Source organism: Topomyia yanbarensis, chromosome 3 (genome assembly GCF_030247195.1).
Source record: "Topomyia yanbarensis strain Yona2022 chromosome 3, ASM3024719v1, whole genome shotgun sequence".
NCBI lineage: Eukaryota > Metazoa > Arthropoda > Insecta > Diptera > Culicidae > Topomyia > Topomyia yanbarensis.
Window position 1 is genome coordinate 294,178,243 of NC_080672.1, and position 1,124,168 is coordinate 295,302,410.

The following is a 1,124,168-nucleotide window of genomic DNA, read 5'->3' on the forward strand; positions in this document are numbered from 1 at the left end:
ATTTTACAAGTAAAAAATTAGTTTACGAGACATTTTATTTAAGCAGAAATAGTTTACTAGACAGCATAGGGAAGGTACAATAATTATCTTTGTACTATAAATGCCAATTTTTCAAAAATTATCATAATTCTAAAGATAGTCAAATATACATTTTTTTTTTGAATTTTCAAAGGCCCCCCTCTCATATTGTGACAAATGTCAAAGTAAGCTCAGATGCTAAATTTCAAATCATTTGGATAATTCTAGACCCCCGCCCACCTCGTTTGAAATTTTTGAAATTGGTGTTATGGGAAAATGTGGAGGAAAAATATATTAAATGCTATAACTTTTGAAGTAGCAATCAGAAAATTACAATTTATACCTCTTTTTAAAATAAATAACCTTAGTATTGGAATGGAGATATTCCTGTTCCTATAAAAATACGGGAAAGTGGAATACTGGGTCATTTTGACCCCAAAATCCCCTATTTTTTGAATTTTTCTGCTCCGTTGTGCAAACCATAAATATTTTGCAGTTTTTCTAATGTGAAAAAATCTCAGAAATCGAATGGAACCTTTTAGATCATTGTCCGAATACGAGAAGTTGGGGTTATAGGGCCTTTTGTCATTCATATTAAATTTTATCATTTTCTCATGCATATATCTCTATTATTCTTCATTCAATTTTAATTAATTGTACCTTGTTGAACGTGGAAAATTCTTAGAAATACAACCAAAATAGATTCATTTGCGTTAAAATTAAAAAAATCTGAATTCAAAAACATCTGAATTTTACCGGTAACGAATATATTTTTATTTGGTTCCTAAGGATTTTCCACGTTCAACAAGGTACAATTTATGAAAATTGAATGAAGAATAATAGAGATATATGCATGAGAAAATGATAAAATTTTATATAAATGACAAAAGGCCCTATAACCCCAACTTCTCGTATTCGGACAAAGGTCTAAAAGGTTCCATTCGATTCCTGAGATTTTTTCACAATAGAAAAACTGCAAAATATGTATACTTTGCACAACGGAGCACAACCATTCAAAAAATAAGGGATTTTGTGGTCAAAATGACCTAGTACCCCACTTTTCCGTATTTTTATAGAAACAAAGACACTTTCTTGTTCACCAATACACATACAGTGTGTCCCACATTAATACGTTCACCCTGTTTTTTCAATATAACTTTTTAACGTTCGAGCAAACTGCACCAAATGTTCAGCGTTTGTTTTAAAACTTAATCAACGATGTTTCTCGAAATTTCGAAGCCCTGGTGCGTTTTGTTCATTTGTTATGGCAGTTTATTAGAAAACAGGTGTGTCCCACATTTATACGTTCACCCTACTATTTTTTTTCTATTGACACAAGCTGCTCCAGATTTTCAGCGTTTATTTTAAAGCTTAATCAACGATTTTTCTTGAAGTTTGGAAACCCTGGTGCATCTTGTTCGTTTGTTATGGCAATTTAAGTGAAAAATGTGTCCTTTATTTATCCGTTCGCCCTATTTTATCAGAATAACTTTTTTTCATTCGAGTGTACTGCACCAAATTTATTTTAAAGCCCAGTTTACAATCTCAACATTTGGAAGCTTTGCACAGTGGCGGATTTCCCTAAAAACCTGACCAAAAGTCGAAAATAGTTTTGATTGACCTGCAAAGATACAATCCACGGTTTTTTGGGACGCAGATTACGATTTTGATGTCAGATTTTCAAAATTCAAAATGGCGGATACAAAATGGTCGACATTTTAAACTAAATAAACGTAAATTTTCGCGAATGAAGATTTAATGATCCCAGTGTATGCCAATAACGTTCGACTTTTAGATGGTGTGTGGTTAAATGATAGAATTTGTTGATTTTCACGCATTAAGATGTTTAGGTGTTTGGATGTTGGAGCTATTATGAGAATTGATATTATTAGTCCTTTTTAACTATGTATTTTACAATATTATTATACAACATAGTTACAAAACTTTTAAACTCTCTGTACGATTATAATAATAAATGTAAATATTATTCAATTGCTGTCCGATGCCCATATTTCTCAAAGAGCGAAAAATAGTATTTTTCTAAATTATAGAAAATAAGCCGATTCTGCGACGAATTGCATGGAGTGAAAAATGACAAGTTTGCATGCAAATTGCAGTAACTAAAAAATGAATATAAACAAAAATACGAAAACAAATGAAATTCACTAAGATTTATAGTTTGATTTAAATTGATAGACCGAGGATTTGTCCAAAGCCCATTATTACTATGAAGCATCCATATAAATTCATGCGTTATACTTGGTCAGAACATGCTTGTGCTGCTTCTTGGTATAGTTTTGAGCAACCATGTTTTGTTGTCATACATGCTGACACACATGACAACTGACAACCTTCGCACAAACAAATTCGCCAAGCTGGCGTGTACGCCAAAGTGAGTTTTTTGGACAAATCACGGCTGGAGATCCCAGTATGCTTTTGTACTACTTTACTGATTTTCACTCGTAGTATTCTGTCATATATTCTACTTCTAGATTTGTTTTGCTTTGCATGATATAACGTCCAAATTTGAAGCCAGTGTTTCCCGGTAACGTTTAAGTATGGTATTCATAATCGATTTTTGGAATTTGGAAACTTTGGTGATTACTTCTGTTGACCTCGTTGGTTTTCAATAGGAGCTACCAAAATTATTTACGTCTTTTGCGTTCCACTTTTGATAACTTTTGAACATGTTCTGAATCTCGATTAAAATTTTTACCATTATATACACAATTCTTCCTGATCAAAATGCAGTATTAAGCGATTCGCTATGACAACCAGAGCTGCACCAGTAATTAAAAGTATGAGTCCAAATTTTTAGCTGAAAATCTTATAATTCATCTCCGTCTCCACTTAATCAAAGATTACTCAAAAACGGGCAAATTCGGGCAAGAATTCTATAATGTTCCAAATGAAGAATCGTTCAAGGAACATAAATTGCCTTGAAACATAGTGGACATACGTGGACAAAAAAAGGATTTCAATAATTTAACAAAAATGTGTGTTGTAACCGTCTGCTACAAAAGCGTGAAAGTTATTGACATTTTCTATAAACAAACAAAATAATATCTTTTGACATCAATACATATAAATAAAGTACTTACCTTCAGCATAACTTTCCATTCTTCCAAATTCGAAACTGGCACTTTTATCAAAATCCAGCTACATTTGAATAATACTGATATTTCCAGCACTCGATAAAAAATATGAGCAAAACGCGATGGTTTAAACTGTTTGGATGTGTCAACACCTCAAATATGTAAATTTTGGAGCGTTTCACTTAAAAACCCATGTGGAAGCAGAATCTGAACGACAATATATGTACTAGAACCTAAAGTACTGCCATGCAATTTTCGACTTTTGGCCAGGTTTTTAGACAAATCCGTCACTGTGCTTTGGTGCGTTTTGTTCGTTTGTTATGGCAGTTTAAGTGAAAAAATTTGTTCCTGCATTTATGCGTTATCTAAGGAAAAATATATTTTTTCCCCAAAAAATTTCAATAATAATTAACACCTCATGTAGTAGTCAATCGAATTCCCATAATTTTGAATAAAAGTTTCATTCGATTCGGCATTTAGTTATTACGATTTTCACTATTTCTTGCTCTGAGTTGTTTTAGAATGATTTGATTGCTTTCTTGAACTTTACAACTGACGAATACTGCTTCGCGTTGTCATATACATCACGAACCATCATACTCGAAACATTTTCCATCGGGATAACGTCTGGAGAAAGCTATATTTGAATGACCTCCGATGTGTATGACAATGCGAAGCAGTATTCGTCAGTTGTTAAGTTCAAGAAAGCAATTAAATCATTCTAAAACAAACTTAGAGCTAGAAATATAAAAAAATCGTAATGATTAGATGCCGAAGCGAATGAAACTTTTACTTAAAAATGATGGGAATTCGATTGCCTGATAAATGTAGTGTTGATTATTACCGGTTATTTACTTGAATAATGCATTTTTTGGGAAAAACTATATTTTTTCTTAGTGAACGTATAAATGAATGAACAACTTTTTTCACTTAAACTGCCATAACTAACAAACAAAACGCACCAAAGCTTCCAAATTTTGAGAAACATCGTAAATTAGGCTTTCAAATAAACTTAGAAAATTTGGTGCAGTACGTTTGAATAAAAAAGTTGATAAGAAAATAGGGTGAAAGGATACATAAGGGAAATATTTTTCACTTAAATTGCCATAACAAACGAACAAGATGCACCAGGATTTTCAAACATCGAGATAAGTTGTTTAAGTTTTAAAATAAATACTGAAAATCGGGAGCAGTTTGTGTGAATAGAAAAAAAAGTTATCCAAAAAATAGAAGGGCGAACGTATAAATGTGGGAAATGTTTTCACTTAAACTGCCATAAACACAAGAAAAACGCACCAGGGTTTCGAAATTTCGAGAAACTTCGTTGATTAGGTTTTAAAATAAACGCTGAAAATTTGGTGCAGTTTGTTCGAACGAAAAAAAGTTATACTGTTGCGAAAAAAAGTAGATGAATAAAGGTACGTTGTACTCGACTTTTCGCTTCGCTCAAATGCGAGTATTTTACATTTTCCAGGCAAAAGGTAAGCGAGGAATAAAAATACAAAATGTTTCATATCTCCGCCGTTCGCGAACAGATTAATTATGTGCACGTAGTACGACTACATTGCTTTGCTCGAAAGTTATTTGCTTTACACCCTTTGTGTTTTGACAAAATCACCAATATCTGAGAAAGTAAACAACATATCGAAAAACAAAAATAATAGTATCAAATGGCAATGTTAGTGTTGGGTAACTCGCTACAACACTCAACCAATAAAACTTTTGGACACCCCCAGACGTTACCAAACGATACTACAAACTTTTCCCACCAATAAATGTACCCATACTATACGAATTACACACTTGAACTTGAACAACCAATCGAAGTACACGCGTTTCATTTTATTATCCCTGTGTGGTGATACCCTTTACGTTCGCTCGTTTCCTCTGAGTGAGATTGAAATTACTTTTTCGGACATCGTTGCCCCCGCCAGCTCTACCGACATCGTCGCTGACAAGATTCGTCATCCGTCCCATCGTGAAGCTGCCAGAATCGCCTTCAGTTAGGTTAATTACATGACATTAGTGCACATACATACATACACACACATACACACATACATACATGCATAAATACATACAAACATTGTCCCAATTTCTCGAGCTGAGTCGATTGGTTTTTGTCAAAGTTTAAGAGAATTCTATGCATTTCTTTTCTAAGAAATGTTAAAAGAACGAAAACGAAAAGATGAAACCAGAAAAAATGGAAACACTAGACAGTGCATTCCATATTAATCAGCCATCCTTCAAATAATGGGATTTTTCACAAAAAATTCAGAATTTTCTGAAATAATTGCTCTTAAATTCGTCTAACTCTAACAATTTTGAATCATTTTATTTGAATTTAATTCTGTATATTTATTTTTTCAGTTAATTCATTTCATGGATTTTATTCTTTTTGTTTATTTTATTCATATTGACTTACTTTAAATATGCGATCATGTCATTTTAATCACTTATTTCATTCAGTATGTTTTTTTTATTTATTTTAACCATTCTATTTTTTCATGCTTAGATTAATTCTGATCAGTTTATTAACGTCATACCTTTCATTCATGCTTTATAATTATTGTATCCAGTTAATACATTTTGTTCAGTACTTTGATTTAATAATCTTATTATTTTTTGCAGCCAATGATTTTACTCATTTCATCCAAATTAATAAAATGACACACTTTGTTTCATTCTATTAATTGTACAATTTTCATTTTAGAAATTCTATTCGCGTTGTATGATTTATTCATTCTGTTTATTTCATCCATTAGTTTATTTTAGTCATTTCTTTTAATGGTATATCTATTTTATTCAGCTTGTTTAATATATTTTTTATTCATTTTGTGCAATGATTTCCTTTTATTAGAGAAGTTGAATTTGAATACTTCATGTTCCACTCATCAGTAACTGACACCAATTTGCTGCCAGTCAGGCATTAAATCATAACATTTTATTATATTTTGCCAGTTCATACATTTTATTCAGTTACTTCATTTTATTAATCTTATTTATTCATTAAGTAATTTCTTTTATTCATTTCATTCAATTTGTTAATTTTAGTCAACTTTATATATTCTATTAATTTTATAAACTTTTTTAAAAATTTTGTCTAATTTTTCATTTAATCATCTGAACTAATTTGTTTATTTATTTTATTAATTCGATTTATATTTATCATTTTGTTACTTTGTTTTAATTTTCTTGCTTTATTATTTTATTAAATTTTTAATTTTATTTGTTTAATGAGTTTCTGAAAAAATATGGCGCAATTTGCATTTTTGCATGAAAAGATCTAAAAAATGGCAATTATTGTCGTTCCAAAATTTATCATATTTCTTCCAAAACAGCACGATATAGCATACCGTTGGAAAGGTCTATTTGTCTCCATTCCAAGGCTATATAAAACTGTTCAAAGGCAATTTGGTGTTGTATTTGTTTAGACCTACAACACATACTAGATCACTTGAAAAGTTCTTTAAATTTTTTGTGTAACACCGTGTTATCCTTAATTAGAAGAATAAGAGGAAACTCTGCACCGTAATCGTTTCCTGAACACGGCATTTAATTCATTTTGTAGCGGTTTTTACTTTTGTGATACAGTCGAAATTTATTTCACATCTTTTAATTATTCACTTCAATTAGAAAAATACTAATAAAGCTATTTTTAATGGGATCCTCTTATATAATTGTGGCAAAAAGTACCTAATGTTTAATTTTTTTTGAAGCAGTAAAATGACTTAGACATGTGCGCTATTCTGCAAAATGTTTATTAAGGATTCATCTATAAAATTTTTTTCCGAGTATAAGGTGTCAAAAATGGCGTCCAAAACGGCGCTTTTCTTGGAACAAGATTTTTCGAATCTGCGGGAATTCTCGTTTTTAAACCACTCATCCAATCAACTTCGGATTTTGCCCGCTTAAAAGAAGCCAACATTCTCGGGCGCTGTAACCTACAAAATCGCAACATTTTGATCATGAAAGATTTTTTACAGCGAAAAAACGATACTTTAATTTCTAGTTGCCGCCATTTTGTTTCTATATCGAATTTTTTCATGTTTTTAAGGTTGAGGCGCCTCTATGGAATGTAATTTACTGCTTGTAGACGACGAATTGCGAACTGTATCGTGCTCGCAGATGAGGTCGGTTTTCAAAACACATTTTGCTGGAGCCGCCATTTTGGACGCCATTTTTGACACCCTACACTCGAAAGTTTTTGTTTTTATTTTATAGATGAAACTTTAATAAAAAATTTGGCAGAATAGCGCACATGTCTAACCTAAGTAACCATGAGCATTAAGCATTGCACTGTATTGGCTATATATTTGCACTAATGTTGCATTGAAACTCCATTACAGCATTAACAATGCAATAAAGCTCTATATTAGCATCAATTATGCATAACTGCACAGTCGACATATATCGTTATCGCTTGCTCGATATGCGTATATAAAGCTGATATAACGCGTACATGCTTCAAGGATGTTTTACGCATGTAACCGTTACAAGTACATTTAGTGCCATTATATAGCAATTAAAAAGCCGATATAATACTATTGTAATGCTGTGGATTTATTTGTTGAGCAACTCTTCTTGAAGATTATATTCGGCATATTTCATTTCAATCGAACATATGCAATATAGTCCAAATTTGACATTGGTACGCTGGTGCTATATAATAGCATTAGTACTGTAGAAACGAGCTGTCAATGCACAGTAACAGCACTATATTTCGCCTTTTCTGGCATAATACCAGCATTATGTCAGTATTTAGGGCTTCACGGCTCTTTAAGACAGCTTTATATATGGATCTAAAGCAGATATTAGGTTACGTTATAATGCTTATTGGTTACTTGGGATCAAATATCAAACATTAGGTACTTTTTGCACCATTATATAAAACATACTGACAGTATTTTTTTGAATTGGTTTGTGCATTCCCGTTGTATTATTTTTTTCGTGTAATGTTTTTCACAATCTTTTCCATGGGGTCGCAATGTCTTCCACATGTTCCCATATTTTTAGTAATTGGCGTTCGAAATGGCGGTATGTTTTGACTATTTTGTTCAATAACTCCTCAGTTTTGAAGTAAAAAATTTTACTCTCTATTTTAATTCGATTGTCATTTCACATCATTTGTATAGCCAGATACATTCAATTCTTTCACAATTGGCTATTTCCATTGGTGTCATTTTTAAATTGGAGATGATTTTAGGTTGATCTGATCGGATAAAAGAACAAAGACTTGTACAGTTATATTTTTTTTCTATAAAACACATTTATTCAATAATATAGTTTTCATTACCATTAAACAAAACATTTTGCCAGTAAAATGTAAACTTTTTCGCTTCTTATATTATCTGTTTCTTACTCCATCTACTTTTGTAAGGTCAATTTTGTCCCATCGTACACGGTTTTCATGCAATCGTCGCAACGGTTTGATTTTTGCCGAGTAAATTTTATGTAATCTGTTGTATTTAATAATTGTTCATTCAACTTCTAATGCTAATTGTATTTAACACGATGTTCTTTTGTTTACTTCTCAGTATCTTCTCAAAATAATTTAAAATTTCTACTATTAGAATTGATCCTTATCTAATGAAGCCTACCAACTGTGTGTTTTTTACCGTATTAGTACACTTTCAATGTTTCTGGGGTGTGTTCACGAATAAATTGATTTCTTTTTCCATAGTAATATTGTGTATGCTTACTTTCTAGTAAATGTGTTTTCGAACTTTTCTCGCTACTGTATCTGTGTGCTCGTTGCTACAACCAGCATTATTTTCATTTTTTTCCGTTTTGCTTTCTTTGCTAGATGATAATAAAAGATTTGTTTCTTATTAAAATAACATCTTGTAATTAATCTCCATCGAATCACTTAGATCGAGAAACACAATACAGAGAACAATCGTTTTCTTTATTGCGTTTTTTTTTTATTATTTAGCTTAACTGTAAACTGCAAATCAGACACGATGGATGTTTGCACTTCTCACAATTCAAGCCTGAGCAAGGCTCTAACCTACAGGGAAATTATTAGAATATTGCAACAGGTGTTCTTTTTAAAAAAGTTATCCGTGTCTGTGTATTTATCTTGCATTAAATAAACTGTGATCTGTTAACCTTACTAAACGTAGCCTAATCTATTAGAATTTCATTATATTCACTGTTGAATGTGTATGGAAATTCTGCATAATACAGAGTGATAACATTGTACATAAAATGTTTGCCATATTGACAATACGGCTCGAAGAAGAGTTAATGGTGGCGTTTGCTTTACTGATTTAGTTATAATCTAGCGAAGGGTACGGGAAGGCTGTTTATTGGAAGATGAATCCGTTTTGTGTTTTTGGAGAGTACAAACTCGATATCTGCATGAGAACGATCTGGAATGCCCGAGTAACAATTTATTGAAGAACGCAGGAATGATTTGAATAATACATACTACTCGCTATTCCGGAGCTGTGCAGTTTAATCAAATTTGAGTATTTTTACTATAGAATTTAGGAGAACCTGTATAATTAATAAGTGATAGGCTTCTCGTTCGAGGTCTATTCCATTTTTCGTTGAAAAACACTGCGACAATAGATGGCACTGATGTTGCACTTTCGTTCAGAAGTGGAAAAGAGGCACATCCAGTGTCCTGCTCTGTAACTCGAAAATACAACAGCATTATAATCCACTGCCCAGGAGTTTTTCAATGATTTTTAGTACACCCAAAACAAACCCGGTAAAAATAACTTACATTTATGTAAGAATCGTTAGCTCATGTTGCAAGGATTCTGACAACGTGTAAAAAACGCAAGAAACTTCCTTGTATGTAATGCAAGAAAAAAGTAAAAACCAATTTTTCCTATGCATTGGCGATATATGTGTACTGGTGACCAATAGGCGTTTGGAGATAGCTGTCATTGAAAAACGAGCCCTGTCGAATGTTCAAACGTGAAGCCATGTTGATCAGTACTTAGGTATTGCTTGCAATGAGTCTTTAATGGTTTCACAATCACCAGTTCAAGCAACTTAGAGACAGCACTCAATAAACTTATTCCACGATAGTTATTGTCCTCTCGCTTATTTCCTTTTTGATGGACTGGTAAAGTGCTTGCGGATTTCCAGCAAAATGGTAAAACGTTTATAGCAATGTAAGCTCGAAAGAGGAATCGGAGTTATCAAAAAGTGTATGCACCTTTTCAGAAAAACTGAAGGGGTCGCGCTATAAAAGACGATTTAAGGTGAGAGGAAGTTTAGGTCTATATCGTTGCATCGACATCGGTAGCACACACACAGGTTGGCGCCCAAGACGAAATCTGCTAGCAGCGAGTTCGATTTGCTCAATAGTGTCTTAGTAGTGATCACCTCCGCCAATATCGCAAAAAAATGCAAATGTGTCTTGGGATGTGTGCTATAGAAAGTTCTAGACGTCTGCAGTCCAGATTTATAGCGCTTCTTCATTCACATATTTCCTGAACTGTTTATAACCGGTAAATTTTTGACTTTGTTTGTTTTGTTTAGGTAGTAATGGAAATAGCAGAGGTCCACTCGGATAGGTTCAAGGTCGACAAACAATCTCAAAACAGACTAACAGGACTATCATATCTATATGCCTGCTCGCGAAATCGAAATCGAGAGTGTGGTCACCGACGAGAGTTTGGTAGGCGATAATCTACTGGTGGACGATGATACCCATAGTAAAATTCTTTTTTAATTACTATAGGTCAACACAGGGACAGCAAACGTGTTGAATGCTCAGACTTTCATCCAGCGTTCAAGAAAAATTTCAAGACACAGTTCGCTGGACTCAAGAACTTATCTCGGAACTTAAGCTTGATGTTGGTGTGACGAATCTTGGGGAGGTGCCGGAATCCGAGATACTTACACGATTCCCCACGAACCATGTCCTTAATATCTCGCCTTCGTCGATCTCGCAGCCTCCAGTGTCGACCAATCACCCTGAGAGTAGCTGAATAGAATAGAGTTTCTCTAGGCCAAATGCCATGCCGATGTCGCCACTAATCCTTTTGACTAATTTGATGACTACACCCAGTCGTTCTGTTGAGTCAGTATAGATCTTGAGATCGGCCAAGTAGTAGAAGGTATGGGTCATCTCGTACGGTGAGCTTTTTCCATACCTTATCTGATAGTCAAGCTACCGGTTGCGGAAGCCAAAAAGAAGATCGAAAAGGGGAAGCTGAAGATCGGCTGGTCAGTATGCCCAGTAAGCATACCCCAGCCGCCTTCAGTGGACAGATGCTATCGGTGTCTGGAGTCAGGCCACAAGATATACGACTGCAAGGGCCCAGACGGGAGTAAGTTGTGTCGTCGCTGTGGCGAGGAGGGACACAAGGCGCAGATGTGCGATAGGGTACCAAAATGCCTTATCTGCGTCAGCAAGAAGCAAGGCTGTTGTTATGGGCGGACCTGTGTGTCCCTTCGGGGAGGCCAGTAAGAAGAAGCCGTGAACGTAACACCGCTGAATCTTAACCACTGCGTATCTGCTCGGCAGCTGTTGTGGCAGTCGGTCTCGGAGTCGTTCGCTTTAGGATCAACTATAGTGTGCAGCATGCGAGGGCGGGTAATTTCTGCCAGGTACGCGGGTGGAAGACCAATCACTTCGACAGCGAAGTTTTCACCGCGGCCCTGGGACTGGAGGCCAACACTAACAGTCTAAGCGGGGATGCGTTGGTAGCTGTTCTATCACGCGCGTGCGACGCCACTACGTCGAAGAAAACCCTGCCAAGAAATGGCAGACGCCCGGTGTATTGGTGGAGTGCCGAGATTGCAGCCCTACGATCAGTTTGACCCAAAGCTAGCCGTGGGATGCAGCGACCCGGCCACGAGGAGGTAAGAGTGGACCGCTGTGAAGTGTTTCGAGCTGCGAAATCGGCCCTTAATAAGGCCATCAAGAGCCGCCAGAGAGTGTGTTTTGACAACCTGTGCGAGGGTGCCAACGCGAATCCGTGGGGTGACGCCTACAGGATCGTGATGGCAAAGACCAAAGGGGGCTCCTCACCCCCCCGAACGGTCACCGGACCGGCTGGCGAAGATTATCGAAGTACTCTTCCCGTCTCGAGCCACAAGTCCCTGGCCCCGTGCGCCGCAAGGTACTGTGGGTGCGGCCGAAATGGTGGCCCCGGTGACGAATGAAGAGCTACTTGCAGTAGCTAATTCTCTAGCGGTGAATAAAGCTCCAGGGCCTGATGGAGTTCCAAACAGCGCTCTCAAGACAGCAATCATGGCGAACCCGAACATGTTCAGGTTGGCTATGCAGAGATGCCTTCACGAGTGCCGTTTTCCGGATAGATGGAAAAGGCAGAATTTGGTACTGTTGCCGAAGGCCGGGAAGCCGCCGGGCGACCCATCGGCGTACAGACCAATCTGTCTGATCGACACGACGGGCAAATTGCTTGAGAGGATCATCCTCAACAGGCTAACCCCGTACGCAGAAGTTATGAATGGCCTGTCAAGTAATCAGTTTGGTTTTCGAAAGGGTACGTCCACGGTGGACGCTATCAATTCAGTGGTAAAGACCGCCGAGATAGCGATCCAATGGAAAAGGTGAGGTATTCGATACTGTGCGATGCTGGTCAGAGAAGCGTTCATATTACCGCAGGAGTCCTGCAAGGCTCGATCCTAGGCCCGGTATTATGGAACCTTATGTATGACGGGGTTCTGAGACTAATGTTCCCTCCTGGTGTGAAGATCGTCTGCTTCGCCGATGATGTAACCTTGGTGGTCTACGGAGAGTCAACCCCCGAGGTAGAACTGACTGCGGCACACGCGATTAGCATTGTGGCGGAATGGATGAGCGCGAGAGGCCTGGAACTCGCCCAACATAAGACGGAGGTGGTTATCGTTAACAACCGCAAGTCGGTACAACATGCAGTTATCCAAGCGGGAGAAGTCGCTATTACTTCAAAGCGGAGTCTGAAGATTCTTGGGGCCATCATAGATGTCAAGCTGAGCTTCGGCAGCCATGTCGACTATGTGTGCAAGAAGGCTTCGACGGCTGTTGCGGCATTATCGAGGATGATGTCCAACAGCTGTAAGGTGTGCGCCAGTAGACGTAGGTTACTGGCAGATGTTGCCGTATCTACGGTGGCCCGTCCTGGGCGAGAGCATTGGGGCTATTCAGTTACCTTCGGAAACTGGAGAGCACCTACCGCTTGATGTGTCTCAGAGTGATATCTGCCTACCGCACGGTATCACACGATGCATCCTGCGTAATAGCGAGCATGATGCCAGTTGGGCTGGTCATCCGGGAGGACGAAGAGTGTTTTGAGTTGCGTGGTAATAGGGGAGTTCGCGAGCGCACCAGGGTGACCTCGGTCGCCAGATGGCAGCGCGAATGGGATAACTCCTCGAGAGGTAGGTGGACTCACCGGCTGATACCTAACATATCGTGCTGGGTGGGTAGACCCCATGGGAAAGTTCACTTTCATTTTACACAATTCCTGTCAGGCTATGACTGTTCCCGACAGTACCTCCACAGGTTTGGACACAACCCCTGATACCCTTATGCAGAGAATGTGTCAAGCGGTGGAGAAGTGGAACGCAGTCTCGACTGCAACCACTCAGATTACCTGCAGGTTCCAAAGAATATGGCGCGCCGAGCAGCAGATGACAAGCATGACTAACTTGTGACTGGTTAGCTAGAGCGGAAAGGGCTGAGCGCGGAGAAATGAGTGAATGGTCTGCTCATGCTGAGGCAAGGGTGGCACAGCGTTGGCAACTGCGATAGCCACGCCAAAGCAAGGCGGAAGAGCGAGTGAATAGACGGATGAATGGTCTGCTCATGCCGAGATGGGAGGGTAGTAGCGTATCGTAGATTGCTGGTACCTATCGTTATTGATACCTCGTGGCGTGGCAGAGGAATGTAGGGTGAGCGTGACTGCGAACATTAAGCAAGAGTGAGTGAGTACGTCAAGTACTGACATCCCCCCAGAAGTAATGCCGGAAGGTAATTCCTGGGGGAAAGATGGCGGAGCCCAATGGAGTTTAGTCGGTATGGCCTCTTGGTCGAGCCCGACACGCCAGTACACTTCCGTATGGTAGCTTGGCTACTACTAAGTACGTGTACTGGGAAAGTGCATAACTGCATTCTCCATTGTAAAAAAATACCTTATCTGATAGCCATACCCGTTTCGATTCAGCGTCCTACATAACGGGTACATGAACCGCCTTGAAAATCCACCCTCAAGATGCGGAGCGTTCTAGACCGCAGCACGCCCTTCCCACTTCTAAGCTGCAGTGTTATCTTAAAATCAATTTACGCCATACTAAGGTTCCTTTGGTTACACACACTTGTCCATCAATAACTGCATAGATGATGGCTTGAGCTTTACAGTTATGTGTGTTGCATCCCTTCTGCTCCTCTGTCAGGATGTTATTCTGCTCACAGTGGTGTCTTAGTCACGGTTGCCCTTAGCGATCTTGTACGAGGGCCTCCCAAATACTGGCTCAAAGGCAAGTGACATCGCCAATATCCGGTAGACCTTCGCTGAGATTGGGCTTCTCGTGACTGAACTGGTCATAGAAGTGTAACGCCTTGGCCATAAGGTTGGCGCTTTTGTTGACGCCGGCGATACAGAGGCCGAAGGAAAATAAATTTTAAAAAATCGATATGAAAAAGATTTGAAGAAAAACGAATTAAACTGCGTGATCCATTGAAGTGAGGTATCATTTTCCAGTTGGTTTTCGAGCAGATAGCGATTTCAGTACGTACCTATTTGAATGAAATTTAGAGAGCCTAAATTTTCCTCAGTCCATTCTATCTATCCAGAACTGATTAACTATGTCCATGCATTTTTAATGAGTTGATGCTAAAACTAGAAATCTCAAAAGCTGCCGAAAGAATCTAACAAAAGTAGAACGTATTCAGTTTTCGAACAATATACAACATTACAGTAAATAAATATATGATTATTTAACTCTAGACTGTTCAACCGGCGACGCAATACTACAATTGCTGTGGATGTACACACTTATCGAACATCAAGGTTGCAGAACCTTTAGAACTAACCTTCTTGCATGAGCAATCTGACACATCGTTGCGTTGCCAGCAGTGCGTCCAGCTAGAATTGCTTCCGCAAAGTAAAAATATCACAAAATAGTCTTTTTGCAATACACAAAAATATGCCATCCGATCACTTCAGCGTTTTGTGCTACATGCTCACCACACACGATCGCACACAACTTTTACGTTTGATGCTCACCACTGCACAGGTTCACAGGAAAACTGTCGCCAAAGTACCGTGGACTAATTTTAAGCCTCCGTTGGCTTAGGTACCTTCAACGTTACGCCTAGATTCTCGCGCAGTTCGGCGATTTCCGTTGGGCCTTGAAGCAACCGCTTGACACCACGGGGAAGACCCCGACAGGAGGAGAGATTTATCGAGTTGATGTGGGGACAGTTGGTCAGTACTTCCTTCACCGCTTCCAGTGAGACTGATGATCCGCATAGGTTGAGGTGACTGTCGAAAGTTGAATTTAGTTCAGTTATGAAAGAAACGATTCAGTTTTTCGTTTTTCTACTTACTTCAACGGTGACTCGGAGCCTTTATCAGCCAACGCTTTAAGGGCATCGTCCAGAGGTTTAGTGGCATTAGCCCAAGCCAGGTCGAACTCTATCAGACTATGTGCCCATTTGGAAGCTATCAACTCCAGACCCGAGCTGTTAGAACATACAGCCATTATTGACAAATTAAGCATTTAAAACCTCCTGTTCTACCTACCCTACATCCCTGGTAATTGAGCAACCGGAGAGAAACAGATGCTTCAGGTCCCAGGTAGGCAATCGGATTAGACTATCGTGGGTCAATCGGGAGCAACCTCGAACGTCTAGTAACTTGAGCTGGGTGCTTGTTTTAAGAATCCGCTGCAGGAATTCATCATTGAAGAGACGAGATTCATCAGCCAAAGAAGCTACGGAAAGTTCCTCCAGTTCTGGGAAGCCGGGCGATTCCATCTGTGCAAGGGAGTCATTGTGTGATGTTCCGTTTGATTATTACCAATTAAACAAACCTGTTCCTGAAGAGTTGCAGCACTCAAATTTATATGCGAGTTGGTTATCCGTAGCACTTTAAGTTTTTGGCAGCCTTCCTGAAGTTGCTCGATGTTGAGTATACCGTGTGAAACGGCTATTGTGCTTACGTTGGACAGATCTAGTAAAAGCAGATTTGGACACTGGGTCTGTAAAGGAAAAAAAATATCATTCCAAATTAAAATTTCACTTAAGCATAAATTGAATCATACCGAAAGAGTCTTAACGATCTGTGGAATGCCACTGAGACGGTTGTGGGCCAGGTAGAGATGAGTTAACCGTTCACCCATCTCCGAGATGGAATTACACAGCGAAACCTGCCCTACTGCTGTTTTGTTAGCGTTAACTTCGGCCTTCAAGAAAATAAACACCGTATTACAGATGATTGCAACGGTCACCAATGTATTTTTACTCACGTTGATGGAACTCAAATCGATTCGCCGTAGACTCTTGAATTCCTGAACTAGAAACATCAGATGTTCGGAGGTAAGTTGTTTCCAACCGTTAAGTGTGATTCCAACAAGGTTGGGAGCGACTGCCAGCAGTCTATCCAGTACACACTGCACATTGGTAACCTTCCAGTTTCCTACATCGACAAATTACAATGTAATTATTAACACCGCGATCTTCCCTACTATTCGTAAGACTCTTACCAAAACTAACATCGGTACTATTGCGAAGACGATTATCGATAAGCCACTTCAGTTTGATCTCGGTCTTGAAACGCTCTTTCGTCCAGTTACCGAAATCTACCGTTCTCCAGAGTGAAGACACCAGGGAAGCTCTATGCCAGGCGGAGCACACCTTGCCAAATCGAATCAATGATGGAATGCAGCCCTCATCTTGGATGGCGTTTTGAAATATCTGTAAATTTAAAAAAAACATTAAAAACGCATACACTTAAAACAGTTGCTTCATCATCAGGAAGCAACTTACCATGCAAAGGACATGCTCCGGCAGCTGGTCAGCCCATGCGCTCTGATCCTCCGGTGGTTTGTGTTCCTCCTGGGCGGCCTTTTCCGTATTGTTGTTGGTCCTACGGCCGGCCGATTCTCGCGGTTTCCGCGTACGTTTTTCCGGTGAGGCTGCAGTACCGCCCGTCTCTTCATCACTGTCCTCTGTAAGGCTTTTGGGTTTGCGCGATCGTTTGCGGGTCGCTTTCTTTGGTTGTTGTACTATCGCATCAGATGCTTTCTTTATACACAGCTTTATGCCGATTTTGTTATCGCTTATCTGGGAAAGTGAGATAGAGGAAATAATAGTTAGATTTGGATTGTAAGGTTAATTAAAAGATAATTCTAAGGTTACAGTACATCGACGATTGATAAGTCTAGCAAGGTGGTTGGTAACGATTTATGGAATCAATGATCCGATCCAGATCTCTGTATTTACGACCAGCTTCATTCATTCCCTAGCTTTCGATCGAAGCAGATCGTTTTCTCTCACTGAGAGTAGTGTGTATAACAAGTTTAACTGTAGTTTGTCTGAGACAGCCTTTGTTTGTCAGTTCCTCGGCTAGTGCAGTGAATTGATTCGTTGAAGACAAATGTACGTCGCTGGAGAAACTGAGTATTTTGTTTCCTTATCTTTATTTTCACGTTTATACTTTGTTACTGTTGCCTTCCTATAAAACCTCGCACCTATATGGCCGAGGACGAGAATAGTTTAAATCTGTTCGATAGACCACCTCTTATTCTAATGGATATAATGGATAATCTCAAAATTACTCCGTCCCCTGGTTCTTCCAATCCTCCTCGCTTAGCCACTTCAAACGAACCCTGGGTGATCTACTTCCGGGCTCGAAATCGCTCAGTATTGTAGAGATCTAACTGTTCACTATCCGGCTGTAGTTCAGATAATACGTGTTCGAGCTAATAAGATACGTATCATAGTGAACGACGTAGACCAGACAAACCAGATTGCTTACTGCGCGCGTATTACGAAGTAATTTCGGGTATATGCACCTGCTAAGGCAGTGGAAAACGATGGGGTCGTTACCGAACCGGGTCTATGGCTGCTTCAAGGACCCCTCACTTCAACATGTGAAGATTCTGGAGTGCAAGGAATTGTATGCAGCAAAACCTGCAGAGAATGAGACAACTTATTCTCTATCAGAACTTCTTCGGGTGTCATCATTCATCGCAGTAACCTTGGAAAAGGAAGTGACGTTTTTTAAAAAACTCTTGCTGCGTAATAAAATTTTTCCCATGTTTTCAGTGGGAAAAGTTGCGGATAACTTGTCAAGTCTGTGTGAAGAGTTATCTTTCCACGATTGGATTGCTGAATTCCAGGATTTGAACTCAGTCATCCAAGAGAAAACAGTATCGAAGAAAGGCGAATCAACGGTACGGTTACTCAAAAGGACAGAATATCGAAGTGGTGAACGAAGCTCACAGTAAAGGAAGAAAAACAGTAAAGGAAGAAAGTAAAGGAAGCTCGCAGTAAAGGAAGAAAGGAAGCTGACAGTAAAAGAAGAAGGGAACGAAACTCCCAGTAAAGGAAGAAAAGAAAACTTCTGAAAAAAGGTGGAGAATTTTGGGATCCATATCCTCAACAGGACAGGACAAGCTGCTCACGTTTGCTGTAGAGAACCAACTCAGAACAAATGCAAGGACATATCTGATAAGTGTTTTATTTATTTTTATTTGTTTTAAACCATTTTCTATTTTATCTTTATTTTTTTATATTTTTTTATTATTGTGTTTTTCTCTCGTAGTATTTCCCAATTTGGTAGCTAAATTTCTACTTGGTTTGAACGACACTCCAGATAATTTGGACGCTCCTATCGAGAAAATAGAAAATCGTATAAGAATATATCCTTCATCTTCAACAGGACCTTATACTGTTTATTTTAGAAAAAAAGACAAACCAATAAATGTTTTACACATTTCTTCTGAGATTTATAAAAAATTGAAATCCGTTGAAGAAATTAAAAAAATTTCTTTAAATAAATTAAAAATTACATTTTCTGATTGTATTGAAGCAAATTCGTTAGTATCATCTAAACTCTTTTCTGATACTTATAGAGTTTATTCCTTCTGATCTTGTTGAAATTGATGGAGTTATATTTGACGAATCTATTAATTCTCATGATATACTCAATCATGGATGAGGAGTATTTAAAAAAAGAAGTGTTCCGTCTGTTCACGTTTTACACTGTGAACGCCTGCGCAGAAAAGTCATTGAAAATAATAGCTCTAAATTCATTACTTCTAATGCTATCCGTGTAACATTTTCTGGATCTGCTCTTCCAAATTTTTATTTGTAAATAATGAAATATTTCGGGTTCGTATTTTCACACCTAAAGTAATGCACTGTGATAATTGCCAACTATTCGGTCACGCTGAGAAATTTTGTTCAAATAAGATAAAATGTGGAAAATATGGCGATAACCATATTTCTTCTTCTTTTGATTCATCCGATGAAAAATGGATTTTATGCAATCAATTGCATAATTGAATGAATGTCCCGCATATATTAATTGTAAATCTAAATTATACCAAAGAACATTAACCAAAAGCAAAGTTTCATACGCTGCATTACTTAAATCATCTTCATCTATTTTTCCTACTGAAAATTCTTTCGATTTACTTTCTAATAATGATGATAATTATGTTTCCGATCCTCAACCCCGCTGTAGTTATCGTCCTCCAATTAAACGTAGAAGAAGTAATGTTCGATATTCCAGGTTTTCATAAAAATGATTCTGAAAACAAGCATTTAGATCCCGATGAATCAAAATCTATATTACATAACATTTTAATGAAGCTCATTGAATTATTGGGATGTAATGATTTTTGGAAAAAAGTATTAATTAATCTCGTTCCTTTGTTTTCTACTATTTTTAGTAAACTATCCTCATTTTTGCCTCTCATCGTTCAATTATTTTAAAATTTGTAATGGTTTTACAACAAAATAATTATTTGAAATTTCTTCAATGGAATTGTAGAAGCATTATTCCAAAAATTGATCACTTGAAGTCATTAATTTGTAATAATAATGTGGATATTTTCTGTATTTGTGAATCTTGGTTAAATCATACAAAATTTTTCCGTATTCCTTCTTTCAATATTATAAGAAAAGATAGAAATTTAGCTTTTGGTGGTGTTATGATTAGTATTCGTCATAATATTGAATATTGTTCTCTTGAACTCCCTTCCTCTAATTCGATTGAATGCGTTGGAATAACAGTTAAAATAAATAATTCCAAATTTTCTATTCTATCAATTTATATTCCTTCAATCAACAGTTTTTCGTCTTCTGAATTCAAAAATCTACTTTCTACTGTACCAGAACCATATTTCATACTATGGGATTTTAATGCTCATAGTTTTTCTTGGGGATCTGACAGGGAAGATGGTAGAGGTCTTATTATTTTAGATATTATTGATGAATTACATTTATCAGTTTTAAATAATGGTTATCCAACCAGAATAGCTGTTCTCCTAGCTAGGAATTCTTCAGTAGATATTTTTTTTTTTTTTCCATACGTTTATTTGACACGGCATTTGCAAAAGCTTTTTACGCCAGTTTCTTTTTTTACATAGCACGTTACAAAAATCCTTAAGACTAATTTTAACTATACTAGTACTTTGTCTAAAACTAACACCGAAATCACTTTATTGTTTGCTTTTTTCCTTACATTGTTGTATTTCATAATGATCTAGTATTTTCGGGTGTATTTATTTACTTTTTTTCTGTTATTGTCTAAATTTAAAAACTAAATATTCTAGGACACTTTAATTGGTGAATGATTAGCCTTGGATGAGAGTGTGAGGAGATGAATTTAATTAAATTTTGACAGATGCTGTTTTTAGAAAATGATAGATAAGTTCCATGTATAGAGGATCGCGATACGCCAGGATGTCTCTAACAGGAACATGGATTGGTCTTCCTCGGACTTGTAAAGAATCTACTAATTGTGATCTGGCTTCACGATATTCAGTGCAGGACCAAACAACATGCTCAATGTCATGGTAACCTTCTCCACAAGCACAATGATTACCCTCAGCGAGCCCAATACGACGGAGATGCGCATCTAAAGTATAATGATTGGACATGAGCCTAGACATCACACGGATGAAGTCCCGACTTACATCCAATCCTTTGAACCATGCCTTCGTTGATACTTTAGGGATAATTGAGTGTAGCCATCGTCCCATATCTCCATTGTCCCAAGATGTTTGCCAACTAGTAAGTGTCCTCTGTCGAGAAGCGCTATAAAATTCATTGTAAGCGATGGGTCTTTCATATATTTCACCATCTAGTGCACCAATCTTGGCTAAATTATCAGCTTTCTCATTGCCCGCAATAGAGCAATGGGCGGGAAGCCACACTAGGGTAAATTTATAACATTTTCTTGTCAGGTTACTCAGAGATTCTCGTATCTTCCCCAAAAAGAATGGATCGTGATTATCAATCCTCTTTGAGCGTAGAGCTGCAATTGTGCTGAGACTATCAGTGAGGATAAAGTAATGGTTCGGGGGTAAAGTATTAATTATTTGAAAACTATAGTGAACTGCTGCTAGTTCCGCTATATAAACAGAGGCGGGTTCTGCAAGTTTGAGAGAAATTGAAAAATTATTGTTGAAAATACCGAAACCAGTGGCCTCACTGATTCGTGACCCATCAGTGTAAAACATTTTAAGGCAGTCTATGTGTTGATATTTACTTGTGAATATTTTAGGGATCTCCCGCGAGCGTAGATGATCCGGAATTCCACGAATCTCTGCTTGCATGGACGTGTCGAAGAATAAAGTGGATTCAGGAATATCTAGTATATTGACGTATGTGGGAACATACCTAGCAGGCGTTACTTCTTGTGACATGTGATTGAAATACACTGTCATGAATCTGGTTTGGGGTTGAAGCTCGACAAGTCTTTCAAAATTTTCAATTACCAGTGGGTTCATAACCTCACATCGGATAAGTAAACGAGAAGAGAGATCCCAGAATCGGTCTTTTAAAGGAAGAACTCCCGCTAGTACTTCAAGACTCATCGTATGGGTCGACTGCATGCAACCTAGGGCAATTCGTAAACAACGATACTGTATCCGTTCCAGTTTAATAATGTGAGTGTTCGCAGCTGAACGGAAACAGATGCACCCATATTCCATTACTGAAAGTATTGTTGTTTGATACAATCTTATCATGTCACTTGGATGAGAACCCCACCATGATCCAGTTATTGTTCGCAGAAAATTTATCCTTTGTTGGCACTTCTTTATCAGATACCTAATGTGGCCTCCCCATGTACCTTTAGAATCGAACCAAATTCCGAGATATTTAAAGGTCATGACTTGGGCTATCGTTCTACCAACCAACTGAAGCTGAAGCTGAGCTGGATCACGCTTCCTTGAGAAAACGACCAACTCTGTTTTCTCCGTAGAGAAATCGATGCCCAGCTTTAAAGCCCAAATTGATAAATTATCCAAGCTATTTTGCAATGGTTGTTGTAAATTTATAGCTTTTGGTCCTGTAACAGAAACCACGCCATCATCTGCAAGTTGTCTTAAAGTGCATGGGCTGACAATACAATTATCAATGTCATTCACGTAAAAATTATAGAGAAGGGGGCTTAGACAAGAGCCTTGTGGGAGGCCCATGTAACTTATTCTGAGTGTCGCCAAATCGCCATATGAAAAATGCATGTGCTTTTCTGACAATAAATTGTATAAATAATTATTTAATATCGGTGAAAGACCACATTGATGTAGCTTCTCCGAGAGAACATCAATGGAGACTGAGTCGAATGCTCCTTTTATGTCTAAGAACACAGACGCCATTTGTTCTTTTTTTGCGTAAGCGAGTTGAATTTCTGACGAAAGTAGCGCCAGACAATCATTCGTTCCCTTTCCCCTCCGAAAACCAAACTGGGTATCTGATAGCAAGCCGTTCGCCTCAACCCAATTGTCGAGACGTCGTAGGATAATTTTTTCCAACAATTTCCTGATGCAGGATAGCATTGCAATCGGTCGATACGAGTTATGATCGGAGGCTGGTTTTCCCGGTTTTGGAATTGCGATAACTCTCACTTGTCTCCAGTCACGCGGAACAATATTCTGCTCAAGAAACTTGTTGAATAAATTCAACAAGCGTCTTTTTGCTAGGTCAGGCAGATTCTTCACCAAGTTGAATTTAATTCTGTCTAGTCCCGGAGCATTATTGTTGCATGAGAGGAGTGCAATTGAGAATTCCATCATTGTCAAAGGCGAATCTATGAAATCGTTACTTGTGGGAGCATCGCGAGTGATTTTCTGCGCAGGAGCAGAATCGGGACAAATTTTCTTGGCAAAATTAAATATCCAACGATTCGAAAAATCTTCGCTTTCATTAGTCACGTTTCGATTCCTCATTCTTCTGGCTGTGTTCCAAAGAGTACTCATTGATGTTTCTCTTGACAAGCCATTAACGAAGTGTCTCCAATAACTAGATTTTTTGGCACGACGTATACTGTCAAATTTGTTTTGCAAAATGAAATAATTTTCAAAGTTCTCACGTATACCCCCTTTCTGTTTCATAATTTCTTTGTAGGCAACTTGTTTAGCTTCATATGCATCAGAGCACTCTTTGTCCCACCAAGGATTAGGGGGTCGTCTATTTATTGTCATTCCAGGATTGCATTTCGTTTGGGCTTGTTCTGCTGCTTCAATAATTAAACCCGCTAAGAATTCATATTCTTCGGTAGGGGGTAGCTCTTCTGTCGAAGCAAGAGAAGTGGAAATTAATGTTTGGTATGTTTTCCAATCAATATTTCGTGTTAAGTCATAAGGAACATTGATTGAATTCGTAAGGCCTAATTCACTGTTAATTGAAACAACGATTGGCAAATGATCGCTACCGTGAGGATCAGGTACAACCTTCCACGTGCAATCTAACCGAAGTGATGTCGAGCACAGAGATAGATCTAATGCACTTGGACGTGCAGGAGGTCTGGGGATGCGTGTTGTTTCGCCAGTATTTAAAACTGTCATATTAAATTCGTCACAAACATTGTATATCAAAGAGGATCGATTATCATTGTAGAGGGAACCCCACAATACTCCGTGCGAGTTGAAGTCTCCCAGTATCAGACGCGGAGCAGCCATGGATTCCACTACCTCAAAAATTTGACGTTGTCCAATTTGAACTTTGGGAGGTATATATATAGAAGCGATAGACATGTCTTTACCTTTAATGTTCGTTTGGACAGCTACAGCCTCAATGCCCGCAAACAAGGGGATGTTAATTCTATAGAAAGAATAGCACTTTTTAATTCCTAGAAGCACTCCTCCATACGGAGTGTCTCGGTCTAGGCGAATAATGTTGAAATCATTTAAGTTGAAATTGATGTTTGAGGTAAGCCATGTTTCACATAGAGCAAAAGCATCGCATTTTAAATTATGCAGTAAAATTTTTAAGGAATCAATTTTAGGTATGATACTTCTGCAATTCCACTGTAAAACAGTGATGGAATCTTTCATTGGAGGAGGTGAATTACCCATTGAAAGATACAATCGCTGCAAGGATGGGCCATTGAGCAATCAGCTGCTCTAAAAATGTTCTAATTGTTGGGAGGAAAGCTGAAAGTATACTCTTTAGTGGTTCAGAAATATTGAATGCTTTAAAAATCCAATCAACAATTTCAGAAAATTTCAATAATCCTACCCCCGGCTGAGGCTCAGAGGAAGTCGAAATTTTATTATTTCCAGTAATGGTGTTCTGTTTGGATTGTACGTTCCCAAAACCGGGCGGAATTGATTTCGGTTTTGAATCGGAATTTTTCGGTTTTGGGCGCAGTTTATCTATTGGTGGAGAAATTTTAAGGCCCTTGCTTGGCAGCCTGGGAAAAGAAGACTGTTTTCTTTTTCTGGAATTTCCGGGTAAAACAAATGATGTACCTTCGCACGCTCCGTCGGAGTCAGACTGTTCCGAAAATAGAGATGCGTAAGTGTTTTCTAAGAAGATGGGTTTAGGGGTAGCATTTTTCAACATTTCTGCATAGGAGCGCTTAGACCTCTCCTTCAAGGATCGTTTAATTTTATCCTCACGCAATTTATAAATGGGGCATGCAGGGAGCTCATGTGAGTTTTCTCCGCACATTAAACATTTTTCTGAATTTTCATTGCATGTATCCTCTTGATGAGAACCCCCACATTTGCCACACCGTGCCTTATTGGAACAGTAAGTGGCTGTGTGGCCAAGCTGTTTGCAATTAAGGCAATTCATTACACGAGGGATAAAAAGGCGAACAGGGAGACGAATCTTATCGATAATGACATAGTTGGGCAGCGCAGACCCAGCGAAAGTCACTCGAAATGAGTCAGACAGTCGATAAACTTTTTTATCTCCTTCGTGTGATACTGAATGCAATTGCTTGCATTCAAGTATTTTTACGTCTTTAAGTATGGTGTCTTTGAAACGACCAACCCCATGCTTAACTAAGTCATCAACAGTCAAACTCGATTCTGTGATGACCCCATCAATTTCAATTTCCTTTGAAGGAATATACGCTCTATATTCACGCGTAAAAAGCTCGCAAGAAGCAATTGCATTGGCTTGTTTGAGACTACCAACGACAATGCGTATTTTATCTTTATTAACTTTGACGATCTCTTTTACATCCGAGAATCGCGAAGTCAAATCTTTAGAAATTTGAATGATATTTAGCGCCTTTGCTTTACGCCTAATAAATACAATCCATGGTCCCGTTGACGACTCTGGGTAAATTTTAATTCTAGTCGGATTTACATTTTCAGCATAAGGCTTAGGGGGAGGGTCTGTTACTCGTTCTCCCATCTCTTCATCCATTTTACCTAGTAAGAAAAACTATCACAAAAAGGAATGAAAAATATACCTGTTATCTACTATCTATTAGGTGACGAAGACACCGGTAGAACACACCTCATGTGTTATGTTGTAAACTCGGTGCCCGTTGTTTGACAATGTGACACTTGCTGTCCTTCTTCGTCGCGTTGCTTCTTCAGTAGAGAAATAGTCCTACCTGCAACACTTCAAAACTCTCTCCGATTAAGCTGCTCGTCGGTATCACCACCACAACCGCGCTCTCTCCGTTTCCACCACCTCGGTAGACAAATGTGGCTACCTGTGGCTTGCTGTGAAAATCCCACTGTCGATGCGGTTTTCGGTGCCACTTGTTTTCCTTATTCGTCGTACCACTTCTGCGGTAGACAAATAGGGCAAATGGGTCTACCTGTGACGCTTCCCTCTCGTCGATTAGAATTGCCCGACGACACCAATACACTATATTTTTTTCTGTGTGTACAGGCACGATCGCTGTCGATTTCTGCCACCGCGGTAGGCAAATTCGTCTACCCGCGGTTTGCTGTCAAAACACCACTTGTCGAGGATGCCGTTGACCACGCCTCCGACGTATCAACTGTCGACTCACACTTAACAAACTCGTCTCTCTCTCTCCCACAATAACGCATACAGCGTCTCGCACTCCGTCACTCTCTCGAGAACAAAACCTTCCACCTGGAGGCACAACCGTCTCGGTCGGTTGCAAAAACTGTTATGATGGAGTAGATATTTCTTTATGTTCCCGGACCATGCATTTATACTGTTCTTGGGAAACTATTGATGATTTGAATGGTAGCGATCATTTACTAATAATATTAAATTATCAATATACATCTAATTTAAATTACTCTGTTGAACACATCATGTTTGATTTAACTGAAAATATTGATTGGGCTAAATTTTCTAATTTAGTTTCATATTCATTAGACAATTTTGATTACTCACTAAATCCTCTTAATAATTATAAATTATTTTGCGATATTTTATTTTAAAATTTATTACATATTCCTCCAAAACAAACACCATTCAAATTCTAACAATAATAGGAAATCTCCAACCTTTTGGTGGGATTCTGAATGTTCGTCTCTCTTAAATTCAATATCTGCAGCGCTTAAAAAATTTAAATCAACTGGTTTAATAATTGATTATTTAATCTATCGCAAAATGGAAGCTATGTTTACACGTACGACTAAATTTAAAAAAAGCGTAATTATTGGCGAAACTTTGTTCAAAATCTTGATAAAAATTCTTCAATGTCCACTTTGTGGTCGACTGCCGGGAGATTACGTAATTGTACTTTATCTACATCTTCTAACTCTGAATATTCAGAAAATTGGGTAGAGCTATTTGCTTCAAAAATTTGTCCGGATTATGTTCCTTCTAATATTAAAATATTCATTCAACTATTTTCTAATCCTTTTCCCCATTTAGGTTCACGTATTTCATTCTAGGAATTCAACTATGCTTTATCTACCCGTAACAATAGTTCTCCTGGTTTAGATACAATAAAATTTATTGTTCTTTCCAATTTACCTGATAATGGAAAAATACATTTAGTAAATTTGTTCAATACTTTTATAACACAAAACATTTTACCCAATGATTGGCGCGAAATTAAGGTTGTAAGTATTCTCAAACCGGGTAGGAATCCATCTTTAGTTGATAGTAGACGTCCTATAAGTCTACTTTCTTGTATACGTAAATTACTAGAAAGAATTATTCTAAATCGTCTTGAAATATGGGCAGAACGAGAACAAATTTTATCAGACTCACAGTATGGTTTTAGAAAAGGAAGAAGTACTAGGGACTGTACTGCCCTTTTAGCATCCCAAATTCAACTTTGTTTCAATAAAAAAGAAGACACGGCAGCTACGTTTTTGGACATTTCAGGAGCTTACGATTCAGTATTAAACAATATTCTATCGCTAAAAATGTTTGAATTAGGAGTTCCTTCTATTATTGTTAATTTTCTTAATAATCTTTTCTCCTTCAAAATTATGCACTTTTATTTAAATGATTCAATTGAACTATCCCGATATAGTTATTTGGGCTTACCTCAAGGATCTTGTTTAAGTCCCTTTTTATATAATATTTACACAAGTGATATAACCAGATTTATTCCCAATGGTTGTATTTTTTATCAATGTGCAAATGATAAGGTGCTTTCAGTTGTAGGAAAAGATGGGGTCGTCATTCAAAATTTTATGCAAATCGCGTTGGATAGATTAGAGAAATGGTCTCTTGATAATGGATTCACTTTTTCAGTGTCTAAAACTCAATATATTATTTTCTCCCGAAAACGTACCGTTTCAAATTTTCATCTATATCTTTACGATCAGGAAATCATTAAGGTTGATGAATATAAATATCTAGGTATTTGGTTCGATAGTAAACTTACATGGAAAAAAAACCTGTTTTAATCCACCTAGCGGTGCAATTGTGCCTTTCTCATTTCTCTAAACTATAGCACGGAGGCTTTTTATGTTCAACATAATTGTGGAAATGTCCATTACATTCTTAGTACACTTTGCATTTATACACAATAGCTTGCCAGCCACGAACTTGATGAGCTACGTGTCGACGGTGAAACACTTGAAACAAAAAATATCGTACTTCATTAGCCTAATCAGTATTAGATCAATATTAACATATGTTATCTGCTTGCTAACTCATTTTGTCATGCGGGGGTGGGTATGTGAGGTGGGCGAAAGTTCCATGAACGAACGACTCCCCAGCTTAAATTGGTTTGCTTTGTGATAGTTTAAAGATGATTTTTAAGAGAGGGGAGTGAACGGTAGAGGGGGGGGGGAGATGTAACCCCTCTCCTTAAACCATCAACTACGCCCCTGTTAAAATCCAGAAACCTTTTGAGAGTCAAAAATTAGGTTGACGTTTTTCAGAGTGATTGCATAACCTTTCTGTATAAGAAAGGCAAAAATGTGCCAAAATCCAAAAGAGTGAATAGTCGTCAAATTTTTGTTCGAGTTTGCATCAAGGCTCGACGTTTCATGCACCTTGAAGACATTTAGCATCAAAAATAAAAATTTTATTTTTAATTTTTCCTATAGATTAGATGAGAAATTTCTGTGTGGCCGCACTCTTAAACCCGTAATTCCGGAACCAGAATTCCGATCGATCCAAAATTCAATAGCAGCCGATGGGAAGGTTGCACCTTTCATTTTAGACTAAGTTTGGGCAAATCGGTCGAGCCATCTCTGAGAAAAATGAGTAACATTATTTGACACATACGCACATACATACACACACATACACACATACACACACATACAGACTTTTTCCGATCTCGACGAACTGAGTCGAATGGGATATGACACTCGGCCCTCCGGGCCGGAATTAGGTTGACGTTTTCCAGAGTGATTGCATAACCTTTCTATATGAGAAAGGCAAAACATATTCATTGAAACTTGTAACAAAAGAATAAACTTTATGAGAAGCATCACTGGCACGTGGTGGGGTGCTTCTCCTTCTGATTTGATTATGCTTTATAAAACTACTATTTTATCAGTTTTAGAATATGGTTGCTACACTGTTGGATCTGCTACAAACACACATCTTTTAAAATTAGAGAAAGTTCAAAATCGTTGTATAAGAATATGTTTAGGTTTAATGCGATCTACACATATTAAATCCCTTGAAGTTATTTCTTCTGTTCTTCCTCTTAAACTTAGATTTCATGAACTTGATTGTAGGCTTTTAACTGAATGTTTATCTACTGGTCATCCCCTAGTTTCTATTCTTAATTCATTATTTCAAATCAATCCCTCTAGTAGAATTTTGAAGCCTTACATATCGTGTATTACAGAAGAAATAGTCGAATGACCTTCCTATTTTTATTATTCATTTGATATCAATGTTCATTGCACAAAGCCATTAATTGACACATATTTACTAACACATTTTAACAATATTCCTTCTATTCATCATTCTCAATTTGCTCAAACTTTTTTCAATCAGAAAGTTATAAATTTTAATGAGGCAAATATATATTTTACTGATGCTTCAAGGATTGATGAAAAATCGGGATTTGGAATTTATAATTCACAAATCAATTATTTTTTTTCGTTTGCGGTCTGTTCAATTTTCATTGCAGAATTAACAGCTCTATATTTTACATGTTCAGTTATTGAAAAATTAATTCCCCAATCTTATTACATATGTTCTGATAGTCTTAGTTCATTATTAGCTCTTGATTCTATAAATTTTAACAATAAAGCACATCATTTTATATGGTTAATTCGAAATCTAATCAACAAAATGAACGCAGAAGGATTCTCAATAACATTTATTTGGGTACCATCGCATTGTGAAATCTATGGGGATGAACGAGTAGATAGGTTAGCCAAATTAGGATCATCAAGAGGTATTTTTTATGATCGAGGAATTCAAGGTAATGAAACTTTCCTTTTATTCGTCATAAAATTGATATGCTTTGGCAACAAGCTAGGTATCTTAGGGAAATGGGACGAATGTGCCATTCTATTTTACCAAATGTTAATCGTAAACCTTGGTTTTATGGATTGAATACTGGAAGATTTTTTATACAAACTTTCTCTCGTATAATATCAAATTACTATTCATGTAAAAACCATTTATATCGCATTAATATAATTGATTCAAATTTATGTGAATGTTTAGAGTCATATGAGGATATTGGTCATATCATTTTACATTGTTCACGATTTTCAGAAACAAGACAACATTTTATTTCTGCCCTCTCTTCTGTAGGAAAACCTATCTTTCATTCTGTTAGAGATGTATTAGTTAATAAAGACTTTGTAGTCCTTAAAATCATCTTTGAATTTCTTATGAGATCCAATCTTAAACTTTGATACTTCATAAATTTATATATTTTCAGATATTTAAAGACGACTGATCGAAAGAATTATACAATCAAGCATTACATTTCACATACATAGGAAGAATGAATCTTAGCTCTGATATGGTTTTATTTAACCGAGTGAGCTAAATTAATTTAAGAATTTATTATATTTATGTATTTTGAAAAGATAAGTAGGTTTTTTATGCCTTTTTGAGAAGAGTTCATAAAATGAAATTTCACTCAAAGGGGCTTTTCCCTACTTCAAAAAAAATTATCGAGTAATAAATCATCAATAAAAAAAACTTCGGGTGATTTTCTCCGAGTCTTATTTTCCTAAATATGTCCTCCTCGATAACGTTCGTCTATTTACTTACTATGGAGGTTCTTCGCATACTTTTAAATCATTCTAGAGAGGGATAAGTAGAGAGAAATGCGAACAAAATGGCAACTTTCAATTCCATCGTTAAAATTTAGTAGTGCTCCCAAAAAGCGGTAGATTGATTCTGCTGGCTGAAACATTTGACAGTTACGCTGCCTCAAGAGGGCGTCTTCGCATATCTCTCCCTGGAACATAACTACTGCGTGCAAGCAGCGCGGGGGTAAAATAAAGCGCTTCCTTAAGGAACGCTCGAAGCTCTTATGCAGAAATGTGAAATAATGCTTCGCCACCTGCCATTTCTGAAACTTATTTTGCTCTTTTGGGTCGTTTTGAGCAAGAATCTTACGATTCACAGATTGGAACATCTTTTGTTCACCCGGGAGAGTTCAGGAAAAGAAGAAATCTTAGCTTTCCTACACTACCTCGTAGTGCTCCCAAAATGTCCTTCTGTGAGAGTACGCCAACTATATTTAATCAAACCAACGGAAGTGATGCTTCAAGGGGTTACATACCTTTCACCATTAACGACCAATAGTTCAACTACAATCCCAAACTGAAACTCTATAAAAATTTAGGAATATATTCTTAAGGAGTTTCAGCCAAAGTAATAAAAAAAATCTAATAATCTAGCTGAAAACAATTTTGCTTTATTTATTTATTTTATATCCCTTGTCAAGTTGTTGATCCAAAATAGACAACAAATTTTCAATAGGATAAGGTCTGGACTCTGAAGTGACCATTCTAGTAACTTAATTCTGTTGGCACGGAAGAAAGCAGTAGTTTTTCGGGCGTTGTGCTTGGGATCGTTATCTTGCTGGAAGATAAATTTATTTTCCAGTCCAGTTTTCAGAAAAGATTCCTCCAAATTTTCATTTAGAGTAGAAATATGCAAATCTGGCGTCAAATGCTTTACAATATTGTCTTAATGTCAAAGGGAAAGTTGCAATAAATTGTATGGGCCTATTGAAAAACCTATTGTTGTTAATGGAGAAACGCGAATAACTTATGAAAAGTTAGTATAAAAACAATAATTGTGTTGTTAAAACAAAATTTAAAATATCTATCTCGACAACTACTTCATTTCAGAAATTTTTTTGTTATGAGCATTTTGATTTCAAACGGCGTATAGAAACATATTCAAAAACAAAATTGCATTTATGACTGCAAAGAGCATGATTTATGAAATACGTCAAAAGTTGTTGTTAGGAAAAACTTTTATTATTAAAAATTTCTGCATGATCCAAATACACTGAAAAAGTTTCTAATACCTCTTCAAAGCGATAAACATTAGATTGTTGACATTTTATGATGGGGTAACGCGAATAACTTTTAAAAGGTGCATAATTACACATATTAAATGTTTTTGTTGGAGCAAAATATCTATAAAACAAAATATCTCGAAAGCTATCGCATTTTGGAATATTTTTGTTAAATGCATTTTCTTTTAAAATGATGTTTGGAATTATATTCTGTAATAAAATTACAGTTTTGTATATCAATTAGTATGAAATTTAAAAACATGTATAAAGTTATTGTTAGAAACACTTCTTACCGATAAGTTCTCTATCATGCAATCACATTCAAAATGCTTCTTTTCCCTTTACATTTTTGTTGACGAAATATAAAAAAATAAAAAAATGTTTTTTTGCGATTTAAATTTTTAACATAATTTTTTATTTTTATAAAAAATGACAACATATTTTTCAGTGTATATTTTTTTCGTACACTCGTTCTCAGATAGTTTTGCTATATAACATACTGCAATCGAACAAAACATGTTTGAAATTAATGCACGTAGAACGTCTACGCTCTTTTTAAAAATTACTCTTGATTCCAAATATCCTTAGGGACCATTCATAAATTACGTAACGCAAAAATTGCCCAAAATTGACTCCCCCCTCCCCCCATGTAACAAATTGTCACAAATTTCTTTATCCCCCTCCCCTATTACGTAACAAATTCCTAAAAAAAAAATTTTATTCTTCGGTGAAAACATGTTACGTAACGATCTAGCTTACTCCCCCTCCCCACTATGTCACAATATGTAACAACTTGTCGAACCCCCTCCCCCCCTAAAAGCGTTACGTAATTTATGAATGGTCCCTTATTGACTGTGGAAAATGTTCAGTCTTCCATACCGGTGAAACGTGTAAAGTTTGATCGGAATTTAAGATGGTTGGTCACGATTTTAAAGGTTTACGGACGGACCTCCGAGGAATTCCTCATACTTGATCAATATTTGAAATATACAGGTTTTTTCAACCCCACTTTATTCCCTTCTTCTTCATTCTCAAACATGACATGATATAAAAAGAGTAAAGGGTTGTCCTCGTGCGCATATGGTAATATTTAAACGCAGGAATTCTTACGATCGAAAAATATTAAACCAGACTATATATTCCTAAGTCCTACTATGGGTCGATAGTTTTGATAGTTAAGGGGGGATTATCCTATAAACTGTTAAAATAATACTGAATCATTCCGCGTGGTTGAAAAAACGGTTTCCATGTTAAAGCTTCATTTTTTATATAGAAGACTGTATTATAGATATTTTTTCGTTGAAATATATTCGTTCATTTGGGAGATATTAACGCGCAAATCGACGTTCTTTCAGTTAGCGTTCCGGAACGCGAAAAACGGCTGGATCGATTTTCATGATACTGATATCAAATAAAAAGTAATTACAAGCTTCTATATGAACTTAAAAATTCAGAAACAAGATCTTTTCCCCTAATTTTGACTAAAAACAATAAAAACATTATGCCATATTTCTTCGAAGTGGAGTAAAAATTTTCGTAAAAGCTACTTTTTCTCCACTTAGGAAAAAATGGGTTAAAACCATCTTGCGCATGAAGAGCACAAAACCTATAACTAAAGCAGTTATGGAATTTGCGTTTCGACTTTATGTCATCAGAATGCGATACTAACTTAATCACAGGAAATGCTTGCGTTTTCGTTTTTTGAAGCTAACGTCCATCCGGCACTAGCTTAGTCCTGTCACTAAGTTAGTGTAGGATTCTAATGAGACGGAGTCCATAATTAATTTAATAACAAGCCCATCAAATTTGGTCGAGGTTCTCAATGAAGAGATTCTAATTACCTTTGATTTGATATGAACATCTTGCAATCCAGGACACCAACTGGAGAAAAATATCGACTTGGCTCGTTCACGTCAAGTCTTCAAAATATAAAAAGTTTAAGCCTTCAACAGGAAAGCTTTTTGTGATCCACACGCATAGATTCAGTATGTTTTTGACAGTTAATATGATCACTCCCCCTTGAGTATTTATTCAACAATTCTATTGCACGCTCTTGAAAATAATTTCATTTACAATGTCACCGTGTTCGTGTCTTGTAGATAACCCTTTAATTTTTTGTTGTTAGAACAATGTATGTTATCAACTCACCTCACTTTGATACATGGCTACCATTGGCCGTCGCTTTGGCCGACCGCGTGATTTGTTCATCTTGCGATCTAGATCGCGCATGGTGGTCGGTTTGCCGGTAGATTTCGGCAGCAAACTGCCATTCGTTATGGGCGCGATGTGTATTTTGGGTGTAGGTGCAGCAGCAATTGCTGCAGCCTCCTCCGGGGGTAATTCGATCGAGGGGGAAATACTAACGTCCGGTTCGTCTGGCGCTGGTATACTGCTGGAGTCCGTGTTTTCCGTAACATCGGGCTCCGGCTGCGAATCGGTTGTATCGTGACAACTGTTGTCGGAGCCACTACTACGTAGCTCTTTGACAATGTTTTCAACTGTTTCTTCGGCATGAGCACGTCGTCGCGGTGCAGGAGGCGCCAGATTACTGCTGTCCTGGGACGACTGGGATTGATCCTCGAGTAGATTGCTTGGGTTTATCATTTCTTCATCGTCGTTATTATTATTGTGAAGATCATCTACGATGCGATCCTCGTCTGGAGATGTTGGGATGAGCGGCTCGGTACGCAGATCCGGAGCAATGCTGCTCTCCGTTAAGGTCTCCATATTATTGTTACGTTTTACCCGTGATTCAAGTCGAAACAGTAGGCGCAGAGATTATATTTATTCACTATTCAAACAAGTGCCGAGAAATGCATTTTTCTTCTCGATGATTTGCAAATAAAACTTCACGGATATGTTCAACACAGCTATGGCGTAGATAATTTCAGCAAAAACTATTTTCTTCTTTGATCAAACAGCAGTGTTAGTTGATGTCCAGAAACCGCTGCCTGTCTACATTTTAAAAATATTTCTTCACCGATCTGTGTATATGTAGTGCGTGTTTACGTTGGTAACAAACACATGTTTATTAATTCTACCTCCACTTCTATCACTTCAGCATTCTGGTAGCCCGTCGATGATGGTGCTTGCGTTTGATCATTACCATTTTCCCATTGATAAAAGTATTTCAAACCAAAAGAACGCCTAATGCACTCGAAACTATTATAATTTACCGCAGTTTACATCAACAACAAGACATCCAACATGGCGGCATTTTGTTTCTCCATGAATCAAACAATTGCACTTGTTGGAACCGTTAAACTTGTCAACAGAACAGATTCTGTTTATAGACAATTGCCAGTTGACCAGATTTCTAGTTATTACATTACACTTGTACTGTTGAAATACAGTTACTTCTCACTAACACGCTTGTTCTCTATTATCTGCCGCTGACACCCACACGTCAGCAAATGTTTCCACTAATGTCATAAATTGTAAACAAGAAAATTTTCTGATGATTTTCGACCGAAAAATTCACTATTTTTCAGTGACTATTTTACATTTTGTTACATTTCAACAACATTTTCGTCATCCATCGACTTTTTAGCAGAATTGATTGAACTCCACAACACATTTGATAAAAATTTTCACCGAAAAGAAAATGAGCAACCTATCACCTAATCACACACCAAATGAATGAAGAAGGAAAATGAGAATAAGAACTGATGCGCTCTTCTTGAAAGCTAAATTCTCTTCGGCCTTTGTGAAGATGCAAACGGGAGCAAGGTTTCCTTCTTGTAAGAGTTTGCAGTCGTTAGAGTCATTGCTTAAAATTTAATTGGGTTTCCTCTATATTTTAAAAATATTGGCATCTTCTATCATGCCTATTTAACCATGTTAACGAATAGCAAAGAGTGACGAAATGAATTGGTGCTGGTAATGCTCATGAAAGTCTAAAAAATCATAATGGAAATCAATCTCGAGATGTCTTCGGTCACCCATGTGAATGCATCTCATATATTCCGCCAGGTTTGATATAACGTTTGTTTACAAACTAATCCACCATTGATAACAAATGTCGCTCAAAATATTGTCAAACTTTTTATTTCACAACAGTCACTTTTTATCTCGCGGATTGAAATCTCGCTCTCTGCACAACTTGTCTCTCCAGCACTAGCACTTGCTCACTAGTGAGTGTGCGTTTATCTATGCACACGAAACCTTCACTTGTAAAACACAACAATTTCCACCTATCGGCTGCTGTTTTCCCTCTTCAGTGTTGGACAACATACTCCATCGAGATGCTGACCGCTGCGAGCGAAAACGAGACCGATATAAAAAGCGAAGTGTTGCGAACGCCCTTGCACGTATGCTCACGGGCGGGCGAAAGAGCAGGAGAAAAAAGGTTGTATGTTGAATTATTTTTAGGTCAGAAACTGGAGTTCTTCCATCGAACCTTTTCTGCCAGCTCGACAGAGATTTCGCGTGGAAAAACACTGCCTTCTGATCGATGCCGTTGCGAACAATACCATTTGTCACTCTTTCGGATACTGATAATCCCGTTTTCACAAGTAAAATGTCTAACACTGTCGGGCTTTCCGTAAGTAAACCGAAGGAATCGAGAGCTTAACTAACTGCGTTCGAGGCTACACTGAAGTTTAATTGTATTCGATGGCTTCTCTCAGTAGTGTTCTTCTTAGACAAGCAATCTTATTGGATTTGATTTGTATGAGTGTGTGTGTGGAGAAAACTGTTTAAAATTGTACCTGAAAACGTATGGTGAGCATAGCAGTTGATGTGGTGTGAAACAACTACCACTGTCAAATTAGGTGTTCATACTTTTTTCAATGGGGAGCCCTTCTGTTTCTTATTTTTTACGGCAGAGGCGGTAACATGTCGCATTCAATATGGCGGTTATTTATCATACAAAAGTAGTGACCGTTGTGCGTTTATTATAACGGAGAGTCATTTGATGAATAAATTAACGACAGACACATTTGTGTTGTCGTTTAGATGATTTTAGCGGAAACTGAAATGAAGTATTTCGTACCTTACAAAACTTTTGTCTTATTGTTTGTTCCACAGTCTTGCCCAGTCAAAAAGGGCAAGTAGCTGGCTAACGGGGGGAAGGGGGCTATTTGCGAACTCGGATGCGCTAATTGTTTTTCAATTTGCCAGCAAGTTGCTGGTAATTAGGGGGGCTATTTCAAATGCAAAATTTGGGTGATTTGCCGCCGTCATTTTTTTGGCCGCTCTATCCGCCTATAAATCGCCCCCAAATCGCCCAGGGAATGCGCCATTTAATTGCCCTTAATTGTCTAATATGAAAATTACAAACAATATTTATTTTCGGATTTATTATCTACTCACATAAACTTATCAGTATACTAGGTAATCACCACCAAACTATAGAAAGAATCAATGGTGAAATTGATATTGCACACTTTCATTAAGACTTTAGGTCAGAGATCTTGCTCCACTATACTTACACACGATTCCACAATTTCCCACATTCGTTGGCTAAATGAAGTGCACTAAACAAACAAAATAGAAGCGAGAACAGGCCAATTATTAAAAAAAACAATTTTATACTTAAGCCAAACATGAACCGCCATGATTGAAAAACTCAAAAAACAATCAAGTCCATTTTAGCCGCCAGAAAATTTGTCTAAGTATTGAAATTGCCTTTAAATAGCATTCGCAAATTGCATTTGTTCCTAGGGGTAACTACTTATTCCTTATCAAAAATAAAAATCAACGAAATTAAATGCATTTATTTCCATCAAAATAGAAATTCATAATGTATTTTGCGTTTCGTGCAATGTTTTTGCGTTGCGCGCAATGTTGTTTGCGTTGCGTGTAAGACGTCAAAACCCTACAGAAAAACTAGCCCTACATTTAACAAAACGTCGAACAAAGTGGATCAGCGTAGGACGTTTGTTAAACAAACTTTTCTGCGAGGCAGTGCAAAGCTGATGCAAAAATGGAAATTAAATGCATTTTTTTCAATTTGATGCAAATTTGTTATACATTCTTAGAGTGATCTGCCCCTAGGGTAATTAGCACAGGCGAGTTGAGTCAAACGCCAAACTATTTAAATCGCCTGACCATGTTCGTCCGCATTTTTTTTGACCGGGTGTTGACTGATATGTAAAGAAACAAGTGAAAGAATTGACCGTGTAGCTTGCTGCTGTCAAATCGAAGTAAAAAATTCACTGTAGGATGGTATTTCAAATCAAGCGGTTGATTTTAAAAATATTTTAAGCTGCGCTTAAGCGGTTGATTTTAAAAATATTTTTGGTTTATATCTACAATGATTAAAATATAAATGTAATGTGTATTGATTTTACACATAGATTTTTGCAATTAGTGCTGGCATATAGACACTATTTGCTGGTACAATAACTTAATGTGTGTATTTACTAAGAAATATTAATCTTACATTTTCATTTCATAACTATAAGTCACATAAAACCCCATTCTATAACAATACGCACATATAACTTATGTGTGCATACATATAGTTTATACAGTAGACACATAGAAAATATGTGAGCGCGTGATAACATTAGCATTTCTTCTTCGTACAGATTTTGAGCGGTTTGAAGCAAATATAATTAACGTTAAAAACGTCAAAAATTGAATGGAAATGTTTTGTACCTCCGCTGGGACGAAACTGGTCGAAATCGAAGATCAACTACTTCTTTAGTTGAAATTTTGATAAATTGGTTTTCCGTGGGACCAGAAATTGATAAATAAATATGTGATTTCAAATATGAGGAAATGTTCACAAGTCTTTAATACAATACACAGTAATCCGAATTCGATATAGTTTATCCTTCCCAAGATCCGGTTTAAGTATTTTTCAAATTTCTAATAAAGGCTTTGATATTCCTTTATAGCATTCAAAAGGAACCTGTCTTAGCATTCCGATGGAATCCTTATTCGTATAGGATTTTTATCAAGATTCTAATGATTCGCATCTCATGGCTTGTGGAATCCTACTCAGGATTCGGATTCAATGTTGTTCTAGATTTCGTTGAGTTCAGTAGCAGAATTCTGAAGAAATGCTAATAGTTCCGGTGGAATCCTTATTCCTTATCAAAAATAAATTCTACTGAAAATTATAAATTGCTCGAGATTCTGACAAAATCTAGCGGAATTCTGTTTAGTTTTTTGACGTATAGTCTTGCTCATAATTCTGCCACTATCCCCTTCAACATTGTAATGAGACTATGCTTTGCATCGACGTTCTGGGAAGGATTACATCACAATATAAAAATAATTGACGAATTTAGCGCCAACTCGAACAAATGTTGGCAGCACCCTCTCAGATTTTGATGAAACTTCCTGTACACGAGAACTTTGTCACAAAAAGCCACTTTGCATACTTTGTTTTTCCAAAAATGATCTAGACTGTCTTTTGAAAAGGGTTAAACTTTTTTTACCAATATTTTTCAAATGACTATAGTCTAAATATGACAAATCCTACAAAAACAATGTTGTAGGAGTGATTTTCGCAAAATTAGTTAAATTTTTGAATTAAAATATTGAAAAAATTCTTCATCGACTCCTGCACTGAAAAAAATCGATTTTAAAAATTTAAAGTCGATTTACAAAAAAGCCCCTTCTTTGATTTGGATGGAATTTTGTTCGAAGATAGGTAATTATGTTCTCTATCTATTGTCAAAAACCAATGATAGTCATAGTGCTAGTTGCATAATACATGCAAAATGTATCAGTAACGAATAGCATAGCATCTCGGACTGGACTGGAACGAGCCCGAAGGGATTCGTTTAACGTAGATCTGGTACTAGAACACTTACCGCACGACCAGACAACATGTTTAATATCGCGATAACCGCCACCACAAGCGACCGCTCTCCACGACCCCAATACGCCGGAGATGGGCTTTCGACGTATAATGATTGTACATGACCCGAGAAGTCATGACCCTCATCTATTCTCTTGGATCAAGGTTTGTTGATATCTTTGGGATTCGTGAACTTCAATCACTTCACGAAATTTGCCAATTTACAATAGCGTCCTCTGAGAAGCAATATTTAACAACTCGTTGAAGCTATTCGATCTTTCATAAATATCACTTTCTAATGCTTAAATGTCTATCTTCTCACTATCATTTTAATCCAAGTGTCCGCCTTCTCATTACCCGGAATGGAGCACTGAAAAATAAACTCAAACTAAGGTAATCTGCTATGATTTTTCAAATAAAGTACTCAAAAATTCCCATGTTTTCTCTAGGAAATACATGCTTTTCATGCTCCATCTAATGGAGAGCCTCCTGTAACTGTAACGATGGGCATGGTCGTTGATAGGTATATACAAAACCATCTGTTTTATGAGGAGAATGTTGGCAGCACAGCCTTTTTTATGATTGCACTCACGACTACTGTCATAATAATTAGCGTAAAAGCGAGGCATAGCTGTCATCATTTGACGAACGTTCCGTGTATTTCAATCACAGGATGAATCGAATACACAACGTAGGCCTAAGCCACCAGACGAAGCATTGTTTCTCTGATGATCCGTCCGTTAATCCGTCGACGGACCGGTGTCAATAATCGCGTTTTTTAAGCTTTCATCAAGCTTTTCATTTGCATTCGCATGTATTGGGCAAAATTCGGACGATCTGACGTTCAAAATTCCCTTTCACGTACAATTCTAAGCAATCTCTGCCCACCACGAAGTAGGAGACTGATCACGGTTGTTCGCGTCGGGTATTCGTTTCGTCTGACCTCCAAACGGTTCTGTAACAGCACCCTTCAAGGGACACTCTCAGGCCTTTACGAGGAAGCATAGGAGAGAAAACTGATTTTCCTCTTTTTGGAAATTTATAGGCACATTAGAAAATGTTCCCACAATGGGATGGTCAGACTCTCGCTCTTTAGTGAACAAGGAAACGTAGAAATCAGACGCATTCGGTGGCGTAGCGCTCTTTTGCATTTCTTATCGGAGCGTTCCTTAAGGACATTATACATGCGAGCCACAACATAGCTCCTACGCCGCATACACCCCTCTCCCCTGCCTAACTATGTTTCTGACTTGAGCAAATATAAAAATACGTTTTTCAATACACTAACCTTCCAGTGTACCACTAAACTGCTACTTGAGGAAGCTAGAACAGTTTCCTATGTAATCAACCCGAGTTTTTGACGGAATTCCATCTGTAGCTCTTATTTTGTGCGAAAATATCACCCCTCTTCACTTGGGAATTCTTTCCGTAATCGTAGCACTCTTATTTTTCTTCTTTTCATTTTCAGAACACTTTTTAAAATGCACTTTAATCACACAGCACTGAAAAAACACCCGCGAAACTTTAATCGTTCACTAACTAAGCTTCAAATTTTCTGCTAATGTGCAGATTACCGAAGGAAAATGTCCAAAAACTCTCATTTGTGCGTTTGAATTTTCACTTCGAATTCCATTTTTTCTCAGTGTAAACAAGCGCGTCGGTGCCTAGCAACACGCGTGCGTTCCTGGCTTCTACATATCTTTACCTTAAAAGAATGTTTCATTGTGTCCCTTCGTACTTTATATGCAGGATATGTCGAGAGCTCATGCGGAGTCTCTCCACAGTAGGAAAACTTTTCATGATTCTCTACGGATTTTTCACAGCGTGCCTTATTTCTTCAATAAGTCGTTGTAGGCTCAATTGTTTGCCACGGCGGCAGTTCATGCCTCAGGGCACAAAAAGGTGAACAGATAGACTAGCCCCGTCCAAAAGATTAAAGTTTGGAAGTGCAGATTCGGCGAAAGGTTCGAAATGAGGCTGATGAAAAATAAGTTGTTTTCATATAGTCCTTTATTTTTCCTGAACGCAATTGCTTGCGAACAAGAATTTTCACTGGCCGAAGCAAAGGGTTCTTGATGGAGCCCATACTTTGCAATTAAGGCCCCTGTCGGAGACTACATCATCAACCTCTATTTCCCGGGCGGGTACATAAACAAGATACTTCTTCGTACACGGCCAAGTGGTATTTTCATTGGTTTAGTTTTCGATAAAAATACACTGAAAAAATCAGTTGGGATAAGGAAAAGTTTTTTTCAAATAATTTTTTTTCCTTGAAACTGCCCAACCTGAATTTTTGACGGTAGGTAGAGAACATAATTACCTATCTTCGAACAAAATTTCATCCAAATCAAAGATAGTTTTTTTTTTTGAAAATCGACTTTAAATTTTTAAAATCGATTTGTTTCAGTGCAGTCGATAAATAATTTTTTCAATATTTTTATTCAAAAATTTAACTAATTTTGCGAAAATCACTCCCACAAGATTTTTTTGCAGGATTTGTCATTTTTAGACTATAGCCATTTGAAAAAAAATGGTAAAAAAAAGTTTGACCCTTTCCAAAAGACAGTCTAGATCATTTTTGGAAAAACAAAGTATGCAAAGTGGCTTTTTGTGACAAAGTCTTCATTTACAGAGAGTAAGATTCATTAAAATCTGAGAGGGTGCTGCCAACTCTGAATACGATTTAGCGCGAAATTCGTCTTGTACTGCTTCAATTCTGTTAGTCCAAATGATCGTAAAAGGAATATTGCTCTGATGTTTGGAGTCGCTGGAGAGTAATAGTGTCTGAATGCCAGTTGCGAGTCCAGGAGTACATCAAGGTCTCTGATAACTGACACTCTTTCAAACAATTGGCCGGCGATGTTGTAGCTTCAAAAAATTGGATTTTTTTCTGCGTGTAAAAGATTGCGATTGTAACAGTTAAAGAAGCATCTAGATGTCGCTGAAGTTCAATGCAGACCTCTATTGACCGCACAATGAGAAAGTGTTTGATATCATGAGTTGATATAACTTTGCACCCTGGGGTGTATAGCAAACGTCATTGACGAATAAAGTAAAAAGCAACGGTTCGAGATTGCTCCCTTGAGGTACACCCGACAAGTTGATGAAGCTATATGACACGTTACTTCGTAATTTCACAGGTAGAGAACGATATACGAGATATGATTTAAGCCACCTTGTAAAATTTGATGGAGCGCCCAGCCGCTCGATCTTTGCCAGAAGAAGAGAGTGGTCTACACGATGAAAAGCACGATAATAAATCATAGTTTGGATAAAATGAGAAAGGCACAATCGCACCACTAGGCTAATGCCTAATCAGCTTCGTCTGCCATTTTGCAGCAGCTGTAAGTGAAAAACTAGAGATGAATATAACGGAAAATGCAGGAAGTTATTTGGGGCTCAAACATTTTTATGAGAAAAATGTTCTCGTATGCTGCGAAACAAAATATTAATTTAACGTCACAGTATTAGGAATGTACCTATACTATTAAACAAGTTTGAGTTTTAGTATTTTAGTTGACCAGTTTGACTTCCATCCGATCCCTCTTTCAAAAGGAGGGTTTCGAGAAAAGTGTCATAACTCTAACAATTATCAATATTTTTTATAAACTATTGCTTGTTTTTCCTAAAAAAACCTGTTCTAATGAACAGGTTTTTTTAGGAAAAACAAGCAATAGTTTATAAAAAATATTGATTCTAATGGAAAAATATTGATTCTAATGAACAGGTTTTTTAGGAAAAACAAGCAATAGTTTATAAAAATATTGATAATTGTTAGAGTTATGACACTTTTCTCGAAACCCTCCTTTTGAAAGAAGGATCGGATGGAAGTCAAACTGGTCAACTAAAATACTAAAACTCAAACTTGTTTAATGGTATAGGTACATTCCTAATACTATAACGTTAAATTAATATTTTGTTTCGCAGCATACGAGAACATTTTTCTCATAAAAATGTTTGAGCCCCAAATAACTTCCTGCATTTTCCGTTATATTCATCTCTAGTTTTTCACTTACAGCTGCTGCAAAATGGCAGACGAAACTGATAAAGCAGTTTAAGCGCATAATAAAATAATCAATATCGCACATCACTGATATTTGGTGAAATTGATTTTCTTTTTATATCATTTTATGAGTACGTGTAAAAGAAAACGTATCGCTATGATGAGATCGAAGAAGACGTAATGGATTTCATATTTCCATTAATTTTTCTAAACACATCCGTGATTGTGCGGAGAAGAAATATCGAGTAAGAAAATCAGTAGTAATTTTATGCGTTCCCGTTTTTTGATTTTTTGTTAAATTCCCAACACTGGCGCACGAACCGTACACAAGGAAATCAAGTTCAGTAAGAAAGCTTGCCCGGAGGAGATTTCTCGCAAAGCCAATTAAAATCCGCGGGGCGATGCCTCAAGAGTTGCCATGACGAAGATAAGAAAACCTGCTGTATTATCGGATAGGGAATTCTGAGAGGATTAGACTCGTTCTAAAAGCGCTATTTCCACACCACGAACCGATGAAGTGGCCGTACAACAGACGATAAAGGATTTCAATCCCTCGTTTCATAAACAGCAGTTTTGCGCAGATCTCACAAGCTAGTGAGCTAGTCATCGTGTGTTCAAACACCGACAAGAAAGGTAACTATCCGGAATGTATGTTTGCGGTTCTCTAGAACGATTCCGCTGAAGTCTGTTATAGAAGGTGACACTGTCCTCAAAAATTAAAAAAAAAATACTAAACAAAGGATTGTACTTAGGAAAGAATCAGCAATGCAAATTAAATAATACACCAACGAAACTGCACATAATATCCACTATACATCGTCGTCCATTGAAAATGACCTTAAATGCTAATCAGTGCTTGAAAATGAGTGACATTGTGTCGGCTCTTCATGGTGGATTTGTGCTAATTTTGAATTTATTTTAGTCTAAGACGGTTTGCTTTGGGTCGTATAGCATAACCTTGTAGAATATAATTATTAACATAAGACCACGCCTCCGAAAATTAGCTGTTTCTCATTAGCCATCTTGTAGCTAGAATTCAATAAACACTGAGAACGACAGAAGATCTTATCCCAATCCATATAAAATTTATTTTTACACACGAAACCCACCTCTCGTGAGATAAAAAATGAACGCGGTTTAATGCCAAAACCGCGGTCAAGCTGTTGCCGTGTGATTAAGATGACGATCTAGTTATCAAGCTGAAGATTGTTTCAATTATGATAGTTCACCCTTCCCCAACCACCTGCATTGCCATGATCATCATAATCCAAGATAATCGTGTAAAACATTGGCTACAAATGAGACCGGCATTTTCCAACTTTGCTGTAGGTTATTACGGTTTTCCCACCACCCCCGTAGGTGAGCACGAAAATTAATCCATTTCGTGTACTGCGCACCCGGTGAACTCCGCACTTTACACACAAAAGGTCTCCAGCTCGATCTATTGTTGGCCGTCGGCGTGAAGTTCAAAATGTTGAGCAATTGGTTCACAGCCCATTGATGTACTGTAGCAGACCCCAGTGTCTTTTATGGCTCCCTCGAAAGAGCACAAATTATCAAGAATTATTAGAAGAATTCTGCAATCGGTGACTTACCCGGAGCCTAATTTGGAGTGACCTTCCCAATGAATTGTTGTCTGGGAAAAAAGATATTCAAATTAATGGTCTTGAAACGATGAACACATAATTACCTGTGCAGGCATGATTCTCCGCTCAAGATGCATTGTTTAAATGTTTTCGCATATTACTGCACTTCAAGTAACATTTTTAGAACAGTTGTTTAGCGTATTCAATACTTGATTCGATTGAGGGAGTATGTTTTGATGCTAAAGCTCATACGCATTTTTGCAATTTTCTTCAAAGACGAAGGTTGTGGATGTTATGATGTAATGAGTAAAAATTTTAAAGTTTATGATTTTCGCACAATTTTACTTTTGGTCGAAAACAAGCATTTCCACTTTGAAAGTTTTCGTTTGTATTGTATTAAGCTTTCTCAAGATACCATTCACAACATCGCAAAAACTCTTCAAAATGCTTCTGATTCAGCATTGTTCGAAAAGTTTCAGAATTGTTCGAAATTTTTTAGAAAATCTTTAAAGCGTTTCTTTGAAGAAGAACACAAAATTGATTTAAAACACTTCTTTTATTAGCTTAGCGCAATTACCCCAAAATTTGTAAACTCACCGAAAATAAATTGTTCCCATAATTGTGAATAAAGTATTATAAATTCTGGAACAATCACGTTTTAAAATAGAATACCTCTAACGTTTTTACGTTACGAAAACAGGACCGCGAACAAGTATCACGCGTGCAATAATTATGTTCTATTTCCCTCTAGTAACGCCTACATAACACATTTATGAGTGGAGACAAATGTCTTTGGGTAGTGAACTTCAGTCACGGTTTCCGCCATGTCATTATCTTTATGAATATATTTCATAAAACCAAAGGTTATATTATTCATAGATTAAGGAACATTATTCACGGTGTGTTTGGTAGAACAAGTTTATTCGAAAAAAATCTGCATCTCTATAACTTCAGTATGTGATAGAATGGACTTTTCTCTTTCAATTGCAATTAAAAGTAAAATAATCGATCGGGGGCTCCAGAACAACTTTTTATTTTAAAGATTTTTTGTTTGAAACTGTCACATTTTTACCACTAGGAATTGCTATAGACATACAAATATTACTAAAAGTGAGAATCTGATGGTTAATTTCATTGTCTATAACTATGTAGAAAACTATAAAATTCTATCAGTTTTAGATTTGAAAATGAAAAATTGTTCTTGACCCCCCGACCGATTATTTTGCGATCAGTTGCAAGTGAAAGGGAAATAGGGAAAGGGAATTCATTCTTTATTATCCCGAAGTTTTGCGAATGCGAATGTATTCAGTGTCCGACTACACGACGTGAACTGATTCATTATTTATTGCATCTTGAACATAATCTGGTTTTCGTGGTTGTGAATTAGTTCTCGAAATCAAACCATATTTTCTCGGTAATAATTTCACGATACTTAGAAGGATATAATTCTAAGAATCCTTTCAATCATCGTGAATTAGTTCATGATTCCTACTATATTAGTTGGGCTTCAAAATTCGTTCTCGTAAAATAGTTCACAAAATCATGAACTCTTGTTCATCGAAACGTGAATTGGTTCATGATTCCTAGTGTAATAGTCATGCCTTACCATACGTGCCCGTGAAATAGTTAAAAAAATCATAAAACATTGTTTATGTATGCGTCAACTGGTTCATGATTCCTAGTATAATATTCACGATTGACCAGTTGTGCTCATGAAATAGTTCACAAAATCATAGAATATTCTATCTTGATTACTTGTGATATTTAGAAGATATCCCTAATCGTTTCCAATTTTATGCAACTCTGCTTAAGGAATTTACACGGGAACAATTTCACAAAATGTGGGTTTTTTTTTAAAGAAATTTATAGTTACGTCCAGCTGCTAGCGACTAGTAATAAGAACGAGCAGCAGATATAAGAAAACTAATAAGAACTGGAACATCAAGCAATATTAATTCCCAAAAGAACACTATTTTATTCTATTCTGTTCTATTCTAACTCTTACACAGCCAGTATTGAAAAGCATCCTGGAAAACACTGCAGTTATCTTTAGTGTTTTTCTTGTCAACATTAATATTTGTAGCATATTGTAATATGACGCAAATATTAAAACGGCCAGGCCTACTGTGCAGAGTTTGTTTTGAAGATGATTCAAAATTATACGGCAATCCAATTATTCATTTACTGAATAATTGAACTAACGAATCATTTTGAACCTTGATGAAAGAAGAAACGAGGACAACCGTACCGACCGTTTCAGTTTTAAGGGGATATGATAACGCGTTGGGAGTGACTGGGCTAAAAAGGTTAATGTCACTCCTTTGGTCCTTTGGGATGGGACAGAGGTATTTACACTTTGCCCTGGCCGATTAGCCTAGGTTAAAGCGCCTTTATTCGCTCTGAGAGAAAATAATAATAATATTAATAATCTGTAATGAGAAAGAGAAAATAATAATAATATTAATAATAGTAAAGAAAGAGAAAAAATCATCGTATGAATTCACACCCCATTGCTCCATGAAGTGCATTCCAACTGAAAAATATTGAAAACAATGGTTGGGAAGATGTGGAATACGTCTCCACTAGTGCAAATGCCTTTTAGCTCACAAAATCAACAGGAAGAGAAAAAAAACCGGAACGAATCCTGGATAATGGAATCAAATTCCAGTTAGGGTTCAATAACTAAAGTTTGGCGCCAGCATCCAGCATTCGTTCCACCTGCTTAAATCTTTAGTGATGACATAACTCCTGTTTGTTACTGTTTGATTCTGTTAGAAAACATAGATCACTAGCGAAAAATCAGAGACAAAAGACAGTAAAACTGATCAAATTATATTACCCGACTTTGATATGTATTCGAGTATACGTTCTACTGATTTTCTATGCAATTTAAAATTAATTTAATGTTCCAGCACTGCAAAATCGCAGATATTTCAATATTGACAATTTTTGTAGTGTCTGTTGACACATACCTGTAGTTCCAATATGAGGTTCTGGTTGAAACTCCAGAATTTTCTTACCGACATCACGCAATTTGCCTCTGCAACATCCACGGTAATGGGGATATCCTCCCAAATAAAATAATTGTTTACCTCTGTAGCGTCGAAAATAGTTCAATGCCCTCAACATCAAGGTCAACTACAGCTGTCATAATTCCTCGCCTGCCGTACTTGATGGCGCACAACAGTATTATCCGGTCGCACCGACTGCCAGTGCATATGTCACCAACTCTAGGATGAACGGCCTACGGCACCAATTAAAGCCTGTGGACACGACACACTACGACCAAAACACTTCACTTGTCCGAAAGGATTATTCGGTTTGCCCTAATAACGGACCACACATCCCGTATTTCGTCGCATTGTCGTTTGTCAGATATCTACCGAAAGCAAATTACCTTAATATTTGCCCGTTAGATCAGTCCGCAAATTGCGTTTTTAGATCTTTTTCAATAAAACAGAAAACAAACATCAAAACTTACATATTTTTGACACAATTTACTGAAAACGCGGAATCTATTAATTCCCAAAAGAACACTTGGATTAAACCCATTTGCGCATTGGGTACAAGACCTAACTTAAATTAAGTTCGATGTTTTTGAGTTTCATCTCATCAGTAACTATAACCAAGATGTATCTAAACTAGTACCCATATTAACACTAGTTAGACATGAAATATTCCATACTGTTCACACGACAAACGTGACCATCTAAAGCGACTGACTGCCCCGAGTGATGTCCCGTGAAGCAAGTGCACAGCGTCTGGTTTGCTGACGAGAAAGCAAAAATGAACTCTTGGCTTATGGCTTGAGAGCTTAACGTCTGGCAGTATGAAATATTAATTTCCAAAAGGGAAACTTGGATTAAATCAATTCGGGAATTAAGGGCACAAAACCTAACTTAAATAAAGCTTGATTTTTGTGTTTCGAATTCATCTCGTTAAATTTGGGTACTAGTTTAGATACATCGTCTAACTGGGTGTCTAGTTGGTGCTAGTTACTGAACACAAAAAAAATTAAACTTAATTCGTCGAACATCGTTATTCATTCGACGAGATTCAATGTGACGGAAAACAAAAACTGCGCTAGGCACTAAACATATGTTATAGATCCACAAATCATGATCATGGTGATTGTTACATTACTGCGAGGGAAAAGATGGGTGGGTAATATTAGAGACATAACCGGAGTGAAGTACAATACACTTTAGGTTGATAATACGAATGCTACAATTTTGACTATCTTCTGATAGGTTATATTAAAACCAGCTATTTCGTTATTTCTAATGGAAATACCAAAATATCGGTAGACGTACATCGAAACCTAAAATATTCCATATGATATTTATCCTCATATGGTAACCCTGAAAAGAGCATTTAATGAGAGTGAAACAATTCATTTGGCAACAGCAGAGAATCGGATATACTTGTACCGTTATTACGCTATTTCCATTAGAAACACCGAAATAACTTATTTTAATAAAACCTTTCAGAAAATAGTAAAAATTGCAGCATTCGTATTAACAGCTTAACATGGAGTCGATATTCAACTCTCGGCGTGTTCGGTTGTGTTATCATAGGTAGAAGATTGTGAGTGAATAGTGGTCTATTGTTCGGTTTACACCAGCGTCGTCTGCTCGTAGCTCTTCTAACAGATAAGTGATTGTGTATCTTACATCTTTTTTCCACATTAACTGTAATTAGTGAGGTTAAATCTCCGGTTGGTTGGGAGCTTGGCTCCATCCGAAAACCATGGAATTTGAGATTTCCAATAACTCAGCAGACCCTCCTCCTACCGAGAATCAGAATACTTCGCCGCCTCTATCAATAGAAACACCTGATAATCAGTCCTCCCCCGCCGATACGGCAATTGAATCTAACCTCGACACCCCTCAATCGATAACAGAAAAGCCAAAACGTGTTCGGCAATATCCGGAATCTTCCAAAGGCCCGTATGAGGTGTTCGCTCGACAAATCGATAAACCCATTAACGCGTTGCTTGTTGCAGCTGAGCTACATAAGCACTACAAGTCCGTTAAGGAGATACGCAAAGTGAATTTTAGTAAGCTCCGCATAGTGTTCTCGAATCGAGAAGAAGCTAACAAGGTCGTCTTCAATGAGCTCCTAAACCGTTTGTACAGAATTTATGTGCCCAGTGAAAAAGTAGAAATTGACGGAGTAATCCATCAATCTGATCTTGATTTTATTCGTGTCATTAACGACGGCATCGGAAAGTTCAAAGATCCACGTGTTCCATCGGTATCCATTCTCGAATGCCATCAACTTGCAGAATCAATCTTCAAAGGAAACTCTAAACAATATGCCCCTTCCAACTCGATCCGTGTAACTTTCTCAGGAACTATTCTCCCGGACTTTGTGCAAATAGATGGGGTTCTGATTCCGGTTCGATTATACTCTCCTAAATTGATGATCTGTAACAAATGCAAAAGGTACGGACACACAGAAGCGATGTGTGCCAACAAATTTAGATGTAGTTGTGGGCAAGTTCACAATGAAGATGAGTGCCAAATACAAGAAAAGGTCTGCCTGAATTGCCAAGGCGCTCATGCTTCGCAACGGGACTGTCCAGTGTATAAGCAAAGAGTTTCACTAGCTAGAGCACGGATAATCCAAAAATCTAAATTGAGCTACGCTGCTGCCATACAAACCAGTAATTCCGTCGATATTACTCACGAGAACCAGTTTAGCTCTCTCAGTGAGCTTTCAGATATTGACGAAGCAATCCCTCACAGTAGTTACGCAGAAACCCCCAAACGTAAAAAAGTTCAACGTATATCTCACCCTAAAAGAGTTAAACCTTGCCCAACTTCTCAATCTCTGTCCGCTAGATCACTCTCGTCGCAGCCATCTCATCTAAAGCTTTCCGCTACCTCGGGCTTTCAGTTTAATAAGAACGATTTCCCTAGCCTATCTAATGATACAAAAGAAAAAAATAAATTGGATAATCCGAAAAACCAAGAGACGGCTCCAGTGAAAAAGTTTACAATTTCTGATGTAATTAATTTCTTTGCAAATCTATTGAATTTAGACCCAACGTGGAAGTCCCTTCTGATCCAACTGTCACCCATTCTGAATACCTTTATCGAGAAGCTCATTTTATCTTGGCCACTCCTTGGATCTTTATTGACGATCGATGGATAGACACACCCGAAATAGAATGTTCACGATGCTCCAATGGAACAGTAGAAGTATAATTCCAAAATCTGCTAATTTACGTTCATTTATTCAAACATACGATATAGACTGCTTTGCCATATGCGAAACGATGCTAACACAAGATTTATTCTTTGACGTTCCGTCTTTCAATATCATCAGGTCGGATAGACAAATTCGAGCGGGAGGTGTTATGCTCGGTATCAAAAACTTATATTCATATCGTCGAATTAATCTTCCCAATATTCTACCCATCGAAGCTATAGCTTGTTCAGTGACGATTAAAAACGAACTGTTCAACATTGCTGCGGTATACATTCCACCATTACCTAACAAACTAGATCCTCAAAAGTTGAGAGAACTGATTGCGCGCCTTCCCCACCCAACATTCATACTTGGAGACTTCAATTCGCATGGATGTATGTGGGGAGAATCTACCGACGATGCTAGATCTAGGGTGATTTACGAGTTGCTAGACGATTACAACCTCTCTGTTCTCAATACAGGAGAGATAACACGAATAGCTTGTCCTCCAGCACGATGTAGCAGAGTTGATTTGTCTCTGTGTTCATCTACGATTGCTCTTAATTGCTCATGGAGCACACTTGATGATCCAGCGGGAAGCGATCATCTCCCTATTCTGTTAAAGTACGCAACCCACTCAAAAAATGAGTGCTATGTGTCATTTGATATGTGTAAAAATATAGATTGGGAAGCATATTCTGCTATTATTTTGGAAAACGTTGAAAGCTACAGGCCGGTTCACCCAAGTGAATTGTATTCGTTTATATCTCAGTTGATCGTGGATTCTGCCCTCCAAGCGCAGACCAAACCGATTCACCAATCTGGCTACAATCGTAAAGCGCCGACAATATGGTGGGATAAAGAATGCACAGATATTATTAAAATAAGATCGGAAGCGTTTGTAATATTTAGGAAAGAGGGTTTATTCGAACAGTTTCTAAAATATAAAGAAGCTGAGGCTAAAAGCAAGAAAATATTAAAAAGAAAAAAACGGGAATATAGGAAAAAATTTGTCCAATCATTGACTAGAGAAACAGCAATGTCCACACTGTGGTCTACTGCTCGGAAACTGCGAAATTTTCAGCCGGAACTTAGCAATCGCGAAGAATATAATTCTAATTGGATGGAGCAATTTGCAGACAATTTATGCCCTGCATTTGTTGCTGTAAATACCCCAATATTTCACAACTCCCATAAATCAATCTGCTCTCTGGACGATAAATTTACTGTTGGTGAATTAGAATGTGCATTGCATGATTGTAACAATTCCTCTCCTGGATTAGATAATATCCGCTTTTCACTTATAAAAAATCTACCGCTGCCCGCAAAACTAGTTTTGATAGACGCATTCAACTGGATGTTCTCGAATAACGTAGTACCGGAGGCTTGGAGACAGATTAAAATAGTTGCCATTGCCAAACCAGGGAAAGATGCCAACGATTTCACTTCATATCGCCCAATAGGTCTTATTTCATGTCTGCGTAAAACTTTAGAAAAAATGATTTTCACAAGACTTGAAAGCTGGGCCGAAAAGCACGGTTGTCTCTCTCCAACTCAGTACGGTTTTCGACAGACCCGTAGCACAAGAGATTGCCATGCCTTGTTAGCTACAGACATTCAACTGGCTTTCGAATCCAAGGAAGAATTGGCAGCAGTTTTCTTGGATATCAAAGGTGCCTACGACTCAGTGTTAATTGATGTGTTGTGTAAAAAACTTAATAACATCGGAGTTCCGCGGGCCATGAGTGGTTTTATATACAATCTTCTTTATACAAAACAGATGCATTTTGCTCATAACAACGAAATCAAGGCTTTTCGCACTAGTCATATGGGATTGACACAAGGGTCGACCCTTAGTCCTTTGCTATTCAATGTGTACACTAGTGATATCGATAGTTGTTTACAAAGTGATTGTGTTTTAGTGCAATATGCAGATGATTACTGTGTATGGGCCACGGGAAAGAAATGTGATGATATTAAACAACATCTACAGGAGAGCCTGAATAACATAGCTAGGTGGGCAGACCAGATTGGAGTTAGATTTTCAGTAGCCAAAACTGAAATGGTAGTTTTCTCGAGAAAACGTCCTGCTTCATCTATTCAATTATTCTTATATGATGTTGTGATCACGCAATCTTCAATTTTCAAGTATCTTGGTCTCTGGTTTGACTCCAAATGTACCTGGAAAGCTCATGTGGAATATTTGATGAGTAAATGTCAACGACGTACAAACTTTTTAAAAACAATTTCTAGCACATGGTGGGGTGCGCAACCCTCGGACATGATTATGTTGTACAAGACAACAATTCTTTCCGTCATAGAGTATGGATGTGTTGCGTTCCAAATGATGGCTAAAACTCATTTGGCAAAAATTGAACGTGTGCAATACCGTTGCCTGAGAATATGTCTAGGTTTGATGATTTCGACCCATACCATGTCTGTGGAGGTTATAGCTGGTGTCCCACCATTATTTATCCGTTTCTGTCAACTAAACTCTCGATATTTAATTTCCTGTCATGTCAGGTCCACAAAAATCATGGAAAGGCTTGATTTGCTTTTTGAGGTAAACCCACAATGCAAGTTTTTATTTGTCTATAGAGAATGTTTGTCCATTCCGTCATCAACATCTAGCCTAATGCATTATTATGATCTTTCCATACAATCTCGTACTTATGTAATCCCATCAGATACATCTCTTATTCGCGATATGAAATCCATTCCGGATCATATCCGTCCATCTCCAATAAAACTTTTGTGCGATGAAAAAATGTCTTCTTTCCCGCAAGAAAACATATTTTTCACAGACGGCTCGATGATAAACGACTCCACAGGCTTTGGAGTTTATAACAGCCAGCATGAAGCTTTCTTCAAACTGGAAAGCCCATGTTCTGTGTATTCAGCCGAACTAACTGCTATTCTGTATGTGTGCGAGTATATCCGGTCCCTTCCTCAAGGGAACTTTTTAATATGCTCAGATAGTTACAGCTCAATTAAAGCTTTGGAGTCGATAAAAATTAATAGCAAATCAGTGCAAGCTGTGATTAAAATACGAGAATCCGTCCACTACCTGTCTGAACACCAATCTAAAATATCTCTGCTATGGGTTCCAGCACATTCCAATATAAACGGTAATGAGCGTGCAGACTTGCTGGCTAAGAAAGGGGCTAGAGAAGGCAGTGTTTTTCATAGAGCAATAGAACCACAAGATTTCTTTCCTTTGGTCGATAAAATCGCAACCGAAAACTGGCAGCGAATGTGGACGGAAGGTGAATTAGGAAGGCACTGTCATAGCATTTTACCTACTGTGAATAGAACTCCATGGTTTTCCGGAAAAAACGTTGAGAGACCTTTTATAAAAAATATGTCCCGTTTAATTGCCAACCACTACACTCAAAATGCGCATCTTTTCAGAATAAACATCACGGATACAAATCTTTGCGAGTGCAGGAAGGGTTATGGTGACATAGACCATTTGATTTGGAACTGCGACCGATTCGATACTCCTAGGAATAATCTAGTACAAGACCTAATCAGCATTGGCCGAGAAACAAGTATACCGATTCGAAATGTGTTGGGGACAATGGACATACCGTATATGATGATGATAAACAATTTCCTCATGAATACTAAAACACAAATCTAACATAAGTCTAAAGAAGCTCATAACCTTACTGTTTAACTAAACTAACCTTTAATCAAAAATTCGAATTCTAACAATTTTCAAAAGATTTTATTTATTGTGCATTTGATATTCGGCTCTGTAATGGGAAACCAATGATCCTAATAAAATTATTTAAAAAAAAAAAAAAAAAAAAAAACAGCTTAACATGTATGCTACTTCATTTCGGTAATGTCGTTGACATTACCTACCCATCTTTCTAATCTAAAATAGAAAAACTGTTTTGAAAACCCAATAACCTAAGGCAATTTCAAGCTACAATTTTGTGAAATCTCGACAAAAAACAAAACCACATCTTTGTCCAACAAGCTTTTTGTCCCGTTGTTGTAGCGAATTATGCCTCCTTGATGTGGTGGAGTTTACCGCAGCGAAAGTGCGTTTTGCCTTGCCCATTTTTCAAAGTGTAATTTATAAAGATTTTGAAACATTCAAAATTTTACATGTTTTTGAACATTTTGCAAAGCGTTATGATGGCAATTACAGTGGGAAATGTTGGTAGAATGATATTTATTAGATTCTCCCAGTTAATGCTCTATAGCTAAACTATGATCATATTTCCTTGCAGGGCGCGTTTTACCCCATGTTTTCATAAATATTAATATACTCAAACCTTAACCAACGACAACGAATTCAGTACCAGGACATGACTTTTAATGGAGCTTTTCACTTGTGGAGTCGCGATATTCGCAAACAAAATAAGTAAAATGCACATTCAGTCATTTAGCCGCACATGAAATAAGCCGAGCTTAATGTGGATACAATTAATCTGGGTTGATGGATCGTTATTTAACTGTGTTTATAGCATGATGATATGTAAAACTTTTTTTCAGTTTACTCCGAGGACCGAGTATTTTAAGTTTACCCTGTTAGTGTAAAAATGCTCTATAAACTTGTAAATAAACTTTCGAAAGTAACTTGTATCAAATCATCAACAGAAAATCATAATATCAGCATTCAATAAGCCAATACCATCTTCTTTACCAAACGAAACTACTACTGCTTATCTAATCGTTAATCGCAATCGCACTTCCGATTGCCAGAGGAAAACATACCAAAGAGCACACGCTAGTTACAACTTCATTGTATATACCACAGCGCACTTTGAAACGCGCGCCGTGTTGAATTTATCTGTACACACATCTAACGCCACATATAATTTACAGAGCAAAACCACCCCATCGCCAATTCATTTATTCAGCTCCAAAAGCTTTCTGCTTTTTCTGTGGTGTGTCATCATTGTATTTTCCGTCTATGCATGAATCTGACACGAATGATATCAGCAGCGCCTGGCGGCAGTCATGAGATGCATCACCTAGCACCGAAGAATGCGAGCCGACATGAAACGCAGCAGCTGCTACTTTACAACGTCAGAACACAAACTAACGAATTTGTCTTATGTTCCCTTTTTATACGTGTCGCAGCTCATTTCTATGAAAAAGAGGCAGTCCTAGCAACGCTTGCTATTTGAGCGAATTTTACCGACCATTAATAATCAGAATAATCAGATCAGATAATTTCTACTTTCATAAAATCCATTATTTACGGTATTTTTAGTAATTGTACATCCTACAGAATTGGATACAAAATTGTTGTACATATTTCCAATCGGATAGCGCAATAATCTTATTTTTCCATTTAGTACAATGGCAGATATTCACGTTCAAAAATATTCTCCGGGTGAGAGATTTTAGTTCCAATTGTTCCTGATTTCTAACACGGAGCTTATCCGCAAATTAATCCATGGAGATGAATCCTAATAATCACCTTCTCTCCCGGTGTTGACATACAGTCTGCGGACATCTGATAAGAGGACTTGCTGAAACCGACTGAAATGACAATTCTTTCAGATCAAGATTTGCGGCTCGGTGCATGAAATTAGCGGGAACCAATCAGGAACGAGCTTCAGTCAGATGATTTGAAATCGGTTCATGTGTGTGTGTATGTGTGTATGTGTATGCTATCTTACATCCATCAGAAATGAAAATGATGGCCTCTGGTAGCAGCACGTATCGACACAAACTGATTCATCCACCAGTCGTGTACAGCTCACAAATACTTCTCGGTATTCTACAGCCGCGCCAAGCAACCAAATACGAATGTTGATAGAAACAAATCTGTAGCGGACCTACATTTAAAACTTTTCATCATTTAAGTGTTCGGTTGGTGCACCATATTGACGGCTCTGATCGAGATGAGCTGAAAATTTTCAACATTTTCGGTAATTTTTGAAAGATTTTTTAAAACACAGTATTTTTGGTAATAATGCATGTTATACATACTCCAAATTTTAATACTACATTGCGGAACATATTTTAGATAAAATTGCCGTAAATCTCAAATCATTCTATTAAGTATGATGGAAGTTATTAACGTTCAAAATCTGACGCCACTGCCACGGCCGATATTTTGAAACGGGACCTCCATATTGAAACGTTAAAAGAATTCTACTTCAAAAATACGATTGTAATTAAAAATAGCATATCACGATAAGACGAAGAGAAATTACGAATAGGGGAACATGGGGAGACTTTACCAAGCGCAGAATTCCATTTTTGGCTATGGCGTCTTCTAGTCGATTCTTAACATTTTTTCAAAAATATTTTTATACTTGTTTCGATCCATTAAGGTAATTTTAAAAGTTTGGAATGTAAAATCCTTTCCTTACAGAAAATATTACGTGATTATCAGGAATCAGAATATATTGGCTCAAATGGCACGTTCCCCGTACATAGTCGGGGATTTGTGCCTTGATTTGATGTAATTTTTTATCAAACTTTGTATGGACATATCTACTCGACTACCAATTACTATTAATGCACCATCTTAATCCTTGTGAAGCAGTGAATTGATTTTACATAAATTGGAACATTGAAATAGTTATTACTAGAATTTGCATGACATTGAACGCAATAACTTGACCAAGTGGCAATTAGCTGAATAAAGATACAAAATTCCTGATATTTATTATGCTTTGGTATCTACTGTTAATGTTAATCACGCCATAAAAAAAATTCCACCTCAAACATAAGTCTATATTTTAGTATTAGTAAACAAATTTAGCAATAGTAGGACTGACATGTGACATGTGTACATGCAATGCAAGCAGTACAGTTAATCCTTAAAAAGAAATGCATTAATAAAAATCGAAATTTATCAAATGCAACTATTTTATATTTTTTACTGCTACCTAAGGATCTCGACAATATGAAAAAAAAATAGTTACAGTATGTTTTATGTCATTATTTTTTGCCACGATTTTTCAAATTCTCTTGGTCAAGTCTCCCCGCAGTGGTTAGTTTTGACCAAAAAAACGATCACAGAAAAACGTTTGTAACTTTTCAAAAATTAAAATAAAAATTCTGCAAAAAATCATGAAGACGCACAATAACTTGGCACATTATATCTCAATGACTTTTGAGAGATTGAAGGTTTTTTTAGAGATTTTTGCAGTTTTAGCTGAAAACGTGGTCAAGTCTCCCCATGTTCTCCTACAGTACGAATCATAAACAATGAGTCACATTACTCCTTGTGTCAAATTCTAAAGTGAGCTCAGGAATAAAATATCACGATAACGTGCTACGAAAATCGTGACGAAGATCCTGAAATATCAAAAGATGTAACTAAGATTCGTAAGATCGTGAACACAATTCGCTCTACTTGTGACTGAAATATCACGATTACGTGAATATAAATCGCGAAAATCGTGGCTAAGCTTTCGGAATCATGAACAATAATCACACTACTCTGCCTCAGAAATCCAATAGTAAGCTCATGAATAAAATATCACAGTGACGTGATGAGAAATATGTAAAATCAATACGAAAATCGCGCCAAACCTCCTGAAATCAGGAACATTGTTTTTTTTATTTCGATTATAGAGGTTTTAACCTTAAGGTTCGCCTCTTCGGGTTAGAAAAATCTCTTATGAATACTTTCTAACCCTATGTGCGGGGTCGGGACTCGAACCCAGATGCGCTGCGTACAAGGCAATCGATTTACCAACTACGCTGCGCCCACTCCCGGAACATTGTTTCAATGTAGGTTCTTTTAGATAATATACTTTATACAAAACAGTGTATCCTCGAATTATGAACAAGAATCATAACAAAAAACTAAACGTGTCCAGGGAACAACCAAAAATTGGAATGTAAGGAATGTAACGCTGTGTAGGGGAACCCGGGTTGTGAAAAGAATTATCGGTCAAAGGTCTCAATTGTTAGTTTGAAAACTCAGTTACATTTTGGAGCCACGAAAATTCATTTGCACCACTCTATGGCAGCGCTAGGCGAGGATTTGCAAAACTCTACGTTTTTCCATCCTTTTACGATGTAGGGGTAACTCGGACTGTCAATTTTTTTGTTACAATGTTTCTTCAAAAAATGTTTCAAAGGTGGTTATGTTTACTTTTGAAACATTTTTCGAAGAAAGTCCTTAAGAAGCAAAAAAATAAAAAATAAATTACGTTAAAAAATTTAACGTGGTTAGTCACCGCTGTCGATTGGCACATCATGTATTTTCTTTGCTGTAGCGTGTGCAATCGTATACGTAGCCGCAAGCCGCTGAACGGTGGTTGATGGAATAGAGGGTCCGAATAGCCCCGTACACTAATTTTGCGCAAAAGTGGTGAGCGTCTTGAAAATACCTCTGTTTTACCTAAACAAAAATCATTCCATAAAATAGAAGCTTCAAGCTTTCCAAAACCTGTTAGTTTTTTACTTTTATTTGTTGTTTTAATCACGGTTTTACCATTATAATGATTGTTGTTTTGAGAATGGCGAAAAAATGAAACACGTTGTATCTCCTTTCTAAAAAAAGAATTAGATTCAGCTGTTAAAATTAATGTTTTAGAATCGCGGTTTCACGCATATGTACGACAGTCAGAAAGTCTTACAATTTTCTGAGAAATCGAGGGGGTCCGACTTAATCCAACAGTCTTAATAGCCCCGGGTTCCCCTACTTCTTTTTCTTGCGTATTCAAGAGACAAAATTGTGTTAAGAGTTACCGAGATAGAAATTTTTCTAGGATGAATCGAATTTTTAGCTCAATTTTCATACTTATGCCCAAATTACAGCTTTTGTAATTTTTTTTTAATTCGGGTGAGGGTTCTTTGGCGGTCAAAGCTATAATCTGTATAAGTTGTTCATCTTTGTCTTCTCTATAGAATGTTGTATTAATTATTGACTGCGCCGGTGGTTGAATGGTAAGCGTGACCGCCATCCCAGTTGGCCTGGGTTCACTTCCTGCCGAGGTCGTTGAGATTTTTCTGAGGTGAAAAAATCTGTGGTCACGTATTCCTTCGGAAGGGAAATAAAGCGGTTGGTCCCCGGTTCATGAGTTGATGGATCGATATCTAGTCCAGATAGTGGAGTCACCTCTCTGGCGTCGGTAAAGAAGAAGTAGAATGCAACTTCTATACATACTAACAAATATCCCCCTCCCGTGATACTTGTGGAGTGCGCAGTAGTATATACGGCCTCTAGAAAAAGCAAGTTTCAGACTAACCATTTCTTCCCTTTCCTTCCGCGATCTACGTTCGGGCGTGGCCGGCGCCGGTATTGATCAATAAACACTTTAGGATTACCAGAAGTTGCAGATTGAAAGATCTTTCGCTACTTCCAAGAATGATTATCTACTGATTCCCTGTGCAACTTCAGCTAGTTCAGATTGATAACGGAGTAGCAGCCAGGGGTGGTCGCACAAACTCAAGCTCTTTAGAATGTTGTATTAAATATATTTTTCAGACTCACCAGAGGATAAAAGTACGAATTTGAAGGAAACCCTATAGTACATTGTTTTCATACAAAATTAGCATCGTTTGTGCTTAAATATGTCCCAAAACATGTAACTCTGATTTCGCGTAGGAAACTTTTCAAGCTTGGTTCAATAGTGTTCTATTTTTCTGTACAATCCTTTGCCACCTTACAGCACGCGCGTCTCCTTTTCCTTTCACACAATTCACCACGAATTTATTGGCATATTAGAACCAGGGGCGGCGAAACACTTTACGCCCGAGTGGGTAGAAAGCATAGGGTGAGGGGTCCATTAGTAAGGATTTTTTCCCTTTTCGCAATGCACATGCTTACATTACATTCACATTAAATCACGTTCGTTTATGCAAATGGAATTGTGGTACATCGATGTTTTCAAATATGTGAAGTGCGAGATACATGCGTTGCACATCTAATTTTTTTTTTGAAATGGTTCAAAATTTCGAGTGGGTAATAGGGTGGGACAAAAAATAGATTCCAGCTTCGAGCGCCTTTTTGGGTACCATTTGGGTCCTAGAACATCTGTGCAAATTCTTAGCTTGATCCCTGAAACTATATTTTTGCGCCCACTGTTCAAAGTTTACATGGGATTTTATATGGGAAAATTAACTTTCACAAAATAATTCCTACAGGAGTCGCCCATTGCTTCCTAAAAATAAACCGTTATGTGGCTTTTGTAGGAAATTTAACACAGAAACAAAGTCTCGAAAACTACGAAACGATCTGACGCTTAAGAAAAAAGTTATTAAGCTGAAACCAATTGATGCTCTGACGATTGATAAAATATTCATTTTTTCTAGCACCACTGTTGTTGGTTGTCCAATTGTATGCAATTGTGTTTTGATATTCTCTTAATGTGTCTAAATCATTTTCCCATACTGTTTGGCCACTTCGCAAGAGTTTTGAGGGATAAATTGAGTCTTCTTTTGTATATAAAAAGAGAAAATTAAAAATTTTGTATATAATTCGACCATCAGCAGCAGTGATGCTATAAAAAGTAAAATTTTCATCATTCTTCAGGGCATCGGTTTTTGCTTAATAACTTTTTCCACAAGCATCAGATTGTTTTGCAGTCTTCTAGACTTTGTTTCCATGACGAATTTCCTATAAAAATCAGATATCCATTTATTTTTAGGAGGTAACGGGTGACTCTTGGAAGAATTAATTTGCAAAAGACGTTTTTCCCATACGAAATCCCATGTAAACTTTAAACCGTGGGCGCAAAAATATAGTTTCACCGATCGAACTAAAAATTTGCAGAGTTGTTCTGGGAGCTAAATGGGACCCAAAAAGTTACTCGGAGCGAAATTTTATTTTTTTCATATAACCATGTCCCACTCTAGTGGGTAATTACCCACTCGGTTATTTTCGAGTGAATAGTACTACCCATACTACCCACGCTTTCCGCCGGCCCTGTTTAGAACAATGTAAAAATTATCCTCTACCATGAGCGGATCCAGAAAGAATTTTCGGAGTTGGTCTGAAATTTCGATTTTTAAATGAACATTGTGCAATTCGTAATACATGTTAACCTTATTCAATGGAAAGCAGTTTTGGCGGTCAAATTTGGTTTGGAATGATTTTGAATTTGGAACTAATATAACACAGTGTTGGTAAGGATTTTTTCGGTGGGGGAAATGCCGATTTGATAGCAGTTGACTGCACAGCTTCAAAGCTGTAATATTATTCAGCAGGGTTATAAGTTAGGTTATACAATTCAACAAACAATTTCACCACTTACTTATAAGTGTTTCTACCCTCTTCTAATCCGAAAGATTCTATTCAAAGAGATCACGACTATAATGCTATAATTGAATAATAATTATTTTGTTCATATTGGTCACAGCACTACCTATGATCAATTAATGCTTAGATAAAAAGATGATATGAGCAAGATTATATTATAAAGAATTCTTGCTAACTAACCAGCGCACAGTGGCGTAACAATATCAAATCCATGGCCAAAATTATTTCGCGTGTTTTAGAGTAATCTATCAGCAGTTTGAGGAAACCTCGCATTGAGATTTAGTCTGTTTCAACTGTTTTCATAAATTAAAACATTTTGTTTCAAGTTCATTTTTTTCTGGTTTTCTTATAGTAGAAAAAAGTTATTGTAAATTCGGTAATAGAAATCTATCCAAGTGATTATCGTATTCAATCTGGATTATTCACGTTAACACTTGCAGTTCGGAGACAAGGAATTGGAATGAGAAGATTTCATAATTTGTTTGATGTTTCGCTTACGTTTCCAAGGTAACTTGTTACGTTTCATATAGAAAGGTTAGTGGAAGTTATATTTCACACTTTTTTATATGGCTATCGTGGTCATAATAGCTCAATTTGGTTAATGGGCGCAATCTAACAAAAAATAATTTGGGGACTCAATCAAATTATTCTTGTCATATAAGCTTGAGCTTGTGGGACCACCCCTGGCTGCTACTCGCTTATCGATCTGGACTAGCTGAAGTTGCACAGGGAATCAGTAGATAATTATGCTTGGGAGTAGCAAAACATCTTTCAATGTGCAACTCCTGGTAATCCTAAATTGTTTATTGATCAATACCGGTGCCGACCAGGACCTAACGTAGATCGCGGGAGGAAAGTGAAGGAATGGTTAGTCCGATACTTGCTTTTGCTAGAGGCCGTATATACTAAAGGGTGAACACGAAATTATTGCGACACCGAAAATGTCATGCCAATTTTCTTATAATGTTTTAAATCAAACCAAAATTTTAGGGTAGTTGTATACATATATTTACTTCAAAAATCAAAAGAAAAGTTAATCGATGGAGCCTTGAGTGTAAAATTGAACGAATTTTCGCTTGATGCCCTCCATCAAAGTCTTTACAGTGTCATCCGGTTCCAGTTTCTCAGTTTTTTTTCCATTTTCTTAACATGTCCTTCTCGTCTTTGACTGTCTTCTTGCTCTTCCGAAGTTCCCGCTTCATCATTGCCCAGTACTGCTCCACCGGGCGCAGCTCCGGACAGTTTGGCGGATTCATGTCCTTTGGAATAAAATGGACAGAATTGGCCTCATACCACTCTAGGACACTTTTAGAATAGTGGAAAGATGCCAAATCTGGCCAAAATAGCGGAGCTTCGTCGTGCTGCTGTAAGAACGGCAAAAGGCGCTTCTCGAGGCACTCAGATTTGTAGATCTCGCCATTTTCTGTGCCCTTTGTCACGAAAGGCTCACTCCTCAGTCCGCAAGAGCAGATGGCCTGCCAAATGAGATATTTGCAGGCGAACTTCGACATTTTCTTCTTCTTAAATTTGTCGTCCACATAGAACTTGCTTTTGCCGGTGAAAAACTCCAACCCTGGAATTTGCTTAAAATCGGCTTTTATATACGTTTCGTCGTCCATCACACAGCAGCCATATTTTTTCAGCATCTTCTCGTAGAGCTTCCGTGTTCGAGTTTTAGCCGTCAATTGTTGCCGCTCATCGCGGTTTGGGAAGTTCTGTACCTTGTATGTATATAGTCGACGTACGCTACGACGTAGCTCTGCGACATGCCGATCTTTTTAGCCAAATCACGGCTTGAGACGTTGGGATTTGCTTTAATCATCCGCTTCACTTTTCCCTCCGTCTTTTTGTTCTCCGGTCCCGGTTTTCTTCCAGAGCCTTTGCCGTGGTCCAACGTCAACCGCTCCTGGAACCGCTTTAACACTCTGGAGACGGTTGAATGGTGAATGTTCAACATTTTTTCCCAACCGAAGGTGTGACAGGTCAGGAAATTCCAGGTATTTGGAAAGAATTTGTTCTCTCGACTCGCGTTGGTTCACCTCCATTTTCGTTGAATCGAAAAACACGACTTCGAGTTTGACAGCATGTAAACAATACACATCAATGAGAAAGTGTGCAAAATTTGGTTGATTTTTACCCAATGGTAAAAAAGTTATGCCCTGTTGAATGTGTCGCAATAATTTCGTGTTCGCCCTTTACTTGCGCACTCCATAAGTACCACGGGAGGAGGATATTTGTTAGTAAGTATAGAAGTTAGATACTACTTCTTCTTTACCGACGCCAGAGAGGTGACTTCACTTCTGGACTAGATATCGATCCATTAACTCGTGGACCGGGGATCAATGGCTTTACTTCCCTTCCGAAGGAAGACGTGACCACAGATTTTTTCACTTCAGAAAAATCTCAAGGACCTTGGCTGGAATTGAACCCAGGCCGACTGGAATGAGTAGCGGTCCCGCTTACCACTCAACCACCGGCGCCGTCTCAAATTATTCTTTTCATATAAGATCTTTTAAATAGCCCCAATACTGATTTTTTTAATTGTATTCTCTTAAATTTGAGCTAAAAACATGACATTTTCAAACAGCTGTAAAAAACCGAATGGGGTTAATTGGGAATGTTTTCTTCGTGGAACAGTGAGAGGACACTCTAAATAATCTTCTCCTTTTAACAGATTTACCCGACATTGCCCGACAAGATACAATTTTTACTAAAGAATATGTGGATAATTGAAAAAGTGAGCACTTTTATAAAACCTACCCAAAAATGACAAAGAAAAGCTAAAATTTACCCCAATTGTTTGTAATTGCTGGAGTTTGTTATGAAAAGCACGATTTTGATTTATATATTGACTTTGGGTAATTAGTTTTTGAGCAATCTAAAAAATTGAGATATAATGGCTTTCAAGCTAATAAAATGTGTAAAAAAAATCACTGATTTCAAATTATTGCATGCAAAAATTATCAAACGAAAACGCTTTTCTTTTTAAGCAAAACGTTAGAGTATGTTTCGAAGAACAATTTAAGCTGAAAATATGGACAAATAAACTAACACTATTTTTTCTATTTTGGCCAGGATTTGAAGTTAGTTACGCCTCTGTGCAGCGGGCACGTTATCAATCCTTCTCGTCTCAGTGAACGGTGACAGTTGGGCTTGTCATTCTGGGTGCGCGTCCGGAACTCACTCCACTGTTGTCAGCTGATAGCCCAGTGGTCTCGCCAACACACAGAATCTAATTTAAAATTTCTCAACAATTTAAAAAACTTCGTCTCCAGACCCTCAAGACCCTCCACCGGGATCTGCCACAGACCCCTGCACTGGTAGGTATTGTATCCAGAATTCGTGTATAGGTTTATTTTATATCAAGATATAATAGGTTTGTTCCAGTACCAGGAGAAACTGGAGTGCTCCGGAGCAAACATGAAGAAAATCTTTTCTTCTTCTTGTAGCAAACCGGAGTAAAAAGGAGCAATTGTTTTTGGCTCCTGTTTGCTCCGGAGCAACTTCCGTGTACTGAAACAAACCTAATATCACCAACAGCAGCAAGAAATAATTTTGATCAAGATAGGACCCTTGTTACTTCTGTGTGCTATGCATTGAATAGAAACATCAGTCAAAGCTCCATCGAGTAGTTTCAAGTGGATAGGATGAATATGGCGAATGTATTGCTACTGCCAAGCAGTCGGAAACACAACATAGGGTTGATAAACCATTATTCATTAGTAATGAATAATGGCTTATCAACCCTACGCTGTGTTTCTGACTGGTAAGGTAACAACGCGCCATCCATCATCACAGTCGAAGCGGTAGCGCTACTAAACCAAACTGTCCAATTGCCGCAGAACATAATTTAAGTTAATAGCTTTTGGCTGAGTAGTGGGTGGGTGCTGGCAGGGTTCAGCTTGCAATGTCCAGAACAAATTTTTCCGCGATTCTCCCACACTTCACCGTCGGTGTTGAAGTGACGGCTTTTCACAGGCAATTACCATTTAACACGGTTTTTGGAGTGACAGAGAGTGGCTCCCTGTTAGAGAGTTGGGTTTGGCGGCCCTTCCAATAGAGCATGGACAATTGGGCATATATAATGGAGTGATTAGTTTGATTACAATAGAATCTGGCTGGGTTGGTTTGGGAAATTGCATGCTTGCAGTTCGTATTTGTTCGAGGTGTGTGACTTGTGGACCAGCCAGCAGCGTGGAGTAGGTAAACAAGTGACAAAAGCAACATAGCAGCTTAGCTCTGCAATGACTCCCGCTGCATATATTCGCTGCCATTGCTGCCTGCCAGCACTGGTAGCATAGCTAATTACTATTTGAAGTGGTGCCGATTGTTGAGCTTTATGCTGCTGCCGCGTTTATAATCGTCAAATTACTTTTAGGTATATGGTATGTCAAATTATACACACACGTACTAATCGTATACACTTAGAACATGGCGTCATGTCATGAGAGCAACGGCTCGCTCAGATTCATAATTATTGCTACTTATCAGAAGCGGAAGGTAGGTGGACGCGATGGTTAATCTGTCTGAACTTTGCGGGAAGTTTTCCCTGGCAGTCTGCGCGTTAACACTAAAGATTGATTTAATCTTTCGGTTGAGCTGAACATTTTCCGTCAGTGCTAATCATTTTTATTTTGACAGTATCATACTGGTTTATCAAGATAGTTACTGCTCATTGCCGCCGCTTTACAAATGCATCATTGTCATGCAAACTTGTGTTAAGCAAGTAGTCGAGTAGCAGCTCAGAGTTGTGTAGGAGTAGGTACGGCACGGTTATTAAGTATCAATTTACATTATAATTGAGACTTTTTTGCTTTACGTCAGAGAGCGAGCAGAGGTGCTTAAACTTAACCTCCATAGCCAGGGCACAGGAGGACATACTTTTACCACACCACATGAAACTTTCCTAATACGTACTTCTCAAAAATTTCCTTCTTTCTTCAAGACTCAAAATGATTTGTTGTTTAAGGGGTTATTTACAAAGTTGGAATTCTAAAAAAATATTTGGAAAGCCGTTAGGTCGAATGCTGTAAGGCCGAACGCCGTTAGGCCAAATGGGTCACTAGGCCGAACGCCATACGGCCGAATGGGCCATTAAGCCGAATGGGTCATTAGGCCGAATGAGTCATTAGGCCGAATGGGTCATTAGGCCGAATGGGTCATTAGGTCGAATGGATCATCAAGCCGAATGGGTCGTTAGGCGGAACGGGTCATTAGGCTGAATGGAGCAGTAGGGTTGAATGGCCCATTAGACCGTATGTATCATTACGCTAAATGTCATTTGATTAAAAGCATCGTTTTTATTTATTTATTAACAGATTAAGGCCGAAGTGGCCTGTGCCGTATACAAAAGATTCCTCCATTCCACTCGGTCCATGGCCGCGCGTCGCCAGCCACGCAGTCTGCGAAGGGTCCGCAAATCGTCTTCCACCTGGTCGATCCATCGTGCTCGCTGCGCGCCACGTCTTCTTGTACCGGTCGGATTGCAATTGAGAACCGTTTTCACTGGGCTATTGTCCGACATTCTGGCTACGTGCCCGGCCCACCGTAGTCGTCCGATTTTCGCGGTATGACAGATAGGCGGCTCCCCCAACAGCTGATGCAACTCATGGTTCATTCGCCGTCTCCATGTGCCGTCTTCCATTTGCACTCCACCGTAGATGGTACGCAGCATTTTCCGTTCGAAGACACCAAGTGCACGTTGGTCCTCCACGAGCATGGTCCAGGTCTCGTGCCCGTAGAGAACTACCGGTCTAATCAGTGTCTTGTAGATGGTCAACTTCGTACGACGGCGAACTCTGTTCGACCGAAGTGTCTTGCGGAGGCCAAAGTAAGCACGATTTCCTGCCACGATGCGTCTACGAATCTCTCTGCTGGTATCATTGTCGGCGGTCACCAGTGAGCCCAAGTACACGAACTCTTCAACCACCTCGATTTCGTCGCCACCGATGCAAACTCGAAGCGGGCGGTTCTCATTCTCTTCTCGTGAACCTCTTCCTATCATGTACTTTGTCTTCGACGTGTTGATGGCAAGTCCGACGCGCTTGGCTTCTCTTTTCAGTCTGATGTAGGCTTCCTCCATCTTCTCAAAGTTTCGTGCAATAATATCAATGTCATCGGCGAAGCCAAGTAGCTGAACGGACTTTGTGAAAATCGTACCACTCGTGTCGATCCCTGCTCTTCTTATTACACCTTCCAGCGCGATGTTGAATAACAGACACGAGAGACCATCACCTTGCCGTAACCCTCTGCGTGATTCGAAGGGACTCGAGAGCGTCCCTGAGACACGTACTACGTACATCACCCGATCCATCGTCGCCTTCACTAATCGCGTCAGTTTGTTCGGGAATCCGTACTCGTGCGTAATCTGCCATAGCTGGTCTCGATCGATAGTGTCGTATGCGGCTTTGAAGTCGATGAACAAATGATGTGTGGGCACATTGTACTCGCGGCATTTTTGCAGTACTTGACGAAGAGCGAACACCTGGTCCGTGGTAGATCGTTCGCTCATGAAACCCGCCTGGTACTGCCCCACGAACTCTCTTGCAATTGGTGATAGTCGACGGCATAGTATTTGGGAGAGTACCTTGTAGGCGGCGTTCAGCAGGGTGATTGCTCGGTAATTACAGCAATCCAGCTTGTCGCCCTTTTTGTAGATAGGACACACGACACCTTCCATCCACTCCTCCGGTAAAATCTCCTCCTCCCAAATCTTGGTAATCACCCAGTGCAGCGCTTTAGCCAGTGGCTCGCCACCGTGTTTTAGTAGCTCGCTTGGTATCTGGTCAACCCCAGCGGCTTTATTATTTTTGAGCCGGCTAATCTCCTCCTGGATTTCTTGGAGATCCGGAGCCGGTAGTGTAATGTCTTCCGCGAGTGCTCCCAGGTGCGTTACCGTGCCATCCTCGTCGTCTGCTGCATCGCCGTTCAGGTGTTCTTCGTAGTGCTGCCGCCACCTCTGGATCACCTCACACTGGTCCGTGAGAAGATTCCCGTTTGTATCTCTGCACATGTCGGCCTGTGGTACGCGAGCGGTTCAACGTCTCGTAGAATTCATATTCTCTTCTGTATTGTTCGTTATGTGGGTTTTTTAAGGGGCGGCTTATAGGGCCTACGCCAACCACCTGTCTCGCCGGTGGGCCATCGTGCCAGGACTGCTTAAGGTCCCACCTGGACACCAGGACAGGTTTACACCTTCCGAAGAAGGTGTAAACCTGTCCCTGCCAGCATACGACCAAAGTTCCCACCGGGGTTGGTTACCCGATCTTCACTAAGGTTACTCGTATCCCAGTCGACGCCACGAGGAGGCCAGGGCTAGGAGTTACTGGGCAGGAAGCTAAGGACCGCAAGTGGGGTCTATTTTATGCCTTCAGGTACAACAGGCTTACGCACTGCCCAGTCATTGCCGACCAGCATCGTTACAGAGTCTAATTGAGATGACGGGCTCACGAGTTTGCCATGGCTCAAAAGTCACTAACTCATGTTGTACTAGAGGGTCCCTCGAAATGTCAAACAGATAACGCGTTGATAATCGAAAGTGCTTTACTTTTCTTTGGAGAGTGCTGTATATTCCTTAACATCGGTTGGCATGGGTTTATTTATATGTATTTTATTCAGAAACTTTTTTTTTTAAATTTGCTGATTGTGGATACCAATACGTATTCATTAGCATTGCATGTATCATCCGGAACATTAAGATTAGAGCTTCCATTTCCCGACGGTTTTCAGCTTCCCGGGATTCGGGAAATAAATAATAAATTTCCCGGGAAATCCCGGGATCCCGGGAATTCAGAAGAAAAATGAAAAGGTTAATGATTTTCATAAAAAAAAGAATAAATTGAAAAGTTTTCAAACCCGTTTGATTACATGTATATCTGTCCTACAAGCAGTTGTCAGAAAACGGCGATTTGGTGTCCTACAAATTATTCAATCATTTGATATCTCGTCAATAAGTTGACGCAACATCAACTTCTTTTGATAATTTTTCTTGGCTATATGTGTAACCTAAATTTTGGTAATTACGATTACAATTGGACGATATACTGAACGCAGCAGCTGGAGTTACTGACCAAAATTAGAATTCGTTGTTCTGATACGATGGAATGTGATCAATTTAATGCAAAGCACCTTCTTTGGTAATAAAAATTTGAATGAAAAGATTGAGCTGCTTCAGTGTATTGTGCAGTTATTTCTGATCAAATGAGAAAATGTGAATGGAATCCATTTCCGTCGCAGTAGGACCAGCAGCACTACGAATTAAGTGTGAATCAAAATCTACCATCGATTTCCTGTTACGGGCGAGTATCTGGATTGCTTGATTAGCATTTATGCATTTCTTTTCATGCATCCAAAAATTTACAGATATTACAGTTACGGTATAACAAATTAGACGAAATATGCATTCGATGAACCGATAAAATATTTCTGCAGACGTTCTAGAAACATTTCTTATTTTAAATAGCGTTTGCGTTAAGCATGATATCACTACAAACCATCCCAAGTTTTGAAACAAAACCTCATTGATTTTTTAAGAAATTACCGCTGTTTCAATTACTAATTTGATTGCAAGCCCTTTCATTCAAAATATAATTATTAAAATAAACTATTAAAAGCACTGTAAAAGAAATCTGATTAATTAATTAATGCAGAGATATCGCATCACTAACGCTACTGTAAGGAAATGCTTTGGTACAACGGCCGGCAAATTAATCCATTTTTGCATGAAAATATCAACATTTTTAGCAGTGTTTTGAGTAAGGCTTGGACTATATACATAAAAAAATCACGAAAACATATCAGCTAGCCTAAGGATATTTAGTCCATTGATTTGCAAATCAGTTGGAAAAGCACAATCTGCATTCATTGCTCACTCCAAATATTTGCCGGCAAAGATATTTCCTACAGAATTTCTTTCGCAGAACCGAAGCTTTTTGGAATAAATTAAAAATTGTTTTTCCCGGGATTCCCGAATCCCGGGAATGAGAAAACCCAATTTCCCGGGAATCGGGAATCCCGGGAAATCCAAAAATCCCGGGATTCCCGGGAAATAAATTCCCGGGATGGAAGCTCTAATTAAGATGCACAAGCCGTATGTCATAAGATCAAAAATTGAGTGTGTCATAACATCCGAAAAATTAAAGTTTCAACCCAAATTGCTTCCGATTTTTGCAACGTACCCCTAATGCGTCATAAGGTCTCTCTGGCACAACAACGCATATTCGTTATCAGTTTTAATGTTAGCAAGCGCCTCAAAACATCTCGTCATAAAATTTCTTTACGAGTACAAGTGCAACCTCCTTTTAAATAATTAATGCCCTCTCGCTTCACCAATCGTCTGATGATTTTCCTAGTCCATTTAACGAGCCAGTTTCTCCCTATCTCGGTGGAGTTGCATGATTTAAAAATCTTTACTCATTTTTGCTCGTAAAACATAACAGATGCATGTAGCAACGATCCTAGAAACGAACTTAGCAACGAACAGTAAACAATTGCTACCAACTTTACGAGCCTGATGGAAAGTTCGATCATCAAATTTTTTGGTCAAGGTCGCCAAAACTGAAGGGACCGTTCTTTCTTTTTTACTTCAAAAGATCTAGTATACGATGCACCATCGAATTTGGAGTACTTCTTCGTGAGTTGGTAGTCTCGATTAATCTCTGATTGTTACTACAAAGCCCCACAATTAATCTTCTTTACCCGTACCGTACAAGTAAACTAAACGTCAGCCAATAGGCAATGACTCATGAGAATGTCAAATCAAAGAATTATAAAAACGGTCTTAGCTTACGTCTTAGAATCTAGTGATCGATGGTGTTAAAACGGTAAATTTACTACTAAACTTAAAACTATTGAAATATTATACTACATCTAACTTATAGGCTACAAGTAAACTAAAATCTAGTGGTATTTAAAGACGGTATTTAAAGGTGATTTAAAGATATTTCGATATTGAATTGAGGTACAAAACGTGAATTACTTAAACTAAAACTTCATGAACTTACGATCTACTTAAAATTAATGCAGGTATTAAATAGCGGACTGTATTATTCTAATCGCCCTTAATATACTTGGTCTAGCCTTGAACACGACCAGATTAGAGGTAACATAAAACATGACACAGCAATCCTGTGAATAATCGCTAAAACCTAACCTAACTTACAGTGGCTAATACGTGGAGTAAACTACCAAGGAGGAAACAATTAGAAGCCTAAGAAGGCACTAAACGTAAGAATTTACCTATTCAACTAAATACTAACTAATGTAAATCTAAAATTTTAGGGATTTTATAATCCTCGTAGAATAAAGATTATAAAATCGGAAAGGCCGTGGTTTCTCTGCAACAACTTATAAAATCCGTTTAAAATGCCATCAAAGAAAGTTGGCAACAAATCGGCGAAGATTCCGCCGCCGACGAACGTGAGCTGCAATATGTACAATTCTCCGGACAATAGTCGAATGGTGCAGTGCGACGACTGCAACAAGTGGTATCACTACAGCTGTGTACATGTAGATGAAGGGATCGCTGATTACGACTGGTGCTGTGACGAATGCGTGACGAAAAAGTCCCAGCCAGCGGGAACTTCAACTCCAGTCTCCTCTAATGGGCAGGAGCTGGCTGTCACCATCGTAGATGAATCATTGACGGTCGCGCCAACAACAAAAGCTACTAACGTTGGTGATAACGCTCTATCTGCCACCGGGGCCACAGGGCCAACGCTACAATGTACGGATAATAGTGACAACGCAAAACTACGTCAAGAAATCGAAAAATTACGCTGCATGTTTCAGACACAGCGTACCAATTTTGAACATCAGATCAATATGCTAGAGGAGCAGAAAAACACATCGATGAACGAGCGGATCTACAAACTCCAAGCACAATGGAGTATGCGTGAGAATCAGCTACAAAAGGAGATCGCACTTCTCAAGCGAAAGCCTGACAATGTTGCTATAGAGACAAAGTCACAGAGTGAAACAAAGTCAATCGTGTCATCAAAACGAACGACAAAAGACCGTGAACGTCGTCTAATAGCTCTAAAAGAACGGCAAGCTTTGGAAATGAGACACCTTGAAGAACAACTCGTGCTGATGGAAGAATGCAGTAGTGAATACGAGTTCGCAAACGAAGAAGAGGAAAATATCAGCTGTAAGGAGAAAGTTGATAAATGGTTGGAGAACGGACCTCACCCCGATACTTCCATAGCTCCTACGCCGGTCTGCTCCGACATACTATCCGTTACTTCAAAGAGAAACACGAATAGCAACCGCAGTACGACCGGTAACTATTCTCAACACGCGCGGGCTCTCTCAAAAAACCAACTGGCTGCACGGCAAGCCGTATCTAAAGATCTACCAACCTTCTCCGGAGATCCTGAGGATTGGCCCCTATTTTTTGCCACATTCGAGAGTAGCACTGCAATGTGCGGGTATACCAACGAGGAGAACATATTTCGCCTAAGACGCTGTCTAAAAGACAAAGCCTTCGATGCAACGCGAAGCTTGCTGCTACACCCAGACAATGTGGGTACGGTGATGTCTACGCTGAAAACCTTGTTCGGGCGACCTAACCTTATCGTTGGGGCAATGATCCAGAAGATTCGAGACATACCACCACCGAGAATCGAAAAACTGAATACAATGATCAATTTCGGCGTATCAGTACAGAACTTATGCGCTACTATACAGGCCTGCGAGTTAGACGAGTATTACTACAACGTAACAATCCTTCAGGAACTAGAAGAAAAACTTCCACCAACAGTTAAACTTAGCTGGGCGCTAACCCGCAAACCTATTCGGAGAGTGAAACTCACAGATTTTAATGAATGGCTTAAAACAATCGTGGAAGCTGCTTGTGAAGTTACTACCCCGGACGTGGACATAGTCGGGAAAACAGAGAAGAAGAAGAATCAAGGATTTTTAAACGTTCACTCCAAGTGTCTGTCGGAAAGCCCGCGTGAGCCAGCGACAGATGATTGTATCGTCTGCAAATCGGATTGCGAGACCGTTGCCAGATGCAAACGTTTTTTGTCTATGAACGTAGATATGCGCTGGAAAGTATTAAGAGCCTGCAAACTTTGTCGTAGGTGCCTAAGAAAGCATTTCACGTCCTGCGACGCCAAAGATCCATGTGGGCAAAATGGTTGCACATTTTTACATCACAAATTGTTGCACAATGATACCAAGCACAGGGACGCAAGATTAGCGCCACCCTCTCCACTTACAGATTTAAATCAGTGTTGCAACATTCATCGCAGTGGCGTCGGTTCCGTATTCTTTCGGTACGTACCGGTTATTATAAAAGGAAAAGGGAAATCAATTGCAACGTTTGCGTTCCTTGATGATGGGTCATCATCAACCCTGATGGAACAAGAGCTTTACAACGAACTAGGCTTGGAAGGAACCCCCCAGCCACTCTGCCTGAATTGGACGGGTGGAACCAGTAGGTGGGAAAAGAACTCGGTTAAGCTTTCGGTCGACATATCAAGTGTGCACAGCCCTGATAAACAATATCGCCTATCCGGAGTTCATACAGTCGCAGAACTCAGACTACCAGAACAGACATTGTCGATCGAAGATCTGAGTCAGAGATATAAGCACCTCGAAGGACTTCCTATTCAATCATATTCCAGAATCGCTCCCAGAATATTAATCGGGATGAACAACTGTCGACTCGGGCATGTACTAGATAGTAGAGAAGGCAGAGATAACGAGCCTTCAGCAGCTAAAACTCGACTGGGTTGGATTGTATACGGTCCGTGCTTCAGCTCATCACAACCAAATACAATTATCGATCACGCCGTTCATCGTTCGTATCATATCTGTGCTTGTAACAAAGGCCATGACGAGGACTTACACGCAGCCGTTAAAGAGTACTTCGCTTTAGACAGTATAGGAATAATTTCACCCCGCAAAATTCTACAATCAAAGGAGGATGAGCGCGCCATACGTTTACTTGAACAGTGCACCACTCTAAAGAACGGAAGATACGAAAGCGGTCTTCTTTGGAAGTACAACGACGTCCGGCTTCCGAACTCCAGATCAATGGCACTCACGAGAACGAAATGTCTAGAGAAACGAATGGAACGTGAACCAGAACTAGCCAGTATGCTCAAATCTAAAATAAGCGAATATGAGGAGAAAGGTTATGTACGAAAGTTGACCTCTACAGAACTGAAAATTCATCGCAATCGAGTGTGGTATCTACCGGTTTTTCCGGTCGTCAACCCAAACAAACCAGGCAAGATTCGCATTGTCTGGGATGCAGCAGCGGAGGTCCGCGGAATATCTCTGAACTCGCAACTTTTGAAAGGACCCGACCTACTCAATTCTCTAGTTTCGGTACTGTATATGTTTCGAGAATATAAGATCGCCATTACAGCGGACATACGCGAGATGTTCCACCAAGTGAGAATGAACGAGAATGATCAACACTGCCAGAGATTTTTTTGGCCCGCCGAAGAACCCGGAGGCAAGCCTCATGAATATATTATGACCGTCCTGAGCTTCGGGGCAACCTGCTCCCCAGCCACAACCGAATACTGCATGAACCTTAATGCCCAGCGATTCGCCAAAGAATTCCCACGTGCTGTAGAGGCCATCACGAAACAGCACTATGTGGACGATATGCTGACGAGCGTGGAGGAAGTCGAACAGGCCGTTAAGCTGGCGAAAGAAGTCCGCCACATTCATTCTCACGCAGGATTCGAGATAAGAAACTGGCACTCAAATTCCGATCACCTACTGAACAAACTTGACGCTAAACCGCACGTCGAAACGAGCCTCAGCATAGATTCAGAGACTGCCATCGAAAAAATACTCGGCATGTGGTGGGATACGAAAACAGATTGCTTCACCTTCAAGCTTTCCCCACGACACGATGGCGACCTGCTCTCGGGACGAAAAATCCCAACGAAAAGAGAACTCCTTCGAACACTGATGACTATCTTCGACCCACTGGGACTGTTCGCCAATCTCCTAATGTATCTGAAAGTGCTTTTACAGGAAGTATGGAGATCCGGTGTGGGCTGGGACGAGAAGATTAGCGGCAATCTTCTGGATAAATGGAGAGTGTGGCTTCGAGTGCTTCCAGGCGTTCAATCAGTTGCGGTACCTAGGTGCTACCGCAAACATACCTCAGCGTCCGATGAAACGACTACAATCGAACTCCACACCTTCGTAGATGCGAGTGAGAGCGGCTACGCAGCGGTGTCGTATTTCAGGTTCGAAGAAGGCGATGAAATAGAATGCGCAATAGCAGGAGCGAAAACTCGCGTAGCACCGCTAAAGTTTGTGACTATTCCCCGACTAGAACTACAGGCAGCAGTACTGGGTGCTCGACTTGCTAAAAGCATCGTGGAGCATCATAAACGTCCGATCGTAAAGCGCTACTTTTATACAGACTCAAAGGATGTCATGCACTGGATTAACTCCGACCATCGTCGGTATAGCCAATTCGTAGCTGCACGCGTGAGCGAGATACTTGAGTCTACTACAACAACCGAATGGTACTGGATTTCGACCAAACTCAATGTTGCGGACGAAGGTACAAAGTGGCAAAAGCTTCCCGACCTCTCACCGAACAGTCGCTGGTTTAGGAGTCCAGAATTCTTGTGGACAAACAAGATAAACTGGCCAACCCACTGCAACAGCTTCGGATCGACGGATGAAGAACTTCGCCCTACCGTTCTCCACCACAACGCTTACGCGTCGATAATAGCGTGGGAACGCTTCTCGAAATGGAACCGATTGTTACGCTCGGCAGCATGGGTGCAACGATACGTATCAAATCTTCAACGGCAATCAAGAAGTGAGGGTCTCCAGTACGGTCCTCTGTCTCATGAAGAGCTGAAACGAGCAGAAATGTGCATCTACCGCCTGGCCCAGAAAGAAATGTTCCCCAAAGACTATTCACTGGCTTCACACCCTATCAAAGCAAATACACAAAAGCGTCTCAAAGAAAAAGTCAGCTGTCCAAACTACATCCCATAATGGACGAAAGCCAAGTTTTACGCATTCCAGGAAGAATAGACGAATGTAACTTTGTTGGCGATCTCGCTAAACGACCAATATTCTTGCCCCGGCAACACTACATAACAACACTTATAATTCGTGAGGTTCATAAGCTCTATCACCATCAAAATCATCAAACGGTTCTGAACGAACTGAAGCAGAAATACTATATTCCCAAAGTACGTACACAGTGCGATCGTGTTAGGCGAAACTGTCAATTTTGTAAAATACGAAATACAACGCCACAGCCACCAATGATGGGCAGTCTCCCTGCAGCCAGGTTAGCAGCCTACGCGAGACCTTTTTCGTATATAGGTATAGACTACTTTGGTCCACAAGAAGTACTAGTAGGGCGCCGTGTTGAAAAACGATGGGGTGTGCTAATAACATGCCTCACTGTGCGCGCCATACACATTGAAATAGCACACAGTCTTACGACGGACTCCTGTATCATGGCCATACGCAATTTCATGTCTAGAAGGGGAGTTCCGCTCTAAATTTATAGTGATCGAGGGACGAACTTCATCGGTGCAGATCGGGAGCTGAAAGAAATTTTGAAAACGGTTGACCAGGATCACATGGTGAGAAGTTTTACAACATGTTCTACGCGCTGGATCTTCAATCCACCTGCCTCTCCCCATATGGGAGGGAGTTGGGAACGACTGATACAGTCGGTCAAGAAAGGACTGGCGCAAATAAAGCCACGAAGACTGCCTACGGACGAGATTTATCGGAATATCCTAATGGAAGTTGAGATGGTCGTAAATTCTAGGCCATTGACATACGTTTCAGCCGACAATGAATCAGCACCAGCTCTAACACCAAACCATTTCCTCTTGGGAACATCGAATGGCGTTAAACCCTTCATCCTATTCGACGACGGCGCAGATTCCTTACGCAAAACCTGGAAAATGTCTCAAGTTTACGCAAATATCTTTTGGAAACGTTGGTTAACGGAATATCTTCCCAGTATCACGCGTAGAACTAAATGGTTCCAGCCGGTAAAACCTATTAAGACGGGATACATCGTAGTCATCGTGGACCCCGCATTACCAAGGAACTGCTGGCCCAAAGGTCGTGTGGTTTCCATTTCCCAATCGAAGGACGGGCAGGTACGAAGTGCTACAATCCAAACATCCGGAGGGTTGATGGAACGGCCCGCTGTAAAGATTGCAGTTCTGGACGTTGGACCAACATAGAGTAGGCTGCCTCCACGACAGCATACTGGGGGGGAGTGTTACTACAAAGCCCCTCGTCCACAATTAATCTTCTTTACGCGTACCGTACAAGTAAACTAAACGTCAGCCAATAGGCAATGACTCATGAGAATGTCAAATCAAAGAATTATAAAAACGGTCTTAGCTCCCAAATAACTGTGCAAAATTTGGGGTCGATTGGTGTTGACCCGGCGTAGCGCATTGCGTTTGAAATTTGTATGGAGATTAGTATGGGAAAACCTACTTTTTTGCATTTTTAATTCTACAGACTACAATTCTTTCTGTAGTATGCCAAAAAATAGAAGTGTAGTCCAGGATATGCTGAACAACTTTGCCGAAGGATGTATGGTGTTAGAATGTCTCTAAACCAAGTTATAGCTGTTCAAAGTTCGATACATCGAATTAAATGCCAAAAATCATTTTTATTGCCAACACTGCGGGTGTACCAATGATATTTCATATAGCATTCCAAAATAACATCATATATTTTAGATATACCACATTGGTATGTTTGTATGAATCATTCAAAAGCCTTAGCTCAATTTCATGAGCGTAGGTACTTGAGCAGAGCAATAGAGTGTAGTGAGGGGTGAGAGGGGGGGGGGGGCTTTAATATGTAGAAATTCGAACTGAAATATTGTCGAGTTGGAATGTTCAGATGAATTTTTTCAAAACATTTACACAATGTCCCACGCATAATAGTAACGATGAAATAAAACATACTGTATCCCTTTGCCTTGACTTTTATCAATAGAAGTTACGTTACAGACTGAATCAACTGATGTCGAGTTGATATGTCAGAGGATTGCATTGATTATATTTCGGTTTAATATCCATTATGATTTGATAGCATGCTCATTTCGATGCTGTTCGATCACCTGAAGCAAAAACTGCTGTAGGGATCTGGTGGATTTCATGTTGAAATCCAGAAATTAGCTTTACGTATATGTAAGCCGTGCTCGAACGCATGTTAGTTTGTGGTACGGGTGATGAAACGGGAGTTGATTGGCTTTTTCCAGCTGATTCGCCCGGAACAAGCATTGACCGCGTACTAAAGATTTCATTGATCTGCTTTTTAATCGTTAATATTTCGTGTTCCACAGCAGTTGTTGGCTTCGTTGGCAACTCCATTCTATCGCGTATTTTGAAAAAAATGTCGACACAGTCATCACAAAGCCAAATTAGATTATTTGAGAATGAACTAATTTGGTCTGCTGTGAGCTCAACACACACTGCGTGAAATCTGTCACCACATCTTCCTTCACACACTGCATACAAATCGGTGTTAGCGTCAATAGACAAACAGCACTTCTTACATTCCATTTTCTGCTCGATCAATCCTATGAACAATGGTAGTCAATTCAAAGCACGGATTGCGTATGTAAATAATTATTCGTTTTAATGGTTTCTTGCAACCGAAATCAAAGATATAAAAAATGATTTCAATCAATCGATCAATGTTGAGACGATAGAGCGATTTTTGCGGCCACCAGACACAATTTTCACAAGTAAATCAAGCGATAAACAACAGCAAAAGAGATCAACAGTTCTAGCGTACACACAACACAAATCGGGCTTGTTAGTCAATGAACACAAAAAATATAAAAAGTTGAAGTTTCGGAAAATGTCTTCATGAAAACCTAAAAATCTCATATTTTACTATAAAATTCGCTCATTTTTTTAACCCATTCATGCCCATATTGTTTGTGGACAACAACGTTTTTAAACAGCTATAACTTTTGATGGAGGCAAGATTTGCTCACAAAAACAAATAAGGCTAATAAATGTGACCATTGCCTTTCATTTGAGTGTTGACAGTTACAAGGATCAGCTCTAGAACTGAAGTTATTGCAATTAGTCTGATTGAACTCCGATGGAGCAGTGCTGCCAGGAACCGTTTACGTTGACGACGGAAAATGAAATTTTCATAAAACTTCGTTATGTTGCAATATTAGTGAAAGCTGATAAAACTTACCAATTTAGACTATTTTTGGCTAAGTTTCCAAGCAGTTGGTCTGTTGTAAATATTCTAGGAGAATTGTAGTGAGCATTGGAAGGTAAAAATTGAGGAGCTACTAGCACTGCAAGGAAAGCACCTACCTTTATGAAAAAAAAGGTTTTCGAGTTTCTCGACCCCACTGTTTTAAAGGAAAAATAGTTTCGAAACCCGACATGCACTACAAAAAAGTTGGGCATGAAAGGGTTAAAATGATATGGATAATTTTTTTTATTCAGTTTTCTGTGGTTCATCGACGTATTGGGCATCCTCATAAAAAATATCAAGTCAGTTAGTTGATTAGTTTTTGAGTAATTGAGTTCGCCAATTTGAAATTTGGTTTCGAAAAAAAGGCCATTAAAGGATGTCCCACATCAAATTGCATCACGGAAAAAACGCTGTAGAAAATGACCCATTGGGTTTTTTCTCTTGAAAATTTGGTTAGAAGTAGTTTAGAGTGTATTATTTACACTGTATTTTTATCAAAAATCTATGATTAATACACCGAGTTCCAGTGAAATTGTTTATTTGCAAAGATTGAGATCAGGCACAAAATCGTAAATTTCATTAACTATATGTTGAAAGTGGGTGTGTTTTGTTTACTTTGTACACTGCTAGAAATAATGAAAATTGCATTTGACGTAAACAACGTAACGACGTATTTTTACATCTGATATTAGGATTTTACATGCTATGATATGTAAAATTAAATATTGTGACTCTTTTGATGTAAAACTTAGGCTGAATGACCTAGGAAAAGCCGAACAACTCACATTTTTACATATAATTACATGTAAATATATGTGAATTGGGACGCTCCTTTTATGTGCATCTGGCAAGACGTAAAGTTAAGCGACTTTTTTGCTGTGTATTTCACATGCACGAACGGTGAATTGCAACTTATATGCTCGGAATCATAACCAGTTCATGAAGTAAGAATGGATCCATGAATGATATTCCAAGACTATTTTAATTTTGTGATTTGATTCACAACCATATAGGAATCAGGAATCAGAATATATTGGCTCAAATGGCACGTTCCCCGGACGTAGTCGGGGATTTGTGCCTTGCCGTGTGTTTTCATCATTTCCTGAGCGGAAGGAAAGGACAAGGAGGTGTGGGGAAGTAGAATTGGAAGGGAAAGAAAAATAACAGCACAAAACAAAAATAAACAACAGGTAAGTTAAACTCACAAGTAGTTCAACTTGCCTGCGAATAAGCCTAAAGCTCTTTACCACATTGGATAAGAAACTTTAGTATGCCTCTGAGTTTCAGTCGACCAAACATGGTTTCGTCTATATAAGGACGGCTGAAGACTCGAAATCGCAATTGCGCTACCGCTGGACAGTTGCATATCAGATGATATGAGGTTCCGTAGTCGGATTCACAAAGATCACTTGAAAAAGACTCAGCGCGCTGAATAGTTGCCATGTGATAATTGAGTTTGCAGTGGCCGGTTAAAGCCCTGGTCAGCATGCCGCAGTGGAGCTTCGAAAAATGTAAGAGATTTTTCGAAACCACTGGGCATGGTTGTTCTAGAAACGCCTTTGTTTGGCGACACGTTTGTAGATTTCTCCAATAATTTCGGTGCTCGGACGAAGCCCAGGACCGTATTTTTTCCCTTATCCAACTTGTCGAAATTGGCAGCGCGGGCTCAGGACCAACGAAGTCAATCGCTGAACCTGCCCTGGCCAGTTCGTCAGCCCATTCATTTCCAGTAATACCGCAATGTCCGGGCACCCAGACAAGGTAGATAGTATTGACAATGCTTAGTTCTTCGATTTGGGTTCGGCACGCGATCACTAGCTTGGACCGGGATTTGTCTGAGCTAAGGGCCTTGATTGCAGCCTGACTATCGGAGCAGAAGTTTATAACTCTGCCGGACAAACTCAGTTGAAGGGCCGATTGCACCCCGCACATAATCGCAAAGATTTCTGCTTGGAATACAGTACAGTATCTACCTAGTGAGTGAGATTGTTCCAATCTCATTTCACGACAGTAGACACCAGCACCGGCACGTCCCTCCATCAGAGAACCGTCAGTATAACAAACCACTTGCGTTTGTTGTTGTCTTTCCATAAAGCCAGACAACCACTCCTCTCGAGAGGGAATCTTCACATGGAATGTCCTGTAAGGAAAACTACAAGTGAGTGTAATATCGCTGGGAGCAAGAATATCTTCACCCCATGTAACCATTTGTGACCACAATCGTGTATGACTGGTAGCAAGATCAACATGATTACTGTTCCAAAGCCCAGTAACCTGCAGTCTGTATGCACATGATAGTGCTTCTTGTTTTAAGTGTATGTGTAATGGTTTGATATTTAGAAGTGCCTCAAGAGCAGCAGTCGGAGTCGTGGTGAAAGCACCAGTCAACGCCGTGAGCGCCATTCTTTGCAGATGGTTTAGCTTTGACTGGACTGTCCCACCTCTTCCCTCTGCCACCATACAAGGCATCCGTATGACAGTATTGGACGTACAATTGTCGTGTAAATCCAATAGATGTATTTAGGTTTTTTCTTTCCAAAAGTTCGTCTGCACTGCCCGAAGGCCATGCACGCTTTCTTGACTCTGAACTCAATGTGAGCAGACCAATTCAGTTTGGAATCCAATATGACTCTAACATATTTGACTTGATCTGCACACAGTAGCTCAGAATCAAAGAACTGCAAGGGACGAACCCCGGTTGTTATTCGATTCTTCGTGAAAAGAACCATTGAAGTTTTGCTTGGGTTAACTGATAATTTAACTTGTCGATACCACTGTTCGACAGCTCTTAATGCCTGTTGCATTAAGTCAAAGATTGTTCCGATGCAAAATCCAGTAATTAGTATTTGGTAATCGTCAGCAAACCCGTAGGTTGGAAATCCAAGCTCATTAAGCCGTATGAATAAAAATGAGCATTTGCTCAAGACAAGTTTGCTCTGCTCGATTCTGAGCAAAGTAAACTCTTGTAGCATTTGCTCAACTTGGTATGAATAAAACTTTACTTTACTCAGCTTAGACTGTAGCATGTTCGAAATTCGAACATAGCTTTTGCTCCGTCAATATTTTGTCAACAAATGTTAATTTCTCCAAGAAGAAAACTTACAAATTATTGATTCAATACAACACGGCCGTGATAAAATTTTGTAAGGTAAGTTTTACCGGATATTTACAACGAAAAACAATAATAAAACGCATTTTTTAGCTACTACACCTAGCTCAAGTCTGTGAGGTGCCGCTAGCAGATGAAAAAACACCCTAAAAGAAAAGAACGGAGTTTTGACCAAGACATGCCAGGCGAAAAAAGTAACCGGATATAACAACATTAAAATCTATTTAGAAAAGTCTTAAAATTCGGATGGTCAACATACCAACAATTGGTAATATTTGTGTAAAATAACATTGAAAAGAACTGCACCAGTACAGTATAGTAATACTACAAACGTGATGAATGACATCGTAAATCTAGCAGCCGCAACTAGTGTAAACATAATCAAATTATGTTCCCTGATTTTTATATGTACGAATCGTTCATGTTCGGTGTCTACAATAAATGGAACGATGCCGGGGATCAGCCCTGTTACGATAATGCTGTTCAAAACAAAAACAATCTGCAGTTTCTAATGATCGCAAGTGAAACGATGCAATTTGCTACTACCTGTGTACACTTTACGGTGTTTCGAAGCATGGAGCAGATACTGCCAACCGGATTGTGCATCTTGTTAAAATTTTGAATAGTTATATTTGGTCAATACCATAGTTCAGCCGTTTCATCGTTAAACTCAATCAACTATGGATGAATCAACCAAAGTACCAGTTATTACTCACTGTAAATCGATACGAAATTTCTTGCGGTTGTACTGGATAGTTCTTTGCGGAACATATAGTTTCTCATATTCCTTCATAGTGAGATTGTAATATGTCGGTACAGCTTTTTTATTTGTTTCATAACTTTTACACGACACATTCCGGTTGACATTGCTAGTTGTCGTTCTTGGACAAGGACTAATTCATGTCGTAAGTAATTCACACCTATGTTTTATGATATGTAGTTACATTACTTTGTATGTATCTGTTTTATTTGCACAGGTAAACGCGTTGATTGAGTACCTTTAACAATGTTCAGAAGTATTCAATGGAAACAGCATCTTTGTCGCAGACCGAACCGACCCAATGTTACAGCAGAGGACGAACAGGGATATACAATCGGATGTTGATAGCTGTTATGAGGAAGAACGTCAGGTGAAGAAAACAACTCCGGTGCACAACAGCTCCAATTTTTATCGTACAAGCGCACATTGCATTTCCCTTAATTTAACAATGTTCACTGTAACTATCTTTGTGATGGAACACAACCATTCATTATTTATCATTAAGATATGTGCGTTCCTAAAAGTAACTGGCGCTCTGATGCATAGCGGTAATGTTCCATTCCCCGATTATGTAAAGTAGCGCGGATATTATAACTGCTGATTGTGCATTTGACATTAGTAAAATTGAACGGAAAGGCGGCAGCTAATGAGATGACGGAAAGAAGATATTTGAAATTTTTCATGGAAACTAGTAATATGTTAACTCGATAAGCACGATTATACTGGTGTGTTAGAGTGTATGAGTATTAGATTAGCATAATTATTGTTCATTTTTGAGAATAGTATAGTTTAAAGTTAAATCAATCAGTGTTTTAAATTATTAAAAACAAACCTGTTTTAATCCACCTAGTGGTGCAATTGTGCCTTTCTCATTTGTCCAAACGACGATTCCATGGATGGTTATTTTCAATATAATGGTGTAAAAGTTGGAATAATACTTAAAAAGCACACTTTAAAGTTTATATAAAGTTATTAGCGACTTTCAAGTTGCTTAAGCTTTAATAAGCTGCTTAAGCCACTATTAGAACACGAAACGAGAAGCTTATGCAGCTGACTTATACAAACTTTTGGTTGATTGGGACTATTTCAGTCAATACACGATCGAAAATCATTTCTTTCGATCGATTACTCTATCTATTACTATCTTTGATGTGCATTATGTTGTAGTTGTATGATTTTTTCTCTCTGTTCACAACGTTCTTGTGTGGAATCATTAATTATTGTGTTAATGGGTAGACTTCATCTCATAGAATAATTGCTTCTGATTCCAGTTTGATTTTCGAAAAGAATCCTTTAGGTTGCAGAGATTCGTTATTGACAGAACCATTTCAACTCAGTTCGCGCTAGTCAACATTTCTGAACAATTGCATATTGCTTCAATTCCCATAAATTACATACATTTCGTTAAGCATTTTTGTTTTAAAAAATCATTGAGGTTGTATGTAAAAGTTGCATTTTTGTAATCTTATTTTGACGCCGGATTGTTCACCCCGGGTTTTTCAATTGAGCACTACTGGAGAACAGTTATGTTAGCTGCAATATGCGAACTATAAGTGTTGTATGAAAACGTTAAAGACACATAAGCAAGCTTTTTTACGGCAACTTACTCTTAAGAATACCTGTTAAAACAATCTCATCCAGTTTGTTTTGTTGACACCAATGATTAAGATTTGGAAAACCATGGGCAGGAAACACGTGCGAAATCTGCAGCAAATATTTGACGAAAGCAACGCTATTGGTGTTTTCGGGGGGTTTCCACAAACTGTGCTCTTTGTCGTGCTATTGATTGTGTTATGGAAGAAAATCTGTCGACCCAGAAAGATTTTACTTTATTATAAAAAGATATTTTCGCAGGATAAAATCAATGTGACGAAACATTGTAAATTACCCCCCCAGTGTATATTTAATTCTTGCAATTAGTGAAAGTTTGCATGCTAAGTGATTGCATGTTAAGTGATATTGAGAATCCCAAAACCGTATGGATACTATTATGTTTGCTTCGGAACTATTTCACCACGTGGCGTTAGTATACACGTGACATTATGAATTGAACTTGTTTTATTTAATGTAGCAATCCTGAGTCGTGATACATCGTGTATTCAGCGAAGTTTTTCCGACGGTGAAGGATGTGTATGTAATGGTTTGTTCGTTTCAAAACCTTGTTGCAACGTGGTACTAGGGTAGAGGAGATCGAGGCAGGTTGATACATGGGGCGTGTTTGTACAGTTAAAATATTATATTCAAAACTTTCAAACACAGATCCACGTGAATCAGAACAGCTACGCAAATACCTTCCAAAATGCTTTTTTTGTTAAGAAAAAGTTTATTGCAGTAAAAAAAATATATTTTTTTTTTTTCAATTTTAATTTAACCCTTAAAACACAGGGACGACTTTGTTGCATATTTTTAATTATATCTTTTGATGCAGTGAAGCAATTTTCAATCGAAAAACGATTATATTTAGGGAAATAGTTGCAAATGAATATGGAGGAATAGGGATACAAGTGGCAAATTCGGAGAGATTGCTGGAAATGTAATGTGCACCTCGTATTTTCTAAAGAATGCATCAATTGCTTTAACTGACATTGCAGCTTACATTGCCGGATGTTAGGTTACCGGAAGCTCCGGAGTCCGGTTCCGGAGGGCTAGCTCAGATTCGGAGGTCATTTCCATCATGCGACAATTCAAATCACATTTTCTTGACGAAATAAGGCTGACGGAAGAGCAAACAGGCCATTTTGGACACATATGGCCATCTCAACATCAGTTCCGGAACACCGTTGTCTGGTTCCGGACGATCAGTTCAGACTTCCATCATGCGATATATCAAATCGCACTTTCTCGGTTAAATCTGACTGACGGAAGAGCAAAGATATAATTTTAGGCACATATGACCTGCGTTAAGCCAAACCGAACTGAGCCCCATATTTTTTTCTAGTATTTTTCATTCTAAAACGCATTTATAGATAACTTATTATTAACCTAGCAAGTTAAGAAACACTTATTTGCTTTCGTTTACTATTTGTATTCCCAAAAATAAATAGATGTGAGTGTTGCTAGTGCTATGTTGGATGCGATAGCGTTTTCAGAGCATGTATCTCTAAATGGCGCTTGGTCCTCTTTGGCTTAACACAGGCCATATGACCATTTCAATATTAGTTCCGGAACTCCGGTGTCCGGATTAAGAGATCATTTCCTTCATACGATAAGTCAAATCCCACTTTCTCTACAAAATAAAATTGATGGAAGAGCAAACAGATGTGGTTTTATTTTCTGCATGATGGGAACGACCTTTAAATCGGAATTGGTCCTCCAGAACTGAACAACGGAGTTCCGGGACGAATTTTGAAATAGCCATATGTATCAAAATGACATATTTGCTGTTCCATCAGTCTCATTTCGTCGAGGCAGTGTGATTAGATGTGCGGCATGATGAAAATGAACTCTAAACCGGAATTGGTCCTCTGGAACCGGACACTGGTGTTCCGGAAATGATGTTGAAAGGGCTATGTGTGTCCAAAACGGCCTCTTTGGTCATATATTGTCAAGTAAGTATGATTTGATGTGTCGCATGATAGGAATGGCTTCCAAATCTGAACTGGTCCTCCGGAACCGGACATCGGAGTTTCCAGTAACCTAATCTGTATGATTTCAAGAGAAAAACCTATTTTAATCCACCTAGCGGTGCAATTGTGCCTTTCTCAATCATGAATCACGAGTATGTGTGCGTTGTTTATATTCATTAAAAACTTTTAAATGCATATATTACATTTTATTATTATACATCACATGACAACTATATACAGGAAAATAAATCATTATTCGAGTTCTAAAATTTTGAAAAAGAAAAAACAGCCATGGTAATATTGAACTGAAAAAAGGTGCGAAATCGGCAAAGTCCCAAAAAGTCGATTTTTATAAAAAAAAATTTTCGAGATAACATAAAATCTCGACGTTTCATGCATTTTAAAGATGTTTGGCATCAAAAATACGAATTCGATTTCTGAAATTTCATCGGGTCCCCCCTTTGAAAAAAAATTAGAGTTCCGACTTATATGGGAATTTCATATGTGACCGGACGATTTAGTCTATATTTCCGGACCCATATAAGCGATCCGTACGAAATTTTATAGACATCTGTGGGGATATTATAGCTATCATTTGGGACTAAGTTTGTGAAAATCGGCCCAACCGTTTCCGAGAAACTGATATGAGTTTGCTAGTTATGAAAGATGGCCGCTTTTCCCGGGCACTTCCGGAACCGTCTATGGTGGTCAATGCAGTCAACGAAAGTTTGTTTGGCCGTCGGTGACCTAGAACTGCAAAGTTAAGTTATTTGAGAGACATTTTAGCGAAATTTTTACCTTTTTTGCTTCCATCGGAGTATCGGTTTGAATCACAATTTACTATGTGATCGCACGCCACAACCCGTAACTCCGGAACCGGAAGTCGGTTGGGGATAAAATTTAATAGCCATTTACGGGGACGCAACATCTTTCATTTGAAACCAAGTTTGGTTGATTCGGTCTAGCCATCTCCGAGAAACCGATGTGATTGTTAGTCTGAATTTGGATTCTTCCGCCGGGGCTTCCGGAACCGATGATGGTGGCCAATGTGACCAAAGAGACTTTGAATGGCTGTTAATGATCTAGTACTACAAATCGAAGCAGTTGTGGTCACATTTTGGAAAAATTTTCACCATTATACATTCATTGCAGAATTTCTTAAAATCGACATTTTCTGCGTGATCGTACTCATCACCCTGTAATTCCGGAACCGGAAGTCGGATCCATTAGAAATTCAATAGCAGCCTATGGGAACGTTGCATCTTTAATTTGGGACTAAGTTTGTAAAAATCGGTTCATCCATCTCTGACAAAAGTGAGTGAGATTGTGTTCGCGAACACACACTTAGACGCACATACACACACATACATACACACACATACATACACACACAGACATTTGCCGAACTCGACGAACTGAATCGAATGGTATATGTCACTCGGCCCTCCGCGCCTCCGTTAAAAAGTCGGTTTTCAGAGCAATTGCAATACCTTTCTATTCAGAAAGGCAAAAAAATTAAGTTTTCAGTCGTTTTCATTCATGAACATCAAAATAAGATATTGATTTCTTTAGAAAATACGAGGTGTACAGGACGTTTCCGGCAATTTCTCCGGATTGGCAACTTGTATTCCTATCTTCATATTCATTTGATAGTGCTACTATTCCCCTAAATATAACCCTTTTTTGATTGAAAATTGATTCACTGTATCGAAAGATATAACCAAAACTGTGCAACAAAGTCGTCCCAGGATTTTAAGGGCTTATCACAAATATACTAGTGCTGCATGGTGACATAATTCCGAATAATGCGGTCACCGTCTACACGACCCCGTTTTAGAAGTATGGTTTTAAAAATCATTATTCCACAGTCGACTAATAACTGAATAGTCAACCAAAGTACACCTTGTGGATCCTCTTAAACTTCCGAGCAACTTTGCTGAAGAACGAAAGTTTCTAGATGATCAGAATTTCCAGATAATAATATTAAAAACTTTCCGAAGTGTTCCAATACTTTATTAAGAGAGGAAAGGGGAAGTGTTTCAGCGTTTTTACTCATAAAAGGCAGACATCGTGAAAAATAGACATTTTTTTTTTTAAAATGAGTAAAAAAGCCTCATAATTTGAAATTTATCTTGAAAACTCAACGTAGGGTTGGGTATTTTTTACATAGGATGTGTATGCAAAGTTTGAAAGAAATCAGTTGAGTAATTTTTGAATGGTAGGTTACACCGCAAATCATGCTTTTCCCAGAGACGTCCTGCAAAAAGCTTCATCACCGAGTCGTTTGTCGATATTTTTGCATAGAAAAATTACAGAATGTTATTTAAATAATACACTATACTGTACACAAGTTTTTATTGATTCGCTTCACGCAAAGTTCTAAAAAAAATTCGCAGAAAAAGATGTTTTTTTACGCTAAAACCCCTGACCCCCAGGGATTCCATACTTTTACGAAGAACATGACTCCTTGATCTCGGTTAAAAATTCTCATCAACCCGTATTCCTGGCATACGAATTTCGATATGAGACAACAATAAGTGGCGAGTGGATATTCATTTTAATCTAATTGTATGTAAATCGCATCAATGACATTTGATTATTTGGTACTTTTTTGATCTCGTCGAGTTGAGTCTAATGGTATGCCTTCCGAACCACAGTAAAAAGCAAGTTTTTGAGTCATTAACAAATCCTTCTTATATAAAGCAGTTCTATTCTCAGATTCTAAAATCTCTTTGATTCCTTCACCGTATAAAAGTTGGTCAAAAGCTTCAAGCGTCAAACGTGGGTTCGACGTAAGAATCATTTATGTAGAACCATGAGCATAAAACCGGCCCAAGAATTGTTAGGCAACATTTACTGAGAAATATACCCAAGCAACCAGAAGTTCGAATAATACTTAAAAAGCACACTTTAAAGTTCACATAAAGTTCTTTGCGAACTTTCAAGTTGCTTAAGCTTTAATGGAAGTTCAAAGCTGCTTAAAATACTACATAACATAAAATGTATTGCAAAATTACTTAAAACGGGAAGCTTATGCAGCTCCCTTATACTTTTGGTTGCTTGGGTAAGTTTATGCACGTTTTTTTGAATACGAATAATTTGAATTCAACAGGGTTCCCAAACATGAATTATGAAGGCAAAGAATCATTTAGCTGTCGTCGTTTACATGTCTGAAAATATGCACAATTCGTAATTCTAAATTTATGTTAATTCAGAATTGGATAGTTTCGGATACAGACTATTTCGCATTGTAGTCTCCACGGTTTCTATTCAATACATTGAAAACGGACACGTAGAGTAGTCTGCGACGAAAAACATTCCATAGTTAATAAATACAGCGAGAACGGACGATAAGTAACATTTCGAAGCAATCAAATTATAATTTTCCGTAACTTCTTAATAAACTACACAAAATAAATTACTGAATTCGTTCACAATTTCAAACCAAAACTGTTCCTGATTCCTTAAAAGCGGAGACACCTTATAGTTATTATATCGATTTAGGAACCCATCTTGCTTGAAATGCGCGTTAAATTTGTTTAAATCCGTGTTCCTTGGCATTTTTAGATGTTTCCTGGCAGACTGATGATTAACTGTATGCTATAAAATACATCTTCTCGATTCTAATGATCAAAAAATGATCAGATTTGAAATTTAATTTTTCCTAGCATGCAACCGACCATGCTCAAAATTTTACTTCGTTTGCTCAGCATTTGCTGAGCATTTGCTCAGGATTTATCACTTTATTCATACGGAATCAGATGTTCGAAAAGCAAACACTCAAATTGAGAAAGCATCTGTCAAAGCAAAGTTTTATTCATACCAACTTGAGTAAATGCTCAACGCAGCTGCTCGACTGCTCGAATCTCAAGAAGCTGAGCAAATGCTAGTTTTTATTCATACGGCTTATTGAGTTTCTTCAACAAGCCGTCAGCTACTAAGTTCCATAACAAAGGTGACAGAACGCCGCCCTGAGGACAACCGCAAATACTCAACTTCCGTATCTCAGCCTGTCGCAGTGACGAGCAAAGTATGCGGTTACTAAGCATTGCGTTTATCCAACCTGAGATACATGCAGGTATCCCATGACCGCGCGTCGCTTCCAGAATAGACTGGAAGGACACATTGTCAAAAGCACCCTCAATATCTAGGAATACACCCAAGCTAGATTGCTTGAGCGAGAAGGCTTTCTCAATGTTGTAAACAACATCGTGAAGCAGAGTGATCGTAGATTTCCCACACTGATATGCATGTTGCATTTTGTGCAGTGGATATTCAACTAAACTAACGTTCCTGATGTGATGATCGATTATCCGTTCCAAAGCTTTCAGAAGAAAAGAACTTAAGCTGATAGGCCTAAAACTCTTGGCTTCTTCATAGCTTGAGCGCCCCCCTTTGGGAATAAATCTAACAGTTATTTCTCGCCATGCTTTCGGGATATACCCGGTAGCAAGACTGGAAAGCAAAATCTTTTTCAAGACATGTTTAAGAATATCAAATCCCTTTTGCAGTAGCACGGGAAGTATTCCATCTTTTCCGGGTGATTTGTATGGAGCAAAGCTGTCAACTGCCCACTTGACCGATTCAGTGGAAACCAATGTGCGTGCTAACGCCCACGAGTCCGAATCACCAAAATGAGATCTGTGAAGATTGTTCAACTCCGGATCGATACAACCTGGAAAGTGTGTGTCGAAGAGACAATTAAGAACATCTTTTTCGTCCGTCACATAAACACCATCTCTGGTTTTCAAGGAGTTCATCTGAAAATCATTCGATTTGGAGAGAATTTTATTTAATCTGCTAGCCTCGTTCAGACTAGAGACATTAGTGCATAGGCTTTGCCAGCCAACCCGTTCTGCAGATCTAAGACATTTCTTATATGCACTACGAGCTGACCTGAAAGCCCTGGAGTCATCACGCTGACGCCGGTTCCAAGCTCTTCTCATAACTTTCTTCATTCTTTCAAGCTCAGCCCTCCACCAAGGGGTTCCCCTAGTCGATTTAACAGTACGAAGTGGACAAGCTTCTTCGTAGGATGCTAATATGAATGAGTTTGTCGTATCCACGACGTCATCTAAGTCGTCTAGTTGACTAATTGTTGGAAAATATCCATGAAATTTAGTCGCCAAGTTTTCCAAAAAGAGGTCCCAGTTTGTAGATTTAGGATTACGATATGTCACCACATTGAAGGTGACATCAAAATGATCGAAAAATATATATTTATGATCGGATAGAGACGGTTCAGTTTCATTTGGAACCTGCCAATTTCCCAGTTCATGCACAATTCTATCAGAGCAAAGTGTTATGTCTAACACCTCCTCCCTCCCAGACCTCGCAAAAGTTGGTCGGTTTCCCACATTCAGAATATGAAGATTTGTACTACTTATGTACTCCATCAGTTCAGAGCCTCTCAGATTGATGTCTGAGCTGCCCCAAATGATGTGATGAGCATTCGCATCACTGCCGATAATGAGCGGAAGCCCATTTCTGCTACAATATGATACAACGCTTTTGAAATCATCAGAAGGAGATGATTCGTTATGCGGTAGGTATGCTGAACAATATATATATTTTTTTTCTACGTTTCCGACAGTCAATGTAACTGTGACAACACAGATATCGCGAGTTGTGAGCTCCGATATGAGACACGCGTCAATAGCCTTATTTGCAAGAATGCAAGCACGAGGCATTTCACGTGGGTTAGTCATGCCTGTCTTGTTGTAAGCAATGAAGGCAGCGTTAAGTAACTTTCCAAAATAGAAGTTTCCTTTATGGAAATACGGTTCTTGAACCAATGCTATGGAAGCTTTACCTTCCTGCATGAGTCGAGATAAATTCATAGTTGCTGTACGTTTATGTTGGAGATTGACTTGTGCTATTCTAACCATTGTTGATTAGAGAACTGTACATTTCATCTCCAACACAAATTGCACAACAACTAGAGAACACCAAGCGAGTTGGGATGTTAACGCATTTAGCGAGCCATATCAGGTTTAAATGGGACATGATCATTTGATTCCCACGATTTGCGAAGAAAATAATGGTCCACTGTGTCAGAGATTCGCATAACACAGTAAGGGCAAAACCCAAAATGCTCCGTGCGCGACTGGCATATTTTAGACCCTCCAGTCATTAAGTCCTCGGCACGGAACTACACCTTGACTTAGGGTCTCCTACTTTCAGTCGCCTCCTACGACATGGCAGCAGGACTCCAGTGGCTCAATTCTAGGCCGGATACCACACGGCCTCTGGGCAGGTTCATCTGTACACATCGAAATTTGATAATCGAAACTCAACAAAACTTCACCGAACTACCATCAGCCGAGAGTCTCAGCAAACCCCCAGCCAACAAAAATTCGGCAAAATTAAGTGGATCATCGGTGAAAAAATCGTTGTGTAGAGTGAACGTTCCGCTGCGTAATGCAGCATACTGGGGAGTTCGCCCGACTCTTCCCAGGCTCCGTTCGCCATTGAGAATGTTTTAAACCCCCTCAACAATTTTACCCATAGCACGGGTCGCATGACACTGTGGAATTGGGGTTCCCTGTTTGGTAGATTTTTACCACTGAAACAGGTAGTCCGTAGTGTAATTCTTAGCCGGTTGAAACAACCACTACCGACACTACACGGCTTATCTAGGCTGTTCGGTGAAAGAAGCTGACATTGAAGAACAGCTTCCATATTTAGATGGGCGAACAGCCGCAGAAGGAAGGAAGGATAACGGGAGGAGAGGGATTTGGGCTAAACGCTTATTTAAAGGCGGCGCTGGCTCGCCTTGTCAGGGCTGCTTTAGGGCATGTGGTATTTAGGCCTAGAACGTATAGGGCCCACTACCTCGTCCTACCACACCCGCAGTCAGCCCCCGCTGCTGGTTCGGGTCGCGAATCACAACTAGTTGCTATCGCGATTAAGCATTATCCACCACCTATGACCCGCCCGGTTGCTTGCAGCTCAGCTTCCCACGTAGCGTTCCTCCACCACCACGGGGCCGGGCAACCATATAATAAAGATATAATAAATCATGAATCAGTTAATGTCGTATATTCGGACCATAGACAATGTTCCTAGATTTGTGGATAATCAATTTTCGAGTTCGCGAATTGTTGGCGTGGGAAAAATTAGTCGTCGGCGCGCCGCTGGTCTACCGTTCGACGTCGGCGTATGCTAAAACTTACCGGCGGCGGCGGCGTGATACGGCGGCGCACAGGTCTATTCCATACATCCTTTAAAAATCGCTACACTCCCAAAATAATATGACAACACAATAAATGAGCCATTCTAGTGGCATTTAATTTTTCTTGATTTCTAGTCCTTCGTACGCCATTCCATCCTCAAAACACAGGAAGGTTATGTAGCGTTGAATGTGACTGTGATTAAATCTCAACTGAAGTAGCTAAATAGCGAAGCCCAGTTGTGTCGATCGCATGAGAAAAGCCTTCACGTTGAACGAAATGTAATTGCACTTGAATTAAGTTAGCTGAAGAAGTGCTATTCGTTGCAGCAGCAGAGGGTCACTGCCGTGCTTCACATGATGGTTGGAAGGTTTGGACGGGAAATTAATCGACAGTATTCAATTAGCCAGAATTGCAGCATTGCTAAGCGAAGTGCGCCATAACTTCCAAACAATGTTTGCGTTCGCGTATGTGCATAATTGAACGAGTTTTGAGTCGAAGTCCAAAATTAGTCGCGTTTTAACGATAGTAATTTCAATCGAATTGCTGCCTGGAGTAATGAGCAAACAAGACCAAGTAAACGTCCGCATTTTCCGTTTTTATAATTTGATGGTATTCGTAAATTCTTCGAATTGAATCCGTTCTCGAGGTGAATTGCGAAATATCATAATTAAGTATGTAGCCAGATCATATTCTCTAAGCCCAACAAACCAAACTGATTTCACCGATGTGTTAATTGATTGATCTGACATAATAGAGTGGCGGCATTTTTTTTCGCAAACAGCCTTTCTTGACAAGCGCTTACCCCTTGTTGGAGTGCCACTTTCAAATGTTCGCAAAAAACAGATCAATGAGAAGCACCTACCAGCGTAACATTTTCCCATGAAGCGCCAAATTCAAATCAAATAAACTGCCTCAAGTAGATCAGCAAACATCATTCAACTGTTTCTAGTTAAAGTTGCATCTTCTCTCTAGGTAGGTTGCAATTTAGGGGGCACCAGGCCACCAGAGGTAACCGTCAAAAGTGAACAAAAAACAAACCCAACCGATAAACCATTGCATTGGCTTGTGGTGTCCGAAACTGTAAAGGGTTGCTCGCCTCGGCTGGTCCGCAGTGGCGGTAGTCATGCACAGGGAGACAATCGGTCTTTAGAGGTGGCGACCATCTTGCACACGTGGCTCTACTTCAGGCTCTTCTCATCGGTTGCGGCGGTTGCTGGCTGCTGCTAGAAATGGTCGATGAGAAGCGAGGTTTCAAAACGCTGTTGTTTTTTGTACACCAAAAGACAAAGACGCGAAAAGAAAAGCACTGGACTGAATCTCCAAATGCCCTCCGAAAACCTATAAAACGAGCGGTGTGCTGAGGGATGGGAACGGAAAATTAACCGCGCACATCGTCTTTGGCAAATATGCACGCCTTCAGGTTAGCAGTGGCAATAATTTTGAGCGCCCATGGAAGGAAATGGCCCAATCGAGCACCCGCTTTCGCATGACGGGGTAATTTATTAGGAGATGGGGGAGGTCTTAAGAACTGGATGACTGCGTGGAGCTGATGTTGATGTGGTTTCTTCTGCGTTGTATACTTCTAAACGGATTTTGCATAGACCGGTGCATTTGTTTGAAAGGGATCTTATGTAACCGGATGATGATCTGTTTGTCTAGAGCTGCTTCTCGGTAAAATCACGTGGCCGAGTAGTTTCTAGCAGTGTTGTTAGTTCAATCTATGTGAAAGTGATAGGCAAATAAAAAAGGAAAAATGAAAAAAAATACTTTCAAACCACCAAGCAGCGACCTTCCTTTTAAAAAAAATCATTATCTGCAATTGTATTATTGTATAATATTATTGATTTTGTGGACAATAATGCCTTTTCAGGTCGGGCATCTCTATATATAAAAATGAAATTGTTTCCGTGTGTGATCGCATAACTCAAGAACGATATGTTGGATTTCTTTGATTTTGAGTTATGGTCTGTTCTTTGAAGGAAACACAAAATATTAAAATTTTCTTAATCCACCTATTTGTGCAACTAGGACACTTTCAGTTTAGGATTGTTTGCATAGTTTGGTATATGGAGTTACGTAATAAAATATCATTGGTGTGTTATTGGGTTCCAGTTTAAAAAAGTCCTACTTTATGATATATCTTGCTTTCATGCATTCAAAAGGAAGAACGGTGAAGGAGCTGATGAACAATGTGTATGAAGGCACTGATCACAAAGAAGAGTGTGAATGCAGCGATGCTTTGTTTCCACGAATTCCTATGATTCAAACGGATTCAAATTCCGACTCGATTTTGATAATGGAAGTCATTGAAAAGCTTCGAAATAAATTTGGAGTGCCGTCAATTCTTCCATGGTCGTGTTCATATATTGGTAAAGCATCAGCATTGTTACAAACAAATAAACAAAAGCGTTGTTTAATAACATATATTATAGGACTTTTTGTAACATGTTTTACACTTAGAGTCACCTCACTGGACTTCAAATTAATAGAAATTTCATCCACAAGCTATTTTACTATTTCTGCTTTTGTTTGTTTTTGATTAATAAATTGATTACATCAGATTACTATTGTTTGCAAGGCCTTTTCAACTTAAGCACTTCAATTGTGTAGAAAAGTGAGATACTTGGCTGAAAATATTTTTCTTGAAAAATAATATTTTTCTAGAAAAGTCATACAACTTCTGAACAATCCCACCAAGAATCATCCAAAAAAATTTCAAATCGCATTCAGATGAGAGTCTACGCATTTTCCAATGGCACACAGATCATTTTGACTCATGAGAAATTTTTCAAAATGATGTAATAATTAACAAATTTATTGCAATTAACCTTTTGACACCAAGGCAATAGTGTGAACTACTTAAAAGCTACAAGAAAATAATGGATCTCTGACTCACCTAAGGAAACAATTATATCTCGCTTATATGTATATGTGAAAGGTAAAAGGTAAAAGGTAAAAGGTAAAAGGTAAAAGGTAAAAGGTAAAAGGTAAAAGGTAAAAGGTAAAAGGTAAAAGGTAAAAGGTAAAAGGTAAAAGGTAAAAGGTAAAAGGTAAAAGGTAAAAGGTAAAAGGTAAAAGGTAAAAGGTAAAAGGTAAAAGGTAAAAGGTAAAAGGTAAAAGGTAAAAGGTAAAAGGTAAAAGGTAAAAGGTAAAAGGTAAAAGGTAAAAGGTAAAAGGTAAAAGGTAAAAGGTAAAAGGTAAAAGGTAAAAGGTAAAAGGTAAAAGGTAAAAGGTAAAAGGTAAAAGGTAAAAGGTAAAAGGTAAAAGGTAAAAGGTAAAAGGTAAAAGGTAAAAGGTAAAAGGTAAAAGGTAAAAGGTAAAAGGTAAAAGGTAAAAGGTAAAAGGTAAAAGGTAAAAGGTAAAAGGTAAAAGGTAAAAGGTAAAAGGTAAAAGGTAAAAGGTAAAAGGTAAAAGGTAAAAGGTAAAAGGTAAAAGGTAAAAGGTAAAAGGTAAAAGGTAAAAGGTAAAAGGTAAAAGGTAAAAGGTAAAAGGTAAAAGGTAAAAGGTAAAAGGTAAAAGGTAAAAGGTAAAAGGTAAAAGGTAAAAGGTAAAAGGTAAAAGGTAAAAGGTAAAAGGTAAAAGGTAAAAGGTAAAAGGTAAAAGGTAAAAGGTAAAAGGTAAAAGGTAAAAGGTAAAAGGTAAAAGGTAAAAGGTAAAAGGTAAAAGGTAAAAGGTAAAAGGTAAAAGGTAAAAGGTAAAAGGTAAAAGGTAAAAGGTAAAAGGTAAAAGGTAAAAGGTAAAAGGTAAAAGGTAAAAGGTAAAAGGTAAAAGGTAAAAGGTAAAAGGTAAAAGGTAAAAGGTAAAAGGTAAAAGGTAAAAGGTAAAAGGTAAAAGGTAAAAGGTAAAAGGTAAAAGGTAAAAGGTAAAAGGTAAAAGGTAAAAGGTAAAAGGTAAAAGGTAAAAGGTAAAAGGTAAAAGGTAAAAGGTAAAAGGTAAAAGGTAAAAGGTAAAAGGTAAAAGGTAAAAGGTAAAAGGTAAAAGGTAAAAGGTAAAAGGTAAAAGGTAAAAGGTAAAAGGTAAAAGGTAAAAGGTAAAAGGTAAAAGGTAAAAGGTAAAAGGTAAAAGGTAAAAGGTAAAAGGTAAAAGGTAAAAGGTAAAAGGTAAAAGGTAAAAGGTAAAAGGTAAAAGGTAAAAGGTAAAAGGTAAAAGGTAAAAGGTAAAAGGTAAAAGGTAAAAGGTAAAAGGTAAAAGGTAAAAGGTAAAAGGTAAAAGGTAAAAGGTAAAAGGTAAAAGGTAAAAGGTAAAAGGTAAAAGGTAAAAGGTAAAAGGTAAAAGGTAAAAGGTAAAAGGTAAAAGGTAAAAGGTAAAAGGTAAAAGGTAAAAGGTAAAAGGTAAAAGGTAAAAGGTAAAAGGTAAAAGGTAAAAGGTAAAAGGTAAAAGGTAAAAGGTAAAAGGTAAAAGGTAAAAGGTAAAAGGTAAAAGGTAAAAGGTAAAAGGTAAAAGGTAAAAGGTAAAAGGTAAAAGGTAAAAGGTAAAAGGTAAAAGGTAAAAGGTAAAAGGTAAAAGGTAAAAGGTAAAAGGTAAAAGGTAAAAGGTAAAAGGTAAAAGGTAAAAGGTAAAAGGTAAAAGGTAAAAGGTAAAAGGTAAAAGGTAAAAGGTAAAAGGTAAAAGGTAAAAGGTAAAAGGTAAAAGGTAAAAGGTAAAAGGTAAAAGGTAAAAGGTAAAAGGTAAAAGGTAAAAGGTAAAAGGTAAAAGGTAAAAGGTAAAAGGTAAAAGGTAAAAGGTAAAAGGTAAAAGGTAAAAGGTAAAAGGTAAAAGGTAAAAGGTAAAAGGTAAAAGGTAAAAGGTAAAAGGTAAAAGGTAAAAGGTAAAAGGTAAAAGGTAAAAGGTAAAAGGTAAAAGGTAAAAGGTAAAAGGTAAAAGGTAAAAGGTAAAAGGTAAAAGGTAAAAGGTAAAAGGTAAAAGGTAAAAGGTAAAAGGTAAAAGGTAAAAGGTAAAAGGTAAAAGGTAAAAGGTAAAAGGTAAAAGGTAAAAGGTAAAAGGTAAAAGGTAAAAGGTAAAAGGTAAAAGGTAAAAGGTAAAAGGTAAAAGGTAAAAGGTAAAAGGTAAAAGGTAAAAGGTAAAAGGTAAAAGGTAAAAGGTAAAAGGTAAAAGGTAAAAGGTAAAAGGTAAAAGGTAAAAGGTAAAAGGTAAAAGGTAAAAGGTAAAAGGTAAAAGGTAAAAGGTAAAAGGTAAAAGGTAAAAGGTAAAAGGTAAAAGGTAAAAGGTAAAAGGTAAAAGGTAAAAGGTAAAAGGTAAAAGGTAAAAGGTAAAAGGTAAAAGGTAAAAGGTAAAAGGTAAAAGGTAAAAGGTAAAAGGTAAAAGGTAAAAGGTAAAAGGTAAAAGGTAAAAGGTAAAAGGTAAAAGGTAAAAGGTAAAAGGTAAAAGGTAAAAGGTAAAAGGTAAAAGGTAAAAGGTAAAAGGTAAAAGGTAAAAGGTAAAAGGTAAAAGGTAAAAGGTAAAAGGTAAAAGGTAAAAGGTAAAAGGTAAAAGGTAAAAGGTAAAAGGTAAAAGGTAAAAGGTAAAAGGTAAAAGGTAAAAGGTAAAAGGTAAAAGGTAAAAGGTAAAAGGTAAAAGGTAAAAGGTAAAAGATAAAAGGTAAAAGGTAAAAGGTAAAAGGTAAAAGATAAAAGGTAAAAGGTAAAAGGTAAAAGTTAAAAGGTAAAAAAAATGTTAAAAAGTAAAAAGGTTAAAGGATAAAAAGAATGCAGAACGGTAAAAAAGGTAAAAAAATAAAAAAAGGTAAAAAAGGGTAAAAAGTTATAAAAGGTAAAAAATAGAAAGGGTAAATAAAGATAAAAATGGTAGAAAAGGTAAAAAATTTAAAAAGGTAAAAAAAGTAAAAAAAAAAGTAAAGAAAGCTAAGAAAGATAAAAAAAACTTAAAAAGGTAAATTGTGAAAAATAAATGAGAAAAGCAAAGTGGCAAAACAGGAAAGGCTTGAAGGAAAGAGCAAACTTTTTGTTATTGATTGACCAGCTTTTCCCTTAACATTTTCCACTAGCTAAGGATTTGCCCAATCTGCCCATTCCACTACTGGCCGTGATCAAAACCCGAACGAATACCCCGCTAATCTGAAGAAAATGTGCAACGCATTGTTGCGTATAATTATTGTCGCTTTGTCGAATCTAAGACGACACAAAAATTTGGCAATTGCATGCACTGTTCCACTTTTTCGTGTCATGCTGATGCTATGGTGGTGCTCTTCGTGGGTGTCATGGTGCTCAAGTTGGTGTCTACTTCAACGGCACCAGAAGGTAACGCATCGCAGATCAAGTGGGATCAGCTTGGGTTTTTTTTTCTCACCAATGCAACAGTATCGAATCGGTCAAAGGTAGTGACCGATGTGAATTTAATCAGCTTTTCGTACATGACGCGCCGCTTTTTGCAATTTACGATGCCGCATTAGTTCAGTTGGGTTAATAATTTAATTTGCTTGTGCGAACGGAAACTGATCTTTGTAAGTTGGGTTTACTTTATACAGATCCAAGCGTTTGTTCACATTATATGTCCAACCGTTTATAAAACATTTAGTTTCGTCCGATTTTAAAATTGCTACTATTAAATTTGAAATTTTATGCTTTCCCCAATGAACTATTACCAACTTAAAGCCTCTATATTGTTAACGTTCAACCGCGTTCTGCCATGTTTATTTTGGTTGATCAAATAAATGTTTCTTGAATCCATAGAACAATGATAGCATTTTGAATTTAACATTCGTTATATAGGAACCCCGAGCAAAAATATATTTCAAAAAAAAATTGAAGGAAGTGTTGTGTTTTGCGAATTTCAAGATAATTAATTATACCATCGCGAATTTAGCTAAATGGTGTAAATGGTGTATTCGAAGGATATTATTAACGATACCAGTTCGTTCCTCTGACACTGTGTGTTTACTAATTTAACCTTCTAAAAGGGAGATATCTGTTTTGGCCTACTCACTGAAACACTATCCAAAAATTGATCATCAAAATGTTAGAAAAAAAATGTTCTAGACGTCCCGATAGAACATTTCAAAGTTATGTTCAGATTAGAGAGGAGCATCTAAGCTTTCGATTAGTGAGTATTTTAGCGATACTGATTTTTTTGCTTAAATATTTTTTACTAGAGACACCGTGGAGCGGTTGGAGTTCATGACAAATGAGTTTTATACGAAGACGCTGATAGAGGTAGCTCAAACAGATAGCATGAAGATAAGAGTTCTCAAACCCTCAAATTCCTCTGAATGCACTTTTTAACTAAACACAACTTCCTTGGCAAATAAATTATGTGCGTGGAAATCCTGTGAAACTGGCTTAGAGATAACTTCGTCAAAATCGTAAACAACTATTCAGGATGATTTCAGATCAATTTTTAGTTGTTAACAAAGATGTAGACAATTAAATTATCTATCAGATTCTCACTTTTAATGTTGTTCGAATATCTAAAGTACTATCTAGTGGCAGAAATTTGAACTAGTTCCAACATAAAACTTATGTTTCCACGAAAAGATCTTCAAAAAAAAAAAGGTTGCTCTAGACACCCCGAAGGATTATTTTGAAATTGGTTGCAAATGAACGGGGATAGTTCATTCTTTCATATTCAGAAATTTCAGAGATGCTGATTTTTTTTGCTCAAAGTTGTTGAAAAAATACACCGTGTAATAGATATTTCCACAATATTATATTGCACGTAACCAGCTATTAAATCATAGCTTTGATAAATGAGACAGCACAATTGCACCACTAGGTGGATTAAAACAGTTTTTTTTTTGTATAAAATATGTTTAGTTGTCGGTTTCATCTTAGTTAAAATGTTATCATCAAATAATTTATTTTGATATCAATTAAGAATTTGAATCTCGAAGTCAAAACTACTTGCATTTACTCTAACGTCTGCGTTATTCTGAACGAAAGAGATGTACAGGTATACCTCGATAGTACGTACCCTCGTTAGTACGTACCCTCGATAATACGTACCCTCGTTAGTACGTACATTTTGCCTCGATAGTACGTACACCTACCAACAATTTTTTTTGTTTGATTTTGTAATTTTCAACAAAATGCGAAACATTTTATAGAAGTTTCACGAGTTCCATGTTACTTCTGCATACTTTTGAGAGGTTATGTCAAGGGTTCTGTGCTACTCAGAGTAGTTCTGCAAACTCCAGCAAAGTATTCCAAAGTTTAAGTAAACCATAAATGCATCATGAAATTCTACCTAGTATGAAAAGAATCCTACGAGCTTTAGGGACGTCCTACAAGTATCTTGAAAGTCTTATAAAATTTTGGGAGCTTGCTAACTTACAAGGAAATCCTTAGAACTACAGACAATTTGTACGATATTCCTATCATTCATAGTTTTTTTTTGTCAAACATCAGAGAATCTCAATGAGCTTTAAGGATGACAATTCGACGGTTGTATAAAATTTAGGAAAATACTTCAAACTTCAGAGAATTTTCATGCACTCAAACATTTTACATAAACAGCAGAGTGTTCACGGTATTCACTCATCTTTTAGCAAACTCAGGGTAATTCTGCGAACTTCAAAAAAATTTACGATCTTGATCGAAATCTTTAGAACTGCTGGAAAGTTTACGAAATTTCAAGAGTATTTAAAGGATTTATGGAAAAAAAATTCAAACATCAAGGGGTGTCTTCAAGCTTTGCAATATTACTTCAAACAAATAAATTACAACGAACCTCAAGTAAATTTCTAAAACTCATAGTTAACTTCACAAAATTATGAAAGTTTGACCAAAAACTTTTGCATGCTTTATGTACGGTGTCTCACAAGTATCAGAAAAGTATTGCTAACTTCGAAGTAACCGGTAAAATTCAAAGAAATTTTTCTGAAGACCAAAAATGATTTTAGTAACTTTTAAGGTATACTATCTAGAGCAATTATAACACGATTTTTGCTAATTGATTTTCAAATATTATGCACATAAAATATGAGTGCTGTATTCATTACATTCTAGGAGACTAAGTTTTGAATGGAATGGGTAAGATTCGGATCAAGTACGCCCAGCGAATTTGATGGAGACTAATATGACTTACAGATCTGGACAAACACAGCTACACGAGCCTTTTTCCCTCTATACTTCTTTTGTGAAACTTGTGCGAGCAATTAAAGGAAGTATTCAATATATTGGCATGGTTCAAGGATTACGGTATGACAGGGAACTATGCTTTATATATCTTTAAGCTCATATGTTGTCATAAAATATATTTAAAATTTCATCGCCATTGCAAATATATTTAAATATCCGTTTTGCGACCAAAAAAAATAAAGGTATAGAAAAACAATATGTTGTTAATGGCATCGCGCTCGCGGAAATGCTACCAAATTCAAAGAATTTATCAATAACTATCGAATATCTTACGATATTCAAAGGCATCTTATTCCTTTCGGTTTTTTATTACAAATAATAAGTCCGAGGAAATGCTTTTACTTGCCATTTTCAACCATTCTGGTTGTAGCAAACCGTTCTTCTAAAACCAAGTACACAGGGATTGAACAGTTTATCACTAATATGGGGATTAATTCAGTGATAAATCTTATTGTTGTAAGTTTTCATGCAATATTAAACAAAAAAAGTAATATTTTGAAATTTATTTTTGTGATTCGATAGTACGTACGTTTCGATAGTACGTACACTAAATTAAGCGAAGGTGTACGTACTATCGAGGTATACCTGTAGCAAAAGTTTGAGGACTGTCGTTCTTGTTGTCACCTGAAAGTGTTCCAATGAAGGTCTCATCAATTCGTCTGTTGTAAACGCCGTCTGCCGGTCACCCCCAGCACTTTTCCTTGTAGTAGTGTGTAGACCTCTTGTACTTAGTAGCACTCGATAAATTTGTACTGTATAGTTGCCACTGGTTCTACATACTACTATTGCGAAATTCTCATCATATATCTCTATAATACTTTATTAGTGCATCAACCTTTCCAAAAGTACACTTATCAATGGCCACTTAAGAGCATTAAATTCAAAACATCTCAACTTGATAGCACCTTCTCGCATATACTCATCTTCAAGCCAGAACCATTCTACCGAACGCTTTCCGAATCTTCGTCGGAAAACTCAAAACGCCCGAACCAGTAGTGCTTTCGCGATGTTGGAAAACTCCACCGCGTGGGAGCCCACATCAGCGGACGGACGTTGGCGTGGGGTATTAGTGTATAAATTCCTTCGCTGTGGCATGCTGCCTGTTCATTCGATCTGCCAATCGCGCCGGGGATGGTTTATATACTATTGTTGAATAGTTGTTGAAACAGAACTCAAGCGTTTGTAACATTAGCCGGTTTAGTTTCCAACAATATTTATATTACGTGAGGTTAACTCTTGTCCCAAGAGGGCCATCGGTTCAATCAATAGTAACCGGTAAATGCGTTCGAGGTTCGGTGAATGGGTTGAAAATTGGACCTCGCAATCAATAGGACTCGCTTTTGGTGCCAGTGGCTGCCACAAAACAAAACAAAAACACCCCTATCCTGTGGTAGTGCATTGGAACAGAAAATTAGTGAATGTGTGAAGTAGTTGAAGATTTTTCTGTGCCACAACCGACACTAGCAAGTCGGAATCGATTAACGCCGCTGAGATACCCTACCCGTTGTATTTTGAGATGAAAATTGTGCAAATGAGATGCTGATTGGATCGCACCAAGTTAGCTCATCATTAGCTGCAGTATAATCCATCGAAGTAATAACTACACACAAAAACGCATTGTCGGCGGCTGGCGGGAACTAAACCCAAGTGTAAAAGAAGCAGAAAAAAAAGTATTGTGAAGATTGTACGCTGAAGAGCCGGTTTCAACAAGCCCCGGCAAACGAAATAGTAAATAGTTTAAAGTTGAAGTTTAATTATTACATAAATTTCTTACGTGGAGACTCGTACGCGCGAGTAAGTGAGAAACGGGCGTATGCAACATTTGGGATGAACTAAACGAACAACTAGCGAATCGGAGTGAATTTGAAGCGTGCCTCGTTGGCTCAATTCCACTTCAAGTGCCCATCATTGGAGGCTGTGGCTTCCTGTTTATTTGGACTGCTGGTACAGTGACAGAGTGAACTAGTCTGTGGTCGGATATTATAGTGCTGAAGTGGAGTGTGACTAACTGGATTCCCGTGAGGTGGAAGGTCTTCGTTGACAGTGTAACGGATCCGCCTATCGCTGTTCGCGTCGAGGGGAAAATTGAACCCAGCGTTTCTTTTTCCGGACGTGATTTACGATAGTAGACTGGGCTGCACAATGTGGAAATATATTGCCGTTTTGGTAGCGTTTGGAGTATGCTTGCTACGGAATCATCAAATCAGTGGGGTAATGTTATATTTTGTTTTGCATGATATTTTCTAAATCAATGTTCATATTTTCCGATAGTCAATACAAGTAGAATTTTATGGGGACATCAATACAAGTAGAATATTATGGGGCTCTATTCAACCTAATTTTGAACATCGTTTACTTAAACTAGTTTGAAAGAATTATTAGTAGAAAGAGCTGAAATCGCATAGGTGAAATTTGGATTAGCAGTGGATCTTTTTTCCTGTTATTTGTTCAAAGCCGTCTGAAGACCACTCGGGACCCCTGGGTACTATTGAACTAAGGAACCCCTATAATTGAAAAGGCATAAACAGATGTAAAATTCTGATACCACCCTCAGACACTAAAATTTGTGCCAAATCGACCAACAATGATCTGGTTCAAGTTTTCACGGGAAAAATTATCATGATATTTAAGAAAAAATATATAGGCCAAAAATTATTGTTATGCGCTCTACAAAATGACATTTTATAGAAGTGATGTTTGACCGATTGTGCCACAGAGTCCAAAATATCAATACACAAATTCTTTCCAAGTACGAGAGGGAGCTATAAATCGATCACGATACCTATCTGCCATCATGTGCCATTATATCATAACCAAAGTGTTAACAGTTATAATTCTTTCTTATACTTAAAATAGTACATTAGTCAAACCTCACATTAATATAACGCTAATAACTTTTTTGGATTTACATCATTTTTGTTCAATCTTGGGAATAAAATTTCTAATAAAAATCTTAAGAAGGGGGTAAGGGTTTCAGCGTGAGAAAAAATGGGTGCGCGACGCTTGGCATACATACGTTAGGCATAATGGACGATTGGCATAATTCACAAAAATATAAAAATAATCGCAAGGCTTTCGTTATTATAGAGATTTCGCTTGTTTTTGTCAGATTGGTAAAAAGGACGCTTTGCTATACCATACCTTCGCATAACTTTAGCGAAATATTTAACCCTTGCAAGTGTAGTTTTTTTTCTATTTTTTCTGAAGACGAGACGAAGAAAATATCCCCTCATTTAAGTTAACAGTTTTAGTACAAGCACATTTCAAGCCTCTTAGACTTATTACTAATACAGTTGCATCCAAATATTAAAAAAAAAAACAAAATAATTAACAGACATTAAGTTTTGGATCCTATGGATACTGGCAGTGTCATGTATAGGATCAACATTAGGCTACGGATTCTGCGTTTGTGACGATACCTTTTTCGTTTCCGTAACTCGTCACAGTACAGGATTAAACTTTCTCTCATATCAAAGAGTTTCTGTAGTTATATTTGTGATGGCCTCGAGAATACAATCATTATGCTTAATAATATGGGCGACAATCAATATAGAACCAGCAATATTCGTATATTGGTTGAATGAATAATAAAATGCATCATTCTTTCTTTTATGAACTGTTCTTCAAGGTTATATATTTTCTTCTTGGACAATTTCATCTTGCATGCATGAAAAACCAAGTTAACCCGTACATGCCCAACTTTTTTCTAGTGTTCATCGAGTTCAAGAAACGTGAAAAACCCGCTTTGAAAGATATTTCTTTCGTAGTGCTGGAAGCTGCTCAATATTTACCTACCGGTGCTCAACACAATTCTCCTAGAAAATTTTCAATATTCTATATGCTAGGAAAGATAGTGGAAGACGGTCCAAATTGATACGTTTTATCAGTTTTTAACAATAATGGAAAATAATGAAGATATATCAAAATTTCATGTATCAACCCTAACTGTAAATATCTCTGGTAATACTGCTCCAGTAGAGCTATATCAGACTAATAGCAATAACTTTAGTTCTAAGTACTAATAGTACCAGTTACTGGTCTTACTTGTTTTTTTGAGTGGATTCTACCTAAATCAAATGTTTTAGCAGTTTAAAAACATTGTTGATCACAAAAACTATGGGCATGATGGGGTTGATGTGTGGTATTCATGCCCTAATACAAAATAGACCGATTTTAAACAAGAGTATTAAGCATATTTTAGAGATGTGCAATTTGTTTATTCGTTTATTCGATGTGCATTTGTTCTGCATCTTTTATTTGAGTTAAGATTTTTTGAGGCATTTACAATAGAATAAAATGTTGATCGAGTTCTATCAGCTTCCAGATTAATTCTACAACATCAAAAAATTTCAAACATTTGCGCTCTTACCACCCGAGACTGTCACCACCAAAAAGTTATTTTCATAAAGGATACTTCAACATGATAATTTATGCCTAACGTCCATTATGCCTAACGTATATTGTGCCTACCGTCCATTATGCCTAACGTATGTATGCCAAACTTCCGTATGCCTAACGTATTTATGCCTAATGGGGTACACCCAGAAAAAACCCTTTTTGGCAAAATTTGGGTGAAGCGACATAACATTCTGTAATTTTTCTATGCAAAAATGTCGACAAATGGCGACTCGAAGACGAAGCGTTTTGTAGAACGTCTCTGGAAAAACACGATTTGGGGATTTACCTGCCATTCAGAAACTACTTAGCCGATTTTTTTTAAACTTTGCACACAGATCAGGGTGGGACAAAAATTAGATCCTGCTCCGAGCAACTTTTTGGGTAAAATTTGGGTCCTAAACCAATCGTGTAAATTCTTAGCTCGATCGGTGAAACTATATTTTGGCGCTCACGGTTTAAAGTTTATATGGAAATTCGCATGGTAAAATTGGTTTTCACTGAATAATTCCTCCAGAAGTCTCCCATTACCTGCAAAAAATAAATCGATATGTGGTTTTAGAAAGAATTTAGATCTACAAATCTATCTCCCGTATTTTTTTACCTAGATTTAAAAACTAAAGTTTTTCTGATCCCTTATGTCAATAGCAAGCGGCGTACGCAAGATTTTTTTTTTCTATATTTTGATTTTACGCGAAATGGTGAAAATTCAAGTGAAAAACCGATTTAATCCACCTATCAGTGAGATGAGACATTTCTTACATATAAAATATATAAAATGAAGAAACTGAATAAAATATATTAACTGGGATAAAATAACAATTTAATAAAATGATTAAAATAAATAATAGGAATAAAACCAAAAAAATTATTGAATTAATAAGATAAATAATATGAATAATGAGGAATTCCACGAAGATCCGTCCGAAAATCTTTAAAATCGTGACCGACCATCTTAGATTCCAATGAAACTTTACACGTTTCACCGTCATGCAAGACTAAATATTTTCCACAGGTAATAAGATTATTTTGACTCAAGAGCAACTTTTGAAAAGGGCGTAAACGTTTCTACGTGTATGAATTTCAAAATGTTTTTTGTTCGATTACTGTATTTTATACAGCAAAACTATCTGAGAACGAGTTACAGGGAATGAATACTTCTGTCTGAAAAAAATATACACTGAAAAAAATGTTGCGTCATTTTTCAAAAAAAAACAAAAATTTATGATAAAAATTTAAATTGCGAAAAAACCCATTTTTTTAATTTTTTTATATTTTGTTACCAAAAACCTAAAGAGAAAACAAACATTTTGATTGTGATTGCATGATGGAGAAAAAATCGGTAAAAAAGTTTTCCTAACAATAACTTCGTACATGCTTTTAAATTTCATACTAATAGACATACAAAATTGTAATTCTATTACAGAATATAATTCTAAGCACCATTTAAAATCAAAATGCATTTAACAAAAATCTTCCAAAATGCGATAGTTTTCGAGATATTTGAAATTTTGCTCCTTCAAAAACAATTAATTCGTGTAATTATGCTCTTTTTAAAAGTTATTCGCGAGACCCCATCAAAAATGTCAAAAATTTAATGTTTATCGTTTTAAAGACGTAAAAGCAACTTTTTAGTGTATTTGGATCCTGAAGAAGCTTTCAATAAAAAAGTTTTCCTAACAACAACTTTTGACATTTTTTTATAATTCTTACTATTTGCAGTCAAAAATACAATTTTCTTTTTGAATATGATTCTGAACGCCATTTTAAATCGAAATGCTCTTAACAAAAATTTTCTAAATGTAGTAGTTCTCGAGATATTTTAACTTTTGTTTTAACAACACAATTATTTTGTTTTATTACGACCTTTTCATAAGTTAGTCGCGTTTCTCCATCAACGATAATAGGTTTTTCAAAAGGCCCGTAAACTTTCCTGCAACTTTCTCTTTAACATCAAGGCGATATTGTGAAACATTTTAAAAAAAATGTCAAAAGTTGTTGTTAGGAAAACTTTTTTATTGAAAGCTTCTCCATGATCCAAATACACTAAAAAGGTTGCTTTTACGTCTTTAAAACGATAAACATTAAATTTTTGACATTTTTGATGGGGTAACGCGAATAACTTTTAAAAAGAGCATAATTACACGAATTAATTGTTTTTGAAGCAGCAAAATTTCAAATATCTCGAAAACTATCGCATTTTGGAAGATTTTTGTTAAATGCATTTTGATTTTAAATGGTGCTTAGAATTATATTCTGTAATAGAATAATTACAATTTTGTATGTCTATTAGTATGAAATTTAAAAACATGTACGAAGTTATTGTTAGGAAAACTTTTTTACCGTTTTTGTCTCCATCATGCAATCACAATCAAAATGTTTCTTTTCTCTTTAGATTTTTGGTAACAAAATATAAAAAATTAAAAAAATGGGTTTTTTCGCAATTTAAATTTTTATCATAAATTTTAGTTTTTTTGAAAAATGACACAACATTTTTTTCAGTGTATATTTTTTTCGGACAGAAGTATTCATTCCCTGTCACTTGTTCTCAGATAGTTTTGCTGTATAAAATACAGTAATCGAACAAAAAAAATTTGAAATTCAAACGCGTAGAAAGGTTTATGCCCCTTTTTGAAAAATTACTCTTGTATCAAAATATATTCTGTAATAGAATAATTGCCAGAGAATATCATGGAGATCCATACAGCGAACACACCTGCAAAGTTTCGTTCGAATCGACGATGGTCATATTTTGCGGTCGGCCGGTTTCTCATGGAATCCCTCTAATATGGATAAAATTAACCTTTTCATACCTAATATTTTTCAAGCACATATATGGTTCCAAAACCGTTTTTCTTAAAAATATTACAGTACAGAAACACGAAAAACCTATTATGATCAAGAAAGACGCTTATCTAGCAGTGTGAAAAGCTGCTCAATTTTTACATACCGATCCTTAATACAGATCTCCTGCATAGTTCAATAGTTCGATTGGACAGAAGAGATAGCAGTTTACATTGATAAAATTTATCATTTTTCAACAGTATTTGAAGACAACGAAGATATATCAAAATATAATTTTTCACCGATTATTGTATCTGACAGCACAACTCTAGTGAAATCCAATCAGAACAATTGAAATAACTTCAGTTCTACGGATATTTCTTGTAACTATTAGCGCCCAAATTAACGGTGATAGTCACAATTATTAGTTTTACTTTTTTGTGAGAAAATCTTCTGTAACTTCAAAGTTATAGCAGTTTGAAAACGTGGTTGTTCATAAATAACAGAGTATGCAGAGGGTTAATAAAATCAATAAAATGAATAGAATGAATAAAATAAACTGTTGGTGATAGAAACGAGACTGCTGAGTTTGTGAAGACTTTATTGAAGAATTACAAATTTCTACAACGAAGAGAAACTTTGTAGGTTAGGGTTCTTGGAATAAGGGACTATTGTACTCACTGTAGTAGCCCTTCACTATCACGCAACAATTCAATCAGCGAAATAAAGTGCTTATTCGTAGAAACCTTTGTAAATATTTTTTTTTAAATTAGTTTAAGTTAGGCTAAGTAGATATTTCAATTGTACGTGTCCTGATGTTTAAATTAATAAATTTAGGTTAAGTTTTCCTAAAGCCTTTTACTGCCGTTCTACGCCCAATTGTCCTATGTTGCAAAACTGGCAACTGAGAAAAACGCGATTGAAGATGAAAATTGTATTAGTCATCTGGAGGGATACGGTGTAACAAATAAAGCTTTATTGTCCAAAATTACGTTCATGGCAATCGTTTTCAATATAATCAGTCCAGTTTTTTATTATAGAGATTCAATCAACGTTAGTTTTTAAGAAAAATGTTAAGTGGGACTGTTATACCGAGAAATCGAGCGGAAACCGGAAAGTTCTACGCATATCAGTCCCATAACCATCTATGTAAATGATGCTCATAACTCATTTTTTTTACAAAAGTGTATGTCGTGAGTTTTTCTGTTACTCGGGAGATTTGTTGCTTTATCAAAATTGGAAATAGGGTAAAGTACCTATTTTTACTCTATTTAGAAGGGTACCTCACAAGATCATTGATTACTCTGCCTACACTCGATGGAGTGCATTAATTTGGCCTTCACAACCTTGCTTCGTTCTTAAGAACCAATCTAATAACACAAATGACCTAAAAACGATGAAATGCTAGTGTTTGATCGCAACTAAAGTTCCAATCGAGTGCTCCAATTGTCGCCCTACCATTTGATCCAATTTGTTGAATAAAGATAGCAAACGCTGCACTAACCAACGGCTTCAAATGGGTAGCGTGATAATAGAAACATTGCGAAAATAGGCTCATTATCCTAGACGCGTTCGCCATGTTATGCAAGCGACGATAGTAATGAAGAGCTTTACAGGATTCTTCTCACTGCTGTGATTAATATTGCCACTGCCATCTCTTTTTTAATGATCCTGTATTTTTTCATCGATTTTTTCAGTGCCCGACATCTAGCGTAATGTACTTCTTAACTAAACGCTACGTAATTATTTTTTCATTGCGCACTTTTTTGGGATTTTTGTTACTGGGACAATTATACGTAGAATATCACCAATGGGACAAACAGACTTGGTATTTTTTCACGAAGTCTTCGAACAAACTTTATGATTTGGATGTGTTTTCTGAAAATATACATCAAAAAGGACTGTTTGATTAAAAAAAGTGAAAATGACCAAAAAGCAACATGGGACAATTATGCGTAGAACGGCAGTTTAACTTTACCGTAGGTCCTATTTTAGAGCAAATTCATGTTTAATTCGACTGTATTTAGTTTAACGTAATTAATTCTTACCGAGTAAAAGTAGAGATAGTTGTACAGCGGAATGTAGTAATAAATTTGTAGGTTTAAGTAAGAATAACAAATTTTAACAATTCGCCTCGCGCAATGGATTTTTTATATCTGAAGCTTCATCACACCGGTGTGACCTTTTGGTAGTCGATCATCCTGTCAATCGTTGGGTAGGACTGGCGTTCGCGATCGTCTCGAAGCAGGGATGTGCACGGCGCGGTGATCGATGTTGCGTAACTAATATAAACAAAACGAAAAAAGTGATAAAATGAATAAAAATGTTTTCTTTCTATATATTTTATTACTTTTTTTCATTTTGTTTGCTCTTAAACAATAAAATAATAGAAATGAAAAAAATCAGTGATATTAAAAAGTAATAGAATTAATAGAATAAATTAAATTGTGTCTAAACAATGTTCTAGAAGACATGAATAAAATGAATGACTGAACAAAATTAGTCAGATTATTAAAAGAATAAAATATGTGAACCCGATAAATAATATAAAAATGCATAACACGAAAAAAGGGAATAAAATAAATTAAATGAATCATACGAATAAGATGCATGAGATAATAATCTGATCGGAATGCATACAAAGAATAAAATAAATACAATAGATAAAATGAGGTCAAATAAACAAAATGAATCAAAAGACTGCTAAATGAAAAAAAAATCATTAAAATGAAAGTTAAATATTTAAAATGAAAAAATAAACAAAACGAATATAGTCCATGAAATGAATGATCTGGAAAAAATGAATAAGTAGAATAAAATTTAAAAAAGTTAGTTAAATGTAGTAAATGAATAAAACGAATTCCAAAACCATGCTTTCAGAATATTCTGAAGTGTTTGTGAAAATCCCATTGCAAAGAGCGCGTTTTTGTTCTTCTTTTCTTGACGGCGTTTTAAGATTATCTGGTGTTTCTACTTTACTGATGAGCTTTATCGAAAATGACTAATCATCATGAAATCTAGAAATTATGAATTTGTCTTGGAATTAAAAGATGTATTTTTGGTCACAGATATCTGAAAAATGATTTTTGTACAGAATAGAATTTTCAGGTCCAGTATTTTACCGCGTAATTGGAAATGGGGAACTGAGATAAGGCCTCCTGTAAATAGTATTCATTTTCATTGAAGTATTTAGAAAAGAGTGTCAAGTATCAAGGATATGTTGGCAATTATATTATTGTCGATGGCACAAAAGCCGTACATTCAGTCAATTACAATGCAGTCTCTTTTCGCCCATTCTCATCACTTGAGAATTTTCGTTCGGAATTCTCGTTCTGGAGATATGGGTTTATGAGTCCTACACAAAACAATACCATGACAAAGGAATGGTTAAAACTACCAGAATAAGTATTTAAATTCATCGAAAAGCCAGTGACCATTGAAAGTATCCCTGGACTGCTTTTGAGACACGAACATTCTTGAAATTACAAGTCGTATTTTTTCGCAAATAAATATACTTTTAGTCACTATAATCATGAAAAATGTATATTAGAGTTTTCAGTACAACTCAGTATCAGGTGAAGTTACACAGTAATATGTATGACATAAATTCAGTGAGATCAATTATCTGTCCAATGCATAAACTAATTTACGTGTAGAATACGGAGCACTCAAACGAAACGTTTATTGAATCATCCAATGCCTGCACTAATTCTGGCATTGAAGCTTCAACTGAAACGTCGTCAGCATAAGGCAAATTTGGGCAATTGAAACCCTCAATATAGTAGTATATAGTTCGATAGTTCAGGGGTCTTTGGGAGCCATTTTCCCTGTTTATAATTTGTGGATATTTTTGGAATTTGATCCGTTGTTTTTCATAAAAGTGCATTCCAATACAATGAATCTGCATTTTTAATAATATCAACCCAAATCAGGTGTTCTAAATTTGGAAAGACACATTTGTACATATGTTCCATTCAAAAGTCAGTAGAGATACGAAAAGTTTAACAAAGTTTACGTGGGATGTCTCTTTTCAACATTTTTGTCTTCAAACGACCATATCACCCAATTTGAAATACCCAAGGATTTCCGTAATTATAGTATATACAAACGCTCAGTATAGAATTGAATTAAATTGGAGTTGATGTAGTTTTCGGTTTTTGATCATATAACTCTTCTTAGTGCAACGTTTCGAAGAAATAGCTTCTCATCTTCAGAGGAAAGCAGGGTTTGAACAAAAATTAGTTATAGTTTTCTCATAATACAAATATTTTGCAAATTTTGCTCGGACCGCAAATATTGTTTTTTCAAGTAGAATGTAATATTTAGTTTGTTTCCGCAATTGACTCTGTTCTACACTAAAGACGGCGCCGGTAGTTGAGTGGTATGCGTGACCGCCACTCATTCCAATTCGCCTGGGTTCAATTCCAGCCGAGGTCGTTGAGATTTTTCCGAGGTGAAAAAATCTGTGGTCACGCATTCCTTCGGAAGGGTAGTAAAGACGTTGGTCCCCGGTCTATGAAATTGGTGAATCGATATCTAGTCCAGATAGTGAAGTCACCTCTCTGGCGTCGGTAAAGAAGAAGTGATCCAACTTCTATACTCTTACTAACAAAAATACCCTCCTCCTGTGATACTTGTGGAGTGCGCAGTAGTATATACGGCCTTTAGCAAAAGCAAGTATCGGACTAAACATTCCTTCCTTTTCCTTTCGCGATCTACGTTCGGGCCTGGCCGGCACCGGTATTGATCAATACTTTAGGATTACCAGGAGTTGCACATTGAAAGATGTTTTGCTACTCCCAAGCATAATTATCTACTTATTCTCTGTGCAACTTCTGCTAGTCCAGATCGATAACGGAGTAGCAGCCAGGGGTGTTCGCACAAGCTCAAGCTCAAGCAATTGACTCTGTTCTACACTAAAATGGAAAACTATTTATAGGGAAACAGAAGACAAAAATAGGTTCATTTTCTTTAACCTGAACAAATACATCGCAAGATTAAATTAGCTTGGATATTAACAAATATTTCAGATTAGTTGAAGATCTTATGACACATCTTAGAAATGGATTTGAAAATATCAGATCTGAGTCGTGACAGATGCCACGAACACGATTGTGAGAGATCGGCGGCGGGGAGGGGCGACAAGTGAGGAATTGTAAATGATGGTTAGTGCTGTGATATTATTTTTGTACATAGAGCGAAATTTTGATTCCTTCCATCTTTATTATACATAAAGCAACTGATAATTTTTACGCCAATATTAGTATAACATAAATCTTGCAAAAGAAGATTAACTTTCACTAGAATTTTGTTAATCAAAAACACAATTGCTCTCGGTGATGCTACGAGTATAATATGAATATTATGTTAGAAATCTATTTTCTCACTACTAGGTGGATTACTTGGTGATCCGTGCATTCATATACCATCCAACGACTGTCTCACGACTGAACGCAATGCTTAATCCAACGAATAAATACATCAACTCTGGACAAATTTTTACTTTGAAGTGAATTTACACATTGTTTTGTCTTTGAAGTAAACTTGCGTATTAAATTTTGAGATATAGTTAAATAATTATTAGGTAAATTCACAAATTGTTTTCGGAATCGAGTTCCTTGAATCACGCAGATGTGTTTTCATACTTTGATATTCAAAATCGGTTTAGTTTTGCTCCTAAAACACCCGTAAAGTACCCGACCAGAAGGAAATAACACAATTATAACTCATGCTGATATTTTGTTACGAAAAATTTCGTATCAAATTTTGTTATAAAGTAGAAACCGTTAGGTGTTAAAATAACAAAAATTCTAACAAAAAATTGTCTACGAATATCGCATTTATAACAAATGTTGATAGCAATATAACACGATCATAACAACTTGAGATAGCATAACTGACCCCAACATAGCTTGTATTACTTATTGTATAATATCAATGATTTTAGCGTGCACGTCTAAAAATAGAATACGAGAAAAATAAAGCATACATTAAGGGCGCTTTTTACTTTGGAGCAAAAAGCTTCCTGCAACAAAAGCTTTTATAGCATTGCCAAATAATTGCATACATGCTGGCTGATTGTTATTGTGAGTATATGACAAGCAGATTATTATTTGTCGATATTGACGCTTTGAACCTGGGTATTCTGAGTTTGATGGGGAAGTTTCCTGCATGAACCAACGACGTTGTTTTCGACTGAGGTTTAATGTTAGCATAATATTCCACGCATCCGTCAAGGGCAAAACGATTATAGATGCAGAAGACGTTTCCAGAACGCACACATTGAACCTTGCCCAAACCTAAGTGCTGTTTGTTTTCCTGGTGTCATACGCTTTGTTTTTATTCAGTTTTACTTACTAATACAGCTGCCTATATGACGATAGACTGAATAGCTTTATAATATCTTTTCAGATTAGGAAAGAGGGGCTATTTTTAGATTCCAAATAGTGTGCTTTGGCGCTTCTCCTGTACGTTAATGTGTTTTACACGGTTTTTAAAAATATTGTTGATGCGACATGGTAACATTGAGCGGATATTTTACGTACATTATTTTACGGCGAATACGATAAATTTTATCCAGGATTCCTCGTAAATTCAAAGCAACATATGAATTTTGAGGTTTCATTATTTTGTCTCTTTTTGGCATTTTTGATGTGGAAAAGACTAAACAAACCAGTACAATTATCTCACACCTAATAAATTGCTAGAAATGCAAAATCTTTCACAGAAGTTATATCTATCAACTGCGAATATAACAGATGTATGAGAAAATTCGAGAAATTGTTGATGTTTCTTTGATGGGACGGATTCTTGAATATTTCATGTTTTTTCTGTTACACATTTTTTTCCAAATTTCATTAAATTTTAAGGAGGAAATTAACAATATTTTTGCATTAAAGTTTTAAGATATTTTAAGGATTATCTAAAACGCATTCAAATCACTTGTCAGTTCAACCATTAAATAAAATAAAAAAGTCGCGATAGTTCAAAAATTCAAAAAACGCACAACCTAGAAACCCACAAACTGGATAGGGTTTGAGTGTTCATACAAACCCGCATAAATTGGAGAAATCGCACTGAAAGTCTTATCCTCAAAATACGCTACGAAAATTTTGGAGATCAGAATAATATATATTTGGAGATCAGTATATATCAAATAGTTTTTGTGACCTGAAAATTCGTTTTCGCAATATGCAGTTTAGATGAGAGGATTAATTAATTATATACTCATTTGACTAAGCCATAAAAACTAGTTTTAAAATGCTTTTTGATTTCAATTTGCGTTTCTTCATTTCATGTGGACTGTTTCATACTACCTCCTACTCGACGTAATGTGTCAGACGAGTGTCTTAGAAAATAAGCAAGTGTCATCTCTTAATCCAACTGCAACCAAGTAAGTTCATCAAACACCTCACTGACAAGTGCTCCGACCACTTGCATATAAAACATGTCTATACTCAAAACGCGGAATTTTGAAAATCCAAATAAAAAAAATCAAAAACTTCGAAAATTCGCTTTAAAAAGTTGAATTTCGAAGCATAAAAAGAGACTTCAGTGTATAAGCAAATAGACTGTCATTTGTGTAACCATTGGCATTCAAAGATGATTGTGAAAGAATATATAACTTACTGTAACATCATCGTTGTATGCGTACATTAATATCATATTAATGATAGCACCAGATGATATAATCTTGATATAAGTTTTCTGCTCGGTATATCATAAAGATAACACAGAGAGTAATAAATATCTACATGAGATATAAATTTGATAGCTTTCTGTTATGATGTTCTGATCGGGATACGCTTTGTTTTTATTCTGTTTCAGTCACTAATACAGCTGCCTGTATGACGATAGACTGAATAGCTTTATAATATCTTTTCAGATTAGGAAAGAGGGGCTATTTTTAGATTCTAAATAGTGTGCTTTGGCGCTTCTCTTGTACATTAACGTGTTTTACGTGGTTTTTAGAAATAATGTCGATGCGACATGGTAAAATTTAGCGGATATTTAACGAAAATTGTTTCACGAGGAATACAACAAATCTTATTTAGGATTCCGCATAGATTCAAAGCAACGAATGTGTTTTGCGGTTTCAAAATAAATCTCTTTTAGGGATTTGTTATTAGCATTTTTGATATGGGGAAGACTAAATAAACCAGTACAATGATTTCAATTCGCATTTCTTTCATTTGGACTGCTTGATACTTCCTGCATATTCTTCGAAATAAATTTTATAGGAAAATTATAATCTTTATAAAAACGCTCTTTGATAACTTCACGGTTTCAAAGCTTTTTATAATAATGGCTTTAACGTTTAAATCATACGCCTCCTACTCGTAGTTATGTGTCAGAAGAGTGTCTCAGAAAATAGGAAATGTCATCTCTTAATCCAACTGAAACCAAGTAAGTCAATCAAACACCTCACTGACAAGTTCTCCGACCACTTGCATCTAAAACTTGTCTATACTCAAAATGCGGAATTTTAAAAATCCAAATAAAAAAATCAAAAGCTCCGAAAATTCTCTTTAAAAAGACTGTACTTACTGTAACATCATCGTTGTATGCGTACATTAATATCATATTATTAATCCAATGATAGCACCAGAAGATATAATCTTGATATAAGTTTTCTTGCATTCCTGATCGGTATATCATAAAGATAACACAGAGAGTAATAAATATCAACATGAGATATAAATTTGATAGTTTTCTGTTATGATGTTCTGATCGGGTAATGCTCTGTATGTAATTTTTAGCTAGTGGAAATTGGTAAGCGACGATAAAAATACAAAATGTTTAATATCTCCGCCGTTCGTGAACGGATTTTGACATTCTATAGCTTGTTCGAAAGGTATTTTTTAATTTTCTAATGGTTCGAAAGGAAGTTCTCTAATTATATGCACGTAGTATGATTGCATTGCTTCGTTCGAAAGTTATTTGCTTAAAACCCTCTGCGTTTTGACAAAATCGCCCGTATCTCAGAAAGTAAACAGCATATCGAAAAACAAAAACAATTGTGTCAAATTGCAACGTTAGGCCTTTCATTTAAAACCTATTTCGTTAAGTTCGGTTCAGCGGTTGCTGAGATAATTACATGACATTAGTGCACATACATACATACACACACATACACATACAGACATTGTCTCAATTTGTCGAGCTGAGTCGATTGGTATATGAGACTCAGCCTTCCGGGCCTCAGAAAAAGTTTTCAAAGTTTGAGCGAATCCTATACATTTCTTTTGTAGGAAATGTAAAAACGGTGAAAATGTTATAAAAATCAATACAAAATTGTTAATTAAAAAAAATAGGCAATAAAAAAATAAAATCCTACGTACGTCGCTGAAGAAATCAATTTCAAATATACTGTGAAAATTTCAAAGCAATCAAAAATCATTTGTTCGAGTTACATTTCCAGCGAGCTCAAAAAAGTGGTTTCGAGAAAAACGCTGGTAAAGTTTTCAGTACACTCGTGATAGGTATATGGTTTGTATGCCTATAATGGACTCTTTGCGTATAATGGACCCCCGACGCTTTTTTGTGAATTATTCCTCATTAATAACTGTTTTTAACGTATGCTGCTGGTTACAGGATAGCTTTAACACTTAGGCAGAAATTATATTGTGATTTTTCACCATAATTCATTAAAAAAATTGATATCTGCACTCAATTTCAATCCAGTGCAGCATGACACAGGGTTTGTAAGTAATTCTTTTACTATTATAAAAAAAATACTTCGCTCCCACAGAAATAAACTATATATGTAAAAAATATTGTTTTACTCGTTAATACTAACACAATCTTTTGCGATGTAGATCTAAAAATCTAAGATAATTTAAAATTTATATTGAAATTCTGAGGATCCATTAGGGGAGCAAGTGAAACTAGGTATCTGCGCATTATGAACTCTGACACATTAATATAACTAGAAACTTATAATAGCAACTAATAGAAGTAAAAAGAGCTATCGGCATTCTGAGGATTCAGTATATGATTGATTGAAACCATCATATTGAAAATTTGGTAGCTTCTCTGTATTGGATCAATAAAATTTGTAGTTCCTACACCAATCAATTGACAAAAACTAATGACAGTACATGAAGGCTGCCATGCAAAAGTGCATCCGAGAGACCAGAACAATGTTTTCTCAAAAAAAAGTGCAGCCAATTTAATGTGTGATACATTATCTACTGTAAAGTATCGCGGAGTATCAGTAAAACTGGCCTGAAGGAACAAGAAAATGTACACGCTTCCCACCATAGAAGAAAATAAAGTAGTGACATGGATAGCCCGAAAAGATTACTTAATAACAATGAAAAGTTAAATCTATGAAGTAATACTTTGGCAAGTTTGTCGTGCACAGGGTTGCAGATTGATTGCAATGTCCTTCTGTTGAAAAGTAATAGAATAAATGTATTGATTTATGAAAAAGGTGGCGCTAAACGTTCAAGAAGTTTCATTAAAATTTGATTTTATGGAATACTAAAATAAATACCGTAAAATGTAGAATTGACCACTTTTTCGAATAACTTTCTTGAAATCAACGAGCTGTAATTAATTTCTTTTTTCAAGTAAGATAACAAATATTGTATATATTGCATATATCCAGGCAATTTCATGTCCATTGTTGTTACGTCCCAAAGTAATATAAAACTAAAGATACAAAGTACCTTTTTCAAACTTTTTCAGGAAAATAGTAGAAATTAAATAGTTGGATTTTATTTGCTAAAAATACATGAATGTACAAGGAATTGTATGAACTGATCAAAATGATGCAAGAAGTTGTGTCGTTTTCAAATTGTTTTTGGGCTCTTAACATGTTATTAAATGACAAAATATTCGGTGTCTTCAGATACTGAACATGTTTGGAACCGACTTGTTAATATTGCAAATGTTTTACTCCGCTATATTGTTGATGGATTGTCATTGACGGCCCCGGTGGTTGAGTGGTTCAATTCCAGCCGAGGTCGTTGAGATGAAAAAATCTGAAAAAATCTGTGGTCACGTCTTCCTTCGGAAGGGAAGTAAAGCCGTTGGTCCCCCGGTCCATGAAATTGGTGGATCGATATCTAGTCCAGGTAGTGGAATCGCCTCTCTGGCGTCGGTAAAGAAGAAGTATATCCAACTTCTATACTCTACTAACAAAAATATCCTCCTCCTGTGATACTTGTGGAGTGCGCAATAGTATATACGGCCTCTAGCAAAAGCAAGCATCGGACTAACAATTCCTTCCTTTTCCTTCCGCGATCTACGTTCGGGCCTGGCCGGCGCCGGTATTGATCAGAAACACTTTAGGATTACCAGGAGTTGCACATTGAAAGATGTTTCGCTAATCCCAAGCATAATTATCTACTGATTCCTTGTGCAACTTCAGATAGTCCCGATCAATAACGGAGTAGCAGCCAGGGGTGGTCGCACAAGCTCAAGCTCAAGCTACATTGTTGATGGATTGTCATAATTCGACCACCAATGAATTCAGACAATTTCCAATTACAATTTTCGCAAACTACCCATGAATGTGCAAGACTTTCCGTAACGCAGACCTCATCACCTTACTCATAAGCGTGATACAAATCACATCGCCTGATATAAAAGTCATGTTCGCCTTTGAAATCAGTATCAGATCAATTAAAAACATTTATTCATTAGTCAAAGGTTTCGAGTGCCATTGAAATATTTAATGAACGCAAAGAATAACAAAATTTTGTTATCTTTTATATTTATCCCATAATGCTGTGCTAAAATGAATCTTGATATTACCTGAAAAATACAATTGTAAATATTAATTGTTGGATATGCGTATAATGAACCCGGGTCCATAATGCGCATATTCGATCCTGGGTCCATAATAGGAAAACGGGCCATTATAGGAATATGGATACCAGTTTGAATTATCAAATTTTATTAAACAAATTATGTTGAAATGCTTTAAATTTTTATTATATTGCTTGAGAGGCTTGGTATTATCAATTGATAGAATATTACATTAAAAGTACAACTGGATTTATCCAAATTCTTTGAAATTGATAGCACCATCTACTGCGAGGTCCATTACTAACACATTAACCCTACTTAAGAAGCGTTTCAGCAGAATTGAAAATTTGAACATTTATGTTTTGTTTTCGTCTTCCATGTTTTGGGATATCATTTTTAATATCCTAAAGCACCTTTTAGACTAATAAATAAAAATCCGTTTTTTTTAATTCTGCGGTGGTGTAACCTTTCAAATTAAACGGTAATTGGCTTTACATACCATTTGTTAAATATGAGCTTTTTCCGAAAACTAGTACACTCACAACAGTTATCATGTTTGTATGTGAAAATATATGAAAAATTGGCAAACGAAATAATAAATTCAGTAAAAAATGCCAGTATCATGTTGTGCATCCCACCTGCAGATATATAGCTTAAGGTGTAAGGATCGACATTGCAAATTGATCCGATTTTGCAGTGATGAGATATTCTCATATAATATGTGCTGCCTCTCTTTCTCGCACATGCTTAGAATAGGAAATTCCAAAAAAAATAATTGGTTGGTCCTCAAGGTTAAATAACTTTGTTGGGAACCTCTAACCAATATGCATTCTTCAAGAAAGCTATTCGTTATAAAATAAGCTATACGATCTATGAGGTATGCAGAGTTACGGTGGAACCCCCCGTGCACGGGTTGAACAGGCGGACGAGACCCCACTGCGTATAAGCAATGTCCCTGAAAATCGTTTGGTGAATCTGTTTCTATTTAAGCAATATTAAAATGCAAGAGTTTCCATGCACTCGCTATCATACGAAGATTAAATAATTTACCACACGCTAAAATAAAACTAATATCCAGTAAATCCGACAAATTTTCGTTTCGAGTTTATTTTTCATTGTCACGAACTACTTAGTGACTTCCAGCAATTAATGTAGATACAATTCGAAAGAGTCTTCTAATCAAATACAATTACTCTGGACTGCTTAACGCTACACCATGGAAATGACGTCAACCGTCAAGTACGTTCACGGGAAGATCTCTCATCTTGGACGTAACTTATCAGAACGATAATTCCAACACTAAGTCGCAACCATCACGATTTGTTTGGAAACTCACGACTCCCGTAAAAAATAGCCCAGTTAAGTCCGAATGAGGGAGGAGAATTTGTCCCATCATTCGTTGCATTACCGCTGCTTTACTTCAACCACGATCTTCTCCAAACCTGTAACAAACCAGGTGATATTACTCTCTATAGATCATCTATAACGAGCTAGCTATGGTGCGGACAGTTGATGAGCTGAAAAATGTAAGCCTCTTTGTAGACTATTGTGAGCCAAAACCTTCTATTTATTCGAATATTTAGTGCATCGTTGATATTTAATTCTACTTGTACACAGCATGCTAGTACATATAATAAAGCATGCTAATTTGATTTACAATCTATCCGTAATATTTTTTTACCTTATCCAGAATTATTCCAAATAATAACAGCTATAAATTTTACTCAATTTTTAATACATACCATGGCGTTATTATGCATCGTCCTCGTCCATCTACCACAGCAATTCATTATAGAGGAAAAACAATGGGCATGCGACAGACTCCGGATAATTTTACCAATCAGCAACGAACGACCTCACGGATAGATGGTTATTGAAATAAAATAATAACATTAGTTCTCAAGTTGCAATGTACCGAGCAGCGGAGATTCTCTCATCCACCAGGTCAACAAGCAGTAAATCAATACGATAATACATAATTATGGTCCAACGGTTGGATATATTAAGAGACGGTCTCTTAAGTTAGTAATTTGAAGTTTCCATCGATCAATGCATTTTCTGTTACAATCAAATTCAAACAAATCATGCCACCAGACTTATACAACATACTTTTGACAGCAAGTAATTTTTGATTTTTTAAATTCAAAATGTCACATAGAAAATGACTTACATTTACCATTCGATTGTAACTTGTATCGGCTATTATTTCTGCAATAACAAAATTAATATTTTTTCGAAAAATAGACAAAATACGTAGAACTACAGAAATTTCATTTAGTTGGCAAATAAATTAAAAATTGTTCTTTCAGAAATTGTAACCGAATTCAATTACAATCGATTGCTGTATAAAGATTAACAGGTTATCGCTTTATTATTATTATTATTAGTTTATTAGCGACACTTTACCACGGCGGTGGCATTCGTGTCGAGATAAAGAAAGAAAAAAAAACTTATATAATATCATGATAAATTCAGATTACAATATAAGAACTTAGATTTCATTGAACAGGTTAGCAGATCTCAAGAACTTTATAGCAGATTTTTCCTTCTCGGTGGTGAACGCCAATATTTCAGAGAGTGAACCTATGATGCCACAGTTTTTCCGAATTGGTTCTAGTCCTTTGCATTCGACTAGCAAGTGTTGTATTGTCACCTGTACGCCGCAGTATACGCACACTGGTGAGGGCTTATTATTCATCAAATGTGCGTGGGTGATTCGTGTGTGTCCTATTCTAGCTCGTGTTAAAACACGTTGTTCAGATGGGCATTTTCGGTCCGGAACTTTTGTGGGTTTTTGTTTGATTTGCCGCAAATGGACGTGACTTTGATGCCATTCTGATTCCCATACTTCCCAAATTCTGGTTTTGATTGCCCGAACAGCATCTACTGCAGCTACAGGGATGTCTAGTTGCATTTGATTTCTTCCTTGTTTGGCAAGTTCGTCTGCTATCTCGTTGCCTACTATTCCAGAGTGACCAGGTATCCAGCTGAACGTGATGTCCTGTTCTTCGGTGACTTTTTCAATTGCCTGTATCCAGTGATGTTTGGATCGACCTCCGATTAGGGCGTCAATGCAACTTGCGGAGTCGGTCAAGATAATGACGTTTTCCCCTCTATGTACGTTCGAAACAGCAGTTTTTAATGCATATGCTTCAGCAGAAAATACACTGCATGTATCTGGCAAGCGGAAGCAGAAATGGTTGTTGTTCATAACTACTCCAGCCCCGATTTTGTCGTTGTCTTTGGAACCATCTGTGTATATCTGATCGTGTTTACTGTAATGACTGGAGATGAATTCTTTAAACTTAGGCAGAACTGTATTTTTATTCGCGCCAGCTCTAATAGTTCGCCTAAGATTGTTATCAACTTTAGGGACTGGCGCATACCATACTCTATCTGTATTTCTAAGCGTTTTGCATACAGCTGGAAAGGGGCTTCCGGTTGTTTCCAGTAGAATTGTTTTTGCTCTTTGCAGCAGGGGGTATTCTGTGTTTTCATTTTTTTCTGATAGACGAACGGCAAGTTGACATAGGCGTTGAATTAATGCTAAATGAAAGGGTAGACAGCCAGCCTCAGCCATGATGGAGATAATAGGGCTTGTTGGAAATGCACCAGCTGATTCACGGGCTACGTCGTTGTAGATGGGACCTAGTATTCTTTCCATTGCTTCCATGTTAGTGCTCGTTATTCCGAGACCGAAGAATAGCTTTGACACAACCAAAGCGAACCCTACTCTCAGTAAGGTAGCTCTGCTACTTCTTTTGAGACGATATCCAAGTATTCGCAGAATGCGAATTTTTTTGCGGCAATTTTGCTTGACGGTTGCGAAGTGCTTCAGAAAATTGAACCTGGAATCGAATAGAATTCCTAAAATTTTTAAACTTCGAACACGGGGGATAGGGATTTTGTTGATTTTTAAAGCTCGGCCTCGCTTGCGATGATTAATGGAACACGCGTGGAGCAATTTCGATTTCGTTGGGGCTATGGAGAAACCTACGCTGGATGCCCACTCCACTACTGCTGCGACTGCTTTTCTTAATCTCTGACGAATCATACCATGGTTGTTTCCTTTCACTATTAGTATGACATCGTCTGCATACACGAGGATTTCGGCATCGGGTGCAATTACGTTGAAAATTGGTTCCATAGCCACGAGGAACAGTGTCACAGACAAAATTGAACCTTGCGGTACTCCGTTAACAGCTTTTCTTATTGTAGATAAGGAACCGTTTGCAGCTACTTGAAAGTATCTGTCGGAAAGGAAACTGGACAGAGTATTCATCATACGCCCGGAAATTCGCCACCCTGCTAAGGTTCGTAGAATTGCGGGTCTATACGTCGTATCGTATGCTTTTGAAATGTCTAGAGATACGATCTCCACATGCTCATCTTTTTCTAGACTGATGAGGGATTCTAGCTTTGCGAAATGAGTGTCAACTCCTTTTCCGGCACGGAACGCGTGCTGACGTGAATCTAATTTGCCAGTAGTCTCCAGTTCAGTTATAAGCCTTCGATTGGCCATTCTTTCGAATAGCTTGCCGAGACAACTCAACAGTGTTATCGGACTGTATCCATCGGGTTTACTACGGTCTGTTTCCGGTTTTGGGATAGGAATTATAATTCCAACTTTCCATTTAGCAGGAAAACTACCACTATCCCATACTCTGTTGAACAGTTCCAGCAGGGCTGTTTTTGCTGAGAATGGAAGACGTTGCAACAGTACGTAACTAACGTTATCCACACCTGTAGAACAACCACCCCTCCGATTAAGTGCCCACATAAGTTCTTCTATAGTGAAGTCCATATTGTAGCGTTTGTGTAGGTTTGGGCGTTGATTCTTGAAGGCTGCACAGTTGTCTGTTTTGTGTTTTTTTCCGAAAGTCTGCGGGGTAGTGTTCGTTGGATGATTTATGTTGATATTCATCAGCCAGTGCATTTGCTACCTGTTGCGGATCGTTGGTATGTCCTGTTGATAGATTCAGAGTTATTGTGTTGTTGTACCTTTTACCCTGAAGCCTGTTAATGTTACTCCACACTTGGCTTGTTGGGGTATCCGGGTTAATACTTTCAACAAAGCTATCCCAACTTTTCTGCTTTGCTTCTTGTATTGTTTTGCGGCAGACAGATCGAGCCTCTTGGAATTGTTTCAGCGCGGCATTTTTTCGCGGGTCGTCCTCTTTTAAGCGACGAAGAGCACGTAAGCATTTACGTCTGGTTTTAATTACAGCTTTGACTTGCTCGTTCCACCAAGCGACAGCTTTTCGTCCTAAACTCCCTGTGGTTTTGGGAATGCTAGATTCTGCAGCAGCTATGATCCGGTCTGTGAATTCATCCACCGTGAGAGTGGAACACGAACGAAGAGTGTCTTTTGTTATTTCTTCGTAGAGGCCCCAGTTAGCCTTTTCAAATATCCATTTAGCTCGATGATGGTGTTGTTCGATAGTGTTGCAAGGTGAGTCAATCAATATAGGTAGGTGGTCACAACCAGAGTAGTCTAGTAGAACTTTCCAATCGAACTTAGCAGCATGCGAAGCTGAACAAATGGAAACGTCGAGTGCTTGGGAGGCCCCTGTAGAAGGGTCAATGCGCGTATGAGTTCCGTTATTGAGGACAATCATGTTATGTTGAACGACCAAATCTAAAATAGTTTCACCTCTTTTTTTGGCTGTATACGCTGAATTGGTAGTCCTACTACCCCATGCTGTGTGATGAGCATTCAAGTCGCCTAATAAGAGTACTGGCTTTGGAAGCTCTCTCAACAGTTCGCCTAACATTTCGGCAGCGTTTTTTTCTGTGGGTGGAAGATAGACTGAAGCGATCGTGATTGTTATTGGTGCATATATTTGTACGGCAACGGCTTGGATCTCAGTCTGGAAAAAGATTTGTTGAAATGGAGTTCCATTTTTAACGGCAACACCGGCTCCTTGTCTACCATGCGGGGAACAGGGGCTCAACAACGTATGGTAGTTCTGCCCAAGACAGTTTGGGCCTAGCTTGCGACTATCAGCATTTGTTTCCTGCAAGCATATTACAACTGGCTGGTATTTGATGATTAGGAGTTGTAGTTCATTAAGATGTGAGCGGATACCACTTATATTCCACTGAATTGCGAAAGACGGGGAGGTTTTACGCGTTCTGATAGAACTTGGTTCAGAGTCAGATGAAACTATTGAAGGTGAATATTGTTCCATATTGTTGTTGTAGAGATCCATCTCGATGGGATTCTTACAGCGAAATCCGAATGCAAGCTTCTTTTGCGTTATTTCATCCGTATAATCCTGGGCGTCCATTACATATTCTCGTTCTATTTGATGAGATTGAGCGCTGCTGAAGCCAACAAGGTGAAGCTCTGCATCGGGTTCTGAATTGGTGGGGAAAATAGTGGCATTTGACTGTGCGTTAGAGCTAAAATGTTTTTGAATACTTGCCCGGGAGTACGGACAGCCCACGTCGACAGCCGCCAGAGGCTCGTCGGAATGATCCGGTACATCACTGGTCAGGGTCGACGTGGGGGGCCTCGCTCTTGGCGAATCACGTGTTGAGAAGGTGTTTGTCTTGCTTGTCGATGGTACGCTGGTGATGTTGTGAGTCCTATCATATTCAGCAGCTGTTAGGGCAGATATTTTGGTTGTGATGGGAATCGAGCTGAATGTTTGGTTATCATCTAGCGGGCGGGAAGCGTTGAAATTGTTACTACAGGGCAGTAAAGGTCGTTCATCCATTCCATTGTTGTTTTTCATTGCGAGGTTGTTATTTTGAGTGTTCCAGTATGTTTCTTCACTATGTGCTCGGTCCATTATTCTTCTCGGTGCTGGTGATTGTGCTATTTGAAGTTGTCGGTGCAGTACGCTTACCCCGATGGTTAGCAGCTTCGGTAGGTGATATCTCCATGTAACGTTTGCCACTTCTGCTGCGAGTGTGAATATCATACTCATTCCTATTGCTTTTGCGGTTGTCTTGTTGGTTAGGTTGTAGAGAGATAAAGGACTGGTCCTTTCGAGATAGGCGGGGGTTTTGTACAGTTGAATTTGGCTGCGTGGGTGTGAATGGAGAGATATTCGTTGTCGGTGATTGGAATGTGGCTGAAGTTTGTTGCTCGCAGTGCGATGGAGATTGGCTGATGGCACGTGATTTCAGTAGGTTTTTCAATGCAGCAAGCTCCTTCGTTAGTATAGCTACTTGCTTCTGGAGGGTAGCTATTGTTTGGTCTTTGGCAGCCAGTTGCTGCTGGATTTGTTCTTGGACAACTCCAGCAAAAGTCTCTCGTTTAGTGTCTTCGGCGAGTATACGTCTTGCTTCGGCAAACGATATATTTGTGTCAATTTTCAATCGGACGATTTTTTCTTCCTGTTTGTACTTTGGGCAGTCGCGTGATGTAACTTGATGCTCAGATTTGCAGTGGAGACAATGTTGTTGGTTTTTACATTGCTCTCCCTCGGATATATCATGCGATTTGGAGCAACTTAGGCAGATTCCAGCTTGTTGACAGTGTTTTTTTGAGTGTCCGTAAAGACCACAATTAAAACAAATCAATGGTGAAGGGTAGTAGACACGCACTTGGATTCGCAACAGCCCAAAGTAGATGTACTTCGGTACGACCGTGCCGTGAAATGACAGGACCAGTAGTGGAGTATTTTGTAGGGTACCTTTTACGCGCTTTTTGATTCTTCGTACAGTATGTATGCCTTGGGCTTTGAGGTGGTCCAGTATCTGTTCTTCGTCTTTGTTGATGGTGTCCGGATCATATACTACGCCTTTAACCGTGTTGAGTGTAGGATGTGGAGCGATTTCTATCTTGGTGCCGTCCGTTAATTCTGTGATTTCTGTAAACTTTTCAGCAATGATCTTAGAGCTGGTGCGAAGAAGGTACCGCGATCCTCGACCTTCGCGCGACGCTTTAATTGTTCTGGCTTCTTTTACACCAACTTTCATTTCGATTGAAGTGCCTACTATGAAAGAGTCCGGCAAAGCAGCAGTTTCTCCCTCTTGATCTTTTTCATTTGTTTTTCGGCGCAACACAAATACCATTTCTTGACCCATGTCATTTGGTCCAAGCATCCATTCTGGCATATTACTTCGGCGTATCGTTCCTGCTGTGCCCCCGGAGGGGCCAGAGGAGCAGCCGGACATTTTTCCGGTGCAGTCCACCACTATTTATTTCGTTTTTAATCCTCACGAAGACGAGAAAACGTACGAAAAAGTAACCGTTTAGCTTCCACTTGGTACTCAGTGCATACACTATTTACACTATGTCGCTGATATGTATGTGTTCATGAAAGGCGTCAGCGACGCGTGTTAATTATAACAATAGTTTTTTTAGTAATTTCACTATTAATCGCTTAGATTTCACTTTAACTTCACTTTACTGGAAGAGATTCCAGCTAGGACTATTACGTGACCGACAATGGTGGTGATTTGAGGAAAGTTTTCAGGAAAAATAAGATAATTACTTGGGAGCAATTTGAGCGAATTGATAAGCTACTGTATCCCGAGCGCGAAGATGTTATCGCTTTGATTTCGAAGTTATTTACCAACTAAATGAAATTTCTGTAGTTCTACGTAATTTTGTCTATTTTTGGAGGGAATATAAGAATTTATTCTTTCAGAAATTGTAGCCGTCATCAATTACAATTGATTGGTATATAAAAAGGTATAGTTTTAAATTTAAAGTTATGCGGCGAATATTTAAAAATTCTTCGTCGTATTTATTGAATTTTTACTATTACGCACTATAATTTTATAATTTGCATACAATATTTCGTTTGTCCACGTTTGTACGATCATTTTGATATAATGATATCATATATGTAACATGTAGAACTATTGAGTCAACATGTTACATTTCAAACCGTAAAACTAAACAAGGAGCGAAAAAAATTTAAACAGCCGTGTACCTCGTGCATTGTGAAAATCATACCGCCTAAATCCTCAAAAAAGTATAGTATTTTTTGAAAATCTACTATCTATTGCATACATTATAAATCTAGAAACTCTATGGAATTCATTGGTGTAAGGAAAATTGAAATGTATTCACAAACGGCCGAGATGCGATTGTTTGAACAGAAAAGCTCATTTTGTCTGTACTGGCTTTCAGTTACTGTTTTTACAATTACTTTGGATATACCACCCTTCGAGTCATGGGAGCACCCTCCGTTTTGACAAATTACCAAAAACCTTGGTTTTCTTTTGAGCATATCTCCGGTTCTATTTACTCTAGAATGAAACCGCAAGATGGCTTATGAAGAAATTATTCAAGTAGTCTAGAAAAAATATTATTTTTTGGCGACTTTTTAACTCTGCGAGTTAAATATTAAAAGATAATTTTTCTCTCAATACATATATTTTAATTTTGAAAATTCTAATGCCATCGTGTTCCTCAGACATTTTTACATAAAAAACACTTATAATCTCAATATAATTTGAGCGGATCCTGAGTTATGCCGTTTTGCCATATAAAATCGCAAGCGCCAAACACTAAAAAACCAACTTGAGTATTCTGAGTTCATACATGATTTTTCGTTAAGTAAACGAGAAACGATGAAAAACTATGTTTTTGATTTGCTTCTAGCAGATTAGGGTCGATTTTTATGACCGATTGAAGATTTTCTCAATTTTGGCCAATAAAAATGAATTTTTATATGAGAAAATACGAGTTTTTCCCTTCAAAACGGTGTATCTCAGGATGCGCTCAAATTATATTGAGATTATAAGTGGTTGATGTCGCTTACCCTACGTTGTGATTCCTTTTTTGTGAAGTCACCAGAATTTTCCGGTTGGGACGAGGGTGATAATGGGTCCACGTACCCAACTTGCAGCATGCAAGTTTACCTGGCGCAGGTAACGAAGATCCCCGATGAGCAGCAGTAGAACGATGCTGACTGATGGCTCCCACCAACGTACTGTAATTCGCCATTAAGGCGAAACGAACAGAAGCAGCAGCAACAAAATCAAGCGGCGACAGTAATCAGCTGTTGCGGGATCCGCAGGTAACAGCAACGCACGAATTGACAAACAGGTAATGCACAAACCACTTTTCACGGTGAACAGAAACTTTATTCGCGTACATACGACAGACACTGCATGCAAACTTAAAATTATATTAACTTTACTTCACCGTATCGAAAGAGCGATCTGACTTGCTTGTTGGTTTATTCTCGACTGAATTATCAGCAGTGTTGCTACAATTAAATCTGTACCGGGAGTTGAAAAATCTTTTCTATCTGTACTCTTCTATAGAAAAATCTGTACCGGATTCTGTACCCAAATAATAACAAAGTTGTTTTAAAAAAATCATTTTTCTTATACATATTTTTCATTCGGGGAAATCAAACCAGACATTCTGACTCGGTTGTTTTATTTGAGCTGGAATTCCGAAAGAAACCAGTTAGAATTCCGTGTGAGTTTGGGTAATATCAATATCAGCTCAAGCTCAATTTCTCGCTGCCACTTTGTTTGTTAGGGTTTGTCGCGGTGCGGATGTGGGTGGTAAATGGATAGTCCGCACCGCAACCGCAAAAAAATAATAAAACCGCACCGCTTACCGCAACCGCATTGCATTTACCGCACCGCACCGCGCGGTAATGCGGTAACTGCGGTAAAAATCATGTATTTTAAAAATTGTGTTGAAAAATTAATTATTTGTTTTGTGTAGCTATATATAGTAAAATGTTATTTTCATTTACACGAAAATTATCTTTGATGGACTCCTCAGAATGTAACATTTATGAAAATATTTAACTTTGCAAGTTTTATTAAGAGGGGTAAGGGTTTCGGCGTGAAAAACACTTTTTCTCGATTTTTTTTAAACTTTGCGTGAAGCGAACTGATCAAAACTTTTGTACATTATAGTGTATCATTTCAATAACATGCAGTAATATTTCCATACAAAAATATCGACAAACGACTCGATGACGAAGCTTTTTGGAGAACATCTCTTAAAAAATATGATTTGTGGTGATACCTACCATTCAAAAACTACTTAACCGATTTCTTTCAAACTTTGTATACAGATTCTATGTAAAAATACCTAACCTAACGTTAAAGATTCGAGATAAATTTTCAATTAAGGCAAAAACTGTCCAAACTATGCAAAATTTGGCATCTGGGCGAACTTTGACACCTGTCACAATATGAAGGAAGACCTTTAGGGAGACTTTGAGAAAAACACAAAATATCGCAATGCCCTACACTAACTTCGAAAGCTTTACTTTCAAAAAGTTACAAAATATTCCTAACTGAAAAATATTATTTGTTAATTTGGTAGAAAATATTCCCAGTTGGACGAACAATGGACGCACACGAAAAAAATTGCTCCAAGTTCGTTTGGTTTGATGATGATAATTACATTCTTTGGATTGTTTTTAAGTCGTAGTATCATTAGTTCATCTCTAAGTTTTCCAAATTAATCAAAATTCACAGTTGAATTCCATGATTGCCAAGAGGAATCAGGAGAAATTATGCATTTTGTAATTGGATTTGACAGTAAAATTCAATTGTTTTTCAATGATTTTGCGTTTTATGTATTTGAAAAGGTTCGTTTGTAATTTTTTTCTTTGAAGTATAAAATAAAGTTTTCAAAATATGTCGTAGAAATAATGATGCCAAATTATATTGGCAACAGCTTATAGATTTTATTTCTTAGTAACAGTATGTTTTATCATATTTGAATGACCAAATTGTAAAAAATCAAGTAGCGATAGGTCGAATACAGATTATATTCGGATTTCTTTTCATATCATTGTCAAGTCTATAGAAATTAGAGCAAATAAACGTTTCTCATGTTTCTCTATTGTAGGTAATAACTAAAACTCGAACGTTCTGAGAGAGAGAGATTTTCCTAATAATGACATTGCTAAGCATTCGTTCAGAAAATAAATCTAGTTGCGTCCTTCTCAAATGGTAAAAGTCATAGTTTTAATTCACTTTTTAATGCAGACTGCAGACTTTATCAATTATTTTTTGAAGTGCGGTTGCGGTAATACCGCGCGGTAAAAGCTCCTTTCCCGCACCGCATCCGCAGGAAAAAGTGTCTCATCGCACCGCAGTTTTTGCGGTGCGGGTGCGGTAAACACCGACGAACCCTATTGTTTGTAACCAATGGTGGCCAACAGAGTAGCGGCAAGAAGCTGAGATGGGGCTAGTAATATCAATAGGATACGAGAAACCTGCTTGGAATTCAAATGGAGCAGGTCAGAGTAAATGTATGCACTCCGACAAGATTCGCTAGGCTTTCACTTAGACATCATCCCATTGATTTGCAGGAAGCAGGTTTTTGCCTTTCGCATTCTAATGTGAGCTTCAGTTCAAGCTCAATCAGTACCAGCTCCACTTCAAATTCTTGCCATCACTGCTGCCTAACACAACGTTTACCTGCGGTTTACTGGGACGCATCGCAGGGTTAACTTAACCTTGCTGTCATGTAAAAAAATCTGTACCAATCTGTACTTTTTCACAAAAATCTGTAATCTGTACCGTACAGAATCTGTACCAAAAATGCTTCAAAAATCTGTACCTTTCTAGATAAATCTGTACTTGTGGCATCACTGATTATCAGTATCATTCTCACAGTGTGAGCTCATGTTGGCTCACCACTTCGCATCATTGCCCGGTTGCCAGGAGGGCTAGAAAAACCGGTATAACTGGTGCCCGGTAGCACCGATCCTCGCGTGAGAATGGAACTTCTCACGCAGTGGAGCCAAATGCTTTGCGTGAACCAACATACTCGCCGCCTTGAACGAATATGTTCAACACAAAAGTAAACAAACAACATGAATCTTATAGATAGTGTACAATAAATTAGTTGCTTTTAATTTTAACATTTTTAGTGATTTTTGCTTAAATTACATGTACTATCCGAACTCGTTAGGTTGTAGGTGCATCGCTGATAGTTGCTGGATGTTTTTCTGCTTCGGATGCCACCGCACAGTGGGACGAGCCCGGACTTAAGTCCATATATGAAGGTTATGCGATATTCTCACTAGTATTTTTCTCGTATCAGCTGAGCCATCAGAGACATTTTCGCGAGATTTTAGATGATTTGAATGCAAAATGAATTTTTGACAGCTTTTTGAAGGGCATAACTCAAGTGTTTTTTGCATTATTTGACTATAGGAACTTTATAGGTTATTCTCGTTTTTCAAAGAAACGCTTGATTTTATGAATTGCATTACTTCACCAAAATTATCCGTGTGATAAAATTACATCGTAAAATCGCCAAAAATAAGTCACTAGTTGGTTTGGTTAGTGTTTAGATAACTGTTTGTCATGAATTTTTATTGAATTCAAACTTCTAAAGCGATAACAACTACGACGCCCGTGAATGCCCGCGATCACACTATACTCATTCGAAAGCTTTTCATTTTCTCTTTAAAATGAGCCTATGCTAGTTTTGCGAAAACTTGCGATAAGCAGTCAAAATTTGAAAAAACTGTGAATGGAGACGCATGGTTATTACTGATATTTAATTTGAATATTCACTTTATGACTAGAATAATGACACCAATTTATGCACAACTTTCAAATAGCATTTAGAGCATGATCTACAAGGGTTTTACTAGTGATCAAGAGTAAGGAGCCGAGTGGGAAGTATGGTTTTTAAGTGGTAAAGGAATTAAGAATGTTTAAAATTCAGTAAATATTTTCAACCATCTGAAAAATGTCATAAAATGTTTCATGAACTATTTTTGCTAACTTACGCAATAACTGTCAAATTGATTGAACACAGTTGAGTTCTAGTCATTCGGTGAGACTATTTTTTCCGAGTTTTCATAGCACTGATATAGCTTAAGGGTATCCAAATAAAATTAGACCATTTTTAAATGAACCATATACGCGAAAAAAAGGATTTTGGATTTATTTTAATTTAAGGTATGAAATAAGCAATCTAAGCAACTTAAAACACACCTGCGAAAACAAAATCGTTAACCATCTTGTTGATTAGTGATTGTAAATTAATATTCCACTAAGACGCTCAAAATGTTTGTTTTGAAAATGAAAAAAATGTAGTTTTCATTCCAAGTAACCCACTAATGAATTAAACGTTCCAAAATTAGACAATCACATCTTATTTGATCCTTAAAAATAATATAGTCATTTCTAAAGCCCCATAATGAGATGTCAATTAATTCGTTTCAATGCGGAAAATAAATTTCAAAATTACAATTGAAAGAAATCTTTATAAAAGACAAAATATTTACTTTTGAGCCACTCTAATACGCAGTAAAGTTAATTTCTATTTTCTATAACCAACATAGGAATTCAGCGCACAAAAATGTCTTTAAAAATGTTTGAACCTTCACAACAAAATAATTATTTTTGAGCCAGCCTAATGTATAATGATTTTTTTTGCAAATGTTAATATCAAAAACGATTTAGCACACGAAAAATAATATACACAAATTTTAAGAATGATTTAGAAAAAAAATATTTTTGAGACACCCTAATGAATAGTAAATGTTCATTTTTGAAATGTGTTAATATCGAAAACGAATTCAGCGTACCAAAATTACATAAAAACGTCCTATATGAACCGATACGGAAAAGTTTGGACTTTAGTCCACCTTTTGTTCTAAGTCGTGCCACTGTGCACCGTAGAGTAAGGTAGTAGACAAATTTTAGCGATCGGACGAGTGATGATGCCACGAGCTGTACGGAGCAAAACAACTCTTGCAAGATGATCTTTGCCGGGCAAAACTGCTTCTATGCGGGCGAGTGGCCATCGAATCGGTGGTTGCATTTCGTCGACTAAGATGACCATTTTCCCCGGAACAATTTCGTTGTTGCGTTTCCATCCGCGGGTATCTTTCAGCAGCTCTTGCAGGTACTCCTTCTTCCAGTGCGACCAAAATTGCTGCACATGCACTTGCAGCTATTGATAGTGGTCGAGTCTGTTGGCAGGTACGTTCATTAAATCTGGGTCGGGCAGGGCATGCAGTGATGAACCGACGAGAAAGTGCGCTGGTGTCAATGCAGCTAGGTCGTTGGGGTCCTCCGAAAGTGGAAGCAATGGCCGGCTATTCATGATCGCTTCGATTTGTGTTAGTACGGTACACATAGCCTCGAACGTAAGGCGAGATGAACAGAGTTGTCGGTACAAATGTTTTTTGGCTATTTTGATTGCTGCCTCCCACAGGCCGCCAAAGTGAGGTGCTTTGGGTGGTGTCAAATGCCAGGTGATCCCTTCCTCGGCGCAGACAGAAGCTATTTCAGCTTGTTCAGCACGGTTCTGAAATCTGGCAAACAGTTCAGCCAGCTCATTTTTTGCCCCCTCGAAATTCTTCCCGTTGTCTGAGTGGATGTGTGTGGGTCGCCCACGGCGAGCGAAAAACCGTCGAAGGGCACACAAGAATGCTTGAGTGGACAAATCACTGACTAATTCCAAATGCACTGCTTTGGTTGAAAAGCATACAAAGAGGCACAGGTAAGTTTTTGCAGGTGCGGCACGTTTGTATATCGGGCGTAGGTATAGTGGGCCAGCATAGTCGACACCGGTGATGCTGAATGGACGACTTGGGATCACACGCTGGGCAGGTAACTGACCGATTTGTTGTTGGGCCAGTATTGGATTAAGACGAGTACAACGGAAGCAATTTCGTACTACGCTTTGAACCAGTCTACGGCCGCGGGGTGGCCAGAATTCCTCGCGAATCGTAGTGAGCAGCAGGCGCTTCGGCATGGTGTTTTCCTTCTCCAGTTGCTTTATTTCTGCGGCGTATCCATCCTGCTGGGCGAGTCGGACGAGAAACGTTTTGGCATTGGCTAGTTCTGCTACGGTAAGTGATTGGTCGACCGGAATGGGGGATGGCGAAGGTTGGGTTCGTGCTTTTGAACGGGTGTTGTTGACAAATCGCATACAATATCCGATGACGTGGAGTAATCGGCTGTAGGAAGACCAACGGAGAAACCAGGAATGAACGGTAGGAACTGCTTGGGTGAGTGCAACCGTAGTTTTTAACTCCAGCTCTTCTGCTGGCACGCCTGGGGGAATGAAGATTGGCCAATCTTGTGGTGATAGCGACAACCAGCCTGGGGCACAGCTCCACAAGTCGCTTTGTAGAAATTCGTCGACTGACATGCCGCGCGAGACCAGGTCAGCAGGGTTTTCAGCTCCGGGAACGTGTTTCCACTGACATCCGTTCGTGTACTGTTGTATTTCCGAGACTCTGTTTGTGACTAAGGTCGGCCAGACGTTCGTAGATCGTGATCTGACCAAAAGTACGATGCAGAAACGTTGACGTCGATGGCCTTTTTGATTCGCACGTGTAGATGAGCGGCTAGCACGGCTGCGCATAATTCCAAACGGGCGATGGTGATTCGTTTCAGCGGGGCTACTCGGGATTTCGACGCTAGCAGTTGAATCCTCACCTTTCCTTGGTCGTCTTCACATCGGGCGTACGTACAAGCTCCATATGCTGCCTGGGAAGCATCCGCGAAAGTGTGCAGCTGTATAACGGAACTCGGAAGAAATGCATATCTGTTGACATGGTGCTCAGATATTTTCACCAGCTCTTGGTGGTAGATTTCCCATCTCGATTTGATCGGTTCTGGAACAGGATCATCCCAATCACAGGACAACAACCACAATTCCTGCATCAGGATTTTCGCACGTACGACGACGGGGGCAATGAGTCCAAGAGGGTCAAATAACTTGGCGATGTCGGAGAGGATAGACCGCTTCGTTGGATGTTCACTGCTAGATCGAATCTGCGAATGAAAACGGAGGTAACCTGTTTCAGGCTCCCAGCTGATTCCAAGTGCTTTGATGGTTTCGTGGGGATTAAAGTGCAACGCGGATTGCGTGCCGATCTGATCGTCAGAGAGACCTTGGAGGACTTCGAGACAGTTCGAGACAGTCCGACGTCCTACCGGGTACGCATCACCTTCATCCACCGCTAGTTGCTGGAGAGTTCGTGTCGCTAAGAACGATGATAGACCTAAGCCGTAAGTAACGGTCAGTAGTTCGTACGTCTGTACTGGAGAATGTTGGGAGAATCGCCACAGAATGCGTTGTAACGGTGTGTCGTCAGAGTGGACCTGTACCTGCCTGTACATTTTGGCAATATCTCCGACGAGAGCAACGGGAAAGGTTCGAAACCGCAAGATAATGTTCAGCAGATCGTCCTGCACCACGGAACCAACGTAAAGAGCTTCATTGAGGGAGAAGCCGGAAGAAGTTTTCGCAGAGCCATCAAACACGACCCGGACCTTGGTCGTCGTACTTGCTTCCTTAATTACGGGATGGTGAGGTAGATAGTAGGTGGGAGAGTTGCGTTCGTCGTCCGCTTCGACCAGCCGCATGTGGCCGAGGGAGAGATACTCTCGCATGAACTGATGATATTCGTCCTTCAATTTCGAGTCTCGTTCCAGTCGTCTTTCCAGATATCCGAACCGTCGCTGTGCACTGCTTCTGGATTCGCCAAGCATCACATCAAAATCAGGCTTACGAGGGTATCTAACAATATATCGACCTTCGGAGTTCCTAGATACTGTAGATTGGTACAAGAATTCGCAGCGTCGTTCTTCTATTGAGTAAATGTCGTTCGTTGTCAGCTCTTCGGTTTTCCAAAAACGCTCCAAGCAATGAAAGCATTGAAACAGTGACTGCATCACAAGTGGTGTGCGTAGGAGCAGTCTGCTCGGGGCGGTTTGTGCTAGCCGAGCCTACGATAATCCAGCCGAAGACACTGTCGACCAGAATCGGAAGATTTCTGTCAAGCTGAATGCGTGCAGCGCTGGGGAAGAAGGAGTAGAAATGCCGAGCACCCAAAACCATGTCGATCGGTTGACTTTCGTTGAAGGATGGATCAGCCAGAAGCAACCCCTTCGGAATCTTCCATCCCACAGTTGAAACGCTTTGCGAAGGAAGATTTGCCGTCACTTTGTCCATCACCAAAAAGCTGACGCCACACGAAAAGTCACCCGTCCTTGAATGTACCTGTGCGAACACCGATTCTCGTACCGGCTTACATAGCTTGCCGGCTCCCTGTACCGTAACATTCACGAGTTGTCTCCGCAATCGTAGACTTTGCGCCATATGATCCGTGATGAGATTCGGCTGCGATGCACTGTCCAGAAGTGCACGAGCTAGATGTTCCACACCGTAAGTGTCGATGACCTTCACAATGACAGTGAGAAGAAAGACGTCTTCGCGAGGATGTTGTAGAGCAGAACTAACTTCGACCACAGAAACATTCTCAGTAGCAGCCACCGTAGATTGCGTAGATGACTCGACCACAGAAGACCCATTAGATGGCGTAGTAGAAGCGGTTGCACTAGGACTAGAGGAAGCTCCTTCGCTAACGTTCTTTCGGGAACCATCGCTCTGCCGGGAATGAAGAAGCGTATGGTGACGTCGATTGCACTTCCGACAGCTGAAATTTGAAGGACAATTGCGGACAAAATGATCACCCTTCAAGCAGTTGTGACAAAGGCGTTTGGAATTCACAAACTGCTGACGTTCACTCGGTGAAATCCGGTTGAATTTCTGACACTTCGTCACGGAATGCGACTGGTTGCAGGCGATGCACTTTTCACCCAAACTTGCAGTCGACGCACACGAAGTAATGCGGAACTGAGAGTGGAGATGATTCCTCTTTGGTGGATGAGCTGAAATACCAGAAGTTGACGCTGATTCTACTGTATGATGGTTCACAGTGATGGATTCTAGCACTCCGCTGCAGAAACTCGATGAGACAGGCGTAGTCCGGATTCGCTACCGTCGACGCATGGTCCTCCCATGCCTTCAGTGAATCATCGTGGAGGCGCGTACACAGCAGATGTTCCAATATAGTGCTCCAAGCGTCGGTTGGTTCTCCCAGTTGATGCAAGATTTTCGTATGCCGCTCGAATTCGTCAGCCAACCCATGTAGTAATGCAGCTGACTCCTTCTTCATGCGCGGGATGTCGAAGAGTGCCTGCATATGCCGCTTTTTTAGCAAGTAGTCATTCGAATACCGATTCTCCAATGTCTGCCAAGCCAAAACGTAGTTAGCGGAACTGATACCATTCGACTCGATCAACTGAGCAGCTTCCCCCTTGACAGTTGCCCGCAAATAGTGAAATTTTTGAATATCCGGACCTCCGGATTTAAATGAATGAGCGCCAAGAATGTATCATGGAATGCAAGCCATTGCATGTAATCTCCATTAAATTCGGGCAAAGAAATCGTCGGCAACTTGATACCAGAGAGAGTGGAGGACACGTGTGGGGGAACAGGGCTCCGATTGTTAGGAATAGGAGGCAATTTTGAAATGAGACTGGCTTTTATTTCAAATAGCCGAGGTTCAAAGGATGCACGAGTGGGAGCGTACTCTGCCCTACCTTCCTCGGTCGTCTCGTTGTCCTCAAGCTGCGCCTGTACTGTCTCCAGGTTGTTCCATACTCCATTCAGGTACTCGAGCCTCAATGTCACCTGCGTATGGTCCCGTTGAGTGTCGTATCAGGCAGCAAACGCCTCTGCCCGACCCAGAGCAGCAAGCAGTGTGTCCCGTCGTGCAAGCAGCTGACCTCGTGACTGCCCTTCCGCCATTTTGTAAAGCGGGACAATGGATCAGGAGCGCGTCGATGTCTGATGAACGACCTGCAGACCAGAGGACCAAAAGTAGACCCACAAAACGTGGTAAAGAAACTTGGAAAGGTGCTCACCTGTTCCAAGGCAAAAAGTGTCTTGTATTGTATACAGCCAACAGGAACTCGTTGCAGTACCGACCGTACTGGATTACAATAAAACCTTCCGGAATTGCCTGACCACGCCAGCAGAAATCGCCGAAAAGCTCCAAAGAAGGCAGTTCAATGCGTATGACAGGAACAGTTGGTAAAAGTGCACGGTAGTAGCACCACAGCAGGAGTTGCCAAGGCTAGGGACGCCACAGCAACAGCAGCAACCAGCAAAATCCACGACACGTGTTGCAACAGCTAGGAACGCTGTAAAGCAAGCAGCAAATGCCACGGACACAGCTCCAAAAACCAGCAAAAAACTAGGCGCAGATTTCCACAGCTAACAATTTAGTGGTAAAATCGTCGCAGCAGGATTTGCCAGCATCCGGAATGCCTCAGCAGGAGCCGGATTAACAGCACACAACAAGCAACGCAGCTAGGGATGCCACGAAGTACAATGGTCCAATTGTCCGATGGCAAAATGGCGCCTTGAAGCCAGCGACAATGCCACCAAGCCTTGCCGAATAGCAGCAATTGTCGACCAGGAACAAATGGAACCGTCCAAGCATGCAAAGAAATGCGAAGAAAACCTAGAGGGCACCTGCGATACCCGCAAAAGAATTTGGACCGGTAATTACCTTACGCCCGATAAATCGAGCCTTGTAGTATTAATATGCAGCAAGCAGCGGGTGATGAATCCGAAATCTCCTTCGTAGAACCTCCTTTCGTACCGGCTTCCAAAATGGCGATGCTCAGTGGAAGGCACTGCACGCGGTCCGGACGAGAATCCTGGTCACGGCACCAAAAATTATGATGTCGCTTACCCTACGTTGTGATTCCTTTTTTGTGAAGTCACCAGAATTTTCCGGTTGGGACGAGGGTGATAATGGGTCCACGTACCCAACTTGCAGCATGCAAGTTTACCTGGCGCAGGTAACGAAGATCCCCGATGAGCAGCAGTAGAACGATGCTGACTGATGGCTCCCACCAACGTACTGTAATTCGCCATTAAGGCGAAACGAACAGAAGCAGCAGCAACAAAATCAAGCGGCGACAGTAATCAGCTGTTGCGGGATCCGCAGGTAACAGCAACGCACGAATTAACAAACAGGTAATGCACAAACCACTTTTCACGGTGAACAGAAACTTTATTCGCGTACATACGACAGACACTGCATGCAAACTTAAAATTATATTAACTTTACTTCACCGTATCGAAAGAGCGATCTGACTTGCTTGTTGGTTTATTCTCGACTGAATTATCAGTATCATTCTCACAGTGTGAGCTCATGTTGGCTCACCACTTCGCATCATTGCCCGGTTGCCAGGAGGGCTAGAAAAACCGGTATAACTGGTGCCCGGTAGCACCGATCCTCGCGTGAGAATGGAACTTCTCACGCAGTGGAGCCAAATGCTTTGCGTGAACCAACAGTGGTTTTTATGTGAAAATGTCTGAGGAACACGATGGCATAAGAATTTTTAAAATTAAAACATATCTATTGAGTGAAAAATTAATTTTTCATATTTAACTACAAAAATCGCATAATTGGCAGCACTGTCGCCAAAAGTTAATATTTTTGCTAGACTCCTTGAATAATTTTCTTCAAAATCCATCTTGCAGTTTCATTCTAGAGTAAATAGAACCGGAGATATGCTCAAAAGAAAATCAAGAGTTTTGGTAATTTGTAAAACGGGGGGCGCTCCCATGACCCGAGGGGTGTTTCAATTGATACAAAAATTTGGGTTTTTATATATTGGCCCTAGATGAACAATCAAATTTGGTTCAAATCCGTGAAGGTCGATTTCAAGTTTGCATCTTTTTTTGATCACTTCGCGTGGAATGACCCATATGTATGAATGAAGCTAAACTGATATCTCGACAAACATTACGGCTTAAAAGCCAATTATCAAAATTCTCTTTGAAAGGAAATTCCAAACAAACCGTTACTGGCTAAACACAGTTCATAGCAGTTAATGAAAGAGAAAACTTTTCTCTTTTGTTTACTACCAACATCTGTGATTGGCAAGTAACGATTTGTCTGGAACTTCCTTTCAAAGAGAATTTTGGCAGTTGGCTTCTAAGCCGTAATCATATGTTCGTCGAGATATTATTGAATACAAATAAACTGAGTGGTTATTTTTGACAGTTCGCTTGTACTGTTTACATGGACTTGCCCGCCAAAATTTTTCCAAGTCCATATCAACAGCACAAGTGAACTGTCAAGAAAAGTTAGGTTAACTGTGTCAGTGAAGAACCTAAAAGCTATCGTCTTCCAAAAATTTAGAAATAGTTTCACACGACCATAATTTCGAGTAAATTGGATGGAACAAATGAAGCTCTCTTTTAAACAGAAAATATGAACAAACAACTCGTAAAAATGCTGTGTTTACTTAATTCGGTAATACTAACCATTGACCCTGACGACAACCACCACTGGAAAATATATTTACACGCGCTGTGTAAAGGAAGATGGGGTAAAACGCACCCCTAAGGAAATATGATCATAACTCAGCTATAGAACATCAATTGGGGGAATTTAATTAATGATACCGTTTAGCCAACATTTTTCTCAGTAATCACAATCCTAACGCATTGCAAAATATTCAATTCTTAAAAATCATTCAAAAATACTTTTTGAAAAAAATCGCGGGGCAATTCGCACCTTTGCGGGGGCAAAATGCACCACAACAACAACGGGGCAGAATGCTCGGTGAACAAGCAAGTAGTTTTGTTTTCTGACGGGTTTCACAAAAGTGTGCTAATAAATAGCCTTCGTTTATACAATTAGTAGGTTCCCAGAACGATTTTTCTGTTTTCGACAAAAAATCAGCAAAAGCAAAGAAGAGGACATTTTTCCCCCGATGGAGCAGAGATATAAATTTAGCAAGAAGTGAACTATTTAGTGGATTTTTCATGTATAGTGCGACAGAATAATGAACAACGGTATAAAAATAATTGGAATGCACTGATATAATAGTAAAACATCATGTACATGAGCTGGAAATCCTTGTTGCACGAGCCACAATAATTACATGAGAACAGATCGTTATAGTTTTTTATTTACTTTTCGAGTTGCTATTGATGTACGTTTATCAAACTTTGATAGTGTATATATACTACGGTGGACTTCCGACTGGTGTAACCCCTTTCTAGAAATATTCAGTAGTTTTCGATATAAGCAAGGAGTGCATTTTGCCTCAGGGGTGCGTTTTACTCCATCTTCCCCTACCTAGTGCTTGAAGGCTTGACCTTGGGACGTGTACAATGTATTGTAATTCGACCATGATTTAAACTTCACGCCCCACAACATTTTCCCATGCTTCTATTGTACGTTGAGCGTCGTGGCATCAACATTGTAAGCGGTTCATTTCTTCAGACATATCTGTGCTTGGATCTAATGCTATGGCAAAATATGATTTTTTTGTGAAATTGTTCGTTATGATTTAGGTGATGTGCCTATTTAGGTAATGTGCCTGTTTTGGATGGAGGGGCCGCATTAGTTCATCCATTACTACACCTACAATCGATAAAATGCATAGAAAGTGCGAATCAACATTTTTGTTTCTTTTCTGAGAATTAACATAATAGCAAAAATGGGAAAAGGATGAAATACTGGGTTATCCCGTCGTGTGTTGGGAAATCTGATGCATATGCTTAATTCGATCGCCTCCAAAGACCTCCAAAGGTTTCAGGATTGGATGATAGTTGAGCACAAGTCATTTCATGCGGTATCCGAACTTTTAGGTGCGGAACTTGGTTATAAAAAAGCAGAACTTCCCAAAACGGAACAAATGCCTGCAGACTGCAGAGTGTTGTCAAAACGCATGCCTGGAAACTACACGACGCTAATAATACTTTGGTATTATTACGATAACTATACGCGATATACCAAACAATCTAAATTGTCGCAGAAATGATCGTATTTCCCTTTAGTTCTTTGAGTCCGCTTAGTTCCGCGTTTGTGCAGTTACCAGTCATGGTTTATAACCTTTACTCACGATTAAATGTTTTATTATGCGTCGTTTTTAAATTTGAATCACTAATCAAGCCTTGAGTGCTTCGCAGGTAATGAAAAGTTTCTGCGAAGGAGAACTCGTGTTCTAACACTGTGCTCGGAAAAACCCATTCATGAATGATTCTGATTTTTTTTTTCAAATCACGGCAAAACCCCCTACATAGTGGATATTCTCAGGTTGTGATGTATTCTACGTTTAGTTCGTTTTCGGTTAGTGCAGATCTATTAATTGGGACCACATACGGATACGAAAAACTACCAAAAGTTGAGCTCTTTTGACTCAATCTCGGGGTATCGTGGAATTAGGTAAAATTAGGTAAACCGTGTTGAAGGTTAACCACGGCAAAAATCACAACTCATTGACAGGTTTTTTATACTCAACCTTGACAACACTAATAAGTGCGAAAGCGACGCAAAACTCAAAATTACCTAAAATTTAAGTAAAAAGAACTTTTTCTGTGGGTTGTTTTATTTTTCCGTGCAGAGAACAGAAAGGAAAAAAAGCTGTATAAACATGCGAATAAGAACTCGTTAGGAATCTCCATCGCACTCAAGTATTCATGCGCGATTATCGATTGTACGAAAGATTGCACGCAAATTCCAAATTGCTAGCTGATCGTAACGGCTAGTTGCTCCATGCGGCTATTATAATTTTTGTAAACTGATTCATTTGGACCATCAAACTAATTCCAATTCAAGGCATATACATTGAACATAGCTATTTCAAACATATTCTAGGGTCCACAGTTGATAGAATGTTATTTATTTTTCAATTCTGGTACTATTAAATGTTAACCTTTTCTTTACATTTTAACGACATTCAATTAGCTAGAGATTACTGGGAAGGGAAAGTTATGAAAATTAGAGCCATAGTACTCAAGTGAGAGCAAGGATGTGAAGTAAACAGACCGGAAAACTAGAAGTGTCGGTTGTCACGGTAAAGATGGACACGTCTATCTATACCAGGACACATGCCAATGAACTCGGGTGATTCATAGTTATGCTGCCGAAGCTCGACCCTCATTAGCAGAAGACAAAGATTAAGCCAGTACGATATTAAGCCTGTTCTAATGACCCTGTCACTTCTAGTTTTCCGATCTGATTACTTCACATCCTCGCTCTCACTTGAGTACTATGGCTCTAATTTTCATAACTTTCCCTTCCCAGTAATCTCTAGCTAATTGAATGTCGTTATAATGTAAAAAAGAAAATGTGACTAACATAGTCGAAAGAAAAAAGGAAAAAAAAAGAACTTTTCTTTACAAATAACTGAAATCGTGGAAGAAGATGGTTCCATAGATGTATTATTCTGTTGCGTTTTGAGAGCTGATGCTCTAGATTGTCAACTGCATTTGGATAACACATTGAATTATTTGGCATCTACGAAACCAGTAGAGCTGCAGTGGAGTCGGACAGGAGTTCTCCTATATTCAGTCTTCGATGTAAGAGCCGAGTAAAAAAAAAAATTCAGTATAAAACAGTAAAAAATATATCCAGTTCTTACAAAGTACTTATTTTGTTTTGTTTAATATTGAATGTAATAATAATTTCGTACTCTATTCACAAAATATTTGTTATATTAGTAGCCGTTTAAAAATAAATTAGGTACATCAGAGTAAAGACTGCATATTAAGAAGACTGGCAACTCTATCCAGAATCTGGAGACAGTAACAGCAACGCCACTTTTCGTTAACTGGTAATTTACGTCGATGTATATTTTTGTCAACTAAATCGACATAAATTTTTTCATTAGGGCTTAAATCGCAAATATAAATAAACTGCGTTTTCGCTATTATGGCATTATGTGAATAAAATACTACAAGATTGAGGTGAAAATTAGTTAAAATTGTTTATAGATCGATTTATAATTAAAGAAAACAAAACGGCGAAACATTCATTTTCTTCGAGATTTCCACTTACGCCCTTCTTCTCATATGGAATATAAAGGCTAAACTAACATTTTTGACAGAACAGGGGCGAATGGTTATTATTCACAAAATTATTCTGTAAACGGTTCTATTATTTATATAAATGATTCATGCCTTTCATGCCCAACTTTTTTCTAGTGCATGTAGGGTTTCAAAACTATTTTTTCTTGAAAACGGTGAGATCGAGATACACGAAAAGTCTTTTTTATAAAGATAGGTGCTTCCCTTGCAGTGCTAAAAGCTACTCAATTTTTACCTTCCTATGCTCAATACAATTCTCCAAGAATATTTACAATAGTTCAATTGAATGGAAAATGTAGCCAACGACAGTCTAAATTGATAAGTTTTATCAGTTTTCAAAAATATTGCACCATAACGAAGGTATACGAAAAATTCATTTTTCGTTGTCAACGTAAACTGTTCATGGCAGCACTGCTCGATCGGAATCCAATCAGACTAATTGCAATAACTTCAGTTCTGAGGCTGATCCTTGTAACTGTTAATGCTCAAATGCAAGGCAATAGTCACATTTAGTAGCCTTACTTGTTTTTACGAGCAAATCTTGCCTCAATCAAAAGTTATAGCTGTTTAAAAACGTTGTTGTCCACAAACAACATGGGCATGAATGGGTTAACCCTCTAGTTCCCACCACAGGTCGGTCTCTATAAAAATCTAAAAAAAATACTAAAACATGATTGTATATTTTCATCCGCACTAGCATTTCTTCCCAACGCTGACACCTTTCATACACACACACATTATTTGAATATTCGTAGCTTTCCGTCCAAGGCTATTGAAGCTCAAAGTTTCAAATTTTTTTATTCCAGTAAAATGTGGAAAAAACTATCTTGTCTTCATTAAACAAATTTTAACTATTTTTGAAAATTCCAATAACTAAAAAAAGTATTTTTGAGTAGCCTGTTACTAGCATTTTACTGTAGATGTGAATTGGTTTAGTGGAATAATTCGGAAGTTTAGGTTTAGTCTTTAGTGATTACTTAACGTACCAAAACCAGTATTATGTGCAATTTTACATTAAAAGATGTTTTATAAACATTGGGTGAATGCTGCTGTTGGAATATGGATGCCCCTATCATTTAATAATATTTAAGGGAGTCTGGGGCTAGTTGGCGAAATTCTCCTTTTGTATTAGACATATGGTGCTGTCTCTAGTTCTGCACTTTAAGTACTGTATAATACATTGTTTATGTTGCATTACATTCTGCTTCGTACACGTTGTAAAAGATATTGAGTTTTAGAGCATATTAGAGTGAAGAGCCTATTTTAGTCGTATCAGACAGGGTGCCTCATCATTTCATTAATTACTCGGAATACAATTAATGCAATGCGTATGAATTAGCACCAATATCTTTGCTTTCTTCTTATGTACCTTCATGATAACAAAAATCCTCTTGCCATTTGAACCAATGCGTTGAACAAAGATGGCTATCGCCGCTCTAAGCAACGGCTTCAAACGGTTAGGGCGAAAATATGCTCATTACCTTAGGTGAAGTTTTTAAATTTCAGCACACACCAAAACAATCTGAATTTAATCGTCGACGTAATTGTAAACATGACACAATTTAACAAACCGTAACTAAACCGTGTTCCGTTTAATTATAAGAATTATCTACATTATTTTCGTTTTTCTTATCACGAAGCCCACCTCCAAAAGTTTTTTCAAACCAAAAAAATTGGGTACTAGAGGGTTAATATCTACTGTGATCATGTCTACTCGGTGGTTGCTGCACAAAAACATTCAAATATTTCGATATTTTCATGAAATTTGAAAAAAATGATGCACGCGCCCTTTCGTTTGTATTGGGTTTCTATGCGCCCATTTGATGCACGGATACGAAAAACTACCAAAAGTTGAGCTCCTTTGACTCAACCTCGGGGTGTCGTGGAATAAGATAAAATTAGGTAAACCGTGTTGAAGGTAGTTTCCCTTTAACCACAGCAAAAACCACAACTCATTGACAGGTTTTTTATACTCAACCTTGAATTATATATAAGTTGAATCTACCTAATTTTGAGTATGCCTCAAACAACTCAAAAGTACCTTATTCCATGGAAGGCCTCGACTGAATCGAACTCTTTGTTTTTGACAACACTAATAAGTACGAAAGCGACGCAAGACTCAAAACTACCTAAATTTATGTTAAAAGAACTTATTCTGCAGGTTGTTTTATTTTTCCGTGTGAGCCCTATTAAAAATATCCTGCCAAGCTCGCCTATTTACACAGCCCTACCCAGCAAGACAGAGTCAGTTTAGCTCATTTACCGCGCCCTTCTGAAAAGCATGTTCACGACTTAGCCCTCTCGCAAATGGCGATTGCTGAAAGGCGATATCACGACTGGAATGCAAATTGGGCGTAAACATACAGTGCACCTAGCGGCGAAAATTCGCGCAAATTCCATGCAAATTGGCGAAAAATCCCATACAAATTTCTGGCACGTTAGTCCGGTAGCTAGACTTATCCGATTTGCTTCAAATTTGGAGCAAGTACCTACTCCTGGTGGGACTAGGAATCGACTTAGGGGTGGGTCATTTTTTTTTCTTGTCGCTCTAATATATATGAACTGAAATAAACCTTTCTACACAATAAGTAAAGAGTTGCTGTTGACTGTATTAACGTTCGCTATGTATCGCTAAGTGTCATTTTATATTGGTGCAATGTCAAAGACGTGCTTGGCCCATTTCAAATATCTTTCTTTAAAAAATATATGGAACGGAAACCAATAAATAACGTTTTGTTAAATAGCATACCTTTCTATCTGCCTCTCGTTTCTTCTGCTGTAAATTTTATGCATTGAACATATTCGGTCTATTCACTCATTGAATGCTTATTAGAAGTATATGCTAGAAAATGCATAAAAATCACAACAGAATAAAAGAGACGGGAATAGAAAGTATGCTAACTATGCATATTTTTGTTTCTCAATGTAGGCTATTGAAATTTTGTTCTACGCTACTCGCCGTAGCTTGCAGTGTACTGTAAAAAAGTATAGCAGCACCAACACAATGAAACAAAAGTTTGCTACTTAAAATTTAAAATCAAAAACAAACCTTCAAGTTCAGTGATTTTATTCATTTTGTTTCTTCAGTAGCTCTAGTTGAAAAACATGCCGTTTAAAAATATTCAAATGATTAGAAACCGTGAGATGTACCTGGGTTGTTTTCCCATCATGATGTTATACCATCATGATGGGAAAACAACCCGGATAGAATTTTACAACAGCATTTACCCTACAAACAATCATAAAACAATAAATATTATAGTTATTACTGTTTCAACATTGTTCGATGCCAAGTTCTCACAGTAGATTTACAATAAAATTTCATGTAACAATAAATTTCACTGTTCAGCAAAAACCTGATACAGTGCATTCACATTAAATTTTACTGTTTTCGAGAAAAAAAAAGCATGGAGAAAAATTGATTTTTTTAATGTTAAGATACATAACCACCCTTTTTCACTGTAAAAGTCTATTTTACATTGAATTTTCCTGTAAAAACGTTAAAGTTTATTGTTTTTGTATTGTAACATAACACTAAAACTTACTGTAATTTTTTGTAAAATTACTGTACTGTCACAGTGATAATCATGGTTATGTTACTGTCAATTTCTATTCGGGAAGGACAGTCTTCATTGGCCGAAAAATTCATCAGTAATAAAATTGTGCCGAGATGAGAACTCCTGTCCGAATGCGAATTGGGAAAAAATCAGGTGTGCGCTGAAACGCGAATTCCTATCTTATGACAAGGCTCCAAATAAACTGAACACGATGGGATCAATGCCGGACACGTAAGCGGATGAAAAGGATGAACAACCGGAAGTCAAAAAGGTTCGCCATACGAATGTTGCTAAAAAAGTATCAAAAATTCACTAGGGAGCTGTCAAGGATTTTAACGAATCCGGAAAACGAGCAGAATGCCACATTTACAATCGCTGAATTGAAAGACAATGGAGAAGTGGCAACTAATTATATTGTATGTAAGGGATCTGATAAAATAACTGGTTTCAATTAAAATTGCTGGTTTTTGCACTTGACGATCCATCAAACATGATCGTTTACGAGGAAAATATATGATCAAACACCAATGTTGAAGGAACCCAATTTAGCGACGTTGAACGTAATCTTCCAGTTGGTACCGTAGAGTTTGTATTAGAACCGGAAACGTGTGTCAATGCCCCTAACGCTACACTGTCAACGATCGTTGCGAATTAAATTGTCATTAATAATAATCAACTAAAAATGATTTTCTTGGCACAACTCGTAAACGCCGTTGATATGCCCAAAAACGTGTAATGTCATTTGAGAACAGCGTGCAATACAAATCTCGTCTTAGAGTGACTGAGGTCACGTTCAAACCAGTCAGTTCCCGTGAGGAATAGGACCACTTGGAAGCTGATCTCAAAAACAAATCAAACATGTTGCGTTATATCGAAAAACTAAGTTCCATTTGTGGAACTACTGGTAAATCGGATGGAATTGACAGTGCGTACCGCCTTATCACCTGCATGGCAACTCGAAAAAATGATAAACATGTGCTCTTGGACAGGACAAACTCAAGAAAATTGCTTACCAAACTAGAAGTCTGGAGCGATTGAATCTGATGTGGGTTCAGTTAAGATTCCGCTCAAATTTTACACCAAGTTCCGTGAATTTTTTTCAGAATCACTAAGGCTGTGAACCATTTGACGATTTTGTAACCTTTAGTTTTGAAAGTTATTTTCTCTTGAATGGAAAAATTTAACCGAGAGATAGAACCATTTCAAAAGTTGACAGATGGATAGTTATTTAGAATTGACAGCTGCGATGACCAGAAGTTGGTAGAGGTGTGAACATTTGTCGATATTTTAAAATTATTTGTTTTGAAATAACCCAAACAAATCTTAACACAATACGTTATCGTTTCCATCTTTATCCCTTCATTTTGTATTGAAAAATATTGACAACCTCACTTAGGTACAGAAAATATTTCCACCTTTTTAGTCTGCATCATGGGCAAAATTTTAACCATCAAGCTATCAAATTTAACTATCGCTCTGTCAATTTTAACCATGCTCCAGAGTGGGATTATTTTGCAAATAACTTTCGAAGTGTCAGATTTCAACTAAAAGTTAAAAATTTCACCAAATGGTTCACATCCTAAGTTAGCCGATCGAGAGTTCTCAGAAGCATCCTGTGAGAAGTTCTTGAAGGGTATAATGAAAAACAGCAAACGATTGGCTTCCAAAATTGCGTCAACACACAAGAACCGACCAAAGAACCTAAAATATGAAACCATGAAGAGTAATATTAGCGGAACCTCATCAAAAAACGAATAACACACATTTGTTCCTTCGATATAATTTAATTTCTTTTCACAATGCATTGTTTTATTTTTCATTATCAATGAATTTAAGTATGAAGTAAAGGTATAAAAATTGCGTCCCCAGAGTTATTATTTGGAATAATCACCATTTTGCATTTTATATCACTCAAATTAAAGTTTTTAGTAAAGTTCTCCCAATAAGAAGCGAATAGGAAACGAATATCTTTTTTTGTTATTCATTATTAAATAGCAGAACAGCTAAACTTGGTATTTGTTAGGTTGAAATAAGAGATAAAATAGCAAAACATAACACCAAAAAATATCTCTTTCAAGAGTAAAGGTGCTTACAGAGTGGCGGCGAGAAGCTGAGCTGGCGCTGGAACTGACATTAGAATGCGAGATGCGAGAAACCTGCTTGCAGCATATTAAATGGAGCCTGTCAGAGTGAAAGCGGGCAGTCGGCGCCGATCCGCTCGGCTTTCACTCTGACATTTGGTTTGCATTTGGTTTGGTTTGCAGCAAGCAGGTTTCTCGCATCTCGCATTCTAATGTCAGTTCCAGCGCCAGCTCAGCTTCTCGCCGCCACTCTGTAAGCACCCTAAGATAACAACAAGTGTAGCTATTGACGATAGCAAATCAATAGCAAAGAGAAAAACCTATTTTAATCCACCTAGAGGTGCAATTGTGCCTTTCTCATTTCTCCAAACTATGATTTAATAGCTGGTTCGTACAATATAACATTATGGAAATGTCTTTCATTCTTATTACACTTGGTAAGTATATATAAGAGCACCTTTTTGCATTCATCGCGGTATCGGTTTGAATCGGAGTTTTCTATGTGATCGCACTCCACAACCCGTAACTCCGGAGCCGGAAGTCGGATGGAGATGGAATTTAATATCAGTTCCCAGGGACGCAACACCTTTCATTTGAGGCTAAGTTGACCAAATCGGTCTAGCCATTTTCGAGAAACCAATATAACCGTTATTCTGAATTTGGATGCTTCCGGATCCGTCGATGGTGGCCAGTGTAGCCAAAGAGACTTTGAATGACTATTGGTGACCGAGATCTACAAATTCAACAGTTGTGTTTACATTTTGAAAAAAAAATTCACCTTTTTACATTCATCGCAGAATTCGTTAGAATCGGGATTTGCTGCGTGATCGTACGTATCACCCTGTAATTCAGGAACCAGAACTCGGATCCACACAAAATTCAACAGCAGCTGATGGACCTTTCATTCAAAATCAAGTTTGTCAAAATCGGTTCAGAAAATTCCGAGAAACCGATGTGGACAAATCAACAAACTTTGATTTGTAACCATACTCTTCAACTCGTAATCCGGAACAAGATGTCGGTTGAAAATGAAATTCAATAGCAACCTATGGGAATATTCATTTGAATTTTAGTTTGTAAAAATCGGTTCAGCCATCTCCGAGAAACCGATGCGGACATTTTGTTAACAAATCCGCACATACACACACATACATACATACATACATAAATACATGCATGCATACATACATACATACACACATACATACACACAGATATTTTGCGATCTCGGCGAACTGAGTCGAATGTTATATGAGACTCGGCCCTCCGGGCCTCGGTTAGAAAGTTGGTTTTTGGAGCAATTGCATAACCTTTCTAAATGAGAAAGGCAAAAGAATAATATTTAATTAGCTTAATCAGCATGAATTCAATGTTATCTTCATGTGATTATATTTTGAAATGTTGGTGGAATGGGTTTGAAAGTGGAGGGAATGGGGGGTTAGTAGAGTTGGAGTGGTGGATGCGTCAGAAATCCTTCATCTTATTTCGGTATACGGGGTGGATGAAGGAAATGCGGGTGTGAGGGTGGTCCAAGGGGAAGGGAGTGATGAAGGAGAGAGGTGTAAGGGCAAGGCGGGGGGGAGGGTCTGGCGACGCAATACTCAACTGCATATTTTGCCTTCCATTTGAGACTTGGTTTGAGAAAATCGGTTCAGTCATCACCGAAGAACCGATGTGACTTTAATTGTGGAACATGCCCGAAATTCCGGACTTCCGGAATCGTCGATAGTGGACAATATATTCAATGAATGTTTGATTGGCAATCAGTGATCTAGATCTGCGATTAGAAATAATTTGGTGACCATTTCAATAGTTTTTAGCCTCTGAGGTATTACGATTGTACCGATTTATATGGGAAATTCCAGTGTATCCTTACTAACACCCCTGTAACTCCGGAAGCAAGAGTCAGAACCGAATGAAATTCTGCAGCAGTCAACGGTATTACTGTATCTTTCATTTGAAATCAAGTTTGTAAAAATCGGCAGAGAATTCGTTGGGGAATGGGTGTGATATTAGCTTAGGAACTTGGCGGGTTCCCCGGGGGCGTCATGAACCGTCATAGGTGGCCAATGTGGTCAAAGCTGCTTTAATTGATCATTAGTGATCCAGACCCGTAAACTAGAGTAATGTTACATCAATTTTAATATGTTTTACATCATTTGAACATCATGGTGGTACCAGTTTATATGGGAATTTTCAGTTTGACCGCACTCTTCAACCCGTAACTCCGGAACCGGAAGTCGGATCAACTAAAAATTCAATAGCAGCTTATGGGAGCGTTATACCTTTCAGATGAAACTAAGTTTGCGAAAATCGGTTCAGCCATCTCTGAGAAAATTGCGTGAGTTTAAATGACACACACACATACACACACATACATACACACACACACACAGACATTTTCCGATCTCGACGAACTGAATCGAATGGTGTATGACACTCGGCCCTCCGGGCCTCGGTTAAAAAGTCGATTTTTGCAGTGATTGCATTGCCTTTCTTTATATGAGAAAGGCAATAAAAACAATCAAATTATCCAGAAGACGCAAGTTGGCGAAAGTTTCATCTGCCGGATCAGGGTCAACGTATTCTTCCTCATATGTAGGCAGTTCCCATCCTTCCGATACATCCAATAAGTGTAACTTATGCTTTTGATCCAGTTCGTAAACGCGATCAGTTTCCCTGGAACCAGCACTTTCTATAGAGCTGCTTGTTTCTGGTTTCGGGTTTATGTTAAGAATTTTATAAAAATTCTTGTTCACTTTTCGCTTGAAAGTGTCAGAAGTTTTAATTCTTTTCCAACAATCCATGGTTTACATGCAACTTTTAAATATTTTTAAGAAAACGATTGTTTATTTTATTGGTAAAATTGAAAATTTTAAACAGCTTTGCGAAAGATTGTATTTAACTGTATTGCTTTATTAAGGTTGGTTATAATTAAATTTGTTGGCAGTGCTTTATAACAGTTAGCTATTTAATTTTTAAAGCACGACAATGCAGTTATAAAACCATTCATAAAACTAAAAGGAATTTCGCATGATGGACACAGAGATAGACTTTATTGAAGTTTTAAAGATAGCTCTAAGGTATTTTTGAGAGCTACTATATGTGGCATTGATTAAAACTGTTATAAAGCATTTTGCAACTTCAGTATCCACACTAAAATCATTATAAAGTTTATATAAAACTGAAAGGCATTCGATATGCTACTTGGGTAAGCTTCCTACCTCCATACAATAGAGGTGCTGTAAACTCTATCGCTTCTCGCTTGTATGAGGGATGGAAAAAGATGTCAGTCTTTTTAATATGTAGTCTTCGATCAGAGACTAAAGAAAAGCAAAAACTTGTTTGGAATTTATAACTTTCACAGAAATCTCAGATATGATTTTGGTAGAAAAAAAACAGACAGTTGAGGAGCCTTAAAAAATAAGATAAAGTAAGTTCTCGATTTTTTATAGCATAAATATTATTTTGAAACTGATAGGAACGATCGAACTAAATAGGCATATGTTACACCATGAAGGAATTACTTAAACGATGCAAATACAAAACGTAACACAATTTCAAAAATAATATCAATATTTGATATTAGGCATCAAATGAATAATCCTATGAAGATGTGAACGTATCCCTAATATGCAAGATGGAGAGAAAGGTGGGAACATTTTACACTTTTGAGTATATTAGTTTTATGCTTGCAAAATTAAGCATGGCGGCCGGGGCTCTTGAAGTAAACATGTACATCCGAGCGAGCATCCAGATTCTTTGGCACACGGTGAAAAGTTAAAAAGGCCGAGCTTCACCTCGGATCTACCGATTAGAACACTTAGGGACACTTTTTACCTTAAAAAACGATTAAATTAACTATGGCCGAACCGAAACAAAACTTATAGCAACAGAAAGGCCCACTACGTCATTTGTTTGTGCTTTTCTTCTTCATATCTTCTTGTTTTTTCGGCTTCGTCAAAGAAAAATGACCTCACTTACACACAGAAAAAATGTGCACACCTGTTCCATCTTGCCTAATATGTACCTTTTTGTGTTATGTACTCACTTTGAAACAATCCTCCATTTCCCTATCCTTTCAGCAAATCTTCGGTTACGAACCGGACGTGGACTACCCGGCCTACGAGCGAATTCCCTCCGGACTCACATTCCGATGTTCCGACCGAATGCCCGGTTACTACGCGGACGTCGAAACGCGCTGTCAAATTTGGCACTGGTGCCTCCCGAATGGCTACATGTTCTCCTTCCTGTGTCCCAATGGAACTGTGTTCAATCAAGTATTTCTCGAAAACCCAAACGATGGGCTTTTGTCGTATGATTCCGTTGCCGGACGTTCTACTAACGGATTTTCTTTTATTTCAGGCCGTTCGAGTATGCGATTGGTGGACCAACGTGAACTGTGGCGAATCGGAAGGCCTGTACGACAACAACAACGAGCTCTACAGGGATGTGGAGGGGAATCTGATAGCTGGATAGTTCCTGTAGATTTAAGACCTTCGAAATTTTGTAATTAATTAATGTTAAGTTTTTTTATAATTTAAATATGACAAGACAGGATTATTTTCGATATCGTTTAACTAAAAAAATCTGACGTTGAACTAGCACAAGACAGAAATTTCAACACATCACGTTTATTTTTCTAAGTTTTCAAGTTGACAAGTTAACAGTAACTAATTAAAGATAAAAAAATGAGATTTTTTAATAATTGAAGAAAATCTGTGTTTTGTTGTAAATATGCTTATAATGTATAGCAATAAAGAGTAACTAGTGAATAGTCGATGTTTCATTGAAAAAGACACTCCACAACATGACCAACGTGTTTGGAAAACTGCGATCTGGAAGCATACGAATCTGTACACCAAACAATGACGATCTTTTTGAGTATCTTTAACCGAAAGCGTTATATAAATGCCTACCTAGATTTGGTCGAACCTACGAGTTGAATATGTCAGTGGCTACCCATCTAGCAAAATAAGCAAAATTCTCGTTTAGGTCTAAAGGGTGATATTGGTGATATGATGAAAGTTAGATCAATCAGGAATGAGGAATAAAATTCTTTTCTTTATGAAGTTCAGTTAATATAAAATACAGCAAACATATTCAGCTATGTTGAAATCCTGCTCTTAGATTCAGTACACCCGCGTACCTCGCAGAATTCCATTTTGCCTTAAACTGCTTCCCATACTTTTTTGGCTTTTCAAGAGCTTCCGCTTGATTATGATCCAATATTTCTCGATTAGACGGGTGAGTTCTCGTTTTTAGGAACCATCTGTACGTTCTTGGTGGCATGCCACTCCTTGACATAAACACATAAATTTCCTTCTTGCATTGAAAATGTCACTTCGCAAACCACAGGAACAGATAGCCTGCCAAACCAGATATTTCTTCGATTTTTTGTGGGCTATAGTGGTGCAATTCCGTAAGAAACACTTTAGTTTATCTACGCGTAGGGGAACTGGTAGTAAATCCCCACTGTGGGTAAGCCCTAAGCCTCTCGACTTTTCCCAGAAATCAAATTTCAAACCATCAATAATGATAGTATATTATTAGTACGACTATTTTGGGCATTATGAGACACATCGATTCCATATATAGGTTCGTCAGACGTCAACATAATCGTGCAGGTCCCGAAATTGTGTTCATCCCACCTCTAGTTGACTGCCTCCTTTGCATGAATTCTGCAAACTAATGAATGTTGCAACAGTGATATGTGTAAAAAATGTCTTATCTTAAAGTTAGGTGGATTAAGTCGGTTTTTATACATGAGCCAAATGACCTTAGCGGCATAAGGTGGCACTGAAAACGTTCCACCGACGCAGAAAAGAATCTCTACACGCATTGGTAAATTACGTGCAAAAGATACGATGGACATGCATTAAATATGATTGTTTCATGCTTTAGAGTAATCTGCCTATTATGGCAGTAAAGACTATTGGTACCCTATTTCGCACCTCTTGGTTTCGCACCAAGCATATGAGATAAATAAAATCATTTTTGTCGTAATTTATGGTAATCGTATCCTTTACGGAATCTGTTACACAATTGTTTAGAATATTCCCCAACAGATCGCGCAATAATCTATTTATCCTGTTCAGTACAGCGGTAATAATTGACGTTAAGGGGGCGGGGATGGGAGGGGGGGGGGTTGTTAAGGGTTTCAACAAGAACAAATATTACTTTTTTTCCGGGTTGTAAGTGTCCCAGCAAGAAAAACATTACTTCTTTTTTTGAATTTTTTGGAACTTTGGGTAGAGCGAATTGACCAAAACTTTTGTGTTTTATAAAGTATCATTTCAATAACATTCTGTATTTTTTTCATGCAAAAATATCTACAAATGACTCGGTGATGAAGCTTTTTGTACAACGTTTTTGGAAAACAAACGATTTGCGGTGTTAACTGCCATTCAAAAACTACTTAACCGATTTATTTCAAATTTCGCATGCACATTCCTAACACCTACGTTGAGTTTCTGAGAGAATTTTTATAAAGGGTTTGCTTTTTACTCATTTTAAATAAAAATCACTATCTTTCACGAAAAAATCCGTCATTTTATAAACAAAAAACTCCCTAATCGAAAAATTATCTCAAAAACTCAACGTAGAGGTTATAGGTATTTTTTGCATAGAATGTGTATACAAAATTTCAAATCGATCGATTAAGTAGTTTTTAAATGGTAATTAGCACCACAAATCATGATTTCCAGAGACGTTCTACGAAAAGCTTCTTCACCGAGTCGCTTGTCGATATTTTTACATGAAAAAATCATAGAATGTTATTGAAATGATACTTTATAATATGCAAAAGTTTTGGTCAATTCACTTTACCCAAAGTTCTAAGCAAAATCAAAAAAAGAAGTGATTTTTGTTCGTGTCGGAACACTTACAACCCCAAACTAGGGGTTGGCCATGTTCAATATATTACCCGCGTGTTGACGTAGGACAATTGTTTTGTGTACAATTTTACTGCATACCGTTAAAAAATCCAGACTAAAACATGCTACTTTTACTGGTTATTCGTCAAATTTAATTTTTGAATTGCTGAAATAGTCGGCATTCCTTATCTTTTATCGGCAGTAGCTTACCGAAAACTATATACTCTAATTGACACATGTTTATAAATATTTCATGCGGAGAGTTCGGTAATAATTTTTTTTTACTGTATTGTTTACCGAACGGAATATTATGCAAATCGTCAGGAAAATTTAGCTGAATACTGTGAATCAAACTTGATGTGAAAATTTAGCCGTTGGATAAAGATACAAGCAGAATTTTATTAATATTATACGCCAATGAATAGTCCTACGTCAACACTGCGGTTATGGCCCGGATATTACACATCCCTAGTTTTTCAAGAATAATTCAGTCTAAAGAAATATTTAATTCTTCCAACATGTTAGAGTCCACCCAGAAAGGCCATGTGCCAAATATTAAACAAATACGAAAGAAGGTGACTTCTCCAATTGATAGTAGTAACTCATTCGATGTTTTATCCGAATGTGAACCTAACGATATTTGTGAGTTTCCTCGCATTGTGCGTAATGCCAATGAGAAGAAGCAACTTATGATTTGAAAGTATATGAGAAGGTATGTTTTATGTTCCCCGAACGAGTTAAGTGGGTACATTATAGGCGACAGGGGACAGTATTAAAATCTGACCCAATGTCGTAGAAGCCAAAGCTTTGGCAGGGCACTAAAAATCATCATTTAGATACCAAAGGTATGATTTGTAGTGATAAATCGCACGAAAAGGGCGCTTGTCCGATTAAAGAAACAACAGAAAGTTTCTATTGCCTTAATTGTCGCGGAAACCATGAATCTATTCTCTGGGCATATCCTATTCAAGAAAAAATAATAAATTCTCGTTCAACGCAACGAATTAAAAAAAATCGTGCTTCTTCAGGTACACTGCAAGAAAACATTCAAACATGTTAATCTGCTTCAAAATAGAAATACGGCTTCTCTTCCTATCCAAGGATCTTCTATCTGCGTCTCACCATCCTAAGATGGTGCTTCATTTTATGCTTCAGTGGCAGGTAACGCGACTGAAAAAACGATGACTACTAGAGATGGGCCATCCGTTCGCGAACGGTTCAAGTGAACTGGTTCTTCGAAGAGAATGAGCGAACGGAAGTTCTTTTTAAAAGAACGGTAGTTCTCAAATCTCTTCAAAGCGAATGAACTGAACCTGACCTAAAGCCGTTTGGCGAATTTCTCGGACCGATTTTTAGTCGAACGAATGAAAATGAACCGACTTGCCGTCCCACAAACCGCTCTCTGTGCTCTCCCAGAATGGAACCGGCGAAGAACGACTCATCACATTCTCTATTTCTCTAGTTATACATCATGAAGAAATCGCTACCCTTGATGAACTTGTTAAGCATACAGGGGTATAATAGTTTGGACAGCATCTGTTTGGTTCCTCTCCAAGAATCGAATGTTTTGAGAGACATTCGCTAGATACAAGTAAATTATCAGCTGAACGGAAGAACGGTTCATCTGAACTAGTTCTTTTTACAGAACTGTTCAGTCGGGAATGGTTCTTCGAAGTGAACTGTTTCGCCCATCTCTGATGACTACCCTGCCTCCAATTTCATCTCTATACAACGCTTCGTGGGTTGCAAATGGTGAGTTGATAACAAAAAAGAGGGCCCAATATAGCTCTGATCCTCACAAGTTCCTACCTCTTGCTTCCACGGATCGAACGATGACAAATGAGCGCTAGCTGAGAGTTGCGTGCTTAGCTAGCAGCACAGGCTGAGCACTGTTGTCCTTCTGACATCAGCGAAATCAGGAGGTGCGTACCCGAGCGTTTGTTCACCAGAGGGTGCGGCTTAAGCAGCGTCTGACAGGCTTCCAGCGGCTGAATAAGAAACGCTGCATGCGCAGCTACACCAATGGTGGCAACCGATGCAGGTAGCGCGACCTCGGTAAAGTAGTCTACCAAAATACCCAAAACACCACGAAAGGAAACAGTAGAGCACAAAACGAACTGGATGCGCCAAGTAACGAAAAGCCCGATGATATGAAGGACGCGTTCTATCAGAGCGTAGATAAAGCCTATGGAGATTGCCCAAGACAAGATGTTAAAATAGTCATCGGAGATGATAATGCACAGGTTGGGAGGAAGCAGTTCTTTCACCCAATTATTGGTACGAAGAGCCTTCATTCTGTTATCAATGATAAAGGCCTGCGGCTTGTAACTTTCGCAGCTGCTAGGGGGATGATAATCAGTAGTACCTATTTTGCACGTAAGAATATCCGAAAGCACACCTGAAGACACCCAAATGACAGTACTTGCTCCCGAATAGACCACGTACTGGTAGATGGACGGCGTTTCTCCGACATCATTGATGTGAGAACCTTCAGAGGCTCAAACCTCGATTCGGATCAGTATCTCGTAGTAGCAAAGATTCGTGCACGATTATCCAGCGTCACGAGTCCATGAAACAAAAGAACGATGCGATTCAATATCCAACGTCTTTCGGCTGAAGGTGTAGCAACTGAGTATCGCCAGAAGCTGGATACGCGGATAGATGAGACCAACGTAACTGGCAATGTCAACAGCATATGGGAGGCTGTACTCGAATCAGTGACTATAACGCGAGAAGTGAAAGGTGCTGCTCAGCGGTGCGATCGAAATGGTTGGTTCGATGAAGAATGCCAGAGAGTGACGTACGAGAAGAATGCGGCCAGAAGCCGGATGCTGGTGGTACACGCCTCAACAGAGAGCGGTACGAGGAAGCGAGAATTGCCGAGAAACGAATCCACCGCGAAAAGAAAAGGCAGCACGTAGAAAGTGTGATTGCTGAAGCGCAAGAAAGCATGGACCGGAATGATATGTGAAGATGTCACAACTGTCAACGGTGCGCGGCAGCAGTGACCGATAGGGAAATTTGCTGACAGATAAAACAACAGTGGCTGCCAAGTGGATGAAACATTTCGAGGATTTGTTGAAAGGCGGAAGTGAGAGTGTATCTAGGAACAGGATAAGCATTGCAAATGGCGGACAAGCTGTGGATCCATCAACACTAGACGAGGCAAAGAACGCTATACGTGAGCTGAAACCGGTAAAGCTGCTGGGAAGGACGAGATCCCGGTTGAACTTCTTAAACACGGTAGTGAGCAGCTGCACCAAATAATCCACCGCAGTATTCTAAAAATATGGGCGGACGAAGAATTGCCTGCTAGTTGGCTGCATGGACTCATTTGCCCCATCTACAAGAAAGGGCACAGACTGGAGTGCGCTAACTACAAGGGGATATCTCTCCTGAACTCAGCGTACAAAATACTGTCGCGTATCCTGTTTAGCAGACTCAAACCGCTTAAGGAGGCTACCAGGCTGGTTTTCGTGAAGACCGATCAACAACGGATCAGATTTCAGCGGATGATCCTAGATGAATTCCGAGAGTACAACTTTCAGACCCACTATCTGTTCATTGGTTTTACGGCGGCGTATAGCTCAGTGCAAAGAAATGAGCTGTGACAGATTATCTCAGAACATGATTTATCGGCGAAACTGATAAGACTGATACGTGTGACGTTGGGTGGTTCAAAATCTAGTATTCGGATTGCAGATGAGATCTCTACCTCATTTGTGACCTTCGATGGACTGAAGCAAGGCGATGCGCTTTCAAATTTGCTGTCCAATATTGCTCTTGAAGGAACTATCAAGAGAGCTGGCGTGCAGAGGAACGGAACATTCATCACAAGGTCGCATATGCTCCGCGGTTTTGCGGACAATATTGATGTAATAGGAATCGATCGTAGAGCAGTGAAAGAGTCCTTCGCGCCTTTTAAGAGGGAGACAGCGAGGATAGGCTTAGTCATCAACTCAGCCAAGACAAAGTTCATGGTCGCAGGTAAAAAGAGAGGTTTAGTGGTGTTGGTTCCGACGTAGTGCTTGATGGTGACGTGTTTGAAGTGGTCGAAAAATTCGTTTATCTTGGTACACTTGTGACTTGCGACAACGATGTTTCCCGTGTAGTAAAAAGGAGTATTGCAGCTGCCAATAGCATAGGTCCCGCAACCAAAAAACGTTAACAAAATTCGCCTTACACAAGATACTAAGATACGCACGAATCATGAGTTGTACCATGTATACAAAACTGCTGATATTGTTAAACAGATAAAATACGGCAGACTACAATGGGCTGGTCACGTGATACGAATATCGGAAGAAAGAATTGCAATAACAATATTCAGCAATGCTTCAATTGATTCAATTGATGACTGCAATGCTAATTTCTACCTTCATGTTTGAAACTTTTCAAACTGGATGGGAATTTTCTAACAAAATTGTAATGAATTTCAAGTTTAATAATCATTTTAAATAATCATTTAAATTTATCAAATTGGAGGGCTAGTTAATAAAAAATGTGAGAAGACGTATTTTTCAATTTCTGTAATGTGCATATTGCCGTTGTGACCAGAACCAAATATTAAATTGAACAGTAAAGGGCGAACACGAAATTATTGCGACACTGAAAATGTCACGCCATTTTTTTTTATAATGTTTAAAATCAAACCAAAATTTTAGGGTAGTTTTATACATATATTTACTTCAAAATCGAAAGAAAAGTTAATCGATGGAGCCTTGAGTGTAAAATTGAACGCATTTTCGCTTGATGCCCTCCATCAAAGTCTCTACAGTGTCATCCGGTACCAGTTTCTCAGTTTTTTTTCCATTTTCTTAACATGTACTTCTCAACTTTGACTGTCTTCTTGCTCTTCCGAAGTTCCCGCTTCATCATTGCCCAGTACTGCTCCACCGGGCGCAGCTCCGGACAGTTTGGCGGATCCATGTCCTTTGGAACAAAATGGACAGAATTGGCCTCATACCACTCCAGGACACTTTTAGAATAGTGGCATGATGCCAAATCTGGCCAAAATAGCGGAGCTTCGTCGTGCTGCTTCAAGAACGGCAAAAGGCGCTTCTCGAGGCACTCAGATTTGTGGATCTCGCCATTTACTGTGCCCTTTGTCACGAAAGGCTCACTCCTCAGTCCGCAAGAGCAGATGGCCTGCCAAATGGGATATTTGGAGGCGAACTTCGACATTTTCTTCTTCTTAAATTTGTCGTCCACATAGAACTTGCTCTTGCCGGTAAAAAACTCCAACCCCGGAATTTGCTTAAAATCGGCTTTTATATACGTTTCGTCGTCCATCACACAGCAGCCATATTTTGTCAGCATTTTCTCGTAGAGCTTCCGTGCCCGAATTTTAGCCGTCGATTGTTGCCGCTCATCGCGATTTGGGAAGTTCTGTACCTTGTATGTATGTAGTCCAGCTCTCTTCTTTGCATTCTGGACGTAGCTCTGCGACATGCCGATCTTTTTAGCCAAATCACGGCTTGAGACGTTGGGATTTGCTTTAATCATCCGCTTCACCTTTCCCTCCGTCTTTTTGTTCTCCGGTCCCGGTTTTCCTCCAGTCCAACGTCAACCGCTCCTGGAACCGCTTCAACACTCTGGAGACGGTTGAATGGTGAATGTTCAACATTTTTCCCAACTTCCGGTGCGACAGGTCAGGAAATTCCAGGTGTTTGGAAAGAATTTGTTCTCTCGACTCGCGTTGGTTCACCTCCATTTTCGTTGAATCGAAAAACACGACTTCGAGTTTGACAGCATGTAAACAATACACATCAATGAGAAAGTGTGCAAAATTTGGTTGATTTTTACCCAATGGTAAAAAAGTTATGCCCTGTTGAATGTGTCGCAATAATCTCGTGTTCGTCCTTTAATTTGCGCAAGCCTTCTTTTGATCTATTTGTTATCTCGGGCAGCATTTCTTGCCACCTCCAATACGATGGCAAGATATTCACTGCTGCCAGGTAGACAAGTGCTTCGGCATCGACACGCTCGCCTTAGAGCCCCTTTCTCAGCAAACGGACAGGAAACTGGAGAGCGGCACGAACCAAGCGGGATTTTTGCTTTTCCTTCGGTTTTTCTCCTATACCGCAAGCAGACAAGCGCATGTTACCAGTACGGTTGTAACACACGAATGATGCCGCACTCGCATGCGACCCCCGGTTTTGTACTCGGTTAAGTTTACGTTCGAAGCCAAAAGGGCAGGCCATCAAATGAAATAAGTTCACTTGCATCGAGAAAGAGGAGGAGTTTCGAACAAAAACTGTTAAAGATTTGCAGCTCGGTACATGTAATTAGCGGGAACCAATAAGGAATGGCTTCAGTCAAATGATTTAAATAGGGTTTTCTTTCCGTGTGGGTGTGTGTGTATGCTGATTTCGACCCATCGCGTCGGAAATAAAAATAATAGTTGGAAAGGAAACAATGTTCAAATTTAATTCTTGGTTTCCTGAAGATTGGCGGCCCAGTGCATGAAATTAGCGGGAAGCAATCAGGAACGTGCTACGGTCGGATGTTTCAAAATCGTTTTTTTTTCATGTGTGTATGCTATCTTCCAACCATCGGAAATGGAAATGGCTATCCTGCAAGTAGTACGTAACGACCCAAACTGGTACAGCGACCAGCCATGTACAACTCACAAATATTTCTTTCTCGGTATTGTACAGCCCTCTGTTCGCACCAAATAGCCAAATACAAATGATAATAGAAACAAATCTGTAGCGGACCTATACTTAAAACTTTTCTTCATTTAAGTGTTCGGTTTGTGCACCTTATTGACGGCTCTGACCGAGACGCGGCAAAAATTTTCGCCATTTCCGACTAGTTCTCGAAAGATTTTTCAAAACTCAATTTTTCGTTATTAATGTATGTTATACATGTTCCAAATTTTAATACTAATTTTGCTGGACATATTTTCGACAAAATGGCCTAAACATCAAATCATTCTGTTAAGCATGATGGAAATTATCAACGTTCAAAATCTGACGTGGCTGCCACAGCCGATGTTTTGAAACGGGGCCCCAATATTGAAAGCTTAAATGTATTCTACATTAAAAATACTTAGCTTTGCTCGTTCACAAATAATTTTTATGAAGAGAAAAGAAATTATATTATACATGAGCTTTATTTAATACATTTTAACTTCAATGAGGTTAATGATTTGAAAGTATTAGAGAAGGTACGATTTATAATATGAAGAGATGGCTTTTTGGTCACGGTTTTCATACGACAATATCTATATTTCGTCTAATACCAACGTTTCGAAGGTCTACGCCATCATCTTCATTGGATTTTTAAACAGGAAACACAGAACCAAAATAACTTGACTAAAATAATACTGTTACCGTTGTAAGTAATTTGTGTAAAATGTGAATATTGGATGTTTTTGTAATGATTGTCAAATATTGTAGCTTTACCCTGAAGATGAAGGCGTAGACTTGCGAAACGTTGGTATTAGACGAAATATAGATATTGTCGTATGAAAACAGTGACCAAAAGGCCATCTCTTCATATTAAAAACAAAGTGGTCGTCCTTCCTACCATCGAATAACAACAATGGTACGATTTATGTTCCCCGTGCGAGTAAAGTGTGTAGATTATAGGTGACAGGGGACACTATCAAAATCTGACCCAATGTCGTAGATACCAAGGCTTTGGCGGGGCACTAAAAATTGCCATTTGGATGCCAAATTTATGATTTGTGGTGATCATTCGCACACAAAGGGCGCTTGTTCGATGAAAGAAGCCACAGAATGTTTCAATTGCGTTAATTGTCGCGGAAACCACAAATCTATTCTCTGGGCATGTCCTAATCGAGGAAAAAATCCTCGCACAACGCAACAAATAAAAAAAAATTACCTACTTTTTCAGGAACACTTCAAGAAAACATGTTTGAACACGCTTATCTGCTTCAAAATAGAAATACAATTTCTCTACCTATATTAGGATCTTCAATCTGCGTCACACCATCCTAAGACGGTGCTTCATCTTATGCTTCAGTGGCAGGTATCGCGGCTGAAAAAACTATGACTACCATGCCTCCAATTTCATCTCTGTACATCGCTTCCAGTAACTTTTTCGTTTTCTTGAGAAGCAGCTTCCTATCCCATAACCTCAGTGTTTAATTATCAGGAAGCGGGTGAAGAAATTGGCCCTGAATGAATCTATAGCTGATGCTAGAAATTTATCAGTACCAACAACGCAGACAAAATTTAATTTTTCCATTTTTGACGACAATCTTCAACTTCTGATTCGCTTGATGAAAGTTCGAAGACGTCAACGTTCTCGCAATCCTGCTATGAAATTTATCTATCAGGATCCAAAAAATAAGCATAAATTCACACTGTTTAGACATGAAAATTTAGCGAAATAGTTCGAACAAATCAAGCCATATTCCAAGCATTTCGGAAAGTTTCTAAGAAACCTCAGAAACCAATTCCAGCTTTGAAAAACCTGTTTTAATCCACCTAGAGGTGCAATTGTGCCTTTCTCATTTCTCCAAACTATGATTTAATAGCTGGTTCGTACAATATAACATTATGGAAATGTCTTTCATTCCTATTACACTTGGTAAGTATATATAAGAGCACCTTTTTGCATTCATCGCGGTATCGGTTTGAATCGGAGTTTTCCATGTGATCGCACTCCACAACGCGTAACTCCGGAGCTGGAAGTCGGATGGAGATGGAATTTAATATCAGTTTCCGGGGACGCAACACCTTTCATTTGAGACTAAGTTGATCAAATCGTTCTAGCCATTTTCGAGAATCTAATATAACCGTTATTCTGAATTTGGATGCTTTCGGATCCGTCGATGGTGGCGAGTGTGGCCAAAGAGGCTTTGCATGTTGGTGACCTAGATCTACAAATTCAACAGTTATGTTTATATTTTGGAAAAAAAATCACCTTTTTAGATTCATCGCAGAATTCGTTAGAATCGGGATTTGCTGCGTGATCGTGCGTATCACCCTGTGATTCAGGAACCAGCTGATGGACCTTTCATTTAAAATCAAGTTTGTCAAAATCGGTTCAAAAAATTCCGAGAAACCGATGTGGACAAATCAACAAATTTTGTTTTGTAACCATACTCTTCAACTCGTAATCCGAAACAAGACGTCGGTTGAAAATGAAATTCAATAGCAACCTATGGGAATATTATACCTTTCATTTGAATCTTAGTTTGTAAAAATCGGTTCAGCCATCTCCGAGAAACCGATACAGACATATTGTTAACAAATCCGCACATACAAACACATACATACATACATACATACACACATACATACACACATACATACACACAGATATTTTGTGATCTCGGCGAACTGAGTCGAATGTTATATGAGACTCGGCGCTCCGGGCCTCGGTTAGAAAGTCGGTTTTTGGAGCAATTGCATAACATTTCAATATGAGAAAGGCAAAAGAATGATATTTAATTAGCTTAATCAGCATGAGTTCAATGTTATCTTCATGTGATTATATTTTGAAATGTTGGTGGAATGGGTTTAAAAGTGGAGGGAATGGGGGGTTAGTAGAGTGGGAGTGGAGGATGCGTCAGAAATCCTTCATCTTATTTTGGTATACGGGGTGGATGAAGGAAATGCGGGCGTGAGGGTGGTCCAAGGGGACGGTAGTGGTGAAGGAGGGAGATGTAAGGGCAAGGGGGGGGGGAGGGGCTCTGATGCAATACTCAGCTGCATATTTTGCCTTCCATTTGAGACTTGGTTTGAGAAAATCGGTTCAGTCATCACCGAAGAACCGATGTGACTTTAATTGTGGAATATGCCCGGAATTCCGGAATTCCGGAATCGTCGATAGTGGACAATATATCCAAGAATGTTTGATTGGCAATCAGTGATCTAGATCTGCGATTATAAGTAATTTGGTGACCATTTCAATAGTTTTTAGCTTCTGAGGTATTACGATTGTACCGATTTATATGGGAAAGTGTATCCTTACTAACACCCCTGTAACTCCGGAAGCAAGAGTCAGAACCGAATGAAATTCAGCAGTAGTCAACGGTATTACTGTATCTTTCATTTGAAATCAAGTTTGTAAAAATCGGTAGAGAATTCGTTGGGGAATGGGTGTGATATTAGCTTAGGAACTTGGCGAGTTCCCCGGGGGCGTCATGAACCGTCATAGGTGACCAATGTGGTCAAAGCTTCTTTAATTGATCATTAGTGATCCAGACCCGCAAACTAGAGTAATGTTACATCAATTTTAATATGTTTTACATCATTTTAACATCATGGTGGTACCAGTTTATATGGGAATTTGCTGTGTGACCGCACTCTTCAACCCGTAACTCAGGAACCGGAAGTCGGATCAACTAAAAATTCAATAGCAGCTTATGGGAGCGTTATACCTTTCAGATGAAACTAAGTTTGCGAAAATCGGTTCAGCCATCTCTGAGAAAATTGTGTGAGTTTAAATGACACACACACATACACACACATACACACACAGACATTTGCCGATCTCGACGAACTGAATCGAATGGTGTATGACACTCGGCCCTCCGGGCCTCTGTTAAAAAGTCGATTTTTACAGTGATTGCATAGCCTTTCTTTATATGAGAAAGGCAAAAAAGGACCAGCAATTTCTTCCAAAAGGGGAAAAATCTTCAAATCTTGCTCAACAGTTTGAGAGCATCCATAGTTTAATCTCAACGCTGTGAGTCCTATTGAAAAATAAGTCTCACAAAAGTATGAAAATATTTCAAATCCAGAATTATCCCCAGACAACATTGTTGAAACAAATTATGATAAGATACAATCCCTCATAAAAGTCTAAAAATATATGAAAGCTTCAGGTTATGATGGGATGTTTAACATTCACCTTAAAAACCTTCTTGAAATCACCTTGAGATACTTGGTCAAAATATTTAGCAAATGTTTTGCATTAGAATGCTTTCCTGAAAGATGGAAAAATGCCAATGTTAAAGCAGGCGTCCCTCTGGGGTTAAGCGTCGCTCCAATCCTATAAATATTTTACCTCTGATCTTCCAAATCTACCCGCAGGCTGTAAAAAGTCACTTTTCTTTGTTTGTACTAACATCTCTGCCACAGGTAAGAATCTGAATGTGAGTATTAGGGATGGAAGGTCATCATAAAATCTTAAAAAAATTATATAAATAAAATTAAAGTAGTGATCACGTTGTTTTCAGTGTCATGTCTGGTAGGTCTGTGGTTGTAGGTTATGTTGTCCGGCGAAAACGAGGTTTGATTTACCCGTGCAAAAGAAAACTACACGTAAATCGATCGATAGTCGACGTTTTAGGTGATTTTTAACAAATCCACAATATGAAATTTTTGCTGGTACGGATTTCTTGGATAACATAAATATTTGTTTTAATGATTCTGAATACCAACATAGCCCAGTGGGACGGTTAATCAAACAGAGCGAAAAGCTTCCAATGCTTGATCTGGGGATTGTACAGTGCTTTCCGCCCGCCTAGAAGCTTTCCAAAGCTTTTATTGTTGCGTGTCTTTCTCTTCCACTTATTTATCAACTGTGTGTATGATCAAAAGTGATTTAGAGAGCGCATACCGCAGCTAGCACTGTTTGGAAAAAAAGTGCTGTTCATGCATATGAAAGGTCCATTGTTTATTACCGTGGTTACGTGCTTTTCAAAGTAATTAGCAACGGTATGCTGGAGCGAGACAGAACGATTCGGCTAGTAAATGTATGGACACAGCAGCGCTTTGCGAGCTCTAAAGGTTACAGTTCTGTTTGTACGATCACTACGATCACTCTTAACGACACTTCAGTATCTGGTCCGGCTAAAGGTTTTTGTGTTTGTGTAATATCAATTCTTTTCATATATTTGAACAGCCAACACTCGCACAGCTATAAATCCACAGGTGATCGTAGGTCTTGTGAAATGTGAGGAGGTAGTTGAGTAGATATGGTCTTAGTTTTGACAGAAAACAGGATGTCCACTATATTCTAATGAACCAAAAATCAACATACCTATTCTAATGTAGCAATTTAGAGAGACTGGACCTCATAAGTCAGGTGTCGTATGTCCGATCACCAAACGGAAACGATTATTATCTACGTCAGTATCGATTACGAATTCTTTTGAAATGGCAAACGAGCATTCCGCGAAGGGATTATAGTACCATGGTTTCACATTTTTTAAACGCGTCTGGCATATGTCGTCACCTTAAACCGCTGGTGTCTTGATCGTGGGTAGTTAAATCACCACCACAACCAGTAACGCTCGAACCAGTCAACGAGTCAGTGTCGCCGCTTGTCGTGGTTAAATCGCTGATAAGCTACCCAATTTGGACTTGTTGTTTTAATTACGAAGAATTTTTCGTTTACTCAGATTTACTCTGCACACATACGAACTGCAAGTAAGTGAAATACCTATATCGCCTTCGGGAGAGGATAGATATAGCAAAACAAGCTGAACCAGATTCGGAGACTTATTTCGCCAGCAACACCACTTTCGGTTTCGTTGCATACGAACAGGTTTGTTTATTTTAACGTGCGAGAAGGTTGCTCGTAGAAGCCGGAACAATTTTCATAATTTGATCACGATGACAATAAATGCACTGAAAGATTGATCGCTCGTTAATCTGTCATATGGGAGGAACTGTTCCACTTATTTAAAATTGTTTCGCGAAAAGTTCGATAGGTGTACGATTGGTAGGAATAGTTCAATTCGTATACTGGTCGCAAAACCCCTAGTTCACGATTTAGTTATTATATAGTAGGTTACCAACCGTACTTATTTTAAAGGACATGTCCTTAATTTGGATGATGTTGGAGAGCATCATTGAAATGTCCTTGACTTTGGTCTCAATCCTTAGCGTATTTGAAATCTTTCAGATTAAGTTTATTAAAATGACGCTTGAAAAGTTTCCTTTTCAATTCTCTTTAATTTGCCACTTCTTTGAACTATTTTTACATTTCTTGCAAAATAATATGATTCTTTTCAAACTTTTAAAACTTTCTCCGAGACCCGGAGGGCCGAGTCTTACACACCAATCAACTCAGCTCGACAAATGGGATAATGTCTGCATGTATGTGTGTGCGTGTGTGTATGTATGTATGTATGTATGTATGTATGTTCACTAATGTCGTGTAATTATCTCAGCAATGGTTGTATCGATCTTAACGAAACTAGTTTCAAATGAAAGGCCTAACGTGACAACTTGACACTTTTATTTTTGTTTTTCGATATGTTCATCACATTCTTAAATAGGGTTGATTTTGTCAAAACAAAGCATGTTTTAAGCGATAAACTTTCAAAGCAACCCGATCTCGCAATATGCAAATACTTAGGGATAATAAATACCTTTCTAGCAAGCTATTGATGGTCAAAATGGGTTCACGAGCGGCGGAGATGTTACACATTTTATATTTCTATTCCTTTCTTACCATTTTCCAATAACTAAAAATGAGACTGTAATACATACACAGTAATACTTTATTGGTGTTTTAGGGGCAAAACTAAATCAATTTTGAATATCGGGAAACGCATCTACGCCATTCAAGTAATACGACACAGTTTGTGAATTTACTCAATAATGAATGAACCATTTTCCGATAATTTATTTGAAAGGAAAGTTTACATCAAATACAAAATAATGTGTAAGTTTTACTTCAAAGTGATTTTTTTTACAGAGTTGATGTATTTACCACTTGGATTCAGCGTTGCGTTCAGCCGTGAGGTAGATGTTGGATGGTATATGAATACACAGATCATCAAGTAATCCACCTAGTAGTGAGACAAGATATCTAATATAATTCATATTCATATTATACTCGTAGCATCACCGAGAGCAGATCTGTTTTGGAATCCCAAAATTCTAGTGAAAATTGAACATTTGTGCATGATTTAGGTTCGTGGTCCACAGTGATCACCTTCCATATAAAACCTCAAAAGTGGCCCGAATTTGATGAAATCTTCACTTTATGGTAATTTTGTAACGCTGAATTCATATTTGATGTTTATTTTTTGTTTTTTATCGCCTCAAAATTTTGGATTTTAGGGTGGTTCAAAAATTCAATATTTACAAATATAAAGTGCATCCGAAAATTAATTTTCAAAAAATTATGATTTTTTTAGCAGAATACACATTTTTCAATTGTTGATAATGATAAGACACATCTATACAGTATATTACGAACCTTGGATAATCAAAAGCGACCATGCGTTTCCTTTAGACATATCATGAAAAATCACCTTTGTTCATACCTCGGGGCAGAAAGGGGCAAAACAAGATATTCATTTTCGAAAAGTACACTAATTTATTATTTGTTCTTCTTGTTTGAGCGAGAAGAAAGACTTGTATCGACTAAAGCGAATGGCAACTATAAGTCCAGCGAATAACCTTTCAAATGAAACCAGTTCGACCCTAATCGGAGTCTTACTAAAAAGATATATTCATTTGAATAACTTTGGTTTGAAAACAGTTTTTCTCAGAATTCGTCATCTATTTAACCTTAGAAGTTCTGTAAAAAATCGAACTTTCGTCCTCAGGCCTTAATATTTTGCTCGTAGATTCATCCTGTTAAGAAACAGAAAAAAAGTTAAATCATGTAAAATCTAATATAAAATTTCGAAATTTTGTCCGGCACTGCGAACGCTTCTATTGAAGATTCAATGGCAGTCACAAATAACGCAGTGAAAAAGGGCGAGTTGCTAGCTAACGGGGGGCTATTTGCCAGTTCAGTTGCACTAATTTTCCTTCAATTTGCCAGCAAATTGCTGGAAATTAGAGGGCTATTTCAATTGCAACATTTGGGCGATTTGCCGCCGTAATTGTTTGCCGCTCCATCCTCCCTGCAATCGCCCAGGCAACGCGCCATTTAATCGCCCTTAATTGCCTAATATGAAAATTACAAACAATACTTATTTTCGGATTCATTATCAACTCACATAAACTTATCAGTATACTAGGTAATCACCACCAAACTATAGGAAGAATCGATTGTTAAATTGGTATTGCACACCAAAACTTACTACAATCTGACTTTTATTAAGACTTTTGGTCAGAGATCTTGTTCCACTATACTTAAACACGACTCTACAATTTCCCACATTCGTTGGCTAAATGTAGTGCACTAGATAAACAAAATACAAGCGAGAACACGCCAATTGTTTAAAAAAAAACAATTTTAAGCTTAAGCCAAACATGAACCGCCATGTTTGAAAAACGCAAAAAACAACCAATTCCATTTCAGCCGCCAGAAAATTTGTCTAAGTGTTGAAATTGCCTTTAAATCGCATTCGCAAATTGCATTTGTTTCTAGGGGCAATTAGCACAGGCGAGTTGAGTCAAACGTCAAACTGTTTAAATCGCCTGACCATGTTCGTCCGCATTTTTTTTTTGACCGGGCGGGAATGGAGGCGCTGCACAGAGGAGTAACTAGAACAAATTTCTGGCCAATAACCAAAATATTTTTTTCTCGATTTTTAGTTTCGCTATATTTTTTTACATACCTGTAAGTTTACTGAATAAGGTGGTAAAATTAGGAGTATGTCAAAAATTGTTAAAGAATTTTTGCATGGATGCAAAATGGGGATATTTTAGGTTTTATTTTAAAATATTCATTATATATCCAACAATATCGCTTTCTAGTGAAGATGACTGTATTAAATAAGACAATATTATTACAAACGTAGTTGAACACAACCATTTGTATAACTTAAGAATAAAATTAACTAAAAATAGTGGTGTTACTGTGTATTGCACAAAGGAGTAACTAGAACAAATTCCTGGCCAATAACCAAAATATTTGTTTTTTGATTTTCTATTTCGTTATATTTTTTTACATACCTTAAAGCCTGCTGAATAACTTGGCAAAATTAGGAGTATGTCAAAAATTGTTAAAGATTTTTTGCATGGATGTAAAATGGTGATATTTTAAGGGGTTTTTTAATCATTTTAATTATATATCCTGCAATATCGCTTTCTAGTAATGATGACTGTATTAAGTAAGACAATATTATTGCAAACGTAATTGAACACAACCATTTGTATAACTTTAGCCTAAAACTAACTGAAAGTATTAGTGTTGCTGTGCATTGCACCTACTTTAAAAATTGCGTTTTTTAAACATTTTATTCCAAACTTGTATGATAAAAAAGTTACATTATACGGCGAGATCCGGCAAAGTTGCTGAAGGAATATTACAAAACCAGATTCCAGCTATCCGAAAAACATAAAAACTCTTCCGATGTTGTCCGATCCACAAATTCCAAACGATTTGAATATATTGAAATTTTTAGTAATTTGAGGTACACCGATATGCTGTAGGGCCAAATGCTATGTTTTTCAAAATGTATCTCTATGAAAATATGCTCAAGCGTCGCTTTTCTTCCCCCTTTTCCACTGATCAACTGTTTGTGCAACTGGAAAAACGAATGTATTCACAAAGATCACCTCGAAATTACTAATATTCGAAAGGATTTAGAAAATTGACCTCTGCACTGGTAGGTGGATAGATGCCAAATTATTCCAAAAACTTGTTATTGTCTATTTTTTGTTCATATAACAGCATAATAACATAGTAACAGCAATAGCAACAACGAATTGCATTGCACCAACATTCAAAAATACGTTTTTCAAACATTTTATTCCAAACTTGAATGAAATAAAATTATATTATGCGCCGAGATCTGGCAAAGTTTCTGAAGCAGAATTACAATACAAGATTCCAGCTATCCAAAAAACATAACAACTCTTCTAGACTTGTCCGATCTCCATATTCCAAGCGATTTGAAAGTATTGAATTTTTTACTAATTTGAGGTACACCGAAATACTGAAGAGCCAAATACTATGTTTGGAAAAATGTATCCCTATGAAAACCTACACAGTCGTCCCTCTCCCTTTTTTCACTGATCATTTGATTATACAACTAGAAATACAAATGTATTCACAAGGATCTCCTCGAAATTACTAGTATTCGAAAGGATATAGAAAATTGACCTTTGCACTGGTAGGTGGATATATGCCAAATTTTTCCAAAATCTAGTTATTGTCTATTTTTAGTTCATATTAAGGCATAATAACAGCAATAGCAGCAGAAAATAATGTTGGCCAGGATTCGACCACAGTTAGTCCTCTGTGCGCTGAATAACTCAGTACACGTATCGTTTGAGAAGTCCGTATTCTACAAGCAAATTGGCGACGATTACAATCACAGATTATGTATTGGACTAACAGTTTATCGGACTACATTTTTGTCAAGGTACTTTTTTCTTGATTAATGTGACTAAAAATATTTATTTGCAAAAAATAAGACTTGAAAGTTTACGAATGTTCATGTCTCAAAAGCAGTGTATATGTCCAGAGACACTAGCAATAGTCGTTTGCAACAATTTAAATACCTATTCTAATAGTTTGAACCATTTCTTTTTTGTGGTGTTGGTTTGTATAGGACTCATTATATCCGGAACGAGAATTCCGAACGAAACAATTTTTAGGTTATAAGGATAACTGGGAACTGGGACTGGGACTGACTGCATTGTAATGGACTGAATGCACAGCTTTTGTGCAACAACATATTTATGATTCAACATTGATATTCGTTAGAAATGTCTCATCTCACTGCTAGGTGAATTAAATCAGTTTTTACGTTATGAAAACAGGACCATGACCCAAAATCATGGTTTTTATAATTATGTTCAATTTTCCTTCAGTAACGCCCGCATAACGCTTTAATTAGTGGAAATATTTGTTTTAGCTTTGTGAACTTCAGTCGCGGTTTCCGCCAAGTCATTTCTAATTCGATTTTCAGTACGCAAACTAGTTCACAACTTTAAGAACATTATTCATGAAACCAAAGGTTGTTTTTCATAGATATAGGAACCTTCTCCGTTCACAAAATCCAAATATTCTGGATATTTTCTCGTGAACTATTTCACGAAATTCGGAATTTCATTCATGAATCCACTCAATCCTCGTGAATTAATTCATGATCTCTTATAGTAGTCACGATCCACTTGTATTGCTTGTGAAATAGTCCATAAAATCATCAAATATTATTCATATATTCGTGAACTAGTTGATAGTACTTAGTATAAGTCACAACTTACCATTCATGTTCGTGAAATAGTTCACGAAATCATAACATATTATTCATGTATTCGTGAACTGGTTTATGATTCCTAGCACATGATTTACAATCTATTTTGCAAGCTGGTGATATTTAGAAGATATCCTTAACCATTCACAATTTCATGCAACATGCTAATGAAAGTTTCACGTGAACTCTTTCACGAAATTTGTAGTATTATTCGTGGAATCATTTTTTTTCATGCACTTTTTCGTGAAATGCAAAGAATATCGATATGTATTTGATAAGGTTCATTGTGATGTCTGGACAGAAAACGAAAACTTTGCTGAGAACCCTTAATAGTGTGCGTGATATAGTTCACAGAACCAGATATCGCGAATCAGTCACATTTTTATGATCCAGTTCATATTGTCACGTTATTCTGACTATTAAATACTGATAGTAACCAAAATATAATAGATCACGATAAGGCGAAGGGAATTTACAAATACCATGACAAACTGCTAATACAGTAATGTTTCGATTATGTCACGGTCGGTCTGTATTTTAGCGTGATATATTCAAAATAAGACAAAACATTACATTCAAACATTATTCCATGTATTTATATTAAAAAATTAAAGTTAATCAAAAAGAATAAATCATAGTAGGGTAATGAGCCTATTTTGCCATGTTTCTATTATCACACTACCCATTTGAAGGCGTTAGTTGGAGCAGCGTCCGCCATCTTTGTTCAACGCATTGGGTCAAATGGATAATTTTTCCCCACACAGTTTCACTTTACGTATCCCGTACTGTTTATTAAAATTGTAGAAACCACCCAAAACTAAACTTGGAAGAATTTGGCACGTTATGGTTTTGGGCAAATATCTTGACTATTAAAATCAGTGTATTCGAAGGGCCTACGATTCAGTTCTCCATACAAATAGTCCCATATCCAATCGTTGATGTTGTCCTTCCAAAAGAAAATATTCACATCAATTCAAGAGAAAATGCATATCTCGGCATACCTACCATATCTTGCGTATCTTGTTTTTTTCTCATTATTTTGTTAGATTTTCCTGCGGATAACTAACAATTAAGCGAATAAAAAAGAAGTCGATTTTTTTACCCGCTGCACCAGACGCCTCCTTAAGGACACGGCAAATAAGTTACGAAGAATTTTGGAATCAGCCGACAGATGTTTCGGCTATCCTAGTCATTGCAACAACGTTTTTGGTAAAACATGATTTTGAGATTATTCACGTTCAAAGCTTCGCGCCACGCCCTCCGCCCACGGTAAACGGCGCCATAACTTTGATTCTACTGCTTAGAGTTCTATAAAAATTTCAGATATATTCTTAAGAATCTATACTTTAAGATAAAAGAATAAAAAAGTTTGACTTTTTGACTTACCTCATCATATATAAACCCTTAACGCAATAGTCCGAAACCCAATAATATGCTCGTTACCCTACATGTAAATCAGCAAATCAATTGTAAAAATATTTTAAAAGTGCCAGGACACAACCTGTGGCATAATTGGATCAAAACGTAGTGTGCCTTGTCTGTTTTTCAAAAAGCGTGATATAATCGAGATAAAACTGATATAATCGAGGGTGATATAAACGAGTATTGATATAAACGCATAGTGATATAATCGAAACATTACTGTATCAAGAACATTAGTCACATTACTCTTCGTGTCAAAATTGTGACTAAATTATCACGATAACGTGAATAGAAATTAGGAAAATCGCGACTAATCCTGAAATCATGAACTTCAATCCCGGTAGTCTGGCAGAAAAATCCTATAGTAAACTTATTTATAAATAAGCACGGTAACGCACAGTGGCACCTGTTCATGCAAAGTTGTGACAAAATTATAAAAATTTGTCTATGTGGTTAAAACTTGGGGTTTCACCTAATTTTGAGTCGCTGAATCCATTTCTGATATCAGTTTTGATATTCCATATTTCATTTTTTCGACTACTTTTATATAAACCCATTTGAATGCGTTGGTCGTTAAAGGGTTAATAAAAACATTAATCATTGTAGCCAATCTCATCGGATAGCAGAAATGGTTGACAAAACTAGTAAAAATCACTAATTTTTCAGTAATATGATGTTGTTTAAGCAATTAATTTGTAAGGAGATTAATGAACTACAGGGCGTCTCCAAGTGGGTATTGTCAAAAACATAGATATACCAACTTCGGCGCAAAAATGACGTAAGATCAGCCCTATATATCTTGAAACTACACTAAATTTTGAGTCAGATTCGTGGTAAGTGACCCATGGGAGACCATCTCAAAAATTGGAAGACGTATAAAGATAAATTACTGATATGATATGAAACAAACGTAAATTAGTTTTGCACAAAAATCTCCCATCTATAGTTTAGCATATTCATTCTTCTTTTCAATGAACTTAAAATTGCTCCAATCGGCTGTGTAGTTCTTGAGGAATCGCCAAACTCTAAGGTACTAAAAATTCTAATGAATTGAATTGAACAGAAATCCTCGACATCGCTTGCTTCAACGACATGTTAAAAATTCATTTTTCGTCCGATTATAGTAAAATTTTGAAATATCTTTATTCAAACTGAGAGAAAAATAAAATAAATATTTACAAAAGAATTACAAGACATTAATTTTTGGGGTTTTGTCACTCGTCGTGCCACTGTGTAACGTGGTGAACAATCACGAGAATCGTGAATGAGCTCTTGAATCATTAACAACGTTTGACTGTCGGCTGTGTATTTCCAAATCATGAACAAGAATCACAACAAAAACTAAACATGTCCAGAGAACAACAACAGTAACCCAACCAAAACTTCTAATGTAACGTCATGTACATATCCGGGGCGAACTAGTTTTTTGAAAACACAAATAGTTTCATGAATACGAGGTTTAATATTCATAATTTCAGGAACTTGTTCACGGATTTCGTAAATCGTTCAGTTCACGGCATCGTTCATGTGTTACAAGTTACCCCATATGCGGGGTTACTTGCAAAAGGCTTAATTTTTAGCCATATTCTGAAATTTCAGCATTTTTAGTTATACTGCTTTGAAGTTGAAAACTGTTGCAAGTAACCCCGTTTGACGGTACATGGTTTATGAATGGCTCTGATCTTTAAACTACAAGATATACAATTTTGTTTCTTCTAATAACGTTTTACCAAAAACCAAACCGCTTGAAAATTGGCAAAGCTTTAATGATCCTTCAATAAATTGGAAACTGGACTGATCTAAATAATAGCAGGGAATAAATATATATTTTCATACGCGACCACTTCAGCAAACGTCAAAAATTGCAAAATAAATATTTCCATAGTCGCCAAAGAAGATATCTTGAAATAGGTCCAATTTCATCTTTCGGTATGATTTACTCGATAAGCTGGAAACTTCAAGAAGATGATCATCAGCGATCAATCAGAGTGGTGCGCAGCCTGGTCATCGCGATCTTTTAGCAGTTGCGCGTTTGTGTCGTCCCACTCCGTTGGCTTCGGTAATGGCTTATTCCCCGTTGGTTTCCACCAACCTACCTACCTACATATATGTATACGTGATACGCTGCGTATAGTTGAGTAACCCTGGCTAAGCAGTCGCTGCCTTGTGAATGATTATTATTTGGTAATCTGCGATAGCGACAAGGTTAACATTTCAGGTTTGTCAGCTGACATTTAAGAAAGGCATAAAGAGACCCGGTGAATTAGTAGAATATTGCACACAGCAGACAAGTGGCGCATGAATAGATGACCGGTTTCAGGTTACTAACAAATGCTTTGTTTAATAATCTTTGCGGAAACCTGATAGTAAGAAGTGATTGATTTACTTGTTGATACATGCTCATTGTAATATTGTTTTCCATTGCTTCCGTACTGTCTGCATAAGGCTTTAATTTATGCAGTCATTAGTTTTTTGTGTAAATTTAATCATGGTCCCAGTTGAAGATTTGACCAATTCGCTTTATGTCCGTGATATAGGTCCCAATTATTAGAACATTTAACAGTACACCAAAGGACTTCAATTCATAGGTTTAGAGATATTGATTATTGTTCATATATTCATTTTTGCTTTTGCTTTTAAGTACCGTGGATAAGTTTACGGAATTAAGAGATATCTATAATAATGTTCACTTTCATTATTCAGTTCCTAGTTCACGCAACTTTGTCCATGCTCCCTTGAATTCAACCCTCAACCAGTGGATGAGGGTATACTTACAGTAGATTTAATTTGTTTATCAGGCAACTTTCATATTGATGCTGTTCTTGGAGAGCCAAAATAGGGTTCAACGGATCCGTAAACAGAGACGCTTACGCATATTCCGCGGGGAACAGATAAATATTAAAGTGGGTTTGAAAATTAAGTAGAATTTGAAAACTTCGAAGCTGTGGCTATAAATAGTGTACAGTTGAGTGCTGAATTGAAAGGCGTGCTTAGATTTTGTATACAAGATCACATTCTCAGGTTATGCACATTTAAAGGCAAGAATACCGAAATAAATGTTCAAAGACAGCTTTTACGGTAAATCCCCAACGATGGTACTTAGGTGACTGAAACGTTCAAGATCGTAAATTTAATCTGTTGATGCCGTCCCAGATCCGCCAGGAACGTTCAGTCACGATTAACTCGATCATCGGAGTTTGGTTTTCATTGACTGTTACATAACCGAAATAATGTTTCAAGTGTTGAGCGACAACAGCCGACCAATGCAACGAACTCATTAAATTTCCTCAAAATAATCGATTGATACCTCCCTGCATATGGAATAGAAGTACATTTTGTACTGCACCAACAGCAGCTGCACAGATTTTCTCCAGTTCATCAGCACATTAGACATGGATAATCATAGCCCCCAACGATGAAATTAAAACTTTTGCAGCCAGTTTCAAATTTTCCTCTCGCAAAAGAAGCGCACACCAGGAATCGCAAGCCGACACTGAATACATTATAATGTCCAACTCCCGCGTCGAAACCGATGCGTGACTCTGATTTTTATCAGTTTCGAAAAGCAAAACTGCAAAACCCCACAACGGCGATCGTGGCTTCCTTCCACTGCACAGAGCCACAGGCTTTGGTAGTCCAGTCGGTCGGTATACCCAGACCCCAGTGCAGCAGCGAAGTGGCGGCCATAGTATCTCGGTAAACTGAGTCACATTTTGCATGAAGTAAGACATGCAAAAGAATTACAGCATGGAAGCCGCGGCCAACCACTTTTTGCCAGTTCGAATCGCAGCCAAGCACATACATACGGACGCACACGAGCACGTGTGTTGGGTGTGAATTGAGAATTTGCATATAATGGTCCACAAAAATTCGATAACACACTCTTGGCGAGGTTGACCATCGCATCGGCGGCAACTGTTTTGCTGTCACGTTGCCGTTGATGATTGTGCCTTCTCGAACACACCCCTACATATACATACGCCGACAACTACGATAGGTTGTTCTGTGGTTGATGCGAGTTATGCTTGTTTGGATATTGGATTGAAAATCAACGAAGGCCACATACGCAAAATATTTGTTGATAATGCATGCGCCGATAATTGGAGCATTGACAATTTGTGGAGAATGGCACCATTGTGAAATAAAATCAACAACTGCTGTGGAGTCGCACAGGAGATGGCTTTGAATGAATTTCAACAGTCAATCCACACGAAAAAAATTATTTTGTGGAAAAGACGATCGAAATTGTTTACCACGCGAAAATATATTGGAGTTTTACCCAACAACCAATTCCAATATTGAAATGGAATATTACCTATTTCTGGCGATTACCTTGATCTCAACACCTGCACAAAAAAACAAACAATCCTATCCCGAGTGGCGAATGACCCTTATATTAAAACCTCTAACCAAATAAACACAATTTCTTGTTAAACATCTTAACTTGGAGTATTTATTATCAGCTTAACACATATTCTTTGCAGTCATTGGTATCAAGGGTTCGCAGGACCCTCCAGTAATGCAGGCTGTTGCCCTTCGTGTGATGGGCAATGCGAAGCAACATGTTGTGAATTTTACTCCAAATATTTCGTCCTTCACCATTAAACAAACAACAGTTCTTCTTCTCGAGCCATCTGATGTTTACAGCAAAGCAATAGCAAACTTTTTTGGAGTTTCTAAATATTCAAGGAGTCAAGGTATTGATCCGTACCGAAGACTTAACCTGGACGGATCTTAAGATTGTGTACCAACGTTTTACGTTTCCTCTGGCGGTTGTACAATAGCCGTAAAGGATGAATTCTAATTTTACACTAAGTAATAGCATGTATTAATATAGCGACTCTTGCACGCCAAGGTATAACTTCCAAAACTTTGGTTTAAAACCGTATTTAAAAAAAGCAAACTTTCAAGCAGGATTTTTTTTGAATCGGCCCAATATGAAGCTGTCGAATGACACAAAAAGTTTTTTGTGGGGCAAGCGTTCTGTAGATGTGTCAAAATAAGCCAATTTTACATTTCTTATAAAAGAAATGTATAGAATTCGCTCAAACTTTCAAGATTTTTTCCGAGGCCCGGAGGGCCGAGTCTTATATGCCAATCGACTCAGCTCGACGATTTGGGACAATGTCTGTGTGTGTGTGTATGTGTGTGTGTCTGTGTGTGTGTGTATGTAACGGACAAATTCTCATTCGTGTTTCTCAGCAATGGCTGAACCGATCTTATCCAAACCAATTTTAAATGAAAGAACTAAAAAACAGTATGAACTCTATTAATTTGTTTTTGATTCTGATGTTTAGTTTCCAAGATATGAATGTTTGAATGCGTAAAAATGGCGTTTTTTGCAGTTTTTTTGAATTATCTGCCGAAATTGACAATATAGATTAACAATTTATATGTTTTAGACAGCTTTAACGAATACCTTTCGAACAAGCTATAGATTGTTGAAATCGGACTATTATCAAAAGAGATATTTAACATTAAATGCGGACGAAAGATTTTTATCATTTCCCATTGCCAGAAATATGACCAAAAACATGTAATCTATTATTAACGCCAAAACGGCTTATTTTAGGTCAATAGTATCTTCGGAGAATTTAATGGAGGAAATATGCCCTTTCTTTTGGTATTGTGCTTTTGCTGATTGATCCCCCTATGAGTGAGATATTTTCACAAATTTTCTTGGAAGTGATTATATCGAAATGATGCCTTCTACAAATTTGTAGCTCTTACTTTTGCGAATAACTTTACTGAAGTCTTCAAATATCTATTTTGAATACTTTAAAAGTTATGGCTTGTTGTTTGTGGATTACTCTTTGTCGCCTATTTATTGTTCAATATAGAAATAATCCATTGAAATAAGCCAAACATTATTTCGACAAATCGAATTTTGTATTTCATTTTTCTATCTACAACCGCTAGAAATAATCACCGAACACTTCCAAGTTGTCTGGAAGGAACTTGATAACTTATCAGTGCAAAAATGTTCATTTGTGCGAACCTTCTGACTGCAATTTTTCTAACTAATGACCATCGGATCGATCTGAAACATATCGGAAAATGAAAAGCGAAATAAATAACTCCAAGCAATGGCGTAGCCCAGAGAAGGTTTTGGGGTTTAACACCATACAACGCTCCCCACCCCCCCCCCCTCCACACCCAAAAAAAAATATTGGATTGAAGTTGAAAATTTATTGATGCAGACTGATTTAATTCAATATTACAATAACAATTATCTGATCCGTAGATTGATAACCTGTTGTTGTAAACATCATGAGGACTTTTGATAAATTGTCGAAATGGGGTCCTGATATGTAACTGATCTTGATTTCACAGTTGTCTAATAGCATCAATATCAAATTCCTGCCTGAAAACATTCCAATAGAAAATTACAGAGTTCTGCAATCAATCATAGTCCCAAGATTTATTTTCAAATTGATCTCGTTTTTGTAGAGATGTACTGTAATAAGGGTCTTTATTAAATAGGAAGAGAAGTTAAAATTGATTTAATGTCTATGAAACATAGAACTGCTCACCAAAAAAATGCATAACTTTCAACATTTGCTAAAAATGTTCTTGCCTTTCTCATTCACTCTAAAATTCGTCAATCTAATCCCGACCCGGAGGGCCGAGTGTCATATGCCAATCGACTGAGTTCGTCGAGATCGGAAAATGTCTGTGTGTGTATGTATGTGTGTATGTGGAAAAAATGTGACCTCTGTTTCTCAGGGATGGCTGGACCGATTTGCACAAAGTTAGTCTCAAATGAACAACCTTCCCATCGGCTGCTATTGAATTTTTTATTGATTGGACTTCCGGTTCCGGAGTTACGAGTTGAAGAGTGCAATCACACAGCAAATTTCCATATAAACTGAAATGAAAAATTTTCAAAATCATATTTGTATTTTTGATGCCAAATGACTTTAAAATGCATGAAACATTGAGATGTTTGACAAAAATTGACTTTTTCTGGATTTTGGTACATTTTTGTCTTTCTCATATAGAAAGGTTATGCAATCACTCTAAAAATCGTCAATCATACCGGCCCGGAGGGAGTATGCAGTGAGGGGTTGCTACTTTAAAATCAAAACTAGTTTAAAATTTCTTAACAAGTTGAAAATTTTCGGCCGGATCTGGACCTCTCGGACCTTTCTCCATGATCCGCCGCTGGTTTCAAGCGATGTTTCAGTATCACATAGTATCTCAAGATCGTGGCTGTCGATCCATTGTATGTATGTGCAAATCGTACTGAACATGTAATATTCATTTCCACCATTGTATTGAACATAACCAGCCATGGAATCGTAGTCTGGACAAATGAGACAAGCACAATTGCACCACTAGGTGGATTAAGACAGGTTTTTTGGGAATGCGTCGAGTTGAGACGAAAACGTAATATGATTAATAACGAGGATAACACTTTCCGAATGTAGAGAGAAATTTATGAAAAATAACGATGTCCATTCGATTCTAGCAGGTTCTGATCGATTTTGATGAGCATTTGATTTTTGTTGTATGACCAATTATATGTATAGGTCAAATGTTTAAAATCAGTAATTTAAGGTCAAGATAGCATCATTTTGAAACCGCCAACTTCGGAGGTTTAGTATCTTCGATGAGTTTTACAAACGTTAAACAGCGCATCATTTGATAAAATAATTTTGACGGTATATCGTCCAAGAAGTATTTATGGTGATTTTTCTCAGGTTAATATTCATGACTACAATAAAGCCTCAACAAATTCGCTAGACACGAACTCTGTTACTATTTTCTGAAAAATTAATTCTGCATAATTTTAAAACTTCAAAAATTACGGTTTCGGAATTATGCCGTTTGGACAGTATGATCGATTTTCACCAAACCCCCACCAAACCGAATTTCTGGCTACGCCGCTGACTTCAAGTAAGTAGAAACAAAGTCGTTCTACACTCGTTCACAAGAAACTTCTTCGAATGCTGAATATCTATTATAATACATTGAAACCCTGATTTTATCAGCCAAATATGAATACATGTTTGATGGGCTCTAGCAGACGAACAAGACTCAATTCGAGTAAATCCTTTCTTGAGCATGTTTTCCTTATCATGAAGATGGAAATATGCAAAAATAAAAAGTTCATCATAGTCAGAAATAGTTATCAGACTACATCAAGGGACGGGAAGAATATTTTAACAGCTTTAGTTTATTATAAAGAAAAAAAAATTGCCCGCTTTAGTCAATGTCCCCATTTTGTCAGCCTAAAATACGCCATGAGACTGATAAAAATGGGTCTTTATTGTATGTATTATTCACTGTGTTTCACATTAATAGGTACATTTCATTTTTGGGGATTTTTTATTATATCGAACTACAACAATTTTTAGGTAATTTTCAAGGGGTTTTTTTAAAACTTCTTCCAAAATTTGGCGAACCTATTCCAATTCGTATACCAATTAATTGGTATACTTAAGGGTTAATATGTTGCAGATAGAGAAAATACTGAAATTTTCAGCTTTTTTCTTACACAATATTACGAAAGATTATTAAACAATTTTTCTTAATAAGTTTGTGAAAATTATGAACTATTTGAAATTTTTTTAATAATTTTATTTTTTATTTAACCGTGATTTTTTAATAAATAGTGACCATCGCTTCACAACGTAGTCTATTTTTCATGGCTTGCGGTGAGCACGATCTCTCGAATTGCTGAACTGAAAATTATGGAATAGAAATTAATTTTTGGTATTCTTTACTTTACTTGCCGCGCAGATAGCTCTGAATTAGACCCGCTGGTGCCCTAAGACGATTTCGCTAGATTTTCAGAGCACTGTGCACCCAGTGCATTAACGCAAGTGACGGAAGGTTATCGAAAAGTTTCGGGAAAATGAAAATTCCAGTAAAGATGATGATTTTCCCAAACGGTTCGTTTTCGAGAGGTTTTTATTTGTTCTTTGGCATTAGGATTAGCGATAATAATTCAAATCAAGGATACTACTGGGAAGTCACCTTTAGAAAAAGTCGATGTCGAAGTAAAATTTGGAACTATGCACGCATGCACTTCAGAGATAGCGTGATATCCGGAGCTGCGATTTCATTTCAACCCTTTTTGTGAAAATGGCGATACTTACAAATGTAAACATAAGGCTTTTTTCATACATGCGAATGAGGGCTTTAAAACGCAACCAATTAACCTAAAATTTTGATTCTACGATATTGCTTTCTTAAACTACAGCAAAAAATACAACGGGCGAAACTGTATTTTTGTTTGTTTATTTAAAGTTTCGCCCTCCACGCTCTATGCAAACAAACAGGGCGATACTTTTTTTGCTAGCAGTTTATAAGCGAAACTGTCATTTTCGTATTTTTTTAGGATTATCAAGCTGATACCAGCTGTAAATAGTAACAATGATCGCTATTGAAAAAAACCCGGACGAAATCGGTGGTGTAGAACGGTAGCTATTGTAAAAAAAACGATACTTCAATGCTGATAGGTGGGACCGAAAAAGTAAACAATCGCCAAAGGGGCGATACCATAATTTTGTAAATTTCAATAGCAAAAACAAATTTTAATTTAATAATTTCAAATACTTTATGAAGTTTTGGGTTTCGATCACTGAATGATGCAATCTAGGATGTAAAAAACACAATAGTTCTTAAATAGGAAATAAAAGTCTGGAAATATTCACTGTTGATTTTCTTTGAATGGTGTCACTGCTAGTATCGCCCTTTTCAAGAAAAAGCGTTGATTTCTTAGTTCTCAGTCGCGTTGGTGATTTGAGTAAAGTATAAACTTCAAATCGATTAAAAAAATGCGATTTTTTTTGGCTCAGTACAATATATAACCCCTTTAGGAAAATTCAGTTTTCCCACCACAATTTAGATATTTTATTAACAGAGCATTAACAATAATTCGTAGCTATGTCTATTTTATGGGCCATTTTTTCGCTTCCCATTGATTTGATTTGAGATTTCTAGCACTGATGTTGTCCTATGCGGATTTGAGCGATTCTCTGAGTCCTGCCACTTTCCCATGTAGTATGTGTTATCAAAAACATCGCGAAGCATCAAGTTCTAAATGTTCTCAAACGATATAATATCCGAAGAGAGTGATAAGAGTTATAAGAAATGTCTCATCACACTGTTAGGTGGATTAAAAGCGTTTTTTATATTAAATCTGGAACCGTCTACCGACAAATCTACATTGACGAATACCTCCAAAAGACTTCCTGAAGGTCTGACACTAGCTTTGTACTACTTTTGCTTTCCTAAACAGTTGTATATATTTGAACACTCCAGAACTTCACTCTGTCAGAAAATATAGTGCTATCGGAAGCTAAAACTTCATAAAATCGCACTCCTGGTCCTCTCTTCAAAATCATCAAGTGCAGTACTCTGAGTCACTCTTTCGAGTTTGAACCGCTCATACGGTAGTCGGTCTTTGCCAGTATTGCTCTTCTTCCATCCATTCTTCTTCTGGATCGCCGATTGATCAAGAGCTTTTGTCGTTGTGTTTATTTAATTCATTGCGCATAATAAACATGTCGTTTGCAAATTGTCATTTAACTTAATTATGGAAACGTGAGTGATGCCAACGATCATTGAAGTGTTAAAAAGAAGCAATACTCCCAATGGCCGGCTGTTCGGAGCTCAAATTGCTCGTTTCGAATTCTCGGAAATTGATCACGAGCGACTTTCGTACATATTGCTATGATTATATTGTCTATAGGTGAATAGATACCTCTTTTATATTCCACGCAGCTTTATCCTTTTAGGCAACGCTTCGCGGCACAATAATTATTAAAATTCCTATTCGAACTACATTCAAATTTTTACTGGAGGTCGCGCACCTGAAAACCTGGATCTAAAATGAAAAGACAAAGCGCGTGCGTACTTAGCTAAATCACAATATCTACCAAGATATATCCTGATTCATTACCCTACCTACTAACACCAATCCTATCCTGCAGTACTTGTGGATGATGCAGAGAATTCCTCGGTCATAATAGTCATAAAATTGACATGCATGGGCGTGACCATCTACCATATTGATAATACTATAATCTTAGTCTCTTTAGGTTGCCCATTGAGTATGATGTACTACTCCCAAGTATCATACAATTTGTTCAATATTTTCAACAGGCTTTGATCAATCACGGGAAACTCACGGGCGGTCAACTATGCTAAGCTAAGCTTTATTATTATTTTAAATTCGTCCCACTTTTTAGAATTGTCCCAATTGTTTCAATTCGTTTCATTATTTCATGGCTTTATTCATTTTATCCATCGTTTTATTTATTTCATTTGATCAACTTGTTTAATATATTTCACTAAACTTTTATTTTCTATTATTTTTTTTGCACTTTATTCATATTTTCCATATTATATTATTCCTATTATAGTCTTTTCTCTATCTGACTTGTTTTCTTTTTCTAAATTTTAAGTGTCCCGACTTTATTCTTCTTTTCATTACTTTTATATTTATTCGCATTGTGAATTTTTCTGTTCTCCATATATCAGGTTTGAAATTTATCTTTTTCTTTTGTATGGATTCTTTTCAAATATCTCTTAGTTTTCTTTATTGTATTTTTTTCCCTTTTTTATTAACGACTAAGAGTGAGTCAATCTTTTTCCTTATTTGTAGTGTAACGACATTTAATTAGCAAGGGTCTGGAAGGTTTGAAAATATTTTTCAATATTAAGAGCCATAGTACTCAAGGAAGAGCAAGGAGTTGAGCAACCTTAGAGTTTCCTGGCGATTTAGTCTTCTACACGCAGGAATCAGGATATTTTGGCATTAAATGCGAATCTCCTGAATCTGAGGCATGTCCGGACAAGCGTGAAGTCACTTAATGACTTATGCTGTTGGAACCGGTCGACCATTTTATTTTTTTACCCATTTAAGCAATTTCGAATTTCATATTTTCTCTTTTGTTGATTTTTTTTTGTTCGAACATTTTTAGATCTCGTCTTTTACTGTGCCCTTTGTCACGAAAGGCTCAGTCCGCAAGAGCAGATGGCCTGCCAAATGAGATATTTGGAGGCGAACTTCGACATTTTCTTCTTCTTAAATTTTTCGTCCACATAGAACTTGCTCTTGCCGGTGAAAAACTCCAACCCCGGAATTTGCTTAAAATCGGCTTTTATATACGTTTCGTCGTCCATCACACAGCAGCCATATTTTGTCAGCATCTTTTCGTAGAGCTTCCGTGCCCGAGTTTTAGCGGTCGATTGTTGCCACTCATCGCGGTTTGGGAAGTTCTGTACCTTGTTTGTATGTAGTCCAGCTTTCTTCTTTGCATTCTGGACGTAGCTCTGCGACATGTTGATCTTTTTTGCTAAATCACGGCTTAAGACGTTGGGATTTGCTTTAATCATCTGCTTCACCTTTCCCTCCGTCTTTTTGTTCTCCGGTCCCGGTTTTCTTCCAGCTCCTTTGCCGTGGTCCAACGTCAACCGCTCCTGGAACCGCTTCAACACTCTGGAGACGGTTGAATGGTGAATGTTCAACATTTTTCCCAACTGCCGGTGCGACAGGTCAGGAAATTCCAGGTGTTTGGAAAGAATTTGTTCTCTCGACTCGCGTTGGTTCACCTCCATTTTCGTTGAATCGAAAAACACGACTTCGAGTTTGACAGCATGTAAACAATACACATCAATGAGAAAGTGTGCAAAATTTGGTTGATTTTTACCCAATGGTAAAAAAGTTATGCCCTGTTGAATGTGTCGCAATAATTTCGTGTTCGCCCTTTACTAACACCAATCCTATCCTGGCGCACTTGTGGATGATGCAGAGAATTCCTCGGTCATAATAGTCGCAAGTGTTGAACTAACATTCCTTCCCATCCAGAAATTGACCTGCATGGGCGTGGCCATCTACGTTATTTGTATTTATTTATTTGTATTTATATAAAAAAAGTCCAACTGACAATTTGTCTTAATGAACTATACTAAACTAAGGTAAACTAAACATAATTAAAATAGTGACAATACACGACGACGAAACTGCGAAGAGTTCATTACGAAGTCAAAAATTTCAGCAAACTCGTTGAAGCGACGACTCATTGCTAAAATTGGACTATTGGCAGCGTAGTTAGTGCTGCGCATTTCAGAATGCAGCATGGCTCGAGGGCGAAGAGAACGGGTAGGCGCATAGAGGTTGATTCGCGCTAGTAGTTCCGGATCATCATATTCAGCCAGCAGAATCTTTGACACGAAGGTAGCTTGCGCTGCATGTCTCCGGTGTGTTAAAGTATTAAGTCCTAAAAGACGACAACGGTCCTCGTACGGTGGCAGGTTTAATGGATCGTTCCACGGCAATTCACGTAACGCATATCGTATGAATTTACGCTGGACTGCTTCGATCCTAAGGCCCCACCAGGCTTCCTTAGTGCTCTTGATATTAGCTCATTTTCTCTCTTGTAAGCAGTTAAACGCAGTAGGGCTGTTTACTAGCTCCCACCGAAAGCGAGAGAACACGCTCTCGAGAATCAAGAGATTTTTTTTGGTTCACACATATCTCTCTACCACGCAGGGGGGATGCGAAAGTATTAATTCTCGCCTAATTCAAGAGGGAGTGTTCCTCATCAGATGCTCAGTAACAGAAAGAGCATGTTTGAAAAAATGCCAATAAAACAAGGTGGTTTCGAAAACAACAGAATGGCGATATCTTATATCAAATGAGTGCTTTATTCAGGCTTTGCATATTCAAACCAGCCATTTATATGTACAAACTAATCCAGCCCGTAAGTTGTCCAGTAATTTCATTTGACAATTTGCACTACAAAAGCGTATTAATATTTCAGCGACTTCGGTAGATTTACGAATAATCTGCTGCTAAAACCTGTAATATTTTTAATTGAATTTATTATTACTTTTGCTTTTTTCGGTAAATTATCCACCATACAGTAAAACTTATTGGTCGGCAAAAAGTTAAACATCATCGAATATTGTCAAAAACTTACAAATCAAGTACAACATCTGTTAAATCAGTAATAGTGAGACTTTTCTGGTCGTCATTATGATTGATGTGTATTTATTCCTTGACTAGGGTAATTTTACACATGACGATTTTGGATAATGGATTTGACTCGCAAGTATAATAACACGGTGCTACAAAATAAAAAAATGAATGTACTTTTAAAGTGGCCTGTTAAAGGTTGGAGATCTCGTCAAATACAACACAAAACCACGTTTGATCAGTTTTATATACACTCAAATTCTTGATTTATGGCAAAAAAGTATTTTCGGGACACTGGGCATTAAAAAATTTCTGTGGAATACTGGTGTTTAAACGGAACGAAAACTTAACTCGAGTGCCCTAATTTTCACCCTGCCATTTGCGGCAATGCGATGTAGAAAGATGGCAGATGCTGCTTTACCCAAAGGCTTCAAATTAGTAGGGTTATGAAATGAAAATAGTCTCAATATCCTTTAAATCAGCCTAGCGGTTACCCGTAAGTATAAGTAATCAGAAAAAAAAACTATATTTTGGCTCTAGGTTTAAAATTACGGGAGATAGTTTTCAGGCCGTGGACCCCTACCTATAAAACTCGCATACGGGGAAATTCTGCACAGTTGCCATCTTGTGATGAAATTACTATAAAAAATTATTTTTGTGATTCAATACATATGTTATAAAACCCTTTTAACAACATTTCAACTCATCTCTTTATTGTGCCAAGAAAAAATCCCTAAATATGCACATTTTTCGAGCTCTATATTGCCCATGATCGCATATTTGTCCCGTTTTCTATGGGATTTCCTATCTTTATGGGACTGATTTGCGATCATGGGCAGTATGGTGATGTAACCCCTTAATGTTATTCTGTGATTTTTAACTGGCAGGTGCCTATTCAAACATCTTTACTATTCCCAGAAGGTAAAACATGCATACTTATCAAAAGAAACCCGAGTGAAATATTCGTTCGTTCGTTGACTAAATTTGGTTCCCTTGGGGGAAAAGAGACAAGTATTTTATTCTCATCTGCCAACTGAGCAATTTATCTCTGTTGCTCCACCAGACTATGATGAGGTAAAAGCAGAGCATCTAATAAAGCTTTGCTCTGTCACAAGCAAGAGGATTCAGCAATGAGAGAATGTGGTTTCTCTCTGCTCTTTTAGTTTCTGGGCAAAAAATGTGCACCAAAATAAAACTCATGTTATAAGGGGGTAAAATATTTCTCTATCTCTTCGTTGCAAAGATGAGCAAAATGAAGCCTGGGCCCCACGTAGCTTGATACGGGCACCAAACGACGTTTGCAAATTCCAACTGCGGGCGCACCAATGAGCAATAAAGAGCCTTGAAGCATAGAGGATCCCGAAATTCGTTGGATATTTTGAAAATAAATCCCAGCAAACGATTGGCTCTGTCGATGGTCGCTGAGACGTGATGAGTATACGTTAGCTTATCATCAAGAATGACTCCTAGATCCTTCACGTGGTCAACGCGTTGGAGTAGAGTTCCTGCGATGTTATAGTTGAAGGTAAGCATATTTCTCGTTTGATAATAGCTGATGACAAAACATTTTGCAACGCTAAGGACCATCATGTTTCTTACACACCAGCTGTAAAAGGTGTCAATAAGATGCTGTAGCTCACGGCAATCGGCTTCATTCCGTATAACAAGAAAAAATTTTAAGTCGTCGGCGGTTATTGATCATACTATAATCTTAGTCTCCTTAGGTTGCCCATTGAGTATGATGTACTGCTCCCAAATACCATACAATTTGTTCAATATGCAATTTCAACTGGTTTTGATCAATCACGGGAAACTCACGGGCGGTCAACTAAGCTAAGTTAAGCTAAGCTTTTGGCTTTATTTTAAATTCATCCCACTTTTTTATATTTGTCCCAATTGTTTCAATTCGCTTCATCTTTTCATGATTTTATTCATTTTATTTAACGTTTTATATATTTCATTTGTTCAATTTGTTTAATTTATTTCACTAAACTTTTTCTATTATTTTTGAACTTTATGCATATTTTCCAATAAACCTATTATAGAATTTGTTCTATCCGCCCTTTTTCCTTTTTTTCAATTTTAAATGTTCCGCCTCTTTTTTCTATGTTTTAGTTTTAAAATTTTTCGTGTTGTGAATTTTTGTACTCCTTATATCAGTTATGAAATTTATACTTATGCTGACTTATGCTGTAGAAACCGTTTCATTACCTTTAGCATTTCACTTTTGTACCCATTTAAACAATTTAGAATTTTATGTTTTCTATTTGTTTACTTTTTTGTAGCTTAATATGAATTATTAATAAATTGGCTTCTTTCAAAGCCACTAAACATTTCGTCAAAAATCATATAGATATTTACAAGGTTTTACGATCAAAATTTAGTCGATTTAAAACAGGCGCATTTCATTGCACGATATTCGAAAAACCTCCGTGCAAAAAGATACCTCTTTTTTGATTTTGACATTTGCTCTTCAGCCATAAAAGTGTCTTCCAAGAAAAAGGAGCAAAACAGTGACATTTTTTTCTCGTTTCGGCTGAATCCGAGCTATTTGCATATCGAGTTTGCGGAATCGTTAATAGTTGCCAATCATCGGACACCAGTGTGATGGGAACCGGAAGAGAAAAGTGGTCGATATTTTCAAGCATATGGTGCTGTTTCGACAGATTCGCATGGAAATATCTGGTTTGGCAGACATTCTGCACCTGTGGTTTGAAAGGCGATATTTTCATTACAATCGAGTCCGTCAACCTAGACATTTACGTGAAAGAATGCATGAAAAACTATTGCGGAAAAAAGGACATGTACTGATGAACCGATATCTGGTTGCGGAGTCACCTCTTTGGCGTTTCCCTAGTAACAATTTAGGTTTTATGGTAGTTTTATAGCCACTCATAAAATTTAGATTGCACTTGTAGCATGCTATAAAACTTCAATTGTTACTTGGGTGGTGATGGTCACTCAGTGCGGACAGAGATCAACGGAAAAAAACGAAAAAAATAATTGAAAAAAGAACACCCTTTGAAATGGAAAAATCATTTGAAATAACAGCACTAAGTGTATTCTACAGTAGTTTTCCAATCTACTATATTTTGCACTATACATCGACGCTGTTGTGCTATCTTATGACAAACGCCATTTTGGGGTAAACTGAGTTAGATATACCACATTACTTGTCTAAAAATACTAGTGGCGTTTACAGAATTTTAATATTCTGCTTGGTTACTGAGATATAGCGAGAAACGTGCAGAGAAATTTTTAATTTTTTGTTTCAAATGGCTGTGTCTGGAGATTGGCTCAAATTATCTTGATGCATATGATGTTTTTTTATGTAAAACTATCTGGGAAACACAACGGCATAATCATTTTTGCAACAACAATGCACGAATTGTGAGAAAAATGCAATTTAAGTTTTAAACTGGAAATATAGCATATTTGGTAACACTGTAACCAAAAATAGCTATTTTTTCTAGATTCCCCGACTTCAAAATGCATTTCACCGATTGTTTATAGACCAAATGAAGCCAAAGATATGAATAAAAATTAATAATTGATGATTTTTTTCTAGGGAAAATTTTCTATGCACGATTATGACACGCCATACATATTTTGGCATTAATACACAGCTATGACACGTGTGAGTGCAACTTTACATTTATAGTAAAAACTCGCAACATACTCAACTGATCTTCGTAATATTTGAGAATAATATAATAATACAGAATTGATAGAAGCATCAATTGTCTTGTTTGAATTGTTTATACCATTCATAAGTTTCAAGATATTCAATGTCAAACTTTAAAAATCGTTTTTCTCAAAATGTGCAAAATTGCGCTTGTCATAAGATAGCACAACACCGACGACACAGAGTAAAGTGGGGTCAAGTAAGTCAGTTCTTCTGGCGAGCTCCTGCGATGGTATTTTTGCACTGATTTTGACAAACAAGCACTCGTTGGAATGGTTATATATCTGGCAACGTTTCGGCAATAATGGTTTTATGCGTGGCTAAATATTTTTCAAGCTAAATACAATAAGGAGTAAGGTTCTTTTTTCCATATTTTTATAGTCTGAGGGTACGATAGGTCACTATATTCGAGATTAAATTAAACAATGTACACGCCTAGAAAGCAGGCTTGTTATTTGCTCACACAATGTGCCACAAAGAGCGATATACACCGATCAAAAATAGAGCAGCGCAAAAACACTGCGATCTGCAGAACGACCGCACAAAGAGAAACTTGAAAACGAAAAATAGTAAGATCTGTGCACCAAGAGCTGCACAATTTCGTTTAAAGAGTCACCTAGAAGAGCCACTTTTTTGTGCCTCCCCTCACTGGAAAGCAGGTAGGAAGGCGAATCAAACTACAATTCAGATAAAGTTTGATCGGAAGAACGTTTTAAAAGTGTTTTTTGTTGCCTTCTCTACCTACGTGCGCGTGGGACCAAGATGCACACTAAAGAGCCTCTTTATTGCTACTCTTTGTGGTGTGCAGCCAAGGAGTAGAATACACGTGTGGGAGCAACACACTTCGGAGTGAAGAGGTTTATTGTGAAAGAGAAGAGCGGTGGTTCGCATGAAAAGTGCAAAGAGCTTTTGTTATTCTTCTCTTTATTTGCTCTGAGGTGCATAACATCCCTGCTAGAAAGTAACCGGCTCAACTTTTATTTGAAGAGTATTAATACTACAGATTATTTATAAATTAAACTGACTTCATTCAGGTAAGAAAATGAGAAGTGGCAAATGATGTGAAAAATCAAGAAACCGCGAAAGGAAATGTTGCAAAATATGTTGTTTCGGCAGCTGCGTCTGGCTTTGTAGTTGCGAATGACTTCTTCGGTGTCCTCGTCGTCGCCAGAGTGTGGAATTGAAGTTGTTAATTCCGATTCGCCTGGTTGCTTAGCTGTGATCAGTAGTGACCTATAGTCCCCCCCCAATCGGCTGACCTATCGAAAACAAAAATATCGAAAAACCAATACAAAACTAGTGTTAAGCATTAATTTTGACGTAAGAAAAAACCCAATTGACATTTTTTACAAATATTGAAAAAATTCTTCATTGACTACACTGAAAAAAAAATTAAAAAAAATTTAAAATCGATTTACAAAAAAAACTAGGGCGATCCGATGTTCAAAAGTCCCTTTCGCGTACACCTCTAAGCAATCTCTGCCTTTAATCGTAATGCAAATGCATTGTATAAAACTTGGGGGAAAATGTAGGGACTGAAATATAGGGACACTTTGGGTGTCTGATGTCCCATGTAGGAATTCCTGCTAATTTCCAAGATTACCGCGACCAGGAGCCACTTACTTCGGTTTTGTAACAGTACCCTTCAAGGGACACTCTCAGGCCTTTACGAGGAAGCTTAGGAGAGAAAACTAATTTTCTTCTTTCCTTTTTTATTTCGACTATGTTAGTCACATTTTCTTTTTTACATTTTAACGACATTCAATTAGCTAGAGATTACTGGGTAGGGAAAGTTATGAAATTTAGAGCCATAGTACTCAAGTGAGAGCAAGGATGTAAAGTAAACAGATCGGAAAACTAGAAATGGCAGGGTCATTAGAACAGGAATATCGTACGGGCTTAATCTTTGTCTTCTGTTAATGAGGGTCGAGCTTAGGCAGAATAACTACGCATCACCCGAGTTCACTAACATGTGTCCTGATAAAGGTAGACGTGTCTATCTTTACCGTGACAACCGATATTAAGCCTGTTCTAATGACCCTGCCACTTCTAGTTTTCCGATCTGTTTACTTCACATCCTTGCTCTCACTTGAGTACTATGGCTCTAAGTTTCATAACATTCCCTACCCAGTAATCTCTAGCTAATTGAATGTCGTTAAAATGTAAAAACTAATTTTCTTCTTTCGAAAATTTATAGGCACATTAGAAGATGTTCCCACAATGGATGGTCAGACTCTCGCTCTTCAGTGCACTAGGAAGGCGTTGTCGGTGGCGTAGCGCTCTTTTGAATTTCTTATCGGATCGTTCCTTAAAAGAATGTTTCATTTCATCCATAATTTATATGCGGAATATGTCGAGAGATCATGCGGAGTTTCTCCACAACAGGAAAACTTCTCATGATTTTCTTCGCATTTTCCACAGCGTGCCTTGTCTATACAATAAGTCGCAGTAGGGCCACTTGTTTGGAACGACGGTAGTTCATGCCTCGCGGCACAAAAGGGCGAACAGGTAGACCCGTCCAAAAGATCAAAGTTTGGAAAAGCAGATTCGGCGAAAGGTTCGAAATGAGGCTGATGGAAAATAAGTTATTTTCATATACTCCCTGAGTTTTCCTGAACGCAATTGCTTGTGAACCAGGATTTCAACTGGCCGAAGCAAAGTTCTTGAAGGAGCGAACCCCATACTTCGCAATTAAGACCCTTCGCAATTAAGGCACCATCAATCTATCCTTCCTGGGCGGGTACTTCTTCGTACATGGTGAAGTTGTATTTAGTTAAATCTCGCATATATCGATGCTGTTAAATGGCTTATCTTTGCCCTCATTCAAGTTTATTATGAATATATACCAAATTCGTTACTGATACTTTTTGCCTGTATTAAGAATCTAGCTGTTGGGAAATTGGATTCTGAGAAGATTATGACTTTCATTAGTTTAGTTTTCGATAAAAATACACTGAAAAAAAATTCAGTTTGGACAAGGAAAAGTTTTCTTCAAATAACTTTTTTTACTTGAAAGTGTGAATTTTTGACGGTAGGTAGGGAACATAATTAACTATCTTTTAACAAAATTTCATCCAAATCAAAGATGGGTTTTTTTTGTAAACCGATTTTAAATTTTTAAAATAGATTTTTTTCAGTGCAGCAGTCGATGAAGAATTTTCAATATTTTTATTCAAAAATTTGACTAATTTTGTGAAAATCACTCCTACAACATTTTTTGTAGGATTTGACCATTTTAGACTATAGCCGTTTAAATTAATTGGTAAAAAAAAGTTTGACCCTTTTGAAAAGACAGTATAGATCACTTTTGGAAAAACAATGAATGCAAAGTGGCTTTTTGTTACAACGTCTTCATGTACAGAAAGTTTCATTAACATCTGAGAGGGTGCAGCCAACTCTGAATACGATTTAGCGCGAAATTTATCATTTGACAAAGGCCCCACAACATTGCTGTTTTGAAACTGGAGCTTATCCAGATGGCTTCTCACAACGATTCGTCTTCGTTAGAATGGTCCCAGCACGCTCAAGCGCATTCTAAACGATAACCGGTGTGCCTCAAGTCACCTGAGGCCACTGATCTTTCTTTTATTCATCATGCATAACGTTGGAAAGATTATTATATCTGCTTTCATGAACACTCAATGAATTGAAAATCGGTTGAAAAAGTAATGCGTAGCTAATTTTTTAGTGCCGAAAGTTCTGAAAAATAGTTTTTTTTTTGTTATCAATGGAGATTTTGAGGGTATATTAAATTCAATTAACGTGACTGTGCTGTTTATATCCTTTACTGGGTCACTTGAAAAGTACTTTTTTTTTAAATTTTGTAGCAACGTGTAATTAGTTGCAAAATTTTGGTAGAATCCAATTGTGAACTTCTTTTTTTACTCAGTCTGTTTATTTCATGTGACACGACACGTGTTTTTCGTTTTATATTTTATAATTCTTAAAATTAGAGGGTTACAGGAAAGAGGCGAATGACCCCAAGGTTAAAACCTCTATGATCACAAACAAAAAAAAATATTTTTGGGCTATCTCAAACTAGAAATTCTATAATATGTATGAAATACTCAATTTATTTTTTATTAGAACAAGGACGGAGAGAGGGGCAGAGTAGTTTGGCTTTTTTGTTTATTTTTGATAATTCAATTTAATGGAGCTGACGCTTTGCTACGTTCAACTACTGACATAAGTAGTACACATTCTAATGCGAATTTTCCTGAAGCTCGCTGTTGTTTTTCACCCAGTAATCGAAAGCTTTGGCAAAAGCTCTCTAACACTAGAAGATCGACAATCATCTGAAAGCTTTTTTATGCTCTCCGTTAGCCGAACCAACACCAGTCAGATGCGATTCATATACATGTTTGCGAAAAGCAACAACATTAAAATCGCACTTGTGGACATATGTAACGGTGGGACAAAAAGTAATAGCAATTGAAATAATATAAATTAAAGCAATAGATGATTTTCAAGAATCGATTTTCAATGACAGTTTACCGTTACATGTTGATTTTTCTAAATCTCTCATACTAGAAACTCGCTTATCAGAGCGTTTAAAATTTTTAGCAAAATTACTAATTTGCACCCCGTACCTTGCGTCCATGCACGATTGTGTTGGAGTATGAGTGGTAATGTTTCTGACACCCCCCTCGAACCCATCGCCTGGGCAGGTTTTTTTTTCATTCGTTCACTCCAATTTCATAACACACCAAGAGCCAGCAGCGCAAAGTCAACTAACCACCCTGCGAACAAGCATTGAACCAGCCTCAAGCAAGTCAGTTTCGGAGTAGCGTTCGGTTAGTGCAGATCGTGCCTATTGCTTTGCGTTTAAGTTGTTGCCTCCATTTCGCTCGGTGCATGCAGTTGAAGTTAGCGTTTCTCGCGGGCGGGTGTGTGCAATTGTTCAGTTTAAAGGCAAGTTGTAGGTGGTCCGCGGTAGCCCGGAATGGTCGTAGAAGTCGGGATATGTGGGTACGGGTGTGCTTAGGGGGGTTCCCAAGGGGTCTCGGGATTGAATATTAATGCAGTGGTCTTACCCTTTTCCACTTCGCGCTATTTCCGCGGTCGATCTCCCTCGCTCTCTCGTAGCGGCACTCGAAGGCAACGATCGGCCTGCTGGCTGGTTGTTTATCGCGTCTGTTTGTGGCCGAGTGTGTAAAGTGTCCACCAAGTCCAGCAAGTTATACGATCCCCGACGCTGCTAGTCTAACAGTACCCGCTACGTGCTGGTGGTTTCAGAATAAGTGAAAGAAGTTACGACTTGGTCGTTCGTAGACCGTAGTGCAGTGTTCAGAAAAAATTGGTTCTGGCTGATGTGTGTGATAGTGATTATATAGCTCTTCGACATTCTTTCTTTCGATTCCGGTTCGTCTTTCAGTGGCCAGTGTGGATGATGGCAATCACTAATATGCAAAATTACGAAGCATCGTAAAAAAACAACAGCAACAGTCAAACAGTAAATAACTATAACCGCACCGTTGAGAGGTGGTGCTTTTCTTTCTTCGCACTCTCACTTTGATGATAGAGCTGAGCTCTTGGCGCGGTACGAAACAGAGTGCACTAATAATATCGTTAGGGTCGGTAAATTTGAAAGATTTCAAGAGTTTGCTTATGTCTGATGAACTCGCGATGAACCAGTCATTTTTTTTTCGTCCAAATCCACAATGGCCATGGCTGTAAATGGCAAACCAGAGCAGCGGACACGGATTCATAATTAGGGATTTACTTGGTTAACTACAGGCGATCGAGAAAAAAACAGAAGCTTTTCCTTCAAAGGAGTGGATCATCATCTGCGGAAGCAATAAGCGCAAGGTAAACAAAACTTGGTAGTTAAGTGGGCCCAGCGCCCTGTACTTGAAAATTTAAGTGTCTTCAAGTGCCCAAAATTTAAATTGCTATAATATTGGTTAGATGATGTTGGTAAAGTGAACCTCCTCCCAACCAAGTTAAATGTTTGACTTCTTCTGCGCTTCGATGTTTCGTCACGATCACTTGTATTGTTGCCAACTCAACAGTGGCTTAGACAGAAATTTGGTTTGAGAAGGGGGATTTGATGAAAATAGTTGAATTTTTGAATATCCTTAAACTTGATGTAACTTTGATAAAACTTCAAAAGTTTAAAAACAAACAATCATTCCAGCATATAAACAAGAATAATCGAAATTGAAAAGCTTTTGAATCTCCATAGATAACTAATTTTTAATAATATGTTAATAAAGTTAAAGAATATGCTCTCTGCTAATGAATCCCTACAAAAATCCAGCCCAGATTATGTGTAGCTCCAGGAGCTTAATATTCTTTCAACAACTAACTTAAAATTTAAGCATTCGGCAACCCAAACCATTTATCTAGAAAAGTTTTCAAGATCGCTACATTTCTAAATTATTACAAAGTTTCAAAGATTCTTAAATGATACATGAGGGGTTTGAAATAAATATCTAGACCAAAACGATTCACTTTTAAAAGTTTACATCATAGATGTGGATTTTTCTTCAATCGGGGATATGCTCAATTTTCATTAGCGTAGATATCTCCATTCATCGAAACAAAACACTATAGCGAACATGAACCATATATCTAACTATTTTCGTTGAAAAATCATGAGCACCTTTTCAACTACAACTACATATAAGGCTATGGTTTGGGGCATGATATTCTTTTCGAGAGTTGCGCTACTGGAGATGTAGAGCTGGGTCCTCGGAAGGGATCCCCGTCAATGGAACCTAATAAAACACTGAATAAGGCCAATTGCGGCTGGCCGTGATTCTGATTGTGATATTGAGTGTACGGCGTAGGGACTTTACGATCCCGCAGGAATGAGCGTTTATTTGTGCGCGTATGAGGCCGCGTTAATTAGATTATTAATGCCGTAGCGTTCACTAAATCATTAGGACGTTTTTGCGTTCTCGAAATCTTGGGATTTGTTGTGCGTGGATGATCGCGATTGCATGTTCGTCTTTACGTACCATCGTGAAGGGCTTGGGCGTTTGTAAGTTAACGTGTTCGATCGCGTGGGGGTTTGTATGCTGCGTGTGCTAGTGTGTATGTAACTTCCTGTGTATAAATTCGATTTCATAATCGTGTGTCCATTTGCATGTTCGCGTGAGTTCTTCGATGATCGCGCGGACCATGAATCTGATACTTAATTTTAAATCTACGGTTGCGTTCTGGCATACCACTAAAGTTCTCAGTGATGCCGCCGTGGAACGTGATGTCTAGTGGATATGAGCGTTATTTTTTCTGATTGGTCCAACTGAAGATATAAACACAGGTTGCTAGGGCCGAGAGAAGGGACCTCTGGACGTAACCGATTAATGATCGCGCGAACGCGGGCGTTTGTAGATTCACTCATAAGACCGCGTTTTTAAATTTATAAGTGCTAAAACGTTAACTTAATCACCGAGGTGTCATTCTATTGGTGAGATCACGGGCGTATCTGTGCGTGAATGATTGCGAAGGGCTCGAGTGTTTGTATATTAACGTGTTTGTCGCGTGTGTTAGCGTGTATGTAACTTCGCGTGGATAAAATCGATATTATAACTGTGTGGTAATTCGCATATTCGCGTTGTGTTCTTGTATGATCGCGCGAACCGTTAATCGAGTACGGTTTAGATACTAGAAGAAAGTTCCCCGATATCACTAGAGTTTCCAGTCATGTCGCCGTGAAACGTGTTGCACAAATCAATCTCCAACATAAACGTACAGCAACTCTGAATTTATCTCGACTCATGCAGGAAGGTAAAGTTTCCATAGCATTGGTTCAAGAACCGTATTTCCATAAAGGAAACTTCTATTTTGGAAAATTACTTAACACTGCCTTCATTGCTTACAACAAGACAGGCATGACTAACCCACGTGAAATGCCTCGTGCTTGCATTCTTGCAAATAAGGCTATTGACGCGTATCTCATATCGGAGCTCACAACTCGCAATATCTGTGTTGTCACAGTTACACTGACTGTCGGAAACGTAGACAAATATATATATATATATATATATATATATATATATATATATATATATATATATATATATATATATATATATATATATATATATATATATATATATATATATATATATATATATATATATATATATATATATATATACATATATATATATATATATATATATATATATATATATATATATATATATATATATATATATATATATATATATATATATATATATATATATATATATATATATATATATATATATATATATATATATATATATATATATATATATATATATATATTTATATATATATATTTTTCGATCATTTTGATGTCACCTTCAATGTAGTAACATATCGTAATCCTAAATCTACGAACTGGGACCTCTTTTTGGAAAACTTGGCGACTAAATCTCATGGATATTTTCCAACAATTAGTCAACTAGACGACTTAGATGACATCGTAGATACGACAAACTCATTCATATTAGCATCCTACGAAGAAGCCTGTCCACTGCGTACTGTTAAATCGACTAGGAGAACCCCTTGGTGAAGGGCTGAGCTTGAAAGAATGAAGAAAGTTATGAGAAGGGCTTGGAACCGGCGTCAGCGTGATGACTCCAGGGCTTTCAGGTCAGCTCGTAGTGCATAGAAGAAATGTCTTAGATCTGCAGAACGGGCTGGCTGGCAAAACCTATGCACTAATGTCTCTAGTCTGAACGAGGCTAGCAGATTAAATAAAATTCTCTCCAAATCGAATGATTTTCAGATGAACTCCTTAAAACCAGAGATGGTGTTTATGTGCCGGACGAAAAAGATGTTCTTAATTGTCTCTTCGACACACACTTTCCAGGTTGTATCGATCCGGAGTTGAACAATGTTCACCGATCTCATTCTGTTGATTCGGACACGTGGGCGTTAGCACGCACATTGGTTTCCACTGAATCGGTTAAGTGGGCAGTTGACAGCTTTGCTCCATACAAATCACCCGGAAAAGATGGAATACTTCCCCTGCTACTGCAAAAGGGATTTGATATTCTTGAACATGTCTTGAAAAGATTTTGCTTTCCAGTCTTGCTACCGGGTATATCCCGAAAGCATGGCGAGAAATAACTGTTAGATTTATTCCCAAAGGGGGGCACTCAAGCTATGAAGAAGCCAAGAGTTTTAGGCCTATCAGCTTAAGTTCTTTGCTTCTGAAAGCTTTGGAATGGATAATTGATCATCTCACCAGGAACTTTAGTTTAGTTGAATATCCACTGCACAAAAAGCAACATGCATATCAGTGTGGGAAATCCACGATCACTCTGCTTCACGATTTGCTTTACAACATTGAGAAAGCTTTCTCGCTCAAGCAATCCAGCTTGGGTGTATTCCTAGATATTGAGGGTGCTTTTGACAATGTGTCCTTCCAGTCCATTCTGGAAGCGACGCGCGGTCATGGGATACCTGCATGTATATCGGGTTGGATAAACGCAATGCTTAGTAACCGCATACTTTGCTCGTCACTGCGACAGGCTGAGATACGGAAGTTGAGTATTTGCGGTTGTTCTCAGGGCGGCGTTCTGTCACCTTTGTTATGGAACTTGGTAGTTGACGGCTTGTTGAAGAAACTCAACGTGCTTGGATTTCCAACCTACGGGTTTGCTGACGATTACCAAATACTAATTGCTGGATTTTGCATAGGAACAATCTTTGACTTAATGCAACAGGCATTAAGAGCTGTCGAACAGTGGTGTCGACAAGTTAAACTATCAGTTAACCCAAGCAAAACTTCAATTGTTCTTTTCACGAAGAAGCGAATAACAACCGGGGTTCGTCCCTTGCAGTTCTTTGATTCTGAGCTACTGTGTGCGGATCAAGTCAAATATGTTGGAGTCATATTTATTTTTTATTTATATACTCGAAGACCAGTAAATAAATAAATAAATAAAAAATATTGGATTCCAAACTGAATTGGTCTGCTCACATTGAGTTCAGAGTCAAGAAAGCATGCATAGCCTTCGGGCAGTGCAGACAAACTTTTGGAAAGACCTGGGGTCTCAAACCTAAACACATCTATTGGATTTACACGACAATTGTACGTCCAATACTGTCCTTGTGTGGTGGCAGAGGGGAGAGGTGGTGATAGTCCAGTCAAAGCTAAACCATCTGCAAAGAATGGCGCTCATGGTGTTGACTGGTGCTTTCACCACGACTCCGACTGCTGCTCTTGAGGCACTTCTAAATATCAAACCATTACACATACACTTAAAACAAGAAGCACTATCATGTGCATACAAACTGCCCGTTACTGGGCTTTGAAACAGTAACCATGTTGATATTGCTACCAGTCATACACGATTGTGGTCACAAATGGTTACATGGGGTGAAGATATTCTTGCTTCCAGCGATATTACACTCACTTGTAGTTTTCCTTACAGGACATTCCATGTGAAGATTCCCTCTCGAGAGGAGTGGTTGTCTGGCTTTATGGAAAGACAACAACAAACGCAAGTGGTCTGTTACACTGACGGTTCTCTGATGGAGGGACGTGCTGGTGCTGGTGTCTACTGTCGTGAAATGAGATTGGAACAATCTCACTCACTAGGTAGATACTGTACTGTATTCCAAGCAGAAATCTTTGCGATTATGTGCGGGGTACAATCGGCCCTTCAACTGAGTTTGTCCGGCAGAGTTATAAACTTCTGCTCCGATAGTCAGGCTGCAATCAAGGCCCTTAGCTCAGACAAATCCTGGTCCAAACTAGTGATCGCGTGCCGAACCCAAATCGAAGAACTAAGCATTGTCAACACTATCTACCTTGTCTGGGTGCCCGGACATTCTGGTATTACCGGAAATAAATGGGCTGACGAATTGGCCAGGGGAGGTTCAACGATTGACTTCGTTGGTCCTGAGCCCGCGCTGCCAATTTTGACAAGTTGGATAAGGGAAAAAATACGGTCCTGGGCTTTGTCCGAGCACCGCTATTATTGGAGAAATCTACAAACGTGTCACCAAACAAAGGCGTTTCTAGAACAACCGTGCCCAGTGATTTCCAAACAATCTCCTACATTTTTCGAAGCTCCACTGCGGCATGCTGACCAGGGTTTTAACCGGCCACTGCAAACTCAATTATCACATGGCAACGCGCTTCAGCGCGCTAAGTCTTTTTCATGTGATCTTTGTGAATCCGACTACGGAACCTCATATCATCTGATATGCAACTGTCCAGCGGTAGCGCAATTGCGATTTCGAGTCTTCGGCCGTCCTTATATAGACCGTAAACCGGGGTGACATTGATCACTTTTCGAAGTAATCATTGCATATTTTTAGACGCAACACATTTTTTTCAAGTTTAATATTTTTAAACCATGTACTGATGTGAGGAGAACAAGATTGGATGGTTTTACCTAAAATTGGCCGCTTACAGCTATTTTTCCAAAAATGATTTCAAGTTGATGTCCGTTTTCGTATTCCGGGGTGACTTTGATAACCTGCATGTTCACCCACATTAAGTTATTGATGTCAATGTTTTTCATTCAAATGTTTGTTTGAACTAATTCTGGAAAGATACTCATTGTTAACTAGATGTTAATTGGTATTATACAAAGTTTTCAATGTACTGTAAAATTCAAGTAACCAAAATTCGTATAATTTTTGTCCAACTAGAATAAAAGATTCTGAACACCTTTAAAACTGCTAAAATTGTTTTATTTCAGTGCTTTATCAATGTACAAAATGTTTCATCCATTTTAACACGTTGGAATATTGAACAATAAAAAAGTTGCGAGTTTTAGCTTAAAAAAATTTGAAATAATTGCCAACTAGTTTCACAGAAAAATTGTTTTTAAAATAAACAAACTCTTAAAAGTAAATTTGGTACATCCCACTTCAAAGGAAAATAAAATCTCGCTTGTAATTTATTACTCTTGCTCAAATCTGAGATTTATTTGTTTTATAAAAAATAGACACTTTATGAAGCTTCGTAAAAATAAAGTAAAGTCAAATTTCGGTTTTTTTGTAGTTTTTGTACCCAAAAACCGAACAAAATACTCAAAAAGTATAACAAACCAGTATTTCATAAGTTTAGAGTAAAAATCATTTCAAACTAAAATAATTCGGTAGACTATTCTGGTTAAATAAGCGATCTACGAAAAAAGTTTCTAGTGATCAAAGTCACCCCGATGATCAAAGCCACCCCGGTTTACGGGACGAAACCATGTTTGGACGACTGAGACTCAGAGACATACAGCAAGAAAAAAACACTTTTTTGCGAATTTTTTAGAACTTCGGATAAAGCGAATTGACCAAAGCGTGTGTGTTATAATGTATCATTTCAATAACATTCTGTAATTTTTTCATGCAAAAATATTCACAAGCGACTCGGTGATGAAACGTTTTGTAGAACGTCTCTGGAAAAACACGATTTGTGGTGTTACCTGCCATTCAACATTAACTTAACCGATTTATTTCAAATTTTGCATACACATTCCTAACCCCTACGTTGAGTTTTATAAATAATTTTTCGATTAAGGGGGTTACTACATGTATACAAACTACCTTAAATCGTCTAAATGCCACCAAATGATTAGGTTGCATTCAATTAGGATTTTGTCACACTGTGCTGATCGAGAATGGATGATTCACATGTGTTGGTACGTTAATTAATTTACCCCATCTGATACTCCCGATTGATTCGAATAGAATGAAACATGCACACGAGACAATAAGTTACCCACTATTCTATCATATACGCCAGTTCTGCATCCATTTTCTGACCCAGCTGTCACAGATACTAAGCCGAACACATACACGGATAGACATACGACTAGTACATAACAATTGTACACTAGTAATAAAAACTACAATTATTACTACACTAAAAGGCCTCTCCTTTAACACTTCTTTAATGGTTGATTGTTTGTTTGGGCTTTATGCAAAGTATAAAAAACCCGTTTTAATCCACCTAGTGGTGCAATTGTGCCTTTCTCATTTATCCAAACTACGATTCCATGGCTGGTTATGTTTAATATAATAGTGGAACTGTCTATTAGATATTCAGTGCGATTTACACATACGTACAATGAATCGACAGCTACGAACTTGAGTTGCTATGTGTCGACGCTGAAACAAATAAACCCAGCGGCGGATCCAGGAGGAGGGTTCGGGAGTTTGGACCCCGCCAAAAATTTTCAACTTGTTAATAAATTTTAAATTAGTCTCTCAACTCAAAATCATTTCAAATCAAATTTTTCACTGGTTTTCAGACTCACTAGGAAAGTTTTTTTCTAGAGGAATTAGAAAATTTTATTCGCGTGGTTGGGTACTTACTGAGGGAAAGGCGGTTTAGGGAAGGGTGGTGAGTGATGTGGGGGGTGCCACTCACCGTATCACCCTAACTACGACCCTGTTAAAATACAGAAAACCTATGCAAGTAAAAAAAATTGGCCCTCCCGTAGCGTCCGTGGCCGGGATTATGTTGACGATGTTCAGAGTGATTGCATAACCTTTCTATAGGAGAAAGGCAAAAATGTGGATTTGCTGTATGTCCGCACTCTTAAACCCGTTACTCCGGAATCGAAACTCAGAATTTAATGAAATTCAATAGCATGGGAACGTTGTACCTTTCATTTGAGACTAAGTTTGATGAAATCGGTTCAGCCATCTCTGAGTAACCGATGTGCTTATTTTTGGTCACATACATACATACATACATACATACATACATACATACATACATACATACATACATACATACATACATACATACATACATACATACATACATACATACATACATACATACATACATACACACACATACATACCCACACAGTACTGGCGAAGCTGGACGTAAAGCTGTGCAATGAAGGCTCCGCTAGCACATTCCGTAAAGACGGTCGGGAATCCATCATCGACGTAGCATTCTGCAGCGCGTCGCTGATGGATGAATGAATTGGCGAGTTAGTGAGCAGTACACACATAGTGATCACCAAGCCATCCACTACACCATTGGCGAAATCGTACGGTGACGCAGAGAGTGAGGACTGGCGAGCGGAAGTGGAAAATAAAGGAATTCGACAAGGACCTTTTGGGGAAGCACTTCGTGCTGACAGTGTCACTCCAATTCCGAGTGCCGATAAGCTGTCGGAAACAATAGCTAGGGCATGCGATATAACAATGCCGAGGAAAATGGAGCCGAGGAACTACCGGCGTACTGGTGGGACGAAAGGCTAAGCATCCTCCGGGCTACTTGCCTAAAAGCCAGAAGACGCGTTCAGAGAGCAAGATCTGAGGCAGTCAGAGAATAGTGTAAGGTAACATTCCGGGCGGCCAAAGCCGCTTTTAAACGTGAGATAGTGCTAAGCAAGTCCACTTGCTACAAGGAGCTGTGCAGAGAAGTAGACGCTAACCCCTGGGACAATGCTTACCGTGTCGTTATGGCCAGGATCAAGGGTCCAATGACGCCAGTCGAAATGTGCGGCGACAAGCTGAAAATTATCGTGGAGGGCCTTTTCCCGAAGCACGACCCAACCGCATGGCCGCCTACACCATACGCTGATGCCGATGGTGGAAAGCTCCCGAATCGGATGGTATCCTCAACGTGGCACTGAAGACTGCGATCCTGGCGTTTCCGGACATGTTCAGGATAGTCCTACGGAAATGCCTGGACGATGGCTACTTCCGGATAGATGGAAGATCCACAAGCTGGTGTTACTGCCAAAACCAGGGAAACCACCAGGAGATCCAGCATCGTATCGGCCTATATGCCTGCTGGATACTCTCGGTAAACTCCTGGAAAGAGCCATCCTCAACAGGCTGACGACCTACGCTGAAAGTGGGAACGGACTATCGCAGAGACAGTTCGGGTTCCGGAAAGGAATATCGACGGTGGACGCCATCCGCATCGTCATCGCGAACGCGGAGAAAGCATTGAAGCAAAAGAGAAGGGGTAATCGCTACTGCGCCGTGGTAACGATAGACGTGAAGAACGCGTTCAACAGTGCTAGCTGGGGAGCCATCGCCGTAGCGCTGCATAGAATGCGGGTTCCGGACTATCTGTGCAAGGTTCTGAAAAGTTACTTTCAGAACCGAGTACTGGTCTACGGAACGAACATGGGGCAGAGGTCGATTAGGGTAACGGTGGGAGTACCTCAGGGCTCCATACTCGGCCCAACGCTCTGGAATATTATGTACAACGGAGTGTTAACACTGTAACTGCCCAGGGGAGTGGAGATCGTCGGCTTTGCAGATGATGTTGTCCTGACGGTAACGGGCGAGACCCTTGAAGAGGTGGAGATGCTGACGGCAGAGACAATGGGCATCGTGGAAACCTGGATGGTTAACGTCAAGTTGCAGCTGGCTCACCACAAGACTGAGGTAGTGCTGGTTAGTAACCGTAAGCAAATCCAGCGTCTCGAGATCAGCGTCGGGGGACAATCCATTCCATCGATGCGCGCGCTGAAGCACCTGGGTGTGATGGTTGACGATCGGTTGAATTACAACTGCCATGTCGACTATGTATGTGAGAAGGCTGCGAGGACAACTAGCGCATTGGCAAGGATCATGCCGAATCATGGAGGGGCAAGAGGCAGCACTAGACGTCTCCTGGCGGGTTTCATCCTCAATCCTGAGATATGGCGTACCGGCCTGGGCTGCTGCGCTGAACTCAAAGCGGAACCGGACGAAGTTGACAAGCACTTTTCGCATAAGGGCTGTTCGTGTCGCGAGTGCGTACAAAACGATATCGTCGGAGGCGGTATGCGTAATTGCCGGGATGATTCCCATCTGCATCACTCTGGCTGAGGACGTAGAATGCTACCAGCGGGGAAATGAACGTAATGCAAGGAGACTGGTTCGAGCGGACTCGTTGGCTAAGTGGCAGCAAGAGTGGGATTGCCGCGACGAGCATATCTGGGACGCTGTCAACAGAGTTGTTACGAGTATACTCTCCGAGCTGCAAAGGAAGTGGCGAAGGGACCAACAAAGTAACGACATTGGTTAGAACGCCGCAGTGGAACCACAAATAGGGTTTCGGGAGAAATTCCGCCGCCGGGAAACTCACCGACGGTGTAGACTGGGTCCACCGCCGAGGACCAGTTGAGTAGTACGCGATGTAGCACCGGGCTCGGGTCGTCGGGGCACCAGCGAACCGGACGTCAGGCTCCACCGGAATCGCCGGACCGACCTCGACACTCTACCGGGTAGCTCGTGAGTAGGCTAGATCCACCGTCAGGGATTAGACCGAGTAGACCGCGTCGAATAGCCAGAAGTGGGTCGTTGGGGCTCCAGTGAACCGGAAGCTACACTCTACCCGGAATCGCTGGATGGACCTCAGCGTCTGCTGGCTGGCTGTTGAGTAGGTTAGGTCCACCGCCGGGGACTAGACCGAGTAGACGATTCGGGGAGCCTAATGGCTCACAGAAACGTACATCGGTATCGGGAGCGGTCTGCCGCCGGGGAATTCACGATAGGGCTGATTCGGAGCCGTGGACTACCCGACAGAATCGCGACGAAAAGGGGAACTAATTGGCTCACGAAACAAACACCGGTAACGAAAGAAATTCCGTTGTCGGGGAACTCTCAATCGGAGTAGGAGGAGCGGTAAAGCTGGAAGATTTTAGTAGAGATAAATGGCTCAATAAAGCGGGTATCGGTGTCGGGGGAAATTCCTCCGTCGGGGAACTATAGGTCGGAGTAGGATGAGTTCACCGTTGAGCACTATCCAAGCGGATCGTGATAAGGCCGGGGGCTGAATGACTCACGGAAACATGAGCTGAATGGCTCAGGGAATCAGCACCTAAACGGCTCACCACAGGGACGAAAAATAAACGACGACGTAATGGATGGAGACAAGAAGCAGGAGAGGAACCGAGAGTTAAATCAAAGCTCATAGGTCGTGCCACTCCATGAACCAAGCGAGGCTCCGAGATAGAGCAGCAGAAAGAGGTGCGCAACGAACCCCCCCCCCCCCTATGAAGTAATATCACAGACTAACAGACATAACACTCAAAAACAAAGCTTCGCCCGCTTTAACGGTCATTTTGGATATATTTGTAGTTGGGACTGTGGCCACATTTGAAATTATGGCGCCACTGACATATGAACAAGCAGATGGGGGATAGACCACTAGTGGAAAATTGTTCCCAAACCTGAGGGGTAACCCACAAGTAAATGAGTGATTGGGACTGTGAATAAAAGGTGGAGCTAGTGTTCTGGGAAAATTGTCGGATCGATGTTTTTTAGGGAATTCCCTCATAGTGTTATGTCTGTTAGTCTGTGGTAATATGATGACGTAGTTCCGTGGGGAAGAAGGGCGTAAAAAGTAAGGAATGTTTTTAGTGGTTAGGCACGAACGTGAGTCGTGAGTCCCACACACTGCCAATACACTGCAGGCCAGGTTTCTGAAGCTTTTCAACCTTATCATAAAAAACGTGTTTAATCCACCTAACAGTGTGATGAGACATTTCTTATAACTCTTATCACTCTTCGGATATTATATCGTTTGAGAGCATTTAGAACTTGATGCTTCGCGATGTTTTTGATAACACATACTACATGGGATAGTGGCAGGACTCAGAGAATCGCTCAAATCAGCATAGGACAACATCAGTGCTAGAAATCTCAAACCAAATCAATGGGAAAGCGAAAAAATGGCCCATAAAATAGACATACCAACGAATTATTGTTAATGCTCTGTTAATAAAATATCTATATTGTGGTGGGAAAACTGATTTTTCCTAAAGGGGTTATATATTGTACTGAAACAAAAAAAAAAACGATTTTTTTTAATCGATCTGAAGTTTATATTTTACTCAAATTTCCAACGCGACTGAGAACTAAGAAATCAACGCTTTTTCTTGAAAAAAGCGATACTAGCAGTGATACCATTCAAAGAAAATCAACAGTGTATATTTCCAGACTTGGTTTTATTTCCTATTTAAGAACTATTGTGTTTTTTATATCCTAGATTGCATGATTGAGTGATCGAAACCCAAAACTTCATAAAGTATTTGAAATTATTAAATTAAAATTTGTTTTTGCTATTGAAATTGACAAAATGATAGTATCGGCCCTTTGCCGATTGTTTACTTTTTCGGTCCCATCTATCAGTATTGAAGTATCGCCCTTACGTTTTTTTACAATAACTACCGTTTTACACCACCGATTTCGTCCGGGTTTTTTCAATAGAGATCATTGTTACTATTTACAGCTGGTATCAGTTTGATAATCCTAAAAAATACGAAAATAACAGTTTCGCCTCTAAACTACTAGCAAAAAAAGTATCGCCCTGTTTGTTTGCATGGAGCGTGGAAATAAACAAACAAAAATACAGTTTCGCCTGTTGTACTTTTTGCTGTAGTTTAAGAAAGCAATATCGTAGAATCCAAATTTTTAGGTTAATTTGTTGCGTTTCAAAGACCTCATTCGCATGTAAGAAAAAAGCCCTATGTTTACATTTGTAAGTATCGCCCTTTTCACAAAAAAAGCGTTGAAATGAAATCGCAGCTCCTGATATCACGCTATCTCTGAAGTGCATGCGTGCATAGTTCCAAATTTTACTTCGACATCGACTTTTTCTAAAGGTGACTTCCCAGTAGTATCCTTGATTTGAATTATTATCGCTAATCCTAATGCAAAAGACAAATAAAAACCTCACGAAAACGAACCGTTTGGGAAAATCATCATCATTACTGGAATTTTCATTTTCACGAAACTTTTCGATAACCTTCCGTCACTTTCGTTAATGCACTGGGTGCACAGTAGGGTGACAGGAAAAAAATGACCCCTATCGGCCCACCTCTGCGTCGATTCCTAGTCCCACCAGGAGTACTTGCGCCAAATTTGAAGCAAATCGGACAAGTCTAACTACCGGACCAACGGGCCTGAAGTTTGAATGGGAATTTTCAACAATTTACATGGAGAAAACCCACCCGCACGCATTTTCGCCGCTAGGTGGCACTGTATGCATCGTATTATCACTGTAAGTGAAAATAAGAAGGATAATTGAATTGTCTACAACTTAGTCCAAGACTGCAAGTAAATCCGACTTTGTTAAAAGAAGTTATTAAACTTTTAACGAAGTGATGTCTTAGTCAGTTTTGCATGGGGCCTAGCAGTGCATGGTTGTGTATCAGTACTCGATTCACACGAACTAAACATTTTTGTGAAATAATCGTTAGGTTTAGCTCAATGGTATGTTCAGAAGAATTATAGTAAATAACACGAGTCATGCTTTGATTAGAAAATTTTAGTTCCACCTGTTACCGCATAGAGGGCGCCAACACTAACTTTTCAACGGAGAGAGATAGAAATTTGGTGTCTTCTACAAAGTTATAGAACAGGCATTTTTCAGTATTTCTTCTGAACATCTATCTCTCTTCTATCTTCTACATCTACTCTATCTCTCTTCTATGAAAAGTTAGTAGTGGCGCCCTCTATGCGGTCACAGGTGGAACTAAAATTTTCTAACCAAAACATAACTCGTATTATTTACTATAATTCTTGTAAACATACCATTCCGCTAAATCTAACCATTATTTCACATAAATATATAGTTCGCGGGAGTCAAGTACTGATACACAACCATGCACTGCTAGGCCCCATGCAAAACTGACTCAGACATCACATCGTTAAAAGTTTAATAACTTCTTTTAACATAGCCGGATTTACTAGCAGTCTTCAACTAAGTTGTAGATAATTAAAATATCTTTCTTATTTTCACTTACAGTGATAATACGATGTATACAGTGCCCCCTAGCGGCGAAAATACGATCTAGTGAGTTTTCTTCATGTAAATTGTTGAAAAATCCAATATAAACTTCAGGCACGTTGGTCCGGTAGTTAGACTTGTCCGATTTGCTTCAAATTTGGTACAAGTACTCCTGGTGGGACTAGGAATCGACTCAGGGGTGGGCCGATTGAGTTTTCAAAAATTCATCATTTTTCTGGGCAGCCTAGTGCACAGTGCTCTAAAAATCTAGCGAAATCGTCTTAGGGCACCAGCGGGTCTGTAAAGAATACTAAATATTAATTTCTATTCCATAATTTTCAGTTCAGCAATTCGAGAGATCGTGCTTACCGCAAGCCATGAAACATAGACTACGTTGTGAAGCGATGGTCACTAGAGTGGGACATGGTTATATGAAAAAAATTAATTTTCGCTCCGAGTAACTTTTTGGGTTCCATTTGGGTTCTAGAATAACTGTGCAAATTCTAAGCTCGATTGGTGAAACTATATTTTTGCGCCCATTATTTAAAGTTTACATGGGATTTCGTATAGGGAAATCGACTTTTACGAACTAATTCATCCAACAGTCGCCCAGTGCTTCCTAAAAATAAATCAATGTAAACTTTTTCTAGCAAATTTATCAAGGAAACAAAGTCTCGAAGACTGAAAAACGATTTGACGATTGTGGAAAAAGTTATTAAACAAAAATCAACTAATGTTCTGAAAATTGATGAAAATTTCAATTTTCATAGCACCACTGCTGCTGACGGTCGAATTATATACAGAATTTTTAATTTTCTCCAATTTTGTACAAAAGAAGCCTCAATTTACCCTCAAAACTCTTGGGAAGTGAACAAACAGTTCGGATCGTTGATTTAGAACAGTAAAAGAGAGTCAAAACAAAATTATATATAATTGGACAGCCAAATGCAGTAGTGCTAGAAAAAATGAATATTTTTCCAATCGTAAGAGCATCAGTTGATTTTTGCTTAATAACTTTTTCCACAATCGTCAAATCGTTTTGCGGTCTTCGAGACTTTGTTTCCTTGATAAATTTCCAATCGAAATTTTACATCGATTTATTTTTAGGAAGCACTGAGCGACTCATGGATGAATTATTTTGTAAAAGTCGATTTTCCCATACGAATTCCCATATAAACTTTAAACCGTGGGCGCAAAAATATAGTTTCACCGATCGAGCTTAGAATTTGCACAATAGTTCTAGGACCCAAATGTAACCCAAAAAGTTGCTCGGAGCTGGAATCTAATTTTTGTCCCATCCTAATGGTCACTCTTTATTAAAAAATCACGGTTGAATAAAAAATAAAACTATTAAAAAATTTCAAATAGTTTATAATTTTCACAAACTTATTAGGAAAAATTGTTTAATAAGCTTTCGTAATATTGTGTAGGAAAAAAGCTGAAAATTTGAAAATAAATCTGAGGATTATGATTGATTACAGAACTCTGGAATTTTCTATTGGAATGTTTTCAGGCAGGAATTTGATATTGATGCTATTAGACAACTGTGAAATCAAGACTAATAGATCAGTTACATATCAGGACCCCATTCCGACAATTTATCAAAAGTCCTCATGATGTTTACAACAACAGGTTATCAATCTACGGATCAGATAATGTAATATTGAATTAAATCAGTTTGCATCAATAAATTTTCAACTCCAATCCAATTTTTTTTGGTGTGGTGGCGGGGGGGCTGTACGGCGTTAAACCCCAAAACCTTCTCTTGGCTACGCCGTTGCTTGGAGTTATTTATTTCGCTTTTCATTTTCCGAAAGGTTTCAGATCGATCCGATGGTTATAAGTTAGAAAAATTGCAGTCAGAAGGTTCGCATAAATGAACATTTTTGCACTGATAAGTTATCAAGTTCCTTCCAGACAGTTTGGAAGTGTTCGGTGATTATTTCTAGCGGTTGTAGATAGAAAAATGAAATACAAAATTCGATTTATCGAAATAATGTTTGGCTTATTTCAATGGATTATTACTATATTGAACAATAAATAGGCGACGAAGAGTAATCAACAAACAACAAGCCATAACTTTTAAAGTATTCAAAATAGATATTTGAAGTCTTCAGTAAAGTTATTCGCAAAAGTAAGAGCTACAAATTTGCTGAAGGCATCATTTCGATATAATCACTTCCAAGAAAATTTGTGAAAATATCTCACTCATAGGGGGATTAATCAGCAAAAGCACAATACCAAAAGAAAGGGCATATTACCTCCATTAAATTCTCCGAAGATACAATTGACCTAAAATAATCCGTTTTGGCGTTAATAATAGATTACATGTTTTGGTCATATTTCTGGCAATGGGAAATGATAAAAATCTTTCGTCCGCATTTAATGTTAAATATCTCTTTTGATAATAGTCCAATTTCAACAATCTATAGCTTGTTCGAAAGGTACTCGTTAAAGCTGTCTAAAAACATATAAATTGTTAATCTATATTGTCAATTCCGGCAGATAATTTAAAAAAACTGCAAAAAACGCCATTTTTACGCATTCAAACATTTATATCTTAAAAACTAAACATCAGAATCAAAAACAAATTAATAGCGTTCATACTGTTTTTTAGTTCTTTCATTTAAAATTGGTTTGGATAAGATCGGTTCAGCCATTGCTGAGAAACACGAATGAGAATTTGTCCGTTACATACACACACACAGACACACACACACACAGACATTGTCCCAAATCGTCGAGCTGAGTCGATTGGTATATAAGACTCGGCCCTCCGGGCCTCGGAAAAAATCTTGAAAGTTTGAGCGAATTCTATACATTTCTTTTATAAGAAATGTAAAAAACACACAGACATTTGCCGAATTCGACGAACTGAGATGAATGGTATATGACAGACGGCCCCCCGGGCCAGGATTAGGTTGACGATGTTCAGAGTGATTGCATAACCTTTCTATAGGAGAAAGGCAAACACACAAAACATAAAAAGGCCCATAAGCCCTCTCGGTCTCCTCGATCCACCACTATCGAGGCGTAATGCAACAACCATCTTAAAGCAATCGTCTGTCAGGGGTCCTTTAAAATTTATGCACGGAATATGCTTGATGATGTTTGCAATACCGTCAATCCCATCACTCTAGGGGAGAAAACTACATATGAGGTCATAGTTTGAGGTGTAATTGAACCAAAAATGGCAACCACATATTTTTTAAAATTTCATAAAATTGATTTCAAAAACTCAATTTTTACTTTTGTACTGATATCTATTTTTATGTCTCAAAAGAAAATGTTCATCTTCAAAAACTCTGAACATCATATAAAAGCTATGTTAGTAAAAATGAAAGCTGCGAAAGTTATATTAAAAATTTGTTTTTTCATGAATTGGTAACATGTTTAAATTAATTTCACGCTTGACAATATAATATTTATAGCTTCGCTTTCACAATAAAATTTTGAATTTTACAACCCTAGTAACAATTGAAATTTTATCAGTCTTGCAGTCTCTTTTAAAACTTAGATTGTACTTGTAGTGTGCTATAAAACTTAAATTGTTACTTGGGCAGCCTTATTAATCTTTAAATTGTCTTCAATTTGTCCTAAGAGTACTGCTTCCATAAAATAAAATAAAACTACAAAAGTTACATTAAAACTGTTTTGAAGGAACACCCTAAAGCTTACATTTGGATTTCTTGTGCAAAGAATAGTAAGGAAGATAGAACTTGTGAGCCGTCATGCAAATTTGTCTAAAATGTATGGTTCTACAACTTTATTGAAGACAGTCAATTTCTATCTCGAACCGATAATTTAAATTTAGATCTTACTAAGATTAGAACCACTCCAAGTTCTGTGTAAACGAAAAGAAGGGTATTTGCAAAGTACGACAACTTTGCTAAAGATTTTCTAACTAATTAATTAATTTTATGCAAAAAAAAAGTTATATAAAAAGGTTCTTCTCTTTTCCATTAGACAAACAAAGTTTTAATAGGTTTCGGAAGCGGGTTCGGTTAGCGGACATTAATCACTGAATTAGCGGCATTTTCTCATACCAATAACTGTATCCCAAGGCTTTTCCCACCGAATCTGGACCACCGCGGGTTAGCCCAGCAGCTGTTTGATTATGTATAATTATTACTAACTCTGCACCGTCGTTACATTGATCGAATGTTGCCTTTCCGAGCATAAATCAGCATTGCATTCACGGGGGAAGCCCCTTTCGCGATGATGATGTTTGGTCGGTTTAAAGCAGACTGCACTTCATCATTTTCACCATCATCGCCACCGGTAATGGCTCCCCAGCATCCCAAAGTGTATATCCGGACCGGTTGCTGTGTGGTTGGATGAATGCGTGCTCACAACAAATAGTCCGTTTGCATATACATGACGACCTGTTATTCCACACATTTTTCTTCGGCACCACTAAACGGCTGCGGTGCTGCACTTTTCTGCCCATCATCATGGATGGATTAGAAATTTTCGTATCGGCTACACACACGCTTACAAAGTAGTTCCCATCCTTACCGCAACTTCCTTACTCTAGCACTCATCAGTAGACGCCTCAGCACCGATCGGCGTGCTTCCGGAAAAACTTGTTGAATATTTGAAATATTTGCACTCTTTCTCCCGTGAACAGTTTTCTCCTTTTCCTAGCGGCTGCGCGTACCAATTGCATTTATCGATATTTGTTCGCTGCACGAGCCAATCGTAAAATAATACTAATTTTATGCGTTTTCTCTGTTTTCACACTTTCCAGGTAAGCAACGGGCTGGAGACTCCAGCGTTGGAACGACGAACCTGCTGGCGAGCTTTGGGGTTAAGCGAAGGTGACTTATCGAATTCCATATTCAGAATACATACATTTTAAAAACTTGAAAAACGAAGATAGTTTACACATTTGGCGGATTGTCCTTATAATAATAATTTCATCAATTCAAAAATGTTAGCTGAATCACAGATAACAGGTTAAAACAAAATTTATTTACAAACTGTGTAAACATTCAAATTGATAAACGTTGGAAATCATTACTGCCATCTACGCTACACATGTTTGACAGTAGTACTCCAATTGAATTGCATCGATCACGGTGCCACGTGCAAACGTTTGCCAAAACAAAAGTGTTTCAGACTTTTTTGATTTATTTGGAATTTCAATTGCTGGTGTTTACACAAATTATGGTTTGAGCCTGAACGTCTGATATTCGTGGTTACAACAACCATTCAAATAAGCACTTTTATCAAATAACAATGAGTTGTAGTTCGCGAAAAGAAATTGTAGGAAAGTTTATCATATTGTTACTTATGATGATTTCGTAGTCGGAACCGGATCAAGGTATCGAAAAGCTAATAGGGGAAACCGAGGAGATTCGAAACAGAGGAGAGTTGAAACAGTGCCCATTGCTAGCGAAACAGTACCGTTAGCGATAAAACAATAATGCATTTGTTTTATTTATATCGTGCCAAAAAATCCTCCAATTCTCGCCAACTACGTTACATAAGCGGTTGAGTATTTACGGTAAACACACCACAAAAAATGAGCAAAAGTAAGTTTTCGTTCTTTTCTTCAAATTGGTATAAATGGGATATTAAGTGATGTTCGATCTTGAAAATATCACTGCTATGTAATCTAAGCGTTAATATTTATGAATTGTATGAGTTTCTTTCTATCTTTGCGAATATGCATTTGTTCTAATAGTTTACTCCTATCGACTTCTAAAGCTTGGAGTGAAGTGACCATAATCCAAAATGAACTAAATACTACCGACACGGATAACAAATTACCTGTTTTCATAAACCCGTATCACTTTCAGTCATAAATAGTATCACTGGTCATATCAACCATTTTAATAAATGTAGAATGTTCTAGAGGAAGTGATTGGAAAATAATACATATCTAAATATATGAAAAATGGGTATCAAATTTCTTGATTTTAAAGTTATAGTTAATTAGTGGTTAGGTAAAGTATCTTACTATTATTACTGTTGGGATAAGTGCAGAAGTTCCTGCATTTGTAACCAAAATCAAACATTAATTTTCAAAACAGTTGTCAGTTTTTACATAGATACACACTGTGAAAAATAATGTTAAGACTGCATGTCAATTTAAGGAATTATCTTAATTTGAACGAATAAAAATGAGTTAATGACACAATTGTAACATTTGATGCTAGAAAACGCTTTGATAATACTTAAAGTAATTGGTTACTTGTTTCAACTCACATTCATTGCTGTTTTAACTTACCTCGGTAGGAAGAGAGTTTAAACAAAGAGAACACTGTTACAAAAATCAATATATTGATGCTTTGTTATTACCAGTTATTCTGATGTCATTTTATAAAGCATAAACAGAAGTAAGAAATTTAAAAATAAGCAATCGTCGGATGACAGTTTTTGTCGATTTATCTAACAAAAACAAAAACAAAATTCAACCCTCCGGTCTCCCCTACAGAGCAAAAAAATATGAAAATTAACTTAAGCGTATTTCATGATATCGCAGAAAAACTATTCGTGTAATTATGTTTCACGAATAAATTTACGCTATATATCATGTACATAAAATGACCCCTGAAAATCGTATGTTTATGTGGAGTATTTACAGTATTTATTTAGCATAATTTTACATACTTTTTTTTATCTGTGTATTGTATAGAAAGATTTAACTGTATCAGCCACCCATGATGAGTGCGGTCGTTTTTGCTATGCTATGCTAGGAGCTTGCCTAGTCCTAGCTTTCCGTTCTAAGTTTATAATTGATTCGCTCTAGAATATCTATCCGTCTTTTAATCTCATAGCTTTCGTTTCTCTTAGTCTTAAAAAATAACCAACAAAATCGATACAGTAGAACCTTAAGGTTTCTAAAACATAGTAACAATGTTAAGATTTGTTTATACGCTCATTGTGTATGAAAAAAAATATTTTCCTGTGATGGCCCACCTCACATCCATACACATCTTTTGCAGTGTGGAAAGTTTACGAGAAGATATCTTTCGATAATATTTTTCACTCATGAGAGATTCCTTCAATCTTACTTCACTTCCGTGTATGCCCATCCTTCTCTCTTATAAATCCAAAGGCCTCTCAAATATCTTACAGGCCTGTTTAAATTATATTAGGTTATTAGTCCGCTTGGCGTATTCTGGTAATGCGTTGAACAAATTGTAGTCTTTATAAAATAAGGAGTTCTGCGTACAAGATTTCTTAGCGCTCAACAATCTTAGATTGCCGGCTTGTCTGGTTTCATACCGGTGCACATCTCTTCCGTACACAACAATGGTAGACAAGTACTGCGGCGTTATTCCATTTATTACTCTGAAGATGAAAACAAGTGTGTTATATTCAATACGATGCTGAACTGACATCCATTGTAATCAAATGAGCACCAAATGTCGCGGAGTTAGTCTGTCACATCGTAGTAACAGTCGCATTACCGCGTTAATCACAGTAATCAAAATAGGGAGCTTTTATGGTCTTGTAAACAGTTATCTTTGAGTCAAATGTGAGAAACCTATTAATCCTACAAAGAACGCCAAACTTCCTGGCAGCTTTCCGGATTGTATAGTTCACGTGCTCATTAAAACTTAGTTTTTCGTCTAATGTGACCCCAAGATATTTGGTAGTTGCAACTCGTTCAACTATCTCTCCATCTATTTCAACTGTTGCAGTACTTTCATTTATCTGTCGTGTAGTTACAATCATATATTTGGTCTTGGAAATGTCCAGTTTGAGTTTTTTCCACTTCAATCACTAAACTTCGTCAGCTCAAGGTTCATTAGCCTGATGCACTCATCGAAACTATTACCGATGATAAACAAAACTGCGTCATCGGCAAACAGGTTTATTTCCGAATTTTCCAAAATGTTTCCCATGTCGTTAATGTATAGGATAAACAAAAGTGGTCCTAGTACACTACCCTGTAGTACACCACGGTTAATTTCGGCTTCCGATGATGTAGCGTGGTTGTACCTTGAAACTTGTGTACGTCTTTCTAAGTAACTGCGAATCCACGCAAGAGCATTTCCTCTTACACCGTATTTCTCCAAAACGCAAATCAGTTTACGGCGATCAATAGACCTTTCTCGTCCGACCTAACCCCCTTTTTTCTTATTTTTATTCAAAAGACTACACATTTTTAAGAATATTTCCGCTGAAATGAGACTTTTTAGAGCTATCGTGATTTTTTAATGATTTTTTTAATTTTGAAAAATGCAAGAATGTTTTTTTCACCTTTGCAAGAATGGTGGGACTCAAAATATGTGTTTGGGCAGCACTGTTTTGTATATTTTTGCTTGGCTTCCTGGCAACGCGGCAAATGAAGTGGTGAGTCGCGGTACAAAGTTCATTGGTTATGTAAACAAACTAAAGTGAACCTCTCGGTGGAGAACGTTGCATGGTAATGTTTAACCTCACTTTTTTGATAGTTCAAAGAGATTGTTTACATGATCTTGGAATTTTTGTTGATTCGATCATAGTATGAGAAACTTGGTTTGGTTCGCTGCCAAATGTTAACACTTTCCCAACAAGGTCGCTCAGCTGTATTTTTTAATTGATGTCGGCATCATACATTGTTCCGTTAAATTTAACATTTTTACTTTTCTTGTACATGATTCATATTGAAGAAGCAAGGAATTTCTAGCCAAACATTTGAAAAAGGCCTACTGCCAAATGCAAACAAATCGAATTTTGATGTTCTCTATTAAAATCCTGGGACAGAACCTGTGGATAGATGTTTTCTTTTTCTTTTTTCTGTTCATTTTATCTCTTGTCTTGCATAGCCACTCTTTCTTCCACACATATTTTAAATGGACTGGCTACATTTGACAGTTCCCCCTGACTGCATTTGACGGTTCCCTTTGGCTGCATTTGACAGCTCCCCCTGGCTACAATTGACATTAGGTTTTTTCGTATCCACACGTTCCGTCCCAGTTAAAAACTATCTATCTGGCCATGTACATAAACATAACGCAACAATGGATTATGAAGAATTTTGATAATGATTTTATAACAAATTATAAAAGGGCCCGGCTGATATAAAAGTCCTAACTAGCAATACACTTATTATAAAATGATTATAAAGGATTATTGTAACTGATTCCAAAAGGATTATAAAGGCAGTGAAATACGTACTCAATGAATGAAGGGGTGTGTCTGATGTAAACAATATGCGCAATCAAAGTAAATAAAACGGTATTCAATTTTTAAATAGAATTATAATGAATGCGACCAAAACTTCTTTTGCCTTTTTCTCATTTTCAAATGTTTGGGTAGAATTTAGATTATTTTATCGTTGTTGCGATCAATTTCGTTTGGTTTGTTTTGTTCATAATGGCAATTGATGACCTTTACACCCCATACTAGGTCTGTTCCTGTTGCAGCTGTTTCGCACTGTCCGGCACCGAGTCAACCGATGGTCCAACCTGCGCCGCACTCGTCTGTCGCTATGTCAGTGGCAGGGACTTGGATTAAAGGCCAAAATTTCAGCTACGGTTGGTGGTGTTGCTGCAATCGGTTTACCTTCGGCCACGTTAGATATTCGGCTAACGGGAATATTCAGCGATTCCGATTCGAAGGAAGCAGCGCCAGTAGCAGACTGCTTCGGTTCAGCAATACGCTCCGGTATCGGACGAAGCTAACACTCCGGCAGGACGAAGGTTTCAATGAGGGGCCCAGGCATAAGTAGCAGAGTCCTTGCACTTACTGCTTGTCGAGTGAACAATTCCAACGAAACCACTGCCACTCTCGCCAAGCTTGATCACCGTCATAAGTGCGACGTCAGCGGTATAGTGCCAGGAATAGTCGAGAAGAGTGTCAGGACTGACTTGCCGAGAGCTACAAGATTAAATAGCAGGGCGTTTTTAAAGTGACCGTAGTATAACGCAGAGGCTTTAGCCAGATGATTTATTCAGCAGAATAAGATAGCAAAATTACCCAAAACATAAGACCTGGCTGCCGAAGTGAATCCACACACATCATCACCTACAGAGGCAAGCAATATTGGAACGCAGCGAAATTCCTCACAATGAATTGATCTCGTTAGGTGAAATTCCAGAAAGTACAATTTTCAAAGCATAATTTAGTTGACCGAAATTGTAGTCCTCAGACGAGAGAGAGAGAGAGAGAGAGAGAGAGAGAGAGAGAGAGAGAGACTGATAGAGTAGCAGCAGCTAGGAATTTTCTTTCGAAAGCTAGCAGCGGTTTCGCGTATCCTGCACTAAGTAGAGAGCGTTAAGACAGATCTCCGAAACATGTCAAGTGCTATCAGATGAGAAAAAACGTCGCATCTATGACCAGTACGACAAGGACGGTCTGCTGACCAACGGTTCCGTCCGGTACCACCATAACACACGGCACCGGCGACACATATATATTCACAACATACTAATTACTTATCCTTCCGAAAAAGTAAATAAATTGACTATGCAATTTATCATTCACTGCCTAGTTATTTCCTGCCAATTTGAACAAGACAGCAGTTGCAGAAAGCTTTATTGCGGTGCAAAAATGATGGCAACTCGGGATATAATATAAATTTACATATAATTTCTCCTCCCTAATATTGTTCCAGAATGTATAATGCTCCGCATTCTTATCACTCCTATCAAATCCTTCTTACTCCTTATCGTCAGTGCCGAGTACTGTTTTGCATTTGCCGGCTAAATCAACGACAATGTGATAATCGTCAATCGACGAAACTTTTGCTGTAATGGAAGTTGAACACGAATAATAAATAATTGTTCCATTCGAAAGCGATGTTTGCAGCTATCATACGCTGGTAGGCATTCTGACCAATGGAAACGTTTTTCGGTATGGGTATTGAACGATCATTTCAACAACTTATCATCGACCGAATTCGTTACCTATAAAGTTCAGGTAAACTTCACCACTTAAAAATGAGTAATCAATCGGATCATCTTGTTAGGACTTAACCCACGAGCAAACAAACAAATGTGTACAAATCCTTATCCATCATCCAGAAAGCAATCGTTTTATAGCCCAATGCTTGATCTTACGATTCAGCATATGCCACAGGGTTTTGCATCCAGCGCCGATTGATCAATGTATGAACCAGGGGTGACATTACGCATCTCGAAACGAAAGGTTTATTGTATTCAAGCTTGTGTGAAAAGGTCGATTCGAATTGGTTGCATAATGTGGCACCAGGTTCCCATTGTTCCAATCCTCATCCCTCTTGAGTTGATAGTCTTTCAAAGAGCATCGGAAGTATTCAAGTAATGTAAATTTTAAAAGTCCATGTAAACAAGTCTTAGGTAAACAAGCACACTGAACTGAACAGTGAGGTTATACATTTTCATGCAATGCTCTATGTTTTGACAGGTATATGAATGAATCATTTCAGCATCAGTGATGCCAGGTCTATTTAAACAATAGCCTGCAGTGAAAATATAAAAGTCTGCAGATTGCTACAAAAATCTTCAATAAATTTGACATAGAAATGTAGTATGTATATATTTTAAATGATCAAAAATGTTGAAGGCTGTTGTATAAATTGGCTGGCATAGGCTTTGTTCTGCTAAATATTTGTAATCTGCAAAATATCTGCAGTGAAAATGCAAAATCTGCAGATTTAGTAATATATATGCAGATCTGGCATCCTTTTAGTATTCCCCACAGTAAATTCATCCAAATGGTGTAAAAATACGGGGAAACAAGGCAAGATAGGTATTCAGAATATGGGGTTAAATGAGCAGCTTGCACTATTTTTGATTTTTTCAATAGTTAGAGGTACCAAATCATCGCGGCAATCGGCAGTAACGAATTGGGGATAAAAAAGGAAGCATCCTATCATATAAATTTTTTTGACGAGAAAGGTCTATTGTCTCAAATGCTCGTTTCAAGTCAACAAAAACTGCCAAGACTACTTTTCCATTCTCAATGGCCTGCTTCCATTTCAATAATAATTGCTGAGGATTTTATAAGCCTGCCAGCTCTCAGAGCTTTTTGTTTCTTTAAATAATCTATACGCACTATCTCTTTGGGATTTCAACGATGCCAAACGAGGTCCAAACCATTTATTTGGTCTGGAGGAATTATTTACACGAACTTCGGTTGATTGAGCTACTGCACTCGTCAAAGCAGAACTAGGAACTTGAGCTTTTCTCTCCACTGATGCTATATCATCCATAAGCGTTCTGTCGCTTCTGAGAATGCTTTGAAGTTTTTGTTTCGAGTGCATTTTCCATGATACATGTGTGCTATTCCGATCTGGCAAGTACAACTTCGGAGAACCAATAAAAGCGACTCCAATTGTTTTATGGTCAGTGATTTTCCACTCCTCTAAAATTTTAGCTTAACACTCCTCAATATTGGAGAAAACCAAGTCAATAAAACTGCTACTCCTGGGGCAAACACGGGTATGTTCCGAAACTTTTTGCTTCATTCCTACGGCATCTACTATTGTTTTCAGTTCTCGAGAATAACCACACCCAATGCAGAGATAACTTGAATAACACATGTCAACGTTCTCATACTCTCACATTTGTGATCGCTGCTGCAATGATGAGAAGTTTATATAGCTCATTGGAACTACTTCTTACCATTCGTTATGGTCTAGGGTGCAATTAGGCGTTTTAAGAAGTAGATGTTTGTCGGTTCCATTCCTGATGCTACCCATTAATCTTTTTTCTATTAAGGCTTAGTTCCCAACACATACATACAAATATTTATAAACAGCGGGAAAATGGTACAAAGCAAAATGCCAAAGACGATGTTGAAATACAGACGCGACGGCGAGGTGCCAAACGATATTATCTCACTCATCATTAGTGTGAAGCTTATATACTATGCCATTTTACTACTCAACGAGTGTATGTCGTCATGGTACGGGTAGCAAAGTGGTGTGTTTAGCAAATAGAAGTTTGTCGACTCTATTCATAGATATCTGATGGCAGGGTTTTTTACTGAAAGTTTCAGATCATGAGCTATTTATAGCAGCGGAGAAAAGAATGTAACAAAACAAAATACAGTGCTTTATCAATCATAATGAATAACTTTCATAACTATCTGCGTTTAGAATTCGATCGCAAATTGTAACGCTGTGATAGGTCCACTTTTTCTTTGGCGACGAATAATGGTCGCTTATTAAAACGTTCAAACCCATTGGAAACGATATGTTTAACTTTGGCTTCAAATTTTTTTGCCAATTCAACAACACACGAGAGCTCATTCAATTTATGCATGATTTCGCTCAAAACGTCGTCATTGTGACAAACTCTATAGTCATGCAAAACTAGGCATGTGTTACAAACAAAAACAACATTCTTAGAATGGCGCAAAACTGCTATTTCTCGCTCAGTCACATCAAGCAAAAACTTTGTGTGAATACTTAATTTACACTTGCCAAAACATTCTACTACGTCTTCATTAGAATACGCGATCGGCTCAGAGCACTGCACGCAAACTGACACGAGCAAATTTCGATTATCGGCCTCTCCTTCTTCCCCGCCAGTATCCATTGCCTTAGGCCGCTTACAGAGTGGCGGCGAGAAGCTAATCAGGGGCTGGTACTGACAGTAGGATGCGAGAAACCTGCTTGCAGCATATGAAATGGAACCTGTCAGAGTAAAAGCAGGCAGTCGGCGCCGATTCGCTCGGCTTTCACTCTGACATCCTTCCTTTGGTTTGCAGCAAGCAGATTTCTCGCATCTCGCATTCTAATGTCAGCATCAGCGCCAGCTCAGCTTTTCGCCGCCACTCTGTTAGCACCCTTAGGCATGATACCAGCAGCGGCAGCAGAAAATACACTACACAATAGGCGAATACTTATCTGCGATAATGTGGGTACAACAACTTTCGACTGTTTTGGTCAATAACTCCAGATCCGCGCGAAGACAGTATAAAACATTAACACTAATTTGAAGGAAATGAATTCCCGCGTCGATTAAACATAAAACTAAATTAATTCAACACTTTTTAACACACGAAAAAACGATATGAATGCTCACGTATTCGCAGTACCAGCAATTCACCTCCACTTCTCACAGTACACGCAGAGCCACACATGCGAGCGTTCCAAGAATAGATGTCCGACCATTTCTACGTCGAGGAGCGCCGCTGCGAACACGATAACTCTTGATCAAATTGTCTGACACATGAAATTCAATAAAATTTGTGAAGCTTAGACTTGTAGATACTCGATGAACCAAAAAAATGGACAAAAGTTCGAGTTTCGGAAAATGGCTTCAACAAAACCGAAAAATCTCATATTACATTGCAAAATTCGCTCATTTTTCTTCAAAATAATACGGGGAAAAACAATTTATTCCATTTTCTGTGGTTTATTGATAAGCTACATGTATTGTGCATTCTCATAAAAAAATGAAGTCAATTCTTTGATTAATTTTTGAGTTATCGTGTTCGCCAAATTCAAAAACGCGGTTTCGAGAAAAACGCACAATTGCAAAGACTGGTTTTACCAAAAAAATTTCGTCCTAGTGAGAAATTTTGGTGTTTACACAATTTTTTTCCTTGAGGTGAAGTATAGCATAGTGCCCTTTGGGTATTTTCTCTAGAAAATTTGGGTAGAAGTAGTTTAAAGTGTATTGTTTACACTGTATTTATATCGTTGTCAGTTTTTCGAAAATAGTTGCCGAAATACTCGCGGAATGCATGATTGTTTAAAACAAAAAAAAGTTCAGCGTGGCCACCGAGATTGAGGGAGACTATTCTAAAGGTCCAATACTAACAATTAAGGGGATAAAAAAGAAGTCGTTTTTTTCCGCTATACCAGACGCCTCCCTTAAATGAAGAACAAAATTCGTCTTTTATTACATAAACCGATAGAGCTAATTTTTCTAAATATGGTAATAAATATGTTCATCCCTTAAAACTTCAGAATACCGTCATCGGGGGTTACTTTACGCCACGGGGGCTACTTTACGCCAAAATTAAAGAATGACACTTGAGCTTCTAGTTCAAATTTTTGACAAAAACAAAACATAGTATTATTCGCTGGTTCAACACAAATATAAAAATGGAAATAGGTTTAAGAAAATGATTGCAAATAATCGTAGTAGGCGATGAAACTGAAATATAAAATATACGCAAAAAGCATTGTAACTTAAATTCTCTTGGGGAAGTGTGATATACTAGTCAAATTATTAGATAAGAGTATATAGATTACGTGAAATTAACCTGGCAATGTAAAACAATTATTTGTGTTTGTACATTTTGTCCGTAATCTTGATTTTTTGGTAATTTGTCAACATGTGTTCATTTTATCTTAAATAGGGGCTACTTTACGACAAGCTTTACTTAAGTCTATATTGCACAGTCTGTATATTTGATCTAAAATTTACTCTTATTTTTGGATTTGATTCTAATTTAAAGCAGATTTTTATTAGCGTACTAGTTTGACTGTTTTGAAAAATAACAGCAAGTTGAGTAGTGTAGTTGCAATGGAGGCAAACATACAACATTTCTAGAAGTATTTAAACTATGTGTATTGAAGCAATTTGTCGTGGAATGACAGAATAAGCAGCGGGGAATAGTTCCGCAGTGTAGGCGAATGAACTTCTGGTTAAAACCTTACTAAACAAAAGGGTCATCAATATATTGGAAATGGATATCTCATTAAAGATGGATGAACTGTCCTGACCAATTAATATAACAGTTCCATTCGCATTTCTGTTGGAAAAACTTTTGCACTCCGGAATACCACTACTCCAGAATAAAACTACTTTTAGAAAAATACTCAAACAAGGTTGTCTAATTCATGAGGCTCAATGAGACAGTATATTATGAAGAGCGTTTTTTCTCGGCTTGTTGTTTTTAATTATAGGACTTATTGACTCTCCAAAACAAGATTATTGGATGCGTGGTACGCAGTTCTTGAACATTCCCTTTTTATTTTTAAGAGCACGACATTCATTTGAATTCGCACATAAGGGATCATCCATAAATGACGTAGCATTATATGGGGGAGGGGGGAGTTTTGTAATTTGTGATGATGTGTGACGGCAGAGGGGTAGGGGATCATGCTACGTAGCTTTTTTAAAGGGGAATAGAATAGAATTTTTTGAAAAAAATTACGGAGACAAGGGGGGCAGAATTACCGTCAAGCTACGTAATTACCAGGGGGTATTTAGAGGTTTGTGACGAAATGCTACGACGGGGGAGGGGGGTGTTAAAAATCACTAAAAAAATGCTACGTTATTTATGGATGGTCCCTAAATGACGATCATAATCTATAACAATAAATCAAGAAGTTAACATGATTTTCAAAAAAGAAATCTTTTGGCGTAAAGTAGCCCCCCTGTGGGGGCGACTTTACACCAATTTTTGGTTCTTTATATCCCATGTTCAATCTTGATTTACCAAAAGTTCTTTTCACTGTCCTTGGAGGTACTTCTGCCATATGTAAAACATCAAACAGTTTCAAATTTGAAGTTGCGTGATCGTAGTTCTTGAGTGTAATATACAAAACGCTCTTGGCGTAAAGTAACCCCCGACGACAGTATTTTTTTAATCAATTCTCTAAAAAAAATGCAAATACGTCCTCGTTTGACACTATCGCTCGTCATTGACAGTGAATTTAGCCACGTGGGTTACCATTTTCGTCAATTATCCTAGCAAAAGGATAGGGAACAAGGTAGTTCAATGAAAGGTGTGGTCGTGATAATTCATTTTTATAAAATAATTTTTATTTGTTATTTTGCGTACACAAGGTGAAAAAAGTTCGATTGCGTATTTCTAACGTCAGCTGCATCAATCCAAAAAAAGAGTAGGGCTTAATGACCCAATTACTACTGTTGTGCTATCTTATGACAAACGCCATTTTGCGGTAAACTAAGTTAGATATGCCACATTAGTTGTCTAAAAAATCTCTTCAAAGTGGCGTTTTCAGAATTTTGTCATTCTGCTTGGTTACCGAGATATAGCAAAAAACGTGCTGAGAAATTTTTAATTTTTTGTTTCAAATGACTGTCTGGGGATTGGCCCAAGTTATCCTGATGTATTAGATGTTTTGACGTGTAAACTGCCCATGAAAGCATAAGAGTCCCATATGGATTTTTTTTTTCGAAATTGAGTTATCTGTTAAATTGTATTCTGTATTACCACTGAATCATAATGCACAAATAAGATTACCAGGTTTGTTTAGAAAACATCGAAACAATACCAAAACATGGTTGTCCCATCCCATAAGGCTCAATGAAAATGTAAATTTTGAACAGCGTTTTTCTCGGCTTGCTGTTTTTCCATATGGGACTCTTATGCTTTTATGGGCAGTAAAACTACCTGAGAATCACAATGCCATTATCATTTTCAAAATAAAAATACATGAGTTGTGAGAAAAATGCAATTTAAGTTTCAAACTAGAACTTTAGCATATTTGGCAACACTGCAACCAAAAATAACTAGTTTTACTATCATACTTATTTGCGTTTCGGCTTCGCCTCATCAGAAATCGACACTAACTTATTGTCGCAATAGATTAGCGCCGGCTTTTCACCCTAGGGAGAAATTTTGGTTTTTACAAAATTTTCCTCCTTAGGGTGAAATGTAGCATAGTCGTTTTACTAGATTCCCTGACTTATTTCCTTCAAAATGCATCTCACCGATTGTTTATTGACCAAACGAAGCCAAAGATATAAATACAGTAAAGACCCGTTTTTATCAGCACCTTGGCGAATTTTAGGCGGATTAAACAGGGAAATTGATAAAATCGGGACATATAATTTTCTGTCTTTTTAATAAACCGAAACTCTTAAAGTATTCTTCTTTGTTCCTTAGATTTAGCCTTGCAACCTTTTCTGATTATTCACTTTAAGTTCCCCTTAAGTGGGGCTGACAGTGAAAAATTAAAAAAAAATATATTTTTATTTTTGCATTTTTCGGATCTCCGAGATAAGAAATATATGTCAAAGAAAGGATTTACGCGAATTCAACTTGATTCGTCTGCTAGAGCCCATCAAACTACCAACTATCAATTTTCATATGAAGCTGATAAAATTGGATCAAAGAGCTGATAAAATCGGGGGAAGGTAAAATCGGGGGCTGATAAAATCGGGTGCTGACAAAAGCGGGGGTCCACTGTGAAAGTTAATACTTGATGCTTTTTTCTATGGAAAATTTTCCATGCACGATTATGGCATGTCATACAAATTTTGTCATCAATACACACCTATGACACGTGTGAGTGCGACTTTCGTAAACATTTTTAGTAAAAACTCGCAACATAGTCAACCGATCTTCGTAATATTTGAGAGATTAATGGCGAATTTCGCGCCAAATCGTATTCAGAGTTGGCAGCACCCTCTCAGATTGTAATGAAACTTTCTGTACATGAAGACTTTGTCACAAAAAGCCACTTTGCATATTTTATTTTTCCAAAAATGATCTAGACTGTCTTTTGAAAAGGGCCAAACTTTTTTCCCATTTTTTTTCAAATGGCTATAGTCTAAAAATGACAAATCCTACAAAAAAATGTTGTAGGAGTGGTTTTCACAAAATTAATCAAATTTTCGAATAAAAATATTAAAAAAATTCTTCATTGACTCCTACACTGAAAAAAATCGATTTTAAAAATTTAAAGTCGATTTACCCAAAAAATCATTTTTGATTTGGATGAAATTTTGTTCCTAGATAGATTGTTCCCTACCTACCGTCAACAATTCAAGTTGGGCACTTTTGAGGAAAAAAAGTTATTTGAAAAAAACTTTTCCTTGTCCAAACCGAATTTTTTTCTTTAGTGTATTTTTTATCGAAAACTAAACCAATGAGTCATAATCATCTCAGAATCCAATAAAACTCAGTTTGTGAGAAAATATTGTCTAATTTATCAACTAAGCATATTTTTATTGAGGGGTTAACTACTTTTTCATTTTTCATGAAATCGAAATTTTTTTGTTACTTTATCTGAAAGTACAACTCCTTGCGAATGGTTTCCCATATTTTTATAAAGATCCAAGAAATAGTTCGAAAGTTACAGCGCTTCCAAGCGCGCTTCGTCTACCAAGAGCAGCGGAAATTTAAAATTTTAAACTCGATTTTCTCGAAATGTCGTTTTACTAAAAAATGGTTTCTCCGTGATCACGATTACCGAAAAACTGCTCAATCAATTTTCTTAATTTTTTTCAATTGATCGTAATTAATTACTTTTTTATTCATAATTTTTTGTTTCATGGATAAGAATTTTTTAATACAATTTTTAGAGTTTAAAACAGAGATTTTTTTTACTAAAGACGTTCTCGAATGCAGGAAAAATATTATTATTTATTCAATTAATCGTTAACGTACGAGGAATATTCATATACTAATAATTTTTTTTGAGTTTTGGGTTTAAGATGATCTATTGGTCTCCAATCGTGATCACCGCAACCCTCTTAAATAAAAAAGTGTTTCGGGGAAAAAGCCATAACTCGGCTAATTATCTATTTATTTTTATAAACTTATGCTTGTTTATTTTACTGAAAAATGTACTACCAAAATATTATAAGTTTGATGTAATGAAATAATTCCTTTATTTCTTTACTCAAATTCAAACTTTCTTGACATTTTTATCACTAAATGGTATGTAACCCGTTAATCAAGAATCCAATTTAAAAGAGTTTATGTCGTTAAACAAATATTCCATTATTACTTTTTTATTTTCTTGTTTAGTGCTGAGGAAGAATTAGAGAAAGAAATAACCACCACAACATTATGTATTGAATTTTACATAATTATTTATATATTTTTTATTATTTATTTATTTGTCTTAAAACTATCTTCATGCATGCTATTTTGAATTATTTCTATGCAAGACAAATATTTTTGGTTCATCTTCTGGATTAGAATATCTTTTCGTCTCTACTTTGCCCCCAGGAATAGCCACAAAACTGTGGAATTTTTGAGTTCCAGGTATTGTTTTGGTGTTATTATACAGCTCTTAGAGTTCTTCTGACATTTTGTTGTGCTGTTCAGTGAATATGTAGCAGAAAATTAATTTTGTGATATTTTTATCAGTTTGTTCAACTGTCCAGTTATATAACTCTTGGGCACTTGTTATGTTATTTCCATAGTCGCGAGCAAGACTAGCTTTTTTGCCATTCACTTGAGAATGCCAGCAATAGCATCACAAGGTCCTTTTCCATGGGATGCTGCAACAAAATGCATTTCTGCGCTTAAGGTTGAAGAGAGAATCGGCAAAAATCAGGAACCGAAAAAAGCAGTTTTTTCCACACAGAATGTTAGATTTTCATAAAAATCAATCAACAGTACTGTAACAACATTTTACATAAGCTGATTGATTTTTATGAAGCTCTAACACTTGGTGTTAGATTGATTTTTTCGTATTCAATTTTGACCCATTCTCTCTCCAACCTTAACTCATACTTTGACTGGAATCTAAACAAGCTTGCAAAGTTTTTCTTATTTTTGTATTGTGCTGCTGCTCCATCAGACATAAAATAAATTTTAGAAAAGTTTGTCAATTGTTTCATAAAATTTATCAGTTTTGAGAGGAATAAATGAACTGCAGTCTTCAAGTCTTCCAGTCTTCTTGTCTTCCAATCTTCCAGTCTTCCAGTCTTCTTGTCTTTCAGTCTTCTTGTCTTCCAGTCTTCCGGTCTTCCAATCTTCCAGTCTCCCGATCCTCCAATCTTCCAGTCTTCATTCAAGTGTGTTATGAATATATACCAAACTCCTTACTGATACTTTTTGCATGCATCAGACAACTAGCAGCTGGGAAAATGGATTCTGAGATGATCATGACTTTCACTGGTTTAGTTTTCGATAAAAATACACTGAAGATAAAAAATTCAGTTTGGGCAAGGTAAAGTTTTTTTCAAATAATTTTTTTCCTCGAAAGTGCCCAACATGAATTTTGGACGGTAGGTAGGGAACATAATTATCTATCTTGGAACAAAATTTCATCCAAATCAAAAATGGTTTTTTTTTGTAAATCGACTTTAAATTTTTAAAATCAATTTTTTCAGTGTAGGAGTCAATGAAGAATTTTTTCAATATTTTTATTCGAAAGTTTGGCCCTTTTCAAAAGACAGTCTAGATCATTTTTGGAAAAAACAAAATATGCAAAGTGGCTTTTTGTGACAAAGTCTTCATGTACAGAAAGTTTAATTAAAATCTGAGAGGGTGCTGCCAACATTTGTTCGAGTTGGCGCGAAATTCGTCTAATATTGTATAGATAGGAGCATCAATTGCCTTTTTTGAATTGTTTATATAATTTATAAGTTTCGAGATATACAATCTCAAACTCTAAAAATCGTTTTTCTCGAAATGTGCTAAATGACGCTTGTCATAAGATAGCACAACAGCTACGAAGTGAACCTCGCAAGTAACAAAGTTATGTTTACAATGTATACAAAGAAAAGCGGATTTCTACACGACATGGTTGTATTGGATCACGTAAACACATATAAACATCTCAATACACGTAGGAAGCATGGCTGACACTAGAGACAGGTTAATAGAACTTTGAAACACTGTTGTTGGCTTGATTGTGTATATAAGTGTCGTAAAACGCAACATTTTCAAATTGATTACGAATGCTCATTTCCGCTGGAAAACTTGTTGAACGTACCAATCGAACCTGCTTCGGAACCTGTACGGCCTATTTCCAGCATTCCTACGATCGTATCAATTGCGCATAAACCACATCTGTGCCGACCAGAAGAACTGCGTAAGCACAGCAAAAACGTAACAACACCTAGTTTTGCTACAGATTCCGCTCGGTGCCACTCGAGCGGTAGTTGCAGTTTGTTAGCAATATGTAAGCATTCGACATCAGGCTTACGCGAGAATAAATACAGTCGCATAATAAGAAACCGGGCCTAAACACACTGCAAGCGGACAACCAGACAAACAGCAGCAGCAGCAGCCGGCAAAGCAATAGCATAAAGTCTCATAAATATGTTGCTTGGTTTGGGAAAATATCCGTATATGTATGTATTGCTTGTTGAGAAAACCACCAGCAGCTACACAACAACAACAACAACAAACCAGAGAAAAAATTACATAATAATATCATTTAATAAACCGTGATTTAGGTTGCTTGCCTCTCTTTGAAAGCAAAGCCTCAACACGACACACGACACGCTTTTTTGAGGCCGCCACCTCCGTCGTTTCTGTCTGACCGCGTCATGTGATGCTGCTGATGAGAACTGCATATTGAACAGCTCGATATCCTACATAGTCCAAAAGCGTCGTGTTTTTTTGATTCGGCAGTTTTGAGTGAGCTGCCAGTACCATTTGGTGTAGAATAAGTTGTAATTAGGCACGGACCGGGTGGACTTTAGATTATCAATAAATTGCCGCTAAATATTACCACTTATAGGTACGTTAGATCTATTTTATTTATTTTTTTTTTGTTCATTTGATTTTGCTGCGTTAGCTTGACTGGAAGCAACTTTTTTAGAATCTTTTAACCCAAATAAGAAGTTTACATTCTGTAATTATTTCAATCTGAATAGGTGGACAAATTTACGGTTTATTCTAAAGACTTAACGAATTATTTGGGCATATAGTTTATACGAGGGGGATTAATTGAATTCGCATTCTAAAATTATTTTGAATCTTGAATTATTATAAGTTAAATGGCACAATCTATTGCAAGCCCGAATTTTGCCTACTTCGCCAACCCCGCTTTTGTATAAAAAAAAAGAAATAACAATTGAAAAACGTTGATTTGCATGTTAAACTAATTTATTGTTAGTCTGAGCATGCAGATAAGTTTCAAATTTTTTAAAAATAATCCGTGGAAAAGAGAATCGAGTGTTTTGCATGAAATAAAAAACTTTTGTCAACGCCCACAAAATAAACAAAATTATTTTATTTTTATATTTAGGTTAAAAACGGCATGCAACGATAACTAGGTACCACAAGAAATTTTTAGCTTGATTATAAACTCACCACACATGAACGAAACACTGCGCACCCTGTTGAACTATGTCACCGAAATCTTCTGGATCTACGTTCGTTTCATGATACTAGCGGTGGTCATATTCTATCTGGTTCAGTGGTACATGAGAACCTACGACGATGAAGGCGCTACAGAATCCGTCGAAGCAGCTGGGCACCACCTTGAGCTGTGAGTTGTGAGCGGATTGGATCAAGCAAGAAAACGGGTAATTAAATCGCATTTGGTGTCGATAAGGGGTGAGAGCTATAGCTGCCGCGCTCGGCTCGATAATATCTCCTCTACCCTTCGCCGACATCCTCCCAAACAGCTGACGTTGAAACGAGAGTGAAAATCTGGAAAAGTATGGTGCAAATCATGAGTGAAGTTGTGTGTAATGTTTAGTGAGATTGCCAGGCTGCCCAAGCTGAAGTAACTATTTATGAAAAGCTATTAAAAGGAACATGATGGAGAAAATTTAACGTGCTGGGCAGCTGGTGCGCGAATCGTTCGCTGAATGTTTGAGTGATTGTGATGAAGCATATGTAAAATGTACAAAACAGCAATTAAACTTTAAGCTAACTGAATGTGTGAGTTATACAAGTTTTGTTTACTTAATCCGAAATAATCACATTTTACCCCTGCCAAAGTTGGAAAGTTGCTGATCACTGAAATCGATTGAACTAGATGAAAATGCTTTCATTGAATGCAATTTATGAACGACTGTGTAACAATTTTTTCGCAAATACCATACGCTTGATAATGTTTGTTTCATTGAGCAATGGAAAAACAAATGAGAATTTTAAATATTTTCAGATTTTATTTTGTATTTATTTCCTTAGAAGATGTTTCTGATTGTCTCGAACAGTGTTAATCGTGGATCGAGATTCCATTTACCACAATTTCGGACTCAACACGCTTCGGAACGCGCTGGTTCTAATGAACCATACGAAGATCGTTGTCGATTATTAGGACTACACACCTTAGAAGATCTTAGACCCGCGTCGTAAACTACCTTCGTGTCTAAGCTTCTTATGGCTGAATATGATGTTCCCGATCTTCTATCACACCAACCCGTGTCCTCTGTTCTCGAACACTGCTGCACTCTGAAATGCACAACGCTGCCAACAACCGATATTAGAAATAACACGTCGCTTCAACGATTATAACGACATCTTCGACTTCGTCATTAGTTCCGCGCATGCCACTTTAGGTCATTTCTTTTTAGCAATATTATAATGTTGAATTAAAGGTAATTGAATGCACTTTCGATCATTAGAACATTTTGTTTTAGTGCGACTACTGGGCTTGGCGTTATTTACGAATCTATTGAACTTTTACTTGATTTTTCGTCATTTTTTGAAGAAAAATGAGCATTTGGTCAATATTTTCATGGGAAATTAAAGCCTACTAATAACCAATGAAAATAAGCACTTATTAGTTTAAATTGGATGGAAATTGTGAAAGTTATTCAATTTTTGTAGAATGGAGATTTTTGAGTTTCTATGGGTCAACTTATTGAACCGTCTCGATTCCAATTTTTTCTAGGCTATGTTTCATAATATATGAGGGACTCTCTGTCAGAATTCTGTTAAAAAGTAAGTGGAAGAATTTTGAGAAAATTTTATGTGGGGAAATCTTCGAACTAGTTTATCCAAATGATTCAAGACTTCTTAAAACAATAAGTTCAGGCTCAGTGAAGTAATGTCATCAAAAATTTTGCATTAAAAATACGCATAATGTTCAAATGTGTCATACAGAATCGCATATGTTCAGCACACGATTTTACATTGAAAATGACCACCAGCTTATTTAGTTCAGAAATGCTGTAAACTAGTGTTATTAATCTATTTAAGTATTTAGATTTTTCACAGATCCTATTCTTTTATGAAATTGATACTTTTTATATCATGAGACAGGCCTATTTTTCTAGGCAATTCTTCTACTAGATCCTTGAAACTATGGCAAAAGACAGACCAGTAATTTTGTTTGTTGACATGTAAAGGGTGTACAAAAAATACTACTGATTTCTCTACAGAGCATAAATAAGAACTATAGCTGTATTTACCTAGATTAATCAAATATTATATTTGAGCACACGAAGCTTACAGGATTCATTTCGGAATTCATTAATTTTTGGACAATACAAAAGAGATGTTTCAATGTATTAATTTACTAAACTAGCCAGAATTTTATCTACTATAGGACTGTTCACTAATCGAAAGGAAATCCCCTGATTACTGTTATCTTGCAATTTACGTAAATTTTGTTAAACGAAACCAGAGCTTAAAAAATTGACATCCCTGCGTGAACTTGAAAGAGAACCGAAATTCAATTCCTGCCCGCCGCGCCAGCGATGAATGAAATGTTTGGTTCGTTTCCCTCATCATTCATTCTCCCGACATAGCGCATTCGGGTTCGCATATGTTCGGTTTCAGAAGCAAACTGAATTTTGTTTCTATGCTAGCCTATTGAGTGAAAATTCACTAGACATAGATTACGCAGGTCACTAATGCTCGAACTGTCCACATAATAACAAATGAATGCTTTGGTTGGTGAAGGAATTTATATGTCCTCTGCACTCAAACATTCGATTCTGCATGAAATTTCAGTCAGTTAATGAATGACCGAGGCGTTGAATCTGAATATAAGTTTCGATAAGCAGAAATAGTTAACTGATTTTGAAATTTCGAAGCACTGAATGTAACATTGATGACACCACTAGAATTACTCGAAACTATAAATATGGGTGAGCTAAATAATTTTAGCATCACACTTGCTTCCGACAAATCAAAGAAAGCACATCGCACTTGCTTCTCCTGTGCCGAATAGACTTTCTTTCAGATTTCTATGTTTTTAAATTATTGTAATTTATCCGATTTCTGTAAATATTTTGCAAATTTTTTTGTCAGCGGCAGTTTCCGTGATGCGAAGATGCTTTCAGTTACACTTTCTAAGTCAATTCAAACAATCATCTCAGTAATTGGTTCGTTTTTAATTAGCTCAAGTTTTTTTTACAATCATCATCAAGATTGGAAGAGATGCATGACTTCTTGAAGAAAGCTATAATGCTTTTAGATTACAGGTTTGTTTTACCAAAATTTAGGAAACAATTTCAATCAACGTTGTTCCACCTAACGTTGAATGTTGTGCGGATAACGAAGACGTAATGTGTTTTCGAAAATGCGGTTTTATTCGAACCGAATTGACAGGATCAGAGCGAAATTGAGAAACCACTTGTTCTGAGTGCATAGAAAAGATAGAAGAGGGGCTCTTGAGGCTTCTTAGGTTAGCTGATTCTTTTTTCCTCCTCCGTGATTTCTGATCATCTCTCATTTTAGTCCAAAACGAATAAAAAACAGATCGTGAGACTGCTATATACTGAAGACATAAAATCGAAATTATTGGACTAATAGATTCAACCAGTCACAACATTTTAGTCGCAACAGTGTTGGGAACTCGCATGAACGAATTCCTCGCATGAGAGTGAAATTAAGTGCTAATGAAAATGATGATGCGTTATATCATTCTCGGTAAATTGTAATTTTTTTTTGCCTAGTGCGCTTGAATGTGATGTCTAGTATTTATACTAAGAGTACAGAGTACACAGACCTAATACAGTAATTCAAATTTGGTACAATCCAAAAAACCTGTCATTTAAATTTAAAATAGAGTTGCCAATGTCGAGTATAACATCTCAAATTTACATTTCTTATAAAAGAAATGTATAGAATTCGCTTTGTTAAACGGGACAATCACTTGCGATGATGCGTTCACTTTTGGAGAATTTTAGTACTCAGCCGTCCATCAACCTTCTACTACTATTTTTTAAATAATTCATAAGTGAAATCGGCTCAATGCTTTAGCCAATCGAAATAGTGGTTCTGTTATCTATTTCCAACAATAAAAATAATAAAATGAGTTTTACTGGTTGTCCAACAGATCTCACGCAAGCTCTTAACCATTGTGTTTACGAAGCAGGGAAATATTTTTTTTCTCGCCAACTGCCTATAAAGGGTAGTTCATATCTATCTCGCTATTAAACACTTCCGTTTCATAATCGTGGTTGCTGCCTTTATGTTCGCAAACATGTTTGCTTGTTGCGTTTATGATTGTGAATTTCCTCAATGATTGTGCTGGCTGTAGATTTTGAGATATTGGCGCAGCTTTTGCCGTTGTCAATATTTCCTGAACATGTGCCACATATTTGGTAATTGTTTGTGTTCAGCGGTAAATAAATCGTAAAGTGACGTTTTTTTCACAGAACTGGAACGTACTAGTTTGCCTTTGATATGTGCAAAGAACACTCTATGTAATTGTACTATCGCATTATGTTTTGTACTGCATTTCTCCCATATTTGATATGTATCTGCAAGTAAGCGGTATCCGATCTTGTAACCGAACATTGATTCTCTCACCGTCCATTTATATGAAGATCTTAATTACAGCATTGTCACACACAACCATTAGAATTTAATGGCTTTAAATCCAGTGCACCATTTCTTGCTTCTGCGACTAACTTATCTCGACAGGTTACTAGGGCATAGTATAGTAGAAGTTTTCTTTGTTCTTTAGACAAGGAACACAATATAAAAGCAACTTTATTTGTCGTTCGCTTCACACCGGCTGGGACAGAAGCATAAACCACACTGAATTTCGTGTCCATTGATTTTGGTTGTTGGAAACAGCAATCTACTAACTTTATCTCAAACCAAACGAGCTACAAGCTAAAGTCGCTGATAATAATATTTTTAACATTTATTTTCAAAACATTTCGGGGGGGGGGGCTTTAGCTCTCTAACCCCCCTCTAGCTACGTGCCTGTAAGGGGGATGATGGTAGGCACAGAACTGAAGATGTTCCTGCAACCCGACCCCATGCGCAGAAAATTCTCAAGGGGAGGGTTTTGATTTTATTTTATGTTTCTTATAAAAGAAAGATATAGAAACCCGGAAAGTTTGAAGATTTTTGCGAGGCCCGGAGGGACGAGTCTTGTGCAACAATCGACTCTGGTCAACAAATTGGGTAAATGCCTGTTACCAATAAGGAATCTGCCGCTGCCTGTTGGCGCGTGATAGTGTCGGATTAGTTTGTCGTAGTTAAGCCTACCGACTAAACCTAAACCTGTTGTATCTCGCCAAACTCATCCATTCGGTGCAATCGTTAGGTAGTACTTCAGTAGGGGTTGTGTTCTTGTACTTTTTATGTTGTGTTAATCGTTCATGTTTTTTTCCATTGTTGATTTTTTTTACTTGCAGTCCAACCTTCGCGGTATATCTGACCAGCCCTGAGCTACAATTATCGTCATCTGTTGAGACACGAATGGATTCGGAGGTGTCGACCCTAATGGTTCACATCGTCTTTCTTGGGTCGTTTCTGTTTATCTGCTAGCTGATGCTGAGAATTCCTCGGCGGCGGTATTTCTCTTAATACCGATGCCCATTTACGCGAGCCATTTAGCTATCATTGCTAGCCTACTAACCGTCCTTTTATGTGTAACTGATCTACTGAAAACTAATGCTAATATCGAAGTTTGTCGAAACGTGAATCGATTCGGAGAAACAACTTAACTTATATACCTTTGCAGCTACTCTTTTGAGGTTCCTTCATTGGTTTCTTCAATGACTTGTTTCTAGAGTGATCGACATCATTCACATTCTATGTGTAAAAACGGCTCGTAGTATATTTTTACCCTGAACAGCATTTTAATAAAATTTTAAAACTAATTCTAAACCCTCATGGGAGAGGTTTGAACCCCCAAAAATCCTCCCCTTGCGCACGGGCCTGTGTAAACACTTTTGGCTTCGGTTTATATTGCTCAACGAAACGTCATACTTACCTAAAATTCTGATGTAGACTTCTGTATTTACTTTGTCTCCTACTGGAACGTATAGGGTCCATTTTATTTCCATCCAATGCCACCCAAATCTCGCTAGCAAACTTAGACACAATTATCTGAGGAGATGTTTTTTGACCAACAAATTTTTAGTCCCCAGTTGCGGGCTACTTAGGGATTTTTTTTAAAGTTATCCTACTGTAAAGCTGGGTTCTTGGACGGGCTCCCTGTCAGAATCACTCACTACAATTGTAGACGAGCCGGGAAATGTCACTCCTTTAAGGGGTTACACCACTGTAGAACACGAAAAAATGGGCATATTTCAGGAATTTCTGTAGACCCAATAAAGAGATGAATCGAGATCTTATCAAATGGAATGTATAATACTAGTTGTGAAGCACACAAAACATTTTTTTCAAGTAATTCTGTCACACGCCATCTTGTGACAGAATGCTGCGCGGCCTTCTCCCGTAGATGCCTCTTTTTGGAAAGGGTCCAAGGCCGGAAACCTATCTCCCGTAATTTTTTACCAAGAGTTCAAAACTAAGACTTTTCTTTTCCATACGACAATAGCAAGCATACGTGGGATTATTTCGCTATTTCGCGAAATGACGCTCTTTTTAGTAAAAATACTGCAAATGTCTTAAGAATCGTCACGAATGTGTTGATTAAAAACGCTTTTAATCCACCTAACAGTGTGATGAGACATTTCTTATAACTTTCTTCGGATATTATATCGTTTGAGAACAAGAACTTGATGCTTCGCGATGTTTTTGATAACACATACTACATGGGATAGTGGCAGGACTCAGAGAATCGCTCAAATCAGCATTGCACAACATCAGTGCTAGAAATCTTAAACCAAATCAATGGGAAAGTGAAAAAATGGCCCATAAAACAGACATACAAACGAATTATTGCTAATGCTCTGTTAATAAAATATCAAAATTCCTCAAACAATGCATTGTGGTGGGAAAACTGAATTTTCCTAAAGGGGTTATATATTGTACTGAGCCAAAAAAAATTTTGAATCGATTTGAAGTTTATACTTTACTCAAATTTCCAACGCGACTGAGAACTAATAAATCAACGCTTTTTCTAGAAAAGGGCGATACTAGCAGTGACACCATTCAAAGAAAATCAACAGTGAATATTTCTAGACTTGGTTTTATTTCCTATTTAAGAACTACTGTGTTTTTTACATCCTAGATTGCATGATTCAGTGATCGAAACCCAAAACGTCATAAAGTATTTGAAATTATTAAATTAAAATTTGTTTTTGCTATTGAAAACAAAAATATAGTTTCGCCCGTTGTATTTTTTGCTGTAGTTTAAGAAAGCAATATCGTAGAATCAAAATTTTTAGGTTAATTTGTTGCGTTTCAAAGCCTTCATTCGCATATATGAAAAAAACCTTATGTTTACATTTGTAAGTATCGCCCTTTTCACTAAAAAACGTTGAAATGAAATCGCAGCTCCTGATATCACGCTATCTCTGAAGTGCATGCGTGCATAGTTCCAAATTATACTTCGACATCGACTTTTTCTAAAGGTGACTTCCCAGTAGTATCCTTGATTTGAATTATTATCGCTAATCCCAATGCCAAATAACAAATGAAAACCTCTCGAAAACGAACCGTTTGGGAAAATCATCATCATTACTGGAATTTTTTTTTCACGAAACTTTTCGATAACCTTCCGTCACTTACGTTAATGCACTGGGTTCACAGTGCTCTGAAAATCTAGCGAAATCGTCTTAGGGCACCAGCGGGTTTAATTCAGAGCTATCTGCGCGGCGAGTTAAATCTGTAAAGAATACTAAAAATGAATTTCTATTCCATAATTTTCAGTTCAGCAATTCGAGAGATCGTGCTCACCGCAAGCCCTGAAAAATAGACTACGTTGTGAAGCGATGGTCACTATTTATTAAAAAATCACGGTTAAATAAAAAATAAAACTATTAAAAATTTTCAAACAGTTTATAATTTTCACAAACTTATTAGGAAAAATTGTTTAATAAGCTTTCGTAATATTGTGTAGGAAAAAAGCCGAAAAATTCAGTATTTTCTCTATCTGCAGCATATAAACCCTTAAGTATACCAATTAATTGGTATACGAATTGGAATAGATTCGCCAAAATTTTGGAAGAAGTCTATAAAATAACCCCTTGAAAACTACCTAAAAATTGTTGTAGTTCGATGCAATAAAAAAATTCCCAAAAATGAAATGCACTTATTAATGGGAAACACAGTGAATAATACATACAATAAAGACCCATTTTTATCAGTCTCATAGTGTATTTTAGGCTTACAAAATGGGGGCAATTTTTTTTCTTTGAAAAAGCTGTTAAAATATTCTTCCCGTCCCTTGACAACTATTTCTGATTATGATGAACTTTTTACTTTTGCATGTTTCCATCTTCATGATAAGGAAAACATGCTCAAGAAAGGATTTACTCGAATTCAGTATTGTTCGTCTACTAGAGCCCATCAAACATATGTTCATATTTGGCTGATAAAATCGGGGTTTCAATGTATTATAATAGATATTCAGCATTCGAATAAGTTTCTTGTGAACGAGTGTAGAATGACTTTATTTCTACTTACTTGAAGTCAGCGGCGTATCCAGAAATTCGGTTTGGTGGGGGTTTGGTGAAAATCGAACTTACTGTCCAAACGGCATAATTCCGAAACCGTAATTTTTGAAGTTTTAAAATTATGCAGAATTAATTTTTCAGAAAATAGTAACAGAGTTGATGTGTTTAGCGAATTTGTTGAGACTTTACTGTAGTCATGAATATTAACCTGAGAAAATTCACCATAAATACTTCTTGGACGATATACCGTAAAAATTATTTTATCAAATGATGCGCTGTTTAACGTTTGTAAAACTCATCGAAGATACTAAACCTCCGAAATTGGCGGTTTTAAAATGATGCTATCTTGACCTTAAATTACTGTTTTTGAACATTTGACCTATACATATAATTGGTCATACAACAAAAATCAAATGCTCATCAAAATCGATCAGGACCTGCTAGAATCGAATGGAAATCGTCATTTTTCATAAATTTCTCTCTACATTCGGAAAGTGTTATCCTCGTTATTAATCATATTACGTTTTCGTCTCAACTCGACGCATTCCCAAAATAAAAACCTGTTATTATTCGACCAGATAGGGACGACCATCATGGAGGAGTACTTTTGGGAATCCGAAAATGTTACTCCTTCTATCTCCCCAGGTATTGAAGAGGTAAAATAAACAAACCCTTGAGAAGTCATTTGCGAGATTTTCCGTTGGCCATTGAGTTTAGTCGCTGACAATGTTGCCTTGGAATTAGCTGAAGAACAAAAAATATGCCACAAACGCCCAACGTCACTGTCGTTTTATCATAATCCAAACTTGAGTAGACCTTGAATTTCATTATCAGTGCGAGTTCGGCCTGCTGAACGAGCTGTATTAATTGCACGCTTCTGCACAATTTCGTCGTTGTAAGAGCCATCATAACATAGCGCTGCTGACCGTCATCGCCCATCATTTTACTTCAATAATTAAAAAAAATAAATAAAAAGACGATTCGCTGCACCAGAAAAATAACCGCTCTGAAAACCCGAAGGTCTGTGATGGCTGGCTGGTGGCTAAATCGCAATACATACCTCGCTCAGCTGACCAGGCTGACCGGCTCGACTGCATAATGCATATATGGCGATGGTTTGCAACAAGTGGCCATTCGGAACTGCTGCACGCGACTGATATTCAATGCTTTGCGGTGGAATCATGCACACGAATTGGGCCGTGTAGCAGTGTTTGTGAAATGTGCAAATGTTGGCTGCATAAGATTGAGACGTATATTGAGCACGATCGTTACGTGCCCTCTTAGACACAAAAAATAATGAATCTAAAACGACATGTAAATCATTACGATTGTAAATACATGACTTAAATCGGAAATTTGATTGATAATTAAGATATTTCAGTGCACCTAGTCAGAGTATCAAAAAGCGTACGAGTGATAAGCTTCTCAACCACATTAATATAACATATGCACTGCGTTGCAAATTCATGAACCGACACTTTCCAGAAGCTTTTAAAATTATAACAACATTCGTTGAATAAAGCACTGCAAGTCAAATAAATTTGTGGAACTTAATTTTAGTATTTATTCATCTTCTGTTCTTCTTGTACTTGCGTCACAACTTCTTGGCGTCAAGAGTATGAATGCAGCTTAGCTTAAGTTTTCTAATGGGGACTTTTCAAAATTTGATTAAACCCAACATTCGAGAAAGTGATTTTTGGCGCACACGTTTTAATTTTCTTCTGCGGCGATATCCTGGATTGTAGCTTTCAAATTGTTTAAAATACCGCCATAATGTCAAAGAGAAAGTTACAGTAAATTTAACGGGCTTTTGAAAAACCTATTCTTATGGATGAAGAAACGCGAATAACTTATGAAAAGGTCGTAATAAAACGAATTAATTGTGCTGTCAAAACAAAATTGAAAATATCTCGAGTACTATTATATTTCAGAAATATTTTGTTATCGCCGTTTTGCTTTTTTTTAACTCGTTTATTTGACACAGCTCAATGCGTTAGCTTAGAGGAGCCATGGGTCTTTTATATATTTACAAGATGTAAAAAATAAAAATTACAATACATTTTATTTTAGCCTGTAAGATCCCGTGCACGCAACTTGCTATTGCGAGCGGAGATCTTTTTTCGTATCGGGAAGATGTTCCTTCTCTCGCCAATTTCGGGGTTATCGATGTCTCTCTCGTTGTCGTTTACGCCCGTATCAGCATCTTGATTACTGCATTGATACTCACGACCAGATGTTCTTCCTGGCTTCTTGCCCTTGCGGGTCACGAATGTGAACACTCCATCCTTGGTGGTAGTTTCTTCACTGGTGGTAGTTTCTCCATGTGTTCTCCGTAATAGATTCCACTGCTCCGAAATTCGACATGAATTTTTTAATTGCCACTTCGCAAGTAAGTGGAGATAAATCATGTAATTTAACTTCAATATTTCCATTATCCATGTTTATAGGGATCTTGATTTCAACGTTGTCACAAACACAAAAATTGTATTTTTAACTGCAAATAGTATGAATTATAAAAATATTTCAAAAGTTGTTGTTCATTCGTTTACGAGCGGTCTATCGAGAAGCAAGTGTTTTTTCCAGTCCGTCAGTGTGAGATAAAGAATCGTATAATCGTATCCCCGTTCAAGGTTATCTTGCACATTCTCTACCTCTCGAGGTTTTGGACTTTTTTCTTCTTTTGTGCGTGTGTTAACCGTTAGGCCGCATTCCTCAGTCTTTTGTTCGCGTAGTGAGGATTGAACAATAGCCAGCTATATAAGCTGGACTGGTGCGTCGTGGGAAACAAATTTACAGATAAGTAAAATCTACCTCTTTTGACACATTTACGGCTTATTCCCGTCTGCGCGGGTGCTAACCCTATGCGTCGACGGTGTCGATGGCTCCCTTCCCGGACGGCCAAATGGAGGTCGAATCGACTCCCAAGGCTCTCCCCCGACCCAAACAATATCCAGACCTCTCGACTGGTCCCTTTGTGGTCTTCTTTCGGCCCAAAACAAAATCGCTGAATCTATTACAGATTTCGAAAGACCTGACGGATCGATTCTCGGCTGTGACCGAAATAAAAAAGGTCCGCTCAGACAGGCTGAGGGTCGTGCTGACTAACTCAAAGCAGGCAAACGATATTGCGTGCTGCGAGCACTTTACGAAGGACTATCACGTGTATATTCCAGCTGTTAAAGTACAGTCTGAAGGCGTTGTCACCGATGAGAGTTTGACATGCGAGGATCTGCTGCAGTACGGGGTAGGCTGTTTTAGAGACCGCCTACTTCAGCCAGTGAAAATACTTGAGTGCAAGCGTTTGCACTCAGTAGTGGTTCCGGGGATGGTTCAAAAACGTACCCCCAATCAAACTCTTATCGGGTGACATTCGCTGGTACCGCTTTGCCAAATTGCGTTCTCTTGCACAAGGTTCGTCAGCCTGTGCGTCTGTTTGTACCGCAGGTCATGAATCGCACAAAGTGTAAACAATTGGGTCACACAGCCACCCATTGTAGCAATAAGGCCCGCTGTGGAAAATGCGATGAGAATCATGTGGACGATTCGTGCAGCAAGAATGCTGAGAAGTGTCCTTACTGTGCAGAGAATCTGCATGATATCTCGGCATGTCCCGCGTACAAACTACACGGGGATAAACTAAAACGTTCCCTTGTGGGGCGATCCGAACGTTCTTTCGCAGAAATGCTAAAGAAAGCAACGCCACCATCCTCAACAAACATCTATGCTCACTTGCCTCCTAACGAGGCCGAGGCTGATGACCCACAAGAGGGAACATCTACTAGGGCGCCTAGAAGTTATTAGAAGAGGAGGAACATTTCCTCTCCTAAAGTTCCTTGTAAGGGCCAAAAGATATCCCTTGACGGGGCTCCGAAAGTCACATCTATTGGAAGCATTGCAACCAAACCGAAGCAATTATCTCCTGGTCTCGGAGGATTAAGCTCAGAGAAGGAGTTCCCAGTTCGAGAATAATCACAGCACTGAAATTCTCAAACTCTCGGATATTGTGGACTGGATAATAAAAACTTTCAATATAACTGATCCTATTAAAAGTCTTATGTTAGCTTTTCTCCCTACAGTGAGAACATTTTTAAAGCAGTTGACTGCTAAATGGCCCCTCCTTTCAGCGATTGTATCCTTCGATGGTTAACTCATCGAACGAGGTCACGGATTTGATCACTGTTTTACAGTGGAATTGCAGAAGTATCATCCCGAAAATCGATTCCTTCAAAATTTTAATAAATAGTTTGAGTTGTGATACATTTGTATTATGTGAAACTTGGTGAACTTCAGATATAGATCTCAACTTCCACGATTTTAATATTATTCGCCTGAATCGAGACACCTCCTATGGAGGAGTGTTTTTGGGGATCAAAAAGTGCTATTCCTTCTACAGAATTAACCTTTCCTCGATAACAGGTATTGAAGTTGTCGCTTGTCAAGTAACAACCAAAGGTAAAGATCTTTGCATAGCTTCCATATATATTCCCCCCAACACCGCGATTGATCACCGCCGGCTACATGACATCATAGAATCCCTGCCTGCACCGCGACTTGTTTTAGGAGACTTTAATTCTCACGATACGGAATGAGGTTGCCTTTATGATGATAACCGTTCCTCTTTAATTCACAATATTCGCGACAACTTCAATATGACAATTCCAAACACGGTGAAATGACACGGATCCCTCCCCCACCAGCGCGCCCAAGTGCATTAGATTTATCCCTTTGCTCGACCTCGCTGCTAGATTGCGCGTGGAAGGTAATCCCTGATCCCCACGGTAGCGACCATCTGCCGATCGTAGTCTCGATCACCAACAGCTCAAAACCATTGAAATTATCAATATTTCGTATGACCTCACACGAAATATCGATTGGAAGAGCTATGCGGCCGCTATATCCGACAACATCGAATCTACCCAAGAACTTCCTCCGGAGGAACAGTACAGCTTTTTGGTTGGCTTGATTCTCGACAGCGCGAATCAAGCTCAGACTTAGCCAGTACCCGGCGCGAACATACAAAATCGTTCTCCCAATCCCTGGTGCAATAAAGAGTGCTCAGACGTGTACGCAGAGAAGGCCGCCGCATTTAAGACCTTCCGAAACGACGGGTTACCCGCTAGTTTTCGACAGTATGCGACGTTAGACAAGCGAATGAAGAGTTTGATGAAAGCCAAGAAACGCGGTTATTGGCTCCGGTTCGTCGACGGATTAACGAGAGAAACATCGATGAGCACTCTTTGGGGAACAGCCCGACGTATGTGAAACCGAAACAGTACTAATGAGAGCGTGGAATATTCAAACCGTTGGATATTCGATTTCGCCAAGAAGGTTTGTGCGGATTCCGCCCCGGCACAGAAGATCTACCGCGCCGCGCCCCCTCACGATAACGCGAACGAAACACCTTTTTCGATGGTGGCTTTCGCAAAGGCAAAGGGACGAACGATTGTCTTGCGTTGCTCTTAACCGAAATTCAAATGGTCTATGCTAGAAAAGAGCAGATGGCATCAGTGTTCCTAGATATAAAAGGGGCTGTTGATTCAGTTTCTATCAACATTCTTTCAGAGAAGCTGCACCAGCATGGTCTATCACCAATTTTAAATAACTTTTTGCTAAACCTGTTGTCTGAAAAACAAATGCATTTCTCGCATGGTGATTTATCGACATCACGATTTAGCTACATGGGCCTTCTCCAGAGCTCAGGTCTAAGTCCTTTTCTCTACAATTTTTACGTGAATGACATTGACGAATGTCTTGTCAATACCTGCACGCTAAGGCAACTTGCAGATGACGGCGTGGTCTCTATTACAGGTCTCAAGGCTGTCGACTTGCAAGGACCACTGCAAAATACCTTGGACAATTTGTCTGCTTGGGCTATTAAGCTGGGTATCGAATTCTCCACGGAGAAAACTGAGCTAGTTGTATTTTCTAGGAAGCGTGAACCAGCACAATTACAGCTTCTACTAATGGGTCAAACTATAGCTCAGGTCTTCACAGTAAAATATCTAGGGGTCTGGTTCGACTCGAAAGGTACTTGGGGATGCCACATTAGGTATCTGAAACAGAAACAATAACCGGAACGTGGTGGGGTGCCCACCCAGGAGACCTAATTAGGTTGTATCAAACAACGATACTGTCGGTAATGGAATACGGATGCTTCTGCTTTCGCTCCGCCGCGAACATATATTTCATCAAACTCGAAAGAATTCAGTATCGTTGTTTGCGTATCGCCTTAGGGTGCATGCAGTCGACCCATACGATCAGTCTCGAAGTCCTGTCGGGCGTTCTCCCGCTGAAAAATCGATTTTGGGAACTCTCATATCGATTGCTCATTCGATGCGATATCTTGAACCCGGTGGTGATTGAAAATTTCGAAAGGCTTGTTGAGCTCAATCCTCAGACCCGTTTCATGTCCCTGTACTTTGACTACATGGCGCAGAATATTAATCCTTCTTCTTACAATCCAAACCATGTCCATTTCATAAATACTTCTGAATCTACTATTTTCTTCGACACATCCATGAAAGACGAGATCTGTGGAATTCCGAACCACATACGCCCAAGTGGTTCCAAATATATTTTATAATAAATTCCGAGAAGTCGACTGTTCTAAGATGTTTTATACTGACGGATCAAACCTCGAAGGGTTCACTGGCTTCGATATTTTCAATCAAAAGTTCACCCCCTCCTACAAACTCAGTGACCCTGCTTCAGTTTACGCCGCAGAACTAGCTGCTATTCAGTATACCCTTGGAGTCATTGACACATTACCCGCAGACCATTACTTCATCGTCTCGGATAGTCTGAGTTCTATTGACGCTATTCGCTCTATGAAACATGGAAAGCATTCCTCGTATTTTTTGGAAAAAATACGGGAGCTACTGAGTGCTTTATCTTACAAATCTTTCCAGGTTACCTTGGTGTGGGTCCCTTCTCATTGCTCCATTCCGGGCAATGAGAAGGCGGACTCCTTAGCCAAGGTGGGTGCCCTTGAAGGTGACGTGTTTGAAAGACCAATTTGCTTCCACGAATTTTTCAGTATTACTCATCAGAGAACCCTCGAAAGTTGGCAAACTTCGTGGAGCAATGGGGAGCTAGGAAGGTGGCTGCATGCGATAGTCCCTAAGGTATCGACGAAACCTTGGTTCAAGGGGATGGATGTGGGTCGTGATTTCATTCGTGTGATGTCGCGACTCATGGCAAACCATTACACGCTGGATGCACATCTCCGACGTATTGGGCTCGTGGAGAGTGGTATCTGCGCTTGTGGCGACGGCTATCACGACATCGAGCACATTGTCTACGCGTGCACCGAGTACAGTTCCGCCAGGTCTCGGCTTATGGACACCCTCCGGGCCCGAGTAACACCACACAACGTCCCGGTTCGAGATGTGTTGGCAAGCCGCGATGTCATCTATATGTCCCTTATATACACCTTCGTAAAAACCATCAATATTCAACTTTAACTGCCCCTTTTTCCTTATCATTCTCAGAAGCCCTCTCTTCCACCTGTACCATACACCCACGATGGTTTGATGCGACTCCAAGGCGACACAAAACATCCCTGTCGAATGAGCCAACAAACACGGGACCTACAGCACTAACATCACACGCACAACTCGAAATGTAGCCGATCAACATCTGAGCCGCACTACGAAATCGTCTGGAGAAACCCCTGCCATCTTGAGAAGGACCACCCAGCGTCCCAGTACATGAATCCTCCTGATTAAGGCCACCCTGATTCTGTAATCCATCCGTTGATCTCCCGAAGCCTGAAACTGAAATAATGTTCTCCCCTGCCATCTTTGTCCACCCTACTTCCCCTGACTCTTATACACAGAAGTAACACACCTTACCCCCCCCCCCCCCCCCCCAAATATCTTCACGAAGCATTTTGCTCTTCCTGTCCTTTCTAGTTTTAACTATTATATTATATGATCTCGTTGAAAATGCCCAACTCTACTACCACATAAAATAGCTCTAATTAATGTTCCCGAATCTTTACAAAATTTAATTATCCCCCTTAGTTAAACATTATTTGCTCCAATAATCTCATTGCTAAAAATGTCAAACCATATTGCCATAAAAACTAAATGACCCCCCTAATCTTACGAAAATTATATTACCCCCTTGTGTATATGTATAGCTATAAATTAGCCTTAGTTTAATTTCAAAAATCAATATGTAATCCCCTTGTTTTAAGTAATTTAAAATGTAAAACAAAACAAAATTGGCACCTTTAAGCTAACGCAAACCTGTCTTATCAAATAAACGAATTGAATAAAAAAAAGTTGTTGTTAGGAAAACGTTTTATTAAAAGTTTTTCCATGATCCAAATACACTGAAAAAGTTTCTTTCACGTCTTCAAAACGATAAACATTAGATTGTTGACATTTTGTGATAGGGAAAGGCGAATAATTTTTAAAAAGAGCATAATTACACGAATTCATTGTTTTTGTTGGAGCTAAATTGCAAATATCTCGACAACTCTCGCATTTTGGAAGATTTTTGTTAAATGCATTATAATTGAAAATAATGCTTGGAATCATATTCTGTAATAAAATTACATTTTTGTGTGTCAGTATGAAATTTTAAAACATGTATGAAGTTATCGTTACAAATACTTTTTTAACCGAAAAGCTCTCCATCATACCATTACCTTCACAATGTTTCTTTTCTCTTTAGGTATTCGCTGACAAAATATAAAAATATTTAAAAAAAATGTGTTTTCTTGCTATTTAAATTTTTAACATGACACAATTTTTTTTTCAGTGTATATTTTTTTTCGTTTAAAATACAGTTTACGAACAAAAATTTTTTGCAAGTAATGCACGCAGAAGCGTTTACGCCTTTTTGAAAAATTGCTCTTATATCAAAATGTGCCAATTGCCAGAGAAAATCATGGAGATTCATAAACCGAACACCACTGCAAATTTTCGTTCGAATCGGCGATTTCTCATGGAATATCTCTATTCCGAGTCTCCTTTTCACAACCAACTTAAACATATTCTTGCTTGAAATTTTATTGGTTTATTAACAATTTCCGTGCAAAGCAATTCATGGACAAGTATAGAATCGGTACGGTTCGTACCTACCTTTCCCCTAGATTCCAATAGTTCGCTGCTTTTTGCACAGTACAGCTTCTGTTGTAGTTGTTTCATCAATCTAGTGTACAAGTCGCACTCGGTTCCACCACGAAGCAAAACAAAAGAAACACTCAGCCCAATAATGAATGTTGTGCATCTCCGAAACAGCCTCAAATGGAAACAGTGTTCGAACGGAAGAATAAATACGTGAAAGTTTATTTTAAACGCTTCGTAATAGGAGGTTGCGCTAGAGTGGAAACAAAGCAGTTCGAACAAATCACGCAGACAGAACGAGTGTGTGAGAGGGAGAGCTAAAATAACACCAGTTGTCCGAAACTGCATAATTTCGTTCAAGTTTCATGAAATCATAATAATCAATTACGAGATTGGGTATGCCGCTGGAGCTGAGTTTCCAAGTGTAATAATAATCGAGGGAGCATCCCGCTGAGAGTCCTCCAGCGAACATTTAACCATTTGCCATTGCCCGGGGGGTTGCGACTCGGCCAAATCTTCATGGAACGATCGCCGAGCTACGCCGGGCGCTGACGACGAAAATGTTAATGATTGAGATGGACGGGTCGGTTGGCGAGGTACGAGTTTTGTGAACGCAACTCGCGAGTGGATTTTTTGTGCACATTTCAAAGTATGCAGCTCGGCTTAATATATATTATTACTTGCTCTCCAGGGCAACATTGTTTGCTCGGGTTAATTGAAGCGTTGCGGGTTTCTTTTTAGCCGTACACAGAAAGAACGATTCATCAAATTGAATTATTAATTGCAACTAACTGCGCACATGCTGGCCCAGTTGGTTTGTAAAGTGTAAACAGCAGCTTGGATAGCTCGATTTTATTTACTTTACAGTTTTGTAACATAACTAAACTCCAATGATTTTATTTTATATGCATATTTTTTTTTTAAAAAAAAGGAGGTTTCTAACCCGTGTGTTTAAACCCCTTATAATTCAATAACAAAAATAGTTACAAAGAAATGGGAAGAAATAGATCTACGATGTTGAAGAACCGTTATGCCTTGAAACTATTTTTTTTTTTGATAATAGAAATTGTTATGATTCCATGATGCCTACAGAAAATTAACCAACACACTTTCATTTGACAACTTTACCTCTAACAGATTATCTAATGTCATTTAATGACAGATAGAGGCTTTATTTATTTGAAAAAAGTATTTGAGTTAAAATTGTTTTAGGACAAGACAATACAAAAAAATTATCAACTCCGTAACGGTTGAGATTCGATAGCATGTGTAGTATGATTTTCCAGTATTGTCGGTTTGGGGTCCACTAGGAGGTTGATAACAGTCTGTTATCTTTCCCCGGACAAAACCAGCTTAGAAGCGATGTGAAATCCGGCGGGTTGAAGTTTCTCAATCAAGAATTGATTCACTGGGTTCCTGCTCCCATGTCGTAAGAGGCGACTTCAAGTCAAGCAAGGTGTTTCTCCGTGCCGTGGACTGAATGGCTGGCAGGACTAAAATATCCCAGTCGCGCACTGAGTGTCGTGGGTCTTACCCTTACTGTGATAAGTGAATTTCTGACACAGTTGACGGTTGTTTCTGTGCAAATCGTGGGATTTAAAAGGTGGTCATGCCCCTAATACCCATTTCGGGGTTCGTTATAGGCGATTATAAGCCAACGTGTTTGGTATCTTCTAGCTACTGTACTGCTGATGATGAAATGTGAAGTACAGAAATCGAGTATGGTTAGAGTAGCACAAATTAATCTTCAGCATAAACGTACAGCAACTATGAATCAATCCCGTCTTGTGCAGGAAGGAAAAGCTTCCATAGCTTTTATTCAAGAACTGTATTTCCACGAAGCAAAATTTTATATTGGAAAGTTACTTAACCCCGTCTTCGCAACTTTCAACAAAAATGACATGACGAATCCACGTGAAATGCCTCGTACTTGCGAATAGTGCATCTGACGCATGTCTTATATCCGACCTCAAAACTCGTAAGATTTGTGCTGTTACAGTCAATTTGACTGTTGATAACATAACAAGAAATACGTCTTGTTCGGCATATTTGCCGCATAATCAACTATCACCTTCTGATGATGGGTTTCAATTGCTAATCGGCGGTGATGCAAATGTCCACCACATAATTTGGGGCAGTTCAGATTTCAATTTGAGAGGCATCGAATTGATGGAATACTTAAGCAGCACAAATCTGCACATACACATAGAGAAAATACGTTAGATGTAAATCTCTGCTCTGACAGTATTATGCATGAGTTGGCAAACTGGCTCGTACCAAACGAGCTCGAACCGTCGTTATCTGATCATAAGTATATCGTCTTTGATCATTTAAATGTATCGCTAGATATCGTCACATATCGTAATCCCAAATCTACGGGTCGGAGGCATTTAAGTTGGCTCGCAAACATACAGAAATGTTCTTCGATCCTCTGAGTGAAGTGATTGGAAAACCTTCTGCACAAATGTCTCAAGTCTCAACGAGACTAATAAGTTAAATAAATTACTTTCGAAATCGAAAGACATACAACATCGAAATCGAAAGACATTCCAACAGCGTAGCGAGAAATAACTGTAAAATTCATTCCCAAAGGTAGCCGCGTCACTATGAGGAGGCAAAGAGCTTTATACCGATCAGTCTGACCTCATTCCTTCTCAAATCAGGAGAACGTTTAATCGACAACTACTTTCGGGATGTTAGCTTGGGCGAGTACCCGCTGCATGCAATGCAATATGCATATCAGCGAAGAAATGCTACTACTGTGAAAAAGATGTTTCACAAAAGCAATCAAGTAGTTTTTCACGATATTGAAGGTGTAAGTAGCGGTAAGTCCTTCTTATCAGGGCGGCCCAGGTACCTCTACAGAATTTCGGATTTTCGTAACAACAAAAAAAGGTAAACAAACAAAATAAATTAACAAATTTACCGACTTTTATTTCCTCCTAATACTCTCTACTGCTGCTGCTGTTGAGCTGCTACTGCTGGGCGGAAAGGTGGCAGGTCTCGTCCGACCGGCCGGGACAGCAACGGCCGAGCTCTCCTTGATTACGTTGGCTGCTCCGGAAGCGGTCCTTAACCATTAGCTAGGGAGGTGAGCTTTGCTCCTTTGTCGGAACCTCCCTAGCGACGGTGGTGACGAATCACCGGATTCTTTGCTCCCCGCAAAGAATCCCGGACACCGCAATGTTCTTCCCAGGGGGAGCCGTTGTACACCCTGCTTCACCCTCCTTGGCTATTAGCTGGGAAGGAGAGCAAGGCTCGTTCGGCTTATCCTTCCCAGCGAGGGCAGATCGGTGCATCTGGATTCTTTGCGGTTAGCCGGGGAAGTGAAAATTCCTTGATGATTAGCTTCCCCCGATGGCGATCCAACACCACAAAATAAACAAGCGCCTAAACCACGGGCCGGCACTTTACAACGCATAACTTTCCGTCACACACGCGCACTTCGCACTACGGTTATTGTGGCTGGAAACTGTCCCGAACTGGTGTAACGGGGACGTCTTTATTTCTCCATGGTCTGTCACTTTCTAGCCAAAACTCGATGGCTGCCTTTTTTTCTCGACCGAAAACACCAACACCAAAAAAACCGTACCGCCACATAGCTGTCATCACCTACGGAATGTTTACTCAATAATGGGTATATTTCCACCCAGTGCTAAATTGTTACCCTGATAGGTTACAAAGGTGCTTTGACAACGTGTTTTTCGAAGCCATTTTTAAAGCAGCACGAGGTCATGGATTACCTTCATATATTATAAACTGGATACACGCAATTCTGAGCAACCGACATCTGTGCTCATCGTTAAGATAAGTAGAGATAAGGAAACTGAATGTCTGCAGATGTCCTCAAGGTGGTGTGCTGTCACCACTTCTATGGATCCTTTTCGCCGATGGCTTGTCGAGGAAACTTAATGAGCTTGGGTTCCCAACGTATGATTTCTCTGATGATTATCATATAACGATCACCGGTATTTGCATAAACACACTTTTTTAATTTGATGCAACATGCCTTGTGTTGTTGAACAATAGTGTCAGGGCCTTGCCTCTAACGTTTATTTTTTGGTTCATTATGGATTTGCCAATAAGTAACTCACGGTCCCTCGAAATGTCAAACAAAACCATGACGTTTTACACCCATCAAATCAAGTAGGGCACTCCTTTTCTGTTTATGAAAAGTACCTAAGGAAGAAAAAACCAACTAAAAGGTTTCTAAGCAGAAAAAACGACCGAGCTAGGTCCTACAGAAACTTTAACAATTGTGAAAGTGTGGAAACTGTACAGTTGAATGACGAAAGTGCATACTTTTAGCACAGCTAATAAGTTTACGGTCAAAACTGAGGTTTTTCGGTAAATGATTTACATCAGTATACTAGTGGGCAATGGATATATTCCCACTAGTCCGTTCCGAATGGATTTCAATTCAGCAAAAAATTCTATATAGAATTCTAAATCGATTCACAGTGGATGCATGAACAACTGATTGCGAACAGTCTACTTTCTACTTCTGCCGCAGTCAGACGTACAATCGAGTCAAGTGAACAACAGGCCTCTCGATCTAGTGTGCATTGTCTCGAGAACAAAGGAAACATCGGATTATTCTTGTCATCATGAGTAAAGTTGACGAAAAAGCTCTACTCCGACCCACCGCTGCGGTTGTTGACTTTAAATTTTGTTTAAAACGATCGAGTTTTAGTGAAGTGGAATATCTTCTGAAGGAAAAAATGCAACTTAGACTTACGGAAGTGTTGTACCTTCAGTATCATCATCTTCGCAGTGCAGTGTTAATATCATTCAACACGTTAGCACAAGCCGAGCGTTTCGTTTTGAAGAACAACTTAAAACACGTGGTTGGAAGTGACAACGTTGGAATTAAGGTTCCCGTATATATTGAGAATGATTATATAGATGTAAGGTTATATGACCTATCACCTCGTACCCCTCCTGAGACAATTGCAAAATGCATGTCGCAATACGGAGAAGTAGAATCTGTTACACCTGATACTTGGAGAAACTTCTTCCCGGGTACTCCTAACGGCGTTTTTGTAGTGAGGATGCGTGTTGAAAGGCCTATACCCTCCTACTTAACAATAAAACTCAAAACTCACGGAACTACAATTATGCAAACTACGCTATGCACCCATGAGGGGCAAACTCCTACGTGCAAGTATTGTAATCAGACAGCTCATCGTGGACAACCTTGCGCGGAAGATGCATCTCAACCGACTGCCAACTCATCTACGGCAAACCAACCCAAAACAGAGTTTTCAATACCAATACCTGAACCACAAACGGTGGCTAAATTTGTGGCAGCAGTTGCACAGACCATAATGACAACCACAAAAGAAGCATCCAGCGCCCCAAAAGCAACTGTAAGCAACATCGGCAACGAATATAGTAACAATGACGACGGATTTACACTGATCAACAATAAGTGCAAGAAGCAGGGGAGAACATCTGATCCCGGACACCAAGCCAGCTTCGACCGGGACGTGAAAAACAAGAGAGAATTTAATGACCCCCCTGACGCTGTTTGCCAACAGACCTCGCGAACTACACTACTACAATAATTCTAGTTTGGATTTTTATTTTTACATGTATTGTAAACATATAAAAGATCCACGGCTCCGTTAAGCTACCGCTATGAGCCGTGTCAAATAAACGAAGTAAAAAAAAACTGATTGCGAATGGGATTTCGCCGTGAAATGAGAACATAAATTGACGTTTGGGTTTCTTTTTCGTTGCTTGTTTCATTTTTTTACGTTTATATTCCTTTTTCATTGCAGTTTTACAATCATGAGTTTTATTAATTAGTTCATCACATTTAAAAATATTCAATTATATTATAAATATATATTGTGTACGAAGTTCATTACAATTATCAATCGAGATGCAGAGATAAAAGCAAACTCGAACTACTTCGGGATCCCCTTGATACTCTATGCTCCAAATGAATTATTAAGCAGATGTTCGTCTTTGTCAACGGTCAGAACGATTGGCGATACACACAAAAAAATAATGAAATTTAAACGACATGTAAATCAATACGAATGTAAACATACAAAGATTGAATCAAAACTTTGATTGAAAATTACGTTAAAATCAATGCACTCAATTGGAGCATCAAAAAGCATACAATTTTTCACTTTCATTCGTGTAATATTATATATCATTCATTTTACAGCAATAAGCGTGTAAAAATACATTGAAGTGCATTGGTTTTCCGTTTGAAGAAACTGTAATTTTCAATCCACGTGTAGAATTATAATAAAATTCGTTGAAGAAAGCACGACAAGTCGTGTGGATTTTTGGTGGAACTTAATTTTATATTTATATTCATGCTCCAAATATGTGCATGAAAATAAACTTAAAATTACAAAATATTTTTTTCTGTGTAGTTCACGAATAGCTCACGGGCTCCCACTTATGTTTGCTAATGCTACCTCCGCCCCGAATTACGGGGAACTGAGCAATTTCGTGTGTTTAAGCTATGTGGCAATTCAACGCTAACGAACAGGGGTAGCATAGTACGAACACCTGCACAAATCGTAGATGGAGTTGCAGAAATGAGCATATCCATTGTCATATCAATTTTCGCCACAATCCTCAATGACGTAGACCCGCTGATTTCCACACACCTGTCCACGTCCTTACAAGCGTTTAAATTCCATAATAGTCCTATCATCTACTTAAGGAACGCTCGGAACCGAAACAGTTTTCATAGATGACGGAGATAACAAAAGGCGAAGGATATAAATAATATTATTATTTGAATTTATATAAATAAATGTTACTAATAATAATTACTAATATTAGAAACGCTAGCCCTTTTTCAGCATATAAACATAATTAAGAAAATAAACAAGTTTGATCTCACCAAATTATCTGCTCCAAGTATCGAAACTCGTCGAAGTATCGGGACTCGTTTTGAGTATCCAGTATTATTCCTAATTCTTGCAGCCGGTAATTGATCAGGTAATTTTCACAACACTGAAAAGAACTTCATTTGATGGGCACGGTTCCTCCTCATAAGGAATAGAATAATTAAAGCAGATCACCGCGCTCCTCAAACAAAGGTTTTTCCCCTGGCACTACGAATCAAACATGGGAAACGGGTTTCCGCATTCACGGCGTTTTCATCGCTGATGGTCATATTTATTGTGCACATTTTCTACAAATTTCATTCGAAGAAATTTACTTCCGCAAAATTCCGGACGGAACATTTTGACGTCTTACTCAGTCGACACCTACTTCGCGATTCGTCACGTATGCAATATTCCAATAATTACATGCAATACAAGAGTAATTTTGTTCTCTCTCTCTTGAAAGGTAGCTAAATATACCGACAAGAAATAAAAGTTCTGCCGCAAATCCGAAGCAAACAGCACCTGGTCTTAGACAATTCAGAAGTAAAATAAAGTGTTTCCAACGCTTCCAGGAACACCAAAAATCTCATGTGACATTTCAACCAGAAATCTAACTTAGTACAAGATTGGTTAGACCTAGGTTGGGAACCGGCAACTTTGTGATATTGAGGAACTACTCCTGGCAATTTTCATAGTACGGCATGAGTTTATCTTCTCGATGATAATTGATCTAGCTTACCCCACGATCTCTGCTACAGCTTTATAAAGGCGGGCTGCTTTACTGCCCCTGACTCTTCCATTCCCCTTGTTCCTATGAAACTGAGAAAACGAGTGGAAAAATTTTGCAATATTTTTTGCTATTTTTGTTGAAATTTGAAGTCTTTGTCTTATTCGTTGTTTATTCTGGACTAACAGGACCGTACCGTAGTCTTCTGTCGCCTTTGGTAGAGTCTCAGTTATGTGCCTTTTTGCTGTCTGCATCGGCTTTCTTTATCAGTTTCAAACAATAATTTTATGTGTATCTGGGAATGATACTTCTATCCTGACTTATTTTACGACTTAACCTTACTTTTTTATAAGATTTAGATCAAGATTTTAGCCCCCCCCCCCCCAAGGTTGGCGCCCTTGGCTAACCGCACGCTACGGCTCAGTTGGTTTCGTCTTACACGCAGAAAAATAATTTTTAATGTCAAATAATATGAGGGTTGAAATAATAAATTTACCAAGTTGTTCTGTGTTCAATAAAACATACATGTTTATATAAATAAAACAATTGTTGAAATAATTCTGAAGAATTTATTGGATCAAACATGGAAAATAGTTGGACCAACAAAAATATTTATTGATTTTATCATAACAACAATCGAAATAACAAACAACTTTGTTGAATCAATGAGCTCATTTTGTTGAATAAAACTAATAAAATATTTGGATCAATGCATGTCAAATGTTCAATACAAAAAAACATTTTTGTTAAATCAAATAATATTTTTTATTGTTTTAAGCATAACAAATATTTGAATCAATGCATAGCATATATTGAAGCAAAACCAATTTTATTGTATATAAAATATGCCTATTCTTTAATAGGAACCAAAGGCCAACTGTCATGGTGACGTGACAAATTTAGAACAAACCATTACTCGCTGACAACAGATCACATCGGTACAAATGAACCTCACAAAGTAAATACTTGCCATTGACTTATTGGCCTTTCTCTAAAAACAGGCAACAAATGCATTAATTTTACGCAGTCAAATCATTCTAGAACCGCTTCGGAATCCTGAATGGATGCAGTATGGCCCAGTCAAACCCATTCCGGGATCGGTTAGGAATTCTGAATGGATTCATTATGAGTTCCAGCTCAAAGGCAACAACCGATTCCGACTCAATCGTTTGTTGCATTTGAGCGAGAATCCATAAGGGATTCCAAACCTGTTCCGGAGTAGGTTTGCTTGGAACGAAATGAAATTTTATTACATGCAGCGCATACGATTCCAATCACCGTCCCTTTATGTAGTACCTTTGGTCCTGCGCGTGGTTTATTCCAGATATGCGCTATAATGTAGTGCTTCAGAGTCTCAGCTTTTCCAAAAAGATTGCAGAAGGCGCACGAATACGCTCTGTGTCTTCCTGTTGGACCAGAGATGGTGAAGTACAGGAAACTGCCCTCTCGAACGGGTATTATTTATCTCTGGTGCGGTGACGTGTTTTCAATTCTGCGATTGTCGTTTTTAAGCCACACAGGGTGTTTTGTTTGAGTCCTGGAATAGAGGAAGGCACCATAAAACGCACCGTGTGCATTCGACTTAATTTATTCACTAACCTTTGTGCGACATCATGATTATTTTCAAGCTGCACTTGCGCCCTTCGAGTCCGGAAAATCTGAGCACTATAAGAATTTACCGAAATCTGAATTCCCTGATTTAAATTTTCACGAATTTCTCCAGCATTGACGCACGTGGGAAAAGTTTTCTTCTTCGTAGCAACTTTTATTTTTTATTTGTTTCAATTCAACAAGGACTGTTGATGTAATGCATTCAGTCCTTTTGAATCAATTAGCTGCATGCTTTTGTTAGAATCACTGATTTGTTTGGAACAAACAATAATTTTGTCGATCTTCGAAAAGCACAGATAACAAAACTTGTAAGATTGATTCAAAAGATATTTTGGTTGATCTAACCAAAAAATAAGTTTGGTTTAATAAATTCCTTGGACCACAATAAAAAAAATTTATCGATTAAAAATGAAGAAATAATTTATAGAATCAAGCATGCACAATTCTTTTGCGTGTATCTTTTTATATGATTCTGAAAATTGAGAGTATAAGTTATTAGCCTTGCTAGATTTCACAATTCGAATTTGCACAAATCACGAATTATAGACATCATAGGCTTATGGGTTTTGGCAGTATTCGTAAACCTCCCAAGTAACAATTAAAGATTTACAGCGAACTAGAAGATCTGCTTCAACAGAGAAATAAAACCACCACTAGGATTACTGCTTAGCTGATGTAGGTTATCTGACTAACAAAGTGTCGTAAATATCGTCTAAACTTGTTACACATAAGTATGTAATACTATGTATATCGTTCGTTTGCTATCAAAAATTGCACAGTTGATTGCTTCCTTCATTCCGTGGAAATTGGTACACCAGGAAGTCGATAAACTGAACGTTCATATTGCAACGAGCCAAGCCCTCCCGAACTTTGCACCAATATTCGCTCGATCTCTCGAAATCGTAGCAGTCGCTTTTGCAAACCATTAGTACATACATTCAATCCGCATTGTTTTAAAACCATCTTCATTCGTTTTCTCTTTGCAGTTGCAGTTTCACCTTCCATCGTCCACCGGTTGCCAGCCGTCAGCGATCTACATATATGCCTATAAATGTGAATTTCGAAGGAAATTGAATGGCGAAACATTTAAATTAATCACCACCAACCAGAAAGAGAGAAAGCTACTAAGAAATAAAGAAACAAAAAAACCTCTCCGATCGGGGAGGTAACAAAGATGAAACAACGAAGAAAACAGAAGAAGTGCATAAATCACATAGGGTGAAGTAACAGAGTGCACTAATTGTTTCAATTGATGAAAATCAACCAGCCAAGGCAGTGCGGGTTGCCCTACGAGAGAGAGAGCCTGTGACCGTCGCCGTCACGTCAACAACGTCCGTCGTCGTTATCGGGTTCGAATCCCACGCCCGGTTCTGCTTCTGCGTGTCGTATTTCCATGAGCCTCTGGCTAGTGTTCGCTTTAGTGTGTCCTAGTGTTAGTGCTTTTTGTGATTTTAATTTGTGCTTTTCCGAGTTATGTTTGCCTTATTTTCCATCTGTATCCCCAACCCAACAATTCAAAACCATAATGGTCCATTAGCTACAGCTCCGGTGAAGTGTGAATAGCGAGTGAATTTTAATTTGAAGAAATACATAACTTTCGGAAAACTAGGTTCAAGCCGATTGTTGCACACCAAACCAAGCGAGTAAGTCAACCCTCAACGACGACGCACAGGGTCGCAGCTCTTAGGTTCGTTTGCTGTAACAAAGTGCACTTTGGCTACCCAGGGACAGATTTGTTGCTGGAAAACCTGCTAGAGTACTGCGCGGTGAACGCTTTTCAGGGCTATTGAGGGATTAGAGCAGTAACGGTAAGTCCGACGGCTATCGAATCGATAAGCTTGTAATTCCAGTCGTAATTGTGAATCAGTATATCAATCGATTGAGTAACGAATACCAACATTTGGTATAGCGGGAAGGGGGTTTGTCCAACTTGTGGACTTATTATAAAAAGGGGAAATTAAATGAATATTTGATACAATTATAAAATTGTAGTAAGGGGCGGGCATAGCATAGTTGGTAATCGATTGCCTTGTACGCAGCTCACCCTATTTCTAACCTGAAAAGAAGTGAACGGCCCTATGGTTTTAACCTGCATAAACGAAACAAAAAATTGTGGTAAAACAGATCTAACAGTCATCATGCAAGTCTCATTAAATCCTATAAATTCGGAGCTTCATTCTAGTATTGGTCTTTCCTACTCTATAGAAATGTTGTTTTTTTCCTAATATATTTTTAAAGTTTAACAAATTAAGAATATTTCCTTAGCACATGACACCTGGTATAAATACTGTCTAGAAATAAAGCTCCATGAGTTGAACTTAAAAATCAAAATAGGTATTTCGTCACTATTTTAACAGTGAACAAAGTATGTATCTGGAACAGCTGTTAAGTCCGTTAAAAGGCGCTTTCACATACAGGGTGTTTGGTTTATGATTAAGAACCTGTCGAGAGATGATTGACTGTCATATTTGAAGAAAAACATCGTTCTACACATACCTTTAAATCTCAACCATTATTAAGTTATTGAATTTTTTGTGTTAAAAACTTAGTTGTCTTAAAATAGCTCTACCTCAAATAATATACTTTGTATTTCAAATCTTTTGGATCCATTGAATAGGTGAGAAAATTTCATCCATTGAAAACTTTCTTCAAATGTCAAAATGCTAATGAGGGTTACTTAACCTCTTTTCACAGTAATTTATTTAAAACTTAAACAATTTTGATCGATTTTTCGTTCATTTCACGAAAATCTTAATAGTTATCATCACCATTTTAATAATTCAAATTTTTAGTCTTGAAGAGTTGCATAATTTGTTCCTTGACATGAAACACTTATCTTTCCTTGTTTTTATGTGTTTGGGTTATTGAACTTGGATATTTTTATCTCATATTCACTTATACTAGCTCTTATTGAAAAAGTATGGCACATATTTTACCTTTTCTTAGTTTTATTCGAAAGCAGGAAAATTTTGCATAGAAAAAGGTATAAATACCTTTCAGTTAAGCGAATTTAGTATTCTTTCAGAAGTTAATTAGTTTAAAGTTAGTGTTATTAGTAGCATTTTCGTTATTTTCTTAAAATAGTAAATAAGAAACAGCACCATTATTATCATGGAATTAATGCATCTCAGCAAGTTCTACAATTCTTTCTTTAGCTCCATTCAATTATCTCTTTTAGTTTTGAAGCAAAATCATTTTTATCACCTCGTTTCATATGCAAAAACAACGATTCGAAACCACTACATTTGTGATGAGGTGCTGTGTTAACTATTAAATTGCAGCGAAATGAAAAGCGATAGGGATAAAGTGTCAAATAACAAGTTGTAGAGAATATTAGGGGCACCAAATGAACAATAGTGATGATAAATTTAGTTGATTAATAATTAGAATAATTACAAAACTCTCCCAAAAACGCTAATTTTGAGTTATTTTACTAGTAAAAAGTCATCTTTTGGATAATAGATATTGCTATAATCATAATTCATTATTTTGAGAAAATTAACAAAAACCTCATCAAAAACACCAACTTTGAACTAGTGTACAACTAAAAGTTAATTAAAACTATTTAACTGAAAGATATGAGAACACCATTCAATAGAAAATTCAATTCTCACCTATCCAATGGACATAAAAGATTTAAAATACGAGGTATACTTTTCGAGCTAGAGGTATTTTAAGATAAATAAGTTTTTTACACAAAAATTTCAGTAACTCTGTAACGGTTGAGATTTGATGGTATGTGTAAAACGATTTTTTTCTTCAAATATGACAGTCAATCACTCCTTGAGAGATTCTTAATCATGAACCAAACACGTATATTATTACGGTCGTAAAACATAATTTCCGGTGATGAAGGCGTAAGCTTAACACGGCCGTGGGTCTTTTCTACTTTCAATGAATTTTTACGGCGATGTAGTATTTTCAGAGTCAATATCGTCTTATTGCTTACAGTCGGTTGTTCTTTTCAGTTAGAGCTTTCTCACGTCTTCTGTGTTACGTTTGTGAATTTGTTTGTTTTTTCATTGGTTGTTTAGATTTGAATGTAGTTGGTACAGTCGATTGTAGTTAATTATTCGTATCTTGTTTGAACAGTTTTCCCCCTCAACATGATACTGTCCCTTGACGTGGTCTGGGGGCATTTCCACTAAAGCAGTATTATAGCGAGAAACTATCACGACTAATTTATTTTTAGTTAGGCTGCATTCTTATCACATTTAGTACTTAACTTGGTATCCTTTATTACTCCCTTAGCCATGGTCGAAATAATGTACAAGGTGGGTTAAGGCTCAAGTTCTCGCTAAAGGTGCCCTTGTCTTGACGGTTACATTGTAGAGAAGGATTTTCCCTGAGCTCCGAATCTATCCTGCGCTCACTTTCCTACATGCAAGTACGTGTGTGTAAAAGAATCACACCGTGTCACAGAAACTATAATGAGGGGAAATAGGGTAAAAAGGTATTTTAGCCCACTTTAGGACATAGTTTTAAAATTTTGCGAATAAGACATATAAAAACTGCAAAGGTTGGTAAATATACTCATGTACAACATCGGCTTACATCTGACCATCAATACAGATATCTTAAAAACATACCATTTACTAAGAAATCAATAAAAAATGCATTTTTCATAAAATGCTTTTTTTTTTCTATTTCCGCCACCGAAATTTCATTTTGACCCGTAGTGGAAGTATATTTTGGCCATGGTAACAATTTTGCAAACATATTTTCGTCCACTTCGTGTTTACTCGCAGTAATTTAATATTATTGTAGTAAACTACCATCATAAGAATAAAGAATAGAGAATTATAAAATTATATTTTTCTTCTAGCTTGCTCTTTTGATTCATCCATGTTATTCCTATTAATGTGACTGAATCTCTGAATAAAGACTCATCATCTCAATCGATTGCCATGTATCTGTTAATTTATTCCAATCGCGTAAGATACCATTGGGCCATTGACACGTCTCGTTCTCGATTGGAGTAACACTGTCAGGTAAATGGTAAACAAACAATTGAAATGACAAGTCGTCATACTAGAGATTCAACGTTTTTAGTTCTCATGGACTATTGCAAGATGACGTTAACTGAATAGAAATGCTCGTGTCTAATATGTATGCATATCTTTCTCGTTGAAGGCTGTTTGAACAAGTTTAGTTGATTTCTAAACTTACGTCAGTTTCAGCTACTGGTCTACTATAAAAAATGTCAGAGTAAATATCCATCCTAAGCTATTGATTTGTGTCCATTCTTTGGGACAACAGTATTTATTGAAAGGGAAATCTGTGCTGAATAATGCCTCGGGCAGCAACAAACACAAGATCAACAACGATCGGGCCCAGTACCACTAAACAATCCGCCATTACCAAGAGTGAAGTAACAACTATAAGACCAAATGCCTCCAAACCAACAACCAGCACCATCAATAAAGAATCAATTCATACGTCTCCCAACCTTTGAACGGAACGGATCGTTATATTTCACAGTGGTGTTCGGTGTGTAAATTTTAGTGAGTCAAGGTCATCCTTTGTTCGTTCGTTAGCTGTCGTTCTGCTGGTGCCGAAAGTAAATCCAGCACATTGTTTTCGCTGGTGCGGAACAATCGACGTTGTTTGCAGATAAGTTTTGCTTTATTTTTTTCCCTCGTTTGCTTTCTTTCCTTTTCCCTACTTTTACTCTACCTTGTAATCAAATAATAAGACACATTCCCGTTTATATAACGCTCTGCCCTCGTGCTTAAATGGCCGAGGGCGAAATACCATCTGATGTAATCATGGAAGTCCCTGATCCCCCTAATACTCGCATTGCTCCCCGTATAAAGCAGTACCCAGAAGGTTCCTCTGGGCCATGGGTGGTATATTTTCGGACCGGAGAGAAACCGGTTAATATTTTAAAACTTTCTCGAGATCTGACTGCTAATTACCCGGCCGTAACTCAGATAACACGTGTTCGAGCAAACAAGATACGTGTTCTAGTGAATGATCTCGGGCAGGCAAACGCGATTGCTTGCTGTGAGCGCTTTACGCGGGAATTTAAAGCGTACGTGCCTTGTGTGGCCTGTGAAATCGATGGGGTAGTGTCCGAACCGGGCCTGAAATGCGAAGAACTGTTGGAGCACGGGGTTGGCTGCTTTAAGGACCCCTCTCTTGAACAGATTAAGATCTTAGAATGCAAACAATTATATACCGCAAACACCGAGGGAGGTAAGACTACCTACTCTCTATCAGGCTCGCTTCGGGTGACATTCGCCGGGTCCTCTCTTCCCAACTACATCCTCCTTGACAGGGTTCGCCTACCAGTGCGCCTGTTTGTACCGCGGGTCATGAGCTGCAGCAATTGCAAGCAGTTGGGCCACACAGCCACATATTGTGGAAATAAGAAACGATGCGGCAAATGCGAAGGAGAGCATGAGGATGACTCTTGCGACAAAGAAACTGAAAAGTGTATTTGCTGCGGGGGCCCTTCACATGCTCTTAAATCATGCCCTGCGTACAAGCAGCGCGGGGATAAAATTAAGCGCTCCCTTAAGGAACGCTCAAGGCGTTCTTATGCAGAAATGCTAAAGAATGCTTCGCCATCTGTCCTGTCCGAAAATCTCTATGCTGGTTTGGCTAACGTTGAGCAAGAATCTGACGACCCACGAGAGGGAACATCTTTGGTTAACCCAGGGGAATCCAGGAAGAGGAGAAATCCAGCCTCCCCTACATTGCCCCGTAAGGGTGCCAAGGTGTCGTCCACTCAGAGTGCGCCATCTACAACCAATAAATCCAACGGAAGTGATGCACAAAAGCCGAATCAATTTGCTCCAGGACTTGGAAATATTAATTCTAACAAGGAGTACCCACCACTTCCAGGGACACCAAAAACCCCAAGTGTTCCTTTTTTTCAAACAGATACTCAGTCCAGTAGCGGACTAATGAAATTTTCTGACATAGTGGACTTAATTTTCACAGCTTTCAATGTTACTGATCCTCTTAAAAGCCTTCTGATACGTTTTCTCCCTATAGTGCAAACATTTTTGAAGCAGTTGACTACTAAATGGCCCCTCCTTGCAGCGATCGTATCCATCGATGGCTAAGTCATCGAACGAGGTCACCGATTCGATCACTGTTCTACAGTGGAACAGCAGAAGTATCCTCCCGAAAATCGATTCCTTTAAATTTTTACTAAATAGTTTAAAATGTGATGCTTTCGCATTATGTGAAACTTGGTTAACTTCCGATATAAATCTCAACTTCCACGACTTTAATATAATTCGTCTGGATCGAGAAAACCCCTATGGAGGAGTACTTTTGGGGATCAAAAAGTGCTATTCTTTCAACCGAATTAACCTCCCTTCGACACCAGGCATTGAAATTGTCGCTTGTCAAGTTTTAATCAAAGGTAAAGACCTTTGCATTGCTTCCATCTACATTCCTCCTAGAGCCTCGGTAGGGCACCGAACGCTTTGTAATATCACGGAATCCTTACCGGCACCGCGGCTAGTTCTGGGAGACTTTAACTCGCACGGTACGGTATGGGGCTGTCTTCATGATGATAATAGATCAACATTAATCCAAGATCTTTGCGATAATTTCAACATGACCATCTTAAACACGGGAGAAATGACGCGGATTCCTACACCACCAGCACGCGCAAGCGCGTTGGATTTGTCGCTTTGCTCGACATCGCTACAGTTAGATTGCATGTGGAAGGTGATCCCTGATCCCCACGGTAGCGATCATTTGCCTATCGTGATTTCAATTGCTAACGGTTCAAGACCATCGAAAACAATCAATGTCTCGTATGACCTCACACGGAACATTGATTGGAAGAGTTACGCGACCGCGATATCCGTTAAAATCGAATCCACTCAAGAACTTCCTCCGGAGGAAGAGTACAGGTTTTTGGCTGGCTTGATTCTCGACAGTGCGAATCAAGCTCAGACTAAACCAGTACCCAGCGCGAATACCCATGGACGGTCTCCCACCCTGTGGTGGGATAAAGAGTGCTCAGAGCTGTACGCGGAAAAGTCCACTGCATATAAGGCCTTCCGGGAAGACGGGTTACCCGCTAGCTATCAACAGTACGCGTCGTTAGAAAGGCGAATGAAGAGTCTAATGAAAGCCAAAAAACGCAGTTATTGGCGTCGGTTCGTCGACGGGTTAACGAGAGAAACAGCGATGAGCACTCTTTGGGGTACGGCTCGACGTATGCGTAATCATAATAGTACCAACGAGAACGTGGAATATTCAAACCGTTGGATATTCGCTTTCGCCAAGAAGATCTGTCCGGACTCTGTCCCGGTACAGAAAACGTGCCGCGCCGCGTCTCCTCACGATACCGCGAACGAAACACCGTTTTCGATGGTGGAGTTCTCACTTGCTCTCTTATCATGCAACAATAATGCCCCAGGGTTAGACAGAATCAAATTCAACTTGCTGAAGAATCTGCCTGACACTGCAAAAAGGCGCTTGTTGAATTTATTTAACAAGTTTCTTGAGGGTAACATTGTCCCTCATGACTGGAGGCAAGTGAAGGTCATCGCCATCCAAAAACCAGGAAAACCAGCCTCCGACCACAACTCGTATCGGCCGATTGCAATGCTGTCCTGTATTCGGAAGTTGTTCGAGAAAATGATCTTGTTTCGCCTCGACAATTGGGTTGAAGCAAATGGCTTACTGTCAGATACACAATTTGGCTTCCGCAAAGGCAAAGGGACGAACGATTGCCTTGCGTTGCTTTCTACAGAAATCCAAATGGCCTATGCTAACAGAGAGCAGATGGCATCAGTCTTCTTGGATATTAAGGGGGCTTTTGACTCAGTTTCTATCAACATTCTGTCAGAGAAGCTGCACCAGCATGGTCTTTCACCAATTTTAAATAACTTTTTGCTAAACCTGTTGTCTGAAAAGCACATGCACTTTTCGCATGGCGATTTAACAACATCGCGATTTAGCTACATGGGTCTTCCCCAGGGCTCATGTCTAAGTCCCCTGCTCTACAATTTTTACGTGAATGACATTGACGATTGTCTTGCCAATTCATGCACGCTAAGGCAACTTGCAGACGACGGGGTGGTCTCTGTTACAGGGCCCAAAGCTGCCGACTTGCAAGGACCATTACAAAATACCTTGGACAATTTGTCTGCTTGGGCTCTTCAGCTGGGTATCGAGTTCTCCACGGAGAAAACTGAGTTGGTTGTTTTTTCTAGGAAGCGTGAGCCGGCGCAACTCCAGCTTTTATTAATGGGTGCAACGATCAACCAGGTTTTCACATTTAAATATCTCGGGGTCTGGTTCGACTCTAAAGGTACCTGGGGATGTCACATTAGGTATCTGAAACAGAAATGCCAACAAAGGATCAATTTTCTCCGAACAATAACTGGAACATGGTGGGGTGCTCACCCAGGAGACCTGATCAGGTTGTACCAAACAACGATATTGTCGGTGATGGAGTACGGGTGTTTCTGTTTCCGCTCCGCTGCGAACATACACTTCATCAAACTGGAGAGAATCCAGTATCGTTGCTTGCGCATTGCCTTGGGTTGCATGCACTCGACCCATACGATGAGTCTCGAAGTGCTGGCGGGCGTTCTTCCGCTAAAAAATCGATTTTGGGAACTCTCATATCGATTGCTCATCCGATGCGACATTCTGAACCCGTTGGTAATTGAAAACTTCGAGAGGCTCGTCGAGCTTAATTCTCAAACCCGTTTTATGTCCTTGTACTTCGACTACATGGCACAGAGCATCAATCCTTCTTCGTACAATCCCAACCGTGTCCGTTTCCTAGATACTTCTGATTCTACTGTATTCTTCGACACATCCATGAAGGAAGATATTCGTGGAATTCCGGACCATATACGCCCGCAGGTGATCCCCAATATATTTTATAATAAATTCCGAGAAGTCGACTGTGACAAAATGTTCTACACTGACGGATCAAATCTCGATGGGTCCACTGGCTTCGGTATCTTCAACAATACTATCACCGCTTCATTCAAGCTCAATGATCCCGCTTCAGTTTACGTCGCAGAGTTAGCTGCAATTCAGTACACCCTTGGGATCATCGACACTCTGCCCACAGATCACTACTTCATCGTTTCGGACAGCCTCAGCTCTATCGAGGCTCTTCGTGCGGTGAAGCCTAAAAAGCAATTACCGTATTTTCTGGGGAAGATACAGGAGTCCTTGTGTACGTTATCTGAAAAATCTTATCAGATTACCTTTGTTTGGGTCCCCTCTCATTGTTCTATCCCGGGCAATGAAAAGGCCGACTCATTAGCAAAGGTGGGCGCATTAAATGGTGACATATACGAAAGACCAATCTGCTTCAACGAATTTTTTAGTATTTGTCGTCAGAGGACGCTCAACAGTTGGCAAACCTCGTGGAGCAATGGGGAACTTGGACGATGGCTACATTCGATTATCCCAAAGGTATCAACGAAGCCTTGGTTCGGGGGGATGGATGTGGGTCGGGATTTTATTCGTGTAATGTCCCGACTTATGTCCAATCACTACACCATGGATGCGCATTTGCGGCGTATTGGGCTTGCGGAGAGTAGTCTGTGCGCTTGTGACGAGGGCTATCACGACATCGAACACGTTGTCTGGGTGTGCGCCGGGTATTGTGACGCCAGGTCTCAGTTAAAGGAATCCCTTCGGGCCCGAGGTAGACCACCCAATGTACCAGTCCGAGATATGCTGGCAACTCGTGATTTCCCCTATATGTCCCTTATTTATACCTTCATAAAAACGATAAATATCCCAATTTAGCCCCTCTCTTTTATTTCTCGTTTTTAGAGTTTCCTCCTGCCTTGTGGAACCGATCAGCTCCAGAGTGCCACTATTTAACCGCCATCGCCCTTACCACTACGCCTGCATAGAAGGAAACTGAAGCGAGAGCGACTCGAGGTCCGATGACTTTTGAAGGATTCCCCGCGGGTCCGAAGAATACCATCCGCCAATCCGGTACTCGACGACTTACTATACTGAGGCGCAAATTTGGTTCGCTGATCCCCCTCACCCCCCCCCCCCCGCCGTTCGAGCGAAAGTTGCAAGTTTTGCTCTTCTTTCCCTGTCTCTCCCCTGTCCTTGATACAACTGCTGCTACACTGATGCGGAAATAAGCCACCCTTTGAATATCTTGACCAAGCATAAGTTTTAGTTAAAAAATTCAAATTAGTATTCTGTATTCCTAGTTTTAAGATAGCTATAATTTTTACTCTTTATTGAAACTCTTGTCCTCCATCTTGTAAATAGAATTGAATCCCTAGTTTTAAGATTTCTGTGAAATTTCTCATAAATATTTGTTCCCCCCTTTTGTGTACTAAACTATATTGTTAGTTTTAAGATAACCGTAAAATATTTCGTAAAATACTATTACTCCCCCTCTTGTATATCAAAGTGAATCCCTTGTTTTAAATTTTTTCATAAAAAAATCTTTTGGCCCTCTTTTGTATATTGAATCTTATTTCTAGTCTTAAGATAGCTGTAAACTTTCTTTTCCTTTGTAAAAAAAATATTTCAACATTGTAACCTCCTAGTTTTAAGATATCCAAATGTAAAAACAAAAGCATTTGGCACCGCCAAGCTAACGCATTTGTGCCTATCAAATAAACGAAATGAATAAAAAAAAAAAAATAAAGAATCAATTGCCGATGGAAACGAATTTACAACAGCGAGTTTTGAGTTCAAGAAGCAAATAAGGACATCCGACCGTAAGCATCATGAATGCAGTACCGATGACGACATGCACGTGAGCAAAAACGTAAGACAAGACGGACCGAATGACCTCCAAAGTGCGGGAGACAACGCAGCTAATGTTTCACATCCAAAGAAGAGAATCTAAACACGCAGTTGGCAAGCTACAGCAACAAAACCTGATAGGCTGGCATTTGGAAAATTATGCTCAGTTATGCTGACCCATCAAGCCATGTCAAATAAACAAGAAGGAAAAAAATATGCGAAACAACAAGCTTTGCCGCCTACACTCTTCATTGAGTAGCAATAACGTCAAGAAACGGATGAAAAGGTTAATTGCAGAAAATATGGCAGAAATGTGTTTTTTCCCTAAATCAAACAATATAATGTGGTCATAGCTTATTGTATGAACTGCGATGTAATTTTTCATATAAATTACGCAATTTTACATTCATCAATTAGTTATGATTACAGTAACATAATTTGTTCAATAAAACATGACGTATTTTAATTACAATATGTTTTGAAAGTACTTCGCAATACTGCTACTTCCTCTAGTTTTTTCTTCATTTCTGTATAGCGGTTGATGAGTTTCCACAATTTTGTGATTTATAATGGTAATATGTATCTGCAAAAATCATCTTGATATACAATTACTGTAATAAGAGTTTTTCAACAAAACTACTACTAGATTTTCAAAATTTTATGTAAATTCGTTTAATAAATAAAAGAAAGAGGTTGGGTGGACCAAAATATGTGAGGTGGCCAAAATACCTCTGTTACCCTAACCCATGAAATACGACCGAACCTAAGATCGGATAGCGGCTTGCTTATGTGTGCGTGTGAATATTGCGTTAAAATTCAGACCGATGTGCAAATATATTTATCATCGTTGAGATGGAAGGAGCTCCAAAGCGGTCTTCAGCTCACGTATGTATGTAGGGTGTGGAGACTATTTTCGCCTTATTTTTAATATCGTCCTACCCATTTGAAGCCGTTAGTTAGAGCAGCGTCTGCCATCTTTGTTCAACGCATTGGCCCATATGGTAGTGCGAAAATAGGAGCATTCGATTCGAGTTTTCGTGGCGCTCAAACAGAAGTATTTCCCCATTCTGAGGAGAGTTTTGGTATTAAATTGGTTCTTGGGAACGAAGCAAGGATACTGATGCAAATTTATGTGCATTTCATCGACTGTAGACTGCGTAATTAATGGAATAGTGTGGCACCCTCCCTAATGGGGCGAAAATTAAGTCTTTACCCTATGCACGAATCACGGTAGTTCGGGTGAGAGAAATATTCAGGTGCCCGAGACCTATTGACGGCACCCGAAGCTCAGATCGGCATAACAACACACCACACATTGCAAGGTATGAGTGTGAGATTGTTTTGAGATATACATAGATATACATATCGACATGCGAAAAATTGCAGCTTCGTTCGGGATTCATCCGACTACAATTCCCGCGGATAGACGTGATAGTGGATATCTCCCATCAACCATCGATGGATCACGACAGTTCTTAAATCTCTACCCACTGTCCTAGAACCAATCAAAAATAACGCTCATATTCACGAGACAACTCGTTCCATGGCAACCGGGAGCTCGACTGGAATGAGGGAACTTCTAGAATCCAAACTGCACACTGAAAATCAAATATCGTATTCACGATCCGCGCGATCATTCACGAACACTTGCGAATATGCAAATGGCCACATGGGTACAAAATCGAATTTATGGGCGCTTTGCGATCATCCACGCACACCTACACTCACGATCTCGCAATCTTGATAATACCACGGTGCTAAACTGAACTTTTCAGTACTTATAAATTGGCATTTGTGTGATTTATCACAAAATACAAATATTTGATATCAATTTTTTTGTGGAAACATATTATTTTTATTTCTGAAAAGCAAACAGTAGAACTGATCGATACAGCTTTTCATCATATTCTGCAGCACAATTCTTCGTTAAGTATACATCAATTCCTTAACCCTACCCCAACCTGAACCTCTCCCATGGCGTTTTTGTGGTCTGCATGGACCAGCTGTTTTTCAGCTATGGTAATATTAAGGATATTGTATATATCATTTGGCCGGTGTTAAGTCAGACCGGACTAAGTGACAAAATATTGATTTCGAGAAAAACGAGTTTAAAGTTTGAATCGTAGCATCCTTTACATTATAATTGAAAATTAATTTTTGTCATAATTCTTGATTATTGTTACATATTCCAAATCTGGCAAAAGACGAATGGTGACGAAATGTCCTATCCAGTGACATCATTATCTCACTTTTTTTATATTTTGCGACTTAGTCCGGTCTGACTTAACACCGACCATTTACAAGAATGTCATGCAGCACTATTATATATCAATATGGGCTGAAGGAATCGGAGCAGTGCAGCAATACAGAACGTAGTCCCGGGCACTTACAAAACAGAGGTCCAATGTACGTCCATTCTCGTTGGTGACATCATTAATTTGCCGAAGAGTTGCGCTGCTGTAGTTGTCTTAAAATACAACTGGCATTGGTTATAAGCACAGATTTTTCGATATCCGATCATAGAAATCCATTACTTACCTGACAGCACGTCAAGCCAGGTAAATTGAAGTCACCCAGTATAACAATATCATTAGACAGGCCAGTGATCGAAGTGATGAAAGAAAAAGAGGAAAGATGTACATTGATCAGGCTAAAATCAGGAATTCTGTCAGGTAGGAAATACACGACATACAGAAACAGATTGCGATTGGAAAGTTTCACTGATATCCACACTTGCTCGGAGCTCGCCCACCGGTCATCGATGATCATTCGGGCTTCTATACCATGGTAAACGGCGATAAGCATACCACCACCTGATATTTTGTGCTTGTTGAGGGCGTTGCGGTCACAGCGGTAGGCATCGAATGATGAAAGCAAACACCTGGCGAGACAGAGTACGCTTGTCGAGCCACCTCTCGGTCAAAGCGATAACGTCATAACAGCAGCCCGTGGTCGCGAGTAAATAGCTGTCCGTTGATAAATTGAAGCCACCAACATTCTGGTAGTAAACCTCGATGCTGTTGGAGGACGGATCAGGTTCAGCAGAGAGCGAAGCCGTTTTGAGCGTGTAAGAAGATTCTTTCGTCAATCCCACGAACAGTATCGGATCGGCTCCCGGTCGTTTGTTTTCTACAAAGTTGTTTGTAATAGTATCCTCGAAATCTTTGTTGAAGACATTAGGTTTCGATCTGAATAATTTTTCTCAGATATTGATGAACCGATTTGTTTTACGGTATAGTACTCCCATATATTATATTATATATTTCCTGATTATACGTCATATTAACATGATTTAATCTGTTCCACAATATTCCGCCACGTCACCCGATCAGTTGCTGCTTGTCTCCAACCTCTCAGGTGCCCGATACTCGCCAGGTTCTGCTCCACTTAGTCCAGCCACCGGGAACGCTGCGCTCCTCTCCGTCTTGTACCTGCCGGGTTGGAGGTGACAACCAACTTGGTGGGGTTGTTGTCCGGCATCCCCACAACATGCCCCGCCCACCGTACCCTTCCAGCTTGAGCTACTTTCCAGATACTTGGCTCACCATAGAGTCGCGCAAGTTCGTGGTTCATCCTTCCCCTCCACACGCCATCCTCCTGCACCCCACTGAAGATCGTTCTCAGCACCCTTCTTTCGAAGACTTCGAGTGCTTGCAGATCCTCCTCGAGCATTGTCCACGTTTCGTGCCCGTAGAGAACCACCGGTCTAATCAGTGTGTTGTACATGGCGCATTTCGTGCAGTGGTGAAGCTTCCTGGATCTCAAAGCTTTGTGGAGCCCATAGTAAGCACGATTTCCAGAGATAATACGCCTTCTGATCTCCCGACTGATGTTATTGTCTGCAGTCACCAGTGAGCCTAAGTAGATGAACTCGTCAACCACCTCGAACTCGTCGCCGTCGATCGTAATACTACTGCCCAAGCGTTCCCTATCGCGATCGGTTCCGCCACCCAGCCTATACTTCGGCTTAGACACAATTATCTTCAATCCTACTCGTACGGCTTCGCGCTTCAGTCGGGTATACAGATCTGCTACCGGCTCCTTGTTTCTACCGATTATGTCCACGTCGTCAGCGAAGCACACGAACTGTCCGGACCTCTTGAAAATCGTCCCCCGCATGTTGAACCCCGCTCTTCGCATTACACCTTCCAGCGCTATATTGAACAGCAGGCAGGAAAACCCATCGCCTTGTCTTAGTCCCCTGCGTGTTTCAAAAGGACCCGAGAGGCCGCCCGAAATTTTGACACAACACCTTACACCATCCATCGTAGCCTTAATCAGTCTTGTCAGCTTCCCAGGGAAGCCGTTCTCGTCCATCATTTTCCATAGCTCTACACGGTCCACCGTGTCATGTGCGGCTTTAAAGTCGATGAACAGGTTATGTGTCGGGACCTGGTATTCACGGCCTTTTTGGAGGATTTGCCGTATAGTAATGATTTGGTCGTTTGTTGATCTGTCGTTGATGAAACCGGCCTGATAACTCCCGACAAATCCATTTACCAGCGGTGATAGGCGCTGAAACAGAATCTGGGATAGCACTTTGTAAGCGGCATTTGTCACTGTGATCGCTCTGTAGTTTTCACAGTCCAATTTGTCGCCTTTCTTGTATATCGGGGTGATGAACCCTTCCCTCCACTCCTCCGGCAGCTGTTCTCTGTCCCAGATTCTTTCAATTATTCGGTACATGTTTTCCGTCAGTTTCTCCGGACCCACCTCGAAGAGTTCCGCTCCTAGACCATCCTTACCAGCTGCCTTGTTGTTCTTGAGCTGTTGAATAGCCTCGTTAGCCTCATTCATAGTGGGCGCCGGTACATCCCCGTCGGCTGCGACACTGACATAATCGTCTTCCTTGAACGCCCGATTGTCCGCCTGCGCTCCATTCAGATGTTCATTGTAGTACTGCCTTCACCTTTCGACCACCTCACGTTCATCCGTCAAGATGCTACCTGCCTTGTCTCTACTCATTTCGGCCCGCGGCACAAAAACCGTTGCGAGAGTCATTCAGCTTCTTGAAGAACGCTCGCGTTTCCTGAGAGCGATACAGCAACTCCATCTCCTCTCTCTCAGACTCTTCCAGGCGCGCTTTTTGTCCTGAAAAAGACGAGTCTGCTGTTTTCGCTTCCGTCGGTATGACACCACGTTCTGACGAGTGGCTTGAAGCAACATCGCTGCGCGTGCTGCATTCTTCTCGTCCAATATCTCTTGGCACTCGCCATCGAACCAATCGTTCCGTCGACTCCTCTGTACGTATCCCAGGACGCCAGTACCGTCTTTACGCATGGGCACACTGGGCCAGGGCCAGGGGCCCCGGGCTTTTAGGGGCCCCCAACTTAGGATGAATATAAAATCATTCTGAAGGCTATGTTCCAAAAAATAGTTAATAACTCTTTGGCGTGTGGGTAATAATGCTCGTATTGGCACATTGCACCTTAACCCATGTGACGTTTTAAGAGCATCAGACAATGAAGCGGAGTGATGGTAGCGGTAGGCAACGAGGCACTGCATGACCAGGATGGTATTGGACCAATTAAAACGTCAATCCAACATTTCGATTCAAGTTTCAGTTCATTTTAAGCAAAAACAATAAAATGTTTTCTATAACACGTATAGAAAATTCGAAAGGCACCAAGCAGGAGTGGCACCAAGCAAGGTGGCAAAATTTGCATAAGGAAGTGGAAGAAGATGTCGAAATTCGGAACACAATCCTTGTTTGGCAAGCGATCCGCGCATGTGGCAAATTTTGATTTCTTCATCACATCAGGGATTGTGAATGGACAAATCTACATAAAAACCTCTAAAAATGACTCCTGGATTTCTTGAGGTCTCACGATACTTTCGCGGCCAGTATAGGCATTTTCCACAATGCCGTAGTAGTCTGGCACAGTACCAATAATGTTATTTTTGTACGACACTCCTTATCAAAAATATTTTAGGCCGTCAGAATCAGGCTTTTCGTCTTTGATGAGCTTCGGTGGTAGATAGTTGCATTTCTGTAAATTTATGTTTAAGGCTGATTATAAATGAATTCTTCAAAGTTGTGGTAGTGAATTATTGAATTGAATTGTGTTGCTTATATTAATAGGTTCGAGTTATTTAGATGTGCCGCTATGTTTATTTGTTTACGTAACAATGAAGGTAACATTTATACTTTCGAAAGGTGAAAGGTTAATTATTGTTATACTTTAATTTTTTTTCCTTCGGTTTCTTTCACCGACACCAGAGTGGCGACTCTCCCATAAAACCTGTAGACTTGCCACTTAACTAGCAGCGCCGTTTTTGAGATACTAATTTCATTGAATATGAAAATGTTAATATGTATTACTTATAATGTACTTGTTTGCTATCTTCGCCTCTCAAAACCGTTCACTATAAAAGAAAGCACAAAACTTCTGTCAGAATATATAACAAAAATCTACCTCACCAGCAATTTGTGCATGAAGAGACACTATTTTTAAGAATCGTTCTATTCGTGCAACGAAAAATGCGAATATCTAAAATGAATGAACCTTGAATCTCGCAGTTAGATTCGACATGATATCGATTGATTTCAGTGGCTGAAATATTCAATATTTTCATCTGTAAATGTAGTTTATTGCGGCTTTTTTGTAAAGCTGGTAATTGACTTTCTCCAGCTGCATCATATCAGGAACACTAAGAAATTGAGAACAACATTGTACGAATCAATGTAACTTTTGTAAATCACGTAGTCGTCATCTATTAATAAGTTGAAATTTATTGGTATATTGAATTATTGAATGAATCGTCGACATTGTAGTGTTGACGATTAACCCGCCTTACTCCATTATTCCTCATTATTGACGGAGACACTCCTTAGCTTCAAACGACGTCTTACAACTACGATGGTCAGATTATATCATATTGGGAGGGAATAGCGCAGCTGGTAAGTCCATTACACTGTACGCAGCTCACCTATGTTCGAACTCCCAACAACCGCATATAGTGAGTTACGCCTTTCGCCACTTTCGATATCTTTTTAAGATCTATCAAAATCATCTTCCGTTTTTGAACGATACCTGGTCATTCACAATGCCACCTATAGTGGTGGAAATCTAAAGATGATCCTACTCTACAGCAGTTTATACCAGGGTTACCAAAAATACAGAATAATCTGCATGTATACAGATTGTTCAGCTATTTTCAGACCAAGAATCTGTATGTGCAGATATACCGATTTTTGTGTTTATGTACAGATATACAGATTTTTGAGAAATTATGTTACAAAAACTATTTTTTTAAATATTTTTTTTCTGTTTCAGTAATATATCCTCTGTTTCTCTCTCAGCTTAGCCCTCTATATTAACCCTCTAGTTCCCAACACCGCCTCTAGGCGATCTCTATAAAAATCTAAATAAAAGTACTAAAACATGATTGTATGTTGTCATCTGCACTAGCATTTCTTCCCAACGCTCACACCTTTCATACACACACATTATTTGAATATTCGTAGCTTTCTGTCAAAGGCAATTGAAGCTCAAAGTTGAAAACTCGAGGAAAACGTGGAAAAAAATTATTGTGTGTTTAGTGGTAATCTTCTTTAAACAAATTTTAACTATTTTTGGACATCTCAAAAACTAAAAAAAAAATTTGAGTAGCCTGGTACTAGCATTTCACTGTAGATGTGAATTGGTTTAGGGGAATAATTCGGAAGTTTAGGGTTTTTGGTAAAATACTTTGCCCGCCTAGAGGCGGTGTTGGACACCGGCGCGAATTTTTTTTCAGTCTTTAGTGATTACTTATCGTACCGAAACTAGCATTACGTGCAATTTTAGCTGAAAAGAAGTATGTTTTAAAAACTTTGGGTGAATGTTGCTGTTAGAATATGGATATTCCTATCATTTAATAATATTTAGGGGAGTCTGGGGCTAGCTGGCGGAATATTTTTTTCTCCTTTTGTATTAGACATATGGTGCTGTCTATAGTTCTGCACTTCGAGTACTGCTTAATCTATTCTCCAATGTGTTTATGTTTCATTAAATTCTGTTTCGTACACGTTGTAAGTGATATTGAGTTTTCGAGCGTATTAGAGTGAAGAGCCTACTTTAGTCGTATTAGGAAGGGTGTCTCACCATATGAATGACACCAATATCTTTGCTTTCTTCTTATGAACCATTATGATATCAAAAATCGCCATTTGAACCAATACGTCGAACAAAGATGGCTAACGCCGCTCTAACCAACGGTTTTACATGGTTAGGTCGAACATAGGCTCATTACCCTAGGTAAAGTTTTTAAATTTCAGCATTTTTGTTATTTAGGGCGAGTTCAACGCTATTCCACGAATAACTAGATTTTTCGATAGCGCGCGAAAACAACTTTCATTGGCCGTATATGTAACCACAAGCTAAATTTGTTTTTTGTTTGTTTTTTTTGTTTGTCTACTTCGGAATTTCACCTGAAGAATTTCGAAAATTTAACTTTTGAATACAAAGTGTGCGCCGAAATGAAAATGCAGGAGCATTGAGGCTGAAAAATAATAACAAGTATCGATTGATTTGCAGTTTTATTCAAACAGCATCTCACGCGATCCATACTTTATCATCAAAAAAGGCCAGGTGGCATCATAATGTGTATAGTCGTAAATTGGCGAGATTCCCGCGTCACATATTTAAAATTCTGTAATGAACTAACAGTCCGCTCTTTTATGCAACGCATTCACTTTTACAGGATCTTCTTAAATTAAAAACATAAAACATGATAAATGTAACCATCGCCAGCAGACCCTGGACTCCCCTACGGTAAATTAGAAGTCAATAATTAAACAACCAAAGCACTAGCACTTACAGTTTAGGTATTTTGCGTTCTGATGAAGTCCAAAATATAAGCAAACATATGTATTCGCTTATGTTGAAGTAACCAGGAAAAACAAGTTTTTGTTTTTATTCGCCCAGGTGCCCAACACCGCCTCTAGGCGGCCTACTTATTTTAAGGCTTTAATGAAAAATTCATTACTTTCAAGAATTTTTAACATTATTTTCGTTTTTCTCATCCCGAAACCCACCTCCAAAAGTTTTTTCAATCCAAAAAAAAAAAATTGGGCACTAGAGGGTTAAAATATATTTTTGCTTTTGAGAGTGGTCGTACATTCTGAAAGGTAAAGGTTTGTAATACACTGAGGTTAGCACCCCGTAAACGCCTTGCTGAAGTCTATTTCCAGAAACGTTAATTGTAATGCTCTGTGACTTTGTTAATTCTTAATTTTTTGTCCGAAAATTCGATAGCTACATGGGTCGACCTAATGTATATTACATTATATATCAACAAAAGTATTTAAGCGAAGAAGAAATTTTTTTTTCCATTGTGCACATCGGTAAAGTTCAAGTTTCTGGATGTAAAATATCAGAACGATTTGTAGTGTTTTTTATGAAGACGTAGACAGGTCCTTGTTTGACTGATAAAAACCACAGGAATTAATATCTCCGGCAGATAATCCAGCAAAATCCAAGTTAAACGACTCAATTGATTCGATACAGATGTCGACACAGATGTTCCAAAGAATAAATACAGATGAAAAGATTTTTAAGGACAAAAATACAGATTTAATTTTGGTAACCCTGTTTTATACCTATTATTATTATTATTATTATTTATTGGGCTTTAACCACACAGGGTCATTCGCCGTCAGAAAGGAGATAGTTGTAATACATATCACTGATTTAGTTTTTCTTCTTTGAGATCAATTGGCTATTGAATTGATGAGGTGTTGAGCTCCGGAATGGAGGCAGCTTGCCAGGGCCGAGGGAGAGCCTCCCAAGCTGCAGCGCCCGGTTTTGGCATGTCAGTGGACCCACTGAACGATGGTGGTGGGTGACTTGCTTATTTGCGGTTAGACGAGAGACCTCCCCAGCATCCGGTTTGGATGTGGCGGGAGGCCCGTTGAGCGTTCCTGATTGATGAGTTGGCAGATTGTCGCTGTCGAAGGGCCGCTGGAGAACCTCCTCAGCACCCGGTCCGGGTGTGGCGAAGGGCCCCACTGGGCGTTAATAGCAATTGGGCTGATGAATTGCGGTTGTAGAAGGGCCGCGGGAGAACCTCCCCAGCACCCGGTCCGGGCGGTGGCTGAGGGCCCACTGGGCGGTGGTGGTAGTTGGGTTGACGGGTTGCCATTGTAGAAGGGCCGCGAGAGAACCTCCCCAGCACCCGGTCCAAGTGTGGCGGAGGGCCCGCAGGGCGGTGGTAGTAATAGTGCTGACGGATTGCAGTTGTAGAAGGGCCGCGGGAGAACCTCCCCAGCACCCGGTCCTGGCGGTGGCGGAGGGCCCGCTGGGCGGTGGTGGTAGTTGGGCTGACGGGTTGCCATTGTAGAAGGGCCGCGGGAGAACCTCCCCAGCACCCGGTCCGAGTGTGGCGGAGGGCCCGCAGGGCGGTGGTAGTAATAGTGCTGACGGATTGCAGTTGTAGAAGGGCCGCGGGAGAACCTCCCCAGCACCCGGTCCGAGTGTGGCGGAGGGCCCGCTGGACGGTGGTAGTAATTGGGCTGGCAGATTGCGGTTGTAGGAGAGCCGCGGGAAGACCTCCCCAGCACCCGGTCCGGGCGGTGGCGGAGGGCCCGCTGGGCGGTGGTAGTAGTTGGGCTGACGGGTTGCCATTGTAGAAGGGCCGCGGGAGAACCTCCCCAGCACCCGGTCCGGGTGTGGCGGAGGGCCCGCTGGGCGGTGGTAGTAGTTGGTCTGACGGATTGCGGTTGTAGAAGGGCCGCGGGAGAACCTCCCCGGCACCCGGTCCGGGTGTGGCGGAGGGCCCGCTGAGCAGTAGTGGTAGTGGTTGCAGTAGAGGATGGTGTGGAGTTGGCCGGTTCGCGGTCTGTCTCAGATGGATTCGAAAAGATTGGCATCTTTCAGGAAGGCAAGTAGTGCCTCTTCGTGCACTGGGTCGTTTGCCAGTGTTTCTCGAATCGAGGAGGGCAAGTTGTGATGTCGTCGTAGGTTGTCGAACTCCCTGCAGTTTATTAGTAGATGCTCCACCGTGAGTCTAGTGCTGCAAGATGTACATATTGGAGGATCGACGCGGGTAATGGTGTGGGCATGGGTGAGCCTCGTATGACCCACGCGGAGGCGGGATAGCGCTCTTTGTTCGACTCGGTTTTCGCGGTCTGTCCACTTTTCGAGGTCTCCCTTTACCTTTTGAGGGTAGCCTCGGAGAGTCCTCCAGTGAGTGATGAAGTGCTCAGAGGTCTTCGCCTTGAATTCCCTGATGATGTCGGATGACGGTACCTCATTAGAGAACAGGGCGCGAGAGCGCCGGCCGAGCGCGGCCAAGTGGTCAGCATCCTCGTTACCGCGGATTCCGCTGTGTCCGGGTACCCAGCATATGGTAGTTAATGAGTCACAGGATTGTTCTATGGCTTGGACATAGGGGTGCTTGGACTCCCCTGATTCCAGCGCTTTGATGACTGAGAGGGAATCGGAGAAGATCACTGTGGGTGTGTCTTCAGGTTTGTTGGTCACCGCAATGACGATGGCGGCGGCTTCCGCGGAGAACACGGAACACACGGAGAGTAGACGACGGGCAAGGCCCGCTCCGATTCCGCTCACACCCGCGCCCACCTCCTCGCCAAGTTTCGAGCCGTCGGTGTAGATGTGCAGATGGTTTGAGTATTTTTGATCGACCATCTGTAGGAATTTGGCTCTGGCAGCCCGGGGAGGATCTCCTGCTCTGGTGGATACAGCCAGACTGATGTCTATGTTTGGGCCGCGCTCGTGCCATGCGCGGTTGTTGACCCGATGTAGCTGGGCGACTGTGGGAAGAGGGGCATTGGCAAACATGGTGTGTATGCTCTTAGCTGTCTGTAGTAGATGGCATTCATCGCCCGATGTTTTTTCTAGGAACCCCATGGCTCGTCTTAGAACGGCTACTGCCACTGCCCACCGACAGGGAAGGACGCCGGTTTCCACGCAGGCAGCTTCGGCGGGGGTGCTTGGCAGCAGGTTTGAGGCTGATCTGATTGCTCCGTGATACAGCGGTGCGAGGGTATCGATTAAACCCTCCCAGTTACGACTGGTTATTTCAAGGCCATAGAACAGACGACTGTGGATGAGGGCCTGGCTGATGTTAAGTGCGCTTTGCCTGTTCCACCTTGGGTGTCTCGAGCTGATGGTGCGGACAAGACGTTTCCTGCTTTCGCAATCCTTTTTCACCCGTCGAAAGTGTGGAAGGAAAGTCATCTTACGGTCGATTATCACGCCAAGGATTTTTGGCTCTTTACGGAATGGTATTACTGTTCCGGCGAGTTTGACCGGCCGGTCGGTGGCTAAGTGGTAAGAGTTGCAACAGTGTGAAATAGCGCATTTTGGGGCGGAGATGCTGAAACCGACCGAGTTGGCCCACCGACCAACGGCGTTTACGGCAGCCTGCAGCTTCAGTCTGGTGCGGCCGGTCGTTTTCCCGATCGCTACAAGAATCACGTCGTCTGCGTAGATGAATACGAATATGCCTTTCGGGAGCGTGGCAAAGAGGGAGTTCATGCTGACTAGGAATAGTGTAACTGCCAGCGCCGATCCTTGGGGTACCCCGTTTGCCTCCCAAAATAGGTCCGATTGGTTTCCACCGATACCCACCCTGAAGCTTCGATCACTAAGGTATTGTTTTATGAAGCAGCCGAGGTTTCCGCGGATGCCCCATTGATGTAGCTGGCGAAGCACTCCTTCGCGCCATACCGTGTTGTATGCTTTGGCGAGATCAAGGATGGCAATGTCCGCATGAAGGTCGTTGGCTATGGCGTCGCTTAAAGTTTCGCCGAGGCAGCCTAAATGAACGCTTGTACCGAGTCCCTTTCGGAAAGCGAACTGCCGACGATCAAGAAGATCTTGTTCCTCGAGGAGGGTTAACAGGCGTCTGTTCACCATTTTTTCCATCGTTTTCCCAATGCAGGGGAGGAGACTGATGGGTCGGAAGTCATTCGGGCTTCTGGTTCCTTCGCATTTCTTCGGGATGGGGATCATGAGGGCGGTTCTCCAGTTGTCTGGTAGAGGCTCGCCTCCCCAGATCCTGTTGAATCCGTCTAGTAGCGCTCGCTTGGCAACTGGAGGTAGATGTCTTAACAGGGGATAACCGACGTCGTCGAGTCCGGCAGAGTTGCCTTTTGCTGTGCTTAGTGCAGTGGCAAGTTCCACCCCGGAGAAAGGTATGTTGTAATTTTGACTCGCATCTGGCGTGAAGATTGTAGGAGTAGCTTCTGTGGCCGTCTTCGTTTTGAGAAAGGAGGGTGGGAGGGAAGAGTCCCCCGAGATCAATGCGAAGTGCTTCCCGATTTCGTTTGCAATTTCGGAAGGTTCAACTGTCGTGGTACCATTGAGCGATAGTGCAAAACCGTTTTGTCTTCTTTTGCCACTAAGGGCATTTACCCTTCTCCACAGTTCCGCGGTCGACGATTCGGAACTTATCCCGCCCAGGAAGGCTGTCCAGCTGGCCTCCTTGGCTTTCGCGATGGCTTGCCTGGCCTGATTCCTAAAATGTCGAAAAACCGCCGATCGCTCATCCCATTGATGATGGTCAGGGGGAGTATTTTTAAGAGCTCGAAGAGCTTTTCGTCGTTCTTTAATTGCCTTAGCTACTTCTGGGTTCCACCAGTGAACCGACCGGTTTGGTGGTGCTCCGCTAGTTCGCGGGATGCATGATTTTGCGGCCTGAGTGATAACTTCTACGAGTTCCTCTGGGGAGTAATTGCGGTCTCGATCGAGGGCGTCCGAAATGTTGTCTTCGTAGGTGGGCCAATCCGCTCGATCGTAGATCCAACGGCGGCGTCGCGACGTTAATGGGGGCAATCGACCATGAGAGATTGTGATAGGAAGATGATCACTGTTCCCGATGTCGGCTAGGACCGACCATCCGCAGGCTCCGGCGATGGAGCTAGAGCATATAGTTAAGTCTATGGCGGATGTGGCTCGGCCCCGGAGAAAGGTTATACTGCCATCGTTTAGCGTTACGGCATCGCTATCTTCAACTGCGTCGATAATGGCGTTGCCACGATGGCAACACCTTTTTGATCCCCACACTGTGTGATGCGCGTTGAAGTCACCCATTAGTATGAACGGGGTCTGCAGTTGCTTGAACAGATTCCGCAATTTGTTTCCGACGTCTTTTACTTCTTGGGGGATATATATGGATGCCACCGTGCATTTTATGGGAAAGTTGATCTTTCTGGCGACGACGATCAGGTCGGTGTCCAGTTTTACCAGCTCGGACGGAAGGTCAGCTCTGGTTCCTAGGCCGACCGTCTGGTAGATGTTCGATCCTTTAGCTGAATCCCAGGTGTAACGGTGCCCGAACCACGGTGATGGATCCGTGTCACCTTTTATGTGTGTCTCTTGGATAGCGAGACAGATGGGCGCTGAGCGAGCAATCATGTGTTGGAGGTCACCTAGGTTTGTTCTCAGGCCGTTGGTGTTCCACTGGATGGCCAAGGTGTAGTTTGTTCGTACGGGTAGAGGGTCAGAGCTATGGTTGGGACCACGATTCCTCGCCGGTCGACTACTGGGTCTTTTCGAAGTTGGTAGAACGGGCGGTGGGGGGACCGCCGGTGTTTTGCTTATCGGGAGCGTTTGGCCTGTTTGTGCTTTTGTGGAAAGGGTAGAGGCGACAGCAATTGGGATCTGGTGAGTTATAGTATGGTGGGAACTTACCCGGGAGGGACCCGGGTTCCCCGCGCCGGCAACCGTCGGGGACTCTTCGGATGTCTCCGGCACTTCCCGAGTCGGGGGCGGCGCGGGGAGGTGGGCTTTTTTGATGCACGATGAGCAAGTTGTGTTGTAGGTGGATTGAAGTCTGTTGCTTTCTTTGGTAACGCTGGCGTTCTGCAATGATGCGGCTGATTTTGTACCGTGGGACTCTGTAGAGGAGAAGAGTGCGACAGATGGATCCGTTCGGGTTATGGGGTTGGTAGAGCTTACCCGAGGAAGCCCCGGGTTCCCCGCGCCGGCAACCGTCGGGGACTCATCGGATGTTTCCGGCACCTCCCGAGTCGGGGGCGGCGCGAGGAGGGGGGCTTTTTTGATGTATGCGTTTTTGTTGTTATTGCTGATCTGGTGTGAATCCAAACAAACGGATTCTGCTGACGAACTAGTGGAACAGGTGTTGATGTTCCGTTGCGGCTCGTTCGAATCGCTGTTCCCGTAGTGAAACCGTACTGGGTGCCACGAGCATCCGGCTATAGGGCTTGGGTGGCGGGGATAACGGTTGATGTTGCTGTGGTCTAGGGTTTTGGGGGTGGAGTCCAAGTTGTTGAGTTCTTTGTGTGCTATTGATCGTGTTGGCGTGTCGGGCGAGTGATTGTAGTTCAGGGTATCGATGGTTGACGGCTGGGTGCCGTCTGGTAGGTGTTGGCTGGAAGGGTTTAGGGGCAGTCGGTTGTTTGCTGTTGCATTTAGTCTAAAAGTACTTGCCTGGGTAAAACCCGGGCCCGCGTCAACAGCCGCCGGGGGTGCATCGGGAGGACCCGGAACGTCCCCGGTCGGGGTCGACGCGGGAGGGTTGTTTGTTTTGTTTCGGCTGTTGAATTTAATTGCTTTTGTTGTTTGCTGACTGCCGGGTTAGGCGTTTGCGAGCTGTTGTGTTTATTCCGAGATGGTGAATGGGTTGTCAGGGTCCGATGAGGGTACCTGATTTAGGTTATTCAGTGATGCTGTTGAGCTGGAGCGGGACCAAGACATTGCGGAGTCATTGTTGGGTGTTAGCAGAGTCATGTCGGGAGTTGCTTTGGAGTTGGGGCTTCTGGATTTATCAGTGCCACTTTTTCGGGAGTCTTTTTCTTTTTGGCGATTGGATCTTCTAGGTTCGGACAGGCTGAATGGGCCGATAGAAGTACCCGCTACGGAGGTTGGTTCAATAAACTTGCCCTTTTTGGCTTTCGTTCCCGTAAAAGCGTTTTCGTTGGTGTTCTCCGAGAAGTGAGCGGACTGATGTTTGTAGAGCTCGGTTACAGCTTGTCGGAGTTTGGCTATTTCGGCGGAGGCTGCTTGCAGCTGTTTGGCCTGCTTGGCACAGTGTTCCTTAAGAATATTGATTACCTGGTCTTTATTGTCTTCCGCGCTTTGAGCTTTGCTTTCCTTCAGGGTTGCTAGTTCTTTTTGTAGCTGGGCTATGATTGTGTCCTTTTCGTCGTCCTTGGTGTTTCCTTTGATGGTACTGGCATAGGTTGGGATTTGCGATCGTTTGGTTATTAGGGCTCTGGCTTCGGGATAAGTGATGTTGTTGTCGATTTTTGCTTTGGTGATCATTTCCTCCTCAATGAATTTGGGACACTCCCGGCTACGTGTCGGGTGTCCTTGTCCGCAGTTGATACAGAGGCTTGGGTTGACACAGGGGTTTTCCTTTGATGTTTCGTGTTGTTGGCTGCAGTTCAGGCAGGCGGCGGGGTTGGGGCAGAAACGACTGCCGTGCCCGAAGTGCCCGCACTTGAAGCACATCATCGGCAGTGGGTAGTACGGGCGAATACTGGTGCGCAGTAGACCAATATACACGTGCTCCGGAAGGATGGAACCAGAGAATGATAGGATAACCAGTGGTGTGTTGGTCGGTTTTTTGTCGACCATTTTTGTAATTCTCCGAACGTTCGTGACCCCCTGAGTCTTCAGCTCTTCCAGAAGTCTAGCTTCTTCTACGTCTTTTGTGTCGGGATCGTAGATAACGCCTTGTACTATGTTGAGTGTTGGGTGGGGGATGATCTCCACCTTTTGGCCGCCTATTAGCTGGTTCATTTTCTGTAGTGCTATATAGGTTTTCTTGGATCGGGTTCTCAATACGTATCTGTATCCCTTTGCCTCTTTTGTTGCGCTCACCAGGTTTCTGGGGTCAGTCTCCAGCACTGCCTGTACCGATTTCAGGATAAGAAAGGGATCGGCGGGGAGACGTTGTTCCGTGTTTCCTGGCTCGTCGATTGCCCTTAATAGTAGGGTCTGTTGGTCGATTATGTCCCCGGAGTTCATGTAGCCGGGGAGAGATCGACTAAGGGGTGGTTCCCCGCCCCAATCGGGGGGAGGAGGGCGCGGCATTTTGTTATTGTTGGTGGGGTTCGTCACAAAACTCTCGTACAAGTCACTACACACGCGAGTACCGGTTCGACTCGAGGGTTCGCAGCTTCACATTCATACAAATCGCCGACGGTCGGCAATTTAATGGGGGCGCAAGTTTTTAACTACTTGTGAGTCTGCGCTCCTGTTACCTGGTACAACTTTCGATGTCCAATTTTCTCGCGGAAATGCCGTAGTAGGCTTGGAATTTTGCTAAATTGGGTCGGGAGTGACCCTTTGGCGGCTCCGCGGCCCCTTGGGGTGGGACGGACCCGTAGGGAAGCGACTTTCGCTGCACTTGATATTCGCACTACTGATCGGGAGAATTAACACTGCACTCGCGAGAACTATCGCTGGGAGAGCGAAATACGATTGGAGCCGGATGGCTGAGGCCGAGATTGAAAGAAAGATCCGGGTGGCGTAGGCCGAGCACTTATTTTCCAGGCAATCACGGGCCAGAACGAGAAAAAGGTAAACTCAACCGATCACTCCGAGTGATTGGTACGATCTGATTTATACCTATTCAATTATAGGGGCCCCTCGGCTCAGCTGTGCCCAGGGGCCCCGAGTGGTCTTAAGACGGCTCTGCAGGACGCTCTCCGCAGTGCTGCTTGTGGCTGCTTTAGTCCTGGTCCAGCAGTCCTCAGGGGGAGCATCGATGAGCTCCTCCTCCAGTCACACAGCAAATTCCCATTTAAACTAGAACTTAAACTTAAACTAAACCGGTTCAATCGAAATACCTTAGAGGTTTAAAATGTATTGAAATGGTCATCAAACTATTTCGACTCGCAGGTCTAGATCATTAATCGCCAAACAAAGATTCTTGGAATATCCTCGCATTCACACTTAATTTTTTCTGCCCAATCTCAGCTTTTTTGCATCTTTTGCCGAAATCTCAAAAGCTGAGATTCAGCAAACATTATTTTTTGCAGAGATCTCAGTAAAAATGACGTTTGAGTGCTGAGACTCGGAAAATATTTCACCGAAAATCAGTAAACTAATCTCACTTGACTGAGATATCAGTTTCTAAATTTGCTGACTACACAGCTGTTGGGAAATTACCGAGCCGAATTGAGTGTGTTGTCCACCAGCAATAATTCCGAAAGTCCCGGGTTGCGAGCATATTCCAGAATTAAAGTCACATCAATTCAGTCCGATTTGAGCCTTTGTTCGGTCCAGCTTGATAGCTCATGCTTTTCCTAATGTTTTCCAATAAGAGCAGTCTTTCTCAAGACTACCTGTATTTTTCCAACAATCAGTCTTTCTGAAGACTACCTACCTTTACTACTCAATCCATCTTTATCAAGACTAATTTTTTTCAAAAACTACCCCGTCTAGCGAAATATTTAATTCTTCCAACATGTCTGGGTCTTCCAAAAAAGGTCGTTTGCCAAATACTAAAAAACGAAAAAGGAGTATGTACTTCTTCACACGAAAATCCAAGAAATCCAAGTGATTGTAGCACAGTTGCCACAATCACTTGGATTCGATTAAATTAATCGCGGAGTTTGCGTTTTGACTTCGTCTAATCAGAATCCGAAACTAACTAAGTGATAGGACTAAGCTAGCACCGGATTGATGGTAGCTCCAAAGACGGTCACACAAAACGAAAACTAATTTAGTAACAGTTTTTGTGCCCTTCAGGCGCAAATATGGTTTCAATTTTCTACTTAATAATGAAGAAAAATTGGTTTCTACAAAAAATTTTCTCCTAGGGGAGCAAAATAACATAGACTTCATTCGATGCTTTTCCCGAATGTGAAGCTGAAGAAATTTGTAGACATGATCGCATTGTGCCAATGAGAAGAAACCCCTTCACCGATAACAGCGATGATCTCCGATTTCGGAGCTTTCGAACTAAGCTTTTGACGTTCCTTCCGGACGTGAAATCCTCTTTTATGATTGGTTGAAAAAGAGAATGTCGAGGTACAGCGGATGGCTTAATTGGCCTCAAACGTCTATAGTAACATACTCACCAATTTGTTAGAATAACTAACATGATAAAAGAAAATATCTCGGAGAGCCGTTCAACTTGAGTTGCTCTTCTAGACGACTGCAACGAAGCTAGAATATTTTCATGGATTAGTTAAATAAATCGAAAATTTCCACTTACGCTACAAAACACAATTTATCATGTTTCCGCTTAAGCCGAGTTCCGAGAGCTTCTTCTCTTAAACCTAATGATAAGCATATTATCAAATTTAATGGTTTAAATTAACAGTGGTTAGATCAAGATGATTAAATCCGGCAACGGAATAAAGTACTAACCCTTTGCTTTACTTCAACTAAATATTTTAAGTTTTGGGCAAGGTTGCTTAAGCAACAGCCAATCCACCCAGTGCAGTTTGAAGAATAATTCAACATAGCCAGCTCGTTCATTGCGTTGCTTTAACCCCACGGATCATTTGTCTAACACCTGCATAAAACGTTATACACATAATAGATTTGCGTGCCAGATGTTTTACACAAACCACCAAAGACTAGCTTCCCAATGCTTACATTTGTATTCCAGTACAACTAGTTTGGAAGCTGACCAAAAACACAAACTTTAATTTATTCATGACTCTAGCAACCTGATATAGTGTGACTTTTTTTTAATTAACCAACCTTTCCTTACTGCATATCATAATGATTGGTGTTTCCGTGAGATAAAGTTCAAGGTAAACTTATTTTGCATTAATATTCTGTTCTGATCACCCATAAAACGCGCAGAATTTATGTTGAAATTTCGCTCTTTTATAGATTTCCGGCTTCACTTTTAGGGGTACAAAAATTTGTTAGCCCAGTGTTGAATTTTAGATATTACAAAGAAAATCCTAGTTGAATCATCCTAACATGGACGTTTCGCTTGCCAAATACTGAATTCGTCTGCATTTATGATAATCAAACATCTGATGAGCAAAAGTGGTGGGGTATACCGAAAACACCTTAGCTTTTATGCCCCTGATGCTTTTCCGTTGCACCATCCTTCAAAATCACTCAACAGCTACCAGTTAACGTTTTGGTCGATTTAATTATATCTACTGCCTTCAAATACATTTACCGAGAATATATAGACTTCCTCTAGTGACTTGATGCACCATCACGACACGACACCCAGAGAACAAACCTGATTACTATACATGAATATCTACTGTACTGTGCCTCGGACGGTTCATGGCTGCCAAGTGGACCCGGTCGGTCAGTGTTGGACAAGAAACCGTACGGCTACGGCATGCATGAAAATTACGTGTACAGTGCGAAGCAGTTATACCGCTTTGGCTTTGGCTGTTCATTGCGGCAGCAGAGGTGGATAATGTTGTTCTAATTTCTTAAAAGCGCTGTCATTGGAAAGCCATTACGTATGAAGCGGTTCTGTGTTTGTTCTGGTGTACATTAATTGGCTGTCTGCTAGCGCGAAGAGAGCAACGCGTTGCTTGATAATTGCGCAGGTAATTTCCTTAAAATGAAATTATTTGCAATTTACAAGATCACCTGGTATTATTCGTGATTAATGCTGGATGAAGTCTTTCATTTACCTACACTCTTAGAAAAAATGAAAATTACATTTGACGTAAACAACGTAACGACGCATTTTTCCATCCGATATTAGGATTTTACATGCTATGATATGTAAAATTAAATATTGTGAGTCTTTTGTAGGGTTGCCACCTCGGGAGAGGCGTTGACCCGGAGATTTTTACTGACCTGAGGGTGGAGAACTTTAAACCAAAGCAAACAAAAAGTGGAATCAAACTGATTGCACGACATTTAAGGCTTTAAGCTATTTGTACACGAGGCGACAGGACACACGTTCCAAAAAATATTCACTATGGATTTTGTTCTACCGCGTAAAAAACCTAAGTGTATATACTTTTTCATTCCTTCTGTAATTTGTCATGAGATTTAATCCTGGTTGGTTGGAAAATTATCAAAATTACCTCACAATCACCGTAGAGTGATCTCGCATATATCGTTAAAATAAAGCTGTAAATTTCTCAAGTTTGTTAAAGGTTTTGTCGGTTTTATTAGTGTACAGTTTCTCTTCTCCGGCTAAGCGCAAAGAATACAAAAGCACCAGCCCATCTCGCTGCGGAGGATAAGTCGAGCATTGCTCTGATCCCCAACTATCAGAAGAAGGAGAAGTACTTTGTGGTCTCGGTGATTCGTCACCAGACGTTCAAACAAAGGGGCAAACCAATATTTGGGGGTCGCTGCAAGAGCAGCAACAACACTGGAAGCACTCGTTTTATGTTGACCTAGCCATTCAGATTAGAACAAACCCGTCATCCCTTGATGCAGCTGCAGATAGGCACCACCAACAACGAAGTGATTTCGAAAAATTGCAGGAAAATAACTTTTAAGCGACTCAGTGTACGCAAAATTTTAATTGTAACATATAGCGAAATATAATTTTCCTTAAACTGTAATAAATTTGATTTGTTTTTCATTTTCGTTGTTTCGCGACGAAATCATAAATATTTGGTGGACCCGTCTGAACCACAAAAATAGTACATGCACCATACTTACACTTTTTAAATATTTAGAAAACAATCAATTAAATTTAAAAAAATAAAATATCAATTTTTCAACCAAACCCCCGGAGAAATTGATGTAAAATCCGGAGGCCCGGAGATCGCTCCCAAAAACCGGAGGCTCCGGGTCAAACCCGGAGGGGTGGCAACCCTAGCCTTTTGATGTAAAACTTAGGCTGAATGACCTAAGAAAAGCCGTACAACTCACATTTTTACATGTAATTACATGTAAATTTATGTAAATTGGGACGCTCCTTTTATGTGCATCTGGCAAGACATAAAGTTACACGACTTTTTTTTTGCTGTGTAATTATTCCTTTAACCCCTTCGTGCCTATATTGGTTATATACAAAAACGTTTTAAAGCAGCTAAAACTTATGATTTAGGTAATTTGCTCACAAAAACAAGTAAGACTTATAACTGGAACTACAACCTTTCATTTCAGCGCTAATAGTAGTAAGTATTATCCGAAGAACTGAAGTTATTGCAATAAACCTAATTGGATTCCGCTAGAGCAGTGCTGCCAGATACAGTTCCTGTTAACGGTAAAAATGATATATTAATATATCTTCTCTGTCTTACAATGTTATTGAAAACTGATGATACCTATCAATTTCGGCTCTCTTCAGCTATCTTTTCCATCCAATTGGGCTATTGTAAATATTCTAGGCGAATAGCATTGAGCACCAAAAAGGTAAAAATTGAGCAGATTTTAGCACCGCGAGAGAAACACATATCTTGATCAAAATTGGTTTTGCACGTTCCTTAAATCTCGATTGGTTTAATATGCTTCTTCGATTTACTGACTACAGTTGTAACGCCTACCTCTCTACTATTTGCATCATGTTTGGCGGTTTTGTTTGTTCCTAGAAAAGTACTGGATATTGTCGTTTATTATTCAATATTATATTTCCGTTGTACCCTCATTGCTTACTGATAAAAGGTCACCATATCGTTTCCTGTTTGACGTGTAGCAGCTGCATGCATTCGGCTTCAGATGCAGTCTAGTGCGAATCCCACACACTACCAGAACATGGTCAGAGCCTACGCTCTGTTCTCAGAAAGTCCCAACATCAATGATAACGGAGAAATTTTGACAGCCTATCGAATCATGGCCGATTTCGGAGCGTATTTCTCCATTCAGACATTTCCAAGTCTACTCCTCAATAGCATTTCGTGCTGTATATGTGCTACAGATATCCTATCCATCTTTACGTCTAACTGCGCCGGGATCGATCAACCTTAGATCAATGTCGTTAGTGGTTAACCCTATGGAAGTCTCGCAAATGCCTTACTGAACGAGCAGCCGCTGTTGCGCTAAGACGATTTCGCTAAATTTTCATGGCAGCGTGCACTCAGTGCACTAGCGCGACTTTCGGAAGGTTAAGTGGAGACTCTCCTTACCAATAAGTGGGTAAAAGAATTCATCGGTTGCATTTGCCTCCCCGATGATTAGGTTATACTTCATGTTTTTTGTGCACTCTCCGAAAATTTTAGTAATTATCTGGTATTAAGCTTGACTAAGGTTGCCGTACGGAGCTCTGTTTGGACAGTTTAGCCAAATTCACACCTTACTGATCCGAATCAGTGACGGTTCAGTACCGTGCACGGACACCAATAACCTTTCATACATTTTATAGGCGAGCGTTCACACTTGTACGTCCGGTTCCTGTGACAAGTGTGAATGCTCGCAATGAAGTGTAGGAAAGAATGTTGATGTCCGAGCACGATACTGAACCGTCACTGAAACGGATCGGATAGCGCTTTTATCTTCCACTACTTTAAGGGAAACTCATCTGCTTCCTGTATCTGCACCGCGAAGAACCTTACTAATAAGCGCGAATTTTGATGATTTTTCATGTTTATCCTGGCTTAAGACAAATCTATATTTAACCCTCGAGCACTCGCGCTGTTATACTTTGTACAACACTTTGGGATTTTTCGTTATCATTTAGTTGCAAGAATATTTAAAACATTTATCAACGCCAAACCACTATGTATTACTCAGATAACATGTTATGGGCAAGACAGGCCCGTGCACAGAAAATTCCAAAGAGGATGGTTTTGTGTTTTTTACGTTTCATATAAAAAAGATACACAAATCCTCAACTTACGAAGATTTTCTTTTCAGAGGCCTAAAGGCCGAGTTCCGTGTACCAATAGACTGAACAACAGATCAACAGATTGGATAAATGTCTGTTATCAAGAAGGAACATTCAACAGACTCCACTGCCGGCTAGCTCGCGGTAGTGTTGGAAAAAATGAACTGAAAAACGTAAAAATATTAGTAGATGAAAATAAAAATATGAAAAGATGAAAAATGTAGTGATTTCAAAAATTAAAAACATCTAAACGGAGATTAATGGAAAAATGAAAAAATAAAACAATGGGAAAACTGAATATTGAAAGAATATACAATAAAATTAAAAAGACAAATGAATCAAATTAACAAATCAAAGTCAATTGTCGAAAAATGTGCAATCGAGAAAAACCAAAACAGAAACTTATCGATATATTGATAAAACAAAATAGGAAATTAGTCAAACAAATTGCAAAGGTTTAAGAAGTCGAAAATTATTGAATAAATGGAGAAAATAATGAAAAGTCTGTGTAGGTAGGAAAATTTCGAGAATCAATAAAAATGAGAAAACTAATCAAAACTTGAAGAATCTAAAATAATAAAATACATTTAACATTATATTTAAAGCCACTAGAAAGTTAGTAAAACATTAATAATGTAGAAAATAAGAGAAATAGATAAGATAGATAAAAATAAAATGAACATAAAAAATTTAAAAAAATAACTGAGTGGAAAAATAGATAAAAACTACAAGGGGCAGCTCTATGGGGTTGCACGAACTGTAGATGTAGGACTATACTACTTAAACACTACTTAATGTAAAATATTTATTTATTTTACTTTTAGAATAATAATAAATTTTCTATCTATCTTTACCGGCCGGTTGTCACGGTAAATATAAATACGTCTACCTTCATCAGGACACATGATAGTGAACTCGGGTGATTCGTAGTTATTCTGCCTAAGCTCGACCCTCATTATCAGAAGGCAAAAATTAAGCCCGCATGATAATAAGCCTGTTCTAATGACCCTGCCACTTCTAGCTTTCCGATCTGTTTACTTCACATCCTTGCTCTCACTTGAGTACTATGGCTCTAAGTTTCATAACTTTCCCTACCCAGTAATCTCTAGCTAATTGAATGTCGTTAAAACGTAAAAAAAAGAAAATGTGACTAACATAGTCGAAATAAAAAAGGAAAAAAAATAATAATAAATCGAATATATTTCTTACGTATATTTTAAGCACAAGCCTCGAATGTTACATATTGAACCAAACCTTCTTGGTTATCAGGTCATTTCATTTGTACTAGGTGATCGAATCCGGTTAAGTATCTGAAGAAAGAAGACAGAAAACCGTGGCCGAACTAATATGTGGAACTAAATCTTTATAGCACAAGATCAGTTTTTAATAATTGTAAAAACTTTTCGATTGTGTGTGTGGTAAAAAACCCGGACCGGTAAAGAAAAATCGAATTTTAATATTTTTTTTCATAAATAGGCTTTGTAGTATTTATCTATTAGCAGAATCAAAATATGATAGGCTTAGGGGAAATGAATCACGTGAAGGAATGAATCAATAGATTAATCGAACGTAAATAATAAACTTTCATTATGCTTTCCATCGATCCGAGTAAATTTGTTGCTAAGAAAGTTTTTGTCTTTGCGCAACGAAAGCACAGATTGCTATCGTGCAGGTTACGCATGCAATCGCTAACAAACAGGGATCCCACATCGAAATCTGTGTTTCGATCATCTTGTCTTGATGTTTCATCTTTTCGCCATCTGTGATAACTGAAACAGGAAAAAATCTGTGATAAATCTGTTAAAAATCACAATATTTCCAAAAATCTGTGAAATTTCCATCAAAATGCCAAAAATCTGCCATCTGTGAAAAAGAATCTGTTACATTACAGAAAAATCTGTGAATACGGTAACACTGCTAACAAATTAGATATACCTACCTACACATTCACCTCAAACATTCAACCCAAGTAAAATGAGTCAACGCTGATGATGATGGGTAGAGCGAAAGAGCCAACTTGTACTACGACACTATGTTAACCGTGTTTGAAAATGGAGCTCGAATGCACAAGCGATAAAAGTAGTACATAAAAGTGTACTGGAAACGAGCACAACAAAAAAGAAAGCATAGTGTTTGAACGGACAAGCTCAGTCGCGTGTTGGACGCCACTGGGCAGCGTACCTTCACTGCCAGTGTAACGGACTTCTAACTCAGCTATACTGACCGTGAAAACACACAGCGCAGTGATCCGCTCCGCGTGCCGTTCAACAGGCAACTGAGCTTGTCCGGCCAAATGCATTCTTTAAATAGTCGATGATGACGTCATTCATAGAAGCGTAGCCAGCTAGGTACACAAGTCTGACATGCCGGACTTGGAAAGCGCTAACTTCTGTGTATAAGTGCGCGATACTTTTACTAGGTTGTACATTATTTTGAATTCCATTATATCAAAAATCTTTGGGTTTATCTATTGCAATCTATTCTTAGAAATTTTTCGGGGCGATATGTGCAAATAATTTGAAAATGAATTATATGCGTTTAAAATTGGACCACTTTTCGTTACGTACCATTTTTGTAGAATTTGCAAAGTGCACCCCCATATCGAAAACAAAGACGTAATCCCACGTCAAAATGGCAAATTTTAATGATAAAAGACGAAAAAAATAAAGAAATTTTGAAGCTGTGAATGGAACAAAAAACAAGATGAAAAACAAAAAATAGCAAAAAATCAAAATGGTATACTATAGAAACTCACAAAATGGAAAAAAATAAAGTGGTAATTAAATGAAAATTTTATAATGGATTAAATTAATTAAATGATTGGAAAAACATAGGAAATAAAATTTGAAAAAAATCAAACAGCGAACTAAATATAAAACTAAGAAAAATTACATATAATAGCAAAAAAAGATAAACCAAATGTTTTTCAGAAAAATTGAAATAAAAGAACAAAAAGATAAAGTAAACATATAGCTTAAAGGTCAACAGAAAAAAAAACTGTCAAAATAGGTTAAATGAAAAAACTTTAAAAATAACAATGCCATCATTATTTTTATTTTTTAAAAATTTTCATTTAACCTATTTTGATAGTATTTTTTCTGTTGATCATTAAGCTATATGTTTACTTTTTCTTTTTTGTTCTTTTATTCAATGAAAATGAAAGAAGAAAAATGCGAAAAAAGTAAATAAAATTATATTAATTTAGCTAGGAGAAAAAATAAAACTACTGAAAAACGGAAAGCTAAAAAACTATAAAACATGGAACAAAATACGAGAAAGGTAAACAGTGTGACAATAAGGCAAATGTGATGAACTTATAAAATTAAAAAATTCTTGCGGCAACGCAAAAAATTATGGAGGAATCAAAGAAATAGAAAAATAGTATGATAAGAATAAATAGAGCAAATAGAAAATTTTAACAGCTGGATGAAATGACAAAAGAAGCAAATAAAAACGCAGGATATTAAAATATGAATCTATAGAAATACAGAATGTTGAATTGCTCCGAAAAATTGCAAAAAATGATTAAAGTAAGTGGTAGTAATAAAAATAGAAAAAATAAAGAAAGTGATAAGATGAATGAAATAAAAATGTGGCAACAATGGAATTTGGTGAAAATGTCGAAATGTAATTGCAGATATAAATTTAAATTTCACAATGTAAAAAAAATCGATTAAATTTTAACAAAAAAAAATCGATTTTGGGAACTCTCATATCGATTGCTCATCCGATGCGGCATTCTGAACCCGTTGATGATTGAAAACTTCGAGAGGCTCGTCGAGCTTAATTCTCAAACCCGATTTATGGCCTTGTACTTCGACTACATGGCACAGAGCATTAATCCTTCTTCATGTACTCCCAACCGTGTTCGTTTCCTAGATACTTCTGATTCTGCTGTATTCTTCGACACATCCATGAAGGAAGAGATTCGTGGAATCCCGGACCATATGCGCCCGCAAGTGATCCCCAATATATTTTATAATAAATTCCGAGAAGTCGACTGTGACAAAATGTTCTACACTGACGGATCAAATCTCGATGGGTCCACTGGCTTCGGTATCTTCAACAATACTATCACCGCTTCATTCAAGCTCAATGATCCCGCATCAGTTTACGTCGCAGAGTTAGCTGCAATTCAGTACACCCTTGGGATCATCGACACTCTGCCCACAGATCACTACTTCATCATTTCGGACAGCCTCAGCTCTATCGAGGCTCTTCGTTCGATGAAGCCAAAAAGCAATTCCCATATTTCCTGGGGAAGATACGGGAGTCCTTGTGTACGTTATCTGAAAAATCTTACCAGATTACCTTTGTTTGGGTCCCCTCTCATTGCTCTATCCCGGGCAATGAAAAGGCCGACTCATTAGCAAAGGTGGGCGCATTGAATGGTGACATATACGAAAGACCAATCTGCTTCAACGAATTTTTTAGTATTTGTCGTCAGAGGACACTCAACAGCTGGCAAACCTCGTGGAGCAATGAGGAACTTGGACGATGGCTACATTCCATTATCCCAAAGGTATCAACGAAGCCTTGGTTCAGGGGGATGGATGTGGGTCTGGATTTTATTCGTGTAATGTCCCGACTTATGTCCAACCACTACACCTTAGATGCGCATTTGCGGCGTATTGGGCTTGCGGAGAGTAGTCTGTGCGCTTGTGACGAGGGCTATCACGACATCGAGCACGTTGTCTGGGTGTGCGCCGGGTATTTGGACGCCAGGTCTCAGTTAAAGGATTCCCTTCGGGCCCGAGGTAGACCACCCAATGTCCCAGTCCGAGATATGCTGGCAAATCGTGATTTCCCCTATATGTCCCTTATTTATACTTTCATAAAAACGATAAATATCCCAATTTAGCCCCTCTCTTTTTATTTCTCGTTTTTAGAAGTTTCCTCCTGCCGTGTGGAACCGATCAGCTCCAGACTGCCACTATGTAACCGCCGTCGCCCTTACCACCACGGAAACTGAACCGAAAGCGACTCGAGGTCCGATGACTTTTGAAGGATTCCCCGCGGGTCCGAAGAATGCCATCCGCCAATCCGACCTACTTGACTGAGGCGCTAATTGGTTTCGCTGATCTCCCGTTTGTCCGAAAGTTGCAAGTTTTGCTCTTCTCTCCCGGTCACCATCTACGCATTCTCTCCCCTGTCCTTGATACAACTGCTTCTACACCGATTTTGGAAATTCCTAGTTTTAAGATAGTTGTAATTTTACTTCTTTGATAAAACTATTGTCCCCATCTTGTAAATAGAATTATATCCCTAGTTTTAAAACACCGGTGAAATTTTTCATAAATATTTGTTCTCCCTTTTGTGTATCAAACTATATTGTTAGTTTTAAGATAACTGTAAATATTTCCTAAAAACTATTACTATTGAATTCCTTGTTTTAAAATTTTTCATAAAAAAAAATTTTTTTTGCCCCCTCTCTTGTATATAGAATCTTATTTCTAGTCTTAAGATAGCTGTAAAATTTTTCTCTTTCATAAAAAAAATATTTCAATAATGTAACCTCCTAGTTTTAAAATATCCAAAATGTAAAAACAAAAGAATTTGGCACCGCCAAGCTAACGCATTTGTGCCTATCAAATAAACGAAATGAATAAAAAAAAACAAGTAGTTTCCAGCGCTTCCAGGGACACCAAAAAATCATGTGACGTTGCAACCAGGGGTTCAACTTAGTGCAGGACTGGTTGGGCCTATGTCGGGAACCCACAACTTTGTGATATTGCGGAACTCCTCCCGTCATCGTATAGAGTTCATTTCAAACGGTACGGCATGGGTTTGCCGTCTCGGTGATAATTGACCTAGCTTACCTGCTTTAACTGCCCATGACCATATATCTGTCCAATCTATGCTTCTATGAAACTGAGAAAACGATGAAAAAAGTTTACAATCATTTTCGCTATTTATTAATTTGAAGATTTTGCAATTAACATTTTTCTGTCGTGCAACTTTGATACATTTGTTTTTTAACACCATTTAGAGTGATTAAATCTGAATGGGAATGACAAAGTCGTAATGTGGTCTTCTAATGCTTTTTGGTGGAGTTTCAGTTGTGCGCCCCTTTGGTGTTTACATTGGCTTAAAAATATATTGATCAGCAAAACACTAACTGAAAAAATTACCAACCAATCGTCTCCTACGCAATCAAACAAAATACATGCAAATTTAGATAGTTGAACTGCCAACTTTATAAACAAGTGGTAGAGTTCACATTCAAGGACATTCCTTTCATTTAGCTTAGATCGCTGCTTTGCCAGCGCGGTGACAAGCACGTTATACATACCCTACAGCCAGCACTGTTGTAAAAGGCAACAATCACGTTCACGGCTCACAGACGTGCGCAACAACATTCACTTTAGTTTTTACATCGCCACGCCTTTGATCTTGTTCTGAAACGGCATGCTTCCTGTTGAAAATGTGCCCAGCAAGATCTCCGACGGTCGACGGTTGTGTTGTAGCAAACGAATAAATTCTACCCTCGTGTCAGCATCAACTGCTGCCGCTAGCTGCAGGTATCGATTACCGCCATCTTAACTGACTGCGAGCGGCAGCTGGTTTTGCATTCGAAATGTTGCAGAAATGGGCTTGTGCCTATAAAAATAAAAGAACGCCATGAAACCAGATTGTGCAACGATACCCAAATTGTATCACTTTAGTTTCAACCGATCACTTTTGCTGTGTCAAAGCATGCAGAAGGCCGCCGGATTGTATAAATGACTCGAAACAGAGGAAGTGGAGCCTGCGAAAGCTAGACTGGCAACGAGAGGGGGTTTCATTTGCGGTGGCTGGATCTGGTCTGTTCTCCATATCGAATTGGAAAAGTGACCGGTTTGTTGATCTTGATAGCTTGATTTGTGTTAAGTTCTGATTTCGTGATCAAACATTTCCTGTGAAGTGACATTTAATTGATTTCAGAGCATACCTAGTTTAGAATGTAGTTTAAATGCAAGAAAAAAGTGTTTGATTAGTAGTAAATGAGGGCGGTTTATGATCTAAAATCTCAACACAGGGCAATGATTATTGAATAAAACATAGTAATCTAGCAACAGTGATCAGTATTATGCATCATGGGTAAGCTGACCACCCGTACGGAATTTGGGAGGACAGTACGGATTTTTGGTCGTGTGTCCGGAAAAAATACTTGTACGGATTTGTCCGGAATTTGTACGGAATTTTCAACCTCACTGGAAGTGGAGGAACAAAAAATCTTCCACAAATGGAAACAGACTAAATAATGTTGCAAACTAATATCCCAGTTTTCAAAAATGCGATTAAAAGCAAAAGGTAACCAGTGAACAAGAGTGCTAAAAAATCATTTTTTTGTAAATTTTCTTATGTGCTTTGGGACTAAGTAAACTTTACGCTTTTTTCTAATATAAAAGAAAAAACGCTTTTAATCCACCTAACAGTGTGATGAGACATTTCTTATAACTCTTATAACTCTCTTCGGATATTATATCGTTTGAAAACATTTAGAACTTGATGCTTCGCGATGTTTTTGATAACACATACTACATGGGATAGTGGCAGGACTCAGAGAATCGCTCAAATCAGCATAGGACAACATCAGTGCTAGAAATCTCAAACCAAATTAATGGGAAAATGGCCCATAAAATAGACATACCAACGAATTACTGTTAATGCTCTGTTAATAAAATATCTAAATTGTGGTGCGAAAACTGAATTTCCCTAAAGGGGTTATATATTGTACTGAGCCAAAAAAATCGAAATTTTTTTTGAATCGATTTGAAGTTTATACTTTACTCAAATTTCCAACGCGACCTAGAACTAAGAAATCAATTCTTTTTCTTGAAAAGGGCGATACTAGCAGTGACACCATTCAAAGAAAATCAACAGTGAATATTTCGAGACTTGGTGTTATATCCTATTTAAAAACTACTGTGTTTTTTACATCCTAGATTGCATGATTCAGTGATCGAAACCCAAAACTTCATAAAGTATTTGAAATTATTTAATTAAAATTTGTTTTTGCAATTGAAATTGACAAAATGATAGTATCGCCCCTTTGGCGATTGTTTACTTTTTCGGTCCCACCTATCAGCATTGAAGTATCGCCCTTACGTTTTTTACAATAACTACCGTTCTGCACCACCGATTTCGTCCGTGTTTTTTCAATAGCGATCTTTGTTACTATTTACAGCTGGTATCAGCTTGATAATCCTAAAAAAAATACGAAAATAACAGTTTCGCCTCTAAACTGCTAGCAAAAAAAAGTATCGCCCTGTTTGTTTGCATGGAGCGTGGAGGGTGAAACTTTAAATAAACAAAAATATGGATTCGCCCGTTGTATTTTTTGCTATAGTTTAAGAAAGCAATATCGTAGAATCCATATTTTTAGGTTAATTTGTTGCGTTTCAAAGCCCTCATTCGCATGTATGAAAAAAGCCTTATGTTTACATTTGTAAGTATCGCCCTTTTCACAAAAAAGCGTTGAAATGAAATTGCAGCTCCTGATATCACGCTATCTCTGAAGTGCATGCGTGCATAGTTCCAAATTTTACTTCGACATCGTCTTTTTCTAAAGGTGACTTCCCAGTAGTATCCTTGATTTGAATTATTATCGCTAATCCTAATGCCAAAGAACAAATAAAAACCTCTCGAAAACGAACCGTTTGGGAAAATCATGAACATTACATCATTACATTCATTTTCACGAAACTTGCGTTAATGCACTGGGTGCACAGTGCTCTGAAAATCTAGCGAAATCGCTATCGCTAGATCGACCAGCGCACAGAGGAGTAATTGGGGTCGAATCCTGGCCAAAATTATTTGCTGCTGCAATTGTTGTTATTATGCCTTAATATGAACTAACAATAGACAATTACTAGTTTTTGGGACAATTTGGCATCTACCCACCTACCAGTGCAGAGGCCAATTTTCTATATCCTTTCGAATACTAGTAATTTCTAGGTGATCTTTGTGAATACGTTTGTTTTTCCAGTTGCATAAACATTTGATCAGTGGGAAAGGGAGAAGAAAAGGGACGCCTGTGCATATTTTCATAGAGATACATTTTGGCAAACATAATATTTGACGCTACAGCATTTCGGTGTACCTCAAATTAGTAAAAATTACAATATTTTCAAATCGCTTGGGATTGGTGGATCGGACAACATCGGAAGAGTTCGAATATTTTTTGTATAGCTGAAATCTTGTTTTGTAATACTGCTTCAGCAACTTTGCCGGATCTAGCCGTATAATGTAACTTTTTTATCATTAAAATTTGGAATAAAAAGTTTTAAAAAGGTATTTTTTAAAGTTGGTGCAATACACAGCAAGTCTACTTTTTTAGTAAGTTTTAAGCTGAAGTCAAACAAACGGCTGTGTTGAACTATGTTTGTAATAATATTGTCTTATTTAATACAGTCATCATCACTAGAAAGCGATTTTGCTGAATATATTACGACAACGATTAACATATCCCTTAAAATATCACCATTGGGCATACATGCAAAAATTCTTTAACAATTTTTGATATACTCTTAATTTTTCCACGTTATACAGTAGGTTCTTAGGTATGTAAAAAAAATAAAACGAAACAAAAAAATCGAAAAAAAATATTTTGGTTTTTGGCAAAGAATTTGTTCTAGTTACTCCTCTGTGCAGCGGGTCTAATTTAGGGCTATCTGCGCGGCGAGTTAAATCTGTAAAGAATACTAAAAATTAATTTCTATTCCATAATTTTCAGTTCAGCAATTCGAGAGATCGTGCTCACCGCAAGCCTTGAAAAATAAACTACGTTGTGAAGCGATGGTCACTATTTATTAAAAAATCACGGTTAAATAAAAAATTAAACTATTAAAAAATTTCAAATAGTTTATAATTTTCACAAACTTATTAGGAAAAATTGTTTAACAAGCTTTCGTAATATTGTGTAGGAAAAAAGCTGAAAATTTCAGTATTTTCTCTATCTGCAACATATAAACGCTTAAGTATACCAATTAATTGGTATACGAAGTGGAATAGGTTCGCCAAATCTTGGAAGAAGTCTATAAAATAACCCCTTGAAAGCTACCTAAAAATTGTTGTAGTTCGATGCAATAAAAAAATCCCCAAAAATGAAATGTACCTTTTAATGTGAAACACAGTGAATAATACATACAATAAAGACCCATTTTTATCAATCTCATGGTGTATTTTAGGCTGACAAAATGGGGACATTGACTAAATCGGGCAATTTTTTTCTTTATAATAAACTGAAGCTGCTAAAATATTCTTCCCGTCCCTTGATGATGTAGTCTGATAATTATTTCTGATTATGATGAACTTTTTATTTTTGCATATTTCCATCTTCATGATAAGGAAAACATGCGCAAGAAAGGATTTACTCGAATTCAGTCTTGTTCGTCTGCTAGAGCCCATCAAACATATGTTCATATTTGGCTGATAAAATCGGGGTTTCAATGTATTATAATAGATATTCATCATTCGAAGAAGTTTCTTGTGAACGAGTGTAGAACGATTTTATTTCTACTTACTTGAAGTCAGCGGCGCAGCCAGAAATTCGGTTTGGTGGGGGTTTGGTGAAAATCGATCATACTATCCAAACGGCATAATTCCGAAACCGTAATTTTTGAAGTTTTAAAATTATGCAGAATTAATTTTTCAGAAAATAGTAACAGAGTTCGTGTCTTTAGCGAATTTGTTGAGACTTTATTGTAGTCATGAATATTAACCTGAGAAAATTCACCATAAATACTTCTTGGGCGATATACCGTCAAAATTATTTTATCAAATGATGCGCTGTTTAACTTTTGTAAAACTCATTGAAGATACTAAACCTCCGAAATTGACGGTTTCAAAATTATGCTATCTTGACCTTAAATTACTGTTTTTGAACATTTTACCTATACATATAATTGGTCATACAACAAAAATCAAATGCTCATCAAAAGCGATCAGAACCTGCTAGAGTCGAATGGAAATCGCCATTTTTCACAAATTTCTCTCTACATTCGGAAAGTGTTATCCTCGTTATTAATCATATTACATTTTCGTCTCAACTCGACGCATTCCCAAAATAAAAACCTGTTTTAATCCACCTAGTGGTGCAATTGTACTTGTCTCATTTGTCCAGACTACGATTCCATGTTCAATACAATGGTGGAAATGAACATTACATGTTCAGTACGATTTGCACATACATACAATGGATCGACAGCCACGATCTTGAGATACTATGTGATACTGAAACATCGCTTGAAACCAGCGGCGGATCATGGAGAAAGATCCGGGAGGTACAGGTCCTGCCGAAAATTTTCAACCTGTTAAGAAATTTTAAACTAGTTTTAATTTTAAAGTAGCAACCCCTCACTGCATACTCCCTCCGGGCCGGTATGATTGACGATTTTTAGAGTGATTGTATAACCTTTCTATATGAGAAAGGCAAAAATGTACCAAAGTCCAAAAAAGTCAATTTTTGTCAAACATCTCAATGTTTCATGCATTTTAAAGTCATTTGGCATCAAAAATACAAATTTGAGTTTGAAAATTTTTCATTTCAGTTTATATGGGAATTTGCTGTGTGATTGCACTCTTCAACTCGTAACTCCGGAACCGGAAGTCCAATCAATAAAAAAAATCAATAGCAGTCGATGGGAAGGTTGTACCTTTCATTTGAGACTAACTTTGTGCAATTCGGTCCAGCCATCTATGATAAACAGAGGTCACATTTTTTTCCACATACACACATACACACACAGACATTTTCCGATCTCGACGAACTCAGTCGATTGGCATGTGACACTCGGCCCTCCGGGTCCGGATTAGATTGACGAATTTTAGAGTGAATGAGAAAGGCAAAAACATTTTTAGCAAATGTTGAAAGTTATGCATTTTTTTGGTGAGCAGTTCTATGTTTCATAGACATTAAATCAATTTTAACTTCGCTTCCTATTAAATAAAGACCCTTATTACAGTACATCTCTACAAAAACGAGATCAATTTGAAAATAAATCTGAGGATTATGATTGATTACAGAGCTCTGGAATTTTTTTTGGAATGTTTTCAGGCAGGAATTTGATATTGATGCTATTAGACAACTGTGAAATCAAGACCAATAGAACAGTTACATACCAGGACCCCATTCCGACAATGTTCCTCATGACGTTTACAACAACAGGTTATCAATCTACGGATCAGATAATTGTTATTGTAATATTGAATTAAATTAGTCTGCATCAATAAATTTTCGACTTCAATCCAATTTTTTTTGGGTGTGGTTGGGGGGGGGGGGGGGGGGTTGTATGCTGTTAAACCCCAAAACCTTCTCTTGGCTACGCCGTTGCTTGGAGTTATTTATTTCGCTTTTCATTTCCGATATGTTTCAGATCGATTGATAGTTATAAGTTAATAAGTTAGAAAAATCGCAGTCAGAAGGTTCGCACAAATGAACATTTTTGTATTGATAAGTTATCAAGTTCCTTACAGACAACTTGGAAGTGTTCGGTGATTATTTCTAGCGGTTGTATATAGTGAAATGAAATACAAAATTTGTTTTATCGAAATAATGTTTAGCTTATTTCAATGGATTATTACTATATTGAACAATAAATAGGCGACAAAGAGTAATCAACAAACAACAAGCTATAACTTTTGAAGTATTCAAAATAGATATTTAAAGTCTTTAGTAAAGTTATTCGCAAAAGTAAGAGCTACAAATTTGCTGAAGACATCATTTCGATATAATCACTTCCAAGAAAATTTGTGAAAATATCTCACTTATAGGGGGATTAATCAGCCAAAGCACAATACCAAAAGAAAGGGCATATTACCTCCATTAAATTCTCCGAAGATATTATTGACCTAAAATAAGCCGTTTTGGCGTTAATAATAGATTACATGTTTTTGGTCATATTTCTGGCAATGGGAAATGACAAAAATCTTTCGTCCGCATTTAATGCTATATATCTCTTTTGATAATAGTCCGATTTCAACAATCTATAACTTGTTCGAAAGGTGTTCGTTGAAGCTATCTAAAAGCATATAAATTGTTAACCTATATTGTCAATATCGGCCGCAAATTTAAAAAAAAACTGCAAGAAACGCCATTTTTACGCATTCAAACATTCGTATCTTGGAAACTAAACATCAGAATCAAAACAAATTAATAGCGTTCATACTGTTTTTTAGTTCTTTCATTTAAAATTGGTTTGGATAAGATCGGTTCAGCCATTGCTGAGAAACACGAATGAGAATTTGTCCGTTACATACACACACACAGACACACACACACAGACATTGTCCCAAATCGTCGAGCTGAGTCGATTGGTATATAAGACTCGGCCCTCCGGGCCTCGGAAAAAATCTTGAAAGTTTGAGCGAATTCTATACATTTCTTTTATAAGAAATGTAAAAACGATGCAAGCATTGTTACTCACACTAACGTGTTGTATTGTTTCTACTTTGCTATAGCTGAGCAATACCTCATGCTACTTGCTAGCTCAATGAACTTAGCTCTGATATATTATGAGCCAGTGCACAGCAATAGCACACGGTGTAGCACCGAAAATTAAGTATTAGATTCACGGTCCGTGCGATCATCCAAGAACATACACGAATATGTAAAATCAAATTTATGCATGCGAAGTGACACGCTGGCACACACGACATGCTACTAGACCTTCGCGATGGTACACAAAGACGAACATACAATCGCGATCATCCACGCACAACTACGCCCAAGATAAACGCTCATTCTCGCGAGATCGTAAACCCATACGTTCGCTCAACTGAACCGTACACTATCACAATCAGAATCATGACCTGCTGCAATTGGACTTAAGTAGTAATGAGTGATTCTGATGGGTACCCTAATAAACATCTTATCATTCAAGAGCCTAACGACCTGTTCAGGGTATCATCCAAACAATATGTGGAATCGTTGGACTATATCTAGTTCGTGTATTATATTTTTATATTAGGGTAGCTCTTCCGTGAACTCAGCTCTACAGCTCCAGTAAGACAACTCTCGACCAAGAAAGAAAGAAAACAAAATTAAAAATATCTATGATAGCTGAATTTTTTGAAAAACTCAACTTTTCATTCAGCGTTTGTTTTTTTTACGAAGGAGAGATCATTCCCTGCAATTTTTTCTCGGAGTCTTTTGCTGTACAAAATACAGATCTCAAGCCACTTTTTTTTGAAAACGCTGCAAAAACTCGTAACGCGTAATCAAAATGCTTTGCTTTACCGTGCAAAATGCTCAGAACCCGTGCTGGTATCGCTAGAGGCACTAAAAACTGGATTCTAACCGCCCTGCGCACTTAGTATTCTTCTATTAAATTCTTCTCATATACTAGTTAGTTCGACTGGTCTGTCTATGAAAGTACCATCTCAATACATGTGTTTTGACAGCTCGCAGTTTTCAGTTTGATCACTCGTACTTTGAAAATGCGGAGTCCAGGTTGGTGGGGACTTGAGGAGTGCGCAATAAAACGTCTAATGTCTAGAGCTTTTATGCAAAACGACATATCTACAATTAGTGACTCCCTTTGTTTACTTTCTCTTACCATTTTCACGGCGTCCCTATAGCACTTTTCACTAATTTTACAGTACAGATCGAAAGACGATGGTTTTAACTAGCATATTATGCAAAGAGTTGAGGGATAAATGTTAAAGCGTCCGAATTATTAACGGAAGAGAAAGTAAATAAAGTGAATCACTAATTGTAGATATGTCGTTTTGAATAAAAGGTCTAGATGTTTCATCTGTAACGAAGATCAAAGGTCTTTCGTGATTTTAATGATTTTTGGGTGAATCTTGGAGGAATTACTGTATCGTAGAATCTGTCGGGAAGTGCCAATTATAACAACAATCGCTGTAATACTTTAATCCTTGCCGAAGTTATGGTTTAGTGTCGAGATGTATGAATATGAAAAATAAAAGAGGAATTCTGGTCAAAGAACGTTACTTTTAATCTTTTCGTATTAGTCCGAATTTTTGGAATATTTACATACAGGTTTCATAGCCTAGCCTTGCGAAAGTCATCTCTATCAGATGCCATCATATCGGACATTCATTAATGATAATTTTCGATAGATTGCGCCAGGCAAATAAAATCATTTTGCAGAACAATCTACAACAAGTCGCTGATCGTGACGCATTAGAATCAAATTCAATATCCTCGTGTTTATGGATAATGGCAAAATCAAGATTCGACTGCACGATATGGCACCTCGAGCTTACGACACGAACCGCAAAAGTGTCGCTGTACAGAAAAGTGGAATCGTTACAACGGATACATGAAAAAACTAATTATTCCTAGTTATTTCAATGGTGATTACGCGGTAAGATTGCGTCCTTCCTACCTTGTCCGACAAGACACAACACGACAGTATAATTCTACAAACCACGCTTTGCGGTTATCAATGACAGATTCTTACCTCAACATTCTATGATAAAACGGCTCACTATCATAAACCGTAGACAGCAGTCGTTACGAAAAACTTATCTCCGACAATCAATACCAATGCATAGTCGTCAATACCGTCGCCTGATCCCCAAATGGTTGCCAACTTTGTGACAGTTGTTCAGGCAATAACGGCAACTGAAAACCGCAAAAACTGTGGGACATAACTCCAAATCAAAAGCCAGAATTCTCAGTTTAAGACGAAAATGTCAAAGAGGACGAATCTAAATCTGCGATTTGTAATGGCCAGAAGAAAGAAAGAAGACCCAACCGCGATCTCAATGCATTGTAGGACAACCTGAGAGAAATTAATGGCCTCAAGATGCAGTCCTGCTACGAAAAAGGATTTCCATGCACCATAGCAAGTTGCGTGCATTGTTTTACCAGCAAACCAGAGATTCTGTGCTTGCTTCTTCTGCCTCACTTATTGTTTTTCGGATTTGGGGTCTAAGTGGTGCGAATCCGGTGGCGTTTACTGATGAGATGAATTCGAAACGCATTTGGCTTTTACTTTTAGTCCATTGATTTGTATACGGCCGTTATAAGCATATTTGTCCCATGTTATATATGATTTCCTATATACATAGGACAATTATGCGTAGAATGGCAGTATAGAACTCTGTCAATACGAACAGCTGGGAAAATTCTGGGATTATATGATCGTGGATATTTAAATTCGAAACCTAATCATTTTGAATCCAATGTTCTAAGCAACATAACAGTCTGTTATAACTCCGTAAGTTCATTTCGATCGCACTATCTAATTTTCTACAGAAACCCATATAATTTCTAAGAACCTTCCTATATGGCAACAAATTTCAGTTCGTTGTGAACATGAAGAATGTTAAACAGAAGATATTTTCTCTGGATTTTTTAAAAGCATAATGCGCAGAACCAAACGATGTCTCGGAATGGTCGAGCTAGACTTTGACGGTAAACTAAATATAGTTTGGTTCCATAAATAATAACTACAAATTAAATAACGAATGTACATGGAAGAAACCTATAACGACACTAACACAGGAACTCTGACTTATAATTTCTGTGCTCCATCAATTACATGTAATTCAGAAAATATTTCAATTATAGAAGTTTTAACATTAGGGTCATTTGCTTCTTTTTTCGTGGAAGAAAATCTCTTTTGAAAAAACTCTAACCACAGATAACAGACGTTTAGACTAGAACATATTTTTTTTCAAAAACCTGTGTAAACTTTCAAATTGATAATCGTTACATATCCGTGTTTCACTATTGCCATCTGCGCAACTGTTTGCTATACGTGTTTGACAGCTGCACTCTAACTGAATTGTATCGATCACTGTGCCATCTGCACACGTTTGCCAAACGTGTTTCAGACGTCTGATCTATTCGTAATCTCAGTAGCGGGTATTTACACACGATTCAAATCGAGCCTAAACTTCTGTTATCTGTGCTCTAAACTTGTCTGCGGGGTTGGGAATCGGACAAATCGATTTATCAACTACGCTAAAACCATTGTTAAAAATCACATTGCTTGTAGTAAACTATTGTAAACAAACTAAACAGTCTAAGAAATCAACTTTAGTGTTCTAAATTTTGAGATGAAATGTGTACGGATTTTTCCTAGCCCACAGTTGGTCAGCTTAATCATGGGTCATAGTATTTTATTTCGAGTATAGAGGTTTTAACATCAGGATCATTTGCCTCTTTTTAGATTAGAAAATTCTCTTTAGTAAAATCTCTAACCCTTTGTGCGGGTTGGGAATCTAACCCAAGCGAGCTGCGTACAGGGCAAACAATTTACCAACTATGTCCACCCCACTTATTTTCATATATTGCGATATAGTTCAGCTTTTTGAAGGGAGAACTATATTTTATATCACCTCTCAAACTTCATAACAGTGTTTTATTATTTTCTTCGAAAATTCAAAAACACCTTTGTATGACACCATCGGTGTTTATTGATTTCAGTTTCGACCACACAAGTTAACTCTTTTGGCAGTTAACCCAGTTGAATTATGAAGTGTTACCCTTTTAATTCAATAACATAAAAATGTATAGGGGAAAGAGGGTAACAGTGGAACTATGAAAACAATACGTTTTCATAGTTCCACTGTTACCCTCTTTCCCCTACTTAAATCATTTTTTAATCACAGAAATTAGAATAAATCGTGAGGCGGCCATAGCGTATTTGGTAAATCGATTGCATTGTACGCAGCTCATCTGGGTTCGTTTCCCAACCCCACACAGGGAGTTAGAGATTTTGCTATAAAAAATTCACTAACCCGAAAAAGTGGCAAATGACTCTAAATAGTTCGATAACACATTTCTAACGTCAGCTGCACAGAAAAACAAAAAAACAACATAAGTCCCCAATGATCCATCGTCACCAGTATCGATTGTGTACATTTTCACTTCTCTTCCATACCGTTTACAAAGAATTAGCAACCCTAATATTAGACAACCGATCGATCTTTCTTGCGAGAACAATAATCATTTGCTCACGAAGTAGAACAACGATTTTAGCGAAAGCCGGCTCCGAAGTTGAAACAAACAAGCCGTAAATTGCACATTTCCCAACTAGTTCAATATTCCGCAATCTGTGGCGGGCCAAACACTAGCGCAGACAATGTGCATTGATTAATAACGATCGATTTCTATAATCATAATCAGCCAGCAATATCTGCGTCAGCGATCAGGCTTTTGTTTTCATTGTTTTACTTCGCTTCCCATTTCTACAGATACCTACATCCGAAGATTCGCAATAGATCACACGTAGCCACGATTTATGATGGCGCTGTCGAATGCTATTTGATCTTGTACTTGTGTTATACGGTAGATTTCGCATTTGGAGCCAGAAGTTGAACTAACAGTGCTCGTGACTCGCTCAGTCAAGCACGGCTGGTAATTTACGTTGTAAAAGCACTACCGAAAACATATTTTGTTAGTTTTGCTATCCAGCTTTAATTCGGCACGTTTCGACTATTTGAACTGTTGCTCCTCGTAGATCATGGGTGTATGCTGCTTTACTCGCTTGTTAAAGATACGTCAAAAAGTTCACCTCGCCTGAAAATGTTCGTGCACCCTTTTTGACTGGGAGCATGTATAATATCGTGAGATCGTGATGCTAACCGAACGGGAATCGAAAATCTGCAAGTATCCATGGCATGCGTTGTATTGAAAAATAAGCACCACTGTGTCTATCATGTTTTACCATTCAATTTACCGATAGTATTCTTCAACTGTCGTACACCGTTACAGTCGCTGATGTATTACTGTTGGTGAGTTGAAAGACCCTAGGTACAGTGAATCCAGAAATTGAGCGTACGCTGATGATAAAAACTTTTGTCCATTTTTACCTAGTGGTGCAATTGTGCCTTTCTCATTTATCAAAGCTATGGTTTAATAGCTGGCTACGTTCATTATAACATTGTGGAAATATCTATTACATTCTTATTACACTTTGTAAGTATATATGGGTGCACATCTGCCACGAACCTGATGACCAACATTTCGACGCTGACACACTTGAAACAAGCAAAAAAAATAATTAACTTAATCAGCGTGAGTTCAATGTTATCATCATGTTAGCATATAGGGAGTAGGGGTAGGGGGAGGATTATTAGGAGGAGAGAATGCGTTGAGAACAGCCTAACATATTTTGGTTCGGGTGGGTGGGTGTGAAGTTGGTCTGAGATGGAGTGGGGGGTGAAAGAGTTGGGAATATACCTTCCATTTGAGACTTCACCACCAACGAAATGGCTTTAGTTCTGGAATATGTTCGGAACCAGGGACTTCCAAAATTATCGATAGTGGACAATTTATTCCAAGAATCTTTGATTTACCATCAGTGATCTAGATCAGCGAAGTAATTTGATGTTCATATCAATAAACTTTTAACCTATGAGGTAACACAATTGTACTGGTTTAGATAACAAATTCCCAAGTGATCGTAATAACCTCCCTGTAGCTCCGGAACCAAAAGTCAGTACTGAATGAAGTTCAATAGCAATCAATGGAAGTATTATATCTTTCATTTGAAAATAAATTTGTAAAAATCGGTTAAGAGTTCGCTGGAAAATAGGTGTGACATTAGCTTAGGAACTTGGCGAGTTTGTCGGGGGCCTCAAGAACCGTCATAGGAAGCCAATGTGGTCAAAGCTACTTTGATTAGTCATTAGTGATCCAGACCCGCAAATTCAAGTAATGTTTAACCTATTAGAATATGTATCGTTCGGACACCATGATGTTACCAGTTTATAAGTGAATTTGCTGTGTGACCGTACTCTTCAACCCGCAGCAGTAGCAATAATCTACCTCGTTCTATCAGCAGAGTAGGTATAGCAATAAAGGAATTCTCTCAGAAACATTCCTTCCATATCAAGCGATGAAATGTGTAAGACGAGTGTCGGGATGAGGTCTGTGTTAGGGAAAGTGTTGCGCAAATTTGTGGAAATTGTATATGTTTTCCCTATTTTTTGCGAATTCACGGATTTTTCAAGTGTGCTAATAAAATACACAGATAAATTTGTTAACAATTTTTTACTGGCAATTTTCTGAATCGATTGGTGTTCGAATCATGAAAATCCATCAACAATTAACAAAACGTAAGTGAAAACTTTGTCTGTTTTCTTACATTTTCCCAATGGATTTACAATAATACGGATTTTTCAATAGTGTACAGTTGAAATACCAATTTAAAGTTGCAATCAATTTTTAAGTTGGACTTCTCTGAATCGATTGGTATATACATGATACAAATCCATCAACCATTAACAGCGGTACAGTCGTTTAAAATTGTGACACATTTTCGTGACGCGGATCGAATTTTAGATTTTAGTTTTACATCTAGTCCCAGCCCAGTGGCGTAGCCAGGGGGGGGGGGGGGTTTGGGGGTTAACCCCCCCTCCCCCCCCCCCAAAACCAAAATTAATTGGAAAAAAAATTGATGCTGACGAATTTAATTTAATATTCCACAAAATATTTTTGGAAAAATATTCTCTGATCACTACATTGAGAACTGTGTTTAAAGCGTCATGAGAACTTTTGGAAAATTGTGGGAAGGGGATCTTGTAACTTATTTCTTAGCCAAAATCCCATAGTTGTCAAATTACTTCAATGTAAAATAAAATAATTATCTGAATTATTATGAGTTCATTTTTGGAAAGATGTTTCAAAATATGGATTAGAGACAATTTTTCGAATGGGAATCTAAATTTGAATAGGTTGATTGCGTATAAAACATAAGCTTGTTTACCGAAAACTTACATACATTTCAACATTTGCTGATAATGTATTTTTTTTAGATTGTGTAGAGTTTAGACAACAATTCAATATGGTTAACAACAAGAATAACATTTCAGAAACTAGTTGAAAGCTGATGTAATTTTGTCTCTAGCAGGTCAGGATCGGTTTTATGAGCATTGGATTTTTGTTGTATTATCAACTACCTATATGAATAGCCTCTTAGCAGGATGCAATGAATGGCGTACTAAAATTTTGTGTGCTACGTACTGGTACTACAAGTTGTGAGGTTGACTAATGAAGAAAAGTAAAATTAATGCCCGATAAATTTTTAACGGTCACGATCACATTCATTCGAAACTGCCAAATTTCGATGTTAAGTAACATTGAAGAATTTCAAAACGTAAAACTGTTCATCTGCTGATAGAATAATTTTGACGGTTAATCTTCCTAGAAGTAATTATAGACAAGAACTCTTCAACCAAATTTGGGTCGAGATTTAATGTCTCCAGCAAAGTTTTCGAAAGTGCTATTTCAAACAACTTTGTCAAAGACATAAATATCCCACATATTCAGAGTATCGAAATATAGTAGTAGAAAACCTTTACAACAAGCTATTCTGAAATTACTGTATTTGATAAATCTCTTCTGCGGTAATTAAATAATAAATTCACATTGCGTTCAAGGTGCCTTTGAAGCTTACAAAAAAATAAGGGAACTGGATTTAAAACAAATAATTCCCAGATATTAAAACGACTCAAAAACACAAAGAGTGATTCCATTTTCAGGAGCTAGCATCAATCCGGCGCTAGCTTAGTCCGCCCACCAAGTTAGTGTCGGATTCTGATGAGATGAAGTCGAAACGCAAGTTTCAGTTCCATCCATCCATAATTTAGTTATAAATTTTGTGTTCTCAACTCGCAATGATTGTTTCAAACAATGTTATCCGTAGCGCAGAAAAAAATAGTTTTCACCTAAATTTTTCTTCACTAAGAGGAAATATAGCAGGCCCAGTCCATTTAAATCCCTATATGTTGAATTCATGTAGCCTTCATATTTTCAACAAAATTGTTTGAAATGACATTATCAAAAACTTTGCTGAAGGCACCATGTCTCTTAATATTTTTGAAAAATTAATTCACCATAATTACCTCTATGAGAGTTAATCACTAAAATTTCTATATCAAAGCAGGCGCTGTTTTATGTTGATAATTTCCCGAAGTTGTCAAACCTTCAAAGTCAAGGATTATTATATTAGGTGATCTTGAACGTTGAAATTTTTTTAGATCATTTATCCCACTTTAAAAGATCGCAATTTTTGACTTCATTGACATATTATACAAGAAAATAATCTATAGAGTTTTGAAAACTGTTCCATGTTGATCCTTCTTGTTTGTAGACTGGAATGACATCTGTTCGACTACTTATGTTTTTGAGTTTTCAATAATTTATCAAACTCATATTAAATTTTAGCATTTTTTCAAAAAAAATGCGATTTTCATCAAAACCCCCTCCAAACCAAATTTCTGGCTACGCCAATGTCCCAGCCCCATATAGTGGAGTAAAGCATTTTCAATGCTAAAAATAGCAATGAATTTTACCTACGGAAAACTTTGACAATCAGTGCAGTGTTGTCATCTTTCCATGTATGGTTCACGGTTACAGTAAACTGCTAATTTCCCGGTGAGCGAAATGGCGGCTAGGCGAATTTAAATAGATGGCAAACGGCATGCTACTGACAATTTGTTTCTAAGCTAACCGACGTAGCTTGTCGTTTACAGGAAAAATAGTGTGGATTAACTCACTCCGCTTACTGTACACCGAAAAAGAAACAATATAAAAATACGATTCCATGTTGTTCTATCGAATTACACTTATCATCATTGTAAAAAGCAGAAGGAGATGGTTGACAGAATCGAGCGAAAATTTATTGTTGGATGGCAACGATTTTTTACTGGTCTAAAAACTTCTTTCATGCAAGTTTTACCAAGATTGGTTCCTCACTGAGTTGTTATTTTATTTCGTGTAGACAAACAATGTTCATCGTGTTTGTTTATTTTAGAGCGATTCATAAACATGACAAACTCATATGCTACTTTTTTCATCTTGTTGTGTTCATAATAAATAGTCACTCCTTCAGTGAAACGCAGCTCTTTACAAAAGAATTTGGATTCATTCACTCTTTTTGAAGAGTCGATTCTTTTGATCGATTCGCGATTCGTTCGCCCATCTCTAGTGTACACATGCTGCATTTGCAATGTAACCGTGGTCGTGTCTTGTACAGCCAAAAGGGCGTTGTTTAGAGGTTCACCCAGAGTAAAGCCAAATCTACATATCGAACATGTCAGATGGCTACTTTTCGTGCAAAGTAAACAAACATTCCTCATTCGGAGAACATACAAGAAAAGTATTAGTATCGATAAAAATAATACTATGGCCAAGGATGTAATGCACCTCAGAGCAAATAAAGAGAAGAATAGAAAATGCTCTTTGCACTTTTCATGCGAACCACCGCTCTCCTCTTTCACAATAAACCACTTCACTCCGAAGTGTGTTGCCCCAATACGTGTATTCTACTCCATGACTGCACACCTCAAAGAGTAGAAATAAAGATGCTCTGTGAATCTTGGTCCCACGCGCACGGAAGCAGAAAACATTTTTAAAACGTTCTTCCGATTGAACTTTATCTGAATTCAATAGCAATTCTTCAAAAGGGCGAATGAGACTTTTGTAAACAAACTTATTTCGCTCATTATTCCGCCACTGAGTTGAATTTCATGAAAAATACACATGAATCAACATCTTTACCCTTGGTAGAATCATTTTCAAATGTTTTCTGTGTTGAAATGATAAATTAGGAGAAATCAGCGAAACAAAAGTTTGTTTACAAATCTTATTAGCCCTATTCAAATGTTGATATGGAATTGTAGTTTGATTCGCCTTCCTACCTGCATGCCTGTAAGGGGAGGCTCTTCAATGTGACACTTTGAACGAAATTGTGCAGCTCTTGGTACACTGATATTTCTCTTTTTCGTTTTCAAGTTTCTCTTTGTGCGGTCGTTCTGCACATCGCAGTGTTTTTGTGATGCTCTATTTTTCATCGGTGTATTTCACTCTTTGTGGCACATTGTGTGAGCAAATAACAAGCCTGACTATGGCAAAATATTTCAATTGACTAAACAAGACACTTTATTCAGTTTTTTATACTTTTTTCTAACAATGAACAATAAATTACTTGAAAGAGTATTATAAATAACGTGCTATAAGCCACGAAACAGTAAGTTTTTATTTCACTTCGTATTAATTTATTGTGTAACTCGGTTGAAGTCAAAGTTACAACAAAAACTGTTGGTGGCAGGAGCAAACAAGTAGGCACAATTTGATGCAGTGTTTCGCAATCCTCTCTACTAGCGGTAAGCTTGAAGCTAGTTGGTACCGCCACACGGTATTATCTTTGATTTGGGGCCTCAGCTTAGTCCGGTCCAAGACGTTAGTATCTGTCATTGCAGAAATGGCTGCATCCTAAAGCCAAATGAAAACAGTGTAAAAGCCCGCCATGCTACTCTTGCATACATCTCAATAATTTGAATCAACTTCGACCTTTATGTGCAATATTATCGCCCATGTTGCACTCAAACCATATGAGGGCAAGTAAGCAAGTTTTACGTACGAAAAACAGGTATAATCGAGTTTAAAATGCCATTAATTTTGGAATTCTTTATCGTCCTATCTCGACAAACATGTCAAATGGTCCTGCAAATGAGAGCCTCTCTTTGTTTACTTTCTCTTTCGATTATTACGGCGTCATCACAAAATATGGTTTCTGGATCGATCGAAAAACTCTGATTTCGGCTAGCATTTTATGCTAAGAGTTAAGGAACAAACGTATAAACGGCCGTGTTATTAGCGAAAGAGAAAGTAAACAAAGATAAACTGTCATTTGCAGTAAGGATCATTTCTCGACAAACATGTGATTACGGCCTAAAAGCCAAATGTCAAAATCCACTTTGAATGGAAATTCCGGACAAACCGTTAAACGCCAATCACAAATGTTGGTAGTAAACGAAAGAGAAAAGTTTTCTCTTTCATAAACTCTTGTGAACTGTGTTCGACTAGTAACGGTTTGTCCGGAATTTCCATTCAAAGTGGATTTTGAGTTGGCTTTTAGGCCGTAATCATATGTTTGTCGAGATTTGACTTGTTTGGCGTGCTACACGCCCATTTCAAAACGCCACATCGAAGAGTTATATTGCAGGTTAGCAGAAGTCGAATCATTTTGAAACCCGTCGAACGAAATTTTATAATTGGATGCAAAGATGCATTACATACAAATTGTTTTCGTTTGTTAGTTTACTTATGGCTATCAAAATAAGTGAAGTTTAATTTACCCCCATTTTTTTTAATTATTTTAACAAGAGGAAAAGAATAGAATATATAACCACAATTTGAACCATTTTCTCTTCTCGCAAAGAACACTATAAGCAAGTGGAAGTTTATTTATATTTTTACTGCTTTCGAAAGAGTCCAAAACTAAGATTAAATAAAAATTGTAAATAAAGCAAGGCCATACAACCTTAGTAACACTTTTAAATATGACGGCAAACAATCTGCTACAAATATTCTCATTTTGATCGATAATAAATGACATCGAAGGTTGCTTATATTGTTTCGCAATTTATAATTTTCTAGCATATTTTTAGCGATTTGCATTTCCGCTGCAGAACAAATTTTCGTTTAATTCCTAATGATAGAACATGTATGCACAGGGTCTGAAAGAGTTGTGAAAGTTGAGACTGGACAGATGACTTGGAAAAAAGTTGAATACGGAAGAATCGCCTGAATCGTGTCGGAACTTAAGGGGAGTTGTGTAAGATATTATCGGCTAAAGAAATTAGATTCTTTAATTTTTTTTACGCAAAGATTGTTTGTCTATTCAGTCAGGTGCCACGTTGAAAACTTGTTTTGCGATATACATCATAACTCAAAATATGCTGGACCAATCGTTGAGACATTTGCATAGTTGTTTTTCACATCATTTCACAAGTATGCACCATTACTAGCAAAATAACGTTTTAGCCAATTACAGATCTTACATAATAAATTGTTTGCGCTAAATCGTGGATTTCAAAATTGTTTTAAAAACATAAATACATCAGACTATTAAATGACATAAACAGTGAATTTTCAATTATCTTCATTGTAGGGTTTTTAACATTGCCGATCAGAACACGGCAATGCAAATGCCAGCATCATGTTACCGGAAGAAGACAAAAATATGCAGAAATTTGTCATGCTTTTCTTGCGCACATTTCGTTATTTTCAATCCTCTCTTCGGCTCTCTTCTGGATAAATATGGCTCTCTTTGCTCACAATAAAGATGGCAATAAATAAGCCAATTTTATCAGGTAGGAAAGACAAGCATCGTCAAGCAACTATATCTACCCGCATTTTCGATTTCCTCGTTCTTTCCTTCTCTCTACACGCTTGATTCCAATTGCACATCAAAGGGTTACAGTAGAGCACGTTTGGATAAATTGAATCGATTCAAATCGCAATTCAGATCAATCTTGTTTTTGCGAATTAGAAACAGAACTGCAATAAGAATTATTTTGATTCTTTTCTTCTTGCTTATCGCTATGAGAATAAGTGGGACCATTTAATTCTTTAATATAAATAAATAACATATTTTCACGAATTATTGCCCGTATATAAATTGTATCTCACATCAATGAAAGTAAATAACGAAAGAAAAATTATTATGTAGGGGATAGATCCAAATAAATGACAATCGGATATAGATCGTAAAATGCAATATTTTATGAATTTTCTTATTTACACTCGTGGTTAATAAATTGAATCAGAATGTTAACAACTTAGCTCCGCAAATACCCTAAGCTAAAATTAAATAATTGATTATAAATATGTGCATTGTTCCATTAAGAATAAACTCACATGAAACATCTAAATACAAAATATTTTGAAAATGATTGCGAACGCAATGGTGATCAATATATTTGTTGGCATATGCATCAATACACTGATAATATAAATTCGTAAATATAATGAAACTGATTGTGCAATGCACGAATTCATTCGTCGTTTTCTGCAACGAAGTATTTTCGTGCATTGAAAATAGTAGGTTTCGTTCATTTCATGAACAAAAGTAGCCGCTTGCGGAACGAAAGCTTTCGTAAATTTTACACATTTAATGTACACTGCACGAATGCTATCGTTGATAAAGATATTATTTTTCGTGAATGAAACGAAATGTTTTGCTTATTTTTTCAAACGTTTGTGTATATTGCGGACGATTTCGTTGGTCGCACGAATTCATTTCGTTTATCTTAGAAAAGTTTACGTATTTATTAGCCTCTTGTTTTCAGTCGATCTTTGGGGATCGATGTTTGACAACATCGATTTTTTTTTAATTTAAAAAGTCGATGTGGCCAAATCGATTTTATTGTGGTACGAAGAAATGTCCGCTTGATGAACGAAAGTTTTCGTAAATTTTACTTATTTAGTTTACATTTCACGAATGTTATCGTTGATAACGACATTATTTTTTGTGAATGAAACGAAATATTTCGTTTATTTCAATAAACGTTTATGTATATTACGAACGATTTCATTGCTCACACGAATTTATTTCGTTCATCTTAGGAAAATTTTCGTATTAATTAGCATATTATTTTTTCAATCGATAAGTTAAGATCGATGTTTAACAACAACGATTTTTTAATTAACTAAAAGGATCGATCTGGCAAAATCGATTTTATTTCAACCTGCTCACCTCTATTGGGAACTAGAAAGACTGTGGTGTGAAGTAATGGCCGCTTGATGAACAAAAGTTTTCGCAAATTTTACATATTTAGTGTATATTGCAGGAATGTTATAGATGATAAAGACATTATTTTTCGTGAAGTAAGCGAAATGATTCGTTTATTTCCATAAATGTTTATGTATATGATGAACAATTTCGTTGGTCGCGCGAATTCATTTCGTTTATCTTAGAAATGTTTTCATATTTATTAGCCTCTTATTGCTTCAGTCGATATTTTTGGATCGATGTTTGATAACATCATTTTTTTTTTAATTTAAAGAATCGATGTGGCCAAATCGATTTTATTGCAGTACGAAGAAATTGCCGCTGGATGAACGAAAGTTTTCGTAAATTTTACTTATTTCGTTACATTATTTTTCGTGAATGAAACGAAATGTTTCGTTTATTTCAATAAACGTTTATGTATATTACAAACGATTTCGTTGGTCGCATTCGATCTTTTAGGATCGATGTTTGATAGCACCGATTTTTTTTAATTAAAGAGATCGATCTGGCAAATTCGAGCTGCTCATCATTATTGAGGACTAGAAATATTATGGTGTGAATAGCCGCTTGATGAACGAAAGTTTTCGTAAATTTTACTTATTTAGTATACATTACACGAATAATATCGTTGATAACAACATAATTTTTCGTGAATGAAACGAAATGTTTCTTTTATTTTAATGAACGTTTATTTATATTACGAACGATTTCGTTGGTCGCACGAATTCTTTTCGTTCATCTTAGAAAAGTTTTCGTATTTATTATCCTCTTATTTTTTCATTCGATCTTTTGGGATCGATGTTTGACAACACCGATTTTTTTAATTAAAGAAACAGATCCGGAAAAATCGATTTTATCGTGGTATGAAGAAATGGCCGCTTGATGAACGAGTTTCGAAGTTTTCGTAAATTTTACTTATTTAGTGTACATTGCACGAATGTCGTCATTGAAAACGACATTATTTTTTGTGTATGAAACGAAATGTTTTGTTTATTTTAGTAAACGTTTGTGTATATTACGAACAATCTCGTTGGTCGCACGAATTCATTTCGTTCATTTTAGAGAATTTTTCGTATTTAATAGCATATTATTTTGACATTGTTCCTGTAGAGAAAAACTCAAACTTATTCATACAAAACCAACGAGGTTCAGAAAATTTTCCTGAAACCGGCGGACACGGATAAGGCTACTAAATAGTCAGACCAAGACCGTCATGATGATCAACAATTATCTGACGTATAGCAACAATGACTCCATATTCTAACTCTATTGAAGCTCTTTCGACGTTCACGGTTTGACGAATGTTGCTCGTAAATATAATAAAGATATTCGTATATAATAGCGAACAATTCGTTTGTCGAACGAAGCTGTTTCGTAATAAGCCAACGAAAGTCGTTTCGTGGTTTTCACGAAAAACACGTAATAAAAAATAAAAGTGTTTCAATAGAACTACGAACGATTCATTATATGTACGAAAAATTCGTATATTTCACGAAAATTTTCTGTACGAAGCTAATTATAAGCGATTTACAAATATATTCTATCAGTGTAGATTTATCTATCTTACCTACTTTTCCAAAATATAGCTTGAGCCGCAAATCAGAAAATATTACATAAAATTGGAATACTACCCCGTCATTTATTAATATTAATTAACTCTAGAAATAATTAAACAGTTATAACATTTTGCAGTTGTTGTAATTATTATAAGTTTGTTTAAAGGGGAATTTTTAGGGTGCTTAAAACTCTCATTTTTGATTTAATGTACTTATTATTTTATTCATAAAATCGTAGAAATTTTGTTTGCGAATAAAATCTGCCACAGCGCAAATAAAAATATGAAATATAACACTTGTGAATATAAAATGATCATTCTGTCAAAGTTTAATTTTTGTTTGGCCTTTGTTTACTTTTTATTTAAGCCTCGCTGAAAAAACCGGTACAATTTTATTTCGCATAATGTGATCAAACTTTTATTTATAATTGATGTTTATCCCAAACTTGTGAAAATTCGCTTGAAACGAATATAACTATTCTCCCCCACGTCGACAGGTATCATGTTCAATTAGAATGACCTTCACAGTTCATTTTGAATTCAAATTGGAATATTTCAACCAATTTTTTAAATCAATGTTTAAAATCTCGATTACTGCTTAAAAGCCAACTGTCAAAATTCTCTTTGAAAGGAAATTCTAGACAAACCGTTACTCGCCAATCACAGAAGCTGGCAGTAAACAAAAGAGAAAAGTTTTCTCTTTCATTAACTGCTATGAACTGTGTTTAGCCAGAAACGGTTTGTCCGGAATTTCCTTTCAAAGAGAATTTTGACAGTTGGATTTTAAGCCGTAATCATATGTTTGTCGAGAAATAACTATCATGGCACCAGTTACAACCGATGGTTCAACCATCTCAAACTCGACGAGCGCGTATTCGAACTGAATGACAACGTGCATATGTATACCAATTTATTTTCTTTTGTGCATTGAACATTATGTCACTACAAAATGCTGTACATCATCGGCCAACTATCAACTATCCAAGACGTTAAAGTTCTAAGTTCAGGAATATATCGCTATATGGAACGAGATATATGACGAAGAAAAGCTATTTTACTGCAAGAAAATATCGGAATGAACAATAATTCACCATGTTGTCTAATTTACTCATCTTCTTTAACTTGAATTTGCTGTTTTGTAACATTGTCGTGTATCGCAGATCAGAACGCAGCCATATAAATGACAGCATCGTTTGGTTAAAGCTTACCAAATATTTTAGGCCGGTTTAAAAGTTAGTCCGGTTTTAAAACAGTTAGCATGTCTTTTAATTTACGGCTATACGAGTCTCTCTTTATATATCTTTATAAACAGACTCTAGTACAGCCCCTTTAATTTTTTTCCTCTCCTTCCCTTCACATCGAATAAGGTATACGAGTTCATAACAGAGGGATAATTAGGGAGCATATCCATTCGAGAATTATTTAATTTCTTACATGCGTGATAATTATGTTAGTGCGTTTTTTCTACTCCACTTTTTTATTTTTCTTTTATTTTTTTTAATTTTTTATTTTTTAATCTCCTTTACATTCAAAACTCATTAGTTTTCTAGAAAAATATGCGACTAGTAATAATTAAAATACGAATAAGGTTCATGTTTGTCTACTTATCGAATTTAGCCAAAGAGAATGTGCTTTATTCATCAGTGACTAATTTGCAATCCATCACCATACGACATCGCTGAGACACTTCGTGCGAAGAATTGAAAAAAACGCAGTCTACAATTACCGGCATGTGGATAAGTGCATTGGCACAACGCCGACGAGACGCCAACACTACTTTTTTGATATGTTCCCCGATTGAGCAACGCGTACAAATAAATACATTCAGCGACGCTGAGTCGTGACTGTTTAAATTTGATGGCATCACAGTCCTGCCGGCGATGGATGGGGCTACTTAATAACATCTATTTCAACCCAGCATCTTCTATTCTACCGTGAAGCCTGCTCGTATCATGATGTCTTCATCTGAGCAGAACGATGCACTCCCTTTCAGCCTATACGATCACTCCAGTAACGCTGCCAGTGCCAAGTTGTGCGTTCCGATCAGTAAACCAGTTGGTTCGAAAATTATTCACCTTTTCAAGGATTCCACACCGTATCAAGTTGATCTCCCCCAGCAGATCGGCTACCTAACTGGTTTGTCTGTGATGCTGACATTGTGTACGACCATTAAAAATCGCATCGATGATAAAGGCAGTATGTACGTACATACACGCAGAACTAACTACTTGGTAAGCAAGCTCTCTTGCGTCTTACATCTCGAACATGCCACATAGTTTACCATTTTAATAGACAATTCATGTACATGCAGCATGCACAACGCCACTACATGAGCGGCTTATTGTTCGCAATCTCCCAAGTGAGCTATACACAAATCTCAATCCGTTGCACATAATGAAACCTATATAATATATACCGGTTCGTCAAATGCGTCCGGTGCAATGCATAATTTTCACGCTTTTTCCGCCGCACAATGGCTTTATTTATTTATGATGCATGCACATGTGTGTACTACAAGTTGGCAAAGCACGGCATGCAAGCTGCATTTATGCATGATTGTAGAAGAGTGCGTTTCGAGGGAGGCGGACTACCACCGGATTGCGAAAGATAAGCAAAATGTTCAAGTAGTTATACGCTTCAATGTCACAGGTTCCCCCTGTGCTAGAATGGTTTTAGTCAGGTAACTGACTAAATGAAAATAAATTCCAAAACGTTAAAAATTTAAAAAAATCGCATATTTGTATTTTGTATTATTTTTTTTACAAAAATCTCGATCTCAGTTTAGTCCATTCATTATCTCTGTAATTGACACCTGTGTGTGTTCATTAAAAGCTAAAGTGTATGTTTCGCCGTTTAGCACTTTTAAGCCCCTCTTGAGGAGAATCGCATATTTGGTTGTTTTGATAAGTTGAAGATATACATCTAAAGGTTTTTGTTTACACGACAATGACCTAACTTATAATGTACCGGCTTTTTCAGGTCCTATAATTCGTTGAACTACACGCGGAAGATTGTAGCCAGGTCTAAACAACCAGATGTCGAATGATCGACATGAACTTCAATTCGGCTTCTGTGGAGCTATTATAGTACCCCGCACTATTGACTGGATCTCATTTACCACTCACCGCCCAGTTGGTTTGAGTCGAGCTAATAAATCACCAAAAACATCAAGGAAGTCGAAGGCGTTGCAGTTCTGTGGCATGGAGTAATAATTATCAGACACAACGATCGTTATTTGTTCGGTATGTTTCGATAAATTATGCATGATTCAGGCACTGGATTTAACTGATGGAATCCCTGACAAATGATTTTAAAAGACTCAACAAAGCTAGACAAAGCATTTTAAAAGTAATTACGGCTGGCTGTGCTGTCAAGCGAAACATGTCAGTGACCAGAAAATGTTTAATTACACTTGGAATGTATACATTATTGACAGGTTTTCCGCTATGTCAGGCAAAGTCTGCGTGAACTGCGTAAGTTTTATAGTTTTGTTGCTATTGATTTAGTTGCCTACTGATACAGTTGGCATACGATAGACGCTCTCCAATTAGTAATAAGACTAATAATACTTCAAACAAGAAATACAATATTACACATATCCTGAATCAACCATTTCCATTGCTAAATTTATTTATTCGAGTTTCTTAAGTCAGTCCTTAAACGTGCGCAGTAAACGTACAATTTAAAAGGAAATGAACTGATTTTTCTCAATGACACGGAAAAAATCTGTTCGTAAATCCTTGAATAAAAATCGCGACTAAAATTATGGATAATAAAACTCATATTCATGAAACTATTTGCTTGGGTTAGTGTGATTGTTCGCTATACATGTTATATCAACTAAAGGAACCGACGTTTCAACGATGTTCATGATTCCAGGAGCTTTATTACGATTGTAGTAATTTTTCATCATGTTTCCGCAATCTTTTATTCATGAGTTTACTATCGGATTTTTTGGGCAGTATCTAAAGACCTTAGTCACGATTTTCGAAATTTCTATTCACGTTAGCGTAATATGTTATTCACGAGTTTCGTATTGGTGTTTTCTGGCAAGTAGTGTGATTTACGTTCATGTTTTCAGAATATTTTTCACGATTTCCGTGATTTCTATTCACGTTATCGTGATATTTCAATCATAAGTAGAGTGAATTGCGTTCAAGATTATAGGATCTTAGTCACGATTTTTGAGATGTTTATCACGAGCAGTGTGATTAAAGTTCATGATCTCAAGATCTTAGTCAAGATTTTCGTAAATTTTATGCGCGTTATTTTGATATTTTACTCTTGCGATGCGTTGAGGCGTGGAGTAATGTGACTCATGTTCGTATTTAATTACCATCCGATTTTTTACTCGGAGCAATGTGTCAATATGAACTGGATCTTAAAAGTGTGACTGCTTCGCGGTAGCTTGTTTTGTGAACTATATCACGAACACGATTTGTGGTTCTGTAATGTATTTTTGGTGATCGGTGTAGTTTTGGTTTTCTGTTCGGACATCACACTGAACCTTATCAAACGTTGTTAGTGATCTCAATAGTTTTCTTATATCTACTGCTCGCACCTATTACTAGTCGCCAAAAGTGTTTAATATTTCATGAAAACTAAAATTTAGTGAAAATTAGGGATATCTTTTAAATATCACAAACACTCAAGGTAGATCGTGAATCATTTACTAGGAATCATGAACTAGTTCGCACATTGATATTTTAAGATTTTGAGAATGAATGGTTAGTTGTAACTATTACTCTAGGAATTACTAGAACTAGTTAACGAATACATGAAAATTATTACATTATTTTGTGAACTATTTTCCTAGCACGCATCGTGATTTTTTAATAATATTCTAGGAATCATGAACCAATCCATGAATGCATACTATTTTATGATATTGTGAACTATTTCATGAATATGAATATTTAATCGCGATTAATGCATTAGGAATCATGAACTAGTTCACGATGATTGAATGGATTAATACTGCGAACTTCGTGAAATAGTTCAAGAGAAAGTCTATTTTGATTTTGTGAACTAATTCACAACCACGAATTTTCGACTGTTGGTGGAGTTGGAGGTTATTTTTCGGCTTTCAGACTGTAGAAAATGTAAACAACGATCTATATACTTTTTATCCGACGTTTGGGCGGCATATATTGCGCCTTGTTCAAGAAATTAAGTTGGTTACCGCGTTAAAGGTGTGGTTGACGATAAGACAAGATAACACAACGAAGATATATAAAAATATCATTTTTCACCGTGAACTGAAAGTGTCTCTGGCAGCACTGTTCCAGCGGAATCCAATTAGGTATGTAATAACTTCAGTTCTATGAAATCGTATAGTTTACATTTCGCACAAAGTTTGAAAACTTTTTCCGAGGCCCGGAGGCACGAGTCTCATATACCAGTCGACACAGCTCAACAAATTGAGACAATGTCTGTATGTGTGTATGTCTGTATGTATGTACACTAATGTCATGTAATTATCTCAACAATGGCTGAACCAATCTCAATGAAACTAGATTCAAATGAAAGTACCAACGTGACCATTAGAGTGCCCAGAAAAATGATGAATTTTTGAAAACTCAATCGGCCCACCCCTGAGTCGATTCCTAGTCCCACCAGGAGTACTTGCTCTAAATTTGAAGCAAATCGGACAAGTCTAGCTACCGGACCAACGTGCCTGAAGTTTGTATGGGATTTTTCGACAATTTACATGAAGAAAACCCACCAACTCGCATTGTCGCCGCTAGGTGGCACCGTATGCATAGTATTGTCATTATAAGTGAAAATAAGAAAGATCATTTAATTGTGTACAACTTTGTTGAAGACTGCTAGTCAATCCGGCTTTGTTAAAATAAGTTATTAAACTTTTAACGAAGTGATGTCTGAGTCAGTTTTGCATAGGGCCTATCAGTGCATGGTTGTGTATCGGTACTCGATTCCCGCCAACTATACATTTTTGTGAGATAATGCTTAGATTTAGCTGAATAGTATGTTCAGAAGAATTGTAGTACATAATACGAGTTATATTTTGGTTAGAAAATTTTAGTTCCACCTGTGACCGCATAGAGGGCGCCAGCACTAACTTTTCATAGAAGTGAGATAGCATATCGAGATGTTCGGAAGAATTATTTAAAAATGCTTGTTCTACAACTTTGTAGAAGACACCTAATCTCTATCTCTTTCCGGTAAAAAGTTAGTGTTGGCGCCCTCTATGCGGTAAAATGAGGAACTAAAATTTTCTAACCAAAGCATGACTCGTATTACTTACCATAAATGTTCTGAACATACTATTGACTTAAACCTAACCATTATCTCACAAAAATGTTTAGTTCGAGTGGATCAAGTATTGATACACAACCATGCACTGCTAGTCCCCATGCAAAACTGACTCAGACATCACTTCGGTTAAAGTTTAATAACTTCTTTCAACAAAGCCGGATTCACTAGCAGCCTTAGACAAAGTGGTAGGCAATTGAATGATCTTTCTTATTTTCACTTACAGTGATAATACTATGCATACAGTGCCACCTAGCGGCGAAAGTGCGAGTTAGTGGGTTTTCTCCATGTAAATTGTCGAAAAATCCCATACAAACTTCAGACACGTTGGTCCGGTAGCTAGACTTGACCGATTTGCTTCAAATTTGGAGCAAGTACTCCTGGTGGGACTAGGAATCGAATCAGGGGTGGGCCGATAGGGGCCATTTTTTTCCTGTCACTCTAGTGACCATTTCATGCTATTATTGTTGTTTTTGGAAATGTTGTTTACTTTCTGAGATATGAGCGATTTTGTCAAAACCTGCATGTTGTTAGCAAATAACTTTCGAACAATGCATTCGCTAAATAGAAAAATTATAAAAGTACCTTTCAAACAAGTTATAGATTGGCTAAATCTGTTCACGAACAGCGGAGTATTTAAACATTTTATATTTTCATTCCTCACTTACTTTTCAATAGCTAAAACTGAGACCGTTGCATAAAAAGTATTGTATTTCTGGTGTTATAGGGGCACAACTAAACCGATTTTGAATATTGAAGTCCGGAATCCGATTCCGCAAACATGTTGTAAATTTACTGAATAATTAATAAGCTATTTCTTATAAATTAAAATGCAAGTTCACTTCATAGTCAAAATTTGTCCAGATGTATTTACTCGTTGGATTAAGCATTGCGTGCATCCTAAAATATTTTCCCCTGAAGATGAAGAGTGATTCCTTCGAAACGTTGCACTATGAGAATCATGTGACTAAACATTGAAAACTACATCAACTCCAATCATAATCAAGGAAATCCTTGGGTAATGATGGATGTATGGAGATGAAAATTTTGAAAAGAGACATTCCATGTGCATTTTTCAAACGTTTCGTATCTCTATGGAATTTTCAACTAAACATATGTGTACATATGTCATTTGAAGACTAAGAATTCTTGTTTTGGGGTGACATTATTGAAAATGCATATTCATTGTATTGGAATGAACTTTTACGAAACAAATCCTAGAAAATGCCGCTCAAAGACCCTTTGAACTCTCGATGGAGGATGCACGTATGACGTTTTTTTTATAATTTATAGCGAAGGTTTCATTTCACCATATTTGGCTTACGCTGAGAACGCATCATTTGAAGTTTCAATGCTACAATTAGTAGAGAGACGTTGGATAATTCAGAATACGTTTCGTTTGCTCCATATTCTACAAGTAAATTAGCGAGAATCACAATAAGAGTTTATGTAATGATTGGACAGATAGTTTATCTGACTACATGTTTGCCATGAACATTACTGTGTAGCTCCAAATGACACGATTACTGATATCTCGGAAAAGTTCTATTTGTTTGTTGATTTTCAGCAGGGTTGTTAATCGATAATTAATCGTCATCGTCGATAACGTTAACCACCCGTCAACGTCATCGGAAACTCCGTTAACGATAATTTATCGTCGGATTCATCGTCATCGTCGATAATTCATCGGTGGTTATCGCGATACATTTTGCGTTACTTTCCCGTTTATTGGAGTTGAAGTTGATGCGGTTAACTTTCAATTGTTTTGAAATAAATAACTATTGGAGGACATGTTGTTGGCAGTTGAAAATCAATAGTTTTGGACATTTTCTATGCACAGTGGGGTCCGACGATGTGTCAAAATAGCATTTTTTGTCAACTTTTCGGGAGATTTTTATATTGAAAGGAAAGTTATTGGCAGTTGACAATCAATAGTTTTGGACATTTTCAATTCACAGGAGGATGTGTCAAAATGGATTTTTTCAACTTTTGGGAAAAGTTTATTATATTGAAGAAGTTTTTTTTTATTTTTTTATTCATTTCGTTTATTTGATAGGCACAAATGCGTTAGCTTGGCGGTGCCAAATGCTTATGTTTTTACATTTTGGATATCTTAAAACTAGGAGGTTACAATGTCGAAATATTTTTTTTGCAAAGGAAAAAAAAGAGTTTACAGCTATCTTAAGACTAGAAATAAGATTCAATATACAAGAGAGGGCCAAAAGATTTTTTTATGAAAAAATTTAAAACAAGGGATTCACTTTGATATACAAGAGAGGGAGTAATAGTATTTTACGAAATATTTTACGGTTATCTTAAAACTAACAATATAGTTTAGTACACAAAAGGGGGAACAAATATTTATGAGAAGTTTCACAGATATTTTAAAACTAGGGATTCAATTCTATTTACAAAATGGAGGACAAGAGTTTCAATAAAGAGTAAAAATTATAGCTATCTTAAAACTAGGAATACAGAATACTAATTTGAATTTTTTAACTAAAACTTATGCTTGGTCAAGATATTCAGAGGGTGGCTTATTTCCGCATCAGTGTAGCAGCAGTTGTATCAAGGACAGGGGAGAGACAGGGAAAGAAGAGCAAAACTTGCAACTTTCGGTCGAAGGGGGGGGGGGAGGGAGATCAGCGAAATAAATTTGCGCCTCAGTTTAGTAAGTCGTCGAGTACCGGATTGGCGGATGGTATTCTTCGGACCCGCGGGGAATCCTTCAAAAGTCATCGGACCTCGAGTCGCTCTCGCTTCAGTTTCCTTCTATGCAGGCGTAGTGGTAAGGGCGACGGCGGTTACATAGTGGCACTCTGGAGCTGATCGGTTCCACAAGGCAGGAGGAAACTCTAAAAACGAGAAATAAAAGAGAGGGGCTAAATTGGGATATTTATCGTTTTTATGAAGGTATAAATAAGGGACATATAGGGGAAATCGCGAGTTGCCAGCATATCTCGGACTGGTACATTGGGTGGTCTACCTCGGGCCCGAAGGGATTCCTTTAACTGAGACCTGGCGTCACAATACCCGGCGCATACCCAGACAACGTGTTCGATGTCGTGATAGCCCTCGTCACAAGCGCACAGACTACTCTCCGCAAGCCCAATACGCCGCAAATGCGCATCCATGGTGTAGTGATTGGACATAAGTCGGGACATTACGCGAATAAAATCCCGACCCACATCCATCCCCCCTAACCAAGGCTTCGTTGATACCTTTGGGATAATCGAATGTAGCCATCGTCCAAGTTCCCCGTTGCTCCACGAGGTTTGCCAACTGTTGAGCGTCCTCTGACGACAAATACTAAAAAATTCGTTGAAGCAGATTGGTCTTTCGTATATGTCACCATTTAATGCGCCCGCCTTTGCTAATGAGTCGGCCTTTTCATTGCCCGGGATAGAACAATGAGAGGGGACCCAAACAAAGGTAATCTGATAAGATTTTTCAGATAACGTACACAAGGACTCCTGTATCATCCCCAGAAAATACGGGAGTTGCTTTTTAGGCTTCACCGCACGAAGAGCCTCGATAGAGCTGAGGCTGTCCGAAACGATGAAGTAGTGATCTGTGGGTTATTGAAGAAGTAATTGGTAAGTGAAAATCAATAGTTTTGGGCATTTTCAATGTACCGTCGGTGCGTCAAAATAGAAATTTTTTCAACTTTTCGCGAACTTTTTATATTGAAGAGCAGGTTGTTGGCGGTTGAAAATCGATAGTTTTGGACATTTTCAATTCACAGGAGGATCCACCAGTGCACAGTGTTTCCAAAGTGGCAAAAAGGTGAAAGAAATTCTTTGAACCACGAAAAACATTTTTTAGCTATAGTGTCTTCAGCAAAGTTTATTTATATTTTTTTGCATTTAAAAAGTATTAGTTGGGTGATTAATCCCTCTAAAGATGAGCAGCAAGTTTTTGTTTGGTCATTTATGAAAATAAAAAATACTTTCTTTGGCAAAGTTGTTGAGAATATCTTAAGTATTAACTTCGCTGAAGAGACTATGTGTCTATCTGTCGATTTTAAATTACATTTGTGAAGATTTCTTTGATATACCCCTGAAAATTGCTTTTAAAAATACTTTACCTGGTAATTTTGTAGAGTTTCAAAATGTTCCAAGATTTTGTCCAGGATAAGAAAATACAGAATTTTTGTAATGTAAGTTTATTTGTATCTCTTACAACTTAGAAGTTATCGAATGTTTTAGTGCCCAAAAAGCAATATTTTGGTATGGAAGCCGCAAATTTACGCAGACGAATACCAATACGAATCTGTAAAACAAACACTATCAAAATCGTTTGGTGGACTCTAGCCTACGTTCAAGTCAAATTCGAGTAAATTCCTTCTTTAGAATATTTTTCTTATCTTAGAGATGCAAAATATACAAAAATAATAATACTGTACTGTAAGACCTCCTTAAGGGAAATTTTTACTAAATGGTCAGAACGGGTTAAGAGGCTTTGTCGAGGGACTAAAGAAGAATATTTTAACCGCTCCGATTTATTAAAAAGAAAGAAAAAATATGTTAGTCCAGGTGTTTGCGTTTCGACTTCGTCTCTTCAGAACCAGAAAAAATATGTGCCGATTTTGCCAGTGTCATCGATTTATCAGCCTAAAATTCGCCAAGGGGCTGATAAAAACGAGTCTTCACTGTATTCAAAAAACGACTAAAACTCTATTATGAGGCCGTTCATAAATTACACTACATATTTAAGGGTAAAAGAAGGAAGAATGAAGCATCTTGTTACATAGTGTAGAGAAGAAAGAGGGGGCTTAAAGCTTCCTAACTAGAAAAGGTAATCAAACATTGGAAATATGTATGTATATTCTCTTTTTTAAAATCCGAAATCTTCTAGTTTAAATTAAAATTATAATAAAATCTGTTAATCACCACACCACTAAAATGTGTAGTGTAATTTGTGAATGGCCTAATAATAGTGGTTTAGATGTTTTTTTCAATACACAATTCATGGTGAAAACAATTTTGATCACCTTTTTGCCGCTTGGAAACACTGTGTACCTGGGACTCTTCTGTGTACAAACTTACTCGAAAAGTTGAAAAATTCAATTTTGATACATCGTCGGACCCTTCTGCGTATTGAAATGTCCAAAATTATTGATTTTCAATTGCCAAAAACTTTTCCTTCAATATAATTCACTTTCCCGAAAAGTTTAAATAATTTCATTTTGACGCATCGTTGGACCCCGCTGTGCATAGAAAATGTCCAAAACTATTGATTTTCAACTGCCAACAACATGTCCTTCAATAGGTATTTATTTCTAAATAATTGAAAGTTAACCGGATCAACTTCAACTCCAATAAATGGGAAAGTAACGCAAAATGTATTGCGATAACCGATGAACCGACGATGACGATGAAAACGACGATACAATTATCGACGATGACGATGAAGGCGACGATACATTATCGTTAACGGAGTTTCCGATGACGATACATTATCGTTAACGAGTAACGCCGATAAATTATCGTGAAAAATGTATCGTATTAACAACCCTGATTTTCAGCGAAATATTTCCCGGTTCTCAGCAAACATTTGTAGCTTTTACGGAGATCTCAGTGAAAAATGAATTTGCCGTTCTCAGCTTGGCAAAAGTTGCAAAAAACGCTGAGATTCAACAGAAAAAATTAAGTGTAGTATACTATACTATTAGTTCATAAATCCTTACGAAAAGTTTCATGCATATTTCATTTCCGGACCATCCATACAATTTTAATTATTCATATATTTCATCTAAAAATATTAATTGAACATCCAGAAAAGTAAAACATCACTAATCAAGCTACCATATTTTTATATTCATGAAGAAATATTATTAACGTGACAGTAATATACTGCATGTACTACTCCAAAGCATATGCAAGTACCCAAAACAATAAGAACAATTAATATAATTTATTGATAATTTAAAGTATATTAATGAATATGCCAGTAAAAAATTTGCTCTTCGTGCAGTTATGACTGCCGAAACTGGTCATGAATTGACAATTCTCAACCCTTATACATAATTCAAAAGTCATTATTCACTCAGATAAGACCATGCGTATTCCCCACGCGCACTTAATGCCCAGTGAATTACTTTCCTAGTTGGTCAAATAAACAGTAAACAAACAAAGAAATTAGTTTGCTCAGTGTAAAGAAATGTCAGCTCGATTGGCACCAACCGGCGGATACGTGTTCCCTTACAATGCTGTCAAATCAAAGAACATTTAAAATTACATACGACAAAATATGTGCTATTCAGATTATAGCAAAATGGAGACGGCTTAATTATATGCATTAAAATAAGATCGGAAAAATAGTTGCTTAACCGAGGTAGTTTATTTTCAAGGTGACAAGTTGGTCTCCGCACGTCCTATCCCGGGCTCTAATCATTAACTAAACTGATTACAATTGCATAGGTCTGAATTGCCTCAATGCTTTCATGCCACGCCTTATTGATTAATCATACACAATAAAACACCATTAAAGCGGGTCAGAACTATATCTGTATTATCCTAAAGCAAAGATTACACTCGCTCGAAGTTAATGATGGTGGCTTTTATACTAGAAACAGCATTGGGCATTAATTTTTTCTTCAAAGTCGTGAAACCTTCGTAACGAAGTAAACACGCGCCTGTCCCTTCACTTAACACCGAATCATTCGCAAGAGTCTTAACGTTTGAATAAAAAAACGAACCCAAGGACAAGCTTCATCCATTTGCAAGACCACCCAGCTCCATCGTACAACTCTAATATTTTAGAACAAACCGCGAGTTATCCTCGTTGTACAAAGTTCAAACGAATAAAATCATCATTTATTACGGCACTGGCAAAATGTTAATACCCACTCACGCGCACAGTGGTATGTTCAAGTGACTTTCAAAACGCCTTTGCCGGGTTCGCTTGAATTACAATCTAAAATCCGCGGCATTTGTTTTAGAAGTGGCTATCTGGATTCTAAACACCACGAGCAGAACTGACCAGAAGGAATGGCTCGCTTAAAAATCGTTGAGCAAAAATTAATCTACATGTTGAAATGTGACTGATACATGTTGTACCATTTTCACAACAAGTGTATTGTAGAACTTCTGCAACTGTGATCGAACCTAATAATGTTTTCTATCTTGTCATATTATTCGATAAGACTCAAAAGTAAACGTAATTTCCAATGAACATATCTCAGAGGAATCTCTACCACCTATTATGAAGACATGAAAAACTATCCATAAATGTTTAAAGATGAAAAATTCGCCTCAACCACGACTCAATGGAAATGTAGGAAACTCAACCGCAGCCACAGACGATCGGAAGCTGCCTCGTCACTTGTTATGCTGTTTATGAGTCAGATCGACAATAAACCACCCATCAATAGCGACAGAGCACTAGTGACACGAAGGTTCCTATCTCCTTCAGACGTACCTATAGTAGTTGTCTAGCACGTTGTCTGTTTGAACGATGCCAACCAAAGTCACCGCACAGCAGATGCTATAAGAGTTTTGCTACTCAACAGAAAATTGCAATCACTTCGATCTCAGCGGATTGGGATGGTACATACAGAGATGCCATTATGTCTGATTTCGCGGACGCAGCTTAAATTTTCGTAATTAAATGACATTCCGATCCGATTTTTCAAAAATTGTAGAAATTTGACAAACTAATTCGATCCAATGAGGACCGTAAAAATAGATGTGAATATGATTTTGTCAAATTCTGGTCTTGACACGTAGGTACAATGTAAGCATAATTTCATGGGGTGTTATTGATTTTGTAAAGTGACAGATTGCTCCAGACGCTTTGTGCTGGATCTATTAGATTTTCTTATAAATGTAATGGTAGCTCTGCATACATATTCGTTCTTTCTCTTCCGGTTAAGCCTCATCTATGATCTTCAGTTTTGAAAGTCAATGGGTTAGATGGACGGTTTGAATGCTGCGCTCGTACATCTAACGCCGCAGCTACCCGTGATTTATGTCTGTGTGAGAAGAGTGAACGTGGATTGCTTTTGTTCATTGCTTTGACGTTATTACGTGATTATAGGTCTTGTCGGTCTCGCAGTTTACTTTCAGTCAAGTATGTTCCTCTCCGCGGTTCGACTGTGAGCACCGGGAAAAGTAACTTTGGAGTGGGTCGATACTTACTGGGCCGCCTAGTAAAAGTAGCATGTTGACATAATTTCGTGGGAAATGAAAGCCGTCATCACCTTCGCCCGCTTGACATTAACTATCGATAGGTTTTACTTGTGACACTAAAGCACTCCACTATGCTCCCAAAGCCATATTTAGGAAGTCAAAACTGTTTGCGCCCAAAACGGTGATTTTGGATATATAGTGTCTTCGGAAAACTTTATTAGTACTTTTCAGCTGATTTTTTATGCTTTACTCCCTGAAGAAAAATTGGTTTAAAACCGCCTTTATGCATGAAGGGCACAAAACCTAACCTCTTCACTTGCGAGACATCGTAAGTTTGAAGTTGTTTAGTGGGTTCACAAGTAGTGTTTCCAATTTTGGACTTGGCGTCAGCCCGGTGCATTAGTCAAGTGCTGTGGTTCTGAAGAGACGAAATGGAAACGCACCTGGACTAATTATGATTTTTTATGTTAGTTAAATTATGATGATCCTTGTGGTTAGCTACAAAATATTCTACAAAGTTATTTAACAATTAAATTGAAGGAACTTTGCTCAACAAACTATATGACTACAATGGTTCATATGTTATGATTCTTTAAATATTTAAGGTAGGGTGTCTCTTGAAAAATTGGTTTTCTTTTAATGTCTTTATATGTGTTAATTTCTCGAAAATTGTTCTAGAGATTTAGGACAACTGATTTGAGATGATTATTGCATTACGCCTCGATAGTGGTGCATCGAGGAGATCGAGAGGGCTTATGGACTTTCTTTATGTTTTGTGTTTTTTTCATACTCCGCACCAACCCAGAGATTCGAATGTGTATCTTCGTCGCGAACGGTTGTGTCTCGTAGAGCTCCCTTAGGGCATGTTCAGGAGCGTTTTATTTTGTATAGGAGTTTCAAAGTAGAACTGGAACTGAAACATTCACATCCCTAGCAGAGCGTTTCATTTTATAATTTCGAACAGTTTTGTTTTAAAATTTAAAACTGTTATACGACGCCGTTCAATTTGTTGCTGATTTTGAAACAAGTTTAGAACTGTGTTTTAAATACATGCAAAGTTTTCAACACAGACACTTAGATCCGATAGACTGGTGAAAAATAAATTTGAATGCAGTAACGCTGAAGGCATGGCGAGACATGAATTTTAAACTGAATAGAACATCCGCTAAAACTGCTGCTGGGGACAGCAAGTTCTAGTTTTAAAATTTTCGGTTTTATATTGTAGAACTGTCAAAATTATGAATCTAGAACAGAAACATTCCTGAACATGCTCTTAGAGTCGGTTAATTTTTATCATTTTCGGCACAGTTTACTGCCTCTCGGTTATCTAAAGTGTGAATAACGGTGCAGTTTTACGATTATACAGCGTGAAGTGGCTTATAAACGCATTTTCGGCATATTTTCGACTGACGCGAGTGGTGACAGTTTGTGAAAATCAAACTCTGGCAAATGAGAAAAAAATATTTTCCCTGCATTACGGGCCGTCGATTCCCGATGCAAGGACAATAAAAGTGCACAGAAAACATCTAGAAACACAGTGTACATTATAAAAATAGTGAAAAATGGTTTTTCAGAGAAAAAAATTCGATCCGAAAAGTGAAAAAATACGGCAATAAGAAAAATTGGCATATTAAAATAATTGGCGTTTCACCGGCGACTAGCGACTACAAGGTGTCGCCTCAATATTCTTCGCCCGAAAAATAGGTGGCAAACCAGCCGGTCGGTGCTCAGCTATTTTCGTCCGCGTCCCCTGTCACCTATTTTTATTGGGTGTTTCATCGGCGGTGCTATCTTTGAAAATGAGCCGCCTTGGATATTCAACTGTTTTTTGGTTTCTTATTTTATTGCAAATGAGTAGAGGTTTTATTCTTTTATATTCGGGATTGCAGATATTTTTCGCATGTAAATTTTGGGTGTTCGTTGATGAGATGGCACTGTAAGGGAACACGTACCTCCGGTCGGCCAACTTTTCTTTAGACTGAGCAAACTAATTTCTATGTTTGTTTAGGGTTTGTTTTACCAAAGGGGGAACTGATCCACAGAGCATTCAATGTGCATAGAGAAAACACATGGCCTTATTTGAGTGCAATGATGACTTCAATCATGTATAAGGTTTGAGAATTGACAATTCGCGAGAGGGATCGGGGACTGGTTGGCAATTGCCTTCAGTTATGTCAGCACGAAGAATAAGTGTTTTGCTGTCATGTTCATTGGTTAGCTTTCAATTCTATCTCATGCCTCCACGCGAGTCTAGGTCTATTGATGACGTTTGGTCCTTAGACCGGCGACGACTGGGTGCTGTCGGCTTTCTACTGATAGTGGCAGAATGAGAGGGTGCGAACGGATCTAGCCGAGATGACAATACCGTAAAAATGAATAGTTGTTAGGAGGTCGGCTCCAATAGGACTTTGATTTGACTGGTATCGATGATCGCACACGTACTGAAAATTCGCCGCATCTGTTTTAATGAATCTAATTTCAAGTTCCGTTTTTGGTAACAAGCTCGTGCACGAGGTAAACGATCCTCTGTATTTCCCTTGAAGGTTCGATATAATAGTTCGTATACATGTATTTCACAAACAATCCGATATGGAAAATAGGAAATACTTTCGTTGATTTATAACATGTCTAGCTATCACAACTCTGTCTGTATAACGTTTTATCACTCGATAGTTTGCAACCCAAAAATATATCGTAGAGAAGGAATAGCGAAATTTGTCTAAATACTGTCGCAATAAATAGTGATCCGGCCATTTACGCAGATAAGATTAGCTTTTCTGGACAATACTCCCACGGTCGGATGTGTGGAGTTGAAATTGCTTTTGTTTAAAAAACATACGATACTCCCGGTAGCCGACTACCCAGAGTTTAAAAAGAACCAAAAACTAAACAAGATCTTCTTTTTCGAGCGATCGTGTTCTCGAAAACTAACTAAACTACTACCTAATAAACTATGATTTACAGTTGCGTTGTGACGATCCTGTTTTCACGCTACTTAATAAAGTTTATTATTAATAAAAGCCCCTCTTACTACGAAATCATTATACATGTGCAATTCCAACTATCTACAAGAATAGTACTCGATACAAGAAAAAAAATAAAGACGCTGTAAAATACCTCCTATATAAGATTCCGCATTATATTCAAACGATCGCCCGGTAAAATCAGCATTAAAACCACGAAAAAATTCGTCGCGTGATTGAGTAGTATTAAAAAATATAAGCAGTGCTCCTTATAGTCGGCTATCCGGAGTTCAAGTTGCTTATTTTGATAATCGTACTAATACAACAAATGATAAATTTCCCAAATTCTCAGCAGCCGGCTGCCCACAGCAATTATTACATTATAACGCTATTGGCTCACTTACTAACAACTCTCCCCTTCCCGTGATCTGTATTCGGACGTGGCCGGCGTCGGTATTGATCAGCATGCAGGGATCAATATAAATTGTACAATGTGGCTCATCATGTTATTCCCAAGTATGTTGTTCCAGTGAACATTTTACCACCTAATTTGGTTCTGGTCAATAACGGAGTAGCAACTACGGGCGATCTCTTATGCTTATGCTTATGGTTATGCTTTTAATACTCCGCACCAACCCAAACTAACGGTCAACCAACATCCTGTGCACACTGGCGTGGCCGATTAGTGAGTCACCGTGAATTGACTTTCTCTGTGAGCTGTGTTTGCAGACATTGTTCAACAGCTTAACCTTCCCGAAGTCGCGCTAGTGCACTGAGTGTACGCTGCTCTGAAAATTTAGCGAAATCGTCTTAGCGCACCAGCGGCTGCTCATTCAGTGAACTATTCGCGCGACTTCCGGAGGGTTAATGGCAGTGTTTGTGAGCACGGCTCGCAGTGGGAGTCATTGTGTGTCGATTTATCGGTCGGCTTCGTCCGCGTACGCAGGCGCATTAAAAAATATGATAGTTGAACCCTATTAGTTATGTTGTGGTGTAATAATTGTAGTTTTTAGTACTAGTGTACAGTGCTTTTTATAATGATAAAACCACCTATGAAATTCAAGATGCAAAGGAGATAAATAGTTCTATGATTGTTTCTTTAATAGTGCATGACATTAAATGTCAGATTAAGAATATGAGCTCAAGAATTCATTTATTTCATTGCAAAACAGATCGGATACAGCATTTTTTTAGTAAAAAGCTTTTCCAAAATGATACGACCACTTGCAGTTTTTCGTGGATCATATGATTAAATTAACCAACAACAATTATTTAATAGTCCGTTACACCACCTGAACGGTATATAGTCTGAAAGGTACGATTTGGCATACTAAGGACCAATTTTTGCAGTGTTGCCAACTCAATTTCTTCCCACGACTGGACAATAGCAGATTTGAGTACCTGAGGTGTTGAAAATTGACGATTATTTGCATAAATTCGTCGGACCATTATCCCCCAGAGGTTCTCAATGGGATTTAAGTCCGGTGAACAAGCAGGCCAATCCAGAACATCAATATTTTCCGATGCCAGCCACGCCAATGTCTCAGAACTTTTGTGTATACTGGCGTTATCCTGCTGAAAAATAAGCTTTGCCTTGCGTCTTCTTCGAATCACTGGTAGCAGACTGGCTCTAAGCACATTAATGTAATCAGAGCTTTTCATTTTGTTTGAGACAAATTGTATTTCCAGCTTTCCGCAAAACGCACCCCAAACCATCACTGATCCACCCCATAAATTTCTCTTTGAAAAAAATCGTGGTTCTTTCCGCAAATCGCGCCAATAGCCATTAAACCCATCTGGCCCGTCCAAGTTAAACTTTTTCTCGTCCGAAAAAATCACCTGCGAGAGTTTTACACATTTTTGTTAAATGGTTTGAATGAATATAAGACCTCAAAATTCAGCAACTTTGTCATACCTTTTTCCAGTCTTGGGACATGTTCCGACACGCAAATTCTAGCCGAGCTTCCTTGTGCCGTGGTAGTAATCGTGGAGCACTATTCATTTTTGCTCGCAATATGTTTGGCGAACGTTTCAATGTTCTCCAAACCGTCGAAACTTAAGCATTCAATTTCAGTTCAGTCCGAATTTGTGAGTAGCTCATGGTCGAATTCGATGCTCTACTCACAATTTGACGCGTGTCTCTTTCCGAAAGTTTCTTTTTTCGTCCTGGACTCTTTTTCTTCCCATACATTGCAGGATTTTTGAGAAAATTCAACACAGCACAGTGACTACGTCCGATTTCTCGTGCGATTTTCCGGATCGGCCATCCTGCCTTCCTGAAGGCCAGAATTTGTCCTTGCTCCTGTTGACTCAGACTTTTTTGCTTACCCATAGTATCAAAATACTGTTAAATTAATAATATAATTCATTGTCATTAATTTCAATAAAAACTGAACAAGGATATCTAGTGGCCATATATTTATGAAAAGCAACAGCTACTCACTTTTGCTGCATCTACGTCGCATGTGAACAAATAAATCTTTTTTGAGTCTTTTGCTTGTATTTGTGTTATTATTCATCGGTTGTCATCGTTCATTTAGAGTGGCTTCATTAGATAGGGTGACCATATCAGACGAGTAAAAATCCAGGACAGTAGAAAAGGGACTGCCTCTCCCGCTACCTCTCCATCAACTGTGCATTCTTCGTAGGTTTTCGGAAGTTAAAAAGTTCTAAGATATGGTAGACCAGAAAGTCCATTAGAATTCAATCACCGGCCACATTTCGGATTTACACACACCCAGTTCTCGCTACACCACCTTCAGCGAAGGTTTCATGCTATTTTTGGAAAATTGGCAATTCTGAATCGAGCGGATGATACAAAATATTTTGAGATTGTCTGTATTGGACCCGAGGAGTCTTCAGCACTAAATAGACGTCATTGAAGTAAAGCAGAAACATCAACGGTCTCAAGTAGCTTCCATTCGCTATTCCTGTTGTAAAAAGAAGTACGTGGCAATCTCTATCTCTCGATCGGAGAGCTAGTACCGAAATAGCTACAAATCTACCGTTTATTCCAAATTTAATTTTTTTATTGTTATCAAACAGGGGATAAGTTGGTGTAAATCAAATCAGTTTGAGAGCGACATTCCATATTCCTGTTATGTATGATGCTAGACTTAACATGTTAGTCGCTGTTAAGCTTCCAGGCGTGTAGACATATTAATCCTTGATTAAGTACTGCTTGCATTGATCCTGAAGGAGTTCCATAATCACCAGCTCGAGTGAGAACTCAATGAAATTTATACACGCTAAATATTGATGTTTCGCCATTTCCCGTTTTAAGGATTGGAAGCATGTTCGCGGATTTCCAGAAAAAACGAAAAATGCCACTGGTCAGATAACTCTAGCAAAAGACGAGTCTCCAAAACGTCGATGTGTCTTCTCAGAGACCAAAGGAAATTCTTCAGGTTCCAGATTGAACGACCTATTAAACTGAGAAAAAGCTCGTTTCATCGACATTGATATCGGCCAGAGTTTGGTCCACAACTGGAATCGGTTGGATTTATTAGGTTGTCAAATATCATTGCAATTTCTATGTACGAAAAGGATGTTGAAAAGAGAAATAACGGGACGTTTTTGAAGGATTAAAAAGCATCGAATACGATAATTGGGACATTCAAGTGTATTAAGCTTTGTTTGTCATATTCTAGTCGGTCGTAACTACGAGCTGGGCAAGAGATAATACAGCGTAGACTCAATATTCATAAATATTTTAGGCTTACAGGAGAAAAACCAGGACAAATCAAGCGTTTTTCTCAACTTTCCAGGACATCAGGACAGTCAGTGAAAAACCAGGACATGTCCTAGTAAACCAGGACTTATGGTCACCCTATATTAGAGTCACGCGAAAATAACAAAATCAAGGGTGGTTTTATCATTATGAAAAACACTGTACAATAGTTATGTTCTAGTCGTATGTCCATCTACGTATGCGTTCGTCTGAGTATATGTGACAAATCGGTCAGGGAATGTATGCAGAACTGGCGTATATGATAGAATAGTGGGTAATCCTTCTTGGGATGCGTTGGTTACTTTTTAGCGGTGTTCAATTCGTGCATTCGATTCGATTCATTCGGGAAGATCGGATCGGATAAATTAAGGTACGATTATCGAATCAATTTTGCTTCTGCTTTATTTCTTTCCTTTTTTCTTCATTTTACATGTATTTTTTCTTTTATTGCTATATTTTAAATTAGATCCATTCAAACACTAGCACAATAAATGAATTATTCTCTCATATACACTCACAATCTCTCTAATTCCAAACGTACAAACGTCGCCTTCGCGATAACACAAACCTGGTCACAAACGCGAACACCCGCGATCTCGCCAACATTCAAACATCCCGATAATTAAGTGATTGATTTAGCACAAAAATTTACAAACCCGGTCTCATGCATCAACCCACCGTTCGCGCAATCATGAATCGGTTACGTCTGGAAGTCTCTACCCTCGATCCTAGCAGCCCTAACTCATGCCTTCAATAGGACCAATAAAAAAATTGACAACACGTACCATGGCGACATGGCCGGGAACTCTAGCGAAATGGGAGAATTCATTTCTTCTAGCCTCTGAACCAGACATCAAAAATTAAGTATATGCACGGTCCGCGCGCGATCATTCAAGAACACACGCGAATATGCGAACGGCACACGTTTATAAAATAGAATTTAAATACGAGAAGTTACGTACACGTTAGCATACGCGACATACAAACGCATACGCGATCAAACACATTAACATACAAAGCTCGAGCCCTTCGCGATGATACACGCCCTCGCGAAATCCCTACACCCGCCCAAAATGCGATAGTTGTCGAGATGTTTGTAATTTTGCTCCAACAAAAACATTTAATTCGTGTAATTATGCTCTTTTTAAAAGTTACTCGCTTTACCCCATCATAAAATGTCAACAATCTAATGTGTAAAGTTTTGGAAAAGCTTTCAATAAAAAAGTTTTCCTAATAACAACTTTTGACAATTTTTTTATAATTCATACTATTTGCGGTCAAAATACATTTTTTTTAAATATGATGTTTCTAAACGCCATTTTAAATTAAAATGATCTTAACAAAAAAAATCTGAAATATAGTTTGTCTCGAGATATTTTAAATATTATTTTTACAACACAATTGTTATATTTTTTTAAGACATTTTCATAAGCTATTTGTGTTTATCCACCAACAGCAATAAGTTTTTTTTCCAGAAGGGCCATAATTTTTCCTGTAAATTTTTCTTTCACATCAAGACGACATTGTAAAACATTTGAAAGCTACATAAAAAAACCTTTTTTAATCCACCTAGTGGTGCAATTGTGCCTTTCTCAATCATGAATCACGAGAATGTGTGCGTTGTTTATATTCATTAAAAACTTTTAAATGCATATATTACATTTTATTATTATACATCACATGACAACTATATACAGCAAAATAAATCATTATTCGACTTCTACAATTTTGAAAAAGAAAAAAACAGCCACGGTAATATTGAACTGAAAAACCGATTTAATCCACCTAGCAGTGAGATGAGACATTTCTTACACATTTCACTATTGGATTAGTTTGCAGAACTCACGAGAAGTATGCACCCAACTAGAGGTGGGATGAAAACAGTTTCTAGGCTTGCACGAAAAAAATCTCGAATAAACTGAATAAATTATAGAAATCAACAAAACGAACGAAATAAAAAAGTAAAGCAAAAAATGAAATAATAGGTTTTTAAATTCATAAAATGAGTAGAAAAATTAATGTAAATCAAAATTATAATATACACGAATCAAATTAGATTAGGTTATTAAATAAAAATTAAGCTTATATTTAGATATAGTTCTAAGATTAATAGAATAAATTGACTCATACTAACAAATTGAATGAAATAAAACGAATAACTGAACATGAAATGCATAAAATTAAAGATATGAATAAAATGAATCAAATGAATAAAATGAATCAAATGATTCAAATGATTCAAATGATTCAAATGAATCAAACGAATCAAACGAATCAAATGAATCAAATGTGTCAAATAAATCAAATGAATCAAATAAATCAAATGAATCAAATGAATCAAATGAATCAAATGAATCAAATGAATTAAATGAATCAAACGAATCAAATGAATCATATGAATCAAATGAATCACACGAATCAAGTGAATCAAATGAATCAAATGAATCAAATGAATCAAATGAATCAAATGAATTAAATGAATCAAATAAATCAAATGAATCAAATGAATCAAATGAATAAAATGAATCAAATGAATCAAATGAATCAAATGAATCAAATGAATCAAATGAATTAAATGAATTAAATGAATCATATGAATCAAATGAATCAAATGAATCAAATGAATCAAATGAATCAAATGAATCAAATTAATCAAATGAATCAAATGAATCAAATGAATCAAATGAATCAAATGAATCAAATGAATCAAATGAATCAAATGAATCAAATGAATCAAATGAATCAAATGAATCAAATGAATCAAATGAATCAAATGAATCAAATGAATCAAATGAATCAAATAAATGAAATGAATGAAATGAATGAAATGAATGAAATGAATGAAATGAATGAAATGAATGAAATGAATCAAATAAATCAAATAAATCAAATGAATCAAATGAATGAAATGATTCAAATGAATCAAATGAATCAAATAAATCAAATAAATCAAATAAATCAAATGAATCAAATGAATCAAATGAATCAAATGAGTCAAATTGATTTAATTCATCCAGTGAATACAATGAATCAAATTAATGAAATGGATCAAATGAATAAAAAGAATGGATGAACAAAATGAATAAAGTAAAAAATAAATGAAATGCATAAATAAAACAAACGAATCAAATAAACAAAATGAGCTGAAGTGATAAAATGAATAAAAAGAAGAAAATGAACAGAATGCATTGATTAAAATGAAAAATTGAACAAAAAGGTTATAAATTAATATAAAGAAATAAATTGAATCAAATAAATTATTTGGAAGAAAAGATTGAAACTGAAAAAGTAGTCAGATTATTAAAATGAAGAAACTGAACAAAATGAATAAACTGGAAAAAATGAATAAAATGCATACAATGAAAACAATGAATAAAATAAGTTAAATGAGTTATGAGTAAAATGCACAAAAAGAATAAACTGATCAGAGTGAATCCAAAGAATGAAACGAATAAAATAAGTAAAATGAACACAGATGAACAAAACGAATAAAAAGATGCGGAATGATATAATTAAAATGAAATCGTCATATATTTAAAGCTAAAAATATTTTTGAATTAAGAAAATGAATAAACCAATCCGGTACGAATTTGAGAACCATTGCATCAAAAAGTTTTGAAATGTTTTTGAAAATCCCATCTTCTGAGAAAAGGCTAATAAATATGCAATGGACTTTCTAGGGCTTCCATCTTTTTTTGGTTTTATTCTTTTTGTTTTCATGCTTCTTTACTTGACGGCGTCGTTTTAAGATTATCTGGTGTTTCTACCTTATTGTTGGACCATATTTATTTATCAGGAACCTGGAACGTTCAATTTGCTTTGGAATTCGAAGTTTACTTTTTGGTCACATATTCCCAAAAAAAAGATTTATGTACAGAATAGAATTTGCTGGTCCAGTATTTTAACACGCAATTGAATATAGTAAAGTGAGACAAGGTCACATGTGCTTTCAAGCCCCTTGAACAGAGAACGACAGGGAGAATTCCAGAATAAGACAGGTAGATATTTCAAAATTTTTATTTGCATTGAAGTAAATAGTGTGAAATGTCTAGGCTATGTCGATAGCATAAAAGCCGTGCATTCAGTTGATTGCAATGCAGTCTCTTTCAATTCATCCTTATAGCTTTCATATTGTTTCGTTCGGAATTCTCGTGCAGGAAATATGGATAAATAAGTCCTATACAGACCAATTCTGTGAAAAATAAATGGTTCAAACTACGCAGTATATCCAAATATGGACGACGATAAGTTAGAGGACACATTGTAGTTGCATCCCCCATCGAGAGTGGGTACTTTGGGAGACTTCTTTTCCTGGATCTGGTTTGTGGATATTTTTGGTCTTTGATCCGTTATTTTTCATGAAAGTTCGTACCAATACAACGAATGTGCAGCTGATACAACTCATGGTTCATTCGCCTGCGCAACGTTCCGTCTTCCATCTGCAACACCTTTCGTTCGAAAACTCCAAGGGTGCGTTGGTCCTCCACGAGCATAGTCCAGGTCTCGTGGCCGAGAGGACCACCGATCTAATCAGCGTCTTGTAGATAATCAACTTCGTGCGGCGGCGAATTTTGTTCGACCGGAGCGTCCTCCGGAGTCCAAAGTAGGCACGATTTCCCGCCAAGATCCCTCTCTGAATTTCTCTGCTGTTATCATTGTTGTCGGTTACCAGTGAGCCCGAATACATGAATTCGTCGACCATCTCGATTTCGTCACCGTCAATCCGAACTCGGGTGGGACGTTCACATTGTCGTCTCTAGAACCTCTTCCTCTCATGTATTTTGGCTTCGAAACGTTGATGGCAAGTCCAATCCTGCTGGCTTCAGCTTTCAGTCTTTGAGCATATATTTCATTCAAAATTCAATAGAGATACGAATAGTTTAAATATCGCACGTGGAATGTCTCTTTTGAAAATTTTCATCGTCATACTTTCATATTACCCAATTAAGCCAAATATTTTTCGGATATAGCCATGAATTTCCTTAATTATAGTGTAGATACAGGCTTTGAATACAATTGAATTAAAATTGAGTTGATGTAGCAGCAGACAAGAAATAGTTTTGTTTTCTCAAACCTTCGCAATTACAATTAATAAATATTTCAGATTGGCAGATTATCACACAACTTAGAAATGGATACAGAAATAGCTAGATAGATGCGATAGAAGAGAGACAGAGAGAGATGGGGGGGCGTGTGAGGAATGGCAAATGATGGTTAATGCAGTGACATTATTTTTATAGGTATATTATTATGATACATTGATTCCTTTCATTCTTGTCATAATTAATGTGAGTAGTAATTTTTGTGCCATAACCAGTATAACCTAAATCTTGTAAAAGAGCTAAATTTTCGCTAGATTTTTGGGCCTTAAACATACAGTTGCTTTCGGTGACGCCACAAGTATAATTATATGAGAAATCTTTTATCTCACTACTAGGTGAATTACTTGTTGATCTGTGTATTGATATAACATCAAATATTTACCTCATGATTAAACGCAATGCCTAATCCAAGGGATAAATACTAGAACTCACTGTTTCTTTATCAACACATTATTTTGTCTTTGAAGTGAACTTATATATATTGATTTTTGAGAAATAGTTCATTTATTATAAAGGTAATTCACAAAATGTTCTCAACATCGAATTCCTTGAATCACGTAGATGTGTTTTTATACCCCGATATTCAAAATCGGTTTAGTTTTGCCCCTAAAACACCAATAAAGCAATACTATGTATGAAACAATCTCATTTTTGGCTAGTGGAAATTGGTAAGCGAGGACTAGAAATACAAAATGTTTAATATCTCCGCCGCTCGTGCACGGATTTAGACAATCTATAGCTTGTTAGAAAGGTATTTTAACAAGCTTTCTTTTTATGTGCAGTTTGCTGGACAACATTGTATTGTTCAAAAGTTATTCGCCAAAAACCTGCTGTGTTTTCACAAAATCGCCCATATCTCAGAGAGTAAACAACATATCGAAAATCAAAAATAATAGTGTCAAATGGCAACGTTAGGCCTTTCATTTGAAACTAATTTCATTAAGATCGGTTCAGCCATTGCTGAGATAATTACATGACATTTTGTACATACATACATACACACATACACACACACACACACATACAGACATTGTCTCAATTTGTCGAGCTGAGTCGATTGGTATATGAGACTCGGCCCTCCGGGCCTCGGAAAAAGTTTTCAAAGTTTGAGCGAATCCTATACATTTCTTTTGTAAGAAATGTAAAAAGGTGCGAAATCGGCTAAGTCCCAAAAAGTCGATTTTCATAAAAAGAAAATTTTCGAGATAACATAAAATCTCGACGTTTCATGCATTTTAAAGATGTTTGGCATCAAAAATACGAATTCGATTTCTGAAATTTCATGGGGTCCCCCCTTTGAAAAATAAATTAGAGTTCCGACTTATATGGGAATTTCATATGTGACCGGACGATTTAGTCTATATTTCCGGACCCATATAAGCGATCCGTACGAAATTTTATAGACATCTGTGGGGATATTATAGCTATCATTTGGGACTAAGTTTGTGAAAATCGGCCCAAACATTCTCCGGGAAACTGATGTGAGTTCGTAAATTTTGAAAGATGGCCGCTTTTCCCGGGCACTTCCGGAACCGTCTATGGTGGTCAATGTAGTCAACGAAAGTTTGGTTGGCCGTCGGTGACCTAGAACAGCACATTTAAGTTGTTTGAGAGACATTTTAGCGAAATTTTTACCTTTTTTGCTTTCATCGGAGTATCGGTTTGAATCACAATTTGCTATGTGATCGCACGCCACAACCCGTAACTTCGGAACCGGAAGTCGGATCGAGATGAAATTAAATAGCCATTTACGGGGGCGCAACATCTTTCATTTGAGGCCAAGTTTAGTCGAATCGGTCTAGCCATCTCCGAGAAACCGATGTGAATGTTAGTCTGAATTTGGATACTTCCGCCGGGGCTTCCGAAACCGATGATGGTGGCCAATGTGACCAAAGAGACTTTGAATGGCTGTTAATGACCTAGCACTACAAATCGAAGCAGTTGTGGTCACATTTTGGAAAAAATTTCACCATTATACATTCATTGCAGAATTTCTTAAAATCGACGTTTTCTGCGTGATCGTACTCATAACCCTGTGATTCCGGAACCGGAAGTCGGATCCATTAGAAATTCAATAGCAGCCTATGGGAACGTTGCACCTTTCATTTGGGACTAAGTTTGTCAAAATCGGTTCATCCATCTCTGAGAAAAGTGAGTGAGATTGTGTTCGCGTACACACACAGACGCACATACACACACATACATACACACACACAGACATTTGCCGAACTCGACGAACTGAATCGAATGGTATATGTCACTCGGCCCTCCGGGCCTCCGTTAAAAAGTCGGTTTTCAGAGCAATTGCAATACCTTTCTATTGAGAAAGGCAAAAACCAAAATATGATTCAACTATTGACGAATTTCGCGCTAAATCGTATTCAGAGTTGGCAGCACCCTCTCAGATTTTAATGAAACTTTCTGTGCATGAAAACTTTGTCACAAAAAGCCACTTTGCATAATTTGTTTTTCCAAAAAATGATCTAGACTGTCTTTTGAAAAGGGTCAAACTTTTTTTTTTCAAATGGCTATAATCTATAGTCGATTTACAAAAAAAAACCCATCTTTGATTTGGATGAAATTTTGTTCCAAGATAGGTTATTATGTTCCCTACCTACCGTCAAGCTGGACACTTTCAAGGAAAAAAAGTTATTTGAAAAAAAAAATTCCTTATCCAAACTGAATGTTATATTCAGGGTCCTTCAGGTAGCTCAGAGACCAGAACCTAGAATCCTGAGGAGAGAACCCAGACTCCAGATTCCATATCCCCAAGTCCAGAGTCCCAAGAAGAGAGACCAGAATCCAGAGTCGCGAGTCCTTAACCCAAAATACTGAGGCGAGCCTAGATTCCAGAATCCAGAGTGTGTCAGTGTCGAGAATCCAGAGTTCCGAGAGCAGAGTTCAGAGTCCAGAGCGCAGAGTTCAGAGCCCAGAGCTCAGATGCTAGAGGCCACAGTCCATAACCTAGAGTCCAGAGCCCAGAAACCAGAAACCAGAGTTTGGAGTTCTTGTCCCAAAATACTAAACCAAGAGTCCTCAGCACATAATCCAGAGTCCAGAGCCCAAAGTCCAGAACCCCTAACCCAAAATAGTGAGACCAGAGCTTAGAGTCCATATTCCAGAGCTCAGAGTCCAGAATCCAGGGTTCAGATTCTATAATCCAGAGTTTAGATTCCATAGCCCAGCGACCAGTCTACAGTCCAGAGTCCATAGCACAGAATCTCGAGGCGAGAGCTCAGAATCCAGAGAATGCAGCGTTCAGAGTGCAGATAACATAGTCGGGAATCCTGGATCCAGAGTTCAGAGCCCGGAGTCCCAGCCCAAATTACTGTGGCTAGAGTCCAGAGCTTTGAGACCAGAATCCAGAGCCCGAAGAACTTAACCCAAAATACTGACGCAAGAGTTCAGACTCCAGAGCACAGGGCCCAGAGCCCAGGGTCCGTAACACAGAATCTCGAAGCGAGAGTTCATAACCCAGCGTGAAGAGTGCATCCAGGATTCAAAGTCCAGAATCTAGAGCTCAGAGTCCAGAGGAGAATCCTGAAACCAGACTTCAGAGACCAGAGTCCCCAACCCAAAATACTGAGCCCATCGTCCCGAGTTCAGACCCCAGAGTCCAAAGCACAGATACCAGAATCCAGAGTCCCGAGGAGAGAGCCCACAGTCCGGAATCCAGATACCCGAATGCAAAGCTAAAGAGTTCAGAATCCAAGTCTAGAATTCAGATTACAGAGTGAAGGATCAAGACCCCAGATATCAGAGTCCATAGTTCACATAGAGTGCATAGTACAGAAAATCGAGGCCAGCGCCAAGAGTCCATCATCCAGCGATGAGAGTGAAGAGTCCAGAATCTAAAGTTAAGAATCCATAGTACAGAGACCAGAACTCATAATCCAGAGTTCCGATAGGAGAGCCAAGAGTCCAGAATCCTGAGTCCCGAGTGCAGATTCCAGAGTTCAGAGTGCAGACTTCAGAGCCTAGAGTCTAGAGTTCGGATTCCAGAGTTCAGAATCAAGACCCCAGAGACCATAGTTCAGAGTCCAGAGTCCATAACACAGATTATCGAGGCCAGAACCCGGCGTCCAGAATCCAGCGTGAAGAGTGCAGAGTCCAGAGTTCACCTTATATATTTAGACTGACTGGGTATTTTTGGAATGGTCTTAACGAGTAGGTGTAAATTTCTGACACCTGACGCCATATTGAATCCAATAATATCGACAAGCGACTCGGTGACGAAGCTTTTTGTAAAAGGTCTCTTGAAAAAAACACGATTTGCGGTGTTACCTGTTATTCAAAAACTATTTAACCGATTTATTTCAAATTTTGCATTCATGTTCTATGTAAAAAATACCTAACTCCTACGTTGAGTTTTCGAAATAATTTTTCAATTAAGGGGGTTATGTTATATGGATAAGAGAAAAAATCTGGCCTTAGGCTTCGTCCGAGCACCACAATTATTGGATAAATCTACGAACGTTTCGCCAAAACAAAAGCGTTTTTAGAACAACCATGTCATGTGATTGAAAAAAAATCTTGCATTTTGCGAAACAACACTATGGCATGGTGACCAGGGCTTTGACCGGCTACTGAAAACTCAATTATTACATGGTAGTTATTCAGCGCGCTGAGTCAGTTTCATGTGATCTTTGTGAATTCGACTTCGGAACCACATATCATCTGATATGTAAGTGCCTCACCAGCTGTTTATTTTTGTGCTGTCATTTTTCCTAGCCTTCCAATTTTACTTCCTCCCTCCTCCTTCTCCTTTCTATCCGATTAGCGAAATGCTGAGATGAAACGGCGAGGCACAAATCCCCAACTACATACGGGGAACATTCCATTTGAGACAATATATTGTGATTCCTGACCCCTCAATTATGTGTACCTCCACTTGAAAGGTTGCAGTCTAGAGCCTTGTTAAAACCAGCACTAAGGGCAGCAGCTGCCTACTCTCACACCACAGTCTCTTTTCGAGCCATCAGTATAATGTTCTAGAATTGGATGAACTCATTTTCCGAACGCATGTTATGCTGGATAAGCTCTTACTTAACAGAGGGGGTAGGTAGGGTGTAGGGTAATTTCGGGAGATTTTAAAAACCTATGCAGCATCAGGTTCAATCAAATAATATATGATTATACTATTTCTAACATTTGGGACAAGTACCAAAAATACGTTGCAATAATTTTTGTTATAACAAAAAAGTTCTTCTAAATTCCCCAAACCTATTTTTAAAAATTTACCTTTTAGGATGCGATAATTAATGTCGTGGAAATCGGTCTCGTAACTTAAAGACACGCACAAAACTTGCTATATATAAATCGCTGATACTCCCTGTTGATTTATAAGATCAGGAGGCACTGGAGTGGAACGAGGTGTGTTTGGGTGAACAATCCTAAGTTCACTATTTTTTCTCATAAAACGTTTATTTGACACAGCATTTGCAAAAGCTTTTTTACGCCGGTTTTTTTTACATATCATGCTACAAAAGTTCTTAAAACTATCACGTTATAATAGCAAATCACTTCCTAATACTAACACTCAGAATAATCATCATAAGTTCACTACTTGGCGGCACAGTACTGATGAAAACTGGCAGCCTACAATGGGCTGAGAGACCAGCTAATGTTATGCTCACCAGAGAACCTGGAAGAGATCGTTGACATCTGGGGATCCCCGCACTCGCTGCGGATGCGTGTAGTCAAGGAAGATGCGCATGCGGTGGTCGTTCAAAGGGACTTGCGTATGACAGCCCAAGAGCAGTTGTCCTGTTGAAGAGATGAACCCTTGATACAGAAAACACCATGTTTTCGCACTTCAGACCCGCCTCGGTAGTCACACCGTCGATATTCACTATCCTTGTTGGCACGTAGACGCGATAGTACTGCGTAAAACGATCTAGCAGACAATCGGGTTTACCTTTTCTAGATCAGTCATGGCAAATTGTTTCTCATTTATTCGATCCCGTGTTATATAAGTGGTGCACAGTCAGGTCCCGAAAAAAATCCAACATGTGCATATTAAACGCAAAAAATACTGTTGACAATGAAATCATCATCCTAATTTTTACATTTGATAATAATCCAATGTATACAATATCATTTAGCGTAAGAAAATGCAAGGATGGAAATTGTCGGAAAATTACATACAAATTTCAAACACGTTGGACCGGTAGCAAAAGTGACCGATATATAAATTTGAAACAGATACTCCTGGCGCTAAGAATCGACTTAGACACAATTTGATAGAATCTTTGACAAATCGCTATATCGCAATGAGCGCTAAAAGACACTTGATGTTACAATAATTAAATCAATTCACAAATCCGAAATGCAACCTATATCAGCTCAATTACGTACAATTGTCTAAACCTTAGCAATGTTTCAACAATAAATCATGGAGCTTGCATTTAAAGTCATTTGTGTGCTTTTAGCAATGATATAAACACGATTGCAATAATTAAAAATAGGTTTTGCTCTAATTCAAAAGCGGCCACTCCAATACAGTGCAAAGTGCAGCGATGCAAGATATATCAATTTGATCGACTAAAACTATAGTTGTAGCTAAGCTACTAGTCGATTACGGCGCTAATTATAGCTGTAGGTTAGTAATCGTTTCCAAATAAACTCATTAGTCCACCGTACAATGCCATCCGAAGTGTTACAGCCGCCCACTTACCAATAAGGTAGTCCCCTCACGAACAAAAGGGAAACCAAATCGAAACACCAACTGACAGTTGCTGTCGATTGGATCGAAAGTGTGACTTTTGTGCTTCAGCAACGCACGCCGACTGAAGGAACAACAACCTCCAGCTGGGGGGCGCGCGCGCACTCCGTTCGCTTGGGCAAAAGAGAGCGTGCAAGCCGAAGGACGTCGAGTGTCTAGTTTGCTGAACTCATTAGTACGACGCGTCGCGGTTTGGTTGAGTGACTTGTGTGATTTTGCGCACCTTTTTAGATCGATCAATATGGTTGGAGCTGGAGATGATTATGTAGCTCGTTCGAGTATTGCAGCTTATTGATAAACGCTTTAATCGGGTTCGTATGTAAGTATAGGGGGTTCTTTGACAAAATACTAGCTGTGATGACGTTTGATAGATTTGTGTGATGTAGCAACCTAAATACAAATTCTACAGGCGTAGACATGAACTTCAGATATTTTCTACGAAATTCAGCACAGTTCTACAATTTTCATGGAATTCTAAAACGATTCAGGGATTTTTTTTACTTTCTGGGTACCTCTTTGGACTTCAGGGAAGGGCTTTGAGCTTCTGAGATGATAAACCCAATAACTCAAGAAGATCGTACTTAATTCAGGAAAATCTTACGTACTTCAGATGAATTCCAAGAACTTTGGAGAGTCCTAACATCGATCGCTGTCGTCTTGCTCGTTTGAGCTTGAGCTTGTGCGACCACTCCTGGCTGCTACTCCGTTGTCGATCTGGACTAGCAGAAGTTACACAGGGAATAAGTAGATTATTATGCTTGGAAGTAGCGAATCATCTATCAATGTGCATCTCCTGGTATTCCTAAACTGTTGTATTGATCAATACCAGCGCCGGCCAGGCCCGAACGTAAGTCGCGGAAGGAAAGCGATGGAATGTTAGGCCGATACTTGCTTTTGCTCAGGCCCGACGAGAGGGGGGGTCAGGCAACTATCCTGGGCCCGGGTCTGTTTTGGGGGCCCGCATTTTAAACTGAATTGAATTTATTTTAATTTAATTGTTGAAGTTTGTTTCTGTTGATACTGCAAATATATTACAATCAACTACGTTCCAATCGTTCCAATGGTTTTCTGAAGTACGTGAACGTAACCCAATTAGATTCATTTAACAGTGCAATTGAACCATTCTGGTTTCATTTATCGCAAGTGTTTTTCAAAGAATGTAGTATGAAGTGGTATACAATTTATCATATTCTTAGCTAACTGTTATTAATAAATGGATATTTTCGGAATGGGGTTGACGAGTAGATGACGAAAATCAATGTATGAAGCCATTTTGAAAACCAAGATGGCGAATTCCAGTTAAGACATCATTATAACCTAAAATATTGACGTTTTCGAAATAAGATAATCATAGAATAGATATAGGTATAGTGATTTGTGATCCTAATGATATGATTATAGAAAACATTTCTCAACCAGAAGACGCAATATTGGTCTGCAAAAGGGCATCGCTCATCTACTTGTCAAACCCACTTAAAAATACCCTCATAGTTTATTCAGATATTGTTCGAAATAGCTCCAAGCTACCATTTTTTTATCATCTACTCGTCAAGCCCGTTTCAAAAATTCCCAAATTGTTAGGGTTATCAGGATTATTGTTCAATCGGAAGTCTCCATCCTGGATTTCAAAAATGAACCAAATATCCATTTTCATCATGTACTTGTCAAGCCCGTTCCGGAAATATCCATTTTGTTAGGGTTATCGATAATGTTGCTCAACCAACGAATTTTAATAAGAATGTGAAGCGAACTTTTGCGATCTGAATCCCAAAAAACGAACTACGGTTTGGTTCGTAAATTGAGGTTGCAGTGTACACATTTGATGTAGAAAAACATGGGAATTTAACTAGATACTTATTCTACCCATTAGTTTCCACCAATAGTTGAAACTCTTTCTCTCAGACTTCGCTGTTGGATCCCAGTCATCGCATTCGGAATGTTTTCTCTCTGAATGTCAGCGCAAATGTAACAATTGATTCCAAAACCGATTTTACCATGTTCAGAAACCGATTAAGAAAATTCGTTCAGGCCATAGTGACAACTGCAATAGCTGCATCCAGCACCTCAAAATCAACAACATGTACCAACAACAAGAAACAAGGCAGCATCAGTGGTGCGAAATTTTACATTCAGTTGCCTATTTCTGATTAATTTGCTTAAACCAATATTCAGTTTCAATGCTTCCCTCATTCATTCACTTTCAAACTGACTGAAATTTTATGCAGAATCGAATGGTTGAGGGCAGAGGAAATATAAATTCATTCACCAACCAAAACATTCATTTGTTATTATGTGGACAGTTTGAAGGCAGAAGTTCTTTTACATTTTCGAGCATAACTGACTTGCATAATCTATATCTGGTGCACTTTTACTTGATAATCCCTCTCAGAGCTAGCATAGAAACAAGATTCAGTTTGCTTCTGAAACCGAACATATGCGAACATGAATGCGTTGTACCGAAAAAGTGAAGGACGAGGGAAACAAACCAAACATTCGATTCATCGTGGTGGGCATGAATTGAATTTTGTTTCTCCTTCAAGCTCAAGAAAGGATGTCAATTTTTCTAAGCTCTGATTCTGGGCATCATTAACGATGGTAGCATTAACGTGCGTCCAGGGAACATGAACGATGGCGATATAGACTGTATGGCAACGCCGCAAAAAGGGTTTTGCAATTGCAATGGCAAGTCGGGTGCAAGTCATTCTAATGGTCAGCCACAAATATTCCTTTATTAATTTTTATTTTTTCCATCTATTACATGTTTAAAATACTGATGGAGCTGTTAAGCTAACGCATTGAATCGTGTCAAAAAAAAACAATTTTCATAAAACATAGTTCAATTGAAACGGTTGCATCCGTATAGTTTCTCTAAACGATATTGAAATAAGAAGTCATATATGGTAGGGCCCGTCAGTACTTCAAACCCCGGGGCCCGGCGCGGCTCTCGACGGCCCTGCTTTTGCTAGAGGCCGTATATACTACTGCGCACTCCACAAGTATCACGGGAGGAGGATATTTGTTAGTAAGTATAGAAGTTGGATTCTACTTCTTCTTTACCGACGCCAGAGAGGTGACACTATCTGGACTAGATATCGATCCATCAACTCATGGCCCGGAGACCAACGGCTTTACTTCCCTTCCGAAGGAAGACGTGACCACAGATTTTTTCACCTCAGAAAAATCTCAACGACCTCCGGCTGGAACCCAGGCCAAGTGGAATGAGTGGTGGTCACGTTTGCCACTCAACCACCGACCGGCGCCGTCTTCGATCGCTGTCGTCTGCTCGATATGCAAACCCTGGCAAAAGGCGCAATACATTCAGAGTTCCAGGGTTTGCATATCTAGCAGACGACAGCTATCGAAGACGGCGCCGATCGGTGGTTGAGTGGTAAGCGTGACCGCCACTCATTCCAGTTGACCTGGGTTCAATTCCAGTTGAGGTTTTTCTGAGGTGAAAAAATCTGTTGTCACGTCTTCTTGTGTTAGGAAAATATTGACTGGCCAATTCTATATATCAATATGCCCCGACAAAAACCTTAGATCGCATAACTTTTAAGACTTCACTTTCAGCGCAACGAGTATAGTCAGAAAGAACCATTGGATGGCCATTTTGATTTTTCTGTTTCTAATGATGTTTTCGAAAATATACTAAGAAGATTAACTAATTTTACAACATTAAGTTAAAATATGTTAGTAATATTCTTGTAATGACGGTATACTTAATAATGTTAAATTGTAATGCGGGATCATTGTAATCAGGTGTGAAAAAACGGTTTACGCGCATTCTAGGATTGCTTTTGAAGTGAATCTTGAAATGGGTTTATTGAAATTTGTGATCATAATTTCATCACATATTTAACAAACATAAACTGAGATCAAAACAAAAATTCAATTTGATGCTGATATGAATATATATTTGCTGTAAGTTTGACTTTTAGCTATCTGGGTATACTTTTTGCCCACTATTGGGGTTTTCCATCGAAAAACTCCGGGGCGGTGAATTGCACTGGTGTTGCATTTTCTAGCAGAAGAGCTGGCCACTAGACGTGTTTAATTTCCACTTCTGTTAGAAAGTGCAAAACCAGAACAATCCACTGCCCCGGTGTTTTTCAATGAAAATGCAATAGTTGGTCACCCACCCACCAAGTAAGCCGTTTAGCAAAAATGGCATGGCTTTCCCAAATCTCAAACCGTCGAGGCTCTAAAGTATACAGCCTCAACGGTTAGGAACACACATTCACTATCACCGGATATGTTACCGGTGATGATAGTGATGGTGATGACGGCACTAGTGATGGTAACATCAGATGATTATAATAGTCAGCAAAAAATATTTCATGCGGTGGAAGAATAACAAATGGAAAGAAAATCTATTGATACTTGATCGATTGTTTGAGTTTATTAACGGTTTACGCACATTCATCAATTGTATAATCATATATTAGCAACAAACAGGAAACACTAATTTATATTTTGTTTGTTTTTTTTTTTTTTCTATTGCAGGGGAAGCTATGAAAAAAATCCGACGATGGCTGCTGGTGTTTGCGGGTAGGTCTGGAACATGTGTATCGTCAAGATACTCGGGTAACTTTTTAGATGAAAGTTGTTATTTGATGGCATGTTATCACCAAGCATTGCTTTTGGGGAAATGAAATTGATGTTACAGAAAGCCCAGGATATGTTTCCCTTAACAGGCCTACAAGTTATCCAAACACCTACAAAACTGAACCCGATTTGGGCACTTTTGAAGGTTATGGCTCTAAATTTTCATAACTGTCCCTACTTAGTAATCTCTAAATATTTGAATGTTAAAAAGTAAAAAAGAAAATGTGACTACATCGAAATAGTAAAAAAGAAAAGGAACTGATGGCAATCCATCGGCAACGCTGGATAGTCGCTATAGACACAGCCACCACCTTACACAATGTAGCAAACCCGCTACCACTGCAAGCGCAACGGCAATAGTCTAATACAAATCTATCCCGGCGTTCGAAAGGCAAACAGAGATGAACAGCAGCAATTTCATTGATGCTTACGTGGGTTAAAATTTCTATTTCAAATGAGAAACACACCCCCTTAATTGAAAAAAATATCTCGAACACTCGACGTATAGGTTAGGTATTTTTACATAGAATGTGTATGCAAAGTTTGAAAGAAATCGGTTAAGTAGTTTTTGAATGGCAGTTAACACCGAAAATCGTGTTTATTCCAGAGACTGTCCACAAAACCGATTTAATCCACCTAACAGTGAGATGAGACATTTCTTACACATATCACTGTTGGACCATTCATTAGTTTGCAGATCTCATGCGAAGTAGGCACCCAACCAGAGGTGGGATGAAAACAGTTCACGAATAAAATCTCGAATTATTATAGAAAATCAATGAAACGAACGAAATAAAAAAATAAAGCAAGAAATGAAATAAAATGTGTTCAAATTTATTAAATGAGTAGAATGATTAATATAAATCAAAATCATAAAATACACGAATCAAACTATTTTTTTAATTTCGATTATAGAGGTTTTAACCTTAGGGTCTTTCGCCTCTTTTCGGGTTATGGAAATCTCTTTTGGAAAAATCTCTCTAACTCTATGTGCGGGGTTGGGTGCCAAACCCAGGCGAGCTGCGAACGAACGGCAATCGATTAACCAACTACGCTATGCCCGTCCCCCTGAATCAAATTAGATTAGCTCATTAAATGAAAATTTAGACTATATTTAGAAACAGCTATAAGATAAACAGAATAAATTGACTCGAACTAACAAATTGAATGAAATAAATAAAAGGAATGACTGAACATGAAATGAATAAAATTAAAGATGCGAACAAAATGAATTAAATGAATCAAATGAATCAAATGAGCCAAATCATTCAAATGAATCAAATGAATAAAATGAATCAAATGAATCAAATGAATCAAATGAATCAAATGAATCAAATGAATCAAATGAATCAAATGAATCAAATGAATCAAATGAATCAAATGAATCAAATGAATCAAATGAATCAAATGAATTAAATGAATCAAATTAATCAAATGAAACAAATGAATGAAATGAATCAAATAAATCAAATGAATCATATGAATTAAATTAATCAAATTAATATAATGAATCCAGTGAATACAATGAATCAAATAATGAAATGGATCAAATGAACGAAATGAATGGAATGAACAAAAAGAATGAAATAAAAAATGAATGAAATCAATGAATAAAAGAAACGAATCAAATAAACAAAATGAACTGAATTGATAAAATGCATAAAAAGAAGGAAATGAGCTGAATAAAATTGGTTGATTAAAATGAAAAATTAAAGATGTTAAAAGGTTATAATTTAATAAAAAAAATTAATTGTGTCGAATAAATTATTTGGATGAAATCAATAAAACTGAAAAAAAATAGTCAGGTTATTAAAAGAACTGAACAATATGTATGATCTGGAAAAAATGAATAGAATGCATGGAATGAAAAAAGTGAATAAAATAAGTTAAATAAATTATATGAATAAAATGCACGAAAAGAATATGCTGATCAGAAGGAATCCGAAGAATAAAATAGATGAAATGAAAGCAGATAAATGATCATATATTTAAGGTTCAAAAACATATATTTAAGGTTAAAGAACATTGTTGAATAAGATATAAGATGTATAAATCGGATTATATTAATATGAGAACCATTGCATCGGAAAGTTATGATTTTGTTTTTGAAAATCCCATCTTCTGAGAAAAGTCAAATTAATATACAAAGAAGTCTTTTCGTTTTCGTTTTACTTGTCAGCGTCGTTTCAGGATTATCTGATATTTCTACTTTATTGATAGACTTTAATTAGTTATCAAGAACCTGGAACGTTCAATTTGTCTTGGAATTCAAAGTTTACTTTAAAAAAGTTTTTGGTACATAATAGAATTTGCTGGTTCAGTATTTTAACGCGCAATTGAATATAGTAAAGTGAGATAAGGTCACATGTGTTTTCAAGCCCCTTGAACAGAGAGCGACAGAGGGAGAATGCGATTAGTGAATGAGACAGGTAGATATTTTTAAAGTTTCCATTTATATTAAAATAAATAGTGTGAAGTGTCTAGGCTATGTCGATAGCATCAAGGGCGTGCAGTCAGTTGATTATAATGCAGTCTTTTCCAGTCATTCAGCTTGCATATTGTTTCGTTATTTTGCATGAAAGTTCATACCAATACAACGTGCATTATAAATAATTTCATCACAAAAAGGTGTTATTAGTTTTCACATGACATATTTGAGCATACGTTTCATTAAAAATTCAACAAAGTTACGTAGAGTTTAAATATCGCACATGGAATGTCACTTTTGAAAATTTTCATCGTCAAACATCAATAATACCCAGTCAAGCCAAATATTTTTTTCTGATATAGCCATGAATTTTTTTAATTATAGTGTAAATACAAGCTTTGAATATAACTGAATTAAATTTGAGTTGATGTAGTTTTGATTTCTGGTCACCTGTCTACCCATAGTGCAACGTTTCGAAGGGACCTCTTTCATCTTGAGGGTGTGAACATTTGAAAATTGTTATAGTTTTCCCATTATGTAAATATTTTGCAAATGTTCTCAGGAATACAAATATTTCATTTGCCATGAAGGATGTATTATTTTCCGCGACTGGCTCTCTTCTACACTAAAATACAAATCTATTTATATGGTAACAGCAGACAAAAATAGTTTTGTTTTCTCAAACCATCACACTTACATCGTACACGTTAAATTAGCTTGTATATTAATACATGTTTCAGATTGGCAGAAGATCTTATCACACAACTTAGAAATGGATAGAGAAATAGCAGAGTAGATATGAGTCGTGGCAGTTGCCACAAACACAAAGTGAAAGAGAGAGAGAGTGAAAGTGATAGAGATGTGGGAGGGCGTGTGAGGAATGGCAAATGATGGTTAATGCCGTGACCTTATTTTTATAGGTATATTATGCGATTTATTGATTCCTTACATCCTTATTATAAATTAGTAATAATTTTCGCGCCATAACTTGTATAACCTAAATCTTGCAAAAGAGCCAAATTTTCGCTAAAGTTGGGATTCAAAAATACGGTTGCTTTCGGTGATACCACGAGTATAATTATTTGAGGAATCTTTTATCTCACTACTAGGAGAATTACTTGATGATCTGTGTATGAATATACCATCTTACATTTACCTCAAGATTGAATGCAATGCCTAATGCAAGGGATAAATACATGAACTTTAGACAAAATTTCACTATGAACACATTATTTTGTCTTTATATTGATTTTTGAGAAATAGTTCATTTATTATAGAGATAATTTACAAAATGTTTTCAAAATCGAATTCTTTGAAGCACGTAGATATGTTTTCATGCCCCGATATTCAAAATCGGTGTAGTTTTGCCCCTAAACCACCAGTAAAGCAATATTCTGTATGAAACGGTCTCCTTTCTAATCAGTGAAAATTGGTAAAAGAAAAATAAAATTACAAAATGTTTAATATCTCCGCCACTCGTCAACGAATTTCGACAATCTATAGCTTGTCAGAAAGGTATTTTTACAAGTTTTCCATCTATGTTGGACAACATTGCTTTGTTCGAAAGTTATTTGCTAAAAACCAGTTGTGTTTTGACAGAATCACCCAGATCTCAGAAAGTAAACAATAAATCGAAAAACAAAAATAATAGTGTCAAATGGTCACGTTAGGCCTTTCAAAAAAATCGGTTTAGCTATTGCTGAGATAATTACATGACATTCTGTACATACATACATACACAGATCCACACACATACATACAGACATTGCTTTAATTTGTGGAGTTGAGTCGATTGGTATATGAGACTCGGCCCTCCGGGCCTCGGAAAAGGTTTTCAAAGTTTGAGCGAATCCTATACATTTTTTTGTAAGAAATGTAAAAAGCTTCGTCCCCAAGTCGTTTGTCGATACTTTTGCAAAAAAAAATCAGAAAATGTTATTGAAATGATGCACTATAATGCACGAAAGTTTTAATTAATACGCTTCACACAAAGTTTAAAAATGTGTTTTTTACGCAGAAAAGTAAAAAAAAGTAAAAAAGTACTGATTATGTAATAGACATTTCCACCATTAGTTCCGTAGTTCGGACAAATAAGAAAGGCACAATTGCACCACTAGGTGGATTAGGTTTGTTTGCATTGTATTTTACTGTAGTGTATGGTATTGTATTGTACTGTTATTGAACCGAAAAGATATGGGGTTTACGCCAATTTGAGAAGAATTTACATGAGGCTTCACTCAAACTTTCTCCATCTTAATACTTAATATTTAATATTTCATTAAGACCAACAAGGTTATAGACGATAAATAAATAAACTTTACTGGAATAGACGTGAACACTGGTAAGAAATGGATGGATAAGTTTTTTTCAAAACTCAAACCCGACCCGAGCCCGAAAATTCCAAATTTGAAAAACTCGGACCCAACAATCTGAAAGTTAAAGAACCCGAAATCCGCTGGGTTCGGCCCAGGTCCGGGTTTCGGGTTCAAATATCCGAACCTGACCATCTCTAATAGAATTTAGCACAGTCTTGCGCGTCGGAAATCGTAAAAAAACTTCTAATGATTAATACAAATGTTGGCTTTATTGCGAAATATGTCGTACCTAGCTCTATCTTGTGGAATAATGATTAGTTCTGGTAAAGCATGGAAACCCCAAGCGAACAATTTTACTACCCAATTAACATCAATGCAATAGCATACATCATTTCAAGGCTCCATCCGGATAGAGATATCCTTCGTTCGGATCGAATAAATTATTTATTTCTAAGAAATTGTATCCATATGTTTACATAGGGTAAAGACCTAATTTTGGCCCCATTATGGAGAGTGCCACCAGTATCCTTGGGTGGCATCAGTATCCTTGCTTCGTTCCCAAGAACCAATATAAAATATAATAATAATAGAAACATGGCGAAAATGGGCTCCACACCCTATTATGAAAACCGCAAGTGATTTTTCTGTTCACCGTTTGTTTGAAATGTTAACACTTGATTAGATCAGCGGTTGATCATTTTGGTGGTATGTTATTCAATCGCGAGTGACATAGGCTTCTTGTCTCACCAACCCGATGTGGCAGTGACATTGAACTATTGGAATCGAATGTGGTGATGAGATTGGCCAAGATCTGCCGATGCGTGTGTGGTATTCCCCGTGAGAGCTGTAATCAAGCCACCTCTCCCCTTGCAGGTTCCTTAACGATTTATTTACAGTCTGTGAGTGCATGGTGGAAGTGAAATACTGTGTGGTTAGGGAACAACCACTCGAAATAACCGGTAACTGATTGATCGTAAAGTGCGTTCATGTGTGTGTATGGTGACCTTTCTTTGCTTTGTCTGAAGCAAAGAGTATTTAGTTGTTTTTATGTATAGTTTTATTCAGTGGTGATAAGCGCTGGCGCTTTAGGTCGAGATCCTATGCCATTTCCCCCATAAAATTATTGTCACCAGGTTGAGTGCAAAAGGTTGGCGCTCTGAGCAAAGCTCGGATGGTCTAGGTAGAAAAACTTAAAAATTTAACAATGTTAAACTGTTGTAACTAATTTGATTTTATCATTCTCATCACGTATCATATAATATACAATAATCCTGATTAACCTTCCGGCAGTCGCGATAGTGCACTGAGTGAACGCTGCTCTGAAAATCTAGAGTAATCGTCTCATAGCAGCTGCGGCTGCTCGTTCAGTGAGCCATTTGCGCGACTTCCGGAGGGTTAAAAGTCATTTAAAACATTAAATTGACGAAAAATTAACAATATTCTCAATTAAGATGTGTTTCGTCCCCCTAAATTTAATATTCCCCCTTCCCCTCTTGCTCTATTTTGCTCACTTATATATAGAGGTTATATATGTTGAGGTCGGTCGAATTTTTTTACCTTTCTTATCGTTACATGCATAACTGCTTCATGTGTAATGGAGTTCCCTATATACATGAGACAATTATGCGTAGAACGGCAGTATAGGTTCCTAGGCATCCAAGTAGTAGAAGCAAAGTTGTAGCGTATTTTATAGTTCCCTTACGAGGGCCTGGGTAAACACTTAAAACTTTGCACGCGATTATCTCGAAATCACGTTTTCCAAAAACTTCTTTGCTGTGACTACGATTGTCGAAAAAGTGTTCAACCATAAGTCGTCGCTGTTGTGCTATCTTATGACAAGTGCCATTTAGCACATTTCGAGAAAAACGATTTTTAAAGTTTGACATTGAATATCTCGAAACTTATAAATTGTAGAAACAATCCAATGAATACAATAGATGACAAAAGATCGGTTGACTATGTTGCGAGTATTTACTATAAACACTGAGAACTGACATACAAGTAAAGTTTTCAACTTGTGTAAGAAATAAAACTGTCGCTTTGAAATGACAACAGCAAGTAGCAACTTACCACTGGCCGGCGCTTCGATCGGCTAGCAATCGCTATACGGGACTTGTATGCAAACTTAGATACAATGGTGACTCACGCATGCAAACCTGTATGCGATGGTGATTTTCAACGTATTTTCATTTAAATGTTTACACAGGATTTTCGGGAAAGTTTGTGTTCTGTGTGCTATAAATGTAAACAAAAGTCGCACTCACACGTGTCATAGGTGTGTATTGATGACAAAATTTGTATGGCGTGTCATAATCATGCATGGAAAATTTTCCATACAAAAAAATCATCAATTATTAACTTTTATTCATATCTTTGGCTTCGTTTGGGCCAAAAACAATCAGTGAGATGCATTTTGAAGGAAATGAGTCAGGGAATCTAGAAAACATAGTTATTTTTGGCTACAGTGTTGCCAAATATGCTATATTTCCAGTGTAAAACTAAAACTCTATTTTTCCCATACTTCGTGTATTTTTGCTTTGAAAATGATTATGCCATTGTGTTTCTCAGATAGTTTTACACATAAAAACATCTTATGCATCACGATAATTTGGGCCAATCCCCAGGCACAGTCATTTGAAGCAAAAAATTGAAAATTTCTCAGCATGTTTCTCACTATATCTCAGTAACCAAGCAGAATGTCGAAATTCCGAAAACGCCACTTGGTAGAGATTTTTTCGACAAGTAATGTGGCATATCTAACTCAGTTTATTCCAAAATGGCGTTTGTCATAAGATAGCACAACAGCGACGAAGTAAGAATTTCAACACATTTTTCAAACCTCGCGAAGGTTTTTGATCCAAAGCTATCATTATCTCACTTTTTGAGATTTTGCTAGTTAGTCCGCTCTGACTTATAGCATCAAAAACAATTGCAAATTAATTTCACTTTAAACCGTAAAAGATTTTACTATTTGTTCTGAACGGGATAACAACGAACCCATCATGTTTTCGTCTAGGGGTTATTAGACCGACAAAAATGGAAATGAAGCTTCCCTCACTACCCAGTTTAGTTGAATTTTCAGCATACGGATATCACCAATAGACAAAATTGTTTTTTTTTTGGTCAAACAACAATCGAACTCCATCTTGCGTAAACTGGTGAGCACCTGTTCACCAATATCGATTTATAATCAAACAATAATTAGCTACAAACATATCACAAAACGAGAAATAGCAATTGTTTCATTATCGTATTTTTTCATTGATCGCGCGCATTCCATCCGAGAGCAACAGAAAATTCACCCGATTCGACCTACTACGATTGACCCAGTTCACTTATTGGCTGCGAAACAGATAATTACAGAGTGCACTGCCGATTTTATCAGTTACGATTGGCTTTGTTTTGTATTCGTCGCGGTACCCACTTTCCATTACAATTTTTTTGCATTTTACGAGTTATGATAAAAACAATTTCCATTTATTTATTTTTAATTTGTTTTTTAATCAGCACAGCTTATGGCGGTGTAGAGTTTTTATATCACTTATCATTATAAGAAGTGTAAAAAGTTTCTATGTGAATTTCTACAAGATTTGTAAGAGTAAGGTTGTGAGATTGGAAAGCACAATAATGTAAACATGATTTTGTGAGCAAGGGAATATGTGAGCTTCGGAAATGGCTCATTTTGCCCGCACTTTTACAGCTCCAATCCAGTCTCATTAGTAGGGCAACAGGGTTAAAAGGCTTTGCACTTAAAGGTTTAAATTTAAATTAAAGCATTTTTGTCGATCTTGAAATTGGTAAATTAGCGATCAAATGATATGTTCATTTTCTTTTTAGTGCAAATACGTTCTTCCACCAACTCATTTTCTCCGATCATAAACAAATCAGGTTTGAATATAAAGCTGGAGAGATTATATCTGAAAAATACAGAGACCCAAGAAAAACAAAATGGGACCTTTATCGTTTTCATCTCAACAATCATATCTTTATTCCAAATAGCAAAATCAAAACTGTTGATCAATTAGAACATGCTTCAAACCAAATTATAAAGAATATTGTGGATTCCTACAAAGCCAGTTGTCCTATACGAGAGCAATTTTCAAATAGAGGTGTCTGGGATGAATACAAAAAAGCCCTAACGGATTATAACAAAAATATTAGGAAGGCTAAACGTAAAGACTGGAAACGCACTTGCGAAAAAATTGAAAGTGCTCCGGTAGTTGCTAGGTTACATAAAGCGCTATCAAAGGACCATTCAAATGGTTTAGGTAGACTTAAAAATGAAGATGGGATTCTTACAAAAAAATCCTCTGAAACATTGAAAGTTATGATGAAAACTCATTTCCCGGGGACGATTCCTATTTCGAAGGAAGATCATCTGGTATCGAATAGAGTATGTCCAACACAAGATTGGTCCGCGAATGCCTATGCTAAAACCAGTGATATCTTTACTCGATCTAGAGTCGAATGGGCACTGGTAGGGTTGGGAGTACCGGTTTTACCGTTACCGAAAACCGGTAAAACCGTCCAAATATTAAATACCGAAATACCGGTTATGCAAAAATGAAAAACCGGTATTTTCGATATTTTTTTTAGCGAAAACTATTTAAATAATTTTTCATTGTTATTTTATAATAGAGCTTTCGAAATACTTTAAAAATATTTTCACCTACTAATGTTAGAAGTAAGATCGCCTGTTTTGGGACACTTCAATGTTTTTGTATAAGCAGTGGAATGCAGCTCGATTGATCTTCAGCGCATGGCTGTATTAAATTAGTGAATCAGTTTCCTTCCTTCGATCATTCTTGCTAATAGTAATAATATTATTACGCGCGCGAATGTTAATTGCATAACAATCTGCATCATATTCATTCGTTTGTAGAGAGAGAAATCAACTCATATTTGTCGTTTCATTGGTTATAATAATACGATGAATATTATTTATATTTCGAAATCTTCAATTACACAGCTATTAGCATATTCAGCAGTCACATATCGCTTGAATCAACTAAACAACACTCACGACAATCAGTTGTCCGGAGTTGAAGTTGCATTTTTAACAATCTAAGAATCTGTTATAAATTCTCGGTGGCTAGCTGCCCAGAGCAATGAATACATGATAACACTTCTCCAAGTTGCATTGACTTGTGCAATTATTTACCTCACCCCACTGACAAAATTCCTGCCCGTGGCAAACGTGGAGATGCAGAGGTACACGGTCTCCATAACAAAATTTGTTACGCTAACATTTCGTCCCTTCCCAGATGGCTGTAAGGACGCGGCAGACATCGCCATTGGCATTTTACCGTACAGAACCCTTGATTGATGATGGATAGCTACTCCCAGTTCCATTCGCAAATTTTTTGTGAAATTATGAGTTGTACGGTCATCCTGCTCATGCTTAATTGGAAAAGGAAGCACATAAACGCTGGTTTTAAAGACGAGGTGGAATTGAAACTTAAGCGGTTTCATATACGAAGTAGGACTCTTAAAATGGGTATTTTGAATACTGGTGACAAAATAGACAGATTAACCTGACCTATTACAAATCTAAAACGCGCTGGAGCTCAAACATTTTTTGAACATTATTTTCAGTATATGTTAAGGCATTTGTATAAGGAGAAAACAGCAATTTTAGGTCTGTTTTCGAAGTAATGATTTGTCGAATCTCTTTTGTCTCTTTTTGTCTACTGCATTTAGCTAACCTGCTGTGCTTTTTGGTACAATAAGCGAGTTAGACAACATGACGACATGCACACTTTTCATGCTGCGATCATCAGTGGTTCTTAAGTAACGTCTGTTGAGCGATTACTTTGTTAATAAAGTATGAATTGGCATCAAAGCAAGTTAAATGCGACTGCTTTGTAAATTCAATTTAATTTCGTTTTTTCTTTGTGATTACCGGTTTTTAGCAGTTTTACCGGTTTTTAGCGGTTTTACCGGTTTTTTTCATTTTCAATACCGAAAATACCGGTTTCTCAAAATGCCTCGGTTTTCCCAACCCTAGGCACTGGGTTCATTCCAACCATTTAAATCTGCGGGTAAAGATGAAATATTTCCAGCACTTCTTCAACAAGGGAAAAAGACAATAAGTACATGTATAGTTGGATAGTTGGATGGATAAGGTATTGATTAGTGATCTGTTCATGCAGTGTTCGTTTTTCAATACCAGCTGTCTTTTTTATCTAACGCATATTGGTCACCAATACACATACATCGCTAATACATAGCAAAACTCGTTTTTTCTGTTTCTTGCATTACATGCAAGGAAGCTTCTTGCAATTTTTGCACATTACCAGAACGCTTGCAATTTTCGCACGCATTTATTGCAATAATGTAAGCGAATCTTACCGGGTACGTTTTGGGTGCATACATAACTGAATTATTTAGAGCCAGTATTACTCTAGGCTATATTCCAAAAACATGGAGACAAGTACGGGTAACCTTCATTCCAAAGGCTGGAAAAAAGGACAAAAGGTCCCCCAAAGCCTTTCGTCCAATTAGCTTATCTTCAGTGTTACTTAAAACAATGGAAAAAATCTTAGATGACTTTATAAAGTCTACGTGTCTCAAGCGATTACCTCTAAGCAAAATTCAATTTGCTTACCAAAGTGGGAAATCAACTGTAACAGCATTACATTTATTAGTAAACAAAATCGAAAAATCATTTCAATTCAAGGAGCTATGTCTAGCAGCCTTTCTTGATATAGAAGGGGCATTTGATAATGCTTCCTATGGTTCCATGCGGACAGCTATGGAAAATAGAAGTCTCGATAAATGTATTATTGATTGGATTGAGGTAATGCTCGCTACCCGATAGATCTCAGCTGATTTAGGAGAGGAAGATTAGTAATCCGATCACAAAAGGGCTGTCCTCAGGGAGGAATTTTATCGCCCTTATTGTGGTCTTTAGTAGTCGACGATCTTCTGTGTAAATTAGAGGGTCTCGGTTTCGAGTAATTGGTTTTGCTGATGACGTCTGCATCATCGTGCGGGGGAAGTATGAAAGCACAATTTCCAGCCGAATGCAAGCGGCACTAAATTTTACACTTAAATGGTGTAAAAATCTCCATCTTAACATTAATCCTTCAAAAACAGCAATAGTTCCGTTTACTAAACGAAGGGCCGTTTCATTAACACATTTAACTCTAGATGGAGTTCTAATTGAATTCTCGAAAGAAGTTAAATATCTCGGTGTTATTCTGGACAGCAAGCTTAATTGGAACTTGCATCTGGAACAGGTAATTATTAAAGCTACAAATGCCTTCTGGGTTTGCAAAAGAACTTACGGTAAAAAATGGGGCCTTCGGCCTAAAAAGATTCAATGGATTTATACGACAATAGTAAGGCCTAGAATAACTTATGCTTCATTGATATGGTGGCCTAAAACTAAAGAGGTGACCGCTCAGAAAAAATTGAATAAACTGCAAAGACTAGCATGTATTGCAACAACTGGGGTGATTCGGAGCACACCTTCCGTGGCTCTAAATGCTCTTCTAAATCTCCTACCGCTTCATCAGTTCGTGAAATTGCAGGCAGAAAAAAGTGCCTTGCAATTAACTCGATCTACAAAAATTTTAGATGGAGATATGACAGGACATCTAACGATCCTCAAAAAATTCAATATACATCCTATTTCACATTCAATAATAGACTGGATGCAGACGAAGGCAAACCATGAAATTCCCTATAATGTGACTGTAGCAAGCAGACATGTGTGGGAAACAGGTGGGCCAAATCTCCGTTCAAGCTCTATTGTTTTCTTTACGGATGGTTCAAAAATGAGTAGCAGTACAGGAGCCGGGGTGTTTGGACCCGGGGTAAGAACAACTATCCCGATGGGACACTACCCAACTGCATTTCAGGCGGAGATTCAAGCAATTCTTGAGTGTGTGCATATCTGTCTCAAGAGGAAATATAGATTTGCAACGATCTGTATCTTTTCAGACAGCTTAGCAGCTCTTAATGCTTTAAAAGCCTCAACTTGTCAGTCGAAGTTAGTATGGGAATGCATTACTTTACTTAAGCAACTGGCAAGGAATAATGAAGTAAACTTGCTTTGGGTGCCGGGTCACAGTGGAATTCAAGGAAACGAATCAGCTGATAGTTTGGCAAGACAAGGTTCCGCGACCGAGTTTATAGACCCAGAACCTTTCTACGGAGTCTCAACCTGTACTTTAAATATGGAACTTAGGAAATGGAAAATGTCTATGGTAGAATCGAACTGGAACGCGACAGATACTGCAAAACATGCAAGGAAATTTATAAAGCCGAGTGCCAAAGCCGCTCGAACTTTACTTAATCTAAGTAAGAGGAACCTTAGAATAATAACTGGTTTGTTTACCGGTCACTGCCCTAGTAGATATCATCTACATAAAATGGGAAAAATTCAAAGTCCGATTTGTCGTTTCTGTCAATTTAAGAATGAGACAGCGGAGCATCTACTTTGTGATTGCAGCGCTCTTGTTAGTTATAGATATTCAATTCTTGGAAAAGGGCTCCTACAGCCCTCTGAGATTTGGCAATCAAATCCTAGTAAGGTAATCAGATTCATAAAACGAGTTGATTCTAACTGGGATAATATGCAAAATCAGACAAGGCCCTTCGTATCTCAATTATGAAGGGAAAGCAAATTGAGTCATACCACAATATTCCTTTAAATGGTCGCAGTGGAATCAAGGCTCTACAACTTAAAGAACAAAAAAAAACTCATTTTCTAAATTTCCAAAGTTATCTTAGACAAACGTAGCAGGAAATTTTTCCACCATTTGAAAACGATGGCCTCAATCGGTATCTGGAAAATAACCTCGTTGTGGATGGTTCAAAAATGCGTAGTTAAATAAATCGAAAATTTATAATATATCAATAGTGAACTTTTTTTAAATTCTACTATAAATTGTAAACAAAATTTCATAGTACCGGTAGTCAGATATTTGTGTGTGATCTACATAAAATCGTGAATGAACTCTCCAATCAATAGGCTTTGCACCAAAAAACCGCATTCTAATATTTATTCAGTATTCAAATTAACAACAGATACAACCTGAACGAATGACGATTCGCCTACGCCTAGCCTAAATTCATGTTAGTTATATTTCACATTTTTCGATAAATCGAACGTTCATTATATGTATAACTGTCATAATAGATCATATAGATTAATGGACAAAAAGTCTAAATTTTTAATTATCTTGAATAAAATATACATCACAATAGAATGGAAAAATAATTACGGAGAGAATAAATAAAAAATCACATAGATTCATGCATCATCTAGTCAAATTCTTCTTGTCACTTGAGAGATTTTGTGCAGTCTCAACAAAGGTTTTGATTCTTATTTAGCCTATATTTCAGCAAAAACATACTATTTAAAAAACTGCTGTAAAACCGGTAATGGGATTAATAGGTACTATTTTTTTTTCGTTTTGAATAACCGTGTCCTTTGAACGGAACTGTCCGACAATGCCCTACAAGGTACTTTTTCCACTAACGTCGTGCGGGGCTTCTTTGCACACTTTTTATCAATTTTATAACTCCTTTAATAATCGATGGATTTGTATCATATCAGCTCAGATTTATCGTCATCGTGTACCGTAAACCGGGTGACATTGATCACTTTTCGAAGTAATCATTGCATATTTTTAGACGCAACACATTTTTTCAAGTTTAATATTTTTAAACAATGTACTGATGTAAAGAGAACAAGATTGGATAGTTCTACCTGAAATTGTCCGCTTACAGCTATTTTTTCCAAAAACGATTTCAAGTTGAAGTTCGTTTTCGTATTCCGGGGTGACTTTGATAACCTGCATGTTCACCCACATTAAGTTATTGATGTCAATGTTTTTCATTCAAATGTTTGTTTAAACTAATTCTGGAAAGATACTCATTGTTAAATAGATGTTAATTGGTATTATACAAATTACCCAATATACCCAACTAGATTAAAAGATTCTGAAAACCTTTAAAACTACTAAAATTGTTTTATTTCAGTACTTTATAAATGCACAAAATGTTTCATCCATTTTTATACGTTGTAATATTGAGCAATAAAAAAAGTTGCGAATTTTAGCTTAAAATTTTGTTAAATAATTGCCAACTAGTTTCACAAAAAAATGTATTTAAAATGAACAAACTCTTAAAAGTAAATTTGGTACATCCCACTTCAAAGGAAAATAAAATCTCGCTTGTAATTCATTACTCTTGCTCAAATCTGAGATTTATTTGTTTTATAAAAAATAGACACTTTACGAAGCTTCGTAAAAATAAGGTAAAGTCAAATTTCGGTTTTTTGTAGTTTTTGTACCCAAAAAACGAACAAAATACTCAACAAGTATAACAAACCAGTATTTCAAAAGCTTAGAGTAAAAATCATTTCAAATTAAAATGATTCGGTAGACTATTCTGGTTTAATAAGCGATCTTCGAAAAAAGTTTCAAGTGATCAAAGTTACCCCGATGATCAAAGTCACCCCGGTTTACGGTATGTATTATTTATGCCAAATATAAGCATAATTGGTTCACACATAAAAAAGTTTTTGATATAGAGTTCAAAAATATTTTTTGTGGACTAGCTGGGTACTACTTTGCACACTTCTTGAATTCGATATAAAATAAAAATTAACCAGTTTTATTTACTTTCATAGAAATATCATTAATTTATACTGATATCACGCGTTTATCGCATCTTCTAAAATAAGGGATTCATTTTAATTTAACATTTACAACGTTACTTGTCAGAAAAACTTGAGTGGATTGAGACTGCATATTGTTTTTCGTATAGAAAAAAGGAAAATGATGAAAAATGGCAATATCAGTTTATTTCTAGTATGTCAAAATAAGTTTTTAAGAGCATTTAAATACTTTTTGAATTATCAATTATAAAAATAGCCAGGTGGGATTGAAAATTTCGCAAAATAAAGAAAGTGAAATAATGGGCTATTTATGACGTATAATTGAGTGCTAAATTGATGGCGTAATTAGTACACAAGGCCACGTTCCTAAGTTATGCACTTTTTATGTCAAGAATTCTGAAGTAAAGGTTCGAAACCAGTTTTTTCACGGCCCAGATCACATTATTTCGCAACCACCAACTTTGGAGGTTCAATGTCTTCAAAGAAATTATACAACATAATACAGAGCATCTCTTGAAAAAAACAATTTTGGTAATTAATTCTCTTGGACATAATTAAGGAGAATAAACTCAAAACAATATTTAGAGGCTTGGTACCTTCGGTAAAGTTGTTGATAATGATATTAAAAACAACTATTTTAAAGACACAAAAATCTTCAAATGCTCATAAAAACCGATTCTTACATACTAGAAACAAACCAAAAATGCCTTTTTTGATCACACACAAACCTTCAAATGCTCATAAAAACCGATCCTGACGTACTAGAAGCAAACGGAAAACGCCATTTTTCATATTTTTTGTTCTTCTTTCCGAAAACAGTATGTGGTCTCGGTACACTTAAGATTTTCTGTTTTGTTGAGCAGTCTTATTTTACGAGCCTCCAATCCCTTTTATCGACCCTTGAAGTGTTTTGTTTGTTTTGGTAAACAGTGTTAAGAAAAGGGACAAAAGGTATTTTTTAGGCCATCTGAAAAAAAATAAATATAACAAAAATAGGTCTCCTTTGGTCATCGTTGTGGGTGTTCGTTATGAAAATCACGATTTCGTACCAAATATTGACTTTGTATACTTCGTTTTTGGGCAATATAGAAAATTGTGGAAAAATGTAACTCAAAGTTGAAAAACCTGTTTTAATCCACCTAGTGGTGCAATTGCGCCTTTCTCATTTATCCAAACTATGATTCATTAGCTGGTTTTGTTCAATAGAATTGTGGAAATGTCTATTACATTCCTATTTCACTTAGCACGTAGCCCACGACTACCACGAAAGTAGACGCAGACTCACATTAAACAAAAAAGTATAGGGGAGACCGCGGCTAGCTTGCGGCGTTTTCAGTTTCTTTTTTTACCACTTTGATGTATATAAATCTTGCAAAATAGAACATGCGGCTGTAGCCAACATCCCTGAATTTTATCAAAGTGTTTGTTGTATTGTCTTTGCTTTTATAGACAAAAATGTGTGACGCGGAAATCCCGCCAATTTACCCCGGCCCCTCGGTAGGTTGGCGGTATGTATGAATACGCCAGAAAATGGAGATTCAATTATATTAAAGGTTCGTGCTGAATGTCTTTTCAATAATATTGTATATTAACCGACAATTGCCAATATATTTCAGTCTCAATACCCCGGCATTTTACTTTGACGCGTATTCCATATTCAAAAGCATATTTTCGAAATTCTTCAGGCTTTTGTCCGAAGTAAATATCCCCTGCATTGACGAGATACACAAAGTTTTACTTTGGAGTGAATTCCAAAAATATAAATATTTGACTATATTTGCACTGTAAATAGAAGCGCCAACTTGCCCCGCCCGCGTCACCGCCAACTTACTCCAACCGCATATTTTACAAAAAACTTTTTAAAAAATAACTTTAATTTATGAATAGATTTAATATCTATACGGATACTGGAAGATCTTTTTACGCACTATCGAAAAATAAAATCAATTGGGAAATAGATTTTAAATCACCCTAAATAACACAAAGTGTTAAAAATTAAAAAAATTACTTGGTATGCTCGAAAATACAATATCGCCTACAACTTTTTACAAAACAAAATGTTTCTTTTTAACAAAAACGCATTGGATAATGGGTTTCACATAACTTGAGGTATACAATGGGAGACAGCGCTATGTATCTAATAGAAACGAAGACAAAGGGATTCCACCAACTTACCCCAACCACCAACTAGCCCCGGGCTCCCCTAATATTTAATAAACTTAATCAACATGAGTTCAACGTTATACTAACCAACCTGTAACTCCGGAACCAAGAGTCAAAACCGAATGAAATTCAGCAGCAGTCAATGGCATTACTGTTTAGCTTAGGAACTTGTTGAGTTCCGCGGAGGCATCATGAACCGTCATAGGTGGCCAATGTGGTCAAAGCTGCTTTGATTTATCATTAGTGATCCAGACCTGCAAACTAGAGTAATGTTGAACCCATTTTAATATGTTTTACGTCATTTAGACATCATGGTTGTACCAGTTTATATGGGAATTTGCTGTGTGACCGCGCTCTTCACCCCGTAACTCCGAAACCGGAAGTCGGATCAACTAAAAAATCAATAACAGCTTATGGGAGCGTTATACCTTTCAGATGAAACTAAATTTGTGAACATCGGTTCAGCCATCTCTGAGAAAACTGTGTGAGTTCAAATGACACACACATACATAAACACAGAGACATTTGTCGATCTCGACGAACTGAATCGAATTGTGCATGACACTCGGCCCTCCGGGCCACGTTGGAAAAGTCGATTTTTTCAGTGGCTGCATATCCTTTCTTTATACGAGAAAGGCAAAACATGTAAACATGCGCTTTATTCACAATTCTCCATCTCAATTCAACTGATTTCTACATCAAAAACCTGTTTTAATCCACCTATAGGTGCAATTGTGCCTTTCTCATTTCTCCAAACTATGATTTAATAACTGGTTCGTACAATATAACATTATGGAAATGTCTTTCATTCTTATTACACTTGGTAAGTATATATAAGAGCACCTTTTTGCATTCATCGAGGTATCGGTTTGAATCGGAGTTTTCTATGTGATCGCACTCCACAACCCGTATCTCCGGAGCTGGATGTCGGATGGAGATGGAATTTAATATCAGTTTCCGGGGACGCGACACCTTTCATTTGAGACTAAGTTGATCAAATCGGTCTAGCCATTTTCGAGAAACCAATATAACCGTTATTCTGAATTTGGATGCTTCCCGATCCGTCGATGGTGGCCAGTGTGGCCAAGGAGACTTTGAATGAATGTTGGTGACCTAGATCTACAAATTCAACAGTTGTGTTTATATTTTGGAAAAAAATCACCTCACCAATTCATCGCAGAATTCGTTAGAATCGGGATTTGCTGCGTGATCGTACGTATCACCCTGTAATTCAGGAACCAGAGCTCGGATCCACACAAAATGCAACAGCAGCTGATGGACCTTTCATTTAAAATCAAGTTTGTCAAAATCGGTTCAGAAAATTCCGAGAATCCGATGTGGACAAATCAACAAATTTTGTTTTGTAACCATACTCTTCAACTCGTAATCCGGAACAAGATGTCGGTTGAAAATGAAATTCAATAGCAACCTATGGGAATATTATACCTTTCATTTGAATCTTAGTTTGTAAAAATCGGTTCAGCCATCTCCAAGAAACCGATGTGGACATTTTGTTAACAAATCCGCACATGCACACATACATACATACATACATACATACATACATACATACATACATACATACATACATACATACATACATACATACATACATACATACAAACATACATACATACATACATACATACACATATACATACACACATACATTTAGAAAATCGGTTTTTGAAGCAATTGCATAACCTTTCTATATGAGAAAGGCAAAAGAATAATATTTAATTAGCTTAATCAGCATGAGTTCAATGTTATCTTCATGTGATTATAATTTGGAAAGGTTGGTGGAATGGGTTTGAACGTGTAGGGAATGGGGGGTTAGTAGAGTGGGAGTGGAGGATGCGTCAGAAATCCTTCATCTTATTTCGGTATACGGGATGGATGAAGGAAATGCGGGCGTGAGGGTGGTCAAAGGGGAGGGGAGTGATGAAGGAGGGAGGTGTAAGGGCAAGACGGGGGGGGGGGGGCGGCGACGCAATACTCAACTGCATATTTTGCCTTCCATTTGAGACTTGGTTTGAGAAAATCGGTTCAGTCATCACCGAAGAACCGATTTGACTTTAATTGTGGAATATGCCCGGAATTCCGGACTTCCAGAATCGTCGATAGTGGGCAATATATTCAAAGAATGATTGATTGGCAATCAGTGATCTAGATCAGCGATTAGAAGTTATTTGGTGACCATTTCAATAGTTTTTAGCCTCTGAGGTATTACGATTGTACCGATTTATATGGGAAATTCCAGTGTATCCTTACTAACACCCCTGTAACTCCGGAAGCAAGAGTCAGAACCGAATGAAATTCAGCAGCAGTCAATGGCATTACTGTATCTTTCATTTGAAATCAAGTTTGTAAAAATCGGTAGAGAATTCGTTGGGGAATGGGTGTGATATTAGCTTAGGAACTTGGCGGGTTCCCCGGGGGCGTCATGAACCGTCATAGGTGGCCAATGTGGTCAAAGCTACTTTGATTGATCATTAGTGATCCAGACCCGCAAACTAGAGTAATGTTACATCAATTTTAATATGTTTTACATCATTTGAACATCATGGTGGTACCAGTTTATATGGGAATTTGCTGTGTGACCGCACTCTTCAACCCGTAACTCCGGAACCGGAAGTCGGATCAACTAAAAATTCAATAGCAGCTTATGGGAGCAATATTCCTTTCAGATGAAACTAAGTTTGCGAAAATCGGTTCAGCCATCTCTGAGAAAATTGTGTGAGTTTAAATGACACACACACATACACACACACATACATACACACACAGACATTTGCCGATCTCGACGAACTGAATCGAATGGTGTATGACACTCGGCCCTCCGGGCCTCGGTTAGAAAGTCGATTTTTACAGTTATTGCATAGCCTTTCTTTATATGAGAAAGGCAAAAAGACACAATATTTTATTTCACATGTCAAAGCATGTAAAATTCCTTTATTAGACAGTAAAATACATCGAAATGTTGTTTACGTCAAAAGTAGTTCTAAGTGTGTGTGTAATGAACATTTTCAATCCGGATCGTTTTTAGCTCTCTGGACGAGACTTTTCGAATCAACGATTTTCGTCCAGCTCCTGACTTGTGGTTGTGGTCCACTATTATCCGTTCCTGGAACATTTACAGGACCTTTCAGATGGTCGAGTGTCGTATACCCAACAATTTTCTCAGGCACGGGTCTTTAAATAAGGTCCTAAATCTCACTGCGCACTAAAGCAGCATTAAATACAGGCGATTTCCGACTATGGTGATAGAATCATTTTCCGGGCTCGAGATTTCAGCTTCTTTTCATTTTTTTGTTTTTTTTTCTCTCGTCTTCTCCAACTTTGCAGTGATAATAGCTCTAATGGTACGGGTGGATGGCTTAAAGGCGACCTCGTTGATTTTTGGTCGCGGACCAGCAACTTCGAGCACCTCAACCACCAGCACAACGCCGCCGGCCACTTCCACCAGCACCAGCAGCAGCACCACCACCACCACCACCGAGGAGGCATCAGAAGAGGAAGAGGTGAGTTTTTGCACTACATATTTGCCAAAAGCCATAGGTTTGGTACAATCGATATAGTCGAGTTCATCGCTTGCGAACATTGAAGTCGAATACGTAATCGAGTAGGAGTACAAAATAGACTAACTCGGCAAAAAGGAGAGCTTTTTTTCTAGAATCCACCTAAACACCCGTCAATCATGTGCATGCATGCATGCATGTAGGAGTAGGTGCCCTACTCACAGGCAGAATATGTGTAATTACCATCATGTAGGGGTGTAAATGGTAGCAATTTGAAAGTCGTATATTTTACATAACTTTCGAGATTTCCAAGTTGCCAAGGGTGTTTGCAGACGACGCGACAGCCGACCTGGCTAAAGGAATTGCTAGGCGACCGTTTTGCCAGTAATGATGAAAAAGTGGTGCATGGATTATCGTTACTGACTGAGAAATGGCTGGCTCTAATACCTAGTTAGCTAGTTCTGCTCTCCGCATTGAAACGAGCATCGACTCGTTCGTAATGATATACAACCGCACAGTGCAGGATGTTGAAATTGAAGGGGAAATATAAGTCAGTCGGCTCGCTGTTTGATTAACTTTCATTTTAATTTGCTATCGAATTAATCAACGATCTATCATTCTAAATATCTTGGATAGGTGGATTCTGCTGTTAGTAAACCGAAATTTTAATTTTCAAGTGTTAATTGTACGTAATATGTAATACCCTCATTTAATTAAAATCAGTTTTGGTGGTCGAATCTGGTTTGGAATGATTTGGAATTTAAAACGAATTTAAAATAGAAACTATTTTAAAATTTCTCAAGAAGGTAAAAAAATTCGGAGGGGGTCCGGACTCTCAGGACCCTTCCTTTGGATCCGCCACTGGTCCGAGTGGGTCCATACGGATATCGAAATCATACCGAAATTAGTTTTTTTTTGTTTTAAGAACTATCTTCAAAGTGTTCGATGGTCCAACCTCATACTCCAACAAAGTTGTGATCTGAGTATCTATAGTTTTATTCCTATTAAACTTCTATTGTTCTGTTCCTATTTAGAAAACAAGAGTAGAAAGCCTGAATCACAACTAGAATTAGAATGCGAACCAAAACGATCTCTCTATATATAAATATTATTACCTATTTGTACCAAAGTCCTTAACCTTTTGGCAACCCAAAACCGTCTGTAGAAAATGATGATTCACTGTGTCGTAGTCGGCGAATATGTCAATTAGAATGCAAAGCTCGCACCTTGCAGACAGCAATTTCTTCCATGTTGTTCTGAGCGTCGGATACTTCAGTCGCAATGCTTATGATTTATTGCTTTTTCCTCTTTGCACATTTCCAACTTTGACTCATGGAGACTCGTCGCCTTTTGGAAGTGTATCATCCACTCGGTGGTGAATGTCGGTTGATCCAAAGTATGATTTAAATCGCAAGTTTCGTGATAAGAAATTTTTGTCGAAAATTGAATTATAACAAGGCCAAAACAAATCTACATTTGACAAAAATGCTCTATAGATAACTTTTCAAACAACAAATTTTTCATGTCGTTAATCGTAAATATTTAAAAGATAATTTCCTTATAACTTTAATAACTTTCATCAAGCCTATTTTTTTATTTATTCATTTCGTTTATTTGATAGGCACAAATGCGTTAGCTTGGCGGTGCCAAATTCTTTTGTTTTTACAATTTGGATATTTTAAAACTAGCAGGTTACAATGTTGAAATATTTTTTTTAAAGAGAAAAATTGTACAGCTATCTTAAGACTAGAAATAAGATTCTATATACAAGAGAGGGGGCAAAAGATTTTTTTTACAAAAATTTTTAAAATAGAGAATTCAATAGTAATAGTTTTTTAGGAAATATTTACAGTTATCTTAAAACTAACAATATAGTTTGGTACACAAAAGGGGGAACGAATATTTATGAAAAATTTCACAAAATTACAACTGCTTCTGCACCGATTTTGGAAATAAGCCCCCCTCTGAATATCTTGACCAAGCATAAGTCTCCGGTAAAAAAGTTTAAATTTGTATTCCGTATTCCTAGTTTTAAGATAGTCGTAATTTTACCTCTTTGTTAAAACTATTGTCCCCCATCTTGTAGGATATAATTCTACTTACAAGATGGGGGACAATAGTTTTAACAAAGAGGTAAAATTACGACTATCTTAAAACTAGGAATACGGAATACAAATTTGAACTTTTTTACCGGAGACTTATGCTTGGTCAAGATATTCAGAGGGGGGCTTATTTCTAAAATCGGTGTAGAAGCAGTTGTATCAAGGACAGGGGAGAGAAGGCGTAGATGGTGACCGGGAGAGAAGAGCAAAACTTGCAACTTTCGGGCAAACGGGAGATCAGCGAAAGAAATTAGCGCCTCAGTCTAGTAGGTCGGATTGGCGGATAGTATTCTTCGGACCCGCGGGGAATCCTTCAAAAGTCATCGGACCTCGAGTCGCTTCAGTTTCCGTAGTGGTAAGGGCGACGGCGGTTACAAAGTGGCAGTCTGGAGCTGATCGATTCCACAAGGCAGGAGAAAACTTCTAAAAACGAGAAATAAAAAGAGAGGCGCTAAATTGGGATATTTATCGTTTTTGTGAAAGTATAAATAAGGAACATATCAGGGAAATCACGATTTGCCAGCATATCTCGGACTGGGACATTGGGTGGTCTACCTCGGGCCCGAAGGGAATCCTTTAACTGAGACCTGGCGTCCAAATACCCGGCGCATACCCAGACAACGTGCTCGATGTCGTGATAGCCCTCGTCACAAGCGCATAGACTACTCTCCGCAAGCCCAATACGCCGCAAATGCGCATCTAAGGTGTAGTGGTTGGACATAAGTCGGGACATTACACGAATAAAATCCCGACCCACATCCATCCCCCTGAACCAAGGCTTCGTTGATACCTTTGGGGTAATGGAATGTAGCCATCGTCCAAGTTCACCATTGCTCCACGAGGTTTGCCAACTGTTGAGTGTCCTCTGACGACAAATACTAAAAAATTCGTTGAAGCAGATTCATCTTTCGTATATGTCACCATTTAATGCGCCCACCTTTGCTAATGAGTCGGCCTTTTCATTGCCCGGGATAGAGCAGTAAGAGGGGACCCAAACAAAGGTAATCTGATAAGATTTTTCAGATAACGTACACAAGGACTCTCGTATATTCCTAAGAAAATACGGGAATTGCTTTTTAGGCTTCACCGCACGAAGAGCCTCGATAGAGCTGAGGCTGTCCGAAATGATGAAGTAATGATCTGCGGGCAGAGTGTCGATGATCCCAAGGGTGTACTGAATTGCAGCTAACTCTGCGACGTAAACTGAAGCGGGATCATTGAGCTTGAATGAAGCGGTGATAGTATTGTTAAAGATACCGAAGCCTGTGGACCCGTCGAGAATTTATCCGTCAGTGTAGAACATTTTGCCGCAGTCGACTTGATGGTATTTATTATAAAAAATATTAGGGACCACTTGTGGGCAAATGTGATCCGGGATTCCACAAATCTCTTCCTTCATGGATGTGTCGAAAAATACAGTTGGAGTAGAAGTATCTAAGAGATGAGCACGGTTAACGTTATACGAAGATGAATTGATGTTCTGTGCCATGTAAAGTACAAGGACATTAATCGGGTCTGAGAATTAAGCTCGACAAGCCTTTCGAAAGTTGCAATCACCAATGGGTTCAAAATATCGCATCGAATGAGCAATCGATACAAGAGGTCCCAAAATCGATTTTTTTGTGGAAGGACGCCCGCCAGCACTTCAAAACTCATCGTATGGGTCGAGTGCATGCAACTCAAGGCAATACGCAAACAGCGATACGGGATTCTCTCTAGTTTGATGATTTGTATGCTCGCAACGGAGCGAAAGCAGAAACATCCGTACTCCATCACTGATAGCAACGTTGTTTGGTACAGCCTGATCAGGTCTCCTGGATGGGCACCCCACCATGTTCCGGTTATTGTACGGAGAAAGTTGATCCTTTGTTAGCACTTCTGTTTCAGATACCTAATGTGGAATCCCCAAGTACCTTTCGAGTCGAACCAGACCCCTAGGTATTTTAATGTGAAGACCTGAGCTATAGTTTGATCCATTAGTAGAAGCTGTAATTGTGCTGGTTCACGCTTCCTAGAAAATACAACTAGCTCAGTTTTCTCCGTGGAGAATTCGATACCCAGCTTAATAGCCCAAGCAGACAAATTGTCCAAGGTATTTTGCAGTGGTCCTTGCAAGTCGACGGCCTTTGGACCTGTAATAGAGACCGCACCGTCATCTGCAAGTTGCTTTAGCGTGCAGGAATTGACAAGACATTCGTCAATGTCATTCACGTAAAAATTGTAGAGAAGAGGGCTTAGACATGAGCCCTGGGGAAGGCCCATGTAGCTAAATCGTGATGTCGATAAATCACCATGCGAGAAATGTATTTGTTTTTCAGATAACAGGTTTAGCAAAAAGTTATTTAAAATTGGTGATAGACCATGCTGGTGCAAATTCTCATAAAGAATGTTAATAGAAACTGAATCGAAAGCCCCCGTAATATCCAATAATACTGATGCCATCTGCTCTTTGTTAGCATATGCCATTTGAATTTCGGTTGAGAGCAACGCAAGACAATCGTTCGTCCCTTTGCCTTTGCGGAAGCCAAATTGTGTACCTAACAGTAAGCCATTTGCTTAGACCCAATTGTCGAGGCGAAACAAGATCATTTTCTCGAAAAACTTCCGGATACATGATAGCATTGCAATCGGTCGATACGAGTTGTGGTCGGAGGCTTGTTTTCCTGGTTTTTAGATGGCGATGACACTCACTTGTCTCCAATCATGTGGGACAATGTTACCCTCAAGAAACCTATTAAATAAATTCAACAAGCGTCTCTTGGCATAGTCTGGTAGATTCTTCAACAAGTTGAATTTGATTCTGTCTGACCCTGGAGCTTTATTGTTACATGATAAGAGAGCAAGTGAGAACTCGACCATAGAAAACGGTGTTTCGTTCGCGGTATTGTAAGGCGACGCGGTGCGGTAGATTTTCTGTGCCGGGGCGGAATCCGGACAAACCTTCTTGGCGAAATCGAATACCCAACGGTTTGAATATTCCACGCTCTCGATAGTACTGTTTCGGTTTCGCATACGTCGGGCCGTGCCCCAAAGAGTGCTCATCGATGTTTCTCTTGTTAACCCGTCGACAAACCGGCGCCAGTAACTGCGTTTCTTGGCTTTCATTATTTTTTCATTCGCTTTTCTAATATCGCGTACAATCGATAGCTAGCGACTAACCCGTCATTCCAGAAGGCTTTATACGCGGCAGCCTTCTCCGCGTACACGTCTGAGCACTCTTTGTTCCACCAAGGGTTGGGAGAATGTTTTTGTGTGTTCCCGTCGGGTACTCGTTTTGTTTGAGTTTGAATCGCGATATCGAGAATGGAGTTGGACAAAAACTTATACTCTTCCTCCGAGGGAAGTACCTGTGTTGAATCGATAGTTTTGGATATCTCAGCAGCGTAGCTCTTCCAATCAATGTTTCGTGTGAGGTCATAGGGAACATTGATTGGTTCCGAGTGGTGATGCAATTGCAATTACAATCGGCAGGTGTCACTACCGTGGGGATCAGATATTACCTTCCACTTGCAATCTAACCGTAGTGATGGCGAGCATAGAGATATGTCCAGTGCACTTGCTTGCGCTGGTGATCTAGGAGTCCGTGTGATTTCCCCCTGTGTTCATATTGAAGTTGTCACAAAGGTCTTGAATTGTCGAGTATCGATTATCGTCGTACAGACATCCCCATTCTGTACCGTGAGAGTTAAAGTCTCCAAGAAGTAGGCGGGCGAGGGAAGGTGTTCAATAACGTTGGAGAATCTTCGATATCCCATCATGGCCCTTGGAGGAATGTAAATAGAAGCAATACAAAGATCTTTGCCTTTGATTGTTGTTCAACAAGCGATAACTTCAATGCCTATGGAGATTGATTCGATTGAAGAAGTAGCACTTTTGATCTTTAAAAGTACCCCTCCATATAAGTCTTCTCGATCCAAGTGGATAATGTTAAAATCGTGGAAGTTGAGGATTATATTAGAAGTAAGCCATGTTTCACATAGGGAAAAGGCATCACAATTATTGTAATCTAGCAAGTGCTTTAATTAATCAATTTTGGGTATAATACTTCTGCAGTTCCACTGTAAAACAGTGATCAGATCCGTGATTTCGTTTAATAAGTTAGCCATCGAAGGATACGATCGCTGCAAGGAGGGGCCATTGTTCAGTCAACTGTTTTAAAAATGTTCTTACTCTTAGTAGAATAGCAACCAGCAAGCTTTTCAGAGGATCGGTAATGTTGAAAGCTGTGAATATCCAGTCCACAATGTCAGAGAATTTAAGGAATCCTGTTTTAGGTTGAGTTTCTGACTATAAAACGGGAGCACTTGGGATTTTTGGTGCCCCGGGAAGTGCTGGGAACTCCTGGTTCTATCTCAATTTTCCAAGACCAGGAGGTATTATCTTCGAAATTGTGGCAGCACTTCCAGTTGATGAATTATTTTTATTTTGTACCCTTGTTTGGGACAACCTAGGACCCTTACGAGGAAGCTCAGGTGAGTTTGATTAGGTCTTTTCCTAGTTTCCAAGCAGAGCCAAAGAATGCCCCTCGCAAGAGTCAATAGAGGCGTTATCGTCAGTTGGCAAGAGAGCGAATGGGTTTTCGGAGATAAGTGGAACAGCTCTTTTAAGCATTTCTGCGTAAGAGCGTCTGAAGCGATCTTTGGCGGATCGCTTCAGTTTATCCGCGCGAAATTTGTACGTTACTTCTCAGCGGGCCTACTGCAAATATCATCGGCGTTCCCCACATTTGCCGCACCGTTGCTTGTTGCTACAGTAGGTGGCCGTATGACCTAGCTGCTTGCAATTTGTAACCCGTCAGGGTAACAATTTAGCACTGGGTGAAAATATACCTATTTGTACGTACTCTCTCCGTAGAGTGCATTGTTTATGTAACATAATGCTCACCACTGTTCCTTATGATCGTTCACTTTTTCTCGTAAATTTTGTTTGTTTTAGCTTTTGTGAACGATTCTGTTGGTCTAGATAGGTGTAGAAAATTTTGTTTCATATTTATGTATAAATAACATAGGGCTTAGATAGGCCACCGCTCTCCTGCTGCTGAAATAAGGGTACTGGCTATGCTGCGCATAGGTGATGACAGCTATGCGGCGGTACGTTTTTTTGGTGCTGGTTTTGGTGTTTGTTTTGGGTCGAATGAGGAAGGCGGCCATCGAGTTTTTTTTTGGGAAAGTGACGAACCACGGCAGTGAACAGACGCCCAAATATTCGATATTTTTTCGGGACAGTTTCCCGCCACTAGTGCCAGTGAGGTAGGGTGCGCGCGTGCGACGGCAATTTAATCCGTCGAAGAGTGCCGGCCCGTGGTTCGGGCACAGTAGTAAGTGTGGTGCTGGATCGCCGTCGGGGGAAGCTAATTACCAAGGAGCTTTCGCTTCCCCGGCTAACCGCAAAGGATCCAGACGCACCAATCCGCCCTCGCTGGGAAGGATAAGCCGAACGAGCCTTGCTCTCCTTCCCAGCTAATAGCCAAGGAGGGCGAAGCAGGGTGGACAACGGCTCCCCCTGGGAAGAACACTGCGGTGTCTTCCGGGATTCTTTGCGGGGAGCAAAGAATCCGGTGATTCGTCACCACCGTCGCTAGGGAGGTTCCGACAAAGGAGCAAAGCTCACCTCCCTAGCTAATTGTTAAGGACCGCTGCCGGAGCAGCCAACGTAAACAAGGAGAACTCGGCCGTTGCTGTCCCGGCCGGTCGGAAAAAAACCTCCGCCTTCCCGCCATCGCCAGCAGCAGTGAATCTACAATCGACCAGCAGTGAAGGGAGAGTTGGTGGAAATAAACACGGTAAAATTAAATTTATTTATTTGTGTTCTATTAGTTTGTAGTGTTACGAAAATCCGAAATTCCGGTAGAGGCACCTAGGCCGCCCTGAAAGGAAGGGTCCGCCGGGCAATTAAGAACCCGAGTAGTGGGCAAACCCCTACTTACATTTGGCGCACAGCGCAAAACACACTGAAAAAAATATTTTCCTATTTTGGAAAATATTTTTTTCTTCCGGAGTGTGGGGTGCTTCTACCAAATCAAGGATTTTCGTAGAACAGTGGTGAGGTTTCTTCCGCAATATTGTTCCGCGGTCGTATTATTTATTTATTTACATTTTTGGTATTGTTTTTTGATTTTTGCATTTTCTTTTTTTGTCCGAATTTGTGGATTGCGTTGTTTGTGTTTGGTCTGCCGGACGAGTAGTTTGAAGGTTGTTATTATTCGGTTGCGGTGGCCAATCGCCTTGAATTCTCGATCCGGTTTGAGACGTTTTTGGAACAGCTTGATTTCCTGAAATTTTAAGGGAATCGTTAGTGGGCGAAAAATCGAAAATAATACCGTGTCAGTACTTACATGCTTTGTGTCTTGGTGATTTCTTCCAATATAGCGCAAGTTATGATGGCGTTGGAGAAATTCAACCAAGCGTTTCATGCGCGTCGATCATTTGCATTTCGATGAGCTGGATTTTGAGTTGCTATCTCGAAGCATTTTTATCTCTCCTGATTCGGATCTTTCGGGTGTCCAGCGGCAGCGGCGTCTTCGGGGAATTTTGTCGCATGAGCGGTCGTCTCGGAGGGAATTAGTACGCAATTTCCGGGGTGACGTGGGTGAAGAAAAGGAGATCTGCCTTGGTAAACTACTAACAATCAAGGAAGATCTCCAGTACCGGTGCCCAAACAAGGAGATTTACCGAACACGGTTGCTTCATTTGGGGTCTAGGCTCCAGGTTATCCGAAATTATGCGGCAGGGGAGGTCAACCAGGAAATTTCAGGGTTGCTGGAGGAAGTTCTAGCAGTTTATGCCAGTCATTTTAATGACGAACAAGCAGCACTTCCTCCCGATAACCAAGAAGGGGAGGATGGAGAAGTTTTAGAAGATTTGCTGAGTACAGACGTACCCGCAATTCCACAGGGATCCAATCCTTCCGATAACGATGGATCTCTTTCCAAACAGCTCGTAGGAGACGATCTGTTGCGTGTCTTGTGCGAGATGAGGGACGAGATTCGACAATTGCGACAGCAATCCGACGATAATAAAGCCCTAGCGTCTCAGGGGTCTGATGCTTTTTCAAAAGCTACTGAAACGCTAATGGGTGGGATTGCTTCACTGACAACAATTTCGTCAGTTTTAAGAAAGACGGTTCAAGAAGTTGTCTCACTTCGTGAATCCGTCAGTGAACTTCGGGCACTAGTACATCAGAAGGAAAGTGCTTCCGAGAAGGATCTGCAGACCGATCTGGAAGATGCGTTTGATGGACGTACCCGATTCATTTGATGAACCAGAGATTCCTCGCCCAACACTGGCGCCCAGTCCCGATCAATTTGTGTTGAAGCGAGGATTCTCGGGTCAACAAAATATATGTCCATCACTTCCAATCGAGAAACCGAAACAGAATACCGGATTCACAGCCCCGTACCAAACTCAGAACCAGCCTCACGTTCCTGAATGGACCGAACAGCGGACGGGGCCATCCTATCCGAACCTTTCAATATCTACCAACGCGGGAAATGGATCGATGGGAGCCCCAAGGAATTACTCGCGTAACCCGCAACGCGTCGCTGATTGGAAAATTCGGAAGTATGCTGGAACTGATGAAGGAACGGGACTAAATGAATTCTTAGACACCGTAGCGAGTTACGCTGCGTGTGAGCAAATATGCGAAGACGAACTTTTCAATTCTGCGATGCATTTGTTCACTGGCAATGCTTTGACCTGGTATCAGGCTATGCGTGCGCAAAACCGGTTGTTTAACTGGAACCATCTTGTATGCGAGCTCAAGGTAAATTTTGTACATCCTGAACTTGATGCTACGCTCAAGATGAAGGCTCTCCAGCGCCGGCAGATGCGTAACGAATCTTTCCAGGAATATTTCCTGGAAATGGAGAAAATATTTCGTGCTATGACGGTTTCAATGGCACCGAGCGAAAAACTCGACGTGCTCAAGCGGAACCTGAAAGCCGACTATAAACAAATGCTTATCCTCAGGCCAGTGAACACGCTCTCAGAATTGATGAGTCTTGGTAAATCGATCGACGCCTCCAAGACGCCGATTTATCAGAAAGTTTTCGGTTCTTCTCGGGAAGTTGCTGCTTATTCTGATAATCTACCTCAAAACAAACAAAAACAAAATCAGCAAAACCAAAAGGGAGGTGGACAGAATAACGGCAACGCAAAATCCAAAACGTTTTGGAACAAGAATGCCAAACCGGCAGGTCTTGATTCAAGCAAGCCTCCTGACAACCAGAAAAAGAAACAGCAAGGGAATCAGGACGGAAAGAATCTCGAGGGAAACAATCAAAAACCAATCGAACCACCGCAGAAACCTATAATGTGTCTGGAGTATTTGGTGGAAAAGCATCGTCCTCCCGTGCTCGGCGTCTGCTACAATTGTGGAGACAAAGGACACGGATATGAGGAATGCCGGAAACCAAAACGGGTCCTCTGTATCGTATGTGGGTTTAAAGGCTTTGATGTTTCTCGTTGCCCTTACTGCCTAAAAAACGGGATCAGAACCAACTGAAGTCGCAGTTGGCAGTAAAGCAGCGCTCCAAACAACTAATAATTAATCCCCTGATTTACGACAGTTTTCGACCGGCTCGTGATGAGGACTATGATAATTCATTGTCTGTCGAAACCATCGTCCTTGACGACCCGTTCGATAACCGTCCATTTGCAATTGTCGCAGTGTACGGCAAATCCTTCAAAGCCTTGCTCGACAGTGGTAGTAACGTCACTATTATAACTAAAAAGCTATACCGAAAGTTTTCGAAAAGTCCCTTGAAAACTTTGGAACGACCATTCGAACTACGTTCTGCGAACGGTCAATCCTTACCAATCATTGGACAAGCGTATCTCCCGTATACTTTTCAAAATTTGACAAAGGTTCTATGCACTCTTGTAGTAGAGCATCTGACCGTCAACTCCATTCTAGGTATGGACTTTTGGCGCGCCTTTGGGATTTCTCCTGAGATACAAAACTGTGCTCTGTTGAACTCAGGTCAGGAATCAGAAGACGATGAAGAAGATGAAGTACCGCGTGAGTCGATACTCACTTCGGAACAGTTAGCGCGCGTAGAAGAAGTAAAGAAATGTTTCCAGGCAGTAGAGCCCGGAAAGCTAAGCCCAACCTCATTCACAGAGCACAGGATTGTCATCAAAGATGAATTCCAGGGTGCGGCACCCGTTTGCCGATATCCTTATCACATGAGCCCAAAGGAACTGTCAAAGGTCTGGGAAGAAGTTGACCGATGGCGGTCTATGGGAATTATCGAGGAGTCTGATTCGGATTGGTCGCTTAATATTGTGGCTGTCACGAAACCAGACGACTCAATCCGCCTTTGTCTAGACGCTAGGCCTCTCAATGAGCGTACTGTACGGGATGCATACCCTCTGCCCCACCCTGGGCGAATATTGGGCGGCTTACCCAAGGCGAAGTACCTGTCTACTATAGACTTGAAGGAGGCCTTTCTCCAGGTACCCCTGGCCAAGGATAGTCGCAAATATACCGCTTTCAGTGTTCCCGGCAGGGGTATGTTCCAATTTACTCGTCTACCATTTGGTCTCGTCAACAGCCCCGCTACTCTGGCGCGACTGATGGACCAGGTTCTAGGACGAGGTAAATGGGAACCTTACGTTTTCGTCTACCTAGATGACATCATCGTCGTAAGCGAAACGTTCGAGCATCACATACAGTTGCTCAAAGCAGTGGCCGATTGTCTAGCAAGAGCCAACCTAACCATCAATTTGGAAAAATCCCGTTTTGGAGTCCCCGAGCTAAAGTTTCTTGGTTATTTGTTGAATCAGGACGGACTCAAGGTCAACCCTGACAAAATTCAACCGATTCTCGACTACGAGAGACCGGTTACCGTGACGAAACTACGTCGTTTCCTCGGTATGTGCGGTTATTACCGCCGCTTCATTGATCGGTTCAGTGAGGTAACAGCTCCCTTGACCGATCTGCTCAAAACAAAAACCAAGAGCTTAGTTTGGAACTCCGAGGCAGAACTCGCATTCCTTAAAATTAAGGAACTTCTAGTCACTCCTCCAGTTTTAGTCCCACCAGACTTCTCCAAAGAATTCATTCTTCAGACAGACGCTAGTGACGTAGCAGTCGCTGCTGTTCTGGTGCAGGAGTATCCCGAGGGTGAGAAAGTAGTTGCTTACTTTTCGCACAAACTGACCACTCCCCAAAGGAACTATCATGCAACTGAAAAGGAAGGTCTGGCGGTGAGAATGGCGGTTGAACACTTTCGAGGTGACTTGGAAGGTTATCATTTTCGACTGGTCACTGATTCGTCAGCGATTACATGGATACTGAAGACTAAATGGAAAACCAGTTCACGTTTGAGTCGTTGGAGTTTAGAATTGCAACTCTACGACATGTCTATTGAGCACCGGAAAGGCAAGGACAATGTCGTTCCAGATGCGTTATCCCGGGCCGTAGCAGCCGTTTCCGCTTTGTCCACCTCAGACTGGTACTGTTCCATGAAGTCCAAAGTTATCCAAAATCCTGACGACTATGCCGACTTCAAAGTGGAAAATGATCAACTTTTCAAGTATGTAAACTCGAAAGTTGTTCCGTGCGACTCGCGGTTCAGTTGGAAACTCGTCCCAGCACCCGAGTTCCGTCAAGATTTGATCCAACGTACCCACGAAAATTTGCTTCACGTGGGATACGATAAAACGATCCACGAAGTGCAGTTGCGATATTACTGGCCTCGTATGGGATCGGAAGTACGAAAGTTTATTCGAGAATGTGGGACGTGCAAGGAAATCAAAGCTCCTTTCGTCCCAGTCCAGCCCGAAATGGGTCAGTCGCGTGCGACTAATGCACCATGGCGAATGGTTTCTGTGGACTATATTGGTCCTCTTCCAAAAAGCAAACGTGGCAATCAACACTTGCTTGTCGTCCTCGACGTCTTCAGCAAGTACGTCATGTTAACCCCCGTTCGCAAAATCGCTTGTACGTCACTCTGTACGATACTGCGCGAACAGTGGTTCAATCGCCATGGTAGCCCGGAAATTCTGCTAAGCGACAATGCCTCCACTTTCACCTCGAAGGAGTTCAGTCAATTCATAAAAGAAACCAACGTCAAACATTGGCTGAACTCCCGCTATCATTCGCAGGCTAACCCAGTGGAGCGAACAAATAGCTCGATAAACACCGCAATCCGGGCATATGCTCGAACCGAGCAGCGCAACTGGGATGTCCACATCACCGATGTGGAGCGCATCCTAAATACTACCGTTCATTCCTCCACTGGGTTTAGTCCACATTTCATTATACACGGGTGTGAAATGGCATCTGCCGATGACTTCAGCAGGATTTCCGGTGAGGGTGACCTAGAAACAAGACACCAACAGATAGACAAAATCCGGGAGATTGTGGTCAAAAATTTGGCAAAGGCAATCGAGGGCATTCGACATCAGTACAACTTGCGTCATCGAAAGTTCTCCAAACCTTTTGAAACAGGACAAATGGTATACCGTCGAAACATGAAGTTGTCGAATGCACTCGAGTCTTATAATGCTAAACTTGGACCACAATACTTACCGGCAAAAATTGTCTCAAAAAAAGGTGTATCCTCCTACGAGCTGGAGGATTTAGCAGGTAAAAATCTCGGAGTTTGGCCAGCAAATCTCCTTAAACCAGCATAAAAACTTTTCCGTGCCGTCTGTGGACTGAGGGTATGCTTTTATATGGATTACTCACTTGGGAGTTTTCCAAAAGCAGCCGTCAGTTCCCGACGGCAACAACACGGACTTTGGTCCGAATAAAAAAAAAAAAAAAACAATAAACATTTCTCCGTCTTCTCTATTTTTATTGTGGAAGACCAACTCTGCCGCGAGAAGGTTCTTCAACACCTTCTTGCAATTTTTCAGAGCCACACTCTCGCAGTGTGGTAAACAAACACTCGCACGAAATATATGCTCCGGCCCCGATGACGACTACGGTAGGGTGGTTTACTCTATTAAAAAAAAACACTAATCTTATACCGTGCCGTTCTCCCGGGCACCGGACGCATCTAAATACACTACCTGCCGTGTTCGCCAAATACAAAAAATTCTTTTGCGCCCCACTCGCGCAGTGAGGTAACCAAATTATCCACTAATTTGCTTTGCTCCGGCGGTCGAGACGGTTACGGTAAACAAAACTTTCTTACCAAACCAGTACCAGTGTTTGGAAGAAACAAAACGAACCTATCGTACCGTCTTTTCACCGCCGGATGCATACACATCATTCTTCTGCCGTGTTCGGCAACATAAAATTTTTCAAAAACCCCTTTCTGTGGGGAACACTCGCACCTACGGGTGCACTAAATTATATAAAATTTCTCCTTATTTGGGTCACTATATAAAAAAAAACCACCTTTCCCCTCTTCGCCGGGGACACTTCGTTCGCGTGAGTGGTTCCACTACTCCGGAACCGACCGTAAACGGAATAATAAAAACAGTTTGCGAACCGATTTCGCGAACTGTTTTGTTTTTATTTATATTTTGAGGATGATTCATTCATCCATTCAGATGGATGAAAATATCATCATCAATTTTGACAGTTTCCCCGATGTTTGCATCAATGCTCTGCATCATGCAGGTGTAGCCCGATTTGGATCAGAGTAGTGTGAGTGGAAGAGCGAATGGGGTAAAACGATACCGCGTCTTCGATTTCGAATCAAATAATAAAATTTTATTTCGCATAATTTTGGGTTTGTGGTTAAACCTGGGAAGGTTCGTTTGATTCCAGCGGGAATCATTTCGAGATTTTTAAATTATGCGAAAGACATTCTTTGGTCCCTCTCAAACGTTTCTTTTCCAATGTACGAAGCGTTTTGAGGCGAAAAGGGACGAATATACAAACTTTTGTCCGGAATGTCTGTGAGTGGGAGAAATGATGACGTGTTAAGCGGTATTGTATGAGTGAATGTATGAGTGTGGAATCGAACAGAGTGAATGAGTGCATGTGTGAATGATAAGATAACATTGTTTTGGGGTTAATTCGAAGTGCTTATCGGAATGTGAATGATCGAGTAGGCCAGTGATTGAGGATGAATGAATGGGATAATTGTATGAATGTATTTGGATTGAAACCCCAACACAAGCGTGTAGTACTGGTACCGTAAGAACACGAGGCATTTCTGGACAGTCGAGAAAAAAAACAAGCAAAATAATGCCGACAACCGTTCCCCTGCAAGTTGAAACATTGAAAATTGTCAATGCCACTTGCAGAATTTTGGGAATTTCGGGTTGTTACCGATCTTGTTTTCGGATTGGATTTAGAATTCAACCCATAGCCGAATAATGACAATGGCTGATAGCTTCTCGCTTCGCGTATGCTGTCAGTATTATCAGACCAAACTTGAGCAAACATTTCACCGATGAGGACACTCGGTCGATTAATTTTTTTGGATGAATTATTTATAAATTGCGGAAGAAATAATTAGGTGTAGTTAGTTTTTCTTTGTTTATTTATTTATTTATTCATTTCGTTATTATTATTGTATCGGTGTTAGGTGTTAGTTTAGAAAAAAATTGTTACCAATTTTTTTCCACCCGGTGTGGGCGAGATTGTAACCCGTCAGGGTAACAATTTAGCACTGGGTGAAAATATACCTATTTGTACGTACTCTCTCCGTAGAGTGCATTGTTTATGTAACATAATGCTCACCACTGTTCCTTATGATCGTTCACTTTTTCTCGTAAATTTTGTTTGTTTTAGATTTTGTGAACGATTCTGTTGGTCTAGATAGGTGTAGAAAATTTTGTTTCATATTTATGTATAAATAACATAGGGCTTAGATGGGCCACCGCTCTCCTGCTGCTGAAATAAGGGTACTGGCTATGCTGCGCATAGGTGATGACAGCTATGCGGCGGTACGTTTTTTTGGTGCTGGTTTTGGTGTTTGTTTTGGGTCGAATGAGGAAGGCGGCCATCGAGTTTTTTTTGGGAAAGTGACGAACCACGGCAGTGAACAGACGCCCAAATATTCGATATTTTTTCGGGACAGTTTCCCGCCACTAGTGCCAGTGAGGTAGAGTGCGCGCGTGCGACGGCAATTTAATCCGTCGAAGAGTGCCGGCCCGTGGTTCGGGCACAGTAGTAAGTGTGGTGCTGGATCGCCGTCGGGGGAAGCTAATTACCAAGGAGCTTTCGCTTCCCCGGCTAACCGCAAAGGATCCAGACGCACCAATCCGCCCTCGCTGGGAAGGATAAGCCGAACGAGCCTTGCTCTCCTTCCCAGCTAATAGCCAAGGAGGGCGAAGCAGGGTGGACAACGGCTCCCCCTGGGAAGAACACTGCGGTGTCTTCCGGGATTCTTTGCGGGGAGCAAAGAATCCGGTGATTCGTCACCACCGTCGCTAGGGAGGTTCCGACAAAGGAGCAAAGCTCACCTCCCTAGCTAATTGTTAAGGACCGCTGCCGGAGCAGCCAACGTAAACAAGGAGAACTCGGCCGTTGCTGTCCCGGCCGGTCGGAAAAAAACCTCCGCCTTCCCGCCATCGCCAGCAGCAGTGAATCTACAATCGACCAGCAGTGAAGGGAGAGTTGGTGGAAATAAACACGGTAAAATTAAATTTATTTATTTGTGTTCTATTAGTTTGTAGTGTTACGAAAATCCGAAATTCCGGTAGAGGCACCTAGGCCGCCCTGAAAGGAAGGGTCCGCCGGGCAATTAAGAACCCGAGTAGTGGGCAAACCCCTACTTACAAATTTGAACAATTCATGACCCGCGGTACAAACAGACGCACAGGTAGACGAGCTCCTCCCACTTCAACGCAGCTCGGAAGTGCAGATCCGGCGAAGGTTACGCGAAACGAGTCTGATAGATAGTAATTCCCATCTTCGATGGACTTTGAGTGCTTGCACTCCAAAATCTTAACTGATTGAAGCTTAGGGTCCTTAAAGCGGTCAACCCCATCATTCATCAGATCATCGACAGTTAGACCCGCATCACTTACCATACCGTCGATCTTCACATCACGAGAAAGAATGTAGACGTGATACTCCAGCGTAAAGAGGCTATTGCTAACGATACCATTGGCCTGTTTCAAGTCAGTAACGACTACGCGCAGTTCATCTGACTGAACCTTTTTAATCTCGGTTACGGCCGAGTTACGTTTTGTCAGCTGCCGTGCAACAGTTATGCTGTTAAACGGTTTATTTTTGGGCCGAAAGTATACCACCCAAGGACCAGCGGATCCATTCTGGTAAACCTTGACTCGGGGGGACTGTGAGACATTGGGGGAAAGTGGGGGAAGTGGTTCGCCCATAACATCATCTGTCTCCGAATCAGATACATGTTCCTCTTCCCCATAAGATTCGTCTTCGGAGGGTGATCCTTCTGTTTGTTCCATTTTTTTGCGAGAGCAACACGCTCGACCGCACTATTTAACAGTTGGTTCCTGACGAGCTGGTAGGTGAATTGATCCTTCTTTTCTTTTATCCGTCACCCGCGTGACCTTCACACAGTAGAGAGCTGGTATAGCTCGTCTAAACAAAGCCCCCTTTAGGCAAGAACACTGTTTAGTACAGCACTACACTGCACTACTTGACACAATTTAACGTTTATAATGTTTATAATGTTTATACTCCAGCCCTTGCTGGGATAAACACCTTCACCGATATCGCCTAACTCAAGGTAATGGTACGATTTTTTTTTGAATATTAGTCACATTAATAAAAAAAAATCATCAGATTAATATTGTAGAAATAAATAAATAACTTGCCTTGAAAGTGCATAGAGTTTCTCGTGCTTCCGAGGTCGTTTCACCTCCGCCCATTTCTGTCTCGCCTGACCTTGATGTCGTTTCTCTAAAAAGGATAGAAAATATGATAACCTAATTTACAATGAGAAATGATGCCGACATTTACAACTGATGCTGCCATAACTCATACCCACCGTGAGGTGCATCTCACTCACAAGGGAAGACATTGGCAGTTCTTGTGCAGCGCGTAATTGGACACCGGTCATAACTCATTCATAATTTCGCTGAAAAACTTAACCTTTCCGTCAGTGCGCCCCATCCCGTGTGCGTCATTCCGCACAATCATTGTTTTGAGAGATGCATTTATGCATCGAGGTCGAACCTGGCCGTATTTCATGTTTACATTTCCAGTGTGGCCGGTGGAGAGGGTCTCATTACTGTCGAGACGTATCGTCACTCGGCTTAAGGCACTTGAAATACCGATAACTGGTTTTCAGCTTCAAAACTGGACCCCCGCACGACCGAGGGCGAGAGGGTAGGTATTTATGCTACGTGTTACGTCAGCAACCGGTATTGCAATTTTGCGAACGATGCATTCGGTTGGCATTTCATGTGTGCTCTTGTTTTCGGCTAAAGTTCAGACAGATTTGGCAGTCCGCCGGTTTACAGTATTATGTCATGACCCGGCGGGTAAGTCTGTGTAGGTCGGACGCGTTATGGAATTACGTTTACTAGACGAGCAATGCCAATATATGATAAACTTTTTTGGTTCCGAATTCACTGAAATTTTTCACAATTGTCCCGTTTTTGCAAATATGAAATTTTGTACATTTAATTTAGATTTTAGAGCTGCTTTGAAGTATAATACTTTGAACGTTTAAATTTTGGAGTCCTCCTCCTAAAACAGCAAAAAATTAGCAATTTTAGGTCTTGCAAGATGTCCTTCCATCGGTCGTTCAGTCTGAATTTTACAAAAAAGCCACAATATTTAATTTTACATATCAGAACATGTAAAACCCTTTTACCAGACCTAAAAATACGCCGCTACGTTGTATACTTCAAATGTAATTGTCTAGAATATGTTTGATTGAATTTTTCAATACATACATGAATACTGAAATAACTAGTTTTAATACAATCTTTCAGAAGATAGTAAAAGTTCCGTATTCGCATCAACAGCGTAAAGTGCACCTAGTAGAGCGATTGTGCCTTTCTCATTTATCCAAACTATGATTCATTAGCTGCTTATGTTCAATATAATTGTGGAAATGTCGATTACATTCTTATTGAACTTAGCACGTATCCCACGACTACCACAAAAGTCGACGCTGAGGCTGACTCATTTTAATCAAAAAAGTATAATATTTAATTAGCTTAATCAGTATGAGTTCAACGCACTACGGTCCCAAAGCTATATTTAGGAAGACAAAACTGTTTGCGCTCAAACCGTTGGTTTTAGATAAATAGTATTTTCAACTAACTTTCTTAGAATTTTCTTGCCGATTTTTTGCATTAGTTGAATCAGGGTGGTCCAAGTGTCAACTTTTTAGATTTGTGAAATTCAGCTACATAATGTTCTACAAAATTATAAATCAAATTGAAGCAACTTTTCTGGCTATCTCTAATGGTTCATGTGTTATGATTTTTGCAATATTTAACCCTTAAAGGCGCATATCAATTGTTTTAGAATTTTGTGAAAATTGTCTAACAGCTATGTCACGTTACTGTGATAATTTTTAGACGATTTTCAAGATGTTGTTTTAAAACAACATTGCGCATTTAAGGGTCAAGGTAGGGTGGTTCTTGAAAAATTGGTTTTCTATTAATATCTTTTTATATGTTAATTTCTCACAAATTCTTTGTTCTAGAGGTTTTTAGAACTTTTGTAGATGAACATTTTTGCCAAAGCAATAAAGTTTTAATCGCTTTTGTTTGCATAGTTACAGGCGATTTCCGAAACAAAAATATTTTTTTCAATGCTATATAGGGAAACGAGGGTTTTTTGGACCAGTACCATATTGTGGACCACTTGACGATAATTTGTACATTTTCCCATTTAAAACTCATAAAAAATTGGAATATTGCTAATGTAGCACTGAAATTATCATGCTAGAAAGCAACTCCGGTTATATCCTGAGTGAAATGGTTCAATAGAAAGCAATGAATTAAAATTTTTAATCGTGTTTTCACATTTCAGCTGAACTGGTCCACAATGGAGGTGGCATTGTTGTGACGGGTACGCGACGTTTGGCATAAATACGTTAGGCATAAATACGTAAGGCATACATACGTTAGGCATAAGTACGTTAGGCATAATGGACGTTAGGCATAATGGACGATTGGCATAATATATGTTAGGCATAATGGACGATTGGCATAATGTACGTTAGGTATAATGGACGATAGGCATAATTCACAAAAATATAAAAATAATCGCAAGGCTTTCGTTGGAGATTTCGTTTGTTTTTTAGGTTAGGAAAAAATGACGCATTGCTATACCATACCTTCGCATAACTCTAGCGAGAGACTCCAAAATGAAAAATACCATGCGAGATATTTAACCCTTACAAGTGTAGAGCTTTTTTTCTATTTTTATGTAGATGAGATGAAGAAAACAAGCAAATTCTTAGCCTATTAGATGTATTACCAATATAGCTACATCCAAATATTTAAAAAAAAGCAAAATAATGACATACTGTTGTAACGACATTTAATTGGCAAGGAACTGGAAGGTGAAGTATAATTTTCAATATTAAGAGCCATAGTACTCAAGGGAGAGCAAGGAATTGAAGATCGGTTCCGACAGCATGAAATACAAATTTACTTTACGCTCGTCCGGGCATACCGCAGACTCATGTGATTCGCATTTCTAATGCCAAACGATCCTGACTCCTGCGGTAGCAGACAAAGGGTTAAGTCGCCGGGAAACTCTAAGCTTGCTCATATGACCCTTTCCATGCTTTTTTAAACTTTCTTCCAGTCCCTTGCTAATTAAATGCCGTTACAACATTTAACAAATTGACTCAATAAGTTGTTAACAAAAAAGGGAAAAAATAATGAATAGACATTAATTTTGGATCCAATGGAAACTGGCAGTGTTATTTACAGGATCCACATTAGGCTACGGATTCTACGTTTGTGACGATACCTTTTTCGTTTCGGTAACTCATCACAGTACAGGAGTAAACTCTCTCTCACATCAAAGAGTTTCCGTAGTTCTATTTGTAAAGGCCTCGAGAATACAGCCACTGTACATAAGAATATGGGAGATAATCAATATAGAACCAGCAATATTCGTATATTCGTTGAATAAACTAGTAATTTGCATCATTCTTTCTTTCATGAGCTGTTCTTCTAGTTTATATATTTTCTTCTTGGACAATTGCACCATGTATGCATGAACAAATAATCTAAGTTAATCCTTACAAGCCCAACTTTTTTCTAGCGTTCCCAGGGTTCAAGAAACACGAAAAAGTCACTTTAAAAGATGCTGCTTTCGCAGTGCTGGAAGCACCTTCCGGTGCTAAGCACAATTCTCCTAGAAAATTTTCAATATTCTATATGCTAAGAAAAGGTCGTCGAAGATACGCTTTAGCAGTTTTCAATAATAATGAAAAGTAATGAAGATATATCAACGCTAACTGTCAATATCTCTGGTGGTACTGCTCCAGCAGAGTTATATCAGACTAATAGCAATAACTTCAGTTCTAAGTTCTAATAGTCCCAGTTACTGGTCTTCCTTGATTTTGTGAGTAAATTCTGCCAAAATCAAAAGTTTTAGAAACTTAAAAACGTTTTTGTTTACAAACAACATGGGGGTTGATATGTTTCATTCATACAAAATAGACTGATTTTAAACAAGAGTATTTAACCTATTTTAGAGATGTGCAATTTGTTTATTCGTTCAATCGATGTTCATTCGTTCTGCATCTTTTATTTGAGTGAAAATTTCTTGAGGTATATACAATAGAATAAAATGTTGATCTAGTTTTGTCAGCTTCCAAAGTAATTCAAAAAATTTGCGCTCTTACCACCCGAGGCTGTCACCACCAAAAAGTTATTTCCTTAAAGGATACTACAATATGATAATTTATGCCTAACGTCCATTATGCCTAACGTCCATTATGCCTAACGTATATTATGCCTGACGTCCATTATGCCTAACGTACGTATGCCTGACGTCCGTATGCCTAACGTATTTATGCCTAATGGGGTACACCCTGTTGTGACCAACATCGAAGAGTTATTATTTCTAAAGCGTATGCATTTTAATCATGAAAATATCGTTATTATGCCAATAAAATACATAGCAAAATAAATTTTAGGTTGAAAAAAGCAATCAGATGTATTAAAATTGTTATTTTGGGTATATCCAAAATATGTTAGCCATTTCCAAACGATAACATATCATCACCATGCTCCCAATTTACTCTGACACCATGTGCATATCTACTCTGCATTAAAAAAAAATCACATTTTTTTCCCAGAAAAGCACTTCTTAGTCAATCATGTACAAATTCATCATACACAGTAAGATATGTGAACATTTAGATGGTCCAAAATCTGTTTGCAGCAATGGCACAAAGGATTATCGATGGTCCAAAATATGCTTTGTTTACGATCCAAAATAAAGTCGAGTGGTCCAAAATAACAAAAATGCTCATTTTTCTCAAGTATTTTCGTTTATTTGACTATTTAGAACACTATATATCCAAAAAATGATAAGGCCGTACATATTAGCCTATTAAATGCTCCAGATTACGTAGCCAAACCGTATTATTCAGATTGTTTCTCGTGACTTCCTAAAGCGGTCCAAAATACGCCTCTTACCCCATCTTCCAAGATTGTAAATGGATTTTCAATCTTTAAATTTCGTTTGAAAAGTCGTAACTTTTCTAGTTTTTAGTGAAAAAACTGCGGGAGCGTTATTTCGACGGCGCCGGTGGTTGAGTGGTATGCGTGACCGCCACTCATTCCAGTTGGTCGGGGTTCAATCCCAGCCGTGTCCGTTGAGATTTTTCTGAAGTGAAAGAATCTGTGGTCACGTCTTCCTTCGGAAGGGAAGTAAAATCGTTGGTCCCCCGGTCCATGAGTTGATGGATCGATATCTAGTCCAGATAGTGAAGTCACCTCTCTGGCGTTGGTAAAGAAGAAGTAGAATCCAGCTTCTATACTTACTAACAAATATCCTCCTCCCGTGATACTTCTAGAGTGCGCAGTAGTATATACGGCCTCTAGCAAAAGCAAGTATCGGGCTAACATTCCTTCCCTTTCCTTCCGCGATCTAGGTTCGCGCCGGCGCCGGTATTGATCAATAAAACAGCTTAGGAATACCAGGAGTTTCACATTGAACTACTACTCCCAAGCATAATTATCTACTAATTCCCTGTGCATCTTCAGCTAACTCAGATCAATAACGGAGTAGAAGTCAGGGTTGGTCGCACAAGCTCAAGCTCAAAAAACTGCGGGAGCGTTATTTCTGTAAAAAAAATTAATTTTAAAAAAGGGTGTATTTTTCAACAAAAATCGTTCATAACTTTTCAAATAGACGAGATAAAAGCTTTGTTTCTTCAGCCAAAATATGTGTCATACAAAGTGCTGCAAACAAAGTATTTACGATAAATCCATGTAAAATGAAAAATAGTGATTTTAAGGGGCCGCGTTTTCATCGATAAATCTCCTATGGTAACATCAACTGAGAATAGTCAATATGTGTTATAATGCCAGAAGTCACGGAAATTCTATTGAATATGTGACACTTTTTGAAAAAAACAGTCTATCGTACAACTAAATGTTAGCGTGAATTTACAATAGACATTTGTTCGCGCAAACTCGAACAAATGTTGGCAGCACCCTCTCAGATTTTAATGAAACTTTCTGTACATGAAGACTTTGTCACAAAAAGCCATTTTGCATGCTTTGTTTTTCCAAAAATGATCTAGACTGTCTTTTGAAAGGAGTTAAATTTTTTTGCCATTTTTTTCAAATCGCTCTAGTCTAAAAGTGACAAATCCTACAAAAAATGTTGTACGAGTAATTTTCACAAAATTAGACAAATTTTGAATAAAAATATTGAAAAAATTCTTCATCTACTCCTACACTGAAAAAAATTGTTTTTAAAAATTTAAAGTCGATTTACATAAAACCTCATCTTTGATTTGGATGAAATTTCGTTCCAAGATAGGTTATTATGTTCCCTTCCTACCGTCAAAAATTTAAGTTGGGCGTCAGAAGTTCTTTAGCACTAAAGCACGCAATATGCTTGATGATGTTTGCAATACCGTCAAACCCCTCAACCCAAGGGGGAATACAAGGTAGGCCTTTTTAGAACAAAAAGTGAGAATAACTCAATAACTGTTCGATATATCAAATTATTCGGTTGTATGGACCAAAGTTGCTAGGACGGGGGGAAATAATTTCTGGACGTGACTTATCCATGATCGCGCGAATACGGACGTTTGTAGGTTTGCGTTTGAAACTGCATTTGAAGCTTCATAATTGGTCAAACGTTTATCTTATCACCGGGGTGTTATCAAATTTGCGCGATCGCTTAAGCGTTCGTATGTCAACGTGTTCTTCGCGTGTACTCGCGTGCATGTGACTTCGCGTGTACAAAACTCGATTTTGTAACCGTATGGCCATTCACATATTCGCGTTTATTCACGTCACGGGGACCGTCATTCTGATATTTCGTTTACGGTGTACAATTCTCATTCTGACAGGGAGTTAGTTACCCCATATCACTGAAGTTCGCGGTTATATCGCCATGGAACGTGTTGTCCAGTGAATATGAGAGTTTTCTTTTTGACATTAAAAATGTCTTACTCCACTATCTGGGGCTAGGTGTCATTCTAAAATCTAAACTACCTCCCATGTAACGAAACTATGTAAGGTTTGCACGCTTATAACTCCGATATTACTAGATGGATTTTAATCATTCATACACCAACCGATTCAGAAACACCTAACTTAAATATTGGTAATAATTTAATATCTCCCCAATAAAAGTAGACTTTTGGAAATTGGTAAAATTAAAAAGTTCACGAAAAACGGGACAATTACCATTCGTGAGGCAGATTTCTCAAACACAGCCGTCAAGAGAGGGTAGCTTAGTTGCTCAATAAAACACGAAAAGTCAATAGAAGCAACGCATGTCCGTTTAAATCAGTTGTTGCTCTTATCCCATATGAGCAACATCGTCTCCGGGCGATGCAATAAGCGCTATCGATTTTCGGTAACGTTGGCATTTGCACACACTCGCACCTAAGTGACTAAACCATATACGGTTAGTTTATAAATAGAGGTGACGCGTACCCGTTTGAATCAGTTTTTGTTCTTATGTCGAACGGGTAAGATCATGGCTGCAGCGTCTGGGCACTACAATAAGCGGTAGACGCTATGCATTTTCGGCAGCGGTGGTCGTGTGCGGATTTTTCGGGTACCAGCACGGTGTCACAGAATGATTTGCAAAGTGGATGGGTGGGGTGGTTTGGATTTAATTCAATACGGTGTGTGCTGCGTAAGAGTGTTGCGTTTGAAAAAAAATATATTTATTTTTATGCATGCGTGTGCGTTGTAACTTGTTAATCCATGTTTACGGCGCTTTGTAGCTGCGTAGGGTAAAGAGCCTATTGGTTTTCATGTTTCATATTTCGGTTATATGTTTTTTATCAGTAAGGCATCTGACAACGTGCTTCTGTAGTTATTGCACTGTTCAGCAGCGTAGTATTTTATATAGGAGAGTACACTCAGGTTTTTTTACGCGGATTTTGAAATTTACGCGTTTTTTTTAAATTTACGCGGTTTTCATTTACACGGCCTGTATCCCCTGCGTGAAAAATCTGAGTGTAATTGCATCGGAAACAATCACATTCCCAGCAAAACTTTTTGTTTTCTAATTTCAAACACTTTTGTTTCGTACTGCACACAACGGAAAATTTTAAAACAGAACTTACCGTCCCAGCAGCAGTTGAAGCGGGTGTTCTTTTTCGATTCAAATTCAAACCATGTCTTAAGCGTTACTGGACTTAAAATTGTTTTCCCAGTTTATCCAGTCAGAATATCTGCCCTACCCTATGTATTTAAAACACAGTTCCAATTGCGTTTTAAAGTATACAACAAATAGAACGGTTGGGTATACTAATTTAAATTTTAAAATAAATCTTTTAAATTATGAAACAAACCGCTGTACTGAAGATATCATTATGCATGATGCAGAATTGGTTTAATAATACATATTTACACTACAGAGTTATAACACGTTTTAATAATTAGCAACAAGAAAAATGTCACCAAGATAGCATAAAAACCCGTTTTAACTGGTAGTGCGAACGTTGCATAACAATGTAATTTATCAAATAATTTCATTTTTTCACCACTAATCGATCAAGAAATACTTAAACTTAAGATTGTTTAAGTTCATTAGTACATTATTGAAAATTGAAATGGAAAATAAAATTTTATATTTCATGGAGAATCTGTATATTTCCGTTGGCGGGCGTGGGCTTCCTCATCACAGCTCTCAATATGGAACTTTTCTTTTGAATATACTTTCTGGACAGACCAGCCTATTTTTACTAGATGGATCAGCCAAATAATGCCAATCACCTAGTGAGATACTTGATTAATTAATAGATTACCGTTAAAAGACCTTCAATAAATTATGTTTTGATGGGGAGGGTATATAGCAAATTGTAAAAATTGAAAACAGGCCAGTGAACAAGAACGTGAGTCGATATGTGTGATAGATAAAATTCATTTGCACGCTCTTGAAAAAAGCTACATTTTTAATGTCATCGTGGTCGTGTCCTGTACACAACCCTTTAATTTTTTTTTAATTGGTTTAATTGAAGGCATGGACCTAGTCTGCTGATACCAAAGATAGAAACTTCCTGAAGTGACCGATTCACACACTTAAGACCGCGTTTGAAAATTTATAAACGCTGAGACGTTCAGCTGATTACCGGAATGTTGGCATGTTTGCGAGATGTGCCGTGTGCTCAAGCATTTGTACATTAACGGGTTTGTCACGTGATCCTTCCTCAGAACTAAACAAGGTTATAAAGAAGTAATAATTGAATATTTGTTTAATGACATAAACTCTTTTCAATGGGATTCTTGATTAATTAAAATATACTTAGTTGCTAAATTGAAAAACATCTTCTCACAAAGTGAGTTTTATTGGATTGGTTTGGTTTTCGATAAAAATATACTAAAAAAATCAGTTTGGACAAGGAAAAACTTTTTTCAAATTAGTTTTTTTTCATTGAAAGTGCCCAACTTGAATTTTTGACGGTAGGTAGGGAACATAATTTCCTACCTTGGTATAAAATTTCATCCAAATCAAAGATGGGTTTATTTTGTAAATCAACTTTAAATTTTTTAAATTGATTTTTTTCAGAGTAGGAGTCGATGAAGAATTTTTTTAATATTTTGATTCAAAAATTTGACTAATTTTGTGAAAATCACTCCTACAACATTTTTATAGGATTTGTCATTTTTACACTTTGGCCACTTGAAAAAATTGATAAACTTTAACCCTTTTCAAAAGACAGACTAGATCATTTTTGGAAAAAACAAAGTACGTAAAGTGGCTTGTCTTCATGTACAGAAAGTTTCAATAAAATCTGAGAGGTTGCTGCCAACTCTGAATACGATTTAGCGCGAAATTTGTCTATTACATTCTACTCGAGAAAGAAAATATTTGTAGTCCTGATAAAATTTGCAAAATATTTGTAGTATGAGAAAACTGTAACAAATTTATGTTCAAATTCTGCTTTCCCCTGAAGATGAATGGATATTTTTTCGAAACGTTGTAGTTGTACTATGGAGAGTCATGTGACCAAAAATCGAAAACTACATCAACTCCAATTTTATTAAATTTATTACTGAGGATAGTATATATACTATAATTAAGGAAAACTTAAAATACTATAATTAAGAGTATCTCAAACTCTGTATGAAGATAAAATAAATGAAAAGAGACATTCTACGTACGTTTTTGAAACTGTTCGTATCTCTATTGAATGTTAAAAGAAACATATGTTCAAATATATCATTCGAAAACTAAGAATACCTGTTTTGGGATGATATTACAAATGCGTAATCATTGTACTGGAACTTTTATTAAAAATGGCGGTTAAAAGTTCAAAAATATCCACAAATTAGATCCAACAAAAAAGTCGCCCAAAGACCCCCTGAATGCTCGATTGGGGATGCATGTCTAATGATTCTTCTAACTTACAGCAAAGGTTTTAGTTGCCCATAATTGCCTTATGATGAAAAAGCTTTAATAGATTTTTTAATGCCGCAATTAGTAGAGAGGCGTTTTTCATATGAGTGCTCCGTTTTCTACATGTAAATTAGCGTGGATTACAACCAGATTTTATGCATTGGACAGATAGTTGAAAGTAATTCGCCTCTTTTTCGGGTTAGAAAAAATTTCTTTTGAAAAATCTCTAATCCTATGTACGGGGTTGGGAATCGAACCCATGTGAGCTGCGTACAAGGCAAAACTACGCTATGCCCGCCCCACCTTTTATTTACTTTAATGCAAATGAATACTATTTACAGGTACTACGATACTTGAATCGGATTCTCTCTGTCGCTCTCTGTTTAAGAGACTTGAAACACTTGTAACCTTATCTCTGTTTACTGTTTCCAATTACTTGTTCAAATACTGGCCCATAAAATTCTTTTCCGTACAAAAATTATATTTTCATGATTCTGTGACCAAAAAGACGTCTTTGAATTCCAAAGCAAATTGAACATTCTAGTTTCCTAATGACAAATTAAGGCTCATCAATAAAGTAAAAACACCAGATAATCTCAAGCCGTCAAGAAAAGAAGAATGGAAACGAAGTGGTGAGACAAAAAAAGGATGGATATTAATGAGTCATATTTCAAATAATCAATGATTCTCAAATTCGTACAATTCGTTTATTCTTTTACTTTATTTAAATTTTTCTTTTTTCATAATTTCATTCTCTATGCTCTTTATTCAGTTCATTAATAGATTTTATTCGTTTTGTTTTGTATTCCTTTTGAAGATTTAACTAATTTCAAAAAACATACTGATCATTTTATTTTATTTTTTTTGTTTAATTTTTCATTTTCATCATTTTGTTCTGTTTATTTATTTTTGTTCATTTGGTCAATTTTCTGAATTTGTCTATTTTTTCATTCTATTGATATTAAATTTCTTAACCGATGTTATTTATAAGCAACGTTTTCAAACAGCTATAACTTTGATGTTAGACAAGATTTCTTCACAAAAACAAGTAACTGTATCTTTTTTTTTATTTGAGCGCTAACAGTTACAAGAATTATCCGTAGAACTGAAGTTATTGCAATTGTTCTGATTGAATTCTACTGGAGCAGTGCTGCCAGAGACAGTTTCAGTAAACTATACTTTGAGATATCTTCGTTGTCTTGAAATATTTTTGAAAACTGCTAAATCTCATCAATTTAGAATGTCTGCGACTACCTTTTCCGCCCAAGTGAACTATTGAAAACTTTGCAGGAGATGTGTATTGAGAATCGGAAGGTAAAAATTGAGCAGCTTCTAGCGCTGCTAGAGAAGCACATATCTTTATCAAAATAGATTTTTCGTGTTGCTTTACTCCAACACTTTTAAGAAAAATCCTGTATGCGTTTTGGAACCTGTATGTGGTAGTTGGGCATTTCATTAATTTTATTCTTTTTATTTATATTACCCATTTCATTAATTTTATTATTATATTATTTTTTTCCAGTTCATATAGTTTGATCAGTGTCTTAATTTTATAATTTTATTAATTTTGTTCAGAAAAGCATTCTTTTTATTTATTTCATCCAATTTGATAGTTTGAAACAATTTAAATTATTCTATTAAATTTTTAACTTTTTTAGTATTGTCTATTTTTTTTTATTTCGATTATAGAGGTTTTAACCTTAAGGTCATTCGCCTCTTCGGGTTAGAAAAATCTCTTATGAAAAATTTCTAACCCTATGTGCGGGGTCGGGACTCGAACCCAGGTGCGCTGCGTACAAGGCAATCGATTTACCAATACGCTACGCCCACCCCTTAGTATTGTCTAGCTTTCAATTGAGAAGAAATAATTTGATTTCTTTACTTTATTAATTTGATTTATATTAATCATTCTGCCCATTCTATGCATAACTTTTTTCATTTGATTGCTTTATTTTACGCGCAAGACTCGAAACTGTGTTCATATCACTTGGGTGCCAACTTCGCGTGAGTTCTGCAAACTAATAAAGTATCCAACAGTGATATGTGTAATGTCTCGTCTCATTGCTAGGTGGATGATATCGGTTTTTTTTTAATAATTTAACTAAGTTGACAGATTTGGTTCAAAATTGGGAAAAAATCGTGGTGCCGTGGAGTTGAGTGTCATTTTTTGATCATCCTACCCAATTTACAGCAGTTTATACCTGTTCAATTATAGGGGCCCCTTAGCTCAGTACTGCCCAAAGGGTCCCGTATGGTCTTAAGAGTGCTCTTATCTGATTGAAACAAAACGAATTGGACTAGTCATAAATGCTTCAAGACAAAATACATGAAACCAAGTAGGTCGAAGGAAGAACATTAAGACCTCCAGCAATAATATGTAAGGTGCGGTTGCTAAAAATACACGAAAAAATGTATCTAAATATAATGAAAACGCTGTATACCACCAAACCAACGAATATAAAACATCCCAACTTCTTTAAGCTACCGTAAGTTATCAGAGGCTAATATAAACAATTCGTGTCAATTGTCATGAACCTTCTGGATAACGACATGGAAGCACAAGCCAATTTAATCATCTACACGTAATCCTACATTGCATAAGTCAGCACAAAGTTTAAATTTAGTTACAACACACGAAAGAGTACTAATGCATTCATTTTTCTGTTTTCTGGAATACTTTTCTAAAACGCATATGTAATGCATGTACAATAGACTGGTTCAATTTTTGACTTTTAGCTCCACCAGGCTCCACTGATTCCTTTTATGGCCCTTAGTAATTGTGCAAATTTTGGTACCGATCGGTTGTGTCTACGGACCCTCCAAAATTTTCAAAGTTTATATGGAAAATCGGTTAAAATTGAAAATAAATTAATAAAAAATCACCTCATCAATTAATTCATGAGAACGCTATATATTACTAAAAGTATTCTTCTACTGAACACATTCGTGGAACATTGTAAGTTTGTGAAAATTCGCTGAGAAAAGTTATTAACTAAAGAAGCAACATGACTTCAAAACAAGTGAATTTTATTATTAATCATAGCAACCCTGGTTGAATAGCGTCAACTGCCATACACGAGCGGTGGGTGGCAAGCCTAGTTTATACTTGTATTACGATGGAGCTATTCAAACAGGGTTGCTATGATTAATAATAAAATTCACTTGTTTTGAAGTTATGTTGCTTCTTTAGTTAATAACTTTTCTCAGCGAATTTTCACAAACTTACAATGTTTCACGAATGTGCTCAGTAGAAGAATACCTTTAGAAATATATAATGTTCTCATGAATTGATTGATGAGGTGATTTTTGAAAAAAATATTTTCAATTTTAACCGATTTTCTATACTAATTTCCATATAAACTTTAAAATTTTTGAAGGGTCCGTAGGCAAAACCGATCAGTACCAAAATTTGCACAATTACTAAGGACCATAAAAGGAAACAGTATAGGCTGGTGGAGCTAAAAGCCAAAAAATGAACCAGTCTAATGTACAATGTACATATATTGACAGCGGTTCATATAAAGTGCAACATGTCCCACTTATAGTGATGCAATAGGTATAGAGCAAGTTGCAATTCACCAAGGTCACCTTCGTATACCCAACCGGCTCCTTTTCAAAATTTTCACCGCACATCATTGCAATTATTTATTTACCACCTGGCCACGACAACCAATTAGCACCGATTGAGTGATTGGTGGGTTCGTCACTTGTTGGCTGTACACGTACGTTGAAGTCGCCCGATGCCGAAATTATAACCGCTCCACGGCAGACGCAGCAGTGCGGTCTCTTTCAAGCAACTCTTCATCTCCCAAAATTGTCCGTTTCAAATGCCACACGGACCAAAGGTTTATTACCAAAATTAGCAGCAGGTAGAGCTTCCGAAGATGGACCGACTGTATGGAGCGAACAAAAAAATCGGGAAAAGGTCACGATCATCGACTATGCCAAACAATTCGTAAACAATCTCATTGGAAAATTATCTGCTCTGGGTAGAAGTCTGGCGTTGGCAATGCAAAACAACCGCATGAAATGAAACTCGTGTAATTTTTTCCTCAGGGCGTATAGTGCATAAATTGACAAACTCTAACGCAAGAATCTCATCGCATTCGCCGCAAAGATGGCAGTAAAAAAAATCATTATAAATGCATACGAATCACTATCTAACCTTAACCTATAAAAAGGGGTTTCATAACAAGCGTTGATTAAAAACAAACAAGACTAACACACATTCGTCGTATAGTTGGCACCTAAACTATAGCTAAACAACCACCGCCCCTGTTCAGGTGGTGACTACTGCAGAGGGGATCATCATCGTACGTATAGGCCTCAAAGGCCATTAACCACTGCGCATCGGTGTGACTTTAGCATACGAACTCCAAGAAAGATCATGTTTCGCGCCACGGACGTTGTTGAGATTGAATGTTGTTTGTGAACACTTATCACATCAATAAATGGTACATGGTAAAGGGTGATCCATTCACTTCACCACTCGCCAGAGACGTGCTGTTCGGCGGTGGTCTAAGTTAACAATCGAAGCAAATTGATGGGATCGATGTAAATCAATGAGTAACGGTCGTCCGTTGATGGCAGCAATGCGTGCTGACTCCACATAGACTAACCATGAGTGACTTTCCATAAGAGTTATGACATTTTTACGTGTCCTGTGTAGGAACGTCGTAAAACGATTTTTCACTGCAGTTGAAAGGCGGAGTATCGGTTCGAGCTCGTAGCATTTCCATATTCGAGATAACGTGTAATGACACGATTTTCAGCACTATTGTTCAGTACACGCACCAACCTTGGCTTCCCCGTTAGTGTATTATGCCATGCCTTGCTGACCGCAAGCTGTAATCGATCTACCACCGATCGAACGTTGATATATGAACCGGTACATAATAATGCTGTCGACGGGGATAATGACGACGATGATAATAATGATTTATGCTGCACACGTGAACCGATGACCTAGAAAGCAAACAAAGCCGACTTGTGACGTAAATGGGATGTTTGGCTGACTTAACCTTGAGCTTGAAAGTCACTAGCGAGTTTGGTTAATGAGTTGAAGCGAATGATTTGATGGGTACCATTACCGCATATGTACATTGCACAGTGGGTCTAGTCCGGAATTAACCCTCGCGCTGTTGTATTTTATGCAACACCTTCCTCTAGCAAAATCTTCTTTCAGCACCAGCGGCTGCTCATTCGGGAAACCATTCGCGAGGGTTAGGTCTGAGGGTTAATTCCAAATATGGAAGTTTCGAGATATGCTTGTTACAGGCCCGTGCGCAGAAAGTTCTAAATAGGGGGGTTTGATTTTTTAACGTTTATTTTAAAAGAAACGTACAGAAACCGTTAAACTTTGAAGATTTTTTCAGAGGCCTGGACCTTAGTCTTGCGAACCAAACGACTCTGCTAAACAAATTGGGTAAATGTTTGTTATCGAGAAGAAGTCATCAAAAGACATCGCTGCATAGTGGTCGGAAACCCCAAAAACGCGAACTTATTTCACTAGAGGCCAAACCATCGAATATATTCACAGGGTATCTTTGGACGAATTGTTCGTAAGAATATTCCCCATAACCTGATAAAAATTAAAATTAGGCGTGGCTTACTACAATCAAATTTAAAAAAATGAGTTTTTTATGCTGACGAGGTAGAAAGTAGAGGTGTGCGCCACGCCGCCGCGCCACGCTGACGATTACATGTAAAAATAGTAAGCACATCGGCGTGACGCCGGCGCGCCGCCGACCTTTACCTGAAATCGGCAGCGCGGCGCACACCTCTAGTAGAAAGTTGGTGTCTTCGACAAAGTTTTAGAAATGCTCGTAATAAAGAATTTTGTTGAACTAGTTGAACTTGTAGGATTTAATGTTATCGATTTGTAAAGCGTTTTCTATGGCAACACCCACAAATTTAGTTTTTTTTAATATAACTTTTCCCACTGTGACTTTTCGTGCAAACCGTGCTCCAGACAAAAGTGGAGGCATTAAAACCATATAATATTTTGAAAACTGTAAGTAAAAATACCCAATTAAAAAAACATTACAAAATGAGCTTAGAATCTTCTTTACTTTATTATGTGTAGTCCGGACATTGAAAATAGTGCCTGCTCGTCCATTTAGGTTTGCACCTTTCTCTCTTATACGCAGTTGAACTTAGTGTAAAAAAAATTAAAATTCTTCAATAACTTTAAAATGAATGAGTATTTTTATAAGAGGTTTGCGCCGCACCGCCGATTTCAGGTAAAAATTTTATATGCAGTGTTCAACAATATTTTTACATGCAGTCTTCAACAATAATATGATTTTTACATGCAGTCTTCAACAATATTATGTGGTTTTAATACCTCAACATTTGTCTGGAACATCGTTTGCACGAAAAGTCACAGCGAAAAAATCTATACTAAAAAGCTAAATTTAAAGGGTTTGCCTTAGAAAACGCTTTTTAAATCGATAACATTAAGTCCTACAAGCTCAAGTTGTTGAACAAAATTCTTCATTATGGGCATTCCTAAAACTTTGTCGAAGACACCAACTTTCTAAAAGCCGAACACGAAATTATTGCGACACCGAAAATGTCATGCCAATTTTCTTATATTGTTTAAAATCAAACCAAAATTTTAGGGTAGTTTTATACATATATTTACTTCAAAAATCAAAAGAAAAGTTAATCGATGGAGCCTTGAGTGTAAAATTGAACGCATTTTCGCTTGATTTCAAAGTCTTTACAGTGTCATCCGGTACCAGTTTCTCAGTTTTTTTCCATTTTCTTAACATGTCCTTCTCGTCTTTGACTGTCTTCTTGCTCTTCCGAAGTTCCCGCTTCATCATTGCCCAGTACTGCTCCTCCGGGCGCAGCTCCGGACAGTTTGGCGAATTCATGTCCTTTGGAGCAAAATGGACAGAATTAGCCTCATACCACTCCAAGACACTTTTAGAATAGTGGCATGATGCCAATTCTGGCCAAAATAGCGGAGCTTCGTCGTGCTGCTCCAAGAACGGAAAAAGGCGCTTCTCGAGGCACTCAGATTTGTAGATCTCGCCATTTACTGTGCCCTTTGTCACGAAAGGCTCACTCCTCAGTCAGCAAGAGCAGATGGCCTGCCAAATGAGTAAAGCCATGTCAAGTGATCCTCGATTTTTTCGCAAAATCACCGATCTTCTTAAGGTATATTTTATTGTATAGGGATTATGGTGAATAGCTTTTGGTATTAATATTTCGTTACAATACCTTTTTTTCTTTAAGATATTAACCCTTAAACTTTATTGCATGATAAAATTGAAAATTTTATATCTCAAAAACTACTGAAGATAATTCAATGAATTTTTGCATACTTATGGAATGATATTTGCACTATCTTATAAAAATATTTTTACTTTATAATTGCGTGAATAACGGTACTTTGCATCTATTTAAAATTTTCAATTGTATTTTTCTTGTGTTCTTCACGCTAAAAATTTTCAAAACGTATGTTAAGTTATGCGGCAATCTTTCACCTTCAATAATCTGTATTTATAATTTTTCATTTTTGTTCCTATCGAGAGTTATGGAGGATTTTGTAACAGTGCGCTGTTTCAACGCACGGCCCACTTTGATGCAGCCCGCGAGAACGTTCATATTGGCAACGTCGCACGTCACTACGTCAGAAAGCGCATCGTGTAGGAAGTGCGCATCGCATGACTAAAAGAAACCATATCTCTCGATTAGCGCAAAAGGGCAAACTTTTCAATACGAATTATCGAAGGTAATTTTTTTCCGGATATTTTGAGATGCGTTAAATTTTTTTGACTGAAGTGCACAACGAAAATTATAGTTGTTAAATATATTTTTTATTATTATAATTTAACGCTACTAACGATTAACATCTTTAAAAACACTTTTGTTAGTCAAAATACATCTACGTTATATCCAAATTCTTTTTTAGTCTACAACATTACTATATGAAAGTGGAAAATCTTATGCCAACAGCATTTTATTTCACGTTTTTATTTTCACCGAGTGAACAACGATGTGTCTTTTGAAAAAAGTTTACGTAAAATCTGTTGTTCAATCGCATCGATGTTGGGGTTTTTTATCACTATTGCTTCTGTTAATTCTGTTGATTGGTGGTTCTCCAAGTTCTGGTACGATATTATTTATTTTTGTCGAATTTCAATTATTCATCAACGATCTTTATTTCAAAATCCTCGTTACAGTTTTCCGCATGTACCTGTTGAGTCATCGAATATTCCAGTTCCACTACTTTGGCAAACACTATAAGAAGAAAAATTAAACGCGTAAATTTTCCTATATTTTAAACGCGTTATAGAGGAACCCATTACTATAAACATTGGATGTAAAATTGAAAATTTAAGGAAAATTGTGTTTTGTTCATGTCCATATTTATTTTCGTTGTATTTTTTGCGCCCATTACGACATATGCTACACATGTGTTGACCAATATAATTTTTAAATTTATCACTCCACATGGATGCCATAAAAACAAGATACGACGAACATATTTATGATTTTTTTTTAACGGAATACATCATTCGTGTGATCGACCCATATTTATAACATAAATCAATCGAATGTTTTTTTGAGCAAATATTGTATATCTTGAGATAATATAGCATTTCGTCCAGTTCTCTCTATATGGGAAACACCCAAGTGCGATCGAAACAAAAACAAACGTCAAAACGTTTTCTCACTCGCACTGATGCAAATTAAATGAGCGCGTAATTTAACGCACGACCCGATGACGCATGGCTGAAAAGGCGCTATGTGGATTTAAGAAAAGATTCACAATCTACCTCTTAGACAGAACCAAGTGAAAATAAAACGTGGTGAAGTATGTCAATTTGTGAAAAATATGCTAACGCAGATTAAAACATGCCCACTGCTCAACTTTGCTCATCGGCTGGCAATAACCGAGCGCACTTGTCCGAGGTATTGAGTGACAGAAAATTAAATAACTCTTGAACAATATAATAACGCTAAAGAGCATGCAAATTACTCAGAAAAAATTCACTTTCAATTATCCATAAAGAAAAGCTTGTCTTTTTGCTTTAATCTCAGAGATGCCATTTTTGAACATGAGATACGCTCCTTCAAAGCGATGCGCATTAGGACGTTGCGACGTGCGGCATTGCCAATAGGTACGTTCTCGCGGGTTGCATCAAAATGAGCCATGCGTTGAAACAGCGCACAGTTACAAAATCCTCTATAACTCTCGATAGGAACAAAAATGAAAAATTATAAATACAGATTATTGAAGGTAAAAGATTTTCGCATAATTTGACATAAGTTTTGAAAATTTTTAGCGTGAAGAACACAAGCAGAAATACAACTGAAAACTTTAAATAGATGCAAAGTACCGTTATTTACACAATTATAAACCAAAAACATTTTTATAAGATAGTGCAAATATCATTCCATAAGTGTGCAAAAATTCATTGAATTATCTTCAGTAGTTTTTGAGATACAAAATTTTCAATTTTATCATGCAATAAAGTTTAAGGGTTAATATCTTAAAGAAAAAAAGGAATTGTAACGAAATATTTATACCAAAAGCTAATCACCATAATCCCTATACAATAAATTATACCTCATGAAGATCGGTGATTTTGCGAAAAATTCGAGGATCACTTGACATGGCTTTACTCAAATGAGATATTTGGAGGCGAACTTCGACGTTTTCTTCTTCTTAAATTTGTCGTCCACATAGAACTTGCTCTTGCCGGTGAAAAACTCCAACCCCGGAATTTGCTTAAAATCGGCTTTTATATACGTTTCATCGTCCATCACACAGCAGCCATATTTTGTCAGCATCTTCACGTAGAGCTTCAGTGCCCGAGTTTTAGCCGTCGATTGTTGCCCCTCATCGCGGTTTGGGAACTTCTGTACCTTGTATGTACGTAGTCCAGCTCTCTTCTTTGCATTCTGGACGTAGCTCTGCGACATGCCGATCTTTTTAGCCAAATCACGGCTTGAGACGTTGGGATTTGCTTTAATCATCCGCTTCACCTTTCCCTCCGTCTTTTTGTTCTTCGGTCCCGGTTTTCTTCCAGCTCCTTTGCCGTGGTCCAACGTCAACCGCTCCTAGAACCACTTCAACACTCTGGAGACGATTGAATGATGAATGTTCAACATTTTTCCCAGCTGCCGGTGCGACAGGTCAGGAAATTCCAGGTGTTTGGAAAGAATTTGTTCTCTCGACTCGCGTTGGTTCACCTCCATTTTCGTTGAATTGAAAAATACGACTTCGAGTTTGACTGCATGTAAACAATACACATCAATGAGAAAGTGTTCAAAAATTGGTTGATTTTTACCCAATGGCAAAAAAGTTTTGCCCTGTTGAATGTGTCGCAATAATTTCGTGTTCGCCCTTTACCTCGTCAGTATAAAAAGAATATTTTTCTAGTTCAATCATAGTAAGCCATACTTCAATTTAATATTTATCAGATTGTGGAGAATATTCTTACGAACAATTCCTCCAAAGATGCCCTATGAATATATTCAATGGTTTGGCATCTAGTGACGTTTTTGGCATTTCCGACCACTGTGCATTGCCTGCTGGCTCGTGGTGGATTCGGATTGGTTTGTAGTAGTTGTTAAGCCAACCGACTAAACTTGAACCTCTTGTATCCCGTAATCCTCATCCATCCGGGGCAACCGTTAAGTACTGCTTTAGTAAGGATTGTGTTCTTGCTTATTTTGTTTTGTATTTGACGATTATGTTTTTATTGATAGCTACTTTTCCTTACTTGCTGTCAAACCTTCGCGATATATCTCACCTGCTCAGGTCGGCTGCAAATATCGTACCCTGTTGGTACATGAACCGATCCAGGGGTGTCGACCATAAGGATTTACATCTACTTACAACCATCTTCGTCGGGTTTCTTATCCTTCTTGGTGATAGTCCTTCCTATTTATCTGCTAGCTGGTGCTGAGAACTTCTTGGCGGCAGTATTGCACCCTATACCGATGCCCATTTTCGCGATCCATTTCGCTGCCACTTTAACGGAATAATCATCGGTGGTAAAATTTCTCTATACAACGATATCCCGATTTTCTCCAACTTCGTGTTTTTCCTCCTTAACTGCCGTTGCTAGCCCGCTGACCGACATCTGCTGCCTACTGACTACTTTTGCTAATATAGAAGCTTGTCGAAACGTTAACCGATCCTTCAGAGAAGCCGTCCAACTTGACATACATCCCTTTCCAGCAACCCTCGCAAAGTTTCGTCCTTGGTTTCTTCATTGACTTGTTTCTAGAGTGACCGAACTCAAATGACATTTTATGTGTCCAAACGGTTTGCAGTATATTTTTTCCTGGACTATTTTCCTGTCTTTTCCTGAATTTTTAAAAGTAATTCAAAAGCTCAAGGGGGGTGGGGGTGGGGGGGGGGGTGGTTTGAGCCCCGAAAACCCCCCCTCCGTGCGCACGGGCCTGGCTTGTTAGTATTTTAACTCTACTTTACATGATGCGGAATCAAATGTTCTTCCTTATTTCCTATTCACCAGCTTAGTCCCGCCGTCATTGGTATAAACGCCAAAATCAACTGGCAGTTGATTTTAGCGTACTGGATGCTGCTTTCGTGAGTGGTCATTATTCACAGTGACTAAAAACTTGATGTTAAGGAACCGTGTGGTATCCGGCAGACTAAAATCTCTCAAAGTAATTCAGCAAAAAATTGACCCGCTGGGTTTATATTCCAATGTAGTAAGAGGCGACTAACAACAGATGTGGGTGTGATCCACTAAGAGGTTGATAATCTTTCTCCGGACCAAACAAGCCTAGAAACCGTAGGGCATCAGCCGAGTTGAAGTATCTCAGCCAAGAATTGATCCGCTGGGTTCCTGTTCCCATGTTGTAAGGGGCGCCTGCAAACAGGGGTTCTCAAGTCAAGGTGCTCCTCCGTGCCGAGGACTGAATGGCTGGCAGGACTAAAATACTGTGATATCAATTTGAGAGGCACCAAATTGATGAAATACCTAAGAAGTACAAATCTGCATTTCCTTAATGTAAGAAATCGCCCAACATTTGGACGATCTGACAGAGAAGAGGAGTTAGATGTAACTCTCTGCTCTGACAATATTTCGCATGAGCTAGCATACTTGCTTGTACCAAAAAGCGTGAACCGTCGCTATCTGACCGCACATACACCGTCTTTGATCATTTAAACGTCTCGCTAGATATCGTCACATGTCGTAATCCCACATCTACGAACTGGGACCTCTACGAAGAGGGTTTTTCGGCTAGTTTTCATGGTTATATTACAACGATTGAATCTAAGTGACTTGCACGAGGTCGTGGATAGAACAAACTCACTCACTCGGATTTTTGGGCATTTGCTCGTAGAATTGTGACAACCGAATCGATCAAATGGGACGGTTTAAAGTTTTGCTCCGTATAGTCTCCGGGAAAAGATAAAATCATTCTAGTTCTACTTCAAAGAGGATATGAACACTTCTAGCAAATTTAAAAAAAATTAAAGATTGTGTGCAGGACACGACCACGGCGACATTGAAAATGTAGTGTGCAATATAATTCGCGGCTTCGGCGGTAAAACATGATGATGAGTTATGTTCTATCAACGACCATGCGATAAACTTGGTTGGAAAGCCCAACTCCTACCAGCAGAAGGCAATGGATTCTTCCCATTTCCTTTGGATCATGGCCATATGAGCCTACATAGTCATAGTTTACCGTGTTATGTTTATAAGTGATTCGCTCTAGAATACCCATCTTTCAATTTAATTGCTTTCGCTTCTCTTAGTCTTCAATTTGCCGAAATATCGCACGTTTACGCTCTTCACGGATATGGTCTGACTTAGTATTCATTCATTTTGTCGAGTAGTCGTTGACCGGGTTTTCAAACATCAATTGAGTTATTTGATGCCAACGAAACGTGCACATTTTTTATGTGTTTGGATATAATCATGGATATCTATATGAAATGGAGTTATATTTTACGAATACTTTAAACATTTTACATCGTTTGTCATCATATTAAAAGCATGTACAGTTTTTCCGCACATATATGAAAGCTGAAAAGAACTACTTCAGCAGTGCGAAACCATGCATATGATATGCCTTTATTGAAAAAAATATTGTGTATTTAAACAATTGCTTTGAAATTTACTTTTGTTGAGTCGATAAGGTTCAACTTCGAGTTAAATTACAATATATTTCTTTCGTTTTGTTTGAATGACTTCAAATTGGCGAATATTTTAGTCACGCTTCGATTTTCGCTTTACCATTTCGATCAATGCATACCGTTTTAAACAACAGCCAGTACGGTGCCAGGGGCCATGTATAAATGACGTAGCACTTTAGGGGGAAGAGGGGTGTAGCAAATTTGTGACGGAATATTGCGACAAAATGCTACGAAGGGGAGGGAGGGGTCGAAATTCGCCGAAAAAAAGCTTCGTCAATTGAGTACGGCCCCAATGTGTTACGATATGGGTCGCGCTAAATAGGACTCAACATTTTCGATACGCACAAATTTTAATCTTTTATGCGGAACGAGTACCTAAATAAATCGAAATGAGCAAGAGAGTGTGCCGGTGTAAATACACCGAGTTTCAAGGTGTTCCACGAAGCTCAAAACAATCTGCTTTCCAGATTTGAGAACCGTCGATTAGTTTTTTGTCAGTTTTAAAAACTCTAGTGTCGCAAAAAGCAACGCGGTACTAGATTTATCGCAACGACATTCTGACTAGCACTGACACTGAGTGCCGTCACTCTCAAGTTGTGGTGTACAAAGCAGTATACAGCGCACTGCATAATTTAAATATATCTGTCGGCTACTGCTATCGTCTCCGCTCAGACGTTCGACCAGAGAATGAGCTCGCCCGAGCAACGCTGAAAGTTATATATCCGAGGATGACGTCATCAGCAAAATCAATGCAGCCAATCAGAGCCATGGGAGGGAGACATCACGAGCGCTTGGCCGCTGGATGCCTAGAACTGTCGTCATCCCCACTGGCAAAAGAGCAACAACTGATTCAAACAGGCACGCGGCACATTTATTTATAACTTTTCGTGTTCGTTTGAGTCACTAAGGTGCTCCCTATTGACGGCTCTACCGGGGATAGATTGACTGATGTATGGGAGTTTTCACGTTTTCCGAGATCTATTCATTTTTGCTTGTTTTTCAATAGTGTGCTATTAAAATACAAAAACACTATAGCAATAAAACATAATTTCAGTTAATTCCCAATTGTTTGGTGGTAACCAGACGGAAATCCGTTCATAAATAACAAAATTATTGGCGTTCAAAATAGTGACGCAAAAACGTGACATCGTTTGATTTTAGATTTTAGAATGACACCCCACCCCAGATAGTGCAGTAAGACATTTTCAATGTCAAAAAAATCTTTTCTGTAGTCTTGCAACAGGAAATGATTCCGTTAGCTTGACGCCTTGGCGGGAAATAATTGTAAAAATCATTCCCAAAGATGGTTCCTTTCTTTTCAAATCAGTGAAACATATTTTAAATGGACTAGCTGCATTTGACGTTCGATGTTTTGTTATTCGCGTGTCTCGTGTCAGCTAGCAAGTAGACTAAATAACACCAAGCCTTGTTATTCACATCCTCGTCCACCTTTTCTGGATTGGCTTTGCAAGCTTTCGTGAAGCAATAATGCAGTTTCCAGTCAACTGCCGTCACTTTTTTTTTTTTTATTCAAATCGTTTATTTGATAAGGCACGTTGCGTTAGCTTAAAGGTGCCAATTTTGTTTTGTTTTACATTTTAAATTGCTTAAAACTAGGGGATTACATATTGATTTTTAAAAAATGAAACTAATGCGATTTTATAGCTATCTTATATATCTACACAAGGGGATAATATTGTTTTCGTAAGATTAGGGGGGTCATTTAGTTTTTGTGGCAATATGGTTTGACATTTTTATCAGTGAGATTATTGGAGCAAATAATGTTTAATTAAGGGGGACAATTTTTTACGACTAACTTAAAACTAGGAATAACTAGAGGGCATGATTGAATTTTGTAAAGATTCGTAATTATAGTTATTTTTGTGGGTAGTAGAGTTGGGCAATTTCAACGAGATTATATAATATAATAGTTAAAACTAGAAGAGACAAGAAGAGCTAATGCTTCGTGATGATATTGGGGGGGGGGGGGGGGGGTAGGGGTGTTACTTCTGGGTATAAGAGTCAGGGGAGGGAGGGTAGACAAAGATGGCAGGGAGAGAAAATTATTTCAGTTTCAGGCATCGTGAGATCAACGGATGGATTACAAACTCGGGTGGCCTTCATCAGGGGAATCATGTACTGGGACGCCGGGTGGTCCTCCTCAAGATGGCAGGGGTTTTTCCAGACGATTTCGTAGTACGGCTCAGATGTGGATCGGCTACATTTCGAGTTAAGCGTGTTATGTTCGTGCCGTAGGTCCCGTGTTTGTTGGCTCATTCGATACAGATGGTTTGATACAGGTGGAAGAGCGTTCTGAGAATGATAAGGAGATAACAAGGGGCAGTTAGACTTGTATATTGATGGTTTTCACAAAGGTGTATATAAGGGACATATAGAGAACATCGCGGCTTGCCAGCACATCTCGAACCGGGACGTTGGTTGGTCTTCCTCGGGCCCGAAGGGTATCCATTAGCCGAGACCTAGCGGAACTGTACTCGGTGCACGCCCAGACAATGTGCTCGATGTCGTGATAGCCGTCGCCACAAGCGCAGATACCACTATCCACGAGCCCAATACGCCGGAGATGTGCATCCAGCGTGTAATGGTTTGCCATGAGTCGGGACATCACACGAATGAAGTCACGACCCACATCCATCCCCTTGAACCAAGGTTTCGTCGATACCTTAGGGATTATCGAATGTAGCCACCTTCCCAGCTCTCCACTGCTCCACGAAGTTTGCCAACTTTCGAGGGTTCTCTGATGAGTAATACTGAAAAATTCGCTGAAGCAAATTGGTCTTTCGTAAACGTCTCCTTCTAAGGCACCCACCTTAGCTAAGGAGTCTGCCTTCTCATTGCCCGGAATGGAGCAATGAGAGGGGACCCATACCAAGGTAATCTGGAAAGAGTTGTCAGATAAAGCACTCAGTAGCTCCCGTATTTTCCCCAAAAAATACGAGGAGTGCTTGCCTTGTTTCATCGAGCGAATAGCGTCAATGGAACTGAGGCTATCCGAAACGATGAAGTAATGGTCTGCGGGTAATGTTTCAATGACTCCAAGGGTATACTGAATGGCAGCTAGTTCTGCGGCGTAAACTGAAGCAGGGTCACTGAGTTTGTAGGAGGCGGTGAACTTTTGATTGAAAATACCGAAGCCAGTGGATCCTTCGAGGTTTGATCCGTCAGTATAAAACATCTTAGAACAGTCGACTTCTCGGAATTTATTATAAAAAATGTTTGGAACCACTTGTGGGCGTATGTGGTCCGGAATTCCACTAATCTCGTCTTTCATGGATGTGTCGAAGAAAACAGTAGATTCAGAAGTATTTATGAAATGCACACGGTTGGGATTGTAAGAAGAAGGGTTAATATTCTGCGCCATGTAGTCAAAGTACAGGGACATGAAACGGGTCTGAGAATTGAGCTCAACAAGCCTTTCGAAATTTTCAATCACGACCGGGTTCAAGATATCGCATCGAATGAGCAATCGATATGAGAGTTCCCAAAATCGATTTTTCAACGGGAGAACGCCCGACAGCACTTCGAGACTCATCGTATGGGTCGACTGCATGCATCCTAAGGCGATACGCAAACAACGATACTGAATTCTTTCGAGTTTGATGAAATGTATGTTCGCGGCGGATCGAAAGCAGAAGCATCCGTATTCCAGTACCGACAGTATCGTTGTTTGATACAACCTAATTAGGTCTCCTGGGTGGGCACCCCACCATGTTCCGGTTATTGTACGAAGAAAGTTGATCCTTTGTTGGCATTTCTGTTTCAGATACCGAATATGGCATCCCCAAGTACCTTTCGAGTCGAACCAGACCCCTAGATATTTTACTGTGAAGACCTGAGCGATAGTTTGACCCATTAATAGAAGCTGTAGTTGTGCTGGTTCACGCTTCCTTGAAAATACAACTAGCTCAGTTTTCTCCGTGGAGAATTCGATACCCAGCTTAATAGCCCAAGCAGACAAATTGTCCAGGGTATTCTGTAATGGTCCTTGTAGATCGACAGCTTTGGGTCCCGTAACAGACACCACGCCATCGTCTGCAAGTTGCCTTAACGTGCAGGAATTGTCAAGACATTCATCAATGTCGTTGACATAGAAATTGTATAAAAGGGGGCTTAGACATGAGCCCTGGGGAAGGCCCATGTAGCTAAATCGTGATGTCGATAAGTCACCATGCGAAAAATGCATGTGCTTTTCCGACAACAAGTTTAGTAAAAAGTTGTTTAAAGTCGCTGAAAGACCATGCTGGTGCAGCTTCTCTGAAAGAATGTTGATCGAAACTGAATCAAAAGCCCCCTTAATATCTAGGAACACTGATGCCATCTGCTCTTTGCTAGCATAGGCCATTTGAATTTCAGTTGAGAGCAACGCAAGACAATCGTTCGTCCCTTTGCCTTTGCGAAAGCCAAATTGTGTATCTGACAGTAAGCCATTTGCTTCGACCCAGTTGTCGAGGCGGGATAGGATCATTTTCTCGAACAACTTCCGGATACAGGATAGCATTGCGATCGGACGGTACGAATTGTGGTCGGAGGCTGGTTTTCCTGGTTTTTGGATGGCGATGACCTTCACTTGTCTCCAATCGAGTGGGACAATGTTAGCCTCGAGAAACTTATTAAATAAGTTCAACAAGCGTCTCTTGGCAGAGTCAGGCAGATTCTTCAACAAGTTGAATTTGATTCTGTCTGGCCCCGGAGCTTTATTGTTACACGACAAGAGAGCAAGTGAGAACTCCACCATCGAAAAAGGTGTTTCGTTCGCGCTATCGTGAGGAGACGCGGCGCGGTAAATCTTCTGTGCCGGGGCGGAATCCGGACAAACCTTCTTGGCGAAATCGAATATCCAACGGTTTGAATATTCCACGCTCTCATTAGTACTGTTTCGATTTCGCATACGTCGGGCTGTTCCCCAAAGAGTGCTCATCGATGTTTCTCTCGTTAATCCGTCGACGAACCGGCGCCAATAACCGCGTTTTTTGGCTTTCATCAAACTCTTCATTCGCTTGTCTAACGTCGCGTACTGTCGAAAACTAGCGGGTAACCCGTCGTTCCGGAAGGTCTTAAACGCGGCGGCCTTCTCTGCGTACACGTCTGAGCACTCTTTATCCCACCAGGGATTGGGAGAACGTTTTTGTATGTTCGCGCCGGGTACTGGCCTAGTCTGAGCTTGATTCGCGCTGTCGAGAATCAAGCCAGCCAAAAAGCTGTACTCTTCCTCCGGAGGAAGTTCTTGGGTAGATTCGATGTTGTCGGATATCGCGGCAGCATAGCTCTTCCAATCGATATTTCGTGTGAGGTCATACGAAATATTGATTGATTTCAATGGCCTTGAACCGTTATTGATTGAGACTACAATCGGCAGATGGTCGCTGCCGTGGGGATCAGGAATTACCTTCCACGTGCAATTTAACCGCAGCGATGTTGAGCAAAGGGACAAGTCTAAGGCGCTCGGGCGCGCTGGAGGAGCAGGAATCCGTGTCATTTCACCCGTGTTTAAAATTGTCAAATTGAAGTTATCGCAAAGATCCTGAATTAAGGAAGACCGGTTATCATCATAGAGGCAACCCCATGCTGTACCGTGAGAGTTAAAGTCTCCTAAAACTAGTCGCGGTGCTGGCAGGGATTCTAAGATGTCTTGTAGCCGTCGGTGCCCAACCGCGGTGTTGGGGGGAATATATATGGAAGCTATGCAAAGGCTTTTGCCTTTGGTTGTTACTTGACAAGCGACAACTTCAATACCTGTTATCGAGGGAAGGTTAATTCTGTAGAAGGAATAGCACTTTTTGATCCCCAAAAGCACTCCTCCATAGGGGGTGTCTCGATCCAGGCGAATAATATTAAAGTCGTGGAAGTTGAGTTCTATGTCGGAAGTTAACCAAGTTTCACATAATGCAAATGCATCGCAACTCAAATTATTTATTAAAATTTTGAAGGAATCGATTTTCGGGATGATACTTCTGCAATTCCACTGTAGAACAGTGATCAAATCCGTGACCTCGTTCGATGAGTTAGCCATCGAAGGATACAATCGCTGAGAGGAGGGGCCATTTAGCAGTCAACTGCTTCAAAAATGTTCTCACTGTAGGGAGAAAAGCTAACATAAGACTTTTAATAGGATCAGTAATATTGAAAGTTTTTATTATCCAGTCCACTATGTCCGAGAGTTTTATAATTCCAGTGCTGTGATTACTCTCGAACTGAAACAAAGGAACACTTGGGATTTTTGATGTTCCTGGAAGTGCTGGGAACTCCTTCTCTGAGCTTAATCCTCCGAGACCAGGAGCTAATTGCTTCGGTTTGGTTGCAACACTTCCAATAGATGTGACTTTCGGAGCCCCCTCAAGGGACACCTTCTGGCCTTTACAAGGAACTTTACGAGAGGAAGTGTTCCTCCTCTTCCTATAAATTCTAGGCACCCTAGTAGATGTTCCCTCTTGTGGGTTACCAGCCTCGCCCTCGTCAGGAGGCAAGTGAGTATAGATGTTTGCTGAGGATGGTGGCGTAGCATTCTTTAACATTTCTGCGAAAGAATGTTTGGATCGTCCCGCAAGGGAACGTTTCAGTTTATCCCCGCGTAGTTTGTACGCGGGACATGCCGAGATATCATGCAGACTCTCCGCACAGTAAGGACACTTTTCGGCTTGCTTACTGCACGAATCATCTAGATGATTCTCCCCGCATTTTCCACAGCGGGCCTTGTTGCTACAATGGGTGGCTGTGTGACCCAGTTGTTTACACTTTGTGCAATTCATGACCCGCGGCACAAAAAGACGCACAGGCAGACGAACCTTGTGCAAGAGGACGAAATTTGGCAAAGCGGTACCAGCGAAGGTCACCCGATAAGAGTTTGATTGGGGGTACGTTTTTGAACCATCCCCCGCAACTACTACTGAGTGCAAACGTTTGCACTCAAGTATTTTCACTGGCTGAAGTAAGCGGTCTCTGAATCGGCCAACCCCGTACTTCAGCAGATCCTCGCACGTCAAACTCTCATCGGTTACGACGCCTTCGGATTGTACTCTTACAGCCGGAATATACACGTTATAATCCCGCGTAAAGTGCTCACAGCAAGCAATATCGTTTGCCTGCTTTGAGTTGGCTAGCAACACCCTTATCTTGTCCGAGCGGACCTTTGAAATTTCGGTCACAGCCGAGAACCGTTCCGTCAGGTCTCTAGAAATCTGAAGAAGATTCAGTGATTTAGTCTTGGGCCGAAAGAAGACCACAAATGGACCAGTTGAGAGTTCTGGATAGCATTTGGGCCGGGGGGGAGCCTTAGAAGTTGAACCCGATTCAACTTCCATTTGACCATCCGGAGAAGGAACCATAGAAAACGTCAACGCACGGGGTCAGCGCCCGCGCAGACGGAAGAAAGCAATAAATGTGTTACAAAAGACAAAAACCACTTAGCTTTAAACTGGTGTCCAACGACGAACCGATCCAGCTTATACAGCTGGCTATTGTTTAATCCTCACACGCGAACAAAAGACTGAGGACCGAACCGAACTGGCAAAATAACCTTGAATGCGGATTAACACTATTCTTTATCGCCTCACACAGCACTACGGACTAGAAAAAACAACCTCTGTCTCGATGGAGAGCTCGAAAACGAATGAACTGCCGTCACTGCCGAGGGTTTGTAATCAATTTACTCTTAAAGGTTGTCGAACCAACTACTAGGAACTATTACCGTAATGTAATTCAGTTTCTTCAAGATGTGTGAATTGTAGAATTAAAATGTAATAAGCTAGCGTAAAGAAGAGATGTGTATCCGATCGCAGGATTTGGGTGAAAAATGCAGTGGATTGACGCGGAAAATGAAACGGAAAGAGTTAGAGTGAGCGAGATAGTATGCGAGAGTTGGAGTTGCCTAGGAGGCTACGATAAGGGAAGGCTATGGGAGAGTTGGACTTGGACGATAGAAAGTATAAGACGTGTTTGTGGCGCCATCGCTACGGCGCTCGTGGAAAAAGTTTGGATAAAACAACATTATTAGCTGGACTGCTACGCGCTTTTCCAAACTATATCGCCATTTTTTCTAAAATTAAAAGTAACGGTTCGTCATCAAGGACCCCGTCGCAGGACACATTTCGGCGTTACACCAGCCGTTTCTCGTAGTTGTAGATCCAGCCAATCTAAACCATCGTGGCTCTCCCGGCCCCGTAGCCCACAAATCATAGATCAACTTACTTCAGCACGTGTCATCCACGCTCATTACCGTACGCGGCCTGCCGCCATCGAAAACTGACACGCCATCGTCACCCCCGCACCCGAACCAGAATAAATTTGTGCGTAAGGTAGGAAGTGTGTAATTTTCTTTAGGACCGCCACACATCCAAAAGCTCCCCTACTTCCACTTGGAACTAAACAGGGCTTGAATGCCCACTCCAGGACTCCCATACCAGGATTCGAAGCTTAGACAAGCCCCCATCTGGGACCTCGCATCAGATATAAATAGGTGTACCGTATATAGGGAGGTATACGAACATCTGAGGTACACCTGCAATGCCATTTGGTTCTGAGTCACTTTACAAAAAAGCGAAGAACGTTTTTTCTGTTACTCGAATCCGCTGGCCCGCCTGTGGTATGTTATATAAGACGAAACAGAAGTAATTCCGTAACATCAAAAATGTGACGATAATTTTAAACGGTTTTATTATATATGTAAATTTAGCACACTGCCGACAGTATCTTCGAAAACACATCCATTAGAAGCACTATATCCACGACTATAGAATAAACATAGAGGATCCCGGAGCTAGTTGGCGGTAGGGGTACGTTTGCGGAGTCCTTAATACTCCATTTGTATTAGACATATATGACTATAATTTTTGATAGTGTTTCATTATTAGTATTTCAGTATCCGTAATATCTATCTATCTATACTCGTAAGAATAAACAAAAGTTATAAAATGTGTGGTTAAAGCTAGTTGGCGGTGGTTGATATACTATTTTATTGAAAAGAAGTAGTATTCTATTATATATTAAATTTTACTGAAGACAGTATATTAAACTTTTATAATATTCAGAGATACAGCCAATAGGTAACCCTTTTAGATAATGTTTTCTATTTTGCACGATCTGTATAAATCAGAAAGATAAAAATGAAAAGTGAAAACACCGTAAATCAGCCCCGGGCTCCCCTATTTATTATGACAGTTATTTTCCGGCATCCAAATCCATACGACAAATGAATGCTAAATAAAAGTGATGACACCAAACCCGGCCGCGTCCTTCAGTTAGTCACGTAACGAGACAAAAATCGTTCGCATTCGACAGGAATACTAACTAATTGATACGATGAGTGTCAGTTTAAAAGTTTAAACAGATAACTGTTATTTGGGCCCCAAGAAGACTCAACTATAGTTCGCTAAAGAACTAGTAAAGTTGGTTCCGAAAATTCGAAAAAATGGTAGGATCCTGTGGTTGGATTCGATGGGAAACATATAGTTCAATGTCGATGTGAACTCACTTAATTCGTTTTTGGTGTTATTGTTTTGTCGCTCATTTTTTTGAAGATCAAATATAATTTCTTATAATTTCAATGTAAAGGCGGCGGATACGTTCTATTCTCATGACTTGATACTTAACGAAAGAAAAACTATGAAATGATTAATTTTGCATGTTTCAGAAGATAGTCTTATTGTTTTGTCCGACATTATATGAATAGTATGCCGCAAAATAACTGTGTACGTAACTATCAGATTTTCGTAAATGTGCATATAACATATTTTAATAGGCTTGTCACTGCCAAAGAATGCATATAAGAGAAAACATTGGACACACGTTTTGTAAGAACATCCTTTTAAACAATCAATGTCTACAATTCGTCAAAGTTATCTAAATTATCTTTTGTTGTGCTTTGTTAAAAACGGCTTATTGTGTGAGCTTAAATGAGCTGTGGGACTTTTATTTATTTACGGTATAAAAAACAACTTTCACTCAAATCTTGTACCCGCAATATATCAACGCGTTCTAAAATCTTTTCCTTTTAGGATTTTGTTTATTCTTTTTAATACTGCTTCTACTTAATATTTAATATTACATGCCTATTGTTGTCAGAACAATTGGATCCGGCTTTGTCCAGTGATGAAAATTTCAGCAAAAAATTAATACATAGTCACTGTAGATGAATCACTATTTGCTGCGCCGCTACTGTTGCTTGTGGCCCAAACAGTTAAAAAGCCAAAATCGACGCAGATCTTTCCGTAAATCGCAGTATGTATGCAGTTGTCTTATTAGTGTTGTGATATCTGGTGTAAAATAATAAAACGTCTGTTTCTATACCCGGCTGTAATCCAAGTGACTTTATTTGTACATTCTTTATATGTAGATGAGCTTCAGCCTTATTCTAGTGTTAGTATAATTATATCAGTCCAGTTCAGTGTCTATTTCCTGTTTGGCTCTATTACTGACAATGCAAGATTTGTCTTATGCAGCAATAGTGGTTCTTCCATATATATATATATATATATATATATATATATATATATATATATATATATATATATATATATATATATATATATATATATATATATATATATATATATATATATATATATATATATATATATATATATATATATATATATATATAATCTCCCCCACAAATAAAAAAGTAACTTAATCTACTATATACAATTATAAACTAATTTTTTTAGACCAATTGTAAATATGTTTTAAGAGAATCGATATATGCATATACGACTATCAAGGGAATTTAAATTTGATCTCTCTGCTGTTATTTCAGCAACCACTTACTTCTTCTAACTTCGCGATTTGCTTTCAGAGTGAGCTCTTTCGAATCTTGTTTTACCTTCACTCGAAGATTGCTTATTGTCAATCAAAGGAATACTCATATTTACTCTTCGACCCGGTAAATTATCTGGATTAGGTCTCCCCATGTTCCCCTAATCCAGATAATTTACCGGGTCGAAGAGTAAATATGAGTATTCCTTGACCAGGTTTGCAGCTGAAACTGCATAAATTTCTAAAAAAGCCTTCAATCCCTCAAAAGTCATTGAGATATAATGTGCAAAGTTATTGCGCGTCTTCATGATTTTTTGCAGAATATTTATTTTAATTTTTGAAAAGTTACAAAAGTTTTTCTGTGATCGTTTTTTCTGGTCAAGTCTCCCCATTGCGGGGAGACTTGACCAAGGCGTGGGGAGACTTGACCAAGAGAATTTTGAAAAATCATAACAAAAAATAATGACATTAAAAATACTGTAATTTTTTTTTTCCCTATTGTCGAGATCTTTAGATAGCAGAAAAAAATATAAAAGAGTTGCATTTGATAAATTTTGATTTTTTTTAATGCGTTTCTTTTTAAGGATCAACTGTACTGCTTGCATTGCATGTTCACACGTCACGAAATCAGTCCTACTATTGCTAACTTTGTTTACAAATATTAAAATATAAAGACTTATGTTTGGGGTGGGATTTTTGCCTTTCTCAATAGAATGGTATTGCAGTTGCTCTGAAAACCAACTTATTGGCGGAGGCCCGGAGGGCCGAGTAACATATACCATTCGATTCAGTTCGTCGAATTCGGCAAATGTCTGTGCGTGTGTATGTATGTATGGGTGTGTGTATGTTCGTCTGTGTGTGTATGTGACCAAAAATATCACTCATTTTTCTCAGAGATGGCTGAACCGATTTTGATAAACTTAGTCTCAAATGAAAGGTACAACGTTCCCATGGGCTGCTATTGAATTCTAATGGATCCGACCTCCGGTTCCGGAATTACAGGGTGATGAGTACGATCACACAGAAAATGTCGATTTTAATAAATTCTGCAATGAATGTATAAAGGTGAAATTTTTTCCAAAATATGACCACCACTGCTTCAATTTGTAGTATTGGGTCACTAACATCCATTCAAAGTCTCTTTGGCCACATTGCACAGTGGTCCGAATCCAGAAATTAGGATGACAAAAACATTTGTGAGTAAACTACTGGTTCTAGAGCTTTCATGTCTGCGGAACAAATAATCTATGTCAATTGAGCCATCTTTTGAGATGGGTGACACTAGGGTGGTCCTGATCGTTTTTATGATCTGAAAATTATTTTCGAAATAAGAGGAGATAGAACAATCGAGTGTTCTGCAAAATTGTTGTACAATCTTTTTCAAGCAACTTTGGTGAGAACGTCATATTTGTAACTTTAATGGTTTTAATTTTACAGCTATTGGAATGTTGTGTAATAGGGTATCCCTAGAAAAATCAGTTTTTCCACCATAACTTTTTAAATGATTATTTTCCATCAATAGCGTCTTCACAAAACCTTTAGAGCTTATCAAGACAAATATAATTTACGAAGACAGATTTGAGATAACTCATTTAGTTCAAAAGTTATGAGCATTTTTAGCAAAAAAAACATAACCTTTTCAAATGTTGATATCTCAAAATGGAGCAAGTGAAATTGATTTCTTCTTTTTGCATTCGAAAGACCATAATCGATAGTATATATTAAGAAAAAATCTCAGAGGTCATTTTTGTTTAACTCATTTTATTTTAGTTTGAATATTATGAATATTATTACTGTTTGTAGCATTAAAAGTAAAACGTTCAGTGTAACCTAGCAACTATTTTTAAAATAAGATCAGATACATAAACAAAACCTCAAATAAAGCTGCCGGAGTGTGGCGAAGGGCCCGCTGAGCCGCCCGTTTGAACCGCGGGAAACCTTCCCAACACTACGTTGTAGTGTGGTGAAGGGCCCGCTGAATTGTAGTTTCCGATGCAGTCGTGTTTCATTACGCTAGAGCCCTGCAAAACCTTTCCAGCACTACGTTTTATTGTGAAAAAGGGACCGCTGAGTTTCCTATGGGGTCGTGTGGTTGTTGTAATTTTCGATTGAGCCGCGGAAAACCTTCCCAGCACTACGTCGTAGAGTGGCGAAGGGCCCGCTGAATTATCATTTTAGTCGCAGCTGTGTTAGAATCCATCTGGGAAGCGGAAAACCTTCCCAACACCCTGCCCAAGTGTGCTGTTAATTGTCACAAGTAATCAAGATGTGTGCACCATCCGGAAGATCGTAGAAATCTGGAACATTATTTGACCTATTTTTCAACGAGATCACAAGGTCCGAAGTAAGCAGTAATCTTTTGAACACATCTTCAATATTGACAACTCTGCTGAATTTTCTTGAATGGTTTTCCCGAAACTTACGGATAGACTTATTCCTCGTTTCTAATGCCTCTTCACTGTACATACCAACAGGAAGAAAGGCATGCTTGACGATAGACGAACCATGTATCAAAAGTTTATGAAGGGTTGGAGATAGAGGATACCAACCATACTTGTGAACGTAAATCTTTCTGGTTGCTTCCAAATAGTCTGCAAAAACTTGGACGTTTATTTTTGCTTTGCTATTGATTACGGCGAGAATAATATGCAATCGTTCCAATACATCTGCATTCAAACCCGTGATCTCGCAAACTGTTCTCCATTCAGCAAAAAATTTTCTTGCGGTGTTGCCATCATTGGAATTGCCTCCACCGGGTAATGGCTCATTAATTCGAAGGCCCAATCTTTCCTTCAACGATTTCCGTATGTCTATTTGTCGTTGATTTTTGTTTTCATTCGTCTTTCCCACACGCCACTTTGGTGTTTCCATCTCAAGACGGTACGATACGTTCAATAATAGTTCCATTGTTCTGATCTAACAGTGCAGCGGTGAAAACCCATGTTCGCATTTCGCAGGATCATCCAAATAGTCTTCATTGAGAATATCGTTCAGTTTTTTTTCCGGATCTACCACAAATAAAGCAAGCTCCAGAGTGTGTTCCAGTAAGGTCGTTCATCACTTTCGCATCCATCATAGTGAAAGACATCTGGGCTCGTACCGTAATTTTGCGATCGCTTAGAACACATTCTGTCGCCTGTAGACAGTTTATTTCGTCTTCCATTTTTTTAACTAATGCCCGTGTCTGGTTTGCTTCTTCTTTAGCAAATAAAAGCATTATTGGCCTACACAACGACACAGAGGACGGTAACGTGTTGCTCCAGCAAACCTTCTTTTCGCCTTCTATAGTAGTAGCGTTCAAACAAAGTGGCACCAACGCGAACGAAAAAATATTTGAGTCGTTATATGATTGAATTTCCCCGTTTTCATCCTCATCGCAAAACGTTTGCTTGTAACGGGCGTGGCTGCTACTTCCATCACAACCCCATTTGTAGATCACCTCGAAAGCACTATACGTATCAGAAAGCAATTCTTTCTGGCTCTCAATCAATCGAGTAGTAGTATGATCGATAAGATTTTGTAGTGGTACCTTGGCAACCGATGGATTTATTGTTATATCTGGAATTTATTAATAATTCAAGGTTATGGATCTAACGCCATCTTTCTAACAGATATGAATAACTAGGAATTTGAATGACCAAGTGATTACAAAAATTTTCAACTATTAATGTTTTTGATATCTTTGAATTCAAATTGCAAATTTGGGTACAAATTTTACCTTTAGGATAGCATTGATGCTTTGCCTCCAGAATTTTATGGTATGATGGGTACAACTTGATCCCTTTTTGTTGACTCGACAACCGAATGTTCATATATTGTGCCTTTGAAAAATCGTTTCTATAAATGAATGCCAAGGCTTCGTCCGCTGAATATTCCTCAACGTAGCTGGATCTGGTACCAGTGCTAACACGTTTCAATTCAGTCGCTCGTGCTGGATTCACTTCTATGAGGACTTCTATGATATGCCCTGCGGTTCGATGTCTAGAAGATGTTGCACTTTTTGCAGCTGCAAACATCAACTCGTCTCTTGGTATTGCTTCAGAGAGTGCTTCAATTTTTCTCAATTTTGTCCTTCTGCTAGAGTCAGCGAATACCTTCGTCGGTCGGCCTTGTCCACTATTACTGCAAGGTTCTTCCAATTGCATTGAGCCTCGTAGCCAAGCAGCATTTTTGTGAAAAAAAACGATCGCGATTTCGGCAGCTCTTGGCCCATAAAGCGGAAAACTTTATCGTAAACAGGTGCACTTTCTTTTGGAGTTCGCTTTCGATAATATCTTCATACTTGAACTTATCTCGAATAAAGGCAACTACGTACTCTTCCTTGCGGTGCCTTATTAGAAGTTCGGCGAGTTCTCTATGACCGATAGCCAATACTGTGAAATAGGTAGGTGCAATATACCACAATTAGTAGAAAAATGGCAAAGAAGCACAATTAAGTAACCTTCATCCATTACTGCTTCTGTGGGATTTGAGCTGGACTGCAAACGTACAACGTGTTTCAACGCTACACAACAATTTGACATTCCAATAAAACTTTTATGTTGCTATGAAACCATTTATTTGCATTCTACATCGGAAACAACAACTCAGCTAGCCTTTCGCCACACTCCGGCAGCTTTATTTGAGGTCTGTTTATGTATCTGATCTTATTTTAAAAATAGTTGCTAGGTTACACTGAAAGTTTTACTTTTAATGCTACAAACAGTAATAATATTCATAATATTCAAACTAAAATAAAATGAGTTAAACAAAAATGACCTCTGAGATTTTTTCTTAATATATACTATCGATTATGGTCTTTCGAATGCAAAAAGAAGAAATCAATTTCACTTGCTCCATTTTGAGATATCAACATTTGAAAAGGTTATGTTGTTTTGCTAAAAATGCTCATAACTTTTGAACTAAATGAGTTATCTCAAATCTGTCTTCGTAAATTATATTTGTCTTGATAAGCTCTAAAAGTTTTGTGAAGACGCTATTGATGGAAAATAATCATTTAAAAAGTTATGGTGGAAAAACTGATTTTTCTAGGGATACCCTATTACACAACATTCCAATAGCTGTAAAATTAAAACCATTAAAGTTACAAATATGACGTTCTCAGCAAAGTTGCTTGAAAAAGATTGTACAACAATTTTGCAGAACACTCGATTGTTCTATCTCCTCTTATTTCGAAAATAATTTTCAGATCATAAAAACGATCAGGACCACCCTAGTGTCACCCATCTCAAAAGATGGCTCAATTGACATATATTATTTGTTCCGCAGACATGAAAGCTCTACAACCAGTAGTTTACTCACAAATGTTTTTGTCATCCTAATTTCTGGATTCGGACCACTGTGCATTGACCAACACCATCGGTGCCGAAAGCCCCGACGGAAGTATCCAAATTCAGAATAACAGTCACATCGGTTTCTCGGAGATGGCTAGGCCGATTTAACCAAAGGTGTTGCGCCCCCGTAAATGGTTATTTAATTTCATCCCGATCCGACTTCCGGTTCCGGAGTTACAGGTTGTGGCGTGCGATCACATTGCAAATTCCGATTCAAACGGATACTCCGATGAAAGCAAAAAAGGTAAAAATTCCGCTAAAATGTCTCTCAAACAACCTTAATTTGCAGTTCTAGGTCACCGACGGCCAACCAAACTTTCGTTGACTACATTGACCACCATAGACGGTTCCGGAAGTGCCCGAGAAAAGCGGCCATCTTTCAAAATTAACGAACTCACATCATTTTCCCGGAAATGGTTGGGCCGATTTTCGCAAACTTAGCCCCAAATGATAGCTATAATATCCCCACAGATGTCTATAAACTTTCGTACGAATCGCTTATATGGTTCCGGAAATATAGACTAAACCGTCCGGTCACATATAAAATTCCTATATAAGCCGGAGCTCAAAATTTTTTTTCAAGGGGGGGACCCCATGAAATTTTGTAAATCGAATTCGTATCTTTAATGCCAAACATCTTTAAAATGCATGAAACGTCGAGATTTTATGTTATCTCGAAAAAATTTTTTTTATAAAAATCGACTTTTTGGGACTTTTTTCAATTCAATATTACCGTGGCTGTTTTTTCTTTTGCAAAATTTTAGAACTCGAATAATGTTTTCTTTTCTTGTATATAGTTGTCAAGTCATGTATAATAAAATTGTAATGTATACATTTGAAAGCTTTTAATAAATGTAAGCAACTAAAAAAATTCTCGTGTTCATGTATGAGAAAGGCACAATTGCACCGCTAGGTGGATTAAAACAGGGTTTTGATGTCGTGATTAACATTAACAGCATAATAAATATTAGAAATTTTGTATCTTTCTTCAGCTGATCGCCACTTGGTCAAGTCTCCCCAACATTTGTTATTGCGTTCAATGTCATGCAAATTCTAGTAATAACTATTCCAATGTTCCAGTTTATGTAAAATCATTTCACTGCTTCACAAGGATTAAGATGGTATATTAGTACATTAATAGTAATTAGTAGTCAAGTAGATATGTCCATACAAATTTGATAAAAAATTACATTATTTAATGCAAATTTATTAATCACGTAATATTTTCTGCAAGGAAAGGATTTTTCACTCCAAGCTTTTAAAATTACCTTAAGGGATCGAAACAAGTATAAAAATATTTTTGAAAAAAAATTAAGAATCAAATAGAAGACGCCATAGCCGAAAATAGAATTTTGCGCTTGGTCAAGTCTCCCCATGTTCCCCTGTTATTTTTTTTTAATTTTTTTTTATTTCTATACACTGAGCCTTCAGAGTTGTGTATCCAGTAGGATCTTGGCTAACGAAGTTACTATAGCTTCACGCTATTTCCCGTTGTTATCCAAGTAAACCACCTCATCTCCTACCGCAAGATCATTTCTGCTTTTACAATGTCGATAATAGTATTGTTTTTGAATTTTTGAATGACGTTCCTGCGGAAATGTTTACTTTAGGTATCAACAAGTTATTGGAGATCGGTAAATAAGTGTTTCATTTACGACTCATTAATAGTTAAGAGGTTGAACTTTTTGAATCTTTTAATGGTGTGTTGCGGTAACCTAGCAGTGATTTTTGAAAATCATAGTTAGATTCTGTCGATTTTCTAAGAATATTTTTTGCGAAATGCACATATTTTTCGGCAAGTCCATTAGACCTGGGGTAGTGCGGACTCGATGTTATTAACTCGAATTACAAGTCCCTAGCAAAAGTTCTAAACTCTTTGGATCCAAATGGCATATTATAGGCAATTATAGTTTTCGGGTATCCGTGGGTGGAAAATATATCAATTTATTTATTATCGTATTTGCTGTTTTGTTATGTAGTTTAATAATTTCTAACCATTTAGAAAAATAATCAACAACTATGAGAAAAAGTTTTCCTTCAAAATCAAGAATGTCCACACCAAGTTTTACAAATGGAAGTATTGGTATTTCATGGCTACTCATCGGTTCTTTGATATTCTGTTTAGAACATTTTATACAAATGTTACATTCTCCAACCATATTTTCAACGTCAGTTGCCAAACCTGGCCAGAAAAACAATTCTCTGGCTCGTGCCTTGGATTTTTAAATGCCAAAGTGACCTACACGGATCCTCTCGAAAACAGTTCTCCATAAGCTCAGAGGAACAAAAATTTTATCTTTCACGAAAAAGATATTGTTTTCCATGTGTAATTCATTTTTGAATTTTCAGAGAAATCTGAGATCATCCTCTCTGATATATCTCTAAAAACTTTCCCGGAATTGGTTTTTTTTTGTGTTGCAGAAATAAATTGTTGTTTTCTACTGTCATTGATATTTATTGTATGAACGTACCCTGTTAAGTCTTCTTCGACTTCGTCTGGACTCATTGTTTTTCTATAAAATCGTGAGAGTACGTCAGCAATATACATATATTTTCCTGGTAAATAGTTCAACTTGAGCTCATATGGGAGCGATTTGATGCGGAGACGCCGCATTCTAGAAGATGGTATATCACACAACTGTTTATGATTGCAGCCAACGGCTGCACCATAAACATAAACATAATTGTGGATTTTTTTGCAGGCGTACACAATTGAGAGTATTTCCTTTTCAATTTGTGCGTACCATTGTTCTGCGTCAGTCAAACTACGCGAAGCGAATGCTACAGACTTACCTTCTTGTAAAAGACAGGCACCTAATCCAAATTGAGATGCATAACACTGCAATTTGATAGGTTTTTTATCATCAAATGCAGACAGATGAGGAAAATTCTTTATCAAACCTTTAATCTTTTCCAAACAATCTTCTTGCAACATCGTTCAAGTGAAAATGTTATTGTTTCGTAGTAATTTCCTCAACGGCTTTGAGTGCCAAATTTGGAATGAATGTTCTAAGATAGTTAATCATACCAAGTATTTTTGCAATTGTAGTTTAGTTGCTGGTGCTTTTATTTCCATGATTCAACAGTCATCACTTCACTCAGACAAGACCATGCGTACTCCCCACGCACATAAAATGCCCAGTGGATTAGTTTCCTAGTTGGTCAAATAAACACTAAACAAACAAAGAAATTAGTTTGATCAGTTCAAAGAAATGTCAGCTGGATTGGCATCAACCGGCGCCATCAAATCAAAGAATATTTAAAATTACATACGACAAAATATGTGCAATTCTGAATATAACAAAATGAAAACTACTTTATTATTTGCAATAAAATAGGATCGGAAAAATTAGTTGCTTAACCAAGGATCATTCTCAAAGATAGCACTGTTGATGAATCACCTTATAAAATAGGTGATAAGGGACGCGGACGAAAATAGCTGACCACCACCTTAATCAGGATAGAAGAACTTTCACTGGGATAAATTGGGAACATGAACTTCTGCAATTTTGAAAAGATACAAAAACGCGATTTTTTTTTCTTTGTATCTTTAAAACGGATATTTGTTTGAATACATGGGTTCATATACGCCAAACTATAACCCTGACCTCGATTTATTAAAACATAGGATATTTGAATCGTAACTATTCAAATCACCAATGTTTGAATATATTATTTCCAAGCATGATTTTTAATCAGCCAGAATTAAAAAAACCTCAACCTTTGACAGTTAACAGTGTTGCCAAACTCTAACAAATATGCGCAATATGGGTGCAAACTAATGCACGAATGCAAACATTATGATATAGTATAATGCCCTTGATAACGGTTTTTGGAAATTTGAATTTCGGGCAGTTTTCTCTGTCAAATACTCCTATGTGTATCAAATAGTTTGCGAGTTATCAGTGATTTAAAACTGTTCAATTTTCAAAGGTTCAAAAACTCATAACCTGCAAAAAAATATAATTTTTACCCAAAACAAAAAATACGCGAAAAAAAAAATTGGAAGGAATTAAAATTTGGTTTGTAAATCTACCAGCCCTATTCTGCGCGGCGTGTGACGTGAGATGACTAATCTCACCTCACTCTAAGTGACTTTTCTCATTTAATTCTGAAGAGTCACTTCGGGTGACGTGAGGCGCCCATTTAACCGCAATGGAGAATCACTCGAGTCGACTCTCAGAATCGGGTGAAAAAAGTCACGTAAAGTGAGGTGAGTTTAGTCACCTCACACACACGTCACACGCCGCGCAGAATAAGGCCGTACATAAACAACTTCAACTAAAACCAACCAGAATCTATTATACTACCAAAATTTCTCCCAAATCAAATTTCTGACAAAGCCACTGAAAGGACGCCCTTTGGTTTCGTTGAGCACATGCATTAAATCGTGTCAAATGAATGATTTAACAACAATGAAGTGTGGGAATTGGTAACTACGTTCTCTAAAATGCCTTCACTGACGTAAACCGCAAATCAAGGCTCGTTCTATTCACTTGTTCTTAGATAATTTCACACCTCATTGGCTAAATATGTTTGTGTTGATTAAGATAATTTTAAATGAGTATGCGTGCAATACCAAGGAATAATGAGCCAAGAAATGGGAATAAATGGCCTAGATCTATATTTAAATGTAGTCTACATGCCACGTTTTAATTATTTCGCTAATGACATGCACACCTCACCTAACGCAAGCTTGAAACTTTGTTGGCACGAGCTTGAAACATGCAACATTAGGTACCACTATGCTGTAAGTGGCGCTTGGCCTATGTCATGGCAAGTCTACTCGCATATAAAATTAATCCATTCGCTCGCATGCGCTCTTTTGGCAACAATATACCACGAAAGCAATCGACCATGGAGCTTTGATTCATAAATGCTTTCGTGTGCGAAATTTTGCGCCAACTTCTGTCAGAATTCAAAATTTATGCTCGAAACAATCAATCCATTATCGTCGTGCGTAAAAATAAACAGTTTCATGCAGATTTTCCGCGTGCAGGTACTTATGGTTTGATACCGAACGCGTGCCTCCTGTCAGCCGTCCGCATCGAACGTGTGTGTGTGTGTTTTCAAGGCAGCCATACAAGTATTTGAAAAATTTCTCAGCACCAATGAACCAAGTCTGACGTCGTCTGGCAGCCGAAAAGACCCACTGCCCCACAGCGAACTATGTACACGGTCTAACGTTTCGGTATAACAGTTGGAAAGTGGAATAGCGCAATTGAAACTACAGACAGTCATATGCGGTACAAGATACTTGCAAACCAATCGACCCATGGTTTATGTTAGGCGATGTAGGTACGCATATCAATTTCGCTGAAAAAAATGGATCAATTTGAATCCATAAAACACAATTTCTGCATAGCGGACATATAAAAATAATGAATCAAAATGATTGAAATTGAAGTAAGAAAAACTAACAAATTACGCGTCGGAAATGTGCGCATTCGCTATACTTTCTGGACGGCTTACATAATAATTATGGTAACACCTGATTGTTTATGGCCCACTCTTGTGGGACGTAGCTGAATACAAATTTGATGGATAAATGTGATTCAAGCAGTAAAAATTGGCGATTTTGGAATCGACGAACGAACAAAACTTTATTTCTGCTTGGACCACCTTGACGTTTAGCGTTGTGCATTTGCGATTAGGTAGTTGGGTAGACTTCCTCCCTCCATGCTAAACGGTCGTGGTTCCACTTCCAGGTCAGAAGGACATAACATAAATATAACGCACTTTCATTTTTAAAAATAATAATAAGGTTTGCAATCGAAATAGAAAGTGAGCAGTTTTGCTTACTTACCATACCAATCCGTCTAAGAAGGTCGTGATGTCTTTCGCTATATCAAGAAGTCGTTTACAGTTCACTCAATCTATGGCTATTTGATGCCAGCCTCGCAGGGCACGAAGACTTCTCAGGTTCCCTTCAGACAAGAATTGAGCCACTGTGTTCCTGCTGAACAGCAGGTGTCTCAAAGTCAAGTTATTTTCTCAAGTTATTTTTAGAATTATGATCGTGTCCTATTAAAACCTGATATAGCACGCTACATGCGTCTACATTCAACTTAATTGGTGCCTTCTAGTTGTTGTGCAATATATGTTGACAATGAAACGTACAGTTTTCAAATCATCAATAATTACAGTAACACAAATCAATCTTCAGCATAAACGCAAATCAACTATAAATCTATCTCGACTTATGCAGAAAGGTTCCTTAGCGTTGGTTCAAGTACCGTACCTTTTGCGATTTTTTTAGAACATTGCGTGAAGCGAATTGATCAAAAGTTTTGTACATTATAGTGTATTATTTCAATAACTTTTTGTAGAACAACTCTGGAAAAAAACATGATTTGCGGTGTTACCTGCCATTCAAACTACTTAACCGATTTCTTTAAAACTTTGCATACACTTTCTTTTTTCGAAAGTTGTCCTACTGGAGCTGTAGAGCTGGGTTCTCGGAAGGGCTCCCCGTCAGAATCACATACTACAATTTGCAGACGAGACAGGCAAAAACACTGCATTAAGCCAATTGTAGCGGGTCGTGATTCTGAATGTGATATTCATTGTACGGTTCAGGTATGTGCGAGCGTAGGGACTCGCGAACGCGTGTATCATCGCGAAGAGCTCGAGCATTTGTACGTTAACGTGTTCGATCGCGTGTGCTTTTGTACGTTAACGTGTTCTATCGCGTATGTCGCGTGTGCTAACGTGTATGTAACTTCGCGTGTATGAATTCTATTTTATAACAGTGTGCCTTTCGCATATTCGCGTGTGTTCTTGGATAATCGCGCGCGGACCGTAAATCTAATACTTTATTTTTTGGTGTACTGCTAAGATGCTAAAAGAGTGTGAGATCTTCCATATCACTAAAGTTCCCGGTGATGTCGCCATGGAACGTGTTGTCTAGTGGATATGTGCTTTATTTTTTATTGGTCCTACTGAATGTATGGACCTAAGTTTTTAGGACAGAGAGTAATGGTTTCCGGACGTGACCGATTCATGAGCGCGCGAAAACGGACGTTTGTAGGTTCGTGTTTGAGACAGCGTTTGAACTTCGTGAGTGCTAAAACGTTCTCCTTATTACCGGGGTGTTATTAAGTTTACGCGATCGCGAACGTAGGTGTGCGTTGTTACTTGCGAAGGGCTTAAGCGTTCGTATGTTCACGTGTTTGTCACGTGTGCTCGCGTTCATGTGACTTCGCGTGTACAAGACTGGATTTTGTAACCGTCTGGCATTTCCTATATACGCGTGCGTTCTTGGATGGTCACGGTAGCTTCATTCTGATAGTTAGTTTTTGGTGTACAATACACATTCTGACAGGGAGTAAGTTACCACTAGAGTCCTCGGTCATGTCGCCATGTAACGTAGTGTCCAGTGGATATGAGAGTTTTCTTTTTTTAATTGATCCAATTGAAGGCATGGACCTAGTCTGCGGATATCAAGGATAGAAACATCCGAAAGTGACAGATTCATGATCGTGCGAGTGCGAGAGATTTTAGGTTCACGCTTGAGACCGCGTTTGAAAGTTTATAGGAGCTGAGACATTAACTTTATCACCGGGATGTTATCATGTTTACGAGATCGCGGGTTTCAGTACCGGGGATGGTCGCGAAGGGCTCAAGCATTTGTATATTAACGTGTTTGTCGCCTGTATTTGACTTCGCGTGTATAATTTTGATTTTATAATTATGTATTCTTATTTGATCGCGCGCCGACCGTGAATCTTATGCTTAATTTTTAGTGTATGGTGCAGATGGTAGTCCGTTTCCCCATATCACTTGAGTTCCAGGTCATGTCACCATGGAATGTGTTGTTTAGTTAATATGAGCGTCACTCTTTTGATTGGTTCAACTAAAGGCAACTGGTAAAACATTCGGACATGACCGTTTCATGAACGCGCGAGTGATGGGTTAATGTTTGAGACCGCGTTTGGAAGTTTAAAGATGCCACGTTTACTTAACTACCGGGGTGTTTTCATGTAGACGAAATCGCGGGCATAATTATATGTGGATTATTGCAATTGCATGGTCGCGTTTGTGGCCAGGTTTGTGTTATCGCGAAGGCCACGAGCTTGTGTACCTATATGAGTATAGATAGCGTATAGTAGAGATATACTAATAAAAGGAATCATAACATGCCGAATAAAGATGCGCAGAGCTTGACTAGAAGTGTATAAATTGAACAATACTATTTTGGTATACATAAATAATGGAAAAGCAAACTAATAGATGTACAAAAGAAACAGACTAATGTAGTAGAATAGAAAACCCATGTAACATGCAATCCAACTCGTCTAAATGCAGCAAATGTTGTATATTTATCATTAACGACAATTGCATGCTGTTAGACTTTCATTATGCTATGCTGGCCGGGAATGGATGATTTACGCGCGTCGGTAAATTTATTTTACTCTAATTTATCCAACCCGACTTTCCCGAATGAATAGAACCAAATGCTCAGATTGATCACTAGTACGAAAAACTACGATTATCACAAAGCTACAGCTAATAAGTTTCTACTTATTCTACTTTATTAAATTAATTTAATTATTAAATTATTTTAATTGGTATATGCACGATGACGAAGTCGACCGATAAATGGACACACAATGACTCCCTCTGTGAGCCCCGTCCACGAATACCACCAATAGAACAATTTTTGCACACGGCACACAGCGAAAGTCTATCTACGTCGATCCGCCAGTCGGCCACGCCACCGCGCATAGACCAGCGGTTTAGCGTTGGTATGCGCAGGTGCAGAGTATGATGAAACATATAACATAAAAAGGCGCATAAGCCCTCTCGGTCTCCTCGATGCACCACTATCGAGGCGTAATGCAATACCCATCTTAAAGCAATTGTCTGTCAGAGGTTCTGTAGAACTGATGCACGCAATATGCTTGATGATGTTTGCAATACCGTCAAACCCCTAGACCTTGGGGAGGGCTTTAAAACTTTGCATACACATTCTATGTAAAAAATATCTAACCCCTACGTTGAGTTTTTGAGATAATTTTTCGATAACAGATAATAGATAACAGATAAAACAAATATAATAAACGATATGAATAAAATTAATAAGATCAATAAAATCAAATGAGTAGAATTAGATTAAAGGAATAAAAAGAAGAGAAAAAATAAACAGAATAAAATAAATTAAATGATTAAAATGAAAAATTGATAAAATAAATTAATTTGTGTTCAAATAATAATTGGAATGAAATGAATAAAATGAATGACTGAAAATAATTAGTCAGATCATTAAAATAAAGATGCTGAATCAAATGCCATACAAAATGGAAAAATAATAAAATGCATCAAATGAAAAAAGTGAATAAAATAAATTAAATTAACGATAGGAATAAAATGAAGGAAATAAATAAACGGGCCAGAACGAATCCAAAGAATGAAACGAATAAAATAGATAAAATGAACTAAAAAGAACAAAATGAATAAAAAGGACGCTGAATGAAATAAATGGTTAAAATTAAAAGATCATACATTTAAAATTAGTCAAATATTCAAAATGAATAAAATTAACAAAACAAAAAAAAAAATCCATAAAACAGAATAAATTGAAAAAATGAGTACATAGAATGAAATTTAAAAAAATGGTTGAAATAAATTAAATAAATATCAAGAATTGTACGAATTTGATAACCATATTTTCCAATAGTACTAACATGATTTGAATTAATATACAATGCATTTTCGGTTATTTCCATTGTTTTTCGTTTTTCCTTTCTTGACGGTCTTGTTTAAGATTATCTGGTGTTTCTATTTTTTGATGGATCCTAATTAGTTATTGGAAACCTGGAACGCTCAGTTTGATTTGGAATTCAAAGATGTCTTTGTTGTTACAGAAATAAGGTCCAGTATTTTACCGCGTAATTGGAAATAGTAAACTGAGACGAGGCCACATGTGCTTCAAGCCTCTTGAACAGAGAGTACGCAAATCGTAGGCGAGATAGGTAGATATTTTAACCTTCCCTAGGTGTTTGGGGTCAATATGACCCAAAATGAACTTTCAAAATGCGCTAACTTTTTTAGTTTTGCACCTAGCAGTTTGGAATTTCTTGACTTTTCCTCTTTTATGGAGCGCAACGATTTTCAATTGAGTTCAAAATTGTCGGGCATTCCTGAAGGGCTGTACAAAAAAAGTTACGAATGCTAACACCTTATTCGTAACTTCGTCATATTGACCCCGATTTCGAACTTAGTTTTAAGGCACATTTTCAGCCAAATCTATATGAACTTGTACCCAAATTGTTTGTTGAAGTTTCAATTTTCAGTTTCTGGTGAATATAACTGTTTTTGACCAGGTTGGCCAGTGGGAATCGGTGCCGAATGGGGTCATGTTTGGCATAAAAAGATGTATGCAGAACCGTCATCGTAAATCACCGGTTTATTGACAGAATACTAATAATAAATGCAAATAAAACAAAAATGAGAATGTATATATTAAATTTGTACATGATACGACCGATATGGGATATTCCGGATTACAATTCCGATGCCGATTCCGGCAGTATAATAGTATTTCATATATTATTGAACAAGCGACAAAGTGATCAATCATTGAAACTGATCCCAAAGTTTTGTGATATTCTTGAAAACTTATATAAAATCCCATCTAAAATGATAGTGATACTCTGATTCAAATACTTACTCTGGATTATACGTGAAAATTATTCGGAAGTTCCGGAACAACCGTTAAACTGGCTAATTTATGAATCTAGAATTCTGAAGTTTTTATCGAAAACATTTGTTCACATTGCATACGCATAAATTCGTAGTTCCGAGTGAAAAATTGACTATTGTTCACATAGTGACCATCCAGAAGATCCGGAACATTTGCTGAACTGGTCCATTCATAAAATTGGACCTTAGGTCTTAGATGTTCTGTTTTCATTAGAATGAGTTCGTATTTATGACCTACACATGTTCTTCACGAACCTTGTCCTAGAGCTCTGAGGTATTTTCGAAAACATATAAGGGTACACTGAAACCTCCATTTACTTACTCTTATAAATAAATAAATAAATAAACAATTACTAATAAAAGTTGGCTACTTTCGGAATGGGGTTAACGAGTATATAACGGAAATCGATGTCGTATGTCATTTTGAAATCCAAGATGGCGGCTTCCGGTATAGATGAATCAGCAATATGGGTATTTTCGGAACGGGGTTGACGAGTACGTGATGAAAAATGATGTTTGGAACATATTGTAAGGATTAACAAGAATATTGCTCAACCGGAAGTCGCCATATTGTATTTCAAAATGGTTCCAACATCCATTTCCATCATCTACTCGTCAAGCCCGTTCCAAAAATACTCATACATAATAATTATTGAAATTTTGTGACAAAATCCCGAGGTGATGTAGCACGTAATATTCTAATATAGGGTAGCCTAGCTTCGCTCTATTCCTAAATATATTCGCTTTACCTCTTTGATGCTGTTTGTTAGAAAAGTTTCTGTCATATTTGTTCATCTCGTTGTCTAAAATAGTCATAACATAGTAACATTTTAGACAATGAGATGAACAAATCTGGCAACTGGCAACTCTGGCTGTGTGTGGTTCTGAATGAGAGTGTTATATATTAGCATGATGCCATCTATATCCATATCAGGTACAATAGTATTGCAGTGAAACGCACAAATCAAATCTATATATTCTTGAGCTATAGATAGAGAAAGATACATTATACATCACCCAACATCAAACGAAAGAGAAATGCTTCTTCCTATATTTTCTCTCAAATCGTATTTGTATAGCTAGCATTTAGGTGAAGTATTGCTGTCGATATCAATAATATTACAAATAAAATAATTTGAATCAGCCAAAAAACATGATTATATTCACCTTTGTTACAATCATCAGTAGATTAGAATATATAACCTTCGATAAAATTCAGCGAGCAATAAAAGAGTGGTTTCATTCGTAACCCAACTTTGTACCGGGAAACAAGTGCTTTTGTTCTCTCCGGTGTGGTTTAGTTTTTTCGGTGGTACGAAGGTGCTTGCTGTGGCAGAGGCTGCAGTGAAGCATTACTAATAAACAGTCCCGCGAGTGATAATTGTTACCTGCGATATCAGTTAGAGTAGTGCAGTGAAGTGCGTTACTAAACATTTTTCTTGCCTGAAAGACGGCTTTGTTTAGACGAGCTATATCAGCTCTACTGTGTGAAGGTCACGCGGGTGACGGATAAAACAAACGAAGGATCAATTCACCTACCAGCTCGTCAGGAACCAACTGGTGAAGTGTTTCGTTTTTTACTTTTCTTATCGATTTTTTTTATTATTGTTTTTGATTTTTTATTTTGATTTAAATTAAATAGTGCGGTCGAGCGTGTTGCTCCCGCAACAAAATGGAACAAACAGAAGGATCACCCTCCGATGACGAATATTATGGGGAAGAAGAACATATATCTGATACTGAGACAGATAATGTTATGGTCGATCCACTTCCCCCACTTTCCCCCAATGTCTCACAGCCCCCCCGAGTCAAGGTTTACCAGGAAGGATCCGCTGGTCCTTGGGTGGTATACTTTCGGCCCAAAAATAAACCGTTAAACAGCATAACTGTTGCACGGGAGCTGACAAAACGTTACTCGGCCGTAACCGAGATTAAAAAGGTTCAGTCAGATAAACTGCGCGTAGTCGTTACTGACTTGAAACAGGCCAATGATATTGTTAGCAATAGCCTCTTTACGCTGGAGTATCGCGTCTACATCCCTTCTCGTGATGTGGAGATCGACGGTGTGGTAAGTGATGCGGGTCTAACTGTCGATGATCTGATGAATGATGGGGCTGGCCGCTTTAAGGACCCTAACCTTCAATCAGTTAAGATTTTGGAGTGCAAGCAATTGCACTCAAAGTCCATCGAAGATGGTAATTACTATCCATCAGACTCGTTTCGCGTAACCTTCGCCGGATCTGCACTTCCGAGCTACGTTGAAGTGGGAGGAGCTCGTCTACCTGTACGCCTGTTTGTACCGCGGGTCATGAATTGTTCCAATTGCAAGCAGCTAGGTCACACGGCCACCTACTGTAGCAACAAGCAACGGTGCGGTAAATGTGGGGAACGCCATGCGGATGATACTTGCAGTAGCCCCACTGAGAAGTGTGTTTACTGTGGGGAGAATCCGCATGCACTTTTGACATGCCCAACATACAAACTTCGCGCGGATAAACTGAAGCGATCCGCCAAAGATCGCTCCAGACGCTCTTACGCAGAAATGCTTAAAAGAGCTGTTCCACTTATCTCCGAAAACCCATTCGCTCTCTTGCCAACTGACGATAACGCCTCTAACGACCCTTGCGAGGGGCATTCTTTGGCTCCGCTTGGAAACTCTAGGAAAAGACCTAATCAAAACTCACCTGAACTTCCTCGTAAGGGTCCAAGGTTGTCACAAACAAGGGTACAAAATAAAAATAATTCATCAACTGGAAGTGCTGGTACAAATCCGAAGATAATACCTCCTGGTTTTGGGAAATTGAGATACAATCAGGAGTTTCCAGCACTCCCTGGGGCACCAAAAATCCCAAGTGCTCCAATTTTACAGTCAGAAACTCAACCTAAAACGGGATTCCTTAAATTCTCTGACATTGTGGACTGGATATTCACAGCTTTCAACATTACCGATCCTATGAAAAGCTTGCTGGTTGCTATTCTACCAATAGTAAGAACATTTTTAAAACAGTTGACTGAACAATGGCCCCTCCTTACAGCGATCGTATCCTTCGATGGCTAACTTATTAGACGGAATCAGGGATCTGATCACTGTTTTACAGTGGAACTGCAGAAGTATTATCCCCAAAATTGATTCATTAAAACACTTGCTAAATTACAATCATTGTGATGCATTTTCCCTATGTGAAACATGGCTAACTTCTAATATAAACCTCAACTTCCACGATTTTAACATTATCCGCTTGGATCGAGAAGACTCATATGGGGGGGTACTTTTAGGGATCAAAAAGTGCTACTCCTTCAATCGAATCAACCTCCCTTCGACGCCAGGCATTGAAGTTGTCGCTTGTCAAACAACAATCCAAGGCAAAGATCTTTGCATTGCTTCTATTTACATTCCTCCTAGGGCCATGATGGGATATCGAAGATTCTCCAACGTGATTGAACACCTTCCCTCGCCCCGCCTGCTTCTTGGAGACTTTAACTCTCACGGTACGGGGTGGGGCTGTCTATACGACGATAATCGATCTTCGACAATTCAAGACCTTTGTGACAACTTCAATATGACAATTCTGAACACAGGGGAAATGACACGAATTCCTAGACCACCTGCGCAAGCAAGTGCACTGGACATATCTTTATGCTCGACATCACTACGGTTAGATTGCAAGTGGAAGGTAATATCTGATCCCCACGGTAGTGACCACTTACCAATTGTAATTGCAATCACCACTGGTTCAAGACCATCGACACCAATCAATGTTCCCTATGACCTCACACGAAACATTGATTGGAAGAGTTACGCTGCTGAGATATCCAAAACTATCGATTCAACACAGGTACTTCCCCCGGAGGAAGAATATAAGTTTTTGTCCAACTCGATTCTCGATAGCGCGATTCAAACTCAGACGAAACGAGTACCCGACGTGAACACCCAAAAACGTTCTCCCAACCCGTGGTGGGACAAAGAGTGCTCAGACGTGTACGCGGAGAAAGCTGCCGCGTATAAAACCTTCCGGAACGACGGGTTAGTTGCTAGTTATCGAGTGTACGCGATATTAGAAAAGCGAATGAAAAATTTAATGAAAGCTAAGAAACGCAGTTACTGGCGCCGGTTTGTCGACGGGTTAACAAGAGAAACATCGATGAGCACTCTTTGGGGCACGGCCCGACGTATGCGAAACCGAAACAGTACTAACGAGAGCGTGGAATATTCAAACCGTTGGATATTAGATTTCGCCAAGAAGGTTTGTCCGGATTCCGCCCCGGCACAGAAAATCTACCGCGCCGCGTCGCCTTACAATACCGCGAACGAAACACCGTTTACGATGGTGGAGTTCTCACTTGCTCTCTTATCATGTAACAATAAAGCCCCGGGGCCAGATAGAATCAAATTCAACTTATTGAAGAATCTGCCAGACTCTGCCAAAAGACGCTTGTTGAATTTATTTAATAGGTTTCTTGAGGGTAACATTGTCCCACATGACTGGAGACAGGTGAGGGTCATCGCCATCCAAAAACCAGGAAAACCAGCCTCCGACCACAATTCGTATCGTCCGATTGCAATGCTGTCCTGTATCCGGAAGTTGTTCGAGAAAATGATCCTGTTTCGGCTCGACAATTGGGTCGAAACAAATGGCTTACTGTCAGATACACAATTTGGCTTCCGCAAAGGCAAAGGGACGAACGATTGCCTTGCGTTGCTCTCAACAGAAATTCAAATGGCATATGCTAACAAAGAGCAGATGGCATCAGTATTCTTGGATATTAAGGGGGCTTTCGATTCAGTTTCGATCAACATTCTTTATGAGAAGTTGCACCAGCATGGTCTTTCGCCAATTTTAAATAACTTTTTGCTAAACCTGTTGTCTGAAAAACAAATGCATTTCTCGCATGGCGATTTATCGACATCACGATTTAGCTACATGGGCCTTCCCCAGGGCTCATGTCTAAACCATCTCCTCTACAATTTTTACGTGAATGACATTGACGAATGTCTTGTCAATTCCTGCACGCTAAGGCAGCTTGCAGATGACGGTGTGGTCTCTATTACAGGTCCTAAAGCCGTCGACTTGCAAGGACCACTGCAAGATACCTTGGACAATTTGTCTGCATGGGCTCCCCAACTGGGTATCGAGTTCTCCACGGAGAAAACTGAGCTAGTCGTATTTTCTAGAAAGCGTGAACCAGCGCAACTACAGCTTCAATTAATGGATCAAACTATTGCTCAGGCTTCAACATTCAAATATCTCGGGGTATGGTTCGACTCTAAAGGTACCTGGGGATGTCACATTAGGTATCTGAAACAGAAGTGCCAACAAAGGATCAACTTTTTCCGTACAATAACTGGAACATGGTGGGGTGCCCATCCAGGAGACCTAATCAGGTTGTACCAAACAACGATATTATCAGTGTTGGAGTACGGATGTTTCTGCTTTCGCTCCGCTGCGAACATACACTTCATCAAACTGGAGCGAATCCAGTATCGTTGCTTGCGTATTGCCTTGGGTTGCATGCACTCGACCCATACGATGAGTCTCGAAGTGCTGGCGGGCGTTCTTCCGCTGAAAAATCGATTTTGGGACCTCTCATATCGATTGCTCATTCGATGCGATATTCTGAACCCATTGGTGATTGCAAATTGCGAAAGGCTTGTCGAGCTTAATTCTCAGACCCGATTCATGTCCTTGTACTTCGATTACATGGCACAGAACATCAATTCATCTACGTATAACGTCAACCGTGCTCATCTCTTAGATACTTCTGATCCAACTGTATTTTTCGATACATCCATAAAGGAAGAGATTTGTGGAATTCCGGATCATATTCGCCCACAAGTGGTCCCAAATATTTTCTATAACAAATACCATCAAGTCGACTGCGCCAAAATGTTCTACACTGACGGATCAATTCTCGACGGGTCCACAGGCTTCGGTATCTTCAACGAAAATCTTGCTGCCTCATTCAAACTCAATGATCCTGCTTCAATTTACGTCGCAGAATTAGCTGCCATTCAGTATACTCTCGGGATCATTGACACCCTGCCCTCAGACCATTACTTCATCGTTTCGGATAGTCTCAGCTCCATTGAGGCCATCCGTGCGGCGAAGCCTGGAAAGCACTCACCGTATTTCCTGGGGAAAATACGGGAATATCTGAGTGCTTTATCTGAAAAATCTTACCAGATTACCTTGGTTTGGGTCCCGTCACATTGTTCTATTGCGGGCAATGAGAAGGCGGACTCTTTAGCCAAGGTGGGCGTATTAGAAGGCGACACTTACGAAAGACCAATTTGCTTCAACGAATTTTTCAGTATCTCTCGTCAGAGGACGCTCGATAGTTGGCAAACCTCATGGAGCAATGGGCATCTGGGACGGTGGCTACATTCCATTATCCCGAAGGTATCAACGAATGCTTGGTTTAAGGGGTTGGATGTGAACCGGGACTTTATTCGTACGATGTCAAGGATCATGTCCAACCATTACTCGTTTGACGCGCATCTCCGTCGTATAGGGCTTGCTGAAAGTAATCATTGTGTTTGTGAGAACGGCTACCACGACATCGAACATGTTGTTTGGCTGTGCGCAGAGTACTGTGTTGCCAGGTCCCAACTAATAGATTCCCTTCGGGCCCGAGGTAGATCACCCTATGTGCCAGTCCGGGACGTCCTGGCAAGCCGTGACCACCCCTATATTTTTCTTATCTATATCTTTTTGAAAACCATTGATGTCCAAGTTTAATACATTTTCCCCTCTCTCATTCACAGTAGAATCTCACCAACCTATCCCTGTATCTACAATATGGCATTGCTTCACGAGTCTTCGGTGCATACCCTTCTTGATAACCGTCTACCCAGAACATCATGACATACCTCACATGCAGATGATATAGAGAACATCATGACAGTATCAGAGTGCCAATAATTATCCGAAATATCGACCCTCCCCTCGCCCCTGCGATTACAGGCTGGAAACTACAACACTACAACAAAGTGTGCATATCCGCCACAATGATCAATCAGCAAACGACGATGTCAATTACACAATATGTATCCCACTTCCTACCTTTTTCCTTTACTTACATAAGAGGGGAGCAAGCCGCCCCTAAATACGGCTTTCCCTTCCCCCACTAACATGTGACATGTAATATAAAAAAAAATGAATTATCGGCCTCGTTAAGCTACAGCATTTGGGCCTAAATAAATGTATTTTAAGATAAAAAAAAAAGAGTGGTTTGGTTTTCACTCCGGATTAATTTATTTTGGAACTTAGTAGAAGTCATTCAAAGTTAACACAAACATTCGGGTTACGAAAAGAAAAAACAGTAGGGGAAAGAGGGTAACAGTGGAACTATGAAAACGTATTGTTTTCATAGTTCCACTGTTACCCTCTTTCCCCTGGTCATTATATTTTACAGTGTGCGTATAGGGGAAATAAAGTGTCATTTGACAGTCAAAGAAAAATCAGGTAACTCCTCAAACTACAATGAGGTTTGTTTACAATTTCTGATTTTTTTTCTGTGGAGGGCATCTCAGTACGCTTGAAGGTCCCCATCACTATGTACGTGACTCTTTCTGTAAACACAGAATCCATCTTTCCTAGTTTTACATTGCTAGGATTTTTTCTTCAAAAACACGAATCCTCTGTCGCAAACAACAATTCGAACGCAATTTTTTCTTTTTCACGGAATCGCGTAAAAACGAACTGTAAAATAAGTAAACATTTCGAAACATGCCACTTCCGCGCAAACCAACATCACCATCTTGACGACGAATCGTTTCTCCTCATTATTGTGGTGTTAGTCTACCTGGAAGTGTTATTAGTTTCCTTGAATTGATAGTTGAATCTTTGTTTACGATAATAGAACGAACCTTTCGAAAATTTACTCTTGATTGCACGCGGATGCAACGTGACCTGTGCTGCCAGACTGATACTCCCTGATACTATTTATTTATTTATTTATAAGAGTAAGTAAATGGAGGTTTCAGTGTACCCTTATATGTTTTCGAAAATACCTCAGAGCTCTAGGACAAGGTTCGTGAAGAACATGTGTAGGTCATAAATACGAACTCATTCTAATGAAAACAGAACATCTAAGACCTAAGGTCCAATTTTATGAATGGACCAGTTCAGCAAATGTTCCGGATCTTCTGGATGGTCACTATGTGAACAATAGTCAATTTTTCACTCGGAACTACGAATTTATGCGTATGCAATGTGAACAAATGTTTTCGATAAAAACTTCAGAATTCTAGATTCATAAATTAGTCAGTTTAACGGTTGTTCCGGAACTTCCGAATAATTTTCACGTAGAATCCAGAGTAAGTATTTGAATCAGAGTATCACTATCATTTTAGATGGGATTTTATGTAAGTTTTCAAGAATATTACAAAACTTTGGGATCAGTTTCAATGATTGATCACTTTGTCGCTTGTTCAATAGTATATGAAATAATATTATACTGCCGGAATCGGCATCGGAATTGTAATCCGGAACATCCCAGATCGGTCGTATCATGTACAAATGTAATATATACATTCTCATTTTTGTTTTGTTTGCATTTATTATTAGTATTCTGTCAATAAACCGGTGATTTATGATGACGGTTCTGCATACATCTTTTTATGCCAAACATAACCCCATTCGGCACCGATTCCCACTGGCCAACCTGGTCAAAAACAGTTATATTCACCAGAAACTTAAAACTGAAACTTCAACAAACAATTTGGGTACAAGTTCATGTAGATGTGCCTTAAAACTAAGTTCGAAATCGGGGTCAATATGACCCGCTAACACCTTATTCGTAACAAAAAGTTAACACCTAGGGAAAGTTAAAGTATTCATTTGTATTGAAGTAAATAGAAGAGAGTGTGAAATTTCTAGGCTATGCTGGCGATTATATTATTTCCGATAGTACAAAAGCCGTGCATTCAATCGATTACAATGTAGTCTCTTTTCAATCATCCTTATAGCTCGCGAATTGTTTGTTTCGGAACTCTCGTTTCGGAGATATGGATTAATGAGTGCCATGTAAACCAATACCATGAAAAAAATGGTTCGAACTATAAGAATAAGTATTTAAATTCTTGGAAAAGCAAGTGGACATATTAAAAGTTTTGATACATGAAAATTTTGGAAATCAGTCTTAATTTATTGCAATTAAATATGTTTTAGTTACATTGATCATGGAAAAAGGTATCTTTGAAATTTCATTACAAATCAGTATCATTTGTTGTTACATAGTAATGTGTAGGGCAAAAATGTAGTCAGATCAAGTATCTTTCAATGCATAAACTCTGATTGTAATCCTTGCTAATTTACGTGTACAATACGGAGCACTCAATTGAAACGTGTACTGAATTATCGGTGCTTCTCCACTAATTGTGACTGCGTTGAAGCTTCAATTGAAGCGTTCTGAGCATATGGCAAATATGGGCAACTGGAACCTTCGCTAATAAGTTAGAAGCATCATTATACCCGCATTCCCCATCGCGAGCTCAGTGGTTTTTGGGTGACTTTTATCACGGATCTAATTTGTGGGTGTTTTTGGACTTTGATCCGCTTTTTTCATAAAAGTTCATACCAATACAATGGATATGCATTTTCAAATTATCGTCACAAAACAGGTATTTGCAAATGACATATTTGAACATATGCGTCATTCAAAATTCAATAAAGATACGCATGAATGCCTCTTTTCAAAATTTTCATTTTCAAACATCCAGATAACCGAAGTGAAGACATTTATCTGAGATACCCAAAGATTTTCTTAATAATAGTGTATGTGAACACTCAGCAAGCAAAGACGTGAGTCGTGACAGTTGCTGCAAACACGAAGAGAAAAAGAGAGAGAGAGAGAGAGAGAGAGAGAGAGAGAGAGAGAGAGAGAGAGAGAGAGATGGGGAGACGTGTCACGAATGGTAAATGAATTATAGTTCTGTGACATTATTTTTATACATTATATGATAGTTTGATTCCTCACATCCTTATTATCAATTGTAACCGGTCAGGGTAACAATCTAGCACTTGGTGGAAATATACCTATTTGTGAGTATACACTCCGTAGAGTGTATTTGTTGACATGTAAAATTATGCTCACCGCTGTTCTGTACCGTTCACTTTTTCATGTAAATTTTGTTCATTTTTGCGTATGTGTACGGTTTTGTTAGTGCAGCTAGGTTAGATAATTTTTGTTTTATGGTTGTGATTAAGTAGCATAGGGATTAGATAGCCCACCGCTCTCTTTTTGCTGGAACATGTGTGATGATAATGTAACGGATCGGCGGCGACAGCTATGCGGCTAGGCGATTGGTGTTTGTATTAGTCGAGTGCGAAAGGCGGCCATCGTTATAGGATTGAAAGTGACGAACCACGGTTAAAGACAGACGTCAATTATTTTATAATAGCTTGTAAGCGAAGTGCGCGTGTGTGGCGGAAGAGATTACCGTCGAAAGTGCCGGCGTGTGGTTTGGGCACTCATAGTGCTTCTGGTGCTGAATCGCCGTCGGGGGAAGCTAATCAACAAGGAGTTTTCGCTTCCCCGCCTAACAGCAAAGGATCCAGACGCACCAATCCGCCCTCGCTGGGAAGGATAAGCCGAACGAGCCTTGCTCTCCTAGCCAAGGAGGGCGAAACAGGGTAGACAGCCCCAAGTAACAATTAAAATGCCTCGGGGATTTATCATTGTTTTATCCTGGTTTTATGAAGGAATCCTTGAAACCGGTGATTTTATTATGGTTTTATGCAGCTGTCATTTCATTTGTTCCTAAATTTCACTATAAAACTATGTTATGACTTCCACGATAAAGCTTTAGGTTACAAGTTTATATAGTGGTTGTGAAACGGTTCTATATACTTTGTTAAAACTGGAATAAAACTAACATACAACAAGAAATTAAGTTATAAGACAGTTTTATCGGAGATTATTGCACGTATTCAGGTTTTGGAATGTCTATATTAAAACCGCTTTAAAATAATTACTCTTATGAAAGGCATGAGCTATACTAAGGAGTTATAAAATTGTCATCAGAAGCTCGAATCTTATTGTTTACTTGCATGTAATATAGTAACTGTAGTGCAACTAAGTTACTCCGAAAATTCCATTTGGAAATGGAATTCTTCCTCAATTACTTTTGACCCAAAGCAGAAGACGAACCAAGTCAGGATTATTTTGTCTTTGCAGGATAATAAGAATTTCTTAACAACCGCTGACAGGAGGATTGGTTTGTTTTTCTCGTTTTTCCAGGATGATTATCAAGATGGTAAATAAAGGTGAGAGCTTTTTTGTACGTGCTGTTGCAGTTGTCAATCACGAGAGGGTTGCAATGATTTGTTTTTTGGCTTTAAGCCCATCTGCGTTTTAGTACTATAAACAATAAGCTCATACAAATGCATTTCGGTCTAGGGTCAGATCACTCTAGAAATTGAATCCATTTTAAAAAACCTGTTTTAATCCACCTAGCGGTGCAATTGTGCCTTTCGCAAACATGAACACGAGAAATTTTGCGTTGTTTATATTCATTATAAGCTTACAAATGTATATATTACATTTTTTATTATACACGACATGACAACTATATACAAGAATAGAAATCATTATTCGAGTTCTAAAACTTTGTAAAAGAAAAAACAGCCACATTAATATAAAATTGAAAAACCTATTTTAATCCACCTAGCGGTGCAATTGTGCCTTTGTCAATCATGAATCACGAGAATGTGTGCGTTGTTTATATTCATTAAAAGCTTTTAAATGCATATATTACATTTTATTATTGTACATCACATGACAACTATTTACAGGAAAATAAATCATTATTCGAGATCTAAAATTTTGAAGAAGAAAAAACAGCCACGGTAATATTGAACTGAAAAAAGGTGCGAAATCGGCAAAGTCCCAAAAAGTCGATTTTTACAAAAAAAAATTTTTTCGGGATAACATAAAATCTCGACGTTTCATGCATTTTAAAGATGTTTGGCATCAAAAATACGAATTCGATTTCTGAAATTTCATGGGGTCCCCCCTTTGAAAAAAAAATTGAGCTCCGGCTTATATGGGAATTTCATATGTGACCGGACGATTTAGTCTATATTTCCGGCCCCATATAAGCGATCCGTACGAAATTTTATAAACATCTTTGGGGATATTATAGCTATCATTTGGGACTAAGTTTGTGAAAATCGGCCCAACCATTTCCGGGAAACTGATGTGAGTTCGTAAATTTCGAAAGATGGCCGCTTTTCCCGAGCACTTCCGGAACCGTCTATGGTGGTCAATGTAGTGAACGAAAGTTTGGTTGGCCGTCGGTGACCTAGAACAGCAAATTTAAGTTGTTTGAGAGACATTTTAGCGAAATTTTTACCTTTTTTGCTTTCATCGGAGTATCGGTTTGAATCACAATTTGCTATGTGATCGCACGCCACAACCTATAACTCCGGAACCGGAAGTCGGATCGGGATGAAATTAAATAGCCATTTACGGGGACGCAATACTTTTCATTTGAGGCCAAGTTTAGTCGAATCGGTCTAGCCATCTCCGAGAAACCGATGTGAATGTTATTCTGAATTTAGATACTTCCGCCGGGGCTTCCGGAACCGATGGTGGTGGCCAATGTGGCCAAATAGACTTTAAATGGATGTTAGTGACCTAATACTACAAATCGAAGCAGTTGTGGTCATATTTTCGAAAAAATTTCACCTCTATGCATTCATTGCAGAATTTATTAAAATCGACATTTTCTGCGTGTTCGTACTCATCACCCTGTAATTCCGGAACCGGAAGTCGGATCCATTAGAAATTCAATAGCAGTCTATGGAAACGTTGCACCTTTTATTTGAGACTAAGTTTGTCAAAATCGGTTCAGCCATCTCTGAGAAAAATGAGTGACATTTTTGGTAACATACACACACGCATACGCAGATACACACACATACATACATACATACACAGACATTTGCCGAACTCGACGAACTGAATCGAATGGTATATGTCACTCGGCCCTCCGGGCTTCCGTTAAAAAGTCGGAGCAATTGCAATACCTTTCTATTGAGAAAGGCAAAAATTTCACCTTTTTACATTCATCGCAGAATTCGTTAGAATCGAGATTTGCTGCGTGATCGTACGTATCACCCTGTAATTCAGGAACCAGAACTCGGATCCACACAAAATTCAACAGCAGCTGATGGACCTTCCATTTAAAATCAAGTTTGTCAAAATCGGTTCAGAAAATTCCGAGAAACCGATGTGGACAAATCAACAAATTTTGTTTTGTAACCATACTCTTCAACTCGTAATCCGGGACAAGATGTCGGTTGAAAATCAAATTCAATAGCAACCTATGGGAATAGTATACCTTTCATTTGAATCTTAGTTTGTAAAAATCGGTTCAGCCATCTCCAAAAAACCGATGTGGACATTTTGTTAACAAATCCGCACATACACACATACATACATACATACATACATACATACACACATACATACACACAGATATTTTGCGATCTCGATCTCGATTCTGCGAACTGAGTCGAATGTTATATGAGACTCGGCCCTCCGGGCCTCGGTTAGAAAATCGGTTTTTGGAGCAATTGCGTAACCTTTCTATATGAGAAAGGCAAAAGAATAGTATTTAATTAGCTTAATCAGCATGAGTTCAATGTTATCTTCATGTGATTATATTTTGAAATGTTGGTGGAATGGGTTTAAAAGTGGAGGGAATGGGGGGTTAGTAGAGTGGGAGTGGAGGATGCGTCAGAAAACCTTCATCTTATTTTGGTATACGGGGTGGATGAAGGAAATGCGGGCGTGAGGGTGGTCCAAGGCGACGGTAGTGATGAAGGAGGGAGATGTAAGGGAAAGGCGGGGGGCGGAGGGGCTCTGATGCAATACTCAGCTGCATATTTTGCCTTCCATTTGAGACTTGGTTTGAGAAAATCGGTTCAGTCATCACCGAAGAACCGATGTGACTTTATTTGTGGAATATGCCCGGAATTCCGGACTTCCGGAATCGTCGATAGTGGACAATATATTCAAAGAATGTTTGATTGGCAATCAGTGATCTAGATCTGCGATTAGAAGTAATTTGGTGACCATTTCAATAGTTTTTAGCCTCTGAGGAATTACGATTGTACCGATTTATATGGGAAATTCCAGTGTATCCTTACTAACACCTCTGTAACTCCGGAAGCAAGAGTCAGAACAGAATGAAATTCAGCAGCAATCAATGGTATTACTGTATCTTTCATTTGAAATCAAGTTTGTAAAAATCGGTAGAGAATTCGTTGGGGAATGGGTGTGATATAAGCTTAGGAACTTGGCGGGTTCCCCGGGGGCGTCATGAACTGTCATAGGTGGCCAATGTGGTCAAAGCTGCTTTGATTGATCATTAGTGATCCAGACCCGCAAACTAGAGTAATGTTACATCAATTTTAATATGTTTTACATCATTTGAACATCATGGTGGTACCAGTTTATATGGGAATTTGCTGTGTGACCGCACTCTTCAACCCGTAACTCCGGAACCGGAAGTCGGATCAATTCAATAGCAGCTTATAGGAGCGTTATACCTTTCATATGAAACTAAGTTTGCGAAAATCGGTTCAGCCATCTCTGAGAAAATTGTGTGAGTTTAAATGACACACACACATACACACACACTCACACACACACATACATACACACACACAGACATTTGCCGATCTCGACGAACTGAATCGAATGGTGTATGACACTCGACCCTCCGGGCCTCCGTTAAAAAGTCAATTTTTACAGTGATTGCATAGCCTTTCTTTATATGAGAAAGGCAAAAACGCATTTCATTTCCATTATTGCATCAACTTTCACTCTTTTGCCGAAACATTTGTTCAACAAGCGTCTTACGCTGATCTACTTCGTTCGAAACTTTGTTGGAGTAGAATTAGTTTGTGGCAGGGCTTTGACGTCTTACACGCAACGCAAAATGCATTTCAAATTCCTATTTCGATGGAAAGTAAATGTTTAATTTCTTTGATTTTTAAAAATGCATCTCAAGATCTGTCCCTAGATTTCGGAACATAATTTAAAGAAAATATCTGCGAATCTTTATCGAACGAGGACTATTGACAAATCTCGTGCTCGATTGGAATGACACTGACAGTAAATGGTGAACACACTATAGAGATGGCGAGTATTCAGTGTGTGTATTTTAATCTATTGCGCTACTCAAACTTGACAACCGCACCGTTACATAGTAAAAACCCCCACCTTCCATTTACCATCTTGGACAAAGTCACTGTCAAAATAATCAAAACCTGCAAGCTGTGATTTAGTCCAGCATAAAACTTGTCACTCTCAACATAGATGCAGAAGTGCCATGATAAACCCGCTTGCTATATGAATTGCTCAGTTATGACCGTTTTAGGAGGAATTGTCTTATGAAAGAATTATTCAAGTATACCAAGTTTTATTAAAAAAAATGTCGCCTTGAAGCAAAAATAGCAAATTGCGAAGTAAAATTTCTCAAATATACGCCTTCTTGTTCGTATGAAGGGTGGAATCAAACGTTTTGAGACATTTTTTTGAAAGAATCTGCACTTTTTAACAAAACATTTAACATTTTTTACTAAAACTTGGTTAAGTCGTTGGTTAAGTGTTGTTTCAATATTTGCAGAAAAATATTACCGAATGCTCTTTTTAGTAGAATTCATGGGGCGCATTTATTTTGCGTTGCTCTTTCATGATGTTTCACCATAAATCCTTAACGGCATGCCTTCAAACACACATGGGTGTGTTATGAACAATAATAAAATTCTTTTTATCACTATTCTGAAAAAATGTATACCTTACAATATGGCATTTTGTTCGATGATTGGCATCATGCGATGTTAAGGGATAAAACCACGATAAAATTTGATTGAATCTAATCAGTGTAAAAATTCAGTTTAAAGCTGTTCTAACATGGATAGCACACGAAGATTTATGGACTTCTACAGGAAGACTTTACAGTTTTATGATGGTTAAATAGCGCTCATATAGTGGTTTTCCACACTGCTAGGTCAGGAGAAGGTTTTATGCTGTTGGTTTAATATCACATCTAAAGAGTAGAACAGAACTGTAATAAAACTATTACTCCTATGATAGTTTGCATAACAAGTTCTACTGATTACAATAAAACTGGGCCAATTTGTCATAACATGGGTTTATAGCAGCCTCCAGGAAGTACATAAGACCATAAAGTTAGCATGGGAATTTTTAAATATTAGTTTTATTAAACGCTATAAAACTTCAATATAACCAAAATTGTTACTTGGGAGCGGCTCCCCCTGGGAAGAACACTGCGGTGTCTTCCGGGATTCTTTGCGGGGAGCAAAGAATCCGGTGAATCGTCACCACCGTCGCTAGGGAGGTTCCAACAAGAGCCCTGCTCACCACCCTGGCTAATTGACAAGGGCCGCTGCTGGAGCAGCCAACAGACCGACTAGGCCGTTGTTGTCCCGGCCGTTCGGAGAAACCCGCACGCCTGTCCGTAAGCAGTAACCATCAAGGGATCGACCCAGTGTAGTTTGCAGTTTGAAGGAGAGTTGGTGAAAATAAACGGTAAAGCTAAATTTTATTTGTTTGTTTACTTTTTGTTATGAAACGAAAATCCGAAATTCTGTAGAAGCACACAGGCCGCCCTGAAAAGAAGGGTCCGCCAGGGCAAACCCCTACTTACAAAATAATGAAACTGGTGATTTTTGCGGCATGAGCAGTAAAACCCAAATATAGCAAAAGAAGCCAAATTTTCACTAGAATTGTTCGATTCAAAAAATACAGATGCTCTCGGGGATGCCCCGTGTATAATATGGATATAACTTATATACGAAATCTATTATCTCACAACTGGTGATCTTGTGTATTCATATACCATCCAACATCTAACACGGCTAAACGCAACGCTTAATCCAAGGGGTAAACAAATCAACTTTGGAAAGTGAGCTTATACATTGCTTAGTTTTGCCCCTAAAACACCAGTAAAGCAATAAACTTTATGTAGCGGTCTCATTTTTAGTCATTGAAATTTGATAAGTGAGGAATGAAAATATAAAATGTTAACATCTCCGCCGTTCGAAGATTGATTTTGACAATCTATAGCTTGTTAGAAAGGTATTTATAAAATTTTCACAATTAAATGTGCGCTAAGAATTTTCCACGTTCAACAAAGTATATTTAATGAAAATTGATTGGAGAATAATAGAGATATATGCACGAGAAAATGATAAAATTTAATGTGAATGACAAAAGGCCCTATAACCCAAACTTCTCGTATTCGGACAAAGATCACAAAGATTCCGTTCAATTTCTGAATTTTTTTCACATTAGAAAAATTGCAAAATATGTATTATTTGCATAACAGAGCAGAAAAATTATTAAAAAATGGAGAATTTTGGGGCCAAAATTACCCAGTACCCCACTTTCCCGTATTCTTCTAGAAACGACTAAAAGAGGTATACATTGTAATTTTCTGATTTCTACTTCAGAAGTTATAGCATTTAATATATTTTTCCTCCATATTTTCAATTTCAAAAATTTCAAGCAAAGTGGGCGGGAGTCTAGAATTGTCCAAATGATATTAAATTTTGCATCTGAGCTTACTTTGTCATTTGTCACAATATGAGAGGGGGGGGGGGGGCTTAAGAATTCAAAAAAAAAATTTGCGATGCCCTAACAATGTACACTGATTTGGTTCAAGCACATTTCAAGCCTATTAGATGTATTATCAATATACTGCCCATGATTTGTCCCGTTTTCTATCTTTATGGGACTGATTGCGACCATGGGCAGTATAATCATATCCAAATATTAAAAAATAAAGCAAAAAAAAAATGAACAAAAAATAAGTGGAACCTAAGGAAACTTGCAGCGGTATGTTACGTTTGCGACGATACTTTGTTTCGGCAACTCGTCACAGTAAACGAAAAAGCTCTCTCGTACCAGATAGTTTCTGTAGTTCGATCTTTGATGGCCTCAAGAAAATAATCATTATACTGAATAATATGGGAGACAATTAATATAAAGTCAGCAATATTCGTATATTCGTGGAATGAATAATAAAATGCACCATTCTTTCTTCCATAACCTGTTCTTAAACCATATATTTTCTTCTTGGACGGTGTAATTGTCCATGTTCATGCATGTATTTAAAAACTAATTTAAGTTAATGTGCGGGGGACGGTCATAGCGTAGTTGGTAAATCGATTGCCTTGTATGCAGCTCACCTGGGGTCGATTCCCAATTCATGAATAAAATAGCAAGATAACGTGATGGGAAATCAGAAAAATCACGAGTAAGCTCCTGTAATCATGAACATCATGTGACTGGTGGGTGTGTATTCTGTAATTATGAACAAGAATCATAACAAAAACTAAACATGTCCAGGGGACAACAACAGTAACCCAACCAAACATTCGAATGTAACGCCATGTATATATTCGGGGCGTACAAGTTTTTTAAAAACACAAATAGTTTCATAAATGCGAGGTTCATTATTTCAGGAAATTTAGAACGATTTTCGTGGATTGTTCAGTTCACGAAATCGTGATCTTTCGTTCATGAATTTATGAACGGATTTTTTCCATGTACCCTTCGAAGCAATCTTAAATAGAAATAAATTACTAGCTCCTGGTGAGACTCTCTTTCTGACTGGGCTTCCTTTGACATCCAGAGATATTACTTAGCAGACCAAGGGGTGAGTCTAAACTATCATCATCTTGACATAAGTGTTAAAAAAAATCACATCAATATGTAGTATGCGTTGCCAACGGGTGAAATAAAAATTTCTGCATCACCGGCATGGCTACAAATTTTCAAAATAATTTGCTAAGACAACACCATTCCAAATTGTTATCCGCGTATTAAGCCGATAAAGAACGAGACAATTTAATTACATGTCTACTATCATAAATATACACATACCTATAATTCGCCATGCTCAAATGTTCCATGTCCCACCACTATGATAGCGTTGATCATAAAACCTACTTACGATCGAAAATGCAGTCGCTTAGATGCACCCGAGAAGTGAAATTTCTCCGCAAGGTTTTTTGTGTCGCACCTATGGCCTCATCGCGATCCGTTCGCTTCGCCTCGCCTCGTCGATCTCTAACGCAATTATCGATATTGTTGCATTCAAATTGCCATTTTCGATTACGTATTCGAACTGTTTTTTTTTATTTAGGTCCAAACACGACCACCATACCAATCGATACGGCCCGTAATTTATTCAATTTTTTCCACACTTTATTTACTTTTCTCTCCGTTTCTTTCTTTTTCTCTCGATCTGCAAAAACAAAAACAACCAACATCAGTCTGACGATCAAGGTGAAGTAGCGGCCACTAAAGCGCCACTTACCGGCATTCCACAGGTGGACTACGTGTGGGATCCCAACCTGCCACGAGAGCTGGGAGGGTAACTATTGCCATGCAATGTTTTGATGAAATGAAGTAAGATATCTATATTTTCTTATTCCGACAGGTTCAATTTGTCCACATATCCGTTTTTGGATTCGGTCCCAGTGGAAGAAGATATAGGATTCACCTGTGATCCAAAACTACACGACGGATTCTACGCGTCCATCAAATTTAACTGCCAGGTGTGTAGCTAATATCTCCTTGCATTTATAACATTTAGCAAATTCTCGTTTCAGCTGTATCATCACTGCATCCACGGAATTCGATACGACTTTCTGTGTGCCAACTATACAGCGTTCGATCAGAAGACCTTTATCTGCCATTTTGCTTCCGAAGTAGACTGTAAAAACTCACCGAAATATTGGTTTAGGTATGATTTCAGCTAATAGTTCAAGTCCGTAGAAAAATTTAATGTTACTTCATTTTTTAGAAATGAACCATTGTACAAAGCAACTACTACGACTACCCAGAAGCCTGCACCGACGACGCCAACAACACCTTCGCCAACCACTGCTCCCGCTAGGCAGAAACCATTGCGTAAGCCAGTTCGCAGAAGGCGTCCTCAAGTAGACTACTACTACGATGATGAGGAATACGATGAGGAGTATTATGAGGAGCGTCCTCGCCGTAGAAAGAATCGACCACGAAACCGGCGTCCGACATACGACGATGAATACGAAGATGACGAACGGTTTGATCGACGCCCTGCGGATAGGTATCGAGAACGCGATCGTGATCCTCCCGCGGAGGAGGACGATTACGAAGATCGTAGACCATACCGATCGAAGAATAGAAATCGTAACAACGATAGAAGAAATGAAGATGATGATCGTCGCTACGGATACGATGATCGCCGAAGGGATCGTGACCGGAGACCAATTGATGACGACAGACGTAGACCGGTCGATGATGATCATCGGCTACCTATAGAAGAGGAGAAACGTTCAACGCAAAGTGAAAGAAGGAGAAGACCGATTCCGGCCGATGATCGAAGAATTCCTGAGCGCAGACCAACCATAGATGAGCACCGACCATTGGGCGAAGATCGTAGGTCTTTTTCCGAGGATGATAGAAGAAAATTTCCTGAAGAAAGAACTGGTGGTAGACGTCCCTACAACGAAGATCGACGGTTCGAGTATGAAGATGAAGACTACAGCCCACGCAGACCAGAGAAAAAACAGAAACCATTAAATGATGTCGTAACTGTCAAACCATCCGGATCAACAATTTATGATCGACCACGCGCAGCTCCGAGAATTAATCGGCCAGTTCCTTTGAACGAGAAGAATAAGTATTCGTACGTGAATCCAGAGCCACCGAAGAAAAAACCCGATATAGTTGCAACACCTACCAGTGAACCTGATCCCGAGTATTACGATGAATACGAAGATGAACCTAAGAAACCGGAGCCAGTTGTGGACAAGAGAAAAACTATGGAACCCGGTAGCCGAGGCACGTACACCTATAAGGAAGATAAACGACAGAGTGCTTCCTCAGATGTAGTCTACTACGACGATGTGATTGTACCGAAGGAATCACTCACCCAGAAACCAATTCCTGGAAACGTAAAAAAACCGGATGGCATTGAGCGAGTCAACACTCGTGATAACTCCGAACTAACAAACAGATATAACGAGAAAATTCGGACTCCTCAGCGTGTCTCTAAGCCGGAAATCGTCGACGTACCTCCACAAAATACGAAACCAGAATATATAGACGACGAACCGGTTGAACGACCCAAATCTAGACTCCAATCCGTTTTCAACAACTTTAAGAACAAAAACCCACAAACACCCATTGAAAATAGGAAGCCTCCTCTCATTCAAAACAACCGAGACTTGGAATCAGCGAACAAAGCGCCAGAAGTCACAAGGCCCATCCTGCGTGCCACAAAGCGACCGTTCCTACCCAGCCGAGGAGGTAATCCCTACGCAGCTCGAGGACTTCAGCCTGTCGGAGTAGCAAAGCAAGCGGCAAATCAACAGCAGCGTCCCGCACCAGCTAACAATGACTTTGAACGGCCGGCACCGTTCCGCATTGACGTAGATAGTTCCCCACCGAGCACAATTCAGCTGGACACACGAACCAGCACAACCACGCGTCCAAGTGAAGAGCGCGTCAAAACTCTTGACCAGCTGTACGACGAAGAGTTCGACGTCACACTCAATGATGCCTTGAACCCAACGCTAAAACCACTTACTCGAAGTGCCCCGCATAACTTCTTTCGCAACCGATATCAGAGCGCCGATCCCGCGTTTGTCCCTTTCGAACCAAGCTTCGCACCGTCCGAGTTCCGAAGAGCGGCGGTACGACCTCCAGCGTCGATGATAGCGCATCACCATCAACACCATCCGACCGTGTACATTAGCCAAGTCCGGGGACATCCTCTGCAGCGGTACGAGTACGAATATTGAACGCGAGAACGGAAGCTGGATTGGGAGCAAACGTAAAAGGAAACTACTCTTTTAATTTATTGAATACCATGATCCTTTTTTTCATAAAAAGCAAAAATATTATTTATTACTCAAACCTCCTGTGTGCGGTCAGATGAGTCGTCGCCAATCCTGATTAGAGGAGCATCAGTACGAAACAAAAGTGTTCCACCGAGGAAAAAAATATTTCCGGTGGTGATATATAAGCGAGTAAAATTCTTTAAAAACAAATCTTATCTGTACATATGATTCTGCTGTATTCTTAAAGATAAATACTCAATAAAGGTGATATCGACATAATGCAATTTATTGCTGTAAAATAAAATGCTAAACCTTGAACGAAAAATCTACTAAGACGAGACGAAAAAAAAGTAAACTGCAATAATGATTTAGCTCGTAAATAAGCAATACTTGTGTAAACATCATGCAAAAGAACTACTAAGTGACAAATAAGAGATAAGAACAATTAGGTAACACGATTAGAACGATTTGAGAAAGTGTACTGCGTATGAGATAAAAATAAAGAAAATATAATTTTCGTAAGCTTCTACTTTCATTCTAATTCTACGTAAAGCTCAGAACACTCTTGCATTGCTTGCATAGGAATATGAACTCAGCTAGTATGTGTGTGCTTTTTTATGGTAAGGTTTAAAAAGTTTCAAAAGCCTAGCCTGTAGTGTATTGGCGCTGTGTAGGACTCACGACTCACGTTCGTGCCCAACCACTAAAAACACCCCTTACTCTTTTTACGCCGCTTTTTCGCCACGTAGCTACGTCACACCTCTTTCTTCTACTCTATCTCGGAACCTCACTTGATTCATCACAATGGCTCGACCTTTAAGCTTTGATTTAACTCTCGACTCTTCTCTTGCTTTTTGTCTCCATCTATTACGTTGCCGTTTAGCTCTCGTCCCCATTATCGGTTAAGGTCCTGATTCCTTGAACCATTTAGCTCCTGTTTCCGTGAGTCATTCAGCTCCCGGTCTTATCACGATCTACTTTGATAGTCCCCGATGATGAATTCATCCTATTCCGACCGATAGTTTCCTAACGGAGGAGTTGCTCCCGACACCGATACCCGCTACTTCCTTGAGCCATTTAGTTCCCTGCTTTATCGAGATCCACTCGGATATTCTCCAACTCCGACTGAGAGTTCCCCCCGCAACGGAGTTTCTCTCAGTATCAGTGTTTGTTTCTTGAGCCAATTAGCTCTCATTTTCGTCACGATTCTTTCGGGTAGTCCACGGCGTCGAATCTGCCCTACCGTGAATTCCCCGGTGGTAAATTGCTCCCGATACCGATTTTCATTTCCGTGAACCATTTAGAGTCCCGTTTCGTCCTGATCTACTCGGTCTAATTCCCGGCCGTGAAACTGGCCTACTCAACGGGCCAGCCAGTAGGTGCTGATGTCCATCCAGCGATTCTGGGTGGAGCGTAGCTTCCGGTGCACTGGCACCCTAACGACCCACTGCTAGCTTTTCGACGCAGTCTACTCGGTCTAATCCCCGGCGGTGGATTTAGCCTACTCACGAGCTACCCGGTAGGCGATTTCGGTGAAGCCTGACGTCCGGTTCACTGGGCGCCCCGATGATCCGAACCCGGTGCTACATCGTAACTACTCAACTGGTCCCCGCCGGCCTAGTCTATACCGATGGAGAGTTCCCCGGTGGCGGAATTTCTCCCGAAATCTGATTTGTGGTTCCACGACGGCGTTCTAGCCAATGGCGCTACTTTGGGACCATTTCGCCATTTCCTCTTCAGCTCGGAGAGCATACTCGTAGCCACTCTGTTGACAACGTCCCAGATATGCTCGTGGTGGCACATCTCATCAACGATTTTGTCCACTGTCACACCAAGCCTTTCGGACTTCTTCGAACCTAGGATATTCGAAAACCACGTGTTCCGGTGTCTCTTGCACGTTCACACATTCTGGGCAAAGGGGTGACGAAGCTTGTCCAAATCGATGCAGGTACTTCCGGATGCATCTATGCCCGGACAAAAACTGCGATCACCTCTCCATGCTTCCTATATACCCAAGCAGATACATTTTGGATGAGTCGGTGAGTCCACCTTCCTTTTTCCGTGTTGTCCTACTTTTAACCAACGTGTTTGCTCAGACCAGTCTCCTTACATTACGTGAATTTCTCCGGTGGTAGCATTGCAAGTCCTCAGCCAGAATGATGCAGATGGGAATTATCCCGGCATTTATGCATACCGCCTCCAAAGATATCGTTATGTGCGCATGCGCGACACGAACAACCATTAAGCGAAACGTGCTTATCAACTTCGTCCGGTTCCACTTTGAATTCAGCGCAGCAGCCCAGGCCGATACGCCATACTTCAGTATTGAGGATGAAACCCTCCCCCCCAGGCGACGTCTCGTACTGCCTCTTGCTCCTTCATTGTTCGGCATGATCCTTGCCAATGCGTTAGTTGTCCTCGCAAATGTATGTAGCGGTTTGTCCACTACTCGGGTTCTTATTTGCCCAGCAGACCCTTTTGTTAGGACGGCCTAGGTCCTTCGATCAGAATTTCGGAATCGCAGTCTTCAGTGCCACCTTTGGCATACCATCCGGTTGCGGTTGAGACGTGCTTCAGAAAAAGACCCTCCACGATATATGTATGTATATGGGTACAATATATGTATGTATATGTGTATGCATGTATTTTATATAGAGGTCAAGAACAAAAACCTACAAACAGACTCAGGGACTCAGGGAGTGAGGTCGGCAGAAGGTTGACCCAATAAAACCTCCGCCAAAGTACTCCTGAGTGATTTACTTGGACTACCTCTTCTCCTTGTGCCTAGGGACCTTTTGATGCGATTACTTCGGAGGAGAGTTGCGCTCATGCCTCTACAACTCGTAACTGTTCTGCGCACACCCTTTTTGTGCTAGTCGGTTACCGTACGTTCGCTGTACTCGCTTCGATGGAGAAAGTAACCTGATGGCAACTCGACGGCATATCACTGCGCCGCTTGGGCCAGCAATTCCATTCGCCGAGACCATACTACTCCAGCGTATTCGTTCTTGCAGCACGATGTTCGCTGTTTTCCTGGTTATCTCCTCATCCGCGGGCAAACTGGTAGGTCGCCGAGGACTTAGATGACACGGATGAAGAGTCTCTGCATTTCGTGTATTGCTGCTGGTAGCATTCCACATCCTTAGTCAGAGTGATGCAGATGGGAATCATCCCGGCAATGACGCATACCGCTTCCGACGGTATCGTTATGTATGCTCTCTTGACACGAACGAACATTAGGCAAAACGTATCTATGGAATTGAAGGTCCACCGGCACACGTAGCATTTTTTATGTTTGCTGACCAGCATTACCTCCGTTTTGTGGTGAACCAGTTGCAACTGTGCAGCACTACGGCGATGGCCACTCAGCTGGCGCTGTTGAACGCGTTCTTCACCTCGATCTACTGTTAAAATCTCTTTTCGGAATCCAAACTGCGATAACCCGTAGTTCCTTTCAGCGTAGTTTGCCAGCCTTTTGAGGATGACCCGTTCCAGCAGTTAACCAAGAGTTTGTAGCGGGCATATAGGCCGATAAGCTGCTAGATCTCTTGGTGGCTTCACTGCTTTTGGCAGCAACACCATCTTCTGGATCTTCCATCCACCTGGTAGTTAACCTTCGTTCAAGCATTTCTGAAGCACTGTCCTGAAGGTGTCTGGAAACGCCAGGATCCTGGTCTTCAGTGCCGAACAGGAGCTTTATTCGCTTTAAGCCCTTTTTCCACTGTAAGGTCGTTGGACACCAGAATGTCACCAATATTTCCACTGTCTGTATCGACGTATGGTGTAGGCGGCTATACGGTTGGGTCGTGCTTCAGTAATAGACCCTCCACGATAGTCTTGAATTAGCCAGCTCATCTATCTGCTCCCTTCGTTGGACCCTTGATCTTGGCCAACACGACACGGTAAGCACAGCTCCTTAAGCCGGTGGACGTGCTCACCACTATCTCACGTTTAAAACCGGTTTTGGCCGTCCGAAATATCACCTTACGCTCTTCCCTAACTGCCCCTGACGTTGCTATCTGAATGCGCTTTCTGGATTTTTTTGGATTTTCTGGAGACCTTTCGTTCGACCAATACGCCGAACGCCGGCAATTCCTCGGCTTCAATTACCTCCGCATTGTTACGTCAAGTGCTCTCTTCTGATAGTTTTTCGGCGTTCGGACGTAGAGCGGTGCTGTCTGCACAAGGTGCTTCGGCCCTTGATCTTGTGATGTGCGTTTATATAACCTCCTTCTTTTGCTTGCGAGCTATCCACAATTAACTCAGTCACACTTGATCCATTCATTTAGCTCCAAACTTTCCCATTGCTTTCCGTCATTGTCTCCATCGCTTACAATCCTCTGCGTAGGCGAGCTATTTAGCCACTTCACTCTGATATTCTCCAGCGTTAAATTATTGCATGCCATTTAGCTACTAATTTTCTGAGCCATCTAGCTCCGATTTCCATGAGTCATTTAGATCCCAGCTTTGTAACGGTTTACTCGGATGATTACCGGCGGTGAACTCACCTTACTACGACTGAGAGTCCCCTGAGGGGGCGGAATTTCTCCCAATACCGATATCCATTTGCTTGAGTGGTGAGATTTCTCTCAGCACCGATGTTCGTTTAGTGAGCCAATTAGACCCGACGATGGACCTAGCCTATACAACGGGCATACCGGCAGATGCCGAAGTCTGTCGCAAATTTTCACAACTAATTCATAAATATTCACAGAAGACAACATTTTCAAAAGTAGCTTCGAGAATTCTATTTAAAACATTAGACAGATTTTTGACGTACACACCAACCCGGAAGAAATACATGTTTCTTTCCAACACAGGTGAGCAGAATCGAGTCAAAAAAGTAGAGAAAATATTAACTCTTAAATGCGCTATGTTGTTTTAAAACAACAGCGAAAACCGTCTCTAAATTATCGCAGTAACGGATTTAAGCTGTGATAAAATTTTCACCAAATTCGAAAAAAAAAGTTTGCCTCTTTAAGTAATAATGAATCCAGCAAGGTCCATGAGGTGAATGCCACGGGTAATCGAAGGCTCGGTCTTCTCAATCCGATGAAAAATGACTGAAATTCTTGGATATAAGTAGAAAGCCTTACACAGAAGCCAACTCATGAATGTTGAAACCAAATCGCGGCGATTGGAGAAAACGTAAAATCCCCTGAGTCTATAGAAGCATCCACTTTATAGGAATCCTTTTTCTCTCGTTTTGCAATTTTCAGTGAAATGTATAGTTGTTTGCATTATATGACTTTAACTTCAAGCGCCGTTCGCTTCCTTATATACATATAAGATTAGCTTCAATTTGTTCTTACTGTTTAATTCAAGTTGTATCAAATAGACAAAGTAATCCAGATTTATGAATATTTACATTCACTAAGCTTATAGTATTACTGATCAGCGTCAGTGGCAACACCGCTGGCCGCACCGGTATCCACACGCAAACCGCGAATACTTATGTCGTACACGATCTCCTCGATCTTTTTGACATCATACTTCAGCGCGTCGAATCTCTTTCGCAGTCCATCGTTCTTCAAATTTAGCAAACGGAAGCCAGAGTTTAGATCGGCTACAAATTTCGAGATGGTCAACGGACGGTCATAGTCGCCGAGGGTCACCGAGTTAGTTGCATAGCGACTCTACAAATACTTAGACATTATACCGGGAGCGGTAAAAAATTCTAGATTGTACTTACCAACTCAGAGGCCATTTGGAGTACTCCTACCAAATAATCTTCAATGTCCAAATGGAAGCCATCCGTCTGTTTTGTTTTCACTGGAGTGACACAAGAAACTATAAGCACACACACTAAAAAAAAAGCAAACCTGCAACGTACTGCCTAATATTTCAGCTGCCGTATCCCGGCTTACAAGGAATCCTTTCTCCAAATAGATAGTCAATGCCACCAGGAATACCACACGCTGGGTAAGAAAATGCCAATGATCGTTGTACCGATAATATTGCCCTTCAGGGATCAGTTCGGCCAAACGTTGGTACCCCTTGCGGCATACTTCAAACTGTGCACGGGCACTGGTGCATCCTGCTGAAATCTCCGATAGACTACTGTGAATGATTTGTAGAGCGATGGCAGCTTCCTTCGCAGCCTGATCTATTTCGCGAACCACTTCACGAATTTGCTATGGTTATAGAAACAAACAATAATAGTATACATGTTACAACAGTAAGTTGTTATTCTGGCCGGTTAATTAAAAAAATGCTAAACCTAGAAGGCAAAAACATGATAGGACCGGGTTGGCAAACCCTATCCTAACAAAAAGAATAACCTATGCCGGCATCACACTTACCTCGCGAAGTTCTTGTTCCTTGTTTAGATAATCATTGAATCCATCAAAAATATCCTTAATTACGATGTTCTGCATGATGATTTCTACAAGTCGAACAGTTTTCACCAAGTAATCAATCAAAAAATTCAATTTATTCGAAGAGAAAACGCAAACGACGCGTAAACAAAACAAGCTTCTCGTGTTTGACTCGTGGTGTTTGACATCAAAACAGTTTTCACTCGAGCCGGGCGGGCGTCGGGCTTCAAGAACCAAGACTGAAAGGTGGCCAAATTTTTCACTGCGTGAATGCGGTTTTAAATTTTATTATTTATTGCGTACGAGAATCTGTTAGTTTGCACTGCAGTGGCTGTGATTTTTGTCACACTACCACACCGTGCTGGGGTACGCAACACAACAGCGCAATGAAAAAACCACAGCCACTTGTTCAAAAGCACCATTTAGCGAAACCGATAGTTTTTCCAGCAGCTATTTTGTATGATTTGACTTGTTTTGATCTGATAAATCGGCTGATATTCTTCTTTTAGAGTTTTGAAAAGGTTTAAATGGATAATCCGGTGGCAAAGCTGAACACAATTTTTCCTACCCATGCTACCCAGCGTTCAAAACTAACACATGCTCAAAAAAGGTAACTTGAACCTTAAATCAGAGACTAGTCTCTGCTTAAATGGATCTTATGCTACAGTCCATACACACAAAAAAAAATATTGGTAAAAGTGAGAGTGTTCCGCTCTTAGCAAAAAACAACCAACGCCAACTATTAGGTTGAAAGTAAAACTTTTAAATTAGTCAAGAATAATAATCAAACTAAAAGTTTTCCTTTTAAGCAAATGAAGAATAGTACTCAAAACAAAAGTTTTATTTTTAAACTAAGAGTATGCGTTGGTGGTTTTTTGCTAAGAGTGAAAAACTTTTATTTTTACCAATATTTTTTTTCTGTGTGTATGCTGGACAGACACTGCGACGCACTTGTAGTTTCGGATATTATGACGCATAAGAACTGCGTCATAATAAATATCCCAGCTCATATCGTTCTAAAAAGATGTACATCACAAAGTCTAGGACATCCCTAATAAACTTCGTATGATTCAAGAGCCTAACGACCTGTTCAGGTTATCATCCAAACAATATGTGGAATCGTTGCACTATATGGGTTAAAGTTCGTGTATAATTTATTTTTATTAGGGATTGTGAAACACATCAAGGGTGCGGAGTTTTCCAAAAATTGATTTTTTTCTTTGAATTTTTTGAAACGTATAAGTGTACCATATTGTGTTAAACAGGTTTTTCGATCCGCGCATCAAAAAAGTTTCTACAGGCTATTGTTCGAAGCTGCATCCTGGCTGCCATTAGACGCTCTCGACTCGAGACACGCACCTCGGATAGAAACCTTTTGATGGCATCAGACATTCCATGAACATCGATAAGTCTGTCTACAAAATCTCGTGCGTGCTCAACCTCAAGCATTCGGCGTCTCGCTGTAGAGATTCGTCTCGAACATCGAACCCAAGCGAACGATGTACAAACTCTAGTTCAAACATTCGTGTACGTACACGAGAACGATTCGCACAAAACAAAAAGAGTCAACGCTAGTGATGATGAGTGTGAGAAAGAGAAAACTGGTGCCACGAAGCTATGTGTACGCACACCGTGTACGTACACGGAGTTCAGTTGTGCAGGCGAACATGTGGACGTGTTTTGGTACGAAATTGCGTTTGAGTTCGTACACGAAGTTTGTGTTTAATATGAGCACAGAACCAGAGCGAACATTGTCTACGATGTTCGTTTGGTAAGACTGCATGGCATTATGTACGTTCCCAGAATGCTTCGCGTTGCACATGTACGTTCAGGTCTTAAGAACATAAATCACGGCTTGATATGTAGCGGGAGTAGATATAGAACACTAGATTAGGATTGTCGCTGGCATCAGTGATAGGAAGATCATTGTTTTGATTCTAGTATATATCTGTCAAATGGGCCAAAAGAAGCAAAAAAATCCTCTATCGTCGTTTCATAGCAAGTAATCAATTTTGTTTCTTTTAGCCAGCAAAACAATGGTAATCCTTGGCTGATGTATTTTCACTAATTAGAATGCACAAATTGCCTAAACCTGTACTGAATTTTGACAAATTTTTATTTCCAGATAATTGTTTGTGGCACTAAAAACTGGATTCTAACCAAACTGCGCGCACTTCCTATTCTTCTATTAAGTTCTTCTCATAGACTGGTTAGTTCGACTGGTCTATGAAAGTACCATCTCTATCACTTGAAATACATCACTGAACCAAGATATCTCATTCAAATTATTAGAAATATCACATAGCTCAACTCTGATGACTATCGTATTCATACTATGTGTACCCATTAAATGTTATGTGTGAAACACATACACTTCATTATGTCACACATATAATAATCTGTTGTCAATACAATACATTGTATGTGAATGATGGTTATTAGTGATACCTGATCAATGACATATGATTTGCAGATATGAAAAAAAATAATTTCAAAATGGTGAATATTTGTGATAAAATGCTAATCGAATTAGATTACTTGGAGGAACATCTGGAACAAACGCAACGTAAATTTGTCGTTTAATAATAAATCATGAACAATGTGAATAATCCCATTCATCCGGATTTATATTTATTTACAGAAGTGGACTTTTCTTCTGGCCTCTAACTTGATCGACAAAAGCTTCCATGCTAACGTCTCCAGTAGCACAGCGAATCATTTTTGGGAAACAGTTAAGTTAAATAAACAATTTAACAGTTATGTGCCCAACAAAAAAAACACCTTTAACAGGCCAACGTGGGTACCCGGGTACCCACAATTTGAAATGCTCATAACTATGGCTTCCTTTAACCGATTTGGACACTTTTAGATGTTTTGGATTCAGAAACTCGTCCACTTTTTGATTCTGTAAAGTTGAACCGGATGAATGGATCTGGTTCTTGGTAATCCGGATTTTCCGGGGTAATGTTCCAGAACTAGGGTATGATTTGTAAATTTTAATAATGTCCTAGCAATATTAGTATCAAAACTCTTCAAATTGTCTCGGAAGTCTGTTATTTATTGTTACGGGACCCTATGGCAATTTAAAAAATGGAATTGGAATGGAATGGCCATACACGGCCCCACGGGAACCTGCTCCGGAATGTCCGTTCCGGGGTCAAATCACCAAATGGTTCCAAAACCACGAGATACAGCCTACTGATACAATTCCAAGAATTTTGATACCCATATTGCCAGTATTCCATTGAAGTTCACAAATAGTATCCCAGTACTGGAACCTGCTTCCGGAAATCCGGATTCCCGGAAACCGAATGAAGTAACCCGATTCATTTTTACCACGTCCAAAAGCGGATGAGTTCCTGAATCCAAAACACCCAAAAGCATCAAAATGGGTTGGAAATTACCTTAGTTATTGGTATTTCAGTTTTGTGGGTACCCGGGTACCCACGTCGGCCTGTTACGTAGTAAAAAAATTCAGGAGCCCCTCCTCACTCCCACCCTTACTATATCAACAATATTATTAACCCAAAAGCTTGACTTAGTGAAGTTCTAAGATGTCGCAAAGTTTCGATTTCCAGCTATGGATAAAACATGGGAATTTTATTAATTGAAACCTAAAAAGGTACCCGGGTACCGCGTCGGATACACAACGGTTAAATTTTGTTTAATGTTTGTACCAATAAAACAAAAACTTGTTACATCAAACCTAAAGAAAATCATCTGAAAATTATGTAATATCACATGAAAATTAACATCATCATCAATAATTCTCATAAGAATTACACTTAAAGTGTATTACTTAAATCCAATAACCTTAAAAGGCAATTCATATAAAATGTATGTGATTGTCCATTGAATGTAATCAAAACCATATCGCGAATATTTGTGTGATTTGCACATAGAAAGTATGTGAAAAGCTGCATGGAAAATAATTGTATGTGTTTTCAGATAAATTTTACATGATTTTTAGGTTCAGTGTGAGAAGTGCGCAATATATATCGGATTTTCGATTGATTGACACCGGTGTAGTGGATTGCACTGGTTTTGCACTTTCTATCAGAAGTGTCAATGGAACATACCCAGTTTTCTGCACTTCTGCTAGAAAGTGCAAAAACGGTGCAGTTTCAGTGCACTCCACTACACCGGTGTCAATCAATCGAAAACCCCAATACAAACTCTTTCATTTCATAACAACCCGAATAGAAAGGTACAGTAACAAAACCATGATTTTTACGGTACAGTGCTTTTAACCATGATTTACAGTAAATTCTAATGCTATGATACAATACAAAAACAATAACGTTTCTACTGTAAATTGCAGTGTAAAATCAACTGTTACAGTGAAAGCGGGAGGGGGGGGGGTGATTACGTATATCTTAACATTAAAAAAACAGTTTTTTTTAATACATTTTTCTCTTGTAAACAGTAAAATTTTATGTGAATTTGCTGTGTAAGTGTTATGCTGAATAGTAAAATTGATTGTTAAATGAAATATTATTGTAAATTTACTGCGAGAACTATGCGTCGCACAATGTTGAAACAGTAATAACTATAATATCTATAGTTTTATGATTGTTTGTAGGGTAAATGCTATTGTATTCGGCACTGAACCTAAAAATCATGTAAAATTTATCTGAAAACACATATAATTATTTTCCATGCAGCTTTTCACATACTTTCTATGTGCAAATCACACAAATATTCGCGATATGGTTTTGATTACATTCAATGGACAATCACATACATTTTATATGAATTGCCTTTTAAGGTTATTGGATTTAAGTAATACACTTTAAGTGTAATTCTTATGAGAATTATTGATGATGATGTAAATTTTCATGTGATATTACATCATTTTCAGATGATTTTCTTTAGGTTTGATGTAACAAGTTTTTGTTTTATTGGTACAAACATTAAACAAAATTTAAATTGTTTATTTAACTTAACTGTTTCCCAAAAATGATTCGCTGTGCTACTGGAGACGTTAGCATGGAAGCTTTTGTCGATCAAGTTAGAGGCCTGAAGAAAAGTCCACTTCTGTAAATAAATATAAATCCGGATGAATGGGATTATTCACATTGTTCATGATTTATTATTAAACGACAAATTTACGTTGCGTTTGTTCCAGATGTTCCTCCAAGTAATCTAATTCGATTAGCATTTTATCACAAATATTCACCATTTTGAAATTTTTTTTTTCATATCTGCAAATCATATGTCATTGATCAGGTATCACTAATAACCATCATTCACATACAATGTATCGTATTGACAACAGATTATTATATGTGTGACATAATGAAGTGTATGTGTTTCACACATAACTTTTAATGGGTACACATAGTATGAATACGATAGTCATCAGAGTTAAGCTATGTGATATTTCTAATAATTTGAATGAGATATCTTGGTTCAGTGGGGAATAACAGTCGAAAATTTACACCGAGGAAATTCGTTATATTGAATATATATTAGTTTCACACACGATTTTTTGCAATTTGTAGTAGCACATAAAAATTATCTGTCACGCATCATTATCATGTGAAAACAAATGAAATTAATATGGCTTTATATTATAATAGTATGCAACATAGAAATTTGTTTCATGGTAGATATCACATCATCGCTCTGTTTGCCTCTCGTTTTTTTCTGCTGTAAATTTTGTGCATTGGATGTTTTCGGTCTTGAATGCATAAAAATCAGAGCAGAAAAAAAGAGACAGAAATGAAAAATAAGCAAACTCTGCATTTTACTTAGTTGAAGATCAACTAAACGATTTGTGGTTACAAGCAGACCATATTTTTCTGCGCGTACCAAAAGTACTGACCAAAGACTTTAGCTATTAAGATCTTCGATCCCTTTTTTATTTAATTCGTTTATTTGACAAACCACGTTTACCAAAGGCGTTGTTTACTTATATAAAGGCTCGTACAGAATGAAGTCAAATCTACCAATCGAACATGTCACCGGCTACCTATCGTGCAAAGTAAACAAACATACTTCTTTAGCAATGCCCTCATGCGTGCTCGCAAGGGGAGTATTGTTATTGGCAGGAAAAATATTACAATAATGGGAGTGAAAAACTACTTGTTTATATATTTACCTTTTCTCATTTCTTATATTGCTTACAAAAATCAGCAAGTTACAAGAACGTGATTAATGCATATTTTAATTGATTCACCGAACCTCTACAGTGCCATTGAACGACTATCAGGCTTATTTTCCCTTTTTTGTATAGTTGATAAATTCACAAACTGAACGTTACAAAACACTCTATTATCTAATTGCGAATATTATGACATTCTTCTTCAAAGATATTTATGGTAAGTGATTTCATGAGTGTTGCCAGGTTTGATGAAACTGTAACGGACTTACTTTATAACTTCACATTCCCACAAGTCATAAAACCCGATCCCTACATGCACCAATGTGAATCCTTCTCAGGTCACAGGTCATAAAACCCAAATCTAACATATCCTTTAGTCAGGCCACTTGAAACGAGGCCACACTCATATTTTCCCACAGATCGTAAATTACTCGAACGATCGTTTTCAAATCCAACTTGCATAACCAAATGGGCGCATTCCAGTTAAACCATTCTGGGTCACACCATTTGTTATAGCAACATTCTCACTAGGTCATTATTATGCTAAGGCGACAAATAAACAGCCTTGCGTAACAAACAAGCACCGATCGTAACCGATGCACTCATACTTATTCATCAATTTGTTTTCCCTTTTTACGCTACCCGTACATAATTATGTACTTTGAAATTGTAACTGACTCCTCCCATCTTGATATACATAGAATAGTAAAGTCAGGTTAGCTAGGTTAGCTCTTAAGATTTTAAAAATGAATAAAACAGATTATATCAAACCACCAAGAACGCCACATCCAAAATGTTAAATAGTGATGACCTTTAAAATCCAAAATGGCGACCGTGACAGGACATTACAAGTGACTAGACTCGTGACGTCCCGAAATATTCTCTCCAGCGCGATAAAAAACAAATACGGCTTTGCGCCGCTTCGGTTCCTAGGCCTCGGTTATGCGTCTAAGCCGCATAGAAATGGTACCCCTTAAACAGAGGTTCCTGAAGGGTATTGGATGGTTACCGGAACCCAGTAAAGTTCAACCGTAAAGGAGCCGGAAATCTAGCTGGTTCTAATTCGTTTTCCGGCACCAGTAACACAAGCGATTCTAACTAGTCGCTCCAGCACCTCGTTGAATGCCTTTGGTTAAGTTCATTAACCATTTTATATCGTCCAACTTATAAGATGTTGAAGGAATTTCAGATATGAACTATGATAAAGAAAGCAACTTCAAGTTATCTTTAAATTGAAGAGCAGTTGGACGTTATTCAAGCAGTGTTCTTGCAATAAATTTGCACTAAAATTTCAAGCAATAATTAATTTCATTTTCTAATAAACAATGATTCAGTAAATTAGCATTAAATGTGAAATGCGTGGAACAAAATGATTTGTTAAATAACATTAAAAAAATAAAAATCAACGCATAGCCAACCCTAGTTACTGTAAATGTCTTGTTTTGGTATTATAGTACAACATTGGACTTCACTGCAAATGGTTATTATTGTTCTGTCACAGTGACATGGTTTCCGCTTAAAATAACCTGAAAAATCCGCTTAAAATAACCTGAGTCCTGCGTTGACTCAAATTCTTTGAATAAATTTAAACATGTTATTCATTGAATAATTAGCATTCTATAAATCAGATGTAATAATGTTTGAAATGATTTTCTCTGGGATATTCCGTTTGCAACGATAAAGCTGCTTAATTTTTCATTCAGTATGAATTTATTTTGTGATTTGATCAAAGTCACTCAAAGTTACAGCAAATATTCCGGTTGCCAGAAAAAAATAAATAGTCTATATTCCACGCAGTGTGGCGCATTCCTCTGTACGGGACTCTATATTGTATTCAGCTTTTTGTTCATGGCTGCGTTCCCAAATGCGCACCTCACTTTGACAAGTCGTCTGTCCAGTGTCAATTTTGACATATCAGTCGTGTTAATTTTAACAAGCCGTTCCTTCGGTCTCAATTTTCACATCGCGGTAGGCGTTCATTTCAATTCTCAACTCAAACATTGAACGTCAAATCATAATTTTTGATTTTCTCCCTCGAAGAAAAAGCCTAGTTCGGTTCGAGTCGACGCAATGGATTCAGCCGATTGTAGTCCTAGCGGCACAAGTACAGAACATAGAATATTCGACATCACGGATACGAAAAAGGCCTTCAATAATCGTTCCACTAACAGCGCACAATACGATGACCATTCGGTCTTATAATTTAATCGGGCGATCGCTATACTGAGGAAAACTAATTATCAGAATTATTTTTTAAATTTTTTTTGCTACAAATTGTGATCTAAATTCGCGCAGATCTCCAACAAACATTGCTATGGTACTGTATTGTTAGAAGATTGCACGGTTTTCCTGGTCATTTTAAGCCGAGCTTCATTGATTTATTACTAGTCGTATTGTATGTGATGAGATGAGATCTCGACTTTCTTACTTCTCTTAACACATAGCTTTTAAAAAGCTGAGAATATGCTTATAAATTTATCGATCAGCTTATAAATAGATATGCGAATAAATTGATAGCAACGAAAAAGGTGATTGGAAACAAACTAACAAATTTAAATTTGACATTTAACGTTTGAATTGAGAACATAAATGAGCAGGATAGGTGAAAGTTGTGAAGCTTGTGGCTTGTCAAAATTGACATTACTGACGAATTGTCAAAACTGACACTGGACGAACAACTTGTCAAAGTAGAGTGCACATTTTAAAACGCAGCCACCAGCAAAAAGCTGAATACAGACTCTACACGTTTACGTTAGCTTGAAGTAGAAAAACTCTAGAAAGAGAACTGCGGAGACTCCATTTTGGATCGATTGGATTCGCTTTTAGCTGTCAAAAAACGAATCAAATCGAACATTGCCTATCCTTATAACATTGGACGTGTTGCCATACAATGCCGGGACATACGTTGCCAAAAATGCTGTTTTTCTCTCCGCAGTTCTCTTACTAGAGTTTTTCTAGCATGAAGGCGCAATTTTGTCTTTGTTTTACATTTTGGATTTCTTAAAACTAGGAAGTTAAACATTTAAAAATTATTTTGATCTTATATAATGGAACTAAAGAAATTTCACAGCTAACTTTTTGATATACAAGAGGGGATAATATAATATTAGGAGGGGGTTGTGTGTTTTAGTATAGTAATACACATTAGGATTTTAAGAAAGAAGATTATTGGAGCGATTAATTATCGCCATATTCTCACTTTTCCCGGTCTCAGCTACAGATGTTAGAATCAATCTCTCCTGTGTATTTCTTTTGTCTTCCTTATAAAAGTGTTTCTCTTTGTTTTAATTTTTATCCAAATAACTATTCTTGTTAATAAATTACAAATGTACCTAGTCTTATTATTTCTAATTGCATCCTTTAGTCTGAATAAAATTTCTTTCATATTTTTTGTATACCGATCTGAGCTCCTTGTTTTAAGATGTAGAATGTCAAAAATAACATTGATTTCAAACAAATCATAATTAATATCTCATATTTTAAAGAAATTTAAGTTGTAAAGCAAAGATATTTGTATCTGAATAAAAATATGACGTTGTGCATAGAGAATTTCAAACGGATGCATTTTATGCGCGTTGTTTAATCTCAGGTTTTGGTTTATTCGAGTGGGTAATTCCCCCCTCTGTGATTTCGAGTGGGTAGTACTACCCATACTACCCTGCTGGCCCTGCCTTATTATTTGTTTTGTGTTTCAGATCGATTCAGAGGCAGCAGGCCGTTCGCAGTTTTGGATTTCCACGCGCATCTAACCTTATGGCGTTTTAGTTTTTAACAGTGCACTACACCTTAGACTACACCGGTATAGTCACGTATATGGCATCCTTATCCCATTTGTATTGAACTGACATAAGTCAACATCTCAGCGAGCACACAAATTATGGGTCCCACTGACAGTTCAATTTGTTCTGCTTGTTTTGCTCGAAGCTCGATTTTCACGGGTTAGATACCGTACGGCATGACTCGACTTCTAGACATTTGTTGAAAATCGAAAATATTGGATAGCTAATTGAAGGAATGTGTTGTTTTTGGGCATGTCGGTGAATAACAAAAGCTTTTCACCATGGTGAACCAACAAATTAAACGATCTCGACTACCACAAAATTGTGTCGAATGAAATTGATTCTGTTTATTGTGGATCGACCCTAACGCGACGTTTTAGATGTTGGCATAGAAATCATGGCGGCGTAGCAGATACCTGGGTGTAGTCAGTCCTACACTCATTCAAACTTGGGTGTAATCAGTCTATCTCTTTTTTGTACTACACTGGTTAATCTGGCTGAAAATCGTTAGGGTAATTTTAGAGTGCTGAGTTAATTTTCAATGTCAAGTCATAAAAAATGAGATATTTTCTTCCATACAGTGTTACCGAACCTTTCTTATTAGCATTTTTATAATAGATCTTGTTTTGCCGATTAGTTATATCAACAACAACATAATTGGAAAAAACTTCAAATCTCTACATAAAGTATTTGTTTGCGTTTGTTTTGTTTAAGCAGCTTTCAAGTTCCATTAAAGCTTAAGCAGCTTTCAAGTTCCATTAAAGCTTAAGCAGCTTGAAAGTTCGCTAAGAACTTTATGTGAACTTTAAAGTGTGCTTTTTAAGTATTATCCGAACTTCTGGTTGCTTGGGAACCATGCGCTTCCATATCAGCAAACATTTAAAAATGTCAACATTTAAAAATGTCAAAATGTCACCGCTCTGGGCAAAGAGAGGCAAAACAAGACCTTGAAATTCGAAAAGTAGAGATGATTTCCCATAAAATGTACAATAAGTGACCGTTACGAACTATTTCACCTGATTGTACAAAACACATTTGTGAGAAAAGAGTTCGCTATCAGACCATCTAAAATATATTTGGAAAAAAATAAATCATAGTTTGAATCAAACATGGCGAACATTTTAAAATGATAAACAAAGCTCTTCAAATTACCTTTAAAATGAAACTAGTTGTGCACAAATCGGATCAAAATTGAAATAAGTGTAGATACATACTCTGATTTCAAAAATGAAATTCATTAGAATTGCCTATCATAGCGACCATTAAATAGCCATTTTAAAAGCTAATCCTTATACAATGGTCACAACATTTGGAGAATATGTTATTCAATACATAATAAACTCAGAAAACATAAAATATATCAATATTTGAAACACTGCGCCCCCACCGGCGTCTTTTTATCGTCTTGAAATATTTTGTAAATTAAGACGAAAATATAAGCTTTTTGAATCCTAAAACTGTTGCCTTACATGTTTTTACATTGGCCTACAAAAAATCTAAATTTTGCTTACTTTTTGGTCATTTGAATGAGGTCCTCCACTTAGGGGTCGTTCATACACCACATGAACAAAAAAACCTTCGATTTTGACTCCCTCTCCCCCTCCGTGGACAATTGCTGTACCCCTATCCCCCTACCTATGATATCTACTATTCCGATTCTATAAATAGAAGGAGTTTCAAATTCCAGAAAAAAGTGGATTTTCCTAACGTGTGACTGTTTTGATGCTGGATGTTAGCTGAAGGACTGAATGTAAATTGTTCAGTATGTTTGTTAAACAACTGTGAAAATATCTGAACTCCTGAACAAAATAACGCATTTTTCAAATTCGCATGCATGTCCAACAGACGCTTTTTTCACTCATAATAACGCAAAACTAAAGCAAACCTTTTTGAATAGACTCATGGAATGTCAACAATATGCGTTCAAATCCAAAAAAGAGTGAGACTGCGAAGTAGACGATTGGATCAAGTATTACTGGAAGATCTATTTTTGACGATGTTTCGCAGAGCTGCTCGCGCTGTTTACGCTTATCAAAAATGCATATATGCTTTATGTGTTTTATACTATAAGAAAAGTTTAGAAGGATAAAATCAAGTCCATATGCCATCGATGAGTGTACAAATACCTCCATACCTCCCCCCTCCACCTTGCCATGGATGAACATGGACTTTCTCGTACCCGCTCCCTTTCCCTAAACGATCCACGTGGTATATAAAAGGTCCCTTAATGCGCACACTACTTGGATGGATTTTCGGATTGTTCTTATATAATTTGAACACGCGTATGACATATTACAGTGGAAATGTGTTTAATTTCCCCTTTTCAATGCACCATTTATTAGTATGGCCCTTATATCATACTATGTTTTATTTCACCTTTCACAACTCGAATGTATATGAACAATGAACTGTAATAACTAGTCAAATAACTTGCCTCTTTCAAACCCAGAACTACAACAAAAGCTATCTTCAAATCCGTACACTTTCTTCGTCAGAAAGCTGTCACAACTTATAGGATAAACGATTCATAAAACATGCTGGTTTCCTTCCCTTATTCGCCTAGTGGAGGTCAGCTAAAGCATGGTATTTTTTGCAAATTTTCACCATGGTGCTAAATTACAGACTAGATAACAGAGTGAACTGGAAAGAGTAACTGTAATAGATATACGAACAAAGGGCACCTTTTCACGCAAGTTTTACGCTACTGGCTTTTGTGAAACTAATGGGAAGAAATGGGAGTTTTCATTATTTTCTAGACGATGAATTTGGCTAAAATCTACAACCTTCGTTTGAAGGTAAATTTGATTTAGGTTAATTTTTGTATTTATGGTTTGTAAAATTGCCACTATTTTGGGTTCTCTTGCTAATTCTAGTTTATGACGTTTTGGTAAGAAAGGTTTAGCACAAATGTTAGTGTATCCGACGAAATACTTTACCGTAGTGATCAATGTTAAAGGTAATTGCTATGGTAATAAAATTAGGTTTTTATTATCATAATTGCTCCGCTGTCTGATGATACATTTGGACATTAACTTCTGATGTATGAATCACCTCAACAGGGCTACGCTGAATGTGTATATATTAATTGCTTTCAATTGATGTTCATATGTATGGGGATATTCCTACCTAGAGGAATTCGATCGTGACACATTCGTTCGACGAAAAATTAACCGGATTCATAAATCTAGAACCAAATTGTAGTATTTTCAATCAACAGGTCTAGATGTATTATTAAATACGGGCTACAGTCATTTACTCGTGTATAACTCCGGCCGCCATCTGTGCTACAGCGTGTAATTACTGTTCTCTTTTTTAGTTAGATTATAGAGGTTTTAACCTTAAGGTCATTCGCCTTTTCCGGTTAGAAAAATCTCTTATGAAAAATTTCTAACCGTATGTGCGGGGTCGGGACTCGAACCCAGGTGCGCTGCGTACAAGGCAATCGATTTACCAACTCCGCTACGCCCACCCCCATTACTGTTCTCTGTGTAGACTAATAATTCCACACTGTCGCACAGATGTCGTGTCTTATATTTCAACTCTGATGACATTCCCCTACAATCAATTAACCTGCGCCGGAAATTTATAAGGCTGTCTTTCACATGTGTGTCACTTCTTGTCCAATAGCAAATTTTGTTGTGATGTTCTATTTTTAAATGGCAATACCTAAAGATTGAGCTTTATACTAAAAATATGCAAAAATAACAGAAATTCACAATATGTTTAGAAAAATAGAAAAAAATCTAGTAACAACATACCATAACATCGTTTGCGTTTCAAAGTAAAATACAATTGTGCTTTGAGGAGTTACAACAACAAATACAGTTTTTCTCCTTTCAAGTTTACCTATCAGATGTAGAGTTCATATCTACAAAAACACCGAAAATCATCATCGATATCTTTGCCTTTTAATACATGTTGTGAAAAACAGCCTCACGAAATACACCATCATGCCTTCCTTGTTGTAAATCGAGTCATCAGCCAATTCGGTTAGTCAACCAACTGACCTAACTAGAAATTACCTAATGGTGGAACAAAATCTATATCAAACAAACAACTACTATTTGAGATAACAAATGAGCCAATTTCAGTAAAAAAACAAACCTTTCCAAGGATCCCCTTGATGGCATATATGTATATCTAACTCGATAACAAATTCACGTTCATTCAATTTTTACATGCACTGTAAAGACACCATAATTAAAATTAATTGCCACAAAGTGTGCGCCCCGTTTCTACCATCCATCATCTTCAGCATCATTTGGGTACCATAACTTTAGCTAAGCTAGGAAAAATTTCCGCTTGAATCGGACCGTACTGTACGTTCTCCCCGTCTACTGTCATATGACCGACAGATCCGCTGCTCGGTTCGATGCGGAAGGCTGTCACCGGTACCATCAGGATATATTCGTTGTTCTGTGCTGGTAGATGAGTACCGCTGCCCAGCCCCAACATAAACGATAGTAGCTGAGATCGACTCACTCCGGCCTTGATGATCAATAGCCAAATTACCCCATCGTTCAGTTTGGATCGAGGAGCAAAGAAGCAATCTGTACTTAGGTGACTCTGGTACGCTGCATGTGCCATCACAAATTCCCCGCTTATAGTCTTCCAGTTTTCCGACAAGGGTGCCGTTAGTGCCGGAATACGTGAAGGTGGTCCATACATTTGTGCCATGTTTCCCTCAGTCTGCGTGCCCTCGTTAGAGGCTTGATCGCTTTCGTAAATACTGTCCACGGTGGAAAAATAGGTACTCTTTCTAGAATGTGCTGAATACCAGCTGTCGATGCGCGGTCGGAACGAGTCTAAATTACTACCCGTCTCCAGGGACAGCACGTCACTAAAGTTCGTGTCACATGCATCACAGTTATTATGGCTATCACCATTCGCCCCGGTACGACAATCACTGCAGTCCAGTGTAGTGTTGTAACTTACACTATGCTTTAGCAACCCAACGCCTCCACCAGCTGCTCCTTCCCGTGGCAACGAATTGGACCTAGTAGTAAGACTAACTAATGCCGGAATGTAGGACACCTTGCCCTGATAGGTGCGTAGGCTGATCAGCCGATGGACGGACCATAGTGTGAACCGTTGACCTCCGATGGCCCTCAGTCGCTCGCTCTCGATGTCGATATCGGATATCAGTCCCCAGCCAACCGACAGGAACGAGAACATTATCTGTGGGGATAAAGTTAGGTGGGTGGATGAGTAAGAGTCTATGTCGTTACACGTGATTTACACTTGCCTGAGAACGTGTCTCCACTCTAACTACATCTAACATGGAATGTTTGCCTTTAACGATAGTTAAAGCTGCTGCTAGGATCGGTTTCGTCTCGAATGGTTCACTGATTGGGGAGATAAGAAAAAACAGGCATTAGATATTGTTGTTTGGTGTTAGACAGACTCACTAGTTGCCAGTAAGTCACGGAATAAAATATCGTTGTAATGAAAGAACTCTTGTTTATTTAGATTAAAGAGGGAAGTTTTTGAGTATTGTGAAGAAGCAAACGTCACTAATTGAAGCTCAAATAGATTATTACTTCTACATCAACAGCCCTTTTAGATCTAATGATTGTTCGCATAATAGCTAACAAATCAAAGTTCGTTAAAAGAAGCTAAGAATCCTTCCTGGTCGAGCCCTTAATATATGGAGATTGCTTAAAAATTACTTGTTAAAAAAATCAGAGTCCCAAGGTAGGTGTAAATTTATTATGTGTTAAGGTTCAAGTTACCTTTTTTAAGCATGTGTTAGAATTGAACGCTTGGTAGTGTGCGTAGGAAAATTTGTGTTCAGCTTTGCCACCGGATTATCCATTTAAACCTTTTTAAAACTCTAAAAGAAGAATATCAGTCGATTTATTAGATCATCACGATTCAATTCATGCAAAATACCTGCTGGAAAAACCATCGGCTTAGCTAAATGGTGCTTTTGAAAAAGTGGCTGTGGTTTTTTCATTGCGCAGTTGTGTTGCGTACCCCAGCTCGGTGTGGTAGTGTGATAAAAAATCACAGCCACTTTTTCAAAAGCACCATCCAGCTAAGCCGATGGTTTTTCCAGCAGGTATTTTGCATGAATTGAATCGTGATGATCTAATAAATCGACTGATATTCTTCTTTTAGAGTTTGGAAAAGGTTTAAATGGATAATCTGGTGGCAAAGCTGAACACAATTTTTCTTACGCATACTACCAAGCCTTGAGGTAACTTGAGCCTTAATATACTCTCAACCAAAACACGTTGGGGAAATGCGTGTTTCGCGTGACTTCCGTTACACATTAGATGTCTCCATCGGATACGGGACGATGTTTCACGTTTGGCATTGCTACTAATATAACACTATAGAATTACGAATGCAAATTACCACATTAAAAAAAAGAGAGGGAGGGGTCTCTCCAAAACTAATTTGCGTCACCAGTCATAGTACAAGTCACGCAAATCCAAGTTTTCGTTGCTTCGCTAAAGATCCTACTGCTGGGTCGGGTACCTTATTTTGCATATATTACAGTTTTTTATACGGCTAGAAGGGTTTGCTTATGGATGTTTCCTGCGGAGAAAGGACGTGTCGACAAGTTGCTAATTGCTGCCTCTGGGATGACATTCGAAAATAGATTTTTATTGTGGTTGCAAAAAGTAAACGTTACTTTGGAAGACAATACAAAACCAGCACGCGCGATTTCGAGTAGCTAATTAGTAACATCTTCCGAAGGACAGTGATTGTTTGTATTTTTGTATTTGTATGTTTATTTGTGACGATAGCCGGTTAGCGTATTTGCATTATATCAGGCCAAGGAAATAATGCACGTATAAATACCAGATCGGTGTATAACGAATTACCTTCACAGGTTCAAGATCCTTTGAATTATAATGCGAATACTCGTTTTAGTTTTGCTACAGATTTATAGTTGACAAAATGTGACCAATTTTGTGTCAGCAATCTATTTGTATTAGATGAAGATATGTGGAAGCCAGGAACGCACGCTTGTTGCTATGCACCGACGCGCCTGTTTACATTGAGGAAAAATGGAATTCGAAGTGAGAATTCAAACGCACAAATGAGTTTTCGGACATTTTCCTTCGGTCATCTGCACATTGGCAGAAAATTTGAAGTTTAGTTAGTAAACGATTAAAGTTTGGCGGATGTTTTTTCAGTGGTGTGTGATTAAAGTGCATTTGAAAAAGTGTTCTGAAAATGAAAAGACGAAAAATAAGAGTGCTTCGAAAAGAAACCCCAAGTGAAGAGGGGTGATATTTTCGCACAAAATAAGAGCTACAGATGGAATTCCGTCAAAAACTCGGGTTGATTGTATAGGAAAATGTTTTAGCTTTCTCAAGTAGCAGTTTCGTGGTACACCGGCAAGGTTAGTGTATTGAAAAACGTATTTTTATATTTGCTCATGTCAGATACATGGTTAGGCAGGGGAGAGGGGTGTGTGCGGCGTAGGAGCTATGTTGTGGCTCGCATTAGAGATGGTCGGGTTTGGATTTTTGGACCCGAAACCCGAACCCGACGAGTTTCGGGTCGGGTTCGGGTTCTATAAATTTAAGCTATTCTATAAAGAGTTCGAGTCGGGTTCCGGGATTTCAAATTTGAAATTAATCGGGTTCGGGTTGGGCCCGGGTTTTAAAAATTTTGAGCTTTCGGGCTCGTGTCGGGTTCGGGTTTTTCAAATTAAGAATTATCGGGGTCGGGTCGGGTTCGGGTTTTGTACAAAACAACCCAACCATTTCATGACGCAAACTGACTGAATAGTTCAATTTTTAAACGAACATTCATGAGAGAGCATGCATCAAAACGTTTTTCAAATCTGAAATATTTTTGCGATTGATTTTTCATGATAATTAGTAATAAACCAGCTCAACGGGAATTTATCAAAAAATATTGGTTCAACTTTTTATTATCGAATATTATCGAATTTATAAATTTCCACAGGTACTTTAAAATTGATACTTAGGACGCGGCGTGAACGCGTGAACCTCGGCTAAAGCATACAGCAAACCATATCTATAGCAAAGCGAGTAGAAATCTACGGGAAGTAACGATAATAAAAAACTATCTATTAATCCGCTCCTGATTGGTCGTTTTGATAGTAGTGAGAAATCGAAAAGTGCCTGTTGTGAGTGCACTGAGTAGCAGTACTTTTTGATACATGTTGAATTATTATTAACCTTCCCTAGGTGTTAACTTTTTCTTACGAATAAGGTGTTAGCGGGTCATATTGACCCCGATTTCGAACTTAGTTTTAAGGCACATTTTCAGCCAAATCTACATGAACTTGTACCCAAATTGTTTGTTGAAGTTTCAATTTTCAGTTTCTGGTGAATATTACTGTTTTTGACCAGGTTGGCCAGTGGGAATCGGTGCCGAATGGGGTCATGTTTGGCATAAAAAGATGTATGCAGAACAGTCATCATAAATCACCGGTTTATTGACAGAATACTAATAATAAATGCAAACAAAACAAAAATGAGAATGTATATATTAAATTTGTACATGATACGACCGATCTGGGATGTTCCGGATTACAATTCCGATGCCGATTCCGGCAGTATAATATTATTTCATATACTATTGAACAAGCGACAAAGTGATCAATCATTGAAACTGATCCCAAAGTTTTGTAATATTCTTGAAAACTTACATAAAATCCCATCTAAAATGATAGTGATACTCTGATTCAAATACTTACTCTGGATTCTACGTGAAAATTATTCGGAAGTTCCGGAACAACCGTTAAACTGGCTAATTTATGAATCTAGAATTCTGAAGTTTTTATCGAAAACATTTGTTCACATTGCATACGCATAAATTCGTAGTTCCGAGTGAAAAATTGACTATTGTTCACATAGTGACCATCCAGAAGATCCGGAACATTTGCTGAACTGGTCCATTCATAAAATTGGTCTTAGAACCTTAGGTCTTAGGTGTTTTGTTTTAGTGTTTCTCGAATTCTCATTTGAATGAGTTCGTATTTTTGACCTACACATGTTCTTCACGAACCTTGTCCTAGAGCTCTGAGGTATTTTCGAAAACATATAAGGGTACACTGAAACCTCCGTTTACGAACTCTTTTTTTACGTAACTGTTTTTACGAACTAAATTCGAAATAACGAAATCTTTTTTTACGAACCAGGTTCGTAAACAAAAGTTTATGTACGTACAGTGCAGTATGAAGTCGTAAACAGTTTGATTTATTTTTAGCTAACAATTACTAATAAAAGTTGGGTACTTTCGGAATAAGGCTAACGAGTATATAATGGAAATCGATGTCGTATGTCATTTTGAAATCCAAAATGGCGACTTCCGGTATAGATGAATTCTGTATAACCTCTGCAATATGGGTATTTTCGGAACGGGGTTGACGAGTACATGATGAAAAATGATGTTTGGAACATATTGTAAGGATTAACAAGAATATTGCTCAACCGGAAGTCGCCATATTGGATTTCAAAATGGTTCCAAACATCCATTTCCATCATCTACTCGTCAAGCCCGTTCCAAAAATACTCATATATAATAATTATTGAAATTTTGTGAACTGCTTTGACGAAGCGAATTTTGCAAGGAAGGTGAAGCGAATTTTTTTTACGAACTAAATCCCAAATAACGAACATATTTTTTACCAACCAAATCCCAATAGCGAACACTTTTTTACGAACTAATTCGATTTACGAACCCCAGGTTTGGTTCGTGAATGTAGATTTCAGTGTATATCATTCGCAGAAATTTGTACTTGTGACTAAGATAGGGACCCTATTGGTAACATAGTAACCTTTCGGAAGATCCGGAATCGACTCTCGAAGTCTGTGGTTTTCCCAAAAGTTTTTCTTTCATAGTTATTATTGCAAAGAAATCGTATTTGTGTCCGGAACAAAGACCCTGTTGGTTTCGTGGAAACTTTCCGGAATATCCGTAAAACGGGTCAGATTATATGCTTGGTGCTGGAGCTCGGACCAATACATATATGTGCTGGGACCTATAGCTCTGTGATTATTTAGAAAGTACTTTTATCAGCATTCTTGAAAAATATCTTTGCAGTTTTTTTGAAGTATCATTAGAGTTCATACTTGTGACTTGACTTTGTACCGTATTGGCTGTGTCGTATCTTCCTGGAACATCCAGCATATCCGTAAAGCTGGACAATTGATAAGCTTCCGATATTTTCCCTCAAATCGTATTTGTATAGCTAGCATTTAGGTGAAGTATTGCTGTCGATATCAATAATATTACAAATAAAATTATCTGAATCAGCTAAAAAAACATGATTATATTCACCTTTGTTACAATCATCAGTAGATTAGAATATATAACCTTCGAAAAAATTCAACGAGCAATGAAAGAGTGGTTTGGTTTTCACTCCGGATTAATTTATTTTGGAACTTAGTAGAAGTCATTCAAAGTTAACACAAACATTCGGATTACTAAAAGAAAAACAGTAGTCATTATATTTTACAGTGTGCATATAGGGGAAATAAAGTGTCATTTGACTGTCAAAGAAAAATCAGGTAACTCCTCAAACTACAATGAGGTTTGTTTACAAATTCTGTTTATTTTCCTGTAGAGGGCATCTCAGTACGCTTGAAGGTCCCCATCACTATGTACGCGACTCTTTCTGTAAACACAGAATCCATCTTTCCTAGTTTTATATTGCTAGGATTTCCTTCAAAAACACGAATCCTCTGTCGCAAACAACAATTCGAACGCAATTTTTCATTTTTACGGCAACAAACAACTTGGGTACAAGTTCATGTAGATTTGGCTGAAAATGTGCCTTAAAACTAAGTTCGAAATCGGGGTCAATATGACCCGCTAACACCTTATTCGTAACTTTTTTTGTACAGCCCTTGAGGAATGCCCGACAATTTTGAACTCAATTGAAAATCGTTGCGCTCCATGAAAGAGGAAAAGTCAAGAAATTCCAAACTGCTAGGTGCAAAACTAAAGAAGTTACCACATTTTGAAAGTTCATTTTGGGTCATATTGACCCCAACACCTAGGGAAGGTTAACAGAAACATGAATAAATTTCAATGCAGCACGATTGGTATATTCTTGACATAGTTGCGATCTACGCAATTTTTCATTTTTACGGCATCGCGTAAAAACGAACTGTAAAATAAGTAAACATTTCGAAACATGCCACTTCCGCGCAAACTAACATCACCATCTTAACGACGAATCGTTTCTCCTCATTATTGTGGTGTTAGTCTACCTGGTAGTGTTATTAGTTTCCTTGAATTGATAGTTGAATCTTTGTTTACAATAATAGAACGAACCTTTCGAAAATTTACTCTTGATTGCACGCGGATGCAACGTAACCTGTACTGCCAGACTGATACTCCCAAACTGTTATTGAAGGACGAGTCAATACGAGTTCATGTCCCAAGCACAAAAATGAATGAATTCCACAAAACCTTGAAAAGTACTTTGCGAAAGCTACCAAATTTGTAAACTGGCCTATTCTACGCCGGATCATCCGATAGATCAAAGGGTTCCTGTCGCAGTCACAAGAACGAATTTATGCCAATGATATACCCTTATATGTCTTCGAAAATATCTCAGATCTCTAGGACAAAGTTCCACGGATGTTCCAGATCTCCAGAGAGTTATTATGTGGCCAATAGGGTCGATTTTCCAGTAATAACAACGAATTGATGCCAATATTTTCGAAAAAAACTTTTGAGTTCTAGGACTAGATTTATGAATTAGCCAGTTTTACGGATGTTCCGGATCTTCCGAATAATTTTCACGTAGAACCCAGAGTAAGTATTTGAATCAGAGTAACACTATCATTTTAGATGGGATTTTATGTAAGTTTTCAAGAATATTACAAAACTTTGGGATCAGTTTCAATAATTGATCACTTTGTCTCTTGTTCAATAGTATATGAAATACTATTACACTGAAACCTCCATTTACGAACTCTTTTTTTACGTAATATTCGATTTACGTAACTTTTTTTACGAACTAAATTCGAAATAACGAACTCTTTTTTTAAGAACTAAATTCGAAATAACGAACTCTTTTTGGAAAGTTACTAATATATGTTGGGTATTTTCGGAATGGGCATGACGGATATCGATGTCTTGAGCCATTTTGGAATCCAAGATGGCGACTTCCGGTTTTGATAAATTCTCTATAACCTCAACAATATGGGTGTTTTTGGAATGGGGTTGACGAGTGCATGACGGAAATCGATGTCTTGAGCCATTTTGGAATCCAAAATGGCGACTTCCGATTTAGATAAGTTCTCTATAATCTCAACAATATGGGTATTTTCGGAATGGGGTTGACGAGTGCATGACGGAAATAGGACCCTTATTGTTCGTTATCAAAAATATTGCTCGACCGGAAATCGCCATCTTGATTTCGAAAAAGTTGCAATTGTCCATTTTCAGCATCTACTTGTCAAGCCCGCACCAAAAATACCCATATTGTTAGGGTTATCTAGAATATTGTTCAACCGGAAGTCGCCATCTTGGATTTCGAAAAGGTTCCAATTGTCCATTTTCAGCATCTACCTATCAAGCCCGTCTCAAAAATACCCATATTGTTAGAGTTATCGAGAATATTGCTCAACCGGAAGTCGCCATCTTGGATTTCAAAACGGTTCCAATTGTCCATTTTCTGTATCTACTAGTCAAGCCCGTACAAAAAATACCCTTATTGTTAGGGTTATAGAGAATATTGCTCAACCGGAAGTCGCCATCTTGGATTTCGAAAAGGTTCCAATTGTCCATTTTCAGCATCTACTTGTCAAGCCCGTTCCAAAAATACCCATATTGTTAGAGTTATCGAGAATATTGCTCAACCAACGAATATTAATAAGAATGTGAAGCAAACTTTTTTTACGAACTAAATCCCAAATAACGAACACTTTTTTTACGAACTAATTCAATTTACGAACCCCCGGTTTGGTTCGTAAATGGAGGTTTCAGTGTATACTGCCGGAATCGGTATCGGAATTGTAATCCGGAACATCCCAGATCGGTCGTATCATGTATAAATTTAATATATACATTCTCATTTTTGTTTTGTTTGCATTTATTATTAGTATTCTGTCAATAAACCGGTGATTTATGATGACTGTTCTGCATACATCTTTTTATGCCAAACATGACCCCATTCGGCACCGATTCCCACTGGCCAACCTGGTCAAAAACAGTAATATTCACCAGAAACTGAAAATTGAAACTTCAACATACAATTTGGGTACAAGTTCATGTAGATTTGGCTGAAAATGTGCCTTAAAACTCAGTTCGAAATCGGGGTCAATATGACCCGCTAACACCTTATTCGTAACATTTTTTGTACAGCCCTTCAGGAATGCCCGACAATTTTGAACTCAATTGAAAATCGTTGCGCTCCATGAAAGAGGAAAAGTCAAGAAATTCCAAACTGCTAGGTGCAAAACTAAAGAAGTTACCGCATTTTGAATGTTCATTTTGGGTCATATTGACCCCAACACCTAGGGAAGGTTAACAGAAACATGAATAAATTTCAATGCAGCACGATTGGTATATTCTTGACATAGTTGCGATCTACGAGATGCTTTTCAACCATTGACTACAAAGGCCGTTGCAGCCCGAGGACGATTTGAAAATTCCCATATAATGAACTCACAAATTTGGTGGTACTTTGGTTGCATTATGACGACTCAAATTTAAAAGAGGCACCTCGTCATTTATTTTTTTAAAAGCAGATAGTTTAAGCAAAATTAATTTTCTAGAGATTGTCTTAGTTTTATCAGACCTAAACAGAATACATTGTAGATTCAATTTAAAAAAAAACTTCCGCCAGGTTTCGTTGTTCATGATACTCATATGATGATGGTATATATTAGCGCCACTATCAAATCAGAGGTTCATATATGAAACAATTCTGGATCATACAACAGGCTGGGCCGTTGCATGATCCAGAATCCTTCATAAAGATACATGAATTTCCAGGCTCTTAAGGCATTGTTCGCAAAAATCTTGTGAGTTCTGTTGAAGCCATTGACGGATTTTTAAAAGTTTGGAGTTGTTCGGAGAAGTCCATTGGAGATGTCGAAGTACCCATCATACCCCATCATAGATCGCCCTAACGCTAATGATGTGACATAAAGAACGCGTCAGAGAATCTTGTTTGACACCATTCGACATAAGTTTGACCGTACAAACCAGTAACGTGGGTTACGTCATGTAAACTGTCGAATACGAATTGCCAATTGTCGCAGCTTAATTTAATATATGTAATAAATTATACAAAATAGCCTTGCAAGAATGGTTTTTGATAAAAAAAAAAGATTAGGATTTTTCTTAAATATGACGAGAAAGGTTGTTTGAAAGTGTCACCATTAAGCTTTTTGTTTCCCCATGAGTAAGCCGCCGGTTTATCCTAATTTCCGGTTAAAATAACGACGATTTGTAAGTTTCTCAGAACATTACAAATTCAACGTTCAATAACAGTAAATATAAATGCGGATTCTACTCGTCAGTGATTCGTTTTGCCATAGACAGATATAACTCAACGCGTATGGTGCTACTTCAGATTCGAGGGTGCCTAAAATTAAAAATCTTCGAGATCTTTGGTTGATTCCCCGTATTAGCAAGTTGGGTTCGGATCGGGTTCCTCAAATTTTAAATTTTCGGGTTCTGGTCGGGTTTTCAAATTTTAAAGTTCTTTTAAAGTTAAATTTAATGGGACGTTGGCTTCAAAGTGTTACAAAAAACTCAAAAATCGAAGAAAAACCTGTTTTAATCCACCTAGCGGTGCAATTGTGCCTTTCTCATTTCTCTAACCTATGGCACGGAGGCTTTTTATGTTCAACATAATTGTGGAAATGTCCATTACATTCTTAGTACACTTTGCACTTATACACAATGGCATGCCAGCCACGAACTTGATGAGCTACGTGTCGACGGTGAAACACTTGAAACAAAAAAATATCATACTCCATTAGCCTAATCAGCATTAGATCAATGTTATCTGCTTGCTAACTCATTTTGTCATGCGGGGATGGGTATGTGAGGAGGGCGAAAGTCCCATGAATGAACGACTCCCCAGCTTAAATTGGTATGCTTTGTAATATAGTGCTGGTTTAAAGATGATGGGGTTGAAAGGGAGGGGTATGAGGTGGTGGTCTGAGGGGTGATTTAAGGAGATTTTTAAAGGAGGGGAGTGAACAGTAGAGGGGGGGTGTAACCCCTCTCCGTAAACCATCAACTACGCCCCTGTTAAAATCCAGAAACCTTATGCGAGTCGAAAAAAAAATTGGCCGGGATTAGGTTGACGTTTTTCAGAGTGATTGCATAACCTTTCTATATGAGAAAGGCAAAAATGTGCAAAATTCAAAAAAGTGAATCTTCGTCAAATTTTTTTCGTGTTTGCATCAAATCTCGACGTTTTATGCACCTTGAATACATTTAGCATCAAAAATAAAAATTCTATTTTTAATTTTTCCTATAGTTTTTATGCAAAATTTCTGTGTGGCCGCACTCTGAAACCCGTAATTCCGGAACCAGAATTCCGATCGATCCAAAATTCAATAGCAGCCGATGGGAAGGTTGCACCTTTCATTTGAGACTAAGTTTGGGCAAATCGGTCCAGCCATCTCTGAGAAAAATTAGTGACATTATTTGACACATACGCACATACATACACACACACACACACATACACACACATACATACACACATACACACACACATACAGACTTTTTCCGATCTCGACGAACTGAGTCGAATGGGATATGACACTCGGCCCTCCGGGCCGGGATTAGGTTGACGTTTTTCAGAGTGATTGCATAACCTTCCTATATGAGAAAGGCAAAAATGTGCAAAATTCAAAAAAGTGAATCTTCGTCAAATTTTTTTCGTGTTTGCATCAAATCTCGACGTTTTATGCACCTTGAATACATTTAGCATCAAAAATAAAAATTCTATTTTTAATTTTTCCTATAGTTTTTATGCGAAATTTCTGTGTGGCCGCACTCTGAAACCCGTAATTCCGGAACCAGAATTCCGATCGATCCAAAATTCAATAGTAGCCGATGGGAAGGTTGCACCTTTCATTTGAGACTAAGTTTGGGCAAATCGGTCCAGCCATCTCTGAGAAAAATTAGTGACATTATTTGACACATACGCACATACATACACACACACACACACATACACACACATACAGACTTTTTCCGATCTCGACGAACTGAGTCGAATGGGATATGACACTCGGCCCTCCGGGCCGGGATTAGGTTGACGTTTTTCAGAGTGATTGCATAACCTTTCTATATGAGAAAGGCAAAAATGTGCAAAATTCAAAAAAGTGAATCTTCGTCAAATTTTTTTCGTGTTTGCATCAAATCTCGACGTTTTATGCACCTTGAATACATTTAGCATCAAAAATAAAAATTCTATTTTTAATTTTTCCTATAGTTTTTATGCAAAATTTCTGTGTGGCCGCACTCTGAAACCCGTAATTCCGGAACCAGAATTCCGATCGATCCAAAATTCAATAGCAGCCGATGGGAAGGTTGCACCTTTCATTTGAGACTAAGTTTGGGCAAATCGGTCCAGCCATCTCTGAGAAAAATTAGTGACATTATTTGACACATACGCACATACATACACACACACATACACACACATACACACACATACATACACACATACACACACACATACAGACTTTTTCCGATCTCGACGAACTGAGTCGAATGGGATATGACACTCGGCCCTCCGGGCCGGGATTAGGTTGACGTTTTTCAGAGTGATTGCATAACCTTTCTATATGAGAAAGGCAAAAATGTGCAAAATTCAAAAAAGTGAATCTTCGTCAAATTTTTTTCGTGTTTGCATCAAATCTCGACGTTTTATGCACCTTGAATACATTTAGCATCAAAAATAAAAATTCTATTTTTAATTTTTCCTATAGTTTTTATGCGAAATTTCTGTGTGGCCGCACTCTGAAACCCGTAATTCCGGAACCAGAATTCCGATCGATCCAAAATTCAATAGCAGCCGATGGGAAGGTTGCACCTTTCATTTGAGACTAAGTTTGGGCAAATCGGTCCAGCCATCTCTGAGAAAAATTAGTGACATTATTTGACACATACGCACATACATACACACACACATACACACACATACACACACACATACATACACACATACACACACACATACAGACTTTTTCCGATCTCGACGAACTGAGTCGAATGGGATATGACACTCGGCCCTCCGGGCCGGGATTAGGTTGACGTTTTTCAGAGTGATTGCATAACCTTTCTATATGAGAAAGGCAAAAAGGAAAAGCGCTTATAACATGTGCTTTCTAACCCTCAAACAAATAGTAACGGAGAGAGTATGCAAGTCGCGGCAGAGACAGATAAATATTTTATTTATTTATTCAAATAGAAGTTAATAGAAAGGAGTTTGAAGTGCATAGGGTATTTTGTGATTTTTTGCAATGGTTTTTTATTTTGATTAGAGAGGATTCAACCTTAGTGTCATTCACCTCTTTTCGGGTTAGAGAAATCTCTTGGAAAAATCCCTAACCCTATGTGCAAGGTTGAGAATCAAACCCAGATGAGCTCCGTACAAGGCAATCAATTTACTATCTACGCTATGCTCGTCCCCATTATTTCAATGTTGAAATGACCAATGAGCTTTAAAGGTAATGTCGCTCTTTCAGTTGATTGCTATGCCAACATATCTTCTTCATATTTACAGTTTGCGATTAATTGTTGTTTTATTTGGAACTCTTCTTCCGGAGATATAGTATAATGAATCCTATATAAACCAATATCACGAAAACGAAATGGTTAAAACTATCAGAATAAGTATTGAAATACATTTTTTATATTACGAGTGGCCATAAAAATTGTCTTGGTCACAAAAGCTGCTTTTGACGACTCCGGGGCTCATTAATATAAGCATGAGCTTTTTTGCAATTACAAATCATGCTATTTAAGAATTTCAAATATTTTGTTACATTGATCGTGTTAACGGTAAGTTGGGAATTCCAGTACAACTCAGTACCATTTATTGGTACACAGTAATGATGTATGGCAAAAATGTAGTCAGATCAACTATCTTTTCAGTATTCTAATTGTAATCCATCTTTTCAATAGACTCTAATTGTAATCCACGCCCATATCATTGTGGAAAATGAAGCACTCTACTGAAACATTTACTGAAGTATCCTTTTCTGGTCTACTAGTTGAGACTGTCTTTAAAACTTCAAGTGATGTGTTCTCAGTTTAGGGCAAATTCGGGCAACTAAAATCTTCGCTTTAGGAGATGCCTTTCATCCCTCATCGAGAATTCCGGGGGACATTGGGGGATCCAATTTGTGGATATTTTAGGACTTGGAATGGTTATATTCCATATAACTTCATAGCAATGCAGTATATATGCATTGCCAATAATATAATCACAAAGCTGGTATTCTTAGCTTTAAAATGACATATTTGAACATATGTTTCATTCAAAAGTCATCAAAGATACGAACAGTTGAGAAAACGCACGTGATGTGTCTATTTTTCATAAGTTTTATCTTTAGACATCCATATTACACAGTTTAGTCAAATATATTTCCGAGATATTCTGGAAATAAACATTTAGTATGGAATTGGTTTAAATTGGAGTTGATGCAATTTTCAATTTTTGGTCACATGCCTCCCCATAGTACACTGGTGTCAATTATTTTCGTTTAAATCTTAACTTACTTGCCACCCGTTTGCCATGCCGAAATCTACGCTCATTTTTTGAATGTCATTTCATTCTGTTCGTTGACATCCATCGTCTTATGAAACAAGTCAATGAACAAATTTAAATCTCTGTGTAAACTCTGAGGTGCAACTGCAATCAGCGCTGGACAACTGGTAATAAGTGTGACCGTGAAGCCAGTCAAAGTAAACCAGAACCAGCAGCGATCAACTGAAACTCTGGCTGCGTCTGTCCATCGTAACCTTTCAATCTTTGATACTGCCTGTAAGGTTGGGCGTGCTTCAGCGTCTGTGCAAGACTGTGCAGCTAAATAGGTATAGATAGGGCAAGATATCAGCAAAATGGGAAATACCAGAAATGAAAATGTATTAACGCTGTATATATGTATATGTATATGTCATTCGCACACGCGGCGTTCGGTTTAAACAAGGTTATCAGCTTACAGAAATGTGGCGGGAATTTCGCTTAAAGGAAGTTCTTTTGTTTAAAACCAGAAGATCAAATCTTGTTCGCACGAAATTATATATCGGCAGCTTAGCTTAGTACTATGCTATATTTCACCCTAAGGAGGAAAATTTGATAAAACCAAAAACCACACAAAGTGTGTTTTAGTTTTAGGGGATTATCGTCAAGCCGGCGCTAATCTTTTCCGACAATAAGTTAGTGTCGGTTTCTGATGAGGCGATGAGACACAGTGAAACCGAAACTTGTCTTGGCTTAGCAGGCCTATGGAAAGCACTATGCTATATTTCACCCTAAGGAGGAAAATTTGGTAAAAACCAAAAACTTCTCGCTAGGGTGAAAATTTGTTGGTAAAAACCAGTCTTTGTACAGGAGGGCACAAATCCTTAAAAAAAATTGAGCTCATTCGAGAAGCTTTACAACAGTTGCAGGAACATTTTGCAAAGCAGTCGAAAAAGTTGATGTTGACATTTTCTTGATTTTTTTATTTTAATTATCAGATGTTTGATAGTTTTAGGCCAAAAATTAATAGCATCTACTCTCCGCTTAAAATTAGCCCAGGAACCCTCAATTGGACGCAGTTGTGGTTTATTTGGAGGGTTATCAGATTTTTGTACAAAAGGTATACCATAATCCTCCATTGCATTCAAAAATGTTTTGGCATGATAGCTAAGTGCCAGATTAGGCGTTTGCTGCCATTTTGTTTACATGGTATCTCCTAACGGGTCGAAATCAACAGTGGATGTTTAAAATATGTGTGCCTAGAGTATGACGTTTGGTATGGTGCCTTACGCAGGGTTACATTTTTGTTTTAATGATAGAAGGGTTGTCCAACTTTCAATGCGTTATATCTCCCTAAGGAGAAAAGTTTGGGTGGAAACCAATATGTAACTCACCTTTTGAAATCTCATTTAGTCAAATAAGTGTAAATAGTGTAGAGTAAGAACTAAAATCAATAAAACACTACCCTACTCTGGAAAGAGTAACTATAACTTTCGCGAAACTTAAAGCTTTATTAAATCGTGAATTCGCATCTCGATAGTCATTGATAGTCATGATCCCAATCAGACAATCGAGTGACCGTGATTTTTTTTGGCGTCAACTAGTTATGTGAATTTCGTACGGATTCGTGGTTTATTTCATGAATTTATGAACAAAGATTTTTTCCGTTCATTCATATACTTGTGATGATACTCGTTCTCGAGGGAATCCGGTCAGCGATCGAACCACGGGATCACGATGCGTTAGCAGAGGAGGGTCGCACCTACCATAGTCGTGAAATGTCAGATGATTGCGAACTCGTGGAAGTTACTAATTAACAACAGTCGACATGTGCATTGGATTATTCTATTTGCAATAATTAGCATTGTTTATCACTGCTCTGTAGACAATAAACCCCAGAGTCGACCGGAACCTACAGATCTAGTATCAGGTACTCTGGTATAGTACGAGCGGTTTTTAATTATATATGGACGTGGCCCGTAAAATAATTGATACATTTTCGATTATAATTTTTAGATCTGTTACCAGGTTCTGCATACAACAGCAATTGGATGCAGATACAAGTGTGATTCAATATGTTTCAAGTGCGCCAGACTATATGTGACTAATCAAAACTATGAATGTGAAATTTATTTGCACAGATTGGAATGTGCACAGCAATTTAACTATAGCACCGAGTATTGCTGATACAAACAAGGCATCAACTCGGGTGACACCTAACCCCGCTGAGAACAATGATATAAACTAGAGTAACTGGATGGGGCTAGAACAATGAGTGACCAGCACATTTATGACAGCATTTTATAATGTCAATAAATGCCATGGGATTCCATCCGGACGGGCTGTGTTATTATAAGCTTGAACAGTTCACGGCTAGGAATAAAAGTTAAATAACAACTTTGCTTTGCTCCGTTCTCCCAAGACGTCCATAATTTGATTAAACGCTTGATTCGCTTTTTATCATTAGCGGTCAATTCAATAAAGCCACGCGCAACTTTATTATTTGTTCATCTCGATCCATGAAATTTCGACTATGTACGTTACCACAGGGCAACATTTTTTACGATGGCGGAATGGAGATAGCTTACGAAGTGTTTCAAAGTACGTATCGCAAAAACTCTGCAGTGTGGTCAACGTCCTAATCCCTCCCAAGCATTATCTCGCAGTGGGGATTAGTGAAGGTCGTTTTCTATTTGTTTACAAATGACACACCTGCACGGTAGCGACCAACGCGGGAAAAAGCAAATTTTACGATTCAAAAGCTAAACCAAGGGATGAACGGCTCAATTCCAGCCGATTTGGCGTCTCATCATGCCGGCCGGTGGTTTCCAATGGTGTCATTTTCTATTAAAAAAGGAAGCCGGCGCCAAACCTCGCCGCGTGTTTTTGTAAACCCACATGACTCACACACGGAATCTTTTGCGTTGGGCTGTGACCGGTAATTTGCGCACTCCATCAGAAACAAAGAAAAAAAACTAAATCTTGTGCTGTAGGTTAGCTTTTAATAACTGAAGACTGAAACAAATAATTCCGTCGAAAAGGTGCCATTTCTGGCAATGATTAGGGAATAGATTTAATTGCATTATATACACTGAACAAAGTTTGATCTCGGTTATATATTTGCAATGTAGCATTGATAGGCTCGAACAGACGAACAGATAATTGATCTACTAAACAATCAAGACATAAATGCCACTGCCGTCACCCAAGCAATTGATCCGCAACGAATCTGCTTTCATTTGACGCATCTTTTTATCAATTGTTTATTTTATAACTCATGAGTGCTTGACCTTTGGGAAATAACATCGTTTCGGGTTTTTTTTGTGAAAGAGAATACCCCAGGAACATGATAATTATTTTTACGATTTCATTAGCCTTTAGAAACCTAACATTGGATAGTCGGGCGTCCGCTACTATTGTGAGAAACGACTTGAGGTCGTTTAATTTGACTTGGTCGTTTGGGACGAATGGAAAAAGTTAGACAGTGGAATCGAGTTATTCGCTCATTTTTAACGAAACTTGAACGAATTATGGAAAATAGGCAGGATGGTGTTACACCATATTTCAATTGTCATCCAATTCATATTTGAGGACGTTGGTTACGGCAATGTGTGTTATCTTTGTTCGACGCTTCGCATCATATATAACAACAGGGTTGCTACGAAAAGCGACAAAATGAAAATGCGCCACACCCGCGCGAAATTTTGCGCGGATCTTAAACAAAATAAAGCTTGCCTATGCATCTTCAAAGAATGGCAATAATTTTTATTTGAAAATTCTAGAAAAATTCTCATGTGTTGCCCGATCAGAATGCAATAACAAGATTATAACAGAATGCAATTTTCGTAACATATTGTGTTATAAATTTTTTCTCGTTAGTAGTTAAAACAACAGAAATTTATAACAAGTAACAACATAGGATATAGTTTTTGAAATATTTTTGTTATGTGTTTCTGATCGGGTTGTCCACCTGAATCTTTTATTAATGGACTAAACGAATCGTGTCTTGCTACTGGAAAATATACCGATCTTTCAAACTTATTTTGAAATATTACAACTCAAAATATTTTCTACAGAATGTTATAATTGTTGCATTAATGAATGTGATTTGGATTGGATATGATACTCGTTTGATTTTTTCTGTCGTTATTGAGAATGGAAATCGCATTCGTTCTAAAACGATCCGTCATAATGCAGAATCGGGCTATAAAACAAAAATAATATGCGCAACAATATATGGGCTACGCAAAATAGGATTGCCGTCTGCTTATCGCACCGTCTTACCGTACATCCACATGCTTCCCATTCGATTAGTGAACACTGAATTGCCATGATAATGTCAATACTTTCACAATGCTCGATAAACACAGCCATCATCTGGTTTGGTGATCCGAATTTAGCGTAATCTGTCCGGTGATGCCCTTTCGCGAACAAATTTCTATTACGTAGTTGACGGAGTAGGGCATCGCAAAAAAAAATTGAATTCACAAAGGCCCCCTCTCTCATATTGTGACAAATGTCAAAGTAAGCTCAGACACCAAATTTCACATCATTTGGACAATTTGAGATCCCCGCTCACTTCGCTTTAAATTTTTAGAAATATATTAAATGCAATAACTTTTAATGTAGCACTCAGAAAATTACAATTCAAACCTCTTTTTAAAGGAAACCTCAAGTATTTGAATGGAGATATTTCTGGTTCTGGAAAAATAGGTAAAAGTGGGGTACTGGGTCATTTTGTCTCCAAAATCCCCTATTTTTAATATTTTTCTGCTCCATGTTGCAAATTATACATATTTAGCAGTTTTTCTAATGTGAAAAAATCTCAGAAATCGATTGGAATCTTGTTGATCTTTGTCCGAATACGAGAAGTTGGGGTAATAAGGTCTTTTGTCATTCATATTAAATTTTATCATTTTCTCGTGCATATATCTCTATTATTCTTCCATAAATTTTCATAAAATGTAACTTGTTGAACGTGGAAAATGCTTATGAATGAATCAAAAATAGATTCGATGCCGGTAAAATTCAGAAACATCAATTTTTTTTACATTGCCTCTACAAATTACATTTTTTTATAAAATTTGCTAATACCTCAACCTCCTCCTATCCCTAAGCGTATTTTACACTAAAAACAATAAATTAAGTAAGAATTTATTGTTAAATGGAGGTAATATATGCGATTTTATGATAAAAATGTGAAATCGAGAATCTATTTTTATTTTGTTCCTAAGGATTTTCCACGTTCAATAAGATATAGTTTATTAAAATTGAGTGAAGAATAATAGATATATACACGAGAAAATGATTAAATTTAGCATGAATGTTAAAAAGCCCTATAACCCCAACTTTTCGTATTCAGACAAGGGTCAAAAAGGTTCCGTTTAACTTCTGACATTTTTTTCACATTAGAAAAACTGCAAAATAATATAATTTACATCACGAAGTAAAAAATTATTAAAAATAGGGGAATTCGGGGACAAAATGACCCAGTACCCCACTTTTCCGTATTTTTAAGACACATAAATATCTCCATTCAAATACTAAAGTTATTTCCTTTAAAAAGAGGTATGAATTGTAATTTTCTGAGTGCTACTTTAAAAGTCATGGCATTTAATATACTTTTTCTCCATATTTTCCCACAGTATAAAATTTAAAAAATTCAAGCGAAGTTGGACGGGGGTCTAGAATTGTCCAAATTATGTGAAATTTGGCATCTTGGCTTACTTTGACATGTGTCACACTATGAGAGGGGGGCCTTTGAGAATAAAAAAAAATGCCATGCCCTATCGACGAGTAGGAGCATATAAATTTAATTTTGACAATAGGTGGAATGAGTCAAAAAGCAGCACGACGATATCGTTTAAAAACGAGATCATACCATAATCCCGACTATCTTTCAATATTTGAATGTCTATCAACATACAACGTGCTTCATAAGATGGAAGAGGGAATACGGTCCAATTACCTTGCGTAGTGCATATAATAGAAATTGCTTTTCAATTGAGTCAATTCTCACTTCGTGTTTTATCATGTATGGTGACCAAATACTACAATATTCTACAATGGACCGAACATATGCCATGTAAATATTTTTAATTGTGTAAGTGAATATCCAAAGCGTTTTATAAAATTAAGCATACAGCATTAAGTATTAAGCAACAACAACAGAAACAATGATGGTCTTAACAACAATCACCATAACAATCAACATCATTGTTCATCTTGATCCTGTGAACGTTCGTGTTTTCGCCAATTTTAACGCACTTCCAAGAGGCAGACAAGGACAAACATGACGCAGCTGGTAACTATACAATATTTTTAGATAATATTTTTACGCATAACGAATCACAACCAACTTCTTCGAAAGCCACTGAAATTCTGGCTTACTGTCAAAATTTTGATAGAATTAGGAGCTCCATAAAGATGAACGAAATCCATAAGAATATATTAGGCTCCTCATTTTCGATAATTATAGGTACAGAAACAAGTTGGAATGAGGATGTAGAAAGTGAAGAGGTTTTTGGTAGTGACTATAATGTTTTTAGAGATGATCGTGATTTACGACTAACCCAAAGAATGTCAGGCGGAGGAGTTCTCATCGCAGTTTCATCTATATTTAATTCCGATGTTATTGTTTTACCAAAATTCAAAGAATTTGAACATGTATGGATTAAAGCACATATCGCTGATGAAATTCACATTTTTGTCTCAGTGTACTTTCCACCGGATCTAGCTTGCAAATCAACATGAGATTTTCTTTCAAGCAGCTGAAGAAATAATCTTCAATTTTCCTCCAGAATTTAAAGTTCATATTTATGGTGATTTTAATCAGCGCAACTTAAATTTTATTCCTGACTCTGAAAACGAGAGCATTCTACTTCCTGTCGTTGGTGAAAACGAAACATTACAATATATGTTTGAGAAAATTGCATTGCTAGGACTCAATCAAATAAACCATATAAAAAATCAACATAATCGTTATTTAGATCTGCTATTAACAAACATTAATGAAGATTTCTGTGTTGATGAATCTCATTCTCCCTTATGGAAAAATGAAACCTTTCACACAGCAATAGAATTCTCTATTTTTGTGCACAAGAATCATAATTCCATTGATTGTGACTTCGAGGACGTCTTCTATTATAGAAAAGCAAATTATGAAAATATTAAATATAAATTAAGCAGTGCTAATTGGCAGCCCCTTTTAAAGAATCAAGAGAACATTGAATGTGCAGTGGAGATCTTTTATAATATTTTATGGCAAATAATACAGGAGGAAGTTCCACTCACGAAAAAATGACGAAATAATGCATCCAAAAATCCAGTTTGGTTCAACAAGGAAATTATTAATTTGAAAAATCGGAAGCAAAAGGCTCACAAAATTTACAGGAAACACAATAATCAGGATAATTTGGAAAAATAACTCAACATTCGTGACCAACTGACTTTAGATATTTCTTCGGCAATAATGCAAAAACTGAAAATGAGATCAAGTCATGCCCAACAAACTTTTTTAATTGCATCAAAACTAAGTTGAATTCATGCAACTTCCCATCAAAAATGTATTTGGATGGGAAAGAGGGTGAAACTTCTAAAGGTATTTGTAATTACTTCGCAACATTTTTTCAAGAAACTTATACTAACTATTCAGACAATGATCGTGACTTTGAATATTTTTCTTATTTTCATGATTATTCAAGAGATGTTGGTGTCAGTCACATTAATGTTCAAGATATCTTGTCTGGTCTCAATGATCAAGATGCCACGAAAAGCTCAGGACCTGATGGAATTTCACCTGCTTTCATAAAGAATTTAGCAACTGAGCTCACGTCACCTTTCAAATTCTGGCTGTTCAATAAGTCACTAGAATCTGGTATTTTTCCAAAAGACTGGAAAAAATCTTTTTTAATACCTATTTATAAATCGGGTTAAAAATCTGATATTCGCAATTATCGTGGAATTGCCATTCTGTCTTGCTTTCCCAAACTTTACGAATCCATCATAAATAAAAACATTTTCAACCAAGTCAAACATAAAATAACAAATTCACAACATGGATTTTTTAAAGGCCGTTCAACTAGTACAAACCTTTTAGAATTTGTTGATTACTCGTTAAATGCCAGTGCCATGGATAAATGAAATCATATAGAAGCTCTTTACACTGACTTCAGCAAAGCTTTCGATAAATTGGACGTTCCCATGTTAATTTTTAAACTTGAAAAATTGGGAATCGAGATGAGACTCCTCAATTGGATTAAGTCGTATTTAACAGATCCCCAGCAAATAGTAAAATTCTATGAAATGAAATCTGATATAATTAAAGTTACTTCGGGGGTTCCTCAAGGTTCACACTTAGGACCTCTTCTTTTCATTTTATTTGTCAACGACATCTCTCTTATTTTGAAAAAAAAACATTAAAATTCTCATATATGCGGATGATATGAAGCTATTTTTAGAAATTAGAAATAATAATGACTGTAATGTTTTTCACAATGAAACACAAATCTTTTATACATGGTGTTGTAAATGTTTACTGGAATTAAATGTTAAAAAAAAGTAATCTCATAACTTTTAGCAGAAAACAAATTACGACCTCCGTGTCAATTACAATAGGTAACAAACCGTTCAGAAATGCGATAAAATAAGAGATTTAGGAGTCATCTTAGACAAATTTGTGGAACATTACAACACAATTGTTCATAGAACTAGTAATATGCTTAATTTTATAAAACGATTCGGATATCACTTTCAAGATCCTTACACAATTAAAACTCTTTACGTAGCATATGTTCGGTCTATTTTAGAATATTGTAGTATTTTTTGGTCACCATTCATAAAAAAACGCAAGTTAAGATGGACAGCATTCCCTCTTCCATCTTATGAAACACGTTGCATGTTGATAGACATTCAAACATTGAAAGAACGTCGGGACTATGCTATGATCTCGTTTCTAAACGATATCATCATGCAGCGTACTGACTCATCTTACATATTGTCAAAATTAAATTTATATGCTCCTACTCGTCAATTACGCAATAGAAATTTGTTCGCGATAGGTCATCACAGTACAGATTATGCTAAATTCGGACCACTAAACCAGATGAGGGCTGTGTATAACGAGCATTGTGAAAGTATTGACCTTACCATGCCCCGAACAAGTTTAAAATAGTTTTTCAACTCTTTGCGGCATCATAGTACATAGGAATAGTATACAGTATAGTATTTTTTTTTGAGAGTTGTCCTACTGGAGCTGTAGAGCTAGGTTCTCGGAAGGGCTCCCCGTCAGAATCACATACTACAATTTGCAGACGAGACAGGCAAAAACACTGCATTAGGCCAATTGTAGCGGGCCGTGATTCTGAATGTGATATTCATTGTACGGTTCAGGTATGCGCGGGCGTAGGGACTCGCGATCGCGTGTATCATCGCGAAGAGCTCGAGCATTTGTAGTTAACGTGTTCGATCGCGTGTGCGTTTGTATGTCGCGTGTGTTAACGTGTATGTAACTTCGCGTGTAAAAATTCTACTTTATAACCGTGTGCCTTTCGTATATTCGCGTGTGTTCTTGGATAATCGCGCGCGGACCGTGAGTCTAATACTTTATTTTTGATGTACTGCTAAGATGCTAAAAGAGTGTGAGATCTTCCATATCACTAGAGTGCCCGATGATGTCGCCATGGAATGTGTTGTCTAGTGGATATGTGCTGTATTTTTTTTTTCGGTCCTGCTGAATGTATGGACCTAAGTTATTAGGACAGAGAGTAATGGTTTCCGGACGTGACCGATTCATGAGCGCGCGAAAACGGACGTTTGTAGGTTCGTGCTTGAAACAGCGTTTAAAACTTCGTAAGTGCTAAAATGTTCTCATTATTACTGGCGTGTTATTAAGTTTGCGCGATCGAGAACGTAGGTGTGCGTTGTTAATCGCGAAGGGCTTAAGCGTTTGTACGTTAACGTGTTTGTCACGTGTGCTCGCGTTCATGTGACTTCGCGTGTACAAGACTGGATTTTGTAACCGTGTGGCATTTCCTATATACGCGTGCGTTCTTGGATGGTCACGCGGACCTTCATTCTGATAGTTAGTTTTTGGTGTACACTTCACATTCTGACAGGGAGTAAGTTACCCTATATCACTAGAGTCCTCGGTCATGTCGCCATGTAACGTGGTGTCCAGTGGATATGAGAGCTTTCTTTTTTTTTTAATTGATCCAATTGAAGGCATAGACCTAGTCTGCTGATATCAAGGATGGAAACATCCGGAAGTGACCGATTCATGATCGTGCGAGTGCGGGAGTTTTTAGGTTCACGCTTAAGACCGCGTTTGAAAATTTATAGGAGCTGAGACATTCACTTTATCATTGGGATGCTATCATGTTTACTAGATCGCGGGTGTAGATGCCGGGGATGATCGCGAAGGGCTCAAGCATTTGTATATTAACGTGTTTGTCACGTGTATGTGACTTCGCGTGTATAACTTCGATTTTATAATGGCGTAGTGTGTTTTTTATTTCGATTATAGAGGTTTTAACCTTAAGGTCATTCGCCTCTTCGGGCTAGAAAAATCTCTTATGAAAAATTTCTAACCCTATGTGCGGGGTCGGGACTCGAACCAAGGTGCGCTGCGTACAAGGCAATCGATTTACCAATACGCTACGCCCACCCCCACGTAGTGTGTATTTTTGCTTGGTCGCGCGCGAACCGTGAATCTGATGCTTAATTTTTAGTGTATGGTACAGATGGTAGTCCGTTTCCCTATGGGGAAACTTGAGTTTCAGGTCATGTCACCATGGAACGTGTTATTTAGTGAATATGAGCGTCACTTTTTTGATTGGTTCAACTGAAGGCATTAGTCCAGACTGGTAAAACTTTCGGACGTGACCGTTTCATGATCGCGCGAGTGGTGGGTTAATGTTTGAGACCGCGTTTGGAAGTTTAAAGATGCCACGTTACTTAACTACCGGGGTGTTTTCATGTAGGCGAAATCGCGGGCGTAAGTATATGTGGATTATTGCAATTGCATGGTCGCGTTTGTGGCCAGGTTTGTGTTATCGCGAAGGCCACGAGCTTTTGTACCTATATAAGTATAGATAGCGTATAGTAGAGATATACTAATAGAAGGAATCATAACATGCCGAATAAAGAAAAAGAGCTTGACTAGAAGTTAGAGATGGTCGGGTTCGGGTTTTTGGACCCGAAACCCGGACCCGACCCGAACCCGACGGGTTTCGGGTCGGGTTCGGGTTCTATAAATTTAAGCTTCTCGGGTTCGGGTCGGGTTCCGGGTTTTCAAATTTGGAAATCTCGGGTTCGGGTCGGGTCCGGGTTTTTGCAATTTTGAACTTTCGGGCTCGGGTCGGGTTCGGGTTTTTCAAATTAGAAATGATCGGGGTCGGGTCGGGTTCGGGTTTTGAACAAAACAACCCAACCATTTCTGGATGCAGTTGGCGTCTGTACACAAAACCCAGTCTCTTTTTGTAGTAGTGTATTCTACTTCTTGATACGAATGGATGACACATATAACCGTACTAAATGTTAGCACATTTGAATCGCTAGAATTCGTCGTTGTTTTCTGGTGCTCAAATATTGTATTTTTTCATCCTTGTATAAAATTCCCTCTCTTCAGATTCGCAAGCTACTCGAATTATTTTATTTTTTAAACGAACATTCATTTTAGAGTATTCAGCAAGACGTTTCAAATCTAAAATGTTTTTGCAATTTATTTTTCATGATAATTAGTAACAAACCAAGTCCACAGAAATTTCTCGGAAAATATTGGTTCAACTTTCTATTATAAATTTCGATAGGTACTTTAAAACTGATACGCGGTTAGAGTAAACGCCTGAAACTCGGCTAAAGCCTACAGCAAATCGTATCTACAGCAAAGCGAGTGAAAATCTAAGGGAAGTAGAGACAATAAATATCTATCTATTGATCCGCTCCTGATTGGTCGTTTTGACAGTCGCGATAGAAATCGAAAAGTGGGTGTCGCGAGTATACTGAATAGTAGTACTTTTTGCTACATATTGAATTATAATTGTTTTAACTATGTATATTATAAATAGAAACATGAATTAAAATGATAATTAAATATTAAGGCAGCGCGATTTGTATATTCTTGGCATAGTTGCGATCCACGAGATGCTTTTCAACCATTGACTACAAAGACAAATTCCCATATATTGAACTCACAGATTGTCAGATTGTCCCCAGGCTGGGCCGTTGCATGATCCGGATTTCTTCATGAAAATATATCAATTTCCACGCTCTTGAGGAATTAATCGCAAATTGTGTGTTCTGTTGAAGCCATTGACGGATTTTTTAAAGTTTGGAGTCGTTCCGAAAGCTCCGTTGGAGATGTCGAAGCATCTCTACTGGCGCGCTTACCGTATAATCTGAAGCATAATATAATTTAGATACCCCATCATAGATAGTCCTAACGCTAATGATGTGACATAAAAAACGCGTCAGAGAATCTTGATTGACACCCTTCGACACAAGTTTGACCGTACCAACCAGTAATAAATTATACAAATCTGCCTTTTCAAGAATGGTTTTTGATAAAGAATTAGAAATTTTGGTTAAGTGCGACGGGCAAGGTTGTTTGAAACTGTCACCATTAAGCTTTTTGTTTCCCCTTCAGTTAGCCACCGATCTATCCTGATTTCCGATTAAGATACCGACGATCTCAGAACATTACAAATTTGATGTTCAATAATAGTCAATATAAATGCGAATTCTACTCGCCAGTGATTCGTTTTGCCATAGACAGATATAACTCAATGCGTATGGTGATTCGAATGATTCTACTACTCTTAGATGAGCCTTGGGTCCAGCTCGGGTGCCTAAAATTAGAAATCTTCGAGATCTTTGGTCGATTCTCCGTACTAACAAGTTTGGTTCGGATCGGGTTTCTCAAATTTTAAATTTTCGGGTCGGGTTCGGGTTTTCAAATTTTAAAATTCTCCGGGTCGGGTCGGGTTCGGGTTTTACAAAATTTTTATTCTCGGGTACGGGTCGGGTCCGGGTTCTTCAATTTTACAATTTTCGGGCTCGGGTCGGGTTCGGGTTTTTCAAATTTTATAATTTCGGGCTCGGGTCGGGTTCGGGGTTTTCAATTTTCAAGCTCTCGGGTTCGGGTCGGGTTCGGGTTCGAAAAAATTGAAACCCGACCATCTCTACTAGAAGTGTATAAATTGAACAATACTATTTTGGTATACATAAATAATGGAAAATCAAACTAATAGTTGTACATAAGAAACAGACTAATGAAGTAGAATAGAAAAACATACGTAACATGCAATCAAACTCGTCTAAATGCAGCAAATGTTGTATATTTATCATTAACGACAATTGCATGCTGTTAGACTTTCATCATGCTAGGCTGGCCGGGAATGGATGACCAAGGATGCAAAATGCCTACCTTTTCTGCTGCTGTAATTTTTCTGCTTACATTCTCATTTCTCTCTCGATGCTGCTGTCATTCGCTAGTGCAGTACACCCAGCGCTGTACGGCTGCCTGTGTGCAAAGCAGTAACATGACAAAAAACTACTGTCCCCAGTACAGCCACCAGACGCGAGCGGTACAGCTTCTCTTTCCTTATTTTACATTTTTTAATATTTTCAATCTTTTTAATATTTTTATTCAAAAATTACGACAATGAATGCGGCTCATTTACGCCACGGCCGGCATCAACGCTTTCGTGTGCGGGCCTCTACCTTTGACTATGCAGAGAAAAATGTACAAAGCGAGAGAACAAACTTTTCTACGCCACACTCTCACCGAGCAGTGGGAGTACAGCAGCAAAACAAAAATGTATTCTACTGCTGTACGGGAAAATGTACTCGGTTTGGCTACCGTTCTGGCAAGAGCTGTAGTGATGCGTCGCTGTAGCGGGCTGTACGGCTTGTACAAATGTAAATATACCGAAAAAAATGTAGTTAATCGGTACCGTTGGCATCCCTGTGGATGACTCGCGTGCGTCGGTAAATTTATTTTACCCTAATTTATCCAACCCGATTTTTCCGAATGAATAGAACCAAATGCTCAGATTGATCACCAGAAGTATTAGCCACTATTCTATCATATACGTCAGTTCTGCATCCATTCCCTGACCCAACTGTCACAAATACTCAGACGAATACATACATAGATAGACATACGACTAGCACATAACAGTTGTACACTAGTACGAAAAACTACGATTATCACAAAGTTACAACTAATAGTTTTCTACTTATTCTACTTTATTAAATTAATTTAATTATTAATGGTATATGCACGATGATGAAGTCAACCGATAAATGGACACACAATGACTCCCTCTGTGAGCCCCGTCCACGAATACCATCAATAGAACAATGTTTGCAAACACGGCACACAGCAAAAGTCAATCTACGTCGATCCGCCAGTCGGCCACAACACCGCGCATAGACCAGTGGTTTAGCGTTGGTATGCGCAAGTGCAGAGTATGAAGCAACATATAACATAAAAAAGGCGCATAAGCCCTCTCGGTCTCCTCGATGCACCACTATCGAGGCGTAATGCAATACTCACCTTAAAGCAATTGATGCTTGATGATGTTTGCAATACCGTCAAACCCCTAAACCTTGGAGAGGGAGGAATAGTATACAGTATAGTATATAAGCAATTAATGTTTGTATAATGTAGTCTACAATTGATTGACGAATAAATAAATAAATAAATATACTTTTGCATCTTTTCATCACACTAGGATAACGCGCAATGAAAAACCAAACAATAGATCTGTGTTGTTATGTCGCCGATACACACAATATTCTTCTTAAATTTGACGTAACAATTCTCTAAAAAGTGTTGATTTTGGTGTCGTATATTTTCACAGAATTTGTTTGATGTAAAAGTATTGGATTTTCCTGCTTGCGTAGCACGACGAAAGGCTATAGAGCCTTTGACGCAAAATTGCTAACTATGGGGCCGAGAAATGACACTTTCGCAGGAAAGATAATTCACCGGATAGAATCCAGACAGTGTTTTGTTTATAAAATACGTCGTACCGTAGAATAACTTAACGATATAACAAGATAGACGCACTATGGTCCCAAAGCCGTATTTAGAAAGACAAAACTGTTTGCGCCCAAACCATTAATTTAGATATATAATATCTCCGGCAAACTTGCTTATTACTGTTTTGCCAATTTTTCCATATTATTTAAATTAGCGTGGTCCTTGTAGTTAGGATGTTCAAAGTAGCAACTTATTGCATATGTAAAATTAGGCTACGCAATGTTCTAAAGTTGTAAAATAATCAAATTGAAGCAACTTTGTTGAATCTAAACTACAAAACTACTAAGAAAGTTTGCCGAAGACAATATACATGAAGAGCTAACGGTTTGGGCTCGAGCAGTTTTGTCTTCCTTAATACGGCTTCGAGACCATAGTGCAATGGCACGCTTGAATAATATTATTGTGTGAGTATGCATACACGACTCCGTCGGAAGAAGTAGGTGCGTATATCTTATAGAGCTGTTTTGTTTGATCAATTTCCTATCTAATGTGTAATCTAACAGACTGGAACTAACTCTATCGCTTCGCAATAGACACACAGCAGAACATTGAAACGGCAAATGTTTACAGATCCATCAAAGCCTTTAATGACACTCATCAAAGCAGGTTACACAAAGGCTAATGCGGAGATGCATCATTCAAGCTGCGTGGATAGAAACAGTCATTCCCACAAAGCACTGCGCCGGAATGTTCAATTTCATCGTTAGCAGTCGTTGAATAATCAAAGCTTCGACATATGTACTCAATTCGAGATGCAGGGATCTGCATTCGAGAAACAGCATGTTGCCAATGGGGATTTTATTTCTCCAGTCTGGACCAACAAAAACCCAATACAGTAGCCTTTTTTGGCAGAGATACGTGCCCCACAAACTGCAAATCCACTTCCATGCAATTTTGCCAACCTAAAATTCTGCAAAACGAAAACCACATAAAAACCAAGCAAATAGAATCTTGAGGGCACTATTTGGAAACACTATATTCTGCACTATCACGGAGTAGATCATAGAAACAAAAAAAAACTGCTACTGATTATGCAGTCACGTAGAGATTTTTCCGTGACTTCATAAATCCAAATACATACTTAATTCACTTCAGGACCCTTTAATAGAGTGGTGCTAAAACTGTTTGTTGAATTATATTGTGTCATCCGAGTCTGTAAAACATAAGGCGAAAAGCATATTTGAGGGTATGTTTGAAATAAATTACCAACTTGAACCATTTTCGGTACATGAAAAAAAAGTTCAATTCGCTAAAATATATCGGAAAACGTATTTATGCATTGAATATCATATATCAGTCCAATTCTTATTTTTCCTTCAAAGCCTGATACTTCGCGCACATTTTTCAGTTAAAGTAAGACATGCAGTAGACTGCGGGGTGAACATTAACACGACCGAGGTTAAGTACGGAATTTCATCAACATTATTATTATTATTAATTATTATTATAGTGGAATTAAACGGAAGACATCTGTCTTAAGTGGGTAAATCTATTTTAATAAGTATTTCGTGGTCCTTGACGCCCTGATCAGTGGAATTAGTGAAAGTTTTTCCGTGTCTGATTTACAGACGCATATTGATGATTTTTGTGATACTGAAAACTTTGGGTTCTGTGGCCGCACATTTGGACCACATACTAAACCATCTGTAAAGGCATTTTAGATCAAAAATACTTCTAGTGCTCAATAATGTTCAATTTCCACGATACGAGCCTCAATAAAACTAAATATGTTAATTTTTATTTATGTCACAAATCGATATTTTGAGGCACCACTACACAAACATGTATTAGTATTGACTACATTGTATATTTAGAAAACAACAAAAGCAAAGCCAATAACTAGTATGTATTTAACAGGTTTTACTTATAATGGTCGGTACTCGGTCAAATTTATGGCTGTTTCGTAATAAAGGGTTTAGCCCATAGACTAAATCAAGCACTGCCGTGATGAAATGGAATTGCCGTCAAGAATCTACAGGCAGGTGTTGCAAGAAAAACCTATAACATTTTCTAGGTTACTTGGGCGACTGGCTGGTTTGCAACAGGCCATAAACAAACTAAATCGTGTGGCTGCCATGTAATTATTGAAGATCACGATAAACTTACAGTGCTGGACACAGCTCTTCTAACTGCCCTATAAATAATAGTTGCTTTTTCGTATTTTCTGCACCTGAAATGCATACGATTGGTTAACCATACTTGTGTAGTTTTATGCAATCCGATAAGAAACTTTACTATTCAAAATTGCAATAAAAATGGTAAAGGTGTGGGGAATCACTAATATGGCTGGTAGCGTAAAACGAACTATCTTTAATCATATCATATTTTTAGTACATTTTTACCCATAATACAAGTACCGTTTCTACTTCGGGTGGAAAAGCGGTAGACGACCCAGATCTTTTATGATGCTTGTATTCTTACACATGCGAAATTTAATGGTTGATCGCGGTATTGCGTAGTGAATACATGCGGACCAAATTGATACCCTTTACAAATTTCTTATAAACACTTTATTACAACTTCCTCCGAATATGTTTAGTTCGAAAGCTAAATAGCACTTTAAAATTTCAACTTTTCCATATATGCTACAATAGAATTGCTACTTCGAACAAATAAACAAAGCCTAAAACAGATAACACATTGCTGCTTCCAAACATTTTCTCGCAGACTACAAAATGAAATGATTTTGTGGGAAATAATTTTCTTCTAAAATTTGGACCACTGCTCATAGTTTTTCGATCGCGGCAAAAAAAATATTTGAATTTGTTTTGGGAATTTTAAGGCTCCTAATTACCCACGCTAAACTGGCTAAAAGGTGTCTTCAAAGGACGTTATTAACGTAATAAGTTTGCTCCCCTGACACTTTGTGTTCACTCATTTGAACTCCTAAAAGTGAGATATCTGTTGAAAAACTTCCTAAAAATGGTCATCAATATGTTAAAAAATAGATGTTCTAGACCCCCGATACAACATTTCAAGGCTAGGCTCAGATGAAAGAGGAGCATCTAATTAGAGCTTAATCTTCCGAATTTTGAGTACTTTAACGATACTCAATTTTTTGTCTTTTTTTCTACCAGACACCATGCGACATTTTTGATAAAAACTATTTTTCCATTAAGGAGAAAATTGTTAAAAATTATCTGTGCGCGTGAAGAGCACAAAACCTATAACTAAATTAGTTAAGGAAGTTGCGTTTTGACTTAGTCTTATCAGAATCCGACAAAAACTTAGTGACAGAACTAATCTAGCGCCTAGGATTTGTGCTCTCCATGCGCAAAGATGGTTTTAGATAATTTTCTCCTTAAATGAGAAAAAATAATTTTTACCAAAATTGTTCTCCACTAAGGAGAAATATAGCAGAGTGCATCTTGCAGTGGCTTGCTAAGCCAAACCAAATGTTTCGATTTCATTAGTTCTCATCAGCTTCAAATGAGCTACTATTGCTTGCGTGATGTGACATGGGATTTGCTCAGGACACAAATTGTGTCTCCATTTTTTTGGAGCTAGCGTCAATCCGGCGCTAGCTTAGTCTTGTCAGAATCACACACTAATATTGCAGACGAGACAGGCAATGGCGCCCACTAAAACACTACTTTAGGTCAATTGTAGTGGGTTGCGATTCTGTATGTGATATTTATAGTACGGTTCACGTATGAGCGGTCGTAAGGACTTCGCGATCGCGTGTTTCATCGCGAAGGGCTTGAGCATTTGTACGTTAACGTGTTCGATCGCGTGTGCGTTTGTATGTCGCGTGTACTAACGTGTATGTAACTTCGCATGTATAAATTCTATATTCGCGTGTGTTCTAAAATAATCACGCGCGAACCGTGAATCTGATACTTAATTTTTCGTGTACGGTTCAGATTCTAGAACAAAGTGGGTTCTTCCATATCACTAGAGTTCCCAGTCATATCGCCATGGAACGTGTTGTCTAGTGGATATGAGCTTTATTTTTTGATTGGTATAACTGAATATATGAACCTAAGTTACTAGCATAGAGGGTAAAAATTTCCGTGACCGATTCATGATCGCGCGCGTTTGCGGGTTCGTGTTTGAGACCGCGTTTGTAACTTCGTAAGTACTAAAACGTTTATATTGTTACTGGAGTGCTATAAAGTTAGCGCGATCGCGAACGTAAGTGTGCGAAGATGATCGCGAAAAGCTTAATCCTTCGTATGTTGACGTGTTTGTCGCGTGTGCTCACGTGCATGTGACCGCGTGTGAATAAATTCGATTTTGTAACCCTGTGGCCATTCACATATTCGCGTGTGTTTTTGGACCGTCATTCTGATATTTAGTTTTCGGTGTACGGATCACATTCTGACAGGTAATGAGTTACTCCATATCACTAGAGTTCCCGGTCATGTCTTCATGGAACGTGTTGTCCAGTGGATATGAGAGCTTTCTTTTTAATTGATTCGATTGAAGGCATGGACCTAGACTTCTGAAATCGAGGATAGACGTCCGGACGTGACCGATTCATGATCGCGTGAGTGCGGGGGACTGTAGGTTCACACTTGAGAACACGTTTGAATATTTATAAGTACTGAGACGTTCGTATTATCACCGGGAAGTTATCATGTCTGCGAGAGCACGGGTGTAGGTTTCGTGGATGATAGCGAAGGGCTCAAGCATTTGTATGTTTGTTTGTCGCGTGTATGTGACTTCGTGTGTATAAATTCGATTTTTATGTCGCCATGGAACGTGTAGTTTAGTGGATATGAGCATCATCTTTTTGATTAGTTCACCTGAAGGCATTGGACTTATGCTACTAGAGCCGAGAATAGGGGCTTCCGGACGAAACCGATTCATGATCGCGCGAGCACGGGCATTTGTAGGTTCACTCTTGAGACCGCGTTTGTGAATTTATAAGTACTAAACCGTTCACTTAGTTACCGGGGTGTTATCCCTTTTACGAGATCGTGGGTGTGGGTGTGTGTGGATGATCGCAAAGGACTCGAGCTTTTGTATGTTGACGTTTTTGTCGCGTTTGCTAGTGTGTATGTAACTTCGCATGGACACATTATTTTTATAAACGTGTGGCCATTCGCATGTTCGCGTGTTCTTCAATGATCACGCGTGGACGTCTTGTCTAGTTTTTATTTCTATTGGTCCAACTGAAAGCATGATTGTGGGCTGCTATGATCAAGGGACTTCCGGATGTGACCGATTCATAATTGCGGTGGGTTGATGCTTGAGACCGCGTTAGTAAATTTTTAGGTGCAAACGTTCACCTAATTACCGGGGTGTTTGAATGTTGGCGAGATAATTGGCGTTCGCATTTGTGACCATGCAGGTTTGTGTGATCGCGAAGGCTACGTTTGTATGTTTGGAATGAGAGATTGTGAGTGTATATGATAGAATAAACAATTTGGGTTAGTGAGTGTTAGCAGGGATCCAATTTAAAATATGGTAATAAAATAAGGGTGTCTCCAGAGAGAATTGGGCCCTAAACGCACATTGTATATAATTTTACCATGGCAGTAGATAATAAAGGTCACTAAGTTAAGTACTAAAATTGATCCCAATGTAGCTTAACTAAAAAGAAAATAATCGTAACCCAAGTTTCTGTGATATAATCACTGATATACTGCTTTGGTGGTAAAGCTCCCGGACCACGTCAAGGTACAGTATCATGCCGAGGTATAAGCAATGCACCTTAAATAGTACTTTTCGAATGTACAACAAATGTGTTTTTTTCCGATTTGATTATCAGCAGTGAGGAACTACGGAATAGTCAGGAGATCTTGAGATACGGGTAATTGAGTCTGGCCTGTACTCTGCTTCTTCAAACAACCCTTTGTTGGTTAATCGGACCTCTGTAGAAGGCTTCCGTCAGATAGATCACGTACGGTGGACTATTGCAATCAATTACATTACTGATAACAGACGATTGAATCACTATATCTTCTCTACGACATTCATTTTTGGCTTGTCAACCAAGCTACCGCACGCACCTGCTTCAGGTATGTTTCAGTGTGAGACGCATTAATTATTCCTAATATTGACATTCAAGCTCGCGCATATCGTTTTCTGGTTGAATCAATCCAATGTGATAATACAATAACTGGAATGGAAAGAAGCTAGTCTTAAATTTATAGTTCTTTTCCAAATCATCAAGCTTTCGTTAATCAATGGAATTAAGGATTAACAGTAATCCGAGCAGGTTAAATCCCATTGTTGGAATTAGGTACCTGCATCTGACGCTTATCATTCACTTCATCGAAGCTGAAACTGTTCGAAGTTTAATCGCAGAACACCCATAAAATATCTACTCCCCCATATGACTCGAGTTTGTTTATTTGCTGCGCATGACCTATTTATAGGGATCGTCAGGGTATGTGGGACACTGTTTATGTGAGCGAGCGTAATCTGTAAATTAGTATAAGTTGCATAGATAGCTCCTGGCAGAGTAACATTTCTATTAGCTGAAAAGAGTGTCTATAGTAGAAGCGGTAGCAGATAATATTGTAAACACTTTCAGTACAGCATTTAGCTAGATATTTACAGTAACCAACGAGAACCTCAAACAAATTGTATATTGATATAAGCATCTTTATGAGACTTTCCAGAAAAAATAAGAAGCCTGCATATCCCTTTAACCCGATTTCACCTACGCCATGAATTCAATTCCAATCGTATACTTCCACGTATTGTACAGAACGTTTTACGCTTCTTTGCTTGATAATAAACCTTTTGTATACAAATATACATACACACAAATAGAGTACAAATGTGTCAAGCTGTTAGGTGTGATATTTCTATCACAAGCTGCCAGCGAGGGTGGATTATCACCAGATCAGCCAGGTGAGTGCCTGATAAAATACGAAATTAAAGGTGATCTACATGTGTGATTGACGATTTTTGATCCGTTTTATAATTATTGCTGAAGAATCACTGGAATTTTATAATAATGTTTACCCGTTTTGTTGTTTATATGTATTAGGTAATTTTAAATATTTCTTTGAATTGGTCAGTGTTAAGTCAGAACGGACTAAGTGACAAAATATTGATTTCGAGAAAAACGAGTTTAAAGTTTGAATCGCAGCATCCTTTACATTATGATTGGAAATTAATTTTTGCCGTAATTCTTGTTTATTGTTACATATTTCAAATCTCGCAAGAGTCGAATGTAGCTGACGAAATTCTGTATCCATTGCTATAATTATCTCATTTTTTGATGTTTTGCGACTTAGTCCGGTCTGACTTAACACCGACCAATTAGCCGTTCATGCCTACTTTAGCAGACATTTCAGGAGAACTCTATCCAAAGCCCAAAAATGTGGCAGTTCTCCGTGTTTTTTTTGCAAAAGATTAACACGACATAGCTGAAGAGCTCAATGCCAGAACGACCCAAGTAAAAAATATCAAAAGTGGGTTAATCACAAATTATTGTATGTTATTATGTGAATGCAACGACATCGACCAAAAACTTAATTTGAAGGTATTAATTTGAATAAAAATATTGTTTAGCATTCGAAAAAATCTTCGAAAATCTCATAACATACAATCATTTGTGATTAACCCACTTTTGATATTTTTGACTTGGGCCTGAGCCCTTCATCTGTTGTTATATATTCGGATACCCCAATTTCACGGTTATCTAATATTAACAATCATCATGTTCCCCTATTTTTTAAAAATCAAAATGCTTCCCAAACATGTTGTAGCAAAAAAGACTGTGTACTTACTCGTATAAATGTGCAATCGTTTTCGCCAGTCCGTTCCCGGATCCGCAAGGAATGATCCCGATTGGAATTTCCTCTATCGCCGCCTGCCAGTCCTCCCGCTCAAACAGGCCATTCAGGACTTCGTAGAAAATTCCGTCGCCACCAACAACGACAACCCCACGCCACAGATATATATCTCGATTCCGGACGAATTCGCGGGCCCAGTCAGACTTTTTAGTTATGTGCAAATCGTACGAGATCTCCGCTTCGGCAAAAACCGGCGCCACTCGCTGTTGAAACATTTCCCTCGCTTTCCCCTTGCCCGATTTCGGGTTGAGAATCACTAGCATTTTACGGACGTCCTTCGGCTGGAAGATTGACTTGACGGAGGTTTCACCTGCGATCAGATACTTGATAGCCGCACGCCACTTCTGCGCCTCCTTGTTGTTATCCTCGTACTTGTCGAAGGATCGAAATCTAAGCGTAATGGTTGTGCGTTCCCGAAAACCACCCCGCCGATTCCGCTTGAGAATGTAAGCGTAGATGTACAGATATGCACTGACGTCCGACTCATCCTGTTCGCCGGAATTTTCTTCGACCACTTTGAGCTGAGCGGTTCCGGAAATGGAAGTACATGCACAAGCCGATCCACCCTTAGTTTTCCGTTTGCTTCGCAAACACCGACAACCGATGATATCCTTCAGGGGGATCGTTTGTTCCTTGGTTGACCCATTGCTTTGCTTCTTCAAGCTGAGCCCTTTGTCGGTTAATCGCACCTCGAAGACCGTATTCTTTTTGGAGCTGATGTAGAAGGTTTCCGTCAGATAGACCACGTGCGGTGGACTACCGCAATCGGTTCCCTTGCTGATGGCCGGCGATTGAATCACTATCTCTTCTCCAGCGAGATCCAATTTAGGCTTGTCAACCATGCTGCCGACGAACCTGCTTCCAGTTTGTTCCAGTGCGTCACTCTTTTCGGGAGACGCATTAATCTTTCCTAATGCTGATGATTTGCGCGTATCGCAATGGCAGAAAAACAACCGCTTGTTTTGTTCACTTGTAAGCTATTCGTGATTTGGCTGCTACTGATTTATGGCTTCGCAGAATAATGGGACAAATTTAACACAGAGTTTGTCGGGCGTGACTTGCTTTTTGCTCTGTCTTTAAATTTATGGCTTTTGGGTACAAAAATAAAAAATAAACGTTACCAGCACAAAATTGCAACAGTTGCTGCTATTATGGTTGTTGCACTTTGTTTTCGAACATGTATTATTCGATGTAAGGTCTAGTTCCATGTATATAACAGGAAAATTATGATGAAAGATGTCTGTTCCAGTGAGACTGAAATGGCAGCAGTCATTTGAAACGGTAACTAGATGATATTTAACCTTTACCACATGTGTCCGAGGTCTTGTAATGACACACATAAACAAATATAATCGATTCGACCCTAACGCACGCAGTAGAGGATGAAAGTGTCAGATGTGCACAACTGACATTACGGGCAAAAATTATTGCATCAACTGCAGCTATGTGCTGCACTAAAGCAGTAAAGTTGAATTATAATACAGTTCTCTAGGAAAATGGTGAACAAGATGAAGTTGAGGTATCAAAAAGAGCAGAAATTTCCGATTTTGGAATTTTGAGAATGAAGTATTGTGATCTTAGTAGAATGTAGGATAAAAGGGTATAGTACGCCCCATCAGGGAAAAAATGCCCCTCTTCAATTCCCAGGACTCCTGAATTATCTAAGAAGTGAAACTGACTGATAACAGTATCGTTTCATGAAATCAACGTACTAAGTTAGTTTGGTATATTTAATATGTTGCAAAACAACAATATACACAAAAGCTTCAAAAGAGCTATTTTGATGTAAGTTCCCACTTTTTCCACTAGTATTACAACTAATTAGAAACAGTCGGATTTTATAGAACTATTTCGAACTTACTAGAATATTTTAGTTACTATCTTAGTTGTTCGATTGGTTTAAAACTATGTGTACGTGTAGAAATATTCATGCTCTCACAACAGCTCATCACCGGCTAAAACGCCCCACCCGTTGTTGTGAGGCATACTCACCGATTGCTGTGGGGTATACCATCCTCTTGTTGTGGGGCATATTATACTGTAACCGGGGGCATTTTGCCCTGGATGAAAGGAAAAACTAGAATTTAGGCATCTTTGAAAAATGTTTAATAATACTTGTATCAGGATGTTTTCAATAAAAAATGAAACGGGTACTAATTTCTAACTAATACAAAAATAAATCAGAGTAGTTGGTGCGGAGATCACACCATTCTGAGAACGTACATAACCCGAGCAAATACTCATGGGTTTAAATACCACATATACCCTTGAAAAGACCTTAAACATGGTCCGTGCCAAAATTCACAACCATTAAGACATTATAAAATGGTCTCAATAACCCATAAATACACCAACACATGGTAACTTATATGGGATCTACCGGACCATGGTGATGGTGTTTTCATGGGTTGAACCCATTTCAAACACCCATGTCAAACATCATGAGCATTGGGGTATTATGGGCTTTTCATTTGCTCGGGAATGTCATGAAAAGGCTTCTACCTGAGGCGCGCGTCTCGAGCCGGGACGCCACTTCGAACAATGACCTGTAGAAACTTTTTTAATGCGCATCGAAAAACCTACCCTTGAGCAAAATAACTTTCGAATAAAGCAGTCTTGCCTCCACATCTGCACATAATATATTGAGAAGCTTATATAAAAATACTTTTTAACAAGCTATAGATTTCCAGAATCCGTTCACGAACGGCGGAGATATTATACGTTTAATATTTTTATTCCTCACTTACCAATATTCAATAACTAAAACTGAGACCATTACATAAATAGTATTGCTTTACTGGGGCAAAAAAGAACCGAATTTGTATATGAAAACATCAAAACACATATACGTCATTCAAAGAATTCGATTCGAAAACATTTTTTGAATTTACTCAACAGTGCATGAACTGTTTCTTTATATGTAAGTTCACTTTAAAGACCAAATAATGCGTAAGTTCACCTCAAAGTGGAAATACAAGGTAGATGTAGTTAGCCCTTGAATTAAGCATAGCGTTCAGTCGTGAGGTAGATGTTGAATGGTGTGTAAATACACAGATCACAAAATAATCTACCTACACCCAAAAATCGGCCGTAATACCTTTGCGGTAATAAGAAAAAATTGCTCTAATAGCAAGACGTTTCATGCTAAAACGGTCCCAACAAAAAATTCCCCAAACGGCAATACCAACATTCAAATCTTCTCTGCGTCGCACTCATGCTTCATCAATTCCTGTTCAATAAATATTAACGCGTCGGATTGTCTGGAAGTATGTAGCACTTCGCTTGTCATTATATTGCCCTTCAAGCGGAGTAAACACAATGGGGATAAAGACGAGGTTTGATATTTCTACACGACACATTCGGCTCACACTCGCCTAGCTTCAAAGCACAGTGAACAGTCAGAAAAAAACGACTCGGAATAGTGGTGGGGTACTTCGGCCAGTGTTAAATTGAAATTTCTTTTCTATCACGGACGTTAACAGCAAGATAGCGACTGCACAAAACATGAACCGTCATGTCACGTTAACCTACCCGTCATTTACGGGAAGCAAGACCAATGGTTTGGATCCACGTGTCCGAACTGAGGGTCCGGATCCAAACACTTGTCTGGATCTAAGCACCAAGTCTGGGCCTGGTTCAGGTCCGGACTTGGAAAGGGGAAAAGGGGATGGGCTAGATCCAGGTACTGGTCCGGATCCGGTTACTGGTTCAGATCCGGGAACTGGTCCGGATCTAGGTACTGGTCCGGATCCGGGAGGTCCGGATTTGGGAACTGGTCTGGATCCGAGAACTAGTCCGGATCGGGAACCGTGTCGGATCGGGAACTAGGCCGGATCCGCAAACTGCCTAAAATTTTTTTTCGCTATCCAACCTACCCAGTAAAAAAATCGTAATTCGGGCTGGTTTCTGCCAATATTGGGGTAGATTCCAGCCTGAATTTAGTTGGATATCCGCCAGGATTCCGGTTGGTTTGACTCGGTACTAATACTATCATAGAAATCGACCGAATTATTCTACATGCGAACAGAGCCGAGGTTTGCGGGAATATGAGTTTAATACCGCAATGCGCAATTGCGTGGTCTGTTACCGAAAAGACAATAGAATCTTACCCAAAAGTAATAGAAACATACTCGTCGGATTTTGGGTGTAGTAGTGAGATAATAAATTTCTCATATAATTCATATCAATATTATACTCATGACGTCACCAAGAGCAATTGTATTTTTGAATCCCAAAACTGTGTGTGAAAATTTGACATCTTTTGCAAAGTTTAGGTTATACTGGTCATGGTGCAAAAATTACTAGTTGCAGTATTTCAAATAAGGATGTAAGGCATTAAAATATCACATATATAAAAATAATCTCCCAGCACTAACCATCACCGTTCCTTAGACGCCCCCCGTACCTACCGTATCTCTATATCTACCCCTATCTCTATCTCTCTACCTCTATCTCTCTATCTCTCCATCTCTCTCTATCTCTCTATCTCTATCTCTACCTCTCTATCTCTCTCTAAATCTATCTCTATCTCCCTCTATATATCTATCTCTTTATATCTCTATCTGTTTCGATTTCTACACTCAAAACAAAAATCCCTTGCAATAATTGCAAGCGACAATCACTTGAAAATAATGTTACCATCGCTTGCAATTTTGCGGTTAAAGCTGCTTGCCATTTTTGCAAGCATATAAGATCCCTCATCTCTTGCTATACGTACATACGTTTCTTCAACACACTGTTAAAGGATTACCACCACATTTACGTGCCTATGCTGAGTGTTATAGCAACGTACGCCGATTTTTTATTGACCGTCAGCTTTTTATTCATTCCTCACCAACATCATCAAACGCAGTATTCTGGCTTATTCATTACACACGAGACAGCATCAAATTGCGAATGTGCTGATTGTACGAGTTTCAACGCGCTGTGCTCACATGCAAGAATAGAACAGTGCTTATAGCCTGTGCTACTATGCGCAAGAGCATGAGTTCAAATCTGGGTTGCGTGCTTTACTTTTTTTATTAATCGTGAAATCATGCAAGTGTTTATATAGAACATTTATCCACTAATAACTATCTGATAGCATGGTTGGATGGATAAAGTATTGGTTAGTGATCTGCCCGTGCGCATGTTTTCCAATGCCAGTAGTCTTTTTTATCTAACGCATATTGGTCAAGGAAGGAAGGAAGCAAGGAAGCTTCGTGTAATTTTTGCACATTGCTTGCAGTTTTCGCTCGTATTTATTGCATTAATGTAAGCGATTCTTACCGGGTACGTTTTGGGTGTAGAAGCTGGAGTTTGAAGAGTTAGAAGAAAATGTTAGCAAACAAGGAAAACTACAAAAGTTATATTAAAAATTTGGTTTTGTCATGAAGTGACCCTTGATAGTATGTTTAAATTACTTTCACGGTGGACAATATAAAATATATAGTTTCGCTCTCACGTTAAACTTTTGCACTTTATAAGACTTTCCTAGTATTTTAAATACTGGGTATTAACTGCGAAATGAAAAAGATTTAGTAGTTGGTGTACGAGAACAAATTATGCACCCTAAAATTATCTTCTAAATACCCAAAATTTACGTTAGTGTACAATAAAAACTAAAACGGGTATAGAAATAAAACCGATTTTAAGGAACGCCCTAAAGTTTACGTTTGGAATTCTCGTGTAACGGAAAGTACGAAAGATAGAGGTTGCGTGTCCAAATGTCTAAAATGTGTTAAACTACAATTTCGTCGAAGCTAGTCAAGCTCTATCTCGAACCGTTAAAAAGCTCAATTTTATATCATGCTAAAATTAGAACCACCATAGCATTCGTTCAAACGAAAAGTAGGGTTTTGCAAAGTACAACAACTTCTCTAAACATTCTATAAGGCTAAATTATTTAGTTTTAGCCAATAGTTACAATTCCTGCTAAGTTCACATTCTGGATCACTTTGCATTGTGCTCTATCCTCTATGTTCAGGCTCATCTGTTGTTCATGAATGTGATTCTGGCATAATTGATGCAAATTTTCAAATTTCAATCTATCTGAATGGTTTGATAACGCTATTTCGTTTGGTAAAGAAAATGTTGGGGGATATTTGTTCTAAGTGGCCTCGGGAACTAGCATGTAGTTTCACAAGTTTCACAAACTAAATAATGCAGTCTGGCCTAGTAGGCGGCCGTATCCCAACACTCGTCTGCAATTTACGGAATAGCAGGCACCCGAAAAGCTTGAATAGGAGCCTGCGACAAAATCACAACTCTTTCTGTTCAAGATTTGCAGCTCGATGTATGAAATTAGCCGGAACTAATCACGAACGAGCTTCGGCCGGATGATTCAAAATCAGTTTTTCCGTGTTCATGGTACTTTCCACTTATCACAAATAAAAATAATTGGCTCTGCTAGTAGCACGAAACGACACAAGCTAATTGAAGCGTTATCCACCACCCGTGCACAGCTCAGCAAATATTTACCTCACGACATTGTACAGTCCTTCGAGGAGATGCTCTGTTCGTTTCAAACAGCTCTATAGGAATGATCATAGAAACACATCAATAGTGGACCTATATTTAAAACTGAAAATTTTGACTTATACAGAGCCGTTTTCGGAAGATTTTTCAAAACACTGTTTTTTCTTCGTTAATACATTTAAAATTTAAATTTAAGACAACATTGCCTACATCTATTTTCGACAAAATGGCGATGAAACTGATTACTTAATTTGGCTGATTCAGAACAACAAGGTACAGGTTTACATCTTACCTTCCAAACCTTAAACGACTTTTTTGGAGATTTTTAAAAGGGGTCCCTATATTGAAAGGTAAGTCGTTATTCACGATGAAACCATATACTTAACTATTTGCCTGAAAACACTTTTCCCATCATGGTCCAATTTAAATTTAAATAATATCACTCGAAAATTTGAGATGATAATGGATCAATATATATTTTTATTGTAAAATGTAGTTTGGCCCATACCGATAGCTTGCACAGAATATAGAATTTGTTTTTTTACAACTTTGGTCTACTTTTTGAACCGGTATTGTAAAAACATTAACCATTTATAAATTATAGAAAAAACAGTTATACTTAAGTAGCGTGATAGATACTTTGCGCTGTAGAACTCAAGATTGATCGAATATGGTGACTATATTCGATTCTGGTGAAAATTTCTTCCTTTCAGATGTACGGGTGACTAGGTGTTTTCCACATGCAAGTGACCATTTTCAGGCATTGTAATTTTCACTCACTCACGCGAGAAGAAGCTTATCCAATGTCCAACTTTCCCGAGATAAGATGAGTCGTACAATTCTCAGTCTCCACAAACAGCGTGAGAATAATTTTCCGAATAAAATGTATCTACTTTTTTCCTTCTCACCGGAGTGCCAAACTATACACTTCGTTTTTGAGAAAAGCGCCAAAGAAGTACGATAGACTTCAACTAATAAAAACTAATAATTCAATTTTTGGTTTTTGACTTAAGTGTCAATACCTTATTTAGGACTGGTGGTATCCATTGAATCATTAGTTTAATTAGAGCGGCGGGTTCGCTCCCGTCATATCTCTGTTCACTGAGCAAGCGACCAGAAAACGACAGTTTTCATTAGCTCTGTCACCCACCGAAGTACGATAGGTAATGAACTAAAAATTAGACATCAGACGATAATAAAAACCCGGGTCTTGGTATCTAGCGGGGAAATTGAATAGATCAAATGTGTTAGAGTGATCAGCTGCCGTTGTGTGTGATTCTCGCTTTGCAGGCAGGGTAAGATCACCATCGCCAGTGGGATAATCATATGTTCTTTCTGAGATGTCACCATACCCAGGGATAGCATAAGGGTTAGTGGATTGGGCCGGAGTCTCAAAGGTTGCGAGTACTTGCACCAAATTTGAAGCAAATCGGACAAGTATAACTACCGAACCAACGTGTCTGAAGTTTGTATGGGATTTTTCATTAATTTACATGGAGAAAATTCACTAGTTCGTATTTTCGTCGCTAGGTGGCACTATATGCATCGTATTATCACTGTAAGTAAAAATAAGAAAGAAAATTTAATTGTCCAAAACTTTGTCGAAGACTGCTAGTAAATCCGGCTTTGTCAAAAGAAGTTATTAAACTTTTAACGAAGTGATGTCTGAGTCAGTTTTGCGTGGGGCCTAGCAGTGCATGGTTGTGTATCAGTACTCGATTCCCACGAACTATACATTTTTGTGAAATAAGGGTTAGATTTAGCTGAATAGTATGCTTACAAGAATTGTAGTAAATAATACGAGTTATGTTTTGGTTAGAAAATTTTTGTTCTACCTGTGACCGCATAGAGGGCGCCACCACTAACTTTTCATAGAAGAGAGATAGAGTATCAAGATGTTCGGAAGAAATACTGAAAAATGCCTGTTCTATAACTTTGTAGAAGACACCAAATTTCTTTCTCTCTTGCTAGAAAAGTTAGTGTTGGCTCCCTCTATGCGGTAACATGTGGAACTAAAATTTTCTAATCAAAGCATGACTCGTATTATTTACTATAATTCTTTTGAACATACCGTTGAGCTAAACCTAACAATTATTTCACAAAAATGTTTAGTTCGTGTGAATCGAGTACTGATACACAACCATGCACTGTTAGGCCACATGCAAAACTGACTCAGACATCACTTTGTTAAAAGTTTAATAACTTCTTTTAACAATGCCGGATTTACTAGCAGTCTTCGACAAAGTTGTAGACAATTAAATTATCTTTCTTATTTTCACTTACAGTGATAATACGATACATACAGTGCCACCTAGCGGCGAAAATGCGAGCTGGTGGGTTTTCTCCATGTAAATTGTTGAAAAATCCCATACAAACTTCAGGCACGTTGGTCCGGTAGTTAGACTTGTCCGATTTGCTTCAAATTTGGTGCAAGTACTCCTGGTGGGACTAGGAATCGACTCAGAGGTGGGCCGATATGGGTCATTTTTTTCCTGTCACTCTATTGCTTAGCTTCACTCACCATTTTCGATCGTTTTTCCCCGTTGGATACCACCAGTCCACGATAGACTTGTTGTTTTGTGTTTTACAATAGTGCTAGCAAGGCAGAGAGCGCAAAAAGGATACCGCGATAAACTCATTCGCATCATTCTTTGGCGGATTTATTTATCCGGAGAAATAGTGCGTTGTATTTATCCCGAGAAGTTGTGTGAGTACCAATAACTTTTCGTGTGAAAATATAAGTTTTTATTGTCGAAGTGGCAAATTATCCGGACTCATTTACTCATATGAGTGATAAATACAATGCCTGGCCATTTTTATTTGAGGGTTATATAATTCCGTGTATATAAGGCATAAGTAAACCTAAATTCGGTATGAAAATTCAATCAAAATTGATAGAGTTATGTGATTGGTCCCACTGGCTAGCAACTATATCATGCTTCTATGGAAAATTATAATAACAGGAGAATTTAAACAGAATTATGCAAAAATTGCAAAAATGAAAGATGTGTTGTTGTACCAAATTCCACGCATCATATATTGGCGCTGATTGAAATTCCGCGCACATATGGTTTAAATCTGGCGCAGCGCATTAATTATCAGGAATCCAACAAATGTGGAAACTCAACTACATCTAGGGGAACTGGGGGTAAGACGGACATGTTAAGGTTATACTCAAATAAAACATAGTAAAAGCATGTTTTTGTCAACATGAAATACTCTATGTTGTAGCTCCATATGTTGGCTTTCGAGTGCCCAGAGGGATTATGTTACAAAAATCAACAAGTATCTTTTTTGAAAGAAATAGAAAATAAAGAAATATCTGCACTTTTTCCAGACTGCGGGTGAAACGGACATATGGTGGGGGTAAGACGGACATGTCGCCGGAAGGATTATCACAACACAAAATATTAAAATTTACTGTTTCAAACGGATGTTTTGGATAGTTTGTGGTTCTTCTTAACATATATGTTCAATTCGTGGTGAAACATAACGTTTTGGGGTTCAATTTAAAGTTGAAGCAAATGATGTATTTTCTAATATCGTTTTTTTCCGTTGTCTTAAAGAGGCTATACAATCAATTCCAATGATCAGTCAAATAATTCATACAAAACTAACTTTCCAGTTTTGTATGAATGATATTAAATACGCAGTTGGTAACATCAGTTCCTCGATTACACATAGCCAGAATATAGGACCTGCACAAAGTCGTCTACCTTTTCCAGGTCCTAGGAATTCCGTATTCAGCCTCGGTCACATTAACGTACATCTTTTTGTCTACTACATGTGAGACTTCAGCTAACTGGATGTTTCTCCACGTTTGACTGCTAGAACTTCGTTTCTACACGCGCGACATTCATATAAGGATGAATCAATAGAATTAATCAAGACTGGCCGTCTTGCCCCACCAGTACAAATATTTTTTAAACGATCGCACTTATTTACTCGTATAAGAACTAACTTGGATTATCGGAATACAAGAAAAAATCCGCGAAAAAAATGATTTTTTCCTCGGTAAACCTTAAAATCAGAGACGTAAAAATTACATCCGTACGGAGATGCACTACTTATTATCAATGTTTACTTCAATTTTTCGCTTTTAACAATATTCAAGGCCTACTGAGTGCTTCATAATTCAAGGATATCCATAAAGAGAGAGTACTCATATAATGCAATTGAACTTTATATGCTATATGCCTAAAATAACCATGTCTCCGTCTTACCCAACCTGTCCGTCTTATCCACAGTTCCCCTATTGGATTTTGTTATGAACGTGTATCGTTCATACGAAAAACTACCTAAAATAGAATTTTTACTCGATTTTAAGGAAACGTTTTGAATAAGGTAAATTTAGGTAATTGTGGCGAAGATCATTTCCATTAGACCACGATAATACCTATTCTTTTGGTTGTTTTCTTGCTATGTGTAGGTATTGTGGATTAATTCATTACATTTACATCGTTAAGTTTAGATTGGACTGGTTTTTACACTGCAGTTCCCTTTCTTTCCGTTCTTCGTCAAAAGATTTTTTGTTTGCTTGTTTTAATCTGTTCTTCTTTAACTCGCTTTTTATTCAATCTTACTTCTCTTTTTTTTGTAAATTTTCTTCAACATTTTTTTCTTTTTTTCCTCATCAAAATATTGCTCATAGACTAGTCGCAATAAACGATAATTATCCTTTCGTATTGTCTTGGTTTGCGAAAACTTTTTTCAAAAAAGATTTTGGGATGTTGTCGATTCAGCAGGTTTTGTAATCAAATCGTATTAAGTTGATATCAACTCAGAATGAAACATCCAGAATTTGTTCCATTTGTAACCTTGAGTTTATCTGATCACGTATTGAAACGTTGCTTTTAAATCGCAGATTACCAATGAGAGAAGAACAACCTCTTTCCTCGCATACTGGGCGGATTACTGTCTCATCTATATTGTTAATTCCAGAAGGCTCAGAAATTGCTTCCATTAACCGTTGTATGCTGGAGTTTTGGAAGATACGAACTAAGCCAAGAAGATAAAAGAGTATGTACTCTTTTATCTCCTTGGTTTAGTTCGAATCTTCCAAAACTCCGGCTCGCTGTTTGAAAACAGGTTCAGTACTCTTCCAGATATGTTTGGATGGCGCTGAAAGATACCTTTTATCCATTACGGAATTCTCGCAGCTTTTTAGTTCAAATGCCCTTGCCGGACCATAAGCAATGCTTTTTGATGTTTTCTAGTGTGTATTATATGTGTTTCTTGTTGGCCGTGACTACAATATATATGAGCGGAATTAGAAAAACTCTAGAAAGAGAACTGCGGAGACTCCATTTTGGATCGATTGGATTCGCGTTTAGCTGTCAAAAAACGAATCCAATCGAACATTGCCTATCCTTATAACATTGGACGTGTTGCCAAAAATGCTGTTTTTCTCTCCGCAATTCTCTTACTAGAGTTTTTCTAAGCGGAATTAGGTTCGCTTAAATTTAGTGCACCTTTTCCGCGCACTGTAATTTCAGCGATAATACCTATTTACAAGTGCGCTGACCATTTTGGTCTTATGAATTGTTATTTAACACAATCTTTTTAGTTTTGTGTTCACAGGCTTGAAAGTCAAAATCAACCGTATCACTTCAAATTAGTTATACTTTCTACATTATGGTCTTAACGCAATCGCTAAGGAAATGTGCAAACATGGCTGCAACAAGGACGAGCGTTCTATTTTACTATTTTGCAGGTGTATGAGCCACCACAAAAAAATATTTTTTTCTCAGTTGGTATGGATAAACATAAGCGACATATGTATACTACATGTTCAATTATTTTAACAAGCCTGCTTCTGCAATTTGACAAATAGTTCAGAGTGCGCGGAATTCTAAACTGCGCGGAATGATATGCCTTCACGGTATCTTCAAATTCAACGGACAACCTCAAAACTCACTGCGAAATTGGCGCAACGTGGCGTATTAAAATATCAGTAAAGCGAAAACCGCTCATGATAGAAATAAACTCTCTAGAAAAGATGTAGATCTTTAGTGACTTTAATAATGTGCATTGTGAAATAATTTGATATATATAGTTCTTGCAGCCTTATCTCAAGAAATATTCAAACACATGTAAAGTGACCAACAAAAACCTTGGCCAAATATAAATTTATAGCGTTTTCGCAGTATTTTTGTAAGGTTGATGAAATACTATAAATTTATCAGAAAATAATAAATTAATATAATGACATTCTTTCAAAACAGTTTCCAATGACTTCATCAAAATAGTCAACCCAACAACAATATAACTGTTATTCGCCAGCTGCATTATTGTTGCGTTCCCGTGAAATAGGCCATAGGTCGTTTCTATTTGAATTGCAGCAGTGAACACAGTCCTGCCTAAATCTCGCCGTGTACAGTGTTAGGTAGTGTCCGATGTACATGACAAACTGTTAAAGGCAGAGAATAAAATAAGTGCAACCAATGACATTAGAATGTCATCTGTTCCATAATTTTTCAAATCAACTCGGCAATTGAAAATAAATTTTCGAAAAACATTTCTTCAAATTAAGCCCTGGAAGATAACACTAAGCTCCTAATAAGAGATTCTATTATCAAGATATACCTCGTTATAAGTTTCACGTTACCGAAGGATTCTGCTATTTCTAAACGACAGTCCAAAATAAAGAGCAATATGTTGAAAAATTTAAAGTATCATTTGTTTCGCATTTTTATGGTGCACGCTGTAAACAAAAGCAAATGCAACTATTGCGTGACCGACAAACGAATACCGGTTAGTACTCCCACTATATTTTATTTTCGCGGATGTTACCAACCATAAAGCAACCAATCTGAGCATTGTTGATGTACCAAACGCGATACTTCACTCGAATTCCTGTTTCCGTACCGTACAACCTACTGACCTACAGCACCTGTTCTCCTCTGCTGGAAACACTAGGCATACTACAATCAAACGCTTCCGCCGGCAGTTTTTCATTCCCTTGTGGGCTTCCGCCTCCAGCGTAGCTATAGAGAGCGAGCGGTTCAAGAGTTGAGTCACAGATCAAACAGACGCAACCTTCACGACACTAGGCCACAACGAGCATATTTCAATTATTCGCAGTAAACGTAGTAACAGTGCAGTTTACTAACATGGTCTACCGCAACATCAACACCGACACGCTGGATCTGTTTTGGCTGTGGTTTCATTTCACTCGAGAATGGTATCATAAACCACCGCAAAGTGTGGTAAAAGGAAAATGTTTCCGTTTTTATTCAAAGTTATCGTTACTATACATTAGGGGAAAAGGATGAAAATAACATTGAAATAGCCCTGAAGCGTATGTACTCCACAAAGAGAATCCAATGGGAGAATAGACTTTGACATTCCTTCTGAACACCGAATAGGCTCTTTCCATGTCAACTGCCACTCTACCGTGAAACTAGCACACGGTTGCATAGGATTGTGCGGAACGACAAGCAGCTACAAAGTAGCTTATGTTTTAGTAGTTCCATAAGTGGGTACATATAATTTTCCGGACTTCAGTACGACTGGGGTAATAGGGGTTTATTATAAAACATGCTCATGTTCTGGAAAATAATTAGTAAAGGTAGGCCAGTGGAAGCCACCAATTATGGCTAAATTCATCTTCGATCGTTTATTTATAGTGTTTGACAATTGACAGAAGTTGAAAAATTTATATTGTTTGAAAATTTGTGTTTCAGGGGTTAAATACCATTTCGCGAGAAAAGTTTCAAGATAGTTTGAATTTACGTAAAGGCATACGTAAGTAATGATTTTATTACATCAAAGCTACAGTATTTTGATAGTACATTTTTTCAGTGAAAAAACAAGCATTAGACTATAATGGTCACACCGGAGAGCAATTTGTTCAGCTCTTCGTCATTTCAAATGGCAAGCTGCAAATGACGGGGGATGATCCTGTCTTATTATAACGGGCAGCGTTTACTGCCAGCTCCAATAGTTCGGCGGCATCACTGCTGGCAGGTAGACGTGTGCTACGGCACCAACACGCTCTGCGTAGTGACCCATTCTTGGCAAACGATGAATTCGGCCGACAGAAAACTAGAGACCGGCACGAACCGGGCGGTATTTTGGTTTTCCACCTTTACGCGTCCAGACATAACGATCGTATGTGTGGTGTAGCTAGCACCAGTGTAACACACGAATGATGCCGTACCAGCATACGATGTCCGGTTTTGTACTCGGTTCAGTTTACGTTCGAAACCAAAGAGGCCAGCAATCAAACAAAAACTAAATCAACGCACGCGTCCCTAGCGCACTACACTTACCCACAGTGTGTGCTGTTCAATTAACATTCAAAGCAAAAGGGGCCGGCCAACGAACGAAAACAGTTTACTTCCATTGTCAAAGAGGTGGAGCTTCGAACGAAAACTAGTCTAACATAAACAGAGTTTCAAACAATCAGAGAGCGCAGCGGAATGATTTTAATAACTAATTCTGGTAATGAATTTAATTGAAATGTAGATATTTTTTTATGCATACTTTGATGTTTCATTAGAGCAATGTGCTTTTTATTTGTTCAGTTTTAAAATCGCTAATTATATATGAGCGACCTTTTATTTTCTGTCGCTCATATTTGTCCGTATGTTATGGCAAACAAGGCTAATAATTTCTATATTTGCTGTTGTTTATAAGTGCTATAAACATTTTCCTTAACCGCTTGTTTGATTATCAAGACAGAAAACGGCCAATTATTCCAGTGATTGCTGTTATTGCCCATTGTTGTTTACGGTGTTAATTTGGTTTGTTTAGGCAAATAACCGGCTTAATTTTTATTTACACATTTGTCAATTTAGACTACAAAACGACTGCTGAAGCTTACATTTTTGTCTACAATGCAATAAAATGCAAGTTTTGTTCGTTGAACGTTGCTCCCTTCCCTCTTTCGCCAACTTTTTCTGTGGCCGAGGCAAACTGACGGAAATAGTGTTATCACAAATACTACAGCTTTATGTTGGTAGATTTTTCGAATTTTTGAACCTGTATGACGTACAACTTTGGTAACATTAAATTTGAAGGAAAAGGTTCCTATCAAATTTTTTATGTACTGTGGTCTGTGGTCCTTAAAAGGGTCGATGAGAAATTTTGTAATTCGAACTAGTATGTATACCGGCAACGAGCTGATCCGGTCGGTACAACAGAGTACGAACTGAATTATTTGCAAACATGCTATTTTTTACCGTCCGTAAATATGATATGGGGAGTGGCTAAGACCGCTGTAATATGCGTCGTACGCCAGTGAAATAGCACGGACCAATCGTGACGCAGATAATTATTTCTTTCACCCAAACATTTTCGTTATTTATAGTAGTCGTACATTTTTGCCTTTCTCAATAGAAAGGTATTGCAATTGCTCTAAAAACCGACTTTTTAACGGAGGCCCGGAGGGCCGAGTGACATATACCATTCGATTCAGTTCGTCGAGTTCGGCAAATGTCTGTGTGTGTGTATGTATGTATGTGTGTCTGTGTGTGTGTACGCGAACACAATCTCACTCACTTTTCTCAGAGATGGATGAACCGATTTTTACAAACTTAGTCCCAAATGAAAGGTGCAACGTTCCCGTAGGCTGCTATTGAATTTTTAATGGATCCGACTTCCGGTTCCGGAATTACAGGGTGATGAGTACGATCACGCAGAAAATGTCGATTTTAAGAAATTCTGCAATGAATGTATAATGGTGAAAATTTTTCCAAAATGTGACCACAACTGCTTCGATTTGTAGTACTAGGTCATTAACAGCCATTCAAAGTCTCTTTGGTCACATTGGCCACCATCATCGGTTCTGGAAGCCCCGGCGGAAGTATCCAAATTCAGACTAACAGTCACATCGGTTTCTCGGAGGTGGCTAGACCGAGTCAACCAAACTTAGTCTCAAATGAAAGATGTTGCGTCCCCGTAAATGGCTATTAAATTTTATCCCCAACCGACTTCCGGTTCCGGAGTTACGGGTTGTGGCGTGCGATCACATAGCAAATTGTGATTCAAACCGATACTCCGATGGAAGCAAAAAAGGTAAAAATTTCGCTAAAATGTCTCTCAAATAACTTAACTTTGCAGTTCTAGGTCACCGACGGCCAAACAAACTTTCGTTGACTACATTGACCACCATAGACGGTTCCGGAAGTGCCCGGGAAAAGCGGCCATCTTTCATAACTAGCAAACTCATATCAGTTCCTCGGAAATGGTTGGGCCGATTTTCACAAACTTAGTCCCAAATGATAGCTATATTATCCCCACAGATGTCTGTAAAATTTCGCACGGACCGCTTGTATGGTTCCGGAAATATAGACTGAACGGTCCGGTCACACATGAAATTCCCATATAAGCCGGAACTCAAAATTTTTTTCAAAGGGGGGACCCCATGAAATTTCAGAAATCGAATTCGTATTTTTGATGCCAAACATCTTTAAAATGTATGAAACGTCGAGATTTTATGTTATCACGAATTTTTTTTTTTTAGAAATCGACTTTTTGGGACTTTGCCGATTTTGCACCTTTTTGCCTTTCTCAATAGAAAGGTATTGCAATTGCTCTGAAAACCGACTTTTTAACGGAGGGCCGAGTGACATATACCATTCGATTCAGTTCGTCGAGTTCGGCAAATGTCTGTGTGTGTATGTATGTGTGTGTGTATGTGCGTCTGTGTGTGTGTACGCGAACACAATCTCACTCACTTTTCTCAGAGATGGATGAACCGATTTTTACAAACTTAGTCCCAAATGAAAGGTGCAACGTTCCCATAGGCTGCTATTGAATTTCTAATGGATCCGACTTCCGGTTCCGGAATTACAGGGTGATGAGTACGATCACGCAGAAAATGTCGATTTTAAGAAATTCTGCAATGAATGTATAATGGTGAAAAATTTTCCAAAATGTGACCACAACTGCTTCGATTTGTAGTACTAGGTCATTAACAGCCATTCAAAGTCTCTTTGGTCACATTGGCCACCATCATCGGTTCCGGAAGCCCCGGCGGAAGTATCCAAATTCAGACTAACAGTCACATCGGTTTCTCGGAGGTGGCTAGACCGAGTCAACCAAACTTAGTCTCAAATGAAAGATGTTGCGTCCCCGCAAATGGCTATTAAATTTTATCCCCAACCGACTTCCGGTTCCGGAGTTACGGGTTGTGGCGTGCGATCACATAGCAAATTGTGATTCAAACCGATACCCCGATGGAAGCAAAAAAGGTAAAAATTTCGCTAAAATGTCTCTCAAATAACTTAACTTTGCAGTTCTAGGTCACCGACGGCCAAACAAACTTTCGTTGACTACATTGACCACCATAGACGGTTCCGGAAGTGCCCGGGAAAAGCGGCCATCTTTCATAACTAGCAAACTCATATCAGTTCCTCGGAAATGGTTGGGCCGATTTTCACAAACTTAGTCCCAAATGATAGCTATATTATCCCCACAGATGTCTGTAAAATTTCGCACGGACCGCTTGTATGGTTCCGGAAATATAGACTGAACGGTCCGGTCACACATGAAATTCCCATATAAGCCGGAACTCAAAATTTTTTTCAAAGGGGGGACCCCATGAAATTTCAGAAATCGAATTTGTATTTTTGATGCCAAACATCTTTAAAATGCATGAAACGTCGAGATTTTATGTTATCACGAAATTTTATTTTTTTTTTTGGAAATCGACTTTTTGGGACTTTGCCGATTTTGCACCTTTTTGCCTTTCTCAATAGAAAGGTATTGCAATTGCTCTGAAAGCCGACTTTTTAACGGAGGCCCGGAGGGCCGAGTGACATATACCATTCGATTCAGTTCGTCGAGTTCGGCAAATGTCTGTGTGTGTATGTATGCGTGTGTGTATGTATGTGTGTGTGTATGTGCGTCTGTGTGTGTGTACGCGAACACAATCTCACTCACTTTTCTCAGAGATGGATGAACCGATTTTTACAAACTTAGTCCCAAATGAAAGGTGCAACGTTTCCATAGGCTGCTATTGAATTTCTAATGGATCCGACTTCCGGTTCCGGAATTACAGGGTGATGAGTACGATCACGCAGAAAATGTCGATTTTAAGAAATTCTGCAATGAATGTATAATGGTGAAAATTTTTCCAAAATGTGACCACAACTGCTTCGATTTGTAGTACTAGGTCATTAACAGCCATTCAAAGTCTCTTTGGTCACATTGGCCACCATAATCGGTTCCGGAAGCCCCGGCGGAAGTATCCAAATTCAGACTAACAGTCACATCGGTTTCTCGGAGGTGGCTAGACCGAATCAACCAAACTTAGTCGCACATGAAAGATGTTGCGTCCCCGTAAATGGCTATTAAATTTTATCCCCAACCGACTTCCGGTTCCGGAGTTACGGGTTGTGGCGTGCGATCACATAGCAAATTGTGATTCAAACCGATACCCCGATGGAAGCAAAAAAGGTAAAAATTTCGCTAAAATGTCTCTCAAATAACTTAACTTTGCAGTTCTAGGTCACCGACGGCCAAACAAACTTTCGTTAACTACATTGACCACCATAGACGGTTCCGGAAGTGCCCGGGAAAAGCGGCCATCTTTCAAAATTTACGAACTCACATCAGTTTCCCGAAATGGTTGGGCCGATTTTCACAAACTTAGTCCCAAATGATAGCTATAACATCCCCATAGATGTATATAAAATTTCGTACGGATCGCTTATATGGGTCCGGAAATATAGACTAAATCGTTCGGTCACATATGAAATTCCCATATAAGTCGGAACTCTAATTTTTTTCAAAAAAATTCAGAAATCGAATTCGTATTTTTGATGCTAAACATCTTTAAAATGCATGAAACGTCGAGAGTTTATGTTATCTCGAAAAAAATTTATTTATGAAAATCGACTTTTTGGGACTTTGCCGATTTCGCACCTTTTTTCAGTTCAATATTACCGTGGCTGTTTTTTCTTTTACAAAATTTTAGAACTCGAATAATGATTTATTTTCCTGTATATGGTTGTCATGTGATGTATAATAATAAAATGTAATATATGCATTTAAAAGTTTTTAATGAATATAAACAACGCACACATTCTCGTGATTCATGATTGAGAAAGGCACAATTGCACCGCTAGGTGGATTAAAATAGGTTTTTCGATTAGATAATGCAAAAATATAGTGATTTTGTTCAGTCCAATGGAATTTATTTGCATTTCAAAGCTGTGAAAATGCCGCAGCAGAAATTTTTAAAACGGGAACTTCGTATTGAAAGGTAAGAAGTATTCAACTTCAAAACTGCGATTCCATTTCACTGTTTTATGCAATTCTGACGTACGTAGTACAAACCAACAGTGCCGACTAAAGTGTGTCATGTATTCTCAGCCATTCAACGATTTCAAACGAATCACCTGCATATGGTCGCAAATTCATTCAAGTTTCATAGGCTGCATGTGATGGTTTGGCCAGATGACTGGTTCAGGATTTATACGAATATTTGATGGAGTATATCCGAAGGACATTTAATAAATTTTCATTTATTTTCCAAAGTTTGGCTTCAAGTCTAGCATTATTATAAAATGTAGTAATGTTATCGTATATTTGAGAACTGTAAATTAATTTTGGAATCAAATAGGCCATTTTGGGCAACGTGGAAGCGATTCTGCGATGGAGAACCTAGTGTTGCGGCGTAACGCAATAATTGGACGCTCCCCAAATTCAGCCTCATTAGAAATTGTAACCAGGCTGACGAAAACTAGTGTATGTAACTCGACCATCTCAATATCGACAACGCATTTATCATTGTAATTGGAATATAGCAGATTTATTGTAAATCGTACAATAGAAACGATTGACTTCAGATCAAACTCAATCATCGCTGTGGGCAGTCGACCTCTTTCTGTTAATAATAATTAAATATATCGTTTTCATGTTAAGTGTGCATTGTGCTTCAATATGATAGCCGTTAAATTCCATCGTTGATTTGTTCGCCGCATCTTAATGTTTTCCATCGTTTGCTGAACCATGAGCCGCAGAGAATTAAGTTCCATTTTCGGAATGGAACCTTCGAACACCCAATTCCCGAGTATAAAGCACAACGTAGGGACCTATCACTGGCGTGATCAGCTAGTCAATCCGAAATACCTCCTATGTCTCAAACTAAGACAAGACGTGACAATCGGCTTCTTATTTTTCCTTCTGCACTCTTCTTTTTGCACATTTTCACCCTGCCGAAATCTTCCGAACAGTGTTGCTATTTTTATTAATGAAAATGGAATCTTGTTAATTTATTTTATGCCGGAAATATTTTGTATCTTGAATCCACTATATTGATGAAGCGCACCGTTTTTCCATGTCATGTATGTTTAGTAAGGTTTGATGAAGCCATTTTCTGAAAGTTTTTAGATTATGGTGTGGTTTCTATCTTATTTTTGTTAAAGTTAATCAACCACGTATACTGTAAATGCATGACAAATACTTGTTTCACTTTGCCGCACAATTTCAGTTCAATTTAATGATTTTTTCTTTTTCAACGATAATTTTTTTGTCAAAAGTAATAACAATCTTTTCCTATGAATATAGCAATACTGCCAAACATCATTTCGGTATCCCTGCAGTAACATTGCGTACGGTGCAAAAAGTCAGAATCAACCAATCAGGAGCTGGACCATTCTGACGTAAAATTGGAACAAAAACCGATGGATTGCCCTTCCTATGATGATTCTCAGGGATAGACCGTTCCAACATCAAATTATGGTCTTGTCAAATTTTGGTCTTGTCAAACTGCAAATGACGTGAAAACCCAAGATGATACCAGATAAGGTATAGGCATACGTAAAGCGAGAGTTTTGGTTTTACAATTGGCAACATCTATATTGCGTAAATACTGCTTTACTTCCAGAAAAAAGAAGTTGTTAAAATCGAAATTAATTAAAACAATGTTTTGATTGTAGAAACTAGTGCTTTCAGCCTTTTTGAGGTCCTCAAGGCGTTGGCAACCAATAATATTATTGTACACACATGCATGCACCTTATACAGATTATCTTGAATCTGTTTTGCGCTTGTCAAATCTGCAACTCTTCTTATTCTTATCTGGACACGCTCTTCTTCCCTTTGGGGCAGACCTTCGACAAAACGCCCCCCCCCCTATTGTCACGTCTTGTCTTAGGTCTCAAACAGTTATACCTATCCTGATCAGAATAAAATAACAAGATTGTAACAGAAAACAATTTTTGTAACATATTGTGTTATAAATTAGGGCTCAAAATAAAAAAAAAAAAAAAAATATATATATAGTTTTGAAATATTTATGTTATGTGTTTCTGATCGGGATACCATCATCAATATGGGTGCCATATGAAGGGTGGTAATCAGCAGGTGATGTAAATTTATGATTTACGCCCTTTAGAAATCCAATAGTATTTTTTTAGTTCTGTGGTAACGGGGAGCCGCTTTCAGAATTTCAAAATGGACTCAATAATCGATTTCGGTCCTCTACTGGCCACCCTAATAAAAATATTATACACGAACTTTAACCCATGTAATCCTACGATTCCACATATTGTTTGGATGATACCCTGAACAGGACGTTAGGCTCTTGAATCATAAGATGTTTATTAGGGTATCCACTTGCAAGTGATTCCCATAATGATGGTGGCAGGCGTGGGAAAAATCATTTCACGAAATGATCAATTTGAAATCATCCATCAACATGCTCATACTGTGAAACCCGATCTCATCAATCCTTCTTGTGAAGAGTTACGCGTTCGAAAGCGAGAAACAAAACACAAAACTGAAAAATGTGTCAGCGCACGGCAACGTTAGTGTTCACCCAATGATTCATTCTGCATCATATATAGTTAGGATTTTCGATTGATTGACACCGGTGTAGTGGAGTGCACTGAAACTGCACCGTTTTTGCACTTTCTAGCAGAAGGGCAGAAAACTGGGTATGTTCCATTGACACTTCTGCTAAAAACTGCAAAACCAGTGCACTCCACTACACCGGTGGACCCATGGACAACTTGATAGGTAGTGCTTGTTTCATATATGTACCACCGACTTGATGGTGGCGCTAGTGTGCCTTCTCTGTACGAGTACCACGAACAACGAAACGAAAAAAAATCAAGAGAAAAGCGTGTTTCGTTACGCGTGTTATGAAAGCCGTCAATGTCGCTAGAACAACATTTAGAAAAAGCGTATTCCAAAATTTAGATAAAGAAAACTATTATTAGATAATAAATTTATCCCTAACTGGAAACCGTCAGCAAAGTTACATAAATCTTATTATAAATTTTGCTGGAAGTCGTTGTTTTTAGCAACCGGCTCTCTTCCTTCCTAAAAATGTTTTGGTTTTCTTGTTGTGTGAAGTTTGTAATCGGTTAATCGTTGATTTTTTTCTCATGAAATATAAATGAAAAACATTTTGGCCAATGAAAGTAAACTACGACCTTGTTTCAAGTTCATTAAGAACGTCAAGAATTCTAGTATTTTGATCGGAAAAATAAACAGTATATGTATAGGATTTTCGACACATTTAGATAAATTGGTTTTGAATAGAATTTGTGTGCTTTTATCAGAATTCTGGTCAGCAAACCGGTAGTGCTAAGTTTTAGCAAGAATGCTGCCAGGAATGAACAACTTTGTTCGACTACTGACCGAGTTTTTTTCGACTTTTGCAATAATTCTGTCCGGAAGATATTGTGATGGTTTTGGTACGGATCCCTTCAGAATTATTCTAGCATTTTACTCGACCGACCCATGTCTGATAGAAACTTAACGGAACGGCATCTACTGGACGATTTCATGTCTGGGGAGATGTTGATTCGACCCAGAAGATTTTCGGAAATCTTAGTATAAGTGGAAGTGGAATCTTCTGGTATTTCCGAAAATCGATTTATTTTATTTTGGATTTTTTAAATTCAAAAATGGAATTTATTTTTCTGTTTAGGTATGGTGGAATGAGGAGAGTGTCTAATTTGAACAGCGAAATAATTTGATGATAGAAATGCTTGTTTTTTTGCAAATATGGAAAATAATAAATGGGATGCGCCTCTTTCAAATTTTGCTCCATTTGAGCCGCCATGACATCACCAAATCACCACAAAATTTGCTTATGAGTTCAATCAGTTCAATATATGGGAGCTGTCAAGTTGTCCCAGGGCTGCATTCATCAGATCATCTTAATAAAAAAAACTGGTTTTTATTTAGGGACCATCCATAAATGACGTAGCATTATATGGGGGAGGGGGGATTTGTGTATTTTGTGATGATGTGTGACGACAGGGGGGTAGGGGGTCATGTCATGCTACGTAGCTTTTTAAAGGGGAATAGGGGTTGATCTGTTATCCCGACAACCTTATCCGTTTCATCTAGCATCGCTTTTTTAATTTTTTACGGGGACAAGGACTACGTAATTACCAGGGGTATTTAGAGGTTTGTGACGAAATGCTACGATGGAGGAGGGGAGTGTTAAAAATCACTTACAAATTTCTACGTCATTTATGGACGATCCCTTATAAACCTGTGAAATTTTCACTTAGTGATCTCGGTGATCTCTAACTGTCAAGTAAGTAGTTTGCAATGTGTTGGTGAAAAAAAACAATTTTTAGAATGAAGCGACGCTGTACCCAAAAAAAGATTCTGTTGCAAGTTATCCAGGAGAAGGGTAGAAAATTCTACTGCAAAGCAGGTAAGAATTGCGAATATAAGCAAGAACCAGCTGATGCTCGAAAATGTCAAAAGGAACATTTTTAAAATGCACCGTGCCGTCTACGCAGTAATGAATTTACCTGCACCGCTAAACGAGAAAACCGAACCGCGGAGCTGTAATATGGGTTGTTTGAAAAATTCGAAATTGTTAATTGAACATTTTTCATGTATGCCATGTACAAACATGCATTTGCCCAGAAATAATTTCAAAAAAGGATTCCGTGAACATAACAATAAAACAGTGGATTCTGGTGCAATATACTTTCCAATATTGATTATAGTGCACATTTGCAGTATAAAGTTGACCTAGCCCAACTGGAGAATACAAGGTTTGTTGCAATACCAGGAGAAACTGGAAGTACTCCGGAGCAAACAGGGAGAAAATCGTTCCTGTACTATCATCTTCTCTTTTTTCTTCTTCTGGTGGCAAACCGGAGTGAAAAGGAGCGAGAATTTTTTGCTCCGGAGCAACAGGGAGTAACTTCCATGTACTGAAACAAACCTACAATCTCACATTCATTTGTGAACTAAAAGTTGATTCAGTTGTGAATGTTTACAGTACAATTTCCCGATTCAATCCGCGAATAAAGAACCACAATCTTCTTCATTCAACATAGTACGTATCATTCTTTTACCTGGCGCACTTCTTCGGAAGTTCATCTCTGGCTACGTTCAGTTGTGTTCATTTGGAAAGCTTTACCCTAATAAACATCTTATGATTCAAGAGCCTAACGACCTGTTCAGGGTATCATCCAAACAATATGTCTCGATAAACATGATTACGGCTTAAAAGCCAACTGTCAAAATTCTCTTTGAAAGGAAATTCAGGACAAACAAACAAAAGAGAAAAGTTTTCTCTTTCATTAACTGCTATGAACTGTTTTTAGCCATGAACGGTTTGTCCGGAATTTCCTTTCAAAGAGAATTTTGACAGTTGGCTTTTAGGCCTGTTTGGCGAGATGTGGAATCGTTGTTCTATGTGGGTTAAAGTTCGTGTATAATATTTTTTTATTAGTGTAGTCGGATCGTGAATGAACGACTGGCTGCTGTCAAAGCAATGAACGGATTCGCCAAGAAGCATGTGAATGAATAATTCCCATCCCTGGATGGCGGTATTACATGTTTTGAGATACCCGATAACCACCATCTTGGATTTCAATATGACCGCAATTTCCATCATTTGCCGACCGGTCTCTTTCAAATGACACCCATATTGGTAATAATTTCCGCTTTTTTGTGATTACCGGAAATCACCATGTACAATTTCAAAATGGCATCTATCATCAATTTTTGGCATCTGCTGACTACCCTGCTTCAAATGGAACCCATATTGATAGTTGTTTTCACTGTTCTGTTGTAACTGGAAGCTGCCATCTTGGATTTCAAAATTACCAATGATCAGTTTTCGGCATCTGCTGACCACTCTCTTTTAAATACCGTACGAGGGCAAACGAAGAACGATACAAACAAGCACAGAACAAAGAAAACTCGGTATTCATATAAAAAGCACTTGCAGGAAGATCGCGATAATGAAGCGATGGATTAACTGTAATTCGCTAATTACACACGTAAGGTGAATCGTTTGTGCAAAGACTATCTGTTGGCGCAAGTCGACATTTGCAGAGATGTTAATGGTATAAACTCACGAATGACCGTAAGGAACTCGCACACCTGACGACAAATTTCCAGAATCTATCTAAGGTTCAAGTTTGAACTGTAGTGGAATAATAAGGCCGCTGGAAATGATCTACTGCCATGTGATCTCCTCATTTTTTAATCGACACCTATCACCAACAGAAGAAAAGTTAGCAAGATATTATCAAGCGACTTTCACTAGTCATCGTAACACCTGGGACCCTTTGCGGAACAACAAGTCCCACAGAAGTGTCGCGAACATAACATCTATACATTGCAAAGCCACAGATGATACAATCGATCGAGATCACGAATACAGGTTCCCGGACAAACGATTGATCAAAGCGGCAATGGCAATGTGATATGCCACATTCGGGAATCTGGGTCCATCGCGTTTTTTTTTTCTCTTTTCAGTCTGAGGACTTTTTTGTAAAGTTTCATAGACGGATCTTTTGTGCGCTTCTCACTTTGAATTTGCTAACAATTCTTCGCGGAACTTTTGTAAAATACTCAAGTTGCTAGGATATCGCATATTGAACTTCATTGCTCTTGGACTGTCCAGAATATTGTGAAACTTTTAGTTGCTGCCGTAGCTAGCAAATAAAGAAATAAAATTAGCTTATCATAGCATAGACAAACGGCCGTACACATCATGGGTGGCTGATGCAGTGAAATCTTTTTATACAATAGCAAAGTTCACTGCACACCTGGCCATGTCCTTACGATCGCTAGAGGGAAGGAAATGTTAGTTGAATACCTACTTAAGAAGATACTGGGAACCCACGGAATCTTTATAGGTATTGTAGAGTTTATGCATTATTGTTAACATTAAGTCAATGATGTACCAAGCAGAATCATCAATATTATACATTAAGAACATTTTGGCAACACAGTACGGTAAATCACCATTCCCTCGTCGAACGCATCAGTTGCTGCATATGTGGACACCTAATAATACTGCATCTTGGATAACTTCCACCGGATGTCATCAGCAGCAGAAGCAAAATCACGGTATCGCACAAACACAAAGCCGCAGACAGTTGAAGTAGATCGTTCATCGCGGTAGCAAGCATTTTGCTAGTGGCGAAATAGTCCGACAGGTTACCGGTGATATAGCACCACAAAATCGGTTTTTCGAACCGGATAAATTTGTCCGTCGGCACGATCAATTGGCAAATTTGCTGGCGTCGTCGGAAAAAGGCTAGTGAGTCCAAAAATAAATAAGTACTGTTCGTCGAGTGAAAACGTACCGCGTCACGAGTGCAAACCATCACGAAGGGAATCGCGCTCTGCCACCGAGAGCAGCTTCGAGAAAAAGGTCCGGCTAACAGACGTAATACTGAAGAGGAACGAGGTTACAAATCAGATCGCCCGCTGATTCCCGACGCCGTTAGTTAGTGGAGACGACCAAAGTAAGCTCTGTTCACCCGATTGTCGATCGCAGCAGTGCTCATCGTGAACGAACGATTGCACGAGGCAGTCAGGTCGGCATCCAAAAGAGCCGTTGACTTTTCGAAGACGGTAAATACGGTTCGGAAAAGTTTCTCGCTAATTGCACTGGCCTCTTCTCATGAACAAATTCTGGCATTCGGTCTAGTGCAACAACGAAGAAGATTTTGATAGACCCCGGAAAGGGGCTTTTATTTGGATCTTTTTATTTGGATCCTTATATCTGGACCTTCATTTATGGAATTCACCTTTTGGAATCTTCATTTGGGAATCTTTCATTAGATTTCCGATTTGGAGCATCCATCTTGGACGACAATAGCGGGACTTTTGTTTCCGAGTGTTTACTATTTCGATGCGATCCTGCTCAAGACGGTCATTTTGCATCAAGAGTCGATTCAGCAGCATCGAATTGCCACGACTTTGCACGGCCAAGGTATATTGCAAAGATCATTTCGATTTCATCGGAGGCAGCATTCGCCAACCGAGAGCAAACGGATTCAACAAGGGTGTCACAACACGGTTCCTGGGTGGAGCGGTGAGCGGAGTCCGTATTAGTTTGATTGCGCAGGCCGTTGTATGGAAGAGTCATGAAGATAAATAGATGTAAGAGACATAGATTAGGAGTGAGTAAAGATATGAGGTGGAGTACAAATATATAATGTTTTGATAGATTCTGCTGTGGTTATGATTAGTTGGTGCGAATTTGCGCATGCTAGTCGGTGCGATCACGGCGAATTCATTCCCCGTAAGGCAAGAAGGCTACAGTATTACAAATGTTATATTTGATTAGTAGAGCAAATAAAGGAACAAAATTAGCTTTCCTAAATAATAGCTTCGCTCTTGATTATTTAAAAGCGTTGAAAATCATCAATTTCGATTTGAAATCCCAAGAGTTGTCACGTCACTCCAGTTACATTACCATTCACATTTTCTCATCAAATTTTCTCCGGTTTACTTTATTGATGCAGTAGCTCAAGTGGAGCATTGGCTACAGAGCCATACCAGCTGCCTACCAAGTATATATACATAGAATAGCCAAACCATTTGATGTTATATTTTAATTGACTGGTTAGAACGACCTTAGTGCTAAATCTCGAGGGAATTCAAAACTTCTGATATCAGCAAAGGAATAGGTATAAGTATCAAATGCGGAACTCTGCCAGTTCTTTTGAACGTTGTCTGAAATGTAAAGTTTTTGAATAGAGCTGGGGACATTCATCCATATCGGTACTATACAAGATACCTAGCCTATCGTGCTTGCAATTTTTACGATACAGGAAGCTGGTGTCGGCCCAAACAAGCATTGCCCGCAGAAAATAAATGCTGTCAACCACTGTTCAGCCCATTTAGGCCTAGTACCTATAGCTATAACAGGAAGTATACGAGATTACATAAATGAACAACAAACATGCAACATTTTCTGTACGTGTGTTACGTCTGTATAGGCAACACCACTAGAAGTGGCTATTGCAGACAATCTTAAACGAATTGAATCAAAATAAATTGATTGTAATCATCGATAAGCCTTTGGTAGACGCACAGAGCCGGATTCATCGAGGCTTTTCCTTTCCTTTTCAATGTACGCTAGACAGAGCAAAAAACAAGTCAAGTGAAGAATCAATTGTAATCCTATCTGGTTCTTGGTACAGATCAAAGAACCGTCATAGCAGTTTTCTGCGACATGTAGCACAATGCTTTTTTTACTGCGTGTTGATTCTTATCAGTCACTGTTTTCTGTTCCAAAGCTGACACTTTAATTAGCCGCCTGACGGAATAAAACACCTGCCGTTGATTTATGTTTACACTTCTTACAAAATGCAGATTAAAATACCTGCTTTCTACTTATAATAAACACAGTTTCACTTTTTGAGCTCGATGGTGTTATTCCTGACATCAAGGCACAAGATCGCACATAATAATGTATTTTTCCACAATGCACACAATTCAACACACTAACAATAGAACAAAAATCATAAAGACCGCGATTCCGACACGCTTAAATGAATCTTTTCAAAGAAAAAATCAGTAACTAGCTACCGTAGAGTCTTCTGCTCGATTATTGTCCAGCGGCAGCCTCGCCGCAATCCATGCTGGGGTGTAGTATGGCAGAAGCAGAAAGAAGCTTACAAAATGAGGCGGCGCAAGGGCAAACACAAGAAACACACACGCCCGAAACGTTCGATTGCAGAATACGTTCTGCCTGCCCGTCTACATTCGTTCGCGGATCGGAGCCACGAAGCGATGAATAAATAATAAAAGCTATGAGTGCACGTTGGCGAGGGTGTGGGAAAACTTGCGAAACCGCCCGGTGCTCGTCGGTTCGGACGCGACGCACGAACAAAAATTGCGATGGTGGGTGATGTGTGCGCAATCGCAAAGTAAACAAACCATCATCAGCTGTCTGTCAGCTCGCGTATGTGCAGTTGGTTGTCAAAAAATTGGGACTGGATTATTTCGTCGAAATTCCACGAGATCGCATCAACGTCGTGCGCACCTACACTGAGAAACAAAATTATGCATGCAGTCGTGATTCGCTGGTTGAGCCACAGCCTTGTCCAACCAACGAATTTGATTCGCTAGTTGGACCGACTGACAAACTCTCCAAAGGAAATGTTGGCAGTATAAATGCATCTGTTCATATCTCTAAATATTGTCAGATTGATTGTCAAAGAAAATTTGACACGAGATTTTGGCGTTCAGATGCTTTTTAGTTGGACAATGGTCTAACTAGCGATGGTCCTATTAAAAAGCGGTCCAGTTAAAAAGTGTCCAACCAGCGAATCACGACTGTATATATTTATCGTTCAAATCTTTTACGACAACATCAACTTTGAAATAGTCAATTGGTGTCATAATTCTTACGGCCAATTTCTTCACTGGATGAAAACCGGTTTTCGTAGAAAACCAGTTTTCGGGTTGCTGAAGACTAATTAGCCGAAAACTGGTTTTCAACGAAAACCGGTTTTCATCCAAGTGAAGAAATTGACCGTTATAGTCGCCGTCAATTCTGACCAACTACTATTTGAAAGAACAGTTTATCATGGAGAACAGACATCTATGATCGAACAAATATATTAATAAAACGTGTGTAAACATTTGAATTTATATACGATCAAACACTAGCGCCGCCAAATCAACTTATCCCAACTGTCCGTCAAATCTTTTCCGGAACCAGTTCCAAATCCTGAATAGATTCAGTATGGACTCTTACTAAAAGAAAACAACCGACTCCGACTCAATCTGTTGGTGCATTTGAGCTGGAATTCATACTGAATCCACTCAGTAGTCCGAACCGGTTCCGGTCTGGTTTGACTGGGTAGAGATATAACCGCTGTCAATTCAGTCGAACTCAGCCACTAAAAAACATGACGACAGTAGTGCACCTGGCGAAGATATTCCAACTACCTTCGAAACCGTTAGGGATTTTTACACAAGTTGAATGATGACGTCTGTTCTTTGTGAGTTTATCGTATAAATGTTAGCGTGAATTTACTGTAGTGTTAATAGCAAATTATGGGTAACTCTATACTCAGAATTTTATTTATGCATCGATAGCATACTTTTCTATCTGCCTTTCGTTTCTTCTGCTGTAATTTTTTTGCATTGGACATATTCGGTCCATCCACTCATTGAATGCTTACTAGAAGTATCCAAACAAACAATTATGCTGGATAATGGTTTGTTCAGTTCTTGTTCAGCTTGTTCCCTCGTAATAATGGCTTGTTCAGCTTACGTTCTTTGTTGGGATATGCATGAAATTGCATAAAAATCACAGCAGAAGAAAAGAGACGGGAATAGAAGGTATGCTAACAATGGATACAATGGATGCAGGAACCTATTTAAACTCATTCCGGAACCGGTTCGGATTTCTGAATGGAGTCATTATAGATTCCAAATCAAATGCAACAACCGATTCCAACTCAGAATCGGTTGTTGCATTTGATTTGGAATCAATACTGACTCCATTCAGGTGTGTTAAGGTACCCAGGTAACCAACAAGCATTAGTGTATGCAGTAAAGTAGCGTAAAATTTGCATTCCGAATGCTTCTTGCAGTATGCTGGCATTCGTTATGCATAACTGTTGTTAATCAGCATTTGAAAAACTGTTTAAAAACTTCTTGCCAGTAAGCAGCATTCTGAATGCACAACAGTAGTAAAAAAGCATTTTCATAGCACAGCAGTAATGTAGCCGTATATTTTGCCAAAAGCGACTTTTAAATAGCATTTAAAACGACTTAAGTGCTTATCAAGTAGCCGTTAAGGCGCATTCAGCTTGCTTATTGGTTACCTGGGTAAGGTTAAATCACTGTTATTTCAAAGAAAATATAAGTTATATGTCTGAAAATTGCTAATCGCTAGCTGGTATAATAACTCATAATTCCACTACATCTCTATATGAATACGTGTTGGCATTTATTGCTTTATTGACTATGTATAACCATAACTTTTATTGCCCAGTGTTGAATTAACCAGTTTGCTACACCATTTTATTCACACTGACATTTTGATATTCTTTTAAAAAGTGTCACATATCCAATCGAATTGACGATGACTTTCAGTGTTATCACATCGACTATTTTTAGGCGATTTACCATAAGAGATTACACGATTAATACGTGACCCCAAAAAATCGCTCTCCCCAAATTACTCTATTTGTGAACCAAATACACATTATACATATTTGTATTTGTTGTGAACCTAAGGGCAGATCACCTGTGCATTTTCAAAAATCAGCGAAATTGAATGCATTTCTTTCCATCACAATAGAAATTCATTATCAGAGATGCCAGATTTGCAGACATGTCTGCAAATTTGCCGACTTTTAATTTTAGCTGCAGATTTTTTCGATGACGCAGATATTTGCAGATTTTTTAGTTTGATTGCAGATATTTACAGATTTTTGAATATAAAGGCTTTTGGTTGCACTAGCTTTCCTGACATTTTTTGTTCTTCCCAGACTTTTAAAATTATTACTGCAGACATTTGAAAAAAGTATCTGGCATCTCTGTTCAGTATGCATTTTGCGCTGCGCGTAAGACGTCTAAAAGTGGACCCTACACGAGCAGAAATGATGACAATAAATCATATATTGATGGTGTAAGGTCATCTTGAGAATATTGATTCTGTACAATTTAAATGGGATTGATGGATTGAAGCAATCTTGTCAATATATTTGACAATATTTCTGTCTCGTATAGGGTCCGCTAAACCCTATAAAAAACTAGCACTACATCCAACAAAACGTCGAACAAAGTAGATCAGCGGAGAACGTTTGTTGAACTGTTTCTGCGAGGGAGTATAAAGTTGATGCAAAAATGGAAATGAAATGCATTGTTTCTAATTTGATGCAAATTTGTTATATTCCTAGAGTGATCTGTTCCTAGTTGCGAACACGCCAAACGACTCCTAACTTATGATGTCCCGTAGGAGAAGACCTTCTGTTTGTTGGTAAGACATATTGAAATCCAACAACCAATGCGTTGCAGAAAATTGTATTGTTTATTGAGGCTTTAACCTCGATGGGTTATTCGCAGCAGAAAATTGGTTTACAGATTTGACGGCGCCAGTGGTTGAGTGGTAAGCGTGATCGCCACTCATTCCAGTTGGGCTGGGTTCAATCCCAGCCGAGGTCGTTGAGATTTTTCTGCGGTGAAAAAAATCTGTGGTCACGTCTTCCTTCTGAAGGGAAGTAAATCCGTTGGTCCTCGGTCCATGAGTTTGATTAGTAGTGGAGTCACCTCTCTGGCGTCGGTAAAGAAGTAGAATCCAACTTCTATACCTAGTAATGAATATCCTCCTCCCGTGATACTTGTGAAGTGCGCAATAGTGTATATACAGTTTCGGACTAACATTTCTTCCCTTTCTTTCCGCGATCTACGTTCGGGCCTGGCCGGCGCCGGCATTGATAACTAAACACTTCGGGATTACCAGGAGTTGCACATTGAAAGATGTTTCGCTACTACCAAGCATAATTATCTACTGATTCCCTGTGCAACTTCAGCTGGTCCAGATCGATAACGGAGTAGCGGTGGTCGCACAAGCTCATGCTCAAGCAAGCAATTGGTTTAAAGGTTTATGTAAAATGATCCAAAAAATTGGACATGTATCGGATTACCTTTAAAAGATTTTTCGCCATATGGGGTGGGCGTAGCGTAGTTGGTAAATCGCTTGCCTTGTACGCAGCGCACCTGGGTTCGAGTCCCGATCCCACACATAGGGTTAGAAATTTTTCATAAGAGATTTTTCTAACCCGAAGAGGCGAATGACCTGAAGGTTAAAACCTCTATAATTGAATTTCTTACATTACGTCGCGTGAGGTTTTAGGTAAACAAAAACTGCTAGAACCGAGCCGCCGATCAAAGCCCCGGTTTCCTTTCGAGTTTTTGGACGAATGAAGAAAATAATTTAGATGGTGCTCATAAAACATCATATGCACCCATAGTTAAACTCATTCCGGAACCGGTTCGGATTTCTGAATAGACCCACTGAGAAGTCCAAAAAATTGTTTCAAAATCGTTCAACACGGGTCCAACGATGGACGTTCGTTGAACGGTTATTTGGACGTTGTCCAAATTGGTCCAACGAACGTCCTTCATTGGACAATTTTGAAACCAACCGTTCTTAGAGGGGAGTCATTATGGATTCCAAATCAAATGCAACAACCGATTCCGACTCAGAATCGGTTTACGCTTTTAGGAAAAATGATGACGTACAACCGTTTTAAGCATATTAGTTTGCAAGAATTCCCAAAATGGAGACTTTTTAGATAAGACCAAAATTTTTGTGCATAAAGGCAAAAGATCTTACAGAAAATGATTTTTTGGTGTTTCAGATTCTCCTCATCAGCAACTAACAACAACTTAATGCCAGTTAGATAAGTCCAAACCAGCACCAAATTGGCACTAGTTAGACACTAAAATCCAAAAATTCACACGTCTTGCGTGAGCGTAAAGCAACTGGCTAGTATCAAAACCGTCTTTGATTTAAGAACCAAAATTTTTCACTTTTGGGAATTTTGCATAGATACTACCAGACGTTTGGTCCTTAAACCAAAAAAACGGTTTCGATTCACATTCCTCATTGGCAAACAGAACTTCTGTGTTTACTATCGAGGCATCACTCGATACTAGCCAGTTGTTTAGCGTCCACACAAGACGTGTGACTTTTTGAATTTTAGTATCTAACTAGCGCCAATTTGGTGCTGATTTGGACTTATCTAACTGGCATTAAGTTGTTATTTACTGACGAGAAGAATCCGAAACACTAAAAAAATTCTACTTCATACCTAGTTTGTTAGATCACATGTCTGTTTTCTTAAAAAAAACACCTAGAAATCCAATTACTCCTACCTGTCTTCACAGAGGACTCTTTCACGTTAAAAATAAAACCAGTTCTTTTAATAGTTATTTTTATTATATTAGCAATATGATTCGTTCAACTCTATGTCACTAACATGAATGCAGCCAGCCTTACCCAATATAAATGACAATGTTCTTAAAAGCAAAAGGGCAGTTGTTCCTTTGATTTAAGCCTTGCCGCTCGCCGCCTTCTCTCGTGCCTTCTTACCTTCAACCAGGGACAATCGCTCACGCTCGCTCAATTGATTCAGAACCTTGGTCACGACGCCAGTTCCCAGCGTAATGTGACCGTCTCGTAAAGTGAATCGTTGCCCTTGCTCCAACACCATCGGCCTCATCAGCCGCAAATGCAACTTAGCATCTTCGCCAGGCATTACCATCTCCTTTCCAGGAATCTGCACCTGTGTAGCACAATCCCACGTGCGCGAGAACATTTGCAGTTGGATAAAACTGGTGAATGGTTTGTGACGGCCTCCTTCCTCCTTGCTGAGAATGTAAACCTGAGCCTCGAAGTTATCGTTTGCTTTGACAGATCCCGGTTTGCACATGACCATACCCCGTTTTATGTCGTCTCGTTTAATGCCGCGAACCAGCGCGCCCAGCTGGTCACCAGCGTGTGCCTCCTCCAGGATTTTGTGGAACATCTCGATGCCGGTGATGGTAGATTTGATCACCTGAGAGCGGAAAACAAGAGCGTATTGAATTATTTTTCCTTAACATTAGTAAAAATAATATATAAATTTAATAGTTCAAAAGTAAACATTGACACGGTCATTTCTACTAACGTGTCTTAATCGTACCTTATTATAACCAACAAATTCACATTCCTGTCCCTTCTTAACCGTTCCGCGCTCTAGCCTTCCAGTAACAACCGTGCCACGTCCAGGAATACTATGAACAGATTCCACCGGCAGCAGGAACGGCTTGTCCAAGTCTCGTGTCGGCGTTGGAACGTACTTATCAACCTCTTCTAGCAGCTTAATCACTGCATCTGCTCCTATTTCTGGACTCTTTCCTTCCAAGGCACACAAGGCCGACCCCTTGATCACTGGGACATTGTCTCCATCGAAGCCCATCTCGCTCATTAGCTCTCGAATTTCCATCTCCACCAGTTCTACCATTTCTTGATCAGCCGCATCAACCTTGTTGATAAACACCACAATATGGTCGACTCCAATCTGCTTCGCCAGCAGCAGATGTTCTCGTGTTTGAGGCATAGCACCATCAGTGGCTGCCACCACCAGGATAGCTCCGTCCATTTGAGCTGTTCCAGTAATCATGTTCTTTATGTAATCTGCGTGTCCTGGACAATCGGTATGTCCATAGTGACGATTTTCCGTCTGATACTCAATGTGAGCTACATTAATCGTAATTCCTCTTGCTTTCTCCTCAGGTGCATTGTCAATATCGGTGTACTTCTTGCTTTCTGCCAAATCTTTGTCGGCAAGCACTTTGGTAATAGCAGCAGTCAAAGTTGTTTTACCATGATCGACATGCCCAATAGTTCCCACATTGCAATGTGGTTTATCGCGTTTGAAAACTTCCTTCTCAGCGTAAAATCGCTTCTGTATAGATTGCTGGCAAAGAGTAGGGCCCGTGCGAATTATATTTAAACCAGCCCCGCTACCACACAGGATTTGCGACAAAGTTTTACGAGCTACTGAAAAATAACAAGGTTAACCTCACTTTTTCGAGTCATTGTTTGGCCAGATGAAAAACAAATGCCATTAGACTTACCAGGACTAAGAATAGCACGAAGTGCAAGATAGGTCGACATTGTGGCACTGTTTCAACAACTTTTCACTCGATTCACTGGAAAACAGATGAAAATTACCGGAAAAAACTACCGAAAATCAACTTTACTTTTCTTCTTGCGTAAGACCTCGCCTGACGTTTGACCGATCAATGTGAATGCGACTGGTGTAGGCCGACTCGTCGAAAATATATACATAATTAAGATTTCTGACATCTGATTTACAACCACAGATGCAATGTATCGCCAAAGGATTTTGGTTTGTTTGCCTCACGAAATACCTATCCTCAACGGGTTTTTGCAGTGCAAAATGTTTTCCTCACGAAATAATTCGGCTCCGTTGCTTTTTTAACGGAAATAGAAATGTAAATTTGCGATTACTTGACTTTTCGACGAGCCAGTTCTATACTGTAAGACTATCAGCACCGGTGCGTAAGCAAATGCGTGTGTATTTTGATTACGCTAAACGATAATATTTTATTTAGACACCCGTTTTCGCAACGGTCGTTGGTAAATAGGTTGCCAAAATAATAATCTGTTTTTACACCGGTAGTTGTTATTATAGTTACGTTACACTTTTTTGCAATCATGCAATAAAATAATCGTTTTTTCAATGATATGGACTTTATTCAGTGAAAAAATATTGCTAGAAAGAAAATACATTTATTTATTGAATTCAATAAAACCATTTCAGTAACAAACATCGTTCTCTTTTCTAAAAATATTTTATTGCAATGATTGTAAAATTATTCAAACTGGAAATGTTTATTGAGATTAAAAGTTAATTATTGTTTCAATGAAAAAATGCTCATACCATTAATTTTGCCGTTTGAAGCAATAAACATTGTATTATTGAATTGAATAAGACATTTTTTGTTCAAATATGCTAAAATTCTCTATGTAATAAAAATTCTAAGAAATGTTATGGGTTCGGAACGGACAATGAATTCTAATAACTAATGTTTACCCAGAAGTTATTGTCTGAAGCACATACTACGGCCGCTCTGAATCAGGAGTGTAATGAAAAGGATCTCATGCTAGATATTACAAACAAACTTGCGGAGAAGGAACCTTTACGACCATTCAACGATTTTTTTCCGGAAACAGTTTATACGAACGATCAGTTTCGAATACGCTTTCGTTTTTTATGTATTTCGAAGCCTTTGAAGAGGAGCTAATACTATATTGCAAAGCCAGAGAAAGTTGGGTTTTACCAAATTATACGGAAGCCATCTGACGTACGTCCTTCAGACGCTGCAGTCAAATATATTCGGATGGGAGAAAAATTGCGCGTTAATGTATGTGAGAATACTGCCATACCCCAGGTAATAGACGTTTACACTGATTTTTACATAAATTTTGTAGCCCAAATGTCCATCAGCTGTGGTCATATTGTAGACAGCATAGCCGGGTAAACATATCTGGGTTTTAAGTATATTCAAAGGCAATTTTGAATCGCAGAATAGTGGGCTTATTCATGAATACTTGGTACGCTGGACTGTAACCATTCGAAATGAAAACATTACTGTACAACTTGGGCAGAACAGTATACAGTAAAACAAAAATAATTAAGTGATAGTATTTTATGTGTGACTTCAATAATAATATTAACTTGGTTAAAATGCGTTGTTTTCCTAGGTTGATGCACGGAGCACGTTGTTATAGTAATCATATCGCATCTAACTAACCTAGAACTAGAATCAGGAATCAGTAGCGACTGGTTCAAATAGCACGTTCCCCATGTTGATCGGAAATTTGTGCTTAAAAGACAATTATCAAAATTCACGTTGAGAGGAAGTTCCAAACCAAAATATTCACCAAACACATCTAGTGCTCGTGAACAAAAGCAGTATCGTCAACTCTTTCGTGACTGCTGTGAATTGCGCTGAACCAACAATAGTTTCTCCGGAATTTCCCCTCAATGTGGATTTTGACCCATACCAAAAGTAATTTTACTTTTGCTATTAATAAATGATATCCAATTCAGATTGTATGTGTAAAACATATAACTATCATTTTTAAGCAAACAACAATTAGTGTCTGTGGTATTATAGAGTCCCGTACAGAGGAATGCGCAACGCTGCCTAAAATGATGCCATCTTCTTTGTTTCTGGCACCCATAATTTTTGCTGTAATTTTGAGTGACTTCAAAACCCACTGTTTTGTGGCTTATAGCACTTTATTCTTGATACTATTCCATGTAATTTATTTTACATTGTTACAAAAAAAGCATAATAAACTGAATAAAGTGTCTTGTTTCGACGATTGAAATATTTCGCCATGATATTAACTAACTAATACATTTCTTGCATGTTCTCCGAAAGAAGAATATTTGTTTACTTTGCACGATAGGTAGCCATCTGACTGTTCGATAGGTAGATTTGGGTTCACTCTGTGCGAGCCTTTATAACATAAACAAGGCCTTTGGCAACAAGTAGCCGCTAGCCGGCGCTACTATCGACCAATAGGCTTCCAGTAATCGATATATGAACTTTGCGTGCACCTATGGATAAAGTAAAGTTCAATCGGAAATTCTGGTTGGTTCTAATTCGTATTCGTAATTCGTATTCCGGCCGATTTCCCGAAAAAGCTCAACTGTGTAGTATTCCGGCGCCAATAACACAACTAATTCTAATTACAATCAATTGTATCGCTGGAGCTGAAATACTAACTACAACTACATCTATTTCAAGAAATAAACATTAAGTGCGTACCCTGGAGCAAATTGGTACACACGAATTTGTGGCAAGTTAATACAGATATATATTAACTGAATTCAACATTTTGTCGTCGATACGGTAATTCCAAAGATGGAATCAAATAATGAGTTATTGCTCAAAAATTATAAATTTGATTCCAATTTATCAGTATGGTAAATGACATAACACGGAATCTTGCTTTCAAACAACGGTCCTGCGGGGTAGTGCAAAATTCTTAGCGTCAGCGATAAGAATTTTTCCATAATTCGAAGTAGCGTACTGTGTCTTCAACTTTTAACTCAAACAATTTGAAATTCTATTAGATCTTCGCCTGTCAAATGCATTGGCATCGATGCGATGAGCTGAAGCGACAATAATGTAATGTAATGTAATGTTCAGATGTGCTCTTTTGAATATCATCGATGTATTTCCCAAATCAGTCTTCGAATTGTTATATTTGTTTGTCTGTGCTTAGAACGAGCCAAAGCATCATCAGGTGTTTGCCATGGCCTGACACGGGTCTTAATCATAGGTAGGTTAAACAGTGGAACGTTCGAAAATTTTTGAACGTGACGTTCGCTGCTTACCAAATTGGTCATCAAATCCACATTCTTGTATCCAGTTTGCATAAAATTGTCGGAGTAAGTCAAAAACTATTGCAACGAATTAATAAAAGTGGCTATCCTAGAATTATAGGACATTTCCACATTGTTCGACGCGGAATACTTCTAGTAAATTTATAATAAACGTCTTGAAACAAGCAATTTCATTGTCCAACAAATTATAAAGTTAATTAACATTTCGTGTTACTGTTTCTAAGAACAATATTAGAAATGTGAAAATGTATTAAAAATATCATTTTTATAAGTTAAGTACAACCACCCAACCCGGTCTACTCCCGCCCTCCCCTTATTTACAGACTAAGTGAATTGAATTCCAAGTGCATTCACGTTCATGCATTTTACTATACTGCCTATGATCGCAAGTCAGTCCCATGAAGATAGGAAATCCCATAGAAAACGGGGCAAATAAGCGATCTTGGGTAGTATACAGTCGTGATTCGCTGGTTGGGCCACAGCGTTGTCCAACTAACGAATTTGATTCGCTAGTTGGACCGACTGACAAATGTCAAAAACTCTCCAAAGAAGATGTTGGCAGTGTAAATGCATCTGTTCTTATCTCTAAATATTGTCAGATTGATTGTCAAAGTAAATTTGGCACGAGATTTTGACGTTCAGATGCTTTTTAGTTGGACAATGGTCCAACTAGCGGAGGTCCAACTAAAAAGCGGTCCAGTTAAAAAGTGCCCAACCAGCGAATCACGACTGTACACCACAACACAATATTATCCCTCGAAAATATGATGAACCACCGGATGAAATGAGATGGTGATGATGTAACAGGTGTGATCTGTGTCCTGCCATGCGTACCTATTAGCAATTAAATCCAGCGTTTTTGAACTAAGCGCTGCAGAGTGTGTGATAAACTAGGGGCAGATCACTCTAAGAATGTATAACAAATTTGCATCAAATTGAAAAAAATGCATTTAATTTCCATTTTTGCATCAGCTTTGCACTGCCTCGCAGAAAAGTTTGTTTAACAAACGTCCTACACTGATCCACTTTGTTCGACGTTTTGTTAAATGTAGGGCTAGTTTTTCTGTAGGGTTTTGACGTCTTACACGCAACGCAAACAACATTGCACGCAAAATACATTATGAATTTCTATTTTGATGGAAATAAATGCATTTAATTTCGCTGATTTTAAAAAATGCATCACAAGTGATCTGCCCCTAGGTGATAAACCATTATCGTTGTGATCTTCTTTTTACTACTGGTCCTGAATTAAAAACTTTGCGCGAGAAAAATACACGCATTTTCTTTCTTCTCGAATCTTAGTTTCCACAGTCCCCACAATCATCACCATTTGTTCGCAGCGATTTTCGATTTTCGTTGGACACTATCATTAGCTTTCGTATTGGCCTCCACATATAAAAATGTTCGGGCTTTTACAAGCTTCAAAACCAATGAAATTCCGCTTCTTGCTAGCATCCCATCAATCGGATCCTGGGACACATCATGCCCAGCTTGACATAATGCTACATCTTCCAGTTCAATCCAAGCTGCTTAGATGCACTAATTTTTACTTCCACGCAGAAAATATACAGCATAATCAAAACTGTGGGTAATTGAATACAAACAAATACTGTTCATTGTATCAAACGACAAAATAATTGGTGTGAATCGAGGTTTGAAAGTATATTTTCATTAAAGTTACAATAAACTTTTAATTTCAATAATTGTTTTAATTTCTGTAAACTTTAAAAAAATGTTATTGAATTCAATCAAATAATTTATTGTCTCACAACCGATAGTTTTATTTATTGAGCTCAATCCATAATTTTATTTAAAATAAAAATCTTTCACGAGTCGAATCAAAATTCACGCAGAACACGTCTGCATAACTAACATTTATCGCGAGATCCTATTTTTACATTTTCTTTGTTTTGCCTCCTTTCTGCGAATAGCAACGTTGGCGTCGGTTGGAAGAAGTTACCAAATATAGACACTCGCTGTAAACCGAAACGATAAGTTTCCATTTCCCAACCCGTTTACCAACCGCCGGTGCGGTGTCGTGTTATGATGACGGTTAGTAAATAGCTTATACCCACGCCCGGTGCTGATAGTCTTAATACGCAGAGAATCCCTGTCAAAAAAAATGCGGACGAACATGGTCAGGCGTTTTAAAAAGTTTGACGTTTGACTCAACTCGCCTGTGCTAATTGCCCATCGGAACAAATGCAATTTGCGAATGCGGTTTAAAGGCAATTTCAATACTTAGACAAATTTTCTGGCGGCTGAAATGGACTTGATTGTTTTTCGCGTTTTTCAAGCATCGCGGTTCATGTTTGATTTAAGCTTAAAATTGTTTTTTGAACAATTGGTGTGTTTTCACTTGTACTTTGTCTAGTGCACTTAATTTAGCCAACGAATGTGGGAAATTGTGGAATCGTGTGTATGTATAGTAGAACAAGATCTCTGACCTATTTAGAGATGCGCGAAGACTGAAACCAAAACGTTTCAAATCGAGCAATGTACACGGAGAGACCTTAAAGGCTAGTTTACAGTCCGGGAAGTGGATCACGGGATTTGCGTCGGGATTTGATCAGGAAAAATTTCCCGCCAAGATCTCTCCAAACTGTCAAACCAAAAACTCTGCTGCTTCTTAAAAATACAAACAGTATCAAACTTGCAGCGAAATGCAAACCTTATAAAAATACTCTTTTCCCCGTCGGAAACAATTTATATTGAATAGGGATCTTTAGGGGTGTGCGGGTTAAGGCATATTCTGATGCAGATTAGTACCGTGAGTTTATATCTCAGACCTTTTTCAATTTTTTGGCCCGAACCTATTGAAAAAAACATTTTTTAGTTTGTTTCCTTTTAGGACAATAACACATCCAAACCCATGCAACTTGCACGACCCTATAGGTTGCCTTATCAGATCTACCATAGTTTGCAGACGAAACTTGGGATGGCAGGTTGCTAGCGGATTGACAAAGTACCAGATCATGCTGTGTGGGGTGCTGTCCCGGTTAACAATGAGGCGAACGAGATATTTGCAGATACGTCATTTAGTAGGGCAACTGTCAGTTTGCTGGTTGAATTTAATTTGGTTTTTTTTAATTTAAAAATCATAAAAGAATAATTAAGGTTTAAGAATGATATGAGTGTACTCGTAAGGGCACCCGCTACCAATACATATGAAAAACTGGCACAATTTTTCCAAATTAAAGATCCCTATTGTTCCCGGCCGGATTTCTGTGTGGAGAGTTTTAACATCCCGTGATGTTTCCCGCGGTTGGGTTTTCACTTCAGGAAAACTGTCATTTTTGTGTAGACTCATTTCCCGTCACAGGATTTGAAATCCCGAGCTTCATTTAAAATACACAGGGACACAAATCCCGTTACACGTTTTCCGAACTATACACTAGCCTTTAAGGCGTTTTTTGAACTGTAAACTAGCCTTATTTGTTTTATTTTTGTTTTTTTTTAGTAATACTTGGTTAGATAGAAAATTGTTTAAATTTTCTAAAATTACCGAAAAAATACACTGAACACTTTCATACAAATTATTAGAAATATCACATAGCTCAACCAAATATAAATTATTACATTATTTATATTTATTACATATTTGTATTTGGCTCAACTCTGATGACTATCGTATTAATACTATGTGTACCCATTAAAAGTTATGTGCCAAACACATACAATGCATTATGACACACATATAATAATCTATTGTCCATATGATACATTGTATGTGAATGAAAGTTATGTGTTATCTGATCAATGATACATGATTAACAGATATCAAACAAAGATTTTAAAATGGTGATTATTTGTATTTGTATTTTTATTTTATCATTTTTACGAAAGCCTGTTAGTTTACACTGTATTTCAGGTCAAGGAAATAGTTTAGATGGTTTGACAATTGGATAGAGTTAGAGGTACATATTTTGTTAGTCTAGGGAATTTGGTTTTTAAGCGCAGCTTTAAAAGTGGTCATCGTTGGTTGCTGTCTTGTAGTTAGCGGAAGTCTATTCCATAAGAGTGCTCCATGGATTATTGGACTTTTCCTGCTGGAGGTTGTGTTGTGGGGCACCAGAAAACTACGTGTGCGTTCGCAACGACCTAGTTGCAGATGTTGTGTGATGTATTCAGAAGATTCACCGTTGTATCCTTGCCTTATGAAGCAGCATATGCGGTGCAGGTAATTTTCTTGTAGGCTGTGTCCCAGGATTGAGTTGCGTACCATTGCTGTTGTTTCTCGTCGTTTAATGTTGTGGGTGAAACGTGTTGCTGCTTTAAAACAACGATCAAGCTGCCCTTTGAGCGTTTCTGACAGCCCAGGGTAGTAGACAACGTCGGCGTAAGTGATGAAAGGCATGATCACAGACTGCACCAGCTTCTTTCGCGTAGGAAGTGATAGAACAGCTGCAAATCGTCGGAATGTGCTCAGAGTACCGAAAACTTTTGCGACCACACTGTTGATTTGCGGGATCCACTTAAGGTTACAGTCCATTAGAAGACCGAGGTTAGTGACCTTCTAGGGCAGAGGAATGGTTTCGCCGCAAAAAACGTATATTTGTTATTGGAGTAACAGTTCCTTCTCGACAAAATATGATCGCCTGTGTTTTCTTGGGGTTCGGATATAGAAGATTGTGTTTTGTCCAGCGTTCGATGGATGTTAGGTCAGCGTTGATATTGGCAAGCAGATTTTCAACTTCGTAGATGGGGCCTGACACATACAGCTGTAGATCATCAGCGTATAGCTGATATGCACATTTTAAGCAGCTTGGTAGGTTGTTGATGTACAAGCTGAACAGTAGAGCGCTCAGGCAGGATCCCTGTGGTGTTCCATCGAATACAGCTTTTTCCGCGGACATGCCGCTTGCTGCATTCACCATCTGACTTCGCTGACCTAGGAATGATTTGATTAGAGCACATGCGGTGTCGGAGAAGTAAAATTCTTCGGCAAGCTTTGTATTCAACTTGTGATGGCTGACGCAGTTGAATCAACGACACGACCTGAAACTTCATGAAATCTTTTGAAGAGAAAGTGTGCGAGTAATTTACCGCCAGTTACCAGTTCATTGAGTCGCCCCTCGATGCGACCAAAAAATATTTTTTTCAGCAACACTTTTTGTTTATTTTATTTTCTGTTGCTGTATAGCAACCATTTTATGTTTACAACATTAACTCCTGAAAAGATTAATTTCATAGGGACACAAATCTAGGGAAGTTGCGATATTTTCGATACTAGTACGGAATCGATACTTCTGTTTCCGATGCTCGATTTTTTGGTATCGATACTTCAATCACGATACTTTACTGATATCGATACAATCTTCACGATATCGAAAAGAATCGAATGAACCAGTAGTTGGAAGTATTCGATTCGGAATTATGAACGATTTTGGAATTATTTCCGAGTGAAATGTGATAACCTATTCAGGCTAAACCATAGCGGAATCGGTTGTTACATTTGAGTTGCTACAATAACTGGAGCACCAATCGCATTTGATGAAAAAATCGATTCCGAACATTGCCCATTATTTGACAGTCCATGAGACTTTCTGATCAGCCAAATTATTTATTGTTCATCTTTTCTGACATTCGACGTCTGACATAATCGTCGTCTGGATCCAACATCAAACGAATCAGATCAATAAAATATATTTGTCGAACGGGTTTTTCTGTTCCCAGGAGCAGAGCAAAACGTTAACTAACAAAACCCACTACTGAATTTCCAAACAACGGTTTGCAGATTACCTAATTCAGGGAATTAAGCTACTGTAAAAGCACAGACTAACAGACATAACACTCGAAAGCAATGCTTCGCCCGCTTTAACGGTCATTTTAAATATATTTGTAGTTGGGACTGTGTCCCCATTTGAAATTATGGCGCCACTGACTTGTTCCCAAACCTGAGGGGTAACCCATCAGCAAATGAGTGTTTGGGACTGTGAATAAAAGGTGGAGCTAGTGTTCTGGGAAAATTGCCGGATCGATGTTTTTGTGGGAATTCCCTCATAGTGTTATGTCTGTTAGTCTGTGGTAAAAGTGCGGAATCGAATGGCGATACTTTCAAGTATCGATACTACGACTACGATTATATCGAAAGTATCAGTACTTGCATTCGATACCAGTATCGATTCTAAGTATCGATGTATTTTATTATCGAAACGTCCCTAACTAGGTGGAACCGTCGGATTTCCACCGGCAGCGATGCCACATGTTTTTTTGAAATGTCTGTAAAAGAATAACTAAAATGTCTGTAAAAGCCTGTAGATGGTTGTGTAAATCCTAGTTACACTAAAATTTCACTTTAAAAATAGATTGAAAGTAGAATTCTATTGTGAATGAATGACTCGTATTCGAAAACAATTATTCTAGTGCAATTTTACTAAACATTATTACCCTTTTAAAAGTCTGTAGATCTCTGGCTACGTCTGTAGAAGACATCAAAAGTCTGTAAAATACAGACATGTCTGTAAATCTGGCATCGCTGTCCACCGGAAAAATACACGAGATTCGGAGCGTGAAAAAACGGCGACTTCTAGCCTCCAGTGTTGCCAGTTGTTCGTGATCAATTGCTAATCAATTTAGGTTACTTGGTGGAAAAAATGCAATGTAAGTTTGTCGTTTTAATGATAAACTCATCAACAATGTGAATAATCCCATTCATCTGGTTTTATATTTACAGAAATGGACTCTTCTTCAAGCCTCTAACTTGTTCAACGAAAAATAGTCTTTCCATGCTGACGTCTGGAGCACACTGAATGGAAGTAAATAGATAATTCCAGTTTTTTCCACGTTTGTTGTGAAAAAATTGCAACAAAACCTGTTCCAAGAACAATGTAACTTGTACCAAAACAAGAAAATCATCCTAAAATATTGTAATATCACATGAAATTTACTATCACAATTAATGCTTCTCATAAGAATGCCACATAAAACGTATTACCTAAAACCATATAGGCAATATAGGCAATTCATATAAAATGTATGTGATTATTCCAATGAATATAATCAAAACGATCTCTCGAATGTTTATGTAAATCGCACATAGAAGTTATATGAAAAGCCGCATGGAAAATAATTATAAATGTGTTTTCAGATAAATTTTGTGCGATTTTTAGAATTAGGGCGCGTTTACGTAAAGCATGCATAAAATGCACGTATTGAGTTTTCATGGAAAATGACCATTTTCTAACCGGGTTTTTAATGGAATCGTTAGCAGGATATATTTAAATAAGATTTATATAACATTTCCAGATATTTATGGCGCAAACTATTGAAAAAGTTCATTTTTAATTTTCGGCAATAATTGGTTAAATGCAAGCATGTAACGCATAACGTATCCTTAAATCTTGGCAGCCCTGTTGATGTTTCGTGCAGTTTACTGGAAAGTTGGCAACAAAAAGGTTGTCAGTCTCAGCTCAGTAGTGTTTATGTTTTCATGTAAGAGGTTAGGTTTAGGTTCTGAATTTTTATTATATTTTATTTCTAATTTTGGTGGTGCAGTTAGGAAGTTTCCGGAGTTGCGGTGTGAATTCTGTAGGTATACAAAACAAACGGGAACGGTTTCAATTGCTGTTTCTATATTTAGTTCTAACCGTTTACCATTTTCATTCAGCGTAATGTGTCATTCTTTGTCTAAACGAGGGAAAGTGTAAATGGGTAAATGCCGTTGTAAACCGGGCCTCGGTGATGACCAGCGACGTCAGCGATCGACCAGTAAAAGATCCTGCAAATATTGGACCTGCATACCGGATCCCAACTGCGATGGGGGATGGTTCGGGATGGTGAATTTTGAATGAACTTTTTATAATTTTTATGAGAGAAGAAAAAACGAATCTCTTCCAAGCTACCGAAGAGATATTTGTTGATTTCCAGGGGAGATTGAGGCTACTAAATACACAGTTGTGATAAACAAAAAATAGTTTCTCAGTATTCAACATCAAAAATAAACACAAAGAAAGCAAGCACTTTCAACTACTCGTATTTGCACTTTATTCATACCCGTTCAACTGTTTTTATCGCTGTACGGCAGCCAAACTATGTCATGTTGGTAAGCGCTTGATAGAAAGACGTCTGGTCGCTTCCCTTGTCCATACGGTGTCGTGATGTTCCTGCTCATCGTCCTGGCATTTGGTGATGACCGCAAGCAACTCCTGTCCCATGCAATTTGGACCCTGCATTAGCTGATGCAGCTGGTCATTGTAGTGTTCAACGATTGTCGATTCGACGGCCAAGACCGCTTTATCGCCTAGCTTCAATCTGCCGGTATCCAGCGCGAACGCGGCCTCGTTCCAGTGGGTCGACAAAGTACCGCTCACGTCCTCAATTGTGATCACATTGGGATTCAACTTGTGCAAGAATTCGGTCGCCGTGGCTAAATAAATCAAAGCCAGCGTAGATTCGATAGCAAAATGCGAAGGACCTCATATCTGTTCAAACAAAATTTTATTATTTTTCCGTGGAAACATAGATTTTTCAAAGCAATAACTTAATCTAAATAAACAAATAGATGTCCTATAAAATGTGTTCATCTCGAGAGCCACCAGAGAAGTAGTACGAGTTGGTTCCATCAAACTGGTTTCATCCGTCCTGGGTGTCCTTGCTGTCATGAGAATTCCACATTCCGCAACACGAAGAGACCTGGCCATGTGCTTTATCAACCACCTATTTCAACTCCTCTGGCGTGCCATAGTGGCTACTGTCAGCGAAGAAACTTGTTATCTAATGGCCAAAACTGGCACAATAGACAAGCTCCATGATAACCATCGCCTGAATGGTGTTGTATTTGAAATCTTTGATTCTAAGTACAATGTTATTTGCAAAGTTTTTATATATTCCAACACAAAGTACTTCAGTGGCGATGGCTACGTTGTGCTCTTATAAACGGAGTACTCGGGGTCTGGGCGTTGTCGGGACGTATACTTTTCATGAGCTGGTGTATGCCATATTCGCTGCTGATCTCTGTATAGATATTCGATATACTTTGCCCATGGCGATAGTGGATTCACTAGCTGATCATCTTACTTCCGCACTATCACCTTTATTTCGGAAAAGTACTTTATAGCAGAGGACCGATCAGCGTTTGGAAGTAGAATTAGTTCCCATTTACCAAATGGAAGTTTTTTGTACGGCGTGGCTTCCCATTGCCAGTTATCTGAGTAAGCAAAAACATATTAGAAACTTTTGGAAACCTTAAATTAGTAATTTACTCACTAAAATCACAGGTTAAAAATAAGCTGCTGCGCTTCTGGAGCCCATTCACTTTCCACTATACTGTTGTTGAGAGCAATATGAAATCCACATACTTGTAACCTTGAGTAAACTCCTCCATGCCACCTTCTAGCTGCCTTAGTTTAGTCGTCCTATTACGAAGTTGTTTATTTCTAAAAATAATACAAATAAGCCCATTTATTATGAAAGTCACATTCATTGTTAGCGGCAGCGAGAAATATGTCACACGCAGCACCGGCGAGTGTTATTTTCGTGGCATAATAACAAGTCAACTGTAAAACAATCAGAAAACAATAGCGTCATATTTTTTTGATTGGTACAACTGAAGGCATGGACCTAGACTGCAATGACCGATTCCGGACGCGGCCGATTCATTATCGCACGAACATGGGCATTTGTGGATTCCCGCTTGAGACTGCGTTTATAAGTTTATTAGTGTTAAAACATTCACTTAATCACCGGGATGTTTTCATGTTTGCGCGACCGCGGTCTTTGGTGTGTGTCTGTGTGCGTGTTTTTTTTTATAGTAAGATTAAAAAAGCTTCAAAAGCCTGGCCTGTAGTGTATTGGCACTGTGTGGGACTCACGACTCACGTTCGTTCCTAACCACTAAAAACATTCCTGACTTTTTACGCCCTTCTTCCCCACGGAACTACGTCATCGTATTACTTCGTGGGGGGGGTTCGTTACGCTTTCGTCGCACCTCTTTCTGCTGCTCTATCTCGGAGCCTCGCTTGGTTCATGGAGTGGCACGACCTTTGAGCTTTGATTTTACTCTCGATTCCTCTCCGGCTTCTTTATGTCGCCGTCATTATGTCGCCGTTTATTTCTCGTCCCTGTGGTGAGCCGTTTAGGTGCTGATTCCCTGAGCCATTCAGCTCATGTTTCCGTGAGTCATTCAGCTCCCGGCCTTATCACGATCCGCTTGGATAGTGCTCAACGGTGAACTCTCCGACCGATAGTTCCCCGACGGAGAAATTTGCTCCGATACCGATACCCGCATTCTTGAGCCATTTAGCTCTACTAAAATATTCCAGCTTTGCCGCCTATCCTACTCCGATTGAGAGTTCCCCGACAACGGAATTTCTTTCGTTACCGGTGTTTGTTTCGTGAGCCAATTAGCTCCCCTTTTCGTCAAGATTCTGTCCGGTAGTCCACGGCGCCGAATCAGCCCTATCGTGAATTCCCCACCGGCAGACCGCTCCCGATACCGATGTACGTTTCTGTGAGCCATTAAGCTCCCCGCCTCGTCTACTCGGTCTAGCCCCGGCGGTGGACCTAGCCTACTCAACGGCCAGCCAGCAGATGCTGAGGTCCGTCCAGTGATTCCGGGTAGAGCGTAGCTTCCGGTTCACTGGCGTGCCAACGACATGTGTGTGTGGATGATCGCGAAGATCTTAAGCGTTTGTATATTAACATGCTGAGTGATAAAATAGAGTGAGATGCCCCATAATACTAGAGTCCCAGGTCAGATCGCTATGGTCCGTGTTATTTAATGGATATGAGCGTCGTTTTTTGATTGGTGCAACTAAAGGCAGGAGTCTAGGCTATGACCGCTATGACCGAGGGTAGGGACTTCCGGACGTGACCGATTCATGATCACGCAAAAGGTGGGTTAATTCGTTTGGAATGAGAGAGATTGTGAGTGTATAGGACAGAATAAGCAATTGATTATGTTAGTGAGTGCTAGTATGAGTATAATTTAAGTTTTTAATCCATTTTTGGGGAGCTTTTGTGCCAGGCAACGCAGATCCAAAGCCTTCATTAAAATGTTAGAATTTTATAATGTTTGAATTTTATAATTTTAGAATTTCAGAATCTTAGGATTTTAGAACTTTAGAATTTCAGAATTTTGGAATCTTAGAATTTTTGAATTTTAGAATGCTAGAATTTTAGGATTTCAGAATTTTAGAATTTTTGGAATTTTAGAATTTTAGAATATTAGAATATTAGAATTTTAGAATTTTAGAATTTTAGAATTTTAGAATTTTAGAATTTTAGAATTTTAGAATTTTAGAATTTTAGAATTTTAGAATTTTAGAATTTTAGAATTTTAGAATTTTAGAATTTTAGAATTTTAGAATTTTAGAATTTTAGAATTTTAGAATTTTAGAATTTTAGAATTTTAGAACTTCAGAATTTTAGAATTTTAGAATTTCAGAATTTCAGAATTTTAAAATTTTAGAATTTTAGAATTTTAGAATTTTAGAATTTTAGAATATTAGAATATTAGAATATTAGAATTTTAGAATTTCAGAATTTTAGAATTTTAGAATTTTAGAATTTTAGAATTTTAGAATTTTAGAATTTTAGAATTTTAGAATTTTAGAATTTTAGAATTTTAGAATTTTAGAATTTTAGAATTTTAGAATTTTAGAATTTTAGAATTTTAGAATTTTAGAATTTTAGAATTTTAGAATTTTAGAATTTTAGAATTTTAGAATTTTAGAATTTTAGAATTTTAGAATTTTAGAATTTTAAAATTTTAGAATTTTAGAATTTTAGAATTTTAGAATTTTAGAATTTTAGAATTTTAGAATTTTAGAATTTTAGAATTTTAGAATTTTAGAATTTTAGAATTTTAGAATTTTAGAATTTTAGAATTTTAGAATTTTAAAATTTTAGAATTTTAGAATTTTAGAATTTTAGAATTTTAGAATTTTAGAATTTTAGAATTTTAGAATTTTAGAATTTTAGAATTTTAGAATTTTAGAATTTTAGAATTTTAGAATTTTAGAATTTTAGAATTTTAGAATTTTAGAATTTTAGAATTTTAGAATTTTAGAATTTTAGAATTTTAGAATTTTAGAATTTTAGAATTTTAGAATTTTAGAATTTTAGAATTTTAGAATTTTAGAATTTTAGAATTTTAGAATTTTAGAATTTTAGAATTTTAGAATTTTAGAATTTTAGAACTTTAGAACTTTAGAACTTTAGAATTTTAGAATTTTAGAATTTTAGAATTTTAGAATTTTAGAATAAAAATAATTTAACAAGACTTTGTAGTTCCCTCAAAAAAAATTGCGAAAATAGCCCTACGTCGTGGGGCAAAACGAGCAGCACACAAAGTGCTGTATTATGATTTTCATCGAAGATTACCACGCGACGTAATCGATTAAAAATAGTAAAAGAATTGCAAATATACCTTTTTAACTGAATTCGCAAAATTTGGAACAAATATCAGGCAACATATAGAGCCTGTTGGTCAGGAATTAGACGGTCATGAATTTATTCACCCCTTCAGTTGCTGCGGTGGGAAAATTGGAAAGTATTTGTTACTATTTTGGTACCCATTTAGTTCATTAATATCCCACCCATTGGGGTGCTTTTTATTCCCTACTCGATTTTTTTTAAATCCCCCCAAGTTTCTTTTTGGTTTAAAACCAAAAGTCGTTCGTAAGCTGTTCATATAATGATCAATTTAAATTAATTTTTCTAACATCGCGGAATCGAATGGGTTAAATCTTTAAAATGACAGTTTCGCAATCTTGTCGCTATCTTTTTTTTGCTATTTTTTGCTAATTTTCAGTGATAAATACAATAACCACTCAAGATAAAAAGAAATTCTAAAATATTTTCAAACAACTTTTCATGTTCTAAAGTAGGTAAAATCTCCTAGAACACAATTAGCTGCATAGCAGGTTTTCTAACAATAAGTTTGGTCGGTGAGTTTCCGGGAAATGATACATTCCGGGAAACGGTTTTCCGGGAAATGATACATTCTGGGAAATGGCTTTCCGGGAAATGGTACATTCCGGGAAACGATATTCCGGGATATGGTACATTCCGGAAAATAGTTTTCCGGGAAATTGTATTCCGGGGAATGGTATTCCGGGAAATGACGTACAACCACATATCTACTCGACTAATAAATACCTTTAAAGTACTCATATATCATCTTCATCGACACTCTGCCCACAGATCACTACTTCATCGTTTCGGACAGCCTCAGCTCTATCGAGGCTCTTCGTGCGGTGAAGCCTAAAAAGCAACTCCCGTATTTTCTGGGGATGATACAGGAGTCCTTGTGTACGTTATCTGTAAAATCTTATCAGATTACCTTTGTTTGGGTCCCCTCTCATTGTTCTATCCCGGGCAATGAAAAGGCCGACTCATTAGCAAAGGTGGGCGCATTAAATGGTGACATATACGAAAGACCAATCTGCTTCAACAAATTTTTTAGTATTTGTCATCAGAGGACGCTCAACAGTTGGCAAACCTCGTGGAGCAACGGGGAACTTGAACGATGGCTACATTCGATTATCCCAAAGGTATCAACGAAGCCTTGGTTCGGGGGGATGGATGTGGGTCGGGATTTTATTCGCGTAATGTCCCGACTTATGTCCAATCACTACACCATGGATGCGCATATGCGGCGTATTGGGCTTGCGGAGAGTAGTCTGTGCGCTTGTGACGAGGGCTATCACGACATCGAACACGTTGTCTGGGTATGCGCCGGGTATTGTGACGCCAGGTCTCAGTTAAAGGAATCCCTTCGGGCCCGAGGTAGACCACCCAATGTACCAGTCCGAGATATGCTGGCAACTCGTGATTTCCCCTATATGTCCCTTATTTATACCTTCATAAAAACGATAAATATCCCAATTTAGCCCCTCTCTTTTATTTCTCGTTTTTAGAGTTTCCTCCTGCCTTGTGGAACCGATCAGCTCCAGAGTGCCACTATGTAACCGCCATCGCCCTTACCACTACGCCTGCATAGAAGGAAACTGAAGCGAGAGCGACTCGAGGTCCGATGACTTTTGAAGTATTCCCCGCGGGTCCGAAGAATACCATCCGCCAATCCGGTACTCGACGACTTACTAGACTGAGGCGCAAATTCGTTTCGCTGATCCCCTCCCCCCCCCCCGTTCGAGCGAAAGTCGCATGTTTTGCTCTTCTTTCCCTGTCTCTCCCCTGTCCTTGATACAACTGCTGCTACACTGATGCGGAAATAAGCCACCCTCTGAATATCTTGACCAAGCATAAGTTTTAGTTAAAAAATTCAAATCAGTATTCTGCATTCCTAGTTTTAAGATAGCTATAATTTTTACTCTTTATTGAAACTCTTGTCCTCCATCTTGTAAATAGAATTGAATCCCTAGTTTTAAGATTTCTGTGAAGTTTCTCATAAATATTTGTTCCCCCTTTTGTGTACTAAACTATATTGTTAGTTTTAAGATAACCGTAAAATATTTCGTAAAATACTATTACTCCCCCTCTTGTATATCAAAGTGAATCCCTTGTTTTAAATTTTTTCATGAAAAAATCTTTTGGCCCTCTCTTGTATATTGAATCTTATTTCTAGTCTTAAGATAGCTGTAAACTTTTTTTGTCCTTTGTAAAAAAAATATTTCAACATTGTAACCTCCTAGTTTTAAGATATCCAAAATGTAAAAACATAAGCATTTGGCACCGCCAAGCTAACGCATTTGTGCCTATCAAATAAACGAAATGAATAAAAAAAAAAAAATATCATCTTATTCCTTATGAAGTAGTGATATGATTCTACATCAACCGGAACATTGGAATAGTTATTACTAAAATTTGCACGACATTGAACGCAATAACTAATGTTGGGGGGACTTGATCAAGATTTTATAGGGAGACGACCAAGTGGCAATAAGCTGAAGAAAGATACAAAATTTCTCTGATATTTACTATGTAGTACCTGCTGTTAATGTTAATTACATCACAAAAAATCCCATATCAAACATCAGCCTATATCTTTTAGTACTAGTAAACAAAGTTAGCAGTGATATGGCTGATTTTGTAACGTGGAACATGCAATGTAAGCAGTACAAGTAATACTTAAAAGGAAATGCATTAAAACTGTGCAAAATTAATGAAATACAACCCTTTTATATTTTTTACTGTTACAATAAAGATCTTGACAATACGAAAAAAGGATTACGGTATGTTTTATGCCATTATTTTTAGTTCTGACTTTTCAAAATTATCTTGGTCAAGTCACCCCAGGTCCCTTGGTTGTCTCCCCGCAGTGGGGAGATTTGACAAAAAAAAAAATGATCACAGAAAAACTTTTATAATTTTTGAAAAAGTAAGCTAAAAATTCTTCAAAAAATCTTGAGCACACACAATACCTTTGCACATTATATCTCAATGACTTTTGAAGGATTGAAAACTTCTTTATAGATTTACGCAGATTTAGTTGAACACCTGGTCAAGTCTCACCATGTCCCCTACTTACTATTAAGCACTATTTACACCTATCCGATTCGTTCAGTACCGTGCACGGACACCAATGTTCTTTAATAAAATTCAAATGCGAGCATTCACACTTGTCTGGCACGGCATCGGACCGGACAAGTGTGAACACTCGCATTTGAATTGTATGAAAGAATATTGACGTCCGTGCACGGCACTGAATCGTTATTGAATTGGATCGGAAAGGTGTAAATTTGATTTTATACAGATAAAACAATGAAAAGATCGCAAAATTATACTATTTTCATAGCAGAAAAAAATATCTGGAAATCCATCTTCAAAGCTAGTCTGGCAGAAGAACATACCGTGATTGTTGCGGAACCGGACACCACAACCGTTGTTCACCAGCCGGGCTTCGTCCTACTAGGTGTTTTTTCGTTGGTCCAAATGGTTCTTACACTGACTTAAAATGAGGATGGTTCATTGACAAACCATGGTGGGTACGTGCGTGTCAAAAACGGTTACTTTCACTCCTTTATCCATAACTCCTATTCCCCACAGTACATTGGCCTTCAACAGGGAAGTCATCTGCCTTGGAAACGCTCTCAGAAGCCGATTTACTACTCCCATCGGCGGAACACTCTGTGCTGGACTTCCGATCGAATATCGTTTAATTCACTCACGTCTGTCGATAGTTTTTTAAGCATTTAAAATTTTCGAAGAATTCGGCTACTTCATCACCTTTCTCCTCCATTGGATGATCGTTTCCATCATCAAGGCTATCGTCTGGTTCAGACTTGTCTTTATCTGTATTGAGCGTAGAAGCATCCACTGGAGCAAGTTTTCAAATTTAGATGAACCATACGTTGAGGTGATATCGTATTGATTGAAAGAATGCGACTTCAACCACCGACAGTTTGGTATCATGTTCTAAGTTCAGTACGTCGAAATGGCTTAGATAATCACCTACCGCATTCGAGCATGGAATACGCATTTTGTTTAACTGAAAAGGAAAGTAGGATTAATGTGGCTACTTTTGAAATCGCCTAAACCTACCTATGATCAATTGAGTGCAGTTTGAACAAACTTCTCTCTGGCCGTTTGTTTTTTAGTATCCATTGAACTTGACAACGTTCTCATTTTTAACGACATTAGTGAAAAACTAGTCGAATTATTACTATTGGCACTAGTATTACTGCTGCTACCAACATTAGTTTTGATACTATCACAGTAACTGTTCCTCGTCCAGGAGTCTTCACTGATGTGGTCAGACGTCGCCAATATCACATTACCTAAATTGCTTATGTTATCATTTTGATTGTTCTGTTACCACCAACGCTTTCACTGGTACCACTAAAGCTATCGGTCAAATTTGTACAACGACTCAAGAGCAGAACAACCAAGAAAGGATATATTTCTAGATAAACATGTGACAAGGGCCTAAGCGCAAATGAGAGTCTTTGTTTACTTTCTTTTTCGTCAATAACTCGGCCACTTTTACGTTTGCTCCTTAACTCTTACCATAATAAGCGAGATGAAATCAGACTTTCTATATGTACTGAAACAATGTTGGAGTTTTATGATAGCACCATAATAATCTAAAGAGAAAGTGAACACAGGCTGTCATTTGGACTTATGCTCTTTTCACGTGTTTGGATAGATTTGGTGCACAACTTTTCTACAACTGAAACTCTTATCTTTCTCAACACTAGCTTCACTGGCTGTATTTGGCCTAAACTTGTTTTAAATCAAGCTTCTGCTTGTATGACGGTGTTGAACTGGCCGTGGTGGTGGAGGTCCATCCTTCTTAATGCAACTACTTGCAAGGAGTACTCACAAATATCTGTCGTGATCTTGTTAATGACACTGTTAGAGTTGGTCGTATGAGGTGATGTAGGCAAGGATGTAGCCATTGAATTTGTCGTTGCTACTGAAACGCGGGAAGTTGTTATACTTTGTTCCCGTTGTGGAGGCGGAATGGCTACCGAAAACTGCCCTCGATGGAGGCTTGTTCGGTTTATGTCTCTGTATAGCACGAATATCACCACTAGTCAGGGAATTACGTTGATTGGAGACCGGTTCTGGAAGCAGTTGGATGTAGGAGATTCTGTGAATTTGGTTCATTCTTTACAGCGTTTCGTTCCTGGATGAGTAGAGAAATTAAGCTTTATTTTAAAATAGTTTACTTTATTGAGACGGCGTTACCGTTGCTTTCTACGGCTGATGAGGAGGCGATGTCACATTCGTAGATGAGATCGCTGGGGGGATATTAATGCTAACCGATACGCGTTGACTTAGCAGTTGCTAATACTCTAACTTTTCGACCGTTACCTGTGAAATATGACGAATTCCTCAATTGGAGTGGCATTTTTGGAAAAACACTACAAAGCAGTACGATTTGTTTATCATCATCGCTTATAAATCGTTTTAACTCACCTGGCCACTTGTCCGCTAACTAAACCATGAATTTAGTTAGCTAAGTCAAGTAGCTGGTTCCCCACACAACCTTTGCCAGCTTGATTTGCCTATAAACACCGAAACAACGGAAACAACACGGCACAGGGCAATTTCTGGCAGTATTCCAAGCTTCTGGCGATCCACCGGCACTTCTGTTCCCATCGTCTCCTCTACTTACCAGTCTACCTGCGCCATACCTTTCAGGCTCTTGCATAAATCATGCGAAATTTCGTAATATAATTGATATTAATCCGCTACACGCCAATCGCGGTTCGACTGCAAGAAAGGTAAACATCTTCATTTGTCGCGAACTGAAACTCGGCTGCAGATTCTGTATAAGTTCACTCCTAATGTAGATTCCTTGATCTTGTAAAAGTTTTAACGAAAAGGTTCCCGTATGTATTTAATAAATTACAATTACAATAAACGATTTTTTTGTGTTACCAAGAAGCAACAATGAAAAGTTTTGTGAATCATAACCTGAAAATAGAAACACGAAAACTGCACGAAAGCATTTGTCAACAAATGCAAACACTGGGGAAAATTCAGCTTTTATTTTTGGATGTGCGTTACATGCTTGCATCGCAAATGCATGCATTCACATCGCTACGTAAACGCAGCCTTAGACTTTTAGTTAGAATCGGTTGTGTCACTGGAGCCGGAACGCGAACTGGAGCCAGCCAGAATTCGAGTTCAATTCCGGTTGAACTTTACTGGGGATCTCTGCTTTGATATTCCAGATGTTCTGAAAAATCAATTGGCATCCCTGTGTGACGTCATCCGAAATTTGACAGTTAATCACCCAAGCCAGCAAAAAATGCAGAACAAACACCAGACATTTTTCATAACAAATTGATTTTTTAAAATTTTCGGCGAAAATAACTGGTTTTATCAAATCGTTTTTGTATCTATTAACGCAGAAAACGTCTGCGTAGGTAAGTAATAGTACGATTGTAAAATTTCGTAACCAATGTTCAGCCCCTTGAATTTTGTTATTGAACAATAATAATTCACAATATTTGTGTTTATTGTGTTCTACTTTTAGAATACTTCCAAAATGCAACGTCGCGGAGGGAAAAGAATTCGGATGGACGAACCTCCACCGGATTTTGACGAACCGTTGGAGCTGCCGTATCCGATGTGAGTATTTTTTTAATTGTATCTGCCTACCTATCTACATTATTCTTCCCGTAAACACTCGAGAGTAACTTTTCTTGATCTGATGTATAGTTAAAAACTGACGGATTAAGACGAAGGATAATACATTTTATTTGCCTTTAATTCAATTTTAGTGAACCCCACAATGAAAGCTGGTCTTCGGGTGGTGCCGGAGAAGGTCCTTCCGAAGAACCTCTACCAGAGGAGCAGGCAGGTCGTGGTCGGGGACGAATGACTCGTTTAAGAGCCCGCGGTGGAGTTCCTTTGAAAGCTCCCATAATCGATGAAGATGATGATGATATATTTTTTGGAGCGCGGTTCGAGCAACAGCAGAAAAAACGTAAAGCCCCTAGAAAAGCTCGCGGGGAAGCAGCCCCAAAGGAACCACGTGAGAAAAGAGAAAGACCCTTTCACCACGAAAACGAAGAACGTGTTGTGGTTACGGATCGAGAGAGTACAACTGACGAAAGTAGTTTGTACTTCATTTTGAGACACTCGAAATCGGCGATCACCGGAATCGTGGACGATTGGATTGAGAGCTACAAGGTAGATAAAGATTCAGCGTTAATTGCACTGATGAACTTTTTCGTTCACGCGAGTGGATGCAAAGGCAAAATTACACCGGAAATGCAGCAAACGATGGAACATACAGCCATCATTCGTAAAATGACGGAAGAATTCGATGAAGATAGTCACGAATATCCCTTGATCATGCCTGGCCAGCAGTGGAAGAAGTTTAAAATGAATTTTTGCGATTTTGTTCAGACCCTTGTCAAGCAGTGTCAGTATTCGATTATTTATGATCAGTTTCTCATGGACAATGTTATTTCCCTGTTGACGGGTTTATCCGATTCACAAGTTCGAGCATTTCGACACACGGCCACACTTGCAGCAATGAAACTGATGACTGCGTTGGTCGATGTAGCACTATTGGTGTCGGTCAATTTTGACAACGCAGCCCGGCAGTACGACGCGGAAAGGCTCAAGTCTCGTGACAAACGAGCACCGGATCGTTTGGAATCACTGATGGCGAAGCGAACTGAGTTGGAGGAAAATATGGACGAAATTAAGAACATGCTGACGTATATGTTCAAATCCGTGTTCGTTCATCGATACCGAGACACACTGCCGGAAATAAGAGCGATATGCATGTCGGAGATTGGCATTTGGATGCAGAAATTTTCCCAAAATTTCCTGGACGATTCTTATCTCAAGTACATTGGCTGGACGCTGCACGATAAGGTCGGTGAGGTTCGCTTGAGATGTCTACAAGCTCTCTTGCCGCTGTATGAGAATGAGGAACTCAAGGGAAAGTTGGAGTTGTTTACGTCTAAGTTCAAAGATCGCATCGTGGCTATGACTTTGGATAAGGAGTTTGAAGCGGCCGTTCATGCGGTTAAACTGGTTATTAATATATTAAAGTGAGTCAATTAGCAGTTACCTATCGTTTGGCAAAAGTAAGTTATATTAACTTATTATCAATCTTTTTTTCCTATAGGATACACCAGGATATACTAACGGACAAGGATTGTGAAATCGTGTACGAGTTGGTGTACTCATCCCATCGCGGTGTCGCTCAGGCTGCAGCCGAGTTCCTAAACGTTCGTCTATTTTGCCTAGATGCTGACGCGCAGATCACCTACACGAAGCGCGGTAAACAGCGGCTACCCAATACCCCACTTTTGCGTGATCTGGTTCAATTTTTCATCGAGTCCGAACTACACGAACATGGTGCCTATCTGGTCGATTCATTTATCGATAGTAACCCGATGGTGAAAGATTGGGAGTGCATGACAGATTTATTGCTCGAAGAACCGGGTCAGTTGGAGGAAATGTTGGATAACAAGCAGGAATCCACGTTGATAGAGATAATGGTTAGTGCGGTAAGACAAGCTGCTACAGGAGAACCCCCGGTTGGACGTGGTAGCAGCAGGAAGCTGACGCTAAGCGCGAAGGAGATCAAACAAGTGCAGGATGATAAGCAGAAGCTGACGGAACATTTCATTCACACGTTACCGCTGTTGCTCAATAAGTACAGTGCAGATAGCGAGAAGCTTACAAATCTGTTGGCAATTCCACAATATTTCGATTTGGAACTGTACACAACAACCCGACAGGAGGCAAATTTGCAAACGCTGTTGGATAAAATGACTCATATTATGGCGATTCACGTGGATCGTGAAGTACTGGACGCATGCTCGAAAACATTTGAATTTCTCTGCACCGAAGGCAGTGCCATCTACACGCGCTGTGATGTTGCCCGGTCAAATGTTATTGATGAGTGTGTCAATCGGTACAAAGAAGCCATTGATGATTACCGTAATTTGATTGCCGGCGAGGAAACACCAAACGAGGATGAAATTTACAACGTTAACATTAGCCTGAAAAAGGTTTCTATTCTGTACTCGTGTCACAACTTAAATCCGTGGAATCTGTTCGATTCGCTGTATCAGGATATAGAAGAAAGCCTATCGGAGAATGCTGGGGACAATGGTATTCCTCATGAGGCGCTCGTTTATTGCATTGAAGCTTGCTTCTTCTCGATCAAATGGGGTTTGTACTATTTGGAAAACACAATGGACAGATCCGCTGCGTCTGAGGTGGATGAGCTGCGAGAGAATTTGAAAAAATACTTGGATGCTTGCAATAACCTTATGCAGTATGAAGTCGCGCCAATAGTGGAAGCTGCTTACATGTCGATCTGCGATCTGCTGGTGGTGTTCAGCGACCAATTAGTTACCCATCCCAATGAATCTATCCGTCAGTTGGTTTACATTCCCAGTCCAGAGCAGCAAGCTCTGCTGAATGAATTTGTCCAGGCAAATGTATTCTCCCCGGAGCAAGAGGAGGGTCTCGATGAAACCAGAATTGAGGAACTGCACAAAAGGAGGAACTTTTTGGCTGCATATTGCAAGTTGATTGTTTACAACATCTTACCGATGAAGTCGGCTTCGGAAATTTTCAAGCACTATTTGAGGGTAGATATATGTCGTGTTTGCTTTTAGCACCTTTACATGATTTATTCTTTTCAGTGTTATAACGAGTACGGTGACATCATTAAAACAACCCTGGGAAAGACGCGTGAAATCAACAAAGTGAACTGTGCATTGACCATGTGCTTGAGTTTAATCAACATGTTCAAGGACATCCAGGAAGCTTCGCCAGCGGGGCGCGTTTCCAAAAACTCTCAGGAATTCCAAGATCTGAAGGAATTGGCTAAACGTTTTGCTCTTTCATTCGGGTTGGATGCCGTGAAGAACCGAGAAGCTATTACAGTTTTTCACCGCGCAGGAATTCTTTTCGCCGTGACGGTACCGAATGAAGCTTTCGAGGATCCGTCGGCACCGCCTCCGTGCATCGCTTTTCTCGAGGTGCTCGCTGAGTTGACTAATAAGCTTATCAAGCAAGATAAGAAATTGATGTAGGTTAGATGAATTTGATCTGCGAGCGACGTGATTTAGCTTGTACTTTCTTTTCAGTCTTAGTTTCATGGAGCGTCGGTTGAACGCTGGCATTCCGTCGAGCCGTTCGGAAGATTGGCAACCACTGATGACGTATAAGAACTCGTTGTTGCACGGCGAAACCGATCAAATGCCGGTGCCTTCGAAGCGAGCCTACTCTCGCAAGAAGAAGGATTACGATCACGATGATGACGATGAGCACGACGATGAGGATGATCAGGATTATGTCGCGTAGATTGCAGCTGTTGAATTTTCTAGATGTAAGTACTTGTAAGACCTACTATTTATCTAATTGCGACTATCCGGCTATAATAAACTAATTATAATGGCTACAAGGACGGACGGATGGTTTTTCTGGCTGGTGGTCATGGATGACTGGCCGGTGTTTAAAAACAGTATTACGGTTCTTTTGACTGTTGATATATCGTCTTAAAACTGGTCTAATCAGTTCACTAAACACCATAGTAATTAGACGCTGCGGGTATGCACATGCTACCACCACTCTAGGACATTCACTGAATTTGTACTGCATTGTTTCTACGTTCACCTGACAGTATTGACAGTTTGCGTTGTTTGGTCGGCCGATGATGTGCATTAGGCTGCGATGTTCCGTTTTCTCATTAAACAGTTGGTATAGATAACTGCGCTCACTCGACAGTACACTTTGATGCGACATTCGTCAATATTTTTGTGGACATGATACTGCACCTTGACGTACTCCGGGGTTTTTTCCACTAAAGCAGTATTACACCGATTATATCACATAGAAATTTTGGTTACGACTACTTCCTCTTTAGTAAAGCTACATTGCGATCAAATTTTGTACTGAACCTGGCGACCTTTATTACCCACTTTTTTTTTTGTTGGAGACGAACCACTGCGACCAGTATTTAGATCTATTGTGGTATTGTTATTACCCACTTATGGCATGGTCGAAATAATATACAAAGTGGGTTTAGGGCAAAGTTCCCTCTGAAGGTGCTCTGAGTTTGGCTCTTAAAACCTGCCCCATGCCAGGACCTCAAAAGATGACAATGTACCAGTTGATTTTTGGCTGCCCTTCGCGATCATCCACGCATACCTACGTCCGTGATCTCTCAAACAATAATACTCCGGCGATAAAGTAAACCGTCTGCTACTTATAAATTTACAAACGCTGTCTCAAACATGAACCAACAAACGCCCGTATTCGCGCGATTATGGATAGGGCACGTTCGACAGTCTACCCTCGGTCCTGGCAACCTTGGTTTCTACAGTCCGTTGGGTCAAAATAAAAATTGCGCTTATACCCACCAGATAATACGTTCCATGGCGACATGATCGGCAACTCTAGTGATACAGGGGAACGCACTCTCTTCTAGCATTTGAAGAGCACACTGGAAATTGACTGTTCTGATTGACGGCCCTGGTTACAACGAAAATTACGCCTTGCAAGCCACAGATACAGAGAGCCTTCCAACCTGGATATTTCATAAGGAACTTCAATGATGCTCCCAGTCTGTTTGTGACATCGAAGCGGTTTGAATTCCGCTAGAAACCGCTTGCAATTCTTATTGTCGTCGCTGCGGCTTCAGGCTTTAAATTTTCTCCAATCCAGACTTTTTTTGGCTATTAACAAAAACCTTTTGCCTTTCTTATATAAAAGGGTTATGCAATTGCTCTAAAAATGGGCTGTCAACCCGAGGCCCGAGTCTCATATACTATTCGACTTAGTTCGTCGAGATCGGAAAATGCCTGTTCGTGTGTATGAATGTTTTTCTATGGTAAGATTTGAAAAGCTTCAAAAGTCTGGACTATAGTGTATTGGCACTGTGTGGGACTCACGACTCATGTTCGTGTCGTAGCACTAAAAATACTCCTTACTCTTTTTACCCTTTTCTTCCTCATGGAAGTCAAAGTATTACTTCATGGGGGGGTCTCATTGTGTTTTCGTCGCTCCTATTTCTTCTGTTCTATCTCGGAGCCTCACTTGGTTCGTGGACCTTTGATTAAACTCTCGATTCTTCTCTTGCTTCTTGTCTGTGCTGTCGGAAATGTCGATCTTTTCACGTAGAAATGGGTATGAGAAGAATGGTATGCAGAACGAATCGATTAACAGGAAAGAGAGCAAATCTCTGGCAGATGTCGGAGCACATCTCCGAATATTTTGTCAGCTCGCTCTTGATCTTTGTATTTACCCGTGTAGGTGTAGGGAACAGAGAAAAGATTGGAATATGAGAAGGAATGTTGAGAATGAGCGAATCGCCCATAACTTCCAAATTCGTTATCTTATCTGTCACGAAAATGCTGGTTTTCTTGCCACTGAAACAGATTCCTTGCCAAACCATAATTCTTTTTTGTTAATACTAACTTAAACCTATCAGGAAATTTGGCGCAAGCAGAAGCGTTATAGAATTTGAGCTCAGGGATTTGTTTAAAATTGAATGTTGCGTAGGATTTATCGTCGACATCCATTAAGTTTTATAGGCTCCTGATCGTATAGCATACGGGATTCGTCAATAGTACAGCGATGTGTATTCAGTTTAGTCCTCGTTCCAGTGAGCTGTTTGGGTGCTGATTTATTGAGCCTGTTTCCGTGAGTTAGCTCTTATCACGATCTCCTTGGATAGTGCCCGACGGTGAACTCTTCTTACTCCGGAATTTCTCCCAACACCGATACCCGATTCCTTGAGCCATTTACTGCCGCTAGAAGCATAATTGTCCCATGTGTATAGGGATTCCCAGAGCACATGGGACAGGTATGCTTCTAGCGGCAGTTTAGCTCTCAGCTTTATCGATATCAACTTGGATATTATCCTACGCAGACTGAGAGTTCTCCGGCAACGAAATTGCTCTCGGTACCGGTGTTTGTTTCGTGAGCCAATTAGATCCCATTTTTGTCACGATTCTGTCGGGTAGTCAACGGTGACGGATCTACCCTACCATTAATTCCCCGGCGGTAGATTGTTCCCGATACCGATGTTCGCTTTCGTGTTCCTTTTAGCTCCTCGCTTCGTGCCGATCTACTCGATCTAGTCCCCAGCGAAGGACCCAGCCTGCTTAACGGGCCATCCAGTAGGTGCTGAGGTTTATCCAACGATTCCGGGTGGAGCGTAGCTTTCGGTTCACTGGCGCCCCAACAACCCGCTGCTGGCTGTTCGACGCGATCTACTCGAACTAGTCCCCGGCGGTGGATCCAGCCTACTCACGAGCTACCTGGTAGGGTGTTGAGGTCGGTCCGGCGATTCTGATGAAGCCTGGCGTCCAATTCACATCGCGTGGTCTCCGGCAATGGACCCAGTCTACACGGTCGGAGAGTTCCCCGGCGGCACAATTTCTCCCGAAACTGAATGTGTGGTTTCAGGGCGCGGTTCTAGCTAATGACGATACTTTGTTGGTCCCTTCGCCACTTTCTCTGCCGCTGGGAGAGTATGCTCGTAACAACTATGTTGACTGCGCCCCAGATATTCTCGTCGTGGTACTTCCATTGACGATATTGACGACAAATGATCGCGACGGATCGTTATGCTGCCGGTTTCCCACAGGGTTTTCTTAATGCATTAGCTTGCGGCGAAACAGAGTGAGATCTCACTATGAACACGAACAATTCGACGGACACTAATTTCACGATACACGAATGGAACTAACTGGTTTTGGAGTCGCGATGTTTCGGAACGTATAAACAAACACAATTTTTGTAATTCTTAAAAATACTGGCGGGTTTCGCGGTCGCGGTCTTTCGCTTTATTCACTGTCCCTTTTATCCTACCAAACAATCCATCTAGCTCTCCCCATCAATATGTGTGTGTTCGATTATTATTTCAAGTACAGTGGGTAAATACTTAAATTCTAGAGATTTGGGCTCATAAATTAAAAATGTGAAATAAATACTGGAATTGGGCGCCAACATTCCGGCCACCTTGAAACAACTGTTTCAACGAATCATCATTATCTCGACGGCAGCTGCTTCCTCCTTAGTGTTCGATAGAATTAAGGAACCAACAATTTCTAGAATGTCAGCGACTGCTTAAACAGGATACAATTGAATCAGAAGTACTGATCGGATGTATTACTATGACGAATTGCGGGTTGTTTATTAACTGATCCAAGGCTTGAAACGGTGGCGCGCGAGCGGCAAGATACCGGCGAAACGTACGCGGTGGTGGCGGAGCAAGACGAAACGAACGGTAACACGACGGTACGAGCAGGATTGGCTTTAGTGTTCATGAGTTTTTGAGAAGTGTCTTGTTTCAAATTGTTCATTGCGGATATTAGGCAAACTGGGTTTCTTTCATTGACAGCGTGATCCATTCCACCTGATACAGTCCAACCGAACACAGTCTCGACGAGCATTGGAAAACCATCTCCTAGGGAAAGTCTCCTGCCGGTGTGCAAACTCTGGTACAATTCACCACCAATGATGAGGTCGATCCCACCAGCACTATGAAATTGAGGATCTGCCATAGTTATTTCTGGAATCTTCCATCCTGATACATCGACGGAAACATTAGGTAATCTTAAGCTGGTTTGTGATACAAGCAGAAAATTGAGTGTCGCAGTAAATGGTAAAGAAATGGCCTTTATAGTAGCGGTAAGTTGCCGGTTAATGTTAATAACTTATCCAACTCCTGCAACAGTGATGTCTACCTGTGACGTTTGTCTACTTAGTTTGTCTGCAAGTCGATAGGACATAAAATTTGATGTTGACCCCGAATCAAGTAAAGCTCGTGCGATATGTGCTTGTCCACACCGGTCGACTATGTATAGACTGACAGTTTCAAGGAAAATACAGTTGTCTATATGTTGAGCGGCCATGCTTGTATTTGTAGAGGGCAATGGGAGTCCAGAAGATGTCGAAGGTTGTTGCTGTAACTCAGATTTCTTCTCAGGTGAAACGACAATATCGCTCTCGGAAGCATGAAGCAGTGAATGGTGTCTTTCGTTACAATGGCGACAAGAAAACTTTGAGTTGCATTTTCTACTTAAGTGACCCGGAGACAAACAGTTCCAGCAAAGCCTTCGTGTGGACGCCACTTCGCAGCGCTGACCAGTGGACATTTGATAGAACGTTGGGCATTGGTAGATGGAATGTCGTTCCGGACATACGAGGCACCCAGTATCAATGTTCTGTGGATCAGAAAAACTTAAAACAGTGGGCTGGATGGATGCAGCTGCATTCGAGGCCACTCGTGAAGCATGCGGTTTGCCAGCCACAGGCACAGAGCGGTACTGTATATCGGAAGCAACAGATTTCAAAATTCGAACTCGTTGGTATAGAAATTCCACCAAATCCTCATACGTAACAGTATCTTTCCCGCAGGTTTTTTCTTCAAAGCTCTGAAGGGTTGTGGAATCAAGTTTGTAAGACAACATACTGGTAAGTGGAGTGTCCCAGTGATTAACCGGTTCACCCAGCTTCGCAAGTGCCTTAACGTGTCGTTGAAAATCATCAGCTAGTGTATGTAGTTCTTGTGGTGACTCCGAGAGTACAGATGGCAGATCGTACAGTGCTCGAAAAAGTTGACGTCTTAATAATCTGCGATTGTCGTATCGTCTCAAAAGAGTCTCCCAAGATACGGCATAGTTATCGGCTACAATATCAGTGCTCTCAAACGGCTTTTTTGCTTCACCTTCTAGCGATTGTAACAAGTATTGAAGCTTGGCGACTGCAGGAATTTCAACATTGACGTGGATTATTGATTGGAACGAGTCGCGAAAAGCCATCCAACGGGAGAAATCACCGTCAAACTTGGGCAAGTCTATCTTCGGGAGTCGCAAGTGAAAACCTGCAGCAGTTGGAATAGAGGAAGGATTTACTGAACTATTGAGTGTCGATTCGTGTGCTTCAAGGGGACACTTTGAAAGCAAGAAACCCTTAGCTAAACAGTAGCGCTCTTCGAAGTCCGTTCGCTCCATGAATCGTCTAACGTCTCCGGTCTCTCATTTTTCTCGATTTCTACCTGAGCCTCCAGAAATTCTTGGTAGGCTCGGTCTAAAACATCAATACGCACTGATATCTGTACTCGATCCTGCTCCTCTCTATATTCCTTAATAAATTTCTCCACCAACTCGCACGTAACATAACAACCCTTTCGCTGGATAACCTTTTCCATTATGATTTTCTCGCTCTTAGACATTCTAATCTTTCACTGGTGGACCACACGCGGCGCGAACGCAACAGTTTTTTTTCGACTCAGATATAACGACACGCGAAGCTCAACGCCACCACTTACCTGCTGGCCACTTGCTGCAAAATGTTTGCCCACTGTGATCCGAGCACTGCTACAATTCCAAACAACACTAGTATGATTCGCTGCTGAATCGAATGGAACACATTCGCACACACGGAGATTAAGTTTTCTTCACTCGCATTCCCCTTCGCACTCGGCACTAGGTAGCTTCCTCCACTTGTACACACGCACTGGTAGCACAGCAATATTGGGAGATGCGTGTTATCACAGAAATAATGTTCGTATGCAGTCCCAACAGTAACGCAATGATTAATTTGGGAATCCGTTAGGTCGCCAAATAAACTTCACAGCAAACTCTGTTTCTGGATATCCTTGGTATCCGGCTCGAAGGACCAAATGATCGCGACGGATCGTTATGCTGCCGGTTTCCCACAGGGTTTTCTTAATGCATTAGCTTGCGGCGAAACAGAGTGAGATCTCACTATGAACACGAACAATTCGACGGACACTAATTTCACGATACACGGATGGAACTAACTGGTTTTGGAGTCGCGATGTTTCGGAACGTATAAACAAACACAATTTTTGTAATTCTTAAAAATACTGGCGGGTTTCGCGGTCGCGATCTTTCGCTTTATTCACTGTCCCTTTTATCCTACCAAACAATCCATCTAGCTCTCCCCATCAATATGTGTGTGTTCGATTATTATTTCAAGTACAGTGGGTAAATACTTAAATTCTAGAGATTTGGGCTCATAAATTAAAAATGTGAAATAAATACTGGAATTGGGCGCCAACAGTCACACCAGGTATATCCCGTCGGACTTCTTCAAACATAGGGCATTTGAAGACCACGTGTTCCGGTGTCTTTTGCACTTTCACACTCTCCGGGCAAAGGGGTGACAAAGCGTGTCCAACCCGATGCAGGTACTTCCAGAAGTATCCGTGCCCGTACAAAAACTGCGTCAAATGGAAGTTCACCTCTTCATGCTTCGTATGTACCCAAGCAGATTGGGATGAGTCGGTGGGTCCATCTTCTCTTCTCAGCGTTGCCCCACTTTGCCTGCCAATTAGCTAACGAGTCCGCTCGGACACGTCTCCTTACATTACGATGTAGATGGGAATCATCCCGGCAATTACGTATACTGCCTCCAACGATATCTGTCTGTACGCTCTCGCGACATGAACAGCCATCAAGCGAAAGGTGCTTGTCAACTTCGTCCGGTTCCGTTTTGAGTTCAGCGCAGCAGCCCAGGCCGGTACGCCATACCTCAGTATTGAGGACGAGACATCCGCCAGGAGACGTCTCGTGCTGCCTCTTGCTTCTCCGTTATTCGGCATAAGCCTTGCCAATGCGCTAGTTGTCCTCGTAGACTTCTCACATACATGATCGACATGGCTGTTGTAATTTAGTCGATTGTCGACCATCACACCGAGGTGCTTCAGCGAACGCATCGATGGGACAGATTGTCCCCCGGCGCTGATCACGACATGCTGGATTTTTTTACGGTTTCTGACCAGCACTACCTCCGTCGTGTGGTAAACCAGCTGTAGCTTAACGTCAGGCATCCAGGTTTCCACGATGCGTCTTGTCTCTGCCGTCAACATCTCCACCTCCTCAATGGTCTCGACGGTTATCGTCAGGACAACATCATCTGCAAAACCGACGATCTTAACTCCCCTGGGTAGTTTCAGTGTCAGCACACCGTTGTACTGAGGTACTCCTGCCGTGACTCTAATCGACCTCTGCCCCATGTTCGTCTCGTAGACCAGTACTCGATTCTGAATGTAACTTCAAAACCTCGGACTAATAGTCCGGGCGGAACTGCATTCTGTTCTCCATGCTCGCGATGACTGTGCGGATGGCGTCCACTGGCGAAATCCTTTTCCGAAATCCACACTGCCTCCGCGATAGTCCGTTCTCGTTTAGTTTTAGCGTAGTTCCTCAGCCTGATGAGGATGATCCTTTCTTGAAGTTAAGACATATAGACCGTACGATGGTGGATCTCCTGATAACTCCCTTGGTTTTGGTAGCAATACCAGCTTCTGGATTGTTCATCCATCCAGGAAGCAGCCTTCGTCCAGGCATTTATGTAGAACTATCCTGAACATGTCCGTCTGATTCGCGGTCTTCAGTGCCACGTTGGGGATACCATCCGGTCCGGGAGCTTCCTCGCTTTAAGCCCTTTTGCCACTATAAGAAGCTCGTCATTGAAGACATGATTGTCACCAATATTTCCACCGTCTGCATCAACGTACGTACAATGTAGGCGGCCATGCGGTTGGGTCGTGCTTCGGTAAAAGACCGTCCACAATAGTTATTAGTTTGTTAGTGTACATTTCAGCTAGCGTCGTTGGATCCTTGATATTGGCCATCACGACACGGTAAGCGTTGTCCCAGGGGTTAGTGTCTATTTCTCTACAGTACTCCATGTGACTGGTGGACTTACTAAGCACTATCGCGCGTTTAAAAGCGGCCTTCGCCGCCCGGAATATAACCTTACACGCTACTCTGACTGCCTCAGATCTTGCTCTCCGAACGCATTTTGTTGCTTTTAGGCAGCCAGCACGGAGATTGCTGCGCTTCTCGTTCCACCGATACACCGGGCGGAGGTAGTTCCTTTGTTTCATTTTCTTTGGTATTGTTACATCACACGCCTTCGCTAATGTGTTCTTGTCGAAGCTCTTTATTTTCCTCTTCCGCTCGCAAGTCCTCACTCTCCGCGTTTCATCGAAATTCCACCGACCAATGCGGTAGTGCAGTGATTCTCAACCTTTTTCGTATCTCGGACCCCATCGAAAACACCTTGGGTTTACATCGATTTTTATATTTATTTTTTAATATTTAATCCAACTCAATGCGTTAGCATAACTTAGGCGGGGAACTTTAATGTGTTTACATTATGTAAACATAAAAGAATAACTCAAAGCTACTGCGAATCGGAGGTTCTTGCTGCTGCGCATTGAGTGCATCTTTCTTGTCGGTAATACATTAGTTGTGTTGTCCACCACAACTTGAGAGTTAGCCAATTTGCTTTCTCTCACGTCAACGTCGGAAGTTCTTCGTTTCTTGCTCTTACGGGTCGCTGTTGTAAATCCGTTTTTATATTTTATTTTTTTTGGCATTTATTGTGCTGGTTGTTGGTTTGGAGGCACTAGATAGGATTGATATACAAAGTGCATCAGCTATTGATTGGTCATTTGATTGTGTTTTATCAATATTTGTTGAAAACTTTTTTTTTCGGAATCGGTTGTAGTAGGTTAATTTTTAGCATTGTTCTGGTTACGAAATTGGCACGTAGGAATCTGACCAGGGTAGATGCACAGCGTTTTTGCCAACCGCATTTTAGCAACGTTGGAATTGCTACTGAAAATTTTTCCCAAGTATTGATCGTAACGGATTCCACTTCCCCGTATTTTGACATACACCCTTATTCTTGTTTACGACGAATGCGATATTCGTTCGAAAGCGATTCGAACGAATAGTAAACCCATTTGATTTTGCTGTCGTAAACCACAAACCACTTTCGAACGAATCTCGTATTCGTTGAAAACAAGAATAAGGGTGATAAATCTGTTCTGGTCTAATATTGCGCGGTGCTAGGTCGTTTAGGCGCACTTCAATTTGATCGTCATCTATATTTTTAGGATCTTGGTCTTAAAGTTTGACGCCGTGTTGAATGCTGTTCTTCGCAATGAAATTTTCTGTCCAGGCTAAATTTATAAACGGTATCTATACACAGTTTCTCACGTGATGTAACTGTACGTACGTCACTTCCTTGAGATTCAGATCCTTTTTCACTTTTAGTACTATTTAGCTCAACAGTACATGACTGTAGATCAAAGAGGTTTTTTTGTAAAGTCAATCGAAATTATATTTTCCCGCTTAACGGCACTTTTATTTTTTGGTGGCCACTTCATTTTACTACATAACCGGAGGTGACAATATAATACTGCTTGTGAAGATCGATTTTGTTTGCTATCTGTACGGTTTCGGAATGGAATTCGTTTAATGGACTGTAAATTAATTGGAGAAAAGAAACGTGTTTATTTTGGTTTGATTATTGCGTGTTAATTTCGCGACGAACGGTGTACGAATCCCTTTTTGTTCCAGGGTTGCCAAATGATATAAAAATACATATGTTATCAAAAATATAGGGTAATAGGGCAAGATAGGGTAATAATAGAATTTTGAAATAACCGTTACATCCGAACATACTCCCCCGCGTTGCAGTTGCGGAGGAACTCAAGCATCCAGAGGCAGAACTGCTAACTTCGCCGTGGTTCGACTGAAAACACCGCTGTTGGTCTTTACCATCACCGCCCTGATTATCCCATCAGAACCTGGATGGACACTAACCACCCTGCTTAAACGCCATTGTTGGGGTGGCATATTCTCCTCCTTCAAAACGACGAGATCTCCGATTCTTACTTCGGTGTATTTGCGATTGTGCTTCGGTCTGCGTTGTAGTTCCTGAAGATAGTCTCGTGACCACCTCTTCCAAAATTCGCTTCGCATCTTCTGAATGATTTGATATCTGGACAGTGCACTTAGCTTGACGTCGTCTGATTCAGGCTCACGTATGGCAGTTAGCTCTCGGCCTATGAGAATATGCCCAGGGGTTATCGCCTTCAGGTCATTAGGGTCAGCTGATTGAGGAACAAGCGGTTTCGAATTGAGGATGGCTTCAATCTGGGCAACCAAGGTGTTCCACTCATCGTAGGTAAACCTTCCATCGCCGACAACTCGTTTTATGTGATGCTTGGTTGATTTGATACCATCTTCCCAAACGCCACCGAACTCGGGAGACCGCGCCGGAATAAAGTGCCATTTTATTTCTTGAGGTAGACAGTAGTCACTGAGCGCCTGCTTCATATCCCGTTGATTGAACAAGACGTACAGTTCATGCAGTGCCGAGTTCGCCCCGATGAAGTTTGTGGCATTTGGGTAGGAACTCCACGTCTGACCACGAAACGCTTCAGCACGTTGATGAAAGCTTGAGTTGATAGGTCCACTGCCAACTCGATATGGACCGCCTTTGTAACCATGCAAATAAACAACGCAATATAAGTTTTCAGATACACCGGTTTCCGTGGGTTGCCTGTTTTGACGTGAAAAGGCCCACCGTAGTCGATACCAACTCTCGAGAAAACGTCTGATTGTGTCACACGAAACTTTGATAAGTCTCCCATGTAACGCTTGATTTCCGGTGGATTTGTTTTGAAGCAGCGAATGCACCTTTTGAGATGCTTCTGGATCACATTCCGTCCATCAACGATCCAAAATCGCTGTCGAAGCGCCGATAACAAACCGCTGGGTCCAATGTGCAGGTACGTTTCATGGAAATCGTTAATGATGATCTTTGTCACATGATGCTTCGGTGGAAGTATAATCGGATGACGCTGTCCAAAGGTTAGATTCGCGTGCTTGATTCTGCCGCCTACATGTAGTATTCCGGATTCGTATATGGGATTCAGCGAGCGCAAATCTCCTACATATTTATGGTCCATATTCTGCGTAGTGTTGTACCTCTGTATCTGCTTGATATCCTCAGCGTAATATTGTCGCTGCACCAGGCTGACGATCATGTCAAGACTTTCTTCAACCGTAGGTAATACTTCATTGTCATTCGCTGTTCGTATCCCCTTCGTTTTTCTAATGAATCGTGCTACGTATGCCATCACTCTCCTCAGTTTACGAAATGAACTGTACCTTTCCAGAACCGGAAAGTCAATCGATTGACAACTGACTGGAAGCGCAATTGTTTTAACATCTGGTATCAAGATTTCTTCAGTAAACACAAACTCTTTGTAGGTAGCGGTACGCGAAAATGATGGACCATGCCACCAGACATCATTGTGCATTAGTTCTCCCGGTAGGACACCTCTCGACACCATATTCGCAGGATTCAAAGCTGACCGTATATATTTGAATTCATAACCCTTTGTAGATCGTTGTATTTCAGCTACACGGTTGGCAACAAAAGTATTGAGTTCGTGTGGTGATTTTTTTAGCCAACAAAGGACGATTTGGGAATCCGTCCACAGAACGATGTTGTTGAAATCCAGTTTAAGTGCCGATGACCGAGACATCAGCAGGAATGCGTATAACTCCAAGCGGGGAACCGTCTGATTAGGAGCTACCTTAGATTTGCTCGTCAGTAAATGCACTTCTACGTTGCCGTTTGAACAAATTGAACGTATATACACACACGTACCGTAGGCTGCCATCGGAGTAAGCGTGAAGTTCGATAGCGATTCTGTTGTCCGTCAGCACGTAACGATTGATAGTCATTCCAGCAGTTGCAATAAGACTCGCGATGAAATTAACCCAATTGTTTCGTTGTTCTATTGGTACTTCTTCATCCCAGTCGATTTTTAATTTCCACAGTTCACGCATGAGAAGTTTGGAGACTAATGTGGCCGGTGCAAGTAGCCCGAGAGGATCATAAATTTTTGACATCTCTGACAGAATATGTCGCTTTGTTATCGCAGTTTGCGCTTGAATCGGGTTTATCCTGAAAGCTAATTCGTCCGACGACGGATTCCAAAGCAGCCCTAGTGTTTTGATAACGTCATTTGCTCCACTTATTTCCAAAGTTGATTGCTTCTCTCGTAGCTCGTCGGGAATTGATTCCAAAAACTCACTTGTGTAGCTGGAAGCCGCCGCTGTCTTATAGCTGTGTCAATTGCTCAGCAGCAGTTTGAATTTCGTTCACTGAATCGCCTCCGAACAAAACATCATCCACGTAAAAATCTTTGACCACAATCGCAGCAGCCAGTGGAAATTTAGATCCCCCGTCAGCAGTTAATTGATTCAGAGTGCGTGTGGCTGCAAACGGTGCTGACGTTTTACCATATGTCACAGTTGTCAGAGCATATGTTTGAAGTGAATCCGTAGGATGCTTTCGCCAAATGATCCTCTGGAATTTCTTGTCGTCGTCATGAATCCTGATTTGGCGATACATTTTGGATATGTCGCTTGAGAAGACGCATCGGGATCCGGAACCGCATCACGATGTTCAGCAACGAATCTTGCACAGCCGGTCCGATCATAAGCAGATCGTTTAGCGACACGCCAGAAGACGATTTCGCCGATGCGTCGAAAACCGTTCGTAGTTTGGTAGAAGAAGAAGTAGGTTTCAGAATGGCGTGGTGAGGTAAATAGAAGTTTGGGCTGCTACTCACCTCTGACTCAGGCGTTTCCTTACAGTGGTTCCGTATGTATTTCTCCATAAAGAAATCATATTGTTCTTTCAGCTCCGAATTGGTTGCCAGGCGTCTTTCAAGGTGTCCAAACCTTTGGAGCACCTGCTGGCGTGAGTCGCCAAGCTGGTCAGTGGTGTTACGGAAGGGTAATCTGACCACATATCGGCCGGAGATGTCCCGGGTAGTTGTTTGATGGTAATGTTGTTCACATAACTCCTCTTCACTCGACAGCTTCGTTGATAGTGGAACTTCTTCCAACTCCCAGAAACGTTGAATTAACTGTTCGAGTTGATGATCAGGATCGGAAAGCGCTGTGTGGCAGCCTTTGTATTGACGGTATGGTGAATGTCCGGTAACACTACCCATCCAAGTGTCGTCTCTTGAAGGACCAGTAATTTATCGCCGAGCTGTATTTGCCCAGTCCTCAGTATGTGGAAAAACAGTTGTGCACCAATTAGGAGATCGATGCGCTGGGGCTTGTAAAAGTTTGGATCTGCTAACAAAACTCCATCCGGAATAATGCAGTCGGATACGTTGAGCTTGCTTGCTGGAAGAATGTTAGCAATCCGAGGAACGACGAGACATTCGATTTGTTGTATATATCCGTTGATACGTGAGCCAAACTGAACAGCTAACATGTGTTTGACAGGCGTTTCCTTGCCGTTGATACCGACGACACTGATGGAACATCGATTTCGACTAATACCAAGGAGACTAGCCATTGCCTCAGTAATCAGGTGCAGCTGCGATCCGGAATCAAGTAAAACACGGCACAGCTTGTTCTGTCCATGTACATCGAGTATGTTCACGATCGCTGTTGATAGCAGCACTGCTTCTTGTTCGTTAGTACTTGTGGCGCAGTTAAGGGTTACTACGTTACTCGTATTTGTCGAAGCTTTGCCGGTTTCGGTAGACTGAACATCAGTAGTCTTGCATGTATCATCACTCGGTTTCGGGATGTCAATGTGTAGAACCGTGTGATGTCGTTTGTTGCAGTCACGACAAGAGTGCTTTGATGAACATTTTGCTGTCATGTGCCCTTTTCTCAGACAATTGTAACATACGCCAGCTTGTTTGGCTTTGGCGTTTCTGTCGGTAGCAGAAAGTTTGAGAAGCTCTTCACACTGATGGTTGAAGTGCGCCTTCTCGCAGAACACGCATTTTGTTGCGCTTGTCACCGTAATCGTCGTAGATTTTGTCTGTAACTTCTGAGCGTGCACTGGCGCGCTAGGTTTTTGTTTAACCTTCTGCTGACTGGCCTCTACCCGTTCGAGAACTTGAGTGTGTTTTTCCAGGAAGGAAATCGTATCAGCGTATGTGGGAATCACACTGTGCTTGTTTGTAGCTTTCCACATCTTTTTTTGTTTCGAAATCGAGTCGAGAGGCAATCACATTTACCAACAGAATGTCTGAGAGGCCTAGTGCATCGTACCCGTTGTATCTGAGCGAATCGATATGCCTTACGCATTCTTCGATTAGTTCTCTCAACTGCTTACCACTTTCTTGAGTCATCGGTTTGAGCTGAAGCAACCGAGATGCATGAATGTCTACGATTTTCCGTTTATCTTCGTATCGTTGCTGGAGAAAGTTCCATGCACCGTCAAAATTGTTTGCGTTGATAAACTGTTGGTTAATCGCACCGGCCGCTTCCCCGATTAGACACTATGGTATAATAGTGGTATAACCTTGTAACAGCATCCTCGGACGGACACTTCTTCATAATATCTAGAAACATCGACTTAAATTTGAACCAATGCTCTGGTTTCCCGTCGAACATGGGTAGCGGTGTATGTGGTAACACGGACTGTTGTACTCGAATCTGTGGCGCATTGGATACCAGCTGTAGACCGGAATGCACCTGTAGCTCCTGTTTTTTGTGTCTATCCAACTGCCTGCATACTTCCGCTCGCACTTCCGTGTACAATTGTTCGAACTCAAAATACTCCTGTTCTTCTTCCTCCTGCTTGTGTGGCATAGCAGCAAACAACTTTGCTTGGCAATCGTTCATGTCGAGGTACGCAGCATCAATCGTACGTAGAAATGTATCCAGCACATATTCGTCGACAGCAATCTCATCTGCTTTGATGAGGTTTGTTTTGATGCGTGCGATCTTCGCCTTAGTGAATTCGCACCGTCGATGAAGTGCTTGTAGCTCTTCCGCCATTTTCTTTCGTCGCTCTGCCTCGGCCTTCACCACTTTCTGCTGCCTTACTGAAGGAAGTATGGGAATTTTCGAGCTGCGACGGGTGTTTACCGGCATCGAAATTACCAACGAAAACGATCGATTTTTCGCGTTATTCCATATCCGTAGTTCGAAGGACCAAATTATGTACGGTTTCGGAATAGAATTGGTTTAATGGACTGTAAATTAATTGGAGAAAAGAAACGTGTTTATTTTGGTTTAATAATCAAACCAAAATAATTAATTTAATGTTAATTTCGCGACGAACGGCGTACGAATCCCTTTTTGTTCCAGGGTTGCCAAATGATATAAAAATACATATGTTATCAAAAATATACAAGATAGGGTAATAATAGGATTTTGAAATAACCGTTACATCCGTTATCCGTTACATTTTCTGTTTGTTGCAAACAAAACTTTAAATTTTAATATTTTACCGGAAAAGATATCAATCTTGGCGGACCCCTACAAGGGTTTTCCACGGCCCCTTGGGTCCGCGGACCCCAGGTTGAGAATCACTGGTGTAGTGGATCGCCTGGTGGTCGCTATGTGTGTATTGCTCACTAATTCGCAATTTCGAAAAAAAAAAAACTATAACAACCGGCGTTCGTACGACTAATGGGTCGGTTAGTGAGTCCAGCATCCGACTGTACTGCTCTGGCGTCCACCGTAGGGGAGCATAAAAGCTACATATGAGAAGCCATCGAGTGTGCTATTCACCATCTCTTGGACAGGGAAACCGCCCATCATTTAGTTGGATTGCCGCCATTCCTGCACCATCATCCAGTTAATCGAGAGGAACACGATGCAGCGCCGCAAATGCAACGTCGCACTTCGTTTCTGTTGTTGACTGCCACAACAGTTGTGCAATGTCGCAATAATTGAGATAAATGTCTTCGTTTTTCTATACTATGGACATAAGAAGCCTCCCGTCATGTTGTCCTTTCCGACCTCTTTTGTGCAGAGCATGCACTTCGGTTGCTTTGTGCAGTTTCTAGCAATGTGTCCCTTCTATACACATTTTCTGCATACATCAGATTTGTCCGTATGTAGGAATATAAGCCTAATATTACAATAATTTAAAAAATAAAATTTTGGTTTTCAAAAATGTCAAAATGTTTTTCAGTGTATATTTTTTTCGCAAACAGGGGTCATTTTCTTAAAACACATTTTCGGATAGTTTAATTGTACAAATAAGGACCATGCAAAAACTCATACGTCCCTCCAAAAAATGCTTTTGTGTAAAATGCGCCACTTGAAAACATGGTGATTCATAAACCAAATATAACTGCAAAGTTTCTGCTTTCTAATCGAATCCCTTAACATAGATTTGTCTGCTAGGCAGATTGCGATCAAAACAAGAAAAAGCCTTCCATAAAATTAAGTAGCTTTAATATCCACTATATACCTAGTTAACACGTTGATCATACCTACAATTTTATTGCATATTTCGTCTAGCAAACTCGTCTGCCTCCTTCAGAGCCAGTTCAAGCAACGCCTCAAACTGCAGCGTTTTAACCTTTCTGCTTCGCATGTTACAAACCTCGGCAATATTCTGACCTCTGGGTGCAGCAACACTAGATTTGAACACTTTTCCAACCACTTTGAGCCATTTTTGCGCATCGAACCGCTCGCTAACACACCCGGCTGGCACGGTTGCTCTTGCCTTTACCTGATCGTCCGTAATGCTAACTATCAAGATCGGCCGATCCGGGAAATATCGCGTTGCTTTGCTTAACTGAACCTCTTCAAGAATGAGAGAACTCTCCAGAAAATGTACCACAAATGGGTACTTCTCCAATGGTTTTTCCTGTAAAAGGTTCTTCATTTCCATATCAATAAATTCGCGAAGCGATTCGCGTGTGTGATCTTTCAACCGTTTGTACAAATCTTGAATGACGTCCAGGCAACGTTGCCGAACTCCGTACGGTAGGTTGATGTTGTTCTCCGAGCCTACGAGTAGTACATTCTTTAACCGTTGCATACGGGTTTCGACGTTTGCCGTTTTTTTGATTAGCTGTTTGTCCATATCATGCTTCAGTTGATTGACATCGTCGGAAATCTGTTGTCCTAGCTGATGAGCTTTGATGGCCGATTGCCCAGCAATTGCCTGAAAAGCGTAGCAGCCTGGCTTAGTTTGCGTAACGTTGATGATGCAAAAATCCAGCAGTTCGCCGGTAAACTGAGCGTGCGTGCCGCAGCAAAATTCGGTTGAAATCGAGGATCCAATATCCACAAGCCGAAGACCACGCTCGGGGTATACTTCACCTGGGATTATAGTGACCTGCAGTTCAAAAATGGTGATAATAAAACAATTATCTACTCAATAAAAAAGCTTACCCGATCCAAATCAACATCGCCAGCATTGCAAATGCGAGTTGTTATTGTTTCATTTTGAAGAATAACTTGCCGAATTAGCTCTTCGATGGCATCTACATCCACGGTTTCGACTGAAGCACCACATATTGCCAGCTCTAGTTTGAGTCCTTTGTCGCCAACAAAACTGCTTCTCTGGCAAATTGGAACTGCTAGCACTTTTCTGACGATAGCGTTCAGCAAATGTGTTGCCGTGTGATGTACTATGTTAGAGCTTCGCCTGATAGGATCCACTGCTAAGATGATTTCATCTCCGACAGACAGTGCTCGACCATCGTCGATGGTGTGCAGTACAAATCCTTGGTGTTCAGTAACGTTTTTCACTTCGTATTGAGTGGAAGCATCGTTCGCCTTCCACAGTCGTCCCTTGTCACTTTGTTGTCCCCCGGATTCGTAGTAAAGGTTGCTTTTCTCGGTAATAACATGACACAGTCCATTGTCGGTCGTAAACATTGAGGTAATCTTGGTTTTCAGTTGAGGAATTTCGTACATTTGTTTGTCCTTGCTGTACACATAGTTGTATTTATACTCGTTGCGAGTAGGGCAATTTTGTTTTTCGTTTAAATCATGCTTTAAACTATAAGAAGCATTCAAATTTTCTTGCATTCGGGCGGCCAACTCAAGCTTGGCTCCGTCTTTTAGGCGTTTGGAATAACTCTCGTACCCCGCCAAATTCAACTCCATTCGTTCGTGTTGAGTAATCCTAACCAGCAAGTCCTCGTCTAAACCATAGGTATCATACATCTTATGTATCTGCTCTCCATTGAGACCAACAACTCGTTCTTTTGTTTTCAGTCTATGAATCTCTTTCAATGCGTGTGGCAAACCGGGATGATCGATTATATCGGACTCATCGAGGTAGGAAAGTTGCTTTAACAGTGTACGTGATTCGCTACGCATGTTAGAACAAAGTTTTTGGTAAGACTGCTCTTCATGCTGAATGATTTGTTGCGTTTCCGTTTGCTTCCTTCCCATTTCGGGATATGTGTCTCCCAAACGCTCTACCACGACGGGAACTAGTTGACGTACGAGGGTCGGGCAACCAAAGATACGTTCCGAAAGTGAAATCGAGCGACGCACGATGCGACGTAGCTTGTGACTGCAATAAGCGAGGTGTGAAATATTAAGTATGTGAGAGTATATAGAACTAAAATATGTTTTACTTTAACGCTGGAAACATTCCATCCGATAAACATGCCGTAATCATTCTTGAGTGATCAGCTACTATTCGATAAGCTATGTCTAGTTTGTACTGTTCATCGTTGACATCGAATGTTCCTTGATATTTCCGTTTTTTTGAGACCTAAAAATAGTATTTCCGTGGTAGGTTATTCAATCTTCAAATATTATTGGGCATATTACCTTGTGGATGTGTTCAATGATCGGTATAAACAAATCGGTATCATAATTGCTGCTTTTCCGCTGCAGATGCGCCACTAATCGCTCGAAACCTAGGCCAGTATCAACATGATGCTGAGGTAGATCACTTATCTGCCCATTCTGAAGACTCCTGTTGTACTGTACAAACACCAAATTCCACACCTCTGTCAAGTCTGGTGTATCACCATTAACTAGACGTTTCCGTGTAGCTGTATCTAGAAATCGATCGGAATGATCAATATGGATTTCCGTGCATGGACCACATGGACCGGAACTGCCCATCTCCCAAAAATTTTCCCGTGCACCGAAGGGTAGAATTCGTTCTTCTGGAACTCTGTAAAACAGTTTCTGAAAATTATATAAAAAAAATGATTGCATGTATAACCAACCCTAAATGCCTCCAAATATCTTTGCATTCCAAATCCGCTGGCAATCTCATCGCTTCGTCGCCCGCAAAATATGTAACATACAAGCGCCTGCTGTCGATTCCGTAGCCGTCTCGCAAAAGTCGCCAAGCCATATCACATGCCTCCGATTTGAAGTAATCTCCAAATGACCAGTTACCTAGCATCTCGAAAAATGTGTGATGATAACCGTCACTCCCGACGACGTTGATATCGTTATGCTTTCCACCAACGCGAACACATTTCTGAGAATTGGCCGCTCTCCGACAGGGTGCTTCTGCCGTACCCAGAAACACATTTTTAAATTGATTCATTCCGGCATTCACGAATGCAATGGTTGGGTCACTAAACGGAACAACTGAACTGGACCGTACAAATTGATGGTCATTTTCATTAATGAAAAAATCTAAAAATCGCTGTCGAATCTCTTTGGAACTAGGACACCGGGTACCGGAACTACTAAAATATTGTTTTAAAACGCTGACTGGTCGTGGCGCACGCAGCAAGGGATGGGACATTATTACTTCACGCGAGTTGAATAATTTTGCTGTTAATTTCTTCCAAATTTCGTTCACAAATATATCGCGCAAGTAAGGGATATGAAAAACACCGGTCACGCAAGTTTGTTTACACTTGGACGTTTGCTTGCTCCGTACCGTCAGATGTAGGGGTGCTCAAAAATGTTATCAATTTCAACAGGGCTGTATTTGAGGAATCCCTGTCAAAAAAATGCGGACGAACATGGTCAGGCGATTTAAACAGTTTGACATTTAACTCAACCCGCCTGTGCTAATTGCACCTAGGAACAAATGCAATTTGCGAATGCGATTTCAAGACCATTTTTAACACTTAGACAAATTTTCTGGCGGCTGAAAAGGACTTGATTGTATTTGCGTTTTTCAAACATGGCGGTTCATGTTTGGCTTAAGCTTAAAATTGTTTTTTTAAACGATTGGGGTGTTCTCGCTTGTATTTTGTTTGTCTAGTGCACTTCATTTAGCCAACAAATGTGGGAAATTGCGGAATCATGTGTAAATATAGTGGAACAAGATATCTGACCCAAACTCTTAATAAAAGTCAGATTGTGATAAGTTTCTGTGTGCAATGCCAATTTAACCATTGATTCTTCCTATAATTTGGTGGTGATTACCTGGTGTAGTGATAAGTTTATGTGAGTAGATAATGAATCCGAAAATAAGTAATATTTGTAATTTTCATATTAGGCAATTAAGGGCGGTTAAATGGCGTGTTCTCTGGGCGATTTAAGGGCGGGTAGAGCGGCTAAAAAATGACGGCGGCAAATCGCCCAAATGTTGCATTTGAAATAGCCCCCTGATTGCCAGCAATTTGCTGGCAAATTGAAGTGCAATTAGCGCATCCGAGTGGGTAAATAGCCCCCTGTTAGCCAGCAACTTGCCCTTTTTGACTGGGATGGAGAACCATTGGTATGCTTACTATAAACACTCATAGTAATAGACTCGCGGATATAAAAATCGCAAAACTGGCAACTAGAAAAACAAGCATGTTAAACTGGCATCACCCAAAAATGTGCAAGCTCGAACGTGCTCGACTGTATTCGATCATCTGTTTTTATCAAAATAATTTTTCAAGTGGTTCAATATATGAATCAAAAGAGAAGTTATATGTTTGGTACTGAGCAACAAGAAATTGATAAAAGAAAGAAACAAATCCAATTTCTTCAGAAACACAAAGTTGATGAAAAAGAGCATAAGTAAAATGCTTTTTATGTAGTTATATTGAACACAATAAATATCTTTCTAAATAACATTGTGAAATACTAATACGAACACAAAAAGTGAAGCCTACTGTGAATAACAAAATATATTTTTTTAACTAAAATCGCAATACTTGTTCTGCTTGTTTGCATTGAATGACGTCATGCTCGTTTGGCTCCGGATTTTGACAGTTCGTTTGGCTCGATAAAAGTACCTTCGCTGGTCTATTACTATGAGTGTCTATAATGCTTACGTTGAAAAGACGTAAAACTGGCGTTTTGGGAGAAAATTTTAAAAATTCTAATTTTAAAATTTTTTTTAGGACAGTTACCATATGAATGTGCAGAAACTTAGTGAAAAAATGTCTTCGTTTTCCTTGTGTTCTGGCCATAAAGAACAGACGTCCATTTCGAGTAAAGAATAAAAAAGATCTGTTCATACACTGATAAAAATCCAAACGTTAATTCTATTTGCTTCAAACCACTTAAAATCCATATGAAGAACAAATGCCAATGTTATCTCGCGCACACATACCTTCCATCACAGAGAACAGACATATAAGCTGGAACAAACTTTCCCGAAAAACCTGTGTAAACATTTAAATGAAAATACGTTGAAAATCACTATCGCATTCAGGTTTGAATGCGTGAGTCACCATTGTATCCAAGTTTGCATACAAGTCCCGTATAGCGATTGCTGGCCGATCGAAGCGCCGACCAGTGGCAAGTTACTACTTGCAGTTGTCATTTCAAAGCGACAGTTTAAATTCTTACACAAGTTGAAAACTTTACTTGTAGGGTAAAGACCTAATTTTGGCTCCATTAGGGAGGGTACCACACCATTCTATTAATTACGCAGCCTACACTCGTTAAAATGTGCATAAATTGGCGTCAGTATCCTTGCTTAATTCTCAAGAACCAATATAATAACAAAAATGTCCTGAAAAAGGGAAACTATTCTGTTTGAGAGCCGCGAAAACTCGAATCGAATGCTCCTATTTTCGCACTACCATCTGAGCTAATGCGTTGAACAAAGATGGCAGACGCTGCTCTAACTAACGGCTTCAAATGGGTAGGGCGATAATAGAAATAGGGCGAAAATAATCTCCACACCCTATGTCAGTTCTCAGTGCTTCCATTTATTAACTTATAAACTATGTATGCACACACATAAGTTATATTTGCGTATTGTTATAGAATCCGGTTTTATGAGCCTTAAAGTTATGAAATGTGAATGTAAGATTAATATTTCTTGTAAATACACTCAGGTTTTTTTACGCGGGGGATACGAGCCGCGTAAATGAAAACCGCGTAAATTTCAAAATCCGCGTAAATGAAAACCGCGTAAATTTCAAAATCCGCGTAAATGAAAACCGCGTAAATTTCAAAATCCGCGTAAATGAAAACCGCGTAAATTTCAAAATCCGCGTAAATGAAAACCGCATAAATTTCAAAATCCGCGTAAATGAAAACCGCGTAAATTTCAAAATCCGCGTAAATGAAGACCACTTAAATTTAAGAATCCGCGATAAAGGGAACCTCATTGATGGATACCGCGTAAATTCCAAAATCTGCGTAAATGAAAACCGCGTAAATTTCAAAAACCGCGTAAATGAAAACCGCGTAAATTTCAAAAACCGCGTAAATGAAAACCGCGTAAATTTCAAAATCCGCGTAAATGGAAACCGCGTAAATTTCAAAATCCGCGTAAAAAAAAACGCGTAAAAAAATACCGCGTAAAAAAAACCGCGTAAAAAAAAAATTGAGTGTACACACATTAGGTTTATGTGCCAGCAAATAGTGTCTATCTGCATCCGCTAATTGCACATATCTATGTGTGAAATCAATAGGCATAACGTTTACATTTTTTGAGTGTAGGTAACTGGAATACAATAGTGATTCGCTGGTTGGGCCACAGCCTTGTCTAACTAACGAATTTGATTCGCTAGTTGGACTGACTGACAAATGTCAAAAACTCTCCAAAGGAGATGTTGGCAGTGTGAATGCATTTGTTCACATCTCTAAATATTGTCAGATTGATTGTCAAGGTAAATTTGACACGAGATTTTGACGTTCAGATGCTTTTTAGTTGGACAATGGTCCAACCAGCAAAGGTCCAACTAAAAAGCGGTCCAGTTAAAAAGTGTCCAACCAGCGAATCACGATTGTATCACACCCAGATGCAACACTGTCGCCAATTCGTTTAGTAGGTGAGTGTGATTTAATTTACTGCTGATCACACCGAGTTATCCAGTTGCGTTGGCATTGTATTGTTTTAACGTTTGAATTGGGTTAGGAGGCGAAGAAACTGTCTCTGGGCTTAAGAGGAGTGCTGTTGTATAAAAAATGCGAGAACTCAGTTTGTGTATTTTATATGTCAGATATCTCAATAGAGATTTCAAAATGACCGACGGTTATGCCTATCCAGCTTTTTACGTGCCAAAATGGCGGTCTAAATTGTTCAATTCGCAATTGGCGATTTGCGGCAAAACCAAAATTAGTCATGCGACACCTATGATTCAGCTCATGAACTGGCAAAGTGATACAGTTTGCTTTTTTTCACCCGCAAGTGAGTCGTAGCTTACTACTAAAACTTCATTTTCTTTTCGGAAAAAGCTTACCCCTGCCAAAATATGAATGAAACGAGTAAGAAATTTAGTTTTATTTGCAACTATTCTGAAATAACAGCCATTTGCAACTATTTGGCTCATACATTTCTTAGAAATGTAATCGGGGTATTATTGTGGTTATAAAAAATCGTTCTGTAAATAGAGTTCCAACTCGAAACCGAGACCCAATCAGTTCCAATGCCAAACTCCTTCATATTTTGGACTACGTAGGAGATTCAGTGAAGACTATTAGAGAGAAGGATCGGCTGTGTATGACACAAAGCTCCTATTAGCCGGATATATTTTTCCTCGCGTGATCTGGAGAGTTTCATGAATTTACACCATCTCATAAAGGTTTAGCTTAACTTAAGAGGAACGGGAAATGATGTTGCGGCGGCTACGGTGCTCAACAAATTACATTTCGGAACAGCACACATATAGCTTTGTGAATAATATTAGAAATCACCATGTTTTACACTCTTTTCGCAAGATGTTTACTCTTCATCTTATAAAATGATGGTTTTCCTTCATTTTCATAAACAATTATCAACAAATTGTTCGGTGATTTGGTGTTTAAAAGTTATTTTTTACCAATGTTTACAGAAAATATATGCACTATGACAGAACAGAATGAAATCAACAACACTTTGCTTCCTGCGCTATCTGTGAGCTGTTTCAACGTAGAATCGCCAATACGTTTAATTGCCCTTTTTGACAATAATCGTTTACGCCAGCTTGACAGCAACGCCCAGTTGAAGATGTCAGGCGTTCATTGAATAAACATCCAACACATTGGACTAACGCAGGCTGACCTAATCTCAACGATTATTGTCAAAAAAGGGTGACTAGACGCAGGGATACCAGGCGTATTTTTCAAATGTCTTCACATTTCATGAAAAAATGTCTTCATTTGTCTTCACCGACCAGGATTCTGAATCGGTTTTAGATTTTGAGCCAGAATTCTGCCAGAAATCGGTCAGACAACTGAAACAAATTTGACTTTTAAATGAAAAACCCGTCTTCACAGCCTTTCAAATGTCTTCAAAATAAAGACATGTCTTCACATCTGGCATCACTGATTAAACGTATTATTACGAACTAAACAATTTAGACCGCCATTACGGCACGTAAAAAGCTGGATAGTTGGGGTAGGCTGGTATGGTGGCGCTAGTGTTTTAACGGATATGCGTTCAAATGTTTACACAAGAATTATAATCTTATTTGTTCGAGCATCGAGATGTCTGCTCTCTGTGTTTGGGTTTAATCTGATTCTTCAAGTATGCGATGCTTGTAACATTTCGAAAAGCAAGCTGCCGTGATTTCTCTTAGCTTTTTCAGGCATCTTGCTGGATTCGCAAAGAGATGAGCAAACCTTCCGTTTCAAGCTTAGACATACGACTGACGAGATAGTATAGTATTGCAAATCAGTTCGTTTGCTCTATTATGCTCACACAGAGACTCTCAATAGCGGTAAGCTCCAATATAGTTGGTACCGCCACATGGTATTATCTTTGATTTTAGGCTTGAGTTCAGTCCGGTCTAAGTACCTATTCGTGCAGAAATGACTGCACCCTGAAGCCAAACGAAACCAGTGTAAAAGGCCGCCATGTTTCTCTTGCATACATCTCAATAATTTGAATAAACTTTTCGACCTTCATGTGCAATAATATGGCCCATGTTGCACACAAACCATATGAGGACAAGTAAGCAAGTTATATCCCGTACGAAGAACAGGTGTAGTCGAGTTTTGAATGCAATTTTTTTGATATTATTTATCGTCCTAGCTAGAAGGTGCTACACGCTCGTTTCAAAACGCCACAATTATATTGCAGGTTAGCAGAAGTCGAATCATTTTGAAACAAACCGTCGAACGAAATTTTATGAGTGGATGTAGAGCTGCATTAAATAAAAATTGTTTTCGTTTGTTAATTACTTATGGCTATCAAAATGAGTGAAGCTGTTTAATTTGCCCACCATTTTTTAGTTATTTTAACAAGATGAAAAAAATATATAATCACAATTTGTACCCTTTTCTAGTTAAATCTTCTCGCAAAGAACACAATAAGCAAGTGGAAGTTTACTTATATTTTTACTGCTTTCGAAAGAGTCCAAAACAAAGATTAAATAAAAGATTGTAAATAAAGTCATGTCATACAACCCTAAGAGAAGAGAAGACAATCGCGTAGCCAATTTGATCCAGTCCTAACCTCAATATTGAACCAGCTTCTGATTGGTCGTTTTGATAATCATGAGCGTTTATTATATTTACCAACGGGATGGAAATCAGTGCTGCTGAATCTATTCTGGCTACTTTTCATACACATCAACATTTCATGCAAATTGAAAAAAGTCATGAATGACGATATAGTTACGTATACTGACACGAATAAAAATTAAATTAAATTTTTAAATGCAGCTTATGCATTATAAATTGTTGGTTGAGGTGCGATTTTCGAGGTACAATTATTTTCAGCAATTGCGAAAAGCATACAAAAGGAATCTGGCAACGATGAACGTTTGTTGTCTTTAGATTTACTGCAGGGCCCAGTCGGGAAAATTAAGAAGAGCAAGAAGCCTGTTGTCGTCTCTTCTCTTAGATACAACCTAAGTAACACTTTTAAATAAGACGGAAAACAATCTACTGCAAATTTTCTCATTTTAATCGTTATTTAAATGACATCTAAGCTTGCTTATATTGTTTTACTATTTACAATTTTCCATCAGATCTTGGACGATTAGTGATAGAACAGATATGAAATGAAAGTTGGGACTGGCCAGATGACTTGGCAAAATTACGCAAAAAGAATCACTGACCTAGGGTTTTCCGGAGAAAATAGTAGCAGAAAATACTTGCTCTTATTTACACCGATTTCATATTTGATTTGATATTATAGATGCAGTTCAACTGTATTGATTACACCAAAGGAATAGCATAAAGCGATTACGGGAAGAACTTTCTCCCGGTTTGCTGCAAAGTACTCTCAATTTACTTGGTACTGGAACATAGCTAATTTTTACAGGAAAATCATGCTTACGCTACACAGCCTGTTACTCGGTTTGTTTTTGAAAAGAGGAATTTTCGCATCATTCCGCACACAGAACCGAATCTTCATTAATCGCGCTACCGGATCTCTCGGGAACCTGTAGAACTTGAGTTCTGGATAATGTTTTATTTCGTCCGTAAAATAATCACAGGTGAGCGTTATGGAAAGAAAGCTAAATCTCGAAATAACAAAAAAACAGTAAACAATCGTTTTATGTTTTACATCACACTATCTGACAACACTTCCAAGCAGCACTTCAGTACATTCAGTTTCCAAGCCGATCGTCTGTTGATGTCTCTTTCGTTCAATCACGAGTTGGTTCAGGATAGGTTCAAAAACAGGGGACAGAGCTAGCGGATCCTGTCCTAGGTCCGGACATGCCGCAGACTCAGGTGATTCACATTTAAAAATGCCAAAATGCCCCGACTTCTGCGGTAGAAAGCAAAAAGTTAAGTCGTCGGAAAACCCTAAGCTTGCTCACGCACACTTTTATAAACTTTCTTCCTTCAACGCCTTGCTCTTCCTTGAGTACTATGGGTCCAGTCCTAGGGGCAGATCACTTGTGATGCATTTTTAAAAATCAGCGAAATTAAATGCATTTATTTCCATCAAAACAGAAATTCATAATGTATTTTGCGTCGCGTGCAATGTTTTTGCGTTGCGTGCAATGTTGTTTGCGTTGCGTGCAAGACGTCCCTACTGTAAACCCTACAGAAAAACTAGCACTACATTTAACAAAACGTCGAACAAAGTGGATCAGCGTAGGACGTTTGTTAAACAAACTTTTTTGCGAGGGAGTGCAAAGCTGATGCAAAAATGGAAATTAAATGCATTTTTTTCTAATTTGATGCAAATTTGTTATACATTCTTCGAGTGATCTGCCCCTAGGTCCAGTCCCTTGCTAATTGAAGAGTGCTTAGTGACCTTAGTGACAAATGTAAACAAACTGAGTTATTTGCAGCACAGCATGTGATTACAACATAGCTAACGAATACCGAAAACTAGGATTCATTATACACAGTATTTATCAAAATAACAAGCATTATATAAAAAGTCGCAAAGTTTTCATGATCATATTTTGAAATTTTGCACTTGAGACCTTTTAAAATGAAAGGACCTATGCGCGAAATATTTCAAAACCTCTGCATAGGCGCCATGCAAAAACGACGCAAGATTCATTTCATTCCATATTTTCCCCACTGCACATAGGTACCTAGTAAAAACGTCCTAAGCATCAAAATAAAAGAAATTATTTTCTTCTGTTCATGCGACTTATTTTCGAAGTTGAATTTAGTAAGTATAATAAATTAAATGATAATTGGAAAGCTTAGTTATTCTAAAGTAACATGCCATTCGTTGGTTTTAACCACTTCCAGCCAATGATTTGTTAATATAAACTAAAGTTTCCCGCATTTATTTTCTGCAAGACTTCTGTTAAATCCAGTGCAACTATTTACCATAGTAATGAAGAACATTCGTATTCCGGTGCTCATTTTGTCGAAAACTTTGAAGAAATTCAATATTCGTCGTAAGAGCTACCTTTGCTGAAAAAAGCCGTATGTGCAGCGTCGTATGATTCTTTTATTTATTTATTTATAATTAATTAATATCAACAGACACAGTATGGTCCTAATGATAATTTCTTAATCTATTTAAAAAGTCAACATGTAATCTGCTACGTGGAATGTGAAGATCGAACTCGGATGACACTCTGTTGAAGGTCCGCTGCAAACCAATGATGGCACCGTTTACTCCATAGTTAGTCCGGCGAAGAGGTAATCGGAGGAATAAATTATTGCGAAGGGCGCGAGGGCGAACGTTCAAATTTATCGCACTGAGAAGCTCGGGGCAGTCAATTCGATCTTGCAAAATATCCGAAATCGTCATAGCACGGAATAGACCGAAATCGTCATAGCCCGAAAAAAGACCTATGTGAAAGGTTCTATAATTTTCAAAAGGACGCATCATTCTAAAGCGCTTAAAAACTACATTAGCACTAAACCTTTCATGCTTTTAGCATTATTTACCTAAAGAGCATAGTCCTTAGACTATATTGGCATAATTGTTCCATCAAAACGCATATTTGTTCTCTAATAGGGATTTGTTTTATGTTCATGAAACTTCAGCCTCGTTTTTCTCAGTTCAGGCTCAATGTCACTTAGGACCTTTTAAATAAGTACTCTTGATAGATGTCGTTACAAAAAAAAAAAGAAAAATTAACTTAGTCGTTAGTAATAAAGAAAAAAATGGCCGACATAATTACATATAGGGTAAACAGGTCTAATACGCCCCCCTTAAGCAACAATAGCTATATTTCACCATTCGACACTGTGATCTCCGCACCAACTACTCTAATTTGTTGTTATATTAGTTAGAAATTAGTACCCGTTTCATTTTGTATTAAAAAGATCCTGATACAAGTATCATTAAACATTTTTCAAAGATGCCTAATTTCTATTTTTTTCACCCAGGGTAAAATGCCCCCGGTTAAAGTGTAATATGCCCCACAACAAGAGGATGGTATGCCCCATAGCAATCGGTGAGTATGCCCAACAACAATGGGTGGGGCGTTTTAGCCGGTGATGAGCTGTTGTGAATGCATGAATAATTCTACACACACATAGTTTTGAGCCAAGCTAATACTTAGATAGTAACTATAATATTCTAGTAACATTCGTTATCGAGCACTCAGTCGAGATAGAAGTCTTTTGTCATCGGTCCGTACACTCTATAGCGACAAATAGTGTTAATCCGCGTTCAAGGTTATTGGCACACTCTACGCCTAGTTGAGGTTTCATTATTTTTCCCTTCTTTTGTGTTTCTGTTTCTGAGTACCGTTAGCCGGTCAGTGAAGTGAAGCAGTGTTCTTTTAGTAAGCCGTCTGGATACCGTTACATACACAAGCTAAGTATTAGTTTTCGTTTCCCCTTCTTGGTTGTCTTAATAACGTGCACTGGGCAATAGGCCCGTGCAAAAATGACTTCCCCGGACGGCGGTTCATCTCAAGGTGAGATGGACGTCGAAATAAAATCGGCTCCCCGGCTCAAGGTATATCCGAGCTCGGCCACCGGGCCATTTGTGATCTTCTTCCGGACCAAAGAAAAAAAGTGTTTGAATCTGTTGCAGATTTCTCGAGTTCTGACGGATCGGTATTCGGCCGTGACAGAAATATCGAAAATTCGCCCTGATAAGCTTCGGGTGGTGGTTAACAGTTCTACTCAGGCAAACGATATTGCTGGCTACGAGCCGTTTACGAAGGAGTACCGGGTTTATATTCCAGCTAGCAGGGTTGAAGTCAGTGGGGTCGTTTCCGATTCGAGTCTGAATTGCGAGGACCTGCTAAAATATGGGACTGGCTGTTTCAAAGACCCCATGCTTAAGCCAGTGAAGATACTGGAATGCAAACGTTTGCATTCAGCATCAGTCGCAGCTGACGGCAAGAAAATATACGTCAACTCAGACTCTTATCGGGTGACCTTCGCCGGCTCTGCCCTGCCCAATTACCTCCTCTTTGACAAGGTTCGTCTACCTGTTCGCCTCTTTGTGCCGCGGGTCATGAACTGTACTAATTGCAAACAATTGGGACACACAGCCTCCCATTGTAGCAATAAAGTCCGCTGTGGGAAATGCGGTGGGAATCATGCGGATGATTCCTGTGGTAGAGATGTCGAAAAGTGTCTCTACTGTGGGGGAAACCCACATGATCTCCCTTCATGTCCCGCGTACAAACAGCGCGAGGAGAATCTGAAGCGTTCCCTTCAGGGACGCTCTAAGCGATCTTTTGCAGAAATGCTTAAGATAGCTACGCCACCTGTCTCTACGAACATCTATACCAACTTGTCTACTGACGAAGGCGACTGTGATGAACCCCAGGAGGGAACATCTTCTGCTGTGCCTAGAAGTAGTAGAAAAAGGAAGAACATTTCCTCTTCCAAGCTTCGTCGTAAAGGCCAGAAGGTGTCTCTTCATGGTCCCCCTAAAATAACTACTCAAGGAAGTACTGGTGCAAAACCGAAGCAAGTCGCTCCCGGTCTCAGTAACCTGAGCTCAGAAAAGGAGTTCCCAGCACTTCCAGGAACATCAAAAACCCCAAGTGTTCCCATATCTCAGCCAGAGAAAGAAAACAGTGCTGGCTTAATAAATTTCTCTGACATTGTGGACCGTATTCTTACAGCGTTAAACATTTCTGACCCCCTTAAAAGTATCTAGATAAGCTTTCTCCCCGCAGTAAAAACATTTTTGATGCAGTTCACTGCGAAATGGCCCCTTCTTTCAGCGATTGTATCCTTCGATGGCTAATTCATCGAACGAGGTCAAGGATTTAATCACTGTTCTACAGTGGAATTGCAGAAGCATTATTCCGAAAATCGATTCGTTTAAAATCTTACTAAATAATTTGAAATGCGATGCATTTGCCCTATACGAGACATGGCTCACTTCAGAAATAACCCTACACTTCCACGATTTTAATATTATTCGCTTGGATCGAGAAGACTATTACGGAGGAGTACTTTTGGGGATCAAAAAGTGCTATTCTTTCAATCGGATCGACCTCCCCTCGACACCAGGCATTGAAGTTGTCGCTTGCCAAACCAGAATTAAAGGCAAAGACCTTTGCATTGCTTCCACCTACATCCCCCCTAGAGCCTCAGTTAGCCACCGACGGCTTTGCGATATTGCGGAACTCCTCCCCGCACCGAGGCTAGTTTTAGGTGACTTCAACTCCCACGGCACGGCATGGGGTTGCCTTCATGACGATAATCGATCTACCCTACTCCATGAGCTTTGCGACAACTTCAATATGGCTATTTTGAATACGGGTGAAATGACACGGATTCCTGCCCCTCCAGCGCGTCCGAGCGCCTTAGACCTGTCCCTCTGCTCGACATCGCTGCGGTTAGATTGCATGTGGAAGGTAGTCTCTGATCCCCACGGCAGCGACCATCTGCCAATCGTAATTAATATTGCTAACGGTTCAGGGCCACCGAATACAATCAATGTTTCGTATGACCTCACACGAAATATTGATTGGAAGAGCTACGCGTCCGCGATATCCGAAAAAGTAGAATCGACACAAGAGCTTCCTCCGGAGGAAGAGTACGGGTTCCTGGCTGGCTTGATTCTCGATACCGCGATTCAAGCTCAGACTAAACGCGTACCAGACGCGAATTCACGCGGGCGTCCTCCCAATCCATGGTGGGACAAAGAGTGCTCAGACGTGTACGCGGAGAAGGCCGCTGCGTATAAGACCTTCCGGGACGACGGGCTGCCAGCTAGCTACCGACAGTACGCGATGGCGGAAACGCGCATGAAGAGTTTGATAAAAGCCAAAAAACGTAGCTACTGGCGCCGGTTCGTCGACGGACTAACGAGAGAAACATCGATGAGCACTCTTTGGAGTACGGCCCGACGCTTACGAAACCGAAACAGTACTAATGAGAGCGTGGAATATTCAAACCGTTGGATATTCGATTTTGCCAAGAAGGTTTGTCCGGATTCCGCCCCGGCACAGAAGATCTACCGCGCCGTGTCCCCTCACAATAACGCGAACGAAACACCGTTTTCGATGGTGGAGTTCTCACTTGCTCTCTTATCATGTAACAATAAAGCCCCAGGGCCAGACAGAATCAAATTCAACTTGTTAAAGAATCTGCCAGACTCTGCCAAGAGACGCTTGTTGAATTTATTTAATAAGTTTCTTGAGGGTAATATTGTCCCTCATGACTGGAAGCAAGTGAAGGTCATCGCCATTCAAAAACCAGGAAAACCGGCCTCCGACCACAACTCGTATCGACCGATTGCGATGCTGTCTTGTATCCGAAAGTTGTTCGAGAAAATGATCTTGTTTCGCCTCGATAATTGGGTTGAAGCAAATGGCTTACTGTCAGATACACAATTTGGTTTCCGCAAAGGCAAAGGGACGAACGATTGTCTTGCGTTGCTCTCAACAGAAATTCAAATGGCTTATGCTAGCAAAGAGCAGATGGCATCAGTTTTCCTAGATATAAAGGGGGCTTTTGATTCAGTTTCTATCAAAATTCTTTCTGAGAAGCTGCACCAGCATGGTCTTTCACCGACTCTAAACAACTTTTTGCTAAACTTGCTGTCTGAAAAACATATGCATTTTTCGCATGGTGATTTATCGACATCACGAATTAGCTACATGGGTCTTCCCCAGGGCTCATGTCTAAGCCCCCTTCTCTATAACTTTTACGTGAATGACATTGACGAATGTCTTGTCAATTCCTGCACGCTAAGGCAGCTTGCAGATGACGGTGTGGTCTCTATTACAGGTCCCAAAGCCGTCGATCTGCAAGGACCATTGCAAGATACCTTGGACAATTTGTCTGCTTGGGCCCTCCAGCTAGGTATCGAGTTCTCCACGGAGAAAACTGAGCTAGTCGTATTTTCAAGGAAGCGTGAACCAGCGCAACTACAGCTTCAATTAATGGGTCAAACTATTGCTCAGGTTTCAACTTTCAAATATCTCGGGGTCTGGTTCGACTCTAAAGGAACCTGGGGATGTCACATTAGGTATCTGAAACAGAAGTGCCAGCAAAGGATCAACTTTCTCCGTACAATAACCGGAACATGGTGGGGTGCCCACCCAGGAGACCTGATCAGGCTGTACCAAACAACAATATTGTCGGTGATGGAGTACGGGAGTTTCTGTTTCCGCTCCGCTGCGAACATACATTTCATCAAACTAGAGCGAATCCAATATTGTTGTTTGCGTATTGCTTTGGGTTGCATGCACTCGACCCATACGATGAGTCTCGAAGTGCTGGCGGGCGTCCTTCCGCTGAAAAATCGATTTTGGGAACTCTCATATCGATTGCTCATCCGATGCGATATCTTGAACCCGTTAGTAATTGCAAATTTCGAAAGGCTTGTCGAGCTCAATTCTCAAACCCGATTTATGTCCATGTACTTCGATTACATGGCACAAAATATCAATCCTTCTTCATACTATCCCAACCGTGTCAATCTCTTTCATGCTTCTGATTCAACTGTATTCTTCGACACATCCATGAAAGACGAGATTCGTGGAATCCCGGATCACATACGTCCGCAAGTGATCCCAAGCATCTTTCATAGTAAATTTCGAGAAGTCGACTGCAACAAGATGTTTTACACCGACGGGTCAAGCCTCGACGGCTCCACTGGCTTCGGTATATTCAATCAAAACCTCACCGCCTCATTCAAACTCAATGATCCTGCTTCAGTTTACGTCGCAGAACTTGCTGCTATTCAGTATACCCTTGGGATCATTGATACTTTGCCCACCGATCATTACTTTATTGTCTCGGATAGCCTCAGCTCAATCGAGGCTCTCCGTTCAATGAAACCTAGAAAGCACATTCCATATTTTCTGGGGAAAATCTGGGAGCGCCTGCGTGCTTTGTCTGTAAGATCGTACAAGATTACCTTAGTTTGGGTTCCCTCGCATTGCTCCATTCCAGGTAATGAAGAAGCGGACTCTTTAGCTAAGGCGGGCGCTTTACAAGGTGACATATATGAAAGACCAATTAGCTTCAGCGAATTTTTCAGTATCACTCATCAGAGAACCCTCGAAAGTTGGCAAACTTCATGGAGCAATGGTGAACTGGGAAGGTGGCTACATTCGATAATCCCTAAGGTATCGACGAAACCTTGGTTCAGAGGGATGGATGTGGGTCGGGATTTCATTCGCGTGATGTCTCGGCTCATGTCCAATCACTACACGCTGGACGCACATCTCCGGCGTATTGGGCTCGTGGATAGCGGTATCTGCGCTTGTGGCAACGGTTATCACGAAATCGAACATGTTGTCTGGGCATGCGCCGAGTACTGTTCTGCCAGATCTCAACTATTCGATTCCCTTCGGGCCCGAGGAAGATCACCCAATGTCCCGGTTCGAGATGTACTAGCAAGCCGCGATATTCTCTACATGTCCCTTATATACACGTTCCTCAAAACCATCAATATCCAAATTTAAATGCCCCTATCTTTTCTCTTATTATTCCCAGAAGTGCCCTCTTCCGCCTACCGTACCCCAACGATGGTTTGATACGACTCCAAGACGAGACAAAACATCTGTCGAATGAACCAACAACACGAGATCTACAGTACAACATCACACACGCAGCGCGGTGTGTTCCCCATCCGTATCTGAGCCGTACTACGAAATCGTCTGGAGGAACCCCTGCCGGCTCGAGGAAAACCGCCCGGCGTCCCAATACTTGATACATCCGTTCGAATCTGTAATCCTGGTCGTTGATTCCTGATACCGGAAACTGAAAGTTTATATCCCCCCCCCCCTGTTCAGCCTTGTCCACCCTCTCTCCCATGTCTCTGATACACAGATGTATGACTTCACCCCTTCTCCCCTTGAATATCTTCCCAAAACTTATGTGCCCTCCTATCTTCTAGTGTTAGTTGATCAATCCGTTCGAATCTGTAATCCTGGCCGTTAATTCCTGATGCCGGAAACTGAAAGTTTATATCTCACCCCCCCCCCCCTCCCTTCAGCCTTGTCCGCTCTCCCTCCCATGTCTCTGATACACAGATGTATGACTTCATCCCCTTCTCCCCTTGAATATATTCCCAAAACTTAAGTGCTTAGTTTTAGTTGATCAATATTTAATCTCGTTAGGAAATGCCCAACAGTACCACTACTTTAAAATAGCCCTAATTAATTCCCCTTAATCTTGAACCACTCTTTCTAGTTATTTCTAGTTAATAAACTTGTAAAATGTTCCGCTTAGTTAATAATTAATTTCTCCTACAATCTCCCTTCTAAAAATCATAAAGTGAATTACTATACAAAGAACACACAAAATGACCCGTCCCCCAAATCTTACGAATATTATATTATACCCTCTTTTATATGTATAAGTTAGCTGTAAAGTTTTTTTTTTTTTAGTTTCATTATATAAAACAAAATAATATTGAAATGTGTAACCCCCTAGTTTTAAGAAATTCAAAATGTAAAACAATGCAAAAATGGCACCTTTAAGCTAACGCATACGTGCCTTATCAAATAAACAAATTGAAAAAAAAAAAAAAATATTCTAGTAAGCTACTTGAAATAGTTCTATCAAATCCGACTGTTTCTAATTGGTTGTAATGCTATTGGAAAAAATGGGAGCTTACATCAAAGTAGCTCTTTTGAAGCTTTTGTGTATATTGTTGTTTTGCAACATATTAAAAATAGCAAACTAACTTAGTACGTTGATTTCATGAAACGATACTGTTATCAGTCATTTTTACTTTTTAGATAATTCAGGAATCCTGGAAACTGAAGAGGGGCATTTAGCCCCGGTGGGGCGTATTTTACCCTTTTACCCTACCTCTACTTGGGATGGGATGGTGTGGTGGCGCTAGTGTTTCGACGTATATTCGTTCAAATGTTTACAAAAGTTTTATTAATATATTTGGTCGATCGTGGATGTATGCTCTCTTTATTCATACTATCTGTCGCTAGCACGTTAAAATACCTTTATGTGAATGCACAGTATTCTGTTTCACTCTGATTGTGAATCTGACATTACCCACCAATCTTTTTCTCTTCTCTAGACAAAAAGAACAGGAACGTACTTTTTTCATAGCGCCGACAGTAGATACTGATAGTTACTATGATTTCGTATTTATTCCAGAATCCCGAGTCCCTGACCCTTGCCCTGTGTACCCATGCATAAAGACGGTACTGAGAGTTTGGTGTCATCATATGTTTCCGCGATAAGAAAGATTTGCCTGTTTACATACACTAGTTAATTGTCTTTATATTTAATCATTAATATTATATACTGTTTTTTCATTATTATTTATTCTCTTACTTTTCCTATTCTTTGGTTGACCTCATCAGTGGCACCGTTTCCTTTGCCATTTCTATCGTTTTTGGTCTTTCATAGTTGGTAGTTGCCGTTTGTTTCCGTACCAGATCTTATTTGAATAGCAGCACTAGCTTTCCTCTCCTTCTCTTTTCTTTTTTGCCCGTTCGTAAATGTATATAGGTAATAATTGATAGTTTTTACAATTTTCAAAGCTAGGTGTATATTAGTATTTTATATATGATTTACCCATTTTTCTGCTATATATTATTATGATTTGCTCTATTCAGTAATATTTCGAATTTGAAAAAAGTAAAATAAAATTTTGTTCGTGTGGTTTCCTAGTAAATATAATTTACATAATACATTGATTCATAACAAATGTAATTTCATGTTTTCATCATTCTGTATAATGAAGTGTAAATATTTGTATGTATGTTTGTGTACATGTGAATGTTTTGCGTGTATGTTTTAAATTATCTGATCATGATCTTCTGTATAGACAAAATTGTTCATGTTTTTGGTTTTCGTTTACTGTCATAAGCTGATTTTACATATGTATCATCCGCCGCTGATGACGTCGCAATTTTGATAAAAGATTTTGCTATGTTTTCTGTTGTTGAGTTGTGTTTGTATATTTATCTTCTCTGCCTCCAACTACTAGTGTGGTAATTTTTTTAAAGTGAAATCATCATTGTTCCATTGAGTAAATCTTCGGTTTTTAGCTTTGCTTGACATGTTCCTACTTCGAAACTAGTTTTTTATTCGATATTGTAAAGGAGTTTAGGTTATACTTGTCTAGAGTAAAAGTAAGCCAAATACTGGTTGTTGCGGTGGTAGTTTGCGATCTTTGGAAAGTTTGATTGTGTCGATTTGATACGTTTTTCAACGCTCTTTTCTCTCTGATATGAAAGACGTTAACAGTTAGAACGACGATTGTTTTTCCCTAAAAACGTTCTTGTAAGAGGACACAGAGAAATATTTTGAAGTAAACTCTGTTGATTATCATGACACGATACGATATTACCCTATTATCATTCTGATATTGTACCTAAACTTGCACTATTGTTTGGCTGTAGAAGTAATTATAGGTGGAAAAGTATGAACGACCAAGGAAAGGTCAATCAATCGTACAAGTGACTATTCAAAGAATAAAAGACATTTTCTGCCATTCAAACATGCTATGATTGAAAATACGCTATTTTAGTAAAAATAGCTCCCAACTGTAAGCAAGTGCGAAGAAAAAAGAATGAGGTTCAATATGAAAAAATAGTGTTTTAATATTTCGTGATCTAATCTACCGTTAACGCTTACATCGGCTTAATAGCATTCTAATGTATTTTCCACTATTTTGTTATTTGGGTCCTATAGTAAATTTGTGTTTCCCTAAAGATCAATTTGTAACAATTTTCAGCCCTTAGTGTATGTTGATTCTAATAGCAAACCAAATGTTTCGCTGCAGTTCGACATTCTTGTTTAATAATCGCACAGAAACTGGGCAATACTTGTGTTTGGTGAAATTCGTTCTCATTTTAAGGTCCCGGAAACTAAATAGATTGTTTTTTTTTTTGGTTCCTCATTTATATTGTTGGTTTACTCGTTACTGGTTACTTACAGGTTACGCCTACTTTCATGTTCTTTGGTGTTTATGCGATACCCGAGCAAGCAAAAATGTTGATTTGCTCAGATATCTTTTTAAAACATATTGGCCAATATGGGTTGATTCTGGCATCTGGAAATGTAGTGTTTTTTTTTCGAAGGAAAGGAGAATTATTCGCGATGAATAATGGGTATGATTCGACTATGATGCACATCGTGATACATTCTAAACGAGATCAGTAACAATATTCCTGAATATATATTCAAAATTAAAGGTTTGGTTTTATACTATTAACCGATTGCAGCATTGTGGATGGGGTTTTTGCAGAGTTGCATAATGAGGGTTTTACGTTAACGATGGAGCAAAAGAGAGTGTTGTGTCAGTTTATATGTGACTGTATTCCGTGTTCTTTTAACATATTTTCCTATTCGAGGGATATCCATAACACCGCTCTACGACGCGAGTTGTTTGTCAATTAGAATGCATGAACATGTGGGATCTCATAACTACCTCAACTAGATTACATCAGTTCTCTAGGACATCTATCAGATTGATAGTAATCAAACGTGCAGCACCAATTTTGTAGTCATTCAGTTCTTTAGTTGGTGTTTTACAAGTTTTCATCACACCAAGAAGCGGTGTTTCAAATGTGTAAATATAGTTTCTCAATGTAAATATATAGAGTACTTGATATATGCGAACGAATCTTGTTTGAAATATATCATACTAAACGTGTAATATTGAACATAAAGCATCCCGTTGTGTTCTTTTTCAACTTATCATTTTTTTTGTCATCCACAAATTACTTTCAATCAGAGCGCAGTAAATGATTTCCTTAAAAAACTTGGTCAAAAGTCGAAAAGTTGGCTTTAATTGACCTACAAAAGTAAATAGCACTATTTTTATAGGCATATATATACGCTTTTGTTATATGTTTAAGATTCAAAATGGCGGTTACAAAATGATCGATATTTTTCTCTAATTGTGTGTGAATTTTCATGTACGAAGATATAATGGTTCCAGTAGATGCTGGGTCATCAGGCTGAATGTCATTCGGCCGAAGGACGTTGGGTCCAACGGACCTTAGGCCGAAGGCCAAGAAGCCGAATGTGAGGGGGAAAAGAAGTCGAAGCGTATCCTGCCGAGCTTTCGGGGATTCTAGGTTATTATTTGCTTTGCTTGCTTCTCAATTATTTGCGTATAACCTTCTTTTTATCATGAGCTGTTCTTTCGAATTATATATGATGTAAACATTCTATCCAGCCAGCCCTATTAAATAATTACCAGCATTATTATTGAATGTAACGAAGTACACGTACTGTACCATCGGTTTCTACACTGCTCTAGTTCTTGTTGCGAATCCTGTGTAATGCGGCTTTGCTGCGTAACCGGGACCAAGAAACCGAAACAGCACAAAGCCGCTGAGGTCCCACCGAGCGAGGAGGACGCCGACCCGGCATCAGTTCCTCGCAAGCAAACCGATGGTCCACCCGTTTGCCCGGATTGCTTAAACATAGGCGATATAAATTAGTTTAAGTCCGATGAAGCTACAGCGATGTCGGACAGCACTTCACTTCAAGCGATGTTGCGTAATTACATTTTGCGACAACTTTATTTATTTATTCCAATGCGCCAGTAACACAAATTGTTAAAGAATGATGAACCATTTAGTGTTGGTTTGGTTTATTTAAATATGCAGCAAAAAAGATGACAACAGTATGCTAAACATCTAGCTTTAAAATTAGAAAGCAACGCAAAAATTCACCCTTCATTTAAAACAGATCATTGTTCTAAATCCTATGTACTCTATTTGGCTCTCTCTTGGGTTCATTCGGCCTATTGGCCATTCGACCTAATGACCATTGGGCCTAATGTCCTTCGGCCGAATGACCTTAGGCCTAATGACTATTCAGCCTAACGACCATTCGGCCTATTGGCCATTCGACCTAATGACCATTCAGCCTAATGTTGAATAATATTGAAAGCCGGTGGTCTCAAAAACACCAAAAATAGTAACTATCTGTTACAAGCGGAACCCAAACCTCTCTGTTCGAGATACCGGTAGCAAGCTGGGAGTGTCGCCTATAACCGTGCATCAAGCTAAGAACGAGCCGGATTCTCGACTTACAAGAAAGGTGACTACAATAGCATAAACAGTCGGTCAGAGAACGTTCGCAGCAGGTCTACATGAAAGTACTAACGAAGTTCGATTACGTGGTACAGGATGGCGAAACCTACGCCAAGGCATACTTGAAATAGCTTCGTGGAAAGAGATGTTCAAACACATTAAGCTATCATAGTAAGGAAATATCCTCCGTGGAAGGCCATCTGTTCACATCGCGACCGGGACCATCAACAAGGAAATGTATGTGCAGGAGTTCCTGGAAAGACGTCTGTCGCCTTTCCTCAAGCAAAACAGTTGTTCCGTTCTGTTTTTGCATTTTACCATTATGGAAAAAAGGTCATGGAGTGGTATGCCGCTAAAATCGTCCAGCCTTACAACACGCCAGAGCCCCGCTCCTTAGAAAAAATTAGGGCAATTATCAAGTGATACATTAAGAAGACGCGAAAGACAGTTGTCAGCGCGATGCGGTTTAAAGCAAACTGGCGTTTCGGGGCGAGGAAAGTAACTAACGAAAAATATTATGGAAGGAGTCAAACAAAAGATCCGGAAATTCGCTAAACAGAAAGCATGAGTAAATATTTTTCTTTATTCTGTATGAATTGAACTTGTAAATTGGGTTGGTAAATGACTGTTCAATGCGTAATATAGACCGTACCGTGGTACCAGCTGGGGTACGAGTAATCATAGGAAAGATCGGGTAACCAACCCTGGTGGGACCATGGTCGTATGCTGACAAGGATGGGGAGGGCTCCTCTTTTCGGAGGGTGAGTCCATCCGATCGTCTGTTCCCCATGTTAGGGGCGGCTCAAAACAGCGTCTGTTCTCCATGTTAGGGGCAGCTGATGTATCGTCCACGTGTCAGCGTGGGACTCTAAACAGAGCTGACATGATGGTCTTCCTGCGAGACAGGGGGTTGGGGAAGGCCCAACAAGCCGCCCTGGAAAACTAACCGTTACGAATAATGCAGAAGAAAATACGAATCGGAACAATTGCCAAAGAGCTACGCGACGAAATAAGGACTACGATTGGAAACTCGGAACATAAAACTGCAGGTCACTCTGCTTTCCAGCTTTTGACAGGATAATCTACGATGAACTCCAACCACGCAACTTTACAGTCGTAGCACTGCAGGAACTTTGCTTGACAGGACAAAAGGTATGGAAAATCGGGCGGCTACTTTATACCAGAGCTGTGGCACCACCAACGAGCTGGGAACCGGCTTTGTAGTGCTGGGTAGGATGCGTCAACGCGTGATTGGATGGACTCCGATCAACGCAAGAATGTGTAAGTTGAGGATCAAAGGCCGTTTCTTCAACTACAGCATCATCAACGTACACTGGCCACACGATGGGAAACCCGACGACGAGAAGGAAGCGTTCTACGCGAAGCTGGAGGAGGTGTACGACGGCTGTTCGCAACGGGACATAAAAATCGTCATCGGTGATATGATCCGTATCGAAGGACAACGGCCAACGATGCATGAACTTCGCAGCCTCCCGTTGCATGGTAGTCCAAAGCACTTTCTTCCCACGCAAAGATATCCACAAAGCCACCTGGAGATCACCTGACCAACGCACCGAAAACCAAATCGATCACGTTCTAATCGACGGGCGATTCTTCTCTGATATCACCAACGTTCGTACCTACCGCACTGCGAATATAGATTCGGACCATTATCTAATTGCGAGCATGCGCTCAAAACTCTCGACGGTGTACAACACTCGTCGTAGTCAGACGCCAAGGCCCAACATTGCGCAACTTCGGGACGCCGGGGTTGCCCAAGACTACGCACAGCGGCTGGAAGCAGCGCTACCCACGGAAGAACAGCTGGGCGCAGCTACTCTTGAAGATGACTGGAGGGAGATCCGTTCTGCCATAGGATGTACTGCTATAGCGGCACTAGGTCCAGCGATTCTGAACCGAGGAAACGACTGGTTCGATGACGAATGTAATCAGTTAATAGGGGAGAAGAATGCAGCACGGGCGACACGTGGAAGTTCTACGAGAATCTGAACAGTTCGCGCAAAGGCTACGTTCCGCAAGCCGATATGTGCAGGGACTTAGACGACAACCTTCTTACGCACGAGTGTGGAATGATTGAGAGGTGGAAGTAGTACTATGACGAGCACCTCAACGGTGTAGCAGCAGCGGACGAAGGCGGTATGGCAACGGATCTTGGAGCACGCGCAGAAGACGATAGGCTGCCGGCCCCTGATCTCCAAGAAGTCAAGGAGGAGATCGGTCGGCTGAAAAACAACAAAGCTGCCGGTGTAGATCAACTACCTAGCGAGCTATTAAAATACGGTGGTGAAACACTGGCTAGAGCGCTGCACTGGGTAATCGCCAGAATTTGGGAGGAGGAGTGGAGCAACTAACGCGCAATCACACTACTTAGCACCGCCTACAAGGTCCTCTCCTAAATACTTTGCTGTCGATTGGCACCATTTGCAAGGGAGTTCGTGGGGCACTACCAAGCGGGATTCATGGGTTTCCGCGCCACCACGGACCAAATATTCGCGATTCGGCAGGTTCTGCAAAAGTGCCGCTAATACAACGTGCCCACACATTATTTGTTCATCGATTTCAAATCGGCGTATGACACAATCGATCGAGATCAGCTATGGCAGATGATGCACGAGTACGGTTTTCTGGATAAGCTGACACAATTAGTCAAAGCGATGATGGATCGGGTGATGTGCGTTGTTCGAGTTTTAGGGATATTCTCGAGTCCCTTTGAATCTCAAAGAGGGTTACGGCAAGGTGATGGTCTATCGTGCCTGCTGTTCAACGTTGCGTTAGAAGGTGTAACAAGGAGAGCGGGGATAGACACGAGTGGCACGATCTTCAGGAAGTCCGTCCAGCTTCTTGGCTTCGCCGACGACATTGACATAATGGCACGGAACTTTGAGACGATGTCGGAAACGTATATCAGACTGAAGGCTGAAGCCAGCAGGATTGGACTTGCCATCAACGTTTCGAAGACAAAATACATGAGAGGAAGAGGTTCTAGAGACGACAATGTGAACCTGCCATCCCGAGGTCGGATTGACGGTGACGAAATCGAGATGGTCGACAAATTCGTGTATTTGGGCTCACTGGTAACCGCCGACAATGATACCAGCAGAGAAATTTAGAGACGGATCTTGGCGGGAAATAGTGCCTACTTTGGACTCCGGAGGACGCTCCGGTCGAACAAAATTCGCCGCCGCACGAAGTTGATTGTCTACAAGACGCTGATTAGACCGGTGGTCCTCTACGGCCACGAGACCTAGACTATGCTCGTGGAGGACCAACGGGCCCTTGGAGTTTTCGAACAAAAGGTGTTGCCTACCATCTATGGTGGCGTGCAGATGGAAGACGGAACGTGGCGCAGGCAAATGACCCATGAGTTGCATCAGCTGCTGGAAGAACCATCCATCGCGCATACCGAAAAAATAGGACGTTTGCGGTGATCTGGACACGTCGTAGGAATCTCAGACGACGACCCGGTGAGGATGATTCTTGAGGGCGACCCTACATGAATAAGAAAACGGGGCGCACAGCGAGGACAGTGGATCGACCAGATAGAGGACGACCTGCGCACCCTTCGAAGACAGCGAGGCTGGCGACAAGCAGCAATGGACCGAGTGGAGTGGAGACGGCTTCTGCATACAGCAAGAGACAACAAGGCTCTAGCGATGTCGATGTATGAACATGTAAAAGAAACATAATTTGATTTTTAATAAACAGTTTGAACGATTTACAAACCTTCGTGTTTGACCAATTTCAGATCGTGACACCCTTTAAGGAGGCTGTTTGAATTATTTGTGTGTGCCAGTATTTTACATATGAAAATTCGGATGCATTTCACGTATAATAACATGCGTCAGTACCATCTGAATGACAAATCATGTACTAGAACACAAGGTTCTGCAACAGTTTGTGGTTGTACCATGCAATTACCGAACTGTGACAGCGCCATTGGGAGGCTAGATAATAATCATTAGAACCACTAGAGTCTGTCCTTAAAGAGGAGTGCTGTCACTTATTCTGTGGCTCCTGGTACTATACGAACTCCTGAATGAACCAGAAGGCGTGACGGTGTGAAGTGACGCGTTACGCAGTCGGCATTGTCATCACTGTTCGAGGCAAGGCTGAATCTACGAACGATCCGGAACGTACTCAAGCTGTTCTAAACGTGACATGGAAAAAATGGAGAGTCTAAGCATAAATTTTGAAAAACACCGCAATTCCTTTACAAGAAAAAGGAAAGTCAAAATGAAACCACCTATCCTTAATAAAACCACTATCAAACTAGGGAAGCAAATTTCTTGGTGTAATAATTGATAGAAAACTGCTGGGTGATTTGCATATCAAAAGAGCTACGGAAAAAGTCTTGAAATGCGTGATGGCTTGTCGAAGTCTCTTTGGGAAAAATTGGGCATGAGACCAAAAATGACGCACTGGTTTTACACTTTAGCTATCAGACCAATAGATGATATGCTTCAACGGTCTGGTGGCACAGAGTGGAAAGAAAAACGGCCTATCTAGTTCTATCGAAGGTACAAAGAGTCTTGCAATCACAGAGGCAATAAAATCGTCCCCAACGAAACTATGTTAAAACTAACACCACTACATATCCACAATGAAAAGAAGGCAGCACGTAAGTGGCTTGCGGATACAGAATCTCTATCGGTACTTGCCGGAAGATTATACGAGTCACCTTTAAATTGTGGACCTTGTCTTGGAACTGTCGCACGTAAATACATTCACTGATAGCATGTCGATTAATCAAATCATTGATCTTCTAATCGAGGTTATAATACCTGACCAAACTGAATGCATGACTGGGGGCCATCCGGTTCCGTAAGGCGCCATTTCTGCAAGTTCCTGGAAAAAAGTTTTATCTGACTGCAGCACAGGGTCATGGCCCCAGCAAATTAATGTTGGTAATTCTGCTCGGAAACTGATGATCTGGCAAGGAATTGGCTGCTGCAGTCTGAAAGCCAAAGCTTTTCATCAGCAACAAAACGATGAATGTATACTACCTTTTATTAAGGCTTACAAAGGTCCAGTAAAGTTCTGACCAGATTGTGTAACCCGCCATTGCAGCCTGGTACTACAGTGGTACCATGGTGCGGACCAAGTTTTGTAGAACAGATTTCTTGATATTTTCTCAAGCACCTGGATTAGCAATCTTCAACTGCTCTACATTTGCGTACTATTTACCTTCAGTATAAATTCTACGAACTACGATACCCCAAAGGTGTTCAAGGGTTTAAGGAAGTAAACGAAGTGCTGGTAGTGCGATGACAATGCAATTGTTAGTCGAAAAAGAATTGTGGAATAAATCTCATAAGTTGACTTATAAAACAAAAAAATGTATATACTTAGACCTCGAACTGGTTTGGTGACTAGTTGTACACTCTTTTCCACCTGTAGAGCGGCGCAAAAAATAATAAATGTGTATGAAGCATTCCATAAGATATTTACGATCAACTGATTTCTCGAGTTGGTTGTTTGTAATATTTTTCGGTAGTATTGAAGTTATCCCAACTCAAAGTCTAATAAAATTGTCGAAATGGACTAGCATCCAGCAAGCTGGATAAAACTTTAAAACAAAACAAACAGCTTAAATGTCTCATGGAATGTTTTATAGCTTGTTCTTCACTCTGCGCATTTCTTCTTGCCCAAATCAATTGGTTTGATGTGTTGTGTACATATGTTTTCTGTGTCAGTTTTCTCTCTCAGTGCGAGTTGCCTTCAGTTAGGTCAATGGTTGAGCTGATTATGTGACCATTTTTAAGGGTTTATTTAGGAAACACTAACGACGTAGTATCTCGTACGAGTGCCACTGTATGTGCTGGTTGGCCACCCTGCATCTGCATTGGAATCTGTGCCATCGGATACTGTGGTGCCATCATCATCGGGTGTTGGGGTTGTTCAGCTGGCTTGAATTTTGCTGTGTAATCGAAAAAATAAATAAATGAAAAAACCACGTTATTATTTACTAACTGTGAGTATGCTGACAGCGGTAGACTCAAGCTCTAGATAGGGGAAACGGAAAAGTCCGATATTACACATAGTTGAGAGATAGTTTCTTTTTAATAGTGCACAATCAACACTCGCAGCTACAACATACCACTTTCGCTAGTTACAATAAATAGGCATCGCACTGACAGCGAGTGACCCTGGAGAGATTAGCCGAAACGTCGATCTTAGGTCACGCACTTTCTAAGCGTATCTGGAAGTTTCATTATATACAGGCTTTTATTTATTTTGTGTTGTGTGAGGCTTATAACAGGTTTTTATTTTTTACATGTACTTGAAATACTGGAAAGCTAGATGAATCGCTTTGAAACCGATTTTCTTTCAGTTTTTTAAAAATCACGAAACATAACAGGATACAACTGTAATAGGTGTATAGACGGCAATCACAAAATCTAGGCGAGCACGTTTAGTTAAGATACATTCAGATGGAATGGGTTATTATTGACTCTTAAGTGAAGTCGACGGGCGTAGCATTAAACTGTTCACCGACGCTGCGCTCTTCGCGTCCGCATGTTATTAGTTTTAGACATGAAAGAACGATTTAGCTTATTATGTATGATTCCCTGTGATGATAATTTTACGTAACAATCTGTAGTTCGACTCTTTTCGTCTGTCAAGCGACTCGTAGTTAGTAGATTATCTGAACCACAACCGGCACAATTCTAGTTTTCTACTCAATAGCGGGTTTAATGAAAAATAATTTTGGAACCCTATACGCACGAGAATAAATGAGTATGAAAGGGTTAAATATCTTTTCAATTGTCATTCCTACGGGTTGCGTATATTCTAGGAAGTTATTTCCCTTGTCAAAATGCACAAATTTTATCAACGCATATTTTTTATCTCGAGTACTTTCGGAGATATGAAACGTTTCTGGAAAAAAATGTTTTTTCAAATCATCTGTAACTCTACTGGATATAACGAGAGACAACTAGAGCTGGTTGCCCGTTTTTGCCCGTTTAAAAGTTATTATCTTCAAAACTTTTGATAACTTTGCCAAAAATAATTCAATAACTTCTAAGTCACAAGAGATATACCGATCTGCAAAGATATGTATCTTGATAATACGAACAACTTTGTCGAACATACTGAAGATCTGTGATATTTAAAAAGTAATGCTGAAAATTTTTGTTTCAGGGGTCATTCACAAACAATGGTCAATAACTTCGAGTGCACTATAAATAGAAATTTTTGGTCTTCACTAAAGATGTTAGCAAACACAAGATGAAGACTTCATCTTGTTTTTCATACTTTGAAAAAACTTGTATCAAAAAACATCAAGAGATCAATCACTATGATTATAGCATCATAATAAAGGTCTTGGATCGCCATAAAACATTGACCTCATAAAAAAGGCGGAATTTTTAATTTTTAATGTAAATAATTGAAAAATTTTCCCAAAAAACTCTTCGTAGGGGCTATGCATTTTTTACATAAAATGTGTATGCAAAGTGTGAAATAAATCGGTTAAGGGACCATCCATAAATGACGTAGCATTTTTTGAGTAATTTTTAACACCCCCCTCCCCCATCGTAGCATTTCGTCACAAACCTCTAAATACCCCCCCCCCTTGTAATTACGTTGCTTGACGGTAGCTCTTGCCCCCTGTCCCCGTAATTTTTTTTTAAAATGAAGAACGATGTTAGTTATTCCCCTGTAAAAAAACTACGGAGCCTGACATGACCCCCTACCCCCCCGTCGTCACACATCATCACAAAATGCAAAACTCCCCCTCCCCCAGTAGTTTTTTAATGGTAGTTATCACTGCAAATCGTGTTTTTTTTCCAGAGACATCATCCAAAAGTTTCGTAACCGAGTTGCTTGTCGATATTTTTGCATAGAAAAATGCAAAATGTTATTGAAATGAACCAGTATAATATACAAAAGTTTTGATCAAATCGCTTCACCCAAATTTCTAAAAATTCGCGAAAAAATGACCCATGACAGATGCCCACGTACCAGTTCTGTAACCAGACGGTACACTATGGTAAGTCATGCGCCAAAACAACTAATGATCCTCCTTCAACTGAATAATAGGTTGGAAAATGGCATGTTCAGGTTCACTAGCGTAGTCTACCTGGAAGATTTTTATCTCGTGAGCAACTTTGCCGAAAGAAATCAGGAAATTGAGATACATTTGGTTGCCCAACTGACCTGTTCACTAGCCCCGCTTCGTCGAAGACACTGACCTTCAAAATAATCTGGATTTTGAGATATAGTAAGCTGAAAAAATAACATGCTCACTGGCGTTACCTAACGGCAGAGTTTTTATTTCCAACTATTTGATTTTCCATAGGCTAGCAATTGATATTCTGAACGAATTAGCCGAAGAAAGTAACCCTCTATATGATCGAGATCACGAGATATGGATAACGAAAAATCCCAAAGCATTGTACAAAGTACAACAGCGCGAGTGCTCGAGGGTTAAAAGTCAAGTTTTAAAAATGTGTCAATTTCTGATAATGTGAAGATAAGGTAATGGATAAACAGGTAGGTTATTATCGGACCAGATTGGTTTTTCTTATCAATGTCTGCTGTCTTTCTTATACAGCATACCACCGTTGTAATAATTAATCGCGCTCGTTAATTATTACAGAGTCTTGTAAGAAATACCTGTTTCGTCATACTTTTAATCAATAAAATTTGTAAAGATTAATACAGAAAAAATTTAATGCTAATGTGCTGATTTTAGTGCAATATCGAATATCGTGGTTTCTGCAAAGGGTTATATATATATATATATATATATATATATATATATATATATATATATATATATATATATATGTATATTTATATATATATATATATATATATATATATATATATATATATATATATATATATATATATATATATATATATATATATATATATATATATATATATATATATATATATATATATATATATATATATATATATATATATACTTGACTTGACCATATCCTCAACAGTGTTTACTCAATTTTTAATGGCAATCTGCACACTGAATCAGAATTGTGAAATTGCAGCTCTTACTAACACGCTATTTCCGAAGTCCAAAAGGGGGAACCCACAATTCACATGTCCTTTCCTTATCTTTCGTTTTAGAGTTATGGTGTCTTTTCCAAAGTTGTTGCATAGCATTCAGTACTTTATTGGATCATTTCATATTAGTTGAAAAAACAGTCAGTAGGGCGACGCTGTTATCAGCTTGGTGCCTACGACAAAGTTATATGTCAGATAATTATAAGCATATCTTCTGAAGATACTAACTTTGTAGGTCCTAAAGGTTTTGAAATAAAGCGCATTTTTGGAAACATAATCTGAAGGTAAAATTTTTAACCAAAACATGCTCTATCTCGTAGCATACAGGACCTACAAAGTTTGTATCTTCAGAAAATATATTCAAAATGATTGGACCTACAACGTTGTCGAAGACAACACATTTATATTTAGCTTTACTAAAAGTTGATAACTGCACCGCTCTAGCGACTGAAATCCAAACTAGTATGATTCAACCAAATAAAGCGCTAGCTATTGATGTATGATATGTGGATTACTCAGAACTGTGGGTTAGTGCTTTTTAACGCCAGCCATTCAATTTGTAACATGCACAACTTTATTATGGAAACCTTGTTTAATAATATTGTGTCATCTTGGTTAGAGAAAATGACGATAAAATTTTGTAAAATTTCTCGATCCGCAACATATTAATGTTGTTTAAATTTTTTTTGGAAGAGTCCCGGATAGAAATCTACAATAGCTTTTACCCTTCAAACAATCATAAAACAATAGATATTATGGTTACTACCATTTCAACATTGTTCGACGTAGAGTTCTCGCAGTAGATTTGCAATAAAACTTCCTGTAACAACTAATTTTACTGTCCAGCGAAAAAATGATACAGTAAATTTACATTAAATGTTACTGTTTCTGAGCAAAAAAGTATGGAGAAATGCTGATTTTTTAATGTTAAGATACATAACCAAAATTTGAAACCAAGTGAATTTTACATTAAAATTTACTGTAGAAACCATGAAATTTATTGTTTTTGTATTGTAGCGAAACATTAGACTAGAAATTATTGTAAAATTACTGTGCTGTCTCAGTAAAAATTATTGTACATCTCTATTCGGGGTGTGTTTTAATTGATTTTTTGCTAAATGCTATTATTCCTGCATAACAAGAATTCATGTTCGTTAGTTCATCAATAATTCTTTGTTTGTTATTGTTTGCCATTCACCAAATCCACTCTTCTTGGCGTTAAAAAGTTTGTAGCTTAGAAATGCTATTGTTTTATATACAAGCACACGTAACACCAAACATCAATTGTATCTTTATAGTGACGTAACTATAACTAAAAACGTATACATTTCTATGCGCATTCCCAGTACATTATGTTAAATATGTCATGCAGAAAATATACTCATGCTATAATATTTACAAATAGGACAGGTTTTTCAATTACACAACCAATACACCTCGTGCTAATGATAATCGAAATGATTATCTTGTCTTCGTGACTGGTTACGCGTTGCAAAGAAAGTATCAGCCAGCGAAATCTCTCGTCCTTTATAAACCAATGCAGGTCATTGGCTAATTGTGTAATTTGTTTACCACGATGAAGGAATACTAAAAATCAAATGCAGACACACGGGGGCAAAAAATAAATTCATAAATTATTTTATCATAAAAGAGAACGCATGACCGTGGAATGTGACAATGAAGATAACAATAAATAGAAAATTTCACATTTAGTGGAATAACTACGAATCCAAATCAATTAACCGGATGCTATACAACATTGTACAATTTTATCTCCTGTGATCTGTTCGATTAGGCTTTTCTCTTCTGGTTATCTTCGATAGTTAACATAGGGTGATACGGTGTGTTTGGTAGAACAAGTTTATTCGAAAAAAAATCGGCATTCCTAAAACTTCAGTATGTGATAGAAAGGTCTTTTCTCTTTCATTTGCAACCAAAATATCACAATAGATCTAAATACTGGTCGCAGTGGTTCGGCTCCAACAAAAAAACCAAAAGTAAAGTAATCGGTCGGGGGCTCCAGACAATTTTTTATTTTAAAGATTTGAAAGCAGTTTTTGCAAAGAAACTGTTTGACATTTTTGCCAATAGGTATTACTATATTATTTTACATTTTAACGACATTCAATTAGCTACAGATTACTGGATAGGGAAAGTTGTGAAAATTAGAGCCATAGTACTCAAGTGAGAGCGAGGATGTGAAGTAAACAGATCGGAAAACTAGAAGTGGCAGGGTCATTAGAACAGGCCTAATATCGCTTTGTCGATTGTCACGGTAAAGATGGACACGTCTATCTATGCCAGAACACATGCTAATGAACTCGGATGATTCGTAGTTATGCTGCCTAAGCTCGACCCTCATTAGCAGAAGACAAAGATTAAGCCCGTGCGATATTAAACCTGTTCTAATGATCCTGCCACTTCTAGTTTTCCGATCTGTTTACTGCACATCCTTGCTCTCACTTGAGTACTATGGCTCTAATTTTCATAACTTTCCCTACCCAGTAATTTTATAGAAACTACTATCTTTAGCCGAAAGAGGTGTTGATGTCACTGTCTCCAGATTCTGGACAGAGTTTTCAGTTTTATTGATGTACGGTCTTCGGTCTTATCGTATATTATGCGAGAAATCTTCAATAGACAGACTTAAATTACTAGGAGAACTTACTGAATGTATGGTTCAGCGCAATACTTTCTTGTTTGTTTACTGTTGTGATCCGTGTTCTGCGAGTAACGCTTCCGGAATCTACGAGTAACGCTTCGGAATTCTGAAGGAAAATATGAAACTTGGTTTTGGTGCCTTTTCCTAAGATTTTGTGAAATGCTTTTCTTTTGGAAATAAAATGCGATTTGTGTGCAAACGAAATCCTACATTTATACATTCTGATGAATGGAATCTGCCTCAAAAGTCAATAAACATATACCTAATTTTTTTGTTTTCTCTTTCAATCATCTTTCTTTTAATATTGAAAAGGACTCAAAAGGTTTTCAATCTAAAGCCGTCATCTGTTACAATGACTCGAATTGTCTGATTAAATTCATTGGAATATAAAGTTTTGAATTTAATCCAATATTATATTTTACCATGCAGGATGTGATCAGGAAGGAGGGTAATTCTAGATTACAAAAGCCATCCTCTAGAATGAAAATAGTTATTATAAGAATGACAAATGAAATGAAAAATTGTTCTGGACCTCCCGACCGATTATTTTGCGAACGGTTGCAAATGAAAGGTAAAAGTCCATTCTTTCACACCTGAAGTTTCACGGATGCCGATTTTTTTTTTGAATAAAGTTGTTCGAAAAAGACACCGTGGTGATTGTGCCTATTTCAATCTATTTAGGAAAGTTGCTACATGATTTGCTGTTCTCATGTTCGAGTGAAACAAAATTTCAGGTCGAGTCTTCCAATTTTATAAATGGTTGAATAACAATTGGCTTAATTACCCTAATTAAATTTTTGGAAAAAGCTATATGTTATATGGAAAGAAGACATCAGAGATATTTCGCTTATCGTGGAATTACATGAATTTTTTACATTCTCAAGTTTTTTTTTCGTATTTCGTCTTGCGACACAAATCATCTGATGAGAATTTTTGCGTGAGGATTGAAAACATAACTATGTAGTAAATAAGATGATTCAAAGTTGGGATAAGAGTTGATTGAATCTAGTATTAAGTCTATTATTTTGGTTCAGATAACCGTCCAGAAGTCGATGGAAACAAAAACAACAGGGGAGTGGTTTTCGAAATGTGACCAACAAAAACTGTACCAATAAAGTGTGACACGGTGGTTCTTTTAATTACATCAGACACAATATTCACGTTGGTGCATTATCCCTCTAATTGTTACAAGCCATATGCTTCATACCGCACTAATCGTATATACAACGAATGCCAAACCATATCTAAAAGATGATAGAGCAACCAAATTTAAACAGAAATATATTTACTACCAATTGGAATGACACAAACGAGCTCACTTTCGGAGTTTGAACAAAATAAATCTAACATACAATTTTGTGATTGGTTTACCATAGAAATAAAATATAGGTTAATCATCCATACTGCTTATGATTTGCATGAGTTGTAGCTGTAGTAGTTGAAGTAGTAGAAGCTGAAGTTGGTACAGTAGACTATACAGTTTAGACGGAAACTGTATCTGCTTGGCGTGCGTGGTCTTTTTGGTTTTGTTGGTTTGGTTATTTAGGGGTTGATTTTCCACCAAGTTCGACAATTATACTTCTTGAATAGAACAAACATTTCTGGTACGCTAAGAACCAGTTTCAAATTTTCGGTTATTTTATGAAGGGGCTCTGTTGCATTTTTAGTTGTGATTGGCCACGGTTTTGACCTGTTTAGTTTCTGGCTGCAAATTGAAAACGGAGAAAAAAGAGAAAAAGTAAGTAGAATGATGAATTGTAACACATTCGATTAAAAACAGTCGTAAGGTGATCTACCTGTGAATTTGTTTCGGTTCGAGTTCGAAATGAAAAAGCTAGCTTTTCTTCTGAGATTTTCAACAAACGAATGAAAATTAGCAATAAAATTGTTCGTACATGAAATTCATTAAGTAAATCATAATAACCATCGTAATAAACTATGACATAATGGCGTCATAATTGAAAAAATAGAACTTTTTTGTTCCAATAAATCAAATGTTAGGTGTTCAATCAACCAAAAATATAATCATACTAGATGAACTGGTAATACACAGAAACAAGATGAAAAAGTAACAAAGAAAATAGTTTTTATTGGTAGTAAAAATCTAAATATCACAAGATGCTTGACTTAACGTGTAAATTTAAAAAAAATCGTTGTAGCTATATTCCTACACAACCCAGAAAGTAACAATACACCTCATACTCGGTATACATTTAACTGTATTTATATACTAAAAGTAAAATTTTATACTAATTTGATAAGAAAAAAATGACCTGAGTCGACTGTCTGCTCCAAATTTAACTATGTTGGGTACGTTTAGCACCGGAAATATGCGCTTAAAGTTTATGTGGGAGTGCAAGTGACAATAAGAAAATTAATTTTATTACCTACAACTTTGTCGAAGATCTTCAACTTTGTCGAAGCTTTGAGAAGTTATAAAACTTTTAACGAAGTGATGTCTAAGTTACTTTTGCATGCTGCCTCAAAATGCATGGTGGTGAATCAGTACTCGATTCCCACGAGCTTTGTTTATGCGAACATAACGTTAAAAGCTTTATAACTTTTCAGATTCACGGTGGATTGATCTGCAGTGTTCGACAAAGTTGTAGGCAATTTTTCTCGTAGATCGAAAAATTCCGCATAAACTTCATGCACGTCGGTTCGATTACTAGACTTGTCCAATTTAGTTCCAAATTGGAGTTGACACTCCTGGTAGGATTAGAAGTCGGCTCAAGGCTGGGCCGATAGAGTATTTAAAACTTCGTTTATATTTTGTGTTTCATATTTTTTACAATAACAAAAAAATCGAGGTTTTTTTATCGGCACATAGATAATTAATGTACGAATATATCTCAAAAGTTTCAAATAGGGTAAGGTGGGGCAAATCCGACCGTTGGGTAAACCCGACCGCCCTCTGTTGCCGAAAATAAGAAGCACTACTCGAACTAATGTTAATGTTGTCGTGTAGAGCATCGAAAATAATCATAATGGTGGTATGACAGCATTTCATTAGTCTACATTGAGATGCTCAAACGACAAAAAGTGTGTTTTTACATCTTTTGATTTGACTTTTGTGCATCATTGACTACAGGATATTTCTGATTGTTAAAGTGATTGCATAATAAATGTAAGTGGATTTAAATTCTTTGATTAAAGTCCTACAAAGTGCATAGAAGAATTTAATTCAACCTTCGTCATATTTTTTTTTAATTGCATCGTAATAAAAAATGACGCGGTGGGGCAAATCCGACCACTAAATATTGGGGTAAATCCGACCGTTTTTTTGCTAAGAAAATTTTTATTTTTCAAATTGAAACATATTTTTATTGTTATTATTTATTATTTTTATGCAAAATGGCTCATAATTACAAACGAAAGACACAAAAACGTGGTGATTATAGTATTGCTCCGGTGCAAATGGGAATATTATAACGTGCTACTGCTCGTGATTTTAGCATTCCAAGATTGACATTGAACTCCATTTTCTGCATGTTACAAATCAATAACACAACATTCATTGATTTATCATTGAAAAACCATAAAATTTGGATAAGCCAACCAAAAAAATTAAGGGTCGGGTTTACCCCACCATTTTTGAAAGCAGTAAAAATGAACATTTTTGTAAAACGCTTGTATCACAAGATATTCCCAAGATCCAGATAATATTCTGTATGTAGAAAGTTGCCCAGGAGTCTAACCTTTAATTTGGTATATAAAACGAGATCCGATGTAAAATGAGCATTTTACAACCAAAACCATTTACTAAGTCGGATTTACCCAACCTTACCCTATTGTTTATAGCACGTTAAGCCCAAAATTGCCTCTCGATACAACCAATTCTAAAAAACCTCGAATAAAAGTTAATATTTCAATGATTGACTCGTAAGTCGGCAATTTGGTGATCTTTTATAACGAACAATTCTATTTGAGCTCTTCTAATATGTACGCAAATATTCTTTGTTGTTTCTCTCGATTCGAAAAAGAATCAAAAAAATAATTTCTTTTTTGCCTCCCAAAGCAGACCACCCTCTTATTTAATCAAAATAATCTATAAAAAATTCAGTGAGAAAAATTAAAAGGATTTAATCCTAATTTAAACCTAATTTAGGTCTTACAAATTTGAAGTGTGTTGCTACTTTTTGGAACAGTATAAACTTTGAAACGGTGGGTTAATAATCCTGTTAGTACTAGGAGAACATTTGAGTATATTTTAAGCAAGTTGAATCATAATTGTTAAACTTGTATGATAAACTGGTTAGAGCAGAGTTTGATGTTGTTATGTTGATATATAACCATCACTAAATGGTAGACAATTATTGTAATGTTTGTCTGTATATATATATAGATTTTTTTATTATTTGTATTCTATAGTTACAATGTTGATGAATTGGAATATTGTCATTATTTTTTTTGTTATAAGGAGTACTAGCTTCAATGTGAGGTTCAATTGTCTATCCGTCTACCTAGGCTAGCTTAATACATTCTAAAATCCTTGTTTTTTAGGATAGAGAAGCGGGTGATAGTTAGGATAGAGAAGCGGGTGATAGTAGTGACGAGATACTAAAGTAAAAATGTAAGAATCGCTGGTAAATTTTTCAAAAGAACTTAAGTACAAATTACTTACAAACAGGTTTCATGAATGATATGTATATCCTACATAAAACTCATTTGTTTACATATTACAGTATCCGACAATCGTATATCAGTTGTTGTGTCTAGATTGTATGGCTTCTCTGGCATATATGTCGTTATATTATTCAATCACTAATTGTACTCACCAACAATGATTCCAAGGATAACAAGGCCAATGACACCCATTATTATCATCATCTAAAAAGTAAGGAAATAATTAGTAAATGCGTGTAAGCGTGAATGGCATATGTTGTAGTATAAATCCATCAGCTAAATTAATAGTGTATTGCTAGAAATGGTAGTTCTGTAACAATTGATGGACGTACCACATCACTATAGTTATTTCTATCATCATTGTCGAGTAAAGTAATGGTGATATTCTTCTCATTATCTATCAATATCTCAGAATATGTTCAGTTATTATCTACGCTCATAGTTCCAACGATATAATCGGTCTGATTAACAGCTTAGACGCTATTAGCGTTCGACTACTAGTGTTAGTGCATCTCATCCGTAATGCTGGTATTCAGCTATCGCATTGTCCAATCGCATTGTTTTCACCGTCACTTTTGACTAAAGCGTCAAAGTCGATTGTCGCGATGTAGAATCCTGTTTAGCTCAAAAAAATTTGTTTCTGTCATTAGTCATAATACATGATACATAAAGGAAAGTCCCCGTTCCATCTATATATACTTGTTAATTTGTTTAATCCCAAAAGTTTTAAAGAACCCAAAACGTGATTCGTAATATATTTTTCAACCGAACAACGCGTTTATCTATCGACCAAAGTGACGTGAACGATATAATTATATTTATAATACATTTCTTGAGAAGTGTTTCGAAGCGTGAATCCCTCTTGCAGTCAATGTGAAAAGCCCTCTTACATGAAATACAAGTAGCTTCCATGCAAGAAATTCAAGAATATAAAACACATACATTAGGGGACCAACGCAGGGAAAATGTAGGTACAACAGCGCTGTCGAATGGATGTAGGTAAGATTGCCCAGAAAACAGACGAATTTTTTAACACTCAGTCGGCTCACCTCTGAGTCGAGTCGTAGTCTCACCAGAAGTGTCTGTTCCATATTTGGACCAACTCGAACATGTCTAGCTACCGAATCAACGTGTTTGAAGTTTTAAGTTCTTTGCCGAAGACTGCAAATCAAGCACCGTGTTATACCTGTGAATAGGCGGTGAATGCAGTGGCTAGAATAATGACGAATGCTGGTGGTTCAAGAAGCAATAGATGGCGTCTTCTGTTTGGTGTGGCGTCTTCGATACTGCGGTACGATGTTCCAGCCTGGAGTCTATGTTCAAATCTAGATAAGCTGGATATAGTGTTCCCCCTCATGGCCATGCGCGTCGCGAGCACATATAGAACCCTATCGCCTTGGATCCATCGGCAAATCCCGAATTTGCCGTTGTGGGCGAATCGAAAGTACGGAGAGATAGACTTTTATCTAACGCAGCTACTTCAAGAAATATCATCTTTGGTTCAGTAACGCACCTTCATCCTATTGCTAGGAGTGCGAGGGTGTGGAGAAAATGCCGGAGTATGTGGTCTTTGACTGTCCCAGATTCAAGCGCGTTTCCAGCTCTAAGCGCAATGAATATCGTGCAAGAGATGTGTAAAAAAGAAGCGACGTGAGATACTGTCAGTAGGGTCGCACAACGGACAAAGCAAGAAATATGCGTTGGTAAATGTGCGACAGATTGCTGAAAAAACGATCCAAGCAATATTACTCACACTAACAAGTTGTATTTTTTTCTACTTTGATATAGCTGAGCTATAGCTTCGTGCAGCATGCTAGCTATCACCGTGCTAGCGAGAGCTCTCGCTCATCGGTGCTCGTGCTACTTGTTAACTCTAGCTCAACAGAAACCAGCACAAGCACTAGCTCAATGAACTTAGCTCTGACACATTATGAGCCAGTGGAATAGGACTCGGCGCTGCGCAGCACCGTTCTTGTGCATGCCGGCTTGAAAGTTTCCCGTCGATCGGTTGAATAAAATATAGAATCTTGTACAAGATGTATTAATGTGCGTGCTCATTTTTTCTTGTGCAAGGTACTATTCTTGTATATAGTTTGAATTGCACATGTGTAATGGTTTCCTATTAAGAAAGTTTTTTTTTATTAATATTAAACTACAAATTTTATTAATATTAAACTGCAAAAATATAATAAAACAGGAATAGAAACTGACTTATTTCCGTAGCAATAGTATAACAGAAAACCGATTCTAAGCAAATAACACTAGTTTACAAGAAAAATGAAGCTCCAAGAAAAAGTATTTTTTAGACTAATTTTGGGTTGCTGAACACGAAAACAATATTCATTTTTTTTATTCAAAGAAGCGATTTTGTGATTTTCTCGAAAATCTCGTTTTTGAGCACTTTTTGCAGTTTTTAGTCAATATTTCGTGTCAAAATCATCCAATTAATATAGTCAATAGGTAAGCTGAAAGGTGCCGAAATGCCCTTTCCAAAAACATATAACATGTGTCGATCATATGTAAAATTTTTAGTGCTGCAAGCGTCCAAAGTTTAAAAAAGTGCATTTTTGACCATTTTTAAAAGTTACTCATTTTTAAATGATTTTTTTTACAGAAGAACAAATCTTTTTTCAGGTCTTTTAGAATCTAAGATGACAGATAATATGTTTACGTTAATTTTAAGCCTAATATCACTAACATCGGATGAAAAATGTTGATGCTATGGTACATTGAGCGAAATGGAAATTTTATGATTTTAGCAGTCCCTGCCCTGGTGCGGCGGTTTAGAGGGTGTAGCACTGGGCTCATAAGCCAGTCTTCAAATATTCGAATCCCTATCGGGAAGGAGTCTCAGTGGGATCGTAGCACTAGCCACGTAATAATCTGTGAACTGAGAATCTGCTGTGAAGCCTGTTGAAACAGAAGGCGAAAATTCCTTTAAATCGTAAAATATATACTCACCACAGAGAAAACAAAACTTTTCCAACGATATTTCCGCATTTGAAAAAAAGCACTTAGTTGTACAATGAAATATCCAAACCATTCAAATGCCGCAGGATGGATGGATGCAAGCTCGAAAAGACAGTACCCAACACAAACAATAACTATCAAGTATAGAAGATTATTTCAGCCGAAAGTATGATTGTGCGAAAAATAAAAAGTTACAATTTTCACTCAGTGCTTCATACCATCTACATTTTTAATCCGACTTTTGTGACCATTGGATAAAAATTTGTGAAAAAAGATTATTTATCTCATTAGATTCTAAAATAATTTTCTTCTGTCCTTGATTTATTATAAAAAATTTACTAGAAACATGCATTTTTTAAAAAAATGTCGAGCATTAGACTTTTTTTTACTTTGGTCGATTGTAATCATAATAAATGTACATTTCTCGACAAACATACGATTACAGCTTAAAAGCCAACTGTCAAAATTCTCTTTGAAAGACAATTCCGGACAAACCGTTACTGGCTAAACGCAGTTCATAGCAGTTGATGCAAGAGAAAACTTTTTTCTTTTGTTTACTATACACATCTGTGATTGGCGGGTAACAGTTTGTCTGAAATTTCCTTTCAAAGAGAATTTTGACAGTTGTCTTTTAAGCCATAATAATATATTTGTCGAGATTTGATCCACGCATATTATACATTTTCGAAAAGGGCGCATCAATACCTTTCGAACTGTTTCGATCGGATCCTTTTTGAACAAGATATTGACAAATAATTAAAATAGTGCCCCTTTTTCAAAGAAATCTTGAAAATGTTTCTTTGAAAAAAAGGACTATTCAGCGATCCAAAATTAACTGAGGAAACACCTTTCTTCTTAGCTTATCGCGATTACCTTAAAATTGTTAAAATCTGTCACATTAGATTCTGAAAATATGAAAAATTATTTTTCTGTAATAAAAAATAGAGCAAAAACAAAAAAAGCGGAAGCAAAAGAAAAACTTTTTTTTAACTTGAACTTCTTTTAAAGAGAAATAGAGTATTATTTTCGTATTCAGCGACCCAAAATTAATCTAGAAAACACTTTTTCTCGTAACTTCATTTTTCTTGTAAACTAGTGTTTAAGACCAAAAGAGATATGTGAAGAGCAGAGCAATTTTCACTCGGTGCTTAATAACATCACCAATTTTTGTCGGATTTTCGTGATCTTAGGCTTAAAATTCCCGTGAGAAGTTTGTCTGTCACATAAGATTTTAAAAGATTTTTTATGCTGATTTATTTTTTTATGAAAAATCAACTAAAAATTAGTAATTTTACCAAACACTACTTTTTTGACTTTGGTTGCTCTTAACCCTAAATTGTTGATATTTTTTCCTAACATGTTATACATTTTTGGAATAGGCACATCAATACCTTTCAAATGGTGAGTCGTTTGTGTTAATCGGAAGATTTGTTCCTGAGATATTGACCAAAAACTGCAAAAAGTGCTCAAAAACACCATTTTCAAAAAATCACAAAAACGGTTCTTTGAAAAAGAAAATGGATATGATTTTCGTGCTCAGCGACCCAAAATTGACTTAGAAAACACCTTTTTTCTTAACTTCATGCAATTAACCCAAAATTTGTAAGCTAGTGTAATAGAATGCCGATTCTAAGCAATCACTTCCGCACGCGATTTATTTATATATTGTTATGATTACTACTGGTTTTGCCAAGTAAGTACTGAAAAAGTATAAAAACATGAGATAGTTGACAGTACTTCAGTTCTGAGCGAAAATATGGAATACAGTTAACTCAAACAATATTCCTACAGAAAACAAACCAGCAAAAGCAAACGCAAGAAAAAATCTCGAAGAGAAAAAAACAAGAGCGAAAACGAGCTGGAGCCACAACTAAACAATATCGACCTTATTACATGGGTACGTTTGGACTTCAAGTGCAAAGACTGGTTTTACCAAAAAAATCGCCCTAGTGAGAAATTTTGGTGTTTACCCAATTTTTCTCCTTTGGGTGAAATATAGCATAGTGCTTTCGCATAGGCCTGCTAAGCCAAGACAAGTTTCGGCTTCACTGTGTCTTATCGGCATAAACAGAACTTCTGCTCGAAAGGGACATCACGTTTGATCAGTCGATCGATTGAAACACAAAGTGTGTTTTAGTTTTAGGGATTTGCGTCAAGCCGGCACTAATCTATTCCGACAAAAAGTTAGTGTCGGTTTCTGATGAGACGAAGTCGAAACGCACCCATGTAATAAGTAAGGATTTGTGCCCTTCAAGTGCAAAGACTGGTTTTACCAAAAAAAAATTCGCCCTAGAGAGAAATTGTGGTGCTTACCCAATTTTTCTCCTTAGGGTGAAATATAGCATAGTGCAATATCGACCGTTTTCGCGACAAGGACTTAAAAATTTACAAAAGAAATATGAACTAAAATTTTTGTTTCTGGAAGTACGAAAGCATTGTAGTAGTTATCCATTTGATACGTGGATGTATTCATGTTGGGTTTATTGTATATATAGGCAAATTGAGATGAGTGTGACATTTTTGTAACGGGTCATTCAACAAACAGTAGAACTATCACCTTCCATCTCCAGGGGTAAAATGTTTACACCTATGGAGTATTGTTAGATTGTGTACACACATAAACTTGTGAAGCTGTTAACATCCAGCTTCATTGTTAAAAATATTAGCACAAAGAGTGTTATTTCACAAATGAATACACATATTGAAATAATAAAGAAAATAGAAATGTTTCGGAGCTATGGTCGGCAACCCTATTCATTTCGACATGCATGTATGGTTACTCTTTAATGATGACTTGGGCAAAGCTTGACCCATATATCAAATAAAAAATTACGAAAGAATATCTGCCTTCTGCTGAGTTCAAGAATATATAACTGTGAACCAGTTGACAAACTATTATTGGCAATTATTGTCCACTTCAAATATTTGTCGACTTCCAGCTGAATTTCTATTGAAGAACATAAGACTTTTGGAAAAACTTGAAACATCAATTCCCGGGATTCGGGAATCCTGGGACCTGCAAAAATCTCTAGTTCCGATATATATGCCCCATCCCCAAGTGATCCTGCGATGTAGTTCTGTATGGGAGAGAGGCAGAAGAAGGGTAAAGAGGGCTAGTAGGGGCACGGAAGTAAGTCCCATACATGGGTTGCTTATAAACCACACAGTGGCTCAAAACAGCGTTTAGAGGTACTTAATTCATTGGTGTCAAAACTGTTCATATTAGCGATTTTACATATTCTACAATGTTTGTGTGTGTAAAAAGCGCCATCTTTTGGCAACATTGTTGTTTTAAAAAATTGATTATAGTAGGCTATAAAAAATTTAACTTTTGAACCAAAAGAGATAGCGCTTGGCCGTCTTCGACAAAGTTGTAGAGGAGAGTATTTTCATAAATTTTGCAGAAGACATGCTTTATCTGTCACTCACAGTTAGTGAGTTATAAGATATTTTCTATGATTAAGTCCTACAATTCTTATTTTTACTTATAACTTTTTTGTTTCTTATTTTTCGCGTTAACAATGTTCGAAGGTATTTTTTATCATTACAAAACACACAACTTTTTCGAAGAAATAAAATAGCTATGAATACTGTGTAAAGACTTATTGCTGAATTTGATTTTATTTTAACCTGTTTTCGAACCCGTGCAGCTTTCCTATCGGCAAAAACTGTAATTATACTATCAATTATTCTAATAGGACTGGATTTCACCTACAAAACGAAGGCAATATCGTTTGTCCATAATCACCCGTTCAGAAGTTATACCCTGTTGAAAGCTGTATGTCTGGACCTCTTGAAGTCGCGCGTATGGCTCAGTGAACGAGTAGGCGCTGGTGTTCAAAGACGCTTTCGCTTGTTTTTCTGAGTGGCGCGCACTCTGTGTACTAGCGCGTCTGCTGGAAGCTTAATACCGATATTGAATGATTTTCTAACGGGTGATGTACTTTTCCAATTAATCGAATGAATTTTAGTTTCTGGATATTGAAGAAGAGATAAAAGATACAATTTTTCCATATAATCGCTGTATTAACCGGCTGAATATTTTCAAATATTTCATACCGTGGTCAATGCAGCTATTTTGTGCATCTTCTTTAACCTAAAGCTAACATTCATACGGTAACCCGGACGGAAATGAAATTGTACATTACTCTTAGAACATCATGCAATATCGAGCGTCTTTGAACACCAGCACCTACTCGTTCTGCGAGCCATACGCGCGACTTCAAGAGGTCCAGACATACAGCTTTCAACAGGGTATAACTTCTGAACGACTGATTATGGACAAACGATTTTGCCTTCGTTTTGTAGGTGAAATCCAGTCCTATTAGAATAATTGATAGTATAATTACAGTTTTTGCCGATAGGAAAGCTGCACGGGTTCGAAAACAGGTTAAAATAAAATCAAATTCAGCCATAAGTCTTTACACAGCATTCATAGCTATTTTATTTCTTCGAAAAAGTTGTGTGTTTTGTAATGACAAAAAATACCTTCAAACATTGTTAACGCGAAAAATAAGAAACAAAAAAGTTATAAGTAAAAATAAGAATTGTAGAACTTTATCATAGAAAATAGCTTATAACTCAATAACTGTGAACGACAGAGACAACATGTCTTCTGCAAAATTTATGAAAATACTCTCCTCTACAACTTTGTCGAAGACGGCCAAGCGCTATCTCTTTTGGTTCAAAAGTTAAATTTTTTATAGCCTACTATAATCAATTTTTTAAAACAACAATGTTGCCAAAAGATGGCGCTTTTTACACACACAAACATTGTAGAATATGTGAAATCGCTAATATGAACAGTTTTGACTCCAATGAATTAAGTGCCTCAAACGCTGTTTTGAGCCACTGTGCTCTGGGGGGACTGGGGTGATCTAGCAAAAGTTAACGTTTGTCTACAAGGATTTTTTTTGCAATAGTCTATGTGGGCTTTGATTTTTTGTTCTTCCCGTATTACCAATTTTTTATTAGATTAAAAGAGAGTTCTGTTCAACGTACACCGAAATTTGACAATTTTTGGATACCCCCCTCCCTATGAAGACTTTTGCTAATTATCGCGAGCAAACACTTTGCTGTAGAAGTTTAACTACACTCCTGCTTCAGCCACCGAAATAAATAAATAACTTAACTTTAACAATTTTTAAACTTTTAATGGTTCATGCATGCTTGCTAACTAATAACCATTTATTAATGGTGTCTCCGATGATAATTTGCGACTGCAGGATTTTCACCGTCAAAGACTTACCGGAGAGGAATTTTGGGAGATCATCTTTACAAACGCCAATTTGTATATTGCTTATAAGGTTCATGAAATCAATCATGTATCTAAATTAATGCAAGAAACAACAACGTGTTGTGTGTTGTTCTGTTCGAAAAAATGCGGGTGTTCTGGATTGAGTGGTAGCCTAAAGAGTGGGTACCTCAATGGGGACCATTCATGAACTGCGTCACGCTAATATTACCCAAAATTGATATGTATCAAATTGTTTTCTTTAACTCTCCTCTACCCCTAGTGCGTAATTTTTTTTCAGTACGCATGCTGCGTAACGTTCTGGCTCAATCCTCTTCCCCCATATGTCACAACATGTCACGTTTGTTGTACTTTCTCCTCCCATTAAAAGTGTTACGTAATTGATGAATGGTTCCATAGTGTACAAGATTTGAAGTGTCCGCATAAATACATTATGCTATATCAACTAGTATGTTGAATAGGGCATTACATTTTTTTTAAATTTTCAAAGGCCTACACCCCCCCCCCTTTCATATTGTGACAAATGTCAAAGTAAGCTCATTAAAGAATTGAAGAAATTAAAAAAAAAATTTGCCATGCCCTGTTGTTGAACCATTTATAATTGGTAACACGGGAAGAACAAAAAATCCACGTAGATTTTTGCAAAACCTTTCCCCCTCGTTGACAAACGTAGACTTTTGCTAGACAAATCATGAGTCTTCGTGGTTTCTGAAGTGCCAGTAAATGCATGTTTGTTTTTAATTTCTAATCCATCCCAAGAATTATGAACTAGAAGAGGATTTAAAAGCTAAGCTTCGAAATCCCTGTTGTGTGACATGACAAAATTCACGGTCGATGTGAAAGCTAATGCGGTCGCCATCCTTTACTTGCAGATTCATCAATCAGGCTATTTTTTAATCTACTTTGTACAAAAGCCCATTGAATTCATTGCAGACATTATTATGTTTATAAAATATATAACTCCAAAGCAATAAACAAATATAACTTACTTTTAGGTTCTGTAACCAAAATTTCCTCTTCAGCTTGCCGGCTTGCTGTTCGAACTGTGAGGCACCCTGCTGTAGAGCATCGGCTCGGTCGTCCAGTTCCGACAGTTTCTGATCCCTTTCCAGTACCTTTTCTACATTTGTTTTCATAATATCCACAACCTATGCGAGAAATTAAGCAAACATGCGATTAAGATGAAACCCACTAGGCCTAAGCACCAAGATCTGTTTGGGGTTACCCACCTCATCAACCTGGGCCTGTGTCTGCTGCAGCCGCTTCTGAGCCGCAACCTGCTGGGGAGTCCTCGGACCGCCGACAACTCCATCCGCTCCAGGCTCTCCAGCACCGGGTGCAAGTCCATCCGCCCTGTTTTTTTATTAGAAGCAAAAAACGAAGAAGGCCACAAAAATGTCAGAAATAAGACAAAATATATGTAAAAGCCAAAATTAGAAGTCATGGTTTGACTGAGGTGTTGTATATTTTGTAGTTGGTTTAGAATGGTTTAACAAATTTCTGAACTATGAACATAATTAAGAGTTTAATAATGAACTAGTTAAATAACGAAATGAAAAACGTTCCTATGTTATATACTCCCATAATTGTTGCGTTCAAACTTGAGCATCTCAGAAATGATTATACTGTGTCAAAAGAGCTATGTGTGTTTAATCTCAAATTGCTTACCCTGTACTGATTAGCATGATACGATTACCTGTTTATCTTGTTAAGCGGAAGTAGATGAATCTAACTCGAGACACTATCTGAGCGAGACATTCAAAATTGTTGTCGAATTGTCATAACCTTATCATCAATTCATAGCGATTGTAAAAGTAAATATATTTATATCCTATAGGAAATTGAAAGAGAACATTTTCTTTTAATCCTATTAGGTGGACATAAAAGGAATACTTCTCTATTTATATTCGATTCATTATCAGCATCATCAAAATTCTCCATAAAACGATTGTAAAATCTCAAAACTAGCGTCTCTGGTGTTCCTCTATGATGACATTTGTTTTATTAAATATGCAAATAATTAAATCTAACGAACTCATACGTGCAGAAAAACTCTATTTTTATTGCTATGTATATTTTCATTTCTGGTTTGAAGCTTCGTAACACACCAAGCGTCCCCATTAAAAATGCAATACTATGGAGGTACGTGCGTAGGTTGTTTACTCAGTAGTTGCAAAAACGTTTGCATTAGAATTGATTTGAAATGTTTCATGGCAAAAAGTTACCAGTTACCTACTGATAGAGATTCTCATGGCCATTTGGTTTGTTGCTTTACTTCTGTGCATCATGTACATGTACCACCATTCATTTCGTGATTTTGATGCAGTTGGGGCATGCAGCTACTATAGGCATTCAGCTACTATGCTTTTGTATTCCCATTGTGAGTGTGAATGCGGGCAGAACTTGCGCATGGGTTCGGTGAGCAACAAAATTGTTTTTTTTCGCCATCGGCCTGTGAAGATTGTTATCATGGTGCCCAAACCGGATTTGGCAGCAAAATAATACGCGAAGATATTGCTTGGGAAGTACCAGTTGGATGCACGTTCCTACATAGTTCTACTTCGAGGAATGAAGTGCATGCGCACATCGTCTCATCGATTTCTTTACGCTTAGTATTTTGTTGCTAGCTGTGATGGGTATATTTCAATTGTGCTGATTGTGTTGTTGTTCTAGGGAAGGTAGAAAAACGATCATTCACTGCTTTCCATCGTTGAACGTCCCACAGAGAAGTAACTGGGGTCGAATCCTGGCCAAAATTATTTACTGCTGCTATTGCTGTTATTATGCCGAAATATGAACTAAAAATAGACAATAACTAGTGTTTGGAACAAATTGGAATCTATCCACCTACTAGTGCAGAAGTCAACTTTCTATATGCTTTCGAATACTACTAATCTCGAATGTGAATACATTTGTTTTTCTAGTTGCATAAACAGATGATCAGTGGAAAAGGGAGAGGGAAAGGGACGCCTGTGCACGTATTCATAGAGATACATTTTTCCAAACATAGTACTTGGCTCTATAGCATTTTGGTGCACCTCAAATTAGTAAAAATTTCAATATTTTCAAGTCGCTTGAAATTTGTGGATCGGACAAGATTGGAAGTATTCGAATGTTTTTTGGACAGCTGGAATCTTATTTTGTAATACTGCTTTAACAATTTTGCCGGATCTCGCCGTTGAATATAACTTTTTAACCATTCAAGTTTGAAATAAAATGTTTAAAAAATGTATTTTTTAAAGTTGATGCAATGGACAACAACACTAATATTTTCAGCTAGTTTAAGGCTGAAGTTACACAAATGGTTGTGTTCAACTGCGTTTGTAATAATACTGTCTTATTTAATACAGTCACCATCAATAAAAACCGATATTACTGGATATATAATGAAAATGATCATCAATGCATCAATGCAAAAATTCTTTAACATTTTTTGACATACTTCTAATTTTGCTATGTTATACAGTAGGCTCCTAGGTATGTAAAAATATAACGAAACAAAAAATCGAAAATAAATTTTAGTTATTGGCCAGGAATTTGTTCTAGTTACTCCTCTGTGCGTCCCCGAAAGGTGTGATGGACAGTGTCGAGAGAATTATGTTCGACGGAGGTTGAAAATACATATACATTAGATCGGCAATTTTTTGTACTTTTTCCAAAACACTGCTAAATCAAGTGTTAATTAGCTCTACAAACCATATGCAAAATATGAGCTTTTTCCTATTGCTTTAGTTCACTCACAAGAGTTTATAAGTTTCTATGGTGAAATGTATAAAAATCGGAAATAAACAATCAAAATTCCATTTAAATTCCCACAATTATCCTGCATACCTCGAAAGTTCAGGTGGTGTAGCTTTATTAATAACGAACTACTCAGTTGAAAGATGCATAATGGTTGGAGCTTACCGGACAAAGTTATTTAATTTTGAAGATTAGAAGAATTCTTGAAAATGTCCTATTCTAAGCATGTGCGAGAATGAGAAACAGCATTTGATATTATATTACAATAACTTTTTACCGCAAAGTCGGATCAACTTGCAGTCTTCTATATTGTTCATCATTTTAGTCTTCGGCTATACATCCGAGGATTTTAGGATACATAAGATGCTGCTGGCATTTCTTTCTGAATTATTTATTGTTTTCTTTGTCGATATTTCATATATATATTTAGATACAAATTTAAAAGTTCTTGTGAGTAAACTAGAACCATCCAAATGAGTTTGTATTTGGAATGGAGATTTTGGAGCAGGGTTTTTAATACGATACATTTTTCACGGTAATTTATCGGCGTTACTCGTTAACGATTATGTATCGCCGTATTCACCGTCATCGTCGATGATTGTATCGTCGTATTCATCGCCATCGTCGATAATTCATCGCTTATCGCGATACATTTTGCGTTACTTTCCCGTTTATTGGAGTTTGAGTTGATGCGGTGAACTTTTAATTGTTTAGAAATAAATACTTATTGATGGACATGTTGGCAGTTGAAAATCAATAGTTTTGCACATTTTCAATCCACAGGACAGTGTAACTTGGGGTTCTGACGATGTGTCAAAATGGATTTTTTCAACTTTTCGGGACAGTTACTGGCAGTTGAAAATGAATTGTTTTGTACATCTCAATGCACCGTGGAGTCCTCACGTGCACAGTGTCCAAAGTGGTAAAAATGGGATCAAATTTTTTTTGACAAACAAAGCTTCGTCCGCTTAAACGGTAATTTTAAATATATTTGTAGTTGGGACACATTTGAAATTATTGCGCCACTGACATATGAACAAGCAGATGGGAGATAGACCACTAGTGAAAAATTGTTCCCAAACCTGAGGGGTAACCCACCAGTAAATGAGTGTTTGGGACTGTGAATAAAAGGTGGAGCTAGTGTTCTGGGAAAATTGTCGGATCGATGTTTTTTGAGGGAATTCCCTCATAGTGTTATGTCTGTTAGTCTGTGCTATAGTGTCTTCAGTCAAATTTATTTACAAAATGCTTTGCTAAGCTATGTATGCTATGTTCATACTTCCTTTCTTTCCCCCTAAATATGTAGTGTAATTTATGAACGGCCTCATAATAGTTTTAGTCGTTTTTTAACACAGTAAAGATTCTTTTTATCAGCCTCTTGGTGAATTATAGGCTGATAAAACGGGGACATTGACAAAATCGGAACATTTTTTCTTTCTTTTCAATAAACCTCGGCGGTTAAAATATTCTCCTTTAGTCCCACAATATAGCTTCATAACCCTTTCCGATCATTAAAAAAAATCTTACATGTCTTACAGCGCAAAATTTAAAAAAAAATAATGTTTTTTTGCATGTTTTGCATCCCTAAAATAAGAAAAACACACTAAAGAAAGAATTTACTCGAATTTGACTTGCCAGAGCCCACCAAATGGATTTTCATATGAGCCTGACAAAATCGGGGGTAAAAATTTGGGCTGATTAAATTGGTATATGTTCTAACATGCAAAAGACGGCATGTGACAAATGGTTATCCCTGGATTTGACAGTGTTTAGTTTACAGATTAGTATTGGTATAGCTTCGTCTGCGGAAATTTGCGGTTTTCATACCAAAATATTGCTTTTTGGGCACTAAAACATTCGATAACTCCAAAGATGTAAGAGATACAAATAAACTTGCATTATAAAAAATGTGTATTTTATTATGCAAAACAAAGTCTTGAAACATTTTGAAATTCTACAAAATCATTAGGACTTTTCCTTAAAAAAATATTTTTCAGAGGAATATCATAGAAATCTTCACAAATGCCTATTAAAATCAACAGATAGATACATAGTCCCTTCAGCGAAGTTATTGCTTAAGATGTTCTCTTTTTTATATTTTCATAAATGACCAAACAATAATTTTCTTCTCATCTTTAGGGGGGTTAATTATAAAACTGATACATTTTATAAATAAACTTTGCTGGAGATAATATAGCTCAAAAATTGTTTGTTCGTGATCAAAACAATTTCTATCACGTTTTTGCCACTTTAGAAACACTGTGCACTGGTGGATCCCCCTATGAATTGAAAACGTCCAAAACTATTGATTTTCAACTACCAACAACTTCCTTTCTAATATAAAACACTTTCTTAAAAAGTTGCAATAAATCCATTTTGACGCATCGTTGGACCCCCTGCGCATTGAAAATATCCAAAACTATTGATTTTCAACTGCCAACAACATATCCTTCAATATGTAGTTATTTCTAATCAATTGAAAGTTAACCGCTTCAATAAACGGGAAAGTAACGCAAAATGTATCGCGATAACCCCCGATGAATTATCGACGATGACGATGAATTCGACGATACATTATCGTTAACGGAGTTTCCGATGACGTTGACGGGTGGTTAACGTTATCGACGATGACGATGAATTATCGATTAACAACCCTGTTCTGGAGCCAATTACCATTCGATTGAGTGGTGTTCCGAAAAAAGTCAATTTTTATGCCGGTCAATATATATCATCAATTCCATTCAGTTGCTGGCGAATGGAATGGAACAACCCTTTCTTAGTGAAGATTGTTCTCATACTATCACACTAGCTTGAAGCTTTTCATATTTTTTTCCTAAAATAAATGTATTGAAATCAAATGAATTCAGTAGAATCCAAAATATATATTTTACAATGTTCTACAAAAAAACAGTATGCTGAAACCACGTATTGTTTTTCAAAAAGTAGAAGAAAAACTATGAAAAATTGCGTTTGCGTTTGTGTCTAGCGGGTCAGGATCGGTTTTTATGAGCTTTTGAAGATTTTTTGTATTATCAATAAAAAAGGAAATGACTATTTGTGGTGTACATTTGAGTGCTGAATTAAATGGCGTAACTAGGCTGCGTTCTCAACTTATGCACTTTTAAGGTCAAGAAAACTGAACTAAACGTTCCATAGCACTTTCTACGGGCAAAATTCCATCATTCAGAAACCGCTAAAATTGGTGGTTTAGTATCTTCGAAGAATGTTTATAATACGATATACTGCAATTTTTTTCATAAATGATTAAACCGATTTGCACAAACTTATTTTCAAATGAACGGCGTAATGTTCCTACAGGCTTGAAGATGGGCGATTGAATCGCGAATCTATCCAAAGAATCGACTCTTCCAAAAAAGTGAATGAGTCACGTCTCTTTTTTGAAAATTTACGATTCTTGTGGAAAAAATAACTTGTGGTTGTTTGACTTAGTGGAATATATAATTACAATATTTAGACCGGAATACTTTTTTGTAAAAGTTGTATTTGCAATTCACTGGTGGAGTGACTGATCATTATCAGTGGTGCTATAACTCATATTTAGTTGTCTATTTCTACGTGCGTTTACCGAAACTAGTTTTTTATTTAAACGCTTCCCTTATACTTTCACTTCTAAGCTGTCTAAAGTTTCACGCTGATTCGGATGCCTTCAGTTCCGAGGAAATATAAATTTCTTCACAAACAAAAGCATTTATTTGTTATATGAGGACAAATTGAAGGCAGAGAGTTGCATCTTTTATATTAAAAAGCATAAGTGAACTGCGTTATCTATGTTTGGTGCATTTTTGCCCTAGAATGCCATTCAGAACTAGCATAAAAATAAAATTCAGTTTGCGCCTGAATTGAATTTGAACCAAAAACAACTAAATGACTGCAGTGCACCAATCAAATGAAGGACGAGGTAAACAATTGAATATTCTCTTCAGTACGGCGGACATGACTTGAATCTCGTTCAGGTTTAGGCGAAAGTAGCATCCGAGGAAGCACAAGTGATGCGAATGAGATCCCGAAATTTGTGTTCAGTGGAAACGGAAAAGGGAGATGCCCAGAGAGGAAGATAAAAACGACTAAATGAGGCAATAAAGCAACAGTGGTTGGCGTACTGTCGTAAACCACAAGTCGAAGCCAAAATTGCAGAAAAACTTCGTTGGGAGAATATTAACGGCGATGAATTGATCGTCGAAATGAAAGACAGATTGTCATACTCTGAGTTCCTACGGAAAGTGAGAGTAAATCCGGAGTTGAAACAGTTGAGGGAGAATGTGGCAAAGTTCCGCCGCACTCAGAAGAGCGATATGCTTTCCGAACTGAAGAAAGACCCAACGGTTAAGAGCGTTTCCTTCAGGAGGTGGTGGATGTCACACACGAAGGCCACACGAAGGTTACCAAGATCAACGGTGTATTCGTGTGTAGGTGCTATGCTCCCCCAAGGTGGACATCAGAGCAGTCCAATCGGATACTGGACGCACTAACCGACTCGGTGGTCGAAACCAGTGGCGGATCCAGGGAGAAGGTCTTGGGGGTCCGGACCCCCCCCCCCCCAATTTTTTTATTTGTTGAGAAATTTTAAAGTTGTTTCAATTTTTATTAGTCTCAAACTCAAAATCGTTCCAAACCAAATTTGACGAACAAAACTGATATTCATTAAATAAGGTTATTATGTATTACGAATTGTACAATATTCAGACCCCTCCCGAAATTTTTTTCTGGATCCGCCCCTGGTCGAAACCAATCATCGACGTAACTTTCTGCAGTCCGTTGCTGATAGATAATATCAATTGGCGAGTTGGTGAGCAGTACACAAATAGCGATACACTACACCATTGGTGTTAACACTGGAACTGCCCAGAGGAGTGGAGATCGTCGGCTTTGCAGATGATGTTGTCCTAACGATAACGGGCGAGACCCTTGAGGAGGTTTCCAGCGTTTCGAGATCAGCATCGGGGTACAATCCATCCAATCGATGCGTGCGCTGAAGCACCTGGGGGTGTGATGGTCGACGATCGATTAAATTACAACAGCCATATCGACTATGTATGTGAGAAGCTTGCGGGGACAACTAACGCATTGGCAAGGATCATGCCGAATCACGGAGGAGCAAGAGGCAGCACGAGATGTCTCCTGGTGGGTGTCTCATCCTCAATAATGAGGTATGGCGTACCGGGCTGGGCTGCTGCGCTGAACTCAAAGCGAAACCGGACCAAGTTGGCCAGCACGTTTCGCCTAATTTCTGTTCGTGTCGCGAGAGCGTACAGAACGATATCGTCGGAGGCGGTATGCGTATTTGCCGGGATAATCCCCATCTGCATCACTCTGGCTGAGGACGTGGAATGTTACCAGCGAAGAAATGCACGCAATGCAAGGAGACTGGTCCAAGCGGACTCGTTGGCTAAGTGGCAGCAAGAGTAGGATAACGCGGAGAAAGGAAGGTGGACCACCGACTCATCCCAAATGTGTATGCTTGGGTACATAGGAAGCATAGAGAGGTGAACTTCTATTTGACGTAGTTTTTATCCGGCCATGGATGCTTCCGGAAACACCTACATTGGTTTGGACACGCTTCGTCACGCCTTTGCCCGGAGTGTGTGGACGTGCAAGAGACACCGGAACACGTGGTCTTCGAATGCCCCAGGTTCGGAGAAGTCCGAAGGGGTATGCCTGATATAACAGTGGACAATATCGTCGAAGAGATGTGCCGCGACGAGCATATCTGGGACGCTGTCAACAGAGTTGTCGTGAATCTCGATCTGAGTGATTACGAGTATACTCTCCGAACTGCAGAGGAAGTGGTGTAGGGCGTCATTGGCTAAAACGCCGCCGTCGAACAAATCGGTTCGGGAGAAATTCCGCCGCCGGGAAACTATCCGACGGTGTGGACTAGGTCCACCGCCGGGGACCACTTGAGTAGTACGCGATGTAGCGCCGGATTCGGCTTGTCGGGGCGCCAGCGAACAGGACGTCAGGCTTTACCGGAATTGCCGGACCGACCTCGACACCTACCGGGTAGCTCGTGAGTAGGCTAAATCAACCGCCGGGGATTAGACCGAGTAGACCGCGTCGAATAACTAGAAGTGGGTCGTTGGGGCGCCAATGAACCGGAAGCTACGCACCACCCGGAATCGCTGGATGGACCTCAGCACCTACTGGCTGGCCCGTTGAGTAAGGTATGTCCACCGTCGGCTACTAGACCGAGCAGACGAAGTGGGGAGCTGAATGGCTCACAGAAACGTACATCGGTATCGGGAGCAATCTACCGCCGGGGAATTCACAGTAGGTAGATTCGCCGCCGTGGACTACCCAACAGAATCGGGACAAAAAGGGGAGCTAATTGGCTCACGAAACAAACACCGGTAACGAAAGAAATTCCGTTGTCGGGAAACTCTCAGTCGGAGTAGGATAAAATCTGAGTTGATCTCGACAAAGCTGGAAGCTAAATGGCTCAAAGAAGCGGGTATTGGTGTCGGGGAAAATTCCTGCGTCGGGGAACTGTCGGTCGGAGTAGGGTGAGTTCATCGTTGGGCACTATCCAAGTAGATCGTGATAAGGCCGGGAGCTGTATGACTCACGGAAACATGAGCTAAAGGGCTCTAGGAATCAGCATCTAACCAGCTGCCGGTAACGAGGGCTAAAGGCGACGTAATAGATGGAGACAAGAAGTAAGAGAAGAATCAAGAGTTAAATCAAGGTTCATAGGTCGAGCCATTCCATGAACCAAGTGAGGTTCCGAGATAGAGCAGAAGAAAAAGATGCGACGACAGCACAACGATCCCCCCCCACGAAGTAATACCTTGACGTAGTTCCGTGGGGAAGAAGGGCGTGAAAAGTAAGGTGTGCGCTGAAGCACATGAGGTGTGCGCTGAAGCACATGAGGTGTGCGCTGAAGCACCTGGGTGTTATGGTCGACGGTCAGTTAAATTACAATAACCATGTCGACTATGCATGCGAGAAGGCAGCTAACGACAACCAACGAAGTGACAAGGATAATCTTGAATATCGAAGGATCAAGATGTAGCAAGAGACGTCTTCTGGCGAGTATCTCATCCTCAATGCTAGGGTATGGTGTTCTGGCCTAGGCTGTTGCGCTGAACTCAAAGCGAAACCGGGGTGGTTAACTTCCATTTGTTATCCGGGCAGGGCTGCTTCCGGAAGTACCTACTTCGGTTTGAAGTGCTTTGTCACTCCTTTGCCCAGAGTGTGTCAATATGCAAGAGACACCAGCAATGCTGAAAAGGATATCGTGAAGTGGAAGTCTCCTCCGGAGTAGATTAGATCCACCGTCGGGGACCAGTTGAGTAGTACGCGAAGTAGCACTTGGTTTGGGTCGTCGGGGCGCCAGCGAACCAGACACCAGGCACCCTACCGGTTGACCGGGGAGGAAACTGAAAAGCAGCAGGAGAGTCGGTTTCGGGAGAAGTTTCGGCGTCGGGGAACTCTCCGTCTGTATAATTTAAGTCCATCGTCGTGTAGGTGAGTGGTGTGAAACGAAATACTGGTATCGAATCTTCGAGCGCCAGGGTAGGTGAAGTTATGCTCCACCTGGAATCGCCGGACCAACCTCGGCAGTCCATCAGTTTGCCCGCGGAAGATGGAATAGCCAGGATAAAAACTGACATCGTGCTGCAAGGACGAATGTGCTGGAGTAGTAACAGGGCCCTGCGAATAGCGTTGGCGACCCCAATTAATGGTGGCATCCGCTAGAGCAGTGGTTTTCAACAGTGGGTGAATTCACGCCAGGGGTGAATTAGACTAATGTAGGGGGTGAATTATGCGGGGTAAATTTTAACTTGTTATTTTTTCATTCTTGTAGGAAACCTGTAAATATTGGTTCAGTGAGTCAAGAATAAAAATGCTGCCTGAGAGAGTACAGGAACAGAGTTCAAGTTGAAATACTATGGCGTTCATTCAATTGAAAATATTTTTTTTCTTTTCTGATAGGGTAATTAGGAATTTTCACCAAAAGGATACATGATAAGGATCAATATTCGGAAATGGAACGAAAAAGGTTGAAAACCACTGCGCTAGAGACTAGCACAAACTGAGCTGAGAGCTAAATGGACGCCAGGGACTATCCGAGTAGAAAGCCGTAAGCTAAATGGTTTAAGGAAACCGGAGCCATCTAGCTCATGGAGACAGGAGCTAGATGGTTCATTGAAACGAGAGCTAAATGGCTCGCAAAAACGGAAGAATATCCCAGAGGAGTTTGTGGCGAAATGGTTCAAGTACGCAGAGAATCTAAACGGCATAATAGATGGAACGTATAATGCAAAGCAAGATGGAAGTCGGGAGGTAAATTGCTCAAAGATCATTTCATAACTCAAGCGACGCTCTGACTTATCTGCGGAAAATTCGCGAACAAAAGAATAAGCTCCGATAAAAGCACAGCAATGCTAATAAGAAACCTAGCAATAAGGACAATAATTCCACGACCGTAGCCCGTAAATACAAAAGCAAATCAAAACAATCAACCGTGATTGTAAAGACACTGCGATATTAGTAGTGCTCTCCGGCAACGCTGGTCAACGGTCACGTAAAAGAGTCACGGCACACATAAGTCAGTTGCAAGCTCAGGATTTAATGGACGTAGATTTTTTTTGAAGTTTGATTATTTGACTTTTTCTATGATTTTGATATAACTAGTCAATACCTGTTTACTAAGACAGTTGTAACGTCGAAGCAAACCAAAAATGAACAAGTAAAATGGCGTAAAATGAAAAAAGTGAAAAAAAAATATTCTGGTTAACTGACTGGATTCGAAACTAGCACCTGTGGCGACTTTGGCGCTTACATATTGCCCTACGCTTCAGTACAGCGATGGTTACAGAACAGCCGTTCTGTGTAGGAGAGGTAGTGCGGGTATTAAAATCTCTTAGATGATTAGATCGAATGTCTACCCCTAAGTGGTAATGTTTTGCAGGCAATCCCCGCTATTCTTCCACTCAAACGTTTTTGATCCCACTTTCACAAACTAACTAGGGTTACTGTGCCCTAATTCATCTGAGCACCTCTATTCATCCCACCCATTTGAACACATTAGTTAGAGCAGTGTCTGCTATCTCTATTCAACGCATTAGCTCAAATGGTAGGATGAATAAAGGTGCATTGTGCTCGACTTTTCGCTTCGCTCTAGCGCGAGTATTATACATTTTCCAAGCTAGATTTTTTATTGATCTGCTTCTTAAGAACGAAGCAAAGATGTTGATACCTATTTAAGCGCAATTCAATCAGTTTAAGCCGAATTATCAGCGAAATAGTGTGATTCCGTGACTAATGAGATGAATAAGGGCACGTCTACCCTAGTTCTCAAATTATTTCTGTGCTGTAACATAGGATAATTCGTTAACGACGAAGTCGTGAAGGATGCTAAGTTCGAATCCAGTCACGGTTTTCAGTTTTCGTTATTCCACTTGTCATTTTTCGAATATTTTATTAAAATTTTGTGCACAAAAAATAAACCGTTTCAAACAAATTAATTTAAAAAATCTGCTCAACATCTAATATGCATACTTTTGATATGTGTTATAAATAAGCATTATTTTGTGATAATGTGCTGTTTAAAGTTATAGGATTTTTTTATTTCTGCAATATGAGCTGTTGAGATATAATTCAATGCGAAACAAAAGTTACGTGCGTCGTATACAATGTGGAAACTGTTTCTGCAAAACTTGTTGCCGCTGTTCAGTGAGTTAATAGATGTTTTATCTGCTGAGCTAACCATCCTAACTTGGCGGTTTTTTCGCGACGTACGTAGGTATTCGCGTAATTCCCTTAGTGACACAGATCCAGTAAATCGATAACGCATCTATTTGCGTAGGCGTATTCATATGCACTATTGAAGCTGTAACGCGTCAACAACTGCTCTCATTCAATATGTGAAACAACGTAATTTGCATCTGAACGTAATAAAGGCAAGCGCATGCAGTTGAACGATATGCGGGATAAAATAGTTTAAAGTAAATTAGAATACTGTTTACTAACGGTTAAAGGGAACTCTCGGTTACACTGTCGAACGTAGGGTGAACGGATGGACACTTACTCAGCGGCGGGTTCAGCGCTCGTCTTTTTGTTATGAAACGAAATCAGTGTTGGGTGTGTACGATAAAAAGGACAGAGCAATGAGGCAAAAGTAATGAAGAAAGTTTATAGATTAGAGTCTGTTCTGTGTGGCAATGTTGTTCGCGTTTGCTGAGGCTGTTTTGTTATATATAGATGCTAGGTTGACGTAGGTCAAGATGAATAGTGTGTAGGGTTCAGCATTTGTGGAGCTTTTGCGCAGGGTGACTAATTTTTAAGGAATGATTTCATTCATTGATGAGCGAAAATATAATCGTAGGGTGATTCTCTTATCTTAATCTGACGCAGGGCATCAGACTTTTACATTGTTTACACGACCTACAATTGGTGAATTTTGCATAAAATTAGATCAGTATGTGTGCATTGTCGCGAATAAATAAAACAATAATACCAATGTGTAATGATGATCCCCTTCAACAGAAGACAAAAGTTAAGCCCGTAAGCTATTAAGCCTGTTCTAATGATCCTGCCACTTCTAGTTTTCCGATCTGTATACTTCACATCCTGGCTCTCACTTGAGTACTAGGGCACTAAATTTTCATAACTTTCCCTACCCAGTAACTTCTAGCTAATTGAATGTCGTTAAACTGTAAAAATGTAATGAGTGATCTCGGGAGATGCGACACATTTCTACAAAACAATCCTGCATTAAAGTAAACCATACAATATTTGAAGAAATAATTTGTATCATTTGCGACAAGTACGTAAAATACACTGAAATGATTTTTATCATGTAAAAATATTTATCTAATTTCAACAAACATTTTTAAAAAAGGTCAATTCGGATGAGATGCCGCACCGTAGTCTCAAACTGAAAAATGGTGAAGAAAACTATTTTAGCTGTTGTTGATGTTTTCGCGATTATGTGTCTTCAGCTAAGTTTCATGAAGTTTTATTACGTCTATAAATCGGCTAACACCTTAACTTTTAATAGGGGGTACTTCCATTTCTAGAAACATTTTTTTTGTTCAACTTTATAAAAATAATTTTCTTTCGTAACCTTGTGTAATGGATAAGTTGGATTAACTTTAATAAGAATACTATTTATCTCTATGGTTGTAAGAGCGATATATCTATGTGTTAGTAGGGATTTATTAAAAACAGTTTTGATGGTTTCTCCGTACAAATAATCACTTAGGTTTATTCATGAAAGCTTCATTTTGAAAAAAAAAAGCATTAATTCGTCGAATTTTTTGCTTTCAACCCAAAATTTCCATTAATTAAAAAATTAATGCGTTCACGAAAGTTAGTGCCTGAAACTATAAAGAATAAACCGAAGAAACCAACACTTAGATACAAATCCTCCGTTTTGAATATACAGGTCCGACTAGATTATCCGGGGATTCGATTTACCGGGAAAAATTATTGGATTAACCGGGTGTTTCGAAAAAAAAAATGTCTGATTATAGTGCTAATGTTAAACTTGGACCATCACCGAGCGTAAGATGCAAGTTAAACTTGTCGCAAAACCAGTTAGTTAATTATTTTCAAAGTATAAGTGTAGCTGCTGAGTAATCGTGCCGTCTGATGAGACTACGCCACATCACTTTTATTTGCGTGCTATCTGACATCGCTTCGAACCGTCGCACCTAAAGTAGTTCAAACACCTGAGTTTGAGTAAGCCATCAAACAAGTGGATTACATCTAGTGGAACTTATCGGAAGATCTCGAAACATGTCAGACGTTGCGAAACTTGTCATAAGCTCTCGAAACTTGTTACATGTTTTTGGAAAATATATACACTGCTCATTAGGGTGGGACAAAGATTAGATTCCTACTCCGAGCAACTTTTTGGGTTACATTTGGGTCCTAAAACAATCGTGCAAATTCTTAGCTACATGGAAATTCGCATGGGAAAATTGATTTTCACAAAATAATTCCTTCAGGAGTCTCCCATTACCTCCTAAAAATAAATCGATATGTGGTTTTAGTAGGAAATTGACCAGTGAAACAATGTCTCGAAGATCGCGAAACAATCTGACGCTTGTGGAAAAAGTTATTAAGTAGAAACCGATTAATGGTCTTACGATTAATAAAAGACGAGTGGGTAATGTCTAGGACATAACCGGAGTGTCGTGACTACTCGTTGACTTGAAATTCAAATCGAATGATACTTAATGAAATATGTGGGAATGTTTCAAGTTATTCTTTACAATAATTTTGGTGGTTCTGAAAAGAACCTTTGTTGTTGGCGTCTGCGTTAATAGGGGAAATGAATGAAATTCATGAAATGAATAAATTTCATATTTTCTTGCTTTGAAATATCAATGATAAAATCTCTCGAAACAACCATCAGAATCTTTTTCCTAGCGTACAAAAATGAATCACGCTTAGCGAAAAACTAGGGGCGGGTAATGTCCGGTACATAATCGCGATGATCATATTCTTAAAATTTTGCTTGTATCTCTTGGGCTCAGCGAAATTTTCCTGGGGATCCCGTTCGTTAATCTATTCAGTAAAACAATTTTATTACCGAGTTCTTCGCATTGAATACAGGTCAATAATTTCATATGATTTCAACAAGCAGACAATGTACTTGTATGACAGGTGGGAGTGTTTTGAAGTGGTTTTTGTGGACCACGGGGTTGGCAGCAGAGGGTTGTTTGGAAGAGATGACAGTTTTTATATGATAACTAAAATATAAAATTGTTCTATAAATTGCAATGTTATTACCGTGTTAACCTGAAAATTTGTAATGTCATTCATATAGGAACAATCATTGAAATTATGTCAATTTATGCTTTGCAAGATTTGAAATAACTTCGAAGTGTGGTCACGACACCCCTGTTGTCATATACATTACCAATCCATCTTTTGCATTATGCATTCGTCCTAATAAGGACGATTTGTAGATAACTATGGTGATACAAGACAAGAATCTTTTGAAACGATTCAAACCTTGTCCACGATTTGTTTCTACTACGTACATACATATGAACATTCCCCTTTCGCAGCTCACACCGAATGAGTACGCTTTGCATCAAGGCGTTCCTATTTATTAACTTTTCGTTGCAGATGGAAGGCCATCCTTTTGTGCGATAAATGAAAATATTTTCATCATTCGTTTTGGTGTAGCTTTCGCTTAGTGGCAGAGTTGCCACATTCACTGATTTTCTTGGAAGGAATTGCAAAAATCTTCGGGTTTGTAGATTAATTTGAAAAAGAATTTTCTTTTGTAATTATTTTTAATTATACAAATTAATAAAAGGAACTCCTTAAAAAAATCTTTTTCCACTATATATATATTTCCTAAGGACGGTTTGTATATAACTATGACACAAATCCATCTACAAATAACAGCGCTAACGGAAAATAAGCACCACTAATTCTTTACAAGTATTTTGTTAATCCTGAAAAGGACTGTTGGCAACATTAGAGACGCGTGAACTTATTTATCTTCTTCGGGCAGCTTTCTTGGCAGGTTTGGCGGCCTTCTTTGGCTTTGGGGTCTTCGGCTTGTTCGCTGCAGTCTTCGATGTTTTGGTGGCATTTTTGGTGGCAGTTGCTACTGCCTTTTCAGTGACTGCGTTTCTTAGCCTTTGGCCTATTGGCCTTCTCACCGCCACCACCTCCACAAACGTTTTTCTTCATCTCTCCGGTGGTAGCCGATATCATTGGTCGTCCGATGCAGCTCCTCACGACCACACACGTCTGTTATGCACTGCGTCTTACACACGTCTGGCTTTGAGAAAAGCTGCGACACCCCTCCCAAGCAACCAGAAGTTCGGACAATACTTAAAAAGCACACTTTAAAGTTCACATAAAATTCTTAGCGAACTTTCCAGCTGCTTAAGCTTTAATGGAACTTGAAAGCTGCTTAAGCCGTTATTAGAACACAAAACGTATTGCAAAATTATTTAAAACGAGAAGCTTGTGCAGCTCTCTTATGCGAACTTTTGGTTGCCTGGGCTATTTATAGGTTTTATCATTAATGTTGATTCTCATTTAAAGTAGTTTTTGAACTATTTAAACAAATTGTTAAAAATATATAGCAAACAACGTATCGAACGTTTTCCTTCCGATTTATGAAACAAGATTGGCAATCCGTTTAGTAGAAAAAAGTTATTAAGGTTCAAAATGTACGTAACGCTTTCGCTAATATGCACTACTATCGCTTTCTCGCTCGTTCTCGTGGCGTGCATGAGCCTTTCCTTTCCGTCCGGCTTCTAATGGCATAACCAAAACTAATATGCCGGCTTTCCCCCACCAACTGCTCTCGTCAAGCAACCCAATACGAATAATCATAGGAACAAACATGTAGTGGACCTATATATAAACTTTTCATTATTTTATTGTTCGGTTGGTGCACCATATTGACGGCTCTGTGCGGGATGGGCTGAAAATTTTCACTTTTCCGAGTCGTTTTCAAAAGATTTTTCAAAACACTATTTTTCCGTTGATAATGAATGTCCTACATATGTAACGAATGCTTCAGTTCTCAACCTCCAGCAGCTTAGCGCCACTCTCCGAGAAGAGGCTGCTGAGGCTTTGTAATGGCCCGGCTGAGGCTCTTTATCTAGGACAGGTTAATTAGGAAGCTCAAACACCCAATCGCATTCGGACCTTCCGAAGAACCCGATCAAAATCTCTCATTTTCTACAATTTACCGAAAATCTAGCCCAAAAGAACTGAGATGCGAACGTATATTTTAAATCCATTAGAACTCTACGTACTAACGAAACGCGACCTAACAATAATCACAATAAACCGTCTTTATAATTATTGATTCGGGTTTGTCAGTGACTTAAATCGACACCTACGCCTACACCCGATCATCGTATCGGCACTCGAACGTGCGACCAGCGCCCTACTTCTTACAACTTGTGCTTATTTTTATCTGGTTGTACCTGATATTACGATAGCTAGGTCGATGACGGTGCGTACTGGTCGAATACACGTACCGACACCCTGATGATGCAGTTCCTGCGCTTGATTCGTATCGAGAATGTGGTTTCGAGATCACAGATGGCGATAACGTCAGTCAATTCTTCGCAGAGCTGTTGGGCAGATTAGAAAGGAGCCTCCACGTGACTCCGTTACTCGAGAAGAAATGCTTGCATCACTGACGCCATCTACATATGGCGGTGGTTTAGGCCATTCATCGCGGGAGTTCGCCACACGTATTACCGGCGTTGGGGAGATTGGTAGATGAGTATGTTGCGTCTGCGCGGGAATGTACTTTCTCCGTGGAGTGGGGTGGAAAAACTCTGCGACGTCGCAAGGGAAGTGTGGCTCTCAACGGATGTCCGCGTGACAGGGCGGTCAGTCGTGACCGACGAATGATCCGAAACCAAAAGAGACCAACGGTTAACAGTGTGTTAATCATGCCAATACCGAATCGTTAGCAATGATCGAAATTTAATCATGAGGTTTGCCTTACCGGTATCTAACTGATTAGAGGTACACTTTCTTCACCCCTTGTTTTTACAAATTTCATCTACGCAAGACCTAGAACTGTCTTTTTGTTAGCTAATGCAAATACAATTTTTTTATGAACTTACATTTTTTTGATTAACAAAACTTCACAATGGCTACTACCAAACAATTAAACGTAACTTTCGCTTCGGACTTCTAGGTGCTAGAACGGTTTATCTGACAATGGTTAGATGTTCTTTTATTCTTTACGACGCCCGAGAACTGCACCACAGATCAATTTTCTGTCGAACGCAATTGATTTCGCATCTCTTTCCATCTTAGACTTTCCCTAAGTGGCTCAGTTCCACACGTAGCCTTTCAATGTCGAAGGCGACCTTGAGAGGTAACTTTTCCATCTCCTAACACGATCGGGATTGTGATCGTTTCCTCAAAAAAATCTAAATGAGATCGAGCGGAACTCAAAGCTCATTTTATAAGTATCGGCTCTCAGCAATCTCGGTTACGGGACGGTGACGTATTTCACTGTCGGTTAAAAGCTACAGCACTCGTGCTATCATTTGTAGGGATGTTTAAATTCTTACACATATTCCAAAGTTTAATACAACATTGGTACAAATAATTTCGACAAAATGCCGAAGAAATTGATTAAATCCATTCAGTACAACAAAAGAAATAAGCGTTCAAAATCTTACATCATTTTTCTTCCGAAATTTTGAAAAGGGCCCCTATATTGAAAGTTAAGTCGTTAGTCACGACAAAATATTAATTTTTTCTAGCATCACTGCTGTTGGCATTCGAATCATATGCAATTTTCTTTGACATTCTCTAATTGAGTCCAAATCAACGATCTGGCTTGTTTGGTCACTTCACAATAGTGATTAGGAATAAAATGAGATTTGTTTGTCCACAATGAGAGAAAGTTTAAAATTTTGTATATAATTTGACCGTCAGCAGCAGTGATGCTATGAAAATAGAATTTTTTATCAATCGTCAAAGAATCAATCAGTTTCTGCTTAATAACTTTTTCCGCAAGTGTCAGATCGCTTCGCGGTCTTCGAGATATTGTTTCACTGTTAAATTTCCTACTAAAACCACATATCGATTTATTTTTAGGGGGTAATGGGAAACTCCTGGAGGAATTGTTTTGTGAAAATCAATTTTCCCATGCAAATTCTCATGTAAACTTTAAACCATGGGCGCAAAAGTATAGTACCCAAAAAGTTGCTCGGAGCAAAATTTTATTTTTTTCATATAACCGTGTCCCACTCTACTGCTCATGATCGCATATTTGTCCCGTTTTCTTATGGATTTACTATCTTTATGGGACTGATTCGCGATTTTAGGCAGTATAGTTCTCGGAACTTTTCAGAAAACCTTAAAACTTTCCAAAATTGATCATAATTTATCAGGAATCAACTTTTGTGATGCTTCACCCTGAAGACTTAAACTTATTAGGATTTGATCGAAATGAACCTAACCTCCATTTCGTTGTTGCTCATCGCAAGCTCTAAATTTCTTAGTCTCAAGAGTAAAGATTTCTGCTACTTTCATAGTTTTATACAAGTTTCCGTTAATCGGTTGGTATAAACGTTGTATAGAAAAAATCGCATCCGGGTCGCATGCAGTTTTCTTTGGGGCCATACATAAAATATGTAACGCTTTTAGGGTGGGGGACTGGGGCATATTTCGCCATATGGCGGAGGGGGATTAAGCTAGAACCTTACGTAACATGATTTTTTTTACAGAATTTGTTACGTAATAGGAAAGGGGGGATAGAGAAATTTGTGACTTTTCGTTACATGGGGGGCGCAATTTTTGTCAATTTTTTGCGTTACGTAATTTATTAATGGATTTTTTCTCATAGGCCAATCAAAGATAAACGCGTGGAATATTCATTGAATTTTACTGCAAGCAAAGTTCTACAAAATTCTCAAACATTTCAGAAAGAACTGAAACAGTTCTCTGGCTTGAAAATTCATAGAAAATTTAAGAATGCCTGAAAAAAAAAACTAAACTAAAATTCACCGTGAGACAGCTTCGAGATGTGTAAGGATTTTTAGGCGTTTAACTTTGTTTTCGACATCGCACAGGGGGAAAAATGTTCCCAAAACGCAACTTTGTTTCGAAAGGCTGGAAAAAGTTTACCAAAAAAAAGGTGTTTTTATGTAACAAAGTTTGAAAAATTGATCGCTGGTATTAACACCGACCGTACGGTACGCACGGTGTGTTTGGTAGAACAAATTTTTTCGAAAAAATCGGCATCGCTAAAACTTCAGCATGTGACAGAATGGGCTTTTACCTTTCATTTGAAAGTAAAATTAAAATATTCTGTCGGGGGCTCCAGAACAACTTTTTATTTTAAAGTTTTTTTGTGTGAAAACTTGGGTTTTTCAATGAAACTGGTTCACATTTTGCCCCTAGGTAGTACTTTAGACATTCAAATATTACCAAAAGTGAGAATCTGATGGAAAATTTCATTGTGTACAACTTTGTAGAAAACTACATTGCGATCTAAAATCGCCAGAGAAAGCTATTAAATTTTTATCAAAGTTTCTAGATTCGCACGGGGCCTATTGGTTAAGAAACTTTATTCCAAAAACATTTTTATTTGTAAAAAGATGGATTGCCTTATTTTAACAGTGTGCTCAGAAGAACCTAAATGCTAGCAATGTCCCACCTTTAAGCGTAAAAAACATAATTCCAGATTCCACCGTTTTATGCGCAGCAAAGATATTTTATGCGCACAAATGACATTTAGATATAGAGAAGAGTAGATAAAATTTGAACGAAATTAAGACTTAAGACTTAAGATAAAATTTGAACGAAATTAAGACTAATTAAAAATTAAGAAATTAATTTGATTTGATTTCGATTGAGATTTCTGATTGACAGTTTCATGAAGGATAGAAAAATAATTCGATGAGATTTATGTTCAAGTTTGTTAACTTTTGGAAATCGCTGTACATTGAACAGAAATCGTAATAGTAAATGAGAAATAAAGGTTTTGTCTATTGTACGAAGATCCCGAGCAAACGTAAAGTCCATAATACCCCCATACTCATGGGGTTGGGCATGGGTGTTTGAAATGGGTTCAGGCCACGAAAACACCATCGTCATGGTCCGGTATATCCCATAGAAAAACCATACGTTGGTATATTTATGGGTTATTGAGACCATTTTATGGGGTTTTAATGGTTGTGAAAGTGGGCACGGACCATGTTCATGGTATTTTCAAGGGGCTGTGTGGTGTTTGAACCCATGAGTATTTGCTCGGGATAGCGATCTCAACATTAAAGTAGATACAGAAAGTATCACCTTTACCCGACAAATGTCTTCAGATTCTGAACTGAACTGGCAACTCTGTCTTCTTGATATGTTGTCTTTGCTCTTATCCCATATTATGAGGGAAATCTTCAATACTTGTATTACTTTGTGAATTTACTGAATGTATGGTCCAGCCTGATATTTTCTTGTTCGTTTTCTGTTGTGATCCATGTACAACGAGTAACGACTCCGGAATTTCTTCTTAAAGGAAATTATCGTTTTGTTCTTTTTTCTAAGATTATGTGAAGTGTGCTCGATTTGGAAATAAAATTTCAGGACAAGCAAAAATCTGCATCTATAAATTCTGATAAAATGAATCTACCCCAAAAGATAACAAACATGGATCCAAAACTCAAAGAGTTTTTTTTTCTTTTTCAATCATCTTTCTTTTAATGTTGATAAAGACAAACAGGATTCTCAACTCAAAATTGCAATAAAATCCGTCGTTTATTACAATGACTCGAACTGTCTACTTTAGTTAATTCAAATATAAAGCTTTGAATTTAAGCCAATTGTATTTTACCAGGCAGGATAGGATCAGAAAGAAGGGTCATTCTAGTTTATATTAGCTATCCCCTAGAGCGAGAAAAGCAATGAAAAAGGTATGATAAATTCCGTTACTACATTAATCAACATCTTGAAAAGGTATAAGATTATCGAATAAATTTGGTCAACAGCTTTCCTCACCTCCTTGTTCATAAAGTGTCATTTTCGCCCAAGACCCGGAGAGATCTGAAAATCTATTTTTTCTGCTAAGAATGGGACTTTGTATACATTGAAATTTATCTGGGGCCCTATTCTCACAGTCACGTCACGTAGTGACTAGAGCAAAATTTTCTTCTAGTCACTGGGTGACGTGACTGTGAGAATAGGGCCCCTGAATTTACTGTTCATTTAAACCCAACATTTTTTGTAAGTCCTTGTAATCGACTTCTTCATCCATAGGCCCCGCGCACATCTAAAAACTGATAAAGTTTTAATAACTTTCTCGGGTGATTTTATATCGATTTATAGCATTCTACGAAGTTGTTCATCAGATTCTCACTTTTAGTATCTTTTGAATGTCTCTAGTACCAATTAGAAGCAAAAATGCGAATAATTTTATTAAAAAACTTAAGTTTTCAATCAAAAAACTTTAAAATAAAAAGTTGTTCTAGGCCCCCCACCAGAATATTTTAATTTTACTTTCAAATGAAAGGGAAAAGTCCATTCTTTCATATCCCGAAGTTTTACAGATGCCGAATTTTTTTGAATAAAGTTGTTCGACAAAGACACCGTGGTACGCTTTCATGCTAGTTTTGCCCCAATTTCCCTTTTTTGTTTGAGATTATATTCAAGACTGGACATATAACTCGATATAAAGCTGAATGCAACCGACCAAAGTTTGTACTTCTTATGTAAAAAAGTCCAAAGAATCGGTTGAAGATATTTATATCACGGTACGGTACGTGTGTGCCCATTTTACCCTAATGCTTCGCACACCTTTTGAAGTTAATCCTGGCTCTATATTTCGGTAAAAAAATAAATGCGGTTGATCAAAAATGCTAATTCTTATGTATAAAAGTCCGGGGATTTTATTGAAGTAAGAATGACCGCACGAAACGTCTCAATATCTCCCGTAGTAAACGTGTGAAGTTATACAGACTCAATATTTCAAGAGTGGCTGTCAGCAGCTGATCAAAGAATTTTTTTCTTATGTAAAATAATCCAGGGAATTGAACATACTTAGAATGACCGCACGAAACGTGTGTACCCATTTTACACCAAATTCTTCCCATAATACGCCTCCTGGGTTGCTCAGTCGGATGTTACCTGTAACATTCAGGGCTCCAATAGGTCAGCTTTTTCTTCGATAAAAAAGTCAATCGTGTTGGTCTAATGATCGTAACGATATGTATTTTTCCGGGCTTTGAATAGTGAACCTAGTCTATCTGTCGGGCTGTTGTTTATTACCGAAGGCAAACCAAACCAAAGAACAAAACACCTGGTGTTTGCATAACACGTATTGGGAAACATTTTTGCGTATGTACTGTTACAATAATTGCAACAGTGACTTAGATAGTACATCTTTTTATTGTAGGGAAGAGCATGGATTTAGTAATACTTGTGATCAAGTTTATTTCTACAGGCTCATTCCCAGTAAAGTTCAGCCGGGAAATGAGCTGGAATACTGGCTGGTTCTAATTCGTATTCCGGCTCCTGTGACACAACCAATTCTAGTTAAAATCGGGTCACTGGATCCGGAATACTTATTAGAATGAGCTAGAATTTCGGCTCATTTCCGGTTGAACTTTACTACGTTTGTTTACCTTACGAACTGTTATCGCACATGAGACAATGTTTCCAATCGACTATGACGTTTGTTTCGGCACAACACGTGAGCGCAGAAGAGCATAAGGTTTTTCCCGTGTATGAATGTATGTACGTATGTATTGTGTATCGCGTGTTGTTTCGTAGCACCAATACTCCGGAAAACTAGCCGTGGAAAATGATATAACGAGTCCAATGACGGAAAAATAGTGTGGTTGGGTAATGAAAGAGAGCGGCGAAGTGAAAAATGTGGGAGTAGCAACGATTAGGGGAAATTATGTACTTGTGTGTTATGTTAACGAACGAGATGTATTTTTATGAAAATTCTATCCGGAATCGGTACTTGTGACATTTCTAGCTTTCATGTTCTGTTGAATCTTTGGTCGAGCGAATGAATGAATTTTTTGTGTATGCTAAACAAAGCAGCGCAAAAGCAGTGCATGGGAACTCTATGGAATGATAAGAACTTGTTTTTCTTGACTTACATTTCGCTGTATGGGTAACTAGAGCAGACGTGTGAAAATCCAAAATCCTTTCACCTCCTCCTAGTTTTTTTTTATTTCTGCTGCTGCTTTTACCACCGCAGTAGAATAATCCTGTTGTGATGGCTGAAAATTCAATTTTGCACTTTATCAATACTTAGTTGATTTATTTTACACACTACGGAGGGTTTTCACTTAGATTACTTCTCGTATTTTCTCGTCCCATTCACACTAACAGTAATCGCACTCCTACGACACCCTGGATAACACTTTCCTAATCAATGCATTCCAATCTTTTCATTTTTCACGAATTCTTTTTGTTAAAACAAATTATCTGATATTCCGTTATCATTGCTGAAATTCGACTGCTAAAACGGAAATCCATACCTAATCCTAGCAGTAAGACGAACGTTTTTGTTCGATGAAAAAATCTAATTCCGACTAATCACAGAATCGTGAAAATACCAATGTGACGGTATACCTTACTTGTTGTATTCCTTTCAGATTCAATAATGCTGCAGCAAAATTGGATATTTTCTTCTTCTATCGGTGGCTTTTCTCGTTTCTGGCTCTGTTCCGATTAGAAGGTTGAACGTGTCCGCCTACTAACTTAGTCAACGATCGTATGCGTAACAGGACACTAAGCTCCTTTTGTTGCACGGCACACTTCCAAAATTGCAGCGAAAGCTCATTCGCATTTCCAGCTACCCCCTCCCATCTTCGGTCGGTTGGAAAGTTAGTCGGACAGCATTCCACTGAAAACTGACAGATAGCCCGTCGGTTGTAGTAAATGGAGTTGCATGTGTTTTCATCGGAGGAAAACTGTTCGTTCGGTTGGGGAATGCTCTGCGCAGTTGCTGGAAAATGCACGATAACTTCAATTGGTTCGATGAAGAAGGAAGTAAAGTTGGAAGTGGTGAATGTATGTAGCTTTCGCTTCAATGGGTCAGTGGTGTGAGAAATCATTAAACATAAAAATATCGTTTTCGAACATGGTTCACAACTTAGATACAGCACTATTTTTTCATTCAGTTCATTCATCTAAAAAGGCACATTTGCGTTAGCTTGTAGGTGTCAATATCTTTGTAATACATTTTAAGTTTCCTAATACTAGAGGATTACACATTGAAATATTTCTTTTATAATAAAATTAAGAACATTTTACAGGTTTCTTAAAACTAGGGATTCATTTCGATATATAAGAGGGGGCGATATAATTTTATTAAGATAAGGAGGATCGATTGGAGCTATTTTACGAGTAGTAGTACAGTAGGGCATTTTAACGATATTATTCAATTTAGCAATCAAAACCAGAAAAAAAAAACACGGGAGAGGATGGGGGGGGGGGGGAAATTCTCCATCCCGGTATCAGATACATGATGACAGGGAGAAGAAAAATATTAACTTTCAGTTTCGAACAAACGGGAGATAAACGACATCGTTTACAGACTCGGACGGCCGTCATCAGCAGACATCATGAGCTGAGACGCCGGGTAAATAGTCCTTCTCGGACCGGCAGAGATTCATCTAGACGCTTTCGTAGTATGACTCCAATGCGGATCGGCAACACACCGAGTTGCGCGTGTGATGGTTGTGCTACAGATCCCGTGTTTGTTAACTCAGTCGACAGATATGGCCCTTGTCACCTTGAAGTCGCATTAAACAATCGATGGTATACGGCACAAGTGGAAGACAACACTTCTGAGAATGATAAAAAATAAAAGAAGCAGTTAAATCTGTATATTGATGGTTTTAGGAAGGTGTATGTGAAGGACATATAGACGGGATCGCGACTCGCCACTCGCCAATACATCCCGAACTGGTACACTAGATGATCTTCCTCTGACCCGTTGGGAATCCAATAGTTGTTATCTAGCAGAACAGTACTCGGCAGTGGCGAATCTAGGGGGAGGGTCCTGGGGTTCCGGACCTCCTCCGAAATTTTTAAATTGTTGAGAAATTTTAAAATAATTTCTATTTTAAATTCGTTCTAAACTCAAAATCAGATTTAACCACCAAAATCGATATTAATTAAATGAGATTATTACATATTACGTGTCGAACACTGAATATTTCAAAATTTGAATTTCAGACCCCCTTCGATTTTTTTTTGGATCCGCCCCGTAGCCAGCAATATCATTTGACTGCATCGCACTATTTACCACCATCCGAAGCTTATCACGGCGAATTTTCGATATTTCTGTCACGGCCGCATATCGTTCCGAGAAATCTGCCAACAACTTCAATTTTTTTGTGTTTGGCTCGGAAGACGATCACGAAGGGCCCGGTGGCGGAGCATTTGAGCCGGGGAGTCGATTTTATTTCGACATCCGTCTGACCTTGAGGCGAACCATTGTCAAGGAAAGTCATTTTTGCACGGGCTTATTGCCCAGGGCACGTTAGTAGGAAAACCAAGAAGAGGGCACGTACTATAATATCAATCTTTATCTTTTATAACGGTATTCAGGCAGCTCACAAGATGAGAAACTCTGCCACTACTGGCCAAATAACGGTTAAGGCGCACACAAAAAAGAAAAGAAATCCCACAATCTCGAAGAGGTGGAGAATGCTCAAGATAAACTTGAAAGAGAATTAACTAGCTTTGATTTACAGCGCTACACTGCACGGATTAGAAAAACCTCTACACGCTCTGTCAGTCACTGTGCAAATGATGGCATATTATAGGGTGAAGTGCCTATTTTCACCATACTAAGCAGGATACCTCACTAATTCATTAATTTCTCGGCCTACAGTCAATGAAATGCCTAAAAATTGACATCAACAGCTTTGCTTCGTTGTTAAGAACCAATATAATAACACAAATGCGCTGAAAACAGTGAAGTTTTCGTGTTTGAGCGCAACAAAAACTCGAATCGAGTGCTCCTATTGTTGCGCTACCATTTGACTCAATGCGTTGAACGAAGATGGCAGACACTGCTCTAACCAACGGCTTCAAATGGGTATGGTGACAATACAAACATGGCAAAAATGGGCTCGTCACCCTACTTACTTGTGGCATCACTAAGAGAAATTGTCTCTTTGAATTCAAAACATATAGTGAAAAATTAGAACACATGATCTTACCTAATGGAATGATCCTGTGTGTGTGTTTTTTTAGAGAACAGAAAAAAGTTTAAAAACACCCTGAGCAGGAAAAAATGTACAAGGGTTTGGGCAGTCACACGACCCACTGAAACAACTACTCTTGCCCGGAACCTGTTCCTCCCCAGCACTACCTTACGACATTACGTCGGGAAGGGATTTTTTGATGTATAGCACCCACTCCAATCCAGTTATTTAGTAGTTAGGGACCATCCATAAATGACGTAGCATTATATAAGGGAGGGGGAGTTTTGTATTTTGTGATGATGTGTGACGACAGGGAGGAAGGGGTCGTAGCTTTTTTAAAGGGGAATAGGGGTTGATCTGATGTCACGACAACCTTACCCGTCTCATCTAACTAACATCGTTCTTCATTTTTTTTAAATTTTTGCGAGGACCAGGGGGCAGGGTTTTGTCAAGCTACGTAATTACCAGGGGGTATTTAGAGGTTTGTGACGAAATGCTACGATGAGGGAGGGGGGTGTTAAAAATCACTCAAAATCAACTCATTCATGGATGATCCCTAAATTAGTCAATTTGGAGTTTGTCGCCCAAATTGTCCTCGAAGGGGAAGAGCACTATTTCTTTACCCACAACTAGCTTTCCCACTGCCACACAGAATTTGCCACGTTGTAATGTGTCGAGAAGTGATGCTGAAACCCTACTGAATGAACTAAGGGATCATCCATAAATGACGTAGCATTTTTTGAGTGATTTTTAACATCCCCTTCACCCATCGTAGCATTTCGTCACAAACCTCTAAATACCCCCTGGTAATTACGTAGCTTCACGGTAACCCCCCCCTTGACTCGCAAAAAAATTAAAAAAAAACGATGTTAGATGAAACGGGTAAGGTTGTCATGACATCAGGTGACCCCTATTCCCCTTTAAAAAAGCTATGTAGCATGACATGACTCCCTACTCTCCTATCGTCACACATCATCACAATATACTAAACTCCCCCTCCTCCATATAATGCAACGTCATTTATGGATGGTCCCTAATAGAAAATTGAAATTACCTATAAATTCCTGAATTGGTCAAGTAATGTTAAAAATAAGATTTAAATCTGAATGGAGAGATTTGATGAAATGACAGAAGATTGAAGTGGTTCTGTGAACAAAATTTTATGATAATGCTGTTTTCGATATACAAAACTGCTTGTGCGCTTTAAGTGTTTCATATTATGTACTGGGGAAAGTTTAAAGAAAAAATTAAACGCTTACGGCAGTGACGATGAAAATTTGTTTCACATTCTACTAAAGACAAAAATACGATGAAGAGTCCACATGGACAATTATAATTATATTATAAGGATTTGGAAATTAAGCTCAATTTCGAACGTCATGTTCCACATAATGCAAATGCATCACATCTCAAACTACCTATTTATCAAAATTGATAAACAATCGATTTTTAGAACGAAGCTTCTGCAAATCCACTGTAAAACATAGTCATCGACAGCTAACCAGGAGGAACCATTTAGTAGTCAGTGAAGGTAAACCCGACACTGATTTAGTCGTTAAAGAGACTGGTTAAAAACTCTGGATATCGTTTGAGAAGGAGAGGGATTCCATGAGAAACCGGCCGACCGCAAAATATGACCATCGTCGATTCGAACGAAACTTTGCAGGTGTGTTCGCTGTATGAATCTCCATGATATTCTCTGGCAATTGGAATATTTTGGTACAAGAGTAATTTTTCAAAAGGGCGTAAACGTTTCTACGTGCATGAATTTCAAATTTTTTTTGTTCGATTGCTGTATTTTATACAGCAAAACTATATGAGAACAAGTTACAGGGAATGAATACTTCTGTCCGAAAAAAATATACACTGCAAAAAATGTTGTCATTTTTCAAAAAAACAAAAAATTATGATAAAAATTTAAATTGCGAAAAAACCCATTTTTTTAAATTTTTTATATTTTGTTACCAAAAACCTCAAGAGAAAAGAAACATTTTGATTGTGATTGCATGATGGAGAAAAAATCGGTAAAAAAGTTTTTCTAACAATAACTTCTTACATGTTTTTAAATTTCATACTAATTGACATACAAAATTGTAATTCTATTACAGAATATAATTCTAAGCACCATTTAAAATCAAAATGCATTTAACAAAAATCTTCCAAAATGCGATAGTTTTCGAGATATTTGAAATTTTGTTACTTCAAAAACAATTAATTCGTGTAATTGTGCCCTTTTTAAAAGTTATTCGCGTTACCCCATCAAAAAATGTCAAAAATTTAATGTTTATCGTTTTAAAGACGTAAAAGCAACCTTTTTAGTGTATTTGGATCATGGGGAAGCTTTCAATAAAAAAGTTTTCCTAACAACAACTTTTGACATTTTTTTATAATTCTTACTATTTGCAGTCAAAAATACAATTTTCTTTTTGAATATGATTCTAAACGCCATTTTAAATCGAAATGCTCTTAACAAAAATTTTCTAAAATGTAGTAGTTCTCGAGATATTTTAACTTTTGTTTTAACAACACAATTATTTTGTTTTATTACGACCTTTTCATAAGTTAGTCGCGTTTCTCCATCAACAATAATAGGTTTTTCAAAAGGCCCGTAAACTTTCGTGCAACTTTCTCTTTGACGTCAAGGCGATATTGTAAACCATTTGAAAGTTACATGAAAGCAACCAAAATATATTTCAACCATAGGGTATGTTGATTAAACTATATAGCTGAATCATATGTTGGTTGTTTTCATGTAACTTTAAAATGTTTCACAATATCGCCTTGATGTCAAAGAGAAAGTTGCAGGAAAGTTTACGGGCCTTTTGAAAAACCTATTATTGTTGATGGAGAAACGCGACTAACTTATGAAAAGGTCGTAATAAAACAAAATAATTGTGTTGTTAAAACAAAAGTTAAAATATCTCGAGAACTACTACATTTCAGAAAATTTTTGTTTAGAGCATTTCGATTTAAAATGGCGTTTAGAATCATATTCAAAAAGAAAATTGTATTTTTGGGTTTTTTCGCAATTTAAATTTTTATCATAAATTTTTTTTTTTGCAAAATGACACAACATTTTTTTCAGTGTATATTTTTTTCAGACAGAAGTATTCATTCCCTGTAACTCGTTCTCAGATAGTTTTGCTGTATAAAATACAGTAATCGAACAAAAAAATTTGAAATTCATGCACGTAGAAACGTTTATGCCCTTTTGAAAAGTTGCTCTTGAGTCAAAATAATCTTATTACCTGTGGAAAATATTTAGTCTTGCATGACGGTGAAACGTGTAATGTTTCATTGGAATCTAAGATGGTCGGTCACGATTTTAAAGATTTTCGGACGGATCTTCGTGGAATTCCTCGAAACAATTAATGACTTTAGAAATATAAGAAACGTTGATTTGATTGACATGTCTAGTTGCCACGAAAATTTCGCTTTTCATACCACATGTACAAATTCCCTGTCAATCCAAGTATTTTTTCGGAATCTTCCACAAATTTTTCTGCGTCGATATTCCTGAAGAAGGCGTTTGAACTTTTGCACCACTGCAATACTGCGTAATTCTGATTTCTGTTTTCTCTTGACCCACTGCAATACAGCGTAATTCTGATTTCTGTTTTCTCTTGACCCTTAGCAGCATTTCTCACAGTCGATTTGGTAGCTTTCGACGAATTTACCAAATCCGCCTGCGAGTTTTTTTGGATTTTTCCCATGCGCGTGCAAAATTTTTATACGCTGTTCCTCTTGCTTCGACGCCATTTTAACTACCAAATCAAATATGGCAAAAACGAAATAGAGATATCATTTCATACACACACCCACATAATGAGGGATGTTAAAGTTTTTGAAATGCACGATTAAAAGATATACGCCAAATTTAAGCCGACTATTTTTTCATCGTTCCACCCTTTAATAGCGAGAAGCACTGCTGCTTTGAGAGTTTTATTGATCAGTATTCAATAACATTTCTTCTAAAACATTGTTTCACCAATTTGTTTGGACATTTTCTAGCGAATCTCTGAGACACAAGATTAATGCGAGTCGACAAGAAGTTTTTTAGGATGAATCAAAATTTTCCATTACTTTTATACACGTTTACATTTTACAGTTGTTTGATTTGTGTTAATTTAATTTTATGAAAAATTCCGAGAGTGGCTTTAGTCATCTAGCGCCCCTCTGGCTACGTGCATGCATCACAGCAATGTAGGGGAGAGTGGGTACGCTTGATCCCACTTTTGTTTTTTTTTTTTCAAATATTTCGTTGAAAATAAAAATTTTGATTGCAAAATCCGCTATCTTGTAGTCAATTCGAATTGTAAGAACTATGAATAATGTGTCAATCCGAATACTATGTCCTGTCAGCAATATGAACAGTTTTGAAAATCATGCCAAAACGAGGTTTTTGTGAAAACGTGTGGTAATTTGATCCCCCGCTTACTAGGGCTAAAGAAACCAAGCACACTATGACCTATAGGCACGAAAGTTCAGTTAACCACCTGTCCTGACAAATCAACTAATGATACTACCTTTTTAGATGCACGACATACTTTAACCACAGTAGAAAGTCAAGACAAGTATTTACGGTAAATCAATAACTTATATCATGATTTGTTCACGGAAAAAAACATTTTAGATCAATTAATAGAGCCCGGTAGGGGAGCTCGGGGCTAGTTGGCGGTTGGGGTAAGTTGGCAGAATCCCTTTTTCTCTGGTTCTATTAGACATATAGCGCTGCATCTTCTTGTGTAGCTCAAGTTATGTGAAACCCATTATCCAATGTGTTTTTGTTGCAAAACGATTTGTTTGGTGGAAGTTGTGGGTGATATTGTGTTTTCGAGCATACCAAGTAAATTTTATAAATTTTAAAGACTTTGCGTTATTTAGGGTGATTTTCAATCTATTTCCCGAATGATTATATTTTTCAATAGCGCGTGGAAAGAGCTTTCAGTATCCGTATAGATATTACATCTATCTACAAACAAAAGTTATTTTTTAAATAGTTTTTAATAAAATATGCAGCTGGGGTAAGTTGGCGGTGCTGCACGCGGGGCAAGTTGGCGGTACTATTTACAGTGCAAAAAAGTCATCAAAAATTTTTATTTCTGGAATTCACTCCAAAGCAAGAAAATATTTTTCTTGTGTATCTCGCCAATGTAGGAGACATTTATTCCGGCCAATTGCATGAAGAAGTTCGAAAATTTGCTTTTGAATAGAGAGTACGCGTCAAAGTCAAAATACCGGGGTATTGAAACTGAAATATAATAGCAAATGTCGGTTAATATACAGTTTTCTCGAAAAGACATTCAGATAGTTCCCAATGGACCCTTGAAGTAATTGCATCTCCATTTGATTGCTTAGTTTTTGGCCTACCATCACATACCGCCAACTTACCCCGGGGCCGGGGTAAGTTGGCTGGTTTTGCGCGTCACATATTTTTGTCTCTTAAAATGGAGACAATGCATCAAACACTTTAAAAAAAAATCAGAGATGTTGGCAACAGTCTGCTCTGTCATGCCGCGTATTTTATTTTGCAAGATCTACCTACATCAATGCGGTAAAAATTGAAAACTGAAAACACCGCCAACTAACCCTGGTCTCCCCTACTTTATGAAAATGATGCTTTTCTATTTCTATACATTTCGAAAGTGTTTGAGAGAACTAATGATAGGGATCAAGAATACCCGTTGTCACAGGGATCAAAAATACCTGTTGTATAAAGTGAACAAAATTAAAATTTATTTGTATGTTTTGTGAAAGTAATCGCAAATGAAAATATTCATAAATAATTAGGTCGACTATCTCATACAACCGCTCAAAAAATTTATAAAAAGATCTTCGAGATGGATTTAAACACATATTTTCTAAAATATATCACAACTTTTCCAAACCAAATGTAATACATCAGATTTGTTTTTTAAACATCATAATACTACATTTTATTTTTTTTAACTTTATTCGTATAGATTATGAGATATGGCCAGGGAATCAAATATCCCCAAAGATCAAGTGTCCTCACTCTCCCCTATAGTTCAGTTGTATCAAATGAAAATCATGCGTGAGAGTCAACATATGACTGCAGCAAAATAATTATCAAAACTTATGGTCTTTATTTAGGTATTGATCAAATATCATTTATTTGTTGTAATTTATACTCTCCTTCACAATTGTTTGCTACAATTTACTGGATATTTCTAATTGTTTCAAATTTGAAAAGTCGTGTATCTGCTTGCTTTCTACATCCTTCCGCTGGGTTCTACTTACGGGTGATTTTTTCTCAATCTCTTTCTGGTTCTTCCGACCAGCCTTCATAGAATGGCTTAATTTCTGTTTAATCAATCAAATGTTTTGCGATGTCTTACGTATGCAGTTGGAAAACAACCGAAACCCATACTACAATAATGTATTGCCATTGATCGATGATTACCGCAGGACGTTCGGGCTAAGTGATACAAAATAATTATTTGATTGAAACTCGGCAAAAATATTATTAGTTGTGACTTTTTATTACGATTCATAGAACTTCAACTTACTAGATTCTCAATACATGGTTTAGATTAAAAAATGTACTACAATCAAATCAATTGAAAATTGGTGTAGTTTAGAAAACATGACTATTTTGTGACATCACACCATTTTTTTTACTAAATATAGCATATTACTAGAGTATGTCATAATTGTTGTTTTACCCCTGATTCATTCGGTATGAAGTCAGTATTTCACTTTTTCATTAGATATGGTGGACGAACAAAAAATACACATTACTCTACTTCAATTGAAAATCCAACAATCAACAAAAAATCGTGCTCGAAATACTGTTAATGCCTTATAAAAATACCAGTCGGGGTTGTTCTGCGCCACGTGGTTGAAGGTGCTACTAAGACTCTTCACAACTATGAAAGAGCTGGTATTGAAATGGTAAAACAAACTCTGACTACCAAATTGATCCTTGAATTCGCATGTTAATGATTATATCGCTCTAATATCTTTTGTCTGCATTGTTTAGTTACTGTGTTCTATGGTAAATTTGTGTTTCCATAAACTTCAATTCTATAACTGTTTTATTTTTTATTTTATTCTTATACTTTTCCTCAACAAACAAAGCAACGTGTTATAGTATGGAATTGTGTTCGCTTATTTCGTTGGAACTTTACAGTATTTTGCTTGCTTATTTGCCGTTCGCAATTTCATTAGTTTGTCAACAGAAACATGTTTGATGTTTTGCAATTTGTGCATGATTGCTTGTTTACCTATGGGTGTTGTTTTCCACGAAAAAATCTCCATCTTCCAATTGTGACATCTTAGATTTCAATAACGTTATAAGTATACATTTATTCGATGATTTTGTAACCAAACAACCTAGTTCTGCAGAATCAAACTTAATAGGCGTGTTACTAAGTAACCAATGGCATGGACTATTAGGATAACCTTTCAAGTAATGTTTCACGCGAAGAGTGCAATACCTAACCTTGTGCTGTATATTCAGGCAAATTTCAACTGAAATCGTATTTACATTGAAAATCAATCTGGTTGCACCGCAGAAAAAGGTTAAAAAGCTCATTGTTTTAACACTGGTTTTTTGTTATTGTATGTGGAATTGTATTTGAAGTATTATGAAGGAAAAGTTTTGTTTATTTTTAGAACGTTACATGTTTTTAATTAAAATTGTTCTGCGTTCTCTGACGAAACTGTAGTTGTATTTTCATATACTTTTAGCTAAACAACTTCAAATCGCTTTGATTCCCCGCTCGCCAGATTGTCGGTATTAATTCACGATTCGACGCTGGCTGGAAACTAACGCTGCGACGTCTTGTACGAGACCAGCGGGTGCTGCCGGAGCCGCCTGACCACCCTGCTGGACCTGCATTGGCATCTGCTGCATCGGCATCTGCGGAGCCATCATCATCGGCTGCTGAGGTTGCTCAGCGGGCATAAATTTCACTAAGGGAGTTGATATTTTGTATTGGTTGTTATAAGGCAAAATTGGGGATAGTTTGTAAACTTGGAAAATTCCAACAGTGTACTTACACACAAGTAGTCCGAGAACGGCAAGACCAATAACACCCATAATTATCATCATCTGAAAACATTAAAAAGGATAGCAATTTACTACTAGTTACTAGTTTGATGATAAAGTTGGGTGTGCACAGGTACCCACCTTAAGATTCTGCAACCAGAATTTATTCTTCAGCTTGCCAGCTTGCTGTTCAAACTGGGAAGCACCTTGCTGCAGGGCATCGGCTCGGTCATCCAGCTCCGATAGTTTCTGATCTCGCTCCAGCACCTTCTCTACATTGGTTTTCATGATATCCACGACCTAAGAATTGTTTGAATGCGATAAGAAAGTAAAGAGAAAATTTGGTTCCTTTTAATTAGTGTGACGCAAATCGCAAGTGCTAAATCTGCAACTACTGATTTGTCCAAATGTTATTGCTTGTGAATTAAGAATATAGCTTTACACTTAGACACACTGATAGTGAGCTCATACTCCACCATCGTGTGCATGATTTCCTTATCTTTCATTGCTGCTTCAGTTGTATATTTAATGTAGATTTGGATTTGTCATTCACATACGGACCTGCTCCTTACTCATCTCAACAAAGAAACAGTTGTTGCACTTGTCGAACATTGTAAGACATAAATTTATTACACACATTCACCATTCGAAGCTAGAAAGTTTAGTATGTTCGTTCAACCTTGTTGCGCCCAAAAATAAAAGTTGGTAGGCGGGACTATATTTCGTAAATACCCTTTTAATTTATTAAAAGGTAATATACGGCTATAAACTAGAAGCGTAAGATTCGTGCTGGTGTTGTTTGTTGTAAAAGTCGGTTAGTATTAAATCCGAACAATAAAATAACCCTTTGTTTGTTTTCTTAGCTGATTTTTACCACTAAATGTCATGTAATACGTTTTTTTTTCTGTTCGTGTGGCATCTGGCGGGTTGAAGTGTCTCAGTGATTCAATGGGATCTTATTCCCATGTCAAATGAAACGACGAAAATAGGAGTGCTTAAGTCAATGTGTTTCTCGCGCTGAAAACTATGGCCGGAGGACCCAAAATATGCCAGTTGCAAACGGAGTACAACTAAATACCATACCCGGAAAGTAGTACAGATGAGGACATTGACCTGAACGATAATGCGAAAGAAGACAAATCAATCGAACCTCAAGGTGTAGTCGACAACACTGAAAATATTTCGCCGCCTAGAAAAAGGATCTCAAAACGCAGCAGCAAGCTGCGCCCGAAAGAGACAAATAATATAGTTTAGTTGTTTTTTAATTCCTTGTAAAAAAGAACAATCGGCCTCGTCGAGCGACCGCATTTGGGCCTAAATAAATTTATTATTAAATAAAGCAATACCTTACCGGTCACGTCCACAATATCCTTTTCATGGTTCGCTATCGGTGATTATCAGCCAGCGTGTTTGGTATCTTCATGAAAATTTCGATTTCGTGAACTGAACGATTTACGAAAATCAGGACCAAGTTCCTTAAATTATGAATAGTAAACCTCGTATTCATGAAACTATTTGTGTTTCCAAAAACTAGCTCGCGCCAACAATATACATGGTGTTGCATTCGAATATTTGCGTAGCGGTTTTTTTCGCCAAAAACGTGCGAAAAATCATTCATCCGAGAACGCAGCAATGATGTTTTCTGGGATGCTTTATTACGATCCAAGACCTTCATTTTGATGCTATAGTTATAATGATTAATCCTTCTTGAAGTGAGATATTCGATACAAATTTTTTCAAAGTGTGAAAAACAGGATAAAGTCTTCAAAAATATTACACAACTTGTTTTTGAGAACGTGCTGAAGACCAAAAATCTCTATTTATAGTACACTCGAAGTTATAAACCGTTATTTGTGTATAAACTCTGAAAAATATTTTTTCAACATAACTTCTTAAATATCGTAGATAAAGCTTCGTATGTTCGAGAAAGTTGTTCATATTATCAAGATACATATATAGAAGAGATCATCGGTTTATCTCTTGCGACTTGGAAGTTATTGGGTAGTTTTTAGCAAAATTACCAAAAAAATTGAAAGTTTGCGGGCAAACCGGGCGGTCAGCTCTAGTTGTAATTAGAAATGCTACATCGACACAATGAAATTCAAACTTTCCTTGTCTCTCGTTGTCTTCAGTAGAGTTAAAGATGTTTTGAAAAAAACTATTGGTTTTCAAAAAATGTCCAATATTTCCCAAAATACTCGAGATAAGAAAATTATGCGTTAATGAAATTTGTGTATTTTAGAGGGGGCAATAACTTCGGTAAATATACAAAACAATTGAAAAGATATTTTAAAAAAAATATTGTTGGGAGTATTCCAAATATATCGAGCTCTAACTTCTTAAGCATGTAAAGAAGATACTTCGTGTGCTCAACAAAAATATTCGGGAAAGTAATCTCCTTAACTTTTTCAAAGACGTTAGCTCATTTCTTTTGCCGAACAAAACGTTGTTTAAAAATCTCGCTTATAGGAGGATTAATCATGAAAATCAAGCAGCAAATGACAAATCTTACTATTGTTGATGAGTTGTCCGAAAAAACTATTGACGTAAGCTCAGCTACGTTAACAACCATTTGATACATTCCTTTTTTTTCAAAAATTACCAAATTACTTTGAAAATACACGAAATTATTGTTGTAATATAGAAAGTTGTTCATTTTGACAATTTAAACCTTATTACGGAACATACCGAACTTGTCCTAAAGACATATCAAAAGTTATACAGTAATGTTTCGATTATACCACTATTCGTTTATATCAATACTTGTTTATATCACCCTCGATTATATCACGGTTTTGTTTCGATTATATCACGCTTTTTGAAAAACAGACAAGGCACACTACGCTTTGATCCAAATAAGCCACATGTTGTTTTAACCCTTTCATGCCCATGTCGTTTGTGGCAACAACGTTTTTAAACTGCTATAACTTTTGATCGAGGCAAGATTTGCTCACAAAACCAAGTAAGGCTTATAAATGTGAGTATTGCCTTTCATTTGAGTATTAACAGTTACAATAGTTAATAAATTTCCTTTAAAAAGAGATATAAGTTGTAATTTTCTGATTGCTACTTCAAAAGTTATAGCATTTAATATATTTTTCTTCCACATTTTCCCATAGTACCAATTTCAAAAATTTCAAGCGATGTGGGCGGAGGTCTAGAATTGTCCAAATGATGTGAAATTTGGCATCTGAGCTTACTTTGACATTTGTCACAATATGAGAGGGGGGGGCCTTCGAGAATTCTCAAAAAAAAATTTGCAATGCCCTAGTGCGGAGGGCGTGGCGCGAATCTTTACGTGAGTAATCTCGAAATCGTGTTTTACCAAAAACGTTGTTGCAATGGCTAGGATTGCCGAAATATCTTTCGGCCGATCCCAATGTTTGTTTTAAATTCTTCGTAACTTATTTGCCGTGTCCTTAAGGGGGGGGGGGGGGGGGAGGCGGGGCGCTGCTGTAGCGGGTGAAAAAATAGACTTCTTTTTTATTCGCTTAATTGATACTGTTACTTAGGCAAATCAAACAAAATAATGAAAAAAACAAAATACGCTAGATAGGTATGCCGAAACATGCGGATTTCTCTTGAATTGATGTGAATGCTTTTCTTTTGGAAGAACAACATCAACAATTGAAGATGGGACTATTTCTACGGATTTTGAAACAACGAGAACTGAATCTTAGTCTCTTCGAATGCACTGATTTTAATAGTCAAGATATTTGCCCAAAACCAGGTTGCTTCAAGTTTAGTTTTGGGTGGTTCAACAATTTTAAGAAACGGTACGGGCTACGTAAAGTGATCTTATGTGGGGAAAAATTATCCGCTGATGCCATACCATTTGATCCGAAGCGTTGAACAAAGATGGCAGACGCTGCTCTAACCAATGGCTTCAAGTGGGTAGTGCAATAGTTGAAATATAGCAAAACTAGGCTCATTACCCTACTATGATTTATTCTTTTTGACTAACTTTAACTTTTTATTACTTTTTGTTTATAGAAATACATGGGTTAATGCTTGAATGTAATTTTTTGTTTTGTTTTGAATATATTTTTACGTTTTAACGATATTCAATTAGCTAGAGATTACTGGGTAGGGAAAGTTATGAAACTTAGAGCCATAGTACTCAAGTGAGAGCAAGGATGTGAAGTAAACAGATCGAAAAACTAGAAGTGGCAGGGTCATTAGAACAGGCTTAATATCGTGCGGGCTTAATTTTTGCCTTCTGATAATGTGGGTCGAGCTTAGGCAGAATAACTACGAATCACCCGAGTTCACTATCATGTGTCCTTGATAAAGGTAGACGTATCTATCTTTACCGTGACAACCGGCAAAAATTAAGCCACGCAAGATCACCACTGAAAACCTGTCGACGATTAGCATCAATCTTAATGATGATTGCTGCTGTTCATCTCTGTATGCCTTTTTTCTGCCTAAGCTCGACCCTCATTATCAGAAGGCAAAAATTAAGCCCGCACGATATTAAGCCTGTTCTAATGACCCTGCCATTTCTAGTTTTCCGATCTATTTACTTCACATCCTTGCTCTCACTTGAGTATTATGGCTCTAAGTTTCATAACTTTCCCTACCCAGTAATCTCTAGCTAATTGAATGTCGTTAAAACGTAAAAAAGAAAATGTGACTAACATAGTCGAAATAAAAAAAAAGGAAAAAAGTTTTGAATATATCACGCTAAAATACAGACCGACCGTGATATAATCGAAACATTACTGTATTAATGAATTGGCTTCAAAGAAATCATCCACAAACAACCAACAGTAACGTTAAAGATATTAAAGATAAAGACTTTGTGTCTTCAGCAAAGTTGTTGTCAATAGCTTGCTCTACAACTTTGCTGGAGACATAATTTTAATATATGCTTTTGCAAGAAAGTTGGTAAATGTATCTCACTTTTAGTGTGATTAATAATTAAAATATTAACACCAAATGAAAGGGGTTGTAATGTCCACAAAATCCTCCGAAGACGTCATTGACCTAAATTTAACGATTTAGACGTAAACAATAGTACGCACGACTTTGGCAAAAAACCACCGTGCTGTGGTTGAGTTCCTGTGGTTATTTCTTGGGCATGGTTAGTTTCTGTTATGATTCTTGTTAATATCCACTAAAAGAGTTAAACAATGTTCATAATTTCAGAAGTTTAGTCGCGATCTTCATAATTTCTCGTCACGTTATTGTGATATATTCATGATTTTACTATCAGATTTTTGTGGCCGAGTAGCGGGATTTATGTTCATGATTTCAGAATCATGATCACGATTTTCGCAATTTAATGCACGTTATTGTCGTTATTGTGGTTTTTTTAGATTACAACCAATTTGACACGAATAGTAATGTGGTTCTTGTTCATGATATCAGCAGTTTCATCATGATATTCGTAAATTCTCTTCGACTTATCGTGATGTTTGTTTTTGGTTACCATCGGATTTTGACATTAAAAATGTCTTACTCCACTATCTGGGGCTAGGTGTCATTCTAAAATCTAAACTATCTCCCATGTAACGAAACTATGTAAGGTTTGCACGCTTATAACTCCGATATTACTAGATGGATTTTAATCATTCATACACCAACCGATTCAGAAACACCTAACTTAAATATTGGTAATAATTTAATATCTCCCCAATAAAAGTAGACTTTTGGAAATTGGTAAAATTAAAAAGTTCACGAAAAACGGGAAAATTACCATTCGTGAGGCAGATTTCTCAGACACAGCCGTCAAAAGAGGGCAGCTTAGTGACTCAATGAAAGACGAAAAGTCATAAATAGAAGCGACGCATGTCCGTTTAAATCAGTTGTTGCTCTTGTCTCATACGAACAACATCGTCTCCGGGCGATGCAATAAGCGCTATCGATTTTCGGCAACGTTGGCATTTGCACACACTCGCACCTATGTGACTAAACCATATACGGTTAGTTTATAAATAGAGGTGACGCGTACCCGTTTGAATCAGTTTTTGTTCTTATGTCGAACGGGTAAGATCATGGCTGCAGCGTGTGGGCACTACAATAAGCGGTAGACACTATGCATTTTCGGCAGCGGTGGCCGTGTGCGGATTTTTCGGGTACCAGCACGGTGTCACAGAATGATTTGCAAAGTGGGTGGGTGGGGTGGTTTGGATTTAATTCAATACGGTGTGTGCTGCTTAAGAGTGTTGCGTTTGAAAAAAATATATTTATTTTTATGCATGCGTGTGCGTTGTAACTTGTTAATCCATGTTTACGGCGCATTGTAGCTGCCTAGGGTAAAGAGCCTATTGGTTTTCATATTTTGGTTATATGTTTTTTATCAGTAAGGCATCTGACAACGTGCTTCTGTAGTTATTGCACTGTTCAGCAGCGTAGTATTTTATATAGGGGAGTACACTCAGGTTTTATTACGCGGTATTTTTTACGCGAATTTTGAAATTTCCGCGGTTTTCATTTACGCGTTTTTTTGAAATTTAGGCGGTTTTCATTTGCACGGCCTGTATCCCCTGCGTAAAAAAACCTGAGTGTAATTGCATCGGAAACAATCACATTCCCAGCAGAACTTTTTGTTTTCTAATTTCAAACACTTTTGTTTCGTACTGTACACAACGGAAAATTTTAAAACAGAACTTACCGTCCCAGCAGCAGTTGAAGCGGGTGTTCTTTTTCGATTCAAATTCAAGCCATGTCTTAATCGTTACTGGACTTAAAATTGTTTTCCCAGTTTATCCAGTCAGAGTATCTGTCCTGCCCTATGTAGTTAAAACACAATTCTAATTGCGTTTTAAAGTATACAACAAATAGAACGGTTAGGTATACTAATTTAAATTTTAAAATATATCTGTTTGAAATAATGCAACAAACCGCTGTACTGAAGATATAATTATGTCAGTCCTATTACCACATAAAACACCTATATAACATAAAACGCTGCAGAATTGGTTTAATAATACAATGTTTACACTACAGAGTTATAACACGTTTTAATAATTAGCAACAAGAGAAAATGTCACCAAGATAGCATAAAACCCGTTTTAACTGGTAGTGCGAACGTTGCATAACAATGTAATTTATCAAATAATTTCATTTTTTTCACCACTAATCGATCAAGAAATACTTAACCTTAAGATTGTTTACTTAAGTTCATTAATACATTATTGAAAATTTAAATGGAAAATGAAATTTCATATTTCATGAAGAATCTGTATATTTCCGTTGCTGGGCGTGGGCTTCCTCGTCACGGTTCTAAATATGGAACTTTTCTTTTAAATATATTTTCTGGACAGACCAGCCTATTTTTACTAGATGGATTAGCCAAATAATGCCAATCACCTAGTGAGATACTTGATTAACTCATAGATTACCGTTAAAAGACCTTCAATAAATTATGTTTTAATGGGGAGGGTATATAGCAAATTGTAACATAAAAAACAGGCGAGTGAGCAAGAACTTGAGTCGATATGTGTGATAGATAAAATACATTTGCACGCTCTTGAAAAAAGCTACATTTTTAATGTCACCGTGGTCGTGTCCTGTACACAACCCTTTAATTTTTTTTACTCAGAGTAATGTAAGAATATAAAATGAATCATAATATTGTGATTGATTCGCGTTATCTTAGGTCATAATAGCTTTCTTCTGATTACTGCACGCACTATTACTGGTCGCTAGCAGCTGGTCAAAACTTTATTATATTTCAAGAAATAGTTCATGGAACAAAAATGACACCGTGAATAATATTCCAAATTTTGTGCAATAGTTTACGTCGAAATTTCATAACCATATGCAGAGTTGCATAAAATGCAAAAGATTGAGGATATCTTCTAAATATCACAAGCACGCAAGATAAATCGTGCATAATGTACTATGAATCATGAACCAGTTCAGGAATACGTTGTAATTAGTCAGGGTAATAGTTTGGCACTGGGTGGAAAAATACCCAAATTTGTGTTTAAAAAACCCCACACATATGCTGGCCGACCGAAGATATAGTGAATCGTCTCCACCTATCCGCTCGTAGAAGCGGCACAGCAAAGGAGAAAGGAATAGAACAAGGTAAAGTACAACAATTGTTTTTTTTGTTGCTACTAAAATCCAGAATTACCTGTAGAAGCATCTTAGGGTCTGCCGGGCAAATAAACATGAACCCAAGTAGTGGGCAAATCACTACTTACTACATTAATATTATTTTATGATTTTGTGAACAATTTCACTGGTATGCATGCTCATGACTATTATACAAGGAATCGTGAACCCGTTCACGTATCCATAAATAATATTTCATGAATTTGTAAACTATTTCACGAGCGCAGATATCGAAAGGTGGCTAATATATTAGGAATCATGAATTAGAACACGAGGATTGCATGGATTAATAAATGATATTTCGAGTTTCGTGGTTTATTGCTCGAGAAATTATTCTGACTATTTTGAATTTGTGACCTAAATCACAAACATACCATGAACCAGATCATGACCAAGATGTGATAAATCATAAATTAGTCCACGTTATATAATCGCTTTCTGAATATTGTTTCTAAATCTTTGAATAAAACCTTTGGTTTATGAATAATGTTCATGAGATTGTAAACTAGTTCACATATAGAAAATCGATTTGGTAATGACATGTCGGAAGCCGTGACTAAAGTTCATGATAACCTTTAACCCATTATATCCTAGCGTATGAAATTTCATACGCAGAACTATCAATCGTTTAACGCGTATTTACTGCAGAATTTTGGCATCTAAGTGCTTTATTATTGCACTAATGGGATCATTGCACCTCATATTTCATTGTGAAACAAGACAACTGCCATTTTTTATAATTTTGTTTACATTTTTGAACCGTGTATAGTTGGGCCAAATGGCGGCTGAAAAGTAAGCAATACATTTAATTGAATTTTATTGTTGGAATTCGTGCTAATAATTCCATTATGTGACAAAACGTTCCTACAGGTGTAAAAGAAGTGTTGTCTATCAGAAAATCCGAAGAAATATGTCAAACAACTTAAAATTTGTTGTTTTTATTTAAGCGTACGAAATTTTTTGCACGAGATATTTTCATTCTCAAAACCATTTTAAGCGGTGATTTTATTTTTCCCATAATCTTTGATACATTTTTTGGTGGAATTGAAGATATCACTGCATTTGGCTCACTTTTTGAAACCCCTGGGTTATAATGGGTTAACAAATTCGCCCAGGCGAAAAGATTTATTTCGCAGAACAACTTGAAACACGTGCTTGTTTGTGACAACGTTGAAATCAAGATCCCCATATACATGGATAATGGAAATATTGAAGTTAAATTACATGATTTATCTCCACTTACTTGCAAAGTGGCAATTAAAAAACCTGTTTTAATCCACCTAGCGGTGCAATTGTGCCTTTCTCATTTCTCTAAACTATGGCACGGAGGCTTTTTATGTTCAACATAATTGTGGAAATGTCCATTACATTCTTAGTACACTTTGCACTTATACACAATGGCTTGCCAGCCACGAACTTGATGAGCTACGTGTCGACGGTGAAACACTTGAAACAAAAAAAATATCGTACTTCATTAGCCTAACCAGCATTAGATCAATGTTATCTGCTTGCTAACTAATTTTGTCATGCAGGGGTGGGTATGTGAGGAGGGCGAAAGTCCCATGAACGAACGACTCCCCAGCTTAAATTGGTATGCTTTGTGATATAGTGGTGGTTTAAAGATGATGGGGTTGAAGGGGAGGGGTATGAGGGTTGGATGGGGTGGTGGTCTGAGTGGTGATTTAAGAAGATTTTTAAGGGAGGGGAGTGAACAGTAGAGGGGGGGTGTAACCCCTCTCCTTAAACCATCAACTATGCCCCTGTTAAAATCTAGAAACCTTATGCGAGTCAAAAAAAAATTTGGCCGGGATTAGGTTGACGTTTTTCAGAGTGATTGCATAACCTTTCTATATGAGAAAGCAAAAATGTGCCAAAATCCAAAAAAGTGAATCGTCGTCAATTTTTTTTTCGAGTTTGCATCATATCTCGACGTTTCATGCACCTTGAAGACATTTAGCATCAAAAATAAAAATTCTATTTTGAATTTTTCCTATAGCTTATATGAGAAATTTCTGTGTGGCCGCACTCTTAAACCCGTACTTCCGGAACCAGAATTCCGATCGATCCAAAATTCAATAGCAGCCTTTCATTTGAGACTAAGTTTGGGCAAATCGGTCCAGCCATCTCTGAGAAAAATGAGTGACATTATTTGACACATACGCACATACATACACACACATACGCACATACATACACACATACACACACACATACAGACTTTTTCCGATCTTGTCGAGCTGAGTCGAATGGGATATGACACTCGGCCCTCCGGGCCGGGATTAGGTTGACGTTTTTCAGAGTGATTGCATAACCTTTCTATATGAGAAAGGCAAAAATCATGTCGAATTTCGGAGTAGTGAAATCTATTACGGAGGACACATGGAGAAACTACTTCCCAGGTATTTCAAATGGTGTCTTTGTGGTGAGAATGCGGGTAGACCAACCCATTCCCTCCTACACTACCCTACAGTACAAAACAGAAGGGGATGATACCATTACACAGAGAACTCTTTGTACATATCAAGGACAAAAGAATACGTGCCAGTTCTGTGAACAAACGGCACACTACGGACAACCCTGCCCAGAAACCGCTGAGGACGGCTTACCTGCAGAAATAAATGCCAACACCCAAGCTCCAATATCTTCACCTGAACCGCAAACGGTTGCCAAATTTGTGGCTGCTGTTCAGGCAATAATGACAACTGTAAAAGCTGCGTCCAGTACTTCAAACTTAACAACTAATACCACCAATGAAGAAACTACCACCAAGGATGGAGTGTTCACATTCGTGACCCGCAAGGGCAAGAAGCCAGGAAGAACATCTGATCGCGAGTATCAAGGCAGTAATCAAGATGCTGATACGGGCGTAAGCGACAACGAGAGAGACATGGATAACTCCGAAATTGGCGAGAGAAGGAACGTCTTCCGACGCGAAAAAAGATCTCCACTCGCAATAGCAAGTTGCGCGCACGGGATCTTACAGGCTCAAAATAAAATGTGTTGTTAGTTTTATTTTTTACATCTTGTAAATATATAAAAGACCCATGGCTCCTCTAAGCTAACGCATTGAGCCGTGTCAAATAAAAAAAAAATCTTGAATATAATTTCGTGAACTATTTCTCAAAACGCGGTATAGTAATTATGAATCCTTGTAATCATCGTCAACTAGTTCATGATTCTCAATATATTAGTCACGATTCAATATCCGTGCTCGTGAAATAGTTCATAAAATCATAAAATATTCATGTATACGTCAACTGATTCATGATTTATAGCGAATTATTCACGACTCACAATTCGTGCTCGTGAAAATCGACTCAAAATCGCGAAACAATGTTCATATATTCGTGAATTAGTTCGTGATTCCTAGTATAATAGTCACGTCTAACCATTCATGCTCGTGAAATAGTGCACAAAATCGTAAAATAATGTTCATGTACTCGTGAGCTAGTTCATGATTCCTAGTATAATAGACACGACTGACCATTTGTGCTCGTGAAACAGTTCATTCAATCGAAAAATAGTATTTTTTTATACGTGTACTGATTCATGAATCCTAGCGAATAGGTCACGGCAGACCATTCGTGCTCGTGAAATAGTTCGCAGAATCATGAATATTTATTCGTGGGAACGTGAATTGATTTATGATTCCTAATATAATAGTCACGCATGACCATGCGTATTCGTCAAATAGTTCACAAAATCATAAAATATAGTTCATATATTCGAGAAATGGTTCATGACTCTTAGTGTAATATTCGCGACCGACTATTCGTGCTAGTACATGAATCACGATCTATCTTGAGTGCTTGTAACTTTTAGAAGATATCGCTAATCATTTTCAATTTGATGTAACGCTGCACATGCTAATGAAATTTTCTCGTGAATCATTTCAAAAAATTTGAGATTTTTCATAATATATTATATAGTTATGTTCGGCTTCTAGCTTCTAGCAAAGAAAACTATTAGGACCTCGTACATCGTCATTTGACAAGGTTCAATGTAATGTCCGGACTGAAAAACAGCACTGAGCACAAAAAATACATTATTATTCGGTATTAAAATCACACTACTCATGACTAAAATAACAAAAATCGCGACTAAGGGCCTGAAATCATGAACATGTGTACACTCTACTTGTGACCAAAATATCACGATAACGTGAATATAAATTAGGAAAATCGTGACGGAGGTCCTGCAATCATGAGCCTACATCGCACTTCTTTGCAAAAAAAATCCGATAGTGAACTCACTAATAAAATATCACGATAACGTGATGAAAAATAACGAGCATCGCGACAAAGCTGCTGAAATCATGAACATTGTTTAAAAATCGGTTCGTTTAGTTGATGTACTTTATACAAGTCAGTGTATCCTTAAAATATGAACAAGAATCATGTGAAGGGACAACTACAGTAACCCAATACCCAACCAAACATTGGAATGTAACACCATGTATATTTTTGGTGCAAACTAGATATTTGAAATCCTAAACAGTTTCATGAATACGAGGTTCATTATCCACAATTTCAGGAATTTTTCGTAAATCGTTCAGTTCGCAAAATCGTGATTTTTTGTTCATGAATATCCTTTAAGTTCCTACTCATAATCGGCAGTGATACAAATGTCCATCATATCATTTAGGACGGCTCATATATCAGTTTGAAAGACTCCGAGCGGATTGAATATTTAGGTAGGATGAATCTACTGGTAATCGCCCATTGATTTTGCTTTTTTTTCGAAAAATTGGTAGTTAACAAACTCCTAATAAGGTTTATTTTTATTCTGTTGTGCAACTCTGTAATTAAACGTTGCACAATCAGTTGACGAAACATTGAATTACTTTTTAAGCATATGCAAATAGAAAAATCTTGTTATTGTGTATCCTCTCAAAATCTCAACAACTACTATGTTTCCCTTGTCACGCTTTCCTTAGACAATTTACACGTTAAATTACTTACCTCATCGACCTGGCATTGCGTCTGCTGAAGTCGCCGCTGTGCTGCAATCTGCTGAGGAGTCCTTGGTCCACCAACGATTCCATCGGCATTTGGCTCTCCCGTGGGTGGTGCAAGTCCATCTGGACCTCCACTGTTATTTTTTAAAAAGAATAAGAACGACACAAAAAGATTACGTGTGAAGTAAGGATTTAGAGACTAATTCGATATTTTAAGGAATAATAACATTTTTTATAACTTTCTGTTCACTTATTCTCTCAGTTAAATATACTGCATATAGTAATTCTAATTAAACGGTATCAATGTAACATAATGAAGCATTATCCCCACTAAACCAAGCCGTGTACGAAACTGAACACGGTAAGTAATCGTACCCGTATTCTGGATTTGAGAATCGCGTGGACAATGCTCCAATGGGAAATCTATCTGTCCTTTCCCGTACACGGTGCGGTGCAGTGGGGATTGCGTTTAAATATCTTTGATAATGCGAACAATACACGCCAGTTCTAGTGAACAATTAACACTTAATTATTACGATGTTTGTATATTTGGGATTATTAGAAAGACTATTTTAATTTCCTTCGCAGGTTATGTGTTTAGCTGCACAATCTTGAAATCACAAAACTTCTTCAGTCTTCATGTTTTTGTTATTTCCAGAATGCATTCCACCTAACCTATGAAGTTATTAAGGGGGTCCTCTAGTCTCGCGGTCCAAGATTGAGTTGTTTTTGGGGAATAAATTGCAAAGTACCTCCTGAATAGATTTTGAATTTTTATTTTGAACCTACAAGTTTTTACTTCTAAATTTTAATTTTAGGACTAGAAAAAAAATGGCGACCTTGAAACCTCATTGATTATATTGATGTTGAAACTGCTGTCGAGTAAGACTTTTCATGAAAGTATTCGCCAGATTTCTTTTTATTTTTCAGTAAACATACATTTTGCAAATGGTAAAATTTACGCAACGCAATTTAAAAAAAAATTCTCGTCATTTTTGACATATTAGAGACAATAAAAAAATAAAAACAAAATAAAAGGTTGCGAATCGTATACGGGCAAACACAGCAGCATGTTTACTGAATAATTCATAAAACAATTTGAAATCGGATTAATACTTTTATACAGTTTCAACATTTATGTAATCAATAACGTTTCAAGGTTAGCAATGTTTTTTTTCTGGTTTTCAAAATTAAAATTTTAAAGTCAAAACATGTAGCTTCAAAATAAAAAATGAAACTTCAAAATCTATTCACTAGATGATTTGATATTTATTCCCCAAAAACAGCTCGATTTCAAGCCTTAACGGTAGAGGACCCCTGTAAGTCAACTTCCAACCAAAGTTCACTTTTCTGACACCGTTGTAGATGTAATAGTCACGTATTGGACTCAATACAATAAAATGTATGTTGACTCTTTAGTAATTATACCGAGACCTTCGACTATTTGCGCTTACTGGACAAACATTTCCGGTATGCAGTCTTAGGATCCTGGTAATAAAAGTAGTGCAAAACAATGCAAGTGGTTAAATGTATAAACAATGATGGCTTTTGAACCAGTTGTATATCTTTTTACCTTAACGATTTTTATAAATACTATAACTACATTTTTTGAAAACATTTTTTGGTGGAACAAAACTGAGGGGAACTTACTCTTTTCCTGGTTCAGCGCTCATCCTTAATACAAGGTTTTTGTTGTGAAACGAAAGCAGTGTTCAGTGTGTTCAGAAAGGATCGAGAAGAGACAGAGAAAAAGAAAGTTTAGTGTTTGTGATGTTTTACTGTTTCTTTTTATTTTTAATTGGGGATTTAATACACTTTTCCTTGAAGTGTGTAGGTGGCGTAATTGTATGAATGACCAGTGTATGCGATGATTCATAATTATTTTCGTTTTCTGAATCACAATAAACCAAAATAGTTATCCGATAATAGAATAAACATTTACTCGAGTTTGTATATTACAGCAAAACTTCCCGTTTGTTATGGTAGTTTGTCGTATGAAACCGTTCTGTGAAAAGTCGATCAATGCTTTTCTAATTTATAAACCTACAGGGATTAATTGCATTTTTTTAAATGCTCCTGAAACCGATCCTGAAGTATGGAAATGCTACCCACAAAACTTTCTGAGAACGAATTCTATGGAATGTATACTTCTGTACGAAAAATTTATATACTGAAATTTTGTTTGTCATTTTTCACAAAAAACAAAAATTTATGTTCAATTTAAATTTAAAAAAAACATTTTTTAGATTTATTATATTTTGTCAACAAAAACCTAAAGAGAACAGAAACATTTTGAATGTTTCACGATGATGGAGAACTTATCGGTAAAAAAATTTTTCTAACGATAACTATATACATGTTTATATATTAATTGACTTACAAAACTGTAATTTTATTACAGGATATGATTCTAAATCTCGTTTCAAACTAAAATACATTTAACAAAAATCTTCCAAAACGCTATAGTTGTCGAATTTGCTCCAACAAAAACAATTAATTCGTGTAATTATTCCCTTTTTAAAAGTTATTCGCGTTTCCTCATCAAAACTGTCAACAATCTAATGGAACTTTTTCAGAGTATTTGGATCATGGATTTGGATATATTAGCTTTCAATAAAAAAGTTTTCATATCATCAACTTTTGACATATTTTTATAATTTATAGCTACTATTTGCAATCATAAATACAATTTTCTTTTTAAATATGATTTCAAACGTCAATTCAAATCAAAATGCTCATAATAAAAGTTTTCTGAAATGTACTAGCTCTCGAGATATTTTAAATTTTGTTTTCACGAAACAATTATTTTAATTTATTACGACTTTTTCATAAGTTATTCGCGTTTATCCATCAACAACAATAGTTTTTCATAATGTAACGCCAATTTGGTGTTAGTTTGGATATATCGCCTAACTGATAGCAAGTTGATGTTAGTTACTGACGAGTGAAACACGAAGCATTCAAATCCAACTTATTTAAGTTAATATTTAAGTGTACCCTTAAGCGCAAATTAATACATCCAATTTCTTTTCCTTTAGGAAAAATAAAGGTTGCATATTCACAGGCGTTTGGCGCTCTAATGCCAAAGACAAGAGTTCGGTTCCCTACACTCGTCAGTGACACTGAACCTTAGTGCTTGGCTAACCGAGACATCACTCGGTACCCGATCAGAAACACATAACAGAAATATAACTATTACTCGCATTGTTACTTGTTATAAATTTCTGTTATTTTAACTACTAACGAGACCTAATTTAAAACACAATATGTTACAAAAAATGTGTTCTGTTATAATCTTGTTATTTCATTCTGATCGGGTACCAGCCAGTTGCTTTAGGTGTTCACACCTAAACTGCACTGTTTGGATTCAATGTCTAACTGACACCAATTTGCTGTTCAAAATACAATATTCGAACATTAAATGAAAGTAATGCACGTTGTAACGTCTACGCCCTTTTGAAAAATAGTTCTTATAACAAAATAGTGCGATTGTCAGACTAAATCATGGAGATTCATAAACCAAACACAACTGCAAAGTTTCGTTCGAATCTGCAATGGTCATATTTTGTGGTCGGCCGGTTTTTCATGGAATGCCTCATATTACATAGCCATTTGTGATAAAATAATCTTAATAATTAATTTTCCTAGAAACAATTAAAGAATAATTGAACACTTCAAAAAAATTGTTGGGAATGTCATTTTAAACAACTTTTTTTAATCCATGTAAGTTTTATGTTCACAGAATATCAAAATATACAATATAAACCCGTTTTTCGAAACGCCAGCTTTCTCCAAAATCACTTTTTATTGTAAGCTTTAGATACTCATATTCATGCTCATTCAATTGATCCAAACAAGTTTGCAGACGGTCAAATAAATTTAGAAATCCTCATAAACAGCAATATTAGACCAATTTGTTAAAGGGTTTTATTCGTAAATAACCTAATTTATCTCGATACTCTGAATACATAATGCAATAATGTCTTCAAAAAAGTTATTTGTGATTGCAATAACTTTACTGACGATATCACGTCTCAAACAATTTTCTTCAAAGAGTTAGTTCACTATAATCCACGAGTTCTAGGATAATTAATTACCAAAATTATTTTATTAGAAGAAGCGTTGTATTATGTTATACAAGTTCTTACATAACATTGTCGAAGAGACCAAATCAATGTGGCTTGTTTGAAAAGGGTTATGACGGATTTTGTGTATATATTTCCCTGTTTTGAATCTTTATAACTTTACTATCGGGATAAATTAGAATCGGTTGTGGCACTGAAGCCGAAATACTAACTAGAAACAGACATAATTTCGGATCATTTCCCGCTTGAATTTACTGGGAGAAGATATTGTGAATTACAATCGTCACTTTTTAACGGTTCAAATAAGATAGTTTCACGAAATTTTGGCATGCTGAATTCATTATTGACAGCGAAAAGCATATAAAATGAAATGTCGGGTAACTCAAGAAATGTTTTATCGAAACGGAGCCAACATTTTTTTTAAATTAATTTTGCTACGTTGTCTTTATTTTTGAATTTATAAAATCAAATTTTCTCTTCATTAGGTGTTGGTTCAAAAATTGTTGCCAAGATATAAATACGATGTTTTTAGCGAATTTAGATGCACAAAATTGAATATTAATTGTGGTGTTACAAACAAACAGGTATAACACTGAAGCGATACAGCAAAGGCAAGGCAGTAAAACAATTAGCCTCCTATGTTATGGAATGTTGTCGCGGATTACCAGTAATACGTTTGAAGTAGACTTTTCGAACATTGCTCTCCCAGTTTAAACTCTGGCAGTTATACAGCCTATTCACAAATCTATCGACATTAATATGCAGAGGAATTCCGTCCGAAAATCATTAAAATCGTGACCGACCATCTTCGATTCAGATGAAATTTAATTTTTTTTTACAGAAGACTTAACATTTTCCACAGTCAATGAGATCATTTTGACTCAAGATTACTTTTTTAAAAGAGCGCCAAAGTTATTCATGCAGCATTTTCCCAATAAAAATTGTTCTATTACCGTATTTATAGAGCAAACCTATCTGAGAAAGCACTACAAGGAATGAAAACTTCTGTACGAAAAAATATGCTCTGGAAAATTTTTTCACCAGAACAAAAATTTATGTGAAAGCTAAATTACAAAAAAACTAACTCTTTGAATTTTTTTATATTTTGCCAATGAAAACCTAATGAGAAGAGAAAATTTTGAAATGTAATTGCGTTATGTAGAAACTATCAGTAAAAAACTTTTTAACGATATCTTTAAACATGTTTTTAAATTTCATACAAATTGACTAACAAAACTAAAGTAAATAATTTCAAATCAAAACTAAATTATTAACTAAAATCTTCCAACGTTTTATAGTTTTCGAGATATTTGTAGTCTTGTGTCAACAAAAATAATTAGCTCTCGATAAAATTGTATGGTACGGGAAATTCAATAAGTTTTGTAAAAATTAGACTTGTAGTTAGTCGATGAACCACAAAAAATAGAAAAAAGTTCATGTTTCGGAAAATGTCTTCATGAAAACCTAACAACCTCATATTTTACTGTAAAATTCGATCATTTTCCTTCAAAATAAAAGGTAGGAAAAAAAATTTATTCAGTTTTCTCTGGTTCATCGACAGGCTACACATATTGGGCATCCTCTTAAAAAATCAAGTCAATTCGTTGATTAATTTTTGAGTTATCGTGTTGGCCAATTTGAAAAACGCGGTTTCGAAAAAAAAACGCTAATAATGGGTGTCCTACGTCAAATTGTATTACGGAAAAAGCGCTGTAGAAAATGACCCATTGGTTGTTTTCTCTTGAAAATTTGAGTCGAAGTAGTTTAGAGTGTATTGTATTGCTAACTTTATCTACGAGTCCAAATTCAACATCTTCAACTCAAATGGCTGTTGTTTCGAGTGGAGAAAATCGAACTCAGACCTGGACGTAAAAGCCTTATAACAGCAGCTAAGCGCAGGGACAGTGGAGTTATTGTATGGGATATTATAGGTCCGCTAGAAGTGCTAGAAATTTGGTCTTCATTGATGGAATGATGGATCAGAATGTGAATTTTAATATGAATATCTTAAAATAAATTTTAAAGCAATGCTTCCGTAAAATGGTACTTTTACTAAGAAATGGACATTGGAAGTTCGATCAGGAGGAAAACCTAAAGCATAAGGCGTGCAAAAAACGTTTAGAGTGAATTTATAATTGTTTAAGTGTTACGGATTCTCCACTGCGGACCCCGATTATTAACTGATTAGAAAAATATATGGGAGTATTTGGATAAAAAAGTCGAAACTATCCGGATTACAATGAGAATGATCTTAGAAACTACTATTTAGAAGAATAGGATAAAATTTAAGTTAAATACACACAAAAACTAGTGGTCAGCATTCCAATACGATTGAAAACTGTTATTACAAACAAAAGCTTCCACAATGAATATTTATTATAGAAATTTCAATTGATTTTTAAAAAATATGTATACTGTACGAATATGAGATTGAGTATATATTTGACTATCTTTAGAATTATGATTATTTTTGAAAAAATGAGCATTTGTAGTACAAAGATAATTATTGTATCTTCCGTATGCTGTCTAGTAAACTATTTCAACATAAATAAAATGTCTCGCAAACTAATTTTTTACTTGTAAAATGCATATAAGTATTCCGCATAGCGGTGTATAAAAATCAGATTGTGTCACCCTAATGTGAAATTCGCGAATCCAAAAAAATGGTCTGCCAGTTTCCAACCCTTATTTCTTATCAACAACATTGGTATCCCGGTCAAATGATCATGATCCGAGGCCCCATGTAAGATAATATAAGGACCCTAAACAAGTCCACAGAACTTTATTAAAAATGTACAAAGTACGATTTACACGATACATCAGGCTTCCGTAACCGGTACGTCATAATTAGTTAGGGGAAGTACGTCACAGACGGACACTCCGAGGAAGATGGAAACCTGTTTTTAAAATAATTTGTCTCATACAGTTGAGTAACTATCACATTACAAATCCTTCTTATCCACACATCACATACCACACCATTGCCAAGAATATGAACGAACATAATACAAAAGTGAAACATGCTCTTAGATCTAATTTTTTATACGTGCTACTTAAGATTTTGGCGGTTCCAGAAACGAGTATTTCTATAGTTTGTTAATTCATCTTGATCCTTGGGGAGTTCATCGCTACCTGACTGAAAAAACTGCGACCACTAATTTTAATAAAATATGAATTAAAAAGTATTAATTGCAAGTACGATGTAAGTTTCCCAATCTTCATAGGATGATATTTACTCGGACAGTGTCCTGTAAGTAGTCCTGTGATGATGTATAGTTCTTTTTTATTTAATCTAAGCAACTCCAGGCTTTTTTTATCGTTAGGTGAAATAAATTTCTTTGATTGTCGCAGTCCAGTTATGGTGCTCCAATTGTTGTTTATAGCTGTGATCTCCCACTTTTTCAGCTCCATTTTGAGGGTACACGATGAGATTCCACAGAATGGTTCTGGTCCGATAAAATTACTGGAAGACCCTCTTCTTGCTAAATCATCGGCTTTTTCATTCCCTGCAACTCCACAATGTCCTGGAACCCAGTACAAATTGACCTTATTTTTCTCCGCCAATTGTCGGAGTGCAAGGATGCACTCCCATACTAGTTTTGAGCGACATGAAGGAGCCCTTAGGGCATTTAGTGCTGCTTGACTGTCTGAGAAAATGCAGAGGTTATTTATAGGGAAATCTTTTGGAGCCGCAAGGTGTCCTGTTAAGATGTTCAAGATTAAAAGTCAGCTAACAAAAACTACTTTGTAAGAGTCGGATATATTTTTTCCGATTGTTATACTGAAGCTTTTTATCCGACTCTTACAAAGGAATGCCCAAGTCCGATTTCTATGGTTGAAGTTTATATCCGATTTTTATATTCTAATATATTTGAAGCGGGTTTTACGAAGCATGTTCTGTCCTGGCGACTTTTATTTTCGGTCGCTCAACTGATACCTGAGGAATTTGTTTTATGAAATAATACCTACTTTTCGATCAAATTACTATTAATCGATACACATTCCGACCTGACCGTCATACCCATCGTAGTTGTCCGTCTTTCTTGCACTGTTGGCGAAATCAAATCATGGAACAAGGGATTTCTAGTTTTTAAGCAATAATTTCTATTTATGTTTAAGGAACGTTACGATTCCATTGTGATAATACTAAAAATAGCTCAACACACCTTAAAAAATGATCTAAACCTTAAGGTGTCCGTCTTAGGCACAGTTCCCCTACATGCAGTTAAATGGAGACAATCACATACAATAACGGCATGGAACGTTTCGACGTATGGCCGCATGCAACTTATCCTGACGGAACGGTGACGTGACGTTAACGTTCGATTTCATTGACGGAAACTGATGTATCGTCCGTATCGAGCTTGAGCGATACGTGCAAACCAAACTTCCACCTTTCATACATAACAAATACGATTTAATACGACAATAAAATGCTCGAAAAAATACATTTTGAATGTTTTCCACTTTTAGGACACAGTTATTTAATTTATCGCTCAAATCATTGCTTTAATGTGCGCATCATCGCTTCGAAATCTGGTGCGACGAACTATTTTCGACATCGTTGTATAGTTACGCATTACCAGTAACACCAACAATGGCAGAAATTGTGATGAAGGTCATGTTTTATTGCGGATTTAGATAAATTATGTTTACGTGCTAAAATGGGATTTACAGTACGTTATAGTTGTAGTAAACAGTCATCCTATTCAACATGAATATCAAACAGAATAGAAATGTCCAACACATTATTCAACGCAAGAAAATCGAAATTATTGGTTAAGCTTACGCTATATGCTATAGGTATTTATATGAATATGTTGTTAGATTTTCCCAGCCACATAATTATCTGGTGAATCTAGTAAACAATAAGATTCAGTATTCTGTTAACGCAGCTATCTAGAGCGATGATAATAACAATATTCGTTTAACCATTTTGCTACCAGTTTGAAAACACTTCACGAATAATTTTTTCATGAATATTACACCATTACAACATCTTTACTTTTCCGCAGTCAATCGAATTTGACGCAATGAGACACATGTTCGGACGGGAAATAGCTCTCCAGGTATCCAATATCGGAAATTAACACAAGCATCTTTACTTTTCACTTGTAATCCTTACTTTTGAAATCTTTTCTAGGCGAATTTTCAATTCGGAAAACTTTTCCCGTTGCTTCTTCCACCGGTTATTCCTGTTCTTGGTATTCCTTTTCACTGGAGGCAACTCAAAATCGAAAGGTTACGTGTCCGATTACCTCGTTGGCCACCGATCGTCTAAGGCAGGACCAGCTTCGTTTTCGCGTAACGGCACATTTCCAGCAGCGCATCCTCTGGAGTAGCTTCCAACGCGCACGCTCCTTACACCATATAGTGGCATATGTTGGCAGTCTGTGACCGAAGGGGCTGGAAAGCAATTGTAATGCAAAAGCTTTCAATCGCGACCGTCCGACCGACTGACAGCTAGACAAATATGAATGGAAGCATCGCAAATGTGGGCTCCGGAGGGGGTGGTTTGCTACCGTTCGTGTGGGTTTGGTATCAAAGGTTATCCGCATGTAGTGCGCAGATGCCATGCAACGCTTTGGAAAGCTTCGTCTGTTAATCAGACGAGGAAAACATACGCACGTAGTTGTCAGGATGCGTCGAAAAAGAACTAGCGGTTTCCGAGCCAAACAGTTGGTTTACGTCTCGAATCACTTCGAATAGCTTCAAATATCCCTAACCCGTTTGAAAAGGTCGTTGACTACATATTGTTAAAAAGTTGTAATACCAGGGAAAACAAAAAAAATCGGTATTTAGCTTGATCATGATGACCTTGTACAGTGAATCAATGAATGGAGCCTACAAGTAGCTATGCACGTTTTGAGAGCTCTATTCTTTAAAATGCCAACAACGACGATGGCCATGCCCTTATAGTCATTGGAGAAGGAGAGGAGAACGTTGTTATAGACACCGTGTATTGTATACCTACCTCTGCATTTCCGCGTTTGCCACGGGACAAGGCTATCTTAAGATGACCGTTCGAGGCCCCTGGCCACTATCGAATTAAGGGGCCCCTATCATTGCACAGCACGGTGTCCCGAAATAATAGCGTGTTCAAAAAGTCATCGGGCTCAATTTGTAAATAAAAGGTTAGCGTATTAAGGCCACTTTCATCCTTGAAGTGCATTTTTTAAAACGCCCCCTACTGGTGGCGAATTTAGATTTTTTGGAAAATGTGACGATTTTGGGTAAAATTTCAATTTCATTCCTGTTAAAGTAATCCTGAACTGTCATAGATTTTCGCAGCATTTTTTGTTGTTGTTCTGGAGATCCAAATAAAGAAATTTGGTGAGTTAGTTTGTATAAATTTTGGATTGAAAGAGCGGCAGAGCCATTAAAACTTAGTAAAAGGTGCATTTTTTGTTCTTTTCCATCAGTTTTTCTTTAAGACTGGGTATCTACAAAATTTTAGTAGTATAGAAAACACTTGAAATAGTTGAGCCGAATACATGGGCGTAATTTTGCTGAAGATAGTGTATAGCTAAGGCAAATGGGGTATGAGTTATTTAAGTTTTTGTTACATAATCTTTGACATTTTTAGCGATTCATCAAAAATAACTGGGCCAATTCGGACCTAGTAAGGGTTTATGAGCTATAGAACTGAAACGTGTCAACCGAATCACAAAGAAATATGTTTTCCTAAAACCCTGATCATTTGCGCACATTTTTTCCTAAGGCGACTTTTTCCGATCTTTTAACGTATAGTGTATAAACAATTCTGCGCAAAGGCACATGAAAGGTCCGAATTACCGCAACCCTGTTCCAATTCGGACCACCCATTTCTTTTCGATTTCTTGCAATAGAAATGAATTCCTATTTTGGCCCAAGTAATAGTTGATAGTCTCGCCCAAAACAGGAAATAAATAAAAGATATTATCCGGAATATCCAAAATCACAATAATGCATTTTATTTAATTAATTGTTGTTGCCAACAAAAATCTTGTTTTTCGACTTACACATTTTTTAAAAAAAAGCGCTCCGAAGCAACATTCGCTCCTAGCGCACGTACACGAGAACTGAGAATCGCAATATTTTGTGAGACAAAACAGAGCTACATGACAGCCATGAAAATGATATATACGCTTTTCATAATATTACCATAGCTGAAAAACAGCTGGGGGTCAGAATTGACCAGCGGTCAGAATTGCCCCACTTTCACCTACTGTTTAAAAAAATGCAATTCAAATGTGCCACATATTGTTTTTCGAAAAATAGAAGGGATATGATGGAAAATAGCGTTTTCCGTTTGTCTTTAGTACGTCAGGATCGGGTTTAATGACCATTTGATGATTTTTTGTAACATCAATTATAAAAATAATAATGGGGTAATTTGGGGAGAGATGCCGCACATTTCTAACAATCGATCCTGCATCAAAGGAAAAAAAATCAAAATTTGATGAAATCATTTTTATCAATTGCGACAAGTTTCTAAAATACTGTAAAATGGTTTTTGTCATGAAAAAAATCATCAAATTTTCACGAACATTAAAAAAGGTCATTGCGGGAGTAATGCCGCATGTGCGGGTGAGACGCCGTACCGTGGTCACAAACTGAAAAACTGTGAACAAAAGTATTTTTAGCTCTCGTTGATGTTTCTGTGATAAGCTGTCTTCAGTTGAGTGTCATGAAGTTTTATTACACCTATAAATCGGCTAGCACCTTCACTATTCTTAAGGGGGTACTACCATTTCCAGACACAATTTTTTATTCAACATTTTAAAAATATTTTTCTTTCGCAATCTTGTGCAACGGTTAAGTTGGAGTTACTTAATTAAGGGTACGATTTATCTATATGTTTATACGAGCGATATATACCTATGTGTTGGTAGGGGTTCCTTAAAAGCGGTTTTTGGCTGTTTCTCCTAACAATGAATTTATGTAAATTAGGTTTGTTCTTGAAATATTCATTTTGAAAAAGCATCAATTCGTTGAAATTTTTGCTTTTATCCCAATATTGACATCACTACAAATCAAAATTAGTACCTGAAACTCCAAAGAATAAACTGAAGTTATTAATACTTAGATACCTATTTCCCGTTTAAATATATAAATAAATAGACTCATAATTCTACATGTAACTTTGTTAGGTCAGTTAGTTTGTGGATATATCTTACTAAGAACCTATACCTGACGCAAATGATCATTTAATGACATTCCCAGGTGAAAAAAATACATTTTAGCTTTGTATCCTCCGCCATCGAGTGCGGCATTTCACCCGCAACTTTGATGCGGCATCTCTCCCAATTGTAGGGAAGAGATGCCGCACGACGACATTTTCTTTTGAAATGATGAATGATCGTGCTCATGATCAGAATACATTCTTAAAGGTCCTATCTATTCAACCGATACATGGTTTACCAAAAAGAAATCGAATGATTTAAAAAAAACGAGATTTTAATGTGGTACTGAAAAATTTTCTGCAGTCCGTGATGCAACTGGACGCACATAATCATTAATAAAATTTTCGAGAGTTAATAATAACGATTATTTTACATCTCTAGTGTTGTTATACTTTGAAAAACAAACTCACAATATCTTATTACCGTGTAAAAGTGACCCTATATACGAGATATAGAGAGAGCGGCATCTCACCCGACGCGGCATCTCTCCAGAAATTACCCTAATTTCGCTAATGGTGCCAAGTCTTTATTTATTTTTTAAAAGTTAATTACTTCTAGGGGGATTTTTCACCAAAACTATTGTATCAGAAGATGCGTTGTATTCTGTTGTAAAACTTTTTTTTGAAAATACGGAACCTTTAAAATTGACTATTTCGGAAACGTGTGATCTAAACCGTAAATATCAGTTTTTCAACATTCACCTCACTCTTCTGTATTTTTCTTCACTATAAATTACCTAATATGGTGATATACGCTATAATTTGCCACTAACTCGACATATTTATTTAATTTTCGTAAATTTCAACCCCGCTGGGTGGTTATTAACGTACTAAACAATTTTAAATCAGAACGCATATCCAATCAAATGCTCATAAAAACCGAGTCTGATGTACTAGAGACAAACGGAAAACGCCATTTTTCATCATTTTTCTTTTATTTTCCGAAAAATTGCGGGCTAAGCTTTATTTTGCAGAACAGTGTTATTTTTGATAAATAGCATAAAATGTAAAAAGGTGATCTAACAAAAACTTAAATAACTCATACCCTATTAGTCGTAGCTATAGGGGAACTGTGGGTAAGACGGACACATGGTTATTTTAGGCATATGACATATAAAGTTCAATTGCATTATATGAGTACTCTCTCTTAATGGATATCCTTGAATTATGAAGCACTCAGTAGGCCTTTAATATTGTTAAAGGCGAAAAATGTAAGTAAACATTGATAATTAGTAGTGTATCTTCGTGCAGATGTAATTTTTACGTCTCTGATTTTAAGGTTTATCGAGGAAAAAATCAATTTTTTCGCGATTTTTTTCTTTTATTTCGAAAATTTAACTCTTAAATGACATCTTCGTGGAAAATAACAGGTAAGTTCTTATACGAGTAAATAAGTGCAAGCGTTTAAAACATCTGTGTACTGCTGGGGCAAGACGGCCAGTCTTGATTAATTCTATTGATTCATCCTTATATGAATGTCGCGCGTGTAGAAACGAAATTCTAGCAGTCAAACGTGGAGAACCATCCAGTTAGCTGAAGTCTCACATGTAGTAGACCGCAAGATGCACGTTAATGTGACCGAGGCTGAATACGGAATTCCTAGGACCTGGAAAAGGTAGAAGACTTTGTGCAGGTCGCATATTCTGGCTATGTGTAAACGAGGAACTGATGCTACCAATTGCGAATTTAATATGTAACTTTCCAGTTTTGTATAAATGATTTGACTGATCATTGGAACTGATTGTATAGCTCTCTTTACGACAACGGAAAAAACGATATTAGAAAATACATCATTTGCTTCAACTTTAAATTGAACCCCAAAACGTTATTTTTCACCTCGAATTGAACATATATATTAAGAAGAACCACAAACTATCCAAAACATCCGTTAGAAACAGTAAATTTTAATATTTTGTATTGTGATCATCCTTTCGGCGACATGTCCGTCTTACCCCCACCATATGTCCGTTTCACCCGCAGTCTGTAAAAAGTGCAGATATTTCTTTGTTTTCTATTTCCTTCAAAAAAGATACTTGTTGATTTTTGTAACATAATCCCTCTGGGCACTCGAAAGCCAGCATATGCAGCTACAACATAGAGTATTTCATGTTGACAAAAACATGCTTTTACTATGTTTTATTTGAGTATAACCTTAACATGTCCGTCTTACCCCCAGTTCCCCTACACTTTTTTCAGCAAAATTGCGCCCCCAAATTCGGCTCAACTATTTCAAGTGTTTTCTATAATTTTAAAATTTTGTAGATACTCAGTTTTGAAGAAAAACTAATGGAATGCACCAAAAATTACACTTTGTTTTAAGTTTGAATAGTTATGCCCCTCTTGTAATCCAAATTTTTTACAAACTAACTCACCAAACTTCTCCATTTGGATCTCCAGAAAAATAAAAAAACGCTGAAAAAATCTAAAACAACTCAGGATCAATTCAACAGAGACGAATTTGAAATTTTATCCGAAATCGGCCCATTTTTCAAAAAATCTAAATTCGCCACCAGTAGGGAGCGTTTTAGCAAATTCATTCCGGAAAAGAAAGTGGTCTAATACCCTAACCTTTGATTTAAAAAGTGAGCCCGATTAAAGAGACTAGAATAACAAAGAGACGCCATGTTCCGTTTGCAATTCCAATTTTACTGTCAATGTTCTTCCAAACGAACAAGAGAGTAATCAATCGTAAATGTTTAGCATTATGTGGCATTGTTTTTAAGGAAGTATTGTTATGCAATTCATTAAAATTACTAAAGATTTTAAAGATAAAAATTATATCCTCAAACCAAATTTGTTACAATACCATCGTGTTTAGAAACGCTAAAGCGAAAAGGGCTTGGTTTCAGGGGAGCACGAAATTCAGCATGAGGGTAACGAATACCAAATGATGCAACTAATAAATTTTGGCCAAATATGGTTTTGCTGCTGCGAAATACGATTCCTGCGGATATAAATATGTTTTAGCTGGTCGAGGATCTCAGCAGACCAGAAGTCGCATCGGATTTTTATACAGTCGTGATTCGATGGTTGGACATTTTTTAACTGGACAGCTTTTTAGTTGGACCTCCGCTAGTTGGACCATTGTCCAACTAAAAAGTATCTGAAGTATCTTATGTCAAATTCGCTTTGACAATCAATCTGACAATTATTAGAGATGTGAATAGATGCAATTACACTACTAACGTCTCCTTTGGAGAGTTTTTGACATCCGTCAGTCCGTCCAACTAACGAATCAAATTCGTTAGTTGGACAGAGGTGTGGCCCAACCAGCGAATCACGACTGTATTGGTTAGAAGAAAGAAACGGAATAACAACTAACAAGTTTGGTGAGGCTTGCACATTTGCAGTGTTGCCTGTGACCTGTAGCCTGGTTGCTAGTTGAATTGTTTTCACTAAATTAAGATGGCGTCTCTTTGTTATTCTAGTCTCTTTAAGCCCGATGACATTTTAAAATTGTTTTAATTTTAAGACACCCTATTGCGCAAATGTCAATAGATGTATAGTAGTGTTGAGTTCTTTGTGACCGGTTTCACGAACACTAATGAAGTTTCCTGGTTGAAAACAATCCCATTTACTTTTGCCATCTTTGTTTATTATTTTCCACCAGCTTGTGATGTAGTATTTGTGTCATGTGGCGTGTACGTACATGAGCCGTAGAAAAGTCTATGGTTCTTCATACCACTCTAAGGGTGCTCACAGAGTGGCGGCGAGAAGCTGAGCTGGCGCTGATGCTGACATTAGAATGCAAGATGCGAGAAACCTGCTTGCTGCAAACCAAAGGGATGATGTCAGAGTGAAAGCTGAGCGGATCGGCGCCGACTGCCTGCTTTACTCCGATGGGTTCCATTTGATATGCTGCAAACAGGTTTCTCACATCTCGCCTTCTACTGTCAGCACCAGCCCCTGCTCAGCATCTCGCGGCCACTCTGTAAGCACCCTAAGGCTCGTTCAAGTATGAGCCAATGAATTTGTAACAAGTGTGAATGGGAAAAATCGCGACAAACATATGATTACGGCCTAAAAGCCAACTGTCAAAATCCATTTTGAATGGAAATTCCGGACAAACAGTTACACGCCAATCACAGATGTTGGTAGTAAATGAAAGAGAAAAGTTTTCTCTTTCATAAACTGTTGTGAACTGTGTTCGATTAGTAACAGTTTGTCTGGAATTTCCATTCAAAGTGGATTTTGACAGTTGGCTTTTAGGCCGTAATCATATGTTTGTCGAGAAATCATCAAAATATATGGAAAAAAGATCATGGTTATAAATTTCGCCACCAGGTGGCATTTTACACGCAAAATGATCTGAGCTGATCCAAAAATTTCATGGTAAGTGACCGTGTCTTGCGAAGGATTCCTAAAAAATCAAATAGTAGAGTTACTAGCAATCAAAATGATAAAGCATCAATTCATAGAGAAAAATCGTGTTTGATTCCAAGTTTTTCATAAGGAGACATATTGTAATGACAATTGGAAAGAAAATAGGACATTTGAAGGTTTAAAATAAAAGCCATTGCATGGCGTTTTGCATAATAACATTTGCATAATGCAGCAAGAGCCTGACAGAAATAATGAAGATGAAGGTTAGTCAAGGAGGAATGATTAAATAGGGCTGATTTATCGCCCACCATTTGAACGTTGTCTAGACCAGAAAAAAGCTTCGCAAGTTAGTGACAGATTCTGATGAGATGAAATTGAAACGCGAATTCCATAACTAATTTAGTTATAGGTTTTGTGCTCTTCACGCGCTAAGATGGTTTCAAATAATGTTCTCCTTAATGGAGACAAAATAGTATTCACCAAAATTGTTTCCACAAAGAAGAAATGTAGCATTTATCTTCCTTCATTTCTCGACAAACATATGATTACGGCCTAAAAGCCAACTGTCAAAATCCATTTTGAATGGAAATTCCGGACAAACAGTTACACGCCAATCACAGATGTTGGTAGTAAATGAAAGAGAAAAGTTTTCTCTTTCATAAACTGTTGTGAACTGTGTTCGATTAGTAACAGTTTGTCTGGAATTTCCATTCAAAGTGGATTTTGACAGTTGGCTTTTAGGCCGTAATCATATGTTTGTCGAGATTTTAACCCTCCGGCACTCGCGCCGTTGTATTTAGTGCAACTCGTTCAGAAAGTCTAACGAAATCTTCTTTCAGTACAAACGGCTGCTCATTCGGAAAGCCAATCACGCGAGTGCCGGAGTGTTAAATTTGTTGCATTAATTTTCCATTCCGGGTAGTGAAGATCGCATGATAGTGTTGGCTATTTGGAAGGCATTTCTGATGATCGACATCCCCTCAAGCACAACGGAGGTCGAATCGAATATTTCCCCGAAGGGAAAACTTAATGCCGATAAGTTCCCTTTCTATAGAAATTATTTCCATCTAATGTAACTGGCCCTGGATGGTCTACTTCTCGACCAAAGATAAGCGTGATTTAACTAAATAATACTCGGCCGTGTTCTATGTCGCTATGATCCGACTAGATGAACGTTGATTATCTTTGAGCGACCTTGAACATGTAAATACTTTTTACGAGAAATTATTCTGCTTACGTACCTGCCGGGCAAGTAAAGATTGATGGAGTAGTCTCCGATATGGGCCTTAAGTGCAAAGATATAGTGATGCATGGGGGTTAGCTCCTTCAAGTAATATAGCATAGTCCTTCAAGTAGCCTTTGATTCATTCAGTGAATGTTTTGGATTGCAAGTAATTGCGTTCAGCAAAAATCAAGGAGTATAAGAAAACAACTTATTTACCACCAGTCTCATTTGGGGCGTTTCCCTGGATCTACTCTTCCAAATTTTGTTCTTTAAAACTTGGTTCGTCTATACTAATTCGCCTTTTTGCGCCGCGGTCATAAACTGTCATCGTGCCAACAATTGGTCCATACAGCCACCCAAGATAGGGAGTGGAAAATGCGAAGAGAATCATGAAAATTATTCTTGCAACGGAATAAATGAATAAAAAATAATGAAAAATTCTCCTACTGTGCGGAGACTGCATGATCTCTCGACATATCCCCCGTAAACATTTTGCTGGGAAAATCTGAAGCATTCTTTCAAAGAATGCTCCGAGAATAAAGGCTAAACCGGCCACTGCTCATTCCCACGCTCCTTTGTTAACGAAAGAGCGCGGGACTGACAATCCCAATGAGTAAACGTCTTCTAATGTGCCTATAAATTTTCGAAAAAGGAAAAGCATTCTTCTAAGCTTCCTCGCAAAGGCCCAAGCAAGGAGTGTTCCTTGAAGGGCCTCCACATATAATGGGCCCTATTCTCACAGTCACGTCACTTAGTGACTAGAGCAAAATTTCGTTCTAGTCACTAAGTGACGTGACTGTGAGAATAGGGCCCAACTCGAGAAAGTGTTATTAGAAAACCGAAGTAAGGAAATCTTAGAAAATAGCAAAAATTCCACATGAGACAAAAAACCTCAAGTGTCCCTATATTTCAGCTAGAGCCTCAACCTAATACAGGGCAGATGAAATTCTCTGATATCGTGGACTGGATATTAAAAACTTTCCTTTGAAGCAGTTTTCTACCAAATGGCCCTCCTTTAATTCTTCGAGGGCTAATTCATCGAGCGAAGTATACCTCCGATTAGATTCGAAACATGGAATGCTCAATTTTGGACCAAGCGACAATTGGCGATTGGAAACAACTGAAGAGCTTTGTCGTCATTTAATATTTATTGTAGGAACATAAAACATTAATAAAAAAAACCTTCAAAAAAATCAATAGCTGGGCTCCAACTACATCGCTTTATTATCTAAAACACGAACATTTTCAAAGGATGCTACATAAACTTTTGAATAATCTATTGTATGGTAAAAACAGCAATCAATAGAAAAGCTAACAATCAATCAACTGGTAGTAATAATGAAGAAGAAAAAAAGAATGACAAAAGATGTTTTCATGCTTAGAAAACCAAATATTTCATGATTAAAAATAGTCTCACAAATGTAGTAAAATTTTCCACCAATCGATCAACCGTTTAGCAGTTCATTCGCCTTTTTCTCTAGTGGTTCGATCACTTTGGTCATATCGTAGTCTTTTACAATTTTAGCATACATGGTCTTCCGGACCTCAGTCAGCGTTAGCCAGAAGGATGCAATTTGGGCGATCATTTTCAGGTGCTCCTCCAACTCCTTCAAGGTCAATCTGCCGCGGTAGCTGTTTTCTATCTTAACCAGTACGATTTCCAGCGGTAGCACACTTTTGCGCTCCGTTACAAACACATTCCGCAGGTGTCGTGCTAGTTCCGGAAGGCGACCATATTTGATGGCTTCTTGCTCGATTGAGGGTCGTCGTGTCATTTGGTCTAACGCTTTGGCCGCTTGCTTAGCGCGGATTTTTTCCAGCAAGGACTTAGGAACATTCTTTAGACCGGCGTGGTAAGGATGTTCGATTTTCCCCTTTTCCACTTGCAGCGGGGAAGCTATGTTTGTTGTGGAAGTGATTGGCGCAGCACCGGTAGTTTGACGTTTCTTTTCCTCCAGTCGTTCGAGAGCGCGTTCCATGGCTGTGCTACAGTTGAAAAGGTTGCGTGACGCTGAAAGTACATCTTTAGCCGACGAGAACCGTTCCACGTTAGGTGGTTGAGGAAGTTCAGCTTGTTCAATATCCGGGCAACTTTCCAGATTAAAGTCCGGATGCCAGCATGTTAGTTTCTCGCGTGGAATCCTCATCGGTGGGTCTAGATCGAGAAGAAATTTTTGGTGCGCGTCCATGGCTTTCTGCAGGAGCAAACGATTGAATTTATGCAAACGTTCGATCATTACTTGAGGGTTCATGGACTGATTCTGGGCGCTTCGAATGACGTTAGAGTCTTCGTCTGACAATTTTGCAGGAACGGCTTTCTCTTTTACGTTCGGTTTGATGACAAGCTGATAGGTTTCATGTTTGGTAGCCGATCCATAATTCTTTGTCAATTCCAGACTAATTGCAAAAGCCTCCGGGAATAGGGTTTTGATTTGTGCCAGATGGCTTTCGTATAGATTCTTGCGGGCCATTCTCTGCACGGCAGGTTTCAGCTTCTTGAACGTTATCTGCTCCTTCCGGTTGTGATACATAGCACATACTGTATCGATACACTTGAAAAGCTCACCCAGGCAACGATATTTGTAGGGTAGTTGAAGAGTTGGACGGCCGGTTTCGGTCAGGTGTTGGAAACGCTGGTAAGCCGGTAGTTTTGTAGGACTTGCCATAATCGGAGTAGGCGATGGTTCCTTAATTGGACTCATGAGCGCGGATAGTCGCTTTGGTGTAACGTTCTTCGTAGGGGACATCAGCGAGCTATGGCTGGCCTTAGTCGGGGTGCGATGCAATGTTTTTGTCGGAGACATGAAGGGTTTCTGTGGACTAAAAGATAACAATCTTAGTATAGAAAATTTTCAAATGAATAAAAACCAAAGCAAATTACCTCACGGGCACCTCAACTTCAAGGGTTTGAAATTCTTTCAAGTTGCGGGCTGCCGTCTTCGGACTTGGTGGAACTAACGGCTTCTTGTTAGTATCTAACCGTTCGCTCTTCAATCTGTCCAGTTTCTCCAACCCACCGCGCATTTTGTTCAGCGATGTCTTAAGGTCGGCTAATCGAGCGCTTCGACTTAGCTTGTTTCTGGTCTCTTCCACACTCATATTGCTGATATTTGGAACTGAACCACTCCCTAGATTGGATGCAACCTTTTTGGTTGGTGTTTTGGTTCCTCTCTCGACATTATTTACATTGTTTTTAGTTAAAAACTCAGCCGTAGATGAAGTGGCCGCTTTGGATACATTCTTCGCCTCAGCTGAGATTTCCTGTCTAGTAATCGTTGGTTTCTTTCTGGGAGAAAGCGCACCTTTTTTGAAAAAGTTGACCAACTTCGGCTGTTCAAGCATCTCTCTCGTCTTTTCATTAACGGTCACCGCTCCGATGCGTCGTATGGCTCTGGTAGCCCGCGTAATACGTTTTGCTTCCGAATCATTTCCGACGTTTGATTCCACATCTGAGCTAGCAGCAGCATTCTTGGGAAGAAAATTTTTAGTATTGGCAAAAACAACTCGGCCAGAAGCCATTAACTGTTCCTGATTAGATTCATATGCCGAGTGTTCGAGAACCAATACCTTATTGCGAGTAGCGGCGCCTATTTCGTCAGCTGCTGCACGCTTTCGTGCGTTGAAGTATGCTGCTACTGTTGGCTGGGACATTTTGTTCTAGATCTTCAACGTTAACTTGATGACACTTCTAAATGCCTAATCCATTAAAATTTAACCAATTTTCACTGGAACGCGTCACTCTTCCTGCTAGCACTTTAATCGCTTGGGTACTTATGACAGATTTTAATGAGAATATGATGGTCAAATGAACGGTTTTCCCTCCAATTCGAATCCGACTGCAGCGAAATGCATTCCTATAAACTGTCGTTGCCACAATCGATTAAAAAAGACGGGCGAAATTCGTTCATCGATTGCGCCGTTCGCCGCACCAATAAACCGCCAGCTGATCTTTGCACGGTACAGTAGGATTACACAACTTTGAGGTATACGCGTGTCCAATTTATATTCTTAAGAAAATTAACACACAGTGTTTCATTTCACAGCGTTACTTTCTTATATGGTGTACTGGATTTTATCGAAGACTACATAACAAGAAGACTGACATCTCTTTCCTTCTTTCACACAAATGAGAAACGACAGAGCTTACTGCAGCTCTGTTGTACGAAGGTAGGAGTTAAACAAAAAAGTAAAAAGGACCAAAGAGAATAGGGAAAGAGACGAAGAGTGAAAATCAGTCAAAACGGCAACACTCTCTTTATGATGATTTCAACACTAGAATTTTGGCAACCGCTTCCACAGGCAGCACTTTTACTTTAAATGACTACTATTATATTTTGAAAACAAACGTTATGTCGATCGTTGGATTTGTTTATCAAACCATGTGCATTTCGAAACAAAGATGAAATAATTCTAAAGCTTGTTTTTACTCATACATATACTCTAGAATGGACCTTACACAATCAAAATTGGACTAAATTCTGACAAAAATCAAATTTCTTTTTTGATAGATGTACAATACTTATCTCCTCCAACTCAGGCATGAGTAATGTTTATTTACATTGCACGATTGGTCTGCTCAATAAGGTATTTTTGGCTTCACACTATTCGTCTCTTTCCCTATTCTCTTTGAAAAGGACTACCTTTACCCTGAGACGAGACATGCAAATAGCAAAAAATCGAACGTCAAATGCAACCAGTCCATTTAAACTATGTGAGGCAAAAAGAGAGGCTATGTGAGACAAACGATAGAATAGAATAAATCAATAGTAATTCTTCAAAAGGGCGAATGAGACTTTTGTAAACAAACTTATTTCGCTCATTATTCCGCCACCGAGTTGAATTTCATGAAAAATACACATGAATCAACATCTTTACCCTTGGTAGAATCATTTTCAAATGTTTTCTGTGTTGAAATGATAACAAATTAGGAGAAATCAGCAAAACAAAAGTTTGTTTACAAATCTTATTAGCCCTATTCAAATGTTGATATGGAAATTGAATTTCGACAGTTTCAGTGCTCGATAAAATCAAAACAAAACATTGCCAGCAGCATAACTGCAGGAACAAATAAAAAAGAAGCATAAATTTTGTTGCCAGAATTATTGAAAGTTTCGAAAATAGAGCATGCAGAGTTGCCAGTTACATCAAATTGATCGGAATTGCGCATATCAGCTTTCGATACAAATGCAGTGATATGGGATTCTATTGGAAAAACACTACACCGGGGATACGTCATAAGATCCGAAAACAAATGTTCGTCTTAGGGCCGATTTCGTCACCCTCGCTTTACGCTTAAGCCAAATTAAAACGTACTGGTGAACCTGGTTTAAAAGTTAAGCGAGTATGAAGAAATCGACCCTTAATGTTACTGTTTTTTTGATGCACACCGTAGGCGTCATAAATGATGCAGAGTTTATGATTTGGGATGGAAACCGGTGTCATACGGCGGAGTGATGGTTTGTCATAAGATCTGTCACGGTAGACACGTTTACGTTTCGGATGCCATCACGCAAGTTTTGTGCGCCAAAATGTCTCAACCTTTTAATACTTTATGACCAGGGGTGTTCGCAGGTCGATGCGATGTACTGTCGGAAGCTGTGAGTGTGGTATAAAATCTCACACGCAGAGAAATGTATATTGAATTCCAAAATAATCCGCTTCGAATTCAAAAATTTATATTTTTTTGAACCACGGCCTAATTGCAATTTTTTTAGAATCAAAAATATTTATTTTTAGCTTCAAAAAAATGTTTGTTGTTTCCACTAGTAAACTTTAATAGTCCTTATGTTAGATTTAATAATGTTTTTGTTTAAATCTGTCATATGTTTATTTTTGAAACAACGCAAATTTTGTTGCTTGAAATGCGCTTTTCCTTTAAAAACAATGAAAAAATATATTTAATCCAAAAAACATTTTTGTTTTGTTTTTAAAAAAGGTTTGGTTAATATTAATATTCTGGTTATAATTTTTCTTGTATCCGTAGGTGCTCATATTTTGCGCCGATTCCTAATTTCGATCGTTGTGATCTAAACCAAGATTTTCAAAAAATGTCATAACTTACAGAAAATAAGTAATATTTGAATTTTGCGATTAGATCGTGAACAGAATTAGAAGCCCGCACAAAATATTGCAGCATCTCGTTATACATTAAACGCAGGACTGAGGTTTTCGGCTTTTATGCTTTATGTATTATATTTACATAATTACAGTTTCTAAAGAACAACTTTCATGGATGTATGCATTTCGTCCTTTCCGCTAGAAAAAGCTGCTGTGTTAGTTCCTCCACATCCTTACGTTCGATGAATTTTAGGGCATCAATAGTGTATCCGTTTTCTGACATATTAACAAATATTAGGTTTATATTACATTATTAACAATTAATTTACTCACCTATAAAAGCACTCATTACCACATCGCCAAAATCAAACGATTTTAATATTTTAAAAATGTCCAAATCTTCTAATACTGGCGTCTCGAACTCGTAATGTAACAAAATGGCGGAGATCGAACCATACACGGTCACTATTTTAGGCAATATATTTAAATCCAAAGCCAGTATTTTTGTTTCACATGCTATTATTTTAAAACCAATAAACATTTTTTGGTTCAATTAATTCCCTGAATTTAAATCAAAGTTTCAATGTATTTGATACGAATATTCCCTATTTCCCTATCAGATTTATGAATCAAATTGCAGTATTTTATTAATATTTTAGAATCAACACTGGCTGGTATTTGAAAAAAACCTGTTTTAATCCACCTAGCGGTGCAATTGTGCCTTTCTCAAACATGAACACGAGAATTTTTGCGTTGTTTATATTCATTACAAGCTTCCAAATGTATATATTACATTTTTATTATACACGACATGACAACTATATACAAGAATAGAAATCATTATTCGAGTTCTAAAACTTTGTAAAAGAAAAAACAGCCACATTAATATTAAATTGAAAAAAAAGGTGCGAAATCGGCAGTCCCAAAAAGTCGATTTTTATAAAAAAAAATTCTCGAGATAACATAAAATCTCGACGTTTCATGCATTTTAAAGATGTTTGGCATCAAAAATACGAATTCGATTTCTGAAATTTCATGGGGTCCCCCCTTTGAAAAAAAATTTGAGTTCCGGCTTATATGGGAATTTCATATGTGACCGGACGATTTGGTCTATATTTCCGGACCCATATAAGCGATCCGTACGAAATTTTATAGACATCTGTGGGGATCTTATAGCTATCATTTGGGACTAAGTGAAAATCGGCCCAACCATTTTTGGGAAACTGATGTGAGTTCGTCAATTTTAAAAGATGGCCGCTTTTCCCGGGCACTTCCGGAACCGTCTATGGTGGTCAATGTAGTCAATGAAAGTTTGGTTGGCCGTCGGTGACCTAGAACAGCAAATTGAAGTTGTTTGAGAGACATTTTAGCGAAATTTTTACCTTTTTTGCTTTCATCGGAGTATCGGTTTGAATCACAATTCGCTATCCCGGATAGAATTTTACAATAGCATTTACCCTACAAACAATCATAAAATAATAAATATTATAGTTATTACTGTTTCAACATTGTTCGATGCCAAGTTCTCACAGTAGATTTACAATAAAATTTCATGTAACAACAAATTTCACTGTTCAGCAAAAAACTGATACAGTGCATTCACATTAAATTTTACTGTTTTCGAGAAAAAAATGTGTGAAGAAAAACTGATTTTTTTAATGTTAAGATACATAACCACCCCCCTTTTTCACTGTAAAAGTCTATTTTACATGGAAATTTACTATAAAAACGTTAATGTTTATTGTTTTTGTATTGTAGCATAACAATAAAACTTACTGTAAATTATTGTAAAAATACTGTACTGTCACAGTGAAAATCAAGGTTTTGTTACTGTACATTTCTATTCGGGATGTGATCGCACGCCACAACCTGTAACTCCGGAACCGGAAGTCGGATCGGGATGAAATTAAATAGCCATTTACGATGACGTAATACCTTTCATTTGAGGCCCAGTTTAGTCGAATCGGTCTAGCCATCTCCGAGAAACCGATGCGACTATTATTCTGAATTTAGATACTTCCGCCGGGGCTTCCGAAACCGATGATGGTGGCCAATGTGGCCAAATAGACTTTGAATGAATGTTAGTGATCTAATACTACAAATCGAAGCAGTTGTGGTCATATTTTGGAAAAATTTTCACCTTTATACATTCATTGCAGAATTTATTAAAATCGACATTTTCTGCGTGTTCGTACTCATCACCCTGTAATTCCGGAACCGGAAGTCGGATCCATTAGAAATTCAAAAGCAGCCTATGGGAACGTTGCACCTTTCATTTGAGACTATGTTTGTAAAAATCGGTTCAGCCATCTCTGAGAAAAATGAGTGACATTTTTGGTCACATACACACACATACACACACACATACATACATACACACACAGACATTTGCCGAACTCGACGAACTGAATCGAATGGTATATGTCACTCGGCCCTCCGGGCCTCCGTTAAAATGTCGGTTTTCAGAGCAATTGCAATACCTTTCTATTGAGAAAGGCAAAAATATTTTTTATTTCCGTTTCAATTTTTTTTGAATTTGATTTGAAGTCGCACAATATTTGAATCGAATATGCCTTATTTCTCTGTGTGCAGAAATTATATTCCTCGGGCTAGCAAATATTGACGGCAACCATCGTTATTTTTACGAACTGACTGGACTGCAGTATATTGTTAAGTAGATTGCGGTTCGTGTCGCGTAGCAAATTTTGTTAAATCGGACGGAATGATGACTGTAGACATCGGTCCTCGGATGGAGGGCAAAATTTTTCGCAAGTTTGTCTCAACGAGTGAGATGTGTCCTTCAGTTTGTGTAATTAATTTAATCAGCAGGTAAAAGGAAATACAGCATGTTCTGGGTTTCCCACAAAGCCAATGTTGTATCAAGATGATCTGAAAACAGTACAAATACAAACATTAGAATCCAAAAAAGAACGATTTGCACAACAAATGGATTTTAGCGGTTACAAAACTCGAATCGGTCTGATAATCAAATTTTACAATTGATTGCTATTTAACTCTCACATAAGGATTTCAGCCTTGGAAGGGTTTTTGATCGGGAACCTGTATTTTGTAGCACTGATCGGAGTAGATCCGGGAAGATTTGTTTCGTTAGCTCGGTTATGGTTGTTTTTTTGCCTAGATACCTTTTAGTTATTTTTTCTTGGATACTTTACATCAAAAAATGAGTGCCCGTGTTTTCATGTCTGCGAAACGTCATGGTAGGGTTTGACATTTCGAGGCACCGTGAGTTACTTATTGGCGAATCCACAATGAACCACAAAAAAAAGTTAGATGCGAGGCCCTGGGTCCACCGCTTAATTACCCGATTAAGTTGGGTTTCGTTGGTAAACAATTTCCGTCAGCATATTAATCGCTAGATTTAAACTGTGTAAATCTGGTTCCAGAAATTGCTGCTAAAGGTTAATCGAAGTCTATGAATTTTGGAGTCTAAAACGAAACTGAAAATCGAAGTCAATTCTCTTATGCTGGGGAGTCAGGATCAACTGAGGTGCTTCCCGAGCAAACGAAAAGCCCATAATACCCCCATGTTCATGGGGTTTGATATGGGTGTTTGAAATGGGTTCAACCCATGAAAAAACCATCACCATGGTCCAGTAGATCCCATATAAAATACCATATGTTGGTGTATTTATAGGTTATTGAGACCATTTTATGGTGCCTAGATGGTTGTGAATTTTGGCACGGACCATGTCTCAGGTCTTACCAAGGGGCTATGTGGTGTTTGAACCCATGAGTATTTGCTCGGGTTGTTTCGAAGTTTGGTGGCCTTACCTGGTAGTTAGATAGTTACGCGTTTTAGATTTTATTATTGTTAAAACATTACTACATACTTTTAAACCAGCTCATCAGCAATATTGTCATTTCCACTTAAACATCTACGATAATTTTTTTTCCAAGACGGTGGAAAAGCGAAGGTTTGTTCATGTTTTTACCGTAAGTTTTTGCCATACCACTGGTATTTCATAACACAACATTAAGTTAAAAATACTATGCTTGCGATAAATTTAAGAACCATGAATTATTAGTTGAAAATCGTTGTAACGGCGGTCTTAATTTTACCACATTTATGGTGAAGTGGTAAATATTCATACAACGCATGGTAAAATTGACTGTAGCACTATTAGTGTTTTGATTGCAAGTCGTTCTTCACTTGAACATTGAATATAGTTAAACATACCATGTAATTTCTCGGATATTTTGAACAATTATCGTTATACGAAGAATATTTCCATATCAACTTTTGAATATGGCTAATAAGATTTGTAAACATACTATTGTTTTGCTGATTTCTCTTATTTTGTTATAATTTAAACACAGAAAACATGTGAAATTGATTCTACCAAGGGTAAATATTTTGATTCAAGTGTATTTTTCATGAAATTCAACTCGGCAGCGGAGTAATGAGCGAAAGAAGTTTGTTTACAAAAATCCCATTAGCCCTTTTGAAGAATTAATATTGATTTACTCTATGACATACTATTTTGGTGAATAGTGATTTTTAGAGCGGATCTATTTACAGATCTACCAAAATATTATTTTCAGTGTACCGATCGCCAACATCTACACGCCACCGAAAAACTACCTAAAATTCAGTACTTTTGACTCAATCTCGTGGTATCGTGCAGGAAGGTAAAATTAGGTAAACCGTGTTGAAGGTAATTTCCATTTAACTACGGCAAAAATAATAACTCAACCTTGAGTTTAATTTACTTAAGTTTAAGTTGAATTTACCTAATTTTGAGTATACCCCAAACAATTTAAAAGTACCTTACTGCACGGAAGACCTGTACTGAGTCGAATCTCTCGTTTTGTTTTTGACAACACTAATAAGTGCGAAAGCGACGCACAGCAAAAAAGTACCTAAATTTAAGTTAAAAGAACTTATTCTGTAGGTTATTTTATGGTTGCGTGTAGTTTAATCCGCCTAGCCATGTTTTCGTTTACTGGGATATAACGCAGTCACATATTTTCATCGATTAGTGTGTCTTGGATATTTTTTCGCCGGTCTGCGTTTGTGTCCAGTGCAACCCTGTCGGCATTTGGCACCATGATTGTTTGTGTAGACTTTCGACCAGTAATCGAGACTTCTGGGACCCGCCGTGCAGTAGCACGGATAAAAAAATACGTGAGTAGCTTAGCAAGCGCTGGCTGATGGTTTTTCTTTTTTCGGGTCGGGGAAAACGCGTTTTCATTGATTTTTTTTCATTAGTTTGTACCGTTCCCAGCGTGTAGTGTGTAGTTTTATAAACGCAAAATTGCTGAAAGTCGTGTAAAGTGAAAAAATTAAGAGTTTGACTTATTGGTAAGAAAGCAGCCGTAAAAAAAAAGAAGTGCAAAAGGAATTTTTTGACGGAGTATTTTTTTTATCAAAAAAGGAACATCAATGGCGAGGGAATGAAGAAGACTCTTGAGTGCGAGTGAAACGGGAAGATATGTGTCGAGTTTCGCTGTCAAAAAAAGACGAACATCATCGCACACTTTGTGGTCTCGCGTTTGCCAAAGGAAGGAAAATTCCGGACGATTTTTTTCTTTTTTCGATCTCATAGCGAGGTGGTCCGTGAACGATCGGAATAAAAGTGCGAATTCGCGGAATATAGTGGTTTTATTTTTATTTGCTTTTTAGTTTGACCATTATTGTTCTGGAATTGACGGTGGATTGCATAAGTGGAAGCGGAAGATACTGGTGAGAGCATTTTTTTCGGTGGAAATACGTGCTTCCTGTTTGGTGAGAGTTTGGTGTTGATAGCATTCCTGAGGGGGCAGTGCACAATAAGGAACAGCGGACAGTTGAAAACAACGGTGCGATAGGCAAAAGATGAACGCAAAATCCGACACCAATCGGCATGTTCTAACGATCCAGGCGAAAAAGAAGCGTCATAAGACAGCTAAGAGGAAGGCTAAACAACAGGCACAGCAAGCAGCAGCACAAGCGGCTGCCACAGCTCAGCAGCAACAGAGCCAGGTGTCATCTCCCGATAATGAGATGAATCCGGTTCCGGCAAATGACAATCAGCAGTATTCAAGCTTTGCAAGTAGCAACAAAAAGAACAGCAGCTCCAACGAGTCGATTGATGAACGCGATGAGGATCGACTGTTGGACGACGCCGGCGGTTACAGCAGTGATGAACGAGAGGGGGAACAGGAGTGTCGTGAAGATTACTGCCGGGGAGGCTATCATCCGGTCAAATTGGGCGATTTATTCCTGCAGCGATATCACGTTATTAGGAAACTCGGATGGGGTCACTTTTCAACCGTTTGGCTCAGTTGGGATCTGGAAGAAAAACGGTACGTAGCGCTAAAAATTGTTAAATCTGCCCAGCATTTCACCGATACGGCCAAGGATGAGATTCAAATATTAAAATCGATACGAAATGCTGATCCGGATGATCCAAAGCGGAACAAGACAGTTCAATTGTTGAATGATTTCCGGATAACCGGTGTCAATGGAACACACATATGTATGGTGTTTGAAGTTTTGGGTCATAATTTGTTGAAACTGATTCTGAAAAGTAATTATCGCGGAATTCCGTTGCCTAACGTGAAATCAATCATTCGGCAAGTCCTAGAAGGGTTGGATTATCTACACGCAAAATGCAAGGTGATACACACAGATATCAAACCGGAAAATGTGCTGCTGTGTGTGGACGAGAGTTACATACGAAAATTGGCCTGCGAAGCAACGGAAATGCACACGATGGGTTGCCGTCTGCCGTTCTCTTTGATTTCAGCTGCTCCGCCGCAGTTCCAGGAGCAGCCGCTTAGTCAGAATATGAGTAAAACTAAGAAAAAGAAGCTAAAGAGGAAGGCTAAAATGCAGACGGAGCTGATTCGGCAGCAAATGGAACATATTCAGCAGCAAGAGTTTGGCACCACGACAGCACTGGAAAACTGCGAAACTGAATTGATCTCGACAAAGAAAATGGACCAAGAGCATGACGATTGCGAATCTCCCATTGCTTCCCCGGATAGTCCCCGATTGTTAAATGGCGACCGTTCTGGTAGCCCATCCGGTTCCTCCGGTGATGAGGACGAATCCCCCGCCAAAACAACAGCAGCAGCGAAATCGTCTGAAGCTTCCCCTAATTCGTCCAGTCCGGATCAGTCGACTTCCAACAACAACGACGATGCAGTCCTAAAGAAAGCTTCTTCATCCTCTCTTCCGACTGCTTCGTCCTCGCAGGCAATCTGTACCGAAGGTAAACTGGACATCAGTGAATCGATGCGCAAGATTCTTTCTCGGGTGAAAGAGCGTAAAGATCCGGCATTTGAGGTGTGCGATGTGGAAGTGAAGATCGCTGATTTGGGAAACGCCTGTTGGGTGGACAAGCACTTTACCGAGGACATTCAGACACGCCAGTATCGTTCGTTGGAGGTCATCATCGGTTCCGGGTACAACACATCAGCCGATATCTGGAGCACGGCCTGTATGGCATTCGAAATGGCCACAGGAGACTATCTGTTCGAACCGCACTCAGGGGACAACTACTGTCGGGATGATGATCACATTGCCCATATCATCGAGCTGCTGGGACCAATTCCGAAGCGGATCGCCCTTTCCGGTCGTATGTCCAATCATGCGTTCAATTCGAAGGGAGAATTACGGAATATTTCCGGACTGAAGCCGTGGGGTTTGGTTGATGTGCTGCGGGAGAAGTACGAGTGGAGCTTGGAGGATGCGATTGAGTTCAGTGATTTTCTCAGCCCCATGCTGAGCTACGATCCGAAGTCTAGGGCTACGGCATCCGAGTGTCTGAAGCACTCCTGGTTGAAGCATTGAGTTGTTCCAGTTGGACTAGAAGCAAACTAGTGCGTGTTGCGAGTGTATGTGTGCGAGCATTGTTGTGGAAAATTGTTTAACAGTTACGCTGTAAGAGAAAGAATATGTAAAATGGGCCAGAAAAACATTGTAACAGTGACACAAGAGCCATAATTGATATTGCAAGTGCTGAACGAAACGAAAGGATACACATACAAAAGTGTGGAAAGTGGAAGGCGTTACGAGCGGAGTAGGAGCGGCGACCAAGCGAGGAGGGACTGCGGATACTAAGATACAGCGAAAGAATGGTAAGTTTTCACTTTACACAAGCTTTTGTTAAGCAAAGAAAATTTTTTTCGTCTTTGCTGCGTCTGCTTCTGCTGGTGAGGTGAGCCTGGGGCGGAAGTTGCTACCGATGGTGAAAAATTTTGCTGGTTGGCCAAACCTATTTAGTTAGTACGGTAGTTTTTCGTTGCATACTCCGGATTTTCTTTTGTCATTGCTTTTTGTTCATGAACCGTAATTGTTGTAGTGTATGTTCGCACTAGTAGTGACAGAGGGCAGACGAGACAAATGGATAAACTATGAATCGTTTTTGAAATGACAATGATGTGGTGTATTCTGTAGAGCTAAGAATTGAAAAGTGTACTTGCTATACTAGGAAAAATCGAGATTAATGCATTAGTGCTTTAATGATCTGGACAGATTCGTTCGACAGTTCGCTGCAATTATTCCGAGCTTGGCGAATAAAGTTTTATACGGAATATCCTTTATTTTAATGCTGATTTCGTTTTTAGATCAGAGTTGCTCTAGGTTCGCTCGGAGCTGTCACTTTTATATGGAAACTGTGAACATTAGAGCGAACCTAGGGCGACTCGATTCTAAAACCGAAAACAGCATAAGTTAACCGAGATTTGTTTGCAACCTGACAACCAAAAATGTTTTCTGGTTGCTTCAAATTTTGTTAAATCGAAAAAATCACACAATATTTTTTGTTCCTATTCCATCAGCATTACTATTCTAGCATTCAAAATTTGTCAACTGGTTAATAAAAATTTAACACAATTTAACAAATTAGACTCATCGACGTCATGTGAAAATAAAATTAGATCTAAAACATTTTTGATGCTCGTATACTGCCCATTATCGCAAGTCAGTCCCATGTGCTATGGAATTCCCTATCTACATGGGACTGACTTGCAATTATAGGCAGCATACTGCCGCTATACGCATGACTCCCATGTGCTATTGCATTCCCCATACACATGGGACAACTATGCGTAGAGCGGCAGTATATGTTAGGAGCAGAACACGTAAATATTACACGATTTTTTTCTATTTCTGTGTGTGGTGCTTCGGATTTGAGTGAAAGGAAATACGTCCGTACACGTCAGTCATTACTTTATTTCTGCCTTCTATATTCCCTATCTCGCAAAGCCTACTCATTTCATTTCCCACATTTTCACGTCTCCTTTTGTATCATTTTTTTTAAGAATTATTAACTACATAATATAATCTTTGTATTTATTTGGAAGTTTACGAACTCGTGGTTTCTTTTTTATGGAATCTCTGTCTTTATGATCAAATCCAGTAAAATTTCTTCGAGATCTAGACTTGTTTTAATGGAAATCAATTCTACTTCCTAATCTAGTGTTTTTGAGGTTGCTGGTACATTGTGTTGAGTTGTAGAGGTTGTTGCCAATTGTGGAATTTTCTTTACATGTGCCACATTGGTTTTATCACATTCGCCCGAATGACATTCACCCGAAAGTCATTTACCCGAATGACGTTCGCCTGAAAACCATTTACCAGAATGGACCATTTACCCGAATGTAATTAACCCGACTGGACCATTTACCCGAATGCCATAAACCCGAATGGACCACTCGCCCGAATGCCATTAACCCGAATACCACATTCACTCAAGCATAATATAAAATCGGTAATTGTCTAGTTTAGAGACTTTAGTAATAGAGGTTTAAATGCGGTTTTGCCAAAGGGGTGTATTTTAACCTAAATAAACCAAATACGAGAGCGGAAATGTGAAATAATTAACCAAAATTTGATAACAAGTGAGCTTATGCAGCGGAGCTAACGTGATGCGACTTGGTCGCATATCCGAGGGCAAGGATCCGAAGCGGCGCAAAGCCGCTGAGGTTTCGTTGGACAAGACGTTGATCCCCGTCGCCGGGGTTATAAGCAAACCTATGATCCTCTCGTTTGCCCGGTTTACTCAAACATAGGGGCTATAACTAGTTTAAAACCGACTAAGCGACAGCGAAGTCGGACAGTGCACCAGAAAGCGATGTGGCGTAGCCGCATTAGTCAACCGAACACTAACCAATGCTATGCCACGACGCTTTTAGGTGTACTTTCTGACGCCGCTGAGTTTCCGTTGCCAACGCCAAAAATGCTCTTCAGGTGCAAACTGATGGATGTAGGGCGCAGTTGTCAGCTCGAGCGGTGGAATCTCGTGATAAACCGGACAAAATAATAAGAAATCTTTCGGAAACATCATCAATCGAGGTAAATATATATTAAGATGTTCCCTATAGGTAAATATATATTAAACAGCTCTTTTCATACAATTAGGGGTTGATTGCTTCTTTCAAACGTGACCAAATTCTTGGATTCGGAAGCTCACCGAATACAACTCATTTACAAACAAGTTGTTGCCTCGGCTTTCTTGCCCCATCAAGGTATTCCAATAGCACTCGTAGAATTGAGGGAAAATTCTCCAAAGGTTCTTGACGATTTTTTGGATTACATTAGTAAAAATTGTATTTTCGGTAGGAAGCAAGCTAACAAAAAGTTTCTCGGTGACTGCTCTTTCCCCCGCTTGTGGTCAGTTTTCGAAAGTGTATCGAAAAAGATTCCTAGGATCACCAATAATGTGGAACGCTGGCACAATAAATGGAACGGTTTGTTAAGCCGTGGAAATCCTACATTCTATGGTGTTTTGAAGCAGTTGCAGCTTGGAGAGAAAAGCCCCAGTACGTACACTACAAGCGGTACCAACAGCTAAAAAGTCACGAAAGAAAGAACCTAAAATTGGAAACCTTTGTTAAATCATACAAACCAGGTGATTGGATTAACTATTTGACTGGTATAGCCTTAGTGTTAATTTCTTCATAGCATCAATTGTAATAAAATATGTATTTCAGCTTAATAAACTAAATTCTTTCGATTGACATTTCGATGTTTTTCGGGTATATGGAATTCGGGCGAATAGCATTCGGGTTTATGTTGCATTCGGGCGAATGTCTTTCGGGTGTTCGTGGCATTCGGGTGAATGACATTCGGGTAAATGGCTTTCGGGCGAATGTGATAGAATCGCCACATTCGTTTCGTATTGTTTCTTTGATCCTGAATCTTCAACTATTATCTTTGGACCTGTTCTTCTAACAACCGTATATCTGTGAGGTTTCAAGCGGGAACCTACAAAAATGCCCTCGCGCATTCGATTACCAATCGGTCACCTCCGGAAGTCTATCCTTGATCCCAGAAGCCTAGGTCCATGCCTTTAGCTGGACCAATTAAGTAAATACGTTCATAACTATTAGACAACACGCCTCATGGCGACATAACCGGGACCCCTATCGATATAAGGGATCCCATTCTCTGCCAGAATTCCAACCGCACCCCGAAAATTTAATATCAGACTCACGGTTCGCGCGACCATTCAAGAACACGTAAATATGTTACAAAATCACGTCAGCGTACAAACGTTAGAACCCCTCGCGATTTTCCAAGCAACCTACGCCCACGAACTCGCAAACATAAGTATACCCCGGTGATAAGGTAAACGTCTCAGCACTCATAAACTTACCAACGCGATCTCAAGCGTCAATCTAGAAACTCCTGTGTTCGCGCCATCATGAATCAACAGTCTAGGTCCATGTTAATTAATAAAAAAAAATTGAAAAATTAGGAAAATAACTCCCATATCCACTAGACAAAACAATTCGCAATTGCGCTACTGCTGGACAGTTGCATATCAGATGATATGAGGGTCCGTAGTTGGATTCATAAAGATCACATGTAAAAGACTCAGCGTGCTGAATAAATGCCATGTGATATTTGAGGAGTGATCGGTTAAAGTCCTCATCGGCTTGCCGCAGTGGAGCTTCGAAAAATGTAGGAGATTTTTCGAAATCACTGGGCACGGTTGTTCTAGAAACGCCTTTGTTTGGCGACACGTTTGAAGATTTCCCCAATACTTACGGTGCTCGGACGAAGCCCATGACCGTATTTTTTCCTTATCCAACTTGTCGGAATTAGAAGAGCGGGTTCAGGACCAATGAAGTCAATTGCTGAACCTGTCCTGGCCAATTCGTCAGCCCATTCATTTCCAGTAATACCGGAAGGTACGGGCACCCTGATAAGGTAGATAGTGTTGACAATGCTTAGTTTGGGTTCGGCACGCGATCACTAGCTTGGACCGTGATTTGTCTGAGCTAAGGGCCTTGATTGCAGCCTTATTATCGGAGCAGAAGTTTATAACTTTGCCGGACAAACTCAGTTGAAGGGTCGATTGTACCCCGCACATAATTGCAAAGATTTCTGCTTGGAATACAATACAGTATCTCCCTAGTAAGTGAGATTGTTCCAATCTCATTTCACGGCAGTAGACACTAGCACGTCCTTCCATCAGAGAACCGTCAGTGTAACAGACTACTTGCGTTTGTTGTTGTCTTTCCATATAGCCAGACAACCACTGCTCTCGAGAGGGAATCTTCACATGGAAAACTACTTGTGAGTGTAATATCACTGGGAGCAAGAATATCTTCACCCCATATAACCATTTGTGACCACAATCGCGTATGACTGGTAGCAAGATCAACATTGTTACTGCTCCAAAGTCTAGTAACCTGCATTCTGTATGCACATGATAGTGCTTCTTGTTTTAGGTGTATGTGTAATGATTAGATATTTAGAAGTATCTCAAGAGCATCGGAGTTGTGGTGAAAGCACCAGTCAACGCCATGAGCGCCATTCTTTGCAGATGGTTTAGCTTTGACTGGACTGTCACCACCTCTTCCCTCTGCCACCACACAAGGCATCCGTATGACAGTATTGGACGTACAATTGTCGTGTAAATCCAAAAGATGTATTTAGGTTTGAAACCCCAGGTCTTTCCAAAAGTTCGTCTGCACTGCTCGAAAGCCATGCACACTTTCTTCACTCTGAACTCAATGTGAGCAGACCAATTCAGTTTGGAATCCAATATAACTCCGACGTATTTGACTTGATCTGTACACAGTAGCTCAGAATCAATGAACTGCAAGGGACGAACCCCGGTTGTGATTCGCTTCTTCGTGAAAAGAACCATTGAAATTTTGCTTGGGTTAACTGATAATTTAACATGTAGGCACCACTGTTCGACAGCCCTTAATGCTTGTTGCATTAAGTGAAAGATTATTCTGATGCAAAGTCCAATAATTAGTATTTGATAATCGTCAGCAAACCCGTACGTTGGAAACCCAAGCTCATTGAGTTTCTTCAACAAGTCGTGGGCAACCAAGTTCCATAACAAAGCTGATAGAACGCCACCCTGAGGACAACCGCAAATACTGAACGTCCGTATTTCAGCCTATCGTAGTGACGAGCAAAGAATGCGGTTACTAAGCATTGCATTTATCCAACCCGAGATACATGCAGGCAGTGTTGCTAAAAGAGCGAGAAGCCAACACATCCTCCTAGTTCGCGAGCGAGCGCGAGACTCACGCTGTATGCTCCCTACTGCTGTACACACGTTTTCGAAGAACTCTCAAATATGTGACGATCAGCACGAGCGGCAAATCTGTTCGATTCACGTGAGTTATCTGCCTTCGCTATAGGCTCGTGTGTCACTCACACTCTTGTCGGCTCGCTAGATACCAGCTCTAACGGCGAGTGGGTTCCCATGATTGGACTCCTCGGCTGCGAGTTTTCACTGCATGCCACCCACTCCCGTGTGCTAAGCACTCTTTACAGCTCTGAAGATGTTTATTAGAACAGCTCGTATACACTCTTTTAGCAACTGGGAGCGCTCGTAAAGGAGCGAAGGGATCAGGTACGGCATTCTGATGAAATCCTAGAACAATGCAAGCAAAAACTAACTAAACTAACAGTGCGTGCGTTCGCATTAAATTGTCATTGCATACATACGTTATCTGTCTATACAGGTTTATACCGGTCGTATTTAAAGAACAAATTTTTTAAAAATATGTAGACAAATTATAAGTGCGGTGTCTTAAAAAAACTTATCTTTTAAGGGGCGTCTACTATAAAGTGCCCAAACTGAAAGTAATTTTGTTATAAGATTTTGATGGCAAGGTGACAATGGACCTCTTGTTAAGGTTTATGTATATATTCATTATGAATGACAAATTTTCAGTCAGGCAAAGCCACACATACGAGCGTTCGAAGAGAAGACGTTCAACCATTTCCATGTCGAGGAATGCCGCGGAGGACATGATAACTCTTTATACAATTGTCTGAAATAGGAATTTCAATAAGATTTTTAAAACAGACTTGTAGTTACTCGATGAACAAAAAAAAATATAGAACAGTTGGATTTTCGGAAAATGGCATAAGAAAACCGAAAAATAAAATTCGTTCACTTTTCTTCAAAATAAATAAATTTTTGTATTCCATTTTCCCTTAGTTCATCGACTACACATGTTATGCATTCTCATAAAAAATCAAAAATTCGTTGAATGGTTTTTGAGTTATCGGCAATTTGAAAAATGCGGTTTCGAGAAAGATGCTAATAAAGTTGCCGATAGACTGAAATCGTTGAAACGCATGATTGTTTAGAACAAAGAAGATCAGTGTGGCCACCGACATTGCACTGGGCTTTTCTAGAGGTTCAATACTAACAATTAAACGAATAAAAAACATTAATGTTTTTTATCCACTACACCAGGCAACCCCCTAACCTTCCGGAAGTCACGCTCTGAAAATCACTGCTCTGAAAATCTAGCGAAATCGTCTTAGAGCAACAGCCGCTGCTCGTTCAGTGGGTCATAAGCGCGACTTCCGGAGGGTTAAGGAAATAATACCACATATTCCATAAAAGTCCATGCTGGTTAATGGGTTTGCATTTTTGTACCGATTATACACTTCTGAGCAGAAGTGAAGGGCGTATATTACGCACTTCTGGGCAGAAGGGAAGCATGTATATGATATCCAGCAATAAAATCCAAAACTTTTTAAGGATAGTTTCTTTTTGGAACAATGAAAATTGGAAACACGAATTTAATATAATTTATTGAAAAAACTAATCTGCTACTACCAATTTTACTGAGATGGTAAATAGAATAAAGTTTCGTCCCACTAATATATAGTAAATTATCGTGAGTAATTATTTGAACAGTATTGTGCATACTGTTTTTTCGTCAAGAAGAATCAGTATTACCGAAAACAATGTTGTTCAGTCACGTTCAAATTTCAATTAGTACAGATTTATAAAACTTTGGTATATACTTGTTGAAATGATCTAAACCTAAGATTACGTGTATGAATAAGCAAGTGAATCACGATAGTAGGAATTAATTCAGAGATATTTCATTTCTTTAGGCATTTTAATTTTCATTTAAATTCAGCATTCCACCAAGACGCTCAAAGAGAAACTATTTTCATTTAAAGTTTGATTTTAATGATTACCTTAACTATTCTTTACATTTTGACTTTTAATTCTATAATTTATCATCCCACATCCATGCTTTTTGTCAAATTTAAATATTGAATCATCCTTTATACTATTTAATTACCATTGAAAATAACTTTTTATACTTAATACGGCAAAACAACCCATTCGGGAAACTACCAATCGGCAAAATAAACCCGTTAATTCGTTATCTGGGAAAAGCCAGAGTGACATATTTGACAATAGAAACTGTTCCTGTCATTTCATTATCCCACAAAAAATCTCAAACTTCAATATAAGTATATTTGACCAAAAAACTAATTATTTTAAAAAGTGCATATATGCAACATTGAGGGGAATTATAAATATTTGACATGTTAAGGTTCCACATATTTAAAAGTGTCAATCCAAGCGATTTTGCACTTTTTTTTAAATTTACGTTTTAACGCAACTGCATTTCATTCGGATGCGTTTATGACTTCGTTGTACAAAGAGTGAACCGATGAATCGTGAATTTTGCGCGCCATTTCCTTTTCCGTTATACCAGTGTCATATCAACCTCAATGCAGACGATACATCAGCTTCCAACAACGTAAATGTCCGTCAACGCCACGTCATCGTTCCATCAAGATAAGTTGAATGCGTCTCTCGTTCACACTTCCCCTACGTCAAAGCATTCCGTGCTGTTGATGTTGTGTGTGAATACCTCCATTTAACTGCATATAACTAATTTTGACGTTCCCATGACGTGCTGTACCGGTGATGAAAGCCAGACGTATTGTGCAAATCGATCTTTAAACAGTCGCGCCTTAGACTTTGTACATAAAATATCCGAATAAATTCGTTTTCATACATTCTTGGTTTTCAACGAAGAACGAAATGCGAGTGGGAGCGAGAGCGCTAGCCACTGCAAGAGTGAGAGTGGAGGCGAACGCGTTTAAGAGTGCGAGAAGATACGAGTGGGTTAAAGAGCGCGAGTGGCTACGAGTGGGAGTACGGACGAATGGGAGCATGGGCGAGTGGGAGCACGGACGAGTGGTAGCAGCAGTAGGAGTGAGCGCCAGTGGGTGGGTGCGAACGAAAGAGTGGGTTTCAATATGTGCAATTTGAGTTGCTTTTGGCCGACTGGCACTCGCAGAAATTCTACCCGGCTGGGGAGTGAACGAAAGAAAAGCATGCATGGAGAACCCTCGGATACGAGTGTTGGGCGCAATGAGAACACGCGAATGAGAAATACAAGAGTTATTTTTACGAGTTCAGCAACACTGCATGCAGGTATCCCATGACGCTTCCAGAATAGACTGAAAGGGCACATTGTCAAAAGTACCCTCAATATCTAGGAATACACCCAAGCTAGATTGCGTGAGCAAGAAGGCTTTCTCAATGTTGTAAACAACATCGTGAAGCAGAGTGATCGTGGGTTTCCCACAATGATATGCATGTTGCATTTTGTGCAGTGGATATTGAACTAAACTAACGTTCCTGATGTGATTATAGATTATCCGTCCCAAAGCTTTCAGAAGAAAGGAACTTAAGCTGATAGGCCTAAAATTCTTGGCTTCTTCATAGCTTGAGCGCCCTCCTTTGGGAATAAATCTAACAGTTATTTTTCGCCATGCTCTCGAGATATGACCGAGCAAACGAAAAGCCCATAATACCCCCATGCTCATGGGGTTTGACATGGGTGTTTGAAATGGGTTCAACCCATGAAAACACCATCACCATGGTCCGGTGGATCCCATATAAAATACCATACGTTGGTATACACTGCTGGTCAATGAAATAGGTGTGAGATAAAAATACATGAAATTTTGAGTTTTCTCTAAAAATATTTCTATATTCAAATATTTTATAGTTAGGCACAGTCGTAAATATGAAAAAGAACACTTTTATTTGTAAATTAAATGTTATGCTTTATCGTAACTCTTTCTTCTCTATGAAATCCAAAAAAGTACCTGGTCAATGAAATAGGTGTATTGTAATCCATTGCATTAAAATTTTTCAAATTCAATGATTTTAAGACTTCAACATTTTTAGCAACTAGTAACCTGTGTAAGCTCCCTTATTCAACCAAATTTTATCCATTTGTCTTGACATTGAGTCATTCAAACGCTGATAAGTTTCCGTTGGTATAGGGTAGCATTCCTTTTAAGCTGCTTCCCACAAACGATCCTTATTTGTGAAATTTCGATCGAATAACTTCTTTTTAAGTACATTCCGTAAATTTTCTACGGGATTTATGACAGGAGATTGGCATGGTCCGAAATTATAGTCACTTTACTATCCCGAAATCAATCCTTTACATACTTCGATGTGTGTTTTTGGTCAATATCTTGCAGAAACTGTCATGTAAAGGCACGTTATCTTTGGCATAGGACTGCATGACATCCTTTAGGATGTCCATCCTTTAGCCTTGCATTCGAATCTTGTCATTATAGTGGCGTTGCGAAGAATAGGACCTGCGCCATTCCACGAGAAGCAAGCTCCAAACCTCATTGTTCTCGCCTCCGTGCTTTACCATATTTTGCGTGTGTCGCAGATCAAACTGTTTGCACTTTGGACGTTTAACGTTTCGTTGTGCATCGGAGGAAAACAGGTTTACCTTTGATTCGTCCCTCCGAAGGATATGTCGCCATTTTTTGATTTCTTTTGAACCAGGCCTATTAACGCTGTTGAAAAGCAAATTGCATTTTTCTTCAAAGGCTTTGGCTTCGAAATAGTGGAACCTTCTTAGCAATTCTTTCTGGAAGATTGGAATTTTACGGCCTACAGCGAACTGTTCTCGGACCTGCCACTTTTCCGATTTGTGCTGAATTGGTTTTGGATGACGCGAATAGATCAGATTTCGCTAAAATTGCAATACGATGGTCAGCTGCTGTAGATGTTTTCTTGGGTTTTTTGCGTGTTTCCGTTTTTCAAAGGTTTTAAGGCATTTGTAACGAAGTTTTCGGAACGCCGCAGTGTATTCGCGATTTATTTATACGTCTTATCTTCTTGAACAAAATTTCTTAGCACTGTACTTCGTTCCACTTGAGTACAGTGAGATGCTCGACCCATTCTATAACAAATCTTTGACTTATTCAACATTTGAATACATTTATTAACACGCAGAATTCAAACTTCACCAAATAAAACGTATAATGGCATCATGTAAAATAATAACACGTTAATATATTTCACACACCTATTATATTGACCACACGAAAAAGCCTGCGGTAGTTTTGTTTTGCATCTTTACAAAGATTGCAAATATAATCTGCGCCAACAACCCACTAGTAATTTGACAGATCCCAAGGCTTCTGTGTGCGGTAGGTGTGATTGAGACTGCTGCAACTTGGTATGCGTAATTGAGAGAAAAACAAAATAATCTATCACACACCTATTTTATTGGCCAGCAGTGTATTTATGGGTTACTAAGACCATTTTATGGTGTCTTGATGGTTGTGAATTTTGGCACGGACCATGTTTATGGTCGTTTCAAGGGGCTATGTGGTGTTTGAACCCATGAGTATTTGCTCGGGTACCCATGACTGGAAAGCATAATATTTTCCAAGACATGTTTGAGAATATCAAATCCCTTTTGCAGTAGCACGGGAAGTATTCCATCTTTCCCGGGTGATTTGTATGGAGCAAAGCTGTCAACTGCCCACTTGACCGATTCAGTTGTAACCAATGTGCGTGCTAATGTCCACGAGTCCGAATCACCAGAATGAGATCTGTGAACATTGTTCAGCTCCGAATCGATACAACCGGGAAAGTGTGCGTCGAGGAGACAATTAAGAACATCTTTTTCGTCCGTCACATAAATACCATCTCCGGTTTTAAAGGAGTTCATCTGAAAATCTTTCGATTTCGAGAGAATTTTATTTAGCCTGCTAGCCTCGTTCAGACTAGAGACATTACTGCATAGGTTTTGCCAGCCAGCCCGTTCTGCAGATCTAAGACATTTCTTATATGCACTACGAGTTGATATGAAAGCCCTGGAATCATCACGCTGACGTCAGTTCAAAGCTCTTCTCATATCCTTCTTCATTCTTTCAAGCTCAGCCCTCCACCACGGGGTTTCCCTAGCCGTTTTAACAGTACGAAGTGGACAAGCTTCTTCGTAGGATGCTACTATGAATGAGTTTGGCGTATCCACGACGTCATCTAACTCGTCTAGTTGACTAATTGTTGGAAAATATCCATAGAATTTAGTAGCCAAGTTTCCTAAAAAGAAGTCTCAGTTTTTGGATCTTGGATTACGATTTGTTACCACCTTGAAAGTGACGTCAAAATAATTGAAAAATATATATTTACGATCGGATAGAGACGGTTCAGTTTCATTTGGAACCTGCCAATTTCTCAGCTCATGCAAAATTCTATCAGACCAAAACGTTATGTTTAACACCTCCTCCCTCCCAGACCTCGCAAAAGTTAATTCAGAATATAGAGATTTATACTATATATCTCGCGTGTTTTTTGAAAAGGGCCAATAAGCATGCTGTCAAAATTCACTTTGAGGGGAAATTCCGGACAAACCATTAGCCGCAGACTATAAATCTTAGCAGCAGACGAAAGAGAAATCTTTTTTCTTCCATAAAATGTTAATATCCGTTCTCGGAGAGTTACGGTTTGGCCGCAATTTTCTCTCAAAGTGAATTTTGACAGCATGCTTATTGGCCGTTTACAAAAAACACGCGTGATATGTACTCCATCAGTTCAGAGCCTCTCAGATTGATGTCTGAGCTGTCCCAAATGATGTGATGAACATTCGCATCACTGCAGATAATGAGCGGAAGCCTATTTCTGCTACAATATGATACAACGTTTTTGAAATCATCAGAAGGTGATGACTCGTTATGCGATACATATGCTGAACAATACATATATTTTTTGTCTACGTTACCGACAGTCAGTGTAACTATAACAACACAGATATCGCGAATTGTGAGCTCCGATATGAGACACGCGTCAATAGAAGAGGACACCAAGCAAGTTGAAGCCTATCAGGTTTAAATGGGACACGATCATTTGATTCCCACGATTTGCGAAGAAAATAATGATCCACTGTGTCAGAAATTCGCATAACACAGTAAGGGCAAAACCCAAAATGCTCCTTGCGCGACTAGCATATTTTAGACCCTCCAGTCATTAAGTTTTCGGCACGGAACTACACCTTGACTTAGGAACTCCTACTTTCAGTCGCCTTCTACGACATGGGAGCAGGAACCCAGTGGCTCAATTCTTAGCCGGATACCACACGGCCTCTGGGCACGTCCGTCTGTACACGTCGAAATTTGATTCAGAAGAAAAAAACTTGAGGTGATAAGCCTAAAACTCAGTCAAACATGATCAAGTCAGTGTGCAATCCGCCAAAATCATCGTCACAACGCAACGCACTATCCGCGCCGATGTTATGTTATACCTCGACTAATTGCGTTGAATATTGCGGACAATAAACAAACTGAGGCGATAACAAGCAGTATCGATTATATTCGCGCAAACAACCACAGAAAACGGCGGAAAACAAAAAAAATGGTTAAGATGATTAAAGTCACATTCTAGTCCGCCATATTGGAATCGCCATTTTCATTTATGTTTTATTTTGATGCATATTAACTCAAATTTGTGTTTATAAATCGCAAAACCTTTGTTTTTCTCGATTTTGGCTGAAATCCCACTTATTTTTTAGTGGTTGTCCGGCATATGGCATCGGCTATTTTGTATTTCGGAAAACTGACATTCTACCACGAATAATTCATCAAAAGTTTCCTCAAAAATTTAAGTGTTTATATTAAAACATTTCAAAAATGCGTACAATCTTATTCAGCTTAAAGACTTCTTCTTTTGACCTCTCGAAAGAAAACCTGTTTCATTGGAAGAATGACCTATAAGATCTACGAAATCTTTGTATTTACTTGTATTAATAAAACCTTAAAATGAAAAAAGGCTAAAAAGTCGATGTCGAAGTTTGAGATCGCATTATTACGCCAAATTTGAAGTTTTTTTACAATTTTTATGTTTTTCCTCCAATAAATTTAGTTTACTTTACAGCCATAATATTAGTTTTGTCCCTCGGAATGATACTGTACCTTGACGTGGTCCGGGGGCTTTTCCAGCAGTATTACAGTGATGATATCACATAGAAACTTGGGATACGATTATTTTGTTTTTAGTTGAGCTACATTATGATCAAATTTAGTACTTAACTTGGCGACCTTTATTACCAACTTATGCCATGGTCGAAATAATGTACAATGTTTGGGGCCAAGTACTCTCTGGAGGCATCTTGGGCTTAGCGACGAGCCCCGACCTGGGACTCCCCTAAATTTGGACTGTGCCATGTCAGGGCTCCCGAAGATGACAATATACCAAACAATCTTTGACAGCCCTACGCGATAACTCATGCACACCCTAGGCCCGCGATCTCCAAAGCACGATAGTACCTCGTTGATAAAATGATCGTGATAGCATTCACAAATTTACAAACGCTAACCCACAGGCGCCGGTGTTCGCGCGGTCACGGGTCGATCACGTCCGGAAGTCTGCTCCATGGCTGCACGACTACAGAACCGAAACTATACTCGCTAAGCTGCACACACGCCATCACACGCGACATACATAGGCCCACGCGATCGAGTACGCTACCGTACAAATGTCTGAGTCCCTCGTCGTGAATTGGCAGGGGCGAACATGCAAATGCGATCGTCCACCAATACATCCAAAATCTCGAATACGCGAAAGTGATATGGAAGAACGCACTCTCTTTTAGCATCTGAGCCATGCTGCGAACATTAAGTATCAAATTCACGGTCCGCGCGTGATCATCTAAGAACACACGCGAATATGCGAATGGAGACACGGTTATAAAATCGAATTTATACATGCGAAGTTACATGCACGCTAGCACACGCGACATACAAACGCCAACGCGATCGAACACGTTAACGGACAAACGCTCGAGCCCCTCGTGATGATCGTGACGTCCCTGTGTTTGCACATGTCTCTACCGTACAACAAATATCATTTAGAATCACGACCCGCTGCAATTGATCTCGTCTGCAATTGTAGCGAGTGATTCTGACGGGCAGCTCTTCCGACACCTTAGCTCTACAGCTCCAGTAGAACAACTCTCGAAAAAACATCCACACACTCTTACGCAATTAGTGAGCATCCACGCCAACTCAGACAAGTATGCACCCCTGGACTCGAACGCTTAAACTTACACATTCCACGCACAAACCACCACAGTAGGACTCACAATTAGACATATATGTACATACAAAATCACACGTAATAATTACAGGTATTCGTCTAACAACCGGGTGAAGTACATCTCAAACGCAGAACTCATCATTTCAATGATGGCCTTGGATCTGGTTTGCCTGTGTTCAAGGCACCATAGTTTCGTCCGTCGGGTCAAGGATGTATGAAACCCGCTAGCCACCACCATCAGCCCTAGCTGCCCATAAAGGGATAAAAAATAAATAAATTTAGTTTACACCCTAATTATTAGTTTTGTGTTTCAAATTGATCCTGGGGCAACAGGCTGTACGCAGTTTTAGAATTCCACGCGCACCTAACCTTAGACAGAACGTCACCACGGGTGCCTTTTGGTTATTTCGTCTTGAAAAAGAAAGGCTGAATCCTAGAACTGTTTTCTTCTATGTTTTTCATTGGCCCACAAAAATTTCTAAGCTTTGCTTACTTTTTGGTCATTTGCATGCGATCCTCCCCTTATTGGAATCAATAACATAGGGCGGGCATAGCGCAGTTAATAAATCGATTGTCTTGTAAGCAGCTCACCTGGGTTCGATTCTCAACCCCGCACATAGGATTAGAGATTTTTCCAGCGATTTTTTTAACCCGAAAAAAGCGAACGTCCCTACGGTTAAAGCCTTCATAATCTAAATTTAAAAAAATCAATATATGTCATACGAGTTTCAGAAGAAAAAGAAATTCTTCAACGCATATATTAAATGGGCCATAAGACTATGAATCATAACAGTTTTTGCAACCGACCGAGACGGTTGTGCCTCCAGGTGGAAGGATTTGTTCTCGAGAGAGTGACGGAGTGCGAGACGCTGTATGCGTTATTGTGGGAGAGAGAGAGAGACCAGTTTGTTAAGTGTGAGTCGACAGTTGATACGTCGGAGGCGTGGTCAACGGCATCCTCGACAAGTGGTGTTTTGACAGCAAACCGCGGGTAGACGAATTTGCCTACCGCGGTGGCAGAGATCGACAGTGATCGTGCCTGTACACACAGAAAAAAATATAGTGTATTGGTGTCGTCGGGCAATTCTAATCGACGAGAGGGAAGCGTCACAGGTAGACCCATTTGCTCTATTTGTCTACCGCAGAAGTGGTACGACGAATAAGGAAAACAAGTGGCACTGAAAAGTGCCGCATCGACAGTGGGATTTTCGCAGCAAGCCACAGGTAGCCACATTTGTCTACCGAGGTGGTGGAAACGGAGAGAGCGCGCTTGTGGTGGTGATACCGACGAGCAGCTTAATCGGAGAGAGTTTTGAAGTGTTGCAGGTAGGACTATTTCTCTACTGAAGAAGCAACGCGACGAAGAAGAACAGCAGGTGTCACATTGTCAAACAACGGGCACCGAGTTTACAACGTAACACATGAGGTGTGTTCTACAGGTATAACAGGTATATTTTTCATTCCTTTTTGTGATAGTTTTTCTTGCTAGGTAAAATGGATGAAGAGATGGGAGAACGAGTAACAGACCCTCCCCCTAAGCCTTATGCTGAAAATGTAAATCCGACTAGAATTAAAATTTACCCAGAGTCGTCAACGGGACCATGGATTGTATTTATTAGGCGTAAAGTAAAGGCGCTAAATATTATTCAAATTTCTAAAGATTTGACTTCGCGATTCTCGGATGTAAAAGAGATCGTCAAAGTCAATAAAGATAAAATACGCATTGTCGTTGGTAGTTTCAAACAAGCCAATGCAATTGCTTCTTGCGAGCTTTTTACGCGTGAGTATAGAGCGTATATTCCTTCAAAGGAAATTGAAATTGATGGGGTCATCACAGAATCGAGTTTGACTGTTGATGACTTAGTTAAGCATGGGGTTGGTCGTTTCAAAGACACCATACTTAAAGACGTAAAAATACTTGAATGCAAGCAATTGCATTCAGTATCACACGAAGGAGATAAAAAAGTTTATCGACTGTCTGACTCATTTCGAGTGACTTTCGCTGGGTCTGCGCTGCCCAACTATGTCATTATCGATAAGATTCGTCTCCCTGTTCGCCTTTTTATCCCTCGTGTAATGAATTGCCTTAATTGCAAACAGCTTGGCCACACAGCCACTTACTGTTCCAATAAGGCACGGTGTGGCAAATGTGGGGGTTCTCATCAAGAGGATACATGTAATGAAAATTCAGAAAAATGTTTAATGTGCGGAGAAAACTCACATGAGGTCCCTGCATGCCCCATTTATAAATTGCGTGAGGATAAAATTAAACGATCCTTGAAGGAGAGGTCTAAGCGCTCCTATGCAGAAATGTTGAAAAATGCTACCCCTAAACCCATCTTCTTAGAAAACACTTACACATCTCTATTTTCGGAACAGTCTGACTCTGACGGAGCGTGCGAAGGTACATCATTTGTTTTACCCGGAAATTCCAGAAAAAGAAAACAGTCTTCTTTTCCCAAGCTGCCAAGCAAGGGCCTTAAAATTTCTCCACCAATAGATAAACTGCGCCCAAAACCGAAAAATTCCGATTCAAAACCGAAATCAATTCCGCCCGGTTTTGGGAACGTACAATCCAAACAGAACACCATTACTGGAAATAATAAAATTTCGACTTCCTCTGAGCCTCAGCCGGGGGTAGGATTATTGAAATTTTCTGAAATTGTTGATTGGATTTTTAAAGCATTCAATATTTCTGAACCACTAAAGAGTATACTTTCAGCTTTCCTCCCAACAATTAGAACATTTTTAGAGCAGCTGATTGCTCAATGGCCCATCCTTGCAGCGATTGTATCTTTCAATGGGTAATTCACCTCCTCCAATGAAAGATTCCATCACTGTTTTACAGTGGAATTGCAGAAGTATCATACCTAAAATTGATTCCTTAAAAATTTTACTGCATAATTTAAAATGCGATGCTTTTGCTCTATGTGAAACATGGCTTACCTCAAACATTAATTTCAACTTAAATGATTTCAACATTATTCGCCTAGACCGAGACACCCCGTATGGAGGAGTGCTTCTAGGAATTAAAAAGTGCTATTCTTTCTATAGAATTAACATCCCCTTGTTTGCGGGCATTGAGGCTGTAGCTGTCCAAACGAACATTAAAGGCAAAGACATGTCTATCGCTTCTATATATATACCTCCCAAAGTTCAAATTGGACAACGTCAAATTTTTGAGGTAGTGGAATCCATGGCTGCTCCGCGTCTGATACTGGGAGACTTCAACTCGCACGGAGTATTGTGGGGTTCCCTCTACAATGATAATCGATCCTCTTTGATTTACAATGTTTGTGACGAATTTAATATGACAGTTTTAAATACTGGCGAAACAACACGCATCCCCAGACCTCCTGCACGTCCAAGTGCATTAGATCTATCTCTGTGCTCGACATCACTTCGGTTAGACTGCACGTGGAAGGTTGTACCTGATCCTCACGGTAGCGATCATTTGCCAATCGTTGTTTCAATTAACAGTGAATTAGGCCTTACGAATTCAATCAATGTTCCTTATGACTTAACACGAAATATTGATTGGAAAACATACGAAACATTAATTTCCACTTCTCTTGCTTCGACAGAAGAGCTACCCCCTACCGAAGAATATGAATTCCTAGCGGGTTTAATTATTGAAGCAGCAGAACAAGCCCAAACGAAATGCAATCCTGGAATGACAATAAATAGACGGCCCCCTAATCCTTGGTGGGACAAAGAGTGCTCTGATGCATATGAAGCTAAACAAGTTGCCTACAAAGAAATTATGAAACAGAAAGGGGGTATACGTGAGAACTTTGAAAATTATTTCATTTTGCAAAACAAATTTGACAGTATACGTCGTGCCAAAAAATCTAGTTATTGGAGACACTTCGTTAATGGCTTGTCAAGAGAAACATCAATGAGTACTCTTTGGAACACAGCCAGAAGAATGAGGAATCGAAACGTGACTAATGAAAGCGAAGATTTTTCGAATCGTTGGATATTTAATTTTGCCAAGAAAATTTGTCCCGATTCTGCTCCTGCGCAGAAAATCACTCGCGATGCTCCCACAAGTAACGATTTCATAGATTCGCCCTTGACAATGATGGAATTCTCAATTGCACTCCTCTCATGCAACAATAATGCTCCGGGACTAGACAGAATTAAATTCAACTTGGTGAAGAATCTGCCTGACCTAGCAAAAAGACGCTTGTTGAATTTATTCAATAAGCTTCTTGAGCAGAACATTGTCCCGCACGACTGGAGACAAGTGAGAGTTATCGCTATTCCAAAACCGGGAAAACCAGCCTCCGATCATAACTCGTATCGACCGATTGCAATGTTATCCTGCATCAGGAAATTGTTGGAAAAAATTATCCTACGACGTCTCGACAATTGGGTTGAGGCGAACGGCTTGCTATCAGATACCCAGTTTGGTTTTCGGAGGGGAAAGGGAACGAATGATTGTCTGGCGCTACTTTCGTCAGAAATCCAACTAGCTTATGCAAAAAAAGAACAAATGGCGTCTGTGTTCTTAGACATAAAAGGAGCATTCGACTCTGTTTCCATTGATGTTCTCTCAGAGAAACTACATCAATGTGGTCTTTCACCAATATTAAATAATTATTTATACAACTTATTGTCAGAAAAGCACATGCATTTTTCATATGGCGATTTGGCAACATTCAGAATAAGTTACATGGGCCTCCCACAAGGTTCTTGTTTAAGCCCCCTTCTCTACAATTTTTACGTGAATGATATTGATAATTGTATTGTCAGCCCATGCACTCTAAGACAACTTGCAGATGATGGCGTGGTTTCTGTTACAGGACCAAAAGCCTTAAATTTACAACAACCACTGCAAGATAGTTTGGATAATTTATCAAGTTGGGCTTTGAAGTTAGGCATCGATTTCTCTACGGAGAAAACAGAGTTGGTTGTTTTTTCAAGGAAGCGTGATCCAGCTCAGCTTCAGCTTCAGTTGGTTGGTAGAACGATAGCCCAAGTCCTGACTTTTAAATACCTTGGAATTTGGTTCGATTCTAAAGGCACATGGGGAGGCCACATTAGGTATCTAATAACGAAATGCCAACAAAGGATAAATTTTCTGCGAACAATAACTGGATCATGGTGGGGTTCTCATCCAAGTGACATGATAAGATTGTATTAAACAACAATACTTTCAGTAATGGAATATGGGTGCATCTGTTTCCGTTCAGCTGCGAACACTCACATTATTAAACTGGAACGGATACAGTATCGCTGTTTACGAATTGCCTTAGGTTGCATGCAGTCGACCCATACGATGAGTCTTGAAGTACTAGCGGGAGTTCTTCCTTTAAAAGACCGATTCTGGGATCTTTCTTCTCGTTTACTTATTCGATGTGAGGTTATGAACCCACTGGTAATTGAAAATTTTGAAAGACTTGTCGAGCTTCAACCCCAAACCAGATTCATGACAGTGTATTTCAATCACATGTCACAAGAAATAACGCCTGCTAGGTATGTTCCCACATACGTCAATATACTAGATATTCCTGAATCCACTTTATTCTTCGACACGTCCATGCAAGCAGAGATTCGTGGAATTCCGGATCATCTACGCTCGCGGGAGATCCCTAAAATATTCACAAGTAAATATCAACACATAGACTGCCTTAAAATGTTTTACACTGATGGGTCACGAATCAGTGAGGCCACTGGTTTCGGTATTTTCAACAATAATTTTTCAATTTCTCTCAAACTTGCAGAACCCGCCTCTGTTTATATAGCGGAACTAGCAGCAGTTCACTATAGTTTGCAAATAATTAATACTTTACCCCCGAACCATTACTTTATCCTCACTGATAGTCTCAGCACAATTGCAGCTCTACGCTCAAAGAGGATTGATAATCACGATCCATTCTTTTTGGGGAAGATACGAGAATCTCTGAGTAACCTGACAAGAAAATGTTATAAATTTACCCTAGTGTGGCTCCCCGCCCATTGCTCTATTGCGGGCAATGAGAAAGCTGATAATTTAGCCAAGATTGGTGCACTAGATGGTGAAATATATGAAAGACCCATCGCTTACAATGAATTTTATAGCGCTTCTCGACAGAGGACACTTGCTAGTTGGCAAACATCTTGGGACAATGGAGATATGGGACGATGGCTACACTCAATTACCCCTAAAGTATCAACGAAGGCATGGTTCAAAGGATTGGATGTAAGTCGGGACTTCATCCGTGTGATGTCTAGGCTCATGTCCAATCATTATACTTTAGATGCGCATCTCCGTCGTATTGGGCTCGCTGAGGGTAATCATTGTGCTTGTGGAGAAGGTTACCATGACATTGAGCATGTTGTTTGGTCCTGCACTGAATATCGTGAAGCCAGATCACAATTAGTAGATTCTTTACAAGTCCGAGGAAGACCAATCCATGTTCCTGTTAGAGACATCCTGGCGTATCGCGATCCTCTATACATGGAACTTATCTATCATTTTCTAAAAACAGCGTCTGTCAAAATTTAATTAAATTCATCTCCTCATACTCTCATCCAAGGCTAATCATTCACCAATTAAAGGAACCTAGAATATTTAGTTTTTAAATTTAGACAATAACAGAAAAAAAAGTAAATAAATACACCCGAAAATACTAGATCAGTATGAAATACAACAATGTAAGGAAAAAAGCAAACAATAAAGTGATTTCAGTGTTAGTTTTAGACAAAGTACTAGTATAGTTAAAATTAGTCTTAAGGATTTTTGTAACGTGCTATGTAAAAAAAGAAACTGGCGTAAAAAGCTATTGCAAATGCCGTGTCAAATAAACGTATGAAAAAAAAAAAAAAAAATAAGACTATGAATGAAAATAAATGAATGCCTATGACATTCTAAAGCACCCAATGAAATCATTACATGACTGATTTGGTCAGGGTAACAATTTAGCACTGGCTGAAAATATACCTATGTTTGTCTATACACTTCGTAGAGTGTAATTATTTACGCAACATAATACTCGCCACTTTTATTACTATTATACCAATTAAAAAAACAGAAGCAACACATTTTTGGACTTCATGGCTAATATACAACAAATGTGTACGTGCGATTAGAGCGTTCAAACCTAAAAACTTCAGTTTTCTTGAGTGGTAGTACAAACTTTACTGTTAAGTTAGCACGACCATACCAGTTTAAAAAAAAGAATGCAATAAATTTTTGGAATGCACAACTAATTTACGACAATTAAGCGACAACTAATCCATGTGCCATGGTTCACTTTTTCGTATGTGATATATAGTACCAACTTTATACACATTGAAAATTTAAGTTTGCTGAAGCTTATTAGCCTTTTTTCACTTGCACTAATCAATTTTTTCGATTTCTTTTGTTTTCGCCCACAGAAATATCTGCAAACTACTTACAACCATTGCTGCTACAGTAGCCTATGCTAGAAAAAAAATCACAGAAAACCGTACACCATATGGACAAAATTAAGTTGCTAATTAAAAATAACGGAAATGTTTCAGCTATACAAGAAGCAGAATACCGTCAGATGATAATAAAAAGAAGGTAAAATCACCAAACCGAAACAAACCTAGACATTTTATATTGACTATATCGCAAGGAATAGAAGAAAAGGAAACAATGATGATAGATTCAAAGAGTTGCAATAGACACACAGAGCTTTTTTCTGTTAGTGTTATTGTAGCTAGCACAACCACAGAATGAATGTAGGAAAAGAAAGTTCTGCTGGAAGGATATATACGACTTTGTGCTACTATCATAACTGTTGCCGTGGAGCAAAAAAACCCATATACCCCGGGGGAGTACATATCTGCTAAATAAAGGAAAGACCAGCAAACTGGTCAGTTGACCGACAGGTAGGCAGTCGAGTGTGATTCAATACCGGCCCCGATTCAGATACCTTTAGATCAGGGAAAGGGGTAACCACTCACCAAGAATAGACAAGAAGAAGGATCGTATAAAAAGGTTGAGATAGTACGACCAATCTTCTCCTTCTGCGCTTTTTGTCGTTTCAGCTCTTATGGCCGGGCAGCTGTTCGGGGCAGTTAGTTTTCCCAATCGTCGTTTTCTTAAGGCTCCTTGCGAAGGGATGCACTGGAGAAAGTGCAGCACTTTATACAGACGGGGGTAGGGGACAATTTTCGCTTCTCATGGGGTGAAATGCCTAGGGATCTGAGACGATGAAATGTCATTATCAAACAAAGTAACAATAACTTTAGTAAGTTATATTAGATAGTTGGATGAGATGATAAAATCCGTGATAGTGTTAGAGGAAAATGTGAGAAAAATTGTGTAACCATACTGTTCATAGACAACATAATGAGATAGAAGGAGTGAAAATTATGTCACATACAGGCACACTTTTTAAAGGATTAAAATTACTAGAAGGGAATCAGCAAGCATTAGTAGCATTACATTACATTCGTACATAGAGCAAAATATACACTTTCGTACCCATTTACTCATTCGTCACTTTGAACAATAACACATGCACGGAGAGAAGGGAAATTGTCACGAGCATCGACCAGGAAAGTCAAATGCACAAGCGTCACATGTACCATGGCACGGTGTCAAAGGTAATTGCCATCCTTACAAGTTGGTACGTTCTCTAAACCACTATGTTAAGATTTTTAGCAAATTATGGACGGAGAATAAAGAAAATGAAAGTGTCATGAAGAACATTGTTGATAGATAGTAAAATTCTTTGGTAATTTTTGGAATGATAGTGTGTTTTGTTAGCTATGCATCTGTCTTTACTAGGTTTGAATCTTATTGCTGGCTTCCTGTGTACCGGTATATTGGGCGTAATTCCATATACTACGCGTACAAACAACAAAGGTAGTATCCGGCAGCTAGAGCGAGGCAGGCTACGAATTTCACTGGACAGCCTCAATACCAATGAACTATTATGCGATTCTATGCGTTACCTATACCAATTATTCAGTAGTATCAATTTATTTCGAAGCGAGCAGGGTTCGTCGAGGTACGTTTTATGCTTCATTTTAAAAGTTGCACAGGAAAAACCATTGTGCCTGCATTTCTGTTAGCTTTTCAAAGACTTCAATACTGAATATTCCATCAGCAATCATCTATTGTCAAATCCATCACATCCCATTGTAACCAATTGAAGCATTTAGTCATTTTCCCCGGTTGACCCACATTATTAGCGTTAAACCTGCTGTGGTATTTTGACACCGTGCCAGACCCAGGACGTCATTGTGAAGCCAAAAGCATCTAAGGCAAACTAACAAACAAGACGAAAAAAGCAGAGCGGAAACAGCAAGGATATGACAGCCATGCATGCAGACACAGACCCTGTATGTGTGTTTTTATAGCATACAACAAATCTACCAACCACAAACAACCAACTAACCAACAAAGCAAGGCCAGGCACGATGTTAGGGGACAAGCAGAGAGAGAGAGGCAGCACAGGGCGAGGGTAAAAGGGCTTTAATGTCACTATAATTTTCTCCCAGCTTTTATGATTTTTCTCTGTTTGTTCGTATATATAGATTGTTGGTTATTTTATGGAACGATGACTCAGACCTAGTATATACTTTTTTACTATTAGTAATGCCGCCAGTCCTGCTGTTGCCTTGGTACTGAGATGCGGACGGATAGTAGGATTTTTATCAGAATGAGATTTTATACACTAAAACAACACAATTTACTCGACGAAAGTGAACAGGTATTGCGGTTTGGTATTGATTGTGTGCATGAGCCAGCGGCGCAATAGGGATTGTGGTTGAACCGAGATAGCCAACGACATTGCGTTATTAAAGTGGGCCCCGATAAATAACATACCTGGGGAGGTTAAATAAAATCCAGTGGAAGTAAAAGAATGTTATATCGATTATACATACCTAGAAGTAGAACAACAGAGCCAGAGCCAGAATGAGGTGTTTTTGTTTCTTACTGTTTAAATTATTTATTTTGAACAATGGAGACTTCAGTAAGAAAGTTGTAATAATAATTATAAATAATACAATTAACAAAAACAAATGGAAACCACTCTGTAGAGAAGTAGTGATCAATTTAGTAATAAATGATTATAAGTAAAAGTCAGAATTTATTGATTGGCAGTGTATCACATATCCCTTGCGAAACCTGAACAGTCTACTTAAATACGTTAGGCATAATTAAGCTGATCAACCGTACAACATTGAGGACTGGCCTGTACGCATTTTTGGATGTGTGGTCGAAAAAAATACCTGTACAGATTTGTCCCAAATTTTGTATCTCAGTGGAAGAAAAAGTACTTCTGGACAATACAAATTCTTCCACAACTAAATAACTTTACGGAATAGTTTCGATTTTTGTTAATTTTGGCATCCTAGGTATGAAAATAACTGAAAATCATCCGGATCATACATTTTCTGTGTATTTAATCTTTTTCAGACAAAATGTTACGACTGTAGTGCGAATGTATTCTGTAATTAATTCTGAGACAGAGTGCAAATAAAATCATTTTTCGACCAAATAAACTGATCGAGCAGTTTGATGCACACAAAATGATAAACATAAGTGAAAGTTGCATGGACAGGTAGCTTTATATTCAATAGACGATTTCTTCTTGTGTAAAGCAATACCTTTTTGACGAGAATCCGAAAATTTTTGCGGCTCTTGTTAAGACATTAATAATTTGATGAGCTCGTCGGGATGATTCGATACTCGACGTTTGGTGTGTAATCGGAAAGGCGCCAAGTGATGTGAATTTGGAACAAAATTTTATCAGTAAGTGTGAAACTTCGATAACCAATGGAAATAAGGTACAACGAGGAGACATGCAGTTAGACACAGGAGCAGTAGTTTCAATAGCGTATTGCGAGAGCAATATGAGTAGGTGCGGGTTACGACTTAAAACTCAGCGCTTGACAGGTTACAGTGGTGAGCAATTACGGACAAAAGGAGTGGTAGATACGGTGGTTGTTTTGACAGTACGTCAAAAAGCATGATTTTTGCGGTTGAGAATGAGGGTCCACCACTACTGGTAAGAAACTTTGTCCGATCTTTTACACTAAAAGTCGCATGTGTTAGAGGAAGGTAAAATGAGCAATTCTTTGCAACGACTACTGGGCAAACATCAACAGTTATTCAATGAGGGTTTAGGATTATACAAATATGGTGCGAATAATAGGGGGACCCAGGGGCTATTAAGATAGTGGGGGTAATTCGGACCCTCTCGATTTCTTAGAAAATTGCAAGACTTTCTGACTGCCATACATATTCGTGGAACCACTATTCATAAACATTATTTTTGAGAGCTGAATTTATTTTTTTTGATATTTTTAGGTGTTTCATTTTTTTGCAATTCTCAAGGCAAAAAATCATTATAATGGTAAAACCGTGATCAAAGCAAAAAATAAAAGGGGAAAAAGTAAAAGGTAAGCGTTTTGGAAAGCTTGAGGCTCCTATTTAATGGAATGACTTTCGTTAGAGTGAAAACACAGATATTTTCAAGACGCTTCTCACTTTTGTGCGAAATGAGCGTACGAGGCTATTCAGACTCCCTATTCCATCAACCACCGTTCAGCGGCTTGCGGCTGCGCACATCATTACACTCGCCACACCAAATAAAATACATGGTGCGCCAATCGACAGCTGTGACTAACACGATTTAGTTCTGTAATGCAATTTATTTATTTTTGCTTCTTAAGGAGTTTCTCTTATAAACATTTCATAGGTAAACATAATTCCATTGTAAAAAAATAAAGAAAAATGACGATCTGAGTTGCCCCGTAGAAAGGTCCGAATTACCCCTACATTGTAAAAGGATGGAAAAACGTAGAGATTTGTAAATCGTCGCCTCGCACAGCCATGGATGCAAATAAACCATTTATGGCACTTAAATGTAGCTGAGGTTTCATACTAACAATTAAAACCATTTGACCGGTAAATTTTTTCACATCTATCTTCCTAAAAGGACGATTTGCTTAGGTAGGTCCCGGGTTCCCCTATTGAGATAACCAATATTCCGGAAAAAAGACTAGTGGCATATAAGTTCGATGATAAAGTAGAACCTGAATGTGAACTCTAAATGGGGCACCCCCTTAGTACCGGTGTTGAAGGGAGATTGTAGTATTCGTCTATGTATGTAGTTACTATAATAGAACAGTCAATCGTTATGTAACAGATGTTGTTCTCCCGTTACCAACGGTGGACGAAGTATTCAGTAAATGGAGGAAAAAAGTTTAGTAAATTGGATCTTTCAAAGTGCTACAATCAACGACCAGAAGTACTGGACTGCTATTCAAGTAATAATGACAACTGCAATAATTGTGTCCAAAAACTCCTAATCAAAAACCAGCGTCGTCAGTGGGAAAGCAAATAGCAAAGAAAACAGATTCGCGCTCGTAATCTGTAATGACCAGAAGTAAGAAAGAAGAGCCAACCGCGATCGTCACGAATGACCACTTGACAGAAATTAATTACCCTCAAGATGCATTGGAACAGGAAGCAAATATTCTATATGTTGACTGCTGTCAGCACAAAAGAAACGATATTGGGTTGCCATAAACGTGTTGAGATCCGTGCGTGTGAGCTGTTTGACAAATTTTTCGTTTCAATTTTTTCTAAGATTACTGCCTCCGCCTAGGAAGCTGATGCTGCCTCGATGGATGTTTTTGAAAAATTAGTGAATTTAAATACATGTTTAATCACTCCCGACATGATTGTTGTAGTTGCTAGTAGGTTGAAAACCCCTACTCAAGGAATTTGGTTGTCGTTTATATTCCTTAATCGAACTTTTGTGCAATATTTTTAACAAATCGTTTGAGCAAGAAAAAATTCCGGTGATTTGAAAGCAGTCGTTCATGTACCCGGTATATGAAAGCGGTGATCGCCGAAATGTAGGAAACTATTGTGGCATAATAAGTTTTTCAGCAGCATTCAACCAAGATATTTGAAATAGTGTCGAGCACCATCGTTCTTTCGCGCACCAAAAGCTACATGAAGATCAACATGGATTTGTCCAGGGTAATCCGTAAGCACAAAGGGCAGCGACACTCGACCGAATCCATTTAATTTTCCGTCACTCTGAAAATCTAGCGAAATTGTCATATGACTATGTAGGGCAACAGCGACTGCACGTTCAGTATGCCATTTGCGCGACTTCCGGAGGGTTAAAGAAAATGTCAAAGCTGGCTATATCGAATAATTTTGTTGAATGGTATGGGTACCACATGCCAACCATTGCATCAAATGTTTAGAAACCATTTTCAAAATGGTTCGTTCAACAATAGATTAACCATTGCCTGGTATAATATCGAAGATAACCATTAGACTACCCTGAAAAATAATGAATTTTTCAAAACATAATCGGCCCACCCCTCATTCGATTCTTAGTCCCGCCAGGAGTTCTTGCACCAAATTTGAAGCAAATCGGACAAGTCTAGCTACTGGACCAAAGTGCCTGAAGATTGTATGAGATTTGTCGACAATTTACGTGGAGAAAACCCACTAACTCGCATTTTTGCCGCTAGGTAGCACTACATGCATCGTATTATCACTGTAAGTAAAAATAAGAAAAATAATTTAATTGTCTACAACTTTGTCGAAGACTGCTAGTCAATCCGGCTTTGGTAAAAGAAGTTATTAAAATTTTAACGAAGTGATGTCTGAGTCAGTTTTCCATGGGGCCTAGCAGTGCATGGTTGTGTATCAGTACTCGATTCCCATGAACTATACATTTTTGTGAAATAATCGTTAGGTTTGGCTTAATGGTATGTTCAGAAGAAGTATACCCCGTAATACGAGTTATGTCTTGGTTGGAAAATTTTAGTTCCAACTGTGACCGCGTAGAGGGCGCCAACACTAACTTTTCATAGAAGAGAGATAGAATATCGAAATGTTGGGGAGAATTATTGCAAAATGCCTGTTCTACAACTTTGTAGAAGACACCTAATTTCTATCTATCTCCGTTGAAAAGTTAGTATTGGCGCCCTCTATGCGGTACAATGTGGAACTAAAATTTTCTAACCAAAACATGTCTCCTATTATTTACTACAATTCTTCTGAACATACTATTGAGCTAAAACTAATGTTTGTTTCACAAAATTGTTTAGTTCGTGCGAATCGAGTACTGATACACAACCATGCACTGCTAGGACCCATGCAAAACTAACTCAGACATCACGTCGCTAAAAGTTTAATAACTTCTTTTAACAAAGCCAGATTCACTAGCAGTCTTCGACAAAGTTGTAGACAATTAAATTATCTTTCTTATTTTCACTTACAGTGATAATACGATGCGAACAGTGCCACCTAGCGGCGAAAATGTGAGCAAATGGCTTTTCTCCATGTAAACTGTCGAAAAATCTCATACAAACTTCAGGCATATTGGTCCGGTAGCTAGATTTGTCCGATTTGCCTCAAATTTGGAACAAGTACTCCTGGTAGGACTAGAAATCGACTCAGGGGTGGGCCGATAGGGGTCATTTTTTCCCTGTCACTCTAATAACCATTATAGCTTTTTTTCATCCTTGACCATACAAACAACGGGTCGTTAAGAACAATCACCATACCAAAATATGTTTTTTTTCCATTTTCAATTTTACAAAGAAGGTAAGATTCTTATTCAGAATATGAACGAAAGATTGTAATGCATTGTTTGCATTGGGAAAATGCTTGGGTGTTGGCAAAAACCCAGCGAAGGCAAGCAATTCTAACGCAGCAACACCGTGTGAATAACTAAAACAAAATTCAAGTGAATATATTTGGGGCAAGTGTCTTGTTGCCCCAAGAACGGAACACTAAAATAACAAGCAGCATACATACACACCATTCATAAACATTGAAAATTGAGTTCCACCCAAACCCAAATCAACAAGCACCACTCGAATTCATCCAATTTGCGCAGACTCGTTCGTGTGTGTTAAAATGTCAAATTTTACTCTATTTTCTATTCTATGTGTTGCTCGTTCAATACGCAAGCAACGAATGATAGAGAACGAATACGTGGAACTTGTATAAATAGCTTCCCGAAATCACCCCACTTGTTCGTGTGTGTAAAGTTTGACCTCTCACAGCAGGATGAAGAGCGCCCGATATACTTTGCACACAGCTAGAAAGCGGGTGCATGTGTTGTGGTATCCGAAAAATGTGAAATATGTTGCTGTTGCTCGTTCATAAGCCAAGCAACGAATGATAAAAAATGAGGACGCTGGACATGCGCACACTCAATTCAGTTCGGTAATTTCCACACAGTCAGTAAAATTTTTCAACTGATAGTTCAGCAAAGTGGGTCGTCAAACGGTGGGATAACATAGTTCTCAAAAGTTTCAATAGTCTAAGTCTATTGATGACGTTTGGTCCTAAAACCGGCGACGACTGGGTGCTTCTGCCGATAATATCAGAATGAGAGGGTGCGAATAGATTTAGTCGAGAAAACAATAGCGTCAAAATTTGATCGGCAATTAGACTCAATGAGACTTTAATCTGACTGGTATCGATGATCACGAGTCATTACATACTGAAAATTCGCTGCCTCTTTATGAATCTAATTTCAAGTTCCGTTATTGCTAACAAGCCCTTGCATCAGGTTAACAATCTTTTGTATTTCCCCTCAATGTTCGTTATTGTCGTTAGTATACGTGTATTTCACAAACAATCCGATGTGAAAAATAGAAAATACTTTCCTTGATTTATAACATCTCGTGCTATCGTAGCTCTTTGTTTGTATAACGTGTTATCACTCGATAATTTTCAACCCAATAAATATATCGTAGAGAAGGAATAGCGATATATGTCTAAATACTGTCGCAATAAATAGTGATCCGGCTCATTATGCAGACAAGATTAGCTTTTCTAAGCAATAATCCTACGGTCGGGTGGGTGGAGTTCAAATTGCTTTTGTTTAGAAAACAGGATATTCTCGGTAGCCGGCTACCCAGGGTTTAAAAAGAACCAAAAACTAAACAAGATCTTTTCTTTTTCGAGTGATCGTGTACTCGAAAACTAACGAAACTACTACCTAATAAACTATACTTTACAGGTCGCATCGCTTGCTTGGAGTGAATCCTAGACCTTAAACCCAGGCTTCCTTACTGCTCTCGATTTTAGCTCATTTTCTCTCTTGCAAGCAGTTAAACGCAGTAGGGCTGTTTACTAGCTCCCACCGAAAGCGAGAGAACACGCTCTCGAGAATTAAGATATTTTTTTGTGTTCACACATATCGCTCTACCACGCAGAGGGGATGGTAAAGTATTAATTCTCGCCCAATTCAAGAGGGAGTGTTCATCATCAGATGCTCAGTTACAGAAAGAGCATGTTTAAAAAAAATGCCAATAAAATAAGATGGTTTCAAAATCAACAGAATGGCGATATTTTATATCAAATGAGTGCTTTATTTAGGCTTTGCATATTCAAACCAGCCATTTATATGTACACACTAAGCAAACCCAAACTTGTTCGGTAATTTCATTTGACGATTTGCACAGTAATATTTAACGGAGATCAGCAATTGATTTAAAAAATTGCGAAAGAGTTCATTTTTCAGCGACTTTGGTAGTTAATTAATTAAATAACGAATAATTTGCTGCTAAAACCTGGAATATTTTCAATTGAATTTATTATTACTTTTGCTTTTTTCGGTAAATTATCCACTATGCAGTAACAGTAACAAGTCAGTTCGGCAAAAAGTTAAACATCATAGAATCTCGTCAAAAATTTACAAATCATGTACAACAAACCATCTGCCATTTTCGGAGAAAAACATTAACACGACGTGTTTGAACATTTCGAATACTTCTTAGTCTTTCTATGAATTTTCAACAAAAACCAGGAAAAAAGCAGTTATAGTGAAATTTTTCTGGTCGTCATTATGTTTAAGGTGTTGACTTGGGCAATTGTACACATGACGATTTTGTATAAAGGATTTGACTCGCAAGTGTGATAACACTAGTTTACGAGAAAAATGAAGCTTCAAGAAAAAGTATTTTTTAGACTAATTTTGGGTCGCTGAACACGAAAACAATATTTATTTTTTTGTTCAAAGAAGCGATTTTGTGATTTTCTCAAGAAGCGATTTTGTGATTTTCTCAAAAAACTCGTTTTTGAGCACTTTTTGTAGTTTTTAGTCAATATTTCGTGTCAAAATCATTCAATTAATATGCAGGTTGAAAGGTGCCGAGATGCCCTTTCCAAAAACATATAATATGTGTCGATCATATGTAAATTTTTTAGTGCTGCAAGCGACCAAAGTTTAAAAAAAGTGCATTTTTGATCATTTTTAAAAGTTACTCATTTTTAAATGATTTTTTTTACCGAAAAACACTAACATCGGATGAAAAATGTTGATGCTATGGCACATTGAGCGAAATAGAAATTTTATGATTTTAGCGGACCTGCCCTGGTGCGGCGGTTTAGAGGGTGTAGCACTGGTCTCATAAGCCAGTCGTCAAATATTCGAGTCCCTATCGGGAAGGAGTCTCAGTGGGATCGTAGCACTAGCCACGCAATTTTCTGTGAACTGAGAATCTGCTGTGAAGTCTGTTGAAGCAGAAGGCTAAAATTCCTTTAATTCATAAAATATGTACTCACCACAGACAAAACAAAACTTTTCCAACGATATTTCCACATTTTAAAAAGAGCACTTAGTTGTACAATGAAATATCCAAAACCATTCAAATGCCGCAGGATGGATGGATGCAAGCTCGAGAAGACAGTACCAAACACAAACATTAACTATCAAGTATAGAAGATTATTTCAGCTGAAAGTATGATTGTGCGAAAAATATAAAGTTACACTTTTCACTCAGTACTTCATACCTACATACCTTCAAATCTACATCTTTCATCCGACTTTTGTGACCATTGGATTAAAATTTATGCAAAAAGATTATTTATCTCATAAGATTCTAAAAGAATTTTCTTCTGTCCTTGATTTATTATTAAAAATTTACTAGAAATGTGCATTTTTTTTAAAAAAAGGTCGAACATTAGACTTTTTTACTTTGGTCGATTGTAATCATAATAAATGTACATTTCTCGACAAACATACGATTACGGCTTAAAAGCCAACTGTCAAAATTATCTTTGAAAGGAAATTCCGGACAAACCGTTACTCGCTAAACGCAGTTCATAGCAGTTAATGCAAGAGAAAACGTTTTTCTTTTGTTTACTATAAAGAGAATTTTGACAGTGGGCTTTTAAGCCGTAATCATATTGTTGTCGAGATTTGATCTACGCATATTATACATGTTCGGAAAGGGCACATCAATACCTTTCGAACTGTTTCGATCGGATCTTATTTGAACAAGATATTGACAAATAACTAAAATAGTGCCCAAAAACACCTGTTTCAAAGAAATCTTGAAAATGCTTCTTTGAAAAAAAAAATGGACTTGGTTTTCGAATTCAGCGATCCAAAATTAACTGAGGAAACATCTTTCTTCTTAGCTTATCGCGATTACCTTAAAATCGTTAAAATCTTTCACATTAGATTCGGAAAATATGAAAAATTATTTTACTGTAATAAAAAATAGAGCAAAAACAAAAAAGCGGAAGCAAAAGAATTTTTTTTAAGCTCGAACTTCTTTGAAAGAGAAATAGAGTATTATTTTCGTATTCAGCGACCCAAAATTAATCTAGAAAGCACTTTTTCTCGTAACTTCATTTTTCTTGTGATATGTGAAAAACAGAGCAATTTTCACTCGGTGCCTAATAACATCACCAGTTTTTGTCGGATTTTCGTGATCTTAGGCTTAAAATTCACGTGAGAAGTTTGCCTGTCACATAAGACTTTAAAAGATTTTTTTCGCTGATTTATTTTTTTATGAAAAATCAACTAAATATTAGTAATTTTACCAAACACTACTTTTTTGACTTTGGTTGCTCTTAACCCTAAATTATTGATATTTTATCCTAGCATGTTATACATTTTTGGCATGGGCACATCAATACCTTTCGAATGGTGAGTCGTTTGTGGTAATCGGAAGATTTTTTCCCGAGACATTGACCAAAAAACTGCAAAAAGTGCTTAAAAACACCTTTTTTAAAAAATCACAAGAACGGTTCTTTGAAAAAGAAAATGAATATGATTTTCGTGCTCAGCGACCCAAAATTGGCTTAGAAAACACCTTTTTTCTTAACTTCATGCAATTCATCCAAAATTTGTAAACTAGTGTAATTAGAAGCCTGATAGTGCAAGGAAGTGTGCAATCGCGAAAATGTGGAAATAATTCGGCTTTATTGATAATTATTGATAATTTTTGCGAACAAGCGATTTTTTTGATAATGAGAATGTTTTGTATTAAGAAATCCCGGGCTAAAATTCGTAATTAAGTTCAGGAAATGTAAGATTTCTTTCGATCGTCTTTTAATTTTCTGTGCAACCATTAAAAAGTTGGTAAATTAACTTCCACTACCAATTTGTCAAATTTAATGATCAAATTGCTGAACAAGTCAGCAATCCCCATCTGAAAATTTGCTGAGTATTTTTCACGATTGAGTAAAAAGAGAATATTGCGGAGAGTTGGTAACAGAATTGGTTTACTAAATTGACTATTAAAACCCAAATAAAATTTTCCATTACTCAATAATTCAAACTAAGTGTGTGATCTATGCACGTTCGGTAGAGCAAATTAATAGACATTTGGCCTGCGTTAAGCCAAACCGAACTGAGCGCCTTAATTTTTTTCTGGTATTTTTTATGTTAAAATGCATTTTTAGATAACTTACCATTAACATAGCAAATTAAGGAACACTTATTTGTTTTCGTTTACTATTTGTGTTCCCAAAAATAAATATATGTGGGTGTTGCTAGCGCTATGTTGCAAGCGATAGCGTTTTTAGAGCATGTATCTTAAAATGGCGCTTGGTCCTCTTTGGCTTAACACAGGCCATTTGAGCATTACACTAATGTTAGGACCCTTTAAACATGTAGGTATTTGAGAATGATTCGAAGACAACGTTGGTTTTATTTTTGCAATGATTGGATTAAGGAAAAATATTGGTGTTTAAACGCAACGAAAATTTAATTCGAGTGCTCTAATTTTCACCCTGCCATTTGCGACGATGTGATGAAGAAAGATGGCAGACGCCGATTAAGTAAAGGTTTCAAATGAGTAGGGTTATAATATAATTACGATGAAAGTAGTCTTAATATCCTTTAAGGGGTTAAAAAACTGGTTGGAATTAAGAAAATCGGAAAAAAATTATTAGATATTCTTAAAGTACATGCTTTTGAAAATATCTGTGCAAAATTTCATCCAGATCGAACCATTAAATTTTTCATCACAGCCGTTTGCAGCGCGCTGGTTCTTCCACAAATGAAGTAAGCACAAAACTTTAAACGCAATCATCTCGGAATGAAGTTTTTTGAAAAGTACCGTTGCGGTGAACGCGATGTCTCAAAAGCTTCCAAAAGAGATCCGATTTATATAAACTTTGTTTTGAATTGTTTGTATTCACATTCTCGTGTACTTGAACGGTTGCTTTTTCATCTAAAAAATTTCGATTTTTAGCAATAAATTTTTGTTTAAAATTTTTAACACGGAAGAACTAAATTTTTTGGTCAATATGTTTTTTTGTAAGATAATAAATTTCTTTTAGGAAACCGATCCAATTAAGTACACCACAATACATTTCTCTTCAATAATCGTTAGTTTTTGATTTTCTGTTGAGCGGTTCGGCTTGGAGAGCGTTCACCACAAACCTTTGCCAAAAAACATGCTTTGGGGAATGCACCATAACTCCGACAACCTTCAATATATTTTTTAATTCAACTTGTGTTTTCTATATTCGGTAGTGCCAACCAACGAACTTTCTTTCGCCTATTCAAATAAAATTTGCATAATTTTTTTTTAAAAAATCACGAACTTAGCTCACTTTTTCGCCACTTATATGTAACCCCTTAAATCAGTCTAATTGGCATTTTAGTGGTTACACCACCGTAGAATTTTTAAAACGTCGAATTTTTATTTATTAGTCTAAAATGCGTTTTAGGATGTTAAAAATTATATCCCAAAAAATGAAAGACGAATACGATATATAAATGCTCAAATTATCAGTTCTTCCGCAACGCCTCTTGTGTTAACCTCATACCCACTTTTTTGAGTTGGCCGGAAATGCAACTCGAACAAATGGCTTTTGATCGTTTTGAAATTTTCACAGCATATTCAAAATGATTTTTTCAGCAACGTGCGTAGGATTTTAATTTCATATTGCTTAATTTTTGTTAAATTAACAATTTGTTTCGATTTTAATGGTATTTTCGGCGTTTTTTCACTTAATAGTGCGCCATTTCTCGAAAAAGCCAAATATCGAAAAAAAATCTTTCGTAAGTCGCTTACTACTGTCATAAGGAATAAAAAAAACATTTTTTTGACTCTAGGTTTAAAATTACGCGAGATAGTTTTCAGGCCGTGGACCTCTACCTAAAAAACTCGCTTAGGGGGGAAATGCTGCACAGATGCCATCTTGTGATAAATGTTCAAAAAAAAAAATAATTTTAAAAATATTTCAACTCATCGCTTTATTGTGCCAAGAAAAAATCCGAAATATGCTGAACTGGGAGCTGCCAATTCAAACATCTTTACTATTCCCAGAAGGTAAAACATGGATACTTATCATGGAAGCCGAGTGAAATATTCGAACACTGATGTGAAGTGAACTAAATTTGGTTCCCCTGAGGGTAAAGAGGAAACTATTTTATTCTCATCTGCCAACTGAGCAATTTATCTCCGTTGCTCCACCAGACTATGATGAGCTAAAAGCAAAGCATCTAATAAAGGTTTGCTCTGTCATGAGCAAGAGGATTCAGCAATGAGAGGATGTGGTTTCTCTCTGCTCTCCTAGTCACTGGGCAAAAAATGCGCACTAAACTAAAACTCATGTTATATGGGGGTAAAATATTTCTCTATCTCTTCGTTGCAAAGATGAGTAAAATGAAGCCTGCTTAAACCCTTCCAAACCACCAACTCCGCGCCACCTACGGAAGAGTCTGATGAATCGTCTACCTTACGTTAATTAGGTGGAGTATCAACACCTTATACTTTATCCTTCCTCGTGAATGATGGAGATGGGGGCGGCCAGCAATGATGGCTATCATGCTGTTGAGGTTTTAATATGGGTTGGATTGGTATGAATTCCTACCCATCACTTCCTAAGCAACTCTTATTAGATAATCAGCGGTCAAACATGATGAAGTTAGTGTTCAATCTGCCAAAATCATCGTCACAATGCAACGCAACGCAACTGATAGTTCAGCAAAGTGGCTTTATTTACTGATTTTCAGTGATATATTTTCCACGTTTTAGCACGAAAAAAGCTTTGTTAGCTAAGTGCTCGGCTGTGTAAAACTCGGTAAAAGTTGCGAAAAAAGTTGGGATTCGGCAGAACAAAATTAACCCTTTATAGGGTGATGGCAACTATATTCCATGGCATGGGGTTTGTCATGGGTGTTTGAAATGGGTTCAACACATGAAAACACCATCACCATGGTCCGGTAGATCCTATATAAAATACCATATGTTGGTGTATTTATGGGTTATTGAGACCATTTTGTGTTATCTTGATGGTTGAACCCATAAGTATTTACTCGGGTTGTCACCTGTTCGTTTCGTTCATAACGCAGGACAGAGCTCGAAAAAATGGACTTCCCTGCGTAAACTTGAAAGAAAACGAAACTCAATTCATGCCCGGCGCGATGAATGAAATATTTAGTTAGATTCCCTCGTCATTCGCTCTCCCGACACAACGCATTCAGGTTCGGATATATTCGGTTTCAGAAGCAAACTGATATTTGTTTCTGTTCTCTGAGGGGTATTATTGAGCAAAAGTGCACCAGACATGGATTACGCAGTTCACTTATGCTCGAAAATGTAGAAGATGCCAACTTCTGCCTTCAAGCTGTCCACATAATAACAAATGAATGCTTTGGTTGATGAAGGAATTTTTGTTTTCTCTGCACGAAATTTCAGTCAGTTGAAAAGATAATGAATGAGGTAGGCGGTGAATCTGAATGATGGTTTCGGTAAATTCAGGCAGAAATCGGCGTTTGATTTTGAACTTTCGCATCACTGACGCTGGAATATCAAGTGAAAAGTGTTCCAAGTTTATGAAATCGACTTGTTAGCAGTCTGGAAACTCTTCTTATTACTTTTTATTGAGATACCGTGAAAAGTGTCATGTTGATAGAGTTTATTCTAGACCCTATAAGTTGGTGATGCAAATTTGTAAAAACAACTATTTTTAATCCGAAAATTTGGTTTATGAGTGGTAAAAACTGCAAAGAAAAAAAATAAAATAAATGAACGTCTGTAATCTGTGGTCTCATTTTTCAACTTATCCTCAGAATCCAGAGGTTATTTACTGTTAATCAGGTAATAACCAGTAACCCACCTTAATTTCTTGCTGAATTTCTGATCCAGCTCGATTTGTCTTTATATTTGCACCTATCTCGTTGGAAATATATCAAACATTACGAAGACTGACGTTTTCTAACGGGCGGTAGCAAGAATATTTTCAGTTTTATTACGAAATAAGTGTAAATATATTCTAAACTAAGTGGAATGCATCCTGCATGTTTAAAAAATAATATAAAATTAATGCACATTTTTCCACCTGATAAGTGCGAACGTGGTGTAATGCAGTTCTCACTGTTGGTCATCTATAAACTTAATTTAGTGAAAAACATGAAATTGCTCAATTCGTAGTCAACAACCAAAAGAAAGAACAACTCGAAATTAGGTGAAATCAAACAAAGAATCCGTTGGTTTTTAACAAAGGGAACAGTTAGATCTAACAAATTTTATTTTGTTTTGCCAATGTTTCTATTTAAAACGCAAACAGAGCTATTTGTTGAACTAAACCAAATACGTGCTTTCAAGAAATGCCCATTTCAGTTTGAAACAGTCATTCGTCAAGTTTGAAATTCAACTAAACGTTTTATTGTTTCAAAATGGCCTGATTCTTCTGCGTGAAGGATGCATTTCGTATGGAAAGAGTGTACAACTTATTTTATTTGACATTGAATTGAGTAATTGCATGTAAATTATGGTTATGATATATTTTACGATTCTAATCAATGCTATCATAACGAATTAAATGCGCGAATTTCATGTATGAATTGGGTTGAAACATTAGCGATGGGCTCTAGAGGTGTGCGCCGCGCCGCCGATTTCAGGTAAAAGTCGGCGGCGCGCCGGCCTCACACCGATGTGCTTACTATTTTTACATGCAATCGCTGGCGCGGCGCGGCAGCGGCGTGCCGCACACCTCTAATGGGCACTGCAAGAATCTGTGAACATTTTTTAATCGCAAATTGGATTCAAATTTTGAACAATTTGTGCCTAGGAGGAAGCGTATGCGCCGCCCGAATAACAAACGACAGTGGATTGGAGAACTACTAAATCTTCGAAATCGACGGAGACAGGCTCGAAAATGATTCTTCAGAACAAGAAGCAAAATCGGCAAATCGTTTGTGCGGGATTTGCAACGCTAATTCGAATTCATGGACGCAACATACTTTTGCTCACACGTTTCCCGAATTGAGTATTCTGTATACATAACAACAGCGGGACCCTAACTAAATACATTAATTGTGGTTGTGAACAGTTCCACCATAAATTAATTGTTTTAACATTTCTTAAGTTAATATTTGTAAATCCGACTACATATACGAATTAGTCTTGTGATCTTGAACTTTTATGGGTGACCTTGAACCATATGATGGAAATAACCGAACGAAGCAGGTTTAGGCCAAATTGTGACGACATTGAAAACTTGCTCATCAGGCAACCAGTGGGGAATCGTCCTATATTTGTGTGTTGGTTCTACTAAAATATTTAACATCCTCAAGAAGCAGGCAAGCAAATTTACAACATAGTTACATGCCAGCAGTAGGTAATCGGTCATATGGCACGGTCGTAGAAGACGCGCACGGGTTAGTTTCGCCGAAAGGAATCACAGAAGAAAAACAATTGTCTGAACTGAGCGGAAAAAAATAATATTAGGTGTGTGGACGACGTGTATGAATGCCGTGGGTAGTGCTCCGCGAACGAACGAAGAAGTCAATCAACCGAAGAGGAACAAGGAAAATGAAAATAAATTGTGGGGGAGGTGAGCTGTGAAAGGCGATTTTTAGACGAGAAAGTGTTTGGAGCTACGTGGGTAGGTATATTAACGTCTTTGGATGGACGTTAGCATGTCACCTCTTTTGCTTGGCTTTACAGTAAGTTCCGTTGAGTAAGGTTAATAATAGGTATTTTTTGCTCTGAGAAAATCGCACCGTAACGGTTGATCGCACATTTTGTTTGAAAATGAACTTGCATACGGCAATTGCACTTTTTGCACCGACATTGAAGTAGCCATCACATGGATCGAATTACACATTGATATCGAAAGTTGATTATTTATGTTATATCCGTCATGCCAAACGTAACCAAAACCAAACAATAAACAATTCCTTGGATGAAACAGTTTGTTTGCAAAGTTTTCAATGATCAATTAAACAATAAAATAATTGTGTTGAACAATTATTTTGTTTTTTCACAATTATTTTCAAATGGAATTTGTTAAGTTTTGAGAATTGACTAAAGATTTTTAGATGAAAATACGAGGGTCGTACAATAAGTCCTTAGAAAATCCGGGAGGTAGCGCTCGTAGTGTCGATAAAGATTTTTTTTGTAAGTATCACTATCGATAGGAAAGCTGTCCAAATTTCAGCTTGATCCATAGCGTTGGTCATCTTCTATTGTCGATAAAAGTCAACATTTGTTTGACCATAACAATGGAAAAAGCGAGTTCATGGCTATCATTAAACATCTCCATTTGAAAGGCTTCATCCCAGAAAAAATCAAGGCCGAGTTGGATGCAGTTCACACTTGGGTGGTGTTCATTCACAAAAAATGAACATCGTTCAGGATGTCCAGTTGTGGTGTCTAATCCTGAAATCATCAATAAAATCCATGATCTGTTTTTGAGCGATGGTCAAAGTACGGGAATTAGTTGAGGCCACAGACATATCACAAGGTACAGTCAATTTTGCATGAATAATTGTCTGTGAAAAAAAATCGGCAAGATGGGTACCATGTTTGATCTCAGAGGAGAATAAGCTCAATCGTGTAGTTGTTATGACGCTCTTCTATCGAAATTCTACCAAATTCCTTCGTCAATATGTCGCTGTGGACGAAGCCTGAATACAAAAAGACAGGCTTGGCGGATAACGGTTCACTTCCAAAGAGGACGACATTGCTCAAAGGAATGAGTATTTTGCAGAACCTCCGAAATCCTATTTTTTGGACGGGATAAAAATTTTGGAAAAACGGTTGTAAAAGTCTGTAAAGCTGAAAGGATATTATGTTGAGAAATAAAAGAAAATTTCCGAAAAACAGTGTTTTCCATCTTTTTCTAAGGACTTATTGAACGAACCTCGTAGATGAAACATCTGTGGTTTAGTACTCCTCTATGATTCGAGTACACCGACTGTTAAGAGCATAACGAAAAAAATGAGACAACATTCCCCAGGTTTATATAAAGGGCGAACACGAAATTATTGTAACACCGAAAATGTCATGACAATTTTCTTATAATGTTTAAAATCAAACCAAAATTTTAGGGTAGTTCACTTCAAAAATCAAGAGAAAAGTTAATCGATGGAGCCTTGAGTGTAAAATTGAACGCATTTTCGCTTGATGCCCTCCATCAAAGTCTTTACAGTGTCATCCGGTACCAGTTTCTCAGTTTTTTTCTCCATTTTCTTAACATGTCCTTCTCGTCTTTGACTGTCTTCTTGCTCTTCCGAAGTTCCCGATTCATCATTGCCCAGTACTGCTCCACCGGGCGCAGCTCCGAACAGTTTGGCGGATTCATGTCCTTTGGAACAAAATGGACAGAATTGGCCTCATACCACTCCAGGACACTTTTAGAATAGTGGCATGATGCCTAATCTGGCCAAAATAGCGGAGCTTCGTCGTACTGCTGCAAGAACGGCAAAAGGCGCTTCTCGAGGTACTCAGATTTGTAGATCTCGCCATTTACTGTGCCCTTTGTCACGAAAGGCTCACTCCTCAGTCCGCAAGAGCAGATGGCCTGCCAAATGAGATATTTGGAGGCGAACTTCGACATTTTCTTCTTCTTAAATTTGTCGTCCTCATAGAACTTGCTCTTGCCGGTGAAAAACTCCAACCCCGGAATTTGCTTAAAATCGGCTTTTATATACGTTTCGTCGTCCATCACACAGCAGCCATATTTTGTCAGCATCTTCTCGTAGAGCTTCCGTGCCCGAGTTTTAGCCGTCGATTGTTGCCGCTCATCGCGGTTTGGGAAGTTCTGTACCTTGTATGTATGTAGTCCAGCTCTCTTCTTTGCATTCTGGACGTAGCTCTGCGACATGCCGATCTTTTTAGCCAAATCACGGCTTGAGACGTTGGGATTTGCTTTAATCATCCGCTTCACCTTTCCCTCCGTCTTTTTGTTCTCCGGTCCCGGTTTTCTTCCAGCTCCTTTGCCGTGGTCCAACTTCAACCGCTCCTGGAACCGCTTCAACACTCTGGAGACGGTTGAATGGTGAATGTTCAACATTTTTCCCAACTGCCGGTGCGACAGATCAGGAAAATCCAGGTGTTTGGAAAGAATTTGTTCTCTCGACTCGCGTTGGTTCACCTTCATTTTCGTTGAATCGAAAAACACGACTTCGAGTTTGACAGCATGTAAACAATGCACATCAATGAGAAAGTGTGCAAAATTTTGTTGATTTTTACCCAATGGTAAAAAGTTATGCCCTGTTGAATGTGTCGCAATAATTTCGTGTTCGCCCTTTACTGAAATATGAAATCTGACGAATCGTTTCGTAAATAAAGTCTTAGAACTATTATTGCAAACAAACAGCTTTTAGCTTACCTGCGCTAGACTCCGCTGCTAATCCGTAAACGCATGGGTAATGTCGATGCGATATAGGTGTGGTATTCACGAAAATTATGAAAGATTCTCGAAAAGCTAGGGTGACCATACGTCCTGGTTTTTAACTAACTTCCGGTGCCCTGGGATCCCGTACGAATTGCTTGATTTGTCTTGATTTATCATATCTTTTTTGCGAATTCGCTTTATTCACCGTGATCCAGGCGCAATTACGGCTGATCGAAACCTGAATCGAGACATGCAAATAGCAAAAAATCGAACGTCAAATGCAGCCAGTCCATTTAAACTATGTAAAGCATAAAGAAAGGCTATGTGAGACGAACGATAGGGTGAGTAGAAAAAAAGGAAAAGAAAACATCTATCGGCGAGTCCCGTCTCAGATCGCAACTACAGGTAAACTTCGAAATAATGTACATTTCGGTTTAAAAAATGTACGGAAGTCTGGATTCTAACGTTGTTATGATTTACCAAATGTTGCATGTTGCATGGAGCTTCCTGCTTCAGCTTACATATTGAAATTTATTAGACTTGAACTAGGCACGCGGTGAAATTATATACGGGGGTAAGCTCCATGGTCATCTTAAGGGGAGGTTCTCATTAAAATGATCAAAAAGTAAGCAACATTTAGAATTATTTGTGAGCTAATGAAAAAAACATACAAGGAAACAGTTTTAGGATTCATCTTACATCTTCATATTCAAAAGTCTTAAATTTTCATGTACAGATTTTTTCATGACGAATAAAAACAAAATGGCGCTCGTGGTGACGTTCTGTCTAAGGTTAGGTGCGGGTGGAATTTCAAAACTGCGTACAGCCTGCTGCCCCAGGATCGATCCGAAACACAGAACTAATAATAAGGCTCCAAAGTAAGCTAAATTATTTGAAGTAATGATCCAAGAACGGGTAAAGAATTTCAAATTCGACGTAATGGTGCGATCTCAAACTTTGAAATCGAATTTTAGCGCTTTTGTAATATTTAATTAATACTAGTGAATACAAACAATTTGTAGTGACCGCGCCGGTGGTTGAGTGGTAAGCGTGACTGCAACTCATTCCAATTTATCTGGGTTCAATTCCAGCCGAGATCGCTGGGATTTTTCTGAGGTGAAAAATCTGTGGTCACGTCTTCCTTCGGAAGGGAAGTGAAGCCGTTGGTCCCCGGTCTATGAGTTTGGTGGATCGATATCTAGTCCAGATAGTGAAGTCACCTCTCTGGGGTCGGTAAAGAAGAAGTGATCCAACTTCTATACTCTTACTATCAAAAATATCCTCCTTCTGTGATACTTGTGGAGTGCGCAGTAGTAGTATATACAGCCTCTAGCAAAAGCAAGCTTCGGATTAACCATTCCTTCCGTTTCCTTCCGCGATCTACGTTCGGGCCTGGCCGGTGCTGGTATTGATCAATACTTTTGGATTACCAGGAGTTGCACATTGAAAGATGTTTCGCTACTCCCAAGCATAATTATCTACTTATTCTCTGTGCAACTTCAGCTAGTCCAGATCGATAACGGAGTAGCAGCCAGGGGTGGTCCACAAGCTCAAGCTCACTAGTGAATACAAACAATTTGTAGATTTTATGGATTATTCCGAATGAAAAAGGTTTTGGCGACATGGCGGACTAATAAGTGATTTTAACAATTTTGACCAACATTTTTTTGTTTTTCACCGTTTTCTGTGGTTGTTTGATAACTCTCGATTAGTCTGCGTCCGTATAACAGTCCTTTCTCAACCTCGGATTACTCCTGGAGAGAAATGATCCCCTTGAAAGGGTCCTCTACTGTGCCTTTTACTGCCGCGAGTGCCCTTTTTCAACAAATTCGACATGTTTACGAGAGACAAAACACGGGCACTTGGCAGGCCTGCATGGAAAGCACCTGAATACTAACTATTCGGATACGCTACAAGCAGACGCAGTTCAGCAGTGGCGCTCTCTACAGATCAAGCCGTGAAATACGTTCTCGAGACTTGTACATAAGTACAGTGCAATGCGAAGCATTCTGGGAACGCGCATAATGCCATGAAAAGGTTTCTACCTGAGGCGCGCATCTCAAGCCGACAGCGTCCTATGGCGGTCAGGTGGCCGCTTCGAACAATGGCCTGTTGGAACTTCTAAAATCACGTTTAACACAATATAGTAGAAACTTATACATTTCATAAAATTGCAAGGAAAAAAAATAAATTTATAAAAAAAATTCCACTTCGCGAATCGTATGTCTTAGGTGAATTTATTAATATACGAGGGGCCGTACACAAATGACGTAGCTTTTTTCTGGCGATTTTCGACCCCTCCCTCCCCCCTCGTAGCATTTGGTCACAAAATTCTAACCTCCCCCTTGTAAATGACGTAGCATATCTCTAACCCCCCCCCCCCCCGCAACGTGACCGGGAGATGAAAAAATTACATATGTTTTTCAATTCTTTTAAATATATGTCCTTACTAAATGTTTGACGACTTTTATCAACATTTTCATTATAACAGCAAATTGCCTACAAAAGAAGCCCATTTCATGACAAATATAGTGTGGATAGTTTTGTTTAGAATTTTACATGTCATAAAGCATGAAGAAAAGTTCACAAAGCTGCAGCTGCCAACGGTTTTAGGAAGCATAAGCTCAACTAAATTACTAAATTTTCTTTGATTGAATCCGAAAGAAAATTTAATTCAGCTACCAAAATAAGTCTACTAGTTAGAAATATTAGCTAACTAATGTGGAAATTTAAATCCGCATGAAAAATCTATCCTTTTCTTTGCGAGCCTGCCATTCCGCGAACAGTAAAATTTACAAAATGAAAAACCGCGTGAAAATCAACTTAGGAATGGAGGAACATTAAATTGTTTTCTCTAATTAATGGGTTTTGATACCCGCCAAAAACATTAAACTTAATGCTACGTCGCACAACTTCTGACCCTACCCTCCCCCTCGTCACACTTCGTCACAAATTTGGTGTACCCCCCTGCCCCCTAAAATGCTACGTCATTTATGCATGACCCCAAACGGAATTCTGTTTTCTTCTGTGGTTTACTGATTTTCATTGCACAGCCGGAGACAACGACACTATATTGTCTGTACGGTAGATACGCCACACAGAAGGTAGGTAGAATTAACGACGATTATTATAGACGAAGACTTCATATCAAAAAGACTGGCAACTCTGTCTAGAATCTGGAGACAGTAACAGCAACGCAGCTTGCGGATAAAGGTGGTACTACCCATAGTGATATATACACTTTTACATTCAGCTTCCTAGCCTCATACGATAGAGGTGCTGCAACCTCTGTCGCCTCTTGTTTGTATGGGGGAGGGAAAGAGATATCAGTCTTCTTAATATGTAGTCTTCGCTATAGAGCAGTACGTTTATCGTTCGACGGACCCCTCCGAAATCACGCTGGGTTGTTGCAGATCCCCACGGTTTAACATCAAGCTTGTCTGCTATCAATATATTATTTTCAGTCTGTTACGTGCTTGGAATTCCACTATAAATCCGAAAAATATATTACCCGCGGATTACCAGCAATTACTTCAAGTTTCCCTCCACAAATCTAAACAAGTCTTACGTAGTATACAACATATCACAATGAACGTTCAACGGGTTTGTTTCAAATGGTAAAAATATAGCAATGGAAAATGTATTCATTTTCAAAATTTACGCAACACACTCGCTTTGGGAAAAAATAAATGACACCCGACTCTAGAAAAAAGCAAAAATTGATGACATCTCGACAAACATATGATTACGGCTTAAAAGCCAACTGTCAAAGTTCTCTTTGAAAGGGAATTCCGGACAAACCGTTACTCACCAATCGCATATGTTGGTAGTAAACAAAAGAGAAAAGTTTTCTCTTTCATTAACTGCTATGAACTATGCTTAGTCAGTAACGGTTTGTCCGGAATTTACTTTCAAAGAGAATTTTGACAGTTGGCTTTTAAGCCGTAATCATATGTTTGTCGAGAAATCTTGTAAGAATTTGTTTCATTCAATAGGTTCTTTGACGACAAGATGACAAAAACATTCAAATCTATCCATGTGAGACATTTTTACAATCACGTTCACATATAGGGTAATGAGACGATTGTTAGTTCGGCAAATGTTCATAAATATTTGACACTGTGTACTAGAGATGGGCGAGTGAATTGCGAATCGATCAAAAGAATCGACTCTTGAAAAAGCTTGAGAGAGCCATGATTCTTTTTTAAAAAAAGTTGCGATTTAAAAAAAAATCTGCTGTTCAGCGACATAGGGGAATGTATAATTATAACATTTAGAACGTTGCCTATTTCTGTTTGCATTTACCGAAGCCAGCATTCAGTTCCAACGCCTACTTCATTCATTCACTTGCAAGCTTACTAAAGTTTTACACAGAATTTAAGCTTTCAGTTCAGAGGAAACATAAATTAATGCGAATTAACATTTAAAGCATTTATTTGTTATATGTGCACGCAAAAGAATTGTCCATATTTGATTCTATAAATTATTTCTTTATTTTAACCCATTATAACCCAGGGGTTTCAAAGGCAGTGATATCTTCAATTCCACCAAAAAATGTATCAAAGATTATGGGAAAAACAAAATCATCGCTTAAAATGGTTTTGAAAATGAAAATATCTCGTGCCAAAAATTTCGTACGCTTAAATAAAAATAACAAATTTTAAGTTGTTTGACATATTTCTTCGAATTTTCTGATAGACAACACTTCTTTTACACCTGTAAGAACGTTTTGTCACATAATGGAATTATTAGCATGAATTCCAACAATAAAATTCAATTGAATGTATTGCTTACTTTTCAGCCGCCATTAGCCCCAACTATACACGGTTCAACAATGTAAACAAAATTATAAAAAATGGCAGTTTCACTATGAAATATGAGTTGTAATGATCCCATTAGTGCAATAATAAAGTAGTTAGAATCCAAAATTCTGCAGTAAATACGCGTTAAACGATGGATAGTTCTGCGTATGAAATTTCATACGCTAGGATATAATGGGTTAAAATAAGATTTTTTTTATTATTTTAACTCTAGAAACATATTGAAAAAAAATGGGTTTTTGGGTTGGATTAACCAAAATATTTATCAAATTAATCTTACAAGTTTTGTTATCTGTGCGTTTCGAGGATCAACAAAATTATCGTTTATTTTTAAAAAAAATCCGTGATTTAAGCAAATACATGCTACTGGTTGATTCAAAAGATCTCACTGCATTATTTTGATAGTCATTGTTGGATTGAGATAAAGAAACAAAAGTTTCTTCCACCAAACAACAAAGTTATTTACACGTGCGACGAAATAGACGTGCAGATTTTTCGCAAGTTGGCCGTTGCTCAGCGGATGTTTTTTATAAAATAGTGAGAAACTGTAGAAAGCATGCTAGAAACTGCACTGATCACTGGGCTAAGTATCTACACGAAATTGTCTCGCAGGTAAAGTATACAATTCTGTCGTGCTCCACTCTAGTTAAATTATTTCGAATTATTTTTGTGTTTTCAATTTAGCTCTCGGTTACTTTTCTCTTTCTTTCTAGCGACCGTAGAGCCAGCAAAGTTTAATATAGAGGGCGACAGTTGGATGCCGTTTATACAGTGGAATGTGGATTATTTATTGTCTGTGAATATTAAGCAGGAAACACGAATACTCTTGTTTAAAAGATCCCTGAAATTCGTCAATTCACACGACAAAATGGAATCGCTAATGCAAACCGTGGCTATATCATCATGCCTTGGAGAAGCAATAGATTTCGTTTGTTATGATTGTTGACGTTTATCCGAATGTTCCAAGGGTCGATGATTCATACCATATGCCCTGCAAAAATAGAATTGAGATAGCACCCTGAAATAATACATATTTGTAAATAAAATTGGTTTTACTTTAATATTCGAAATGCTTTGATTCAAGTATTTATTAAGTTTAAATCAATGAAAGATACAGTTTGAACTAACAAAATGGTTTTTCCATTTCAAAGCGTCACATTCGTTGATTCAAATATTTAACTAATTTATTGAATCAACAAAGTTGTATGTTGTTTCGATTGTTGATACTAAGAGACCAACTAAATTTTTTTTTTGATTCAGCTGTTTTTCATGTTTGATCCAAAAAATTCTTCAGAATTATTTCAACAATTATTTTATTTATATCTACCTACATTTTTTATTGAACACAGAACAACTTGAGAAATTTGTTGATTCAACCCTCATATTATATGAGATTAAAAAAAAATTTCTGCATGTGTAGGTAGAATGGGGCATCTTTTAAATTTTAGAGCATAAGTGAACTGGGTAATCTTTGTATGATGCATTTTTTCTCGATAATCCCACTCAGAACGAGCACAGAAACATAATTCAGTTTGAAACTGAATTTGAATCGAAAATAACTGAATGAATGCGCTACACCGAATTAATAAAGCACGATGATCCAAAAAAATGCTAGCAAATGGAGTGAATTAGCTGTGGACATGAATCACATAAAAATCAATAAGCGCAATGAACACACGCACACTTATTTGTATAGGATGAAATCAAAATATCTACTTCAGATCAAAATCAAACAAATTTGTACAAAAGTTTTAATTCGCTTCACTCAAATTTCGAAAAAATCCCCCTTAAACGCAACGAAAACACGAATTGAATGCCGCAATTTTTACCCTACCATTGGAGCCAATGCGTTGAACAAAAATGGCAGATGCTGTTTTAAACAACAGTTTCAAATATGTAAGGTGATACCAAATACTATAATATTTGTATTTGGTGATACTATGAATGGGTTCAAAATAGGCTCATTACTATGCACAATATTTCTCCTTCCATTACCATCACATTTCAAGAGGTGGATCCAATCTAGTAGCCAGTCTTATCTCCTTCGCGCTCACCATCGGTTACCATAATCACCTCACTCCACAGAATACATAGGCGCATGCAATCTAGCTATCATACCCATTAGAAAACTTAGTACTTTGAAGTTCTGATCGTCAGGTGAGTGCCTATGGATTTTCATCGTTTAGGTAGCTTGTGGTTTCCATCCGAGAGATTTTATAAATGTTGAACGCTAGATGTGTTTAATTGCATCACCATCCAGTCGATTACCCTGTCACGTTAATTGTGGAATCTTATGTGTCAAACGTTGGTTTTGTTTGTCCTACTTTCGAAACTGAATTAGATTATGTTATTTTCAACGTTTCGGGGAGAGTGTTGTAGTTCTCGTTATGGGATAAGCAACCGGTTTTGGAACCCTAGAGGTAGTGACTTTACGATTACGTCGAAAAATATGCATTTGTCCCTGATTTTTGTGCAATATATACTAGGGTGGCAGTTATTTTTGCGATGTTGAAATTTCGTCCATAGCCGGTCAAAAAAAGAATGAAGGTGTCAAAAAGATTTTGCCAAAATTTGACCAAAATTAGACAATTTCAACACGTGCATTAAAGCGATTGAAGTTTTATATAAGAAATACACGTATTTTTCATACGTTTTATATGAAAACTCATTATTTTTTTCAAAGTGATCGGTAATTTTCGAAATTTGGTTGAGTTCGAGCACACTATTAAAAGTTACAAACGGAAAGTTTTCGGATATTTTAAATTTAAAAAGATTGTAACACAAAAATGCTCAAATTACGTGGTTTTCTGAAAAAAAATTTTTTTTTCATTTTTTTTTTTGAGAGACCTTCAATTTCAATCGCTTTTGGGCACGTGTTATTTAAACTGTTCAAATCAAATGTTGTCCAAATTTTTATTTTGATTCCTTTGATTATTTTTGATGGGCGAAATCCCAACATCACAGAAATAACTCCCCCCCACTATTATATACATGGGTCTATTTTAAAACTATAATTCTTAGAGGGAAACTGTCAATTGTTTTTATTAATTGGCATAAACTTGAAACAGACATTTCTTTACAGCATGAAATTTGCTCATTTATGTATTTGTATTTGCTTCCTCCCTAATTTGGATAGCGCAAAAATATCAAAGCAAACTACGTTTATATTTGACAGCGAATGTTTAGCAACGACATTGTTAATGTGGTTTTCGTTTGAGGCGAAACTGAGTCAGTTCCTAACCCCAACTGCTGTCAAAATGTATGAACTGACAGCGGTTGGGGTTAGAACCTGACTTAGTTTCAGGTTCAAGCGAAATCGCCATAAGATAATTAAACCTCATTATCACTCTATCAGTGCGATCGCGTTTTACTTACCCAAATGAAATCCGCATTTGATCTACCGTTACATAATTTTTAACATTTTGAATATTTTAACATGATATACAAAAACTATTATGAAAGAAAATATAGCGGTGTCCAAACAAAATTGGTATCAATTTTTAACGACATATTGTAGACGCTATTTATTTTATACGTAAAATGCATGATCCAAAGACAGACAAAATTAATAGATCATTGAAAAATCACAATATTATGCGTTTAAATCCAAAATAAAAATATATCACTACTACTAGAGAAATGCTTGGCAATCGTGGAGTCATGAATCATTTTCCAGTGCATTTTTGCAACTGTCAATTTTGATTAATTTGAAGCAATTTGTTATGAATTAACTATGTTGTTGTTGTTAATTAAAAAGCAACCCAAAGAATGTAATTGCCTTCATCAAAGCAAACGAATTTGAAACTCTTGGCAGTAAAGATGGCAAATGCATCCAAAGGGTCCAAAATATGTAAGGGTACAAATCTGGTTGGTTACCCGGGTCTTTGATAACGAATTTAGTGACGGAAATATGTAAGTGGCGGATAGGATTTGTTGGCTTCTGGTTGAACAATATTGTCGATAATGCTAATAATATGGTAATTGGCTTGAAGAGCAGATGCTGGAAATCGGGTCAGAAATTGAAAAACGTGGAATAAATGAAAGTTGCTTAGCATATATGCCTTCGTGTGGTTGCTTCAAAGTAGCTCGGAATTCGGCTGCTAGCGCGGCGCTTCACCTAAGTGGTTTAGTGGTTTTAAGTGATGTAAGTGGTACCAGAAATTATTCTCTAGAATGTACGGAGGAAAAATGTAGAACAAAACTATACTGTTAGTCATACTATGTTGCGTTTCGGCTTCGCCTCTTCAGAAACCGACACTAACGTATTGTCGGAATAGATTAGCGCCGGCTTGACGCAAATCCCTTAAAACTAAAACACACTATGTGTTTCAATCAAACGACTGATCAAACGTGATGTCCCGTTCGAGCAGAAGTTCTGTTTATGCCGATGAGACACAAGTGAAGCCGAAACTTGTCTTGGCTTAGCAGGCCTATGCGAAAGCACTATGCTATATTTCACCCTAAGGAGGAAAATTTGGTAAAAACCAAAATTTCTCACTAGGGTGAAAATTTGTTGGTAAGAACCAGTCTTTGTACAGGAGGGCACAAATCCTTATTTCATACTATGTTGCGTTTCGGCTTCGCCTCTTCAGAAACCGACACTAACGTATTGTCGGAATAGATTAGCGCCGGCTTGACGCAAATCCCTTAAAACTAAAACACACTATGTGTTTCAATCAAACGACTGATCAAACGTGATGTCCCGTTCGAGCAGAAGTTCTGTTTATGCCGATGAGACACAAGTGAAGCCGAAACTTGTCTTGGCTTAGCAGGCCTATGCGAAAGCACTATGCTATATTTCACCCTAAGGAGGAAAATTTGGTAAAAACCAAAATTTCTCACTAGGGTGAAAATTTGTTGGTAAGAACCAGTCTTTGTACAGGAGGGCACAAATCCTTATTTCATACTATGTTGCGTTTCGGCTTCGCCTCTTCAGAAACCGACACTAACGTATTGTCGGAATAGATTAGCGCCGGCTTGACGCAAATCCCTTAAAACTAAAACACACTATGTGTTTCAATCAAACGACTGATCAAACGTGATGTCCCGTTCGAGCAGAAGTTCTGTTTATGCCGATGAGACACAAGTGAAGCCGAAACTTGTCTTGGCTTAGCAGGCCTATGCGAAAGCACTATGCTATATTTCACCCTAAGGAGGAAAATTTGGTAAAAACCAAAATTTCTCACTAGGGTGAAAATTTGTTGGTAAGAACCAGTCTTTGTACAGGAGGGCACAAATCCTTATTTCATACTATGTTGCGTTTCGGCTTCGCCTCTTCAGAAACCGACACTAACGTATTGTCGGAATAGATTAGCGCCGGCTTGACGCAAATCCCTTAAAACTAAAACACACTATGTGTTTCAATCAAACGACTGATCAAACGTGATGTCCCGTTCGAGCAGAAGTTCTGTTTATGCCGATGAGACACAAGTGAAGCCGAAACTTGTCTTGGCTTAGCAGGCCTATGCGAAAGCACTATGCTATATTTCACCCTAAGGAGGAAAATTTGGTAAAAACCAAAATTTCTCACTAGGGTGAAAATTTGTTGGTAAGAACCAGTCTTTGTACAGGAGGGCACAAATCCTTATTTCATACTATGTTGCGTTTCGGCTTCGCCTCTTCAGAAACCGACACTAACGTATTGTCGGAATAGATTAGCGCCGGCTTGACGCAAATCCCTTAAAACTAAAACACACTATGTGTTTCAATCAAACGACTGATCAAACGTGATGTCCCGTTCGAGCAGAAGTTCTGTTTATGCCGATGAGACACAAGTGAAGCCGAAACTTGTCTTGGCTTAGCAGGCCTATGCGAAAGCACTATGCTATATTTCACCCTAAGGAGGAAAATTTGGTAAAAACCAAAATTTCTCACTAGGGTGAAAATTTGTTGGTAAGAACCAGTCTTTGTACAGGAGGGCACAAATCCTTATTTCATACTATGTTGCGTTTCGGCTTCGCCTCTTCAGAAACCGACACTAACGTATTGTCGGAATAGATTAGCGCCGGCTTGACGCAAATCCCTTAAAACTAAAACACACTATGTGTTTCAATCAAACGACTGATCAAACGTGATGTCCCGTTCGAGCAGAAGTTCTGTTTATGCCGATGAGACACAAGTGAAGCCGAAACTTGTCTTGGCTTAGCAGGCCTATGCGAAAGCACTATGCTATATTTCACCCTAAGGAGGAAAATTTGGTAAAAACCAAAATTTCTCACTAGGGTGAAAATTTGTTGGTAAGAACCAGTCTTTGTACAGGAGGGCACAAATCCTTATTTCATACTATGTTGCGTTTCGGCTTCGCCTCTTCAGAAACCGACACTAACGTATTGTCGGAATAGATTAGCGCCGGCTTGACGCAAATCCCTTAAAACTAAAACACACTATGTGTTTCAATCAAACGACTGATCAAACGTGATGTCCCGTTCGAGCAGAAGTTCTGTTTATGCCGATGAGACACAAGTGAAGCCGAAACTTGTCTTGGCTTAGCAGGCCTATGCGAAAGCACTATGCTATATTTCACCCTAAGGAGGAAAATTTGGTAAAAACCAAAATTTCTCACTAGGGTGAAAATTTGTTGGTAAGAACCAGTCTTTGTACAGGAGGGCACAAATCCTTATTTCATACTATGTTGCGTTTCGGCTTCGCCTCTTCAGAAACCGACACTAACGTATTGTCGGAATAGATTAGCGCCGGCTTGACGCAAATCCCTTAAAACTAAAACACACTATGTGTTTCAATCAAACGACTGATCAAACGTGATGTCCCGTTCGAGCAGAAGTTCTGTTTATGCCGATGAGACACAAGTGAAGCCGAAACTTGTCTTGGCTTAGCAGGCCTATGCGAAAGCACTATGCTATATTTCACCCTAAGGAGGAAAATTTGGTAAAAACCAAAATTTCTCACTAGGGTGAAAATTTGTTGGTAAGAACCAGTCTTTGTACAGGAGGGCACAAATCCTTATTTCATACTATGTTGCGTTTCGGCTTCGCCTCTTCAGAAACCGACACTAACGTATTGTCGGAATAGATTAGCGCCGGCTTGACGCAAATCCCTTAAAACTAAAACACACTATGTGTTTCAATCAAATCGAAACGCAACATAGTATGAAATAAGGATTTGTGCCCTCCTGTACAAAGACTGGTTCTTACCAACAAATTTTCACCCTAGTGAGAAATTTTGGTTTTTACCAAATTTTCCTCCTTAGGGTGAAATATAGCATAGTGCTTTCGCATAGGCCTGCTAAGCCAAGACAAGTTTCGGCTTCACTTGTGTCTCATCGGCATAAACAGAACTTCTGCTCGAACGGGACATCACGTTTGATCAGTCGTTTGATTGAAACACATAGTGTGTTTTAGTTTTAAGGGATTTGCGTCAAGCCGGCGCTAATCTATTCCGACAATACGTTAGTGTCGGTTTCTGAAGAGGCGAAGCCGAAACGCAACATAGTATGAAATAAGGATTTGTGCCCTCCTGTACAAAGACTGGTTCTTACCAACAAATTTTCACCCTAGTGAGAAATTTTGGTTTTTACCAAATTTTCCTCCTTAGGGTGAAATATAGCATAGTGCTTTCGCATAGGCCTGCTAAGCCAAGACAAGTTTCGGCTTCACTTGTGTCTCATCGGCATAAACAGAACTTCTGCTCGAACGGGACATCACGTTTGATCAGTCGTTTGATTGAAACACATAGTGTGTTTTAGTTTTAAGGGATTTGCGTCAAGCCGGCGCTAATCTATTCCGACAATACGTTAGTGTCGGTTTCTGAAGAGGCGAAGCCGAAACGCAACATAGTATGAAATAAGGATTTGTGCCCTCCTGTACAAAGACTGGTTCTTACCAACAAATTTTCACCCTAGTGAGAAATTTTGGTTTTTACCAAATTTTCCTCCTTAGGGTGAAATATAGCATAGTGCTTTCGCATAGGCCTGCTAAGCCAAGACAAGTTTCGGCTTCACTTGTGTCTCATCGGCATAAACAGAACTTCTGCTCGAACGGGACATCACGTTTGATCAGTCGTTTGATTGAAACACATAGTGTGTTTTAGTTTTAAGGGATTTGCGTCAAGCCGGCGCTAATCTATTCCGACAATACGTTAGTGTCGGTTTCTGAAGAGGCGAAGCCGAAACGCAACATAGTATGAAATAAGGATTTGTGCCCTCCTGTACAAAGACTGGTTCTTACCAACAAATTTTCACCCTAGTGAGAAATTTTGGTTTTTACCAAATTTTCCTCCTTAGGGTGAAATATAGCATAGTATACTGTTAGACTGAAGTTATGCAAGTTTAGGTGTAACAATCAACTATTGAAACTCTTATTCAAAAAAACTTACAGGACCTACATAGGTAGTACTTTGAAAAAGTTTTTCAGAATAGCATTGCTTAAAACTTCTCCGAAGACACCATTCGTCCACCATGCTTCGTAAAAACGTAAGGTAAAATGCCGCTCTAACGGCCAAGCTCCGAATTACTTTGATGCAACCATATGAAAGCCTAGACACTAAACATTAACTTTGCTGAAGGCGATCCAAGGGGAGCTATTGATTCGTCCCACTTTTTTGTTAATTGTGCGCCACATTTAAATCCAAGATGGTGACTTCTGGTTGAGAAATAAATTTTTAGAACCCTACCAATATGCGTGTTTTCACGAGACCTCATACACCAATATCGTTTGGTCATAAATAATTGTGCTAAGTCGGCCGTCGCCATCTTGGATATTAAAGTGGCGCCAAGCATCTTTACTATATTTCCGCCATCTATGTTTTACTAATAATGAAGGGGGGGGGGATTGTTTTGACATTTCGCCCTGTTCTCAAAATTATCATTATGAATATTTTCTCCGATTTTTTTAGCGTAAGTCCATTGAATTTAGATTGGATAGCCTTAATTAAAACAGCACGAAATCTGATTGATCAGTTTCAGTGATGCCTCAAAAGATATGTTCATGTTAACGAAGCCCATCGCATTCCCAATGAAAAAAATATTCGACGCTAGAAAATCCTGTGTTCAGATGTATAGTTTCTTATGAGTTTACAATAATAAGTTTATCTCAACAGTTATCAATTCTAAACAGAAAAAACCTATTTTCATCCACCTAGTGGTACAATTGCGCCTTTCTCATTTATTCAAATTATGATTCATGTTCAATATATTTGTGGAAATGTTTACTACATAGGGAGAACTGGGCCAATTCGGACCTAGTAAGGGTTTATGAGCTATAGAACTGGAACGTGTCAACCGATTCATAAATAAATATTTTTCCCTGATAGCCTGATCAATTTCGCTCATTTTTTTCTAAGGCGACTTTTTCCAATCTTTTACCTTATGGTTCTGCGTAAAAGTACACTAAAGGTCCGAATTGAAGCAGGGTTGGGGTACCCATTTCTTATCGATTTTTTGCAATAGAAATGAATTTCTATTTAGGCAAAAGTTATTCCCATTTAATTTCTACTAAATTTCGAATTGTGAAATGAAAAATTCTCTTTGATATATAAAACTTTGTAGTAAACATAAACTAAAAAGTATGAGCTGCTGTGGGTGGGCGTAACGTATTGGTAAATCGATTGCCTTGGCGCACCTGAGTTCGAGTCCCTACTCCGTACATAGGGTTAGAAATTGTTCATAAGAGATTTTTCTAACCCGAAGAGGCGACTTAAGGTTAAAACCTCTATAATCGAAATAAAAAGTATGAGCTGGGCCAAACTACCTAAAAATAGCTATAACGTCGAAATCTGTCAACCGATTTGCGAAAACTTATGTTTTCCTGACAACTTGACCGACTGCGTACACTTTCTCTCAAGCGGTTTTTCGCGATCGCGTATTAGATCGTATATACGGCAAAAGGTCCGAATTGGATTAATTCATATTCTATTATTAACACATTGAGTAAACGAAAACAGTTATGGTCTCACCCAAAACAATATATTAAATAAAATATATCCTGTAGATCCAAAATCACGATAATGCACTTGATTTAATTGCTGGTGCCTACAAAAATCTTGTTTTTCGGTTTACACATTTTTCAAAAAAAGCGTTCCAAAACGACATTCGCCCCTAGCGCACGCACACGATAGCTGAGAACAGCAAACTTTTGTGAGATAGAACAGAACTACATGACAGCCATGAAAATGATATATGAGGAATTCCACGAAGATCCGAAAATCTTTAAAATCTTAGATTCTTCCAACTTTACACGTTTCACCGTCATGCAAGACTAAATATTTTCCACAGGTAATAAGATTATTTTGACTCAAGAGCAACTTTTCAAAAGGGCGTAAACGTTTCTACGCGTATGAATTTCAAATTTTTTTTGTTCGATTACTGTATTTTACACAGCAAAACTATCTGAGAACGAGTTACAGGGAATGAATACTTCTGTCTGAAAAAAATATACACTGAAAAAAATGTTGTCATTTTTCAAAAAAACAAAAATTCATGATAAAAATTTAAATTGCGAAAAAACCCATTTTTTTTAAATTTTTTATATTTTGTTACCAAAAACCTAAAGAGAAAAGAAACATTTTGAATGTGATGGAGAAAAAATCGGTAAAAAAGTTTTCCTAACAACAACTTTTGACATTTTTTTATAATTCTTACTATTTGCAGTCAAAAATACAATTTTCTTTCTGAATATGATTCTAAACGCCATTTTAAATCGAAATGCTCTTAAAAAAAATTTCTAAAATGTAGTAGTTCTCGAGATATTTTAACTTTTGTTTTAACAACACAATTATTTTGTTTTATTACGACCTTTTCATAAGTTAGTCGCGTTTCTCCATCAACAATAATAGGCTTTTCAAAAGGCCCGTGAACTTTCCTGCAACTTTCTCTTTGACATCAAGGCGATATTGTGAAACATTTTAAAGAATTTTTCGTCGCGTTAGGGTCGATCCACAAGAAACAATCAATTTCATTCTACACAATTTTGTGATAGTCGAGTTCGTTATTCACCGACTTGTCCAAAACAACACATTTCTTCAATTGGCTATCCAATATTTTCACTTTTTAACAAATGTCTAAACATTGAGTCATGCCGTACGGTCACAGAGAACAGACATATAAGCTGGAACAAACTTTCCCGAAAAAGCTGTGCAAACATTTGAATGAAAATACGTTGAAAATCACCATCGGATACAGGTTCGCATGCGTGAGTCACCATTGTATCCAAGTTTGCATACAAGTCCCGTATAGCGATTGTTGGCCGATCGAAGCGCCGGCTAGTGGCAAGTTGCTACTTGTTGTTGTCATTTCAAAGCGACAGTTTTATTTCTTACACAAGTTGAAAACTTCACTTGTATGTCAGTTCTCAGTGGTACGGTATCTGAGCTTCGAACAAAACAAGCAGAACAATTCTAACCGTCAGTGGGGCCCATAATTTATGTGCCCGCTGAGATGTTGACTTATGTCAGTTCAACACTTGAATTGAGTTCATTTGTGACGTCAGCGTAAAGTATTCAATTCAGGTTTTATGAGTTAGTATAGTACTCTTGAAGTCGCTCTTAAAACTTAGAATATTAAGCTAATAGAGATTGCAGACACTGTTCTAACTAATGTGTTCAAATGGGAGGGATGAATAGAGGTGCTAAGATGAATTAGGGAGCTGTTACCCTTTATGCAATATTATTTGTAAACAAAATTAACGTGTTTTCAAAATTATATGCATTTTTGAAAAGTATGTCAAATGGCTCAAGTATCCCAACGGGTGGGGAATCGAAACACTTTGGTGATTATTTCAGTAGATTTTCAGCATCTGAGGTATTACGATTGTAATGGTGTTACCAGTTTATATAGAAATTTGTTGTGTGACCGAACTCTTCAACCCGTAACTCCGGAACCGAAAGTCGGATCAACTAAAAATGTAATAGCGGCTTATGGGAGCGTTATACCTTTCATTTGAAATTTAGTTTGTGTAAATCGGTTCAGCTATCTCTGAGAAACTTGCGAGTTCAAATGACACACACACAAATACAGGCATACAGACATTTTCCGATCTCGACGAACTCAATCGAATGGTAGGTATATGAATCTCGGCCCTCTGTTAAAAAGTCGACTTTGGGGTGATTACATTGCCTTTCTTTATATGAGAAAGGCAAAAATAAGACAAATCGAACGCGAATACAAAATTGGTTCGTTATCATTGCTTATCTTCCCCCTCACCTTATACACGTCCGCAGACGCCGGCAATGCGTGTGCTAGGTCTTCTTTGGCAACAGCTTACTATAATAAGTACTCATCTGGCCACTCTCTGTCAATTCATTTTTATTTATTCCACTTGATTAACTTCACTGGTGTAAGTGCAATAATAATCATGTTACATACTTTCATTCCCATCTCACTCAACGTAGACATTTGGTATAGTCTGAAGGCAGCTTTCTCTCTGCTGCTATGCTCTTCTCCGGCTATCAGTAGAAGCAGATGAGACATCATCTGTGTTGTGTCCTTTCCGATATTTATAATAAACAATATATGTACTTTAGGTATATATTTATAAACAAGACAAGATTGGTGCAATCAAGTGTGACAATAGTGATAGATTTCCTGACACCGGCCCTCGACGTAATCGATAGTCGGAGTGAATCGTAGACCATACAGGTGAGGAACAGATTCTGTCGCTTCTATTTATAGGCGTTTGTATTGTTTTGATAGGTTGAAGCGTAGTGGATGGGTGATTTGGTTATTTCAAGATCACACTACATGTTGCTTACACATAGTGCGGAAGAGACTGATGTTTCCAGACACGACGGCCACACCTGTAGGATAACCGGAAGGTCTCGAATAACTATTATGTAATTCTGATGATTTTTCCGAGGTCCTTTGTCGCAATGCGACTGATCTCAACAACCGGATTAACGTAAATATGTATCACTCTTTCATTTTTTTATTCTTTGTTGGAAGTTGGACTTATCGTTACGTAATGAAGATTTCGAGATTTCGAGACTACCTCTGTCCGTAGTCGACTCACTACATGCTTATTGCGCATATATATTACTCAACAGTATCACCACTGTTGTGCTATCTTGTGGCACACGCAATTTTGGGTTAAACTGAATCAGAAGCGCCAAGTTACTACTAGATATTAAAATATTCGTATATTTGCATCCAAAAATCAATCTTGATGAATTCTTTTCAGTTTTTATAAATATTTCCTAAGCTTTGACGAACTTATCTTCGATTAAGTTAAAACACATTTACCATTTATTTGTGACATGTAATGTTTCTCACGTAAACGCTTTCCAATGCACCCATAACTGTGCACGCATACTAAACCGGCAACTTTTTTGAACTTTTTTCGGAAAATTACTAAATCAAGTGTAACTATCTCTACAAACCGTATTCCACTTATGAGCTTTTTCCCTCAGCTCACTCACAGGAGTTTTGTAATTTCTATGGTGAAATATATGGAAAATCAGATACAAAAAATCAAAATTCAATAAAAATTCCCACAGTTACTCTGCATATCTGAAAACTTCAGGTGGTGTGGCTTTTTTAATAACGAACAACCTTGTTGAAAGTTGCATAATTATTGGAGGTTACTGGACAAAGTTATTTAAGTTCGAAGACTAGAAGATTTTTGAAAATGTCCTACTCTAACCATGTGCGAGAAAGAGAGGCAGCATTCAATATTATATTACAATATCAAAGTCGGATCAATTTGCAGTCTTCTGCAATGTTAATCCTTTCATCTTCAGCTATATATCTGAGGTTTTTAGGCTACGTAAGATGATATTGACATTTTGACGTAGGACGTCTTTGTTTTCGATATGGGGGTGCACTCTGCAAATTCTACAAAAATGGTATGTAACGAAAAGTGGTCCAATTTTAAACGCATATAATTCAGCCATCTCACGAGAAATTTTCAAATTTTTTGTGCAAATCGCCCCGAAATGCTTCTAAGAATAGATTCCAATAGATAAACCCAAAGATTTTTGATATCATAGCATTAAAAAATTAAATAATATACAGCCTTGTCAAAATATCGCGCATTAACACACAGAAGATAGCGCTTCCCAAGCCCTGTACGACGGATTGGTGTACCTAGCGCGCAACGCTTCTATGAATGACGTCATAATCTACTATTTAAAGAACGGACTTGGCCAGACACACTCAGTTCCCTGTTGAACGGCTGGTGAAGCAGTTCACTGCGCTGTGTTTTTTACAGCTGAGCTAGAAGTCCGTTACACTGGCTGTGGAGGGACGCTACCCTGTGTCGTCCAACAGGCGACCGCTCCAACTGCTTCCTAAATGCCGCTGTAATGTTGCCAGTAAATTTTTGGTTTAACTAGCACATGTATTTGCTATTTGCGCTTGAAATTAAGTAATGTAGTGGTAGTAATAAGCTTCCCATTTTGGTTTAAACGCAAGGACAGTTTTTAAAACAGGCTTTGATTAATTAGTTTAGCTCATCTAAGCAATTTTATCAATTCTGTAATTTAAAAGGAATTTTACGGAACTTGGTGAATTTGGCCCCACTTGCAACTGGTATAATCAACCTGCACAAAGTGTTGCATAACGCAGGGCTGTTTTTTGGAACAAAATGTGTTATCATTCAGCCCTTCGCTATGCAAAATCACGATATTATGACAGATGGGCTAAGCGCGGCCGTTCCTTTCAATCGGGGAAGGCCGCGTGGAATTTTGGTGAAATGCGCTAATAGTGTCGTGGTGGTACTAGTTGTCTCTTTCGCTCTACCCATCATCATCAGCGTTGACTCATTTTGCATTGTACGCTTGGGTTCAATGTTTTGGGCGAATGTGTTGGTAGGTAGGGGAAATGGCGGTAAAATGAACACGTTAAGCAAAGTCATTATTTTCTAAGTAATAAGTGAATGAGATATTACAATGACCTTATGTATCTTGTTAGACATGTTTTGTACATATCTGGTAAAAATACTTCGACATAAACACATTTTTTCAAACATGATTCTTGATTTCTAAACATGTCCAAAAATGAGACATGTTTATAGCGAGTGGGTAAAATGAACATGTGGCGGTGGTAAAATGAACAGCTTCTGGTGACCTGCAAAATGTCCACAGCGTTGGCAAGGATTTTCCGATCTATGCTAATATCCCAACAAATCATGAGTTTTGCATACACACAGGGCATTTTGCAGGTAAAAAAAAATTGTCACGGAAGAATAGAATTTTCATGACGTAATATTAACCATTTTACAATCCTGTGGCACTTTTAGGATCTGTTTGAGAGCAACTAGAAATCTTGTTCTATACATGAGATGTGATTATATTGTCTAAAATTTGATTTTTCTTCACCGGTCCGGGTGGTTTTCCCACACACTAAGTACTAAGAAAATAAATATTTTACATTAAGTAGTATAGTCCTACGTCTACCCCATAGGGCTGCCCCTTGTAGTTTTTTACTGAATTTATTGTTTCCATTGCCGATATTTTATATAATTTTCAAACAAATTTAAAAATTCTTGTGAGTAAACCAGAAGCATCCGCACAAGTTTGTATTTGGAATGGGACATCTGGAGCCAATTACCATTCGGTGGTGTTCCGAAAAAAGTTAATTTTTGTGCCGGTCTGACGCATACTCATGTAGTTATATCATTGTAACAAATGTTTGGTTCAAATAGAACCTCACAATTTTTCTTCAATGAAATATATATCTGAAGAATTTTGTGTGTGAAAAGTCTTATTCAAGAACAGAGTTGCCATTTTTGTGGTCTGTATGGTAGAATAAAATAGGTGAGTTTTTGCCATATCGTTTTATTACATAGCGTCGAAGCAAGCTGTGGATTCATAGTTTGGGTAATATAATATCAATATACTAGCACACGAAGCTGTCATCTCAGCGTATTCTGATTTGACTAGTGGCAATTTCGTTTTTGACAGTGCACTACACTGGTGTAGGCGGTGCTACACTCATTCAAACTTGGGTGTAATCAGTCTATCTCTTTCTTTGCACTACACCGGCGTAGCACCAAGAAAAAACGAAAACACTATAAGTTACACCACCTATGATCGCAAATCAGTAGTATAAAGATAGGAAGTCTTATAGAAAACGGGACAAATATATGTTCAAGTGCAAGACAGAAGTTTGAGACATGCGTTTTGAAGAGCAAAGTTTTGCTCGGCAATTCTTTTGCTCCTGAGCGAAAACTGCCAAAATTGTAAATTGTCAAATATTGTTGCCAGAAAATGGAGTGAACGAACGTTTTCCAAGGACAAAGCTCTCCATTTTTAGCCTGTTTTGAAGATATTGCTCGACACATTCGAAAAGTGGTAATTATTTATTTACATATTTTAGCTTTTGGCTTCATCCAATGCTTACTCTAGCTATTCCCAAGGGTGAATATTCTACAATGCCAATCAATTCGAGTAGACAAATCATTCAAGCACAAAGTTTGTATTTCTGAATAAAATTGGTCAATATGTTTTGAATTTTTCATGCTATTGCTGTGGGAGGGTATAAAATATTACCGGGCCTTAGAGGCCCTGTGTTAGGATTTTAGCTTGCCTTCACAAGGGTTAAAGAGAAAATTAAAAGCGAATGAGTATAGTGTGATCGCGGGCGTTCACGGGCGTTGTTGTTGTTATCGCTTTAGAAGTTCGAATTCTATAAAAAATCATGATAAATAGTTATCTAAACAATAACTAAACCAACTAGTGACTTATTTTAGGCGATTTTACGATGTAATTTCATCACACGGATAATTTTGGTGACGTAATGCAATGCATAAAATCAATCGTTTCTTTGAAAAACGAAAATAACGAGATGTAGTTCCTATGGTCAAATAATGCAAAAAACACTAGAGTTATGCCCTTCAAAAAGCTGTCAAAAACTCAATTTACGTTCAAATCACCTAAAATGTCGCAAAAATGTCTCTGATTGCTCAGCTGGTACGTGAAAAATACTAGTGAGAATATCGCGTAACCTTCATATATGAACTTATGTCCGGGACTTCCGGAATTATCGATAGTGGACAATATATTCCAATAATCATTGATTCGCCACCAGTGATCTGTGAATCGAAGTAATTTGATGTTATTTTCAACAGATTTTTAACCTATGAGATATTACGTTTGAGTCGGAGTTCCCCTGGGGCATCAAGGTCCGTCATAGGTAGCCAATGCACAGTGGTCCAGATCGCTAATTTAGGAGGAATTTTTACTTTCTGACAAAACTGTATAATTTAGCCGTATCATGTCTTAGGATGAATTTGTGTACATCAGAAGATGCTTCTTTTTATTGGAATAGTTATTAGGGTAGTTCTAATTTATCTAAAATACGAAAATAAACTTTTTACTGATGAAAGATAGAGCTCCACAGTCTTCCACAAAGTTGTAAAGTAACTTATTTTGAATAAATTTGTTGAATATATTAAAGCTCTATCTCTTTTAGTTTTTGTTATACAAGAAATTTAAAAAATAAGATTAGCGTGTTCCTGAAAAAAACGTTTTTTTAGTATAACTTTCGTATCTTTTACTTTTTGTTAAGACAATCTTTGAACAGCTTATTGAAAACTTCAAGCCGAGTATTTTTCTCCAAGACACCGAAGGTCTAACTTTTTTCTTTAAAAGGTTATGGACACTTTTCTTTAAAAAATTGCCTATTTCCAGGCTCAATATCGCTGATGCGGGCACCTAAAATTGAATACTGTTTCAACCACATGAAAGACCATACATTTTAGTATATTTGAGAGCAAATAAATTTTTTTCAACCGAAATCCTGGTAACAATGCCCACACCACTTGTCAAATGCAAGATGATAAATGAAAGGTAAGCATTGTTGCAGTTGTTAAATTTGAAGAGCGAAATAGAAAAATCGGCTATTTTATGTACTTCAATTCTCATTGGATAATGATTGTAATTGGCAGAATTAAAGAATGTAGAGTAACGACTGCATTTTTAAAACTCAACATAACCATTTATTGTTACGGAAAATTAAGCAACACCATTATTTTTCTTTTCGTGCGAAGTAATCAATTCTAGTCGTTCTTTGGCTGATTGTTGTCTCTGTTTACTCTTTTTCGTCGCTTTTTTACCGTCACCGACCGGTATGCAATGATTTTAAACAATTCATACACTTTGACAGGAATACATTTTACGTTTGCGGATTATTTTGTTAGTTTTGGTTTGCATTAAGGATGCTAAACGCCTTTAGAGAAAGACTCGCCATCTCTATCGTTTGTTTATCTGTCAGTGCCATTCCAATCGATCAATAGACCTGTCAGAAGCACTAAATCCTAAAAAATCACTTCGAACCCTTCTCGAACGAGGGCCATTGACAGGTCTCGTGTTCGATTGTAATCGATAGAGACAGCGAGTTGTTATTTAGAAGGATTCGATGTCGATAGTTTGCATTTTTGGTTCAGTGTATTCCTACCGATTAGTTGTTTACATAAATCGCTCCAACTATTTTTACTTTTTGACGAGATTTGTGAAGTTTTTATCGTTGTTTGTCGTGTTAATCGACTCAGTATTTTGTTTTTAACATTGTTATTGTGCAGTGTGAAAGTGTCTCCTGTTTGCTTCTTTGTTGCGAAAAAATCAACGAAGAACGTAATTGAGTGAACTTCTGTGACTTAACCACCAAACTTTCCACCGACCGCAGCGCCATCTATATTTCATTGTTCGCATTCTCAGATCGGCACGCATTATGGCAAGTGCATGTGATCACTGCTCGAAAACCGTCAAATCGGATGACGACTTTATTGAATGCATGGGTTTTTGCAAAAATGTGGTACATATGCAGTGTGGGAAACAACTTAACAAGCCGTTTTTGAAAAAACTTGCGGAAAACCCAAACTTATTTTGGATGTGCAATGAATGTGTCAAGCTGATGAAGTTTGCTCGCTTTCGCGACACCGTTTCTTCACTTGGATGTGTTATCGCTGCTATCGCTGGGAAAACGGATGACGTCTGTGCTGAGCTAAAGGCCGAGTTATCCAAAAATAACCAGCAAATTTCGCGCCTGGCTAGAAAGGTTTCAACAGCTACTCCAGTCCGGCCAAACTCCGGTACCTCTCGACCACCTCAGAAACGTCGTCGCGAGGATGGCCCTGATCCGAGCAATATTCTTGTTGGTAGTCGAAAGCTAGTCGATAATAGCAACATTTTTACGGTTCCACCTCCCGCGCCGTTGCTCTGGATGTATCTTTGGCGCTTTCATCCTAGCGTTAGCAAAGAGACTGTCGAAAAAATGTCTGAAGAAGGACTAAATTGTAACGAGGAGATAAAGGTTATTCCGCTTGTTAAAAAAGGCATAGACGTCAGTACTTTGAACTTCATATCCTTCAAAGTTGGAGTTCACCCAAAGTACCGTGATGCAGCTCTTAATCCTGACACATGGCCGCAAGGCATACTGTTCAGGGAATTTGAAGACAGCCGTACCCAGAACATTTGGAGTCCGCCGACTGATTTTCCACCGCCTCCAGAAGAAGCATGTACCTCTCTAATGCAACCCGGCCCATCAATGGTCCTGCAGAGGACTCCGCAACGATTGGCCATGCCACTATACCAAGCCACACCGCCCTTGTGAAGGAGTATCGATGCCGATCGCATACTGGGATGCAACGCAGTTGGTACTATGGAAGCCCTCGATCCCCCCGCTACAGTCGAGCCCATGCCGCCAGCGTTCATCAGTCGTCCCGGTCCTGTATGTGTGGGTGGGGAAAGGGTCTTCCAAGCCGCCTTTCTCGGCAAGTATAATAAAAATTGTAACGATACAACGGTTGAACCGATTCACGCTTCTAGCTCATCGTACGAATCTCGCCGCAAGCTGCTACCACCCCGTTCCTGCTCTCCGCATTCCGCCATCGGGTTCCAACGCATACTGGGACGCACTGCAGTTGGCACTATGGAAGCCCTCGATCCCCCCGCCACAGTCGAGCACTTGCAGCCAGCGATCATCAGTCGTCCCGGTCCTGTGTGTGGGATGGGTGAAAGGGTCTTCCAACCTGCCGCAAATGGCAAGTATACATCTGTTCCGAACACTTCAAGCGCTGATGTATTCTTCGCTTCCAGTTTTTTGCCTTTTGCTCCGACATCTTGTTATCAGATGCCAACCATCTCTCTCGACGACGACGATAGTCGTATTTTGGGGCGCGACGCAGTTGATTCGGGATGCCTCGAATCCCTCACCACAGTCGACCAGGCAACCGTGAACCGTTCCGATACTGTTCGTGAGATTGACGAAAGGATCTTCCTACACGGCAACATGGCTTCGCTCTCTGCTGTACCTGATCCGTCCTCCAACAACATTCTTGCAGCAAATGCCAAACTGAAAGCATCTTGTTCCCCAGGTCCAGATGGTGTTCCCTCGATTTTTGTCAAAAAGTGCATCAGCGGGCTTCTTGAACCACTTCGGCGAGTCTTCGAGCTATCACTCACTACTGGTACATTCCCTTCCTGCTGGAAAGCAGCGCACATGTTTCCAGTTCATAAAAAAGGAAACAAATCGAACATTGACAATTATCGGGGAATCTCGTGTTTAAGTGCTGTATCAAAACTGTTCGAACTGGTTGTGTTAGATCCTGTTTTCTTTCACTGCAAACACTACATTGCAGATGACCAACACGGTTTCATGCCTAAACGATCGACAACGACAAACCTGCTCTCGTTCACAACATATGTAATGGATGGATTCGCTGACGGATTGCAAACCGATGCTATTTATATGGATCTATCTGCGGCCTTCGACAAAATCAACCATGATATCGCAATAGCGAAGTTGGACAAACTCGGCATTCATGGACAACTTCTGCGCTGGTTTCGTTCCTACCTCGATGGAAGGCAACTCCAAATCAGCATTAAGGACTGTCTATCTGCACCCTTCTTCGCTACATCCGGCATACCACAAGGAAGCCATCTCGGTCCAGTAATATTCCTCCTCTACTTTAATGACGTCAATTTCACATTACAAGAAACGCCAACCGACTCAGTTTAACTACCATTTCTTCGGCTCGAGCATTCCAAGACACTCTCACATCAAAGATCTCGGAGTCATCATGGATTCGGCATTAACATTCAAACCACATACGTCATACATCGTGGATAAGGCATCACGACAGCTTGGGTTCATCTTCCGAATAGCGAAAAACTTCAGGGACGTATATTGTCTTAAATCGCTTTACTGCGCGTTGGTCCGCCCAACGTTAGAATATTGTTCAGCTGTTTGGAATCCGTACTACCAGAACGGGATTGACAGAATCGAGGCTGTCCAACGCAGGTTCATACGCTTCGCCCTTCGTCATCTCCCATGGCGAAACAGATTTCAGCTGCCGAGTTATGAAAACCGTTGCCAGCTTATACACCTCGATACACTCAGCATTCGGAGGGACTGCTCTCGAGCCCTGTTCGTCTCGGACTTACTCTCTGCCAGGGTGGATTGCCCTACAATCCTCGGACGTCTGGATCTTCAAGCCCGCGTTCGAGCTCTCCGTAATAACTCCCTTCTGCGAGTTCCGTTCAGGAGAACCAACTATGGTTGCCAGAGCGCTGTAACCGGACTCCAACGAATTTTTAACAGTGTGGCGACGGCCTTCGACTTCAACCGGACGCGGAATGCTATAAAAGCGAAAATGTTGTCAATTTTAAAATGTAATTAGTTTAAGCAACCACCATTGGGGCCAAGGGGCTTGTTGGTGAAGGTAATTAACATAAATAAATAAATAAAATGAAAATGGCGGTTCCCAATTTTTCTATGTTTAAGTACAGTTGTTATTTTTCTTCGAAAAAACCGATAAAGGATATGAAGAAAAACAAACAACTGACGATACAATTATTTTTATCGGTACCTTTTCTCATTCCGCTCTTTATGTTTATTTCCAGGGTCGCGGACGCCATGTTTAATTTTACATGTATAAAAGTATTACACTTAAAAGTGACGAATGTTCCCACCTTTCTTTCCCTTCATCTTGATTTTCGGGTGGTGCGAAGTGGCGCATTATGGTTATGTGTCAAAATCGCTTCACTAGCGCCACGCTCGGTGAGATGGCGCATTTTTCATAATTTGAATCGACCGTTTTTTTCTGTGGGCGATGAAAATTCATCTCGTGTTACGTCTGTTTGTCTGTGGTTATACCGTTCATTTGAAACTAAGTGTGTGCAAATCGGTCCAGCTAACTTTGGGAAATTGATTGACATCTTTTAACATACACATACGTACACACATGCATACATACACACAGACATTTTGCGATCTTGACGAACTGGATCGAATGATACATGACACTCGGCACTTCGGGCCTCGGTTGAAAAGTCGATTTTTGGAGTGATTATTTCTTTATATAAGAAAGACAAAAACATGGTCCCGCAATTTTTCAAAGGCCATCCAGATGTTCAAAAGAAAAGATTTCCAAAATCTTTGTTAAGATAGTTATTTTATTTTATTTTGGTTTATCGCTTCTTTAATTTTTTATCATACCAAATAAGCCACTGGTGTCAGTGAGAGACGCTCAGTGAAAAAAATATACGCATCAATGCCAATGCCTTTCGCTCATTTTAACAATCGACCATGCGTATTCATCTAAAGGGTGTATGAAATTCAATCCGAAGACGCAATATTCTGGTCTCATCAGAAACGGAGAGATTCTATTATTATCTAAGTATGTATCAGAATATGTTTTCGGGCATATAGCCGCACTGTCTACTATCTCACATATTGCATTGAACGCCATAGCGAGACAATCGGCTCATTGTTTGCAAGGGAGTAGCTATGAATCTCCTTTTTATGCTACTGAGCAGTTCCATAGCTATATGTGTTCATGTCAACCGGGCTCAGTCATATACAACCTTTGGGGTTTTATGACGTAGAATTGTTTTATGCGGTTAGTACTTCCTCCTCGCTCTACCAAATTACGTTTCAGAATGGACTGGGACGAAACATTTAAGTTGTTTAATTATCTAACATCTGCTCGAAACACGGCAGAAATCGTCGTCATACGACGCAAAGCAAACTATTTTATTAAAGAGCAGGAAATAATTTTAACATCAAGCCGTCAAAATACATTTCCTTGCCAAAATAGTCCAACGAGGAAACGATTCATTGTCTATGTACAAGGCCTACATCGTACACTTGAACTTTCGCTTAATTAATTTACCGTTCAACAACCGATGCCTACTCGTTCATTTGCTTTAGAGCAGCCGTGCATCCGTTCACACCAGACTATGATTTCCGTACCTAGCATAAAATGTGAAAGCAAATAGAGCTTATCTAAACATCTCGTAGTAGGCATCAAATTCTCGATAGTCCAGGCATGTTGTGAATCCACCAAAAAAATCTTGATGATTTTGGGTATATCCTTCAATAGACAAGAAACAATTCAAATCGATATAATAAGACATCCTTTCATTGCTGTCATCATTATAGGCTTAAATATGAACCTATGCGTGATTGGAGCTGGAGTGGTCGGACTGACAACCGCCCTGGAGCTGCAGCGGGAGTTTCGAAATGCAAACATCACCATAGTGGCCGACCGATTCGAACAAGACACCTGCAGCGATGTAGCAGCTGGACTGTTTCGCCCTGGGACCAGTTTCTGCGGACCGACGGAGGATATCACTAGGTGAGTTTGATTCCGATATTTGCGATTGTGTTACATAGGGTATCTGTTCCTGAATACATCTCTGCTTCTGGATTTGTCCGGGCCAATTGAATGTATCAGTTAGAACACTGTCTACTATCTCGCATCGGCTCCAAAGGTAGGATGTGAAGAGGGACACATGGTTCGAAAATTTGCTGCCCTCAACACTAAACATTTCTCACATTCGTTTTGTTATTATATTAAGAATTAAGATACCTATTGACTGCCTATGATCGCAAATGAGTCCCATAAAGATAGGAAATCCCATAGAAAACAAGACAAATATGCAATCATGGGTAGTTGATCGCAGGCCGTGTAATTAATTACATAATCTTATACCTGATTTATGAGCTCAATAAACGATCGTCCATCCTAGTTCTTTTTCTCTATATCGTTTGAGATATTTCGGTTCGGCATGCGAAATGGTTTTAAATTTAAAGGTGGGTTTTTGCGAATATATTTAACCTGCTTTCGAGTCTCCAAGGAAACTAACGATCTGGTTGTGTGGTTAAATTTATCAACGGCGATAGAGAGTCGTTGAACTTTCAAATCGACCAAATAAGGGTTGAAGACTTATTTCGTCGTACACCTGTCTGATTTGATCGAATTCGGAAATAGCAATATGTCTGTCCAGTCCCAATCCATCAACATTTCAACCAAAGGAAGTCTATTTATTTATGTAAAATAATTTTACACTGGTGTGTACAGTCATGACTAGCACAGTGCGGTGCAAGAAGAAAATAACTGTGGTAGAAACAAACAAACAACTAATTTTAATATTGAACAATAATTAAATCAGTAGAGGTGCTGAAACTTGACGGAAAAACTAATATCAGATTAATATTGCAAGGAAAAAAAATAAGGAACTAACCCATCTGTGCAAAACATTATAGCAAACGAACTTGCCGTGCTTTATTAATTCTGACTTTTCGTGCATACCAGAGCGAAGCACCGCTTATTCGCCACACATATTTTATTGGGTGTTTATAAACTATAAATATAGGTGCGGAAATATAAACAGCCACACCAAAAATAGAAAGATTCACCAAGGAACGGCCTTACGCCAGAGCCAGGCAAACGCGGTGAGCAGATCGCTGGTAGAATATCTACACGCGCCGCCGTTGGGCTGAGTTAGTGTGGGTATTCTATAGAAGCTAGAAGAAAAATGCCATGCAAATAGGTATGTGCTACCATCGAGCATTTATAGAAGCCATAAATTACGCAACTAGCAAATATGCAAATTAATTGAAGTGGCGCTACACACCAGATCGTCTACATAGGAATATTGCCTTTTTGTTTGAACCACCTGTTTTCCACATTTCCCGCAAATGGTTAGTGAGCACGCCGTCACGCAGTCAGTCAGGTTTCAGATGTTTGCCACTTGTAACCTGGGTCAACATTGATTGAATATAGTGGTCGACCTTGTAAACTAACAATCTTCTTCGTACATGTAGTTAGCTGACATTTTAGCCATTAGTATTTTTAAGTAGACCTGGTAAATTTCGACATGACAAAAGATTATATTATAGGGTAGTTCAATGAATTCATTTGTCGTAACGATTGAATTTTTTTAGAGATGGTTGGTGTTAAGTCAGACCGGACTAAGTCGCAAAACATCAAAAAACGAGATAATTTCAGCTACATTCGACTTTTGCCAAATTTGAAATATGTAATAATAAACAAGAATAATGGAAAAAATTAATTTCCAACCATAATGTAAAGGATGCTGCGATTCAAACTTTAAACTCATTTTTCTCGAAATCAATATTTTGTCACTTAGTCCGGTCTGACTTAACACCGACCAGATGAAGGTACACTGAACTCATTTTTAGATCAAAAACTAGCTGTAACCCGGTGCGCTTCGCTACACCCATCAGGACTAAACGAAATAGTTTAAATATACTAAAAATAACAAAAAAAATGTTACAAAGAAGAAACTTATTATAATTCTCGCGGATAGACAATGTTCTTGGATTGACCACCTGGAGCACAATCAAATAAATTGTTCGATTTTCCTACACACAATCGTTTGAAATCCCTTGGTATGATTCGAATTCGAGGTAGCAGTACATCTGCTCCTTTATATTTTCTAGTTACAATGGTCGCTTAAATGAAATTTTTCAATCAAGGCACAGTTGTGATGGGTCGATGTTGTGCAGTAACTAATACAATAGGCACACAAAGTTTCAATTGCAACACGTGTGATGCACAGTGTTTCAAAGCATAGTTTCTACGATCAAAATTCAATAGCTCCTGAACCATTGGTTTTGGAGAATGGATTTTTTCGAAGAAGTTTCTAGATATAAATAAGATTTTGTTATATAATGAATTGAGTGATTAATCCCTCTAAAAGTGAGATAGAAAATTTATTTCCCCAAATTATTTAGCTAGAAGCTCGCGGTCTTCAGTAAAGTTCTAGAAAATATTATTGTGAAATTTTTTTTCTGAAGATGCTAAAGCTCTGCATAGTAACAGTACCGAGATATGTAAGGTTGCTTGAGATAGACCCCTTAAAAACAGTTTTTTTCAATATAACTTTTTGCGATTACTTTTTATTATTAAAAATGTTCTTCTTCAAAGTAGTTGAAAGCGATAAAATACACATTTTTTATAACAACGATGAATCTGTAAATCTAGAAACAACAAAGTTATTGTCAATTTTCGAATATTTTTTGGTAAATTTACACATTAGGCAACTTCTTTAATCGCAAAAATTCGCAGATGGCTTTGATTACAATTGAAAGTACTAACTTTTTTCTTTCGATAAAATATAAAAATCTTCGTCTGACGGAGACTGCTGGGTAGGTTAAGTACCAATACTCAATATTACCATCTCGCGCTGAAAGTCTGGTGAATCGACTGAATTAAATAATTCAACAGGATAATCCATAAATTTATATGCGTAATCGAATTTCCATCGATTTTATTTTGGATGGAGTAGTAAATGAAATTGAAGTCAATATACGCAATCGATTAATTCTTCAACGGATTGTATTATCTATATCTAACTTTTTTAGGCGAATTGACCTGCGAAGGTGACTATAACAATCATTCAATAAAAGAATGCACATATAGTGGAAAGTTCTGTTTTCGAAACCTAATTCCAATGATACGAAGACATTAAGTAGTGTTGGTGGCCGTGGGTAAAGTTAATTCATAAAAATGCCACATTTAAAAAAAATATGTGGGCGATACTGAGAATTCACTTTCCATATAATCACTGCACAATTGAACAATATTTCTTTTCAAAATATATTGGACCAATCGTTTTCAAGGTGTGCACAGTACTTTTACATATTCCCAGGTATTGATCGAAGCTTTTATTTTTTTCTTGATATTTGAATTTTTTGTAGCATTCTGCAGCTAAAATGCAATTTACATAAAAAAATCATATATCTTGTTTTTGTGAACAAAGTTATGATTGTTAATGATGTAATGATATGAAGGAGAACTGTACAAAATTTTAAACAATTTGGTTCAGTAGATTTTGAGTTATGCTGTACATCGCATTTTTTCGAGGTGTCTCTTGAAGATTCACTGTAACTCACCCAATTTTCAATATTTGTCAGTGAACATTTAGAAAAATATTGCTCAAATGTTGCATCTCGGTATGTTTGAAACGGGTTTTGCGAAGTATGTTCTGCCCTTGCGACTTTTAGTTTTAGTCGCTAATATAATGTTTAAAGTTAAAAAAAAGTTCTTCAGTTCACCCCCCCCCCTCTCCTTTTCATCAGCTCAGGTACTTCTCACCCTCCCATCAAGCACAAAAACCACCCCATGACCATCTCCTTAGTGGAAGGAATACTTATGTCAAAATTGAATTCGTCGCTAATAATCACATTGAATGAATAGACTACTTCAAAACCCTCTCCCCCCCCTTTCGTGGTCCACTCCCATCTACCATTGGCTTGGTGGGAGAAATGCATATCGTCGCTGTTGTGCTATCTTATGACAAACGCCATTTTGGGGTAAACTGAGTTAGATATGCCACATTACTTGTCTGAGCAATCTCTACAAAGTGGCGTTTTCAAAATTTTGAAATTGTGCTTGGTTACTTAGATATAGATTGAAACACGATAAGAAATAGTCAGTTTTTTGCTTCAAATCACTGTATCTAGGGATTTGCTCAAGTTATATTGAAGTTTTAGAAGTTTTTATGTGTAAAAATGTCTGAGGAACACAATGGCATAAAAATTTTCCAAAGAAAAATACACGAGTTGTGAGAAAAGTTTACGGTTTAAACTGGAAATAAAGCATATTTGGCAACACTGAAACCAAGAATAATTATTTTTCCTATATTCCCTGATTCATTTCCTTCAAAATGCATCTCACCGATTGTTTATATACCAAATGAACCCAAAGATATGAATAAAAGTTAAAAATTGATGACTTTTTTCTTTGGAAAATTTTCCATGCACGATTATGACACGCCATATAAATTTTGTCATCAACACACGCCTATGACACGTGTGAGTGCGTCTTTTGTTTACATTCATAGTAAAAACTCGCAACGTATTAAACCGATCTTCGAAATATTTAAGAGATTAATACAGAATAGATAGAAGCATCAATTGTCTTCTTTGGGTTGTTTATACTATTTATAAGTTCGAAAATATTCAATCTCAAACTTTAAAAATCGTTTTTCTCGAAATGTGCCAAATGGCGCTTATCATAAGATAGCACAACAGCGACGATATGTCGTATACTAATAAACATGGAGATATAAATAATTCTTTACCTAGAAAACAACCCTCCCCCCCCCTTAAAGCAGAGTATTCCCCCCCCTCCCAAAAAAACCATACCATGAACAACTTCTTGGGGGAAAGAATACGTATTCCAAATTTGATCAAGATCGGATTTGTAGTTTAGAAGTAGTTAGCGGACATACATACATACAAACATACATTAACTTATATATATATATATATATATATATATATATATATATATATATATATATATATATATATATATATATATATATATATATATATATATATATATATATATATATATATATATATATATATATATATATATATATATATATATATATATATATATATATATATATATATATATATATATATATATATATATATATATATATATATATATATATATATATATATATATATATATATATATATATATATATATATATATATATATATATATATATATATATATATATATATATATATATATATATATATATATATATATATATATATATATATATATATATATATATATATATATATATATATATATATATATATATATATATATATATAGAATCATCCAAATCCCCTCCCCTAGGTTGATGGGTTTGACGGCATTGCAAACATCATCAAGCCTATTGCGTGCACCAATGCTAAAGAACCTCTGATAGACAATTGCTTTAAGATGGCTATTGCATTACTCCTCGATAGTGGTACATCGAGGAGACCGGGAGGGCTTATGGGCCTTTTTGTGTTTTGTGTTTTTTCATTCTCTGCGCCAGCCCATACTAACGCTCAACCACTAGCCTGTGCGCGCTGGCGTGGCCGGCTGGCGGGTCGACATGGATTGACTTTTGCCGTGGGCCGTGTTTGCAGACATTGTTCCACAGTTTAATGGCAGTGTTGGTGGATGGGGCCCACAATGGGGGTTATTGTGTGTCCATTTATCGGTTAACTAAATTAATTTATTATTAAAACAATTTAAATAAATTCATAAGTTGTAACCAATTAGTTATCGTTTTGTAATATTGTAGTTTTTAGTACTAGTGAACAATTGTTATGTAGTAGTCGTATGTTTATCTATGTATGTGTTCTTTTGAGTACTTGTGACAGGTGGGTCAGGGAATGGATGCAGTACCGGCGTATGTGATACAATAGTGGCTAATACATCCGGTGTTCAATCTGTGCATTGTGTTTCATTCGGGAAGGTCGGATTGGATAAATTAAGGTACAATTAATTTACCGACGCACGTGAATCATTCATTCCCGGCAAGCATAGCATGATGAAATTCTATATGAGTTAAAGTAGTTTGATCGCATGTTATAAGTGTTTTTATATACTACTTCATTGGTCTGTTTTAGTGTGCTTCTATTAGTTTGCTTTTCCATTACTCATGTTTACCAAAATGGCATCAGTTGCGACCATTATGGCACAAATGGTTTAAAGTTTTATGTGATTTCCCAAGCAGCACTTGCAACATGATTGAAAAATTGAAATTAGTTATGTTGTAAATTAATTCCATTACAGTTGTAGATGATAAGTTGTTCAACACATGTTGAATTACAGTTTCTCGCATCAGAAACTAAATCAATATAGTTACAAATTACTGGTACACAACAATAAAATCAATCCTGTTACATGAAAGTTTCATATTTGTTGCCTGCGATTATCTAAAGCACACTATACATTATTTGTTGCATATGAGTTCTGTGAAAATTACAAAACATTGTTTATTATTCATTCATTCATAACATTATTAGTCCAAAAATTTTCGATTCTTTGCGATGAATTTTTGTTTAAGATTTTGAACACCACAAAACTCAATTTTATGATGAACATGTTTTTGTTGAAGGAAAAAAAAAATATTGGGAAACCGATCCGTTCAAGTAGACCACAATACATTTTCCTTCAATATATTTTTTACTTTTTTGATTTCAGTTGAAAGGTTCGGCACCGCAAGCTTCTGCCAAAAAACACGCCTATGGGGATGGGCCATAACTCCGAAAACCTTGAATATTTTCTTTTAATTCAAATTTTTTTCTATCCTCGATAGTCTTTCTTTCTCTTATCTTTCGTTTTAAAATTATGGTGCCTATGGCAAAGTCGCTGCAGAGCACCTACCCCTTTATTTGATCATATAAAATTAGTTCGGGATTCAGTCGATACGGTTACACTGTTATCAACTATGTAATACAAAAGATAAAAAGACAGTGTGTTTGACGAAGTTGTAGGTTGTGTAATTATAAGGATGTCTTTACATTTAGGTTTTTACATTCTGTTGTAGTTTAGTTGGACCATGGTCCAACCAGCGGATGTTCCTTTAAAAAGCATTCAAGTTACAAAGTGTCCAAAGAGCGAATCATGAATGCGTTATATCAGTAGTCGCTTTCGTTTGCAAAAACTAATATGCGTACACCAAGGTATTAGCACAACAATAACATTTTATATTTTGCAGCAATACTTCTTTCTGAAGATCCCGCTTCTTACAAAAACAAAAAAATTATCTCTCAACTTCTAAAAATTTAAAATAGCAACACTGTTTGATATATTAGGTTTTACACCAGCCGACATAACCCCACAAAATGAGTCGGATGAACTTCCTTTGACAATTCTCGGTGGTTTGTTTACATGGGAGCTACGTGAGTTCGAATGAAACAGATGAGCACCCATTGCACTCGAACTCACGCAACTGACAGAGTAAACAAACCACCGAGAATTGTCAAACATGAACTTCATTCATCATGGGTTCATTTGTGTCGTCATCTTGTAGAACTTAATTGAAGTGCAAAAAGAATTTTTAGGTTATGCTATGAATCACTACAGCGGAGCATTTGTGATTGGACCCTTTTGTTGTCATATAGATATTTGCAACATCGTTCCACCTTTTAGTCAGATACCCATTGCAAAACTAATTTATGTCACTAAAGCGGTTCTTTTACAATCTGGCTTGAAATCATAGCGTAACAAATGGTTATGCAATCCCAGATTGACTTATTAAAAACATATTGGAAACTATTAATGCGACTTCGGCGGCAGCCATATAATGACTGGAAAAGTTAATCTAAAATAATAACCTGGTTCACATGGGTCTTTTCGATTTATATATTCAGATAAAATACAATACAATGACAAATTAGTTCACGACCCTTAACTATATGAACATTTGAAACACATTTTCAATGGCCAATCATTTGTTTTAAATTACACTTACAAAATTGTTTAAAGTAAATTATTACGGAATTATTTAATACTTGGCGCACTTAAAATTCAGACGTACACTGAAATTCTACACGATGAAATTCAAAGCGTTGATAACATGTCCCTTCGGAAACCGCAAATTTTTTAACTGCTGTTTTCCATTATTAATATCTATCAATTGTAGAAGAAAAAGAAACAATTTGTAGATATGAAGACTTTGGTGTATGTTTGTTACTAAGAAAACACAAAAAAATATTAATCGCGAAATCATAAAAATCAACCCTGCGTTTCAACTGTGTGTTTTTAGTTTATGCAACTGCAAAATTTAAAATTTTGATAAGTCACAAAATATCAGTTGTAGCAACAGCATTGCAATAGTTAAGGCAATACCGTGTTCACAATATATATATATATATATATATATATATATATATATATATATATATATATATATATATATATATATATATATATATATATATATATATATATATATATATATATATATATATATATATATATATATATATATATATATATATATATATATATATATATATATAAATGGAAGAAAATCTTTGAAATATTAATACCGTGTTTCTTTAAAGTTTTATTCAACACTATTGCAATTTTTTTAAGAAGGTGTTTAAAAGTTATATGTTGCATACACTTCATACTATCCACTATGTTGCAAGTAGGCTCCGCCTCTTGCGCTTTTTCCGTTACGTAATAGTCGATTAATGAATGCAAAGTCTGTCTTTTAACAGATAGGTATATCGTTACAATAGTTGCATACACTTCTATGAAACAACGTGTGCTGCTTGGGTTAACATGGATAAACGATCCGCATTATTGAATATTTCGTAGACACGTTCCTATGTATTCTAAAAATATATGCTTTTCAAATTTCCGTAGATACGAGTACCGTGTACAACTTCCCCGAAGAGTGTATTAGGCTGCGACTTCTGGTTCAAAAGTTATTCTTTATACAATGCTTAAGTGTCTATATCTGCTAGCCATAAACCGAACTAGGCAGCTATCAACAAAGGCGGTTTTATAGTTCAGATGCGAGCGTCATAAATAGACAATCTAAAGGACATGAGTTCGGTTCTTAATTTTTTAATATTTTTTTGGTTCCTGTAAAGCGGAAACATTATTATGCAGAATTGTTGGTTTCAAATAAAGTAATGAGGGAGATCATAACCGTTATTTCTGACGTGTTATTTTATTTTAGCAAAGTTATGCTCTAACGTTATATTCACGATGCTACTCCAATCTTAATCGCTGGATGATTCGTTCAAAAGTTTTGATTAAAATCAAATCGTGCTTCATGACCGGAAAGATTCTTGATGGCGTATAGTGACAGATATTGCCCGGCTTACTTAATTATCCTACCTTTAGTTTACAGGGCACTCTACAGCAGTTCCAGTTCCAGCTCCACAGGGATGCACAGTGGTCAAAATGAGCAATTTCGAGCCTTTAATTATTTTGCGGCTAAACCATAAGGTTTTGAGTTTTGGTGACTAAGGACAAGTTTTTGGAGTTATTAAGACAGATTTTCAGAAGTAGACGACCATGTTCCAAAATGAAATGTAGAGGCATTTTTGTAATGTGACTTTTTACTGGAATGATATAGACATTTTGAGTCTTCAGCAAAGTTGCAGACAATGTTATTTTTAGTAATTTAACTGAAGATACTAAGAATGTAGCCGTTTATTAGCTAGCGGTTTTGTTTGTCGTCGAAATTGGTAAACGTAAGTTGTTGCAGTTTTCGAGTAAAACCGAGGACGATCCAAATAACAATTTGTATAACAACGCCGACAACAGTTCATCGAAAGAGGATAAGATAACTAGATCATCAACATTCTAGTGTAAACCTTTGCTACTTTCCCATTATTTAAGATTGAATAGAATATAAACGCCGTTAGAACTCAAATACTTGCCATTTCATTTGTACGCAACATTCTTGGATACTAACCATTACTTCATGACTTTGCAGTAGATTGTAGAATCGTAATCAGCGACCCCAAAAACTCTCGTAAATCGAGTTTAATGCTCATTGTAACAAAATTCGCTAATTTCGGCGTCTATTTTTTTTTATTCAATTCGTTTATTTGATAAGGCACGTTGCGTTAGCTTAAAGGTGCCAATTTTGTTTTGTTTTACATTTTAAATTACTTAAAACTAGAGGATTACATATTGATTTTTTTTAAATGAAACTAATGCGATTTTATAGCTATCTTATATATCTACACAAGGGAATAATATGATTTTCGTAAGATTAGGGGGGTCATTTAGTTGTTTTGGCAATATGATTTGACATTTTTATCAGTGAGATTATTGGAGCAAATAATGTTTAACTAAGGGGGACAATTTTTACGACTATCTTAAATGTAGGAATAACTAGAGGGCATGATTGAATTTTGTAAAGATTCGCAATTAGAGTTATTTTTTGTGGGTAGTGGAGTTGGGCATTTTCAACGAGATTATATAATATAATAGTTAAAACTAGAAGAGACAGGAAGAGCTAAATGCTTCTTGAAGATATTTGAGGGGGGGGGGTTGGGGTGTTACTTCTGGGTATAAGAGTCAGGGGAGGGAGGGTAGACAAAGATGGCAGGGAGAGAAAATTATTTCAGTTTCAGGCATCGGGAGATCAACGGATGGATTACAAACTCGGGTGGCCTTCATCAGGAGGAATCATATACTGGGACGCCGGGTGGTTCTCCTCAAGATGGCAGGGGTTTTTCCAGACGATTTTGTAGTACGGCTCAGATGTGGATCGGCTACATTTTGAGTTGGGCGTGTTATGTTCGTGCTGTAGGTCCCGTGTTTGTTGGCTCATTCGATACAGATGCTTTGATACAGGTGGAAGAGGGTTCTGAGAATGATAAGGAAAATAGGAAGGGGCGGTTGGACTTGTATATTGATGGTTTTCACTAAGGTGTATATAAGGGACATATAGAGGACATCGCGGCTTGCCAGCACATCTCGAACCGGGAACCGGGTTGGTTGGTCTTCCTCGGACCCGCAGGGTATCCATTAGCCGAAACCTGGCTGAACTGTACTCGGAGCACGCCCAGACAATGTGCTCGATGTCGTGATAGCCGTCGCCACAAGCGCAGATACCACTCTCTACGAGCCCAATACGCCGGAGATGTGCATCCAGCGTATAATGGTTTGCCATGAGTCGGGACATCACACGAATGAAGTCACGACCCACATCCATCCCCTTGAACCAAGGTTTCGTCGAAACCTTAGGGATTATCGAATTCCTAGCTCCCCACTGCTCCACGAAGTTTGCCAACTTTCGAGGGTTCTCTGATGAGTAATACTGAAAAATTCGCTGAACCAAATTGTTCTTTCGTAAACGTCACCTTCTAAGGCACCCACCTTAGCTAAGGAGTCCGCCTTCTCATTGCCCGGAATGGAGCAATGAGAAGGGACCCAAACAAAGGTAACCTGGAAAGAGTTGTCAGATAAAGCACTCAGTAGCTCCCGTATTTTCCCCAAAAAATACGAGGAGTGCTTTCCATGTTTCATCGAGCGAATAGTGTCAATGGAACTGAGGCTATTGAAACGATGAAGTAATGGCCTGCGGGTAATGTTTCAATGACTCCAAGGGTATACTGAATGGCAGCTAGTTCTGCGGCGTAAACTTAATATCCAGTGTGATCATGTCTGCTTGGTGGTTCTTGCACATAAACATTTATTTTTTACATTTTAACGACATTCAATTAGCTAGAGATTACTGGGTAGGGAAAGTTATGAAACTTAGAGCCACAGTACTCAAGTGAGAGCAAGGATGTGAAGTAAACAGATCGGAAAACTAGAAGTGGCAGGGTCATTAGAACAGGCTTAATATCGTACGGGCTTAATCTTTGTCTTCTGTTAATGAGGGTCGAGCTTAGGCAGAATAACTACGAATCACCCGAGTTCACTAACATGTGTCCTGATAAAGGTAGACGTGTCTATCTTTACCGTGACAACATTCAAATATTTCGATATTTTCATGAAATTTGAAGAAAAGATGCACGCGCTCTTTCATTTGCATTGGATTTCTATGCGCCCATTTGCTGAGCCCTATTACAAAATATCCTGTCAAGCTCGCCTATTTACCCAGCCATACCCAGCAAGACAGAGTCAGTTTAGCCCATTTACCGTGCCCTTCTGAAAACCATGTTCACGGTTTAGCCCTCTTCAGTGATGCCAGATTTGAAGATATGTCTTCATTTTGAAGACATTTAAAATGTTGTGAAGACGGATTTTTCATTTTGAAGACAAATTTCTTCGGTTGTCTGACTGATTTCGGGCAGAATTCTGGCTCAAAATTGATAACCGATTCAACATCTTGGCCGTTGAAGACAAATGAAGACATTTTTAATAAAATGTGCAGAAATTTGAAAAAGATACCTGGTATCCCTGGCCCTCTTGAAAATGGCGATTGCTGAAGGGCGAAATCGGGCGAAATCACGACTGGAATGCAAATTGGGCGTTACCATTCTTTTAGTTTATACCCACTAAAAACACATAGCAAGCAAATTCTTTGTTATAAAGTTTAACCAAAGATGCTTTAGGAAAAACATGGTCATAAAGTAATTTATACCTACAATAAAAGCTACATTTAGAAAAGCATCGTCGAATATTGAAACAGATTTTTCTCCATTTGCGTACATTGCGACTTAGGCCCTAATGAAAGATCTGTGTCGAATTGATTAGATTAAAATCTAATACAGTACTACAAAATCGCTGCGAAGCTTTAAAATAATAAGAGTGGAGCAAGTGAAATCCCAACCTCCTCTTTTCTGGCTGACGCCACAGCGTGTGGTATATTTTGGACCTTGCACGTGAGTGTTACTAGTGAAGAGCCAACTGAACAAGGCATCCAGCCCACCAATGGCATATGTACGCATATGCTGGGCATGTTTATTGATCTGCATTCCCGCCACAGGTCGGATGACCACCCACTTTCGCAGCAGTCCACCAGTCCCAATCTGTACAGGTTTATACTGAAAAAAACCCATTCTAGGTAACACAGGTGGTGGTGAAAATCGAAAATAAACCGATTAAAGGCGCAATCACGCCACTTCAATGCCTGTCACCCTTTCGTTTTTTTTCAGTGATATGGAAACATTTCTACCTACTGCCATCAAACATTCGTGAATGCAGAAATAATGAAAGCTAAAAATGGGCCTCAATGGGAGTTTCGGTTCTCGGATCTCTCGTCCCCGACCGATTTCTGTTTTAGAACTGGAATACAAACCATCGATTGGCTGAATACGCAGACGGAAATGGGGTATGATGAATCGGAAAATAATTTCTTTTCAAGTGAAAGTGAATACATACCTAGGTATCTCTTTTGCAATGGATAGACAACTGAATATGCTAAGAATGGAGAACCACGCGTCTCCATCAAGGTGGTTTTCCAAAATGCTTCGATTCAATGGGGGTTCCTTTTGAAAGGTTCGAATGATCCTTTTGTACAAAATACCAAGATTTCCGTTGCTTTAAGGTTACGAAATTCAAATTGTCATTAATTCTGCAATAACTCTCAGCTAATTTCTAAAACACCTCGAACGTAGGCAATCACGCAAGTTGACGTCCATGTTAGAAACTTACGAAAAACATATTTCAAAATTTGGTTTATTAAGTTTAGATATAATTTAAGATACCAGAGGTTGTTGACCTTTCTTAGTAGGAAAAAAGGAAAGAAGAATTATGATTACTAAAATTACCTGCAATTTTATACTTTCAATCAAACATCTATGCAATTCAACATTGTCGCAGGGAGAATGTCATAAAACCTACAAATTGCCACCCAGTGAGAAGTCCATCTGCACTCTTGTGCTCTGCGAAGAGGCAGCGCCGTGTGGCTGGAAGCCACCAACGGTACGATGCTAAGCCAGAGAGAAACGTGAATGGAAAAGGCCATTATCGACACGCAACCATAATATAAAATTTTACCTATGAACCCTCTTGGAAAAATTCCTCTAATCATCTAAGCAGTCGGGTAGCAACTTGAACAAAGTGCACCAAGTCCGCATTAAAATTATTCCAAGGTTCTGCTTTCGTATGGATTTCGGATGCAGAACACGCAAAAGACTGAGAATAGGAACCGCGTGACCCATAAACGCACAAAGATTACCTTCGAGCTTATCAATTTTTGTTACATCATAGCCGACAAAAAGCGCCTTTAGCAAACAAAATGGATAAACCCATTCTATCACATAAATAACCCGAACATCATTAGTCATTTAATAAGCGTCCATTTGTTGCTTTCTTTTGCCAACCAAATAATGGAACGTTTATTGTCGTTCCGCCCAATGTTGCGCCATTCAGGCATCCTACGATTTCCATTGAAAGCTGGAACTGACCCGCACAAAACTTCAACCATTTTCTCATGTCGTGGATATCATTTTCCCATTTCCATTAGCAGTTGTTCTAATTATATTTTTTCTCAAGCTTCGAATGGTTTTACTGCTTTTTCATGCTCTTCTCTTTCATCTTTATGCTTCTTTAATCAAGGAAATGGATTTCCGATGCGTACCGCTACTGGGATGACATTCGCAAAACGGAGGAGGCTTCCGATGCTGGAGTGGCACAACTTTCTGGATATATTTTCTCCAGCACGGATCCGGCGATTGTAAGGGTGAGTTTCGATTGACCTTGGTTTCTTGTACACAGAGTCGCAGCGTGGTCTTCTCCTTCACCTACTCCTTACTTAATTCATGTTTGACTGTCGTTCATTTCACGTAAATTCCAGCCACAAATCTTTTACTGTATATTTATGAAATCAGTTTTTTTATGTGTATTACCTTCACCAACAAGCCCCTTGGCCCCAATGCTGGTTGCTTAAACTAATTACATTTTAAAATTGACAACATTTTCGCTTTTATCGCATTCCGCGTCCGGTTGAAGTCAAAGGCCGTCGCAACACTGTTAAAAACTCGCTGGAGTCCGGTAACAGCGCTCTGTCAACCATAGTTGGTTCTCCTGAACGGAACTCGCAGAAGAGAGTTATTACGTAGAGCTCGAACGCGGGCTTGAAGATCCAGACGTCCGAGGAGTGTAGGGCTATCCACTCTGGCAGAGAGTAAGTCCGAGACGAACACGGCTCGAGAGCAGTCCCTCCGAATGCTGAGTGTATCGAGGTGTATTAGCTGGCAACGGTTTTCATAGCTAGCAAGCTGAAATCTGTTTCGCCATGGGAGATGACGAAGGGCGAAGCGTATGAACCTGCGTTGGACAGTAGAGTGGCTCGCGGTTGTATGGGAAAACTTCAAAATGATTTAAACTAGCGGGCACAGCACTTTTTGAGTTCCTTTTGTGGTCCCAAATGCCTTTGCAAAATTTGGTAGCGGTTGGTTGCTTCCCGGGTTTGCGCATTGCGTTCAAAGTTTGCATGGGATTTTATATGGGGAAATCAATTATTTTGCATTTTAATTAATAAAGATCCCTATTTCACTGATAATGAAGAACCAGCTACATAAAACTATAGTTCAAACCTTGGTTAACAACTTTGTCGAAGACCGTAACTAGCTACGAGTTTTCAAAAAATAGTTATAACGATTTTAAAACTTATGGTAAAATCCAAATGCAGAAATTGATTAGTTTTTCCAACACTGCCGGTGCACCACCGACATCGACATTAAAAAGTTAGATAAACGAGAATATATTCATCGCAGAGACTTGGTATCTTTGAATGAAATGTTCAGAATGAATTGCTGAATAAAATAGACGTAGTCAGAAAATGAAAAGAAGCGGGGGTGCGGGGGAGGTCTTGTGTACTCCCCAGTCCCTTTTTAGATTGTTTTGTATAAGACAAAGAATCATTACGTCCTTGTAAAAGTCAACGACTGAACTTTCTTAATATTTTGATAGACCCAAATATGAATCATACTACAGTCTTTGTTGTAGGAAAAAACATTTACAATATTTAGGATTTACACCTACAAATTTATGTTATTTTTCCTTGATGCAAAAACTAACTCAGGTCTGGAAATCGCGTTAGTTTCTAACCTGAAGTATATTGCTGGTCCACCAAGATCACCTCTGTTTTGCGTGAACCTAACTCAACTTCATCAAAAAACGCTTGTTTGAAGTAACTATCCGGGTTTCGTTTCTAGATTCTCAAACTAAAACTTCAATAAAAACAATTCCGGGACTTCAAGGAATCTAAGGATATGCATTTTTTTTTTAATTCTGACTCTGAACGGCTAAGAAATAGGGTTTTAAAATACGTAAAACTTATAAACCGTTGTACCATTTTAAATGAGATAACAGTAGAGCCCTTAAATAGTAGCACTCAAACACGTAAGATTAATTTTTAATTCGACGGTACAAACCTGCGTTGAAGATGTGCTCCTTATGTTATACTAAACTATCTACACAAGCCTCCCCCTCCCTCTTCTTTTCATTTTCTGACTACGTCTGTGTTATTCAGCAATTCATTCTGAACATTTCATTCAAAGGTACCAAGTCTCTGCGATGACTATATTCTCATTTATTTAAATTTAAAGTATCGGTGTCGTGGTGTACTGACAGTGTTGGAAGAAATAATGAATATCTGCATTTGGATTGAACCATAAGTTTTAAAATCGTTATAACTATTTTTTTGAAAACTCGTGGCTAGTTATCGGTTTCGACAAAGTTGTTAACCAAGGTTTGAATTATCGTTTTATAAACCTGGTTTTTCATATTGAGTGAAATAGCGATCTTTATTAACGTAAATGCAAAATAATTGATTTCCCCATATAAAATCCCATACAAACTTTAAACGCAATGCGCAAACCCGGGAAGCAACCGACCGCTCCCAAACTTTTCACAGGCATTTGGGACCACAAAAGGAACTCAAAAAGTGATGTGCTGAAAAATGTCATTTTCGAGCCACTCTATTGGACAGCCTCGATTCTGTCAATCCCGTTCTGGTAGTACGGATTCCAAACAGCAGAACAATATTCTAACGTTGAGCGGACCAACGCGCAGTAAAGCGATTTAAGACAATATACGTCCCTGAAGTTTTTCGCTATTCGAAGATGAACCCAAGCTGTCGTGATGCCTTATCCACGATGCATGAAGTATGTGGTTTGAATATTAGTGCCGAATTCATGATGACTCCGAGATCTTTGACGTGAGAGAGTCTTGGAATGCTCGAGCCGAAGAAATGGTAGTTAAACTGAGTCGGATGGCGTTTCCGCGTGAACGTAACGATTGAGTATTTGCTCGTGTTCAAAACCATTCTGTTTAGATCACACCTCGTACTAAAGCTGTCCAGTTCCCTCTGAAGAAGCTCGGCATCGGTTTTATCCCGCATTTGTTTGAAAAAATTTCATGGCGAAAGAAAGGCGGGGTCCTTGTAATGTGATATTGACGTCATTAAAGTAAAGGAGGAATATTACTGGACCGAGATGGTTTCCTTGTGGTATGCCGGATGTAGCGAAGAATGGTGCAGATAGACAATCCTTAATGCTGATTTGGAGTTACCTTCCATCGAGGTAGGAACGAAACCAGCGCAGAAGTTGTCCATGAATGCCGAGTTTGTCTAGCTTTGCTATTGCGATATCCTGGTTGATTTTGTCGAAGGCCGCAAATAGATCCATGTAAATAGCATCGGTTTGCAATCCGTCAGCGAATCCATCCATTACATATGTTGTGAACGCGAGCAGGTTTGTCGTTGTCGACCGTTTAGGCATGAAACCGTGTTGGTCATCTGCAATGCTGTGAAAGAAAATAGGATCTAACACAACCAGCTCGAACAGTTTTGATACGGCACTTAAACACGAGATTCCCCGATAATTGTCGATGTTCGATTTATTTCCTTTTTTATGAACTGGAAACATGCGCGCTGCTTTCCAGCAGGAAGGGAATGTACCAGTAGTGAGTGATAGCTAGAAGACTCGCCGAAGTGGTTCAAGAAGCCCGCTGATGCACTTTTTGACAAAAATCGAGGGAACACCATCTGGACCCGGGAACAGGATGCTTTCAGTTTGGCATTTGCTGCAAGAATGGCAGCATTATCGACACAAATTCGGTTGATGGTTTCTTTAGTGTCGGTGCCTAAAACTCCATTAAACGACATACCAGATGGCAAACCGGATTCTTTTCGCTGCTCGTTAACATACTTCCAGAACGCTTGGGCTTGGATTTCAGTTGACGCTCTACGTTTCGCTGGTGTTTAAAAAAGGCGCGTCTGCTTTGTTGTTTGTATTCGTGGTTGAGTTGAAAGTAGTGATTTCGTAATGCAAGTGTCTTATGCTTCGAGAATTTTTTAAATGCAGCTCGTTTTGCAGATTTTAAACGTCTAAGGACGGTTGATTGCCAGGGAAGGTGTTCATCGGTACTAATTGTTCGTTTTGGCACATGGCGGTCGATAAGGTAGTTAAGAATACTAGAAAACGTCATCGCTGCTTCGTTCGCGTCGTCATTGTTAATATTTTCGTCCCAGTTTATATCCAACAGCGTGCTAACGATGCTGTCGTAGTCAGTGTTTTTAAAATCGTAGACGATAGAGCTTGAGACGTCTTCAAAATTCACTCCTAGGTTACCAGCGAATACAAGATGTAGTGGGGGATGATGACGCACCTGCTTGACTAAAGGAGTCGGTGCAGTGCAGCAGTACGGAGCGCAGTCCCGGGCGCTTACAAAGCAGAGGTCCATTGTACGTCCATTCTCGTTGGTGACATTATTAATTTGCCGTAGAGTTGCGCTGCTGTAGTGGTCCAAAATGCAACTGGCATTGTTAATAAGCGCAGATTTTTCGATATCCAATCGTAGAAAACCATTACTTGCCTGGCATCACGTTAAGCCAGGTAAGTTTAAGTCGCCCAGTATAACAATATCATCAGACAAGGCGGCGATCGAGGCGATAAAAGAAACGGAGGGAAGATGTACATCGATCAGGCTGGAATCACGAATACTGTCAGGTGGAAAATACACAACACACAGGAACAGATTGCGATCGGTAAGTTTCACTGATACCCACACTTGCTCGCAGCTCGCCCACTGGTCATTGTTGATCACTGGGGCTTTTATACCACGGCGAACGGCGATAAGCACACCGCCGCTTGATGTCTTGTGGGTGTTGAGGGCATTGCGGTGACAGCGGTAGACATTGAATGTTGAACCAAAGACCTGAGAGATAGAGTACGGCTGTCGAGACACGTCTAGGTCAAGGCGATAACGTCGTAACAGCAACCCGTGGTCGCGAGCAAATAGCTGTCCGTTGATGAATTTAAGCCACCAACATTCTGGTAGTAAACCTCGATGTTGTTAGAGAACGGATCAGGTACAGCAGAGAGCGAAGCCATGTTGCCGTGTAGGAAGATCCTTTCGTCAATCCCACGAACAGTATCGGAACGGTTCACGGCCGCTTGGTCGACTGTGGTGAGGGATTCGAGGCATCCCGAATCAACTGCGTCGCGCCACAAAATGCGACTATCGTCGTCGTCGAGAGAAATGGTTGGCATCTGACAACAAGATGTCGGAGCAAAAGGCAAAAAACTGGAAGCGAAGAATATATCAGCGCTTAAACTGTTCGGAACAGATGTAAACTTGTCATTTGCGGCAGGTTGGAAGACCCTTTCACCCATCCCACACACAGGACCGGGACGACTGATGATCGCTGGCTGCAAGTGCTCGACTGTTGAAGCTACATTTTTGATGGCGACGGAGGGAGCATCTATTCAGAAGATTGTATATTAGGGTGTCAATTCAGAAATTGTATTCGAATTTTTGATGCTAAATCGTCGCTGTTGTGCTACCTTATGACAAACGCCATTTTGGGGTAAACTGAGTTAGATATGCCACATTACTTGTTTGAAAAATCTCTACAAAGTGGCGTTTTCAGAATTTTGAAATTCTACTTGGTTACTATGATATAGCGAGAAACATGATGAGAAATTGTGAGTTTTTTGCATCAAATCACTGTATCTAAGGATTTACTCAAGTTATATTGAAGTTTTAGATGTTTTTATTTGTGCAAATGTCTGAGGAACACAATGGCATAAACATTTTCAAAAGAGAATTACACGAGTTGTGAGAAAAACACAGTTCTACTTTTAAACTGGAAATAAAGCATATTTGGCAACACTGTAATCAAAAATATCAATTTTTTCTATTCTATTCTATTTTTCGATTCCCTGACTCATTTCCTTCAAAATGCATTTCACCGATTGTTTATAGACCATATGAACGCAAAGATATGAATAAAAGTTAAAAATTAATTATTTTTTCCTATTGAAAATTTTCCATGCACGATTATGACACGTCATACAAATTTTGTCATCAATACACGCCTATGATACGTGTGAGTGCGACTTTTGTTTACATTCATAGTAAAAGGTAATAGTATAACCGAGTATTCTAAGCAACGAAATACCTTGTTCATTCAATGACCAAGAAGATAATTGGCAGGACACTGATGACTTATGAGCATGTTAATAACAAAAAAATTAACTTTGAATGTCGGAATATATGGAATGAACTATAATATTTCAAATGTTTATTAATTTCGCATAATAGTTTATTTTTCATGCTAGTCTATTTTACGCCACATTATTCCAAGGATCCTATTAGATCCCGCTATGATTTATATATGTATCAATTGGGTATTTCTTGCTGAACATCAAAAAACTAAATTTAGCTGCTACTACCTGCTACTATACAAACCATAGCGCCTTAAAGTTAGCCCAAAAAAAAAGCAGACAGCAGAAGAGATACCGAGTTGGCCAATTCCGCAAAAAGGTGTGTTTTGAAAGCATCTACAACTTTCTAGAACATCGAGAAACTCAAATAAAAAAGTTACAATGAAAAAACACTTTTTAAGGGGGTATTCCGAAATGTACTTCAATTTCACCCAATAACTTTTTTCGTATAACAGATAGCCATTTTGCTACTTCAACAAAGTTTCATAAAATCATTTCGTCTACAAAGTTTCCATACATGACTGTCAATTTTGGCAACAACTTGCAAAGTTATTTTTTTTATCTGCGTATCTGCCCCTTAAATAAAAATTTTCCAACATTATATAAAAACTACTTAAAAAATAAAGAAACCTTTCCGAAGACATCAAAGTGTCATAACCAATAGGTTCGTCGCAAATATCAATGTCCGGCTTTTTTGATTCCGTCCCACTGTGCGCCGGCCAGTGGCAAGTTACTACTTGCTGTTTTCATTTCAAAGCGACAGTTTTATTTCTTACACAAGTTGAAAACTTTACTTGTGTGTCAGTTCTCAGTGACCAGATCTCGACGCTTCATACCATGGCATTGTTTTTGTTTGCGCTCAAATTTTGCATCGAGACTGTTTTTCGAGGTGCCAATACTTTTGAGGTATGTAATTCAGTATGACCACAAATATTCGCACTCTACCGTATTTCTAGTATACTGAGGAGACAATTTTGGGAATTGATTGGCGGATTGTTGATTACGGTGTATATCATTAGATTTGAATTACCACTCCAAGGGCCGCCACGGCATTCCGGTTATATTCCAGACTGCACCCACAAATTTTTTTGCACAAGCATGTGAAACAAAAGTGCTTTTATGATCCATTGCTGATTGAGTTTTAGTTATTGATTCCAGTTTCTAATAAAATAGGTTTCATCCAGCCCTGAAAATAGATTACCACATTACTCTTTTACTATCAGATTCAGACTTGTCTTTCAAATTATTTCCCCCATGATTTCTGTCTCTTCCTTCATATTCTTTAGTTTTAACTTTGCGTCTGGCTCTGGGCCCGTACGTAAATAAACTCTCCTGATGTCCTCCAATAGAACATATTGAACTGGGTTTGACTATATCGTACCTTCTTTCTGATCAAACATAGTCCGCTTAGTATTTTAATATTCCGCAAGACGCAGAAACATTCAGCTGTGCCAGAGATTTCGAAAGTTCGCCTAGGTAAGCTCAGAATTGTGATATTTTGTCTAAAGCAAACAATTGACGTTACTGGCGACAATACTTTTAAAAAGAACTAACGCGTTTACATGTCCGCTGAAAAAGTTGAGATCGATGGTGTAGTTATCGATTCGAACTTGACATGCGTGAATCTATTGAAGGACTGGATTGGCTGTTTCAAGCAACCCTTGCTCCAGTGAGCGAAGATTTTGAATAACAATTGCATCGGACGGGACAAAATTGTATGCCCCTGCAAACTAGTGTCGGCTTTGGCGAGACTGCTTTGCGTCTTCTTCGACAAGGATCGTCTGCATGATCGGTTGTTTGTGCCGCGCGTCATACATGCAGTATTGCATTATCTTCAACCAAATGGGTCTTTGCTACACTATTTTTTTTCTCTTAAGAGGCCGCCCATATACCAGCAATAGGAAGCTCGGCCAGAAATCCGAAGCAAACAGCACCTGGTCTTAGACATTTGAGAAGGAACAAGGAGTTTCCAACGCTTCCAGAAACACCAAAAATCTCATATGGCATTTCAACCATAGATTCAACTTAGTACAGGATTGGTTGGACCATGAATAGGAACCGGAAACATTGTGATATCGCGGAACTCCTCCCGGCATGGAGGAGATTTCAATTTTCATGGCAAGGTATGAGGTTATCTTCTCGATGATAACTGATCTAGCTTCCTCGACGATCTTTGCTACAGTTTTCAAAATGTGGCTAGCTTTACTACCCATGGCCGCATTTCCGTTTCCCTAGTTTCTATGAAACTGAGAAAACGAGCGGAAAAAGTTTGCAACAATTTTTCACTATTCCTGTTGAAATTTGAAATATTTATCTTGTTCATTATCTATTCTGGACTAACAGGAGCGCAGCGTAGTCTTCTGGCCCCTTTGGTAGAGTCTCAGTTATGCGCCTCTTGACTGTCTACTTTGACTTTCTTTTTCAGTTCGACTTTCAAACAATAATTTTGTGTGTACCTGGGAATGATACTCCTATCCAGACTGATATTATGACTTAGCCTCACTTATTTTATGAAGTAGATCAAAATTTATTATGTTATTATGTCTACCTATCTTATGTAGTTTTTTGCTAGACACATTATGCACAGATTTGCGCAGACAAAAACAGTAAAACTAGCTACCATGAACATCCTGGCATCACGGAAGATCCCATAAGCTTTACATGGGCTTCCCCTTTCAATACCATCATGCTCGTTTGGCTGTACTTTTACAGTCCATTTGGCTGCACTTTTTGACACTTCGCTAGTCTGTGTATAAAGTGTATGTAGTTTTTGCTTGCGACCCTTGCGACTAAATGGTGTCAGGTTGTACCCTCAAAAAAGGAGGTTGTGCACAAGACACGACCCGGGTTTCATTGATAATACAGCATGTCTAGTGGAGTGGGACAAGTGAGACTACAGACACTTTATACACAGACTAGCAGCCAAACGGACTGTGAAAAAGTGCAGCCAAACGAGCATGAGGATTTTGAGAGGGGAAGTACAAGAGGAAGCCTATGCAAAGCTTATGGCTGCTTCCGTGATTCCAGTTTGCTTTCATGGTTGCTAGTTTTACTGTTTGTATAAGGACTTTGAACATTAGTGCCGAATCCATGATTTGACGTAAGAGTGTCTTAGAATGCTCGAGTCAAAGAAATGGTAGTCAAACTGAGTCGGATGCCGTTTCCGCGTGAACATAACGTTTGAGCATTTACTCTAAAACCTTTCTGTTTAGATCACACTACGTACTACAGCTCTCCAGTTCACTTTGAAGAAACTGGGCATCGGTTTTATCCCGAATTTGTCGAAAAAAAATCATGTCAGCGAAAGAAAGGCGGGGTCCTTGTAATTTGAATTGACGTCATTAGACATAGTTTGTTTCTACGCTTTTCGTCCTAAACTTTGAAATCACGTGTTTTGCGTTTTCGTATCATGCTAATATTTTTATATATTCCTTCTAGAACCACTACATTGAGAAAGTGTTACCGTTGTACCGCTCGGCAACTGAATCGGAACTAAAGCTGTGCCCAGGCGAATGGAAATATGGATCCTTTTTCACCACGGTGCTAACTGAATGTAGGCTGTTCCAGCCATGGGCAACCAAAAAGTACCATTGTGTTTTATTTATAATAGCTTAATATTATTATTTACACATTTCTTTTATACCATAGGTTCCTACGCAACGGCGGCCAAATCGTTACGGAGAAAATCGACGGTTTTCCGAATCTGAGCGGAAAGTACGACGTTGTTGTGAATTGTACCGGTATGGGTGCGAAAAATTTGTGCGGAGATCACAAACTGGTTCCAATTCGGGGACAAGTGATTAAGGTGAAAGCTTCCTGGGTCAAGACAGCCTTCTACGCGGACTACGATACCTATATTATCCCCGGTTTTCAGGGTGTCACCCTTGGAGGCTGTCGTAACTTCGATAGCTACAATTCAGAACCCTGCAAGCATGATTCAGCAGCGATCAGAGAAAGATGTGAAGCACTGCTGCCTAGCTTGAAAGGAGCTCCGGTGATTAGGGAAGCAGTTGGATTAAGGCCCCATCGAGACCCGGTGCGTGTGGAAACTGAACTAGTGGAGTTCGCCAATGGTCGTTTGAAAGTGGTCCATAATTACGGACATGGGGGCTATGGAGTGACCACTGCTCCAGGAACGGCCATTTACGCCACACGATTGGTTTCGGATGTTTTGAAGAGCAATAGTAAGTTGTAAAAATAAAACATTGTTCATTTTACCCTCAGGATTACTTAATAAATATTGCATTTTATAATCATACTAATTTTGTATTATTGGGTTAAAATCGTCACATACTCAAGATACTTAGTAAAAATTTAAATCGATGATATTTTTCATAAGGCTATTTGAGAAGTTGAAGAAGTCTAGGGCGAATGACCCATCGAACAGTGGTCGCAAACGTCAAAAACGTGAACTAAATTCACTAGAGGCCAAACCATCGAATATATTTACAGGGTGTTTTTGGAGGAATTGTTCGTATGAATATTCCCCACAATCTGGTAACAATTGAAATTTGGCATGGCTTACTAAGATCGAACTAAACAATTTAACTTTTTATACTGATGAGGTAGAAAGTTGGTGTCTTCGACAAAGTTTTAGGAATGCTCATAGTGATGAATTTTGTTGGAGAACTTGAGCTTGTAGGACTAAAGGTTATCGATTTATAAGGCGTTTTCTATGGCACCCCCTTAAATCTAGTTTTTTAATATAACTTTTTTCATTGTGACTTTTCGTGCAAACTATGTTCAAGACAAATGTGTAGGTATCAAAACTACATAATATTATCGAAGACTGTATGTAAAAATTCTCATTCGTTTCAAAGTTATTGAAGATTTTTACATTTTTTACACAAACTTCAACTACGTATAAGAAAGAAAGGTGCAAACCAAAAGGCACGAACAGGCATTTTTTTCACTGTATAAACTATGCACAATAAAGCTAAGAAGGTTTGGTGCGTGGCACTCTAGAACCTTATGAATAGGGTAAGCTTACTTTATCATGTTTTTTTAGTTTTTCCTATAGTCGCAAGTGTTGAACTAATATTCCTTCCCACCCCAAAATTGACCTGCATCTACGTTATTGATCATACTATAATCTTAGTCTCTTTAGGTTGTACGTTGAGTATGATGTACTACTCCCAAGTATCATACAATTGGTTAAATATGCAATTTCAACAGGCTTTAATAGGTCACGGGAAACTCACGGGCAGTCAACTAAGCTAAGCTGATCTCAAGATATTTCATCTGATTCGTACAATTGAAGATTTCTACAACATCTGCATCAAGCTTTCGTCGATTGGTATAGAAAGAACCGAATGTGTGTAAATCTAAATCTAATGTAGTGATCGGTGAGCTTATTAAAAAAGGACCCCGGGCGATTTTTTTACTACCGAAAGCCTGGAAACAATCTGCTAGGTATGTTCGATCAGGAAGTATTGTCAAATTTATTTTGCATCAACGGGAATTTATTTTGCATCAACGGGAAGGCGGAGTCCCCTTACGATTGTCCCGGTTTTATATTCGTCTGATATGGTCACCCTATTTCTAACCCTTACACAGCCAGTATTGAAAAGCATCCTGAAAATCACTACAGTCGTGATTCGCTGGTTGGACACCCTTTAACTGGACCGCTTTTTAGTTGGACCTCCACTAGTTGGACCATTGTCCACCTAAAAAGCATCTGAATGTCAAAATCTCATGTCAAATATACTTTGACAATCTATTGAACAATCTTTCGCACTACTAACGTCTTCTTTGGAGAGTTTTGGACATTTGTCAGTCTGTCCAACCCGGTCAAACCATTCGGAATTTGATTCGGAATCCTGAATGGAGTCAGTATGGATTCCAAATCAAATGCAACCGATTCTGAGTCGGAATCGGTTGTTGCATTTGATTTAGAATCCATACTGCCCACTGAGACGTCCAAAAAATTGTTTCAAAATCGTTCAACACGGGTCCAACGATGGACGTTCGTTGAACGGTTATTTGGACGATTTCCAAATTGGTCCAACGAACGTCCTTCATTGGACGATTTTGAAACCAACCGTTCTTAGAGGGTACATTCAGAAATCCGAACCGGTTCCGGAATGATTTTAATTGGGAACCCTCTAAGAACGGTTGGTTTCAAAATTGTCCAATGAAGGACGTTCGTTGGACCAATTTGGACAACGTCCAAATAACCGTTCAACAAACGTCCATCATTGGACTCGCGTTGAACGATTTTGAAACAATTTTTTGGACGTCTCAGTGGGAACTAGCGAATCAAATTCGTTAGCAGGGATGCCAGGTGCACAGATTAATCTGTGTTTGACAGATTTTCAATATGCTGCACGGATTGCAAAAAACTGACTGCAATGGTGATGAAGTGATTTTTTATCGCTCCGTTCCATAAATAAATTTGAGATGTATAAAATAGTGAAAATTGAATAGAAACTTAGTAGTTACAAGTTTTGAAGGAGTTTTTCAAGTGTGTTGTTAAATTCGAGAATGGATGAATGGTTTAGGTGCACAAGAAGTGATTGGAAAATTTTGATTGACAGAAAAGAGCGATGCGCCATTTTCTGCAGTAATACGCAAGGGAGTATTTTTCAATCACATATTCCAATTGGAATAGACAATTCCTTCAACGTAGCATGTTCATTCCGTGGTTTAGTTGATCTGCTCGCCGCATATTTGTTTTGATTTTCGGATAGCCTCTACGCGCTCACCAAATTCAGCTCAGTCTATAGAGAACAGTTGCGCAGAGAGAGGAGTCGGGGGGAGTCTGCCTGTCGGGCACAATTGGAGTCCATCTCTGATACTCCAACGAGAACATTTCATATGGGCCGATAAAAAAAAGTAAACAATTCCGGTTAATACTTACTTCAAATAGACACTAACAAAGCTTTATACATACCTTAAATAAGCCAATTCTGAAGCATGGCTGCTGGCGAAAAAACGGATTATCGAAAAGGCACATAAGCAAAATAACTTGTTTTGTTTATGTTCCCTTTCACTTGCCCTCAAAAATTAACGAAAAGTTTTCTCTTTCATAAACTGTTGTGAACTGTGTTCAGCTAGTAACGGTTTGTCCGGAATTTCCATTAAAAGTGGATTTTGCCAGGTTTTTAGGCCGTAATCATATGTTTGTCGAGACATAATCATTTGCTGAAAACAAAAGGGCTCACCTGCACGCACTATAAGCTAACGTCTCGCCGAAAAGGGATTATGGGAGAGGGCACAAAACCAGTGCGATGTTTCAAAAGGGACCAAAACATTTATCTGCAAAAATCTTTCAAAATAATTTTTTTTAATAAATCTGGTATATTATTCGGCAAAAAATGGTTCATTTAACACGGCATTGAGTTGTTTGGTCAATGGGAATATAAAGTACGAGGTAATTTTTGCTGTTCATAAATGGGAATATAAAGTACGAGGTAATTTTTCAGACGCCATTTTTTCAACATTAGCATATTGTATATAATGCCTTATGAAATGTTGACGTCGACTTCTGCAGCAAGATTGGATTTTGGTTTTGCTTGATGGGTGGACATTCTTCTCTCTGCACACTCTTTGCGTACCTTAATACTGACGCCTTTGTCCTAATCAACTAATGGTGCGCCTATACTCAGAGATGTTGACTTTGACTTCCTGATTGTGACTGAATTTTTGAATACTACCTTTGCGTTTGCGTTACTTAAGAGCTGATCACAGTTTGTTGAGCGTGTGGATAGCATGTCGGTACACGGAGAAGAAACTGTTGAATCTAAAACGTGGCGAGTGACTGTTTCAAACTGAAATGGGCGTTTTCCAAAAGCATGTATTTGGCTTAGTTCAACAAATACTTCTGTTTACATTTTAAATAGAAACATTGTTGATTCGAAATGAAATTTGTTAGATCTATCTGATCCCTTTGTTAAAAACCAACAGAATCTTTGTTTAATTTCAACTAAATTTGAGTTGTTCTCTCCTTTGGTTGATACAAAAAAATTGTTTTTGTTCCTTCAAACTTGTTTGTTCGGTTAAACTTAACATGCTTTTGTTGTTTCAAACGAAATATTTGTTGAAACTACTGAAAAGCCAACAAATGAATTAGTTGGTAATTTCAATCAACAGTATTGATTGAATCAAACCTGAATCTTGTTTGTCACTATATCAAACGGGAAAATTGTTATTTAAAACCAAAATTTGTTTATTTTTACTAATTTTTTTTCTGCGTGAGACAAGATTAAAAACATAGTTTTCTTTTTCATTTGGCTTTGTGGTGTCAATAAATCACTGTGATGTTTAGAAGTTTCTGTACATGCTCGACTGTGTGATGTAATGTATTCAGGTTTTAAGAACCGCTAATCACCACGTTTTTTTGAGTTTTCGATCAGGATTTTGAATATTTCTCGTTAGACTATGGTTGCAGCTTGGGAAGCCGGAAAAGTAAAGTATTGTGACTGACCGTTGAACGAAACAAAGTGGTGTTAGTGTTATCGTTCCGAACCCATATTTGACAGTTGCTGCGCTCTTTGATGTTGCTGATCAGCTGTTCAATATTACAGACATTTGATCACCCAGTAGGCAGTGAACGGGGAGCGTTGTGGGTGTCATTCCGATTGAGCTGAGGCTTGGAGGTGAAACCTTGCTTTGCTTAATGTTTGACAGGCGGGTAGTGATGGCTTTATGACATATAATGATAGTATACTTGACAGTAATTGGACGATGATTATTCGGTCTTGATTAAATGATGACATCAGGGGACCTATTCTCACAGTCGCGTTGCTTGGTGACTGGAAGGAAATTTTCTTCCAGTGGCTAGGAGGCGTGGCTGTGGGAGTGGGGCCACAGGTAGAATCTAGATTATACGAAGATGAGTGAAAATTCATTTTATGCTTCAACAAATGCGCGAATGATCGTGATTTTCTATTAGTTTAGGATTCCATCTTATTTGATCATGAGGTTTTAGCTCTCGCTTTAATGCACATTCTGAATTGCACATATTTTGTTGCATGTAATTTTAAATTTTTTTGATTTGATGGCATTGTGGGGAACACGTATCCGCCGGTTGATGCCGGTCGGGCTGACAGTTCTTTGGACTCTCAGAAATAATTTCTTTGTTTGTCAACCAACTAGGGAACTACGCGTGGTATTCTTGATATTATATCGCGATCATTTTGCACTATACACAGTTTTTGTCCACATTACGCGCGATCGTACCGATCGCACCGATTGTCGATGAAAGGTATCAGATTAGCTATCAGTTTTAGCAATACTCCCACGGCCGGCTGTTTGGAGTTCAAATTACTGTAGTTTAGGGAAAAGGTAAATGACTCGATGGCCGGCTATCCAGAGTTTAAACACAAGAAAAACATAACTAAATATCTTTTTGCTCTGAGTATTCGTATGCTCTGAGCCTAATCATCCCACCGCATAAAAACATTCATTTCGTGGTCGCATTGCCTGCTTGTGGCGTATCTAGTGATGTCTTTTTTTACTCGATTAACGCAAATAATCGATTAATTTCCAAAATAATCGAAAAATCAATAATCGATTACAAGCTTTCGGTATAATCGAGTAGCTGATATCAATTAATCGAGAGCATAATTAATGAAGGGTGGCATTGAAAACGAAAGTCGCAGAGCAAAAAAATATGACCAGACTTCTCCAAATTTTTCAAAAAGTGTCGAGCAACCTTTTTTTTTTGGTTGACAAACTAGGATTTACTAAGTAATCGATTATTGATTTTAATCGATTATTTTTGTCGATTAATCGAATGAATTAATCAATCTTTCAAATATTATTCGATTAACGGATAATCGATTATATGCAAAAATCAGACATCACTAGGCGTATCTAGACCTATACATGTCCCTCAATCCAACTCCCTTATATTTATGGAAGCGTCACTGAGTCGGTGGCCTTCCTTAAGTAGATATTACATAAACATTTCCTACTCTATCCTAAGTATCGGTGAAGATGGTCGGGGTCGGCAATAACGATTCTCATGCTATTGGTTTACTGATTCAAAAGAGATAAAGCTCATTCCCGTTCATTTATCTCACAAGCAAGATGAGTTAAATTACCGATAGGCACCATGATAATCGTTAGTATGCAATCTACGAATAGCACCGTGCTTCGCAACGCAATGCTGCACAGATTGCAAAAAACTGCACAGATTTCCGCAGTTTTCACTTTTATGCACAGATTTCCACAGATTGACACAGGGCCGCGCACAGATTTTTCAAAATATCACCTGGCATCCCAGTTCGTTAGTTGGACAGAGCCTATGGCCCAACCATCGAATCACGACTGTATTCTTTAGTGCTTTTCTTGTCAAGAATAATATTTGAAGCATATTCGGTGTAATATGTAGCAAATATTATAATTGCCAGGTCTACTGTGAGTTTAGTTTAAAGATGTTTCAAAATTATGCGGCAATTAAATAATTTAAATAATTATTATTCATTTAATGAATAATCTAATTAACGAATCCTTTTGAATCTTGAAGGAGGAAGAACGAGGACAACCGTACCGACCGTTTCAGATTAAAGGGGATATGATAAATCGTTGGAAGTGACTTGGCTACAAAAGTTAATGACAATGGTCCAACTAGCGAAGGTTCAACTTAAAAGCTGTCCAGTTAAAAAGTGACCAACCAGCGAATCATGACTGTATCCTATTTATATGTGACGATCACAAAAATTGTTTTTGTTTACGTCAATGCATTTAATATCAGTACGCAGACTGTTCGTTTTATGGCCAACAAAATATAAACCCCCCGTAGAGAATTTTGTTGCAAATGATTGTAAGAAACGCATCAGACCATTTGGTCAGAAAATTTGAGTGCGATTTTCATTTACAATCGATTTTAACAACAGCGGCAAACTGCCATATTGAACAATACTCGTAAAACATCGAATCTTGCGGGCATGCGATGTAGTTTAGACACACACCAAATAGTTTACGGGAGTGTGTAGACATTTGTTTCCCATCACATAGGACGTAAATTGCCAGAGGGAATACGTTTCACTGCGGTTATATTTACACCTATTGAGCAAAACAAGCTGACTTACCCTCTAAGAACGGTTGGTTTCAAAATCGTCCAATGAAGGACGCTCGTTGGACCAATTTGGACATCGTCCAAATAACCGTTCAACGAACGTCCATCGTTGGACCCGTGTTGGACGATTTTGAAACAATTTTTTGGACTTCTCAGTGGGTACCTAGCGTTACTTTCCAAGCTAGCTCGATTTCGTTTTGTTAACTGTTGCTGTTTACAAATTTCTGGCCTGACAGGTCAAAAGGTCATAACTAAAAATGATAGTTTCTCTTTGTTTACTCTCATTTCCGTTAATAATTTGGACCGCTTTTTAGTTGGACCTCCGCTAGTTGGACCATTGTCCAACTAAAAAGTATCTGAATGTCAAAATCTTATGTCAAATTCGCTTTGACAATCAATCTGACAATTATTAGAGATGTGAATAGATGCAATTACACTACTAACGTCTCCTTTGGAGAGTTTTTGACATCCGTCAGTCGGTCCAACTAACGAATCAAATTCGTTAGTTGGACAGAGGTGTGGCCCAACCAGCGAATCACGACTGTACTCTTTCTTTTACCAATATTGTTTTTTCTGTGTGAATTAATTATGTACTGAAACGAAAACACATAAAACAGACGTCAAAAAATTCTCCATACAGATTCCGCTCAAATCACAACTTTGAAATCAATATCGCGTCCCAGAGCAATTTTTTTTATATATTTGATTTCATCTTTGCGACTTGCGCATGCAGATTACTTCTTAACATAAGAACATTCGACATACAACAAATAAAATAATACGCATCTCACAATTGATATCGAAATTAGTAGTTCCAACTTGCACGGTCATATTTGTTTAACACTCGACATTCGGCTCCCAAACTTTAAATTTATCGTGAAACTCCCGGAAACAAATTCCTCGTGGCCAGGTTGATCAGCATAATGCGATTCGTTTTAGTGAAGCATCGATTCCCACTTGGAACGAGATGAAGGGCATCATAGACGCTTCCTTCCATTCATTCACCAATTTTTTTCACAAACACTGCGGTAGGCCCGACTCTCTTCATGTAACCATGTCGGAAATATCTTTCTCGGTCACAGCATTTTTCACTCTCATGAAAAACAACCAGCATTGTAAGGTGCTTGCAAAAGAGGAACGAGTTTCGTTAGAAGCATTCCGGGTACCTTGCATTAACCTCGTTGACTGCAAAGGAGACGATACAGCAGAAAGAGAGTCCTCTCTTGCACATAAACCAGCGCGCGAATGAGAAATTTCGGTTAAAACTTGCTGAATATCACCGATTTGCTTTTTCATTTCGCACCAATAGACGGGGTGCGGGTAGGAATTACGGCAGCAGCATCTGATAGCAGTTCGCGCTTATCACCAAAAGCTTGAATATGCGAATTCCTCATAATTTTTGAGCATGGTGTATACATCCAATGTATATTCTGGTGCTTATTGCAGCTCGATACTTCAGCATTAGGTAACGCGGTACATTTTGCGTGATACTGATCTACGCAAAAACCACCGCATACAAAGCTCTCCGCGTCCAGTGAAATATACGATGAACATTTACTGCATACCATCGCGGCGGTTTGGATGGCTTTATTCGTGAGAAGTATTTCGCTCTAATGTTTCAGATAACGTACTGGTAGAGGTTATAAAGATCGTATATATAAGAACCTTTCGTATTCTCGGTAAACATATATCAATTCAATTCACTAATTAAAGCTAATTGAGCTTCCTGCAAAGCCACGATGGGACCCTTAAAAGGATTCTTTTCCGCTGGGTACTCGCCGTAGCTTCTTGTCAAATTTTGTGTTTTGTCGGTCTCATATTGTTTTTTTTTGTTCTCAGCGTTTCCGCGATTCGTAACTTTGTTTTGTTGTGCTGACCTTTTTTTTGTACGCTGAGAACTGATGTGTCCACTACCAGTGGGCTCCGTTTTTGAGCTTTTTGGTGTGGGGGTAAGAGGCGGGCTATTTAAAAAAAAAAGTTGATTATGTTATATCAGGATCGTGCAATAAACACAGCGATGATTCACTTTAATAGTAACAGTCCGAAAAACTCAGAGATTTACGATTTCGTTGGCACAGCGAAGGCAAGCGTACAAGACGTCCGCACGGTACAAAGGCACACTCGGTGTGAACCAACCCAGTTGAGTTCAATCGCTATATTTTTGCACAATCTGATCGAAAATATGTGCACGTATATTGTATTTGATTCCGTAAAATGTGCTATTATTATAAATAACAAAAATAATGCATTTTGTGAAAGTGGTAATTGCGCTGATTGGTCCGAACAATTCAACCAAGCAGCTAGTGTTGCTAGGACCGCCTCTTTGCATCCAATGAACTGCGCACACATATAAAAGCAGCACATAAGGAAAAATTACCTCGTAGTAGTGGCTACGTTCCGTCAGCTTGAAGCAGTATATTCCATGACTGCCGCCAGGCATCATTTCAATGATGTAGAGACGCGCCTGTTTTATGCATAAAATGATTACAGACCACCAGGGTGGCCAACCCTACGGATTTTCCCGCAGATCTACGGATTTCTGTCCTTTCTACGGATCTACGGATTAACTCGTGAATTCTACGGAATTTTTTAAAATTTCTAATGAAAATTATACGCATTCGATTTTTTCAATGACTCAAGATTTGTTCATTTTTCATTTTATGACATCAAATAGACAATCATGTGACCCATTCTTTCGTGACGTTTACAACGATTTGACGAATCTTCATTCAACAAATATGTTATAACTTTATCAAATGAACGCCCACATCAAAACTTATCACAGATTCGTAGACAAAGTACGAAGTTTCATGAAAGGCTCAATCAACATAAACTGAATATACTAAAATTTGATGATTGGCTTTTATTGAAATTCGTTGAAAGTTCTAATATGTCACGCGTTGTAACATCACTTTGCATTATCGGTCATAAAACAATCCTCTTCCAGTATATTCAATACGTACTTATTTTGTTACAAAATGCAAAACATGCATTGTCGGAAACTATTTTTTATATACAGGCCGGTAGATGCCCATTGTGAGTAGTATTTTTTGTTGTAGTACTTGTCACTATCTTTCTCATAGAATCGAAATGTCTTCCACGTATTTCCACATCTCTTAGTAATTGACGTTGAAAATGGCGGTATTTTTAATCCACTTTATTTAATAACTCTTAGACAGTTCTGTTATACAAAACTGAAAATTTTAAAACTAGAACTTGCTGTCCCCAGCAGCAGTTTTAGCGGATGGTCTATTCAGTTTAAAATTCATGTCACGCCGTGCTTTCAGCGTCACTGCATTCAAATTTATTTTTCCCCAGTCTATCGGGTCTAAGTGTCTGTGCTGAAAATTTTGCATGTATTTAAAACACAGTTCTAAACGTGTTTTAAAATCAACAACAAATAGAACGGCGTCGTATAACAGTTTTAAATTTTAAAGCAAAACTGTTCGAATTTATAAAACAAAACGCACTGCTGGGAATGTGAATGTTTCAGTTCCAGTTCTACTTTGAAACTCCTATACAAAATAAAACGCTCCTGAACATGCCCTTAAGTTTTAAAATAAAAAATGTTGACGTCTTCGACAAATATCTGTAATTTATTAATTTCAACAACTTCAAAGAACATTTGAAGAATTGCAAAAATCTCAGAAAAAGTTATAATGAAAAAATGATTTTTTGGGTGCCTTCCACAAATAACACGCTTTATCTCAACACCATTACATTTTGGAGAGTTTGCACATTCAACAAGTTTTCCCGCAGTAGAATGTTCTATAACTTTATCATTGATATCATGCCTCTATCTCGAAAGTTGGTGGAAATAAATTTTCTATCTCACTTTTAGGTGGATTAATCATAATTCAGTATACATAAAAAGATGGGGGCTTCCATTCTGAAAAAGTGCTGCCAACACACCAAATCTCTAAAATCAACTGCTAGAGCACCATTAATTAAACGCAAGTTTTGGTACCATTGCGACAACTGTGTGCTGGCAGAATCTTTGGTCTCCAGCAATTGCACCCGGACGGTAAATCGTCTCGATGCAAGCGAGAAACTGGCAACGCAGGCCTTGGCTTGACATTCTAGCGCTGTCAGTTTTGTTATCTTTTCACCCGTCCGTGTGCGGAGATGACACAAAATAAAATAAAAATCTTGTCTCGGGAACACAATCGAACGCAAAAAAGACGGAAAGTTAGTGGTAATTAGTTTTTTAAATTTCGCTCTCGTTTGTGATGTGAGTGTTAGTGTTTCTGGGTGATTAGTGAGTGATTTCAAGCAGCTGTCGAAAAATCAGCATAAACGTTGAAAACTGTGCTGGTGGTCCTGTGTGAAGTGAGGGGACGGAGCTGTTACATACAACCAGCTTTGCTGTGTACCTCTTAGGTGTGTACACTGTATGAGCAAGAGTGACGGCTCTAGAAAAATGGCAATGAGTCCTTCGGAGGTAAGTGATTTGCTCTGGTTAGTTTCGGCTAATTCGATTAGTTTGTCACGAGTTTGTGGTCCCCAGGACAATCTGACACTGAAGGTCATTTCGGCCAAAGAGCTACCGCTCGCCTGCTTGCCTCCAGGATCAATAAGGACACGTGATAAAGGATATTGGCGAAAATCTGCGGCTTGGATTCGGAAGCACTAAATATCAGAATGATCCTAGTGGTTTGAGATAACATAAAATATCTTACTATCGATTAGTACCTTGGCGGCATTAATCATCTCATTGACATAAATGAATCGACAGGTTCTTGTCATATTTACGTATGCCTACATGATAATTAAACGAGTGAGGGTCAAAATCAATACGTAACATTTACATGCTTTGAATTAATATGCCATTGATCAGCTATCCGTTTTGATCGGAAACTATCATGGTTCTTATCAAATTTGTAGCTTAACGGTTTGAAAGACTATTTTTCTTATTAAATTTTGGTGGAAAGCGAAAAAGGAATTGTAATAAGGTTAATATACTAGGTACAGGGTTGTGTACAACACACGACCACGGTTAGGATAACTTCAGAGGAGATGCCGCGTCGGGTGAGATGCTGCACTCTTTACGCTGCCCATGATCGCAAATCAGTCCCATAAAGATAGGAAATCCCATAGAAAACGAACAAATATTCGACCATGGGCAGTACATCTTGTATGTAGAGTCTCTTTACTTCGATAATGTGATACACTAGAGGTGTAAGATAGTCATTTTTATTCACCTATTAATGATATTTTGTGCCCAGTTACAGTTGCATCACGGTGTACTTAAAATATTCAGTACCGCGTTACACTTTCGTTTTTCCTTAAATTGCGCGATTTCTATATGGTAAATCATGTATCGGTTGAATTTTTTAAAAGACAATTTGGTCACGAATAGGGCCGTCAATAATTTCAGGGAAAATGTCCTGGTGCGGCAATTCTCCCCAATCATTGGGATAGAAGTCTCAAAATTGCGGGCGAGATAACGCAATCGATGGCTGAGGATGCGTTGCTAAAATGTATATTTTTGATCTCAAAATATCGTTAAATGATCCTATGCGTCAGGTTTAAGTGCTTAATATGGTATATCCACAAACTAGCGGACTAAACATCGAGAAATATGGGTTTATTAGTTTATTTTAGCACTACAGTGAGGACCCGATTTTATCAGCCTCCTGGAAACATATTTTATTATCTCTACCAGACGACCCAAGATAAAATCGAGTAAAACTTTTCTGGTGTATATTTTTCTTGTCTTCAAGATGCAAAATATGCAAAAATAATTTTTTTTTTGAAATTTTGCACTGGAATAAGAGAAATTTATACCAAATTATCAGAAAGGGTTATGGGGCTCCAGGGACTATAGAAGAATATTTTAACAGCTTCGATTTTTTCAATATCTCCATTTTGGCTCGATTTTTTCAATATCTCCATTTTGTCATCCTAAAATACACAAAGAAGCTGATAAAAACGGGTATCCACGCAGACTACCCAGAAAAATGTCTCTGCTCCAAATTTGAGCCAAATTGGACAAGTCTAGCTACCGGACTAATGAGTTTGAAATTTGTCTGGGCTTTTCGACAATTTACATAGAGAAAGCCGAGTAACTCACATTTTTATCGCCAGGGGGCACGATTTGCATCAGTTTAGGACTGCAAGTGAAAATAAGAAAGATAAAAAGGGGTGGGCATAGTATTATCGGTCAATCGAGTGCCTTGTACGTAGCTCACGTCTGGGTTCGATTCCCAACTCTGCATATAGGGTTAGATTTTTTTCTGGAGAGATTTTTCGAACCCAACAAAGAGGCGTATGACCCTAAGGTTAAATTTTCTATTATCAAAAAAGAGATAATTTTATTAGCTACAACTTTGTCGAAGATTGCAAATCAATCCAACCTCATTAAGAGAGGTTATTAAACTGAAGTAACAAGAGGGAGGACTGATATTATAGTCGCTTCTGCCTACTTCCCAGAGGAATCAGACGAAGCACCTCCACAGGAAGTAGCTGAGTTTGTTGGCTACTGCAGGATAAGAAATAAGCAGTACATTATTGCTTGTAATGCAAACGTACATCACACTATATGAGGGAGTAGTGATATCAACAAAAGGGGTAAGTGCCTCACAGTCCATATATTATCCCACAATATCGACACATGTAATGGAGACAACAAACCTACTTTCCTATACCTATAAATTCGATACGTGAGGAAGTGATGGGTCTCACAATGTCAAATACAAAAATCTCTCAGAACATGTATCTGATGAAACTTCTCTATCAGCACATACTCTTCAAATACGAAGGAAGAGAACCCCTAACAGAAGTCTACAGAAACCCCAAAAACACAAATTGAGATACATTCTGCTCTAAACTACTGGGGGCAAGAGCACGTTTTGAAGCAGAAATTCAATCCATAGAAGAATTAGAGATCTCGTCAAATATTGTAACATCTAAACTTATGGGCGCTTATAATAGATGCTGTCCAGCTAAAACCCGTACATCCAATAAGGACACATCATGGGGGAACAAAACCCTAAACAAAAGTTCAGGAAAGTTACAAGAAAACTGTTCAACCGGACTAAACGGACTGGACAGTGGGATGAGTATAAAAAGTCTCGTTCGACATATAACGTAGAAATTGGGAAATCTCGAAGAAAGAGTTGAAGGCTGATGTGCGAGCGGAGCTTGAGCTTGAGCTTGTGTGACCACCCCTGGCTGCTACTCCGTTATCGATCAGAACCAGCCGAAGTTGCACAGGGAATCAGTAGATTAATTATGCTTGGGAGTTCATCAATGTGCAACTCCTGGTAATCCTAAAGTGTTTATTGATCAACACCGGCGCTGGCCAGGCCCGAATGTAGATAACGGCAGGAAAGAGAAGGAATGGTTAGCCCGATACTTGTTTTTTCAAGAGGCCGTATATACTACTGCGCACTCCACAAGTATCACGGCTGGAGGAATTTGTTAGTAGGCACAGAAGTTGGATTCTACTTCTTCTTTACCGACGCCAGAGAGGTGACCAGGGATGCCAAAGGTATCGGTAAACTACATTTTTTCGGCATATTTACATTTGTACAAGCCCTACAGCCCGGTACAGCGATGCATCACTACAGCTCTTGCCAGAACGGTAGCCAAACCGAGTACATTTTCTCGCACAGCAGTAGAATACATTTTTGTTTTGCTACTGTACTCCGACTGCTCGGTGAGAGTGTGGCGTAGTAAAGTTTGTTCTCTCGCTTTGTACACTTTTCTCTGCATAGTCAAAGGGAGAGTCCCGCACACGAAAGCGTTAATGCCGGTCGTGGCGTAAACGAACCGCATTCATTGTCGTCGTTTGTGATTAAAAGTATTGAATAAATCAAAAATATTAAAAGGTGTAAAATAAGGAAAGAGAAGCTGTACCACTCGCGTCTGGTGGTTGTACGGGGTGCAGTATTTTTTTTGTCATGTTACTGCTTTGCTTACAGACTGCCGTACAGCGCTGAGCGCTCTGCACTAGCGAACGACAGCAGCGTCAAAAGAGAAATGAGAATGTGGGCAGAAAAATTACAGCCGCAGAAAAGGTAGGCCATCCTTGGAGGTGACTCTACTATCTGGACTAGAATATCGATCCATCAACTCATGGACCGGGGACCGACGGCTTTCTTCCCTTCCGAAGGAAGACGTGACCACATTTTTTTTCACCTCAGACAAATCTCAACGACCTCGGCTAGAATTGAAACCAGGCCAACTGGAATGAGTGGTGGTCACGCTTACCACTCAACCCCCGGCGCCGTCTGGAAGGCTGTTGTGCGAGCGGATTGAATAAGCTCCCGTCGTTGCAAGACTGCAAAAAGCTCTCTCAAAAGATCATACAAACGGGTTAGGTAGTGCGAAGAAAGACGATGGAACCTTTCACCATTGATTCTCAAGAAACACTTAGTATCATGATGATGATAAACATATTCCTGGTTTGTTTCCCATTAATAATATTCAAACACAACATTGAATTGAAGCAGGGCGTGATTTATATGATACTGGTACCGAAGCTCAAGAAATACACTATTCTATATTTACAGGCGCAAAGATGGAATGAGCGATCGACTCCTTTGCACCATTAAAATCGTTTGGTATGGATGGGATACCGTAAATAATGCTACATAAAAGCAAACATCATATCATTCCATACCTGACGAGAACCTTTAGGGATAGTCTAATACTAAACTATATAGGGTGATGAGCCTATTCGCGCCATGTTTCTATTATCACCCTACCCATTTGAAGCCGTTGGTTAGAGCAGTGTCTGCAATCTTTGTTCAACGCATTGAGTCAAATGGTAGCGCAACAATAGGGGCACTCGATTCGAGTTTTCATTGTGCTCAAACTCGAGAATTTTACTGTTTTCAACGCATTTGTGTTACTATATTGGTTCTTAACTACGAAGCAAAGCGGTTGATGTCAATTTTTACGCATTCCATTGATTGTAAGGCAAGAAATTGCCGAATTAGTGAGGCACCTTGCTTAGTATGGTGAAAATAGGCTCATCACCCTACCAACAAGTTAGAGAGAAAGAAGGCTAATATTCATGCTAAAAACCTGAGAAACGCGATAAATTTTTTCCAAAATCATTTAGGCTAATCAGATTAACTTCCATATTTCTGAAAATAATGGAGAAAATGATAGACTTATACGTTAAGCCAGATGGGATTTTTTTCTAATAACAATCTCAATCTAACTTTAAGTTGGCGTTAGTTATTGACGAGGATAATCCAAAACATGTAAACATGTCCTTATGCACAAAAAAGTCGGTCTTATCTAAAAACGAAAATTTGAATAGTTCCAGGCGTTTGGTTGTAAAACCAAAAGACGGTTTCGATTCACATTCCTTGTCGGCAAGCAGAACCTCTGTGCTTACTATCGAGACATCACTCGATACTAGCCAGTTGTTTAGTGTTTACACAAGACGTGTGACTTTTCGGATTTTAGTGTCTAACTAGCGCCAATTCGGTGTTTGTTTGTACTTATCTAACTAGCATTAAGTTGGCCTTAATTACTGACGAGAATAATCCGAAACAATAAAAAATACTTTATGTAAGGCCTTGTGTCCTTATGCACAAATAAAATTAGTCTTTTCCAAAAATGTTTCCGCTTGGAAAATTTGCATAATCTCAGTCATTATGTATCAAATTCGAAACAACATAACCGCTTTCAGTTTTCCGGAATATGCAAGTACTTTAAAACAATGAATATTCTTTCCAGGACGTCGTGCCCTTTGGACATTACTTGACTTGAAATTATTTTCCCCAGTCGATCAAATTTGAGTGTAGTGTGCTTAATACTCTTTATTTCCAACGCAGTTCTAAATGTGTTTCAAATGAAGTAACAAACAGAACGCCATATACCAGTTTCAAAGTTAAAAAACCTGTTTGAAATAATAAATTAAAACGCTCTGCTGGGGATGTCATTGTACCTGTTCTAATTCCACTTTGAAACTCCTATAGAAAATCCCACGATGCTGAATATGCCCTAAGGAATTCGATCGATATAAAATACTAATGCTTGCAAACCTGTAATGAAAACCATTCAGTGCGTTCTTTTGGTCACTGCTTTAACATAACTCAACCGTCTCACTCGTCAAAATCTCCAGCTAACCCCTGCTATTAAGTAAGCTCAAACCCAGTTGAGTCCACCCGTGCTTTAGAAATACCTTCAGTGATGAAAACGCATCACGTATATCCGAAATATGAAAAATATGTGCCAGCAGGTTTATTACCCTAGCTGCCTACAAACCACCAAAAGGATTTCGACATGAAAATTACCAGTGCAATGTACACAAAAGCATATAAATAACTTATTTTTTACCCACCGCCTCACAAGCAGCACACACACGTCGCACTCTGCAGTGTGTTAAACTCATTACAAAACCTACCCACTTTGCAAATCATCGTGTGTACCCGACTTTAACCACAACATTACACTTTTCAAGAAAACACAAAGTTTTTAATCCTTGATAAAGGTGGAATAAATCCATTGAAACGTTGGAAGTAAAAGCAATATTGTTGTTTTCGCTGTCTAATGTATGACTGATTAGCCGAAAAACTCCTCATAACATACCATAGTAGTTCTATACCCATTCGTTTCAAATCGCGTTCACAAGCTTTGTATACAGCAAAGAAACGGGTACAAATTCGAACACGGTTAGCGGCATTTAACCACTTATTGTACCATCCGGACGTTACAGTCATGATGTTGCTCGTTTGGCAGGTGAGTGACGACGGATTCAAACAGACACGCGGTATCTCTACTCATAACTTCACGTATCTGATTGCACCCCCATATCAACGGTTCTGGCTAACCAAGGAGCGATTTGCGTTTGAAGGGCAACTTAAATTGTGCTTCAGCTGCTACGATGACAAAAAGCAAACTGATGAATATTTCTTCTGCATCATGCGCTGTACGTGTGTTGCAGTTCATTTGACGACAAGGGGGCTGTGCTAATAACGCTTGCTCCATCGGTCGAATAGTGCGGACCAGTCTTGGCGCAGGTAATTACTGCCTTCACATAGTACATTATTTCCGTTATTTGCACTAATTGTACATTCTACGGAATTAGTTACATTTTTTTTTTATTTTGATTATAAATGTTTTATCCTAATGGTCATTTGCCTCTTTTCGGATTAAAGAAATCTGTTTTAGAAGAATCTCTAACCCTATGTGCGGGGTTGGGAATCGAACCCAGGGGAGCTTCATACAAGGCAATCGATTTACCAACTACGCTATTCCCGTCTCCTAGTTACAAAATTGTTGTGTATAATCACATAGCAAAAAAAAAATCTATTTTTGCATGCAGTACAATAGCAGATATTCACGTCAAAAATTGGGTAAAATTTTGGCCAGAAATTTTGAAACGGGCCCTCTGTATTGAAACGTTAGAAGTATTTTACTTCAAAAAACATTTATTCTTGCAATGTTATAGTTATTTGTTTTGTCCATTTCGCACAATCATGTTTACATGTTATGCGATATTTTGATTCGTTTTTATCATAAATAATGCAACTGGTAATTTTTGCTCATGACCGGTTTAACCCAAATCTTGCAAAAGAAGACAATTTTTTATTTTGGGATTCTAAAATACAGTTGCACTCGGTGATATCGCGAATATAATATAAATATGAATTATAAGTGAAATCTGTTGTCTCACTACTAGGTGGATTACTTGGTGATCTGTGTATTAATATACCATCCAACATCTACCTCATGGCTTAACGCAATGCCCAATCCAAGGGGTCAACATCAACTCTGGAAAACATTTCACTTAGAAGTGAACTTACACATTATTTCGTTTTTGAAGTGAATTTACATATTAATTTTTGAGAAATTCATTCATTATGAAGTAAATTTACAAAATTATTTCGAGATCGAATTGAATCACGTAGATGTGTTTTCATAGACCGATATTATAAATCGGTTCAGTTTTGTCTTTAAAATACCAGTAAATCAATGCTCTTTATGTAGTGGTGTCATTTTTAGTTATTGAAAATTGGTAGACGTGAGGAATAAACATATAAAATGTTTAATATCTCCGGTAAGATCGGTTCAGCCATTGCTGAGATAATTACATGACATTAGCGTACATACATACAGACACACACATACAGACAATGTCTCAATTTGTCGAGCTGAGTCTATTGGTATAGGAGACTCGGTCTTCCGGGCCTCGAAAAAAGTTTTCAAAGTTTGAACGATTCCTATACATTTCTTTTGCAAGAAATGTAAAAGGTTCGCTTCCCTGGATATCCACAAAGAATCCAGAAGCACCAGTCACTCTCGCTGTGAAGGGAAATCCTAGCGAGCAATTCTCTACCTCACAGTAAACAAAAACGGAGCGAGGAATCACACTGTAGTGTCTTTCGAGATACTTTTTGAGGAGCATGGATTCCGTTGAACCGTTAAAACGATGGACTTGGGGGGATGTAGGGATTTAATCAGAACCCAAATGGTGGCAAAAACTTTTTAAGCATATTGACCAACACCGAGAGGAGGCCCTTTTTCTTCTAAATGAAAAGGAAGGTTGGTTCTATTCAAAATGCTTGTGACGCTGTGCAAGCGAGTGGCCCAAAGCCGAGGACGACCCACGACTTGTAACTCAACCTACCATCTTACATGGTAAATTAAGGGGTTATATACAAAGTTGAAACTCAAAAAACGGAAATTTTTTTTATTGAATATTCTGAAAGTACATGCTTTTGAAAGTATCTGTGCAAAATTTTATCCAGATCGGAGCACTAAATTTCAAATTACAGTCATTTGCAGCGAGCTGACTCTTCCACGAATGAAGTTAACACAACACTTTAAACGCAATTATCTCGGAATAAATTTTTTTGAAAAGTGCCGTTTTGGTGAACGTGATAGCTGAAATATTATTCATCCGATCTTCACATTTCTTTTTTTAAATTGTTTGTATTTATATTCTTGTGTACTTGAATGATTCCTTTTTCATCAAAAAATTTTCGATTCTTCGCAATGAATTTTTGTTTAAAATTTGGAACACCGAAAAACTTAATTTTTTGGTCAACATGTTTTTTGTAAGAAAAAAATTTTCTATTGGAAAACCGATCCATTCAAGTACACCACTATACATTTTTTTCCAATAATCTTTTTAGTTTTTGGATTTCAGTTGAGCGGTTCGGCTTGGAGAGCGTTCACCGCAAAACTCTACAAAAAAAAACAAGCTTCGGGAGATGGGCCATAACTCCGACAACCTAGAATATTTTTGCCTTTCTCCTATAGAAAGGATATGCAATCACTCTGAACATCGTCAACCTAATCTCGGCCCATTCGACCCATTGGGGACCATTCGACTCAGTTCGTCGAATTCGGCAAATGTCTGTGTGTGCGTATGTATGTGTGTGTATGTATGTATGTATGTGTATGTATGTATGTATGTGTATGTATGTATGTATGTGTATGTATGTATGTATGTGTATGTATGTATGTATGTGTATGTATGTATGTATGTGTATGTATGTATGTATGTGTATGTATGTATGTATGTGTATGTATGTATGTATGTGTATGTATGTATGTATGTATGTATGTACGTACGTATGTATGTATGTATGTATGTATGTATGTATGTATGTATGTATGTATGTATGTATGTATGTATGTATGTATGTATGTATGTATGTATGTATGTATGTATGTATGTATGTATGTATGTATGTGACCAAAAATAAGCACATCGGTTACTCGCAGATGGCTGAACCGATTTCATCAAACTTAGTCTCAAATGAAAGGTACAACGTTCCCATAGTCTGCTATTGAATTTCATTAAATTCCTAGTTTCGGTTCCGGAGTTATGGGTTTAAGAGTGCGGATACACAGCAAATTCACATTTCTGCCTTTCTCCTATAGAAAGGTTATGCAATCACTCTAAACATCGTCAACCTAATCTCGGCCATTTTTTTGGCTTGCATAGGTTTTCTGTATTTTAACAAGGTCGTAGTTAGGGAGATACGGTGAGGGACACCCCCCACATCACTTACCACCCTTCCCTAAACCGCCCTTCCCTCATGAAGTACCCCTCCACGCGAATAAAATTTTCTAATTCCTCTAGAAAAAACTTTCCTAGTGGGTCTGAAAAACCAGTGAAAAATTTGGTTTGATATGATTTTGAGTTGAGAGACATTTAAAATTTCTTAATAAGTTGAATTTTTTTGGCGGGGTCCAAACCTCCGAACCCTCCTTCTGGATCCGCTGCTGGTTTCAAGTGTTTCAGCGTCGACACATAGCCAGAGTTAAAAATATTCAAATTCATTGAATGAAAATTGATCATATTCAGCCGCATTCACTTTCAATATTCAGTGACGCAGCTGAAAATGTCAAACGAACAAGCCGCCCATTCATCCATGCAGATTTTCATTCGTCTCCGATTATTGCACGAAGCGACCATGCAGCAACGAATCAAATGCATCAAAGTAGGCCCTGGCGCAATGTAAGCGATGATGATTGTTGTTTCATATGCTTTACCGGCATTTGAAAACATTTTCCTAGATAATTAGTGAATTGAATATATTGTACGATATTCAACTGAATGAATAACATGGGTATTTGAATGAATATTTTTTCTATTCACCGTGAGTCACATCAGGTTCATTTTCAGCCGTCAAAAAAGAGCTTCGATTATTTTTAACTCTGCACATAGCAACTCAAGTTCGTAGCTGTCGATTCATTGTACGTATGTGTAAATCGCACTGAATATCTAATAGACAGTTCCACCATTATATTAAACATAACCAGCCATGGAATCGTAGTTTGGATAAATGAGAAAGGCACAATTGCACCACTAGGTGGATTAAAACGGTTTTTTTTTTAATTCAACTAGGTTCTTCGATCTTCGATAGTACTACCAACGAACTGTCTTTCGCTTTTTCAAATAAAATTTGCATAAAACGCTTTAAAAAATCACGAACTTATACTACGTTCACACTACAGAGTTAAAACATGTTATAATAATTAGCGACAAGAAATATGTCATCAAAATAGATTTAAAACATGTTTTAACTCGTAGTGTGAACACACTTAATCTTGTTCTACCGAATCCCAGCTTTTTTCGCTACTTTTACCGAGTTTTGCACAGCCGAGCACTCAGCTAACAAAGCTTTTACCGAGATCTTAGTAGAAGTGACGTTTATTTTGAATAAACTCGGTAAATATATCGCTGAAAATCAGTAAATTAATGCCACTTTGCTGAGCTATCAGTTGAAAAATTTACTGACTGTTCAGCTGTGCGGAAATTACCGAACTGAATTGAGTGTGAACGTAATATTAGGTCACTTTTTCGCCTCAACTTTGTATATAGGGAACGCACCCCCTATGAAATATGATATAATCTAACTCAGCTATAGAACATCAATCGGGAGAATTTAATTAATGATATCGTTTAGCCAACATTTTCCTCTGTAATCACAATCATAACGCTTTGCAAAATGATAAAAAACATGAAAAATGTTCGATTCTTCAAAATCCTTAAAAATTGCCTTTTGAAAAATAAGCGGGGCAAAACGCACCTGTACGGGGGTAAAATGCACCACAACAATGGGGCATAATGCACGACAACAACGGGGCAGAATGCTCGGTGAACAAACAAGTAGTTTTGTTTTCTGACGAGATTTCACAAAAGTGTGCCATTAAATAGCCTTAGGTTATGCAATTAGTAGGTTTTCAGAACATGTTTTCTGTTTTCGATTATAAAATCAGCAAAATTAAGGAAAAGGGCATTTTGCCCCCGAAGGAGCAGATATAAATTTAGAAAAAAGTGAATTATTTAGAAGATATTTCATATATAGTGCAACAGAATAATGAACAACGGTATAAATAGAACTGGAATGCACTGATATAATAGTATAAATCGCATTTATAAGAGCTGAAATTCCTTTTTGTATGAGCCACGATAATTACATGAGAAGAGCACGTTATTGTCTTTTGTTTATTTCTCGAGCTGCTATTGACATACGGTAAACAAACTTTGACAAAGTATGTTGACTATGGCGGACTTCCGACTGGTGTTACCCTTTTCTGGAAATCTACAGCAGTTTTCGTTGTAAGCAAGGGGTGCATTTTGCCCCGGGAGTGCGTTTTGTCCCATTTTCTCTTAACCACTTAAACTCGCAATGGAAGCAAATTTTTTTACAATTGGATTCGATAGTTTATGAGAAAGAAATGACATTGAAAACCTTGAACACGGGCACCCTTTGTCTGCCACTCGAAACAAGCACACCAGGAAGTTGCCAGTCTGTAACATAAACACCAATTCGGATAAATCTACGACCAACATATGGTGTAAAGGATGACTGCTACTTTTCAATTCTAAACTAATAAAATCAACTTTACGAACGACTATTCTACACACCGAATTCGTATTGTGTGGCTAAATTTAGCTAACTTGTCACGTCGAATTCGTCTGCTTTTTATTACTCGGGCATAATCCGACCAAAGCAGTTTTCTTACGTCTGCTATGCTCTTTATAGTGGTGATAATTGTTACCATTCATAAGCAAATTAGCAGCTTGTCTACTAAATTTAACTGCTAGTCGTGCACGAAACTACAATGAAAGAATTGCGTGTCGTTTTAAACACTACTCAGTGATGGTAGCAATTCCTGTAGGTAGAGCTTTTAAACCCCAATGGATCAACATTTATTACCTCCTCATTCCAATGACAGTCTGGAGGGAATTATTAATGGATGCAAATTTTAACAGCTGCTCGCTCCGATGATGGTGTAGGTCAAGAAGATGATTCACGTCGGTACTGTTGCACACGGTTTGGATGCGTTTAATGCTTAAGCCTCGATGGATCCATGGAAACCCGTTGCAATCTGTCAATTAATGGCTCCATCGCTTTCTCGTGTACAAGTAAGTACTACCTCAGGAAGAGCACATCGAATCATATACGGTAACGATATATGCAAACATGCAACGCATAAGGAATGGAGGAAGGTTAATGGCTTTATTTATAACACCCACGGCCAGAACTGCATTGAAAAAGTCGTGAAGCATAGAGTGTAGCGAATATGACTAGATCACCAGCCGTCTTGGACGAAAAGATTAATAATGGACTGATGTAAATTTATCTGCGAGTTTCTTTCTTTATGTTTATGTGGGTCTTTTGTGGCATAGCATAGGTACCAATCATTTAAGAGTGAAACAGAACGTGCCGTCACTGACGCAGCGTTGGGACCAATTTGGAAAAGATTCAATGTTATTGTAAAAACATTGTCTCGATTGCTGTTGAAAGCAATCGTTGGTTGGTAGACTTTTACGCCGCAGATTGTTCTCGCTAGACTTTGGCGCACTATCAGTAACGCAGTATTCTGTTTAGCCCTTCAGCTACTTTTTTATATTCTATTATTAGGTACTGAAATTAATAAACCCTACTAGCATATTTGGAATTGCACAGCTATGCGTCAGTTTCTGTCGTTGACCTACCGTGTCGTGTTTTTTTTCTCTGATATATTATATCGGTCTGAATCTTGTTTCTTTTTTTCACGCAATTTCAAAACTCCCTCGCTTAGTATCGTCACAAGTCGTTGGTCATATGTTCGAATCCTTACTATACTGGGAATTTTTTTGTTGACAATTTTTGTTATCGGTTGTTTATGAATAATAGAGAGTGGTTTTTTGTGCCAAAATCGTGCGTTCAATGAATTACGCCTAAATCGTTACATTTGAGCCGATGATGTCTTCGGAGAAATTTGTGAACAAGCCCTTTCATATGGTGTTGCGATATTAATCACACTAAAGGTGAGATATATTTATCAACTTCCTTGCAAGCACATATATTAAGGTTACCCGAGCAAAGGGAAAACCCACAGAAACACCATCGCATGGTCCGAAAAAATGGGTGTTTCCCCCTACAATACACTATGGGTCACAAGGGCGGTTTTCGGTTCAAAAATCAATAACTTCCAAACCGTTCATTTTAGAGAAATTTTGTCTGAGAGAATATTTTTGGAAATTAAATTGGCTTTCTTTTAAAGTAAAATGTAACTAGGGTGGTCCTCTCGAACATTCTTTTCGAAAAAATATTTTTCGAACTAAATGGTGTAGGAAGGTACTTACTTCAGCAAAGTTGTAGAAAATATTTTTCAAGTAACATTTTCAAATGCATCAAAGTTATAGCATTATCGGTTTTCATACTATAATTATTTTTCTTCTTTAACCTAGGGTGTTTCTGAAAAAGTCAGTTTTTTAACTATAACTTTTTAAGTAGTTAGTCTATCTTGATACTCTCTATGAAGCAATTTTAGTACTTTTCATTGCACATATTTTTGCTGCAGAATGTGAATCGATATCATTTTTTGTTATCGAGTTACGATCATTTTTTTAAATAAAAATGATAGTTTTCAATGACCTCTAACTCAGAAGGTTGCAAAAAGTAGCAGCTAAATTTGAAATTTTTCGAAAGTGCTTTTTACTTTTTTATCCTTCAGCGAAAAATGTTGACATCAACATTATGCTCAAATGACATCAGCTTACGGCTGTTTTTAACCCTTTCATGCCCAACTTTTTTCTAGTGCATGTAGGGTTTCAAAACTATTTTTCCTTGAAAACGGTTGGGTCAAGAAACACGAAAAGCCTATTTTCATAAAGATAGGTGCTTCCATGGTAGTGCTAGAAGCTGGTCAAAAAAATCATTTTCCGTCGTCAACGTAAACTGTCCCTGGCAGCACTGCTCCATCGGAATCCAATCAGACTAATTGCAATAACTTCAGTTCTAGAGCTAATCCTTGTAACTGTTAATACTCAAATTAAAGGCAATAATCACATTAATGAGCCTTACTTGATTTTGTGAGCAAATCTCGCCTCAACCAAAAGTTATAGCTGTTTAAAAACGTTGTTGTCCACAAACAACATGGGCATGAATGGGTTAAGGGCCTGGTCATCGCCATTTAGCACCTGCTTTACTAGATCAAAAAGTCGAGTTTTTAAATGATTTTTTGAGCTTGTCAAATATATGTACACAAATATTGAAAACGTTAGGCTCAGGCAGATATTTATTTGACTATTCTACATAACTATTTTATTATAATCGACATCATCATAATTATTATAATCACAATCATCAACATCATCAGCATCGTCGTCGCTATAGTTATCTGAATCGGGTTTCTTTTCCCAAAGATTAAGCTTCCCTTTCCTTTTCAAGCACAATTCATGCACTCGGTTTTTTGGATGGCCTATAATTTTGAACATTATATAAACAGTATAAAATGTAGAGCATGTTACTTTAAAAAGCGAATGAATTAAGGATTACCCTTCATTCTGTTCTGAGTAAGCGACGAATTTCTGTGAATGCTGGTTTAGGAGGAAGTGCATTTTTTTGGAACTGTTGACAGCTTCTCAAAATATTTCGAATTTTTATCGAGCACTTTCGTCTCAATTTGATGACTGTCTTTCCAAAATTGATCAAACCTTTTACATGTTTTAATTGCTACAGCTTTTGCATTCCGAGCGAAATTCTTTTTTTCATTTTCTCCCACATCAATTGATCTCATAATTTTCTCAAACCCAGCCTTTATTTTATTTCTATTTTCACCTTTGGTCACTTTCCAGAGATCGAATGATTTTCTTTTATCCATTTTAACGGAACTAATAATACAAAGCACTACACGCGTTCATCAAAGCAGTCGTCGGCTACTGCGATTCGATACATGAATGGGATTGATACCAATTACACTGTCACGACTCGCGGTGTTGTTGTTTATATATGACATCGAAGGACAAAAAAGCCAAAGTTGATTTCAAGATATTTGATAGTATTTTTTAAAAATAATAATTTTTCGAAAAGAATGTTCGAGAGGACCACCCTAGTTACATTTTACTTTAAAAGAAAGCCAATTTTATTCCCACAAATATTCTATCAGACATAATTTCTCTAAAATGAACGGTTTGGAAGATATTGATTTTTGTACCAAAAAACCGCCCCTGTGACCCATAGTGCAATACCCCAAAAACTACCCCCACTAGCATGGGTGCTGGAAATGGGATCCACCCATGAAATATCCCATACAATAACCATAGTTTCCAAGGACGAGGACCATGGGCATGGTCCATTGAACCCATCAAAACACTATGATTCAGTAAAGTGGATTGTAACGATAGACCTTGTGAACTACCATTAATGGACCATTGTTTATACAATTTTTTTTCAAAAGCAGCATCCAAATAGGTTTTCTAGCAACTTTTTTGCATAATTCGAAGCATGATGGACGTGAAGATAAGCACATTTTTCTATACATATACTAACATGTACCGAGTAAACTCTAGCCTTCAGCAAAAAGCGGGTACAATGGATTTATCTTGAAAGAGTTTATAACGGTGTGGCGGTGCGGTGATGCAGGCGTAATCGACAGCAGCTTGCGCGACATTTTGTAATCGTTTACGTCTGAATCACCCGCAACAACATTCGATTAGTACGTCAGCATTTATTTCGGTAGGTTAAACGTGATGTCTGGAGAGAAAACAAAAGCCGTGTCGCGTCCTTAGCACCAAGATGCAAATTTCATTAAAACATGGCTTAAATCCACTTGAAAGAGCTTTATTCATTTAAAACAGAAAACTAAACTGATTCAGTTTAAATTTTGATCTGTGATTGAATAATTTAATCTCTTCAGTTTTCATCGCATGGAGAATTGCATAATCCAATGAGTTAAAGTATGTTTTACATTTCTTATAAAAGAAATGTATAGAATTCGCTCAAACTTTCAAGATTTTTTAAGAACTTCAAGTAGACATAAAACATGATAAAAATCAAAATTGATTTTTTTGCCAATTTTCATCAGTATTTTCTATTCTTTTAGCTCATGAGTAAGGAATAAAAAAATGTTTATTCGCCAAGAATTTGTTGCAATAGCACGAACAAAGCAGATTTGCAGAATGTGGAGGGAGTAGAATGTTCAGGTTTTTGAGGACCTCTCAAAAAGATGAACAATTCGCATTAAAAAACTGTGCAACCTAAGACTTAATATCGAATTCCCACTTAAGGATTAATCCCAGCTTGATTTATCTGAAAAGGAATTTTGACTTAAAGCATGGATCATAAGTATGAAAGCATTCTCAAAACTGGTTGAACGATATTAGATAGATTTTCTGTAATTGATTAACTTTTACATAACTATCACAACTTTCAACCGAGTTTGTTTATTGACCCGTGACTTGACGCAAGTTTTTTTCATGCAGCCAGCATTTTAAAATTTAATAAAAATTCAACACAAAATCAAATTTCTAGAATATAATACCTTTTCCAAATATTAATAAAAATTTCTAGAATATAATACCTTTTCCAAATATTTCTGTTTTACCAAACCTACACTGAAAAAAAATCTAAACGTTAATTCTATTTGCCTCAAACCACTTAAAATCCATATGAAGAAGAAATGCGCGCACACATACCTTGTATGTGTCAACTGTATAAACTATGTATGCACACATATAAGTTATATGTGCGTATTGTTATAGATATATTGTTATATATATATTGTTATGTGTGTGTGCATCTCTATGGGAAGTACCACCTTTAACCGCAAGTGGTGTTACTGTTACTGTCTCCAGATTCTGGACAGAGTTGCCAGTCTTCTTGATATGCGGTCTTCGCTTATAGTTATGAAATGTGAATGTAAGATTATTAAGTTTTGTAAATACACACATTAAATTTATTTGCCAGCGAATAGTGTCTATCTGCCTCCGCTAATTGCAAAAATCTATGAGTAAAATCAATATGCATAACGTTTAAATTTTTTTGAGTGTAGATTACAGGTTTGGTAAACAAGAACATTAATTCATTTGAAAAATTCATACATTTTGACATTAAAACTCCACTGTCTGCGGCTAGGTGTCATTCTAAAATCTAAAAAATCTCCTATATAACGAACCTATGTGAGGTTTGCACAGTTATAACTCCGCTCGGTCGATGGGTTTTTATTCATTTATACACCAGCCTGATATGATTGACTCAAAAAAAAATAATACATCCGTGGTATATTTTAGCTGGAAGTGTTCTAGGTCGATGGTAGCACACTAACTGAAGAATTGCTTATTTAAAATAATGAAATATTCGAGCTCTACTTTTCATGTCAGAGTACTTCGGAAATAATATAAGGACTGAAGAGTATACATACATAATATGTATGTATTACATATAGTCTTGATTGGTTATCATTATTTGGTTCGTGAAAATCATTACATTTTTTATGTTACTGTGGTCGTGTTTTGTACACAACTGTCCATTTTTTAGGAGCGCAGTTTGCAAACTAATTTATTTTAACAAATTCAACATCAGATTCTTAATCTAAGTGTAAATTGTCATGTAGACATGCTATAATATATCTTTTTGTCGGAGAGCAAACACCGTAAAACCACTAGACCAAGGCGGATGCTATGGTCTGCATTCTGAAAACAAGTATTGGCACTAACTGATTAAAAACATTCAAATTGCTGTGTGATTTACTTGTTTTTTATGTAAATTTGTTCTTAGAGTAATTTCGTCAGTATAATTATTGGAGTGAAATTAGAAACAACGTCAGAGTTGCCACTATTTTTTAAAGAAAATCTGGCAGTTCAATTAAAAATGTCTGGCGAAGTCTGTCATTTGACAGCGACCTCCAAGTCATCGAAATTTGGCATACATTTTGGTCTTCATAGAACGTGTGTTAATCGATTTTTGTATGGTAAAATATGACCCAGATTTCTGAAAATTTGTGCGCAATATAATTTAAAAATCGGATAGAATAAGAGGTTTGACTTTTTGCTGAACGTCTTAAAAACTCTGGCTGTGCCAGATAAAACTCGCGTAATGGCGTCCCTGCTGGTGTGTAACGCAGAATTCAGAATATCTGGAAAAATCTGGCAAAATTTAAAAAATCTGGCGAAATGTCTGGCCTGAACGAATGTCTGTTCATTTGGGAAAAAGCTGGAAGATTCTAGATAAATCTGGAACATTGGGAACGCTGAGCAACGTACAAAAGAATGATTGGTTGCATAAGTTCAGGAAATTTCAAAACCCAACTTTGCAAAGTCCCGAAAGAAAAGAAAATTTGCTTGGAAAGCTATAGATGATTTTTATCGAAAATTTTTCGGCTAAATTTGTTGGTGCAAAAATTGTGCAATTCCGTTCAGTACAATGACAGTTATTAACGTTTAAAAGCTATCATTCCTTTATTCCAATATTTTTTCGATGAAACTAAAAACCAGTTCTGGAAAGCACACTCAGTTTTTTTACGCGTTTTTTGTGTGGTTTTTTACGAGGTTTTTTACGCGTATTTTCCAATAAACGCGGTTTTTCCAAAATATTCTAAGTCCTTTTGAATGCAAAAGACTTAGAAGATTTTCGGAAAGATGGAATGGGACGAATTTGGAAGACTCCTTATGACCCACACCTCAACAATATGGGTATTTACGGAATTGACTTCTCTTCTCACTTCCATTCCCACCACACTCTTCTGGATTATCATATAAAAATATTTTGCATTTCGCTGGTTTATGATTAGATCTTATGTTCGAGTTTTGGATGATCCCCCAGATTTTGCATGTGGAAATTTCGTTGAACCGGAACTCGCCATCTTGGATTTCAAAATGGCACCAAAAATCAATTTCTGGCACCCGGCTCGTTGAGACCATTCCGAATTGATTGGGTTATAGTGAATTTCGCTAAACCCGAAGTTGCCATCTTGGATTTCAAAATGGTGTCAAACATGAATTTCTGTTACCTACTCGTCAGGTGCGGGTCATAAGGAGTCTTCCAGACCCGTCTCTTTCCACCTTTCCGAAAATATTCTAAGTCTTTTGCATTTCAAAGAATATTTTTTGCAAAACCCTGTTAATTGCGATATCCGCGCAAAAAAGCAACCAAAATTCTTCTTCGTTCTTTGCATTTCAAAGGACTTAGAATTGTATTCAGCAAAAAGCCTGTCTTTTGCATTCAAAAGGATTGAATATTTTTGCGAAATCCGTGCAAAAAAAACTTCCAAAAATATTCTTAATCTTTTGCTGAGGGTTTTCTTACGCGAATTTTCCAATTAACGCGGATTTTTACGCGGTACGTATCCCCCGTATAAAAAACCTGGGTGTATTGCAATTCTGTGTGCCGTCATCATACTCACACTATGTATAATCAATCGAATATCTCACAAGACGCATTGATCCTACAAAATGCTAACACACCATATTTGTATTTTAGGACCATCACTGCACTATGCAATGGGTGATTTATGGTATAAATCAATCATGTTGTTTTTAAAGGACCTTACTATGGTATACTTATGATGCATTATGGGGTTGGTTAATTGTAGCGGACCTTAGTATGGTCTTTAAATGGTCCCATATGGTGTCTCGGACCATGAGCATTTGCTCGGGTAGGCCTTAAGCGAAGTTGTAGAGCAAGTTTTTACCGACTAGTTTGCTGAAGACACAAAGTTTCCATCTTTAATATCTTCAGGCCATCAACGTTCGATGTGGAACTAATCATTACCACTTGCTAAATTTCGCAAGGTTATTTCCTGCGAGCGCAATTCTGGGAGTTCTTCTACTAACAGCTGATGAGGTTCGTGTTTGTTTTGATCGTGTGAAAATAGTAGAATGATTCGTTTTAGAAATCATGCGATGATATCCATGATCTGGATATCTAGTCAGAATATTTTCGGTGTAATCTATCTATTTATCTGTCTGTCTGTATATATAAAAGTCAATGTTTGTATGTATGTAATTTATCGACTCCCAAACGGCGGAATGGCTGTTCGGCCATCTATGGGAGCTGTCCATCAATGTCAGCTTCTTTCTCCGAACAGCCTAGATAAGCCGTGTAGTGTCGGTAGTGGTTGTTTCAACCGGCTAAGAATTACACTACGGACTACCTGTTCCGGTGGTAACACCAAACAGGGAACCCCAATTCCATAGTGTCATGCGACCCGTGCTATGGGTAAAATTGTTGAGGGGGTTTAAAATATTTTCAATGGCGAACGGAGCCTGGGAAGAGCCGGGCGAACTCCCCAGTAACTGGCTGTGGTCCACTAGGAGGTTGATAACTCTATTATCTTTCTCCGGACAAAACCAGCCTAGAGGCCGCGTGGCATCCTGCGGGTTGAAGTATGTCAGTTATGAAAATAACTGTCAAATTCATTCCCGTAGGTGGCCGCGTCACTTATGAGGAGGCAAAGAGCTTTAGACCGATCAGTCTGACCTCCTTCCTTCTCAAATAAGTGGAACGTTTAATCGACCACTACATTCAGGATGGTAGCTTGGGCGAGCACCCGCTGCATGCAATGCAACATGCATATCAGCGGGGGAAGTCTACTACCACCCTGTTACACAATGTTGTCTACAACATTGAAAAGGCTTTCACAAAAGCAATCAAGTTTAGGAGTTTTTCTCGATATTGAAGGTGCTTTTGACAACGTGTCTTTCGAATCCATTTTGGAAGCAGCGCGAGATCATGGAGTACCTTCATATATCACGAACTGGATACACACAATGCTTAGCAACCGACATCTGTGCTCATCGCTAAGACAAGTAGAGATGAGGAAACTGAGTGTCTGCGGATGTCCTCAAGGTGGTGTGCTGTCACCACTTCTATGGAACCTTGTCGCCGATAGCTTGTTGAGAAAACTAAATGAGCTTGGGTTTCCGACGTATGGTTTCGCCGATGGTTATCATATAATGATCACCGGTATTTGCATTAACATACTTTTTGATTTGATGCAACAAGCCTTATGTGTTGTTGAGCGGTGGTGTCTTCATGTTGGACTATCAGTTAATCCAAATAAAACCTCAATGGTGCTTTTCACGCAACGAAGGATTACAACCGGAGCTCGTCCATTGCAGTTTTTTGACTCTGAAATTATTGTCGAAGATCAAGTTAAGTACGTTGGGGTAATTCTCGACTCAAAACTTAATTGGACAGCTCACATCGATTTCAGGATCAAGAAAGCTTGCATGGCCTTTGGCCAATGTAGACGGGCTTTCGGCAAATTTTGGGGACTTAAACCCAAGTACATTCAGTGGATCTACACAACAATTGTTAGACCAATACTGGCATACGGGTGCCTTGTTTGGTGGCAGAAGGGAGAAGTCCTGACAATCCAATCAAAGTTAAACCATCTTCAGAGGATGGTCTTGATGGCGATGACTGGTGCGTTCTCGACAACACCTACTGCTGCTCTCGAGGCACTCTTGAACATAAAACCACTACACGTGTTTCTGAAACAAGAAGCACTTTCTTGTGCATACCGTCTTAAGGTTACTGGGCTCTGGAAAAGTAACCCAATAGATCGTGTAACTAGCCACACAAGACTGTGGCCCCAAATGGTTACTTGGGATGAATATACACTTGCTCCCAGTGACCTTACACTCACATGTAGTTTTTCTTCTAAAACTTTCAATGTGAGAATTCCTCTTCGTGAGGAATTGCTGTCTGGCTGGATGGAGCGACAACTTGAAGAATACGTTGTTTGTTATACGGACGGTTCTTTGTTGGAGGGCCGAGCCGGTGCTGGTGTCTATTGTCATGAGATGAGATTAAACCAATCTCATTCGCTTGGTAGATACTGTACCGTATTCCAAGCAGAAATCTTTGCGATTCTGTGTGGCGTACAATCCGCACTTCAACAGGGAATTTGCGGTAAAAGAATCTATTTTTGCTCTGACAGTCAGGCTGCCCTGAAAGCACTTAGTTCGGCAGATTCGAGATCGAAATTAGTAATCGCATGTCGAACTCAAATCGAAGAGCTTAGCATTTCAAATGCTATCTACCTTCTATGGGTACCCGGTCATTCCGGTATTACTGGAAATGAATGGCTAGAGCTGGCGCTGCGACTGATTTCGTTGGTCCAGAACCAGTTCTACCACTGTCAATAAGTTGGATAAAGCCCAAGATTCGCTCTTGGGCTGCATTCGCCCATTGGCGTAGCTTGCAAACTTGCGTTCAAACAAAGGCTTTTCTGCCGGATGTGAGTCCGAAAATGTCAAGAAATTTGTTGCATTTTTCCAAGCACAACTGCAGTATTCTGGTCAGGGCACTGACTGGACATTGCAAACTCAATTATCACATGGCTACTATTCAGCGCGCTGAGTATTATTCATGTGATCTTTGTGAATCCGATTACGGAACATCATATCATTTGATATGCAATTGCCCTGTATTAATGCAATTGCGCATCCGGATTTTTGGTTCTCCATACATAGATGAACCTATGTACAGAGAGCTGAAATTTAAGGATATGCTTTTGTTCCTAACCCAGTGTGGTAAAGAGCTATAGTTTTTTGGCCGTATTTGAATGACAATATCTCTTCGGGGGTGTTGTCGTTCTGTTATCTCAATATCCCCTCGGGGGTGTTGATATATCCGCTCACTGTTTGAGTAGAGGTTCTAAATCTCTCCGGGGGTTGGAAGTTTTATTCCTGCTGTTGTAGCACCTGCAGATCGTTCAGCATCACTCCGGGGGTGCAGAATGCTCTGTTTTAATTGTTCAGTGTCGTTGTTTTCCTTACCCCTAACCTTACCACTTCCCCAATCCTTCCCATCAGGAAAATGATGAAAAGACGATTCTTGGCAAGGCACAAATCTCCGATCAACATGGGGAACGTGCCATTTGAGCCAGACGCTACTGATTCCTGATTCCTGATTGTATGTATGTAATTTATCGACTCCCAAACGGCTTAACCGATTGCCGTAAAAAATTATACATAGTAGGCATTTGTTATGAAGCGTGTTTGTGTGCTAACTGCCCGCCAGATGTCGCTACGGAACAAATTGTGTTTTCCTCTCATTTCGTTGAAAGTCGCAGCTACACGCGATGGGTATTAGCTAGTGGAACATAAGGCACTGCGTTTCAGCCAAATTTTATTACGATGTGATCAAATTTGGCACATCAAGGAGACGATAGTTGGATTGTTGTAGTGAGAATAAATAGAATATTTATTTTCAAATAGGCTGAAAAAGAGACATTTCTGTCAAAAAGTTAAGCATCTATACATTATGTTTAAGAGACAGAACATAGATACTTTATTCTGAGTAAGGTTATAGAATAAATAATATAGTTTCATTTAAAAGTTGTTCAAAAAGCTAGTCACCCTAATAGTGCTAACACATGCTCAGCATCCTATTACAATACCAGCAAACTAGCATCTTCACTGAGAAAAACACTGCCAGCACAGCTCACCCTGAGTTCCTGCAGTGAAAGACGAATCTCACTCGAGACAACTCAATTTAAGCTATTATCCCGGCAGTTGTTTTTACTGATGTATATTTCATTGATATGAGACATCGCAGAAAACAAAAGCAATTATGGCATACTTTATCGAGCGGGCGACTGGCGGGTGGTGGTGCATCATTGCACCAGTCAGGGTCAACAACAGTTTATTATCTACTTTATCGTGTCGCCCGATCAGTGCCAGACAATGTGGACCGATAGAAAGCGTGTGAAAGTCGTCTGCAATAATGTGATGAAAATGGCGAGATGAAAGATGATGGATTATGTCTGATGTGGTAGATCTAATTTACAACATGGAAGTAAAATCTATAAAGGATAAAGCTGGGCATTAGAATGATGGCCCAATATGTGTGTACCAATTCCGAAGATCACTAAACCAGTCGTCTAGGATTACTTAGTCAAATTTCCCTATAAATATTATCCTGTAGAAGTCTGCTAGAATCTAAAGAATAATTTGAGGCGTATTTTGGTTGTGAGCCATAATCCAAATACGTCATAATTTTTTTTTGTCAAAATTCAAAAGTATCGATTTTTGGTATATTCCTACAATTTCACGCATCTATTTATTTATTTATTTAGTTGAACAGATGTAGACTACAAAAATGATTTTACACTGTTTACTTACATTTCGTTCTTTATTTTTTTTTGCGTTGAACTCGGTAGTTTTTTCATAATTTTGGTTAAAATGGCGCATTATTCGAGACGTTTCAAAAAATCATTTATGTGTTTCAAAAAATCATTTATGTCATGTTAAATGATGTAATGCATACAATTTTATTTGCGGAAGCTTTAATGCTGATTGCACGCGTTGAGAAATATTGTCGTCATAAGAAAAATCATTGCAAATCCACGGCGATCTCAAGGGGAGCATAGGATTTTTTTCCTTAACCCTTTCATGCCCTACTTTTCAAAACTATTTTTCCTTGAAAACGGTGAGGTCAAGAAACACGATAGGTGCTTCCCCCACAGAAGCTGCTCAATTTTTTCCTTCCAATACTCAATACAATTCTCTCAAAATATGCTCAAAACAATTCTCTTAGAATAGTCCGATTGCGCGGAAAATGTAACTAAAGACAGTCTAAATCGATAAGTTTTATCAGTTGTCAGTAGTATTGCAACATAACGAAGATATATGAAAAATTCATTTTCCGTCGTCAACGTAAACTGTCCCTGGCAGCACTGCTCCATGCACTAATCCAATCAGACTAATTGCAATCTCTTCAGTTCTACTACTGAACCTTGTAACTGTTAGTATGTACTCAAATGAAAGGAAATAGTCACATGTATATTAGCCTTACTTGTTCTTGTGAGAAAATTTTGTTTCAATCAAAAGTTGTAGCTGTTTAAAAACGTTGTTGTCCACAAACAACATGGGCATGAATAGGTTCAAAAGTCGATTTTTTCTTTTTACATATATTGAAATATTAATATTCTTGGAATACATTTTTAAAACCACGTCAACTAGGCCTCCCTCCTGAAGTTGGTAAAAAAATAAACTTTGGTTTAGACTCTTGTGAACACTTTAATCGTGTTTTTCTTGAAACCATGTCTTAAAGTCGGTGCCATGGATATCTCATGAACCACTTAAGCAACCCCTTACTTTTTTTCGTTACAAAGCTTGAGCTTCGTCTACACAACTACACTCGCGATCTCAAAAACATAAGAACACCCCGGCGATTTAGTGAACGTTTTAGCATTTATAAAACCATCAACGCGGTCTCACGCTAGGGCATGTAAACACATGTGTTCGCGCGATCATAAATCGGTCACGTCGAAATTCCCTACCCTCGGCTCTTGTAGCATAGGTCCATGCTTTAAGTTGGACCAATCGAAAAAATGACGCTCATTTCCACAAAACAACGCGTCCCAAGGCGATATGACCGAGAACCCTAGTAATACGGGGATCCTCAACCTCTCCTAGCATTTAGCATGTTAACATACGAACGCTTAAGACCTTCGCGATCGTCTACGCACACCAAAGTCCGTGGTCTCACAAACATAGAAATACCCCGATGATTAAGTGAATGTTTTAACACTCATGAACTTATAAACGCGGTCTCAAGTTGGAATCTACAAACGCCTATGCTCGCGTGTTAATGCATCGGTCACGTCGGGAAAGCTCTACTTTCGGTCTTGGTAGCCTAGGTCCATACCTTCAGGTCCAAAAAAAAAATGAATCACATATTCACTAGACAACACGTTCCATGGTGACGTAAGCGGAAACTCTAGTGATATGAGAAAACTACTGTCTTCTGGCATCTGAACTATATGACCATTGCAACGGTATGCTATGTTATGTTCTTTTGTCAAAGATACTTTGCGGTTTTGGGTCAACAATATAAAAACAACCATATTTTTTTTGAAAATTATGAAAATTACTTAACATTCTTCTGAAGAAGCGTCATTATTTTAATAAAATTTTAGATAGAGCATTCAATTTCAAATCTAAGGACCTATTTATCATTAAAATCGGTTAAAAAATGGCAGACTTATTATTTTTTTTCCAAATTAAAAACTTGCTCGCATGAGCTCTTAAGGGGTTAGTGAGGTATTGTTTCGCACTATAAGATGCTATAATTATATTTTCCTTTTTTCCAATTTCAAGCTCAAAGTTCACACACATACTTTTGAATGTATACGTAATTGAGCAAAAAAAAATATAAATTTTTTGAAAACTTTATATTAGACTTTTCCCTTAAAATGTCATGCAGAAAGTTTCTAATTTGGAAAAAATTAATAACTGCCATTTTTCAACCGGTTTTGATTATAAATAGGTAGTAGGTGCGGAATTCTCCCTAAATTTCTATTTAAATAAATTTAAACGCTTCCTAATAAAAATGTAGAGCAATTTTCGTATTTTAATGAAAAAACGCAAAATAATGGGTACTTTCATATTGTTGTCCCGAAACCACATAGTACTTTTAGCAAAAGTACATAACATAGCATGCCGTTGGAAAGATTTTCTTCTTTCCAAAACACTTAGAGAATTTAAAATTTGTTTTTTTTTCTTTTTTTTCCTTTTTTATTAACGACTTACAGTGAGTCAATCTTTTTCCTTTTTACATTTCTTACAAAAGAAATGTATAGGATTCGCTCAAACTTTGACAACTTTTTCCGAGGCCCGTAGGGCCGAGTCTCATATACCAATCGACTCAGCTCGACAAATTGAGACAATGTCTGTATGTGTGTATGTATGTATGTACAAAATGTCATATAATTATCTCAGCAATGGCTGAACTGATCTTAGTGAAACTAGTTTCAAATGAAAGGGCTAACATTGCCATTTGACACTATTATTTTTGTTTTTCGATATGTTGTTTACTTTCTGAGATATGGGTCATTTTGTCAAAACATTACAGGTTTTTAGTAAATAACATTCGAACAAAGCAATGTTGTCCCACAACCTGCGCATAAACCTTGTGAAAATAACTTTCGAACAAGCTATATATTGTCAAAATCCGTTCACGAGCGCCGGAGATATTAAACATTTTGTATTTTTATTCCTCGCTTACCAATTTTCACTAATTAAAAAGGAGACCGCTTCATACAGAGTATTGCTTTACTGGTGTTTTAGGGGCAAAACTAAACCGATTTTGAATATCAGGGTATGAAAACGCATCTACGTGATTCAAGGAATTCGATTTTGAAAACATTTTGTGAATTACCTCTATAATAACTGAACTATTTTATCAAAAATCAATATGTAAGTTCACTTCAAAAACAAAATAATGTGTTCATAGTCAATTTTTTTCTAGAGTTCATGTATTTATCCCTTGGATTAGGCGTTGCGTTCAATCGTGAAGTAAATGTTGGATGGTATATTATTAAACAGATTATCAAGTAATTCACCTAGTTGTGAGATAGAAGATTTCTCATATAATTATACTCGTGGCATCACCGAAAGAAACTGTATTTTTGAATCCCAAAACTCTTAGCTCTTTGCAAGATTTGGGTTATATTGCTTATGGCGCAAAAATACTACTTGCATTATTTATAATAAGGATGTAAGGAATCAATATATCGCATAATATACCTATGAAAATAAGGTCTCGGCATTAACCATCATTTGCCATTCCTCATATGCCCCTCCCCCCATCTTTATCTCTCTCTCTCTCTCTCTCTCTCTCTCTCTCTCTCTCTTCGTGTACGTAGCAACTGTCACGATTCACATCTATCTTTTTATTTCTCTATCCATTTCTACGTCCTAAGATCCTCTGCTAATCTTTATTAATATTCAAGCTTATTTCATGTGTGCGATGTAATTGTGAAGGTTTGAGAAAACAAAACTACTTTTTTGCCTGCTAACCCTATTATTTTCTTTGCATTTTAGTGTAGAAAACAAGTTTAATAATACATCCTACATGGCAAATAAAATATTTGTAGTCCTGAGAAAATTTGCAAAATATTTGCACTATGGGAAAACTATAACTATTTTCAAGGTGAAATACGAATTTCGAAGGGATACGAAACGTTGCACTATGGGTAGACAGGTGACCATCAAAAACTACATCAACTCAAATTTAATTCCGTTCTATTCAAAGCTTGTATATACACTATAATTAAGGAAATTCATGCCTTTCTCAGAGGAATATGTGGCTTAACTGGGTAATATGGATGTTTGACGATGAAAATTTTCAAAAGAGATATTCCATGTGCAATATTTCAACACTTCGTATCTCTATTGATTTTTGAATGAAACATATGCTCAAATATGTCATGTGAAAACTAAGAACACTTTTTTCGTGATATTATTGAAAATGCACATACGTTGTATTGGTATAATCTTTCATGGAAAATAACGGATCAAAGCCCAAAAATATCCACGAAGTAGATCCGGGAAGAGAAGTCTCCCAAAGTCCCCACTCTCGATGGGGGAATTGATTCATTTGATTCACTTGATTCATTTGATTCATTTGATTCATTTGATTCATTTGATTCATTTGATTCATTTGATTCATTTGATTCATTTGATTCATTTGATTCATTTGATTCATTTGATTCATTTGATTCATTTGATTCATTTGATTCATTTGATTCATTTGATTCATTTGATTCATTTGATTCATTTGATTCATTTTAATCGTTTGGTTCCTTTAATTCATTTGATTCATTTAATTATTTTGATTCATTTAATTCATTTTGTTCATATCTTTAATTTTATTCATTTCATGTTCAGTCATTCCTTTCATTTATTGCATTCAATTTGTTAGTTTGAGTCAATTTATTCTATTAATCTTATAACTACTTTTAAATTTAGTCTAAATTTTCATTAATTGAGCTAATATAATTTTATTCGTGTGTATTATAATTTTGATTTACATTAATCATTCTACTTATTTTATGAATTTGAACACCTTTTATTTTTATTTCGTTCGTTTTAATGATTTTCTATCATTTATTTAGTTTATTCGAAATTTTATTCGTGCAGAACTAGAAACTGTTTTCATTCCATCTCTGGTTGGGTGCCTACTTCGCATAAGTTCTGCAAACTAATGAATGATCCAACAGTGATATGTGTAAGAAATGTCCCATCTCACTGCTAGGTGGATTAAATCGGTTTTTTATATTGTAACGACATATAATTAGCAAGGGACTGGAAAGTGAAGTATTTTTCTTATATTAAGAGCCATAGTACTCAAGGGAGAGCAAGGATTTGAAGTAAGAAAGTTTAGAAAAGCGTGGAGTAGGGTCAATGAACAAGCTTAGAGTTTCTCGGCTACTTAACTTTTTGTCTTCTGCAGCGCAGGAGTCAGGATCTTTTGGCATTAAATGCGAATCACCTGAGTCTGCGGCATGTCCGGACAAGCGTAGTCAATTTAATGACTTATGACATGACATTAAATTGACTTTACGCTTGTCCGGACATGCCGCAGACTCAGGTGATTCGCATTTAATGCCAAAAGATCCTGACTCCTGCGCTGCAGAAGACAAAGAGTTAAATAGCCGAGAAACTCTAAGCTTGTTCATTGACCCTACTCCACGCTTTTCTAAACTTTCTTACTTCAAATCCTTGCTCTCCCTTGAGTACTATGGCTCTTAATATTTGAAAAATATTTTACTTTCCAGTCCCTTGCTAATTATATGTCGTTACAATATTTAAAATTTGTTGAAACATAACTTTGCAGAAACTTTCTTCGTGCTGAAAATCCTGAAAAATGTTTTTTTGCAATAAATTTTTTAAAATGTAAGCAGTACTCCTGATAGTCGGCTCTCCGGGATTTAAAGTTGCTTATTTGGCCAATCGTATCATATTCTATTCTATGCTATTCTAACCCTTACACAATCAGTGTTGAAAAGCATCCTGGAAAAACCTGCAGTTATACTTTAGTGTTTTTCTTGTCAACATTAATATTTGCAGCATATTATATTATGTCGCAGATATTAAAATGGCCAGGCCTACAGTGCAGAGTTGTACAATTTAACCAACGAATCGTTAACTTGAATGAGGATGAAACTAGGACAACCGCACCGACCGTTTCAGATTGTAGGGGGTTGGGTTAAAACGGTGGAAGTGCTTATTTGGCCAATCGTAATAATAAAACAAACGATAAATTCTCCAAATTCTCGGCAGCCGGCTGCCCAGAGCAATTACTACATGATAACGCTATTGGCACACTTATTAACAAATCCCCCCTTCCCGTGATACATGTGGACATACAGAGGATATCTCGGCCTCAAGTAGCGACATGTATCGGACTAACATTTCTTCCTTTCCCAGAAGATTCTGAGATTCGGATAGGCCTGTGTCGGTTTTTATCAGCATGCAGGGATTAATATAGATTGCACAATGTGGCTCACCGTGTTATTCCCAAGAATGCTGTTCCATTGAACATTTCGCTATCCCAATTGGTTCTGATCAATAATGGAGTAGCACCCACGGGCGATCTCTCATGCTTATGTTTATGTACGCAAAGTTACATACACACTAGCACACGCGACAAAAACGCTAACATACAAACGCTTGAATCCTTCGCGATCATCTACGCACAGCTGTGTCCGTAATCTTACAAACAGAATAACGACTATGTGAAAGTTTTAGCACTTATAAATATACAAACGCGGTCTCCTACCCACAAGCGCACGTGTTCGCGCGATCATGAATCGGCTACGTCCGGAAGATCATCCAAGAACACATGCGAACATGCGAATGAACACACGGTTATAAAAACCGAAATTATACATACCCGAGCCGTTCGCGATGATACACAAAGACGAATATGCAATCGCAATCATCCACACGCAACTACGCCCAAGAATTCGCAAACACAAAATCGTTCCAATATTTTGTGAACGCTATAACATTTTTAATCTGATTAACGCGGTCTCAAGCGCGCACAAATAAACGCTCATTTTCCGGCGATGGCAAAGTACCTACGCCCGCACATCTGAACCGTTCATTCAGTATCACAATCAGAATCACGGTCCGCTGCATTTGGTCTTCAGCAGTGTTTTAGTAGGTAACCTTTCCCGTCTCGTTTGCAATTGTAGTGAGTGATTTTGACGGGGAGCCCTTCCAAGATCCGAGCTCTACAGCTCCCATATGACAACCATCGAAAAAATTTTGTACTTGTTTTGAAAATTTTATATTTTTATTTAAATTATTTAGGTTTTAACCTAAGAGTCATTCACTTCTTTTATTAGGTTAGGTTTTTAGAAAAATTTCTAACCCTCTATGCGGGGTTGGGAATCGAGTCTAGGTGAGCTGCGATTTACCATTCATTTTATTCATTTGATATTTTTATTATTCTTTTATTTGTGTTTACTTTATTTTATTTATTTCATTAATTCGATTTATTTTATTCATTGTACTCGTTTCAAGAATTTTTATTTTTTTTCATTCAACAACCATTTGAACCAAAATGAATAAAGAATTTTATTGATTTTGTACAAATTAGTCATCTAATTCGAGCTAGACTCGGAACTACGTTCATACCATTTCGCATGAGTTCTACAATGTATATGAAATGTCTCATCTAACTGCTAGGTGGATTTTATCGAGTTTTTAAAAATACATTCGTTTTAACTGGTTTATGTTAGTCTTAAACTATAGCCATTCTTGAAAAATCAAGAAAAATTACTTAGTTTTATCGAGTTCAAAGTTTTAAATAGACAAATTACTGTGTATCATATTTCTCAATAAATTACTGCACATCTATTGCAATTTCAGGTAAACTGAAACTGCCCGAAAGCATTAAAACCGTACAAAATCAGATCCATCTGTCGTTTAATCTCCTCTGTTGAATGTTTGCCCGAAGTAGGATGAACTTGCTGCCCTGAGTGGTACCGCACTTTCCTTCACATTTGCGTTTGTGGTTCTCCCGCGCACAATTAGCAACGACAGGCGGGCTGGTGTAATGCGACGATATGCATGCGCACACCATGGGAAAGTTGGCGCAAAGTTTTTGAACGTTTCGAGCAGAATGAATTGGGTGGCGGTTTCGCTAGCATACTTAGAGCGGGACCAGGTCGGCGCGAGACGAACGGCAAGAGAACGCAGCTTGACTCGGTCTGAGTGCTTCGGACGACGCGACTAGCCGTGCCAGTCGGCAGTTCGTTTTCAAAGCAGCCGCGGTTCGGTTCGTTACTCGCTGAACGCTCCTAAACGGATTGTTGATCCCGTTTTGTGGAGTCGGTTCCGTGGATTGTGGTAGGACAAATTGACGACGCAAAGTATTATTTCTAAATTCTTCATCGCCGTTGGGAATTTTCTGTGAGCAGTGCAAAAGTCTTTGTTACTTGCTAGGCTGCGTGGTTCCAATGGTGCGGGTGTACCTGGTTTAAGATCAGGGAAGGGACGGTAGTTGATGTAGACCGTGAACCTGCTTTTAACGTGATTCAGAAAGAACATGAGTATCTAGAAGATCGTAGACCGCATCTAGTTTTCAGTACGAAAAGCGAAAAGAAAAATCGTAGTGAATTTGTTTGATTCTCACTCTGCCCGACTTGGGGGAGCAGCTTTCGCCACGTTCGGATGAAATGTGTAATTCGGTTTGTTGTTTATAAATATTTTGAACGCCCTCGCTTTCGAGTTGGCCATCCCAGCTGGATCGTCGATTTGTTTGAAAACGAAGCTGCCGAAAAAATTGGCCCAGGGAGTGGTGTGAAAGATTGTTTTCCGACCAGATCGAGAGGCGGCCACTTCAGAGAAGTGCGAGTGAGCAGATAATGGAAGTAATTTATTAACGATTGGTCCAAGAGTTGAACGAAAAAACTGAACCCGCTTCAAGTGTTTCGTAAGTGTTTAGGTCCCTTGTTGAGGTATTTCTCTGTTTTGTCTGGAACTTATCAGGAAGGTGCAATCTTGTTTAAATGAACGATTTATTGGAAGAAATGTTTTGGTATACCTTGTCAGAAGTACTTTTTAAATTTGTTCATTCGTTCGAGTTGTGGTACCGATAATACCAGTTCTGAATATCTCTGCAATACGGACCCATTGTTGTCACTGAAATACCGATGCTCAATTAACAAAAGTATCGGTATTATGAGTACTATGCAAAGCTTTTGTTTAGGAATCTAACTAAGCTAACATTTCAGCATATTTAGCGGTATGCTTCAAAATATCGTCCAGAAAGCTGGTATTAGTAGATAAACTAATGTAACTCCCGTTGTACGTATCTGAATATTTTACATTCGAAAACAATAGCACTTAAATTGTTTTTGAATTCTCCATAAGCGACACTCGGATTGCTTCCTATTATTGGCTGCGTGCCGAACGCAGGGCACGTAGAGATCTGACTTTAGTTTGTCATTAGCGTTGTTTGATTATGTGTGAATTGCATTCATATTCAGGTAAAAAAGAATATGTTTCGTTATTTGGATTCTAACAACACGAATTATTAAAAAACATGGTTTCTTCAAGTAATAGATTCCACTTCTCCGACATTATTCCATCCTCCGCATTTCCATTGATCCAATCATCATTGGCTCAAATGTTCACACAGATTCTTTCAGATTCGGCTAAGCTTCTGGACGTTTTCAATACCATATTATGCCCATGATGTAGTCACTTTCGTAAGCATAAGCTTCATTTTCACCTTTAGTAACTGAGAAATTCCACGAAGGTCCGTCCGAAAATCTCTAAAATCGTAACCGACCATGTTAGATTCCGATAAAACTTTACAGGTTCAACCGGCATGGAAGACTAAACATTTTCCTCAGTTAATAAGATTATTTTGACTCGAGCGTAATTTTTTAAAAGGGTGTAAACGTTTCTACGTGCAATAATTTCAATTTTTGTTCGATTATACTATTTTATACAGTAAAACTATCTGAGAACGAGTTGCAGGTAATGAATATTTCTGCACGAAAAAAATATACACTGCAAAAAATATTGTGTCATTTCTCACAAAAACAAAAATTCATGATAAAAATTTAAATTACAATTTTTTTTGTATTTTGTCAACAAAAATGTAAAGAGAAAGGAAATATTTTGAATGAGGTTTCGTGATGGAGAAATTATCAGCAAAAAAGTTTTTCTAACAATAACTTTATACATGTTTTTAAATTTCATACTAATTGACATACAAAACTGTAATTTTGTTACAGACTATAATTCTAAGTATCATTTTAAATCAAAATGCATTTAACAAATATCTTCCAAAATGCGACAGTTTTCGAGATATTTGGAACTTTTCTCCAACAAAAACAATTAATTCATGTAATTATGTTCTTTTTAAAAGTTATTCGCGTTACCTCATCATAAATTGTCAAAAGTCTAATGTTTATCGTTTTAAAGACATAAAAGAAGCTTTTTCAGTGTATTTGGATCATGGAGAAGCTTTTAATAAAAAAGTTTTCCTAACAACAACTTTTGACACATTTTTATAATTCATACTATTTGCAGTCAAAAGTACAATTTTTGAAAATCTAAACGCCATTTTAAATCAAAATGCTTATAACAAAAAATTTCTGAAATGTAGTAGTTCTCGAGATATTTTAAATTTTGTTTAGCAACACAATTATTTTGTTTTATTACGACCTTTTCAGAAGTTATTCGCGTATCTCCATCAACAACAAGTAGTTTTTCGTAAGGCCCATAACATTTCCTATAACTTTCCCATTAACATCAAGGCGATTTTGTAAACCATTTGAAAGCTATATGAAACCAACCAACTATATAGATTAATCATCAGATCCTATGGTTAAATACACTGACTGGAAACTGGGTCGTTTCCAAGTCTCGCAGAAAGTAGGAACCTTTCTGAGCGCTGAAATTGACACACTGACTGGAAACTGGAATGGTTTCCGAACCTTGCGGAAATTCGGGACCATTCCGAAACGAAGCAACGGTTACGATGCAAACGGGAACTGTGGTGCAGGGTTCATCTTGCTTCAACTAGAATCCTGCGATTGGAGGACTTGGCTCCGATTGGTTGAAGACAGCACTTCGATGAATAGAGGACTGGACTCTGGCTGATGAAGAACTAGGTTCCGGCTGCGTTAATATGTTACTCACGAAGGCTTCGGTTCGACTCACTAATTATCGAATAACTGGCTGGCGACACAATTGTAGTAACCATTTTGAAACGATGGCAGGAGCGCTCGACGGACATTGGTTCGAATCCAAATACTTTTATCCTGGTCACGGCACCATTATGATCGATCGTAGCGGTAGGACCCATTCCTATCTTTCGATCGTCGATCAGCACCCAAAAAACAACACACAAAAACAACGACACCAGGATGGACTGTGATAGGGGAATTATGGTTAAAACCGACACCTTAAGCTTAACAATTTTTCTAAGTTGCCACAAAACCAATAAAATTGTAGTTTTTATGCAGAATTCTCTTTCAGAAAATTCTTAACAAGACTTAATTTTTTCAGCGCTTCAAAAAATTAATTTCATTAAAAATTATTGGTTGTAAAACTTGGAAAACAAAGTGACTTTTTGTAGGCACTGCGGGTAAAACCGATTTATTTTCTCACCACTTTATTAAAATCTTTATCTTTATTAAAAATGAGATATATGCGTGAATAATAAAGTGTGAGTATGTATGATGCAAATATGTGCTTTTTATTGCTTCATCATGTAGTGAGGGGAAGAAAATTTGAAAGCGTAGTACTATAAATAAGAGTATTTTATGCTATAGGATTATTTATTGATAAGTATTTCCAAATAATCCTTGCGCACATCATTGCAACCTCCAGTGTCATTTTATCTCGTAAAAGAAGATTTGCAAGCGTTCTACGTTCTGCTAATTGTATTCATTCACTTATAAGTGACACACACACTTCTTAGTAAAACTATCTTTTTCAGATTTGATTTTTCGGACTCTGATCATCAACGATCTATTGGGGTATACATAAGATCATTGTCTCATTGTGATAAAGTTCATCTATGACAAACCAAGAGAACACTAGAAATTCGGTTTGATGAGCTTTTTGTAGAAATAGCAACAGCTTCGATAGAATCAGATAAGCAAAAATTCCAATTTTTGATTTTTAAAGAGACTTACAAGAAATAAACACAATAAAAGTATTTCTGTGTATTTCTGCTGATACTATAGTGTTCTAATAGACTAATTGAAGTGTCACAAAGATCTCCAGTATTTTGAAATGAATCGCAAGTATACACAACCATCTTAACAGCGTGTCGGTTTTACCCTAACCATAGGGTGTCGGTTTTACCCCAACAGCGCACATTTTTTTTATAAAAGCTATTAAAAATATTGAATTTCTCAAACTCGTCTTCAATGCACCTAATTGATCATAGGACAGGCCGATAATAATAGGTACTAAAAAAAGTGGTGATTTGAAAAGCTTTTGTTCGGTTAAAACCTTAAAATCTACCAACGAAATTTAACATCCAGACGAGTATGAACGCTGCTGTCGTACGTTTTGTTTATTTTTATGACATTCGGCGTACTAACGTAAATCCAATTTTTCTTCAAATGCTCTAAATAAACGTATTAATAATAATGTATCATTATGCAATGAATAAAAATTTGATTTCTAGGAAATGTTGTGGGGTGTCGGTTTTACCCACAGTGTCGGTTTTTCCCACAATTCCCCTACTGAACAAAGCAATTTGAAATTATATAGACGAACAACCGACCGCCAGCGGCGGTGGCTGGACTGGACTACCTTAGATTTTTATTTTGTTCACTTGTCTACAGATAATGAAAATCACTGGCTAGGGGATGTACAAATAGTGCGCTCTGCCGCAACAATGGTTTTTTTTTGCAATTTGAATTTTTATCATTAATTTTTGTTTTTGTGAAAAATGACACAACATTTTTTTCAGTGTATATTTTTTTCGTGCAGAAGTATTCATTACCTGTATTTCGTTCTCAGATAGTTTTACTGTATAAAATAGCGTAATCGAACTTTTTTTTAAATTATTGCGCGTAGAAACGTCTACGCCCTTTTGAAAAATTGCTCTTGTATCAGAATATTGAAATTTCCAGAAAAAATCATGGAGATTCATAAACCGAACACAAATGTTTCGTTCGAATCGACGATGGTCATATTTTGCGGTCGGCCGGTTTCTCATGGAATCCCTCAACTGTTCCACCTAGTGCAAATTTGGTTTAATACAAATTTGTTTAAAATCAGTCCCAAGTGTAATTCTCGTAGTAGAGATAATTTTTACTTCTGAGGCTCTCGGGGGAACGATATTATATTGTTTGTGCAGTGGATAAGCAACAAAGCGGTGCTAATTGATTACTTGCCTTATTGATAGCTATTACAGAGCATTTTTTGAGCATGCTCTGGACGAAATTAGAAAATAGCCAACCATACACCAGGATATATTCCTCTTTAGTGGAGAAAAGTCTAGGTGAAAACTATTTTTTTTTCGTTAAGAAGAAAATTGCGCATTAAGAGCACAAAACCTATAACCAGCTTAGTTATGGAATTTGCGACTACAATGTATAAAAACAAACCATAAAAAGTATTTTTTTAAATTTTATTTAACTCTGGTATTTTCAGTGTACTTGGATAAGAGTTTCAGCGTGAAAAAAAACACTTTTTCTGCCATTTTTTTAGAACTTTGCGTGAACCGAATTGATCAAAATTTTCGTACATTATAATGTATCATTTCGATAACATTTTGTAATTTTTCTATGCAAAAATATCGACAAACGGCTCAGTGACGAAGCTTTTGTAGAACGTCTCAGGAAAAAAAAACATGATTTGCGGTGTTACCTGCCATTCAAAAACTACTTAACCGATTTCTTTCAAACTTTGCTTACACATACTATGTAAAAAATAGCTAACGCCTACGTTGAGTTTTTGAGAGAATTTTCAATCAAGGGAGTTTTTACCTCTCGGAGGTTGATGGGATTGACGGTATTGTAAACATCATCAAGCCACAATAGATTCAATAGAGTTATCTAAATATAAGAACATTCGCTCTTTTTAGTTTCTATTTGCTTATGTTCACCAAGTTCTACTACTAGAGTTTAATTAGTTCTCATGTTAATAATCCACCAATCATTATAACTACCCAGGATTTGATTTATATATGAAGCCCGCTTCAAGATGTTGATTACAATACGCCTCGATAGTGGTGTATCGATGAGGCCGGGAGGGCTGATATGAGCCTTTTTCTGTTCTATACTTTTTCTCTATTTACCCGCTCATAACCAACAATCGACCAGTAACAAAAAGCGATTATGAATCGGCCACGTCTGGAAGTCTGTCCTTGATCCTAAAAGCCATACCTTCAGCTGGACTAATTAAGAAAATACGCTCACCTATTAGACAACACGTCTCATGGCGACATGACCGGGAACTCTATCGATATAAGGGATCCCAATCACTGCCAGAGTTCTAACCGAATACCGAAAATTTGATATCAGGCTTACGGTTCGCGCGACCATTCAGGAACACACGCAAATATGTTACAAAATCACGTCAGCGTACAAACGTTAGAGCCCCTCGCTATTTTCCAAGCAACCTACGCCCACGAACTCGCAAACATGATTACACCTCGGTGATAAGGTGAACGTCTCAGCACTCATAAACTTACTAACGAGATCCCGCGCTCGCGCCATCATGAGTCGGGATCGTCCGGAAGTCTCTATCCTCAATACCAACAGTCTAGGTCCATATTAATAAAATAAAAATTGAAAAATTAAGAAAAAATAATTCCCATATCCACTACACAGAACGTTCTATGGTGACATGACCGGGAACTCTAGTGATATGGGGTAATTCACTCCCTGTCAGAATGTGATCCGTACAACGAAAACTAAATGAATGACGGTCCGCGAATATGTGAATGGCCGCAGGGTTTCAAAATCGAATTTATACAAGCGAAATCACATACACGCGAGCACACGCGACGAACACGTCGACATACGAACGCTTAAGCGCTTCGCCATCATCCACGCACACCTATGCCCGCGTTCGCGCATACTTGATAACACTCCGGTAATTATGTGAACGTTTTAGTACTTACGAAGTTACAAACGCGGTCTCAAACGCGAATCCGCAAACGCGCGCGATCATGAATCGGCCACGTCCGGAAATCTTTAGTCTTCATTCTAGCAATTTAAGTTCATATATTCAGTTGGACCAATCAAAAAAATAAAGCTCATATCCACTAGACCACACGTTCTACAGCGACATAACTGGGAACTCTAGTGATATGGAAGAACCCACTTTCTTCTGGAATCTGAACCGCGCATGATCGTTCTAGAACACACGCGAATATGCGAAAGGTACACGGTTATAAAATAGAATTTATACACGTGAAGTTACATACACGTTAGCACACGTGACAAATGTTCGATCCCTTCGCGATGATACACGCGATCGCGAGTCCCTACACCCGCATATACCTAAACCGTACAATGAATATCACATTCAGAATCACGGCCCGCTACAATTGGCCTAAAGCAGTGTTTTAGTGTAAATTGTATTATGTGATTCTGACGGGGAGCCCTTCCGAGAACCTAGCTCGACAGCTATAGTAGGACAACTTTAAAAAAGTTTTCACATACAGAAAATTTAACTAAAATCTGAGAGGGTGCTGCCAACTCTGAATACGATTTAGCGCGAAATTCACCTATGATCTCATAAAACGACTGCAAACGGTTGTCGTCCCGTTAGGACAGAAGTTCGGATTCTGAAAGCTTATAATAGAAACGATTTTAAGTGGTTGGTGGGATCTGCAGTTGTTCTATTCACAGATCGTCGACTGCGAGTTTCATCGAAATAGAAGGCAAACGGGATAGTACCTAAAAAAAATTATGAAGGTAATATAAGTACATTTAATAATAATATAATTCAGTCTTTTGGGCCTAAAAAAATATTCCAAGTTGGGGTGCGGTTCCTACACATTTCTGTCTTTCTCCTTGATATTTATAGGAAAGCTAAAAAAACAAATGTTACTAAAACTGTTCCCCAATTACAACACTGTCTTCATTTTTTAGCTGATCAAGATTAACAACCTCAAAAGTGTGCCAAACCAATAAAATTCTCGAACGACTTAAACACAATGCTCTACATGTGTCACTTAAAATGCGAAACAAACTACATACTCATGTTGTGAGATCTCAAGTAGTACCGAAAGCGAGCAGTCATTAAACCAGGAAAATAAAAACCACCATAAAAATCTATTAATTTTTCTATGTGGTTCGAAAATCTTTCGATTGACAGAATTAGATCAAGCAAAACGATAAAAAGTTTCGGTTTATTGCTTTGAAATAAGGCTACAAAAATTCCATCCTTTCTTGGTTTTCGTAGTAAACGGAATCGATTTGAAACGGTTCTTTTTATAGAATACTTTCTAACATGGTAACAATTTGGAATGAAATTATATATCTACGGCAGGTCTTGTGCCAAACCATAGGCAAAATTTTGTTAAGACTAATAAACTATGGCCAATTCTTTCCAATTAAAATATAACACATTTGTTTGCAGAAGCGAATTTGAAATACGTCATCGTGGACGCTGCTGATGAACGAACCGACCGACAGTGACTCGTGTAGGCTGGTCATAATCTATTCAGACTGAGAAGATGTACGATCGGGTCAATGACCCTGCCCCCGTCGATAGGTTGAATGGAAATCATTTGTTTCCTCGTTGGCGTTACTGATAGGTGGCACCTCGTTCTCCACCTCGCTTAATGTGTAACTCACGTTGTTAACTTCCATACAAACTGGATCCCATTAGCCGAAGCTCAATTGAAGTGAACCCTGCGCTAAACGGCGAATCTCACGGTTAACTATTCTCACCATCAATTAGTACAGTAATTTTGCTGCCGTGTAGCATGGCTTAGCACCACTCCGGTTGGATGCAGTTGGCGAAACCATTCTAACTTAACATCGATTGTGCAATCTTTCTATTTAAACAATCCATGGTACCGAAGGAGACAGAGAAGGAGATGGGGGAAGTGAGTATCGTGGCGAACCATCCATCACTAATTTGAGGTGAAATATGCCTCCTCCGTCTTATGGTAAACAATATTTGAACGCCACCACTCATGCGAAATACTGTTTAGATTTCCACGTCAAACGATTTTCCTCATTGGTTTCACGCTTTGTTTTCCTGTAAACAATTCACCGGTTTGCTTTCAGACGGACGGAGGTGTAAATGAATCAGCTTGCAGGCTTGTGTTCTCGTCGATTTGTAACGGCTTGATTGTGGGTTATACTTAATATAGTGGTAAGCTTCATGATTTGCGTTGTACATAAAGCAGGCAAGAAGAGATAGGCAAGTTTGGATTTAAGAAAGGTAATAACGATCATCCCAAGTAGACTTTATTCTAATTTTGAGCCCTTATCGTATTACTAAATCAATAACAGATCTTGAAGAGGGGTTATGTTTTATGTACTAATCGATTCAGCTGGATGTATTTAAACAGGCATTGCGAAACATATTTTTGAGGTATCTCTTAATCAAATCTTAATCCAGAGTTTCTCATTAATTTAGGAATATTGAAGAAATTGTTCATGATAAGTAAAAATTATTGTGCATGGTTTAGTATTAATATTTCAGTCTAATTAATACCAAATGTCGTCAATATAATTTTAAATGCTGTAGTAAGGTTCAAAATGGCTCCAAGTAGTTAACAATGGTGCACTGTTGGAGACTATTCATAAATTACATAACGCTAAACTGCTTAAACTTGACTCCCCCTCCTGCATGCTGCAACTTGCCAAAAAAATATCCCACCGTTTCCTAATACGCTGCCAAAAAGGGGAACTTTTTTTCTTCAATAAAAATATGTAATGTCACGTTACAGCATTGCCATATACTCTCCACATTTAAAGGTGTTCCATAAATTATGGATTGTCCCTTATAGGTGTTTGTTCTAGTTTGATTAGTTATAGCCGAATATTGCACACTCATCCTTAACCCCTTTATGCCCATGTTGTTTACAAACAACGACGTTTTAACCCTTTCATGCTCAACTTTTTTCCAGTGCATGTAGGGTTTCAAAACTATTTTACCTTGAAACCGGTGAGATCAAGAAACACGAAAAGTCTATTGTAAAAAGATTGGTGCTTCCCTTGCAGTGCTAGAAGCTCAATGTTTACCTTCTAAGGCTCAATACATTTCTCCAAGGATATTTACAATAGTCCAATTGCATGGAAAACGTAGCCAAAGACAGTCTAAATTGATAAGTTTTATCAGTTTTCAATAATATTGCAGCATAACGAAGATATATGATAAAATCATTTTCCGTTGTGAACGTAAACTGTCGCTGGCAGCACTGCTCCGTAGGAATCGCAATAACTTCGCTTCTAGAGCTGATCAGTGTAACTTTTATTACTCAAATGAAAGGCAATAGTCACATTCATTAGCCTTACTTGTTTTTGTGAGCAAATCTTGCCTCAATCAAAAGTTATAGCTGTGTAAAATCGTTGTTGTCCACAAACAACATGGGCATGAATGGGTTAAAACACCTATAACTTTCACTTTAGGCAAGATTTTCTCAAAAAAGCAAGTAAGACTGTTAACTGTAACTATTGCCTTTTATTTGAACAACAACAGCTTTAAGTATTATCCATAGAAATTAAAATATTGCAATTAGTGTGATTGATCTCCTATGGAGCCCGACCAGGAGAAAATAACTGGGCAACAACCCGAGCATACTATTTTTTGGTATTCATACCAAAACTTAGTATTGATTGATTATCATACCTCATTGAGGTATTAAGCAGGTATTGAAGAAACATTTTTCAATACCTGCTTAATACCTCAATGAGGTATAATACTTTATTTTAGTATTATTTATGTATTCCAGTTATTTTTACAAATACCAAACCAATACCTTATTGAATACTTCCATAGAGTGAATTTTATTATTGGAAGGTTGAAAAATGTTTTATTATTATTCAGGTATTATAATAACTCGTTTCATTATCAAATAGTTATTTGTAGAACATGTCTGTGTTATTTCTTTTGGTATTTTACCTCTTATGTAGAGCTCATTAATACCATATTGTTGTAAAAGCTCGTTGGTAGTGATACGTAAATTTAGTATTCCGCAGTTATTTTCTTCTGCTCGGGAGCAGTGCTGCCAGAAACGGGTAAAGTGAACGGTGAAAAATAAACAAAAAAGATATATCTTCGTTATCTTGAAATATCATTAGAAACTGATAAAACCTCTCCATTTCGATTGTTTTTGACCACCTTTTACAAGCAATTGGACTATTGACAAAATTCTAAGAGAATGATATTGAGCATCGGAAGGTAAAAACTGGGCAGCTTTTAGCATTGCAACAAAAGCACCTTGGGCAACATAAGATTAGCGTTTTTTTACCCTAACAGTTTAAAGGAAAAATAGTTTTAAAACTCTATATGCGCTAGGAAAAATTTGGGCATGAAAGGGTTAACTATTATCTAGAGATTTACTGGAATGATAAAAGTTTGTCTTTTTGGTGTTTCGGATTCTTCTTGTCAGTGTGTAACAGCCAGTTATATAATTTCAAGCCAGCACCAAATTGGCACCAGCTAGGCACTCAAATCCAAAAAGTAACACGTCTTTCGTAGCGTAGAAGTTCTAGTTTGATGATGAAACAGCTGAATCAAAACCTTGTATTTTGGTTTCAGAACCAAACGTTTGTAGTACTCAAGAATGATCAAGGATGTCGTCTCTTCCATAGGTATTGCTTACTGGTGAATTCCGATCTGTACCATTTTTGGAGTAGAATAATTTTAACGTTTCAATACTGCGGTCCCGCTTCAAAAATTTCTGCTGAGATATTTTCCAAGTTTTTTAATATTTCCATTATACTGAACGAAATCGCAATATCTTTGCGCTATCTGATCGGAAATATGTGCACGTGTTTTCTATTCAATTTCGCAAAATGTGCAACTACTATACTTCCGTGATCCGCATAACAGTCCCATTTGCTATGGGTTTCCTATGCAGGTGGTACTGTTATGCGTATCACGGCAGTATAAATAAAGAAAAAACGGATTTTCAGAAATGACGAGGATAATGCGAAATTTGCAAGCCTATTTCAGGCAGAGCCGTCGAAAGGGAGCATCTAAGCGTTTCGTCACATACGAGAAGATTATTTATAAAGGTCCCGCGTGTTGTTTTTATATCAGTCGTCACTCACATACCAAACGAGCAACATGTTGACTATATCATTCAGATGGTACAATAAGCGGTAGATGTTATGATTTTTTGGCAATGCACCTAGCTGATTCAATTACATAGGGTAGTTTATAAATAGAGTTGTCGCGTGTTTGTTTCAATCATAAGATTTCACTTCTCAATCGAACAGTATGTTTCGATCGGGATTAGATTAAACCAGTTCGGTTAACTTCTATCCTTATAAGCTTAATGGCGTTCCTTAAAAACAGGTTTTATTTCTCTTACTTTTGTAGTTTTTATTTTACACTAAAGTACCCTTTGGATAACTTGAAGATTATTTTAGGGCGCATAATTTTCTTTAAAACACCAACTAACAAACTTTTTTCGTTTCAAAGTTATGAGAACTTTTATATAAAAAATATAATTTTTTCAAATAGTCTTATCTTCGATGAGGACATTTAACATTAAATACCGTTGCTGTAATATGAAATAGCATGCTTTATAGTATAGATAACCAAAAAATGGCAAATACGATATTTTTAGATCTTGCAATATTTACTCTAATTTAGTAAAAAATATATATAATGAGAGAAGCTAGAGATTCGGTATATTGAGACCAATTGTTCTCCTTCAAAATATTTGAAAATATTTCTAAAGTGATCTTAATGAAAAATCTAAACTGCAAGAGTTATATAAAGCAAACCATTTTTTAAGAAACACCTTTTTTCAGTAAATTTGTTGTAAAATCAAAAGTACACGACATAGAATTCTAGTTTCTTCGACAAAAAAATTTATGTTCTTCAATTTTCTGGAAGACAGCCAATCTCGAACCATTAAGAAATTGATTTTCTGATTTGAAAAAAAATTAGAGCCACCCTACTCACTATTTAAAATAATAGAAAAGTATTGTAAAGTGCAATATTTTATCATGAAAACGAAGCTATATTTTTTATATTGTCCATCATGAAAGTTAATTAAACATATTACAAAGGATCAATTCACAAAAAAAAACAAAAAATTTAATATAACATTTTCAGTTTTCATTTATTTCCAACCTATCCTTTAGATGTTTTTCAGGGTTTTTGAAGATGGACATTTTCTTCTAAGACATCAAAACTCTGGATTTTATTTTTCAAATAATATAAGCACTTCAAATCAATTTTATGAAATTTAAAAAATTATCGTGTTCGGCATTTTTTGCTCAATTATAACTCTAATCATGACCATATTTATAGTTGAAAAAGAATTATCTTTTGTTTTCCCCAATGAGTGATATTATTTTTCCAAAGAACCCCATTTTTGGCGGAAAAGTGCTCATTACTAAAATATTTAGATATGTTGTGGCATGAAACAAATTATTCGCCTTAAAACCATTTTGAAGTTATCTGAAAACTACCTCAGTTTTAAATCAATACCGTAAAAGTTATTGGAATAAACCAGTTTTTCTGAGAAACACTAAGAAACACTAAGAAATATCCTAACTTCCTACCAAGGATGCAAAATGCCTACATTTTCTGCGGCTGTAATTTTTCTGCCTACATTCTCATTTCTCTTTTGACACTGCTGTCGTTCGCTATTGCAGGACGCCCTGCGCTGTACGGCTGTCTGTAAGCAAAGCAGTAACATGACAAAGAAATACTGCCACCAGTACAGCCACCAGACGCAAGCGGTACAGCTTCTCTTTCCTTATTTTACACTTTTTTAATATTTTTAATCTACTCAATATTTTCAATCACAACCGACGGCAATAAATGCGGTTCGTTTACGCCACGACCGGCATCATCACTTTCGTGTGCGGGACTCTCCCTTTAACTACGCAGAGAAAAGTGTACAAAGCGAGAGAACAAACTTTACTACGCCACACTCTCACCGAGCAGTCGGAGTACAGCAGCAAAACAAAAATGTATTCTACTGCTCTACTGGAAAATGTACTCGGTTTGGCTACCGTTCTGGCAAGAGCTGTAGTGATGCGTCGCTGTAGCGGGCTGTACGGCTTGTGCAAATGTAAATATACCGAAAAAAATGTACTTTACCAGTACCTTTGGCATCCCTGCTTCCGACATGACAGATAGAGCTTACGTGTCTTCAGCTAACTTTTTCAAGTTAATTTTTTTATCTTGCTAAAATTAGACTCACCCTATCCCTTTTTTAACAAAAAGAAGGGGCTCACAAACTACGAAAACTTCCCCAAAGACTTAATAAGGCTAAGTTGTTTAGTTTTATTAGAATCTCAAAATTCCTGCTAAATTTGCAGTCTGGACCTCGGCCCTAGTATCATAGGTTCATAGCATCAGGTGGACCAAACGAAGAAATGACGCTCTTATCCACTAACCAAGACGTTCCATGGCCCGGGAACTTTTGTGATATGGGGAATTTCACTCTAGTCTAGTATTCAGTACGTTAACATACAAACGCTTCAGACCTTCGCGATCATCAACGCGTACCAAAGCTCGCGATCTCGTAAACATGAAAACACACCAGTGAAAGTGAGTGTTTTAGTACTAATAAAATTATAAACGCGGTTCAAAGCGGGAGTCTACAAACGCCCATGTTCGCGTGAAGATGCTTCGGTCACAACCAGAAATCTCTTCCTAGGTCCTAGGTCCAAGCCTTCAGTTGGACCAATCAGCAAAAATGAGGCTCGTATTCACTAGACACCACGTGCCATGGCGACATGACCGGAAACTCTAGTGATATGGAGAAACTGACTCTATGTTGGGATCTGACCGGACCGAACATTAAGTATCAGATTCACTGTCTGCGCGCAATCACCCAAGAACAGTCGCGAATATGCGAATAAACACACGGTTATAAAATCTAAATTATACACGCGAAGTTACATACACGCTAGTACACACACGTTAACACGCAAACGCTCGAGCCCTTCGCGATGATGCACGCGATCGTGAAGTCGCTACGTCCGCACATATCTGAACCGCACAATGAATATCACATTCAGAATCACGGCCCGTTGCAATTGCCCTTAAGCAGTGTTTTAGTGGTTTACATTTAAACAGTGGGTCTCGTCTGCAATTTTTGTGAGTGATTCGGACAGGGAGCGCTTTCGAGACCCTAGCTCTACAGGTCCAGTAGGACAATTCTCGAAAAGAAGAAACGACGACACCTTGAATAATAAAAGCTCTCATTACAACAGTGTTTACAATCTACGTATTGTTCAAGAGCAACAAAAGAATCGTATTTAGCAGTAGTTTGGCTGAGTAACGATCCTACGACTGTGTCCGCATTTTGGTTTATTGCGCGAAAGTTGAAGAAAAACATTGCCGCTAAGGTCGACCAGTACATATGGCGGCAGATGATGACGGTAATTGTGAAGATGGTTGGCGAGTTGATCCGAACACCATCGAAGTAATTTTGTAGTTTTTTATATGAAAGTACAACAAAATACCTTAATTTTGACAACATCTCATTTTTAATCAATCCCAGGTCAGATTTTACATTAGGCTTTTAATCCTTTATAAGGCTGAGGCAACTATATTGCCACCTTTTCGTTTCGTTCATGAGGCAGGAATATGAAGTGAGAAGTGTTCCAATCTTATGAAATCTACTGGTTAGAAGTCTGGCAACTCTTCTTATTACTTTTTATTTAGATACGGTGAAAGGTGTCAGATTGGTGAAGAGTTTTTTGAAAAAATACAGCGATTTCCTTTTGGATAATAAAATTAGCTCGATTTGAAAAAAATAATCTAGACCCTATAAGTTGGTGATGCCAATTCGTATAAACAACTATTTTTAATCCGAAAATTTTGTTTAATATTGGTAAAAATTGCAAAGAAAAAAATAAAATTAATAAATGAACGTCTGTAATCTATGGTCTCATTTTTCAACTTATCCTCAGAATCCAGGGGTTATTTAGTGTTGTTCAGGTAATAACCAGTAACCTACCTTAATTGCTTTCTGTATTTCTGATCCAACGCGATTTGTTTTTTACATTTGACCAATTTCGTTGGAAATACATCAAACATTACGAAGACTGATGTTTTCTAACGGGCGGTAGCTATTATATTTTCAAAACAGTTTCTATTATGAAATAAATGTAAATATGTTCTAAACTAAGTGAAAAACCGTGTTTCTATTAATGTAACATTCATTAATAGCCTCAAACTCTGGGCCTTATAAAGGGTTAACAAGACTCATCGCTTTGAGCCTCGGTGAAAATGTGGTTTCTATACCTTTCTTCTATAAGAAAGGTGAAAATCTGGATTGTTTTATAGTCAGCCTACCAGTTATTAAACAAACAAAGTGTTTCACACTCGAATATCGCTAATTTCTGATGCATTAACATACACAGTAAAAAATCATGAATATTCATTATAACGTAATTTGTAAATTAATTTAATAAATATTGACGTAAAACTTAATTTAATACAATTTTCCATTCAAATTAATATAAATAAAAATCACATTATTCAAAACACAAAGCTACAGCTTGTCTCAGTCAATATTACTGCAGAAGATTAAATCTTATTCAAGCGACATAGAAATTTCCACTACTCAACGATTTTTTTCTATTACGTGTCATTTAATAGTGCATGTAAAGTTATATTTTATTCAAGGGAAAATCGTGTAAATTTCAAATCACATGTAAAGTTAAGATGCAGGTATTGTAACATGTTTGTTATACTTAAGAAAATGTAAACGTTCTTGGTTTTATTTGAACTGTGTAGCTTTTGAAGAGCATCTCACTGTGTCAATACAAGACGAATACAGGTGTGCACATTTTTTCTGTGTGTGAGTGCAGTTGACATTTTTCTTTGATGAAGTCGAAAAAACAAGAGGATATGAAGAAGAAAAGCACAAACAAATGATGTAGTGGGCCTTTCTGTTGGCATAAGTTTTCTTTTGGTTCGGTCATAGTTAATTTAATCGGTTTTTTCGAAGTAAAAAGTGTCCCTAAGTGTTCTAATAGGTAGATCCGAGGTGAAGCTCGGCCTTTTCTCACTTTTCATCGTGCGCCAAAGAATCAGGATGCTCGTTCGTTCACTTCAAGGGCCCCGGCCGCCATGCTTAATTTTGCAAGTATTAAATTAATACATTCAAAAGTGTCAAATGTTCCCACCTTTCTCCCATCTTGGTGTCAATATTTGACTGTTTGAAGTTTTTCTTCTTAGTTTTAAACAAGCTATAGGGGAAAGTATTAACAATGGTCACTGGGCCTTGTTAGGTACGGAAGAATTCGTTATGCCCACCTTTTATCTTTCGGATGGAAATTGTGGGATCTCACTTGATTTGTTACCCGTATTTCTAGTGCATTTGTGTAGTCCGGCCGGTGCGTTTTTCTTGCTTCCGACGCAGTCTCCTAGCGTTCCAGGTTTCTGGAGTCGATTGACTGTGCCACTCAGATTTCGCCAGATTCAGGATCTTCAAAATCATTGAAACAGCTTCTTGACGACGAAAAAGTTAAACAGTAACTCCGCGCAATATATTCAGGCGTCTTTTGCAGGAATTTGAAATCACAACTGCACCAAGTATACTGCAAATAAGGATAATAGGTCAATATATGAAATCATGCTATGTTAAATCCAATACCTTTACACTTAATGTCAACGTCTGTCTGTATAAATATTTTAAAGACAATTAGCACAATAATAGATGAGTAGAATATGTTATTTAACTATAAGTTCGGCTTTTTATACTTTCCCCTACAATAACGACGATCCATCATCACCTACTTAGCGTCACTTCAAACACGCGTTAGTTCCAAATCATTTGCAAGAGAAGAAAAAAATGCTCGCGCCACTTGAACAGCGATACACAAATATTTGAACAATATAAGTTCTGTTGGTTGTGTCTGGTGGGAGATTTGCGCATCAAACAGAAGATTGTGTAGGTAGGTATATCATATTAGCATTAGCCGTCGAGTAAAAATCTCGTATCGGAAACGTTCAGACTTATCGTCTCTGAAATTCACAGAAATACGGGTCTCTCATAACTTTTACTCTTCACCTCTACGTGCGGCCTGGAAAGTAATACCGTTAGCAAAGCATCTTCCTGTCGACCCGGTGGCGGTGTGCGTCCAGCTCTCCGCAATAAATTTAAAACATTACATCAAGGTCGAGTGTAGTCGGTCATTTTCCCCATATCATCCGTGTCTGGCTGGATTTGAGATTCACGTTCACATCCCTCCACCGTCGTTTGCCGCCATGTGTTGTGTTGGAAACAAGCACGTCTGCAGTCTGGTGGAAGCATGCTTATTTTTTTCTGAATCGGGTTCCGCCAGGCCAGTTCGATTACTCATCGACTAAAGTTGGATCGTTCTAGACTCGGTGTATACTATATCAAAAATGTATTTATAAGATTTGAAAAATTCTTAGACCATTCCAATGGGAATTCAATGATAATTGTTCCATGTTTTCTTAGTATTTAAACATATAGACTTTCCAGTCACTCTGTATAAACGTCATTTAGGCAAACACGCACTCTTCATATGTTTCACTTACATTTACATTTACACTCGCACTTTTCATATATTTACAAGAAATACAATGTCTCCTTAAAAATATCTGACAAATGGACAATGTCTGTTGAACATATGGTAAGCGAACGATGGTCTTCTTTTCAAGCGCTATTAAAAGGATGTTCAATTTATTCTGCGTTTATTAGTTCCTCCAACAGAGAAATTATTTCCGCCATGCTGGTCAACTTTTTTCTTGCGCTAGTAAAATTAAATTTTGATACAAGGATAAAAGTGCAAGCAAGAATGCAACTGAAAATCCTTTCGTTCACGGATACAGCTATTTTAACTGACAACTTATTCGTGGTATATGAACGGCTCCTAATTGAATTTATGGGTGGCTCTAAAAGTTATCAACAATTGAAAAAACGTGCATTCTGTTGAAACTTTACTTTGCTTTGAACATGAGTTTCGAGATGTAGTGCGTTTTATAAATGAAATTAATAAAAATTTTAACCACCCTACGATTCAAAATGGGAAAATATACTTTTGCATATAAAATATTTAAATTAATCCATAAATAATTGTAAAACGATCCATAAAAAAGTTGTCCCTGTTCCATAAAACAAAACTGAAAAACCATAAAACGGTGTGAATGATCCATAAAAAAGGGTGATTTGATCCATAGATTATGTAAAATTGAACCATAAAATGGTCGCAAAAGAGCACTAAAATAGTATTAAAAGAGCAATTAAAATCAACCAATGCCCCATAAAAATATTGGAAATGTTCCATAAAATGATACATTTTGCGCCATAAATTAACTGACATTGATCCATAGAATATTAACAATGTACATTAAAACACGTCGATATGTTCCATAATATCGACAAAAATGTTCCACTGTATTACAAAATGGAGCAATAAAATGTTAGAAAAAGTTCCATAAATTTGATGAAAATGTTTGCTAAATAATTTTTCTTGGTCCATAGAAGATGCAAAAATGAACATTAGAAATGATTCATATATCGAACGTTAAATTATGGTTCATGGATATTTACAAAACGATCCATAAGAAAAGAAAATGTAAAAATCCATTAATATGTGCTTATGCACTAGAAAAATTAAATTTATTGAATTCATGCGAAATTTTATAGTAAACTGAAAAAAATAAGTTGTGCTTAATAATACTCGTAACAGTGACAGTGTTTTAACAAGTGAGCTTATACTGGGAGCTAGTGTGATGCGGCTTGGCCGCATATCCGAGGCCAAGGATCCGAAGCGGCGCAAAGCCGCTGAGGATCCGTTGGACGAGGCATTGATTAACCCGTAGCTGGAATTGCAAGCGAACCTGTGGTCCTCTCGTTTGCCCGGTTTACTTAAACATAGGGGCTATAGCTAGTTAAAAGCCGACTGAGCGGCAGCGAAGTCGGACAGTGCACTAGAAAGCGATGTGTTAGTTAGTGTTCGTGTATAAAGTGTCCGTTTTAGCTTCAGATAGTTCATACTGTGTTGCGTTTCGGCTTCGCCTCATCAGAAACCAACACTAACTTATTGTCGGAATAGATTAACGCCGGCTTGACGCAACACAGTATGAAATAAGGATTTGTGCTATCCTGTACAAAGACTGGTTTTTACCAACAAATTTTCACCCTAGCGAGAAATTTTGGTTTTTACCAAATTTTCCTCCATAGGGTGAAATATAGCATAGTGCTTTCGCATAGGCCTGCTAAGCCAAGACAAGTTTCGGTTTCACTGTGTCTCATCGGCATAAACAGAACTTCTGCTCGAACGGGACATCACGTTTGATCAGTCGTTCGATTGAAACACAAAGTGTGTTTTAGTTTTAAGGGATTTGCGTCAAGCCGGCGCTAATCTATTCCGACAATAAGTTAGTGTTGGTTTCTGATGAGGCGAAGCCGAAACGCAACACAGTATGAAATAAGGATTTGTGCCCTCCTGTACAAAGACTGGTTTTTACCAACAAATTTTCACCCTAGCGAGAAATTTTGGTTTTTACCAAATTTTCCTCCATAGGGTGAAATATAGCATAGTTCAGATAGTTGGTATTCACGACTCATGCCAGCCTGTGTCAGTGGTCTAATAACTCTCAGCGTGCTAATATCATAGATACCTTGCCGTTTAAAGAGTTGCCATAATGATTTCAGGTTAGCTAAGGTCAGTTACCTGACTAGTGGGATACGGAAGCTGAACTATAATGTATGCATTGTTTGTTGTAGTTTGACATTACAACCAAATGTAATAAACTTTATTATTAGTTCGAATAGCAAAAATTTCGCATGAATTCATTAAATTTAATTTTTCTAGTGCATAAGCACATATTAATGGATTTTTATATTTTCTTTTCTTATGGATCGTTTTGTAAATATCCATGAACCATAATTTAACGTTCGATATTGAATCATTTCCAATGTTCATTTTTACATCTTCTATGGACCAAGAAAAATTATTTAGCAAACATTTTCATCAAATTTATGGAACTTTTTCTAACATTTTATTGCTCCATTTTGTAATACAGTGGAACATTTTTGTCGATATTATGGAACATATCGACGTGTTTTAATGTACATTGTTAATATTCTATGGATCAATGTCAGTTAATTTATGGCGCAAAATGTATCATTTTATGGAACATTTCCAATATTTTTATGGGGCATTGGTTGATTTTAATTGCTCTTTTAATACTATTTTAGTGCTCTTTTGCGACCATTTTATGGTTAAATTTTACATAATCTATTGATCAAATCACCCTTTTTTATGGATCATTCACACTGTTTTATGGATTTTCAGTTTTGTTTTATGGAAAATGGTCAACTTTTTTATGGATCGTTTTTCAATTTTTTATGGATCATTTTTGTTGTTTTGAGCGGCGCAAACTTAGGGCTGCCATTCAAAATATCTACTGTACACAGTGACAAGATTTTTTTTTAAATAAATAAAGAAATCTTAAACTTGTACTCTAGAAAAACTTCAACTGCGTGTTTTTCATTTCGTTTAACGCACAAAATCGTAATAGGCTTTCCCCTAGCTCATAACCGGAGGTCATCCGTAGTACTCGACATGTGAAATAAAATCTTCGGATCATGCGAGCCGCAAAATATAATCTAGTTTCTTGCCGTGCGTGTGTGACACTGACATGCCGCAGCTGCTGACGGTCCCGGCGAAAAACGAAACATGACAAAAACTGGAAGAGACATGTACCGGAAGAACGTGAAACGGCTTACCAGTGAATGTGTGTATAACACTATGTAGAAAGTGTATGTACATGTTTCCCCCTACGACGATGGGTGTTCGCAACAAAACTGGTTGGTTGGTTGGTTGATGACCCATCGTGAGGCGCCGTGGGTGGTTGAAAACGGCTATTCTCGCCCGAAGTAGTACACGCAGCAGTAAGTGCCAAACGACGAGGTGCAGAGCGTGTAGGTGAAGTGTACATGCTGGGCAGGCAGGCCCCCAGTGATTGGTTGGTTTTCCTTACATTTTGGTATCTGCGGACGGTTTTCGGAGCAGCAGCACGGCCGCTGAAGTAAACTTGGGTGAGTCGGGAAGAAGTGTGTTTGAATGTTGTTTAAATTTCCGTGGAGGAAAAGAAGCACGTTCCTCTGCTGTTTGCTCTAATGATCTCGGAAGATTTTCCTCGCGTTCATTACACTTTACTGTCGGCACCGTCAGCGCAGAGGCGTACATATTGTGTGTTTGAGTGATTTGGAAAGATGGAGGCACGTGGTTGATTGTGTTTGGAAATGTACCATACATTGTGTGATTTGATTCGTTAGGAAACCAACTCGGCGTTATGTTTCGGCTGGTGGGAGAACCATGTACCAATTTGGGTTTTTTGTAATTGATGCTAAATGAGGTATTGCACGATTCAGGCGTCTGTCAAAAGCCAGGAAGCGCGGGTAGGCACTTTTAGTTAGATATTAAACTTCTTTTATATTAAAAAATTTGAAAATCAGTCTGTGTTTTTTTTTCTAACGTGCTACTACTGGTGTACTTGTGGGTTTCTCACTTATGTACATCACGATTACCGTAGCTGTTGTATGAAATTTAAAATAAAAAGTATATCCTTATCTTAGTATACTTATCTTAAACCAAGCATTCGGTCTGTAGCATCTAATTCAGCTGAATAGATTTCTCCACAACAGTTAGTTGAGACAAAATTTCTCAAATAACCACCCAAATTAGGTAAAATTACAATTTAGATGGAAGAATCATTAATAAATTTAATGTTGACATTTGAAGTTTGTAGTTCCTTTATTTTTATAAAAACACCACGGGCAGCTTAGTTGACCGATTTTAACAAACTAACCGGTAATTATATTGTCGTAAGACAGATGGTTCGTATTTTTTTCGATGCGAGTGGTTCCCGATCAGAAACACATAACAGAAATATTTCAAAACTATATCTCGCATTGTTACTTGTTATAAATTTCTGTTATTTTAACTACTAACAAGGCCTAATTTAGAACAAAAATTGTGTTCTGTTATAATCTTATTTCATTCTGATCGGGTTACTATTTTATACATTTTTTGGACAATTGCTTATAACATAATGAAACAAAAAGGTTTTCTGGACCTAGTTCTTTTATTTACAAAACCCACAGATACTACGTTTAGTATCTAATAACATGCCGCCAAGAAAATAATTGTAAGAAAGTTATTCCATGCCGAACGTTACCGCGCACGGATCTAGAACAACGGGTTGAAGGCGTAAACAGTTTGCATTGCCGCGACCCCGCATGAACTAATTTGGTTGTTGCAGCTTTTGTCGCATCACCAAACGACAATGAGTGGAAGCGCGGCAAGGAAGCGTTGTAAAGATTTGTTCAACCTATAACTTTGAATTCAAAGCGATGACGCATAGGTATATATTTATACATTAATCGATTGTAATTAATGCAGGCTACAATTTACGGAAGAAAGTTCGTTGACATTCATTGAAAAAATACGGTTAGATCTTATCTATGTGAAGTTCTGTGTCCCGTTCGAAAGGTGTGACGAATACCTAACTTTCCGAAGAAGAAAATATGAATGGATTCGGTTTCAAACGAAAAAGTTTTGCGCAATTTTCTGAGAAGATGTTTTTTGGCCATACAAATTTTTGTCCCCTGATCGTCGTTATTGTGCTATCTTATGACAAACGCCATTTTGCACATTTCGAGAAAAACAATTTTTAAAGTTTGACATTGAATATCTTGAAAATTATAAATGGTATAAACAATTCAAACAAGACAATTGATGCTTCTATCTATTCTGTATTAATATCGCAAATATTACGAAGATCGGTTGACTATGGTGCGAGTTTTTACTAAAAATGTAAACAAAAATCGCACTCGCACGTGTCATAGGTGTGTATTGATGACAAAATTTGTAAGACGTCATAATTGTGCATGGAAATTTTTCCATAGAAAAAAATCATCAATTATTAACTTTTGTTCATATTTTTGGCTTCATTTGGTCAATAAACAATCGGAGTTATTTATTTTTGGTTACAGTGTTGCCAAATATGCTATATTTTCAGTTTAATTTTTCTCACAATTCGTGCATTTTTGTTTTGAAAATGATTATCATGCCATTGTGTTTCTCAGATAGTTTCACATTTAAAAACACCTTATACATTAAGATAATTTGAGCCATTCCCCAGACACAGTCATTTTAAGCAAAAAATTAAAAATTTCTCAGCACGTTTCTCGCTATATCTTAGTAACCAAGCAGAATGTCAAAATTCTGTAAACGCCACTTTGTAGAGATTTTTTAGACAAGTAATGTGGCATATCTAACTCAGTTTACCCCAAAATGGCGTTTGTCATAAGATAGCAGAACAGCGACGAGATGTGGATGTGGTGGGAGATGCACCAAAAATGCAAAACTACCAAGTAAAACTGTAAATTCACAATATAATACAAGTCAAAATTACAATAGAGACATGTTGTTGATTTTCCAAATCAGTAATACACCGGCTATTCGTTCGAAGTTTGCGGTATATTTAAAATTTCTGAATGAAAGGAATATTGTGTTTTAACTAATTCTATATAAATATGTGAGATAACTTACGTTTAATAACGCCTAATTTTTTAACCCGATTCTGAGCTGCTTGCTGCTCCAGGATTTGCCTACGGTTCTATCTGGTGCCAGAACGCTGATACTGATTTGAGGTTAGGATATCGAAACTTAACGTGGTTCTTCATATGAAATTAATTCAGCAATAGTAATAATAGTAAACCTTAAGAATTAAATTTATAATGTTACCTCCTTTTCTAGGCTAAGCTAGTTTAAGTTCACAATGCCCAATTTATATTTTAGCTCTAAGTAATTTTAAGTAAATTTAGTTAAATAACAACGATATATATATATATATATATGCTTTTAATAAATCTCCGATAACTGATTACTCATGTCTGTCATTGCCCTGTCTTTATTCTGTCATCTATCCACGTCACTTGTTTCGCGGTAGGGATAGTCTATTCAGGGGTGCGCTAGAACCCAGGGGTTCGCTAACACATGTGGTATAACTGTTGTGCATGATTTCCGTTTTGGTATTTAAGGTCGAATTCCTCGGTCGAAATGCAATCCTGGCATGACAATAAATAGACGGCCTCCTAATCCTTGGTGGAACAAAGAGTTCTCTGATGCGTAAGAAGCTAAACAAATTGCTTACAAACATTTTTTGAAGCGAAAAGTGTAAGAACTTTTAAAATTTTACGATTTTACAAAACAAATTTGACAATCTACGTCGTGCCAAAAAGTTTAGTTATTGGAGACGCTTCGTTGATGGGTTGTCGAGAGAAATATCAATGAGTACTAGGCTGCCCAGAAAAAAAATGAAGCTTTGAAAACTCAATCCACCCCTGAGTCGATTCCTAGTCCCAGGAGTGCCTGCTCCAAATTTTAAGCAAATCGGAGAAGTCCAGTTACCGGACCAACGTGCCTGTAGTTTGCATGGGATTTTTCGATAATTTACATGGATTCATAATTACATAATTCAATTGATTTCAACTTTGTCGAAGACTGCTAGTCAATCCGACATTGTTAAAAGAAGTTATTAAACTTTAAGCGAAGTTATGTCTGAATCAGTTTTGCATAGGGCCTAGTAGTGCATGGTTGTGCATCAGTGATTCTCACACACTATACATTTTTGTGAAGTTATAGTTAGATTTAGCTGAATAGTATGTTCAGAAGAATTGTAGTACATAGTTTGTACAAACCCCCTTAATTGAAAATTTATCTCAAAAACTCAACGTAAGGGTTAGGTATTTTTTACATAGGATGTATATGCAAACATTGAAAGAAATCGATTAAATAGTTTTTGAATGACAGGTAACACCGCAAATCATATTCTTTTCCAGAGACGTTCTACAAAAAGCGTCATCATCGAGTCGTTTGTCGACATTTTTGCATAGAAAAATTACAGAATGTTATTGAAATGATACACTATAATGTGCGAATGTTTTGATCAACTCGCTTCACGCAAAGTTTCAAAAAAATCGCAAAAAAATGTTTTTTTTTACGCTGAAACCTTTACCTCCCCATCCCATTTATGTCACTATTTGTCATAGCTCTTTCCCCTAATAGCGTGGCAGAATTTATAAATGGTCCACCTCGTCCGAGTTAACGTTGCGATATTACAATGAAGACGCGAAACAGAAGAAATATCGATGCTGCGTTCTTAAACGATATTTATATCATGCACGAACCAAACACACTCCGTCTCCAAATATTGTGTACTTATTCTTAGCTCAGTATAATTGACTGACCATTTAATGGACTAATAGTAAACCATTAAATATGACAATAAAATATTTGCTCCTCATGCTCAAAATGATTGCCGCAAATTGGTAATTGGTTTTGAAATGTTCTTGTGAATTGTCAATTCTCAACCCTTATACATAATTCAAGTCATCATTCACTCATACAAGACCATGCGTATTCCCCACGTGCCACGCCATCAAATCAAAGAACATTTAAAATTACATACGACAAAATATGTGCAATCCAGAATATAACGAAATGAAGATTGCTTAATTATTTACATTAAAAAAAGGTCGGAAAAAAAATAGTCGCATAACCATGGTACCGTAAACCGGGGTGACTTTGATCATCGGGGTGACTTTGATCACTCGAAACTGTTTTCGTAGATCGCTTATTAAACCAGAATAGTCTACCGAATCATTTTAATTTGAAATGATTTTTACTCTAAACATATAAAATACTGATTTGTTATACTTTTTGAGTATATTGTTCGGTTTTTGGGTACAAAAACTACAAAACACCGAAATTTGACTTTACCTTATTTGTACAAAGCTTCGTAAAGTGTCTATTTTTTATAAAATAAATAAATCTCAGATTTGAGCAAGAGTAGTAAATTACAAGCGAGTTTTTATTTTCCTTTAGATTGGGATGTGTCAAATTTAGTTTCAAGAGTTTGTTTATTTTAAATACATTTTTTTGTGAAACTGGTTGGGAATCATTTCAAATTATTTTAAGCCAAAATTCGCAACATGTTTTTAATATACAATATTCCAAAGTGTTAAAATGGATGGAACTTTTTGTACATTCATAAAGCACTGAAATAAAACCATTTTAGCAGTTTTAGAGGTTGTCAGAATCTTTTATTTTAGTTGGACACAAATTATACGAATTTTGGTTACACGAATTTTACAGTACATTGAAATATTTTGTAAAATTCCAATTAACATCTATTTAACAATGAGTATCTTTCCAGAATTAGTTTAAACAAACATTTGAATGAAAAACATTGACATCAATAACTTACTGTGGGTGAACATGCAGGTTATCAAAGTCACCCCGGAATACGAAAACTGACTTGAACTTGAAATCATTTTTGGAAAAATAGCTGTAAGCGGACAATTTTAGGTAAAACCATCCAATCTTATTCTCCATACATCAGTACATGGTTTAAAAATATTAAACTTGAAAAAAAATGTGTTGCGTCTAAAAATATGTAATGATTACTTCGAAAAGTGATCAATGTGACGGTTTACGGAAGTTCATTTTCAAAGATAGTGCTGCTGATGAATCGCTTTATAGAAATAAATGATAAGGGACGTGGACAAAAATAGTCAAAGTTGTAGACAAATTAATTGTCTTTCGATTATGCGATCGCCTTTATGCACGCGATGTTTTATATACCTTAGCACAGGTAATATAGCACCAACCACGCATTAAAATATGGTGACATAAACGCTCGAACCCTTCACGATTATCCACGCACACTTACACCCGTGATCTCTCAAACATTAAAATGCCACGGTGATTAAGTAAACATTTTATGAACGCGGTCTTAAACTGCGAAGATATAAACGCTCGTTCCCACGCGATCGTGAAATCTTTCGTCCCCACGCCTGAACCCAACACTCAATAGAACATTCAGAGTCACTGCCCGCTGCAATTGGCCTATATATATGATGTGGATGTTTACGTTTCGAGCCTAGGATTGTCATACATAATGTAAAAAATAATTTGAAAATATCGACAAATGTTCACACCTCTACCAATTCCGGTTTTCGCAGCTGTCAATTCTAAATAACTATCCAAATATCAATATTTGAAATGGGTTGCTCTCTCGCCTAAATTTATCCATTCGAGGGATTATATCTTCCAAACTGTTAAATTTCATCTAAAAGTTAAAAAAAATCACCGAATGGTTCACAGCCATAGCAGGTGAGTGATTCTGACAAGGAACCCTTCCGAGAACCGAGCTTTACAGTTTGTTTCTCTACGGCTTCTTTTCAGATGTAATTTCAATGAAACCAAAAGATTCGAGTTACGCTGGCCCAATAAACATACGTCGAAAAATACATACATTCATTTCTAAAGTTAGTCTCAGGCGAAGAGGATCGCTCAACTGGTAACCAAGGCATTATCTTGCATATGTGAGACATTTGTAAAATTTCGTCTAAATCGAATAGGGTCGTACTTACTCGTTAACAAATTTGGCATGGAATTGTGCGTTATGCTTTCCACCAGAATATTGATGTCGTCGTATCCGGTGTGAAATTCCGACGTGTTCTGATAAGGAACCATACTTACGGTGGATCGCGAAAAACCATGAACCCAAACTGGTCCCCGTAACGTATGCGGAATAAAATTTGGACAAAATTCAAAAGGCAATTTTTTTGTAGAAAACCATTTATTAAACGTTCTCTCTATATGAAAACATTTGTCAGCTTTTTAACTTAATGTAGAAAAAAATTTGAGCTCATTCGAGAAGTTTGCAGGAACTTTTTGCAAAGGAGTCGAAAAAATTGATGTTGGCATATTTTTAATTTCTTTCTTAATTTTGATTATCATTTTTGTTAGTTTTATGTCGAAAATTATGAGCATTTACTCTCTGCTTAATATTATCTCAGAAAAACCTCATTTGGACGCAGCTGTGGTACATTTGGAGGGATATCAGCCTTTTGTACAAAATATATACCATAGGAGGATTCCAATGCGCCAAAACTTTTTTTTTGGCATAATAGCTAAGTGCCAGATTGGGCGTTCGCTGCCATTTTGTTCACATGGTATCTCCTAGTGGGTCGAAATTAACACTGGATATTTGAAATAAGTGTGCCTAGAGTATGACGTTTAGTATGGTGCTTTGCGCTGGGTTGCATTTTTGTTTTAATGCTGGAAGCGTTGTCCAAATTTCATTCCGCATACGTTAGAATATATCAGGGTTTAGGTTGGTGTATGGAAAAGCATTGTTTTAATACTATGTTCACACTACAGAGTTGAAACATGTTTTAATAATTGGCAGCAAGAAAAACGTCATCAAGATAGCGTTAAAACACGTTTTAACTCGTAGTGTGAACGTAGTATAAGATAGTGTCCTTCGTTGTTTAATGAAAGCTTTAATTTCGAATTGATATGTTGCGGTTTCCATCTGGAAAATGGCATTTGAAAATAAAATTTCGCATCTCTCTCTGGCTGGACGCGAGCATAGAAACAAAATTGACTTATACACTAACATAGTTTTTTAATTGAGTAAAATTAATTGCAAGTATGAAATATCGTCTTCACGTGTCTGCCTATTCAGCATTCGGTCTAATGTCAATCGTCAAAAACGATTCATCATCTTGCAACGAAACGGGCAATTCTCGTGCAAAATTTCATCATAACAGTTCAGTTCTCTGTCCTCCCCCTGTACCTACTGCGAACTAGCAATTACTAAGACCAGGAGTAGAATGTGGATGTGAAGCAGCTGTCCATACGCTCGACCACGTTCTGTCATTTATTGGAGGTTGTATAAAATTTAGCAATTGACCCGATGGAATCCTTTAAGTGTGTTAGACAGTCAATGTTTTTGACAAATGGAAAAATGATAGGTTTTTTATTACTTCGTCGGCGATGTTTTTCTAATCGAAACGTTTACAAATCATGAATCGATTTGTTTGGTTCGATTGTACAAATGTTTACATACATGTCCTATGCGTGTCGGTACCAATCAACGAACTCAGGTCTATGGTAATATGGTATAAGTTCAAGGTCATCATTCATATGTACCTATATGCATTAAAATTAAAGATAAAGAAAAAGAAAGTGTGTCATTTCTCCGTTGCACATAAACCCACTTTTTTCTCAAGCTCGAATCAATGCACAACATCGTCACAGACAGAACGAGAGTGAGAGTCTGCCTACGCGACAGGGGAAATACGGGACCTGAACAGATTCTCGGATAACCATCGGCAAGGTTAATTGTTGCATGATGCTGTGCGAACTAGGGTAATGATTTTGTGAACGCTGCACATGTCTGAAACCGCTTGTCAATGTGTACCGCCAATGCCGGCTGGTGAGGATGCTACATAGATGATGACGCACAAACACTCCACTCCACATGGCAGAAACTTACCCTAGCTCTAGAGCAAGAACGGGTCCATCGTAATTGGATCCAATCGAATCATCGGAGTCCAATGCACAGTGGTCCAGGAAGCGAAATTAGCGGGAAACAATTCTTAACGCAACGGTTTAGAGATTTGGTGTCTTAGAAACATTTATTGTGCGTGACAAACTGCATCTTTTGGTTGAAACGGTTTTAGGGTGGTCCTTAAAATGTCAAAGTTGTAGACATTATTTCATATTATAGTTCAGAGAGAATGAAACTTTCTTCTTTAATATTCTAGAACAATCAATTCTGAGCAACTTTGTTGAAGATACTAACTTTGTATCTCAAACCGTTTTCATTTTATAGTGAGTTCCATATCATAATTTAAAGTGTCTCTCAAAAAAGCAGTTTTCTCCGTACAGTTTTTTAATATGATTTTTCTTACAAAAGTACCCTTCAGTGTACTTTTATAGCATGATTAGAGGCAACTTTTGCTGAAGAAAGAAAAATTTTGTCTTGTCGGGTTCAAAAGTTATACATAATTTTCACTTAAAAATACGCCCTTTTCAAATGTAGATATCTCGAAAGGGGGCAAACAAAAATTGATAATTTTGATTGCATTTGAAAGGCTGTACTTTTGCCTACAATATATTGAAAAATTGGAGAACCCTTTTCTGTCTTTCTCAAATAAATCATATTTAAGTACAGCGCTCATATTTAAAAATATTTGTTTTACGCGGATTCTGTGAATTCTTGTGAAGACTTTTCTAGGATCACATACATTTGCAGGTTTTTCATATTGCAAATAGGGTGATGACCCTATTTAGGGATCACTCGTTAGGGTGGCGCACTCTATCATTAATTACTCGACCTAAGTACAATCGTTGAAATGCATATAAATGATGATCAATGTGTTGTGGTCAATATATTTGCTTTATTCCCGAGAACCAGTATATTAAATAGATTGTATACGAGTGTAATAGAAACTAGAATCGCTTTCCTCTTACTTCCACTCTACCATACCACCAACAAACATAATGGAGCTATCGAAAATGCAAATATACACTGAAGTCTTTTTAGGCGGTTTTTTATGCGCGCATCCCCTACATAAAGAAGCCTAAGTGTACAGTATGTAGAATAATTAAAGACACCCTCGTTCTTTTCTATTTAATCCCATTACCACTACTACTATTACGACGACTAACTTATTCAGTTTTTTATTTGTTGGCTGTGAAACGGTAAATCAAAAATTTTAAAAGAATGCTCATCGTACAATACAACAAACCTTTCCTATGACCAAAACTACTGAAACGATATAGGGGTGTCTTTAATTTTTTACATGGTGTATATAGGAATTGTTGCATTCGCGCAATTCTCTGTTTTCATCTTCGTCGATGAATCTTTGATCATACCCATTATTTTTTGTAGTAGAAGATTAGTTTGATGATTTAAAAACCACAATAAGCACGACTTTTAAAGATTACTGCTAGTGTGTGTAACACTGGAAATCGTTACCAAACACCTTAACTGCAATGAGTCGAACTCTCATCAGTTCCCCATTTGATAATCAAAATCATGCTTAGTTTCTGGGTTTCAGTATTGCACTTGATGTACTCAATTAAGCGCTTTGCAGAGTGGTCTACCAAATCTACGACAGTCGTTTTATAGTACTTGAATGATTCTCTTATTTCATTTAAAAATATTAAAAACTATAATATTATACTGGACATGAGCTATGAGCATTTTTGGAAAACAACAAAAAACTGGAAAATTCTTTGATTAGTGGAGACTCGATCCCTAATTTGGGGACACTTGATTATTTTTTGAAAACGTGTTTAAAAGAGCATGTAGGGTAATAAGCCTATTTTTACCCTTTTTCTATTATCATCCTACTTATCCGAAGCCTTTGGTTAGAGCAGCGTCTGCCATCTTTGCTCAACGCGTTGGCTCAAGTGGTGTTGCGATAATTGGGGTACTCGATTAGAGTTTTTGCTGCGCTCAAACAGAAGATTTTCACCATTCTCAAGACAATTTTGTTATATTGGCTCTTAATAAGAGGCGAATGACCTTAAGGCTAAAACCTCTATAATCGAAACAAAAAAACGGCTCCTAATTACAAAGCAAAGAAGCTGAAATAATAAAATTAATAATGAAATAATGTGGTACCCTCCCTAATAGGACAAAAATAGGTACCTAACCGCATTCAATATTATAAATGTATTGTGGTATTGATTAAATTGTTGTGATTACATATTACTATTTTTGTTACTACATATTACGCATCTCTCACAAGATTTTTTTTTACGAATTCCCCAAATCTCTGTGCAATTATTTGAAAGCTCTCGTTATTATGGTTTAGGAACGTCAAATGTGGGAAGCATGGTTACTACGTATACTGTAGTAAACAATTACAGTTAAGTTTCTGTGCGATGAAGCGTTCATTTTCGACAGTATTTTTTTGTTATTTTATGGCAACAATGACTTCAATTGTTCTGGTGTGAATTTGGTTATTTTCAGTGGTGTGTATGAAGCATGGCGAAGGGGATCAAATCTCCACGAATTTGAAGGGATCAAGTGAACCCATAGCATCTATTTCAGCAAACTTTAGTACAAGTATAGTTGAATAAAAAAATCAGCTCAATCATACCGTATTCATATAATTGACATTCTCCTGTAATTCTGTATGAAAAGTATAGTATGTAGTGGGTGACTTTATCAATTGTATAAAAGTTTGAAAATTTAGAAAATAAATCTTCTTCAGTTCTTCTGAGATTTTTTTTCTTTGAATCGGCAAAAATTCGGTAACACATGTCCAATTTATTTTTTTGTGTTAAAGAAACTTATGTTTAGATAAAGCTGCGCAACTTTCTTGTATATTCGATTAATTTATTCTGATCCGCCTTTGAGTTACAATGATGGGATCAAGTCTCCCCGGGGATCAAGTCTCCTCAGTCTCCCCTATAGATCAAGTCATTGGTGATTGGTGGTCTTTACCCAATCTGCATTATGAAAAGCCTGCAAATGTATGTGATCCTTGAAAAGTCTTTATAAGAATTCACAGAATCAGCGTAAAACAAATATTTTTTAATGCGAGAGCTGTAGGATTATACGCAAAAATGCTTTTACTTAAATTTAATTTATTTGAGAAAAACAAAAAAGCGTTCTCCAATTCTTCAATATATTGTAGGCAAAAGTACAGCCTTTTAAATGCAATCAAAATTGCCCCCTTTTGAGATATCTACATTTGAAAAGGGCGTATTTTTAAGTGAAAATTAAGCATAACTTTTGAACCCGACAAGACAAAATTTTTCTTTCTTCAGCAAAAGTTGCCTCTAATCATGCTATAAAAGTACACTGAAGGGTACTTTTGTAAGAAAAATCATATTAAAAAACTGTACGGAGAAAACTGCTTTTTTGAGAGACACTTTAAATTATGATATGGAACTCACTATAAAATAAAAACGGTTTGAGATACAATGTTAATATCTTCAACAAAGTTGCTCAGAATTGATTGTTCTAGAATATTGCAGAAGAAAGTATCATTCTCTCTGTACTATAATTTGAAATAATATCTACAACTTTGACATTTTAAGAACCACCCTAAAACCGTTTCAGCCAAAAGATGCAGTTTGTCACGCACAATAAATGTTTCTAAGACACCAAATCTCTAAACCTAAAGATGAATGCGTTAAGAATTGTTTCCCGCTAATTTCGCTTCCTGGAGCACTGTGCAATGGTAGCCATACGTGCCTATTGGCAATGTCGTCGTCGCCTTAGAAATGACAGGCGGCATGTTCAACGTTATTTACGGACTGTCTGGTGGTATTAATGTCTGTGAATCCGTTGGTGATATCCGCGATGTTGAAAACCGGAATGTCTGGTTGCGATGAGTATTTTCGTCCGGTAGCATGTGGGAAATTATGAATTCATGCTACAAAATCGAGCCAGCTCTATTTTCGCTCAAATCCAATTTAAACCTATTGCAATTCTAAAAGCTTAGAACTAAGATATTTCAAGAAAAGTTTCGTGAATACAAATAACTGAATCAAGATGATATACCGATTACTATAACTAACAGCGTAACATCTGTAAGATCACGCTTTGTTCAACGTGGTTTACCCATCTCGTCGTTATTGTTGAAAAAAAGTGTGTCGACACGTTACAATTATACTAACTGCTATTCTCGGGAACGTTTCGGCACTTTAAAAAGGAGGTTGTTTTGTTCCCGGACATAGACACTTTGGGTTGGGCCAACAATATATCAACACTTCATTCGATGTTTATGGTGCGAATCTTGTTGTGGAAAAAGTAATGCCAGTGATCCGGGGACGTCTAGGTTTTTCGTTTCTCTGAAACTATTAGCATTGGTTAGTATTGTTATTATGTTTTTATTATTACGCCTGGATTATAGATTTTTGATTTTATTGTTCTCAATTAAGGGGAACGATCAATAACATAATCATACAGAACAGCGATTTAGTTAAACTCGCTTGTAACATTATGGGGCAAATTCTATGATGCTTATGTCCCATTTATAAACGCACAACAGTTCTATTCTAGATTCATTTTTTTCATTGAAACTACAAACAATTCTTTAGTTACGCTCAGCAGCTAATTTTCGTCTATGTCACCAGTATTTATGACATCACTTCCATCGGCTACATTTCATCTATCATAATAAACTATATCCCCTGCCAGTGCGGGTAAACGGAATTTCAAAAAAGTTTCCGCTCAACTTTTGACGGCCCTGTCAGCCGAAAAATAAAAGTAATAAAAACCACCATTTGTTTGGCAAACACATCTGTTGACCTCTTCCCAATTATTATTAAAGCGAAATTTATGGTACAACGATTACACATGCTCTGCCTATATGTGACCGCGCCTGGTCGCTTGCTCCTTCATGCTCCACTTCAACTGCTTATGCGTCTAGTAGAGTTGTTCATTTTTCGAAATCAATATCTCATCGTACGGCGCGTTTCTTTTCTAATGAATTGAACACCTCCATACTAGTGAGGCAAATAGTGCGTTCTTCAAAGTTTGGTAGTTGTTTACATGCCCGCCTCATATAGCTTTTGAATTAAAAGCAACACACTCAGCCCTACCATCAATCTCTGATACATGATCGGGAGCAGCGGTAGTGATCACGCTTTTCTTATTTATCAATCACAATTGTCGTTCCACACCATATATGTTTTTACACACATTCTTGTTCCGCAGGGCTTTTTAATAGTTCTATGTTTGATGAATAATAGTACTTCTTCAGTGCCTTGAGTACATTGTTTTCGAGATGGTCACTACTACACAAAATTATTCTGCGCAATTTAGCCTTGCAACCGGTCATCTTAAAGCTATCAGGAATGAATCATCTATGTAATTTTTCGTTCTATTTATATCATTTGCGAATCCAAATGCCCATTCTTTGTTTCGAAGATCTTGACCTTTCACCGTTTGAATCAACTTTTTCTTTTGTATTTACCCCTCGTTCTCTAATCTCTTGACTATTTTAAAATGTTTACGAATTTCTTACTTCATATTAGCCCACTCAATTAGTTGCACTTCCGTTTTTTTCTGAAATCTCGGTACGGAATTATTATGTGCCCTGTAACAGAGCAGCATTTGTTTTTTACTTGATTTAAGGCAAAAACTGACCTCAGAATAGGAAGAAATTGTTTTGGCAGACAATCTTTCAAGCTGGAAACACGTGGAAAACACGAAAATAGAAAATCTAAAATGTTCAAGATGACAAAAAATGCTGTAGCTCGAATTTGAAGTATTTTCGTTCAGCTCTTTTGGTCCCAGTGACATTCTATGCAATTTCGGAAAAAAATCTCATAGTTATAGAGATCAGAAAGCGGAATCGATTACGGGATTCGTTGGGCCCCCGGTTCTCTAGCTGCATGAACATATTCTCGAACCCCTTGATTTTCCTTAATTTATGGTGCACAAAGAATTTTATAACTCTAAAATAATGCGGGAATTACTTCGATTGACCATAGTGTTGAAATGGAAAAAAGTAGAACTTTAGTTTTAATCACCAAATGTTTGGAGCGGTGTTATTTGAATATGTTGCCATTTTGAAATCAGATTTCTCCAAAAGCCGGATTTACGCACTGCAGTTTTTTTGGAAAAGTTTTCAGGTTTCCAATGGTGTACATTTTTATTCGATTAGTGTGTTCGAACATTACGTAAAATCAGATTATAACACGACAGTTATCAAACTATCAACTAATTGGCATCAATAGCTATGCTTCGTTGTTAAGAACTAAGATAATAACAAAAATGCACTGAAAGCAGTGAAATTCGCGTGTTTGAGTGCATCGTAATCTCGAATCGAGTGCCCCTATTGTTGCGATACCATTTGACTCAATGCGATGAACAAAGATGGCAGACGCTGCTCTAACCAACGGCTTCAAATGGGTAGGGTAATAATAGAAACATGACGATAATAGGCTCATCATCCTATCTCGTTATTTCGCCATAAATATATTAAACGTTGCGCTAATACATACCTTTATTTTTGCTGTCGAATCCATTTATGGTAAATTCACTAGAAAAGCACTCGTTAAACGCTAGGATAGTCCTAGTGTTACACAGAAAAAAATATTTTGTAATTTTAAATTTATTTTCATGCACATATTTGGAGCATGAATATAAATGTAAAATTAAGTTCCACCACAAATACACACGACTTGTCGTGCTTTCTGCAATGAATTTTATCATAATTTTACACGTCGATTGAAGATTACAGTTTCATTAAACGGGATACCAATGAACTTTTGGGTATTTTTAATCGAATATTGCTGTAAAATAAATGACACGTAATATTACACGAACGAAAGTGTAAAATCATATGCTTTGATGCTCCCATTGAGTGCATCGAATTCAATTTAACTTTCAATCAAATTTTTGATTCAAGCTGTTTATTTTTACATTCGTATTGATTTACATGTTGGGTAAATTTCATTATTTTTAGTGTGTATAATAGATGATTCCGAAATATGGTGGTACATATTATATCATTTCAATGAAAGTATCTTTGTTTCCCAAAAATAGGGGAAGCTGGAGTTTTGAGGCCTTTTATCCATAAAAATCACTATTCTTAATAACCATTCTGCTCTATGCTGCATAGATACAGTGTTTTAATTTTTCTAATTTTGAAAAATCTCAGAAATCGCATTGTTGCTTTGCGACCTTTGTCAGAATAAGAGAAGTTGGGGTTATATCGCATTATGTCATTTATAACAAATTTAATCATTTTCTCGTGCATATATCTAATATTCTTCAATCAATTTTTGTTAAAAGTACCTTGTTGAACGTGGAAAATTCTTAGGAACAAAATGCGAATTGATTCGTTGCCTATAAAATTCGGAAACATTAGAGTTTTCGACATTTAGTCTAGAAACCTCATTTTTTGCTTTAAATGCCCTTATACCCCAATTTCCCGTATTTTTGCTGAAATGAAAAATTTACCATGCGATTCTTTAAAATTTTCTGCACTGAAAATTGTAAATTAAATAATAATTTGTTGTTAGTTGATATGTGCTATTTAATGATAAAATGCGGAATCAAGACTAAATGCCAAAAAATCAAATGCAACTGAATTTTACCGATGGCAAATCTGCTTGTATTTTGTTCCGTAGGATTTTTCACGTTCAGTAAGGTACATTTAATAAAATTTGATTGAAGAATATTACAGATATATGCACGAGAAAATGATAAATTTTAATATGAGGATGAGCATGAGAATGATGACCGTACAATTCGCAGTTGCTACTCCGTGATTGACCAGAACAAGCGAAATTGCACAGAGAATCAACGAATGGGACCTGGGAGTAGCTATCCATCCTCAATGTACACGTTTCGAGAGTTCTATACTTTGATATGTCAATAACGGCGCCGGCCACATCCTTATAGTCATCGGGGAAGGAAAGGAATGTTAGTGTAACAAACTTTGTTATGGAGACCGTGTATACCTCTGCATCTCCACGTTTGCCACTGGAAGGTGTTTTTGTTAGTAGGGTGGGGTATAGAATTAGACAAGATCTGGATTCGCCTTGATAAGTGATACGATCAATGTCATTCTCAGAACTATTATAATGTGTTTATTGATCTGGGCAGCCGGCTGCCGAGAATTTATAGTAAATTTATCGTTTATTGAATTAATTCGGAAATGCACGGTTTGTAACGTCAACGATTTTATTATTCCTTTCTTCTGTATTATGGTGAAACACGGTATTCCAAGAACAATACGATATAATAAAAAGCGATTACCTTTACTGCTTCGAGACGTTTATCGAAAAAAATATGCTAATATCTTGAAGGGACAGTAATCGTGTGTAAACTTTGGTATTTTATGTTAGTTTCTTTCTCCATAAATAATTTGATGCGATGTGAACTCATATGTTATCATTCGCGCGCGCTGTTGTACTAACTGAAGTGCATGTTGAACGGTATGAAAACAGTACTACCTAAGTACCTAAAACGACTGACCTTATATTTCGATCATACAACCGATGACGCGCGCGTGTTTTTATACTAACAACTAGAACAAGATTATAAAAATGAAAAGAAACTTACTAATTCAAAACCACAATATGCCAAAATAAATTTCGTTTGGCGGGAATATTCGAGCTTCAACACAATCATGCTCATGACGAAACTTGGTTAACAGGGTTGTTAATACGATACATTATTCACGATAATTTATCGGCGTTACTCGTTAACGATAATGTATCGTCATTGGAAACTCCGTTACATTATTCACGATAATGTATCGTCGTCTTCATCGTCATCGTCGGTTAATCGGTTATTGCGATACATTTTGCGTTACTTTCCCGTTTATTGGAGTTGAAGTTGATGCGGTTAACTTTAAATTGTTTAGAAATAAATACCTATTGAAGGACATGTTGTTGGCAGTTGAAAATCAATAGTTTTGGACATTTTCTATGTACAGCGGGGTCCGACGATGCGCCAAAAAGGAAATTTTTTCAACTTTTCGGGATTATATTATATTGAAGGGAAAGTTGTTGGCAATTGAAGATCAATAATTTTGGACATTTTCAATACGCAGAAGGGTCCGACGATGTGTCAAAATGGATTTTTTCAACTTTTCGAGTAAGTCGGTGCACAGAAGAGTTCCAGGTGCACAGTGTTTCCAAGCGATAAAAAGGTGATCAAAGATTTTTTGACCATGAAAAAAATAAATTTTGAGCTATTGTGTAATTAGTAATGTTTAGAACGCAAAAACATATATTGAAAAATCTACTAATCCACTATTATTAGACCTTTCACAAATTACACTACACATTTAAAAGGTGTGGTGATTAACAGATTTTATTATAATTTTAATTTAAACTAGAAGATTTTAGATTTTAAAAAGGAGAATATGCATATTTCCAATCTTTGTTTTCCTTTTCCAGCTGGGAAACTTTTAGCCCCCTCCTCCGTTTCTTCTCTCCACTATGTAACAAGATGCTTCATGCTTCCTTGTATTACTCTTAAATATGTAGTGTAATTTATGAACGGCCTCATAATAGAGCTTTAGTCGTTTTTAGAATACAGTGAAGACCCGTTTTTATCAGCCCCTTGGTGAATTTTAAACTGATAAAACGATGACATTGACAAAATCGGAACATATTTTTTCTGGTTCTGAAACGAAGTCGAAACGCAAACACCAGGACTAACATATATTTTTTCTTTTTTTTAATAAACCGTAGCGGTTAATATATTCTTCTTTAGTCCCTCGACAAAGCCTCATAACCTGTTCTGATCATTTAGTAAAAATGTCGCTTAAGGAGGTCTTACAGTACAGTATTTTTATTTTTGTATATTTTGCATCACTAAGATCAGAAAAATATGCTAAAGAAGGAATTTACTCGAAGTTGACTTGAACGTAGGCTAGAGCTCACCAAACTTTTTTGATAGTGTTTGTTTTACAGATTCGTATTGGTATAGCTTCGTCTGCGGAAAATTGCGGCTTCCATATAAAAATATTACTTTTTGAACACTAAAACATTCGATAACTTCTAAAATGTAAGAGATACAAATAAACTCACATTGCAAAAATTCTGTATTTTTTATGCAGAATAAAATCTTGGAACATTTTGAAACTCTACAAAATTACCAGGGCAAGTATTTTGAAAAAAGCAATTTTCAAAATCGACAGATAGACACATTGTCCCTTCAGCTAAGTTAAAGCTCAACAACTTTGCCAAAAAAAAGTTTTTTTTTTATTTTCCTAAATGACCAAACGAAAACTTGCTTCTCAGATTCAGAGGGATTAATCACCCAACTAATACTTTTTAAATGCAAAAAAATATAAACAAACATTGCGGAAGACACAATAGCTAAAAAATGTTTTTTCATGGTTCAAAGAATTTCTTTCACCTTTTTGACACTTTGGAAACACTGTGCACTGGTGGATCAGGAGGAAATTGAAAATGTTCAAAACTATCGATTTTAAACTGCCCTTCAATATAAAAAGGTCGCGAAAAGTTAAAAAATCTATTTTGATCCACCGACGGTACATTGAAAATGCCCAAAACTATTGATTTTCACTTACCAATAACTTCTTCAATATAAAAAACTTTCCCCAAAAGTTGAAAAATCCATTTTGACACATCGTCGAACCCCCTGTGTATTGAAAATGTTCAAAACTATTGATTGTCTACTGCCAATAACTTTCCCTTCAATATAAAACATTCCCGAAAAGTTGACAAAAAATTCCATTTTGGCACATCGTCTGACCCCCCCCCCACTTTGCATAGAAAATGTCCAAAACTATTGATTTTCAACTGCCAACAACATGTCCTTCAATAGTTATTTATTTCTAAACAATTGAAAGTTAACCGCATCAATCTCAACTCCAATAAACGGGAAAGTAACGCAAAATGTATCGATAACCACCGATGAATTATCGACGATGACGATGAATCCGACGATATATAATCGTTAACGGAGTTTCCGATGACGTTGAAGGGTGGTTAACGTTATCGACGATGACGATTAATTATCGATTAACAACCCTGATGGTTAACATGTCAATCAGTAATACACCGCATGCACCACTCAGAAGTATGTGAAAGCGCTCATCGCAATGAGAAAACTATTTTAATTACCATAATCTAACCGATTAAAAGCAAACCAATGAACATGACAGTGAAACATTCGTTCTTCGTGCAGGCATGACTGCCACAAATTTGTAATTGGTTGCTGATCCCTCTCACGAATTCAACTCTCAACCCTTGAACACGATTCAACAGTGATCACTTCATTCGCGTACCCCCACGTTCATCAAACGCCCTGCGAATAAGTTCCTTACTCAGTCCAACAAACACCAAACAAACAAAGAAATCAATCCGCTTCCACAACTCCCCCAAATCAACGAATACCCAAGGCTACACACGACAAGGTACGCACAATCATGAAAACAACAAAATGAAGACCACCACCATCCGCTTATAAAACAAGATCGGAAAAAACTGTTGATAAAAGACGCCAACAACAATAGTTGATCGCCTCCACATACTATAAACACTCAGGCCAGACCATGCATCTTCCGTGCGAATGTTTAATGCCCTGGGTACTAGCTTCCTAGTTGGTCAAACAAACATAGAAACTAGTTCCCTCAGTCCAAAGAAACGTCGACCCGATCGACCGGCGGACACGCGCTCTCTCACAATGCAACCCAATCCCCTAACATTCAACAGGCTCATTACCCTATAAAACAGAGTTTCATCGATGTATGTAAAAGTAATCCCAATTCTTACAAAAATTTTAAGAAACCCCAACCGATCATGTACAAGAATGAAATACCCGGCAGTATGCGCAGAAAGAATTTGATGAGCCCCACCCACGTTCAATTTCTATGAATTCCCTACCAAACAACTAAATAAGAAAACCAGCCGGTTCATCTCCAAACAACACAAAAAGTTTCCCGAAACACACACAACGTAGCCGAATGCTACACGCAGAACTTTATTTATGCATCGATAGCAAACCTATCTGCCTCTCGTTCCCTCTGCCGTAAATTCTATGCATTATACAAATTCGGTCTATCCACTCATTGAATGGTTAAAGGGCGAACACGAAATTATTGCGACACCGAAAATGTCATGCCAATTTTCTTATAATGCTGCAAGAACGGCAAAAGGCGCTTCTCGAGGCACTCAGATTTGTAGATCTCGCCATTTACTGTGCCCTTTGTCACGAAAGGCTCACTCCTCAGTCCGCAAGAGCAGATGGCCTGCCAAATGAGATATTTGGAGGCGAACTTCGACATTTTCTTCTTCTTAAATTTGTCGTCCACATAGAACTTGCTCTTGCCGGTGAAAAACTCCAACCCCGGAATTTGCTTAAAATCGGCTTTTATATACGTTTCATCGTCCATCACACAGCAGCCATATTTTGGCAGCATCTTCTCGTAGAGCGTTCGTGCCCGAGTTTTAGCCGTCCATTATTGCCGCTCATCGCGGTTTGGGAAATTTTGTACCTTGTATGTATGTAGTACAGCAGGATGTAGCTCTGCGACATGCCGATCTTTTTAGCCAAATCACGGCTTGAGACGTTGAGATTTGCTTTAATCATCCGCTTCACCTTTCCCTCCGTTTTTTGTTCTCCGGTCCCGGTTTTCTTCCAGCTCCTTTGCCGTGGTCCAACGTCAACCGCTCCTGGAACCGCTTCAATACTCTGGAGACGGTTGAATGGTGAATGTTCAACACTTTTCTCAAATGCCGGTGCGACAGGTCAGGAAATTCCAGGTGTTTGGAAAGAATTTGTTCTCTCGACTCGCGCTGGTTCACCTCCATTTTCGTTGAATCGAAAAGCACGAGTTTGACAGCATGTAAACAATACACATCAATGAGAAAGTGTGCAAAATTTGGTTGATTTTTACCCAATGGTAAAAAAGTTATGCCCTGTTGAATGTGTCGCAATAATTTCGTGTTCGCCCTTTATTAGAAGCATATGCATGAAAACGCATAAAAATCTCAGCGGCCAGCACAGTCCCTTCCTCTCCCATACGGGTAGGACAAAATTCTCCAAAACCACAACACATTTAATTCCAGTAGATTTACAATCCCGAGAAAGCTTCCCTACCGGCTAACAGAATCATCAACACACTTTAAAGACGTTCACACTAGCACTGCATCAAAGCAGTGTGAGAAAAAGATTCGCCTATTACATCAAAGTTTGAGCGAATGTGGTCATGAATCATGATTAAGCCGCTTTCCATCACCTCACAACAAACAATACCTGCACACAACCGCCAAAAAAAGAAACCATTACATTCCCTAACAATCGAACCCCAGCGCCACGCTCGCTTTCCAATAAAGATTAGTGTGTACGTAGATCATGTCCAACTACTAAAAAGGCAACGGAAAAGATTCGATGCGTGGATGCGAGCTCAGTCCGCGATCCCCAGTCCAGAAAGAACAAGAAAACATGAAATTATGTACACTGTACAGCAACTGCGCTGGATATAAAAACAAACTGCACCGGCGAGCCACTCAGAAAGACCGGGCACCTCGAATGAACACCATAACTGGCCAATACGTGAAAGAAATATCGAATGAAAATCGAAAATACTCGCTCCCATCACCAACACAATGCAATAAAAAATTAAAGTAAACTTATCCGTTTGGTGTTCATCTTCCTGCTCCATGCTACCCTGGCGTTCACACTTTCTTCGATGGTTCTCTCAATACTATTACTAACACGATTCTTAATAATTCTTAGTATTCAGTATCGGAACACACACACTTTCACAAGTCTTGCTCCGAATTATGCTTTTCAATAAAACTTATCTTGATCAAAACTAAACTTTTTCACTATGCACGAGCAGAAACTTGTTACATAATGATTTTAATTGTTTTATTTTAACATTCGGCACATGGTATTGGGCAATCCATCCACGACTCTGAAAATGATAAAATTTAATATGAATGACAAAATGCCCTTAAACCCCAACTACTCGTATTCTGACAAAGCTCGCAAAAGTTCCGTTCGATTTCTGAGACTTTTTCACATTTGAAAAACAGCAAAATATGTATGATTTGCAGCATAGAGCAGAAAAATTATAAGGAATAAACGATAAATCTATCATAAATTCTCAACAGTCGGCTGCCCAGAGCACACGATAACACTACTGAGAGTTGCATAGATCGTATCAATCATCAAAGTGAATCCAGATATGTGTAACTCTACCCCATCCTACTAATAATAACTCGTTCCCGTGGCAAACGTAGAGATGCAGAGGTATACACTAGACTGGTTCAATTTTTGACTTTTTGCTCCACCAAGCTATACTGATGGCCCTTAGTAATTGTGCAAATTTTTGGTACCAATCGGTTGCGTCTACGGACCCTCTAAAAATTTCAAAGATTATATGGAAATTAGTATGGAAAATCGGTTAATATTGAAAATAAATTCTTAAAAAATCACCTCATCAATCAATTCATGAGAACACTATATATTTTTAAAGGTATTCTTCTACTGAACACATTCGTGGAACATTTCAAGTTTGTGAAAATTCACTGAGAAAAGTTATTAACAAAAGAAGCAGCATGACATCAAAACAAGTGGATTTTATTATTAATCATAGCAACCCTGTTTGAATAGCTGCACGTACACAAGAAAGGTACACACAAAACAGAATGAGCCAACGCTAGTTATGGTGAGTGAGAGAAAGAGAAAACTAGTGTCAAGGACTTATGTCTACAAACACCGCGTGCGGACATGGTGTTTGGTTATGCAGACGAACATGTGTACTCGTTTTGGTACGCATTGGCACGTTCGAGTTTGCACTCGAAATGTGGGTTAAAGATGCGCACAGAACTAGAGCGAACATGGTGTTAGATGTTCATTTGGGAAGACTGCGTGCACATTGAGGATGGATAGCTACTCCCAGGCCCCATTCGTTGGTTCTCTGTGCCATTTCGCTTGTTCTGGTCAATCACGGAGTAGCAACTACGATTTGTACTGTCATCATACTCATGTTCATGCTCATTACATCAAATCTCGACGTTTCATGCACTTTAAAGGCATTTGGCATCAAAAATACAAATTCGTTTTTGAAATCTCCCTTTCATAATTTTTCAGTTCCCGATTATATGGAAACAAGAACCGTCGTAGCTGACCATTGTGGTCAAAGCGACTTTGATTAGTCATTATTGATCTAGACTGGGAAATCAAAGTAATTTTGCACCCATTTTAATGAGTTTTGCATCATTTTGATATCATGGTGGTAATAAGTTTATATGGGAATTAGCTGTATGACCGCGCTCTTCAACCTGTAACTCCGCATCCGGAAGTCCAATCAATAAAAAAAATCAATAGCAACCGATGGGAAGGTTGCATTTTTCGTTTGAGTATAAGTTTGTTCAAATCAGTCCAGCCAGTTTTCCGATCTCAATGAACTGAGTCGAATGATATATCGTCCATTTTGTCCATTTTGCATATTCCGATTTTTAAAGTTTGAGATTGAATTGCTTGAAACTTATAAATAGTATAAACAATTCAAAGAATATAATTGATGCTTCTATTCTATTCTGTATTAATCTCTCAAATATTACGAAGCTCGGTTGACTATGTTGCGAGTTTTTACTATAAATGTAAACAAAAGTCGCACTCACACGGCCATAGGTATGTATTGATGACAAAATTTGTATGGCGTGTCATAATCGTGCATGTTTCCATAGAAAAAATTCACCAATTATGAACTTTTATTCATATCTTTGGCTTCATTTAGTCTATAAACAATCTGTTAGATGCATTTTGATGGAAATGAATCAGGGAATCTAGAAAAAATAGTTATTCATGGTTACAGTGTTGCCAAACATGCTATATTTCCAATTTAAAACTTAAACTGCATTTTTCAAAGAATGCGCGTATTTCTATTTTGAAAATGATTATGCCATTGTGTTTTTGTATAGTTTTATCTTATACATCAAGATAACTTGAGCCAATCTCCATACACAGTCATTTGAAGCAAAAAATTGAAAATTTCTCAGTACGTTTCTCGCTATATCTTAGTAACCAAGCAGAATGTCAAAATTCTGAAAACGCCACTTTGTAGTGATTTTTTAGACAAGTAATGTGGCATATCTAACTCAGTTTACCCCCAAAATGGCGTTTGTCATAAGATGCACAACAGCGAGGATATGACACTCGTCCCTCAGGGCTGGGATTAGGTTGGCGATTTTCGGAGTGGTTGCATGACCTTTCTATATTAGAAAGACAATCCATGATTAACGTCAAAACAACGAATAAATATGCTATTTTTCCTAACCCAGTGTGGTAAAGAGCTATTGGCTTTATCAGTATGATTCATTATTCCTTCGGGAGTGAAGAATCCAGGCTGTTGTATTGTATTGTTTTGTGTTGTGATTGTATTATGTTGTCATCAGGAAAGTGATGAGACGACATGACAAGGCACAAATCCCCGAATGGCATGGGAAACGTGCCAATCTATGACCAATATTTTCTGATTACAGGCTCCTGTGGGCTTCCCTTCCCCCTGTCCATATTAACCAACTGAAACGCGTACATGAATGTTTTGTGCAATATGATCTAAGCAATTTGCCGTCGAATGATCCTGCTTGTTTGGCGCCGTATAACGATACGCTGTTTGAATTACTAACGCTAGAGTTCGCCGCACAGTTATGCAAGAATGTTTATTTTTGATATGTTGTCTAGCAATATCGACTGCCTAGATATTCTTGTTCGGATAATTGTTTTTGTACCTCCTCGCACTCTAAGGAACCGCTCTCTTTTGTGAAAATAGTCTGCATAAAATAGTCTCAATAAATCTATGAAATTACAGACAAATCTGTGAATGTAACAACCCTTGCCTTTGCCATATTCGCCACCGACGTTTGACATTCTCAAGGGAACGCTCGGTCGTTTGTTTTTACAATAACACCAACAACAACTACAACTGCCGCTATAGGAACGCAACAAAGCGAGTCTTCAGTGAAACAAAGCAATGTCTACCATTTCACCGGTAGCTGCACTTCTTTGACCGTGAAACCACGCTGACTCAATTGACGTCGTCTCTTAGTTGTAATCTCGATCCCGCCTGTCTCGAATTCGCGCAATAACACAAACAAGCTAAACAAAAGAAACCGAAACCTGAGCCGGCGAAGCAACGCTCGAGTGATTGTTGTACGCTTGGACTTTGCACCACGCGTTATTACTTACGTGTCTTTTTTTTTGAAAGTTTGGCTCGTGGCCACTGTCATTAATCGATGTAATCGCCTCAATTTCAACAACTTATGATTAGCAAACCTATTCGTGAATTGCACCTGACTGTATTTTTGCGAAACCGTTGAATTTTACGTTCGAGTACGCTGAGCATAAACTTTTTGACCTGTACCACCCACGTTAGGCGAATCTGCTCAGTTCAGTCGGCTAACTCAGTGTGTCACAATAAATGGCATCTATTTCTTCGTAAATCTTTATAACTTGTGGTACGTTCGCTGAAGATGCCGCGAGTACTCGGCTTAAAGTTAGACTATGATATTTTTTATATTAGATATGCTAAACGAACTGCCGCCGTCGGTTGAATAATGATGCTGCCATCGGGAATATTTAGTAGATTTTCCGCAGTACATTTACGATTGAGGTGTGATTAATGACGGTTTGTGAATGCTCTTGTTTATTTTCAACGGCAATGTGACAATTTAAGCTACGATATCTGAGCAATTTGCTAGTGGTTTTATATGACTTCGTGCACACCGAAGACAATGAGCCAATAATTTTTGAGCTTGGTTGTGGTTAAAATACCGATGAAATATTTTCTAATGAATATTATGAATCCAAACGCGAGATCGTTTTTTGTTTCTTCATAAAATAATTATGTCCTGCGTGTTGTGTTTGTGGCAAATTACCATCCACATCAAATATGCAAAATGTTATAGATCTCGACGACATTTTTATATATTTGTATTATTTAAATTTAGATAAGTTTTTATAAGCAGCGTTTGAGGCTGCTTTTAATGTGGTGGTGAGAAGTTGGTCTGGAGCTGAAGCTAACATTAGTATGCTAGAAGCAAGAAAGCAACTTGCAGCAAATTAAGCCAACCATGACGAAAGCAAACAATCCGCTTGGCCAGCTTCTCTGACATCGCTTTGATTTGCCGCAAACACGTCTCTCGTATCACGCATTCGAGTGTCAGTTTAAATTCCAACTCAACCTCTCGCCGCCACTCTGTAAGCAGCCTGACGCTATACATACTTTCACGTACACGATCGATATGGCGATCGTCACCAATGTCGCAATGTCGACAATTAGTGGGAGCACTTGAACTTGCCGAGCCAAACTAATCGACTTTGGGGCAAACTGGTTGATCGATGCACTACTAGAACGGGGGCCGTCGCAGTAGCAAGGGCCAGCCTGGCTGGTAACAGCTAGCGTAAATAGGAAAACTGGGCCACGTCCGCACTGACCGCCAACAAGTTTCGATATGTTTAATAGTGTTGTTTTAGTTTTGAAACAACAACAAACTTTATCCACTTTAAAACGGACGACCGGCGCTGGTTGGCCACAGATTGATCGTTGTTTGTAGTGGCTTATGTTTTTCTTTTTCGACACACCGCCCGTTGGGGGGCACATTGCGTTGGCCAAGTGCGAACAACCGGACGGGGTTTCCTCTTTCTTGGTACCGTAGTTCAATGGTTAAAAATATCTCACTATTAGTTTTCGTAACCAGGCGGAAAGCGGAAAACTTGTTTTACTTTTTTGCAACCAAATTAATCGATGTGAGTTTTGTTATTTTCCCGGCTGGCTGGCACAATTGGAAACTGCTCGAGGAAGAAGAAATTTTTTTTCTTGTTTTAATGAAAGCATTTAAAAACAACTGTTCACCGGTTGGGAAGGCATCCCGACACTGCACTTATGTTAAACGCGGTATTTTTGGAATTTTTTAACACAACGTACGAATTTGAATCCCATCAGTCGTTCGGGATTCTTTGTCTAACTTGACGGGAGAATTTGTGTTATTTTGGCTAATTGGCAGTGCCATTTGCATTTTCTAGTTCGTCTTTCGAAATGAAATTGTCGTCAAAGTGTCGGTAGGAGTTAGAAATCATGTGCATTGTAGATGGGTTTTTGCTTGCAGTCTTTAACTGATGGACGTAACTAAGGATTTCAAATCACTGCTTAGGCATTGCCCGATCACGGTGTTCCTAAAACCGTTATTAACAAAAAAATTACCATAAATTTGTCATACGGCATTCGAAAGATATAGTATCCAAGCATCTTATCAGTGAATTTCACAATGATCCATCGAGAGATTCGAGAGAAATTGCGATTTGATGTTTTATGACAGCAAACACCCACGGGTTTGGTCCTATCTCTATAAACAAAAAAATATTTGTCTACTTATTTAGTACATGGCATTCGAAAGATATAGTAATCAAGTATATCCCCTGCAAGTTTGAAAATATTTCATTGACGGAATCGAAATTTATAACGGTTTGGATATGGTAATGTACAAAAGGTATTATTTATATGTTGCACTGTAAAAATATGAAAATAGGGTTGCCTACCAAACGTTAAATATAATGTGTAAATTTAAAAAAATGGATAAAAGTTGGAATGTTTACTTCAAAAGGCCATATCTCAATGGTTTGTTGACCGATTCTAATATTTTTTTTTCATTTTTGAACAGGTAGACGTTTCACCGTTAGTTTTCATTAAGAAGAATATAAAATAGAGTCGTCTACATCAATAAATAGACAATATAATTGATCTCAACTATATGTACTATTATTTAGTGAATATTTTTGTTTTAAAAATAGCGGTCTATCCATTTTTATATACTAGTTGATTGCAATTGCTGTATAAACATCTGAATGTCAAATTCTCATGATAAGTTCAATTCGACAATAAAACTGACAAGAGTTAGATATATGAGCAGATGAACTTGTACTAATAACATCCCCTTTGACCAGTTTTAACATCTGTCAATCCAGCCAGCGAATCACGATTGTACAAAATTTTCAACAAAAACCGTATCATAACATAAATTGATCTGAATCAGCAAATACCTTCATATTTTTTAAATTTATGGTTTTATTTTTCCATGATTTGTAGTTTGCGTTTGCTGCATTCAACTAATAAGCATAAAGCATAAGCATAAAAGATCGCCCGTAGTTGCTACTCCGTTATTGACCAGAACCAAATTAGGTTGCAAAATGTTCATTGGAACAACATGCTTGGGAATAACATGGTGAGCCACATTGTACAATCTATTCTGATCCCTGCATGCTGATCAATACCGACGCCGGCTACGTCCGAATGCAGATCTTCTGGGAAAGGAAGGAATGTTAGTCCGATACATGTTGCTACTAGAGACCGAGGAATCCTCTGCATCTCCACATGTATCACGGGAAGGGTAGAGTTGTTAGTACATGTGTCAGTAGCGTTATCATGTAATAATTGCTCTTTGCAGCCGGCTGCCGAGAATTTGGGAAATTTATCATTTGTTGTATTAATACGATTAGCAAAATGAGCACTTTGAACTCCGGATAGCCGTTTTTAAGGAGCACTTCTTATATTTTTTAATAATATTCAATCACGCGACGAATTTGTTCGTGGTTTCTATCGTGTCGGTGCTGATTTCACCCGGCGATCGTTTGAATAAAATGCGGAATCTTATATAGAAGGTTCTCTTCCATAGGTGTCGCGGAGTTAGTGGTTTGGAAGGGAATAGGGTTTAGGATTCGCTTCCAATCCCACACAGCTGACCGTGGGAGTATTGCCTAGAAAAGCTAATCTTATCTGCGTAATGGGCCGGATCACTATTTATTGCGACATTATTTGGACTAATTTTGCTATTCCGTCTCTACGATATATTTTTGGGTTGCAAACTACCGAGTGATAACACGTTATACAGACAAAGAGTTATGATAGTTCGAAATGTTATAAATCAACGAAAGTATTTCCTATTTTCCTTATTGGATTGTTTGTGAACACGTATACGAACGATTATATCGAGCATTGAAGGGAAATCGTTAACCCGATGCACGGGCCTGTTACCAATAACGGAACATGAAATTAGACTTGCAAGATCACCAAAACAGATGCAGCGAACCTTCAGTACGCATCGACCCGCGATCATCGACACCAGTCAAATCAAAGTCCCATTGGAGCCAACCCCCGAACAACAATTCGTCTTTACGGTATTGTCTTTCCGGCCAGATCCGCTCGCACCCCCTCACTCTGCCACCACCGGCAGAAGGCCAACAGCACTCAGTCGTCGCCTGTCCAAGGACCAAATGTCATCAATAGACCCAGACTCGCGTGGGGGCATGAGATAGAATTGAACGCTAACCGATGAAAATGACAGAAAAACACTTATTCTTCGTGTGTTGTAATTGCCAACCGGTCCCCGATCCCTCATACGAATTGTCAATTCTCAAACATTATACATGATTGAAGTCATCATTCCACTCAAATAAGGCCATGTGTTTTCCCTAAGCACATTGAATGTTCTGTGGATCAGTTCCCCCGTTGATAAAACAAACCCCAAACAAACATAGAAATTAGTTTGCTCAGTCCAAAGAAAAGTTAGCCGACCGGCGGATACGTGTTTTTTTTCAGTTCCATCACATCAACGAACGCTAAAAATTTACATGCGACAAAATATCTGCAATCCCGATTATAAAAGAATCAAAACCTCTACTCATTTGCAATAAAATAAGAAAGCAATAAAACAGTTGAATATCCAAGGCGGCTCATATTCAAAGATAGCACCGCCGATGAAACACCCAATAAAAATAGGTGACAAGGGGCGCGAACGAAATTAACTGAGCACCGATCGGCTGGTTTGCCACCTATTTTTCAGGTGAAGAATTTTGGGGCGACACCTGGTAGTCGCTAGTCGCTGGTGAAACACCAATTATTTGAATATGTCAAATTTTCTTATCGCCGTATTTTTTCACTTTTCGGATCGAATTTTATTTTCTGAAAAACCATTTTTCACTATTTTTAGAAAGTACACTGTGTTTCTAGATGTTTTCTGTGCACTTTTACTGTCCTTGCATCGGGAATCGACAGCCCGTAATGCAAGGAAAAAAATTTTTTTCATAAAACTTCAAATCGCAATTTCTCTCGAATCTCTCGATGGATCATTTTGAAATTCACTGAGCAGATGCTTGGATACTGTATCTTTCGAATGCCGCACGACAAATTTATAGTCATTTTTTGTTAATAACGGTTTCAGGAACACCGTGCGATGTTTTTCAGCTTCTCATGATTTGGGAAATAATACCAGAATCGGGAAATCTCAAAGTCCCGGGAACGGAAGAATGATTCAAAATATGCAGTGAAATTCATATCGAATAATAAGCCTATTTTTCATAACCGATTTAATTTTTTTATGGACAAGATGAATCTCAACCCCGTTATCAATAAATGGCTGATTGACACACTGCAAGTGAAAATGCGGCGCGTTAATAACTTATGTACTCAGTTCTTTCAGTGACATTTTTTGTCTATTTTTCTTGGATCTATGTATTATCAAAATTGAGGTGCGATTGAGAGCATACAGCGATCGCATCTACTTCAGTTAAAGTACAAAATTGAAGAAAAAAATTCGTATTTCATTCTCTCAAATCTTCAATTTATTTATTATTTTTGTTGATTTGTTTATTTATTGATCATCTGACCTAGTTGGTCTTAATGAATATGGGGGATGGGGAAAACCAATTTCAGTGAAACATTAACTCTTCTCAAATTGACATAAAAAATCCATATCTTTTGAATCGAATACATAATACAGAACTTAACAATAAATGATAACTTAACAATAACAATAAAGTGCCAATGCTCAGTACAGTGAGCAGAGGTAAAGAGGGTCATTAAATTCATTGGAAATTTTAAACATGAATCCCATCTGGAGGTTTGCCTTGTTCATAATATAGTCGAAATGAGGTCGGAAAGTGAGTGCAGAATCCAGAGTGACTCCAAGGTCACACACTTGTAGTACACGCTCAAGATTTTGATATTCAATACAGTAGTCGTATGAAATTGGCTTGTGTTTGCGTTGCTACGATATTATAGTGCACTTGTGAATACTAATTGTAAGCGAGTTTAAAGAGCACCAGTCACTGAAAGTGTCCAAGAGCTGTTGTAAAGCTAAGCAATCCCTGATGCACTTGACGATCATATACAATTTAACGCCATCAGCGTAGAATATACGACATCCCGGCTAGATCATTGATAAAGAGTGTGAATAAGAGTGGGCCCAAATTACTTCCTTGAGGAACACCCGAGTTATTCGAAAATGGGGCAGATCTCTCAGTTATGATTCGAGCCGATGAATCGGATCATGATACTCCTATTAATTTCATCCGTTTCAGGAGAATTGCGTGATCAACTCTGTCAAATGCTGATTTCAAGTCGGTATATACCGTGTCGATTTGAGCACCAGCGTCCATGTTACGCAAGCAGAATGAAACGAACTGAGCGAGGTTCGTGGAGGTATATCTTTTTAGGATGAATCCATGTTGATCAGGAGAAATGTAGCTTTGGCAGGATGCAGAGAGCACATCGTTCATTATGATCTTAAAAACTTTGGAGCAAGTACACAACGATGTAATTCCTCTGTAGTTTTCAACATTTCTCCGATCTCCTCTTTTGTATACAGGAAACATAACTGACCTTTTCCAGATGGAAGGATAACAACACTGCCTAAAGAAATTGTTGAATAGAGTTAGACAGCGTGTACGGCAATATAATCATAGTGCTTTAGATCTGAGTCGTTTTAGATGTCGTAGATGTGCAATGTGCATTACCTCACGGTGGCTTACGAGCGAGTCTACGCAGAGGAACATAATCAGCCATGAGGGCATTAATCGCAGCAGTGAAATATTCAACGGCAGAGCCAATATCTTCCGTATCCTCAAGTGAATGCCAATCTGTATGAAGGAGTGCTGATGCAAGTCCCAAGAAATCAGCTCGGTGAAAGTCAAGACCAAGTTCATTTGGGATATCCTCAAAATAACAGGTTACGGCAGACAGATAATAACTTCTACGGGAGGATGATTTGCATCAATCACAGAAATAGATTCAGCAGGTTCGTGGATCCAACTGTCGGCTAGTGCTGTCTGATTCAATAAGACAAAGTCCAGGATGCGACCGTAACGATTTTCAATGCTATTAATTTGTGTGAGACAGTTGAAGCTGAATCCATCCAAAAGCGCTGTACCAGCGGTAGAAATATAGCGAAGTACGTGGACTACAGATGCGATATTGTCATGAGTATCCCAAATGAGGCCAGAGTGATTGTAGTCTCCAAACAATTATGCGCAATCATTACTTCCAAGGCAAGAAAAAAAACAACATCAATCGATCAGGCATGGTTTTTTGCACAGACTAGATCACTTTTACGATCTGGTGGTAAATAAATTACACCGATGCTGACAAAACGATGAGGTAGCTTCAGTTTAATGAACAACGGTTCAAGCGAAACGGCAACAGGTGTTGGATCTACGGAACTATTCAATGCAGTAGATAAGGCGATGAGTACGCCCCCTCTGTGTGATTTCCGGCTGTTCACAAAACTGATATCGTTTCTATAAACAACATATGTATCGCCAAAAAAGCTGACAAGAATAAATCCTATCATCTAACCAGGTCTCGGTGAGAACAATTATGTCGCAATGGGAAGAAAAGATTTCTAGGAAAACTTTATCGATTTTTGTGCGTTGGCCTCGGAGGTTCTGGTAAACAATCGCCAGTTTTCCATTCAAGTCTGCATCAAGAGCCGATTTCTGAAATTCCTCCACATCATTCCAAAGATGATCGTCTAATAACCCGTACACCTGGAAGTTTGAAGTATTTGAGAGACGAGCAATACCATTCGAAGCTTCAGCAGGACATATACTGCTTCTATTGTTACCTGATGGAGTAACGCTGGATACTTGAATACCAAACAGATTTGATGAAGCGACAGAGTTTTAATGATCGGGTGACGTCACACACGCCTTGAAGGTATCATTACTTAAAAGGTGAGCAGTACCATTCGAAACTACAGCAGGACATATACTGCTTCTTATGTTACCTGAGCGGACAGTTAAGATTCGATCAAAATTTTTATTTTGACGTTGAAGATTCACAGCGACGATAGAGTTTTGTTCATCAATAATGATTCAGTTGAACCCGGGTGTTTGTTTGTGCATAATAGAAGATAAATTAGGTCAGTGCAAAGCAATTGAAAATATCCGAGATAAGAGTAATTTGTGCGATTTAAAGCACAAGACTACTATGTTCAATTATTAAATGAGAAACATTTTTACTGCAATAATAAAGCTTTTGATATCTGGCTTTTTTGGCAAGTCTATCTCCAAAACTGCTATTTTATTATTAGAGCTTTCAAATGTAGTAAAGCGTTGAAAATATTTACTAATTCGACGTGCTTTCTATTTCAGTACGACTGCTGGTGGTATGAGTTATATGGTTTATATTTATAGGTTCGAGTAATTCTGATGTTTCTTAAATACTGCTACCTCTCTGATAGAGTTCGAGTGTAGCAATGTCTGCTTATCTGTTTGAAGTTTGCCATCACTGACATAGAATAGTTTTCATGTTAGGGACTCTGATTTAACATATGAAAACCGCATAACTTATACACACTGCGCGTAAAACGTGTTTTAACGCTATCTTGATGACATTTTTCTCGTAGTTAATTATTATAACGTGTTTTAACTCTGTAGTGTTAAAGGTATTCACGAGCTTATATACAGGGTTGTTATTTCCTAACACAAAGGTGCACAAAGATCAAAGCACACCGATGCAAACTTGTGTAGCGCGAAAACATCACCAGTACAGATCACTGCACTCAAAAACCAAAAAAAAAAAAAAATAAAAGGGATGCTCAATTTCACAGAGAGAGTCATTTAGGAGAGCCACTTTTTGGTGTTACTCCTAATTGGCAAGCAGGGAGAAAGGCGATGGAAACTACAATTCAGATGAAGTTAAATCGGAAAAACCGCTTCGACAACTTTTTGCCTTTCTCATATAGAAAGGTTATGCAATCACTCTGAAAAACGTCAACCTAATCCCGGCCCGGAGTACCGAGTGTCATATCCCATTCGGCTCAGTTCGTCGAGATCGGAAAAGTCTGTATGTGTGTGTGTATGTGTGTATGTGTGTGTGCGTGTATGTATGTGCGTATGTGTCAAATAATGTCACTTATTTTTCTCAGAGATGGCTGGACCAATTTGCCCAAACTTAGTCTCAAATGAAAGGTGCAACCTTCCCATCGGCTGCTATTGAATTTTGGATCGATCGGAATTCTGGTTCCGGAATTACGGGTTTAAGAGTGCGGCAACACAGAAATTTCTCATATAAACTATAGGAAAAATTCAAAATAGAATTTTTATTTCTGATGCTAAATGTCTTCAAGGTGCATGAAACGTCGAGATTTGATGCAAACTTGAAAAAAAATTGACGACGATTCCCTTTTTTGGTTTTTGGCACATTTTTGCCTTTCTCATATGGAAAGGTTATGCAATCACTCTGAAAAACGTCAACCTAATCCCGGCCTTTTTTGACTCGCATAAGGTTTCTGGATTTTAACAGGGGCGTAGTTGATGGTTTACGGAGAGGGGTTACACCCCCCCCCCCCTCTACTGTTCACTCCCCTTCCTTAAAAATCTCCTTAAATAACCCCTCAGACCACACCCCATGCAGCCCTCATACCCCTCCCTTTCAACCCCATCATTTTTAAACCACCACTATATCACAAAGCATACCAAATTAAGCTGGGGAGTCGTTCGTTCATGGGACTTCCGCCCTCCTTACACATCCACCCCCGCATGACAAACTGAGTTAGCAAGCAGATAACATTGATAACATTTTTGTTTTAAGTGTTTCACAGTGTAGCTCATCAAGTTCGTGGCTGGAAAGCCATTGTGTATAAGTGCAAAGTGTACTAAGAATGTAATGGACATTTCCACAATTATGTTGAACATGAATAGCCTCCGTACTATAGTTTAGAGAAACGAGAAAGGCACAATTGCACCGCTAGGTGGATTAAAACAGGTTTTTTCAATTATTTTCAATGCTTCTCTACCAGCAGGGCCATGATACACAAAAAAGAGTCTTAATCTTTTGTTTTCTCCCTGGTGTGTTGCAGTAGCACATATGGGAACCACACATAACAAAGTGAAGAGAAATAAAACAAAAGAGAAGAGCGGTGCTTTCCATGAAAAGTGCGAAGAAGTGTGTTTTATTCTTTTTTTTATTCTTCCCTGCTTATAAATACATAGTGAAGTTAAGAAAAAATCTTGCTGGCCTAGACAATGCAAGTCGAATGGTAAATATGCATTCAACCCGCAATACTCCACTTCTCCTTCTTAACCAAGGCTCTCTTCATCCTCAAACAATGGTATATAATTATAAGGCCAGATTACCATGTGTCAGTATACCTACTGCTAACTTTGGATCATATTAAGTAAATGCAAAAGTGCAGTGCAACGATTGTTTAGCCTTCGAATCTTTTTGCCTTTATCATATAAAGAAAGGCTATGCAATCACTGAAAAAATCGACTTTTCAACCGAGGCTCTGAAGGCCGAGTGTCATATACCATTCGATTCAGTTCGTCGAGATCGGCAAATGTTTGTATGTGTATGTTGGTGTATGTGTGTGTCATTTAAACACACACAATTTTCTCAGAGATGGCTGAACCGATTTTCACAAACTTAGTTTCATCTGAAAGGTATAACGCTCCCATAAGCTGCTATTGAATTTTTAGTTGATCTGACTTCCGGTTTGGGAGTTGCGGGTTGAAGAGTGAGGTCACACCCATATAAACTGGTACAACCATGATGTCCAAATGACGTAAAACATATTAAAATGGGTTCAACATTACTCTAGTTTACGGGTCTGGATCACTAATGATCAATCAAAGCAGCTTTGGCCACATTGGCCACCTATGACGGTTCATGATGCCTCCGGGGAACTCGCCAAGTTCCTAAACTAATATCACACCTACACCTACAGGTTGGTTAGTAAGGTTACACTGGAATTTCCCATATAAATCGGTACAAACGTAACACCGCAGAGACTAAAAACTATTGAAATGGCTACCAAATTACTTCGATTAGCACGTCTAGATCACTGATTGCCAATCAAACATTCTTTGGATTTATTGTCCACTATCGACGATACCGGAAGTCCCGGATTCCGGGCATATTCCACAATTTAAGTCACATCGGTTCTTCGGTGATGACTGAAGCGATGTTCCCAAACCAAGTCTCAAATGAATGGCAACATTTTCGGTTGAGTATTGTGTCGCCACTCAGCACCCCCCCCCCCCCCCTTGCCCTCACACGTCCCTTCTTCATCACTCCACTCACATCCGAATTTCCTTCTTCCACCCCGTATACCAAAATAAGATGAAGGATTTTTAACGCACCCTCCACTCTACTAAACCCTCACCCGCTCCACTTCCAAACCCATTCCACCAACATTTCAAAATATAATCACAAGAAGATAACATTGAACTCATGTTGATTAAGTTAATTAAATATTAGAGGAGCCCGGGGCTACTTGGTGGTTGGGGTAAGTTGGCGGAATCCCTTTGTCTACGTTTCTATTACACATATAGCGCTGCCTCTCATTGTGTACCTCTAGTTATGTGGAACCCATCATCCAATGGGTTTTCGTTAAAAAACATTTTGTTTTGTAAAAATTGTGGGCGATATTGCGTTTTCCAGCATACCAAGTAATTTTTTTAAATTTTGAACACTGTGTTATTTAGGGTGATTTTAAATTTATTTCCCAATTGATTTTAATTTTCGATAGTGCGTAAAAAGAGCTTTCAGTATGCGTATAGATATTAAATCTATCCATGAATTAAAGTTATTTTTTAAAAAGTTTTTTGTAAAATGTGCGGTTGGGGTAAGTTGGCGGTGACGCACGCGGGGCAAATTGGCGCTACTATTTACAGTGCAAATATATTCATCAAATATTTTTATTTTTGGAATTCACTCCAAAGTAAAACTTTGTGTATCTCGTCAATGCAGGGGATATTTACTTCGGCCAATCGCCTGAAGAATTTCGAAAATATGCTTTTGAATTGGAATACGCGTTAAAGTAAAATGTTGGGGTATTGAGACTGAAATATATTGGCAATTGTCGGTTAATATACAATTTTATTGAAAAGACATTCAGCACGAACCTTTGATATACGCGTCGCACATTTTTGTCTATAAAAACAAAGACAATGCAACAAACACTTTGATAACATTCAGGGATGTTGGCTACAGCCGCATGTTCTATTTTGCAAGATCTATCTACATCAAAGTGGTAAAAAATGGAAACTGAAAACACCGCAAGCTAGCTCTGGTCTCCCCTATATTTTTTTGTTTAAAGTCAGCCTTCGTCTACTTTCGTGGGATACGTGCTAAGTGAAATAAGAATGTAATATACATTTCCACAATTCTATTGCACAAAACCAGCTAATGAATCATAGTTTGGATAAATGAGAAAGGCGCAATTGCACCACTAGGTGGATTAAAACTGGTTTTTTCTTGTTTATTTGACACGGCTCAATGCGTTAGCATAACTGAGCCGTGGATGTTTTAAAATTTTTACAATGCATAAAAATTAAAATTAACTTTCAACTATCCATAGGGTCTTGTTGACGCAGCTTGCTGCTGCGTGTTGAGATCCTCTTCCTTGGTGGTGAAAAATGAGGTGCTCTGTCTGCCGCACCTTGAGGGTCATTCGGTCCGTCTCTCACGTTTTCGTTCACGTCCTTGTCGTCATCGGTACTGCATTCATGATGCTCACGGTTGGATGTTCTTATTTGTTTCTTGTACTTCCGGGTCGCTGTTGTAAATCCTTCTTCATCGGTGTTTGATTCTTTATTGGTGGTGTTGGTTGATGGTTTGGAGACATTTGATGTAATCGTCGTTACTTCGATGTTGGTAACAGCAGTTGGTTTAGTGATACTGGGCCCGATCGTTGTTGAGCTGGCGTTTGTTACTGCCCGCTCCGCAGTCGTTGGTTTGCCAACCAGTTGTGGTTTAGCATACGAAGACTGTATACTGGCTTTGGTAGTATCACGTGAAATTTCTTTAGAAGTCTCTGCGTAAGGTTTTCCGTGGTGTAGCGGCTGATCGCAATATTGGCACGTAGGAATCTGCATTGGATGCGTGACTAGTGATCGTTGAGAATGTGTAATATCTTAAGGGCATTTGCCTGAGAAGCTCAAGTAAGAAGGAATAGGTTTTGTCGGACGCATTCTCACCACACGAACGCCGTTGCGGAGTCCTGGGAAGAAGTTCCTCCAAGTATCTTCCGTAACACTATTCACCTCTCCGTATTTTGACATGATTTTTTTTGATAACGGAAGAACTAGTACGTGGTGCCAGGTCATGTATCTTTATTTCAATACTGTCAACATCTATATACGTTGGGATATTGTAGAAAATGTCATTACATTCGACGAAGTGTTTCATGTTGTTCTGCGAAGTGAATGATTCTGCTTGACTAATGTTTTTAAACATAATCAGTACCACATGACGTAAATGGTGGAATTGCACTGCATTAACTTCTGCTACGTTGAGCTTCATGTTCACCTTCAACAATTGCTCCAATTCACGAATCGATGGTCTTACCGGACATTTCGAGAAGTCAACAGCAACACAGTTTGCCTGCAATGGGATATAGTCTTGGTTCGTATTGTCACTCATTGTTTGTTCACGTTTCACACACTAGGTAGCAGGAATCAATTTTTGCGTTTGCAAATGAAACAAGCGCGCGGGTAAATTTGATTACTTGCCCTGCTACAGCAGCGGAGCGATTGCTAGCGTCTGAACTGAGCGAGATGAGAAACCGAACTGATTAAAACAGGTTTTGCCTTTCTCAATAGAAAGGTATTGCAATTGCTCTGAAAACCGACTTTTTAACGGAGGGCCGAGTGACATATACCATTCGATTCAGTTCGTCGAGTTCGGCAAATGTCTCTGTGTGTGTATGTGTGTGTGTATGTGCGTCTGTGTGGGTACGCGAACACAATCTCACTCACTTTTCTCAGAGATGGATGAACCGATTTTTACAAACTTAGTCCCAAATGAAACGTGCAACGTTCCCATAGGCTGCTATTGAATTTCTAATGGATCCGACTTCCGGTTCCGGAATTACAGGGTGATGAGTACGATCACGCGGAAAATGTCGATTTTAAGAAATTCTGCAATGAATGTATAATGGTGAAAATTTTTCCAAAATGTGACCACAACTGCTTCAATTTGTAATACTAGGTCATTAACAGCCATTCAAAGTCTATTTGGTCACATTGGCCACCATCATCGGTTCCGGAAGCCCCGGCGGAAGTATCCAAATTCAGACTAACAGTCACATCGGTTTCTCGGAGATGGCTAGACCGAATCAACCAAACTTAGTCTCAAATGAAAGATGTTGCGTCCCCGTAAATGGCTATTAAATTTTATCCCCAACCGACTTCCGGTTCCGGAGTTACAGGTTGTGGCGTGCGATCACATAGCAAATTGTGATTCAAACCGATACTCCGATGGAAGCAAAAAAGGTAAAAATTTCGCGAAAATGTCTCTCAAATAACTTAACTTTGTAGTTCTAGGTCACCGACGGCCAAACAAACTTTCGTTGACTACATTGACCACCATAGACGGTTCCGGAAGTGCCCGGGAAAAGCGGCCATCTTTCATAACTAGCAAACTCATATCAGTTTCTCGGAAATGGTTGGGCCGATTTTTACAAACTTAGTCCCAAATGATAGCTCTATTATCCCCACAGATGTCTGTAAAATTTCGCACGGATCGCTTATATGGTTCCGGAAATATAGACTGAACGGTCCGGTCACACATGAAATTCCCATATAAGCCGGAACTCAAAATTTTTTTCAAAGGGGGGACCCCATGAAATTTCAGAAATCGAATTCGTATTTTTGATGCCAAACATCTTTAAAATGCATGAAACGTCGAGATTTTATGTTATCACGAAATTTTTTTTTTTAGAAATCGACTTTTTGGGACTTTGCCGATTTTGCACCTTTTTGCCTTTCTCAATAGAAAGGTATTGCAATTGCTCTGAAAACCGACTTTTTAACGGAGGCCCGGAGGGCCGAGTGACATATACCATTCGATTCAGTTCGTCGAGTTCGGCAAATGTCTGTGTGTGTGTGTGTGTATGTATGTGTGTGTATGTATGTGTGTGTATGTGCGTCTGTGTGTGTGTACGCGAACACAATCTCACTCACTTTTCTCAGAGATGGATGAACCGATTTTTACAAACTTAGTCCCAAATGAAAGGTGCAACGTTCCCATAGGCTGCTATTGAATTTCTAATGGATCCGACTTCCGGTTCCGGAATTACAGGGTGATGAGCACTAACACGCAGAAAATGTCGATTTTAATAAATTCTGCAATGAATGTATAATGGTGAAAAATTTTCCAAAATATGACCACAACTGCTTCGATTAGTAGTATTAGGTCACCAACATCCATTCAAAGTCTATTTGGCCACATTGGCCACCGTCATCGGTTCCGGAAGCCCCGGCGGAAGTATCTGAATTCAGAATAACAGTCACATCGGTTTCTCGGAGATGGCTATACCGATTTGACTAAACTTGACCTCAAATGAAAGGTATTGCGTCCCCGTAATTGGCTATTTAATTTCATCCCGATCCGACTTCCGGTTCCGGAGTTACAGGTTGTGGCGTGCGATCACATAGCAAATTGTGATTCAAACCGATACTCCGATGAAAGCAAAAAAGGTAAAAATTTCGCTAAAATGTCTCTCAAACAACTTAAATTTGCAGTTCTAGGTCACCGACGGCCAACCAAACTTTTGTTGACTACATTGACCACCATAGACGGTTCCGGAAGTGCCCGGGAAAAGCGGCCATCTTTCAAAATTTACGAACTCACATCAGTTTCCCGGAAATGGTTGGGTCGATTTTCACAAACTTAGTCCCAAATGATAGCTATAATACCCCCACAGTTGTCTATAAAATTTCGTACGGATCGCTTATATGGGTCCGGAAATATAGACTAAATCGTCCGGTCACATATGAAATTCCCATATAAGCCGGAACTCAATTTTTTTTTCCAAAGGGAATTCGAATTCGTATTTTTGATGCCAAACATCTTTAAAATGCATGAAACGTCGAGATTTTATGTTATCTCGAAAAAATTTTTTTTTATAAAAATCGACTTTTTGGGACTTTGCCGATTTCGCACCTTTTTTCAGTTCAATATTACCGTGGCTGTTTTTTCTTTTTCAAAATTTTAGAACTCGAATAATGATTTATTTTCCTGTATATAGTTGTCATGTGATGTATAATAATAAAATGTAATATATGCATTTAAAAGTTTTTAATGAATATAAACAACGCACACATTCTCGTGATTCATGATTGAGAAAGGCACAATTGCACCGCTAGGTGGATTAAAATAGGTTTTTTAGTATTCGTTTGGCTTGATCTGTCGGCACAGCCGATCTTCACCTTTGCCGCTTCCGCTCGTAACGAAACTGACACTATCTCATTTAGATCGTATTATGCTTATGATATCAATTTGCACCGAGAGTAGGGAAGCATGAGAAGACTTGACCAGGTTTTCAGTTTAATTTAAAAAACTACAAAAGTTTTTACTTGATTATTTTTTCTGGCCACCGCGGGGAGACTTGATCAAGATAATTTGGAAATATCAGTACACAAAATAATGGCATAAAGTATGTTGTAATCATTTTTTCCATATTTTCCAGGTCCTTTGTTCCAGTAAAAATATAAAAGTATTGTATTTCATAAATTTTGATTTTTTTATGCATATCCTTTTTGGGATTAATTGTGCTGATTATATTGCATGTTCACACGTCATGAAATCAGCCATATAACTGCTAATTTTGTGGACTAGAACTATAAAGATATTGACTGGTGTTTAAGGTGGGATTTTTTGTGACGTGATTAACATTCACAGTGGGTACCACAGTATAGCGAATATCAGAAATTTTGTATCTTTATTCAATCACTTGGTCAACTCTCTTCATAAAATCTTAGTCAAGCGTCCCCAAAATTAATTTTTACGTTCAATATCGTGCTAATTTTATAATTGTAGAATCATTTTACTACTTCATAAGGATTAACATGGTATATGAGGTCTATAAAAATTTAATTACTCTAGCACAGAATATTTTCTATGAGGAAAGTATTTTTCACTTCAAACTTTTAAAATTACCTGATGCGATCGAAACAAGTATAAAAATATTTACAACAAAAATTAAGAAGCAAATACACGTTATTGATAATTGTTGAATCTCGCGCTTGGTCAAGTCTCCCCATGTTCCCCTAATCGTAACTTTTTGCCAAAAATTCCTAGTTTAAAAAGAAATTATTTATAATTTCTACTAAAAATTTAAAAAAATGTAATAAAACTTTCATTTCAACGTGCTTGTATTTTATCTCATCCGTTATGCTAATACTTACAATTTTAACGCTTGGTTATCACACCGACTAACAACATTCGATTAGTCACAGTACACCTCGATAGGTCTGACATAGGAAACTCCTTGTTACTTCGCCTGTCCGACCCGACAAATCTCCGATCTTTGACTTAATTCTTTCTTCTCTAGTAAATCGTTTGGAATTAAAGCAAATTAGTCATCGCGGTCTTTGTTTTTTGCTGCTCGCGCGAGTGGAGAACCTTTATCGTACATCAGTGCATTTCATTTGCTTTTAACGATTCCTTTATGGGATTTTCACCGAGCGGACTGCTGCTACAATGGGAATGGTATAAAGCAGCACATAAATTTTAATTAACTTTCGCGATGCATCATGATCTGAATCTGCATTTTAATCGCAAATGTGCCAGTCCACCGATCCCATAAGTGCACTTTGAGGTCCTAAATGTTTCAACAGTCTGACAGACCCATTATACATTAATTATATACATGGCGAACAAGGAAAAAAAGTATTTCGCTGCTGCTCCGATCTCTGTTGGGCCTACTCGTATTTTGCCATCGATGAGTTGTAGTGTAATAAAGACATCATCAGTCTGTTTTCTGGTGATCCCACGCAGTTCTTTCTTACCATTTATTTTCATGTGCATTTTAATGTGGCATGTTAAGTTTGAAAATATTTTTGTGTGCATCTTTGGTGGCTGATGGTCGGACTCTTATAGCGTTTTTCGTTTTACAAGCTTTGTAAAAAAACATCGTTTGTAAACAAAGAAATTCGCATGATGTTATACTTTTTTCCGTTTATTAAGTTTCTTTTACGTTATTTCATCGTATTTAACGTAGTTAATGATCGGGCATGTCGTACCGAATAATTAGGAATTTTTTATGCCAATTAGGAAAACTGTACTCTTTCGCATCGTTCGTAAAATTTAGAATTTCCTCTGCCTACGATACCTGTGCAACCATGGCATGTGCTCACTTTCTTAGAATGTAGATTCACATGCCTGATCGCCATTAGCAAACAGCGGAACGCGGTTTACTGAATACCTGTGCAGGCGGCACATGTGTTACTTGGCACCTCTAAGGAAGCAAAAGAAATGCCTACGAACGAGCAGCAATGCTAACTTGTTGAACTCACGTGTGTCGTACATGGCAAAACTAAAGCGGCGAGAAAAATGTTTTGTAAATAATGTACATACCAGCATCGGCTTAATGCTATTACTACGGTTGCACTTGGTTTCGCATAGCCAAGAACTGATCGGAGGTTGATGCACTTCGGCATAGTGCAGCTGCATTTTAATACAGGTAGGTTCTTTGTTCGAAAGAATGGTAAACACGCCGGGTAAGGGCTTGGTGGAATGATCTGTTACCAAAGTGTAAATGTCTACGGCTAATCTAAGATACATTTATATTGGTGAATAAAATTGTACGGCAATTCATGTTTACATCACAATGTACTCGATGTTCATTCATTTGTTGTAGTATATGGCCTAAACTTTCGGACGTAGGCTACTTTCTTTCTGCGGGAGATCCGAAACAATCGACAAAATTCGGTAGTAACCCTCCGGAACTCCCACAGTGCACTGAGTGTTCAGCGTCGTGGAATTTGGTTGAAACTGTTTTAGAGTTTTAAGCGGTCGCCTAAATTTAGATAATCACACGACTGCTGGAGGGTTCAAGTATGTTCCATTTATAATTCCGCCGCTAACATTTAATTACATTAGCGCCTCTCGTTGTCGTAACGAGAAACTAATTCAGTGATGAAAATTTCATCAGGATTCACAAACACGAATTTGGAAAGCACACTCACGTGACACCCCAACGTGATCAAGAGGGTTTGTCGTATTGATCATTGGTCTGTCAATTTAATTAAAATGAATGGTTCAACGTTACACTTTCACGACCAAACAACATGAACATTTATTATATGAGTCGTTCCAAATATATTTACTCTTTCGCTCCAACTGTATAATTTTTTTTAACAATAGCGAAGCTCGAGATTCCAGATTAAGTCGATACGAAATAGTAAAATCTAGCTCAACTAGAGCACTACAGCTGAAGATCATTAATTCGATTTCATTATTCCCCATGAACTCAATTATCGATATTTATTTTACGTGTCGGCAATTGATTGCATTATAACCAAGCCAAGCTCGCTTCAGTTGCATGCAAATACGGTAGCGCGCCAACAGCGGCGCGACTGTGTCATACGAGCATGTACTTCGGACGAGAGGCGTTTAGCGCGTCAGTGAGCACACGCCTGTGGGACTGTTGATTTCTTGACTCGCATCATATATGTGTACATATGTTATGTTGTTCGTGCCGATTTGCCGGCCACCGATTGTCACTGTCTGGCAAATGCAGTCGGAAGTAGCGTGTGGTACTGCGTGCGGCTAATGTTGATGTAACATTCTAATTGAAATGAAACATATTGTTTATGATCCGCCGAGACGGGATGAAGTTTCCTTTGATAACGTATAATCAAACGGATATTGTTGCTTTAACTTATCCCATGATTTAATACCCATAAGCACTCAGGATAAGGTGTAACGGGTGTTCAATTAAAAATGAGAATTTGTAGTTAAGAAACAAAAAAATTCAACGAATTCAGTAAAAAACATGTTTATTCTTCAAAAAAACGTCGATGAATATTGGAGAAGGGGTCCTGGCCAGCCGAATGACGCAACTTAGTCGCGATGCTCTCACAAGAGCGCTGGACGGAACTGACATCCATTTTCCGGATACAATTCCGGATCCTGGTGGTCAACTGCTTCGTATCCTTGGCCCGCCAATTATTTTTGTACACTAGGGCACTGAGGAAGTCGATGCGATCATGAATCGGTCACGTCCGGAAATCTTTTCCCTCCGTCCTAGCAACTTAGATCCCTACATTCGGTTGGACCAATTAAAAAATAACGCTCATATCCACTAGACATGACTGGGAACTCTAGTGATAGAATAACTCACTTTCGTCTAGCATCTGAACCGTACACCAAAAATTACGTATCAGATTCGAAGTCCGCGCGCGGTCAACCAAGAAAACATGCGAATATGAGAAATACGGTTTAAAAATATAATTTATTCACGCGAAGTTATATACGTTGGCACAGCGACATACAAACTCAGACGCGATCGAACACGTTAACTTATCAACGCTCGAGCCCTTCGCGATGATACACGCGATCGCGAAGTCCCTACGCCCGCACATATCTGAACCGTGCAATGAATCCACATTCCGAATCACGTCCTGCTGCAATTGGCATTAAGCAGTGCTTTGTGGGTGACATTTTCCCTCTTGTCTGCTATTGTAGTGAGTGATACTGACGGAAAGCCCTTCCGAGTACCTAGCTCTAGAGCTCCAGTAGGACAACTCTCGAAAAAAAAACTTTTATTATGCTTATAATGACATAATTCCGAGACCGTAATCTTTGAAGGTTTAAAATTTCGAAGAGGTTTTCTAACAAAAATATCACGTATTCTGATATAATAATTCCAGTAATGAATTCTCCTAGAAGTCATTAGGGTGGAAAAATAAAAAGAGGCAACGAGTATTTAGAAATGCTGCAGAGAATGTTGTTCAAAACAACTTCGATGAAGGTAGGTATGGAGCATATCGAGCTAGTAAACAGCTTGGATTTCAGTTGACGCTCGACGTTTCGCTGTTGTCTAAAAAAGGCGCGTCTGCTTTGTTGTTTGTATTCGTGATTGAAAGTAGTGATTTCGTAATGCAAGTGTCTTATGCTTCGAGAATTTTTTAAATGCAGCTCGTTTGGCAGGACGGTTGATTGTCAGGAAGGGTGTTCATCGGTACTAATTGTTCATTTTGGCACATGGCGGTCGATAAGGTAGTTAAGAATACTAGAAATCGTTATCGCTGCGTCGTCATTGTTAATATTTTTGTTCCAGTTTATATTCAACAGCCTGCTAACGATGCTGTCGTTGTCAGCGTTTTTAAAATCGTAGACGATAGAGCTTGATACGTCTTCAAAATTCACACCTGGTTACCAACGAATACAAGATGTAGTGGGAGATGATTACGCACCTGCTTGACTAAAGGAGTCGGTGCAGTGCAGCAGTACGGAGCGTAGTCCCGGGCACTTCCAAAGCAGTTGTCCAAAGTGCTTCCATTCTCGTTGGTGACATTATTAATTTGCCGAAGAGTTGCGCTGCTGTAGTTGTCCAAAATACAACTGGCATTGTTAAAAAGCGCAGATTTTTCGAGCTCCAATCGTAGAAAACCATTACTTGCTTGGCACCACGTCAAACCAGGTAAGTTGAAGTCGCCCAGTATAACATCATCAGACGGGTCGGCGATCGAGACGATAAATGTACATCGATCAGGCTGGAATCACGAATTCTGTCAGGTGGAAAATACACAACACACAGGAACAGATTGCGATCGGCCAGTTTCACTGATATCCACGTTTGTACGGAGCTCGCCCAACGGTCATCGTTGATCACTCGGGCTTTTATACCACGGCGAACGGCGATAAGCACACCGCCGCCTGATGTCTTGTGGGTGTTGAGGGCATTGCGGTCACAGCGGTAGACATCGAATGTTGAACCAAAGACCTGGGGAGATAGAGTACGGTCATTTATCATAGCGGTCAAGGCGATAAAGTCGTAACAGCAACCCGTGGTCGCGAGCAAATAGCTGTCTGTTGATGAATTTAAGCCACCAACATTCTGGTAGTAAATGTTGTTGGAGGATGGATCAGGTACAGCAGAGAGCGAAGCCATGTTGCCGTGTAGGAAGATCCTTTCGTCAATCCCACGAACAGTATCGGAACGGTTCACGGTCGCTTGGTCGACTGTGGTGAGGGATTCGAGGCATCCCGAATCAATTGCGTCGCGCCCCAAAATACGACTATTGTCGTCGTCGAGAGAAATGGTTGGCATCTGATAAAAAGATGTCGGAGCAAAAGGCAAAAAACTGGAAGCGAAGAATACATCAGCGCTTGAAGTGTTCGGGACAGGTGTATACTTGGCATTTGCGGCAGGTTGAAAGATCCTTTCACCTATCCCACACACAGGACCGGGACGACTGATGATCGCTGGCTGCAAGTGCTCGACTGTGGCGGGGGGATCGATGGCTTCCATAGTGTCAACTGCGGTGCGTCCCAGTATGCGTTGAAACCCGATGGCGGAATGCGGAGAGCAGGAACGGGGTGGTAGCAGCTTACGGCGAGAGTCGTAAGCGTGAATTGGTTCAATCGTTGTATCGTTACAATTTGTATAATACTTGCCGATAAAGGCGGCTTGGAAGACCCTTTCTCCACCCACACATACAGGTCCGGGACGACTGCTGAACGATGGCGGCAAGGGCTCGACTGTAGCGGGGGGATCGAGGGCTTCCATAGTACCAACTGCGTTGCATCCCAGTATGCGATCGGCATCGATACTCCTTCACAAGGGCGGTGTAGGTTGGTATAGTGGCATGGCCAATCGTTGCGGAGTCCTCTGTAGGACCATTGATGGGCCGGGTTGCATTAGAGAAGTACATGCTTCTTCTGGAGGCGGTGGAAAATCAGTCGGTGGGCTCCAAATGTTCTGGGTACGGTTGTCTTCAAATTCCTTGAACAGTATGCCTTGCAGCCATGTGCCAGGGTTAAGAGCTGCATCATGGTACTTTGTGTGAACTCCAACTTTGAAGGATATGAAGTTCAAAGTACTGACGTCTATGCCTTTTTTAACAAGCGGAATAACCTCGTTACAATTTAGACATTTTTTCGACAGTCTCTTTGCTAACGTTGGGATGAAAGCGGGAAAGATACATCCAGAGCAACGGCGCGGGAGGTGGAACCGTAACAATGTTGCTATTATCGACTAGCTTTCGACCACCGACAAGAATATTGCTCGGATCAGGGCCATCCTCGCGACGACGTTTCTGAGGTGGTAGAGGGGTGCCGGAGTTTGGCCGGAGTTTGGCCGGACTGGAGTAGCTGTTGAAACCTTTCTAGCGAGGCGTGAAATTTGCTGGTTATTTTTGGATAACTTGACCTTTAGTTCAGCACAGACGTCATCCGTTTTCCCATCGATAGCAGCGATAACACATCCAAGTGAAGAAACGGTGTCGCGGAAGCGAGCAAACTTCATCAGCTTGACACATTCATTGCACATCCAAAATAAATTTGGATTTTTCCCAAGTTTTTTCAAAAACGGTTCGTTAAGTTGTTTCCCACATTGCATATGTACCACATTTTTGCAAAAACCCATACATTCGATAAAGTCGTCATCCGGTTTGACGGTTTTCGCGCAGTGACCGCAAGCACTTGCCATAATGCGTGCCGATCTGAGAATGCGAACAATGAAATATAGATGGCGCTGCGTTCGGTGGAGAGTTTTGGTGGTTAAGTCACAGAAGTTGACTCAATTGCGTTCTTCACTGGTTTTTTCGCAACATAAAAGCAAACAGGAGACACTTTCACACTGCACAATAACAATGTTAAAAACAAAGATCTCAGTCGATTAACACGACAAACAATGATAAAAACTTCACAAATCTCGTAAAAAAGTAAAAATAGTTGGAGCGATTTATGTAAACAACTAATCGGTAGGAATACACTGAACCAAAAAAAGAGATGCTTGTGTGTTCTTCAAAATAACTTTTTATTTTAAGATTCAGAAACTCATGCCTTTGACAAAAAGTGAATATTATTGTTTATAAACAACAGAGGACATTTATCGTACACCCACATCAGAATAACTTATTTTAAAGGCTTTCTTACGCAAATAGATTAGTTATTACGGTACCCTACACCCATGGAGCATTAATGTCTTCAAAAAAGTTATTTGTAATACAAAGTCATGGGTGCGTTTCAACTTCATCTCATCAGAAACCGACACTAACTTACTGCCGGAAGAGATTGGCGCAAACTTGACACTAAATCCCTAAAACGAAAACAAAATTTGTGTTTCAATCGAACAACTGGTCAAACGTGATGTCCCGTCCGAGCAGAAGTGAGCATCAACACGATTGGAAATCTTACAGTTATGATTAGGTTCTGAACGCTGGAGTCAGTTTCTATTGGAGTCTTCTCATGCAGGTATTTTACTACGAGATAAGTTACAAGATTCGAATCCTTTTTCCGTGAAAATGATATTACCGAGCACTTCTTTGGGTTTACATACATACGGTTCATGGTAAACTAGTCAGCAAAGGCTTGAAGCTGCTGTTGGAGAAATCTGCAATCTTCAATTGTACCAATTATGCGAAAAATCTTGAGATCATCCGCGAAGGCAGATTCATAAATTTTATCGCTATAAACAGCCGTTCACTAATATGAAAATTATTCAAATATGTCTGCAGAGGAAGGTTTTGAGTTCATTAGTTCTATGAATGAAAAAAGTTACCCAAACGTTCCTACGACGACGATTTTTCGAACATATTTCAAAAACTCGATCAAGATATGCGTGGATAGGGAACATACTATAGGAATGCTTTTCACTTGTGTGCATCATGAGCAGATTCTCATCGTGTTGTTTCGTCTCGCATGAGATAAATGTTAATTAAAATCATCTTACAGGCACGATTTAATTACCGACAATAATATCTTCATCGGCGCGTGGTTTTCAAACAGTCCTGGCCAGACATGTCCGAAGCAAAGAATTATTTTCCACGCTAATAACCCATGCGACTGTATGTTGACGATGGTGACTAACTTAGCAACCGGCCCCCTATTAAGTCGATCGTAAAATTGGAAGATCTGGACACGCAAAATCAAACGTTAGTAAACCAATTAGATTTTGAGAAACAAAAACGGCATCCTACTCAGAATCGCATTTGGATTTATAATCCTAAGACGCAGAAAATGTTGAAGTTTTAGACAAAGATAAAACCAAACACATACTAAAGACTGTAGTGTTATTTGACGTGTACGACCACTTGTAGATCGCCACGTGTTTGTTTAGCTAAACAACATTGTGGTTGTATACTATGGTTGATCAAGTGAGGATTACCACCGCTGAGTTTTTACTCACCAGGAATAATAATGAAATTCGATTACGCCTACCAACCATTGAAAAACATACGCCTTGCGTCATCTACAGATTATAAAATTTAAAGCGTTATAGTTTTATGCGAAGATCGTGGCTCATTAATCTCGGATGTGACTTGATCACGAAACCATTTATCAAAGCGATCAGAGGGAATTGTCATTATACATCCGATTCAGTATAACAAAAAATGCACCTTCCTGATTAGCAAAACAGACAGACAAAGAATCCTGTAGAACATTAAGTAAATTGTAGTCTTGCTATTTGCAGAGTGATCCGAAGCTAATGATCCATCAAAAAAATCATTGTATTATCATATTTCCTCACGTCAGCCAATTCTAAAAACAATGCCGACTAGAGTATAATTACGGCGCAATCACATCCGAAACAATACATAACCCACCGCAAATCTTCGATTCCTTGTGATACAAAATTTTACCGAATAGTAACCATCACCATGTTGAACCGGTTTTTGATGCGCAAAGAAAAACCTTACAAATCGGAAAGTATCTCTTCGTCGACCAGTGCCGCCATACAGGATGCGGCTAAAGACAACCGGAAGCTGATTCTGGACAGCGGTCGGTGGGAGGCAAGTGTAATCATTAGTAATAACTGTGGGGACAAACTCGTGACAATTGTTGAATTATTAATAGTGGCGCACCATATCCAACAGCTCATAATAACGCGTGACTCAATCTTTTGATTCAATTGCAGCGGCGATTACAAAAAGAACTGATGTCCCTTATAAAAGAGCCTCCTCCAGGAGTTACGGTGGACGAAGACAGCGTTAGTCAAAATTTAACTCAGTAAGTACGCTTAACTTATACCCAAATCATCTTAACAGATGCCCTCTTTTACTTCCCTAGATGGATAATAAATATCGATGGTGTGGAAGGTACCCTGTACGAAGGAGAACATTTTCAACTATTATTTAAATTTAACAATAAGTATCCCTTTGATTCGCCAGAGGTATGCCATTACGTCAATTTCGAAACAATATCGAATCAATTATTAATGATTTTCTTTCCTAAACAGGTGACATTCATAGGTTCCAATATTCCTGTGCATCCGCACGTCTACTCCAACGGTCACATCTGCCTATCAATACTGACAGACGACTGGTGGGTATCGCGTTGTCTTTTCTAACACTTGATGACTGGTTATCTGATCATGCTTTTCTCAATTGTAGGTCCCCCGCGTTATCAGTGCAATCAGTATGCCTCAGCATATCATCGATGCTGAGCAGTTGTCGAGAAAAAAGGCGTCCCCCGGACAACGGAATCTATGTTAAAACGTGCAACAAAAATCCGAAGAAAACCAAATGGTGGTATCACGGTAAGATATTAGCGTATGTCGCTGTTTTGCATAACCTCTGGGCGTATTAATATGCATTGCCATGTCAATGCACAGTGGCACGACGCGCGATATTAGTCTGACAGAATTTACATTTCTCTTATGCTGATTTCGGTATAAGATTCGGGTCGCTCTAGGTTCGCTTTAATGTTTACATAAATCATACAAGAATGACAGCTTTGGACAGATCTAGAGCGACTTTGATTTAACCCTTAAATGCATGAAACTCATTTTTCCTTCGTACTCATTTTTCTGGATGGATACGATATATACCTCTTGTTAAGGCTTTATATCAAGGAATTCGGTATGTTGCCAGAGGGCAGCAGTATGCATATAGAATTATTAACAAGATTTAGCATTAGTTTGAATGAACTTTTCTCAGCACTCTAAGGTAATCGGATGAAAATGGAATCTTTTGGATGTTTTTGAAGTACGATTTCGGCATCATGCACGAACCTTCAATATATATTTTAAAAATTTCATTACCGATTTTAATAGTCTTGAGAATAATGTTAACATATTTTACTGAATTTTGCGTCCATTTGGTTGCGTTAGAAACCTTATTCTTGCACTCGAAAACATTGTATTTGTAATTTTTGTTTTAAGGTAGACACTTTTCAAGATGGGTTACTTGAACAAATTTTGCCTCAGATCTATATATCTGACTGATAAACAAATTGATTTAATGATTGAAAATTCGTAAAAAAAAGTCTATTTCTGATTCTTCAGCTTTCTGGTTAATACTACAAATTTGTATGGCGCAACATTGTTTCCTTCTCCTATGGAGAGCAAGTCATCCCCATGAATCATCGGTTCAGCCATTACGTAAATTCAACGGTAATGTCATATGAATTAAAATGTGACATCCCATGTAGATCGATTGTATTTTTTTTTTTTGATTTTCCGGTTATGGTCTACCTAGTTGATAATAGTTATCTTTCTCCGGATAAAACCAGCATAGAGACCGTGTGGCATCCGGCGGGTAGAAGTATCTCAACCAAGAATCGACCCACTGGGTTCTTATTCCCATGTTGTAAAAGACGATTGATAACAGGCCCAATGTGAAAAGTAGGGTCCCTGGCCTACTAAGGAAGAAATGTTGTGCGATAAACTGCTTGTCATGAAAATGACGCTGTAATGAACGCTAATTTTCAACTCTGGGTCTTACCAAATACAAATATGTTAATACGGAATGCTCTGATAATTTTTCGAGGACGCGTTTTACGCTACCATGTACCTGGAAAGGTACAGTGTCAAAGTGACAGTGTACTTTGATGAAATAATGCTAAAACTGGCTGCACCGACGAACTTGTTGTGGATTTTCTGACGTTTGCACATGTTTTGGTTTGTTTCTAAAGAAAAACCGGCGACGTTACAAATTTCAGACTAAAGTTGCAAAATTTTGCTGCCCGTGGACTGAGGAGGTCAAATACTGTATGAGGCAAGTTACACACGTGTATTTATTCTATTCAAACACACGTGTAATAGTTAACAAGTCATGTCGGGAGTCGATAAGTGACGATGCGGAAATTTCGAGTGTTTCTCAAACGACCAGTTTTTAGCGATATGGTCATTTGCAAAAGCTTTGTAACCACCGAACTTCTGCAAAATGGGATGCAATTAAACCGACATACAAATGTGCGTTTGGTGCAAAGCTTGGAATATGGTCTAATATTTCACGGTTGTAATCCGCAAACAGGAGAACAAATCAGCTATTCCGTCTTATTCTGTATTACGATGGATCAGATTTTCGAACCAATGTGGTTCCGACAGCTGTTTGCCGAAGCGGAGGTCGAGTTTGCGTCCAACAATTTTGATACTGGTAGGTTGATTTTAGTTATCTGTGCTAGAGGTATCAAACTAACTCTTGTAGTCATTGGTCGTCCTCTTTATGGTCACCGTCATAGCTAAGTCGAGATGTTACCATTTGCCATAAAAGATGACAAAAGCAAAAATTATAATTATCGTTACGCTTTAGACAGTGATAAAACACACCACCGTAAACCAGAAGTACAGGTGTGAATCGCTGGAATCTACAAAATAATCTGTATGATTGAAATAGTACTTTATTGTGTGAATAGCACACAGTGCTTGCGATGTTATGTGACAAGCATTGAAGAAACGCGTTCACGACTTTTATTACGAGGATGATCTCCCGTACCCTCGATTGCAGGGATTAAACTGAGAGGAAGCGGTTAAATTGAAGGGATTGTTGGCATTCATTAGCAGATGATCGATCAGACATTCGCTTTCAGCCAGGAGTCGACGCAGATCACTGTTCTTTTAACTCTCGAAGCGTCGATAGCATGAGATTATAAATATCACTGCTATATATAGTTGTTCTGCCAAACGAAGAATAAAGACATGTTCCTTGTTGTTCAGAAACATTGGATCGCTCACGTAGTTTTGGCCAGCCTCCAGCCACTGTGCGTCCCTGTGCTCTTTCGTTCATCAGACTTGTGTAAGATGTTGTTCTCTACTTTTAACATTACTGAATAAACTCGACTTACTTATTGGTACATCGCTTACATTCTTATCGACCCGCAGCCCATCATGAATCTTAATTAATTTAATTTCGCTGGTTGATTCATTGCTACCAGCGTAAGCTTCTTATCAGCACCTGCATCCATTTCATTGTTATCCTTATTTTCCTGCTCCAAGATGATACTGATTTCCCGCCAAAACTCCTCAATCATTCCAACGATTGATATTAATAAATCCTTTGAAATGGTTGATATGCGCTTGTGCAAACAGGAGGACGAATTGCGAATATCGAAAGTGTTGAAACTTCCGCATCCGAATAGACTGCCTCAAGATTCCATTTCGCCATCGTGGTGGTAACGCAACTTACCGTAGTTTACTCTCCGGATGCCAGAGCTGAACGGTTACCTTCGACGCATTTTTGGGTGTCGCTGTACTTCCGGTAGCATTGCCTCACTGCAACTAACAGTAATATTCTTGGCGAGTGTGTTTCATATACTGGTAATAGCGCCATCTTATACTTTCCTGGTGAATTTAGACTCCACAAAATAATATTTGAGTTTCTGATCGACGAAGCTCTCACCTAGGTATCTGATACATATTCCACTCTCTCCTTAATACTATAGTCGGCTTATGAATATAAAGGAACTGTGTATAATCCGCTTTTTTGCCTTTGACCTATAGTCGATACAGCGCCGCAGCGACATGACGAATTGGCTTAGAAAAAGTTGACTATTGCATGGGAAATATACAAGAAGCAGAAAGTTGATAAACTTGTGATAAATGCTTAGATACTACTTTTCTTTCTGTATTATACTGCTATAATAATACTAAGTAAATTAAATTAATTAAATAAGGATTCACATTTTATTAACGTTCTCCAAAAAATTTCCGATCCTCCCTATCCATTACATATGACTACTGATAGTACCAGTAAAGATTACCATATAGTAGTTAGTAGCATGGCCTTCATTTATACAATTTGATTTGTGGAATTTCACTTTCTTCTGGTTCTCGAGCGTTCAACGCTTGTCCCATGATTGTCCGGAACAAGGTGAAAATTTGCCACTATCTGCATGAATGCGCTTGTTCTCAACATACTTGTTCGACTTCTTCAAGTTTCAAGAAATCAACTCGCCGCTAATGCTTACACTAAAGCTGAATTATTCAAATACGATTCATAGGATACGTCAGGCTACCGGTACAACACGTCAACATTAACATCAACGGCACGGAGCGTTTTGACGTACTGAAAGCGTGAAAGAGTACACGAGAAATGCACTTCTTATCTTGACGGAACGGTAACGTGACGTTCTCTGCCGTCGACGGAAGCTGATGTACCGTCCGAATCGAGCTTTAGACTCCAGTCCGCGTTATTGAGCGAATATTTGTTACCCTCAACCATCATGTCAGTTTTTGCTCCACTTAGTACAAGTGCATTATTCTGGATTTCTTGGAATAAAGCACCTTGTCCGCCTCGTCTGGGTACTACTTCGGGGACACTTCTGCCGACACGACGAAAAAGGTTGAATCCATTGAATAATTCTCCTTGGGTTCCCACAAGATACACCTGTGATCATCCCTACAAGATGCCACGTATTTACCATCCCATCTGACCTCATTTAAGTAGCTGCGATGACTCTGCTGCATTTCAACCGTATTATCAATTTAGATCACTGTTGAATATACGCAAGTTAGAATCAGCACCTGCCGTACAAATAACTGCAACTTTGAGTAGAACTACTACCGATGTCTCCGGTGGAAATTCTATCTCATAATAGCGGCTTTCGTGGTTGACCTCCCTCAGCTGATTCTCCGGAAGTTATGGTGAAATTCTGCTGAAGTTACGATGAACAAGATTTTAATTTTATTTTAATCAGTTGTAAATAAAAAAAATGTTACCGTTAAGTCCCCAGTGAAGTAATGTTGCCTTGGCGAGTCCACAAAAAAGAGCGACGAAAACAAAAAAAAAACAGAAAAAACAAAAGCACGACATGCTTGGATCTGTTCTAACAAAACGCGTTGCCATTTCTTATTATTTTTCAGACTTTATTACTTGTCAAACAAAACTCATGCATAGGGTTCTTTAAATCTAGTTTTCGGTGAGTCAAAAAATGATGACCCTTTTGTATGGGACCTTGGCGTATTTAATTTGTATTTGGTCTTACCTTTGCTGTATCAAGTACATGTCTGACACAGTGAACGTGAAATATGTAGTGCTCGGATCGACAACGGTTAGAGTAGCACACTAAGCATCAACGTACAGCAACTACGAATCTATCGCCCCTTGTGCAAGAAGGAAACTCTTCTATAAATTTTTATCAAAAACCGTATTTCCATAAAAGAAACTTCTGTGTTGGAACTTAGATATCAATTTGAGAGGCTGATGGAATACTTGAGCAGCAAAATCAAATAGTACAGAGCATTACAATAACAACAAAAATTGAATCTCACAATCTAAGTCATTCTCCCAAGTTTATTTTTGAATAATATCATTAGATACAGAAAAGTTGGGGAGCTTGGGTTGCTTATCTATACTTCCGGCCATCATATCGTGTAGTAGATACACTTAATATGTGTATCTCCATATGCGATATGATTCCTGGTGCAGAAAGTGTACTAATTACCTGGCAATCTTCTTTCATTTGATTGTCTGCTCAGAAAATCATTTTTCGTACCCAAATATCACATGTGACGCCAGTGCTAAATGGAGAAAACCACGAGGATGGTAGAAGAGCAGTGGGTACAAGGCCAAGTGCTCCTCGGATGGTACCAAAATGATAAGCAAAGGGAAGTAAGGGTTATGTTCGGGGTCTGGAAGGAGAGCATTTCGCATTTATTTTCATTTTTTTGTCTTTTCATTTGTTTTTCTTGCTACAATACTAGCAACTCGGTGCAAGGGAACGTGATGGCCAAGGAAACGGAAAGCCAATAGCCCAAACAGATCAGGAACAGGAAGGAGGACTACGAACAAGGAAACAAACAACAGATGAGAAATCGTTTATTTATTTATTATAACTACGATACTAATCACAATCATTTGGCTTTTCTTGTCTCGTTTCAGCAAACCAAAATCTCTCTACTATCTCTTCATTTTCTGCCTCCAACTATCCTCTATGTAATGTATCTGAAGCTTGTGGGATTGGTTAACAGCCGGCGCCTGCTTGTGGAATAAACTGGTGTGCTATACGGACTAGCACATACGAACAGTTAGGCTTTGTAGGTCCTCATCTTGACAGAGTCTAGATAGGCGGATGAACGCCTGCCAGAGTGAGAAATGACAATGACAATATCATTAGATTCAGAAAAGTCAAAAAGCCCACAAATACTATTAAAACATTACAAATCGCCCCTACAGGACCGTACTCGGTGCGCTGAAAGTCGAGTTATGCGATCTAAGACTTCTCGGGGCTCGTTAATATTTCTTTGTAAGAGAATATGTGGAGCATTTGATCTGTCAACTACAAATACTGCTCTACTGTGCTCCGCCTTCTAAACAGGGTGTCCATATCGAGCATACGACAGCGTTCAATGTACGGTGGTAGCTGTGCTGGGTTACGCCACGGTAAAGTTGAGTGAAGCGGAGGTTGTATTGCTTCCATTCTGTTGGTTCAAATGCTCGCATAAAGACATCATATGGCTGCTGAAGCTTGTAAGTAGCGGGTTGCCCACTACTCGGGTTCTGGTTTGCCCAGCAGACCCTCTTGTCAGGGTGGCCTAGGTGCTTCTACCGGAATTTCGGATTTTTCGTATGTAAACAAACAAAAAGGGAAAAACAAATAAACTAAATTATACCGTTTTTTTACGGTTTATTTGTCACCGCAAAATTGTTATGTATTCTGTTTGTTGATTTTTCTCGGTGAAAAATCAACAAAAAAACAGAATACATAAATTATACCGTGTTCATTGTCCTCCAACGCTCCATTGCCGGTCGTTTCTTAGGTTCGCTGCTGTTGACGATGGCGACGGATTTTCCAACCGGCCGGGACTCCAATGGTCGTGTTCTCTTGTTGGTATCGTTGAATGCTATTGCAGCGGTCCTTGTCGTTTAGCTAGGGACGTGAGCTTGGTTCCTTTGAAAGAGCCTTTCTAGCGATGTTGGCGTGGTTCGTCACTTTGTGCCGCCTTTACGATGGCTGCTTTTCCTCCTCCGTGTAAACACACACCGCCATAATCGCATTATCATCGTCGTTGCGCAGCAATATCAGCACATATTTTTCAGCAAAAGGAAAGCGGTGGCCTATCTAATCCCTATGTTTTTTATACTGAAATATATGAAACAAAATTTATTACTCCTATCTAGACCAACAAAATCGTTCACTAAAGCTAAAACAAACAAAATTTACAAGAAAAAGTGAACGATCATAAGGAACAGCGGTAAGCATCATGTTACATAAACAATACACTCTACGGAAAGAGCACGCAAAAATTGATACATTTCCACCCAGTGCTAAATTGTAACCCTGGCGGGATACACGCTTCCGGGACAGACCGTGCAAGAGAAAAATACAGTCTCCACATTTCCTTCAACTCCTACGACCAGTAGGCGATATCTGGCACTTTTCCACCGTGAAAATCCACCAGATTGTGGTCGAGTAGTAAGCGGCAGCCTGCTATAATATGTTCGATGGTCTCGAGCGACGAATGACACATTTGGTATACATCCTCGATGTCTAGGTGCCAAACATACCTCGTGCAATTCCTCTTCGGCATTATCCTGTCCCGGATGGCCATCGTATCAACCTCGATCACTAAAAAGAGTTCACTTCGCTTGAGGCACAGGTTCTAGGCAGCCATGTTGACATACTGCTGCTCCAGCTGGTGGTAGAGGGGTCCGTGCCTAGCTTTCAGTTTCCACCCTACAATCTTCTCCTCCGAAGTCTGCAGATTGCAGTTGAGGTTGTAGTTCGCTTGTGCTAGATGAAGTAAGCTATAGTCTACAACACAAACTGCTTGGTATGCTCCATGTCGGTTGGTATTTTCCACAAAGTGTTCGCGCTGTCGTCGCATCTGCACTATGCATAGTGCCTGGATGTCGATTATTCTTTGTCCCCCATTCATCCGTGGCAATATGAATCTCTCAAGTGCCGATTGAGGATGGCACATTCCTGGTTGTTTAAACGCCTTCCTCAATCTTCTCTCAAGGCCATCTAGGGTAGACGAGCCCTTATTCATCTCATTAGTCAGTATGTCACACTATTTCGTTGATAACTCGACTTAGAGTGACTGGATTGCGGTTAAATAGGTGTCATCATCTTTGCTACGTTCCTAAGAAGCAGAACAGTTAAAATTTTTGCCTGGAAAATGTGAAATGCTCGTGTTTGAGCGAAGTGAAAAGTCGAGTACAACGTACCCTTATTCATCCTACCATTTGAGCTAATGCGTTGAATAGAGATAGCAGATACTGTTCTAACTAATGTGTTCAAATGGGTGAGATGAATAGAGGAGCTAAGATGAATTAGGGAGCAGTTACCCTAGGTCAGTCCGGCTCCATTTGATGACGTCGAAACTGCAGGTCAACACGAGGACAGCAAAAGTCTTCATTGATCTGACCTTATTCCCTGCGTTCAGGAAAGACTCCACTCGACTCAAGAATTTATCTCGGATTTCAATTTTGGTGTCGGTGTGGCGAGATACTCATACGATTCGCCACGTACCCTGTCCCAAATCATCTCGCCTTCATCGATCTCGTAACCAGAACCACCAGTGTTCGACAATCGCTCTGATAGTAGCTAAACAGATCGGCATTTCTCAAATCCAAACTCCATGCCGAGTTGATAACTACACCCAGTCGTTTCGTCGAGTTAGCATAAAGGGCGAACACGAAATTATTGCGACACCGAAAATGTCATGCCAATTTTCTTATAATGTTTAAAATCATACCAAAATTTTAGGGTAGTTTTATAAATATATTTACAGTAATGTTTCGATTATATCACGCTTATATATCCATATATGTGTGCATGTATCTGTGTATGTGTACATATGTATATGAACGTATCTTAGTATGTATATGTAAATCAGTATGTATATATGTAAGTGAATATATATACTTATACTTATATATTGTTTTATACATATATACATCCCTCGCTATATATAACTAGGCGTGATATAATCGAAACATTACTGTACTTCAAAAATCAGAAGAAAAGTTAATCGATGGAGCCTTGAGTGTAAAATTGAACGCATTTTCGCTTGATGCCCTCCATCAAAGTCTTTACAGTGTCATCCGGTACCAGTTTCTCAGTTTTTTTTTCCATTTTCTTAACATGTCCTTCTCGTCTTTGACTGTCTTCTTGCTCTTCCGAAGTTCCCGGTTCATCATTGTCCAGTACTGCTCCCCCGGTTTGGCGGATTCATGTCCTTTGGAACAAAATGGACAGAATTGGCCTCATACCACTCCAGGACACTTTTAGAATAGTGGCATGATGCCAAATCTGGCCAAAATAGCGGAGCTTCGTCGTGCTGCTGCAAGAACGGCAAAAGGCGCATCTCGAGGCACTCAGATTTGTAAATCTCGTCATTTCCTGTGCCCTTTGTCACGAAAGGCTCACTCCTCAGTTCGCAAGAGCAGATGGCCTGCCAAATGAGATATTTGGAGGCGAACTTCGACATTTTCTTCTTCTTAAATTTTTCGTCCTCATAGAACTTGCTCTTGCCGGTGAAAAACTCCAACCCCGGAATTTGCTTAAAATCGGCTTTTATATACGTTTCTACGTCCATCACACAGCAGCCATATTTTGTCAGCATCTTCTCGTAGAGCTTCAGTGCCCGAGTTTTAGCCGTCGATTGTTGCCGCTCATCGCGGTTTGGGAAGTTCTGTACCTTGTATGTATGTAGTCCAGCTCTCTTCTTTGCATTCTGGACGTAGCCTTGCGACATGCCGATCTTTTTAGCCAAATCACGGCTTGAGACGTTGGGATTTGCTGTAAATCATCCGCTTCACCTTTCCCTCCGTCTTTTTGTTCTCCGGTCCCGTTTTTCTTCCAGCTCCTTTGCCGTGGTTCAACGTCAACCGCTCCTGGAACCGCTTCAACACTCTGGAGCAGGGATGCCAACGGTACCAACTACATTTTTTTCGATATATTTACATTTGCACAAGCCGTACAGCCCGCTACAGCGACGCATCACTACAGCTCTTGCCAGAACAGTAGTCAAACCGAGTACATTTTGCCGTACAGCAGTAGAATACATTTTTGTTTTGCTGCTGTACTCCGACTGCTCGGTGAGAGTGTGGCGTAGTAAAGTTTGTTCTCTCGCTTTGTACATTTTTCTCTGCATAGTCAAAGGGAGAGTCCCGCACACGAAAGCGTTGATGCCGGCCGTGGCGTAAATGAGCCGCATTAATTGTAGTCATTTTTGAATAAAAATATCAAAAAGATTGAAAATATTAAAAAATGTAAAATAAGGAAAGCGAAGCTGTACCGCTCGCGTCTGGTGGCTGTACTGGGGACAGTAGTTTTCTGTCATGTTACTGCTTTACACACAGGCAGCCGTACAGCGCTAGGCGTCCTGCACTAGCGAATGACAGCAGCATCGAGAGAGAAATGAGAATGTAGGCAGAAAAATTACAGCCGTGGAAAAGGTAGGCATTTTGCATCCTTGCTCTGGAGACGGTTGAATGTTCAACATTTTTCCCAACTGCCGGTGCGACAGGTCAGGAAATTCTAGGTGTTTGGAAAGAATTTGTTCTCTCGACTCGCGTTGGTTCACCTCCATTTTCGTTGAATCGAAAAACACGACTTCGAGTTTGACAGCATTTACATAATACACATCAATGAGAAAGTATGCAAAATTTGGTTGATTTTTACCCAATGGTAAAAAAGTTATGCCCTTTTGAATGTGTCGCAATAATTTCGTGTTCGCCCTTTAGGTCTTGAGATCGTCTATGTAGAAGGTATGGGTAACTTCTTCCGGTGAGTTTTCTTCATACATTATCCAGCCATTCCCTCAGTAGAACATCCATGTAATGTTCTACTGAGGGAGTTCATCGGCAAAAATAAACCAAAGCAAGTTGAACAAATCGTCTTGGAATATCCCCCTTAAGATCCGGAACGTTCTAGACCGCTAAACGTCTTTTGCACCCCTGAGCTTCAGTGCTGTCGTCCACATTTCCATCGTTTGCTGCAGGAACCTCGCGACTATAGGATCCATTTTATACATCTCCAGTACCTTGATGAGGAACGAGTGCGGTATGGAGTCGTATGTCTTCTTTTAATCGATCTAAGCCATAGTAAGGCTCTGTTGGTGATACACTGCTTGCCCAATAATGACTGCATCGATGTTGCCGGGTTCCTAAGGTACCGCGTAGCCTCGCGTACATCATTAGTTTCGGCAGTGACGGCTGACATCTCGTCAATTATCTTCGCATACCCCCCTTCGCCTTATCGCCGTTGCGATGTTATACGGGAGCCTCCCAAATACTGTCCCAAAAGCTAGTGTCATCGTCGATATCCGGTAGACTTTCTCTGAAATCGGGGATCTTGTGGCTAACTTGGTCATAGAACGCTCGCTCGTTATCACTGAACGTCCGATTTTGTTTCTGATAAGACACTCAATAGCTGTACTAGTGTGTCGACTGTCGAGTTTCTTCGTCGGCTGGTAAGCATATTGCAGCGTCTGGAACCTGGGGTGCGACACTGGGTCCATGTCGCGATACTGCGCAACTGCTTCGTCCATATTGAAGTCCAAATCGCGTAGTAGCGGCTGATCAAGTGGTGGGACTTCTGGCAATGAGGGGGCTTCAGCTGCAGATACTTCCACCAGCGATACAGGCTCGCGGTCTTCAGTCGCAAATGACGCACTCAACCTTACTGAACTTCGCCTCGACACATCGCTTGCTCTATTGTTACTTCTACTCGGCGCTCTATATACTTCCTGCTGAATCAGATTGATTTATGCTGGGGTGAGCATGTTGTTGCGGATGATCGACGCCTTGCGTTCGACGTATGACCAAAGATATTACCGAGGTTGGATATTCGATCTTCACTAAGGTTCCCCCAACCCCTCCCAGGATAGATTTTGTATCGGAGGTGAATGACCGCTTGTGGGGCCTCAAGTGACACAATGACGCATCTCTATCAGTCTTTTTTACGCAAAGCCATTTTAGGAAAACATTACCAGAAACAGAACAAAATTGCTTTGCAACGGTTAAAATTTTGTAACGTGAAAAACATGCTATTTCCTACAAGAATGATCCTCTAGCACCGCTAGAAAGATTTTTAATGATGTACCGAGCCTGTACATGATTTTTCCAGTACACTCTGGAAGCCTTTGGCAGGTTCGGGAGCGCGATACTCGGATTTCCCTGAAAGCAACGTTACACCGGAACATAATATATATTAAAGAGTGTCTCACTTCAAATTGCATTACGGAAAAACGGTGTAGAAAATTACCTAGTGGACCGATCCTTTTCAAAGTTTCAGACAATAAAATATAATCCATTAATAAGTTTTTGGCCTATTTATTACATTCAACTTCAATACCATAACCGTACGCTGGCACCTTTCGCTTAACTCCACTCATTAGTTTCCGTACATGGCTGCAGCTTCTTATGTACGGAAACCCACGTTTTTTTTCATGTTTTCCTCAGATTTAACTGTGCTTCCGTAATGCCTGCTTCATAATTTCACCGTATTTTCCAATGGGCCTTAGTTCCGGTGCGTTGGGGGGTGGGGGGTCATGTCCTTGGATACACCCCGTGACCCCGTTGGGATCGTACCACTCCAGGACAACATTTGAATAGTAGCACGAAGCTAGATCCGGCCAGAAGATCGTAGGGCCCTCGTGTTGCTTCAACAGAGGAAGCAGATGCTTCTGTAGACACTCCTTGAAGTAGATCTCCTCTTCCGGTAGTCACGAATGGCGCACTCCGTTTGCCACATAAGCAGATCGGTTGCCAAATCATGTATTTATTGGCAAACTTTGAAAGTTTCTGTTTTCTTACTTCTTCCGGAACATCAAACTTGTGGTAGGTGGTGAAGAACAGTAGTCCCGGAAGCTGCCTGAAGTCGGCCTTGACGTAAGTCTCATCAGCCATGATGAGACAATGTGACTTCGTCAGCATCAGTCAGGGTGTACAGTTTCCGGGCCCGTGACTTTCCCATCGTATTTTACCGTTCGTCACGATTGGGAGCCTTCTGCGCTGAGTACGTAAGCATTCACTCCTGGTCCTTGGCTCTCTGACTTGGACAGATTTAACTTTTTGGCCACATCCCTGACCGAAGCATTGGGTTTCGGCTTTTACTACGCACTTGTGATCCTGATCAATACTAGAATATCCGTTCTGACCACATTTCTCCTTCCGTTCGATGCTCAGAGTTTGGTAATAATGGTTAATTACACGGTTGACTGCACGATTACGAGTTGTTTACCGATGTCCTAACGAGAGAGTTGAGGATTTTCATGGTGCTTGCACAAAATCAATTTGCGACGTTGCTTTTCGGGTGACGCCATTTTTTCAAATTTTCGAAAAAGTGGCTGCGATAAATATACAGTGTAAACAATGCACTCTATACTACTTCTACCCAAATTATCAAGAGAAAATATCCAATGTGTTATCTAATAACGTTTTTCAGAGATGCACCTTTTAATGATCATCAAGCGTATCTGTTGACATTCAACAGTTTCATGGCAAATCTGTCGTTATTTTTCTTTTCAGATGATTCTGTGTAGAGCGGAGCTCCGGATTTCATTTTATTCTAGAAGAACAAACGCAAAGTGGATATCCCGCCCAGTGGCAACTTAGCAGCGGAAACAGCAGTAACAAATATACAGCAACATGCTAGCAAAGAAGCCGATCCACCAACAAACAAGCCAGCAACCAGCAGCAGCAGTAGTAGCAACAAAACAAAACTATGCATAGATAAGCTAATCCTAGATTAATTCAATTATGTAATGTAGGTCTATGAAAAATAGCTATGGAAGCTTTCTACATTCAATATAGACAGACAGAACAATCGAGTATGGAGCGAATCGTGGACAACCAGAAAGAGAATGAATAAAACAAAATGCAATTTTTCGTCCCACAATGAAAGCAAATTAGCTAAGTCAAACTAGAAATAGTAGATAGAGTGAGGAAAACTTTTGCTCATTGTTCAGGCTTGAACTAAACAAGAAACATCACTTTCCTCTCGTCTGTATATTGAGTATTTTTGTTCTACAAAAATAATCAGCAAATAAGTTTCCATCAGCTATTTGATGTATGCTCCTTTGAGGAAAAACGAAACATAGTCATCTTTTTTTTTACTTTTATCTTTAGGTGTTTTTGTGAATGAAACAAAAAATTATAATTTATTTTACTTAATTCACATTTTGATTGCGGCCCTCTACAGAACTTTGTTAACCACTGAACCACTGAATATTCGCTTTGATTGGAATGCACCTCAAAAACAACAATGTTTCGAACAAAATACTTATGAAGCACGTATTATAGTATCATGAAAAACACATTCCTTTGAAAATCGGTCACATGAAAACAGAGTGGAGGTCAAGAAAACCAAGCGAAGCATAAGAAAATTGCTGTTTGATAACGATTGACAGAGTGTGGCGGAAGATACCGATAAACGAATTACAAAACAGTCCAAAATGTGTTCTTGGTCGAAAGGTAGAGTAACAGGAATGGGGTTTGGGAAAACTAGCTTACATTATTGGTATATATAGTATCAACAGAAGTTAAGCGTTTTTCATCAACAAAGTCTATAAAAATACTTATGTCCTTACGCAAAACTGAGATATCCTACCGTTGGTCTCGTAATTTGATTGTATCCAATTTAGAGCCGTTCGCTGAGCAAATTTTATATTCAATGCGACACCACAAAACAAAGAGTTATAATGGTAAGTGCAGCAGAGGAGGAAATTGCTATATTACAAAAGAAAATCTGTGAGTAGTTGTTACTGGTGATTAGAAGAGATAAAAATATACCTATTAAGGAAACAAAACTTACGAAATGAATATTTAACAATGTAGGTACGCAACACTGTAGAACAATTCGTGCATGATGAAGCAAACACGTTTAATTGTATAATTGATTTTTTTTATTAAGGAAAACAATACCGAGAGTTTCGAAAACAAAGTGCTGAAAATTGAGAAAGTCATTGTTTTTATCCGAATTCCATATGTTCTCCATATTCAATTTTTGACATTTGCTCACCATGTCAGATAGTTTTAATATCCGGGAAGAACCAAGTTGTTTCAGTCGATCGAGTGAAACTAGCTTTTATTTGCGACCAAAAACTTGGCAAGTTACCCCAAGGATGATCAGCACACAGTTATTACACCAGTAGGACACTGTGTTAGATTCAACATCGACGCCCGTGAATGCCCGCTTTCATACTATACTCATTCGAACGTTTTTAATTTTCTCTTTTAAATGAGTCTATGCTGATTTTGCAAAAACTTGCGATAAGCAGTTAAAATGTTAAAAAACTGTGAATGGAGACGCATGGTTATTACTGATATTAAATTTCAATAATCTCTTCGTAGCTACAATAATGACACGAACACATGCACAACTTTCAAATAACACTGGAAACATGATCCACGAAGGTTTTACTAGTTATCAAGAGAGAGAAACATTCTCAGGGTATTCAGAATGCTTAACCCTAGAACGTTGCACTTGCGTTTTCCACCCTAGAACGCTGCACGCTTTGATCGAAATTTTCGCAGGTAAAAATGCAAACAAAGGAAATGTGTAGTACGCCATTTTCTTTGTTTTTAATTGCGAAAACAGCTGTGTAAGTGAATGTATGGAATTTATTAAATCAATGATACATAAATTGGTTTGAACAAAAAAATAGTGAACAAATCGCGGTTTTGACTTTTTTCACAGAAATTACTATAACTTTGCGAATTTTCAACCGATTTAAAAAAAATCAAATGTTTCTAAAAGTTGAAAGAATGGTCTAGAAACGGTATAAAATTGAATTTCGATATTTTTGAAAAAGTGCCATTATTTGGAAGAGTGAAAGTTTAAAAATCGGGATTGGAAAATACCACGAAATCGGATGGAAATTGAAATGAAACAAATTTTTCTGACCAGTAATACATTGGTAACACGTAACCTATAAAAATACAACAATAAAAATCAGCAAAAATCAGAACGATTTTTTTCTACTTCAAAATTAAATTAAATTAATTACACAAATGATTAAAAACGATTTTATAATACTAATTGTTACTAACATAGTAAAACAACCAGTATTTACACTGGTATTGTCACGAGTCACATTTCCACTGACAGCACAAAACCTGACAGAACGCTAACGGCAACCGTACACTGGGGTACAAATATACCCCACGCCAACTTTGACACCTGCTTCCACGAAGGCTATACGCAAACTGGCTATACCACCTTTTCCTACTCTTACTAGGAACTCTAAATTGAATTATGGTCCTAGGTCGATAAATGCCGAATTCTCGTCTTCAGACGACTCTAAAGAAATGACATTTGTGCCCCAGTGCAACGTTCTAGGGTTAAAATTCAGTACTATTTTCAACCTATTAATATGTCATTAAATGTTTCTGGAATTATTTTTTGATAACCTAGGCAGTAACTGTCTGATTGAGTGACCACAGTTGAGTTCTAGTCATTTGGTAAAACTTATTTGATCAAGAAGTTGTTTAGTACTGATATATCTTAAGGGTAAAATTACTCAATTCTAATAAGACCATTTTTAAATTAACCGTATACGCCACAAGCGGTTTTTGATTTATCTTCTATTTAATATATGAAATAACCAGTGTTTCAAATAAACCACACATTTCTCACCAAGGAGCGTGTTTCCAAAGGAGCGGTGGAAACCAATCATTGTTATGCACGTTTCTGGGAGTGAGTAAAAAAATCAAAGCAATCCAAGTTGGTTTTGACTCTTAGGTTTTCACTCCTGGTTTTGGCTCCTCTTGTCCACTCCGGTTTGTGATTCTTGTTCTGGCGCCGCTTATAGACCGAATTTAATTTCAAACTTTGCTAGTAGGGCTTCAAGATTTGTATGTTTAATTTCTCAATTATCCCAGCAGATTATACAGGGTGCACCAGCTGGATGTATCCTATTTCAACATTGAACTACTCCGCCATTTTTAGCCGTTTTCACAAGTAAACAAGTTTTTTTGGGATATTTTATCCGATTTATTGTAAACCAGGTTTAGAATACAACGTCGATTAAATGTCCACCCCCATTTGATACACAAAAAGCAGCTCTTTTACAGTCATTTTGCATGACAATGGACAGCGTTTCGGGCTTAATCGCCGCAATTTCAGCTCGTATATTAGCTTTGAGTTCGTCAAGATGCTTAGGTTAGCTAGAATACACTTTACTTTTCAAATAATTACACAGAAAAAGTCTGGCGCCGTTAAATCCGGAGAACGAGGAGGGCATTCCAAATCACCATTTTTTTAGACAACGCGTCCTGGGAATTTGCTCTGTAAGAACTTGATTGCGGTGTGGCAAGGTACCTTGTCTTGTTGAAAATAGAAGTTTTTCAGACCTTCTTTATGCATTTCTGGACAGACAAAGTCCGCTTAAATGCAACAGTAGCGTGCGTTGTCGATGGTCTCCCCCTCTTTGAAAAAATAAGGACCGATGATTGTTTTGGAGCACACTCCGTCCCAAACAGTTTCTGCTGAAGTGATGAAATCCAAACGTTCAAATGCATAGTGGAAGGATGCAAAACAGGTGTACTATTTATTACTGTAATGGCCTAAGCCTAGCCTAATACGCTAACCGTTGAATGCTGGCATTCGAGGTCTCTCGAAAAGAAGGTTTCGCCATGAACTGTACCAAGGATCTGTTTTGCTTTTGTGCTTGATAAAATGAAAATTGAAAATCTAAATTGAGCTCCTGCTTTTACACTGTATGCTGCAATTATAATCTAGTAACCTGTTTTCACTCCTTGGCGGTTTTCACTCCTCAGGAGCCAACAAACCATGAGTGATGAAATCATGGATTTTAATGATTTGTCAAACTATGGTTTTATCAACGCCTGCTGATTGGAGTGATTTTTGAAACTCTGGAAATAACCAAACTAAGTAACATAAAAACACACCTGCGAAAAACATTTCGTTAGCTATCCTGTTGATTCGTGTCTGCAATTAAACATTTCACTAAGACGCTCAACATTTTTGCTTCGCATATTAAAGAAAATTAGTTTTTATATCAAGTAGCTTAATAATAAATTGAGCGTTCCAAAATTAGTACATTGATCCGTAAAAACAAAATAATCATTTCGGAAGTACCATAATGAGATATAAACGAATTAGTTTCAATATGGAAAATTAATTCAGTTTATCATAATTACTATTGAAAAAATCATTATAAAACTACTTTTGAGCCACCCTACTAAGTAGTAAAGTTATTTTGTAATATTTTTATACCCAAACAAGCAATTCAGCGTAAAAAAATTCTATAAGAAAATATAAACCATATACAGGGTGTTTGGTTCATGAGTAAGAATCTCTCGAGGGGTGATTTACTGTCATATTTGGTGCAAAAAATCGTTCTACACATACCATCAAATCTCAACCGATACAGAGTTATTGAATTTTTTGTGTAAAAAGCTTATTTAATTCCAATCGATTTCGCCAGGGAAGCCGTCGAAGGGCATACCGGACGAAGCTCTTTTGCACCCGTTCTATGCGATTAATGTGTACGGTGTGATACGGGGCCCAAACGATAACTCCATACTCTAGAATGCTGCGTACCAGACTGATGTACAGTGCCTTCTGGCAGTAGACGTCGATGAAATCTTGCGTGTTTCGTTTGATGAGTCCTAGTACTGCATAGGCTTTAGCAGTTACTGCATTGAAGTGTTCGATGAAACATAGCTTACGGTCAAGTATAACACCAAGGTCCTTGATTGATGAAACTCGTTTTACTGGGGCAGCGCTCACTGCATACTCAAACGTAATTGGCGAGAGTATTCGTGTGAATGTGATTATGTTGCATTTCTGAATGTTTATAGTCATTCCGTTTCTATCACACCAACTCATGATCCTATCTATGTCCATCTAAAGTGCACAATAATCTACCAGAGTTGTTATGATGCGATAAATTTTCAGATCATCTGCGTACATCACCTTACACGATGTCAATTCGCTGCAAATGTCATTCACAAAGAGCACGAAGAGAAGAGGTCCAAGGTGACTCCCTTGAGGTACGCCCGATGTGATGTCCAATGGGTTTGAAAGCACAGTTCCAAGTCGCACAGATGCACTGCGGTTTGTAAGGTACGAGAAGATCCAATTGGTCAGCCAGTCCGGAAATCCGATTCGCCTCAACTTTTCAACAGCTAGCTGATGAGGAAGGCGATCGAAGGCTTTGGAGAAATCTACATACACTGCATCAATTTGTTGTCGTTTCTCTAATTTATCAATCAGCGTTGACACATAGCTCATTAAGTTCGTCGTTGTTGAGCGCTTTCTAACAAACCCATGCTGATCTGTAGTGATGATGTGTTTTACTGCAGGGTAGAGAATATCTAAGAGCTACTTTCAAAAACTTTTGGGAGGCAGCTCAGGATTGGAATTCCCCTGTAATTTATGACGTCATGGACGTTACCGGCTTTATGAATTGGTGTTATTAAAGCCTCCTTCCACTTGGCGGGAAAAATACTTTCACCGAGAGAGCGATTGAAAAGCATGGATATCGGTACAGCTAACTATGAAGAGCATTCCTTGACGAAACATAGTTGTATTCCGTCCGATCCTGGTCCCTTTGAACCGTCAACACCACGTAGATTGGTGTACATTTCGCGTTCGGTAAAAGATGTTACAGGCAAATTCAAGGCGAACGTCCGCAGACTACTCAGGTACGATTCAGACAAAGGGGTTGGTTATTACTTAGCACACTTTGAAAGAAAGACGAGAATAGATTTTCTGACTCCGCAGGTGTCGTTGAGGTCCTGTCACGGTAGTTCACGTTTTCAGGAAAACCACAGGTGGATGTTTTGTTCCGCAAATAAGCCCAAAATTGCTTCGGCTCGTCCTTCATGTTACTCTCAAGTCGTGAAACGTATGATAGAAAGCAATATGCATTCAATGATTGAAATTGTCGCTCTAAATCTCGCACAAACGATTTATCATCTTCACTTCTTGTCCGGAAAAATCGTTTACGAGCCTTCCTTAACCGATTTCGCAGATTGCGCAGTTCATCGTTCCACCAGGGGCGTTTATTTGTGCAACGGCGCTTTCGCCTTCTCAGAGGCACGTGTTGTTGAAAAATTGAGTCCTATTCACGATAAAACCTGTCCACAGCCTCGTCGAGAGTACCCAGTGATAATATTTCAATGCAATTGATGTTTGAGATTCTCGCATTTAGCTCGACATAATCGCATTGATTAAAATCATACCACACTTCTACATCGTCAATCACTAGTGAACCGTAAAGAGTCTTAATGGTCAAAACAAACGGATGATGATGACGATCCAATTTCATTAGCGGTACGGGTGGTTCTAGGATTTCAAAATTACTGGTACTACTTACAATACAATTTTCCATGCACGATTATGACATGCCATACAAATTTTGTCATCAATACACACCTATGACACGTGTGAGACCGACTTTTGTTTACATTTTTAAAGAAAACTCGCAATGTAGTTAACCGATTTTCGTAATATTTGAGAGATTAATGCAAAATAGATAGAAGCATCATTTGTCTTCTTTGAATTGTTTATACCATTTATAAGTTTCAAGATATTCAATCTCAAACTTTAAAAATCGTTTTTCTCGAAATGTACAAAATGGCGCTTGTCATAAGATAGCACAACAGCGACGATGTACGTTTGCTCGCTGCATTTTAGTGCAGCTGATTACGAAAACCGATATTTATAAAACTCGCGAGCTACTCTCTCTTAAGAAGGTAAGGTGAATAATATCATATTCTTACTAGTATCAAATATGCTCGAACAAATTTTCCAGCCGTGCCGTTGTTACGTACACCTCTTCCAGAAAATGCATCTGCACGGTCAAAACGAGTCGCTCGCAAAGAACAGTGTGCTTTGGTTGCGGAGCTGCTGGATTACCATGATACGACAGAGAGAAGTCCGATATTCGTTGGAATTGCTGCAGAGATGGAAAAGCGTGTTTCAGAATTGCTCCAAAACCAATTGGGAAACGACGATTCTGTAATCAGTGTACAGAAAGCTAACAACTCAAATGAGCGCACAGATGAAATCTTCGTTCCTGTGTTGCACAGTACGCTACTGAGCAGTGATGATAATACCAGCGAAGTGGAACGTTTAGTTTTCATCGATGGCATTTCTGCGACAGAGGCAGATAATGGAAATATAAACGTTGCATCAGATTCCCGCTTTAAACAATCCAACGAAAGATTTGAAAATGGATTAGAAGCGCTTTGTAATGCCGTGCAGATTATTGAATCTGAAGTACAACATGAACGACTGGACCCAAACACTGCTATTGAGCCCTTTGTCCCTGCAGCATCGAGCGCAATTAGTCGCACAAATGCCGAGCGGAGGAAGTTACCAAAATGGCATACGATCACAGAGTTGCATTCAGTGGTAAACGAACATCAACGAGTAATCCGACGGCTGAGATCACAGGTAGAATCCAACTGATTAATTGAATAGTGGTTTCTCTAATATTTACACTTTTAGTTACGAGCTAAAGATACAATAATCCGGTCTCTACAAAAACAAATAAGTATCCAGGCAATCAACAATGAGAAGCAAATACTTGAACTCAAAAATTCGTTCAGGATCGTGTGCGCTCTGCTTTTCTTCGGATTTTTACTCCAAACCAAGTTGACTTGATCTTAGGCGTGAAGAAGAAGGTAGTTTGGACTTTAGAGGAGATCGCTATTGCATTCTCTTTGAGGTAAAATTATGTTTTAGAAATTATGACATGATATAGTAATACAATGATTTACTACGTTTTTTATTATTTCAGATATCACAGCCAACCTGGATATGAAATCGTTCGCAAAGATTTCAAAATTCCCTTACCGTGTCTACGAAGCCTTCGTGAATGGGCATCGTGTGTAAATATGCGCCGCGGTGTTCTAACCGATGTTTTAACTTTGCTTGGAATCGCCGGAAAACACATGTCGCAACGTGAGCGAGTAGTTGTTCTAGGATTTGATGAAATGTCAGTGAATGCTACTGTTGAGCATGATAAAAGGAACGACGACATACTCGGGCCGCACAAAGAGTTGCAAGTTGTATCCGCTCGTGGACTGTTCGCAAAATGGAAGCAACCTATTTTCGCTGATTTTGATCGACAGATGTCTAAAACAATTCTGGATGATCTAATTTCTCGATTGTATGCAATTGGGTTCACAGTTGTCGCCAATGTACATGATTGTGGAGGAGGTAATATGGCAATTTGGAAAGAAGTTGGTGTTGATTACACAAAGGAATTAACCGCAATGAAACATCCAGTTACAAATGAAAATGTGTTTTTTCTTTCCGGACGCTCCACACATTCTAAAGTTAATCAGAAATTGGCTACTGGATCACGGTTTCTATTATAAGGGTTGGTATTGTGCATAATATCAAAGATATTCGTTTGCAAAATTTTAATATATATGTGCACTTTTTAGGAAAGCTGATAACCAAGAAGTTTCTTCTATTATTAATTAAGAAAGGTTCTACTCTAAAAATGCCGTTTGATCCACAAGTGTGCGAATCAAATATGATTGAATATAACTCATTGTTCAAACTGACAGTGAAGCACGTTTCTGTCACTGGTGCGGAAAGACAAAATGTACGGCTAGCTGCTGAATTATTAAGTCATTCGACAGCAATTAATATTCGACGACATTTTGGAGAATACGAGGAAGCGATTTTACTGGCGGGAATCATCGAAAATGTTAACTCATGGTTTGATGTAATGAACTCCCACCAAATATATCAATCAGTACCCAATAAAAATGCTACGGTCAAAATTTAACCATCCAAAATAAAATTCTGGACAACATGGCCATCATGATGACAAACATAAGAACCTTGAGTAAACACTCGTTACCTGCAGCATCCCATCTTCAGGTACTTTCACATAATTGATATATGGTCATGAGTAATGTTTCGTAACTATTTATTTGTAGATATTTCAAAAGGCTGTATTGGTTTCGATTATATCTGTTAAACAACTATTCATCCTTATGCACAAAGTATACGATATTTCATTTTTAATGACTTTCAAGTTAAACCAAGATTTCATTGAAAACCTCTTCGCTATATTAAGACTAAACGGTGGGACGCACGATCATCCTTCACCTCTTCAAGCATTAGATCGGCTTCGTTTAGTTATACTTGGTAAAAATTTAACCGCTCAGTTGAAAAGGAATCAAAATACGGACAACATATTTGTGGAGGAAGATTATTTGATTACTAAGGTGTTTAGACAAAAAAAATCCCTACTAATTCAAGTACCGTGTCCGAAGATATGTTCAACGATGAAGATGATGTTGAATCTTGGGAGTATACACCGAAAAATCGTTCCCTAGAAGAATTGGATGGTATGCAATATGCTTTTGGATACATGGCTCGTACAATGGTGAAAGAGTTTCCAAATATGGGAGATTATACGCGTTGATTAGAGGATACCGAAGATGGATTTAACAAAGAAAACTACGTTGAAGATTTGTCTTACGGTGGATTAATGCAACCTTCGAGCGATTGGGTGGAAGTTGCTGATCGCATGGACTCTTGTTTCACATGGATGCATGATACCGGCGAGGGTTTAAACGAGCCAGGCTTCAGGAACCCGAAAAATGTCCGGGAACGCACAATTCGGAAACTACGAAAAGAATTTCCTGATGTGCCTGAGCGTGTTATTAATGAATACACAAAAAAACGGATAAATATACGAATCAGGCATCTACAAAAAACGATTCAGGAACAAAAAATGCATAAATACAAAAATTTAAACCGAAATCGACGCAATGCAGTTGGCGATAACAATAAAGGTATCGATGAACGCAGTGCAGTGATACGAAAAAAATCTCGACAGCTGATTCACATTATTAACTAACAATAAAAACATCTAACGTACACAACTTTTTTATCAAAACCATATAGAAACTCTACCCGAAATGCCCACAAGTCTTATAAAGTTGGAAAATCGATTTTTAACTAAAACATATTAATATTATTCAATAATTAGTTCATTATATGCCATATCTATCAGAGAATCAATTAGTTTTATACCTTCTAAAGAAATATTTTAAATTGCAATCGGTAAATACCGATAAACAAAATAAATTATATTCAATTTCGTATTACATCCCTTGGACCAACATTCATTTCTACGTCACACATTTTAACTTGCTGATTATTTACTTATTAGGCTTACGTACACTATCAAAGGGAGACTTGCTCCCCACCTTAGCTTTACCACATTGGTCCCACTGTGCAACACTGTGCTTTTTGTAGCCTGAATGCTTAGGGCGTATAAGCAAACTGTCAAAATTCACTTTGAGTAGACATTCCAGACAGTAGATACAGAACACTAGATTAGGATTGACGCTGGTGTTCCCATTGTTTTCGTCTCGGAACATGTTTGTTTTGCTTTCGGTATATTTCTGTCAAGGTATCGAAAGTCTCTCTAGTTAAAGTCTTTGGTCCGCACTTTTGGTACACGCAGAAAAATATGGCCTGCTTGTAACCACAAACCGTTTAGTTGAACTTCAAATCAGTAAAATGTAGAGTTTACCCTTTTCATTTCAGTTTCGTTTATTCTGCTGTGATTTTTATGCATTCAAAACCGAAAATGTTCAATGCATAAAATTTACAGCAGAACAAACAATAGGCAAACAGAAAAATGATGAGATATCTGCTATGAAACAAATTTCTATGTAGCATACTATTATAATTTCATTAATTTTCGCATGGTGGTATCTATGTGTGACAGATAATTTTTATGTTCTACTACAAATTGCAAAAAATTATGTATGAAATCAATATATTCAATATAACGAATTTTCTCGGTGTAAATTTTCGACTGTTATTGTTATGAAATGAAAGAGTTTGTATATACCGCACAAGGAAATAAAAATTCATCAAAATTCAGTACAGGTTTAGATAATTTGTGCATTCTAATGAGTGAAAATACATCAGCCAAGAATGGCCATTGTGTTGCTGGCTAAAAGGATCCAAAATGATACGTCGCTATGAATCGACGATAGAGGATTATATTTTCACTATTTTTTATTTGGCCTATTTGACAGGTATATCCCGGAATCAAAACAATGATGTACCTACCATTGATGCCAGCGACAATCCAAATCTAGTATTCTGTATCTACTTTCTAGACAAACCGTTTACTCGTGAACCACAGATGTTGGCTGTAAACAAAAGAGAAAGTTTTTTTCTTTCATTAACTATTGTGAACTTTGATCTTTAACGCATTCCAAACTGAAGTGATTTGCTGTTGATTTCATTGTGTTTCGATATGATCTATTCCAACCAGGAGCGGATCCAGAAAAAAATTCGGAGGGGGTCCAAAATTTCAACTTTGAAATCTCGAGTACTTTTTCAAATGGACGTAGGTAACATTGAGAGCCTCTCTTTGTTTACTTTCTCTTTCGTTTATTACGACGTCGTTACAACACTTTGTACTAATTTTCCAGTACATATCGAAAGCCGACGGTTTTTACTACAATATTATGCAAAGAGTAGAGTAGTAAATGTTGAAATGGCCGAGTAATGAACAGAAGAGAAAGACCTCAAAGAGTATCTCTCATTGTTACTTACGTCCATTTGAAAAAGTACTCGAGTAAATGTTCATTGTGCAATACGTAATATGAAATACCCTCATTTAATTAAAATCGGGTTTGGTAATCGAATCTAGTTTGGAATGATTTTGAACTTGGAATGAATTTAAAATAGAAACTATTTTAACACTATGCTATATTTCACCCTAAGGAGGAAAATTTGGTAAAACCAAAATTTCTCACTAGGGGGAAAATTTGTTGGTAAAAACCAGTCTTTGTACAGGAGGGCACAAATCCTTATTTCATACTATGTTGCGTTTCGGCTTCGCCTCATCAGAAACCGACACTAACACATTGTCGGAATAGATTAGCGCCGGCTTGACGCAAATCCCTTAAAACTAAAACACACTATGTGTTTCAATCAAACGACTGATCAAACGTGATGTCCCGTTCGAGCAGAAGTTCTGTTTATGCCGATGAGACACACCAAATTTTCCTCCTTAGGGTGAAATATAGCATAGTGCTTTCGCATAGGCCTGCTAAGCCAAGACAAGTTTCGGCTTCACTTGTGTCTTAAAAATTTTCGGGGGGGGGGGGGGGGGTCCGGGCCCCCAAGACCCTCCCCCTGGATCCGCCACTGATTCCAATGGATTGACAGAAGACGTTTCAATGTTTGTCAATTAGTGCGAATGCAACAGGAAAGGCACTTTACATCGACATGTATAACATGCACTAATTGAACTATACTTCCTGATATGCATGCACGAGGCATTTCATGTTGATTCACCGCACCGTTCACCCTGAAACAACTCTAAACTACTGCATTGCACCAGAGGTTGCACAAACTTACCTTGGATGCCTTTTAGTTTGGACAGGTGATATAATACTCTCAGAAAAAAACAACCTTGATTGGAATATTGTTATTTTATATTTTATTCGATCATATTAATTTATTTTCGATTTAGCTACGCTAGTTACTTTAAATAATGTTTAATGTATCCATTATAGTCGTTACCTTTAAAACACGAAGTTCACAAATGTACGCAAATCTGCTGGCGAATCAATTTTTCTCATCACCAAAAGAATAAAATACGTTGTGGATGCTTCACGTCACGTCATACAATTACCCGCAAGCCAAGCTCAATTAATATTTTTTTCCATTCAATCACATATTTGCAATAACAACTTGTTCGCTCTTTACTCAAACTATCTCAACTTTATTCTATACATGTATTTAAATGGTAAGCACTCGACGCAAAGTATTCAATTTTCTGCACACTGTCAATTTGTGTTTTATATGTTTTTTTTCATTGCTCTGGCGAGGAAAGTCTATCTATGTTCTGCTTCTGATGTTGGCAGAAGGTAATAAAAAAGAGCAACAACACAGGACCGATTGGAAAAGAGGTTTTCGCATTATAATTTGATTAAATAGATTACGCGTTGCGAACAAGAATAGCGCTTTAAGTTTTTAAAAGGGACTGTAAAATCTGCTCTATAACGACAACGAGTACGACATAACTTGAATATGAATGATTTGTCACAATCCAGGTCACAACATGCCAGGCGTTTGTTTTTTACTTTTTTTACGGTTTTGGTGCGCAAGTCATCGAAGACCCTTTCTGATCGGTGCCATTTAGTTTAAAGTATTCTTCCGATTAGTTGATCCTTAAAAAGTTTTGCATACACCTGGGCAATCACAAATGGCTAAATATGGCAGAAGTATCCACTCGATGTACGTGGTATAAAGCTGGGGTAATAACTGAAATTCTACTTGCTTCGAACTCTACCTGATAATGTACAACAAGCAAGCTGATGAGGCAAATAAAAACTGAATCGATTGTGGAGAGCATATCCTGCTTAGAATTTTAACAACAATCTTCGTATGTTTTTGTTTTGAAAAAAAATCAGCAGAATATTTCTTTTTTTAAGGCCTATTTACACCCTCGGTGAAAATGAACGTGAACTCGATGCGAACCAAATTGTTTTTTCCAATATCTCACTTATTAGTGCATAGAAATTGATGAAAATGGAACTAAACAATAGTTCATTAATATACTTAGAGAATCCATGCACAATTATTCGATATAATTGAACCAATGTAATAATATTCGTATTCCCCGATCATTTTAAATATTCCACGGTGAAATATGTTCGCAGTGGATATTTCACTTGTTCACCGGGAGTGTAAACGCGACGACGGCGGAATTGATGCGGAGTGGTGAATATAAATGTCATCGCTGTTCACGGTGAACGTTCACCTTCGAATACCAAATTGCATTCTGACAAACTGTAAACTGCCAGTTGAGCGTGAAATCGGTGTTCGCTGATGAAACTGTTCACGACGTCTTCCACCGTGAACAATGGAAGGTATTCAACACATGTTCACGTTCATTTTCACCGAGAGTCTAAATAGTGCTTTAGGTGTATGCATCTGGTGTTCTTGATAGTTTTTTCGCTACTCTCTTCTGCGTTTGATTATTTTTACTGTGTTGTGTTGCCCATTTCTACATTTAAATCTGTCGTCTCTCGCAACTACTCGTAATTCGAATCACTTCTTTTTATTAAATATCACAATTCAGTTAACATTTATAACTTTCATTTATATCGATCTTTTTTCATAGTGTATTATTAATCACTAAACTTCATGATTAAAAAGGTTTTACTCTTAAACGAAAGGGATTGCATTGATTCGTATTTCTGAAGTCTAGTAGCTAGGATATAATGAGAGACTACGGTTTAACGGTTTTACTGAATCTTATTGTAGTATTTTGTTGTTGTGATTTATGCTGACTAAATTGCGGTCATTCAGAAACGAGAACAGTAAATATACGCATATAACTTTCCAATTTATTAAACCATAAGTAGGTCCAGTTCTATGTTTTTAGGGATTACAATGTGTTGATGGGGGTGCGTAACTGATTCTACCCGGGGGCACTAGCAGCTTTTAAAGATTTACTTACTTTGCTTTACAGTTTGAACGCAAAATTTATATAACCTGTCAAAATGCAGAAAGCTGTTTTTTACTAGTATTCTTTATTTCAGCATACTTCTAGACTAATGGGCAAGTACAAACGGGTCTGTCAACTGTTAGTAAATGTCGATTTCATTACTTTCCTTTTGAAAAAGGCAATAATAGCTCTAACACCATCGTTAGAACCAAAAGCATTATGTTACATGGTTGACTTTTGTGCGTATCGTTTAACAAAATCAAGTGATTGTATACGATTTTTGCCTTATAGAGTAATGAATCATTACTATATAACAGAGTTAAAAATAATCGAAGCTTTCTATTGACGACTGAAAATGAACCTGATGCGACTCGTAATGAATAGAAAAAATATTCATTCAAAAATACATGTCATTCATTCAATTGAATACTTTATGACGTCACAAATGAACTAAGTGTTCATGTTTGACAGTTCGCTTGTACTGTTTACATGGATTTAGAAAAATTGTTTACGATGTTATTCGAGCGAATCTAGTCGTCCACAAATTTTTCTAAGTCTATGTAAACAGTACAAGCGAATTGTCAAGAAAAGTGAGGTTAACTGTGCCAGTAAAAAACCTAATTGAAAGCATACAGTAATATTCATTTCACTATTAAGTTCTACAAGATGACGACACGAATGAACTCATGATGAATGAAGTTCATGTTTGACAATTCTGAGTGCGAGTGCAACGGGTGCTCATCCGTTACATTCGAACTCACGTAACTTCCATGTAAACAAACCACCGAGAATTGTCAAACGAAGTTCATCCGGCTCATTTTGTGGGGTTATGTCGGTTGGTGTAAAGCCTAATTTATTTAGGTAATTTTTTTCAAATATTGGTAAAGCATATAAAATAATTATCATCGCTTACTTCGTACCAGGGCCTATTTCATCCGTTTGATTGGTTTTTGCACGTTCGCTTCGTGGAATAATCGGACACGAATGAAAATCTGCATTGAATGAATGGGCTTTTGGTTCGTCTGACATTTTCGGTGTCACTTGTAGCGAAAGAATGAAGTATTTGAAATGATACAAATGATTGTGTTTAAAAGTAACCTGAAAGAAGATGATAACGTCACAGAACAATCCCAGCTTGTGTAAATCTTGAACGCCAGTCTATATGCTTAGAGTAACTATAAAATACACAAGACTAATTTCAATAACGGATGTGTCGTGTAAGTGTTTCAAATATCCGAAAATAATTGTGAATTTTCCGGGGAAATGCAAAAATATTCCGTAGAGATGGTTTGATATCCATCCTCCGGTCACGACAACTTGTGCAGTTATGTCTCCCGTTTTAGTGCGCGGAACGTAGCTGGCTGGATTTTCAAACAGAAAAGCGAAAATATATGCACTGTGAATGCCGCTTTTTAAATATTTCAGATCTAGCTTAAGAGCGTTAATTGGTACAAAATAGGTTCGATGCAAAATGGCGGAATTTGCGTTTGGATTCTAAAAGCAGAATCCTAAAAAAATGGAAAGAATTTTTTGGTTAAAACAACTGGTTTAAAAGAAGGATTCCGATGAAAAAAGTGGAATTTGTGTTTGGATTCTGATGAAAAAGGCAGAATCGCAAAGAAAGTAGACAGTTATTTTTTTGGTTAGATTGGAAAAAAGACAGTTGGTTGATAAGAAAAGGGTTCCGATGAAAAACGCGGAATTGCCAATTCAAAGTTAAAACCGAGTCAAGTGAAAAAGGACTCCAATGACAAGAGCGTTTTAAATAAGGACTGCGATGAAGGAAACGGAGTACCTGAAATGTTGAAAATTTACGGAAAGGGTGAAACAATACATGTTCGTCGGGTCAAAAAAATCAAGCTTTTCTCAAAAAGAAATCTAATTTATTGTATAAGTGTTTCAATGATCCTTCCTAAAAAAGCCAAGCAAAGTAAATTAATACATGCCCTTTTGCATATTTTCAGAAAAATGATGTGGAAAAAGAGATTACTCGATGAGTTGAAGACCACGAGAGAAGATAATGAATCACTCCGGACAGAATTGAAGAAAGTTTCGACAGAAAAAAACAACTAGTACAATCAATGTCTGTGTCTAGATCGGAAGATGATTTTCAGCGTGCCGGATCAAGTACAGTTCGAGAGAATCCTTCATGTATATCAGCTAACGAATCGCGTTTAGTGACGACTATGTGCAATATGTCGTTAGGCACTTCAAATATACCGGAATGTAAACCATTGACAAATAGCCATATGAGCACTGGAGAGATGTGCTTGAAACCTCTCTGGATCTTATCAACGTATCAGATGAACGTACCAGAATGGGAATTTTTAAGATAAAAGCCGGTATAAAGTTGTTGGAAATCTGCAATAATACTGCCGGATGAACAGACAGCATTGTTTTCCAATGCTCTTGCGCGTTTTAGTGGATATTTCGGATCAAAAACATACCGTTTTGCTGCAAAGAAATAAGCTAATTAACATAACCCTAACCGCTGAAAGTAACATCCGGTTCGTTAGGCGAGTAGGTGCGACCGCCAAATTGTGCGGGTACAAAGATGATGAGCAAATGGAAGCGATTGTTCGACCCATCACTAAGGGAACTAATGACAGTGGAATTCGAGTGCTGGCCGACAGGAATTGGGTCAATCAAGGACCGCTTAAGGACCTTAAGGATTTAGTTCGAGACCGCGAAATTGAAAAATTCAACGAGGAGGAATTTCAAAGGAACCAGCAGCGTCAAGAGGTTGCCCTAATGGCGATAATAAATGTTCGCCCCCATCAGCAGTTTGGGCAAAGACAGCGTGGATTAAACTATTCGGGCGGCAGGCAAGGCGAAGAGCAGCGATTCAGATTTCGTGGCAATGAGAGAAGTTTCGCTAGGCGGGAAGTCGCTGGCCATCGCGGTGGTTCTCGAACTTCAATATGCTGGAGATGTCACAGCAATTATCATACGCCATCTGATTGTCCGGTAATCGACAAAGTAGAGTTTATAACCGCAGAGGTATATAGTGCGGGCATGTTCAACACAATCCGGAGCATCGAACGCTATGAAGCGACGTTGGAACCAGGAAGAAGAGGATCCAAAAGCGAAAATAGTAGTTGTTCTTAAGCCCGATGAAAAGAAAGAGGAAGAAGACAAGATATCAACGAACGAAGATTTTAAAAGTTAATGCATGAGAAAAATAGTACTAAACACTGTTGAATTCAAGATGACATTAATGTTGGTTGCGATTGAAGTAGACATATTTCATGTTTTCAATACATTTTATTTGGTAGTACGTCATAGAAAACACCTAATGTTGAAGAGATTATACATTTGCTAGTTACAAGAAATATATGCAAACGAAGTAAATACTGACTGTTGTTTTTGTTGGTTGGTAGCATGAGCAACGAATCGATAAATGAGGAAACTACCAATCGTGGAACGAAGTTGATGGAATCCGATGGCAACGCGTTCTTATGGTTAACACAAATTTGCAGTTAACCAAGCCTGTTGAAAGCGATGCATTCATACGTACACAAGTTGCGGAGGTCGAAGTTATATTCTTCATTGACTCTGGTACTTAAGCGAATACTATTACCAAACCAGCGTTCGATACTATTCTTAGCCGTGAGTCTGCATTAAATAACATTTACGAACTCAAATATGCATTAGTACAATATGTACGATTTACTCAAAAAATTCCTGAAGATATAACAGACCCGGAAGAGCAACAAAAAATATCGAAGATACCCACGAGAGACCACACCGCCGAATAGACGAGAATAAACAGCAAATTTTAAGGAAATTCTGCTTTCTCAAAATAATCGAAAAAGTCCGTCAATTTGCGCGATCTTAATTTACGATCTCTGCAATCGATCGAAATGTGGTCAACAACCCCTAGTAATCCAATTACAAGAAACACCCATTCCCAATTTCCCTTTTGAAATTCTACACATAGACATTTATCAAACAGATAATAATTATTTCCTATCAAGCATCGACAAATTCTCCAAGTACGGTTGAATGATACCCATAAGATCATGAAACATCATTCATACCAGAAAAGCTTTCCATGATACAACAACCTCCAATATAATATGAGCTTAGAACAAGACAAACGGAATTTGTAAAAGACAAAATTTTCAAGACCAAACATAAAAGCATTTTAAAAAGCAAAATGTACAGGAAAATCGTAACTACACAAATGAACAAAATGCGAAAATGTGCAAGTCAAATATAAAAAAAACAACATTCTTAGGCAATGATTTACACGCATCATATATCCTCATGACTAATCGAACTAATAAAATACTTCCTAATCTACTTCCAGCCTTTTTCCCTTCACCCCAATCCTTGCATCCCTGGAAATCATAAGCCTGGACAAACACCCCATTGCCATAGTTCACAACGGCGCTGCAAAAATATTGACAGGGCATAACAAGATAGTACACAAAATAAATATAACTGCTCTCGAAGAAACGGTTCTTAGAATAGTGTGGTGAATACCGGCCTAGCCACCGCCTGGTGCAGAATAGTTGCAAGTTTGTTTCATCGGAATGCGATGTGATTGTTTACTTGGTAAGCATTATCGAGAAAACATCCCGTATCGTATTGCGAGCAATGAACTGTCAACGATGACGCTGCGAGCCTGCTCCTTCTGTTGCAACACACTAGGTATGGAAACTAAAATATGATGAAAGACAGTCTCGATCAGTAGGCAAATGGGAGTACATGCTTGGAATATCACAACCCCATAAACACGCAGTCAGAACATGGGATCGTCCTCCAAGAGACCTTTGGAATCTTCTGTAGACCTTCAACGGGTTGCGATCAAACACGATGAGATAGTATGCAATGGTGGAAAAAATCGTGTGATTTCTCAAAAAAGCCGGGCGTGAGAACGCCACTGAGGAAAACAGTGTTAAAGTGGTAAGTTGATTTTTAAAGGAAAATTCTTTGTGCGGACAATCAGAGTGTTATAATTGACAAAATGCGACCTAGCGATGCGATAGGTTCAGATCGAAAAAATAACTGGTGATCCCCAAGTGCCAGTAATAAATACTCAAACATTACACACGGAATTCCACGAAGAGCAGAAAATCCTGCTGTGGCTAATTTTCGGCGCACTAGTGATTCTACTAGTGGTGGAAACGAGAAAGATGTATGCTATACGTGAGAAGAAAAACCGCATGAAAACTGCCAGGTCTATAGTGCAGTTGACGGATGTGCTAACAAAGGACTAACTCTAGAGAAAATTTAGAATAGGACAACTGCAACATGACCTTCCCGAACAGTCGTTCGTCACAACATGCTATTCTAGTTGGTCATGTTGAGCTTGGGAGATATAAAAGGAGCATTGAGCAACCGCTCACGATTTACGGATGTCAAGGCCGATGCATGGAAAGCAATCATCGATCATCTGTACAATATTGCTGCCGGAGCGCCCGTCATGCAACATATAGTTACACACTTTAGGTGGCATCGACTCAACCATGCCACCGCCAACGTCACGACCCATCGCGACGCGCCGAGTCAACAGTTGGGACGAATAAAGACTACCGATCGATTAGCGATACAGTCAGTTAATGTTTCTAGAGTGTAGAGAGAGGTTTGACAATAGTGAAAAGGAATAACTAAAGTGTATCAAGTGCATTAGACTAAGAGGTAAGAAATAAAAAGTTTTTTTAAGAGACCTAAGAGCCCAGTCTCTTTATTATATGTCGTTAGGGCATGATGGCGAGATTGATAACCCTACGAAATAACCTGATTAACACCGTGGAGCGGAAACTCAATAAAAATAGCTAAGTAAACTGGTAAAACTATTACAAGTAACTAAGAAAACATGTTTTTAGGTAAAAAACCCCAACCATCTTGTTGAATATAACAAATAATGAAGAATTATCCAAACTCTGCGACATGAGAGAAAAATGTAAGTAGACCATGGATAGAATCTTTGAGTTACATGACCAGATACTTATAATTTATAATTCAGTAAAGAAAAATTCGTACAAAAGGAAAACTAGATTAGCAAAAATTCTAAATTTATTAGAGATTAGAGAACAGTTAAGAATACTAACTACAGGTAACAAGAACCTCAGTACAGACTTACGCCAACCTTTAACTTCGAGATATAAACATTTGAAAACAATAGTGCTAGAATTCATGTTAGTTATTAAGGGCCCTAAGCTAGAGGAAACAATTCCTGGTGATATTGATTCTCATAGTGACTCTGAAGAAGAGCCGGAAGAGGAAGAAGCCATATTCGTAGAAGTGTTAAGTAGTTCAGGATCAGAAGGAGGAGAAATGGCCGAAAAGCTGAGTCTCGCCCTGAAGCTGGTTTAGCCTTTCGATGGGTCGGCTGCTACGCTATCAGGCTATATTAACACGATTGAACTTTTAAAAGATTATTCCGAGGAAGTTCCCGAGGAAGACCTACTAAAACTTATGCAAACCACTCTATCGTGTGCTGCTCATGGCATAGTAGACTGTGCCACCAGCTTAGCTGAGGTTTTCATAGCCCTTAAAAATAAATTTTCTGTTAAACTAACCCCAAGAGCAGTTGAAAATAAGATGCTAACCCAAAAACAGCACCAGAAGTCAATCTCAGACTTTGGCGTTGAAATTGAGAAATTATCAGCGAAATTAGCGTCTGCTCATGTCTCGACAGGTACCTTTGCTACCGAGGCCGCCGCAAGTAATCTTGCGAAACCCGTAGCCGTCAGAGAATTTATTGATGGATTTAAAAGTCCAACCACTTAATTTTTACTGAAAGCAATGAACCCAACCACGCTAAATAAAGCAATATCAGATGCATTGGAGTGTTCTCCAAGTACTTTTGGTAACAACGACGGAACAGCATTGTGGTGTTCCCATAATAAATACAAAAATAGAGGAAGATATAATCCCGGAAGAGGCTACGGTCGTGCGGGCGGACGCGGCTTCTTCCGCGGAAATGGTTGTTACCGCGGGAGAGGAAACTTCCGTGGGAACCAAAATAATGAGTACTACAATCAGAATGAATTTAATGCCTACCGTAACAATCACGACAATAATTGCAACAATCAACAGCATTTTAGAGAAGGTAACAGAGGCAATGCCTCTGGATACCAAAATAATCGAACAAAAACGACCCCTCACGGACAAAAACTTAATCAACCCTGGAAGTAGCCAAATGCAAACCCATCAGTTTCGGTGAGAAATGCGCACTCAACAATTTGAACCTGACCCCAGAGTCTACTTCGATCGTACCGCAACAATGCGGTGCCATTCATTGCAACATCAACCAACAACAATGTGGCCATTCGAGGCGAGCTCCAATATCACCGTGGAGAACGAGATATCCACACACGAAGCAGCAGGATACACCATAGACGGTCTGCTGTTGCTGGCAGTTATTATTGCCATCATCATTCGGAGATGGAGGCGAAACGCCAGAAGAATCCAGGAACTGGAGGACGCGACGATACGAGTTCGTCTAAATCAAAACATTGTGTAGCGGTCTAAACGGTGAGCGGCGTCATCCGACGCTCGCTTAGTCAGCGATCCTGGTGCACCCGGCACCAAGAAGGACTAGCCATGAAGCGGTGCACACGGTGCCAACCATAAACACAATAACTCTGTAAGAATATTTGAATAAAATATAGATCAGTTCTTGTTCTGTTGTCAATCGGAGAAGTCGATTTTATATCACGTCCGGTTAGTGGAATAGAGTGCGGGCCTATTCCTCAGTTTAGTTTTAATTTCAACCCAACGTTCAACGGTCCCTGCGGGAGCGGGACCGAAGCTAATAAATAACTTTCATTTTTCGGCGACCCCGACGTGATCAGCACCGGCTGATCACTCCTTATTTGCGCAGATAGAAGTCAAGTGCAAATCCGTTCAATTCGACGCGAAAAGTGTAGTGAACCAGAAAAAGTGTATCTAGTTGCGGTTGGCTCGAATCACGTGTGTTGTGAGCATTACCCAAGAGAGCAAGAAAAGTCGTAAAAATCAATCCTACTGCCACCAGTAGGCAGCGGTTGTAGAAAGTAAATTGGTGGATCAATCGGTCATAATTAATTGAACAAAACAAACTTGTAATCCCATCTGTTTCAAGTGCAGTGGCCCCGTGCTGGGTGAATAGAGCGCAAATAAATAGACGAGTCCGATAATTTAGCTCCCGGGCATTTAATAGTGGTGCGCGGTAAAGTGTAAAAGTTTTCAAGCGCCGCCCGTGCGAAGACGAGTGAAAAATTCGCGGTTAGTGGACGGCGAAGATCACGACCAATCGTGCAACTTGGCGGTACAGTGAGTAGTGAAAATAGTATAGTAGTAAGCACCAACATAGTGCAGTGCGTAATGCAAAACAAAACAAAATGCCGCGAAAAGAAGAAGAGGTGTTGGAGTTGGTGGAAGTCACTAAAAATCAGCTGTATGCATTAGAAAATAGCTTGAAAAAAAAGTGAGCGACGCAAAGAAACTAAAAGAGCTGCCCCACTCTTTGGTGCAGGTGAAAACAACAATCGGGATATTGGACGGCCTGTATGACCAGGCCTCTGGTGTCCTGCTAAAACTGGAAGGACTAGAAGGTCGCGCGCGCAACCTCGAAGGGAGCCCCTAATGACCATTTATCTTGGCGCTAAGATAGCGTTGGAAGAATTGGCCGAGGCACTGAGACCAGCTCTCCCAGGAAACCAGCCTAACGTTCTGCTGGATCAGACTATCCAGCAACCCCCTGGTCGATCAGACCATCTATCAAGAATCGACTTACCACGATTTAATGGATCGCCGACAGAATGGCTCTCATTCAAGAGCCGTTTTGAAAAGCGCATATCTGCGCTTAACGAGGATGCGGATCAATTCGCTTTCTTATGCAAGTGCCTTGAGCACTTCGAACCCGCAAAAAATTCCATCGAAGCATTGGAAAATTCAGGAAGTTCCTTTGCCGACGCCTGGCAAAGTTAGAAGCGCGTTTCTACAAACGCAGAATAGCCTTCGAAGGCTATGTCACAAAACTACTGCGAGTGAAGAACATGACAAATCCCAGTGCCAAGGGAATATTGGCACTAATTGACGCGGTGGACACCACAGTCCATGCCGCTCATCAAATCAACGGAGGGCGCAACCACGTATTGGATTGCGTCGCAAACGGATTAATTATCACAACTGTCAAAGGTAAGCTAGACGCTTCCACTTTATCCAAGCTCGAAGAGGGCTTGGATCTTCAAAAAATATATACATGGATAGATTTCAAGGCCGAGTTGGAGAAGCGGGCCAACCAACTCGCCTACCAAAATTTCGAAGATTCTTCGCAGAAGCCCCGCCCACAAAAGACTGCAGCAGTGATCATTGCTAACCCAAAGAAGGATTCAACCCCAAAGGCTCCAAACCAAAAGGAACAACATAATTGTTTCTCTTGTGGCGGCAAAGAATATGGCATTTTCTACTGTGTCCCTTTCAACAAGTTGTCCATCAAACAACGATGGGAGGCTGGAGACACCCTGCACAAAAGTGTTCCTCCAGCGTCAATTGCAAAGAATGTGGTGCACGACACCACACTCTACTAAACCTAGAGAGCACAGAGAAAGCTCTATATCAAAAGCAGAGTATTACCGACGAATCGATTACTCAGGCCACGGCTTCAACCAGCACTTCGAATTGACTGCATAACAATTACGTTTTCCTGGCTGCCGCTACCATAAAAGTGAGGGAAGCTAACGCATGGTACCAAATTAGGTGCCTGCTAGATTCCGGTAGTCAGGTCGAAACCATAACCGAGGATGCTGCCCTAATCTTCAACTTACCGTATGAAGAGACATTATTGACCCTAAATGGAATAAACGGAGACATAATCGCAAAACGAAAATTGGATTGTATCGAAAGTATCCAGTGGAAATTTTACTCGGATCCCGAGTCTTCTTTCAAATTATGGCACCTAGATCTATTAACCTCGGCAGCGGATCCATATTTCAGGAATCTGCGCTTGGATGGCTAGTTGGCGGATTAGCCTCTTTGCAAGCTCCTCGGCAGGTTACCGTGGCGATTGTTACAGCCAACCCGAATACAATAAAGATGCCAAAAGTCGAATCGATACCAGAGGCCAATGACAACGGTGAGAACCTAGAAGTTCTATTCAGGAAATTTTGGACGCTGGAAGAGGTGACTTCTGCGGAAGCGAAGCCCTGCCACAGCGTGAATATTTGCGAAGACCATTTTAGAAAAAATACAACCATAGGGCCAGATGGAAAATTTGTAGTACGCTTACCCCTAAAGCGCGAGGCTCAGTTATTGGGCAATTCTTTCGAACAGGCGAAAGGGCGACTGCTTTCGCTGGAGAAGCGCCTAGCCTATCACCCAGAAATTTACGAGCAATATCGAGCATTTCTTGCGGAATATCTCTCGATGAACCACATGGAAGCTGTCCACCCTAGAGACACTTCCCGAATCGGGTACTACATACCACATTCCTGTGTGATTAAGCCAGATTCAACCTCAACCAAGTTGCGGGTAGTTTTTGATGCTAGCGCAAAAACGTCAACACAATTATCACTTAATGATATCCAACACAGTGGCCCCGTGATTCGGCGTGAATTATTTGATTTGCTGTTGGATTTCCAAAGCCACGACAAGGTGGTCACCGCTGACATAGCAAAGATGTATCGTCAGGTGAACATTCACGAGGAGGACTCGTGGTTGCAATGCATCCTTTGGCGGGAATCACCGTCTGAGGAAATTCAAGCATACCGGTTGAAAACGGTAACATACAGGGAAGCGGTATCATCATTCCTAGCATGCCGAGCACTTCACGAGGTCGGACAGGAAATTCGACCTGAACAGTCTGAAATTGCAGACACCATTCAGCAATGTTTCTACGTGGACAATCTTGTGATGGGGGAAGATTCTACAATCCACTTACTGGAAAAACGAAAAGCTGTAGAATCAGCCTTGATGAAGCGAGGTTTTCCTCTGCGAAAGTGGGCATCCAATGATGTCAACATTCTCGCCGACGTGTCGAACCAGGATCTAGAGAAGGAAATACGAATCGGAGATCATGACATCATAAAAACCCTGGGCGTTGCTTGGTCGCCAAAGGACGACACATTCCGCTGCATCGCGGATAATCAGGTAAATACAATAGAAAGCATGACGAAACGGCAACTAGCCTCAGAGATATTGAGGCTGTACGATCCATTAGGCATCATGCAACCGATAATCATCACCACTAGAATACTTCTCCAAGGACTTTGGAAAGTGAAATTAAAATGGGACGACAAGATTCCTTCTGAATCACTACATGAATGGCTGCAGCTTAAGAAAACGTCTGACTTGGAGTTACCACGCCAAGTAATTCCTAGTAATCGAGTCCACTTGGAACTGCACGGGTTTTCCGATGCATCCAACCTGGCCTATGGGTGTGCGATCTATGCTTACGCCCAGGATGAGCAAGGAAAAGAATCCATGAATTTATTGTGTACAAAATCGCGCGTGGCTCCACTGAAGGACGTCACACTTCCACGGAAAGAGCTCTTAGGCGCGAAACTGCTAGCAGAGCTGATGACCCGAATCAGCAAAATTGTACCATCTCGTGCCACAAACACTTGCTTCTGATGCAACTCACAAATCGTATTAGCTTGGATCCACTCGAACACTCCCCACAACGAAGTATATGTGCGAAACAGGATCAACGTGATCCAGTACCTCACTAATTCCAGAGATTGGCACTACGTTCCTACAGATCAGAACCCCGCGGATATAGTCTCCAGAGGCATCTCTGTGAGAAAATTACTGAACATGAAAAGAGAAATATGACTACTGTTAGTTCTTCTGCCAACGACAACATCACCATCGAAGCCGAGGACCTAATAGCAAGGTATCCTCATCACAATTCATTTCGACGAACGCGAAAGCACTTTGCCTTCCTTCAGCGGACCATGAATAATTTCATGGCCAAATCTGCAATTATTCGGGGTCGCGGTATCATCAGGGAGTCCTCAAACGGACCCAATATGCCAGTGAGTTAGAAGCTGGCGAACGCCTGATCATCAAGCATCTTCAACGTCTCAGCTATCCGGAAGAATTCGCTCACCTTGAAGATAAAGGGGTTCCTACCAAACAAGGCCCTCTTCAACATCTCAGTCCTGTCATCGAAGATGGACTGATTTGGATCGTGGGAAGACTTAGCGTCGCTGATCTGCCCCAAAATCAACGAAGTCCAATCCTAATCCCTCGAGAACACTGCTTCGGAAAAATTATGTTGGACCACATTCATAGGCGAAACCTCCATGCAGGAATGGATACTATCATTGCAGATTTCCAGCAGTATTACTGGATGCGAAACCTCAGAAAAACAGCCTAAGCTGTTATCAACAAGTGCATCTTATGCGCACGTGCTAGGCCCCGGAAACTTCAACAACAAATGGGCCAATTACCCAGAGCAAGAGTGACTCCATCATCCACCTTTGCACATACCGGAGTCGATCTAAGACGAGGACGACGGTATACGTATGCATATGCAATGCATATGCTTTTCTACAAAAGCAGTGCATCTAGAAGTGGCGGAAAACCAATCCGCCGATGCGTTCATTGCAGCATTAATGAGATTTTCTTCGCTGCGCGGCAGGCCAGAGGTAATCTATTCCGATAACGGAAGAAACTTCGTCGGAGCGAGCAGAGAGCTCAACGAACTCCGGAAAATCTACAACGATGAGAATTTCCAGAACAAATTGGTTGAAACTGCAGCGGACAAGGGAATAAACTTCTCCTTCATTCCACCTAGAAGCCCCAATTTTGGAGGGCTCTGGGAGGGTAATATCAAAGTCGCGAAGAGCTTGTTTGCCGCAGCAGCCCGTGGAGCCTGTTTCAACATTTTGAAGTTGCAGACTGTGCTCTACCAGGTTGCGGCGATAATGAACTCTCGTTCTTTAACCGCGGTCTGGTCGGACCCCAGCGTGCCACAGCCGCTAACCCCAGGTCACTTTCTCATCGGGAGACCCATGACGGCTCTACCCATCCCAATCAAACTGATCGAAAACGGGAACCTTTCAATACGCTGGAAGCGCATGCAGCGTCAAACCCTGCAATTTTGGAACAAGTGGCAAGATGAATACTTGCAACACCTGCGCTGCGTAGCCAAGTGGACCAAACGGCAGCCTAATTTGGAAATTGGACAAATTGTCCTCATAGGAGATGACAACAACCCCGTAGCAATGTGGCCTAGCCTAGTATCCATCCGGGTGCAGACGGAATCGTTCGAGTCGCCACGGTTCGCGTGGGACCCAACGTGTACAAGCGCAATGTTCGGCTATTGGCTCCAGTACCACTCGAATTACCAGAAGCCGACATCAGCATCGAATGAAGGCCAGTGAACCAAATATCAGAGCACGAAGAAGACCTTCCACCTAAAGCCATTTAGGACGGTAGCCTACGCCTTCGCCCCAAAGGGGGGAGAAAACGGAAGTAGCCAAATGCAAAACCCATCAGTTGCTGCATGACACGAATAGAAGTCAGCAATCCCAACTTCACTATAATCGAACCCAACGACGAAATGCTGGACAAGAAGGCTCAGCTCAGCGGAAAATGTGCCCTCCCGAGCATTGTCAGCAAGCAGGAACCACCCAGCAACGATTCGAGCGCATTATCGGTGAGAAATGCGCACTCAACGGTTTGAACCCGACCCCAGAGTCTACTTCGATTGTACCGCGGCAATGCGGTGCTATTCATAGCAACATCAACCAACAACAATGTGGCCATTCTAGTCGAGCTCCGATATCACCGTGGAGAACGAAATATCCACACACGAAGTGGCAGAATATACCGTAGACGGCCTGCTGGTGCTGGCAGTTATCATTGCCATCATCATTTGGCGATGGAGGCGAAACGCCAGAAGAATCCAGGAACTGGAGGACGCGACGAGGCGAGCTCGCCTAAATCCAAACGTTGTGTAGCAGTCTAAACGGTGAGCGGTACCAAGAGGGACTAGCCATGAAGCGGCGCACACGGCACCAATCATAAACGTAATATCTCTGTAAGATTATGTGAATAAAATAAAGATCAGTTCTTGTTCTGTGCTCAACGTGACAAGTCAATTATATCACGTCCAGTTAGTGGAACAGGGTGCGGGCCTTTTCATTTTGTTCAACGGTCCCTGCGGAAGCGGGACTGAAGTTAATTAATAACACCCACTTAGCCTAAGATATCATGGGAAAACCTCAGGAGGTATACGAAGAGCTTTGCGGTCGACAACGATCGTTGAGAATCAGATACACCCAGAAGATATTGAAAGAGATCGAGGAAGAGGACCAGCAATAAGAAATCATCATAAAACGTCTTGTAAATTCTTCGGAAGTATTGTTTCTCGAAACTGCGCCAAAAATGCAAGATATATAGCCCATGCCGGCCTTAGGCACGATCAGCTATATCCACACTATACGCCATGCTGGCATTGTACGCGATCAGCAGTTTGCCAAAACCACACCGCCGAATGTGCACACGTCGACCTAGCAACAGCCAGCGACGCTATCCACTTAGCCCAAACAGTCCCGTCACTTCCACAGGCTTCGGATCGATAATTATTACAATTGAGTTAGTTCAGTTGAGTTTGTATTCCATTTAATTTAAATAAAAGTGATTTTTTAAAAAGCTTATCAGGGACTAAAACCTTTAATTGGCGCAGCCTTACGGAACGGGCTGGAGTGAATAACTGTGATAAAAGCGTGGAATAGTTACGCACCAACAAACGTAACTGTGGTGATCCCGTGGGCATTGTTTAAAAGCTAGATACATCTGAAGCTCAACAGACGGAGGTTCATCAGGAAATAAACCAAAGTCGCCGAAGAGTTGAAGATCCCCCCGCAGTAACCACCTGGAGCACCAGCAGCGTCCAGCCGGTACCACGAAATACGACAGCAGAAACCGTGAGTAGTTTTATTTGTTCTCCCTTAGTGCGAATCAACCCCTAGGCGGGCATTAGCGAGTGATATTCTAAAACTGTTCACGTCCTTACCTTGTGACAACAGAGGGAGTAAAACCCAACCCACGTAAGGTAGCGTTGGCCTCTACCAAAAACTCCAAAGGAGAACCGTAAGCTATTACCAACGGTTTATCACAGGCTTCGCAAACATTGCTAAACTCCTCACTGGTTAACTTAGAGCGAAAAGCAAAACAATTGATCACAAATCAATCGACTATCAAAATGGCTTCACGAAGCTAAAACACATCATGTCTTCGGATCTGTTATTAGCCTATCCCGATTTCGGAAACCATTCTTGTCAACGACAGGCGTTTCCAATATTGCTAGAAGATGGGAAAGAAAGACCGATCGCTTACCTATCCCGCACGCTGTCCAAAGCCGAGGAAAATTATTCCGGCTAAGGAACTAGAGATTTATTTTGCAGCAAAAAAAAGATTTAGACCATATCTGTAGGACACACCCTTTACAATCTACACCGATCACGAGCCCTTGACAAAGGAGCTCAAATTGGCGGATACTTCAGGGCGAGTAACCCGAACTATACCTGGAACAATGTGATTTTAAGATTGTCCATAAGCGGGGTAAGCAAAACGTTGTAGCGGACGGGTTGTCCAGAATCCTATCCGTAGAAATTAACTTACATGTACTTTTGAAAGAATGTTTTCCAAATGACGAAATAGGTAACAAATTTAGCAATCAACTGATTATGAGAGCAACCAATGAGATCCGGAAAAGCCCGCACATAATGTGTAAAAATTTTCCTGGACGAATTCGCCATGTCTTCCATAGACCCTGTTACAGCAAAGACAATTTAAAGGAAATTTAAATAAATTATATAGACCCCGGGAAAAGCAACAGCTGAGCTCGCTTGACAACATATTGGATGTTTCCAGCGCCTATGTGCTGTTTGGCAAGGAAGAAATCATGTACACACTTAAAGTTCCACGAATCAAGAATGCAGAATATCAATTGAGGTCCATAGAACCTGTAATTTCCAATAGCCATCGTATCCACCTTACAGCAAAATTCTATCTGAAAGGACCAAATTCCTTTCTGACCAACACTCTCTGCACAAAACATAGCAACGAATATATTTGCAACAATTCACAGCTTGAACCGTTGGGAAAATGTATCCAACAGTTGGTTAATGGTGAACCAGCCCAGTGTACTTTTAACAAAGTATACGGACAATATGATATAAAGAGAATAGATGACACAAACATTATAGTTAGTGCCACGCCACGCCGGTAGACTACATTAGCAATGTAAGCAAAATATTTTTTATAAAACAGTAGAGCACATGAAGCTCTATATCTTTTCCTGTCAGACTGTAGTGCTGTTAGGACATAAACAGTGTTAATAAGTTTCAGGGCAGTTTTTTTTTTTAAAAACGTAATTGAAAGAAAGATCCCCTGACTGTGAAGTTTTACAATCAAAACGAGAGCACTAGGACCTGCTCATACACGAAAGACCATCTGGAGCACATTCACCGTGAATATCTGGATTAGAGAGAATATCATACAGCTTGAGTGATTCAGAGCAACAGGAAGTACCCATTGCAACCCACAGAAAACAACCAAACTTTGACTAGAACTCCAGATGAGGCTTATGACATCCCTTCGTTAAGTAACCAATTTTATTGCAAAAAATACTCAACACCTAAAATCTCAAGTAAGTACTCTTCATCACGAACAGTTGCTTCCCTCGAGTAACAATCTAAACTATACTAATTCCTCTACCCCCACCAAGAGTAAGCAAGAGGCTGAAATATGACTGTTAGAGTTAGGGAACTAACATAAACTGAACAAACAAATAATACCAAGGTAGAAATTAAAAGTTCGACGTGAGTGAATATCACTCGGCAATTTGAATTCATACTAGTATTAATCGCGAAAATCTTGAAAGATTGCGAAAAGGAATAAATCTTTCGACCTGAACAGGAAAGCGGATCAGAAAGAAATTGATGTACAAGCTCTATTAGAGCAGGTTACACACTTGACACGAAACCAAACAGAGTTAATTCAAACAATAAACTCTTTGAGAGATAGGGCGAACGACCCTTTTCTCAGTTTCACAACACCTGACCCAATCAGGACTATAACAAATTTTAATTGGAACCGAAAAGAGGTGCTTGCTTGGGTGCAAGACGCAGAACAAACTCTCCAACTGTTTGATGGGTATAAGAATGAGCCATATTACGGCCAAATTGTTAGAGGAATCAAAAACAAAATTACGGGAGAAGCTCGCGAGATAGTGATAGCTTCTGGAAATCCAACAAATTGGGAAGAAATTAAAGAAACATTGTTAAGCGCTTACGGTGACCGCAGAGACCTGATGAGTTACATTATTTTACATCCGGCAAGGGAAAAAGACACTGGCCGAATATTTTAACAAGATTAGAACAATTGACACAGCCGCTGTCAACATGGAAGACTACAAAGCATCAACGATTCATTCGTAAGCCTAATTACGTTGACCCGCTTTATAGACGGACTCAACGAGGACATATCAATGCACGTACGGAGCTGCAGACTAGACACACTGGAGCACGCTTACGAAATTACTCAGCAATATTCAAACGCCGCTTTCCGGCATGAATTAGATAAGAAAGCGAATAACCCGACATCCTACACCAGGCATAAGAACGATGAACCAAATAGAAAGAAAGCAAGCCCATGTAATGCAACTCTAATACACGATATGATAGAAATGATAAGAAATGATGGTGCGCCATCAGGCAAATTTAAAAAAACGAACGAACGGTGACAATGACGTATCAATGCGGTCGCTTGTTTCAAAAATGCAAATCAATAACCATGGGCAGAAGGAGAAAGAATCAGAATCCGACTCGGATGAGGAACAATCTCCTACCGAACCAGAACGAAATGCAAAATTTTACTCAGACGATGACGAATATTTTATTACTGGCGAAATAAATTTTTAGCTTGCTTAAGAAAGAAAACCAAAAAATGATGAAGGAATCCAGTTTCATACCATCTACGTCATTGCGGGTTCTGTTGTGACGAAAACTGATATTACAATGGATATGCTTATTTCTACAACTCCATCTACGATTTGTGCAGGTGTTCGTGCTATGCTATGCTAATAGCATTTACACAACTTAAGCCCCGAGAAGTCGTCTACGGAATTTTAAGCGGAGAAGAAAGACCACTGGATATGGACAGCATTTTACAATACGGAGATAAGCTATACGATGAAACAGCGCTGAGACTGAAAAAGACCCAAGAGAAGCAAAAACGAATATCACAATACCACCCGCGAAGTCCCACCAGCCCTAGATAACAGATACAAGATTGTTTGGAAAGAAATCAAACATACCAAGATACCCGGAGACGAAAACTCCGCAAAGCAAAACTTTCGAATACGAAAATAATTTACTGAAAAATCTAGCATTTGTTTTTACCTTTCTTTTTAGATACTGACGAACCATCATCATATTTTAATCACATTCATTCTGTTCCTGTGTATCCAGTTATCCTATCCACAATCCATCCGAATCCTGAGCCTTCAGCAAAACCCTGACCTTTTCACACTCGAAACTGGCAACAGGTTCATAAAACTTGTAAATCACAAGCTGTTTCACATAATCGAATTGAATGACTTTGAACCTATTTTCGGAAAACTACATACAAACATTCCAGGATTACGACATTTTTCAAATTTTACAGACATGTTTAAAATTCTAGAAGCTAAATTTAAAAAAAAGTTTACAGCATTTTAATCATCTTCAGCCAAGGCAAAGACAGAGAAGAGGATTATTCAATCGGCTCGGAGCTGGAATAAAAGAAATTACAGGAAAATTGGATCACAACGGGGTTTCGTACACATCTCTAAATCAATCAATAATTTATAAAATAGTAACAGAATCCTCACCAACGAAAATAACGAACATATTAGAATTAACTCGCAATTTCAGAATAGAATTAACACTTTAATAAATCAACTTAACCAGCAACAAACGCAAATAAAAAAAATAATATTATATCAGCTAGATTAGAGAATGAATCCAGCAGAACTTTCCAAATATTCAGAGAAGTCATAAAAATCAATTATAATTTAGACAATTTGAAATTTTATTTAGAAGATTTGTTCGAATCAATACGATTAGCAAAACCAACTGTCATTTCAAAACAAATATTATCCGTCGATGAGCTAGGATTAATTTCAAATTTTTCAGAACAACAAAATATTAGGATAGATAGAACCATTCAAATTTATAATTTTCTAGGTTTATCTGCTTTCTTTAATAGTTTTAAAATAATATTTGTAGTATCAATTCCAAGAATAGAAAACTCCACTTATAAAGATACTTATTTTTAGAAACCATTCCTATATCAAACAGAATATTAAAACTTCCAGCCAGTGTTGCTTTGCAAAACGATAACAAAACATACTTCATCAAGGACGAATGCCAACACATTGGGAAGACTAAGCTGTGTAGCCTCAACAACCTCATCGACATCTACTGGAAAACAGACAGAGAAAGAATGACCCGAACGGTGAGAATGAAGAAACAGTGAAAATTAACCTTTTAATTGGAAACACCGAGAAAAGATATATCCTCAAGCAGGAATCGAACCTGCGATCTCCCAGTCTCTAATTGGGTGCTTCTTTTCTCGGTGTTTCCAATAAAAAGGTGAATTTTCACCGTTCTTCATTCTCATCGTTCGGGTCATTCTTTCTTTGTCTGTTTTCTAGTGGACATGTTCATAAAAATCCTTAAGAAAGGAAAAAAACAAAGACTCACGTCAAAAACAAGGAATATACTCATCGACATCTCCAGAGACATGCGCTTCTCTAAATTACTAAGAGGACTATCAGGAAACTGCTCTTTCACCAAAAGCCACACATAAAATTCAGACATACACGTCACTTGGTATGTCGAGCAGTTGTCTTTTCTTTAGTTTAGTTACAGGCCCTTTGTAGATATTCAAGAGACACTTTTCATAACAACATTCATAAGCAGTAAAATCGCGAATCGGGACGATTCGTCTTCAAAAGGAGGAATAGTTAAGAACGAACCCGCCAACCCCTCCAAATCAAGCCATCATAGCATCAGTTTTTTGTCTTTCTTCGGTGCATCATCCATATTGTCATCACCGTCAGTATCTATAGCAACAACAAAAACAAAAAAACAGTCGAGGAAAGACATGATAAGCAGAAACAAAAAAACAGGACCGATGAAGCCAAACCAAACCGGCGAAAAATTCAACCAACCCAAATTCGAACCATCCCAACAAAAATTTAAAACCGAGTCCGAGTGGAGGTCGATTCCTCAATCCGAAGCAAATTAACGTTGAACAAGAAAATTAATAACCATGAAATTGTTGACAGTGAGGAAGAAGAGAATGATGTGAAAAATATCGACGTAATTTTTTTTAGTAAGCTCACCGCCAGAGCCGGACGAGTAAATCATAATTTTCTACTATATCTAAAAATACGACACAATGACAAAGATCTCAACATTTTCATTGACTCAAGTGTTAACGCGAATTTATTAAAACAAGGAAATTTGAAAAATCCATTCAAAACAAAACTAAAAGTCATATGTGTCAATAATAATAAAATTATATCACATAAAGAAATGGATTGTCTTCCTTGCTATTCTATGAACTGGATTGTCACCAATTTTTTGATGGACTAATTGGTTCTAAAACGTTATCAAAATTTAAAGGTAAACTAAATTACGAATCAGAAACACTTAAAATCAATGGCAAATCCATCAAATTCCATACGCACTATATCATCGAGAATCTAGAATATTTTAACCATATTGCAACCCTCCCTAGTAACAAAAATGGAGACTGGTTCGCCGGAAAACCAACACAACTTACTAAAGAAATCATTGTCGAACAAGGCCTTTAAAAATCACATAATTTCAAGACCACAATTTTAACACGAACTACGAACCACGACCCACCGAACACGAATAACATAGGAAAATTACTATTGAACGTTAACAACTTCGAAACCATTTCATCAATACCGCTGAATTTTCGAAAAACGCTGGACGAAAATACATTTACGCGACTTCTTCGAACCGAACATCTGTCAAAACTAGAAAAAGATAAAATTATTGAAGTAGTTCTGAAGAACCAGAACGTTCTGCTAAAACCTGATGAAAAATTAATTTCAACCACAGCTATTAAACATAAAATCAACACGGTAGACAACGCACCCGTAGATACAATCAGGTATCAGCATCCTTTCAAGAAAGATGTGGAAGAACAAATTCAGGAAATGCTAAGCCATGGTGTTATACAGCATTCGACTAGTCCCTACTCATCTCCGATATGGGTAGTTCCTAAGAAAATGGACGCCTCGGGAAAGAGAAAAATTGGGGTTGTCATTGACTACCGTAAAATAAACGAGATGACAATTGACGACAAGTTTCCTATACCGCAAATAGAGGAAATACTCGATAATCTTTTGGAAAGTCTGCATATTTCACAACACTTGACCTAAAATCCGGGTTCCATCAAATAGAAATGGACCCAGAACATAGAAAAACTGCTTTTTCAACAGCACAGGGACCCTTCGAATTTACTCGAATGCCTTCTGGGCTTGAAAATGCTCCAGCCACGTTTCAACGGGCCATGAATAGTATTTTGGCAGGATACATTGGAACTCTGCTACGTGTATTTGGATGATATCATCATTGTGGGATATCGAAGATCACTTGAAAAATATTCCAACAATTTTGAAACGATCAGCCGAGTACAATTTAAAAATCCAACTCGACAAATGCGAGTTCCTAAAACGGAAAACTGAATTTTTGGGGCATATAATCATACAAGAAGGGAGAAAACCAAACCCATGTAAAATAAACAAAATCTTGGAATGGCAGATACCGAAAAACCAGAAGGAAATTCCTCGGTCTAACTGGATATTATAGACGGTTTATAAAAGATTATTCAAAAATTTCAAAACCGCTTACTGAATTCCCAAAATAAGACGAAAACGTTGATTTAAACAATCGATAATATCAAGAATCGTTTAAAAAATTGAAAGCTCTTCTTACATCTGATCAAATACTTGCAAACCCTAACTTTGAACTCCCCTTCATTTTGACCACCGACGCCAGCAATTATGCACTCGGTGCCGTTCTCTCCCAACTATTTGTAAACGTGGAAAAAACCCATTGCTTTTGCTAGCGAATTCTTAATGAATCCGAAGCAAACTATTCTACCCCAGAAAAAGAAGTTTTAGAAATAATATGGGCAGTAGGAAAATTTAAACCATATCTTTACGACAATAAATTTACACTGATCACAGATCACAAACCACTCACTTTCATAAAAAATTCCATCAAAAACGCAAAGCTAATAATATGGCGATTAGGCCTGGAACCCATGATTATAACGTTGTCTATAGAACAGGAAAAACCAATGTTGTCGCTGACGCACTCAGCAGGAAGATTGAAGTTATCACTACCGAAATAGAAAATGACACCTCAGACAACGACTCAGCAGTCTCGCTCGAAAATCACTCCCCATCATCCAGCGCAAACACAATTCATTCAGCGGATACCTCAGACGATTATTTCATGCACTTCACGAAAAAGGCAATTAATAATTACCGAAACCAAATAGTCTTCAGAACAACGCATTTTAATTCAATTTTAAAATAAAATATCTTCCCAAATTTTCGTTCGGATCAATATACAAATGAAACTATTGCAAAACACCTAAAATAATATACGGACGGAAAGCAAACCGCTATACTTGCACCAGAATGTCTTCTCCAACAAATCCAAGAAGTGAATCGAGAGCACTTCTCCAACTCAAATTCCCACTTTGATATCACTCAAAATATGGTCGAAGACGTCAGTTCAGAAACAGGACAGGACTCAATAATCAGAAAAGAGCACGGAAGAGCCCATCGTGGGATTTCAGAAGTAGAAAATCAAATCAAAAGATTATATTTCTTTCCAAAAATGGTGCCAGGAATCCGGAAATTCATAAACTTTTGCACCATCTATGCGCAGCACAAGCACGATAGGAAACCGTACATTATAAAATTAACCCCAAGACCTATAGGAAAAGCCCCCTTTGAAAGAATTTTTTTTTGAATAGATAAACATTACTAGCTGTCTCTCCATACACAGTTAATATAAATTCTTTCAAAAATTGTAACCGACTTCCAGAGAGCGTTGACACAGTATTTTGGAAATTTCAGAGCCCCTAAGGTGATATTTTACGATCATGAAGCATCAGTTACGAGCATTCCATTGCAAACATTCTTAGCAAACTTTGAGACAAAAATCGAATTTTTCTCTTCGTCAGAAACGAATGGGCAAATCGAACAAAACTCACACTACAATAATAGAACTTTTCAACACCAACAAACATGAATTTTCTGACCTATCATCCCCAAAAAACATTCAAGTTATAACAAATCTTTTCAATGAAACAATACATTCTGCAACATCATTCACTCCGAACGAGGTGATCTTCAATCAACAAAATACAATTAATCCCAACGAAATATCAATATCCGCAACCAACTTATTCACCAAAGTTCAGAACAAACTTTCCCAAGCAAAAACAAAGATGGAAAATACAACGACTCAATAGAAAATCCATCGATATTCGAAATACTATCAGACTAATCACAATATTAAAATTTCTTCATGACAATTTTTTCATTGTAGTTTTTATCGGTTCATTAAAAGTCAAGATTTGAACATTATGAATTTAAATGAACAGCCTATCCTTATTCTGAACACAAATTCATGCAAGCTGCAGACAGGATATTTTCGCATCATTCACGAAGTTAACAGTACCGATTTAGAGATAACAATTCACCTATTAACAAACATAGCTTATAACAAAATCAATAACTCTTTATCCAAAATTGTAAAACACAAAATTTGTATTCAAACCTTAATCAAATCAAACCAAGTAGCCGACGTACACGAAGCGTCGAATTTATCGGATCTCCCTGGAAATGGATTGGAGGGAGCCCAGATGCACAAAACCTCCGAATTATTAACAGCACAAATGAACGATCTGGTCGAAAAAAACAACCTCCAATACAGATTCAATGAACAATTAGGAGAGAAAATGAGAATCCTAACCCATGAGATGAAAGAAATAATAGAGAGCAAGCAAACGAATAAACTGGTTTTAAACGAAATAGACGCACTGACCACTATAATCAATATCGATACAGTCAACAAGATTTTAAAGGAAATACAAGAAGCTATATCGCTATCCAAAGCATCCATAACCAGCAACATAATTCTCAATCCACGCAAAATCTCCACGATAAAAAGAATTTTGGTAATTCAACATTCAATTAGCCCTTGGACTTGGACCCTTGGACTTGGACCCTTGGACACCTGTATGGATCGTTCCTAAAAAGATGGACGCATCCGGTGAAAAGAAGTGGCGGTTAGTGATCGACTACCGCAAATTAATTGAAAAAAAACTGTAGAGGATCGGTATCCAATACCGAATACAACAGACGTCTTAGATAAATTAGGACGATGTATGTATTTCACCACATTAGATTTGGCTTCTGGTTTTCATCAAGTCGAAGTGGATAAGAAATATATTCCCTAAACCGCTTTTAGTGTCGAAAATGGACACTATGAGTTTTTCGAATGCCTTTCGACTTAAAAAAAACCCAATCTACATTCCAACGAGTGATGGACAACGTTCTGCGAGAGCACATTGGTGTCATTTGTCTCGTATACATGGATGACAATATAGTATTCTCAACTAGTTTGACCCAATATGCTATCAAAAACTTCTCAAAAATCTTCGCTACTTTAGAAAAACACAACCTGAAAGTTCAACTGGATAAGAGCGCGTTCCTTCAACGGGAAGTTGCTTTCTTAGATCATGTTGTAACCTCAGAAAGTGCTAAGCCCAATCCGGATAAAATAGAAATAATCCAAAATTGGCCAATCCCCAAAGATGAAAAACAACTCCGTGGTTTCTCAGGCATCCTAGGATACTACAGGAAATTTATTCTGGATTTTGTTAAAATTGCGAAGCCCTTAACCAATTGTTTGAGAAAAGAAGAAACAATCACCCATTCAAAACAGTTTCTAGCCGCCTTCGAACGATGTAAACAGATTGTATCGGGAAGTGATATCCTTCAATATCCTGATTTATCAATTTCGTTCATTTTAATTTTTTTTTGAATTGTGTTATTGTACAAGGTGCAAGATTAGAGCGTATTGAGATTTAATGCATCGGAAAATTTCAGCCAACGTAAAAATGAAATCTTTCGACTAAACCATTGATTTCACTGTGGTTTGCGGGTACGAAAGGCATCTGAGCATTTAGATTTTTTGCTAGTCCTCTAATTTCTGCGGATTTTAAAGCGGGTTCATTGTCACTTACAATAAGACCTGGTGTTCCATAAATAGAAAATAGTGTGAGTAGGCCTTTTCTTATGTCGGTTATTGTTCTTGATTTAATTGGAATCAAAATTCCAATTCTTGAAAATTTGCCTATTACTGATAAAAATCTAAGAGATTCGGATATAAACACATGAATATGGATGATTTCGAAAGGTTTTTTGGTATTAGGTGTATTTCCAAAACGAATCTTATATGGATGTCTATCATATTTGTTTACGTTACAAACTTCTCATATTTTGATAAATTATTGAATCTTATACTTTCATCTTTGGAAAAAAGGGCGTTTTGAAATTTGCTGCTTGTTTTCCCTAATTCCCCTGTGAGCTGTACCATGTGTTTGTGCTATGGTAAGACCTTGCTCTTCGGGTGTTTTAGGTCAATCAGTACAATTTTTGTTATAGTCCTACAAAAAGCTTTTGGAAATACTTGCTCATAAATGTTTGGTTCTTCAGGACCTACTTTAAGGATTATCGGATTGTTGAAATAGTTCAGGGTAGCTCTGTACATTTTATGAACTCAGGGTCATCTGTATCGGCAGAGTGTGCACTCATGTCGTCGGATGAAACTATTTTGGCAAATGAAAAAATATTGATTACCACAATAAAAATAGAGAAAGGCAACCTCGCATCGAAGAAAATAAAATTATATTTAAGAGGATTCAAGGTATCAAACGAAAAACGAAAAGAAAATATTTACCGATCACAGCATCAGAAGATAAAGGAAGGATAATTATTGATGACTCTGGACGGAAGATACACAAAGAAAATTTAAAACGAAACTAATAAAAAATTTATTTCATGTGGACATAGTAACACACATTGAACACCCACGGGATATTTCATCTACATTCCTAATAACCACACTCCTTAGCCTTTCACTACCACTCCTACTCCACGCCCAAATGATCCAAATCCACGATATCACCAACAACGCAGGAGCGTTGGTTCTTCAAAAGGGGGAAGGAAGAATTATTGCTGGCTATAATAGACTACTACACACTATTGATTATACACAGTTGGAAATATCTGAAATATTGACTTTTCAGAAATCATCAGAATCAAACTTAGGGAAATTAAATTTCTTTTAAACACGCTTCATATGAAACCAAATAGAAACAAACGTTCCATTAATATGTTAGGAAGTGCGAGTAAATTTGTTACCGGAAATTTAGACTCAGAAGATTTGCACATAATTAACTCAAAACTTGACAAATAAAAAACCCCTACAAAATAACAACTGTTACAAACGATAACGAACTAACGTTTAAAGATGGCAACGACATCAAAATACACAAAAAAAGAATAAAAAATAACTTTCTAATCAATTCTCTTTGTAGATTAACCTGCATCGCTTTAATCGACACGACAAAGTTTAAAGAAATATCCCATAATAATGGCATAATCGCAGTGAAGCTAAAACCAGTTAGGATAAAAATAAGATTCGAGAGATTCATTCATAAAATTAATGTCAAGTCCATTGAACATATTGTTGATTATATCGAAAATACTGCAGGAAACCTCTAAATTATTGATTACCTCAGAAAAACTCTTGATTTCAAAATTCAATACGCAAGAGGAAAACTAATGAGCTTGTACCCGTATAGAAATAGACGAGCATTAGTTAACGCCTTAGGAACTGTAATCAAACTAATAGCAGGCAACCCAGATAATGACGATATGGAAATTATAAATCACAGCCTAGATACACTAAAAAAACAAGAAAACTTACTCTCGAAACCCTTATCAAGACAAATTATTATAAATGAATAAATATAAAATAAAATTAACAACGAACAGATTTTAGCTCAATAACTCGCTGACATTCAGAACAGATTTGGAATACATCAACTTCATCATAAACCTTGATATGTTAACCGAAATACTTAGTAATATTGAGGAACAAATCGAATTCTCAAAACAGAAACCTATTTTCATTCGAAGAGAAAACGTACATTTTACACAGAAATTAAAATCAGACTATTTAGATTTAATATTTTAGTATAGCTCAGGTAGCGTAATCGTTTAGGTCAGCTAAACGCAACCAAGGCACATAGCAACAGGTGAAATATCGAAACCAGCTACGCGGCCCGATACCAACGAGTTGACGATCCACGAAGCAACACGTCGAAGCCACGCGGATGGAATCGAACGACAGCAAGGATTGCAGAGGCAGCAGAAATAATATATAAGAAGTGATCGTAATTAAATTAGTAGTCAGTCTTAGTCAACCTTCCAATGTAACCATATTTAATAGCGAATAAATTTGTTTTTATCGTACCCACGACCACGATTAGCTTCCGGTTTACCATCCATTCACGAAAATATATGAAACAACGTGGTTCCAAGCGGCGACATCGATCACACGACAACGGTGACCATCGAGCCAGCAAATACGACAATTCTGCTGAGGCTTCAATAATCACCTAGCAATCAGACAGCGAGGATCCGAAATGCTGATCAGACAGATTAATCCATTAAATAGTAGTGAAAATCAATTTAGCTTTTAGTCTTAACCTGAATGTGATTGTAATCGTTCATAGAAGTGAAATAAATATTTATTTTATGCTTCCAACTAAGTCCGAAGCATTACCGTAGAGGTGTGCTCCGCGCCGCCGATTTCAAGTAAAAATCGGCGTCACGCCGGCGTCACGCCGATGTGCATACTATTTTTACATGCAATCGTCGGCGCGGCGCGGCGGCGGCGGCGGCGTGGCGCACACCTCTATACCGGCGCAGTCTATGGAAAAGTGGTGTTAGCTCGCGTTAGTGAAGTTAAAATTTAGTGAATATAAATTAAACGGACCTCTCGTGACCAAACGTAAAGATCAGACATTTAAAAAAGTTCGTGAAAAGAACTAGCAAGTAGCTGGCAGAAGCCATCATTGAGTGCACATAAAGCGATTTGCGCTGCTTGAAAATCGAAGATCGCCACCGAACCCCAACCCATACTGGGACCTACGGAAAGAACCACCGCGATCATCAGGGACTCCAGAAGATGTTAAAAACATTACTTCTGTAAGTACTACTGCTTGTTAGAGATGGTCGGGTTTCAATTTTTTCAAACCCGAACCCGACCCGAACCCGAGAGCTTGAAAATTAAAAACCCCGAACCCGACCCGAGCCCGAAATTATAAAATTTGAAAAACCCGAACCCGACCCGAGCCCGAAAATTTTAAAATTGAAAAACCCGGACCCGACCCGTACCCGAGAAAATTAAAAACCCCGAACCCGACCCGAGCCCGAAATTATAAAATTTGAAAAACCCGAACCCGACCCGAGCCCGAAAATTTTAAAATTGAAAAACCCGGACCCGACCCGTACCCGAGAATGAAAATTTTGTACAACCCGAACCCGACCCGATCCGGAGAATTTTAAAATTTGAAAACCCGACCCCGACCCGAAAATTTAAAATTTGAGAAATCCGATCCGAACCCAACTTGCTAGTACGGAGAATCAACCAAAGATCTCGAAGATTTCTAATTTTAGGCACCCGAGCTGGACCCAAGGCTCATCTAAGAGTAGTAGAATCATTCGAATCACCATACGCATTGAGTTATATCTGTCTATGGCAAAACGAATCAATGGCGAGTAGACTTCGCATTTATATTGACTATTATTGAACATCGAATTTGTAATGTTCTGAGAAACTTTTAAATCGTCGATATCTTAATCGGAAATCAGGATAAATCGGTGGCTAACTCAAGGGGAAACAAAAAGCTTAATGGTGACAGTTTCAAACAACCTTGCCCGTCGCATTTAACCAAAATTTCTAATTCTTTATCAAAAACCATTCTTGAAAAGGCAGATTTGTATAATTTATTACTGGTTGGTACGGTCAAACTTGTGTCGAAGGGTGTCAATCAAGATTCTCTGACGCGTTTTTTATGTCACATCATTAGCGTTAGGACTATCTATGTTGGGGTATCTAAATTATATTATGCTTCAGATTATACGGTAAGCGCGCCAGTAGAGATGCTTCGACATCTCCAACGGAGCTTTCGGAACAACTCCAAACTTTAAAAAATCCGTCAATGGCTTCAACAGAACACACAATTTGCGATTAATTCCTCAAGAGCGTGGAAATTCATATATTTTCATGAAGAAATCCGGATCATGCAACGGCCCAGCCCGGGGACAATCTGACAATCTGTGAGTTCAATATATGGGAATTTGTCTTTGTAGTCAATGGTTGAAAAGCATCTCGTGGATCGCAACTATGCCAAGAATATACAAATCGTGCTGCCTTGAAATTTAATTATCGTTTTAATTCATGTTTCTATTTATAATATACATATTTAAAACAATTATAATTCAATATGTAGCAAAAAGTACTACTATTCAGTATACTCGCGACACCCACTTTTCGATTTCTCGCGACTGTCAAAACGACCAATCAGGAGCGGATCAATAGATAGTTTTTTATTGTCTCTACTTCCCTTAGATTTTCACTCGCTTTGCTGTAGGTACGATTTGCTGTAGGCTTTAGCCGAGTTTCACGCGTTTACTCTAACCGCGGTCTAAGTATCAGTTTTAAAGTACCTATCGAAATTTATAATAGAAAGTTGAACCAATATTTTCCGAGAAATTTCTGTGGACTTGGTTTGTTACTTATTATCAAGAAAAATAAATTGCAAAAACATTTTAGATTTGAAACGTATTGTCGAATACTCTAAAATGAATGTTCGTTTAAAAAATAAAATAATTCGAGTAGCTTGCGAATTTGAAGAGAGGGAATTTTATACAAGAATGAAAAAATACAATATTTGAGCACCAGAAAACAACGACGAATTCTAGCGATTCAAATGTGCTAACATTTAGTACGGTTATATGTGTCATCCATTCGTATCAAGAAGTATAATACACTACTACAAAAAGAGACTGTGTTTTGTGTACAGACGTCAACTGCATCAAGAAATGGTTGGGTTGTTTTGTTCAAAACCCGAATCCGACCCGACCCCGATCATTTCTAATTTGAAAAACCCGAACCCGACCCGAGCCCGAAAGTTCAAAATTGCAAAAACCCGGACCCGACCCGAACCCGAGATTTCCAAATTTGAAAACCCGGAACCCGACCCGAACCCGAGAAGCTTAAATTTATAGAACCCGAACCCGACCCGAAACCCGTCGGGTTCGGGTCGGGTTCGGGTTTCGGGTCCAAAAACCCGAACCCGACCATCTCTACTGCTTGTACAATACTACTAAAAATCATAGCGAGCACTGTTCATCGCGAACTAGTAGCTCACTTTGATCACACAATAAACACTACTAATTCAGAGACCGGCTCCCCCACCAGCGGTAAGTAAAAACCTGAAATATCACTGTTAGGTTTAGATAAACTAACATAAAAACTGGAAAAACTAAACGCGAAACAGAAGCGTTACAAGAAATTCCAATCAAACAGGAATATAGAAGAACAGATTGAAATGAGTCAGTTCACTGAAAATTAGAACAAATTAATTGTGGAATTGACAGCCATCAAACAGCGCCCTCCGATCGATCCGTTTAAATATTACAAAACACCGGATTCAATCAAAAATTTAAGCAATTTCTCCGGTAACAGAAGAGAAACACTTGCCCGGATGCAGGAGGCAGAAAATCTCTTTATTAAGTGCAGAGATGAACCCATTTTTGCACAACTAGTAAAAGCTGTCAAAAGCAAAATTATCGGGGAAGCAAAAGAAATCCTCATAGCAGCAAGGAATCCGGCTAGATGGCATGACATAAAAGATGTACTGCTAAATTCATACGGCGATAAAAGAGACCTTGCGTCTCAGTCGTTGATTTACATAACGCAAGGTAGAGAAAAACCTTGACAGAATATTTTAACAAAATTAAGCATTTAAGAGTACCGCAAATTCAATGAGCGAATTCAGCGGGGCAACAAAGCAAATAAATTCTTTTATCGGCATGATGAGCACGACAAGATATATTGACGGTCTAAGTGAGTCTCTCTCGATGATAGTCAGAAGCCATAGACCCGAATCATTAGAGGAAGTGTACACTTGTGCGACACAATATTCGAACGCTGCTTATCGGCAGAAATTAGAACGCAATAATACCAGATCCAATTTTTCAAACAACGGAACTTCAGCGCAGTCATCAAATGAAAACAATAAAAACTTTGCTAAACCAAATTATTCCAATCCTGGCACCTCTGGGAATTCAACTAAATTCAAGAATAAAACCCCATCTGGAAACTTTAGGAATAAAAATTTGGACGACGACGTGCATTTTTGATCTATGTGAGAACACATAGATCAAAAATGCAAATAAATAATCATGAACCAGAAACAGAGAATAACACTTCTCCACCAGACCCAACAAACATTATCGACGACTCAATAATGGACTCTGAGGACGACGATTGTTTCATCTCAGACGAATTAAATTTTCATCTGGAACTAGGCGAAAAATTAAAAACTTAAAAAGTAACAATTTTATACCTTATTTGACTATCAGCACTTCCAAAGGTAATATGAAAATGATACTACATTTCTTCCTAACACGTTAAAACAGAAAATTGCAAAAGCGAATCTGGAATAAAAGTAATCAATATCCGAGGAATTCACGAAATAAGCTTTTGCGAATATATTTCAGATAAAGAAAAACGTTAAGTTCTTTATATACGATTTCCACGATTTTTTCGACGGCCTGATTTTCTACGAAACAATTCGTGATTGCAAAATTTGACATCGCGAAAAATATGCTCAAAGTAGGTAGAAAAAGTTTTCAATTAAACAAAAAAATTCCAGGGAGTCATACAATAAATTTAAACGACCAAACGTACCAATTCATTCAAATTAAAGTTACGAATAAAGGCGATTTTTTAATCATAGAGTAAAAGCAGAACATTTCAGTATATTACCAGGTCTCTACAAGAGTAATGATGGAAAGCCTATAATCGCAATACAGAAAAATAACAAACACAACGTTACAGAAATTAACCTAAACGAAATGGATCTTGAACATGAGTATATTACACTGAAAAAAATCACTCCTTCAAAAATAGAAGCTGGGGTGACAACGTGTAACCACGGAAGGCGTGCGCGACGTTTGGCATAAATACGTTAGGCATAAGTACGTTAGGCATACATACGTTAGGCATAAGTACGTTAGGCATAATGGACGTTAGGAATAATGGACGATTGGCATAATATACAAAAATATAAAAATAATTGTTTTTCAGGTTAGGAAAATATGACGCTTTGCTATACCATACCTTCGCATAACTCTAGCGAGGGACTCCAAAATGAAAAATACCATGCGAGATATTTAACCCTTACAAGTGTAGAGCTTTTTTTTTTTCTATTTTTCTGTAGACCAGATGAAGAAAATATCCCATCAATTTTGATACAAACAAATTTTTAGCCTTTTAGATGTATTACCAATACAGTTGCATCCAAATATTTAAAAAAAAGCAAAATAATGAACAGACTGTTGTAATGGCCTTTAATTGGCAAGGAACTGGAAGGTGAAGTATATTATCAATATTAAGAGCCATGGTACTCAAGTGAGAGCAAGGAGTTGAAGATCGGTTCCGAGAGCATGAAATAGAAAGTTATTTTACGCTCGTCCGGACATCCCGCAGACTCAGGTGATTCGCATTTCTTATGTCAAAAGATCCTGACTCCTGCGGTAGCAGACAAAGGGTTAAGTCGCCAGGAAACTCTAAGCTTGCTCATATGACCCTTTACACACTTTTCTAAACTTTCTTCCTTCAACTCCTTGCTCTTTCTTGAGTACTATGGCTCTTAATATTGAAAAATATACTTCACCTTCCAGTCCCTTGTTAATAAAATGCCGTTACAACATTTAACAAATTGACTCAGTAGGTTGTTAACGAAAAAGTGGGTAAAAAATAATGAACAGATATTAAGTTTGGGATCCAATGGAAATTGGCAGTGTACATAACAGGATCCACCTTTTTCGTTTCGGTAACTCATCACAGTACAGGAATAAACTCTCTCACGCACACACATCAAAGAGTTTCCGTAGTTCTATTTGTGATGGCCTCGAGAGTCTGAGCTTAGGAATATGGGAGATAATCAATATAGAACCAACAATATTCGTATATTCGTTGAATGAATAATAAAATACATCATTCTTTCTTTCATGAGCTGTTCTTCTAGGTTATATATTTTCTTCTTGGACAATTACACCTTACATGCATGAAGAACTAATCTAAGTTATTCCTTACATGCCCAACCTTGTTATAGCGTTCATAGAGTTCAAGAAGCAGGAAAAACTCGCTTTGAAAGATACTTCTTTCGCAGTGCTGGAAGCTGCTCAATATTTTCCTTCCGGTGCTCAACACAATTCTCTTAGAAAATTTTCAATATTCTATATGCTAGGAAAGAATAGTCGAAGATACGCTTTAGCAGTTTTCAATAGTAATGGAAAATAATGAAGATATATCAAAATTTCATTTATCAACGCCAACTGTCAGTATGTGTGGTGGTATTTCTCCAGCAGAGTTATATCAGACTTATAGCAATAACTTCAGTTATAAGTTTTAATAGTCCCAATCACTGGTCTTTCTTGTTTTTGTGAGTAAATTCTGGCTAAATCAAAAGGTTTAGCAGTTTAGAAACGTTGTTGTTTACAAGCAATATGGGCATGAAGTGGTTGTTGTGCTTTATTTATACCTTAATACAAAATAGACTGATTTCAAACAAGAGTATTTAGCCTATTTTAGACATATGCAATTTGTTCATTCGTTCATTCAATGTTTTATTGTGGTATATACAATCAAATATAATGGTGATTTTATCAGCTTCCAGAGTAATTGAAAAAAATTCAAACATTTGCGCTCTTACCACCCGAGGCTGTCATCACCAAAAAGTTATTTCCTTGAAGGATATTTCAATATGATAATTTATGCCTAACGTCCATTATGCCAATCGTCCATTATGCCTAACGTCCATTATGCCTAACGTCCATTATGCCAAACGTCTTTATGCCTAACGTTCATTATGCCTAACGTATTTATGCCTATGGGGTACACCCCACGGAAGTAAGCACCTGTAATAGTGGCGGTACTTTGATTGTCGAAATTGAGGGCCCGCATTTCGAGTAACTAAATAAAATTACTCGGCCACGGTAGCTTTGTGACACATCGATCGAAAAGCCAACAATCAGCACAAAACAGTGAAAACAAACATCCGCTTGGTGGTGCGATAAATTGCACGCGCACCGCCGATCCAACGACCAATTACAAAGTAGCACCAAGCCAGTAACATGTGGCCATTCGGCGACACAATAACAGTGGAAAATTCTCTGAGCTCTCACGGCGTGGCGTCGTATTCCGTCGACGCAGCATTCTTGGTCATCGTCGTCGTCATCGTCTTCCTATGGCGATGGCGACAGAAGACCAAGCGCTTGAATCAGCGAATCGGCGTAGCCGATTAGAAGTGTGTATTTCTCGAGTACTTTTTCAAACGGACGTAAGTCACAAAATGTGAACAAAGCTGGTTTTCATTGCATGCGATTTCAAATGCCGTCAAAAACACTACTAATTTCAGATAATTATGACATTCCCTCATTTAAAGTGTTTTTTAAGATATTTTTACAAAACGACGAAACTTCCATTTCACACGTTTCTGATTTTTTGCCGATACGCCATGTTGAAAACGAACCGACGAAACTGTCAAATTGACCAGCTGTCCGGAAAGCACACATACGCTCTCACAAATTCGACGTAAGTAACGAAGAAAAACAGTTTTTCACAATGTCGACATACGTCAAGAACGTTTCTACCAAATACAAATTATTGAGATTCTACCAAATACAAGTTATTGAGATTTGAAATTCCAACGAATGAAGTAAATATCGTCGGTCAGGGCATAATAAGAGATAGATCCGCGTAAGAAAAAGGTATACGCATGCAAAATGTCAATGCATTTACAAAATGTTCATATTCCTTCTGTCATCGCAGAATCACAATTTGCAGTGTTGGTACAACCCGGTCCAATCATAACTCTCCGAGCTCTCGATCGAAGCAGTTCGTTTTCTGGTGCTGTGCATAAAGTGAACAAGAATAAATTGTCAGTGAAGGTCAACCATTGTTCGAGGCAGTCTTTGTTCGCCGGTGCCCAGGCTGGTGAAGTGAATACCAGAATAGCCGGAATCGCCGCTATATAAGCTAAGTATTTTTTTTTTCTTTCATTTCCCTTTCCCCGATCGGTCTCTACTTCTGCCCTTTCCCCTGAATATAAGTTTCATCTCTCGTTTACACCACGTGTTATCCTCGTGCCTAAATGGCCGAGGGCGAAGTAACATTGGATGGGAATGATATTCCCATGGATATACCGGATAAACCCGAAATTACTCCCTCCCCTGATTCCCCCAGTCCTCCCCGTATTAAAACATACCCAGCCAGTTCGACTGGACCCTGGGTGGTGTATTTCCGGCCCAACACGAAATCGCCCAATATTCTAGAAATCTCACGGGAGCTGACTGCCAACTATCCGTCCGTGGCTCAGATAACACGTGTTCGAGCTAATAAGATACGCGTTATAGTAAATGACCTCGACCAGGCAAACCAGATTGCTCGCAGCGAGCGTTTTACGAAGCAATTCAAAGTGTATGTGCCTTGTAGAGTTGTGGAGATCGATGGGGTCGTCGCCGAACCGGGTCTAAAGTGCGAAGACCTGTTGAAGTACGGGGTTGGCTGCTTTAAGGACCCTTCACTTCAAAAGGTGAAAATTCTGGAATGCAAGCAATTGTATTCCGCAAAAACTGAAGATGATAAGACAACTTATTCTCCGTCAGACTCGATTCGGGTGACTTTCTCCGGATCTGCTCTTCCCAACTATGTCCTCCTGGATAAGGTTCGCCTACCTGTTCGCCTATTTGTACCGCGGGTAATGAACTGCAGCAATTGCAAGCAACTGGGCCACACAGCCACTTATTGTGGCAATAAAAAACGGTGCGGCAAATGCGAGGGAGAGCATGAGGATGACGCTTGCGGTGGAGAAACTGAGAAGTGTATTTACTGCGGGGGCCCTCCGCATGCTCTTAAGTCATGCCCGGCGTACAAGCAGCGCGGGGATAAAATTAAGCGCTCCCTTAAGGATCGCTCGAGGCACTCTTATGCAGAAATGCTAAAGAATGCTTCGCCATCTGTCCCTTCCGAAAATTCCTTTGCTCTTTTGGCTGGCGTTGAGCAAGAATCTGACGACCCACAAGAGGGAACATCATTGGTTAACCCAGGGGAATCCAGGAAGAGGAGAAATCTAGCCTCCCCTACATTGCCTCGTAAGGGTGCCAAGGTGTCGTCCACTCAGAGTGCGCCAACCGCAATCAATAAATCCAACGGAAGTGATGCACAAAAGCCGAAGCAATTTGCTCCAGGACTTGGAAATATTAATTCTAACAAGGAGTACCCACCACTTCCAGGGACACCAAAAACCCCAAGTGTCCCCTTTTTTCAAACAGATACTCAGTCCAGTAGCGGACTAATGAAATTTTCTGACATAGTGGACTTAATTTTCACAGCTTTCAATGTTACTGATCCTCTTAAAAGCCTTCTGATACGTTTTCTCCCTATAGTGCAAACATTTTTGAAGCAGTTGACTACTAAATGGCCCCTCCTTGCAGCGATCGTATCCTTCGATGGCTAAGTCATCGAACGAGGTCACCGATTCGATCACTGTTCTACAGTGGAACAGCAGAAGTATCCTCCCGAAAATCGATTCCTTTAAATTTTTACTAAATAGTTTAAAATGTGATGCTTTCGCATTATGTGAAACTTGGTTAACTTCCGATATAAATCTCAACTTCCACGACTTTAATATAATTCGTCTGGATCGAGAAAACCCCTATGGAGGAGTACTTTTGGGGATCAAAAAGTGCTATTCTTTCAACCGAATTAACCTCCCTTCGACACCAGGCATTGAAATTGTCGCTTGTCAAGTTTTAATCAAAGGTAAAGACCTTTGCATTGCTTCCATCTACATTCCTCCTAGAGCCTCGGTAGGGCACCGAATGCTTTGTAATATCACGGAATCCTTACCGGCACCGCGGCTAGTTCTGGGAGACTTTAACTCGCACGGTACGGTATGGGGCTGTCTTCATGATGATAATAGATCAACATTAATCCAAGATCTTTGCGATAATTTCAACATGACCATCTTAAACACGGGAGAAATGACGCGGATTCCTACACCACCAGCACGCGCAAGCGCGTTGGATTTATCTCTATGCTCGACTTCGCTACAGTTAGATTGCATGTGGAAGGTGATCCCTGATCCCCACGGTAGCGACCATCTGCCTATCGTGATTTCAATTACTAACGGTTCAAGACCATCGGAAACAATCAATGTATCGTATGACCTCACACGGAACATTGATTGGAAGAGTTACGCGACCGCGATATCCGTTAAAATCGAATCCACTCAAGAACTTCCTCCGGAGGAAGAGTACAGGTTTTTGGCTGGCTTGATTCTCGACAGTGCGAATCAAGCTCAGACTAAACCAGTACCCAGCGCGAATACCCATGGACGGTCTCCCACCCTGTGGTGGGGTAAAGAGTGCTCAGAGCTGTACGCGGAAAAGTCCACTGCATATAAGGCCTTCCGGGAAGACGGGTTACCCGCTAGCTATCTACAGTACGCGTCGTTAGAAAGGCGAATGAAGAGTCTAATGAAAGCCAAAAAACGTAGTTATTGGCGCCGGTTCGTCGACGGGTTAACGAGAGAAACAGCGATGAGCACTCTTTGGGGTACGGCTCGACGTATGCGTAACCGTAATAGTACCAACGAGAACGTGGAATATTCAAACCGTTGGATATTTGCTTACGCCAAGAAGATCTGTCCGGACTCTGTCTCGGTACAGAAAACGTACCGCGCCGCGTCTCCTCACGATACCGCGAACGAAACACCGTTTTCGATGGTGGAGTTCTCACTTGCTCTCTTATCATGCAACAATAACGCCCCAGGGTTAGACAGAATCAAATTCAACTTGCTGAAGAATCTGCCTGACACTGCAAAAAGGCGCTTGTTGAATTTATTTAACAAGTTTCTTGAGGGTAACATTGTCCCTCATGACTGGAGGCAAGTGAAGGTCATCGCCATCCAAAAACCAGGAAAACCAGCCTCCGACCACAACTCATATCGGCCGATTGCAATGCTGTCCTGTATTCGGAAGTTGTTCGAGAAAATGATCTTGTTTCGCCTCGACAATTGGGTTGAAGCAAATGGCTTACTGTCAGATACACAATTTGGCTTCCGCAAAGGCAAAGGGACGAACGATTGCCTTGCGTTGCTTTCTACAGAAATCCAAATGGCCTATGCTAACAAAGAGCAGATGGCATCAGTCTTCTTGGATATTAAGGGGGCTTTTGACTCAGTTTCTATCAACATTCTGTCAGAGAAGCTGCACCAGCATGGTCTTTCACCAATTTTAAATAACTTTTTGCTAAACCTGTTGTCTGAAAAGCACATGCATTTTTCGCATGGCGATTTAACAACATTGCGATTTAGCTACATGGGTCTTCCCCAGGGCTCATGTCTAAGTCCCCTGCTCTACAATTTCTACGTGAATGACATTGACGATTGTCTTGCCAATTCATGCACGCTAAGGCAACTTGCAGACGACGGGGTGGTCTCTGTCACAGGGCCCAAAGCTGCCGACTTGCAAGGATCATTACAAAATACCTTGGACAATTTGTCTGCTTGGGCTCTTCAGCTGGGTATTGAGTTCTCCACGGAGAAAACTGAGTTGGTTGTTTTTTCTAGGAAGCGTGAGTCGGCGCATCTCCAGCTTTTATTAATGGGTGCAACGATCAACCAGGTTTTCACATTTAAATATCTCGGGGTCTGGTTCGACTCTAAAGGTACCTGGGGATGTCACATTAGGTATCTGAAACAGAAATGCCAACAAAGGATCAATTTTCTCCGAACAATAACTGGAACATGGTGGGGGCTCACCCAGGAGACCTGATTAGGTTGTACCAAACAACGATATTGTCGGTGATGGAGTACGGGTGTTTCTGTTTCCGCTCCGCTGCGAACATACACTTCATCAAACTGGAGAGAATCCAGTATCGTTGCTTGCGCATTGCCTTGGGTTGCATGCACTCGACCCATACGATGAGTCTCGAAGTGCTGGCGGGCGTTCTTCCGCTAAAAAATCGATTTTGGGAACTCTCATATCGATTGCTAATCCGATGCGACATTCTGAACCCGTTGGTGATTGAAAACTTCGAGAGGCTCGTCGAGCTTAATTCTCAAACCCGATTTATGGCCTTGTACTTCGACTACATGGCACAGAGCATTAATCCTTCTTCATATACTCCCAGCCGTGTTCGTTTCCTAGATACTTCTGATTCTACTGTATTCTTCGACACATCCATGAAGGAAGAGATTCGTGGAATCCCGGACCATATACGCCCGCAAGTGATCCCCAATATATTTTATAATAAATTCCGAGAAGTCGACTGTGACAAAATGTTCTACACTGACGGATCAAATCTCGATGGGTCCACTGGCTTCGGTATCTTCAACAATACTATCACCGCTTCATTCAAGCTCAATGATCCCGCTTCAGTTTACGTCGCAGAGTTAGCTGCAATTCAGTACACCCTTGGGATCATCGACACTCTGCCCACAGATCACTACTTCATCATTTCGGACAGCCTCAGCTCCATCGAGGCTCTTCGTGCGATGAAGCCCAAAAAGCAATTCCCATATTTCCTGGGGAAGATACGGGAGTCCTTGTGTACGTTATCTGAAAAATCTTATCAAATTACCTTTGTTTGGGTCCCCTCTCATTGCTCTATCCCGGGCAATGAAAAGGCCGACTCATTAGCAAAGGTGGGCGCATTAAATGGTGATATATACGAAAGACCAATCTGCTTCAACGAATTTTTTAGTATTTGTCGTCAGAGGACACTCAACAGTTGGCAAACCTCGTGGAGCAATGGTGAACTTGGACGATGGCTACATTCCATTATCCCAAAGGTATCAACGAAGCCTTGGTTCAGGGGGATGGATGTGGGTCGGGATTTTATTCGTGTAATGTCCCGACTTATGTCCAACCACTACACCTTGGATGCGCATCTGCGGCGTATTGGGCTTGCGGAGAGTAGTCTGTGCGCTTGTGACGAGGGCTATCACGACATCGAGCACGTTGTCTGGGTATGCGCCGGGTACTTGGACGCCAGGTCTCAGTTAAAGGATTCCCTTCGGGCCCGAGGTAGACCACCCAATGTCCCAGTCCGAGATATACTGGCAAATCGTGATTTCCCCTATATGTCCCTTATTTATACTTTCATAAAAACGACAAATATCCCAATTTAGCCCCTCTCTTTTTATTTCTCGTTTTAGAAGCTTTCTCTTGCCTTGTGGGACCGATCAGCTCCAGACTGCAACTATGTAACCGCCGTCGCACTTACCACTACGGAAACTGAAGCGAGAGCGACTCAAGGTCCGATGACTTTTGAAGGATTCCCCGCGGGTCCGAAGAATACCATCCGCCAATCCGACCTACTAGACTGAGGCGGTAATCTTTCGCTGATCTCCCGTTTGAGCGAAAGTTGCAAGTTTTGCTCTTCTCTCCCGGTCACCATCTACGCTTTCTCTCCCCTGTCCTTGATACAACTGCTTCTACAGCCCCCCTCTGAATATCTTGACCAAGCATAAGTCTCCGCTAAAAAAGTTCAAATTTGTATTCTGTATTCCTAGTTTTAAGATAGTTGTAATTTTACCTCTTTGTTAAAACTATTGTCCCCCATCTTGTAAATAGAATTGTATCCCTAGTCTTAAAACACCTGCGAATTTTCTCATAAATATTTGTTCCCCCTTTTGTGTACCAAACTATATTGTTAGTTTTAAGATAACTGTAAATATTTCCTAAAAATTATTACTATTGAATTCCTTGTTTTAAAATTTTTTCATAAAAAAAATCTTTCGCCCCCTCTCTTGTATATAGAATCTTATTTCTAGTCTTAAGATAGCTGTAAAATTTTTCTTTTTTAAAAAAATATTTCAACATTGTAACCTCCTAGTTTTAAAATATACAAAATGTAAAAACAAAAGAATTTGGCACCGCCAAGCTAACGCATTTGTGCCTATCAAATAAACGAAATGAATAAAAAAAAAAAACCCGGTCCAACGATTCTGAATGTTCAATGACTACCGTTTGAATGCGACAACCGATTCCGAAACCAATTATGCCGGAATTGGTTGTTGCGTTTGAGCAGGAATCATTCAGAATTCCGAATCGATTTGCAGTCAAGTACCAGGAAAGTAGGCAATCTTCCTGCTCAGTATTCAAATTTACGAATCCGTCCACAATACAGGAAGCAGGTTGAATGCTGCTGTGCAAATTGTATTCGTGTATCAAAAAGTTTTAGTTTTAGTGACAGAACACCGTGGAATGGTTTCGAACCAAGAGAAGGAATCCTGAAAACGAATGCCTATTAATCATGTTGATTCACGTATGCAGCCTGGAAAATATTTCATAGCCTTTCGAATGTTTGTGGGTAAAACGCTGATTTCCAAAGTTAGTTTCCGTCTTGTGTTCAGTGTCCTAGGATCCTGGCTTATCAAGAATAGATCCGGAAGTCTGAAAATGATCTTAAAATTATTTTAAATAACTATTTTTAAACAAATTAGAATATTCCTTCTGGTTCTTTTCCAGTTTTCTGAATAATAAACAACGTCTATAGCAACGAAGAGTTTTTAGTGTTCAGCGCTGCCAGTTTTAGCAAAATGTCATCAAAGTACACTGTCACTCTGACAGTGTACCTTTATTGGTGTACCTGGGTTATAAAATGTGTCCTCGAAAAATCATCAGAGCATTCCGTATTAACATATTTGTATTTGGTTTCTACAAACGCGAGTGAAAGTATTTTGTGTTTAGTTACGTCAGTACTTTCCGTACGAGTACCCGAAGTAGTACGCATGCATACTGGAGTTGAAGCGAATGTTCGGTGCTTAGACCGATGACCGCGAGGATGGGTAATACGATTTTGTTCTCCGCTGATAATTGTCCACATAGTGAAACATATACACTTTGTTCGTAAGCTGACTTTCTGTTCTCGTGCCGTATTTATACTATGTTTTTAAAATTTTATAATTTTAACGCTGAAAGAATAGCAAAAACCAAACGACGTAACTGTTTTCAGAATTTAATGACAGTCTAATCCGACTGACGTACCTAACAACATAAATTTCAAGACGACGATTATGACGGTGTATGATACAGTCAAGAAATCGAAAAGGCGTATCAATTTATTTTCTTAGTTTTTACATGATACACGCATCAAACGTGTAGAAATGTTACGTTACACAAAAAGGTGTGGCAAACAATGTTATATGTAAAATCGATGCTGCAATTTCTCCAGTATTTTTGAAATAGGATTTAAAAATTTCCGCTAGAAACTTCAAACCCGTTTTTCTCGGTTTCCACCAAATGTTACATACGTCCATTTGAAAAAGTACTCGAGATTTTGTATTTTACGAAAAATAAACTAGTCTTGTTACAACAGTCCAGCGTGGTGGTTATTTTTATCACATCCTGCGGGAACTGGATCTCGGGCCAGTCTCCCAGTTCTTTCAATGCGTTTCTAACTACACTAATAACGAAAGAGCTTCTGCGGGAGCGAAGTTCTAGCTCTTGGCACTGGTGCTCGTACCAATGTCAATTCATTCTCGCGAACAGTCTCGATGACTGATGACAGACCACATGAACATGGAAGAGGAAAAAGCCTTGAAACAAATTAAAAATGAATATCGCGACTTTCTGTATGACGAGAACCAAAAACTAACGTTTACACATACAACTAAACATAAAATTCGGACAGTAGATGATATTCATACGAAATCTTACAAATACCCACAAATTTTTCGAAGAAGAAGTTCAGAAGCAAGTTCGCAAAATGTTGAACGATGGCATCATCAAAGAATCTATCTCTCTATGCACATATCCTGTATGGGTTGTTGCAACAAAAAAACAGACGCATCAGAGCAAAAGAAATTTCGGTTAGTGTTCGATAATAGAAAACTCAATCAGAAAACTATAAACGATAAAAATCCCATGGCAGATATAACCGACATCCTCGATAAACTAGGGAAAATCTGTTATTTCTCCACAATTGATTTAGTATCTGGATTTCATCAGATTCAACTCTCTGAGGAAGACACAGAAAAAACGGCATTTTCAATAAACTCTGGAATATATGAATTTACCAGAATGCCATTCGGACTGAAAAATGCTCCTGCTACGTTCCAAAGAGTGATGGATTGTGTACTTAGAGAATTTTTCGGAATATACTACTTTGTCTACATGGATCATATCATTATATTCTCGAGCTCCCTCCAAGAGCACAAATATCATTTTCGGAATTGAAAATTCAGCTAGATAAATGTGAATTCTTTAGAAAGAAGTTCAATTTCTCGGACATACCGTATCTGAAGAAGGCGTAAAACCAAACAGCGATAAATTTGAAGAGATAAAGTCATGGCCCGTTCCAAAATCAGAAAAAGAAGTACGACAATTTATAGGAATACTGGGTTTTGCTAAAGTAGTTAAACCTCCAAACACATCTCTTTTAAGAAAAGATTCCGATTTCACAATTTCTCCGGAAATTTCAGCCTGTTTCGAAAAATGTAAACAAATCCTCTTGTTAGATCTTATATTAATCTACCCCGACTTTACCAAAGAATTTATATTGACAACCGACGCAAGCATTGTCGCTATCGGAACCGTTTTGTTCCAAGGACCATTGCGTAAAGATAGACCGGTAGCCTACCTTTACCCAAGCCTACGCATTTAGGACTGAACAGAACTGAAGAGCGTTACTCCCCAAGTAACAATTGAAGTTTTATAGCATGGTACAATAGACTGCCCAGAAAAATGATGAATTTTTGAAAACTCAATCGGCCCACCCCTGAGTCGATTCCTAGTCCCACCCGGAGTACTTGCACCAAATTTGAAGCAAATCGAACAAGTCTAACTACCGGACCAACGTGCCTGAAGTTCGTATGGGATTTTTCAACAATTTACATGGAGAAAACTCACTAGTTCGTATTTTCGCCACTAGGTGGCACTGTATGCATCGTATTATCACTGTAAGTGAAAATAAGAAAGATAATTTAATTGTCTACAACTTTGTCGAAGACTGCCAGTAAATTCGGCTTTGTTAAAAGAAGTTATTAAACTTTTAACGAAGTGATGTCTGAGTCAGTTTTGCATGGGGCCTAGCAGTGCATGGTTGTGTATCGGTACTCGAGTCCCGCGAACTATAAATTTTTGTGAAATAATGGTTAGATTTAGCTGAATAGTATGTTTACAAGAATTGTAGTAAATAATTCGAGCTATGTTTTGGTAAGAAAATTTTAGTTTCACCTGTGACCGCATAGAGGGCGCCACCACTAACTTTTCATAGAAGATAGATAGAGTATCAAGATGTTCGGATGAAATACTGAAAAATGCCTGCTCTATAACTTTGTAGAAGACACCAAATTTCTATCTCTCTCCGTTGAAAAGTTAGTGTTGGCGCCCTCTATGCGGTGATAGGAGAAACTAAAATTTTGTAACCAAAGCATGACTCGTATTATTTACTATAATTCTTGTAAACATACCATTGAGCTAAACCTAACGATTATTTCGCAAAAATGTTTAGTTCGTGTGAATCGAGTACTGATACACAACCATGCACTGTTAGGCCCCATGCAAAACTGACTCAGACATCACTTCGTTAAAAGTTTAATAACTTCTTTTAACAAAGCCGTAGTAAGCATAAGATGTTTAATATAAAAGCTAGCCCTAAGACCCTTTTTAGTAGTGAATAAACGCAGAGCGTAGCTCTGAAGAAAATTATATTTTTTTAAGTTTCTCCCTAAGGGAAACGTTAACTGGCGCCCGAATAGGGACCAAGTAGTGAAAGTACAGAATAGTGAAAAAGTGCTAGAGATCGCCAAGCTGATCTGATCATCTGATGTTAGAGTGGAATCGACTAATTGGAAAAATAACATCCGCACCGGTAGAGGTGAGCTGTAAGTAGTATCACATGCCTTATTCACTAGGAAGGAAACCTGTCCCGATCGCACAAAAGCAGCCGTATAGAATTACCCCCCAGTAACCAGGACAGTGTAACGGACTTACTTTCTAGGATCACAAATTATTCCCACAAAACCAATCCCTACATGCACCAATGTGAATCCTTCTCAGGTCACAGGTCATAAAAACCAAATTTAACATATCCTTTAGTCAGGCCACTTGAAACGAGGCCACACTCATATTTTCCCACAGATCGTAAATTACTTGAACGATCGTTTTCAAATCCAACTTGCATAACCAGATGGGCGCATTCCAGTTAAACCATTCTGGGTCGCACCACTTGTTATAGCAACATTCTCACTAGGTCATTATTATGCTGAGGCGACAAATAAACAGCCTTGCGTAACCAAACAAGCACCGATAGCAACCGATGCACCCATACTTATTCATTGATTTGTTTTCCCTTTTTTACGCTACCCTTACATAATTATGTACTTTGAAATTGTAACTGACTCCTCTCATTTTGATGTACATAGAATAGTTTAATTCAGGTTAGCTAGGTTAGCTCGTAAGATTTTAGAATGGAATAAAACACATTATGTTAAACAGCCAACAAATGTACAGGCTAAAAGTTTAAAATTAATATCACGTATCCAAAAACAGCCAACCACTCGCTCCTGGAGGAATAGGATCCGTAAACTACACTGAGAAGGAAGGAAGTAACGCTTGGTCCCAACCCTAGTTGGATCTCTCTGCACCCGGCAGAACTAGGAGTGATAATTGGAGGACAACAACTGGTCACGCGCACACCATCACGCCTCCCGCAATTGTCAGGAATCCCCTGATGATGTCCAGACTATTCATGTAAGTAACCTTAAGAAAATCAGAAGAAAAATCACCAAACTAGATAGATAGCCAGTGAACTAACAATGAAATATAAGAAGTGCAACTAATATTATAAAAAAACTAACAAAATTGACGACCTAATAGAGGATTTAGAAAATTTGCATTTAAATAACATGGCTCAGCCTCAGCCTCAGCCTCAGCAAGTAGTTCAAGCACAGGATATTTTGGACCGCATTTCTGCTCTAGAAGCAGCAAGAGTGGTCGCACCAGAGGATGATTATCTCGATCCACCTCTGAATTTGGTATCCGCCGACGGTACCCCTGTAAGTCCGGACTCTTTTGAAAAGATTCCCGACTTAGTTAAAGATCTCCCAATTTTTACCGGTGACCCAAATGAAATTTCAATTTGGTTAAACGACGCCGAGGGACTCGTCTCACTATATAAACCCCATGCTACCAGTACCGTAGAGCAAAAAAAACAAATTTCACATGGTCTGTAAGACAATACGTCGTAAAATCCGAGGTGAAGCGAATGATGCACTAGTTGCATCAAATGTTAATATAAATTGGAAATTAATAAAGAGGACACTTGAAACGTATTATGGTGAAAAACGCGACATTGGTACATTAGATTACCAATGAATGAACTGCCAACAGAGAGGCAGATCATTAGAAGAATAATACGATGAAATTAACAGACTTTTATCCTTATTGGCAAACCAAATAAAGAGTGACTCACGATTTGTGCACCCCGAAGCTTCTAAAGCAATGATTGAAACTTTTAACGACAAGGCCCTTGACGCTTTCGTCAGAGGACTTGATGGCGAAATTGGCAAATTCCTTAAAAATTATAGGCCAGACTCACTAGCTTGCGCCTATGCATACTGTATATTATTCCAGAATATAGAATTCAGAAAAAACTTAACTCGAACAAGAATACTGGAAACACCCCAAGGACCCAGAAATATGATTCCATTGACCTCACCAAGAATACCGCCAAGACTACCTCCTAGACCAATACCCCAACAAATCCCACGAAGACCATTCATGCAACAACAAACATACTCAAGACCTTTTCAACAACAAATGTTCAATTCTAAACCCTTCCAACAACAACAACCTCCACAATTCTCCAACCGACCATTCCCCCAACAACCACTACAACAATCATTCAAACCGCAAGTTCCCCCCAGAAACAACTTTCAAAAACCTGAACCCATGGAAGTAGATGAATCGATAAGGACAAGGCAAATAAATTATGGTAACAGATCACAAGTCCCATTCCAACAAAAAAAATCCTTTAAAAAGACCCAGAATGTTAAACCTTAATACAAATGACAACCAGTACCCTGAACAATTACCCGAAGAAGACGAACTTACCCAAAGAATCAATGAATATGAACCGACGGAAATAACCCCTGAAGATTGGAAACAAGGTATGGATAGGTACCTGCAATTGATCGAAGGCCAGGAACCAGACATAGATACAGAGGAACAGGAAGCTGAATTCAATTTTTTAGGATACACTCAACATTACCATACATTCTATACTATGGTAATCCAGAGAATCCATTGAAAATTTTAGTAGACACAGGATCGAACAAAAACTTTATTCATCCCAGGTTTACGAAGATTAGTCACTACGTAAATAAAGCCTTAATAACTAAATATTCGCAAGGTAAATTTTTCTTACCATATAATGACTCTCTAATAAAATTCTACCCTATGGAAGCACTCAAAACATTTGATGCAGTCATAGGACACGATACGCTAAAAGAAATTAAAGCCATAATTGACACTTCAAACGAAAGACTGATTCTCCCAAATAATCATATTATTCCATTGTTACAACACAAATTCCAACAAATTAACAAAATAATCATTAGAGATGAACACGAATTTGACACGAATGCACCACCCAAAGGTGTAAAGTGTCATAAATAAACAAACAAACAAACAAACATTAGAGATGAACATCTCCAAAAACTGGAAAAAACTCATTTAAGCAAACTTTTGGAAAATTTCCAAGATTTATTCCAACCTGCAGACGAAAAATTACCCTTCACTACACAAATTGAAGCCGTAATAAGAACTACCGATGAGGATGCAGTATACAGTAAATCATATCCATATCCACAAGCTCTAAAAACAGAGGTTACTAAGCAAATTGACAAATTACTAAATAACGGAATTATTCGACCTTCTAGATCACCATACAATTCCCCTATTTGGATCATACCAAAAAAGATAGATGCATCAGGTGAAAAGAAATATAGAATGATTATAGACTACAGGAAACTAAACTCTAAAACCATTAGTGATAGGTACCCCATCCCAGATACATCAGCAGTATTAGCCAATTTGGGAAAACACAAATATTACACCACATTGGATCTCGCATCCGGATTTCATCAAATACCAATGAAAACAAAGGACATAGAAAAAACTGCAATTTCAGTTAGCAACGGAAAATACGAGTTTATTCGCATGCCTTTTGGATTAAAAAATGCTCCATCAATTTTTCAAAGAGTAATGGACGATGTTCTACGAGAACATATTGGCAAAATTTGTTATGTTTATATCGATGACATAATAATATTCCGAAAAACTTTCGAAGAACATTTGAAGAACTTCCAAACTATTTTTGAAACACTTCGAAAAGCTAACTTTAAAATCCAGCCAGACAAGTCTGAATTCCTAAAGTCAGAAGTGGATTTTTTAGGATTCATTGTCTCAGAAAACGGACTGAAATCAAACATGAAGAAAGTAGAAAGCATCCAAAAATATCCAGAACCAAATAACTTAAAAGAACTTAGAGCATTTCTTGGCCTCTCAGGATACTACAGACGTTTTGTCAAGGATTATGCTAAAACAGCAAAACCCTTAACAAAACTTTTAAGAGGAGAGGATGGCCACAGCCAGATTTCGAAAAATCAATCAAAAAATCATGTTATTCAATTAGACGACGAAGCTAGAAAATCATTTCAGACACTGAAGGACATTTTATCATCTAATAACGTACTCTCATTCCCAGACTTCGAAAAACCCTTTCTATTAACGACAGACGCCTCAGACAAAGCCATCGGAGCAGTCTTATCTCAACAGTTTCACGATGGAGAAAGACCTATTACGTTCATTTCACGTACGCTTTCGAAAACAGAAGAAAACTACGCTACAAACGAAAAAGAAATGTTAGCCGTAGTTTGGGCACACCATTCATTAAGAAACTTCATATACGGAACAAGACTGTATATCTATACAGATCATCTCCCCTTTCCATTTACACTATCTCCGAAAAAATAATGCCAAGCTAAAACGATGGAAAGCATTCCTACACAATGCATTGCAAACCAGGAAAAGCAGCTGACGCACTTTCACGCATTCAGATCAATTTATTGACACCCACACAACATTCATCCGACGAAGACGACTCATCCTTTATACCATCCACAGAAGCTCCTATTAACGTTTTTCGAAATCAACTTATTTTCAAAATTGGTCAAAACTCTAGTCATGAATTAAATATCCCTTTCGAAAATTATAAGAGACACATTTTTACAGAACCAAGATTCTCTGTCGAATTCCTGAAAGAAAAAAATGAGGAACTATCTAATCCCAGGTATTCTGAATGGAATTATGACACATGAGCCAATAATGGGCACAATTCAAGAAATATACCGTTCTAATTACAATCCGAAAATCCTCAGAATACGATACTCCCAAAAATGGTTCAAGACATATCAGACCCAGAACAACAATTAGAAGAGATAAAAAAAGATTCACAATTTTGCACATAGAAACGCTAGAGAGAATTCGCTACAACTCATAAAACAACATTACTTCCCGAAATTATCGAAAATTATTCAACAATACGTTAGAACTTGTGAAATGTGCAAAACAGAAAAATACCCCACCTAAATTTATTCCCGTAAAAACGCCAGCGGTGGCATTCCACATCACGATTCGAGTAACTCGATTCGAAACGTTTTGAATTCGTTTCGACTAAATTGCGGCATTACGTATCGCATTCGACCAAGCATTCGAGCTTGTTAGATTACGGTACTAGTTTTCGACTGCCTGCTCGAGCGCAAACTGTCAAATAAGAGTATACACTGAGAAAAATATTTTTAATTCTGCTACGAATAAGTTTCCTAAAACCAAATTTGGTAAAATATAAGGAATTGTTTTAATTTTAGTTTTTAGTTGCTTTTTATCGAAAGATATTTGGATAAGTTTCGCAAATATAACATTTTTTTCTAGTACACAATAGGGGTGAGCTCTTTGAAATAAAATCGATGTTGTAAAAAATAGATCCAAAAAGGTCCGATGTAATACGGAAATACGATTTTTTCCTTTTATGTACGAAACATAAATTTACCCTTTCCAAAAATATTTATACTATATAAAACAATTGATAAAAGAATGAATCATTTCGTTTCATTGACAAAAAATAGTTTAGACATCGATGATAACTTTTATGCACCGTACGGGCCAATCAACGTCAGATTTACAAATAAAATTTTAGTTCATTCCAATTTTTTTTCTTACATTCTTCAGCTAAAAATATTTGACAGGTATTTTTGTTATGGCTGAATATAATATTAACTTCAAGGTATGAGCTTTCAACTTTTGAAGTTAGAAAAATTGAACATTTTTCAATCGCTGATAGCTCGTAAAGTATTTGATGCATGGAAAAAAAATTAAATATAAAAAGTTGCATTTTCGCATGAGCTTGCCGTTACGAGATATTACAATTATAACATTAAAAAGGGCAATTTTACATTAAACGCCATGTTATGGGCCAGCTTTAATTGAAATATCTCGTAAAGTAATAAGGTTCTCAATATAATTATAAACGTTTTCATAGAATATAAAACTTATTAGTCCAAGCTTGTTTTTTGATATGTTTCTAACATTTGCAGAATTCAGAAATATGTTGACAGTCTGGATTTGAAACTATCAGAAGGATTTGACATTTCGAATTTCACGACAAATGATGCCCTGTCAGAAAAAATGAACACATGTTTTCCCGGTTTTCCCGCAGGGTTATTTTTATTTGACATAAAGACCATACAATGAATATAGTTTTTTTTCATTTTGAGTGTTGTCAAGATGGGCCAGATGTAAACAACCGCAGTTTTCCTATGTATGGTTGCCAAGTTTATATAAGATTTATTAAAAAAAACAAAAAATTCGTTTTTACGTATTATAACGATTTTTTTTAATGATGTTGTATTATGTATATTGGACCTAAAATTTATCGAATGGAATGGAAAACTGTATATAGCTTAATGACCCAATTCATAAAATTCAAAAACTCATAACTTGAAAAAAATCTATCGTGTTCAGCCAAAACAAAAAATAGATGTCAGTTATTTTGTGCTAAGAATGCAAGAAATTTTTTTGGTAGGAATTAAAATTGTGGTTGTAAATTTGTCATGGAATAACCCGAACATTAAATATGTAAAGCTTTTCGTTCATCAAGATGCCATTAGACGAAACGAACTATTTACAATGCACGAAAATGCTTCGTTGCAGAAAACGAGTAATGATTTTATACATCGTATGATAATTTTAATTCCACCTAAGAATTTTTTTCAGTGTAAACAAAATTGCAGTTTGTTTTCTTTTTTTTTCCAATGAGCGTCAAATTCACAGAATATAAATAGTGATAGTGGTAAATAAATTGACCCAAGCATGTTCATAATTTGTTCACGTCACTCTCCCAAACCGCCTTTTTCAATGCTTGGGCATTATTTTAGTTTGATATAACTGTATTCTTGAACTTCTTACCACAAAATTTTAATATATCTCGCTGTTTAAGTTGATGCACCGAAACATCAAAATGCCTAGCTGGTAGTGTGTCTTATTCGGACCTCAGTCGCATGATGGAATGTATTATCTGCAGAATGAGTTATTCACAGTTATTCTCAGATTAAATAACATATTTAATATCTAAATAATTGTTTAAAACAACACAACTTCGAAACCGCTTTTCTCAAATCTTTTGGAAAATAATCATAGCGAGCACTGACTGCCCTTTTCAATAAAAATGGCTAATTTTGCATAGAAATTTTTTTGTTTTCAGGGTTTTTTCAGGAAACTGATAGCTTCCAAAAGCAACAATTTTTTCAGCAATTGATGACGCAAAAATTTAAAAACTAGTTCGTTAAAATAGCCATTTTTAGTTGAAATAGTCAAGACAAAAATGCGTTTTCGTGTTTGCGGGGTTGTCCGTGTACTTGTTAGTTAATTATTCTGTTATAGCGCACAACTAGAGATAGAGAGAACACAATCAAAATGAAGTGTTTCCAGAAATTGTAGATGGCATAATTTTCAATCGGTTGATGCATTCAAATTTGTTAGTAATTCAATTTGATTCAAATTTCTTTGCTGTATAAGATAATATTCTGTATTTTCATGCATCTAACACAAATGACGATATAACACCTAATTCTGTTGGTGTATAAAACGTACATTATGGCATTGAATTCAAGGCTATATTGTGATATTGAAAACAGTTGAGGTATAGTCGGGAACAAATGCATCAATTAGAATATAAAATTGTTTAAATCACCACTTTAAAATCAAGAATGATTATGATTCTATACATCTATCAAATATCGACTAGACACGTCAAGGTGTCTTCACTTTGCTCCATCGATTTGTTTTAACACTTTTTATTATTACTTGGTGTAAGATAATTTATTATCAATATTTAGTATTACATTTTCCAAAAAATATGTTCCTGATGGTTAAAATAGATATAACATAAAGTAACTCAAAGTACGTGGGAGCTTTTTACACCTTTTGGTAATTTTATATCCTCTAAGTATTCCGAAATAAAAACACAAATCATAATCTCAAAAGAACAGTCGACAGCAATAAAACTAGCGAGTAAATACTTTCGACTCGAGTCGATTTCGAGTTCGATTGTTATGGTTCCATAATGCCAACACTTCTCGATAATCTAGTACTTCTTCGACTAACTCGAACGAAAATTTACTTTCGAGCTTGGTTCGAAATACATAATGCGAAACAAGGTCGAGTCGATAGTTTTGATCGAATCGAAATGCGTAATGCCCCCCCCCCCCAGTTTCCACCTATCCAGGCGAAATCATTCATATCGATATCTTTGTATACAATCTCCAAAATCTCTTCATTACCTGAATTGACAAATTTTCAAAATTTCTTAAAATCAGAACCATTAAATCAAAATCAATCCTTGATGTCAAAGACGTATTAATGCAATTACTCTACGATTGGGACCTGCCAGCTCATTGTGATAGACAATGAAAGTTCTTTTGTATCAATTGTGATAGAAGAACAAATTAGGAACTTGGGAATTCAAATTTTCAAGACACCAGTCCACAGATCAGAAACCAATGGTCAGATAGAACGTTGTCATTCTACTATTAAGGAAATAGCAAGATGTCTGAAACAGTTAAATCCAGATTTCTCAATTAACACTTTGATACAAATGGCAGCCCACCGATACAATAACTCCATTCACTCAGTAATAAAAGATACACCAAAAAATATATATCAAGGCAATACCACCGAAATCTTCAATTAGAGGAATTCACTAGACAAAGAGATAAAGACCAAGAAAAAGTTCTAAAGATACATAAAGATAAAGATGAAAAAATAATCGAGAAGCATTACAAAAATTGTTGTCGTCTTTTAGTTGATATTTTTCGGTGATATCAGATTATCACCGAAAAATATCAACTAAAAAACGACAACATTCATGAACGGTGACTAAAACCTGAAAACATTACAAAAACTATGAACCGAACAAATATGCCTATGAAAAGACAAACGGCATATCCAAAAGAAAAAGTCGTTATAAAACAATCAAAATCAAAGAAAATTATAATACATACGTTATAGATCAAAATGATAGGAAATTTCATAAAAAAAATTTAAGGAAAAATTCTCGTTTCAGACTCGCCATCTGCGTGTCAATCTCTAAAGCATCACTACAGGTTCATGACTTGACAAATAACCCACTAGCAGTCATCCCACTAGGACATGCTAAGATAAAGACAGGATACGTTCGAATCTTTCATCCCATAGACCTAGTTCAAATTGGTAACATGATTTCCAACATCAATGATGAAGTAGAAAAAAACCCTAATCCGAACCCTCTGTATGGACTGATACAACTTAAGAACTATAATTTTTACGAAACATTTTTAAAATTAAAACCACTGATGAAACGACAAAAAAAATTCGACGGCCTTGGAAGAGGATGGAAATGGATCGCTGGAAGCCCCGACGCCGACGACCTCCGCATTATAAACAGTACGCTTAACTCCCTCATCAAAAACAACAACAAGCAAATATTGATTAATGAAGCAATCGGAAAAAGAATTCAAGACATCACTGATATTACTAATCAAGTGCTCGTAATACAAAAAGCACGAATGAAAAATCACACCATGGAATTCAACCAACTAGTCATTTTGTCCAATCTAAACTCTCTACAAAATCAAGTTAAGACATTAGAAGAGGCAATCTTACTAGCAAAACATGGAATACCCAGTAGCAGAATACTTTCAATGCGAGACTTCAAACTCATCTCATCCTTCCTGCAAAGCCACGAAATTTATGTTTCATCCTTCGAAGAGCTTTTGTCACAGTCCACAGCACACGTTGCCTACATTCTAAAAGTATCACAGTATTCCATAAAAACGTTCGAATACGACTACATTGACTCCATCGTAAAAGACAACAAAAGAATCTACATCAAATCCAACTTCCTAATTCGAAACAGCAGCCACATGTACGAATTATCGCAACCATGCGAAGAACAGATCAACAACTTTATATGCGAAGATTTTAAATTACATCACCCGTCCGAATGCATAAAACTACTCATACAAGGTAGCCATTCTAATTGCACTTTCGAAAAGGTGTACTCAAATGGCTTAATTAAAAGAATTAACCGAGGTACCATACTAGTCAACGACGCAGTCTTGGACATTTCATCAAATTGTAGTAGTTCAAATCAAATACTGAATGGATCATTCTTGATACAATTCGAGGATTGTGATCTACGGCATCAATGGAGAAACCTACACCAACTTCGAAGCAACTATCTCCGGACCCCCGTATCATCCTACAACTGGATTAAAAGTATACGAAATTAATATCCTTGACGCACCATCTCCGGATTTCCTGAAAAACCTTACCCTGGAACACCGAGACAAGCTGAAAACAATTCACCTGGTTAATGACTCACTCACTTGGAAAATTCATCTATTTGGATCGTTCGGATTCGTAAGCATAACGGGAGCAGCCGTAGTAGCAGTATTCCTATTTCTTCCCAGAAGATCTACGAACGTCAGCATTAAATTCACGCCAAATAAAGACAAACAAATTTATATAGAAGGACTAAAAAAATCAACATCCGAAGAAGATATTCCGCTCAATACAATATCCAACGAACTATCAGAAGAAAGAAAAAAAGAAATTGAAACGTTTATCAACATGCAAACACCATTTCGAACAGCTATGCCACTTTAAGGACAAAGAGTTTTGAAGATGGAGGAGTTAGCACAACAGTCACATAATCGATCAACGAGGGCAGACAAATAATAATATATGTTTAATATATGCAACCGTGACCACACGTCGTCAGCAGCCGTCCGCATCAGCATAAATTATGAAGGAAACGATAACGATAAAACCATCGCAGACATAACATCCGTTGCAACTAGTACGTGAGAACACCACCCACGCGTCAGGACAAAGAACTGTTTATCTTTAGTAAGCATAAGATGTTTAATATAAAAGCTAGCCCTAAGACCCTTTGTATCAGTATCATTTTAGTAGTGAATAAACGCAGAGCGTAGCTATGAAAAAAAATTATATTTTTTTTAAGTTTTTAAGTTTTTTAAGGGAAACGTTAACTCATTTTAGACCATATCTCTACGGCAGACAATTCAAACTTTATACAGACCATCAACCGCTTACTTACAGTATGACTAACACCAACAATAACATCATTGGATGGAAGTTAGAATTAGAAGAATGTGACTACCACATAATATATAAACCAGGTCAACAAAACGCAATAGCAGATGCACTGTCTAGAATCAAACCAAAATAAATTTAAAAATACAGAAGAAGATTCATCAGACGAAAGCAGTGACGGTATGACTGCTCACTCAGCCGACACGAGTGACGGCTATTTCATCCCATGCACCGAGAAACCCATCAATATGTTTAGAACCCAAATTATACTAAGAATATCGAGAAAGCAAACAAAAATTTACGAAGAATTTTTTCCAAGATACCGACGCCACATGATATGCCAACAAGATTTCGTAGAACAAGATATAGTAAATATTTTCAAAGAACTTCTGAATCTGAAAGAAATAAACTGTTTAAAAATTCCCGTCTCATTGATTCTGCTTAGACGTTTATTAAATTTTTTTTAAATTAAAATTAAAACGTACAGTCTCATTAGTGGCACAGTCGGAAGTTCTGGGGCGCAGTGAGTTAAAATAGTGCAGTGAATTCCAACATCAACGGTGGCTTACCGGCGAGCAAAGGAAACACCAGCAGTCAACTTTAACACGCTACGTCTCACCAGATTAGTTCGACGAAGGATTATCGAACAACGGACCAATCCGAGCGAACATCGGACAAAACTGTGAGTATTCTTACCTACTAGATTTTTTATTTGAACAATGAATATTTTTTATTTAAATAATGAATATTTAATTCAAACTAGTAAATATTTAATATTTTATTCAAACAAGTGAATATGGAATATTTTATTCAAATAAGTGAAAGATTTTAGTAAAACACGACGGTAGTGTTTTTTTTATTTTAAAGTGTAAGAATATTAATGCACGCATAAGAACAGTTAGGCTCTCTAAAATTTCCTTAATAAATTTTATATAAAATGACTCACCGATTCGACGAAAATCGCGAATTACAAATTATACAAAGCTAAATCAATGAAAAAGAACAGTCTAACACCGACAAAGTGAAAAATAAATAGTGAAATGGATCAGTACGAACAGCAACTCACACAGATGCGAGACGAAATTGAATCTAGAGATGAAATCATCCACCAACTCAGAGTGAAAGCTCAAGGTGCCGCCGAGGCCGTACTTGAAGCCCAGCGAGCCGGCGTCAAGCAGGCCGAAATATTCTTAAGGCTTTATAAACGCCACAAATTATAAGAGATCTGCCGTCATTTAACGGCGACCCTATAAAACTGCATTCTTTCATTAGATCGATCGATAACCTAAGACCCTTGTCACCGACGCAAAATCACAAACAGCTGTTCGCAGCGAGCAAAAAAACACCATTCGGCAGAATCAAAACAAACCGCCGCAACATAGAACAGTTCGTTCTGACCTAAAGAGGCAGAAGGAAAAACAAATTACATTCGAGTGCGCCCAACGATAAGTCAATGCGCGCTCACGCAGGGGTCATATATGCTTCGTCGGCATTCTCGGTGCCACTGCCGGTCACAGCGCATTCGAAGACGGTAATTATATCGATATTTGCCTTCGCGCGGTGGCTTGGATAATAAAACATTTGTGCAGAGTTGACAATAAGATTTGTTGTTAACATTCTGTACCAAAACAAATACAAATAAAATCGATGTTTTGTAAATAGCTAGCTTTAGGAAAGTAGGTATATAAACCAAAAAATTGTATAATAAAATCAAGTTGAAGACGAGCAATCGTGAGTAGTACTTCACTCCAGTCACAAATCCTTTACTTCGTGCCCAGACCCTGGAGTGCTTCGTTGGTTTTTCCACTTTGATAAATACCAAGTCAAATTACTCCCTTGTTTGTAACGCAAGCGGGGAAGCAAATTGTCTTACGACCAGAATTAGTATTGGTTTGTTACGCAAAACGATACTAACTGGACGAGGAATTCCCGGCTTATTAATCTATAGCGTGTGGTATTTGTAACGCAGGTGCCACAAACTATACTTAGTCTAGAATTAGAAGTGGCTTGTACCGCAGGACGCTTCTAACTAGACCCAGCACACCCTTCTGGGGCGAAAGATCGTTCGGCGGAACGATATATGGTGGCTCCAGAGAGGATTTATCCTCACACTATTCTCGCCACAGAAGTCACGAAGTAAAGAAAAAATACTAAGTCCTACACTGACCAAGCTACGGTAGTGAAAAAAGGTATTAAGCGAACACCTACAAATTTTGGTGGAACAACGCTAGAAACACAGCGTGTCCGTAGCTTATAACGGACAGTAATACGCATTGCAATACGCGTCACTTACAAAATCGTTAATAAGGCGTATCCGCAACCAATAGCGGATTTGGTGAAAACAAAAAGTGCTTGAATAAGATATCACAATATATATCATACCGTGCGATATATCACTAGTGAACCTAAAACAAGCCGAAAGAGAAAGCGGATCTAAAGGATGGCATCTGGAGGATACAAAGTGCAAAGAGAAAATAATGGAGCTCCAGCAACTAAGGAAGGAGCTGGAGGATCAAAAGAAGAAGACTACCAGGAGTGTGTCCAAGGAACGCGGACCAGCAGACACTGTAGAGCTGCTAAGACGTCAATTTGAGGCACAAATGGAAAGCCAAAAATTACGTGATGAGTCATTTCAAAGGGCCATGATTGAGATGGCTACCAAAATGCACCAAGTAAAAGTGGACCCCGAAGCGGGACAACAAATGGCTCCGACAAACAAATTGCCGGATGAAATTACAAACTTACTGAGGAGGCAAACAGCAACACCACTCCCAGTTTTCAATGGATATTACAAGGATTGGCCAAACTTCAAACGGCTTTACGAACAAAGCAAACGAGAAGGTCAATTCAGCGATACCGATAATATAAACAGACTTATGGCAAGTCTAGGCAAAGCAGCAAAGGTACACGTAAGTGCCTTGCTGATGGATCCAGGAAACGAGAAACATGTAGTAGAAACTCTGGATAGTATTTACGGACGACCGCTGGCTATATACAACGAACTATGGAAGGATTTGGCAAAGTTACGGAACCCACTCATGGAATACCTTCAAAGCATGGTGGATTTCGTAGTGACTCTCGGAAATTTGGTGTCCAACATGTCCATGATACAGTGCGAGGATTATTTAACTAATTCGTTGCAGATTGCTGAACTTGTTTGCCGCTTACCACTGAACTTAAGAGAACAATAGGCGGACAAGGAAGCAGAAGCAATGATTCCACAAGAAGGACGACCACGGCAAAAACTCACACTAAAGGAATTACACGAGTTTTTGAAACCTCAACAGCAAAGGGCAATATTTTTTTTATTGCACAAAAGGTGTGTCAATCTGAAAAGGAAACCCGAAAAATGAGCGCCAATCAAGAATCAATATGCACGCCGAAAAAACATCCTGATCCCAAGCGAAATGTTCCTGTTGTAGCCAACAACATTGGATAGTAGCATGCCCGGTCTGTAAAAAGATGAGTGTGGAAAAAAAGACGAGAACTGGCACTAGAGAGACGCATGTGCTTTAACTGTTTACGCCAAGGACACTCCTTTAGAAACTGTCAAATGAGACCAAACTGCAGAACAGAAGGATGTACAGCACATCATCACATCTTTCATCACGTCAGACCAAAAACAAATGATGAAAAACCAGCCTCCCAAAAGGAGGAAACAAAACAAAAAATAAAGGAATCCTCAGGACAATCAAAAGACAACACGAAGAATGCAGATAAGAAGGAAATGAAAGAAATAGATGCGCAAGCTCCAACATCGTCCAAAGCATCCACCTCGAAGGAACAAGAAGATGAAGCTGTACGCACTAACATACACACTACCAAAAGAAATAAAGTCTACTACCAAATACTGCCGGTTACACTTTATGTGCAAGGAAGACAATTAGAAACCTTCACATTTTTGGATCACGGCTCATCCAACAGTCTAATCCTCGACGACGTGGCCAAAGATTTAGGTTTGCACGGGCCAGTATCACCATAATGCATAAAATAGACGAATTACTCCGTACACGAAGATAACGAAAGCCAAAGCATATGCTTCAAAATATCGGACAGCAAAAAAATTCAACAAAATACCAAATGGAAAGTGTACGCACAGTAAATAAATTATCCTTACCACGACAGACACTCGACTACAAGGATCTTCATGAAAATTACAACCATCGCAAAAACCTTCCTATTCAACGATACGAGAATGCTGAGCCGACATTACTTATTGGACTTGATCATCCCCGACTATTAACAGCAACAAAACAGAGAGCAAGCAAAGTCGGTCCAGTTGCCGCTAAAACACCAATCGGATGGGTCTTTTATGGAAGGACCAACTCTCGACATCAAGGAGAAATATATTCCTGTGTAGTAGAGGAGCAAGACTCACTACGAGAAGAAATGAGGAAATACTTCTCAACAGAAGAGTTTGGCGTTAAGGTTAGCACCACTAACCAACAGAGCGAGGAGGATAGACGAGCGGAAAAAAATGATAAAAGATACAATGAAGTATGACGGGAGTCAATACGAAATTGGCCTTCTATGGAAACAAGCCAGGCCCATAATGCCAAAATCAGAAAGCTTCGAGGGAGCATTAAAGAGGTTAGAATATACTGAAACTAAGATGAAGGAATTAGAAACCAGAACAGCGATCGAAGGAATAAAATGGAATTTTATTCCACTATCAGCTCCACACTTTGGAGGAGCATGGGAACGTATGATACAAGAGGTTAAAAAATTGTTAAACGAGAAGCTATGGCCAGTATCAAAACCCAAGGAGAGCGTACTTAGGAATGCTCTAATCGAGATAGAGCACCTCCTGAACAGTCGCCCGTTGACGCATATACCCTTAAATTCCGACGACGATGAACCTCTAACACCAAATCATTTTGTAATTGGATGCGCAGGAGGAACATATCCTTCACTCGACGACACATCTCGAGCCGAGGCAACAAGAGAACACTGGAAAAAGGCTCAAATGGCAACTACTAAATTTTGGGATCGGTGGAGTGCAGAATACCTTCCTAAACTGAACAAACGAGAAAAATGGAACCACTCCAGCCTGATGATGTCGTTGTTTTTCCAGACGAACAACGGAAAGGGAAGTTTCATAAGGAAATTATTACCGAAGTAACGAAGGCGCAGGATGGCCAAACAAGGTCTGCGGTCGTTCGTACTGAAAACTCTAAATTAGTTAGGCCAACTGTAAAATTGGCCAAATTAGACGTAAAGGCAGATACGGTATTCACCGGTTACATACAGGAAATATCACCAAAACGAAAAGACGTCTTCCCGCATAATAGTAGCTCAAATGCAAAGGCAAATATGACAGGGGTAAGCGGCAAAAAATCGACATAGAGCTAGTAAAACAACTAGCAGAAAAGCACAATGCAGCTCATCCAACCAAACCGAAAAAGAAAACTATTCGAGCTAGGCCAAACATGTGGGCAAAAATGCTCGTCACTACAGCAGCAGTACTATCTTTAAATACAACGTCCAGTATGACCATCGAACCCGTGCCAAATACGGGACTTTTATTCAATCACGAAGCTACCTATTTTATACAAACCGGAATTTGGGACACAGTATTCTTAAGCTTACCAACTAGATTTTTTATTTGAACAAGTGAATATTTAAGCGAAAGATTTTAGTAAAACGCGACGGTAGTCTTTTTTTTATTCAATGTGTAAGAATCTTAATGCACGCATAAGAAGAGTTAGGCTCTTTAAAATTTCCTTAATTAATTTTATATAAAATGACTCAACGATTCGACGAAAATCGCGACCTAATGCAACATCAGGTTCAAGAACTAGAAAATCAAGTGCGTGAATCAATAATTGGTATACAACAACGAGACCGGCGCATTGTCGAATTGGAATTATTTGCAGCGCAACAAAAAATTGATGCTCACGCAAATAATTTAGCTGCTGCCGAACCTCAAAACACCGTGGAAAATAATTAAAATCGTTGCAAACTCCACAGATTATTCGATGGTAAAATGTTCACTGACCACCACTTCCTCACATATGCCTTAAAACGAAACTAGATAAATGGAGATTACAGATCCAACTTGGAGAAACACCAGTTCCAAAACAACCCCTTGACATAGTCCACATAGATATTTACATCTCACAACCAAATCTATTCCTCTCTGCAGTAGATAAACTTTCAAGGTTCGGCACTCTAATTCCAACAAAATCCATATCTATTTCAGATATCCGCAAAGCAATTCTTAAATTTATTACAAAGTACGGTAATCCAAAATTGTTAGTATCCGATAACGAAACCTCGATAAAATCAAATGAAATAAGAGGATTGCTTGCCGACCTAAACATACAACAATATTTTACCCTCTCAAATCACAGCCAAGCCAACGGAATAGTAGAAAGGTTCCATTCTACAATTACTGAAATTTTTAACTCAAATAAACACAAATATGGACCCTTACCAAATAAAGAAAGATTTCTAATAGCCTGTACTTCATATAATAATAGCATTCACACAGTGACTCAACTTAAACCCCGAGAAGTCTTCTACGGAATAGAAAGCGGAGAGGAAAGACTGGATATGAGCAGCATTATACAATACAGAGATAAGCTATACGATGAAACAGCGCTGGGATTGAAAAAGACCCAAAAGAAGCAAAACGAATATCACAATATCACCCGCGAAGTCCCACCAGCTCTAGATCCCGGCGAAACAGTCTACAACGAAGTTCAAGGAATGAAATCCAAAGTCAAGAACTGATACCAACAGATACAAGTTCGTTTGGACAGAAATCAAACATACCAAGATACTTGGAGTCGAAAACTCCACAAAGCAAAACTTCGTCGAATGCGAAAATAATTTAGGGGAACGCGGGGCAAGTCCGACACCTTAAGCGCAATAATTTTTCTAAAATTCCACAAAGTTCCTAAAATTGTATATTCTGTGCATAATCCTTGTTTAGGTGGTTCTTAACAAAATATAATTTTTTCAGCGTTTCAAAAAATTGAACTCATTAAAAATTATTGGTTGCCAAAAAATGGAGAAAAATGTCATTTTAAAAACGCTGCGGGTAAGACCGACACCCCAAAGGGGCAAGAGCGACCCCCTTTTGAACTTTCTTTTTGTCCAAATTTTTCCATTAAAAATGTATTGTGTATGTGTGATAAAGTGCAATTACGTGTATATGAGTATGTGTGATGCAAACGCATACTTTCTGTAGTTTCATCGCGTAGCAAGAGGAAGAGCATTCGAATGCGTGGTGTTATGAATAAATAATGTTTAACGCACGGTTTATATTATGGTACGGGTTTTCTCAAGTAATTCTTTCGAGCTTTATTGCCACTTGTATAGTCATTCTAACGAGGAAGAGCTATTCTGCAAGCAGATTATATACGCTGTTACTAGGACTCATTCACTTAGAAGTGACGCACGCTTCGTAGTAAGCTATCCGGTTCGTGTTGTGATTTTTCGGAACACTGTTGATCAACAATCCGACGGTCAATGAAATTTTTTCATCAATATCATTTCAAAATCTCATATTAGGTAATACTTTTCGTTTCTTTTTGTAATATTATTATGAATCACGCTCAATTAATTTTTAATTTTTTAGGTCGGCTTGAGACAATACTGATAAATAAATGCAAAAAACATAGTTTCCGTGTATTTCAATTATTAACATGACGTAATTATAGTATAATTGAACCCAACAAATATACCCAGTCGTTTGTATCGAATCAAAAACGAACCCAATTATCTAAACACCGTGTCGGTCTTACCCCACCCAAAAACTGTCGGTCTTACCCCAACAGCGCCCATTTTTGTTAAATGCTCAATTAACAGTATTGAAATACTCAAACTTATCTTCAATACATACAAATAACGATATGGAGAGTAGAATAGAATGTGTGACAAAAAAACTGGTCATTTTCAAAGCTTTTGTGTTATTAAAACCTTAAAATGTATCAACTAAAAATAACATCCAAAAGCGCATCAACTTTGCTTTCGCTTGTTGTGTTTATTTTGTTGACGTTTATGAACCCATATGGCATCGATATGTATCGAAATGCCAAAAATAATCGTACTAATAATATCCTGTCATTATTGTATGATTTAAAATTTGATATCAGGGAAAAGTCGTGGGGTGTCGGGCTTACCCAGGGTGTCGGGCTTCCCCCCAGTTCCCCTACTGAAAAATCCAACATTTCTTTTTACCTTTCTTTTTAGATGCTGACGAAGCATCATCATACTTCAATCACACTTATCCTGTTCCTGTGTATCCAAATCCAGTTCCATAAAACTTGGACATCACAAACTGTTTCACATAATCGAATTGAATGACTATGAACCTATTTTCGGAAAACTACATACAAATAATCAAGGATTGTGAGATTTTCCAAATTTTACAGACATGTTTGAAATTCTAGAAGCTGAATTCAAAACTGTTCACAGCATTTTAATAATCTTCAGCAGGGGCAACGTCAGAGAAGAGAATTATTCAATCTGCTCGGAACTGGAATACAAGAAATTACAGGAAAATTGGATAACAACGGGGTTTCCAACACATCTCTAAATCAATCAATAATTTACAAAATAGTAATAGAATGATCATTAACGAAAATAACGAACAAATTAGAATTAACTCGCAATTTCAGAATAACATTTTAATAAACTAACTTAACCAGCAACAAACGCAAATTAAAAATAATATTGTATCAGCTGGATTAGAGAATGAAGCTAGCTAAAATTTCCAGATATTCAGAGAAGTTATAAAGATCAATTATAATTTAGACAATATGAAATTCCATTTAGAAGATTTATTCGAATCAATACGATTAGCAAAAACAAATGTCATTTCAAAACAAATATTATTTCAAATCTTTCAGAACAACAAAATGTAAGGATAGATAGAACCGATCAAATTTATAATTTTCTAGGATTATTTGCTTTCTTTAATAATTTCAAAATAATATTTATAGTATCAATTCTAAGAATAGAAAACACCACTTATACAGAATTTCTTCTAGAACCCATTGCTATATTAAACAGAACATTAAAACTTCCAGTCAGTGTTGCTTTGTAAAACGATTACAAAACATACTTCATCAAGAACGAATGCTAACACATCGGGAGGACTAAGCTGTGTAGCCTCAACAACCTCATCGACATCTCTAGAGAATTGTGCTTCTCTAAATTACTAAGAGGACCATCAGGAAACTGCACTTTCACCAAATGCCACACACCCACAGAGATTAAAAGAATTATGAACGATCATATTACTATCAAAAATATCCACGATATGGAAACAGAGTCAAACTACGGTCTGGTATGTAGTTGGTAGAGTTTCATAACTGCTCCATTTTTATAAATGACACTGAATACAACAATGTCGAAGTATCCGAATCAGAACCGACATTTATTATGCAATTGGACGGTCTACATATCAACGCACAAACACTGGAAACCAAAGATAACATTGAAGAAATCCATATCAAAAATAGACATCATATCGAAACAATAACCAGACAAGATAAAATTCAGACATACACGTCACTTGGTATGTCGAGCAGTTGTCTTTTCCTTAGTTTCGTTACAGGCCTTTTGTGGACTAAGACGAGTGACGAAGACAGATATCACTTTTCATAACAACATCCACGAACAGCACGAATCGGGACGATTCGGCTTCAAAAGGGGGAGTAGTTAAGAACGAACCTACCAGGACCTCCAATTCAACCCATCAAAGCATCAGTTCTTTATCTTTCTTCGGTGCATCATCCACATTATCATGACCGTCATCATCCATAGCAACAACAACAAACCCGACGATGATAGCAAGTTGCATTTAGCATGGAAACCAACTCAATCGACATCCGGCGAAACATAGCGTAAGTAATTTACCCGGCAACACCAAGTGGCCCAGAATCGTGCATACATCAGCAAAACGACCATCCGGTAAACAACAAAACAACGACACACGGACTCAGCGAGCATCAGCAGTTGTCGTCTTGCAATAGTAACCCGGCGACCACATTTCATTTTCAGCCAGTTTATTCAAAATAGCTTACATAGCAGAACGATAGGGATAGCGTTAGGCTCAATAATAAATTGAAATAAAGTTTAATTGGAGTTAGTCTTTTAACGTGAAAAGACGTTAAATTATGATTAGAACGTAAGTCTCATTACTTATATATGTAAGTTAAAGCCGAAACTTGCCAGCTACCGTTTAGAACCAAAACGCTGCCACAAACAACTACAACAGGTACACAAACGACAACTATAGTCTCTATTGCATCAGCAGTAGACTGGTTCAATTTTTGACTTTTAGCTCCACCAGGCTCACTGATTCCTTTTATGGTCCTTAGTAATTGTGCAAATTTTGGTACCGATCGGTTGTGTCTACGGACCCTCCAAAAATTTCAAAGTTTATATGGAAGTTTGTATGGAAAATCGGTTAATATTGAAAATAAATTCTTAAAAAATCACCTCATCATTCAATTAATCATAACACTATATATTTCTAAAACTATTTTTCTACTGAACACATTCGGGGAACATTGCAAGTTTATGAAAATTCGTCGAGAAAAGTTATTAACAAAAGAAGCAGTATGACTTCAAAATAAGTTTATTTTATTAGTAACCATAGCAACCCTGTTTGAATAGCTACATCGTTATACAAGTGCAAACTAGACTTGTCACCCACCGCTCGCGTATGGCAGATACAGCTATTCAAACAGGGTTGCTATGGTTACTAATAAAATCCACTTGTTTTGAAGTCTTACTGCTTCTTTAGTTAATAACTTTTCTCAACGAATTTTCATAAACAATGCAATGTGAGCCTGGTGGAGCTAATAGTCAAAAATTGAACCAGTCTAATCAGCAGTCTTCGCCAAGCTTAGACTGTAACGTCAGCGCACAAGTATCCGCTCAGCGACAGGAGCCACCAGCCCGCACGTGGAGACCAGCCTATGAGCACAAGGTAGCTTAGGTCAGCAGCTCGAATTAAGCAATAAACCAAACATAATTCATTCTGCTTCTCATCATAGTTGAATCAAGTTGTGTATTTAAAAACTTAAGTCCTAAGTGCAGCAATTTCCGGCAACAGCCATCTGCGACGGCTCATCGCGTACTCGAGGAAAATCCTAACTGTCCACCGTCAAGGAACCATCGAGGGAACAACGGTTTTAAAGGTAAGCAAATTTATTTTCTAATTAACTCTTAACTCGAGAGATAAGACTCAGCTGAAACAAAAGTCATATTAATTTAGTGACCCGAGCCCCGACCCACGGTAAGCGAAGGTCTGTAATATCACATAGTGAAGCGAACTAACTTAAAAAAATATACAAAGCTAAATAAAAGAAAAAGGACAGTCTAACCCCAACAAAGTGAAAAATAAATAGTGAAATGGATCAGTACGAACAGTAACTCGCACAAATGTGAAACGAAATTGAATCTAGAGATGAAATTATCCACCAACTCAGAGTGGAAGCTGAAGGTGCCGCCAAGGGCGTACTTGCAGCCCAGCAAGCCGAAAATATTCTGAAAGCTTTACAAGCGCCACAAATTATAAGAGATCTAGCGTCATTTAACGGCGATTCTATAAAACTGTATTCTTTCATTAGACCGATCGATAAGCTAACACCGTTGATCGACACTGTGCGTGGAACCGCAATGCGCACAATTTGGATACAAGCGATCCGTTCCAAAATTACCGGTGGCGTTGATAACGTACTAGAATTGTACGGCACAGAACTGAAATCTAACCTGATCGCTCATTACAACGATCGTAGAGACGAGGTATCACTCACCCGAGACCTCGTTGCTATGCGTCAAACCGGTAGGGTAGAAGCATTATACAGCAAACTTTCACATATGGTCTCACTCTTAGTGAACTTGTTAAACTTAACTGAAAGAAATTCACTAGTTAAGTCAGCCAAGAACCAATTTTGCCAACATATGGGACTTAAAGTGTTCCTATCAGAATTAATGGATCCTCTAGGATCCATAATCCGCTCGCAAGCATAAAAGATACACTACGCTTATCCTTAGAGGAGCGAAATTACCAATATGCTAAAAACTATTCTAGACCGCAATCTCCACCAATTCCTTCAGAAACCAATTCTTACCACATAGACCAAATCGCAATCCAACAACGTAAATAACTTCATACCATATATTACTGTCAAAACGAAAACAGGTCCCTTGAAGTTTATGATAGGCACTGTTAACTTAGATAGATGCCGTTCTACAGCACCCAGGACCGTTAGAAATCTCAACGAATTACACACCGCCCACCGATTCACCGAATTCAACCCGTTCATTGAAATACTTGGTATCGGTGACGAGTCTTTGCAACAAGTCAAAGCAACCATAGTAACCGCATCAAACGAACTTCAATTCCCAGGTGGGAAAATTCAAATGCTTCGAAAATACTCCGATAGCTTTTCAATCAAGGTAAACGCAAACGAGGAAATAGTAACGGAGGAAGTTCACCGACACCGGCAGAAGATGGAGACTACTTCGTAAAAGACCCACTCCCACTGACAGATGATATCGTCGTAGTGCCGGGCTTATACAAGGTAAATCCGAACAAGTCATTTGTACAGTTACAAAATCGCAGTAACGTAGAAGTACGGACTAGTCCCAATCGCGTGGTTTTTGCGAAATTAAATGATTTTAAAATAGTCAAAACTAACGTACCTTCCAAAGACGAGTTACCTCTCAATCCAAAACTACGCGATCAACTCAGATTCGATCATCTAAATTATGAAGAAAAACAGGAACTTCTCTCAATCATAACAAAACACCAAAACGTCTTCTATCTCGAAGATAATGATTACAATGTTTACAAATGTGGCGATCAAGCACCGAATAGAGACAAATGACAACATCCCCCACGTCAAAAACTAACGATATCGCTACTGTCACATAGCAAGAGGTGCAAAAGCAAATCTCGAAAATGCTTGCGCAAGGAATCATCCGTCCGAGCACGTCACCATGGTACTCGCCGATTTGTATTTGTATAAAAAGTCCAACTGACAATTTGTCTAAATGAACTATACTAAACTAAGGTAAATTAAACATAATTAAACTAGTGACAATACACGACGACGAAACTGCGAAGAGTTCATGACGAAGTCAAAAATTTCAGCAAACTCGTTGAAGCGACGACTCATTGCTAAAATTAGACTATTGGCAGCGTAGTTAGTGCTGCGCATTTCAGAATGCAGCAGGGCTCGAGGGCGAAGAGAACGGGTAGGCGCGTAGAGGCTGATTTGCGCTAGTAGCTCCGGATCATCATTTTCAGCCAGCAGAATCTTTGACACGAAGGTAGCTTGCGCTGCATGTCTCTGGCGTGTTAAAGTATTAAGTCCTAAAAGAGGACAACGGTCCTCGTACGATGGCAGGTTTAATGGATCGTTCCACGGCAATTCACGTAACACATATCGTATGAATTTACGCTGGACTGCTTCGACCCTAAGGCTCCACGTAGCTTGATACGGGCACCAAACGACGTTTGCAAATTCCAACTGCGGGCGCACCAATGAGCAATAAAGAGCCTTGAAGCATAGAGGATCCCGAAATTCGTTGGATATTTTGAAAATAAATCCCAGCAATCGATTGGCTTTGTCGATGGTCGCTGAGACGTGATGAGTAAACGTTAGCTTTGCATCAAGAACGACTCCTAGTTCCTCACGTGGTCAACGTGTTGTAGCTGAGTTCCTGCGATGTTATAGTTGAAGGTAAGCATATTTCTCGTTCGATAATAGCTGATGACAAAAAATTTTGCAACGCTAAGGACCATCATGTTTCTTACACACCAGCTATAAAAGGTGTCAATAAGATGCTGTAGCTCACGGCAATCGGCTTCATTCCGTATAACAAGAAAAAAATTTAAGTCGTCGGCAAAAAACAGCTTTCCTCCACGCCTTAGAACGAAAACCGCATCGTTCACGAACAGTGAAAAAAGTAGTGGACCTAGCGTACTACCTTGAGGAACTCCGGAAGTGTTATACTACGTTCACACTACGAGTTAAAACGCGTTTTAACGCTATCTTGATGACATTTTTCTTGTTGCTAATTATTATAACATGTTTTAACTCTGTAGTGTGAACATAGTATTAGATTCGACTCCTAGCGAAGTGATTCCGCGATAGTTCGCTATGTTGCTTTTGTCACCTTTCTTGAATACCGGAAACATTACTGAGCATTTCCAATCCTCAGGAAACGTTTGCTGCTGAAGCGATAGGTTAAAAATATATGCAAGTGGTGTTACAAGTAAGTCCGAACATTTTTTCAATACAGTTGAAGGTATAGCACTGAGGCCGGGTGCATAAGATGACTTGGTTTTCCGGATTGCAGATATAACCATTTGTTCAGACTCGAGAAGAATCTGGAAAACAGCGTACATTTCGCCACAGTTGTCATAGCTTCTTCGCCGTCGTAAAGCATCCTTGATGGAAGCCCAGTTTCATTTCACTTCATGTTGACAAATGACCAAAAGCCCTTCGGGTTTCGGCGTAGATTATTCTGGATGCGGTTTACATAGCGTTTTTACAGAAGCTTGTTGTAACAACGATACTCATTACTAGCTAAAGTGAACATGCGCTTAGAAAGAGGACACTGTCGATTTGTATACGCACATAGGGTTTTTGCTCGAGTACGATTTAGCTTTCGAAGAGTGCTGTTTGACCAGGGCGGTTTGCTAGGAGGCTGACATTTAGGAACTGAGTTCTCAACACAGTTCAGTAGTAGTCGCTTGTAGAGGGCAACTGCAGCATTAACACTCACTTGGGCATGCAGTACACTCCAATCAATTTGCGACAGAGAACTGCGCAGCTTTACAGAATCAGTTTTGCGAAAGTTGAGACGGTGGACAGAAAGATATTCTACGTACTGAGCTGAGCGAATAGTGCCAATTGAGATTTCAAGCGCGCGCGGGATGAAAATTGTCAAGTGGAACAATTACGCTGGATGCCTCATTGACGGAACATACAGGTATAAAAGTTTCACTAACAAAGACGAGATCTAGAAAGCGTGACTGGTGGTTAGGAATCATGCTTACTTGAGTTAGTCCGTTAAAAGCAAATCCGTCCAGTAGCAAACGACTGGCGATGTTGGTTGTCGAAGCAATCGGGCCGGGGTAAGCGTATCCGTGTCGTGACGGCACCCAAATGAGCCCTGGCTGATTGCAATAATTAAGGACAATCATCACGCAATCCACGCCAGCTTGCGAAGAAGCGTTATTCACAGCATCCATGTGAAGTTGCATGATATTGCAGTCGAGTCGCTTTCCAGGAGGAATATAGACAGCACCAATATAAAAGTTTCTCGATGGGGTTATAATTCTAACCCAAACAGCCTCAACACTGGTTAAACTACCTACATCAATCTCACATGAGGCAAATGCGGTGGAAACAGCAATCAAAACTCCTCCTCCACGTCCGCGAATACTGTTGCCACTATTTCGGTCCGCACGGTATACGGTGTAAGCATCGCTGAAAAGCTGCACTGATGTTATCCGTGCATCAAGCCATGTTTCGGTGAAGAAGCAAACATCGTAGTCACCGTCCAAAGCAGCTAAATACACGTCATCAATTTTCGTCTTAAGCCCTCTCGCGTTCTGATAGTAAATCTGCAAACCATCAGTGTCATGTGAGAGGTGTTGTGCTGCATACGAAGTTTCAGGATTGCGGGCTCGATGATCACCATCACCGCAAATAGCGCGGGGAGAGCAGGATGTACTGTTGTCCGGAAGGGGAACAAGCTGCGCTGCGGAGGGAATGATTGCGTCATAACTGTTGTGTCCAGCGGCCGACTGCAATGGGAGGCATACTTGAAGGTGCGCAGTATCACATGTAGCTTTGGAAGGACATATATTCTTTAAATGTTTACCTGAGCGGACAGATGCGATGCGATTTGGATCGTTTCAAACAAGCCTGATGCTTCGGGAGAGCTGAAATGGCGCTTAGTAGTAGACTATAGGAAACTTAACGCAAAGACCACAGCAGACAAATACCCGTGCCTAATATAACCGAAATACTAGACAAAGTGGGTAGATGTCAGTATTTCACAACATTAGATTTCGCATCTGGTTTCCACCAGATCGATCCCAAAATCCAAAAGACGTTCCAAAAACGGCATTTTGTGTCGAACACACGAGCTATACGAATATCTTCGTATGCCCTTCGACCTCAAAAATACCCCAGCCACCTTCCAGCGCGTAATGAATAAAGTGCTGAGAGAATTGATTGGGAAATGTTGTCTAGTATACATGGACGACATAATTGTCGTGCAAAAAACTCGTAACCTATAGCGACATCTCGCAATATCCAGATTTTGGGAAGCCATTCGTACTAACCATCAATGCGAGTAACTTTGCTCTAGGAGCAGTGCTTTCCAAAGGCACACATTTGCACTTTCCAAAGGAAGGATAACCCTGTTGCTTTCGCACCTAGGAAGTTAATAAGGCTATTGACAATTATCGTTCGCAACAAGCCACCATTAGACAAAACATCGATAGTACTTTCATGGAAAAGTAATACGGCAGCCAAAACAAAAACACCCGTTCGTCACTTGTGGAGATCATCGAAGTTCCAACGATTAGCAGCAGGCAGTCCTAGTGAGACCATCGAGTAAGCTAGATATGATTTATAAAGTGTAGTGAATTAAAGTTTTTTTTTTAAATTTAAAATAGTGTATTAAGCTTTTAACTGGCGCCTGAATAGGGACCACAGTGAAAAGTTTAGAAGTGTTACCCCGATAAAGTCTAGTAAACTAACCAAACGGTTGAATTTAACCGCACCGAGCACCCGCGAAGAACGATGCCCAGAGTCACCATAGGCATCAGCTAAAAACTCGGCAACGGATAAAAGGGATCCCGTCGCTTCGCTGGGAGAAGCAACCATCATTCTGGTCCTGAACCAAAAGACGTGATTGTCTCGAGACAGAAGGCAACCGTATCTCGGCCGATACAACGCGGAGAATAGGATGATAATAAGTAGGGGAACCTGGGGCTATTAAGACAGTGGGGGTAATTCGGACCCCCTCGATTTCTCAGAAAATGGTAAGACTTTCTGACTGTCGTACATATTCGAGGAACCGGTATTCTGAAACATTATTTTTGAGAGATGAATTTGATTCTTTGTTCTTTGTAGAAAGGAGATAAAACGTGTTGCGTTGTTTTGTCATTCTCAAAACAAAAATAATTATAATGGAAAAAACCGTGATTAAAGCAACAAAAAAAGTGAAAAAATAACAAGTGAGTGTTTTGGAAACCTTGATGCTCCTGTTTTATGGAATGATTTTTGTTTGGGTGAAAACAGAGATATTTTCGAGATGCTAACCACTTTTGTACGATATGAGCGTACGGGGCTATTCGGACCCTCTATTCCGTCAACCACCGTTCAGCGGCTTGCGGCTGCGCACACCATTGCACACGCCACAGCAAAGAAAATACGTGGGCCGCCAATCGACAGCTGCGACATACCAGATACAGTTTTTGTAAGGCAATTTATTTTTTTGTATCTTAAGGAGTGTCTCTTATAAATATTTCATAGGTAGAAATAAATCCAACGTAAAAAAAATTAATGAAAAATTACGATCTGAATTGCCCCGTAGCACAGTGGTTCCATTCCTTAAGAGAGGCGGTCATCAATATATGCAATGCAAACATCGATACAAAACCATATTTCTTTAGTAAATTTTGGGTCGCTGAGTCCGAATCTCACATTAGAAAATTGATTGTATCCACCTAACAGTGTGATATGACCTTTCATATTACACTAATCATTCATATTTAATTATCATTATTTTTCGCTCTAACATTTTTAGAGCATCAAATAGTGCATGTTTTCATGTGCTTGTAAAAAAACAATCATGATTTTTCATTGAAAATTGTCGAAACTGCAGCTTTTGTGCTGGAACGCCAATATTTTGATATCGTTTCCAGTGATCCTGATATCTCGTGAACCAAATCACAGACAAATTTTCAAATTTTGGATCTTGTTAGTGATTATAATAGCAAGCTCACGACAAAATTTCTAATTAATTGTGAATTTTTCCCCAAAAGCTTTTATGAATTCAAAGAGTTACTGTTAAACTAAAGCTTTTCGCATACATTAAATCCTCATTATGGTACCAATAATTTTAAAAAGAAGCAGTTCATGGCTTCAAATTTATTTGTTAATTGGAACTACATTAGGGTGGGACAATAAATAGGTTCCAGCTCCGAGCAACTTTTTAGATACCATTTGGGTCCTAGAACAACTGTGCAAATTCTTAGCTCGATCGGTGAAACTATATTTTTGCGCCCACTGTTTAAAGTTTATATGGGATTTTGTATGGGAAAGTTAACTTTTACAAAATAATTCTTCCAGGAGTCGCCCATTACTTCCTAAAAATAAATCGTTATATGGCTTGTATAGGAAAATTAACAAGGAAAAAAAGTCTCGAAAACCACGAAACGATCTGATGCTTGAGAAAAAAGTTATTAAGCAGAAACCGATTGATGCTCTGACGATTGATAAAATATTCATTTTTTCTAACACCACTGCTGTTGGTTGTCCAATTATACGCAATTTTGTTTTAATCCTCTTTTAACGTATCTAAATCGTTTATTTATACTATTTGGCCACTTCGCAAGGTTTTGAGGGATAGGGCTTCTTTTGTACATAATAAGAAAAAGTTAAAATTTTTGTATATAACAAAACCGTCTTCAGGGCATCAATCGGTTTTTGCTTAACAACTTTTTCCACAAGCATCAGATCTTTTTGCAGTCTTCTAGACTTTGTTTCCTTGAAAATTTCCTATAAAAATCAGACATCTGTTTATTTTTAGGAGATAACGGGCGACTCTTGGAAGAATTAATTTGCAAAAGACAATTTTTCCATACGAAACCCCATATAAACTTTAAACCGTGTGCGAGTTAACGACCAAGCTGCCCAGCAACAGGAAACAGCACCAGACGCCACCTCAGCAGTCACCAAGTACCGTGGCATATTATGTGCTGACTTAGGGAAACGTGTGCTGTGGTGCACACGGCCAGTGAGGCTTAGCTTGTACCGATTGATTTATAATAAAGTTAGAATAGATTTAGCAGTAGCGAAACGTAGTCGCTTTTTTTAAAAAACCAAAAGAAAACCCGTTCTCTTAACTGGCGCCCGAATAAGGACCTGCCAGCGGGAAGTGTATAAGTGCAGTGTTGTTTCGATAAAATTTACAAAGTCCTTAATAAAGGCACGAAGAACGAAAGTGATAGTGAAAAAGTCTTTGCTATAAAAAGCAAAGCACCAGAAAACAACGAAACAACCCACGAAGCAGGAAGCAGGACACTGAATATAATCCGATCGGCGCCAGGGACCCCAGTAGGACAACTAAAAAGGACCATCCCGGAGGCACCTGCCTATTTCTTCCCCGCAGAGCCGCAGGAAACCTGGAAATAATAAAGACCCACCACGGCCTGACCCAGGATGCGATCCTTCTTTATGTAAGTAAATATATTCAATTAACAATTAAAAAATAAAGTGTTTCAAATCAACAAAATTAAGAAAAAAAGGTGTGAAATATATTTTAAGCCAATCATGGCACAACAAGAACAAAGAGGACAAGTGGCAATTAATAATTTCGCAAATATCGGTAAAATATCCGATTTTGTAAGAGATCTTAACAAATTTGACGGTAAACCCAGCGAGCTAATTAGCTGGATTACCGATGTGGAAGGTATATTTGATCTGTACAGGGATCTACCAGTGGACTCTACAGAATACGGTTTGTTACAACGGACAATCCGTCGAAAAATTGTGGGCGAGGCTGCCGACATCTTAAATTCAAACAATGTTCATTACGACTGGGAGAGCATAAAATCAACGCTATTACTTTACTATAGAGATAAGCGTGATTTAAAAACTCTGGATTATGAATTGACCACCGTGACAAAAGCTAATAACGAAAGCCTAAGTACTTATTTCAGTAGGGTAAATGATTTACTTGCATCTTTAGTGGTGCAAATTCAAACAGATCCAGTACTCGGACAAAATGCCGATGCACATATTACTTTCTTCCGTGATAAAGCACTAGACTCGTTTATAAGAGGGCTCGAAAAGCCACTCAGCATATTATTAAAAACAGCCGATGTGAAAACCTTAAGTCGAGCTTATCATTTTTGTATAGAATACTACAATATGGACGTAAGATCCGCTCCTTTTAGAAACCAATTTACAAATCAAACTCTTCCTAAACCAAGAGATATTGATTTATCAACAATCCAGCAAAAAAGAACACCATATAATATTCCTCCACCCGTTCCACCGCGAAAAATATTTCAACAAACATTTCCTAGAGTAGTGCAACCTAATACTAGAAACTATACCTTTCCACCACAGCCAAGTTCATTCGTTCCAAGACCACAACCAGGCCCACTCCTCCCGAGGCCTGAGCCAATGGATGTGGATCAAAGCATCCGCAGCCGTTATGTTAATTATGGAAATCGACCAAATTTCCCCAATAGACCTATGTTTGCACCCAAAAGACCGCCTCCACCATCATCAAATTTATTTAACCCAAAACGACAGGCTCACCCGTTAGAAAATACACAAACTTACGATGAATATTATTATCACGACCAAGATATGCAATCACCCTATGATTACCCACCAGAATGTGTACCGTATAACTACGTTGATCCGTACATGGATTACCAACAATTTTATCAATATGAACCCGAACCAGAAGGCCTAATACAAGAACAAATAATTAAGAGTACAGCACCGCCCCAGAGAAGTGAGACAGAAACGGAACAGAAACCTGATCAAGCAAATTTTTTAGAATGGAGTGTAGGTTGGTAAAACCAACCCTCCCATATATAAATTTAAAAACTACGATTGGCGAGTTTCCATTTTTAGTGGATACAGGAGCCAATATAAATCTTATTAATCCAAATTTGGCATATTCATACAAACCCGCAAAACCATATGATTTTACTGCCGATAATATCAATAGTGCTAATGGACAATTTCAGACAACATCCGCCATTGATATTAATTTCTTCTTTCCTAAAATTGATTTTAAAGCCCAATTTTTGTTACACAAATTTCACAGCTTTTTCTTTGGAATTATAGGAACCGGTATTCTAAACGCTTTGAATGCCAATATTAATTTAAATAATAAAATGCTAACGTTGTCTCATCAAGGAAGCGAAATGGCTATTCCTCTACTACAGTACACAACAGGACAAGAAAATTTATCAAATCCAACACTTCAATCTTCCACCATATCTTATCCAAAACCCATGTTTCGAACTTCACATTTACCCAAAATAAAAAAAGAACAATTAGAGAAATTATTGCATGTAAATAAGCAAGTATTTCATGAGCCAAATACTAAGTTAACATGTACAACAAATGTAGAGTGCCGTATTAATACCAATGACAATATTCCAGTGTATCAGAGAGTTTACCCCTACCCCGTCGCATATACGGAGGAAGTGAACAGACAGATTAATAAAATGTTAGCCGACGGAATAATCAGACCGTCTAGATCGGCATGGACATCGCCGGTGTGGATAGTCCCAAAAAAGACGGACGCATCGGGTGAAAAAAAGTTCCGATTAGTAATTGACTATCGGAAAATTAATGAGAAAACTGTGGCTGATAGATATCCTATTCCGCAAATCTGCTACGTGATTGATCAAATGAAAGGTCAGAATTTTTTCTCTACCCTCGATTTAGCATCGGGGTTTCATCAGATCAAAATGAACGAATCTGATATTGAAAAAACTGCATTTTCCATAAATAATGGAAAATACGAATTTACAAGGATGCCATTTGGGCTCAAAAATGCTCCGGCAACTTTTCAACGAGCAATAGATGACATATTGAGAGATCATATAGGAAAAATCTGCTATGTCTATATTGATGATGTTGTCGTATTTGGAAAAGACTTCGACGAACATTTAAAAAATCTCGAAATCATTTTGAAAACATTGAACGATGCTGGATTAAAGGTGCAATTGGATAAATCCGAATTTGCCCATGAAGAATTGGAATTTTTAGGTTACATTATTGGATCGGAAGGTATTAAACCTAACCCAGGTAAGATAGAGGTAATTCAAAAATTTCCTGAGCCGAAAACCATTAAAGAAGTGCGCAGTTTTTTAGGAATGATGGGATACTACAGACGATTCGTGAAAGATTTCGCTAAAATCGCTAAACCCCTCACGAACCTTCTACGAGGGGAGGGAAACCCCAACTATAACCGGAAAATTGAGCTTAATGACGACGAAAAGATTTGTTTCGACAAACTCAAAAGAATTTTAACTTCATCTGACATTTTAGTATATCCGGATTACGACAAGACATTCATACTGACGACAGACGCATCTGACTTTGCAATAGGAGCAGTCCTATCACAAGGCGAGATAGGCAAGGACAAACCAATACATTTTGCTTCAAGAACTTTATCAAAAACCGAAGAGCGCTATTCTGTTCCTGAGAAAGAAATGCTAGCAATATTTTGGTCTTTACAAACTTTCCGCAATTACCTGTGTGGAACAAAATTCATTATACTAACGGACCATCAACCCCTGACATTCGCTCTCTCTCTCTCTCTCTCTCTCTCTCTCTCTCTCTCTCTCTCTCTCTCTCTCTCTCCAAAAAACACCAATGCAAAACTGAAACGTTGGAAAGCTTATTTAGAGGAGCACGACTACCAAATATTGTATAAACCTGGGAAAACGAATGTTGTTGCAGACGCACTAAGCCGTATTGTGTTATCAATGACCGGTACCCGACATTCGGCAGACGAAAGCGACGACTTTTATATACCATCAACAGAGGCACCTTTGAATGTTTTCCGACATCAGGTCATTCTAAAGAAGGCCACCGATAACATAACTATAGAACACCCTTTTCCTAAATTTACTAGAATTACAATTCAGTTAAACGATATTAACCCCAATTCTCTTCTACAGGTATTAAAAAACCATTTCGACATTGGAAAAGTAAACGGATTATTAACAGATGAATCTATAATGGGACAAATTCAAGAAGTATATAAAAACCATTTCGGCCAACAGAAATTGTTAAAAATCCGGTTTATTCAGAAAATGCTCGAGGATATCACCGATGATGATCGTCAGTGGAACATAATACGAGACGAGCACCACCGTGCCCATCGCAACGGCAACGAAAACAAATTACAAATCCTACGAAACTACTATTTCCCTCAACTGAGTAAAAAACTTCGTGAATTTATCACGAACTGTCGAATTTGCCATGAGCAAAAATACGACAGAAAACCAATTCATTACCCCTTACAAAGAACTCCTATTCCCACACGGCCTTTTCAGATCGCTCATATAGATATCATGTTTCTTGAAAGTTTACACTTTTTGACTTACGTTGATAAATTTTCTAAATTTGCCCAAATTCAATTCGTTGATTCTAGAGCCGCTGTCGATATAGTGCCCGCAGTAAAAGAAATATTGTCAAAATATCATTTCCCAGAAATACTGGTCATGGATGGAGAAAAATCATTCGCGACCGGAGATCTGGTAAATGTTTATAATTCAAATCGAATAACCACTTATACTACGGCCACTGGAAGAAGCGAGATGAACGGAATTGTTGAAAGATTCCATTCTACGTTGCTAGAAATATATCGAATCACGAAATTTGAGAACCCTGACAAACCTGTAGTTGAATTAATTCAAATGTCTGTTCACAAGTACAACTCATCTATACACTCCACGACACGACATACACCGTACGACGTTATTTTACCTACCCCTAGGAGTGGTAAAATTGCAGACATAGTTTACCAGAATTTATGCAAAAAGCAAACCAAGGATCTTGAGGGTCACAACAAAAAATTACAACATAAACGAATTACTGAAAACTCTGACGCCTTTGAAAAAACCAGACAACGACTGAAACATAAACCAAGATACAAAAAAATAAAGATAGCACAGGTTAATAAAAGTACAGTTGTCACGTCCGACGGAAGACGAATACATAAAAACGACTTGAAAATTCAGCCGACGATCTAACCAGACAAAAACACTCTCATTTACAGATTACTGACAATTCCACTATTATGGGGACAAACGATACACATACAGAAACTAGACAACCAACCGATCATAATTCTTGACCACGACATAGGAAGAATCCAAACCGGAAACCATTATTACATTCACCACTTCAATATAACGGCTATCAGGATACATGTAACTAACCTAGGATATACATTCAAAGAATTGTTAGCTAATCAATTTACACCTATTATATCTCAAAAGTTTGAAGAAATAGATCACATTTTTAAGAAAATATCTGTAAATAAAAGACAAAAGCGCTGGAACACATTAGGAACAGCTTGGAAATTTATTGCAGGTAGCCCAGATGCAAATGACCTAAAATTAATCAATTCATCAATTAACGATCTGATTACAAACAACAACATACAAGTCAAAATAAATAGAGAACTAACCCTTCAAATGAAGGAATCCATTTTTAAAACTAAAGATGCTATAGAGGCATTAAATAGCAAATCATCAGAGTTTTATAGTATAAATGTTTTACTGAACCTAAATTATTTGCAACAGAAATTACAATTAATATTAGAAACTATTACTCTAGCTAAAATAGGAATTTTGAATGCATAAATATTAACAGACAGAGAATTACAAATTTTGCTAGATGATTTAGCTAGGGAAAACATAACAGCACATACAGCCGCCGATGCCATCTCCTACGTCACCACGTCCATCGTCACCAATAACAAGGAGGTCGTTCTTCTTATCAAATCACCCAAATTGGACCACCGAATCTTCCGCAAAGTTCATATTTATCCGATCCTGAACAATCATCAACAAATTTATCTTAGTCAACAGAATTATCTCGTCAATAAGAATGAATGTTTCGCTATAGAATCTCTGGACCCAATCATTTTCAATATCAATGAAGTAAAACCCGTCAATCCAACATGTATTCCAATGCTTCTCAGAGGTAAACCTGCCACATGCAATTACACAACAAACCCCACACACAACGAAATTATTTCGATCGATGATCAACATTTAGTAATAAATCAGATGAACAACATTACCATAGAAACAACCTGCGGAGAATTCAAAAGAAATCTCTCCGGATCATATTTAATATCCTATACTGATTGTTCTCTCAATATCAGCAATCACAAGTTCTCTAACAGGATACAACATCTGACGGGAACACCTATCAAGCTACCTCTGGATGGAATTCAGGTAACAAAACAACAAGATATAACAAATCTGAGCCTGGAGCATCTTCACAACCTACAGTTGCAGGCCAGGAAGGATCTAGAATTCATCCGACTGAAAAGTAATAGCATCCAATGGCCACATTGGACAATCTTTGGTGGCACCATTGTTTCACCCATCATTATCGGTCTTGGCATTCTTTTTAGTCTTTTCATTCGCAGACGAAGTACGATAATTCGGTTAAGTCAGCATTCGGAAAAATCGAAACCTTTCGATGGAAACCTATCACGCTTCAGGAACCGCACTTTGATGGAAATGATTCGTACGGAGCCTCATGTCTAAAGGGGGACAAGTTAACGACCAAGCTGCCCAGCAACAGGAAACAGCACCAGACGCCACCTCAGCAGTCACCAAGTACCGTGGCATATTATGTGCTGACTTAGGGAAACGTGTGCTGTGGTGCACACGGCCAGTGAGGCTTAGCTTGTACCGATTGATTTATAATAAAGTTAGTCTAGATTTAGCAGTAGCGAAGCGTAGTCGCTTTTTTTAAAAAACCAAAAGAAAACCCGTTCTCTTAACTCGCGCAAAAATATAGTTTCACCAATCGAGCTAAAAATTTGCAGAGTTGTTCTGGGAGCTAAATGGGACCCAAAAAGTTACTCGGAGCCAAATGTTATTTTTTCCATATAACCATGTCCCACTCTAACGGACATCGTATGAATAGCAACGGGCTTTCTAAAAAAATCCGTATTCGAGAACATCGTTGTGGTACGAAGTGGAGTGAGTCGTTTGCCTCGTGCATCGAATATTCCGTACCGACATGTATTTTGAAAAGCGGCGTCCAACAAATTAATATAAATTAAGTTGTAATGATCTGATCGAATTTTTTTTGTGAAAATAATAATTAAGCTAAAAAATTTCAAGATATGAAGTAATAATAAAATAATATAATTTTAAAATGTGAAATATTGTTTTTTGACTTGTATTATCTCTTCAAACATATACAACATCTTAGATTCTCTAGGCATTCTGGGCGCAGACATGCGCAGCTGAAACCTAGTTTAAGTGGAACCGAATAATCTGAAGGCCATTTTAAAGAAAAATTCGCGAGGGATATCGAGGGAAAAAGTTAGTTAAAGCCAAGTTCTATATTTGCAGATAAATTCTTCGAATACATATACAAACGTACTCATATTTCTACACTTCATATTCACCAAAACCCGGTAATTATCGTTCAATACACAGCTAATAGTTACGTTATCCGATAAAAAATACTAATATTGATAACTACAGCTCGACAAAAAAATTCTGACGAGCAATCAATTATCAATATTATTTAACTTATCGGTAAATAACGAACCACCCTATGCATTCATCTATATACTAAAAAAATCAGTTCATTATTTGCAAAATTAAGTTTGAAACAATAAAACATACATCCTTAACCATATAATCGAAAAACAAAAACACGCTTTTGTCGAAATATTTTTTTGTATTGTTGGCTTATGGGGGGACCACTGTGCGTAGTGAGGTCCGAATTACCACTACATTGTAAAAGGATGAAAAAACGTAGAGGTTTGCAAATCGTCACCTAGCGCTGCCATTGAGTGGTGTAAATGAACATTTTATTGCACCAAAATGTAGCTGAGGTTTCAAACTAACAATTGGAACTTTTAACCGGTAACTATTTTCACATCTATCCACTTAAAAGGGCGATTTGCTTAAGTAGGTCCGAATAGCCCCGGCTTCCCCTATAATTTTGTAAGTATAATTAAAATCATAATTTTATTGCAGCAAAGTGTAAATTTAAGAAGTGTTAATTTAAGCACTGAAAATTTAAGCAGTATAATTTTAAGCAGTGTAAATTTAAGTAGTGCCGTGAATCGATAAAAAATATAAATAATAAAAATTAAAATCTGGAATTTTTCAATTTCCTTTCAAAGTGGATCTGGACGACCTAATCGAAAATTTCGACAATTTAAATATAGAAATGCCCGACGATCTGGAAAACATAATAAGCCGGTTGAATGCATTGGAAAGTGCAAATGTTGTGCCAACATAATTGGACTATTCAGATCCAATTCTGTACTACCAAATCCCTGATGGAACTGCAGCCGATCCATCAGCCATTGAAAAAATACCAGAATTATTAAGCGGTATCCCAATTTTCGAGAGCAAATCTGACGAATTAAGTAGTTGGATTAGAGATGTGGATGCATAAATTAAAGCATACCAACCTTGCAATTCTAGTAGTGTAGCACAAAAAAAACTTTTACGCGATATGCACAACAATTAGACGGAAAATTAAAGGCGAAGTAAATAGCGCTTTAGTTAATTCCGACGTAAATATAAATTGAAATCTTATTAAAAAAAAACTCTCCTAACGTATTACGGCGAGAAGAGATCTTACTACCTTAGATTACCAACTGTTGAATCTAACACAATCAGGTAGGAAGTTAGAAATTTATTATGACGAAATAAATAGACTGCTTTCCATAATAGCTGGACAAATTAAAACGAATCTAGCCTTCCAACACCCAGAGGCATCAAAAGCCACGATCAGTATGTATAACAAGGAAGCCACTGACGCCTTCATAAGGGGTCTAGATGGCGACATTGGAAAATTTTTGAAGAATTATGATCCCGAATCTTTGGCAAATGCGTACGCGTATTGTACAACGTATCAAAAAATCGAATGTAGGAAAATATTGACGAAACCAAGAAGTTTTGATATGTCTTTGGTATCAAAAATTTTTACGCCTCCAAAAATCCCACCTCGAATGATTCCACAACAACATCACGGGAGAAGAGCAAATTTTTATCCAATGCCAAATTTACGACAACAAAAATATCCACAACAACCGATTCCTTATGTTAGACCACATCGAAAACCAAAATTATATGCACCACAATTCCCCCAGAGACCTCCAATTAATAATTTCCAGAAACATCAAGAAAACAATCCATTTATTCAAAAACCAGCTGACAAGTGCCAATAACACACCTAAGCATTTTAATATACAAGCCGAAAATTGTGACGAAACTGATGTAGACATTAATAAATATCTTGAACAAGTACCATATTTATCAGAGGAAAATTGTTCAGCAGGTATGTCTTTTAAAAGATATGCCACAGCAATAGACTATCAAGGAAAAGAGCAATAATATACCGAAGAAGATGCTGAATTAATTTTTTTAGAGTAAACTCTGCGTTGCCATATTTTCTATTTTATGGTACGCGGACTGAACCATTAAAAATTCTCGTCGACACCGGATCAAATAAGAATTTTATCCACCCAAAATTTGCAAAAATTTCACATCCTGTTGATAATCCGTTTTACGTTTCATCAGTTGGAGGAACCATAAAAATTTTTAAGTTTTCACAAGCTAAGTTTTTCATACCACATTCATTTTCAAATTCGCCTAATATAAAATGATTAATAGTAGAGCTGCTGTAGATTTGGTCTCTACTGTTAAGGATATCCTTTTTAAATACCAAACACCAAGAATTCTGGTAATGGATGGTGAAAAGTCATTCATGACAGGAGAACTAACCAACTTTTACAACACCCACAACATAAAACCTTACATTACAGCCACAGGTCGTAGTGAAATGAATGGAGTCGTCGAAAGACTACATTCAACATTATTGGAAATCTACCGTATCACCAAATCGGAGCACCCCGACAAGTCGGTAAATGAACTTATGTCTATATCAGTTCATAAATATAACTCAACAGTACATTCCTGTACCATATACACCCCTTATGAAATCATTATCCCTTCCAGTAGATCCCCGACTATAATTGAGACAAGAACTTAAAAACTAAATAAGAAAAAGACTTGGCATATCATAACAAAAATAGGAAAGAGATACCGATAGATAACGACACAGATGCCTTTGAAAGAACCCGACAAAGAATTAAACACAAAGCTAGATATAAAAAAAGTTAAGATAGATAATGTCAATAAAAGTACTGTAATCATGAACGGCAGAAAGGTTCACAAAAACGATATAAAAATCAGAAAATTCAATTGATATCATAACAATTTCTGGTTACATTTATTTACTACTACCGCAGACGCTGACACAACAGATTCAAATACGAAAACTCGACCAACCAATTTTTATTTACGAACATGGCATCGGTAGGCTACAATATCAATCAAATTATTATATTCATCATTTCACATCGAGTCACTAAGAATTTATTAAGGAGATTTGAGAAGCAGATTTGATGAAATTGAAGTGAAACAATTTTCAAAAATAATGCTAGGAAAGTTCGATGAAATCAACAATTCACTAGGAAATATAATCCCCTTCAAGAGACAAAAACGTTGGGATGCCTTAGGCACCGGATGGAAGTTCATTGCAGGTTTGCCTGATGCGAATGATTTGAATCTAATCAATTCCAGTATAAATAATCTTATAGAAAGTAATAACGAAAAGGTTAAAATTAATCGAGAAATGACTTTACAATTAAAAGAATCTGTTTTTGAAACTAAGGAAGCTATTCAGCTATTCAAATCCAAAACTTCGGAATTATATTCAATAAGTATTCTCCTTAATCTTAAAGATCTTAATGAAAAGATTAATATTATAATCGCTAGCCAAAATAGGGATCTTAAATCCAAAAATATTAACTAAAAACGAGAAAGAATTGTTACGTATGGATTTAGAGAAGGAAAATATCATCATTGGAAGCCGTCTCATATGCTGAAACATCAATAGCCACTAATCTTCGAGATATCATACATTTCATCAAGATGCCAAGACTTGACCCCAGAGTTTTCCGCAAAATTCACGTTTATCCAACCTTTCATAATAAACAACAAATTCATATGATCAAACAGTTCTTCCTGGTACATCCAACTGCAAAATTTTCTGTAAAGACATTAGAACCAGTAATTTATAAATCTTAGGATACTGAAGTAACGAAGCTCTTAGATGGAAAAGCAGTCACTTGTAATTACACAGCAAACCCTACAAAACTTGAAGTTGTGACAGTCGACATGCACCACATGCTTGTAAATACAGAAGATAATTTCACATTATCACCAGATTGTGGTACAACCGAGAGAATTCTCTCAGGATCATACTTGATACAATATGAGAACTGTACGATACAAATCAATAATGTTTCATACAGCAGTAAAACCAGAAATATTACAAGAAAGGCATTGTACATCCCATTGGATGTAATACCCATTTCAAAAAATAGCGACAAACTTAATTTAAGTTTGGAACAAGCTTCAATTAGAAACTCGGAAGGATCTGGATTTACTCCACCAGTAACAGTTTTCATTTCCCACATTGGTCATTTTTCGGAGGAGTCACCATCCTCCCCGTCATAATCGGTATAGCTGTATTGTTCAGTATTTTCATCCACAGAACTACAAAGAACAAGATACGAACCAACACACACGAATCTATAGCAGATGATAAGGGACACCACGGAAAATCAGAATCGAAGGAGGTCATCGGCAATTTCAAAAGACTTACATTAGCGGATATAATGCCCCTGGAGGTTCATCATTGACGTTGCTACCCAGATATGCACAAAAAATATGCTAACCTGTTGGCCCGTGCGATGGCTCTAGGATCGCCCTCGATATGGATGTTGACGCACCAACCATCGTCGCCACGTGGACAAATAATGCTGACGACGGGCATCATCGCATCCATCGATAGGTGTATTGTAACTTAGGATTAATTAATAAAATCAGTCTGGTTTATACAGTGACAGTAGTACGACTCAATCTTTTTAAAAAGAACCCCGGGTCGGTAGAAGTTCAACTCGCGTAACTAAGTGCGAAGGAATTTTGTTAAATTCAGGTATGTCATTGGATACATTTTTTGACTTAGAAGATAGAATTAAAAATTTTCACTATAATATTTTAAAAAAGAGGACTTATACGTCCAAAACTAAGGACGAAAAAGTAACACAGTTGAAATATGCTCTATCCGAGTTGAAGAGCATAGTTGTAAAATTTAACGGTACAAAAAGTGAGTTATCTCTGAGAGAGGTACATTATTTTGAAAAACGTAGCTAGAGATTGTATAGATAAATTAAAGGAGAAGCAGTTAGACACAACCGCATTAGAAGAAGAAGAAGAAGAAGGTCCGCTAGCAGACAAAGAAATAAAAATAGGCAATCAGCAAAACCAAGAAGGCTTCTGACGAAGAGATGGTTAATCACAAATTAGACCTCAGTCTAGCTTTAAAGCTCGTTGATAAATTCAACGGCGAAGCAGAAAAGCTGGCTAGTTTTTTTGAGGCCGTCGAACTATTAAAAGACTACTCTGCTGGAGCAGCTGAGGGAGAAATAATAAAATTCATTAAAACAATGCTCGTAGGTCCAGTACATGGTATAATTAACACCGCTGTGACACTTGACGAAGCAAAACATTTACTTAAACAGAAATTTGCGATATAATTTAGCCCGCAAGGTTTCGAATCAGAGATGACTGGCATCAAACAAAATAAAAAATCATTATCCGAATTTGGGCAAGAAAGCACCAGGCAACTACGGTCGTCACATGAATCAACGTTGCTGCCAGAAATTCTCAACGAGGTTAAAGCGATGTCAGCATATGTATATGCGAATAATAAGACCGCGCAATTGCTATCGCCGAATGACTCACGCCCCAGTTTGGAAATTGAATTAAATAACGCTATTAACTCAGGATGGCGTTTCTTGGGCACAAAAAAAGTATGGAAAGCTGACTGGAGTGAGTACGATGCGCGAGAAATAAATCGATTGAATCAACAAAAACAGGCGGATAAGGCTAGAAGGCGTAAAAAGAAACAAATATTTAGAAACCGGAATACTAATATTAAAAACAACAACAACAACAATATTTTTCCACCTGATCGGAGACCCCCTGCAACAATAAACGATCGTTATTATGGCCCGCCGGCCAATTTTTCCAATCGCAACTTTTTTAATCGTGCCAGTTGCTCCAGTCATAACCAAAACCGTCATCCCAATCATAGCTGCAACACGAATTTTCTACCACCGGATAGAGTGCTTCTTGCAGCAGCCAAGGATCGTTTTTCCGGCCTACCTACAAATTATATTCCATCGATTCAATTTACACGAGGCGAGATTTTGAATCCCTACCCAGCACGTGATACATCAAGATCATCGCAACAATTAAATGCAGTAAATACGGAATGTTCGCCATCATCATCACCGTGTGAGGCATGCCGCTTTCAACATTCGTGTTTTCGGTAGTTTCGACTCTTTCCTTAGAAGAAGAAAAAGACGAGTTTGCTGTTGAGCACAGTGTTTTCCAAGAATTAGATAATGATGGTAGACTTTCCAATACAAAAAAGACTGCGACAGAATTATTAATGTATTGTCAAAATTTTAATAGGATGAAAAGTCCAGCCAAAATGGCAGAAATTCATAAACGTATATTAGGTTCGTCATTTTTGGTTATATTAGGAACTGAAACTAGCTGGGACGATAGCGTAAAAAGTGAAGAAATTTTCGGCAGTGGTTTTAACGTATTCAGAGACGATCGAAATCTTCACGAATCTCAAAAGAAGTCTGGCGGGGGAGTCCTTGTGGGTATTTCGGCTCAATTTAATTCAGAAATTCTAGTCACAGTGAAGTTTAAGGAATTTGAACATGTGTGGGTTAAATCAAACATTGCCGGCGAAATGCATGTTTTTGCCTCTGTATATTTCCCACCAGAGCATGCTAATATAACATCGTACGAAGCTTTTTTCCAAATTGCTGAACAAATTTTATCTGAACTCCCAGCCGAGGTTAAAGTTCACATTTACGGAGACTTTAACCAACGCAACGCAGATTTTATTCCGGACTCTGAAAACGAACATATTTTAATCCCAGTCGTGGGAGAAAACGAAACATTGCAGTATATTTTCGACAAAACTGCTAGCATAGGACTAAATCAAATAAATCACGTAAAAAATCGACAGAATTGCTATCTCGATCTTTTATTTACAAACATTCAGGAAGACTTCTGTGTATCTGAATCTCTAACTCCTTTGTGGAAAAATGAAGCATTTCATACTGCTATTGAATTTTCCTTATTCATCCATGAAATTCAAAAACCCAGCGATTGTGACTTTGAAGAAGTCTTTGAATACCATAAAGCCAATTATGACAATATCAAGCGGAAGCTAAGTAGTGTCGACTGGCAAAATAGCCTTAGAAATGAAGAAAATATTGTAACCGCAGTGGACGTATTTTACAAAATTATTTTCAAAATAATTTATGAAGAGGTGCCTATTAAGAAAAAAAGACGACACGGCAACTCGAAGCATCCCGTTTGGTATAATAGACAAATTAAGAGTTTGAAAAATAGGAAGCAAAAAGCCCATAAGCTATATAAGAAAAACCAAAATAATGAGGACTTGGAAAAATATTTCGACATTTGCGATAAACTAAATATGGCCATAGATTCTGCACTTGCGGATTATAATTCAAAAACGGAACAGCAGATCAAATCTTGTCCAAAGAATTTTTTCAATTACGTCAAAACTAAATTAAAATCAGACAATTTCCCATCAACAATGCACTTGGATGACAACGTACGTGATAACTCGGAAGAAATCTGCAACCTATTTGCAACATTCTTCCAAGAAATATATACGACTTTTTCTGAACAAGACCGTGATCGCGATTACTTCGCTTTTCTTCCCGATTTTCCTTTGGATATTAGTGTCAATCATGTCATAGTGGAAGACATTTTCAATTCTCTAAAACATTTAGATGTATCAAAAGGTTCTGGCCCTGATGGAATCCCACCATTATTTATGAAAAACCTAGCAACCGAGTTAACTGCCCCATTGTTCTGGCTGTTTAATATGTCTTTGCAATCTGGACAGTTCCCTAAAATATGGAAAAAATCTTTTTTAGTGCCTATATATAAATCTGGCAAAAAATCTGACGTACGTAATTATCGTGGTATAGCCATAATCTCCTGTATTCCGAAACTTTTCGAATCAATCATTAACGAAAAAATATTTCTTCAAATAAAAAACAGAATTTCCAACCTCCAGCATGGCTTCTTCAAAGGTCGTTCGACCTCAACAAACTTACTAGAATTTATTAATTATACACTGATTGCAATGGATAATGGAAACTACGTGGAGGCACTTTATACAGACTTTAGTAAAGCATTTGATCGCATTGACATCCCAATGTTACTTTATAAATTGACAAAGATCGGCATTGAGCCTGGGCTACTTACATGGTTAGAATCATATCTCTCCGAACGTCAGCAAATAATTAAATTTAAAGGAAAGCAATCTAATCCAATTAAAGTCACCTCAGGAGTTCCACAAGGCTCTCATTTAGGCCCTCTATTGTTTATTTTATACGTGAACGATATCTCCTTCATTCTCAAAAAACTGAAAATACTAATTTATGCGGACGATATGAAACTTTATTTGGAGATAAGAAATGCCGAGGATATTAATACATTTCAAAACGAAATACAAATTTTCCACATGTGGTGTCAAAAAAGCCTCTTACAACTGAACGTGAAAAAGTGTAATTCAATAACCTTTAGTAGAAAACGACAAACACCGAATGTTGAGATTACCTTAGGAAATCAGACTGTAGTAAAATGTGAAAGAATTAGGGATTTAGGTGTTATATTAGATTCAAAGTTAAATTTTATTGATCATTATAACACAATTATACACAAAGCTAACAACATGCTCAGTTTTATAAAACGCTTTAGCTATCATTTTGAAGATCCTTATACAATAAAAATATTATATATTGCATATGTTAGGTCGATATTGGAATATTGCAGTATTATTTGGTGCCCTTTTTCAAGCAGACATGAAGAACGAATAGAATCGGTACAAAAACAGTTTTTATTATTTGCCCTTCGTAAATTAGGATGGACAGCATTCCCTCTGCCATCTTATGAAGCACGCTGCTTGCTTATCAATATTCAAACATTAAAGGAGCGTCGCGAGTTTGCAATGCTCTCATTCATTAATAATATCGTTTCGCATCGTATCGATTCAGCTGAAATTTTATCCAAATTGAACTTTTATGCACCTTCACGACAGCTACGAAATCGAAGTATATTTTCAATAACTCCTTTTCGCACAAACTATGCAAAATATAGCCCCATAAATCGAATGATGTCTATTTATAATCACTATTGCGACTCAATTGATTTTACAATGTCTAAACTGAAACTAAAGCAATATTTTATACACAAAAGAAATTCTAACGCGTAAGAGGATGATTCAGTAAAAGCCGAAATTGCTTCATTTATACTAAATTCACGAAATATACACATTAGTAATTAAGGAAATCTGTAGTCTACATCGATTGACGAAATAAATAAAAATAAAAAAAAAATGAGTGAGCTTGCAGCAAAGCTAGCTGCTGCCCTCGTATCCAAAGGTACATTTAATGACGAAGCGGCGGCTGACGATATCGTGCAGCCAATAGCAGTGAAATCATTTTAAAATGGACTGAGAGACGTTAAAACCTAATTCTTTTTAAAGGCCAGAAACCAGGAGACACTAACCAAAGCGATCAGTGACACTTTGGAAGTGGACACCTCCGACGGTGAAACGGCAATGTGGTTCTTTGCTGGTCCAAGAAACCAGAGGAATTACAATTACCATGGTTATCAAAACCAGAGTACAAATAGAGGTTACAGAGGTGGAAGAGGCTACCGCGGTAACCAGGCATTTAGAGGAAGAGATAAGAGATGTTCTTATTTTTCCAAATTTCGATGAACCGTTTATTTTAACAACGGATGCTTCAAATTCACTAGGAGCAGTTTTATCCCAAAAAAACAGATAATGGAGAGCGACCAATTACATTCATTTCACGAACACTTTCAAAAACAGAAGAAAATTATGCAACTAATGAAAAAAAAAATGTTGGCAATAGTTTGGGCATTGAATACACTACGAAATTTTATTTATGGAGCAAAAATTAATTTATACAGACCACGTGCCTCTGACTTTCGCAATATCTCCCAAAAATGTAAATGCGAAATTTAAAAAATGGAAACCTTATATTGATGAACATGATTATGAAATGCTCTACAAAAAAGGAAGCGCAAATGCTGTTGCAGATGCTTTATCTAAAGTAAAACTTCCTGCAAATTCACCACAAATTAACTCTCTAACACCAACGTTACATTCATCGGATAATGATGACAATTGTTATATCCCTTCAACAGAATCACCCATAAATGTTTTCAAAAATCAATTAATATTTAAAATTGGCACAAACTCTAATTATTCATTTACAACTTATTTCGGAACACATAAAAGGCATACTTTTACAGAAAGAAATTTTACTGTCGAATTTCTATCTGAAAAATTAAAAGAATTCCTTTTGACAAATATTTTAAGCGAAATCATGACAACTGAAGCAGTAATGGATTTAATTCAAGAGATTTATAAAAATACCTACGGTCCAACTAGAATGAAAGCCAGATTCTCTCAAAGAATGGTTGAAAATATAGTTGATGAAAATGAGTAAATTCGACAGATTAGAAAAACTCATGAATATGCACATAGAAATGCTCTCGAAAATATTGGGCAATTATTAAAAATATGTTATTTTCCAAAAATGAATAAAAAAAGTTTGTAAAAAATTGTGAGATTGAAAAAAAAAATGAAAAATATGATCGAAAACCACAAAAAGATCTTCCAGTAAAAACACCTATCCCAAATTATCCAGGTGAAATTATACACATCGATATTTTTGTTTATAATCAAAACAATTCATATTTGACATCAATTGATAAGTTTACTAAATTTTTGAAAGTTAAACCAATTAAATCAAGATCAATCGTTGGCATACAAGGCCCACTAGTTGATTTGTTATATGATTGGGATGTACCCAGTATGATAGTAATTGATAATGAGAGAACTTTTACATCAGAAATCCTTGCGCAACAAATAAAATATTTAGGCATACAAATTTTTAAAACTCCTGTGAATCATTCCGAAACAAATGGACAAGTTGAAAGAGCACATTCAACTATTCGAGAGATATTAAGATTCTCAAGAAATACAAATTCAGATTTACCAATTAATGATGCAATACAAATTGCAGTACATAAGTATAACAATAGTATTCATTCATTTATTAAAGATACTCTAAAAAATCAGGTAATAATAGTGATAATTTAAGCATACCAGATTTCGCAAAACAAAAACAAAAAAAATAGATAGAGTAATCGAACTGTATCATAAAAAAGATAATAAGATTAGTGAACCAATGCATATTGATTTTCCAGAATCAAGTTTCGCTTATGAAAACAATAATTCAATTTCAAAAAGAGAACCACTATATAAAAAATCAAATAAGAGAAAACCACAGAACTTTTATTATAGATACAAATGGAAATTTAAGAAAATTTTATTACGTTTCTGATTGTTCGTCTCAATAGCACAAGCTGCTATTAAAATTCATGATTTAAATAGAAATCCGATAGCCATTATACCACTAGGTTAAGCAACAATCAATTTAGGATATATAAGGATTATAAATCCAATTGAAATCCTACATTTTAAATCAATAATAGATACCTTTTTCATATTTTTGAGCAAAAAAACAATCAATAGTCCATTATATAAATTATTGTAAACTAAACATTATCTCCCGTATCAAACTTATTTAAAAATTTGTCCGGAAGAAAAACGTTTTAAACGATGGAATAGTATAGGTACTGCTTTAAAATGGATAGCAGGTACGCCAGATGCGGAAGATTTACGAATTATAAATAGTACAATGAATACTGTTATTGAAGAAAATAATCGACAAGTTCTCATCAATGCAGCCATCAATTCCAGAATACAACATACAATGCAGCTTGCAAATCATCTTTGGAAATTGGATAACAAATCTCAACAACAGCATGTCATCGAAAAAAACCTTCTTACTGCCATATTAAACATCGATACCGTTCAACGTTATATTGAGATGATTGAAGATGCTATCTTATTAGCTAAACATGGAATACCAAGCAGCAGAATTTTAAATACTAAGGATTTTGAATAGATCAGAAAATGTTTGGAAGAACATAAAATTACTGTAAATTCGTTCGAGCAATTATTATCAAAATCAAATGCTCAGGTTTCAATGAACTCAACTCATGTTATATATATGAGTAAAATCCCCCAACTATATGAGCAGACATACGATTACGAATATATTGATTCAGTTGTCCAAAATTAAAAAACAAGTGCTGGTCTGGTTAGATCCAATTATTCAGTTCAGTTCGAAAAATGTGAACTAGAATTAGATAACAGTCGCTATACCAATTTGGTAATGGAAGTTAGTAGTAAATCATTCAGACCAACTACTGGATTAACTGTCTTCTAAACAAATTTAGTGGATATACCACCACCAGAATTTTTGGGAAACTTGACATTGAAGCACAGAAAGATACTATAACATGTCTATTTACAAAATGATTACTTCAAATGGAAACTTAACATAAAAGGATCATAATCTGTTGTTGTTTCGGGAAGTACATCGACGCTCTGAATTTTTTTGGCTTTTATGAGGTGATAAACTACTTTGTTGTTTTCGGACCCGCGAAATATTTAGTTGCTGATATCCGGATCATACAAGGCACCAGTTAGCTTGGAATGATCCTAGTGAAAACGTCCGCAATTATAATTCAAAAGTGAACTGAAAACAGACTGCATCTATCACACATTACTGGCCGGCTTTGTGTTGTTGTATACCAACGAATACGTATTGCGATGAGTTGCCAAAAGTGTTCTTTACCTATTGTTGGTGGTGAACTGTACGCGATGTGTGAGGGCCGATGTAAGCAAGGTTTTCACGCCCAGTGTGTTGGACTTGGTGAAATGAATATTTACAGCCTCAGCAAGAATTTAATATGGCTTTGTGACGAATGTCTGTGTTTTTTCCACAAGACGCGGTATTTGGTTGAGCCTTCCAGTCTACCGAAGCAGATGGAGGAGCAAATAAAATGCATGAACGATAAAATTACCCTAATATACGCTCTCTCGTTGAACGAACAACCAAACTCTCATGCTGAACGTAACTCTACGCCAGTTTCGACTACGCGGAAAGCAATGGAATCGAATATAAGCAGTATTCACCGATCGGTTGTTCCAGATCTGACCGACTCGCTGCAGGAAGGAAAAAAGTTCGCTCTATTCCTTACGAACATTGACGGGTGTGCAACTGAAAGTGATGTTAGCTGTATGGTATCTGAATCGCTAAGCCTTACTGAGGCCGATGAGGTGGAAGTTAAAAAGTTAGTACCCAAATGGAAGAACTGTGAAACTCTTGACTTTGCATCATTTAAAGTCGTCGTATGCAAGAAATGGAAATCGGTAGCAATGAAAAATTCTACTTGGCCTCCGGGAGTGAAACACCGAGAATTCATCAGTTTACGCAACTCAACATGGAAACCTGCCTATTGGGAATCAACTCGCTTATAATTCTAGGCAACAAGTGAAATGTTTTTCTTATTGTGCTGAGTTGTTTTGAATGAATTGTAACGTCGTTAATGTTGTTAATGTTTACAATATGTTGTAGAGTATTATTAAATTTGTTCATTATTTGTCTGTTGAATATGATACCAACTGGAGCTCTCGAAAGACTGTTGACATGCACGTAAGATTTCCAAGCATAGATATAAGTTACTCATAAGAAATATATAGTTTTAAAAATCGTCTGTACGGTGTATACCGAAGATATGAAAAATAAAAAAAAATGGCATTGGAATATTGGTTATTTCTATGAAAATTATTACTGTGTACTATCATGGAGATATAATAAAACAACCGTAGATGTCAATGTATCACCATCTGTCCCAATTGAGATACCTACTCCAAAAGTTTCATCGAATTTCTCCATTTCCGAGGCTCTTCCAAATTCACCATTTCCAGATTTGTCTATCGAAAGATTCAAGGAACTCAACCAGTATATCAATATGCCGGTATCAAAAAGAAGCATTAAAAACTTTGATGGCAAAGTTATTTAAGAAGGGAGGAGTTAGCTGGTTCACACGCATCGTTCCCAGACGACAACATGTGCTAATTGACTGGAAGCAGGCCGAGACAACAACATGCGCGCTCTAAGAAAAGCAGTAACAACAGGTGTTCTGAAAAGCGCAGCTGGTTACATCGCCTGGCTGAAGTTATATATAGGCCGAAAGGGAACATTATTTTTCAGTCTTAGTTATAACGTGTAAGTGATTAGTTGCAATAAATTATATTTTTTTATCTACTTAAATTCAGTAAAGCAGACATATTTTTAATTAGTACGATGCGGGGTTACCAACCTCCTGCAGAAGGGTAGTATATTAAGTTCCGCAGGTGACCTCACCGCCTCCAGCACACGACGAGGAATTGACTTCCCCATTCTAGGTCAACCTAGAACTACAGGAAGGTACATGATGATTAAAAGAACTGAAGTAGAAAAACCCTTAGACAAGCTGTCACCCGTGATAATAAAAAAAAAAACCACTCTAAGCATGTGAAAATCGTACTTGTACGTTATGCTACTCTACCGTACTACTCGTGACCAAGCGATGCTATGTATGCCTGCAATTTGGTCACTTCAGCAAAATGTGCAAGGCGATAAAAGATGTTTCAATTGTAGCAAAATTTATCACGGCAAAGAATATAATGACAACCCTTTATGTATAAACTGTGCCGAAGTAGATTAAGAACGCCGACCCAGCAGAGCTCAAACTGGAGTATGGGAACCCAAACTAATAAAATTAGGGTGGAATATAGATTATCATAACGCGAAGTGAAAAAAGTCAAAATTAAAAAAACTCAATACACAGAGGTCGCTAAGAAAAATCTAGAAAGTACATTTGACGACGGAAAGAGAAGAGCAAGTCTTGGAACCAGATAAAGCAGAGAGGAGATGGGAAAGGATGAAAAATGAAATGGGTATCTTTAAAAACCAAACCAAAACAAATTTTAGGGCGAAATGATAAAAAAATAGAAAAACAATTTTAGGACGTGAAAAAAAGGAGAAAATAAAGAAAAATAAAGACGAAAGCGATACATAACAGAAATGAAGAAACACATTGGCTGACAAATGAAACCGATATCATCATAATCCAACTCAAATCAGAAACAGAAATGATGACTGAGTTTGAGAAACAGAATAAAGCGTAGAATTCAGCAATCCAAAAGTTGCAGAAGCTGATAAAACTATACGCCGAAAACCCAGGAGATAGAAAACCTCTAAAGTCCAAACATTACGAATACGCCAGAGAGCGATGAAGCAACTCAAAGCCAGTCAAAGCTCCACAAGTCAACAGGCAAACATAGAAATCGCCAAGCAAGGTATTTTTGTTGAACGACGACAACGTGTGACCCAATGTATGGCACCACCGTGGCGATTTGCAGAGTCGGTAGTATTGAACTGAAGTTGGGGCCAATTTATATAAATACACATCATTTCATGAATAAATCCTACAACCTGGTCTCTAGAGCCAAGCAAAAAGTGTAAAAATGTAAACAGTGAAGTGGTGGTCCAAGGAACCACATACTAGTCAAATCCGACACAAAGCGAAAAGCGAGGATACCGTGAATTACTTCGATCAATAATAGGGTTCGCAGTGGAAGATGAAACAGCAGAGTAAAACGGAGCAGCCTGAAATATCTGCCTCTTCTCTCCCGACACTTGGTGGAACGCCAAAAGGAAGACCGGATTACCTTATACCGGAGAAACCGAGGACACGGTCCTTTATGTAAGTACTAATAGTTTTTTACCATTCCAAATGTTAGATTAATCGTGTGAAAAACCAAGAAACTCCAGAACACTGGTAAAACTAGTGTATCAACACTTTGATCAGTAATCATCAATTTTCATATCCTAGGACTATAATTAAAAAAAAACCGCATCAAAATAAGTAAGAAAAATTCTCGGTTTAACTTTTATTTAAAAAAAAAATAGTGGCAAATCCAAATCCAGTTGTTGCACCATTGACAATGCAACTATTTATAGAATTAGGAAAAATACCGGATTTTGTGCGGGATTTACAAAGCTTTGATGGCAAGCCAACAGAATTATTAGTATGGCTAACGGATGTTGAGAACATTTTCTGCATGTACAGAGCTGCCGGTGCCACAGAAGCTCTATTTGATTTAAATAGGGTTGTGGTACCGGTAATTCCGGTACCGAAAATCCCGGGTACCGTAATACCGCTACCGAAAAAAAGTCAGTATTTTCGGTACCATACATTTTTTTTTATGAAAAATATGTAGACTTTCTAGCGGGACCCGTTTCAAAATATAGGTCTGCAAGGTGGCTTTTAATTATATTTAATTATGTTTTAAATAAACCAATCAGCTTACGCCTTTGTGGGGAAATGAGGTGGGACAATCATCATAATAATTCTAGAAGATAACTATTGTTGACTCGCGTTGTTCTGAATGTTCAAATTCCTGCACTATTAATAAAAACTTCAACCAACTTCTACTAAATTTCAAAGTATTCACATCTAGCATAAGAGTATTATTTTGTTTTGATTTTTTTACTAGTGATATTCTGATTGGTTCCAATTATTCACTGGGTGGCGCGTAATAAGACTGTGGCCTAAGTCATGCCTGTATTTGGTTTGCCCTTAAATCTTTATCTATAAAAGAACGAACAGCGATTTAGTAGCTTACAATTTTAGAATTGGTGAACTGCTTTATATGAGCGATTCGTAATTTTCGGTGATCGAAAAATTCAGCAAAACTCCATAGTTTACAGGAAATTAGGAGCCTTGGTATGTATAAAAGTCGAAACCAATTTACAGCAAAGCGAAAATGGCGAAAGAAAATGCGATCGACGTACACGTATTTACATTCTCGCTTTGATTTACTGTTGATAATAGGGTTTCTTAGATTTACCATATGTTCAAGTCGACGAAAGTCGCTTACCAATTATTGAACTCAAGGTGGCCTAGATCAGAAATAAAAAAGGTGCCGCATTCGAAAAATACCTCCTGCTGCAATGAGACATCAGTTTGAGCAATCAATTTCACTTTGAACCGTTTCTCGAATTATTTGAAAAAAATATTCGAGTACCGGAACTGGGGGCTGGAGTACCGCAGTACCGGTTCTCGCCAAAATGGGTCGGTACTGCGAACCCTAGATTTAATCGAACGCTCCGTGAGTTGCTTGATTTAAGAGTTGCTAAATTATTTGAACCAATCAAGGAGAATATGATTCAACAGCTACGACACTGATCTCATAATACAGTCGACATCTGCTCAAACTACGATCAGGAAGGATCAGTATGAACAATTCATGTGTCCCGTGATTAGAACCAATGCACTAAAAGTAAGTTGAAACAGACAAATCCTGACCAAAACGCCAAACCAAAACAAATCGTAATCTAATAACGAAAAATTGCTAACTGAAAAGCACGAGGTAGAATCTGTTACGCACCTTGCAGTCTTAATCGAACATACTGAATGGTTTTCGTTAGATTGCTGTCTAAGAATGACCTAACCAGAATAAATTCTTTAGTTGAACATACTAAAATGACAACAAGCCAAAGTAATTTGATCAGAGTAATATTTCAAATAAATGTTTCAACTATTTCTATTTTAAGTTATCGAACAAAGCAGCGACTGGGATTGCCCATCCAGGGACCCAAATTTAACCATAAACGCGCGCTAAACAAATGCATCCTTACAACTTCACCTCAGCGCAGCGTCACGGCCGCATCGTCGTAGTCCACCTCGGCTTCCTCGAGCTTTGCAGCGCCACTACAAATTCTACACTTACAGCACACGATACAGGGAGCGGCTAGAAGTAGGAGTGGCGATGCCACCAACAGTAATATACCGAATCCGGCGAAAATTCCAATAACTTGCGCTCGATGCCACACTACGGAGGCTCGCGAGTGACCCAGCTTGTTCTTGCACGGTCCTTTGTCGTAGTGGCGTAGCAGGAAATCGTCCTAAAATCGAATCCATTTATGAACTCTTAACCAGATTGATTAGCTATGTCACAGGATACGTACATCTAAACTAGCCAAACAGTACCAGCAGAAGACGTGTTTGCAGCGTTTGCACATCATCTGCGCACAGCCTTCGTCCTTTTCGATTGGAACGGCGCACATTGGACAGCACTTGATGAGATCATTGTCGAACGGGATCCCGAGGGCGTCGGTCTGACCGTCGGCGGCTAGCCGGCGAGTGTTCTCCTCACAGGACATTGTCGGGTGCCACTAAACATGAAACAAAGAAAGCAGAAATTATAATATAATGGTAAAATGATCATGTAAGTAGAATACGTTCACTTACAGCTTTCTTACAGCCAGAGCAGAAATCCTCCCGGCAGGTAGGACAATGCACGGCACACGGCGACGGAAGATTCGATGAGGATGGTTGGATTTGCACTATTCTATCGGAAGACGAGTTGCTGCTCGGCTGCGACTGGTTCTGGCCAACCAGGCATATTGTTTCGCAACCGGCCCGGGGACACCAGGTGCGGAATTTGTCCAGTTCCACTTCTGCAATTGGAAGAAGGAAAGGAAGATTTATTTTGCATTTCGATTCATAGTACAAAAGTTATTTCGTGGTTGGAAAACACAATCAAACTAAATTTGCATAGAACTGAAAAAGAATTAATTTAGCAGCTGGCATACCATATAAAGTTATCGTAAACTTAGAGGATGATGGTGAAATAAACTGCCCCCTTTAAGAAATCGTAAAGAGGGCCGAAAAACTTTCTCCTAATTGCATTGCATTTCGTTTGTTTCGCCGCAGACAGCACAAAGTAGGTAATTAAAAAAGGTACACATTGCATTCACGTTCGCTGCAAGCTGGGCTGGGTGTGCTGTGATTTAGCATCACTCCGGAACCGGTATGACCACCAGCACCAAATTCAGACCCCAACAAGAAACCCCATTCCACCCAAGCTGGAGAGTGTACAGAAGTTTGGCGATGACGGCACCAATGAATGACTGTTTCGTTTCGTTTATAGTGGAGTGGAAAGATTGCAGTTTTCATTTTGCAAAGAGCATACTGTATTAGCATACACACAGGGTGCAATTTGCATTTTTGCTATTCGTTGTCTGGGAAACTCGTTGTAGTTTTCTGCTGGTGGCTTGTGGAAATGGAAAAGTTTCAAGAGTTGCTAAGTACTTCCATAGAAATAATATATTGAGGGGTGTCGAAAAACTTGCAGTTACGCTCGGCTAGCGATTAAACGAGTTACTGTTATGTAAAACACTTTCGTTTTACATGATACCACTCTTAGACTTACTTTTGCTATTCTGTGTTTTTTAATGGAATATATCAATTTAACTAATTATAAAACGTTTTAGATATAAAAAATGAATACTCTAATAAGGTTCGTATTTTTGGCAGAATGAATATTTTTTGCAGAATTTTGGGAAAATCACAATACAAAGAAGGTGAAAAATAAAATACCCACAATGCACAGGGGTGGGTCTTGTTATTATTATTGTTATTTATCAGTGTACAATCGGGCTGTCTCAACAAGCTATTTCTGCAACCTATGTGCGTTAACTGTACACCTACCGTTGCACTTGACAGCGTGTGCAATGCTTCATGGTCACACCTATTACCTATAGTTAATATATTCATAGTTAGGCGGAGACACTGAGCGGAGCCAATTGAACATGTCAAATGCCGGAGCCAATCGAGCATGACGTCACATAACATGTTTTCTTTGGATGTATATGGAAAAAGTATTGTGATTATGGTAATAACTATTTTACTCTTATCTTGTGTTATCGAGTGTAGAGAAACGAAAAAGCCACACGGAAAACCCCGCAATCACAAAAAATGAATATTGCAATTTTTGATTTTTGTCTTGACTGTTTCAACTAAAAATTGTTGATTCAACTAACTGTCCTGTTGATTTTCGCATCATCAATTGGCTGAATAAATTAGTTGTTTTTGAAAGCTGTCAGTTTTCAGAAAATAAAGACAGCAAAAAGGAAACAAAAATTTGCAAATTTTATTTAACCATTTCTTTAGTTGAAAAGGATACGTCAGTTTTCTCGCTATGTTCATTTTGTAAAATTTTTGAGGCTAACATAAAAGAGCTTGATTTTGAAGTTTAGATTAATAAACCAGTTATAATACTTAGAAGTGCCTACCTAATTTAGTGATTGATATATATATATATATATATATATATATATATATATATATATATATATATATATATATATATATATATATATATATATATATATATATATATATATATATATATATATATATATATATATATATATATATATATATATATATATATATATATATATATATATATATATATATGTGAATTTATGGAAGTATTTTTATATAATACATCAGGTAGACAACAAATTGCATGATTCGACTGATGTTCGAACGTGAGCAAATCTTCTGGAACCAGGTGTGTATGTTTCATGTGTTTTTACAAATCAGCCATCCAATTTTCTCACATGTTAACAAATGTTAGACATTAGAATAGGACATTAGTCTCCATCAGTAAATTGATCTGTATATTCTATCATTGCATAAATAATTGTTCCATGCAAATAGAGAATCTAGTGGAACATGGAACCATAATTCGTATAGAAAGTCAATGCTATATATTTTTTTTATAAAATAGAATTAATGTAAACGTATTGGCGCTGAACAGTGTTAATATTTATATTTCCTAGTGATGCAACGCGTTTGGATAAATCAAACCATTGATATGATAGCAATAAACTTCTTCGAAGATAATTTGGCTTTTTATTACTGGGTAACAAATCCTCCTTATAATTAACAAAATCGTTAGCTGTTACAACTGGTTGGGATATTTTTCAATAATACAATTGATTGAAACAACCATCTTGGTTTTTAGTTTCAACACGCACCAATCTTGAAATCAACAATTATATTAGTTGTTACAACTGGTTGGGAATTATTCCAATATTACAATTGACTGAAACAACCATCTCGGTTTTCAGTTTCAACTCGCACCAATCTTGAAATCGACAATTATATTAGTTGTTACAGCTATTTGATGAACTGATTCGGATGGTGTGTGTCTTTGCTAACTGACAGCATCGCATTTTCAACTAGATGATTTAGTTGTTTCAGCAACTGTTTTGTTCATTCAAAAACAAAAATGAAAGTTTAGAAAAATCAACAATCGTTTAGCTGTACCAAATTTTAACCAATCGATTTCAGAAATTCGACTAATATATTAGTTGCTATGCGATCGGGAGCGTTTCCGTGCATTTTTTTTCTGTAGCAAGAAGATATATTCTATATTCTATTATTTATTTATTACACTATTATATTGGTTATTATTACGGTTATAGTTATTGTTTACCATTTCACTGTTTTCATATATTATACTTATTATGCACGGTGATATTATATTATTAACGAGATCGTTCGAAGTGTATTGTAAAAAACTGTCGGATGAAAACTGTCGTTGAAGACTGTGGTTAAAAACTGTGTCTTTATTTCATCAACTTAATCTACTATTTAATACATGTAAACCTTAAAGCTAATTTTCCTATCAGATAGATAGATTCTAGCGGGCGGGGCTTCGAAAGCTCGCCATGATTGTTTCTTACGTCTAAAGTTACTTCTATGGCTGTCTCGCCAGTGTGTGTATTTGTTTATGGAAAAAGGAGGCGCTAAGTCGAATAGTCAGTTCTCTCGCGCCGTGTTCTCGCGATCGGGTTATTTTGTCTCGTGATTTACTTCGGTATTTTGAGCTGTGCTAACTGTCTGACCTTGATGCCTTAGGCGGTGCTGACTGTCTTAATGTGTGTCAATGTTTTGTTTGTTGAAATTCGCTGGCATGTGGCTTTGCCGTCCGAGTGCAGAAGGCATGATTTATTACGGTCAATGGTTGGAGGTTTTGTTCTTGTTTTTGGGCTCGAGTTTGTGTTGTTTTATTGCGTGCTAGAAACGTGGGTATGTTTTGAGATTTGGACGTAAGTTTGGTTTTGTGGCTTGTATGTAGATCAGTTTTCCGGTTTGGATGTAGGTCTGTTTTCGAGGTGCTAAAGATGCAGGTCTGTTTTAGAAATGTGTTTGATTGATTATTACTTGCTGTGAAAAACATAGTTGTTTGGTACTGTACATGTTGTCTTTTTACGAAGTGGGTTTTTATGTCAATAGGGGCTAAGTGTTATGCTTGGAATGCATGGTCTGAGTGTTTGATTTATTAGCGTTGTCAGTAATTCTTGTGTGGTATGGTTTTGTCATGTTCGATGCAAGATTTTCGAGTCGTGGGAAACTATCGGTTTGAGATGCGATGTAGCGTCGTAGGTTGGGTTCAATTAATATTATGTTTGTGGTATGGTTGGTATTGGTATAGTACAGGTATAGTACAATTCGCACAAGATTAAATTATATCATCAGGCCTTCGAATTGGTTTTTCTACACGTGCATGTAAAGTTCTTACTCACGACGACAATGAAATTATTAAGCTTGAACATTTACATGGGATGCCAGTTCCTGAAATAAGAGCTTTCTTCCTGAAATAAGAGCTGCCAGTTTTCCAGCTTTTGTGTCCGCCTAACTCTTAATATAGTAACTCTACTATTATCGCGCACCCGGCTTTCCATGAGCATTTTGGCGACTCAGAGGCTGCCCTTCCATGTTGCTCAGGCATACATACGGATTTACATTCATACATACATACATACATACATACATAGCTGGACGTAAAGCTGTGCAATGAAGGTTCCGCTAGCACATTCCGTAAAGACGGTCGGGAATCCATCATCGATGTAACATTCTGCAGCGCGTCGCTGATGGATGACATGAATAGACGAGTTAGTGAGCAGTACACACATAGTGATCACCAAGCCATCCACTACACCATTGGTCGGCGAAATCGTACGGTGACGCAGAGAGTGAGGACTGGCGAGCGGAAGTGGAAAATACAGGAATTCGACAAGGACCTTCTTGTGGAAGCACTTCGTGCTGACAGCGCCACTCCAATTCCGAGTGCCGATGAGCTGTCGGAAACAATAGCTAGGGCATGCGATATAACAATGCCGAGGAAAATGGAGCCGAGGAACTACCGGCGTCCGGCGTACTGGTGGAACGAAAGGCTAAGCATCCTCCGGGCTACTTGCTTAATAGCCAGAAGACGCGTTCAGAGAGCAAGATCTGAGGCAGTCAGAGAAGAGTGTAAGGTAACATTCCGGGCGGCTAGGGCCACTTTTAAACGTGAGATAGTGCTAAGCAATTCCACCTGCTACAAGGAGCTGTGCAGAGAAGTAGACGCTAACCCCAGGGGCAATGCTTACCGTGTCGTTATGGCCAGGATCAAGGGCCCAATGACGCCAGTCGAAATGTGCGGCGACAAGCTGAAAATTATCGTGGAGGGCCTTTTCCCGAAGCACGACCCGTACGCTGATGCAGATGGTGGAAATGCAGGTGACAATCGGGTTTCCAACGACGAGCTCCTTATGGCAAAAGGGCTGAAAGCGAAGAAAGCTCCTGGACCGGATGGTATCCCCAACGTGGCACTGAAGACTGCGATCCTGGCGTTTCCGGACATGTTCAGGATAGTCCTACAGAAATGCCTGGACGATGGCTACTTCCCGGATAGATGGAAGATCCAGAAGCTGGTGTTACTGCCAAAACCAGGGAAACCACCATGAGATCCAGCATCGTATCGGCCTATATGCCTGCTGGATACTCTCGGTAAACTCCTGGAAAGAGTCATCCTCAAAAGGCTGACGACCTACGCTGAAAGTGAGAACGGACTATCGCAGAGACAGTTCAGGTTCCGGAAAGGAATATCGACGGTGGACGCCATCCGCATCGTCATCGCGAACGCGGAGAAAGCATTGAAGCAAAAGAGAAGGGGTAATCGCTACTGCGCCGTGGTAACGATAGACGTGAAGAACGCGTTCAACAGTGCTAGCTGGGGAGCCATCGCCGTAGCGCTGCATAGAATGCGGGTTCTGGACTATCTGTGCAAGCTTCTGAAAAGTTACTTTCAGAACCGAGTACTGGTCTACGAAACGAACACGGGGCAGAGGTCGATTAGGGTAACGGCGGGAGTACCTCAGGGCTCCATACTCGGCCCAACGCTCTGGAATATTATGTACAACGGAGTGTTAACACTGGAACTGCCTAGGGGAGTGGAGATCGTCGGCTTTGCAGATGATGTTGTCCTGACGATAACGGGCGAGACCCTTGAGGAGGTGGAGATGCTGACGGCAGAGACAATAGGCATCGTGGAAACCTGGATGGTTAACGTCAGGTTGCAGCTGGCTCACCACAAGACTGAGGTAGTGCTGGTTAGCAATCGTAAGCAAATCCAGCGTCTCGAGATCAGCGTCGGGGGACAATCCATTCCATCGATGCGCGCGCTGAAGCACCTGGGTGTGATGGTTGACGATCAGTTGAATTACAACTGCCATGTCGACTATGTATGTGAGAAGGCTGCGAGAACAACTAGCGCATTGGCAAGGATCATGCCGAATCACGGAGAAGCAAGAGGCAGCACGAGACGTCTCCTGGCGAATGTCTCATCCTCAATCCTGATATATGGCGTACCGGCGTGGGCTGCTGCGCTGAACTCAAAGCGGAACCGGACGAAGTTGACAAGCACTTTTCGCCTAATGGCTGTTCGTGTCGTAAGTACGTACAGAACGATATCGTCGGAGGCGGTATGCGTAATTGCCGGGATGATTCCCATCTGCATCACTCTGGCTGAGGACGTAGAATGCTACCAGCGGAGAAATGAACGTAATGCAAGGAGACTGGTTCGAGCGAACTCGTTGGCTAAGTGGCAGCAAGAGTGGGATTACGCGGAGAAAGGAAGGTGGACCCACCGACTCATCCCAAATGTGTCTACTTGGGTACATAGGAAGCATGGAGAGGTGAACTTCCATCTGACGCAGTTTTTGTCCGGGCATGGATGCTTCCGCAAATACCTACATCGGTTTGGACACGCTTCGTCACCCCTTTGCCCGTAGTGTGTGAACGTGCAAGAGACACCGGAACACGTGGTCTTCGAATGCCCCAGATTCGAAGAAGTCCGAAGGGGTATGCCTGATATAACAGTGGATAATATCGTCGAAGAGATGTGCCGCAACGAGCATATCTGGGACGCTGTCAACAGAGTTGTTACGAGTATACTCTCCGAGCTGCAAAGGAAGTGGCGAAGGGACCAACAAAGTAACGACATTGGTTAGAACGCCGCAGTAGAACCACAAATAGAGTTTCGGGAGAAATTCCGCCGCCGGGAAACTCACCGACGGTGTAGACTGGGTCCACCGCCGGGGACCAGTTGAGTAGTACGCGATGTAACACCGGGCTCGGGTTGTCGGGGCGCCAGCGAACCGGACGTCAGGCTCCACCGGAATCGCCGGACCGACCTCGACACTCTACCGGGTAGCTCGTGAGTAGGCTAGATCCACCGTCGGGGATTAGAGCGAGTAGACCGCGTCGAATAGCCAGAAGTGGGTCGTTGGGCGCCAGTGAACCGGAAGCTACGCTCTACCCGGAATCGCTGGATGAACCTCAGCATCTGCTGGCTGGCCGTTGAGTAGGCTAGGTCCACCGCCGGGGACTAGACCGAGTAGACGAGGCGGGGAGCTTAATGGCTCACAGAAACGTACATCGGTATCGGGAGCGGTCTGCCACCGGGGAATTCACGATAGGGCTGATTCGGCGCCGTGGACTACCCGACAGAATCGTGTCGAAAAGGGGAGCTAATTGGCTCACGAAACAAACACCGGTAACGAAAGAAATTCCGTTGTCGGGGAACTCTCAATCGGAGCAGGATAAGCGGTAAAGCTGGAAGATTTTAGTAGAGCTAAATGGCCGAAGAAAGCGGGTATCGGCGTCGGGGGAAATTCCTCCGTCGGGGAACCATAGGTCGGAGCAGGATGAGTTCACCGTTGAGCACTATCCAAGCGGATCGTGATGAGGCCGGGAGCTGAATGACTCACGGAAACATGAGCTGAATGGCTCAGGGAATCAGCAGCTAAACGGCTCACCACAGGGACGAGAAATAAACGGCGACGTAATGGATGGAGACAAGAAGCAGGAGAGGAACCGAGAGTTAAATCAAAGCTCATAGGTCGTGTCACTCCATGAACCAAGCGAGGCTCCGAGATAGAGCAGCAGAAAGAGGTGCGACGAAAGCACAACGAACACCCCCCCCCCCCCACGAAGTAATACGATGACGTAGTTCCGTGGGGAAGAAGGGCGTAAAAAGTAAGGAATGTTTTTAGTGGTTAGGCACGAACGTGAGTCGTGAGTCCCACACAGTGCCAATACACTACAGACCAGGCTTTTGAAGCTTTTTTAACCTTACTATAAAAAACATACATACATACATACATACATACATACATACATACATACATACATACATACATACATACATACATACATACATACATACATACATACATACATACATATTTTTGGCACAAGTTTGAAGCGTGTAACGTGGTGTCATCTAGTCTGTGTAATCCTGTGGAAAATCATCCTACCATCGCCTTGAGGTCTACTTCATATTGGCAAATTTTTGTCTTCTAGGTCCGAAGCGGTTCAATCGATTATTAATTGATACGGTAAACATACTGGCAGTATTAGTCCTTACTCACGAATACTTTTTCCTACAACTGTGCTGTTTCATTTCTATCTTATAACAGAATTCAATTAGCCCTGTTCTAGACAGTATACGTATTCATTACATTGTGGACCTCACTACATTATGGACCAGGCAAACCTTCATTTTTTCTATTGTCATTATGCTGAGTAGCTAGACGAGTGAAGGCATTTTAGGGTTTCACAAAAAGAATCTCTACCCATAAAGGACATAAGAATTACGAACCGAATGTCCACCTAGTTCGACTCGAACAGACCACACCGACCCGAAAAAGCTGCTTATCATTTCTGAGAGCCTCGCTTGCTTGGTCGAGTTAAATAATCATAAGAACAAGTCCTGAATAATTAACTATCTCTTAGGTGCCAGTCCTGCACTCCTTTCCTGAACTAGCCTCATACCCACGTTCAAAAGATCCACATGTCCCCCAGCCAAGCGAATTGATCAACTTGGAAGTAGGAGCACATATCTACCAACCAGTCATGAAGACTTCCGAACCAATGAGAATGGACCATGCCAGTCGAAGGCCACAGACACAGTGCCATTTCGCACAGTTCCTGATTAGAGTTTTGTTAGTGCTACTTACAGATTTCATTTCAATGGTAGTAGGTTATCATCCCCTCCTGTTAAACTCGCTTACCGCTGTTCACCTCTTCCGGCATTTCGACACCGTTGGTCGACCATCTCATAGAAGAGATCTCTTTTATCGAATCCTCAATTTCCTATAATCATAATATAATCATCTAAGGTTTTCTGTCGATTCTAGCGCAGAAACGCTAATGATGTGACCATCAAGAATACGACAGACAACCTTAATTGACCCCCTTCGACACCAGTTTGCCCTTACCAAACCGTAACGCGGGTGGCGTCGTGAAAACTGCCGAATAGTGGTTGAGAACAGCTTGAAGCAACATCAGATGTTGCTCCAAATGTGTGTGATATCCAAAATAGTTTGTATTATTTGTTGTAGACCAGTAAGAAGCGTAGCACCGATTTTTGATAGCCGTATATTTATTAGCTTCAAAACTAGAAAAGTATAGGTATAAGTTTTCATATTAGTAGTAATTAAATTAAATTTTACATACTTTTCAGTGGCCTCACTGTTCCTACGGTCTATTAAATGATGTGTTCTAAATTTTAGCTAAGAAAATTATAGAATATAATGGTTTTAGCAACAAAATGGTTAGCACGTTTCTGTCGTATCACTTGCTCCGTTTGACGTTTGCTCAAGTTCCTACCCTATAGATTGGCGAGCTGATTGTTATCGGTGATCAGGGTTGCCGGATCCTCAGATGCGTTTACATCCTCCCCCGGGTGCATCTTGCTATTTGCCGAGACTGCACTCTCCATGCCCACGTCCAACACCGCCAACTTTGATGCTGGTCGTCGTAGAATACCTCTCGGAGTTCGAAGGACAGCCTGGCGAACCTTCCCTTCATTGTCGCCCATTACCTCAATCACGCGTCCGCGCAGCCACCCGTTGCGTTTTCCCTCGTCGACCATCAGGACCAGGTCACCAATTTTAACAGCTCGCGTTTCGCTAAACCACTTGGGTTGCCTCCGAATAACTGGCAAGTATTCTTTAATCCAGCGTTTCCAAAACACATTCAGCTGCTCTTGAATTCGCTCCCAGGACGCGCGTAGGAATTTTGGCTGGCAGCTTGTAGCAACTAGCGGCTGCTTAACTCCACTGGAACTGCCTATCAGGAAATGATTTGGTGTAAGCGCTTCCGATTCCTCTGAGTCAAGCGGCAAGTATGTCAGGGGTCTCGTATTCACCAAACACTCTACCTCCGTTACCAAAGTAAGCAGTCCTTCGTCGTCAAGCTTGCCGTCCGCATACGCATCTCCCATAGCAGCTTTAACAGAGCGTACTAAACGCTCCCACGCCCCACCCATGTGCGGGGCTCCAGGTGGAATAAAGGTCCATTTGGTCGATGTGTTTGTAAATGTGGCCGACAGTCCTTGGTTAATCTGCTCTCGAAGAATTCTATCGGCTCCTTGAAAATTGGTCCCATTGTCTGTGAAAAACTCAATCGGTGATCCACGACGAGAAACGAATCTTCTGATGCACGATATACATGATGCGGTAGACATGCTATAAGCGACCTCCAAGTGGACAGCGCGGACAGTTAGGCAAGTGAATAAAGCAATCCATCGTTTGACACTTGACCTTCCAATCTTCACCAGAAGTGGACCAAAATAGTCTATTCCTACATAGGTGAACGGGCGAACGTGATTAGCTAAACGCGCCGAGGGTAACGGAGCCATCGAGGGGATTCTCGGTTGTGCTTTGAGAATTTTACAATATTGGCACGCCTGTGACACCTTCCGCACTAAAGTTCGAAGTCTTGGGATCATATAACACTGTCGCATTTCGTTGAAAACCGTTTCCATGTTAGCGTGGCGATAATAACAGTGATACCAATCAGTTAAGAGTGTCGTCACCTTATGTTCCCTCGGCAGTAAATAGGAAAACGTGTATCGAACGGTAAATATGTCGCCTTTCGTGCCCGGCTACTCTGTCTCAACAAGCCCTTGTCGTCCAGCATCGGCATGAATTGGTACAGTACGCTCTCCTTCTCTAGCGACTTTCCTTGATCTATAGGTAGACTTCTGTTATTCTGCAACGTTATTACCTCATCTTTATACGTTTCGAACTGTACTTGTTTCAGGATGGCTTCTCGCGCGGCTTGAAGTTCCTGCTGCGCTAAGGGCCCGGACAGTTTTCGGTGATTCTGCCGAATATTATTTAGAAATCGAAGCACGTAGGCCATCGTGCGATGCATCCTTACCCATCGGCAGAAACGTTGGTAGAACATGAGAGGTTCAGTTACTACGTGATGGAACACCGACGGGCGCATCTCTTCACTTGTGGCGACCGTAAGTTTTATTGTACAAGGCCACTCGTCCTCCTGGAGATGTAACAAGTTCGATCTTCCAAGCCACTTGCTTTCTTCGTTAAAGTACGGGCCACTTCCCCACTTGGTTGCTTCATCGGCCGGGTTTGACTTAGAAGGGACCTCCACTCATCAACGCTCGTCGATTCGAGGATTTCTCCTACCCGGTGTGCCACAAACGGTCGATAGTTACGTGGATCCGCTTGTATCCACGATAGTGCGGTGGTTGAATCCGTCCACAACGTTCGTTTGACTATAGGAACACTGAGAGAATCTTGCACAAACTTCATCAACCGCACTCCTAGCACACAGCCTTGCAATTCTAGTCGCGGGACCGACATGGGTTTAACGGGGGCAACCTTCGCCTTGCCTGCTACTAGTGCGCATTGCGGATTTCCGTTGTTGTCCATCGTCCACAGGTATACAGCACAAGCGTATGCGGTTTCACTAGCATCAGCGAACATATGTAGTTGTGCATTGGTATATGTTTCCACAGATGCATCGTGAAAATAACATCTTGGGATTCGCACGGTAGAAATAAATTCGATCATTTTAACCCATCTGCTCCAGAATTCAAACGCATTATCATCCACTTTGTCATCCCAATCTGCTCCAGTACGCCACAGACTTTGCATAAGCACCTTGCCGTGGATCAAGAATGGTGCCAACAGTCCCAGCGGATCGAACATCGTCATAACGCAACGCAATATCTGCCGCTTCGTCGGTCGATTATTGCTGTGTATTAACATCTGTACTTTTTCACTCATTTGTGTAGAAAAATGGAGCTCGTCCTGCAGTGGAGTCCACAACATCCCAAGGACTCTTTCGGTTCGTTCGTTGTCTCGTATATTAAGGTTTTTGTAACTCCCCGAATTTGCCTCTCCTAGATAGTCGAGTACTTGATCGCTGTTTGAACGCCACCCACGAAGTGTGAATCCGCTATTGCGGTGGACAAGCCGAATCTGCTCAGCTACCTGTTTAGCTTCTTCATCACTCCCGAAGCTATCCAGGTAATCATCGACGTAGTGGCTATCGATGATTCCTCGCGCTGCTCTTGGGTACAGTTTGGAGTGTTCTTCCGCGTTCAAGTTTTTAATGAAATGAGCAGATGCCGGAGAACAGGTGGCACCGAATGTTGCTACGTCCATCATATAAACATCAGGCTTCAGAGAGGGATCATCACGCCAGAGGAATCGCTGCGAGTGTTTGTCGGCCTGCCGAATGCGTACCTGATGGAACATCTCTTGAATGTCCGCGCTCACAGCTACTTTATACTGCCGAAAACGAAGAAGTATACCTGGGAGAGATGCCAGTTGATCCGGGCCCTTCAGCAAAACGCTATTCAATGACACACCATCGACTTTGGCGGCAGCGTCCCAAATAACTCGTAATTTTCCTGGTTTTTTGGCGTTGAAAACCACCCCCAAAGGTAAATACCAGATTCTTTCCGGATCAGCCTGCGCCAACTCTTCCGTTGTTACGAGATGCGCATATCCCTTATCCTTGTAGTCTCGAATTTGACGGTGCAGATTTTCTTTCAGATCCGGGTTTCGATGCATTCGACGTTCGAGGCATTTCAAACGAGAAAAGGCCATAGGATAGCTATCTGGAAGCGTAATGTTGTCTTGTTTCCACAACATACCGGTTTCGAACCGGTTTCCCACACGTTGGGTGGTAGATTCTAAAAGTTGTTGGGCTCGTTGATCTTCCACCGACATTACAATGGTAGCCGGAGTTACGGTCTCTTGCTCTGCCGCGAAGAATTGCTTCATTACATCGTGTAGTTCGCTGTTAGTCGTACAGTTACAGGCGTGTAGATTATACGCTTTTGAAAACACGTCACGCTGTCGACCGTACACACACCAACCAAGTCTAGTCTTAACTGCGGTTGGGCCCGATCCGTCGCCTTCTCTCACCTTCAACGGCAAGGCTAGTCGTAAATGGTCGATCCCGATCAGCAGCTTGGGTGAAACGTTCTCATAACTCTGGAGCGGAATTTGCTTCAGATGTTCAAACCGCTTCGCGGCTTCCTCCTTGTGAAAATTCTGATTTGGTAGGTTAAGATTGTTTACGGTCCGAGCGTCCTCTATTTTATAACGTCTACCTTGTGCTACGCCTGAAATTTCGAAAGATACACTTTGCGAATTTTTTTCCTGTCTTGATGTATTTCCTGTCCAATGTAGGCAGAGAGGTTGAACGCTGCCGTGGATACCAAGCTTGGCGGCCACATCTTCATCTAAAAGTGTAAGCGATGACCCCTCATCCAAAAAGGCAAATATATCGAGCGTACCCGATTTCCCGTAGATGGTCACTGGTATAATTCTAAACAGGAGGCTGGATTCGAGATATCGATGGGTGTGGTTCTCTGCTATCCCCGTTGTTGATATGGTTTCGACTTTCCTAACAGAGTGTAGAAGAGGATGGTGACGGTATTGGCATCCGTCAATGTTACACCAACTACTGCTACGACAAGATCGTCGTCCGTGTCCGAACAGGCAATTTTGACAAAGGCCTAGTTCCCGAACTTTATACCATCTTTCGTTCATGTCGAGATCCTTAAAGTCGTTGCAGTCGCGTAGACGATGACCAGGTTTGCTGCACATGAGGCTATCATGTTGTTTAATGTTTTCCGGAACGAACAATCTTTCATTGGTACTAGGCAAGTGGGCATTAGACCACCCTCTGGGATTCAATCGTTCCTTGACAATTGCCCTTTTGTCCGGTTCAAAAAGCACAACGCTCGATGCGTCTTGAACGACGCCTTTCATGTAGTCACAAAATGTTTTTAGATTAACGTTCGACATCCCTCGTTTGTACCCAGCCCACATTAATTTCTGATCTGCCGGGAGTTTGCCGATTAATTCTTGAAGTAACATGGGATTCGAGAGATGTGCATGTTCATCGGCTGCTTCGATATGATCGCACAGTGCTTGTATCGCCATACCGTACTCTATCAGGCTCTCTAGCCGGTCCGCTCTAGGAGCCGAAAATGATCGTACCTTCAATAACAGCGAGTTGATCAGTACCTCTGGTCGCCCAAAACGCATACGTAAGGTTTCGATGATGTGTGGTACCGCACTAGTCGGCTACGGACAGTATCAAGAGCGTGGCCTTTTAGACATCGTTGTAGTCGAATCAGGTTCTCGCCATGCGTATATCCGCAAGCTTCTGTCGTATAGTTATAATTAGAGATGAAAATCGGCCATTCCGACGGGTCTCCCGAGAAGCTGGGTAAGTCTCGGGCCAAAGATTGTCGTGCCGACAGTTGCTGCTGAGTAGGTCCAATGTTCGTTGGAGGAAATTGGTTTGAAGTACAGTTCAATTGTGATGAATGGTCCGTATGATTCGTCCCGGAAAGGGATCGACACTGTTCCGGTATATCTTCCACAACGCGCGCATGACCTTTGCACTGCTACTGGAAAGCATTGATGTTATTCGCGTTCGTACGCGCTTTAGGGATGGCCCCCAATGATTTCATCTGTGACTGAGGGTTCAGTTTGTTCACTGCTTCCGTGTGATGTTCTTTGGCGGGCGTGGATTCAGTCAATTGCATCCCGGACAGAAAAAGCATACATTCGTTCAAGCGCTGCGCGACATCAATCAACATATCTTGGGTTGGAGCCGGGTTTTTTGCCCGTGATTCATCGACGAATCATGATGAACAATCCCGGTAATGGGCCTTTTAGACTGAGGAGCTACTGATATTTTCGGCACTCCTCCAACTGCCCCTTCTTCTGAATTCGCGCCTTCTTCTACCCATGCCCTAACTCGCTCCAGGCTAGCGCGATAACTTACGCGGCTTTGCTGGCTTCGTGACTCTTCCGCTATCATCGAATCTAACAACTGTTTTTTCTCATTTAGGAATTTTTGTTGGAGGTCCAGTTCCAGTTTCTTTTTTTCCAATTCTTGCCGTTCTTGCAGTCGATTCATTGCGTTGGTAAGGTGGGACACACGAGAAGAGGCACAGCTCTTTTGGTAGTTAGCTGTGACACATTTTGAACATGTCCACGCTCGTTCGCTTATTGAATCCGTAACCCCCGCGCAGGAGAAATGCCACCACGAATCACATGCATCGCATTGAACGAAATTGTCCGCTGAATCAGGTTTGTTGCAAGCAACACAACTACTCGACTCGACATTGAGGTTAGGGTTCGGCGGTGGTGTACGAGCCATCGGCATCATGAAAATTTTGAAGATTTATTATTTGTTGTAGACCAGTAAGAAGCGTAGCACCGATTTTTGATAGCCGTATATTTATTAGCTTCAAAACTAGAAAAGTATAGGTATAAGTTTTCATATTAGTAGTAATTAAATTAAATTTTACATACTTTTCAGTGGCCTCACTGTTCCTACGGTCTATTAAATGATGTGTTCTAAATTTTAGCTAAGAAAATTATAGAATATAATGGTTTTAGCAGCAAAATGGTTAGCACGTTTCTGTCGTATCACTTGCTCCGTTTGACGTTTGCTCAAGTTCCTACCCTATAGATTGGCGAGCTGATTGTTATCGGTGATCAGGGTTGCCGGATCCTCAGATGCGTTTACAGTTTGCATACCTTACATTTCAGAGGGATTCCGTGAGAAACCGGCCGGCCACAAAATATGACCATCGTCGATTGGAACGAAACTTTGAAGTTGTGTTCGGTTTCAGGATCTCCATGATATTCTCTGACAATTGCAATATATTAATACAAGAGCAATTTTCCAAAGGGGCGTAGACGTGCATTAATTTCATTTTTTTTACAGCAAAACTTTCTGAGAATGAGTTAGAGGGAATTAATATTTCTGCACGAAAAAAATATACACTGAGAAAAATGTTGTGTTATTTTTCACAAAAACAAAAATTTGTGTTAAAAATTTAAATTGCGAAAAAACCCATTTTTTCTTAATTTTTTTATATTTTGTCAACAAAAACCTAAAGAGTAAAGAAACATTTTGAATGTGATTGAATGATGGAGAAGTTATCGTTAAAAAAGTTGTTAAATTTCATGCTAATTGACATACAAAACTTTAATATTATTATGCAATATAATCTATCGTTTCGTTTTAAATCAAAATGTATTTAACAAAAATCTTCCAAAATGCGATAGTTTTCGAGATATTTGGAATTTTGTTCCAACAAAAACAGTTATTTCGTGTTGTTATGCCCTTTTTAAAAGTTATTCGTGTTACCCTTTCATAAAATGTGAAAAATCTAATGTTTATCGTTTGAAAGACGTAAAAGAAACTTTTCCAGTGTATTTAGATCATGGAGAAGCTTTCAATAAAAATATTTTCCTAATAACTTTTGACATATTGTCATACTTCATAATACTTGCAGTCAAAACCACAATTTTTTAAACGCCATTTTAAATCAAAATGCTTATAACAAAAAAAACCTGAAATGTAGTAGTTATCGAGATACTCAAAATTTAGTTAAAAATCGAGGTTAAAGAGACCATTTTTTCTGTATTTTGACGTAGGACTACGTCTTTGTTTTCGATATGAGGGTGCACATTGCAAATTCCACAAAAATTGTATGTAACGAAAAGTGGTCCAATTTCAAACGCATATAACTCAGCCATCTCACGATAACTTTTCAAATTTTTTGCACATATCGCCCCGAAATACTTCTATCATCGCATTAAAAATTTAAATAATGTACAACCTAGTCGAAATATCGCGCATTTACACACAGAAGATAGCGCTTCCCAAATCCGGCACGACAGATTTGTGTACCTAGCGCGCTACGCTTCTATGAATGACGTCATCATCGACTATTTAAAGAACGGATTTGGTCGGACAAGCTCAGTTGCCTGTTGAACGGCAGGCGGAGCGCTTTGTGTTCTCACAGCCAGTGTAGCTGAGTTATACGTCCGTTGCACTTGCTGTAGAGGTACGCTAGCCAGTGCCGTCCAACACGCCACTGAGCTTGTCCGTTCAAATACTATGCTTTCTTTTGTGTTGTCCTCGTTTCCAGCACACGTTTATGTACAATCTCGAACACAATTATTCGTACACAAAATCGCTTGTACAGCTCCATTTGCAAACACGGTTAAGATAGTGTCGTGGTACTAGTTGTCTCTTTCGCTCTACCCACCATCATCAGCGTTGACTCATTTGTAGGTGTAGGTAGCAGCGGTATATACGGTTTTTCAGTCAATAAATAATATCGAACACTACTTTTTTATAATGTCCAGACGTTTCGACCGTTTCGAATAAATAGTTTTTCCATTGTACCCAAAAGTTAATAGTTCTCCAAAAATTTTCGTTGTTTTTTCGATAAGCTGCAAATTAATGAAGCGAACGCCCAATATACTATCAGCGCTAGAACATTGGAAGCAAATATTTCCGACGATAGATCGCTTGTATGCAGCGAAGAAGAAAAACGCTACCTATAATTTACACTGAAGAAAGTCGAAACGTTTGGACATTATAAAAAAGTAGTGTTCGATATTATTTATTGATTGAAAAGCCGAATATATCCATCTGTACCAACGACAGTCGTAACATCACTTTTTGTGTAGGTAGGTATATCTAATTTGTTAGCAGGGTTACCATATTCACAGATTTTTCTGTAAAGCCGCAGATTTTTTTTCACAATTTTCGATCACAGATTCTTGTTTACAGATGGCAAAATGTTGTCATTATGATAAAATTGGAAATATTGCGATTTTTCACAAATTTTTCGAAAATTTATCGCTATTTTTTTCCTGTTTCACTTATCACAGATGGTAAAAAGATATTTTTGACTGAAACACAGATTTAAATGTGGCATCCTTGTTTGTTAGCGCTTGCATGCGTAACCTGCATGATAGCAATCTATGCTTTCGATGCGCAAAGACGAAAACTTTCTTAGCAACAAATTTACGCGGATCGATGGAAAGCACAACGAAAGTTTATTATTCACGTTCGATCAATTCATTGATTCATATCCACTTCACGTGATTCATTTCCACTCAGTCTATCCTATGATGATTCTGCTAATAGATACATACTACAAAGCCTATTTATGAATGAACACACTGCCACTCGAAAAACCGTTGCCAAAACGCATCTAAGTCCGTATTTAAAATTGTTTTCGATTATTGTATATTTATAGTTTCGATATATGATTAAGACCACTGCATTTGCTACATTTGTATGCGTACTTTAGGAAAGTTACAATAATGGCAAAATATAACTAGAAAGCTTGGTCTATACATGAAATGTGATTATATTGTCTAAAATTTGATTTTTCTTCACCGGTCCAGATTTTTTCCACACACAATCGAAAAGATTTTACAATTTTTAAAAGTTGATCTTGTTCTATAAAGATTTAGTTCCAGATATTATTTCGGTTACGGTTTTCTGTCTTCTTTTCTTTAGATCTTCTCAAATAAGTTTAATCGGAATCGATCACCTACTACAATTGAAATGACCTGATAACCAAGAAGTTTTGGTTCAATATGTAACATTCGATGTTGATTAGTTGTGCTTAAACTATACCTAAGAAATATATTTGACTTATTATTACTCTAAATGTCCTAAGAAAAAAACTTTTTTACATCAAGTAGTATAGTCCTACGTCTACAGTTCGTTCAACCCCATAGGACTGCCCCTTGTAGTTTTTTTTGTTAACAGGTTTTTCTATGAATCCAAATATTAATTATCTTTTAGATAAATCGTTCAGCTCACACCTTTGTGAGAGTATGAGATGGGACCATCATCATCACTTACGTAGAAAGGTCTACGCCCTTTTGAAAAATTACTCTTTAGTCAAAATTATCATATTGACTGTGGAAAATGTTTAATCTTCCATGCCGGTTGAACATGTAAAGTTTCATCGAAATCTATGATGGTCGGTCGGATCTTCGTGAAATACCTTGAGTAATGTTCTATCAACGACCATGTGGTAGACTTGGATGGAAAGCCCAACTCCTTCCAGCAGAAGGCAAAGGATTCTACACATTTCCTTTCGATCATGTACTTTCTAGTCCTAGTTTTCCGTTATATCTGATTCGCTCTAGAATACCTGACCGTTCAATTCATTATTTTCATAGCTACGTTTAAACTTCTGTTAAAAATCGTGTTCTCATCTAATGATCATACATGTTTGTATCACGGTGTCTTTTTTAACAACTTTATGCAAAAAAATTCAGCATCTCTGAAACTTCAGGGTATGAAAAATGGGCTTTTCCCTTTCATTTGAAACCAACATCAAAATAATCCGTCGGGGGCTCTAGAGCAACTTTTTACATTTCTTATAAAAGAAATGTATAGAATTCGCTCAAACTTTCAAGATTTTTTCCGAGGCCCGGAGGGCCGAGTCTTATATACCAATCGACTCAGCTCGACGATTTGGGACAATGTCTGTGTGTGTGTGTCTGTGTGTGTGTGTATGTAACGGACAAATTCTCATTCGTGTTTCTCAGCAATGGCTGAACCAATCTTACCCAAACCAATTTTAAATGAAAGAACTAAAAAACAGTATGAACGCTATTAATTTGTTTTTGATTCTGATGTTTAGTTTCCAAGATATGAATGTTTGAATGTGTAAAAATGGCGTTTTTTGCAGTTTTTTAAAATTATCTGCCGATATTGACGACATAGATTAACACTTTATATGTTTTTAGACAGCTTTAACGAATACCTTTCAAACAAGCTATAGATTGTTGAAATCGGACTGTTATCAAAAGAGATATTTAACATTGAATGCGGACGAAAGATTTTTATCATTTCCCATTGCCAGAAATATGACCAAAAACATGTAATCTATTATTAACGCCAAAACGGCTTATTTTAGGTCAATAGTATCTTCGGAGAATTTAATGGAGGCAATACGCCCTTTCTTTTGGTATTGTGTTTTTACTGATTAATCTCCCTATGAGTGAGATATTTTCACAAATTTTCTTGGAAGTGATTATATCGAAATGAAGCCTTCAGCAAATTTGTAGCTCTTACTTTTGCGAATAACTTTACTGAAGACATAAAATATCTATTTTGAATACTTTAAAAGTTATGGCTTGTTGTTTGTGGATTACCTTTGTCGCCTATTTATTGTTCAATATAGTAATAATCCGTTGAAATAAGCCAAACATTATTACGATAAAAAGAATTTTGTATTTCATTTTTCTATCTACAACCGCTAGAAATAATCACCGAACACTTCCAAGTTGTCTGGAAGGAACTTGATAACTTATCAGTGCAAAAATGTTCATTTGTACGAACCTTCTGACTGCAATTTTTCTAACTTATAACCAACGGATCGATCGAAAACATATCGGAAAATGAAAGTGAAGTAAATAACTCAAAGCAACGGCGTAGTCAAGAGAAGGTTTTGGGGTTTAACAACTTCCCTCCCTAACACACCCAAAAAATATATTGGATTGCAATTGAAAATTTATTGATGCAGACTGATTTAATTCAATATTACAATAACAATTATCTGATCCGTACATTGATAACCTGTTGTAAACATCATGAGGACTTTTGATAAATTGTCGGAATAGGGTCCTGATATGTAAGTGATCTATTGGTCTTGATTTCACAGTTGTCTAATAGCATAAATATCAAATTCCTGCCTGAAAACATTCCAATAGAAAATTCCAGAGTTCTGTTATCAATCATAATCCTCAGATTTCTTTTCAAATTCAGCTCGCTTTTGTAGAGATGTACTGTAATAAGGGTCTTTATTTAATAGAAAGCGAAGTTAAAATTGATTTAATGTCTATGAAACATAGAACTGCTCCCCAAAAAATGCATAACTTTCAACATTTGCTAAAAATGTTTTTGCCTTTCTCGTTCACTCTAAAATTCGTCAATCTAATCCCGACCGGGAGGGCCGAGTGTCATATGCTAATCGACTCAGTTCGTCGAGATAGGAAAATGTGTGTGTGTATGTATGTATGTGTGTATGTGGAAAAAAATATGACCTCTGTTAATCAGAGATGGCTGGATCGATTTGCACAAGTTAGTCTCAAATGAAAGGTACAACCTTCCCATCGGCTGCAATTGATTTTTTTATTGATTGGACTTCCGGTTCCGGAGTTACGAGTTGAAGAGTGCAATCACACAGCTAATTCCCATCTAAACTGAAATGAAAAATTTACAAAATCAAATTTGTATTTTTGATGCCAAATGACTTTATAATGCATGAACCATTGAGATTTGATATAAACTCGCAAAAATAATGTTTGAAAAAAATTGATTTTTTTGGACTTTTTTGACTTTCTCATATAGAAAGGTTATGCAATCACTCTAAAAATCGTCAATCATACCGGCCCGGAGGGAGTATGCAGTGAGGGGTTGCTGTTTTAAAATTAAAACTAGTTTAAAATTTCTTAACAAGTTGAAAATTTTCGGCAGGACCCGGATCTCCCGGATCTTACTATGTGTTACTGAAACATCGCTTGAAACCAGCGGCGGTCAAGCGATGTTTCAGTATCACATAGTATCTCAAGATCGTGGCTGTCGATCCATTGTACGTATGTGCAAATCGTACTGAACATGTAATATTCATTTCCACCATCGTATTGAACATAACCAGCCATGGAATCGTAGTCTGGACAAATGAGAAAGCCCAATTGCACCACTAGGTGGATCAAAATAGGTTTTTATTTTGGGAATGCGTCGAGTTGAGACGAAAACGTAATATGATTAATAACGAGGATAACACTTTCCGAATGTAGAGAGAAATTTATGAAAAATGACGATTTCCATTCGACTCTAGCAGGTCCTGGTCGGTTTTGATGAGAATTTGATTTTTGTTGTATGACCAATTATATGTATAGGTCAAATGTTCCAAAACAATAATTTAAGGTCAAGATAGCATCATTTTGAAACCGCCAATTTCGGAGGTTTAGTATCTTCGATGAGTTTTACAAACGAACAGCGCATCATTTGATAAAGTAATTTTGACGGTATATCGTCCAAGAAGTATTTATGGTGAATTTTCTCAGGTTAATATTCATGACTACAATAAAGTCTCAACAAATTTGCTAAGGACACGAACTCTGTTACTATTGTCTGAAAAATTAATTCTGCATAATTTTAAAACTTCAAAAATTACTGTTTCGGAATTATGCCGTTTGGACAGTAAGATCGATTTTCACCAAACTCCCACAAATTGTAAAATTGGTATTGTAAAAAAACGTAAGGGCGATACTTTAATGCTGATAGGTGGACCGAAAAATTAACCAACGCCAAAGGGACTATATACTATATATACTATCATTTTGTCCATTTCAATAGCAAACACAAATTTTAATTTAATAATTTCAAATACTTTATAAAGTTTTGGGTTTCGATCACTGAATCATGCAATCTAGGATGTAAAAAACACAATAGTTCTTAAATAGGAAATAAAACCAAGTCTGGAAATATTCACTGTTGATTTTCTTTGAATGGTATCACTGCTACTACCGCTTTTTTCAAGAAAAAGCGTTGATTTCTTAGTTCTCCGTCGCGTTGTAAATTTGAGTAAAGTATAAACTTCAAATCGGTTTAAAAAAATGGATTTTTTTGGCTCAGTACAATATACATAACCCCTTTAGGAAAATTCAGTTTTCCCACCACAATGCATTTATTGAGGAATTTAGATATTTTATTAACAGAGCATTAGCAATAATTCGTTTGTATGTCTATTTTATGGGCCATTTTTTCGCTTTCCCATTGATTTGGTTTGAGATTTCTAGCACTGATGTTGTCCTATGCTGATTTGAGCGATTCTCTGAGTCCTGCCACTATCCCATGTAGTATGTGTTATCAAAAACATCGCGAAGCATCAAGTTCTAAATGTTCTCAAACGATATAATATCCGAAGAGAGTGATAAGAGTTATAAGAAATGTCTCATCACACTGTTAGGTGGATTAAAAGCGTTTTTTTAATTTTTTTCGTGGAAGCATAGATTTTGCAATGGAACTAGTTCATATTTCTATCCCTAGATGTTGCTTTAGACATTCGAACAACACTAAAAGTGAGAATCTGATAGATATTTTAATTGTCTACAACTTTGTTAACAACTAAAAACCGATTTGAAATTATCCGGAAAAGTTGTTTAATATTTTAACGAAGTCTAAGTCTAAGATAGTTTCACAGAAACCCTAGTGGTTTGTAAGTCAATTCACACGCACTTTTTTCATTTGCCAAATACCTGTGTTTAGTTGAACAGTGCATTCAGCGGAATTTGAGAGCTTGGAAAGTCTCATCTTTTAGCTGAAAATTATAATTCCAGATTCCACCTGATATAGGGCACCATTAATATTTTTGGGATGAAAAGTCTTAGATAAGTGTTGACCAAACTAGTATGATATTAATATTCTTTTCCAAGATGGTGAGTGATTCCTCCTGCAGAAACAGCTTTTTCAATTATGTATGTCTTCTTTTTAATTTTTTCGATTGTTCTCGAGGATGACTGATAACTATTTTTGCATGAACCTCCTACTTTGTTAGTATCTTCGTATAAAATTCACTTGTCCTGAACTTCCACCTTTATATTTGAACAAACTCAATGAAACTGTTAACACCATTGCAATATTTCGCGAATTTCATTGCAATTCTTGGTTAAAAACGCTGATTATCTTTTTCAAAATTAACTCAATGTGGCAAGCAGTGAACAAAAAGCTTTGAGTTTTTGGATTAAGAAAATTTTTTTTTGGGATATAATCGTGGATTTGTATGTATATAAGGTTTTTCTTGTACTCAAATCATTGTTTGTTTTCAAAAGTAATGCATTTCGCTTAATCTAGGATCAATTGAGTAACGATTTCTCGCATAATTGATAGGAAATGGCCGTGAAATCCAACTGCCACACTTTGCGGAAAAAAAAATTGAATGAATCGTTTCACGCTAACCACTAATTTGCACAGTTACTTCTGTGGTTAGCGTTCAATTATAAACTGTGTGTCCCAACATTTACTCTTGAACAGAATTATAATAGCTGACTTAAATGATCATAATCTAAATTATGCGACGTATGGTCCTTTCTAAAACATAAATGTAACCAAACCCTTGTAACTAAGCAATACCTTCCGATGAATGGTAGTTCCTTCGAACCTATCGGGAAAGATTACAAACTTGAACCAAAAGCACAAATAGTTTTCTGTCTCTGTCAAACATCCTAATTTTCAGAAGGTCAATAGGAATTGTCAACGAAGAAGTTGTAATGAATCCCGTCAAATTTTTTCATCTCACTAAACCCAATTATTTTTTTGGAAGTGAAATAAGTGCGAGAAAATATACTTCCAAACCACTAGGCCTCGTGTGAAACTATCTTAGATATAACTTCATTAAAATCTTAAAACACTTTTCCGGGTGATTACAGATCAATTTTTAGTTGTCAACAAATTTGTAGACAATTATATTTTCTACCATATTCTCACATTTAGTATTTTTCGAATGTCTAAAGCACCATATAGGGACAGAAATATGTACTAGCTCGAGTAATAAAACCAATATTGTTACGAAAAAAACTATAAAAAAAAGTTGCTCTGGACCCCCCGACGGATCATTTTGATCTTAGTTTCAAATGAAAGGGGAAAGTCCATTCTTTCATATTCCGAAGTTTCAGAGATGCTGATTTTTTTTGCATAAAGTTGTTTTAATAAATGCACCGTGATATGTATATATCATTAAATCAATACATGAGAAGTTTAGGAAAAACATAAAATATCAAAAATTAAAACATATTTTTTGAGGTTTTGTCCGGCCTCCGGCTACGGTGCAATGTGACGATCGCCATTTTCACCCAACTGACACTATATCTAGCCACGAGCTTCTACTTTGCATTTTGCTGAGTTTATTTGACATGATATTTTAAAAGAGTTTAAGTAGCCCCCTAAAATGGTAAATAAGATTCAGTTCTACTTGGCACTATTTAAGTAGTAGAAGGACAACAGATAATTTTCACGGCAAACTCCGATTATTGGTGGTTAAATGTTGCAAGTTTGAAACAAAAAGCCCATCATTGTTCGCATTTAAAAATAAATGAGTTAACATTCAGAGGATATCGCACAAATCGCCGACATCAATCCGCGACCCATATATGAACTCTGAAATGCAGTTGCCTCATTAATATAACAGCACATCGGCTCCGCCTTCAGTTGGCAGCAGGAGTGAAACTAAACTTAAAACAGAATCGTAGTGCAAAAGTTCAATTAAAGTCATCGCCGTTAAAAGATACCCCGCAATCTTGCTGGCGGATGACAGTAGTGTCATATCCCTTACCGCCGGGTTTACGAACTGCAACCCCATCGTCGTGCGGGGTTGCGGAGATTGAAGACCTCCGATAAAGAAAACGGCGCGACTTAAAGATGGTGATGTCATGGAATGCAGTTACAGACTAATGGCAGTAATGAAATTGCGTGGATTTATTTTCATTTTACCCTTCCCGAATAAGTGGCAAGTTTCGTTACTTCTTGTTTATATCCTAGTGTTGTTGTCAAAGATGGTGAAGCAAGGAACATAAGGCCTACTTTACCACAGCATGCATTACAGCAACTACCTTGCTTTAAACTAACGGAATAGTACTTCTTAAGGGGTTACATACCTTATTAAAAGAAATTTTTTTGTATTACTTTATCTGAAAGTACAACTCCTTGAGAATTTCCAAATTTTTATAGATATACGAGAAATAGCTCGAAAGTTACAGCGCTCCAAGCAGGTTTCGTCTACCAAGAGCAGTGGTAACTTGAAATTTTCGATGTTCTCAAAATATCGCTTTTTGAAAATGGTTTTTCCGTAATCACGATTGCCGAAAAACGACTCAACTGATTTTCTTGATTTTTTTTTAAATTGATCGTAATTTTTCTCGTACCTTAACGATTCTTATTTGATGCATAAATATTTGTTTTATAGATGAGAATTTTTCATTTGAACTTTTAAAACTTAAGCAGAGATTTTTTTAGGGAAAACATTCCTGAATGCAGAGAAAAAGATTATTTATTCAACTAATCGTTAAGGTACGAGGCATACTCATATACTAATGGAAATTTTTGAGCTTTGGAATTTTAATTGATCTATTGGTCTTTAATCGTGATCACCGGAAACCTTTTAAATAAAAAAGCGTTTCGGGGAAAAATACATAACTCTGCCAATTATCAAAATATTCCTATAAACTTATGCTTGTTTAATTCACTGAAAAATGTACTACCAAAATACTATTAGTTCGATGTAATGAAATCACGTAAATTACGTAAATTCAAACTTTCTTCATATTTTTCACACAAAAAGGTATGTAAGCCCTTAATATCCAACTGAGAATGCTCAAAAAGTAGGATAATTTGAAAACAAAAAGAGCAGTTTTTTCGCTACCCGTTTCAAATTCTTGAAAATCGATCAATGAATTCGGGACATTTTTAGAATACTAATAACACTAATTTACAGCGTTTCTGAAAACTCAGTAAGTTGGTGGTCATTTTTAATGTTTTCAACTTAAAGTTAAAAAATGAAGTTTAGCTTTAAAATATAATGTACGTTTAGTAAAATCTAAATCCCTTCGATTATAATGCATCACTATGATATTTTATTACAGGTAAATTCTTCCAGTCGTCTAAACACTTGGTTTAAAGCGACTAACGGTTCTGATATTGCTTACAAGTTTGTTGAACTTTTCCTTAATTTTTCTTCATCTTCTTGAGTTTTTTCAACTAAGTTAGTTGGAAGATATTGAGTGAACCGAATTCAGAGAAAGAAAAGACGAGCGTTTTGATCCCGAAAACACTTTGAACAATCGGAATAGATGATCCTGGAAAAAACCGTATGACAATCCATTGTTGTACAACAACAGATCTGACAACAAAAAAACAATTATCGAATCCTTGAAAAAGGTTCCAAACGGACTGAAACGTCGGATGAAGACAAAATAGTTTGTTTTTGCTTAAAAAATAGACAGCATACTACGTGTATGGTGTAACCTAAAAATTGCAAAAAGTCGTCTCCAGTTCAAAGATTTGTAGAAGACATCTAAGGGGCAATCCATATACCACGTGGACAATTTAGAGGAGGGTAGGGGTCACGAGAAATTCCGCGCTTGTCCATGGGGAGGGGAGGGGGTGGTATTGGAAATGTCCACGTGGACTTTCATTATATTTTTGTCTTTTATAAGATAATAAGAAAATGAAATAAATTTGTATCGTCATTGATGTGAGCGCTTGTGTGTGATTGCAACTATCATCAAAACAATCAGAGGAAACCGCACGAAAAAAAATCCGAGAAAAAATTTCTGTCTGGATCATTTGATTCAAACTTCTGTGATTTGGTCAAATATCACTAATTCTGGTTTTGAAAGCTTTTGGTTGAAATTACGAACCAATGGAAGAATCCATAGATTACTTAAATTTTATATCATTAAGATGAATCTTTAAAACGTAAATATAAAAGATCATAATGTCGTTCAGAAATAAGATATTTCCATGAAAATTTTACAAAAGACGAATAAAGTGTATGATATCCTATGGTTGAAGTTTGAAAGATTTTCATTACCATCGTTCACTATAGTAGTCTAACACAAAGGAATTTTTTTTAAACCCCATTTTTTAAACAACCCGGAAAATTTTTTGGAAAGTCCACGTGGACATCTTAGGCATGGGGGTAGGAATACAGGAATTGTTTACGCTTGTCCACGGAGGGGGAGGAGGGGGTTAAAAATGAAGGTTTTTTGTCCACGTGGTATATGAACGGCCCCTAATTTCTATTTCTCTCAATTGAAAAATTAGTGTTGGCGCCTTTTATACGGTCACAGATGGAATTAAAATTGTCTAACCAAAACATGATTCGTATTTGATAGTAATTTGAACATACTATTGATCAAATCTTCATTATTCATAGTTCATGAAAATCGAGTACTGATACTCAGCCGTGCGCTGCTACACCCTATGTAAAACTGACTCAGCCATCACTTCGTTAAAAGCTCTTCCACTAATGTCGGATTGACTTGGAGTCTTCGACAAAGTGTACACAATTAAATTATCTTTCTTATTTTTATTTGCAGTAATATTCTGACACAAACAGTGCCACCTAGCGGTGAGAAGGCGAGCTAGTGGACACTCTCCATGACCATTCTACTACTAATTAATATGTTGTCCATCGAATCAACCGGTCTTGTGTAATATCTTGGAAATATCAGGTTATTTAATTGCTGAATAAATATTGGTGCAAAAAAATTTCTCGCCTAGATGGTTCCACATTCATTAACGTAAACTGTACCTTTTGCATTTATATCTTACAGGTATACATAGATTTCGTGCATTTCCAGACCCAAAACAGTTTGAATACTCGAATCGTAAATTAAATCGAAACCAGAAAGAACAATGTTTACATAACATATTGCTAGTTGATTATGTGCTACAGAATACACGTATCAGAGACTAATCCGATTGAATACACCAAACAGTGCGATGAACCCAAAAGCCCTCTCGGTATCCTCGGTGCACCACTATCGAAGCGTTATGCAATAAGCATCGTAAAGTAATTGGCTGTCAGAGGTTCTTTAAAATTGCTGCACGAAATATGCTTGATGATCAAGCGTCAAACCCACCAACATAGGGGAGGGTATAATTTTATTTAGGGTGACCATATCAGGCGAGTAAAAAAACAGGGCAGTCGAAAGGATACTGCCCCCCTCCGTTATTTCTCTATCGATCTAGAGCCCAATACACAGTAACTAGAAACAGGAGAAAAACTAGGACAAATCAAGCATTTTCTTTGACTTCCCAGGACACTAGGACATGTGCTAGGAAACCAGGACCCCTCTTTTAACATTTGTGCTTGTGTCAAAATATTCCAATTGCCAGATAAAGTCACAGAGATTCATAAACCGAAGACAAACGCAAAGTTTTGTTCGAATCGGCGATGGTTATGTTTTATGGTCGGCCACTTTCTTATAGAATCCCTTTACTGTATTACGCTTTTTTAATATTTTCACCCTTTAAACGTTTTGCCTTTCTCAATAGAAAGGTATTGCAATTGCTCTGAAAACCGACTTTTTTCATAGTTTTATTGCTCAATTACACTACTCCATTCCACCGTAGGAATCCCAACAAAAAATTGCCATTTTTTCGGCATCTACGGCATAAAGATAAAAAGCAGTCACAATTGCCGAAAACACTGACCTTGACCTAAACATCAGTTTTTTTCGGATTTAGGTCTCGTGCTATACACATGCTTTTCATACAGTCACAAACCATGATTATATCGTTGTAGATTTAACTATCAGGCTGGACCTACATACGAAGTAGTGCACAGTTACATATAGTAGTAGTACAGGGCGGGTCGGGTCGATATTTCGCTTCATTCAGCTGTAGTTTATGGGCGAATGGGTCGCTCGGATCCTATACGTACATGAATGTAGTCAAATGGAATGTTTATTCATGCGCATAACTGGCCTTCTCTTTCCGAGCTTGAAACGCTGACGAGGGTACATACCGTACAGAAGCCAAATATTGATCAAGCTCCTCCTAGCACAATTTGAGAGATGATTTCAAAGTGAAAGTTTGCAATAAAATAAAAATGCTGCAGGATCGTTTAGGAATGCAAAAATTCTTCGTTGAAGTCAGATACAGAGATGGTACCCTCGAGAAGGTTTTAGAAAATTCTCTCGTAAGAACCATTGCCGAAAACTACATGTTCTATTTTACTGATATTTTAAATACGGTGTACAATAACAGAACTATTTTAAACTAAAATCTCATTTTTTAGCTATCAAATCCGTTTTTCGAAATGAGAATACTCAAATTTTGGAAATTTAGACAGACAGTTTTTGCGCATCGAGTTTAGAGTTATCTGTACATCTAGTCATTATAAGTAGTTAAATTATGGTAACTATGTTCAAGTGATGAGAAAACAAGAAAAAATGTCTGCATTGAAATCTACTTTTAAAATATATTGTAAATGAAATACGCAATGTGTTGTTGAACAAATAATTTTATTGTACATACTGCATTTATTGATGAAATTAAATGTGGAAAAATGTACAAAACATACAACGCAGATTAAAAAATAAGCTGTGAACAAAAGATGTTAACATATAAATAAACATATGTCTGCAATATCCTCGACAATAAATTTTCATACATAAACATATTTTCTTGACGCAAGTGTCATTCTGTAAGTTAATTCGTTAGTGCCGAAAATGATCCAACAGGAGTGTACGGTTCAGAAGTGGTGATGTGGAGATTTTCATGATTTCATGATCGCGTGGGAACGAGCGTTTATATGTTCGTGTTTGATGCCGCGTTTATATATATATATATATATATATATATATATATATATATATATATATATATATATATATATATATATATATATATATATATATATATATATTTATATATGAACATATATATATATATATATATATATATATATATATATATATATATATATATATATATATATATATATATATATATATATATATATATATATATATATATATATATATATATATATATATATATATATATATATATATATATATATATATATATATATATATATATATATATATATATATTAGACCTCTCCACATTTTGAAAAAGTTTTGAAATATACATGGGTCAGCTCAAATTTTTGTTCTAGGTGTGAATTTAAGAACTTTCGCCAAAAATGGCCTCATTTGTGCATGATTTAGAGGTGTCTCCAATCAAAAATTGTGTTTTTGCTATGTTTCCATAGGAAAATCACTTACACTCTGATTTGATAGGCCCTACATGCCCACATATCATCAAAGGTTGTTCCTTACACATATCTTAACATGTTTTAACAGGTGAACATAGCTCTAATCGCAATAAAAAATTTATTAACTGGATTTTCATATAGAAAAGTACATCAAAACCAAGGAAAATTAGTAGCATTTTTTCTTGGTTTTGGTATTCTTTTCTATATAAAAATTCAGTTAACAAATTTTCTATTGCGATTAGAGCTATGTTCACCTGTTAAAACATGTTAAGATATGTGTAAGGAACAACCTTTGATGATATGTGGGCATGTAGGGCCTATCAAATCAGAGTGTAAGTGATCTTCCTATGGAAACATAGCGAAAACACGATTTTTGATTGGAGACACCTCTAAATCATGTCCAAATTAAGCCATTTTTGGCGAAAGTTCTTAAATTCACACCTGGAACAAAAATTTGAGCTGACCCATGTATATTTCAAAACTTTTTCAAAATGTGAAGAGGTCAAATATATATATATATATATATATATATATATATATATATATATATATATATATATATATATATATATATATATATATATATATATATATATATATATATATATATATATATATATATATATATATATATATATATATATATATATATATATATATATATATATATATATATATATATATATATATTTGACCTCTTCACATTTTGAAAAAGTTTTGAAATATACATGGGTCAGCTCAAATTTTTGTTCCAGGTGTGAATTTAAGAACTTTCGCCAAAAATGGCTTAATTTGGACATGATTTAGAGGTGTCTCCAATCAAAAATCGTGTTTTCGCTATGTTTCCATAGGAAGATCACTTACACTCTGATTTGATAGGCCCTACATGCCCACATATCATCAAAGGTTGTTCCTTACACATATCTTAACATGTTTTAACAGGTGAACATAGCTCTAATCGCAATAGAAAATTTGTTAACTGAATTTTTATATAGAAAAGAATACCAAAACCAAGAAAAAATGCTACTAATTTTCCTTGGTTTTGATGTACTTTTCTATATGAAAATCCAGTTAATAAATTTTTTATTGCGATTAGAGCTATGTTCACCTGTTAAAACATGTTAAGATATGTGTAAGGAACAACCTTTGATGATATGTGGGCATGTAGGGCCTATCAAATCAGAGTGTAAGTGATTTTCCTATGGAAACATAGCAAAAACACAATTTTTGATTGGAGACACCTCTAAATCATGCACAAATGAGGCCATTTTTGGCGAAAGTTCTTAAATTCACACCTAGAACAAAAATTTGAGCTGACCCATGTATATTTCAAAACTTTTTCAAAATGTGGAGAGGTCTAATATATATATATATATATATATATATATATATATATATATATATATATATATATATATATATATATATATATATATATATATATATATATATATATATATATATATATATATATATATATATATATATATATATGTTCATATATAAATATATATATATATATATATATATATATATATATATATATATATATATATATATATATATATATATATATATATATATATATATATATATATATAAACGCGGCATCAAACACGAACATATAAACGCTCGTTCCCACGCGATCATGAAATCATGAAAATCTCCACATCACCACTTCTGAACCGTACACTCCTGTTGGATCATTTTCGGCACTAACGAATTAACTTACAGAATGACACTTGCGTCAAGAAAATATGTTTATGTATGAAAATTTATTGTCGAGGATATTGCAGACATATGTTTATTTATATGTTAACATCTTTTGTTCACAGCTTATTTTTTAATCTGCGTTGTATGTTTTGTACATTTTTCCACATTTAATTTCATCAATAAATGCAGTATGTACAATAAAATTATTTGTTCAACAACACATTGCGTATTTCATTTACAATATATTTTAAAAGTAGATTTCAATGCAGACATTTTTTCTTGTTTTCTCATCACTTGAACATAGTTACCATAATTTAACTACTTATAATGACTAGATGTACAGATAACTCTAAACTCGATGCGCAAAAACTGTCTGTCTAAATTTCCAAAATTTGAGTATTCTCATTTCGAAAAACGGATTTGATAGCTAAAAAATGAGATTTTAGTTTAAAATAGTTCTGTTATTGTACACCGTATTTAAAATATCAGTAAAATAGAACATGTAGTTTTCGGCAATGGTTCTTACGAGAGAATTTTCTAAAACCTTCTCGAGGGTACCATCTCTGTATCTGACTTCAACGAAGAATTTTTGCATTCCTAAACGATCCTGCAGCATTTTTATTTTATTGCAAACTTTCACTTTGAAATCATCTCTCAAATTGTGCTAGGAGGAGCTTGATCAATATTTGGCTTCTGTACGGTATGTACCCTCGTCAGCGTTTCAAGCTCGGAAAGAGAAGGCCAGTTATGCGCATGAATAAACATTCCATTTGACTACATTCATGTACGTATAGGATCCGAGCGACCCATTCGCCCATAAACTACAGCTGAATGAAGCGAAATATCGACCCGACCCGCCCTGTACTACTACTATATGTAACTGTGCACTACTTCGTATGTAGGTCCAGCCTGATAGTTAAATCTACAACGATATAATCATGGTTTGTGACTGTATGAAAAGCATGTGTATAGCACGAGACCTAAATCCGAAAAAAACTGATGTTTAGGTCAAGGTCAGTGTTTTCGGCAATTGTGACTGCTTTTTATCTTTATGCCGTAGATGCCGAAAAAATGGCAATTTTTTGTTGGGATTCCTACGGTGGAATGGAGTAGTGTAATTGAGCAATAAAACTATGAAAAAAGTCGGTTTTCAGAGCAATTGCAATACCTTTCTATTGAGAAAGGCAAAACGTTTAAAGGGTGAAAATATTAAAAAAGCGTAATACAGTAAAGGGATTCTATAAGAAAGTGGCCGACCATAAAACATAACCATCGCCGATTCGAACAAAACTTTGCGTTTGTCTTCGGTTTATGAATCTCTGTGACTTTATCTGGCAATTGGAATATTTTGACACAAGCACAAATGTTAAAAGAGGGGTCCTGGTTTCCTAGCACATGTCCTAGTGTCCTGGGAAGTCAAAGAAAATGCTTGATTTGTCCTAGTTTTTCTCCTGTTTCTAGTTACTGTGTATTGGGCTCTAGATCGATAGAGAAATAACGGAGGGGGGCAGTATCCTTTCGACTGCCCTGTTTTTTTACTCGCCTGATATGGTCACCCTAAATAAAATTATACCCTCCCCTATGTTGGTGGGTTTGACGCTTGATCATCAAGCATATTTCGTGCAGCAATTTTAAAGAACCTCTGACAGCCAATTACTTTACGATGCTTATTGCATAACGCTTCGATAGTGGTGCACCGAGGATACCGAGAGGGCTTTTGGGTTCATCGCACTGTTTGGTGTATTCAATCGGATTAGTCTCTGATACGTGTATTCTGTAGCACATAATCAACTAGCAATATGTTATGTAAACATTGTTCTTTCTGGTTTCGATTTAATTTACGATTCGAGTATTCAAACTGTTTTGGGTCTGGAAATGCACGAAATCTATGTATACCTGTAAGATATAAATGCAAAAGGTACAGTTTACGTTAATGAATGTGGAACCATCTAGGCGAGAAATTTTTTTGCACCAATATTTATTCAGCAATTAAATAACCTGATATTTCCAAGATATTACACAAGACCGGTTGATTCGATGGACAACATATTAATTAGTAGTAGAATGGTCATGGAGAGTGTCCACTAGCTCGCCTTCTCACCGCTAGGTGGCACTGTTTGTGTCAGAATATTACTGCAAATAAAAATAAGAAAGATAATTTAATTGTGTACACTTTGTCGAAGACTCCAAGTCAATCCGACATTAGTGGAAGAGCTTTTAACGAAGTGATGGCTGAGTCAGTTTTACATAGGGTGTAGCAGCGCACGGCTGAGTATCAGTACTCGATTTTCATGAACTATGAATAATGAAGATTTGATCAATAGTATGTTCAAATTACTATCAAATACGAATCATGTTTTGGTTAGACAATTTTAATTCCATCTGTGACCGTATAAAAGGCGCCAACACTAATTTTTCAATTGAGAGAAATAGAAATTAGGGGCCGTTCATATACCACGTGGACAA

At 38.3% G+C, this 1,124,168-nt stretch overlaps 20 protein-coding genes, 2 long non-coding RNA genes and 1 pseudogene across 61 annotated transcripts in view; 11 read left to right on the forward strand and 12 right to left on the reverse strand.

The window, feature by feature from the left end:
* Window positions 1-14,999: 14,999 nt before the first annotated feature.
* LOC131686751 (F-box/LRR-repeat protein 6) lies at window positions 15,000-37,032 on the reverse strand. 4 transcript variants are annotated; one of them, XM_058970702.1, is made up of 10 exons: window positions 36,892-37,032; window positions 34,568-35,841; window positions 17,077-17,373; window positions 16,794-17,004; window positions 16,557-16,726; window positions 16,353-16,493; window positions 16,122-16,289; window positions 15,833-16,065; window positions 15,637-15,771; window positions 15,000-15,571 (listed from the first exon to the last, which is right to left on the reverse strand). In XM_058970702.1, the coding sequence occupies exons 2-10, from the start codon at window positions 35,144-35,146 to the stop codon at window positions 15,364-15,366; spliced, it is 2,142 nt and encodes a 713-aa protein (XP_058826685.1). In that variant the 5' UTR covers window positions 35,147-35,841; window positions 36,892-37,032; the 3' UTR covers window positions 15,000-15,363. The 4 variants fall into 4 exon arrangements, with proteins under 4 accessions (XP_058826685.1, XP_058826684.1, XP_058826687.1 ...); XM_058970701.1 differs by having other exon boundaries at window positions 34,568-36,039; window positions 36,892-37,024; XM_058970704.1 differs by having other exon boundaries at window positions 34,568-35,566; window positions 36,892-37,023.
* Window positions 37,033-73,515: 36,483 nt separating this feature from the next.
* LOC131688000 (uncharacterized) lies at window positions 73,516-78,141 on the forward strand. The gene has a single exon (XM_058972123.1). The coding sequence runs from the start codon at window positions 73,516-73,518 to the stop codon at window positions 78,139-78,141; it is 4,626 nt and encodes a 1,541-aa protein (XP_058828106.1).
* Window positions 78,142-106,526: 28,385 nt separating this feature from the next.
* LOC131691027 (U-scoloptoxin(01)-Er1a) lies at window positions 106,527-159,923 on the forward strand. The gene is made up of 3 exons (XM_058977165.1): window positions 106,527-107,255; window positions 159,322-159,516; window positions 159,602-159,923. Exons 1-3 carry the CDS (start codon window positions 107,187-107,189, stop codon window positions 159,713-159,715), a joined length of 378 nt encoding a protein of 125 aa, XP_058833148.1. The 5' UTR covers window positions 106,527-107,186; the 3' UTR covers window positions 159,716-159,923.
* A 44,226-nt stretch (window positions 159,924-204,149) lies between these two features.
* Window positions 204,150-481,754, forward strand: LOC131691016 (neurofilament heavy polypeptide-like). Its single transcript, XM_058977141.1, has 8 exons — window positions 204,150-205,002; window positions 269,387-270,208; window positions 370,238-370,282; window positions 391,224-391,399; window positions 478,677-478,777; window positions 478,844-478,961; window positions 479,016-479,149; window positions 479,210-481,754. Exons 3-8 carry the CDS (start codon window positions 370,246-370,248, stop codon window positions 481,191-481,193), a joined length of 2,550 nt encoding a protein of 849 aa, XP_058833124.1. The 5' UTR covers window positions 204,150-205,002; window positions 269,387-270,208; window positions 370,238-370,245; the 3' UTR covers window positions 481,194-481,754.
* A 4,774-nt stretch (window positions 481,755-486,528) lies between these two features.
* LOC131691022 (translin) lies at window positions 486,529-487,730 on the reverse strand. The gene is made up of 4 exons (XM_058977157.1): window positions 487,535-487,730; window positions 487,066-487,366; window positions 486,925-487,004; window positions 486,529-486,868 (listed from the first exon to the last, which is right to left on the reverse strand). Exons 1-4 carry the CDS (start codon window positions 487,607-487,609, stop codon window positions 486,620-486,622), a joined length of 705 nt encoding a protein of 234 aa, XP_058833140.1. The 5' UTR covers window positions 487,610-487,730; the 3' UTR covers window positions 486,529-486,619.
* Window positions 487,731-499,719: 11,989 nt separating this feature from the next.
* On the reverse strand, window positions 499,720-568,435 carry LOC131691018 (sphingosine kinase 2-like). Of its 6 annotated transcripts, none has more exons than XM_058977149.1 (4): window positions 568,225-568,435; window positions 538,842-539,916; window positions 502,680-502,779; window positions 499,720-502,612 (listed from the first exon to the last, which is right to left on the reverse strand). In XM_058977149.1, exons 2-4 carry the CDS (start codon window positions 539,747-539,749, stop codon window positions 501,692-501,694), a joined length of 1,929 nt encoding a protein of 642 aa, XP_058833132.1. In that variant the 5' UTR covers window positions 539,750-539,916; window positions 568,225-568,435; the 3' UTR covers window positions 499,720-501,691. The 6 variants fall into 6 exon arrangements, with proteins under 6 accessions (XP_058833132.1, XP_058833131.1, XP_058833129.1 ...); XM_058977148.1 differs by having other exon boundaries at window positions 538,842-539,995; XM_058977146.1 differs by having other exon boundaries at window positions 568,135-568,435.
* Window positions 568,436-573,489: 5,054 nt separating this feature from the next.
* Window positions 573,490-575,377, reverse strand: LOC131691020 (elongation factor Tu, mitochondrial). Of its 2 annotated transcripts, none has more exons than XM_058977152.1 (3): window positions 575,194-575,377; window positions 574,257-575,113; window positions 573,490-574,130 (listed from the first exon to the last, which is right to left on the reverse strand). In XM_058977152.1, exons 1-3 carry the CDS (start codon window positions 575,231-575,233, stop codon window positions 573,624-573,626), a joined length of 1,404 nt encoding a protein of 467 aa, XP_058833135.1. In that variant the 5' UTR covers window positions 575,234-575,377; the 3' UTR covers window positions 573,490-573,623. The 2 variants fall into 2 exon arrangements, with proteins under 2 accessions (XP_058833135.1, XP_058833134.1); XM_058977151.1 differs by having other exon boundaries at window positions 574,257-575,116.
* A 10,534-nt stretch (window positions 575,378-585,911) lies between these two features.
* LOC131691030 (uncharacterized) lies at window positions 585,912-586,481 on the forward strand. Its single transcript, XR_009305682.1, has 2 exons — window positions 585,912-586,034; window positions 586,114-586,481. It is a non-coding gene; the product is annotated as an uncharacterized LOC131691030 (long non-coding RNA).
* Window positions 586,465-596,824, reverse strand: LOC131691028 (uncharacterized). 7 transcript variants are annotated; one of them, XR_009305681.1, is made up of 7 exons: window positions 596,331-596,824; window positions 596,100-596,275; window positions 595,416-596,037; window positions 594,951-595,277; window positions 594,260-594,897; window positions 587,712-587,881; window positions 586,596-587,652 (listed from the first exon to the last, which is right to left on the reverse strand). It is a non-coding gene; the product is annotated as an uncharacterized LOC131691028 (long non-coding RNA). The 7 variants fall into 7 exon arrangements; XR_009305676.1 differs by having other exon boundaries at window positions 586,596-586,927; window positions 586,987-587,652; window positions 594,951-596,037; XR_009305678.1 differs by having other exon boundaries at window positions 586,465-587,652; window positions 594,865-594,897; window positions 594,951-596,037.
* A 308-nt stretch (window positions 596,825-597,132) lies between these two features.
* LOC131691014 (cohesin subunit SA-1) lies at window positions 597,133-772,131 on the forward strand. The gene is made up of 7 exons (XM_058977139.1): window positions 597,133-597,286; window positions 597,397-597,491; window positions 597,644-598,930; window positions 599,008-600,487; window positions 600,542-600,930; window positions 600,989-601,230; window positions 769,447-772,131. Exons 2-6 carry the CDS (start codon window positions 597,409-597,411, stop codon window positions 601,203-601,205), a joined length of 3,456 nt encoding a protein of 1,151 aa, XP_058833122.1. The 5' UTR covers window positions 597,133-597,286; window positions 597,397-597,408; the 3' UTR covers window positions 601,206-601,230; window positions 769,447-772,131.
* LOC131688001 (uncharacterized) lies at window positions 611,387-613,038 on the reverse strand. Its single transcript, XM_058972124.1, has 2 exons — window positions 612,267-613,038; window positions 611,387-612,177 (listed from the first exon to the last, which is right to left on the reverse strand). The coding sequence occupies exons 1-2, from the start codon at window positions 613,036-613,038 to the stop codon at window positions 611,387-611,389; spliced, it is 1,563 nt and encodes a 520-aa protein (XP_058828107.1).
* LOC131688002 (uncharacterized) lies at window positions 614,083-616,513 on the reverse strand. The gene is made up of 4 exons (XM_058972125.1): window positions 616,163-616,513; window positions 615,748-616,011; window positions 614,712-615,704; window positions 614,083-614,628 (listed from the first exon to the last, which is right to left on the reverse strand). Exons 1-4 carry the CDS (start codon window positions 616,511-616,513, stop codon window positions 614,083-614,085), a joined length of 2,154 nt encoding a protein of 717 aa, XP_058828108.1.
* LOC131691015 (alanine--tRNA ligase, mitochondrial) lies at window positions 617,787-621,471 on the reverse strand. Its single transcript, XM_058977140.1, has 5 exons — window positions 620,677-621,471; window positions 620,270-620,621; window positions 620,071-620,210; window positions 618,872-620,006; window positions 617,787-618,815 (listed from the first exon to the last, which is right to left on the reverse strand). Exons 1-5 carry the CDS (start codon window positions 621,207-621,209, stop codon window positions 617,970-617,972), a joined length of 3,006 nt encoding a protein of 1,001 aa, XP_058833123.1. The 5' UTR covers window positions 621,210-621,471; the 3' UTR covers window positions 617,787-617,969.
* LOC131691026 (neuronal synaptobrevin-like) lies at window positions 637,818-692,241 on the reverse strand. Of its 4 annotated transcripts, XR_009305674.1 has the most exons (7): window positions 691,992-692,222; window positions 691,514-691,636; window positions 667,418-667,541; window positions 667,178-667,336; window positions 658,117-658,168; window positions 654,710-655,043; window positions 647,420-647,557 (listed from the first exon to the last, which is right to left on the reverse strand). XR_009305674.1 is itself a non-coding variant. In XM_058977162.1 (6 exons), coding segments are annotated over exons 2-6 (489 nt in total). In that variant the 5' UTR covers window positions 691,516-691,636; window positions 691,997-692,241; the 3' UTR covers window positions 637,818-647,405. The 4 variants fall into 4 exon arrangements, 3 of the variants coding, with proteins under 3 accessions (XP_058833145.1, XP_058833144.1, XP_058833147.1); XM_058977162.1 differs by lacking the exon at window positions 654,710-655,043 and having other exon boundaries at window positions 637,818-647,557; window positions 691,997-692,241; XM_058977161.1 differs by lacking the exon at window positions 654,710-655,043 and having other exon boundaries at window positions 637,818-647,557; window positions 691,992-692,241.
* Window positions 700,685-724,998, reverse strand: LOC131691025 (vesicle-associated membrane protein 2-like). Its single transcript, XM_058977160.1, has 6 exons — window positions 724,831-724,998; window positions 717,271-717,294; window positions 715,625-715,754; window positions 702,735-702,893; window positions 702,605-702,656; window positions 700,685-702,517 (listed from the first exon to the last, which is right to left on the reverse strand). Exons 2-6 carry the CDS (start codon window positions 717,291-717,293, stop codon window positions 702,342-702,344), a joined length of 540 nt encoding a protein of 179 aa, XP_058833143.1. The 5' UTR covers window position 717,294; window positions 724,831-724,998; the 3' UTR covers window positions 700,685-702,341.
* On the reverse strand, window positions 734,619-737,304 carry LOC131691017 (DNA replication factor Cdt1). Of its 2 annotated transcripts, XM_058977143.1 has the most exons (3): window positions 736,985-737,303; window positions 736,299-736,885; window positions 734,619-736,237 (listed from the first exon to the last, which is right to left on the reverse strand). In XM_058977143.1, the coding sequence occupies exons 1-3, from the start codon at window positions 737,066-737,068 to the stop codon at window positions 734,863-734,865; spliced, it is 2,046 nt and encodes a 681-aa protein (XP_058833126.1). In that variant the 5' UTR covers window positions 737,069-737,303; the 3' UTR covers window positions 734,619-734,862. The 2 variants fall into 2 exon arrangements, with proteins under 2 accessions (XP_058833126.1, XP_058833125.1); XM_058977142.1 differs by having other exon boundaries at window positions 736,299-737,304.
* Window positions 745,311-747,272, forward strand: LOC131688003 (SRSF protein kinase 3). The gene has a single exon (XM_058972127.1). It carries the CDS (start codon window positions 745,311-745,313, stop codon window positions 747,270-747,272), a length of 1,962 nt encoding a protein of 653 aa, XP_058828110.1.
* On the forward strand, window positions 747,284-842,880 carry LOC131691021 (D-aspartate oxidase). Of its 4 annotated transcripts, none has more exons than XM_058977155.1 (5): window positions 747,284-747,559; window positions 818,066-818,261; window positions 832,728-832,851; window positions 842,063-842,208; window positions 842,273-842,880. In XM_058977155.1, the coding sequence occupies exons 2-5, from the start codon at window positions 818,074-818,076 to the stop codon at window positions 842,817-842,819; spliced, it is 1,005 nt and encodes a 334-aa protein (XP_058833138.1). In that variant the 5' UTR covers window positions 747,284-747,559; window positions 818,066-818,073; the 3' UTR covers window positions 842,820-842,880. The 4 variants fall into 4 exon arrangements, with proteins under 4 accessions (XP_058833138.1, XP_058833139.1, XP_058833137.1 ...); XM_058977156.1 differs by lacking the exon at window positions 747,284-747,559 and adding an exon at window positions 796,778-796,893; XM_058977154.1 differs by lacking the exon at window positions 747,284-747,559 and adding an exon at window positions 807,089-807,325.
* A 10,865-nt stretch (window positions 842,881-853,745) lies between these two features.
* On the forward strand, window positions 853,746-974,959 carry LOC131691023 (ubiquitin-conjugating enzyme E2 W). 2 transcript variants are annotated; one of them, XM_058977158.1, is made up of 7 exons: window positions 886,379-887,080; window positions 959,319-959,637; window positions 959,763-959,854; window positions 959,915-960,017; window positions 960,084-960,169; window positions 960,238-960,383; window positions 973,546-974,959. In XM_058977158.1, the coding sequence occupies exons 2-7, from the start codon at window positions 959,506-959,508 to the stop codon at window positions 973,557-973,559; spliced, it is 573 nt and encodes a 190-aa protein (XP_058833141.1). In that variant the 5' UTR covers window positions 886,379-887,080; window positions 959,319-959,505; the 3' UTR covers window positions 973,560-974,959. The 2 variants fall into 2 exon arrangements, with proteins under 2 accessions (XP_058833142.1, XP_058833141.1); XM_058977159.1 differs by lacking the exons at window positions 886,379-887,080; window positions 959,319-959,637 and adding an exon at window positions 853,746-854,088.
* A 23,434-nt stretch (window positions 974,960-998,393) lies between these two features.
* On the forward strand, window positions 998,394-1,000,073 carry LOC131688004 (uncharacterized). Its single transcript, XM_058972128.1, has one exon. It carries the CDS (start codon window positions 998,394-998,396, stop codon window positions 1,000,071-1,000,073), a length of 1,680 nt encoding a protein of 559 aa, XP_058828111.1.
* A 986-nt stretch (window positions 1,000,074-1,001,059) lies between these two features.
* On the forward strand, window positions 1,001,060-1,001,830 carry LOC131688005 (uncharacterized). The gene has a single exon (XM_058972129.1). It carries the CDS (start codon window positions 1,001,060-1,001,062, stop codon window positions 1,001,828-1,001,830), a length of 771 nt encoding a protein of 256 aa, XP_058828112.1.
* A 46,557-nt stretch (window positions 1,001,831-1,048,387) lies between these two features.
* Window positions 1,048,388-1,054,278, forward strand: LOC131688006 (uncharacterized; annotated as a pseudogene).
* A 28,501-nt stretch (window positions 1,054,279-1,082,779) lies between these two features.
* The window catches only part of LOC131690825 (uncharacterized), a 396,059-nt gene continuing 354,670 nt past the window's right edge, over window positions 1,082,780-1,124,168 (reverse strand). For all 17 annotated transcript variants that reach the window (XM_058976882.1, XM_058976878.1, XM_058976881.1 and 14 more), the window contains 3 exons: window positions 1,089,143-1,089,351; window positions 1,088,860-1,089,066; window positions 1,082,780-1,088,796 (listed from right to left, as the gene is read on the reverse strand). In XM_058976882.1, coding sequence (XP_058832865.1) covers window positions 1,088,539-1,088,796; window positions 1,088,860-1,089,066; window positions 1,089,143-1,089,351 — 674 coding nt within the window. In that variant the 3' untranslated portion in view covers window positions 1,082,780-1,088,538. The remainder of the gene's footprint in view (window positions 1,088,797-1,088,859; window positions 1,089,067-1,089,142; window positions 1,089,352-1,124,168) is intronic.

Coding starts and splice junctions, on each gene's coding strand:
- LOC131686751 (XM_058970702.1), bottom strand. CDS start 35,146: ATGGAGACCTTAACGGAGAGCAGCATTGCTCCGGATCTGCGTACCGAG. Junction 17,005..17,076: donor CGGAGCATGTCCTTTGCATG/GTAAGTTGCTTC, acceptor TTAAATTTACAG/ATATTTCAAAACGCCATCCA. Junction 16,727..16,793: donor TAGTACCGATGTTAGTTTTG/GTAAGAGTCTTA, acceptor TTGTCGATGTAG/GAAACTGGAAGGTTACCAAT.
- LOC131688000 (XM_058972123.1), top strand. CDS start 73,516: ATGCCATCAAAGAAAGTTGGCAACAAATCGGCGAAGATTCCGCCGCCG.
- LOC131691027 (XM_058977165.1), top strand. CDS start 107,187: ATGTGGAAATATATTGCCGTTTTGGTAGCGTTTGGAGTATGCTTGCTA. Junction 107,256..159,321: donor GGAATCATCAAATCAGTGGG/GTAATGTTATAT, acceptor CTATCCTTTCAG/CAAATCTTCGGTTACGAACC. Junction 159,517..159,601: donor ATGGAACTGTGTTCAATCAA/GTATTTCTCGAA, acceptor CTTTTATTTCAG/GCCGTTCGAGTATGCGATTG.
- LOC131691016 (XM_058977141.1), top strand. CDS start 370,246: ATGAAAAAAATCCGACGATGGCTGCTGGTGTTTGCGG. Junction 391,400..478,676: donor AGGCATCAGAAGAGGAAGAG/GTGAGTTTTTGC, acceptor AACCAACATCAG/TCTGACGATCAAGGTGAAGT. Junction 479,150..479,209: donor TCACCGAAATATTGGTTTAG/GTATGATTTCAG, acceptor TTCATTTTTTAG/AAATGAACCATTGTACAAAG.
- LOC131691022 (XM_058977157.1), bottom strand. CDS start 487,609: ATGCAGAACATCGTAATTAAGGATATTTTTGATGGATTCAATGATTAT. Junction 487,367..487,534: donor AGGAACAAGAACTTCGCGAG/GTAAGTGTGATG, acceptor CTATAACCATAG/CAAATTCGTGAAGTGGTTCG. Junction 486,869..486,924: donor TCCAAATGGCCTCTGAGTTG/GTAAGTACAATC, acceptor AAGTATTTGTAG/AGTCGCTATGCAACTAACTC.
- LOC131691018 (XM_058977149.1), bottom strand. CDS start 539,749: ATGGTTGACAAGCCTAAATTGGATCTCGCTGGAGAAGAGATAGTGATT. Junction 502,780..538,841: donor ACGATTGCACATTTATACGA/GTAAGTACACAG, acceptor CTCCCCAATCAG/TGAACCATTCGAGACGAAAC. Junction 502,613..502,679: donor GAGTGGAGACACGTTCTCAG/GCAAGTGTAAAT, acceptor TTATCCCCACAG/ATAATGTTCTCGTTCCTGTC.
- LOC131691020 (XM_058977151.1), bottom strand. CDS start 575,233: ATGTCGACCTATCTTGCACTTCGTGCTATTCTTAGTCCTG. Junction 575,117..575,193: donor TCGTGCTATTCTTAGTCCTG/GTAAGTCTAATG, acceptor GTTATTTTTCAG/TAGCTCGTAAAACTTTGTCG. Junction 574,131..574,256: donor AATTTGTTGGTTATAATAAG/GTACGATTAAGA, acceptor TTCCGCTCTCAG/GTGATCAAATCTACCATCAC.
- LOC131691014 (XM_058977139.1), top strand. CDS start 597,409: ATGCAACGTCGCGGAGGGAAAAGAATTCGGATGGACGAACCTCCACCG. Junction 598,931..599,007: donor CTGGTTATTAATATATTAAA/GTGAGTCAATTA, acceptor TTTTTCCTATAG/GATACACCAGGATATACTAA. Junction 600,931..600,988: donor AAGCAAGATAAGAAATTGAT/GTAGGTTAGATG, acceptor CTTTCTTTTCAG/TCTTAGTTTCATGGAGCGTC.
- LOC131688001 (XM_058972124.1), bottom strand. CDS start 613,038: ATGGTGTCGAGAGGTGTCCTACCGGGAGAACTAATGCACAATGATGTC. Junction 612,178..612,266: donor GAGAGTTGGTATCGACTACG/GTGGGCCTTTTC, acceptor ATGGTTACAAAG/GCGGTCCATATCGAGTTGGC.
- LOC131688002 (XM_058972125.1), bottom strand. CDS start 616,513: ATGGCGGAAGAGCTACAAGCACTTCATCGACGGTGCGAATTCACTAAG. Junction 616,012..616,162: donor CCAATGCGCCACAGATTCGA/GTACAACAGTCC, acceptor ATTATACCATAG/TGTCTAATCGGGGAAGCGGC. Junction 615,705..615,747: donor GCCTCTCAGACATTCTGTTG/GTAAATGTGATT, acceptor AAACAAAAAAAG/ATGTGGAAAGCTACAAACAA.
- LOC131691015 (XM_058977140.1), bottom strand. CDS start 621,209: ATGTCCCATCCCTTGCTGCGTGCGCCACGACCAGTCAGCGTTTTAAAA. Junction 620,622..620,676: donor GATATTTGGAGGCATTTAGG/GTTGGTTATACA, acceptor ACTGTTTTACAG/AGTTCCAGAAGAACGAATTC. Junction 620,211..620,269: donor TCATTGAACACATCCACAAG/GTAATATGCCCA, acceptor TACTATTTTTAG/GTCTCAAAAAAACGGAAATA.
- LOC131691026 (XM_058977162.1), bottom strand. Junction 667,337..667,417: donor CACAGGCCCAGGTTGATGAG/GTGGGTAACCCC, acceptor TTTCTCGCATAG/GTTGTGGATATTATGAAAAC. Junction 647,558..658,116: donor TATCCTTGGAATCATTGTTG/GTGAGTACAATT, acceptor TCGATTACACAG/CAAAATTCAAGCCAGCTGAA.
- LOC131691025 (XM_058977160.1), bottom strand. CDS start 717,293: ATGAGCGCTGAACCAGGAAAAGA. Junction 702,894..715,624: donor CGCAATGCCAGGTCGATGAG/GTAAGTAATTTA, acceptor AACAATTCTTAG/GTCGTGGATATCATGAAAAC. Junction 702,657..702,734: donor TCTGGTTGCAGAATCTTAAG/GTGGGTACCTGT, acceptor TAATGTTTTCAG/ATGATGATAATTATGGGTGT.
- LOC131691017 (XM_058977142.1), bottom strand. CDS start 737,068: ATGTCCCAGCCAACAGTAGCAGCATACTTCAACGCACGAAAGCGTGCA. Junction 736,238..736,298: donor GAAGTTGAGGTGCCCGTGAG/GTAATTTGCTTT, acceptor GTTATCTTTTAG/TCCACAGAAACCCTTCATGT.
- LOC131688003 (XM_058972127.1), top strand. CDS start 745,311: ATGAACGCAAAATCCGACACCAATCGGCATGTTCTAACGATCCAGGCG.
- LOC131691021 (XM_058977153.1), top strand. Junction 818,262..832,727: donor CCGACGGAGGATATCACTAG/GTGAGTTTGATT, acceptor TCTTTAATCAAG/GAAATGGATTTCCGATGCGT. Junction 832,852..842,062: donor CGGATCCGGCGATTGTAAGG/GTGAGTTTCGAT, acceptor TATTCCTTCTAG/AACCACTACATTGAGAAAGT.
- LOC131691023 (XM_058977158.1), top strand. CDS start 959,506: ATGTTGAACCGGTTTTTGATGCGCAAAGAAAAACCTTACAAATCGGAA. Junction 959,638..959,762: donor TGGACAGCGGTCGGTGGGAG/GCAAGTGTAATC, acceptor ATTCAATTGCAG/CGGCGATTACAAAAAGAACT. Junction 959,855..959,914: donor GTTAGTCAAAATTTAACTCA/GTAAGTACGCTT, acceptor TTACTTCCCTAG/ATGGATAATAAATATCGATG.
- LOC131688004 (XM_058972128.1), top strand. CDS start 998,394: ATGGCACCTAGATCTATTAACCTCGGCAGCGGATCCATATTTCAGGAA.
- LOC131688005 (XM_058972129.1), top strand. CDS start 1,001,060: ATGAGATTTTCTTCGCTGCGCGGCAGGCCAGAGGTAATCTATTCCGAT.